The sequence below is a fragment of the Apus apus genome, chromosome 3 (assembly GCF_020740795.1).
Source record: "Apus apus isolate bApuApu2 chromosome 3, bApuApu2.pri.cur, whole genome shotgun sequence".
Classification (NCBI taxonomy): Eukaryota; Metazoa; Chordata; class Aves; order Apodiformes; family Apodidae; genus Apus; species Apus apus.
This window is the reverse complement of record NC_067284.1, coordinates 104,790,142-105,697,419: the sequence shown is the minus strand read 5'-3', so window position 1 is coordinate 105,697,419 and position 907,278 is coordinate 104,790,142. Positions and strand designations below refer to the sequence as shown.

The window sequence follows — 907,278 nt, the reverse complement described above, 5'->3', positions numbered from 1 at the left end:
AGGGAAGAGCTGTATCTTCAGAACATAATTCATCCCATCTTAAAATTGGAGAATGGAGCAGAGAGGATGGACTGTTCTCCAGAGAGGTTTATTTCATTCTGCTCACACCAAATACCCTGGTGAGTAGCTTAGCATTCATAGCTTGATTTTATTGATAGCTGAAATTAGGCAGAAATTGTTTGCTTTATTTACCTAGGAAAAAACTGCAGAATTTTAAAGCAAATTTCAACCCCAAAAAAAATGTTACTCATATGACACATTGACTAGCCATCCCAAAATAAACCACCTATTTAGCACAACATCCTTCGCTTCCCCCACTTTAACGAGTATCTTACATTTTTCTTGCTGATCTCAGAGTCCTCAAAATTTATTCCCTCCCTTACAAAAACCTATTTTTCTTCCTGAACCCCAAATTCATATTTGCTAAAATATTGATCTTTGTCAAGTTTTTCCAAGTCTTAAATCATTCACATAAATCCATACAAGTGGCTAAACTATATTAAAGACATTTATTTATTTAAATTACCAATAGTGAAGAAGTAAGAAAATATGACATATAAACTATCCTTATACTTTGGGATAACATTTCACTAAGGCAACTGCACAGCCCACTGCTCTGCTGGAGGTACTGATCTACCTTACAAATACAAATAAATTGCATGTAAGTGGATTTTCTTTATTATCTCCCACAATAAATTCTGCAGATAAATCAGAATATCTTCAAAATCTGTGAAAACCTCACTTGTGTAAATAAATCAAAAAAAAAACAAGGATGTTTTTTCCAGGAGGATGACTGGTAATAGATTAAATAGTGGGAAAAATATGAAATGTCACCTAATGTATTTTTGGCAGCCTGTTTTGCTTATATGCATAGATATACACTTGATGAAAATATTGTGGGTTTCTTTGTGATTCTGTTTTTATCTGACAGCAAAACTGTACAATAAATAAAAAATAAAAACATTTTTAAAAATAGAAAAAAACACAAACAAAACAAAACAAAAACCTAATGGAATCAATTAAGTTCCTTCGTGAAAATTATGCAACATGAACATGCTCTGCCAGTGGTTTCAAACACATTGCACAGTGCCTGGTAGATTCCTTGGCTTTGTCAGTCTGTGCTGGTTTGTATGCAGAGGCACTGATGACTTTATAAAAACAAATGACAGAGTTGTTTACGCTGCCCCACTAAAGGAAATAATCGTGTTTAATAGTGCTGGTTTCCCATGCAGGGCTCAAAAAACAACTCTTCTGCTATATGCTGTAATAAGCTTTTTATAAATGTGCTCATGTGGTGCTCAGCAGAGCCTGCTGTGCTGATGCCATAAAACTGAAAGGAGCTTCATAAGCTGTAAGTGCTGTCGTACGGTACCATCCAGCACCATTCACAACATTTCTCAAGGCCAGGTTGGATGGGACTTGGAGCAACCTGGTCTACTGGGAGGTGTCCCTGCCCATGGCAGGGGGGTTGGAACTACATGATCTTTAAGGTCCCTTCCAACTCAAACCAGTCTGGGATTCTGTGATTCTATGATCCACAGTAAAAAAAGCTGATGTTCTTTGGACTGCTTGTTAATTTGCTTGCCCTATCTAACCTGTTTTAAGGAGGATGGTCAATATAATGAAAGAGATGAGCTTTCCCTCTGGGCCCTGCTTTGCCCTGCCTGGTGTCATCCCAGGGCTGCTGGTCAAGGGATGCAGGCTGAGTCAGCGGTGCAGGCTTGGGCAGGGATAGAGGCTGGACCAGGGATGCAAGCGGGTCCAGGGATGAGGGCTGGACCAGGGATGCTGGCTGGACCAGGGACTCAGACTGGAGCAAGGGATGCAGACTGCTTCCCTGAGCCCTCTCGTGGGCTTCGTCCTCCACTGCAGCAGGCAGTTCCTGCACAGCAGGCAATGAGCGTGCTCGGAGATAATCTTTATGAAACGTGAGCTCTTTCCTCATCTGTGTGCATAAGAAAAGCGTGTGCAGATAAAATAAAACTGGTATTTCATTAAAGGTGATGAGGAATTTTTAGGGCTTTGACCACAGATACCTTATTTTTGCTCTGGCATCCAGCAATAACAGTGATTATTGAATTGCAACACAGAAAGCTCTTCTGGGAATAGATACACAGCACAGCCTGTCATTGCTTGGCAAAATGCACTCAGGTGCTGATGTAAATGGAAATGTTGTATATTTAAGATAGTTTCATTGGAGAAATCATAATAAAATGGATTAACACCTGAAATGCTTCTTGTTTTAAACTAAAATATCAGGACATTTCCTGACAGCATCTGGATCCTTGAGGGAAATTAAATGCCAGGTGATACTCTGTTTGGAAGAAAATAAATTAACAGCATATGCAAAATATATCTGACTGCTTATTAAATTATCTTCCTTATCATCCATGTGATGTACTGACTTTTTATTCCATTCTTTGGAATTACTACCCAGTATATTGTTGTGCAGTATGTACAGGAAGGCATAGGTCCAGATCATTAAAGATACTTAAGTATTGAAATTCTGTTGATATCTAGATATTTTAGTCCTGGGGAAACAAGTGAGACTTTGTCACCTCTTCAGCCCCCCAGGAATTCACATTCCAAATGAAACAGAATATCCCAAAGCCATAATGAGCCCAGTGCAGGTGCTGTTTATTGAATATAGCTTTTCATATGATGGGGTAGAATTACTGGGCTAGTTTAGAAACCATGGTGAGAAGGGGATTAAAGTACCGACCATCCACAGGAGAGTGTGTTTTGACAATTGCATGGTGTAAGGCATGAAAATGAGTGTAAGAGCAACACAGAAGGCCAGTTGGTTATAAAACCAGATTATGGTGAGAAGTAGAACAGGGAAAAATGGGATATGGATAGCTGCAAAACTGGGCATAACTTTTTAAGTAGCCAATAGCCAGAGTTTTTTGCAGACAAACTGAAGAGAGCATAACTTACAACCAATATACATGGATTAACAAAGGTTATGACTTTCAGCAGCAATGTTCTGGGGCGATGAAGTGTCCTACAGCTGGAGCCATTAAAAATTCAATATTTGTCATATCTCTGTAATTGCAGTCCCTCGGTATCTTCTATTCTGAGTGTGGGAGGTTATAAATATTGTTGATGACTCAGCATTTACTTTAGGCTTCTTGGTCTTTACCGGTTATGTTTGCACTACTTATTCATGTTGTCAGTGTGAACCCTCACCCAAGTGGAGGAGATTTACAATGATGTCTGGGGGACATTTGCCTTTAGTTCAACTAATACCAATTTGGACTCATTTTTTATAAAGGGGATTTTAAAAATTGCTTGCCCTTTTCATTAAAAGATGCAAAAGAAGCAAAACACGGTACAGTTTTTACCTGTCTCTGGGAAGGGATGTTCCTTCAAATATTCTCCAGGATAGCTGGAGGATACAAAAATCCTGGTTTGGTGATGAGCAGTTCTGGCACAACTACCAAGAGACAACACTTCCATCCTTAAAATAAGCCCCCCAACATAAGTGATAATTTAATATACATCATACCATCTGCTTGCAGAACTCTGCAAGCTGTTCGCAAAGAAGTCAATGGGAAATGCATTTTTCCTATTATTTTAAACATTCCAAGATCTAACATGATGTCAGGAAAGCATGCCATCGTCACCTTTCCCCAAAGAGAGATACTGCTTGCCACTGGAGAGAATAATGACCACTGCAAAACCCACCATTTCTCTCCTCCCCCTCCCTCTGCCCTCAGAAATACGGACGCTGCAGAGTGCTACAAAGGCAGATAAGGAAGGGAGGTTTCAGAGCCACAAGGCACAGGGCCCTGGCAGCAGCTTTTCTCTTCATCCACCGTGAGCTTCTGTCTCAAATGCTTTACTAATCCTGCCTTCACCTACAGAAGCGCATCAGCAGGCAGGGTACATGCTAGCACGTGCAAGGAATGTTTGAGGACAGAGAAAGGACTGAGCTAGCTGCTTCCTTTATACCAGCTGCTAGGCAGGGCCTTGCAAACATATTTTTGTGTCTGGGTCTTGTGCAGTCTCCCTCCAGGCTCACTGGTGCATGCATCCAGGCTTGGTAGGACAGCATGAACACCATTGAGGAATCACAGAATGGTTTGAGTTGCAAGAGACCTGAACAAAGAGGATGATATTTTGGTTTTCTTCTAATGAGAATTCTGAGAAAAGACTGCAGGCTTGGGGCCATACTGCCATTGTAGTACAACAGCAGTATATTTTGGCTGCGAATATGATTTTTTTTTATTATTTTTTTTTCTCTGCTCTTCTCCTTACAGCACTTGTCGATCTGCAGACATCATTCCCTTCTTCTCCAGGCTCAGCTGTCCATTTCAGCCAAACTAATCTCTTCTCATGTTGATGTTGTTCCATAGCCTCCATCTTCCTGAGGCCTAAGAAAGAGGACCCAAACCACATTTTTCAAGATGCCAGGGCATCATGATCTACAAACATCCAAAGCAACAGTAGAATTATGAGTGGTTTTAGTTGGAAGGGACTTTTGAATGTCTCCACTTAAATCCTATATTCAAAGTAGGACCAGCTTAGCCCTAGTTGCTATGGGCTCATGTGGAGATTTTTTCCATATATTTAGCCAGAACATCCCTTGTTGCATTTTGTATGCATCTGAATCTTGTCCTTTCTCAGCCACTTCCAAAAAGAGCTGTACTCCATTTTCTCAACACCTTCCTTTCAGATAGTATGAAGAAGGTGGCAGTAAAATTTCCACGCAGTCTTTTCTTCTTAACACTGAACAAAGCCAAATCCTTCAGCTTTTTTTCATATTTCACATGCTCCATTTTCCTAAGCACATTGATAGTACCAATGGACTCGTTTCAGTTTGTCAATGTCTTTCTTGTTGACTGGGGGGTCAAGAAACTGGATGCAGTTCCCCAGATTGATTTTACACATGTGGAGTGATGGGGCTGTTGTTTTATTCTTTCTCACTTCCTATCAGTTTCTAAAATTCAGCTTGTCACTTGGAGGGGCAAATTTATTTCGTTTCCTACTGGCCAGTGGGTTTTCTGCCATTTTTGTGGCCGTATCCTCCATAGCTCTAAGACCACATCTCCACTGACATCTCATTTGGTTCCAGTACCTGTCAGAGATTTAGAGTTGCTTTTCCCCCATGCTTTAATCTGCCATGACAGACATTGAGTCTCAGCTGCCATTTTATCATCTGGTCTCTCAGTGCTAGGAAGTTTCTGCAACTGGTTTTCATTTGCAGAACCTCAAATAATCCAGTATCACCAGCAAATGTATCATCCGTATTTGTTCAGCAGTCCAGCTCCCAGCACTGGGATCCTGTTAACGATCCCACTCTCTTGCAAAACATTTTGTTGCTTGTCCTTTCATCAGTGACAAACCATGTATGTCTTATACCATCTCATGCCCACAGTAGCTTCCTTTTCTTCGTAGCCTTTGGAAGGGGCCTTTCAAAGATCACATACACAACACAACTGGATTAATATACTCGTTGGTGCTGGCAAAGAGCTCTTGCAGTTTTATTAAGCAAAACTTTAGATTCAGATGAGATTTTAGGAAAAAATTCTTTCCTGTGAGAGTGATGAGACATTGGGCCAAGATTGCCCAGAGAAGCTGGGGATGCCCTGTCCCTAGAAGTATTCAAGTCCAGGTTGGATGGGGCTTGGAGCAACCTGGCCAAGTGGAAGGTGTCCCTGCCCATGGCAGGGGGGTTGCAACTCAATTATCTTTAAGGTCTCTTCCAACCCAAACCAGTCTGGGATTCTATGATTCTATGACTGCAAAACCCATGTGGACTCTTCCCCCACTTTGTGCACTTAACGTTTCTGTTCCCTGTTATAATTACTAGAGATTTCCTCTGTACAAACAGTTCAGGTTTGAATTCCTCTCACATTACTCGATGCACACGCGACAGCCTGATGTCACTCCTTTTACATCCTGGTCCTCTGCTGGCCCTCTGTACTGCCTGGCAGGCTTCTTAATCCAGTCATGTTTGGAAAAGGCTTGAGATTTTGTGCATTATATTAAAAAGTTGTTCTTCAAATCTTTTAGTCTACCTTTTTAATAGAATATATGTTCTCTATTTTTCCTTGTTTGAACATTAAGTCTTCTTACTTGTAATAGCCTCTTTCACTCTGATCTTTAATTACAGTAGCTTTCTTCTGGTCTTTTTAAAGCCTTTTTTGATACACTCTATATATTTTATCTAAGCCTCTAATACAGTGTCTTTAAACAATATCTCTGCTGCTTCCAAACATTTCACCCAATTGTGGCTCTTACTAATTTGCTTTTAACAAGTTGCCTCATTTTTCATACGGCTTCTTTGTAAATCCAAGGCTGCGCTGGTGATATTTTTGGCTTTCTCGTTCCTACGACAATACTAAACCTCAGTACATTATGAGTTCTCATACAGAGCATCTCTTGGATAACACCACAGTGAACCTGGGCTGCACTAGGAGTTCATTCTCTACTGACTACATCTCCAAGAAGTAACTGTTCAGTTTTCTTAAAATTTACCCTCAGCATTATTTTTTGATATTATATTTACCCAGCGTACATGGCTTTTACCCTTTTTATTGAGGGTGGGAAGTCCTGTTTCTAGTTCTGCTTATGCACGTCATTTACTGACCCTTAAAATGAAAAGCCCATTAACCCAGCACTGCCAAGGCCACCACTAAAGCATGGCCCTCAGCACCACATCTACACAGCTTTGAAATCTCTCCAGGGATGGGGACTCCATCACTGTCCTGGGCAGCCTGACAACCCTTCCAGGAAAAAATTGTTCCCAATATCCAACCTAAACCTCCCCTGGCACAACTTGAGGCCGCTTCCTCTTGGCATATAGCTTGTTACTTGGGAATAGAGACAGATCTCCCTCACTCCAAGCTCCTTTCAGGCAGTTGCAGAGAGCAAGAAGGTCTCTCCTCAGCCTCCTTTTCTCCAGGCTGGACAGCCCCAGTTCCCTCAGCTGCTCCTCATCAGACTTGTGCTCCAGACCCTTCACCAATATATATATATGTTCATGTTTTAGGGGGTAAATCTTTCTCAGCCCTACTCCTAATAAGTCTTTGGAGATGACTGCCACCAAAACCCAGTGGCATTGTCCATCTGCACGTTGTTGACGAGCATAAGGCTCCGGTGGGGTTTGAGTTTCGTCTTCTCTCTCTCTCAGCTCAGTGGAGCTGCTGATTTGGAAACAAAGTTGGGAAACGTTCAGCAGCTGGGAGCTGCACGTTCTTGCTGCAGAGCTCTTACAGGTGTGCTAATGAGAGCTGGTGCTCTGCTCATCACAAGCCTGAGACCTTCGAGAATACGAGTAAAAATGCCAGTTTGCATGTCTTGGGGTTAATTGAGGAAATCTCTGATGGAAAATCTTGCTGTCACTTCGGAAAACTGTTCTGAATACAAATTGCACGTCTCCATGGGATATTGTGAAAACTTTTCAACTTCTTCACAAACCTGTAGAAATAAGGAAGGTTATTAGTTCCCAGAGCTCAGTTTTCCTCAAAATTTCATAGTCACTTAGTCACATAGTCACACAGTTGACATTAATATGGGAGTCAGTCATAGACCAAGCATAGAGAATATGTGGGATCCTCTACCAAACAAACAAAAAAAGGGACATGAGTTCTCAGATATTAACTAGGCCATGGGTTTTTCTAAGGAAAACAGACACTTCAGCTGGCAAAAAAAGTTTATTTTCAAGTGGGACAACTCCCATACTTTTTGTCTTTATGCCAAATTTCTTCTGAGCAAAAATAATTACTGGAATTTTTTTTTATCTTTAATTAAGCTGAGAAGTTGTTTTACAATATTCAGGTTTTCTGATTCAGAAGCTTAGGAAAGTGTGTAAGAGAGGAATTAGTTAGTTCAGCTGATACTGATGAAGACTCAATGTAGATTTCTATTATCCCAGGATGACAGTGTGTTTTTTCATCATCAGATCTTCTAGGGGGGCTTCTCTGCTTTTACAACTGTTTAATTATACGCCACAATAAGATAACCACCAACAGTGCAACTCAAAACCAGAAATGCAGAATCTTTCAATGTTTAATTGCAAATGCTGTGTGATTCTCTGATCATTCGATCAACCGTTAGGGGATTTTATAAATGCCTTGCTCCACATTATGTCTGTATAATTAACTGCTCTTCTTGAAACACCTAATTTTTTGAGTTTATGAAGAACACTAGGGAGAAGCATTGGTTTGATGCTGATTTTAAATGAATTATTACTTGGTTTTCAAAGCTAGCTTTTAGTAGTTTTGACATTCAGCCTTTATTTTAAACCAGCATGTCCTGTGGAACAAAAAAGATTAAAAATTAATTAGAAAAAGCAAGAAAAGAGAGCAAAAAGATCAAATTTTGCCTTCAGCAAGAGTTCCATAAAACCAAACTCAGTTCCTAAACCTCCATCAGAAAAATAAAGTTTTACCAAATTCTTTTCACTTGCATTTTTCCTGTTTCTCATTTGAGCATTCAGACGTGGCCGCGTGATGCTGCTGATTTCAACGTGTGGCAAAGGGTATAATTAAAAGCAGAATTCGACCTTGATTACAGCTCTGATATGTGCATTTACCAGCAGTCATAGGATGATGAGCTAGTAAAACCATAAAGCCATGCAAAGTATTAGATTTAATGCATCGTGTCCTCATTGGGGGTGGCTTTCTAGTTAGTGCCATGGAGATACCAATGAAGGGGGAAGATGTTGGGATGAAACCCCCAAGGATAGTGCTGGAGCCATATGTGTGGTGCCTTTGCAATGCCTCTCCAGTGCTTTCTTGTGTGAGTACCAATTCTCCCTGTTTAAACAACCACATTGATGAGGTGGGGACAAGCACACATTATTTTTCTCTTGCAAAACCAAGAGACATTGAGAGGATAAATAAAATTAATCAGTGCCTGAAACAGTAAAGATACATACTACAATGGTTAACTGTACAATGCGTACAGGTTTTAGGATCTGTCACAAGCTGCTGAAGGAGAAATGAAAATCTGTTTTTCCTCACCAGCATTAACACGGGAAAAGCAACCCAGGCAGTCACTTTTGAAGAGAAATTAGCAACAAAAGAGAACACATCTGGTAAAATGTTATAACAGTCGGAGCCAGAAGATCCTACTCACTTCCTGTAGGAGGAAAGTCATCAAGAATTGGAAAGGGGAAAGCCCACATGATTAAAAGAAGATTTACTTGTCTCTGACTGACAGTCTATGCATCAATGCTATTCTGTTTCAAGACAGTCATGTTCACAAGATAGTACAATCAAGCCAAATACAAAGCTGCCGAAAGGCACAATGACTGGCAGAGAGAACATCTAAGATCCACTTGCTGATGTAAGAAAAAGACAGAAAATTAAGTGTCAAGTGGCAAACAAGGTTTTGACCCTTGATAAGGTTGGCCAGAAAGACTAGCCCTATGTATGCGATACAAAACATCAAGTGAAAGACTTGAAAAAGCAGGGTGTTGTGGGTGTATTTAACATGGGGCATCATACATGATTCTCACAAGGTGTTGGGCTCCATTTCTTCACCTCTGTCACAAGGCAACTATGAGCCTGGTGAAGCCATAGCAAGTTGCTGCACCCTCAAATTTTATGCTATAATAAATATGAAAAAGACATGGTTCCCTATTTACTCTTTAATGTGACATTATTTTGAAGTATCAACAATTTTAGGGGGTGAAAATTAGTTTACACAGAGCTTACAGTCATGTAAAAATATGCAGAATTATTTGTATACATACATATATGTTCACATCTGTATATACTTGTATATGCAGCTTTATCACAAAAGAGATTTGAAACATGGCTGGAACACAGACACTGAACTCAATTCCTTGCCAGACCACAACCTTGTTTGACCACAGAATTCTGACTAAATTTTCAAAGGAGGCTTAGCATGTGTCACTACCATAAGGCATGTGCAAGGGCTGTCTCAGCACCTTAACATGCTGTGTCTTCTGAGAACCACAAGGATTTATATTCCTCCAATAGGGCAGAGGTGGGATGGGCAGCACCAGCCTCTGCAGCTTTGCCCAGGGCATCGTAAAGAGAAGGGCAACGGAGCTGGGGAAGGGTCTGGAGCAAAAGTCTGATGAGAAGTGGCTGAGGAAACTGGGGGTGTTCAGCCTGGAGAAAAGGAGGCTGAGGGGAGACCTTCTCACTCTCTGCAAATCCCTGAAAGGAGGTTGGAGCCAGGGAGGGTTGGTTTCTTCTTCCAAGAACAAGTGATAGGACAAGAGGAAACAGCCTCAAGTTGTAGCAGGAGAGGTTTAGATTGGATATTTGGAACAATTTCTTCCCCAGAAGGATTGTCAGGCCCTGGCCTAGGCTGCCCGGGGCAGTGGTGGAGTCCCCAGCCCTGGAGGGATTTCAAAGCCATGTAGCTGTGGTGCTGAGGGACATGGTTTAGTGGTGGCCTTGGCAGTGCTGGGGTAACAGTTGGACTCAATGACCTTAAAGGTCCTTTCCAAGCAAAACAATTCTATGATTCTATGATTCAATTATGGCTCTTGTTACCACACAGAATGTATAAGGGCCTTCAACCTCACAGGTTTCACAGTTCTGCACCTACTCTGGGTACTTGAAAAAAAGGGGGTTTCCTTTTCAAAGTCAGCAAGTAAATCCTGTTACATTGCATCCATACATCAGAACAGTCACAGGATGTGAGACGGACAAGCAAGACCCTTCGCACCCAGAGCAGGCTTGTCCCTGCATTTCTTTTTCTCTGATTCAACTGTAGACTCCTCTCAGGGAGGGGATGCTTTTACCTCCTGCTGAAGCTGTTGAGATGGGTCTCTAATGTGCCATATGTTCATCGAGCTGCTGGGAAAGACCTGTGACCCAGACCTTGCTCCATAAATTAATCCCTCACTTTCATTCACACCAACAAACTAAACAGTGTTTACCAAAGGCAAGACTGTGGCTCCTTGCCCTGAGGCCAAGTGGTACAGCTAAGCTCACTGTCCCTAAACAAGGGTGGCCATGTTCACACCACTCACTGGTCATGACCCCTGGTCCATACTATACCCTCTGCTATGCCTGGGGATTATTTGGTTCAATGTTAGTTGGTGCAGACCAAAACTATGCCAAGGAACATAATGACAATTTAACACTGCCCTTGCAACCTTACAGTCCATTGCTATAGACATAACCTGAGCCTCCCGCACTCAGAGTCAGGCTAAAGGGTCGTGTTTTTCTCTTAGTTGCTCTGGTGTAATTCATATTTAAATGCCAAGTAATGCTGGAAAACATCCACTCAAAGGAGATAACACAACTACACCTCATGCCGGGATCACAGCCTGAGAGCTTTGCAAAGAGATGGAGATTCAAACTCTTCAGAAAAAGGAAGGCATAAAACCCTGGTATCCAGCATCCTGCCTGAGATCCCCATTCCCATAATTGATGAAGAAAAAACAGCCTCCGTTGCTCTGTTTTGTGCTTGTCCTGGCTCGATGAACTTTCCTACCAAATTGAACCTCTAAATAAGATTGATGGAGGAAACGTGAAATATGATTCATGACAGGTTCAGTGCCTAATGGCATCCACTGGCACTGTTTAACACACTGGTAGAGTAGTCACTCTCATGCTTGGGAGCACAAATATTACTAACTTGAGCATCTCTAAATATCAGCTACCTCCTAGGTTATACAGCAACCTGGTTGGGACTCTGATGAACCCGATTTAGGAATAGCACATCTAATGTAACCATTTGACCCACAAGATCGACCCATATCCCTTTGTGAGTCTTCCTTTTACTGTCTCTCTGCCTCATTTTCCTGCCTACAGAAGGAGGCTTGCATCTCTCCCATCCCATCCCAGTAAGAGTGTTGTGAAAATAAAGACATGGGATTGCTGGGTGCTGAGATGTTATGTAAGAAAACAAGTGGATAGGAGCAACCATTTGGATGGAGAAAAGAGATGTATTGGCAACAGAGGAACGAACCCAAAAAAGCGAAAAATCAGTGTCAACAGCACTAAAGAATCTCTTTTGTTATTTTCTACTTTAATGCGTTTAGCAATAATACAAGGGGTAACAGTTTCAAGCTGCAAGAGGGGAGACTGAGATGAGATATTAGGAAGAAATTCTTTGCTGGGAGGGTGGTAAGACACTGGCCCAGGTTGCCCAGAGAAGCTGTGGCTGCCCCATCCCTGGCAGTGTTCAAGGCCAGACTGGATGGGGTTTGGAGCAACCTGGTCTGGTGGGAGGTGTCCCTGTCCATGCAGGGGGTTGGCACTAGATGGTCTTTAATGTCACTTCCAACCCAAACCATTCTGTGATCCTGTGATTCTATTACTACAAAGAGGTTGCAAAGGGGCTGGAATCAAGCTGAAGAGGTTGTGTTGAATTCCCCAGGCTTCACTCTCACAGGGTAATGATGAAATGGCAAGACTGATCACGCTACCAACTAGCCCCATGGGAGTTAACTGCAAAGGCTTAAGGCACAGCAAAGGGTTAAGGAGAGACTTTGCCTCAGCCAGTTCTCAGCAAGGCTATTGTTTGGTATACTGAGAGTGAGACTTCTCTAGTTCTGTCCTGTTTCCAAAATCATAGAATCATGGAATCATTTTGTTTGGAAAGGACCTCACCACCACATCTACACAGGTTTTTAGTACTTCAAATGATGGTGATTCAACCAGCTCCTTGGGCAGCCTGTTTCAGTGCCTGACAACCCTTCTGGGGAAGAAATTGTTCCCAATGTCCAATCTAAACCTCCCCTAGCACAACTTGAGGCCGTTTCCTCTTGTTCTACCACTTGTTCCATGGGAGAAGAGACCGACCACCTCGGCTCCAAGCTCCATTCAGGCAGTTGCAGAGAGTGAGAAGGTCTCCTCTCAGCTTCCTTGTCTCCAGGCTGAACACCCCCAGTTCCCTCAGCTACTCTTCATCAGACTTTGCTCCAGACCCTCCCCCAGCTCTTTTGTCCTTCTCTGGACACTCCAAAATCCACTCTCTCCATTTCTTTACCCTCTTCAAGGTATTGCAAGTGAAGACCAGCTCAGGGAGAGACTTTTGACACCCTGTTCAGCTGGAAGAGCTTCTGCATCCTAGTATTGGGGGAGAGAGCTGTACGCTGGAAGCCTGGGGGAACAGACTTGTGGCACGGGAACGCTGCACTGGGACAACTGGGACATGCCACAGAGAAATGCCTTTGCATTGAAAACACACCCCAAGATCATTAACAAGCTGTGTATTGTTTTAAAAAACATTAATTTCCTGGAAACCTCATAAACTCCCAAGTTTGCAATCCATCTGCCTTATGCTTTTTAAGTGGTATGAAAAAAAAACAAGGTCATTATTATTACTTGTACTCAAAACTGAGCACTACAATGGAGCAGAAACATGACCATGGCAAGGAAAATCTCTAGTACTCCCAATTGTCCAGAGGGACAGAAGGAGCAGCTGATCCCTTCACACCTCCCTCGTGAGATGCCCTCCAAGCATTGTATCTGCAACTTACCACAGCAGTATATCCCATGACAGCCCCTGTTCACTCACGATCAATTAAACCACCAACACCTCTCCGGAGCCACTGCTTTCCATGAGCAATTTCACCTTTTTGCAGGTTTATCTTGTGTGGTTTTTTGTTCCTAACACATTTAATTTTGGATTAGGGCACAATGAAAACAACTGTCCCTTCCATCTTCTGATTTATCGTTCTGCAGGAATTCCAAGGGATACCTGGGCCGTTCATCAGCAGTGCTTTTATATTGTGATTTATTTCTCAGTGACTAATAAAAATGTGGAACGGTGTCACACTTTGTTTTGATCTATGTGAAACTTTAGTAAACATCCTTCCTTTTGACAGTGATTCTCCACTGTGGACTGTTTTATGAAGTCTTCCTGTACTGAATCCATTAAAAGGAGATTTCATTGACATTGTAGTGTTATATGGTGCTAATCTGAATGCCTTACAGAAGTCCAAGGACGTTGTATTTATTCAAAAAGCAGCATTCATTTCTGGCACTGTCTATTGACAAAGATTATTAAGTTCCTAGCTGTACTCTATGACTTACTTCCACAGTGTCTTTTAGGAGGAGATAATCCCACCCACAGCATGTTTTTAAGACCTTAAGTAAGGTGAGATAAAGCTGAACAAGAGCTTCTGCATTTGACCCAATATCCAGGTCTTCTTGATCCTCCTTGTTGGGCAAAATGTGGGAGTTCCAACGCTCCGTTCTAGATGACACTCAAACAGAAGCAGCCAGATCTACATCCACCAAAGAACTGACCATCCACTGCCAGCACAGTGGGAGCCCCCCAGGTAGTGTTGTGCCCATGGATAAGGGCAAAGTCTCAGGTGGTGACATCACCCCGGGCACTGACGTCACCATGGAAGAGGATAGCCTCCCAGCCTATCTGCTGCCCGCCATGTCCAAACCATAAGGGACCCCATGGGGATTCCAGCCAGTCATGTTGTGTCCTCAGAGAAGCATCTGCCACAACAGGCTATGAGGCACTTGGATTTCTCCCTGGGGCCTGTGGAGATCAGCCACAGTGATCCCAGCAGCCTTCCCATGCCCAAGAACCTTGCTGGCACTAGTGGCACCATCCGCCACCCCAAGACTAGCTCGCTCCTGCTGCCCAGGGAGATGCTCTCCACTGACTACAGTGTCCCCAAGACCTCCAAACCCATCCTGAGCGTGCAGCACCTCAACACTGTCAGAAAGAAGCCAAAGGATCCACAGCAGGATGTGGTGACAGACCTGCCAGCACCCCAGGGCAGTGTGTCCCAGCAGTCCATCAGGCTGCAAAATCAAGGGATTTTGCAGGAGGGTGGGATCAGGTGTTGCAGGGATCAGATGTTTATTTGGGAGGGAGGGATGCAGGGAGGAGTTTGTTCATGATCTAGTAGCTTTGGTGACTGTTTTCTTCTCACTTTTTCTATTAAAAGCCAATCATCCAGAATTTGTGCCTGTGTGGGATGGGGAGGGAATTCAGGGGGCAGCAGGAAATGGCACCAATGGGCTGCAAAGGCATCACTGAGCCCTAAATCAGATCCACCAAGCCCTGAAGGTCACCAAGCCATCCCCAGGGCTGTGGCAGTCATGGGAGGGTGACTCCTCTGTCCCCTTCCCCAGAGGAAGCAGCCCTTTTGGCAGGAGGGGACAGGACAGATGGGTCCATGCAGGACTCACAGACACAGACCCAGGTATAAAACAGCACTGACCCCTGCAGACCTGGGTGTCGTGCAAAGCCAGGTTGGATGAGGCTTGGAACAACCTGGTCTAGTGGGAGGTGTCCCTGCTCATGACAGAGGAGTGGGAACTATGTAATTTTTAAGGTACTTTCCAACCCAAAGCATTCTGTGATTCTCTGGTTCTATTCTTACAGCTGAACTGTTACCTGGCTGGAGGCTATAACTAGCAGTAGCAGTGCAAGAGTATTTTTGTCCAAAAGTTACAATGCCCCAGTTCCTCTCCACTTTCTACCAGAGGTTGCTTGCTTCTGCTGTAGTGCTCTGTCATCCAGGAGACAAACTGATGGCAACTGGCCTTTTAATAATATCAGCACATCGTCCAGCATGACCAAGTGCCAGGACTGACTTGGGTCCCTTACACTTCACTATCATGTAGTCTTCAGAAAATTAATTCCTATCTCTGTTAGTGATAACCTAGACTCTTAAAGATTAGTATCTTTTCCTGGTTTAGATAGTAAACTTACTGGGAGTTGCCTCATGATTTTTTTTTTTTGCTTAAACAACTTTGAACATGTACTAAGGAAAATCAGTGAAAATGAAAGTTTAACTTCAGAGGCGGAAATCTGGGTTTTGACATGAGTTTTCCTTTCTTCCTCCCTCCCATCAATCCGTCCATCTGTCTGTCCATCTACAAAAGACAAGTCTCCCAGCCAAGAGAGGACTCCAGGGAGCAAACAGAAGGGTTCACTCCAACTTCTGCCATATTTTGGCCCAACGCGGAACGCCTGTACGTTTTCAGAGGAGCTCCCACCCAGCAAATACCTCTTACATGTGGCTTTTGCACTGGGCAGTTTGTTAAACGCATATGAAATGTCTTTTCAAATGTGCTACAGAATAAATGTTTTTCCCTGCTCATTTGTTGCTAGGCTAATGTTGTGAAACAGCAGAACATTTGCAATGGTAATGCTGAGCAGTCAAGCACAAGCATCTCAGCATCAACCGCGGCTGCAGCACCCACAGACTGGCAGCTGGCACTCTGGGTACAGCCCTTAAAGCTTATTAAATTGGCCGTTGGGAGTTTTAAATCTTTACTACAGCATCATATTTGTGGGTACTTGTGCCTACCTGCTGAAGATTAATTGGCAGGTCTTTGTGGGATCCTAAACTTTGAAGTCATGTGCAATAGTGCCATCTGCACAAAGTCTTCTGAAAGGACCTATGTATAAATAAACAAACTGATTTTGTTACAGATTCCTGTTGTTGACCCCTCTTGTACAGTCATCACAAGAGAGAGGGCTTGGTTCAAGATCCTTCCATTAACTGTGGATCCAGAACTTTAAACCTCCAAGCCAAAGCTTTAAAAACAGAGCCAAGTTGAAGGGAAAAAAAATTTGCACTGAGAAACCCTAACTGAACAAATGTGCTGTTTTTTTCTGGCATGGGTTTGGTAGCAGGGGAGGGCCCCTGTAAGAAGTGGCTCCTGTAAGAAGCTACTAAAAGCTTTCCCAGCTCAGGTGGCCAAGGCTGGGTCATTAGGAAAACAACAGACGGGTCTCCACGATTAGCATATGTAAGAACTGATACAAGACTTGAGCAGAGAGCAAGCAGCAGAGAGGAGCTCTGCTGGAGAGGTGAAAGCAGTGCTGGGGTGAAAATTCTGAGGTTTGTGAGGAAGAAGGGGAAGAAGGTGCCAGAGTAATAGTTCCCCTGCTGCCCACGGGGAGATGGCAGCTGTCCCACTGCATTCATGGATAAGCACGGTGGAACATTCCTGGAAGGTGCCAGGAGGGGTGAACTTGAATATGCAATCAGTGGACTTGGAACTGCAGCCATGGAGGACCTTGCACCATGGAAGATGGCTGTTACCGAAGCAGCCCTGACTCTGTGGGAAGCCCAGGCTGGAGCAGCTCCAGACCTTGTGGGAAGGACTCATGAAGGAGAGGTTTGTGGAGGACTCTCCCATGGAAGGGACCCTGCGGGGAAGCAGGGAAGGACTGTAAGGAATCCTTCTTCCTCAGGAGGAAGGAGCAGCAGGAACCACCAGCCCATGAACTGACTCTAAACCCCAGCCCCTGTGCCGCTGGGGGGAAGGAGGGAGAGAAATCGGGAACACAAAGTAATTTGGGCCCAGGAAGAAGGGAGGGGTGGGGTAACATCTACAAGCCCTGCTCTTTGTGTTGTCTGTGTCCTGTGTGCGTTTGATCGGTGGTAGATTAAATTAGTATTTCTTTTTCCAAAATGAAAGAAAGCACTTAGTGCTTCAGCCTATGATGCTTTCAAAGTGCAACCCTTCTAATCTCTCTTTTTGCCCTCACTTCCCTCAATACACTGCCTGAATTGCATCTCCAAAATAACTTTGATAGTTTTTCTGCCTTTGCTATTCCCTGTCCTGGTTTAAATAGTAAGGATGACTCAAAAACCAGAGGGCAGAACTGCTCCCTGTTATCCCCCCTCCACCCGCCCAAGGAAGATAAAGGGGAATAAGAAGAGAGACTTAAGGGCTGGAAATTTAAACTGGAACAAATTTACAATAACAGAGAAAAAGGAAAGCACATGTGGAGGAAAGAACAGATACATAAACTTATATACAGATATATACAAAACCGATCTCGATGGCAGGAATAGGTGGGTGAGAGTCCTTTGCAGCGAGTCCCTTCAGAAGAGGGGTCCACAGCCCCTCACAGCACACAATGGAGTTGGATTCTGGAGAGCACATGGCAAACTGGTGAATCTCCGAGCAGGAGAAGCTCCCAGGAAGAAGGCTGCAGGAAGAAGCAAAGAAGCTTCAGCTTCGCCTGGCTTTTATGGAGTATGGCAGGAAGTAGGGGGAACACTGACCCCTCCCTGTTCTGACCCTCCCGGGTCTTTCAGGGTCCTATGGACCCCCTTTCTGGTTCCTCTTAGAGGTGCCCAACACTGTACCAGGTCACTTAAACCATAACAACAACAAGTGAGAAAAAAAAGTTGGTGAAGAAGTTAGTTTCTTCACAAAGAGGTGCCCATGGCACCAGACTGCCAGAAGAAAAGTGCTGGGCCAATAACACAGTTTTTGCAAGGCTTTCCTGACTTTAAACTAAACGCAGCTGGAGATCCAACCACAATGACAGCGTTGTGGGACATAGTGTGTTGGTGCCTCTCCTCGGATCAAGCAGGTATGCACTGACTTCACAGCTGGCAGTGAGCCTCCATGATGGTGGTGCTCTAGACTATGTGTTGTCCTGTTTCTTGCCATAAGAGGACTGGTCTTAAAAGTTTGACGGACATTTATTTTGCTTGATGATGCAATATAATTATGCTCTAAAATGACCTCCCTGTATTTTCTGGACTTCCAATCCTTATGTTTTGGGAGCTCATTAAGCTTTTTAAGAACCACTGTTGCATATCATCTCCTTCCTCAGCAGAGGGAAGTTATTTTTCTCTGGAGTGGCCCAGAAGAGGAAATGCACTGGGCTCTTACCAGCTTTACAAGGAGTTGCCCCGAGACTGTGGTTTTGAGAAGCAATGTGAGGATTCAGCAGCCCCCTCCAAAGCTCCTATGTATTTCCTGGAGGGGACAGGACTTGGATTTGTTGTCCTGTGCAAACAGCTTGGCAGGAGCACTACTTCTCCCACACAAGGACGGTGGGAGGCACATCATCTTCCTCTCCACATAGTTGCTGGCAAAGCCACAAGATTAATGTGACCAGATGGAAGTAGGCTGCAGATCTTGACTGTCTAACACACTCCAAAATCATGCTCCTAACACATTGCAACCATAGGCTGCTCCGAACGCAAGGCTTGTGGCAAGAAGACAATTTTGTTCCTCTGCATCAGCCAAGGTACTCCTAGGTGTGAAAGATAAAGGTCTCTAGCAATTTATAACTGCTAATGTGCTGGCCCTGAAATAATCACAGTAGACATTTTATTTTCTGTTTATTCATCCTGACTCAAAGTGAATCAACTTCTGAGCTCACACCATGTGACGGTGGCAGTGGCGCATGTGTTTTCTGTGCCAGGAGAGAGTATCCAGGCAACTAGACCAGATATCAAAATCTTGTCAGATTTTTCCCACCCTGTATTTTGTCTGTCTCACGGCCCTTATTACCACCGCATTGAGGACCCATTGATCTCTAACAAATTTAATCTCACAGCTGCCTTTTGCAGACAGAGCAATGCTTCTGTTCTGCAGATGGAGATTAAAGACATGGAGAGCCTTGTGGAAGACCTGGCTGGAGTAGGGATTGAGGAGGGATGTCCCACATCTTTAGTAATGGAACAGTTTAAAGGTGCGAGCAGTTCTGAGGGTGAGGAGTTTGAGCCAAGAAAAGGAAATATAGCAATGAGGTATTGTCTTACTGGACTGCAGGAGAATTTGGGTTGGAAGGGGCCTTAGGAGGTCTCTGGTCCAACCTCCTCCACAAAGCAGGGTCACCCATGGGTTTTGACCAGGTTGCTCATCTAGTTGGATCTTGAAAATGTCCAAGGACGGAGACTGCACAACTGCAACCAACTCCACCGTTTGTGCCCTTTGCCCACAGTCTAAAGCCTTTCTGCATCCTTCTGCCAAGTAAGTAATCACAAGTGTAACCAGAGAGACCAAACTCACTGCATGGAGGCTTCTGCTTTTTCTGCTGAAACCAATGAGTTCTAATCCAAGTAACAAATTATGAATCCCTGTGTATAAGTTAAAAGCAGGATCTACCTAATACAGGCACCCAATTTACACCTACATTTTCCTCATGTCGTGAAACACACACATACTTGTTATCCACTCAAGGTGGAGAGGCTGGTACTCTAAAGACGTCCTCAAGAATATTCTTAGACTATCCATATGTTCCCTGCACTTGTCACCCATCCCTGGACAGGAAACCCAAATCAACTGACCTGTCACTGTAATTCCTCCCCTGTGAGTGAGAAGCAAAAGCAAAATCCTATGGCATTAACTTCTCGTGCTTATCCTTTTCATTCGTGATTTTTTGTTCAGCATTTCACCGTCAAGAGGAGAAATTGCAGAAGACAGGCATCATTTCTGGTATGACCAAACAGCCAGAAAGCAAATGAAATACCTGCCTTCTTTTTCCCTAGTAGTTAGCAACGTGGAAGTCTGTGGTGGACATTATCATGGCAGAATGGTGGCTGGCTCCTGAACTAAATTAGACTTTACATAAATGTGGAATCTTAAGACCTGAGAATTATTTGTTACATTGCAGAGATTCATCTCCCCCTCTGGCCCTAGTAGGGAAAGAATAAAGTTTCTTCTATTTGAAGTTTTTAAAAGTGTTGTTGATGACCCAACAATCTCAAAATTATTCCTGGGGCGGGAGGGAAATAATGAAAATCATATGCATTTTTAATTCCTTGTTATTATAGTTTAATGTCCTCAGGTTTTATTTCCTTCGCAATTCTTTTTTAATGCGCTTATTCCAAAGCCCATGTCCTAATTAAAAAGCATAGTGCCCTGAAATAAGGGGTGGCATGCATGAATGTCCTAAATAAAGAAAAAGAAATAAATAAAAGGCCTGTTAAATTTTCTACATAATGTCCATGAATGAGGAAGCATCCCCATCTTCCTTTTTGACCTATGGATATCATTAATATGGACTGTTCCAGCACAATGAACTGGAAAGAATGGTAATATTTTTAATTTCCTCTCTTCGGCAGAAATAGTTGCTTTACCATATTAATGTCTGCATGGGTAATACACTGACTTCTGGCTGACATGAAATGGGACTTTATCTTGGATTTTGTGGGTGTGTCAGAATAGAGTCTGATTACTTTGGGAAACAATATTCATGCTACAAATTCTCATAAATCTTCCAGAGACAACTCATGAAGTTCTTCCCAAGTCACCTGGAGAGAGAAATGGCTCAAAATTCCTGTAGGCAACTGGACAACCCTTGGCTATAAAGCCAGGCACTTGGCCAACAAATCCACATTTGTCCCTATTTGGTAGCAAAAATACAATTATTCAGTAAGTTACAAGCATAATTCAGCTTTCGTGAGCTGGAATATGAGCCAAATATTGCCAGATTTGCCATTTTACCCAGATTTGCCATCTTTTTTTTCCCAAGACCAGTTTACAGGGAATGGGAGGTGACACTAGTTCGAAATCAGCCATTAAAACACCTTTCATTGACTAGTGACCTTGCCACCAGGCACAAGCAAAAGGTGAGAAGCAAGATGAACTCAGAAGTTTGCAAGGAAACTTGCTTATTCCCTCAGTGCAGGTCTCGGCCTTTCATTTGCCTGCTTTAAATTATTTTGTTAATCATCTTACTAAAGAAACACAAGAATAACAACTAAACCAATAATCCTTTTCTCTGCCTTCTAGAGAGTTTGCTACTTCATGGGCTATGTGGTCCCATCTATGCATGTGCAACTGGGACTGAAAGGAGCTGATCTAACCCTTATCTCTGCACTTTGTCTTTTCAAAATAGAGGAGAAGACCAGCTTGGAGTTTAGTTTATATGCAGAAAGTCACACTGGAAATACCACTCTGCAATTTTCCAGCCCCCTGTGGACATATTATGTCTGATATTTCTTTGTTATATTTAAAAAATAAAAATTAAAATTATCCAAGGAATTATTTACAAAGAAAAAAAAACTTTTACTGCCCCAAAAGGTTTTAGTGGAGGAGACAAAAATGAGAGAGTAAGCACAGTGTTTCCATGCAAGCCAGGATGGGGCATTCATGTCACAGTCCCAAAGGAAGAGTTGCCATCCTAACGTGTGAGTTGGACACCTCACTCCAGTGATGCCTCCATGCAAAAAGACATGGATGGGTGAAACTCAAACCCTCAACCAAAACTACCCGAACCAGACAGGGCTGATGACTCCTTCTGTGTCTCATGTGCTTTCTGCTGCTTAGGAGTAAAGACAAGGGGAAACAGAAAAAAAACTGGATTTGTTGGGGTTTTTTTGCTACCAAAGAGAAAATACGATGACAGGACACCAGAAAAGCATGCACTTGTGGAAACCTCTTCTGGAGTAAATGTGGGTTTTTCTCCAGGAGAAAGACTGGAAGAAGTAGGCTTTATCTGGGGGAGGAAGATTTAGGCTAGTTATTAGGAAAGCTGTTCCACACAGAGGGGAAGAAGACCTTTTCCAAGAAGGTCTTGAAAAAAAGAAAAATGCATCAGTGTGACCAGGAACTCTCCAACAGAAGCAGTTTTGGCTTGAAAAGGGGTCTTCACAGATCTGACATGACTCACATCATGTTTCATACAGGTCCTAGCTGTAGGTGATCCCTCTCCCACTTTTTTGTGTTGGTGTGTGGCCTGGGGAAGGTCTCTGAAAACCTTCATTCGGTTCAAGAGATGAGTCAAATATCTGCTGGGAATGTGCTGAGCCTACTTCTTTTCACTTTGGTGCAAGGGGAGGATGAGTGCCAGCCGGGAGAGCCTCTGGAGGTCCATCCATCCCTCCAGCCTTCAGAGCAGCACCGAGCATTTCCCCCCAGTGCCCAGCTGAGACACAAAGCTTGGGAGATCTAACACGAGCACACAGGAGGGGGCATGGCTGTGAGCATAAATGATCAAAGGGCAGAGCAGGCTGATGTGCATAAAGACGTTGTGATACAGCAGAAGAGATCCCCTCTAGCCCTCGCCGATGCTAATGCATATATTTACCTCCTGATTGACTTCATAATTAATTGACTACATGGGGCAGATCCTTCTCTCACCTCCCTCACTCTAAATAAGGCTGTGGAAGCCTGCAGAGTGACAGGGGTGTAAAACCAAGCCACGCAAGGCATGAATGAGGCCTTTTGTCTTTATTTTGTCTGAAAGTACATAAAAGCCATAAGGAACCTGTATAAATGAATGCAAAAATTTATTTATTTCAATCCCTAAACTGCAGCAGGAGAAAGTCAGCATGCAGAAGGGCTTAGGCAGCAGTTAAAAAGATTTTGTATTTTTTTAACTCGAAGGTGGATACATTTTTAAATAATACAGGAGAAAGGTAAGGGAAATTAATACTTCCATCCCAACCAGAACAAGGAGAAGAAGCATTTGTTATGCAAATCTTTTCATTACTGCAAGTCCCGAGTGCTGATAAGAGATAAGCGTTGTTCTAGCTTTATTTCAAGTAGCTCGTGCACAGACGTGGGTCTGCGATTATATTGCTGCGAAAGAAAGAAACAAACAGACACATTTTCCCTCTACATTTATTTCTGTTACTGGAACACGAATTCTGGAGCCTGCCTGAAAAGGCGTTTGGTCCATTGAGGCTTGTTCATTTTACTGCTTTGTTTTCTGCTAAGGTGACATCTGCTCCTGAATGACCTTAGCATCTTTTCTCTCTGCAGCCTGGCCCGGGTGGCCGTTCCTTTTGTGCGCATACATTAATGCACGGGTGAATCGCAGCTTCATGAGGTCTGTTCTTTATCCTTTTCATTTCCACTAATCCTGGAGTCTGTGGGGAACAAAGGGCTGGATCCTTGCGGTGTAGACCTGACTGTAGGGATTTACATCTGCTACAGCGTGACACCGGTTATCTCCAAAACCCATTCCCCACTTTACCATCTACACCATCAAATTCCTTGTCCTTGTTGATGATTTATTGCTCTTTCCTCCTGCTTTTTTGTCTGCTTAGGAGGCAGCTGCAATACTTCCTTGCAGCAGTGGGTGCCTGGAGCAGTGGCAGCTCCCATCCCTGGTGCCCTCAGCCCCGGTCGGACATGTCCCCGTTGCACACTGAACACAAGGGAGGTTGTTGGTGGGTCAAAGGGTTTGATGCCACCTGAATGGCACTGAATACTGCTTTCCTCCCCATCACTGTGCCAAGGTGTTCCATACTTTTGTGGCCCCAGTGCAGGATCTGTCCCCAACCGCTGCTGCCTTCCATGGAAATCAATGAGGTTTGCTCAGCCCTGCATTAGGCTGAGACACAGCTCTCTGTCTGCCTGGCTATTAAATTACTTTTCCACGTGACATCAAAGCTTCCAAACTTTGCAGGATAATTTCACTCTCCACATTCAGCTCATTTTTCCCCTCTCCTATTGTTTTACCACTCACTTCCCGCTCAGAGGCTTAGTGTTGCAACAGAATATTACATTTGCCCCATTTCCCTTTGTCTAGCACCTTTGTTTTTTGCATCACCACCAAAAGAAATCAATTTTATAACTGATTTCTCTGACCTGGCACCAAAATGACATGCCGACAGTTTCTGCAACAAATTCTCCTTGCTGTCTGTAATAAGTTACTTAACCATTCCATTATTTCATGTTGGCTCCCGGTGGGTTTTAGCTGCACAAGACGTTTTTCTGATGAAATTGGCACTGGCTTTTAAAAAATCCAAATCAATTATATCTCCTGGGCCCAGCTCAAGACTTTAAAAGAGGTTAGTTAGGCAGGATCTTCATTTTACACATCTGGGCGGAAAATGCACAGGCATTTTTTTCCCTCTGCCTGCACGTACAAATGGCTCACATTGTTTCTTCAATAAAATTGTTTATCATTGGGAGAGCTGGGAGCTCACTCAGGGAGGAAATTTTGGCTGATAGATATGGCAAAACTCCAATGGCTTTAATGAATGCAATGTTGATCACTTGAACAACAGGATCAGCAATATGGCATGGATGCGATAGCCCTTTTTTCCAATCCTGATTATAAAGTACCAGATAACACTGTTGTGTCAGAGGGCATCTCCCATAGTGGGGAAGAATGATGCCCTGAGTGTTAGATCTGGTTTCTTCTCCCATCTCCTCCCTAGCAAGACTTTGTCCCTGGAGCTGTTCCAACTCTTTTTCCATTCAAAGTGATACTGAAATCAAATATTACCTATCCTGACACACCCTTTGGTAAGGAAACATTTAATTCTAATGAACTTTTTAAACAACCAATTTCACTGGATTTCTCAATCTTCTCAACCAAATCTTGCTCCAACTATTTTTTAAATGAATACTGAAATGTTCATTTAGGGAAAGGAAAAAAAAAACAAACACAACTCCCTCACTTCTTCGAGGTCACATCATTATGCAAAAAGCCACATGTGCACAACTTCCCACCTTTTTAAAAAATCAAACCTAAATTTGACTTGTTCTAAGTACCTAATGGGAGCTGCAATTTCTTCCTAATTATATAATTACTCCAGATTGTTGTGTAGCACTGGCAATTAAACACTCAAAATACTTTTAGCTTGCAGAAAGTAATGACGTAATTCCAGTGCATCTGTGCAAGTGAAGCTGCATTGGTTGCTGCTCCCTTTCCCCGATGACTTCACGTCTGCAGCCACCAGTTCCTGAGCTGCATCAAACTGGCAGAGCTTGGCCAACCTTGGCACATTGCTTTGTAGCACCTGAAGGCCAAGCTTGGTACTATGTAAGGGTTTAGTATGAAAAAAAGACCTTAGTTATACAAATAGGCAGAGCGATATGGATCTCTGTGTACATATAAGCATATATATTTGTGTTATATTCTGGGTTTAGAAGCCTTTTTCTCTTTAGAGGCTAGGAGGGCCATGGCCAAGGGACCATCCCAGCATTGCAAGCCCCCAGGGGACTTGCCTGTCCGTGTGGTCCCAGTCCAGGGACTTCTTATTGGATATTTTCATGGGAAGTGTTTGCCTACACCAAAAAAAATGGTGTAGCCACACACATTTCATGGTGTGGCAGCTCCCATACAATTGCAGAGGCAGTTCAAGCATAGCCCAATTGCTGTTCACCACCTCCTTCTGCATACCTGAATGAGGGCCCCACACTCTTACATGTCTGACCAACACAGACAAATAAATGTCTTTGTCCCCGATATCTCGGTGTAACATCCCTTGACACCAAATCCTTTTAATTCAGGTGACAGCTCTGTTTCTGAAGTCTCCATGGTCCCTGCTCTCTATGCCAAGACACTCACAGGTTGCATTAGTCTCCAATCTTATGCTTTAACTCCTTCCTTCTTAATAGCAATGATAAATATAAAGAAGTCTGGAGTGTCTTTTAGATCTGGTCCCAGAGCAGCAGGGCCCAGAGAGCAGACATATTGGTCACAGCTGTCAAATACTCTGAATTTTCATTGCATCCTTCATGGGGAATGAAGCTGGATATGTGTAAGAGCTGGATGAGGTTTCAACATTGCATTAACTTCTTGGTTCAGACCTTAAGTAGGTTTCAAAGTAATTATACAGCTTCTCCTAGAGAGAAGGGGAAAGGAAGCACAGGCTAAAAATAAGTAATAACAACAAAAATTTTCTACAGCCACCCAGAAAATAAGAAGGCTGGGACCTGGTGTCATTCAGTTGAGAAGAATTCACTGATGTCCACTGATTTCAACTCAAACCTCCCTGCTGTCTTGTTTATGTGGAAGCTGTCATGATTCAAAGACCAGGATTTTTCATAGATTTTGTTTGTCTCTGTTCATGTCCCGTGGTCCCAGTGACTCCTCCTGCTTGCTTAATTTTAAAAACTTTTTATGGGAATAAGGACTGAGAGTGGAACCCATAAAAACTCTAATTCTTTGCCTGCTCTTGGATGAAGACAGCACAGACTTGGAGTCTCCCTGAGGCTACTATACTGCAGACACTTTGCCAGATCCCATCCTCCCCATGCCACCATCATGTGAATCTACCACCACTCTCCTCTGGGAACCTAAAACTCAGTAAACCTTCTGTGTCCGGATACTGGAGCAGTGGCCCCTCTTTTTGTAGGGAAAATCTCATCCCACCCTTAAACCCTTGATGTGATACTCTCTGTAAGCAATGTAGGGACCACAAGAAGGTTTTGAGCAGGTAACTGGAGATCTTCATCCCAAGCTCATTGCACTGATGGAAATATTTGGCATGGCTTGGCTCCAGCAGACTTAGGTTAGTCATAGAATCAACAGAACAGGTTGCTCCAAGCCCCATCCAACCTGGTGTTGAACACTTCCAGGGAGGAGGCACCCACAGCTTCTCTGGGCAACCTGTGCTGGTGTCACTGCCCTCGCAGTCAAGAATTGCTTCCTAGTATCTCATCTAGATGTAGCCTAATAGATCTACCCTAGAATCTAGTCCTTGGATTATACATACGTGTACATATAGATATGTACTCACCACTATATAGTATATCTAGATCTCTGTATCACAGATTATTTCAGGGCTCTGTCTTGCTAGCCTGATGCAGATAAAACCCTCACTGAAGTAGAGACAGCTTTTACTTACATGAAAACCAACAAGTTTAGCCCTCACTTTGCTAGAAAGCATTTCCATCAAAACCCAAGTAGTGCAAATCAACCTGGAAAAAATACCTTTGTCTCTGAGATGATCAGAGATTATCTGTTTTGACTTGACAGGAAAAAATAAGAAATCCAACCTCTTTCATTTTCCTTGCCCCTCCTAAGCCAGGGGCAGTCCTCTGTTTAGTCATTCCTGGGGCTGAAACCAGCATGGAATGCTAAATGGATTAATTAGCACTACATCACTCTAAATTTAGACAGCTTCCTTTCAGAATTAGATTTCTTCAGGTTTATGCCATTACATTTCTTAAATGTACATTCTCAATCACATTAGCAATTATGAATACATTACATTTATTTTCTTTTTGAAATATTTTACTGTTTACCTTAGGATATAAAATAAACACACTGTCCTGCCCAGGCAGAAACGTGAGGTCAGTACTGCTCATTATTTTATTGCAAATCTCACAATTTAAAAGATAATCCTGCAATGCCCCTCAGGATCTACCAAGTATCTCCTTCTATGAGAAAACCAACTTCCATTTTTCATGCAAGTTTTTATCTCCTGGAGTTGCAGAGATACTGTTGGGGGGGAGGAAATGGAGTATCTACAAAAACCAGGAACTGAATTTTAAAAAGTGTTTACCATTCAAACTAGAACCCTCTTTAACTAAGGTAATCCTACCTGAAAATGAAATGAATCCTAAGGATTCATTTTATGACTTCTCACCATAGGAAGTGAATGTTGCTAAAAATTCTAGAAATTGATGTAAAACCCAAAGTATTTAACAAAAACTCCTACAGAGGAGGATCATGGAGCAAGTACATAATCCTAGGAGCAATTTTAGGGCAGTTTCTGTGCCTAGGCCAAAAGCTTTGCAGTTCTGGTCTTACACTGGAAAGCTTTTCTCTGCTCTCCGTTATATGCGTAGACAACTGTGGACAACAAGAACAGGCTTTTTCTGTTACATCAAGGTAAAATGCAGGTTGGGTCTGCATTGTGCTGTTCAAGAGACTTTGAGAATTTTGTATACAAGATTAACTTTTTCAGAAGTGTTCAAACTCCTGCTCCTCATGTTGGATCACATTTTCAAACCAGGCAGGGATATATCAAATATAAGTTGTGTGCACAGGAACATCTGAATTTGTTGAGCTCACTTGATAGTTCTGGTCATAGTGATTCTATCAATGTAAATCACAGAATCATAGAATCGTTTTGCTTGGAAAAGACCTTTAAGGTCACCAAGTCTAACCGTTACCCCAGCACTGCCAAGGCCACCACTAAACCATGTCCCTCAGCACCACAGCTACGCTACTTTGAAATCCCTCCACAGATAGGGACTCCATCACTGCCGTGGGCAGCCTGGGCCAGGGCCTGACAACCCCTTTGGGGAATAAATTTTTTCTGATATCAAATCTAAACCTCCCCTGCCACAACATGAAACCATTTTCTCTTGTTCCATCACTTGTAAATTGGGAGAGGAGGCCAGCACCCACCTCACTACGACCTCCTTCCATGTAGTTGTAGAGAGTGTGAATGGGCTATTCTGTAGAAAATCTGGTGAATAAAAAAAATAGTGACTGAAACACTGAAAACCTGTGAAACTATTACAGAAAGCTGGGATAGGCAGCAATAGATTAAAAACAAAAAGGGGAGTATTTGACATTCCCTGGTATTACAAGAAGTGCAAAATGAAACAATAGCTATCAGCTTGGCACATTGAAAAAGACCACCTGGGTAGTGTCAGCTTAGAAATGTTGTTGTAGATATGGTGTGCAGCAAATCTGCTTGTGGTGTTACAGTAGTGAGTGAAACCAAGCAATTTCAGGCAAAAGAGAACTTGAACAATTTTTGGGAACAGTAGCATTAGCAATAGTGCAGAAGCAATGGTGAAGAATTCACAAGATTTGCACACTTTGCAGGAGAACTAAGCCTGATTCAAATAAAATGCTGAGGCAGTTTTCTGAGAAGAATGTTTCTGCTTTCAAGAGCTCATTTGTAGCAGTTTGTAAAGTAATAGTGACTGAGAGACATAAATGCTTCACAACTGGTGACTACAAAGCTAGAAAATGGAAAGCCAAAGGCTCAGCAGCCCCTTCAGTGCCAGCCAGCATGGCTTCACCAAGGGCAAATCCAGCTGACTGCCCATGAGGGAGTGACTCATCCAATGGACACGGGAAAATCTATTGGATGTCATCTACCTGGGCTTCCATGAGGCCTTTGATATAGTGCCACATAACATTCTTATCTCTACCTTACCGCAGGCAGACACTGGGCCTTACAGCCACTGTTAGATACAGCCCTGTGGCAGCCTGGAGAAGCCATCTCTAGAGCTCCAGTGCGATGTATGGGGACACAGTGGGATAGTTGGGAGCAGGTACAGTACCATGCTATACCCACAGGGTGGGGAGAACATAGAATCACAGACTGGTTTGAGTTGGAATGCACCTTAAAGATCACCATGGCCAAAGACTTCCCCTTTCTCTGACAGATGAGCCCCACTAGCCCCCAGGAGACCACATTTCTCAAAGTGAGTCCTGTGGTCGAAGTAACCAAAGCCCACCACTCCTTTCACCATTCACTGAGTTCCCAATTTGATAGGCGCTTTCTATCTCCTTCCTTTTGACTGGAAGGATTGAAGAGAACAATATCTGCACCCCCAAGTCCTTCACTGCTGCTCCCAGCACTTCATAATCTTTCTTGGTAGCCTTCAGGTTGCTCCTATGTGTATCATTGGTGCCCACATGAAACAGCAAGAGTGGGTAATAGTCAGTCAGTTGTACAAGTTTAGGCAATGTTTCAGTGACGTCCTTGATCTGAGCCCCCAGTAAGCTGCAGAACTCTAATAAGTGGGTCAGGTCTGCAAGTGAGTCCCTCTGTACCTCTGAGAAGGGAGTCTCCTACAATTATTGCCTGTCGCCGCTTCTTCTGAGCACCTGTTGTTACACTGTGAGCTGAATGGGCTGCCTTACTTGGCTCTGGCAACTTCCCTGGTGGAGGTTGTTTTTCCCCTTCAGTCTGCAGAACTGCAAAACAGCTCTGCAGGGACACCTCAGGTTTTGAGGTAAGTCTCTTCTTCCTGCAAGTTTTTGCCTTCGCAGTCATCCGTTCTTCTTTGTTATTCACTTCCCTCCTTTCTATGTTTGCTAACCATAGAGGTACTTGCTGCGTGGCCGTAGGCTGTAGGTTTGCCTCAGTGTGTGTCTGAAGCCAATTACCTATCTCCTTTTCTGCTTCCCAGGTATTCCACAGCCTTCTCACTCACTCTTGCAGTTGGACCACCGGGTGGAGAAGGTCCTCCATCTGTGCACACCTTTAACACACAGGACTGCCACCTGTCTCTGCCGTATAGGAAAGGTCTGGGCATTTTCCATGATCTGTGGTCTGCGGAGCTGCCTCTTCCTTCACTACCTCCATCTGGGTGGAGGCGTCAGTGGATGGCGCAGACTCTCCTGCCATAGGTGCAGCCTTAGCTCTGCGCTGAGCGTTCACCAACCTGAGTCTGCTCACTTGCAGCTCTTGCAGGTGTCCTCAGAGCTCCACCCTTCAAAGGCCAGCCCTCCCTGCACGAACTGCCATGCGCCTGGTTGCCGGTGCTCCCTGAAGGCTGCTCTTGTGCCTGACGGACTTTGGCCGCCATCAGCCCTATCACCCCCAGCACAGTGAGTCAGATGCTCCTTGCCAGGAGATCCATCTTCCTGCTCTGGGGAGGGCTGATGCCCCCTTTCTCTCCCCGTGCTTTTACCATGGTGATTTATTTGCAGTTTTGCTTCTTTATGAAGGGTCCACCGACACAATCCTCCACACCAGAGCTCTTTGCCTCAGTGGCCTTGCTTGAGATGGTGGTTGTAGTGTCACCATCGCCCTAGACCCCACTCACAGTGAGTCAGAAGTGCTGCTCCTCAGAAGAGCCCTCTTCCCGTCTGAGGGAGACGGAGGAGGTGGCAGCAGGGCTGGTTGCATCACTCCTGGCACTTCCACCTTCACAGCTTAGTCGCAGTTTGCCCAATTATGAAGGGTCCACCACCGCTCCGCTCCGCACCACAGCCCTTCACCTCAGTGGCTCTGCTTGGAACGCAGTTCACTCAGCTTTAAACTGCTGCTGTCAACCTTGTCCCCTCTCATGGTGACAGGTGCCACTCACCAGGAGATCCATCTTCCTGCTCAGGAGGGAGGGGGGGAGGGGTGCCCACCTCTCACTCCCGGTGCTTTTACCTTTGTGGTTCAGTCGCACTCTTGCCAATTCATTGAAGGGTCCGGGCACGAGCCTTCCCCTCAGGGGCTAAGGTTGATGTGGTGCCTACGCTCACTTTTAAACTGCCGCCACACTCCTGTCCCGTGGTGAGGGGTGAGCTTCCAGTGACATCCTGATCTCTCTCCAGTGCTTTTACTTCACGGTTGCAGATTAGACTGGGCTTTGGTGCCAGTTTTCCCATGCAGGAGGAGCTGAAGGGGCAGGGCTGGTGCAGCCTCACACTTGGCGTGCTTCCAGCTTCTACTGCTTCCTCTGGGGAGGGGGACAGGGGGGCCACCCTCCCATGACTACCACAGCCCTGGGGATGGCTTGGTGACCTTCAGGGCTTGGTGGATCTGATTTAGGGCTCAGTGATGCTTTTGCAGCCCTTTGGTGCCATTTCCTGCTGCCCCCTGAATTCCCTCCCCATCCCACATAGGCACAGATTCTGGATGAGTGGCTTTTAATAGAAAAAGTGAGAAGAAAACAGTCATCAAAGCTACTAGATCATGAACAAACCCCTTCCTATATCCCTCCCTCCCAAATAAACATCTGATCCCTGCAACAGAGCTAATCCCACCCTCCTGCCCCAGCACTGGCCACGGGAGCCTTGCGCTAGGTGCCATTTGTTGGCCGTGACCCTTTCTTCTGCTTCATCCCTTGATTTTGCAGCCTGATGGACTGCTGGGACACACTGCCCTGGGGTGCTGGCAGGTCTGTTTTTACTGGGACCAATACTGTTTAATATCTTCACCAATTAAGATATTAAGCCTCCTCCACTGAAGTAAATTTTCAGCTCTAAGACTGATTCATGTAACACCGGAATGGTTTGGGTTGAAAGGGACATCTAGTTCCTATCTCCGTGACATGGGCAGGGACAACTCCCACTAGATTGCTAGACTAGGTTGCTTCAAGCCCCATCCAACTGGGCCTTCAAGACCTCTGAGGATGGGCCAGCTACAGCTTCTCTGGACAACCTTGGCCATTGTCTCACCAGTCTCACTGCAAACTATTTCTTCCTAAGATCTCGTGTAAAATTCCCATCTTTCTGCTGGAAGTCATCTCCCCTCCTCCTGTAACTACATGTCCTTGCAAAAAGTCCCTTTCACTCTCTGATTAAGGGTTATTACAAAAACTTTACTGACAAGCAAGGAACTTCAACTTCACCTAATGGTAGGTGCCTTGCACCTTTCTGTGAAATATGTAGCAGGCAGCATTACAGGGGTTGGCTTAAATCAAATAACTCATATATTCATAAATTAAAATCCAATATAAAATTCCCCTTGACCTCTACCTCACAGTTAAAATGAGGAGAATAAAATAAATGAAATTCACTTCAGGTCTCAAAACACTTGTTTCCCTGAGGGTCTGTGCAAGTGACGGAAGGAGACAAATAATCTGACAGGGATTATAAACCAGCCCTGCTCAGTGGGAGTAATCAGGGCTTTTCTCTGTGCTAGACCTTCCAGGAGAGAAAACAGAATCCTGAATATAGGGGGACCAGCAGGTCCAAGGCATTGTAGTATTACCCCATCCATTGTTGAGGCCTACTAAAACATTGTGGTCTGGAGCTAAAACTCACAGTTGGACAGTGTGAATGCCACCACCAAAAACACTTCTCCACCATTTCAAAGGACATCCTCCTGGACATTTTGGGAGTTTGTGTCAGAGCAGGACACTGACTCTGCCTTGTGTTCCCAGTGGCTTACTGGAATCTGTGGGACTGTGCCATCCCACCTGGCACAAGCAGCAAGCCAGTAGTCCATTGTTTGCTGAACTGAGATACTGATGACACAAAGCAGGTGTGTCTCTGCCACATCTGACTGCTAGACAAGGTTGCTCCAAACCCCATCCAACCTGACCTTGACCACTTCCAGGGATAGAGCATCCGCAACTACTTCTGGGCAGCATGTGACAGTATCTCACCATCCTCATGAGAATGTGGGATCCCATCTTATGGCTGTTCATTAATACTTCCTAACCATGAATGACCACAGGTTTTCTTTCAAAGGAAAAACCTTTGTGGAGGTGGCAGGGAAAGAGTTGTATTTTAGCCCTAAAGCAGCAATGACTATTTCTACATCCATGGTGCATCACACAGCACTTTCTGAGTCACTTCCTCACTCAATAAATTCAGGATTAGCTCCAGGTCCAAGAGCTACAAGAGGGTAGGTGAGAGGACAGTCTGGGGACTAAGTATGATGTCTCCCCAGGAACATCAGCAAGGTCACTCCAGTAGCTGCCCCAGCCATGGATGGTCCAGTAGGGACAAACAGCATGTCCCTGGGAGCACTGTGCACAGCATTAGAGATGCAACCCTCATCTCCCTAACCTAATTCACAGTGCATTTGAATGCACTTTATTTGATTCCTCTTTGTGAAGGGCTTTGAATAAAGGCTCAGCAAGGGTATGAGGCCTGCAGCACGAGGGATGGTTATTCTCCTAGTTATCTTTTACTCGTATTTTGAGCTTTGAATTTGTTGTTACACCACAAAATCTGCAGGCATCCCATTGAGTGAGCAGGACATGTCAACTAAGTGCAGCAAAGCTGAGCAGTCCCAGATTCTTTCTGAACTTCTTTCTACCGCTAAGGATTTGACCCGTGCAAGTCCCATGTCACCACAGCAGCACAAGCTGCATTTCTCCCTTTCCCCATCACTAGGTTTTTCAGGCTGTTAAGGCCCTTCATATCCCACCTTGTCCCACCAGAGCTCACTCACAAATGCAGAGGAGTCCCATGGGTCCTGGTGCAGGGTCTGACTCGTCCCTGCATTGACGTGGGTGCCGCGCCAGCCAGCAGTGCTCCCCCGCCAGAGCAGCACTTCACACCCACTTTGTAATCGCTTCAAGCAGATATAAATGAGGACACCAGGAGGAAGATGGGCCAGTTTGGCAAGGTGCAGAGACACTTCTCTTTTATTGTCTGGTATTTCCAGTCTTCTCATAAACAGGCAGCTCTTGTTTCCTTCCCAAGGAAGATATATCCTACAAGTGGCTGTTATATAGCGCAATGAATAACTTCTGATTGTCAGGTTTTCCCCCTTAATTGACTGGCAGAGAAAAATAAAACATCAGCAACAATAACAGCTCCATGGTGTCTTTCACTTGAACTTTCCCAAGCACTTTGCAATCGTCCGTGAAGTAAGCTTCACAGCCTCTTCTGAGGCAGGTGGGGAGGATAGGAGGGAAGGTAGAGGGGAAATAATTTCTTGAGGTTACCCAACAAATCAAGATGTGGTTTCCTCTCTCTCAATTCACTGTTCCATCTTCTAGCCGTCAGAGGGACCCAGCATGTTAATCAGAGTTGCATTTGCTTGGCGTTGGGGTGGACTGAGGAAGATCACCTTGGTGCTCAAGGCCACCTTGATGCTAAAGGTTTATAACCTGTTTTTTCCCCTAGTGTTCACACTGTCATTGCTGCAATTCAGCACTTTGCCTCAGCACAGGAAAGGCATGGACTTGTTTGAGTGGGTCCAGAGGAAGCCACAACAATTATCTGAGGGCTGGAGCACCTCTGCTCTGGAGACAGGCTGAGAGAGTTGGGGTTGTTCAGCCTGGAGAAGAGAAGGTTTCTGGGAGACCTTAGAGCACCTTTCAGTACTTAAAGGGGGCCTATAAGAAGATGGGGACAGACTTTTTAGCAGGGCCTGTAGTGATAGGACGAGGGGTGATGGTTTTAAACTGAAAGAGGGGAGATTTACATTAGATACAAGAAATAATTTTTTTACACTGAGGCTTGTGAAACACTGGTCTAAGTTGCCCAGAGAGGTGGCAGAAACCCCATCCCTGGAAATATTTTAGGCCAGATGGGAAGCAGTTCTGAGCAACCTGATCTAGTTGTAGATGTCCCTGCTCACTGCACAGGATTGGACTAGATGGCCTTGAAACATCCATTCCAACCCAAATTATTCTGATTCTATTAATAATTTCCTGGCCTGTGGAAAGGAAACATCAACCTGCCTCCATCCCTCTCATCTCACTTCTCCTCTGCATCTTTCTTAAAAGCAAGATAGACCCCTTTGAAGAAGCAGAACTTGCTTGCAGAATGTCCTAAAAAGATACATTTTTTCCCCAGAAGCTATTGCAACATGCACAGGCTGGAGACTGTCTCATCTTTGAAAAAGCCATCTGTGCTCCACCCCACTTTGACACCTCACTCTGCTGGAGTGAAGGTGTAGGGTTCACCAAGAACATCAGGGTGGCTGCAGTCCCCAGCATGGATCAGGGCATCAGCAGCTCACTGCTTGCAATGCCAGGGCTCAACATGCCGAGAGTGGAGGACGAGCTGCTGCCGCCCTCTGGGAGAGCCGTCAAAACATCTGTGATATTTGGGACTGTTCCAGGACAAGGGAATCAGAAGTGGATCCTGGAAATCTGCCTATTATCCTAATGAGGATGTTTCCGTATCGTGGCAGACCATTCACGCAGCAGCCGGGGAGCCTGGCGAGGGGGAAAGGTTGGTCCAAGTGACCTTCTGCTTTCCCAAAGGGTGGCCCAGCACAAGGGCATTTCTGTCCTCCCTCTGAGAGATCAGTTACTGGTTTGTGTTGTGTGTTATTGCCTATGTAACTTCAGTTCCCAGGAGGATTTTCCCATTAAGAAAAAACAAAAACACAAAACACAAAAACAAAAAGCAGCAACAAGCTTTGCACGGGCTTTTAAGCAAACAAAATGTGGAACATGTGTGCACACAAGATTTCACACCCACGCACAATTTCCCTTCTAACGTCGCAAATGGCTCGTGTGCGAGGACCTGGCGTAGTGCAAAGCATCAGCGTTGCAGGCAGGGAGAGGTGGGATAAACAGAGGAAGAGCAGAGAAAAAGATGAGGAATTTCAGTTGCCGTTTCATCTGAGAGAAATCATGTAGGTTTTTCGCAAACAAGAAGCCAAACCATCCCTGCTGTCTCTGATGTTTGATCGAGTTGAAAAGCCATTGGCATCCCCTTCCTGCACACTGCCACAAGGGTGCTGTAAAGCAAATAAGAATTTGAAATAATAATAACAGATCTGGGATGGCAAATGATTTTATTTAGCATTTATTGCTGTCAGTTACTCTGGGTTTGCTAACTGTCTTTGGGCTTCCCAGGGGGCAGGGAGGATTTAGGGTTGCAGTCACAGCCTGGCTTGAAGGGCAACGGCCTGAGAAAGCTTCTGGATCATTTTTAAAAGCTACCGAAGACTTTATGAATGACAGCAGGAAAGCAAAAATTCCTGCTATTCCCAAGTTTTTTTGAACAAAACAAAAATTATAAATGAAAATTTGTATTTTCCTTCCAGTGGAAGGAGTATCTGCCCATGCAGGGGGGTGGTACTAACTGGGTGATCCCTTCCAAACCATCCTGATTATATGACAATCAGTTTCTCTCTGCAGATCTGGCAGAGGGTGATTTTCAACCTTTTCTGAACCCTAAAAATATGCCAGTGGTTTCACATGCATGAAGATGGACACATAATGGAGATGACTTTGCACATCTATTCACCTCCCATAGCCCTTGCAGAAATAACACACGGACCTTCAGGATGTGCATCCCACAACTCACAACTGCTGCTCTAGAAGCAAAAGTACACATACACACACACCTGCTCTGTGTGTCTTTCCTTCTTTTTCTCTACCTCTGTCCAAAAATCTGGCAGAGTGACCAACAGTGGTGGTGACTTATTGCTATGACCTTTTTAATCAGTGCAGGTTTTCCACCAAATTATACACCAAATTTGGAGAAAATTATTGTAATGCAAAATCACTTGCAGAGAACTATCTAAAATAAAGTCCTGGCCAGGACTCATAAATCATGTGAGCAGGTCAAGAGTGTGCACTATTAATCCTGATATAATCACAGATTCATAGAATCATAGAATAGTTTGGGTGGGAAGGGACCTTAAAGACCATCTAGTTCCAATCCCTTGCCATGGGCAGGGACACCTTCTGCTAGACCAGGTTTCTTCAAGCCCCCTCCAACCTGGCCTTGAACAAATCCAGGGAGGGGAATGTGAGCATCTATGTGGTGTCATGCTGAAGCAGGATGTGTTGTCTATTGGTGGGTCCATTATGATGGCCATGTGGACACCACCACGAAGTGGACTGCCTTAGCAGAGGACCATTCACACACATACCCTGCTCAATTCAATATTGAATTTCATGGTACCAGCTTAGGTCACCACCAAAAGGTTACAACATCACTCCTTATCTTCTCAAAGCCATTTTCTACTACATTCATTGAGTGTCCAAGTGCCTCCTCCCCCCCATCAGAAACACAAATGTGAAGCACGTGCTCTGCTTCATTAAAAATTATGCTAATAGGAGACATAATTTAAATTGCTAATAGGGTCAGCTGCTTCTAGTAAGACATGACAAACTGTCTGGAAGGAATTTTTGCATTTTTAAAGATCCCCTTTATTCCCAAAGGGAAGCAAGTTGTTTCAGAGGGGAAAATATATCTATGTATTTATATATACACACGCTCGTGCACACACAAACACACAGACATGTACACCAATACTTTTTTTTTTTTTTTTTTTCTCCCTGAAATGCACATGCTATGAAACAGCACACCAGGTCAAATCTGCTTCTGCCATGAATGCTTTTGAGCTTGGGTGGTTTGGTGATGCTGGAGGCAGGAGCCCGGGCAGGAGCTACTGGGAAGGTGCCGCTCCACCGCGCCACCACCTCCCCACCCTCTGCATGCACTAACTACTGCTGGCAAATTAGCAGCTGCTCTTTGCAAGGAATGCTGATTAGCAGCAGGCTGGGGATAGAAAAGCCACAGGGATGGATAAAAGATGAAGCCAGAAGAGGAACTGGGAGATTTAGTCTTCTGCTCCCTCCTGAGACTGGATGATCTTGGAATAAGTTATTTTTATAACAGATTGGAGCAAACCCTGCAGCACAGGGGAAGCATCACTGTGTCCTCTGTGTCTTAAATAGGCAGGATGCTTGGCTGTCCCATAGTTGGGCATGGTTTTCAGGTGCTTACATACCACCAAGAGAGATGTTTACTCCACTCAGCAGTTGTTAGAGGGAAAATTTGACCTCTGGGAGTGCTCAGGAAAACCATCCCAAAGCTGTGGTGCCTCTGGGTTGTGCCAGTGGGAGGGGGGACAGATGGCAGCCTGGCCGCTGGGGACACCCCCCGTAACACTGTCAATCTGCCAGAGGGAAAGGGCTTCCAACAGGGAGCAAAAGAGGACAGAGAAGTGTTCAGAGGCAAAGCCAGGAGATAATGTCAACTGAGGACCACTGGCAGGAGCAGGCAGCTGCCAGGGAACCGCAGCTGACTTTCTCCAAGGGATCTGGGCATCTTCCATAAACTTCACAACAGCTCTCTGGCCAGGAGCATCTTCACATGGTGTACAGGCTTGACATCAGTGTCCAGAGTGAATATGCTTTTTGCACCCACAAAAGAATAATTTATTTTTTTCAAACCTTGAATCAGTGCTTTCCCCAAGCCTGGGTCCAGCTCTCCAGCAGCAGTTCATGAATAGTCACTGCCTAAATTATGCTCTTGGTGTTCACTTTGTAATTTCAGTGGTTATTTATAAATGTAAGCCATAATAATCATAGCCATGAATTCATTTATAATTTTAGATGGCTTCTTCTTAAAAGGCATTTGCATTTCAGAATTTTTCTGGTTGGAACAGACCCTTAAGATCACCTAGTCCAACCATTAACCCAATTCTACTTAGTCCAGTGCTTAAACCATGTCCCTCAGCACCACTTCTACACAGCTTTTAAACACCTCCAGGGGTGGTGATGCAACCACTGCCCTGGGCAGCCTGTGCCAGTATTTAATACCCCTTTCAGTGAAGAAGTTTCTTCTAATATCTAATCTAAACCTTCCCTGGCATAACACCAGACCATTTCCTCTTGTCCAGTTGCTTATTCCTTGAAGAAAAGATGGACCCCCCCCTTGCTCCAATCTCCTTTCAGGCAGTTGCAGAGAGCAAGAAGGTCTCCCCTCAGCCACCTTTCATCCAGGCTGAACACCCCCAATTCCCTCAGATGCTTCTCATAAGACTTGAATTGAATGTATCTGGTTCTGTGGTGTTTCCTTTTAATCCTTCAGTTTTACCTATTTTTCACTCACAGCTACATAAAAAAAGCAGAAGCAGCTTAAACATGTGGGTTTTCCCTGTGCTTCAAACTCTCCATGCAGGTTTGGAACATGCACCTTAGCCCAGATAACTTCACTATGTCTGTATGTCTGTTTGGTGGTTTTGTGGGTATTTCTGTGGGCTTTTCACCAGAGAGGGTAGTGACTGGACAAAGGGTAATGGTTTTAAACTGAAAGAGGGGAGATTTAGCTTAGACATCAGGAAGAAATTCTTAACCATGAGGGTAGTAAGGTGATGGAATAGTTTGCTGTACATATGTACATATTTGTTCTTGTGACTCTTGTCTATGCACCTTGGTGTGTTGGGTTATGATGGCACATGGGGAAATCAAGAGAAATTGTGAAAATAGCAAGGTGGAAATGCCAAGCAGTAGTTTAGGTAAGATAAAATAAAAGACAACTTCAGACCTGTGGTTGTCATATTGCTAATGATATAAATTCTGCCAGGATTGAGAGAGGGAAAGTGGAAAGTGTTTGAGAGTATGGGTAGGAGCTGGTGTTGGAAAAGAGTCTAGAGAAGAAACAAAGGGATTTAGTCTCTGCCCTTTGATGATATTCACTTTGCCTGTATTCCTGAGATAATTTCCAAGGGGTATGGCAGCCCTGGTCAAAGGGGGATATGGTCACCTCCTCTGTCTGTGCTGACTCATTTATAGCCAGGCCCACTGTCCAGATCAGCTCAGAGCAGTGCTCAGTAAACATATGTCTGCAACCATTTCTGTCGAAGTCATAGAATCGTAAAGTGGTTAAGGTTGGAAGGGACCTTAAAGATCATAAGCTTCCAACGTCTCTGCCATGAGCAGGGACACATCACACTAGACTGGGTTGCCCCAAGCCCCATCCTACCTGCCGCTGAACACTTCGAGGGATGGGGCAGCCACAGCTTTGCTGAGCAACGTGGGCTAGTGTCTCACCACCCTCACACCAAAGAATTTCATTCTGTTATCTCATCCATGTCTGTCCTCCTTAGGCTTAAAACAGTTAACTGTCATCCTATCACTACAAGCCCTTGTAAAATCATAGCACAGTTTGGGTTGGAAGGGACCTTTCCAAGCCATCTAGTCCAACCCTGCTACAATGAGCAGAGACATCTTCAACTAGACCAGGTTTCTCAGAGCCCCTCAGCTCAGTGCTACTTGGCCCAGGTCAAAACCATGCCAGGGTCATGCTGTCAATGATCGTTGGGCTCCGACATCCATTCAATTCATTCTTTTGTGATGGAGCCTGCTGGGACATGAATGCTGGTCCCCAAGAACATGATGGTCAAGTTTTACATTAAACTTGTATCTGCTCAAGGCAGAAGGTGATGGAGACAAATGTCCCATACCCACACAAGCCCGTGGGCAATGGAAAAGTGGAGTGAAGTGACACTGAACTCAAACAGGCAGCTTTGTGGAGAAACACAGGCATGAACATTTAGGTCGATCAGTCTTTTCCACTTGAAAATGCACCAGGGCTTGTTTGACTGTTAAGAAAAGCACCAGGAAAACCCTTGATACATGTTGAGAGGTTTTTACTATATATGTAAGTTATATATTAATGTTGGTACCAATAATATGATACACACTTCAGTAAACAGGTGAAAGTAATTTACCTGCCATGTTTCAAGTGAAGTTTTCGGAAAAAAAAAATTATTTATTTCTAAGAAGAAGCTGTTCAGGAAGATCTTCTAGCCTGTGTTTCTCATGAGAGAAAAGTGAAGTGTCAGAGCCACCTTCAAGGTTCACAACAGGAGCATCGTGAAGATGGGAACATAGTGTTTAGCCCTATAATAAAGGTCAGTAAGACCCTCTGTTGCACCCAAAGGTGGAATAAAGAAACACAGTCATTCCAGGTGGGGGCAGTACTCAGTGTTTTATAAGACTAAGCTTGCAAGGATTACCTCAACTCTATGTTTATTTCAAATGTTTGATTGTACCAGCACAAGTTTATACAAAGAGTAGGTCCCAAAGGATTGACTCTATGCTAAAAATATCTAACTGCAGTTCTTTAAAAAAGGTTTTAAAGTCATGAAGAGATGTGTACCTTCTCAGCTCCTTTTTTCTTCTTTTTTGCTATATTGATACTGGGGATGTGTCTGAAGTAGAACCATGTATAGAGGCTGCAGAGACATGAATAGTGCCTTGAAGAGATCTTTGAGTCAGAAAGAAAGAAATCCCAGATGTAGGGGATGGTGCAGGGAATAAGGAGCAGTACTTGCAAGACATAGATGGAAATCTCAAACCCTAGCTCTATACTGTTAGATCTTAGAGTGGCCAATAATGGGCCTGCTCAGCACAACAGGACAAGTGCCAGTCCCAAAAGGCAATTGGGATGTGTCTGCCTAATTTTGGAGACTGATAATATGGAGATGGCACAATGGTCCTGGGTTTAAGCGTGAAGTTAGTAGTACAGGGATAGCCAAAAATCTAGGATGCAGCTCATCTCAGCTGTGGAGCTGTTGTACAACATCATTCAGGTCACCTTCTCTACCATTCTGCAGTCCACTTAATTGGACCATTGTGTGAGTCTGGGGTGCTTAAGGGTAATTTGGAAAGGGTAATAAAGCATTAATACACAAAACTGATTTCAAGGGAGGCTCCTAGGCACATCAGCTGCACCACACCTCTTCAATAGCAGTGAAAAAGCTCTGATGTTGTGTTGCTACACCAATAATTCTGTAGGATAACAGTTAACAAGACTCTAAGATGTGGATGAGGAGCCTGCATCTAGTATGGAGCAGGATAAGCCATCTCTGGAGGGTTTTAAGCAAGACAGGCATAGTGGAATACACGACTGTGCTCTCTGAATATGAGATAGCATTTGTGGATGCAAAGCAGAACTCAACAAGCAGCCGTGATCAGAACAAGAGTCCTCAGCATTTTTCCATGGCTCTGCCTCCAGAAATAACCCTCAGCACACCACGAGGGCTCTCCAGCTGCATCCCTCTTTTGCCAACTTGTAGATGTGTCTCCTTGAGCCGCAAAGGGTTGCGTGACATCTCATGCCCCAAGGCCCAGAGTTGCCAAGAAGATTATGCTCTAGCCGGCTTTAACAGGACACATAAGCATCTCAGCAGGGCCATGTGCAATCACCCACATGTCAGCAGCAATGGGAGCCTCTTGGCCTGGTAAGGTTTCACCAGAATCAGCAAACCCACCAGTCATCCAGGGCCACTCAACACCTCGCTGGCTAAAACTCAGTTCTCAGATAAAATGAGAAGCAGCATCCACTGGAGGTCTTTGCTTATGGGTCATGCAGCAATGCTTAAATTAAATGTAAATGGAATTTACATGAGAATCAGTAAAAACATGACTGCCCTTCGCTATCATCAAGCTCTTACAGACCATCCCTATATAATAGTCTGCAAGGAGAATACAGCTATGGATGACAAGTGCTTGGGGACGTCACTCTCTGAAGTGCAGCACAGCCACAAGCTGTGGAGGCTGTCAGTGGTCCTCAGCCCAACCCAGCAGCTGGAGACCCACGTGGTAAAGAAGCTCCTTTTACCTTGCCATGAGCTGGCCCAGGATGGAGTATATGACCATGATGTCCTCTGAGGCAGAGAGAAATCCTCCTGCTCCTTGTATTAGATAGGTTCAGTACATCCAAAAGTGGGAGTCAGCTTCCAAAAGCTGGTGCTCTCCTCTTGGGATTGCCTCCTCTTCCTTTCCCTCAAATTGATATTTCTGGAATGCATCCTTGGGCAGGATGTTAATGTTCACCCATAGAGCTCTTCCCTTCAGGAGGTGCTTTCATTCCCAAAAGCCATGGGATAGCTGAGGCTCTGAGGAGCAGCGGATCCAGCACCCATCTCCACAGAACGCCTCATGTGAGTAAGACTCTGTCTTTCTTCTTCACCTCCCACAACTTATTGACATTACACACTTACCTGAGGTAAGGATACCTCATCTTGTGACTCCTGACTGGATTCAAGAGGGAAGAGTGGGCTGGCAGAAAACAGTTTGAATAAGTGGCTTTTCATGAGATGTTAAAAATGCATTAAAATCATAGAATAATTTTGCTTGGAAAACACCTTTAAGATCACCAAGTCCAACCATTAATGCAGCGCTGCTGAGTCCACCACCAAACCATGTCCCCAAGTACCACATCTACACAGCTTTGAAATCCCTCCCAGAATGGTGACACCACCACTGCCCTGGGCAGCCTGTTCCAGGGCCTGACAACCCTTTGGGGGAAGAAATTTTTCCTAATATCCAATCTAAACAACCCCTGGCACAACTTGAGGACATTTCTTCCTGTCCTATCTCTTGGAGGAATATATTGTCAGGAAGAATATGAGTTGTTGTAGCTGCTATTGAAGGGTAGTCTGTGCTCCTTGCAGTGATGCTCAGCTCCTATTCAGAAGCAAACTGAAGCTCACATACATTAATGGGTCAGCATAGGAATCTAAATGGTATTACCTGAAAAAATGAAAAAATTGAGTCTAGACAAAGAAATCCTGCCATAGCCCATGTCTGACTTAAGCTTTGTTTGGCTACATTTATTTTCAGACCTTGTCAGAAATGCTCAAAGACTTATTTCCAAAGACATTTTGAAAGGTAGCAAACAAAAATTACATCATTCTATACAATTTTTTCAATGGGTATTCAGGGCTATTTTATAAAAAAAAAAAAAGGATTGGGGGTGGGTTATACGCAGTTTCTCTTTCTGTTTTTCTCCCATCTCTTCATTGAAGAATAGGGTTATTGATTTCTCTTTTTTTACCAAATAAACCTTTTCCACTGAAATTTGCCTCAGGTCATTAATCTTATATATATATAATAAATGTAATCTTAATGACAGCACTTTGGCCAACTCAGTCTTGCTCACAGTTTGCATGACAAGGTGAGGTTTGAAACTAGATACACATCTTGTTCAACCAGATGATCCTTGAGGTCCCTTCCAACCTAGTGTTCTATGATTCTGTGATTCTGTGATCTTAAACCACAGCAGTAGCCCCTTGCAGCTGTTTACCAAGACACATGAGCATTTCTCCATCACTCATGAAGATTTCTGGGGCTTTTCAGATGTGACCTCAGCAGACCCCTAAAGCTGTCTGCTGCCCCAGGCAGGCTGCCTGGGAGGATGACACAGTTCAGAGCATGAAAGATCATGGATTTCCTCAAAGGAGCTAATGAAGCAGCTCCCTTCATTCTCACAGCTTGTCAGCTCAAGTATAGCCCCCTCTGTGGAAGTCTTCAAGGTCAGGTCGGATGAGGCTTGGAGAAACCTCTTCTAGTGGGAATTGTCCCTGTCCATGGCAGGGGGTTTGGAACTAGATGGTCTTTCATGTCCCTTCTAACCCAAACCACTCTGTGATTCTATGATTTGATGTCAGCACTAGTGTAGGGCACAAGCTGGTGTCCAAGTGATGATGGGACATCTCAAGGCACAGTGCAGGGACCATTCTCACTCATGGATTGAGAGGATGAGTTCAGGCTGTCTGGAGTGGAGGCAGAGAGGTTAACCCAAGCGTGCACGGCGCGTGGCACCGCTTGCCCTTAGAGCCAAGTGCGCTCTCCTTTTTGTGTCTTCCGTTTTTGTTGTATCTCCTGCTAATCCTCCCTCTCACACGCTCTGCGTAATCTCTTCAAGCCTTCACCTCTATTGGTTGGAGCCATTTAATCCTATTATGGGGATTGCTATTTTGAAGGTTCAGCTGAATGATGCTCCAAGCCCTGCCCAGTGTTTCACCTGTCTTGGGGGTTTGCTGAGGGAATCGCTGACCCATCAGCAGCTCTGGCAACGGTTCATTCAGGGTGATGCATTGAAATACTATTTCCAAGATAAAGCTTAAATCCCCTGGCTTTCCTTCAGCCCTTGTTCAACACATCCACTTGTGGGGTTTGTCCTCAGAGACCTCCGCACCACTGGGGAAATAAGGGAAGGATTTGATAACGCACAGTAATTTTAAGTTGTTACTGGGATGGGAAAGAATTAAATATAAATATGATACTGATCCGAGATCTCAAAACCCATCCTGACCTATTATTGCATTTTGAGTTAGACCTGTTCCCATTGCATCAGCTTTCCCAAAAATTGGAGGATGCCTGGTTTCAGCTCATTCACATTAACTGCTATGTGGGTTATAAGGAGGTGAAAACAAGGTGACTTCTCATTTGAAAAGCCACCTCCAAATTCCAAATCTCTTGCCCTTTCCTGTGTGCTGTATAGGATGTGATGAGAAAGAAAGCCAGGAGACCTGCACCCCCATCTGCTGCCTTAGTCCTGAAATTGGGCACCTCAGCAGCTGCTCTCACCCTCCCATTTGCTGTCTGAGCAGTCAGGGAATTGTATTTACATTTCAAATAAGGCATGGGCACTTGTAAAGACTTGTGTAGGCACAAGCCTCATCTAGGTGAGGCTTGTTCGAAGACATGAAGTAGTCGTCTCCTTACCAGCCTCTTCTCTTTCAGATGCTTAGTTATGAACAGTTCTCAGGGCCCCAAAATTTCAATTATATTAAAAAAATACTTATTTGAAGATGTCAAGAAGGATTTGTGTGAAATGACCTGCTGTCATGTCCCACACAAATTCCCTTCCAAAAAGCCACTGACATCTCCCAGCTCTACCTGCAACAGAAGGAAAACATCAAGTGCTCAAATTTCCCTGCATGGTTTTCAGCTAACAACTGATTTCTAATGCAGAATTAAAACCCAAAATACCGAATTTTCCTCCCACATTGGCTAATTTTCTGCTGACGTTGCTTACTCTTTCAGATTAGTGATACTGAAAATAGTAAAACTTCTAATCACATAATCCAAACAAGACAGGTTTCATCTCCTCTTGCTATAGACTTTCCTTCTAGTCTCTCAACAGAACCTAAATTTTAATTAGTTTGTTTGCTGGAAAAATACTTTCTGCTTAAAAAACTTGATTTTATGCTTATTTGGGCTCACAATGGTGTTTTCTCATAATCTGAATCTTTGAGTATATGAACTGACCTGTGGTTGAGAACTGCTGCCAGAAGAATTTCCTCCTAAAACAACAGCAAAAGCATTTTTCAAGATAACCTAATCTAGAGGAAGCTTAGGTGAATACATCTCGTGCAGTTGCAGCTGATCCCATCCTGGCAGAGCCCATGCCACACCCATCCATCCTATATCCATAACTTAATACCATGTGCTCTCCCACCCCACAAATCATGCAATATCCCACCCCCAGCCATGGTTCTTCTCCCAGTTCCTGGAAAACCAAGGCTGGAAACCTCCTTTGAGTGTGAACATCAGCTGCAAAGCTCTTCCAGCTGCCTCCAGGCACCAGGAGCTTTCTATAGGTCTCATAGACATGAGATGTCCCTCCTTAAGGAGCCATGCAGCTTAAAAATAGTCTGAATTTATTACTGGTCAAAACAGATTGTAGATATTAAACTCCCCATGCTGCCTGCCGACCGATTCAACTCTGCTGAACCAACACAGTGTAGCAGAGGAGTCTTCATTTGCAGGTCCATGCTCCACGGTGCCACAGTTCAGCCACGGGACAGCAGGATCTCAGCCTAACTCCAAGGCATTAACAGCTTTGCCAGGGCAGATTTCTGATTTCCTTCTCCTAGTCATGGTGTTTATCAGGCATTAGAGGAAGGAGAGAGCAGGAGGGCTGTGTCTGCTACTGAGCTCCTTCCCTCTCTAATCTCCTCTCTGCTTTCTTGCCTCCTGTCCCACCAGAGAATCCAGAAAAGACAAATCTAAGAGGTTCTCTGAGCACTTCAGCTGCAAAAAGATGATGCTGCTTGACATTAAACATGGGTCCATTAGCAGGAGAAGCACTGCACACAGAGGTTTAGGATCTGGAGAGACAGCATGGTTCAAATGCATCTCCCCATCTGCTGAGATGGCACCACTTTGCCTTTCTGTGTCACTAAAAATAATTTACAAACCACAAAAGAGCACTAATTTAATAATAATAACTCAATTATTATTAAGATAATAAAAATAAAATATCATTTTAAAAATACTTAAAATAAAAGCACTAATTTAATAAACAATAAAAGTACTTGAAGGGGCTACAGGAAAGCTGGGGAGGGACTTTTTCCAAGGGCAGAGACTGATGGGACAAAGGGGAACAGTTTCAAGCTGCAAGAGGGAAGTTTGAGATGAGATCTTAGGAAGAAATTCTTTGCTGTGAGGGTGGTGAGACAGTGGCCAAGATTGTCCAGAGAAGCTGTGTCAGCCCCATGCCTGGAAGTATTCTGGGCCAGGCTGGATGGGGCTTGGAGCAACCTGGTCTAGTTTAAGGTGTCTCTGCCCATGGCAGGGGGTTGGGACTAGATGCTGCTTAAGGTCCCTTCCAACCCAAACCAGTCTGTGATTCTAAAAGGAGAAATTGCAAGGTGAAGGTGGGGGAAACACTGAAAATACAGAAAATGGCAAAAAACATTTCTAAAGCAGAAGAAATCACAGAGAAAAGCCCTTCTAGCTGAGAGCCTGCAAGGTGTTTCTGCATTAACAGCAGGGCATGGCTGGTAGTAGAAGCAAGTGCTGGTATTTAATGTTTGGCGGGAAATCGGTTAAATAAATGGACCTGCTCTGTCGGGTTTGTCTGCGAGGGGCGTAACGCAAAATTGCACTCAACAGATAAATGGTGGAGGAATCAACCTGTTAGAAGGAATTAATGTACTTCACACCAAGGCTGGGTGTTTCAGACCTCCTTCTTGCACTGCAAGAATTTTTACGGGAGAAGCAGGCATTACCAATCACGTAAATCTCAGATTAGACTGTTCGATCCAGCTGAATTATGTCTGCATAACCCCCTCGAAGCAATCTGGAAAAAAAATACAGCTCTAGGAGAGATCCTGCCGTTAATTTTAAGATGCTTTAAGGAATCCATGCAATACAACTCCTCCTGATTCGCCTTGGCTATGCAAGATTTGTCTGATCAATTGGAGAAGGCTGTATATAGATTTTCAGATTTATTTCTACACTGAAACCAAGCCCCGTATGTAGCAAATCGCTCTGCTGAAAAGGTGACTTTTGAGTAACACTGTGTACTCTCTCTGCAGAGGCTCCATGCCATGGTCCCACCCCCGATTCGATAGCCACAGCTTTTCAGCTGCTCGGCTCAGCATTTTGGAGCTGGTGCAGCAGCTGAGGGAGGGGAGGGAGAATTTCTGCTTCGCACAGTGGCATCTCGCCCCAGAAAAAAAGCAGCGCCAGGGTCCCCGAGGTGATAAGATTAAGGGGGTGAGTACAGCAGCACAGCACACAGGGTGATTTGGGGTTTTCCAAACTGTATTGAAGTGCCCATCAAGAATGGGAAAATATTCATGTGTGATCTGGTTTTTGTCCTCCAGTTAACTGAGGCAAGATGACATTGAAGGAGGAAGTGGAATAAATACATGCAAGAAGTCTTTTCATAAAGTTATTTAATTCACCAGAAGGGATACTTCAACACCTTATTTACATTGAACCACCCTTTATGCATCTTGTAAACATCAGAAGTAATTTCTAATAAATTACAATCCAGGGAGCAGCAAATCAACAATATCATCTGAGTTGCTTAAACAAATTGATTACAAAATATATCGTCTTTTTCCCTGAGACTCTTTTCAGACTGCATTTGAAGGCATTATTCTTCTGAATTTTCTTTTCAGGGTATAGATGTGCAAAAATATCTCCAAGCAAGAAGAGATGATAGTTTGAACTTTATTGCCCTTGACCTCAGATCCTTTTGAGTCTATTGTGTTACAGCCTTTCTGGTATCACTGTCACCAGTGACATCTAACAACAAACAGCCCAAACAGCAGGTACCAGCTAATTCAAATTGAGATCACAGATTCAGCCATGTAAGAGTCTGAAAAAGAAATGCTGAAAATTTCTATAACCTCTGGGCTTCTCTTTACCAGAAAGGATGTTCTCCGCAAAGTAATAGGAAAATGTAATATTGTTTGCCAATTTAATTGGATGTGCTCCTGCCCTATTATGAAAGAGATTGTCTCTTGCTGACCATGTATAAAACATAGGACAAGAGCTGATGCTGGTTGTTCGAAGTGGAAAAAAAACAGCAGTGATTTGAGACGATGTGACAGCGATTGGGATGTTTTCTTGGCCTCCATTTCAAGTGCACAAAGGGACTTCAAAAGAGGTTCTTCAGGGTGGACATCAGTTTGGTGGAGGACAGCTCCACTGTGCCCAAATTTCTGCTTTATTGAAAATTCAGTCCAAAGTAACCCCAGTAACACAACTCCTGATATTTGTGGTTTGTGATGGTGGTCCTCTGCATCCTGTTGCTGCTGGCAACACAAAAATCCATTGCAGAGGGAGACATAGCTTTCAGGGGCATGATGGAGAGCAAAGCAAGAAGCCCTGGGGAGGGTTATTCCTGCTTACCCTTCACGGACCTGACTGCTATTTATTGCAAAACAAGGACTGGAAGAGCAGAGAAGGGAATCTGGGCAGGAATGATAAAGAAGTGGGTTCATCCACTGCAGAAAAGCCTTCTCCCAGCAGTCCCACAAAGCTCTCATAGGTTACAAATGGCCAGGTGGAGTGCTTGGAGTAGTTGCCGTCTGCGCCACTTTCTCTCCCTTCATTTACAGAAAGCCATGAGAAATATTTCATCCTCTTTGTTGAGATGGTTTCTTTGCTCTCAGGAAGGCAGAACAAGCGTATTTATACTCTCACTCCAGGATTTGCTGGTGGCCGTGAGAGGCAGTCGGGGACTAGGACTGGACTTGTTACAGCTTCAGAAATTCAGCAGCGAAGTGCTGTTGCATTGGGTGAAAATCAGGAGAGCTCTTGTTGAACAGCAACATGCTGGCTGACCTCAGCTCCCCTCCAGAGCAGCCATGGCTACAGAAGGCTTTCTGGCATGGTGAGGTGGTTTCTGGTTACTTCCCAAGGTCAGCCATCCTTTTGGAAGTGTGGAGCTGCAGGTGGGTGAAGTCCAGGAGAGTCCTGGACATGGGGAAAGCTGGAAAGAGCTGCCTTGAGGGTACCTTGGGGGTTGCAAGACCCTGACTTCAGTGATCATGTTGGTGATGTCCTTCCAGTATAAGGATCTAAAACAGAATAAAGCATCAAGGTGAGCTGCTGAGGCAGCACAGCTAATGAACCAAAATGCCCCATCCTCAACCCCAAAAAAGCTGGACCTATCTGTGTCCAACCTCTCATTCACCCTGGCCAGGACCAGAGCAGAGATGCAGACTGGTTGGGATAAATTGTAGAATTAAGCATCTACTAATGCATTTACTAATGATAGAATGCTTTGGATGGGGTGGGACCTTAAAGATCACCCAGTCCCAACCCCCTGCCATGGACAGGGACACCTCCCACTAGACCAGGTTGCTCCAAGCCCCTTCCAATCTGGCCTTTAAAATAAATAATCCCTAATTAATAAACCTGTGCCTGAGCCTCTTTCCTTGGCCATGAGGTCGTGTCTTTGGGTGCATGTGCAGTCTCAGCCTTTCCTTGGTGCCCTCAAATTGCTGCTGGTTTAGGAGACACCTCAGAACAGGTCTTGGCACTGGGCAACAAAAGAGGTGAAGTTTGGAGAGATGAATCCCACCCTACTGTGAGCAGGGAGACCTGGGTGATGTGTAAGCTTTGTTCTTTCCCTCTATCATTGAAGCACATTTTGTTACTTTTTAATAAATTAAGTCATGCAGAATGGTCTGGCTAGGGATCTCTCTGCTTTGTGGTGTGATGCTGTCAACAGCAAACCTGGTCCACGCTCCACAGGGCTGGTGTATGTTCAGAGCTGATCCACCAAATCCAGTAAGGTTCTTCTTGGTTTTTCATCCATAAAATGCCTGCTCTAGTCCTCAAAAGGGGCAAAACTCAACACTTTGGTGCATCTCTGCAGTCAGCCAACCCTCAAGACAAGAATAAAGATTTTTCCTTGGATATAAGTATTTCCTTGGCCAGACCTCCCACGCTAGCCTAGTGCTCTGCTTATCTACCTCTGGTCCCTGCACCAACTGCATACGTTAGCATTTCTCCTGAATTTTGGAAAAGGTACTGTTTGCTCCTCCAATCCGTAATACTTGCTATGAACTGTTGCATTTCATTAATGAACTAGACAGGATCACTGGTGGATTAAGCAGAAGACCAGACAAGGCACAGCCAAAGAGGAGGGCTCAGACCATGAAGATGGGGCTCAGTTCTTGGTGGGCTCCTCGGGCCACCCTCATTAAAGTGCTTCTCTCCGCACGCCTCAATTCTGCATATGCAAAATAGAGCTAATCCTCCACACTTTACTCAGCATGTGAGTCTTAATTAAAGTTTTTGAAGAAGCCCTGGGTAGACCTAGGACTGGGAGTGGGTTTGGCCCTATCTGAGCAGGCACCCTTGCAGGCCTGGCCCGGCAGTGGCATCTGGCTGCCATCCCACCTCCCTCCGCTCCCTGTGCTCAGGGTTTGTTAACATCCCAATCAATAACACCGCAGCATAAAATTCAGCTTCAACTTTTCTCCACGGGTTCAGCTGCAGCACCAGGTTGGGGGGTTCCCCCCCCCCCAGCTTGCACCCTAAATCCTATTTTTCCAGGTCCTTTGAGCCCTGCTGGGAGGTATTTAGGTATTATTTTATTCCCCGTTGCCACACGGAGTGGGGTGAATGCTAATGAGGGCGATGAGTGCCCCATCCTTGCCTGCGAATCAGTTCATCTTTTCATACACCATCTCTCTGACCCCCTTTTAAAGCTTTTAAAAATAAAAAATTATGGCTTAATCTCCTTTCTTTGGGAGGATGACCTCTAGGGTTCACAACGTGGAGCTCTGATGGATAAAGAGAAATTCATTTTCCGGAGAAAAAAAGAAAAAAAAAAGGAAAGAAAAAACAGAAAGAAAAAAAAAAGGAAAGAAAAAAAACAGAAAGAAAAAAAAAAGGAAAGGAAAGCATCTTACATGATCATGTGGCTTTAGGAATTGGATCCTTAGTGGGGGAAAAAGTAGGGAGGGGAAAAAAAACAAACAAAACAACAAACAGGAAAAAAAACCAAACAAAAAAAAAAAAACAGGCTGTTGAAAAACTTTATAAATTTGCTGCGGGGCCACGGGCTCATTGGGAGTGGGTCGGTTCCTGCTGTGCTGTGGCGCAGGAGCCAGCAGGGTGAGGGATACGGTGTACGTCTGGCTTGTGCAAGTATTATCCTATTAATAATCAATAACCATCTCTCAGGGCGAGATGATTCAGGCCATATTGGTAGATAATTGCTATTATTGTTATTCCGGTTTAAAACCAGTTCCTCTTCACTACTGCCACAAGTGATGTGAAGGGATGTATTTTTAATTTGTTGGCGGGCGCAGCGCAATCCATCACCCGGCATTACACGGAGCTGGGACCGAACGTCAGCACCATGGGAGCAGGGAAACACTTCTGTTCTTGAAGTTACTGTTGGCTGAGTTGGTGTTGATTGCTCTGAGTATCATCTCCGAAAGTTAACTAGCGTTAAAGTGTTGATAATGTCCCACTTTTGCAATCATATTTGCATAGCGCACAACGGAGTTTAGCAGGGAAAAAAAAATTAGCTGAAGTGCTGTTTTTCATCAGCCCTGTCAGTCTCATACTGTTTGCTTCATCTCGGTACATGGGGCATTGGGTGACAAATGGTTATGACATTTTTTCATCTAAGCATTGCGTTATTATATAATCATTGTCTTCTGTCTCCTGGCTGCATCCTTACCACAGAGAGAGAAGGGGATGGAAGCGGAGACAGAGGAGAAATAATTGGGATTTTTAATTTAATGTAATTTATTTTATTTTTTTTATTTTCCTTTCTCAAAAAAAAAATATATATACATTTATATATTTTTTCCACCTTTCTCCCTTCCCCCTGCCTGAGGCAGCATTGCCAGAAATAGTCCCATGGGCCAGTGGAAAGCATCCTGTTCCCATTGAAGTCAGCAGCAAATCACTCGATATACAGGACCCGTATACAAATAGGGGCGACCTCTCTTTGTTCGGGGTATGGAGCGGCAGAGCGAGGACCACGGTCACCAGAGGCCTTCTCCTCCCTGTCAGCATCAGCACAACCTGGGTGAAGTGCCCCCCCCCCCCCCACCCCTCCTCTTCCTCTTTTAGCTCTGGCAAAACGACGGAGATTCTGGCTTTTGGTTTTTTACTGCCGCAATATTTTTTAAAGATAATTGAAACGGTTCCTCAGCGTTACCAGCTCAGGAATAAAATCCCCAGAGTTCAGGAATAAAGCAGGAATAAGAGATCTCCATAGCAATTTTGCTTTGTTTGTTATGTTGTGGGGTTTTTTTGTTGTTTTTCTCCCTGCCCCAGCTACTTTTCATCTACCTGAATTTAGGAGAGCAATTTCTTTCTAACCTGCATCAGTCAGAAGTTTTAACCTGCATTTTGCAGGGTATTACGGTGGCAATTTCTCATTTCGGGCTCTGGCTTCTGTTGTGCATGACAAGCTTTACACTTCTATGGGTAAATACAGTGATAATAAAGCGTCGCGTTATTACAGAGTGTGTTTTTAGTCCAAGCACCCCCTCCATACGTTAAGTAATTCATCTTTATTGCCATTAGGAATTCAGATGCTATTTTACAGAGGGGGAAGGGAGGAATGTGTGCAGAGTGCAGCTTATATTTTGCAGATTTTTAATTTTTTTTGGCTGTGCAAGTTGCCGATTTACTCAAAGAAACCTCCTGGATACAGGTTTAAAGGAAGCTTTATGGGGGGGGAAAGGGATTTTTAGTATTATTTAGGCTTCTCCCTGCTAACGTGCAGCTCTTTCTGCCTGCCTGGCTCTCTGGGTGTGCAGTGCAGTATAGGATACATTCGCCTTTGCGTTAACAATAGTCCAATAAAAGCCGACAATATTCTTGCTTAAATGCACTGAGTTATGTAGATCCCGATTCTAGCACACAAGCAATGAAAGAAAAGCAGATATTTCCTTCTCCCAAAAACAAATTCTGTGATACAAATGCAAGCCGACATATGGTAAAAATTGCCTGCAGCCCTGCTGATTTACAGAACGGTTTTCACTCACGGATAATTCATTAAAAATCATTTCATACTGCCTGTATATACATTAAAAAAATATTTAGTTGTGTAAATATCAGTCGTGAAGGTATTGCTTTTTCCCTCCCCCCCCCTCAGTTCCCTTTTTTTTTTTTTTTTTTCTTTTTCTTTTGACAGCTGATGGGGATGGGCGGAAAAAAAATCTGTAGATACATGATGAGCATAGGAGAAAGCAAAGGTATGCCTGGCACTCATCTGGAGATGTAGGTCAGGACGAGGGGTGGGCGAGGACAGCTTTTAAATCTGCTACCTGAACCATCTGCTGCTTGATGCCAGTTGAATCTGCGTATGGGAAACACACACTAGGCAGAGATTTATCTGGTGGCATACAGCACAACAGGGACTGGGAAAGTGCTTTTACCTGATTTGGGGCTCTCAGGCTGACCTATAGAACAAAAAGATCCAAGATAGTGTATATGCCGGGAGATGTCACCGCCAAAGTGATGCTGCGGGATTTCAAGGCCGTGGCTGCTGGAGCAGAGCAGCTTGGAAAAGAAATAGCAAATTTCAGCAAGGAGAGGCGAGTTTTTTGGGTTTATTCTGCTTTCTAAGTACTCGTAAAATGAAGGAGGCACAAAATGCAAAGGGGACAAATGACGTGGTGGGGTTTGCAGCTCCCAAACACAAACAGCCCAGGATATTCCTGAGATCAGCCCAGAAATCTCACTACTACCCTCCATATTTTATTCTCTAAATACGTGTCACATTACTCAAAATGCTTAACAAGGCTCCAGTCTGGCACTACATCTTTCCTTTTTTTTTTTCCTCTGGTTACTCTGATGTAATTTTATTAAATATGATGCATTATTTTAAACCCTTGGCTTGGAGACCTTTAGATTATTTTCCCCCCCTCGAGGAAAATTCAGAAATAAATCACAGAGTACAAGAGATTTGGGGTGGGTTGTTGGTTGTTGGGTTTTTTTTCCTCTACAGTCAGTAGATGAAATAATGCTATTAAAACCATGGAAAGGAATAAGTACTTGGAATAAGGTTCTAGGCCATCAGCTTTCATCTGCCACAAAACCCAGTAGTAAACAAAGCAATAATAATTTGGGGCTCAGAGGGCTGCTCAGGGGAATTCTGGGGGGGTTAATTAAGATGAAATGTCTATGTGGGGAAGGGGGGGACCACCAAGTTTACATCCCATGCCTGCAGCTGGCACGGTGTCCAGAAGAGAAATTTTGGGCCTGTTTCCTACGGAAATGGGTGCAATGTCACCCATTGCTGAGCAGGAGCTGCTGCCTTGACAGGGAATTTTTGTATTAAGCTGAACCTGACAAGGAGGATAAAATAAACTCTCACTGCACCATTGGAGTTTCTACATGGAGAACGCTTCTCCTGCTCTATTTATATGCTGTAGAAGTCAGTCTCCAGACTGTTACCATAGATAACAGAGTTTTTCTTCTGCCGTTGTCTCAAACAGCTTCTTCCCCCCCCCCTTCCACTATATTTTATGCAATTTCTACCTATCACCTCGGTGAGTAATTTGCCTGGTTTAAAGCAAATTACAACTTGGGAGCAAGCCGGGATTTTCAAGCAGAGAGATATTTTTCATTCTCCTCTTCCTGAATTTTGCTCCCGATTCTCTATGTAGCCCCAAGAAATCCTTGCAGAATAGGAACTATAGGCGACTGCATCTGATCCCGATACATATTTAACCTTCTTGCAGTCTCCAGGAATTAACTATTTAGGAGGTGAGTGGCAGACGCAGGCGTCACACTGGAATAACACAGTGAGGTCAGGCTGTTTCGCAGCAATGCCGATGATTTTCCGCAGAAACCATCGTTAATTCCCAGTACAGAGCTTCAGCAGGAGGCATTGCCATGGGCTGGGATTTTTAGGTGAAATAAAAAAACTAAATAAATGCAGCGATTCCCTATTTCGGGGGTCAGTGGATGCAGAGTTTCCCTCGCAGGGATGGGGAGTTAATGGGATTTGTAGCTCCTGGCTGAGGAGTGAGGGGGGTTAATCCCTTCCTTCGTGTATATCCCCACTAAGCTTGTTTAGGCTATGTTTAAAGTTTTTTGGTACAGGCTCTTTCTGTCCATTTTCACAGTGCTGGGCAAAGGACTGAACCCGACTCCAGTTGTGGTCTTTGTTCAACACCCAGAAATTCAGGTGAGCCCCAGAAAAAAAATATAAATAAAAGGAGGTTTAAAATTCACCAAAGTGGTGAAAAAACTTGTAAAGGCTTTAGAAAGCCATTGTTACTCAGGGAAAGCTCTCAGTGAGGCCCAGCACCTATTGTTTATTGAATTGTGATTTATCATGGAGCAAGTAGGGCAGAAAAGGGAATCTTTTCCCCCGGCCAGGTCCTCAGCACCTACCCACAGGGACCCATTCCCCCAGAGTTACCTCTGCCATTGGCTCCAGCAGTTGTTAAGCTGATTGCAGGATTGTAGGTTTGGGGTTGTTTTCCTAAGGCTATCATCTTTTAGGAGCCATCCTGAGAAGTGTTAAGTAGCCTCAGCTGACCTCCAGCAAAGCAAAGCTCTGCATCCTTATTTAGGGGCATGCAGCACCTCTACAGTTTTCCCTCCGGTGCTGGAGGTGGAGCAGTGAAGTGAAATGTCTTGGGAAAAAAAAATAGCAACTCCAAACCCTTTTTGCCTTGAAACCCTTTTCCCATCGCAGCCTGCCTGAATGCACACCCAGGCGATCCCGAACGGGGCGTGCAGGAGGGCCGGACACATATGCCGTGCCATATGGAGCAGAGCAATTCTGGTCAATCGGATCTTTAGGAGTTTTATCGTTTAATTTCTTAATGTGCTAATAGTGCAGAGGGAGGGGATGGATCATCGGTTAAGTCCAAGGATTTATGTTTTTAAGGGAAGCATAATGTCTTTTCAAGTGTGTTGGAGTGAGCTTTAAATACCCTCGGTAAACGTGATGGGGAGTGGGCAAGAGTGTGAACTAGAAAAGACCCTTTGACCACTAATCCAGCGCAGGTTTATAATGCAGGATCCAGCCCCCCTGTAAGTGGGCAGAAATTCCAGCTGAAAATCCCCATGCCCATTTTTGCAAAGACATCTTTCACCAGCACTGAGGGGGCAAACACAAGCCCAGGTCTGGGTTTGCATCTCCAGCTGCACCTGTGGTTTTCAGCAGTGGCTCCATCTCCATGGCTTGGCTCTGTAAGCGTCTCACTCCCGCTCGAAGCTGTGCAGGGTGGGAGGCAAAATGTCCTCAGGACCCTTGTTCCTCAGTTTCCCCACCAGTGCAAAGGGGGAATTGCATTTACTTGCTTCAAATTGCCACCAGGAATCGGTGAGCCTGCAGATTCCCAAAACTCTTCAGGATTCTCCAAAGGAAGGTCTTACAGAGGGATAAAGCACCGCTACTTATTAAAAATAATAATAATATATAAATAGCAGTGATTTTGGAGAGATGCTGCAATTACAACTTTTCACCTCCAACCAGATTGCCTCCCGTGGAACACATAAATATTTATTTTTCAAGTAAAATAGCCCCAGTCTCTATAAATCTGGGAGACAGAAAATCACGGAGGAGATAAATAAGGTGAGGCCACGGCCCTGTCCCCGTGCAGGCTGCCGGCGTGGTCCCCACCAGGCCAGGCAGGGGCTGCTGCTCACCCAGCCCGTGGCTCTAGCTGCAGTTTGAAGCATGGGGGATCACGGAGGGATGCTCTGGCTGTTGGCTTCTGTCAGCAAGACCTTTAAAATCTGGGCTGTGCAATTTCTTATTAGAATTGCAAACAGTTTGAAGGGGGTAGATGAGAAGTTGCTCATTCGGGATAAATAGCCTTTGCTTTTATTTTAAGCAAATAATATTGCGTGATTTTTTATTTTTGGGGGGTGGCATGGTAAAGGGCAGGCAAAGAGATTTCATGTCTGGGCTGGTGAATCTCCTGGACAGTTTTTGACATCTTATTTCCAGTATTTCCTTGAAAACTCCTCTGATTTGGTGCATTAGATGAAATGTCATTACCCTAATGGAAACAAAATGGTACTACTGTTAAACAGCACTAAGAAGGAAGGCCAGGGCTTTCAGCCGGCTCAGCACAAAGATTTTGAGCATGTCAGGGGGGGCCCAATGCTCACAGGGCTCTTGTGCTTCTTCAGAGCCGGATGCTTCTGCCCATCTCTGAACACACACACACACACACACAGAGCCTGTGCTTGGGGCAGGAACCGCACGCTCCCGCTTCCATGCAGTTTTTTCTCATTGACTTCTAGGCCTTGCCTGGGGGGAAGGAAAAAGAAAAAAAAAGGATGTATTTGTCTTCACGGGGTGGGAAGGAATATACGTGTGATGCGCTGCGTAGCTGAAATGATCTCTACGGCGCGGTAGCCGCGGCGGGTGCAAAGATCCCAGGAGCAGGCACATGCCCTTGATGCGAAATCACCGGTGAGTAATAAAGGATTTCCTGCCTTCTGAGCCTGCTCCAGCCAGGGGTTGAGCCTGGGATGCACTGCGCAGCACCCTGACAAGGGCACCGGGTCTAACAGGGTGCTCAGTAAGGACCAGTGATGCTGGGAATATACAGACATCCCTGGACACAGATGCAGAGATGACCACAGCGTGTGTTCCTTACCACCGGTACACATCAGGACCTGACCATAAACAAAACCCACCCTCTTCTCCTTCAGATTCACCTTGAGAGACAGGGTGGATTTGTCGGCGTTTGTTTTGTTGTGGTGTTTTGTTGGTTTGGGTTGTTTTTATTATTCCCCACCCCCCCAGCTCCCCCCTCGCCCCTACCCCCCCTTGGCTGACAATTGACAGCAGAGAAGGCTGCAAAAAAAGCCGAGGCCGGGCTGCAGCCCCGGGAGCTGTCAGCTCCACGCCACTGCAGTGATGTCAGCCGCAAAACACAGCCCCGGCCACCCCCAGCCCCCCGCACACACGCACAAGTCGCAAGAAGAAGAATTCATAATTACAGTAGCGTAGCCATGAAACCAGCAGTGTTACGGGGGGGAGGGTTGAGGGGGGGGATGAGAAAGCGAAGCCTCATCCAAAACTGATTTTTTATTTGTTTTTCTTTCCGATTTTTTTCCCCGTTGCAGCTCTGCAGCATCCTTTCTCCGCAGCGGGGCTGAGGGTGTCAGCGGGGGGGAGGGGGGGGAGGGAGCGGGGGGACGACAGGACAGGGGTTTTCCCCCCTCCCCAAACGGGTGGAGGGTGCGGGAGGCGGCGGGGAGCGGCGAGGCGGGGGGAGCTGAGCAGGGCTGGAGGCTCTTTCCCCGCGGGTCGCTCCTTGTTTTAAAAGGCAGCATTTCTGCGGACAACACCCGGAGCATCTCTGCGGGAGAGGGGCTGGGGGCGAGGGCTGCAGACGCCTTGTTTTCGGCGCACGGAGTCAGCAGCTGCGATTTAAATTTTTTTAATATTTTTTTTCTTTTTTCTTTTTTTTTTTTGGCTGAATAATCCTTTACGGGGAGGGGGTGTGCGGGGAAGGGGGGGGGGGGGGGGGGGGGGGGTGGAGGAGGGGGGGGCGGGGGGAGGCTGGGGGAGGAGGGAGGGAAAGTGGATCAACATCACCGAAGGAGGACAGCGAGCAAGATTAGGGCTGGCTAATGATAAATGAGAAGGCGCCGCTGACAGCTCCTCTCTCCGCGCATCGCCCGCCCGGCTGCTCCGCGCTGCGCGCTCCCTCCGCACCCCTCCAGCCGCCGCTCCGCTCCCCGCCGCCTGCCTTGGCTTTATCCTCCCCCTTTCCTTTTCTTTTTCTCTCTCTCTGTATTTATATATATATTTATAAATATATATATATATAAATTTTCACCTCTCCTCCGCATAGCGCGGGGGGGGGCACTTCCCCCCCCCTCCAAGCACCTTCCACGGGATTACGCGCCTGGCCGCGCTGCTGCACCGGCTGCCGGACAGAGGGACCACCGCGGGGCTTCCGCAGGGGGTATTTCCTTTGCTCCTCTTATTTATTTTTTTTGGGGGGGGGACGGACGGAGTGGTTTGGGGTCGGGAAGGGAGGGTGAGGGTGACAGACATGACACCCCTCAGCATCCCACTGGGGGGGGGGGATGCAATAGGGGCTCTGCGCCCTTTCTTCCCCCGCCCCCCCCCCCCCCCCCCCCCCGCCCCCCTCCGCGCGTCTTGGAGGGCTGGGGCGTGGGGGGTGAAGCCAGGGCGGTTTATCCCGCCCCCCCTCAATGTACCCGGGTGACCTTTCAAATCAAAGCCTGGCTCGTACCTACCAAGGTGCATTGGCCAGCAAGGACCGGGGAGGGGGTAATGGGGAGGGGGGGGTGATGCACCCGGGCTCTCCCCCTCCCTCTGCCTTTCCCCCTCCCTCCCTTCCTCCCTCCCTCCTCCCTCCCTCGCTGCTCCCTCCCTCCCTCCCTCTCTGCTGCATTTTGCATGAGCTATCTAGGTCATTAGCATTTTAGCGTATGCAAGACTTGACAAAGCTGATGAGAAGCCAGATGGGCCCCTCTCCTCTTTTTTTTGCACCACTTGGGATCTGAGCGAAAGGATTGACTGCAGCAGGCGAACGGAAAGCGGGGGGGGAGAGTGGGGGGGGGGAAGGTTTATTGCGCTCCTCCAAGACCCCCCCCTTTATAGCAGCGCGGCGGGGCTCGGGGAAGGCGGCAGAGAGCGGGCAGCGGCGGGCAGAGACGGAGGGCAGGTAACGGGGCAGCGCCGGCCCCCCCGCCGCCTCGCCCCATCCCAGCCTCCCCTTTATTTCATTTTATTTTAAATCCTTTTTTTTTTTTTTTAAATTTTTTTTCTTACGGGATGGGGGGTGTAGGTTGGATTTTATTCCCCCCTCCCCACCCCCACCCCCACCCGCGGGGCGCGGAGAACAAAGGCTGGGCTCCGCGGGGGCGGTGGGCAGCGCGGCCCCTCTCCTCACCTCCTCCTCCCCCCCCCCTTTTTGGTTTTTGTTTTTGTGGGTGTTTTTTTCTTTCCATGTTTTTCCCCTCTTATTCTGTATGTTTTTTCCTCCCGAGGAAAGGCCCCTCTCTCCGTGTTCACAGCGGACCTTGATTTAAATGTCCATACAATTAAGGCACGCGGTGAATGCCAAGAACGAGGCTGACCAGCATCGAGGCCGGAGGCGGCTCCGCGGCTCTCCGCACCCGCGGAACGTCCCCCCTCCCCCCATCCCAATCCCCCCCACACACCTCTTTCCCAAAAAATAACCCGGCCGCGGGGCGCGCAGGCAGCGCTGCGCACCCGCGCAGGTGGCACCCGCAGAGCGGGGAGGGGGGAAGCGGAGAGGGATGTCGAGGGAGGGGGGGGGTGGCATCTTGTAGGGGGGGGTCCCTGGGATAAAAAAGCCGGGGGGGGGGGGTCTCTGCGCGCACAAGGAGCCCGGGAATGAAATCCGGACCTGTCACTCGGGGGTGGGCCCGGGGGGGGCCGCGGCTGCTGCCCCCGGGATGCTCCGGTGCCGCCGCTTTGTGCTTTGCCTTTTCTCTCTCCTTTTCTCCGCAGAGCGATGAGTTTTTCCCCTGCTCAAAGCAAGGGCAGGTCTTGGGGTCACCGGGGCTCACGCTGCTTCCCCGGCGGGGGCGGGATGTGGAGGCTTGGGCAAAGCCGCTTTTTTTTTTGCTTTTTTTTCTTTTTTTTTTTTTAATCTTTATTATTTATTTTTTTTTCTGGTGGCTGTTTGTGTGTCTTTCCCCTACCCCCCCCCCCCCCCCCCCCCCCCCCCCCCCCCCCCCGCTCCTCCGCCTCCTTTAATCCTTATAATTTAAATCAAAAGTGCCGGGGAGAGGAAGGGGGGGGAGCGCTGTGTCTGCAGGGCGAGGCCGGGCGTAAATCTCTTGGAGGGATAAACATGTCATTTGTTCCCTTTGTATGGTAATGCTGTCCCCCCTCCCCAGCTGCCCCCCCCGGCAGCTGCCCCGGCCATACATCCTTCCTACAAAAGATCCCAATTACCCATCGGCTGCCTCATTATACCCCTAACACAGCCCCGGCGAGAGGCGTGTGTGTGCGAGGAGCCGAGGGGAGGGGTGGGGAGGGGGGAGGGAGAGAGGGGGGAAACAGCACCTGAATTATTCAGAAAATAAAATAAAATTCAAGAAACTGGAAGCTGGAGGCAGCGGGAGGGGAGAGTGACTGAGGGATGCTGCAACCCTGCGGCCTAAGGCAGAGCGGGTGCCCCCGCAGAGCTGCCTGCACCTCCTGCCTGATCTGGCACCACCTCGCTTTTTTATTTTTCCCTTCCCCCCCCCACCTCTTATTTTCATTTAATTCTTTTTCTCCACCTTTTTTAGCTAGAAAGGTGTTTGGGAGCCCATCACCACCCTCCTGCTCCACTCCCCACTGGGGCCCTTCACCTCCCTGCCCTTCTCCCATCCCTTCCTCCCCTTCTCTTTGCAGCTGGAGGCCAACCTGCCCCGCATCCCCGTGGTCAGCCCAGTGCTCCCAGCAGGTGCTTCACACCGGGCAAGGAAGGGCCTTACTGGAGGGGATGGTCCCCCCACCCAGCAGAGCAGGTGTAGAACTGCGCCCGGGGCTGGGGACCCTTTGCTGATAGTTGTGCGGGTGTCCATCTCTTTTTGCAGCCCTTGCACAGACCCTCACCTCTGGGATGGTGCCAGTGGGAGCACTGACAGCGGTTTGGGGGCCCTGGGACACATCTTTGCACCTTCATCCCGGGGTGCTGCAGGTATTCTGGGGGCAGCCCCCCCTGAGCTTGCATCCCAGCTGGTGCGGATGCTGTAAGGAGCCTGTCAGGTCATGCTGTGCCAATAAAGCTCTTTTGCTGCGGGCTCCTGCATCCTCTCCTTTGTTCGCAGAGATTTCTTGCCCATGTCTTCCAGTGGAGCAGGCAGGTCCCCCCAGAAAGGACCCGCAATCAGCACCAGGAGGGGGCTGAATATTAACATCCACCCCAAAATAAAACCCTCAACCTTTTGATTTGGCAGCCCACCCATTGCCTGCTCAACCCTGGGCAGGTGCCTTCACATCCTGGACCTCCAGGAGATTCTGAACTACCAGAGGGCTCCTGTTTAATGAATAAAAGGGGGAAAAGGGAGAGATTTGGGGTGCCTTCTATTTGGGATCACGTCCATCCCTGTAGCCAGATACCAGCCCCTCCGCACTATGCGCCAAGCATCCCTCTGCAGCATCACCGGCCCCAGCAGATACGCAGCCCTCACCCAGAGAGACAGCAAAACGGCTTTTCCATTAAGGACCCGCGGCATGGGAGAGAGAAGCAGGATCTAAATAACCCCAAAGAAATAAACAACCCATATATTGCTTGCGAAACAGCTGGGATGAAGAAACACCATCACCTCGGAGTCAAAGGCAGGAGGTTTGGTACCCTGCCGGGGCCCGGCTGCCTCCCTTGGGCTCAGCTCAGGGGGATGGAGAGGAGGGGGCAGGAGGCTCTTATTAATATTAATCCTAAGAATTATTGCTATGCCCTGAATAAATCAAGCCAGGGGTTTCTCAAAGACCTTTGCCCCCTTGAGATGAGCTGCAGCACAGCCCCTCCTCTTCTGGGTGGACACTTCTGGTAGGGAAATAGCGCAGGGGGGTGGACAGATGCGTATGATTTTTTTTGCTGAAGGATGGAGGAGGAGGTGGCACAATTTTATTCCAAGCACGTCAGCTTCTCTCCCCCCCCCCCTTCCCCATCCCCTCCATCCTCCCTCTGCAGTCCGACATAAACATAACGGCTAGAAACCTGCCAGGCCCCATCCCCTGTTGGATTATAGGGGGGAATTAAGCAGCTTGTGCAAACGTTTGATTAACACAGTGATGCCCCCAAATAACCTTCAGGCGTCTGGCCTCAAGGTCATGCACTGGAAGGGGCCAGCAAGGCCCGGGAGAGGGAACTTCAAGTACCCACAACAAGGGGAAAGGGATGGATGGAGCGGAGGAGCGGGATGTGTAGATCCTTCCACCCGTGGTTTGATGCCATTTTTTCTTCTCCCCGCCCACCCCCTGACCAATTCACTCGTGACTGCAGTGCTAGTTTGCTTTGAGATGCTCTGCCTCCTGTGGGGAAGCAGAAAGCAAGATGTGGGAAATTCCTCTATTTCCCCTATTTCCCAGCTCTCCGTTGAGTCCAAACCCCGTCCAGCTCTGTTATTCACCCAACGCCCATGAAAGATGATGGTCTCCGTGCAGAACGGTCTTTTCCTCCACATCCCTGCAGCATGCAGATCCTTTTTTCAGTTGATTTTTATGCCACACGTCTCCTTGAATCTCAAACCAGCAGATCTCCTAGCATCAGCATTTTATTGGGAAATCTAATCAGATTTGAGGGGAAAATCCTTTCTTAATGTCTTGACTTAGTAACGAGTGCGATTAAATTGCTTAGGCTATAAAAAGGACCAAGAGTCCCTTTTTTTTGTCTTTTTCTTCTCTGCTCTTCCTGGACAGCACCATCATCCTTGCACACCTCTCCACTGTCTTCAAAGCCCAAGCAAGCCTCAATGACACAGGGCTCACATGTCATGCCCCGACCTCCCCCTCCCCCACTTCCCCCCAGCAACAGAGTCACAAATCATCTCAAACGCTCTAAATTTAGACCGCCAGTGAGACCACAAACAGGGATTTCAGTGACATCACTGCTGGAAATTAAGGGGTCAAACAGGGAAGCCAAACGTGGAGCCTTGAAGAGCAGGGACAGCGTTTTAATGATGCTTCTACACACTGGGGCCATCCCATTTCTCCCATTAAGACATCTCAAAGCAGCCCCTCAAAAGACATTTTTCCCATCATCTAAAACTCCCAGAATTGGACCAGTAATTAGATTAATTCCAGTCAGGAGCTGCTCGTAAAGTCTTTGGGATCCCAACAGATTAGCACTGCCGAGATGCTCAGTGTGACTGGGTTTGCTCCAAGCCTGTGGGCGATGAGCAAGCACAGGAGTGAAGCTGCTGAGCTTTACACAGCGCAGAGGCCGAGAGGAGAAGAGACTCAAATCTCCTGCCTCCCTGGAGCTGGAAGGTGGATACAGCCTTTGCAACGTGCGTGGTGGTGATGGAGGACACCATTCCCATGGCACTTGCACAGTTGCATGTGTATGGTCCCAAGTCCCCGCTGCCATTACAGGATGGTGATGCTACTATGGTATCATAGAATCACAGAGTGGTTTGGGTGTGAAGAGACCTTTAAAGACCGTCTAGTCCAACCCCCCTGCAGAGAGCAGGGACATCTGCAACTAGATCAGGTTGCTCAGAGCCTCTTCCAACCTTTCCTTGAATGTTCCCAGGGGTAGGGCTTCTACCACCTCTCTGGGCAACATCTACCATCTCGCCACCCTCAGCGTAAACAGTTTCTTCCTTCTACCTAGTCTGAATCTCCCCTCTTTTATTTTAAAACCATCACCCCTGGTGATATAGGTATAGGTCCTGCTAAAATGTTTGTCCCCAAGTTAAAAGTTTGTATCCCTGTACCTATAGTGCTTTCTACATGCTTTGCTCTGCAGTCAAGGATCAGAGCCAAAAAACACCACACACAGGGGACAGGGAGCCAGGGCTGAGTCCCAAGGTGGGAATGGGGCTGCTCTGAAGTGAGCAGTCCTGCATGCCAGGGTTTGAGTCACAAAGAGGGATTCCCATGGGTCCTATTGTGCTGCAGTTGAAAGGACAGATCCTGACCTCCTCAACCAGATCAGATGGGTTGAAGGGCAAGAGTTTGGTAAGAGGAGCTCAAGAGGCAAGAGCACCCTCACCCGAAAGTTTAGTGGTGGCATGATACCTAGCATAATCACAGTTCTTTAATTGCTATTAATACCAGGAAAGATTGGAGTGGCATCACCCAATCACGTGAACCTATACATTGTGATACATAAACATACCTGTACTGGCCCCAGAACCCCTGGTCCCTAAAGTGTCCATTATATAATTCAATGGAAACATCCTGATTTTAGGACATGAACCTGTTCTAGCACTAGAAGCCACGCTAGCAGGAGCCTGGATCTTTCCTGTCCTGCAGTGAGGACACAGGGTATTCAAGGGAGAAGGGTCTCTCTTAGGAACAGTGAGTATAAAAGGCCCCAGTGGTTGCTCACTGAAGGTGACCAGCAGTACAACCTCTCCCCAAATTCAAGGCAAGCTCTGAGCAGCCTGGCTAGAGGATTTATCCCCTTCTTGCTGTCTCTCTCCCATGGGTATTTAGGGAGCTGGGAACAGGCTGGAGGCTCAGTATAGGATGCTCCTCCTATGCCTTGTAAGTATTTTAAGCAAGGTCTGGTTCTCTGTGAGTGTTTTCCAAGTGTCCCATCCTCTTTCCATCAGCCTTTAGGTTAGGGAGGTAGAGGAGTTGCAGAGGTGGGATTCATCCTACCAAATCTCAGATGCCTAAAGGTCCTCTTGTGCCTGTGCATCACATCATGTGAATGTCCATTTTTGATGGACAGCCACCCCTCATCTCCAAGACAAATCACCCCCTGGAGATGTTTGTCTCTCTGTCCACCTGGGAAACAGTCCAGCAGGCCAGTGGAGACTCTCCATGTGCCTTTCAGGTGGTTAAAATGGAGAGAGATGTTCCACAGGCCCAGTCTATGAACATGAAAATGTTTTGGGAAGTGACAGAGGCCAATGGGCCCAGCAGTACCAAGTGAGGTGCTCCCAGCACAGATTAGAGTCCACAACCTCTTTAAAGTCTGGTGACACAAAAGAGAGCGTTGAGATGATGCTTTTCAGCACCTGCATCTTTTGGTGATCAGTGATCCTTCACTGCCCTCCCACTTGTGCTGTTTTATTCAGCAGCACAAAAAGGCTGGATAACTCCAACTTTGCACTTTACATTTCATGTTTACCTTGCCCCAGTGGTGACAAATAAAAAATAAACCCACAAACCAGTCTCCCTTTTGGCACCACTTCTTCCTAGAATCACAAAATATGACATGGTGGGAGAGAGGGAGGAGGCTGAGGATGGAGAGTCAGCAACAATCAGTGCTTAAAATGATACACATCACTTTGGCCATGGCAGTTTATGAGGATTTCCTTGTCGCTGACACACACAGTGGCAATTTTATGAATCATAGAATCACAAAATGGTTTGGACTGGAAAAGACCTTTAAAGGTCATCTAGTCCAACCCCCCTGCAGCGAGCAGGGACATCTTCAACTAGATCAGGTTGCTCTGAGCCCTGTCCAACCTCTCCTTGAATGTTTCCAGGGATGAGGCACCTACCACCTCTCTGGGCAACCTGGGCCAGTGTCTCACCACCCTCAGTGTAAACATTTCTTCCTTATATCTAGTCTCAATCTCCCCTCTTTTATTTTAAAACCATCACCCCTCATCCTATTGCATGTTTGCTTACTCGGATGGAGACTTTTTATTTGAAATCAAGATGGGCTGAAGTGTTTCCATGGGGCTGGAGCTGTAGAGACAAGCTAATGCAAAGCTCAGTCAGTTCCCTGCTAACACGCATCTCCTGCTGCAGTTGTAGTAGTCCTGATAATATCTTATATAGGAAAAGAGAAAAGTAATGCCTATGCATGTGTAATTTTCAATGTCAATGTGTTCAACTGTGAGCTGGAATCATAAAAGTTATTTCATTTATTACAATTATACATAAAGCCTCTCAGAGCTGCAGACTTGGAATAGGCAATTATGCCCATAGGTTAATAACATACAGCAATTTGACTGACAACTGGAATTAGATTTAAACACAGCAGAGTGGCATGCTAAAGGCACTTTATTAAAACTGTGGCTGGGGATTTGTTCAAAATACCAGTCGTGTACTTCTCCTGGTAAAATATTTATAGATAGCACTATATAGTGGCCTGTTATATTGCATTTTCATCTTCTTTCCCCGCTACTTGGAGTTCTGCTGCACAGCAAGGAGTTCAGCTGGTCAGATTTTCCTGGAGAGAAGGCAAACACCCTGAGTTGCTCAACATGGGGCGATGGGATGGCATGAGATACACAGTGGGCAGGGGCCATAGAGCAGCAATTCTCTCTATACCTACAAGGGACCTGAATTCACTTCTCCATCCTGTCTCTGTACACACACCTCAGTCTAGCATCCTTTTAACACTGCTCTCATTAGCACAGAGTTAACAATACCAATAGCCCAGACAAAACCAGGATTCAGTTACCAATACAGTCAACAAAATAAACGTTGTTTGGTTCAGTTGGGACTGTGAGTTTTTTCTTAAACTACTACCAGGAAAGTTTGCTCTGCTGAAGATAGATCAGTGTGAGGATAGATTGCCTGCAGCTGGGATGGACTCTCTGGTTTAATATTAGGTTAGAAAAATGTGTGTCAGAAATGATATCAGAAAATACTTGATCTTGTCTTGGGACAAGGGAGTGGGTTAGAGTCTAGTACTTTCCACCATTATTGGAAAAAAATACAAAATTACTTTAAAAAGCACCTAAGGACAAGTAAAGCTCCTGGGACTAGACCAAGTAACATCCAAATGTCCCATTCCAACCTATTCTGGTCCATGAGTCTCGCTAACCTCAAAATTAGAATTAAAATACCAAAGGCTCCGTGTGTACCATAGACATCGCTTGCATCCGATGGAAAAAACAGGTTACATCTGAAATGCCCCTAAAATTAAATGTTTATTCCCTTCTCTGGCTTTCTTGTCATTTGCACAGTATTGAAAATACCTAGATAACAAGAGCTGGCTTAGAGCATAGTCCAAACCAGCACCCATCCATGGGCAAGGAGTTACAGAATCACAAAATCATTCTGGTCGGAAAGACCTGTAAGACCATGAAGTCCAACCATTAACATAACTCTACTGAGTCTGGTGCTAAACCATGTCCTTCAGCACCACATTTACACAGCTTTTAAACACCTTGAGGGATGTTCATTCAACAACCTCCCTGGGAAGCCTGTTGGAGAGCCTGACAAACCTTTTGGGGAAGAAATTGTTCCTAATATCCAATATAAACTTCCCCTGGCACAACCTGAGGCCATTCCGTCTTGTCCTGTCACTTGTCCCTTGGGAGAAGAGACCAACCCCCCCCGGCTCCAACCTCCTCTCAGGCAGTTGCAGAGAGCAAGAAGGTCTCCCCTCAGCCTCCTTTTCTCCAGGCTGAATACCCCCAGTTCCCTCAGCTGCTCCTCATCACACTTGTGCTCCAGACCCTTCCCCAGCTCCCTTGTCCTTCTCTGGACATGCTCCAGCCCCTCCGTGTCCCTGTTGTGAGGGGCTCAAAACTGACCCCAGGATTTGAGGCGCAGCCTCATCAGTGCCCAGCACAGGGGGACAATCCCTGCCCTTGTCCTGCTGGCCCCACTATTTCTGACACAAGCCAGGATGCTGGTGGCCTTCTTGGCCACCAGAGCACACACTGGTTCATATTTAGCCACTGTTGTCCAACACCCCCGGGTTCTTTTCTGCTGGGCACTTTCCAGCTGCTCTTCCCCAAGCCTGAAGTGTTGCCTGCGGTTGTTGTGACCCATATGCAGGACCCAGCCTTATTGAACCCCACATAATTGGCTTCAGCCCATCGATCCAGCCTGTTAGTTAAAACCCACTGATCCAGATGTACTGTATTTTACTTAAGGATTTATCCTTAAAATGGGCAAGACTGAACCCAGCAGAGAAGAAAAGGCAGTATGGTCCCTGCAAAAGGAAGAAGGGACAGTCCCTGGTTTTAATTCCCTGAAGTCAGATGGTAAAATAGACCTCCAAGCTGGTGGCCAAATCCAAGCTGGGTAGAAGGAAGATTACAGATGTGTTTAATAGAGGAAAAACTTCTCACCTAGAAAATCACCAACAGGACAGATGCCAGATCACTAGACTCTCATTTTTCTAGAGCAAAACTTAATGGTGTAAAAAGCAGAGTTAAGCCAAAAAGTAGATTTTTATTTAAATTCAAGAGAGGTGATCTGCTAAAAGGGTACTGAATCCTCCACTCCACCATCACTCACTCCCTGGCTGAGCAGCATAGCCCAGACCAGCAGCCATCCATGGGCCAGGAGTCCCCAGGTCCCCAGGATGAGGAAAAGGCTTCATAAAACCTCTAGCTCCAGATTTTGGTCCTACAGACCTCTCCTGCCAACATGAGGACCCAGTCTCTAATTTCAAAACCCTTATTACCCAACAGTTAAAGAAAAGCTAAGCCTGAGAGCACACACAAATTCCTGCAAGCACTTTCCCAGCAGGTTTTTCCAGCAGATTTGCTGAGTGCTGGTGCTGATGGCAGCTTTGGAAGAAGTGCCAAGAGATGAATTAACCAGAAACATTTGCAGGCATATGCAGTGGGCACTGGCTCAATCCTAGGGCAACTCACTTTGTTAAAATGCCCATGGGGGAAAAAAAAAACACCCTCTTTTATTTCTTTTTTAACCTTTGAAAGATTTATTGTATTTTTTGTCAGGTTCTCCCTACTATCACTGATAAAACTCATTCTGGCATGACTTCAGCCCAGGATCAGCTTTTGAAGGACGGCAGAAAAGACCTTTGTGATTTAAAGCAAACATCTAGTCCTTGGCCATAGCCCAGTCCAAATTCAGGGAGGTATCCAAGTGTTTCAGGGCAAGGGAAGCGGGTGCACGTGTGAAATGAGAAGGATTAGGGCTGACAGGGCTCCATTTAGCTCAGCCGATGTTAGCCCTCTCATCTCCATCCTGGGAAGACTAAGCATAGCACATTGGGTGTAGGTGGTTTGTCACCCTTTCAAAGAGGCTCTTGTGACAGGGCAGGTGTGTCGCCAGTTCAAGTAATTTTACCATGCACTTCATTTTATGAAGGTATAAATATATGTAGCAATACGTATACATACATATATGTTGTTTTTCTTAAAGCCCAAGGCCCTGGAGGCAACTGTTTTTTAAAAAAACCTCAATAATCAAAGGGTTTGAGGGGTGAGCTGACTTTACTCTAGCACCTAAAAAACTAGAAGGTGAATTTAAAGCTCATTAGAAAGAGTACTAAAAATACAATCAAGAACTTTGAACCAATGTTGTGATCTGGGGGGTTTCTGCCTGTGATTTCTGGGCATTTGGGGTTGGAGATAATGGAACTGGAAGTGGAGGGTGGCATAGTTTTCTTTCAGGATCAATATCAGGGTGGAGCAAATGATGTATTTATCTGCTAGCACACAAGAGTCTTAAAAGGTCTAATTGTGCCCTGCTTTACAGTAATGCAGCTCTGTGTCACCACCAGTGAGTACCAGGGTACCCAAAATGTGCTTGTTTTCCAGTCCTCCCCTGTTTTTTGCCATGCTTTGTGTCCCTCCTGGTCTCACCCCATTATGTTTTATGGGTTATTGCAAGGATGCCCCAACCTGCACTCTGTTCCTCACTCATGCCTCAGGGTAAAAAAGTGATCAACATCATCTTGTAGGAGTTCCCAATAGAAAATAAGGCCCATAGGGATGCTCTACATTACATGGAGACTTCAAGGACGTGCTCAGTCTGGCAGAGATATCCAGGAGCAGTAATTGCACAAGGAGCCAAGATTCTGGGGAGACCTAGCCCAGCCACACAGACACAAAACCACAATTGTCATCTGTGATGAACAACAGAAAGGGGAACATACAGGAAACAGCAATTAGACCATTAAAGTCTTGGGCAGCTTCCCAGCAACCAACAGCCCTTATCTATGGAAATATCTCACATAGTTTTAAAGGAGCTATTCTCTACCCCTTATATGCCCCCAGTCACCTTCAAGAGGGACAAGTAGGTAAGGATTGTCACCAGACACACTGAGCTGGCATATTGCTTCATCCAAGGAGCAATACATCTGGAAGGGGGTTTGGTGCCCTTCAGGCAAAAATCTCCTGCTCCTCTCCAGCAGCACTCAGCAGTCCCAGTGCAAGTTGAAATTATCCTATGGCCTAATTACTGCCTATATCTTCTGCCTATAAATACCTGTCCACAGCGTAGGGAAATAGCTCGCCTGTTGATGCAGCCAACGTTGGATGGTACCAGCATCCTCGGGAATGGGGAGCCTGAAGGAAGGCAGCAGGGTGCATGAGAAAGCAACAAATGTGCTGTAATCAACACATTTCAGTGTTAGGACACAGGTTTTCAGAGTTAATCTGATGTTTTTATATTCATGTTTTGTATCACATCTCAACCACCCTAAGCCTCAGCTCACGCCAGCCTGGAGCAGGTATTATAGCACCTGCTATAATGTGCACCATCACATATATCCTATATACAGATTGATGCACCAGCACATAAGGGAATACTGATAGAGCCAGAAAGAAATCATGGCTCCCATTCCTCTGTTATCCTGTGCCGTGTGCAGAGGCCAAAGTGTTCCCCTGCACTCTCAAATAGACATCTTCAAAGGCCCTGCAAGGACAGGGTTATGCCATGTGTGCAACCTCAAAGCCCCAGCTCCTGGAATCAAGGGATAATCTCTATTTCTCTGTCTTGTGTTTTGTTTTGTTTTTGTTTTTTAAGTTTCCAGTCACTGCCACAGCAGGGAAAGAGGAGGATCCTCAATAGAGGATCCACAAGTAGCAGCAGAAGGGAAATCAAAAGAAAATAGTTTTCCTACGGGTAGTAAAAAGCAGTTCCCATGGAGTGACAGGGGCAGCACTGGCATGGGGCTGCTCCAATAGACAGTTTGGATGCAGCTACCCTGTTAGGAGGGGAGACAGTTTAATAACCTCATCCTGGGACTGGTTAGTTTATTGGTTAATAATCAAGAGCACAGATGTAGCCTTAGGAGAACTGGCACATGAGCTTTGCCCTACCTGCTCTGTGTAAGGCTGAGGTACCCACAGCACAAAAGTTGGGCTCATTTTGCATCTAATTTTTTTACTTTATGCCAAACAGAAAAAACTCTCAGAAGAAACAACAGGGAGGGAATTTTTTTATTTTTTAAATCTATGTGTTCCCTGCAGCAACAGACACTTGAGCACAGCTTTGCGCCGGTGCCTGAGAATCAGCAATAACTGGGAAATTGTCCAGTTTATTTTAATAGTCAAGCTGAGTAAAATGCAAAATAACTTGATGACTGCTGAAAAAATGTGGTCAGTAGTTACAAACGGTTGTTCTTTAATTAGCCAGAGAAACAGCCCTGAGACTGAGACTGGAACAGAAATACTCTGAGTAAGATCCATGATCATAAAAGACAACTACAAAAAGTAGTCAGAAATCATTCTTGGCATTTATCAGCATCACTGGGAGAGAGGGTTTGTGGATAGAAACCAAGACTGATTGCTCCACTCAATCTGGATGGGTTTTGTTCAAGGCGTCAACAGAAGGTTTTGCGTTGTTTACATTTAAATAGTCATCCTGGGTTTTCAAATCTGTTTCTCCTTGGAGTGGTCTGGATCTATGACTCTCTGAGATGAGCAGTACCACACACACCTCTCAGGGACATCTCAGGCACCAGCACCCCCTGGCAGATGTATTCACATCAGGTAGTGTCATCTTGCACCCCTGCAATAACGTTTGGTAGTTTAACCCCAATAATGGTTGTACATACAGATACGTTGGCTGAGCTCCACAGTGATAGAGAAGTGGAGATGTTGATGGGGGTCCTGCCTTCTGGATGGCATCACTTTTCCTTTCCCACCAGCTGTGGAGGCTTTCACTGCAAATCCTCCTGCTGCAAGGAATGATGCTGCAGCAAATGGAATGTCTGCAGGATGATGAAACACAGAGGAACTGTAATGAGATTTAAAATAAAGCCAGCTTTTACCCTGGTGTGCCTGGTCTGGATGAACCCGAACTGTTAGCAGCACAAAATTCACAAGAGGGAGAAGCATCCTTGACCAGACACATGGCAAAACCCAGACAGGAAGCCTGACGCAGCTCTTCCCTCTCACACCCCTCTCTGTGGGTTCAGGAGGACAAATCCTGCATTGCAAAAAAAAAAAGCCAGTCTAAATCAAGGAACAGCAGGAATGGCATCAGCGTGGCTGAACTCCATGCAACGCAGCCAGGGCGCGGCACAAGCGGAACACGTGCTATGGATCTGGCTTCCCATCCATAGGGATGGGAACCACGCACCTCTGGCAGATGATCTGATTTTGGCACTGGTACCCATTCCTGAGCAGCTACCAGCCGAAACGTGCCGAGCATCACTCGACACTGCGGTGCGGCAGCCACCAGAGGGAGGAGAGTCCAGCCCGAACCGCCGCCAGCTCAGCCCGAGAGCGGGACCCGCGAACTCCCTGCAGCCCGGGGGGAGAAGGAGCAACTCGAAACCCTGCTTGAAGGGAGGCAGGAGGTTTGCCAAGCTGGACCGATGCGAGCGACGCACAAAGGAAACAGCACTGAAAGTCCTGTGTGGTTCACCATCACGCTGCCTCTGAGCAATTTGTTGAATATCCCGTGCACGGTTTTGCAGAAAGTGAACCCCCTCAAACAGCCCTGGGAAGCTGCACTGCTGGAAGGAGGCAAAAACTTGAACGAAGTGCTTCAAAGCAGAGAAACCCAGCAACAATTTGCTAGTTTTAAAGAAAGATGTCATAAATACCCATTACTATATCCTTGTAGTCAAGCTTTTTACTTTCTAAAAAGCCTCAGCAACGAAGGCTTGCCAGGCCAGCCACATGGTTAGGATGCTAAAAATGAAAAGCCTGAATGGATACATCTGACATCTTAGCTAACTCAGGTGAGTTCCATCCACCTATAAGAATAGCCCATGCTGGAGAGTTGTAGGGAACTGAGCAAGGTGCTCCCCTCTCCAGCCCTGGCCCTACACACTCCCCATCATCCAACCCCTGGCTGCCAGCAGGGAGCTGGACCTATAAATATCCCACATTGTTCATGTTGCTGAAAACCCACACCATGCCCAAATGACCCCCTATGAACCAAAGCAGAGGTGCTCAATATCAAGACCATGTCAGTCCTTTTTTTAATCTTTGGTCTGCATCTGTTGTGCAAAGTTGTGGGCAGGACTGAGGCTGTTCTTGGCTAAGAAGGAAGAAGAATGGGGCTTTCCTAGGTGCAATAGTGTGGTGGTTTGGGCCTAACAACAACAAGAAGGAACCAGACATGTGGCCACTCACTCAGCTCCCACACACACACACACACTGGGATGGGGAGGACAAAGGCCAGCAGCTAGAAGCTCATGGATCGAGACAAAGGACAAGGAGGGTTCTTCACCAATTAACGTCTCGGGAGAAACAGATTCAACTTGGGGAAAAAATAATAATTTAATTTCACACTAATCAAACACAAACAGGACACAGACAACACACAGAGCAGGGCTTACACAGGTTACCCCCACACCTCCCTTCTTCTCAGGCCCAAATTACTCTGTTCCCAAATTCTCTGCCTCCTTCCCCCCAGCAGCACAGGGGATGGGGTTCAGAGTCAGTTCACAGGCTGGTGGTTCCTGCTGCTCCTTCCTCATGAAGAAGGATTCCTTACAATCCTCTCCTGCTTTCCCACAGGGCTCCTCCCATAGGAGAGTCCTCCACAAACCTCTCCTTCCTAAGTCCTTTCCATGAGGTCAGGAGCTGCTCCAGTGTGGGCTTCTTGTGGAGTCACAGGTGCTTCAGGAACAGTCACGACCCCTGGCATGGTGTCTTCTATGGCTGCAGTTCCAAGTTCATGAACTGCAAATCTAAGTTCACCCCTCCCAGCACCTTCAGGGAATGTTCCACCACATTCCTCCATGAATGCAGGAGGACAGCTGCCATCTTGTCATAGGTTGCTGGGAAACTTCTGCTTGGGCACCTTCTTCCCCTTCTTCCTCACCAGTCATGGGCTTTTCACCCCAGCACTGCTCTGCCTCTCCAGCTCAGCCCTTTTTCCTGCTTGCTCTGCTCAGGTCTTCTATCAGTTCTTTTGCATGTTAATTGCAGAGGTGCATCTATTGGCTCCTTGACTGGTTTTAGAGCAGGGGAGCTTCTCATCTTCTTACAGGAGCCACCCATGGGGCCCCTCCCCCACTGCCAAAAAACTCAAACCAAAACAGCAGAAATAGATGCTGCAGGACAACATGGTACCCCAGTGTCCACACCATGGTAGCCTCGTGGTGGTGATGCTGCTGGGTGCCAGATGGATTGAGGTTGCTTAGCAACTTCTTAGCACTCGAGAGGCAAGACAGGAGTGTAGAGATAGTGTTGCCTACCCAAGGGGTCAGGGATAATGGAAGTGCTGCTGCCTGTTATTTTTGGGGCCAAACACCAGCTTCCTCCAGAGCATCTGAGACCTTGCTTCCAAAAAGCTGGTGACATTGATGTGGCACTGCATAAAATCAGAGTCACAGACTGGTTTGGGTTGGAAGGCACTTACAGCTGCTCTTAAAAACAGGTCTGTATAACTTTCTTGGGCTAGCTTACAGTTTTGCCAACACAAATCTGGATTTCCTAAAGTTAGTCTTATAGGGCTCTGCTGCTGCAACCTCCTGTTGCAACTGCTCTTAGGACACAGGCAGGAGGAAACAGGACTTTCTCCATGTACAACTAAATGCTCAGCCATGAATGCTGTGTGCTCCTCCAGGTCCTCCACAGCCTCAGTTTTTAGAATTTTGCTGGACTACTGAAAATCCCCCACTTTTTTACCCCCGTGTAGAAAATGTCTCTCACTTTCCCTACTCACTAAAGTCTGCACATGGGAATCACATCTCCAGACTGGGAAAGAGGATCATATAAAGGCATCCTGCTCTTCTGCTCTTCCCTGGACACCACTTACCACCGTGCATGGACACAGGATATTGAGCTAGATGGACCTCTAGCATCCCACAGGACAGTCATTCTTGGGATGCAGAGATCTACTCTTGTCTGGTACCTACCTCATGGGAGTGTGGAGCAACTTCTCTGTGGGCTACTGCTCTTTTTTACCTACATTTTAACATCATACATACATACAATTTAAGGCTGAAAAGGCTTTAAACCACACAGCTCTCTCACAATCTACTTTTTAATTTTTTTTCACAATGTTTATGTGAATCCCCACCATCCATGTTCCTAATCCAGAACAGACATGCATTTTCTAACAGCATAAGCAAATCAATTATGTCACTTCAGACCAAAAGCTTTCTTAAACATATTTACCTTTACATCACAAAGATCTGCTCTTTTGTCCTTTTCTGTGCCAGTTTTTCAAATTTATCCTGGAAGAAGGAGGAAGCTCTTGAGTAGCACAGCAAACCCTACTCTCCATCACTTACCTACTCAATGTTTTGCAGATTGACTGTCAATCATTTGATACCCTGCTCTGCTGGCTGCTGTCATTAGACTATTTTTCTGTCCTTCACCTTCCTGCCACCAAATTATTTTGGCAAATACAATTTATTTTTTCCTGGTATTATGTTTATTAGCATCAAAATAGCTACAAGGATAACGTTTAGAGAACAACATTTTAAGTAATTCAGTATTACATTATTTAAGTCTCACACAGACACAATCATCTTGTGCCTTTGTTTAGGAATGGTGTGGGAAACTGTTATTTTCTTCCTCACGTAAGCCTAAACTTATGGGGTTTGGATGGGGAGGATTTTAGGCTGCAGTATGTGCATTTTAATTGCTCGGTTGCTTTAAATGTTATGGGAAAACTTGTTTTCCTTTCCATCAAACCACAAACCAACACACCTTTCAGGACCCAAGTCCTGATGTTCAATGGAGCTCTTCTATGCTAAAGTTTTCTTTCCTAAATTTTTATTTGAGGTGCTTTTCTTTTCAAAACTTTGTCTTTCCTTTGCTGTTTCTATACTCACATGTAGGGCTCCCTTTTATTTATATTTTTTCCTTTCTGTCTCCCTGAATTACAGCTCCTCTGTGTATTACCTTTATCAGCACAACAGACTCTGACAGATTTTCAGCCTCTCAACAGACACAGCATTTCCTGAAACAATTTGCAGTTCATCTTTTTGAGTTTATCTGTACATCAGGTGCAGAAACACCAACACTAGGAAGAATTTCTCCACCATGTAGCCTGAAACCTGTTCCTGATCAAGAGGATGAGTTTTTTCTTGGCAGAGCTCACACTGCAATTTCAAATAAAAGTTAATTTATACCCCAGCATCCAAGTCGTATGTAATAAGAATTCAACTTGTGTTCTTGGACAGATTACATTATGTATTCTCCGAACTCTCACTCCTTCTATTTCTAAGGGTTCTCCTACCAGCCTTTAGTTCAGATCTCCATCCCCAGCTCTAACTACAACCTGAGATCCCTTTAACTCTCCAAACTTGTAGATTAAATCCAGAGTCTTGAAACCCTCACCATGAACCAACTCCTGACATAGAACAGATATCTTTTACAAGTTTCACTCCTTCCAGAGCTACATTGTCATTGCATTTCTGCAGTACAACTTGCACATCTTCATTTAAATTGAAGCTATTAAAACAACATAAATTGACCTATAATTTTTTTGGGGGGTTAGTGGCAACATTTTTGCTCAACACCCATTTCAGCAGCATCATTTTTTCCCCTGGAGAAGATAAGATTCTTGCTTGGATGTTTCCCTGCAACTTTCTGATCCTCTGGGGATTTTGTCCACTGTGATCTCCTGCCTGTCTTAGCCATTGAAGGGGCAGAGCAATCACACAGCGCACTCTGAGCTGTACAGTGTGTTTAGAGCCACCCATGGGCATGAGTCTGGTGGTTCTCTGTTGGCTCCATCTTTCTGTCCTTCTTGAGAGGATGTCAGGAAGGAAAGATAACTCAGGCTCCTTCCTGACAGGGACCACTTAATCACTCTTAAAAAATCCCTGATGTTGCTATTGGCAAGAGCAGAAGAGACCTGGGCACAGTCTGAGACTGAAAGGCTGCACAAGATGAAGCTGGTAATGAAGTTCATCTCCTTCAGAGCTCATAGAAATTCAGAAATATCAAACAGATTGTACAAGCACTTGCAGTTCAGGTTAGCTTAACATGTATTATATGTTCATTTGCCAGTTCCTTGAGCACAATGATCAAATGATAGGATGGTTTGGGTCAGAAGGGACCTTACAGATCATCTAGTCCCAACCCCCTGCCATGGGCAGGGACACTTCCCACCAGACCAGGTTGCTCCAAGCCCCATCCAACCTGGCCTTCAACACTGCCAGGGATGGGGCAGCCACAGCTGCTCTGGGCAGCCTGGGCCAGTGTCTCCCCACCCTCACAGCAAAGAATTTCTTCCTTAGATCTCATCTCAATGTCTCCTCTTGCAGCTTGAAACTGTTCCCCCTCCTCCCATCACTCCCTGCCCTTGTCAAAAGTCTCTTCCCCGCTTTCCTGGAGCCCCTTCAGGTCCTGGAAGGTGCTCTAAGGTCTCCCTGGAGCCTTCTCCTCTCCAGACTGAATAACCCCAACTCTCTCAGCCTGTCTCCAGAGCAGAGGTGATCCAAGGGCTTGTGTCATTCTCAAAAGTATTCATGGCAGTCAGTGGGTGGGCAATGCCACTAAAGGACAGCGCAGATGGTGCTAAAGCCCTAAATCAAAATAATCTATTTGTTTCCAAACCCATCAGGAAGAGCAGTCAAACCCTTTCTTGGAGGAAATTTAACAAGAAGCCTGTTCCAGGGATGAACAACAGAGCTAAAATGGACTTAGGGTTTTCTCTGGATGGACATGCATGGACCAAAATGTTGGCTACAGAGTGAAGGAGTTGTGATGGAAGGACATGACAACGGCACGCCTGGGAGCTTCTTTGCTGATAAAGGGTCTGAAGGGAGTTGGGGCAGTGATAAAAAAGTCTGCCTGGTGCCTTTATTGAGTTGCTCATCCTGACAGAAATACCGCAAAAAGCCCAAAGCTTGTTCAGCAGTTTACAATCCATGTCCATCCATAAGAAACACCTGACATGCTGGTTCTATACAACTAGCCAGGGCAGTACAGTACAAGTGACTTATTTTGTTTCCCAGTGGGTGTATAAGTAAATTAGCAAAAACAAATGTCATGCAGCTATGACTTACTCTGTTTCTAAAGGGTTTGTTTTCCGTCTGTATTTTTGTTTGTTTAATGTGTTCTTAATTAAATTCTGTTTTCTAGCATTTGAACTAGTGTGATGACACATGATAATGTTGTTTAGAATTCAAATCTTCCTTGATTTCTTATTGTTGCAAAGAAACAAATAACAGTAATCTGGGTTCTACAAGCCTGCCTTCCCCTAGTTGTATGTGTCTGTAACATCAGCTAAGCAGAAGCTCTCATGTTCAAAAAAACCTATGGATCTGATGGCTTTGTGTCACTATCTGGCGATGATTGCACACAAAATATAATGTATGGGCTCCCCCTTCTGCCTGAGAACATCGGTGCATGAAAAAGAAGGGTCAGGATAATTTTATGAAGTGCTAGGTACTGACAGTTCCTGTACAATACACCTGGCAATGTGTGGAGCATCACTGAGACGAAGGTCCAGCCTATTCACAGTCACACAGCTCTTGGATAATTGTATTGGTGCTGGCAGGGAAGGGGAGAAGCAGCTCCACTGATTTCTGCAGCACTTGGGCAGACAGCAATGGAGAACATTGCAGATCTGCAACCTACAAATGGAAAAGAGGCACCAGGTTGTTAGGAGTGGGAATCATTTATCTTTGCTTTATAAGTTAAGTCCTTTTAGTCTCCACTAGCAGCTCAACCCTCCCTGTTCCCCCTGGAGAGAGACCAGCAGCATCAGAAGTGTGATTTATCCCATGTATCTTTGACACCTAGTTTAGGAAAGGAAAATTGTCTTCCTTCTCTCTCCCAACAGCAAAGACATCATAGAGAACTAATGTTGATTGGATGCCAAATTTTTAGGAACTGAAATAAATGAGGAAGGTGCTCTACAGTTCCTACCCAAGCCTTCAGCAAATTTCAGAGCATCCTTGTAGCAAAAAGCATGATGTGGGAAGCAAACTCTCTCACCTATTTAAAATGCCATTTAGATCATGAGGGCAGAATGGAAGAAAAAACAAAACTGGCTCAAACTGGAGATAAAGCTCCAGAAGCTCTAATTATGGAAAGCATCAAAGATTTAGGGAAAGAGTCAGTGTGTAAATTCATGGTTTATGTAGAGCAGAGGGGTCAGAGACCTCAGTGGTCTCTCCTGGCTGTAGGATATAACATTGAAGGCAAATTCAGATATGGAATAAATCCAGGTGTGCCTTGGCATGTCTAGAACCAACCACTCCAGTATTTCTGGTTCTGCTTTGAGTTAATAAAAGGGTTCTCCTTGTGCAGGGTAATTTCTTAAGCTAATTCATGTGAATATTCAACTTGCAGGTGTCTATTACAATCCAAGTACTGCCCTCAAGTGTGTGTGCAGCACCACCCATGAGCTCAGATGACTGATGGAGAGGGAGAGTAAGGGATGGCCCCTTCCCACACAGCAGAGCACTCAAAAACCTGTTGAGAAAGGGATGTGCAAACCTGAAGATAGAAGAGCCTCCATGGAAGCCAGTGCAAGAAGTTCCCTCTAACCTCTTAGATGGCTTTCCCTCGTTTTTTTATTGACAATTCATTATTTGACCTTAGCCTAGTAGTGACTTAGCACTCGGAGCACGTACAGTGAAATGTTTAATGTTACATGAGATCTCTCCAATCGTTTGAGGCAGTGAAGGGCAGCTGCGCCTGGCAAAGGCATGAGCACGTGGTTCCATGGGTGTCCCCAAACACAACGACCACAGAGCATCCCTGTCAGCCTTAGGACTTGTTAATGGCTTGATTCTTCCTGATGCTTTACATTTTGATGCTTTTGTTTGGCTTTTCATTATTTTAATTTCACAAGGGAGAGAAAGCAACAGAAAAACTCAGAGAATCAAGGTTCTATATAAAGTCTGAGCAGGGACTTCTGCATGACCTTAAGGCTGTGTATTTCTGAAGTAAAGATTCTGAAAACACACATTATGCCTCATTTTCAGCAGTAACAACACTTCATGAAGGGAAGAGAGAGACAGATGGAGGTGGAGAAGGGACTGGTTAAGAAGAAAAAGCCACAAGGCAGCCTGTCACAGAAGAAGCTGAGGGACATTTTAGTTCTGGAGCCTCTTTCCCCAGAGGCAATTTTTTTGATCCTGTATTTGCTGAATATTAGGAGCAACATTTGTAGCTGTGAAGCTGTTTAACTATGGAAGAGCTTCTTAAGAGACAACCTCTCCTCTAGGCAAGCAATAGGCTACATGCTGTGCAAGTGTAACTCTGTGCAAGAGAGATGTCTCTGCAAAAAGATGGACTTTAGAGCTGAGGGGTGGTGGAAGAAGTGACTTGGTCCTTCTGGCACCTACAAACTGCTCCTTGGTTCTGTGGTGGTGCTTGTCATAACATGGTTCCTTGCCTTTTTGAAAACTCTAAAAATGTATTAGCACAAAGACAATGTTCCTCCCTATCCCAGTTATTCTCATTCAGGAGAGATGTTCCCAAATTTTAAGAGAAAATAGTTTTGTATTTTCTTAGTTTTGTAGCTATCCATGACTGAGGGACCAGGGTACATCGAACTGTCTCTCCAACAATTCTCCCCTGCTCCACATTTTCTATTAGAAACAGCATCAGTAAGCTCCAAAAGCCAGGTAGCACCAGTGCCAGGGAGCAGAGTCAGCAGCAAGATCCAAGAATCAGAGCTGGGCTTCCTTTTACCAGTAAGCTGAACCAAAATGCCAGACCTGAGGCTGAGCTCCCTCTACCTAACACATTGAGACAGGGATAGATACTTAGGGAACCTCTAATATCAAGGCTCACCCACACAGAAATTCCACGGGGACTTTTGATTGAGGAGCCAAACTGGTTTGTTTGTACAATGGGCACATCTCCAGCGGAGGCCTGTGACACCAGCTTTTAGCAGAACGCTGCCAACACTCGACATTTTATTAAAGCCACAGCCCAGTGAGCAATGTAAGTACCTGAGCATTTCCATTTTCAGTTTTAGTAAGTCCAAATTAAAGTCCAAATAAAGTGCATTTTTAGCCCTTCACCAAAGAGTATTACCTTGTATCTTAAAACTTTCCTTTAGGTAGGTAACTGTTGATAATGTGGATCAAAAATTGCTCAGCTGAAGGTATTGTTAGGGTTTCATTCACACTAATAGTCAGAAATGGTGTTTCATTATTTTTGCTACATACTCTTTAGTGCATGATCAGCCATACATAATAGGCACAAAACAAAAAGGAGCCCCACAGTAAATACCTCTCTCTGATAACCTTTGCTCATGAGTTTGCTGCCATTTTAGCTGAAACAGGGTTTAAAAATATCCCAACTTGTGTCCTAATGAGTGGAAGCCTAAGGCTTGTGGCAGGATTAGTGAAAACTCTCTGCCCAAATTCAGGGTGCCAGGACCTCATCTGTGCCTCTGCTTCAGGAACCATGGGAGGTTTGCCAGCATCCCTTTGCTCTCCCAGTTTGACCCCAAAGGAGCTGGTCCAGTGGAATCGGTGCCACCAGGCGATGGGTCCTCACACTATGGGGGGAGCAGGTATTCCCTTGTGTCCCCAGCTCCTTCTTTAAAAGCAGCAGGAGAAAATCGGTAAATAAGGACAGAGAATGGGAACATTAAAATTAGACCTGATCTTAGTTTGGTCCTTAGCCACCGGGTGTCACTCTTGGCTATGAAGTCAGAGAGGAATTTTTGGTCGCTGTTCAAATCCTATTTCAGCAATCAATTCTGCAGCTCCCAGCAGTGACAGCAGCATCCCCATTTATCACACTTTTCCAGGTTTCAGTATCAAATCACCAGCTCATTAAATCTGGGGGTATCTGGAGCTGATATTTTAGCCTGCGGTGCCATTTGCTAGACACAGGCAAACACATTACTTTTTAATCATTATTATTAGTGTAAATGCAGCTGAAAAATTTAGATCTGGGGTTGGATTAGGAGCTTGGCCAGTGTCTGGCAGGGTGTGGACCACTAGGACATGCCTTCAAGGTGTGTACAGCTTCTGGAGAGAGGGAAGGTGAAGAAGAGACAAGGTATGGATGGGCAGAAAAGAAAAATAATTTAAAAAAAAAAAATTAAAAATGGCTTTGGCAGGTGTCTCCTCTGCAGAAGAAAACATGATTCAGCAGATGAAGCTGTAACATATTCCAGCCTTTGATGTCAAGGCATTTCAGCTCTCTCTGACCATGTAGCTCAGAAGTACCAGGAGATAAATGCTGCAAACATTACACAACTCTCTAAACAATCATTTTTCAGAGTGTCAGTGCTTGCCACCATGCTGGGATTTTATTTTTTTATTATTGTTTTCTAGGACTACAAGCTTGCCTTGCAACTGCTAAACATACTCTCCTGGTAGTTTTGTATTTTTCAGGTTCTCTAGGAGAGGTTCCATTTTGTCCAAAGACAGAAAAAATTCTTTTTTTCTTTTTTTTTTCCAAACAGATGAATTCCAAAGTTAAATCTTTATCTGAGGAAAGACCCATTCAACTAAAATGTGACATGACTGGTAAAACCAGTTGCCTTGAAACACACTGCATCAGCAAACTGAAGAGCTGATAAGAATAATAAAAATTTTTAGTCAATAAAATGAGAAAATTCTCATCAGGAGGCTCAGCCTACCAGGCACATAAATTGTTAATATTACCTGGCCCTGCATTGCTGCTGGAGGTATGAATTTGTGTTGAAAATCCACTGTACAGAAGCATCCCAGCCCAAGAGTAGCTAGAAGACATTTCAGCGCCATAAACAAGTTTATGGTGTGATCAGAGCCTGGCTATCAACTCAAGATTCCGTCTGAGTAATATAGTAAAGAGTGTTCTGGCTTATCACACCACAAAATTTATGACCAGGACTTTGAACTTTGGAATAACTTTTAAAAAGTGGGATCTGTCTACAAAAAGTTTGTTTCAGGCTTTACTCTCTGAAAATCTAATATTGCAAGAAGACTTCAAGAGTTCTTGTAAATGCCCAGGAATACTCTCCATGATGAAGGCAGGAGGCCATACTCAAGCACCTTTAAAAAGTCCACCTCAGGTTCAGTAAAATTCAAGGTTATGAACGATCCTAGAAACAATAAATCCTTCAATTTTACAAAGTTCCTAATAAAATAATAGAGCACAGAAAGTGTTTTACTAAAATTCATGTGTCTCCTAAACCTGCAAATTTGTGTAAAGTGTTGCAAGAGAAATTCCCTTGGAAAAACAACCAACAACAATTATATGAAGCAGAATTTTGACAGAACCAATTTGAAGAAATTTATTTGATTTATCCAGTTTTCTTTACCTGTTCTTAATACCTATTTTCCTTGGTGGGTTGTTGTTTTTTTTTCTCGATTTTAGTTGAAAGAAATTTAAAACAAACTTGTCTTCTGTTTTTGCCTACAAGTACCTACAAATTTTTACTACATTTATGTATTTGTATCTCCAAACTGAAAAAGCAAGATAAACCTGAAGACAACATTAGCATATCAGAATAAAAACCATTATCCCAGGGACTGGACAAAACAAAAATATAATGGAAAATGCACAACAGCAACATCTCTTATTTTCTAAATGTTTCACCACATATTTTTGTGCAGAGGACCTGATCACTGAAGATGCTAAAAAGCTGCTGAAGGCCCTAAATGCCTCCCAGTCTCTGACTGGGTCTGTCCCAGCTGGTACTCAGCTTCTAGCAAAAGTGGACCCCAGTGACACTTACAAGTTTGCACACAACTAACTAAACACTAATAATATCCTCTAATTTAGTTTTCCAATGCCTGAATGATTTATGGACATAAACTAGGTCTCCAGCAAATTCATAATTGATGCATCTCTTTTGATACACGGTCTAACAAGTGAAAAACACATATTTAAAATATGCTTGATTTGTTGCTTGTTACGATTTGGAAGAAGACATCTGAAGGACTGTCATGTTTTCTGCCTTGCCCTGAGATACCTAGATTATCTGAGATCTAAACCATTCCTACCTTCATCTAGATAAAAGCCAAAGCCAACTTCTTGCATTGCAGCCTGGTGATAACACACACCCAGATACTGCAGTTCTGTGGGACACATGAATTCCTTCCGACTTGGTTACTTCTAAGTAGTCAATCATATTTCATTGCTTATAAAAAAAATGAGACAAGAACCTGGCTTTGTCTCCTCCACATCACTTCTTTAATCCCTGTTACAACCAGGTGGGTATAGCTGTAACCGGGGCTCCTCAACCTGATTGAAATAGTGTTGCATTCAGAAACTCGATAAATGAATGGGAGGGACAAGTAATGCCTCCCCCCTCCAAGGTTGTTTTGTTAATTAAATTAGCATTTAAATAGCCAGAGCTAATCTGGAAAGTCAGCCCCTCATTACAGTAACTAGGAAAGGGGAAAAGAGCTGGAGACAATCCCCTACAAGATGGGGTTAAGTTGGCGTTTCACAAACTATTTGCCCAGCCCGTCCCTCTCAAGTGAAAGCTGCCACCCCCCTCGCCCCCTCCCTTTTCCTCCCGGCATAATTAGCATGTTCCAGTGCTGTGAATGGAAACAATATCCTCCCTCCAAGCTGTGCCCCTCCAGGGAGATGCTTCCCACAGATTGTGAAACACTGAGCCAGGGAAAGGGCTTGTCGAGGAATTCACAGTGGGGTAATTACGCTGAAGTAGCTTGTGCCAGTGCAAGAGAAGTTGCATTACTGTAATTCATTGCAGGAGGCAGGGGCTGGCACAAAGGGAACGTCCAGAGGCAGGACGAGGAGAGCCATGAGAAGTGATTGCTCCCGTGCGCCTTCCCAGAGATAAAACCCGACCCCGAAGCTGAGGATGGTTCTTCGGGACCTAAGAGTGTCTCCGACTTAGAAGTAGTTTGCAGGAAGTAGCAACAGCTACATGTGAATCAGGTTTCTCTTTGGCTATTAGAACTGAAGGAGAGCAAAAAAAGGCCGATTTTTCAGATTAAATTCTTCATTCTGAGTAGAAAACTGGAACAATGCTTGCAAAACTTGTACACTTGCATTTGTTATTGTCCACGTACATGGCACTTAAGTCATGCTGGCACCTTTTCCTAAAAAATTAAAAAGGTGGCATGCAAGCCTTTTCCTCCAAAGGAGGAATTTGACATATAAGAGAGATACCAATAGTAACTAATACCAGAGGAGAAGATGGAGGAGGAAGGACCAGACCTAGGTGACACCTGCAGTATGTACATCTGGGAGGCTCCATCTCATTTATTTAAGTCAGGCTGCAGGTGACTCTTTGTAAAAACAAAACAAAACAAACTAACAAAAAAAACAGACAAACAAACAAAAGAACCCAAATAACAACCCACTCTGCACTTGTTGCTCCTCCTGCCCAGCTGTAAATCGGGGATTATATTTGTCTCCATCGCAAAGCACTCAGTTTCAGAAAGCACCAGTGTGGTTTGCAGAGGCCCCAGCTGCAGAATACCACAAGAAGTTCAAAGCTGGGTTTCATCCTGTAATTTGATCCTCAAGTTCACAAGTGCAAGAACCAACTGTGCAGGCTGAATGTGGGACATCCCCTCTCCCAAAAGGCAACCGGGCTGTGGGGCTGAGCACCGAGGGCAGCGCGCCCAGGACCTGATGCTTTCTGCTGCTATGGACAAAAAAAATGCCATTTTTTGTTTCAGGTTTCTGCCACCCTGCTTAGATTGTCCTGCCTTTATTTAATTTTCTTTTTTATCTTCAAAACATTTTCTTAACCCTTGTGCTCACACGGGACTCTCTTGAGAACACAGATATTAATCCCAGGGCCACTTAAATGCCAGCTTAGTATTCGTTTTTTCTCTGCCTTGACATGTTCTTCTTCAGCTCAGGCAGGCATGAGATGATGGATACTTTGTGCAGTTTTTCTGGGCAAAAAAAGTGCTACCTTCTGAAATCTTACCTCAAAACCACTTGGAAATGTGTTATTTACGTATTTCTTTCATAAAACCTCGTGTCACGCTGGAAGAACCACAGGATTGCCATACTGAATGCGTATTTTTCCCCGTCCTCGCTGCAGTCTGGTCTTTTAAAATGATGCAAAGAGAATCCTTGCTTTGAACTAAACTAGCAGCTACAAGGGTTTTCAGCCGTGACCATTTAGATGAGAGGGGTGGGGGGTGGTTTTTTTTGCGTGCTGTGTTGCACTGTCCTTCTCGCTCTTCGCCATCAGCAGCTGCGGTCGAGCCGCCTGACGGGGATCAACCCTCATACTGTTCAGACTGCCTCCAGCTGTTGCTGTTGAGCTCTCCTAGTGAACAAACTGCGCCGGGCCCGTGGGTAAGAGCGTGGTGACCGAGCAGCAGCGGTTGCCGCGTGAAGCCGGACGCAGGGCACCAGCTCACGCCACGGCCCGCACGCCGGGGTACGGCTCACGGCCTCGGGTGGGACGGGAGCGTTGAAGCGATTTCCAGCAGACAGAAGCCCCACAGGCCAGCAGAACGATGCCGCGCGGGCTTTCCCTCCCAGAGCCGGCCGTGCGGGGTCCCGGCGGTGCCGCGGCGGCGTGCCCAGCGCCAGCCCCGCAGCGCTCCCCCGGCCCGGGCAGGGACCGGCATGTCACGGGGGCTCACCTGCAGCCAAGGGTGCCCCTGAGGCCCTCCCTGCCAGCCTGTTGGGGCGCCACTCGACCCACAAACGCCGCTTCACTCCCACCCCCTCCAAATCCTTATATATCGAGGACCACATCTCCCAGCATGCAGCGCGCCCCGCTGGCCTCGCCCCGCTGGCGGCTCTCCGCCGCAGTGCACGCTGGGAGCTGTAGTCCGCCCGGCCCCTGGCCCCGCGCGGGGCCTCCCTCCCGCCGCCCCGCCCCGCGCCCCGCCCCGCCCCGCGCCGCCGGCTCGTCCCTCCGTAGACGGAAGCCGAGGAGGGACGAGGGAGGTCGGAGCGGCGCGATGGGGGACTCCAAAGTGAAGGTGGCGGTGCGCGTCCGCCCCATGAACCGGCGAGGTGAGACCCTCCTCCCGCAGCCACCCCCGCTCCGCTCCGCCCGGCCCCTGTCCCGCGCCCCGGGGCGGGGGGTGCGGGGAGCGGGGAGCGGGCCCCGGGGGCAGCGCGGGGCGGGGGTGCCCGGCCCCGGGGGTGCCTGCCCGGGGGGTGTCGGTGCGTGTGTCGGTAGGGGTGCGTGTGTCGGTAGGGGTGCGTGTGTCGGTAGGGGTGCGTGTCTGCCTGTGTCTGCTCATTTCTTGTACCTGCTGTGTGTAGGTGCAGGTGGGTTTGTGCGCGGAGCCGAGCTGTTCTCACGAAGCAGCTGTCTTCGCTCCCCTCTCCCCACATCTTCCCTAAAGTCGTCCTTTCTGGCGCTTTTTTTTTTTTCTTTCCCCCCTCTCTTTTTTCTTTCTTTTTCCTTTCCCCCTCCCCCCGGGGTACACCCCTCTCCGCACCTCTTGCACCTGCTTTACAGCCGGGCTGCGTGTCCTGTGTTCCCAGAGCTCTTCCTTCTTCCTGCTTTCTGGGCTTTTGGAGGCAAATGCTTCTCTTTCTGTATTGTTACCTATGCTAATTCAGCCCTCGGTTCCCTAACCCCTCCTCTTACCCCTCGTGGATTGAGTGGGATGGAGCTAACCAGATGACAGAGGCACTATCAGGACAAAAGAAACAAAAGCAAACAAGAAAACATAGAAGAGGAAGCGGGAGTTGACAAGAGAAGATTTTTCTGTTTGTTTGTTGAGTTGTTGGCATGGCTTTTTTCCCCTCAGCGAAACTTGCCTAAGGGTTATGCTAATCAGACCGTGGTCTGGGCATCTGTTTAAATGTTTATTGCTTGTCTTAATTAGAAAAACTTGCTCTAGATGATGAGGAAGCAAGTATGAAAAGGCGACTTCAGCCAAGGAATGTAAAGGTGAAGAAGGCAAAAATCCAAGAAACATGTAGGGTGGCTTTTTTCCCCCCACGTTCTCACGGAAGTGTGCCAGTAATTCCTTTTGGGAAAAGGGAATCAAGTGAAGTCAGTTTAATAGTCAAAGCTACAGGATCTGAAACAAAATAACTCTTTAATCCCTTTCAATAAATAATGATTTAAAAAATACAGTATTTTCATACTTTTTTAAACAAAACCAGGGGAATGTCAAACTGAATCACAAGATCTCTCTAGTCCCACAACCAAAACAAAAGAGACAGAGTTGATGTCTTTACAGTCTGGTGGGTTAGGGCAACCAAGGATATTTTGACCAAAATCTTAGTTTCATTAAATTTCAGGTAGCAGTTCTCAAAACTGAGGAGGGACCCATCCCTGTGGAGAACTGTGGGGGGGGACACTGAGTGTCAATGTGTGGGAGCAGGGATGGAAAGGAGTTGAAAAGTTGTGCCTTGTTTCAGTGTTAGGCATGGGCTTTCCTCTTGCTCATGTCCCTTTCCTGTCATAGGTAATTTCCTTGGCTGTGACCCAGGCAACTTTCTGCTGGTGTAGTGCTCTTTACCCGTGGGATTATACAGTAATTCAGGTTGGCAGGGATCTCTGGAGGTCTCTAGTCCAACCTGTTGCTCAGAACAGGTCAAATTAGAGAAGGTTGCACAGGGCCTTGTTCAGTCAAGATTGAATCTCCAAAAGAATAATCCACCTCTCCTTCTTGACATATATTCTACATATGTTCAGCCCCATTTTGTGAACATGTAGTGGTCTTCAAGCTGTTTCCAGCTAGGGACTGAGTTCTGCAGAAAATACATGTGGGGAAGAACTGCTGAAAAAATATGGAAGATTATAGATTTAGAGCACTGCATCTATTAGAAACTTCTACCTTGCTGGCAAATATCCTAACACTGAGCCGCACAAATCTGTGCAAATGGGAGAGTATGTTGTGTTAGCGGAGTTATTTTATTCTGTATATGCTTAAAAATATTATGGACTAGAGAGGATGGCTGTAGCCTTGTTGTTAGGATTAGGTTGTTACATGCTCTTGGCATGTAGCTTGGCAGTCGGGGTGTACCTCCTCTTTATAAGAACTGCTTTGCAGCTAATAAGCATCCTCTTATTTTGTGAGTGATACCAAAATCCTTGTAAGTCTAGCCTAAGAGATCAATGTCTTTTTCTGCCTAAACAAAATGTCCTGAAATTGATTTTTTGAGTGGTTTGATTGTCACATTCCAGATGTTTTGGTCAATTCTAAACATTTGCTACCTCTGTGCAGTATTTCTGATGCTCCTAGAGTTTATAGAAACAAACACTGATATGAAGTCTAGTATTTTTCTTACCTACTCAGTGTTAAATTTGGGCATTTGTGTAACTGATTTTCTGAAGAGTCACCTCTTTGTAAGACTTCTGTGGCTTTGCTTTTTTAATAGGCTTTGAGGCAAGAGGAGTCTTTCTTGGAAGCGCTCTAATACGCACTTTGTTCTAAGTGGTATTTGTATGAAGTTTTGGGGTTTTGGACCTGAAGCAAGTATTTGTTTTCTTCAGGATCACGAGTAATGTTCTTTCTCTCCCTCTGCACCGAAGGGCTTAAAACTGCAAACCTGTCAGATGGTTACAACTGTTGAAATTTTAGCTTTGAAATATCCTCAGTGTTTACTTGTGGTGGTGGTTGTCTTTAGTGTTTGAATTATGAATTCCTTAGGGCGAGGGTTTATTAGGTTAATAAAAGTGGTATGTTTAACTATTACTAATTTATACAGCTCATGAAAGTGTAATGGATTCCTTGCATGTGGGTTGAAGGGATTTCTGTATCAAATAGTTGGTTATTCATAGTTCTCACGTTTCAAGGTGGTAGTACTGAAGGTCCTTCTTCTTTCTCATGCAAAGTGGCAACCTATAAGCTAAGTTTATAGGACTAATTTTTGTCAGTGAGAGGAAGCATTTGTAGTTGTACTTGGGTTTCTTGTTTTCTTTTGCATCTAGGTTACTTTTTACCATCTTGCTTCAAGTTAGACCCCAGTCCTACAAATGGGGCGTGGAAGCCACGCTTTTGTAAAACTGCTGCTATGTCAACACACCTGCAGCATCCTGCTAAGTAGTAGATTTGAATTCTTTTACATGCTTTCTACTTTGCAAACCAGGGTTTTGATTAGTATGCTTTTATGAATTAAATAATTCAGCACTGTTCTCTTAGATGAGACTCTTAGGTTTCTGTATTCTCGGTTTTGTCCTTCACTGAAGTATTTCCTGGTGCACTGCTTTTTTTTTTCAGATGAGTTTTTGATAACAGTAAGTTCTTTGCTGTTGCATTTTAGAGTAGCAGTGGATTGTCTTTAATGAATATTTTCAGTATTTGACTTGGCTTAGCAGATATTCGTTATATTTCAGGTAAATGTTGTGCAGAGCTCAAACCATACCATGAAGCAAAGCAAAAGGCAGCTGGAAGCTTTTTAATTAAGATTTGCCTTACTGAGTATTTTGTTTTCAAGTGATTTTGGTGTACAAGCATCCCATAAGTATGTTTAAAACTTTGTGTTTCTCTGTGCCTTTGAGGCAGTTCAGTGTGTTGTTAAATAAAATATAACATCTTTTATCAGTACTAAAAGAATCTGACTTGTGTTCAAGGGTATGGCTGAAGATACCTTAAGCCAGCCAAAACTACTGCTGTTGTGTTGCTACATCTCACTTGGCTTGATACTTTCCTGTTTGAACAAGACAGGCAGGAAACCAACTGCAAAAATCCCCTGGTGTTGGGTGCTTTGAATGAATTTATTGAGGAGCAATGGAAGTACCGGTGCTGGCAGAAGGCTGGGCAGGGCGGGTGGTGACATTACACAGCTGGGGTGGGGACTGGTGCTGTGGGTGTGCCAGGTTAGGCTTAGACTGTGTGGGACCACAGCCTGGATTCTGGCAAGGCTGCCAGATTAAACTGTTTGTAGGATTGTGGGGTAAGAGTATGCATTACAGTTTAAATATCTAGTGTGCCTATAAACATACATTCAGGCATCTCTTATGTTAATGTGCAGATTCATCCAGACCAGATTCTGTGTTCAAACAGGGATCCTTTTGTGCTTTGGTGATTAGGATTCTGTCTCTAGTGCTTTTAAGGAAGGAATTTGCTTCTGTATCTGTGCAAGCCTCTGACCGCAGTGTTAGGTGCTAATTTTGTGTCCTTCTAGTCTGTGGAGGAGGCTGCATTTCCAGTCACTTGAAATGCTTTTGGTTTGGGGGGGAAGGCGGGGGTTGTTCTTGTGTATTTGTTTGGTCATTGTTTTTTTTTCCCACTGGAGATTACAACAGAAACAATTATCTATAAATTGGAGTTTGTGCAAGCAGTCTAATACGGTAATAATAATGGTACTAGGGTAAATTAAATGTCACCTGTTGTATCCTGATGACAATATGCAAAACGCAAGATTTCTCTTCACCATTATCCTTGTCATAAACAAGTGCCTAGAGTTTTTAATATTTCCTGATGATTGATAATCGATAAAACAGTGTTTGTGCTGTGAGCAGGATTAACCTAGAGATACAGTGACAAATGGGTAAAGCATGTAGAGTTAGCGTTTCATCTTGTATTTCTTGGTGAGGCAATTGTTTTTTAAGAACTCCTATGGTGTTACAAGCTTGCTCCCTGCTGCCAAAGAACCAGCAAGACTACCAGTCGCCCAATGTGGATGCCACAAAGGCAAACAATTCTTGTGCTAATTACATCTTCAGAGCTAGCCTAAAGTGCAGTATGAGATTACCTTGTTGTTCTGGTTTCACATTTGCTTGCTCTTCATGAAGCAAGGAGATCAGATACACTGTGGGTAGTTCTGCTCTGGCTTTCAGCTGGTTGGTGGCAGAGCAAACACTATTGCATTTCATTCCTGTTAACTCTGAAGCCCAAAACAAGACAGCAGCAGAGTTGTGTGTTGAACTTCCTCAGACCTCTTTGCTGCATCAGAAAGTCACCAGACTGATTTATTTACTTAGTCTCTGTGAGCTGAGCAGTGCATGCAGCAGTAGCAGAACTGACTGTGAGTAAGGTTAATGTCCAGACTCATGGAGGGCCTTTACTAAAGCTGTTTGGCAAGCTCTCTTGTCACAGAAACTGAAACAGCAGAAGATAGAATACATTTTTTTACCAGTAGGACAACGTAGCATTAGTTAATATGTGAGAAGGGATTGCTTGTGTTCAGCGTGCTCATGAGTTTGAGTTGACTTACATTTCGTCATCCAGATTCAATAGTATTATGTGCCCTTCCAGATGCACTCATACATATTTAATGATTTTAGATTGCTGCAAACTGAAAATTTAATGAATTATATTTGTGCAGTTCATATATATAGCAGAGAAGCTTGAAAGATGCCTGTGTAGTTTTCACTTGGCAGACTTAAGGGACAAGTGAAATTACTGCATTTTTATCCAGAAAGTCTCAGTTACTATGCCTTGTAATTAATGCCCTGAAATTGCTATTACACTAGTTTTTTCCATTTAAGCTCTTAGGATTGTCATTTAGATGTAGGTTATTTTCACACTCTCTTGTGTAATCAGTTAGGTTTTCATTTATTTGTCTTGGCTTCTACATAGCAAAGGGTAAAGAGAAAAGTTACTCTATGACAACAAACATTGGCAGGGAGATTTAAGGACCTGTTGTGTTTGAACTTGCTTTCAGTTTTCTTTTTAAAATAAAAAAAACCAACCAACCAAACAAACAACAGCCTCTGTTTTTCAGTGGCATTCCTTTAATCTGTGTGATAAATGAACTTTTAAATATTTTTAAGTTACTATTAAAGCATTTGTCAATGTTACTGTCATTTGCTTTCTTAAACCAAGGCAGGTACATGAAACCAACTGTAATTTCTTACTCAATGCAACTGAAGGCTCAGGCCACAACATTCCAGTTCTAACCTTCAAGGGAATGTTAATCTCCTGGCAATTTAAAATATAAAATTTCTATTGTCTCAGCCTTTACAGGAGATTATTTTGAACTTTTGTATTTGGGGCCAGTTTTGGCTTATGAGCTTAGTACATGCACTTTAAACCTTTCACATTTTATTTTTTATACTTCAGTTAGTTTTTCTGAAACTATGCAAGAGCAGCTCTACTGGTTCCCAGTGACACTACTGAGCTTAATGTCTGCTCTCCAAGGGGTCCTTAGGTGTCAGTGCAGCTGCAGCTGCCCTAAGCCTGGCAGTGGGGCATGGGGGAATCTCACAAATTTTATTCAACTTATGTTACAACACCAGGTTCACATCTTTGTAGTAGGATTTGGGATCAAGTGGTATTTGAAAGGGCTGAAAAACTTGTCAACCTTAAGAAACTAATTTCTTAAATTGAAACCTGATGGGAAAATTTATGTGGAAATAAAGGCACTTGATGAACTGGGAAATGCATTCCCTTAATTCGTCTTACACAATATGAAAAAAAATAAAGTATATCAAGAGGAAAATATGAAAGGTCAAGTAAGTTGTAATAGGCTTTTCAGCTACTGTGGTTGTTAGAGTAAAAGCCCCTGTGATGCCATGGTCCCAACCTCTAGTTTAATAAATTGCAGACAAGCTTATTTACTGCATCATCTTTCATTTAAAGGTTATTCTAAACTGCCCTGTAAAAGCTATTTATTAGGGTAATTTTGTTTGGTTCTGAAATACAGGAGCCTCAAAGGTGGGATGACTTTTTAGGGTAGTGGCTGAAAAAGCTCCATTGTCACCACATGGCAGTTGAGATGTTTTTGTCATGCCTCCTGGTGCAGCTGGTGTTGAGTCTGTACCCTGCTGTAGGGAGGTGGGAACATCATCATCTGACCAATGCTGTAATTAGTTGCAGCTAATCTACAAAGACAGTTCCCTAACTGATCTCTAAATGAAGACAGAGGTTTCGCAGAGTTGAAAACACGCAACATTTTTCAAAATACTCCTATCTCCTTCCTCCAGGATTCCAATACACTCTGTCTCTTCCCCAAACCTGTTTAGTCCATTTTAGAGTTGCACCTTTGCTCGTGTTTCCTAGCACTGTTGTGGAAATCTACTATGTTGAGTTTATGATTGCCAGATGCGTGACTGCTATTACAGAGGGAATGTGAACTCCTGCCTCTTGTTGGGAATATACCAGTGCCAGATGACTCCACCATTGCAGGTGGTGGTTTGCTGCTTTTGCTTTTCCTGCTCTCTCTTGCTGACTGACTTTTATGCCCTCTTTGAAACACACCAAATTTCTTAGGCTAGTGTGTATGGGTGGCCCAAAGTGTATATAGGTGAATTCTTTTTATGACACCATAAGATTTTTATTAAAGGCATAATCATGTCGGATTTACACATGATTATGTGTAAACCATGAGTGTGGTTTCAGCTAAGGTCTGCATTGCTTCAATCCCAGTTTTTAATATTTTTGAAAAATTTTGTGAGGAGTTGAAAAATCAAGTGAAATGGGAAGGAAAATGGCCTCCTTGAAGTCCTCCCTTCCAGTTTCACAAGTTAAATAAAAAGGCATCCAGGAGACTGAGAGTAGCTTGGACGCACATGACTTAACAATTATTCTTGCACTCAGCCCAGCTTTGCTTAACACTTCCACAGCTATGAAATGTAAATGTGCAAAAGTAACTAAGATACGTGTTACCCTTTTATTATGGATGTCACAGCTCTCTTAACGCTGAAGCTGTGGAAGAGGCTTTTATTCCCTGCAATAAATATCTCAACATGATCAGAGTTTGAGTTTTAAATTTTCAAAAAGCAATTAGCTGATTAGTTTCTTGATTTGATGAAGCAAATGAGTAGTTGATTTTGTTTGCTTGGTAATGATTGAAGGTAGAAGTAGGCCAGCAATAACAATAGGTGAGAATTTTAATCTTGTTGAGATACGAGATTTCTGATAAATATACGAAGTTTAACAGTGAGCCACTTCTGTTCATCTTTTAACTTCTAAAGTTTGTGATGCCTGCAAAAAAAACCTGTGTAGCTGAAAGAAATAATAAAACCAAGCCTTGACAGATGAGTCCTTACTACAATATGAACTCATCGGTGGTTTTGGATGTACATTTTTATAATCTTCTCTTGATGTGCTCTAATTTTGCTTGTTGTTTGGGGGCAGCAAGTAGACTGCTTACCAAGGAGATGCTGAAACTAGTGTAAGTAAGGGTGGAGTCCATGTGTGATCATATCCAAAAGAGCAGGAAGATAATTTGCCTTATAACCTGCTTTAATAATATTAAAAACTTAATGAGGTGGATATTATGATGATGTGATTTTCAGTATTAGCTAATATGAGATTCATCTTTCAACCTACTAGAAGCATTAAAGAAATCAGAGATCAGTCAAAGAACATGCTTTGTAAAGGAGCTGGAATGTGTAGAAAGTGTATGATGTGCTGTTAAAACAATGTAACTGTTTCTTCATCTAAAAGGAGAGTTGCCAGGTGCATCTTTTGCTAAGGTAGCTGGGACAAGTAGCCTTAAGACTGTCTGGATGCATAACCAAGCTTGGAGGCTGAATACAACTGTTTCTTAGGGGTTTATTTCATGGGACAGCATGAGCTGATTGATGAAGCAGTGCATCTCTGCTGGGATAAGGTCTCATTCTTCTGCCTCCTCACTCCTCCCATATAGGTCTACCCCCTTGTTTGCATGGCCTTTGATGTTCTTCAGAGCTTTCACTGGGCTGATATAATTTTCTGTGTACTTGAATACATCAGGTTTTCATGTTGGGTAGTCTTCTGCTGTTAAGGTAACTTAATGACTTACAGAGGAGTCTGGCAAGTGCAGTAGTGGTGGAAGGTGAGCAACAGGCATGAGTAGCCAGAAGGAAGGACTGAGACTTCCCTGTTTGGCAATAGTTGTTAGGTTGGCTCACCACATCTTCCGAACCTGTGGTGTCCCTTGTCTGCAGGCTGCCTAGGTGAGGCACATTAACATCACCTTTGTGATCATCAGACAAGGTGTGTTGTACATGACAAATTGGCTTTGGATTTTTCTTTTTTTTTTCCTGTGAGGACATGTGACTTTAAAGAGCTCGTGTACCCTGGCTGTTTGTTTACTTAAAGGTATTTCACAGACAGAGATTTAATGAATAACTTGAGTTCAGTGGGCAATCATGGATGCAAAACCTGTGATCAGCATTCCCTCTCAAGAGATGGATTACAAAAATGATAGAGACCATACTGCTTATATATAGTGTGTGCACACCTTATGCTTTGCATAAGGGAAGTAGCATGTAAAAACCTTCCTCAGTAGCTGAGGGAAAAGCAGGTCAATGCAATACAGAATGTTAATCACTAACCAGCCAAATCAAGATAAAGTGGCTTGTTGGATAGGGGATGTATGAAGAATATAATTTCATTTAAGCAAGCATGTATTGCATATTAATGATAGGTAAATGGGTTTTCAGGGTGTGGAGAGAAATTAAAATAAACACTAGCTTCTGAAGTGAGTCTGTCTCTTCCTTATACAAAAGCACAGTAATAACAGAGGAATAGTTTTGTTCAGAAGGATTTCAGTTTCATGTGACTGCCTGCTATGACCAGTAATCTTGAGCTTTGGTTTTCTTTGTTGTGTTTCAAGTAGCAAAAGGCTATAATATTTCTTTTTAAAAATGTCAGTGAAAGAAACTTCCTCTTACTATGTTATTTAACAGTAGCAAGAAGCCTACAAGGTGCTGTACAAGAATTAAGATCTGCAGTCTTTGCCTGAGAGATTTGCAGTTTATAAGGTGCTGTAAGGTGAAAGAGCAAGTACAGGTGGCAAAGAAGGAAAGAGCAAAGAGATGAAGGAGGATGAGGATTATAATTAACACGATTAGACAGGAGCATATTTCGGTGATTCAGCTGAGATGTTGAACCCTGTACAGAGGTTATGCAGTGCAGCCCCTCGTCATCCCAGCGTGTGAGGGCGTTGCCGAGTGCCTGCTGGGTGGGATTCGTGTGTCATGCTTACAGGTATTGGCATTTGGGTGCAATTTCCAGGTTCAGGATTGGATTGTAAGAACATAGGACTGGACTTGTTTATGTCCAGATGCCTGTGTAGGCAGGGACTTTGCAAGTGGCTGTTGCTTTTTTTACATCTAATTCCAGTTGTCATTGGGTGGATACCTTGGATGGTTTTCAGTGTTATCTGAAGCTTTTATTTTGTTTTCCCTGCCTCTACAGCTAAGAATTCTCATACATTCCAAATATTCTTATTACTCATAGTATACATCCCTTTCCTTAATGTCATTTGAAAGAGCTGGGCTTTCTAGCTGATTTGGAGCCTGTGGGGGAGGGTAAGTCCTTTTTTTTGCACTCGCACCTAAATTATTTTTGATGGGCCTTGAATTTCTCTGAGCAGGTGCCTCAGGACTGACAGCTGGCACAGCGTGCTGTGGTATCACACCAGTGGCCAGGGAAAATGTGCTGCAGATGGTAGGGGCAGCTTTTTCCAAGCATGTGAGACATTGAGAGAGCAATAAGAAGAGCTGTCAAAGTGGTACCATGCCTAATGGTTCTTTCCCCAGAAGAAATTTCATACTGCCTTGTATATGCCAGTTGTCCTTCAGTAAAACCTAAGTGCTCTTTCTTGTTTTGAAAAGACTGCATGCTTTAAAGCTGGACAGGATCCATCCAGTCAGAGTATCTCTAGAAGTGAAATTTGGCAATATTCCTGTTCCTATTCTCTAGCTGAAGGGTGGCTGTCAGGCTGCATGAATAAATTTGGTGTCTGGAGGAAGTAATGTTGTATATAATCCTAGTGCTTTAGGAGCAGCACTTGACACTTTCTTATTTCTTTATAGAGCTTGATCTGCATACAAAATGTGTGGTGGATGTGGATGCAAACAAGGTTATTCTTCATCCTGTAAACACCAACCTTTCAAAAGGAGATGCCAGGTAAGATTTTTTAATTAGGAAGGTCAGGTTTTGTAAATTAAATATGAGGCTAACAACTGGGAAATGTAGGCCTTGATCGAGGGCTTTCAGTTTAAAAAATCAAATATATTCTTTCTGCAGTGTAATTGCCATAATCTCTAAGAAAAGGCTGATTTTACCATCCTGGGAAGATACTTTGAAAAACTAGTGTTTACTGCATTTGCTTTCTGCTATAAACAGTGTGTTATCAATTAATGGGTCTTTCAACTGTTTCATTTCTTCTCATATGCTATTATGGAACAAGAGAAATCCAAATCTGCAAAATAATTTGAGCGGGGCACAGTTTGTAATTTTGGAATGAAATTAATTCTCACAATTACGTTCTCAAAATGGACTTTTAGTCATTGTGAAAGGAGAATGGGAACGTGTTGGAGAGGTGTAGTTCTAGGAGTGTCTTGATGGTGGGGCATTACATGCATCAAAAATACTTGGAAAAGTGGCTAAGGGTAAGGACCAATTTATGTCAGAATTGGCTTTGATTTGTTAAACTACTAGGAAACTGAGAAGTCCTGTGATAATTGATAGGTTATGGTTGTGACTAGTTAATTTATTGCTTGTTTGCAAGGGAAGGAAATGAAAAAATGTATGCATGAAACAAAATAACAGGGATGCAGGAAAAGGTATAACCCATTACTGGACATGTACAGTCAATCATGATCTGTTTTCAAGGGAAGAAAAAGGAAGTGGTCTTAAGGGTGACAGAAAAGAGAGAAATTCAGTTAAACACAAACAAGAGCTTTGCTTAAATGCAGTGTATCATAGCTTTCTCATGTAAAACGGTGACGTTCGTCAATAGAATTATTCTGTACCTAATCTCTAATAATTTAAACTTCTCAAAGCCAAGTGGTAGTGAAATGGAAAAGCAAAGAGATCATTAGGTTTAATATGTACTTTCTATTATCATCAGCTGAAAGGCTTACTATAAGCAGTGGGACGGGAGCTTTAAGAAGGTACTTAAAATCAGTCTGTGTGTGGTGGAGTGTTTTTGTTTGTATCAGTATCTGCCTCCTCCAGAAACGTGTATTGTCTAGCTGCCAAATACCTATGTTGGATTTGAGCCTTTAGAACTTATGAAAATGGCAGGAAATTGATATTCCCAGAAGTCTAGTCAGCCAGAGCTGTATTAAGAATGTCCTTCATAGTTTACCTAAAAGATGGCAAGCAATCAGATGCTGCATTGTTTATACTCATTGATATATGTTTTTAAAATGTTCATACTGCAGCCATGAGCGAAAACATAATGCAAATTGTGCCCCCTGGCAAGGCAGGAATTGGTTGGCAATTGCACTGACATCCCAGACAAGATGGTGAAGCCTAGTGTGAGAAACCAGCATGCCAGACCAAAGAATGCTTCATTTGCATTTTCACAAATACCCGTTGCTAATCTAAGCAGGATGCATAGTAGATTTATATGGGGTGATCTAATACAAGAGGGAGAAGTGGAGGCCCATTAGCTGCACTAAAGATTTGCCTGAAACAGTGAGACAGCATATCTCAAAAACATAGTTGGACTAGTGAGGCTTTGGAACAGGATCCTATCTAGACTGTAATACCCTTGAGAGAGGCTGCCTATAAGTTGTCTCTGCTTCTGCAGCTTCATCAGAGGAATCTTAAATACCAGCTTAAATAAATGGTTAGTTTTAGTTAGAGTTTTTCTAAGTTTTGGGGTTGATTTATGCTCAGGTTCTGCTTCTGTTTCCAAATCCACCATCAACAACTTTGCCTTGTACTATAAAATAATTAGTTTTTGTTTCAGATATGTTTAATGTCCAAAGTGAGCTGAAGGAATAGTAGCAAACTTGGAGTGCTTTTTCTTAAATAGAGAATAGTAAATAATACTGTAAATAGATTCTTTAGATGCTTGCAAAGTCGGGTTAAGTTTGAAAATCTTAAGACCTTTGCTGCCATTCTCAGGAAGATGACAGAGTCAGTTTAGGAACTAGGAAAAGAATTTTAGAAACAATATGTGCTGTCACATCCCCACTTGTCATGACTCAGCTGTGCTCTGGCAGGGAGTGGCATTTGGAAAAACAACAGATGACTTGGAAATACACACGTTTTCCCACTTCCGTTCCCTCTGGTAGAACCAAGTCTGGAAGATGGATAGATGTAAATAAATAATTTAATGGCTGAATTAGCCTGTGTCACAGTTATGCATGTTTGTCCTGTTTCCCCAAGGTGGTCCTCATAGGCCAGAGATCTACATAATGTGTCTGTCCGTCTGTAAAAATCTTTGCCAAATACCAGACATACTGTTTTCAGTTGTCTCTGAGTTAAAGAGGAGAAGCAGGCTTTGAAGTTTGATACCCACCTCTCCTGATTCCCCATGGGACCTGGGAGTATATGTGTACAGAAAAAGTCAGAAATGCCCACTGTTATTGTATTTCCAATTTTGACAGGTACCCAGCTTGAGGTGTGTGGGACTTCCAGAGATAGTGAATTGTGTGGATGTAATTGCCACTGAAACATTTTCAGGTCATGAGAAAGTCCCAAATTGAGAAATGTTTTGAAAATCCAGGTGCTAACTGTTTCACCTCGCTTTCTTCTGCCTCTACAAACTGAATAAATAATTTACACTTGCTAGAGACTTGCTGATTAATAAATGCATGTAAAACACTTGCTCTTAAAAAAAGAAGTCTCTTTTCATACACCTTCAGAAGTCCAGCATCCTCCTGTTAGTTATTCCTTAACCAAGCAATGACCTTTCCTGGGATAGAGGAGTGCAGTGGTTATTTTATTGAGCAATCTTTAATAGCACTGTGCAGGTTTCAGTAATCTGATTGTACATGAAAGATCAATTTTAAAATCTAGTGATGACCTCCAGGCTGAGTGGGGTTTGTTGCTAAACTTGGGCTGTTGGGGGGTGGGTTTGGTTGAGTGGTGGTTTCCCTTATTAAAATTAAAATTATACTTTGTGGAAATGATCAACCTTTTTTTCAGTTGCTTGCACAAAAATATTTGAGTTTTGTCACAAATTTCCCCAAATTACCTCTTGAAGTCAAAATCTCCCTTCTCAAGGATTGTGAACCTCCAGGGATTTGCTGTAGATGAACAGTATCGTTAGCACGACTTGTCGACTTTTTTGTTTGCCTTATGTAGTTGTCTGTTCTCTCTGTTGCAAAGGTCAAGGCTAAAGTTTCTTTATCAACATGGGATTTACTGCAAAGATTACTCATAGCATTCTTACTTGGTGGTGGCTAGGGCTTGAAAGAGGGTGTGAACTCATTTTGATTGAAGTAAGCAGATAAGTCCTAGGCAACAATTGGGATGTTTAAAGGAATTAATTTACTTGAAAACCTCTAAATAGACTCTAATTACACTAGGTTTCTTTATAGCCTTTTTTTCTTATCAATTTGCTTGTGCTGTCATTTTCCATTTCCCAAACAAGACCTATTAAAAAGACTTTTAAAAAGCATTATTTTGACAGGTCAGACAAAGGAGTTTTATTATATACTGCAGACATAACTGTAATTGATGTGTAACTGATACAAGCTCATAAATCAGCTGCATATTAGTCTGGCACAGGCCTATGAGATTTGTAAAATAAAGGGCTTATTAGATCTGACAAAAAAACCCCCACATATCAGCCTTTTTATTAAGAGAATATGCTTAAAAATGAAAGGGCTGCTGACTTCTCTGTACTTTCATCACAATTTGTGATTTATGGATGCTTTCCCTCTGGTTTTGCAGAACAGAGGTTCAAAAGACTGGCACAGGGTAAAAACTATTCCAAGAAATGAATGCAGCCAGCTGAAGCTGACACATGTCAAATCAGGCTAGGTTTTTCCTTTTCAGCTATTGTAATATCTTTATAATTTGTGCTTTGTAAGTGGTATTTCAACAATTGAGTATCTTTATAAATATTTTAAAGTGATTTGCTTATAAGGTAAGTAAACCGGTTTACTTTTGTATATCCACACAGACAACATTTTTGTTCATGAGGTACTTAAACTCAATTTGATTATTTTCTAAGGAGTTCTGGAAAATGAAGAAGGGGGTGTATCTGAGACTTGAGGATTTTTGTAACTTTGCAACTTCTGAGCTTGATTTTAAAAAAAATTTTTTTTTTTCCTTGGGTGAAGAACTGAATGAAGCACAAATGTATTTTACTTATAAAGGAATACATTTCTAAGATTATTCTGCTATTCCAATTCCTGTTTTCTTTCTGAGACAAATGACAGCCCTGAAAAAGACTGAGGAGAAATAAGTTTGGGGTCACCTTGCAGAGCTGTAGGTAAATGATGCTTACCTTGTTGTGGCTACTTATAATAATACTTGCAAAGAGAAATTTCTTCCTTAATGAATTTAAAGATTATTGAGAGAATAAAACTAATACTCCCAGAACTTAGTGAAAATGAACAAGAAAAAAAAATCCTACTTATGCAGAAAGTAGGTAATAAATTGCTGATTTCAGATGAGTGATGGACTTTAGGCAGTGGTTGGGTTAAAATGAACAACCCAGTGTGTTAAAATTTTCTATAGTTCATCTTCACACTAAAGGTTTTTTTCTTTTTATAAAGCTGGAGAATTTTTTTATCCTTTTGAAGAATAAATTAAGGTTAGGACCATCACAGAATGGTGTCAAAGATGTAGCTATGGAAGAATGGTACCAGAACACAATTATCAGAGACTCAATGACTAAGCAATGTTAGTTCATTCATTTTGAAGGGTTAAGTGTGAAGTGCATGAATTGTAATGAATATATGTAACTTCTAAATTTAAAAAAAAAAAAGAAAAGAAATACATTAGAAGAATTAGAAGGGCTTACTAAGCATAAAACACTACTGCTGGAGTCCTGGGAATTGAAACATATTGATCCAGGCTTTGTGTTCTACTTTAACATGAAAGTTTACAAAATGCCTAGACACTATGCTAAATAATCGGTAAAGCACCTAGAGATTTTTGCCAAGCCCAGGAAGTGTATTTAGAACCTGATAGTGGTTATACAGTATTTGGTCTGCACAGAGCACAGGTGAAGCTGGGTTTCCTCTGGCTCTGATCTGTGTTTGACTCTTTGGCATGACTCGTGAGCTTTCCTTGAAGCTGGCTAAAAGCTGAAAATAAGTCATGACTTAACACTTCTCGCTGTGTGGTGTATTGCAACTTCTGTGCTCTTGATAAAAATGGAAAATGCCCATGTTAGTGTAGTTGACTACATGGGAAATGCCCGAATAGTTAGGTGGTAAAACTTGCACATAAATTAATTTCTTTTGCAAAAAATATAAATAGGTAGTGGTTGGGGAATATGCACATTAACCAGTGAAAACCTTACATTCATCAATTCTAAGTAAATAATCTCTTTGTGACATGAAATAGCATATGTATTATTTGAACAATTCTCTAAAACATGTGATGTCTTTGGAATTGTAGGCAAAAACCCAGGTTAAAGGAAGGTGTAGCAAAAGCAGAAGTAACCATGATCCTTTTTATCTAGGTTATAGTACCTTCAAATTTTTGCACAATTATTTAATTCTCCTTTATCTTCCAGAACAGCATACAGGCAGTCAAGATTCCTAGAGAGGAAATGCTGATGTGATTATATAGGTGTTCTTGTATGTGTGTATAAATATGAACTGGAAAAGCTGACTGGTAGGAGTAACCAGGAAGACTTAGACTTCTAAAAATAATATGATAGCAGGAGCACATAGAGGTGCACTCCTCACTTTTTCTGTCGTAGGAAAAATGTGCATAATCAGAAAATGAGGAAAATGTATGATAGCAATGCTATATATGGAATTATTCTGCAGAACTTCTTGCCTCAATAAAAGAGTGAGAGGCAATTACTGGTATATAGTAATGAAAAAATGTACACATTTTATTGAAAATGCACTGGGATCCTGCCTGATGTTAGGGAAGAACCTCTTGAAGAGCTGTCTCATCTTACATGGTGTTTTATGTGTGCTTCCCCAGCTGTTCATGCATTTTACTGAGAAGTATCAGCTGTTGGACACAGCCAGAAATTGAGTATTGAGCTTGATGGGCCATTTGCATGATGTGGTATAGTTGCTATTTGACAGCAAAGCAATTTAAAAGAAGAAATATTATTGTCTTTGAAGACAGTGAAAACTAATTGCATTGCGTGCACTTTTGCTTCTTTGTATCTTTCCTGACATTATATTAAGTCCAGCTGTGCTAAACTGCCTGAGATAGGAAGAGTTCAGGTCGAATGTGTGTGGAAACAACACTAACTGTTGGCTGTGTCAGCTCCTTACACCAAGAGGGAATGCGGGCAAGGGTTCACAGTGATGTATAAAACTCTAACTAAGAATGAAATTTCTAGGTTAGACGTTAGTTCAGCTTTGTCTTACAGAGAACAGATTTATGCAGCGTTTCAACAATGCAGAAATGTTCCAGGAAGTTGTGGGGGGAGGGAGAGTGTGTGTTTGTATTCAGGAGACTGATAGCTGACATCCAGAAGAAAAGGAAGCCTGCCCTTCTCTACATCCACATGGGTGTTGTGTGGGCACAAAACAGCTCACAGGAAATTTGTGTTTGCAAAAATAGTGCTATGAGATTTTCCTGTATTGCCTGTTGCATCTCTGTGTAAAACTCTCACTTGATGCAGGAACTTGTTCTGTAAGATAATGGTTGTGTCTAATGAGCTCCCTCAAGTACATATTGTTGCTTTTTATTGATCAGGTTACTGATCAGCCTAATTAAGTTGGAAGAGAGTGGAGGAAAATAAGCCTAACCTTAGACAGAGTCATTTAAATGAAATTATGGTAAAACCATTGCTTTTTCAGTCTATTATCAGAATTTATTTTGTAGGAAATAATACTACACCTAGGTTATGGAGCACACTTCATACATGTGCATGAAAGTTGGACTGCATCCAGCTGTCAGTCATCTATGTTTTGCTGAAAAATGTCTTCTGATATAAAAACTGCACATGTAAATACTTCTGATGAGTTACTGCAGCACCTAGAAATAATTTCTTAAAAATGTGAAGGTCATCTGTTTGTTTGTCCTGGAAGGATCTTAAATTAGAGAGGAATCGGGACAGACAAGGGATGGGAGATGTCTTGAGGACAGCAGTGCTAGCACACAAGGCTCTTCTACTGTGTGCCTCCTGACTCTTTGATTGCACAAGTGAGAGGTTGTATTGCACAAGGAATTGAGCACTTGCCATATAAAATATTTGTGTGAAATTGGGAAGTAGGAGTTCTGCTAATAGAGAAGGGGGTTGCTGCGCCTTAAAGTTGTGCTTATGAGGAAGTGCATTTGCTACAACTCACATGCTTTGACTTGAATAAAGATGGAAATGCAAGATAGTAAGCCCCCATAAGTCTCTGTCATGGACAAAAAAGTTAAAAAAACTTTGAACTGTAGCCGTGTGATTAAAAAAAAATAAAAATCTGTATCCTATTTTGGTTTGCTGAAGAAAATAAGAGACAAGTACTTTTTTTTAATAGATTATTCCCCTCCCACCAGTTGGATCACACCTATTTACTTCTTTTATGGCTAACATAGCCAGAGCAAATTAGAATTATCTGTTATTTACAAAGCCTGTATTGATATTGTAAGTGAAAACTACATTTAACAAGAGCTGTATCCTCTTGAAAGAGAACTGGGTGGCTACACCATCACTAATAATCATCCTTGGCTACTTTATGTTCCTTAGCTGAACATGAAAGAAGCTTTTTTTGATCTTGTTGCTGATCTGACCAAGTCAGTAACAATCTGTATTTGAAGGAAAGAGTAAAGATAATAGATGAAGAATTAATTTGGTTCATATGTCGTCATCTGAAATACAACCTTCAACTTGTGTTTTGTGGATTCCCAATCTCTGGCACTTTTTCTTCCTAAAACTTAGTATGTTTGTAAAGAACCTGCAACCGTAATTCTTCACAAACTGAAGGCTTTTATTAGACTGTGTAATATAGCTGCAAGTTCTGGAGTACCCTTAACATTGTTGACCTGCCTGCAGGCAGTGTTTGGAGGTTGGTGGTGATAGCTGCTAAGCAGCCTGTCCTTCGTGCAAGCTTCTCTGGAGCTGCCAAAGGACTGTGAGTTATCTATGGAGTGGATTTTTGCTGCAAATAGAAAGTAATTTGTAGTCCCTTCCCATTGCAAAGTGGTATCAGCAGTAAGAGCCAGTTCTCAGAGGGTTGTGTTTTGTTTTGTTTGTTTAAAAAAAAAAAAAGGTGAAAAGAAAAGAGCTCTCATTGTGGTCTAAGAATATGTTAAATGTGTGAGTGGAATGCATCTTCTATTTGAATCTCATTTTGTTATTACAGTTAGCCTATATCTGAAGCTTAGAATATGAGGACGTTTAAGCTTCAAGGAGACTGTGATGTGTTAATTGTTTTCTTGACTTGTTAAATCCACAAGTTAAAACAGGCAAATCCATTTGCTTTAAGACACGTCGGTTGGAATTTGGCTCAGTGTCAGTCTTTTTTGGGACTTCAGTTACAGTGGAATTAGGATTTGATGCAGTGTTTTCCAGTTGAGTCCAATGGCTTTTTTGACCTTGCTGCAGTGGTGGCTTATCTCTTATCAAAATAATTAAAAAGAACGTAACATTTTATTTGATTGTACTAATTCTTTGAAATGGTAGAAGTCAAAACTCTAATGTATGCAAATAAGAAAAGGATGCTGACAAATTACCCTGTGCTGTTCTGATAACATGAACAGAGTGAAGCACTGGATAGATAGGTAATGAAAGCTGAGCTCAAAGTTTGAAATAGTTGTTTCCTATGTAGATCTAATATGTTAAGAGAAGTCTTAAAGACCTTAAAGTGTCTTTCCTGTTAAATCAAGAAAGACAGGGAACTGACCTAGTGGCCATAAACTACTGGGAGAAGTTGAGTTAAGGGTAGGGGAGTAAGTTTGATCTGAAGATCTGCCTTCAGTATTCCGAGTAAATGCTGCAGCTATGAGCACTTGTGTGAAATTATTCCATCTTAATTTTCAGCTCTTAAATAATAACACTTCATGGGGTAAGACTAAAAAGGATTTAGTGGTCAGGATGATGCTGAATACTACTCCTGCAGGCTGAAGAACTATTTCAGTGGCTGAAGCTGCTGGGTTTTGTGGAATGTTATAGGTGCAGTTCAGACAGCTTTTTAAAACCTCAGTATTGGAAAGTATTTGGAGTGTCAGTGAATTCCTAGCACCTTCAGTGAGGTTTCATGCCTGTCAAGTAAGTTTGTAGCAATTTTAAGAACATAATTTAAATGTATTTATAAATTAGTTTAACTGCCTTAAATTGTTTTTATGCCTGCCAACTTTGTTTTGAGGATATTTCAGATGAAACTCCAAAATCTTGATCTCAGGTTAATATGATTATGCAATTAGAAAAAGAGAGGATATTTCTTTCCATCCGACATGATTGGTTAGTAATAGCCAGAATAAGTTTGTGCTGAACAACTCTAACACTGTTTTGCTGCAGACCTTTTAGATTGTGTAGGTGTATCCCTCAAGCTAATTTGAAACAAGCTAATATGAATGTTGAGTTGAGCATCTGTGGCAGGACATGCTTTGATGCTCCCCTGAGAAGGTGGTTAAATGCGTCATGATACTATTGGTGATTGTAATGCATGTAGTTTAAGGTCAACTCCAGTACAAAGGTAGATATCATATATAGTCTTCTGAATTCCTTATGTTTTGGAAAATGGAATATAAAAACTGTCAGGGTTTGTTTCATAGATTATTTATGGGTTTATAATGAAAAGTGAAGATAATAAGAAACCAGGTACCTCTTAATGTCTTGTATGTATTGTCCTGAGGAATTTTTAACAAGTTTTTGGAATGATTTGCTTGCATCAGTTTGAGGTAACTTGTCCTCTTGTTTTTTTTTCTTTCTGTGGTGGTAATTTTAGAATTAGAAGTTCAGAAGATGACACAGTTGATCCTCCATTGCATTTAAGGGGATTAGCCTGATTCTGCCACCATCTTACAGCTCTGTAAAGTTAGAAAATAACCCTCCTGAGTGCAGAGGAAATTGTTTCCACATTTCTTTTTCAGGTTCTTACAGTAAGAAGGGGAAATTGCAATTGCTGTAGCACCTCAAGCTTTGTTTGATATTCTTCTACCTATTTTAATTTCAGTAGACAGGAAAGAGATAAAAGGACTGGTTTTTCTTCTCCTCCTATGAGGAGAAATCAACAATCAACATCTTGCAGGTATTTTTGTTTTTTTGTTCTCTGTGAGCTAGGTCTGCAGGAATGCAGCATCTGCTGCTCTTGCATGGGCAGCACCCTTCCCTCTGGGTTGGAATGTCTGCCCTTCCTGGAAAGAGGCTATGGAAGTATGACTGTTAGTGGCATCCTCCTAAAAGGCACACTACATTTTTTCTTGCTGTTTTACAGGTATCAAACTAGTGTGTCCCGGTGCTAATTTATATTAAAATAACTAGTGTCTTTATTCATTCTTTTCATATGGAGAAGGACAAAGTCTGGTCATATAAACTTTGGCTTCCTGTGCACTGTTGTGCACTGTTGTGGGCTGTTGCATTGAGTGCTCTGAAAATATGTGAAATAAATTAACAACATTTTCATTAGTGCTTTAAAGTTCCTGACAGCTTTTGTAAGTACATGCCATCCTACAAAAATGCAAAGCCTGATTGTCCTATCAGGGTTCCTTTGAGGTGAGAAGCAATCAGGTTAAGTAGTGATTTTTTGCTAAATGAGTGTCAAGGAAAAAGGCTGGACTTCAGGGGTATCTGGGGAGAGAGTAGGATGCACTTCTGGTAAGAATTAGGGGATTTAGGTTTTGCCTCAGCTCTGCCATAGATTTATCTGACTGTGGGACAGTTGCTTCAGATTCTTTTCTTCCATTTCTAACCTCTAAAATAAATCTAGCATTTTTGTTTGTTTGTTTGAGGAGGGTGGTTTTTGATTTGTGTTGTTTTGTTGTTTTCTGTTGTTGTTGCTACTGTCTTGGGGTTTTTTTGTGTTTGGGTTTTGTGTTTGTTTTTTTTGTTTTTTTTTTTAAGCAGGAAGCTTTCTGTGCTGGTGTACAATTAATTAGGTCACATAGCTCAGTGGGGCCAGAACTCAGGGCCTCTATATTGTGGTAGTGACGTAAACAAACCTTACATCTTGATGGGTATTGTCTGAAATTCTGAGGCTGGTCCACTTACTTTCATTTTTAGCCTTTTTGAAAGTGCAATGCCCTTTTTCCCCCTTCTCCTCTCTTTTTCCCCCTTCTCCTCTCTTTTTCCCCCTTCTCCTCTCTTTTTCCCCCTTCTCCTCTCTTTTTCCCCCTTCTCCTCTCTTTTTCCCCCTTCTCTCTTTTTCCCCCTTCTCTCTTTTTCCCCCTTCTCCTCTCTTTTTCCCCCTTCTCCTCTCTTTTTCCCCCTTCTCCTCTCTTTTTCCCCCTTCTCCTCTCTTTTTCCCCCTTCTCCTCTCTTTTTCCCCCTTCTCCTCTCTTTTTCCCCCTTCTCCTCTCTTTTTCCCCCTTCTCCTCTCTTTTTCCCCCTTCTCCTCTCTTTTTCCCCCTTCTCCTCTCTTTTTCCCCCTTCTCCTCTCTTTTTCCCCCTTCTCTCTTTTTCCCCCTTCTCTCTTTTTCCCCCTTCTCTCTTTTTCCCCCTTCTCTCTTTTTCCCCCTTCTCCTCTCTTTTTCCCCCTTCTCCTCTCTTTTTCCCCCTTCTCCTCTCTTTTTCCCCCTTCTCCCTTCCCTTTTGTTTGTTGACTTCTGCCAGCATTTTGTTCTCGTCTTCAGCAGTTGAAACTTTACTGTGCTGATCAGATAAATGAAGAAACACAGGATATTTACCCAGCTTTTATCCGAATAGCCCTTCAGTGATGAGCACTTCCAGGTCCCAATTTTTTTAAAGCATTATTTGCATATGTTTATGATCTAAGTGTTATTTGTACTTGGTAACAAATGTAAATAATTTGCAACAATGTTATCTAATACGTATAACTGACCAAAAGTGACATTATCAATTGTTTTATTCCTCTGTCCAGTCTTTTCATAGAATCATAGAATCATAGAATCATAGAATCCTAGGGGTTGGAAGGGACCTCGAAAGATCATCTAGTCCAACCCCCCTGCCAGAGCAGGGTCACCTAGAGTACATCACACAGGAAGGCATCCAGGCGGGTTTTGAATGTCTCCAGCGAAGGAGACTCCACAACCTCTCTGGGCAGCCTGTTCCAGTGCTCTGTCACTCTTACAGTAAAAAAATTTTTCCTGATATTCATCTTAAACCTCCTATGCTCCAACTTGTATCCATTACTCCTTGTCCTATCACTGGTCATCACCGAAAAAAGCTTAACTCCATCGTCTTGACACTCACCCTTTACATATTTGTAAACATTGATGAGGTCCCCCCTCAGTCTCCTTTTCTCCAAACTAAAGAGACCCAGCTCCCTCAGCCTTTCCTCATAAGGGAGATGTTCCACTCCCTTAATCATCCTTGTGGCTCTGCGCTGGACTCTTTCAAGCACTTCCCTGTCCTTCTTGAACTGAGGGGCCCAGAACTGGACACAATATTCCAGATGTGGCCTCACCAATGCAGAATAGAGGGGGAGGAGAACCTCTCTTGACCTACTAACCACACCCTTTCTAATACACCCCAGGATGCCATTGGCCTTCTTAGCCACAAGGGCACACTGCTGACTCATGGCCATCCTCCTGTCTACCATGACCCCCAGGTCCCTTTCACCTACACTGCTCTCCAGCAGGTCAGCCCCCAACCTGTACTGGTGCATGGCGTTTTTCTTCCCCAAATGCAAAACTCTACACTTGCTCTTGTTAAACTTCATCAGGTTTTTCCCCGCCCAAGTCTCCAGCCTGTCTAAGTCTCTCTGAATGGCAGCACAGCCTTCTGGTGTGTCAGCCACTCCTCCCAGCTTGGTGTCATCAGCAAACTTGCTGAGGGTACATTCTGTGCCCTCATCCAGGTCGTTGATGAAGATATTGAACAACACCGGTCCCAGTACCGACCCCTGAGGGACTCCACTAGTCACAGGCCTCCAACTAGATTCTGCCCCATTGACTACAACTCTCTGACTTCTTCCTTTCAACCAGTTCTTGATCCACCTCACTGCCTGATCATCAAACCCATACTTGATCAACTTATCTACAAGGATGCTGTGGGAGACGGTGTCAAATGCTTTACTGAAATCAAGATAGACCACATCTACCGCTCTACCATCATCTATCCACCTAGTAATTTCCTCATAGAAGGCTATGAGGTTAGTCAAACATGACTTACCCTTGGTAAAACCATGTTGACTGCTCTTGATGACCCCCATCTCCTTGATATGTCTAGAGATAGTGCCAAGGACAAGTTGTTCCATTACCTTTCCAGGGATGGAGGTGAGGCTGACCGGTCTATAGTTACCCGGGTCCTCCTTCTTGCCCTTCTTGTAGACTGGAGTGATGTTTGCTATCCTCCAGTCCTCAGGAACACTACTTCCTGTTATGAAGATGCTTCTCTCTGCTCTTCTGAGCTCATTGGTATTTTTCACCAGCCAGCCTTCATCTGATAGCCCATGTAGTTCTATTTTTTTCCTGAAAATGCAGCTAGAGGTAATTACTTTGGAGAATTAGCAGCTATAGTGCCATGGGAAGGGAAAATTACAATGTATTGAGCAGAAAAATCAACATTTCAAAGGTGTGAGTAAAAAAAAAAAGAGACAAAAGCATACGCAAATTTTGTGGCAGAGAAGAAAGAAATGGTTCTGTGAGGAAGCAATTCTATGGTTGCTTTGCTCATCCACTGAAACCACATATGTACCAGCTGAGACATAAAAGTACCTCTGTCACCCACAAGCTGTTTTACTGCCTGTACTGCCCACAACAGCAAGTAAGGTACTGCCTAACTTTGTGCTAAAACCTTACATCCTTGCTTCACTCCAGCCTGTGCAACTGCTCTCTGTAAAGTTTTCACACGTAGCAAATTATCTCTTCCTGTCACCAGTAAAATATCTAAATATCTTTGTTGGCTGCTGCTAAGGGTTTAATCAAATGGCAGGAAAAGTGCTGGCAAGTTCTTTACAGCCTACCCAATGCAAGAATTTTGCTAGATTAGTAGAACCATGAAAGCTTCACATTCTAATGCAGGAGTATGAGCGATACAGAGTAAGCACACTTACTAATTACTGCAACGCTTTGACATGGATTTGGAAGTAGGCATAAGATAGTCCTCCATGAGCCAATCTCTGGTCAATTAACAGATTCATGGTTCTGTAGTGTAGCGTTCTACTGATGGACCTCACTAATACCATGTGATGTATACCCTGGTGCAGCTTCTTGTGAAACAGTGTTAGCCTTCTGAATTAAGAATATTGTACACTGTGTAATCAAACATTTCATCATACCTTTATTTTCCTTGTCCATGTTTCTAGTCCCCTGATTAGGTTTCTTAGGTGATACTTTCCCAGGTAAGGTTATGCCAGCAAACCCCTCCCAGAGGACGTTGCTGAGATTTTGCACACTCTGCACAGGCTGTTCTGCTGAGTAGGGAGGTCAACTGCCTGCCGTCAGGTTGGAGATTTGAGAATTCTAAAATATTCACAGAATATTTTAGAATTGCTGTTGTAGTGCTAGCAGGCTTACTCATGGCAGTTTCAAACGTAGTAATGGGTGAGTAGAGACACAGACTGGTTGGGCTCAAAGGGAACCCTGCAGGTGATCTGGCCCAACCCTCCTGCTCAAGCAGCGTCTCTTAGAGCTGGTTGCCCGGGACTATGTCCAGATTATTATTTTTAATACCTTCAGGGGTAATTAATGTAACTCTGTACTTGAATAAAATCATGAGTTATTTGCGTACTGTTGAGTAGTAACCTTATTCAGAATGGCAGAATTTGGAAAACACCTACCTTAATGAGATGTGGTAATGAAGCTGACAGTACTCTTGACAGTACTCAATATAAATACTAGCTCTCACAGTGTAACTGGATCCATAATTAATATATTTGAAGTGAGAGACAAGTTTGTTTTCAAGGCTGTAGTGATGCCAGCAGTTAAATTTTAAGTTAATTTGTGAGAGATTATTGCCAAGGTACAAGTCTTTACCTTTTGGTAAGTTATATGTTGCTGAACATCCATCCAGAAAAAAACAAAACCAAAACCGAAGTCAAATGTTATCCTTGAATTTTTTATTATTTTTTTTTTAATTAAAACTTAGTTGGTACCTCACACTGGAAATTCTTTGGGTCCTATTCCATCTCAAGCTGAATGCTTTTACCTCAGTGCTAAGTGTTTCTTTTGTTTTAGCTGTTGGCTGCTTTGGTTTGACATCCTTCAAAGCTTGTTTATACACAAAGGTTTCAGGCTTCCAAAACACTGGAGATAGGACTGGAGATGGATCCTTTGTTGTTTTAATTATGTATTGTATGACCAATGATCCAGCATTTCACTGTTCTGCAGACTTGGACATGGAAGCATCATGAAATCTGCTGTTTCTTAAATAAACGTTGGGCATGAGTGAGTATTCTGGATATCATGTGAGGTAACCCTGATGTTCAAAAGAGGCCCAGATTTCATATGGGGACTAGGCAGAGCTGTGTTTTAATTCTTCGTCAGTAAGTGTGGACACACATTCAACTTCTGGAGAGGAAAAATCAAGTTTCCTGTTTCTTCACTGTAGCAATTCTTGAACTCATTTAGCTGTCCCACTGTTAAACCTAAATCATCTCCTGTAGCATTCAATGAAAACAGGGCATAGTGGATTCTAATAAAAATTACTAGCTGGGAAATGGTTAGTACGGGTCTCCTAAATGCTGCTCTTGAGCTTCTTTGAAATGTTTGTAATGATGATATCACTGATGGTGCTGTCTGGGTTGGGCATTAATGACAACCATTCAAGTTAATCCTTTCATATGGATATCTCCTCTGCAAAGTCATGCCGCCTTGCTGTGTTCTCACTTGTGATTATGCCCTTGCCAGTATGTGTCTGGTGTAATTCCAGCAATCCATTTTCCTTTTTTTTTTTTTTTTTTTGGTCAGTCCTCATTTGGGAAAAATCCCATCTTTTAGGGTAACTCTGTGAAGCTCTTCCACACATTAGTGATTCCAACCTTTAGCAAAATCTGCCAGATACTCTCCAGGTTACCATGGATTTTGAAGTACTTATATTTTTCTTTGCATTTTGAACATTAACTGCTACTTGGATCCTTGAACTTTGACAATGGCAGAAGCTGGTAAAGTGTGTTTTAAGTGATACAGTCACTCAGCCGGATCCTGCGTAGGTAACAAATGCATCACCCCACCAGAATGATTGAAACAGCTTCCTTTGTACTGTCATCCAATCCTGAGATGGTTCATACAGGGTTTTACAATTTCTATTGGACTACCTGCATCCTAAAAAAAAGGCACTCTGCCCCTTTGCAGTTGCCTGTCAGTTTGCAGCAGTATAAATGCTTGGATATTAATGCTGAGTGTTGTATGGATGCTTGCAAAGGTGAAGTCCATATCTCTAAAAGCTCATAGAATAAAAAAGTTATAAAGAAAAATGTTGGAAAAGAGAAGCTTTAATTAGAGTCTACTCAGTTAGACACTGCAGCTTAGGTAGAAAGAAGATCAATGTGTAGGAGCTCATGGGTTCTGTTTGTGCCTCTGCCTTAAACTTGCTGCAAACTTTGGCAGATACAGTTCTGAAGACTTCATTGGCACTAACAAGTTTTAAAACTTTTGCCAAGTTGCATAAAAGTCATTAATCCTTGTTTATGGTCAGGGCTAATGCTTGGAGCTTGATTATTTAGGGAAAAGTATTGAAGAAATCCATCCTTGCAGAAAAATGAAGTTAATTTTTACCACAGAAGAAACTAACTTGACAACTTGGTCTGTCCTGGCATCTGTAGGAGAACTAGAAACTAATTACGAAGTAACTGTGGTTTTCTCCTGCTGTCTTCCCCATCTGGATATAGTGGTTTATGAAATATTATAAAAATTAATGAAATTGCCATAACTTAAATATCTGTGCTGTTTTGTAAATTATTATGGTTGGGATTATAATTGAAGTTTTTTAGGAAGTTTTAAATCTGTGTATTTGCACAGGACTATAATGAAAATGAATTAGTTTGCGTTCAGGCTTGAAAAATCTATGAACTCAAAAATGAGGAAAAAGCTTATGTTGAAACAGTTACTGAAGGGATTTTTAATTGTAATTTGAAGAATACTGTTTGAAAACATTTAGAAACCTATTTTAAAATTCACATTCGTTTGGAATAGAGTAACAAAGGCAGTATGTAAAATGAGTCCTAATGATAGTAGTACAATATAAGATCTTTGGCCTTCCTTAAAAGATCTCCATTTTATTATTTGAATTCCAAGCTGCTGCAGCCTATTCTTATTTGAGTCTCTTGCCACTGGTGCTTTGTAGGGAATCTTTTTCCTTGCTAAACTAACTAAATATATTCACATTATATCTTCTCCTTTAAGGCTCCTTTGTAGCCTTTTTCTATTATTTACACTAAACATTGTAAGAAAAAAATTATACAGATGTTGCATCTGTACTTTGGAGGATGGAGGATTTCTTCCCTGTCTTAAACCCCCTTGTTTAAGTTATTTGAGTGGCAGATGGAAAGAGACCCCAAAATGGTCTTGAAAGCTCCCTTTAGAGTGACCTTGTGTTGTTGCCATGGTGTTGTCTTTGACCAGGAAGAGCATGGTGACTGAGACATGCTCTCAACACAAAGCAAACTTGTCCAAATGGGTAATTATCTGTTGCTACATGTTCTGTAGAGATAGAGGGCCTGCACTCACTGCAAAGGATAAAGAACAATCCACTCTTAAGTGTTTTCTGTTCTTGAAATCCTGAGGAGGTGCCTCTTTTTCTCTTCCCAGTCTTCTTTCTCTTTTGCTGGGCCTAAGACAGTGATGTGTCTGTATGATGTTGTTTGCTACATTATCAACACGCTACAGGTGTTGGTAATTAATGATTTACAAATGTGAAGTATTTTGGGGATCGTATACGTACTCATACCCCTCAATCCCTGATGTCACCTGTGGTCTGCAGCTGCTCTTTTGGTGTGCATCCTGTAAATGGGACAGTCACAAGCTTCTGCTGTCCATAGTGGTGCCACTGAACACACGTTTCTCTACTCTGCTGAGTCAAGTCACCTTATTTTCTTTTATCCTGCATTGAGTTTGAGTAGCACTTTTACACCCATGAGCTGCTGAACTTCTTAGGTAGGAACCATCAGAAAACAGCATCTCCTCACTTCTGGGGTGAAACTGCCTTTTTGGAGGGCACAATTTCTCTGTCCTAATGTACCTGCCTTATGTGGCCACAGATGCTATTAACATTTTAGCAATTTTGAAGTGTCACACAGCTATGAGTTACTTCACCAGCAGGTTGGAGTATTTCATGGCATCGGTGGAGAGGGATGGGTACGTGTCAGTTTTGTCTGCTGGCTGACATTTCTCCCTAAAGCTGCAAAATAGCTGCAAGTCTTGGAATTTTACTTTACGCCTCCTGGGAGGTTTATCTTGCCATTCAGTGGTTCAAACAATGCAGCCACAGAGAACTTCAAAGTGACTTTGCTTCCACAGCAGTAAGATCTAGGCAGAGCAGGTTCCTTCCTGTAAACACTCACTTTCATGGCTTAGATTCTGTTTTCAAAACTGTTTTTAGTAAGAGTCACCTATTAATGCTCTGCCTGGAAGTTTGACAGTGTGTATGAACCTCCTGGCTTGTGCTGTGGAGAAACTGAACTAGTCTTTCCACATGCTAGAAAGTTGGATAGGCTGGTTTAAATTGTTTTTACATTGATTTTTTAAATGTCTTTATGACTTGCAACTTCTTATTCCTTATTCAATGTAGGCCTTGCACACAGAACCAACAATGTATATATGTTTATCTCATGAATCACTGCTTCAGAATAGCTTGTTCTGCTTTATCAGATTTTTAATTAGCCCTGTTGGAGGATCTGATGCAGATGGAAACTTTTTTTGATCATCTAAGACTTCTTATCATGGTGAAAGATTTACTGCTGATACCTATTGTGGTGTCAGCAACAAAGTGATGCTGGTTTAACATTGCTCACTGAAACTGAATTTTGCAAGCTGAAAGGTAAGTAGGGGACAAGTGAATTGTTTGAAATGACAAGGATTTGTTCTAGCAGTCTAAGTGGTGTTGATTAATTATGTTTTCTATTCTACCTTATCCCACTTGTTTACTGCCTGCTAATCTGCTGGCACTCCAGGCCTGTTTTGATAGCATGGAGGTTTTGGCTAAGGATGACTGCTGCTCTCATGTGGGTTTCCCTCTTTAAGTGGAGTGCTAGTGCTGCAGTTTCCTTGATACAAACGTGTAGGTTCATAGACTAATGCTTTCTATTTAGCTAAAATTGTAAAACTAGAAATAATTTTTATTTCTGTCTTTTGGTATTTGAAGTGTTTGGTGGTTGTTGTTTTTTTTTCTATTGCAGTAGTCATTCTGTAAAAGCAAGACCATTTTCTGTGCTGTAGCCTTGGATATTTGCTTTTTGCTGAGGCATTTTTCATCCTGGGATTTTATTACAACAGTTTAGTGAAATATTTGTTCCCATGAACAGATTGTCACATAGTTTTAGGTCAGTAATACAAAATGGCTTTAGCTGCTTACCTGTTCTAATTCTTCTGATAAGCTTGGTGTGAACAACTCATGGAAAGGTTTGGAAGTGGAAGGTACCTTAGCATAGGACTGAGTATAAAATGTGGCATTTTGTGCATAGGATACATGCTGTCATCAGGTATTTGTCCCATAAAGTAAATTACTTGATTTTGCTGAAATACATCTTCCCATGGGCTTTAGAGACCGAAGATCCATAAATCATGAAGTACTCCATGTGTTGGAGCTACCCCATGACTCTAGTGCACCATAGAAAGTGCTGTCATCATCTTGGAAAGTTGTTTTTTAAGAAGGGAAGAGCATCACAAAGACTAAGTGCATGAAAGCATAAAACTAGAGAAATACAAATTAGGAATTTGTGTACCATTTGTAACAGCAAAGGTTATGAACTGTTGGAGCAAACTATGACAGGTTAGCAGTGGGCTCTTGTTTGCAAGGATAAGAATGTTTTTCGGAAGGAGCTCTCATGGCCAGACATGAGCTGTTGGTTTTAATTGTGTAACACCCGCTTCAGGGTCAGGTTAACTGCCTATCAGTTCTTTCCAGCTTTAATATCCCTAGATATATAGAGGACATAATGGTAAGATTTTATGTACAGTGCATAGTTGTAGTACAGATACAAAACATAAATGTTGCATTGAATTAATGAAGTTTTAGTATACTCTAAGTTGTTCACAACTGCATTTAAGTCAAGTTTTACAGGAGGTGTGTGGCAGTGACCTCTGTCATGTCTCTGTTTATATTTAATTCAGAAAGCTGTTTGTATGAGGAGCTCTGAACAAACCTCAATTAATTTGGTGGCTGAAAGGAAGGCTTCATCTGGGAAAAGACAGGGAAATACATCGCTACTGGGTCTCCAGAAATAAATTCTCACTCCTCTCACCTTCTTTCTAAAACCCTTAGCCTGCTGGACAAAATTACTTGTGTTGTGAAATCCTCTTCCTTGGTTTGGCGTGACAGGCAATAAAACATGTAGTGGGGGATGAAGGCCCTTAGCTCTGTTTCTGCTGCCAACATATACAGCTTTGGGTAGGTTGCTGACTGCTTTTCTCAAATCCATACAGTGGGAACAATGCAAGAGGCTTCAAGAGACTCTCGATGCTTTTCTGTTGTTTAGAAAGAAAAGCCTCACATTAAAGTAATCTGTTTTTGAATCATCCATGTGGATTTTGTTGATAGCACAGGTAGCTCATTTAATGCCATTGGACCAGGTGACAGATGCACTTACCAACCCAAACATTGTCTAATCTAAGGTTTACAAAATTTGAATGTAGATTTTTCTATTATATCTATATGCTGTGATAGTTCAGTCGGACGTGTTTAAAAACCTAAACCATAACATAACATGAGTAAGCTCACTGGGCTTGAAAGACTGCCTGCTTCATTGTACATTGCTAATTGATAAGCATGATCTCTAGGCTCATTAGTTAAACTAAGCAGGGTTATTTTTAATTAAGGTTTTCTTTGCATCAAGTACAGGAATGTTTAGATATGCACTTGTCCTGGGTTTTCTTTCTAATAAACTATGAAGGATTACATGTTGTTTGAGAAGTTTTAGTATGGAATCTTTCTTTTAAGCATTCATAAGTCATTGGAAAAATACATTGGAGAGGAATAAGTAGCTTGGGGAGGATACTGAGAGATCTGATTTTTTGTTGCTAATGTCTACTGAGTATGATTTTTACTTTTTTTTTAGGCAGGCAAAGTCAGTTGCCTGATTTCTGAGAGGAGCATTAGGCTTGACACAAGCTGAAAAAACTGAAAATCTTACAAAAGAGCTTGAGAGTTTTAAATGCTCTCTTTTGGCATCAGAGTCCTATTTGAAACTGTGGAAAGCTAAACATTGTATTTTCGATATCTTCACGTTTATAATGTATAAAGAAGCTGTAGGGATTCTCAGCATTGGCAGCCTTTCAGGCAATCTCTTACAATGCAGCTTTATGCCTGTAACATTTTCTCTTCCTTTCTTTTTGCAAGTCATGTTTTAACCAGATTTCTTTCCCTTTCAACTCTGGAAAGCAAACGTAATGTTTGGAATGCTGTGTTGTACTTGGAGAGGCTAGATTTTCCTCTCATTCTGTGGAACAATAAATGGAAACTTGCATGTTTGAAGTTGCACAAGGCAAGTCTTCCTCTGGGAGTATTCAGTTATTAGAATGCTGATGGGAGAAAAATCAAAGTTCAAGGGGAAAAAACAGAGGTGCAAGGAGAGAGATACAAGCAAGGGAGGGTCTCTTCAGGTGCTTGATTTTAATATACAGCCAAATACAAACTGTGTTCTCTTTTGTGTGGGCCGTCTGCCTGAATTTGTTCCAGCTCTAACTCTTGATTTCAAAAGCCCATCTCCTTCTGGTACCACAGTTCTACCCAGAGCTTTACGGCACCACATGCCTGGATAGTCATAGCAGCCAAGGTGAAGCTGCTTTCCTACATGCTGCTCCAGTCTTGCATAAATGCTACTCTATGGATTGCATGGTGGGGGTGGAGGGTGAGAACTATACAGATCGTCCCCTCTGCCCCTTTGGTTTATAATTGTACCATTTCTATAAAGAACTTTATTAAGTAGAGACTGATTTCCTGGTCGCTGTAACCAGCTCAATAGCAGGAGTGCATTTTTGTCTCCCCCTCAATCCAACACTGTATTAAAAAAGCCAATACAAGTTGCCAATAAGTATAAATACCCTCTACTCGTTCTGTACGTGTTCTAGCAGTGATAATTCGTGTTGGTAATGCAAATCCTGCAAATTAGGACAGCAAACTCCACTTTGTGCTGCTGTTAAGTAAAGCACAGCAAGGAGCTACTATTTATTATTGCATAGGCAAAATCAACTGGGTGTGATGACTTAGCAGTAACACTCCACCTTTAAACATCCTTTCTTAATCCTATGCTTAAAATAGCACCTTAAATTTCTGCATGACTTCATATTTATGGGAGCTAGTTATGGAATAATGGATTGCATATTTCAAGAGTCTGGAGAATTCTAATGGTAGTAACTGTTCCTCCAATACCTGTAGAGAGGGAATTTTATCAGTGTCCTGTTTTTTGTGGCATCAAATGACAAAATTAGATATCCAGCATCTTTTCTGTGTTTGTGGTTATGCTTGGACAGACTCATTCAATCAGCTGCATGAACGAGCATTTAGGGATTGTATAAACCAGAGTGGCCAAATTATCGTAATTAGACATCTTGTCTATTTTGTTGTACTGGCTGCAGAACAGTAATGAGGTTAAAGGAATACTGTCGAGTTGATGAAGGTACAAAATTGGTGTACCTAAAAGCTGTCATTGTTCTGCTACATATGTCTGCATGCTTTGATTTCTGTAACGTTCTTTTTGCCTATGTTTAGTTTTGTGACATTTAGAGGCAGGCAGAATACTGCAAATTTGTGGTCTGGTTTGGAGGCCTGGCATCTTATTTTTCAGAGTTTATTTCTCTTTCAAATGCTGTCAAATAAACTGACAGTCTCTAAAGTTCAATTTATACAATGGGTCACCTGCAATGGTTCTAGAAATACATCATCTCTTGTTCTACTGGGTGTGGCAAGCAGACATCTGATACAAAAAACTGAATGAAGTAGAGAAACAACTTTTTTAGGGCATTGCTGCTTATGAATTTCATTGCCTCTTGTGTTTATGTGGCTATAATTTTATGCTCTTAATTAAAGGGGCTTCCAAAAAACACCAACAAACCATAAACACCCCCAACTGGTTGAATAACACCAAAATTGGGTAAATTACCTCATGGAGTGGACAAATTAGCTCATATACCCATGCATGAGGAGTTGAAACTAGATGATCTTTAAGTTTGTTTCCAATCCAAACCATTCTATGCTTCTGTGTTAAAATCAAGCCTGTGTTCAAAACGAGCACACAGCAGTAGCTGAGGACATCCAGTCAGGATGCTGAAACCTGATTTTTGAGGAACTCGCTCAGTTGGAACATGTGATCTGATCTTTATATGAATATCCCTTTTCTTCTCTTTCCTCTTATGTACTTTGTCATTTGTTATATTTAGTTAGGATGTCCACAGGCTTTTATCTGAAAGTCTGAAATTAATTTCATGTGTCAAGTTTTTTTATCAAATTAGGTCTTTGTCCTTTGCAAAAAAAAAAAGAAAAAAAGAAAATGCTGAGGGAGAGTCTTTTACCCACCACTTCCAGGGTTGTGTTTTGGGGAAAATAACTGTTAAAAAATTGTTTCTTTTGCAGCACAGGCTTCATCCTAGAGCAGCTGACCTTGGATAATCTCCCAGCCTGCCTGCAAAATAACAACTTTTTCATTTCCTGTTGGCAGGAGGAGGAGAAAGATAAACTGGCACATCCAAAGGAGTTGATTTCAACCTGTGTTTTTAGAACTAACTGTGGGGTGGGCATGGGTGTCATGCACTGCCACTAAAGGGTCTGCAGAAGAAAGTCAGTCTATTGTCTGTGAATGTAAATTTGTTCCTTCATGTTTCACAGATTCTTTATAAAATGGTTATGGTTCTATTAACTGTGGAGGGGAAAGATTGAAAAGCATTTGTAGATGGTATAGGAGCTAAGTAACTTCACTCCTTTCTCCTTATGGCTCCAACCATTGCCAGCATGGGTTGCACAATGTTGCCAGCAAGAGCAAGGAATCTGAAGAAGGAAAATATATGCAAGTATTAAAAAAAAAAAAGTCATTTTAGCATGATGTCTACATGTCTCTAATCCCAGCCCTGTGCTCCAGATGAAATTGTCCACAAAACATTGTGGTAACTCTCAAAGATACTTTTGGCTGCTGATTGTTTCCCTGAGTCCCCTTCTGTCAGGACGTACTAGCTACAGGCCTGTCTTTTCCCTGGTGCTGCAGATTTTCAGTTTCTCTTTAAATACATACTAGCTGGTGATGAGTAGCAAACTTCTTTGTCTGTAAACTAATATGTTTTGGGATATTTTTTACCCCCTCAGTTATTGTTTTTATGGATATGTGATGGTTTGTAGTGGTGGGCAAAGTGTGAGCTCTGTGGAACAGCTAATCCAAAAATACTGTAGTTTATTTTTAATAGGACTCCTAATACATTGTCATGAAATAATTTTTGTTCCTCTCAAACAGAGAGCCCTCCTTCCTGTTCCCACTCCTAACTCCCACCAAAACAGAGGTTAGAAAAAAATACCTCTAAAATTGGTTTAGCATTAGCACAAATAATACTTTTCTTGGTGATGTGGATGTTTAAAATAATTAAAAGGGGTTCTTGAGATACGTGTAGAAACATCTGCTTTTATTATTGTTCATAGGGGCGCTGCTATGTACAGTGCTAAATCATGATTATGTCAGATCAAGTGCTTTTGCATATGCTACCCCATATGAATCACAGTCAAAGAGTCAACAAGTTGCATCTAAAAGCAAGATGTTTGAGTCAGAAGAGGCAACCATCTGACAGTTTGCAAGTTCAAAGTTAGAACTCAGCAGAAATAATCATTTGGCTCCTTTCAGTGCACACAAAAGCCTCACATCTCGTTACTGTTTATGAACTACTTGTGCAGCCTTAAAATAGCCTCTTTGCAATACAAACTTGGCATCAGGAGCTGAAAAGTTTGTATTTCTATTGGGTTTGCATGCAAGGTTTTGGTAGTTGAGGTGGCTTCTGTGAGAAGCTGCCAGAAGCTTCCCCCACATTGGATAGAGCCAATGCCAGCTGGCTCCAAGATGGACCTGCTGCTGACCAAGGCCAAGCTCATCAGCAATGGTGGTAGCACCTCTGGGATAGCATATTTAAGAAGGAGGGCGGAGAAACCGCAGAAGAGCAACTGTAGCTGGAGACAGGAGTGAGAATATGTGAGATGTTAAACAACTCCGCAGACAGTGAAGGAGAGGGAGGATGTGCTCCAGGTGCGGGTGCAGAGGTTTCCCTTCAGCCCATGGTGAAGAGCATGGTGAGGCAGGATGTCCCCTTGCAGCCTATGAAGTCCACAGTGGAGCATATATCAGCTCACAGCCTGTAAAGGACCCTACACTAGAGCAGGTGGATGCCTGAAGGAGGGACACTGGGAAGCCTGTGGTGGAGCAGGCTTCTGGCATGACCTGTGGAGGGAGGAGCCCAGGCAGGAGGAGGTTTGCTGGAAGGACTTGTGGCCCTGCAGTGGATCCATGCTGGAGCAGTTTGTTCTGGAAGGACTGCACCCTCTTGGAGAACTTTGTTGAGGACTGTCTCCTGTGGGAGGGACCCCATGCTAGAGCATGGGAAGAGTGTGAGGAGTCCTGACCCTGAGGAGGAAGAAGTGACAGAGAACAACATGTGATGAACTGACCACAATTCCCATTCCTTGTCCCTTTGCACTGCTGCAGGGGAGAGAGGTACAGAAATAAAGCGTAAAGTTGAGCTTGGAAGGAAGAGTTAGATGGAGGAAGGTGTTTTAAGATTTGGTTTTGGTTCTCATTATCCTACTCTGATTTGATTGGTAATAAATTCATTTCCCCAAGTCGAGTCTGTTTTATCCATGACAGTAACTGGTGAGTGAGCTCTCCCTGCCCTTATCTGAACCCCCAAGCCTTTTGTTCTATTTTCTTTCTCCTGTCCAGCTGAGGAGATGAGTGATGAGGCAGTTTTGGTGGGCTCCTGGTATCCAGCCAGAGAGGAAGGGGGGGCCCAACCAGGGTCAACCAAGCACAGTATTTTTTTCAGGAAAAGAAATGGTTCCTTAACTGTATATGTGAACTCCCATGCAATAATGGAAGTTATAACTGAGACTACAAAATATTAAACACTTTTCCATATTGCAGGTACCACACTTTGTCTCCCAAGTAGTTGGAAAAGGAAAAGAGGAGAAATTTAAGTGAAACCAGCAGCCTGCTGCTAGCAAGTATCTGGTGCTGGTGGCTACTGTGGAACAAAAGACTAGTGTGGGGAGGTGAACATTAGTTCAGATTTTAGGTTGGAGACTTTTTTTCTGTATCTAGTTTTAGGTTTTTGCACTTCCAGAGTTTCAACTTTTTGCAGAATATTGTGCCCAAAATATAATAGAGCCCTATGTGCTATATCACATGGTCAATGATGAGAATTGAGCTACTTATACATTTGGTGCCATGCCTTACTGTGTGTCTAGTATTAGTCATTCCCGACAGTGGGAACCAGCACATGGATCTCAGTTTCTGAGTTTTCAGTAGGTCTGTTCACTAGGACTTTCTAAAAAGCCAGTTTATTATGGCTAAGTTTACAGAAAAGCCAGATGACCGTTGTCATCATCCAGGATGGAAGTCGTGAATGCTTTACTCCAAAAAAGAATTCTGAATTTTGAATTCACAACCAGCACAGGATCTGTCCCATGGTTGTCATGCCTTTTTTTCTCTATGGCTTTGTGAAGACTCACTCGTCTGTAGCTCTCAGTGCAGTTTATCTAGTTGGCCAGCTCTGTGGTTCCCTGCTCTGTGTGCTGCTTTCCCAAATCCATTTTGAGGTTCTTTATGTTGTACAAGTGAGGGAGTAGGTACTTAAAGAGCTGCATAGCTGCGTTCTTGCAACACAGGACACTTGAACATACAATTCACTTTTTGTTGGCCTGAACTTCATGTAATACAGCACATGTGTAATGTCATGAAAGGGACTTTTTTAAGATCTACAGATACAGACTGTTTTTGCTCTAGAAGCAGCGCTCTGAAAGGGTTTAAGGCTCATTTGGGGAAGATTATTTTTATTTTTTTAGGGAGAGGTGTTGAGAGGGATTTCAAAAGAAAAGGCATGCTAGAGAGATAAACAGTTCTGTGCTTAAGAGCAGTGCAGGAAGTGAATAGATGGCGTTGGTTGTGGGAAGTTCCTAGAAGTGGTTAGTGGTAAGAGTGAGGAAGAAGGAAATGTGGTTGGCAGCTGCTGCGCCTTCAGCAGCACCTCTGACCTTGGCCTGTTGGTGCTTCGAAGCTGCTGGGGAAAGGTTTGCTGCCAGAGCTGCTGGATTTACCTGAATTCCCTTTGAAAGACTTTGTGAAATCTGCTGAAAGCCTGCAAGGTTTGACTTCACATCCTGTATCTAAAAGCCCTGCATTGCTTATTCAGGCAGTGTTTAACATCTATGATACAAGTTGGTGATAGATTAGAGAACTCAGTTGGACTCAGTGATCCTTATGAATCTCTTCCAATTTGAGATTATCTATGATTCTATGACTCAAGTTTGCACTTTTTTAATGTGCAATAAGAGTACTAGGAACAACCTTCAGTCAGTTTGCCGTAGGGTGGGAATTGTATCCTCCTTGCAAACACTTCTTTGCCCCGCCGTGGGACAACATGAGACTTGGCAAGAGTGAATGAGTCATTGGCCAAGGTCCGGAGCCCAGGAGATTGGTTGGCAGGGAAGTACATGGCAGGATTTAGTCTGACATAGTTTATTTATATAAAAGGGATAACTGATGGTGTAGGGTGCATGTTTCACCTTGCTAAATATCTGAATTCCATGCCAGAGCTGTGAAATGATAACTTAATCCTTGATCACTTCTTGCAGCGCTGCAGGCCATAGTCTCTGGAAGAATGTTTTGTCAGCCAAAATATATATCTATATATATGTCTAATCTCTACTGACCCCAGTTACAATACCTATGCCAGCTAGCTAACTCCTGAATTAATTTACAGCCAGATGCTTTAAAACTATCTACCTTGTGGCTTTTTCAGTTGTTACCACTAGTCATGGATCTCTGCTGGCGCCTGTTCCTGATTCTTATTTTTTCCAGCATGAATAAATTACCAACAGTAATGTACAAGCCCTTAAGCATTGGCCAGATTTGGTTTTGGAGGTGATGGGTGTTGATACAAGTGTTTAATGAAAGATTTTTTTTGTACACAAGAATAAATAAAGATCATTGGAACAAATGTTGGGGAATAAAAGCTTATTCAAAATAACCTTCCTCATTAAATACTTTCAGATTATCTGATTCCCCAGATGAGAGATGTCAGTTGGAATACAACGGCCATAAAGAACTGCAGTGCTTTGAAATAGTTATGTGGTGTGTAGACTCAAGAATAGTTCACAAAATATTTCCTACACTTAAAAATTACCACAATGATTTGCTAAAGTGGGAGGGAGAAGAATAGACAAAGCAGATGTGTGAAGTTCATCTTGTGGACAAAGGATGAATTTAGGAAATTTAAGGGCACAGAGGAATGCTGCAGCAAATCAGTAACTTAATTAGGCAGCAATAGTTGGGACTTTCCCCCCCACATACTGAAGAAATCAATATTTTGCAAAGAGAATGAAATGGAAATGCAGAATGAGCAATACCTTTAGGCTTGTGCCTTGTAGCTGTACATTCAGCTGCACCTTGGCTTTACTGTGTGCGTTGTGTCCCCACAAGCCTTTGCTTTTAAATCCAAAGATGTTTTTTGTCTTCACAGCAAGGTCTTCATGCAGATTTATGCACTTTCATGCAATTCTAGGTTTAAGCAAGTATTTCATTCCCCCTAGAGCACTATGACATTTTTTCAGCAGTCCGGAACTATTAGTAGGGCATATATGAGACATGCGAGCTGAGCTGTCATGGTGAAGGCTTGCTTGTAATTTTCATAATATGCTGTATTTTCCCTTCTCAGCAAACAGGTTAATTATAGCTTATTGCCCATCCTCATGCTGCGAAAAGAACAGCTGATTTGAATGGTACACTGAAGATAAGGATTTCTTTTCTAGGTCAGGCAGAGGAGCAGCTTGGTGCAAAACTGATAAAAGCAGTAGTCAGTGTCTATGGGGGCATCTAGGCTGCTTGTCTTAATGGGTCTTTTCTTGTCTTAGTGTCACTCGGACAAAGATTTTATTTATTTCCTCATGCTTGATACTGTAATAAAAGTATGTCAGTCCTGAGAGCTCATTATTGTTTAGAAAAATGACAATAGAAACTAACTCCTGCTTTCTAGAGTGGGGATATGGTTGCGTGAGAAATGCAGTCCCTCCTTGATATCATTTATGGCAGAGCTGTAATCTTGCAGCTGCTGAACTGTTTGAGTGATTTTGCATAAACAGAATGCTGGGTAAAATTACTTGAAATCTTCATGAAGAAAAAGTAATATATCAGTGTATGCCAGAATGCTTTATATTTCTGTTGACATTGAGCATACGGCAAATGTCAGTGGATATTGATTGTGCCTGCTTCCTTATCTTCACGTTATCAGCTGAGTTTCCTAAAATGGGCTGGAGGAATACAGATAGCATTGAAAGAGTTGGAGGGGGAGGGAAGGTATGTAGTCTGCTCTTGGGAAGAGTGAAAGACAGTATGACACATTTTTCTTTTTTAAGATATGTCAAACACTAATTTTTACTACAGCTGAATGCTCCAGTCTTCTAATACACGTCACGATTTTTTTGAAGTGCTCTTTTTGAGATGTCAGTGTCTTGACAAGCTGCTGTTCTCTCATGCCATTTTTACAAGAGTCCTTCAGATGCATGTGCTGTTCTTTTGCCTCCCAGGCTCCTTGTACATCCCTGGGAGGTTTGAGCTAAGAGCACATAGGTATTGTGCAACAACCTCTGGTTTATCACTGTGATCATGAAATGTGTATGTGCTGAAGTAAGGAAATTCAGGCAGTTACTGAACCATGGAGGCAAGACAAATAACTTCTGTGTTAATGATGAACCCTTCATGCCTACAGCCCTTATCTTTCTCCTCCATACACAACTAGATAAACATAATTTGTGGTTTCGTGTGTGTGTGTGTGGAGTTTTAAATACTGTTTGAGTTCCTGATTTACAGTTGGATCCAAAAGAGGCTGTGAATAGGCTTGCCACATGAAAGTAGTGCTTTGCTTAGGAGCTGACTGATTCTGGACTTGCCAAAAATGAGACTGAGGTATAAAGTTTTGTACTGTGTGTCTCCCCAAAATTGCCCTCTTCAACAGCTGAATACCTAGTGATGCCAAAATTGCACTGAGATTCAGAAAGTAACTGGACAAGATAACCAGTGAAATTCCCAACCCTGTAGATGTACACACGTGGTGTGTGTACCAAACACAACATTAAGACTCATTTCTTTACATAATGGGGTGGCAGCAGTGTTCTCTTTGAACCACAGCCATTTCAAAAGTTACTTACTTGCTTAATGGCTGATGGACTTGCTAAAGAAGTTGGAGAAGTGAGTCCACGTGTCTCCTCAAATAGGCATCACCCTTTTCAAAGAGGAGGATATTACTCTTCACTAGAAAACAAGTCAAGTTCATGGAACCGTAAGACACAGTGAAGGAGGAGGTTTGACTTATTGCTTAGACCACTGAGCTGAAAGGTGTCTCCTCAGTTGCAGTCTTTGTGATTAGCTACCACAAAATCTGTGGACAATCATGAGGTAACTTACGAAGTTCTTTGGGAATGTGGTCTTTACAGTAGAAAATATCTGGTAGCAGGTATTCTAGAGGTTCTTAATGCCCTGAGTAGTTCAGTGGAAGGAGAGTAGGTAGGGAATTAGCAACTACTCAGAGACAGTTAAGCAAAGGAGAGGCACCTCTTCTGCATGTTCTGTTTAGAGGGATGCTCTTGAGAAATTATTTCCCTTGGTTGAAGACTCCTTACAGGAATTTCCCTAACTTGCCCCCTTCATAGGAGGGTGGGCTACTGTGGAGACTTGGAGCGTCCAATGCCTGCAGATCCTTTCATACTCCTGTGAATCGGCTCTTGCTCTTTATCATGGACTATTTTTTTCTCTTCCTTATTTGAGGCAGAGAGATGCCGAAGTAGATTCTTTCTTTTTGTCAAATTATATTGGATGTACAATTTGTGCATAGATTTGTGTGTATAAATATAACCAAGTCTGTGGAAAAATATCAGCTCTCTTCCGAAATCATTCTGGATGATGTATTTCTGTTTTCAAGAAAGACAGACAAACTCAAACTGGTTTAAGGTAGAGACTGTAATGAGTTTATGAATTCGATGATACAGCTGCCTGATCTAAAAATGAAGGAAGTATAGCACTGAAAAGGTCCTTAAAATGCCTTTTCATGGATTAAAAACATTTGTTCTCATTCCTAGGTGCTCACAGAGGACTTCTATCTCCCCCACCCCCCTTTCCCACCTTTATTTTTACTTCTAGCTGCCCATAGACTCCCCTTAGAAATTTCTGTGGATGTCAGCATGTTTCTCTTTCTGAAGAGACGGAGCGTTGACAGTTCTCAAATCCTACACAAGGGAAGTGAGCAGGGAGGGGGCCTGGGAAGTTGTCTGGTGCAGTTTCTATGGGTGGAGGAGGTGCTGGCATTAATTTGGCTTGTTCCCAACTTTTACCCTTTTGCTGAGTTAGTAAGAAAAAGCATCTTGCAGCAAGGAGCTGCAGTAAGCCTTCTCACTGTTGAAGCGAGAAGAATTAAACAAATCTTTCAAAAATATTGCTCTAGACTTCTCTAGCTAACTGAAAACAGATGCAGAAAAAAGTTGTTTTGAAAGATATTTCTTTTTCCCCAAAAGCCCTGGTGACAGGTCCTCTGCCCTAGCAGCTCTGCCATAAATGCACACACAAACTTACACATTGAAGTTAAAACAAATTTTTTTATAGCTGTAGAAATAAGGCATGGCTGTTTGATGTTGGAAAAGCCTAAAAAAAAAATGAATTAAAAAACTATACTCCTATTAAATTTATGGTGAAAATTCTCAGTGTTCTAGTAATTTTTAGTTGTTTTATAAATGTGCTTGGTGTATTTAATTTCAAGGAGTTGAAGAAAGTTGCTGATAAAGAATGTAATAGTTGTAATTTTCTTGAGCTCTCCTAAATCTCACCTGCCACCCACAAAAATAAGTGTAGGAAAAACCTTACCTTTTCAGACTAGGCACTTTCAAATCTTACAATGAAGAAGATAGAGTTAAGGAGGTCTAAATCATTGAATCATAGGGGTTGGAAGGGACTTCTGAAGATCATCAAGTCCAACCCCCCTGCTGCAGCAGGAACACCCAGGGCAGATCACACAGGAGCGCGTCCTGACGGGTCTTTAAAGTCTCCAGAAAAGGCGACTCCACAACATCCCTGGGCAGCCTGTCCCAGTGCTCCATCAGCCCCACAGTGAAGTTTTTCCTCATGTTGAGGTGAAACTTCCTGTATTGTAAGTTGGTGCTGTTTCCCCTCATCCTGTCACAGGGCACCACTGAAAAGAGACTAGCCCATTCTTGAAACCCACCCTTCAGATATTTATAGACATTAGTCAGATCCCCTGTCAGTCTTCTTTTCTCAAGACCAAGCAGCCCCAGGTCTCTTAGCCTCTCCTTGTATGACAGATAGTCCAGTCCCTAATCATCCTCATAGCTCTCTGTTGGACTCAGCACTCCAGATGTGGTCTTACGAGGACAGAGTAGAGGGGGAGGAGAACCTCCCTCGACCTGCTGGACACACTGTTCTTAATGCATCCCAGGGTGCTATAGGCTCTCTTGGCAACAAGGGCACATTGCAGTCCCATGGATAACTTGTTGTCCACCAGGACTGCAAGGTCCTTTTCCATGGGGCTGCTTTCTAGCAGGTCAACCCCTAATCTACGTTGGTGGACGATGTTTTTCTTTTCAGTTTTTCTTTTTCTGCAGGTTACCTTTTCATCAAAGTTACACTGTGTGTTGCACAGTGAATTGTCAACTTGCTCACAAAAACCCCCAAACCAAAACCAAAAAGACCCAACAGAATGGTGGCCGTTCTGAACCTGGGATTTCATAACATGTTTCCTGCATTAATAGCAGATTAATTCTTTATATTGGTAGGGTCTGGGGCTACCAGTGTAAACTAAACCTTTTACTGAGCGTCTTGGATCCTCTTGGAAGTAGGGAGCCTGTGGCTTGGGGACAGTGAAGGGGGTAGGCTGAAGCTCATCTAATTGGAAAGTAAAATGCTTTTTAAAAACAAAAATACCCCCAAAACCAACCTGTACTTCAGAATGAAAAAGCTCTGCAAGTGTATATTTTCAAGCAATAGTTTAGCAAGAAGAAAAAAATAGCTGTTAGGTTTTTATATCACAGATAAAAGGAGTTTGTGGGGGTTTTTTTGCAGGAGAAGGGAAATCCAGAATCAGCTGTTTGTTGCCACAACATTTGAGGTACATCTGATGATGATCTTGAAGAATTCTAAGATGTCAGACTCTGATGTGTAGAGCTTGTTTCGTTCTTCATACAGCCATACAACCCCCTCTTTACTGAGGCCTGCTCTGTGAAGTGTTTCAGGATTTCTTCTGATGATAAATATCCTAATGTAATTCTAATGGCACAAGTTTGCTCATACAACCACTGTGCAGACTCTGTTCTGCCGTGAAAACAGCCTGGCTCCCCCTATTCGTAAAATACTGTTGTTGAAACTAACTGTGCAGCAAGTAACTGTGTTTGCATCAGGATTTTCTATGCAAATACCCCATTAGTTTTCCACCAGGTGTAGAGATTTCCCTGTAAAAGGCTTCCCAGTGATTTGGTAGCTTGCAATATGGCAGGTTTATCCAAATGCCTATGGCTTGTGTGGGCATTTTAATGCTTGCTTTGAGTGTAAACCCTTTGCTTTCCACAGTTTACAGTCAATTGTTCTAGGATTAATCCTTTACAACAGTGATTTGGCTTTTTAGCTCCTTCCCTCAAGCTAAAGGTTACACTGGATGAGAGCACTGAGAGTACTGATGCCTGCATTAGTTGCTGTAGAACACAATTATCATACATGTGTCTATACATCTCTACACACATGCTGTGCTGTCTGCCTCTGTGGGAGCTCAGCACACACCTCCTGGGCTGGCTGGAGATGGCCTTTCACTAAAGTAAGTTATGCAGTTTTCCCAGAGGCAGAACAGGTTTTCAGCCAAATTCCAGAGCTGGGACATGGTCTTTCCATTTGGAGATTTATCAGTGGGGTTAATAGGCTGCCAAATCATAAAAGGGATTTTTTTTCCTCCCTCCCATGGTTATAAATTGGTAGCTACATCAGGCTCTATTAAAACAATATTGAAATTCACAATAGTAATTGAAAGTTTGGGTACTGGCTGTTCACCAGACATTCTCTAGAGCACAATAGTATCCTGAACATCTAAGTGTTTACAAACAAAAGGATAAAGTTTTAATCCCCTTGTCATAACACAAGCTTTATGGGATACATGCACCACTTGAATGTGGTCAAGACTAAGCAGATTATTGTACAGAGACTTAACAATACAGAAAATTTAGCTCCAACTAGAAAACACCCCAAACCCACAGAGCTGCTGTTCTGCCCTAGTTCTTGCTTCTTGCTTTTCAGGCCTTTTTTTTTCTCTTTTTTTTTTTTTTTTTTTGAGTGAGTGAGCTGACAAAAATTAGTTGTGTCAGTAGAAACTAAGTAACTACCAGCTATGCCTGGAATGCCTTGGAGCACTGGAGGAATTTTCCAAGTAACAGCGATTACTTTCGTTCCTTTTAGCTACACAAGTGTAGGCTTTGAATTCTGTATGCTCTTTAACATTTTCTTTGATGTATTTGGGGATTTTGTTTTGAAGAGACTGTTTCTGTTAGCAAAAAAATCTTTTGCTCAAATAGGGCAGCACCCAGCTTTTCACCCAAAGAGCTCAGTATTGTTATGGAGGTAAAATTGAGACTCTGCAAGAATAAGTATTAATTGGAGGATATATCATAAAGAAATCAGAGTCTAGTAGGACTTAACATTTTGATACTGCTTGGTCTACGTGTAAAAATTGGGGAAGAATATTTATAAACTGTTAAACGCAATTTTATCTTTTGAAATATTCAGAGAAATGTATTTCTCAGTATCATAGGATATAGAATCCTGAAGTGATCAAACTTGATTTAGTTGAATTTTCCTCTCATTTTATACCTAGCTGCAGCAAAATATGTCGAAAGTTGTATTTGTCTGGTATGTGGAAAGAGAGGAAACAACTTCTCAATGAATTCTATTTCTTATTGGTTGTCATACTGCTGTCTTCCAGTTATGTCTGTGCTAGTACACTAATGAAATAATTTTATTTCACCATTGGTTGTCTTTCTTTTATGCCAGGGAAGAAATTTTGCAGCTGAAATTTAACAGTAAAACTCTGAACATTGCAGTGTCTTTTCTGACTAACTGCCGTCTTTTCAAAAAGCTAACAAAAAATAATAATAATAAAAAATGTTACCAGTTAAAGAATCTGCTTCAGAAAGATGACTGGGCTCCTAAATGTCCAAAAACCCAACATCTTGATTTTTATTTTTTTTTTTGTGCCTGTATCCTTCTCTGGTGTGCCTGAAGTTGTCTGCCTTGAGAATTGCTGGTGCTAGAGCTCTTCAGTAATTCCTAAAAACCATATCAGCTTCTCCACACTCGGAAGCTCCTGTAATACAGTGGAGAATGTATTTGCTTCTTCATGGTGGAAGTTAAACTTGAAAATCATAAGCCCTGTTATTTCAAAGTCTGCAGAGTAGTGGTTTGTTAAATCCTGCCTCCTGTTACAGGCAGGTATTTAATGCCAAGACAGCGAGTGACGCACAGACCCTTTTGGTACGCGGTCTATCTGTACCCAGTATTTACCCTCCGAGGTTATAGCCAGGGGTCAAACTCAATAGTCTTGTTTCAGCCTGCTTTCAGTCCATGAAAGCAGTTACCTTTTAACCCACTGGTCTTCAAACACAGCCTACATTTGCTTAGTAGAGCTCTGTGCTAAGTGTTCTGTGAATGTGATATTTGTTTTTTCTGAGGTGTTCCCGAGCATCCTTACCCTGCTGTGTTGGGTGTTACTTTTCCCCAGAGGTCTGAGTGGTAAAGCTCATGGCAGGTGACTTAGAAGGAGGAAGGGAAAATACTCTGAAGCCACAAGAGAAACTGGGCATTATAGTTCAAAGTTTTTCATACAGGTGCTATTTAGGGCATACTTACCTGGGGAAAGGAAGGAAAGACCCTTGGGGATAACTAATTCTGCCCAGTGTAGCGTTAGTTATTTAGTTCCAGGGAACAGCTGAATTATTATGCATTTGTGTCAGAACCCAGCATGGTTACTGTACTTCTTCTATCTGCAACAGATTATTAATAAAATCATAGAATCCCAGAATGGCTGAAGTTGGAAGGGACCTCTGGAGGTCATCAGACACTTGTCCTTTAGTTGGTATGTTGCAGTTTCTTTCTTTTGGCTCAATACCAAGACCAGGTCTGGGCCTGCTTGTCCTGTTGTGTTGATATTCCCATCTGCACTGAGCAAGAGTGAAGGTGTAGTTAGAGCATTTCTCCTCCAGATTTGCTTGGAAATATGGAGTGGGCATTATGGACATGAGTGTCCTAGCAGGGTCTGTGAACGTGGGCTATGACTAGTTTACCTGATAACACATTTAAGAAGTATCAGAAGCACGGTGGATAGGGCTACATCTGTACAAACTTTTAAAAAAATAAACTTGCTACGAAGAGGAGCTGTTCTTGCATCCAAAGGATAAATTACTGTGACACAGGATGCTAACTTCACTTTTAATAAAATGTGTGAATACAGATTGATTTAAGGCAAACTAACCCAGATGGGAGCATAAAGATGTTGTCTTACAGAGTGATTGCTCAGAGACACCAACAGCTTTCTGCTGTTAAGCCCCAAGTAGTTTTTCCTCATCAGTATGTTTTCCTAGTTGCATTTTTAGCTACTGTCTAGAGTTTATGCTGAGCAGTTCCCACTGAAGGGCATAAAATAGCAATAATTACATTGGAATCTGATATGTTTGTTTTTGCAATGATTATGGAAGATTGAAAGTGGAAAGCAACAAAAATTTCTGGGGATTTGCTGGGACTTCCCTAATTCATAGTTACTGTTATATTTGTTCCTTCTCCCCTTTTTTAACCTTCAAATTCTTATTATATTTTGCTTTTCTAGAAGCTTCTGAAAATGGTAAAATGTTATGTTTCATTTCCCTAAATCCAGCATAGCCTTGTGCCACTGAGCAGTATCAGCCAAATTTATGGTTTGAATGTTGTTGTGGTTACTGTTGGCATAGGAAATGTTCTTTTTTTTAAAAAAAAAAAACAAAACAAAACAGAAAGGAAAAAAAAACCAACAAAGCCTGGCTTGTCAGATCATGTCCTATGGCCTCTCTGTCTCTCTCCCCTGCTTCCTGACTTGACACCTCCCACCTTTTTTCTCCCGTTTGCCCCATCTGCCCATTTCTGATTTAAGCAAGAAGCAGGATGTGCTATGACTGATTTAGAGCATGTGCTGGTTTGCCAGCTGGCTGCTATCTGTGAGCTGCTGGGTCAGCCAGACAGAAGAGATAAGGGCTGTGCTCTCCTTGCCTCTTCCCAGGAGTGTTTCACCTCCACTCATTTGCTGTGGTGTTTCAAAATCTCTTAAATACTTAAGTTCACTATATGGTCCTTCTCCGTTTTAACCTGGAAAATCAGAGTAAAAACTGATCTGAGATATTACTAAAATAGCACTAATAGCTACAGCTGAATGCAGTAGTTCATTGTGCCTGATTGTATAATTTAATCATTGGAGATTATGTTTTTTTTTTTAAAAAAAAACAACACACACAATTAGTAGTGGTGTTGGGCATCTATTGATGGTCTCAGCTGGGAATTACTCCAGTATTATTTGGCATTTAAATTGTGCATAAAATCTGTGAAAATACTAGCATTTTTATATGAAAACAAATGTCACCGGGTCAAGAAGCTTATACCGTGTTAGAACTGGCTTTAAAATAAGTCATTTCTTAGAGCTATGTGTCGTCATTCACTCTTGAAACAGCATATATATTCACTTGGCTGCAGCTAATAAAATAGTGGTAATCATAGGCAATTGTTTTAGCGTATTCTCTTTCTCCTTTTTTAATGTTAGAAACCGTAGATATATTGGATCCACCCTACTTGTGTTCCACATTGAGATGGAAAAAGATAAAAGCGGGGAATTGGCAAAGTAAAGTCCTGTCAGTCTGGATTCAAGTGAAAATATGTAGATGAAAACGTTGTTCTGACATCCTTCTGTAGCTAAAAGATAAGATTTCCCTTGCTGTCCTGGACCTTTCAGCTGCATTTGAGAGAGATGTGACTTACAGGCTGTCAGCCAAGGAGCGATAAGCAAGTCCTGTCTGCACCTCTGAAATGGCAGCATCCTTGGGGAAAACCGCTGGATAACCTTTGGATGGGTGCTTTGTAAGTTCTGCAATGATCATTTCTCTGTGTGCTCCTTTTCAGTCTCTGTATTGCAGACACTGGTTTGGACATGGGTTTTCATGGGAGCAGTTTGCAGGTGACACCACTGTATGTGATCTTTTCTGCTGTAGAGCTACTTGTGGTTTGTTACTATTATTTGCTATTACAGGTTGTCAATACTGGGATCCTCAGGGTTTTTTTTCTAATGCCAGCCTTAACCACAGGAAATGTTTTTTGCGTATGTTGCTGTCATGGGTCTTTTGTTGTAGGAGATTATCCCCTGCTCTAGAAGTGATGCTGTTGCTTGTTGTTTACCTTTTCATCACCTCTGGGGTGGACTGTAGCTCTGTGGAAAAAGACCTGGGAGTCCTGGTGGACAACAGGATGACCATGAGCCAGCAATGTGCCCTAGTGGCCAAGAAGACCAATGGCATCCTGGGGTGCATCAAGAAGAGTGTGTCCAGCAGGTCAAGGGAGGCTGTCCTCCCCATCTCTTCTGCCCTGATGAGGCCACATCTGGAATACTGTGTCCAGTTCTGGGCTCTCCAGCTCAAGGATAGAGAACTGCTGGAGACGGTACAGGAAAAGGCTACAAAGATGACTAGGAGACTAGAACAACCTCTCTTATTAGGAAAGGCTGAGGTACTTGGGTCTTTTTAGTCTGGAAAAGACTAAGGGGGAATCTTATCAATGTTTATAAATACTTAAAGGGTAGGTGTCAGGAGGAAGGGGCCAGTCTTTTTTTGGTGGGTGCTCAGTGACAGGACGAGAGGTAACAGGCACAAACTTGAACATAGGAAGTTCTGTCTAAACAAGAGGAGGAACTTCTTCACTTTGAGGGTAGCAGAGCACTGGAACAGGCTGCCCAGAGCAGTTTTGCAGTCTACATCTCCGGAGACATTCAAAACCCACCTGGACACCATTCTGTGCAACCCTATATAGGAGAACCTGCTCTGGCGAGGGGGTTGGATTGGATGATCTCCAGAGGTTCCTTCCAACCCCCACCATTCTATGACTATAGCAGTGCACCATAATTGGGCATGGAATCTTCTCTAAACACCCAGCACTTCCAGTGTGTGCTTGTAGCTACGCAGACTGCCATGGGTGCTGTATCCCCATTTCTATTCCTTTGCCATGGGATTTTGCATCAGGCTGAAAATCTTTTCCTGGGTTTCTGGGCCCAGCTATTGCAGCGTGTTGCTGCAGCATCAATGGGTTCATGTGTGCCCAGTACAATGTGCATAATACAGGATTCATTCTTAAAGCTTTCTTTAGGGAAACATTTGTCCAATTTATTTTCTTGGTCTAAATTACACAGAACAAGCTCCAGCTCTAGATATCTGTGCTGTATCCTAAACACTGTACACTGGGTTTCTTAGATGTAGGGCTTCTGTTTGGTCATGTTTGGATTAAGTGAGGCTGTGAGACATGGGTTTGTGTGTTAGTGCAGCTCTTCAGAAAATGAGATGCTTAAGACCTTTAGTCTGAACTAAGCTTGATGATTCACACAGCCTAGCATAATCCATCCTCTTAAAATGGTATATGTTATCTGAGATTATATCCTTGCTGTTGTTTTAATCCAAATACTCAGTAATACCTCCTGTATTGAGGGCTGGAAACATCAACTGTATTGTTGCAATATATGAAAATGGTTGGGGAATGTAACAGCTCACTGAATTATGAACGGTATCACATGTCTGGGTGCTAAACTCAAACTCGGAATCCAGGCTTGCTATCTTCTGTTTTGCAATGAGGATGATCTTCCTGTTGGGCTTGGTAGAGTTAGGTTAATGGTTGGTGGAGTTAGGATATGGTTGCTCTCAATGACCTTAAAGGTTTTTTCTAACCAGCATGATTCTGTGATTCCTGTAAGAATAGGAATAAGCAGGAGCACCCCTAAAAGCCACACAGCAGTTTCCAGTGAAGTCCTCCAGCAAAATGCTCCACTAGCATTTCAGAGAGCCAAGAAAATGCTCTTGTCTCTCTTAGAGTAATCCTGACAGGTTCTCTGGTGTCTTCTGTGTCTGGATCAAATACCCTGGTGAAGGGGATTCCCTCCATGTGCCTTCATATCTACAACCCACCCAAAAGCAGCACAGTCGAGAGCCTGCACCAGGCATGCTGTCAAGGACTCTGGGAGGGCTTTTATTCTATCCCAGGCAGATGGCAGGAGCAAAGTGGTCATGCTGTTATTGCTTGCTTGAATGACCCTGTGACATGGCTGTCAAGGGGTAACCTTGACTTAAATAATGATCCTGTGTAGGGGGTCTTAGTGACTGCTGCTATCCAAAGTCACCATCATTGCTGTTATGTCAAGCAGATGTGCACATTAGATCCAAGCCTGAGTAAAAACAGATTATGGACCCGCTTAATAAATAATTATTCTTGAGAAGTAATGCGGAAAAATTCCAATTTTTAAAGTTGCTTCTCAACCCATACAAGCAGCAAGAGCTCTTGAGAGTAATCCTTTTTGGCTCCCATGTCTTTCTTCTGCTCTGTTCAAAAGAAATCAGCAATGCTTGTCACAAAACTTTACTTGTTGTTGCTGTCAAGAGCTTCCTAATCTCATTTGGAAGGTCCAGGAAAAGGGAAATATTGATTCTTCATTGTTATGTGTCTGCTGCATTTCTCCAGTCTTCTGTATATGGGGAGGCTGCATAACCTGCTGTCAGGGCATTGGCTGATGCTGTGCTGTTATTTTAAAGGTCACTCTAGTAATTTTGTGATTGTTGTTTAAAAAAACCCACAAACTAACACCATAAAAAACAACAACAAAAGCACCACCAAAAAAACCCAAAACAACCCAAGAAACCAATGCATGTAACAGATTAAAGGAATTGCTGCTCTCTGCTCATACTTTTAAGGAAACAAATGTTTCCTCTGTTGTCCCATCAACTGTGAGAGAACTGAGTTGGGCAAGTCCAGCTGGACTCTGAAATTTCCTCTTGAATAACTCTCCTGAAGTTCCTGTTCAGGTGGTTTTGGAAATTTTTATGTTGCTTGAGTACTTTGTTTTTAAGAGGCAGGAACACCCACAAAACTAGAGAGAGAGGGAGATGTCACAAGAAAAAAAGAACTTGCAGAGAATAAGGAGGAGGAGATGGTGGCAGTATGAAGAAAGTAGTGGTTTTGCATTTAAAATCTTATTCAGAGCAGCATCTCAAACCTTTTTCTTGAAAAGACACACATACCGGTTCATAAAATGACTTCAGATCTGTAAGCAAAGAGAGATCCAAGGAGAGAAATTAACTTTTAAAATACAGCATTGCAATGATGAGGTATTAATGACAGAATAATTAAACTAAAATTACTACAACTAACAGTCTTTGTTCTTCTTTTGTCTTCCATTTTCTTACCCTGACCCTGTACCAAATCCTTTCTGCTCCTGATGCTTCGGGGAACAGTAGGACCCAACCAAAGGTAAGGGCTTTTATTGCATGTTAAATCAGTGTGTGAAAAACTGTCATATCACTTAGTCAGTCTTGGGTTTTCCAAATATTAAAAGCATTTTGAAAAACAGCTCTGTGGTTGATCAGCTGTTGGGTAAGAAACTCAAAGCATCTCCTTGCTGCAGAAGAGCACTGCACAGCCCGTGCCAAAAAATGAGTCACAGGAACAAATGAGAACACACATACTCAGCATTACAGGCTGTGAATGGAAGACTTCTTGTTATTTGTGGGGTTTTAAAAGCATTTTCTGGTATTGCTGTTAAAGCAAACTCGTTTTGTTGTTATGTTTGACAATCCTGTGACTCTGTATTTGGAAAGCAGCTACCTATCTCTATCCAGGCTTCAGCTTTATTGATGTGATCATATAGCCAAAGATGTTTTATTAAATGCTATCTGAAGGTGGGGGAATATTATGCTTAATTGCATACTACATTCAAAGAACAAAAGCCCCTTAATTTTTAATAAATAGGCTGCTGTTTCCTCTATTAGAGGATGTAAAATAACAATTTTATCTCTTGATACTGGGACATGAATAAAACCCCTATTTTTTAAGATAAGCTATTTAAATTTCAGAGATTTTGCTATAGTGAGCATCTTCATAAATGCAGGTAGTATGCTCGGATGTGCTGGTAGTGTGGTTTTCAACTCTTGCATAGTTTTTAAATTTTTTTAGTTAGTATAAATAGTCAAGGAAGATTTGCTTTATTGCTCTGTGAGTCCTTAAATGATTTTTCAGATTCTACTATGTGATCTACTAGGAAGTGCTATAACTGAGATAATTGACTACAAACTCAGTAATTTTTTAGGGTTTTCTTATTATTAATACAGATATGATGCAACATATTTTGTTCTTACGGTCTTTACTAGTGAAGTAATGTTGAGTTTGATCACCTATGCAGATGGTAGTTCAAGGTTAGGGCCTTTATCATACAGACAACAGACTTCACTAAATGCAACTTGGAAATGTGGTAACAGATACAATGAAATTTTCAGAAATAATGGAATCATAGAATCTTAGGGGTTGGAAGGGACCTCGAAAGATCATCTAGTCCAACCCCCCCTGCTAGAGCAGGGTCACCTAGAGCACATCACACAAGAACGCATCCAGGTGGGTTTTGAATGTCTCCAGTGAAGGAGACTCCACAACCTCCCTGGGCAGCCTGTTCCAGTGCTCTGTCACTCTCACAGTAAAAAAATTTTTTCGTATATTCACCTTGAACCTCCTATGCTCCAATTTCCACCCATTACCCCTTGTCCTATCACTGGTCATCACTGAGAAAAGCCTAACTCCATCTCCCTGACACTCACCCCTTACGTATTTGTAAACATTAATGAGGTCACCCCTCAGTCTCCTTTTCTCCAAGCTAAAGAGACCCAGCTCCCTCAGCCTCTCCTCATAAGGAATGAAGGTTCAGAATGTTGATGGAAGATGCTGACATGCTGTGCTTGTTCTGCCTGCATGATTTGAAGTGATGCAAACGTCAGCTATGGAGCAATCTAAAGGGGAAAGAACAGCCTCTGTTAAGATTAGGGGAGAAATAAATAGCTGAAGAGCAACACAATACTTCCCTTTTCTTATTTCATAAGAATAATTTTTTCCTGTATGAATGTAGGTCAGATATAACCCTGAATTACTTTTTTCTTCCATATCCAGGGCAGTTGCTTTTGCAACTGCCTGTTTTTGAGCCTGAGGTCCCAAAATATGCACCATCTTAATGGAGATCAGTTTTCGTGATGAAAGGTGCTTGTGGACATTTGAATGGATTTACCTCAATATTGAAGCTTTTCTATTTAAAAAGTTCATAGTGCTACTTTTCTCATAATAAAACTTACTTGCTTTCTATTGTTCTTTACAAGTATTAGACTTTGGTGACAACAGGTTCTGTTTGTCAGCGGTATATAAATACATATTCCTCTTGTAGGGAAAGACATTCCTGCCCTATGGCACATTTTTAATTTATGCAGACAAGAGACACGGGGAGAAGTTAGGCAGAAACAGCCAGGGGACATCTGTCAGTTTGCAAAATAGCAAGTCTTGTGAAAAATGAATTGCAAGAATGGGTTTCAAGGGGGAGAAGGAGAGCTCCCTGACATCCACTTGGTTGCCGCATGGAGAGGTTTTGGAGAGCATGGAATAGGTTTCACAGAGTAGAAAGGAAGAAATAAAACAAGGAACAAATAAAAGCAAGGAACAGGCTTGCATATAGGAAGAAACAAAGTTTGTTCAGGGCTCAAACTCACAGAAAATAAATAATTCTTTGGGATTGTGTATTATGCTTAGAATGACCTTGGGAAGCATGATGTTAGCCAGCATAATACAGTGCTGTCAAAATTTGGATAATGTGCTTGATTTGGTAGGTTTTATAAGGTATTCTACTGGTTATTTTCCTACAGGTGTTTGCTTATGATCACTGCTTTTGGTCTATGGATGAATCTGTCAAAGAAAAATATGCAGGTAATATTTACTGTAGCTTTGCTTGTTTTCTCCCAAGTGCAAATGATCTAATTAAAATACAGTGTTTGCTAAAGGGCATGGACCATATGGCACAAAGTGCCTTCCCCTGTGTGACAGCTTGTTGTCAAAAGAAAAACAAAAATCTTCAAACATTTCTGTTTCTCTTCTCTGAAGATGATAACAGCAATAGGCACTGCTACCTGTTTGCAGCATATGAAATTGAGAAATCCAGTACAATAATGGGTTGCTCATATTTACATCTTTATTAAAATACTGTCTCAAGTCCATTATTTTAAAAGCATCAAATGTGTTTCTTTTCAGGATTTGAGGAACGCTGCTAAATGCAATGTCCTGTTTCACAGTGCTGATCAGAGTTTGGCATCGTATTATAACTTAATAACTGAGCATTTAAAAAACCCTAATTTAATACAGGGATATGAGATTTCATGTAGTCTGGTCAGAATGTGCAATGTATTTAATTAAAAAGTTTTCTGTGTATTGTTATGACACATGTTAGCAATTAGTTATGGTAAAATATGAAATATATTTGGACTCGTGATCTATTCCTTTCATACTTGTTCTCTCTTAAAATTGGGAATGAGTTAAGCTTGTTTACATTTGTTTAAAAAAAAATCACAAGAAAAATAAAAGATGCATATGCTTCTAGGTTTTCATTTCCCTAATGAATAATTAATTAATAGTAATTTAGTGAGGAATTGGGAGAAGGGGATGCTTTGCAATATAAAGTACGTAGGAAGGTCAGTGTTTTGTTTCTCAAACTAATGGAGGTGCCTGTGTCACTTATTTTATGTTCTGCTTGTACATACACAGTAAAATTATCTAGTGCTCTACTAATAATTCTAGATTAAAATCAAGAGGCAGTTGTTAACATGTATGTGTTGAGTGTATCTTGGGTTGGTGTCGTTCACCAGGGATTAAATTCTGCAGCTGGTAGTAGAATTTCTGCTGATAAAACTCCTGAATATGAACATTAACGGGGTGTTGTTTCAAGCACATACAGGTATATGCATCATAATCACAATTACAGTAGCATAAATCCAGAGTACAGCTCATGGCTGATGGCCTTTCTCTTGTAGAGAGAGCAAATAGGGGATGCTTAATGTTATTTGGGCAACAACAGCAGGAAAACACTCATTGCTTGTTTTTACATAATTCTAACAGGAGCCAAATCAAGGGGTCGGGGGGAATCTGTTGCTTTGTTACAATGTTAGCTTGTGTGGTTTATTTCTTAGGTCAAGATGTTGTTTTTAAGTGCCTTGGAGAAAATATTCTTCAGAATGCCTTTGAAGGCTATAATGCTTGCATCTTTGCCTATGGGCAGACTGGTAAGTCCCTTCCAGACGTAAGTAAAAAATACTGTTGATGTAAAAGGTCTTACATTCTGACTGGAGGCTCTTTTCATGGCTGTTGAGACATTGTTTCATGAGAAATGCCTTGCAGTAGATAAGAACTGTTTTTCTCTTTTGTAACATCAGATAAGAGATGGACAGGATGAGAAATGGAATTTTGTCTGTTGCTGCTGGCTACCCTTATTTCTCACACCTTAGATTCTAATCTTTGGAATGATCATGATTGTCCTTGAGTTCAGTGCATCACTCATATTTCCTGCTGCTGCAGTTAGAATAATCTTTAATTGCCATTTTAAATATAATATGCAAAAATGAGTGTCTGTGCAACTGATTTTTCTCATTATGGCACATAGGTGTGTGTTAGCAGGTTGTCTTCTATGGTGTGACTGCATCTACCTGAAAAAGTCTTCCCTGTCAGTTTGAACTGAATTTCTTTGTTTGTCTCTCCTTTAATTAAGTAGTCTTTAGCTAAATTGTGTTTTGGTTACTCTGAAATAAGAAAAAAACCAACACACAAATATCTTTCACTGAAATGCAAATTATTTTTTACCTCTCCCCTCTATTTCCTTTCAATGTTCTGAACAGCAAGCAGCTTTGTTACTTGTCCACTAATCATGGATTCTTTCACACAGGATCTGGAAAATCATATACAATGATGGGTACTGCTGACCAGCCTGGATTGATCCCTAGGCTTTGCAGTGGACTCTTTGAAAGAGCACAGAAAGAGGAAAATGAAGAGCAGAGTTTCAAAGTGGAAGTATCCTACATGGAGATATACAATGAAAAAGTCAGAGATCTTCTTGACCCAAAAGGGTAAGTAGTTTGAGTGTCAACAGCTTTGTAATATGTTGTCATAGACACTTCCTTTCCAGTTTGCCTTAATGGATCCCACTTAAGGCATTTGTGTAGGATGGCTTTCACTTCTTCCTGATCTCAGTGTCCTTTAATTTTAAATCAAAATAAAGTAGCAAGACTAAAAGTTTGGAGTAAACTCACCCCAATGTTAGCTTTTATGAAGTGAAAAAGTAAGTCTGTGTTGGCAATTTATGTGTAGGCACAAGGTGTTTTTGTTTGCATTGTAGTCCTTGTTCTTTGCTTTATTATGGTATTTGTGACCTGTCAGTGAGAAACTGACTTCCTGTAAATATTGTCTTAAGTCAGTCATGTGCTTATAAATAACTTTTTTTTTCCAACCAGAAGCCGTCAGTCGTTAAAAGTTAGAGAGCACAATGTTTACGGTCCTTACGTAGATGGCCTATCCAAACTTGCTGTTGCTAGCTACAAGGTAAGGATCAATTTTATGAAAGGCTTGTTTTGACATCTCAAGCACTAGGGCAGTGTCCCCTAAACAAGACAGAAGTATTAAGCTGCTCCTGATTGCCTTGGTATTAACAGGGATTTTAGAGCAAGAGAGCTATATGGTGGTCACTGGGGAGAACAGGGTTAAAAGCAGAAGCTCATCTTCAGCCTGTACTATTCAATGACTCTGGAAATAATTCAACTATTTAATGAAACATCTTTCCTCCCAAACTTGAGATGAGTGTATGCGGTATCCATGAGAAAGTATTCTGTGATTAATTACAGAACTAGAATTTAGCAGAGACAGGCTTTCAGTAAAACCTTTTGTCACTTTCTGGCTGTCATGCAGTTGCCTAGTGATTTCGCTTACCAGTAGCACACAGGCACACTGGCTTTGTAAGCTATTGGTTGTTTACAAGGCAAATACTTGAGAACATCGCATGAAACTTGCTTGCTGGGTAGTAAATGTTTATATATGCATTCACAAAATGACCTAATTTCTCAGAAGCTTTAATGTACTGTGGGAGAAATGAGAGAAGAGGAGATGGAATTCTGTTATCTTAAGCAAACCATGAAAATGGTGCAGTCCTTCCTATTGCAGTCTCTCCAGGTGCTCATCTACCTCTATTTGGGGCTTGCTGTTAGGACAAGACACACGACTTGCTTTTCCTTTATGTGTTGCCCAGCAGCTTTGTGTAATACAGCACACAAAGTTGGAAGTGGTCTGTGGTGGTCTTTTGTTGGTTGTCTTTTGGGTTTTTTTTTTAAGCATCATCCATCTAGAGATGCTTAAATAAAACTTCAGCCCAAGACTTCGAAGTTTTAACTATTTTGCAGCATTGCTGTAAAACATTTAAGCAGGGGAGCTGTGTTTTTCTCAAGTATCATAACTTAAAATGTCAGATGTCTTGATAAGCTCTTATATGTAAGAGGAACATAATGACCTGTTCAGTGTGGTTCTGTTTTATACAACTTTGAGCCTTACGTCAGTATTAGAGATTTCAAGACCACGTCTTTGACAACTGAGGCTAAAATATTACAGTGTTCAAGCACAAATTGCACTTTCCTCTCTATTTTCTTTGCTTTTGAGAATTGCTGCATGCAGTCAGGTCCATTGTTTTTGTTGATAATTTAATATCTAGGTAGAGATAGTGGGTGAATATGTGTGTCACAGCATTGTGTAATTTCTGGTCTTTAAAGGGGAGATCACAGTATTTTTTTTCTCACATTTTATGCATAAGCAGCCTGCTGTTTTTTATTAAAATGAGATTGTTTCTGTAGATAATTGAGAAGAATGTTAACGTAGATATGCTTATGGCTGTGAAAATTTTATCTAGGACATTGAGTCTTTGATGTCAGAGGGCAACAAATCTCGAACAGTGGCTGCAACCAACATGAATGAGGAGAGCAGTCGGTCCCATGCAGTCTTCAAGATTATCCTCACACACACACTCTATGATGTACAATCAGGGGTAAGTAAAACAGGTTGCAAGGTCCAAATGTTAATCATAGAATCATATAGCTGTTTATGACCTTAAAGATCATCTAGTTCCAGCCCCCCTGCCATGGGCCGGGACACCTCCCACTAGAACAGGTTGCTCTAAGCCCCATCCAACCTGGCCTTGAATTTGTTAAGCTTGGATGTGTCTCTTGCTTGAATATATTTCATAGACTTACAGAAATGTTGGTTGGAAGGGACCTCAGGAGGTCTTTTGCCACAGTCTCCTGTCCTTGTGCACTGTGAGCAGTGGATCAGGTTAGCTATGGCTTTGTCTGGCTATGTCCTTAAAGTGTTCATGTTTGTACCCCAATGTAGGGAAATCCATTTTAATAGGTTTGTAAGTGAAGTATGTTTTTTGAAATGGAAAGCAAAAATGCAGGCCCTAAGTAGCAGCAAACCTGCTGGAATGTGCAGGAAGGATCTCCTAATCCTAGAATCTAAACAGAAGAAATACTTACTTTTAAGCAACCATGTGTAGTACATACCTGGAGCAGACACTAAGGATGTAAAATGTGTAGATGCAAACCAGAAGAACTCCTGAGTGTGTATCTGGTAATCTCCTTCAAGGGTTTTTTTCATGCAAATATGTATAAATTTTCAACTTTATAAACAGAAACACTCATTGCAAAAAAATTTGCTTTGTACAACATTAATATTTTTATGTATATATGTGAAATATCTAAAAGAGACTTAAGTGTGAAAGTATTTTTCTTTAAATTTCCTTATATATACATATTCCTTGGTGGGGGATGTGAAATATGTTAATGTTAACATTATTTAATCCCTCACAGAAAATAGTAATAAGCCAGAACTGAAATAGATCTCCCATACTAAGAACTCTTTAAACTTTGTTGTTATATTCTGTGCTTGGGCATTTCTTTAAAGTCTTCAAAGCCTTGGAGAAACTTTGAGTGTCTAAGGAGCAAATCTAAGTATGAGCCTAAATCTTGAATACAATATAAAGCATAATGAGCATTTGGATTTTTTCCTCCTTAATTCTCAGTCTCCACCAATCTTCTTACCCACACAGTTTTTCTTGTTCTTTACTGGTGGTTTTTTTCTCCCTTTGCACTTCAAATACACAATCGTATGCTGTACTTCTTTTGCCATGGCTATTCATTCTGGTTTTGCTGTGGCAAAATATACTTGTATACTTACCATATTTCTATGTGGTCATGGCCTGGATGCCAGGTGGTAGTTCTGCTTCTCTGTCTCTTCCACATCTTCCAATGATTACTGCATGAGCTTCTGGAACAGATTTCTGTGTTTTCCTGTCTTCTAGTCCTTTCAGTCTTGGAAATAACACATCATTATGGCCTGATGTGTTTTGAGAAGCTTAGATGAACTTCTTAAAAGCATGTTTGTTCTAATTACCCTGTTCATTTAGGGGGATGTAGCACTTTCCAACTGTGATACTGAGATGGTGAAGTCCTAGATGCTGAAGAAGAACATGACATGAGCAAAATGTTCTCAAAGATAGTTAACTCTTCAACTTCAAATTTATATACGAAATTCAGTGCATTTCAGTGTCATTTTGGGTGAAATGGGATAAAAGGGTTTATAACAAAATCTGTGTAACTCACATATCTTGGATTGCTTTCTAGGAGACTTAAGGATCTAGGATATTTGGCAATTGTAATAATTTTTGTGAATTATAACATTTCTTGTCATGTTCATTCAATACTCTGAAAAACAGAGAAGAAGTTTGGTAAGCTGCGATTTTTAGGAGACTGTATTTCTCTTCTGAAGCTTTCTGAGCTATATTGAAGGTATTTGTGCATCTGACTTCACTTAAATACTCCTGCTTTTGAAGCAGCAGCTAGTAAGTTACCACAGGATACTGTTCAAGTCTGATGACTTTCAAAGGTGTTGAAACAGCTGCAGAGAATCTACATCAAGAAGTGAAGCTTGATTCTTGTTTGAAAATACATCAGACTATGTAATTTGAGTGTGCTGACAGTAGCTGGTCTCTGGCTCCTTTTGCAGACATCAGGTGAGAAGGTGGGCAAACTGAGTCTGGTGGACTTGGCAGGTAGTGAGAGGGCAACTAAGACTGGTGCTGCAGGAGACAGGCTGAAAGAAGGAAGCAACATTAACAAGTAAGACTCTGATAATTTCTTTTCCTTTTTTCTTCAATACAATCACACCTGCTAAGTACAGCATACGTGTAAAATGGGATACAGTCTGTGTAAGCTCTTGTAGCGAGTTTTCTTCTTCCATTCTCTCTACTTCTCTTTCTGACATACAATACTCTCAGATGTTTGAATGAGAGATCTGCCTGCTTAAAATGATGGACATTTTTCATTCTGTACTTGTGTTACTGCAACTACCACATAATTGTGTGGTGAGGACATGGCTGTGAAGGCTGAAAAGAAGGACTGAAGCTTCTGTGAGAAGAATGATCAAACCTGTACTACAACTTTTTCCTCAGAACACATTTTAGAGAGAAAGTGACTGTATAAATACACATTTGACTGATTAATACTTACACTTTTTAATGGCTGCTTATGTTCTCTGTGCAGATCCCTCACGACACTTGGGCTGGTTATTTCTGCCCTGGCAGATCAGGCTGCTGGCAAGAACAAGAACAAATTTGTTCCTTATCGGGATTCTGTGCTCACTTGGTTACTTAAAGTAAGTATTCTGTCCTTGTTTTTTTAAAGACAAATGAAAGGGAGGAAAAGGGGAGAAGTGTCCCATTCAATGAAAAAAAATGCTGCTCTTTGCCTCATTTTCTGTTTGATGTTAACCATGATTGTCTTTGGAAAATTAGCTACGTGTAAGCCATTAGTGTTTCTACAGACTAAATATATAAAGAGTGTATTGTGATGGCACTTGGATGAAGATCTGTAAGGTCTAAATGGAAAAACAAATTGTTAAATGTGAGTTACATATATGTCAAATTAAAAGGTAAGCTTTTGGTTTCCTTATTCTTCCCACTCCCTAGATACAATGACCATAAAGCATGGTAGCCTGATGAAAAAAAAATCTCGGGGGTGCAAGTTTGATTTTAAGTATAGTCATCATCTGGATTTCTCCTGTTCTCTGAATTAGTGGCAAGCACAAATGTAGCCACTTCTATCTGTAAAAAGCTTGCCTGCTAGGAAAGGTAGCTTGTCTTTCTTTTTATCTTGCCAGGTACAGCTGGACTGGTCTTGGTTGACTTGGATTTTAAAGCATTGCTGAATGAAGTGACATATGTAGATGACTTCATTTTAATTTTTGTTACATGTCATTTTGTTAAAAAAATTTGTCTTTCATCATTTGATTGCCAGGACGCTTTGTAACCCTGTCTCATAGGCTAACTTACTAGATTTCCTTTTTTTTCTTGTGATCTGTCTTCCTGTTATCAAGGAGCAATGAAGATACTTGTTAGAAAGAAATAATCGGGGAAGAAACTGCTTTTTGGCACCACCAGCCTTTTTTTGTCCACTTACTTTTGTAGGTTCTCTAGCTAGATTTTTGTTGTCTTGAACACTGCTTTGCTTCCTCAGCCCATCTTACCAATGTTGTTAGATGTTATTTGACTTTGACATCCCTATGTTTTAACCACACTTTGAGAAAGAAAAAGTTACTTGCAGATTATACACAGGTGTGGAGATTAAAATTGTGTTTTCCTTAAGAAGATTTGAAAAAAAAAGTTGGCTTCAATGCTTAAGTAAAATGAAATCTCCACTCATGTAACCTCTTGACACCATAAGTCTTCATTTTTCTCAGTGCTGTCTTCTAATGAACCTTTTAGCGTGATTATTGTGAAATGATTTATCTCTTCTACCTGGTGTGAACATTACAGATGCTGGACATAAAAGAGTATAGTTATAAACGATCCATAAAAATCAGAATGGCTTAACAGAAAGTGTCTTTGCTTTTCTACAGTAAAATGAATCCTCATTTCAGTGTTCCTTGTGCTAACACTTTTTTAGTGTTTGCTTATATTTTTGCCTCTGTATATTTACGCTGAGTTTTTACTTTAAATAAACAAGTGCTTTTTGGCTCTCTGCAAGGATGGAAACAAAACCAGCATGCAGAGTGCTTCAGTTTGCTCCAGTGATGTGTGTGCTTGGGTTCCTGATGTGGCTGCAATGGTTTGAGCAAGCAGAGTGGAAACTTCCCTAACGGATTTCTAGCGTTGTTAGAATTAGTTGTGCTGTTCCATTTCTAAACAAATCCAGCAAACAGACTGAGGTTGCTGTTTAGCACCTGTCTGATGCATTGTGGCTACAATGACAATGGCCGCACATAGGACATGCTTTTGCTCATAAATAGGAGTGCACTTCTGTTCTGCCTTCTTTCAAGTAAACCTTCTTTGTGTCTTTAACATCCAGCTATGTTAAGTGCAAACAAAAGGTTGGGGGCTTCTTGGATTTTTTTACAAACAAGCTCATTGAAGAGAAACTTTATTTTGAAAGGGAAAAATTTAAACTTTTTCTTAATTAAAGATCAAAGGATGTATTTATTCATTTAAGGAGGCCTGTTTGTAGAAGCCATGAGATGGTGAACTATCTTTCTTTCAAGCTTTCAACTTTAAATTATGATACCAAGGCAGAGCAAAAGTGTTCTAACACTAGGAATGTCTGTCATACAGGGTCTCTCCACAAATTTGAGAAACCAGTGGAGTTCAAGAGACCTCAAGATCTAACACTTTTTGTTTAATTTTATTGAGGAACTTGAGATGAAAATACCAGGTGAAAAATACTATTGCAAGAGGACCCTTGAAGAATGCCGTTGTATTATGTGTAGGAAGCAAAACAGCTTGTCAGTACTTTAACTTTTTTATTTTATAAAATTTTATTGAAACGAACATCTTGTTTACCCATTTCATTCAGAAGCCCTGCATGATGACCAATGGCTGCTGTAAAAATATAATTTCTGATCTCTAAATTTTAAGTTGCTTTCACAGTTATGTTGGTGCTAGAGGAGACTGGGTAGTTTAGTCTTAGAAATAACTGAAGTAATTTATTTCTGCATTGTGTCTATGATATGCAAGCCCAGCCTTTCCAGAGTATTTTGCAGACCCTGCTTGTCTTTGATAATGAAAGTCTGGCTTACTGTTTTTCTACCTTTCTTGCTTAACATTAAAGAAACCAGTGAAATCAGCATGATAGTTTTATCCATAAAACTTCATCAGGCAGTCTGGCATTGGGCTTGAATAGCTAGAGTAGAAGAGGAACTTTACGCAACTTTTAATGGGTGTTTTGTGAATCCCAGTGTATCACTGTAGCAGTATTCTCAGCTGCCTGTACAGCAGAGTTGCAATTCAAATAATGAATTAATGCTATTTTGGAGCTAATTAGTGCAGTGAAAGAGGTTCCCCAAGTGCAAACTAGTAAGGTTTGATTTTGAAGGTGAGCAGCACCCTGACAAACTTCATCTTTTTATGCAGAGCATGGATTGTAGTTCCTAATTTTTTAAAACCACTGAAGGAAGTCCTGGCTTCTGTAGGAGCAGAAATCCTGTCAAATGAGTCATGTGCTCTTGTTAGTAATTTTAAAGTTTTCAGTAGGTGTTTTGGAAAAACATCTGTATTACAGAGTGAATCCTCCCAAGCATGTATTTATTGGAGTAGATGTTGGCTGCTTCTCAGATGGGAAAAATAACCACGCTGGTAGCACTCAGAAGACTATTCTTTTCAGTTGACTTCTCCATATAAATACTCTTACCTGCAAGTGTTAACCATGCTGGTGTGCCTCCTGTGCTGAACGTTATACAAATTAAATTATATTCTCTACCTGAAGAGCTGACAGCCTGGCATGCCCAGAGACAGCAGAGTGCTACCAAAGCAACATCAGTTTGTGTGCTCAATGCTTGTCTGACCACTGAAGCAGCCAGACTGCTGTCAAAATATTTTAAGCATCATGCAGCAAAAAAGAATATTAAGGAAATACTTAAATGGGCATTTTAATGATTCCTAGGAAAAGCTACATGTGTGATTCATAATGGGAATGGTTAGACAAGCAGCTAATGTAGTCAGATTGTTCTAATAGCAATGCCTGACCTAGATTGCATGGATTATTGAAAAGGAAAGCTAATAGCATGGTTCATCTCAGAAAGGGATATTGGGTAAAAAACAAATAAACCAAAACCAAAACAAAACCAAACAAGTCAAACAGAAAAACCAACCAAGCAACAAAAAAATGCATTTGCTGCAAAATTTAAACCAGAACATTTTATCTTTTAGACTGGCCAAAACTGTAAACCACAATTTTGTGGTTCCTTCCCCCACTCCCCCGACATTCCTGCAAGGCAGTGTGTGGTTTCACACCCTTCTCCTTTGTCAACCAAATTCCAAAAGGGTAATTTCTTACATAACTCTGTTTAGATTTGTGAGCTCTGTAAATGGAGGGCCCCATTCTGAAATGTTTATAAGAATGAAATTAGCTATTATTTACGAGGAAATATTGAAGTAACTTAAATTAAGTACTTATTGGAGACATCTCGCTTCCAGTCTTTAAAATAATATATTCTGAATTCATCATGATCTTTCCTGAGCTGTTTCAGTACTGTCTGAGAAGTCTAATGCTGAAGTGCTTTTTTTTCTGGTTTATAAACCTAAGCAGAAAACATAGGCATAAACCTTTGAAGCCCTTACTAGGCACCAGAAAGCCCCAAAAAGGGACTGTTTTCATTCCTGTTTAAACTAAAACTTACTTTTAATTACATTTCCTAAATGTACCTACAAAAAACCCACACAAAAACCCCTGTCCTTGATCTACACAGCTTAAAATACTAATTTTGAACTGAGGAGCTCTGACAAAAATGTTTCTGTTATTTCTGCCTCCGTCTACTCCCAATCCTGAGGTGTCATTTGCAGCCTAAATTCATTGCCTGGCTAAAACAAAAGAAACGTTCTGTTTTCATTTTATAACCTCTTTGCAGGATAGCCTTGGTGGCAACAGCAAGACTGCCATGGTAGCAACAGTAAGCCCAGCAGCAGACAACTATGATGAGACTCTCTCCACGCTGAGGTACGCAGACCGGGCCAAGAACATCGTTAATCACGCGGTGGTGAACGAAGACCCCAACGCTCGCATTATCCGGGAGCTCCGTGAAGAGGTGGAGAAGCTGCGAGAGCAGCTCACAAAAGCAGAGGTATAAATTTTACTCCTGACTAGCCAGTAGGTCTGGCAAACCCCATTGTTAGGACTTTCTTACCTGGCTCTTAAAAGAAAGCCACAAAGAATTACTACATGTGTCTTTTTCTGTACATCAGCCTTGAAACATGGGTGATAACATGAGATACCAAGTTCTGTTTGCACATCTTGTTGAGCAATCTTGGTTTTATTGTGATATTATGATTAAAAGAAAGAGGACATGGAGGCAGGAATAAGGGTGGAGTCTTAAGCTTGTGCAGTTTATAGGCAGAGCTTGAGAGGTATATTTTAAGAATTCAGTGTGGCTGCATTCTGCAAGTTGTGAATTCAGTTAAATAATGCTTGCTTGCATTGCAAGCGTTACATGCAGAGTTTCTACATAGCTACCTGAACAGGATTGTGAAAGGAGCATGTTCATTTAGACCATGATGAAGGCCAAGAAATAGTGTAATTCTGAGTTCTGTTCTCAAATGTGGCAAAACAATGGTGATGTAATCTGTCTGTTTTGCAATTCAGGAAAATTGTGATTATAGGATTTGCCTCCTGAGGTATGCAGGGAATGCTGGCTGTGACATTAGAAATGACTAGTGAATTCTGAGCTGTTTTCGTTTGAGCCAGTTAATATTTTATAGCATCCAATAAATATATATCAGTTTATTTAAGGTATCTCAAGTTAAATATCCAAAAATTCCTCTAAAATAGGCTTAGCAGTACCCTGTCAGATGCAGGTACTCCCTATTTCTTCCATTTGTGAGCACTAGTGCCAAAATAATGGCAGCTTTCCAAAGTAATGAAGTAGTGTTTCCTAAATATGAAGTAATGAATAGTTCATCTCCCAAGTATTAAAATCCCACCCTAGTTGTCATTTCAGTGGCATTGACAAAGAACATGGAAAAAACGGTGTAGTTTGCTATGAAGAGGATGCACAGTAAAGGTCAAAAACCATATTAATTGTCTTATACTACTTTCAGATTGTTACATTTTGAAAACTCGTTTCCAAATATGGAGGTTACCAAGTTGTGGTTTTATGTTTTGGGTTTTTTTGTGTTGGTTTTTTTTTTCCTTTCGGTGTCAGTATCCTTTTCTCTCCAGAACAGCCCAGACAGAACAGAACTTGACAGTTTACTTCACCCCCTTCCCCAGAAGAGTAAGGCTTTATCCTCTTTTCCCCTTTTCTTTTTTAATCTGCACATTTTTATCTTTTCTTGTCAAAATTAATATCACGTTTTAATTTGTCTGTGCCAAGATCACCAGCTTGTCCTTCCTAAGCTGGGAATTTAACTGCTTTCAGCAGAGAAGCAGACCTGCTGGTCTGCTGTGAATCTGGGCCCATATATCTGTTGGTTTTATAAGCATTGTAGGGAGTGAGAGGAATTATCTAGCTCATTGTACAGTTGAAGCATGTGAATTATTGAGTAATTTTGCCCCAGGTCCAAATAAAAAGATAAACAAGACTTAGACCTTGGGAGTAACTGGGCATCATCTTTCTGTCCTGCTCTGTAGTATTCAGCACCTTTGCACTGATCATATTTTGTCAGTCATAGTAAATCTTTGTTCTGGAAATTGCCTTGGCTTCACATTCCTTCCTGGATGGAATTCATGTTCATATTTGCCCTGTATTTAGGTATTTGAGATACTCAGCCAGAAAAAAAACCTGCATGGGACACATCAGCCTACAGTTCTTAGACTGTTGTTTCTTGAGGCAGAGGCAACTCCTGTGTGAAAGCAGGATTTTCCACTTCTGGCACTTGCGGCTTTTCTTGAACAAACTGCATTGTAATGAGGCCACTTTGATTTGGATTCCTGTGAGGAGTTTTGGTTTTGTGGCAAGGGAATTATCTGATGGAGAATGATGCTTGCATTGTTTAATTGGTGTTGTATAAATACCTACCAGCCAAAACCATTTTAACCTCGTTAGCAGTAATAAAATAATGACATTAGGAAGTCCACAGGCTTCCTGTTGAAGGTAGCAGAGGAGCAGTATGCCAGTACCAAGACTGGAGGAAGTAAATATACATAGTATAAAAATTTTAATGTCCTTCCAGCTTTTGGAGCATCTGCTGGGTGACAGTGAGGGTATCTTCTTATTCTTGAGTTAGTCGTTATGTAAAATTCGTATGTAGAGGTGACCAGAACGCCTCAGATGCCTTGATATTTGCTATAGAAAGAAAAAAAATCACACCCCATTTTTCTTTTGCATTAAGGGGCAAATTAATTTGACAGAAAATAAACCCTCTTGCATTCCAGCTTATCCTCGGATGTTAGAGGAGCTGGGGGTGCCTGGGCTTAGATTCTGATTGATGCCCAATTTGGCGTTAATGGTCTGGTCCCGATACCCATATTGGACTGTCACGATTCCAGATGCACTAGCACTGCACTGTCCATCCAGTGGTGTCCTGGGAGCTCTAACAACCACACTCAGGAATTTGGTCATGTTCAAGACCTCTCAGGGCCAGATTAGTGAACAGTGTAATTTATTAAAGCAACAGATGCACACATTCTTTTAGATTGCTGGTGATAAGTTCACTGTTTGCAAAGCACATGCAAATTGATCAATACATCTGGGTTACACGTGTGGGGTAATAAAGCAACTCTAGAGATATTCCTGAGTTTCCTGGGGATGCACTCGGGATAGCTGAGTGTTTGATACTTACCCAAAGGTGTCCCTATGAGGGGGAGCAGAGTCTCAGCCCATCAACTGATCCCAGAGGTCAGGGGCCATCCCTGTGATGGTATCTTCCCTTCCTCTTTCCAACCATTTTCCACCTAGAGGTGGAGCTTGGGCGGCTCTAGTCATAAAGACCTTTATCGTGATTGGTGCAAAATTCTCTTGCTTCATGTTTAAAGGTACAGACTAGAGAAAATTCAGAGCGCCTTTGGAGCTAGGTAGCTTTTGGGATGGAAGTGTGTATTATATGTATTATAATGAGATCATAATGAGCAAAGTTCATCCTGAGGACAGTATTTTGTCAAAAGGTGACAGGTTGTTGGCCCAGGGTATCAGACATGCAGCTGATTTGTTCCACAGTACCTGTGGAACCACAGGAATCTTGTTGTTGCCACAGAGCGTGTCCATGGTGTCTCCACTCTGCTACACCCTCCATGCAGGTTTTCATAGAATTAGCTCACCGAGTTCCCCTGATGTTGCCAACATCTCAGGTTGCCTAGGGAATTGCCACGGTACAAATTAATTGCATATTGGCTGCTTTCCACCTTGCTTCAGTACTGCACCTTTCCCTAAAATGTGGACTTGAGTTTAATTTCAAAGCCACCTCCTGCAATTATTCCACAGGCCATATCAAAATGAGCAATAAAGGTATTTTGGTGACATGGCATTTTAGGTGACTGAGATGGTAGCTTCCATTTTGAGGGAACGACAGCGGAGACAGTGAAGGCTGACCAGATCCAGCAGTATCTCAGAGACAAAATTGTTTTAGATATGAGTTGTTTGGGATACTCAAATTGGTACAGAAAGGAGATTTATTTGCTTTTCAATATCTTTGTGCAGATCTGCCAGTATCATGTAATTGGTTTGCATTGAAGTGTATAAACTTCATTTTAGCATCTGTACTGGAAACTAATTAATTTTTTTATGGATTATGTGTTTTAAATTCCCCTTTAGTCATTGATAAGTATGCCTTGGAAATTGAGTAATGGTATGTTTTCTTTTTTCCTCCCATCTGTATAAAGACGATGTGAGAAAAAAGCAAAGCATACCAAGCTTTCTTGTTTTATTTGCTTTTATTTCTACAGGCTATGAAATCACCAGAACTAAAGGAACGATTGGAGGAATCAGAAAAGTTGATTCAAGAAATGACTGTAACCTGGGAAGAAAAGTTGAGAAAAACTGAGGAAATAGCACAGGTTTGCTGTTTTCTTTCATCCTCCACTATTTTTATTAAAAATATGTATGTTTCCTTTGTCTGTCAGTTCCTAGAGATTTCTGGGTAAGTAGGTCAAGCTTACTGCCCTTTCGAAAAGCTTCACTTAATTCCTGTGATAGCTGGGTGCCTCCCAGATTACTATTCCAATGGCAATAATAAATTGTCACTGTATGCAAGTGAAGTTACTTAAAAAAATAATAATCCTCAGAATGAGGGGTTTACAGGGATTTTCTGTTCTTCAGACAGTGAAATTGTTGTTTGTGTTGAAGGATGGAGTGTTGAGAGCGTTAAATGCAAGGTTATGTACAGAGTCCCTCAATACACAATGCAAAGGGCGTTCAGAATATTAAAAAATAGAATTGTTCAGGATCCCTGTGTGTTTTAATACCTCTTACATTGATACTTAGGGCCTTAGATCATAATGAATATGCTGGTTATGTTGGAAAATGGTGCAGGTCCCCAGGATTATTGCATGACACTTCCAATTCTTACCACACAAATGCTGATGTATATATTTGCAGTAGGGAGCTTTTGAGAGGAAGGACTATTGAAAGGTGATGAATAGCCTGAAATAAATAAGGAGAAAACAGAGCCTCTGATACAAAGCCCTCTTGTAGACAACACAATCAGAATAGACTGTGTTGACTTTAGTTTTAAAGATCCATTGTCAGAAATGCTGCTTGTGACTATGAGGGCTTCCTGGCTTTCAGTGCAGATTTGTACCATGGGTTTTCCTCCCTGTATATAAAGGGAGAACAGTAATAATCATAATTATAATAATTATCATTGTATATGTCTGCTTCCATCCTATACAATAGTTTTAGGCATAGAAACCCTGAGTGTGCAAGGGGGTTGAGAAACTGGAGTAATAGGCTCAATGCTACAGAGTTAATCTTCCTCGATGTTTGCCTATAGCTACTTTAGCTATCTTCCTCCTTGTTTCTAAATTCTCAGCATGTTACGTTGTTTTGAAACTGGAAGTTTCATGAGCCTTGCAGCTGTAGAAAAAAATATGGTTTTTGTTTCAGAGGAGGGATAAGAACTACTGTTTCTAGCTAGCCTGGTGACAGAGCTACAAGAGGAAACAGAAAGGTTAAGGACCATCAGGGAGGCTGAAAAAGAGAGAGACTGGTGGAGCCATGCTCTACCCTTCTGGAGGCAGAAACAGGAACAGCTGCCAGAAAAAAACCCCAAGATCAGGGGGACCCTGTATCCTCCCCCTGCCAGGCTGAAGGCAGTAGCTTAAAGGAAGGGAGTGAATGGAGAAAAATCCAGGCTTAGGGCACCAGGCAGACCCCCCTCCTTGCCCACCTCACCTTCCCAGTGCCTCGCTAACACAGGTCTGAGGGTCTGGAGTGGAAGGCCAGTCAATGGATGATGTGATTGCCCATCTACACCAGAGGAGAAAGCTGAGGTGCTTAACGACTTTTTTGCCTTAATCTTCACTGGCAAGTGCTCAGGCCACACTGCCCAAGTCATAGAAGGCAAAGGCAGGGACTGGGTGAATGAAGGACCACGTATTGTTAGAGAAGAGCAGGTTCAAGACTATCTAAGGAACCTGAAGGTGCACAAGTCTGTGAGACCTGATGAAATGTATCTGCTGGTCCTGAGGGAATGGACAGATTAAGTTGTTAAGCTGCTGTCCATCATTTTTGAGAAGTCATGGCAGTCTGGTGCCTGGAAAAGGGGAAACAACTCCCAGTTTGAAATAGGGGAAAAATGAAGACCCAGGGAACTAGAGACCAGTCAGCCTCACCTCTGTGCCCAGCAAGGTCACGGAGCAGATCATCCTGAAAACTATGCTAAGGCACATGGAAAGTAAGGAGGTGATTGGTGACAGCCAACGTGGCTTCACTAGGGACAAATCATACCTGACAAATTTGGTGGCCTTCTATGATAGCGTTACAGCATTGGTGGATAAGAGAAGAGCAACTGATATAATCTATGTGGACTTTGTGCAAAGCATTTACACTCTCTCACATTATAACTTTTTCTCAAAATTGGAGAGACATGGACTTGATGGATTGACTACTCGGTGGATAAGGAGTTGGCTGGATGGTCGCACTCAGAGAGTTGCTTGATGTCCAAGTGGAGATCAGTGATGAATTGTGTTCCCCAGGGTTTGAGATTGGGACTAGCACTGTTGAACATCTTTGTTGGTGTCATAGACAATGGGATTGAGTGCACCCTCAGCAAGTTGCTGACTACACCAAGCTCTGTGGTGTGGTGACACGCTGGAGGGAAGGGATGGCATCCAGAGGGACCTTGACAGGCTTGAGAGGTGGACCGCATGAAGTTCAACAAGGCCAAAAGCAGGGTCCTGCACATGGGTTAGGGCAATCCCAAGTGCAAATACAGGCTGGGGGTGGAGAATGGATTGAGAGCAGCCCTGAGGAGAAGGACTTGGGGGAGTTGGGTGATGAGATGCTTGACATGAACAGGCAGTATTCACTGGCAGCTCAGAAAGCCAGTCCTGGGCTGCATCAAAAGAAGCATGACCAGCAGGTCAAGGGGTACGATTCTCCCCCTCTACTCTGCTTTTGTGAGACCCCACTGAAGTAATGTGTGCAGTTCTGGGACCCCCAACACGAGAAGGACACAGAGCTGTTGGAGTGAGTCCAGAGAAGGTCAGAGAAATCATCCAAGCGCTGGAGCAGCTCTTGGGTGGAGCCAGGCACTTGGGTTGTTCAGCCTGGAGAAAAGAAGGCTCTGGAGAGATGTTAAAGCACCTTCCAGTACCTGAAGAGGCTACAAGAAAGCAGGGGAGGAGGGACTTTTGACAAAGGCAGGGAGTGATAGGATGCGGGGAAATGGTTTCAAGCTGCAAAAGAGATTAATATGAGATTTGAGGAAGAAATTCTTTGCTGTGAGCGTGGTGAGACACTGGCCTAGGTTGCCCACAGAATCTGTGTCTGCCCAACCCTGGCAGTGCTGAAGGCCAGGTTGGATGGGGCTTGGAGCAACCTGGTCTAGTGGGAGGTGTCCCTGCCCATGGCAGGAGGTTTGGAACTAAATGATCTCTAAGGTCCCTTCCAACCCAAACGAGCCTGTGGTTCTACAGTTGCACAGTATAAGGCTGTTGCAGGACCACTTGGAAGCCAGTGGCCGTCTTCAGTAGGTTTATGGAGGCCCAAGGTTAAAGGCATTTATATCATGGCTTGTCAAGTGATTTTATTTTTGGCCAGTATCCACCAACATTTGTCTGTCAAATGGTAGCATGGTAAGTGGGTAGTATGGAGAGATAATTGTAAATCTTTGAGGAAAGGATGATTCCTCATAAAGAATGATGCCCATCAAAGAGGCAGTTTGTAGAGATGGAGCAGCAATAGGGGTTCAGAACCTTAAAGACTATACTAAGAAGCAGTTTTTCACATTTTCAGTGAATACTTGACATACTTTTAATGTATTTTGAATGTTTAAGTTAATTAACATTAGTTCTTGAGCAAAAGTTAATAGAAACTGGCTCATTTTATTGAAGTTAATCCTGTCAGATTTAATCTGTGGGCCAAGTCTTCCTTTGGGCAACATGTTCTTTGTCTTTGTAGATAATAAGGAGTTATGTGAACTTCAGAGCCTGCCACTGCTGATCAGAAGAGAGATCTTGGGCATCACAATGCAGTTTTTCCTCTGTTGTTTTCTCTCTCTCATACACCCACACGACTTTTCCTTATGAGGACATTATGTTGTGTTTGTAAGTGGGTGGGGAGAGATGGTAGAGAAAATCAAGAGCAGGTTCTACTTGCTATTCTTTGCAATTTTAATCTTGCTTAGACCTGGTACAACTCCAATGCTGATCAGAGAATTACAGTGAATAATATGACAGAGTAGTTTGTAAATACAAGCAAACTCCTAGGTAAAGGTCAGAACCTTAATAAATGTTCCAGCATTATCCCTACATTATCTCTCCTAATTAATTTTTTTGAAGTTTTGGCTTGGCAGGGGAAGCGCTGTATGTCTGTTGTGGTTTTTACTTACTTGTTTTGCCCTCCCCTGTTTCTGCTTCTTCCTAGGAATTCTGAGAGGCCTCCCATGTTTATTTTTTAAATTTCGTGTGCTGTTGTGTTTAGTGAGTCTCAGTTTCTGTATGATCCTGGGAACAATCCTCAGCATTTCTATCTCAGTGGTTTTTTTTGTAGAAGACTCCCTTTCTGTGCTAAAGTCAGAAATGTTTAATGTTTCTCTTTCACTGCTCTAGTCTTCACCCAAACACTTCCCTTTGAAAGATGTACATTTTTGCACAGTAATGCTTTGTTGTTGAATTCTATGAAGTCTATTGACAAGAGCAAAACACCATCCAAAACGCTACTATTCCTGTTCAGCAGGAAGTGTTATTTGCATCGCTTAAATAGCAGGTTGCTAGTTTTTTGTCATTTTGATTGCTCTGGAATAAAAGATAAACATGGAGCTTGACTTGGCAGGGATTTAACAGAACTTGTTGCTTTTTAGCTCAAAAGAGAAAATAAACGGCTCTAGAGATGTCTTTGTGGTAACATTTTGCTGTGGCAGTGAGGTCATGGAGAAGCTCCTACAGTGCTGCAGTGTCCTGCCCTCAGCTGTGTGCATTTTTCACTGGGAAGATGCAACTGTGTGAGACCATAACACGTAGCCCTCTGAGACCAGGGGTGGAAGGACAAAGAGAAATTACAAATATCCTGATCAAAGCTTGATATAACTCAGGATTTTGTGTCCAGTCTTTTGCAGAAGAAGGAGTTACCTTTTTCAGAAGTAGCGGCCCATCATTTTGTGGCTTTGGCAGATAGGAATGCATTTCCGAAGGGCTTTACATCCATCAGCTTCATTCTGATGGCTGCTCTCTTGCAGGAGCGTCAGAAACAGTTGGAAAGCCTTGGCATATCTCTCCAGTCTTCGGGAATAAAAGTTGGGGATAATAAGTGCTTCCTGGTTAATTTGAATGCTGATCCAGCGCTCAATGAACTTCTGGTGTACTATTTAAAGGTAAAAAATAATTATTGTGATATATGCATGTATGGTTTTTGTTAAAAGGAAATGGGCCTCTAATGCCTTTGGCAAAGGTCTATTTAGAGAATTTTATAAAAACTGCATATCTACAGCATTCTCTGATAGTCACTGCTTCATTATAAATAATGAGTACAGCCTTTTTATTTCAAATTTTACTTTATACAGGGCAATGTTTGGAGATTTTATTGTTTGTTTTGTTTTTGAAAGAAATTTAGAGATGTTAACTTTGAGAAAGTCACTTGTTTTGCTTTTTTTTTTCTTTCTTTCTTTGTTTTGGTTTGTTTTTTTTATGCCCAGTTTGCCAGGGTTTTACCCAGAAAAATTGTTTTATGTAGAGAGTGAGCATATCAGCAATGAGCTTGCTTCTGCATGTGTGATCCAAAATCTGAGTACTGTCTTCACTTTATAAAATACTTTTTTATTCCTCTGCATGCAATGTGCCAGGAGTGAAAATCAAGTTCGGTTCAGCCTTAGCAGTTCTGCTGATGTGCAGTCCCCATTACTGATGTTAAACAAAAACACATGACATGACATTTGGACTCTACACTGAAACATTTGGGCAGTTTATTCTAGTTTAAGAAACTGTAGATGTGATCTGGAGTTAGGAGGAGAAGTGAGGCATGGACATTTTTAAGTCACATTTTAGAATACAAGCTGTAAAAAATTTAGCTGTGTGAGAATGTTGGCAGTTTGAGCTTCACTATCAATCTTCTCGGTCTGTAATAAATACCTCTCGAAAAAGCCACAAAATTAGCAGGTGAGCTGGAAGATGGTTTTGGTTTAGTCAGTTAGCAGGTGAGCTGGAAGATGGTTTTGGTTTAGTCAATCTTAAGAAATGCTTGATCCTCTTTTATATCAATCACTGTTGTTCTCTGATAACCTCGATAAAAGTAAGGGCAAGAAATTTTCAGTGTAGTATGCTAAAAAAAAAGTTAGAAAGGACAAAACAGCTGATCTGATGTTTTGGGAGAAGAGTTGAATCCTTTTCAGAAGCCTTGCATGTAGGTGTCCAGAGTGTGACTTGAGCTGCTAAATTAAGGCCTGAAACTGGCAGCTACTGAAGCAGAGCCGACCTTTGTGGCTGCACTGTGAGAACATGACAAGAGTGTGACACTGAAGCCAAAGCTTGCCCAGAAAGCAGGCCTTGGTCCATCAGTACCAGCAGAAAAGTCTCAGATAGCACTGTGCAACTTTCTTTTTCTAGAGAAAACCATTTTGCATGGGGTAGGTTTTGTGTGGTTTAGTTAGGCTTTAATTATTATTAATTTTAATAACACAAATTTGTTTTCTTGGTTGAGAATTTTGATGTAGGAATCCCTGTGCTTTGAAATTCTTTTGATAAAATGGCTTACACCTGTTTTGCCTAAAATCCTGAGATTAAACACTTCTGCTCCTCAGAGTAAATATCTTGCCCACATTCCCTTTAACGCTGAACTGCATGTGTACTGGATCTTAAAAGCATTGAAAAACAGTTTGTTCTATCTAAACTGTTGTATCTGTTTCTGAAAAATTGCTTAGAGATGCGAAAAAAAGAAATGGATGAATTGGGGCATGTGTGGAGTGATCCTTTGTCTGCCAAATCTCTCACCTCACGTACTTCAGGAACTTTGTAAGCTTATTGGATGATCTAGATGGAACCTGCATAACAGCCATGGATCTAACCACTGTGAACCTGTCTTAATTCATCTTTGAACTCCTTTTTACTTTTGGCTTCTATAGCATCCTGAGGCACTGAATTCCACAATTAAATTATAGAAACCTCTTTGGATTTAACTGTTGCCTGTAAACTTTCCTAAGTGCTCCCTACATGTTATTGTAAGACATAGCAAGGATTTGCTTGCAATGCTTCATTCTCTTTTTTGCCTCTGAGGGAAGTATTGAACAGCTGTCAGATTTTGGAACTAGATGACAAGATACATCCAGAAGGAGAATGGCTGAGTTATAACTTCTGCAATCCATTGGTAACTTCTGAATTAATTTCCCCAGGAGCACACGTTAATAGGCTCAGACAACTCTCAAGATATCCAGCTGTGTGGAATGGGAATTCTTCCTGAACACTGCATTATAGACATCACCCCAGAAGGACAGGTTATGTTAACACCTCAAAAAAATACTAGGTAAAGGAATAAAATACAGCTTCAATTGCACAATAGTTGTAGTTTTATCTAGTATTTTATTATTAGGGGTGCAAAAAGATAATTAAGAAAGAAACTTTTCTAGGTATTCTGAAGTACAACATTTCTACTTCTGGTATCCTGCTTTTGCATTTTAATTGCCATCTACTTCTCTATCAACTCATATATTTTTTCTAATGAGATTTCTCTCAGTGGTGGTGTTTGTAGTCTTTTAAGTTTTCGAAGAGAGGACGAATAAATTGCATATGCATTCAGCAAGTAGATACTCACTGATTTGCAGCTGTGTAGATATAACTACCAAAATTTGAATCAATTTTTGAGGAAATCTGTTGATATGCAAAGAGCTGCTGAAGCATTTGTAGCTTTATTTGATTACATAGAAGTACTTGAAAGCAGATGGTATATTCAAATTGATCACAAAATTATGTGCATCGTCAGCATCTCCAATAATGTATTGTTAGATACACAAAATTCAACAATTTCACATTTACAGCTGATCCTGTTTTGAGCAGGAGATTGGACTGGATGACATTCTGAGATTCCCCTCAAATTTTACTTATCCTATGATCCTATTTTCAGACCGAATCTGACTCTGAAATAAAAGTAGTTTCTGATTATTCTAGTAAGTTTATTATCTTTAAGATATTTATATAGCAAAGGCCTCTGTTTTCTTATTCTAATGTTTCTATTTTCTATCTGTATTTCAAAGTAGTGTGAGAAGTGTTTATTTCCAGTGACATCATCTTTTGTTCAGGCCCCTCATTTTTAAGCTCTAATTATACTTCCCAGACATAATTGTCATAATAACTAACAAAAAGTACTGAACTCCATAAACTTAAGCAATCCAAAGAAGCTGAGTTTGAGGAATGTATGAAACAGCACAAGGTAGATCAAAGAAGTTTCTGGTGATTTTTTTTTTCTGTTTGCAATCCATAAACCTGTTTTCCTGCCTTAGCTAGTTTCAATAGGAAAAACCCTTATGTGGATGCATTTGCTTTAGATTTTTGCCTTTTTACAGGACGTTTGTAAATGGTTCTGCTGTCGTATGTCCTATCCAGCTACATCACGGAGACAGAATCCTGTGGGGAAACAACCACTTCTTCAGGTACAAAAGATACTAAAGACATTGTAAGCTTTGTTTTATCTTAAGGTGTATGGAAAGGTGTCAGTGGAGCAAACAAGCGGCAGGAGGAGGTGATTTCATTGCCATTTGGATTATAAAGGCAGTGCTGATGACTGGCTGTTCTTGAATGCTTAATGTTACAGCAACTGTGCCTGATTTTAACTTCTGAGCACTAGGCTGACTTCCTGTGTTTTCAAGGGACTGCAGCGTTGCTGATGAGGCTCTTGCTGCAGTTATCAGTACTACTATCTCACTGAAGATATATAATTTTTGTAACTTTAATGTGGTTCAGTACCCTATTAATACTAAGTACTTTCTCTTCCACGGTGGAAGTAATAAACGCAAGCTTTGACTTGGATAGGTTGATTTTGGATTTTATAAGTAAGCTGCTAGATTTTTTACCTGTGTTGTGCAGTGATCTGGGTCTTACAAGGTCACTCTGTTGCCCAGAATTCCAGCTCCAGCCATACCTACGACTTTCCTACATCAGATGGAATCACTGGTAGCAGTTTTCTGTGAGAGACTGTATTCTTGAAACCCTCAGTGGCTGCTCTGAAATACCTTGAAGATCAGTGAATTTAAATTATAATCTTAAACTGAATTGTTTTCTTTTATGCTTCAAAGAAGAATCCATTTTAAAAAGTGGGATATAGTTTCATTATTACCTCTAAATTATTTTTGTATGGGATGACTGAAAGAATTCATGGTTATTTAAGCCATCTGGTATTCTCCAATAATAGACTGTAGAATGAATTAGTTTGCCTCCACTGTTTACCTTGAGGAAAAATACATTCACACATGCTCAACAAGTTTTAAAAGGGAAATTTCTACTTAATTAAAAATCTACTTAATTTTAATAATCTTTGAAAGAAACACATTGTTTCAAGAGTTCAGCAGTTAATAATTCTTTACTTTTTTTCCTCTTATTTAAAGGCTGAATTTGCCGAAGAAGAAAAAGAAGGCAGATCATGAGGATGAAGAGCGAGACAACTCTATGAAGTGCAGTAATAGTGTTGAGCAGCTGGACATAGATGGAGACAATTCTAGTGAAGTGTCTAGTGAGATTAACTTCAGCTATGAATATGCCCAAATGGAAGTCACTATGAAGGCTCTTGGTAGTAATGGTAAGAAGCAACAGAATTTATTGGAAATATGCTCAGAACATGGGGTTACATCTTCAGAGACTCTTAACCGCAGACTTTTTCCTTTATAACTTCCTACTGGAGAATTTTTCTTGTGAATGACTCATCATAGCCATTTTTGCAGTTGAGGGGAGAAAAAAACATTGCAGACTGTTTTGTTTGGCAGTTCTCCTTGAGGGAAAAGCCAAAACTGGAATATTGGTAGAACTGCAGCCAGAAGTCAGTGTTTTCACTTGTTTGTTGGTTTTTTTTTTATTGTTGTTGTTATGTCTCACTCATGCATTAACTGTAGTGATTTCTGTCTCTGAAACCCTGTTCTTTGGTTTTTGTGGTCTTATGTTGCTATCCCAAAATTGCATTATTTTGGGAAGCAGGAGGAAGTTTTTTTCAGCTTAGTCTTTCTGTTTTCTCAGTTCTCTTAAATCATCTGTCCAATCTGTTCCATAGACAATTGTTTGGGATTTTTTTGCTCCACACTTCAGCAGCATTTTGTGTATGCATCACAGCAAAAAGATAATATTTTCCTTCTTTTATATGATAACTACATTTACTGTCTCAGACATTCCACACCATGGATTTCAGTGGCTACTGCAGGCCCTAATGTGGCTAATTGCAGATATAGAAGGGGGAAGTGTGAAACCATAGTAATTTGTGCCTTGCCCAAGGTCATACAGCATATTTGTAGCAGAACGTGGGCAGGATTCCATATTTCCATGTCCCCCACCTCTGCCCCATAATCATTACATGACTGTTTCCATTTAATTCGATGTTTACAGTATATTTGACCCCCACAAGCTCTAACTTCTTTATTTGGAACACCTGCTTAGATCCAATGCAGTCAATCTTGCAAAGCCTGGAGCAGCAACACGAAGAGGAGAAGAGATCTGCTCTGGAACGACAGAGGCTGATGTATGAGCACGAGCTGGAGCAATTGCGAAGGCGACTGTCGCCAGAGAAGCAGCATTTCCGCAGCATGGACAGGTTCTCCTTCCATTCCCCCAGCGCCCAGCAGCGCTTACGGCAGTGGGCAGAGGAGAGGTGGGTAATCCAATCTGACCAGCAGGAGCCTTTATTTAAAGTTTTTCAGTCCTAGTGGTTTTTGCAAGGTTTTTAATTGCGTTGCACACCTCTGCCAAATAACTGAGAGGGCTCCTGTTGGTGGTTGAGGAGGACATAGTGAAAAGATTAAGAACAATCAGACTTACAATGCTAGAAAAGGTGAGAAAGAATTTGTTGCTAAGCCTGCCTTGTTGTTAAGGAGAAACTCTCTCCTGATGGGCAACACTTTTGACTAAAGATTAAGTGATTGGGAGAAATTTTGAGACTCCTATATGAGCTTGTTCTGTGGGTCATGACTCAGCTGCTGGCATGTTTGTTTTTCCACTCGACTCACATCCATTTATTGGACCTGGGTAGGTCCTGGCAACCAGAAAAGTGCAGAAAGAAAAGGGAGCAAGAGGATGATATGAAGAATTTTGATTCAGAGCATTTAAAAAACTGTTTAGTAACCACAGAGGGTCACTGTCCTCTTTACCCAATTGCACTGAGGTTATTTACATACGCTTCTAAATTATCTTTTTCAGTATTACTGTCAGAAAAAGCAGCTGCAGAAGGAAGATGAAACTTACCCTCCAACATTGAGTATAGTAAAGATATTGTAATGAGAAAATAAAAATCTAACTTATATGGCTAGAGAAGGAACTTTTGAAATCAGAAGTATTTGAGACAAGCTAACAAAGTATTAGCTGTGAATCTGGAATATTTTGTGGTAGCAGATTCCCGTGCTGAACAGTTGGCACACTCTCACACTTATCAGGAAGGCAAGTGAGCACATCAGTCATGGTGTCTGAATAAACCTTTCTCTGCAAGATTGAGCATCCACATTTGTGATGGAGAAACTCTGGAATAGGCCACACAAGAGCTGACTGTTCAGCAGATGCATGGACAAGTTTCGTACTGCTAAATTCATTCAAATATTTTTTTTCTCCCCAGAGGAAATACAGTGTAATTCACCTGAATTTTTTGTTAAAAAACTGAATGTTGACTCCTTCTTGTCAAGTGTTTTGTGCTCAGTTTCAGTACTTAAATGCCATGACTTTTCCTGTCTTCCCCTCTGAACCCCCTTCTTTTAGAGAAGAAATGCTGACCCACAGCCTGAGAAAGCTGCGAGAGCAGATTGTTAAAGCAAATTTGTATGTGAGAGAAGCCAATTTCATTGGAGAGGAACTGGACAAGAGGACAGAGTATAAAGTTACCCTCCAGATCCCAGCTTCAAGCCTTAATGCTAACAGTAAGGTAAAGTAGCCCTAATGGAAGTACATTGTTGTTCAGTAAGTTTGCCCCTCAGCATTCGTATTTGTTGTATTCTGACTTTAATGGTCTAGATAGTTTGCCGGTCTATTCATGTGCTCTGTTAGTGCTTGCTACATCCTTATCTTATTTTGATACCATGAAAATCTTACAATGTGCTAGCTTACTGATAAATGTTTTGATACAAGGCCTTCCCATTGGTGTTAAAGTTCACACTCACTTCTGTTGCAGATAGATAAAATCTACACTGGCTAGGTACCATCCATTTCAAGTATTTATTAAGACCTTGAGGACATTTGGCTTTACATCATCCTAGTGAGCTGAAAAAATGCTGTCATCCCCATTGTACAGAGAGAAACTGGAGCAGAGAGGATTTGAATTGTTTGTTTCAGGCATTTTAGAAATTTTGGAAGGAGGCAAATGAACCCAGACTTCCATGTTTCAGGCTGACTACCCAAGCTGGTATTATTTCTGTTCTTAAGGTCAGGTCAATATTTTGGGGATACTCAGGCTGTTGTTAGTACAGGAGATTTTTTATTCCAGGATTAGAATTTTTAGCAATTGCTTTAGAAGTTCAGCTTTATGTCTTTATCTGTCTTTCAGTCTTCTGGCACATCTAGGAACAGGATAGTAAACAGGGTTAAGTGTCTGCACGAGTTGAAAGTTGCAGGCAGTAGTAACCTTAGCTGGAACTTCAGGCCTGCTATAACTTGAGGATATTTGTTGAAATACTTAAATGTTCCTATTTCTAACACTTATGTAAGGTGAAAATCCATGGAAACTAGTGCCTGTAGCTATGATTAGACTTTGCAGTTAAACTGGACACTAATATGCTGTGACAGCTGAACTCAGAGTCTGTCGTGCTTGAATTTGGTTGCTCAAGCTGAAATTAAAAAAAAAGGACAAAATCCAGATTTTTCCAAAATATGTTTAAGTTTTTTATTGGTTTTAAAATTGTTTTTCATTGTTACACTAATTTCTTGTTGATATCTCTGTAATTGTTTCACAGAGAGGTGCAATTCTCAGTGAGCCTGCCATTCAAGTGAGAAGGAAAGGGAAAGGCAAACAGATTTGGTCACTGGAAAAGCTGGAGAATCGATTGGTAGATATGAGAGATCTTTACCAGGAGTGGAAAGACTGTGAGGAAGACAACCCAGTAAGTAAAAATTACTCCAGTATTGTGCTGATAGTGTTACATCCCTGTTACATTTTTTAAGTAGATCTAAGAAAATCTTCTAGTTCAGGAGCCGAGGGAGGAGAGGAGGAGGGAATATGTAAAGAGAGTTTTCCTGAACTATTGCTTTTCGTAGTACTGAAGTGATCTTCAGCATTTCATTAACCCATATCTTGTCACTTTGATGCTTGTTTGCATACATAGTTTGGTGACAGAACTGAGCATACAGTACGAAGCAGTAAGTAAACCCAACAGCAGCTGATACTCAAGCTGACATCTCTGAATCTGACAACATCGAGGAGAACTTTCTGAGGACAGGCCTTATACTTGGTCCAACGTAGAATTTGAGTTTCCATTTTAGTTGTGTTCTAATCTGGCCTCTTGCTTGAGTCCATTTTTCTTTCGCTAGGCTGTTTGTGCAACACTTTGAAAACTGTTCCACGAAAAGGTTTTTTTCCTTACATTATTACAAATTTGATTGAAGGTGATGAGAGCTTACTTCAGGAGAGCTGATCCGTTCTATGATGAGCAGGAAAACCACAGCCTTATCGGAGTAGCCAATGTTTTTCTTGAGTGCCTGTTCTATGATGTGAAGCTGCAATATGCTGTTCCAATCATCAATCAGAAGGGAGAGGTTTGTCATTCTTCAGTAATCTATCCTTACTCAACTGTTTAATTACAGCCTGTGGATCTTTTCGCCAGTATATAGTAGATATTTTTCGGTTTGATGTGCACAAGGTCTTTGCTAATGCTTTGAAATTATGCAAATCCCAGAATACCTTGCTAGAGTTGTTTAGACAGCTCTGAATCGCAGCATAATGATTGTGAAAGGAGAATGCCTTGTGAGCACCTCTCTGAATGCCACAGCCCAAAATAAATACTTGGTAGAATGGGTATGAGCTACAGCTCCACTGGCTTTCACTGACTGCCATAAAGAATAGGCTCTTAAATACATACTGTAAGAACAGCTTCAAAGGCAATTAGAGAACACCAGGCAACATCCTCTGTGCTCTGTATCACATGTACACTTTGCAGACTCTCTAGAGAATGTTGTGAAGGTGGATGAGATAACAGTATGCTGTTCCCAAGGTCACTGTAGTGGCTGATTTATTGATGTTTTTACAGCAAAGACTGATTCTTGTTCTTAAAGAATTCTTCATCTGATGCAACAAATGCACAGTGCAAAACAGTAAAAAGGAATTAAAAGTTGTCTGCTTACAGACAGGAAGGAGCATTAGTTTTAGTTAGCTGAAAAGGGATGAGCGTGTCACTGTTTTCTAGTACACAAATAATTCTTAGTCCTTTCTTATCAGGTATCCGGTCGTCTCCATGTTGAAGTTGTTCGAGTGAGTGGAGAGATAGATGACAGGTTGGTTGGAGGTGAGGATAGTCCAGACTATCCAACTGAAAATGACACTCAGGAGAGAAAACTTGTCTGCCAGGTGAGTTCCAGATATATCCCAACCTCTGAGCAAGCTTCTTTCTTTCCATCCCAACTCTTAAAGAAGTCCCTGGTACGTTGGCTTCTGGATGTTAGATGTCTCTTTGCGCCCTCATGTGCCATGAGGCAGCTACACAGGCAGAGTCCTCTCTGACATTTTGACATGTTTAATTTTTTTTTTTTTAAAAGGAGCAATTAATTTAACTGTACCTAGTCATTCAGTTGTATGTACAAAGCTTAATAGTTTTGTTGTATTTGTTTTCATGGCCTTGTGTAAAGTCCTGGTGCCTAGTGCTTGTCTTGAAGCACTGCTGTGTAGTCTTTTCTCACAATATTTTGCTTTTTGAGTGGCTGAAGTAGATGGGTTTTGTTCCCTTTCAATCTTCATGATTATTTTTATTAAGTCTGCAAGTTATTAATTAAACTATTTTTATATGTATACAATCTTAGCCCAGATTGTATTATTGTAGTCCTGAAAGACATGGAAAATATGTGCACTAGGACTGGAACTACAATATCTAATTCAAAAGGAGCCATAGAATCCGATAAACTCCATCATTCTGTGTATCATTCTCTCTCAGTATCTCTCTCTCTAAATATTGGATATTTTGTGAAATGTATGCAGTTGTGTTTATTATTATTAAAAATAAAAAGAAAGTTAGCAGGATGTATTTACTAGGAGTTCTGTGTTGTTGTGAAATGCAATTCAGGCCAAAAGCACTGGAGGGAGTGGAACCTCAGCTTTGCTGGCTTCTGGACAATATGAACAATCTGTGGGAACTGCACTCTGTCTCAGTTTTTATCCTGTCCCATAGAGCTCCCTGTGCTTGCAAGCAGAATGGGACATTATTGGAGGAAACATACTTTTCTGAGGAGCTTGAATGGTGCTTTACCATAGGAGTCTAACTCATCAGAACGTAATTTGACAAATATAAATGTATTAAATAATATGATGGCGCTTTTTTTTGCCTTTTTTTTTTTTCCCCATCAGAAGGTGTATTCCAACATTTTGTTTCTATTTGGCCTTGATTTTGAAAAAGAGGGGGCAGGCTACCTCTGTATCGTTTGGGTTATTTTGGTGTTTCTAGCATCACAGAGTAAGGACAAGTAGTATCATCAGATAGGGATTTTGGAGAATAAAGGAGCCAGTTTTTGTAGACATATGAAGTTTTTATTGTATTTCTCTTCAGTTATGAAGTTTTTGGTGCATCTAAGCATTACAAGTTTGGTAGTAAAATTCGTACCTTTATCTTTCACTCCCAAGGAGTATGAACCTGGGGACATCTAGTGGCCCTATGGGGCTGTTGCACACGAAATACTGTCTCCAATGTATAACAGTGCAAGAAATCGTATTTTGTAAAGTTTTTTTGTTTGTTCCTTTCTTTTTTGTTGTTGTTCTTTGCAGCAGAACAAGATTAAATTATTCTAACAGAAGGTACTTTTACCTAATGAATAAGTGCTTTTTCTTTATTTCTCATCTCTTTTCTAGATTAAAATACTTCAGGCTACAGGTTTGCCACAGCACCTCTCCAACTTTGTGTTCTGCAAATATACATTCTGGGATCAGCTAGAGCCAGTTAATGTTGCACCCGAGGTGGACCCTTCCTTATCTTCCATCAGCAAGGAGCCACGGTGCATGGTTGTCTTCGATCACTGCAATGTAAGGGTTTTTTCTATTTTATTTAATGAAAGTGTAGGCAGAAGAAGCAGGGGCAAAAGTTGCCTTTTTGCTCTCATTATGGTCCTTTGTGAGGCTGATACCCTAATTCCATTTTTAATAAGAGTTTGAAACATCTTCAGAGTCCATGTAAGTTTGATTATACTACACTGTTCACTTGTACAAAAATAACAGGAGTTGAAGAAGTGGATTAAAGCAATCTGTGCAGCAGAGAGACTTCCTTTGTAGTTTACCCACAATAAAAATGCTCCTGAGTGTGAATGGATGAGTTATATTGATCTGTGTACATTTGATGTCCATATTTGGGCTGATGGCTCTACACTCTGATGTAGTCTCGAGAAGCATCCCACAACTGAGACATGAGTCCTGTTATCCTGATGTTGATGTTGCAGTTAGGTTGTCTGTCTTAGAACAGACTATTTCTTCCTGTTGACTTTTGAGCAACTGCCTGAGTTGGGGACACCTGTAATACAGATGTCTAAAGTCAGCTTAGTTGAATGGCAGCCAATCACCTGAATTCTCATTGTGTTCTTTCTATCATTTGTCATTATTCTGAGCAATTTATTTCACCTACAATCTGTAAAATAAATATAATACCTTCTGGTGAGTTTTAATATTTGAACATTAGAACATATTCTTTTTCTTTTTTGTAATCATTGAATGAGGGCTTGGAACAGCATGCAGTCATTTTTCAGCTCTTTATATACTTTAACCTTCAGCAAATCATGTACCTTTGTCTTGCCTCCTGATTTTACAAACTGAAGTGATAGTTCTTCCTTTCCTCAATACTGTGTCTTGGGGCTCAGGTAACTTTACTACATGTTTAGATTAAAGACAGTAAATCTCTGTGTCATTGTTTGATCACAGTTATCAACTGATTTGTTGCTTACATACAGGAAGTTTCTGTAGGTATTTCTGAAGACTTCATGGAACATCTTTATGATGGTGCTTTGGCAATTGAAGTATATGGGCACAAGCAGAGTGGTGACCGCAAAAATCCAGCCCTGTGGGATTTGGGAATAATTCAAGCCAAAACACGCAGCCTTCGTGACAGGTAAATATGGAAAATGATCCTTGGTTTAGAATTCTGGAACATCGTTTTGGAGGTGCCCAATTTTGAAGCAAGTTTGGGATGAGGAGTCGAATTTTTAACTGAAGACAACTGAACATGGGTTTGAGACTATATTAGACTATTATAAATAGACTGTCTATTGGAAAAATGCCATGCAATGTGTCAGTAGGCTTTGAAAAAGTGAAAAAGAAGAAATGCCCATTTCTTATTCAAAGCAAAAGTGGCAAACCTTGAAAGACTTTGAAGTCCCTTTTATTAGGTCAAACTCAAGTGCATAAGTAGCGTTTTATGAAAAAGCAAGGTGTATATTTTCCTTTGTATTGCTATCCTAATCTATACCAGGAAGAGCTATCAAGTCTAAAAGAATAAAAAGGATTGTTCCTACTGTACACTAAGATATTTATTCAAGATCTGACTCCAGTTAGTTCTTGGCCATCGAGTGTCATCACTGTAGATTGCTTCCATTGGAAGAGCTATATTGCTAATTACTTCAATTGGAGTACATATGCAATAATGTGGAAATTTAAACTGAAAAGGTTGCTATTTTGCTGGCATTTGTTGGTTGTCCCCAAAGTAAGCTTAGTAGTATTTACTTAAAGGTAAGTTGTTTATCCTCTACAATTAAAGGGAGCTCTGCGCTGTAATTTATTGGCGTAATTAATTTATATCCCTAAAAAACAAAACAAAACATATTTGTCATGTTTTGCAGATGGAGTGAGGTAACGCGAAAAGTAGAGCTCTGGGTTCAAATTCTCGAGCTGAATGAGAACGGGGAATACTGCCCAGTTGAGGTGACTCCTGCCAAGGATGTAAGCACAGGAGGCATCTTCCAGCTCAGGCAGGTACGGTGGCACATACAGGATTTCAGCTGTGGAAGAGCCTGTGGAAAGCTAAGAAGCTTATATTTTATATAGTAAAGGGGTAGTGTCCAAGGAACTGTCAAGCTTAGACACAAAATATGATCTTCTGTAAAACAGACATAAAGCAGAAGAAAGTGGAGTCCCTCTGTGTTTTGTGAATCTGCCAGTGTGCATAAGCTCAGATGTAAAGGTGATCAAAGACTTACCTGTAATCTTGGTGCTGTGTTCTATTCCCTGTTCTGTGATAACACCTGGTAGAAAGGAAGCCAGTCTCAACTGAACTGGATTATTTTTTTAAGAGGTCCAGAGTTCCCCTTTATTTGATCCTTTCAGCCAGCCATTCTTTTGTCCTTTGAATTCTACACACATCAAATTGTTAATGCTTAACTGAGTAGTTAACATTTTTAAGTGATAAGCTATTGCCCAGAGAATGCTAGGAGTTAGTACAAGTCAGATACAGGTTGCACATTTTCATTTTCCTTTTTTTTTTTTTTTTAATTCTTTTTCCCCTCTATGAGTTTTACTAAAGAATAGTTTATTTGCTGCATTGCATCAGTGGTTAAGAATTCTCAGTCATGGAGACTGGAGTCAAGAAGAGTTCACTGAAATTCCAGTAGCTCACCAGATTAAATTATTTTCTTTCCTTTTCTGTAGGTAGGGAAGAGATCCTATTTTCTGTCTTAAAAAATATTAAAAATAAAATCCTCTATGTGTATCTTTAGAAAATCCTCCAGAAAAGCAAATGGGGGAGTTGCTAAATGCTGCATTTTTTTTCTGTAAATATGTAATTCCTGTAAACACAAATCCTTGCAACAGAAAGGGTAGCTCTTGAACACTGGGTCGTTGGGATTGCAATACTCACTACTTTGTTCTTCACAAAATAAAAATATAATGTTGCTTGCCAGTGACTACCAGTAGAGGTCTCTCTGTCATTAAGCTTTCAGCATTTGATATTTTTTTTCCAAGCATTTCAATTTGTTCTTTTGGGCAGGGGCAATCTCGACGAATTCAGGTGGAAGTGAGATCTGTACAGGAATCTGGGACCTTACCACTGATGGAGGAATCAATAGTATCTGTTGGCATTGGTTGCGTTCAAATAAAACATGTCAAGCCACAAAAAGTACCTGAAAATTATCAGGTAAGAGTCAGAATATTTCCTGTCAGCTATGGCTAAGTCCAAGACATGTAAAAGCATAAAGTGTTGTCCTAAGTTTATTGCAGTTGGAGGCAACTCCATTAATTTCAAGTTTTAGTTTGGTTTTGGGGCATATTTTTTGGACCTGCTTCTTAAATGTATAAAGTCAAGTCAAGAAGAATTGTCGGAATGTCTGTGATGGTGGTTTTAGGGATTATTCAGGGTAGTTTAAATCTAAATCTCTGTCTTTCACAAAGTGGCATGGAAGAATTTTCAACGGCAAAAATAATGTTTGTAAGACTTCCTTCTGTGTCTCTTCTGGTTTTGTTGTGTGTTTTTTCCCTATCCATAAAAGCAGCACAGCCTTAACACACCATTCAAAGAAGATTCCAAATTTTCTAAAATTCATTAGAAGTTTGTGCAGTAGATTTGACTTCAAATACTAGGTATAGCAGCAAATTTAAGTGTTCAAAGTAAAATAAATCAATGGAACAAATCTTCAAATAGTGCTGAGTTACAGATGTTAGAATTACATGAACCGGTTTTTAGCCCTCAGTATGTGTTGGCCAGCTGTTTGACAACTTCAGAGGCACTGCATCGTATCTTAAATTGCAAGTATATCAATCTAGTTTTAGGGATTGTCTTCCTGCAACACTCCTATCAGTTTCTAGTGCAGTTTGAGCTTTTCCCCCAACAGCTGAATTAAAATTCAGTCATTGCTCCACGTTAGCAAGCCAAAGCTAGTGCACTAAAATGAGCAAGTCTCCAGACTTGCTTGCTTAGCTGTCCTGCTTTACATAAGGCCAACTAAATGTGAGGTGGTTTTTGGGATGTCTCCCAGCTTTCCATAATGTTTACCCTGGTGACAGAGTATGATTCAATGCATGTCTGCTCCCTTTTTTGCTTGATGAGTATTATTTTTCCATTTGAGATCTGAAGTAATTGGGTTTTTGTCTCCTAACCTTAACAGTCCCTTGCCTCCTGGGTGTCAGGGGTACAAAAAGGGGAGTGTTTTCCACCTTTGCAGAGATCTCGCTTTTCAGCAGCACCCAAGGCAAATTATTGCTTTTATACCCCTTTGTGCTTCTGCTAGTGACTCTGCCTGCAGGCTTTCTAGCTGCCCTTACCTCACAGCAGTCCCTGATACTCACATCCTATAAAGCAAGTGAACTCTTGTTTCTGTCCTGCTCCTTCATGGAGCAACTTTCTTAAGAGGCTCTGCTGTCCTGGGACAGAATAATTGATTCTTGCAAATTTCACTTGAAAGCTACTGCACACCTGCAACATACACATGCCCCTTTAAGCTTGTTCCATGACAACGCCCTGGGAGCATCTTCTCAGTCTCACCCTTTTTTCTGTTGACCAGTTTCAACCATATCTGAGACAGAGCTAATAATCCACAAAATTGTGTGTTCTTTCAAGGAGAAAGACTTCAACTCTCTTGAGAAAGAGACTAGCAAGTTGTCTGACACTGATAGCACACATGGGAAAGGGCTATTGAAAACCATGTTTTATTACTCTGGTTTCTTACAATAGCCTTCTGACTTGAACACCTGGATTTTTTAGTGCCCTTACTAACATTTCTCTATCTCAAATAAATCACTCTCTGTGGAATGTGAAAGATTTTCTAAAAACATTAAACTAAGAAAATTGCTTTTTAATTTCAGCTTAGCTAACTTTTTTGCTTTTGGTACTAAGATACCAAAGTAGACTCCAGTGGCTTGTTATTAGTTAAATAGGTAAGTAATAACTCAGTGAGGACTGGAGTCCTTGTTCTTCCTTTCACTGTCCAGGAGTGGCAGTTCTGCCTTTGGTCATTGCAAGTGGCTCTGCTTGTGATGGGTGTCAAGAATGAAAGGTGGTGTCTCCCATCAGAAAATAATGGAAATCAAGATGTCAAAGGCCTACACTGCAACCTGTTATGGTGAAAAGGTTATTCGAATTCTCTAACAATTGACTTAGATTTTAAAAAAATTTCTCCTCTAATGCTACAGCAGGTTTATCTCAAATCCTTTATGCCAGACTTTGATTTTTCAGTGCTCGCTATAACATTCATGCTTAACTCTTACAGGTAAAACGTTGTTGTCCAGGATCAACAGGTTTCAACTAGTTTCACTGTAACTCCTCTTTCTTTCTCAGGGCAATTGAAGTATTCCCCTTGCTTCCAATTATGAAGAATTCTAATAGCTATATTTTGGTGAAATTTTTCCATTATAGTTGTTAGATTGTTCTGGTTTGTGTTCAAAAGAGCTGATAGCAGCAAATCTTTGGGATATCAATATGTATTAATGCTGTTATCATACCATTGCTAAGGCCAGACGTCTGTGTCAAAATATTGTTTGGCCAAATGGCCCAAAATATTGTTTGGACAAATGTTTGGCCAATTTGTCTGGCTAAAATATTGTTTGAAATAGTAACACCTTTTGCATTCAGTGTGTTTGTTTTCTGCTATCAACAAAAGGTAATGGCATGATTTTGCATGTTTTGGTCTAGGAAGAAGAGGATGAAATGGACAGTTACCAGGTAAAAATTTTCAATTTCTTTATACCTCAGACATTTTCAGATTAAAACATCTTAGAGGACAAACAGTATGTTATCTTTACTGTACTGGCTGGATGTATAGAGAGCCTATCTGCTGAAGAGACTAAAAGCTTTGGTAACAATTGCATAGATGGTTACATGGCAAAGCCATATGGTGGATTACAAAGGTGAAGGAAAAGAACAAGACGCTTTAGTGTGTATTTTCAAAACAAGATCCAGCTGCTTTTAGTATTTGGTATTTTGGGGGAAGGAGTCTTCCACCTCGACAAACTATGGGCAGATTGAGATTGTCCTCAATCAGAACAAGAGTAGGCATGGCAGTGTTGAGAGATGCAATCACTGGAGTATACTGCAAGCAGTGGGGATTCTGTTCCTGGAGCTCTAAGACAGCAGTGATAAAACCACTGAAATCAGCACACTATTTTTTTAAAAAGGCTTACAGTAACATGAGCCTTAAAAGGGAACTGATGAGGTACAATACCTGTGATGTATTTTGCATCTTCTGAATAACTTTAACAAAAGCACATCCTTGTCATAATGGAGCTCAACTTGTATAATACGAACAACCAGATTTAGGTTTAATGCTCTCTGGCATACTTGTAGGGTCTGCAGGTGAGTAACACAAGTGTAGTTTATGTCTTGTATCCACTCGTTTGTCTTGACAAAGTGTTTGTTATATTTTGATGTGGATTGAATCTGAACTGCAGTTGCCATAGAAGAGCGTTGCCTGAAGGCATCCCAGAGCTGATAACTCATCTTTGTGGCACCCAACATGCTGTATGTAGAGTTATCATTCATCATTTCTGAGCATTTCTACACCAGAGACAAATGAACTGAATGTTCTTAAGGATCCTGTGAGGGTTTTATTGAAGGACGTAAGCACTTAAGAAAAAATATTTTTAAAGACTCAGCTGGAAATGCCATAACTAGGGACAGTGGCATGCAGAAGGACAGGGATGGATTTCTGGTATGAGGCTGGTAAAATACTGAGTGTGAATGGTGAATCATGGATGAGGACTGGGGTTTCCAGCTTTCCCACAAATGTGAGTTATAGACTTGTTTGAGGGCAAAGATGTATAAACTGAAGCTCGTTCAGCTGGGTGGTACACAATAACAGCTAGAGAAAAAGAGATGCCTCAGGCTGGAAAGCAAAAATACTTCAAATAAAATGTGGAAAGTTAAGGGTTTGGACCTGTGAAAAAAGACTCGAAGAAACGGGGGGTTTTAGCCTCAAGGAGAAGAGGCTCAGGCTGGATCTTGTCAATGTACTTATAAGGGAAGGAGTAAATAAAACAGCCAGGCTCCTTCTGGTGTTGCCAGTGAAGGGACAAGAGACAATGAGTCTCCATTCAACACAGAATACTTTTTTGTTTTGTTTTGTTTTTTACTGTGTTGGTGGAGCAGACTGTTATGGACTTTACATCCATAGAGATATTAAAATCCCAACTGGACACAGCCCTGAGCAAGATGCTGGAATTGACCTTCCTTTGGGCACAGAGGCAGGGTTGGACTAGACAATCTGCGGAAGTCACTTCCAACCTCAGCTCTTCCATGTTTCTGTTGTCCAGGGCAAAAGAAAATAGAGAAGAGCTAAGTGATTTCTTGGAGATCTGCTCTGTCTTATCTGCTTCTTGAGATGTGTGGAAGTGTTGAGGAAATGTGTAAGCCACAAATAGGAAGCACTGGCTTTCCTGGGTCAATATTTAACACGACTGCTTTCCTCCTGACAGGATAGGGATTTGGAGCGGCTCCGTCGGAAGTGGCTGTGTGCCCTAACAAAGCGTCAGGAGTATCTTGATCAGCAATTGCAAAAGCTTGTTGGGAAGCTTGGTAAGCAAAATACTATTAAAGGTAACAATTGTGATAACTTCAGAGAGATATGCACACACACGTTTCATCTTAATATGCTGTAAAATTTAGAAGGGAAGTTAATGGAGAATCTCTGAACTAATTTGCTTTCAGTGAAACTAAAGTTAGAGAAGCCTATATAAAATGGTTTATTGCTCTTGTACACTGTGTGTTTCTTCTTGTGTGATGAATTTCTGAGCAGAGTGAGTTTTATTCTGTTATGGTATAAGATCATTGATGCATGATAAAGGGACTGAGTAAGAAATGCTCTCCATTGTCCTGACTAACATCCTGCTTCTCCAGATAAAACAGAAGATGATGCAGATCGGGAGGCACAGCTTTTAGAGATGAGGCTAACACTCACTGAAGAGAGGAATGCTGTAATGGTTCCTTCTGCTGGCAGTGGGATCCCTGGAGCTCCAGCAGAGTGGTATGACCATACATTGCCATATGCAAGAATGAATGTAAAAATGATGCATGGCTTCTTCCTGGCTTGGATTGTTGCCATTTTTTGCTTTCTTTAATCTGGCCTTTGTACCCTGTGTGAGCAAAGTTGTTAAAATTAGGCCTCTTGCTTAAACTATTTTATTAGGCTGTGTATGTGAAATCCAGAAATGCTATTTAGTAAACGATACTATTATTGATCACAGTGTAATGATGACATTCTGAAAAAAAGGAATCAATATTTATTACCACTGCACTTACCATTTAAAAAAATTAGCTAATATGTTAATTACCTAGTTCATTCACTTAAAAGGCTGCTCTGTCATAATAAAACTGCACCTACAGGAGCATTTTGTTGCACTCCTGGTTCGAGCACAAAGTCTGTTTAGTCAGCAAGTGTTCCATGTAATTTTCTAAACATTAAAAACAGGAAAACTACACTAGACTGAGATTGCTGTACTGTAACAGCTGTGAGTAACAGCTACAGATAAGGAAGCAAGGTTGTTTCACTTCAAACCTTCATGTCTTCAGTTGCTTTCAACTTTCTGAAATTTTTTTCTGAGCAAACATCTAGCAATATTTATTGATGAAATTGGGTGTCATGGAGTTTTAAGCTGAAGTTTGTTAATGCTAGTGCTTCTGCAGCATAAAAACAGCAAAGGCTAAAGGAAACACATCAACTTTCACATCAAAGTGTTTGACTAGGTTTGAAAACAGTGGAGCTGCAAGAAACTTGTTAGAGCAGGAATCTGTTTTGAACACATTTGCACCAGCAGAAATGTTCAGTGTGATTCAAGCACCTTATATATTGCCTAAGACTCCAGCCACCATAGAGTTCATCTAGTCATAGAATGGTGAAGGTTGGAAGGGACCTTAAAGACCATCAGGTTCCAATCTCCCTCCTATGAGCAGGGACACATTAGACCAGGCTGCACAAAGCCTTCTCCAACTTGGCCTTAAACACCTCCAAAGAGGGGGCTTCCATAGCCTCCCTAGGCAACCTATTCCTTACTACCCTCGTGGTGAAGAGTTTCTTTCTGATGTCTAGCCTAAGTCTACCCTCTTTCAGTTTAAAACCCTTAGCCCTTGTCCTGTCACTATATGCTCTGGTGAAATACCAGTATAAACTGACATCTCGGTGTCCTCAGTATTTGTTACAAGGCAACATATTAATTACCTGCATGTGTAAGTCCAAGTTTGTCATGGGACAGCTACAGCACTTTTATACAGCTAAGATTGCAATAAGGCATCTTAAAGTCTTCTGTGTTTCATGTTACATTTTTAGTGCCTTATTAATTTTAGAATCATAGAACCATTTGGGTTGGAAAAGACCTTTCAGATTATCAAGTCCAACAGTTCACCCAGCACTGCCAAGTCCACAACTAAACCATATCCCTGAGCACATCAACACATCTTTTAAATACCTCCAGGCTTGTGTCACTTAAAAGTGCTAGGCCACAGAATATTTCATTTTAAAAACAAACAAAGCACCACCTATGTTACCCCTTCTTCCATGGTATGAAAGGTGCCTTAAATAGCAGCTGTGACTTTTAAATATGTGTGCTTTGTAAGGAAGAGTAATAACTGTGTAGTGTGTCAACATCAATGGTAGTTTAAAAATGACACCGTTTTCTGGTTCTTACTCCACTGTCTTCGCTGCCATCACTAATGCAGATGGGATTGCATTTAATAAATGTGTGTGTCAGATTAAATAAACTTAATTTTTCTATTAGCAATTTAGAGAGAAAACATTTCTGAAAGCAGAGGTCAAAGAATACAATAATTCTAAGAGAGCTGGTATGTAAGAAATACCAATTCAGTTGACTGTCTCGGAATCTGCAACAGTAAATTAAAATAAATCTGTTTGCCAAGGTTATCAATGGTCTGGCTTAGAAGTGAAGTTGTGCTGAATGTCATGTACTGAGGGCTTGTATCATAAGGTACGTGTGCTGGGTAAATCTGCATTAGTTTAAATGCCACCATTGTCCCTGTCTTACATTTTAGGACTCCTGTGCCTGGTATGGAAAATCACATTCCTGTTATTTTCCTTGACTTGAATGGTAAGTGGTTCTTAAAATGATAGAGTACTTTGAAACAAACTTTGTATGACCAATGACGTTATAGAATATAGGCAAGCCAATAAAATGAAGAAATGCCTGGAATGGCAGGTAGATTAATTTGAGAGTGCACATTTTTCACTGAAACATATTGTTTAGTGTTTCAAGATACACAACATTCTATATGGAAGGAACTGTAGGTTTTAACAATATCAGTGTTTTCTAGATGTTTAATAAGTGAAATATAAGTGATTCTACCCCTCTACTCTGCTCTGGTGAGACCTCACCTGGAGTACTGTGTCCAGCTCTGGAGCCCCCAACAGAAGAAGGACATGAACCTGTTGGAGCAGGTCCAGAGGAGGGTCGCAAAAACGATCCAAGGGCTGGAGCAGCTCTGCTCTGGAGACAGGCTGAGAGAGTAGGGGTTGTTCAGCCTGGAGAGGAGAAAACTCCAGGGAGACCTTATAGTGGCCTTCCAGTACCTGAAGGGGACCTACAAGAAAGCTGGGGAATGAGTGTTTAAAAGAATTTAGATTAGATTTTAGGAAGAAATTTTTTACAACGAGGGTGGCAAAACACTGGAGCAGGTTTCCCAGAGAGGTGATGGAGGCCCCATCCCTGGAGATATTCAAGGTCAGGCTTGATGGGGCTCCGAGCAACCTGATCTAGTTTAAGAGGTCCCTCCTTGTTGTAGATGGATTGGACTAGACGACCTTTAAAGGTCCCTTCCAACCCAAACCTTGCTGTGATCCTGTGAAGCAGTAAAATGAGTACATCTAAGGGAGAGGACAGTAAAAGCCAGTGATAAGAAGAAAATATTATTGGGAGTGTTCTTTCACAAGGATATAGTATAATTCACTGATGACTTAGAAGAAAATGTGAAGTCCCTGGTAATAACATTTGCATATCAAAAAAGCATGGCATGATAACGTCAAGTTAGTTTTAAAGAGTCTGGTCATAGGTGTTTCTTTAATCAATATATTTCTGAATACATCCAAGTACAAGGTCCAATTTGAACAATTAATTTGTCAGATACTTCTACCACAGATGGGAAATTGTAGCTAAGAAAGTGGCAACCCCAGAGCAGTCCAGGGACCAACAGTGGCTCATCAGTTGAACAAACCCATGTTAAGATGTTTAAAAGGTTAATGCTTGGATTAGAAGCAGCAGGTGACAGTGGGGAGGTGACATGCTGGCTGGTGTGAGAAGGATTTGCTACACTGCTGCTCACATTTATGGTTTGTTCACCTCAAAAAGCACATTGATATATCAGATGGCTTCAGAGAGGAGATAGTTAATAATTCATTCATGGTGAGGGACTTGATCCAGAATAGGTTGACCTTCTCAAAAATCAGATTAAGAATGTGTTTAGTCATGATCTAAAAGTACTGTATTTTTACTTAGTCAACCAGCAGCTCTTTATTTGAAAACAAACCAGAACCCAACACCTAACTAATGCCAAATGAGCAATGTATTTAGTATGATGGAGCAGCAGTGCTGAAAATACACAGGTGGGCAAGGAGGGGATATTTACCAGTAGGGGAGCTTCCCACACAATAGAGAACTTCATAAGGCATGCATGAGTCTGTCCTCCCAAAGCTTTCTGCTCATGTTGGGTATAGGAATGGGATTCTTTTTGATGGGGAGCAATGTGTGAAGTTTTTCTTTTGCAGGTACAGTGTAAGTAGCCAACGTAGGGAGTTAGTGATGAAAACATGAATTCATGACTTGACAGATGGAATACTGACTGGGTCCAGTTCTGGGGTCCCAAACACAAAAGGACATGGAACTGTTGGAGTGAGTCCAGAGGAGGCCACGAGGATGATCCGAGGGCTAATGCAGCTTTTCTGGAGACAGGCTGGAAGAATTGGGGTTGCTCAGCCTGAAGAACAGAAGGCTCCAGGGAGACCTTAGAGCACCTTCCAGTGCCTGAAGGGGCTACAGGAAAGCTGAGGAGGGACTTTTGACAAGGGCACAGGGTGATGGGATGAGGGGGAACGGTTTTAAGATGCAAGAGGGGAGATTGAGATGAGGTCTGAGGAAGAAAGGGCTGTGAGGGTGGTGAGACACTTGCCCAAGTTGCCCAGGGAGGTTGTGGCTGCCCCATCCCTAGAAGTGTTCAAGGCTTGATTGGATGGGACTTGCAACAACCTGGTTTAGTGGAAGGTGCCCTTGCCCACGGCAGGAAGGTTGCAACTAGATGATCTTCTAGGACCCTTCCAATCCAAACCATTCTGTGATTCTGTGTTTTGCAAAAGGATTATTGCTCTGTGACTCCTCACCTTCTGCATTCACTTTTGTTTCTAGCTGATGACTTCAGTTCCCAAGATGACCTTGATGACCCAGAAGCAGGTGGGTGGGATGCTACTCTTGTTGCAGAAGAGGAAGAGGAATTCTTTGAGCTGCAGATTGTGAAGCATCATGATAGTGAGGTAAGATGTGGATCAGTATTTTTAGTTTAGGAGTGTTTTAATTGTTCCCTTTATATATTCAACTGTGAAAACAATGCATCACAGATGGCACACAAATGATACAACACTTGTTTCTTATATGACTGACTTTATGTTTTCAGGAATATTTGCTAGGAGTATAACCATGATTTGAAAAAGAATAAAACTCAAGGATTTTCTTTCATCTAAATCCAAGACCTACAAAAGCTGGAAATTCTGAGTTTTTAAAAAAAAAACCTCAACAAAACCCCTGAACAAATTAGAGTATGGAAGCCTCCAGCTGAAAAACAAAATCTTAACTGTTACTGCTGGTAACATATTTACCTTTGCATTGTTCATTCATTATATTACTTTTTACCACATAACTCATACTTTTGAAACTTTACAGGTGCTGATTTATAATTTTTGCTGTTAAGTTTAGAATCTCTGATTTATTTTTTTACCTTAAAATTTTGCTCCTTACTCTGAAACCTGTTTTTTATATTTTTAGAGGAGCTTTATTCCTGATGGTTTTGGTTGGGTTTTTTTGTTCTCTTTTGTTTTTAAAGCCTGGAAATAAAGCTGCCAGGCCATTTTGTCTTCTGGCTTGAAGGTAAACCATTTAAATCTTTAATAATACTTATATTTAAACATTCAAGAAGAGAAATTCCAGCTTTTGCTGTGTTGCTAGAAATGTTTCAGCAGTTATTTGTCAAATACTGACGAGAAAGTTTATGTGGTGTGATGGAAGATTTTCACTGCAATCTCTGTTGCTCTCTGGTTTGTCTTAATAAATTAGGCCAAATAGTCCTGTAGTTCTGCATCTTTTATAATTTATTTGCAATGATCCTGGGTATTGAAAGATCTTTTTTTCAAGAGGAAATGTTCCAGAGTTTGAGCAAGTTGGCATTTTTAATCCCAACATCTTCATTTGGCAAACTAGTCTTGATTTTTAAATGGCCTCTTCTAAAGTGCAGGGATTTTTCTTCACAGGGAGTGAAATGGAGAAGCTAACTCTCAAAATTTATGTATTATGTATTTTTGTTAATTATGCTTAATTAATTACCGTTAATTATACACCTAATTATGCTTATTAGAGGATACATTTTTTTCCTTTGCAGGTGAAAGCAGAAGCCTCATGGGATTCCACAGTCCATGACTGTATCCAGCTCAGCAAAGGAACAGCAGCAGATGAAAGAGTTTACCTGATAGTGAGGGCCACTGTCCAGCTCAGCCACCCCGCAGAAATGCAGCTGGTGTTACGCAAGCGCATTTGTGTTAACGTCTATGGCAGACAGGTATGTCTCTTATAATCCCCCACACCTTCACTCTGCCCTGTGTTTATCACTGCCTGAAGAGAGGAAGGCTGTGATTTGTGGAGTATGCTGCTGATGTGACTTATTTTCTTGTATCTACCTTAATCTCTGCCTGAATGGAAGCCACGAATCAACAGCATGCATCGAGACTTTGAGCTGCCAGTAGTTTTCATAGTATCTTTTATGTTGTGGATGGTATTGCAGCATTTTTTAAAGGCTCAATGGCATCTAAGTATGAGAGATTCTGTATTATTTGTATTAACTACAGAGTGCTTTATCCCCAGTCACTGGAAAAAGTAGAAAGAGTTAACTTCTTGTGAGCATGAAGTTTATATTTGCAAAAACTGTGCATCAGAAGAAATTTGTGTGTTTCCCTACTGCTGTAGGATGTTCACATATCACTGAGGACTATTTCTGCTTATGCTTCCAGATATTTAGAGATGAACCAGCAATAGTTGGAGCAGAGGTCCCCTTGTGTAATTTGTCAAAGTTAATCACTCTCGGTCTTTTATGTTTTCCAGTTAGCTTGTACATTTATGATAATGTGTAGGTGAGAGAACGGTGTTTAATAAATGGAAAGCAGAAGGAAGGTTGTCATTCCGCTTGCAGCATTATGTCCTGAAAATATTTAATTCTTGAGAAAGTTGATCAGGAAGAGTTTGTTCAGTACTGTCTCAGAATCCAGCTTCCCCTAGCAGTGATAATGACAAAGCAGAAAGCCTGAATTGTTATTCTGTTTGCACATCTATAGTTAAAATCATGCAAGAGCAGAAGAGGTGTGGTCACACCCAGAAGCTCTGGAGGCAAGTCTAAGCTGCTTTTAGTGCTAGGAATAGAACAACTACAGATCTGGGTGCTTCCATCAGGCAAAAGCTTTTTGTCAGAAAGGGAACGATGAATTTTTTTTCATGTAGAACGGAAGAGTATATTCAATAGATAAATTGAACATGCCAATAATTACAATTGTGTTAAGTCTTCGTCAGGTCTGTTTTCTACAGATTTTGTCAATGATGTTTTCTACTTTTATTTGACACAGAATCTTTGACTTTCTTGCTAGGATTCTAAAAATCCCCATCAATAACCTTTCCCGGGTGTTCATCTCAGCAGCATCTTTGAATGACTCATCTCTGCATTAATTCAACAGTCCAGTTCTTAACCCTGCAAGGCGCCAAGTCAGCATAAACAATGACCATGCCCCCTTAAATCATTCTTCATAACGATCTCTTTGGTCAAGAATTTAATGTCTTTACTTGTCAATATTCAAGACAAGTCACCTAGGGCTCTATATTAAAAAAAAAACAACCCACCTCTAAAACTAGCAAATGCTTTGTGTGCTGGTAAAACAGTCACCTTGCAATGAAGGAAGTAAGTTCTTTCTCTGCATCTAAAGTACAGACAAGCAAATTATTTGTCTCCATCTTAAAATCTTTAACTCTTGCATATCAATTGGTTAGTCTTTTGGGTTTGGACTGCTTTCTTTTTAGGCTATATTTACTTCAGTTGAAATATGTTAAAACATGTTTTCCTTAAAGCAAGAAATATTTTCTTTTTTTTTTTCTTTTGCTTCCCTGCAGGGTTTTGCACAGAGTTTCCTCCGAAGAATGTCTCACCGGAGTTCAATTCCTGGCTGTGGTGTCACTTTTGAAATAGTCTCAAATATTCCAGAGGTGAATAAGAAATCAGAGCATCTGAAATCGACTAAGAGCTTTTAACTTTCTGATTTTTCCCTTATTTTAAGCGTGCTCTTGCTGCTGCAAGCATAAACTATGGGGTTTTTAAAAGATTAAACACATTCCTTTACATGCTGTGACTTAGCAGCAACCCACGTCTTACCATTGTCGCTATGTATTTTGTTGAGTGAGCATCTATTTGCTGAGGTCCTTGAAAAAATATTTTTAAAAGAGAGAAAAAGGGGGAGTAAAGATGGCTAGGTGAAGTGCATAATGTAGGGAGCATGAGAATATGTAAAAAAAACAACAAAGTGGCTTCTTCTAAGTTATATCATTATGCCACTCTTGATTCCTGAGCATGTTCATAGTTAGATGCTACTCCTTTCCTTCCAAACAGATGCTCTGTAAAAGCAGAGCACTTGTAAAAACATTAACACATGAAGAGCCAAAAGCCTGATTGCTGCCTGTCTTTTTTGTTCTGCTGTATTTAGCACTCTGTCTTGAAATGTTTCTCAAGCAATGATCCATTTTGCTCTTGCATGTCAACTGAAATTTTGTTTTTCTCACGGAATAAGTAAGTAATGCCCCGAATGTGTTTGAGCACTTTTTAATGACAAAATATTTAATGCAGTCCTTTTGCTAATCATTGGCAATGTCTCACTGTGAGGCTCTCAGATACAAACAAAAAAAACCTCTAAAAGAACAATAGCCACATATAACTTCACATGTCTGTGACAGTGGTATAAGCACCCATACCGTTGGCATTCCACAAGTTTCTTCAATGTAATGAGGCTTATATTTAGGAATCTCCATCACAACATCTGAATCTGCCCCCAAGCTTAGAGGCAAACAATGTTGAATCTGTCCTGTATGGTTTAAAAATGTGTTTTCTTTCGGACCAATGTGGGAGCTTATTTTTTTTATTACTTTATTTTAAAAGGATGTATTTTCTTTTTGCCTTCCTAGGATGCTCAAGGAGCTGAAGAGCGGGAGGCACTAGCCAGGATGGCAGCAAATGTTGAAGATGCAGCTTCAGCTGACTCTGAGGCCTATATCGAGAAGTACTTGCGGAGCGTCCTGGCTGTGGAGAACATCCTCACCTTGGATCGTCTGCGCCAGGTCTTTTTTTAAGGCTGTGAGAGAATATGCCTCCTGAGAACAGTGTGTGGCAATGCAAATGTTCTCATAAGTACATGCAGTGGATAACAAAACCAAAACCACCACTCCAGGGCATAGCTCAGCCTTACAAAGTGTGCCTGTGGCAAACAACCAGAGAAGCAAACATAGCTGTCCTTACAGAGGTGTTCTCACTCAACTACCTGCAGTATGGATGGATGGGACTGGGAGCTTTATATTAAATGCTCATATTATGGGCTCCTTGGTTTGGTTTTGCATTGCTAATCACAGTTCCAAAAAATAGTTGTGCGGGTTTAGCTTTTGCTTTTTGAAATTTAGGCTTTTGTAATAATTTCTGAAGTTGCTAGTAGAATACTTGTCATTTTGTCCGTATTCTTGCTTGAAGTAACCAAACCTATTCTGTCAGTAAATAAGACATTGATTGGGTTAATCTTAAGTACTGTAACTTGATCTGTTTACCAAGAAAGATACAGGAGAGCAAAATATTTATTGAAAATTGTTCTTCTGGATATAAATTATGCAAGCACAAAAGAAAGTTATGCAAAACAAGCTAGAATATGTGCCTGCCCTCTATAAATTAATGAAAAAGTGTGATGCACTCTAAGTATTGAAAGCAAGTTCCCTGTCACAAACAATTAGTTTAAAGGATTAAACTAGGAGCTCAGTTAGGAAAGAGAGTCTTAGTCTTCACATCTGTAACAGTCATCTCCTAGAATCAGAACTAGCTGTAAAATCCTACATGTGCCAATTATGAAATTACTAGATGTTAAAGTTCATCCACTCGTACACTTCTAGCCACGTCATGTGCAAGTTTTAGGTGACAGTAGACTTTACAGACAGGAGCCTGGGCAGTAAGGCTGTTTAGAAACATTTTTCTTCTATAGACAAAACTATCCTGGGATGATTGGAGCTTAGATTCTTGCAAAGCATTCATATTTTACTTGTTTTGCTTCTCTGTGATTGGCAGGAAGTTGCTGTAAAAGAGCAGCTAATGGGAAAAGGAAAACTCTGCCGCAGGAGCCTGAGCTCTCCCAACGTGAATCGCGTGAGTATTCCCTGCTGGCATCTTGTCACGGTTTGACTCGGGATGGGCAGTTAAACCAGAGACAACAATGTTCTCGATCCCCTCCCCCAGGTAGGGAAGGAGAGACAAAATTACCGAGATAGACTTTTCTGTATTGAAAACTAAACTAGACAGCTTTAATTAAACACTAATGGTAAAAGAAAGTATGTACAGATGTGTTCAGGAATATGCAAAGCTCTTGGGTCAAGACAAAGGACAGGAAGGGTTCTTCACCAATTAAGGTCCCGGGCAAAACAGACTCAACTTGGGGAAAAAATAATAATTTAATCTCACACTAATCAAACACACACAGGACACAGACAACAAAAAGAGCAGGGCTTGTATATGTTACCCCACCCCTCCCTTCTTCCCGGGCCCAAATCACTTTGTTCCTGGTTTCTCTCCCTCCTTCCCCCCAGCAGCACAGGGGGATGGGGATGGGGTTTAGAGTCAGTTCACAGGCTGGTGGTTCCTGCTGCTCCTTCCTCCTCAGGAAGAAGGATTCCTTACAATCCTTCCCTGCTTCCCCACGGGGTCCCTCCCATAGGAGAGAATCCTCCACAAAGCTCTCCTCCCTGAGTCCTTCCCACAATGTCTGGAGCTGCTCCAGCCTGGGCTTCCCACAGAGTCACAGGTGCTTCGGGAACAAACTCTCCTGGCTCCAGGGTCTTCCAAAGCTGCATAATCAGAGTCCACAGGCAGCAAATCCTCTGGCCACAACATCCAAGTCCAGTGGCCAAGTTCACCCCTCCTGGTGCCTTCAGGGAATGTTCCACCACGTTCCTCCATGAGTGCAGGGGGACAGCTGCCATCTCGCCATGGGTTGCAGGGAAACTTCTTCTTGGGCACCTTCTTCCTCACCGACCACCAGCACAGCTCTTCTCCCTTAAGTGCTTCTCTGCTCAGGTGTTTTATCAGTTCTTTTGTATGTTAATCGCTGAGGCGCATATATTGTCCCTCTAATGGCTCCTTGGCTGGGTTTCTTACTTCTTACTGGAGCCACCCCTGTGGCCCTTCCCCCACTACCAAAACCCCACCGAACCAAATCAGAACACATAGATATATGGAATGGAATACTTTGGCCAATTTTGTTGTCCATCTAGTTCAGCCTCCCCTACGGGGGGTCATAGGTACAACTCTCCTTCTCCCAGTAGCATCTGAGCCAGCAGGGCAAAGGCACGACCTTGGAATCTCAGTGGTAACATAAACATTCCAGTGTTATCAGCCCACTAGCTGGAACACTTGCTGCTAGATAAAAGACAGCTTACTGAAGGAAAAAAAAATAATAAAAATCAGTAAAACGAAAATTAGCTTTATCCTGGCTCAAACCAGGACACATCTGCAGCATATTGAGGGCAGCAGGTCCAGTCTTTCAATTACAAGTCCCTATGATACCAGAGTCATGAAGTATAGCAATAAATTCCCTTCTGTTTGACCCTTCTGTTTGTGCTATTTGTGAGCATGTAGATTGATAAGTGGAGACAAAATCTGCACATACTCATGTTTTCATCATACAGGCTAGTATGCTTGAAAGCACTTCCATAAATCCAGACTATCTGAAAAATCAATGTAAAAAAGAACTTACGCTTTTTTTTTTTTTCTGAAAACTGGATATTTTTTTGTTTAGCTGTCAAGTTGTAGATTTTTTTCTTTAGAAATTTTACAAACAAGTTACAAGTATTTACTGAACTTAAACTTTATAGCAGTGTTGTGCATAAGAAAGATGAGACTTGAATTGTCCAAAATTTTGAATTGAATCCTTTGATAGACCTTGTAATCAAACTTGTCAAATTCTGGCTCCTTGCAGGTCAATAATGGGGATTTCACTTTTCATCTCTTGGATTTCTGTCTTTACCCACAGAACTGTTTCTTTTCACCCTTCCATTTGTTTGTCAGGAAGCCTATTTGTAAGTTAAGTTTTTGTTAAGAAATAATTCTGCTTGTCTTAACTGTTTCAGCTTTCTGGAAGCCGCCAGGATTTAGCACCCCTCTATAACCTGAGCAGTAACCGGGTGAGTATCTGAAGGTCTCCTGAGAATGCTTCTTTAGGAAAAACGTAGCTACAGTGACTAAACTCTACCAGTTACAGAGGCATAAGTGGGAAATATGTGTAAAAGACAGAGGCATCCATGTGCTCTTTGTATCCTTGGAACTGTTCCTAGCACGTTAACTGGCTTTGGATGTGCTACACTTGACCTTTCTGGGAAGGTTCCCAGGCCTTTGTCAGTCATACAGCACTGCTGCCAGCAGCTGTGGGATCTACCATGGCAGACCTGAGTTGAGCAGACAGCATTAAATGTAACCATCTGTCACATGGGAGTGCGTTTATCAGGGAAATTTTCTCATTGTCAAGCTTCAGAGCTCTTCCATTGCCTTCATGTGGGTGGATGCAAACCTTCTGGGTAAGGGACAAATTTGGGTTCATATCTAAATTCAGGTCCACCTCTAGGACAGAGTAGAGGCCTATGAAGAGGGTCCCTGACCTTCAGAGGGAATGCAGCAGACTTGCAGTGGGCAGTATTTCAGTCCATTACACTCCTGAAAAATAACATTGTAGATCAAAAGTATTTATTTAAAAAGTAAAAGATTATTTTAAACTTATTTTCAATACCTAGATAAACTGAAGGGTCTTCTCCTAAGAGGTATTCTGCCCAGCAAACAGTAATTTTAACAGGGAGAATCTAGTGGTGACCAGGCATTTACTGCATATTGCAGTTGCATGGAATAATAGAATTTTGGTATCATGCTCAAGCACTGATATCTGATCCATATAAAGAATGGTAAAATATTTGCAGATGAAAAGTGCTTATTGCAACTTCTATTTGGAGAGAACTGTGGGATGTTTCAATATTGTGGGTTTTTAAAGTAAAAATCGAAGACCAAAGTTCTTAATGATTTCTGTTTTTCTCCTCCCTTCCCCTCACTGATTTCTCTCATTGCATGTTTCAGAGTCCAAAGGTCCCAGCAGAGGTAATGCATTAGGTCCACCTAATGAGTGAGATAATAATTTTATCTCACTATAAAGTTTATTTTGCTCACTTGAACGCTTTGACTTCCTGCTTTGAAGATGCAGCTGGTGGTGTCTCATTTGCATTGTACCCAGCAAATGAGCTTTTCCATTGAAAACCCTGTCACTAGTGCAGTGTGAAACTGGTACACTCTCTTCTTCTTGGGTGCATCTTATGTTTTGTTAGAGTGCTATAGCTACTTAATGCCATTTCTTGCAGTTCTTTGGACAGGGTGAAGTTATTTCAGAAATGGCCCCATCTCAGCTAAAAAATTAAAGATAGACATCAAAGCAAGCAAATATATGCCAGTCATGTGTACATTAGCCTGGAGATGATAAAAATGTTGTGAATTCTTCCAATCTTTCTCAGGCTTTATGGCTTCAGATAGTTCAGTGTGAACAACTCTGGATATCTATGAAAGAATGACTTAAATTAATACTGGGCCAATGGAAAACACATTTCTCTTTAGTATCCTGGTAACATGCTCAGAGGAATGACTGTTTGTCCCCTTAGTTGTAACAAGCTTTGCTTAACCAGAGTTAATGGGTAGTGGTTTGCATGGGGTTGTGCAGCTCTTGGCCGTGGTTGATGTAGGCGCTGACAAATGCACTGTATGGGCTGTAACGTGGGGCTGAGGTGGTGTAACTTCCCTCCCTGCTGCAGTGTGCTTCCTTTCAAGGCACTTGTTACTCAGGACAGGGGGAGTGCAAACTCCTCTGCTAGAATTTTTTTATTTTGAATGGATCTCTGGCTCAGTTTCCACAGGGAGATGAACGAAAGCACTTGCAATCCCAATTAAATGTTAAATTTGTTGGTTCCAGGGGAGACTTTATAGCAGCCTTCCAAAACCTGAGGGAGGCCTAGAGGAAAGCTGGGAAGGGACTTTTTACAGTGGCATGGAGTGATAGGATAAGGGGTAATGGTTTTAAACTGGAAGTGGATAGATTTAGGTTAGACATTAGGAAGGAATTCTTTACTGTGAGGGTGATGAGACACTGGCCCAGGCTGCCCAGAGCAGCTGTGGCTGCCCCATCCCTGGCAGTGTTGAAGGCCAGGCTGGATGGGGCTTGGAGCAAGCTGGTCTTGTGGGAGATGTCCCTGCTCAGAGCAGAGGGTTGGGACTAGATGATCTTTAAGGTCCTTTCCAACCCAAAGCATTCTATGATGAAATTTGTACATGCACACAGATGACATGAAGCACACACAACATAAAGCACACCGATGGTATCAGTCTTACCTGTTTTAGCACAATGGTCTGAGAATGGCTTGATCTGCAGAGTTTCAGCTAAGTTAGATGTCTTTGCCATTTGCAGAGAAATTCAGTGGAAAACAAGTCTTCTCCAGCAGTCATTAATAATTATTTTACCAGGAATTTGCTTTTGTTTACAACTGACTATAATAAACTAATCTCAAACAAGTAGTTTATTATAAGAATTATCAGTCACAGGATAGTAACAGCATCCTGAATTGGATGGAGAACTGATCAGTCAAGCCTGAATACTTTAATATTAGTGGAAGCCCTCAACATTTCTTCATTTTTCTGAAAAATTACTTCATTTTTTTCTCTAGTTTTAGCAGTATTATTCCTTGCATTCCTGCTGTCCTTACCATGGATTTTTAGCTTTGTGGAAAATGCTCTTGAATCTCATTCCTGTATGTACAGCACCATTCATACTGGTAAAATTCTGATGGTGGACTCTGCTTCATTCTTCAGCACTGTGAATAGCCAGGACTCATTCCCCTGTAAAAAATAGTATGAAATGAGTTAGAATAAGAATTAAAATGGTGTTGGTGCAACTAAAGCAGGCAGATTAGAAGTTTCCAGAATTAGAATTGGGATTCATCTTGGAGCCATAGTTGAATCTTTGTTGCTACAAATACGGGTGGGTGGTCACAGCTCCATGAAGAGCTGGAAAAGCCCTTCTGCAGGACTGGAGCAGCAGTGTGGGTTTGGCACATCTTGAAAAACATTACAGAATATCTCCAAGTACTGACGCCACAGACAGCTTCCATCAAGCAGGATGACTCTCTGTGCATTCATGTGAAATATTTAAGTCACCACTGGGATTTTTTAATAATAACTCATAAGATTAAGCTACCTAGCTGGCTGAGATGGCAAGGAGATACCTTCTAACTTCACTTCAGAATACAGTCTTACAGATGTTTAATATTAGGTGAACAGGACTGCATTTGATTTCACCTCTAAGCTGTATCTGCTTGCTTAAATGAGAAGTCAGTTTTTAGTCCTATTATCACTACAGGTATGGTTACAGGAGAGTGAGATGAATTTTATTTCATTTTATACATTAGCACATGTCAGGTGATGCAGGAACATAGAAACTCTTAGTGGCAATATAAGATAGGGAGCTGGATTGTTTGCATTCCAGAGTGTTTGCATTGGAAGTTTAGAAAGTCAGTTAACTTAAAATGGATTAATCAGATGCACAAATAATGGAAGGCACCTCTGACTTGTTTTACAGGTCTTCTTCAGGCAATAATCACATACTGATGAAGAGTATCATTAGTTGTTCTTCAAATGCCTTTGCACAACAGCTGTTTGTCTTTAACAGTCATCCTTCCTTTCCCAAAGGTCCAGTAGTTTGTAGCTCAAAAGCCTTGTATCCAAAAGCCAAGTGCTGTGCCACTTGACCTTCCCATGTTTACTGGGAGCCAGAGTTTTTTCACCAAATTGGTACTATGTAGATAAATTTGAATAATCTCACTGTTCATGAGAACAAGTGCCTTTTGTCCCAGCTGTATGCTTATATGTGCTATATGGTCATCTTGTACTAAGCCTTTTCTGAACTGCTAAAATAATAAAACACAAGAACTATTCATTTCTCTTACCCAGTGGCAGCATTTTAATGGTCTGTCAGCTTCAAGAAAAGAATTGTTGTCAGGTAAAGCCTACAGATGACTTAGGTAGTGATCACCCATATTTGCTCTCAAGATTTTGTGCGTGTCAGTGGTGACCTAAAATAAATTCCCGGGAGTTTTTCATGGAGGATATGTGAAAGAAGGGAAGGCACAGGAGAAGATACTCTAGAAATAAACCACTTGATAAACAGCTCTGTATCAAAATACATCAAGGGACATGCGTTCTTCCAGTGGCTATTTTTGATTTGTTAAATTAAGTCACTTGACCTCTGTTTGGTCACTTGGCAGAGACCAAGTATATTCATGAAATGATGGCTCCTCTGGGCAGATGATTTACAAGCTTCCTTCCCTTCTCTCACCACCCTTCTTGATAGACAAAAGATTCACAGCACTTTAAGTCTAAGCAATTGGTATTATTTAAGTGTTGCAGTTAGTGAATGCACAAAGCAATCATGTGAGTGCTATATAGCATGCATATGTTAAACTTGGGAACTTCATCAAGTTAATATAGTTAATAATTCTTTTTTTCTTTTCTTTTTTTTCGTGAGAGTGAGATAGGTTATCTTTCAATCCAGTTTAGTAAAATCAATCATTCATGAATTACCTTTTGCCTCTGCAGATTCTTCACATGCCAGTTGGCCAATTCAGTTGGCTTCAGTATTTTCTTTTGAAAAAGGTTCTCCACCTGTTGCCCTGATTTACCTACTTGTTAATGGTTTGCTGACACCTGAGACTTGAGGCTCACATTACCCCTAGCAAATCTCACCTTCAGTGTAAAGTTATGATCATTCTGCTTCCTCCAAAGCAAATGCTATTTAAAACCCAACATGCTTTAAATATATGGCCAAACAAATCCTGTTCTCAAGTGCATATTCCTGTTCTTGCATCCTGCATTTTATTTAACCTGGCAACAGGTAGAACATTAAAATCATGTCAAAAATAGTCATCCATAGTATTAAGACTGAAGCAAAATTTTCTAATTATCCTAAGAAAAAAAGTCCTGCCTGTGCAGAATTAATATTCTGGAAGTGTTTTGCACTGTTTCTTGTCTACTCTGATTTTTAAATCATTCTCCAAACAGCTCTAGAGAGCAAGATACTTGCCTGAAATTATTTTTGTTGGAATGGTCAATGAAGGGTGCTTCTGACTCAACAGAGTGATTCAGAAAATGATTCAGTTGCTCCTTACCTGCATTGAGCCAGTGTTTTAGTAAGCTAGAAAACTTACCTGTAATAATAGCTGTTTCTTATGTCTCTGTGGTCTCCAGAAGCACTTAGACTTGGCCTATAAATAGAAAATTATTAAGGCATGTCACCTTTTTCCATTTGTCTTTAGTAAGTGGGTTGTTACCCTATGATCCAAAAGTAACACTAATCAAACTTCTTTATACCCTCCAAAAAAAGGCCTTCAGATGCTTTGCACTCTCCTGTAGTTCTTTCTCTTAACTTAATGCCAACATCTACCAGGCTGATTGCAGACCAGAAGGCAATAAAACCAAAGAGTGTTTCAAGATAGTTTGAGTCCTGTTACGACTTCCCACCAAATAGTATTTTGGGGTTTTTTAAACTCCTTCAGCACCACTGAGCTGGTGCATCCAAAAATACTGAGATATTTTCCTCATCTTGATAGAGCATGAACTCTCTTCTCACTGTTTGACTCTTCTACTGCAAACTAACACATCAGTGGGAGCTAGAGAAGGAGACTTCAGGAAACATTTCACATCCAAAGGGGAGGACAGTTTTGGGCATAGTCTGAAGTTGTTGGCTGTTTCCATCCTGGCTTTCAGTGTCTGCTGCAACCCAAGAAATTATCAACGTGGCAGGATAAGAAAGCAGTCTGTAAAGCAGTATTTGGAATGGATACAGGAGGGGCAAGACTGCCTGTGGTAAGGCCACCTGAAAGAAACCTGCACTAGCTGAAACTTAAGACAGCAGAAGCCTGAATGAGACTTTCTGGGGAATGAAATAGAAAGGGCTGTTTCAGAGAAGCATCTTGTGGAAAAAAATTTCCAGACATAGGCATGACTTTTTGATTTGTGTAAGATGTAAATGAGTTGCAGGTCAAAGATAATGCTTAAGTTGGGGTTTTGAAGAATGGGTAGGACAGCTCTGTCATCCGTGCTGATAAAGCAGGAAGCTTTCAAGAAGGGCTTAAACATTAAAGTCATCAAAAATACAAGACTAAACAAAACCCCTGGTATTAATGCTAGTCCCAGCCTGCGTTACATCAGTTTTGACATTCAGGATGGCTGCCTCCAGTCAACTGTGACATCCATTAGTCTTCAGGTATCCCGAAGGTTACTTCACGGAAACAGCGCCTGTTGCCTCTACATCTAACAGTACTGATGGTAGCCAGTGGAGGTCTGAAGATGGGTGCTGCTCTGCAGAAGTGCATGTTACTTGGTTTTCATAGAATCACAGAACTATTCAGGTTGGAAAAGAACCTTGGGATCACTGAGTCCAACCATCATCCCTACTCTACAAAGTTCTCCCCTTAACTGTATCCACCAACACCACATCCAAACGACCCTTAAACACATCCAGGGATGGTGACTCAACCACCTCCCTGCGCAGCCTATTCCAGTGTCTAACCACTCTTTCTATGAAAAAAATGAATCCTAATGTCTGGTCTAAAGCTCCCCTGTTGCAGCTTGAAGCCATTCCCTCTTGTTCTGTCGTTAATTACCTGTGAAAAGAGACCAGCACCAACCTCTCTACAATGACCTTTCAGGTAGTTGTAGAGACTGATGAGGTCTTCCCTCAACCTCCTCTTTCTCAAACTAAACACTCCCAGCTCCTTCAAGCATTCTTCATGAGATTTATTCTCTAGGCCCTTCACCAGCTTTGTTGCCCTCCTCTGTACTCGTTCCAGCCCCTCGATATGTCTCTTGAATTGAGGTGCCCAGAACTGGACACAACACTCCAGGTGTCGCCTCACCAGTGCTGAATACAGGGGGACAATCACTGTCATTTTTCTGTTCAAGGTTGGATTATTTCCTTGCATCCAACTGCATGAAGCTTCTCAAAAAGGCACATTTCCACCTCTTCCCCCAGGAAAAAAATACCCAAAACTTGTGATCTGGGATGTAGCAGCTCTGTCCTTTCCTTGTGACTCCTTTCTAGTATGTTTGCTGTATTGTGAAAGTATTTCTCCCTCTGTTATGTCTTTGAAAAGGACAAATGATAGAGATACAATATGGTCCAGGCAAGTACAGATATTGTACCAATAACTTTTTATCAAAAGTGGGATCAGAATTCAATTTATATTAGTTTGGCTGCACTATCTTGTCTTTGCAACCTCTTGATTCTGGAAAGATGAAACTTTGCAAGCTTGTAGTCCTGAGAGCACTCTGCTGCCTGAACAGAGCAACAGTTTTCCAAAAGACATCAAGACTTTTTGTAGCATTTGAGACCAGGCTCTCTAAATGGATACTTAATTGCCTTTACATCTCCTGTAAATTAAGTAAATTAGCACCATATAGCTTCATTAGAGCCTGCTCTTTGGCAGTGTGAAGGAACTGCTTTAACAAGCATTGTGAGTGTGCTTTTATCAGAAGATTGCAGGGTAACCACATGTATTTCAGTGCTGGCTTTTCAGCACCACACACCTAACACAGTGTCAGTTCCATGAAGCAATATGCTGTCCTGTACTCTCATGAAACTTTCAGCAGAGACACCCTCTGGCCAATCATTTAGTGTAATCATTGCAGGCAAATCTGTAAAAGATTTTACATCTCAAGATGATAGAGTTAGGGAAAAAACAATTTGGCTATGTAGTTTCTTGACACTCGTGCACTGATGTGAAATATTACCTTGGAGATCCTCTCCATTAGCCAAGAAACTTTGTCATTGAGCCAGTTTCTGATCCATAAGGTGAAGATGAAAGATGCAAAACCACAGTGGACCTTTGCAAAAGCGAGAGAAATCACAACCCACACGCAGAATGGTGTGTAGTTCTCTTGGGATCCATGTGATAACCCAGCTAGAGAATCCTCGGGCCCTGGGGAGGCAGATGGCCTACTGCCTGCTCCATCACTGTTTCTTCCTGCCTCATCTACACTCAGGCTCTTGCAGGTCTGAAAATCATTGTGTTTCATCTTCATTAACCATGTCAAAACTCTAACCTGTCTTTACTTAATCTTTTTCTTGGCTCCTGGTACCTGCAGCTTGTTCTTGTGTGTATTCCATCTCTGTCTTTTCTAGGCTGTTAAAAAAATAAATAAATTGCACTACCACAGTTGTTCCCTCTTGATCTAATCAGCTCATCCATTATCTGACCCTAAGCACTGGTGTCCAGCCTTTAGGTCTAAGATTATATTTCTTCTCTTTTTCAGAGCTCTGTCCTCACCCCTTCTCTCTGATACTTCCCATATGCAGGTTTTACTGGTAACCACTTCCTGAGCAGATCTGCAAAATATTTAGGAATTTTGGGCAGACAGTGCTATTTTCTTTTTACCTGGCTGTAACATCTAAAACAAGCTGCACAATTGAGTGAACTGTTCTAGCTTTGAGGTCTGAAAGTAGATTTTTTATGTGCCTTGATGCTGGTGGGAGCTGAGGTTGCTTATCTGTGCAGGAGCAGGTGCTTCAACTAAAAGTGCCTCTGGGGAAGGGTCTTTCCTCAGCTCTGTGCATTCTGAACTTTGCAAAGGGGCTGTGCAGTCTGGCGTGGTATGTAAGTGTTGCTGTGCTCTTGCTGCTGAGCTAACTTTCAAAATTACAACTTCTTTTTTCCCCTAGGGCCGATGGGAGAGTCAGCAAGATGTGTCCCAAGGTGCCACAAATTCCAGTAGAGGCATTAGTCCATCTCGTACTTCTCTGCCAGGCTCTGCACAGCAAAACCACTCTCCTGATCCGGGTAAGGGCTTTCCTTAAGCTGAAACAGCTTTTATAAAAATGGAGTGAAGTTACCACATCTCCTGAATGTCAGATAAAGCTGAGATGATTTCAGAGATGCAGAGAAATTTCTTCTCCAGAGCGATGTTCATGCAGTTCCCTCTATGTGAATGTTTAGCAGTTGTGGCAAAGCTACTCAGGTTCAGGGCTATTCCAACTAGCCTTTCCTTTAACTCTTATTATTAGTTCTGCTAAATGCCACCTAGTTATAGTTGTCTGAAGATGCAGTCTTATCTCAGGAGCTCAGTTTCTGAAGTCAAAAGTTAGCTGGGCTCAGACAATGCTGTTTGTTACATGAGTAAACAGCAAAGACAGTGAGGTAGCTAATGTTTTAGAAAATAAGTAGCACGGGAATTGAATAGATTATTTTGCAGCTGTTGTGCCTAATATGTAACTGAGAGTGTGAAGATACAAAATAGTCATGTCTTGTATCTCCAACTAGGTTTTCTCAAGGGGGGAGTAGTGTAGAAAAAACAGCAGTATGAGTAAGGAGAGTTGGATGCCCCTAACTTTTATTTCTTTACTTGGATCTTCTCATCTTTTATTTCTAGTAAGTTTTCTAGTTGTCCTTAAAATTGTGTGCTGTATGGACATCCTTTCACCATTTTCCTTTTTTTTTTAATCTTTTTTTTCCCCTGCTTCTACAAGTTATAAAGTATTTTATGTTTCCAGTTCCAAACAACAAGCTTTTTTGCACATATGTGGTGAAAAAAAAAATTCTGCATGCTGGGGCCACAGATTAAGACCTACCCAAATTCATACATCCCTTTCAAGAGAGGAACAAGCATTCAGTGCTTTTCCTTGGCTAATGCTTTGACCACTAGAAAATGTCATCTTAGCCTAAAATAATAATAGTTTTGTAATATTTTTAGGGGAGTTTGGATTGGGGTTATTTTTTTTCTTTTCCCCAAAGCATAAGTGTTCTAATTTTTTTCAATTTTCCCACAGGTATTAGTAGCCTTGCTGCTTCCTATCTGAATCCTGTAAAGTCCTTTGTGCCTCAGATGCCAAAGCTGCTGAAGTCTCTCTTTCCTGTTAGAGATGAAAAAAAGGGCAGGCAGACCTCTCCTCTTGCACAGCAGGTAAAAAATTAAATCAAATAGGCTCTGCAGTAATATTGGTGAGTGCTGTTAGACTTGCTGGCGAAGTGCTATTTTATATGTTGTTGTAGTGCAAACCAAGCTTTTAGTCATAGCAAAGCCTTGTGATGCATTTCCCCTCTGTTCTGTCCAGAGATAGTGGAGCTGTTTAAACTTATTGATACACTCAGCCCACTTGGCTTTTTAAAAGTGCCAAGTACACTACCAGTGTGATTGATGGTAATACCACTTGCAGCAACAATAGTAAAATTTATGAAGTGCACTTAGTGTTGTTTGTGTATTGCCAAGTGGAAAATGTAATTCTATTTTTAATTCATTATTTCATACACCGTTCCCCCCTTGCCCCAGCTCATGTCACCTTTCACCGTCTGCTCTGTACTTTGGACAGTTGCTTTTGTTCATTCTCTTATCTATTCCACATGCCAGAGAAGCATTTGCTCTTTTTTTTTTTTTTTTTTTTTTTGGATGCTGTGCTGCAAAACTCCACCTGCTCCACATGTGGTTTCTGTGCTCTGAGCAGTAGCTAATGCATGGCTAAGCAGGCTAGAAAACACCACCATCTTTTAAAGAAAAGAGATGAAATACACAATGCCATTAGAAAGAATATTTGCTCCTTTGCTTGAGTGTCTGTAGTTCATTTATACAGGAGTAGTCCTGTATAGGGAAAATCTGGAAGATTTAAAAAACTATTAGGAAGATAAATCTGGAGCCAGATCTCCCTTGTTAAAGTTTGTGGAAGTCCATTCTGTCTGGGCTTTGTTAACCATTCAGCTCACTCTGCTGTCTTGTTCATTATCCTTGGGTTCTGGAAACACATTACCAGTTAACTTAGACCTTTCCATACCTCTTCATATGCAGACAAATGTTTTAAAGGACACCTTTCTCAAAACAAAGCAAAGCAAATCCTAAAATCCCCAAACAACTATTTTTGTGTGTGTGTGATTGGATCCAGACTTTCTGCTCCATTGTTTGCTACAACTGAACTTGCCATTATGTCTGAGGATTACAGGAAGTTGTTTTGTCATTGTAGAAGTACAGTGAAAAATAAACAGGCCAAAAATAAATACACTAGCCCTTAAATATTTTTTAAAGTAACTTGTGGCAGACCTAGCACAAATAAAAGTAAGGCAGGTTCAAAATGCTTTTAGTCTGACTGAAGTTTTATTCTCTGCAATGTAATAGAACAAGTAAATTTCACTCCCAGATCTTATTACCTAATGTAATGCTTTACAATTTCCTGTTGCCTTTTGCTTCCAACAGCCTTAGTGGTGAGACTGGGATCATATAACCTTCCTCATCTATGAAATGTGGGGAATTCAAATTAAGACAGTGGCTTTCTTCAAGGTATTTGGGTATCAAAAGGTGCACATAGGTGCTCTTTACAATTGCAGTGAGAGCCTCTGGCCGCTTCTTGAATTCTTACTGAATCAATGAGAGCTGAGATGACAAACGAGGCCTAATTTCCTGCCTGTAGTCTAACCACCTGTTCCCACTCCTTCCTACTGTTCAAGATCAGTCTTGTATTATTTGTCTTGAAGTCAGTTTTTAAACTACACAGACATCTACTTAAACATATTTTAATCTATATTGTGGACTACTATGGAAACTCAAATAACCAGATCATGATCACAACCATTTTTAATAGGAGGGAAAACGCTGTTTCTGCTTTGGTTTAGAAAAGTAAAAGCTAATATAATAACAGGAGTGTGTGCTGGTTTAATGTTTGGTTGCATTGGAGAGCAACCAGAGTTTTCCCATGACCACTGGATCTGTACAATAAAATGAAATCTTTATTTGCTACTTTTAATTGTAAAATAACAAGTTAGTTGTATTACGAATACACCTCACTGGTTTAAGAGGTTTCTAGATTATTCTTTGCAGCTCTGTCAGTAAGGAAGCAGAGCTTCTTCACTCCTGTTAGCAATCCCAGTGCATAGGAGAGAGCAGAAATGGAAGGAACTGCTACAGAATTAGCTACAGCTTCTTCTGTGCAGCACAAAAAATAAATACGTGCTGTTGTAGTGAGAGTGGCTTTAAGATCATAAATATCATGCCTTGTCATCTCTCTTGCTGTTTCTTTATAATGGCCTGCTGATGCAAATGTGTCCAGAAGAATTTAAATTATGATGATGATGAATGGCTACTGTACTGGGTGGATGATGGGGCTGCTGTGGGGGTCAGTATTTGGCAATCAGCTTTAACACCTTCACCAACCTGCCAGAGTGAAACAGAAAAGCTTGTAATTCTGACATAACTGTAGTGAACTATGCAATGGAAAACACAAAAATTTGTATTTCTGAGGCTCAGACAATGTAGAACATTGCATCTTTGTTCTGTGGAAGAATAAAACTTCCATACACAGTGGCATAAATGAATGTGCAAGGTGAGAGTAGGTGGTAAGCTATAAAAAGTATAAGGAACCAAAGCCAAAAGTATTTTCGGCTGTTAATTGCAAAGGAATTTTACCCCTAACCAGGAACTGATGGACTTCTGTTGCCATAAAGTACACCACATTGGGAGAGCTGGGTTCAGGAATAGAAATTACTAGAGGAGTGCTTTGCAAAGCAAATTAAAAGATGTAAATAATCCTTTCCTGGCTAAAAGCAAACAAGCAGGTATGTGATAACAGGTTTTTGAACATAAATACCAAAAAGCTTAAATAGATCCTTTTATTACTTTCTTCTGGTTCATCAAACTACATTGACCACAATGAAAGAGGATTTCCAAAGTTCTTGTCAAACTCCCTTTTCAATCCATATCTGCTGCATTGTTTGAGAGTACTTAACAATCTAACGTCATTAAAACCCTTTCTGGAAAAATGCTGGTGAACCAGCTTGAACTAGATGGCAGGCCCAGCTCATGTATTAAATCTCCAGTATGTTGTAGTTAAATGACCAGGGTTAGATGGCTGTACGTGGCTAAGTTGATTTCAGTGCTTTTAAGCATCATTTCCAGAGGAGCAGTACTTAACCTTTTTCCAAGTTTATAACTGAAGTTCATCATGACTAAGCAGCTCTCCGAGTGGATGCATTACTGAATCTCCGATTCTGTGTCAGTAAACAGAAGATGGAGTTCTGATCACTCATTCTGAAAACACCTTTTTTATTATTTTAGCAGCTTGCTTTTTTTTTTCCCCTCTCAGTCATACACCTTTGCTTACGCTGGCATCGACCTGAAAGTGAGCGAGCACGTAGAAAAGTGATCTCAACAAAATGGTCTTTCCTGCTGCTGTTTTTGTTTGTGGGCAGCAGTTGCCTGCCTCTCAGAAATGCAGAGACATTCCAGTCAAGGTGGTGGCAGCTAACAGAATTGCTGTCTTTGACCTTCTGATGCAAGTTTAGTAACTAATCTGGAGAATAATGAACCGCAATTAATGAAATCTGCTCTCGTATTCAAGTGTGTTTCTCAGACAGCACATAAAATAATTGAAAGAACTTCCTGCTCTCTAATTAGTTAGATTGAATTAATTTGGCATAATAGGATTCTTTATGTAACTAGCAGAACGGCTTCCGATGAAGCTGTTTATGTACCTAAAAGATTGGTTTCTGATGAAGCTGTTTATATACTTTTACGTTAGAAAATGCCTATTTTCTTCATTATCTGATGCCTTTAAATTAATTACCAGTAGTCTGTAAATAAAAAAAGCCAACAATTTAAACCTTTCTGGGCTGCTGGATTGCTTTTTGTCTTCCTAGTCTATAATCTTTAAAAAGTCTAGTACTGCAGTGTGCAAGATTTAAAGCCTTACCAAGCCTTATTGCTGATGGGGAAAAGTTTAAAATACTTGTGTAAAATATGCAGGTGGATGGAGAATCAGTGTTTCCTCTCTCTGTGCTTAATTATATTATGTACATGCTCTTGAAGCTTGACATTTTTTTATTAACATGCTGAGGCTTTCATAGTGTGCACCCAGCAGAATTACTGTCCTCTACCTTATGACCCTGTTGATCTCCAGGAACTGCCCGTGTAATTACATTTTAGGGCATCTTTGGGTGGTGACATTAAAAATGTACATTTTAAATTTTAGTTTCTGTTTTTTGACATTGCTGTGGCAGAAGCACATTCTTCTGACCAGTGTGCATTTGCTAAGTGGATATTGGTCACCTTCATACTCAAGACATTTGAGCATCCACCAAGGTTCTTTCTGTTAGCACGTGGCTTAAATGAGAGCTCCAGAGTCACAGCTATGTTAAAAAATATATATTTGAATTTTCATATGCTAATGCAATTAATTTTTGTTTTGTGCTGTAGAAAATGCAGACATGTGACACGTGGAGCAGCTCTCAGTTTTTTCTCTTTTACCTTCTGATGCAGACATAGTAATTAATCTTAAAAAATAATGAAAGGCAGTTAATGAAAAGCTATCTAAATAGACAAAAGCCTTTTTCTGGCAGTGCATTAAAAAATAGCAGTTTCATGGATGTGCATGGTGCATAGTATAATTGCTAGAACTGACATTCCTTAATCAAATGTAAATAATGTGGCCTGAGAGAACCTTCTTTAAAATCTCGAAAGCTTTTTCCAGAGTTTCAAATAAAGAATCATTTGGGTGCTCTAATCAGCCTAGGTTAACAGATCCTCTATGGCCAGCTGAGCTCATGTGCTTCTAGTTCTTGTGACTGAGTTTAGTGTTTTGATTTCTTTCTGAATTCAGTTTTCACTATCACCCTCACACAAGTAGTTTTTAATAAGTATGGAAAACTGGCTTTTAAAGTTCTTAGAGCAAACCAGTGAAACTTCTCTATGAACTAACTTGAAAATGGTTATGAATTACCCTTTTAATCTGCCTGGACCTAGGAGTGAAATAATTTAACTGCATAGAAAATGGTGTGGTTAATTTTGCATAAAGTATATTAGAAATGTGGAATCCAGAAGTATTGTTACAGGCTGAGATGCTCCACATGTGGAAGGTGGAACAAAAGAGGTTTGTTTAATATTTAAATCCACAGTGTCTTTTGAGAAGAAAACAAACCATCACTGAGATAACAGTAAACAAACTTTTACCGGGAGAGATTTTATATTTGAATGATTAATGACTTTAAAATTATTTTAAAATTAAGGGCAGAGAGGAATATTGTTGGGTGGGGACCTTTTTAAAATAGGGGAATTAAAAATGGATTCAACTTTTTTGGTTATGTACTAGGGGATTCAGAATTCTTACTGCATTGCTGTGTAAGTCTTGTGAAAGTATTTTATCCCAAGTGCTCAAACCTGATTGAAATCTCCATTTAATGAAGGAACTGTTAAGCCCTGATGCAGAAGTTTCCAATAGCTGCATTTAAATGGTGATGTGAACATAATACTGTCAATGTGACAGTCCTTGAGCTCAGTCACTCCTGTCTGCAGATGGTAAAGCATAGACAAGAGCAGTGGAAGTTTTCTGATCATGTCCTTTTAGGATTGCATCAGCTATGACCTTGGCCAGACCATTTCTGGAGATTGGAGGATAATTCTTGTACACACTGGCCCAGTCTGTTCCCTTCATTGCCACTGAACCTTCTGCACATTGGGTGTTAACACTGAAGGATTTTCATCCAGTGATAAAAAGTCAAAAGGCTTTGTACTGAACTCATCAGTCACTATTGTCAGAGGCATTTTACAAAATGTTTCATGACATAGAAATACCAAAGGTGGTTTTATGAGCTCATTGAAGAGGTTGCCATTGTATAGATGTAATATATGGTATGAAAGAGTTCTTTTCAGATTAATTGTGCCTCTAAGCAGGTTGAGATGCACATTTGCATTTCTGGTTCAAGCTCACCAACGTACCAGGTGGGTTTCTAGATGATGATACTCACTAGTAGAGACATCATGGCTTTTGGTCACATCAGAGTATGTGCAAACTGACCTCTTATCTCACCAGAAAATACTGTGCAAACACTCCTCTCAGAAGTCTTCATAAACCCACTGTACAAAATAGCAGCTCTTAGGAAAAAGAAAATTTTTGTTCTACAAAGTTTCAAAGATGCTTTAAAGTGAATTGCTTTCATGTTTTCTCTTATTCCATATTTTGTCAGCTTGGTTAAAGAAATTGTGCCAAAAAATTACCACTTTTACAAGGGTCATGTTTTGCTATTGGGTAAATATATATGTCTAGTTTAGCAGTTGCTATCTACAAACATTTAATGTGGCAGAATTTGGCTCTCAGTTCAGAAATGTTTTTCATCCAGTAAATGTCTTCACAGAGAGTCAAACACATTGTTTTCAGTATCTCCCCCCAAGTAACTTGACTACATTTCATAACAAAGATTTGTTTTAGTGCTCTTGCTACCCCAGTGAGGGTGTTTCTGCCCATCTGTTTCTTGTCAACACCAAAGTTGGGCAAGTGCCACTTCTCATAATTGCTTTTCTCTCCATGTTTTTCTAAACATTGCTTGGCAAAGTTATTGTAGTCTTGAGATTTGTCATCCTTTCAGGAGGAGAACTTAATGAGGAATGATTAAAGTGTAACAGTTTTATTTCTTCTGCTATTTGATATCAACTGGATTTTTAGATTTCATGGAGTTATGTGCTGGAAGACTGAAGGTTTTTGAGAGATAAAACCCCCACACTTTCCTCTCCTTACTTGTTTTAAAGGAAGAAAAGGAAATCAAAGGAACTGAGAAATATCTTTTAAAACTCTTTCTTAGTCCAATTCTGAGTGCTTATCTCTGGATAATAAGTAATGCCAGACCTCAGCACTTTCCAGAGGTGGCACGTATAGTGGGAGAAGATGGGGCAAGAAGATCAAGTTGTGTTATGGTCCCAGTCTCAGAGCCTGGATCTGACTTCAGCTTCTGATTCAAGATCTGCTGAAAAAAAAAAAAGGCACTTTCCCCTGCTATATCAAATCACAAACAGGAGAGTGGAAGCAACAAGAACAGTGTTTTTTCCTTTGCACTACCTCTCTGAGATGCCAAAATGAGTGCTTTTAGCATTGGGCCGTGGAGATACTTAACTAGGATAATCCAAGAGCCATGGCTTCTCACTGAGCTTCAGCTGCACCTCTGCAAAAGGTTTAAAGTGCTATGGAAGTGCCTGCCTAGGGATTAGCCCTAATGCCTTGTGACTACAGTTATTTGTTGATTAAAAAGCGATATTTAATAGCTTAGCTTTGCATGCCCACGATACACTAACCCAGGAGCAACCCATGGTTCAAAAATGGTTATAGAGGAGAGAAGAAGTGTTCTGCCAAATACTCGCCTCCCTTTAACTCTGTGATAAGCTTCCATTAAACCTAAAATTTGCAGGCTTTTATCACAAGAAAGCTAATCCCTCTCCTCTCTAGTCTTTTTTGAAGTGAAACACTTGACTGTTAAAATAATCGAGTTGTCCTGGCACGTCTGAGTTAATACTTGGGACGAGTCAGACTATTCACCTCATTGCTCTAAGCTACCTCTGGACAAGTCAGAAGTCAGAACTATAGTTGTTTCCAGGTTAATACTTTTGTCTTAAAAGATTACACTTTATTCCAAAGGAATCTGGAGTTCTGGAGTATGAGGTGTTTGAAAACCACTGGATCACGAGCCCTAAAGCTGTGTTTATTTTTAGGCTTCATTGATCTGTTCCGATTTGGGTCACCGTCTGCTTCCCAGAGCCCCAGTGCGTGTCCTAGTAAGGATTTCAAAATGCTAATACCTTGTGCACCTGAGATGAAGCCAGTTTGCTCTGAACCCCACTTCAGTGGTGTACTTTCAGTTAGCAAGTTTAATGACAAGCAATCCCCTCCTCTCCTGCCTTCCTTTATTGAACTGAAGCTTTAATGTCTTTTAAAAAATTATTTTTTATCCACCTGAGAACCTGTAGGGGGTTTTGTCCATCTTTTGTCTTTTTTCATTTCTACCTTGGAACAACAGGGGTTTTATTTATGCCTGGCAATCTCTGTGTAAATAATAGCTGTTCTTTTATCCCATGTTTATTTTTTTGGGGAGACAGGATTAGTCATAGTCCTGCTTTGCTATACTTAAAAAGGATGCAAGAGAAGAGCACCTTACTCTTCAGCTGGAGAGTTTTGGTTCTTTAAACAGATTGTTGAATTCTGGAAATAGCTGTCTCAGAGATGAGCACTGCCTGTGTATTCCTACAGAAGGAGCTCTCAAGTCCCTTAGAGAAAAAAGAAAAAAGGAGACTGCTCCCAAATTGTATAATATGTTGCCCTTAAGGAGCTCTTTCCTTGAAAGTATGAACCTGCACTTGCCATACAGTAGTTAACAGCACTGAAGAAATGTTCCTGCCTTTTTCACCTCTCCATGCTTCTTTTTCCCAAGGTTCTCCATTGAACTGGAGGTCTCTTCCCCCCTCAATGTCAACAGTGCATGACAGCCCAAGTTGACAGCCTAAGATTTATAGTCAAATGTCACAATTTGCTGTTCTAGTCTTAGGAGAGTGATTATTCCGTATCTTCACCATAAAACCTGAACAACGAGCAAGTGAGGGACATTTATTGTCAATGCCTTCATATCAAACCCTGTGCTATAAAAGAGAAGATACAGAAGTGGTTCTTCTGGCACAGGACCACTATATTCTGATTAGCAAATGGGCACGTGTAGTCTTCACTCTAGTAGGCAGTGCTGGTGCCCTCTTTGAAAAGTGCATGTACAGATTTTGGTTTTGGCATCCTCTTTGAGTTAAAGTGAATAACAGCAAAAGCGAGACTGAATGAGGATACTGGAGATGAAGGAAGAGCTTTGGAGAGGGATTGGAAGTTAAGGATTTCACTAGTCAGACTGTCGTGATCTCAGGCCTCTTCATCATCTGGTTGCTCAGTCTGTTTGCATAAATGAAAAGGACACACTCTGCATTTGTACTTGTAGCTGCTTACATGTTACATTTCAGGGATGCCTTGGGTCAGGTTTTTGCCCCTTCAGAGCATGTTGTCAGAATGCAATAAAAAGCCATGTTCCATCCCTGCATGACAACAGTTTGTCTGTCCTTCCAAAATTTCCTGTCTAAGTTTTAATGTTTACCAATTTGACAATGTTTAATCTTTTAACAGAATGATGCACTGTCTTTTCCTTCCTGCAGGCTGTCCCACGAATCATGGTTCAGTCTGCCAGTGTTGATGCCAGTGCTGCAAGGATGAAACAGGTGAGCACATCCCAGGATATGATGATGCAATCTTCATATTCACGTGCCTGGCAAAAGCAACTGCTGGGGTAGCTACTTAAAACCTGTTGCACTTTTTCTGTTGCTGCACTGAGACAATGAAATGCAGTGTGTGTTGCTGAGTCTTCTTGGGTCCTGGTAAAGTCTCCCCTTATATGACTAGTTGTGCTTCTGTATTTAAAAGCCTAGTTAATTATATGATTGCATTAGCAGTTAACTAGCTAAGATTTAGTTGTTTTGCTGCTTTAAAAGGCAAATTGCTAGGCTTTCTATAAACAGAATGTGTCTGTTATTCTGAGTGTTGAGCTTAATTCTCAATTTTGCATTTCAAGCCAATTCATTATAAAAAAAAAAGGCATGAAAAAAAAAGGCTTTTGCTAAGCTGGAGAGAAAATAGACCCTAAGATCTCACACAGTTCAGCAGAACTTCAGTCTTACGAATAGCAAAGCAGCTTTCTCCCACTGTGCTTTTATTGTCTTAGCAAAATGTGTGTTATCTGAATGCTTAAAAGGAAAGCCCAAAGAAAAAGCAGAGCTCCAGAGACTATGTGTACACCACCCTCTCGATAGAAAAGCTAAAATATGTCTATAATCCACAGGAATATTTAAAAAAACTTGTCTGTTTTACATTTTGTTCAGAAATAGCAAGCTAGGCTTTGGTTCTGGAATTCCTGTAATATAGTCAAATCTCTCTTTCTTTAAATGCCACTTACATTTCCAGTAAAAAGGGATTTCAGAAGAAGGGAAAGTCCTGTACTTCGGGACAATTTACTGCTATATGGGATAAAAATCAAAATTTTGAACAGTAAACAAAATGTACACCTGAGACTTAAGACAGGACATGTACAAATCTGCTGTCCTCCAACCACTTTTTTTCCCCCTCCGTATTAGAAGCCTCCTCCCTCTCTCCCAAAGAGATTTAGAGACATCCTAATCTTTTAGAGTACATGTGCTGGCAAAAGATATTGATCTATCAGATTTAGAAAACTTTACAGCCAAGAAATACATCACTAAAATGGGCTGTTAATCTCATGAGGTGCAGTTAATTTCATACTCTGAAAGTGTGTGGTGCTTGTGGCATTGAGGTGGGAATGGCATTTGGAAACAGGGACATAAATGACAGTTTAGTGGGAGAGGTGTGATTTATCAATCCTGAGAGTTAAGCCAAATAACTGTGAGAGACTTATAGATCATGGCTGTTTCACATTTCATATAAATCCTGCTATTCAAACAGCAAATGACCATTCCTGTAATATAAATAATTTTTCAGTAAATATTGGGGGACGTATTTCTTTTGGTCGACACTTTTCTTATTAATGGAAGAAATGAGCTGACAATCCTACCAGGTTTGCAAAGCTGACTTGGGATCAGCTTGCATCTTTGGGAGATGGCAGCTACACAGGGATTTAGATAAGCTAGAGGCCTTAGTACTTCCCAGAGGCCCTGTATCTATCTTTTTAGCCCAGATATATTGGATAACAGAGCTCCACCATCCCTGTCCTCTTCTGTTTCAGATTAACCAAGAAGAAGTAGGGAAACAGCCATTTGAAACTCCAGTGCAGATGTCTGAGGCAGACAAGAGTCTGGAAAAGACACCCAAAGTGCCTTTGCAGCAGCCCACAGGAGACACCCATGTGCAGGACTCCCAGGAAGGACCACCCAGTCCTCTGAGTGAAGCCTCCAGTGGGTACTTTTCTCATAGTGTCTCGACAGCCACCCTTTCCGAAGCCCTTGCAGCGGGAAGTGATGCCATGGCTCAACCAGGAGGTCCAATGCCTGCAGTGAGTGACTTCCCAGCTCCCACTCTGGCTCAGGTCTCTTCTTCTGACATGCCAGGGCACTCAGACAGTTCTTCAGAAAGCTGTCTTAGTTCTAAGAGAGAGAGTCTTCCACCCTCCAGCCTTCAAGGTGCTCACGCCAGATCTAAAGACGGCACCGAAGTGAATGGAAACGATGCTTTGAAATCAAAACCTTGCACATCTCCTGTGACTCCAGGTGAGCGGGCACATGGTGCCTCTGTAGCCACTGATGCAAAAACCTTCATTTCTACCTCCACTCTCAAGAAGGAGCTGTCATCCAAACAATCCATGGAGTCAGCAGGACAAGCTAGGAAAAAAGAAATGGCTTCTGGGGCTTCAGAACTGGGGTTTCCCAATCCACAGGTTCATCCCGACCAGTTATCCCAGCCCGGTGTTGCAGCCTCCCCCTTCAAAATCCAGAAAGTGAAGACGTCAGAGCTGAAGTCCTTCTCAAGCATGTTGGGGACAGATCCTACATGTTCACTGAGCACCGAAGAGCAGCAAGAAGGAGAAAAGAGCACCTCCACTGCCCGTGGACTGAACCATCATGGATCAGAGATGGCAGAAGAAAAACTGGAGGTGATTTCTGACTCTGAAGATGCCAATGAAATTCCGGAGTGGCTGAAGGAGGGAGAATATGTCACAGTTGGTGCAAATAAGATGGGCACCGTCCGATATATTGGACCCACAGACTTTCAAGAGGGAACATGGGTTGGTGTCGAACTGGATTTACCTTCAGGTAAAACATTATCTACTCCAGGTGTAAAGCAGACAGCACGCCTGAGTTTGCTGTGTTCATTTCAGTGCTTTTTTATGAGGAGGGGGTTCATTGGCCATTACTGGGTGCATTTTGAGAAGGGAAATGTAGAAGATCTTTCCCTGCTATCATCTTTTTCCCAATCTGCTGCTGTAAACTTAGTCTCACAGACATCTGACTGTATCGTGTCCTTTCTCAGTTATTTCATTGGCTTCTTATAATGGAGGTGGGAATCAGGATTGTTTTTACAGTGCAGCTCAGTGAGTCTGTAGTTGCAGGAGACAAGCCTTGCATCCAAAGAGTTTTATTCTGGGCTTCTGCTCTGAGGATCAGGGTGAACAAAGCTCAACATGAGTTTTGGGATTCACATGAGCGAAGGAATATTTAGGCTAAACATGATTAAAAGTCTCTTAACAGGTTACCTAGTCTCTCACAAGCTATTTTAAAATAAGCTGTAAGATTGCAAAATACTATATTTGTGTGGTTCTGTGTGTATTTATATGTGTAAAAACTAGTAGGAAATAATAATTCATTGACCACCAGGACATACAGATGATTTAAGGTTTCTTTCAGCTTCTGATGTGTCATTCCTGTCTGACTCTTTATGACTTCCCAGAATTCGGGCTCTAATACGTAATTTTTGGAAACCAAGGTGCTGTTCCTGGGGAGGCTCTGTTTTTTGCATGACTTTGTAGTATGATGCAGAAAAACAGGGACTTGAGCACATGATGAAAGAAAGATGATGGCTGGCACTAGTTCTCTGCAGGACCTCCAGGCTTCACAGCTCCTTTCCTCTACAGGTTCATGTCCATTTCCATGGGACTGTTTTTTTCCAAGAGCAGGCAGGACTGGGGAAAGGCAGGGCTTGCTAGTGGAAAATTCAAGAGCCAAGCAGTAGATACGGCTGCCTTTGACAGTACGAGGGTTTGGTTTACCAAGGGCATGTAAAGCTCCTTATTTAAATCCTTTTAACCAAGCTGTAGCATTCCAAGTCTGCAGTGCAGGCTCTGTCTGGTGCATCAGCACGTCCCAGGGAGTTGCCCACACTTGTCTCTGCTTCGCACTTCCCTGGGATTGGAGCCGTTCATCCAGATAAATACTGTGTCAAGGATCCAGAACTCCCATTAAATGAGCAGTTATCTTCCCTGCACATGATGTGCTCAGAAAAGCTAAACTGGATGGTGTGTTTTCAGCTGGTTTCAGAAAACCCTCTGGAGTTTGCCATCCTGGAAGGCAAACTGTAGCCCTAATCCCTTCGAGAGCTGTAGACCCAATTCTCAGTCCTGAACTTGGCTTATTGAAAAAAAACCACAACACAACATATATTTACAGATTCATTTCAATTTTGGAAAGTCACCTTCCCTCCCTGTCTGGCTGATCTTGTCCACAGTGCTAATTATGTAAAGCTGTTTGCACATACCCAGTAAGCATCAGCTTCATTGTCTGTGGAAGACTCAAAAAGCTACAAGATTTTTGGTCTGTTGAAGACTCAACTGCTGATGTTACTAAGTGGGTTTTTTCCCCGTTCTATTTCCGCTGGGATTAAGTTCCTGATGGAGCATAACTGGCTTCTAGCACATCTGGAGCTTCACTTGGGAAATAAGGTCACAAACTTATACATTTTTCACACACAAACAGGGGTAGAAGTCAAAATTCTTGGCCACATGAGGGTGTGTTGGACCCAATGTGGTAATGGTGCTAGAGAGAAAGGCCCTTAAGTTTTTAAAAGAGAGAAGGGGGTGACCTGATGTCATTTACAGAGCTGTTGTATCTTTTCACATTCGCTTTAAAGATGGGAATAGTCTGTGTTCTGGTACCCAGAACAATGTTGATGAGAATTCTAAATTATCTGAAGGGGAATAGAAAGATCTCAACAACATCCATGTAAAAAAATTCTTTCTGTTCTGGGGAGTTTTTATGACATGGAAACAGTAAGACTTCTCAACTTCAGACTCTCATCAACTCAGAAAACCAAAAGCTCTTTTAAATGGCTTTTTTTCTCTTCCTTCCTGATAGTTTGCTAAGGTGTCCAGTGCTGAACTGGTTATTTGACACTTTTGGTGAAATGTAAGAATTCCCATGTGTAGCAAGCAAGGAGGAAGAAGGTGGAGTGTCCCATTCAGAGTAACTGTCTCCAAGCAATGGCTTTGCTGGTGTTTGGCAGTGAAGTGTCCTGGAGTCACTGGAGCTAGGAGCCACCTGAATTTAGCCCAGCCTTCTGCTGTCACAGGCAGCTGCTTCTTCTAGTCTTATATCATGACCAGACATAAAGCCAGCTGATGTTTTGGGGTTTTTTACCTTCATGCCTGTGAGCAGGCTGCTCCCATTCCTCTTCTCCTCTGGTAGTTGAAAGACTTGTCTTTATATCAGTAATTGTATCGATCATCGGATTTGTTTCCTCTTGTACCAGCTTTGTCCTGTAGTGCCCATAGTGCTCTCTGCTCCTTGGTGTTTACTTTCTCAGTGTGTTTGTAGGGAACAGCGATTTTCCATCTCAGTATTTTCTTCTTGCTTTCTTCTTCCTGTGTCCTCCTAGGAGAACACCATAGGTTCTCAATAAAAAACACTTGTTCTATCATAGAATAGAATAATAGAATAGTTTCGGTGAAAAGGGGGCTTTAAAGGTCATCTAGTCCAACCACCCTGCCATGGACAGGGACATCTTTGACTAGATCCGGTTGCTCGGAGCCCTGTGCAACCTGACCTGGCAAGTTTCCAGGGATGGGACATCTCCCACCTCTCTGGGCAACCTGTGCCAGTGTCTCTCCACCGTGACTGTAAAAGCTTTTTTCCTCACATCCAGTCTAAGTCTCTCCTCTTTCAGTTTAAAACCATCACCCCTGGTCCCATCATCTTCCTTTCTCTTCTTGTCCAAGGTAAGAACGATGGCTCCATTGGAGGGAAGCAGTACTTCAGATGCAACCCAGGCTACGGATTGCTGGTGAAACCAGGCAGGGTGAAGAAGGCCCCCGGGCCAGCCCGGCGGCGCAGCGCCGGCTTGAGGTTGCAAGGAGGAGTCGCTGCTGAGAACAGGAAAAGTGGCAGCTTCTCAGGGTCAACCTCCAACCTGGCCTCACTCACAGCCCTGGCAAAATCAGAAGGAGGATCCACGTTACGACCGGAGAGGAGCCAGAAAACTGCAGAGAACAGGAAATCCTGGGCAAACTGAGATGGTCCTGCCTGCCTCAGCAAACACCCTGCAGCACAGCCAGGGGAGCAGGTCTTTGGGAAGCTAAACCAACCCTGTGAACTTCTAGTTTGTGGCAAACACTAATGAAGGGGTTTTTTCTCTGCTTTGGATGATTGACGTGTTAATTCTTTGCCTTGTCATGGTGCTGGCTCCATGTCTTTCGTTTCCTATTACAAATTGTGACGCTTCCGGCTGTGACTGATGGTAGCTGGTGAGAGCTGGTGGTGGTGGGTGGGTGTAAGCTGTGCTCTCTTCCAACTTTTAGAGAAGGAAGAGACACATAAATTGTTGAAATTATGGTGTGGCATTCCAACAGCTACAAAATGCTACCCACACACCGGTGCTTCTCTTGGTGTGACTGGCAATTAAAAAAAAAACAACAACAAAACCTCCCTAAAATAACAGTTTTAATTCTAATTTTATAAGATATGTGGCCATATCACATAATACATGGTGAAAGGGCAAGGTTAGAAGGATTCCAGACAAGCAGAGAAGGGAAAGTAAAGCTTTATTTGGCAAAAAAAGAACCAAAAACTCCATTTATTTGAAAAACCAACAGCTCTTTGGTTATGTGACCTGGGACCAGTGCCTGTTTCGGTTACTGTGCTATCATCCCTCTCTGTGGAAATCAGCACAATCTTTCTAGTTGATTTGTTGGGAATGGGAGAGGACCCATGACCCCCTCTGTAATATTTTTGATCCCTTTTCAGGAAAGAGGGGAGTTGATTAAGTTTGCTGTCTGTAATCTGTTTAACATGTGCTCTCACCATGACAGGATCCCCTCTCTCACTTGCCCCAAAGCACAGCAGGACCTTCTTCTCGTTGGTTCTCTCCTTTGGGCCAAGAGGGTTTTTGCAGATACCAGCACTTCGTGCTTCCATGTTCCCACCCAGCCTTTGGATTTTTACCCGTTCTGTAAAGCCAGGGGGTCTCTGTCCTTGTAACGGGATTAACCCAGCCTATTTATTTTTATTTATTATTTTTAAATACGAAATGATTGCGCTTCACAATCACCCACCACCTGATGTTGCACAGAGGAGCTCCACCAGCACCAGTCAATCCAAAGAGGAGGTGCCTCCCTCGCCAGCTCAGCCGTCCCAGCACAACAAACCCCGCTGAACAGAGGAAGGGTCGTCCCCAAAACTCTTCTCCCTCTTGGAAGTGGGAGGTTTGGGCTGGCTTTTATAAAACTTTATTTTATTTTTGGTCACCCTTGCTAGTTTTTAACTGCCTGTGGCACAAGTTAACCTGTGATGACTCTATGTGGGTGTCTAGCTGTGTGTGTGCAGACCAACGTGCACATGCTCATTTTCTAACAAATCAAGAAAGGCCACAGACTTTTATTTTCTGAGCTGTTGATGTCTTGTTTAGTCACCACAAGGGGAATGGACAATTTGAGCAATAGACGTTTTATCTACGTGGGGAATATTTAGGATGCTAAATTAATGATTAAACTCTAATACGTATCTAGTCGCTGGTCGTGCTGCATGTGAGTATGTAAGTGCCTTAGCCATCTGGTTCAGAGGTCCAAGGGAAAGAGACATTGCCATCAAAGGAGATAGAGTTGCTTAGCAAAGGAGGTAACTATGCTGATTTACTGTAATTAATATCATTTATGCAGAAGGAATAAAATTAAAATAGAAACTAATCTGTAGCAGAAATAAGCGGGATGGGTTACAATGCAGCATGCAGAGTACTGCCAGGGATTCGTGTATCCTTTCAGCTTTGTGTGAATAGTTTCAGTGTTTCTGAAATTTTCATAAAGAAATCTCAGTCTATAACATGTACAGACCAGCTTTTAAAGAGATTTTTAGTGTACAGTTTTCCCTCCTTTTCCTTTGCACGAAGCTCCTGTCCGTTGAAGCCAAGAGGACGGGAGAAACACGGTAGCAAAGAATTCAGACACTAAAATCCTGGTTTTTAAAATTGTAACTTTTTATAGACATGACTCATGCCACAAAACGACTTTGTTTGGGGGTCTGATGAGTCTTGCTGATGAAAGGCCACCTGCTAATTTAATATGATGCCTCTTTTACTGCCTTGTAAGTTTTCTAAAATCCATCTTTCCTTTTTTTCTAATTGCACTTTATTCTGATGTGCTGCAGACAGTTGGCTAATGTGAAACAGCCCCCTCACCCAGAGTTGTGCTTTTCAGTCTCAGCATTTCATTGACCGGATTTAGGGATATCTTTAAAATGTGTTGATGTTTGCTAGGTGGCCCTTTTGGAGGAGATATGAAGGCAAGAACCTGTCCAGGTACTTTTGAAGCCTCTTTCCTTGCACCACTGTCTCTGAAGACTGGAGTTCTGTGGGACGGATGCAAAGGTACCGAAGTTGGAGGAGCAAAAGGGAAGCAGGAGGCAGTTGGGTTAATAGTTCACTGTTTATGCCACCCACTATAAATTCCTCTGGCTGTATTTGTCCTACAGCTCTGTCCACGTAAGGATGTGTTTCAGTGTTTGCACATGTGGAGCACGTGGTTGGATGCTGCAATCGCCTGATAGGGGGTGAATTTCCCCTTCCCCCCACCCTCAGTCATGTTACAAACCCGTGCTGGGCCCATTGAGAGGGGATTGAAGCGTGGTTTGGACAGAACGTACTCGCTGTCTGCTCTGGGATAAATTGTTCTGGAAGCAAACATCTTAAATATGGCAGGTGTGTTTTGAAACATCAGAGGATGATTAGTGTGACAAAGTGGCTCCATTAACGGAGATGGTTGACTTTGGTGGAGGGAGGATTTTACTCATAGCTTTTGGTTTTTACCATCTTGTTTGACTTTTGAAACTAAACCTCTCCTCAAATTTCACCCTGACACCTGCCCCCCAAATGAAGCCATCCTGAATGAATCGCCCTGATGTGACACAACCTCCAGAAAGCCCAACAAGTCAAATCTGGCCATGAGGATGTTCTTCAAGGATTTCTCTGACTCCCTGCTCCTCACCCCAGCTTCCCTGGGCATGTGAGGTTTCTTCTAAGGATGTTTTCTAATATTTTGGCAGAGTGAGTGCACATCCCTCTACTCAAAGCCATCTGTTACTTTGCACCAGCTAAGCTGACTAACCAGAAACCAGTTTAAAACCATAATGAAGGTTATATTTATTTTTTATTGATAACATTAGAAAAACTCTACACTCAGCATAAAGGAGGAGGTGCTCTTAACTGGAACTGCCAGCAACTGAGGCTGGCATGTTAATAGCTATGCATATTTTCCAAGATTTTAATGCACTTTATACAGGGGAGGAGAATATTTAATGCAGGAACTGTCATTTGTAGCGAGCGTCTCATCTTGTGTCTGCTCGGTGGTGCAAGTTGCTTTCTGCAGCCCTGGAACTGTGGGTGGGTCTCACGTTCTGAGTCTAGAAAATTGTGTTGGTGGGTGGGAAATGTAATGGTCTGGACCTGTGTCCTCAGCTCTACAGGTCCTTTCCTCCTCACAGGGCGCAGGGTTCAAAGTGTTGTGTTGTTTGCTCCGAGTCAGCCAAGAGGATGTTATTTTTTGGAGGGACTTTCTTGGGTTTTATTTCCTGTGTTATGTTCAGCTCTCAGTGTTTTGGTCTCTGTGTCCAAAATAATACCTTTTCAGTTCAAGGACCTTGGGTCTTTGCTGTTTAATGATGTAGATTGAGAACTAATAGAAACAAGTTTTGTGTGGTAATACTGCCCGAGTCCTTAAGAAGAGAGTTTTGCCTGTGGTTGAGATGGAAGCTGCCCCTGAGGTGGGATGTTTGCACTCCTATGCACCAAGAAAACCCCCAAGGTCCTGCCTGTCAGTCATGACAACCTGTATGAGACGAGCCTGCTTGTTGAACAGACCTGTTTGTACTGTCATGGACCTGTTGAAGGGTCTTTGCTGTGTTGATGCTCATGTGATCCCTATGCTGGTACTGCCTGTACTTTGCACAAGAAGTCCAGTTCTCACAGTGCCTTATACCTGGATCTGCAGCCCACACAGCAAGGGGCTGGGTTTCATCCTGGCCCTGGGGCTGTGCCTGGCTTTTAGGAAAGGGAGTTCATGATAAGCAAAGGTGCAGACTGGTCACTCCACAGAGCACCCTGGACCTGGGGTCACAGATGAGTGTCTTGTTCCTGGCTCTCCTTTATCTGTCTTTGGTTTTCTGCACTCTCCACCCTCCTCCTAAGCCCCTGGTTGTGTTTCTCCTCCCCAGGCGAGGCTGCTGCTGCCAGCCCTGGCTCTCCTGGGCTCAGCCACCAGCAGAGCCTCCTGGCACAGCCCGATCCTGGCACAGCCTGGGCCTGGCACAGCCTGGTCCTGGCTCTGGCATCCCAAGGCCACTGCGGAGCCAGCAGGGACGTGGCTCAGGGCTCCATAACCCCAGCCAGGGAGGAGCCTGGCTCAGAGCGGGAGGGTGTGAGGAGGACATTTCCCCTCCACCGGCCTTCCCTGCTTGACAGGAGCGGTACTGTTGCTCAGCAGAAGGCAGCTGCTCCCCCCCTTGCATTTCCCTGCCAAACCCATTTGGAAGCCGATCCAGGAGCCGCGCTCCAGCCGGCAGGGTGTGAACTGACGGGTTCCCACCTCACCCCGGGGCTCACTGGAGACATCCTTGTCCTGGGGCTGTCCCTCCCTGCCCACCCTGCCCCTTGCAGCCAACCTACATTTTGCTTTTTCCACCACCGCCACCACCCTCTGTGTCCTGGGAGAGCCTTTTCCAGCTTGTCTTTCTGTTGATTTCTGTAAATGTAGTGGGTCTGTATATAAAGAGTGGCTGTTCACACTGTGGTATTATTGTGTCGATCCATGTACTTTAAATGAGCTAAAATCCAAAGATACTTTGTAATGAGCTGTAAAGTTTTTAATTATTTCTGTACAATACTAAATTACTGTAATATTGTATTATACATGCAATGCAGCCTGCAGTACCTGAATAAACATCTTTTAGAGCCGAGAAGTCTGCGCTTCGTAAATCCCATTTGTATCACCACAGTGTTTAGATCTAGAATCCTTGGAGTTAAAAGGGACCTCTAGAGATCATTCAGTCCAAGCCCCCTGCTAAAGCAGGATTGCCCAGAAGGCATCAAACAGGACTGCATCCAGGTGGGTTTTGAGTATCTCCAGAGATGGAGCCTCCAGAACCCCCCTGGGCAGCCTGTTCCAGGGCTCTGTCACCCTCATAGTGAAGAAGTTTTTCCTCATGTTCAGAACTTCTGTGTTCCAGCTTGTGCCCATTGCCCCTTGTGCTGTCACTGGGCACCACTAAAAGGAGTCTGGCTCCATCCTCCTTACACTTGCCCTTTAGGGATTTACAGACATTAATCTAGTTTCCTCTGAGTCTTCAGGCTAAACAGTCTCAGCTCTGTCAACCTTTCCTCATGAGAGACACTCTGGGCTGTTGCCCGCAATTTAGGGACCTTCGCATCAACAGACAGAAACTCTTCACTTTCCCTCCATCCTCCCTTCTCAGGAAAACAGCCCTTTGCCTGCAGCCACTCAGGTGTGGGAATCCTTGTCACAGACCATGGGTCCATGGAGCTCCTGAGGCAGGGGAAAGCTTTCTTTTAATTGTCACTGATGACATGGGGCTCCTGAGGGGGAATGGGGAAGGACCCACATGTAGAGGCACAGGAGTGGCATTGATGGGGCCTTTCCCCCATGTGACCAGGTGACAGCACAAAGCTCCTTCCTGAGGAGCAGGTCCCATCACTGCCCTGGGCAGAGGGTGAAGGACAAAGGCCTCTCCCTGCTTCACTGATGAAAACCAGGAATGCAATAAAGTGCCATTTGGATATTAAAAAAAACAACCAACCAAACAAAACCCAACACAAAACAAAAATACCAACAACAACACCACCACCACTACCAAAACCAAAAAGCCCAACAAATACCTGCTGGAGCCTGTGCTTTGCAAAAAGCTCCACTTCCAGCCTATTTTTGGATCTTGCCCCACCCCCAGCGATCCAGATGGTAAGGGTGCATCTTTAAGAAAGGAAAAAACAAACAACAAATACCAAAACAACCAACCACGTGTCACAGGTTGGTGGCCAAAGGTGGGGGGGGAAAAAAAAAAAAAAGTATAAAACAAATAAATATAGCTATGTATATGTGTCCCTATGCAAAACCTACCCAGTCCTCCTCTTGGCTCCTCCAGCCAAACTCCAGCGCCTCTGTTGCTGTCACCGCTTGACTGTTGTAGCAAAGGGCTTGAAGACGAGGACAATGAAAGTGGTATAAATGTGAAGGAAAGGGGGGGGGGTGGGGGGATGGGAAAAGCTGTTCTTTGTGGGGTTGTTTTTTTTCCTTTTCCTGCTCGTTTTGATCGGTACCTTTTAAAACCAGCTTTGGCTGAAGAACAGAAAGCAGCACAGGGCTGCTGAGCAGGGAAGGTGTTACACCCACCTCCCGGGAAGAGCCAGGTTGGAACAAAGTACAGACACTTCAAAAGACTCCTGTGCTTCAGCCGAAGGTTGTTTTGTTTTTTTTTCAGAAGGTAAAACATTAAAGGAAAATGGCTTAAAGAGAGAGGGAGAAAAAAGAAAACAAACCCAAACAGCTGTATTTTCATGCACTGGTTGCAAGACAGCACTGATAAAAATATCCTTTGCTAAATGAATTTCAGTGGGAATTGTGGAATCAACACAGTGTTTGTTGCTTAAAAAGAAAAACAAAACACCACAAAGTAAACCAAAACCACTCCCCAAAAATAAAAATCCAAGTCAAACCCTGCCAGTTGTTTCCAACATGAAGCTGTATTTTGGAGAAAAATGTTGCCAAAGAGCAAAAAAACAAAACAAAACCCCAACTTTATCTGGCGTGGGAGTTTCAAGGACATTTTGCTGCCTTGAACCACTGGTTGGTCCATTGGGTTTCTCATTGCTCCGAGGCCCTTTGAGCTGGCAGGGGTGGCTGTAGGCTTCCCCACCTGCAGAACAGCCCCCCAGCAAGGCAGAAGAGTCCCTGGGATCTCTCCTCCCACCACACCCAGGGCCCAGCACACAGGGAGACGTTTCTGCCCTGTGCTGGGGCAGCTCTGGGGCAGCAGGGGCTGGCAAACATGGGTTGTGGTTTGGCAGCACCTCGTGCCTGCAAACAAGGCTGGTGCAGAGCAAGAGGCTCCATTAAACACTGGTGTGACTCACCAACACCTCCATGCCTATGGCAGGTCCAGTCCCACCACCACAGCCCCTCCTCAGGCACCAGCAGGTGTTTAGAGTGAAGGGAGAACCTTCAGTGCTGTCCCAGGTGGTTTCACCCAAGGTGTGAGCAGCAAGGTGAGCATGGGGCAGCTTTGCCAAGTAACAGGCATGTCTTGGTGTCACAAGGGCCTGGGAGGGATGTTGCAATGTGAGGAGTTTGTAACTTGTCTTGGGTTGGTTGAATTTAAATTTATCAGTTGTGGATTTTTTAGTTTGCTGATTCACCTCCACTACATTAATTACAGACATTGTTAATCTGTAAGATTACCTTTCAGTGCTGTGCCCAAACCCCCAGCCCATCACACAGCCCAGCAGCAGGACACCCTCAGCAGCAGCACCGCAGGGAGGCTGCAGCCAGGGCTCTGCAGGCAACGGGGTCAAGTTTTTCAGCTGCAGGATCCAAGTTGTCCTGACCACAAATTTGCAGTTTTCCTGCCTCTATGCTGCACCTCCCATGCTGCAACCTCCTACTGCCTCCCAAGACTTGTGCTCCAGCCCCTTCCCCAGCTTCAGTTTTAATATCAAATGGTCCCACAGTCTGCTCCCTGCAGCCCCTCAACAGCTCCTTTGGCATTAGGATGGGACTCAGTGGTCCTTCTCAAGGCTCCTGGAGCCTGGTGGGAGAGGTTCGCAAAAAAGAAGGGCACCTTCTTGCCTTGCACATCTTCACCCCTCCCAGAGACCACCCATACAGGAGACAGAAGGCACAAAGACTTTAAGTCTTTCTCAAAAAAGTTAGCATTTTCTACATTCACTAATTTCTCAAGAAATTTTAGGTCTTACTCACGTCCAGGGCCTCTCACGGGCTTCCACACCCAGGCAGCTTCCCACAAAAAAGGACTAGAGAAGAAAGGCAGCATTGTTGAGTTATACATTTTTATTTTCTAATAGGTACAATACTAAAATAAACACAAATTAAAAAAAAGTTTTATTAAAACAAAACTGTACAAAAAAGCAGTTATACTACATTTTAATTACAGAACAGTCTACTGTCCAAAAGGCACTAATCCAGAATAGGAGATACAATGATACAGGACTCATTTTAACTATTTTAATCAATACAATAGAGCACTTGTTTCTCTGTCCATTCACATATAGAAACAAGGATTTTTGCTACAGTCATTACACATTGTTATAAATATGAGCCCTACATGTCAAGATGCAGTATCGCTCTCCCTGGGCCAAAATTCAGTTCCAATAGTGGTAGAAATAAAATGTTATTAAAAAAAGAAATGGGAAGAAAAAAAAAAAAAAAGGAAAAAAAAAAGAGCAAAGGGCAGAAGGGAAGAAGTGGATACTCCACACGTTCACAGTACCTGCCGCTGGAGGAAGATGTGACAGATTGTATTAACTCTCACCTGCATTTCAGAGATGGGAACACTGGTGCACACAGAAAGGACCTCAGGGTTTGCCTCAAGGGTCTGAAGTCTGCAGTGGAACTGGAAGCTTAACTTCCACCTCCTCGTGCCCAAAGTTTTGCATCATTTTTTCCACTACATCCTGTTTTATCTAACTCTCCTTTGAGCCCTCTTTCCCTGGACAGTTCTCCACTCTGTAATGGGTAACAATTCCAAAGTGCACCAAGGGAGAAAACCCATCACTTTTCTCCTTGCAATAAATGATGGACCATCAGCATCTTGCAGGAAAATGCAGTGATTTGGGGAAGATTTTAGAATATTCTTCTTAAAAAATCAGTATCTTTACTAAAAGGGCATCCAGCCATTAGGAGATGGATCTCATCCAATAAGAACAACTGTTCATAGAGCAATGGACTGAACAGTCATGAAGCCACAGAGATGCAAGTGGCTCATGTGCAGCTCCTGCCAGGGATGGAATGATGTGTCTGAAGTGGCAGAGGGCAAGTTAACAACCTATAACCTTGCCAACTTGCCCTCCTGAAAGCAAAACTACACCTGGGCAACACGCAGACAGTTGTGGGGAACACGAGCTGCCTGCAGTATCTCCCTCCATCTTCCTCCGTGGTGGTGTTACCTGAGATTCATCCCCTGTGATACACAGTACTGCTTCCTTGCTCCTTTTTTTTTTTTTATTTCCCATAAGCAACTTCTTAACACAAAGATTTGTCCATCCTACTCAATTTCCTTTTATTTTCCCCCCTCTGAAATTTCAGGCTGAGGCCCAGTAGCAAAGAAGGCTGGTGCAGACAGCATGCCTGGAGAACACCTGTGTGAAGAGCAACCAACCAGCACACAAATATTTGGCATTACTGTTTAGAGCAATGACACAACATGCCCGTTAAATGCCAATGTGAAAGATATATTCTTTGATATCTTCTTTAAGCTGAACAAGCAGCCCTTGTCAAGACCAGGATCTAGGGGTATCTGCGAGGTCTGGTGATGATGTGGAGTGATACCCAACTCACAGATGGTGGCAGAGGTTTAATGCACGGGTGGGAGAGAGATACTGCACCTTTGGAACAGTGTCATACACATAAGACAAAGACAGGCATCTGGATGTTAACAAAAATAAGTAACAAAGAAATATGATTAAACAAAATCTCTTCTCACATCATCCTATACTACATCCTCCTTCTGCTTAGCAGAAAATTGTACGTACACAAAAATACAAATACACAATTTTGTAGAACAGTCTGATTTTAATATATTTATATATATTTATATTTATATGAGTGGCAGGTTAGTTCATTATATAGAGCTTTTTGCACTTTTGGCTCATATGCAACAAGGCTTTATAAATTCAGCTTTAGCTTTCATTCAGGTTTTATAGCTTCTTGAACATTTGTTTTCACATTTAAAGCAGCATCCAATTTTGCAAGAGGAGTTGGTGGTGGCTACAGCAAGGATCAGGTCAAGAGGTTATTTGGAGGTTGGGGGGGAGGGGAGGAGAATATACATTCCAGTGTGTGTGTGTGTGTGTGTGTGTGTGTGTGTGTGTGTGTGTGCATGTGCTAGTGCTCATGTAAAAAAGAACAGACTGTGAACATACGAGTCTAGGATACCATGTTTACCTCTTGAGGTAGGCAGAACACCTACAGCAGATGAGACACAGGTGCCATTTTCGTCAGGGCACATGGCAGGAGAAACAAAGACACGAGTGGAAGGTGCTGACGGAAGAACGTACAGACACGGAAGGACCTGCTGGTGACCAGCTGAGGTGGGACACAGCTCACCTTGGCCTACTGATGCATTTGGTAGACAGGTGAAGTAACTACAGGCGACTGCCAGCCATCCAACACACACAGTTCTACCACTCCAGCCACGCTCACCTGCCCTTACCAGAGGCGCAGGGTTGATGTGACGCCCCTGCCCCTGACCAAGGTGACAGTGGAACCAAATTCAAACACACAACATTTTGAAATTAAAAACACGACTCCCCAGCACTTTGTTTATGGGGTTTTGCTTCATTTTTTGTGCCTCTGATACTGTTCCACTGTCGTTTCACTTCTAGGTTTGTAACCCTCACTACCACATTCACCTTTTTTCAATCACCACCACTGTTATTGGCAATCACTTGGTTTAGGAAACAAAAATCACTGTTACAAAGAAGGCATCTCTCGAGCGGGGAGGTGGTACAACGCCCAACGATCCCTGTGTGTTACAGGCTCCACAAATACTTCATTTTCTTTAGTACCCCAGCAATAGATTCCCATTTGATCATTGCTTATATCAACACCCATCAACATCCTACAAGCTCATTTTCTCTTCCCTGTAAGAGAGATGTCCTTATAGCTTTACTTGCCAATAGTAATTTCCCAGGCTTTCCCAACTCATACCTTATTAAGTTGTCACGAGTGAAAACAGTATTTTGTTAGTAGTGAAAAATAAAACATCTACATGTGGATTGCTTTCATTTTCTGAATCCTTAAGTGGTACTAATACATCTTAATAGCGATCTGTTATTCCTTTTACTATAGTCAGAAGAAATTCTCCTTTAATGCAATTTTTTAAACTAGCATTGATGTCTATCTTACTTTTTTCAACCCACATAAAATTCTCATGTATGTTTACAAAATTATAACCACCTGCCCACAGTTTGAAATAATTTTAACAAAGTGTTTAGCAGGTGCCACTATTATAAGCCTAGAAATAATTAAGAATATAGGAAGCAACTGCCTGTGTGATTCCAAAAAGGGGTGATTAAACATGTGTATTAGCTTTTTTACCCAGAACCTCAGGTGATTATCCAGAGGTGTGTGTTTAACGCACAAAGCTGTTTGTATCTGCAATCCAAGAGACAGTTTCCTACTGAATCCTGGTCAAGCCTCTCCCTCTTAACTGTCATCCCCCATCCCACCCACCCCCACCCCCAGATCAGAGATTGCTAAGGTTTGGCTGAGAAATGAGATTTGTCCAGAAGATCCCACCAACAAATGGAAAACCAAGGGGGGCAGGATGAAGAAGGAGCAGAGATTTCTTTCCAGCAGGATTCTGCAGGGCTCTGGACTCCCACCACATGCCTGGAGTTGTACATGCAGAGGGGTCTGCAGGGAGGGCTCTTAAGAGGGAAATGAAGTCTAATCCTATTCCTCCAGCTCACTCTGGAGTCCTGTTACTCACTTAGGCACTTTTTAAATTGACACTAAGAAAAAAAAAAAAAGTTAAAAAAAAAGTACTGCACATATTTCACACTTCCCAGGCTTTCATCAGCCTTGGGAAGATCATAAAGACCAAGAGGGAGACAGCCAAAGCGATCTGTCAAGAAAATAGTGCTCCCCGTGGACACAACTGACTTTTATTTGTCACCCTTTGATAGAACTGCTATTGAACTAAATCTCATTTAAATTTGTAATTCCTGTATTATCTTTAATGTCTTACGCTGGTTCTGTGGCATGACAACTCCACTACCATTTCAGATCTGATGTCTGACTCCCAAAGAGACAAGGTGATCTCCCAGTTTAAGCCAGCAGCACAGAACTGGTTTGTACTGGTGTGCAAAGTGCTGTCCCATAACCCTGGAGAATGACTGGCAGCAAATCCAGAGGGTTAAGATCCAGGAAGATGTTACTAATGGTTCAGCTAGAGCCAAAGGCCAGGTAAAAGGATTTTTGCTTTTGAGTTGGTGTTGCAACAGGTGATGAAACAGAAAATCTCTCCCTCTTGAAAGAACAAACAGGGCTCTGACCCCAGAGGACCCCCAAAGTCACAAGCTTTAGTTCAGCACAAGGCTCCAGATGACATTCCAAAAGAGGAAGAGAAAATCCAGTGGCTAATACTGAAAGATGGGAAGTTCAATATTCAAACTCTGCTTTCATTATAACTCTTCATTTGGAAACGTAATTTCACATTTTGCCAAACCTCTTCAAATCAAAAAGAACTTTAAAAATAATAACAAAAAGCTACTCTGGCTGTAAGAAGTGATCCCAAAACCTGGGTGAATCAAGTGACAGAGGAGCCAGTTAAGTACACAGTAAAGCTATGCAACATCCACACATCCTCTTCAAAACCCTAACGTTAAAAAAGCAGGCAACAGCACATTAACCAAGAAAAAACAACTGCCCCGATTAAAACAGCTTCCAAGCGCAAGCAAGACACAATAAAATGAAAGAAAAAAACACCACTACCATGTCCTTCTCTGATAACCATGGTCCAAAGTCTTGGAGCAGCCTTACTTCACACAGGAGGTTTTAAGTGAAGAACCTGCTATAAATTGACTGAATTTATGAGCTATTTTGTCTTCAATGGTCAGAGTAAACAAAATTTTTCATATTTACACTACACTGTGGACAATATATATTTGGACTTCAAGTAAGCAGCTGATACGGCACCACCTAACGGGCAAAAGAAAAGGTGAACATCTCCTGACTTGGACAAAAGTGGTATTATTGGAATTAATAATGTCTATAAATACACTGCTTGAAGTTGTGAGGGTAATAAAGTGCCTGTATGGGAAAAAGAGAAGGAGAAAGAAGGGAAAACAGGGAAGAACAAAATTAAAATGGTAAAAATCACCAAAGACTGTGAAAGGGGAGAAAGGGCTCAGAGAACAACAAGTGAGTCCTACCAGGAGTGGGAGAGGCAACAAACAACCAGCACGAAGAACTCAACAAAACAGATAAACCTGAGGACTGCAACTGTGTGCAAGACACCTCCAATTATTCTGCCGTATCTGTGCTATACCTGTATTTTTGCAAGGAAGTTGACAGAACATTGCCAAGTATCTGCTGAAGTGCACAGCCCAGTACCAGTCTTCCTACTCAAAAAGACAGTCCAAGTATTAATAAAGAAAGATTACACTTCAAAGTTACTACTTCCCTGATTTAGATTTACTAATTTAAGCGTCAAAACTGAAATGACGGAAAGGAGCAGGGCTGCTGACTAACCCTGCTGGAAAAACACGAGCTCTTTTGGGCAGCAGAAAATTCAGAATACTTCATAAGACTAAACCAAATCTAAGCTTCAGCAGTACACTGGATTGCTTTTTATTAGCATGAAAATAACATGTATCCCTTAGTTAGAGAGCGTAAGAGCAACAGGTTCAGGTCAGAGCACTTCAGTACAAGAAAAACACTGGTAAACCCAGTAAAATAGGATTATCAGGGTGTGAAGGAGCTTGGATGAAAGATAAAAGAAATTACCTCTATGAAAAAAACTGAAGTTTGGGAAAATAAGGTGTGACAAACCCAGTACCAACCAGAATCAACTTCAGAGGAAAGTGAATGGCTCAGAGCAGGTGGAGGAGGTATAACTCAAAACACTTGTCTGGAATTCCTTCAAGGAAATACAGGCTCAGTGTAAGAAATAAGAGGAGACATCACTTTAGCAAGAGAACTTCTGGTGGCTGTGATATTTTTTGAAGCACTCTGGCAAGTGATTAAAGTATTTTGTAAAAAAACCAACAGTTGCTTGAGGCACTGTAGCTGAGGAAATGGTCATGACTGATCAAATTTTTTCCATGTGGAACAGTTTACATGTTGAATGTTCTCAGGTTAGAAAATATTGCCCTTAAAAACTGAAAATCATATACCTGAATGTCTAATATTATGAAGAGGAACAAAGAATTTAGGATTAGAAATTCAGACTGATCATGGCTTTGGGTTAGTGGTTGGGTTTTTCTTTTTGTTGTTTATTTTCAAATTAGAAGCAAAATTAACAGTTTAACAGAATAATGCTGTTCCAGAGCTACTTTAGCTACTGAACACTGACCTGCATGAAAGTATGCATCGTGGTGTCAGTGAACAGACAGACTGAACCTGTAAGATACTGGAGCAACTCTAAGTAATAACAGCAGCAAACAGAAACCACCAAAGTTATCAAAACTACAAAATCAAACAAAAGTTTGATTCCCATTATGACAGAAGTAAAAAGTATAAAAAGATACTTATCGTACATAACTAGAACTTCAGGTGGTTTAGAGACATAAGGCACAATATGTTCTCCGATGGAAAGTCATATTTTAAAAGAAGTTCTTACTGCAGAGAACCCCTCTAGTACTCAAATATCTATAAATTATTAAATACTATGAACTGGTTTTAACGGTAAGATTAAAAGACAAGTCTACCTCTTTGGAATCATAGTTTTACAATTAAGGCCAGAAGGGACCAGTCTATCACCTACAAGGAGACCCTGAACATTAGATGGCCTCCCAATTTCTCATGCAAACTCCCTATCCTATCTGCTTCATCCAATAGGATGAATGAACAATCCTGCCCTTCCAAAGGAAAAAAAAAAATAAAATTAAATTAATAGTCCCCTAAATGAATGTGTCTGCCTTTACCATAGAGCTCTTTACAAACTTTACTATTTGTAGCCAACAGATTTGTAAACATAAATGGAATATTTTTATTTTTTTCCTCAACACATTTACAATATCTTCTTAATGTCCATATCTTCTTGATGGATACTTCCTTGACTCTTAACCAGACACCCTGCTGTACTGACACGCAACTGTCCAATAAACAGCTGTGGCCCAAGATGGAAATGTTTAGCTAAACCAACAGGCAACTACCCCTGCAACAGACAGAACAAAAGCATGTCTCAAACTGCAGTAACAACTCCTAAACAAACTTTATAATGCTATATGGTGTGCTTTGACAACATGTTGGCACAAAGAAACTTGTGTGGAAGATTCCAACTGCTTCAACTCTCTTATCAATAAAGTATCCAAGTTCGCTCTCCTCAAGTAGTAGTTACACACTTTGTGCAATGCACTCAGTCCTTCACAGCAACATGTGGAATTTCTTTTTTGCCATTCTGACCCCAGTGTAGCTCCACCTAATCTCTCTGTCTGATGTGTAGAAAGGTGGGATGCTCCTACTGCTACAATCCACTCTGAAATTCTATCAAATCTTTTGAGCAGAAGAACAGTGGCAAGGGAAAGTCTGTATCACTTTTGGTCTTGAAAAGATCTCCTTACTTGCTATAGTACATAAATGAACTGGCTTGCACTCTGGTATAGCAAAACCTGGTCAGTGAGCTGATATTCTGAGTTCCTGGCTCTGGTTAGCTCCTGAAGGGTATTTTCACTACTGTCACTACAGTCCTGTCAAAGAGAGATAGCAGCAACTTTATCAGCAGGCAGACTTGGGAAAAAAAAAAAAAAAAAAAAATATATATATCTCCAAAGTCAAATGTGCTTTGAGGAATGGAATATATGCTTAATATTCTTAATGGAATATATTGGGTGAGAAATATTAATTAGTAAGTTACTTTCATTATCTCTTTGCCCTCCTTGAGTGATTTGACAGATAAACTTTGTAAGTAAAATGTATTTTTAAATCTCAAATGATGTAAAACATATCTCAAAAGGCTAAAGTCAACCTCTTAATTAGAGAGATGGGTTATTTAAGCTACATATGCCATCTTGCTGTAACACATGGAAGACTTTAGTTAAAGAGAAGGAGTGGGGAGTAGAGGATAGGAAGGTGAACTGAGGCCAGTGATAGCAGCAAGTTAACATCTGAAAATACATGTCCTAGGAAAGAAGTTGCTGCCATAGCTACTGTGAGTGTAGTGCTGGAAGAACTGAAGTACCCATGACCCACAGGTCTGTTCTGAACCACAGTGACATTGGATGAGATTTACACAAGCTTTTCAGTACAAAGAAGCTGAAAAGTAACTGAAGGATTTAAATTAAGAGCCTACGTAAGTTAAGTCCTTAACTTCTTCTGCAAGTCTGCTGGATTTCAGAATCTGCCAATCTTCCTAAGTTGGACTAAGAGTCTCTATGCACATCTTTGCGTACCAAAACACTCCAGAAATCAGTCTGATAAATACTACAGCAGGAGAAAACCACTACAGAAAACCATGGACAAGAAACTTACCGGCAAAAATGGAGCACAGGCTCTGCAGTCCTCAAGACTGGCCAATGGAGAATGTTTCTCACAAAAATACAGAATAAAAAGGCACGTAACTCCCTGTGACAGATGTTTTTTTAAACTCTAGCAACATGAGAAAAAGATTATAAAGTTAGTTTAGGTCACCACCATATATCCTCTCCTATCATAAATGGCAGGCATACTGTTCAGCCAAGTATCCGGTTGCAGCCTATTGTTGAGATTCCTTCAGACAAAGGGGAGTTATGTCCTATCACTACACCATGCTAAATGCAACAGGAGACCGCAGACAGCTTGAGGGCAACAGGGTTATATACTTGGCAATGACTGCTGATAAGGCTTCCAAACCAAGACACTGTGAAGAACTGGGAGCACCACAGTAGAGCCAGTTACATCCCCTGCTTCAGGAACCTGGGGACAACAGTCCAATTGGTCCCCTCTACCCATGGGCAGGGTGAAAACACAGGATGAGTAGTTCAGCAGAGTCCTGGACCATAGATCCTCTTCCCTAGCACTACAACTCTAAAACAAATCAAGAGGTAAACCAGAACCCTGGGTAATCTGTAACCACGCTGCCACACATAACCTAAGTGCCTGTTTTGTTTCTAAAGCTCACTGAGAAGCAATACATACATGGGGCGGAAGGGAAGAGGGGCAGAACACAAAAGCAAGAGAAACAGCTTTGCATAGAAAACCCAACTCAGTTTCAATCTCTGCTGTTGTAGGTTACCATTAGGAACAGGTCATTATTTAAGTATACAAAGTAGCTGTGTTCCAAGTGTCACTAATAACAGTGGTATTAAAGAGAATTAGGGGGCGGAAGATCTTCTGTTTTCAATCACAGAAAAGACAGAAATCCTTTTAATTATGACCATGCCAATCCACATCTTTCTAAAGCAGCTAATTACATGTCAGGAGGACACCCAGTCATTCAAAAGAACTGCCATCTCTTCTACTGCCATACTCTTATGCATTTATCCTACCCATCCCAATTACCCTGGCTGCAGTTTGAAAGGATTTAGCAGAAGTGAGCTGGATGTTTTGATCAGCAGAATACACCCGCTTCCATTTAAAGGCGGCGGGAAGAGGGAATAAATGGCAGAGAGAGCCTTCTGCCAAGCCATCTGAGTGAGAGATGCACTGTACACACAGAAACATCAAAGGCCCATTACACAGTTCACTCCAGTTCAATGGTTTTTTAGTTCACTCGTGCTTAAGCTGATGGCCAGAGCACTCCAAAGCTTGCTGGAAAGAATGGGAAAGAGCACAATATATTTGCTTATTTTTTCCAGAAAGCTACAGCTGAAGTACAATATAGATTTTCATAAAGACAGTGTGACAGAAGAACCTTAACAAAAACAGAGACTCGTTTGCAATGATCATTGTAATTGTGCCAGTATCACCTTAGCTACAGCCTCACCTATGTTCAATGGACACCTATGTGAAAAAAAGCATGAACAAACAATTCTAGGCTATTTTAAAGTGTTAAAACCTAAGGCCAAGGTTAGTGATGAACGACTCTTGAGATGCTTGCACTTTTCTCCCCACCTCTCTGGGGCCACTGAGATTACTTTCATTTATTTTATTTCATTTATATTTGCTGGACAAAAACCAGCATCAAAATGCTGTCATCTTACTGACAAGTCCACAAAACTACCAAGTCCATTCCTCTAGTTATAACACAGTTCTCACAAAGGAGAAAAGTACTTTTTGTGTATTTTAAATTCAAATTTACAGCTGCCATCTCTAGAAAGCTTCTTTTTTTTTATTATTTTTTTTTTCATTAATGTGCAACACCTTAAGTCAGACAGTTTAAACCCCTTATATCAGACAACAGTAACAGATGCTAAAATGTAGATTTTTGGGCCATGCTTTTCATCTTGCCAAATGCCTGTTGGCCAATAACTGATTCAATATCCTGAGTAAGTTATCCCAGCTACTAAAAAAAACAGCCCAAGGGGGAATGTTTTGCTTTGAAATGCCTCTGTAACTCTTCTTGGGAACTGCAAGGTACTTTTTGGTCAGGCCATCAACCTTCCCTTCCAAGAAATCACAGTGAAAATGTCTGGCTCCACAAAACTCCAGTAAATTAGCCAGGATCACCGTACAACCCTGACTGCTGCTTTCAAGAAACACACAAAATCTTCAGCTGTCTAATGAACACGTTAGGTCACTGACACATAACACAGTTTTCAAGACCAATCCTGCCAACAAAGATTCCTGCCAAATGATAAAAGCTACACCAAACTCAATATTATTGCCTACATGCTTAAGACTTTGATCAAAATAATATTAGCAAGTTAAATAACTTCAAAGAATGCAAGAGCTACTTGGGTGGGAAGCCTTGTCTAAAATAAGAGTAAAGTTTATTTTGACAAAAAAAAAAACCCAAACCTAGAATTTGCTGGTAATTATCCAATGAACTTGAAAGAAGCTGATGAACGCTGAGGAACGAGGGCTGTACAATGATGTAGCTGGGGTGGGAGGAGGAACATAAACCTCCTGGTAAGAAAATTATTACCTGAAATGAGCAAAATTCCAGGAATAAAGAGGAGGGAATCTTCTCCTACTAAACATCTGCAGTTCTCAGCACTATGGGCAAAATCTCACACTGAATCTTAGTAATTTACAGAGAGAGGGGTGAATCCAGTTTTGTAGTTTGGATTGCACCCAGGGAAACAACATCCTGCATTAAGTACTTTAGGGGCAGCGATTTTGAATTTTGAAAACTCTTATGTTTTTATCTATGAAAAAAATAAAATATGTTTCCTTATGAAACCTTGTTACAACTACCACATGTCTCGGTGATTCAATTACCCCAGGGAAAGGCCAGCACAATGTTTGCATTTTACTCCTTTGCAAGTAGCATCTCATTGGAAAGGGCAACTTTATACCACACAGGGGAACTCAAAATTTCCTTTCAAAATAACATCCAAATCAGACCTAAAGTCTGCCTAGTGAAGTATGTTTCTTTTTCTTAGCAGTGGCCAACAGCAAGCACTTGAAGAAAAGGAGGATCCAAGTGAGTTTAATGTGACTCTTTCCAGTCACACCCTTTTCAGCTTCTGATAATCACTAAGTAATGATTTACTGAACCAAAAATTTCTAGTTTATCATAGTGGGCTTAAGTTAACTACATTTTTTCCTCTAATTTGTGGAAATTTTTGCCTGCACTCACAGCAGCAAGATAACGAGAAATCCTCAGAAACAAAGGCAAAAAACTGACCTACAGCACAAATGTTACAAAAACATGGAAAACTTACCAGTCTGAAGTTAGGCAATGAAACAGACAGAGTAATTGAAATATCCCTGAAGAACTGTGTAAACAGAGCAAATAATTAATGAAATTTATTACTTATGGCTTTGATCGGAGCCTGGAGCCAGACCCTGCAAATAAAGCTCCCCTCTCTTAGTAGAATAGGAAAGTTAACTATGAATAGTAAAACAGGAAAAAAAAAACCAAAAAAACAAACCAACAAACAACTACTACAAATTAAGGTAATTTCTTTTAACAAGTCAACATGTATTGATCAGAACTAGGAAATTGCTCAAACTGAACAGGTTTGTACAGAATCATGGTATAATCTAGGTCAGAAGAGACCTCTGGAGGTCTCTAATTCTACACTGTCCAGTTGAGTTTTGAATATCCCCAAGGATGGCGTTTCCATTGCCTTCCTGGGCCACTGTTCTACCACTCTCAGTATGAAAATATTTCTCTTTGTATTCATCTGAGATTTTCTTTAATGCAACTTGAGCACACTGCCCCTCACCTTTTTTGCTGTTCACTGAGAGGAGCCTGGCTCTGTCTTCTCAAAACTCAACCATTAAGATAGCTGAACAAAACAACACAGGATATCCCCCAAACCTGCCTGAATAAGCACAGCTCTTGCAATCTCTGAGCACAACATGTGCTCCAACCCTCTCATCTCAGCAGCCCTACAGTGGACTCACTCCTGTCCAACACTGCACACAGTTTTCCAGAGATGATCCCACAAGTGATAAGCAGAGGGGATGAGTTGCTTTCCTCAACCTGATGAAGGCTCTTCCTAACGAGATTCCTTAATTGCTAAGAGGGTGCACTGCTGACTCACAACCAACTTGGTCACATCCAACATATCAGTAATGAGATTACAATAAAGATGTTTATAGAGCATTTAGAAGATGCCTCTATAATGCCAGGGCATCAACAGATAACACATCTGCTCATTGCTATGTCAACTTATTTTATCAACTCATAATGCCATTGCAAACGTCTGTGATCTCATAATTCAGCACAAACCTAAGAGAACTACAAAAAGAACAACCCAAACCAAACAAACCCAAACCACAACAACAACAAAAAAGAAGTGGAGGTAGAAACTGTTGTTTTAAGAAGACTGTAGGAGACAACAACTCAAGTATAAGGACTTATGAGCGACAAAATAACAGCCAGAACTTACTCTACAAAGTTAAAAGCCATCTGTGCCCGTCACAGAAGAGAAGCATCTTAAATAATTTCTTCTCTATTCACAGAACAAAAAGGTAGATCTGGTTTGCCATCAGATTCACTTCAAGGGAACCCACATGAGAACAAACTGCAGTTAACTGCAGATTGGCTACAACAAATTGCAACTGAATTGCAATGCTACAAAAATAAGGCTTAATTTTCAGGAAAATCCAGAAACCAAAGACAACTCCCAGATTGCAGAAAAAAACCTTGAACAAAGGCTAAATTCCAGGACACTCCACCAATTCTTTCACTTACTCTAGATCACATGCATTTCTCCTGATATAATCACACCAGCTTCTGTTCCATATTAGTTAATTCATGTCAAGCCAAAAAGTTATTAGCCAAATGCAAACTGTTAATTATGAACTTTCGGAATAGAAAATAGATTGCCATGAACATCCTGGTAGCAGCTGAAGTCTTACTCTTTCCTTGTACCTCTTGATGGCCAAAGAAAAGCTAAAGTAAACAGGGGAACTCAAAAAGCGACACCATGGAACCGAAGTGTCTCATTCTCCAGTTATTTGCTATCTTCTCTGGTAAGAAGATGGTATTTAATGACAAGGAGGATCTGCCCATCTTCAGTTGTTCACAAGGGTTTTAACTGTTTAACCTTCAGATAGAATATTGATGCACGATGAGAGCAGCAGCTACCTGACAGTTGCAACCAGAATTAAGGACAGATTATTCTACATTAGATGGTACAGACACACAATCTCAGTGGCATTTTGATTCTGCATCACATGAACCCATAATTGGGACACAGAAGTTCTAGTACTACTTTTATTCTTCACTATTGCTTTAAAAAGGCAATGCTTGAAACAATGACTTTTTTTTTTTTTTAAGATGGTATAGTAAGCACTATTTCTCTTAAAAATTGCAGCTGTCCAACAGTTTGAGTCTGTTCTTTTTAAAATGAAACAGCCAGAACAAATGGTGGTGGCAATCCCAACGTAAAGAGGCCATCAATTATTAAAATCTCTTTACTATAAATCGTGGCTGTTGCTTGTCAGCTTGGTGTGTGACTGAAGTGTGAATAAGTAGGTAAAATTCCACTAAGGCTATAGTTTGCTCGATCATTCTGCTGAGCAAAAATAGAAATAAATACTCTCCCCATCCTTTCACTCCTTAGTACCAAAACATTCACACACACATTAAGAAAAACTGCAATGGTGCAATGGTCACTGATCCAATTCCTTTCTTTCCTGAGTCTGCCCTGATGCTACTTAGGAATTTGCCTACTCAAGAAATGCAATAAAACAGAAAAAAAAGACTGCTTCGCTCTGCTTCAGCAATCTATATCTAAGGAAAGCACATAAATTTTCCAATGAAATCCATAAATGAAAGACGAGGCCAAGCCCTACCTATATATATTCAAAGTCAGAGAGACAAAGAGGTGCCAACTCTGTGCCCTCTGAAAGCACAAAAATCTCCTCCACACTTACCTAAGCAATTTTCACAAGATTAACAGATGTAAAGATGATCCAGTTAGCCTACGCCTTGACAGGGTTCAGGCTGGCTAAAAACCTGCTGAGGAGCCACATTTTAGAAGTTCACAATGCCATCTGATAGTTAAGCATGAGGAAGGGATGAGAACAAGCCAAGTAACAGTAACTTCCCTTCGTTCCCTCCACCTTTAGATGTGCAGGGGAGAAAAGGGAAGCACATCCTTCAGAGTAAGCCATTTTCCCCTTTTTAAGCTATTCCCACATAAACTGGGAAGACAAAACCGGAATGTTGTGGAAACTCTGTGTAAATTTTGATATATCTATATACCAAAATTTACATAGGTTTTTAATTTTGATTTTTAATGTAACACAGTCCTGCCCGTCTCTAACACTTCCCGTGCCGTTTCCATTGAAATGTTTCCTCTTACCGGCAGCAACATATCATTTTATCAGGATGCCAGGAGATCATTTCCACACAATGCCAGCAGATGTAATTTTCTTAGATGCACACACAGTTCATCATTTAGATACTAGATGACAAGGTGATCGCAGGGTGACTCTGTAATGCAAGTTTGCTGTTTGGTATTTTGAATTCCCAAATGATAAAAAAAAGACTTATCAAATATAAATATCTTTAAGAAAAAAGTAACAAAAGTGCTACATATGATCAAGGAAAACAATTCCATTAGTTTCTGCTACTTAAAGTAGGTTTGCTTTACAAATATTACCACATCCATTATCAGTATGGCTTCCAATTATTAATTAAATTGCTCGTAGCAGTATAGCTTTCTCACATCTTAACAAGAACAGAGTAAAGAGAACACAAAACATTCACACCCCATTTCTCAGGTAAGAGATCCTCCTGCCTTTAAACAAACAAGCAGAAGTTCATATTTAGGAGAATACTTATGCTATGATGGTTATCTAGCAAAGGTCAGATGCAAAAGTTCTCCAATAAACTTTCAGGCTAGTCAGGACATAGGCATTAGTTACACTGATGTGTAAAAATTCACTCACCCATTTTATGACCTTAATACCTTCCTAGAAAACATTGCTTTTGAAAGTGGCAAAGTGGAGAGGGGAGGTGGGGACAGAAAAGGTGAGAGGAAGAATAAAAGGTGAGATTGTTAATGACAGATCAATAGAGTCTAGACCTCTTCTGAGCAGGCACTGCCAGCCATGCCAAATAATGAATAGTGGTTTTGAGAAGTGGACTGTTGTCCATTAGACATTCAGCTATTTTTTATATGATCCCAGGCTGGGCTTCAACCATGGTCCCAGAGGCAGAAGGCAGGACTTATCCACTAAGCCACGCAGCTTGTGAGAGTAGAGGATGTCTGTGTTGAATATGTGAACATCAACCCAAATGTGTGAATGTGTTTCCAATGGACATTCTCAGCACAGCACCCAAAAGTATATCAAGTCACTGTATGACCAGTGAGGCACGGCTTATTGCAGCTGGAAATCATTTATTCCCATGCTGAAGTGGGGTTTCTAGTGTTCTTTTTACTCTCTGTTGATACTCCCGATCTGATGTCCATCGGCCCTGTGCCACTACCTCAGCTTGCATCCTTTCAGTCTCAGAGAAGGAAAAGCGTACAGACTACTTTTTTAACACGATCTCTAAGGGTATCCAAGATTTTAAGTGTAGCCTAAGACTTGTAATTGAGGGCTGTCTAAAATACCTGGAAGCACTTCGAATGCTAAGACAGAGCAGCAAGATTTTTCTAGCCACTGGGGCTGGGAGAGGGAGGTTGGTTGGTTGATTGATTATTTATTGGGAATTAATACTGAGAGAGTATATGCAAAGGCTGAGGGCACCATGCCATCTTCACAGAACAAGACCCTAACAGCTAACTGACGTACAAGAAACTGCAAAGTTATACTGTAAGAACACATATTAAGGACCGAGGAAAGTCTGCTAAGGTGCTACGTCTAAAACTAAGTTACGTCTTGCTTTGACCCTCCCCTTCCTTTGTATCAGTCGTCGTCTAGAGCCTCTGTCTTGATCTCGTTGGCTCCTTGCCGGGCCAATGCCAAGATGGTGTGGTTTACTGCTGCCATTTCCACAGCTAATGAGATGGGGTCTTGATGGTCACTATGGCTAGTGCTGTCATCCTGTGCATGCAGAAAGGAGAAAAGAGAAGCATTGTTACTCCGGGAGTAGAAGACTAGTGGATATGACCAGTGTGTAAAGTAATGGACTTAGGGGCAGAGCACTGCAAGTTTGTTGCAGGGTTAGAAAGTGAAAGGAATGTATACAATTGACTTAGGGCTGATTTCCCTCACTGTGCAGACAAAAGGCAGGCAGGGCAAGGACTGGCATACCCGATTTTCAATTTGAGGGAGAGAGGAGAATATTCTGAGGAAAATATTAAAGATAAAAGTGATATACAGGTTTTGTCAGGAGGTCAAACTAAGACAGGAATCATTACCCACTGCACAAATTAATGCCATTCCTACATTTTGAAGCCTGCATACAGTTCTGATCATCCCATTTAAAGAGGACACAAAAGAACTAGAAAAGGTAAAGAAAACAGCAACCCAGGGGAAGAGAGGCATGGGGAGGCTTCCTTATGAGGAGAGGCTAAATAGGCTCAGGTTGGAAAAGAAATGGCTGATGGTTGATATGGTAAATGTTTATTACAAATAATTAGTAAGTAGAGAGCAACCGTCCGTGGCTTCTCATGATCTAATAAGCTAGGGCACTCACTGGAATCATGAGGCAATATATTCCAAAGAAGCAACGGGAAGCACAGCTTTACTTATCATGGTTCAGCTGTAGGACTCACTGATTTTTAGATAAGACAAAAGTAAAAATAGTTTTTAAAAGGGGGGGTTAGACAAGTTCAGGGAAAATTAAGTCTACTAGGAGCTATGAAAAATGGAAGTGGATACAGTGCCTGACTCAGGAAGCCTCGCAAAACTACTGACTTTGAGAAGCTGGAAGTTACTATAATACAATCAATCTATAATTGACCTGTTCTTTAAAAATACTTTTTCCTTAAATAATACTATTGACCTCATTCAAAAACAGCATACAAACCTAGACTAACCTTTGATCTGAGCCAGTATCCTGTGAAAGCACTGAGCCCACACAGGTATAGGGAAAAAGATTCTGAAAAGCTCCTAGACTGGTAAGAAAAACTATGCATGGATTTCAGGGGCTGCCTTCTACAGGTGCATAACAGCCATGGTCTTTAGCAGACCTGAAAGTCTGACAATTCTAGCACAGATTTTATAGTGAGTTGTCCATGTTTCTCAGTTTGCATCAGAAACAAGGCCTGGTTTTCAAGTGTTAGAAGGAAAATCAGCAATATCCAAACTGTAATTCCAGCTATTAAATAAATGATTCTGGAGCTTTGTGCAAAATGACAGTGTCTTTCCTTCTTTAAAATGGGGCACTAATACTTACCACACGATGATCTCACTTAAAAAAAATAAAATTATATACTTACAGAAAGAAAATTATAAACATTTATCAGTCTTCCAATAGCCTTTAAGTGATGGACTTGTGAAATTTAAAATATATATTACATATTTTTAAATTAAGATGACAGGTGGCAAATGCTGAGAGGGACCAAAAAAAACAGGGTTTGGTAAAACCCTGAAGTTATTTAAAGGAATGTTATCAATTCACAACAAATGTCAAGCAAATATTGTGATATCTACACACTCTCAGGTCCTCTAAGCAATTACTACCACCATAAGAAATATGAGGTCCCGACTTCTGGAGTTTCAGACCCATCATCAGTATTTAGATGAACTTTGATGTTTTAAAGTTACTAGAGTTTAAGTGTGGCTGTGGAAAACAAAATTTATGGTTTTAACAGGTAAGGATATTAAGTGGTCATCAGGAGAGCTTGCCATTTAATCCGCTTCACTGCTAATGCCTAATTATACCTCATAGAGGAACCCAGCTAGATTACTGAGAAATGTAATTTTTAAGCACTCTAAACAAAGATCTTTACACTTCAATAACCAATTTATTTATCTTTTAAAAATATTTTGGATAACACACAAGAAAAACATAAGTTTGGGAGTCTATATAATGCTTCATCTCTGTGTTCTGGTCCTGTATCTGACTGACAAGGAATTATCTGTGCTTGGCAGCAGTTTCAAAATATTTTATAAGTCAGAGAACAGCCTCTCATCATCTAGAACTAGCAAGGCTGGTTCCACCAAATCTGCTGGTGATGACCTATAAAAAAGGCCTTAATAGCCATCAGAAGCAGAGTGGCTGGGAATGCCTCTGCCAGATATCTGTTGTGCTGGGCCACAGCCAAGTCTGCAAGAGACTCATTCCAGGACACTCACTTGCTATGACACTTCACCAGCTGCCTTTAGTGAGGGAGACCTACCTACTTCTCCCAAATGAGACAATTAAAAACAATCTGCCCACTCCAACTGTTGGGTGTAGCACAGACCACAGCTCATATTCAAACCAGAACAAAGTCAGTGAACTGTTAAGAGTCCACAGGTGCCAAGCACACTGTTGGCCAACACTAACACCTGAAGAAAAATTGGGAAGGGGATGCAATACCTGTCAGGAAGGTGTGTGAAGGAAGGGTCACCAACTTTAGGGTAGGTGAGGGCTCAGAGTGCGGGAAGGGGTATTCTTTTGCTAGAGAATTTAAAAAAGAAGTTGCTGTCAAGGGTTAAAAATAACCAAGAAAAATAGAGAATAGGCAAGAGTTAAAATGCAAGAAGAAAAGAAAAAAGACAGATAATATCTAAACAATCTAAACAGTGGCACATCATTGCAGAACAATATGGAATAGGAACGGGGCCAAATAAGCATCAAATCCTTTCCCCCCCACCCTTCACCCTTTGTCTGTCAGTGTCTTAGGGATGGATCCTGAGATGCTCCTGAAAGGTACTCCCCACAGACAAACAGAGGGAGCTCAGCACCTTACAGGAGGGTGTTCAGTATTTTGCTGGGCAAGATTGACAAGAGGCATTATGAAATGTCCTGGGCAGGGCTTTACTGCTCTACTGGCCTGGGTGCCAGAGAAGCAACTTGCAGAAGCACAGGCTATCATGGAGACACTTCTTGTGCCTGGTTTTGCACGGAAGCATGTGAGTGCCTGATATATGGGAGCAACTGTTAAAGACCTGAACATCATTTCTGGAGGGTGAATAACTAGAACAGTGCTGGGGTAAGGAGAGCACAAGTTGTGCATGGTGCACTGTGTGTGCTAACACTCTCCTAACATTTTTCATACATTGCGTGTGGCGTGAATGGTGTAACTTGCTTGTTTGGAGCAGATCCTCCTGTCTTCTTCTACCTTCTCTGCTTCTCTGCCTCCCTCTGAACATCTTCCCTCTTCCTCCCCATTGCGTACTTGCCAAGTGTCCTGTTGTATGACAACAAATCCGTGTGGGTGAATACTGCTTGCTCAACACATTTAAACAGGGGAACTTGTGCCCTTCCACTTTTCCCCATTACAATTACAGAAAAGCAAAACAAAAACAAGAGACATCTGATTTGTGGCAGGCAGAGGGCCTCTTTGCATGTCGAGTGAACTTTTTGGGCCACATGGCTCAGTCATGATGCTTACCTGCTCAGAGTAGTCATTGCCATCAACGTCGTCACTGTTGGAATGACCTCCTGGACTCTGTACATCTATTCCATGGCTCTCCAGGATTGCTGCTTCTTCGAAAAAAGCAAATGGATCCCTAATTTATCTGATGCATTACCATAATTAAAAGTAACTCATTTTTTTTTTTTCAGCAAGTTAGAATAACTGGAAGAACAGTTAGTTCTTAGCCTCTTCCTCTTCTCTCTCCAGTACTTGGGAAGGTAGCACACGTACAGATACTGGTTTGCCTGAACTAACTGTTTTCCCTGTCAACTAACAGACGTGTGTGGGTAGGTGTCCTTGCTTTCTAGCCAGTCCTATTAGAAATTAGCTTAATTTCTAATGCACTGGAGTGGCAAAGGCATTCCCTGTAGATCTTCCCACATAGTTTGGATTGGCAGGATTTGAGGGGGGCAGGGAGCATCTGAAAATAAATGGAGAAATTTTTTTAAGCACTTAAGGGATTTAAGAACACAATTTATCTTCATCTTCCAGTAGGATCCATGCATCGAAAGCTCCCTTTGGTTCTTTTTCATCTCTTTCCAACCTTCCTCCCCATATAGTATAGATATGGCTATAGCTCCACCCACCTTGGACTAACTTGTTTTGTTTCCCCTCGCCTCTCAAGAGATAGGTTTCATTAAAAAAAGTAAATTTAGGTTAAATTTCAGTAACATATTAAATGACAAACAGAAATTGTTCTTATTTATAAATATGGCAAAAAGAAGCAATCAGCAAAAGGGTGTAATATGGGCAACAATACTGGTAATGGGGCAGGTATGGATCTGTGTTTGTCTGTGTACTGTGAATGTAAATCTGCACAGTATCTAATTAAGTGGATAAAATTTTGCAGGCACTGTAGAAGTTTGCTGAATTCTAGCTGCTAATCTGAGTATCTTCACATTCACGTCTTATGTTTATTCACATTCGAAGGTTACTTCATACAAGCTCAGATCACTTCTAATTTCCTGACAATCAGCTACAAAGAACCCTCAGGGCTAACTCTGAAGTGACTTTTGTTTTATCCTCATCATCAAGAAAAAAATATTGAAAAAATATTGCTTTGTTCCAGCCACTTGCCACTGTGCAACCCCTTGGAAAGCAATAAGGAGCACAGGTGTAACCAGAATGAAAAGTTAGCTTGCAGAGCCTTTGGTGCCTGCATCTGAGATGCAAAACAACTCATCTAGACTCTGAGATCCCTGTGGGGTCTCAGGGATGGCAGTAAGAAAGGTTCTGGATGAAAAGAACAAGCACATTTCAGTGGAACACAGATACAGAGAAACTTACGGCCTGAATAAAAAGCCCTTCACCACAGTCACCTGTCATTTAAACAGCATGCTAAGGTTGTGAACTTCCAATCGCCTCAATTTCCCTTATTTCCAATGCAGATATTTAGAGGTTTTATTGTAGATTTTATTTTGGATACCCAAAGGGGCCTGAGCATGGGGAAATACGATTCTCCTTCAGCCTACAAAATTATCACTTTGGTTTTTAAAATGAATCTTCCGGTAAAACTTTGTAACTGCCTCATTTTTCCTGCACAGATGATGAAATTCCATAAATTAAATTCCTGCCTATATTTTAGAAAAAATCTGGAACAGCAAGAGACTAATTTTAAAAATTGCTCCACATTTCTCATAAGGATGTCAGAACCTCTAATATTTTCATTAATATAATCTTACACAATTTCCATCTCTCCTGAGCAAGTGTACATACCAAACCTGGAGAACAGGCTCTCTGATACATTACCGATATTGGCTCTTCTCTTGATTTCCTTTCTTCTGTTGGCAAACCAGTTGTACACTTTAAGGGAGGTAACCCGCTCCAAATCCGATAACTTTTTTCCTATTAAAGGAGCAGGGAAGAAAAAATACTGCATTGTTACTTGCTGGATTCCAGACGTAGGCAGAAGACCCCTGTGATAAAGCCCTGAAATACAGGCAGAACTGAAAAGTTGTTATAACTGAGAATAAAGTGAATTTCACGTCAGAGTACTGTGCCCAGTAATAAATGCCAAATCTCTGTCTAAAAACAAAGTAGCCTTTCTTCTTTTCTATAAAACCCAAAATACAGGAATTTTCTTTGCAGCTTCAATCAACTAAATCCAGAGCTGTGGGAGAATAGAGGTCTGCTTTTCTAGTTCAAGCACAGAACTGAGATTCAAAAAACTCAAATTCAATTCACAGCCCTGCCACAAATCGCACACCCTTGGGCTAGCTCTCTTGCTATGTGCCATGAGGATACAGTTCAATGACACGTTTTCTTCAGCAGTAAAATGAATTAAGAGGTTTTGTGTCCCTCCCATAATCTGCTTTCCTTCCTCTCTACCATCAGCTGCTATCGTGCTCCTGCAGCACTAATCACACCACCCCAATTGTGCCAGGACACTCAGGAGCTTTTAGGAGCAGGGGGGGATGTTGGAAACCAGATCACTCAAGTTTACACTTAAACCAGCAAATAAAATCCCAATAGCCACCAGCCAGCCACAGGAGACAATCCCTTCTGCTGATCACCAGCATATAAGAGGGATGCCTGGAGGGATTCAGCATTACTGGGACATCATGGAAACCTCTTCAGCTAGCCTTGGCCCTACATAAAAATGTCAGTCCTCTGCAGGCAACATGAGGATGAGACTTCCCTGCTTCAGACTGTTTCTCAAAGTTTATTTATTCAGCATACAAAACATTAATGTAATTGCAGCAAACTGAAAATTTAAATAACAGATGAGGCAAGTCAAAGAAAGATCTGGAAATCTATGCTGTCTCCTAATGCTCACAATATTTTACCAAGTCAGAGACATAGCGTTTAAGCATTTTGTTCCAAGTTGCTAAACTAATCAGCAGCTCAGCCAGGAAGAAAATCCTAAGCTCTTTGGTGCTCTCCCCACTAGATCACTCTGATTCCACAACAAAAAGACAAAAGGCAACATAAAAAATTTGCAACAAGGGATGTTTTGACTATTTTGCCACAAGAGTGCTCAACCCTGTGGACCAGGGACCCAGAGGTGGGAAAACCTCCAGTTTTGGAGATACTCAAAACTGAACAAGGTAAAGCCCTGAGCAACCTATTCTAAACTGGTCCTGCTTGACCAGATGATCTCCAGGTCACTTCCAGCCTGAATTGCTCTGTGATTCTGTGCTATCCCATTACTGTTACAAAGTTCAGGAAACACCTGAGCTTTCTTTTGCATTAATTTTTTATTTTGGTTGTAAAAAAAATTAATCTAAATATATCTAAAATAAGTTCTAAAAACTATATAAGTGTTTGGTTAGCGAAGCTAAGCAAAGGCAGGTGCATCCACTATTGCTACACTGAATATTCATTCTCCTGTCCCAAGTACGACTTCACCAGGATCAGGGTAAGTGCAACCTGGTGACCCAAATACAAGGCCTTCTATTAATACAGAGACTGTAATACCAGGCCCCTGTCTAGAAGCTGTAAAGAAAATGGAAAGGCAGGAAAACTGTGCTCCTTACTCCTCCAAGGAGGACTTGCTATTTAACCTCTGACAAGCCTCAGTCTGTGAACTTAAAATTTTCCATCTGTAAAAGGGAACCAGTAAAACCCACCTCTGTGGAGCGTAATAAAAATTCTCAGATCACTACTGAGTTCTTGAATAAGTACTCTGAAATAACTGACTCCAAAATAACTCAATTCAAAGAGTGAAAACCTTTCAGACATTTATTTTCTTCGCAATGCCATTTACAAAGCTGTATAAATGCAATGTTCAGAAACACAATTTGTACTTTATATGCCAAATGGTGGGAATTTAAGTTGCATTTAGGCTTGAAAATTGCATTGATTGCCAAGTTCATCCAAGTATGGCTGCTCTGAACAATAAGAATTACAGAATGCTCAAGAAGAAACCCACTACTAGTTGAGAGCACCAAATTTGTTAGTAATAGCCATAAAATGAGATTTACTGAATTTAGCAGGAGATGTGGAAATCTAATTGCAGTTGCCTTTGGAAAGGACACTATGATCAGCTCCTCACCTGGTTTTTGTATAACTGCATTACAGGCGTTTGCAATTTCTTCTCTCTTTGCCTCGTCTGGATATTGATTCTCATTGAAGTAACTGCAAAGGAGGGGGGGAAAAAAGGTTTTTTCAGAAATCAGAGCAGGAAGACTCCAAACCAGCTTCAGTAGTAGATGTCAGCTGCTAGTTTGCGTATCATTCTTACAGAGATAACATAGATGAGGTAAATTTTATGTAAACTGGTATATGCATAAGGTTATAAGCACACAGTCATATCCCCATAGAGTGGATAAAAGCGTGCAAATGGCTCAGGTAAATGAATATTATCTCAGCATTCAGAATACTGTACTTGGAGATACAACAAAGCAGGCAATGCTATGAATATCGGAGTTAAGACTGTCAAGTGACACATCATGTCAGAAGACATCACAGGCCATGTCTCTGCCTTTTTTTTAAATTTTTTATTTATTTATTTATTTATTTATTCCTGACATAACCCCAGGTCAAGCAGTGTCCTACAAATGCAGGAGTTGTTCAATATTTATTTTGATCCCTGGGTTAACATATACACACATACATACTTGTGTATATATATATATATATATATATATTATGCACAAACACACACAAATACTGTGGACTTTAGGCAGATAGGATATAAAGATTGTTCAGACAAAATTACACAGTGATACAGTCAGACTTCTAGAGTCAGACTAGTGTTTTTTTAAAAATCATAGTTTAAAAACTTTAAAAGTTCCACAGAACAACATATCAATCATAACATATTTTTATAACTTTTTCTTAATAATGCTAATTTTATTGCACTTAATATGCAGGAAACATCCTATAAAAGTTAAACTGGTTTTTACTTAATGTGTTTTACAAATTTTAATGAACTTATTTACATTCTACAGAGCTTATCAGATTTGCACTAAAACTAACAGAGTCCTATTTACTTCAACCAAGTCTGATAAGAATGCCATAAGCAGGAACTACTACATTTTTTTCCCTGTAGATAATAATACATAATCTTAAGAATTCTTTGATCAACTTCGATCAGCAGCAGGTTCAGCTGTTGAACAGCTGCTCTGTATTTGAAAGTAAGTTATGTCCTTTAATTGTAAATCATTTGGTAGCAGGAGATTTAGGCATATTTAGACAATTATTATTTTCCATGGTCATATTTCTCCTCTAGTAGATCGGCCCCAGCACAGTTACTTTCTATGGAAACCTGAATTCTGTTCCATACAGCAACTGCTTCTGTCCAACCTTCTTTTGTATAAGTGGTACTAATGCAGATCTCACCATTTCACTTTCAGTTTATTTCAATTCACTGTAAATACAAATTTTGAACATTCAATTTGAATTTTAGGTACCACATCTTCATCCCATTGTTCACAGTGTTATTTACAGTTGCAGCTATGCCCTACTGCAAAGTTGCTACTCATTGACTAAGAAAAATGACACATTAGCACAGCTAGTTGCACTCTTAATGTACTTGATTTGCTAGCTGAGAGCAAATGAAACCACAGAAGTAGCTCCATCGTCACTAAAGGAAGGGCAGACTACATCTCTACTACTACTTTGGGCTTTGGAAGCAATCACATTTACACACAAACATCCACTACTTCTTCCCCAGACCTCTGTATTGCTCTTACAAAGTAAATCTGGAGAGACTGACCATAACTGCAACTCCCACCAGGCTGGATCCTACTCTGAGAAAACAGCTGAGATTTTGCTATTAGATCTGAAAAGGGGGAAACTTGGCTACACTGACTTTCTGGGAGGCTGGCACTTCACTGGTACCAGCAAGAAAGCTCTCTGAATTATCAGCAAGAGGTTATTTTTTTATCCCCCCACCCTTTTCTGCAATATGCCCAGTCTCTGGGCATGACATTTTTAAAACTATACTCTTACCTTTTCCGGATGTATCAACTGTTTCATCATTATAGCCTTTAAAGTGATATGTGTATCTATCTTAGATTACAAACTTCTGTTCAAAGGGGTCATGTTCTGCACAAAGATATATATATATATATATTTATTATTTTTTTTTTTTAATTGGAAAACAGACCAGAAAATGTTTTTTTCCAGTACTTAGTGATAGAAGCAGAAGCTCAGGAACTCAGTCCAACTGCCTCATGACAGCATCTGAGCTTTCCCACCTACAAAATAGAGATCTCCACTCTCTGTCCAGAGCCAAGAACTATTTCCTCTTTTAAGTGCCATGACATAAAGGAACATCAAGATACCACAGCTGGAATCTGCTGTACTATTATTTACGTGGATATATCATATGACCTGGAGTCCTAATCACAAATCAAGGCCATAACTATGCATACAAATACTAACCTGACGGATCTACACAGTGATGTACTGAAACTAGAAGGTGAAACCCTGATGTCACACTATTTTATGGATCTAAATCATCTGTGATCACAAAACTGATCGACAATGCCTACCTTTATGGAAAAAAATGACAAAAGATGTAAAATTAAGAAATGGTTTATACTTGAACTGCCCAGTCTTATGTTGATGCGAGAAACTGAGACACCAATTAATAAAGAAAAGACAACACAAGAGCCACTAGTGATCCTTCTCTTGCCATGTAACTGAACACCATCCCTTCAGCAAGATACTGACTGCCACTTTTCCTGGCTCCAAAAAAAAGCTCACGTGTTCTAATAGTAACAAAACTTGGGCTCAAGTTTACAATTCTCAGCGATAATAGGAAATCTCCCCATGATGGAGCTAACTTAGAACTGGACAATGAATGTGCTATCTCCTCTGGCAAATGAGAAAGTTTCTTTGTGTAGTTCAATCATTTCTGTGATTTAGAAAAAGCTGGCTGCTGAAACACTAATTTTTAACACATTTTATAGCTGAATAAGCTATAAATATTTTCATTTAATTGGATTAAAACATATTTTTCATCATTCTGACATTTTCTTTAAATTCTAACCCAGACTTCTTATCTTCTAACATACATGTCTGAGAGTTTCCACAAGAAAAATTATTCCCACTTCAAAATCTGAAACTCTTTACATTCTGAATCCCTGTTTTATGAAAAAATGCCAAAAATTTCTGTTTTCAGGTAGCTCTCCTGGCAAATGATACTTTTTCATGGAGATCACTAAGTTAAGCCAGTTCTACTAGAGTGGAGCTGGGAGGAAACTAAGTAGTTAAATTCAGTTTGCACAGTAATTTTAGTACCTGCCTCTCCTTCTACCTGCTGTTTTATTCATCCACATTAATGACGTGCCTCCTCCTTCTCCCATACATTCAAGCTACTTATGAACTTGTCCAACCCTCAACTCATGCTTCCCAAAATTGGACTTTCTTCTCAAGTTCTCCTCATAATATTCTTCTCCATCACCATATTGTGCTTTTAAGCTTTGATAGAGATGGTCAGCTGGTTTTATCAGAGAAAAATCAGATCATGCTAAGGAGTATTCAATCTTAAAAGGTCTCATAGCTACAGGTAATCAAAACCATACAGCCTCAGCCACAAGAGTTGATTTTTAATCCTCAGCCTCCAAATTCTACACATATACACTCTACTAACATATTAATGTTTCGTTCCCATCACTTACTTTGAAGTCCTAAGAGGACTTGCGGGTAACATACCATGACACAAAGCACATTTAAAATCTCTCAACGTTTCTGAAAAGTAGGTGAGAATAACCGAGTTTTCAAGACAAGAACCCATGGCAAGAAATTCCATACTTCATCATTGCCTGGTTTGGTTTGCTCATGTAGAAAATTGTCATCACGCTGAATTTTCTGATTATGGTTCTTCTTGAAAGCGGGGAAGTAATTAATCTGCCTTCAATTTTGTTACTTATCTGCAAGGTTTACCCTTGCTAAGGGACAAGGAAAGAACGCAGAATGTCTGAATTTCTCTTCACAACTACAAACCACAACCTGTTCATGACTGGAAAAGTTCCTGAAAACTACAGATGGAAAATATAAAGCAATAGAAACTTAAAAGGAAAAAAAGAAAAAAGAGTAGGCACAAGTGAATCCTGCAAAGGCACACTGACAAAGGGCAGCTGTCAGCTGAATACCTTCAATGAAGAAACCAAATGATCTCTTTTGTAGAAAATGACAGTGGAGGATTAAAATGAAAAGTGGCCAAATAATTTACATGAGATGAGAATCCATATGATGGTAAAGAATGTAGATATCCTTGAAGTGGTTTCATTTCAATAACACTGAAGTCTAGAAAAATTGCAGATTCAGAGAAATCCTCCTTCTTTCAGGGATAATGTGATTAGGACAATGACAGAGAAAGAATCCATCTCAGCCCCAGGCTCTGTAATGGAAGGAAACGCATTTCCCCCCCTCTTTAGCAAGGTGCCCCTATCTGAATTCCTGCAATAACTGCCAATCTTTTTTTGCTCAGCTGTACAGCTTCTGTTATCCAGGCTTAGATATCAGATGCATTAAGCAATGCCTCAGTAGTGTTTCTGATAATCCACAGTGGAAGTTTTGCTGCTCCGTATCAGCTTTGCAGCTACCAGGGAAGTGTTTGAAACGACCCAAGCGACAGAGCAGCAGAAGGACGCGCATGTGCCGTGTTTTTTCATGGGGTTGGATGTCAGACACAGACAGACAAAACTCCAGCATTGCTTAGAATGCTCCAGGCTGGGCAAAGGTTTAGTTTATAGCATGACATAACAGTAAAAGCTTCTAAGTGTGGAAGTGATTCAAAGCAGAGAGGCTCAAAAGCGTTGCATATTAACAATTCACTGCAGGTCAGCCCTTACAGAGAATTACACACACTCGAGGTGAGGTAATTCAGGTATGTGTACATCAGGTCAACCTCACTGGGAAGAAGGATAATTTACCTTGCAATTAACAGGAGGTAGGAATACGCAGATGGATATTTACTGAAGAAGAGCAGATGTGCTGCAAGTTCACTCCCTCCCTTAACTTTGTGTTTGTGTCTCTGGGTTCCCACTTCCATCAGACTGGGAAGCCCCTGCGAGGGAAACATCCCAGAACCTTTGCCAGGGCTCCATCAGCTTCAGCAAAGATAATTTTCCCTGAGACTCAGGCTGCAGTACAGCTTAACAGAACTTAAGCACACACTGAAAGGAATGGTCCTATCTTCTCCTTCATTCCCTTTTCTGTGGGAAGGTTTTCTGCCCAGTTGCTTCTCTGGTCCAGCTTTCCACCCACGCCAAGAGCAGTGGTTGTGCAGCCAAGGGAGGCGGGCAGGTGACAGCAGAAACACGCAGCTGGGACCAGTTCTTTCAGTGGCATCTCACACACACCCTCTTACCGATGCTAAAAGCAAAGGCCGAGTGATGGACTTGGCAACTGGCCCAGGGACATATGGAAAAAAAAAGAACTGCCCATTTTCCCCAGCTCCCATCTGAACCCTGTAGATGAACAGAAGATCTTTCTAGTCCCAGGGACTGAACTTCCTGCCAGATCCTCTAGTGTCTCAAAATACACAAGAGTGCAAGCTGCTCTTTTGTCTTTGATAAGATTGCTTGTAATTTCAGCTCCCTATCTAGTTTCCCTTCGAATGGTACCTCTGCTTTCCACTGACAACTTACATAAAATACTCAAATATAGTTACCTCCTTTATCTTTCATTAGTGTATTTATCAACATGGTATCACCCTGTAGCAAGAGGTCATTGTTTTAGTCTTTGTGGCTTTTAACTGAACTCTTATTCAGGCTGTCAAATCAATGGAAATATTTCTGAAGTTAGTCTGTCATCTGTGCCTGAGATCTCATCTCTGTGTGGCATGAGACAGACTGTCAGAAAAGTGACATTCAAAGCATAATCTCATCGGAAAGTGTAATGACTAGTTTATTTCTCAGTAAATACTGGCCAAGAATATCACTAATGCCATTTTCAGTGAGGTCAACAGATGACACCACCCATTTTATCTACTGATATTTCTACAGATTCTACAATGAGAGCATGCATGTCAACTAAACAGTTCACCCCATAATATATAGGAAAGTAATTTCTATTCTAGACAGCAAAATTAAAGCTCAAATATAACCTCTTAACAGATAAACTCTGACGGAAGCTGAGAATTACACTGAAGACACTGCTTTTTCTTCCCGCCCAAAACTGAAAAACCTAACCGCCGGTTATTTGCTACAGGAAACATCTGGTGAGACACTTCTGCACTTGATACCAGCCAAGGATGAGAGAACTGCAGCTCTCTGGATGTAAGCAGATGAATTTGAATCTAGACATTCCTACAGCATCAGCTCAACTGTACCTTTCACCCAGGCAAAAGACAAACATAAAAAATAAAAATCCCAATCCCAAAAAACCACTGATGAATATAATTGCTGCAGCTCTCGGCTGGTTCCCCTATAGCACTATCATTTATTTAGCTCTCATAGGTCTCTGGATTTAAAGGACTGAAGAAACCACTGTAAGACTCTAGCTTGACCTTTTTCTACAGCACTGGCCAGCGGTTTCTCAGCAATTCTGGCATTATGCCCAGATCTTGTCTTTGACCTACAGAGATACCCAGTCCCAACATAAAAATCTGGGATTTTGTCCAATGCAGAATCTTCCATAACTTAAGTAAGCTTTGGAATCAAATTGTAAAAATCCTCATTCTTTAAAAACCTGTATCTCATTCCTAGCTTAAGCTTTGAACCCCAAGGTACTTCCGTACTCTCTGTCCAGGGAGAAAACAATTTTTAAGTCTCACCTTAAGAGACATTTTATTCTTGAACTTCTTTTCATGGAAAGTGCAAACCTGGAGAGATCATCCCCACAGGACTAGATGACTTAGAGCCCCTGACATTCATAAATTGTAATTACTTTATTTGTTAGAATGCACCTGTGTACATAAATTGCATAGCCCTTTCAGTACACATGTAAAAAACTCATACAATAGAGCTGACTATTCTAGTTTTACAAATCAGAGCCTAAACACCGAGACAAGACATTTTACTGATACTTCTTAGCAGGAATCTGCTCTGCAATGTAGATTAAACCACCAGAAATACACCTTTCACTGGAGTGCATAAAACTGTATGACCTTCAAAGCTGCTATAACATCATCAAGTTTCTCATTTTTAAAAAATAATTTTCTAAGTATTTTGACAGCTGTTTCAAGCACCAACACAATCCTATCAAGCTATTAAAATTATCCTAAATTTTGTTTAAAAACAGAATTAATTGAAAAAAAGCTCTGAAAGCCTCATAACTGCAAAAGATAATCTCTGCCTCCTAATCTACAGCACCCTACTGTTGAGACAATTAACAATTAAAACAAGAACAGTTAAGACATCGGAGGTGGCGATTTACTCGTCCTTGTAATTGGATTTGGTGATAAGAGTATGCTTGAAATTACACAATAGCTCTCTTCTGAGTAGAAAGGTGTGGAGTTTTTAGCAATTTGAAACACACAGATACTTTCTGCTTAAGGCACCTTGAAGACACTGACAGCAGACAATGGCTAAATATTTATGACTATCCTGAAGATTAATGGTGTTGCAGGCCCCTGAAACTAACACAGTTAACTGTTCACAAAATAAAAGGGAAAAAAAAATAAAAGGAGTTGTTTTTTTAAAAAACTAGCAAGTAACTAAAACATCACAATATGATAAAGTGAGAATTGTTCTGTAATATTTCAACAACAGGTTGGTGCGATCATACAGCACCTTCAAAGCTCTTCCTAACAAGGTATCTAAGCATGAATAATAGTATCTCTTGTTCTCCTTTATTTACTTGCAGTATTTAAATTTAGACCTACACACTACAGGGACATTTACATGCATGAAATCCTCTGGTCTTAACCAATTGATGAACAAGATCAGAAAACAACTGTCAAACAAACATCTCATCTACATTTTTAAACTTTGTACAGGAGAAGAGATGTTTAAGAACTATCTAGGTCTCCAAAAAGTGCTGAGACCTTGCAGAAATCAAGAGCTCACCCACCTTTAAGGGCTTTTTTTTGGCTTGATGACTCAGCTTTCCAGGGAGATGTACTATAATCAACACTGTGGTAATTAGGGATACTTCTTGCAAAAGAACAGAGGATTCCAAGGCTTTATATGACAACACAAATAAATAGAAAAATGTATGACTTGGATTTTACATTGCTCAACTCAAAACATTATTCTCTGCTCTCTTCAAGAAAATACTAAATTTAGTCAGAACTCAGTTTTCTGCTCATCTAGAGTAAGGTATTTTTAGAAGAATAGCCTATCCTGGCCTCAAAATTGTGTCTTCAAGGGAAGTTCAGCACTGTATAACAAAAAATGTATGTGCAGAATGTCAAGTGTAAGCAGCAAAGTCCCTCAAGTTATTAGTTCAGCTTTTGTAAGGTCAGGTTTTTCAAAACTATAGTCCTTCTGGTTATAAAACTTGAAGTCTCACTTTGTCCTAAATCTCCAGGAGAGGGAAAAATGCTAAACCTGAGATTTGTAATAAAGCTTAGCATGAGCTGACAAGTTCCAACTAAATCACTAGCATTTCCCCTCAAAGATCCACAAGTTTTTATTTTCCTGAGTAATGTGCCTTAGGGGATCCTGCTTAAGCAGGGGGGTTGGACTAGATGATCTCTACAGGTCCCTTCCAATTCTGACAATTCTGTGGTTTTGTGGATAGCTACCTTGGAAATAATAAGTTCCAAGGACCCAAATGTATTACTTCATTAAAAAACACCCATCATGCTTTGTATTTCAAGAGCACTTTCTATAACCAGATCATAAACCCTTAAAAGTATTCTGAAATTGTGTTCTTAAATCTCATTCTTTAATATCATTAGAAGTTCTTTACAGGTGAAAGAACAGCAAAGTTAAGAGATACGACACCAGAAACCAGCCACAGCACTATGACATGAATCTGCAGCTCCTTACTCCTACATTTGTGCTCCCAGTCATAAGCCATGTGCTTCCTCTTAAATGTCACTGCTACTCCACCTCAGAAGAGCCAAGTTCCCTGGGGATGTCTCATCTCTTCAGGAAGCATGACTAAAATAGTACTGGTAGTAATCAACTAAGAGCAACTGAGGAGTTGTTGACTTAATGTCCTATGTCCAGAAAAATTAATCCTTATTCTTTTTGGACTTCAGTAACACGTGGTACGATCACAATTAGGAAATTACTCATAATTTTGGAAAAAAAAAAGATCAGTATTATTAGAAGATAGGGTAGAAAGGAAACGTAACTAAGAACTGAGCTGAAAATTTAAAAGAATTACTTGGAATCAGTGATATTCCTCAAGTACCATATTTGGAGTATCTTAAGAATGAAAAACACTAAATTATCTTGACACAATGTCTGAACATGGAAATGAAATCTGCTGATGACAAAATCAGAAGCCATGTCAATACAGAGAACTGAAGTACTATAAAAAGTACCACAGAATTACCATAGACAAACCTATGGGCAAGAACTAAAAAGAAATTTAACAGTGCAGTATGCAAGGTTATGCACTTTGGGAACAAAACCACCAACACACCTCATATACACAAAACTGGAAGTAATAGAAAGATTGTTGTCTGTTAAGTCACGGTAGTATGATTTAACATACAATGCAACAAATGCAGATATCTAGCCACTGAAACAGTTAATGCCCTGCTGGGTAGCCATCTCTTAGTGGGTTCTTGTACCCTTGGCTATACCTGCTTCTATGATAGTGAATTTAATCAGCTTCTGAAAAGGACATAAGAAAGGTTAACTAAAAAAGAGAACCTGGATATGAGACTGGAAGTCTCAGGCCAATGCTTCTGTGATTAAGAGAACATCAAGGAGCATTTAGAAACTTGTTGCAGAATGGCTTGAGCAGCAGGGCCATGGGCCCCTGCTATCTCCTCGAGAGGCCTTGAGAGTGTAGCACAAACAGCAGCTGTACAAGCAATCTCTTTTTTTAGCCTAACACAAGTATAAACAATCTCTGTTAGCTTAAACTAACTCAAGGACAAGGTAGAGAAGTAGAATGATAGAAAACAAGGAAGAACCCTGGAACTCAGATGTGTGTTATTATCCAGTAAAATCACTGCAAGTAGTTGCCGTCCAGTGAAATCACTACAAGTAGTTACTATCCAATGAATTCACTACGTGTGGTTACTATCCAATGAATTCACTACATGTAGGTTTGGAAAAGGGTATAAAAGTAACACTGTGTATTCAATAAATCGAAGCTTGCTTTATCAATCACATTGATTCTGGACTGCTTGCTTCCCTCGCCGCCGGCAGAAACTAAAGAGAACCAATCTATGTAAACAATAAGCAACAAATCAGATTACTTTTTCATATATATTTTGTACTTATGTACCCTACTTTCTTACTCTTTTTTCTTTATAAGGAAATTATATTAAAAAAGCTCTTTGGAACACATCCATGTCTTCTATTCTGTCGACAGAGTTCCTCACAAACAGCATAGAATTCAAAACAAATTAAAACTTATGCATATTCCAAAGGAGACTCAAAGAAAAAAGGGTCAATTGTGCTATCCTGGACGAAAAAAAAAAAAAAAAGAATCCAGGATGTGATATAGGATGTGGCAGTGACTTTTGTGGATAAAGCCCATATGGTTCTCTGATAAAGCATTATTTTTAGTCTGTTGAAAGTGCTCCTCAGTCTGACCAAGAGCCCATAAACACATGATGCAACATACTTTAGAGCTTTTCCTAGGAATTTTGCTCCCTTACTTCTCCTTGTAATTACTCTGTTTATTACTTGTATATAGACCTCACATCTGTTACTAGATGGCAGAGAATTTAGTTTCACTAAGGTAGGTTTGGACTCTGTTCAGAGACTAGCTGCAGTGAGAGTCGGCAGGAACGCTCTACAACCTTCTAGAAACCAGAAATGGGCAAATCCAACAGTGTTTTGAGCTGGATGGTGCTCACATATACTTTATGCTGACAGCTGGCTGCATCAAAGCAAGAGGTGACAAGGTGCCAACCTGATTACTGATTCCTTCCAAATGCTTTCCAGATCATTCAAAAAGTTAATTTTGTAATTCACTTAAGTGGGTTTATTTCATGGATAATATTACATACAGGTCAGGTAAATCTCACTATGAGCGTTGACTATCCCTTTTAGCTGAATTTGGACCAGGAACAACACTCCTTGGCAGGTCAGGGCTGTCTAGTTCTTTCTCAGGATTTTAAAGAATCTGAAAAAGAGCCAAAAGGGAAACGAATGATCACAGCCTTATGGTCTCTTGTGCTTGTCATTGCCCAGGGAGCCATTTGGCACTGCCTAATCTGCTAATCTTCCCGGGAGCCTGCTCACAAATACCAAGTACACTCCCCAGCACTGTCTCAAGCTCCTTCAGTACAGACACAGAGAGAGCAGAGTATGGATGTTACATTCCAGCACTAGAGCACATCCAGAGACACGTCACCTCTACACGGGTTCTAATACGATCAAGAAATTTAGTTCCAGACAACCAACAGTGACAGTCATTATAAAACAGCTACACAAAATGTAGACTGAACATCCCAGGGTCCAGTTAAGAGTTACTGTGACAAGTATTTAATGACTTCCCCTATCATCTGAAATCATGTTAATTGGTAAGAAAATGATGTAGCTATTAATATGTAATAACACATTGGACATTTGAATGAACTCCCTGGGGAAGTGGTGGCTTCCTCAGCACTGGACACTTCTAAGACTCAGCTTGACAAGGTGCTGGGTCATCTCATCTTACCATGTTTCTACTTAGAAAAGCTGGACCAGATGACTCTTGAGGTCCCTTTCAACCTGGCATTCTATGATGAATATGAGCTTTTTGTTACTATTCAGTTCTGCATACAGACACAGGAAGAAGAATACCATGAAGGATTACAGAAAGTCTAGTGTTGGTATAGAAGAAAGCTCACAGAGAGGTAAGTCACAGCACTAGACTTATATTTTTACACTGTCCTTACAGTAAGCAGCATCTAGAGCTCTCGTCATTGTTTGAGTCAGGATCAGCAATTGAATCAGCAACAACAATGCTCTCGATCCCCTCCCTCTCTCACCCAGGTAGGGAAGGAGAGAGAGAATGAAGGAGAGAGACTTTCTGGATTGAAAACTTAACTAGGCAGCTTTAATTAGATACTAACGATAAAGGAAAAGATGTACAATGATATACAAGTATGTGCAAGAATGTGCAAAACCCTATTACCTCCCCCCACCCTCACCGACTCCTACAGCATCTCCTGAGCTGTGAGCAGTTCTGAAATGTCCCAGACCCTGCCAGAGAGCGGGGCAGAGCAGGCAGGAGCTGAGGGGAGAGTTACGAGGGTCAGGAATGCATGAGCCCAGGGATCAGCGGTGATAGAGAAACGGAGTCTTCCCCAGATGCCGGCCATGGGTGGAAGAGAAGGGAAGAAGCAGCAGGAAGGGGCTTGACTTCTGTGATCCCTGATCTAACACCAACCTTATGTAGATACATGGGATGGAAGACTTTGGTTAATTATGCCGTCTGTCTAGTCCACTCCTCCCTACGTGAGGGCTGCAGACACGATTCTTCTGCTCCCTTAGCAGCTGAGGCCCCAGATTCAGCAAGTAAAGCAGTGACCTTGGCTTCTCAGCAGTAACATAAACATTCCAGAGTTATCAGTTCAGTACCTGGAAAACTTGCTGCTAGTTAAAAAAGAGTTCTCTAAAGGAAAAAAGTCAGTAAAAATAAAATTGGCTTCATCCTAAGTTAAGCCAGGAGAGGTCTCAACATGACTGTAAAGAGCCCAGCGCACTAGGCTCTGTGTATAGACAGAATAAAAGCCCTAGTCTCAGAAAAGTTGTGACCTAAAATGATCAATGTTAACAGTTACATCAAATAAGGTTCTGGAAAGTCAATTACTTATATTGGATACAAATAAAGCAGATAACTGCTGTGAATTTCAAAAATATGTAAACAGTCACATGACTGAACTACATTTCCTATCTTTGCATAAAGCAGGGTAATGTACACAGAAAGAACAAATTCAAACTCCTCAATACATGACAGGTTTTTAAAAGTTGTAACTATTGAGTAAAGAGACACATTCCGGGCTACTCAAAGAAAACATAGTCTCAATCAATACACAGAAGTGATCAGCAAAACACAGATGTTAGGAGGTCAGAGAACAACAGGAATCAGATTCAGCTGCTTGTATAAGCTGGAATATTCACCCTGAAAATATGGTAATCAGTTCTGCTCCTGTCCCTTCTCACCCTGGGTCACTAAAAATTGAATGCAGAAATAGAAAAGGTCCAGAGAAGAGTGACAATGAATGTTATTAGAGGCCAGAGAAGTCTTGCCATCTGAGAGGAGATAATAGCAGGACTGCTTAGTTCAGAGACAAGATAAAAAAGCAGGGCACTGATAGTAAGATGTACAAAGAATGATCACAGGAAGGTAAATGCAATGTTCTTTCTTATTCTTTCTCATGATACCCAGGCAAAAGAGACCTCCAAGTTTTTAAACACATTTTAGCATATAAAATGAAATGAGGCATAATTACTTCTCTTGAAGTACCCTGAAGACCTTAGCAGGTTTTAGAAGTAATTACATATTTGTGAGAATAATAAGAAGGCTCACAGATGCAATAGCAGGATTAAAAAAAAACAACAAAAACAACAACTAGGGTAGGAGACAAAAGCTTTGGTCCACAGCCATATAATTGCTATCCGTGTATGAACTAGTCCCAGGCTGGAGAGGACAGGTAGAAAGAATTACAAACACCATCATCACCATCATCACTTACTGACAAACATTGAAGCTTCAGTCACACACCAGAACTCCACAGTGCTGGTGCGTTACTGACACATATCAGAAAGCCAGCCCTTGTGCCAGGGACAAAAGATGGAACTGGAAAAGGCACCCAAGGACAAAACAGCTGCTCTTGAACAAGGCTGACCTAGGCAGATACTAAGCAGTTCATGGTGCTCTTCAGATCTGTCATGTCACACTCATGTTTTCCTAGTAGGAACACAGGTCAAAAAGAGGTTGTCTCTATTCCTTCTCCACCTGTGCACCTCCCCAGCAGCTTTACATGCTGAGGATGGTGACATGGTATCACTGCAGGGGCAAAGAGGGCAGCTGGACATTGCACATGGAAGCATTCAGTGGTACACTCAAGTATGGGGGCTGTGAGCTGGGACACCCCTAGAAGAGCCAGCAGATGTTCTTAAAAGCCAATCATAGTTTAAGAGGTAAATTAGGTCTTACAGATCCTCCCACACACTGGTGCTACTGGAGCCAGTAAAAATTATATTAGACTGCATAGTAAGCAACAGAGATGCCTTTTTGCATCTTCACTGAAAGCATCTGGGCACTTACAAAGACTTCCAAACGCACATGTATGACAATTGCTTTGGTGCTATGAGGAGACAATTCTGTAACTGAGGATGAGATCCTGCTTCTTACCTTACTGAGCAGGGAGACAGAATATAGAAGTGTCTCAACTGGTCCTGGAGAAAAACAGAAGGGTATCTGGACTAGAAAATTATTCTTATTCTTAAAATGCGGGTTTATTGCACCAGACAGTGCTGTGGAAGGTCAGATTGACAAGGCTTCTTTTACAAATGTTGATTTCAGTTATTTTGACCTTGGCAGGTATAAAAATTTTATCTGGAGTCTGCTGCAAGGAGCTGCCCCTCCCACAGATCCCATTTTTATTATATTAAAAAAAAAAAAGAAGAAGAAAAAAAAAAAGAAAGAGAGATAACACAAAGATACAAAAAAGCACCTGAGCTCCTTGAAAAAGAAAAATAACTCATTAGGTGCTGGATCCTTCAAGAGACCAGAGTCTGGCGAGCACTTTCGGCAGACATCCTGGCATATTTTACTGCATGCAATCTACCAAACAACTGGGATTTGCTTACAGCTGATTAGAATAGGAAGCCTGCACATTATGCATGTCTAAGAGGGAACATAGCTTGATCTAATACAAAATAAGAAAAACACTGTGTAGCAAGCATAAAATGGCTGCTCTTGCATTTTATGAAGACGTACAGCAATGACCCTGAGCCAAACCGCTTGAACTTTCAGACAATAAAAAGATCTTGCCTGTGTCTAAACTGCCAAGTGAACTTCACTAAATGCCTCTGCAAAGTGCCTGCACTCACAGATCTCAAAGCACTTCACAAGGATGAACAGCAAACAAAGATCCTAAAAACTACTCCCTTCCTACATCTCAAAGGACTTAATGAAGTTGAACTTCCCACAGCAAGTTGCTGACTAACAAGCATCTTATGATAGAATAGAAAGAGCTGGAAAATAATGTAAAGTTGTGACTTGATGTATCAGAACCATTCTGACAGATTTTAGCTAATTTGCTCCTGATAAATGTTCCGTAATTGCTGTAGATAACTGCTTAGTGCTCAACCATTTCCAAAGTTATAAGGTTTTTCTTAATGCCCAGCACAAATCTTCCTCAGTAACCCAAAAGTTACAGGCTTTTAAGCACCTTGCTCATCCTTTCTTTGGTTTGGCTTAGGCTCCCAAACATGTAGTAAATATTTTATAGTTGAGAACGAAAAGTCACCGAAAGGTTCAATGACATTTGAGGGTCACAGGGACAGCAGAGCATATCTCTCAGCTCTCCCCACCTCCTAACAGCCTTTGAAACAAAGCTGAGGAAAATGAGCAGCATTCCTGAGCCATACAGTGGACATTGTTACATTGATGAGAAACTGATGTTCTGTTTCTAACAATGTACAAGCCTAATGGAAGAGGTCAAAAGACATTACTTCCTGCTCTGTTGTCAGCTTGAAAAGGGAGAAACGCAATGAATCCAAAACTTAAATCTCCTCCAAAGCTTTGCACAGGAAACTTAGATCCCCTATGGGGCTGGTATTAAGGTTCTGCTAGGAGACATAACTAAGAGTAATGGGATGAAATTAACTAAGAAAATTTCCTAACTGAATTTCAGGAGCTAATAGAGCTCTCATTTTCCCCAGGGAAGCCGTGGAAGCCCCAGCGCTCAGGAGAGCTGCAGTAATAGCGCTTTCACAATCGGAAGAATTTCTAATACCGCACGTCAGGACTGATACTGCTCAGACCCAGAACCATGCACAGGGCTCTGCCGGCCCAGCTTGGCCCACCAGGGCCACTGCAGAAGGTGCCTCCTTCAGGAGGGCAGACAATGCTCAACATTCTACAGTGTAAGCATGCAGCTGACAGAGATGCAACAGGGACTGCCTTTGGTTTGGAAAAGGCTTTCCTTGCCAGTTTGGGTCCACTTTAAAGGAGGAACAAGAATACAACGTGGACAAACGAGTCCAGTTTGGCAGTGAAACCAGGCTAATACCTTGCTGCTCCCTGGCAAGAACCAAGGGACACCTCTTCCATGATGCCAACACAACTATCAGCATGATCATGCTTTTAACCAAACCAAACTCATCCAACACAAACCAAACAAAATCAGAACAAAAAAGCCTAAGCAGATCAAAAAGCACCATGGAAAATTTGTACATCTTTTTGTTCAACTTCCCCTTCCCTCTGCTCTTCTGTCATTTGTCCTGAGTCAGCTCTGGAACACCCTCATTGCACAGCAAGCTGAACCAACTCAGTAGAGTGCAGAGGGAAATGAAAAGGATTTCATTTTTCTGAACCAAGCTGAATTGGCTGGTATTTCCATCATACTGAAACATAAGAAACATAACTGGCACAATGCAGGGTGGCAGGAGCAGGGAAACTGAAGAGGAGGAATTGCAAAGAGGGATCAGACATGGTAACACCTAAGGATGAGATGGTGACAAACTGTTAATTCGGCTCAGCTATATCATGAAACTATACCCTCACTATCTTGGGAAATCTAAACCCACTTCTCTTATGAATAAAGTTGCCTCGGATCACAAAGCCAACTGAAACATCTGACCCTTTTTTGCCATCTATGAAATGGGGACAATAGGTATCATCTTTAATTTAATTTAAATTTAAATTAACTTAATTAGTTTAAATATATCTTTACAAAGGGATGCTTCAAGAGCACAGACAAGTGCTAAAAAAACCACAAACAGACCTATAAAATCAAACCAAATAATCCTCAATCAAAAATCAAAGTCCCTGCTCCATAGACAAACTGAAATACTTTCAACTGATGTAGTATTCATTTTGTTCAGAGCAGAATTTACACATATTTTAATCTTTGGATAAAGCATATACTTAAAACACAACACTCATCTCCCCCTCCCCAGCTTTTAATGGCAGTCAACAAAAGTGCCTTAAACATGGGTATATATTTTTGCCTAAAAAAGGACATAAATGTCAATTCCAACATAAGATTAGAGAAGTACCAATCACACACCAAAAAAAAAAAAAAAAAAAAGACAACACAGCTTCATTATAAAAGAGAAAACCCTAAGGGAATTTTCAATTTCATAGTTCTAATGAGAGGGGTTGAAAAGAAGTAGAGAGAAGGAAAAAAAAAATCTTTGGGACAAGACATCAGGAAGAAGAACACAGAACTGAACCAGGAACAGACTTTCAAGTTTCACCTCAGGTTTTCACAGAAAGGACTACTATAGTCTCAGCTCTGTTCCCAAAGGAGGATAAACCACATGACAACATCACCACACACAAAACTCAGCATATTTCATGAGCAGGAGGCTCAAGAAGAGAACAGGTCAAGGTTGATATCACTAGCACAGCAGCAAGAGGGAGCTTGTACTGCAGTTGTCTGAACCACACCTAGTCTGCAGTTAAATATAGAACTTTACTTTCTAGAACTACTGCTACTCTTAACCTTCAGAACATAAATATTCAGAGAGATATTTTTAAAAAACCAACAAACAAACAAACAAACAAAAAACCCACCAAAAAAAAAACATAAGAGAAAGAGAGAAAGGGACCTGAATCTATTGTCTGAAATCTAAGCCTAGCAAATAATAAACTGCCCTGGGAGAATTTCCAAAAAAGCAGTAAAGACTGGAAAATTGAATTACAGAAACCACAAGCAGCATTCTGAAAATCCAGTATAAACCAATTAGTTTCTTTAATACACATATCCCATATACAGACACTTATGTACATTAACCACTTAAATATATGTGCTGGCCCTAAATATAATCTTAATTTTATCAGGTTGGCCCCAATATAATAAGTATTACATTGGAGTTTTTGTTCCCTTTTTTTTAAAAAAAAAACAACAAACAACCAAAACTAGCCCTTTGTCCTGGTTTAAGCCAGAAGGAAGCGAACTTTATTTTTACTAATTTATTTTTTTTCCTTTAGAGAACTCTTTAACTAGCAGCAAGTTTTCCAGGTACTGAACTGATAACTCTGGAATGTTTATGTTACTGCTGAGAAGCCAAGGTCACTGCTTTACTTGCTGAATCTGGGGCCTCAGCTGCTAAGGGAGCAGAAGAATCGTGTCTGCAGCCCTCACGTAGGGAGGAGTGGACTAGACAGACGGCATAATTAACCAAAGTCTTCCATCCCATGTATCTACATAAGGTTGGTGTTAGATCAGGGATCACAGAAGTCAAGCCCCTTCCTGCTGCTTCTTCCCTTCTCTTCCACCCATGGCCGGCATCTGGGGAAGACTCCGTTTCTCTATCACCGCTGATCCCTGGGCTCATGCATTCCTGACCCTCGTAACTCTCCCCTCAGCTCCTGCCTGCTCTGCCCCGCTCTCTGGCAGGGTCTGGGACATTTCAGAACTGCTCACAGCTCAGGAGATGCTGTAGGAGTCGGTGAGGGTGGGGGGAGGTAATAGGGTTTTGCACATTCTTGCACATACTTGTATATCATTGTACATCTTTTCCTTTATCATTAGTATCTAATTAAAGCTGCCTAGTTAAGTTTTCGATCCAGAAAGTCTCTCTCCTTCATTCTCTCTCTCCTTCCCTACCTGAGCGGGAGAGGGAGGGGATCGAGAGCATTGATGTCCCTGGTTTAATTGCCAATCCCGTCAAACCATGACACTATAAACCCTCACCATTCTCATTCAGCTAATGGGCAAATCCTGACTGGTGCTGAGTATTTTCAGTTGGAGAGTCTGCTCCTCAAATCAAATATCTTTAATTTCTGCAATAAAATTTAGATTCTTTCCTTGAAGTGCTCTCAGCCGGTTCAACACATCGACTTTTAGAGACTGCATTTTCTTACCAACTGAATCCAAGTCAAAATTACGTACCACAATTACAGCAGTTATAGTAGCACAAGACTTTGATCCTCACCCCAAAAATGTTTATACAGCTTTGCAGCAATGTTTCAGAAGTTTATAGGAAGAAGCAGCTCTTTATCAGCTACACAAGAGTTTCCATTAGGTCTAGATTGAACCCTCTTACCTTCAGGCATTTAACTAAATCACCAAAGTTGGGTCTAATTGCACATGGCAGAGGCATTTTTGCAGCCAGAGAGAAAGTTGCATATAGCCTTCATGAGTTGGATCAGTGGGACGGAAGTGTCTTCTGGATTTCTATTTCTCATTGCTGAGTAACTACAAGTCTAGATGAACAAGCACTTTAATGAAGTTCCCAAATAAAAAGCTCAAAACCATGTGCCTAAATCCCTGTGTGCAGCAACAGCGCATCAAGACGCTGCAGGACATACAAACAGAATGCAATGAAATTTGTATTTAATTGGGAAAATAGTCCATTAAACTGAGCAGAATACCTCCCCTCAGAGTTAAAACTTAATCCTTTAGAGGGAAATGCAAATTAGCACATAAATGCCACCAAATCACATGCAATACCAAACACCATTTCAGTGGACCAAATGCTTATTCCTGACCCTATGGCATCAAGTGAACCTGATCTGCTCAGGCCAGACAGCCAGGAGTCTGCTTACACTCATCCTGGCTGGTGTTATGAGTCATGTTACAGACAAGCCTGGAAGACTCCGGTGACTTTTAAGTGAAATTATTTAGCTTCTTCCTAGAGCTCCCAAGAGAGTGTTTACCTGCCACTCTTTCAAAACTTGTTACTTAAACCAGCTCATCCTTACAGCTCAACTAGGCCTATTAAAGTGTAACAGTTAAACAACCATATTCCCAGCGTGCTTGATGGTGTAGTTTGATTGTCATGCAAAGCTTTTACCACAGCTTTAATTGTGTTCTTGCCTCAAATGAAACTCCTCAGCCACACTTTCCAGTACCCACACACAAGGCTGCAAACTTCAGTGATTGTGGTGACCCAACGAGACCTTTGTAAATTAATATTAAAGCCAGGACTAAGGCAATGGGGCAGAAGTCTCCATTTGCCAGCAGATTAAGAAGAAAATTCCAGCAGCAAAGACTTTCCAGAGCACAAGAAAAGACAGCAAACAAGACAAAGAATGAAAAAGAACAGAGTAATGAAAAACTAGATCAAGTGATTATGCATCTGCATACACAACTGGATTATTTCCAGTGTCAACACTGACCTGTTTCTTTCCATACACTAAACCAAATCTCATCTTCTAAGACACACACATGAAACCATTAAAAGTTGTCTGACTTTTAGAGTGTCACAGCAGAGACTAGTTGTAGGAGAGATCTGAAGGAGGACAGGGTAGTACCTGCTTGTGTAGCCTTCGCTTTCTGCTGTGTTTCCACAGCACCTAACATGAAGGAATCTAAGGCACTACCATGGTTCAAACAGCAAATAAGAGCAGTTATCAAACTTTAGGCCAGACAGGAACCAAGAAGGAAAACACCCATATCCAAAGAGCCATAATCCTACTTCAGAGCATCTAAATATTTGACACACTGAGGATTAATAAGGAGATGGAGCTGTAGCATTTCTGTTATTGAACATACTGCAATCAGGACAGTCATACAAGCACTCTAAAGTGCTTAAGATCCTATACTGCCCATTGTACTGCTCACCTAGAGGGGGCCACTAGGAAAACAAGAGTCTCCTGTACCAACTGACTCTGCATTATTTTGGTCTAGCAAAGCAGAACAGATTTCAAACATTTACATTATTTCTTTTGACATTGAGCCAAACCTGAAAACTTGAGTGCAGTGCCAGGACGAGAGATGGAAACGAATGCTTAGTTACTGGTCTCAGCCCTGCAAAGACCTTGTGATGGCTGTGGCCACACAGAAGTGTGTCTGTCCATCTTATGTGTAAAAAGGTTTGGGTCTATGAGGGAGTTGGGTATTTTGGTCTTAGCTGAGGCAAAAGGAGACACTCTACTGCTCCTAATCAGTTTCAAAGACCCTCATTCAAGCCAAAGGAAAGAACAGCTTTACAGAAAGGGTAAAAGCATATCCTAAAAATCTGCTGGCAAAGGAATCAAGGGAGTTGCAAAACTGAGGAGTGTAGCACACACAGAGTCATCTGGTGCTTTCATGGAAAGGAGGCTCCTCATGCTCTCGGGGGGAAGAAAACTCCTCCCAGCCATTTAGCCCTGAACAGAAATAAGCATTCATCCCTAAACTATGTTTGAGTTCACTAGCCCTTTTCTATTACACAATATTATCCACAAAAGAGACATTACTGTAAGCAGAGGGAAAGGCAAAGCACACAGGCAGACAGGAGACCAGGCTCAGAGAGTGCTCCATCTCTGCAGGACTGAAGAGCTGGGAGCTATAATGATCACCTGCCACTCTGCATATGTATTTGAAAGATCCACTTTGCTCTGTACTGTTCCCAGCTCATGTAAAAGGGTTGTAAGAGCCTTTTTGGACAAGGAATCTATTGCTTGTTAGGCAAAGTTCTGCATCCTGAACAACTATAGTGCTGCTGAAATGCCAGTATCAATTATGAAATAGTACAATACAAATGAGTAAATAAGTAAGTCAATTGGGAAAGCAGAAATGTAAAATGTAAAGAGTGTGTAGAACCCCACCAAGACAGAGTTTGGATTAGGCTACATGGAAAGGTTTCTACAAAAGCGAAGGAAGATTTAAATGCCAATATTCTCAGACTGAGCTCAGGACAAGATGTCTTGGAGGCTACAAAAAATGAGATATTGTCCAGAGGAGTGTAACATCTTTTTAAAAAACAAAAAGGGTGAAATACCTACTCCTTCTCTGTCATTGAGAATCAAATTATTACACTGTTGTTAACTTGCATGATGCTAAAGCACACCCATGAAAACGAAGCTGGTGTTTGCCAGAGCAGGAAAAAGGATACTTGTATTGGCTTTAAAATGCCCATCTCCATAACCCAGAAGTGACATACCTTTCCATAACAGCCAGGCACTCCTTTCTCCACGTGAACCGACTGCCTCGCCGTAGTCTGAAGGTCCCAGAGGTAGCTGTGACTGGGGGAGGCGTCTGTCTCCATTCTGGCTCTTCTATGGGGATAGGAGCAGGTCGCATGCTTAACGTAGCCCCTAAGAATAATAAATAGTGTGTTTCCTACTGGATTAAAAATCATGCCCATTTTCTCCCTCCTGCTCATGAAAAAAAGACAAGACAGATGATGAAACCATTCAAGCTAAAAAAGTAAAGCATTATAAAAAAAAGACACTTCAAAGATACATGAAGTCGGCTAGAGTTCCGATCCCCAACCTCCAAGCCAGAGAAGTATCAGGTGACCGTGGAAATCTAAGGGAGGCATAGATGAGCTGACAGCCTCTTAGGAAAAGCTGTCCTGTCTTCATCAAGAGGGAAAGTGTCTCACAGGAAGGGTGAGCTATGTCCAGCTGGGATTTATTTTGGTTGCACTGCTACCTCTTCTGCCACAATATGGGAAATGGCAGGATTCTATTTAATTGTACAACAGTCTCAGGAAGCAAAATGTAAATTTATACCAAAGGTATTTCAATGTGTCCGAAGAGCTGACTAAACTTGAAATAGCTCCACCTATATAAACACACCCCGTGACCTGTGCAAACATGGGCTCGTGAATGTCAGGTTGTCTGAAAAAAGTCACTGAAAGCAGATTAACACTGCACCTTTCCTCTCTGTCCCCCTTTCTATGGATATATTTCCCCTTTCAAGAAGCCTTTGCTGGAAAGCATCAAGCGAGAGACAGGACTTGGCACCATGCCTTAAGGAAAGGCCCTTTGAAACTTACCCCCGATTCTTTCCACAACAGCCTCTCAGTTAATAAAACAAGATAAATCAAAACACACTGGGAGACTGATCTTTCATATATCCCTTGGTGAGGATGGGAACCTGGTATAGGACATTAGTACATAAAACAGGGTATGTTATGAAGGACAGCTTTGTGCTCAGTGACTTCCCCTGGAGGGAAGAAACAGCTATTTTTATGTGCAAAGAATAAACAAATGAAAAAAAAAACAAACAGTCATATGGAAAGATAAGTCACCACCTATTCATACCAAACTCAACTGGATTCATGCACTCAGTCAACCTGGGTAGATACAAGAGAAGCAGGCAGCTCTGTTCCTAGGAGGAATACAGCATTGTGCACACATTAAAGCAAGGCTGAGAGAATAAATCCCTCTTGGTACACAGACTTGCTCAGAATGCTTAGGATTTAATAATAAAAACATAAGATGTTAGTTAAACAATACTGCTTATTTAATTTAAAACAGAGTAAAAGGGTTAAGGGAATGTAAGAGTTTAAACAATTAACAAATTCCTACAGTTAAAAAGCAAGAAATTAGCTATTTATGCATTTTGCTGTGTCCCTTTCCAGAAAGGCACGAGTATTTTCCTTCCTGTCAGAGGCTTGCATCTGTGTTGGGTATTGAAGTCAAAAATAATTTTAAAACTTTACCCAGGAGAAGTCTATAGGAAGTGAAGCCCACAATCTCTGCCTTATGCACACAATCAACAGCAACTCTTATTATTATTCAACTAACAAGCTTACATGGATAATTTAGTTTTACTGACGCATAAAATGTTTCTTGTATTGCCAATTTATTGGAGGCCATTTCCAGGAAAGTTTCTTATCTACTCTTTCTAGTATTTGCACAGTTTAGGGGTCTGGGTCAGTATCAAGCTGCTAGGCTTTAAACATACTTCAAAAACTAAACAAGGTTTTTAAAAAAATATTAAAAAGAGGCAGAGAGAGAACAGCACAAGGAATTATCTTTTCCTGCATTGTCTTAGCATTATACTTCCCCTTCCTGATGATTTCATTTCACAGGGAGAGTATACAAAGATCAGTGATGCCTAACACTAAGAGTGCTTCCATTTAATTTCCTTGAGATTTTTCAAACAAAGTTTGAAAAAAAATCTGCATTTAAAGCATAAACTTGCTCCTACTACTGATACATTCACTTACTGAATTTAAGATGCTTTTTATATTTAGTAGCCTTGCTAGATGCATTTACCTAGTACTCTCTTCTATCAGGTATGATCATTATCAGCACCAAGTAAGGGAGAAGTATGCTGAAAATTACAAATAACCACCACTGGTTTTGCAAATACATAAAATGGAAGCATCTGAATGTACAGAGGCCCCAAATGTGTTTAGATGTATGAATGGCAAAAGTGGTGGATCTATGCACTACTGCCACACTTGATAAGGCAATTATGGAGCTTTTCTTCATCCCTTTCAATTAAGTGAGCACTTGGGGATTTTATTTATTCTGCTATTCCAACGCCTCACTGCAGTCTTCTCACCAGCCATCTCCAGTTCTCTGCAGCTTAGTAAGTTACATCCTAGTTACTGGGTCAGATTCTTTCTACAACCCCCTCAAACAGCTTTTCAGAAATGTAACTTCTCTCTTGACCAAAATGAGCAGAGCAAAAGGAGTATGAGATTTCCATCTTCGTATATGAATCAAAAAGCAAGACATCTATAAGGGATATAGAGGTGAACCATCTGGGAAGAACTCCGTTCGCACAGAAAAATGAAAAGTGACATTTCTCACTGCCTGCCAGTGCTGAGTAACTTTTGCAGCAACACAGAATTTTCTTTGTGCAAGCCAGTATTTTCTCAAATGTGCGGTAGGACTTCGGGGATGCTGCAGGTGGGTTTTGGGGAGAGGAGGCAAGAGCGATGCTTTCCAGCTGGACTGCAGCTATCTACGGGCTCAAAATTTCTCATGGCAAAGGCTTGCCTTCTCTCAGCACATCCCAGACAATATACTGAAGAAAAAGCATTGCTCTTAAGAGCGTCACATGCAATTGCTGATCCACATCACATGTCTCGGGCCATACAGGGGTGATGTGCAGAATTGGTTGGAGAAGCCGCAGGCCATCTCCCAATTCCAAGAAACTGTTTCCTGGCAAGCCTTTGCAGCAAGTACCTATCAGGAATTACACTGATAGGAACAGATGTCACACTTTATTTTTAGCCAGACTGACCTGAGATCACATGATAAACACCTTTCAGTTACTACTGAGACAGGCTGGATTTGAATCAGCTGCCTGAACAGCAAAAGGTTCCCCACAGAGCTCATTGCTTGGATGCAAAGCATCAGTGCAGGGACTATTTTCTCTGCAGCTCTGTAAAACAGTAAATCATCAACAATACATTTCCAGTGAAAAACTCGTGGGATATCCAGTCCCTGATTTTTAACAATTTTTTTGGTAAGCTTTTCTTTTATAGTTAAAGAACCACCACCATGGGAATGACACAAGAGATCCTACATCTAGATAATAGCTACCTTTCTTTTTACCTTTTGTTCAAGAAGGAAAAGCACATGTTTTTCTCCAAGGTGACCACAGCTGCCTTCCTAGTACAGAAGACTGGAAGCAGTCTGTATCCATCTGTAACTTCAACACATCATTTCTAGGTGCCAGCTCCAGTTTGCAGTACACAGAGGCAAAAGACATGCTAAAGTTACAACAAACAAGGTCCAGTGCCAGCCAAACTAATCAGGCTAACAGCTACCAATGTAAAAGGAAATATTTATTTACTCAAAACCCATGAGTTCTGAAAAAAAAAAAAAAATCTGTACATTATAGGACTCTATGCACTCATATACTGGCTTCTGAAACATATACTATTTATCTACTGCCAAAATGCTCTCAGTCCTCTACAAAACACTGGAGATGTGGTGCCTATCCAAAAAAAAAAAAAAAGCCTGATCTAAATGAAAAGCAACCTTTAATAATTGGATTAAAGACCTTTCAAACACTAAGCATTTGTACTGACTTCTTCCCTTCAACAAAAAAATGCCTTTCACCCTAATTGGCAACTGTTTCCAGAAAAAAGTATACAATCACAAGTAACATGGAATTTGAGGCATTGCTATTAACTCTAACATCATTCCTACCACGAAAACATTGATCAAGAAATATTTTGAGCAAGATTATGGCATATAGCAGGGAAAGTGTGTGGGGGGGGGCTTGATTCATGTAACTTAAGTCTCTTTCAGAACGTTCCAGTTTTGCTGTTGCCTGAACATCCTCCACCAAAGATAGAAGAGATACAGAAACTACAATGCAAATAAGCAATCAAAACCAAGGGAACAACAAACAGCATATTTAAGATGCCAAAGCAAGCTGGCAAATAACAAACATGATGGAATTACTGAGTCTCTTCTATATAGGAGCAACACCTAGCAATGTCTCAACAGCAGCAAAATCTCAAAACTGCCCTAAGGCTCCACAACACCAAGTTCTTTGGTTAGCAGATGCAGGACCACTTGAGGGTGATCTAAAGTGTTAAATAGCACCATTATACATTTCAAAACATAAAAAGAAAATATCTTTTCAGGTATTTATAAGTTATCTTTTGACCCGTACATTAGAAACTCCTGGCTGGGTGCACTATATAAGCATAGTGAAAGAGTCCTTGCTATGAGGACCTTACAGCCAAGGCTGGCAAGTTATACACAGCAATATGGTCTCATCTTTATCTAGGAGACAGGAAAGTGAGGTGCAAAGGTGAAATCAGTTGCTAAGAGTCATACATAAAAACTGGCAGAGTCAAGGAAAGATTACAGGTCTGCCAAGTGATCCCCAGTCCTTTCCTCAATGAAACAACTACTCTTTCTCTACATAGTTCATAAATTGATTATATCTGGTGTCCTAGTTCTTCAAAACTGTTTTTTTGAAGGAAAACCTCCAAAAACGTTTTCCTCCTATTACTACATATAAAAACTCAGTTAGAAAATGGGACTTATTCTGAAGATCCAGTTTCCAAAATAAGGAATTAAAGAAATGGGGGAACTAAAAGTTTCCAAAGACCTCACTTTGTCCATTAGTAGCTCAAACACGTAGGTGGCTTCTGCACCAAGAGACCTGACTGTCACTCAATGGAGAAGGATTGAGATTCCCAGCAGCTTAAAGACGGGATATATGATAACAGAAAGTGAAACGTCACTTCCTAGTAAGTGAGCAAATAGGAAAAACACATTCAAGTCATTTAATCTCTAAGTTTCTTCAAAGGAGGACAGTCTTTTACACTGTCCAGAAAGTACATCACTTCTTTGTGAACATGGCAGGAAGCTCTACTGATTTCCTCATATTCTGACTCAGAAGGCAGCAGAACAGCTACTCAAGTCTACTAATCGCAGCATCCAAAACTTATGCTCCAAAATCCAGGATGCTTTAGGCAATGTTGGTACCTTCCTTAATACACTGTATGCACTTGCACATATGCATGTTAATTATTTCTTGGCTAGCCAGTCTGACCTGCAGTATAGCAGATGGCAAAAAAGCAGTGGATTATCCTACACTAAATAATATAACCATTTTCCTCCAGTAGACATTTCCAACAGCTGTGGGGAAAACAGACCATTCCTCCCTTCACCTCAGCCTCTAAAAAGAAACCAAATGTTATGTGGTTCTAAACGGAATTGAAGTGCACCCAAATAATCCACTGGCATACACAGTAGAGCCAAATTTGCCTTTTACACTTCTAAAAATGCTGTATAAGATCTATTTCCTGCAAAAAGCTTACACTCAAACAATCACTCTTCCAAGAGATTTTTCTAGGTGTGTATGACGAAAAGTGAGCAAGACCTCAGCAACGCAGCATGTCAGAAAAGTAGAGATTAACATCTATACACTTTAAATTTAAGTCATAACCTCCAGTGTTTCTAGTCTTCTATCCTTCAGTACTTCAAGAGCAAAAGGACAAACAAGATGTGAGCTTGTGGATATGGGGAAAGAAAAAAGGTTAAGAAGTAAAGATATTAGTGCTAAGTTTGACAAGGCTTCTCTTATCCCAGCACAGAATACTATTTTTTAAACAGCTCCAAATTATACTGGAAAGACAAGATGCATGGCTATCGGAAAGACTCCACTGAGTCTTCTCATTAGGAGAAGACTTCTGGGTTTTTTCCAAAATATACCTTCCAAAAACATTCCACTTTTCTCCACTGCCTTGGAGGCAACACTTGCCATTAAAGGGAAATGGCTGAGAGTTACTTTATAGGGTACAACTTTAGACTTCCAAAGCAGCACATATTGAACAGTTGAATCCAGTAACTTCACTGATCCTTAATATCACAATTCCAGCCACTGCAAAATCAAGGCTTCTTGGTGATCCCCGCAGCTTGCCAGCACCTCACAACCCTTGGCACTTTCATTATTTAAAGATATTTTCTAGATGCTTAACAGAAAGGACAAGCTCTGCTGTGGCTTTGAACCCACCCAACTTTAAGCTAAAGTATTCTCAGGCCAGCTGACAGCTGGAGCTTCTTAATTTTCAGCTTACACACAAAGAAAAAGTTTTGAGGATTTGTTTTCACTGGAATTTTTCTTAATAAGCTTCTAGATATGGAAGCCAAATTCATATTAGAGAACCTGAGTCTTAAATTCCTTCAAACAATCACACAGTTAATTTAATCATGCCACTGTTTAAAGGAAATTAAATGTAAATATTTTGATCTTTACAATGAAATTGCTAAAGGGAAAAATGCAAACTGTGGTCAAACAACATCTATGGAGAAGTGCAATGCAAGGAAATTAATTCAACTGTGATTCTGAAGATTGCTCATAAGATAATGAGGAGCTTTACTTCTCTTTTGATCTTTAAGATCTGTTCTCAGACTTGGAGAAACAGGTAGGATTCGAGAGTTGTATCTCCAACTTATCACTGTAACTATAAACATCCCATTCATAAGCTTGAGATCCAACCCAAAAACTTCCGAAGTTTTCCTAAAGTTCTCCTCTACCGCAATGTAGGGGGTTTTGCTGCAACTTGACATTATGCAGCCATTATTAATGGTTTCTATTTCTTCATTCTTAAGAGCCTCATCATGTATTTCATGTAAGTGGACTACAGCTTCACTGACTGCTTCTGATTCCCAGATTTAGCTAAGGGGGAGAGGACAAGCATGTAACTGTGACTGAGGAAGCTGGACAGACAGCCATGGACGAGTCAGCTCTGGATCATCTGCTGCAAAGCACAGATTTGCTCCTACCATGCTAAAAAGTAAACTGGTCAGAGGGAACACTTCTACAGTACAAACACACCATGAAGTGAATGATCAGTGATAGTAAAAATCAGTGACAAAAGGCTTCTTTTCCATAAATAAAACAGCAGGAGATGTTTAGGCTGTATTTGTTTACCAGGATTTGTCTTCTCAAGTTGGTACCATCTGTAAAATGCCCTTTTCTTTTGTTCACTCAGGTCTGACCCCTGCTGCAACAGCCAATGGGAGATCCGGCTCTGACTGATACCTGTAAAAAGACAGAACAGAACAAAACAAAAAAAAGAAAGAGGAAGAGAAAACTTGTTCTTTTTAAAACATTTTAAAGTGATTTATATACTGATAAAAGATATCTTCTTACAATGCCCAGGAACTTGCAATTGTTCCACTGTAGGTTCCAAAAAGTAGGGTTCAAGCTTCCCTCCCCAACCCAAACTACTTTAACTTCTCCCTCTTGTTATTTGCAGCCTTGCAGAAGGTGCATCCTGGAACCAGCACAACCAACCTACAAGGAAAGAGGGTACAAACTGGGAAGACAAATCTACCACTGACTTTAATTGTCCACAACTTCCCTGATTCTTAAATTTCTTCAGGATTCAGTGAAACAGGATCAAGTCCCTTATCCACTATTATATATCAATAATTATACTTAGGAGTTAATTATCATTCAATGCTTGAACAAGAATGGAGACAAACATAGAAAGTTTATGTGATATAGATCAAATCAGCACAGAAATGGAGCAAGTCAACTATCAGCAGCTATAAAAACAGCCAGACAACAACACAGAGAGGCAGCTGCCTGTCAGCAAAGCAGGATTCAAGCTTTAGATATTCAGACAAGGGACAAAAAGTTCCAGACTTTTTAGAGGAAGAAAACAGTAAAAGAGAAAAAAACCCTAGAAGTCAATACAGTTATTTCCAAAACATGACACTGAAAGTAGGACCAATGCAAAAAGGGAAAAGAAACTATTAGGAGAGGAATCAAATAAAGCAAGGGTTTAAAAAGTGCACTAGTAGGTGAACTGTAGGTTCAACTGAAAATATAAAAAAAAAAACATACAGTTTGCTGAATAACTGAAGCAGTAGTTCAGATAAGATGACTCTGTGTGCTTTCTACAAGGCTCTTAAGCTACCAGAAAGGGTTAACAACATCTAAACTCTCCTGAGTGCTGAAGTTTTAGGAGGTACTCCAAGTAACAAGATACTGCTGAATACCACCTGTGCCACCACCTGCTTGGTGATAATACTGAGGCAGGTAGAAGGTGAGTTTTCACATACAAACTGAACTACCTCTCCCCTCTTGAGATGCATCAAGGTTTTATAAGACCTCATAATCATATTTCACTCATGAAGAACAACCTCCTGTAGTTTTATCACATCTAATATGGGGGTTTTACTATGCTTTTTTTTTTTTTTTTTCATTGAACACTGAAGCTAGTTAACTTTAGAATGATTAAACTTGACTCTCAGGTGGGTTTACTCAAACCAGATTTTTAAAATCACAGGGTTTATGCTCTTAACTGTTCTTCCTTAACAGAGTTCCAGAGCCTATGAAGTTTTAATTATCCTGGGGAAAAGAGATAGGTGTATTTTGTTTCAAGCACAGAAGCTTACTGCTATTCAGCAAAGCTCTGCCCATAAACCATACCTTAGTTTGGGTTGTTTCTCCAGCATCTATTGATCTTAATACTCATTCCCAGAGACTGCCTTTGCCCCACAACTGAAAGAGTTTAGAAACAGCTGGGGCAGTCAAGAGTTGACTACCCCCAGGGCCTACACTGGGATATATAATTGAATTTACAGTACTAGGGAAGTGGTATTACTCAACCAAACACAAACCTTAGACTCTGCCAAGTTTACATTAAGTAACTGTGGAAGCATACAAGTTAATACCAGAAGAAGTTAATGTAAGTTGCTAAAACCCTCTGGCCCAAAACAAGGCTTCATTCTAGCTGAAATCATACAACCTAGATGCCAGTAAAAAGACCAGGTTTTTTGCACCTCTTCACCTACTATTATGATTTACAAAAGCCACTTCTTTAACACAGTGCGGTGAGACACAAATGTTTGTGTCTCACTGCTTTTGGCTGCATGGCTCCTATTAATCAATGGGTAACAGGACTATTAATTTACTTGTTTACTACAGACCACTTACACTTACTGCAGTGAATTAGTGTTTGTTGAGTGTTTGAATAACAATGTAAGATACAAATGCAAAGTGTTATTAGATAAAAATTATAAATAGAGATGAAGTATTTTCAACAAGAGTCGTATAGTGGAAAATCCAAATTCTGCTCAAGAGGCTGCCTGATACTGTCATAAAGTGGTACAGATGTTGGCCACTTCAGACAATGTGCTTGAGACAAAGCAAAGGAGCAGAAGCCAAAAGATTCAAGCTGTGTATTGCCATGTCCACATCTGACTCATTGCGAGACTTCGCAGTTCATAAAGTTGCTTCTGCAAAATGGAGCTTTGTAAAGGACACTGAGATGTACAGATTCGATTAATGCACCATAAATTCTCAGTATGTTGTTATTTGACTGTGCTATCTCATGAATGGCACTGCAGTCCATAGCATATCTTTGCATCAGCAAAAAGCCCACAGCCTATTTTGCCCTTTGGCTAGCAGAATTCTACAGCCCTCCTGCAAACCCAGGTAATGTATCAGGCAGCTGATCCTGGTTTTGGTCATAGGAAAGCAGTGGATGACCCCACTATCATTTTTCTGGTTTTTATTATTTTCTCTCCTTGTTTCAGAGATCTGTAATGACAGCTGAGCTTCTTAAAGGTTTTCTCTACCTATATAACTCTTCCTCTTTTTAAGATACACAATATATTTAATCTGTCCCTCAACTTGGTTTAGAGGCCTCAAAACTGTATATTCCAGGCCACATGATTCAAGGTCACATGCAATGTCAGTAGCAGAAGAACTGAAGCAGGATCTCCTAGATCCTAGCACAGTGTCTTAACCACAAACGCATTCTTCACTCTGTTCAATTGAAAAAAACAAACCACCCCCCAAATTGTCATGTCAGAGTTTTTGCATTTCAAGTGGATTTTACACTGTTGACTCATAGGGACAATGACTAGTACTGTCACCAGTATCATCCTGTCACATTGTCTGTAATCATGCTACTTTAGGAAATTGCACTGGCAGGAAAAAAGAAATCATCCTGCTGCCAGAAGCAGATTAATGAAGTAAGTTCTCTGGAGTACTGAAAATCCAGCTGTCTTGAGGAAATTCACCCTCAAACTGAATCACGGACCTCAAGGAAAACTGCCATCCTCTGGGCTTAGCATCAGCAGGGAAAGGAACACATCATAATGAGCACAACTAGTTTTCCCACAGAAAATACTGATGAAAGAAGTGGTAATCACCAAGGATTCTAGCAATTCAAATGCCGATTTTTGGGTAACACACCACTCCTTCCCACAGCAGGTTACACTTCCTAATTACAAACAAAATGGAGATGATAGTAGATGCATACTCTTCTGGCCAGCCCCACTCTCTCCTAAAACAAACTATTTAGAGAACAAGTTTCCCTTTCAAATACACCAAAGAAATGGCAAAATACATAATCAAGAGAAGGCAACTGATATCTGCAGTACAAATCCGCTCACAACCTCAAAACTGCTATTTATCAAGTCTTTGGTAACTGGTTTTCACCTTCACAGGTAGATTTTTTCAGTGACTCTACTTTGCATTTCTTTAATGTTTCTCTCAGGATTGGTTTTTAGAAGCACTTGGCACACGTCTGATTTGGATAAGAAAGTAACTGACATGTTTTAGTTCCTCAGTTTGCAAGTGAAGTCCTAGATTCATATAATACATGCTAGCAAAGGACATCTAACAATTTAGCAAAGCTTGTTTACAGAAAACTTGCAAAGGTTAAAATCTTAGAAAAACAAATCTTTTCCTGTGTTGTCATGAGTATATATTAAAAAAGGGAAGGAAAATGTTTTCAGAATCTAGCTTCTTGCCATTTCAGATGATCAGTAATTCAGTAATTTTCTGATTTCCCTTTGCAGTGCAACTAGTTAAGTTTCATTTGTTTGTATTTGCATTTGCTCAGCATCCCTGTGTGTAACTTCCAAACCTTAAGGGATTTTATTTACTTTACAGCAGTGCTTCAAGGCTGCCCTCCACTGCACTAGATGCTGTGTGTTTATCATAACAGAAAGCCAAGACCTGAAGATCTCCTACCCATTAAGACAGAGACAGCAGGACAGGGCTGAATTGTACTAGCAGAATAATCAAGAGCGTTAGCAGGACTGCACACTGAAAAGCTCAGTGTGTTATGTTTTTGTGTTTGTTTGGTTTTTTTAATGGATCTCTTTATTTTATTGTTGCTCCCTTTATTTTTTTCAAATGGTGGTTTTATGGTCCTAGCCTAAGAATCGAGAAATACAAAGTCAAATTCCTGCTCTGCCACAGACTGTTTCCACTGTGACCTCAAGAAAGCAAGGTTTTTTTTATTCCTTCACTCCCTGCATGTAAAAAATGGAAAAGGTAATATTTCCAAGACTTGCAGAAGCATCATTCATCAAAGCATTTAGGCTGGCTGCAAAGGGCTCATCTATGCATACTCCTTCCTCTCTCCTCTACCATAGTACATAACAGAAAGACATTAGCTTCTGAAAACATTTCCCTCACCCTCCATATAGATTTGGAAGCTCAGAGACAGCATCTCTTAATAAGTTTACATTTACCTCTTCATCCTTTGCCTTCTGACCATAACTTACTTGGTACCCAGATACAATTCTGGTGGCAATTCAAGCAAATTACAGCACACAACTTCCGAATTATTTTTCATAAAAATTCAGCATCTCACCCACCACATGTAGGGCTAAATACCTACCCCCAAGTAAGCTGCAGCTATGTTAAAAGGAGCTTCAAATAACAAGATAGGAAATTCAGCAGGAACTATTATTAGCTCCTGTTTATACTGTCATTTCTCTTATCAGTAGGAGATTATTTATACAGAGCCCAACCCAAGTGCTTCTTGTTTATCTTATTACAGACACCATTAAAAAGTTTCTATAAAAAGCAGCTCCTGTATTTAGGACCAACACTAATAAGTGTTATGCTACATTTTTGCTTCTTATCAATCACTCCTTTATTTTGAAGTCACCGTTTAATACTCCGTTACTATTTTCCAGTCTGCCCTCGTCTCAATACAAAAGGCAGTCTTGTAGAATGTCATCCAGGTTTAATTTTCCATGTCACATGCATTACCTAAATGACTTTTAATGTTTCTGGTAATATTGTAACAACTGAGAGAGCCTAAAGAATTCTTCTACTGCAACAGCTAACTTGAACCTTCAGTTCCGTGTCCCTCTCTCAAGCATCCTCCCTCTCTGTCACTTCCTATCCCCTTGTCCTGCAGCACAAGAAAAACAAAAGGAAAAGCCATATACTCCTGCAGAGCCTGTAAATACAAGGCTGCTCAGTGTGCTTTGTAGGCTTGTGGCTGATGTGGGAAAGTGTATTTTTTAAGTGCATTGCAATATTAGAATAAAGATGAGAAATACCAGAAATACATTTCTGAATAAAATTTCAAGTGCCTTGAAGAATTAGTGAAATAGGAAGCAACTGAAGTTTCAAGGGGCAGAGACTGCAGTAGAAGTTCCCATACCAAGGACAGAAACCAAGATAGAGAATGGGGATAAATACGGTGGTTAGCACAGGGGAAACATTACCCTCTTTGATGAGCTAATCCAAGACCTGCAATTTGAAGACATGCAAATACACTGGTTTAGCTAAAGTTCAGCACTTACATGTTCAAGTTGCCCAACTTCAAACCCAGCCATAGCTAAGAAAAGGAAGCAAAGTTTTAGGTTCCTAGCTAAAGGTCTAGTATCACTCTGTTCAGATGCACTATTACTCCCTTCCCTCTATGCCATTCACCCCTCCCTACTGCATGCAGACACATACAATTTTTTAGGGTAGTAAATAAATTGCTAGAGATTAAAAAGTTGACAGTATTGGGTAGCCAAGCCAACCAACTCTCTCTTCCCAGACAGAGCCAGCCATAAATTATCTGTTTTCTTTCTTTCTTGCCTCCTGAGGCAGAAGAGATTACTCTCTTCCTGGAGCAGAAAAGATGAACGTTAAAAGCTGAAGTCACACTATTCTGAATTTATTTCAAGTGCTAAACAAATTACTTCCAGCTGATGCACGGTGGTAGCCAGTGGATGGGCAAGTCAAATATGCCCAACATCTGCACTGTGGCCTCCAGAACCAGCTTGCTATATTTGTATTGCAGCGAATGGTGATGAAGGCTGCAAACACACCAGCCTCTGTGGGGTGCTGATCTATTCTTGCAGAATCACCTCCTTTCAGCCTCTTTGTTGGCCAGAACAGGGTTCCACCTCTATGTGCAATATAATAAAGAGGACCCTAAGACACAGATCACTGGAGGCTGAACAGTATTCTGAAAAGGTATCATTACACTCTTATGGTCCTTCCCCACACCATCTGCTACAGTGGATTTTATTTATCTATTTGGATTTTATTTATCTACTTTTCCCCTGGAGTACTGAATTATTTACAGAACAGCTTTTCCAGTAAGACTTGTAAAGACTAGTAAGACTAGCCTGTAAATACTGATACCATTTGGAAACATATACTCTGCAAAGCATTACCCTTGTCTATACAAACTGCTGTTGTAATGAACAAAAAGTGGTTTCCAGGCTTTCCTTGGGACCCTGTTTGACAGCTGAATGGGAAGGCACGTTGGATACATCTGAAGAATACGCAAGTCAACCAGCACTCATCAGGCCTAAGACAACCCTGGAGGTGAGAGCCCTGGTACACATGCTTTTTGCTCTGGATCTCTGTCCTGAGCTATTTTCAGTCACTCTTCACCACGCTGTGCTTTTGAAAGGAGTTGATGTTTCTCCCTGGTAGTGCTGAGCACACTCTTTAATCTGGTGCTCAAACATCTCTTTAAGATTTACTATTCCTTTCAGATAAGCCGTAACTATATACTTAGCAGAGGCACATAAGTACTACACATCTGCTTACACAAGGCTATGGGTTATATTTGCAATGAATCTGCTCCTGTAGACCTTCCCACCAAGCGTATGGAGGATAACACAGTTCAACTGCAAAGGGTAGGGGTGGAAGAGGCTGGTGTGTCACAGAGCAGTGCAAGCCTTGCTGCCATCTCAGCTTGAGGAACTGCATCACATGTAACATTTTACTTTTCTCATTTGAAAGGTCCATGGAAAAACTACTGGGTCAGCTGCAAAAAGACATTGCCATTTAACCTTTACGTTTACCTTGTTTCCCATTGATTTGGCTTGAAAATAAGATAATAATAGTGTCATTGGTTCAGTCCTCGTTCTGTCCCACTGACAGGCTAGAAAGAGACACCCAGTGGTATGTACTCTGATCAGTGTGCATGCATTGCAGATTTCCCCCATGTTACACAGTAGGGTTGAGTGGGATGGCTGAGAAACTTACTCAACCATGTATGAAGTAGATAGTGCCATTTACTCACAGGAGGAACAACTTGGCAAAGACAATAAAAAGCTCCCGAAGCCTAAATGCCGACTTAATTATTTTAACAGCTGAAATCGAAGAGAGCAGACTGAAGATGGAAGGAGTAAAATGATCGGGTGTGAAGAGGCTGGTCTTGACTTTGCTACAGTCTGCCTGCAGGGGTATCAAGACATGCACTGAGACATTTAGCTAATTACCATTAGATCAGCTGATCATTACTGATACAGACTCTGTCTGAGACTTGGTGTGGTGATCCTGATCCGACAGCCCTGCATGTAGTAAGTCCCACTGACTGAAATAAAAATGCTGGCTTGTTTTGGAAATACTCTCCTACAGTTTTTTTTGTGTTTGCAGTACTTTTATTGAAGGGGAAGCTAGTTTGGCTTGCTGGTAGATGTGAATGATGCTGGAGTTGGAATATTTTCTGTTTGCTCCCATAAAACAGGTTAATTAGAAGATGGGCTACTCCAGGACTATATTCAGGTAAGGACTAAAGAAAAGTGAGTGATCCAGTAACTACCTAAACTTCACAGTTTGGATACAATTTAAGCAACTAGGCTTAGTATTTAATTTTTGGAGTACTTACACTAACATCTCATGAGACTAACAACATTCCTGAAATTGTACAAAATGTTAATCTCATTATTTTACAGACAAAATTGAAACTGGAGAGGGACAACAAATTTTGCCCAAGATCACAGAGAAGAGCTGGAGACATGGAAGTAATTCCTGGCTCCATGGCTCAAGCCTTTCTGCCTGCCTCCCTAAACTACTAGCTTGTCTGTAAATCCAGATCTCCCAGACAGATGGGTTCTTATGACATTTCAAATACTGGAAATATCATAAAAGAACAACCTCCCTCCTGCTGGGTTTAGCATTCCTAGTCATCAAGGAACCTTAAATTTTATCTATTTCAAGATCTTTATTTAAGCTTGGATTTAAAAATGAGTAAATGTTATAGGTATATCATGGGATTGAGCTATCTGTATTTTATCATCAAGTTTTCATCTTAAATATGCAAACTGCTGTCCTCTTGGGGACAAGCAGTGTCAGGCTGTAAAGGAGAACTAATAGCACCCCACCCCTTGGAGCACCAGTAAGAATTTGTTACTCTTTGTGTAAAGCTCTGGAAACACACCCAAGGAAGAAGTGGTATCACTGCAGTGTGTTCACTTGTCCTGAATGTTAGAGAGAGAAGGCACACAAGAGAGGGCGAAAAGAGAACTACTTCACCTTCTAGGTAAAAGCTGAGGTCATCCCCTCAACCTCACATCTGATTTTCATTGTGATACAAAGGCAAGTGACTGAAAAACTTCAACCTACTAGAATCTGACTCCTGGATGTAGTGATACCAGCTATGGCTGTGCCTCCTGATTATTCCTACATTCTATAATATAAATGCATATTACATTTCTCTCTCCATACACAGAGATGCAGATATGCATCTATTTGCTGCACTCAACCAACAATTTAAGAATTAGGGAAAACCATTTTCATTTTAAGATAAGAACTTTGGGCTTATTATAATGCTGTAAAATAAAATCTGCTAGCACAAGCCACAAAAAAAAAAGAAAAAAAGAAAAAGTGATTCACTGGGGAAGTTCCATGATGTGCGGGACAATGGGTCTTAAATCAAAGGCATACATTATCATGACTAAGCTGACAGATCTGCACTGCAATGCAGAAAGCCAAGCAGTATTCCAACATCTGCACCATGCACAGATAGGCAGTTAGACACAGCTTCCCAAAATGAAGAAAGGCCTCCCCGAGCTCTTACCTGTTACCTGTGCAACAACTGCTTGGGAAATTCTCCGATTGGCTAGGAAGGCTTTGATTTCCTCCTTTATCACACTGCTGTCCCTCCTACCAAAACAACAACAACAACAACAAAAACAACAAAAGAACACACAAAAAGACAGAGAACCCAAAGTGCACTTTGAAGATACAAAATGGCCTTAGTTCCTTTATTTAGGGGACGAGGAGTGGGGAAGGCAGGCATTAAAATTGTCCAAATGCCTCAGCAGTGGACACTTCTTTTAACAAGTGTCACGTTTGATCAAAGTACCCTAGCAGCAGAACGGATGACTCACGTCCTATATAATTCATATTAGGTGCAGCACTGCCATATGGAATGTACAAAGTTTCATTACACAGGGATGAATAAATCTCTCATACCAGCATAAAAACCTCAGTCATAAAAACGAGGCACAAAAATAAAAAATAAAGGATAGCAGGGTCTGCACTGGTAGCTACACAAATGAATATACATAAACAAACCTTCTCCAACCTTTCAACAAAATGACCCAAAGGAGAGAAGATTTTGCAACCTCTGTCCCCCCACCACTAGTTCCTTAGTCCACAGCTTGCACTGGATAAACAATTGTCAGTTTTTTAAAGCCCTTGTACGATTTTTACAAGGTGTGCAAAGATAGTTCAGAAGGGACTAACGCTGGGCTAAAAAGAAAGTAATTTGGAGGTTGCAAAGGGACTGAGATACGCAGCAAAGTTAAGCTGCAGTAAAAGCTTACTTTTCCCTCGTCTTCCTCCCTCCCTTCCTGAGAAGGGCAGACAATTAAAATCAGACTTTATTAGGCTTTATTATTTGGTAATTTCCCTTTCCTTTCTCCCCTCCTGCCCCAGCAGCACTCAAGGCAGATTCAAGCTTGCAAATGTAAATGCAAAATAAATGCTATGTTGTGGGTTCATTTTTATTTCTGTACCCAACACTCATCTTCCATATGCCTGCAAATGAAAGTAGTTTCAGTTTAAATAAGAACCCAAAGCATTACCAGAGACTTACTGCACACAAACCCACAACTCAAAGAAATTATTAAACTTCAGCAATGGGAACACCTGCACACTGCTATGCTCACCACCTTCCTGCATTATTCCATCATCCTGCCGCCAACAGTAAATGAGGTTGATCGGCTTTTTTTATTGCTTACCTCTAATCCCCCCCCTCCAGAAGCCACACCTTTACCCTAAATCTCCAAACTACTTCAAAACATATTTTCATTCTGGACCCCAGTTCTCTCAGAGGTACTTCATAAATGTTGCATTTGGGGGAAAAACAGACATCTCAACATTATGACCAAAATTGTTTCAAGACATTTGGCCTTTCCTGTTTCTTGTTGATATCAAGCATACTGACTCTGACTTTCATCCTCACGGGTATAATCTCCTCCTTTCATCTTTGCTGTAATGCCAAAAAGGAAGCTGCTAAAAGTAAAGGAAGATCAGTCGAGAAAAAACCCAACAAAACAAACCAACTGGCTTTCACTGAAGACTCCTGCTTCTTATTTGTATTTTCCTACACCAATCTGCAGACTGCAAATCCCAGGGAGAGTCAGTCCCTACCACAAACTATAAACAGATAACATCCATGTACTGCAGATACCAATGGAAAGCACTAAGCAAGCAGATTCCCTACTCCTCCTATATATGGAAGGAAATACCAACTGGTATGAAGTAGTGGAGGGAGAGTCATGTGAATTGACAGAAGCCTTCTGAATGAGAGTAGGGAGAAAAATTAACGTGCTAACATCAATTTCAGTACTTGGGACAGCATGGGTAAAATATTTAAACGGTAGAACAAACTGGGATACCCACACAAAGCCAGGGGTTACCTACAAGACTGAGAGGCAGGTGAGAGGTACTGAGATAGTGACCATTAGGGAACTAGCAGTAGAACAGCTGTCTATAGCAGTTCCTGCTTTCTTGGTAATACCTTTCACTATTAGAGCAGGCACCTTCCAAACTTTTTAAAAAGACTTCTACTAACCTCATCAGTTCTTCCACTTTGTCATCTATGTCCAAATCCTCTTCAGAAGCTTCAAAACTGTATGACCTTTGAGCCAAGCTGTTTGCAAGTGGGTAGCGGGTAGGTGACATCTTCCCATTGAATGCAGACAACCTCTCGTTACTCTCCCTCCCATTCTGATTAGTAGTGCAAGGCTGTGGGGAGGTGTCATAACTGTTGCTCGGTGATGGGGACATCCCAGAATGCTGGGTCTGTGTTGAAGCTGTAGCTGTAGAGGAAGATGCTGGGACATTGTTGGTACTGTTGCTGTAGGAGCCACCTCCATAGCTAGACCTTCTTCCAAATTTGTCACTATGTTCTTGATCAAGACGATCCAAGGTTTCCAGTGCGTGTAGGATTTCATGTCTGGTCATTCCTGTACGTCTCAGGCGCTGAAGCAGGTCTATCTGCTCTATGGTAAATCTTGGTTCGTCTGTGTAGTGAGACATGGTTTCCAGCAGACTGAAAACAAGGTAAAATGTAAAAGCAAATACTTTAGTTCAAGAGTTTTTTGTGGTACATGGAAAGTACCTTAGATACAGGAAAGATTCTGATCCAAAAATGTAAGACACACACATGATGGAGCTGGCAGTGGAACAGACCACCTCCCAACAAGCTCAGCAGGCAACCTCCTATGAATGCTGGTCTCATTATTTAGCAAATGGGCTTATTTGAAGTGCTCAAATAGCATCTCTCTCTTCTACTAGCACTTCATACACCTTCTACAAGAAACCTCCAGTTAGTACTCCAGTTAGCTTTTGATAAACTGCTGCTACAGAGAGACAGCGGTTGCTCAGTAATTAAAGCTGCAACTTGATTTCAGACAAAATGTTGCCCATAGCTAAGTATCCACCATATAGAAATGCCAGATTCCAAAACTGCTAGGTTGAGGCCAGAGATTGGGTTTCTCTGAAGAAGTTTTAACCAGTTACAATGTGAGATTTATGAATCTCAACTCTTTCGAAATTTAAGAGCGAAAGTTCAAGCTGCCCTAAATTTTTGTTGCTACCTTGAAAAAAAGGAAGATAAAAACACACCTAGCGGAAATTCTAGTGGCCTGTAGGACCATAGTTGATTTTACTGAAGTCCTATTTCTGAAGTTTGATTTCTGAAGTTTGTAACTTTTGAACCTGGAAGTGTTGTCACAGGTCTCCTGCCCTAACAAGAAAAGTGCAGCACATCCAATTACTACCGAGCTTTCATTTAAAGAAATAAAATCTACAGCCTCTTCCCTTCCAAAGGCAGGCTTCCATGTAATTCAGTCACCATGGTGGCTCATCAAAAGCATTTTTAACTCCTAAACTTCCCAAGGTGCCAGAACAATGAACATGTATTTTCTGCAAAGCCCAGAAATGGAACTGAAAAAAATGCAATATGCTCCCTTCAATCTCTTTTCCTTCTTAAATCTCCTCACTACAGACCTAAATGACATACAAATGACAAGATCACCTCCTTCAGAACTCAAGATTTTGAGAAGAAGGGATGGCACATGAAGGGCAGACAGAACTTGGCAAAGAGATCAAGGCATTTTCCATCCTTTTTGTAAATCTTCTTAAGAGTCAAGGGTTTATTACAATTCCTGCAGGACAGCACAGTGAAGAGATCACTCAAACTCCCGGAGATATGACAGAGCTAATGTACAAGCCCTACAAGCGAGAGCAGACAAACAGCAGCCTCAAGAAAGTCAAGAATTCCAAGTACCCTACAAAAATTGAGAGGGATGATGGCTGTCATGATCATTTGAGACCTTTCAGGGACAGGGCTGGCTATTTCTTTCCACAAACTTTGAAGATCACTCTTTATTTCCATTTCTGCACTGGCACAGAGCGATAGAACTTCTTCAACTGTTGTATTGCTGCAGCCCAAACGTATCTGGGGCTGCATTAAAAGCAGCGTGGCCAGCAGGTCAAGGGAGGCAAATATTCCCCTCTACTCCAGTCCTGTGAGACCCCACCTGCAAAACTGTGTCCAGTTCTAGAGCCCCCAACACAAGAAGGTCAAGGAGCTGTTGGAGTGAGTCCAATGGAGGCCACGAAGATCAGATGGTGGAGCACCTCTGTTATGTAGACAGGCTGAGAGAGTCAGGGTTGTTCAGTCTAGAGAAGAGAAGGCTCTAGGGAGACCTGAGAGCACCTTCCAGGACCTGAAGGGGCTACAGGAAAGCTGGGGAGGGGCTTTTTACAAGGACATGGAGTGAAGGGACAAGGGGGAATGGTTTAAAGCTGCAAAAGGGGAGATTGAGATGAAACATTAGGAAGAAATTCTGTGCTGTGAGGGTGGTGAGACACTGGCCCAGGTTGCCCAGAGCAGCTGTGGATACTTCCTCCCTGGCAGTGTTGAAGGCCAGGCTGGGTGGGGCTTAGAGCAAGCTGGTCTAGTGGGAGGTGTCCCTGCCCATGCAGGGAGGTTGGATCTAGATGATCTTTAAGGTGCCTTCCAATCCTAACTATTCTATGATTCTATGATTCTCTGTATTTAGTCTTTTGTCACATACATGGATCACAGCAAAGTAAATCAAGCCCATAGGTTTTGGGGGTGTCGCGAGGGACTGAGTCTCTTCAGGGGAGTTACAAAATGCAACTGCTAGGCAATGGGAACAGGTCTATCCTTGAGACACATGGTACAGCCATGACAATACTAATAAATTAAATAGTGCCCAGGAAGTGGCACCGTAGGATCTACACACACTTGTCCCCAGTATTATTAAATGACTGTAACTGGTTTTGGCACAGTTTTGGTCCAGCACAACCAGTGCACTCCTGACAAACTCACAGCCTTTTTCATGGAGCAGAAACTACCAACACTCTGGATCCAGCCACTGAGTCTCAAAGCTAAGAATGTCTGGTAGCAGGGATGTGGTCTAGTGACCTTGGGGCTAAAGAACCGCACTAACTGGCTTGCTTAGTAGAGCTGTAGCTACAGTGTAGTGGTTCAGAGATGGTGCTACAAAGCCAGGATGCATGAATCCACAGAAATGGCCTTTGCAGCCTGCAAAATACAGAAATTAGAAGAAGCTGCTGTCTTTGCCCTCATCAAGCAAAAATATTGAGCCCCTTTCATTTTATACATGGGAGAAGGAAGGAGGAGGACAATGCAAGGGGATGACTCCCATCCAAGAAAATGACTGTGTTAGAAGACAGACGGACTACAGCCATATAAATGCTTTGGTCTAACAGGAATGTGCTGTCCTTTGGACAATTGATTACTGAAAACGTACAAGCCATTTTAAAATTTAAAAGACAAGCACCCAGACTACTCTACTAAAAGGAGGGCACAGCAGCCAATGCAGCAGCAGACTAGCAACTGACTAGAATTGTAACAACTAAAAATTGGAAGTTGCATCTCAGACTGAGACGTTCAGAGCTTGACAAGGAGCATCTGGAAACAGACATTGTGTTCTAGGTTTGGCCCCTGCACTGGGGGAGGCAGGGCTGCTCAATCTTTTTCTCCAAGCTTTGTGAAGGGAGAAATGTGACACTGACTTACTGACTCACACCACAAACTCCTGTAGAGCCTGAAAGCCCCTCTCATCCCCCTCCCTGGTCAGCTCCAAGTAGATAGTTTTCTAATAGAAAATCTCCTCTTAAACATCTAGCCTTAAGGTGGTTTTCACTAGATATGTCAGCTTGCCTTTCCTTAGAGATAACCCCTCCCCTTTTTTTTAACCTATATTTCTCATATCATTTATCTGTCAACACCAAGTGTCATATGCTCAAAGTACTTGTTCAACTGGAGGATTTAATAAATTAGAATCTCCACCCAGAATCACCTCTATTCAAAATTTGCACATGCTTACTCTTCAATGTTTAATACCAAAACATACTTTAGATTATCTATTTTCCAGTTTGTCACAGACCTAGAAACCCAAAACTTTTGTTCTTCTGGCTCTGTGAACTGAAAAAACTCGTATCTGACAAAAGCATGACTTTCCAGATGGCTTAAATAATGTCAAGCAAAACAGATCTTACCACTCCCTGCAGCAGTTTGTTGCCATGGTCAGTCATTCCCTTTAAAATTTGGGTGTAATCCTTAATTTGTCTAAAATGTCAGGGCTGAGTTTCCATATCTAGATTCTCAGGCCAAATTAATATCCTTTAGTGAATTAACATGATCCTTTAGCAAATCCTAAGTATCCTTTACCGAACTACTAGTGAATTACATGTAATGAACTCCTGTGTGCTTATATGCAAAATAAATGGCTGACCTGCTGCACGTGGCTGTGTGTGGGAAAGTGATCTGGCCTCAGGTTCATCCCACTTTGATACAGTGTGGCTCTAGTGTACACGTGCAGTAATTTCAATTGCACAGGGATGCAAGGGCTGCTGGACAAGGCCATCCTTTGACGTAAGAATTCAATGACTTCCAACTTGTGTTCTACAGAGTCCTGTTAATCTGTGGACTGCTGCTAAAAGGCTTGCAGAGAGTAATCTCAGAGTAAGAAACCTACTGTCAAATTAGATCCATTATACTATGTTCAACACAATCACTGGGAAAATGCTGGCAATTTGAAAAAAAGCCAAAACCAAGAACAACGACACGTCTGTCTGTCCACACGAAGTGTTCTTCTAGCCCTCCAACCCTTTTAGATAATTTCTGCAGAATTTTTCAACACTTCAAAAGAAAGTCAGATAAAGTATCTTACTGCTGGTCTGATTAATGTCATACACAGATGTAAAAACTGCTTTGCTTATACTTACATACACAGCATACACTGCATCTGACATACTTCTTATTGGTGATCTTGATTTTGTTCCCATTTCCATATACTTTTCTACCCAACCATGAGATCTAGAAACAATGCTTCTGCATTTTATGTATTGAAAACCACTGCAGAAACTGGGAATTTTCCATTAAAGACCCAAAACAAATATTGCAAAATCTGGTATTATTGAACACATTCCAACATTGCCAACTATCTACTGCTTTTTAATGAATAACTACAGGAACATTATTTAGAACTATATTCTAGGAGGGTTTCAGTTTATTTCCCTTTTAAAAATATTTTAATAAACTTACCCTGTTTAAAGATCAAATTACAAAGCAGTTAAGTAAATCAGCCATTTTAGAAACATCATAATTTCATTCACCTCATCTCTACTACTTCACCTCCCCCCATATTGCTATAAGAGCCTCTTATCCTCCTGAACTCCTCTGGCTGGCTATAATTCAATTTGCTTCTCCCCTCTTTTTCCTTGTGAAATACAATGAACTGCAAAAATAACAAGAAGTAAAATAAGACAGGGACAAACAGAATGACTGGGGGTGTGCAGGAGAAAATAAAGATAGCAGATACTTTCCTGACAACAAAGACTGTAGACAAATTGCTTTGCTGTGATAAAACTTTGCTGCCAGTGTAGCATAATATCCTCAACATTAGCAGATTTGAGCTCATAATCAAATGCTTTATCTTCTTATCAGTTAGCAGAAGTCTCCTCAGTTACAATGGACAGTTAAATTTTCTTGTGGAGATATCCAAAAAAGAGAGCCAACCAAGGGAGAACAACCATGCATTCTTCTCCCTGAAATTTTGAAAGCCATACCTCTGCAAATTGTTAATCAAGCTCAAAACTAAAATTAACCAATTTTTTAACAACTGCACCTGTTTTTTTAAAAAGAATGAAGTTTGTTTAGATCTTGACCCAAAAAAAAGGTAGTTTAAAGTATCAAACTTATTTAGATTTTTTACATTGGCAGTCACACCTCAAGTAAGATGGACCAATTCCATTTACTGCCTCTTGGTATCTAGACAGGATTAAAACTTCATGCTTATCTTTTGTGGCTCATCCAAAAGGAACCTGAGGCACCTGAATATCAGATTAAAGGGTGAACTAGAAGGAGCTTGTCCTGGTTTAAGCCAATTTTCCTTTTACAGATTTTTTTTTTTCCTTTAGAGAACTCTATTTTAACTAGCAGCAAGTTTTCCAGGTACTGAACTGATAACACTGGAATGTTCATGTTACTGCTGAGATGCCAAGGTCACTTTGCTCTACTTGTTGAAGCTGCAGCGTCAGATGCTAAGGGAGCAGAAGAGTCATATCTGCAGCCCTCACGCAGGGAGGAGTGGAAAACATGGACAGCAAAATTGACTAAAGTATCCCACTCCATATCTCTATGTAAACTTAATATAAGGGATCATGGAAGTCAAGCCCCTTCCTGCTTCTTCTTCCCTTCTCTTCTATCCATAGCCAGTGTCCAGGGAGGACTCCACCTATCCATCACCACTGATCCCTGGGCTCATAGATTCCACTCTCTCCAGCAGGGTCCAGGCCATTTCAGAACTGCTTATAGCTCAGGAGATGCTGTGGGAGTTGCTGGGGGTGGGAGGAGGCAATAGGGTTTTGCAGAGTCCTGAACACATTTGTATATAATTGTACATATTTCTTTTATAATTAGTATTTAATTAAAGCTGTCTAGTTTAGTTTTCAATCTGGGAAGTCTCTCTCCTTTCCCTATCTGGGTGTGAAGGGCAGGGGATTGATAGCATTGTTGTTACTGGTTCAATTGCTGATCCTGAGTCAAACCATGACAGAGCTAAAGAAACAAGAACTTACATTCCCTCCCAAATCCACAGGATATAAAATAACCAGCAGGTCTCAACCAGCCAGCTGCAGCATCACTCTTTTTTACTTCTAATGCCACTTTCTGGAGTGAAGGCTGTTCAGCTACCCTCAATGCCATTTGTTTTCCTTGTCATACCACCAAGACTTAATTAGCTTCTCTTTTGTCTAAATTTCACTCTTTAGAAATGGGGCTTCCTCCCTATTTTGAAAGTACTGATCTTGAGTGGGGGTATGTGGACAGATGCAGAGGTGATCTCTTTCCTTAATTTCCTTCATCTTATAGAGAAAAGTAAGGAAAAACACAGGAAGGTTTTCTCACCTACTGTCATAGTTCCAGCCCACACAGACAGCAGAATCATTTATCTAACACTAACTTTCTAGGTGATGGAACTCAGCAGAATAATCCCATAAAAACAGTTACAAGCTAAGTCCATGTCCAATTGAACTTGCAGAAGTTCAATTACCCATTTGGAAATAAGGCCAGACACCAGCCTTAACACCTGGAATACTTGAGAAAACAGCTCTGGATTTTTTAGGATCATAAGAAAACTTTTTTTTTTCCCACTCTTCTGCTCACTGTACTTGAGTAGGAAGTAATCTATCATCACTGAACACAACCTCCTCTGCAGAGGTCCTTCTCCAAATTTCCATTAAATTTCAATACTTTATCTAATAAGCTCTGCAAAGCTCAAGACTTAAAAATCCAGTTGCACTTTTTGATGTAAGACCTATATTTGATATAATCTGCATAACATGGATGTGGGCTAGAGCCAAAGTGTTCAGAACAGGATACTAGGTCTGGTAATTGGTTTAAGAATGATTCTGATAAAGTCCCATCAACTGTGGCAAACAGGATGGGGAGAGATGCCAACTTCCACCCTTCTTTGATGTATGGCAAATACTGCTGGTCCAGGGTGGGACCCTAACAGCACTACACTGTTCTGTTAAAAAGATCTCCAAAATTTGTAATCTTGTCTTTTATAGCATCATACATTTTTTTTTGCAATATAACATGCTCTTCTTGGCATCATTGAACACAATTTTGCCCTTGAAATGGAAGAGCAAAAACACAAAGCAAAGTTGTGGTTTTTTAAGCTGAGGTAGGTTATCCCAAAGTATACAGCAAAAAATTACTTTCTACAACTAGTTAACTAAACAAATGGCTTAACTATCACTGTCTCTCACAGCTTGAACTTCTTAGCCTGCCAGTTTTTTTTTTCCTGTGTGTACACGCACACAGTACTAGTGAGAATGGGTATCTGAACAAGTGTGGAGATGCATGTCCTCCAGCTACTAAAAGCACTGAGCAGAGAGCACAGCTGTACTGACCATGCACAGGTAAAGGATCTTTCTTTGGTATGACTGAACTACTGTGTTTCCCTTCTACACGAGGTCTCTGATCTAGACAGCAAGCAAAACATGGGTATTATGGATGGCATTGTTACTTCCAAAGGCAATATAATTTGCTTATCAACCAGCATGATATTCAACAACCTAATTCACACGAACTACCATTCCAGATGCTTTCTATTGGAACCAATGACTACAACGAAACTCAACTCCCAGCTGCCCAGTCTGTTAATTTTTTAACCATGCTTTGTATTCTGCAAGCTTGTTTCCTTCTCCATAAGTTTTTTTTCAAGGACCCAAACAAAGTTTCACTCCTTCCTTCTCCACATCTCAACCACTGTTGCCCATCCCAAAGGATGCAGCAGGTCCTTACAAGATGCTCAAGAGACAGACTTCCTTTCTGAGCTACAGCTGTTGCACAAACAGTGCAATTGATGTGTATCACAGAGTAAATGGTGCACATAATGCACACACATCCAGAGGCAAAGACTGTGACTCATCAGGCACAGCTCTAAGGCACTGCTGGAATAAAATTGGAGCACCATCTAGTTCTCTGAAACAGAAGTTTTGGCCTTTTATGTTCTTACTGAACAAGTGCATCTCCTTTTACTCACAGCCAATTTGAGTATTTCAGAAACACCCAAAGCTTTGCACCATGCTAAGCAAAGCTGCCTTCAAAACAGTAGTTGATGCTATGAATTCTGGGGCGCAACAGAGGATTAAGGATCTGACTCATCTGAGCCAATACTTATGCTCATCACTTGCAACTCCAGTATTTTCTGTGGAGTTGCACCAGTTTTCAAGAGAGAGAAAAAAAAATCAGGCCTCAAGTGCTCATCATGTCAACGAACACTGAGCCATCCTTATCCATACGTTAGTTAGCATAATTATCTCCTGCAGTTGCATCTCTTAGTTCTGATTTTCAAAAAGGACTCTACTCCCATTCATCCAGATTCACAAACAAAATGTAATGCTTGTAATGACTGCTCTCATCCCAGGGAAACGAAAGCCTCATATTGCAGCAAGGAGCGAAATCAGACTACGAGCTGATCTATCGAGGTTAAACGTCACCCGCTCTGTTTATGAATGCAAAACACTGTCTTATGAATGCAGAACACTGCCATACGCTTTCGATCAAAATGGTGACAGTTAATAAGAGCAGCCTGAAACTTCTGAAAATAAATCCAACGTAATCAAATACTCACTGCTACACAAATTACAGAAGGCAAGCTGAGAGCAGAATATCAACATATAATTTCTTCAGGAGGCTTCAAGTTTCTCAGCTAGCTAAAGAGCCCCAACCCCAGATTCACTACTTTTACATAAAGTATTTTTTACTGGATGCTGGCACACTGGCAGTAAGCAAACCTAGCAATTTTTTCACTGATTTCACTTGGGGTGAGTAACCTACTCTGCTTTATAGTATCCACTTTATATCGCTGGGAAAGAGGGAACTTGAGATCGATCTTACAAGGCAAAAATATAATATATATGCCAATTATTGTCATAACCCAAGTCTTACAAAAGGGACTGACTGACCTCTGACTAAGCACAGGGCTGGGAGCCAGATACTTCTGAATTCTACTCAAGGCACAGACTGATTCACACTAACACCTTATCTGTCTAACCCTAGCCTTCCCTACTTCTAAAATGTGGGCTTCCTATGATTGTTGCAGTTCTCCAGCAATGAGGCAGGAATTCAAACTCTGAGGCTGGATACAAGGGTAGAATGAGGAATCCGAAGGACTAACAACCAGAGAGAAAAGCTGTAGTGGCAGCTGAGTGCTGAACCAGGGCCCAGAGCCCCAACCTGTGCCACGAGCAAAGGAGGAGCTCTTGGATTTATGAGTCAAAGACTAAAGTTTGGATAGATAAGCTCTGTAACAGAACCAGGGCAGGACTTGTGCACTCAAGTTAACACAGCTAAGCAAATCTCACCAATACTTTGAAATACTGTCTTTACCCCACATGAACAGCCATTGTGTCAATAAAACTGAGACATGGGCCTAACCTAGACACCAGTTTGGCAAGTCATCTATTTTCAGCTTTCAAGATTGCAGGGGTAGGTATATTGCTGTATTCTGCCTCCTCCAGGTCACCTCAGAATTTGAGCAATCCTTTTTTAAAATTCAGACAATCTCAGAATTCTTCTTCATTAATTCTGCCAGCTGGAGTATCTAAATACTAGAAACACATCTTTCTATCGAATATCCCTGTGAGGCAGTGAAATAAAACTATGCTCATTTTTAAGTCCAAGAGCTCACAGAAAGGTGCTGGCCTTCAGACAAGTTAAAATTATGTGCTTAAAGTCACACAGGCATTCTGCAAGAAGGCAGACCAAGTGCTTGGCCAAACTTTGAGCACTTTCTCACCACACATACAGCCATCCCACAGGGTCCATCTATAGCATCAGCTATGACAAGGTGTAGGACAAGTTTCAAGGAACGCCACCACCAGGATTTCCAGCAACTCTCTTCCACGTATAAAGAGAGACATTCTGAATTATTTTTAGGCATCTTCCTTCTGCTATCACCAGCAGTAATGATCAACACACTTTATTTTAAGATAAATTTGTTATTTGAGAAAACGAAAAACCAAACCCAGCAAATAACCAAAACTTACCTAACCCCTTATTTTGTGCTTAACTACAAAGCAAGTTTTTTTTATTACTAGAAAACAGTTTGCAAGTGTAGTTTTACTGGTACATAGTGTTAGTTAAGACAGAGATTATACTTTGAGAACTACTCAGGAATAAGTAACAGCAGCTCCTTGAAGAATATAAATCATAATGGCAAAAACATGAGCTTCTGGCTGCAGTCGCTTCATGTCCAAAGGGCAACAGAGCTGGGAAAGGGTCTGAAGCACAAGCCTGATGAGAAGTGCCTGAGGGAACTAGAGGTGTTCAACCTGGAGAAAAGGAGGCTGAGGGGAGAACTTCTCGCTCTCTGCAGCTGCCTGAAAGCAGGTTGGAGCCGGTGGGGGGGGGGGGGGGTGTCAGTCTTTTCTCCCAAGGAACAAGCAGTAGGACAAGAGTAAACTGCCTCAAGTTGTGCCAGGGGAGATTTAGATTGGATATTGGGAGCAATTTTTTCCTGGAAAGTCTTGTCAGACCCTGGCACAGGCTGCCCAGGGCAGTGGTGGAGTCCCTATCCCTGGAGGGATTTCAAAGCCCTGTAGGTGTGGTGCTGAGGGACATTGTTTAGTGGTGGCCTGGGCAGTGCTGGGTTAACAGTTAGACTTGAGGATCTTAAAGGTCTTTTCTAACCAGAATGATTCTGTGATTCTATATTAGAGTTTTGCTTTATTTTAGCTAAAAGATCTTCAAAAAGAAACACGCATCTAATTCACAATTTGACTCTGTGATCTTAGAGGTCTTTTCCAACCACGATGATTCCGTAATTAGTGGTCTGAAAGCAACAAATGGGTCTGGGCTACACAAAGAGATAAGAAATTTCCTCTTGCACGACATAGAGAAGACCCTGTCTTTATTCTTAGGGCAAGTCCAAATCTTTCTGTGTCCTGCTTGGAGCAGAACACCTACAGATGCAAGTCCTGAGGCTGCAGATGCATGAAAGGAGGTAAACTGACCTTCAACCTGATCTTCTGCCCTTCTGCATAGCTCTAGGACTGGGTGGAAATCTCCACAGACCAGTTTGGTTCGCTAAACCAGCAGGAAAATCAATCAAGCAACCAACCAATCCACCCACCCACAGATAGTTTCTGCCTGGGTTAGTGAGCTGAATTAGCTTAGAGAAGGCACTGATGAGCCTTCTAACTCAACTGAGAGGGACAAACCAATTTGGCCAAAAGCAGAAATAGGTGTAAGAGGCACACATGCATCCAGATTTCCTTTAGGTCCCTTTCAGAGTGGCTTAACTGCCTGTGAAATCATGAAATAACTCATCTGGTTTATCTTAAAACTAAAGGCTCAGATAAAACATTGTTTCAGTTAAGGAAGCTTAAAATACAGACTGAATGTTCCTACAGCCACCAACTGTTTACACGATACCTTGTCATTGAACACAAAAAGAGCATATTAGCTAAGTCCTCTTTCACACAAGTTAAATTAATGTGTTTTGTGTCACATTTCAAGGAAGCTGGACAGTCAACACAGCTCAGCTGTATGGGGACTTTCTAAGCTACTGTAACTCCACTGTCTGTTGTTCAATGTGTGCTGACTTTGATATCGTTCACATACTCGTTCCTTTCTTCCTGTTGTTTTTTGTAAATGATGACAGGGCTGCAATCTAGTCCTTTTCCATCTGCATTACTCACACTGATTTTCTTTCCACTCAGCAGGCTTTTACTCACTCCCAAGACAGCTCTGGCATTGCTGGCAGCTAGATTAGTAAGCACCAGCCTAATAATTCAGGTAAACTTTAAGTGACAATGTTGCAGCTATCTAGTTCTATCAGAAATCATATTTTGAGGGACAGCTTGAAACACACAACACAAATACTGATGGTCATATCTCACTATTAACACATTAATCAATAGTGCCGTGAGCCTGTGAAGTACAAGTAATTACTCATATTGCAGAACCCAAAAAAAGCCTACAATCTCAGCCAATAGACCATGCACTGAAGTTCCTCATCTACACGTTTCTTTAATACATCCAAGGATGGTGACTTCACCATGTCCCTGGGCAAGCTGTTCCAGTGCCTGATCACTCTTTCAGCAAAGAAATTCTTCCTAATATCCAATCTAAACCTCCCCTGCCACAACTTCAGACCATTTCCTCTGGTCCTGTCATTATTTACTTGGGAGAAGAGGCCAAAACTCACCTCCCTACAACCTCCTTTCAGGCAGTTGTAGAGGGCAATGAGGTCTCCCCTCAGCCTCCTCTTCTCCAAACTAAACATCCCTAGTTTCCTCAGCCACTCCTCGTACAACTTGTTCTCTAGGCCCTTGACCAGCTTGGTAGCTCTTCTCTGGACATGCTTCACCACCTCAATGTCCTTCCTGTAGTGAGGGGCCCAGAACTGAACAGCATATTCGAGATGCGGCCTCACCAGTGCCAAGTACAGGGGCACTATATTTATGGAGAACCCAACAGAGATAGACTTGCATTGGCTACAGAAGGACTTAGTTTCAGATACATGACAACTTCTCATGAGACCAAAATCAGGAGTTTTGTGTTCACATCACACCTCAAATTCCTCTTGAGTACTGAATCTCATCCAACTGTGGATAAAAATTAGGCAGGTGAAATGGTAACTGCAGCCAGCTGCCTACATTGCTCTTCTGACAGAGGATGCTGCCCCACAAGTAGGAGTAACCAAACTACTCTCTAGCCACGGTAGTTTTAGGACTGTCCAATTTTAATCTTATTCCGTATTTCAGTTAAAACTTTTTTTTTTTTTTAAATACTGTTTTCTTCCTTCCCCTTCTGAAACCACAATGCCACTTATCCTTTTTAGAAGGATATCTATGGTTTAATCTGGAAACTTTATACCTAAATGGGTCATCTTGGCCCATTTCCTCTAATTTAATGCTCTAAACCCCTCCAAATAGGTTCACCCCAGCTTACACTCAGTCAAAAATTATTCAGCTATACTTACCTGCATTCTTGATTACCATATTTACTGCACATACACTGGAATAAATTGAAAAAGCTGCTCCTTCTTCTCCCACAGAGGGTGGCAACTGATTAACAGGGCATATCAATGTGCTATGATGATTCCAGAAAGCAAGGGAACAATGCAACATCTAACTAAACCTGTCCAGGGGCAAAACATGACTGAAATCTTGCTAACGCACAGGAAATGAAAACTACATAATTCACAGTTTGGAAATTTTTTAGAGGTCTGATTCAAAGTTAAAGTTGACAGACTGTCCTTGTGTTCACACAAACCACAGAGGAGCTCTAAGATCACCCTGCAAACTGTGAATTACCGATATAATAAAGATGCACAGGGCAGCATGGCCTTACCTCCAAAGTTCTTTCCTGCTGTCAACTACATCTTTACAATTTCAAGTAGTGATTTTAATACCGAAATCCAACATATTTCCAGCTAAAAGAAAGAAGAGGATGTGGCTCAGGGGACTGACAACGATGTAAGAATCAAATAGTTTTGAATAGAAGACTAAGCAACCAGAGATAGAAAATAACTAATTAACGGATGCATCAAGAAGTCTTTTTGAAATGCATTGGTAGTTTACTTTCCAACACAAAACCTCTCACAGTTGTTTCTTTTTGCTGTGACCCCCTGTGACTGCACTGCCACTTGCACTGTGAATGTCCATGTACTAGATTAATAACCTTCATTCTTAAAATAATCCATCTGGGAAAATTTTACTGCAATCACAGCAGCCCAGCTTCTTGCTAACTATCCTGCAGGCAGGATTTCTCTTTTCAACTCAGTCTGACAGAAGGTACAATCAGAAATCAAGAGGTCAAAAGACTGAAAGAACCTGAATGCCAGTGGACAAGCATTTGGTCGTGTCTATAAAAGATGTGATAGAGGACTGGCCAGTGAGAGAGATGGATGACAGCACAGCACAGGTCAGGCCCTTCCTTTCAGCCTGACAAGCTTCAAACTTCAAACTTATTTGCCTATTTGTTGAAGAAACAGCATGGATACCAATTACGTTGAAGATCCATGACTGAAGTTATTTAAAAGAACAAACTCTCAAGGATGACATTAAGACAACTTTGATTTGCAGTGGGATTCAATATAAAGGAACGATTGCTTGGACCAAGACATCCAATTCTAATGTTAGATTGGGTGCTCTAGGTTTTTTACATTTGATCTATACTACGTTAATGGTGTACTCATCCCCCTTCCCCAAGTGTAGAGCAGTGCTAAACTCCCCTGCACAACTCAGGTATGCTTCTAACATGTCCAGTAGATGTATGGAGCTCTCTCTCTTAACACGAAGGCTTATTTTCTAAGAACTGTGTGATTCTCCTTCTCTTTCAGTGACATAAAAGTAGAACTAGAAATACACATCAGCCAGACTTCAGTGAATTAAGAAGAATTAAAACCTACTGATCCCTGGTTTAGATGCCTATCAAATACCAAACCAATAGAGCTCCCTAATTTGGCCAACTGCTCATAATAATTGTAATAATTTCTCTGCTCTTTTTAGACAAATTAACAGAAAAAAAACCCAAACAACTCTTTATTTTGGTGGGACTTTAAGCTTGTACTTACACTACTGGAAAAGTTCTCAGCATACTTTACATGGGGATGGGACGTTATAAAGCTTCTTGAGGGTCTTCGGTGTTATTCACCATTCTGTAAGACACAATTAAAATATACAAATAAGTTACAGATTGCTGTGAAAGGCAAATACATTGTGACTTCTTGTTTTCTGGCATACAATTACACAACCAGCTTACAGAGGGCAACTTTATGGCACTTTCACCAGGCAGTGGCACCGGATCACTTCTCATTTAAGAAAACAAACAACAGAACAAAAAACCAAAGACAGGTGCCTTCAGGATCCTTCTCAATCACCCAATCCAATCCATCCCTCTGATAAAAGGCAGTACAATGTACAGCAATCACCAAATTTAACCACGGTTGAGAAAAACGCTCCTTGGAACCACTGGATTTTCTTAGATTTTTTTTTTTTAATGGATCATTAAAGCCTCACCCTCATTCTTCCCTTTGCCCTAAGTGGGAGCATTGATATAGTCTGCAATGGACCCATGGTCCTGAAGGCTGGTAAATAATCTTCTACATCCAAACAGCCTATGAATTATAAATACTCAAGTTATAACTGGATGCTTCACAGATCTAAACAAGCTGAGTATTGTAAGTTTGTGTAAACCCAGAGGTTAAAAACTGGAAATGTTCTGTCACATTATTTTGGATAATCTGTAAGCAATCCAGACCCTTATATGATTAGACATATACTTCAATGCACATGGTGGATTCCTAGGAAGGAAGCTGATGTCTGGTAGTGCAATCAGTCCAGAGACAAAAATTTAAATTACAATTGATTTCTTTCGGCCACAAGTAAATTAATCTATGCAATCATTTAGCCTTATGACAGTTACCTACCCTTTTAACTCACAAAAGCTATTAAAAGGATTATTTGGCTAACATCCGCAAAGAGCTTAGAAGACAGGTACTATGTTCTGAAAAGGAATGACCTAATAGAATTTTCTTTAGCTATCACTGCTTATGTCTTTCTCCACAAAATAATGTGGACTGAAGGTGCTTCAGAAGTTGAACTATTAACCAAAAGGAAAGAGAAAGGCAGGATATTATATCAAGGCAGATGTAGAAAGAACTGAAGAATATTTACACTTTGGGCTATGGGGATATGTGAGATGGAATAAAATTTTAAAAAAGTGGGGAGAGTAGCAGAGGGATTTGCATGGGATTATTTACTCTGCTCCATAAGGAGATGTCTGTAATACTAGCAACTAAGCCTTGTGGACAGACACTTCTTGGCCCTTCTCAGTAGTAAAGAGTAGTCCAGACACTAAAGCATGACCCGCTATAGGCTTTGGGGAGAACTGCACCTACTCCAGATGGAGCCCAGTGGGTGAACACAGACTATACGAGCATTTATGTGGCTCTTTTTCCTTTTTGACTCAGGGCAAAAAGTTGGGTAGAATGAGTTTTTCCAGAAGTAGCAGCAGACAGCTTCTGGCCACCAACCTTCTCAGGGATTTTAAGTGTGTCCCCATGATTGTTCCTACCCAGATGCAGCAAAGGAAAGCGCTGGGTGTTTTTGGGGAGGGAGCTGCTGAGAGCTGGCTGCTGCCATTTCCAAAACAATTCATTTGGCTCACATCTAGGTCTTGAGTTGCCTTCTTCCTCTCCAGGAAAGGAGGTCATCAAGAGCAAGGTCACAGGCAAGATGAGTGGTCCCATCAGACCACAGGTCATGTACTGTGATCTGGGATAGAAAACATGACACCAAAGTACTGATGGATGGAAAAGACAAACACAACTGTGCAGTGATCCACCCCCAAACCTTTCAAAGATAGTTCTACATCAAAACACTTCTCTGTTAAATGTTTTACTGCACTTAAAACATTTTCCCTGAAGCAGTCACAAAAAATATGAGATCATGCTGTTGACTTATTGCCAAATTTTGAGCTTAATACAAAGAGCTGTTTTGTTTTCCAAAGAGGAACAAACTAGACTTAAATATATACAAACTTTCTGAAGGTCAGAGAGGCTACTGATAGAGAACTGGATTCCTCAGAGAATTATTTGCTTCCAGGGTGAGGAGTGTGGAAGGAGTAAACAGCAAAATGCACAAAGGGAAGAAAAGATCACCTTCCCTCATCATGAAATGCATATTAAAACTGGAACATGAGGAGATGAGCTAGAGAGCCAAAGAAAAGGCTGCAGTAACTCAGGTGTGAGATGACAAAGGCAAGACAATGGTATTAGTGATTCTAATGGAAGAGAAAAAAAATGGTACAGGCCTCAGATGTTATAAATTAAGAGCCATTAGGATGTAGCCCAAATTTGGGATGTGAACAGAGGAAGAAGAAGGATCTTTTCCAAGAGACTCCAGATCTGTGAGTGTAGACAGAAGATGATAGCATTTCAGCAGAAATAAACAGGAAAGAGTTCACAAGAAAAACAAGAGGCATTCTCAATTTTTACTATGCTAAAGGTTTAGGCAGCATTATTACAGTGTGAATGCAAACTGTCGCAATCAGAGCCAAGCAGTAAGGCAGGTAGGGGAATCCTCAGGTTTGCCTTGGTAGCTGGACTTGTGAAAGCAACAGTTACAACAGCAGAGAGGAGAGGAAGCCAGTGCTTCCTACATCTGCTGCCAGAATAGAATGGCTGCTATTGAAAAGGGTTACAAATAGTCTTTGACTCAATGTTGGTCTACAGTTCAGTGGCACAGAAATACCTTCCCTGCCCCCACACACATGTAAAGATTGCTTAAATGTTTTACTAACTTAAGGTCACATTGGCCAGGAAACAAACTCCTTGCCTATAATTTTAGCCAAAAAAGTTCAGCCCCAAGCAACGTAACTTCCAACAACAAAAAATCATGATTTTGAAATAATGAATCAATATCCCTCTTTCCCTCAGTCTCCTTTTAGCATAAACTGAAGCAGCAAACCAGGTTTGATCACAGCAGCAAAAGCAAGTGTCACCACAATCTATAGTTGATATGCAAATAAGAACTCACAAACCTTTGCCCTTTCCACATTATTCATTACATAAATCACCTGCTAACACAGGGAAAACACTACCAGCTCCCCTTCCTATTTCTGGTACAGACAAAAAAAATATAAGTCTATATTAATATGGAAACCATGGCCACAGTTGTAGAATCAGATGTAATGAACAATCTTGTCCCCAGATTAAGTTGCTCTAAAGGTAGCTTAAATTTACAACGGATGAGTCTTCATGGCAATCTGGTTTTTAGATATTAAAAATCTCATTTTCTCAGTGCCAAGGACAAGTGGAAGTGTGAAGCACTGGAGTATCAACTCTGCATTTGTCTCACTTGACATGAAATCATTCTCATTTTAGGTCAGATTTTTAATACATTCTTGGGATCCACTTCAGTTTTCTTCATGTCTCACTGTATGCAATTAAATATTTTGAAATACAGTTCATCCTGATCCACTATGCCCTGCAGAGGCAAGGAGGAAGTCACTTCATAAAGATGAGGCTGGTATCACTTATTTGGAAGAGAAATTCCCTTTCCCTTCTAATTTCTGAGTTAGTCAGAGTAAAAAATAACGCCATCATTTCCTTGGTCAGTTCTTAAAAAGAGCTTCACAAACAACAAATGAAAAGCTTTTGTCCTTGGGAAAGAGAAACATCACCATTTTGTCAGAAGTAAAACATGAACAGAGGGGCTAAATCCTTGGCTTAAAGCCACACAGGATAGTATCAGTGGAAGAACATGTTATCTGCCTGAGGACATAAGCTGCACTACAAGACTGTTACCAAACCAGCTATTGAAATGCAGAAGAACCAAATTTCAGCTTGTTGATAAACCTGGTGCATTGGATGGTGAAGAAAATGTGCAAATTAAGTCCCAAGAATGAAGTTCTACCACCGCTGAATTTGCAATAAAAGCAGATTCCCAACCCCATGCATAATTACAAACTAATCCTCTCCTGTAAGTAACAAAAAATTCAAAATTTAAATCTTTTACTTAATGCACAGCTTAAAGTCTGTAAGAATCACCAGATCTTCTGGTTGGACTCTGTGTGTGGGTGTGAACATGTGCGTATGCACGTGTCTATAAACAGGCTGTGATATTGCATCTGCTTTACCTTCTCTATACTGAGTCCAGAATAAAGTAAAACAAACTCGTTACTTGGTTTAACTTATGTTCAGATGGTATCTTGCCGCAAAACCACCAAGGTTCCACCCATTCTAGTTCATTACAGTGGTTAATTACCCTCTCCATTACAAATTTGTACTGGAATTCTAGTTTGAATGTGTCTGGCTTCCTTTCTTTCCTAGCTTTGAGCACTTTATTCTTGGGAGATGTTCAGACAGGCTGTTGTTTACCCTATGCTTTTAAAACTCCAGGTTCTACATTCATATCAAAGCCTAAAGATAAATTCATCTGGGTGCATGCACAAAAGTAGGACTAGTGTCCAAAATACTAAAGCTAATCTAGGACTCTAGCCCATTTTCCCAAAATAGGTCTATTAGGAAAAAAAAAAATAAAAAAAAATTTATATATATATAAATATATATATGCTCTGCCATATGACTTGAGGAGGTGTTACATCTGTGGCCTGGAAAGCAAGGTTAAGAACCTTCTCCGAGAACTGCCACCTCCTGAGCACACACTGTGGCCTGGTGACATGCAGCAACCAGTTCCATGCAGTCATTGTATCACAACACAAATAGAAGAGCTGTTTCTTAAGTCTCCAGGCTCCAAGTTATTAAAATATCACTGCTTTAAATTAATACACTCATCAGTACCTTGAGAATGGTCTCGTGCAGACCCTCAAGAAGGTGCACAGCAAGCTCTCATCAAGAATCGTTGCTAAACAAGCAACACAGCCACTGCATTTTACCTTGAGCCAAACTTTACAAGAAGGCTGTTGGCTCAGCCAGAATGTAACCACGCATGAATTGCTATGGCAAAGATCTTATCTTAAAGGACAGGTTGTGACTTTCTAATTACAGAATCATGGTTGAGATTGGAAGGGACCTCTGGAGGTCATTTTGTCCAATCTCACTCAGAGCCAGTAATCCAGGACCATACCCAGATGGCTTCTGTGTACTTCAAAGGTTTGAGACTTCACTTCTCCAGGCAACTTGTGCCAGTGAATCAAAGCAAGCAAGAGAACATTTTTTTTATGAACATTGAAATTCTTGAAACTGCTCAGAAGTTACCTCCTATCAAGCCTGGTTTCAGTCTTACTGTGACTGTGCTGGTTTATTAAACTTGTTACAGTACAACCCAGGAGAAAGCCATATTTTAGGATTATGGAGAGGAATATAGTACCATCATGCCAAGCTTACAGCAAAAAAAATTTATGGGATCTTCTTCTTCCTCAAAACTCTAACTGAAGAGAAACCACTGAAAGAAGCCTTTTCCCCTTTAGAAAACACTCAATCGTATGATAAAGCCACAGTTGGTACACTTCACAAAAAAAGCAAGTAAATCATTGCTTCCACAACATGCCCTGCAGTACATCTCCACAGAGCAATTAGCCAAGGATTGCAGTTAAAATTGTTTCTCTCTTCTGCTCCCTCTCCAGCCCCACACAAAAGAAACCTCCTTACCCAAATTTAGTGGAATTGCCTAGAGTGCAAGTCAGAGGCCAGGCTCTACTTTGAAGCAGACTAGCAATGGGTCCCCTCTACATAAGGACTTGGGTCACAGAATCAGTTTCTTAGACTCACCCAGGGCTTCCAGAAAGGCAGAAAAGTTCATCTATATTTTATTGGGAAGGACCCCAAGCTACTTCAGAAGCCCCATAAATACATGAAAGGCAATGCAGTCCCAGAAAGAGGTTATAATTTAGTATTGCTTTGTCCTTAATGGCAGCTGGAAAACGAAATATTGTCATCAAGATACATCTGCAGACATGTTCCAGAGAGAACCCCAGGTTATATTTTCATTATTGCTTACAAATGAGCTTCAGGCCTTAATGATCCAAGCACCTACACTGTTGGACCTCTTGAATTTCAGTATATTATACTCTCCAATCATGCCTAAAAACTTGCCTGCAACCAAAGGCAAGACACGAATTAGCTGGCTAAAATTACAAGTGAATCTCAACAGCACAAGACTGACAGCAATGCACACAAACTCATGGCTAATGGCAACAGCTAATAGCAACTACCAAGACCACTTCCTCAATCATCAAATAGGCTACCTTAATCCACTTAGACCAGTTTGAGATTGAAACAGATGAGGAAGAGCAAGATAGTCATTCCCATGTGAAAAAAAATTGAAGGAGATGGTGACTCTCAGTTGAGTGGCTCAGTTCAAGATGTTTGACACTGTATTGCAACAGAGCAGAAGCTGTCACAAAGTAGTAACTGCGTATCAGAAGGCAAGAGGGAAGAGCAGAGAGCTGAAAGAGCAGTCTGATGCCACCTAACTTCTAGAGCTACAATGGGGCAAGACATACCCCAAATAACTTCAAAGCACTTACATGCCAACCACTGGGATTATACCTTGAACTCTGTGGCTACATACACCTAAAGCAAATACGTTCATCTGGACAGAAGTGCAGATGAAGGATTGCCAAACCCTTGCGTCCAAGCCTGGGCCAAACAATAAATGAGAGGCTCATTTAAATAAATAAATAAATAAATAAATGATCCCAATTAACACTAATTACCTTGACAGTTTTCTACAGTGATACAGTAGCAGTGCATATGCCAACTGTGATTCTATACTGTCACACGATGTCTGCATATCGCGAGTAGACCTCCATTGCAGAATAATGTTAGATGGGAACAACTCGTCTCTGCTTACTAAGTCTACTCAGGCATGCCCACATACAGTCCATACCTATGTGGTTATAACCACAATAATGCTCTAGTTCAATTTCTTACCAGCTTGAACTGCTCAAATGAATTGCTATGCAGTGAAAGAACTTAGTGTCCTGAAGTGCCCCAAGTTCGCCACCTCTTTAGTCTAGCTAGCACCAAGTATCAGTTTTGGCACAGAGAAATTACGTACCCTGTTTGTAATTTGGGAGCAATAGGAGGCAGACCGAGCACACTATACCCAACAGTGCTCACTAGGAACAAGAAAGTATTCTGCTTAGGCTTCCAGATTCCAGTGATGAGCTTGTTCATGTTGGAGAACAACCTGACAGAGCTGCCCTGCACACCAGACATGGCAAGGAGGTACCCAGCTGAAGGAAAATGGGCAACAGCAGAAGCAGCATAGAATCCTGCAGGTCAGAGATAAGTCAGCAGCATCTTCAGAACATCTATCCCAAGTTAAAAGTGATAGAATAAGAGGAAACGGCCTCAAGTTGTGCCAGGGTAGATTTAGATGGGATATTAGGAACAATTTCTTCTCTAAAAGGGTTGTCAGGCCCTAGCCCAGGCTGCCCAGGGCAGTGGTGGAGTCCCCATCCCTGGAGAGATTTCAAAGCCATGTAGATGTGGCGCAGAGGGCCATGGTTTAGTAGTGGACTTGGCAGTGCTGGGTTAACAGTTGGACTTGAGGTTCCTAAAGGTCTTTTCCAAGCAAAATGATTCTCTAATTCTATCTTGTATATAAAGCTAATAATAATCTAATGTTAGCATGCTAGTAACAAGACATACAACAATCTTAAAACACACTAGCTTTCTCAGTGTCTAGAGAACAACTAACCCAGGCTACTAGAATCAGTGTTCATAGATCTTGGGTTTTGATCTTGCAGCCATGCAGGTTCAGATATCATACTTTACATAAGTACAGTCTTTTAAAGACAGGCCTTCCTCTTTGGCTGTCAGTTCCACTCCTGCCTCAGTCCTGCAGCCTATTTGTCCCGAAGAGTGCACAAACGTCCACCACAAAGACTAATGCTCAGTTGCTAAGCAGGCAAGCAGGTGACAGGCAAGTTCAAGAGCATAAAAACAGGAAGTACTGCAAAAACATCCAACAGCCCCAGGAAAACAGGCCATTCATCTAACTGGACAGGTATAGACCTTCCTTCATCCCTGATTCTCCAGAGGACCCCTAAGCACTGTAATAGATGCAAACAAACCTTCTTCAGCAGAATTCCAGAAATCATACTTGCCATCAGGCCACTTGACAGAAGGTTATTGAGAGCAAGACAGGAAGACCACAAACCCTTGGCAGGCACAGAATCCTCCTACTACATAATCCTGCACAAATACAAAGATGCTCAATATAAGACACTCAAATGCAAGACGTGTGCATACTCAGTTGAAGTGAACTGAAGAATCTACACCCAGATGCTGACCTAAGAAAAGAAACCCGCCATGTCTCTGTCATCACTAGTACCAGGAACAAGCACAGAAGAGAAATATGTAATGCCTTATGATCCTTTATTTCTGCACTGTTGTATGGAACATAAAAGTATTAAGAGGAATGTGAGATCAATCAGCAATAGCAAATATATTGCATAAAATTTAAGGGAAGCATCATCTTTTTAAAAACAGGTTTTGGATTTAAGATCATCATTCTCTTTTCCCAAACAGCAATCTGATAACGTGCTGTACAAACAATAAACTAGTTAGGAATGTTATAAAACATTAAATGGTGTTCTGAAAAGATCTGCAAGCTCTCAGTTACTTGTAATAAAATAAGCATGCAACCCATTTCCAGCCCCAAACAAGGTTGCATAAAACTGTGCCGTTGAAGGAGGCTCTAAGTATGGCAGTCTCCCTGATGCCTTCCCTCTGCCTTACTACTGAAGGTAGGGTTGATGGACAATCATAGGGCACCCAGGATACTCATCTGTTATTCACTTCAGAATACAACTAGTTATCAGAGAATCTGCATGACTGCCTGTGATGCTGGAACTGGGTTGGGATCTGGCAGGTGTGTCCTCACTGCAGCAGATCAAACATGTGTCCTTGCCCCTCTCCATCCCATGCCCTTGCCAACTGATTGTGCTTAATATATTACTCTGTGGCTCAACCCTCCTTTTTTGCTTTCCTCTCTCCTACCTCTCTGATGACCCAGACTTTCACCAAGTCCACCTTTAAAGGTATTATCCATGTCAAGCAAACAGTCCAATTCAAGCTTTATTTTTCACATGCTTTGCCAGAAAGCCTGTGGGGCTCTCTCACCCCTGCAGAGGTACACAGATCAGCAGATGCAAGTAAAAGAGGACAAATTTTTTTGTCCAAGGTAAAGGTGTAGTTGGGCAGATTCATTCTTGAGACACTTCATCGTATGTCTAATCACTGACTAGTTTAGAAGACACAGAGATTAATTCCATCAGCAGACTAGCAGTGATGAAAATGTTCTGATTATACTGGACATGGCAAAAATAAAATTTTAAAAGAGGGTATTTAGCAATATGCTTTCCTAATTTCAGGGTTTGAAGCACTTCATTATTTGAAACAGCACGTTTGGAGAAAAACAACAAAAAAACCCAAAAAACAACAATATCTGTCCATGAAATGCACATTTGCTTGTTGTTTGATGTGTTTTCCATGTGATTGCTTATTACTTGAATAGTACATGAACAAGAGCTCAGTAAACTATAGGCCTACTGCTAGAAGTACACTCTCTACAGAAATCTCATACACTCTCAAACTTCTGTCTAAATATATAAATAAATAAGCAAACAAACATTTCTTAGAATCATAGAATGGTTAAGTTTGGAAGGGACCTTAAAGATCATCAGGTTCCAACTTCCCACTAGACCAGGTTGCACAAAGTCTCATCCAACCTGGCCTTGAACACCTCCATGGAGGCGGCTTCCACAACCTCCCTAGGCAACCTATTCCAGTGCCTTACTACTCTCATGGTGAAGAATTTTTTCCTGATGTCTAATCTAAATCTCTCCTCTTATCAGTTTAAAACTGTTACCCCTTGTCCTATCACTACTTTCTCTGGTGAAAAGCCCCTCCCCAGATTTCCCGTAGGCCCCCTTCAGGTTCTGAAGATGTTGCCATTTGAGATATGGCAACAACATTCAAGCCAACATCAAGCAGATGCTTAAGGAGGACATCCCAAGAGCCAGCACAGTTGCTTCCCCTACTTGTTCCTTTAGCCTAGAAAGCATGCCACAGTTGGAGATTGCTCACAGGCTAAATACTATTATTGCAAAGGCCTTCTACTGCTTAACACGTTAACAGGGATTTATAGGAGTGACTGTCTGGAACACTGCTTAACAATGCTAATAGCAGAGTTCCAAGAAATCAGTAGTTTGGCAATTACAAATGCAGCAATATATGCTGAAATATGTGCTCATGCTTGCTAAACCTGTAATCCGGGTTTTTTGTCTGGGCTTTTTTGCTGGTTTTTTTTTTTTTTGTCCCACATAAGAAGTGGTTTAAATTTAGCAGGTATGATTCACTTGGTGCAGGTTTGCTTGCTGTTTTGTTTTTTTTTTACGTGGAATCCATCTTGGATGATACCTAACAAGAAGCCTGGAGGAGGGAGGCATAATCTGGCTTTCTAAAGAAAAGCCAGCCCATTAAACACAGTGTCTTTGTAATTGCATCCTAACTTAACTATCTCTACAACTTGGCAATTTCCTCTGGCAATAAACAGCAAATACAGGGCAGACACATACCCACCCAGTATTTTAGTGCTACTTTCACTCTAAGCTGGGTTCAGGCCAAAAAATGTGTCATTCCCTGTGGGGTCTGCTGTAGCATCATGCTACAACTGTAGGAACCTCCTGAGCTGCTCTCAACCCAGTCGGGCTGAGAAGCACCCCAGCATTGTATGAGCCAGGCTTGGGGGCAAGGACTATGTTCCCACGTGTGCATTTTGCTTAAAATAAATAAATAAATAAATAAATAAGTAAATAAGTAAGTTCCCTCTTCTTTTAGGCATTGATTATGGAGGTCTCTAATTCTGCTGGTGTCATTTGTAACTTCAGGGGCTTCCAGAACTCATGATCTTTGCTGCAGACACAGAGGAATTAACTCAAGTGTGGGCAAGCTGCATTGCCCAGCCAGCCGCACACAAGAAAGACAGGTCTGTCTGTTCAGCCAAACGAGTCATGTCAGTAGCAAAAAGCCTTGACCATAGACACAGAACTCTGGCAGGTGGCTTTTGACACACTGAAGGCAAGTGGGAAGGAGGTAGGCAGAAAAGCAGATGACAGCTTTGGGACAGCACTGTAAGACTATTATGGCAACAGTTTGCTAAATATATCTGCAGTGCAAAGTAGGTGGGTCAGAACATACCTCCAAGAGAAATCCGTATTTGGAAGCACAGCCCAAGTTGAGAGCTATATGTTCAAAGTAGGTACAAGCACAGCACAAGCACAAGAGCTTTAAGCAAGAACACTTGAAGGATTTGGAGTTTCCCTTCCCCCTCACACATATATATTCAGACAAAAGCACAACCCTGCAATGTAAAATACTCTTTAGGAAGTAGGCCAGAAAAATAGATGCACAGAGAGGTGAACTGACCTCCAGGTTCAAATGGAATTATTTAGGAAGCTTGGAACTGAATTGAGACTCTGAGCTACTGGCCTCCACCCTCCCACCTGCAACTGGGCTGAAGTTCAGCAACTGAGTCCACACATGACATGCAAACCTGCTGAACTCCAAATGGAGAGACAGTAATGTTCTGAAAGCACTGTAGTTTTAGAGCTATATAAAACAGAATACTAATTCCAATGTTTAATATACACTAAGATGAGGTCAAAAAGTAGAAAGCAGAGATGTTTTATTATGAAGAAACCTGAAAAACTGATTAATTTTCTTGGGCTGTGACAGAGTTCTGCTGAATTCTCTTCAAACAGGAAATCCAGCTTCAGCTGAGGGAATGTATTGGAAGTGTTGATAAAAGCCAAAAATGCAGAACATTTGGAAATGCATAATTTAGTAGAGGACATCCAGTACAAATTCATAAAAGGAAGGTCATGCCTGACAAATCTGCTGAAATCCTTTTTATTATACGACCAAATCGTTAGGTTAGACAAGGGTGAAACAGTGGGCATAAGTTATCAGAATCTCAGGAAAGTACATTTGATTTTGTACCACTCATACTGATTTACAAACTCATAAAGCATCGTGCAGGAAAAAGGAATTGAAATAAAGAACATTTTAGGGATAGGAACAAAAGTAATGCAGTGAGCAGGAGTCTGAAACAGAGAGGTGTAAAGGTCAGTCTGCTGCTAAACACATAAAAATGAGCTCCAAGAAGGGTAAAACTTCAGCTCAGCTACCACTTTAGAGGCAAGAACATCTGTATTTGCTGACAGAACTGTAGGAGATCACTACTAGTGGTTGCTAATAAGCAGAAAATCAGGTGCAGAAAGACGGATGAGCTAGGCTTGGCATCTGACAAAAGGACACGAGAAGTGCTGCAGTAAACTGTGGGATTCACTTGTACTAGAGCTGATGTGTGAAAGGACCTTCTGGCTGGGAACCTGCATTCATTTTAAAAAGGATTTGACAATTTTATAGTCATTAATAAAATCTGAAGCTATGCATGTTGTGGTAATGATATGGGTAATTAAATTGGAAGCTTCTGGGAATTAAGCTGATAGCCTGAAAGGGTCAAAAAGAAAACTCATCTTGTACTTAATCAGAGGAATAGCTTTGCAAGCTGGATAGGTGTGTTAAGTGTCTAATATTTGCCACTACTTGACACAAAATGCTACAGGAAGTGGACCTCCAGATAGATCCAGCTTGACTCTCCACAAAAATTACTAAGATTTCACATAGGACACACCAACAGAAACAGTCTTTTTTGACCTGCACAAAACTAGTTTGTTTTGGTTAGCTCCTCTTAGGCAAGTTTGCACAGACAAAAGTATTTCCACTTATTCCAAGACTTTCAATGGGCTGTTGGCAATATCTTCTCCTGAAAATAGTCAATTATCCTCATCACTGTTAGACTGGAGCTGAGATCTACTGCTTGATGATGCTGCAAGAAGTTTTTATCCTTGTCTTTTCTTTCCTAAGAGATTAGCCAATCTTTACAATGTCTTCATGAGCTAGGGTAAAATCCTCCACAAAGAACTGAACCTCGGCAATGTGCTACTTGGCTCAAGGTCACCTGTTTTTAAAGATGAGAACAGAATGTGGATCTTCTGATTCCTACTCCTGTGCCCTGAATATCAGGCCACAGTGCTGCTGCCACCACCTGTGGGGACAGCTTTTCAATCTTTAAGGCTGTCAAAACTCAGCAGCTTTTATGAGCACTAAAATTCACTTTAAATAAACTACAGTTTTAAAAAAAAAAGTTACAGGAGAACAGGTGGACTCCTGTGACACCAGAATTCTTCAATGCACAAAGAATCTTTCATCTCACTGTTCTACATGGCACCTTTAAATATTCTTCTACACAAAGGCATAATATGCAAGAGCAAAAGAATAACCAAGAAACAGTAATCCCTAACAGATCAACTGTGCTTTATCTACACAGATTCTGCTTTCATAAAAGCACAGAGGAAAGAGGGGAGAAAAAAAGAAAAGTACATTCTTATTGTTTTGTGAAGCTTAAAATAACCACAGAGTGAGAAAAATCAAAGCTGTGCCATAGAACAACTAGGAAGAAAGTCTCACCGAGCATTTGAGAAAGACAGTAAATGGCGGAAGATGGGATTAGAGAGCTAGCGAGTGCTGTGGTCACCCCACTTAGATCCTAAATTTGGTCTACAGTGAAACCAGTGAGGTTTAAAAGGGAAGCATCTGCTAGAATGTATGTGTCCCATATATAATATTAGCTGTCATTGGCAGCAAAGGCTACAGTTAGGACCACCACTACGTACTCCATTTTCACTTGCTAAGTTCTCTGAAAACTTCATGTTTTTCACATATAATAATATCGAATGCAGGCAACTTCTGTAAGAAACTTGCTAACTGTAAGAGAAGAAAGCAAAGGGATGGGAAGATTCAGAATGAATCATCTGTACTGAAGACGAACAGAGTTGCCATAAATTTATTCTCCAAGTTGACTGATTATGGAGTTTTTCCACTTCCAGAAACAAGCAGAAAATGCATTATCTACTATAGCTGTTTTTTAAACAGACATTTGTGCTTAGCTTTAATACAGGGTCCAGTCTGGTCCTAGGAGAAGTGGAGGAGAGTGGCAAAAATTACAGGTAGCAAAACATTCATTTATTCCTCACATTCAGACACTTCCTTGAGCTTTTCTGTAACATCTACGGGCTGTTGAGCTACTGCTCCCAAAACTAACCAGTGCCACATCAAGGGCTTATGTGAACCCTTTTTTTTTCAACCTTTATTATCTGCTGGACTGACAATCTACAGAAAAACCCACAAACTCTTCCCTAACCAAAAAAAGCTTCCTTCATATAGAAGCAGCTTATTTTCCAAAACTCCTTTGCACAAGCATTTTCTAGGAGCTGTTTCCCTGAGCAGAGCTCTCTACCTTTTCATGCAGTCAAGCAGCTTTAAGGAATCTACTCGCTCCTGTCCAAATGGGTCAGGTACCTACCAGCTCAAACAGCAGTTCAAAAGAGATCGTCTCAGAGCAAGGTTGACTTGCCTTCAAAGCTGCAGACCACTCTGTTGTACAGCGATAACACCATGAACAGAAACCATCTGAAGAATTATTCCAGCCCTGACTTTCATCATTTCTAGACGTGTCTTGCTGTTACTCTGTCTCCATGCTACACCCTGTATTTTGAAAGATCAGGGAAGATACTTTGTAATTCAGCCTTCCAGAGGGTTTTTTTATATCTATATAATTTTATGCACACACTTTATTTTAAACCCAAATAAATTATACAGAGTCCATTAAACTCATCCCACTCAGCTCCACCACTCAAAAAAAAGAGAAGCAGCTGTTGGAAAGAAACCCAGGATCCTGGCAGTTGTACACACATGTATTTCAGAGATTACTTAAAAGTTACAGTGGCTGCCAATTAAAAAAAGTCATAAGACTTGTTCTGGTGTGGATGCACATTCCTATTCCTTCTATTGCCAGCTGCTATGGGACCACAGTTGAGCCAGCAGCATCCACCCAAAACATGCTTCAAGAGGCAGGGTTTTATCATCAAAGGTGGGAACTACACTTTCCATGTACATCCTGCTGCAACACAGACTGCTAACAACTTTCTAATAATTATAATTCAACAAGATGTGTGCAATATCTCCTGTGTACTGATGACACTAACAACTAGCAATACCACCAATAAGCTGATGATTTAATTTAGCCCTACTGCCTAGGCTACAAGCTTCCAATTTTAAGGGCAATGGAAGAAAAAATAAATCTTTAAAATTCATTCTTTACTTGCATTTTGATTCTTGATTTTCAGGTAAGTTCCTTGACCTTCCATAAGTGCATGTATCCTGCTCAGAGGGATATTCAACCCATAAAAACCCAGTATAAAGCTTTTCTGATGCACACTCTTAGACCTATCACACTCATCACCTTACAATTTTCCTTTGAGATAGGTAGCTAGGTAATCTCAGAAAATTTCTCTTCCCATTTGAGAACTGAAAATTTTGTCTCTAATTACTCAATAAAAGTATTCAAGTTTGGAAACTGGACATCCACCAGAGGACTGGAGAAAATATAAATCAACACAGCAGTCCTAAAATGTAAAAGCTACCATTTAATGCAATGTGCCAAAAATAAAATGTGAGTTCCTCTAGACAGTCTGCAACAGGCAATTACCTAAAAAACAATTTTTCACAAAGTTCTGCACAATCTTGCTGACTAACAAGTCTGCTGCCAAGCACAGGAAACTACAGGATGAGGTGTTTTTTTCTTTTTAGTTAGTTCTAAGAATATTATCCAAAATACTGACTTATATAAAGGTGTACTTTTAACTTAATTTATTACTTCAATCTTAACAATTCTTTACATCCAGTTGATAATGTATTAGCACACTTAACTGTTACAGAAATCTCTGTCTCCATCTACACAAGGACGCTATTTGTTAAGCCAGTTTAACTCCTGTTTAAATATGATGTATCACCGAAAACACAGATAAATTCCCCTGACTAAGGTTAGTCATATAATTTAAAGAACTCCTGGAAGACATTCAAAAGTTACAGCAGTAAGACTGCTGCAAGATCCTCTAGAGAACAAAACAAGACAGCAGTCTTTGAGAACATTTGGAGACCATAACTACAACTCTCCCTCAATTTCCACCTTTCTAAACAAGTATCTAAACAATTTTGTTAGCATGTAAGTGAGTGCATGTTCACTGCACGCTTTGGTCACAAGTTCTCTTTAATCCAGAAGCCAAAACAGATGGATCTTCCTGGATTCACTTTGTACTAAAAAAAATCAGATTTTCTTTACCTGGAGACAGTAGAAGGGACAGCATGTCCCTACAAGAAGATGCCAGTTAATGGGCAAGGTATCTTTAAACAGTTATTTTTAAAGTGAAATTTGGGGGTGTTGGAGGATTCTGTGGGGGTGGAGTGCATGACGGGTGGGAACCACACAACAGTGTGCTTGGTGAGTATCGTGACAGACTGTACATGCTATGACAACAGTAGGGCTAAGATGCCTCTCATTTGCAAAGTTCACAAAATTCTTTCAGGATCTTAGCAAGCAAATGGAGTGGAAGAAATTATGACACAATGTTACCTAGCCTTAAACCTGGGGCTCCCCACTCTACAATTTACAATGTTTTATTAGTGAAGTGATATAATTTGCTCCCTCATCTCTTTACAGTAGCACAAAGATGCTTCGATTGGTATAGCTACAGAAAGGGGGGAACAAGTATACTGAAGTAAGCAATCCCTCACCATGTCAACGCTGTCCTCTATACTATATTATTATTCCAATAAAAATCATCCTTTCCCTCCATCAACAGCCGAACAGCTAAACCTTGCAAACATGGGTTACAAACTCTATTTTAAAATCTGAAGAGGATGGTTTAACCTTGTCCCTTCTTTCTGGCATTGGGGTGCTTGGACTATGTAATGAGTTCTACAAGAGAAATATGATGCATAAAGTGAACTACCTGGATTACTGGAAAGGGTTAATGACTAGAGAGTGCTGGCTGATTCCCTGCAGTTCTCACCAAGGATTTGCACTAAGGGAACCATTTAGCGTTTGGGAAAAAAAAAAACAAAACAACAACCAACAAACAAAACAAACAAACAAAAATAAAAAACCACAAACCAACCAAGAAGTGGTCTAACAGTCTCTTTCTTAGGACTTTCTTTGGAATCCAAATAAGAAAGTAAAACATCTTAGCCATTCTCCCACTGTCCTCACTCACAGTTAGCATGTGCTCTTCTAGAAGCTCCAGCTTCTGGAGTCAAGTGATAGAAAGCGAAGCAGAAAAAGAAAAGCTGAGAAATGTTAAGTGAATAAATATATCTTATACTCTAAAGACAAAATCAAGCCCTTCACTTTACCAAACCCTGATTTAGTAACATCTTTTTTGTATGTTTGATGCTGTAAATAGCAAACATCAGTTAATTTCAGAAGCCTGCTCATGCTCAATACTTGGGAATATACAGTTTTTGGCAAAAAAACAAACAAGCAAAAAAACCAACGGGATTGATCTAAAAAACTCTCTTGACCAGTTAAAAGGAGTTTGGAGTCACTTTTACCTTTGACAGACTGGTCAGTCAAGAAACATCAAGTGGCCTTGCTGAGAAGAGCTGCACAGAAGATGAGTTGCAGAAAGCAGGTCAAGCAGCCTTATGGGGAAAACTGGTAACAGAGACTTGGGCAGGGGCAGAGAAGGGATGGATGCCTGGTGGTCTGAACTTGGTCAGTCATAAGATACCAAGCTGAAGCCCTGAGCATGGTTTCTGCCACTTCTTCAACTGCAAAATAAAGGCTGAGTCTCTGCAAGAAATTTTTTACTTCAATCACAGACCGGCTACTGGGCTAGTCTGATCATCAGTCTGACCCTGCAGGGATATTACTTTCTTAAATGGCCTGGCCACAATTCATGTACAGCTCTTCCATGAGCCAGAGCATGAGAATATATTGTAGGACACGGTACATCAGGAAAGACTCACTTCTACAAGGAGAAAACTGATACCATAAGTCAACATCCAGTTGGACGGGGGAGAAGGGGGGATGACACACACAAGCATATAAATGGATTAGATCACAGCCTCACAGTTGGTCTAAAGCAAGCTTTTAAGATTCACCTTTAATATTTGAAAAGTATTTTTGTTTTTTATTTAAAAGACATGAAAGTGCCCCATTTTTCACTAGCTGAAGCCAAACCTGTATAACAAAACAGTCTCAAGTAGTTAACAGGCTACAAAAGTCGCCACGATTTCCAGTCAGCATTAATAGAGACTTGCAGAGTAACACTGTGTACCCATTAACTCCAAGTCCATGATTTGGCCAGAATTTGTTTTGCTGCATTACAGCCAAATCACTTTTTGTGTCTGTCTTCCTCCTACGTGGGATTGCCTTAGCGGAGCAGGATGCCAATGCTGAAAGCACTGACTGTCTCTGACTTTACCATCCTTGATTGAGAAGGCCCTTTTATTGCAGGATCACTTAGACTTTACAGATAACTGTTGCTGCATTGAGATGAAGTTACTGGCAGGAAAAGCCTAAAGCAACTCAAGGAAGAGCATCCAGAATATTAAGATTCCCCAAGTAAGCTATTCCAGAAGTTTAAGACAGGAATTCTTTTCCTAATATCAACTTTTTGCTGAGTATTAGGTCAAGTATTTCCTGCACTGAATACTCTTCATTTCCTTACAATAAACTATCACATTGGCAAGCGGGTGGATTATTAAAGGTTTCACTTTAAATGCCCTTGCTCTTTCCTTGCACTATAAAAATCCTGCCACAACTCACCTCTCCATCTTTCTTCAGCTTTTACTTCAGCCTCACAACATCTAATTTCTAGTCTTGTTCCTGCCCAACATTCTCATCCCATTGTTGTTTGCCTGCCAAACTGAGCATGTGCTACAGCTGGCCACAAGCTGCCCCTATGTTGACTGTTTTAACACTATTCAAAGACTGGAAATCTGCATGCCTGCTCCTATGACCACATTTTTGAGGGACCAGTTACACAATAGTACTCAGGAACCAGGTGTTTCACAGTAATGGGCAAGAAACCTTCATACTTTATCAAGGCTGGCACATATCCTGACGGATAGCCTTCCAGCTTCATTTTACATTAAGCATTCTCTGTATTATAAATAGGGGTAAATAGCAGTTATCACTTAATTTCTCTTTACCTTTTGATACTCCTACTCTGTCTCACCTTGTTTTTATTTCTAAATGGATATTCCAATACATATGAACTGGCTTAGTACATTGCATCAGCCCCCAACTTATGCTTTATTTTCAAATATGTGCAAATGGCTTTTTGACACAGAGAATTATGAATCTAATCTATAATGTGGGACATAAGCACACAAGGATGTAACAACAAGTGTTTTCTAGTTTATTGGAAGTTTCTACATACTATTATTTCCTCCTTCTAGTTTTGCAGATCTGAACAGCAACAGCACTTTGCACTCTATATAAAGGCTTTCTTCTCCCCATCAGAAAAAAAGCAAGTATTTTCTAATTTACTAAATAGAGCTTAAAAATCTGAAAGAGCCTGGTAAAGGTATTGCTTTGTCATTTCCAGCAGCACCACGTGAATGATGGAAGACAAAGCTATTTATCAGAGCATCACCAAGGAACACAAACAGCAGCAAATGAATGACCTGACAATAAAGGACTGAAGTGAAACTGAGAGTGACAAAATGTTGGGACCTCACTTTTCACCCTGATTTACAGTATAGCACATCCAGCCACAGAGTGCTGGTAAATCAACACGGTGAGGCATTTGTTTTAAGGCAGTACACAAAAGTTCAAAGTACATTCTGACAAATTATTTATTTTCCCCCCCCTAGGAAAGAGAAAGGCCCTGCAGCATCTTCTACCCAAATACAGACACAGTTTTCAGCAGACTACAAGCTCTGTGCTGTTTAAAGTATGACAGGTTTGATACTGTTGAGGAAGATGGGAATATATCATCAGCTTCACCCAAAACTCTTGCCTTTCTTCCTAACGGTAACTATTTACCTAGTGCCCCAGAGTGTAGAGCAATAAGCAAACAGTTAATTACCAAAGAATTTAAGGTGCTCTTCACATTTGAGACTGAACTGTCATCATCCCATCAATTTTCATTAAATAAATATAATTTAAGACAAATAAATCTAAACAGACCAGTATATCTTGTCTATTCTTATTCAATCTTCATTACAACTACTCTATGGCTTCAATAACTCTTGTGGTCTTGTAACAAAAACAATAAAGTGTGAACAACTACTCATTAGCTTTGTGAATTTTAAGTGACCAAACCACTTGAACTTGTCTGCCAGACAGACACATTCTATGCTAAAATAAAATTAAAAAATAATCTGCTGTTAAAGTCCTTAAGACAAAAAAAAAAATAAAAAAAATCAGTATGTATTCCATGTTGAAAACTAGCTTAGTACATTTCTTTCACCTTGATTACCAAATCTGGATTGCATTGCCCATCAAAAATATGCTAGAAAAATATCTGTGTTCACATTAGATTTCGTAAGGGAAGATTAAAACCAGAGATTTTTTAATTACATTTTAATTGACTTTTTAAAAAGGTCTATTAAGATAAAACTATTCCAAAGCATAAGCTTACTGTATTGTTATTTAAAATTACACATAACATATTTAGCAGCATTAGCTATTGATGCCTTTTGGGGTGGCTATGAAGGAAGAGAAATAAATCTGACTCCTGAAATTATGAAAGATATCACATGAGCACCTGGAAGGAGAGTCTCAGGTGCTAATACACTTTTGTCCCCCTTTGCACATAACAAGGATATTTTCTTCATTTTAGTTTATTAATCAAATTCAAAACAATGACTTGTTTATTCAAAAGCTAAATAACCAATTAGGAACTTAAAAATAAAAATAAATACATTTTAAAATAAAAACAGCAGGAAAGCTTGTTTTCTTCTTCTAATCTCTGAATAATAAAAGACGTAAGAGAATAAGATCTGCCAGCTCTCAAACCTTGAAGGACATGGTATCCAGAAACAGCTCAGTTCATTAACTGCAGATAATGCTTTCTTTGTTTAATGAATCAATTTTAATACGTAAAACATTTATGAGATGTTTTGGCAAATTAAAAAAAAAAAAGGCAGTTTTTTTAAGATAGCTACATTTAAATACAGATTTCAAAACAGTGAGGTTTTCTCACCTTCAGTTCCAATCCTCATCTATATAGACCCCATTTGCCATTTTTAGAAAATGTAAATGTTAAAGAACTTAAATGAGGTTTTGTTAAACTATGTACCTGCTTAAGGACACATTTCTACCCCACTTACCCTACCAGTTAAGCATCCCCCCTCCTGACCAAAGAAGGAAATTAAGGTACTAACTTAAAAGCTATGCTTGTTTGCAAATAAACATGCTTCAAATAGTTACCAGCCAATGAAAATCAACTTGTCTTTAGGAAAATAATGAAAGTACAATCCGAAAACAAGATTAAAATCAGTGATTTAAATCAAAGCTTCCCTTTTGCTGATGTAAATCAAAGTGATTTAAATGACCAGTTTTGATCAATTCACTCATTTGCATAACCTTGATCGTTTATCCCTTAAAATGTCATCTAGGGGCTAAAGTTAGTTGGGTATTTCTCTAAATCTCAATTCACCCAACATAAATAAAGCTTTTGTGTTCTTATTTAAAATTTATAAAATTCACTATCAAGTAATACATTTCTGTACTGATGTCTAATCATATTTGGGATGCTGAAGTGGTTTAAAAGATAAATGAATACACATCCTGCATTAATCCCAAGTAAAAGCAGAAATATATTCCAGTTGACTGTGGCTCTGTAGATGTCCTTACTATCTACAAATTAGCTAACATGCTGATGGGACAAACAAGTGTTTACAAGATCCCCTCAGCCCATCAATTATCTTTAATACAGTTGGGTAGCTGGGGGCTATTGATCTACAGTGGTAAATTTTCACACCATGCTGTTTTCCTGAATTGATCATTGGACCAAAGGAGGGATTAACATAGTGTAGGAGCTCCTTCATTAAAGGAAAACTGTCTTTTCTAAAGGCAACAAAAATCTTAGCTAGAACCTACCAATCTCTGTGCTCATGAAAACTAGATTTTCCTTCCAGTTCTCCCCTGCCTGCTTCAGTGCTTCCAGAAGCAGCTCTTTCTGATGTGCTTAGATTTTTCCCAGTTACCATAACTTCTGCCCTAGTTTCATCCACGCTCAGACTCTTCACCTGAACTTTCAGGTGATTCTGATATTGTCCAAATCCTTTTGTAAATCAGCCTTCAAAACACTGACTCCTCTCCATGGTTTTACCTTCTTTCCTGCAGCCTCTAGCTCAAGATACAATGAGGAAAAGAAAAGGAAAAACTGAAAGGAGGCGAGTGCACTAAGAAAACTTTAGATGCCAGGATCATATGAATTAAAGTTCAGCAATTATCAAGCACATTGGGACAGCACAGGAATCTACTACTAAGAATTCAGACGATGTTTTGCATACACAGAATTTTACACAAACTACAACCCTCAAACATGAAGAGTAAACATTGAGTGCTTTTACCTTTTTTATTGGTATACAAGACAGCAAGAGTACCAAGTAAGCTTGGGTTTTAAACATAAACATTTTAAGGGAACAGCACAAAGCTTGTAACTGTATCATGGTAATTTTGATCCAATTACAATACATTTTAGTTTGAAGTATTTCAGTACTTTCAAGATTAATTAGCGCTACAATTTCTCATATAAAGTTACCATACTAAGAAGTTCTTGGTTAGAGAATGCATGGCCCTGACTGGGTAAGCTTTTCCAGTCAGGAGATTCAAAGTGGATTTAGAAGGATTACTAGCATACTTCAGCATTTTTTGGATCACAGCTTAAATAGTATCTCTAACAAATACACACAAAAATTACAAGAAGAACGAATCTCTTCCTAAGAAAATTGGCAAGGTAGGTATCAATCCCCGGTTGCTTTATCCTTTTGCCTTAAGACTAAGAGGGAAGGAATAAAAACCAAATATTCCACATTTTACCAAAAGAGAGTTTTATATAAATCCTTGTATTGATAATCTACGCCTGTATTACTAATTAGTAAATAAAGTAAAACATATAACCAGAAAAGACAATGTTTCAGATTACAAAACTCTGATCATGCCACTTGTTCCAGGTTTGAATAAAAATACAAGCTTTATAAATACTGAATTACTATGCTGAGTCCTAAAACACTCTAGTTGGACAAATCAACAACAACAAAAAAACAACAACCACACTCAAAATCCCTGTATGTAGCAGAACACCATTTTTCTCATTTTTAAAAATAGACAGAGGTTAGGACATTTCAGGAGAGCAAAGAGTTCTGACCTAAGGAATATGAAAAGTTACTATCAAAAGAAGAGAAAAAGAAGCTATTACAGCTGCATATAGATATTTCCTGCCTCAACATCTCAGAAATTTGTTCCCCGATACACTCAGAAAACTTGAGTTGCCATAAACTGATGCTCAGATTTGTTTCCCAGCTTTTTTTTTTTTTTTAACTCCTCACCATTTATTTTTAACTACTGCACAGAAGTTGCATCTGTTGAGAATGCTCATTTTGCACACTGAGTTCCTGCTCTAGTGGTAGCAGGGCAACTTCCTGGTCTTGCCTTCAGCAAAGTTCAAACCATTTCTGGTTCTTCTACAAGTTAATTCCAATTTTAGCGTTTACAGACTGTGGCTCTGCCACCCACTCAAGACTCACTGCTTTGTCAGGAAAGGGAAATACTGCTGCCATTTTAAACATCTCACATAAGCTTGAAAGAAAGATTTGGTAGAAGCAGATGGTCTATGTTTGACTTGCATTTAAAGCCTTTAAAAGTTAAGAGTACTATGAATGATGCCAGGACAAGCATTATCTAAAAAGATAAACAAGCTCAGAATAGTGGGCAGAGAGCCCTGTTACACAGCAAGCATCCTGCCCTGAATGTATATCCTTCAACAGAAGCAATTTAAGTAGTTCCTTTCCAACTATCTTCCAGACACTCATCCTAAAAACACAGGGGCGGGTACAACAAAAAAGCCAAACCAAATCCTATAATTTAAACAGCTGAAGGACTTCACACAGGCATTATCTTAAGAGAAGAGCTCACTCTTAAGCATGTTACTTCTGGATACTTCTTTTCTGGGTCAAAACACACTTCAAGGATACACAATCTCAGGTATTAGTATTTACCATGCCAAGGAAAAGTTCCTAGACTTTTAGGTTGGTGCACCTCTGCTCTGGAGACAGACTGATAGAACTCGGGTTGTTCAGCCTGGAGAAGATGGCAGGGAGATCTTAGAGCATCTTTCAGTACCTGAAGTGGCTACAGGAAAGCTGTAGAGGGACTTTTTACAAGGACATGGAGTGACAGGATGAGGAGGAACGGTTTCACACTGCAAGAGGGTAGATTGAGATGAGGCATTAGGAAGAAATTCTTTGCTGTGAGGATGGTGAGACACTGGCCCAGGTTGCCCAGAGCAGCTGTGGCTGTCCCATCCCTGGCAGTGTTGTAGGCCAGGCTGGATGGGGCTTGGAGCAACCTGGTCTAGTGGGAGGTGTCCCAGCATTGCTTCTTTCTTGTCCCTGGCCTCACATACCACTGAAAAGTTGATCACAGATGAGTGGCCAAATTTGGGATATGAAGCCATGGAGCAAAACATACATCATAGTGTGTGCACACAAGATCCCCAGCCAAAAGAGAGATGGATGGGAACATGCCCTGTTAATCTTGCAGTCAGTGACAGGGTATTTGACAAGGCTGGGTCTGCCATTGAACGTGCCCTGGATTTTACAAACACAGCTGCAATACTCACACGCAAAGGTGCATCTGCATACTGTAGAGTCATGTAGATTAAAAATAAAAGCTTTAAATTATTTTAAAGAGGAAAGTAATTTTAAAGTGACAAAATTAGTAAGATGCATACTTTGCAAAAATTTTCCAAGGGAAAAAGAATATCAAGCCAGAGAACTAGTGGAAGTGACTCGGTAAACACAGGGAACTAGTGTCTGATTAAGTGCCAACTCATCTTTCACGCAGTATCCTTGTCTGCAAGTACAAAAGAACAAACATTTTCTTTTTACTTTGCTTATTTAGCTCAGTTCAATGACTACTGCTTTCAAAGTTGAGAAATCACCTGAGAATTCAGAAAGCAGGAAAAACAGTTTCTCACTTTTAAATGAGGAATCAAAGTAAGATAAGTTGATGAGCTTTGCCAGCTTTATGTTTTTGAAGGGCAAGGTAAACAGAAATTAAGTGAAATTTACCTTATCCAGACAAGAATCACCATATTTAATAAATGTATTTTAAAAGGAAAACGGTATTTTGACTTGCGTAACACAATGTCAAGTAAAACCGCACTTGAAATTCCAGTTTCCATCCAAATGTAACTTGACATGATTTGTAAATAACAATCAGCTGGGAAATATGCAGAGAATTAACCATTTCCTTATCCAGCACGTAATAAATGTATAGGAAGTAACATAATCACTTAGGTTACTTCTTAACACCTGCAAGAAGGCTATGAAGTTATCAACAGAACCTAAGAAATAAATTTGCAAAATGAAACCAAAGTTTCCTGCCTGCTATTTAAACCACTTTGATTTAAATCGATCCATATGCTGCAGTGTTAACTTTGATGATCGACACACAAAAAAACACCCTCTGAAGCCATATTTAGGTTAATACAGCATCTATATAATGCATTTATTGGAGATAAGACAACTTCTGGGACATTCTAATGGATCTTTTACGTATCTGGGAGGTAGTCCCATTTCTGTCCTAAGCAGCTAAGGGAAGGGGAGCAAAAGAAGTTCCAGGAGAAGATGAAGAGGCATTTGGGCAGTTCAGCCAGTGCTTGTTCTCAGTGGGTTAAGTAAAAGCAGAGACAAGAGAACAGTTTCCTTAGGTTCCTCTTCCAGCTAACGGGGATAGAAGTCCTCTATAGGCAATTCAAAACAGAAGCCTAATTGCAGATGCTGTGAGTTGCTTCCTAAAAAAACTTCTGCCTTCTAAGAGGCAAAAGCTAGTCTTTGTGAGTGCTTAAGGATAAGCTAGCTAGAAAGTACTGCCACTGTGGTGCTTGAACAAGCAGGAGCCAAGGGGCAACACTCAAGCCCAAGGCCCTGCCCACACTTCAAGCTAAGTTAGTGCTGCCTGTGGTTTGAGCTGGCTGGATTTGAAGTCTTAGACCAACAGCTTGTGAATATTTACACCTAGAGGCACAGGCACTGGAACAGGTACAACCACATTTAACTGTCCACAGTGAAGCCAGACCTCAATACAGTGTCTGCCCTGTCCAAAGAAATTATTCTGCACCATCAGGTAAGCCCAAGTTTACCATGAAGCTACCTAGGCTTCACGGGGAAAAAAAGCAGCACTGGATTCACAACTGCATTTCTATGGTACGTAAACACAAAAAAAACCTATTAGACATTCATGCAAACAAAGGCACTCATCCTCCAGGAAGAAGCATGCAAAGAAAAAACAAATCACCTTTTTCTCCATCTTCTCAAAATGCAAATGCAAAGGTGCTGGAGCTATCAGTTTTGTATCACATGGGATATAAAGGAAATCTTTAAACAGGTGTATTAAATTGTTTATGAACTATTAAACTTTGCTTTGAGCAGGCAAAGTTGGTCACTCCTATTGTAGGAAGCAGCAAAAACAGTGTCAAAACTTTTAGGTAAAAATTTACTTACTGACAAGAAGTAGAGGTTTATTAGTCCAAATGAAGAAAATAGTCTTTCATAGGAAACCTATTCAAGATAAGCTCTCATCACAAGCCAACAGACACCCTGAGTGCCAAATCTGTCCAGCAACCACACTGACAAAGAAAATGGATAAACAACTTGAACTTTGGCCAAACAGCTGTTTCAGAGTTTTATTTTAACACAAAGGACCAGTGATGTGCAACCTTTCTATCCATCCATGATTAAATATGAAGCAGCAAGATCCTACAATATTACACAGGCAAACTTGGCAGTGTTATGTTGCAAGGACCATATTTGCTGGGACACAACACAGTCAGTGGAGTTTGAACTACACCATCCCACTGGTACCATCAGGCTCAGGGTTGTCCAGAAGCACTGCACCATAGCACAGTGTTCACTACGGGAAACCATGCCCATGCACAATATTCTCAGGGATGTTTTCCAATGGACTCACCTACATAAATTGGAAGGATTAAACCACAGCTCAGAGCAATTTAAATAAACCTTATTATTCATCTTAAATTAGTTCCCTATTAGCTTAAATTTCTCTCTCCACTTGTAGGAACTCTCCTAAGCACAGCAAGGTTACACCAATGAACTGACTTCTAACCATGACCGTGCAGGTACTTAAATGAGATTCAAACCTGACTGTAATTTTACCCATTGTAAATTACATACATTAACAAACATAAATTGTATGTACTTGCAAATGCATTTGTGTGTATAAATATATGAAAACAAGCCACCACTTGTGCTCCAAATCTGAAAGCTTCTCCCAGCCATTCAATAAACCTTGCAAACAGAGCCAGACACACTTTATGTTTTTATAAAGTCTGCATCTAAACCTTAAAATAAATAATAAAAAAGGTCCTAATTCATCATCCTGACATCAAATCAGCAGATTGGGATTTCAGTATATCAAAGTGATGGATATAAACTTGTTTTAAGTACGGTTTAGTCTGCATTATACCAGAGCACTTGTTGTAGCTTTTAAGACTGTTTCCTTTCCAAGATGTTCCAAATTAAAGCAACACTCCTATTTTCCCTCAACTGCCTGGACCTCTGAGTCCACTATTCAGCAAAAAGAAAAAAAAAATTGTCCCCAAAAAATCATGACTAGGGAAGCAACAGGACAACATGTTCTGGAAAACACAATTTCTTGGTTTTCCCTATTTTCTCTTGCTGACCAGGTGAATCTAATGACCACTCTTTGATGAATCAGGAGCAAAATCCTTCTTAATAAATCCCCAAACACCACAGAAACTCTCCATCCACTGGTTATCACCTCTGCTGTTTCACTTTGCCACAGTTTCAGGCTGCTGGAGCACTATTACTCCAGGGCCTCACTGTCTATGACTACAAAGGACCATGTCCAGACCCCCAAGTATACTTGCTTGCAGCTTCTATCAGATCAGATCCATGTCAACCTGCTCTCCTTGATCCATGCCTGCTCTCTTGCCCATCTCTCTCTGGTTTTGATGCGGTGGGATAAAAAGCTGCTGTTGTCCCCATAAATGAAAACTCTGATCTTGTATCAAATGCTATTCAATAAATTATTATACATTTTGAGTTATAAGTTATATATACACACACATGCATTTCCATCACCAGGGCACACTGAAAACTCTTAATTCTCATTACAACCCTTGGTGTTGCCAATACACATTAACTTCTGCAGACAGTCCCATGCAGCAGGATGCATGTAAAGAGGTCTGGTATGTATTCTAAGTACCCAGGATGTGCCATCCACAACTGTTTCCCTTCGCCTAAGGCTAAGAAGATCGCATTACTTAACCTTAAAAGCCCAACTTTTTTCAAACAACTCCATGGGCCACCTTGTATCTCACTGGCACTAAGATACATACAAGTGATAGAGTCATAAAATCACTAATCTGTTCAGTAAAACATTTTCTTAATTAAAAATATTGATAAAACCCTGCATCCCTTCAGCTTATACTCCTCAGACAATGCCAGCAAGCACCAACAGCGCTCAAGAACAAACCCGTAGAGTCAAGAACACTTAGTTTTGCTGCAATGATTTCAGGGCCCCCCTACTAATACCTTATAGACCATCAAAAGTCAGCAAGTCACTAACACCAATATGGAAACCTGCTGCTTGATTTAAACACCTCAGTTTTTTATCTGCGTTGTAAATGGTGCTTTGTAAGCACAACTGGTAATCAATTTGGCAAAGAGGAGAAAACATAGAAGAATAAATTATCATTTCTTAGCATTCCCTTGCTCCCCCTGCCTCCATCATAGGTTCACAACACTTCTTTGAGCCTATTTGTGCAAGTATTCAAACCAGCAGAGCAGAGGTGAAACCCCCAGCAGAAAGGGGAGAGTAAGAGGGGCTGTCAGTAGAAAACAGGCCTATGAACAAAGACCGTGTTGGAGGTTGATCTGTTTTAGCAAGTGCCCCCATCTTTCAGGTTGCACCTCTTTCCTTGCAGCAAAACTAAAACAATTCTTTGTGTGTTAGTGTGCATGAAGCCATTGATTGGCATGGGGCTAATACTTACTCTTTAAATGAAAAAAACCCTCACTAACCAACTAAATAATTACAGCAACCCTGGCTCTGACGGCACCCCTGCTGTGAGAATACCATTGTATATTCTTAATAACATTTATAGATAGAACTGATTTTATCATCTTGCACAGGCTAGGAAGTCCCTATAATTTACACTGACTTTTCTTTCACTTAGGATGGAAGCTGCTACGTGAGTTCCCTGGTAAAAGTTTGTAAATACAGGTATGTATAAACAGAGTAATAGACACAAAATCAGGCAATATGAGGCTGTAACTCAACTAAGCAAGAAAGCATGAAAGTAACCCCAGGTAATGTAACAGTTTCTACATATTCACACAAATAATCTTAGCCTGTGTCCTGACACTAATATAAGAACACAGTCTTATGAAGCTTGAAATCTTCCCCTGGAGAAACAGCTTTGCAAAAGCAGAATGGAAGAAAACACACTGTGTAGAAAAGAACACTTGTAGCTTTGCTTGCTGTTTAAACCAGGCAGAATAATCTTTAAGATCTGGCAGCTTTTCAGATTTTTGCTTTCTCTCCCTCCCCCATTTTACCAGTCTTTTTATCAGTGCTTTACAGTAACAGCACACCAAGGGACCCATGACTTCTACCCATGACTGCATACACAAATCCCATCAAGAGCAAACGCAACAGCTCATGTAAGAGTTGAGAAACCTCCAACTAGCAGGAGACAAGGTGTCATCAGTTATTGCTTTCAGGACAAAAAAAGGACAGGTCAGAAGTGGAAGAAAAACCAAAGACAACCTGGCATGTATAAATCTCAAAGAGGTGCTAAATTGAAGCAACCATAGCCCTTCAGAAACCATGCCACTGTATGTTTTTCAGTTGTCCTCTCGATCTGAAACCTTCAAGGTTCACCTCTGCAAGCTTATCACTGCAAAAGTCATAACTTAGGTCACGGTAAAAGTTGATATTGTTAGAGAACATGCAGATTCTCAAAGGTGACACACTAAAAAAACACCCTAAAAAGGTGGTAAAATATCCTGACAGCTTGCTTCTGTATGCAGCACGGTGGGAATAGAGGACAAGAGGAAGCTAATCAGAAAAGATATGGATGAACATAAAGGCACTTATCAGGAGCCTGTTACCTGGAGTGAGGGCTGCCTTGTTCTTAGTGACAAACAGATAAGAGACAAGCCATCCCCTTCCTGGAAACTGTAGTATAAACTCCTAATTTTGAGACTATTATCTGTCACATAAGGTTAAGTATCTATAGAACTGTTTTCAGGTTTAGGCCTTAAGAAGTGAAAGTCCAAGGTAGCCCTTCACTACACCAGAGGGAAACCTAGGTTATGTGGAACACAAGAAAAAAAAAAAAAAGTGTGAAAATGGCTTTAGTATGAAGCCCAGTACAGAAGATTTCAATTAGGAAACAGATAAAGTACAACACCCCAGAAGAGATGTTCCCTTTCATATCAAGTTACTTGGGAGAAAAGGAAAGAAAATCAAGAATCACACCACCATTAATCACTGGGATACAACCCTGTTTTTCCACATCTCAGGATGTGGAAACTGCACAAGGTAAAGACTACGTCTGCCCTTGCTAGTATAAAAACTCCTCCATAAAGTGTATGGATGCAATGCATGTGTTCCACAAAACCCAAGTTTACAGAAGAAAGTGGACATACATTTGCTTTGATCTCAAGTTGCCCCATAAATTTTTAATAACAGCTGTAAAACAGAAATCTTTGGATAAAAATCAGCAGCAGCAATGAAATTTAAGCATCCTACTCATTTCAAGTTAAGAAAAGCTATTTTCAATCCATTCCTATTAGAACTGTTACCAACTTCTTGCAAAGGGAAAATGCAAATGTCATTCACAGCAATTTATTTGCAGATTATTCTCTTCAGGCAACCACCTTCCCTTGCTCTCTTCAAAACAGAAGCAGTAAGGGACCATTCAAACTGTTTTGTCATCTTTGTTCCTATTAGCAGAGACAACGCTAAATTCAGATATTGCATTCCTCTCATATTTTACTTCACTGGAAGGATGTTTTGATCTGTTGGGGTTTTTTTTCTTCCTCTACAGAGAAACTGTTAAACCAAAAGTACAAAAAAAAAATTACTTTTCTACTATGCACCACAAATAGATTACAGTTTCTAGATCAAGTGCAAAGGGACAAAGAAACCAGAATCTTTTTATATGCATACATTAAAATATAAGCAGGAAACAGATTAACATCTGGAGAAAAATATTAACCCTTGCGTTTTCAATGATGCAACTCACCGGAACTTCATTTGCAATCTATTTCCAGCTCCTTTCCTCCCACTAAAGAATTACCACTAACGTACAGCATTTGAAACTATGTTCACATATATCCTATACAAAAATTTACATTTTAGGTAAACTAGGCATCTGTTGGGCTCTGAAAAGCTGCAGCTATCAAATACATACCTGGAAAAAAAATATTAAAAAATAAAAAAGTGTGAACCTCCTTATTCAAGACTTACAAAGATCATTGTAACCAAGAAAACAGTCTCACAAAGTGCCATTTTCTAGGAAAAAGGCTTTAATAAAACACAGTATTAAAAGAGAGAGAACCAACTGTATTAGGGGTAGAAAAGGGGACAGATCATTGCAGTGCAGTATGACGAGCATGAGAAAAAACAAGCTAATGGGATATAAACACATAAACTGGAGACAGCTCTACAAGTTAGAGAAATGACAGCCAAATAGCAGTCACACCACACCAAAAAGGTACTGAAGAGTCAGAAAAAAACCTTGATCTTCTAAATGACAGCAGACTTAGTCCTTAAGTATGAAAAGTACACAGGGTTGGAGTTAAACAGTAACTGATAGCCCTACAGATGTTTGTAGATGACCTAAAATGGAGAGAAACTATTTGTTGTCCTCATTCTGCAGCGTTCATGCTACTCTAGACACAGACAGATGTATTTTTCTGGATGCAGGTATGTTAGAAGAAAGCAAACGCGTGCACGCCCTGCCTCTTCTTCCATCACCTCCCTGCCAGGTGCGAGCCCTTGCAGAGTCCTGCTGGCACAGAACTCTGTGAGCACTCCTCAAATCCCTTTCAGCAAAACTATTCAGGTTTGATCAAGCATGAAGTTACATATAGGTCCATATTATCCCAAGCAACTTCATCTGAACCAAACGAAAGAGCTCTTAAACAAGCAGCCCTGTCAACAGACCCATGAGGAAGGTAACTTCAGGTGGAGGGGCAATTATTTACTATCCAGCACACAGAATCTAAAGACTGCATTTGTTCCTACGTTAAGTAGCACAGGACAGGACTGAACAGGGATGCAGAATAAAAATAATAAAGGAATAAAACAAACAAACACAAAAAAAGCCAAATAATTTGTAAGTTAAGGACATTTCCTTACTAGGAACTGAACTAAAAAAAGCACCTCACTTCACGAAGACTACCCAGCCTGCAGGTATGTGACATTAAGCAGGTGGAAAACACTGCAATGGACACAGCTCAGGATGGCAGTTTGTCTAGACAAATGGGCCATTAAGGATTCAAGGCGCATAGAACTCTCTTTAAGTGGAAAAGATGGGATGCAAAAAATACACTGAATGCCTGAAGCACACAGTGAGGATATTTGCAAGTACAGGGGGGAGGTACCAAATATTTGCCCTGTTCTTACAGGATTTCCTCAGCATGCACAACTGCTAGTTACCTAGCCTTGTGCCAGAGATAAGGCAAACTTCTGCTCTAACCAATGCAGCCATTCATTTATTAACTCCGATTTTAACTGAACTTACATCTCTATACTACATTTTGTAAATCTCATTTTACAGCCACCTTTGTTCAGAGGTACAAATTAGCAGAACTCTGCTGTTACTGATGATTGGTGCCTTGCTTCAAGCACTACCTTCAAAACACACCCCCTTACTTTTAGAAGTTCCATGTGCACGTACCACTGCTGCTCTGTAGAAAAGGAGCAGCAAAGCAGTAACTTCACTGAATTCACAATTTAAAAGTCTGCCATGCAAAACACCAACTAAACAACTGGTTTCTAACCCTCCCTTACACCAGCTGCAGTGTTAAATTCAGTGACAGTACTGTGTCTTTAAGAATGATTATAAAAGGCTTTAAAAGGTCTACCTTTCAAAACTATGGAGAAAGAAAACACAGGGGACAGCATGAAAAGCACAAGCATGTATCTCTACGAAAACTGTTGGTTTAACTTCCCTATTTGCACCCATCACAGAACAGTGGAGGTTGGACAGCACCTCTCAAGCTTGTCCAGGCTAAACCTCTCTGCATATGCGATTTTCCTGTCCAATTTGCTCTAAAAATAGCTATGCAGGCACATTATGATCCACCTGGATTTAAGTTGGTGCTCAGGTAATGACTTGACCATAAAGAAACCTCTTCCTATGAAGACAAACTGTCTCAGAGCTGCAAGGTGGAAATGCCCATACTTTTTGGTATGGTGGCATCAGAAACCTTGAAGAACGTTGCTGAATCCTATTTTCTATGTGGCTAAGGCCACATCTGAAAAGTTAGTTAAAATGGGGTTTAACCTAAGTTTATAATTAGAAACTATGACTGCAAAAAGCATAGGAACAGGTAAGAAAGACTGTCAACAGGCAAGGGAGACTTAAGATGCAAGCAGAAACATTATCTGCAATTTCCTCGTTTGTGGAAACAGCAGTTGCAATCCAGGACTCTCCTTAGTGGCTGTAAATGCACAGACTCCATGACCAGCACATCCAAATTAATGCAGGAGAGTTTAGGAGGTTCGCCCAAGTAATGCCTCCACACAATTATACCTCAGAAAACACAAACTCCTCCCTTAAATATTAAAGAAAAAATAAATGACATTTGGAGCCAGAATATCCTGATAATGTATTAAATGGCAGCATGGTCCTGAGCCTGCAGTCTTTCCTCAGAAGTAATTCTCATTAAAAGAAAACTAAAGAATCATAGAATCACAGAATCATTTTGGTTGCAAAAGACATTTAAGATTATCAAGTCCAATCATCAACCAAACACCACCATGCCAAATAAACCACATCCTGAAGTGCCACTGTTTTTTGAACACCTCCAGGGATGGTGATTTCAACCATTTCCCTGGGCAAACTGTTCCAATGCTTGACCACTCTTTCAGTAAAGAAACTGTTCCCGATACCCAACCCAAACCTCCCCTGGCACAACTTCAGGCCATCTCCTCTTGTCCTGTTGCTGGTTACCTGGGAGAAGAGACCGACCTGACTCCCCCCACCCAGCTCCAACCTCCTTTCAGGCAGTTGCAGAGAGCAAGGAGGTCTCCCCTCAGCCTCCTTTTCTCCAGGCTGAACACCCCCAGTTCCCTCAGCTGCCCATCACACTTGTGCTCCAGACCCTTCCCCAGCTCCGCTGCCCTTCTCTGAACACACCCCAGCCCCTCAATGTCCTTCCTGTGATGAAGGGCCCAAAACTGAACACAGTACTTGAGGTGTGGCCCCATCAGTGCCAAACACTGGGCACGATCACTTCTCCGGTCCTGTTGACCACATTATGACTGATACAAGCCCAGATGTTGGTGGCCTTCTTGGCCACTTGGGCACACTGTTAGTTCATGTTCAGCTGCTGTCGACCAACACTGCCAGGTCCTTTTCCACCAGGTACTTTCCAGCCACTCTGCCCCAAGCCTGTAGTGTTGCCTGGGGTTGCTGTGAATGGAAGTGTGGGACTTTGTTGAACCTCATACAATTGACCTCAACCCATGAATCCAGCCTGTTCTGGTCCTGCTGCAGAGTCTTCCTACTCTCAGGTAGACCAATACTCCCTCCCAATTTAGTATCATTTGCAAACTTACTAAGGGTGCACTTGATCCCCTCATCCAGATCATTGATAAAGATATTAAAGAGAACAGGCCCCAAAACTGAGCCCTGGGGGATACCACTGCCCGGCTCCCAACTGGATTTATCTCCATTCACCACAACTCCCTGGGCTCAGCCATCCAGCCAGTTTTTTTACACAGTGAAGAATGCACCTGACTATGCCATGTGCCATTAGATTCTCTAGGAGAATGCTGTGGGATACAGTGTCAAACTGTATCATCCTCTTTATTCAGTTATTTGCAGGACATCTAACACATGCTGTTAACTAGAAGGCTTGTGCTATGGACTTTTTCAGGAGTGTGCAAGGAGAATAGAAGTGTTTCAATTCCAACACTGCAGGTTTCTATCTGTAAGAGACAGAAAGCATAAAACAGAGTTGGAAAGCGGCATCCAGGAGGACACCAGAGACAGATTTCTAGCATGAAGGGAGTGGGAAGGCTGCATGTAGTAAATTGTTTTATCAAATAATTGGAGGAAGGGCCAATGTCTCCTTTGGAAGGTTGACAGTAAAAGTGTCAAAACCAAAAACAATAGAAAACTAATTATTCTTAAGAATGAAAGGACCTAGAACTCAGCGATCTATTAAAAAAAATATATCCTCAATATAGTTCCAGTTCAGTTCTTGTGAAAGCCAAAGAGCACTCCCACTGCCTCTAACATTAGTCACATCTTGCTTTAAAAGCAGTCACTCACTAAAGGCATTGAAATTTAATGGAAATTGCAGATATTCCGTATTACTACTATTTCGTGTTCAAACATCTGAGCTCACATAAAATACCTAAGAGTCCACATCAACTCATGCTGTTTTAGCAGTTCTAGAAATCACAAAAAATTACCTAACTAAATTTCATTAGGGTAAAGGAGGGGTTTAAGAAGTGACATTTTGGTTTTGCTTTAGCTGGTCGTCCACCAGGTAAGAAACAGAATGCAGTTCTGATGTGCAAGAAGTAGAACAGGCAAGGTCTGTGACAGTCACAATTTATCTTTTCCTTGTCCTTTCCATGTAGATGACAACATTGCAAACTAAATTGCACTTCATTTCTGCTCCCACATAGCTAGTACATGTTGTGAGGGACAATAGAAAGCTAAGGCTTCTCCACCCTGCCTTTCCCACAGCATTTTGCGAAATAGGGAGTAGAAGGATCTTCCAAATAAACCAGGAACTGTGGGCACCCTGCTGCAGCTGCAGGATCCACAACCTTTCATGAAAAGTTCTCACAGCATGCACAAGCCATCTATTGAGAGATCCACAGAAACCAGCATGCTGGACAGGCAGCCATCTCAGGGAGGAACACAAAGGAAAGGTTTTTAATCCACCCTTCTGTTGAAGTGAGGTGCCTTGATGTGGGCTTAAGAGAACCCGCTCCGTGCCACCGTTTTAAGACTTGTATTATCCCAACCAGAACATGGTGTCTACAGCCATTACTTCAAGTACTGAGCAACACATCCCTCAAGGAAAAGGACAAGCAGGAGATGGGTATGACAGTTCCACGGTCACTGTCCTCCTTTTACCTACCAGATCACTAGTTAAACACCTCTATATTATGAGGGACATTTAAGTAACTTACAGCTTAAACCTGCCTCATAAACATCTAACACCTCAGAGTGCTCTACACCACCTAGCAGGTCACTGGATACCCCATGGTTAGGAAAGCTTCGCTTCTCCCCTTTAAGTTTTCATTTTACACTAAATTAAAAAAAAAAAAGAAGAAGACAGGAGAGAGCTTCACGCTCTAGCAAGGCACAGGCCTAAACTGCATACCTACATTTCACTTTCCACCTTGGGTTATTGGCCAGACTGTTTATAGAACAATTTTTAAATGCCAGCTTTTATGTATTACAGTTTTATTAATCTTGAATGATACATCATATGTGCTGGACACATAAAAGGGTTACAGAAACATGGTTTGCATTTTAAAATGCTTTAGTGAAAACAAAGGAATTATCTTTATTAAATGTATTGAACCTTGCTGTGTCCTCCATGGAAAGATTTCAGTATCAGTGCATCTCCTTCTGCATTGTTCTTTTTTCCCCCCTTATGTTAGGTGAGGAAAACAAGCATTTCGGCATTTACAGCTCCCAAATGGTTTCTGGGTTTTGCATTAAATAGTCTGTGATGTGAACTACCTGAACAGATAGAAATGAAGAAAATATTCTCTGTGTGCATGCAGAAGAGGCTATTTCTGTCAAAAGCTGGTTTACTACTTCATCAGATTCCAGTTCTATGTGCTCAGCCAAGAGTGACTACTATCACTTCACTGGTTTGACTTTATTTGTGATACTGGCAGTAAAAATACATTGCCTAGGTTCTACATTACAATAAATACAGGCACTACATCAGATGGCTTAAGCTCAAAAAGAAGGTATTTATATATTTTAACCTATTAAAAAAATAACAAAAAAACCCAAAACAAAACACTAATTTTGAATCCAGGTTATAAAATCAAGCTTATAAAAGAGATCATAATTGAAGAGTCGGTGGATATGTTTTACTGCTGTTTTTATTAGCTAACTTAGCTAACAATCAACTTTTGTTCTTATCAAAGATACACATTTATCCATTTGCTATTAAACATTTCTGTTTTCCACAAAATAGACAGAGCTTCCAGGCTCAGATAAGTGGTGAATCTGGGCCTTTAGCATCCTGAAGCATCCAAGTACAGGAATTTTAACACCTTCTTGGAGCATTATTTAAATTGATCATCACTGTAAACAATATAGTCTAAATGGACTGTCCAGATGGACAAAAAGCTCTTTGGAAGAAGACACTGTCCCTTGTCTGCACAGTTGTTCAGTGCTTAACACACTGGGGCCTCAGTGATGCTCTCAAACTGCAACCACTGCAACCGCTGCCACTCTCATTCTCATCTTAAGTGTTTTATCAGCAATTTATATGCAAACATAACCCACCTAGGCAATCAAATACCAAACCCCAAAAAGAACTGGATCCCAGTATTCCCATTCTACAAGCCTCAGAGTGGAGGGAAGATAACCCCTGAACAAGTTTCACGTTCCAAAACCAAGGTTTTACAGAGGAAGAGGAGGTTGGAAGGAGAGAAAGAGGGATGATCTTTCCACAGCACCACAATGCCACAGGGAAGTGCCACGTTTAATGTAATCAAGCTCTACATTGCAGCCATATGGAAACAATTTCAGTCAATAAACAACTCCTGCAAGAAGACAGCAGAGGAACAGAAAAATCAGATACTGATTTAGCTAGGAGGCAGGAAAGCCGCTGACTGAGCTCAGCAGCTTGCATTATAAGAAATATTTATGCCTAACAGAACAAGACACACTTTTGAGTCTCTGTTACTTGCCTTAGACTTCCACTGTTCCACACCTCAGATTGCAAGAAGTAGAAATTGCATACTGCCTTTTACAGTATATTTCCCAGCACCCAAGATTTTGTGCCTCAGCCCTCTTCCATCTCTTTTCCCTTTGAAATCTTTCTTCAAAGCCTATAATTATGGCAGGTTTCCCACTCAGTAGCCAGAAAGGGAGTAGACATCCCAAACTTCAGATACTCTTTGCATTTTATCTTCCTGGAATTTGCAGGTTTCAAAACAAAAAATCTCAGGGAACAAGTCCTTTCGAACACCTACCTTAAAAAAAAACCAAACAAAACAACATAAAATATAACACACTTCTTAGTGACAGTCATATTTAAATGAAGTTTGGTTTCAAAATCCTGTATTACAGTGTCCTAAAAACCAAGAGCAAAAATACTGCCTCTCCTGCAGAGACATTCCTGTGCACTGCTGATTACAGCTGCAACATGGAGGGAGTAAAAGCTAAATCAGTTTGGGACAGGAAAGGGAAAATTCAAGGGAGCAGTCAGCAAGTCAAGGCAGATGCATTTTTTACCAGTACGAAGGCACGTTGCTATAAATAACACAGAATTTCCTTGAGTGTTACAGAGGACTGACACCAATATTTATCAGAATTATGCCCACTAAATGAACTGGAGAGTAATTCACATGTCTTCAGAAGTAGTCACTTGCAAAGGTTAGAAAAAGGTCTTCACTTCCACCATGCTATGTAATCCCCCAGCAGATGCATGACAGCCACCGCAAAAGCACTGTGGTTCTATACCAGCAGACATCCACGATCAAAAGGTCTTGGGATGTTTCTCTTACTAATCGAAGTGTAAGAATAAACACACACACACAAATATATATACATACACATATATACATATATACATATACATATATATGTAAAGGGAGAGCCAGGATTACTGTGAACTGTTCTCCTTCAGACTGGGGCAACATGCTTTCATCACAAAGTACCTTCTAATTCACCAGTAACAGATGATGATTTCCAGCAATTCCTTTAAGAACGAAACATTTGAAATCACCCTACTAAACATGCAACAAAGCAGGCTTTTCCCAGTCCCGTAAGGTGTTGTTGTTGTTTTTCTTTTTTAATGAGGGATTCTCTAGTAAATGAGAGTAAAATCCCAGGTTAGGTGGATGTTCATATTATGTTAACGGTCAAAAAAGGGGCATATCTGGTGAGCACTAAGACAGTCAGGTGAGTATTCAATTCTGGCAAACAAACAGAGGGGAAAAAAAAAACAAATAAGTATTTTTCTAGAACAGGGCAATCAGTAGTGCCTGCCAGTCAGCATGTTTTTATGGCAAATGTCTTGATAAAGGACTAACTTTGTTCTTTGAGATTACAAATGTAGTTGAATAGAAGAAAGTATGTGCACAGAGCGCACTCTGGTTCTAGTGGAAATCCACACTGGCTGCTCCCTATCGACTGGTCCTTTCTGAGAGCTGTCAGTTAGCCAGTTCTTAATCTACTTCCTGGGATTGCATCATGCTATTTTTTTGGTCACTAAATTTAAGGTCTGATGCAGTTTAATATTTTAAAAATCTGTGACTGACACTGGGACTATAGGAACAGTACATTATAATGACGAAAGGACAGCAAAAGAAACAAGTCTGAGCATCTACCATAGCAAAAAGGGCAGTTGTACCTCTGTATGGATCAGACACGGACTGGAACATTCACCATTTTTGGTTTCCACGATGTTAAAAATAAACGGAGACCATGAAGAATCACCGGATGATCTGAGTGCCGGAGAAAATGCCTCAGAGTGAGACTTAAAAGCTCGACTGTTTCCTTATCAATCAAGTAACTTGATTACAGAGTGTAAGTACCTCCATGGCAAGAAAGTACTGGATACTAAAGGGCTCTAATCTTGTCAGTAAAGTTGTAACAAGAACCAGCAGCAGAACTTAGACAAATTCAAATTAGAAAGCAGCCACTTATTTTTAACAGTGAGATGGCACAAACTACCAAGCAAAGTGACGAGCTTGAAATTATCAATGATGGACACTCAAGGCTGGAAAGCTTTCAGATTGTTTTTAGCCAAACATCACTTACTGGTCTCAGTTTCAGAGTAAATGATTAAAATTTAAAGGCCTGTGATACAAAGCATATAAAGCGTATCAGAGAAGGCGATTTAATTGTCTGTTCTCGCCTTAATCTTTATGAATTTCCAATATGTTAACATCACTCTGCTCCTATGGATGAGGAAATTAAAAAGTGAGGAGTAAGTTTCAAGTTTGGTAAGTTCCTTCTTTTTCAGACTGCTGTACTTATCACTAAACAACACCGCTCTATCAAACAGATGGAGCCCCCGTGAGATGCAAACAGTTGGAGAATGACCAACACCAGACGTCTGGAAACCATGCATAACACAACTTAGTTGAGGAACCATGATCAGCAACTTACCACTCTCATCTGCGGCATGAAAAACCAGTATTAGCTTAAAGAGTTAGTTCTTATTCTGTGTAAACACACTCATGTCATTCACGTTTATACTACTGAAAGCAGCAGCATGCACTACCACCCAGCCAAGAATCTTCAAATACTTTATAAGCATGAAAGCATCTCAAGAGCCCTGAAAGGATTATTTTCATATTACACACTGGAACAAAGGCGAGTCAAGAAGTTTGCCCTGGGTCATAAAGTAAGACCCTATGGCAGAGCCTACAAACAAGAGCCCAGCACGACCTCATTGCCAGGAAGAACTTTCCTTTTCAATATTTGAGCACTACTTACATGTCAGAGCTGCTGCATACCCAGTTGCTCGAACTCCAAAACCCTGCCAGTTAAATCACAAAGAGATTTCTAGTGAAAGCTGACATTGTAATAAGAGAATCTGATCATGGCAGAAAAACTGTCCAAAATAAAGGTCAGAATAAATATCCAAGTAGGAACAGTGCTTGTATTTTATGAACTAACTAAATGCTTTCTGCTTTCATTAGTATTACAGTACCACTGGAAGAACAAAAAGCAGATTCAGTGCTTGCTTCAGAGCTCATAAGAAATGGGCAGCTCAAAATGCAGGAAATGACTATATGCTACACTTCCCAATTGATAGGGCAGAGAGGCTTATCAGAAGAATAAAGCTGGCTGTTCACAAGACTCACTGAAAGAGTAGCCTACAATATTGTTTCAGGAGCAGGAGTTGTTTTACCGCTGAACTAAAATTCCATTTTTATTGTTTTTTAAGAAAGTGGAAAAAAAATAAGGCTTCTTAAATATTAAGTTGAAAAATGGGGAGAAGACCAATGCCAGGAATTCAGGGCAAGTGAGATTCAGCTGGGGGTAGAGCCAAACATAATGTATTTTGTATGCCTTGTAAAATTACTGCCTTAGTCCAATATTAAGACCTCATCTACCACCACAGCAGTGATTTGGGTTCACATCAAGTTTAATGTAGCCTAAACAGACGTTGTATATTTATGGACAACAAACAAATGCCACCTCCATGCATGAAGTAGGTAGTAAAATTTTTCCTCAGGTTGTGAGAAATTCTTAAGCAGATATGGAAACAACACTCCACCCATTGGGCAAATAGTGAGTGGAAGAAGTACTTGCCAACCCACAGCACACATAGATTTAGGCTAGACATTAGGAAGAACTTCTTTGCTTTGACAGTGGTGAGACTCTGGGCAAGGTTGCCCAGGGAAGTTGTGGATGCCCCATCCCTGGGAGTGTTGTTCAAGGCCAGATTGGAGCAACTAGGTCCAGTGGAAGGTATACCAGCCCATGCAGAGGGGTTGGAACTAGATGACATTTAAGGTCCCTTCCAACCCAAACCTTTTGGTGATGGTGTGATAACACACAAAGTTAGGTCTTTGTCAAGCAACACTACAGAAGTAATTTTGCTGTATACTTATACACAACCTGATGAAGGACCATGCTTAGCAGTAAGTTTCAGGCTAGTAACTGCACAGAAACCAATGCAAAATGACAAAGTAATCATTCATAGAGGAATTCAGCAGGAATAACAGTTAACTGGCCTTCCATACCTTCTGGTTGGCTGCACAGGAAAGATAAAACAGAATACATTTTGTCAGAAGCACTGCGCTATAGCAGTTGAAAGTTTTAAGAGTAGTCTTTAACTTTAGGCAGGCTATGTATGCAGCTTTGATTAAGAACTGGGAAAGGGAAATCTGCACACAGTATCACAGAATTTTTGGAGTTGGAAGGGACCTTAAAGATCATCAAGTTCCAACTACCCTGCATGGGCAGGAACACCTTCCACTAGAACAGGCTAATCAGAGCCACATCCAACCTGCCCTTGAACACCTCCAGGGATGGAGCCCCCACAACATCTCTGAGCAGCCTGCTCCAGTGTCTCACCACCCTTACACTGAAGAATTTCCACCTGATCTCTAACCTAAATCTCTCTTCTTTCAGCTTAAAACCATTACCCCTCGTCCTCTCACTGCAAGCCCCTCAGCCTGTCCTCATAAGAGGTGCTCCAGACCTCGGATCATTTTCATGGCCTTTCTCTGGACACGTTCCAACAGGTCCACATCTTGTCCTGGGGGCACAAGAGCTGGACACATTACTCTAGGTGAGGTGTCACCAGGGCAGAGTAGAGGGGCAGAATCACCTCTCTCCATCTGCTGGTCACACTTCTCTTGATACAGCCCAGGATGGAGTTGGCCTTCTGGGCTGCAACTGCACACTGCTGGCTCAGGTCCAGCTTTTGATCCACCAGTACCCCCAGGTCCTTTTCCACAGGGCTGCTCTAAAGTGTGACCTCCCCCACCCTCTATTCCTATCTTGGGTTACCTCAGCCCACGTGCAGGATCCTGCACTTGGCCTTGTTGAACCTCATGAGGTTCAGCTGAGCCCACTTCTCTAGCTTGCCCAGGTCCCTCTGGATGGCATCCTATCCCTCTGGCATATCGAGAGCACCACCCAGCTTGGTACCATCAGCAAACTTGCTGAGGGTGCTCTCAATGCCACCATCAATATCCTTAATGAAGATATTAAACAATACTGGGCCCAGCCCTGACCCCTGAGGGACACCACTTGTCATTGTTTCCCATCTGGACTTAGAGCCACTGACCATTACCCTCTGGACGTGACCATCTAGCCAGTTCCTTATCCACTGAACAGTCCACCCATCAAACCCATATCTTTCCAATTTAGTAAGAAGGATGTTATGGGGGTCTGTGTCAAAGGCCTTGCAGAAGTCCAGACAGATGACACCTATATATATATTTATATATGTGACATCTATATATATATATGACAGTTATATATATATATGACATCTATACAGACAGGTGGAATAACCAGTCCTAGATTATTTTTTTTATTCTTAAAAAAGCACATCAAAACAGTAATTGTTCAACCTTTTGGTGTCTACATTAACACAGTGCTGAATCAAAACAGAAATGAACACGCATGTACGTTCCTGACAGATTTGAAGTATCTTGATTTTGAACTATTAAACGAATCAGAAGAAAATCTGTCTGATGGGGGCAGGGGGGAATCTAATGGATTTCAAAGCAATAAAATTAACTGAATAAATAAGGATGACAAGTGTCACATCACAAAAGTAAATGAAACATGGGTAATCCTCCCATCACTGTAAAAAAATTGCACTGACTTAGGTATCCTTATCAAGCATGTTAGATGACTAGCCACTAAATTCCTTATTTGGTTAATATGTATTAATATATCACAGATGTAAAAGTGCTACAGACGGGGAACAGACACAGCCATGTTCAATTGCCACTGACTCAGTATGTGACCTTGAGCAAGTAGCTTGTCCCTTGTGCCTCAGTTTCTCTATTTGCAAAATACTGATACCTCTGTAAAGCACTTAAAGATTTACAAATGAAGGTACAAAGTATTATTTAATTATAGTAGTAAATGAGAAGGATAGTGGCTCAAACATAATGAACCAAACGTGAAACTCAGAGCCATACTCCACTAGCACACCACACAAGTTATGGCCATAAATCGACCACTTCTGATTAGGTTAGGCTTTATGATGTGTAATTGTGATAGCAGCAGTTTCATAACTGTGAAACAAGCACTTTGCTCAGCAGTGTGTTATGCAGGAAGCCTGCTTCAACAATGAGCTTTTGGTAAACCCGACTGCAACAGCAAAGAACAGAAGCATCTCAAATACAATATACTTTTTAAGGTAAATTATCATAAAAGTTTCTCTGTGTGCTTTTGTGGTCACAGGCTAACACTGTATAAGCACCCAGTCAAACAGGAGGAGAGGGGAAGGAAATAAAACAATACTATATTTAAAGAAAGACCAGATTTCAAGCAAATTTATCTCTTTTTAGCAGGCACAACACAGAAATAAATGTGCTTCTCACAGTTAGGAGATGAAATGTTCAGTTGGCCAGTGACTAGAGAGCAGATTCTCTATTTCTTTCTGTGGACCACATGACTGCCTCGATATGTAAGAACATTCTACGTGCCAACTTGCAATGAAGACCACATAGTTAATAGTTTGCAACCTCCTTTCCCCCAGAAGATCTTCAGAGTTGAGTAATAAAATTCCTCACATGATTTCAATGAGAGGGTTCACTTGTCAGAGGCTGTTTCAAGATAGTATCATATGTCAGGGAGGTGCAGTTCAGATGAAGCTTTTCAACCCTGTGTTTTCAAGGCTTGACTGAAAATGAAAAAACTTTGTAACCTAAAGTTTGACACTGGAAGAAAGAAAACTAATATCTAGATTTTTCCAAAATGTGGAAATTAGCCAATTAATAAGGGGAGGAAGAAAAACTCTGATTAACAGTCTGACAAACTCTGGAGATCACAGACTGATTACTAGTTCTGCTGCAGACTCCACAAAGGAACCTGTGCAAGTTAATCCCTCTACACACACCTCAGTCTGCCACCTGCAAAATGGAAAACAATGCTTTATTTTCATATCCTGTTATTCTTACTTGTATTGTTTCCCAAATTAAAAGCATTTGTCAAAACACTTATCTTGAGCATTAACACTGGAAATTGCATTCATAGCTAACATACAGTCATGCTGCATGACTGAGGGTTCAAATAGGAACTCTTAGCACACTTTGCTACTCAGTCAGCCTAATTTTATGCATGCGAGAAGGGAGCTTTAGTCAACACAGGAATATTAAGAATGCTAAAATACAGTTTATTAGTAACCTTATGTATAAAACCACCTTTAGGGATGTTAGACCCAAAAAAAATTCAGATTCTCCTCATTACCTCCTAAAACTCCCACTTTAATAATGAAATTGGTCTCACTTCATTGATAACCCACATGATAATATTATCAGCCTAGGTATAATTAAAGCCCAATCCCACGAGGACATGTATGTGGATCTAATGCCAGCTCTATTAAAATCAGTAAAAAGTGAAATTAACTTCAGAAGAAGTGTCAAAGCTGCATAAAGTTATCAGTAGGGGAAACAAAGGCATGTTTTGTATTTTTTTCAGTAGAATTCTTAAGCTGACAGCATCACTTCCAAGTGTTTGATTCCAAATGCTGAACTCTGCAGAAGATGAAAAATATTTGCGACAGATCCCAATGCTGTAATGTATAATTCTGTAGTGTCTAAAAGCTCTGCACAGAAAACACTGTAAAGCACAAGTTGTTTTCTTTAGATTAAAATGTGCCGTTGTTTAGTGCAAAGTATTTATTTTCTAACATATACAACCGAGTATCTTTTAAGAGCCTGTTATCAGAGGACAGTACAGCATTCTTCCTTTCTCACGTTTCAGTTTCATTAATTCTTCCCATTTTCCTCCCAAACATCAAATCTTAAAGATCTGAATTTCACTTCTGCCCCACTGACATCCCACAAAAAGAGAACAGTGCCAAAAATTAATGATAGAACAATTATTTAAATTAATTCTTACTAAAAATAAAAATAGTTTTTAAAGTTAATTTTATTTCCCCAGTGTTTTTCTACTTTCAGATACTGATGAAAAAATGCATTAAACACTTCCATGAACTTATAGATCATTACTATAAAGTACAAACTTCATAATAATTTCATTTTCAAAACACTGGACAACCATGAACTTTTAATATCCTGTTGAAAGACCAGTAAGACTGCCTTAGAAGTAAGCCTTCTGCAGCTGACACTGGTTACTAATTCTGTGGAATTATCAGAATCATAGTGCTAGAGAGATGCACATTTTCTAGAAATGTCAACAAATAGAAAGGATTTGCTCAAGACTGCTCATTAAAGTAGTTAAAGAGATAAGCAGGCCTCATCCATGCAGGATTTTTGTCAAGACTTCCTTACCACTCTTTAAAAACCCTGCAGTTTCACCTATGGTAGCATTCCTGTAACACAGCTGGCAGTCTGCATACCACAATGTCGTCTAGACCTGTTCTGAACAGAGCTGGATGACACAGGAGTAAAAATGCTGATGCCTGTTCTGGTGCTTGCACTAGTGCTAAAGGAACGATAGGAGGAGGAACAGACACCACCACTGAGTAAAACACGAGTTCCTTGTTCCTAGTCTCATGCCCAGGCTCGTCTGACAATTCTGTCAACCACATAGAAAAAGTTGTGGCTGTCATGGGGCTAAAGATCTTCACATTCCCAAACCCGAGTTTGCAGACGCAGCATCAAACCCTGCTCTTTCCACAGAGTCTGGTGTTCCCGTAACATGCAGATAACAAATACATCCCTGCACATGTTCCATCCCTTTCTCACTTCTCCCCTACCTTCCTGCCCCTCCGCATCTCAGATACGTTTTCTTAGCAATTTGGAAGAGAAATGGCAAAAAAGGGAGATGCAGAACACAGAAATAAATCAAGTTTGTTCTCTTCTGTTGACAGATTTGCTCCTAGCATGACGGCAGAAAAAAAAAATGTTAAGAGTGACAAATTCATATATACCTACTCCAAACTACACCCAACATCCCAAGGGACATGGTATAATGGTAAATAAATATAGATGCAGTTCCTACTAATGAGGCAGGGTACAGCAAGGCCAAAGAAAATGCAATCATCTCAGGGAAAAAACTGCACAGGACTCCTCCTCTCCCATCCATGGAGGAAATCAAATGCCAGCTGCACCATCCCAGGAAGGAAGCAGAGCCTGTACCTGATGAGCCCTGCAGAAATGAGCTAGTCACATTACGGGACGCAAGCTGGCACTTCAGGGTTTTGCCAGCCCACAAATCGCCTGCAGAGCACGATCCTTCTTTCCGATACATTTTACATGGTATCATTCATGCAAACTGTTATTGTTGTTTTTTTTTTTCCACCAGTTTCTTTCCTCCATCCCCTCTAGTTTGAAGCAGGGGCACGTAGCTCGCGTCTATCAGATCGGCTCCGACAGTGCCCTCAATCGCGTGCCCTGACCACCAGTTTTAACGCTTTCCTCCCTCCAAAGTTTTCACCTTCCCAGCTTTTGTCCATATATATTTTGTACTTAAAAGCCACTTATCTGCACTCCTCGTCTTACTTGACCAGGAGAACAAACTGAGATACACCCGACCACACAGACAAACATGCTTACAACCTTCATTTCCTCTTCCTTCTTCCCACCACCCTCAAAAAAGCAATTTTTTTTTGTCATGAACACGAAGGAACTCGGAAAAACAGCACACACCATCAAGGCTTTTTCAGACCTATCGCAAAGAAAAAAAAAAATGCTTTCCGGAGAAGTGCTCTGCAAACATACCAAGAAACACTCCTAGAACAACTAAGAAAAAAGGCACCGGCCAAAACTGAGGCTGAAGAACTCGTCTCGGTTTGTCTCGCATGTTTATTTTGCACCCAAAAACCCCCGCCTCTTGTTTTGTTTTAACCCCGAAACACAGCAAAACAGTTCAGCGGCATTACCTCCAGTCGGTCCTGGAGTCAAACACGGTTCTGCCGAAAAAAAAAAAAAAGATCCTGGGCACGGATACAAAAGCATTAAACCCCCCCTCCCCATCTCTTCCCAACAAGTATGAAATAAACAAGGCTATGACACCCCACCCAAGCTCTCCTCGCACATTTTGGAACGACTTCCCTCCGGGTCCTCCTCCTCCCCCACCGGTTCCATGTTAAAACTCTCCAGCAACAAGACACCTTTCGGATTCACGCCTTTGCCCTCCCTAAAAAACCCTCTCCCAAAGCCCCGGGAGCTGCAACTGATTTCGCCCCTTTTTATCGCGCAGCCCTTCCCAGCCTTGGAATCCAGCGGGGTTCGGGACACCCGCGGCCCCCCGCTTCCACAGGCCACCAAGCACAGGGGATCCCCTCGGAAGAGCCCCGGCACACCCAGGGCGGCCCCTCCGTCCCCCCAGCCAGGGCAGAGCTCCACGCCAGAGCCCCAGCGACGGGAGCTCCACGCGGGGCTCGATCCTCAGGGCGCACCGGGCTCCATCCCCGCAGCGTCGGAGTCTTTCCTTCCTCCTCTGCCCAAAGCACCGCCGGGCAGGGGCAGCCCCTTCCCGGGGTCCTGGGGAGGGACAGGGAAGCGGGGGGGGCCCCCGTCGCCCTCCGCACCAGAACTCGCACCAACCAGCCCAGCCCCAAACTCAGCGGCGAACAAAACCGAAACACCAGGGCAAAAACGGGGGGGAGGGGGGGGGAAAAAAAAGAAGGAAAAAAAAAAAAAAAGGAAAATAAAAAGGAAAAAAAAAAAAAAAGGGCTAAAAAAAAAAAAGCACCCACCCAGGTGGAGAGGACTCCGCCACCACGAGTCCGTCCCCCCCCCTCCCCTTCACCCAAGAAAGGGGCGGAAAAAAAAAAAAAAAGAATCAATAAATAAAACGGCAGGAACAACGATGGAGGGCTCTTCTTTGAAACCCAGCGGCTGCCCTGCCCTCCCGCAGACCCCCGCAGCAGCCTCCCGGGGACACCTTCCTCCTCCTCCTCCCCCGCTCCGGGTGGCCGAGCACAGCCGGAGCCACCCAAACGCCGCGGCTCCAACTCCGGCCGTTCGGCGGGGCTGAGGGGCTGCCCCTGCCCGCCCCCCGCCCCGACTTCCCTCCTCACGCACATCCCGCGCCGCGAGGAAACCCGCTCTCCGAGCTCGGCGCAACTCCCCCGCAGGCGGCCGCGGTGCCGGCTGAGGCGGGGGGGGACCCCCTTCCCGCTCCCCCTCCCTCCAGCCCACCCACCCGCCCGCCCTCTCCCCTCACAAGCGGCGCTCTCACCTCCCCCCCCCCCCCCCTCACCTCCTCCTCCTCCTCCCCACAAGCAACACTCACCTCTGGGTGCTGGCGGCGGCTCCACCTCAGCATGTAACGGGAGGAGTGGGGGGGTCCCCCCGCCCGCCCCCTGCCCCAGCGTGAGGGGAGATGAAGAGGGGCGCAGAGGGACGAGAACAATGGGGGGGGGAGGAAATCCCTCGGCCGCCGAGCCTCCCTCCCCAGCCCCCCCGAGGACAAGGGCCCCCCTCCCCGCTTGGCTCTCCTCCTGCCGCTCCCTCCTCCTCGCTCGCTCCCTCTGTTGTTTTGGTGTGTTTTTTTTTTTGGCTCAATCACACCAGACTGACTGTCTTTGTCTGTCTGACAAGCGCCATGTTGATATCAACATCCAAGCTCCCACCTGCTGCAGCTATGAGGCCCTGGGACTTGTAGTTCCCCCCTCCCCAGGGTGACGGGGAGAGCCGCCGCGCCAGGACTACAACTCCCAGCATGCCTCGGCGGCACGGCACGCCAATGGAAGCGCGGGGCGCTTGGGCGGGCAGGACTGCAACTCCCGGCATGCCTCGGGAGGGAGGGGAGGATTCGGCCATTACTTCATCCTGGGCGGGGGGTGAGGGGAGGGGGACGGACCGGACTGCAAGTTCCGTGATGCCCTGAGGGGAGGCGGGCAGGAAGGCGGGGCAGGATTGTCCCGGTAAATAGAGCCGGGTGAAGCATGAAGCTGGTGAGTGCGTGGGGCTGAGGGCGTAGTGCCGGGGGGGGCATGCTGGCTGCCCAGCGCCGCCCCCCCCCCCCCCCCCCCCCCCCCCCCCCGTCCTCCCGGGGGGCTCCCGGTGCGGCCTTTGGGCCCTGGCGCCGCCGGGCGAGAGGGGCAGCGGAGGGAGCCGGGCTGGGGCGGGCCCAGCTCCGCTCAGCGCTCCGCTCGGCCCGGCAGCGCGGCACGCCGGGGGACGGAGCCGGGGGAGGGCTGCGTTGGGTGGGGGGGTTGGCACCGGGGTGTGCGGGGAGCACAGGCCCGGGAAGGCGGGTCTCCTCTGGCCTGCTGCTGCCGGCGGTGCAGAGGCGGTCCGAGTTTGGTGTTTCGGATCAGCACGGAATGCCAGACGGCTTTGGGTTGGAAGGGACCTTAAAAGATCATTCAGTTCTGACCCCTTGCCATGGGCAGGAGCATCTTCCACTAGACCAGCTTTCTCTAGGCATCATCCAGCCTGGCCTTCAACACTGCCAGGGATGGGGCAGCCACAGCTGCTCTGAGCAACCTGGGCCAGTTTCTCATCACCCTCACAGCAAAGAATTTCTTCCTCAGATCTCATCTCAATCTCCCCTCTTGCAGCTTGAAACCGTTCCCTCCCATCCCATCACTCCTTGCCCTTGTCAAAGTTCCTTCTCAGTTTTTCTGTAGCCCTTTCAGGTCCTGGAAGATGATCTAAGGTCTTTGCAGAGCCTTTTCAAGTTTCCCAGAGCCCTTGAATTCAGCCACTACTTTGCTTTCCAGGAAGAATTTCTGTTTCACATAATGTGCTGCAATTCTTTGTCTGGAGATGAAAACCAAAGTGGGTTTCAAAATACCTGACCATAACGTTTGATTTGTTTAACCTGAATTGACATGGCTTGGTGTTAAATGTAACATTGTCTCTCATTTTAATGGCTGAGCAGTTTGTCTTGAGGAAGCTTCATAAAGTGAACTTGGATTCTGGGCGAATTTGGGGACTTCCAGTAAATTGCTGTCTGTAGTGTATCTGTGTAAAATTAATTCAGTAAGCAGGTGGCCAAAGAGCCTCATCCTGCATAATCTTACATATGCATTTAAGTCTCTGTGCATGGATGAATACTACCAGTGGGACAAACTGTGCATAGCTAAGCGCTTCTGGATGTGATTGCAGAGGCTGATATAATACAGGGGGGAAAAGCAAACTGAGAAATCTTTACATGAAGGCCATAGTGGAAATGCACAGTTCTTTTAATATCCAGAGTCTTGCATAGGTGTAGAGAGTGGGAACGGGTTTGGGGGGAAATATAAACTGTCTGAAATCTGTATTGTAGCATTTTTAGACCTGTGTATAAGTTTGGGGATCTTAAGACCAGCTTCTTCATCTTGTGTTTGTCTGGAGATATGTCTGAATCTTGGGGTTGGATAGAGGTGGGGGGAAAGGAGTTGGATGCTATATCATCCTCTTTTCTCATTTATTTGGGTTGAATTTAGAAGAACAAAGTAGAGGTGATGGACTCCAGACCTGATTCAGAATACAGTGAAAATACTAGACTCCCAAAAATTCTAACATGCTAATACAGTGAAAATACTAGACTCCCAAAAATTCTAACATGCTTGGGTCCAGGCAATTTCCCCACTTGCTAATTTCCCCCTAGATTTTAAGCTAGCATGCCATATTACTAGTGGAAAAATGCACTGCAGTATTTCTTGGCTTCAGTTGGACTTCAAAGCACGGTCTTTAACCTGCAAAATTTGGAATGTTTTGGAGCTGCTAGTGTGAGACATCATCTCTTTTCTGTCACATTGCCATCCATGAGATCACCAGAGATGCTCCAGGCTGGGGAGTGCTCAGTGTGAACCAGATGTCTGCTGAGAACCTGCCTCTGTGAGGGCCTTAGCATCTGGAATGAGCCCCTCATCTTGATTCTTTGTGCCTCGCCCTGTCAAAATTCCAGCTAAATTAGAAAGCCTGCCAAGAAAATTGTGAGCAGAGGTGGGCATATTTATGTCTTTTGTAAGTTTTGTGACTTTTTTGCATGGGTATTTTTTCATTAGGAGATGAGACACTTACAGTGTTAGCAGCACCAGCCTTTAGCTGTAAGGGAATCAAGATAGAAGCAACCATTTCTCAGAACAAAAAAAGACTTGCATTTTAGTCCAGTCAGGAATATTAGTGACAGATCTCTGGATCTGTTTTAAACAGTAGCAGGTATAAACTAGGTGGAAATTATAGTTTCTAACATGTAAATATATATACATGACGTTCTAATGTGCATAGAGATGTATACAGTGCAAACATTCCGTTTCTCAGGTTCCTGATCTAAAATTCTAGCAGAGGTACAGGCACAGAAGTGTCACCTGTGTGAATAGCTGTATAGCATATAGGAATTGCTTTTTTTTTTTTAGTCACTTTAGTTGAATGTGGTAGAAAGAGTCCATTGACTCCGGGGAATCCATTTACCACAGTGTGACAGCCACAGATATAGATTATTTCAGATGCTTTTAAAAAAGAAAAAAGGAATATTTTCCAGTTAGCTTCTAGATATCAGGGTCATGATCCCATTCATGATTTTTTTTAAAAAAGCAAGAAAGTGTTTTGCTGATGAAAGTGGTGATATTTCATTGCCTTTTTTAATTACTGATAGTTTAAAATCTGCAAAAATAGTTTAGATCTTATTTTTTCTTTAATTTCATTCTATTTACTTGGATTTATAGCTTCAGTTGTCAAAGTTCTGGTCTGGTAAGAACTTAATTTCACATGCATGTTTTACATGTGCGAATGAAACAACTGAATTCCTTGTATACTCACTTCTTCAGCTTTGCTTTTCACGTTGTATTTAAACTTGGCTAGCAGCAAGCAAAGTGTAATGTTGCCCCTTAATAATTAAGGCTTTGTGAATTTAAGACAAAAATCTTTGTGATATTTTTAATTTATTATTTGGGGCTTAGTATCTTTTTTTAGTATTTAAATGTAATTTGAAACAGTTTTTGATGAATAGACAAAAAATAGACTCCCTGGGGAGTTGTTAATCCAGACAGTTGCACTTCTGTGCTAACATTTTTTGAGCAGAGGTAGAAAATGAAATTATTAATCTACCTTCTTTCCACTTTGTAGAGTGAAGAATAGAAAGCAAGCGTGGTGTATAAATGACTTGGAAAATGACTGAGTATGTTTTTGCTGCAGTGCATAGCCAACCAATTGGTATTTTTCATCTTAATTGACCAACACTTGAATTTAAAAACTAAGTTTGACCATCTGAGTGTTGCTGTGCTGCCAGATGCCCTGACTTGTATTCGAAATGCAAAATCTCTTATTCTTGCAACCCTTGAAGAAATATCAAAGGAGAGAAACTCTAATGGAGAGCTGGCCACTGCTCTGTTCAGATGTTTACCTTTTTAATCCTGCATTTTAAAGCTGGCATTTCTATTCACTTCTCTCCTTATTCAAAGCTTCAGCAGCTTCTGTGCCTTGTTAAATGTTTGTCACTCTCCACACAAGAGGTGACTGCATCTCAATGATGCTGAAGTGCCCCTGTACATAACCTGCTTACTGGCTCATTAAGCTTGCAAAGCATTTGGGATTTCTTAGTACACAAACCCTTCCATTCAGGTATGCTTGTCCATTCCCTCGTGCTTCCTGTTTGCATTTAGCAAGACAAAAAGCAGGTGAGAGCATGCCCCAGACCTGCTGCCTGTGCACATGTACAGCTTCCTCTGCTGATCTGTGCCAAGCAGCCACAGGAGGTGTGAGCTGCACCTTGTTTGGTTGTTTAGACTGGTTTCTTAAGGAGAGAAAACTTCCTTCAGGGATTCTCTCCCTCCCTTTCCACCTGAAGTAGTTGTCAAATTTGCTATCTGATTTAAGCCAAATTTTATCAGTTGGACTGAGTTGTAAATACACTGATTTTCTAGGATTTTCATGAAAATAGGTGGTGGTTAGCAAAAAAAGAGCTACATCATCCTCTCAACCTTTGTGATCAGAAAAACTTGTCTGAAGAAAATCTGCCCTTTAACACTCTGATGTGGGAAAATTGCAGTGAACAAACTCAGCTGTAAGACACTGCTTCATAGGCAGTCAGGTTTTGTTTTGGTGTGTATGAAAATAGATGTTTAAAAATAAGGGAAAAAAGGCAATTTTCAGGGTAGTGTGCCGTGTTGATGAAGGTCATGAGTATCTCACCCTTGTATTCTTCTTTCAGTACTGCCTGTCAGGACATCCAACTTTACCATGCAATGTACTCAAGTTCAAATCCACCACCATCATGTTGGATTGTGGGCTGGATATGACGTCTACCCTCAATTTCCTTCCTTTGCCGCTGGTTCAGAGGTATGTTCTGTGGCCTGTGAGCACTTAGTCTGTGTCTTCTTGAGTTGCAGTTGGAGTGCTCTGCATGAAATGGTGTATTGGGATGAGTACAAATGAACAGCATCATCTGATGTCATAAATAGACTTTGTTCACTTAAAAATTCTCTTTATCAAAATAACGTCCTTTGGCTCAGTAGACGGAAGACATTTTATGGATTTATTGATTGGTTTTTCTAGATAATTTATTCTAAGCTTCAGTAAAGTATTGCTGCAACTGCTCAGCACAAGTGAGGTCACATATCTGTCATCTTTCTGGCTTCTCCATACCAGATGAGATAAATGGGTAACTGAGATGGAGTGCTTCGAGCCCAGCCAGTACTGTTTAACCACAGTCTCAAGCTTTTCTTCTGAGCACAGGCAAATGCAAAGCAAAGTAGGGTTTAACAGTCCTCCTTAGTTAACTTGGTGGCATAATTGTTCCAGTAAAAATAAATAAATAAATAAATAAATAAAGGGGCAGTGCAACTGGTCACAGAAATGGAATAGCAGTGAAACCAAAGTAGAGTCCAGAAGAAAATCCTGAGGTCAAGTCATCTAGTAACTTTAATCCACAAGGAAATGCGTGAGGAATGTGCTGGGTTTGGGGGAGGCCTGATTCAGAGGGGGAGAATATGATGGGAAAGGGAGTTTCCTAAGTAATCTAATGAGGTTAAAGCACTTTGTCCAGCACTTCCTATGATTTTTTTATTTTTTGGAGAGGAAAAGAATAGACAATGTATGCATTGTTCTGCAAGAACACGGAGTTTTAGATCTGTAGAGTTGCTGTAGAGTAAGCAACACATACCTTAAGAGGGATTAGCCTGATCATCAATTTTTGTCCCTTTCCATAATGCAATTGCTAACTACAACGTTTAGGGGCAGCAGTAGATTTTGAAGGGATCCAGAAAATTTGGGAAATCCAGGTACAGACAGAATTGCCTTGCATTCAGTTTCTCACACCCCCTCCAAAGTAAAAAGGAAATTGAGAGAGGAACAAGAAGCAAAATCAGGTGATTGAACAAAGGCTTAAGAGGTTTTTTAGAACTGCAGGCATCAGCGCTCCCCAGGGATATGCCAGCTTTGTCTGCTGATGGCAGACCCTGGGAATGAACAGCCAAATTGCAGGTCACAACCTGGAATTCCCCAAGTACCTCCAGAATGTCTGCACTAAAATGACTCAAACTCAATAAGAAAGGATGTCAGATTTGACCCTTGATGGCCCAGTGGAATCAGAGCAAACAGTTGGATTTAAATCCAATCAATCTTGTCGGTAAGGTGATTGAACACCCCTTACAGCAAGGATTGTCCTAAGCACATGGACTTGGGCAAGTAATTGATCTGTTCAGAACTCTACAAAACAGATGTCCTGCAGGGAGTTGTGGAAATTAGTTAGAAACTTGAGGAGGAAAGTGGCTGCCACTAAAAAGTCCTTATCTCCTTACACTATTTATAGTTGTACCATCATATATCAGGTCCCCATTACCATGGCGTCTGAATACCTCTGAAAATAAAATGTGTATTATCAACACAGGCAGATGATAAAGAGCTGGCATTATCATCAGTTTCCAGGTGAGAGACTACAAGAAAGACCCTCTGCCTAAGGTCTTGTGTGAAGCTTGTAGCAGCGCAAGAATTTTAACATAAGATCTGTCAGATGTTAGGTTATTACCAGCTCTATATCCTCTCAAAACCAGACATTCTGCTTCTTGCAGCTAGGCTGAGATGGACCCATGTGAAATCTTAACCAGAGACAAGCTATGCTTTCCTCTGCTGTCTTTAAACCAGAGGTCTCCAAAGTATGACCCATGAACCACTTGGGTTCTGCAAGTCTCAGTAAGTCATCTGTAAAGGGGCCCTAAATTTTACCTCTGTGGAGCATAAAGGTATGATATTACATAGGATCTTTGCTATGCAGCTAAATCCTGTGTTGTACCTGGCATGGGACCCTCCTTGAGCAAACATTTTGAGAGCCTATGCTTTAATCTATAAGAGTGTGTTGTAGTGTTTGTGTCATTAAAGGGGCTGGACATTTTTAGAGTTTTTTGCTCTTCAAAAAAAACCCTATCAAAAGGTATTTAGATTCCACCTTGTTCTGGAAATGGCAGTCCTTTTTCTCACCACCCCATGAAGTGTGTTCAAAGTAACTGCAGCTGCCAAACACTTTATGCCAGTTCATGTACTTTAAAGGAGGTTTGTCAATTGGAATTTTCTCCCCTGTATCAAAGTCAAATGCAAAATGGTAAAATGAACATGTGGGAAGCTCTTAACCTTTCCTGTCTAGCCATGACACACTTGCTCACATTATTTATGGGACAGTTCTAGCTATTTTTGATTAATCAATCACTCTATTACAATGTCAAAACTATGTTGGCAGGAACTGTGTTACTTCTTGGCTTCAAGGTAAAGAGTCCTTTCTGTCCTGTGTTGCTTATTTCACTTTTCACTCACACATAAGACCTATCTGCTAATTTTGCCTCTCTTGACAAGATCATATACTCTTCAGTGGATGCCAGGCTTAGGACAAGTCAATAGTGCCCTCATCATGAATAAGGCAAACGGTGTACTAGGCTAAATTAGGGGGAGCAGGGCAATCATATCGAGGAAAGTTTATTCTGCTCTGCCTCAGGCTGTTGAAATTACAAATGGATCCAGATTTGGATTCCCAATTGAAGAAGGATGCTGAGAAGCTGGAGAGAGTGTTCAGAGGGCTCCAAGGTTGTCAGAGCCCAGAGCCTGTGACTACATGGAGGGAGCTGGGCTTGTTCAGCCTAGCAGAGGGGAGGCTATAGATGGGGAGCTAACAGGCACCTACATCTGCTTGAAAGAAAGTTACAAAAGCAGCAGAGACTAACTCTTCTTCACAGTGGCAGGCAGTATAAGGGGCTAGTGGCCACAAATTGTGCCTTGAGAGGCTCAGATTGGACATTAGCCTCCCAGTGATGAACTTTTTCTTAGCACTCTCACCCATCCCTAGAGAGGCTCTAGACTCTCACGCTCCTGGGATTCGCAAGATGCAGCTGGACAAAGCTGTGGCTGATGTGAGCTAGTGCTGGCTTTGAAACATTGGACTACAGACGTCCAGATGTCCCTTTCAACCAAGGTTTCTGTCCTCTCCTCCCTTATATGTCGAAGTTGTTGTGTATCAGAGTGGTTCATTCTTGCTTTTTACTTGGTTTTTTCCATAGCTCTTTTAATCTTTCTGTACCATTTCTACTCAGCCTCCTCAGTCTCCAAATACTGCTCTGAAACTGAGTTTTTGAATGTGTCAGTGGGGAGTACATTTAGCCACCTCATCTTTTCTATCACAGACTTCTTCAGACTTACTCTTCATCCTCAAAAGGGAGTTGCACTCTCAGGCATATCCTACTCTCTGATGACATATCCTTCTGCTTTCACCTCTTACCTTCTGTCTTCACTTCTAGAGTCTTAAATTGCCCCTTTTTTCTTCCTTGTGTCTTTCTGGAGTGCCAGTTTGGATATGTTATTTTATACTGATGTTAGTCTGAATACAACATTCCTCTGAGCCCTTGAATCACTTTCTGTTTTCAAGATTTAAATTTGAAAACCCTTACAGCATATAAGCATGCCTGTCTGTAGAGCTTAGTGCACAACACTTGCAGATTTCATTGCAACCATGTTCTCAAGTTCTGTCTCCAAATCTGATGTTGTTACAGGGCTTTGTTCCAGTCAGGTTCAGTTCTCTTGTTTCCTCAACTTTTTAGGATTTCTGTAGATGTGCATGAATCTGGGCAGACTGGTTTTAGAACTAAGTTGTTGACTCACACAAAAATCAAATGTCCCTGTGAAGTATGGATAAGTCTCTCAGTTATGGTAGGAAGAAATGCTGAGCAATTACTACTGTAAACTCGGGATTGCAGTGTCCACCTTGAAGTTTATTAGCACTCAAAACAATTAACTAAAGGAGCCCTGTCATCACTAAATGGTACCAACCTTCTAGCTTAACATGTGCAGTTCACAGCAAAACCTCCCTGCCCCTTTGTCCTTCCAACACAGGTAAATGCCCTGTACAGCTGTTGGTGTGGATTTTCGAGGTGAGACCTAAGCATGAAACCATGGTTTATGTGGATATAATATCACAACCTCTGTGTCTATAAATTACTTGCTCCAGAGCATTGGTCTTTCCCTGCTGTCACTAATAGGAGTATTTGTCTCTCATCTTCTGTCCCAGAGCAGTTCTACGGTGCTTGTGTATTGTTTCAGGCATAGAGTTTGTTGCTGCTCTAACCCTTCTTCTGTTTATACAGCCACTTTCACCTCAGGGCAGCCTAAGCAGCACTGAGTCTTTTTGAAATTCTCACTGTAAATGACTAAAATCAAACTCCCTCTGTGCATCATCCTCTTATTCTTTTTAGTTATAAGTGTCATAATCATGATTTGTAAAAGTCATTTCAGTGAACACTTAAACACAATGAAACTGTCTGTCTTTTTTATTGAGATTGTTAGTTCCCTGAGACAGAAATGGTGTTCTCCTCGTGTATGACACCAAATAGGTCTATGCTTAGTGACTGGTAATGATATAAGTAATATTGCAATAATCTTTTTCTCTCTTTCTGCAGCCCCAGGCTGTCCAAACTTCCTGGTTGGGTTTTGAAAGATGGAAGCACATTTCTGGACAAGGTACTATACTGATGGTTAGAATTTTCTTGCTATGCAAAAAGCTACCTGACAGGTTAGGAGCTTGCACTGCAGGAACAATACTTCCATGCTGACTCATCGCAAAGGTTTCTGTGTACCCTTACCAGCCATGATGTTCTTCTAGTGCAGAACGTTTTGAAACAATATGCTAATAGCAACTCAGGCTTTCAGACTTCAGAGGTAGCCTAGCTTTTTTAAAAATCCTGTTAAAATGCAGAAATCATCAGTATGAATATTTTTATTTCATGGAGCTCCATAAATAATAGTGCTTTGCCTTTTTAGAGTGCCTTTTATTCAGCAGTCTCACTTTTCTGATACTAAAGCTTCACGTCATGCTTATAAATGAGATTGGTTTCATACCCTTCTTTTAGGCAGGAGAACTATGAGAAAGTGAATGGTTTGCCTATGGGAGGTCTCTTCTAAAAGAAAAGCATGTCTTTGGCCTCTGAAATCAACATGTGTTCTGCTGCTGGACATAGCAGGGAGGATATTATCTCCAGCCTCCTAATTCTAAGACACAGGACTTGCTCAGCTGCATGAGAGACACAGAATTTGCTTTTTTCCTCTCTTTTCATTACATTAGTTTGTAGGCAGAATTTTCTGGGGTTTCAACCAAAACTAGGCACTGCAGCATGCAGCTTGATCTAACATGGGGGAACAATGAACACAAAAATATGTCAGATGTTAGTAAAATAGGCAGATACATTTCAAATGTGTGAAGCAATAGATATCAGTAGAAAAAATACTGTTTTAATAGACTATTCTCTGACTATGTGAACATTAAAGGAAAACAGTCATAACAGTTGCTTTTGTAGGGGTCTTTGAGGTGGACAAAATGGATTGATCTGATTTTTACAGGCAAGGGAGCTGAAGATCATAGATTAAAGACCTGATTTTTCTTCTCATTGGAGACAAAAGAAACTGTATAGGCAGCATTTCTGTTAGTAAAATAGTAACAGCTCTATTCAGAGCACATGCTAACTGGCAATTGCAGAGCTACAGAGGCTCAGTGACAGGAATGGAGTTGCCTGGTTTGAATTGCCTGGTTTTGTTTCTGCCGGACCCCAGCCTTGGTCTCAGAGCTTTGCACTCTGTTCTGTCCAAAGAACAGGTAGGCTATCAGAATATTTTTAATATATTAAGTATTTACATTTCTGTGGTACTGCTGCTGCAGAGTGTGCTCACGAGAAATCTTCAAACTCACACAGCATCAGTGGAAATCATGTTAAAAATTCAAAGGCAGCATCTCTTACCTTCACCTTGACTTGTAACTGCTTGGAATGGTAAATTCTTTGACCCATGCTGGAAAAAGGCAAGGGAAGGAGTCAAAGGGGGGTGTTTTATCATGTCAGGTGGACATTCCTGTGATAGCACTCTCTGGATGACAGTTATAAAACTTAAGTCCTGGAGAGGCATTGAAATTTGCTGCAATCTAGTTTTAATCATTTTGAACTCCCCTGAGATGAGGTTAGGAGACTTCTACCACTAGATGTAATTGCTCATTCGTTATGAGTTGGCAGGTGCACTGTAATTATTAAGAATTGGATTCAATCTTTAATTCTGTCAGTCTGAAGCTGGCTGAGACCACTCTCTTTGGGACAAGCAAGAGAAGCATCCACAAGAGAAGGCAGAACAAGTGATAGGTAGCCTGTACAGTGTGTTAGGACTAGAGTTGGAATATTTTTGTTCCATACGTAATCCTGAAGAATGTGAATTTTCACGTGACAAACATTTCTCATGTCAGCTTTAAAAAAAGAAGAAAATACAGGACTAAAGATCCAGTAGAGATAAATCTACCAAAAAGTACCGCATGGAGCTTAAATCTCCAAAAGATGTTTAATCAAATGCTCTGATGCAGGGGCTAAAAGATGTATTCTGCTCCTAATAAGACTAGAGGTTTGATGTTTTTGAAACAAAAACTAAATTCCAAACTTGTATGATGGCCAGAGCTCTGTAGAGGTGCTGTGCACACCTCCCAGGTCTTGAGAGCAGCAGTTCCAAGGACACTGGTCTTCTTGACCCACTTTTCAGTTCGTACTTCACTTCTGAGTCTGATAGACAAAGTCAGCTGACATTGTTACAGATGCCCCTTGAAGTCCAAGCAGCCTCATCTCACATGAGGAATTTCAGCAGATCTGCTTATGGCAAATTGTATCTAGAAAAGGGATAAACATAACATAGTAATGGGCTGGAAATTAGCTGTGATAAAGGAAAGGCTTTGAAAGTACAAAATATGCTGCATTGGAGTAATACTGTGTTGTGGTTTTGTGTCTTCTCTGTTGATACACTTTTCTTACAGGAACTAAAGGAGTGCTCTGGCCATGTGTTTGTAGACTCTGTGCCTGAGTTCTGTTTACCAGAGGTGAGTTTCTTCAAAACCTTACTGAAAAATCTGACTCTGTTCAGTCATGTGGAAGAAACCTGCTAAGTAATTATTATCCTATTCGTGCTAATTTATTACTTCTCAGTAAGTAATACTAAAACCTGCATGTTATTAAGGTGCCTCTAGAATGTCTGACAACAGAAAAAAGATGGAAACAGCCCTTTTTAACAGTGGTTTGGGGAGACCTGGAAGGTTGTCTTGGGCAGATCAGTTTCTCACAGAAAAATAAGACTTATCTGTCCGTTGTTGTGGGCTTCCTAAAGACAATATGATTGAGCTGGACTCAGCTATGACAGGATACATGTGCTGATCTAGATAAGGGCAGTGAATGAAGACAAGGAAAGCTGCTTGTCTGTAAGCACAAACGCATGACCTGCCTACTGGAGCTCCCCCAGGGAGCTGACCAACCGTGTAGTTAAGGCACTATTTGATTCTGCTGGGGCATAGTCAGACCTGCTGGCAACAAATTTTTGTTAAAAAGTTTTGTTGCCTTCTTAGCTATTTATCACTGGCTCTTCAGATAAATTCGCATTTCAGAATTGTGCCCTCATATCCACTGACATTACTGCAAATACCTGCTTCTCAAGCTGTTTCTTTTTTCAAGAATACCTGGGCTTAAAAAAAATAAAAAAGAAAGCAAGTCTTGAAAATGTTTTAATTAACTGGGTTTATGTAACTGATCAGGTTAACAGGGTATGTAGGGAAGCTGAACAAGTAAAAAGCTGGGCGGAGTGTGGTGGGGTGAATGATGGGGAATAGGCTGGGAATAGTATCCTCTTTCTTCAGCTGTGTTCGGACTGATAACATCAGTTCTTTGATTTCATGTTAGGGATATTTTCTCTGTCTTTCAAAGACAGAGACACTTGTTTTTGGCCAGGGATTATTTTTTTTCCTTTCTGCCTGACCTTGTTGACAGGAAATACGAAACACTCCTGGAACGTTGTTGTTAGCTTGTTGGGGTTCTAGCAATAGTGTTTCTGTCTGTTGATTCCATGAAACTCTTGCAGCTTCTGACTCTTGACATCTTGATTCTTCGACTCCAGTTGGCAGCTCTGGTACTAGTTCTGGCAAGTAGTATCAACAGATCTGTGTGCAGTTGCTTGTTTTCCTCAACAGGAACGGATATAATCCAATCACAAAAAAAACCCCTAATAATTCTGGGTTCTTGTGTGCTTTCTGGTTACTGCCCTGTGGGAGGGATGTAGGAAGCATTGGCATGCCTAAAAACTGCTGTTATGTCCCAGATCTTGGGAAGGATGGAGTTTAGTTTCTCGATTCCCTTTGGAATTGAGGCCATGCACAGGAATTTATTATCTGCTAGTATTTAGGGTGCTTCAGCGAGGCTTTCTATTTAGTTGGTTGGGCTGGGAAATATCCACATCTGTAGGTCTAAATACGAGTGCTGTTGAGTTGCTGCTTCATTATTCCAGTGTCATCACTGAATGTAACTGTTTCCCAGCAGTCCGTATTAGAACTAGAAGTCAGCAACCAGCTGCACATCACCATTGAAGGGACTTTACAAAGGGCCTCTCAAACACTTTGGTTCCCAAAGTTCCCAACAGATGCCAAGTCCACCCTGCAAGCACTAGGAGCAGACCCACTGGTGATACATAGCTCACATCTCCAGCTTCACAGGCTCGCCTGCCTAGAGGAGAGTTGAGATGCCATGGCCAGCCAAAAGCATCAGCAGAATAGATATGTTGCTGGTGTTTGGCAGCACAGTTTAAGAAGGAGTTTGCATGAAAGAGTCTTTGTCGTTTTCTTTGTCTCCTTCCATGCCACTTCTTTTGAAGAAGGAGCTTCTGAGCTTCACAGTATCACTTCCAGGAACACCATTGCCAAAGAAAGTTTTGAATGTAATCCAGAAGCTGCAAGGTGGTAAGAGACTGTCTTAGCAGCAGAGTACATTTCCACATGTCAGAGTGCAGGGTGCAGCCCTGTCTTTGCTTGGCAACCTCAGGTCTCTCTCACTTCACATTCAGGAAACATTTTTAAACCTCTTCAGTTCGTAGGTGCTTTTAGTGAGATTGCTGCAAGTCCCAGGGAAGATTTTACTTTGTTTTGGTTTTGACACCCTTTTCATCCTGTTAGTGAAATGCTTCCAGGATGCTGAGATGTGCGATGCTTAAGACTGCAAAGTGGTAGTTTGTGCCTTCCTGATGGCTCCTGAGCTGGGACTCAGCTCAGTGCTGAGTGATTCCATGCTTGATTCTGGAGGGTCTGGACGTGGTTGAAAACCAAGCCATGAAGGGCCAGCTGGGTAGGAGCAGGCATGAGCAGACTCCATGCTCACAGCCCAGAGAGCCAACCGCATCCTGGGCTGGGGCTGGGGATGTGCTTTTCATCAGAGAAATTAGTGCTAGGACAAGGGGTAATGGTTTTAAACTGAGAGAGGGGAGATTTAGGTTAGATATTAGGAAGAAATTCTTCACTATAAGGGTGGTGAGGAACTGGAATGGGTTGCCCAGAGAGGTTGTTGATGCCCCATCCCTGGAGGTTTTTAAGGCCAGGTTGGATGAGGTTTTGTGCAACTTGGTCTAGTGGTAGGTTCCCTGCTCATGGCAGGGGGCTTGGAACATGATGATCTTTAAGGTCCCTTTCCAACTTTATTGATTCTATGATTCTACTCTTGGATATTGTGTAGTGAGTGTATTTCTGCCTGGCAAACTTAGTAAGATAAAAGGGTGCCTGTCATGAATCTGAGGATGGTAAACACTGTACTCAGCTTGGAGATCATGCCTCCAACATCAGCTGTGATCATGGATTGAAACCATGAATGCTTGGCTGTGAGTTAAGCAGCTTGTCACCAGAGCAATGTGTCAGCCCTCTGAAAAGCCGAGTGACCTACTTTCTTGCCTTTTTTATTCAAATTGCTGGACCAAGCCTTGTAATCAGATAATACGTGCTTGATGAGTGTTGAATTCCATTAGCTGCTCTATAATAACTGAGTTAGAGGTCATATATCTTGTAAATTTCTGACTTGACACCATTTGTGTTATAGCATTACCAGTAAATATATCTAATTAAAATTCTTCCAACAATGTGTGAAATCTTCTTTCACTCTCTGAAATGCTGTCTTAACTGTCACATTAAAACAAATTGGACCCACCCATCTGTTATCTTGTATCCTATGAATGAGCTTAATCTCCTGCTGTAGAGAAAGTGAATGATAAAGATGCCAAGCATTTAGTTGGGGAAAATACAAAAATTATTTTAAGCATATGAATAAATACAATCTACATTCATCTCTCACTTCTGTGTACCATGTGACACAAAAAATCTGAAGCACCCTGCTAAATTGCTACTGGAGAAGTTTTGGTGCCTGGGCAGAGTGTCCCTCCCTAAGGCAGTGCATATATCAGTTCTTTGATAAAAGTGTAATCATCATGCCTCTCTTAACAGCAGCCATTTCATTACATGAAATACAGACAAGCCCAGGACACAGCTTCCTTTTCAGATTTGAGATGGGAATAGTTCTGGGGAGCTTTTAAAATAAAAGTTAATTTCAAGGAAACACTGATCTTTGTCACAGCTGAGACATGCCCCCTCCACCCCCCTCTTTTTTTTTTTTTTTTTTATAAACTGGTTATATTTCTGCAACATAAAGTGAAAAACAAAACACAAGAAGAAGTATTTCTGACATTGCTTAAACTGCGTGAAAGGGTTACATGTTGCTTATCACTTTCCTCTGTTTTCAGACTGAGCTGCTTGACCTCTCTACAGTAGATGTAATCTTGATCTCAAACTATCACTGCATGATGGCATTGCCCTATATCACAGAGTACACAGGATTCACTGGAACAGTGTATGCCACTGAGCCCACTGTTCAAATTGGCAGGTAAAAAAAGCTCCTTAATATTCTCTACTCCTCTTTCATCACTGCTAAGGAAAAGGTTTAAAGGACAATATGGGTAGAGGAGTGGTGTCTAATGTTCCGAAGAGGCTCTTAGGCAGTCGCTGAATGCCAGCCAAGTCCTTAGTGCTGCAAATATGTTAACTCAATGTTTCCCAACCTCTGGAACCATCTTTCTTCAACATTTACAGCAGGTGCTTTGTGTTGAATTGAGGCTATAGATATGGGATAGTAGCTCTTGAGTAGACTGAGACACCTTGAGCAGCAATTACCATATAGCCAACTTCAAAAGCCATGAATCAAATAACTCTCTGCTCCCCTTAAACAAAGGAGGAATCACCAATCTTTTCAACAATAAATGGCTTTAAGATTATTGCCTTGTAGTTTTTCAGCATTTGAAATTCTTTCCTTTACACCATGACAGAGAACTTAAGCTGGCTTCATCTCAAATGACAGTTGAGATGTATAAACTCTGAAATCCAAAGAGAAGCACTAAGAAAAGCAGCAGAAATATGAGACTGAAATAAAAAATGTAAGACCTGACAAAAACTTATACCTCATCATAAAATTTGACAGTATTTACTTACAAAGTTGTCTTTTGGTTGGATAGTTCAATACCAAAGGCTTCAGGTTTGACCCTCCATGCAGTCTAACTGGATTTGTGCTGGGCACATCTCTTAAGCAGAACAGTTGCCATGTTCAATAATTAGAAAGCAGATTAGGTGGTGGTATCTGAACTCCTCTGTAAGCACTTTAGGGCAGGAATCTTTGTCTATTAAAGCCCCTATGCAAACTTTCCATGCCAGAGTAATTCTCCCTTTGTGTAAAAACCAACAGAAATGAAGGCCCTTGTAGAAGAAAGGAATTGTATGCATATGAACTAGTAGTAGACCTCTCTGGTATTGCTGGGCCATAGCAGAAGATTACAGGCATAGTCATGTTGGAGCCGTATACTGATGTGCTTCTTCCTGCCTCAAGTAATTCCAGATACCATTCTTCTGCAGTTAAATCTGTCACTTCCTACCTTCAAGGAGAAGTATGCATAGTTACAAATGCTGTTTAGTTTAGGGCAGCTGAAATCTGCAGTGACAATTTTTAACAGCTGACGTTTTTCTGTCTCAAATGGTGTATTTTGCGTTGTAGATGAGAAGAGTTCACTCTTCTCTTGGCTTCTCTAAGTGATAAACAGTCATCAGTTAATGAGTTTTCTTTGTATATTTTTGCCTCATTCAATATAACAAACAGTCAGTAACAAAGAAATCATCTTGCACATAAGGACAGAGATCTTGTCCTGCCACTTCCCAAATAACCCATAACCCAGTGGGTCAGACCCTCCACTGGTACAGCCAGGCAGACAGAATTGGACTAATTTGAGCTTGAAACAGGGTAGTACTGGGGAGGTGTAATTGCTGCAATGCCTCTGTAGGAAGAACCCCTCTTTTAAACTGCCTAATAGTGTTACCATTTGTGTGATATTTTGGAAACATTTGGGACAAAGTTCTCTCCTTTGTGAAAGGCTGCAATGCTGATCAGTGATGATGTGTTTTCAGACTTCTCATGGAAGAACTGGTGAATTCCATTGAACGTGTGCCAAAGGCTCAGTCTGCCTCCATGTGGAAGAACAAAGAAGTACAGAGGTAAGGAACAAGCCACCTGGGAAGAGTGACCGTCTAAACCACAACCCAGAGTTTAGAATTCACTGTAATGATGGGTCACCTACCACCATTTGAAATTTGATTTGATAAGCAGGGGAAAAAAAAACTTAAAAGGTTTACAGCTATGACTCATTTCTTTAATGATGTGCATATTGCTGGTCTTCCAAACAACCACACAAGTTTGATTCTTGAAGGGAAACTTGGTAACACAAAAGTTCCCCCCTCACATAGTTAATCTCCATGATGACAGATAAAACCAGCAGATTTTTGTATTAATATAATAAAAAGTTGTTTAAATTAGCAAGGTATTTTAACTTAATTATACTGTATTGGAATAATTTTAATTTAAAATTATATTTACATTCATGTTTGCTGAAATGCTAAGAAAGTTTAGACACAACTGTTGGAGGTCACTGGTGGCCAAGCACAGAGCAGTGCTACCTTCCATCCAAGGGCTGCAGCCTTTTTTACACTTGAACAGTAGAGGTAATTTTTTTGGCTTTTCAAAGCTTAAAAGCAAATTGAAATCTGAATTTAAAAAAAGGTTAGTTGGAAACTCCATGTCCATTATTCAATGTATATGTGAAAACAAGGTACTCAAAAGTGAGGTCGTCTTCTTGTAAAATTTTAAAAGCCTGTGTAATCTAAAAATTATCCATACAGTTTAGTAATTGCAAATAATGTTATCCCTGGAAATAAAACCCATTTTAGGTGCACAACATGTTCTGTGGAGGAGACAGTTTTGTTTTTAGCACATTTTGAAGATCAGGCTGGTTGATTAGAAAGTTATTTTTAAAAGCTGCTTTGTGCATTTTTAATTGATCTCCTGTTTTCTATTGCTGATTCGTGACATGGCTTGATTTAGAAATTTACTAAAATTGAGTTATTTCATACATTATAAAAGTAGTCTTGACATTTTCCACCCTAACAAAGCAAAAAAATTAAAAATCCAAATTAATATATGTTTAGCTATTTATTGTACTCCGCTGCTGTGCTTAGGAGCAATCTTATCTCAGCACTATAACTCTCACCCTTCTGAAGAAGGCAAGTAAAACACAGATGTAGAACAAAACTGAAGCAATACAGTTGATCAGGATTTTGTGCTGGTTGATGTACATGCTGATCAGAGGAGTGTTGGGTTTTTTGGTTTTGGAATCCACTGTCCTGACCAGAACTACTCCTGAAGCTCACAGTGATGTGAAATGAGAGAACTGAAGCCATTATTTTCATCACACTACTACATGTGTTTTATGTGCATGGTTTAAAGGAAGATCATATATCTTGGAGCTTGTTTAATGTCACTTTCATGATGGTTTTATTTTAGGAAAAAGTGCTGCCTAGCACTTTGTGTGCTGTGGTCTATTCCAGAGGCATATACAGAAAGGTAGTCTTTGTTCTGATCCAACTGCTGTAGAAGGCTGAAGTCTTTTTGAAGCAGTATTCAGATTACATTTTTCTATCTCATATTGCTTGGGAAGTACCCTGACAGTGATAGTTCCTCCTTGGTACCATCAAGTAGGTGTTGCAATGGGGTACTAGAAGGAGGAAGGTACAAGAGTGTACCCCCTGGGGATAGACAATGTCCTGTCCCATTAACAGGACTCTGTGGAGCACAGAGCACTTCCACAGTATCGTATGTTGTTGGGAAATTTGAGCAGATGGCAAGTCCCCCGTCTTTCATAAAACCCACACCTTGCCCACATATGAGATAGAGGCAGAGCAAATAAATGCTCTGCTGGGGGGATAGACAGACAGAACTAGTAGCCCTGCAGCTGTTTAGTAAAAAAATTTTACGTATCATAAGCTCTGCCTTGAAGCTAGTACAAACCAGTGTTGTCTGTGGGCTGGAACAGGGGGACAAATTGAATTCCCTTTCCAACTGTGCCTCACCTGTGTTCTGAGTTTCCCTCTTCAACTGTCTATGCTTCTGTAAAATGGAGCTCCCATCCACCAGAGACGGTATACAGGGGCTTAATTAATGTTTGCAAAGTGTTTTGAGATTCCTGGTGACAAGTGTCATGCAAGCGTGAATGGAACTGATTATTATAGCATATGAGCAAACATCTACTGATCCACAAATTAACACCTGGCTAATAGCACATGCAGGGTTAGACTGACATCCGTTATTTAAGAAAATGTGATCCTTGGTGATTTTTTTTTTTTAAATACTCAGCTGTTGCTAGAACTGAATGCTTATTACTTCTGAGTCTAATTTTTCAGTCTGATCAGTCACCATTACTGTTTTACAGTTCAGCTAGTTCTACTCTAAATAGTTAGTGTAAAACACAAAGTATTATCATCTTCATTAGATAAAGCATTGAAGCATTTTAAATGCAAATGCTGTATAAAATATAATAAGTTAATTATAGGTGCTTACATTTTTCCATTATCAGGCCCAGTCCAAACTAATTGCTTAGCAAGCTTAATTTCCATTGGTTTTTGTTTTAAATGAGAAACTCATGGAAACTCAACTCTATAGATGCTCAACCAAGATATCTTTCATGTTCATTAGGATTCAGGAAGCTAAAGAGAAGGTTTGCCTTGTGAAAAGCACCTTGTCAACAGCCTGTTTGACCATTTCTTGTATATTTTTATAAAGTGTCAGAAACAGGCTGTTTTCTGAGACAGAGTAGTGGGCAGGACAAGCCAGCATTCTGATCTAATTTGATACTGCCATCCTTCTCTCCCTTCAAACAAGAATCACAGAATCACAGACTGGTTTGGGTTGGAAGGGACCTGAGGTCATCTTGTTCCAACCTCCCTGACATGGGCAGGGACACCTCCCACTAGACCAAGTTGATCCAAGCCCCATCCAACTTGGCCTTCAACACTTCCAGGGATGAGGCAGCCACAGCTTCTCTGGGCAACCTGGGCCAGTGTCTCACCACCCTCACAGCAAAGAATTTATTCCTAGAATCTTATCTAAATCTCCCCTCTTTCAGTTTGAAACAATTCCGCCTCATCCTATCACTCCATGCCCTTGTAGAAAGCCCCTCTCCAGCTTTCTTGTAGGAACTGAACATGTTATGTCAGATACAAAATGTTCTCCTTTGCATTGAACAGGAGGGACTGTGTCTGTGCAGATGCCCAGCTACAAATACAAACCTGAGTTTCTTAACCATGAATTTTGTATACCAACCACTGAACCATGTTGCTTTGCTATCCCTTCCTGTTTGTGGCTGTAGGTTGGCTGTTCTGGCATCTGCCCACATCTGGTTGTTAAGAGATGATCCATAATCAGATGTTCACACAGTGTTAGTAGATTCATTCCAAACTTTAAAATATCCTCTAGTAACTTTCTGTACAAGTTTTAAAAGCATGGGTGACAGGTTGAATGCAGCAGGGACATATCTGAGGAACCAGCAATCTTAATCGTCTGTGTGTCACTCAGCAAAGAATGAAACCACTGGAGACTGGTGCCACTTGTCTTCGTTAGGAATCAGAGTATATTTACAGTGTAGCCACAGAGTCAAGGCTAATAGAAACTTACTTCAATCACCAAGGACAATTCCCCACTTTTCTCCATTACCTGGAGATACATTCTCTTCTTCCCAGAAGAGAAGATCCTGAAAGCATCCAACACTAAATGCTGCTTATGGTAGGTTAAAGGCTTTTACAGGCCATTTGCTTCAATGCAATGGTGGACAACTATCCACATTGTTTGGCCTTTTGTTGTTTATGACTTCCCAAAAAAGACCTTGAACGCTTTGTTTGTTTCCTTAAGCGCAGTGTGCTTTCAGCCAGCATGTGCTGGAATTACAGTTATCCTGCTAGACCTATACAGCAGTCTTGGCAATAGCTGGCCTTAATCCTTTCTTCAGTATCTTAAATTATGGAGGAGTTCACTGACCTAGTAGATATAACAATAAATTAAATTCCTTTAAACAAATTGATCAAAGAAACTTGACCAATTTCCATAAATCTTTGGAAATTGGTTTGAATTAGCCTTTGATTTAGCATTGGTTTAATATACAAAAAAAATCCTATTCTTCTTATGCTTTTGGCAACTGTGCTGCTTCCTGCCTCAGTTCATGTTGCTAAGGAAGATTTATTTCCCAGAAGTTAGCCATCTCTCTTACAGCCTGTGACATTACAGTTCACTTCTTCCCTTGACAACGCTGTCCAGCTAACTTGCAATGTCTGTGAAGCACAGAATGGATGGATTTTACTTTGGTGTAAAACATCTTAAATACTTCCGTGTAGGAGATTTCAAAGAGTTCTGCAGTGTCAGCTAGTGTATCCTTGCCAGTACACTCAGAAGGCAAGTGGGGTATCTTGAGCTGAAGGCAAGGAAGCTGAGGTGCAGGGGCATGTGCTCTTGTAAGAGACTGGTGACAAAAATGAGAGTAAAGCCAGCCATTGTTGGTGCTCTGGTATTTTAATCACAAGATTGTGGCTTACTTTTGTTTGCGAATTCTTAGAATATGCAAAATAAACCCTGATCCACAATCCCAGTCATCTCCACCAATTCTAGTGGTGAATTTTATGTTGACATGTCAGATCAGCCAGCATCTTTAATCGGTGGTGAAAATACCACAGGAGTTGCAATAGCACCTTCATCACAGCTGTGCCTTTGACAAAAGGGCTGAATAAGAACAACAACAAAGAAACCCAAAAAAGAGCAGTCTTTGGGCTGAGGCAAAATAGACAGTGTTATTTGGTTCCTTAACAGGCAGAAAGTCTTGCTCTTCACTTTGAAGCATTGGGCATGTCTAAAATAAAGATAAAACAGAGACAAATCTAAGGTGTGGAGAATATAAATGGGAGTAAAAGCTAGCAATCTATCAAGAAGTTCTGAAAAAGCCCACACCCTGTTGATCTTTGCAGATTGCTGCCCGCCCCTCTGAAGGATGCGGTGGAGGTGTCTATGTGGAGGAAGTGCTACACCATGCCAGAAGTGAATGCTGCACTCAGTAAGATCCAGCTGGTGGGGTATTCTCAGAAAATTGTGAGTACCTGTAAAGCTGTCCTCAGGTCAATAGTAACGACTTGTTATTTCCCAGCTTTTCTCTGGAAATGCTTTTCCTTTACTGTTTTGCCTCTAGATCCTGTGTAAGATCTAGTTACCCTAGCAAGACAAGTTTATGTTGAATGTCCCTCACTCTGCCTTTCAGGAAGGGCTCTTGTTTGGTGAAATCAGGCAGTATCCATTTGTTTCTCCTCTTCCTTGGGGAGGACAATTTTAAGGTGGTGTACCTGCAAATTCGGGGTTGATGATGGCCCACTGAGAGATGGGAGGATGCACCAAATGAATGTATCCTCTCGGTCAGTAAGCCACATCCCCTTCTGGGTTTCCATATTTCACTTCTGGGAATCTTTTGAGTGCTTTAGCCTCCACTTTCTTTTATACTGCAAATTAGGAATTGTAAACAAAACCTAATGCTTCGACCTGAACTTCAGAAACTCCTTTCCCAGCGTTCCCAGCTACCATTTGTTGTCTATAATGCCATAATCCACTGCAGTTTTTAGGACAAACTGCACCAACAATTCAGTAGTCTGCAGATACACTGTTCTCATATGGCTTCTAGGCAGCATGTGGGACATGACACTTGCTATTGTTGCTCAGGGCCATAAGAAGTAAAAAGGTGAGTTAAAGTAAGTTGTGAGGCCACAGGTCTGTGTTTGCTCCCTTTTATTAAGCAATGGGCCACTGAAGTTTGGAGTCTGTTGTTTATGTGTAAGACAGTTTGGAACACTAACCAGTACTGCTGTATATTATATTAGGTGGATTTGGGTTTGTGTGATGCTGCGTTTCAGCTGGTGAAAAAATACCCCAAACCACTACTAATACAGCTGCTGACAGAAGCTGTGACTGGACAGGCTGAGGGTGTTTGGACTGCTCAGTATCCATAGGTGGTTACTGGTTTACTGTACTCACAGTGTGAATATGACTCATATAATTTTATACCTGTGCATTTGAGTCAATCATTATTTTATAGGTACCAGAAAAAGATATATTTTATCTCTTCCCGAAGCTAACTTTTAAAATTATCACACTCTGTTAACCCAAAACTAGGTGGCAGCATCAAGAATGGTTTGTTGTCCATTTTACATGTCTGCATATCAGCAGAATCTAGAGCCTTGGTTTATTCACTGTGAGGGATGAAGACCTTGCCTTGTTTTGCAAGGGATTCAAATATGTATTGAGATACTAGAAAAATCATTAGTATTGCATGAGTTAGATGCTTGTTCTATTATTCAGTAACCAGAAAGTAGATCACATTAGTGAGGTATACATGGAGGCTTATTTTCCTTTCTCAAAACAAGTATAACACAGTACTGCCTACAGATAAAGCAATACACTTTCTAATGACACCTGGAAAGGAGACACCTGTCCGGTTGCTTATGCTCAGAGCAGAATTCATGTGGAAGAGAGACTTCATGAAGGCTCTGCCTCAGGAAAAAGTTTTCTTAATGTATGTTCTGTTAATAAAATGGGTAAATAAAAACAGCAAACATAAGGCTCAGGAAGTGAGCTTCATAAAGGCTTTGAATAGCAGAACTACTTTTAAAATCGATTTCACTGATGATAAAATGTCCTGTTCTGACTTCTTTTGGGGGCTTGCTCAAATTAGTGTTTCTTGCTGTGTGTTTCAGGAGCTGTTTGGTGCCGTGCAGGTCACCCCTCTCAGCTCAGGCTATGCTCTTGGAAGTTCCAATTGGATTATCCAGTCACATTATGAAAAGGTTTCCTATGTTTCAGGATCTTCTCTGCTTACAACACACCCTCAGGTAACAGCCTCAGCCTCTTGTTAGTCTTCTATAGGGGAAAGTGTCTTTGCCCAAAAAAAATAGTGAGGCTCATTCCAGCTGAGAGCAGGTGTAGTGTAGAAACAGTACAAATGTGCCCCTGTTAGCAAGTGGCTAGGCTTAAAGGACGTTGAGAAGATACACTGCCTGATAAGTGGGCAGGTATCAATAGCTACTAGGGAAAGACAACTAAAATTCTCTGTTATTGATGATTTGATCTAAACTTACCATCTGTGAAATTCTCCTTCAAGTTAAATGGGAAATTTTCAACAGAGTTAAACAATAGAGCATTAGTGACTTTTTTTTTCAATCCATATTTCACTAAAGATTCTTTACAGACAGTTCACAGACTGCTTCTATATCACTTCTGAAACATCCTTCCTGGAGAGAAATGATAGCTAACTGGCTGCCAACTTTTCCACCCTACTCTGCTAAGGGCAAAGTCTTTATAGGGCTGTAGATGTAATTTCCAGTAAATTAATTCTCTCTAGATCCATAAATTCTTAGTGCAAAGAATGGCTTGAAGTTTGCAGTACTGTGTGCTTCAGAAGTTGTCAAAATAGTTAAAAGCAATATTAGCAGAAAGTATTTAAAAATAATTTAGAAAATGTGTCAGGTTCACCATCAGTAAGTCATTTCCCCCCAGGTGAGTATCTTCTAAAGAGCTTTTGCTTCTGAGCATGGTTTCAGAAACTGAACAACTACAATAGATAAACCACCCTTAATAGTATGGCAATGTATCAGAATCTGTAAATCCCTTCTTCTAATCAGGCTCATACTGGCCTGGGTTGTGTTCTCTTGTTACCTTCTAGGAAAGGAGCAGTAGCAGTATTTGACAATAAATGAATGGAGTATTTTTGTGAGGAGAAACTTTGCACTAGAGGAAGTGGTTTGATAACTGAGAGTGTTTTCATTGACATGAAATGGTGATTAAGCTTATCAGGATAGAATCATAGAATCATCACAGAATCATAGAATGCCAGGTTGGAAGGGACTTCAAGGATCATCTGGTCCTACTATAGTTTATGTGAAATGGCTCAGCACCCTGCCAAGCTGAGACTTAAAAGTGTCCAATGTGGGGGAATCTATCACTTCCCTTGGGAGGCTATTCCAGTGTTAGACTTCATCATTTTCCGAAAATCAACATTTACTTGGAGGTTTCTGGTAGAATCTCTGTTTTTAAGGAAATTGCCTCCCCATGGCAGGAAATGCTGTGTGTATGAGCTGACTGGTAGGAGCACAGCCCATAAGCAACAGATGTACAACCTGCAGAAGAGATGGCAGTTAGACAAGACAGTTTCAGCTTTAACAACTGCAATAAAATGTACTGCAAACCTGCCTGAAACCCCAGGGACCTCTGTTTGCTAACAAGAAATGAAACCTGGACTATTCACTCCACTGACAGTGATGCTTGCTCCACATGCTTTCCAAGAGCCTGACTTTTTAGCATACAGTCCATTGCACTTTGCATAACTTTATATTAGCTTCACAGGTAGTTGAAACTGCATTATTTGCCCTTTCCTTACCACATCACAAATGTTACCAGATAGCATTTAGATATCATCATCAATTTGCTTGCAGATGGTTTTTGAAGACAATGGATAGTTTTGTCCTAGTATTAATCCTTGTGAACACCAGTACAAGCTCCTACATATGGTGATTCTGTGTTTTTTATGAGCTGCCAACCAGCTCTTTATCTATTTGATGTTTGACAGACAATATGTAATGATAACGTCTTGAGTGGCACAGACTCAAAATTGTGTTCAACAAACCAGCATTTTTTCATCAGTGGGTGAAATGTTGTTTGTCTGACCTGTTTCTCCATAGAATCATGGTGAGCAGTCATAATGAAATTCCCATCTTTTAACAGAGTGAAAACAGTCACGGTGTTTTGTTTTAGAAAGATTATCCAGTTAATCAGCATCTGTTTATATAAAAACATAGTCTGAGCTTTTTTAATAATAGTAAAACCTTAGCACTTTTCCAGTCATCTGAAACTTCCTCGGTAGTTATTAGAAATGAGCATCAGTTGACCTGGCTCTCTTGAGCTGTTTATTTCTTTAGTGTGATAAGAAACAGCACGGGTGGCAATTAGCAGTCATAGAATAGAGTAGGATTGCTTCTCTGGTAGAAATTACAGCTTAAAGTTTTCTTGAAATATTAAGTTACATCTAGATTACATCTATAATCAGAAGAGTTATGGTACATCTCTAACAATCAGTCCATCTCTGTTAACAACCAATAGGAAGTTACCAGGTGAAGTCCCTGGTGTTTGGAAGAAAGGACATGTTACATCTATATTTAAAAAGGGTAGAAAGGAGGACCTTGGGAATTATCAGCCTCACCGCTGTGCCTGGGAAGATCATGGAACACATCCTCCTAGAAGACATGCTAAGGCACATGGAGGACAAGGAGATGATCCAGGACAGCCAGCACAGCTTTACCAGGGGCAAATCCTTCCTGACCAACCTAGTGGCTTTCTACAATTAAGTGACTATATCAGTTGACGAGGGAAAAGCAGTGGGTATCATCTATCTGGACTTCTGTAAGGCCTTTGACACAGACCCCCACAACATCCTTCTTACTAAATTGGAGAGATATGGGTTTGATGGGTGGACTGTTCAGTGGATAAGGAACTGGCTAGATGGTCATGTCCAGAGGGTAGTGGTCAGTGGCTCTAAGTCCAGATGGAAAACAATGACAAGTGGTGTCCCTCGGGGGTCAGGGCTGGGCCCAGTGTTGTTTAATATCTTCATTAAGGATATTGATGGTGGCATTGAGAGCACCCTCAGCAAGTTTGCTGATGGTACCAAGCTGGGTGGTGCTCTCGATATGCCAGAGGGATAGGATGCCATCCAGAGGTACCTGGGCAAGCTAGAGAAGTGGGCCCAGCTGAACCTCATGAGGTTCAACAAGGCCTAGTGCAGGATCCTGCACGTGGGCTGAGGTAACCCAAGATAGGAATAGAGGGTGGGGGAGGTCACACTTTAGAGCAGCCCTGTGGAAAAGGACCTGGGGGTACTGGTGGATCAAAAGCTGGACCTGAGCCAGCAGTGTGCAGTTGCAGCCCAGAAGGCCAACTCCATCCTGGGCTGTATCAAGAGAAGTGTGACCCTCTACTCTGCCCTGGTGACACCTTACCTAGAATACTGTGTCCAGCTCTGGTGCCCCCAGGACAAGAAAGATGTGGACCTGTTGGAACGTGTCCAGAGAAAGGCCACGAAAATGATCCAAGGGCTGGAGCACCTCTCTTACAAGGACAGGCTGAGGGAGTTGGGGTTGTTCAGTCTGAAAAAGAGAAGGCTCTGGGGGGACCTCATAGTGGCCTTCCAGTACCTGAAGGAAGTCTACAGGAAAGTTGAGGAGGGACTTTTTACAGGGGTTTGCAGTGAGAGGACAAGGGGTAATGGTTTTAAGCTGAAAGAAGAGAGATTTAGGTTAGAGATCAGGTGGAAATTCTTCAGTGTAAGGGTGGTGAGACACTGGAACAGGCTGCTCAGAGATGTTTCGGGGGCTCCATCCCTGGAGGTGTTCAAGGGCAGGTTGGATGGGGCTCTGAGCAGCCTGTTCTAGTGGAAGGTGTCCCTGCCCATGCAGGGGAGGTGGAATAGATGATCTTTCAGGTCCCTTCCAACTCCAAAAAATCTGTGATTCTGTGAAGTGGAGCAACTGCTCCGTGCTTTGGCATGGACCAGGATGTACAGACAGCTGAAACTTGGTACAGAGCATGCTGGCTGTTGGACTGATGTTGGATACAGCAGCAGGAATATCTTGTGAAATCCTCAGCACATCTGTAAGAAGTGAAAGTGAAGGGTTCAGCAAGACTGTATTCGTAGCTGCTGAAAGTAACTGAAGAGCTTTAAAGGGTTTGTTTGAGAGCTAGGTCTGGCACCATTAATTGTTCCCTTTACTTCTGTCTTCTGGCAGATGGTTTCTATTGAAAATTTTGCCTCAGCCTCTACTGACACCGTTCCCACTGAAGTGGAGAACAGGAGTTGACAGCACAGGTTCAGACATGTCACTAAAAGCCTTTTAAGATGTATTCTTTACATTAACCCAGAAAAATCAATACAAGCCCTTTCAGTGCAATACCAGCTGAAATTATGCGTATCTAATATGGCATAATCATTATGTATATTATCACAGGCAGATTCAATATTATTTTTTATTGCATTATTGGCATCTCATTTTCACAGACACGCTATGGAAGGTCAAAGATTGCAATAAATCTCACATAACAGGTCTGGTCCTACAAGGTGTTGCACAGCAAAACTTCGGTCAAAGCTGATATGAAATTACTTGCATGTTTAACAGAGCAAGGTCTTTCTCAACTGTTTAAGAATGGCACTGAGGGACTGTGAACAAGGAAATTAACTATACAGAGGCCTGCTAAGTTCAGTAGAGGAAATCTCTTAATCAGTCTCTTCTGGTAGAAATCTTCCCTGGTTGATGAGAGTGAAGAGGCTCTATTGAGAACCAGAAAATACCACACAGCTGACTGCAGTTGTCCACCTTTGCTTGAATAGTACTTGTGGGAAGTGCAGCCCAGCCCAGAGCAAGGCTAAAAGTTAACTTTTCACCTTAACTGTACTGCGTCTGCAGAGAGAGCAGTGGATGTTGCCATTTCAAGATTGGATTAGGCTATATTTTGAGTATCAAGAATATATATTTAGTATAAGCTCACACTTAAGTATAATTTCTGAATCTCTGTGTTTAGTAATGGAGGGAAGTGGGCATGCATTTTCATTCTGCTTTAATAAAGTGCCAGCATAAAACATGTCAAATGATTGACCTCAGTGAAAAAGGTGTGAGCATTTATGCACAGTCAAAGCAGAAGCAACATTTGCTTTAGCATTATGGTGCCTGTCAGTGGCCAACTTACCACACTGTTTCCTGGGACCACTTAATCGTTGGTCCCTCTAAACCGTGTGGATGTAAATTCTTGTGTCCCTCAGCAAGCAGACATGGCATGGATAGGTGCTTGTGATAGCTACCCTCAGCACTTAAACTGTTTAATCCAGAATTGTACCTCTGGCTGTAGGTCATCGGTACAGCAAACACTGTAGACTCAGTGGATCAGAGGTCATAGCTCTGTGAAGGCATCTCTTTCACTTTGACATAGCTTAGCCTCTAACAGAGCCTTCAAAGAAAGATGTTGGAGGAGGGCATCATGCTAATCTGATTCACAAGGGGATACTTGGTAAGCCAAGTCATATTTTCTAAATTTTTTTATCTCTGGTGCTACATTGGGAGCACTACTTTTTTGGTGTGTGTTGGTTTTTTTTGTGCAGTTGCACAAAAATCTCTGATTTTTTCACCTGTTTCATCTTCTGGCTTTTAGGGAAATAGTTGTCTGTTTGGCCTAGTATTATAGCTGCATCTAAAAAAACTTCATGTGTTAATATTCCTTAGATAAACAAACATTGAGGAATTTAAACTGATTTTTCCACCGCCAGTAGCCATTTACTATTTCATAAGAACAGACTTCTGAAAAGGCCTGTGCAAACAATTTGAAATGGGTATTTGAAAGTCATGGTAATACTGGGGGCAGAAAAGCTGACTTCACAGTCAAGGGAGGACCTCGTGTGGAATTCAGATTAATACACAAAATTGAGAGCTTTGAACCCAAGTCGTTTGCTGTATGTACCTCTTCCAAAAAAACCCCACTGAAAATTAAGGAAAATGATACTTCCTACTGTAGACAGTGAGCCCCAGAAATCAAAGCTGACACCTTGATTTGCAAAGGGCAGTGAATTGCAAATTAGTGAAGCCAGAGTTAGGAATGCAAGTGTTAAAACCGTTCCTGACTGCACTGCCACATGTTCAGCAAATTACTGTCTTTTCAGTGTTCAACTCCTAAGGCCATGAAATGATTAGTCTATGGAGACTACTTTGAGATGGATCTGATTACAGTTCCATTGTTTGTTTTTGAGCTGTAGTATGCAGGTAAACACTTGTATGTGTTTTTATTAACTCCAGTTGCATTTCCACAGATGGAGGTATGTAAAGTTTAAAGTGTCCCACGTGTTCTCCTTCTTGGTCATTATATCTACCGTGTATTGCAGTCCTTTTGGTATAGAGCAGAGAGAAACTTGTAACTCTCATGTTACTGATTTTATTTCACTGTGCTCTCTTTCAGCCCATGGACCAGGCTTCACTTAAAAATAGCGATGTTCTCATCCTGACGGGTCTTACACAAATCCCCACTGCTAACCCAGATGGCATGGTAGGAGAGTTCTGCAGCAACCTGGGTAGGTCGTTGAAAGATGACTATTTTACCATCCTTTTCATTGCTTTGGGTGGGAAATAATTCTGAGATTCCTGGAATTGAGTAAGTTGTCCAGCTATAGCTTCTGGCATAAAACTAGCTGTTTAGATTTTACGGTGCTCCTGATGTCATTAATACACTAAGTGCTTGGAGAGACACAAGTCGTACCTAAAATGTTTTGGAATGGAACAGGTATAGTGAGATTTAATCATCTGCTGTTCGTTTGCTAAGTACATCGCTTTGCTGCCAACAGACTACGTGTTGCCTGGCTTTTGAATATTGTTCCCAGCTGAAATATTACTATTTCCTTCCTGTATATCAGCCAGTGTGAAGTCTTTACATGCTTTTTTATGACTTTCAGTTTTGAAAACAAGCACATCTGCTTCCCTTCTTACACCTGATTTTTAAATATATCAAAAGCAAACAGTACAATCTCTGTTAAAAAAAAATAAATCAAGATATATTTATAGACTCCAGAAATATAAAACCTAATCAGATGCTTTCACAGCTGGAAAAGCTGGTAATTGCAAAGCTGTGATATCAGTGTGAATGGCAGCATTTTCCAGCCTGTTTGGAATGTAACATCCAGTCCTGTTCTCTCCTCTTCTCCCCTTCCCCCACCTCAGTTCCTCTGTGTTCTTACTCCTCTGTCATCAAACCACTTTCTCATGTCTGTCCTGCTGTATATTGCCTATCCTTTTGTCAGAGAAAACCTTTATTTTAACCTAACTACTTTTAACAAATTAGACTAAAAAGCTTGTGATGGGAGGATTGTTGCAAAGGTTTTCAAAAGACATTAGACATCTAAATCAAGGACTATTCATTGTAAGCAAGTGTTATGGTCCCCATCACACACCTGGGAGAAATTAGAGCTGTGGTATTTAGGTAGCTTACCCAAGGTTGCAGAATAAGGCTGAGTACAGAACTGACACACAAATAGTTTTTAGTCTTACTTTTTACATGTGAATATTCTCTTGGAGAAGGAAAAGAAACACAATACTTTGGGTTTTTTCCCGTTTTAAAACCCTTGAGCATATTCACAAATGCTAAATACCTGTGTACTGTCTCACAGTCCCAGTATGAGACTGCCATGGTCATGGAAGGCAAGTAGTACGAACAGTGTGGTAGATTCCTCCATCACTCGCCATCTCTACATCAAAATCAGATATCTGTGTTTAGGACATAGTTCAGTTCAAACAGGAGTCATAGGACCTGTTGTGAGATGTACGAGATAAAATTATGTGGGGTTTGTGTGTTGTTTATATGAAGAGTTACATGGTCAGGATGCTTCCTTGTGGTGGAAATTAATAGATTGTGTTTTGGCATTTTTTAAGAAGGGTAATCTTGAGTTAAACCAAAGATCCTCTCTGCCAACATCCTGGCTTCAGCAGAGGCCCTGAGCAGATGTCTAAAGAAGAGTAGAAGAACAGGATGAAACTATAGAATACCTTCCCCTCCTAATCTCGTAGCCTTCAACTATTTTTATTTCAGGAATTTCCTGGGTCAGACATGACTGTGGTGTTGTGTAGTTAGTAATGTTCAGTGGATTTCTCTTCCAGAAACTAGTTTAACCTTGCCTTGAAGCTGTGTTAGTCCTTAACGCGTGTGACTTCCTTCCTAAGTGGTGCATGTTTATGTGTGTTTGTGTTTATTACTGTCTGTTTTTTCATTGTTTTTAAGCAGTTTTAGTTTTATTACCTTATGAGCTGTTGCAGACAAGCTTTGGTGACCTTGTTGTGCAAGATCCACACGTGCTGCCCTTCTCTGTGCCTTCTGGACTTTTATGGGGGTTACTGTCCCCCTGACAGATAAACCAGCAAGAAAGCGTGTCTGAGCTGAAATGTTAGACTTTGTACTGGAGATACCAAGGAGTGGTATGTGTTGCCCTGCTGCCAACTCTGTTGTGTTCTAGCAAGCATCTCTGTGGTCACTGCTGTCTTGGAACTGCAACAGTTGTATGCTAAGTAAACAAGAGTGAAACTGTTGTTAATTAAAATGCTTTTAAAAATTAGACAAAGTCTTAGAAATGTAGCTTGAGTCAAAGCAAAATCCGGAAGATAAATGCATAAAAATAAATTTGTTACATATGTAGGTACAGGTGGGTGTTTATCTGCACAAGTTACTCTGGTTTACAGAAACATTCTGAACTATTTTGAGGGTTTTGCAGAAGGTCTTCAAGCCAGCTTCTATCTTGAATGAGACAAACTCAGAGAAATTAGAAAATTATTGAAGACCAAAAAAAGATACATGCTGAAAATTATGTCCTCGTAAGAATCTGGAATTTGAGTGCTATTTGCCAAAAAGTATTCAGCAACCTGAAGGAATTAAGTAATTCTATGAATAATGTAGTGGTAAGGCTGTCTTTCACACGGTACCAGCAGTATATATGCATCTACCACAACATCAGGAGAAGAAAATAGAGTATCAGTTTTCTTTCAAATGTGTAAAAAAGTTCAAAAAGCAATAGGTTGCTAGGAAAAGCAGTAGAGTAGGCAACCTGAGCACAGTAGTTTTCTTACATTTTTCACATTTCCAAAATGTTCAGGGGACTTCACAAGAAGCTTAGAATACACTAGGTAAAAACTCTAAAGCAGACACTGGAAATATACCAAAAATGTGTATCATGAGGTAATGGCATGTTTGTGAGTAAGTGTTGTGAAGCACAGAAACGGAAGTGTGAAAGTTTCACCTTGATCTCTGTTTTCATCCCAGCATATAGAGGTTTAGATGCTGATTCCCATTATTACCAAGTCACATGCATGATTTCCTCTCCACATTGTGTGTGCACCACACACCACAAACCGTGCTTTGTCAAGTCTCCGAGTTTGTCTCACTTTAGCCCAAACCCCTTTTTTCGGTGCACAGCACTGCAGCACCAGCACTCTGCAGCTCAAGAAAAGCAATTGTATTTTTACATTGCCTTGGGCGTCATCAGCCAAATTGCCAGACTGTCTGTAGAGACAGTTTGTGATATTTTGTGTGCGTGTGCGGTCGTGCCTCTGTGTGTGTGTGTGCATGTGTTTATATAAAGCAGAAGAGAGCATAGTTTGCTTTTTAGGTGCCAACTTGACCTTGTGGTGGCAGCTGTTTGAAAAGCAAGTATCTCATTGTGAGCTGTAAATTGAACAACTTGTTACAGAGCTACTGAAGGAGACTAAATTTGAAATGCCAAGATTATTATACAACTTTTATCAAGAGAGTGCATCCATCAATCACAGAGATAAATTTGGCTTTAAACAGCTTTCAAATACACATGTCCTCTTACTGACAGCTGTCGAAAGTTGCTGTAGTGGTGCTGAGCACCAGGTTGGACCTGCTGCTTGCACGGAAAGCAATATGCATGTAAAGGTTTTCATCCCTGTTTTGGAGAAGCTGAGAAATAATTCTTATCCCTTTATGGAAGCACTTAAGAGCACTGTTGTGCTTTAACCCCAGGCAGCAAATAAGCCGCACGCAGCCACTCCCTCACTCCCTTCACAGTGGGATGGAGAGGGGAATCTGAAGAGTAGAAGTGAAAACATTCATGGATTGAGATAAAGGCAGTTTAATAGGTAAAGCAAAAGCCATGTGCACAAGCAGAGCAAAGCAAGGAATTCATTCACCACTTCCCATTGGCAGGCATGTGTTCCAGGAAAGCAGGGCTCCATCCCATATAATGGTGACTTGGGAAGACAAACACCATCATTCCGAATGTCTGCCCTTCCTTCTTCTTCCCCCAGCTTTATATGCTGAGCTTGATGTCATATGGTGTGGTATATTCGTTTGGTCAGCTGATCCCACTTATCCTGTCTGTCTCCCCTCCCAAATTGTTGTACACCCCCACTGGTGGGGTGGGGTGAGAAGCAGAAAAGGCCTTGACTCTGTGTAGGCCAGTGTAAGCACTGCTGCACATTAACGAAAACATCCCAATGTTAACAGCACTTTTCAACACAAATCCAACACATAGCCCCATACTAGCTTCTATAAAGAAAATTAACTCTGTCCCAGCCAAACAAGTATTCCCCAGGCCAGTTTCAAGGGGGCATCACAATGCTGCCAGGAGCATGTGATTCAAGGGACCAGCAACCTTAGTTCAGTGGCCTAGTAGGCAGGGCAACTGGCTGGAAGAGTGCTCCACTCCCTGGATTGTGATTTTGTATTAACTATTAGTAACCAGCTCTGTAGTTTTCCTGTGAACAGAAACTCAAGTTGAGGTCTGCTCCAAGGCGTTACCCTCCATTATTTTCTCTGTGGCCCTAGGAATCTTGGACTTCCAGTTGTTTTCAACAGATAAGGCTTGAGGTTCTCATAGTGATCCAGTGGCTGTGGGGAAAGGTGAGCTGTGAATTCAAACTCTGAGGCTTAGGAGCAGCCCTGACAAATTCTTTAACCAGCTCATCTTTAGATTTTCCTCCTGCCCCCTCAAAGGGAAGATGAAGCCATTTGTCTCAACTGCCTAAAGCTAGTTTGAGTTTGGGTGAACGAAGGAGGAGCCCATTTCACGGAGACACACACCTTGGTATTTCAACCAGTATCTTTGTTCAGAGCAGAGACAGACCTGCAGACATACCCCTTTCCTTAGCATTTCCCACTGATCACTAACATACGCTGTACTCTGTAGCCCCTCTCTCTGGCCCATGCAGCATCCTTGCTTTTGTGGATGTAGGTACGTATCTTTCCTCTGCAGAATTTTTGAGTGCATAACAAAGCAATGCAAATTCTGGTCCTGGAGCCAAAGGCTTAACTTTCAGCCCCTATATGGCTTTGAAAATGTAATTATTAATCTCCTCATTCCTCTCTTTGCATCTTGTTTACAGAAGGGATAGTTTATACCTGCCCATGTAAGAGGGATAATATAACACGTTGCCAGGATGTTTTGTAACATCTCAGGTTCTAGACAAATGTAAAATATTGCTATTCAGGTTCACAAATATTTTAATGATATAGCTTGGATGTAACCTGGAGAAAACCTAGGCAATAAACCTAGGACACTGCAGTTATAATATAACTCTGATATAGAAGGTGCCTGACCATGATTTGTTGTTGTGAGCAGCATGTAATAGGCACTGACTGCTAAAAGGAGTTAAGCACCTAAATGCATGTGAAAAATCCTACTACAGAGTCTGTGCATTTCCCCAGACTCTATAAAACCTTTAAACATTCAGCCATAAAAATCTTCCGTGAGCATGTAGGTGGGGCAAAAAAACCCTTAATGTGCTAGTCCCGTACCCCATCAAAGCTTGTCAATAAATTCAAGTCAAGGAAGTGATTATGGTGGGATGTGATATGGGTTTTCAGGCTCTTTCACAGCTTTTTGTGTGATGCCTTGATGCATAATGTTTCTGCTGCTGCACTGCAATTAACATCAGTAGATGGTTTTACCCCACCATCACAGATGAAATCTTGGTGAGGCAGCAATTGCTCAGTGGGCTGGACAAAGTATTTCTGCTTTCCCATAAGGTACAGCATTTTTGTAATTCGTTCTGCCAGAAGAACAAAATGTTTGCTGTGTACTTGCTTTTGCTGTTGTGCTCAGATATGTCTCAATTATAGAGTAAACATATTTTTCTTTTTTCTTTTCCTCATTTTTCTCTAGTCCAGTGCTGTCTAAAAATCATAGAGGTTTTAAATTGTTCTTGCTGTATTGAAAGGACAGAAATATTTAGAGTTTTTAAGGAGAAATTCCCCCCCCCCTTCTAGCTTCGATGGTGGGTTGATGTAACCACATCTTCAGCCATTCATCTAAAACCCTGAAAGCTGAGTACAGAAGAGTTTACCCTGTGTAGTACTTCCAGCTCAGACCTGTGAACTGTTGTCCTTCTCCTCTGGTGGGCAGTTAAGAGATGGAGCAGGGTTGATTTTGATGGCAAGGTGTTTTGTGTCACTCATGTATCGTCATGTGCCAGTGCAAGACCGCCCTCTCGTGTCAAGAGCTCTGCATCTGCTCAGTTTGTTGTGTGCCCCCCAGCTAATGGGGTTTGATCGTTCACTCCGCTTAGCCTGCAGAAGGCAGCAAATAAGTGTATGTAATGATCAGAAGTGTTCCTCCCAATTCACATGCGTAATGAATTCTGCTAATTCATGCAATAGTTTCCTTCCATACCTTATGTAGTATTTGGATTAAAGGAATTCTGTTAGGAAGTTTAAAGATGAACCCAGTTAATTGATTTTTACTTTCTCTTAGCTATGACTGTCCGGAATGGAGGAAATGTGCTGGTTCCCTGTTACCCCTCTGGAGTAATATATGATCTGCTGGAGTGCCTGTATCAGTACATTGACTCTGCTGGACTCTCCAACGTCCCTTTTTATTTCATCTCACCTGTTGCCAACAGCTCTCTCGAGTTCTCCCAGATCTTTGCTGAATGGTAGGTGTTAAAGGTCTGCTTCGTGAGCCTTCAGTTCACACACTCAGCTATGGCAGATAAATATATGCAGGGTATCTCTACTTGACATATTCTAATATATACTTGATTAGAATTGTGAACACGTTTCTTGAGTCACAAGGGTGTATGTGCATGTGTAAGTAGATGTTCTATAATTAGGGAAGCATCGTTTCCTATAGAACATACAAACTAAAATAATCTGTCTTTTTTTGTACTTGCACTGATAATTAAATGCTGTACCCAACTTGAGTGATTTTTAGCTGTGCATCTTTGGACATTTTATCCAATGCCCCCAAAACTATGCCATGGTCTCTCTGTATAAGCAAAATAGATTTTTCAGGCTTAATTTTGCTGAGCCAGCACTGTATTTTTGTGGCAAAAAAAGGCCAACAGTGTCCTGGGCTGCATTAGGCAAAGCAATGCAAGCATGTCAGGGAAGGGGATTCTTCTCTCTCAGCACTGGTGGGGCTTCATGGAGAGTGCTGTATCTCCTTCTGGTCTCCCCAGTACAAGGAGGGTATGGGCTTACTGGAGGGAGGCCAGAACAGGGCCACAGAGCTGAGAAGAGGCTGAGAGAGCTGGGAGTTTTCAGCCTGGAGAACGGAAGGCTCAGGGTGGTCTTATCAATGTGTAGAAATACCTGATGGGAAGAAATTACGATGAAGGAGCCAGATTCTTCTCAGTAGACCCCTCTGACAGCACAGGAGCCACAAATCACATGAAATTCCACCTGAACAAAAGAAACACACTTTTTTTACTGTGAGAGTGGTCAAACACTGGACTATGCCAGTTATTGGGGTTGGAGCTTGATGGGTTTGGAACTTGATCATCATTAAGGTCCCTTCCAACTTTACAATTCTGTGATTCTATGATTATTGTGTAGAGTCACAATCTCTGGAGACACCAAAACTTGAGTGGATGCAGTCCTGGACAACCTGCTCTAGCTGAGAAAGCTGTGGCAGGGGATTGGACTAGATGATCTCAAGAGGTCGCTTCCAACCTCAACCATTCTGTGATTCTGAGCCATGGAAAGGAGAACCCAACTGCTTGTAACTGTTCCTAAATTCTTACAAATAGACATGCTCTAGATTAGTAAATAAAGTTAGCTTTTCCATCCATTCTTCTCTTCAGATTTTTAAAGTCTAGTGTTCAGAAAATAAAAGAGAAGTCCTGGAAATCTTATGTTAATTGATTCTCAGGAGAATTGTAAAGAGGATTGAAATCTGGTGAATTTTAATCACATTGCTTGCAGTAAACGTTGGAAAATCAAGCCTTGGTGTCCTGGCCAAACTTCAGTGTACTCACCAGTGTGTTGGCTTGTATAGTTTATAGTTAAACAATTGTTTTGTTTGTGCTTGCATGGTGATTGCATTTCAGTAGCAGCTGAAGTGGTAGCTATGTAGATCTTGGTACAATAATACTGTCAAAGTAGCAGGAATGTTACATATGCACGTTAGGTCAGTTTGTCTTTTGTGTCTAAGCTGGCAGAATCCAGACACCCAGTGTTCAGACAACATTTTTTTGAATTCTGTTTTGCTGTAGTGTCTTATAATAAAAAATCAAAACCAGCATTAGCTTATCTCCAAACGCTTAGGTGTAAAGTGAATGTTTTATTTACGTGGAAATGAAGGCAGAGGTTGAACATCTGTAAAACAGAGGTTTGGGGTCAAAGTTGCGATTGAAGCTCAGGGATTTCAGCTTTCCAGTTCTACTATGTAGTCAACTAGAAGAAGTGTCCTGCTCTTAGTATCTTAGACTATCAAGTTTAGTTTTTCCCAGGCTTATTGCTTCATAATAAAGTGAAGAAAATATGATATGGGTAGTGTTTCCCAGAAAAAGCATAACCAGGACAGTGTCACTACAGATAATTGTAATGTCACACAGGCCTCTGACAAATATCTTTTTTTAAACTTCTGTAGTAGGATGAATCAGGATTCTGGCTAGAGCTGATCAACAACTTGCAATATTTATGTTTTATTAATAAATGATTTATGAAAAACAGCAATGAGCATTAACGCCATGGTGAGCACCAGTTTACCAACTTGTAGATGCACAAGACAAGAAAGGAGCTCTGTTACATAGTACATGCAAAATGACTTTCAGCTGTCTTGCACCTTCTGTGAGTGATCTCGCTGTGACTGAGTTTTCCTGTCCTCTAAACAGGAAGACTGGAAACAATGAAACAGATTGGTGATTTTGCACCTGAGACCACAGATACAAAATTACTTCCTCCAGAAAAAGTTTAACAGTAGATGGCAGCAGATACTGCAGGATGTTCTCAGCTGTCTAACCCAGCATACTTTCCTTTTCTTTTAAAGGTTGTGTCATAACAAACAAACAAAGGTGTATCTTCCAGAACCTCCTTTTCCCCATGCTGAGGTGAGTAAACCGTGATCTTGCTGTTTGCTAAAATCACAAGTTTCTGGAACACAGTCCTGTGTGGCTGTTGTTTTTCTGATGAGCACTTCTATAGCTATTTAATAGTTTTGTGTCATTATTCATACAAGTTTGGGTTTTTTTCCTTTGCTTTCTGTGATTTATTTGTGAGCATGGGGGAGGAATGAATGATGGTGTTCCCTCAACTCAAAAATTATTATGAGTTTTATTTAGGCATTGTAACATACATAGTCTTGCCTGCTTTACTGCTTCCCCCACAGAAGGCTATCTGGCATACACATGGTTGACTACTTGCTCTTATCAGACTGCAACCATGAATATTTCCTTTGTCCAGGCAGTTTATCTCGGTCTGTAAAACTAAGATCTTGTTATCAGAGATTGCATAGTCATCCCAGCTCCTACCTCCCTAGCTGAAACAGGCATCATATTGTCTGCTTAAGGAGAAATGGTAGCTTGAAAGAGAGGTTTGATATAGAAAGGTTAAAGCCACCAGAGTGACTGTCGGAGGTTTAGCAGTTAAGAGAGTAAATGCTTTTACAGGCATTGTTTGTTTGTTTTTACCTCCAAGGTAGTTCATCCGGGGACTTGTTCTGGAAATTGCCATTGCCCATGTAGTGAGAGGACAAGGGGTAATGGACTAAAACTGGAAGAGGGGGGATTTAGGTTAGACATTAGGAAGAAATTCTTTAGTGTGAGGGTGGTGTGACATTGGAACAGGTTGCCCAGTGAAGTTGCAGAAGCCCCACCCCTGGAAGTGTTCAAGGGCAGGTTGGATGGGGCTGTGAGCAACCTGATCTAGAGGGAGATGTCCCTGCCTATGCAGAGGGATGGGACTAGATGATACTTAAAGTCCCTTCCAACTCAGACCACTTTATGATTGTATGATATCTATCATATGTAGGCGCTTCAAAGGCATTGCTGGAAGTAGGACCTGACCAGAAGCCCTCACTCTTTCCAGATGCTTGAGTGCATTTCAAGCAAGATGCACAGTGAATTATGTATAATCTGTTACCAGGAATAATGCAGACTGCAGGACAAGTCACCTATTCACCACTTTTTTTTGTAGCCAATAGTCATTGACACAGATAAATCAATTCCAAAGCCTGATCTCAGAGTACGAGACTCGGCAGCCATACTGCTGGCTATGCGTTCTAATTTCCCCTGCATCTCTGCTTTCTGGGGTGTTCTTATTGATCCACAGTGTCATTGGTTTCACTGACAGCCTATATTCTACCAAAGACATCACTTTGAAATGTTAGTTCCCAATATGCACTGAAACTGACAAGTTTAGGGAAAAGCCCTTCCAAAAATGAGAAGCTAAACATGAAGCTGTCAAAAACTGCATTAATTAACCCATCTTATATGATGGATCTTTGTGTTTATAGAGTGAAAACTATGTCCTTTAATTTTTAGGACATTTTATATTCTCCAGAGACCTATTGATAATGAGATTTTGTCAAATTATTGTTTAGCTGTTAAGACATTCCTCGGTGCTTCAAGTGTAGATCAAGGTAATTATCTAGGAAAGGTCTCACAGCAGTGGATAACAGCTGTTTCCTTATAACAAAATCCAGGGCACAGAGGGAATAATGTGCCTGTTACTGCTACAGACTTTGGTTGACAAGGCCAAATCATACACATTGTGACCCACAAAACTAGGGGCATTTTATCATGAGATGCACAAAGGACTTTATCTAGACCCATGGATATCATTGATAGGAAGCCATTCTTCAGCTTCTTACATTTTTGCCTAAGGGTTGCATTTACATGTGCTAAATAACGAAATAGACTGTGTACACATCCTTGGGGCTCCCAAACAATTAAATGGCTGTAGCCTTCAGGCATTTCAGCACTGAGTTGCCATCTGAAGCCAGTACTGCATATTTCACAGTAAGTTGTCCAACACAACCAAGATTGTGTGTTTGGGTATTCACAGTTGTTGTGTACACACTGGAAAGTGGAGTAAACACTGGGAAGTCAAGTAACCTGCACTACTCCCCCACCATGATGGACTAAATGGATCTCTTCATTGCTGATTCCTGATACATATTGGCTTGTTTTTTTGCAAAACTACTTTGTATGGCGGGAGGCAGAGGCCCTAGGCATAGTGCAACACTGTTTCAAGAGCCTGGCTATTAGCAAAACCAAAACAAAATAATATCAGGCAAACGAAGACAACTGACAGAAGATGACTCACATGCAGGACCCCCGTGCTCCCAACCACAGCACCAAGATGTCTGTTTCAGGTACCCAGTGCTCAGCACGTGCCTTTGATTCCCTGTTGCTGTCCTCTGAGGGACAGCTGCTGTCATCCTTTTACTCCTGTAATTCTCAGCTGCCTTGGGCTGCATTCCAGTTTTAGTGGTACCTGCAGCTGGTTATGGTTTAAAGCCATCATACTGTTTCTAAGGCATGGGAGAAGAGCTGAAATTTTTTTTCTTCTATGAAATACAGTGTTGGAACAAGCAGTGTAAACAGAAGGGGGACAAAATCTTGCAGCTGACATTGTATGTGAAACTCATATATTGCTTTAAGTACAAACTTTAACAACTGTGTTATTTATTCCCTGGCAAAAACCCTGTTATGCCTATGCAAAGAGTATCCACAATCCTCAGCTGCTATGATATTTTAGTGTAATTTTACCAAGCAAAATAATCTTGATCCAGACCTGGCCTGAATGACCTCCATGACCAGACCATTGGTCTAGGAGGGAACAAGGACTCAGTCTTTTTCTAAATCAGTGGCTCCACAACCTCACAATCAGTAGCTCTGCTTACTAGCACTTAGGGGAATTTTTAATGGGTATCAGAACTGTTAGTGGAGAATTGTCTTACTTTTTCTCAAACTAGTGGTAGGTTTGTACAATGTAACCTGTATGGAAATTGCCCTTCGTGAAAAGATGTGCTTAGCCACTCAGTTGTTGGAAGAAAATAGATAATTACTCAGACATGCCTTTTACTTATTAGCAAACGTTAATAACACTCCTGGCATGATACTTCAGAAAGGGACAGGCCAGAAAATAAGCCCAGCATGCTGTCTGGCCCTGCAATTCAATGTTCTTGTTAGCTATATAAACAAAAATATTTAAAAACAAACAAGGCAAAAAATTCCCCTAACTTTTTATGTGGTCTCTTGCAGCAATGAGTTCCAGTGGTGCTTGATGCAAATTGTAAAACAGCATTTGCTTCCTTTAATCAGTTATTATTTTATTTTGCATTTTACCTGTCTCTTTACTATTGTTACAAGATGATAAATATAAGTTTCTTCATCTTCTGTACAATTATTTTTATTTCGTCTTGCTTTTCTCATTTTTTGAAGTTGTTTGAAGCTTTTTCGTTCTCTTTGCATGGCGATTTTCCAGGTTTATGATTTATGCTGCCTGTCTTGAAGTCATTCATTTTTCTGCTGTGCTGAATAAAACCACACACACAGTTCAACTCTGCAGAGAACTCCACACACTTCTACTCCCTCCTTGTTACTTCTGCTTTAATGTAGTAGTAGGCGTTCATTGTATCTCTTCTGGCACAATCACTGCAGAGAATTTACTGTGCTTTGGGGTGGCAGTTTGTTTCCTAACATCCAGTCTGAGTGAAAAGGGAATATACTTTCCCTCTGTTGCAAGCAAGGAATGTGGGCTGAAGTGCTTCAGGCTTGTAGCGGTGGATTTGGACATCAATTCCTACTAAAGTTAATGTGAATGGAGTGTCCAAGCTTTTGAAGTGTCATCTGCAGCCTTTCAGGAGTGCACAAGCTAAAAGAGCTTCTTTTTAAAGGCATTTCTCTGAGGTAGCATCTGAGGTAGAAGTTGGCTGTGGCTCTGCTGGAGGGAGGTAGGATCTGGAGCAAGATTGCCCTACGTTCCAGCCAGCCATTTCCTAGGACAAAAACTGGGGAAGTGGAGAAGTAGTCAGTTAGGGAAGGGATGGGTTGCCCTGTGGATGACTCTCTCTTACATTTAAACAAAAGTAGCAATGCAGTTTTTCACCAGCAATTGTTGTGACAGGGAAGAGAGGAGAAGGAGCTCAAACTGAAGTGACGTCGGAAGCTTCTAAGTTAAAAACAGGAGTTTCCAAGTGTTAGTGAATGCAGCAGGCTGGCAGAGGGAAGTGCTGGCTTTCACTTCCAAGGCACTGTATCAGTTACATTCTAGGATCAACTATCTAAATAGGCTTAGATTTAAGCTCCCCAACGCCTAGCTGAAATGCTGTGGAGCATAAATCAGTAATTTGTTTTCTTTAGAAATGTTATTCTGGATTGGAGCATATGCCTTATGAGGAAAGGCTGAGAGAGCTGGGACTCTTTAGCCTGGAGAAGAGAAGGCTGAGGGGAGACCTTGTTAATGCCTGTAAGTATCTAAAGGGTGGGTGCAAGGAGGATGGAGCCAGACTCTTTTCTGTAGTTCCCAGAGACAGGACAAGGGGCAGTGGGCACAAGCTGGAACACGGGAAGCTCCGTGTAAGTATGAGGAAATACTTTATGGTGGGGGTGATAGAGCACTGGGACAGGCTGCCCAGGGAGGCTGTGGAGTCTCCTTCTCTAGAGATATTCAGGACCCGCCTGGATGCAGCCCTGAGTAATGTGCTCTAGGGGATCCTGCTTTAGCAGGGAAGTTGGACTAGATGATCTCTAGAGGTCTCTTCCAACTCTGACAGTTCTGTGATTCCGTGTCCCAGAACCAACTTCTGGTGTTTTACAGAGTTACTTAAGCACATGGGAATGTCACATCCTAACACAGCCACAGCTGAGGAATTAACCATGTCCCCAAACATTTCAACTGGAACCATGGTACACTCTGTACCATCCCTTTTGTGGAGATAGAGGCTTTATAAATGAATATTTGAATTGTTCTAGTAAGGCAAAAGTAAAAGCTTTCATTCCTTTTTCTTTCTGCTCAGTCTTTAAATAGACAGTTTCAGGCTATGAGATAAGTGAATCTGGGCTTCTCTAAATGTCTGCAACAGAAAAATTTGAGAGGTAATTTATACTGATCAGTATTTGCTAGTGGAGGAAGAATTTGGATTAGCTATCCTCTTATTAAGGATTCTGTTAGCAACATCTAAGAGAAATGGCCAGGAAAAGCATCTTTTTCCAACTGAAAATAGCCAGGGTGGGAGTAATATTGATTCTGTGGTCTAAATAGTAGCATTTGTCTTCTTCATCTTTGCTTCTCTCCTCCATATACCAGTTTCTGTGTAACACATTCAAAGCAGTAAATACTTGGAACTAGGTGATTGTATAGTATTACGTTTTGTCTTATATAGAATTAGGCTAGAGTTAGTGCTGGTGTTATGAAGGGAGTGAGGGAGGTGAAGTAATAAATGCATCACTCGTTTATTGATAAGAACCATGACTGTTCAAAATTCTGGATATAAACCACACACACACAGAGTAAATAGTGTATTTTGGCTCACTTCAATAAATGGTACACACAGACATTGGAGATTTATCCTGTTTATAGCAGCAGTTGCTGACCCTTTAAATCAAGTCTACCTCTTTAAAGGGAAGTATAAGCTTTTAAGATTAAAAAAAACCACAGCTCTCCTCAGTTTCAGTTCAGTACTTTACCATCCTCCATCTCTTAAGCTTTCAGTCAATAATGGTTCTTTCCATAGAAGGATGCTCTGAATGTTGCTTCTGGTTTCCAGAAATCAGCCCGGTTTTGAAAGTATTGAATAGCTGAATGCCAGGCATTGGTTTTGACCCAAGCTTGGTACAGGTTGGAGATCTGAACATGACACGGTAATGACTGCTGTGCTTATATAACCATCTGATCTGGGGATATAGAAGATGTGTACAGATCATCACAAATTTAGTCCCCTTAATGATTTGTGAAATTTTGTTGAACCTGTTTTGCATGTTCAGCCCCATATATTTTTGATTGGGTATTTAGAAAAGTCTTTGCTCTACACACTAAAATTCACTGGCTATTTTATCACTGGAATGAGTTGAATGTCCCTAAACTTGCTTTTGTAGCTTTTTGCCTCTGCTATTCTCACCTACCTGTGAGAGAATGAGAGATTATCAGCTAAGATATGGAGCTTTAGTGGACTTACAAAATAACTTCCAGATGGAAAAAAAAATAAAAAATCACCACAGCTCAGGACATGGTGCTGAAGATTCAACATGTGTCCCTTTTCCCTTCTGAGTTAGCACCCCCTTAGTTAGAAGCGGTGCATCTAACATCCAACTGTTACCTGTTTTGTTGATGGAAATTAAAAATAATTATTATTAAAAAAAACCCGCGCACACAAAACCCAAGGTCCTGAAAACTGGATTAGGAGTCCTGTGTCTCTCCACAAAGTAATACGAAGGGATTTGAAGCCTCCATAATGCTTTGAAGAGAATAAGTTTTTATGTTTATAAACAGTGAACATTTGTATAGGTGTAGCGGTGAAACAGACTGTTGAGAATGTTTTTTGCACAGAGTGCTGCTCTCACATCTTAACAAATATTTGAATGTGGTATACAAATAGAGATAATTATAAGGAACATGTGAAACAAGATGCTGCAAGAACAGTTTGTGATTTTCAGAAGTGTGTTACATAGATGCTAGCTGTGGAAATGTCTTTCACTTAGCTATCTGCTGGTCCCTGACAAAGTTTTGCCCTGGAATGTCACACATCCCATTTCCTGGGAAATTGTAGAGTAGAAATTGTCCCCTTCTCCCAGTTCACCCAATTTAAACAGCTTTTGCAACTTCAGTTTTAAGGTTTTTCACTTCTTTCAAAAAAAACCCCCAATCAAACAGGGACCACTTCCTATTTCTTTTAAATGCCAATATTTTTAGGGATAAAATTTGTTTTGCCTGTTGTCTGCTAAGCTGCAGTTTTTATTACAGAAGCTACAGAAGCTAAGCTTAGATTCTAAATATTGCACACCACATGTGTTAATCAGAAATCTTTAACAGTCTTAGTTGCAGAAATATTTTCAAGGTTCAGTGCATATTAACCGCCAGAGCAGTTATGGGATGATTTTTTCAGTTTTCCATCTTGAAGATTAAATAGGAATTTGATATTACTGGTAAGCTGCAGAAAGCATAGTCCCCAAGCTACTTCCTCCATCATCCAAGAAATCACATGGAAATAATGGGCTGTGTCCACCTACAGTTCCATCTTACATCAAAGCCCAATCCCCTTCCATTCCAGCCATCCAGGTATTGCACAGTAGCTTTAAACAGGACATGTGGGAAGTCAAATGCAGAATCACAGCAAAATATTTGCTGTTGGAAACTTGAAGGAGACCAAATTCAAGGAGAAAGATAAATATTGGCATCTATATGTGGCCAACTTTCTATTATTGAAAGGGCACTGAGGGTAAGTTTGTACATTGCCTGTTTCAGCACCAAAGTGTATCTTCAGGTGGTGGCAGCTAGCAGATGAGTAGGGATGATAGTTTTGTTCAGAGATGCTAAAGTCAGTTAAGAACTTAATTGTGTAATAACCTTAAGTTCTGAAGTGCTTTGTTGTTCATAAGTTGTTAAGAAGCTTAAACACGTCAGAATTCTCAGCTTTCCATTCATTTCCATGTAGACATGCTATCTTGAGTTAGATCCACCACGGTAAAAAGTAACAAGTAAAAGAGAATCTGGAAAGTTAAATTACAGCTTTGAGAGACCAGAAGAGTTGCTTATCATAATGTTCTTTCTTAGCTCATCTTTTGAGAATCCAATATGTTACAAGGAGGACGAACATCCTGAGGGGCAGGGTTTTCTGCTTAGAAAGGCATCATGTTATGACACGTAGTGAGGAGCATGCTGTTTGCTAATTAGTCCTATCATCTGGGGTTCCACGGCACAACAGCTGCAGAAACATGTTGCTGAACCCTGCGTATGGGAATTCTATGTTTTGAACAATGTTGCAATGCCTGACAGGAGACAACGACGTGGGGAGAGATTCTTGATTAAGTCCCACCTCCTTTAAAAACTGGCTGACAAAGGTAGTGCTGTTCTCCTTTTTCACACTGTCTGCATATGTTCTTAGCTTTTCAGTGTGTGATTTCCTTGTGTTAAAATGCATACTTTTAAAGATAACTGCATTTACAATTATTTCCAGGCTGGGGATGGAAGCATACACCTGTGAAGAAAATACTTGCAAAACATTGCATGAAGGTGTTTTTCAGGCTAATCTATTACATTGCTTTTTAAGCTGGACGTTGCTTTGCAGATTGGAGAACAGTGGCAGGACAAATAAAAGCAAAATTCTTCTTCAGAAAGTGCCTCAGTAAATAAACTTCCCCATCTTAGTAAGAAAATCTTTACCACATGCATAATTGATTACACTCTGTTGAACAGGTGCTTCTTATTGCTGTTGGTTCATTGCTATTACTAGTTTCCATGGTAGTTAAGGAAGGGCAAGTCATCTGTTTTTTTCAGAGGACTTGACTTTGTGTAAGCCCATTATACCAATGAAACTTACAGCAACATACAGCTGAAGGCAAAACTGCCTGCTACTACTGTGATACAAGAAAATCAAGTTAAACATCAGTGCCTAGAGCTCTCTGAAGACATGGAAAATAGGAAAAAAGTAGCTTATTTTTAATTTGGCAGCTGAGCACTCTGTTAACTCCAGGAAACTCTAAACAGGGAGTGTTTGCAGAGTTTCCTCTCAGTTGCCATACCGCGGGTACCAAAGAAATGAGAGCAAGGACTTGGAAGCACCTGGCCCCATATTCTTACTTCCTTTTCATAACATTTAGGGCAGTCATGACTAGATCTGTCGGAAAATCTAGCGGATATGCACGAAGGGACTCTGTGATGAATTAGAAATAAACTGTAGAATATTTTTAATATCATATAAATAAGCACACCAAAGTACAGAGCACAGAGGCATGAAAAGTTTGTAATGTCTAGATTTTTGTTTTTATTTCAGCTCATTCAGACTAACAAATTGAAACATTATCCCAGCATCCATGGAGACTTCAGCAATGACTTCAAGCAGCCTTGTGTTGTGTTCACTGGACATCCCTCTCTGAGATTTGGCGATGTAGTTCATTTCATGGAGCTATGGGGAAAATCTAGCTTGAACACTGTTATATTCACAGGTAAGTAAAATGCAGTTGTTGTTATCAGTTTAACAATATGTTCTGCACTCTGGTCAAGTGTGGCCACACCCTAGGGGCTTTATTCATTTGTTCTGAGGCAGAAGTTTCTGACTTCAGTGGGAGCTCATCTAAATTAAGACCCTGGGATTGACTGTAGGGACTAATGTAGTTATTGTACCATTTAATTCATTTTAGCCCTGCAGAGCCAACCTTTGCCATACAGAGTCCCTTTCTGCCATTTCTAAGCAAATCTTTGTTATGCACAGCAGTAAAGTGCCTACAGGAAATTAATTTTTGGATTGAGAGCAGCTGGTTGCAAGTTAAACCCAGGCAAGACCTAATTGATGCTGGTCAGAAAAGACAAACACTTCTCCATATTCCATTGGAATCAAAAACCTTTCCTCATCTTTTCTCCTGCACTTTCATCAAAACCTCAGGCAACCAGACAGTCTAAAGATGTTTCTGTCATCTCTCCTGTTTCAGAAGTGTGCAACCCATACAGGCCTGGCAGTAGTTATCTATGCCATGGCTGCCTTTTGTCTAAGCTTTTTTTTCAGATGCTTTTTGGCTGACAGACACATTTGTATCTGAAGCTGAAGGTACAGCTCTTGGTGATACCCTGGGGTGTTGTTTCCTTTCTCAATGACTCAGGCTGCCAGGTGCACAAAAGATCTTTTAAATTCCTATACTTCTCCCAGTCTGCTTCTAGCCTCTACTTTTCATGGATTTAATTAATCAAGCCCTATCCACCTCAGAATGAGCTATGGTTTGAGAGCCACAGGGCACCTGCATCCTAGGCCCGTGCCAGTCATGAACAGCAAGACAAAGTAGAGAGAACATGAACCTTTTGTGAAATCTAGCAAAGGGCATATCTTCCAGAGTTCCATCTCCTTTAAAAACACTTCAAGGCCTTCCCTCAAACTGATGTTCTGTCCAGGTGCCTCCTCTTTATACCCAATATGTCATCGAAACAGAACCCTACAGTGCCACTCTTCAGATATAAGAAAGGAAATAATCCTCTAGGCCATAGCTGCTGCTTTTATGTATCATGAGCTCTGGTATAACTGGGAAATGTGTTATATATAATTGAGCCGGATGAAAAAGGAAAGAAATGGGGTGAGGAACACTGAGTAACTGACCAAACCTATTTCGACAGCAAGGGTGTGATGGAGTCGCACTGTTAAGCTTATTTTTCTCCTCTTTTTAGTGAGTAGGACTGCTGGAATACAGGTAGCCTCCTAAAGCAAACAGGAATCGTAATGGGTTATTTCTTTCCATCTTCATTTCTCTTACTGTAAATTTGAGGATAGTGATGGGCAAGACCTTTTCATTCTTTCACAATATTGGTACTCAAAAGCACCACAGTATCATCATACTGTTAAACCAAGTTGGAAGGTTTTAAAGAAGTGTGCAGCTAGCCCTACTGCAAGGGGAAGGAAGATTCAAGCTTTATGCTGAGCCGATAAGACACTTAAATCTAGATTGTGATTATGCTGGGAAGTGGTGCCTTGTACCACAGCACAAATGTCCTAACTGTTACAGTACTTATCACACCTGCCTTTTGAGGTAATTTCAGGAGATATGCCCTAATTACAGTAATTGGTAAAGTTGCCATTTAGATACAAATTGTCTTAGAAATAGTGAATTATAATCCATCTGAGACATCAAATAAAATCAGGCTGTGTACACTCTGCTGAGTTATGTATTTCATGAATTCCTAGGAAATCAGTGGCTTTAATCATGTGAAGGTGCTACCCACTATCAGCAAGGGTGTCAGAAACTGGCCTTTAATGGAGAGACCACGTATTCTTTGCCTTCTTGTAGGGAGAAGTAATTGACCTTTCTGTATTAAAGTGTACCCTTCTGTGAAATGAGGAAACAGAGCAGACTTCTATTACAACAGGGCCCTGGCAAGTTGTTAAGGCAAATGGCGATTGTAACAACCTATGGATACATTAGGTCATAACCTTTGATATTCATGGTTTATACTTCAAGTGAAACCACAGCTGAGATCTGCTTTGATTGTGATGACCTTGGAGTGCACAGTGATTTCAGGTGCTGGTGGTGGTATGTGTCCTAAATTCTTCTGTCTGTGGCTTTTGGACTCTGTCTGTGTCTATAGGCATATGCACTTGGCATAATGTTCCTACTGCTTTATGACTGTCTCAGCTGGAACAAAGACATCTATGTCTACAGAAATTCCAAGCAGATTAAAGTCTTCTGTCCTTGGGAACTGCAGTAGAAATCTGAAGTTGAATCCATTGATGCCCAGGATTTCAGTTATTTCATTATTTAGCTTCTCCTGTTTTAGGATAAAACATGTAGTTATGAAAGCAATTTGGTCCATTGAGGCAGTATCTGACAGCAGATGATGTGCAAGCTTTTCCAGTGAAAGACTCCCAGTTTCTAGTAATTAGGACCTTTAAACTACAGGCCATACAGTGTTGTTAATGATGACACTGCTTGTTCAGTCCACAGGAGCTACGTAATCTCCACCTTTCCAATTTGTTATATAAAAAACAACTACAAGAGAACATAAAACACCAGCTGTGAGTAAGCTGCAGTGCTGCTCTGCTTCCTTGTGTCATCTGGAAATGTTACCGTGGAAGCAGTATTGAATAGATGATTGATTAAAAATATTGAATACCATTAAGCCACAAAGACATTCTAGAAGAAAACACAGCAGAAAAAAGTCTGCTTCTTGCTCTCTCTCTGGTAACAACAATGCTTTAAAACCAACTCCCTAGGAGATCTTAAAAACAGCTCATGCATCCCACATTAGTGCTGTACAGTGGAAGATTTTATAACTCGCTGTCACACAGTAGTAAATCAGATGTCTTGGGGGAAAAGCTAAAGACCTGTAATTCTGTCAGAAAAAGTCAATATATGTCCTTGGCAGGCACTGTTTTCCATCAGACAGGTGACTTCTGGGTTTTTTGTAGTTTCAAAGCAGCTGTTCATGTATTTCACATGAGTTCACCATGAGACTAGCTCAAGTGACGTTTTTACATGTTCTAAATCTTCAAAGTCCCATGTTATAACTCCTTCATTACAATTTCTCTCTCTTCCAAGGCTCTTACATTCTTATTAGTTCTTCTGAGAGACTACAGGCTGGATGCCATTTTCGATTATTCAATCAAAAAATCCACATCTATACATTATCTGAGCCTACTGATTCAAAAATACTTAGTCTGAATAGATGCTGCCTCATGACATCCTCAGATACAAGCAGTCAAATCTCTGTGTCATCCACAACACCAGACAGGGTGGAAAAACTCTTCTGATAACTTTTTAAACTTACTATTTGCAGTTTAATTTTATGTCTCTAGCAGAGAACCTGTGCCTGACTTTAGTTTTCCAGTTTTCCCCAATGAGTTTTAAAGTATCTTCTGATTTAACCCAAATTGGGCACTGATCTTTCTTCAACTAGCTACATTCTCAGTTTGTTTTTTTTAAAACTTGTATTAATTATTATTAAATTCAAGTGCCAATAACTCCCATTTTTTACATGGATATTTTTAGGCTTTGTTTCATTGCCACTAACACATCTGCTTTTACCAAGTATGGCTTTTTGCTCAGTATAATTTTTATTTCATGTTCTTAGATTCACGGCTTTTGGGGCAACTATCATTTTTTGTTAGTATTTCTCACTTTGATGTTCCCAGGCATTATTCTGACAATTGCTTTAAACTTGGGAAAATTATCCCTTTGACAGTTCCAAACATATGTATCATTGGCTGATGCTGTATTCTGTTCTCCCAGAGTAAATATAACCACATCATCATCACTGATACTTAGCCAGCAGCAGATTTTTAGGCTAGCAATTAACTTGTCTTTATCAGTACAATGAGACCCAATACTGAATGTCGGATGCCTTGCTGTGTGCTGAACTTCCTGTGGTAAAGTTTTAAGGACATTTTTCTTGCTGTCTACATAAGAAATCCAGCCAGTGCTTTCCTCAGGGTGATTTAAGAACACAGGAAATTACTGTCTAAATCTAGACTGAAGTCTCTGTATGAAAGTTCCCTTTAAGTTCATCTTTTTACACAGCCTGAGCAGCTACCAGAGGAATACCTCTTACTGTTTTCTAGCAAGGCTTAGTGGTCTGCAACTGTTGTTTCACTTTGCAGGTTGTTCTGAGGTCCTGTTGTTCAGAATAGTCTGGAATATTACTATTCCATGCATCCCCTTCTCTTTTTCTCATTCTGTACTTAGCAAGCTAATACTAGTTGATCTTTTTCTAGCATTTCCTTTATGCAATCCATCCCAGAATTAGCATAAGCTTTTCCACATGATTAGTTAATGGCCCCCAGAATCAAGTGGCTACACTGTGTCACCTACGAGACCTATGGTTTTCATTCACCAAAAAAAGCGTAATTTTCTGCAGTATTCTCAATGGTGCAAATCCTCCTGGAAATGGTCACAAGTCAATTGAAACATCTGATTGGGAAAAGCCAACATGGATTTACTGGGGGCAAATTGTGCTTGACAAACCTGATCGCCTTCTACACTCTAAAAAAAGGATGCAGACAGGCTGGAGAGAGTCCAGAAAAGGGCCACTAGGATGATCAGAGGACTGGAGAACCTGCTATATGAGGAAAAGCTGAGAAAATTAGGTTTGCTCAGCCTTGAAAAAATAAAGCTTTGGGGAGACCTTATTACCATGTTCCAGTACTTAAAGGGTGGCTACCAAGAAGGTGGAAAGTCCCTGTTTACAAGGAATCACATGGAAAAGGCAAGGAGTAATGGGCACAAGTTGCTCCTAAGCAGATTCTGATTGGACACAAGAGATAAACTGTTCACTATGAGGACAGTCAAACATTGGAATAGTCTCCCAAGGGAAGTGGTAGTTTTGCCCACATTGAACAGTTTTAAGTCTCAGCTTGACAGGGTGCTGAGCCATCTCATATAAACCATAGTATTACCTAAAAAGGTTGGACCAGATGATCCTTGACATATGTTTCAACCTGGCATTCTATGATTTTATGATTCTGTGTTGTATAACTCTCTGTGTGAATGAAAGCCCATTCAGTGCATGACTTTTCCCTGGCAAACCTCTAATCTGATTTTTAAAAGTCAATAATAAGAGTACAAGGGGAAGTTGAGACTTGCTAGGTCTAATAAAGATATGAACTAATGAAGTTATTACAGCTTGTCCCTCCTTCTGGATGGCCTCTACCATGAACAACCTTCAGTTCATACTGGCCTGAACTAGAATTGCCAATTGCTTGTCCCTCCAACAGGAGAGGTGTCTATGGGTCCTCCTGGGTTATATTAACAATCGGACCCATCAGTCTAAACCTGGCACTTAGATTAAAAATAATTATATATATATATATATATACCTTAAAGAAGAAGAGGAGTTACGAGGTAATGTGTCTGCAGCAGAGGACATTGATACAGGTTTCTCAAGATACAGTCTTCATGCAGTGTGTTTGCAGTACTGAAAAACAAGCTGACATTTGGGTTACCTTTATGATACCAAAAATGTATACATCATGCCTTTTCTACAGGATTTGATTAAAAATAAGAGATGTTTTTGTGTTGATTAAGTTTGTTATAAAAGTCAAGCTAGAATGTGTTCCAATGAAATACTATTGCTCTCTTGCTTGATTAAGGTAAGACTTAATTGTGAGCATAATTTTCATCAAATTAACTGAAAATAACAGGTGGAGGAAGGAAGAAAGGAAGAGAAATTTGTAATAGAATTAACATTGCTGAACAACAGCTTGTCTAGACTAGAATGTGGAATCAGAGAGGAATTGGGCCACCTTTGTTCTTACTAGGCATTCAGTGTTTTCAACGTTTCTGTTTTCAGAACCAGATTTCTCTTATCTGGATGCCCTGGCTCCTTATCAACCTTTGGCGATGAAATGTGTTTACTGTCCCATTGACACAAGACTGAATTTTATTCAGGTGTCTAAATTACTCAAAGAAGTCCAGGTAAGGAATTTCTGTTGCCTCTTCTTATGTTTCTTCACATACATGAAATAAATAGGTCGATGGCTAACAACTGTTACATTAAGCAACAGCAAAATCAAGACAACACCCAGATCTTTTTTTTCCATGACAGAGCACACAGCATTGAGCTCTCCTTTACTATCCTGCACCACAGTCAATATGGAATGACTGCCAGTCTCTGCACACAGTGCCTGGAAGATCCCTAAAAGCTTAGAGTGCAAAGTAAATGGCTAGTACATGTACCTTCTAGGTGTGTATATATAGAAAGATGTGGACCTGTTGGAACGTGTCCAGAGAAGGGCCACAAAATGATCCGAGGGCTGGAGCACCTCTCTAATGAGGACAGGCTGAGGGAGTTGGGGTTGTTCAACCTGAAGAAGAGAAGGCTCCAGGGCAACCTCACAGTGGCCTCCCAGTACCTGAAGGGGGCCTACAGGAAAGCTGGGGAGGGACTTTTTACAGGGGCTTGCAGTGAGAGGACAAGAGCTAATGGTTTTAAGCTGAAAGAAGAGAGATTTAGGTTAGAGATCAGACGGAATTTCTTCAAGGTAGTGAGACACTGGAACAGGGTGTCCAGAGATGTTGCGGGGGCTCCATCCCTGGAGGTGTTCAAGGGCAGGTTGGATGGGGCTCTGAGCAGCCTGTTCTAGTGGAAGGTGTCCCTGCCCATGCAGGGGAGGTGGAACTCGATGATCTTTAAGGTCCCTTCCAACTCCAAAAAATCTGTGATTATGTAATAATATTTTTTTTCCCTCACTCTTTTTCTTGTTTGTATGAATAAACCTGGCTGTGATGAGTACAGGCTTAATGTAAAGGGTACCAATTGTTGAGTGTCCCCAGTTTCCTCAGCTTTAACCATCTCCTCTGCTCTTTATCCTGCAGTTGATACCTGCTTTGGTCCTGGCACTGCTGTTCTGGAGTTCCACTCTCACATTTCTTCCAGATCCACAGTTTTTCTTACTCCGTTTGCAAAATCAGACTGCTTCTGTCTTGAAGGCTGGAGCATTCATGTAGTCTCTGCCTTCCGCCCTTGACTCTTCTAGGCTTAATGGCCTCTCCTAGTCCATCCAATTTGTTTCTACTGAAGTTTGCTTTCTGACTCATGACGTAAAGAAAATAATAACCAGTATTTGTCCTGGTGGAACTTTTCCCTTTGATCTTCCACTTGTTGAACACAGAAATACATATTCTTCCAACGTTTTAGCTCATTGTCCTGTGATCTGGCTTGTCATTACACAACTGATAGCAGTTGCCATTGTCTGGTTCTCTGACAAACATCCTCCGTGTTAGCACTAAAGTACAATGCTATTTCCAAAACAGTTTGCAGAAGTGCTATCCTGTTCTTTGGCTTCCTTAAATCCTGCAGTGATCCGTATGGCAACCAGCCTGTTTATCCTTTGTTAATATATTGCTGACAGGTCATGCAAACTCAGAGTCGCTTATTTTGCTAATGTTTTTGCAGCCTTGCATATTGATAGGTCTGCCTCACTCCATGCATTTTGTGATGGTCTCCACCACTACTGTCGTTTGCTTCACATATAGATAAAATGGTTTGGTAGAAAAAGCTACTGTATATTCTTCTTTTTTCTCTCCTTACGGCAGCTAACATAGAATCAAAATCACAGCCTGGTAACTGCTGAGAATTGTAACTGTGTAATCTCTCCTCTTCTGTCACAGAACCACAGAATCACAAAATGGTTCATGTTGGAAGGGACCTCTGCAGATCAGCTAGTCCCAAACCCCCTGCCATGGGCAGGGACATCTCCCACTAGACCAGGTTGCTCTAAGCCCCATCCAGCAGAGGGAGACAATCCCTCTAGGAGGCCCTTCCCTGGCCCTGCTGGTCACGCTTCTGGGGATGCAGCCCAGGACACAGTCGGTTTCTGGGCTTCCAGCGCTCGGTGCCGGCTCCTGTCGAGCTTCTCATCACCCGACACCCCCAAGTCCTTCTCCTCAGGGCTGATCTCAATCCATTCTCCGCTCAGCCTGTAATTGTGCTTGGGATTGCCCCAGCCGTGTGGAGAACTATGACCGGTGATACTGAAGTGGCAAATAGACACAAATTTAGGCCTGGGTACAAAGGACAGACTGCCTGCTCCTGAACAGTTTGTTCCAATCCTGACTGGATCTTCTGGATTACATCTTTTGAATGTCATTTTCACACAAATAAATTAGCTTGCTAACAACAATCTGCAAACCTCCTTACAGCAACGATTACTGTTGCAGGGCAGTGCACAGAATCAACCAAACATTTTCTTGTAAGTCCTCACTCTTCTTTTCCAGCCTCTCCACGTAGTTTGCCCGGAGCAGTACACTCAGCCACCACCCACCCAGTCTCATCGCACGGACCTGATGATAGACTGCCAGCCTCCCCCAATGTCCTACCGCAGGGCAGAGGTGCTGACCCTTCCCTACAAGCGGCGCTACGAGAAGATCGAAATCATGCCAGAAGTGAGTAACAAAAGCAGGGAAAAAGATGGTGCCTTCTTGGCTCATAAAGCCAAATTCAAGCTACTACTTCAGTAGCCCCTTTGACTAAAGTATCTTGTGGCTGTGGTTTACTATTGACTGTGATATTGTAAAGCACTTTTGATGAAATGTATGGCTAAGCAAAGCATTTCTGGGAGAGAATTTCACTGTGTAAACTAATAGGAATTGGAAAAGAGCCACCAAGCTGGTGAAGGGTCTAGAGAACAAGTCATTCGAGGAATGACTGAGGGAACTAGGGATGTTTAGTTTGGAGAAGAGGAGACTGAGGTGAGACCTCATTACCCTCTACATCTACCAGAAAGGGTGTTGTAGGGAGGTGGGTGTTGGCCTGTTCTCCCAAATGACTAACATCAGGACCAGAGAAAGTGGTCTGAAGTTGCGGTGCGGGAGATTTAGGTTGGATATTAGAAAGAGTTTCTGTACTGAAAGAGTGGTCAGGCACTGGGACAGCCTGCCCAGGGAGGTGGTTGAGTCACCATCCTTGGATGTATTAAAGAAACGTGTAGAAGAGGAACTTCAGGGCATGCTTTACTGACCGAGATTGTATGTTGTGTGTTGTAGGGTTTTTTGGGGTGTGGTTTTGTGGAGTTTTGTGTTTTGGTTTGGTTTGGTTTTGGTTTTGGTTTTGGTTGGATTTAGTGATCTCAGAGGTCCTTTCCAACCATGACTATTCTGTGATTCTGTGAAATAAATGTTGTGGGCAAGTGGCTAATATGTTCAGGCTAATTATCCTTTGCAAGGATACATCAAATCACAGAGTAGTTGGGGTTGAAGGGACCTCTGAAGATCATCTGGTCCAGCCTCCCTGCTAAAGCAGGATCACCCACAGTAGATCACACAGGAACACATCCAGAGGGGTTTTGAATGTCTCCAGAAGAGACTCCACCACCTCTCTGAGCAGCCTGTTTCAGTGCTCTGTTACTCTCACGGTAAAGAACTTTTCCTTTATGTTTAACTTGAACCTCCTGTTCTCCAGCTTGTGCCCACAGAACAAAAGTCAGTCTCTGCTAGGCATCTGTGAGGCAAGCTGGTCATTTCCAGTTTAAATGAGTAACTAGAGGAACTGAAGTTTGAATGTATGGCCTTGTAAAGGACCCAGTGAGTCTGGGAGTTAGTAGCCAGGAGTTGCCTTTCTCCTTCCCCAGCTGTACCTGCCATGAGAAGTACCCTTTCCCTTGAGGAGCAGTATTCAGTCATGTGGTAAAGGCAGAGTAGTGAAATGGCTCATTTGTGTTACAACAGTTTCAATAAATGGTTCATTCTTACAAACTGCTGAAGTGCAACAGGTTAATGGGTTGCTTCTAGCCATCTATAATGTGGAGTACTTATGCCTGCAACATCTATTAATAATTTATTAACCCCATAAATTAAATATAAATGTACCCATAATACAAAGGGTGAGCCATACTCCGAGAGACATGATCTTAAAATATTTTTTGACAAACCAATCAGCACAAATGTGTCCTTGGATCAAAGGTGATAGTGGCTTTTTACAAGTAGGCATTACTGCCCTTTAGAAACTGTTGAATATGTGAGTCTACTTTTAAACAGAGTAGAGGGAGGAAATACTCTTAATTAAGCCAAACATGAAGTACAGAACTGGTACCTGTGTAAAAAAATCCCTCAGCCAGTCTGCAACACTCATTCCTACCATTTTGTTTGTGTTTCCTTTGTGCATCAGTTCTGTTAGGAGCCTGCCCAGCCCTCTGGTTAGAGGACTGCCAGAGACAAGGAGGGATTTTTTTAGTTAGAAAGTACACTTGGATGCAACTCCATCATGGCATGTATATTTAATTGCTTTGGAAATTTTCATATTTATTGGATCCTATTAAACCTAAGACTAGTAAAAGGAGGTTTCTGTTCACCAGCATGACCAAACCAAATCTTACCTTCTGAGTGCAGAGAGCCAGCACATAGTTTACCTATTATTTAGATTCCACTGAAGCTTTGGGTTTTCCCCTAAGCTTTGAAGAGAGGGTGTAAGTGAGCCTTTGTATGTGAGCCAATCACTTGGGTCATCCCTGTGAAGAGGGTGGATACCAGCTTTCCCTGCAAACAGAATGCCAATTAGCACAGGTCCTACAGATGAATATTCACCAACCCTCATACATTTTGATGTTCCTGTCAAGGTGATGGGTTTTCTAAAAGATAGCTGGTCTAGTCTGTGTGAGTTGCAGGTTCAGCTTCTTGCTCTGTCAGCATCTTCATGAATGATCAGCACAAGTGTAAAACACAAAATACGGCTTATGCTGGAAAGGGATAGTGAAAGGATACCTAAGACTACAGAGTTCCCTGGAAGAGTTTATTAGTCTGAAGGCAGTGATATGCTCATGGGGTTGGACTGCCTCTGAAAACAAGTCAGTATTTCTCTGGTTAGACCTGCAGCAAGATCTCTTACCCCTGTGGCTCAAGAGACCATGTGGATTCAACCTCACTGTCTGTCACCAACGTGAAAACGCTTTCCGTTTCTCAAACTCATATCTCCAGTGGTTTTTAGGTGGTCTGTCACTGAGGTGAATGGATTCTTCCTATACCTCTAGGTAAAAACACTGCATAGAAATAAGAGCACTTTCCAAAACTGGTGGGATGTTGGAGGGAGGATGCACTGTAGACAATGTGGTATTCACATTATTGGGGAATAAACAGGAAGAGTTAGAGGTCTGTGTGCGGTCTAAGGGTTATGATCTGGTAGCAATAACAGAGACATGGTGGGACAGCTCACACGACTGGAATGTGGCCATGGATGGCTATGTGCTTTTTAGGAAAGATCGGTCGGTGAAGCGAGGTGGTGGAGTTGCTCTTTATGTGAGAGAGCAACTAGAATGTATTGAGTTTTGTACAGGGGCTGATGAGGGGCGAGTTGAAATTCTGTGGGTAAGAATTAAAGGACAGGGTAGTATGGGTGACACAGTTGTGGGGGTCTACTACAGACCTCCTGATCAAGATGAGGAAGTTGATGAGGCTTTCTACAGGCAGCTGAAAGCAGCCTCACAACTGCAGTCCTTGGTCCTCATGGGAGATTTTAACTATCCCGATATCTGCTGGAAGACTTATACAGCCAGCCTTTCACAGTCTAGGAGGTTCCTCCAATGCATTGATGACAACTTCTTAATGCAAATGGTGGATGAGCCGACTAGAAGAGGAGCGCTGCTGGATCTTGTGCTCACCAACAAGGAGGGCCTTATTGAAGCAGTGGTGGTCAATGGCAACCTTGGCTGCAGCGATCATGAGATGGTGGAGTTCAGGATCCTGTGTGGGAGGAACAGAATTTCCAGCAGGACCAGAACCCTGGACTTCTACAGAGCAAACTTCGGCCTCCTCAACCAATTGTTAAGGGAAGTCCCATGGGACAGAGTGCTAGAAGGTAAAGGGGCTCAAGATAGCTGGACAATATTCAAGGACCACTTCTTGCAAGCACAGCATCAGTGTGTCCCAATGGGTAGAAAATCTAGTAAGGGAGCTAGGAGACCAGCGTGGTTAAAAAAGGAACTGCTGGGGAAACTCAAGTGGAAGAGGAAAATCTATAGATCATGGAAGGAGGGACTGGTCACTTGGGAGGAATATAGGAATGTTGTCAGGGAATGTAGGGAGGCAACTAGGAAAGCTAAGGCCTCCTTGGAACTTAACCTTGCAAGTCGGGTTAAGGACAGTAGAAAGGGCTTTTTCAAATACATAGCCAACAAAGCTAATACCAGAGGCAATATAGGCCCACTGCTGAATGAGGTGGGTGCCCTGGTGACAGAGGATATGAAGAAGGCAGAGGTGCTGAATGCCTTCTTTGCCTCTGTCTTTACTCCTGCAGGCTTTTCCCATGAGCCCCAGATTCATATAACCCCAGAAGTAGTCAAGATAGGTGAGGACATAGTAGATGAGGATTGGGTTAGGGATCAGTTGCATAATCTGGACATCCATAAATCGATGGGTCCGGATGAAATGCATCCAAGGGTGCTGAGGGAGCTGGCGGAGGTCATTGCTAGGCCACTCTCCATCATCTTCGGTAAGTCATGGGTAACTGGAGAGGTGCCTGAGGACTGGAGGATAGCAAACGTCACTCCAGTCTACAAGAAGGGCAAGAAGGAGGACCCGGGTAACTATAGACCGGTCAGCCTCACCTCCATCCCTGGAAAGGTAATGGAACAACTTGTCCTTGGCACTATCTCTAGACATATCAAGGAGATGGGGGTCATCAAGAGCAGTCAACATGGTTTTACCAAGGGTAAGTCATGTTTGACTAACCTCATAGCCTTCTATGAGGAAATTACTAGGTGGATAGATGATGGTAGAGCGGTAGATGTGGTCTATCTTGATTTCAGTAAAGCATTTGACACCGTCTCCCACAGCATCCTTGTAGATAAGTTGATCAAGTATGGGTTTGATGATCAGGCAGTGAGGTGGATCAAGAACTGGTTGAAAGGAAGAAGTCAGAGAGTTGTAGTCAATGGGGCAGAATCTAGTTGGAGGCCTGTGACTAGTGGAGTCCCTCAGGGGTCGGTACTGGGACCGGTGTTGTTCAATATCTTCATCAACGACCTGGATGAGGGCACAGAATGTACCCTCAGCAAGTTTGCTGATGACACCAAGCTGGGAGGAGTGGCTGACACACCAGAAGGCTGTGCTGCCATTCAGAGAGACTTAGACAGGCTGGAGACTTGGGCGGGGAAAAACCTGATGAAGTTTAACAAGAGCAAGTGTAGAGTTTTGCATTTGGGGAAGAAAAACGCCATGCACCAGTACAGGTTGGGGGCTGACCTGCTGGAGAGCAGTGTAGGTGAAAGGGACCTGGGGGTCATGGTAGACAGGAGGATGACCATGAGTCAGCAGTGTGCCCTTGTGGCTAAGAAGGCCAATGGCATCCTGGGGTGTATTAGAAAGGGTGTGGTTAGTAGGTCAAGAGAGGTTCTCCTCCCCCTCTATTCTGCATTGGTGAGGCCACATCTGGAATATTGTGTCCAGTTCTGGGCCCCTCAGTTCAAGAAGGACAGGGAAGTGCTTGAAAGAGTCCAGCGCAGAGCCACAAGGATGATTAAGGGAGTGGAACATCTCCCTTATGAGGAAAGGCTGAGGGAGCTGGGTCTCTTTAGTTTGGAGAAAAGGAGACTGAGGGGGGACCTCATCAATGTTTACAAATATGTAAAGGGTGAGTGTCAAGACGATGGAGTTAAGCTTTTTTCAGTGAAGACCAGTGATAGGACAAGGGGTAATGGATACAAGTTGGAGCATAGGAGGTTTAAGATGAATATGAGGAAAAATTTTTTTACTGTAAGAGTGACAGAGCACTGGAACAGGCTGCCCAGAGAGGTTGTGGAGTCTCCTTCGCTGGAGACATTCAAAACCCGCCTGGATGCCTTCCTGTGTGATGTACTCTAGGTGACCCTGCTCTGGCAGGGGGGTTGGACTAGATGATCTTTCGAGGTCCCTTCCAACCCCTAGGATTCTATGATTCTATGATTCTATGATTCACTAACCTGGGAATGGGTATCAAAGAAGCACATAGAAAATGAGAGCTCATTCTAACTGCATTCACTTTAACTTGGGAGGGTTTGAGCAAAATACTGACAGAAATAGCCCTGTTTTCCTCTCTAACAAATAGTATCAGGTTACTTTCACACAGGAGCCCTAATTTCAAAGCTATGTGTATTCAAGGAGGAGGAGCATCTCGTGCTTTTCCATGTCCAGGTATTCTCTCCGGTTCCAAAGCTGTACTTACTAACTAGTTGTAAAAAGCTCCTTGGTGTGTAATGACACTCCTGAAAGGGCTTTGTAAGATGATACAGAAATTAGGCAGATTACATAATCTCTGAGACTTTCAGGAAAACTGTTGTCCTTCCCCACTGGTGTCAGGGAGGTAGTATTTGCTTGCCTCAGTGGGTTCTTTGAGAGCTAGACCCATTGACGGTTGTGTGCTTGCTTCTCAAAGCAAGGCTTTGGTTCAGGAATGCTAACAGGATGCCATTCCCCAGCACTAAGATACGCAAATCATCCCCAAAAAGAGATCTTACTTGTTATTTTTCAAAAGAACTTGCTAGAGGAATAGCAATGCTAAATTTGTAGTGATCACAGACTGTCTCCCCAGGACAATCTCTGTTTCAGTAGGTGTTCATTGCATCACCCTGTGAGGCTGGTTTTTGCTTCCAGCTTGACATGCAGAGTACTAATAAGGCATGGGAGGGATGGTACATTGTCTCCCACCTTCTCTGACTTTGGTCTTTGAGTCTTAGCAGCATAGCTGGTAACTGCTGAGAAGTGTAACTGTGTAATCTCTCCTCCTCTGTCATAGAATCACAGAGTGGTTCATGTTGGAAGGGCTCTTAAAGATCATCTAGCCCTAAATCCCCTGCCATGGGCAGGGACACCTCCCACTAGATCAGATTGCTCCAAGTCCCATCCAACCTGGCCTTGAACACTTCCAGGGATGAGATAGCCACAGGTTCTCTTCTCACAACCTCTCCCAGTGTCTCACCACCCTTACAGTAAAGTATTTCTTCCTAATATCTGATATAAATCTACCCTAATTTAAATCTAACTGTTTTAACCAGTCACAACAGTTAATCCCAAAGGACCATTGTTTGGTTTGCAAATCAATGGGAGAAGGAGGAAAAGACTGATGTTTTCTGGGACCTGTATTTCCTTTTGTGCTAACCCTCTAAATAAACATGATGTTATCTCCTTACCAACCTAATAATTTTTATGTGCTATCTGCATGACTTGCCTCACTCCCCCTTCCACCCTGTCTGTCTGTCCTGTCCTGCAGAGGGATTATTAGATGTTGGTTTTGAGAGATGGATGGAAATGGCCCATTGTTTTCCAGCAAGATTTACCCAGTAGTGGCAAAAAATATCTGTAACTTCCCCTTCTACTGGGTGGGTTGTGCAATATAGGGTTGCAAATATGATGAGGCTCCCTGGTGGAGAGTATTTGCTGCTTAATGTCTCCTTTTCAGTAGTTTCACCCAGGAAGACTCTTTAATGGTGCCTAAATATATAGGAATTTCTATATTGCATGGAAAGGGCATTTGTTTCATATGGGCTACCACCATCTCTGGGGTTCTGTGAAGGTTCATGAGGCAGTTGGGAGAGATATTTTATAGCTCCTAGCAAACCTTGCAAAGTCTTGTTATTTGTCAAAACCATGTTAGCCAAAATTGGAATTATTAAATCCACCCTGGGAAGAAAAGTGACTGCTAGATCTGCTCCAGGGCTAGGACTTGGGTCTGAAGTAAAGCTAGAAGTCTCATAAAAGAATGTCTGCTTCAATGAAGTCCTCACTGGGGCCCTATCCGAGCATCCACAGTCATTTCTCAGAAGCAGACGTGCTCAAACTTCTCTCTCAATTCTTAACGCTTTTGAAAACCAAACAGTTGGCTCAGCATGGTTTCAGGCAATACAGACTGACAGCATGATAGTGTGACATTTCCTTTCCAAAATTGTTTCAGTGGTTCAGATGCTGGCCTGTCAGATTAATGTAAATGTACTGATACTGCTGGAGCTTGTCTAAATTTCAGTCATTTCACCGAAGAGAAAGTCAGGTCAAGCAGGACTGTTGTACATTAATGAGATTTACTCAGAGCAGCCTTTGTTTAGAGAGAGGTTTTAACAGTCCCAAGGCACCAGCCTGGAGTGGCGCTCAGAAGTGTTGTGTAACCTTTACACTTTAAATAATTTGTTCTTCTCAGCATCTGCCTTTCACTTTAAAAAATAATTAAGAAAAAAAAAAGACTGCTTCCTGGAAATGGGTTAGGCATTGTCTGTTCACAGGAGAATGGTGGGAAAATAGAAAACACCTTCTGGAGCAAACAGATAAATTAAACAGTTGTGTTTCAGCAAATAATGTGCCTCCAGTTTAACTACAGCTGAACAATGGTGCAGATCACTTGATTTCAGTAACAGACTGACTTCAGTGAGGGCTCTGTTTGTTTTAAATACTCTGTTCGCAAGTTTTCTGGGACACAGGGCAGTACAAAGTGTAAATATGCAACAACATGAAATTATAATGAACTATTGCAGAGAAGAATTAGGAAATCAGCCACTTGGCAGCACATGATAATTTTAAGTCTTTCTCTCCATCCTCTCCTTTTCTTATTTTAACTTCTATTTCCACATAGGATCCTGCCAATTTCCTTTTGAAGAATCCAATCTCCTGACCTCTCCATTTCTTTTCCCCCTTGTGTAAAGATGGTGTAGCCTCATTTACCATAAAGTAAATGAAATATAACCACCCTGCTTGCTCTCCTACTATTATTCCTCCCTTCAACTCCAAGCTCTCTGAATCCACCATCTGTAAAATTGCCTGGAGTCCCTCCCTCGTTCTAGCACAGGCCCTCTCTGAGTTTGACTTCACCTTTTACATTCCATGAAAACTAGTCTTGTCCCAGTTTTTACCAGCTTTTTCTTAGATAAAGCCAGAACCACTGTAGTCTGCTGTCTTCTTGGTTTACATCATCGCTATTCAACACAATCAGCCATTCCTTTCCTCTTAAAAATGTCTCTCACCTCACTTCCATGTCTCTTCTCTCCTGGCCCTTCAGCCTGCCGTTGCTTCTGCAGAGAATTATCTTCCCTCCTCCCATCTTTGTTGGGCTTTGAGTGTGTTATCCCAATTTTCCTTTGCTTTTGGGGTTTTTTTGGTTGGTTGTTTGGTTTTTTTTTAATGTGGGGTTTTGTCTTTTTTTGTTCTTTTTTTGGTTGGTTGTTTTTTGTTTTGTTTTGCTTTGTTTCCTGTACCTTTTCTCTAATTGGTCTCATCTCCAAATTGTCCTATTTAGATTTATGAAACTTGGATCTGCTTTTTTGCTCCCAGCCTGCCTTTGTCTGTCCACATTAATATGTAGGTTTGTTTCTCCTTCATTTTTGATAGCTGGCTGTAAGATAAAACTTTTATAGCCAGGCATTTGCCTCTCTTTTCCCAACCAGCTTCAACAACTACACATTCTGACCCATACATTGGTTACTACATTTTGAATATTTTGACTGATGTCCTCCTCATGTCTTTCTAATGACTCATCTTTTGCATCTGTAAGCTGCTTGCCTTTACTTTGAAGATATTTCCTGTTCTTGCTTCCCCTACCTCTCATTTTTCATTCAAGTTTGAGGCTTATTTCTGGTTCTGCTAGTTCTGGCTTCCACTGTCCTCTTGTAAGTTCCTCAAACAACTGTTTCTGCTCCCAGGCTATGCAGCATACTGAGGAAGAGCTTCATTAAAGAGCCATAAATCTACTTCATTACACTTCTTAAATACATCCTTAAAACTGTCTCTTGGCAGAGAGTTGGCAAAAAGCCAGTTGGTTAGCTTTAGTACTGAGTCTACTGCTTATCATCCCACGCAGGATTATTTCCTGTTGGTTGGTCAGCACATCTCTTTCTGGTTTGATTTCCAGGCTTTGGGGGCAAGGTTCCTCATGGTGATAAAGAGCCCTGATCCATTAGTTGGAACATGGAACATGTGTATGGGAAAGAAGGGGTTTATTTCATTGCTCCAAACTGCAAGACTGCCCCTTCAGCCCATTTTACTTCTCCACTAGATGTTGGCTCTGTGAAGGAGTAAAGCTAAGATGTAGGCATTTGCAAGCAATAATGCCAAAAACTTTAGGTATTTATGGTATGATTCTTCACCCACTGAAGTTAATGAGATTTTAAAATCCACTCCAGAGAGGATTGTAGCAGACCCATGGAGACTGAAAAATCTATTAAGTTCAGGTTAGTTTAGCAACTTAATCACCCCATTTGAAACACTTGGATTCTTCAAAATCTGAGGCTGAAACCCCAACAAGACATGACACAGATCACCCACTAATGATTATAAACATCCTTAGTTCCAGGATGTTTGCTTGTTCCTTTAAGTCTCATTAGAAAGATTCCCCAGTTTCCATTCTGCTGCACAACTGGCCTGCAGCAAGCTTGTGCTGTGTTTAATATGCTTGTTGGTCATGAATGCTTACTGTATTTAAATCTTTAGGCCTTTCTCCTTCAGGGAATGTGTTTGACCACGTATCTTTTAGTTTCCACTGCAGGATCTATTACGTGCAGGCTTCCTGCACTCAGACTCGGCCTGGTTTAGCAGATGATTTCAAACCGAGGCTGAATCTATTTGAGATTTCTGCCCACACTATAATCTCTCAGGCATTTCTGTGTCTGGTTTCAAGTGACTCAACAACAGAGCTCCTGGTACTTAAATAGTGAAGGGGTGAGAAGAGGCAGGAAAGTAGGAAGTGAGGTAAATTATCATGCTTTCTCAGCATTACCATCCAAATATAAGTGACAGGATAAAGACTGTCAGGTTTTTTAATTTACAAAATTGACTATACAGATCATCCCTGCATGTGGAATATCTGGGCAGTCTTTTCCTTTTAAAGGTACACTGGGAAGATGCTTTTCCGCATCCAGAAACTGGATTTTATGTGTTTGAGTAGCAAGGTGAGTGGAAAGATGGAGGATAAGGCAGGTTGCTCTCCGTTCAGCTTTTGCTGAGGACTGCTTATTGTAAAAATCTCTGTTAAACTGTGATTGCTAGGACCTGGTACACTACCTCCAAGACTTAAAATCTTTGGGCTTCTCTAATAATTGGCTTGTTTTTCTGTTGCATACTCACTACCTCCTTTTTGGGGGCTAGTAGCTGGGTAGGAATCTCTTCATGCCTGGCAAGCTCCAAGGCTCTAAGCAATTATTTCCACCTAGAAATGGAAGTGCCTTCATGCCAGAACCCAGCTGTGGTTAGTAATAGTGTTTATAATGTGCCTTGTAAAATGCAAGGCACCAGCTTCAAATTGTGAAGGCTTTTTCTCCTACTGTTCCCACTAGAATGCCATTCAAATCCCTGCAGTCTCTGATGGCTAGAAACATCCTAATTTCAAGCCTACACATATTCATGGCTGGTCTGCACAGACTTACTCCTAACATTATGTTTTAGCATAAATAGGTTTTGCCTTTTGTTGGTATTTTCCCTGTGGTCTTTATGTAGAATAATCAAATTATCCTTTTGGCTTTCTTTCTGCCAGGCTAAACAAGCCAAGGTACTTAGTCTCCACTTACAGACAGCTTTTCCTGCCCTAATCTACCCTTCCATAATCTACCCTTACTTGAATTTAAATTACCCACAATTTACAAGTAGTTCAGATGAGATCTTGCTCAGCCCAGTACAGTAGCAATAGCTCATCTCTACTAGATATTTTCTGGAGTTGCATTTAGATTTTCATGGCCATGTCACATTTGTGACTTTCAGTTCTCCTGGGATGGACTAATAAACCTGGACCCTTTACCTCTGTCATTTCCAGCAGCTGCCAGCTCACAGCAGAAATTCATGGTATTAGCCCAGTCCCTGGCCTTGCATTTCATGCTGTTGAATTTCCTCTTGTTTTTCACACTCCAGTTTTTGAGGTAATCTAGTAATTCCTCTGTGATAGCTTGATCTTTCTGTTAAGGGGGCCTCTGCAAACTTCAGTGGAGCCTTTTGAACACTCTCTTCATTCTGTACTGCGGTCATTAATAATAATTGGATGGAAGTAAGCTCAAAACTGATCCTTCAGGAATTGCAGCAACAGACCGATAGTTGTCTGAGGATATCCTTGCTTTAACCAGCACTTTCCCCGTCTCAGGACTGCTGTAGAAATCCACAGTTTAATTTCCCATGTGGTACCTTGCTAGTGCTTCATGAAGCAGAGGCTGTGGCTGCCCCAATTCCTTCAGCAGTTTTCTTATCAGAGAAAGCTCTTGTGTTAGTTGCATGTGGTCCAGTTTTGATGATTTTTTAAAAATTTCCTTCCATTTATTATATTACTGCAGTATAGTAGCAAGAGTAATGGACCCCTTAGTAGGATTTCTGAGTGCCAGGTATTGCACAAGCACTGAACAGGACTGATTCCTGCCCCAGGGAACATATTAGAACTTTATTCTAACTCTCTTTTTCTTAAGGACTTGCAGTGTGTTGGGTTCCTAATGGGCCTGTCCTGCCCAGAGGTATCATAGCTCTGCTTCATGTCTTTGATTTCTCTGCCATGATCCAGAGTTGCAACTCTGGCTCCTACCTCTCATGCAGAGATCATACCTTTGTGCACAATTTGCAAATCTGGAAAATACACATTTAATGTTGATGTAAAAACTCAGCTGTGTCCCTTTCTAAATACACATCTAGTGTACACATCAGCGAATTTCAGATCTTAAAAGTAATGGGAATTTTAATTAGTGATAACCTTTGCTGTGCTCCTCCTTGTTCCACTTTGCTCCAGTCCTGGAGATCCAGCTCAACCCACTCAGCTCAGACTTCACGTCTCCCTGTGGGGTCAGTCTTTCTCCACCCTCTCTGGTGTAAGCCAAGAACTATTGCACTTAACAAAACTTGGAGGTGAAGAGGGAAAAGGGAGAAGTTAGGAGACATGTCCCAAAAATCTAGGAAGAAATCACTGGTATTGACCACTGCCAGTGTATGTGTGACTTGGACACTGAAATTCTGGCAGGTGTATGTCTGTGTCCGTCTGTCCCTGGGAAAATCCTCCATGAGACCAAGACCATGTGTGCTAAAATTCTGGTCCTCTCCTGATTTTATTCACTGATTATTCATCCTCAGTTGTTTGCTTTTTTTTGTTACGGTAGGAATTTCAGATCCCATACCCATCACTGTTCAGCTCTTCATTGCCAACAAGAGGATTTTGGGCTGGTGACTGCACACAGCATGCAACCTTCAGCTTAGGGAGAGCTGTCCCCTCTGAAGACCTCAGTAGAGACTTCAAAGTAACCCAACCCGTGTACATTGTTCTTCTTTCTAAATAACTATAGTTTGGCCAAGAATGGTGTTTGAGCTCACATAGTATGTGTCAGATCTTATTTTGCTGTGGGTAATGCAATCCTACACAAAAGATTCACTTGCAGTTTGTGGTAAAACTGTCTTTATATGAGCATAGATGGGCAGCTCTGATCATGGGAGCAGAACCTCCCACGCTGACCCTTCTCTCCCTCAGCCTTTACAAGGTTCACATCAACACTTGCAGTTTCAGACTACTGAGAATCGATGACTTCTGCTTTTCGGTTGGTCTCTGCTTTGAACTTTCCTTAACAGAAGGGATTTTTTAAAAAATGAAATACACATACACACACACACAAGTTTGTCTTAAGGCAGCCCAAGTGCTCATCCATAGGCAGGGGACTGATTAATGCCATGTTAGTTCTCAGTGCCGTGCATCTCTGCTTTCATGACTTTCCTGATGCCAGCATGTGGCATCAGACTTGTGATAATGACTGGAAGGAAGATGCATTTATTCTTGCATAGTGGGGGGCTTTTCAGTCTTGCAGGCAAACGCATAACAAGATCCAGCAACTGAAAGCTGGACAAATTCAACCTTGAAATAAGACATGGTTTCCTAGCTGCAAGTAAAATTGAAGTTTGAAACAGCTTTTGAGAGGAAATGGTGGAATTGCCATTGCCTGGAGTGTAGACAAGATTTGCTATCTCTCTGAAAAGGGTTTCTTTAATCCAGCATTTTGGGAGAGTTCTGTGATTTGTTGTGTGCAGGAGGTCAGTGGAAAGGAGTAATAGCAGTGCTGTCTGGTCTTGGTGGGTGAATTACTGGATGTGATTAAATGACCTTTTTGGTTTGGGTCAGTGAATTTCTGTAATAAAAGGATTGGCTGCAGCATGGAGAGGGCTGTGAGATGAGGCAATATCTTAGAGAAAAAAAATATAACCTATGTCTGTCTTACTGCCTTTTTGGCTGTTAATAATTTAAGTGTTGCTGTTTACCAACTGTGGAGTTAAAATCTGCATAAATGTTAATATCTAAGTATTTCAGAGACAGAAGACTTTGATTGTAAGTGGCACTCTGGTTTTTAAGTGCCTTTCATTGTACAATATTTGTCATTTTGCCACATATTCTTTATTACAACCCATTCTGTATCGATCTTTCTCTGGAAGGTGGTGGGAATCCAAAGTGCCTTCGACCACTGCAAAGAGCAGCATACCAGAATGCTGCAAGTATTGCTATTTTTAGGCCCAAGGGAAAATCTGAAGCTGTAATTATCATTATATTTTCATTCTCTTAGCCTTCAACTACAAACTGTAAAGGCTGTATTCAAATTGCCTGCTTTAAAAATCTTGAACAGAGTCCCAGAGAGAGAGCAATCTGAATTGTTCCATGACATTTTGATTTCTAAGATTCATCAAGTCTGAATATGTGCAAAATCTAGGGGATTTGATTTTGAATCAAACCTGTGGTTTTTTTCAACACAAACATCTATGCAACTGTTTAATTTTCAAAATGTTCCTGCAATTTTGATAGTGGTAGGTAAGATTTTCAGAAGTTATTAGAAGTAGCTAAACTCTGCTGCTGTTGACGCCAACAGAAAAGCCCTCTCAGTGCTTTGATGGCAGAAGGATGAGGCCAGAGCTGTTTCCCCTGGGCTCTGCACTGGTGAGGCCACACCTCAAATCCTGGGGTCAGTTTTGGGCCCTTCATCACAATAAGGACATTGAGGGGCTGGAGCGTGTCCAGAGAAGGGCAACGGAGCTGGGGAAGGGTCTGGAGCACAAGTCTTAGGAGAAGTGGCTGAGGAAACTGGGGGTGTTCAGCCTGGAGAAAAGGAGGCTGAGGGGAGACCTTCTCACTCTCTGCAACTGCCTGAAAGGAGGCTGGAGCGAGGTGGAGGTTGATCTCTTCTCCCAGGTAACAGGAGATAGGAAAAGAGGAAATGGCCTCAGGTTGTGCCAGGGGAGGTTTAGACTGGATATTAGAATAAGCTTCTTCACTAAAAGAGTTATTAAACACTACAACAGGCTTCCTAGGGAGGTGGTTGAATCACCATCCCTGGAGGTGTTTAAAAGATGTTTAGATGTGGTGCTTGGAAACTGCTTGGGCTGCTGTCCCATGTGGTGTGGAGATACCTGTTTGTCTAGGACTGGATCCTGGCTGCAGTCCTGGACAGGACTCCAGGGCACCCAGCGTCCAGTGTGTTGTCCTCTAGAACTCCTTTGGAGGAAAAAAGGGAGTAGTTTTCTGTGTTCCTGAGTATGTTTTTCTGAAGTATTCCTTTGGAAACACGGCTGGAAGAGGTGCTTCCCAGCTGGCCAACTTCTGCAAGCCTCAGCAGATGCAATACTGCTCTCACTGCCAACACCCTCAGTGCTGAGGATCCTGGGAGGTTGCCATTGAATTCAAAGTTGGAGCCAAGACTAAATTTTATTTCTTTCAGGAAAGAATTCTATACAAGGCAGTGGAAAGGTTTCTCTGCAGTGTTGTAAGGAAAAATTTCAAAACAGTCAGTAGAGCCATTGGGTTTTCAAGGACAAACCCTTTTCTTTCAGCTACTCAGCAGCCTCAATGCCACAGCACAAAGGAACTGAAAGGAAACTGGCTTTGATTTTTCATTGCCCATTGACATAATAAATAATGCCAAATTAGATTACTTTTTTAACTAACAAAAATCATTAATAAACAGTTGATGTCTTTTTAAACAAGGTTTCTCTGTAATTATTCTGTTTTGTGAGACTTGCCTTGGTTACTGAGAATCTTGCACTGCTGTGATAATGGTGTGAAAGTCAGTAGCTTTAAGAGCTGGAGGCCTAAGAAGGTAAGAGCAGCTCTCTGTCATTGTATCAGTGGGTTTGTGTTTACAGTTCATTAGTCCATGTTTAAAAATACCATGCTGCCAATTTAAATCACAGCTGGATTCATACAAATTTTGAGATTATCACTTGCTGAGCAAAATCCTTCCTTTGCTTTAGCTTGCAGATTCACTCGTGCCCTTGGAGATTAAGCCTGGTATTTCCTTAGCAACAGTTTCTGCCGTGTTGCATACTAAAGACAACAAGCATGTGCTGCAGGTACAGTATGATGGGAAAGGGAGAAAAATATCCTTCCACCAGGTTTCTTGCCATCTGGGACCCCAGCTGTTCTTATGAGGCAACCTCTCCAACAAGTCTTTGCCCACTGGAGCAGAGTCTGTGTCAGTTGCTTTGTCCTGGCATGTGCAAGTGAGGAATTACACTTAGAGAAGAGAGTGGGATGCAAATAAATCTCTCTTCTCTCTTTTTGTTGGCCATGTGCCTGGCTAAGATAAAAGGGGAGGTGAGATTACTCCTGAAGTGAGACTACAAATCATACCACTGTCTTTCATAACCTATACACCAAAATCAGCATCAGTCAGCCTCTCATGGACTGAAAACTGAGGTCCAGAGGGCAGAGATGATAAGCTAAAACATTAGACATATGAAGGGACTGTCTTCTTTAAGTTGCCCTATTCCCCAAGACACAGAAACATCCTTGCACTAAGTAGCAGTGTACACTCTTTTCCTACCACCTCCTTTTGGCTGATGCTGCAGTTAGTGCTCTGCAGCAGGAGGTGATGCCTGATGGACCTGCTTGGCTTTGGGTGCTCCAGTCACCTTTCTCCTTTGATGCATGAGCACGCAATGAACTCAGTGAAGCCACACTCTGCACAATACTGCCTCTCCTGGTGGGCAGCAGAGCTGGGCTGGGCCCACTACACTTGTGGATAATGTCTTTAGTGGAGGGGCATAAAGATTGGTTAATGATTTAAATCAGTGCACAGCAGACAGGCTGTCATACTTTTTCCAAGTCAGTTCCCTAGAAACACTAGGCAACACTGAACAAATAGCAATATTTAAATGCAGTTGGTCTAAGACTGCTTTCTCATTTGTGTTGTTCATTTACTCCCTTCTCTGCTCTGATTCCTGGTGCCAAACAGACTTAGATCTAGGCTCAGAATGCCAGAGTCCTCACTTGTGGATGGAGGTAAAGCCAGCACAGTGGTGTCTGTCAGTATGGCTGAGCCTGGGACCCACCATGGCATTAATTCAAGCACAAATAACATGGTACATGCGGGTAGGCCCACCAACTTCAGGGAAAATGGTGGGGTTTTGTGTAGTGACTCAAATGCATCCCTTCTTGTGGAAATGGAGCCTGAGGAGACAATATTTCTCTCACAAGGATGAAAAACAACCTTCCCTGGCTGTTGAAAAGAACACAGGGACATCTCAGCAGCAGGTTCAGACATGATGCTACGTGACAGGAAAGGCACGGAGTTTGGAGGAGCCCAGGCTGTCACCTGGAGTGCACTGGGTGCTACAAGGCCCTGGAGTTGCTTCAGGCAAATTTTCTGTGTGTTGTGCAGCTGCATCCCTGGCAAATGATCTTGCCATAATTTTGAAGCAATTTCCCCCAGTGCCTTTTTCCCAGGGACTGAGTTGCTAGTTCACCAGGAAGGATGAGTGCTGACACTTTCCCACCCTTACACAACACAGGACACATGGACTTATTTTACACAATAATTTCCTCACAGTTCTTTTTATAGGAATCAGGTTTTCATCTCCATTAATAAAATGGTTTTTTGGAAGTGCTCAGTTAGCTCCACACCTTGCCCACATGGTGCTAGGTTAGGTACCCCTGCGTGTGCTTGCCCTGCCTCCCTCTCCCTGCTAACAGAGAAGGGTTTCAGGAGTGAGTTAGAGCACAGAACTTTCTGAAGCAGCACAAAATTATACTCGGGTCACACTCCAGTGATTTTTCAGGCAATGCAGCTTCTCTCATGCTTCCCTGTTTGTATTCAAGTTCTTCTTAAAGACTCACTTTTCTGAGGCCAGTGAGAAATAAATTACCCATTTGTTTCTCATTGCCTGAGTAGTTACTTGCTCTGAATTTGCCCATTTCCCAACCTGTTGTACCTTTTAGAGTGTGATTTTCAAGGCACTTTAAGACATGATTCCTAGAAAATATTGGAGAGTACCTGAACACCAAACCAGAAGTCTTCAGTCTTGAATCAAGTCAGATAGGTCTTCTAAGATGAAAGAAATTTAAACAGAAATGAATTTGACTGAAATTTTAAGATTATGGAGTTGAACTAAAACTGCTAGTTTCTTTCTATAAATGGTGACTTGTATTTGCAGTGGAGCCCAAGGCTGGGTTTCTCCTTTCCCCTTCAGTGCTGCAATGTTCCCCTGTAGTCCCAGAAAATAAAATCAATATTCCTTTTCTATCTCCTGTGCTTGTTATTCCAACTAAAGTATAAGAAGCTGGTGTGATTCCCTGCATCCCTGTGTACCTTCTCACCCATTAGCTCCCTCCAAAACCTCCACAACCTCCTGCCAGCAAGAAGAGAAAGCGAGTGAGCGATGATGTGCCAGAGTGTAAATCTTTGAAGCCACTGCTGAGCGGCTCCATTCCCGTGGACCAGTTTGTGCAGACACTTGAGAAGGTAGTAAGTCTTTGGTGGCAAGTGAGAATCAAGTGGATTTCTGCTAATCTCAAAAATGTGCTGCTTTGCTAGGAAGGGAGGGAAAATAATTTTAACATGGCTTGAAACAGAGAGGGGATAATGAGCTCACAAAGTACTTCTGGGAACGTGTGTCCCTGCACTGACTGTGGAGGGAATAGTTCCTTGTGGAGTCATGTCCTGATACAGGGGAACCATATCAGTTGATTCCTCCTGGTTTTCTGTGGAAACAGAGCTTTTGGATTCACTCCAAATGGGTGAGTTTCCCCCATGTAACTTTTGGATTTGTCAGCTGGTTCCCAATAAATTTGAACAGTGGGGTGGAGGTCTCAAAAGTACTTCAGTTCCTACAAGTTCTGTGACAATGGGTTGACTGGGTGAAGAGTAGATCCTGAAAATGTCTACGCTGATGGAGAAGCTTTCCGGGGAGCTGCAGGACAGGGGGCTTGGTGGCTGAATTTATGGGCAGTTGGATACTGCTCTGTGGAGCCCTGTTCTCCCTTGCATGCCTCTTTGGAGAAAATGGATAGGAAAAAGGGCAGGGTAGTCTGTGAGGAAGCTTGCCTTACGGTTCATTGGCTCTCCACTATCATCTTCTTTGAGGCAGTAATGTCAGCAGAGGGTAATTTCTGTAGTTAAAGGAGCCATTTGTCCTCTTTGCCTCAAGATTTTGCAATTGCAGTGACATGGTGTAGTGGAAAATATTGGCTTTAGCCTCTCTGTTCTATATCCATCTGTATCCTGAGGATCATAACATAGGGTGTCTGCAATGGCACTCTGTATTTTGTGGTCATTCTCCCCTTTCCTCCCTCCTGTGCCCCAGTCTTTCATCTCTTCCTGTTTTCCCAGGTTGTAGTAACATCTCTCTCTTTTACTCCCTCCCCAATGGTACATCTAGCACGGTTTCAGTGATGTCAAGGTGGAGGACACAGCCAAGGGACACATCGTACTCCTCCAGGAGGCAGAAACCCTCATTCAGATTGAGGAGGATTCCACACACATCATCTGTGACAACGATGAACCTTTGAGGGTGAAGCTGCGTGACCTGGTTCTCAAATTCCTGCAGAATTTTTAGCTCATGGACATCATGCTGCTCTGCAAGGAGACACTCCAGAGAACCAGAGCTAAGGGCTTTCCAGAGGATGGTCCTAGGGAGAGAGAGAATTTCCTGATAGCAAGAGACCAGAAGCCACCTTTTCCTTCATGGAGAAGCAAGGAAGTATTTTTTAGTATCTATACAGTTTTTAAATATTATTTTTAACCAAGTTTTGAATACTTTGGAGATGATTCCTGGGCTGTAAAATTAGGAGTTGGAATCTTATAGGAGATAGAGACTGCAGAGTAAATAGAGTGTGTATTTACCAGATCAGGGTGGAATTGTGTGCAGACACAGACATTTCTCTCTGTGTGACCCTTGCAGCAATGTGTGCCCCAGCCCTTTACCTTTGAAAACTCTGTAAAAATATTGAAACAGTGGCCTCAGATATTAAGAGGTAATTTTTTTCTCCCCACTGCTTCTTCCCCATCATCAGATCCAATTTTCTGTCTGTCCTCCATTCACATTGTGTGTGTGTGTTTCACTGGCATGAAGAGGAATGGGAAAGCTGGTAAGGCAAAGATTAGAAAAAAACTGGAAAAGGGGGAACTATGGGGGACGTGGAACAGCTGCGAAGTGGCAAGAGCCTGACCATTCCCTCCAAAAGCAGAGGGATTTTGGAAAAAAATATATATTTTAGGAATGCAAGGTGTTTCTTGATGCTGCACCCTCACCTGTTAGGACCAGGTCACCCACCTAGCTCTTTGCTGGGACTTGCAAAAGGCTGGTTTCTCCCGGGTCTTTCCATCATCAGTGGAGCAGCTGTCTCAGGAAGATACTGTCAAAAGTAATTAAACTCCTAGTGCTCATGAAGAACCTTTAAGTGCCTCTTGTTTCTACCTTCCAAAAACCTGTCCTTTCAGCCCCCACAAGCCCAAATCCTGATTGAAATACTGAGTCATTTGCACAAAGCCATCTGTACTGCAGACCTGAGGAGGTTTCTCACTCCCAAAATCATTTATTTGGGGTCTAACTTTAGTTAATAGTATTGCTTTTAAAAGGAGCCGATTTCTCAGATATACTGCTGTTTGGTTTTTATTGGATTGTTTTGTATTTATTTGGTGTTAAAAATAAAAAGCATAGTAAGACTGCCAAGGAGGAAGCACATTCTGTGGTTTATAAAAGCATCTGCATGCCTGCTCCACATCCCCCTGTGCGGGTAAGTACACACTTGTAAAGTATAACTACTCCTTCAGTTTATAGCTTTGGGGAGATTATGGCAGTGGAAGAACAGCTCTGTAATAAAAACTATTTGCTATTGCAGTTTCCATATCACATTTTGTACACATTAAGGATTCTTATTCAATTGGATGTATAGACTCCAGCATCTGTACTTTTCCTTTCCATGTACGTCATGGGTGTGAGAGAAATGGTGTCATTAGTGTGATAAAAACTTGTTGCAGTGGCATTCATCCTCGTTGGAGTTTACAACATCTGCAGCGGTTTGGCTTCCTTATCATCACTTGGAAATGGAATAATAGATTTGTTAATATTTCGCCTTGCAATTAAATCTCCAAAAAAAGATGATTCCTAACACACAGAGGCCTTGGGTTAAACACAGCTGGGCTGAGGGAGAGGGAAGAGTGGACCTTGTAATGGATGAGTCCTTGAGGGCATCTTTCTCCTTGTTACCCAAACCAGTTCCAGCATCAGTCCTAGTGCTCCAGAGCCTTTGTTTTGTGAATATACTCATTTGGATATATAGTCATTGGGAACCAGACCCAAGGCTGTTCATTGGTGCTTTTTGCATCCATCTTGGCTGAGCGTGGGTGGCACAGCCATGTGCTGGTGGGCAGACCATGAGGGCCGTAGGTTCTGCTTGGTGAAAGCTGTGCTCGAGTGACTGAATATTGGGAGATCTGAGTCCATGTGCTGCCATGGAGGACTCAGAGGAACCTTGTGGGGAGACATTGGAAGGTGTAGAAATTCACCAGGAAGAGCTTATTATGGGGCAAAGAGCAAGGGAAAATTGGTTTGCTGGCCCAGTGAAAAAACACTGGAAACCTGAAATTCCTCCTCTGTTTTTCCTAATGCCTTTTGGGAAGGGAGAAGCAAATTCAGTAATTAGCACTTCACAGCTGCTTAACGACAAACCATGGCTGTCCCCTCATGGCAGCCATGTGATGTTGTATTTGTGAACCATGCCAGACCTTCCCATCTTGACTCCACCAAGCTTTTAGGTCAGCATGAGCTCTGGCCCGTGACTCCTCCCCTCACCAGACTGCCCTTTGAGCAGAGCTGTGACTTCCCTGGTGGTAAATGGGCTGAGAGCTCAGTTCCCAGGGCCCAAAGAGTGAGAAGCATTAAAACCCGTATACAAAGAGCCAAGAAGACCCTGGCTGGAGTGGAGCTGAGTTGTACCTTCCTGTAGTCAAAGAGGATGTCCTTGTACCAGAGCCCAAGAGCTGAACTAGCTGGGTGTGGAGACACATGGGGACATATCTATAACATGTGATTCTGTGACATGGAGCCCTGCAGTAAAAGGGCTGTGGATTTACTGATACCAAAGATTTAACCAAGCTCCTTGTTTCTCTGACTGCAGGTGTGTGAGGGTAGGAAGGCAGGAGAGATTTGCTGTCTTTGCTGAAGCTACACAGTCCAGCCAGCCTTGCATTGTCGGGGGAGGAAAAAAAAACCTCCTCGTGTACTCATCCAGCATGACCTCATTACAGAGAGTCCAGTTAGACAGAAAGGCTTTATCAATCTCAAGGTATTAAGGAAATATGAAGAGTGAGACAGCTTTTCTCAACCACAATAGCTATTCCACAGGAGTGACTAGTGTATAATTGGGCCAAATAAAACCTGATGCTCTGACCCTCCCCTTGAAAAATCTCAGTGTTGCCCAAATTGACAGAACTGGAGAGATCCATGATTTTGGACATGTACCTGGAGTACTGCTTCACTTCGCCCTTCTGTGAAATAGAAATTGTACCATCCTTTGCAGGCTGCCTTGAGACTCACAGCTGAAAGCTGCTGCAGCAGAAGTATTACTAAAAGTGCTTTGAAGGTAATTTGGGACCTGGGAGCGGGCTGCTGCGCTTGTGAACAGGATTAGAAATGTTCTCAAGCTCAACCATTAGGTTTTAGCTTGGTTCACTACAGAAAGGCAACTGGTGTGATTGGGCTGTCACAGCAAAATGCTTATTTGAGGTGCAGAGCTCTGGCAGTGCTGGGTTAACAGTTGGAGTTGATGATTTTAAATGTCTTTTTCCAACCAAAACAATGAATCCTCCCAGTAACAGCAATGCTGATATTTTATTGGGTCATCTGGTAGCTAGTGGCTTTCAAAGGCCTTCCCACCCTCCTGGGGGAAAAAAAAAAAACAAACCACACAACAAAACGAAACCTAAATCCATTTAAAAGTTTTTATTTATTTCTTCATGTCATTTTGGGCAGGAAAACTTTTTACTGCTTCAGTCCAGCATCTGAAAAACTGGTTCATTTCTTAGAAATGTTTTGTCTGTTGGAAAAAGAAACATACTGGGAAGGATATTCTTCAATGAAAAAATGTAATTAAACTAGCAAAAATAAGTGCTTGTTCATTCTGCACAGAGGCAGAAAAATAAAAAGCATTTCTTCTAGCTGGGTCAGTCCTGCAGAGGTAACCATGGCAGCCCAGGAGAGCTGTGAGTGGCAGGAGGGGAATGCGATGGATGACAAATGCCTTTTCACCAGAGATGGACACTTACGTGGACAAACAGCAGCAAAGGTTCTTGCTTTCACTCTCTCTCTTCCAGAAAGGACACAAAAATAATCCCCTTGGCCATCGTGTGCTGCTCATTGTGCCACAGCCATCCCCAGTGCCCCTGACCACGTGTGACACTGGTGTCCCACCTGCTGTGCTGGGCTTCCCTGGCCCCTCCCTGCAGCTCCCCTAGTTAAGCCCAGCAGTGCTGGGTGCTGCCAGGCAGCTTCTCAAGCCAGAGCTCTGCAGGGCTGCCCCTTGGCCCCTGGCAAGGGATCCATTCTCAGCACACTTCCCAACCAGGGATGCATCACTGCGCTGGGGACTAACAGGGAGAAAAGGTTTAAATCAGCTTTCTGCACCTGGATGGCTTTTATGGAATAAAATATTCCTGGATGGAGAGATTTAATGTGTTTTCTTTCTATTAATGTCAGCCTTAGTAAAAACAACTAGACCAAGTTCATTCCAGGCTCGTGCTGTCCCCCACCATGCCCAGAAGCAGTCGGTGTCACTGGGGATCCGCTGGCCCCGGTGCCACCTGATGATGGGTGCTCTGAGCCACACCAGGGTCATCTCCTCAGGGCTGTGGACATGGTGACCTGAGGGAAGCTGGAGCGAGATGTTTGGTATGTGTCCCACTTGTCTTTTTTTATCCTTTTTTGTTTATTTTTTTTTATTTTTTTTTTATTCTTGAAGGGGAAAAAAAAACCCAACAACCCAACCTGCTGGGTCTGTGCCACAGAGCTGCTCCAGGACTTGCTGCATCCCAAGGGCAGAGCTGGGCTCCAGGGAGACAATCACAGGGACCAGTGGTGCTCAATACAAGGTGGTTTCCTTTTTTTTTTTTTTAAAAAACAACTATATTAAATTACTTAGTGGGTTAAAATGAACAGTGACATCCTTCCCTTGCAGGCACAACACTGGGTGCAGCATATCTCATTTATTAATTGCCTGGCTAATAACTGCTCATTTCCCTCTTACTGCTCTTAATATTTACTGTTTGAGCCCCTAAACCCCAGCCTGCTGCCTCTGCCTGGCACAGGCACTTGCTCGGTGGCTTCAGGTGCTCTCTGCCCTTGTTGCTTTCCTAGTGCCTTCCTCACGGCTCTGCAGCCATTTGGTGGCACTGTGGGCAAACACCTGCCTTGCCCAGGGGTTTTAAAACAAGACCAGGACTCCTAATGACCTGAACAACATGCTTCAACATTTGGTCAGCCCCGAAGTGGTCAGGCAGTTGAACTAGATGATCCTTGTAGGTCCCTTCCAACTGAAATTCAATGTAATTCAATTAAAGTCTAGCCTAGCCTACTCTGCCTTGGTGAGACCCCTGCAGTGCTGGGTCCAGTTCTGGAGTCCCCAAAACAAGAAGTACATGGAGCTGTTGGAGCAGGTCTAGAGGAGGCCATGGAAATGATCAGAGAGCTGGAGCAGCTCTGCTCTGGAGACAGGCTGAGAGAGTTGGGGCTGTTCAGTCTGGAGAAGAGAAGGCTCCAGGGAGACCTTAGAGCACCTTCCAGTGCGTGAAGGGGCTCCAGGAAAGCTGGGGAGGGGCTTTTGACAAGGGCATAGAGTGATGGAGTGAGGGGGAACAGTTTCAAGCGGTAAGAAGAGAGACTGAGATGAGATCTGAGGAAGAAATTCTTTGCTGTGAGGGTGGTGAGACACTGGCCCAAGTTGCCCAGAGCAGCTGTGGCTGCCCCATCCCTGGCAGTGCTGAAGACCAGGTTGGATGGGGCTTGGAGCAGCCTGGTCTAGTGGGAGGTGTCCCTGCCCATGCAGGGGTGTTGGGACTGGATGATCTCAAGGTCCCTTCCAACACAAACCCATCTGGAATTCCATGATTCTGTTCCAGCTTCATATTTCCACTGTTGCCCCAGGTTTAAAAGCAGGGCCCAGGGAACAAGACGGGTACTGGGTGACCCTCCTTGTGCAAAGGGCACCCATGGAAACGCAGCAGCCCTTTGCCTTTCAGCCTGCTAACAACTCCAAAATAACTTCTTAAAACACTGGGGATAAAATCCTATTTTTGTTCCTAAAGCCTTTCTCAGTCCTTTGCAGGCAGCAAGCTGAGGTACAAGTCCTGCCCATCGCTCGGCACACACCCAGCAGCAGCACATCCTGAGAAGTGGATGCAGGGATCTGTAATGCCCCCCCAGCACCAGCACTCCCCTGTACCTGCCAGCCCCACTCGCCACATCGCCAGACACCCTTTTAATTTAAGCCTAAGTTAATTTAATTTAAACAAAATAAAACCCCACCAAACAAACAAAAAAAACAAACCAGGAAGGCACGGTTGGGGTGTGTTTGCTTCCCTGGCTCATGGTTTGAAACACCCTCACCTAATTAACCTGGAAATGATGTGTGTGACCTTGGCTTTGCGACGTCACTGGTGTCCAGCCCTGCAGCAGTGTTCTGCTGCATTGGGGGAAAAAAAAAACCCAAACCAGTAATTTCTCTTTCCTGCCTGTCTCAGTGTGGCAGGGGCTTAACGCGGGTCCAGGGGAGGGTTCAGGTGTTAGCACCAGTGGCTGCAGGGCCTTTGCCTGAGCTTTGGCAGGAGCTGGTTGATTTTATGGCATTGATGGGCAGAACAGAAGCATAGGGACCAATTTCAGTGAAACTGCTTTTTATTAAGGAGTGTGTCATCTGAAAGGGAACATGGAGGGCACTTGTTAGTGTACAGTGTAAAGTACTTCTCCCTGCCCTCTCTCCTGGGAGAGGGGAATGAATTATCAGGGGGATTTATCCCCTCCTCCTCTTCCCCAGTGTCTGTTCCCCTCCTATAGGTAAAAAAACCCCAAACCAAACAGGACTGTGATGCAGTGGCTCATCTCACAAAGGTTGTATCAGTTCCAGCTGTAAAAATTATTTCCTTTAACATAATTTTTCTGCTGTGTAAGGACCAGAAAAGCCCCTCAAGCAAATCTGCTGCTGTTGAGCCAGTGCTCGAGGTGCTGCTGAGCGTGTTGGGGAGCTGGACCCTCACCATGGCATCCCACCCCTGCAGCCAGGCCCAGGCCTTTGAGCGGGGTTTTCTGCACTCTAATGCCGTGAGGGACATCCCTGCCTTCCAGCAATGTTCTGGAGAGAGATCCCAGGCATTTGGGAGACAGGTTGTGAGCAGAGCACCCACCTCCTGCCTTCTGGATCAAAATCCTTTGGTATTTTTCCCTGAAACTTCTCCTGGAAATAAAACCAAGCACAAATGCTGCCAGTAGGGAAAAGTCTGTATCTCAAGGCAGTATGGAAAATAAAGAGCACAATTCTCAGGGGAAAGCAGCAAGGGCAGGTGACACAGAGGTGAACAAGCAATCATGGAGAAAGCTCAAGAGGAAAGCAGGAGAAAGGAAGGAAGAGGAAAGCTCCCAACATGCAGGAACTGCTGTGGGATTTCTAGCTCAGAGTGGAAGGGGAGCCAACAAGTACAACTGGTTTTAGCATCAGACCCTGCTATCGCTGAGGAATCTCCACCATTCCAGACCAGCCCACCTGCTCATTGCTCCTGCTCCCTTGGGAAACATAAGCCTGGGGAGATGCCTGTTTTCAAGTTGCCCTGGGGCCACAGAGCAGCACTGCAGCTTTGAGCGCACTCCTGGTCCCAAACCCTCCCTTCCATTCCAAGGCCAAGCAGGCACAGAGACACTCTCAAGTTCAACTCTCCATTTATTGGATCCTTTTACAAAAAAACTCAACATTGTGCTCGTGTTGAAGGAGTGATTCTTTTCTCTCAGTTTTTTTCCTTTGTTTTTTTTAAACCTGGTGCTCCCGGAGCAGTCAGCACAGCCATGGGGCAGGGGGCAGGGGCTGTGCTGTGTGGCACCAGTGGGGTTCCAGGGGGGTCTGTGTCACTGCAGACAATGCTATTTACAGCCAAGGTGAGAAGGAACTCGCTCTGCACCCAGCACCCACCGGCTGCAACCCCTGCTTCTGGGTGAAGCAGCAGAAACAGGAAAGGGGGAAAAACCTTTCCCTTGGGAAAGGTGCAGCTGCTGAAGAGAGCTTCCTCAGGGCTGGGGTGGTGGAGACCGTGCGCCCCAGGCTGCTCTGTGCTGGAGCTGGGACAAATTGTACAACCTAACCTGAGCTTTGGAGTGACACTGGGACCCCCTGAAAGTCATGGGAGAGCAACAGGTAGTGAAGGAAGATGACTGGGATGGTGGCACGGGGCTGGACCACTCTCCAGAAATGCCCCTGTCCTCCCTGACGGTGCAGGGAAGCCTAAGGACAGCTCAGAACCTCAGATGCCTCAGGAGCAGAAAGTCAGAGAGTGAATCACAGGTCTGTACTCCAGAGGGTTTTAGTGTCTGTTCAGGCAGCCTGGGCAAAGAGCCACAGCAGCACAGGACAGGGAGGGACAGCACCAGCCCTGCAAGGGGTGGGAAGGAGATGTTTTCGCTGGCATTTCTTTTTCTCATGGCACCCCATCTCTCCCAATACTGCTGCTGTCCAGCATGTGCCCCCTGAGCTGCTGCCACCAGCAGCTCCCAGCGCCTGTTCACATCTTCACCCCCAAATCCTTCCCCTTCAGAGGGTCTCAGCAAGGAGGAAACCATCCCATGATGTGTGCAGGGATCCCCCATCACACAGCTCAACCATGACACTCCAAGCTTGACCCCTGGCTATGGCAGCACCGGGGATCCTCCAAAAACACCAACACTCTGGGCAAGAGGTGAGAGTGCTAAGAGCCTGGGAGGAAGAACAAGTTGGATTTCCACTGCTCATCTCTCCACCTCTACTGGCCTTGAACTGAAACATACCAGCTGAAAGAGGAAACCCCCAACCTTGGGCTCAGCACCAGCTCCGACTGCAGCCAAGCAACAAGGTTCAGCAAACCCCAACTCCCCCAACACAAACGGAGACACAAACGCTTCACATCACGTCCCCATTTCCCAAGCTCCCTCTGTGACAGTCTCTCACCAGAATAATAAAATTTCCCATAAGGTTTTTGAAAATAAGTTGCTGAGAAGTGTCTATTTATATAAAGTGCAATCCACGCCTGCATCCATCCTCGCTGCCTTCTCACTCTTGCTGTGCAGGCAGAGGGGTGGGAAAGGCAGAGCTGCCTTCTCCCTTGGCTGACACCAGGAACCTGTGCTGTACGTGAGCAACTTCATTGCTGCTAATGAACCTCCTATTAACAAGGGGAGAACTAAAGCCAGCAGCAGAAGAGCGTCGGGCCCCTCACGGATGCTGAAGCTGGTGCAGCTGCCGCCAAGTGCTGTGTTTCCATTCTGAGCATGGGCAGAAAACATCCTTCCAGGGCCTTGCAGGAATCTCCATTCGCGTTTTTAACGAGGCTGTGAGCCCTCAAGTGCTCTACTTGGAGCACCTGTTAAACCAAAAAGGGAGTGGATAGGAAAAATAAAAACCATACGGAGAGAAAAAGATACCTAGATCCGTATTTTGCTGCCGTCTGTAGTGCTGGTGAAGGCATGAGCCATCGGCTCTGCCAAGGACGGGCTGCCCCTTCCTACAGAGCAAGTGACCCCCAGCTGTGGGGCTGACATGGAAAATGGCTGAAACATGGCTGGAGAAGCCACTCTGTGCCCCAAAATGAGGTGCAGGCTGCAGGAGAGAAGAGTGGAGAGGCCTGAACTTTTGAGTGAGCTCAGCAGCTGCTGAGGGACCATCCTTACGCCTCTTGTGGGACTCACCAGAGACACAACCAGGTGGTAACATCCTTCCACCGCAGGGCGCTGGGCTGCTGAGCTGCATCCTGCCACAGTCAGACCAGAAACGCCAGGGACACTGAGATGAATCACACAGGTTTCACCTTCCTGTCTATCCAGCAAGAGCTTCTCCAGGCTGCCCTTACACATCTGGGACACTTTAAGGGAGAATATCACACAAGAGAGGGCAGCCTGTGTCCTTTCCTCCTGTCAGGCCAGGATCAAAACAGAACAGGTCAGGTGATCACAGGAGGTAACAGCATTTTGCTTTGGTGGGAGAGAATCCAGCTCCAAAAACAGCCCCATGAACACGATCCCACTGGCGTTTCCCACTTCATGTGAAGGAAAGCTCTTGGTGGAATTAACCTTCCAATGCAGCCCAAAGCCAGGGCACGAATGCGGACAGGATGGGGGGTTAAGGCAAACCGGAGGTGGGCACATTTCGCTTGGGGATGGAGGGTGGAGCAGGGACTCATGCCCATGGAGCAGCCCCAGCTCCGGCGCGTGCAGGCTGGGCTGGTGCTTCACTTTGGCTCTGCTTGGCTGTGCACGGATTCAGGGTTAGTTCCTCTCCTTCCTCCACTCTCAAAATAGGAAGTGATCTCAAGGTCCCGATACCCTGATGCCTGTCACGCTGGCACTGACAGCTGAACAACTGCCTGCTTCTCAGCAGGGAATGGGCACTGGGAAGAGCTGGCTCTCAACAACTGCCTCCATGTTTGGATGCTTTTGGGAATGAGGTTTATTTTCTCAGCAAATGCCAATCTTGGGGTGCTCCTGGAGCAGCTCTCCAGGAGGAAAACTGCAGCAGAGGCAGCCAGCTTGAACGCACAAGCCTGGGGCACTGCCAGCCCTGGCTGTGCTGCAGATGGATCATTCCTGAGCCCCCATCTCTGGAGGTTTAGCAGCACCTGCCATGTGCTGCATAGGGTGGAAAAAAGACACCAGGATTAAGACTGCAGCAGCTGAACACCCCCCGTGGCTGTGGTACAGATCTGGTGCAGTGCTGGGAGAGGGAGAAGGACCCCCCAGGTCCAACCTCTTCCCTGCTCACCCCTCTCTGAGGACAGGGTTCGGGGTGGTGAGCAGAGCAGAGCGAAGATGGATGACACCTGAAGTCCTCAGTAGGAGCCACAGGCCAAGATGAGCCGGGCCATGGTGTGTGGAAGGGGAGGAGAAGGGCTGCCCTGCAGGAGAATGGATGGGGACATCAGCAGTGAGCAGAGCTGCTTTCATGCTGGGAATAACCTCCCTGCAGTCCAACAGCTCCAACCTGGCCTTGCTGCAGACCCCCACGAGTGGGCAGACAGGTCCAGAGAAGAAAAGGGGATTGGGTGGGTGGGTAAAAAAGAACAGAGGAAAAAAACAAAAAGCCTCACGCAGCAAATCTAAAACACTTTCATTTTAAATAACAATAATTATAATTAAAAAGAAAGTTTGCCCTTGGCTAGCGAAGGGGCAGAGCCACTAGCCAACGTGCCATTCCTCAGTGTACGATCCTAGGGAGTGTCCTTACAGAAGCCATGAGAACCTGTTCCCTGTCGCTCAGTTGAGTCGCTGTGGGGAGAGCGGGAAGGGAGGGGGAAACGTTCCCATCCAAATCCCAGATTTTGCCCCGTGGCAGGGAGGCCGGAATCAACAGCAAAAGGCTTTTTGCACTCACAGCCCTGCCAAGAAACCACCCTCCGCCCTCACCTGCCTCTGGCTTAAGTTCGGAGAGCCGAGGGCGCCCGGCTGCTCCCGCTTCTAGATGAACTTGAAGCATTTTGTCTTGTCGTGGGGCAGGCGGGTCTTGAAGAGGACCGAGTCCACGCGGAACTGGGTGTACAGGAGGGGCATGTACCCATACACCTTGACGAAGAAGTTGATGCACTTGTGTCGTTCGTGGAAGTGAGAGTCGTCATGCGAAAGTGCCTGGGGGCACCCAGGGCAGCGGAAAGTCCAGCGGGAGGTCACCTGCAAGGAGGTACAGAGGTGGTCACTGCCAGGGCACACAGAACATGCCGGCCAGGGGGACACCCTGTCTGCACCCAAGGCACTGCACAGACGGACTCAGCTTCACGTCCTTCATGACACAGAATCCCGGGCTGGTTTGGGTTGGAAGGGAGCTTGAGATCATCTAGTCCCAACCCCCCATCAGGGGCAGGGACACCTCCCACCAGACCAGGTTGCTCCAAGCCCCATCCAACCTGACCTTCAACACTGCCAGGGATGGGGCAGCCACAGCTGCTCTGGGCAACCTTGGGCCAGTGTCTCACCACCCTCACAGCAAAGAATTTCTTCCTCAGATCTCATCTCAATCTCCTCTCTTTGCAGCTTGAAACTGTTCCCCCTCACTCCATCACTCTATGCCCTTGTCAAAAGCCCCTCCCCAGCTTCCCTGTAGCCCCTTCAAGTCCTGGAAGGTGCTCTAAGGTTCCCCTGGAGCCTTCTCTTCTCTAGGCTGAACAACCCAAACTCTCCCATCCTGTCTCCAGAGCAGAGCTGCTCCAGGCCTTGCATCATCTCTGTGGCCTCCTCTGGACTTGCTCCAACAGCTTCATGTCTTTCTTGTGTTAGGGACACCAGAACTGGCCCCAGCACTGCAGGGAAGTCTCACCAGAGTGGAGCAGAGGGGGAGAATGACCTGTCTCGACCTGCTGGTCACATATGCCTCAGAAGAATTAATAATCCATTGTGTCCCTTGTTTTAGGATCCCAGAACAAGATCTTTGGAGGGGGCTCCAGTTTTCAGGAGGTGCTGATGGGCCAGCCATTGATTAAAGGGCCTCCTTGTCTGTCTTGAATCAGACACCACAATACAGTGCCCTTTGGTTTTGGTCTGCTTGTCCTCTCAGCTGCACCAAACTCTACAACCTCCACTTCACAGTAGCTCCAGATGGGAAGAAAACCACACAGAAAAACCCACCCATCATATTCATGGCCAAAACCCATCTCCAAGGCAGGTGGCCTGTGACAGTGAGACATATGCAGGGCTGTAAAGAGCAGTTTGCCAGCAGTGACACACAGCAGAATGATCTGCATCCAAAATTCATGCTCAAAATTGTGACACTCATTTGTTTTCACAGGGCGGGGAAATTTCAGCTGGGCTGCAGTGTTTGGTCCAACAGCCCTCCATGTGCAGGTGAGCCTAAACATCTCTGGGAAGCTACACAAAATCAGCAAGAAATCATTCCTACATTGCTGTATGTTACAAAAAGAAGGAAATTTCATGGAGCTGTTGGAGCAAATCCAGAGGAAGCCTCAAAGGTGATCAGAGGGGCTGGAGGCCAGGTTGGATGGGGCTTGGAGCAACTTGGTCTAACAGAAGGTGTCCCTGCTCACAGAAGGGCAAGTGGAATGAGATGGTCTTTAAGGTCCCTTCCAACCTAAACCTGTCTGGGATTCTACGAAATGTATCTGTTTGGGATCAGCTTCTCAGAAGAGCCTTTGCTGACCCAGGAAACATTTTGGTCTGAGCTGCAGCTTAAGTCGAACCCCACTTCATCCGCTTGCCATGGTGAGGATCTGGCTGCTTCAAAGGGCTGTGCTGAGTTTTCATGCCTTTCTGACCATGCACCAGATGTCCTCAAGGCTGGAGCAGGGACATGGTAACAGCCTTGAGCACGTCACACCTGTGGTGCTTCAGAGATGTGATGCAGTCAGAATTTGGTAAGGACAGCACGTATTTCCCCTGGAGCAGAGAAGCCTCCTCAGAGACCGCTTGCCTTTCAAAGACATTGAACAAACCAGCACTGGAAACACAGAGCCCAGCACAAGCTTCCACCCCACATTTTACCTTTATGGGAGGTTTTCTTGTCAGGTGAGAGACCAAGAAGTTCATGGCAATGTCCTCACAGTTGATGTACTCATCCACCATGTCACGGATGGCTTGTGGCATCACGTAGGAGTACAGGTAGGCGTAGTACTGGCAAGAATAAAAAGGCACAACGTTGTTCAAGGTAGTCCTGAGCAGCAGCAAGCACCCACCATCTGTATCAGGCCTGGGGCAGTGGTGGAACTGCAGGCATCAAGACCACTTCGCTGGGACATGTCTGACTTGGAGCTCAACGAGGGACTCCATATAACAGAGTTAATGCTGCACCAAGGAGATCTGCAGAGCAGCAGCAAATCTACCCCACAGCCACGATCCTGATCAAGTCCCAGGGCTCCTGTAACCTCAGAAATCGATGAACAATGTTTTCACCCCCCTCAGATCTTTTTGTCTTTGTTGCTGCAGTCCACATGGCAGCAGTAGCTAATGGATAACCCTCCCAGTGTGATAATGATGACTCAAGACATCCAGAAAATATCCCACCCTTTTCTCAAGGACTGTTTCCCTGCTGTTGTCTCTCCCACGCATGTTAAGGAGCCACTTTCTGCACCGCTCCCTTCCAACATACACCAGCCACCTCCCAGCCAGCCCCTGCCACCACACAGCCATGGAAACCTGTGACTTCCCCAAAGACCACCCTTTGCAACGCCTTGAGTCTGTAAGAGTAAAGGTGCTACATGTGGCCATGACTGAGAGCATCGCTGAAATGGTGAACCTGGGGAAGGGTCTGGAGCACAAGTCTTACAAGGAGCAGATGAGGGAATTGGGACTGTTTAATCCAGAGAGGAGGCTGAGGGGAAATCTTCTTGCTCTCTACAACTGCCTGAAAGGAGGTTGGAGTGAGGTGGGGGTTAGTCTCTTCCCCCAAGTAATCGGTGACAGGATGAGGAGAAATGGCCTCAAGTTGTGCCAGGGGAGGTTTAGATTGGATATTGGGAATTATTTCTTTACTGAAAGAGTGGTCAAACACTGGAATAGGCTGCCCAGGGAAGTAGGACAGTCACCATCCCTGAAGGTGTTCAAAGAACATGTAAACGTCACTTCAGGCCATGGTTTAGTTGGCATGGTGGTGCTGGGCTGATGGTTGGACTTCATGATCTTAGAGATCTTTTCCAGCCTTAATGATTCTATGATTAAATGAAATGGGCTCAGCTTCACACTCCATCCACCTGCTTCAGTGCCACAGTGCTTCTCGTGTGGCAAAAACACAAGTTGCTCCTCAAGGAGCTTGCTGGCTGTGACACAGACCAGCTGCTGGCTGTGTTTCAGTTTGGAAGAAGCAAGGGAAAAGGTGAGATCCAAAATCTGCTCTTTAAAAAAAACCCCACAACCCCAATAACATAAAACACCTGTGAGAAGGGAAAGCTCAGGGCTTTGTGGCCATAACATCTCACCTTGTGGAAGAAGGCAGCACCAGTGAGAACCATGGAGAGCTCGCAAGAATAGTTGGAGTTGTAGAGCCAGGACTGATGGGGGATGTCCCACGCGTGGTAGCGCCCCGGGAAGCCAACAATGCGGTCCCTTGCCTCTCTCCAGACTCTGCAAAGACAAAACTTTTCAGTGAGACACAAACCCAAGGAAGCCCATCCAGAGAGGAGCAGGGTTTTGGATGAGAACAGTACACCCCCGAGTACACCCCCGATGCCCATGGACTGGCTCTCAAGGGGGCTTGCAAATGATGGAGATGCCTAGACATCAAAAAGTTTGGCAAGTGCTCATCCAAAGAACGGCCAACACACTTTGTAGTTTGGGCAAAAAGGATCAACATTGTTATAATGTGCAATTATTTTGCTTTACTTTGCTTTAAAGTCTGTTTAATTGCACCAAAGCTCCTTGATCGGCTGGAGGGACTGACTGGCCGTCACACCTGCCTGAGTGAGAGATAAACAAGGTCTCACCCTGAGATAACTCTGATTTCCTTCCTGCTGTAGTGCAGGAAAGAGCTGAATGCAGAAGTCCTGACTTTGATGGACAGGCAGAATTTCTTGACCTTCTCTTGTTAAAGGCTAGAAGCTGTTGGGTGGGAGCTGAAGCGTCGCTTGGCCAGCCCTGCCAAGCATGGGCTGTGAGCACAGACCAGTATGGCTTGGTACAAAGCTGAACTTCTCACCTTGGTCCTCTCCTAGAGGCAAGTTTGAGTTGTTTCTTCCCAGGGAAAGTGCTCCTAACCCATAAATAAAGGATTTTTAAAACTCATAATGGCTGTTCTGGAAGTTTAAAAGAAAACTAATAAAAAACCCAGTGGCCCAAAATTAGTTTCTGAATTACACAGAGAATGAAAAACTTAAAGACCTCGGATGCAAAGGCAGAGAAAGAGGTAGGGAAAGGCAATGAGATGGGAAACTTCTCTGCCACCAGCTCCCCACAGCCCATGAAAGGGCATCACTGCATGACACATACACCAGTGCTGCTTCTCTCTTCTTTTCCACTACAAAAATTCCAGAGCAACCAGAGCCCATCCTGGGAGGAACCTAGCACATCTCAGCATTGCCCAGGCTCTTCCCCGAGATCCTTAGGACTTTCCATCTACAAAAGTTCAGCTTCCTCCTCTGTCAAGTCGAGATAACATCAAGCTCTGTTAAGAAAGCTGCTGAGATACTGAAGACCCTGCTGTCTGCAGACAGAAGATCACTCAGTGCCGAACTGCCAGCTTTCCATGCCAAACTAGCACCCAGCAGCTTCCCAGGCCCTGTTGATATGGAAAAAACCTCTGGGACCATAAGCACATCCTTCACCATAACGCTCATAGTCACAGGGAATTAAATCCCAAGGTTCACATGTAAGAGTGTGGGCTCACTTTATATTCTGCTCTCATCTGAAGCTCACTCAGAGAGTGAATCCTGTGGGATTCAAGAGAAATCCCACAGGATAGCTGCAACACTGGCAGGAATAATTAAGAAAAACATCAGTCCCCAGTGCTTAACCTGGGAAATAAATCCAGCAGGGGTGCAGACTTCCTTAAGATCATCCAGTCCCACCTCCCTGAGAGTTAGTGTCCAAGCTGCAACTCCAAACCCAGACTACAAGAAACAAGTCCTGAGCAGGAGCCTGTTGGCCACAGAAGAATTCTCCCTTCTTCACAGGTACAAAACAGGGCAGAAAGTGGCCTTTTTTGTTTTTTTTTTTTCCTTGTGTGGATACAAGTTCCTACCACAACTCCCATTCCTGCAAACTACGGGAGCGATGGCTGCAGGGGCCATCACAGGCTGCTGAAGAGACAGTTTCCAACAGTCCTGAGCTTTCATTCCACTTACTGACACAGCCAGGAGCAAAGACATGTTTATTGTTCCATTCTCTGCTCCAATTAATCAAACTCTGAAATAACCTGGTAATGAAAACTGAGTAATTAACACCGCCAGCAGCCTCCTTGGCACCATCCTCCCTGCAAGCCCTTGTTTGCTGCAGTCTGTCAATCCAGTGCAACTGTTTCAAAAAGCCAGAGTTGAAACTACTCATTCCCTTTCACTTCTCCCACATCTCACTTTTCTAGGAACGTGACACTTTTTCCTTCCCAGCTCAGCCACAAAAATAAGGATTTCTCCACAGAATCATTTAGGGAGTGCTTCTCAGAGAGGTTTGCTCCGGGCACCCGCCTCCAGCTTGCTCCTGAGCTGAGCAGCAAACAGGAAAAAAAGAGGCTTTTGGCCCCAGGAATTACAGCTTGAAAAAAAGTTTTGACAAAACATAGTTGTTATGGGCAGTGGTTCACTCAGTTGCCAAGACAGCGTCTCTTCCCTGGCTGCATTAGCACAGGGAGGCTTTGTGTGAACAAGGTGTTTATAAGCAGGGATATGAGGGAGAATAATACATGGCACTTGTAATTTTTATTTGATGCTCCCCAGGGCTAATTGGTAAAGCCTCAGCCAGGCGCTGTGGATGAACAAAGGGAATCCGAGACCAAAGAGGGGGAGAAAACGGGCAGGTTCCGATGAAGAGCCTGGAACAGGGCATGGAAGGGAAGCCAGGAGTCCTGCTGCCTACTCCTCTGCTTCAATCACTTCAACAGCTCGTTTCTCATCCCTCGGAGAGACCTTGTTATGTTTCCAGGCATTTTGTGCCTTTTAATCTTCCTCCCAAACACGAGCCCACACGTTTCGGTGAGAGCAGGGAGCTGGTCCCTGCCTCCCACCCCTCAGCCAGCTGCTGGGTGCTCCTGGATGAGCAACCACAGCCCCCGCTCCCAGCCCGGCCAGCTGACGAACCACGGCCAAACGAGCTCCAGCGCTGTCTCCTCCTGCCATCCTCCCTCCTCGGTGCCTTTGGCAGTCAGCGAGGTTTCGCTGTACGAACTGCAGGAGCAGCCTGCAGAAACTTCTCACAGCAGGAGCCTACAAAATCAGGAAGCTTTTTGCCAGGGCAAAAACAAGGGGAAATATAGAGGCTGGAACAGAAGGGGGGTGGGAGGGAGAGCGAGCATCACCAGCCTTTGTGCAACATCTGCCTTTTCCACCCTCTGCAGAAAAGAAGTGCCAAAAAAGCTGTCACATCCCAATGTCACACCAAGCAAAGAGGATGGCAGCCCGCCACGAGCACGCCAGCATCACATCCTGCAGCAGCTGCAAATGTCCTGGCTTTGTCAGCGGCAGGTGAAGGATGGAGAGCAACAGCCTCTTGGATTTGTCTTCCAGTTGGCTTCCACCCTAGGAAGTAACCACCGCCCAAAACCTTTAAGGGAACATCATCAGCATAGCAAAAGCTGAAGAGTTGAGGTTAAGAAGCACGAGAATCAGGGTTGCCTGGACAACCTGAAATCAGCCCACCCACCTGCACTCATTAAACACATATTAATCCTTCAGGAAGTTGAGCTGAAAAGCTGTGGGAAGGGATGTGCTACTCCTAGTTCTGGTCCCAGCTTTACCTACGAGGCCACGCTGCATCTGACTTCAGTTTGGGGCCAGAGGCCACGTGTGCAAGAGCTACTCACCGGAACCCAAACATGATCTCGTCGTGGCGCAGGTGAGCATCGTCATCGATGGACAGGATGGCCTCTGTCTCAATCTCATCCCATGGCAGGAACCGGTTGTTCAGGCTGTTTTTCTCTGTGCGGACAACCTGAGAGAGAAACACGCAGCAGTTATGGTGGCTGCACAGGCACAGAGATTTAGGGGCCAGGACTGCAGGCTCCAGCAGCCTGGCATTTCGGCCTTGCTTCAGAGCCCCTGCCATAGGAAAACACTTTCTAAGCAAAAAAGCATCGGCTCAACCCAGCAGCTCCAGCTGCCAACCCTTCTACCTGCTGCCTCCTGCCCAAACCCAAGCCCCATGATGCCAGATACCAAATCTAACAGCTGTGCTGGCATTCACCTGCCCTCTTGTGTGCAGGAGGGCAGCTCTGCAATTACCATGGAATCCCAGACTGGTTTGTGTGGGAAAGGACCTTAAAGATCACCTAGTCTCAACCCCCTGCCTTGGGCAGGGACACCTCCCACTAGACCAGGTTGCTCCAAGCCCCATCCAACCTGGCCTTCAACACTGCCAGGGATGGGGCAGCCACAGCTGCTCTGGGCAACCTGGGCCTCACAGCAAGAATTTCTTCCTAAGATCTCATCTCAGTCTTCCCTCTTGCCGTGTGAAACCATTCCCCCTTGTCCCGTCACTCCCTGGGAGTGATGTCAAAAAGTCTTGTCAAAAAAGACTTGTCAAAAGTCCCTCCCCAGCTTTCCTGTAGCCCTTTCAGGTACTGGAAGGTGCTCTGAGGTCTCCCCAAAGCCTCTCTTCTCGAGGTTCAACAACTCCAACTGTCACAGCCTTTCTCCAGAACAGAGGTGCTCCAACCCTCAGATCATCTCTGTGGCCCTGAAGAGAGAGAAACACAGCAGCCATGGCTGGTCCCTCCTCTGGCCACTGAAGAAATGGCCTTTGGAGCATTTCTCCAGCACCAGTTTGAACTGAATTGTTTCTGCAGCCACCCATGATTTCTGCCTTGGACACAACTTGTTTGCAACATCTCCCTCTCTCAAAACTTCCAGCCACCCCACTGTGCAATATCCCTGGTACCAGCTGTATACACATAAGATAAGAGTGAATTTCTCCCTCTTCTTGACTATCCCTTCAATGCTAGACCCTTTCTCTCCCTTGGTTTTTGCCTGCTCCGGCTAATCTATAGTCACTCAGTTCACCCTGGGATTCCCATGCCATTTAATCTCCAGTCCTTTCTCTCGCTTTCTAATGAACAATATCTCTTAATTCAAAAATAAAGTCCAGCTTGGTTAAAAGAATAAGCGTCACAGCAATAAAACTCCATTAAATAAGATTACAGTTGATCGCATAAAAAAAGCCCACACTCAAACCATTAAGAGTGGAAAATATTTGTATTGAGGATCAGCGTGACAGCTGGTATGATTAAATTCCCATGTAAAGTCAGAGTTAGTGCTTTCATCTGTCAATAGCTGCCATGGGGAGGAGGGGGAAGGGAACATTTGACAAGAAAGCATTGAAATATTTCACTGAAGATTCATCAAAAGCATGAACAATTTATTGCTGGGAGGTGAACAAATTATGCAGCTCTAAGCCATGGTGGAGAAGGGCCAGGGCTGAGCTATGGGGCTGCGATGCAATTAGTGCCTGTAGGAGAAGGCAAAAACAGAGACAGGCAATGCTGGTGCAGGAATTTTTTCCTTCTCTCCCTTCCTGAGGTGGAGAAAAAAATCAACGCGGCATTTGTACCAGCAGATGCTCCCAGGGATATCTTCCCTATCTGGGAACTGCTGGAAAAGAGAGGTTGCAGGAATCATGGTGGGAATAGGCGATGAAGAGGGAAGCAGGAGAGAGGCAATTGCATGCGCTGATGTGGGTGAGGCAGCTGGTAAGACAGGAATCAAAAATCCAGGAGGTCTGGAACGGTACAGCCCTAAGGCACTGGCCCAGGAGGCCAAGGAAGAACTGCACACAAGGAGGTCAACACAGGCTTTGAGAAAACCACCTCTGCAGAAGAATCACCAAACCCAATGCAATGTGAGCATGCCCTGAATGTGTCAAGCAGGAATAGAGAGGAGCCAAGAGTGGTTCCCAGACTGAAAACAAAGAGAAATTAAACCCTCTCTGTATAGTGGGGATAAAATGTAGGTCCTCATAGCTATGCAGGATATTGAGAAGGCTGAGGTTCTCAATGACTTCTTTGCATTAAGTCTTCTCTGGAAAGTTCTCCTGCCTCATTGCAAAGACCACAGCAGGTGAAAGCAGGGACTGGGAGAACAAAGCACCTCCCACTGTAGGAGAAGAACAGGTTTGTGCCCATCTAAAGAACGTGAAGGTGCACAAGTCTATGGGACCTGATGGGGTCCATCCACAGGTCCTGAGGGAGCTGGCAGATGCAGTTGCTAAGCCTCTGTCCATCATATTTGAGAGGTCATGGGCGGTCTGGTGAGGTTCCTGCCCATTGGAATAAAAGGACCATAGCCCCTATTTTTAAAAAGGGGGAAAAGGAGGAGCCAGGGAACTACAGGCTGGTCAGTCTCACCTCTGTGCCTGGCAAGATCATGGAACAGATCCTCCTGGAAAATCTGCAAAGGCACATGGAAAATAAGGAGATGATTGGAGACAGCCAACATGACTTCACTAAGGGCAAGTCATGCCTGACCAGATGGTGGCCTTCTATGACAAGGCTACAGAGATGGTGGATGGTGGTAGAGCAACTGACATGATCTACTTTGATTTCTGCAAGATGTTTGACACTGTCCCACACGACAACTTGGTCTCCAAACTGACAACACAAGGATTTGACAGATGAACCACTCCGTGGGTAAGTAATTGGCTGGATGGCTGAAGTCAGAGAGCTCTGGAGCCCTCAGGATACCCTGGAGAAGAGAAGGCTCTGGGGAGACTTTATAGCAACCTTCCAGTACCTGAAGGGGCTACAGGAAAGCTGGGTCCTCATCTCAGCTTCTCGGGAAAGATTGGGTACTGCATCTGCAAACGACAACTCATTCCTGCTCCCCAAAGCTGAAAACAGCAGCATGGAGGTTTTACCCATAGCACTGTCCTGCTTTCGTGGTCAAGCCTCTTTTAAAGCTCTTCTGCTGCCAGAGAGAGCTCCTGGGGCAACTATATGTTCTTATGTCACCCACTTTCAAAGGAACTGTGCAAAAGACTAAAGAGAATCCAGGGCCAGGTCTGAGCTTTGGCTGCTATTCACAACCAAGAGAGAGGCAGAGATGTTATGTTCATCCCAGAGGACCAACGACCCAACAAACTGGGTTATTTTTCACATAAGCTTTGGACTCAGGCCCACCTTCTTGCAACGTAAAGATCTGGACAGGACACAAGTTTTGTTAACAGGCACATTCCAGGTCATTCCATCAAGTTGTAGACTGAAGCTTTGCAGGTCTGGAAGTGTCAGTATTCAGCTTTAGCATTTCACAGAAAATAGGTGTACTCCTGCTTTTCATCTGGGAGTATTTAAGATTTAACCAGCCTGCAAATCGATAGATCCCAAGGAAAAACCCAGCAAATTTATTGATTGACTTGTTTTCATGTAACTTGCTGAACAATAACATGATGCAACTACTGTCAATTGAGGAAGTGAAGCAGATCCTACCTCAAATGTCAGAGGACCCCCCCAGAGGGCAGAGAGATTATTGTACCAGCATTAAACTCTCCTCTAATGAGAAGGAGGATGATACAAAGGAGCCAGGGGCCTCCAGGCCTTGATAAGCATGTTCGATTTCTCACATTAGCTCCAGTAGAAGCTAGAAGCAACTCCTGCCTTTGACGCCTTGTTTTCAAAGAAACTACCCCAATTTACAGCACTTTTAGGATGCAGCTAATTGTCATCAGACAATTACTCAGTGGCTTTTGTAAAGCCCTGCACTTTCTCCTGGGTGACTACACCAAGGAAGAAGGCATGGACCTGATATGGCAACAATGGGGCTGAGATTCAAAACCTTCCTCCTGTTTCTCTGTCCCCCTGAGATGGTTTCACTACCCCCTGTGGCAAGACCAGGTTTTGATCTTGACCACATGCATGGCATCCCCAAGCTGTGGAAATGAGGGTATTGAGTTGTGAGACAGTAAGTATAACTCTTGAGAGAGATAAAAGTGAATTTCTGGGTAACTTTTCTGCTTTAATCCAAGCAACAAATATTGTAAAAACTGGTTAGAGGGAATGGGAAGAGCAGTTGATTCAAGGACTTGAAACATTTCTCTCTTCTGAAGTTTTTACATTTCAATAGGCCTCTAAAACCTCTAGATTTCTCAGGCATGAAATGTCATTATGGCCACAAATGTACTCAGAAGCTTATTAGGCTGGGTGAAAAAAGAACCAGTAAAGTTCTTTTATACCAGCAAAGTTAAAAAAAAAAAAGTCCACTCCTCTCCCTCACATGGCATTAAATGAGATTTAGCAATTTTTCATGACTTCATCACACCTAAAATACAGATGAATGACACCTTACTGTGCCATGTCCTCAGCTGCAGGTATCTCAAGGCATTCTTCCAGCAATAACCAATTAATCTCCCTCCACCATGCGTGGGGCTGGGTGGAGAAAGCCAGCAGAGACTATGGTGACCATGGATCTATATTTACAGACAAGAGGCACATTATATGTTGCCAAATTCAGGACTTTACAGGCCAGGGGAGGTTATCTTGATAATCCTTACGTGGTAGACCAGAAGACTTGATGCAGCCACCCTTCCTCTGGAAGATCCTCATCACACAGCACCGTAAAATAGTGCTCTGACAAGTTGGAGCAAATTACAAAGCCATGAGTTCAAACTTCATGGCACTGGTTAAACACTAAATGCTGTCTGGAGAACTAGCTGCAGATGGCTGGTGGGGCTGAAAGCAGGAAGTTAAGCCAAAAGGGACTTTCAAGTCACCTACATTAACCTTATGCATGATCCAGTTCACAGGGACCTTGTCTCAGATCTGGTGATAGCATCTCCAATAAAAAGGCATCCTTTCTCCATTAGAGAATGGAGGGGTCTGGAACTAGACAATCTTTAAGGTCCCTTCCAACACATACCCTTTCATGATTCTATGAAGATTTCAAGAGTGAGGGAATCCACCTTTCTCTGAGATATTCACTCCGAAATGTTAACAACTTGCTCTTCAGGAATTATCTGCTTTCAACTCCCTGCCTTCAACTCCCAGCCCTGCTCTTTGGTGGGCCTCGTGCACCCCAGAAAAGTACTGTGCCACAACCAAACCCTCTCTGTTCTTTTCCAAACACATTGAGGTCTCAGCCTCTCACCCACGCTGTTTCTCCAGCTCTTCCATCATTTTAATGCCTGATTTCACCACAATCTTGTTTCTCAACAGTCTCGAGCCAAGTCCCAACAAAAGATGTTCCCTCAGCAAACCTGAAGTGCTGCAATCCAGCAAAATAGAGCCAGCAGTTAACCTTACCCAAGGAGATTTAAATGGTGAGGAGGACACAAAATCAGCCACTGAGCTACAAGAAAGACACAGGAGCATTTACCAAAAAAACACCTTCCCTTACAGCAAATATTAAGGCTCTGAACACTGAGCAGAGCATCAGTAGCAGGACCTGCACACAAACCCCATCCCTCCAGACTCAAAACTATCCCAGACTGCGTATTTCTGGCTGTCAATATTTTGGGCTTTTCCTTGGGAATAATTTTTGTAAAGCACTTTGTCACCAGCGAAATGGCTCCCAGCTCAATATCATGAACCTCCTAAGGAGTCTGCAAAGTTTTCAGACAAACTGCAAGACCTAAAATGCCTCCAAGCACCTGACACACCACATCAGAAGTCTCTGCTCCTTTCAACAAATCAATCTGAGGTGATTCAGTTACACCATGTGGGTTTTTTGACTCAAGGAGCAGAAACCCCCACAGCTCCACGCAAGCCCATTTACTCCTGGTGTTCATGGCTACATTGGCCAAATGGATCTTAAAAACATTCGGCAGAACTAAAACAGAGCATAAATCTGTAGTCTGCCCAGCAATAATACCACTAACCAATACTTTATAGTATGTTTTTATACATAAATACAAAAATGCAGCAAAATCAATGTCGTCCAGCAGCCTCCCTGCTAGCCAGGCTTTACACTTAAGCTTTAAATTGCCACATATAATTTGATGATGAAAACATGAAGAATGCCCTTAGAGAAGTTTTGAAAGTTCAGCTTGGTGAACTGGATTGATTTCTGGGCAAAGAGCAAACTCTGCAAGAAACCAGGAGCCTCATTGCTCATGTCAGGTCTTTATCATTAAAAAAACAGAAGGATGCCCTTAGGAGGGCTGGATAATTTGGGGAGACAAAGAACAAGTGCTTGTGAAAAGGATCTGTTTCCATCATTCCCAAATACAAGCCAATTCAACCTAAATGTGCTAGGGAAAAATAGCACCATAGGCAGAGTGGCATAGCCAAATGCATCTGCCTCTTCTGCACGAAGAGTTGACCTCAATCTTCTCTTTGAAGGAAAAAGCTGAGAGCTCCTGCTGATGCAGTCCTGCAGATATACAACACTGTCAATCCCTTTTCTTGGCACCGTTTCTGAACACTTATTAATAAGAATCAGTAGAGCAAGTTCCCTGCTTTGCAGCGGAGTGCCCTAGCCAGGGGCTCTGGGGCTGTGACCTTTTGCTGTTGTCCCAAAGACTGATCCACCAGACCAGAGCAAAGCCCTCTGCAAAACACAGCTCAGCCTGATGGCTTCAGCACTGACCTCAGGTGGAGGATCTCCCCAGGACCTCACTTGGGGCAAAGTTTCCAATGAGGACCCTGCTGTTCTGCTCTGCGTGGAGGACCATGTAGGAGTTCAGATCTTCTCCATGAAGAAACAGGCTAATGCATCTGCCAAACTATGGGTGAGCAGTGTTACCATTTGGACCTGGCCTTAAAGGTACAACCAGCAATATCCCCACCCACCAAGGAAGCCAAGACCCGCACATCTGGGAGCTGATGGTCTTCATCCCACCCATATCCACATCCTTGTTTCAAGTCGGGCAGGCTGCTTTCTGTCCACCTTGATGACAGCTTTTTCTATCTGCTAGAAGCACATAGGAAGTCAGGACTTCTGCAGCAGCTATCTCATGCATCTGCAGGCTTGTACCATACTGTTGGCCAGCATAGTAAGGAATGTAATTAAAACTCAGCCAAACTAGGCTTAATAGAAGTAAAGGGGACTCTGTTAGCAGACTCTGGGAGATGGCCAACTCCAGCAGAGGGGAACAAGGAACAGCAACCTGAAACTATTCCGTAATCAATTTCAACCCCTAGTTTGGACCAATTCAGGCATCCTTGGATTAATAAAGTTATCCAGAACAGCCCTTAAGACCCGCAGACTATCAGATACACCAGGGTCCCTTCCCTTTATGCACCAGCATACAAGTGCCGAGTCAGAAAATTATTTACAAGAGTCGTTAGAAGGAGCTGTGTGTGTGTGTGTGTGTATTCATGTACACCAAAGCAGGATAAATCACACCCTTTTTTTCCCATGGCTGTCTGCACCCCTTGCTCCCTCCGCAACCAAGGTGTTAGATCAGACTGGCACTTGCTTCTCTGCAGATGCAACCAGAGACACAGACAAGGAAGATGACAAGTTTGCCTGGTCCCAGGAAACAGCAGCATGCTTGAAGCCATGTATTTTTTTCAGGAGGGAGCTGTCAGAACAGGTTTGCACTGACCAGCTGGAAATCAAGCAACAAGCTTGGAATGTCAGACGAAGCTACATAAACATCCCTGGCTACAGCAGGAATTTGGCACTGGGAGAGACTCCATATGGAAATTACATACCTGAGGTTCTCTCTCTTAAAGATGACTTTGATCCTGATTTCTCTCATGCTCTGTTTTATCTTTCCCCCATTTAACATGTCAGGGAGCTGAAAAGACAAGAGAGGCCAGTCCCAAGGTAGGTACTGCATGTGCATGTTGGCTGCACAGCAAGAAGCCAAGCTCTTTGCCAAGGCAGCTGCCCAGAAGAAACCAAAGGAGCTGTTGCCATAACTACAGATGCCATCAAAAATCTCTGCAGGCCTCTACCCATTCCCAGCTAGATTATGTTCATGTGAATCATGCCATTCTGACCAAGACCACAGTTCTTTTTCCCCTCGATTTTCTCAGTGTTTTATCACTACCTGCTCCTGGGCAAGCTGAGATGTTCCACAAAAGCTGGCAGGATCCCTGTGGCTCTCAGCCCAGACCTCGTATCTATCTGACTGCCCTTCCCAAGGACAACTACAGCAGTGCTTTCTGAAGACTATCAATTGCCTCCTGAAAGTGAAGCATCATATTCAGCAGCCCCAAGGTCCTGCCCTGCCCACACAGAACTTTTCCTCCTGCCATTCTCAACTCCTCACCATGAGAAAACCCTCCCCATTTTTAGAGGACAGAAATTCATCCAGTTCCTATTGGCCAGCATTTGCTTCCCAAAGCCAAAACTACACTGAAAAGCACAGATCCAAGCCTTGAGCTCAGCCAGCAATTCTTCACTTCATGAGAAATAAAAAAAATTCAGCCTCACCCAATACAACATGATGCTCCTCTCAGCACGTAGCCAAGCTGCTGGGGCTGCACAGTCAGGCAGAAGATGGGATGCCAGCATGGTCTTTCCACTGAAATCACCCCCCCAAGGATGATGCCTCTCCTCCCTGCAATCACACTCGCATTCCCAGTCCAGACCTGAAAACTCAAGGAAATGAGTCCAGCATGACACAGGATTACAGGGTGTTTCTGACTGTTCCTAATGAGCTGCAAATCCAGGGAAATTGCAGCCTTGCACTTTGACACATGAGTAAACATGGTGTGAAAACAGCTTCCAGAGACGTGGCCGGCACTGGCAGATCCTGGCAGACTGGCATTTTGTGAAGAAATTGATGTTCTTCTGTTTGTGTTTATGATAATCAGTATTTAAAAACACTTGGGATACAAAGGCAAAATCATGGATGCAGGAAGCAGTTCTTTCAAAACCTTTCTCTGTTAAGAAAACGATCTTCCACCATTATCCTACGGATAACACACTCATATCCAAAAGATAAATGGGCATGGATGTGACCACAGCTCCAAAACGAGCCCTGCTATCCTGAGCAAAGTCATCCTGAAGAGACATCCAGGCTGCTCAGATCCACCTGCATGGCAGGTGCAGCCCTAAGAGGACATGCTTCTCTTCTAATTGATCTCTCCCCAGAAAAAAGACTTGCTGTTCCCAGCTGGCTCCCAGCTCTGCTCTGGGTAGTCTGGATGAGACTCAGGCTGCATGATGCTTGGCTCCAGATGGTGCCACACCAGCACCTGCTGCAGCCAAACAAGGGGAGAGCAGACAGGAGAAAGAAGACAATGCTTCTTCACCATTGCTTGTTCCCAGACCTCTTCCACATCAGTTCTCAACTACTCCATACATACTCTCTGGAATACACTCTCTTGTTTGATTTGATGGCACTTCCACCAAAAGCATCAGTCCTTTATTTGAACGTCCCCCCCCAAAACACGTCTTCAGAAACACTCTTAGTGAGCTGTTTCTTCAGTCATTTATTGCCTGATGAGATGTCACTGGTTTTTACAGTGGCTTTCCCCAGCAATTCTTCACCTTCTTGTTTTCCCTTTAATATTTGCTTGTAAAGATTGATTGGAAAGTTACCATTATCCCCTTTCTCAGGAATATATTAATTATTCTGCTACGCCTTCCCCAGCACTTCCTCTTCCCCTTGAAACAGTTACACCCTATTACACCGTGAGCCTCCAGACTTCTGTGCTTTGCTACCTCCAACTTAAAGCCTTTTCAAAAATTGAATGAAAAGGATTTATAGACTATTTTAAGACTCATCTCCAGTGGTATGAAAAGAGCTTCACTGGAAGGGTGTTTAGCTAAAAAGCTATCCAAAAGCAGCGTATTCTGCATATAAATTGGCAAACCAGATGCATTTTTAAAATACATGTAATTAAATAATGCAACACAAAACTCAAGCAAATTATCCCCCTCTGAGAACAAAACCACATAGGAAGATACTACTAGAAATTCTTTTTTTAAACTGACACTGTGTCCATGCACATAATATGTGCAAACACTTGTTCTCTCTTTAAACTGCTCAACTGCTATCAGTGGGTTGCTCATGTCTGAGATCAGAAAACAGCTTGCAATACAAATAAAACTTATTATTTCTTCATTTTGATACAGGTGCAGCTGTTGCACCCTTCTCAAGAAACTAAAGGAAAAGAATGCTTATTTTAACACTAAAGGGATCTAGATACTCATTTTTATTCTCTCTGTGTGCACTGCTTTTAGTGGCTGTGCAATTAAAGATGCACATTGAGTTGGTTGTCCAATTAGATTTATTTTACAATTATTTGTAATTATTTAGCTCCAAAGAACATCCCTGGAATAATGTGCTGTCTGTCACTTGCAGTTGAGACTTTCAAATACCTTGTGTCTCACAGCTTCACCTCATTCCTTTCTCAACTTCCTGAAACTCTGCTCTGTGCTTTACATAAAAGCTTGCAGGGGAAAACTGCTGATCACAAGGGGACAGAAAAGCTCATGACCCAACTTCCATTAGCACATCTGAGATCACAAGCCACACTCACAAGTTGCTGGTCGCTGTGAAAACAGAGAAAGTCAGACTCTTTACCAATACTCCTCAAAAACTGGTACAAAAGCATCGTATAAAAACAGCCTCTGGTATAAGACTTGCAGTTACAGCAGCCGTCTCCAGAACATAAAGTCCAAGATAAGCTACTGTGTGAAGTAGTAAGAAAGTGAGATACGGTTCTCAAACCCACACAGAGTTTTCCTACTGACAGCCCCAACTTTGGCTTTGGTGGGGTAGTGTTTTTTTCTTTTTTTTTTGCAGTGAAATAGGCAATAGGCAAAGGCATGATGTTCTGACAGACATCAGGGTTCTTTACCAATTCTCTTTCAAGGTGCAGTTCGATGAAGGTGCTTTCACCTGGCAAATCCTGTCTTGATATTCAAGGCCTGAAAACTCAGATGAAATTCAGCCCAGACTAGAAGCAGTCCCAGAGCTGAGAGCTGAAACACACTGGGGAGACAAAGGATTGTAGCAGGAGTGCAGCAAGAGCACACATGGATTCAATGCAAGCAGGGGCATAAGTACACAAGTATTAGTCTTCTGTAAGACAAAGAAAGGCAAATAAACTAGAAACCTCCTGTCTGCAGGGTTTCTGCTGCAATTTAAAAGTGGTGGTGTTGACTGGCCTGCAGTATAGCCTTTACCAGATGCTGATTCTGCTGTGAGGTTTGTTGCTTTTCCTTTCCTCAGCTCCTGTAGAGACCCTTTGCATGAGGCAGCCAGCTTTCTGCAGGAGGACAATGATCCTGCCACTGAGACTTCTCTAGTCACAGCACCAAAACACTCATCCCAACAACAAAAAAACGATCTCAGAAAAACTCTGTTTTCTCAGCCTTCATTTGGAAACATCTTCAAGCTCTTGCTGCTGGCAGTCCATCTCAACTCTGAACTTCATCCTCTGTGTCTCTTCTTCCTCTCCAAATACCCCTCACCTGTTATAGTGGCAATTTTAATAGCAAAAAGGTGGTTGGATAGAACAGCTTGCTCTTCTAAAGCTCAGGATAATAATATAATGCACTGCTGAAACTACCAGCATGCTCTCCTTTCCTAAGCTCACAGGGCAGCTGTTAGGATGAGTGTTTACTAACAACTCAAAGATCTTTGGATTTAAATAAATCGTTGGAGGATTTTCAAAGGTCAGTTCCTATACAATATGAGTATCACCCTTCCACATTCTAAGTCATGAGAACTGACAAATTTCACCCAATGCCTGATAGCACAGAGCCAATTAAATGGTGAAACAACAGAGCTGGATACATACGGTTGAGATGCAGGAGGTCGGGGCTAGAGAACCAAAGTTCTATGTAATTTAATACAGAAAAAAGCCAACAGGCTTATGTCAGCCTCCCCGTTGTTCATTCCTAATAAATTTTACTTGCACTACAAAATCCAATCCAAAGGGAAGCTTTCTCCCACAATAACTTCTCCATCTCTACAGCATCCCTTCTCTGGCTTTGTGTCTTCATCCAATGTGGGATTCTGAGTTCCCCCCAGATGAGATCTGGCAGTGTGCTCAGAGAGACAACAGCTGATGAAATGGGAACACCTGGCTTGCATTTTCTGCACTAAAGCCATTTTGCTAATATTACATAAAACACACAGATGTCATTTCTAACCAGCCCTTCCTGCTCAAAAGGAGAACATGCAAAGAGACAGAAAGAGGGCAGGCAGCATCTTTCAACTCTTATCACAAGGTGCAGTATTAGCGTTTGGAGGTCAGGGATGGGGGATTCAAACTATTTGTGGGTAGCAAAAACTTTCCAGAGCATACAACCAACAGCTCAGGAACAGATATAAGTCCTGCCAGTGAGCCTAGGAACAGATAACCACCTTTTTGCTTCAGATGGAAGCCAACTCTGGCACCTGGGATTCAGCAGGAGTTTGGTTCTACTGGAAGAGGAGCTGCAGATCCTCACAGCATCCTGTCCTGTCCTTAGAGGCAGGCAGAGCCCGAGGAGCACATTTGGCTAGAGTGATCACTGCTGTGGACTACCTTCCATCTCCTGGATGTCTTTTGGATATTGTAGGGAAACTGGTACTGCAGCACACAGGGCAAAGATGCACAAGGTTGGAGTGAAATCCGCAGCTAGGACTGCTGCACACTGCTTGGGCTCTTGTTTTTCAGAGCAGCTTGTGAAATTCATAGTAGAGTGAAAACAAGCCAGGAAAGAGCCCACAGCCACGACTATGCTTTTTCTGTACTTGAACGAACCACAGAAATGCTGTACAGAGCCTGTACAGATGAAGAATAAAAACCTAACCAGCTCACAGAGGAATCAACTGGGAAAGCTTGAGCTTATTTTAGCAAAAATTTCATTTAGCAAAAATATTCAGTGTCCCTGCCTCCCTTTCCCCTGCACTATGGAGGTGGAGTGCTTGTGGAGATGTGTCAGGCCAGGTACAATCTCAGTACTTTGCCCTCCTTGGAAAAGCCATACAGAGCCTAAAAAAGATGCACAAACTGCAACCCCCTGACCTTACTTAAAAAAAAACCAAACAAAATCCCAAAGCTTGTTAAGTATTGAAGCAGAGAACTCTCTCAGCCCTTCACTCTTAAGACTCCACTAGCTAATTCATGCACTTCTCATTTCATTGGAAAAGACATGTTGTTAGTCCCTTGGTCTCTGCTAAGATGTCTGGCAGCAAACGGACCAAGAGCTCGGGGATGGATCTGAGAAGGGCTGTCACATCTTGTCTGCAAGACAGAGAGCATGTAAAAGTCAGCACGGTGGTTTGGGAGCACTCTTCAGGTACCCTCTTCTTGCCAAGCCATCAGCTGCCGTGCAACACCAGGTCATCAGAATCAATGGGAGGAAACACAGCAACTTCCATCTTAGAGATACAGAAAGGTACAACGGAGAGTCAGAGCATCTCCAGTGGAAGAAGAAAGTGCTGGAAACCCAATGGATGCAGTCCCAGCAGATTACTGGAAATACCTTCTTTCTGCTCACTAAGTGAGGCAGAGTTTATCTTTCCACTGTTTGCTCTTTGGCTGATAGCCCAGCTGCTTTAATTAACAGACTTTCGTCAGTGCAAATCCTCAGTATTGTTGTGCAATTACCTCTTCAGCCGGTTCCTTCTCTTTCTGCTCATTATCTGTCAAACAGGATTTCCACTACAGCAATATAATAAAATGCCTGGCAAAGCAGGTGTGATTATTTTAAAATTTGTTTCAATTGGTATGTCCCAGTGTCTGGAATACATTACATCCAGTGATGCTCAGTGATGTTGTTCAGCATTTAAAAGCTGCTGTGTCCCATCCTAGAAAAGCTTTAGCACAAGCATTCATATCAGGGGGCTGAAGGCATCAAAATGAACATTATATCTCAACTAACAGAGAAAGAAATTGGGGTCAAACTATTAACTTACTGAGCAGCTACTAAAAAAAGCTTGTATATAAACTTGGTATATAAGCAGAGCCAAGAAGCCATCAAGTTTGCAGGTAGGTTATTATTTATTTTTTTTTTAATGGGAAGAGGACAGAGGATTTATTAATGGTTACATGGCTGGGAGCAGCAACCATAAAGAGCACTCAGGATGCAAACCCTCTTTTGGCTACCAGGTTTATTCCAGACTGGAAGCTTTCTGGGGACCTCCAGGATGAGAAAGCTAAGATTTCATTGGGAAAGTTCTGATGGGTCTGGATGAAATGACAACAGCTTTCTGCCAGCACTGTCTTCAAATCCATTACCTAGAGATGAGAGCTCTTTTAATGTAATGTTAGAAGAAAAGAACTAGCAAACCCCTACCACAATTCCCTAATCAGCATTATATCTCTTGTTCTTGTTCCATGAATACAGTTCATCAGCTCAAATATCAGCGAACAGGGTTAGGATATTGCCCAGAACTTGGTCAAATAAAGTGAAAAGCCAGTTTCACCAAATACACAATCTCACCTCAGCAAGCAATAAATGCCTTTTCACTTGATGTGGCAGAGCCAGTAGATGACAAACCAGGATAAAAGCCCGAGATGGATCTCTGAGGACTCTTCCTTTGCTTGTAGGCTTCAATTGCTGGATCCCGCAGCTGAATCCTACTTCACCTGGTCCATGTCTCACACCTTCTGTTTCCATCCAGAGGAGCAGAAGGCAGCAGCAAGAGGAGCACCATTCCCATACTTTCCAAGCCATGGGCTTTGTGGTGGGTAACATGTTCTTCAAAGCTTGGCTTGCCCTGAGAGCTTTACTACTTAGTGATCTATTTAAACTCTTTCTACTAGTCAATTAAAAAGTAAAATAAAATCAAGGGGGAACTAATGCTTCCATCAACAGGCAGTTAATACATTACTGCCAAACACATGGTTGGGATGAATGCAGACTACCATAACTACCACCTACAACCCACAGTATGGGTTGGGAATTAAAGACCAGCATGTGTTAGAAATGACAGAGTTCACATAAATGAGGTGTAATTAAAACAAAAATTCCTTTTATAAATTTCTGATAAAACCAACCTAATGATTAGCGGTGTTTTCAAACCAATTTACTTTGTTACCTGCATTCAGAGCAAGAGGAAAATGAGCTGTATTGCAAAGAATTATCTAGCTTACAGCTGTTATATTCCCAGAAAAGCACTCTTAGCTCTCTTCTTCTACAGTAAAAGATGAGGCTATTCCTACTGTAGAGATAAGTCAGGTTTCCACCAGCTGGGGCTCTGGGCAGCTTGGGAGATCAAAGTAATGATTAATACTTTCACATCAAAGTTGCAAACTGAACCTCCCTGCCCATAATGTTTTCAAGTGTTCAGTGTCAAGCAGAAAACCCATTTCCCTTTCCTACACGAACCTCAAAAAAATTTGGAGTTCAATTCAGATAAACGTCCAGAAAGCTCGAGATTTTGCTAAATTATTTTGATCTGAAAGTGTTATCTGTGAAGCCTAAGAACAGCTTCACCAGATTTCCCATCTTTCTGCTGCTAGTAAATCTGGGAAATGGTGAAAACAGTTTTCTGCAGCATTTCTGCAAGCTTATAAGGAGACATGCAAGTGCACATTTTCATGACCATGGCTTTCTGTTTTCTGTGCCACAGTTTCCCTCTGGATTATTAGCAAGATGCCCTTAGCTTGCTGCTTATGGTAATTTGTGCCACTTTGGGAGAAGGGAAATATTCCTCACCTTTCTGCACAGATTTTCATTAATTAAATCAAGGCTTTAAATGGATGGAAGTGACTTCAAAAACAATGGGAAAGCAAACTGCAGCCCTTGGGTCTGAAACCAGCAATGCCATCACCTTTCTGCTTGTTACATGAGATGAAGTTCCTCCTCCTGAAGCACAGGAAAGGAGCTGGGCACTGCTTTTTGGAGAAAAGAGCACTCCCTACACCCCGCATTGCAGGGAGATCCATCAGGCCTTATCAGTAACTGCAGAGTTTGATTTCAGGAAAATTGAAGAAAAAGCATCCATCAGTCAGATAAGGGAGAGCAGCATCTGCATCCTTGTCTGATACAGGCTAGTATCGTGGTGAAAAGGGGTAAGACACTGTCCAGGAGGTGAATAATATGGTGGCTGCTGTGCTGCATCATTGCCAGTCCACCAGTAAACTTGGGAATAAGTCACCTTCTTCTGTTTGAGATCTGCAAGATCTTTGCTGATCAATCTCATAGATCTTGGGGCAGCATTTGTGAGCTACACCAGTCACATAGGAATAAGCACTGTGATTAAAAACTCTCTCTTGCACCTAATTTCTTTCTCTAACCTTGTATCCAAGAGTTACCTTCCTGTTTATAACCTTTTCATGTCCTTCAGTTACCTCCTTGACGTCCCAGTGTCCCTTCTGTTCCAGCAAACTTTAAAAACATAAATCTTATTTTGTTCTACCTATTTAACACCCACAAGCCAAAGCCAAATTCATGACCTCAGTGACTACAAACCTGCTCCTTCTCTCTTGTGCCTTGGGGCCCATGCATTTCTTGTGATACCACATCAAGTTATAGCTACTCTGGGAGACAAGGCTGCCTACACTTCACAAATAAAGCAACCTGCACAGAATGCACAATCAAATCATTTTGTACAGCAAAACCACTCCACCAAGACAGTAAAAACATGGGAAGAAAGGGAACACAGACACCTGGGCTCTGGGACCTTATCAGAAGAAAGGTGGAGCTTGAAGTGGATGTCAACACATGCTGCCGTATCAACTAAGTAAGTGATGCAATAACCAAGCCACAGAGAATGGAGGAAAAAAAATGGTGAAAAGAGAAGGAAAATGCATCCACACGCTCAGTTAATCCCCATGCTTGTTTCCCAGTATGAAATAATTTAGGAACGCTACAGATTGCCTTGCTATTTAAATAGGCACATGCAGGCCACCACGCAAACTCTAAATACAGCAGGAATCCAGCCTTGGAAAAACAATGTGGTATTTTGCTGCCACACTGACACCAATGCCAAGTCCTATCATGCTGCTTTTGTCCCCTAGCTCTTGTGACAGTTTGCTCTGGAGAGAACAGTGTTTTAATGACACAGACAGCTTTTCCGTTGATCATTACAGGTTTCAATACAGGGGGACTGGCACCCACGACATTTTCAAGCTTTTATGTGTGAGAAAAACCATCTGATTATATTCACTGTAAGGTACACGGACACTTCACTCCTTTATTTTTCCTATCCAATGTCCCAAAGTAACACCTCCCTTCTGGTCACTGGCCTCATGAGCTACATCCTAAGCCAAGGGAATTCAAAGAGCTGAGACTACAGTAACATTTTGTCTATGGAAAAGCTATTAGAAACCAGCACATGGCACGTGAGAGAATTAAGAACTGGTTTTAGGCAACAGCAGTGGAGTTGCAGAGGTGTTAGAGTTAATATTCCAAGCACAAATCCCCAAGAATTCGGCACTGCTTGTTACATTATCAGCACACATTCACGCATCGCTGCACCTTTGCTTAGGCCCTGCAGAAACGAGCATCTGGATTTTAGCAGCACACGTAAACTAAACTACAAAATTTGTTCTTTCATCTTCTGCTCTACAGCGGCAAAAATGTGCATCGAGACAGCAAAACTCGCCGAGACTGGTGAACTAATCCGCTCCCCAGCAGCATCGTGCTGTGCGGGCAGCAGGTGGTGCTACAAACCCGACAGCAGCACACAGACATTTTCGTGCAACATCATCCTGCTCCATAAAACTGCTCTCGTTGAGAAAACTAACTCATAAACCTGTGCTATGCTGCCAAAAGAGCTGGTGCACTGGATGGGGCCCATTTCACCCAAAGATGGTGCAGATTTCTAAGAAACAAGGTGATTTTCTCAGCTGATTTTCTTGGCCACAGAAAGCATAACCTGAATTGGTCCTTCTGGAGCCAAAACTGTGGCTTTGCATTCCCATATGCAAACCAGGACCTGAAATTTAAGTTGGGTTCCTCCTGATTTTGCACACAAGAGTTGCAAGCTACGGTAAGGTAGGGAAAAGTAGTAACTCTCCAGTGTAAAGCTCTGATTCACTGAGGAGCTTCAGCAGGTGACTTGTCTCAGGAAAGCAGAGGTCACAACACCAAGGAAGGGCTAGGTACACTCTTAAGTACATGGCTGAGTCAGGACCTGAGCTGGTACTTACACAAAGTTCCCAGGAAGCAGAATAACAATTGAAATGGAGGTGTGATCCACATGGAGAGTTCAGTTCTCTTGTTTTACTCATGGTCCCCCTGAGGACCTCACCCTGGATCACACACACTACTACAGTTCAGCTCGAGCTACCGGAGACTGCGCAAGCTGTGAAGTCTGCCAGCTTGGCTCTGCTCTTATCAGAAAACCAAACATTATGTTGAAAGACAAGCAGAGAAGCTCATTATGCCACGGTGGCACACTATACAGTCACAGGCTGACCAGCTTCTATTCCTCCTCTTCTTAGCCAGAAGCATCACCTGGGGACCCCACTGTGCTCCTTAAAATGGAGATACCAAAGCACCCTCAAATATTTTTGGTAGAAAGGACGTGCAAACCCCAGGCATCCATCCATCCTTCAGCAGTGAGATCAGCACAGTACTATTGTACAGACACTGCCCAAACAGAAGGGAAAGTCATGACAGCACTTCCCCCCACAGCCCCCATCTGCTCCTGATTAATAAGTGGCATTTCAAGGGACACCATGGCCAGCCAAACAGGTCTGTAGATGCAGCAATGCTTCCGGATTAAAAATTTTCCAAAGATTATTCCTTTTTAAACAAGCAGCTAAATTGAATGAGCTTTCTCAGCCAGCCACCAAGCCAGCAGAAAAGGACATTACGCCACTGGAACTGGCTGCAGAGATCAAAGCCAGCTACTTATTCTCTAACAAAGCTGAAGGAAAGGATTAGTCACTGCCAAAAGCCACAGGAGCTGGCATTGGCAGTGAACCCAGCTAAATTGTTCAGAAATGCCTACAAGCACACACCACCTAACCCTGGAGAAAGAGGGGAAAGCTAACTGCTGCAGGGCTTTTCCAGCCACAGCTCTGTCACTGAAGGACCTGCATGCACGCAGAAAAGAAAGAGGAGCTGGAAGCTCAGGCTGTAATTTCTTAGAACATGAGTAGAGGTTGTGAAAATATTGTTTTGAGCTGAATAAGGTTTAGCCCCAACTGCAGGAAGCCCTTTTGCAGCTCAGCTGGGCTCATAGGCATGACATGGCAGCCCATGCAAAGCACTTGGCTTCCAAAATAACCCAACCAAAAGCCAGTTGTTTACTGGGAAAGTGGGAGAGATGTTACACTGCCTCAAAACAAACTAAAACCATGACATAACTGGATAATCCTGATCCAACCCACCTCCCCCAGCAACACATCCCAACCTCAGGTTGCTACAAAATCTCAGTTATCAGCCAACAAGGATAAATATCACTCTGCCTCCAACACCTGCAGCCCAACCAGCTCAAAACTCAGATGAAACTATGTTGTTTGAGAAGTTTGCACGTGGGTCACTGAGCAGCCACCAAACATACAGATGGTGCCACCATCCTCAAAGCCCAAGCATCCAAAGCAACGTATTTGAGTCCAGCAATGCCACCCTGAGCTGCGTGCAAAGGTCTCAGAGAAGGGAAAAAAGTAAGACACCCCTTGAGAAATAAACACAACATTGTTTGGAAATCACTGTTCTAGGTTCAAACACCCCATAATGGGGTGAAGCATTTATCCTTGTGAAGCTGTCTTGTCTTCCACAAACCTTTTTCTCATGTTTCTTGGACCTCTGCAGCCTTTGGCAAGCAGAGCTCACTTCATTGGCAAGACACTACTGAGCCCCCAGTGGAGTTTGAAAGCAGTGGCTCCTCTCCCCTGTTGGCAAAACCTTTACTTAAAAAAAGATGATTTCTCTTTATGCTACTAAGGACAGGAGTTAAAAAAAAAGTTAAAAATGCATCTTTGTCCAGTGTAAGAGACAGACTGACCCAAAGACGCTGGAGTTGGATGGCAGAGGGTACATACAGCAGGCTGAGAATTTTTTTACTTCAGATTACAGCCAAATCAAGGGTCTTTCTGGGCTCAGTCTTCTCTTTTCTGGTCCCCTCCTGTGTCCATGGCACAACCCACAGATTGAGAAATGCGGTTAGGAGAGGAGGTAAGGGGAGGCTGCTGAGCGCACAGTTTGCTTTCCTGGCTCAGACTGCAACTCCTGAGGGGCTTTAAGGAAGTTTCTGAAAGAGAAATGGATAATTTAATTGCTGCATTAGAGGATCTGTAGATGTTTTGAATGCAAGCTGCTCCACAGCTTAATCACCCCGCTGCTCTGGGCTTTGAGCTTTCCCCACCGAACCAAGGGCATATGCAGCACTGGCAGCCTCCTGAAAAACATAAGCATCTTAAACTCACTTCAGGTAACTGGCTGTTCAAGTTCAACCTACTTCTTTTAGGTTTCTAGGATTAAAACCAGGGCAGGAACAGGGAACTCAATCCTGTCCCCCTGCCCTAACCCATGACCTGCTTGGAACTGCATGGAAGACAGCTGGTGAATCAGCTCCGGAGGATTTAAAGAGCTGCTAAAACCATGTACCGGGTTCATTCCGCACCCAGACCAGACTCTGTGCTGCAAGTTTTTCTGAGGAATTGCAAGCAAATGCCCTGCAGCAGCCAAAAGGCAGCAGCACATCGGTGCTGAGCACACTGCAAAGCACAGCAGGATCTGAATCTTCTTGGGTGCATCTCATTACCATCTGCGTGGGCTGGATGTGTGGTTGCCTGAGTGTTTTGTTTCATTTCTTTCCCTTCACTTTTATTCATGTGGATGAAAACGCTGTCAGGGAACTGCAAAGCAACGAGTGAGGTTTCTCCTGTCACTGTTTGTACACAATTTAGAAATCCTGAGTACGGAGATGATGGAAGCTGAAATTCTCTATCCCAAGATCAAGCCAGACCTTCTCCTTAATGACTCCTTTTTTATTCTGCCACTGTAAGTCTTTCCAAGATTAACATGAGTGCAGGAGCAGTCTGGGAGTAACAGCCAAGTATCACCACTCAAACACTAGCACAATCTTTCCACCTGCTCAGAGCAGAGATTTAATCCAGATTCTTTCCCCCCTTTCTTCCCCACAAGCAAGGAAACAGCAGCAGCACTCGCTTGTGAGGTGCAAGCAGCTCCATGCTGGGGCTTTCAGCAATGCTGTGGTTGGAACTAGATGATCTTTAAGGTCTCTTCCAACACAAACTGTTCTATGATTCTACAGGAGTCACCCTTGCTACAGGGGAGTGGACTTTAACTGCTGCCAGGGATTGGTGGTCTGGGCACTTTGAAAATCCTTGAGCATACTGTAACTTTGCTAGATGCCATAGATATCTTTAAGGCTGCAGGGAGCACTCAGAAGTTAACCAGTGGCTGCACTGCTGCTGGTGGTGCTGGTAAGAGACACGCTCTCCAGGTTCTGTTTAGGAATGTTCTCCTAATGCAGTGCTGGAGACACAAACACTTGCAGAAAGCAAGTTTTTTAACTCACATGAGCAAGACTTCTCATTTACAATCTTTGTTTTTTGCTGTGATACTATTTAGTGTGAGGAACAATCTTTACAGCTCAACAACAGCACAACGGCACTTCAAGTTAGAGAGTAACCTACCTACATGTGTACCAGGGGCAGCCTTAAATGACTACACATGCAATTTTACATTAAATTATATTTGCACTTTGTCACTTCAAGCTCAGTACAGAGCCAGAATATTTTATCAGAAACTCCTGTGCAGCTAAGGAATGTTACTGATTTTTTAGTAAATTACGCCATCACAAAAAATCTATACCTAAGTAAAAGTTTTAAAAAATCAAATATATTCTGTAGCTCTGTTTATCTCATTATCCATGAAAGATTCAAAGATCCAACACAGCTTCAGGCTTTGCTCTTGATTAACTCACAGCCCACCAGGGAAAATAAACCACATAACCTGCTTTGGAAGACCAAATCATAACCAAGCAGCACAGTTTGCAAACAAATTTCCAAGGAACTGATCGATGAACTAACTACCCATGCAGTAAGACTACATAAGGAAGCCCAGTTCTTTTTTGAGTATTCTGCTAGCACAGCTAACGTGTAGACCTAAGACCCACTGAGATGCTGCTGGTGGGATTTAGGACTACATTATGCCTAAATTCAGGACATGCTACACATACTGCCTTGTCTCATCAGGCTGCAATTTATCTCAATATCCTTCTGGCTTCAGGTGCTTTGATCATTGCACATGTGCTGCTGTTGCACTGCTCTTTGCACTCAGATGGGTGTCTGAACCCATTTCAGTTGCAAGGAGGGGCACCCAAGTCTGCACCCATCCACTTTTCTTTTCCTCGACTTTCCTCTGCATGTGTTTTGGAATTTGAATGCAGGGCAATTCCTTGCACCCAAAGTTAATGGAACGTATTTATTAGAGATCCAGTGCTGCTTCAAGATCTGAGTGAATTGGGTATTTCCCATCAAAAGAAACTTTTTTTCCCCATAAGGAAATAAAATTCACAGCTCTGCAGATTTTTTTGACATCAGCAGTTGTCAGGGCTTGTGTTTGTTACCAGCTCCACAAACCTACCTGGTTCTTCCCCTGGCTAGCACATCCCATACCTCAGACACTGAGGGTCAAACAGAGCCTCACCTCTGCTCCCCAAGTTCTTGTTGCCTCTCTCCACAGCAGGTCTTAGGATCTGCCACTATTTGATGAAGTCCAGGTACATATTTATATAATTACCATAATAAACTATCCATATATATAATAGAATCAAAGAATTGCTTGTGTTGGAAGGGACCTTAAAGATTACCTAGTCCCTACCCTCCTGCCGTGGGCAGGGACACCTCCCACTAGACCACGTTGCTCCAAGCCCCATCCAACCTGGCCTTCAACACTGCTGCTCTGGGCAGCCTGGGCCAGTGTCTCACCATCCTCACAGCAAAGAATTTCTTCCTAATATCTCATCGCAATCTGATTATTTTAAGTTTCATGAATACTACAGACTCTCAATGTGATTTAAACTCTCCATCTGGATGTGGACTTAGCAACAAGCACTTTAGTGGGACAGGCGCCTAGAGACTATAAAAGTTTAAGTATCTCATAAGCAATCCCAAGAGACTTGATCTGTTTTCTAAAAATGGGATGCAGAAAAATGGGAAGAAAGCACATCTATTATCAGACAACTGTGTTCCTCTGGAAAGGACCATGGCAGAAGCTGCCTGTGCTCCAGCCCATTCCCAGGCACTTGGCCATGAGCACAGCATTACCACCCAACATCCCCAAACACATAGGAGACGATTTCCTCCTCTTGATCAGAGCAGTACTGAACATCCCCCACAACACACAAACCCCAGCAGGCAGCTCAGAGCCAACACACAGCAACTCCCGTGTGTCAAAGTCCCCAAAAAAGCCAGTGAACCCCCAGCACAGATTAGAGCACAGTAAAAAAGGCATTAATGTCCATCAACAGAAACATATTTTTCTTTCACAAATAGCACCCATTAGCAACTCCAGTGAGAACAATCCCCACTCTTCAGCTCTGAGGGAATACACAGGTTTTCAGCAGTCACAATGTGAAGATTCTACAGAATTCAGGCATTCAACAGAACTAATGTGAAAGATTATTTTGCAATTATCCAAGCAATTTTCTCTCCTCATTGTCCCTGGACCATAAGGGCTTTTAAATGTGAGCAGAAGGATTTATTCATCACAATAATAATAAAACGAAATATTAAATCAATTAATCTCTTTGCATGAAGCGTAACGCTCACATTGCTATTCAGCTTAGTGGTGGCCTGTCACATCAACCACACACAGTTTGCGTCCTTAAGTACCATCTCCCTCTTTTATTTTTCTCTTCCCTAATTTGTGAGGCATTATCCTTCCATTTGTCCTCTAAACATGACTGGATTCAGACAACACAGTGTTGCTTCTTGTTAGAGGCTCTATGCCCACGCTCTCTTTATGAGGACACATGGGATATTTATACTTAATATTGACTTTTTACAATGGCCAATGCAGAAAGTTATGTTGGGGTGATAGAGGAACCCTAAAATAAATATCTACATAAGCAATAAGTTAAGGAGAATGAACTCCTTACAAGTAACACTGCCAATATGCCAGTGAGTAACTGGGCATGAAAAGGAATGTCACTGGTTTCTGAAGGTGTCACTTTTTCAGCTTAGCTGGGGTGGGGGAATCGACTGCAACCTAAGCAAAACTTGATTTCAACTTTTGGAGCATGGGAGCTCTCATGGTCACATTGGCTTTAGCTCATATTTCTTTCTCTGCTAGCCCTTGTAATATAAAAGTATAAATTACTTTTAAGGTCTTCACAGTAGGCATGGCTTCAGTGGGTCCCTCTTCTGTTTTTAGAAAAGATTTATTTGGTCAAGTGCAGAAACAGACTTTACTGATGTTATTTATAATGTGCCAACTGTCCTCACAGTGTGATACTTGAAGAGTCTAGGCAAAAACCTTCAATAAGCAAGAATCTTTAGCTTTAAGCCCTGAGATGCATATTGGCCTCCATACAAGCAACTACTGTTGCCTGAGTGCTAAACACCTGGCACCTCTAAGGATCCCATATTTTTACAATTTAGGCTCTCCTGTGTAACACTTCCTGTATTTCATAACCCAAAGGTCACCAATCAAATTAACTCATGACAGGAATTCATCACGCCCAAGTTCAGACATCTGCTGAGTGCAGCCATCCACCTCTGGACATTGACTTCTCTTAAAGCTGGTGGAGATGAAAAGGCATTTCTAGAGCACCAGCCATGGCATTTTCATGTAAACACCTAAAACAGGTCTCATGAGTCATACCTGTTATCTCCCTGCTCTTCTTCACTGATAAAAGCATCCAGATCAGATACAGACATCTACCACCACATGAGATGAAAGCTGTCCTAGACAACTTAAGCTAAGCTGACACGCTAAAGATGAACTACAGCCAACTTTAATGCACAAACCCCACCAGAAAGCAAGATCATAGTAGCTACAACATTCTTACCATAATTGGGACGCCAATGTCTGGCCACAAGAGATCCTCAGAGGGAAGCTTGGGAGAGTTCCACACGACCACAACTTTATTTAAGTATGGGAGACCATTGAGCCTTTCTAAGGAGTTCATCAACACTTCCTCCCGCTCGTAAGTCAACATCACTACTGTGAACTGCTCCCGGGGGACATTGCCACCCAAAGCGGCCTGGAACTCCTTCCCAGAGCCACCTGCTCCTCCACCAATTGGTCGAAATCCAGTCCCAGACCCCAAAAATTTTGCTTCAGATGGTAAAACAGGGTCAAAGGGAGTGTAGGGGAAGAGGTGGAAAGGCCCCGGAGCAGAATTCCAATTCCTGTACATGTCCATTGCAGTTAGGGTGAAATTGCGGAGATATCTGGGAGATGCATAGGGTGGTTCTGTTTCCACAGGCCCTAAGTCCAGGTCACCATTGTCTGCCATATTGGGGTCTGTACCAGCAGCTTTACCAGACCGGTGGGGAATCTCCACAGCCGCTTCTTCTCGGATTGGAGCAGCTGGGATTTGGATTCGAGTCCTTATGATAGCTAAGACTGTGCTGAACACGTTGTCAGAGGTGGAGAAGTAGGTCTCCCACAAGAAGCGGCCCTGCCTCCTCATGGCAAGGAGATCGTTGTCAGAAATGCTTCTCAGAAGAAAGTGCACTTCTGTGATACGTGGCTTTGGTATGATTAAGGCTGCCTCGTTCCACCGGATCACATCATTATAGGGTAGCTGAACTTGCTCTCCAAGAACCACGGGGATGGCTCCAACTTCCAGAGCTTCAAACAGTCTCATGGCACACCCGGCAGAGATCACCAAATGGGTGTCCCCAGGGGTGATTATCAGTGCAAAAGTAGATAGCTTCAGTAGCTCTAGTCTGTCATCCCTTTCTCCACACAGAGCCCACTCAGTGGGCAGACTCGCCTTAGGCTGGTTCTTACACGTGAACTCCACCAAAACAAAGTCCAACTTGCTGTCCTGAACAGCCTTCAAGGTGGTGATGATCCGGTCGTCATAGTCAGCTGGAGCATTGCCTTCTATCTCCTCTTCAAAAGAGCGAACCTCTTGCAAGCTAGATCTGAGAGACTCGATCTTCTCCCCCTGGAAACTAAACAAATATTTACGCTTGACTGGCACCTGGGGCGGGATTTCGAGGAAGTTGGGTTCAGACATAGCATGGACCAGAGGTGATATCACAATATCAAACCCCGGTCGAAACTGCACATCATAAAACGTGGACTGGGCAACCATGGCACGCCCTGTGCTGATGTTGTAAATGAAGTTCTGAGTTTCTGATTTCCTTGATAAATTGATGATGAGATGGTTATGTCCATCAGTCCTCCAATATGGCAAAGAGTGCAACTGTTGCTCTAGTTCAGTAGGTTTTGGCATTACAGGCTCTTGCATTTCCCCCACTAAAATTATATATACACAAGCAATATCTGCATTTTCAGTAACATATACATTAGTTCTGACAGTCGCCTCAAAGGCTTGTTTAATTAAAGGGTCTAATGAGCTACCAAAAGGGTAATCGTCACTGTTGTAGACATACACTGGAAAGCCAGATGTCAACGGGCAGCGCGAGTAGTCAAAGCAGTTGTGTAGCCTGCAGTTCCGGTTGGATTTTGGCAGGGGGAAGGTTGCATCGTCTTTGTCTGGCAGCAGCCGGATGGGCAGGGAGAGCTTGGGCTGGTTCTGAGCCATCAGCTCTTTGTAGGAATGCTCAGTCTGGCTGATGACGTTCTTCAGCTGCAGCAGGTCCTGCTTGGCATTTTCAATGCTCTTCTTGCAGGCCTCGATCTTCAGGTTGAGCTTGGCGATCTCGCTGTTGAGCTCCTGCCGCTTGGCCTCCAGCTGGAGCAGCTCCTCGCTGACCGACTCGCGGATGCGGCACAGGTCTTGCACGTGCTTTACCTCGCACAGCTCGTTGCCGGTCCGAGGGCCAAAGATGCGCTTGCCCGCATCGTCCGCGTCATCGATGGTGGTTAGGTAGTAGTGGGCAATGAGGGGAAAGAAGACAAGGATAATGAAGAGGGTGAAACTAAGCCAGGTGAGCCGGATCCGACTGGACCATCTCAACACCCACGGCTGGCCTCCATTCCCCACTCCCCCATTTCGCAACATCGTATAACCAGTCATGAGTTCAAAAGTCGCTGCGTGACCAATCACGTTGGATCAGTAGCCATAACCAAAAGAGTTTCTATAGCAAGTTTCTTGACAAAAAAAGTTATTGTTCCTGCTTAACAAGAAGCCAATGGAAGGGGAATTTCATCTTCTTGTCGTGCTGACAGCTTTTCTGCAGTCGTTTTGCTGTAAGCACAACTTTTGATCCAGTTAGACTCGATCATTGACCTTCTCACCCACCCCCAGCCCACCCTTGGTCTGCCGGCAACCGTTGCTGGAAGTGTCACAGCGTTGTCATGGTGATTCAAAGTCTCAACCGGCACAAGAAAAACACAATGGGATCGAGCCAAACTCTACTGCTGCTCTCAACATCCTGCATTACCATCCAATGAATATGCAGAGGCACCAGCCATTGTGGAGAAGGAGCCAGAAGAGTTTAATACGAATGTCAGTCTCTCGCTGCTGTGCGGCTGATGCTCTGTCATGCCTGCAAGAGAACAATCATATGTTCAGACAATGCAAACACAACAAACCCTCAGTGGCCTGAGACACTGCTAATTTTTCAAAGCTACTGTCCTCTCTGCAAAAGAGCAACCTTTGTACATGTCTGACACCTCTGAGGTTAATACCAGGAAACCTGAGAAAGAGATGGGATTCATTAGAAGCAGACATGTGGCTTTCTCCGGGCACTCTGCTTTTCATTAGGGTTGCAGGCTTCAGTGGCCAGACCAGAAAAATCACAGCCCCTGGATCCGGTTTCCTATTTCTGCCTCTGCCACTCTCTCATTGTGCAACTTTGCAGAAGCTTCTTAACATCTGGACATCCCTGTCTCCTCACGTACCAAATGAAGATATTAATGTACACCTGCTCTCTCTACCTGCCTTTTAATGACATGTTGTCATCATGAGACACAACAACGCTGTGAATTTGTACTGCATAACTGAGTGCAATCACTATTGTTCTGGTCTAGTGACGAGAGCTGATGAGGAATGTTTAGATTAAGTGTTTTCCTTTCCTGCTGGAAATTTTTTATTCATTGCAAGAGAAATTTTAAAGGGGACATAACTGTGTTGGTTATGATTAACTCAGCTGGCTGGGTGCATATGAGAGGGAATTTCTGGTCAAAATTGGAAAAGTCTACACTGTACATCAAAGCAAAGATGCTGAAGTTAGGATCCAGTACCACTCATGTGGCACAAGCTTGCTTAGATACGCCTATGACACTGAATGCCTACCTAGCACAGGCATAATTATCAAGGCCATGGCAAATTCAGCTCTCAGTCTTTGTCTATGCCAGCAGATGTAAATCTAGGCCAGGTGAATATGCTGCCACTAGAAACCCTCCCTTCTTCTTTATTAGCATCCTCTGAGGTACCAAAGTTTCTGGGATATTCTTTCATACATCAGACTTCCCACATCACCAATAATATAGCACTGGGCTTAGTGCTGCCTCTTGCTCAGCCTCTGGAGAAACTTATTAATTTCCGCTTCAATTTTTAATTAGAGGAAAGTCATCTACACTGGTGACGGTCATTTTTCACTAAATCTATTTAATACTCCTCTCATCTACTCATCAAGAATTAGCAGAAAGAAGGCAAGGAAGCAAATTTCAGCTAAAACAGAGATCTGGAAACAGGCCAAAGCAAAAGAGAAGTTCACCTTAAAGGAGCAGAGAGAAGCTGAGAATAATTTTCAGCGTGGTACAAAAGTGCACGTCAGAAAGAAGAAATGGAAGATTGTATTTTAACGGGGGAAGATCATGATGAATGGGGAAACAAGTAATAAAGCACAATTCCTTGGCCTAGTTTGGTACAAGGCCATTTGTTGTTAGTAACTAACACTCCATTATTAAATGGGAGTCCCCACCAACCTGACCCACAACTGAGTTGTACAGCAGTGTGGACATTTCACATTAAGGCAGATTTTAAATTCATAATATTGTGTGCCAAACAGCACTGGTGTAAATCTCAGAACACTGAGAGGATAAAAGGGCTTAAAAAGTCAGCAAAAGGCTAAATTAACTTTCTTGGATCTTGGCAGTGCTGTGGGCAGATGAGGGAGGCTTCAGCTTCGCTGTCAGGACATTTTAATACGATTCTCTGAACATCAACTTGCATTTGCCCAGGCTGGGAGAGGCTGGTGACGAATGTAAATCCCCAGTGCTCCTGCATGAGGCGGTCAGGCAGGCAGGGGGAGCCTTGGCAACAGCAGCACACTTGCACCGTGCCCCTGGGATCACTGCTACACGCAGAAAGGTGTACAAACCAGGAGACTGAAGGCAAAAATAAATTATAAAAAAAGCTTTTAAAGTCCATTTTTCTCTCCCTCCCCAGCCCTTTTTTAAGCTCTTTCCTGGAAATGAAGCTCATGCTGTCACTGTCCATGTGCGTGCAACAGACCAACAGTCCCTAGTATTTGAACCTCTCTCATAGGGTCTGCAAAGATCCTAGAATTGCTACTAGCTTTCTGGAAACATCTGGCCAGGAGATGAGAGCTGCCCTATTAACCCTTTTCCCAAGGGAAAACGCCAAAGCACACGCTTGTTTGAACACCAGTGAGTCTAAAAAATAGCTTAACTTCAAGGCATAAGTGTGAAAACAAGCTCTGCTGTATTTTTTCTTGGGGATGCCATGGAATAAACATGGCCAAACCTGCAAGATGATGAGACAACACAGAGACAAATAATTATAAATGTGGCCAAGAAAGAATAAGTAGGTGTGTGGATGTGCTGCTTCAGACTGGCCAGTGAAAACTGCAGCCCTGAATGTTACTGGCTGAAACCACATCTAAATCTTTTTCCTTGGTAGTTGCTTTGCCCATTTATGAGTTCTAAACAGTGATAAAAGGGCAAACTGGACTCACTAAAATGGCAGCTGGGGTCCTGGAAAAGCTAAACACATTGCTCCACACATGATCCTCTGCAGCTGTTCTGCTACCTAATCCTTCCAGTGGCTCCTCTAGTCTTTCCGTTCAGTTGACGGAACAAACTTTATCCTCCTGACCTAAAAACGTGAGCTGTGAGTTTTAAAAAATCTGTATGTTCAGAAATCCGAAGCTGACAAACTAACTCTGCTGCTGCTTGGAAAAGACCAGATGGGAAAGACCAGAGCAGGCTAGAGAGGGACTTAAAATGCAACACATGTGGCTTGGGATGAGTTAAAAGTATTGACTGTCAGTATGAAATATGTGCTGGCAATAAGGCAAGCACTTTAGACACACTCTTAGACTCTTCTTCATTACTAAGAGTTTATTCCTCATCAACTTGATAGAGCCTGAGGTTGTAACAAATTGCTATTAGGACTTCAACATCAACAAAAAAAGCAGAGTAAAAACCCAATCTGTGGTTTTACCAAGAGAGATTTCACTGATGTATTTAAGAGCAATAAGCAGCCCTGTGGAATAAGGCTGCTGATTTCCACAGTTCCCAAAAAGAAATCTGGGAGGAGGAGAAACAGGTTAGTTGCTGAGCTCCCCAGCCAACTCACTCCTCTCGCTCCCAAGGACTCCTTTAAACAGATCTAGCCCCACACTGAGAAACTCTTGTTGGCATTATAACACAAGGTTGATGCCTGATAGATCTAATTACACACACATTAAAAAAAAAAAAAAGAGGCAGGAAGAGCTCTTGGGAAATCCGAAGCTCAATAATTACCAGAGTCTCTTCCCAAATGCCAATCTGAGTGATTTCTTGGGCACGACAGGTTTGCAAGCTGCAATTCCTTCTCCCATAGCACAGGGCTACAAGACTAAATTGCTGCTTGAGAATGTTGTCACATCTTAGTTCAAATCCTGGGTTGTCTTCCCAGCTTTCCTCAACTCCATTGTGGATGCTCCCCATGCCAGTCAAGTTACGGGAATACCTGACATTCTCCCTCTTTTTGCATTTCTAGTAGAAAGACCCAGGCTGGTCTGATCTGTGGATACTTGTGGAGTCACTACTCTGCAAATGTTCAGTCACCAAAGTCCTGCTGCAAACACCTAAGCACACCTGTTCTTCCCTGCTTACACCTCCTTTTGTCCATCTCCCTATATAATTAGGCAAATACTGTTCCTTTCTCAGGAAATTTGTAAACAGAGACTGGAAACTTTAAACTTAAGGTCCTCCAGAGGTCAGCAAAGCAATAAATAACCATTAGGCAGAATGTGGTGACACAGACTACACTGAACTTTCCAGAAGTAATGTCCACAAGGAATATGTGCTAAATTACAGCTCCCAAACTGTGTGCACCCACACTTGTCCTTGCTCTCTTTCCTCATCAAATGATGGGTGTGCAGTGTTATTGCTGCTACATTACTTCCACAAACCTTCTCCAGAGAGAACAAAGCACCAAACCCATCTCTGCCATGCAGAGATGCCACTCTGTCCCTCCTGATAAACGGAGAAGGATGTCAGGGAGTGTGTGTTAGTGGCTCCTGCATTTTATCTGTCCAGCCTTAAGCAGACAGTTTCTATTGCAAATTCTCTTTCTCACCAGCACTAAAGATGAAATCAAAGAAAAAACCCACAACTATCACTTTTTCCTTTCTTAAAAGGAGAAGCAGAAAATACAGCATATTTTGCCCCCTGCCCTTTAGATCAGGGTTTCTGGTGAAATGCAAATAAAATGAACACAAAACAACCCTTCAGCAATAACTTTTTACTTCCTGAAGTTCTCAAAAGAAAGGAGTACATCCCAAATCTCTGATCACTTTGGGAACAGGAGCAGTTAAACAAGGAGAATAAATCTATTAGGTGTGTGCTTTAAGGTACATTTGAGAGCAGACCTTTCAAAGGAGCAGATGGAAAAGTCACTCTGAAATGCTTCATGTGATACAGCCTCAGGGATCATCACAAGGGATTTGTACCATCTTGAGGGCTCACAGGTACAGAGAAATTCTCCCAGGCTAAGATCAACGCTGCTACACGCACAACCAGTAAAGTCTTGTAATCTGTAAATTCAGGGGATAAACTGCATCCCCAGCTTTAGGAAGCTTTTATCTAGACCAAGGAACATTCACCCACATTGCAGCTCCACGTGAAGCCAAACCTGGTTACAGCCATGCTCCCATCTGCAGCTGGAGCACATGTGGGTAAAGGGCCCCTGAACAAACTGTTGCAGAGAGCCTCTTCATGTGCCCACTCCAGAAAACCACATGTGCTGAAGAAGGCACTGGCTGACTCATGCTTAGGGAAAGTATCACGTACATTCACCCTGCTCTTCTGCACTTTCACTATGCTGCTTCTCTGCACCCCTGGAAATAGGTTGCAAACAAGGACACTAGCTTTGCACCATGCCTGCTACCTTCTCTCCAGCCAGGTGTCCTCCTGCCCTGACAGCATAGGACCAGTGCTCCTAGTCTAGCATAATTTCATTTTACCAGCTTCACAAATGCATCTCCTACAATTCGGATATCTTTTTGGGAAGGAGAGAGAAGAAAAAAACCTACTGCACATGCAAATTGCCCCCACAGCTCAAAGAATCCCAGACTAGTTTGGGTTGGAAAGGACATGAAAGACCATCTAGTTCCAACCTCCCCACCATGGGCAGGGACACCTCCCACTAGACCAGCTTGCTCCAAGACCCATCCAACCTGGCCTTCAACACTGCCAGGGATAGGGCAGCCAAAGCTGTTCTGGACAACCTGTGCCAGTATCTCACCACCCTCAAAGCAAAGAATTTCTTCCTAAGATCTCAACTCAGTCTCCCCTCTTGCAGCTTGAAACCATTCCCCCTTGTCCTATCACTCCGTTCCCTTGTCAAAAGTCCTTCCCAGCTTTCCTGTAGCCCCTTCAGGTCCTGGAAGGTGCCCTAAGGTCTCCCTGGAGCCTTGTCTTCTCCTGGCTGAACAATCCCATCTCTCTCAGCCTGTCTAAAGAGCAGAGCTGCTCCAGGCCTCGCATCATCTCTGTGGCCTCCTCTGGACTTGCTCCAACAGCTCCATGTCCTTCTTGTGTTGGGGACCCCCAGCACTGAACCCAGCACTGCAGTGGGGTCTCACCAGAGTGGTGCAGAGGGGGACAATCCACTCTCTCACCCTGCTGGTTACGCTGCTGGGGATGCAGCCCAGGACACAGCTGGTTTCTGGGCTGCCAGCACACATTAACAGCTTGTGTTGAGTTTTTCGTCACCCAACACCCCCAGATCCATCTCCTCGTGGCTTTTCTGACTTTCTCTCCTTTGCAGACCCTCCACCAACCTTAACTGTGAGAGCAGAGATGGGTCAGAGGTATTTGGGGCATTTTAGAGGTAGCACTTGAGGACAAATCCTTTGAGAGCTGCTTTCCACCCCGTGTTCTCAAGGGCAAAGGGTGCTCACTCCTGCAACCACAGCATCTCTCACCCAGGGTACTCCAGCACGCAACACCCCAGGGAACCAGCCCTCGACCTTTGCTCCCACCCTGGAGCCACTCAGTGCCAGGACCTGCAGGCATCTGTGGTGGCAGCTAGCAAGCCTTCCAGGGCTCCAGCACCAGCAGAAAGAAGAAGCAGTCAGAGGTGGGGAGTGCCATTAAACTGCAACTCTGACCACTACCTGCTCAGTCAAAGCTGGCCCTTCTGATAGGAGGCCAGAAGATACTAAAAAGTCAGCTGAACAATGTCCAGGTTCAGAGACCTCCAACCTAAATGATGGTATGTTTCTATGTCTGGGCTCTAAAGTGGCAATCATTCCAAAATCGGAGCAGAAACCTAGAGTCAACATGTCCTGAGTCTGCCCTCAGCTTTAACATTGCTTCTCTCCAGCACCCAGGGAAAACCATGCAACCTCCATGCCTCATTCTCCCTCTGCAAAGCAAAGGTGAACTCCAACTGCTTCAAGGTGAAAAAATGAAGAACTGACAGTCTGGCTTACGGCTTTTTGTTCCTTATCTGGGGCACAGGGATAAGAGCATGGCCCAGACAATGCTCAGTACCGTGGCAAGCAAATGGTACAGAAATGTCTCCCCCAGGTACTTCCTTCTGCCTGTCTGCTTTGCCCTCTATGAAAAGCAGCTGCTCAAGGTCTGTCATGCTTTTCAGCTGAGGTTAACCAACTGGTTCATGAACATTCATTTATTCTGATGAAATTCTTAGACAGTAAAACTGCATCCAGTTTTCAGAGCTCAGGTAATAGAGGTGCAGAGAAACAACTTGCCCAAGGTCACCCCAAAACCTGCACCAGCTTGGGATTGACTCCAAATCTAATTGCCCTGTCCACAAGATTGTCTGTCTGCCCAGCCTGCTTTCTTCCAGTGGTTTCCTTCTCTGGTGCCTTCTTGCTTTTTGCATAGTGCATTCTGAAATCTACCTTACATATAAAGCTTTTAGTTCTTAAATTTATTATTTAGTGTTGTTTTCTGGTGATAAACCAGCCAAATTTTTAATTTATTCTTCTAGGCTGCACACAAACATTTCTGCACACAAATCCCCAGCTTAGAAGCAAATCTTTTTATGTTCACCCCTCTCCAAATCTCAGAACAAGGGACCACAGGGCAGAGCTTTACAGTAAACCTGGTAAATCTGTACAACCACACAATGGCTGATGTTATTCTGTTCACCTTGCTCCCATTTATAAAGTGCTTTAAGTTTTTTTGGGGATGCAGGAAGCAAACCAAGGAAGCAGGTACTCAACTCCATCACATGCAGCGGCACAAGATACTCCAGGAGTAGGTGTGTGGCTGATCTTTTGTTCACTGCTACAAGGGATAAATTAGGAATGAGAAGAGGGGAAAGCTCTTCTTGCTTTTACCTTGAAGCAATTGATGAGCAAGAACTGTTTTGAGGTAGAACCACAGTGAAGTCAAGTGCTTTGCATCATATGAGAGAAGAACCCAGAGGTCAACTCCAGACAGGAGGAGAGGGCTGGCTTCCCAAACCTCAGCCTGAGACAGCTCAAGTCCCTGGTATTCTTTGTGGTTTTCAGCCCTAGGTAGCTCAGGCACATACTTTTTTTCCCCAAGGCAAAAATAAAAACCTCTCTCCCCTCCTTTAAACACCATCATCACCACTTTCTTGGCAGCAAATAACCACATGATAGAATTCAGGCTCCTGCTCTGTGACAGACACTTCAGGTCATAACTAAGCACAAATTTACTACTTTCTTTGTCACTGTGGAAAACAACCTGTCTCTATGGGTTTTCTGGAAAGTTTTCTCATTTCCTGTATGCAGCAAATAAGCTAATTCTGGAGAATGAGATCTCCATCGAGGGGCATCTAACAAGCATGAAATCGTATGAGTAGCTTCTCATGAACTTCAGCAGGCAAGGAGGCAGGTCAGCTGTCAGAACTCATGACTGAAGCACGCCAAGAGTTTACAGCCAGGAAAAGCCTATAGAAACCAGGGATCCCCAGCTAGGACATCTGAGCAAGTGCAAGGACACTAAATTTGTCAGTGCTACATGGCCAAATTAACCAGGCTAACCAACTCCAAACATACCTTCCCTCCTTGTTTATCTCTTTCACACACACCTCATCTTCCCATTTGTACCTGTGCATCTAACACCAGCCTCTACCCTCCTCCTAGAGAAGCCCCTGATGCATGGGGTGGGCAGGCACACAGTCTCATTAGCCAGCTGACGGCCTTCTGCACCTCTTGGAGAGTGCTGCATCACCTGGGAAGTGGAGGCTGCTCCGCTTCAGACAGCCCAATGGATCATGCCAAAAAACTAAATTACCTGACACACTGTAATCACTTATTTATGTAGCAGGCAGATTCTTATCCGTCACAGTTCATTACAAAGCAAGACAGAAATTCAGAGGCACAAACACAACTATTGCCAGGATTCTATTAATTTGGGCTAGCATCAAAGAAAGTCCTATAGGTGAAAACCCCCCTCTCATTACCAGACACCCAAGTCACATAGTCCCAAATTAGGTGAGGGACATTAAATGCCTTTCTTCTGCACTCACAGGCGTGCAACACAGCAACCCAGTGGCACAACTAATCTGCATCTTCATAATCTGCAGACACTTTAGGAGAAAGATGTCACCATGCCACACACCATCAAGCCACCACCTCTACTGGACTTGTGTAAAAGCTGCCCCTCTTTAACAGCATCCCAGCCCCAGTATGGCTGTTTTACCAGTAACTGGTAGCACTTGTGCATGAGTTGGCTTTGGAACGTGTTTATTTGTGTAGATCTGGCCACATCCAAGAGCAGAAACATCCTCTGCACAGACAGATTGAATCACAATTAACTGCTTCTGGAGAAATCACACCTCCAACAAAAATCAAGCCCATACTAGGATGTGCTGGAAAGCAGGCTGTCCTGTCCACATTTTGGTGCAGAAAGATAGTTAAGCTTAAGATCAGTCATGGGGAAAAAAAAAAATAATCTAAGGATATTCTTCCCTTTATTCTAGACTTCTGAGAAAAGGTGAAGATGGTCCTTCTTCTTTCTTCCCCATCACACAAATGCCTCCAGCTTTACCAGTCCTTCTGGAGTGTAACACACAGTGTTTTCTTCCTACTTCTTTCTTGGACCACCCAGGAGCTTCTTTCATGCATCAACCTGGCACTGTACCTTAGCAAGCCTTTTTTAAAGGCCCGACTCAGCAGTGAACCAAGTCATGGTGAACATGCACATCTGGCCACTCTCCTCCTCATCTGTTTAACCTGCGAGCTCCCCAGGGCATGGCCTATCCATAAAACACCCAGAGAGCACCACGAAGCGCATCTACAGACCTTCCTGTGCAAGGTACTCACATGCTAGCAAAAAGCAACTCAGTGTGTAGCATCCTTGCTGTAAAAATGTTGCTGGCCTAAGCCCTGTGCCAGATAAACTCTCATGAAACCAAGAGCCATCACTGGGACAAGTCCTTCAGGTAAGATCTCTGCGAGCTAAAGCACTACCATGATGGCTGAGATAAAGAAATGAAAGCTAATTACTGTAGTCATGCAAGGCAAAGAGGAACCTGTCCAGGTGACTTAAGTTGGCCTAACAAACCAGATGTTTCCAGACAAGTAATGAGAGGCTGTGCCAGACACTTGCACTACACAGGTTATGATGTGGAGATGTGGAAGTGGCCAAATACAGCAACTTCAAAATACACCGAATGAAACACTATGCCTGAAGCTTGTGGGTGTGCTTAACGAAGTTATTAACCAGCAGAAGAGAGTATGACAGAAGATAAGCACTAGCAAAATGCATGATAATTAAATTTCCACAAAGTGAAGTTGCCATTTGGATTTGAAACGCTGGATAATTTGACACACACTGTGTGCTGTTCTGTCACTGGTGCCCAGTGCTTCCCTTGCAACGTATCATGAAGGAATATAAATGGCAAACCTAGTCCCAAGCTGTGTGGCTGGAGAAGACTAACAACACCCAGTCCCTGGAAAAAGCAGGATGGGAGACAGCAAGCTCTATTCAGCATGTGTGCCCGGCATGGAGACTGCTCCTACAGTAACAGTAGGTAAAAGGAAATACAGAAACAACTGGTGGACACTGTTCTACACAGGCCTAAGAAACAGGTCAGGGAAAGAGGGATCAAAGGAACTTGGCCCAAGCTGGAGGTGAAGGAAGGAATTAACTTTTCACCTGCATAAGGTAGACTCAATCACTGAGCAAGATTAGATGGGTTTTGGAAAGCCACAGATTATATAAATTAAGCTGAGGCTCTGATTGAATCTATCTAGAAATAAATCGATCAATTAATATACCTGCTTGCCAAATTTTGAATAATGCAGTATTATACTTGTGATTAGACAACAAAAGGAGGCCTCTGGTCTGGAGCAGCATCCCTCCAGCCCCAAGCTTGTGCCATGCTGAGGGTCCCAACTGGGCTGCTCTCTCCCTACAGCTTCACTGTTGCAGCCTGGGCAAGACACAGCCCAAACAGACTGTCTTCCTTTTAGCAATCCTCAATGTCTGAAACTTAACAGCAAAAAAACCCCACCAAAATCATTAGTACCAAAGTTTCCTAGGTTTATGAAAATGCCATCATATATATAATTTACGTATTATTTCATTTTATTTGGATTTTTCTGGTTCTCAGCTCATCATCATTCCACTCTCCATCATCTTCGGTAAGTCATGGGTAACAGGAGAGGTGCCTGAGGACTGGAGGATAGCAAATGTCACTCCAGTCTACAGGAAGGGCAAGAAGGAGGACCCGGGTAACTATAGACCGGTCAGCCTCACCTCCATCCCTGGAAAGGTAATGGAACAACTTGTCCTTGGCACTATCTCTAGACATATCAAGGAGATGGGGGTCATCAAGAGCAGTCAACATGGTTTTACCAAGGGTAAGTCATGTTTGACTAACCTCATAGCCTTCTATGAGGAAATTACTAGGTGGATAGATGATGGTAGAGCGGTGGATGTGGTCTATCTTGATTTCAGTAAAGCATTTGACACCGTCTCCCACAGCATCCTTGTAGATAAGTTGATCAAGTATGGGTTTGATGATCAGGCAGTGAGGTGGATCAAGAACTGGTTGAAAGGAAGAAGTCAGAGAGTTGTAGTCAATGGGGCAAAATCTAGTTGGAGGCCTGTGACTAGTGGAGTCCCTCAGGGGTCGGTACTGGGACTGGTGTTGTTCAACATCTTCATCAACGACCTGGATGAGGGTACAGAATGTACCCTCAGCAAGTTTGCTGATGACACCAAGCTGGGAGGAGTGGCTGACACACCAGAAGGCTGTGCTGCCGTTCAGAGAGACTTAGACAGGCTGGAGACTTGGGCGGGGAAAAACCTGATGAAGCTTAACAAGGGCAAGTGTACAGTTTTGCATTTGGGGAAGAAAAATGTCATGCACCAGTACAGGTTGGGGGCTGACCTGCTGGAGAGCAGTGTGGGTGAAAGGGATCTGGGGGTCCTGGTAGACAGGAGGATGACCATGAGCCAGCAATGTGCCCTTGTGGCTAAGAAGGCCAATGGCATCCTGGGGTGCATTAGAAAGGGTGTGGTTAGTAGGTCAAGAGAGGTTCTCCTCCCCCTCTATTCTGCATTGGTGAGGCCGCATCTGGAGTATTGTGTCCAGTTCTGGGCCCCTCAGTTCAAGAAGGACAGGGAAGTGCTTGAAAGAGTCCAGCACAGAGCCACAAAGATGATTAAGGGAGTGTAACATCTCCCTTATGAGGAAAGGCTGAGGGAGCTGGGTCTCTTTAGTTTGGAGAAAAGGAGACTGAGGGGTGACCTCATCAATGTTTACAAACATGTAAAGGGTGAGTGTCAAGAAGATGGAGTTAAGCTTTTTTCAGTGATGACCAGTGATAGGACAAGGAGTAATGGATACAAATTGGAGCATAGGAGGTTTAAGGTGAATATCAGAAAAAAATTTTTTATTGTGAGAGTGACAGAGCCCTGGAACAGGCTGCCCAGAGAGGTTGTGGAGTCTCCTTCTCTGGAGACATTCAAAACCCACCTGGACGCCTTCCTGTGTGATGTGCTCTAGGTGACCCTGCTCTGGCGGGGGGGTTGGACTAGATTATCTTTTGAGGTCCCTTCCAACCCCTATGATTCTATGATTCTATGATCAGCAACCCACCATAGTCTGGGAATTTTTTTGTACTCCCATGTCTTACACAGCATATTCCTCATGGAACTGCTGCTTCACACCTCTGTTATGGCCACTTTAGTGAAATGCTTTGGAATCCTTCAGAGTAAAAGGTAATTCTAACAACAATAAGGACTGGGAATTCAGGGATATCAGGCAAAGTACAGCAGGGCTGTTTAAGGGCTGCAAACTTAATATGCAAACACAGCACTTCTTTTGACCTCAAAAATTTCTTTTTAGGATAAAATAGAGGAGGTCTTAAAATAAAAAAAGTATGATGAAATGCTTCAACCAATGGCACTGCCGCATGGAGCCTGTTTCTTAGCATTCCGAAGCAGATGTGCTGCACTCAAAATGTCTTTGTCTATTAAAACTGTGTCAGCTTCAGAGACTCCAAAACTCCCTGTGGCATAAACAGAATTTCTAATGAACAGCTGCAGGATACAGGAGTAACCGTGCAAAACGCAGCTGCTGAGATAATTCTCTTTGCCCCTCTCTCACCACCTTTCCTCTGCTGCCCGAATCCCACCTTCCCCCGTTTGGGTCTCTCCTGTCCTCCCTCTCAACCCCACTGCCTCACTGTGTCTTCTGCACCCTCTACAGGTAGTCACTGTCAGCCCATCAGTTTAATTCTTCCATGTCCCTCCTCATGCTTCCCTGTGACCCACCTCCAGCCTCCTTCTTCACAGCAAGTCAGCTAACGACGCAGAGCAGTTTGAGGGCAGACACCCACCCCTGGTTTCCTTTATTGACATTTACTATTTCCAAAGCCTGTGATCACAGCTCATCTTAGACTACATCTTGCTGCGCCTGCACATCTCCTGGTCTAACAGCGCTGCGGTCTGATGCAAACCCGTCAGTGCTCTCAAGTCTCTCCAGCCTCTGCAGAGTTTTGCTGCTGCTTCACCTGCTCGCACGAAGAAAGTGCAAAAGGGAGAAATAAAGGGGGGGGGAAAAACCCTATCACGCCAAACCCCGTAATTCCACAGAACATGAGCAGTCCTCAGGGAAGGATTCAGTCAGAGTAAATTGAAACCCGCTAATAGAGCTTTTAGCATCAGCACTGCCTTCCAGGCCAAGGCTCCAATGTGACTTCTTGTGTGAGTTGGTTTATTTTTTATTTTTTTTTAAATCCTCTGCCTTTGAAACCAAAAACCTGTGAAGCATACATACAGCTTGGTCCAAAAGCACTTCCCAGCTGCTCTCCCAAAACCTAACGGTGTCCTGTTAGCTAGCAGGAGAAACAGCTGGAATGATTATTAATTTAGTCAGGCACTTGTAATGGTACCTGCAATGCTCAGCACTGTGCTCAGAGAAAAATATAACCTGTTGTTCCAGTGCATCCCCAACAAGTACTTTTGGGAACATCAGCACAAATGATGCTTGAATTCTTACTGTTTGATGCCTTTAAGCTTCCATGGGGTTCTCCAGTACTCTGTAATGAGCCTCGGATTCCTATTATCAGGACATGTATGTATAGGGAGGTAATGCTTTGGTGAGCTTTATCCCTCTAATTTGAGTGAAAACAGCTGATAGGTTCAAAAGTTATTGGAAGACTAACAGGTAAGAGCAGATGTCAAAGGTCTATTTTATTAGGACACTCTAACAACATTAAAGAGTGTGTAATGCTAAAAAATACTGTCTTTTAAAAGAAATCCTTAAATGGTATTGAACCCAGGCTAGCTAAATACCTTGTCGGTTTGAGACAATCTGTCTGATGTAACCATGTAATGTCCAAATGCTTTAGCTATTCATCCACTGCAATAAGTGGTGAGGCTGGTGCTGGCATTGAGCAACTTAAACCAGCCAAGTTCTCACAAAGTTAATGGCTTAACAGCTTCCCTGGGTTGGGAGCAGGATGTGCAGGACAGATCTTATTTGTAGCTGACAGGGCTTTGAAGAGCTGACATCACTAATGCACTTCCATGGCCCACAGGAAAGACTTCCAAAGAACCTGTGTGCCATGGATACTGTGGATCTGCTCTGCACTTTGGATATTGCACAAGTAATCTTCATCATGAGCAGCCTCACCTGCCCATTCACAACAGAAGGTGAAAAGAATCCAAATGTTAGCAGAGGGAGTATACTTGGGAAGGCTGAAGCTACTTTAGTGAGGATATGCCAGGTTTAAAAATACTCCAGGCAGAAATCTCCAATGCACAATAGCTATTTTTGCTGCGTAAGTGGTGCCAGATATCCCTGGAGCAGCTCAGAAATGGGCAGTGGGACACTTTGCCAGCACAATGCTTGTGCAGATGAAGCAACTGCTTCCAAAACAAGCTGCTGTATCCCAGCCATCACCCCAAAGATCAGACCATGTCCAACTCATGCCAGTTTCAGGGACCATTTGCAGAATAGATGTCGAGAGGCCCTAATGGACAAGGAAGCCTCAAATGTCTGTTCTGGCCATTTGCACCAGCTACTGTGGACACAAAAAGATGATCTAGCATCTCTCATGCTGTGCCATCTCACTCTCATCTCAGTGGCTTGAGCCATAAATGTCTCAGATTGCACAAAAACATTGCATGGGACAGCACAGAGATCTCCCTTTTATGCTTAATAGCATTGGCTAGTGTGTGAATTAACTTGCCATCCACTGGACAAAAGCTGCTCACATCCAGAGTAAATACCTGATGACCAGCCACGAAAAGGGAAGATGTTCCCAGGGCCTGGGAAAGCTGCTGGTGAACACACACTTTGAAGGGCTCAGCAGCACAGACACCAGCTCCAATGCAAATGTGCCAACAGGCAGACCTGAAGGCATCAGCTTGGAACAAAGTCATTAAGATAGCCACAAAATTCACAACTCAATTTGACCACTGTATAGAATCCAATCAAAATAATAAAAAGCCATGAGAGTGGCTATATTAGATCAAACCAATGATCCATCCACTTCAGCCTCTCACTCCTGAGTGCTTATTTCCAGCTGCTTTGGTGTAAAATACACATAAATCATTCTTATAAATAAACTGCTGTGTGGCTATTTTCTCCTATCCACTAGCAAAAAGGAGTTACATGAGCTCTTGAAGAACTGAAGCTGCCCACCAAAATATTTTTTGAAACAATCAATCATGTATGTTCTCATCTGTACAAAGTCTAAACTGTTAGGAAAAAAAAAAAAAAAAGGAAAAAAAAAAAGAAAATAAAAACTACACCAAGCACTTGGTTCCATAGCTTCTGGCAGCAGTGGGATCCACAGCTGAGCTCCACATGTGATTTCCTTTCATCAAATGTAACCTTCCCTAATTCAGTCTTGTGCTCTCTTCCACAGCATTACACATCTCTAGGTGGTGGGTACAACAGGACTCTCACCCAGCTCACTACAGACCCAGAAGAACAACAGTAAGAAAGCCACTGGAACAAGTCCTGCTGCCTTACCTTCTCTAAGATGTCCGATATCCCACAACATGCTCCTCTCTGACCTAGGCAATATTATATCTTTCAATCCTTGTGATCAACAGTGTTGGCAGAGAAGTAGAAATACAAGGATCCTACTGCCCAGGGATAATTTCAGCATAAATCTGCACTTCTGCCACTGTCTCATCCTTGCTGATAGGCATCCTGGTTCTCCAGTACACTCCTTTTCTGGAGTAGCCCTCCCTCTCTTTTATCTAATGTCCTCTCTAATATCTAGGTTCTGTTTCTGTTCCAGTTATTCCCAAATTTGTGCCAAGCTCTTCTTTTTTTTTTTTTTTATTTAATTGCTCTCAATATGTCACTCTATATTACTCAACAAACGTGTCAATGCTGTTGCTTAGCAGACCTAACTGTGCTTTACAATTTAAGCCTGCTTCAGGATCAAGTGTTCCCCTTCCCAGTGGTCCCTGGATCAGCCAGAAGTTTGAGGAAAATAAAAATGTCTGATTCTAAAGGCAGCCCAGCAGCCTCCCTAGGAAAGTTTCAATAGAAGTCCTTAAAAAAAGAAAAAAAACCCAAAACATAAAAAAACCACCCTAGAAGGAGAGGAATTCTGCCAAAAAGCCCACCCAATTTTTCTTCTCAGTTAGGAAGCAGTAACAGGTGCTATTTGTCTTCCATTTTCTACTTTGTAACCACAAACTTCAATAGGAGCCCATCAAGTAGATGATCATCAAGAACTTTGAAGACAGTCCTAATAGGGAGCTAATATCAGCTTTCTCCAAGCAGCAAGCTAATTTTAGGTAATAGCCTTCAACTGCTCTATAACACCAGGTGAGAGCATGTTCTGACCTTTAAAATTAGACTTGGGTCTTTGCTGAGAAAGAGATGATAATGTGCAACTAAATCACATAAGCAATGTTTTCTGCTTTGGGTTTTCAAGCCCTCCAACCAGCAATGGTGCAAGGTTCAGTCACTGCACCCCACAGACTCCAGCTCTCACAGTCACATCTGAGTAACTGGAGTGCCTAGTATTTCTGCACAGCATCAACAAGCTCAGCACACAAACTTAGGGAGAGGCAGAAGCTGTCCCAAAATGCTTCTGAAAAAAGACTAAGCAAAACCAAGCATGTCATCCTTCTATGATCCACTGACGCAGAATCAACCCAAATGTATTGTCTGAGAGCACACTGAAACCCGCTGCGTGGCCACTAACAGAAGCCAAGTCTTCTGCACATTCACCCAAGGCTTGAACCATGAGGTTGTCTCCACAGAAGCGTCTCCACTCAAGGCGTATTTTACATGTTGCCCCTAAGCTGACCTCATCTTCTGCCCCCAAATCTCCAACTCAATCATCACCCTTCAGCCCTCCAAGCCAGGCTGGTTTAGAGGGATTTATTTCCTATAAACCAATGCCATCATGACAATCTCCAGCAGCTGCTAACTCCAGATTCGGGACTCCAATTCACACCCGAGAAAGCAGGTTCACAACCTTGGAAACTGATACCACAACCTGAGACAACCCAACCCAAGACAAAACTTGCAGCAGGACCTGCCAGAACAGCTGCTGATGGGTTTCCCAAAATAACCCTTTCTGTGATGCCTGATGCCCACTTAATTACAGCCACCTAAAAATAGCCCTTCCCATTTGGATTGATGAAGAGAGCTGACAGAAGTGAAAGACACTCATCACTCTGCACACACACAACACTAAAAGAGATAAAATACTTTTGAAATGCAGCATAGGGAACAATCCCATGCTGGCCCTGAGAGAGCCAGCTGGATGGCCCTAATGATTCCTCTCCAGCAACAGCTGTGACTGCATTTATTTCCTTTTTGTGTGATTAAAAAGAAAGAAACGGATAAAAGGGAGAACAAAAAGTCCGAGATCTCAAAAAGCACTAAAAATAAAACCGTTTGTATTCATTTGGCACCCTACCTTGACAGCATTTTATAGATGATAGCCAGCAGTTCTCAATAACGCTAAAGGAAGACACAAGTGATTTATATACAAGGAAACCAGGGCACGGTAATGTTAAAATAGTGGCTCAATCATCAATAAAATCAACAGCAGGATTGGCTTTAAAGGGCAGGCGTTCCTGATGCACCTTCTTATAGTCATGCCACAAGAACTCTCTCTATTTATTCTTCATGGAGCCAACATAATTGTTTCCATTGCCTGGCAAGTGTAAATCGATGCCGAACAGTTCAGCAGCTCCGCACAAGGAGTTACAGTCCATTTAGCTGATAAAAGTTAACCCGTTTGCAGAGCCTCACAGGGAAAACGCACTTTTTCAAAATTCAAACATACAAGTTTAGCAGCAGGATGCCTGAAATTAATCCCTTTATTTAAACACTAACAACTTTAAGTGTTTCTAAGCAATAGCAAAGGCTTTATTAGCTAAGGCAATGAAAGCCCATGAGCAGCTAAATCAGGACAAAGGCAAGGTTATCTGCAGTCAGTTTCCAAGAATTAACTTTGATAACACAAACTCGCTCTTGAGAGGTAGGAAAAAAAGAGGACAGCAGCACAATTGGTAAAGTTGCACTTCCCATGCCCAGCTGCCTGCACAGCACCTTGCTGCTGGCAGAAGTCTGCGGGCAGGGATTGATGGTGAGAATCTTCCTGGAAGCCATTCCCATGGCCATGAAGAACAAGAAGGTGACTGGGGACAGCACAGGTGTACCATGGGCAAACTGTACCTCACCAATCTGATTGTCTTCTGTAACCAAGTGACTGGCTTGGTAGAACTGTGAGACCCCCCTGCAGTGCTGGGTCCAGTGCTGGGGTTCCCAACACAAGAATGACATTGAGCTGTGGGAGCAAGTCCAGAAGAGGCCACAGAGATGAACTGAGGGCTGTAGCACCTCTGCTCTGGAGACAGGCTGCTGAGAGAGTTGGATAGTTCAGCTTTGTACAACCAATGGTGTTACAGAACTTAAGCAAACAAATAAAATGAAGAAAGGCCTGGAAGGGCAGGTAGATTAGTTTGAGAGTGTACATTTTTCACTTAAATGTGTTGTTTAAGATGTGTTTCAAGATCCACAGCATTATATATGGAAGGAACCATATATTTTAATAATCCTAGTGTTTTTGAGATATTCAATAAGTGAAACAGAAGTAGTAAGAGGTGTACACCTAAGGAAGTGGACAGCAAAACCCAGTGTAAAGAAAAAAAAATTGTCTGAGGTCTCACAAGGATGTAGCACTGATGCTATCCCCTACTTCACTGATGACCTAGAAGAAAATGTGAAGTCACTGGTAATAACATTTGCATATCAAAAAAACATGGCATGACAACCTCAAATTAGTTTTAGAGTCTGATCATAGGCATTTCTTTAATCAATGTATTTTTCAATACAACCAAATACAAGGTCCAATTTGAACAATTAAATTTGTCAGATACTTCTACCACAGATGGGAAATTGTACTCAAGAAAGTGGCAACCACAAAGCAGTCCAGAGACCAACAGTGGCTCATCAGTTCAACAAACCCATGTTAAGGTGTTTAATAAAAAGAGGGTTAACACTTGGATTAGAAGCAGCAGGTGACAGTGGGAGGTGACATGCTGGCTGGCGTGAGGAGGATTTGCTACACTGGTTCTCACATTTATGGTTTGTTTCACCTCAACAAGCACATTGATATATCAGTGGCTTCAGAAAGGAGCTAGTTAATAATTAATTCATGGTGAGGGACTTGAGCCAGAACAGGTTGACCTCAAAAAAACGATTAAGAATGTGTTTAATCGTGATCTAAAAGTACTGTATTTTTACTTAGTCAACCAGCAGCTCTTCATTTAAAAACAAACCAGAACCCAACCCCTAACTAATTACAAATGAGCTACATGTTTAGTATGCTGCAGCAGCAGTGCTGAAAACATACGGGTGGGTGAGGAGGGAATATTTACAACTAGGAGAGGTTCCCACTTAATAAGGCATGCTTGAGTCTGCCTTCCCAAAGCTTTGTGCTCATGTTGGGTATAGGAATGGGATTTTTTTTGATGGGGAGCAATGTGTGAAGTTTTTATTTTGCAAGTACAGTGTAAGTAGCCAACCTGGGGAGTTAGTGATGAAAACATAAATTCATGACTTGCCAGATGGAATACTGACTGGGTCCAGTTCTGGGGTCCCCCAGCACAAGAAGAACATGGAGCTGATGGAGTGAGTTCAGAGGAGGCCACGAGGATGATCCAAGGGCTGGAACACCTCTGCTCTGCAGACAGGCTGAGAGAGTTGTTCAGCCTGGTGAAGACAAGGTTCCAGGGAGACCTGAGAGCACCTTTCAGTACCTGACGGGGCTACAGGAAAGCTGGGAGGGACTTTTGACACGGGAATGAAGTAATAGGACAAAGCGAAATGGTTTCAAGCTGCAAGAGGTGAGATTGAGATGAGATGTTAGGAAGAAATTCTTTGCTGTGAGGGTGGCCAGACATTGGCCCAGGTTGTCCAGAGCAGCTGTGGCTGCCCCATCCCTGGCAGTGTTGAAGGCCAGGCTGGATGAGGCTTGGAGCAACCTGGTCTAGTGGGAGGTCTCCCTGCCCCTAGTGGGTGTTGGGACTAGATGATGTTTAAGATCCCTTTCAATCCAATCCATTCTATGATTCTACTAGTGGACAGCAGTTGAAAGTTGATTACCTTGACATCAACAAGGTTTTTAATGTAGTCTCATATGACTGGATATACAGAGCAAAAAACCAACTAGAACAGAAGCCCGCAGAGGTGGTAGACCCTTCACCCCAGCAACAGCCAAACCTCAGCTGGACAAATCCCTGAGCAACCTCATCTACTTTTGCAGCTAGCTTTACTTCAAGCAGAATGCCGGATTAGAGATCTCCAGAGGTCCCTTCTAAGTTGGTTTGTCCTTTGATTCAAAGAAATACCACAGACATGGTTGAAATCTTTCCTAGAAACAGAACTAGATAAAGCTGTAATGCATAATAAAAATACCTCTTCATAAGCTCTTCATCAAATTGATGACCTGGTGACACACAGAAGTCTCCCAGCACACTGGGCTTCCTTCTCTCTTAACATTTACATCTTGATAGATAAATATATCTGTTCAATTAAGACACATTACCACTTACACATTAAACTCTGAGGTGCTTTAGTGCTATCTTAACACTCAATACCTGTAGGAGGTGATAATACATTAATGAGAGCAACACTGAGAGATTAAGTGGGTTGGGTTGATATTAAAATACATTTTAAGAGACATCCTTTTAAGGGTTTCTCTGCTCCCATCTCTCTTCAAAACCACTACTTCATCATTTCCCCAAATCCTTTGATGTATCCAACATGCAAAGAAATACACAGTGTGCACATCCCAAGTGTGCTTTAGCGGGAGGAAAAACAAATGGATCAGATGGTGCCTTTGAATTCTAGGTGTCACCAGGTTTTGCTTGTATTTAAAAAAAAAATTTAAATGTCTTTTGTTGTTCCTGGAAAGTGAAACTATTGAGTTCCGCCAAAATCAAAAGCTCCCGTTGAGGTTTGTTTTCCTTCCACCTTATTCTAACAGCTGGCTTGCCAAGATCCATAGCAGAAAGAAATCTATAGTTCCTAGATACACATTTTGATGGAGTTTCAAAGTGCAGAGCAAAGTCTTCATCCTTAGTATGGTTTTGCAAGTCTAATGACTGTCTTCCTGATTTTGCCGGGCCTGATCCAGAAGGCAAAAAACCCCAAAACTCACAAGTCACTTTTTTTGCTGACCAGGATTATCCAACGTAGTGTGTATCAGCAACCTTCAAGGACACGGTATAACACACAGGAATGGAAATCACAAGTGCCGAATGCAGTTCCCTTAAATCCTCTAAGCCTCTGCTTCTTTGCTGTAACAGCCATTTAGAAGTGCTGATAAACTCACTTTTAGATTATTTTCAGAAAACTGAAAAGTCAGCAAATGATTTTGTAATTAAGACTGTCACATAATTCTTAGCTTGATGCATAACTCAAGCCTACACCACTGAACAGACCAGGAGGCAAGGATTATGCTGGCTATTTTGAGATGTGACATGGCCCATGGGGTCACCAGGCCTTGATGACAGATCTCTTAGAGCTACATTTTCCAGCCACATGTTTTTTGCAGCCTCACTGAGCCCTGACTACCCTTCTGCAAGCACCTGCAACCCTTCTGCAACCCTTGGCCACATTTAGCAATAGAGTTGGCTTCTGTACAGCGCTCCACACTGGAGAACTCCTGCTTCACCTGCTCAGAAGTTGGCTCTTGCTCAGAGTGGCTTTGCAGATGAAGAGTGAGCATTTGCACTCTGCAATTCTCAACAACCCATCTTTGCATCTAAAATGCTCCCGACTCTTCAAAGTCAACATGAAGACAGACACTGATCTTAGCCAGAAAGTCTCCAGTACAGTGAGATTATTCTAATATGAACCAGTGGAGGGCAACCACACACATAGACAAGAATCAGCATCCTTCTGCCTAATACAGAAAAAAAATGCACTTTCTCCCTATTTCCAACCATCAGAAGAGTTTAAGTGCATGAGCTGTAATGAGCTACCCAAATTATACACTATCAGGAACAGATCGGCACCTAGCAGGTCTTCAGCAGACAAAATTCTTACCCAGCTAAGCAATAAGTGCAAGACATTAGGAAGAAGGCAGGTGAAGGTTGCATGGGTCCCGTGCCACACAGATAAGCCAGAGTGCTTCTAACTCACTGAAGGCAGCAGTGCTTCCACTCCAGACAGCAGCTTCCTTCATGCTGTCCAGAAACAAAAAGCTAAAGCAAGGTTCTATCTTCAGAGGCCTGACAAAACAGCAAGTCAAACCAAGTAATGCTTTAGCGAGCAGTAAACCAGTAATTTCAGCTGAGAAATTGAACAGTCACAGTGTTTTGGAAAAAAGCCAGGTTGAACATCAGTAATTCTGAAGTCCAGTCCAAGGAGATCTTAAGCAGATAGGGAAGAAAACACTCCTTCTCCTTCACCACCCCAGCAAGCTCAGACCCCTTCCCACAGCCCAACTAAGTGAGCATGTCCCTGCTGCAGCCAACTCAGAGAGCAGGCAGAGCAGTGCTGCTTAGTGTGCCACTTGGCCAACTGAACTGGTAACACCCCAAGCTTGTCCAGACAAGTCAGTCCTTGTACATGCTGCTGACCTAAGGAGAATACATCAGTCACAGCTGGTAATTTGGGTACCAGAAGCAAGTAAACTGCTTGTGAAATGGCTATAAATAGCAAAGGGACTGAGGATATTTTCTCCCTCTCATGTATGCCTGCCTGCCCTGCTTGCACAAACCCTTCAGAGCCTGTATCAGCTTGCTCTGATGCTCTCCTGGTTCAAAATAAGCAGGAAATTGAGGGAAAAGGGTTTGTTCAGTAGAGTCCAACAACTGTAACTTTTATAGCTTGGGGCAGGATATCCTGCAAGTAATGCCACTCCCCAGTACTTAGTGGGAAAACCCAGGGAAAGGCAGGTGATTGTGGGAGAAGCAAGGGGTGACTCAGCTCTTCACCCTCTCCTTTCTCCTTATCAGCATTTCAAAAGCACAAAGCACTGGTATTACAGGGGTGAGAGGGAGATTCACTCAGTACATGACATGGAAAGTTAACAACCCAATCACCTCTGATTTTTAAGGATACTAATTTTTTCATCTTTATCATGTTCTGTTGTAAAAATCACTTTACTATCTCAGCTACTCTGGGATGCTGCTGCATCATCATCTGAGAAAATCTTGTTAACAAACCATTATTACGGGGGGAAAAAAGAAAAAAAAAAGAGAGAAACACAAATTGGTGCTTCTCTGGCCTCCAAAAGATCTTTCTGCACTCAAACTTGTTTTGGCCACATGGATTTTAGTTGGCACAGTTTGCGTAGGTTATGCACAATACCCCAAGCACAGTGCCACAGCACTCCTCCTCTGCGTGCCAGTAAAACACTGTGGTCTTCCAGCCAGAGGTGGTTTTCAGTATCATTATCACTGGAAAAAGCAGAAAAAGGGGCTCTGCGTTTTTGGTCCAGGCTGCCACGGCAGCAAGGCTGCACCAGTACATCTGCCTGTTCTCTGGCCCAAAGTCCAGCTAGGGTACACCAGTCACTTTTGTGGTCTTAAAACTTTCTCACCATCCTGAACACTGTGGCCACATCTGGCCTGCCTCAAGGGTTTGGTTTCTGGTTGTGCTGACTTCCCATCCATAGCTGGGGATCATGTGGGTCAATGACAGCTGGCTGAGGCCACTGAGGGTGGGTTACAGCTTGGGCAAGCCAGTCCCAGCACCCAGGAGCATCCCCTCATGTCCAAGTGACCAGGTTCCCAACGCTGAACCGTGCATCTCGGAGCAGAGCCTGGTCTCGACAGCCCACAGCTGGGGAAGGATTTGGAATCGTGATGTTACACTAGTTCACATAATTTAATAACAAATAAATACCCACGAAACACATGGGAAGGGTTATTACTTCAACATGTAGAAAGGAGACAGTGAAGTGACAGGGAACTTCACTTCCCATCTTTTGATGGGATAATACAAACCAGAAGAGCAGAAAGAAATCCAAAACATCATTTATCAAAGCAGCAAGAGAATTTTCTGTCAAAGAAGAGATTTCACGAGGATGCTTTTAGCATAGGTGGATTCATGGCAAAACAATGAAGCAATGCAAAAGATACAATTGTTTCTTTGCACAGAGCATGGAAAGCTTTCAGAAGCTTTAAAAAATTAGAGCTGCTTATGTTTAACAGCTAAAATGAAAAGGTGGGAAGGGAACACCTCCCTTGTGCAGTTCTCTAGAAGCAGAGCTCATGATTGTAGTCAGCAGGAAACAGGCTGCTCACTGAGCACTCTTGGCACCTTCCCTCCCACTGAGCTGCAGGCACAGGGGAAGCTCAGCAATTTGCAGAACTGGGTCTTTGCTTTTGCTCCTCTCGCCTCTCTCTTTCTCCACGTACTCTCCATCTTCCCTTTGACACACACAGATGGAATGACTGACGATAACATCTCAATTAGGTTATTTGAAGCCTTGCTACTAGCTACTCTAAATGCAGGCACATGAAGCAGCAGGATTCTGCTGGTGACATTTGGACCACAAATGAAGTTCCCAAGAGTAATAAACAATCAGGTAAAAAAATCTGGAAAGAAATTACCCAGCACACCTCGTCTTCTTGGCCCCCATGAGATCCATATAAAATGTGTTAATGCATCTGATTATGATCTAAATTATGTACAGAGGCTCCAGCCAAGCACTCTGTGAAGTTTCTTTATTGTTAAGTTGGAAGCTGTTGAAGAATGGTCCAGTCATCATGTTTCAAATTAGGTTTGGGAAAAAACTTTTCCTACTTCATTGCTGGCTCAGAAAACGGGTTTGCAGGAAAAGGTCGATATGTGGTTTTTCTCTGCTGAAGAAAAAGCAAGAAAAGTGATGACAAAACAAGTGTCAGTTTGTTACCTGTTCTTCCTTGTATCATAACCTGAGCTGCATGGATTTGTTGTAAACAGACATGCCAGAAAATCAGTGCAGTTTCAGCTAGCTTTCTAGATGTTGTTTTCTTCTCCAAGAGGGGGGTATAAACACCAAGGTGTTCCCATGCACACCTACCATAGTCCGTAAAACTTTGAAAAAAAAAAAGTTTCTGAAAATGAGGAGTTTTATGAGAATGGCTTGCACAACACTATGTGAGACTTTCAGCATGCCTGTAAGGGCTAGTTGAGCTGTTGCTTACTCTTCCAGTGAATCACTTGCTTGGAGGCAGACAGGAAAGATGTTTTTCCTCCCAGTATGCTGTAACAGAATTGGAGCTTTACAAGAAATTCAGATACATACCTCCTAGGTATATATTCAATAGATAAAAGTTTGGGAGAGCACCCACAGCTTTACACTGCAAGCCCAACAACCTCACTTGTAGTTAAAATTCCACCAACCCAACCTGTAGTTTATTTTCTTGCTGTCATCTGACCAAGCCTTCACTGCCCTGATCAGCATCTCCTTTTCACTGCATTGCACATTTCCCAAGTTGGAAGTGAAGCCAAGGTCACCTTGCTCAGAAGAGGCTGCTTTTCAACAGGAAGGTCCCTGTATATTAAAGGTCTTCAATCTATTACCTCTGCCCTTCGAAACACACAGATGTAGTAACAACTGCATAAATTTGGACTGAATGAGGCTCTGTGGAGGAGAACTAGCATATAATAGCTCTTACATATTTATTTTTCTCTATGCATGCATATAAATAGATACACATACATACATATATATACGCTCCAGATATAGATATATGCCAGATAGCTGTTTGCACCTCCTCTCAAGGTGCACAGCTCATTTTGATATAGGGCTTAACACTTCATATTCATCGCTATAGCATCAGGCATAACAGGTATACTAAGGTAGCAACCATAACCAACCCCTCCAATGTGACAAGATGGTAATTTGATATGCATAGCAGCTGCTGGACACATTTAATAGTCCTCCACAGGATGACACTAGGAGTTCAGCATTAGATATCCATGTGCTGGGCAAGCCTTTCTCACCCAGTGTGTGTGGTAGAGGCCACATTTGAGCAGCTTCGCTTCCACCTCCAAACACCTTGATTCAGGCAGCAAGGAAAACAGAATGGAGAGATCTGGGCAGATGCTGAGCCTAAATGTTGAACTGAGAAGTCCTTAGCATTCACTCCTGAAACCATCAACTAGGCAACAAGGCAGTTATGGTGGTGACCAACACTCCTGGCTGCGGTGAAATTCAGCGCAAATATAAAGACCAAACTCAGGGGCTGGCACGTGTAAAACTCAGCCTGAGCAAGACCTCGTTATCAGCAGATCTGCAGGAAATGAGGGATCAGAACTAACATTTCCAGCCACCACAGTAATGTATTGGTTTAAACACCAAAAAAATGCTTTAATGTAGGATCTTAGGCTGGACCCCAGCCAGCCAACAGCACTGCTTTAAAAGGAAGCATTTATCTCTATGAAACACTTACTAAACAACATGCTAGGTGCTTGAAAATAAAGCTTTCACTAAACAACCAGATTTTAACCTAAAATTCTGCATGCTGGCTTCTTTTCTGCTGCAGGTAAGACTGGTTACCTTACACAGCACACTTATATCCTCTCTCTATTTAAGGAAAAAAAAAGATCTTCTCTTTCAGTTTAACTTGGAGGCAAGATGGAAGACCACAGCCTGGCCTCAAGGATGAGAGATGTTTTGAACTCTAAATCAGCAGGCTCTCACAGCAGATGAGCTCAAGGGCTGCTCTGGAATAAATCAAAAAGGATTTACTCTTTTACTGCAACAAAGCAGAAAAAAACCCCCTACATGTACAGATACGTGTTTGGGGGTGGGGAGACAGCTAACAAGTTAAAAAAAAAAATAATAAAAAAGGCAACTTCAGAGTGACAGTATGGTTAGATTGTCACAACCCCATAGGCTAAATGTTATCCTGCATGCTTGGATTTCCTGGAGGAAATCATCAGCACAGTTGATAAGTCTGTTGGAAGTTGTTCAACCCAAGTATATTCGGAGCAGATGCTCCAAATATGACACAAAAGGACACGGCACTCCTGGAGAAATCTTTTCACAGCAAGTCAAAACAGGGGCTTGAACTGGTCATGTGTCATTAGAGATGCAGCTCTGATTTTTTTTCACAGATTTGTAGAGTTCAAGGCCAAAAGGGACCTTGGGAGTGCACCTAGTCTGCTTCTTATTGTATCACAGGCCATTACGTTTCATCCAAGTTTTCTTAAGAGCAGGAGTGAGATCTGGCAGTCAAATCCCAACTTGAATAACTGTGGCAGCTCCCAGTAATGATCCATGTGCTACTTCCACTCAAGAACTGCAGCTGCCAGAGTAGCTTTGCATAGGATGCAACTGCCACTTGGTACCTTTGCATCCCTCTGCCAGAAAATGCTGCTCCCTGGCAGAGGCAGAAGTGACTCCATGTTCCAGCCACTTTGCTTCAGGCTTGACACCTTTGCTCAAGCTCAAATTCATCAGTAGCTTCGACAATACTCCAGTCTGCCTGAAGGAGCTCAGCTGAGGGCACAAAACCACCATTCTCTGGCTTCATTACAGGAGCAAGAGGAAAATTGTAAAAGGAAAGACATGCTGCTGGCAGCAATCCCCTGCCTCTGCAGTGAGACTGCCCACGGTTCCCAGCCAGCCACACACTCCTGTAATAGCTGTGCATCAGCAGCCCATGGATTAATCCTTACACAGTGAACCTACCTTGGTTACAAAGCTTTTTGGGGCAAGAATCTGCCCAATGAATGATGCTAAAGAAGGAAAAATTTCAGATCATGGATGCAGTCTCAAGAGTCCAGCTCCCCTCACTAAGCTGTATGCAGGGCTTTGGATCCCAAGTCACCCAGAGAGTGAGCCAGCAAGCTCACACCGTTAGTGACATTTAACACTGCTTTAAAAATCAGAATTTAAACTGCTGAAATCAAAATACTGTGAAATGCCACTTCTTCACATGTAGTTCAGCCAACTAAATTTGGCTACAACTTTCAGCAAATAATAGATTATTAAATAAAAGAGTCAATCCCCAAAAAGTCAAGTAAGGGGTTTGATTAAGACTCCACAGGTGACAATGTGCTGGTGTTGCCCAACTTTTTACATTCCTCATCCCACCATTTCTTTAACTTGACTATGTGGAGATGGAATAGTGTTGCAAGAAGAGTGCAGAGATGTTTTGCTAGACATGACATTTGATGCAGAGGTTTGGTAAGCCTTTTGTCACAAAACAGCAAGAGAAGAAGCAGCCTAATGCCAGACATGAAGCAGACTGACACTGCAGGGTTTGTTTGTACTTTACCTTCTGCACCTCAGCTCCTTGGTTCAGATCTGTCCTGCATTACACATTGAATCCTTCACTATTCTTCTTCCTTCTCTAAGTGCTGATCTCAAAGGTTCTTCTCCTGTTTAACACAAAAACACAAACAAAGCCACACGTACTTAAGAAATGTACTACCCATTGCCTAGAGGCATCACACAGAAGAGGCTGCCTGTTAGCACATTGAGTAAAAACAGTCCCTTAGAGACCATCTCTAAAGAGATCAGAGATTCATGATGTAGCTGGCCTTAAAGCTCCCACTGCCTTGACAATCTGGGCTCCTACGGAGTATCAGAGGCTGGAAGATAAGAGCTGAGGAGACAGGCATAGGATTAGGCCCAAGGCAAAGGACAACTCCTCGGGTGCTATGATGCTTGATACCCAGAGGCTCATATGCCTCTGCATGGCAGAGACTCAAAAGGGAGTGCAGGGCCTCTATAATTAAAAGCAAACTGGCCAGAATTCCCCAAGCAAAGTTTTGACAACCTGGACTCCTGGTCCTGAGCCACTTCCATTGCAGAAACACCAAATTATCTCTTAGCCTCCCCTACCTGAATTTGATGCTTTGGTTTACCAGGGCAGTATGCATGTATAGAGGGTCAGACAGGTCCAGAAGGATGTGAGAGATGCTCTTGCTTGTCAGCCTTACCACTGCCTTGTTGAGATACTGTCACTCCACCAAGCCCAGGCCCATTACCTGAAACTGAGGATGAGGATACTTGACTTCATAAGAGCCAGTACAACCTACAGCAGCAGAACTGCAGTGGTAAACAACCAGCATGCTTTACAAACACTGCTGCTGATACCTCTCTCTAAATTAGACAAGCTGAAGAAGGGATATTTCAAATCCTCCGTAGCTAAACAGGATGAGTTGAGGGTCAGTAGCTCTGTGCTCAACCAACTCAAAGTCAGCTTGTAGGTGTTCTCAGCTCCCTGCACAGAAAACATTTCCACTGCAACACCAAGCAACCAGCACCTCTCAAGTCACATGCATGTGACCATTGATAATAAAAAATAAAATAATCAACTATATTGTTCTGTAAATGCCAAGGTCAAAGAGGACCACTGCAAGCCATCCTGCTCATCTGTTGCATGACACACCACAAGCTTCACCCACCAGTTCCAGCCTCAAGCTCAGTAACTCACAATGATTTTTTTATCCAGCTTTTTCCCCAGCTCAAAACCTCTCTCAGACATGCTTCTGTTGCAAACTGTCTGATCTCAGCCGCCAACCATATAGAAAAATGAAACAAAATTAAATACCTTCTGCTAACTAAAGCCCAAAGCTGCAGGACTGTTATTCAGCAGGCAATACCTTTCCTGTAGATGGCACTTCCTTTTGTTTCAGAACAAAAAATACTGTGCATCAGGGCCATTCACATCCTCCCTTCACCCTCCTACACAGCCTCTTGGACAGTCACAGTTTTGGCAGCCAGTACAAGCTGAGTGTCCCAAGCCTCCCTCTTCCCACCCCAACTCTTACTAACGCATTCCATATTCACAGCCTTTCACACGGTCCCAGCTCCACTGTCGCTCCCAGCAAGGAGCTTGTGCTGGTCCTTGGGGCTCTGGTGACAAAACTGGCAGCTGCTTATAAAGGCTGCTTCCATCCTTTTCACTTTGGCTAGTAAAATGCTTCCCAAGTGCCTGCATCTCTGGGCTACAAAGAAAGAAACATAACATGAATGTAGCTCTTCTCTCTCTTGGCAGGCTGCAGGTCGTGGCACATCGCCATCTGCACAAGGCTACAAGATGTTTGCAGAAACAGAATAGCCACAACCCCTCTATCCCTCGCTCCTCCCTGGACTGCGAAGCTCTTCCCAGAGTTCTCCAGAAATCATGAGTGAGGATGTTACTCAACAGCCACAGCTGATGATTTCATTTCAACATGCCCTGCAAAATACACGCTTCAACGTTCACCCACACTACGCTCACCCAGCATCTGTGCACAAAGCCTTGCTGGCTTTTAGAGGTTTGGAAATACTTCACCACAAACTCTGAACACATACAGTTTACAAAATAAAAATCCACAACAGTTAAACTGTTTTTTTTAAAGTTACAAATTATTCTGTGTCTTCAAAACTCTTGATGCTTTGGGCAAAGGACCTGAGAACTCAGACCATGTGGAAACGAGATGCCCTAATTAACATCAGCCAAACAAACAAACCTCCTGTGAGCTTAGGTTTTTTAAAAAGCATAATTCTAATTTAAGCTCTGAAAAACACCAGGGTGCACATAAGATAATGCTACCTTATGATAAACACAAACCCCTTCTCTAATAACACTGTATAACTTGCATAATGTAAAAATTACACCATGTATTTAGGATGGTGATGACAATACAATATTAACAGCAATAATAGTAAGCTAGCATGGGCTCACCTGAAAAGAAAGGCAGTTTCTCCCTACTCCCCATTAGAGAAGTGGTGGCAAGCAGCTGTTATGACTTCATTTTATTTTTTATTAGTTTTTACAAGCTAGCTACACTAAAAGGTTGCACCAGTAATTTAAACTGTAGTTGTCAGCAGAAGTGAAGGACATTGTGGGATACATTCTATTCTGGCTCTTTTATTGCTTGGCTCCTTGGAGTGATTCAAGCAGTTTAAGGATTTTAGAGGTACTGTCACAACAGAAAACTGAACCAGCAAAAGCTCTTCAAGAGTCAACAACTGATGATTGCTACCAAATTATTCCCTCATGGGGATGTGCACTTTCTGCAATGTTATTCACACTTGACAGAAGTGAGGTGGCTCTGTAACGCTTGGTAAATGCTGACTTTTGCAGCTCTGTCAAATCACACACACACACATCATGACCCTCCCCGCTGTCAGTGCGGCCAGCAGCACTCTGGCACACATCTGCTGCAGCATGCTGCCTCATGTCCCACAGGCTAAAATCAAGCATGGCAGCATGTGATGGGCTCTCTGTGGGATGGGATCTGGACAGAGAGAACACGCCGCAATGAGGCATTTGAAGGAGACTGTGTTAATTTGCTTCTAAACAAGCCTCTGCTATATCCTCATCCTTACTGCACAAAAATCAGTTCCTCTAATGTTTGCTGTGATTGAAATGTTGCTCACCAAGGTGCTGCAGGTTGGTGTGGTCACCTGCTCCATACCCAGTCCCAGCAGCTGGAGAAGAAACACCAGAAAACCCCAGGGTCTGGAGCACAAGTCTGATGAGGAGCAGCTGAGGGAACTGGGGATGTTCAGCCTGGAGAAAAGGAGGCTGAGGGGAGACCTTCTCACACTCTACAACCCCCTGAAAGGAGGTTCGAGTGAGAGGGGAGGGGTTGGTCTCTTCTCCCAAATAAAAAGCAAATTGACAAGAGGAAACAGCCTCAAGTTATGCCAGGGGAGGTTTAGATTGGAGATTAGGAGCAGTTTCTTCATGGAAAGGGTTGTCAGTCCCTGGCACAGGCTGTGCAGGGCAGTGGTGGAGTCCTCATGCCTGAAAGGATTTCAAAGCCATGTAGATGTGGTGCTGAGGGACATGGTTTAGTGGTGGCCTTGGAAGTGCTGGGTTAACAGTTGGACTTAAAGATCATGAAGTTCTTTTCCAACCAAACTGGTTCTATGATTCTACGATTTGTTTTGTTGTGCCCATCAACCAGAAGCAGGTAATGCTGCTTCCCTGTTGCACCAGCCCCTAAAGGAGATAAGAGGACTGGAGCACAACATGGCTGACACAGACCCAACCCAGGAAAGCCTCCAACCGTGCTGGAAAAGAGAAATGTTTTGAAGATTCCTGAGACAGCAGGCATCTGTTTTTTGTCCAAGCAGGGTTCTGCTGGACTCTCCTCTATGAAAAATCAAAAAAGCAATTTAATTTGTATCAGCTATTCCTTGAACTGATAGATCCACCCAACTGCTTCTACCCACTAGACCAAGCTAAGAGATGCTGGTCTTCATCCTCACCCAACTGCTCTGAGCACCACGGGACTGAAAGGCAAAGAATATCCTACTGCTGAGAAGTCTGCTGGCTGCTTGTCTGGCAGATGACTAGTTTCCAAAAACGATTATAAAAACTAACCCAGAAAAAGAGAAAGGAACATTACTTTGTGGGAGGGCAGAACAAATGGGGGAATTTTTGGTCAAAGTAATGCCTCTGGACAGCAGATTAGTAATACGACTGAATTCAAGTCCTACATCCCCACTGCTCTGTGGGATGCTGTGCTTTCCAGAGGTCCCGAAGTGCTACCTACACACCAACCAGTCATGAAATGCACGTGGACCCTTCTACCCATACCTCAGGGTGCTTGCAGTGAGCGGTTGCTCCCAGGCTGACAACCCACTGCTAGAAGGGCGGGTAGGGCTGTGCTCTGACCTTCATCATGGATCCTGATTCAGCAGCAGGTAAAACCCAGCTGAACTTGAGTCATTCCATGCTTGGGGAAGAGGCAGCCTCACTGCCTGCAGATCTTGGTTACACCACTGAGTTGTGGCAAGAGCCCAACCTCCATCGCCTGAGGCATAAGGCAGTGTTACTTGGTACTTCAAAAGCGCCTCTCTTAAAAAGGTGAGATTTTCTACAGGAACCAATGCTCTGAAGATAATTTGTTTGACCTGCACAGATAGAAGCCTTAGAACAATATTAACAACCCTAAGTAAGTCCTGCACAAACAGCAACTTTACCACTGTCACCTCAGATTAAAAGGCCAAATACCACAATCCTCAGCTGAAATGACAATCACAAAGTGGTTTGGTGGTATGGAAGTGACCTTTAAAGGTCATCTAGTTCAACCCCCCTGCCATGAGCAGGGACAACTTCCACTAGATTAGGTTGCTCAAAGCTCAATTCAACCCGGCCTTTAATGTTGCCAGGGATGAGACATCTACCACCTCTCTGCACAACCTGTGCATGCCAGTGTTTCACCACCCTCATTCTAAAAAATGGCTTATGTCCAGTCCGAACCTATCTGCTTTCAGTTTAAAACCAATGCCCCTTGTCTTGTCACTACAGACCTTGTTTAAACTTCCTACTCTTTCCTATAAGCCCTCTTTGTACTTTGAAAGGCCACAACAAGGTTTCCCTGGAGCCTTCTCTTCTCCAGGCTGAACAACCTCAACTCTCAGCCTTTCCTCACAGCAGAGGTGCTCCAGCCCTCTGATCATTTTTGTGGCCTCCTCTGGACCCATGCCAACATGTCTATGCCCTTCTTGTGCTGAGGACCCCAGAGCTGTACTGGAGCCTTACCAGAATGGAGAAGAGGGTGAGAATCCCCTCCCTTGACCTGCTGGTCACTCTGGTGGTGATGCAGCCCAGGACATGGTTGGCTTCCTGGGCTGCTAACACACATTGCCAGCTCATGTTCAGCTCTTCATCCACTAGTATCCCCAGTCCCTTCACAGGACTGCTCTCCATCCCTTCATCCCCCAGCCTGTACTGACACCAGGGGTTGCCCTAACCCCTGTGTAGGACCTTGCACTTGGCCTTGTTGAACTTCATGAGATTGGCATGGGCCCACTCATCAAGCCTGTCAAGGTCCCTCTGAATGGCATCCTGTCCCTCTGTTTTAATCAGAGAAGGGATGATGCTACATGGTAACTACTGAAGAATGGGTCATTCTCAACTGCTCACTTGCTGTGGGTCCCTCCACATCCCTCTTGGCATGCGTGGACACCGTGCTACAAGAGCTCCAATTTTGCCAGAGTAGAGGGGCAGAATCACCACCCTTGACCTACTGGCTATGCTTCTTTTGACGCAGGCCAGGACACAGTTGGCTTTCTGGGCTGCAAGCACACATTGCCAGCTCACGTTGAGCTTCTCATCCACCATCACTCCCAAGTCCTTCTCCTCCAGGACTGTTTTTGGTCCATTCACCACCCAGCCTGTATTTGTGCTTGGGATTCCCCAATGCAGATGCAGGCCCTTGCACTTGGCCCTGTTGGACTTCATGCAGTTTGCACAAGCCCACTTCTCAAGCCTGTCAAGGTCTCTCTGGATGGCATTCCTTCCCTCTAGCATGTCGACCTCACCACACACTTTGGTGTTATCAGCAAACTTGCTGAGGGTGCACTCAGTGCCACTGTCCCTGTCTCCAGCAAAGACGTTAAACTGCACCGGTCGCAGTAGCAACCCTCGGGGAACACCACTTGTCACAGGTCTCCACCTGGGAAAGGACCCCTCCATCCTTGGAAACAGAAGTAGGTTGTTGCCATCTTTTTTAAAGAACATTGAAATTGCATTTTTTTCATGTCACTCCTGTCTTTCACCCTCGGGTTATTTTGCTAAGCAAACGGGGTTGCGTTTGGCACAGATGGAGCAGGATGGCACAGACGCTGCAGAGACAACGTTCACCAACATCTGCTGCTCACCCCAACCTCAGCCTTTAACCGTGTGCCTCACCGCTGCTGTCCTGAGAGAAAAGCAAGTGACAGATGTCTGCTGCACAGAGCCTCAAAGAGCACGTGTGCACCTGAGAATCTCTTTAAAAAATAAGAAGGAAACTTTGTCCTGAGCAACCACATCAAGCCACCAAGCTTAGCACCAAGCACTGGAGGTGGGGAAGCTCCAGCATGGAGACTTCTGGAACACGTAAGGTAGGGATTAAACCTGTCCTTACATCTCAGCAAATATCTGTGGTATTACAACAAGCTAAATGTTAATACATACAACAACTTTGGGATGCAGGGTTGGAGGAAGGCAGAGCAAGGCACAGATGGTGCAGGAGAGCAGCTATGAAGAGATGCCCAGGAAGGCTCCTCTGGTCCTCAGGGAATCCAGTCCTGCTCTTAAAGTCACAGTCTCTTTCTGGACTCTCCAGCTTGCTGCTCCAACATAAACAAGGCCTACATCCTCCTGGAAATTAAAAACAGTATCTTGGATGTGTACACAGACAAACTCTCCTTCTTCCCAGCAGGAAACGAGGATGGAGAATTTGCAGCCCCAGGTGGCCTGGAGCAATCCACATTAGTGGGGGCTGGGGAAGGCCAAGAGTAAAATGCATGGCATAAAATGGCACCTTGGGATATTCAACTACCTCAGTTTTATTTCTGACCTTGTCTCTTCACTATCCAGACAAATGTGTCAGTTTTCTTTTGCTCATTCTCAGTGTCCACTGAAAAGCTCTTTCCTTTACTCTTTGATCACAATAACATCACAATCTGCTCTGATCTCACCCTTTACTGGCAATTACATCCACTTGCTTCCCTATCTTCTCTTATTTCAGGGCTCTCATCCTCATTGCTTTCTTATTTCAGTCATCTGCCTGTACCAGCATTAATGTTTTACAGTCAGGCATGCTACTATGTATCTAAAATTTGTTTTCAGTATGGTTATTTAAGCTCACTCTCCTGCACTAAGGAAGACAAATGTTGCAACCTAACACAGAAATATGTCCGTGGAAATCATTGTCAATATGTAATGCTCTAATCCAATCTGAGCAGAAGGCCAAGGTGATCAAGACATGGTGGGCTCAGATCTGCAGCTCTGGGGAGCCACCCATCCATGGCAAAGGCACGAGGGGCTGCAATCTGCTCTGTTGTGTGCACAAGTGCTAGCGTCTCTCCAAGGGTCTCTGCATCAAAGCTGCTGAGATGACCACAGTTGAGATGGAGACAATATGCAAGGTCAAGCCGAAGGTATTTCTGGCACACCTCTATACCTTTAAGGTATTAAGGTGCCATTAAGGAGATGCCAAAGCTCAGCAGAAGTTTGGAAAATGCAAACTATTAAATAGAGCTCTTGGATATTTAAGAGCAGAGAGTTTCCCAGGCTAATGCAAACAACGTGCCACATAAAACTGGCAACGTAACCATCTGGGTCCATTAACTGCACTTGCTCTGTAGCGTTTGCTGTCTGAATTGTTTATGCCTCGTTTGAGCACAGAGGCTACTCAGCATATTAATACTCTGGAAAAGAACATGTAAAACAAAGCTAGAAATGAAGGACTGTTTGGGGTGCCTGTCTAGCTTCCACTTTAGCAAAGAAAATCATGCAAAGAGTGAAATTTAAACCTGTTGTTGTAGAGAAAATAAAGTCAAACATTTTATTATTCCACTGCAAGAAAGGAATTTTTAAAGGTTTGCAAAGAATACAAACAAACTGTTGGTTTCTTCTGTGATCCCAAACAAAACCAACTGATTTCCCAGAAGCAAACCGGGAAATTATTTCCTTCTCCCAAGAGTCAAGTTCCACTCTGCTAGCAAAGGATTCATTTCTACCACCTTACCCTTTACCCTTAAAATCTGCCAGTCTGGTTTCTAGTAATCGAAAGTTAATCAGGTTAGAGATACTCTAAAAGGTACTGCTTGCTTGCTGAGTCACTGGAAGGGAAAGGGAATTAAGCTAACTTACCCTTACAGCTGACTAGGAGCTTGCCAATGCACAGGCAGGGTGTAGCTCATGTTGGAGAACCTCAACTGAAAGGTCCATGTGTCCTCAACCACTCACTCTGGTAGCCTCAATTTCCTTTTCATGTCCTTTTGTAGGAGACAAACTCTTCAGCACGTGTGATGACCAAGTGACTACTTAAATCCCAAACTGAGAAATATTCCCTTTAAAAATCCCTACATTCCCTCAGCAATCTCATTTGCCAATCAGCTGATGTGATGATCCACGAGGAGGGCTTTGCCTAGAGAGAACAGGGCGTGGCATAAGAAAACGAGGAATGCACAGGGATGCTCAAAGCAGAAATGAGGGTGCATAAGGACGTTTACTCTAGCACTGTTACTTCTATCATTTTTATCAACAAGGAATAAAAAGACAACATACTATCAGGATTCACTTTTGAGAAGTTAAAAAGTAAGGAGTTTTTCCTTGGCCAAATTAGAAAACGCATTCATGAAGAAGCTGCTTTGCACATGCTGCTCAGGCCCAAGACAATGTTTAGGGACAAAAGCTGGACCTTCAAATTAAGGTCCTCTGTGACTGGCTTGTCCCTCTCCACCTGAAGTCACAGGCCACCACTGGGGATATTAGAAATCCTTTCACATTAGACCAGTTGGGTGGCACAAAGAATTAGTGTACAGATGGAGGGATGCTCAGCAGCGGCAAATTGCTGTTTCAAAGACCACCAAGAAGCACATTAGAATCTGGCTCAGCACAGAAGTCCTTCCCTTTTCCACAGGCAGATAAAACACACAGAAGTAGCAACACTACCCTTCCAGAAAATTGTCCCAAGCTTCCAGCCCACTGCAGAAATTCATTTGAAAGGAAGCAGTCCAAGCAAGAACTTCCAGCATTTTAATGTTCGAAACCAGCCTCTTTCAGGATGGCATTTTGCTTTCACAGCAGAAATGGGATTTAGTCACAGCTATATGGAATTTAGTCTTCAAGAAAGGGAACGGAAACACCCTTCGCTCAATGCCACCAAACTGGTGTTCCTGTGCAGAAGTGTGCTAGCATGAGGTGTTCAGAAACTACCTCCAGACATGGTCTCAATTTTGTGACAGACACTGGACTGATACATACCATAGCTTCCTTTATGACCAAGACATGGCCTTTCTGCATGAGTAGAACAGACCCAGACTCTGTATCTCAGCATTCCCACATGTAAAGCAAAAGTAACTGGTTATGTCTCCCAGTGAACCCAGTTACTTACTTTTAGTTGCAGCAAAACTTCCAAAGATGCTTCAAAGCCTGATCCGAAGAGGTATCTTCCTGTTAATTTGCTCCAGTGATTAATCACACCTAAGCCATCCTTTTAACATCACCTTCCCAAGAGCTGGTATTTCTCACAGTCCTCTCCAACACTCAGCAGTACCCAGCACCCTCTTCCCATGCAAGGGAGGTGTATTTCAGCCTCTCTCTTGATCCAACAAACACAGTGGGAAATCTAAACAGTACAAGTCTAGATATTTTCACCCCTCTCCAAATACTGCCATGCTGCTCCTTTTGCATGTTCTCTAGCTTTTCCCATGTCTATTTTAAAATACAGCTCTCAGAGCTAAATAAGCCATTCCACCAGTTTTTTCAGAAATGCAGTTTTTGGAAGTAAAAACATCCTTTCTTCCTATTTCCCAGTTCACATGTCCATAGATGGCATGATACACTTCTTAATGCATCATCACTCTGGGAATTCAAGCAGATTTGGCTGCTCAGATCAACCACAAGTACCTTTTCACAGTGACTGCTTCTCCAGGGCAGAGCCCTCTTCCTCAGGCAGAGCCCACACCACTTGCTCCTCCATATGCAACTTTGTCACGGGTCATTTCCCATATGATTTGTGGGAATGTAGTTTAGAAGTCATCTGGATTTCTCCAAGTCATTTATCATATTCTTGTAATGATTTATTACTCCATCAGTTTTGTGAAGCCCACAGATTTTCTCAGCAGCAACTCTATACTTGATGAAAATTGTAAGAACAGTGAGGATGCAGCTATTCCTAAGAACTCCCATGATCATGTTTACAGCTTTATCACAGCCTTAACATGACTTTTATTTCCTACACTGATCAAAAAAGAGCAGACACAGAGACTTACACTATCTTTGACAGCTTTGACACTGTCTAGTTACACAAAACTGAATTAATTCAGAGCAGCATTTTACCACAAGCTCACAGAGAACCCCCTCCTATCTGTAAGCACAAGATATTACATTCCATTTCTTGTCACTATGGGCAAGAGAAAATTGATTAGGCAGAAGTTGTCCTTAAAAACAGATCTGCCTATTTACTACCTATCAAACAAAAAGAACTTGAACAACTGGCAAATCTAATTACTTGCACAGAAGTAAAGACAAATACATCTTCATTTTCACACTTCTCCCACTTCAGTACTTCTACAGGCCTTTGTCATCACAGGAATGATAGTTGGTGCTACCACCAATGACGCTCGATTCTGTAACTTTACTATGTGCAGAAGCTTTAGTAAAACGTCATTAAAATCCAGAGGCTTTTTGGGTAACTTCTATTCCACCTACACTGACTGTGGCATTTTGAAGCAGGCTTCAGCTTCATGACAGGCAGCTAATATTTGTTTTGTTACAGAAGAATAGAATATCTCATGCACTGACTAATCCCTGCTGGGCAAACTGAGCAAAGAAGAGACATCATTTCAGGCATCCTGCAATTAAAACTCTCCATTATGAGGAAGGCAGCCACAAAACACTCTGTAATGCCTCACTTACTTATTTTGGTCACAACCTCCTCCACCAAAGAAAAGAAGGGTCTTTACCCTGGCTGTCCTCCACGATGCTCCAAGAGGTCAATGACCTAGCCCAGGCTGCAGGGGTACAGAGCTGCCATGCGTGCTTTGGTTACCTTTTCTACAAAACTCCACAGTATTTTGAAGAAAAAAGCAAATGTAACTGTAGACTCTGATTCAAGATGTCCCCTGGGGGGTTTTCTGCTCCATTAGGCCTCCACTTCCACAGGGTATGAGCAATTTGTCTATATGCTTCTTGGAGGCATAAACTGCTGGCAGGGTAGAGGTGTGTACTGAACCATCTCTACCCCATGCTCTGCATCTCACTGATGCTCTTGTCCAATGCTTCAGAGTGTAAAACACTGTTTTCAACCCACGCCAGCCTAGATACTTACAGAAATAAGATTTCTACAACTGCCTTTTCTTTAACTTCTTCTAAAACCTCCTGAAGCAGTTTCAACACAAACGTGGCTCAGGATAAAGCCCTTAAGACATTAAGGTTGTTCTTTCATACGGGGCAGGGGCTGTAATCCAGGAATTGCCCTCCCTTCAGAGCCTAGAATCAACCTCCAGCTGCAAACAGTACTTCTGGCAAACTAAGCCATAATAGAAGCACAACCCCTCTCATACTTTATGTTACACGTACTTCAGGTATCTTTATAAGATTGGTGACAGGGAAATCATAGCAGGGAGAAGCATAGGAATGCCACCATTCACCTCTTCGAGATAAAAACTTGCATCAATCCCCCCTCAGGGCTGTTTACCCACATTTCTTTGACATTTTGTTTTGTTGCATTTGCAACTTAGGCTGCATGCTCCTTAGGAAAATGACCTGGACATTTGATTCGTCCATAAAAGTTACTCATACACAAATGCTGCTTCGCAGACAAAAACAGTGATTTTAGCCATGAAGGTACCAGTTTTACATAGGCATCTTAACAAGTGCATTTTAAGCAAAATTCGCTTTAAGTGTCCTGTTTATGCATGGGCCACCAGCAGGATTGCTGAGCAGGCAGATGATGAATGCATGTTATGATACACAATTCACATTTCCATAATCAGGGTTTCACATCACTCAAAAGCAATTTGTTGGTGGGTGGTTTTATTTTGTTTTGTTTTCAAGTCTCCAACAATCCCTGAAGCAAGTACTGCTCAGGGTTGAAGGAAAAGATGGGCTGTTACAAACCGTGCAGGTCAAACATCACCAGATGCTGCTTTGCACAATCCCTTGCCCAACTCTGCTTCTCTATATCCAAGTTGCAAAAAATTCCATATTGTAAAAAACAATTGTCATCCTAACCAGTCCCACCAAGAACATCGAGGAATCAGAAGTGAATTAAATCTTCACAGGATGCTGATATAATTTGACACTGCTGGTCTTTCAGATCATTACTTTCGGCAGTACAGACGCCCCATGAGATCCCACAAAGCCCAAATGACTTCATCAAGGAACTTCCCTGAGGGTGAGGAAGATGCACAGGCTCTGTCAGCCTCATGAATAAGAGCAGCAAACTGACAGTATCAGGTGGTAAATTCTTAAGCTGTGCAGGGGTGCCTTACTCCTGCCCCTGCACCACAAACTCAATTGATCTGAGCAGAGCTGGAGATGCCATGAACACTAAAATGTCAAAACTGGAGCACAGAAGCTGGTTTCCAGAAGTTCACAGAAAACTGATCAACACACTTGGATAGTGCCACGCTACTGCTGAGTGTGTGAACTCCTGGTGTGCCCCGTTAAATCTTGGGGATGACAACAAAACGGCAGGAGTAGATAGATGATCAGGCTGAAGCACTGTTAGCCCACAGCCAACACCCAATACATGCCAGCTACCCTTCCACTGCAAGGTAGGAGTATGCAGGCACATGTATAGGCATGATTGATTTTCAAAGTTCTACATACATCCTTTAAGTATATCTCATTTTCAAGTAAAATTGGACAGCAACTTTAGGGTCACTAAGCTACTTACGCACAGCAAGTGCTGCAAAATCTGCAATGATTTAAAATCCTTTACTGTTAACACATTCTTCCAATTAATTTTCCCCAAATGATCCATACTAGAAATTTATGTATGGCCCTGTATTAAAGCCCACAATAACTATCTCTCTGTACATGCCATGAAGCTTAAATACATGAAAGTAGAGTGCCTTAAGAGGCTGATGAGAATAATTTTCTAGTACAACGGAAAGGACAAACTGTTTTTATGAATGTGTTTTATAGTCTGTTTTTTCAAATTAAAGCTAAAATAGTTCCCAGATGAAAGCTGTATCATTTCAAATTAAAGCCAAAGAATACTCTAAAAAAACAACCCAAAACAAAAAAACCCAAACAAATAACAAACAGGCAAAATAAAATTTGACTCCCCAGAAAAGCTAACAGCATCTTCCTCAGAAACGACTCAGAGTCATGGTGAAAAAGCCTTGAGATTTTGTTGATCAAAGGTTCAAATAATAAGGAAATTGTTCCTAAGTGGTGGTAACAAAATTGTCCTTAGTTCTTCAATGTGTACATTAGACTGTGGAAAATTTCTTTACAAAGCTCCAAGCAACCACAAAGGCAGCTGGAGTGGGAAAAGGATTCCCTTGCCCACAGTGTGCTTACCCACTGCCTGTAAGTACCTCTCCTTCTGCAAATCAGTATTTTTTGGTTTTTTTAAGTGTCACATAAAGCTATAACATGGCTCTAATACTCTTTCAAACTCACAACACCTTAACAAAAAGCAACTTCTAAAGCTTGAATTTAGCTTTTAATTTGCATCAGCAATGTCTAACACAAATGATAGTCCAGCTCATCTCTTATTCTGGTGCTGGAGAGACAACAAAGAGAGCAGAAGATACAGGAGATTAAGAAAGCATGAGGGTAGAAGGCTTTATTTGCAACTTCCAGGTATCACAGAGATGTCACATCTAATTTGGTAAGGATGAGCACAGAAGTGGCTTGAGCTACAGGACCACAGGGATGGAAAGAGCAGGTCACTTGGCAGTTTCCAGCTCTGGAGGTCCCTGGCTCTTCAGGGTAGGAGGGAATAGGAGGGGAATCACTACAGACACCTGCTTTTCCACTCTTCCCTGATTATTCACTACTGTGTCCACACAGGATGCTGCTCTGAGGAGACATCTGGCCCAACCAGGTAGTACAGGTCTTCTCTTTCCAGTGAAGCTCTGAGCAACCAGCTGCGTACTTACTTTTCAAATAAATGAAGCTTCAAGGAGAAAAATCATCACCATAGTAGATAAAATGTCCCAAGGGAACAACTCTTGTGCCCTACACACAGCCCAAGGTTCATCTTACTCTTGCCCAGCCAGGGTGGCCACATGCCTCTCCTGAACACCTCCTGGATGTCTTGCCCAACTCCTGGCTAAGAAGCTGTGCCTGTCCATTGAACTCAGCAGCAGCCCAGCACTCTTCAGCATGTTGCCTTCCAGCTCCCTGCCAGAGCAAACTCCCTAGGAATCACCAAGGAACAGAGCAGAAACAAACATGTATACTTCAAAAGAAATGCTTAGGAGGAACTGAAAGCAGATCCCCAGACATATCCCCTCATTTCCTCTTCATCTCCTCCCTGCTACTGCTGTCCTTACTCCAATTATTGGCTCATACCCCAATTCTCTAACTTTCCTCATCCATTATCCAGTAGCTCTCCCCTCTTTTCAACATCCTCCTGCCAACACCATTCCAACCTACATTATAGTTTCTGCTAGGCATGGAGATCCTGTTACAGCAAGTTACTGAAACACTGCCTGTACTTTGCAGTTTAGAGAGGATCAAGTTATGCCACAGCTCATCCAAGCTCATGACACTGTCAGTAACTGTTAAGAAAGCTTTCACTCTGCCTGGTGAAGGAGAAAACTGTTTGGCCACACTGGAGAAGTGAGAAAGAAAAGAATAGCTTTGGTTGTAAGAGGATCTCTTAACTGGGTAGAAATTGGGATCTAAGCTGGAGCAGTCCTGCTGGAAAAATTCCACCTCGGTTGGAACAGGGAGCTCTCTCTGGAGCTAGGATTAGACATAGACATCCATGTCACCAAACCCACCCTTTGCTACAAGAAGCATTGAACAGACTCTTTAAACACCAACTTTACATGAGGCTCTGCTAGCAACGGCAACAGAAAGTGCAGGTTTCCATATTAATTTCTGCTTGCTGAAAAACCTAGGATACAGCAAGACCAGAATAATAATACCAATTACAGACATTTAATGCAGTAATTTCAGCACCAATTAACATAATGAATCTCCATCTCTTTCAGATAACTAATCTCAGCACCATCAAGTTAAAGGTGATCAGGCTGAAGCACATAACAAGAATGATAAACACTGATTACATGAACCAAGCTGGGTAACATTTTTACACAAAAAAACATCCACCAACCTCCTTCTGCCTCCACACACAAGGAGGCTCTATGGTATTTATTATCTGTATTTTTATAGCACGCAGAGGGATATAGTGCTGGAAGCTTTTTATAAAAGATACTGAGCCAAACCAAGCCCTGCAGCAGATGATTTGGAGGCAGAAAGGGTAGTAAGGTGGTCTTGCAGCAAATGAAGAAAGGAGTAAGCAGCAAATCTGGAGTGAGAAGCAGCACATCTATTCTGTAGTTAGATGCATGATAAAGAACTCTCTACCAGTGAAACAAAGCAGTCTCACTCATAAGAAATGTCTGTAGCCACATGTACTGCTTGCTCCAGGCTCTGCCTTCTGCAAAAGGTGCCCAGAAAGGTTGTGAGGGATCCACACTTGACACAAATTTGTGACACTTCAAATAGATGTTCTGGTCTAATGGGGAAAAAAAAAAGAAAAAAGAAAAAAGAAAAAAGAAAAAAAAAAGGTCACAGTAACATTTAAGACACTAAACAATGAGGAAAGAGGTTATTTCTGACTTACCCCAGGCATAAATTTCCCTGCCAAACCAGTCAGAAGAACATTAAATCTTTGTGAGGTGAACATGAGAACTCACCATGGATGTGGGACAAAAGACCATTGCACTGATCAGGCCAGAGGGTGCTGGAGTGGTCCAAGTCTGTCCATTCAGCATAGCCTTGATTTTTCTAGCCAGACATGGAGCTCACTAGCAGCCCAGTCCAAGCCTGCTGTGCCATGGAAAGGGGACTTCAGGGCAGCAAAGCTCAGACCATCAGCATGAAAACAGGCTGATAAGGCTGCATCACAGCTAATGAGGATTTCCTGATTTTAAAGCTGCAGAAATGGTTTATTTTTTTTTCTCAGAAATTAACTAGAACTGTCAGTACCGTTAGTGCAAATGGCATGAGAAGAAGTAAAAACAAATAGTAAAAAAGGAACGAAATCAGGGAACACAGCCTCTGCCTACAATCTGAACATGTCTCCTTGTCCACCCCTCCTCATCCACACTTCCCTCCTTTGCTTCCAGCTCCACCACAATCTTTATTCCATTCCTCATCCATTTCTTCCAGATCTATTCCTCTCCCTCCCAAAAAAGAAGTGCTCCTGGATGGTCTAACACATACATTAGGTTTTCTTCCTCTACTTCTTTATGTAGAGTCGCTCCAAAATGCTCATCCTTGCTGCCCCAACTCTTCATTCACATCCCTTGCACATCCAGCTCCACATGGGATGCCTCAAAGGCTCATCTTACCCCCCGCAGCAGCAGCTGCTGTGCTCAAAGTTCACTATTACTGATACTGCCACCAACACTGAGCCTTTGATGTGTGCCTGCAAACTCAAGGCACTATACAAGAGACTCACAATACCCACAAAAATAAGGAAGCCCAAGAAGAACAGGCCAATGGACATTAAAGATGCAAAACGCTAGCTGTGCTTAACCCACAGAATCACATCATCATCACAGTTGGAAAAGACCTCTAAGATCACCAAGTCCAAGCATCAACCCAGAAAAAACCACCACGCTCACTACAGTATGTCCTGAAGTGCCATATCTATACATTTCTTTAATACCTTCAGGGATGGTGACTCCACCACTTCCCTGGGTAGCCCGTTTCAACACCCGACAACTCTTTCAGTGAAGAAATTCTTCCTAATATCCAATCTAAACTTCCCCTGGTGCAACTTTGGGCCATTTCTTCTAGTTCTATCGTTATTTACTTGGGAGAAGAGACCAACCACCCCTTTGCCCCAACCTCCTTTCAGGTAGCTGTAAGAGAGCAAAGAGGTCTCCCCTCAGCCTCCTCTTCTCCAAACTAAACAACCACAGTTCCCTCTCCTCATAGGACTTGTTCTCTAGACCATTCATCAGCTCCATTGCCCTTCTCTGGATGTACTCCAGCCCCTCAACATCCTTCTTGTAGTGAGGGGCCCAGAATTGAACTGAACACAGTACTCATGGTGCAGCCTCATGAGTGCCAAGCACAGGGGAACAATCCCTGCCCTGGTACTGCTGGCCAACATTACTGCTGATAGAAACCAGGATGCTGTTTGCCTTCTTGGCCACCTGGGCACGCACTGGCTCATGTGGTTCATTTCTGCCAGGCAGCTTTTCAGCTGCTCTAACCCCAAGCCTGGAGCATTGCATGGGATAAACCCAGACACTTGGAGGGCACAAGCATTTCTCCTTGTAGGCAGAAAGGCTTGATCACATTTAATGACCATAAATTTCATAGTTCCTCGAATAACGCATGCTGTAGACACACAAAATATTTCTAATTCAAGCTCAACAAATGAACAAAGTTCTTTTATTTCCTAAAGCTTTCACTCTGTCACTTCAAACCATGGCAAAATCCACCCCATGATCCAGAAAAAGAACAAGTACTAAAGATCTGTTTCAATAAGAATTGAATTATCAAGTTGATCAGAATAACATCTAGTTTGATTACAAGACAACAACGTCACACTAGTACCACCCAATGGCATCCATGCTGGAATGGGCAAGCAATCCCACACCAAAGTCTTGTGATATAAACTTAGTTGTCACCTCCAAATTGTATTAAACACAGCAAACAGGAGTTTTGCTGCTTACTTGGCTATAGACTAAAAGGGAACCATACCAAAACTGTCCCTTCTGCAAGCCGAGAGCTTCCTTGTCATTGTCTCAATGCACAACCCACAGCACCAATTACCAGAAATATAAGATATTGGAAGGCAATAATTAAGCAAATTAAGGCAAGGAAGAGCTAAATGATTTGCCTAGGGCCACAGAAGGCAGCCAGTGACAGAGAAATGAGCGGCATTTATGAGTCTCTTGTTTATATCCCTGTTCCTGAAGCCCTAACGCAATGCCCACAAGACAGATTCACGTGGGAGCTGGTGGGACAAAGCACTGGCATCTCAAAACCTGCCATGGGGTGAGAAAGCCACACTGCAGCCAACACCAACTTTCTCCCTGCTCTGTTCCTCTCCACCCACAAAGACAAGAGTTTTGCTGGCTGAGAGATTTCAGGCAAGATGTAGAACTCAACTGAAAACAGAAAGAAAAACAAACAGAAGTTGCTCCCCCCCCCCCAATGCTTGGGGGTCAAAGGGCCGAAGGCTGCTGAAGAGACGGATGCTTGCTTGGCTGGGCTGCCCGAGACACGCCGTACAGAACACACTCCTTTGTGAGCAAACAAAGCTACAAACGGAAAACACAAGAGCTTCTCATGCACTGCAGCAGCAGGAGGAATTACCAGGGATCTCACAGCCCAGCTTCAGGAACCCTGCTGCTGTGCAGAGGATGATGAATCTCAACCAACCCCGCAATTCCCTTGAGAAAGCACTGCAGGGAGCAGAACAGAGTGGGATAAACCTTACAAGACTAGACTGCCTACGACTTAGGTATCCTGATGCTCCAATTACCACAGACACAGGAGTAACTAATTAAAGGGGAGTTATGGCATATTAGTGAGCAGCTAGATGTTTAGGATTAATTTAATTTCTCTAGCCTTGAAAACATCCCAAAATTAAAGCAACAAGAGATTCTCTTTACAGTATACCCCTAGTACAGCAATACTTACTACCTATACTCCAACATCTGCTGCAGCTCTTGATGTCTTCAGTGGTAGAGATTTCCCTGGGAAAGGTTTCTGGCAGCCTACCTGATTTTCAATGTTAGGATGCAATAAAAAAGGAAATTAATGAATTGGCTGCAGCAATTTGAGGGAGATTTGTGGCCATAGCAACCTTACTATAATCAATGCTGCAAGGAACAAAAGCTACTTTGATCATCTTGTTCCCTACCCTCTCTACCCCAACCGCAATGTTAGACAACATTCAGACACCCTCTAGTTCCCGAAATGCACACGTGTGCTCTCCGTCTCACTCCCTCTGACATGAAATCACCAAAAAAGAGGCTCAAAGGGACTTTGGAAGATTGTCCAGTGCATCTGCCCTCTGGACAGCCTCTGCCAAAGCAATCCATGCTCCCTCCAACAAACTCCCAACAAACCATGCTGCTGCACTGGTTTAGGAAGGGGGCAATGCCTGGCTTTCCTGACTGCCCACCAAGCACCAGCAGTTCCACTTGGCTCCCAGTGAGGCAGGCATGTGACAGCAATGATTTAGCCAATGATGAGATAAGGACACTAATTGTGCTAGTAGTAACAGATAATAAACAACTCACTCTAGGTGCCTTCTGTTTCCTTTGCTACAACTCTCTCACTCTTAAATTCATCTAGAACATATTTAGGTTCCAATAGTCTCTTGCAACACATCCATGTCACGCCACAGTGTCCTAAGAGGGGGTCTGAGCTCCACTCAGACCTGCAGGCACTCCTGTAATGCAAATACAAAAATAAATCAAACTCCCAATAAATTAATCTAACAAGCTGCCTGCCTGCACCCTGCACTGTATGCCTCCTACAACAAAGATGCATTTGGAGACGCCAGTGTTCTCACCAAGCTGAAGGGAGAGATCCAAAACTAATGCTCTCACTAATTTTAGCTTCACAAATCAGGGGTAGCTGACTCATGCTTCCTGCCCCCGGACACAACATCTGGATTCTTTATGGTCATTGAAGCTCTTTTCCCACAATGCCGAGTCTGGAATGTGGCAAGGTGGAGCACTGGAGGGAAGAAGGCAGCAAACTTTCCAAATTAGTAGCAAAGAGCAGAGGGCTGCAGTAATTCTACAGCTGGGATAGCTCAGCAGCAGTGATTACAATCTGCCTGCTTAATTTGGCCCTGCAGTTTCTATTAGAGACACAGTAGGAGGAAATTCTTGTACAGTAGTTAAAGCAAGGGACAGGGTGTTGAATGACTGAGGTTTTATTCCCGGCTGTGTCTCAGACCTTGTGCGCAACCTCAGGGAATTCACTTCATCTGCTCCAGTTCCCTCACTCACAACATTCCTCGCTAATTCACAAGGGATCTCATGAGTTACAAATAGCAACTGAGACTAGAAATATAATCAAGCACAACTTCCTGTTCAGCATGATGTAAACCATCTTACAAATTTGCTTGTAACATAACCAGAAGATTTAACTACACAAAACTGATCAACCTGCACTCTTTGACCATCCTCCTTTTATAGGAAAAAAAAAAAGCCATGCCCATAGCTCCACACTACCAGGGAACATACGTCTTTATGGTCTCAGAAAATGGTCCTGGGAGACAGGAAAAATTAAGCACATTTCATTGGTCTGGCTAAATTATTTCATAGGTCTGACTCTGAAATAAAATCTCAGCATGGAAGCAAGACATGTCAGGAATACATGAGATCTCTTAGTGGAGACCTCCTGGCCTCTTAAATTCAATCAGACCCAAACCTCAAGCTCATATAGAAAATTAAAAAAAAAAAAAAAAAAGGTGTTTGTGTGTGGGGGATGTAGATGACCTAAAGTTAAACACAATAAAATAAAAAGGAGCAAGGAAAGGGGTGCTTATTTCCAACACTTCACTCATGTAGCTCTGAAGTTTGAGGTTTGTCTGGAAATGAACATATTCTAGTACCTAGGATCTTTCCCTGGTTTTCCTTTGCAGGAGGGCAGAGCTAGTTCTTTGTAAAATGCTCTGAGGTCCACAAAAAGAGGGCCATAACCAAGTAACAGTGCACCTTCCAGTTCAAAACTCTTGCATCACATTGACTGTGAATCATCGAGATAATGCATTAACTCCTCAGAGTAGCTTTAACACCAGAAAAGCAATTTGGGGTACTTTGTAAAAAGATACATCAGAAGTGAGAACCCCTTATCAGTATCTTCTCTCATCTCTTTCTGCATATCCAAACCCTCCCACAGCACAGTGATCCAGTCAGTTAATCAGCACATTTTGTGTTACAAGATTCTCAGCTCAGACCCTTGGTAAAAAGGCAACATCACAGCAAAGCTCCACACATGATTTAAATCATCATGTGCCAGTTCGAAGGCAAAACACGTAGCACTGAATGAAGCGAGTGGCCAGGGAACAGACCAACAGCTCTGCTTTGCTTTCAGGGTGAAGTGTCATGAGTACCACTTGGTAACACTGACCTACTTTACTACTACAAAAGGACCGTGCAGTCAACAACTCTTGTCTCCTGAGCTGCTGCTTGGACACAGCTCCTACAGCTCTGAAATCTCTCTGGAAAACACACTATAAAGAATATAGCTTGGGTGGGACCTTCCAAGACCGCTCCAGCTTTCACAAAAATAATTGTATTTTTGCCACTTTGTTCTGCAAGGGTAGAGCCAGAGGAAGGCTCTGTTTAGAAAATTCCCACTTTGCCCCTTTGCCTTCCAACAGCATCCTTCAGCCAATACCTCCCCAAAATTAAAACCCCTCTGTAATCTTTCCAAGATTAAAGGGCAGGCAGACTTTCATTGTTTCAGAATGAAACCTTTAAAATCTGCAGAAGCGTTTCAAAAATTATCATTTGCACTCACCAATCCAAACAAAAAGCCACACGCAAGTACATGGGAATGCTAAAGAGAAAGAGCCACACAGCAGGCAGCAGCATGCAGACCTACAGCCCCAGCTGCAGCAGACCAGGCAACCTGCTGCTCCTCCAGCCAGAGGCATCACTCAAGCCATACATACATGGCGACAGAATACAGTCAGGGGAAACAGCACAGTTGTTGATCAAGAGCTAAAGAGCCTAAGCCCATCAATTTGACAACACACTGTATAGAAGCAGGGTACCAGGATGGACATAAAATCACTGCAGAGGGTAAGAGCTGGGGTTGTTCAGCCTGGAGAAGAGAAGACTCCAGAGAGACTCTCTTGGAGCCTTTCAATACTTGAAGGAGGCCTATAAGAAAGATGGGGGCAAACTTTTTAGTATGGCCTTTAGCAATTGGACAAGGGGTGATGGTTTTAAATTAAGAGAGGGGAGATTCAGACTAGAGAGAAGGAAGAAATTGTTTACAATGAGGGTAGTGAGACACTAGAACAGGTTGCCCAGAGAGGTGGTAGATACCCCATCCTTGGAAACATTCCAGGTCAGGTTGGACAGGGCTCTGAGCAACCTGATCTAGTTGAAGATGTCCTTGCTCATTGTAGGGGGGGTTAGAACTAGGTGACTTTTACCAGACCATCCTCTGATTCTGTGAAACCCACTTCATGGCACCTTGGGAGGTCTGAAGTTATGCCTTTATTTTGAGTTAAATTTTTACTTGTGGCTTTGAGTCATGTTCAGAAGTTCAGTATTAATTTAGGCTATGCAAAGAGCAAAAGGCTAAATTATAGCTTCATAATAATGAAGAGCCAAGGAGACACTGATTAACTTGCATTGTCTTGTAGGGCAGCAGTTACACAAAGACGAGAGCAGCAAGGACTTGACTTCTCCTTGGACTTGCCCAGATAACACCATCACCCATCTCTTCCCAGGATTTCCACGGAACAGATCCTGCTGCACAGCACCATTTATAAGCACAAGACCAGGAGCCCAGCAGGGTTCTCATTTCACTTGCCAGCAAAGAACTTCAGAAAACTCTTCAAATAAAAGTTTTCTGAATACCAGCTACGACTTCCAAATCTACAATTTGGTAGCAGATTCCTCCTCTATCCCAGCTGACAGTGTGATGGCTCTTTATCTGCTAAACACCTGCTCATCAGAAATGAAGTTTAGCACTTAATAGCATGAAACAGACTTTGCAAACATCAATTAACCCTGTAAATGAACCATTTGTTCAGGCTTCACATGCAGTGGCTCATTCCTCAGCAGAGTTTCCATTCAAATGAGGAGTCAGAGACAGACCACACGGCTTGTGGGGATCACTCTGAGCAGAAAGGTGCAACTGGATCCCCAAGAGCTTCAGTCAGTCACTCAGTCCTAAATTCTTTTAAACCCTGTCCCCAGTGAGCTGTTCTGATTCATCCCAGAACCAAAGGTGGAGCCACCATTAAGGAACAAGAGCACTACAGACAGTGCACGCATCTGAATAAACATTCAAGAGTTGACAGAGCCTCCATCCGCCTGAATCTCTTGAAGTCTTGAGACTTTTATGTTATTTGGCATCTAACTGCTTCAATGTGCCATGAAGATGCTCAATGACAAGCAGCTGCTTGTCATTAATGCAAAGCATTGCTGTTTTCAATTAAAGTGCCTCCATTTCCTACTACACAGGGAGCTCTGTGTCTTCCTTAACTTCACACTGTGCACTTTATACAACACACTTTTCCAAAACCTCTGCAGAATGTCCCTTGCATGGAAGAGAAATGTAACCTGGTAAATTTTATATAAGGGAGACATTTCAGCAGAGGCAATTGCGTTAAGTATGGCAGGCACTGGATCAGCGTAGGCTCAAACACAGAGTTTACCTTTGGCTCAAGCTAGAGACAACAAATCCAGACTTAAGCCATATGAAGAAGCTGTGATTCCCAGTAAGTTTAACCCTTGTACTTTGAATTCCACACAACTGTTTCTTCTGCTACAAATCTTAACTTCTCCACAGATGATCAACAGGGTCCATCAAACAGAAAAGGCTGTATGCCAGTACATAACACTCGCTGAAAATTATGCCCAGGTACTTCCTCCATGCAAATTTATTCAAAACAGTCTTCTTCCCACACCTATTCATATGTCACCTCCAAAGGGTACTGGTGTACAAGAAGTGCTGCCCACATCATGGACACAGCAGTTTGCTCCTTCAGCCATAATCTTTTCTGAAGTATAGGTGTAACAAGAAATTATGTACACAAAAGACAACTTAAAGGCATTTAGCTGACCTAAATACTGGTAATTTCCTGGTAATTTCACTTAACTTTGGAACTTGCAGTACCTCAAGCAATCAACACACTGGCCACACAGATAAAAGCTGGTGGCTTTAACTTTACTATCTGAGACATCCCATCCAGTGTGTGCATCTCGGATAAGCACCCACCTGCTGCAAAGAAGAACCACAAGACTGAAGAGTTTCATATCTCCTTTTGATTTTATTTTGCTTCTAGAAGGAGCAGCTTCCAGACTGCAGAAACTGTGAAGAAGCACTAATGAGAATAAAAACAAAGTGATTTGTTTTCACTGTATCAGTCCCCAGAGTCTTATATCCTTTAAATGACAAATCATTTGAAGGTGCATATGAAGGCTGAAAGCCCAGCATGTCTTACAGATCCAGACTCATAAGGAGGTAAAATTTTGTTGAGAAAAGGAAACCGAATATCCAGACTGAAATAGGGAATTTCATAGTAAGAGTAGACAGGAGTAAAATATCCAGTTTCACTACATTTTTTATGTATTAGCCTCAACTGTGTCTGGTTCTGCTAAAATGTTTGACATGCCTCAAACATGAACTTCAAACAGATTTCAGTATTTGTTCTGGATTTCTCATTAAAAAAACAAAACACAAAACAAACAAACCAGTTTTTGTAAAGTCTAAAGTTCTAGCCATTGTATGGAAATATATAATTAGTAAGGTATCATCTAGGACAACATACTGCTTTTTAACTTCTTTGCACACCAAAAGAATGCAGTCTCATTCTCTTTCCTCCAAAACCTCAAAGATCATGTGGGATTTAATTATTTAATGTATTCAAAACATATATAATTTGAGAAATATACAGTCCCCTGCCTCCCTCTTTTGGTGCTGATTTTAGCCCCAGTAATTGTGCTGAGGGAGCCCAGTCCCTTGAATGGTGCAGACCATGGGTTTCTATCAGCACTGCTTCTCCAGCCACCATGAACTGCACACCTAGCCCATTACGGAAGAGAGTCGCTTAGAAGAGCTTAGGTCCTACAGAGGGATATAATAGAAGAAAAAACAAGTAGTTAAATGACTGTACTTGGTATTGGTGAGGTTACACCTTGCATACTGTGTTCAATTTTGAGCCCCTCACTACAAGAAAGACATGGAAGTGCTGGAGTCTGCAGAAGGGCAAAAAAGCTGATGATGGGTCTGGAGCACAAGTCTTACAAGGAGCAGCTGAGGGAACTGGGGGTGTTCAACCTGGAGAAAAGGAGGCTGAGGGAAGACCTTCTCAATCTCTATAGCTATCTGAAGGGAGACTGGAGTGAGGGGAGGCAACAGGACAAGTGGAAAAGATCTCAAGTTGCACCAGGGGAAGTTTAGATTGGTTATTAGAAGAAAAATCCTGTTTCTTCATTACTGAAAGGGTTATTAAACACTGAAACAGGATGCCCAGGGAGGTGGTCAAATCACCATCTCTGGAGGTGTTTAAAAGATGTTTAGATGTGCTGCTCAGGAATATGGTTTAGCACTGGACTAGGCAGGGTTAGGTTAACAGTTGGACTCAGGTGATCTTAGAGGTCTTTTCCAACCAGAACAATTCTGTGATTCTGTGACAGGGACACAGATTAAAGACAGGGGCTGTGCCTATAGCAGTGAGTCAAACCATGCCAGAGTGGACCCAAACAGCCCTCAGGTTAGAGCGACAAAATGGCAGAAGGCTGCGGACTGTCCCCCAAAGGCAGCTGGGACCAAGGTGTCCTCACTTGGAGGCTGGAAGTTTAACAGCGTGATCATCTCCAGGCTGTGCCAGGTCGACTGAGACCAGGGAACAGCACAGGAATACCTCTGACCAACAGACCTAACTAGTGACATACCAGTCCCCAAAGCTGCACCAGAGCTTCTGTCACCAGGAAAGTGCTTGGGGATGGACATGGAGGAGGCAAAACACAGATAAATACCTCCACAGCGATTAAGTCTTCCAAATGCACATTGGCATTTTGAGCACGTGCCCACTTAACACTGAGAAGGAATACAAAAACTCCCTATAAGAAAGAATATGAAGTTGTTTCACATCCTCTCTTGTGGGCAGCAACTGCTGTCTATGGGATTACACAAGGCTGCACTTCCTGCCCGCCACACAGCAACCTGCACACTCCAATCCTATCACAAAGAGAAGAAAGAGTATTCACTGCAAAGGTCCTTGCCAACAGGCCACCAACAACGACTAAAATACACTTTATACAATAAAAGACTCTTTCTTTGAACAGTTCTGGAGACACTTCAAGGTTTCTCTACACTGCATATTCCAGCATCACTGTGAGACACCGCAGATCCAAGGGAACAAGTGCTCTTGGTCCCAAGAGCTTTGGGTTTCTAGCTGACAATTCCTATCCTCTTGCCTGGGTAAAACCCTTGACTTATGGGGCCATAAAATCCTGGCTTAAAAAAAAAATAATAAAAAAAATGCTAAGGCATATCTTCTTCCCTAAACTGCTCTGAAACAAACATATAACACTGAAGAAGCGCTATGAACCAGCACATTATCCATCTCCTCATCCACCATTCTCAGCTTTCATGTTTCAAAATGTTCATGGTGCAGCACTGGGTCTACCAGCAGCCACTTAACATAGATGGGATAATGTCCTTGGGGAAGTCCTGCCAACACCACGTTGTCCTGCCCTGGAGCTGACACTCCACGCTGAAAAACAGCAGATCTAGGAGATGAAATAACTGTATGTATTTTTAAGTGCTTACAGATGAGCCATGAGGTGAGAGAAGGGAAGAACCACATGTTTCTGCAGCTCCTGCAGTTTGGGTTGCACAGACCATCTGGCACTCAAGAGGCAGAGGTGCTTCCTCCAGAGGCTCACAGAGCTCGTCTGGACGTAGGCTGGGGTGGCACTCACTTTGTGTCTGTTCCTGGCAAAAGAGGAACCAGTACATCAAAGTTCCCAGATGTAATTACTTTATTAACTAAATAATATATAAGAATATAAACACTGAAAATTTTAAAAGCAGGTTAATATCAAATCAAATTAACAGGCTAATTAAACCCCACCTACTAGGCCCATTCATCTGTTATCTAATAATTAAGTAATTATTCCATTAATTTAGGGAGCGAACAGTAAAATTTTAAACCTCATGACAAAAGAGCATTATCACAGTGTCAGTTACAACTGATAGTAGCCTACAAAAGCCATGCAACTTGCACAAGCTTCGTGTATTTACTCACAGGCTGAGAACAATGCCAAAACAACAATTCTTGATGCCAGTCAAAGCTCTCCATACAAATTATAATCAATGCATACCAAAAAAAAAAAAACAAAACAGCAACTTGAGGCAAGAAAAAATGCTTAAATTTAATTTTTTCCAAGTATCTGCAAAAGCAGCATCTCTCCCTTTCACTCAAAGATCTTCATATTTGTTTTTCTTATCTCTGTTTATTGATTTAACAAGGAAAATCAGCACTAAATTTTTTTTTCCAGGAAGGATGAATTATTTGTGTAGATTCACAAGGCTTAAAGCAAACTTGCCCAGAAATCTGAAAATCAAGTTTTAAATAAGATTATTCAGTCTCTACTATGTCCACAAAGGAAAGATGTTTTTCATGAGAAAGCAGATCCATGGGCTCTCCAAGCTTTCATTTTAGACCATTTTTAATTTTTGGAGTATCCCTTTGCATTTCACAGAAACCTTAATGTTTTCATTGTAGATTTCAGAAAAAGTATAAACAAAAAATTTAATTTGCTAAAAGTACTAAGGAAGATTTTCTAATTTATTGGTTTACTTCCCTGGAAAAAAATATTACTTGCTTTAAAATAAATTTAAAATTAATAATGCTCTGTTAGACTCAAGCCATCCTCTTGTATAGATAGGCAGGTTTTATTTGATGATGTGGTGAATTTGCTGTGTGCAGAAAAAACTCAACACACATGAACACATGGTAAGTGATACAAAACACCAGGTGTCCAGCCAGTGTGTCCACATCAAGGCACAGAAATGGCACATGAATAAAACCAAGTTGAATCCCTTCAACAGCAGCAAGAATTCCTGGGTCCTAAGCTCACACTGCCTTCACTACAGGCCCACTCAGTGAAAATCACTCTGTTTTAAGTAAAAGGGTATCAATCAAAGCTAATTAATTCAACCATACCAAACTTCTATTTGCAGAAATTACCTTGTTTCAAATCAGCTTAATTTGATTCTGGAAGTAAATTATGACAAACCTTCAGGCAAATTTCATCCTGAGCAAGAACTAAATTTCATAAACTTCTTACAATTGAACCTGATAAGTTGAATCCAGATTAGTTTGCATATCCATATGCAGATGAGCCAGTAACCTCACAGCTATTCTTTTGAACACCCCACAGCAGCCTCAGCCCAACTTTCTGCTTCCAGACTGAAGTGTGATACTGCTCTTTCAGTTGATAATTAACTTTCCACCTCCCTGATGGCTGTATTTCCATAGAGCTGTGAGCAGAGAGCTGTCTGGGGCTTAGAGACCCTGGGAATGGAAAGGGCTACACGATCCTGAAGGCTGTTACCCCTTGAGTGTTGAATGCTGTAGCCCAGAAGCCAGCCATTAAGAGAAAAGTCAAGATACAAAGCTCTTACAACAGAGCTCAATAGGAGTTTTCTATTAGAAAAAAAATAAATAAATTGCAGGGAGTAGGCAGTTCAAAAATATTAAGGAACAATAAAATTGTTTTCCAAGTTCATTTTACTGCATCAAACCTGTTAAGTGAAAAAGGCTGCTCAGAGGGTGTGAACTTCATCAATCATACCAGTTTAGGGAAAACACAATAGCAGTGGCAAGGGTGGACTAACTCATCCAGCTTCAGAAATGCAAGTCTGCTAGGGAAAGGAAAAAGGCCACTAGGGCAGGCAAACAGCACAGAGGTCAAACAGGAGGAATGGATTTCCGCCCAACTTTTAAAGTGTGGGATGACTAAATACCAGCTGAAGTTCCTGAGACATGACTTGCCAATTAAATCCAGCCCAAAAGGAAAGGTCTACAATGAGATAAATGAAACAAGATGCAGAAATGGGAGGAAAAAAACCCAAACCTCTCAAGTGCTGTAATTAAGGCATATGTAAGAAAACAAATAATGACAAACTTGTTTGTTAATCTCTTCTGCTTCAGGAACAGAAGAGCCCCAGAGTGAAGAGTAGCTAAAAAGCAGCTGAGGAACACATTATGATGGCTCCCCGTATTTGTAGTGAGAGGAATTATGTGGCAATGATACACAAGGCTGTGCTTGAAATGACAGAATTATAATTTCAGATATGTAATTTTGAGCTTTATTTAGATGGTAAAGATCTACTGGAACATCAAAAAGTCCCCAAAGAACAGGAGTAGGAGCCCCATTTTTCAGCAGTAAAACCACAAGATGATGCAGAGCGGAGAAGCAGTTTGGCTCCCTGTCCACGGGTACAGCTCAACAGCCTCCCTTGTGTCTCATCTCATTCAACTTCTCCATAGCTGCAACAACAGTTACACTGCTGAACTGCATGTAATCACAGCTCAGAGTTACAAACTTTGCACACAGTGTTTGCTTATTTTCCTTAATTTCCTCCTCCAAGTCCTCCTCTACTTGGAGCCACTCACCCTTTATTCCTCCACCCAGGGTTGCTGGTCACAAACGACCCAAGTTGCTGCCAGAGCCGCATGCATTGGCACAAACCAGGCACACAGTCATCAGATGGGAAAGGTCTCTGATAGGAGGGAAAAAATCAACACTTCCAAAAGAGACAGTGAAGCAAAATTGTTTCCAAATAACAGGCAACGTTTCCTTACATTTTGCAAGAAAATATCAAGAGCTCTTTAGCAAAAAAGGTAACTAGAAAGTCTCCCCTGGCTGAGAGGAGCATTGGAAGTACCTCTCCAGCTGCACCACTTCCACAGAGGACAAGCAGCCCAGGGACAACAGGAAATGTGCTGCCATAAGCTCAAATCTCAGCAGTTGCATAAAAGAGCAAATTATTATGAGGATGCTCAGATGAGCTCATATCTTGTTTTAATCAAACTCACTGGTTATCACTCAAAGATTTTCCATTCCCTCTTCAGGCATCACAGCACAGGGAGGCAGTGGAGGATTGCATCTCAGCTACTGCCACCCTGACCCAACAAATATCACACATTCCAGTTAGGAGTGAAGTGCACGCACTGTGCTTAGATTCATTATTTTGAAAACCACCAATGACACACTTGGCAGAATTCAGAATTCTCTTCTGATGAAAAGAAACTTGCTACATTTTACGTGAGCCTGACATCTCTACTCCCATCAAGTTCACTCTGACAAAATCTCCATGAGGTCACACAACTCCCCCCATCCTTAGCCGGAACCAGTTACATTAATTTCAACTTGGAGAATCAAATCCCTCAAGCCAGAAGCACCAGGCAGAGAATAACCACATCCTCTACGATATAGGACTTGGGCTTTAAAGAGGGTTAAACAAGCTATCGCTCTGCATTTCATTTTTCTGACTTTCAAACCCTTGCCAATAACAAAAGAGTTTGTCACTAAAAACCAGCTCACTTTCTGATAGAAATGCACATGGTGGGACAGGCTCGAGATCATTTTCCCACAGTATTACTTTGTCTGAAGGGCAAACATGAGCAAGGTTTTAAGTGCTAAAGCCAACAGATCTAGCTTTAACACACAGGTCGATGAAATCAGCCAAACATAGCTACTCTTCAAGTAATTTCTTTGTAGTCTTCATTCCCACAGGTAATTGAGCTTAAACATTTCAATACTTCAAATGGTATTTTGCAGTTTCTTCAAGGTTAAAAAAAATAATAAATAAATTAAAAGCTTATATGCTTAAGTCAAGATTAATGAATCCTCACAAGAGTATCAGTAATAGCCATAGTCACCTAAGCAATAGACTAGTGGGGGTGTTCTGGGGTACCAAATTTTCCCAAAACCCTGGCTTCCAGTCCTGTAGAAAGGCTGTACCCTCAACCTGGGTTGAGCCTATGCTATTTAATCTAAAAACTGTTAGGTGTAATATTATTCTCTTGGAGACTACACGTATACAAGCCTTCCTTTAAGACTAAAATGTAATATTGATTATTTTTTTTATAAAAAAGGCTTTCACTGTTAGCAATAAAATTAGCATTTGGGAGAGCAAAGCTGTAGGTCTTAACTCCCCAAACGCTACCAGTAGGAATTTAGAGAAACCTGAGGCCAAGGAATGAGGAATTCATCTAGTATTTCACATCCATCTTAAAATAAAAAAATTACAATTACAGTGCATGGACCAGTGTGCCTCTCTGGAGTGACTGAGACTTAATAAATTGTAGCAATAACTAAAACTAGGAAAAAAATAAAAAGACAGACCCCTCTCAAAGGGCATAAGATAAGATAGAAATAGTTTGTGAAGGAAAAGAATAGGTTTTATTCTCTCCCCCAGATTTGGAAAGCATGCTATATTTTGTGTCGCAAGTGTGTGGGGGGAGGAGTGGGGGAAAGAGACTATCAAAATCAAAACAAGTCACAAGGCATCAACAATCCCTTGATAACAAGAGAGTAGTTTTCGTTGGCACAGCTCACGACAGCTGGAGGAATAACTGCAAAGCTGAGTGAGAATGCTTAGAATATATTTTGCCTTTAGATTCTCAGATGAAAGATGGTATGCACAAGCACTTTGCAAATGTTAATTAAACTCACACAGCCCCTTTTGGCAGACCAAGAAGTATTTATCCTTATTTTTCAAAGAGAGGAATGAAAATCTCAGGCCCTTTTAAATCAGAAGTGCCCCGTATACACCATCAAAACCAGAAATTAACCTTTCCAGTCCAGCATCCTTCCCCTTCATTTCCTTCCGCCCCAACAGAAATCTTCATTCTGCAGAAATAGCCAGCCAGCTCTGGCCGTGCAGGTGAACAGAGGTGAAGATGAGCACTACAAACCAACTTTAAAGCAACACCATCCCTTTATGGGTTGTTAAAAATAAAATAAAATAAATAAAATTCAACTGCTCTTCCTTCGCTTTTTCTCTTCAAAGAGGATTCAGCCTTTTCAGACTGGCTGGGCTTCATGCTGTGGAATCTCTCCCACATTTGAGAACTGTTGCCTGCAGGATTGCTGCTTCTCAACATCGCTTTATGGACATTAACCTCTGTAAAGCCACTGTCCAGGGAAATGTCCCGGGCCGTTGAGCCACTTAGCTACTTTCAGACCACACACTGCCAGTGCAAGAGCCCCACTGCAGGTAGAAAGAGAGAATGTCCTCACTAGTCCCAGCAATTTGCCTGCCATAAGACCAGCTCCCTCCTGCTGGAAAAGAGAAAATACTTCTAGCATCTCCCCCAAGCAGTGCTCAAATTAGAGACTTGAGTCCTCAGCTTATGCAGAATTCCTCCTCGCTGAGCCCAAGGCAAGTGCCTGCAAATCCAGCAACAATCAGGTTTCATCCATCTTCCCTCTAATAAGGCATTATACCAGTACACAGAAGTACTTTGAAGTAGCTTTATGCCTAGTCATCAACAGCTACAGCTACCGTTCCAAACAAGCTTCCTGTTCCATACACTCATATACATAAATGACCCTCCAATATCATAAAATTAAATAGCATTATTGTAAATTTAATCAAATACGTTGAGTTGAAGCAGGGAGAGCCAGTGGAGATAAAAAGCAGCAGCAAAATGCTAACCAAAAAAGCAAGAGGCATCAAGTATTTGAAATACCTATATCAGCAGGGCAGTAGTACTGCTTGTCTTCTGTAAAAAAGAGCTTATCCTCAGAAGAAAACCAGACAACTTTCTACTAAATTGACATAAAAAAATTCCCATCTGAGAAAGGTCAGTTCACAGGATCTACAAAGAGTAGCTAAGAACATCAGCAAAGACAGGAAGGGTATGCATAAACATACATGTGAACTAAAAAGTCAGAACATGCAGTGTGACCAATGCTCGTGACCTGACCATGAGAATAAGCATGTTTGGAGTTCTTCCCCATTAAAAAAGCAAACAAACAAAAAACCCAAAACCTTGAGGCAACTGATTAAGTATAAATTTTAGTTGGAAACACATTAATTATACAATTGGGAAGGAAACCTAAAAATAAGCGGAGCACATTCAAAGACTTCAGACACTAAAAGCCGTAAAATCCACTAGTTTTCAAAAACCTCATCCCAACATACATAGCCTAGGAGAACCTTGGATATTAATGTAATAGTGTAAACCAAGGAGTTTAAAACTTTGTTTTCATTCCAATTTCTTCTCTAACACATACTTGACAAAGATCCCTTCTGTCTTACACTCCTGAATACAGGAGGATCTCTGCAAAGATGAAGCCTGTTGCCTCTTCCACCAGCAGTCAGGTGTTGAGTGTTGTCTACTGCCCTGACACTGGACAAACACAGGTGCCTCACTTGTGACAGCAAAACCGATGCCCCCATGTAGCTGAGTCTGTTGCAGATCCCTTGGACACACCAGTTCAGCAGCAACTACAGGTCCGCTGATTTCATATGCAGTGAATGCCCTGACTTAAAGCATTCTTCAACCTAAAGGGACTCTCAAGGGAGTAGGAGTTTGGGGATACAAACTGCCATTCTAATAATCTAGTCTCATGCTCGAGACTCTATTTTACTAAAATTCAATGTAATACAGGTTTCCTATCATGGCAGAGGTAAGGACATTTCCAGATTGTCTATCATATCTTCAACTGCTCTCTGACCCCTGGGCAAACCTGCCTGACTTAAAAACCTACCTCCTAGTGTGGTCATTTTACTCAGATATTGCTCCATCAGAAATGCTGTTGGGCAGTGTTCCTTCTGGAGAGCTCAGATACCCAATGGCAGATACTAATTACAGTCACAGCATATTGGGGACACCACTGAGAAGTCAGCTCTGTCACTACCCCACAGAAGTGGCCACCATCTTCTCTTTGCTAATCCAAAGCAGTAGCAGTTCTGAAGACCCAGAAAAACCTGAAACAGCCAGGGAAACGGGTAGCTGATTGTGCCATTCCAGTACTACACATGCTGTTGCAATCTGGCACTGCCAAGAGACATCAGAAACATTTGGGGTAGAGCCAGCAGATACTTGCTGCTGCATTTAGTTACCCCATTTCTGACCCTTTGCAGGGAAGGAGGACCCACAGGGAACCCCAACTGCTCACTCCACCCAGCCTCACATGCCAGATTCCATCCAGGTTTATTCCATGCTGCCACTCGCTTTCTTTGCCATCCATCTCAAAGCTGCTTCTCCACCCTGCTCACCCAGAACAGTGGTAACAGACGGATTGAAATAATGCATCTCAACTGCATGTATTAGTCTTTAGTGATAGAGTCAAACTTTATTGGTTCGAAATTTCATTTATGCCCTTGGCTTCTGATTAAATTAAGACTGCACACAGTGAGACAGATATTGAGATATTATTAAAGGTGTCCATTGCATTCAGAGCAATTCCTGCAGAAACTTATGCATTTGCAGTACACTTCATCTCAATGACAACTTTGAATAAAGGCAATTCCAGATGAGAAAATGTTGCCATGTTTTATGGCACGCTGAGATGCAAGGCAGCTGTGCTGATCTTTCCTGTCTGCCACTTCACAGTCCTTACTACATGTGGGCAGTTTTTGGACTGGTTTTGGACTTCTACTGCCCTTTGAGGACATCGCACAAAGCAGCCCCCTCCAACACCATGCACATCTGCACAGTGCAGCAGTAGCTGACTGGTACCAGCTGAGAGGTGGCTTAACTGCTGACCTGATGTCTGCATCCAGCTTAGGTAGAGGATGGAAGGTCTGGAGCAGGTCTTCCTGCAGGGATAGCAGAGGCTTGAAGCTTGCAGCAGAACCAAGAGGCCCCAAAGTCACAGCCACACATGAACCTGTCAATGCACAGGGCACTTTGCCATCGGAGCAGCCCTCCTCTTCTAAACTTCAGAGATGTTTGAGGGTCAGCACTCAAGGCTGCAGAAGGACTGAAGCTTGCACAGGGATACTCTTCTGGCTGTGCAGAAAAGGGGCAGGGGCCAGGTCTTGTTGTTTTGTTCTTCATGATAAGAGACAGAGCACATTTTTGGCCTTCCCACACAAATCCATAGTTGTATGACTGCCAGCTCTTTACTGCTTTCCATTTTCACTGTTTTTTTGATAGTCAGCATAAACAACCATGGGACAGCTCAGGACCTCCTACAACCTGTTACAGTCACCAACTCAAAGCCCCCTCTGAAAAGCATAAAAATGTTTTATAAAGAGCCCAACTGGCTGTTTAACTCACCCCCTTTTCTCCCCCAGACTACTGTTTTAGAGCTGCATATCTCAGGACAAAAAGCCACCTTCTAATTCAGTCACTATTTATTTGTGGCCTCATAATATAAATCTCCTTTTGAAGATCCCCATCCTTTAAGTGAAACGATTTTTTTTTTTCCCTGTATGATATAATCTGTATTCCTTATTTACAGAAATAAACAGTAAACCTTCTGCCCTCCCTTTAGCATCCCTGCAACTACTCAGGGATGCCCAACATGGCCCCTTTTGCAGCTCTCACATCTAGCAAATGTTCTGCACTTCAGAGAAGCAGCAGATTCTTATGTGGTAGACTCTTCGAGATCATTCTTCACTGAGTCTGGAAAGATTCCTGGGGAGAGAGCACTTTACTGCCAACAAGCTCCATTAAGTATCCAACAACATCAAGCAAGAAACAGCAAAACATTTACTTTTTTTAATTATTTTTTCAAGTTGGCTGTAACAGAGAACATCACAGAGCATACACTGTATAAATGATCTGTCCACAATTCTCTGCATTTACTCTGAAGCAAGGCAGCTGTAAGCAAACACCATTATTTCCAGAAGAAGTAGGTTAACTCAGAATAACACAGTAATGTGAAAGCACTGCTTTTACAACAGCTGCCTCACACATCACTTATCATGGGGGAGAAAGCAGAACAACTGCAAATACCTTTCAAATACTGACACAAACTACTAGCACGAGAGACTTCAATAAGGAAGGGGTTTTGCACTGTCACTCAGCTCGTCTAAAGGTCTGTTGCTGTCATAAAGATAGATCTTTTCCCCAGCTTCCAAGCCTGGATCATAGTGAGCTGACTAAAGGGAGTTAAACTGGAAGGAAACTATCTGTACTGAGAAGGAAGGAATCAGATAGATACCAGCACAAAAAGATCAGCGGGAGCACAACGCTGGGAGCAAAACCTTTCCTTGCAGCACCAGCTTGACATGATAGCAGTTAAGCTACAATGCACAACCACACTCTAAATTTAGATAGCTTTGTAACTATAAAGCTGTATCTCACGCCCATTATTCCGCTCCCAACACAAGAATGAGCCATTCTGTTCTAAATGCTTTTACATCAGCATAGCTTTCTCCACCCTACAGGAGCGCACATCAATTGTGGGTAAATGGTTCAACTTTTGAATGCAGACAAAAACTGAGACAAAGCTAATAGTGGTGAAGGAGAGTTGCCTGGGGAGAGAAATGATCATAGGTTTAGGAGAAAAGGGAAAAAAATATCACCAATTTACCTGTGCTTGGGTCACTGCTCATTAATGCTCTGAAGAGTATCACTTCACATGTTATAAATTATGCTGCTCTTGGCTTACTCCCTCGTTATCCATTTCATACGGCATCCTGTACCCTTTCACAAACACAATATAATGGGAACTCTGAATAAAATGAACAGAAGGAAAGAAAAATCGAGGGCCTTCACTTGAGCAAGAAAAAACATCAGGAGACCCAGCAATCTCATCAGGTTTCAGCACTCACTTCTTTAAGCCTCTAACTGCATTTCCACCTTCTTCAGAAAAGGGAAAACCTCTCCGAAAACAAACTCTGGGCTATGTGGGCAAAAGACACGTTGTTTTCTCCTGCTGATATTTCTGTCTAATCCCCTGCTGATTTGGGATTTCCAACAGACTTTTTAAATGCTTTCACATTCAGGCTGCACTGTACTATAAGAAATTTCTGGAGAAACTGAACAGTGTTCAAGATAGACATGTAAAACTTTAAATCTTGGCTTTTGGGCAAAGCTCTATGTTCAACAGCAAGCAGCCAACCTCTGTCCTGATTTATTTTTATTTTCTTTCTAATAATGACTTGAAAAAATGCAGCTACAACATACACTTTACTTCTTTAAATATGTATTTATTTATTTATTACTGTATTGAAACACAACACGAGACAGTAATAACAGTGAAATCTCCTATCAGGACTGGCAAGAGTGAGATCACACTTTTCCCATATACCTTCTAATTTTCTGCTAGTAGCACTGATAAAACAAGCTAAAAATAATTAAAAAGTGCTTTAGTCTAAAGGTTAAAGATTGAAAGAATCCACAACTTGCTGAGACCAAACCCAGCTTTGAACAGAAAAGCTAAAACATCCAATTCAGCCCACATATTTAGACACTTCTCCCTTGCCTTCCTGCTTAAGGTACAAAACTATGACCTGTGTGGTTACAAACCTGCAGACAGCAGCAGACTGACACTTCATCCCACTCATACAATACAACCTCAGAGGCAAAAGCATACAGAAACAGAGACACACTTGACTGGCAAACCCAAGAGTAACAGTATAAATTAGCTTCCTAGAGACCTAACGGAGGCTTCCTTTCCCCCCTCAAAGACACTGGCTCTGTGATGCTTCATGGTAAGCACTCCAGACAGAACTAAAAGGACACTAAATCTGTCTGCAGGGAAAGGCAGCAGCTGGATCAGAAGGATGAAGCAGAGGATCCTGGCAGCACCATGCAGATGATAGGATGGGAATGGGAAGAAGTGCATCATCCTTTCCGTACGGGCAGTTTCATTGCAACAATACATTCACCTTCCATCCCTCCCAACTTCAATCTCCCTTTTAAAAATATTTTCTTAAGAACTGCCTTATAAGACCTGAACTATTGCCCATAACATCTACACTGTCCAGAGCAGCAGCCACCATTGGACACTTGTACAGAAGGCTGAGGCACTGTGCTATGCCTCTCAACTCATTTCAGATCCAGACCAACTTAACAACAGATTTCAAAACCTTTCCCCTCTCTTTTCAACAGTGTAAATACTAATAAGTGAAACAATAACCCGAATCTTCATAGATTACTAACAATGAGTCAAGTCCCTGGACAAGTCTTTCTGCAGTGCTGTTTAATGCACTTCCAGGCTGAAGCCTGCTTACAGAGGCAGAAGGGAAACCTCTTCTGCCCAGGAGTCTTTCCAGTTAGGTAAGCTGCAGCCCTTGCTCACCATTTTGGACCAAGATTTTCTCTTCTAAAATTGTAGGCACCATCTGCACTGTGAGATGCTCGTGACTGCCACATCAGCTTTTCTGCTGCCTGCAGGAGGTACAAATTTTGGCTTGCTTTTAGTTTGCATGTCACTTTGGAGGTGGTAACAGAAGAAAGGTCTGTAATAGGAATCCTCCAGCCATCAGTGTCACCAGCTAAACACCCAGATAACAGCAAGTCTGAGACCCACTGAGTACAGGAAGCACAAGACAAAAACATTTCCAGAAGTGAAAAATTTAATAACCTTGTTATTATTTTTGGAAAAAATAAACACCAATTCCCACTCTTCCTTTGATTTGCAACAGGAGGAGGAAGGAGTGTGAAAGAGGGAGAAACAAGTTGTTTAAACAACAGCTGTTACAACAATACCAGCATAATGGAGTCGCAAGCATCCTGTTCTTGCCAGAGCAGTCGCTGTTTAAGCAAAAGCTCTGCCTTTTGAAGAGGACTTTATAACCTCAAATACAAACGTTCAGCTATATTTTCTTCCTAATCAGAAGTCAATTATCCTGCTGAGTGATGACAGAACAATTCCACAAAGTAAATCCTTCTCATATCAGGGCCTTCTGTGATCAAGTTGCACCTGAAACCTCCTTGCTCACACAAAAGCAAGAAGGATTTCACTTGTGCTTCCCACAATAGTTCCCAGGGGACTCTCTCCAAACTACCATGTGAACCTTAGGCAGGTAAAAAGTTTCATCTGACAACACAAGCTAAAGGACTTTTATCCAAACTGAAATTTCACTAGTCAATATTTTATCAAGTCTGAGGCTATCTAGAGAGTGTTTACATGCAGCTGTCTATAGATTTTACTTAAAGAAGCAAATCAGTGCTACTGGCAAAGATTCTTCCCTACTTCCTAATCATTACTATAGTAATGCAAACCTCCCGGTGAGTCCCTTTAACACTCTTTTAACTACTTTGAAATAGTTCTATTACAGTAAATAATGACTGTAACATTTTTCTATCACAAGCAAGTTCTAATCTGTTCTCAGACTTTGCACCTTGGAGTACTGTCATGTCCAACACTATTCCCTTCCTAGGTGCCAGAGTCCAGATATACATAAATTACTTCCAAAGGAGCAGGCTCTTGGTAACTGCTTTTGGATAAATTAATGATATTGCACTCAAAAAAACCCAAGGGAAGCCAGAATTTCTTAAATCAAATTGAAATCTGGCCAGTACACAGGGTTACTAACCCCGTTGTTACTACAAAAATCTTTTAATGAGCACAAATGCTCAAGGTCTCTGCGTTACAAATTATCCAGAAGCTGACACTCCCCACGACACAGAGCCCTCTTACCCCTGGCTGGCACAGACATGCTTCTTAGGAGCAGAAGCTACAGTACCTGGGATGCTTGACAGAAAAAAACAAAGCAGAGTAAAGCAAAGGAACCATCAGTCCAGAGCCAGTGAGGTTTGCCTGACTACAAGGAGGCATCCACTGCAGGCTCAACACCTTGGCCTCCATCCAGCTTCCAAGATGATCTATCATCTACATGTCACATATGTTTGGCAAATCCAGATGGAATTTGAATTTGCATTTATTTGCCTGGTCAGGACATAGGTTAGAGCCAAGGTATCCTTTATTTTGCATAGAAGATCCCATGCCATCCACAGCTCTCCAGGTTGTAAAAACCTCTAGGAAACCACCCCAGCAGGCTACTTGCCCTCCAGGGGATGATGCTTCTGATCAGCCACTGTTATCTCCAGAGCAGAGAGCATATGTTCAGTGTGAGGTCCCCAAAAACCTTTCTACTAGATAAGTATGAAGAAAAGACCAGCAGAAAATGATCCCTAGCAGTGAACTCGTGAAAAGCCTGATGATCCTCTACCTTGCCTACTCATACCTGCTGTTTCAAGTGTCAGCAGGTATTTATCTTGCTTCAAAAGGAAGTCCTGCATGGTATTTCTGAACAAAATGGTCAGATTCTCCCCCTGTAGCAGGGACAGCTTGAAAAATATAGCTAGGGAATCTGTTGAGATAACCTTTCAGAAGTCCAGGAGTGAACCAAAGAAAGAGTCTGGATAAGAGCAGCAGAGGAGCTGGAGCCTCAGCCCAAGAGTTGATAGCTGAGTTTTGTTATTTAATACTGAAAAAAAATAGCAACATCAAGAGACTATTAAAAAAAAAAACAAAAACAAACAGACATTTTCAGACCTCCATTAACACATTATGGAGGATCTTGCATGAAACCTGATGGTTTTAGCCTCACTTGAGCTCTCTTCCTCTAACCCACCATGTGATTCAAGAAGAATTGTAAGTGGAAAAGACATAAACACACAGTGACTTGTTCTACCTAAATATGAACCAGTTCCTGGAGGGGAAGGGAGAACAGAACCCGAACTGATACTGCAGGCTTAGCAAGCAGGAGCACTTGAGCACATACTGCCAGCTTTGTAATTCTGCCACAAAGGCAGCCTGTTATAGCTCTACCATTACAGCATTGTCCCACACAGTCTCAACTCTCCATTTCAACGGCTGTAATAAATGAAAAAGTCCCCTGGGTGCTGGCACTAATTGGCTTCTCAGAGCTCCCCATTTATAGCATTCCGATTCCCTAGTGCCACTGGATCATAGCAGGGATCCTGACAAGGTCTCTCCAAACCTTCCTTACTTCAAGCTAACACATGAGGTTTCCCCGACATGGAGTTACACAAAGATTTTCCTGGCAGAGCAGAAGTTCAACATACAACTCAGCATTTTACAAGCCATTTCCACACTGGCTATATTGTTCAGTCAACATACTAAAAAAAATATAAAATATAAATAAACAGATGCAGTGTTCCAGTGCTGTCCAGGAAGAGCTTTCAGAGAGCATATTTACACCCTCAAAGGACTGCTTGGCCAAAAATAACGCTGACATCAACAGGAGAAACAGCCAATTTGGCTGTTCTGCTCCCAACCAGATTAAAAATTACTCTCAATTTACTACCTTATTAAACTACATCTGAAATTGTTACAGTAGGCTGTCTGTGAGCTGACAAGCTAGCTGTGTGCAACTTGCACACATAAAGAAGAATGAGAAAGACCATAAATATATATATTATATATAAGAAGGTGGCAAGGAAAGAATGAAAAAACCTCCCACCAACACTCCTTCACTTCAAACAAGGAGGGGCTGTGACACCCTGGTAGTGACAGACCTCACATCAACCTATGGTTTCTGGATGTATTTATTTCTCTTTCTTCTCCTTCCCCTGGCACATGTATCCCCTGTCCAGGGCGACTCTGCAGCTTTGATTCAGGACTGTACGGCTATGTGAGACAGCTCAGTGTGCCCAAGGTGACATGCCTTGGTACGTCAGGTGAGGCTTTGAGAAGCTAGTGTTCTATTACCAGTGCCTAGACAAATCTGTGCAATGAAATTATTGTATATACAGTGTTAACATACTTTCCTGGACACAGCAGCACTACTGGCTGCTTCAGGAAAAAACCACTCTGGAGATTTGGTCTGCACACATCTGTAGGTCCAATTTACAGTACCATGATACAATGGACTCGTGCAGATGTCTTGCAGGGCTTTTGGTATGGTACTGGTATGGAAGAAATGGTCACCACACCCTAATGGTGATCAACATGAGCCCATTGAAACAAGGGGTGACAAGGCAGCAGACAGAAACCAGGTCCTTTGGCCTCTCTAAACAGGACAAAAGTCACCAGGGGAGCACAGACAGGCCTGAACAACTGTGTGGATTCTTCAGTTTTAAAAGCAGGAGGGAAGCACTAAGGAGGGTGGCAGAGAGGAAAGAGGAAGAAAATCCCAGTGGCAGGAATATCTGTGGAGCTGGGAGGTGTGGGGGAGCATTCCCTGAAATTTGGAAGACAAGTCTCAACAAAGACTGCTGTGGATGATCCATCAAGCTCTGACTCAGCACTGAGGAAGAAAAAAACACTCAGGTATTCCTCAGCTGAACCAAGGTTTCCCAGGCTGCCCACAGGGCAGGACTTCAACAGCCCATGTGGGAGCCATGATTCATCTCAGGGCAGCAGAAAAGCCACAGATATGAGTCAGGGCAGATACACCACACCACCGATGTCCCACAGCCCCAGGCATGTCAGTCTGCTGACCATCATTGCAGACCTGTGACTACAACCCTCTATGTTAAGATTATGTTCCAGTTCTACTTTATGGAAGCCATGGCATTAATAAGATAAATATCACTTATGCAAAGCTCAGGGGATGGAGTGGCACAGCTTTTCTTTGCAGAAGCAGTACCTGTCTCATGACACCAATTTCTATTGATCTAAATAAGACTAGTTCTCTCTTTTGATATTATTTCCCCTCTTAACCAATGGAGTGGGAGGGGTGGTGGTATTTAACATCCAGGGTGTTTCTTGTCCCCATTTAGAAGATGCAGTACACACCAGCAGCCATTTAGATTCACAGAACTGCTGCAAGATGTGAAGATTCACCTCATATTCTGGCTGACAGCTTTAGCACAAAGTCACACAATGTCCTCCAGGGCTCCTTGTTAAATACTATATTGTTCTAGTGACTCAGGGCACTGGAATGTATCAGGTTTATTCTTAGCTTTTCTGATAAGGTCTTTAGTTTAGACATGAACTTCTGCTTTTTAGAAAACAAATAACTCTATGGCTTATTATTATACAGAGCATATTAAATTCCAAGTTTATTTTCCAGGCTTATAAATACAGAGAACTGAAGCAAAAAGGACAGACCCTCAGAAACCTAATGGTTCTTTCAAGCTTCTAATAAGATCTGTAACAACGTTGAAGAGGAGAAAAAACAGACATGCACAATAGACAAAAGTTACCACCAAAAGGAAAGAGGACAGAAGAATAGTGAAGACAGTCAAAGGCATGGAGCATCTTCTGTAAGAACAGCTGGATGTTTTAGTCTGCAAAAGAGACCACTAACAAGGAGACAATAGGGACTTACAGAACTCAAATCAGCTTGGAACTGGTAAACAGGCAAACTACAATTCCCTAACAGGAGCTTATGATAGTGAACTAGATGGCAACAGGTTCAGTTACCAAAAGGAGATGGTTTCTCACACAAAGTTAAAACTTCAAAATGCCTAATAACAGGACAAAGGCCAAAAGCACATGTGGGTTCAAACAAGAGCTAAATAAATTGATGCAAGATGAAAGCCATTACTACATGCCACTGCTACATGCCAGTGCTGAAGACAAGACAGACCTCTGGCCTCCCATAGCTCAGATGTTTGCCATGTTGTGAGATTTTAATGAAGCAAGAGTCCATAGCACCTTCTGAGAAGAACAGTACCAAAAAGCAGGAGTTAATCTCCTCCACTGTCCAGAGCATCTCCAGAGAAATGCAGGCAGAAGGTACAGGCAGCACAAATCCTCCTTGCAATACCAAACTAACTGCTCTTACTTGGGCTTATTAATTGCAGTTGTGAGCAAAGATCACACAAGCATAAATACAGCTAAGCCCAGTCAGTGCTTACACAGGAAGTATCAGACCTACACTGACGTTCATACAGATGATGCCACATCTTCATAGGAAAGGACATGCAACACAACCTCCCTCAATACTTAACTTAATTGCTAAAGCAGGAAGCCCCAAGTGATGCTTGAAGAGAAGTCTTCTGAAATTATTTTATATTCCAGTCACAGCCCAGTTATTTAGATATTTAGTGCCACAGAGACAGTCTTGCATAAGAATGACTTGTAAAGGACTCCCTTGAAAAAGGTTATTTTCCCATTCTGTTCCACAGCAATCACAAACCGTGTTTCTAGCATAATTTCTGTTCCAGCTCTGACAAGAACAGCCCTTGGCTCCGCTATCTCCTACTGACCAAAATTTTTACCTGCAGTCTTGCTTTAACCACAGACTCCCTTCCTACAAAGGGACTCCAAACCTGAAAACCTTGACTCCTAGATTAATTCTTCCAGCCACCAGGCCCAAAAACGTGTAACAGCTTCTGAAGGTCAATGCTGAGCCTGCTGCACACAATACCCACAGATAACAGAAGTTCTGCAGGCCAAATTATGCCCTCAGGGAAGCCTGCGCAGCCCTGTGGCCTTCCGCAGATAGCACAGCTGTCACGCTGCAACTTACTATGTTCTACTTAAGCTATGCAAGGAGAAAGAGAATTCAATGGTATCAACTTATTTCAGCCACTGAAGTCAGCCAATCTGACTCTAAACACACACTGGGATTAGATCTGTCAATTAAGACCATGGCACGATGGCACTTTTGGTCAGTAACAGCATCATTTGTTCTTCACATGACCTCACTGCTACTTCCAGTTTTGTTATTCACCATCATGTTTGTTACAGAAGCTATGTACCAGCTGAGAAGAGAGTCCCCACTGGCACAAAACTAAAGCAGAGTAAAAAGACTGCCCTGAGTCCAGAAGTTTAACAAGCTAAATCAGTGCTGCAGTAAGTACGAATAGGATAACTGAACCAAGAATATCTTGCAGGTCATGCTACACTGGTCAAATAGCAAAGTTAAGAAGCCACAAATAAGTAAGCCTCTTTTTCTCCCTCTTGCACAGAAGCACAGGAATTCTCTACCCTGGTGCCAAGATGTACTTAAACCAACCTACTGATACACTCCAGTCTCAAAGTGTATTATTTAGACCTTGTCTTTCTTTAACAAACACACCCAAGTGTTAAAATTCTCATCCCATGTTATCCTTAGGGAAGTCACCTTCTGGGACTGTTACAATAAACTTAATTATACAGTGGTCTCAGTCACTCAGTGTAGCTCCCATACTCACCTGCTGTGTCTGCACCTGCATTTTACACCCAAAACCAGAGCATCCTCTAAGCTTGCAGATGCCTACAGGTGACAGTTAACTATTCCAGTCTAGCCGTATCATTTCACCAGATGGGGCAAGATGTTCCAATTAACCAACACTTACTAGCTGCAATCTCTCCCAGTAGCAAGTTTAAAAATATTTGTAGACATCTCATAAAGCAAGGGCTCTTTATTACAGCCTATTACTATGCATGCAAGTTATTTTAATGTGTAAAAACTTGCCATGAAACAACAATTTTCTCCTTCCACAACAGAACTGTTATCCTTACCATGAACTAGGCAACACTTCTGAGTTCTTTTTTCTTACCCTTTCCAGGCCGCAAGTCAAGCCAAGCCTCATTTGCCTGATTTCACAGCACACCTTTATGACTAAACCCTACATGTGCTGTGGCAGGTCCCTCATCCACCCTTCTCGCTGGGTTCAACACCTCTAACAAGCCTGCAGTAGAAGAGGTGAACCTTTGCTCTCCTGACCTGAGAGCCTCCTACTCTGCTCTGCAGCACAGGAAGCTGCACATGACACATTGCTAAATTATGTGGCAACACCTTTAGTGTTGATTCCACACAACCTCGAGCAGGTGCAAGACATAACTGCATCAATTCTCTGCTCTGCTGAAACGTGCAAGCCACTGAAAGCAGGATACAAATAAAATGTATCACTTCAGATAAAAGAAGATAGAGACATCAACATCCACTTCTCCCAAAACAAGAGTTAAGCCAAGGGAGCTTGCATTTCTAGGACAAAATCGTTCAAGTAAGCAGACTTATCTCTGCTCCCCAGTGAAGTCAATTTTAAGCCAACTTAACTTTAAGCCAACTTTAAGCAATGTTCTTGAAATGTTAAGGTACTCACCGTACAAGGTGATGAACTGGAGAACTGGAAACTGTCTCTTCTGTACCCAGCTCTCTACTCTTTTGTCCAAAGCCTATTAGAGAGGAAAGAAGTTGTAAATATAGACAAAGTGGGGGGAAAAAAAAATAATCAAGAAGTAGGCCAGCTAAGCAATGCAAAACAGGCCCAGACACACACACCTCCAACACTGAGGTCAAGAACTGAAAGAGCATGCAAAGCTCACAAAGTCTCTTGAGCAAATGCAGCTAATGTTTGAAAACAACACTGGCACCAGCTGCTTCTCAAGGTTTTCGAGAAGGTCAGACCTGATCCAACCCAAGAGTTAAGCAAGATATTAATATCAGAGTGTAGCAGCAAAAGGTACACAAAATTGGTTGCTACTGAGATGGTTAATCAGATTTTTTTGACGTGCTGATCACCAACGCACCATCACATGGTTAGTCAAAAGCATTACACAGGGAAACAAATTTCTTTTTATTGGCCACAGGAACTACTTTATCAAGACACAGTCCTGAAGGGTTAGATGGGATCTGATCTAGCATGCACTAGAGAAGCTCTTTTAACAGATTTGTCATTTCAGCGCCCTTTATAAGGAGCCACCCTACTTCTCCTTAAACCCATTTTGGTTAAACAAAAGGTTATCTATAGAATGGCGCTGGGATGCAGAGAAAAGGAAAACCCGTTGCTAGACATACATGTCAGTACACATCATGCACAGACCAATTATGCTTTAGGGAGATATTAAATCCCCATTCAATTAATAGAGACACCTCTTAAAATGAGTGTTAAATAATTCCCTACGATGTAGCAAGACAACTGGTTACTTCAGTAAATTGCAATAGAAACAACTCCACATCTCGCTATCAACAAAATCCCAATCAAAACTTGCCTTTAAAACTACAAGAGGTTAGTAAGGAGGGATGGGAAACAGGAACGATACTACTGCAGTGCTATTGTATGCTTGTATTAAAGACTCCTCATGAGAAAATTAAATGAAATGGATGCCTTTCATGTTTATCAATAACAGAGCTAATGGCTTTTATGTAAATGCCATTACTTTCAGCCAGATCTGCAAGAGACTGAAGCCATACAGCCCCATCTCCACTTGCAAGCGACTCCCCTTCAGGCAGCCAATCTAAATGCAAATTACAATCAAATGGCAAAACCAAGAGTTTTCTGGGTGATACTCAAAATGTAAAACTAGGGGCAAAGAACATGTATTTGAGAACAACCCTCCTCTTCTGGAAAGACCTGATGATCTCATGTTGCTTTTTCATCCTCAGCATATACAAAAATTAAAGTGTAACTTGGCTCTCATTTACAGCCATATTATTTACCCATACAGCCAAGAGTGCATCTTCTTCCATTCTCTTGCCCTCAGTGTTAAAACAAGGTGGGAGGGAAGTTTTTCTACCTAGCTGTTTAGAGAGGGTATCTCTCTCTGAGATGGAGAGGATACCTCTCAGAGATGTTACACCCACAACAGGAGCATTCCATCAGCCAAGATACAAAATCAAAGCAATAATAAAGCCCCAATCGGACTTTGCAGAACAAACGCATTTTCACGGAGAAATTTCTCCTTGGAACAAAGTTGCTTGTGTAAGTCAGAAGCAGAAGGTCTTATCACAGATGGTTATTAGAGGCAGAAATATAAAACTGTTGTCAGCACAAGGAGCACCATTATTGTAGCGTAAAAGCTTTTTTGAAGAACACTTAAATCCTGACCCCTGCCTGGAACTTGTATGAGTCAGGTGCTTTTTTGGCACTGATTAAAACAAGGTTCTAACGGCAAATCTGAAAATAATATTAGAAACAACGCTGTTCAGTAGGCAGAATGCACAGAGGAGAAACTGTTGATCAAAACAAAGGCCAGAAATCTGACAACCTGACCATGGCACAAGCCTGCAAGTGAGTCTCAGAGGGGACTTGCTCTAACTACCACAAGCAGCTAAACACCAAAACTACCATTCCCAAGAGGGGCACACATTCTCAGAGGGATGTAGCTAATTAACAATACAGCTATATACATGCTCGTTACATGGGCAAAGAGCTTAGCACTTCATATGTTTTGAAAGTGCATACTACAGGAATAGTCATAGAGCAGAACCTCTCTAATTAACAATAACTGAGACACTTCTGCAAACAGCTGGATTGTGTGAATTAGCCAGTGAGAGGACATGCAAAGTTGTCAAGCAGAGAGACAACAGGGCCCATCAGGCACCTGGCTCACTTCTTTCAGGATTTATAGTTAAATAATTTATCATTGTCCCTCAATATCTACAAGTGAATATGCAGTCTGTAAATAAAGCACCACTTACTATGCAAGGCCCTGCTAAATCTGAAGAGTAAGGTTTGACTGCCCATCTGAAGAGGTCATTACATTAAAAAACACAACCAGGACTACCTTCTCTCAGTAGCTTTTTGCACGGACCAGCATTTCAGAGGACTCATCAACTTCTTTTCCAGCTCTTCTGACACACTTCATGGTTAAACAATTACTCACAGATCTGGAGTAATCTTTTTTTATATACCAAAACTCTGGCTTTCAATCCTCGATCACAACTTGGAATTGCTAAGGCTTCCTTCTTCTCCTTCTCCCCTCTCAATGGGGAATGGACTAGATGATCTTTTGAGGTCCCTTCCAACCCCTAAGATTCTGTGTGATTCTCTTCCTATATAATTCTGGTGAAGGAAGTCTCGGTGTGTAGCCACGTGGTGGGTCATCTCTAGCAAAAGGAGACTGGGGCCCTAGCTTGAAGCTTGTCACCACACTGACCACCTGCGGGATCAACCTGTGAGCAGTGAAAAAACAGAGAAGCCCTTCCAAAACAAGCACATATTTTCTTTTCCCCGATTCAGACATTTCAGCAACACAGTTCACAGTATGAGCCTGCAAACAGATGTCCTGGCAGAAGCGGCGAGCGGCTGCGCTGGGACGCAAACGAGCGTTCAGGCACGGCAAGTCGGGGAGACGACTCTGCTGCTCCAGAAAACACACTGTGCAACCACACAGCGGTGTGTCGGTGACGGTGCCACTCAGCCGCCTGGGATTTCACACCCAGCCACCATGTGCAAGCATAATCTGATTTAGCAGACGTATTCTGACTTCAGCTGTCAAACCACAACCACGGTACATTTGCTGCAGCAGCACGCGCAGAAATGTGCTTGCAAACCAAGAGCAAAGCTATTTCCATTCAGATCTGCAGGTTCAAAACCAGAAATAGGTATCTGTACATCAGGGCCCAGCAGTGCCACACACACCCCAGCTGCCATTCAAACTCAACTGCGCACAACCTTGACCACTGACTTAACTAAGAAGTTTGGTGCCAGCGATATAAGAGACTGTCTTTTAGTTGAGAGCAAATTTCAACAATCACTTGAATTTTGCAAGAGGAAGGAGCAAAATCAGTAACATTTCCCCTTGCAAATAGCTTCCTAACAGCTCCTGTTCTTAGCTCTACAATTCCAGATCATGCTAAACTTACTCAGGATTTTATTTTTTATTTTTCCCCAAAACACTTTCTATCATCACATGCCCTCACACACAGCCTGTGGCTCCCCTGCTGAAGAGTTCAGGTTTAAGCATGCCAAAATGGTCTTTTTTGACTGCCTTTTGTGAGGCTTCATGCTATGATGAATGTGCAGAAATGCAAAGCAGAAATCCATACAAAAAGAAGCCAATGTGTGGTTTTGTCTTAAAAACAAGAGAGGCAGGAATGACTTCTTGCTTCATTAAAGAGGTCCAGTCTGCATTTTTTATCTTTTTTTATTTTTTTAGTCATTGGTGTGTAAACATAAGGAAAAAAAAAACAGAATGCATTTACGTTCTTAATATAGGGCCCTGGTTCAGTCACATGGACATAAGTGAAAATAGGCACAGCAGATTCTCCAAACACAGGCATGGAAATAATTTTAATGGTGCACATGACCTAGAAAATTTCAAATAATACCAATCCACACTAAGGTGTGACAGGATTTAACTACAGTGAGGCTATGCCTTGTCCCCATTCTCTTCCCTTGCAGACACCTGTGCGTATCACAGATACTACAGAAGACAGTAAGAGGGAAGAAAAGTAACTCCTGCTTGCTCCTAATGAACACACACAAACCCTTTCCATCCTTCCTTCCAAGGAAATAATCTGCTCTCAGTGCTGCCCGTAGGCAAAAGGTCCAGCTAATGCTGAACTTCACAGCATATCAGTGCTTGCTCAAACACGGCTTGGAAACACACCAACACTAGAATTTTCACTGCTCTCTTGTGCTAGGGTCTCGCCACACCTTGCAGTTAAAGTATTTCTCCAGTGCTTGTATTTGTCTGTTTTCTGCCTTCTTTCCACAGAGTTTGAAGAGTGTGCAAGCCATCCAACGCAGTGAAAAGGCAAGTCATGCTGCATTCGTCTTCTAGTGGAGAAACTGAGGCACAAAGAGGCACAGTCTGCCTGAATTCACTTCCTACCTCAGTGGTAAAACTGAGCCAATATCCCAGCCACCAGCTTCTTCCAGAGGGTGATGAGAGCAGCTGGAAGCCGGGTGGCTCATTGGTTCTACTAAGTGTCTCCTATGGCAGTGCTGCAGCCCAGTGTCATCCCAGGCAGCTCCCTCATGCTGTGGCCTCTATTCTGCAAGAAACAGTGTTCCAAGAGAAAACTTTCAAAATCAGGAGTCAAAGTATATAATTCTAGTAATTTGTGCTTTGTGCAGGCTCTCTAGCTCAATGGCAATGATAAACTATGGCCAGTGATATACATGGACACTCGCACTGAATGAAACAAGGCGGCAAACCCAGAGTAAACATGCCTTGCAGCCACTAAACACACACTTCTGTGCTGTACATGGCCAGTTACTGCTGTACAGAATATTTTAGCAGCAGCAACTGCAATTCTTGCTGTAGCAGGAAAAAAAAACCCAAACACAAAACAACACAAAAAAAAACAACAAACCAAACAAAGAAAAACACCAAACCAAAACAACCCCACCACACAAAAAAATCTGAATAAATTCCTCCTCACAGTCAAAGCCAGAACTTAAGAAACATGCAGTATAATTATTTCCACACAAGAAGAAAAATAAACCCAAGAACAAACACACAGAAAGAAACAAGCCTCCAAAACTGGATTTGCAAAATAGTTCAGGGGCTTCTGTGCAGGGCAACAACCTTGCAGTAGAAGTCAGGGAAGAGCAAAAACCACAGATAAGCCAACTTCAGGGCCGAGACATAATGTGGAGCCCACAGCACCCCCTCCTCTGCCCCCTTCCCCAGCACCTCTACAGCAGCAAGGCTAGCTGCAATACATGCTGGCTCTATTTAAAGTGCTGTCTTCATTACTGCCCCCCACTAGTGCCCCCTGTCACAGCCTGCATCTGAGTCTGCACTGAGACAGTGTCCCAAAGCCAGTGCAGAGCCTGCAGTAGCAGATGCCCTAAATACTGCTCAACTTTCAGTTCATGACCTTGTTTCAGTTTGCCTGAAGTTACCCTTTCTGGAGTGGCCTCTGTTACAAGCAGAAAGAAAAACATTTTTCTGCCTTTTACATCAAGCACAAAACACAAATTCCATCAGTGAATGCTAGCCCACTCACCTGCCTGGTGGTACACACCATCCCCTCCATTCCAAGAAGATGCATTTGGTGCATCCAGCCCAGGTTCCCCAGCTGGGAGAACACAGGACACACAATCCTAGAAGGTTGCAGGCAAATAAATCTTCAACAGGAGCAGAACCAGGCTCTAACCTCACTGTTCTTCCTCCAGATAGTGGAAGCACAGCTGGGACAGCATTGCCCTTCACAGACAAGTAAAAGCACTTTAAGGAGGGCTTTTTCCCTCCCTTCACTTTGTTTTAAAAGGCTGAAGAATTTCCTCTGTGAATGCTCCCAGTTGTGGCTCACGCTGAGTTATTTTTAAAAGCACAGAATCAGATTTTCAAGACCCTGAATGAGGAAATGCAAAGCTTTTATTAAGCAATAATAGCCCAGACAATGGTCACAATTTCCCAAGGGTCTGAACATTGCAGCTGACAATAAGCTTTATTCCTTCACAAAACCCCCTTCACGGGCTTGGAGGGTTTGCTTTGTAAGATGTAGGCTCGAGTTAGAGAGTTAAAACAAAAAGCTCTGTGGTCGTTTTCAGCGTGATTTCCTCCACCAATGTACATTTGATCAGAGATACAAAAATCACTGGGTAAAGACCCTTTGCACTATTTTGTTCCCTCTTTTGCTAGTGCAGTAAGACCTCTCTGAGCTTGCTACCAGGACATCACCCGATCTAGCTGGACCTTTCTCTTGTAGATGGATCACAGCTGACAAACCAGCCAATCAGTCCAGGGTCAGGAGGCTGAAACAAAGCCTTTCAACATTCTTCATTGATATTTGAACCACCACACAATGACCCTCATTAAAATAGCTTAGAAACATGGTTTAAAACTCAGGCCAGCCATCATGTGGCATAAGCAGATCCAGGGAACACATCAGCTCTTCCTTTGGAAAAGGAGAAAGTTGCAACTATAAGGAGCTTGTACAGTCTCCCCAACTACCCAGCATCCAAGGTTTGGCCTTGTGTAAGCCAATTCTCACTCAACAAGGTGTTGTGGTTGGCCACAACCAATTATCATTACACCTCAACTAGCTGGTCTGGCTCTCTCTACAGCTAGCAAAAGCAGCAGGCACTTCTGGGGCACATAAAACTTGATTGGTTCAAGATGTCTACTTAGGACAAGATGAACTGTGCAACAAAAATGGTTGGTTTTCTCTGCTGACTATAAAGCAGAAGAAAAAAAGGAAGAAGAAAACAAAATAACTACATCTCTACAGAACGAGTCCCAACCTAAATGCCTGTCACTTAAATGCTGTCCTCACCTTCAACAGTAAAGCAGCAAACACCACAAATTCATTAGCTCTTCAAACCAAGAGTATTTCTGCACTCTCATCTTTTCTCTTCCTTGTCCCAGCAAAAGCACAGTGTGGCTGCACAGCTGACTGAGGTTACAAAGAACCTCGCAAGCAAGAAGTTTAGACTCAATTTGAACACTTCCCAATCTGGTCTACCACAGAGCCAGGAGAGATAGACCACAGGACCTCTTTTTTCCAGTCTACCACAACTTCAAAGGGTTGTGAAAACATTTCCTAATCTTCTGCATATCCGTCAATCAGCCTGTAACCAAGAGAGTTTATGTGACCAAATGGAGAAATATTTCATCCACCCTTCAGAAATACCTGCACCACTCCTGCTGCTGGTGCACCCTCACCAGAACAGCCACCACCAGCTGCAGATGTGTGCCTGCTGCATCTCTTTTTCCCCCCTCCACCACTCAGAGGTACAGACACTGGGAAATGGTTTCAAGTTGTAGACAAACTTCCTCAAGGAGAGAACAAAAAGGTGTTTAGAGGATTTTATTTAAAATATGCTTCATCCCTTTCCCTTTTTCAGTCCTGCCTGTAAAATTAGAAAGAACACAAATAGCCTCTATTACCCTTTGTCTGTTTTACTGTAGACTTCAAGGACTCTTGATCCAATCTAATCCCTCAACTTGGCTTAAAATGTTGCTGAAAAATTATTAATAACCTGCTTGCCTGTAAAACATCTGTCTATGTTATAAGTAAAAGCAACTGCATACTCTGTCCAGAAAAGTATGCAGAAATTCAGGTTACATTCAGAAAATGGATGTACTCAGAAATCAAGGATGCCAAACACACCCAGTATTTCTGTTCCGAGAATTCACAGAAGCACTTTTTTGTGCAGCAACATCTGTAAATCGAAGCATATAATTTTCCACCCTCATAATCAAGAGATTTGCTAGATTATCTAGAGATCTGTCTGATCTGGACAGACAAAGCTGTTGAACCTCATGCAGCTGCCTGAAATGCACACTCAGGCAGAGAGTGCACTCGTGACACCGAACAATAAACGCGGCCTCTTCAGTGCTCACTTCCAATTAGCAAAACTCTTGGTGTGACGAGGAAAGAGCCCATCACAGCAAGAAGAGTGGCCACAGGTGACAAATGTGCATGCCAGCAGCCACTGCTTGGCAGGCAAACTGCAGTCCTCGTTTAACAAAGTGAGGATCAGAGGCAGACTGCAGTCAGTGCTTCATCTGCTGTCAATGAGAAGCCAGAGAGGCTGGAACATCGTTAGGAAGACAGACAGCAAAACCTAAAAAGGCAGCCTTGACAAGGAGCATAGATTCAATTAAAAAGTTGTATTTACAAGGCCAGACTCCAAAGTGCTCCTCACCATCCAATCACTTAACTGTTGCTTTAAGACACACCATTATAAGAAGGAATTGGGTATCAGCTGGCTGAACAACTAATCCTAGCCAGATGCTAAAACTACCAGCAAATAGGTCAGTCACATATCCTGCAGCATTCAGGGCTCTCCAACAGGGAACAGTCATGCACCAACACTCATGCACCTGTGAAAATGGTTTGAGAGGTTCCTTGCAGTCCTGAATCCATTTGCCAAATGATACTTCAATTTGTGGTTCAGCGGAAGGCAAATTGCAGCCCACCTCACTGCTGAGAAGCCTTTTCATTGCCATCTTTCCAAATTGTGTTATGCAACAAGTAAACCACTCCAACACATGTAGAAGCAAAAACGCTCTTCAGGATTAATAACAATTCTAGATTACTATAATCTTAAGAGAAGTAAGATTACAGAGATTTTATTACACAAGTCTGCAAATCACTTAAATCAAGCAAAAAAGTGCACAACTTCTTTCCTACTCTAGCCTTCATGCCGGCCTGTGAGAGTAAACACACAACAAAACTAAATACAGACATTAACTATTGACCACTGGAGGATCCAACACATATCTGAAAACTATGTGCAACAGATGTTATTCCAGGTATTTTAAGGGACACCTCTCTCCAAACAGAGTGGTGACTGACACCATCTTTGGAAGCATTCAGGACTGTTTCATACTGAGCCTTCATTGTCTTCACATGACCTTTACAGTAACGTGATAAATATTTTAGCATATAATGAATTTGCTGTATTACATTTGCTCTCTGGACTACTGAAGAACAGCTTGGAATTGATCAATTGCAGGCATAAATCTTGGGGGTGGTGAAGAGAAAAAAGCATATTTAAATAAACAACTCATGAGCTCACCATTTAGATAAGCTTCCTAACAGATTCACAGTACCAGCAGTGAGATCCCTGCAGTCATTCAAGCAGGACTGGTCCTGAAGCTACATCTTTACTGGTTTGGATCCCAAGATTCATTTAGGCCAGCAACAAACCTCTCAAAGATAATCTAAAAAAACCACAGGCTTCCCAGGAGTTTGAAGGACAGGCTGCTGAACGGTACCTCAAAACACAAGGGAAGTTGCATGTTTTAGCTCCAGTTCTGCCATCAGCTCATTGGGATGACTCATATGACTTCAAACAGCCCTTTGCATCTCCATTTCTTTGTCTGTGTGGAGATGTCAGTGCTTTGTCATTCTGCAGTAGCATTTCAAAAACACATGGAGTTGGCCATATCTCCTCAAGCCTAGAAAAGGAGATGCCATGGTCTCTTTCTAGATACTCTTACCTACACAGAGGGTAAAGCATCCACAGAACATATAAAGCTAGCAGATACCAGCACTGTGTCTGCCAATCTATGCCAAAACCTCAGCCAGCCAGATCATCTCATTTTTTGGATTTCATTTTCAACAGATTAAGAAAAATCATCCCAGGGGTATGGCAATGGACCAGAAAACAAGAGATCATTTCAAGATATCTGCAATAGTACACAATTAGCAACTACTCCCCAATTTTGCCTTATGACCTCACTCATTAGGAAGAGTTTTTATCACCCTTAAATAACATTTTGACAAACACTCTCTCCCACGTCTCCGCCATTCTTATTGCCATTATAAGCCCAAGGCTTCTCTTTTCTCCCCTTGAGATGGAGTCAAGGTAAGATCTTCATCTGCAATGAAACTGCATGCACACATGTGCCAAACAAACTAGAATTACACCATTAATTTCAGCTTAGTCAGCTCACACTACAGACTAAGTCAATATTTGACCAATATTTGGCAAGGACTACAATTTATTTAAATTCAGCACATTGTGCCCACAGGAACAGACATAGCTAAGGATGAAAGACAGCAGGATGGAGTGCTTGGAACCTGGGGGACAAACACTAGATAACCACAGACTTCTTTTGGCTGGAGACCTCCTATTGTAGAAAAAAAAATATAATAATGGGGGGGTTGAGGGAATAGAAGGACCAGTGTCACAGAATCACAGAACTGTAGGGGTTGGAAGGGACCTCTGGAGATCACCTAGTCCAACCTCCCTGCTAGAGCAGGATCACCTAGAATAGACCCCATAGGAACATGTCCAGATGAGTTTTCAGTGTCTACAGAGACTCCACAGCCTCACTGGGCAGCCTGTTCCAGTGCTCACAGTAAGGAGTTTTTCCTTATATTTAAGTTGAACAACCTGTGTTCCAGTTTGTGACCATCACCCCTTGTCCTGTCATTGGACACCACTGAAGAGAGTCTGCTCCTATCCTCCTGACACCCACCCTGTAGATATTTATAAGCATTTATGAGACACCCCTTCAGTCTCCTTTCCAGGCTAAGGATCAGAATCACAGAATTACCTTGGTTGGAAAAGACCTTAAAGATCACCAAGTCCAACAGTCAGCCTAACACTGACAAGTTCTTAACTAAAGCATATCCCTAAATACTACGTGCATACGATTCTTAAGTCCCTCCCGGGCAGCCAGTTCCAATGCCTGATAACCCTTTTGGTGAAGAAATTCTTCCTAACATCAAACCTAAACCTCCCCTGGTGCAACTTGAGATGGTTACATCTTGTTCTATCACTTGTAACTTCATTTCATAGCCTGATCCCCACCTCTTTACAACCTCCTTTAAGTTAGTTGTAGAGACTGATAAGATCTCACCTCAGCCTTCCTCTCATGATGTGTCACCTCATCATTTTAGTGACTCTCTACTGGACTCTCTCCAGTAGTTCCTTGTCCTTCATGAACAGAGGAGCCCAGAATTGGATGTGGTATTCCAGATGTGGCCTCACCAGGGCAGAGTAGAGGGGGAGGGTAACCTCCCGCGACCTACAGGCCACACCCAGGGAGCCATTTGCCTTCTTGGCTGCGAGGGCACAATGTTGGTCCCTGGTCAGCCTGTAGTCCACCAGGACTCCGAGGTTCTTTTCCCCAGAGTTGCTCTCCAGGAGGTCAGCCCCCAACTTGTACTGATACATGGGGCTGTTATTCCCCACGTGCAGTACTCTACACTTGCCTTTGTTGCCCTTCAGCCTGTCCAGATTATACTGAATAGCAGCACAGCCTTCTGGTGTGTCAGTCACTCCTCCCAGTTTTGCATCTCCCGGGATGAGTCCTCCAAACCAGGCCTGCTTCATGAGAAAGAAGCCTTCCTGCAAACACTATGTGTGAGTGAGAACATCATGTCTTCCAGAGAATCAGGGTTGCTAAGGTGATAAGACAAAAGGCCTGTTGTCTGAACCAGTCCACAAGTTTTCAACATGTCCCCACCACTGCTAGCTATAGGGCAGTTCAGCCCACACAAGGCACTCCAACTAAATCCAGTTTCTGTTGCAAAACCGTGCATCTCTGAGCAGATCTTAAGATCAGTTAGTGTTTTCTGGTATCTTCACAGCTGCACCACAGCTGGCAGAGAACAAGGAAATTCCAAAGTAAAGGATTTATGTGAAAATAATGCCAAAGAAGAGGAAGTCAAGTAAGCAAGCAGAGCATGAGGAACGAAATAATAACAAACAGAACAGACCAAGCACAACTTCACCAGAAACTGCAACTGTCCCACTATTCTTACTCTTAGTTTTCAACAGAAACCATGGAAAAAATAAAACACCTTCAGCTGCAGGACAGTTTCTCAGGTTCCCATCCCCTTTTGCAATTTTTATAAGCTTCTGAAATCCAGTTGTTTAAAACAAGCACATCCCAGCAGATAACGATGCTGTGAGTCAGCAACATCTCTTCACAGATGTGATCTCTCCCAGAGTGACTGTTTTCCAGAGCAACATCTCCAGACCAAGCACAGTGTCAGCACAACTCTGAGTTTTCTGCCAGTGCTGTTTATAGGAAGCAAAACTGCTGAAACCATCCAGCATGCCAAGTTAGTAAATGACATAGCAAAGAAATAGGTTTGCCCCAGATTGTGTCAGCTTTCATATGAAGCTTCTCCAAGTTAGAAGACTGACATTTTTCCCCTTTCAATAGAAAAAGCTAAAGAAGACAGATAAAAATTCAGCTACAACTTGAAATGTTCATTATAGCATCTTCTTCCCACCTTTATTATCACAGGCAGATACTAAAGCTTTGGGATCCCTGTAACTCCCTTGCATGTGCTGGTTCATCCTTCTAGTTGGCAAGTTCTTTGTTCACACAAGCCCTGAGAAATGGCACCAAAATTGAAGATCATAAGTTTAGGTCAGTGAAAAATCCCAGTAAAGAGAGAATCCCAGGAGGAGAGAGAAAAAAAAAGTGTTGACAAAAATCTCTTACACCAACAACCACAGTAAGTCCCTTCCTGTCAGCAGATATGAGGTATTACACAGGTCAGAGCTACCACCAGCAGAGCAAGTTGCTCATAAAAAAACCCAAAGGTATGTGCATGAAAACTAAGTTTTCCTGGGTTTTGTACATAGCTCTCTGGGAAAAGAGAGCCCAACCAGCTGCAGAGTGTGGAGCCTCCCTCCCAGCTTCCAGAAAGCTAACCTTGCTTGGCAAAAGGAAAGTGCCTCTGAAGACACAAGATACAAATTCAGAAATAAACCCTGTGTCAGTGCAGCACCTCACTAAAGAGATGGTTTTGGGCTTTTTCAGTTCAATCATGGAGTAAAACTTAAAACCAAAAAAATACATATGAAGGTTTATATTAACAAAAGATTTATAGCAACTTTTTTTTTTCTTCCCCCTGGACAAACTCTTTAGCTACAGAATCTGACAAAATCACACCAACAGCAGGGACACATAGTGGACACATATACATATCCTGCATTTGAAAGCAGAGAGAACAAAGCTCTGCTGAATCTGGGAATTAGAAAGCCCGAAAGATTTAACTCTGGTTTATCCCCTAGTAAATTGGCTGCTGTTTAAACATGGAGCTTGAGCATTACATCATCTGTTTGCAGAGTTTTTTAATTATTTTTTTTAAAGCTTAACCATTCTTGTGTTCACAGCTTGAAGAACATCATTCACTCCTCACAGACTCGACAAAATGAAGGGGTGGATCAAACTCTGTCCAGAATCCCTGCAAGCAGGGAAGCACACACCTCAGCTGCTTTGCAAGTTCAAACAGAAGATCTTATCCGGAATTTAGCAGGAAATACAGAGTGCCCCTCAGGTTTGTCTATTCAGATTGAAGGATAAAAGCCCATTTTTTCAAGTTATGATGTGCAAAACCCAGCCCAATTAGGGAGCAGAAATCACACACACTTCTGCTCATCCAGTTCCAGTTCAATGTGGATGTAAGGAGACATGTGGTTGGGTCCCATATGTTTCTTTAACTCATCTCTGTCAACTGTGCAAATAACTCCAGTATTTCAGTCCTTTTAAATACCACACTGCCTATATGGATGAGACTGAGAGGCAGGAAAGGATCAGCTGCAAACTGAGCTACTGGAGATAATTTCAGTGTCTGTTCTCATTTCAGCTTGGACACTCATTTTGGAGACTTATTTTTCCTTGAGAGATGCAGTTCTCTGTCAGCGCAAATTTGTCTTGAGAAAGTTGGAAGAATCCCAATTTTGCAGCACCTGCTCTTTGATGCTTGTTTCACAGAGCTTTCTTTGGTGCAACTGAAGAATGAGGCTCTCATAGCCTCTCCAAGTACAGCTTCAGAAAACACACTACAATGGGCTCTCACGTGAAAATACATTCTTAAACGAAGAGTTGATCTAAGAGATTTCACACGATCCGTTTTTCTGACTCCTCAATCTCGAGAGTTGTCTGATTTTAGGAGGAAAGAGGAAGAGACATTTCAAAAGGGTAAAAGGAGGAACCATTGCTCTTGTCCCAAGTAACAGGTTTCACACAGACACACAGTTTGTGTGGAATGAGGCCCTCTCAAATGACATTCTCCTACACACTTAACCCACAGTGGGCTGCGACCACAATCTAGTGACAGCAAGGAACAAAAGACTTTTGCTAAAAAAAAAACCACAACAAACAATCATCAAAAAAACCCATAAACAACACACAACAAAAAAACAAACAGGACTTTTTTTTTTTTCTTCTAAACCTGGTAAGGTTCTATGACCTAATCACATTACAACCTCTCAGGCTAAAGAAAGCAAAACACAAACAAACAAACAAACCCCTCAAACAAAATCCAACAACAACCCATAACCCCTTCATCATCACGCCTCTAGATGCTCAAAAATACAGTGAGAATTAGATTTAAAAATATATAAATATACAATAATTGTTTTGAAATAACAGCAAGGACAAGCAATTCTGGCTTAAGAAACAAACACAAAAAAACACCAACAAAAATCCCCAAAGTTCCAGAAAACTACAACTATGGAAGTCCTGTTAAAGACAGCTTAACCTTTAAAAAAGCCAGAACTCTTAACGTACATAGAAGAATGGTCTTTGCCGTCAGAATGTAATTAAAAACCTCAAAACAACTCAATTTTGCTCTATATCTAGATAGCCAGGAGCTGATCTGGGAAAAAGTCAAGCAAACAATTTTTCTCTCTGAGATTCCAAAAGGTCATTGCAAACAATTACTAAAGTGCAATACCTAAAACTACATATGCCAATTCTTTTTTTTCAATTTAACAAGACATTTCGACTGCTCTAGTTATTACTTGGAAAGAATCATAATCCCAAGGATCTCATAGCCAGTTAAATAATTACATGAATAACAAGGAAATATTAAAACTGCATTTCAAAGTAAGTAGGCTACACACCATTTCCTCTTCCTCTCCCTCCGCTTTTGCATAACACAATTCTCAAAACAGATCTCATCTGCATGTAAACTTGGGCCAGAATGAAGACATTCCTTCCCATGTATGGGAAATAAGGGAGATTATTCTTCTGAGGTCTTACTACTGCTCTTCTACTGTGAGACGATAAATTAAGAGTCAGGCAATATAAAGAAGAACTGAAGTCCAAAAATGTTTGTACCAATATACCACATGTACTTCCAGCTGTCTCACTGCCAAGCAGCCTTTAAAATGGGGCATTTTCTTCTTTCAGTGCCACTCCAGTCCACATTAACAGGAAATGCATGTGTCAGCACAAACCTCAGTTTCACCCAGCAGCATGCAGGAACTGAAAAATGAGCATCCTATTCCAGTGACCTTCATAGTCATATACAACAGAGAACCATTCTTGTCCATTCAGCATGTTCATTTATAACAAGTCCCCCTGCTTCATTAAATTACCCTCACTGGTCCTGAGCAGACTCCAGATTTGCAATAAAGATAAAAGCACTGGAGCAGACCTCTGACAAGACACCATAGCTCTGTCACTGCCCCACTACCTATTCTACATCTGCCCAAGCCTTGCAATGCTCAGCCATTTCTATCACTGCCAGGGGAAGGGGCCAAGCACATACAGACATTGCCCCTCCTTAGGTAGTAGGTGCCATGCCAACCATCCCCTCCAGCAGCAAAGGTGAAGCAAGTGGAGCTTCTCACTGCTCTGCCTCTCACTTTGCCTTCTGAGTAACAGGAACAGGCCAGCTTCTACCAGACATGCATCCCTCATAGCCTTGGAGCAGCAAAATTCAGAGTACCAGAGCTAGGTAAAAATATCAAAATACAGAGATAACCCCGACCAAGCAAGCAGGTCCTCCTCAGCACTGCCAATACTCCTATCTCACGTCTTGTGAGAAGCAGGTTGGACACCAGATAGCAGTATTCTAATGTAAGATCATTAAGACAATAAATTAACGGTAAGAAAAGAGGAGAAAGGCTACCTAGCAACCCCTCCCCAAACCCTGCTACTGAAGAAACCCTTATCTTCCCCCAAAATACCCACAAGCAGTTTGCTGTTGCATTATCAAACCTAATGACCTCACTGATGCACCATATAAATGACAGGAACTGAAGAGCTGAGAGAGGGAAAGGGACCAAGGCCATCCCTTCCAGCAGCAAGCTATGGAATCAGTTTAAACAAGTCACAAACCCCAAATCCAAAGGTCATTGTGAACAAGTAGGGGGCAGTACTTCTCTACATCACTGAATCACTGCAATACACTCAGATACTACAGAAACACTGACCTACATTTCCTGTTGATTTATAAAGCATGGAAGCAGGAGAAAGTAACAGAAGAGCTCAGGTATAATCCCCTGCCTTCCCAAACGGCTCCACATAATCACACAGACTGTACACAGTATGAGTTAACAGAAGACTCCCTCAATATGCACACAACAGCTTTCGGTAAACAAGCTAAGAATAGGTACAGGGACAGCAAAGCATCCAAGCAAGACATCCCTGCAAAGCAGTATTAAGCTTGCAAGAAACATTCGCAATGCTGCTTTTGCTTTAATCAATTTTAAGAAGAGGAAATTCACTTTGGTTCTTTTTATAATTCTTATTCTATTACATTTGTCAGAGCTGCCACTTTCTGTCCCAGATATAGCTGCTTTCAGTGGTAACCAAAGGATTGCCGTGCCTGCACATGTATTATAGATCAGAGATGCATATTAAAACAGACTCAAGATCTGTCTAGAGATTACATGTCACTCCTTCCAAGTCAATAGAATTATACAGAGACACAAGTCAGTGCAAAGCCTGAGTCATACTTGTACAAACTACTCTAGAAGATGCTCTGGGCCTTGCTGCCTGAGTAATGTCTTAAATGCAAGCAATTGATGCAAAAACATCTTGTTCCCTGACACGTCCTTTGACAAGAAAGAAGTAATTGTGTTCATTGGCCTTCCTAATCAAAATCATCATTGTCCTGGCAATGTAAAAGTCATTTCCAGGAAAAACGCAGGTCTGATTCCTGAGGGGTGGAGGGCAAATTAGCTTCTCTACCAAAGCCTTGAGATAACTGCCAGCTCCAGCTCAATCGTTACTCCTAACTAACTACACCCTTGAGACACTTGAAAAAGGCTTGGTGCTATTAATCACTGCCATGAAGTAAAAACAAAGTCAGAAGACCCTAGAGGCAAATGTGAGAAACCAACTGCAATATTTCTTTGAATCTTTATATTATTTTCATTAAATCTCAATTTTTAAGAATTCTACAATTAACATCAGTAACACTTTGCAGATGTTACTGATTTATAGCTATCCCATGCAGAAAGGTAGTCTCAAACCTGTTTTGTAGGTGACAGGCATAAGAAGTTTGCAGACTATGAAGAGCCTAACAGCAAAAAAACCAAAGATCTCCTGGGTCCTCCAAATCCTACCTGTTCCACTAGAAAGCAACCATGTCAGAATATATTCTGCTTTTAGTGAAATCAACAAAAATGCAACCACCCAGAACTTATTTTACAAGATCACTACAAGGACAGCTCTTGCCTTTCTTCAGGTCCTTGTTATTGTTTCCTGATGCATGGTTGAGGACTTGCAAGGAAAGACTTAACAACAGCTAATTGTCAGACGCCACAGTAATTAGTGGCAACTTTCCAACGCATCCATCTCTGGCTGGTTTTCCGATAGCTGGCTCCTCCCCAGTCCCCACAGCAAAATGAAGGTACATGAGGTAGGCGGCAGATTCATTTACAAGTACTAAGGTCTTCCCAGAAGAGATGCCTAAGGAAATAAACCTCTTACCTAAACAATGCATGGGTTGTTGTTTTTTTCCTTCCCATTTGCTATGGGACTGCTATCTTTATTAATAATCTGAGAATTATGTTAACTTATTCACCGAGATACATTACGTGCACAATGCATTTCTAGGAGTCAGTGGGTTCCTGTATTACATCTTGTCTCTGGCCAGTGAGTTACCTCTAAATGAGGCCAGGATCACATCGTCCTGTCTTCTGCCCACAGATACACATCACAGCTTTGATGTTACTACTCAATTTATATCAAAGATTTTCCGGCTTATTTATTTGCAGACCCTTCCCTGCAGGCAGAAAGGCTTCCAGCAGCAAATTCATTACTGCTTTGCCTAGACTTAGAAAGAGGTTCACACCATTGCTCTATATATTTAGGCTCTGGTCTCAACTCCAAGGCTCCCCACTTGTTTGGCAGCTCTTCTTGTCACAAGCTCCAACACTTTCATGCCAACCTTTTCCAGGCATCATCTGCATGTCAGCAGTACTCCACAGCACACACTCCACTCAACACCAACACAATCCAGAACACATCACTTCCCACTAAGTGCCTGTACAGAGCAGACCTGCAGTATAATTACTTCCTCATGCCCATAATAGAAGCACTAAAAGACATGTACAAATTTCATCCTGATGCACTCCCGCATCACATATGATGCGGAGGCATTTAATCCAGAGAGGAAAAGAAAAAGAAGAAGTTTTTCCCACATTCAGAGACATGCTTAATTCCACCATATTTAGATCTGGACCCAGAAGGCAGGGTACATATGGGATGGGAAAAAGAAAGCTTTTTTTCACATTAAATAACTGAAACATGTTGATGGAACAATGAAACAGAGGGTTGTTGGTGTTTTTAATTGTACTGTCTATATATAAACAGAGGACCCAATTTCCAGATGCAGTTGCCAAATCTGAATTCATCATCTGTTTGACTGGAGTTAGAAAGGACTCAACCTGTTGAGAAGTGTCCCATAATGAAGATAACACATGCATACAATTTATTTCCTGCTCTACAGTATTTTGGCTTTCAAATAAACATAATACACTTTCAAATTAGTTCACAGGTGACCAATATACTGGCACAGATTTGAGATGACTACATAGCTCCATAATTCCTTCATGTGACACAGAAGAGCTAGAACAAAAGAGTAAGAAACCTCATCCTGCAGGGTCAGATGTCAGAACACACATTTCAGCACAGCAACACTCATACCAAAACATAACAGGAATGGAAACAAACCTCAGGCTACCTGCACCACCACTATCCCTAAGAAAAAAGTCAGATAAGAAGATAACTGCTAGTATTTTGAGTCATAAAAGAAAGCATTTTATTAAACAAGACAGATAGAAAGCTACCCAGCTGGAAACAGCACATTAAAATGAAATAAGCGTTGCTTGTGCAGTGGGAAATGTTATTAGCATTTTGTATAAGAAGAAACTTGAGCAGTTTTCTCAATGTTCCTGGGCTAATCCCATGCTCTGATATCACTCTCAGGCTGTCATTTGCATCCACACTTTCTTAACGCATCAAAATCAATAGGCAAGAGGAAGGGCAGGGAATAGGGAGAGAAAACAAACCCCTCAACTCCAGGCAAGGAGATCCCAACTATTTCAGAAACTGACTGTCAGAGCAGTAATTCTGAGAGCCATTAAAACACACGTCTTAAAAAAACCTCCTTTACATCCATTAGTGGCTACAGATTATCCCTGGGTTTGGAGTTTTACAACACCATTCCCCTGACAAACATGAAAGATTTATTTGCTTGACTTAAAAGTCTCAATTTTCTGTATCTCACTTGATTTTTAATCATGAGGGACAGGTCACTTTGCAGTGTTATTGGGTTACATCAACATAGCCCTGAGAAACTGTTATCCACTCACCCCAGGTTAACAGGAGCAGATGCCAGCAGGGGGAACGCAGCACACCTACTCACTTATTGTATGGATATCGTAAACTTCCTCAGCAAAAGCTAAATTTAAATAAAGATATTAGGACTTGCTTAAAAAATGCTATAGTCATGAAGGGAATGCCCAGCAAGCCAAGGCAGAAGCTACAACGTCTTTTCAAACCCATCTGTGATAGATTAGCCAGTCCTCTAAACAGACATCAACTAACTAACAGCAATGATTTCACAAAAATGGGATTTCAATTTGCACTTCAAAACTGGCCCTGCAATTGCTGCATAATAACATCAATCTACCTGGTCAGCCAGTGCTCAACGCTTCCTATGCCCAGGCAATCCAGGGATCGACTAGCTGTAAGCCACAGAGCTGTACATGCTTCTGCCTTTATCCTTCCTAACAAACCCCAAAACGTCAAATTGGCTTTGCACCTCTTCTCAGGCAACATCCACAAACAGCATTTGCATCTGACCAACAGCCATCTAAGCTCCAGGAGCCAAATTCAACCATGACAATCCTCAGTAAACAGTACTTTCAAGTATTCTCCAAGAAGAAAACTACAGACTCTTTGCTTTTGAGGGTATGTCTAAACTGCAACCACAGAACTGCATACTCATACTAGCTTTAGCCCAGGAAGCACAGCCTGTGCCTCCCAAGACAAAAGTACCAGCCGCATCCCCCAAATCCCACAGGAATGCTTCCTCCACTGCCTAGGCACATACTAGCAGATATATGCTTACCTGTACCAAAATGGTATATATATAAATATGCCTGTATTACTTTTTCACAAGGAAGCAGACAAAAAACCCACATATTTTGCTTGTTGGGTGGTTAAGACATAGGCATCCCAGTCTGGATTAGGATGTTTGTTACAGCAACAGCAAAAATTCCACCCGGAGTTAAAACCCCAGAGTTAGGAACTGCTTCAGAATGTTCACAGTCTGTTCCTTCCTCAAAAACAGGGTGTTTAACAGAGAACACAGGTAGAGAAGTGAGACAACAGGCACCGAGATCTACTCATCTACTGATCAGGAGGTGGGATCCAACGGTACAAAGGTCCCTTGCAGTTCTGTGTTTCCATGGGGTTTTCAAAGCAGAAAAATTGCCTCTGGACTAGGAACCAATTCACATTCGAGCGCTGTGATCTTGGCTTCAAACAACTAGCGTATGTGGTTAGCGGCGTTTCCCACCTCGGTGAAATCATTGTTGTGGGCAGGGGGAGGAATGCCCTGGGAAAACAGGCGAGGCAACTGGAGAGGTGATAGGAATCAAACAGCAAGGAAAAAAAAATTTTAAAAATCAGGCAGCAGAGACTGACAGGACAAAAAGACCAAATACACTCAGCCAAAAGGGAAGAGACAAACTCCACAAACTTACGATGATGGTATAGTGGCATTTCAAGACGTAACAGTCACAGAAAACAGACTCAAAATGGGCTCTGGCTCTACATATGCAAGAAAGTCTTGGGAATGTGTCAACATTCAACTCCTTAGCTGAATGGTTCCAGGGATCTGCAGTATAAATACTCAAGGAAAGATTATTATGATGTTGTCCATCCCATCTCAACGGCACATAAACACCCCTCGGATTTTGCCATATATCATTGTGAAAGAGTCTAAGTGAAAGCAATCCAACAATCATGTTTTTCTTGTTTTGCATTATACGCCACTTTTACTCTGACTTGACAACTGCCAGAATTCATCCTCACATGCAAATAAACATGAGAGCTAACAATCTCCACTTGGAAACAGAGAATTTCAGAAAACTATTTTAGACTTCCCTTCTGCAACAAGGCATCAAGAAGTTCAAGAACTGTCTGTACCACAGTGGTACAGAATCTCTTAACACTAAGCTGAACCAACCCAAATTCCTGTTTCTGGAATGAAAAACTGAAAAGAGGAGGCATCCCAAAGTCATGAGTGAACACAGATAAAGAAACATGTAACAACAGGACTCTGAGATGGTACATGAAGTTAAGAGATTTCTTGGGGGGAAAACAGTTTTCTCTCCCCATCACCATATGATCAGCCCATAGCTCATTTCTGATGCTACTTCTGCGTAGAAACTTGCTTAAGATTACTCATTATTTGATAAAACCTGACAAAGTACAAAACACATCTTGTATTCCAAAAACCTTACTATCTTCAATACAAGAAAACCTGGTTGTAATATCTGGTTTAGATGTTGACATCTCACATATGTAGATTGTTCCATGAAAACAGAAATATCTGTAAGATAATCACCTGTATGTGACACTCCTTTCAGGAAACAAAGTTATTTAATCATCTTCATACAGACGTTAGACTATCATCATGGAAACCCAGAAATTTTAAAGCCAAGCTATCATATTGGGATATCAACACACCCACTTTATCAGGCACACACAGAAGCAATAAGCAATCAAAAACTAGTCGATGAGACTCTCAATGTTTGGATTTAAACACACAGCAACAAAACAGCATACCTAGAATGCTTCTCGGCATCTCTGTGAAACCTTAACGCTATTTTAACAATTTCCAGCTCCTCCAGACTCCAAAGTGTTTGGTTTCGTACCAGTATAACGGGGCGCTAGGCAGTCAGCTGCAATGCATTAGCCCTACACTAGTAAAATCTTTGATTGAGGAAAGACCCCTGTGTTTTTGAGTAAGAAGAGACCTCATGCGGGGAAAACAGCTGGAAAAATACAACACGAACCTCAACTTCAGCAGCGAATTCTCAGGAGCGTAATGCAAGCACACCGGGAACGCTGAGAAGCCCAGGCAGACAACAGCCCGGTCCTCACCATCTCACGAGGCAAAACCCCAGCAAGAGCACCGGGGAGCAGCTCCCAGCGACCGGGGGGGACCTGCCGCCCGCGCCAGCGAGCGGCCAAGGGCTCTGCCGAGTTTCCAGCAGCCGGGACAACGCCGAGCGGCAGCAACAGGCGTGCGGGGGGCAGCGCGTTCGGCGACCCTCCGAGCCGAGCCGGGCGCTAGGCCTCGAGCCCCCCGGCACGAAACGTCCCTCCGAGCGGGACGAGCGGGGCTGCCCCGGCCGCTGGGGAGGCGGGGTCCCCGCGAAGGGCAGGAGGTGCGCAGGCAGCCGGGGGAGACGGGGCTCGGGGCTGCCTGTGCCCCTGTCCCCGGCGGAGTCCGCTGCAAGAGGCAGGCAGGGAGGAGGGCAGGCGGGGAGGCTGCCTGTCAGCAGCGCCGGGTGCTGCCGCAACCCTGCCCCCCGGGGGGGGTCGGCAGCCTTGCGGGACCACCACCCCGGCTCCCGCTGCCTCCCTCGCCCCGCGAGACCCCCGCGACGTTCCTCATCCTGGGAGGGCCACCCTAACCTCCTCCTCAGCCCCGAGGAACGCCCGCACCGTGTCCCCAGCCCTGAGGGACCCTACCCACCCCCCCCACCCCCCAGCCTGCCGCCCAGGGACGCCCCGGCCGGGCTCGGGAAAGGCCTCCCTCCTTCCCCCGCCTCAGGGGGCTTCCTCCGGACTGTACCACTCCCGCCTCTCACCCGGCCCCACGGGATCCCCCCGGGGGGGGTGTGGGGGGGGTGGTTACGGCGGGGTGCGCTACCCCCGCGGGTCGCTCTCCCCACACCCCCACACACCCGACGTACGGTCCATCCTACCTCCTGGCGCTCTCACTTCTCCCTCCCGGCGGAGCCGCGGTCCCGGTGCCCGCCGCGCCGCTCTCCGCGCGGGGCTGGGGGGGGAGCCATCGCCGCTGCCTTGTCTTCCCCCGCCGCCCGCCCTCCCCTGCTCCCCCCCCCTCCGGTCCCGACACAGTTGGTTTGTTCCGAGAAGCCGGCCGGTCTTCTCCCTTAAACCGCTGGATCTCTCACGTCTTCGGCCATTTCCGACCGAACCGGCGGAAGTTCCCGAAGTGGTGGCGGAACTTCACGGCCTTATCCGAAGAGTGGGCGGAGATAGCCGAGCCGACAGCGGAGATTGCCGAAGAGCTGATCGGGGCGGCGAGCAAGAAACGCAGAGGAGGAGACTCATTTTAACTCCCGAACCTGCTGGGAACACCCGAAGCTCCCCAGGACGCGCTCCCCCTGCAGCGCCAAGAGGAAGCGCCCCAAGCTGCCAGGGGCTCACGGCAGTTACCGACCACCCTCACCCGCCCCTCGGGAGGGGAGCGGGGCGCCAAACCCCAGGCGGGCTCTGTCCCTTTAAATGGTGGAGGAGGCGGAGCAGCCGCCCCCCCACCCCCCATGACACCCACCCGCCGCTGCGCATGCGCAGCGCGCCGTGGAGTTTTTCCCGCCTAAAGGTGGGCGCGTGCCTCTCCCGTCCCTCCCCCTCCCTGAGGAGCCGCCGTCCCCTCAGGGCCCGGCGCTCCAGCCGCGCCCCAACCCCCTCCTCACGGCTGCCTTGTCTTTCCCCAGCCGTGCCCCCCACATCCCTGCCAGGCTCGGGGTGCACCCGTGGAGCTCAGCTGTAGCGGCGAAACCGCTGCGGGGCCTGCAGAGGTTGGCACTGACCCGCCAGAAAGGCATCCGCGTGAGTCCTTGCGGGAAAAAAAAAGGGGTCCTACAAGGCGTTGTTTGGGGTTGTTTAGCTTGGAGAGAAGGAGGCTGAAGGGAGAGAACTTGCTGCTCTCTACAGCTACCTGAAAAGGTCATAGCAAGGCAGGGGTCGGTCTCTTCTCCCAAATTCCAAGTGATAGGAGATGAGGGAATGGCCTCAGGTTGCACCAGGAGAGGTTTAGGTTGTATATTAGAAGAAGCTTCTCCAGTGCAAGTCAGGCTCTGCGACAGGCTGCCCAGGGAAGTGCTTGAATCACCATCCCTGGAGGTGGTGCTGAAGGAGATGGTTTAGCACTGGACCCAATAGAATCAGGACTCAATGATCCCAAAGGTCTTTTTCCACCAAAACATTTCTGTGACTACATGAAAACAACTCTTACATGGAAAGCTGATCTAAAGAGACAGTCTGCAGAGCCTGCTTACAGGTACTAAAATACCACTAAACGTTCAATTTCATCACAAAATTGCATCAAGATCCAACCTGGAGGGTTTGCACTAACAGCACAGAATTATCACTCATTCTGGACAAAGTACTTTTAAATATCATTAGTGGTTAAATGTTCTTAAGTCACAGAAGCTCTGTGAAATTTAGGTTGACAAGTACTGAACATACCATGCAACAGATGGTGATTGAAGCTAAAGGGAAAAAAAAATAAAGCAATGGGAAAATAAAGGGAAGAAGGAAGAAAATGGGCAAGTAACAGTGCCAGCATCTCACAACAAAGCCAAGTCAACCAGGTTCAGTACTCTGCTTCATTGCTTTATGCACTGTAATTGTAATTTTATATTTAAGGGGCCCTGTGAAAGGCATATCTATGGGAATCAAGTCCCAGCCCAAAGCACACAAACTGACAACTTTTTGGAAGTTAGAGAATTTTCACAGGAAGAAATGGAGCTTTATCTCTGTAGGAGTAGAGAAGGTGGCAATTGTAGTGTTTCTGGCCACAAAATTCCAGGATTCTCAGCTTTAATAAAACATGAGCACTTCAAAACTGCAAGAAACCACTTTTCCACCACTCTGCACTTTTTAACAGTCATTTACACATGCGTAAAGAATGCAAGAAGAAACTAACTTTTATACTGAGATGAAAAAACAGTGGGGAGCAAGGCAGGGGGCACAGGTCTACCCTTTGATAAACAATACAAAATCCAATCTCACAAGCAGGGAACGAGCTGTACTGGAAGCGTAGGAATAGGTACTGCAGGTTGAAAGGCTCCAAGAAACAATACTTTATATTTTTCAGGAGGGGGGAAAGACAGACTGCATTGCACAGTATAAAGACAAAATTAATATCGTTGAACAGACCCACGTTCCCCTAGCACACACATCTGTTCCCACTCTACCACAGCTTGAGGTTTTGCTGTTCCACCCAGCTCTACCTAGAGCAGTGCAGAGTGAAATGGGGAGACAATAAATTCCCCTCAGGACCTTGCTGAAGAAGAAATACAAATGGAGAATGTGCACTTCAGGACACAACTCAGGAGAACAATTCTTCTCCCAACTCCTAAAAGAAAACAAGCTTTCAAGGATCAGCAGCCAGTCTGGCAAGTTCAGAAAGCACTATCAAGGCTATTACACATGATATGGACAAAGACAGCTTCAAACTTGATTCCCTCCTCTATGTACTTATCCTTCATATTCTAATTTAACAGGAGATCAGTATTAAAGGGGATTTTTTCAGTTTCCTTTCCACCAAGCCAAAATTCCATTGCTCAACTGCCTTCTGTGTATCCTAACGAAAAAATTACCATGTTCAAATATCCTCATTTCCCATGTTTTCTGCTACCTAAGCTTTTGTTCTCTCATATACAGTATCCACAAACACACATAATATTTTCATGTCAGAAGTGGATCCTAATGGGCAGAGCCTATAAGCTATGATGAATAATAGTTTAAACAATCAAATAAGTTGCATAGGAAGTTGCCTGACTCTCCCTAGCTGAGAAGAAGCCTTTTGCTCCTAGCAGCTGCTCAGCCTGGCTTCCCAAAGGAACAACCTTTAATGCCCAGTTCATGGGCACTGCACAGTGCCAGTCTTGGTAAAGACTTTGAAACTCCTTGGTGACTTGTAGTTGAGGGGTGGACATTTAAAAATACTAGATCTGCTGTATGAAGGCATGCAGGTGCAATGCAAAGACACCCAAAAAAGCAGGAGCAGTTCAGATCTCACCACTTCTCTTTGACCTGCTCACCAACCAAGCAGCCAGCTTGTGCATGGTTTCTACCCAGCTATCCAAGTGGGTTTTTTCCAGCCATCAGCCTAAACAGTGATAGGAGTTGGGGGATTTGGGGAGTGCCTGGGGCTAACAGGGAGGTAGCAATAAAGAGGGATCTAGGGGTCTACAGAAGGACAAGAAGGAAGGAGGTTTGGCAGGAAAGGGAAATGGGGTGAGGGCCTGTGATGGCACACATCCTAGGAGGAAGAAGAAATGGTGGCAAAGGCTATGGGGAAAAAACAAAATCTAAGGAAAAACTGGTTTAATGAGTCCCACTGCTCACAGAACAACTCATTTAGACCCTTCTGTATGATTTAATGCTGGGAACTTCCCTTCTATTACCTTTTACATAGCTCTGCAGTTGGCAGCTACAACGTAATACAGTGAATGCCATCACACCTTTGTGTCCTCCACTTCCCTACTTGAAATGGTCCCCACTTCACTACTTTTCCTCACCCGCACTGAAATTCCCTCTTCCTCATCCCACTTACTCATAAGCATTTCTCACATCCAACACAGTGGTGTCTCCAATCTGCTATAAATTACATCCAGTCATTTCAAGCAGGTATTAAGGAGTTTCAGAGCCAGCTAATGCACGCTTCCATGGTGCATTTCCATGGCCTGAAATAAACCTTGGAAAAACATCCATTGCTCCTCAAGGGTACAACAATCTAAGGGGAGGACCCTAAACTTTCTTCTTTTCCCTGCTGCAGTCCTTCTGGTAAGTCTTTTTTAACCTCTCCTCCCTTCCATAGAACACAGTACTGAGGCTGAACCATCTGTGGATTTTTCAAGTTTCATGGAATGTTTTAGACCGCACGCTTAACCTCAGACACTCCTATCAGATTTCACAGGATTCAGTCACTTTGTAGCTCCAGGGTGCTGTAGGTGCTAAATAGATCATATACATCTCTCAGCCACTATGCAACAACTACACAGCAAAGCTCAATTATTAATCCTGCTGAGACTCTTGACTGCTTTCAGCCATCAGGTATCCCACAGCATGCTTCACAAGAGAGGAAATGTTAATCATTCTTCCTGCAGTTTTTAACGGATATGGATTTTTAAGGTGTTTTTTTTTCCTCTCCTTACTTTATGTCGTAAAAGCAGTGGCCTGGTCCTGCTCCTGTGTTTAGAGCAGCTGCCAAACTGCAGTGTAAGGAGCTGCATTTCAGTAGTAGGTGAAGGCACCTTGGTATGTTTAAATAAAGCACTTTGAAGACCCCATGGGCACAAGAATTATTGTAACAACACACCCTAAGGCTGGCCATAAAGTATAGCAAGGGCTACAGCATGAAATCAAACCCTCAGTGGCAATATCTGTGTTGAGAAAGGAGAAGTTATCATCAGAATGGACACGTCAACATGAAGACTTTTCCCTCCCCAATGCTAATTGTAGTTTGGACCCAGTGCAGCCCCATCTGGGATCCAAAGAGCAAAAACAATGAACAATCCACATCCTGCACAGGGTGACCAGACCCTAATGGCAGAACAAAGTAAGTTTATAAAAGCAATGAAAGCTTCTGACAAGATGCTAGGATGCTGAAGGACACTGCCTGGTAGTGAAACAGGTTGAGGACAAGAAGTGCCCTTTCCCTTGTTAATGAAGGCACAGGTAGTCTTTCCGTCCAAAGAAGAGCAATGAAGCTTGGGAGTTTGGAGTGTAGGTTTGACGAGGAGTGGCTGAGGGAGCTGGGGTTTTCTAGCCTAGGGAAAAGAAGGCTGAGGGGAGACCTTATCACTCTCTACAACTGCCTGAAAAGGAGGCTGTAAAGAAGTGGGGATGAGGCTGTTCAGTGAAGTTACAAGTGACAGGACAAGAGGTAGTGGCCTCAAGTTGCACCAGGGGAGGTTTAGATTGGATGTTAGGAAGAATTTCTTCACTGAAACAGTTATCAGGCATTGGAACAGGCTGCCAGGGGCAGTGGTAGAATCACCGTCCCTGGAAGCATTAAAGAGTTGTATGGTTTATAAAACCATACATAACCACACTATGTTATTTTTTTTCATGAGAACCACAATGCCTAAAAGGATAATTTTCATATATTTCAGCAACAATTAAGTTAGTTAAGAGAGATTAGGACAGTGGTTACAAATAAACTGTGAGAGAGCAGATGGCTCAGAGGATGGGTAGAGACATGTAGCTTCCCTTCCTCCCCCAGTATCTCCCAGATCATTAGCAACCGAAGGCTGTTACGAGTGTTACTTGATTTGTTGTCCAAAGTACAGTTTTCACCATCCCCAAAACTACCAGCAAACCAATTTCAATATGATAATTCACTCCTGACTTTGGTGGAGCTCAACACAGTGTGAGCAGGTGAAGGTAAAGTGGGTTTTCTTCCCCTCACAGCAATTCCACAGTAATTCTGTAAACCCAGCCCTAATTTCCTTTGCATTTTTATAGCTACCTAAAATATTAAATGCTTTGAGTCATGCAGAGTAATTTTGTGTGTGCACATCATTAACAGCAGCAGCCTTCACAACTGTGGTACCTTGAGAACAGCTGTTGCGCACAAGCCACTGCACGGGTGGCTTCATGGCAAAGGAGCTGAATAGCCAACTGACCTGCTTTCTCAATCCTGCAGTGTCATTGCTCTCTCTTCCTCACCTGGGCCCCTGCAGGGTGTACAGTAGGGAGAACAAATGTGTACAGGTTATTTTTGTTTCTCTTTTTAGCTAGATCTAGCTCCGTCATTAAAAAAAAAAGTCACCCAGCATAAAAAAAATATCTAAACCATATCTAAAGAAAATTTATGTACAGAAATTACTTTAAACACTCCCATTAACAGGCTTCCATATTGCAATACTCCTCAAGATTTCAGTGACTATTAAGAAAGACATGATCCAAAGCAGGAAGCAGCAACCCAGCCTGGTGACAGCCAAGCAAAACTCTGAGTGGATCTTGGTGACGACTGAGTAAAGGCACAAAATACCAGTGCTGCCTCTTTGCTTAAGGCTCCTTCCCCTTCCGAGCCCTGCTACATCAAGTAATCAGCTGCATTTCTGTAAAATTCCCTTGAATTCCTTGAGTATTACAGCTAACCATGTTTCCCCTTCATCTCAAAACAGATGCTTTGAAGTTTTCCAGAGATACCCAAGAAGGAAGACACATCCAAATACCTAGACTACCCCCAAACTCCACCCTGGAACAGATGGTGAGGTTATAAATACAGAAGCATCTGGTAACCACTGCTATGGAAAAGCTAGCAAGAAACAGCTTATTCTGTTCTATTAAATATTCCATAAAGTGAACTATATTTAAACAGGAGTTAAAAAGAAACAATTGTCTCATCCGTATATAACATAATCCCAAAACTCCTACATATTGTAACTGCAGCTTACCTTGGGCATTACACTCTTGTCTACCAAAAGCAGTTTTTTAATTAACCATTCAGCACTGCCTAAACTTAAAGTGACTGCAAAACAAGTAGCTTAGTAAAGAACAAAAGCAGCATTTTCAGCTTGTGCTTTGTGGCACCAGACTATTAAACTCAAGGCTTTGAGTTTCCAGCACTTCAGCTCACCCTTGAGTCCACACAATTTCAGGGGCCTTGACAACATGCCAGATTGCCAACAGTGCTTGAAAGGACAGAAGACTCGAGGAAGGCACATTCTGCTCACAGAGACCTGTGTGCTTAAGCCAGCTGGTTCTTTTGTCCCCAGTTCATTTACCACAATGTAAACTGAGGATAATTCTTTCTACATGATTGTCAGAAAAACAATCTGTTAGAAATTATAGTCATCATATAGTAAAGAAGACCAGTAAACATGAACACAAGGTGGTTAAGAAAAAACCCACTCAAATCCCCAAACCAGAGTCAGACCTGAGCATGCATGCTGCCCACATAAGCCCAGATCCACTTTCAAAACTCTATTTAAATAACCTTTTGGGACACTGCTCTGTGGTTCTTTCTGTGAACCAAGTGAATCATCTGTGTTTGCAAGAAATCCAAAGCGATCGCGTGCATAAAACGATCGTTCTGGATTAAAGTCACTTTGGGAAAAGACCGTAAGAGGCTGTCTGCTGGGATTGTCTTAAGAGGTCCACTGGAGACCCCACTGTCAGATTTGGATGTGCACAGAGAGCTTTTAAAAATTACTATAGAGAGAAATAAATACTACTAGGAATTTGCTGATGAGGGAATCTTAAATTCCAGTTATAGAAGGAAGAACAAATACTAACAGCAGGGCCCTGTATGTCCGGGATGTAATAGCTGACAGATTTCTTTACAAAATAGGTGCTGAGCAAATGGGAGGTGATTTTGCTATAGACTTTTGGCAAATAGTGAGTATGTTGTAATAATAGCTGCTTGTGATCACTCCATTCGAGCCTATTTTCTGCAAATTGCTACAGTTTAAGCAAAATAGAAGTAGGTCTGCGAGGTTTTCAACTTCAAAAAGCAAAGTTGAGGTAATTAAGGGAACTAGTTTGTGAAGCTGAGGGGGTTGAATGGCTGAAAGGCTCTGATGATAAGACCTTGAAACCAAAGAAGAAAAAACATCTGCTATTTGTGTCCTGAATAGATGAGGTGAATAAAAAGCACACATAGGGAAGCAATGAAAACATGCTGAAGATGGGAGATAGTCATGGTCAAGCCCTCAGACTGAGTACAGATGCTGCCTTGCCATTGAGTAACAAGGAGACCACCAAACACAGGGCAAAGGCAGGGTGGGCTACGAGACATTCTGCCTGCAGTTTACCCAGACAGGAGAACGTCAACTACACTGCTCAGTGCGCTCTGTTACAGGCTGCCAAAATATCACATCTGCTAGCAAAGGACTTCTAACAGGTCTCCACAGTCCCCCAACTAAAATTCAGGAATCATAGCATCATAGAATGCTTTGGGTTGGAAGGGATCTTAAAGATCACCCAGTTCAAACCATCCAACCAAGCCTTCAAGATCAAAGGTTAGAAGTGCTGGAATGAACCTCCTCATCCCTCAGCCTGTGTTTTAAAGTGCCGATGTGCATGTCTGATGTTCTCAGGTGACCACATGGCACCCCATCAATACCAGCCTGCTTCAGCCAGTGCCTCTCCCAAATGGTGGAGACCTCTACACAGAATATTTCTGCTTAAGGAAGCAGGGCCAGAAGTAGCAGCTCTTGGGGAAGCCACGACTATCACTTGCAGATGAGACTTGAGAACAGACTTTCAATCAAAACATAAAAGGCAGGGAGATAGAGTGTAAAGTGCATTGTGAGATTGAAGTTACATTGTACTAAAATAACTCGGCCCCCATCTTTGATAAAATAACCAGTTTCTTCTGACAAAAAGGCATTTGATCTTATTTATTGGGATTCTAGCAAAGTGACAAGAAATCTGGGGACTATTAATAAAGGGGGGAATATGGGGATCGATAAAAAGATCAATAATGCTCACGTGCATTAAGTGCTTCAGGTTTTTAAAAAGCATAGTTACAAAGATAAATAATAACAAATAAATGTTGTAATTTTGAGCACAATCTATTTCAAGACCTAGCTTTACTATAATGTACCAAAATACCTTAAACTTAAAAAAACCCAACATGTAAGCAGTACAAGCCTGCTGCCAAAATTGACCACTAAAACAGGGAAACAGTTGCCAGCTGCTCCTTTCTCCCAGTGCAAAAAGGTACTTCCACAGGTCACTCAATTCTGTTACTAGTGCATTAAAAACAGAGAAAACAATTCAAAGCTGGTTCATAATGAAAGTATTTCTTAAAATGAAAGCTTTCTGTGTTTTTTTTCTCATACCTGCAAGATTCTTAAGTGTATTTGCCAAAGCACGGGACAGGAAATCCGGAGTCTGATCCCTTAATACTGAAGTCAACCACATCCCATAATCCTATTAATACATTTATCAGGCTTCATCTTCACAGTAATCAGGTTTTTAGCCCTTGTTCCCCAATTCCCATTAGAAAGCTATTCAAGAACCTCACTTGGTTTCAAGCCATTCTGCTCATTTCCAGCCTAAACTTATTCAGAGCCATTTGTTCTTGTGCCAAAATTGTCATTTCACTTAAATAACCCTTCTCTCTCTCTGGTATTTATGCCACTGTATTTATAGAGAAGGAATATAATTCTTCTCTGCCTTTTTTTTGTCACTGGCTTACCATCCAGACTCCTTTAATCGTTTTGTGAACCAGCTTCTCTGCTCTCCAGATCATTTCTAGCAGACAGCCTCCCCTGCACCTTTTACAGTTGAAATCAATCTTTCTCCTACATCGGCAAGAAATGTATAGTACATTTTAAACAATGTCTCCCTAAAACCTATCACAGTGGCATTCACATTTCCTTGTCACTAGTGGGAATAATGTGTTTGACAAATGTGATCGTCATTGGGACACCAGAATTATCATATTAATTAATACATTAATAGATTCATGCATTTTCATTCCAGTATAGGAAACCCAACTCTCTATCAGAGCTTACATTGCAAGAGCTTACATTTGCTGTCAGGCAAATAGTCCTAAAATAAATCATTCTTCTGATGGGATGTCCTGTTTTTCCTCTTTTGATAACATCTCCAAATCCCATTAATTTCTGCTATATCATCAATCAATACATTGATTAACACTGGTCTTGAGACTAGCCCTTGAGAAACACTATTGCCAACTTGTCTGCCAATCCTTTCTCAATGATCCTACCTTTTCTCATGTGACTACAGGATTTATTGATGCAAAACAGAGAGCAAAATACTTCAGTTGTGATTAATTTAAACTGTTTTGCCTTGCATTTTTTGTCTTTTTTTTTTTTTTCTTATCAAAAGTCTGACTTTTCATAGAATCATAGAATGCCAGGTTGGAAGGGATCCTAAGGATCATCTGGTCCAACCTTTCTAGGTACTACTATAGTTTATATGAGATGGCTCAGCAGCCTGTCAAGCTGAGACTTAAAACTGTCCAGTGTGGGACAATCTACCACTTCCCTTGGGAGACTTACAATGTTTGACTGTCCTCATGGTGAAAAATTTACCTCGTGTCCAATTGGAATCTCCTCAGGAGCAACTTGTACCCATTACCCCTTGTCTTTTCTATGTGACTCCTTGTAAATCAGGAGTCTCCATCTTCTTGGTAGCCACCCTTTAAGTACTGGAACATGGCAATTAGATGTCCACAAAGCCTTCTTTTCTCAAGGCTGAACAAACCCAGTTCCTTCATCCTCTCCTCATAAAGCAGGTTCTCCAGTCCTCTGATCATCCTTGTGGCCCTTCTCTGGACCCTCTCCAGCCTGTCTGCATCCTTTTTGTAGAGCAGGGACCAAAACTGAACACAATACTCCAATACTTTTGCTAGTAGAGAACAGCAAAGGCATATTTCTCTGCAAATCAGGCCCTTAGCTAAACTGGAAAGCTGTCCTATTTTTACAGTTGGGCATTTGTAAAAATTAACAAACTTTGCAAGTCAACACATTTTATGTTAAAAATGGTAAATTAAGTTTCTTAGTGAGTCATCTGACTTTTAATTGTACTTAGGATTTATGTAATGAATTTAAAAAACAATTAGAATGCAGGAAAATGGCACATATAACTTGTAGTTAAATAAAATTAAGCTAAGTGTGCTGAATACATAGTTTGAATTAAAACAAACTGGTTTATTGTACAAAGAATCCTGCAGCCTATAAATAGAACTAATTTCTATCTATTCGGCATCTCTTCAGGTTTTCAGAACTTGAAACAAAATTAATTTCTGTTCTCATGCAAAGGAAGAGCTGATGCTCAAATAAAATGAATGTTGCAAAAACTGCTCCACTAAACTTTTTCTTTTAACCCAGATCACTTCTGCAGTTCAGTTGTCTGTGCAGCTGTGCCCATGTTGTCAGCAATGCTTCTGTTAGCAGGATGAACGAAGAGCAAAGGTGGGCGGGGGGGAGCAGAACTGCTACTGCTAACTATAGTCCTGCCAAAATGTTTCTGAAGGTATATTCAGAGGCAGTCCTACTGCCATCCCTTCTCTCCCTCTCTATAAATTCATATCTACTCGTAGGAACTCTGCAGAAACACACAGGCTGACACCACCATGTCAGTTTGAAATCTCATCAACTACAGAATGAGGCAATGAAGCTTTTTACAGTGTAAGTGCAGAAAAGCAGAAGTCAGTTTGAGGGGCAAACCACAGATTAAACATGGAAAACCCTCCAGCTGATGTGAGGAGGGATTTGATCTATCACAATACATATACTGCTACAGATCAGGAGTTGTCTCTAGTAGTCATTACCTAAACCTGAGCCCTGGAAAGCTGTGTCAGCTTCCTTATTGGTGGAGGCAGTAATGACATTATCCAAGTCTTCACTCAACAGTCCTGTAGTGCTTTGAGACCACCCAACAGATGGCAGTACTTGTGTTTGAGCAATGCTAGTATGGGCTCCCAATAGAGTAAGAACAAATGATAATTTGCCCTTCTGATTACAGCAGTGTTCCACTAAAACCACTGTGTTGAGTTTCAAATTCAGTCAAATGTAAAGATTAAGAAAAAAAATCCTCCCTTTCTCCCACCAGTGACAGAGCAATATTAATTTGTCTTTAATTTTTTTTTTCCCAAAAATTAAAACATAGGTTGAACTTTAGGAGTGTTACTGCACTTGAAGCAGCAGAAGAAGCTTAATAAAGTGCATCACAAAAAGATGCCACTGGGATCCGTTAAAGCCAACAGAATTGAAAACATTTAGGAGGAATGAAGCCAAAAACAGAATCAGATTTAAACTTGGCATATGTTGTGGCAGGAGGCCAGTGAAAGGAGAACTTGCTACAGGAGTAACAAGCAGGAGCTGCAGCCCACAGATCAGGTACGATGGGCCAGATAAGCAGGTGTCATCAACTGTCACAGCTGGGATGACATCAATGCAGCAATGCCAATTTCAACTTGCTGAGGCTCCGTCCTGGCACATCTACTCAGCTGTAAAAAACTTTCATCCTACTAAGCCATGCCATTAATAAACATTGAGCTGTTATATACCACTTGCCATCTTCAAAGAGCTTTAAAACCAATGACTAATCCTCACAACTACCTCCTTAGGTGCAGGAACTGTTTATAAAGATGGGAACAAAAGCAAAATGGTGAAGTCGTTTGCTACAGCTCCTAAAAAGCAAGTTTTAAAACCCGTTGAGCCCAAGGCAGAAATCCAGGACTCCCAGTTACATACCCCCTTCAAGAGGCAGAATTTCCCTTGTGTTTCTTTAACAGCAGGAGACATCTGAGAATCCCACACTGGTTTGGGTTGGAAGGGACCTTAAAGACCATATAGTTCCAATCTCCTCTGCCATGGGCAGGGACACCTTCCATTAGACCAGCTTGCTCCAAGCCCCATCCAACCTGGCCTTCAACACTGCCAGGGATGGGGCATCCACAGCTTCTCTGGGCAACCTGGGCCAGTGTCTCACCATCCTCACACTAAAGGATTTCTACCTAATGTCTAACCTATATCTACCCTCTTCCAGTTTAAAACCACTACCCCTTGTCCTATCACTAGATGCCCTTATTTTCTACATCTACAACCTAAAATATTTGCCCCCAAACCCAAAACTTCATATATAAAGTTACTTCTCAAGTGCATGTAAGAATGATTTTGTATCTTCTCTGCACAGGCAGGGATGAACAAAGCAACAGAGGAAGTAAAATGGGTGAAGTGATGGTATGATGGAGATAAACAGGAAGTTCTGGCCACAAACTTGCATTTCAGCTGATGTGGTTTAACCAAGAAAAAAAAAAAAAAAGCAGCTAAGCCTCCTCACTAGAAGGTTGGTAAATCACGATTCCTAGGTTCTCTTCTCCACCTCAGTTTTTCCTCAAGCATATAAAATTGTCTTGAAATTTACAAGAAAGCTATGAAACGAATTCAGTTTTATAACAAACTCTTGGAGGAAAGATAGTAAGAGCTCCGATGTACAGAGCATCTCCCTCACTGATGCTCTGCTCAGCAGGGATCTCCAGAGACTAGAATTGACAAAATATTTTAACAAAATGCCAGACACAAGAGTAGGTTACTAAAGGGAGAATAAACCCAACACACTTGTGTTTCTAAGCACCTCGATAACATTATCAATATACCCAGATGCATCCTTTCCACAAATGCAGCAGCAGCAATTGACTTAAATGGATGACAGTTCCATAATACACCTACTTGACTCTCAAGCTGAAGCAGTTAAAAATTCAAAGATTGGACTTCCTTGGTTTTTGTATGTTAATATACATAGCTTTAGGGGAATTGTTGCGACTCAACCTACAATTCATTTTGTGCAGTCAGTGACATTCAAGTACCTACCAGCAATTTCCATACTGCTCACAGTATATCTTATCGGCTGTCATCAATCTGATGCATTATCTTTTTTGCAAAAGATCTGTCACAAGCAGCAGGCTGGCTTTGCCTTGGTTCAAACAGGCAGGGGTAGAGCTGACTCATCCTCCTTCTTTTTCTTTTCATCCTGATTTGTATTGTCTCCTTTTCAATTTAGTTTTCCCATGTTACACAAGGAGAAAGCATTTGGCTGCATGTATGTATAATGTGTATGCACGTGCCAGGGACAGCAAGAGAAAGAAGGTGATTTTAATCTCCACCTATTCCTCTTGCTAACAGTTTGCTTGATCTCCTTGGAGGTATTTTATTATTAAAAGTAAATTAATTCTCTTTTTATCTTGGTTTTGTTGAAACAATAGGACTTGTGAGAAACCCAACTAGGAGGAAGTGTTCATGACCTGGAATCCTTGGATCTGCTGAAGTCTTTTGCTGTGTTTCTACAGAAAGCAGGCAAGCAGCTACACCTCCGACTGAGCCACAGATTTCCCCAGCACCAGCCAGTTCCTGCTAGGGCTAGCTGCTTGAACCACCACTGCATTTAAACTGAGGAGACATCTTACTGCAAATAGAGACCTCCATGCATAGGCCTAGGGTCTACCACGGGAACAGAGGGGCCATGCTGGGGCTCCGGTTGATAGATCTCATGACTGGAACAGTTGGAAGATCTCTTCCTTGTGGGGACTGTCTGGTATCTACTCACGCAAGCTGGAGCTGCACCTCTCCCTAAGGCTCCGTAAGTACCTGGGTTATCCCTCATGCCTGACTGCCTGTTTTTCATGAACTTATGCAACCTTAATTACCCTTGCAGAGCTGTATCTCTTCGTCAGGCTTGACTGAAACAAGCCAACAGATTCACAAGTTGTTGTGGTGGTGCAAACATACATACATATGGGTTGATAAGAAACCTGGAAGAGATTGAGTCTCATTTTGTAAGAAAACAACACAGATATAGATCATTAAGGGCAAAACAAGGGAGTGTCTTCTTGGATCCAAGCAGTGAGCTATTTGCAATGTAACAACCTAAAGATTTAGGTGTAGCCACCTGGAAAAAACAGTACTTGGATGTACTCAGGAATAGTGAAATGTCTAAAATACCACATTCATAAAGAAACCTCTAGCCCAGTTTCTTCAGGACAGATGAAGGGCTGCATCAGCCAGCACTAGAATGACACAGCCAAGGTCTCAGGGCAGCTGATGCCAGATGGCACCATTCACAGGAGAAGCAGAGGTTGCACCAGCCTCCTAAATTATTTCACCAATGAGTCTGCGGTCAGACCACAGAAACATGGGAAGAACAGAGCTGAGCTAGACATGGAAAAGCCTATTCCTTTACTCTGGACTGCACAAAGTTTTACTTAAGTCATTTTTTTGCTGATGTCCACCCCAGGTTCTCCAGGATCTCTTCGGACTAGGGTTAAGTCAGGCTTAGGTCAGTGACAAACCATGTAGAGAAGAAGCTGTAACTCGTTAATCCCTTTAATTCTTTAAGCCCTCTCTTTTCACCACCATTGTGATTATGTTTTCCTTTTAACAAGGCTTGGAAGAGTGGTGAGAGGTGTACCACTTGAAGGCTCACTTTGCCATCAAGATGAGGGAAGCCCTGGAGCCATGAGACTGCCATGCAGTGTTCATAGTCACAAGGTTGACCTGGACAGCAAGGAAAGAGCAGAGACAGTCACTCCTACTTCAAGCTACTGCCAAGACACAAGGAGTTCTGAGATTTATGGAAATCCAACAGGAAACGCAGCCTATACACAGGTAACAACCTACTTTGCACTCCAAAACAATGGTTAATATTATGTATAGTTCCTCACTGACAGTCACAGAGTGAGAAAATATATTTGTGCATGTGACAGTTGCTGGTACATGGCTACCAAACAGTGTTCTCACCCTCCTCTCCTGCAATCAGCATGGCTCAATGCATGGTGCCAGTCTTCCCTTGCACAAAGCATGCAGACACAAGATGAACAACCAGGGCCACCAATGGCAGTGAATCTCTGGCCTGGGCTCTCCTGATGGGCCTTCAAAGCAACTTGAAACACTACAGAGCAACGAGCAAAAAAAGTCCTCAGATGGCCAAAGATTCATTACAACAGGCAGAGTAATTCCCTTCATCCTCTCTCCAGCTCCCACTTAATTGAGTAGCCCAGTAAATTGATGAATTACAGTTAAATGATCTTGCTGTGACGCCTCTTGCTGATGAATGCACAATACCCTGCCAGAATCTCCTGATCTGAGGTGATAGATTTGAGCTCAGGCTGCAACACAATTCCTTGTGACTGACAAACTCAGCTATTTTTACTCTTGATATTATTTGACTGAATAAAACCAAGGTCATAATTTCCTAGGTGGATACAGTTGTTCAGAATACCACCAGCCCTCCAATTACTTTTAACTGCATCAAAATAATAGCTGAAGAATATTCATGTAAAACCTGGCAAAATCTCAGCTTTGTTGCAAGGAAATACCTATAACCAACACACACCTTCACTGGAGCATGAACGAGCAACTGTGAAGTTACATTTGTCATCTCATGGCCCAAAGCTCTTATCATCCAGCCCTCAAACCTCAGGGACACAGACCCCCTGGGGCTAACATTTCTCATGCTTGGTCACAGTCCAGAAGATTTTTTTCCTTCTTTTGTGTTAGAAGTTTGACAGGAGGCAGGTTGGCTGAATGGGAGTGATTTGAAGACATGGGAAGCAGGGAAAAGATAATTATTAATTTGCATAATTTTTTTTTTCAGCACATACAAACATTTTGTAGTAGGGAAGCACCTTAAAACCCCCACACTTGAAGCTTAGCAAACACTTTTTGGACCCAACTTGATTTTTTTTCCTTCCCATTTTCTTCTTCAAAAAGCACAAATGGGAGCAAAGACTTCTCTAACTTGGCTGCACAGAACTTTCACACAGACCTCTGCACAGCATCAGCTGGATCGAAAGATGTTGTGTCATGCGTGAAATATTCCAGCACTTTATTGTGCAAGCTGCTAATTATTAATGTCTAGGCTCTGTATTTCTGCAGCAAGATTTATGACGTAGTTTAGGGTGGTGGATTTGAACTAGCTACAAATCTACAGATCAGCAACCACAGAAAGGTATTCTATCCCCTCAACTTCTGTAGTCTCTGCTGCAGAAAAACCCAAAGGAGTGAACAAGCCCCTGAAAAGAGGCATTTTGGATGAAAATTGTCCTCCGCCTCCACTGTTACCACAGTAGCAGAACTGTCCTTTGAACAACTCCACACTGTGCCTTGGGGACAACAAAGCCAAATCTTTGCAAAATTTCATTGCTGTATCTGTTTTTAGGGGATTTAAACCACACCATTGCAAATCTCCTGCCCTCCACCAAAGCCTCCCAGGCCAGGTCCAGAAGTGGGACTGCAGCAGGAACGGGACACAGATGGTCCCCTGGGATCAGGAGAAAGGAGGCAGCTGATGCAAAAGCCAGCAGCTGCACATAACTCTTGCAGAGGCAATTTGAAGCTGCCCCACTGAACAATAGAAGGAAATGCTGTTGTTGATCTGACTGTGGTCTGTGCTTTCAAAACCAGTAGCTGAGGACGAAAAAGTCTTGCAAGGGAGAAGCAGAAAACTTCTGGGGATAAAGGGTTTCACTTCTGTATATAACATACACAGCAAACCGGAAGGGAAAAAAATTTAAGTCTGGAAATTAAGCTAATTTTGGAGGCAAATGCATAGCTGGAAAGTAAAATGAAACTAATCCCTCTTCCTCCCCAAGAACACAATACATTGGAAAAGCCTCTAGAGTAAGCAACCAGTACCCAGACTGGTGGCACACGCTGCTCTTACTGGTCTAACAGGGGTTAACAAAAATGGCTTGAACTCCAGGAAACAGTCCTATTTCTATATTCAGATATATGTGTATGCATACAGACATGCTGGATCACTTTTTCTGCAAACATTTAAATAAAACCCCATATTTTGGCACCAGGATGTAGGATTATTCATTTATTTTTTTAATATCTACACATGCTATTGCAAGAGCTGCAATAAAATAAACGCTGCTGGTGCCGGTGAGTTATAGGTGCTCACAACAGGTGGGTTTGCACCATGTTTTGTTTCCTCAGAGGTAACTGCACTCTTATCAGGAGATGCAGGATATGAGGCTCTGACACTTCTCTGCTCTGATTCATACACAGGAATAAAGCAGACATTTGATGGCACCTGCATTGCTGACTCAATACTGTATCTTCAGTGCTGATCTTGTTGGTGCCAAGAAGAAGGATTTGAGCGGAGAGTGCTCCTCTTTCCTGCATGCAGCAGGCAACACGGCCATGGCTTCGTTGTTTTGCCTCAGGGCCTCACTGGTAAAAATAGGTAGGTAAATAAAATAAATGCATTCCTGCCTTCATCCCACATGCACCAAAGCAAGGTTTTCAGGTGGTTTTCTCCACCCAAACTTGGCAAAACAATAAAAAAAGAAATACCATCTGTTCTGCTTTTGGAATATATTTGAAATTAAAAGAAAATAAACTTTGCCCTGTCTTTTCCCTGCACTTTACTCCCACCCACCCTCAGAAAAAGGTGGAAGACAAATATTTTCTTGTTGAGGCTTATTCTACCGCCAAGCGGTTGTTTCCATAGTCTGGATTTTTTTATTTATTAAAGTTTAAGCTCTGGCACATCTGATTTTCTTCCTTTTGGGGAATAAACAAGAGCAGCAGCCCAGCAGGCAATGAAACAGATTCTCCTCCAACTCTAAAAGTACAGAGCTGAGACCAAGGAGGTGACAAAAGAAATATATTAACATCGTAGAGGATGCTAATCCTTAATCTACTTAAAGGGTGACTACCAAGAAGATGGAAACTCCCTTTTTACAAGGAGTGATGTAGAAAGAAAATAAAATATGCAGCTTCATGTGGGGGTTTTCATCCCCATGACATAATGGCATGATCCAGGTTGGGTTGTCTCATGTTGGACAAAGACAATACTGGGGACAACTGGCTATGCCTCATGTCCCTCTTGGTATTTTATTCCTCACAGGGCCACAAGCTGGGGCAGAGTAAACATCTTCTCCTCTCCTGTACTGTCTCCAGTGGAGACACAGTGCAAGAGCTTCCCCACTGCACACCCACAAAACCTGGCTCTCTTGAACCCATGCAGCTGACATACACAATATCCACTCTGGCTCTGGAGACCTTTGGGATGAGCCAGGAGGAGAGCAGCTCCATACACACTGCATTTTCAAAGCACCTGGCAAGGAAATTTCCACCCTCCCACCTGGCCTGCCACAACATCCTCACTGAAACCAAGACCCAAAGAGCCAGATGATTTATACTGGGCAAGAACAGGCCTAGGGTTGAGAGCCTCAATGCCCAGCACCAGGGCTAAGCCTACTCTCCAGGGAAGTCGTGTCCCATCAAGCACAAGCCTTGACTGAACTCTCTCCCAGGCTGAGGCATGCCAAGAGGCTCTTCTTGGTGCAGCTTGGCTGGTGACTAATAGCACATCAGCTCACCTCTACTGCAGCATTTCTGCCAGTGCCTGTGTATCCTGCACAGAGCCCATTGGGTTCCCTTCCCTCTGAGACCCCACTGCTCTACCAGATGCGGTCAAAACAATTCAAAGAATCATTAAGGATGGACAACAAAGAGGATCCAGTTCAGCCTCCTGGTTTTACTACAGCCACCACCATTGTCACCAGGTGACCTTCAGGTATCCTAAGCAGCAAACCCTGCCAACACCTGCAAATGATGCCCATTGCCTTCACCTTTGGAGCTCAATACTTGCTGAGTTTTCCCCTTTTCAGTTCATCTCAACTGTTTTATTAATCACAAACAGGAATTCAGGGGAGGTCGGCCTTTGTAGGAGGGTGGCAATATGCAGTCATTGAATAAAATATAAACACCTCATCTATACTTAACATCGGGTTTGATCTTCACTGTTTGCATTCCCCATTTTCAAGGCAATTTGCAATTTCTTTAGTTGCTTTTTGGGAAGGGAGAATGTAAGGGAGGGCTAACTTATTGCTTAATCTCATTTTTGATCTATTATTAAACATCTGGTTTCTTTTTTTTTTTTCCCCCCTTTCTTTTACCCTTTCTCTAGGAAGCCACAAGCCCCAGCAGAAATTATAGCCAGAAAGAAATGTGAACTGTGAAATCAAAACTGGGGGAGAAAGAATTGCTTGTTTTTTTTTTTTTTTTTCCCCAGAGCTTTCCCATTTTCAGCTGTAAGAAATCTCTACAATGCCAGCCAAGTAAAAGAAAATATGCTGAAAGTAATGGAAATGCAAAATATCAGCCCCAATCCCACCGCTGACATATTTGGCCAAACCCTCCAACTGTAGCCAGAATGTGTGTCCCCATGGAATTCCTCCACAGAGCCACTTTTCAAATCCTAACACCTTGACATTTCCTCACCCTTTTACCAGCATTAGTAATTCTCCAGCAAATCCCCAGGCTCAGGGAACAGCATTTGTGTGTCATGAAGCCACGCACTCAGATTTGCAAACCAATGTCAGAGCCAGGACTTAGTGAAAGCCTGTGACAGGACCTCAGAGCACACAGCCAGCAGCACTCAAGGCATCCAGAAACATCTCTTTTGACCGTTTTTATGCAGCATCTTCAAAAGGTTTGATGGGACTGTAGCAAAACACAATCCCTGCAAGGAGCTTATGCAAACCTGTAGCATGCAGCCAGGCAGAGAGGGCTGCAAAGGCACAGCAGCATTTAGCACCTGCTGCCTTCCTTTTAGGATGGTTTCTAATAGCTTTCTGATTATTGCATTACTTTTTCCTTACCTCTTGTTAAATAACAGTGTTTATACCTGCCCTGCAACCCAGCGTGTCACCTTCCCTGCCCCAGCTCATGGGGACAGATTTGGTTTCAAGCTAGCAAAGCCAGTCCAAGAAGCAGAGTGATTCCCAGGTGGCTTCTTTGCTCTCTGCAGCCTTTTTGCTGGGGTCCGTGCTGGCAGATGGCTTAAAGCTGATCCAGGCGAGCCTCACTGAAGGCATTTCCACCAAGAGGCAGAAAGACAAGTCCAATGCTATTCACAGAACCCTCTAAAGATGGATCAATATCTTCCTAAGGCCACACTGGAGGTGAGTGAGGGTCGATGAACAACCTGCACCCACCTTGTGCTTTTTCATCACCCCTTTTGCCTCCTTTCAGCCCCTTGACATTGCTGGAAGCGCTTCCTCCTGCTGCTGTATTTGCAGAAATAAGGAGTTCCTCCTCATTTGGCACCAGGACATGCTTCCACCTCCCAGCCAGATCAGACCAACAGCAAGCATCACTTCGCTGCCAGCTCCTATCGAGAGCTGGACACGCACCTCCCCACCCCAGCCGCTTGGCTGGCAAGCCAATGACCCCCGTGTGGAACAGGGATGCCCAAACTGGGGATCCCTGCTCCCCAGCGAGCTGCTCTGCTACCACATCTGAGCCGCCAGAGGCTCCAGCAGCTCCAACCTCTAGCCAAGGCTCATGCAGAGATCATCCCTCAGCAGCCTCAGGAAAGGGCAAACTCTCCTTAGCATTTCCTATTAATTAATTAATTTTAGCATTGCCTATTCACTTCCTATCACAAACATTCACTAGTTAGAAAGGAGCCATCCCCTAACTGTCAGGAACATAACCCAGTGAGGGTCTCAGATGCCATCACTAGGTGGTTTTTTGGGGGAAAATAAGGTTTTTAAGTGCCTTTGTTTTTAAAAAATGGCCCCTGCAAGCAGCTGAAGATTTTGCAGCAGAACTAGGCAGGTTCAGACCCATTTTGGAGGAAAAAGCATCCCCAGACCATGTTCCATAGCAAACCCTCTGGTTGTTTCAAGGGAAAATGGAAAGGGCAGGGAGCCAGCACGCAGCCCGGACAGCAGTCAAGCAAGATGCCACTATCTCCTTCTGCCTGAGTCATAACTGGACATCCCAGTCCTTCACCTCTGAAAACAGACAGCGAATGCTTGGGAAGGAAACCAAAGAAGTGGCACATCCAGCAAGAGCCATCCCTGGGTAGGAAAAAAGGCAGCAGCTGTGTCCATCCCATGCAACAAACCACCACTGCCCATCCAAAAGGCCACTGGAACCCTGTCCTGGTCCTGCTATAAGGTAGCACACATCATAAAAACTTCTATTTGATCATTTCCAGGCAGCTGCCCCTGGGCCCCACCAGAGAATGACTATAGATAAAATAAAGACAAATACTGTCATGGGACTGGAAACCCTTTTCTCCTTCCCAAGGGAGACCACAGAAATAGAAAAGATGAAGGAAACAACCAGGAACCTCCAATTTTGACTCACCCAACAACCACAAAATCATTTTTGGGATCTGCAGTCACGAAATCACAGCTACCACAAAAATTGATGTTGGTGACATGGGGAGCAGAGGTTGCCTTCAGACTTTGGCTGAACACAATTGATTCAGTTTTCTGGGCAGGAGTAAAGTGGCAATAAGCCTGTTCCCACAGATGTATTTCTCCTAAAAAAAGCCAGAGCTGGATGTCAGCATGACACAAGGGGCCCATGTGCAATCTCCTTTCTCCATCTCCAGCCTAACTCCTCTCCTGCCTCCCCTTAAACTCAGTAAAAAGGAGCCAAATCGAAGCAACTGTCAACGTTTCGCTTCATCTGCTACAAAATGTCAAACTTTCCTATAGGGATGATTACATTTCCATCCTCCCTCCCTCCCCCAAGAGCATGCAGACTGGTATGAAGAACTCAAAAACATGTCAGAGAAAAGAAAGCAGCACCTATCCAGCCACAAATACTGATCAGCTGGGGATCCCTCCTGGAGAACAAGGGGTTCTGCTGTGGGAAAACCCACCTTTGTTTCTACATTCCCTTGTGTCACCTCCCATTTTTGCTTTTCATGCATTCCTTGAAATGGAAATGCAGGTGTATGCAAGCTAGGAAAAAAAACAACACCCCTCTGCATCCTAGAAATATTATGCCTGATGGACGGGAACCTGCGCAGTGTGTAAAAATCCCCTCTCCCCCCCAGTGTAACAAACAGCATTTTGCATGCACTGCAGACGTTGGCCCCTACGTTTCATCTGCTTTCTTCCAAGACTTGGAACACACATAATGAGTTCCACTGATGGGAAGTCTCAACTGTGGATTCAGCGCTGGCATCGTTGCTGCGAAGAAGCCACAGGCTCCCACTGGTCTGCTGTGATGGGATCAGTGGGCTCACATCCCCCCTCATTTATTATGGAAGAGCACATCAAGGCACAATGTATCATTTAATTTTGATCTTGTTGTTTCCACTAGTAACTTGCTTTCTCCAGCATCCCTGGTCTTTGCCATCCACCTGGATGGCACAGGACTACATCTCCTCACCCATCCCGCGCCTCCGCCCTGCTGCTCCCACACACACATGGTGCCCATCCTGAGTTGCTGGGACCACACAGGCTCTTCCAGCAAGAAGATCTTGCTTGAGGTTTCTGTGTAAGCAATTGGGATTGTTTACAGTCCCATATAGGTACCTATATACTGGCACCTCCAGCCCCAAAGCCCCTTGGGCCCCTCAGTTCCTGCATTAGCTACTCTGCTTGGATGGGAGAGGCACATTCCCGTGCTCACAGGGATGCATCTGGGCTCCAGCTCTCAGACGTGACCAGGTCTGCAACAGTGAGGACTGGGTAGAGAAATATCTCAGGGCTTTTTTTTTTTTCCTCACACCCCTTCTTCCAGGGACAAAAATAACACCTGCTTCCCTTGTTTGCAGCATCCTTTACCTCCCAAGCCAAGCAGCACCAGCCACAGAGCCTCGGCAGAGCACACAGCCCGGACTGACGCACAGCTCCTGTCAGGTCAGCTCTGCTCGCACTTTTCCGCGTCTGCAGCACCCCCAGCCCGGTCCTGAGCTGCTTCACGGTGATGGGGCTGGAAGAGAAACCCCGCAAAGCCCCTCCCCGCAGCAACCGAAACACCCTAATGAAGAGCATATGGGAGGCAGAGGGCAGAGCACGGTCCGCAGGGAGTGAGGGTTGCAGAAAGTAGCAGAAGTTTTTTTGCTCAGCCACCGAGACAAGTTTGAAGGTGAAGGTTGGACGTGGAAACATCTGTGGCCGTAGGGAGCCCAGACTGTCCAGGGCAGGGTGGAAAACAAAGAAACCCAACCCCAGCATGATGAAATACAAGTTTATTTGCTTTAGCCTGTGTCCAACTTCCCTCCCGCATAAAAATTTCTTTAATGCTGCTCTGGCTGGGGGCGTTTGTGCAAAACAAAGGTTTTTAAACAGCCTACGGACCCCAAACAATTTGAGGGAGCTAGTGAGTCCTGAGCACCTCCAGATCTGTCACACAAAGGGGGAACTAGTCAAGGAAGCAAGGCTCAGGCGTGCTGACTCCCCCAAGCCCCCCTGCTCTCCTGGTTCATCCCGGGACGCGGAGTTAACACAAGCCACAGCCACCTGATGGAGAGATACCGCGAAACCAGCAGCGACGAGCACACCGGGACCCCCGAGATCCCACTCAAAGGGGAAGCCAAAGCCATTCCTCCACTTTCGGGGACCACTCACCCCCTCTCCGGCCATCCCTCCCAGCTGGGATTTCTCCTGTGGCTTACAAGCCCTTTCAGAGCAGCCAGTTTTCCTTGCATCTCCCATGGCCAGAACTGCCAAACTCGAAAGCAACTTTCACCAGGGGCAGAGGAGCCCTCGCCCGCTATTTAAACAGCTGCTTGTTCATTAAGCCTAATTTATGTTGCACCATCCCGGAGAAGCCGGAGACGACCCAGTGCCACCCCAGAGCTATCGGCACAAGTTTCCCCTAACTTTGGGGAGGGGGGGTCTGGATGAAACCCAAATCCACCCTCCAAGGAGGCAACCGCCAGTGCAGCCAGGGCTCAGCCCACAAGCACTGACAATCCCCCGCCCCAGGGACCTAACCCGGACCGGGACGGGGATGGAAAGGGAATGCGGGCGGGGGGAGTGCTCCCCAGCCGGGACCCATCCTGGGAGGGGACGATGCTGCTTCCCGGCACAGCCCAGGACCCCCCTCCCGTGCCTGGGCGTGGGTTTAGAAAGCAAAATAAATTAAAACATATATTAAAGAAAACATTCAAATAATTAGGAAAACAAAACGGGGTAAAATCAAATCAAATAAACGAAAATAAGCCACTCGAAGTAGCCGACGTCGCCCTGGGGGTTGGGGGCAGCACTTACCTGGCGGGGGGGCTGCGCGGAGCTCCGCGCTCGCCCAGCGGCCGCAGCGCGGGGTGCGGAGCAGCGCGGAGCCCCCGGCCCAGCTCGCTGCATTGTGGGAAGCGGCTCTCAAAAATGGGGGCGCTGTGCCCTCTGGTGGCAGGTCCTCCGGTGGGGGGGGGCGGTGATGTCCTCTCCGGGGTGGTCCCTAGGGCCTGCGGGGTGGTTTGGGGTCTTAAGGGCATCTATATATATATAGGTATCAATGTACATTAACCTATGTGAACCTCCCAATAATCCCCATCTGGATCTGATGCCCCTGATTGGCTTTGATCCCCTTTGAGGAATTGGGGGGAGGGGGGGGTGGCTTCTCAAAAGTGAGGTGCCAGGGAACGAGGAGGGTCTCACACAAAGCTGCTGCTTCTCTCCACCGAGCCAATGTGGCACCCCAAATCTCTGCCCGTTCCCTTAGCACCCGAATTCTCTTCCCACTCCCTCACAGCCTCCCAAATCTCCACCCATTACCACGCAGTACCCCAAACCTCTGCCCATGCCACTACAGCACCCCAAATTTCTTCCTGTTCCCACACAGCACCCCAAATCTCTGCCCATTCCCAGCACCCCAAAAAGGTGCCTTAAAACACCCCATAGAAAATAAAACAAATGGGTTTGGAGAAGAAGGGGCAGGTGCTGGGGCACACCAGCTTTTTGGGGTGCAGCGTGTGGCAAGATTCAGGGGGGGGGAAGATTCAGGATATTCCCCTTGTCGTGAGAGCTTGTGTTTTACACACACAAATATAGAATAACATCAAGCTATAGAAATGCATGGATTTACTGAATAGACCCCAGGGGTGTTGCAGGAGGGATGTGGGCCAGGCTGGATCTGAGGTCTCTGGGTTGCACTCCCAGCCTCAGCCTCAGCTCTTTCTTCCCCACTTTTCCCTGGAGGCATCTCCTCTGCTCTCTGACCAGGCTGCTTGGACGGGTAATTAAGGCAGCTCAGACAGGTAATTAATGCAGCTCTGTGGAAGGATCAAATAAATATTAAAGAGATTTTGTGGCTGTCAGGAGTGTCACCTCCCCAGGTCACCGCCAGACCCCACTCAAAGGCCAAGCAATAATTCAGTAAAACCCTGAAGAAAAGGGATCCCAAAGGGGTGACAACCACGGCAGAATGGAACCCTATGGCCAGCCAGGATGTGACCACCTTAGGGGTTAAATCCCTAATACCTCTCTACAAATGGGTCAGCAGGAGAACCCACATGCTTTGATCCAGTTTGCAGCAGGCTCCTGTAATATAATTTCTGGGGGTTTTTTTGTTTCTTCTGGCAGCAGAAGCAGCTGCAGGTCATGGACAAGACCTGGAAAAGAGCCATCAGGGACAATGGAGGAGAATTACTGAAGGAATCAGCAGAAAACCAGAGGTAAAAGCAGGCAGGAGTGTGCACGGGTTGAGCTCCGCCTTTGTCTTGCTTCCTTACGAAGGCAAGGGCATCCAAGTGACCATGGACAGCCTTCCAGGTAGGACCAGACTTCGTGATGCCACCCTGCATCTGCTGCAAATGTGAAGTGACATTTCAAATCCCACCAGTCACCTGCTCTGACTTGAAAAGCCTCTTTTTAAACCAAATTCCCCACCCCATTTGCATTATGCATCTATTTGCATTATGCCTTTCCACATGTTCCTGTCGCTTCCCAGGAGCAGGGATGTGACCTTGGGGAGATCGGCATCCTTTTCCCAACTAACACTTGGCTAAATTTTTTGAGGGTGTCTTCAGAAATTTCTCAAATCCAAGGGAATCCCATGTTTTTCTCCTACAACATGGGCCATGTGCCACATCTCATGTCAAGAGTGGTGACAGCTATGCAACTCTTTAAAGATGTTGAGGGTGTCCCCTGCAGCTGACTAAGGTCAGAGGCAGGGGGTCCTTCTCGGGAAATTTTGCCCATAATCGATTTTTCTGGCACCATTTCCTTCAACCCCAGGTGGTGGCTTGGGCATAGATAATCTATTGTCTTCAAAGGGGCCAGTTGCTGCCAGGACTTCCCAGTGTGGCACAGGGAGAGGATTTGTGGAGATTACAAAAGCTTGAAACTTCCCTTCTGGCTACAGAGCACGAAGGTTTGGAGACACCCATGATGGATAGACAGTCAGGGGAGCCACCAAGCCCACCAAGGAGCATCTCTCCATCGCCTGCTCCTGGGGCAGCTCCCGGAGCACTCAGAGGGGGTGAGTTTAATCTTTTCCATTTGATTTTAATCAGCTCATCAGCAACGGGCATTGACAGCACGACTGGCTAAGAGGCTTATGTCTATTATTCCCAGAGGATTAGCCTTTTTGATCCGAGCGGAGGGAGGTGGCTGAGCCTCAAGCCTCACTGGGGGCGGGTGTCACACCAGCCAGACCGTCTCCCCCTCCCGTTATTCAGCAACGTGCAAATGTTGCTCTTGATTTGTTTGAACAGCCCAGGGGGCACCTCCTTCCTTCCAGCCGTATGTCCATCAAATCCCTCCACCAGCCTTAGGGGCATGGTGGTCCCATATGGACCCTGTAGGATGGGAGGTGCCCTCCTAATGGTGTTGGTGGGACCATATGGGGTGCGTGGCCATGCTCATGTATTTGCACCCACGACCTTATGTGCATGCAAACCTGGGGGGTGGGGTACAAAAGTGTGACTGCTCCCTCCCTGGAAGCTTTTAAGGCCAGGTTGGATGGGGCTTGGAGCAACCTGGTCTAGTGAGAGGTGTCCCTGCCCATGGCAGGGGGTTGGACCTAGATGGTCTTTAAGGTCTGTTCCAACCCAAACCAGTCTGGAATTCTATGATAAAATAGCAAAGTCTAAAATGATCATGGGTAGAAGGGTCCTGTCCTGAAAGGTTCTTGTCCCCATTTGATGACCTGAAATGGTCTCTGGGATACCTGGGTACAGGGTGAGCTGGGTCGTGGTGGTGGGTTGAAATCCTCCATGGCACGAAATTTTTGGGAGCTGAAACCAGGGTCATTGCTCTGCTTCCTTCTCCTTGGTGCTCATCTGAAATGCACTTGGTGGCACCCTTGGGTGGCTGGGGTGTCAGGGAGACACCTGTCACCCATCTGTCCCAGCTGCCATAGCTTGTCTGGCAGTGGGATTTCAGGATGTGTTGTCTCTGCCTTAAGCTCCTCCACACACGCACAAAATAATTACTTCCCCCCCATCCCCCTGTAAGCCATGCAAATACGGTGTGACAGCTAAAGCATCCCATATATAGCATGTGAGAGTTCTCCCAGGGGATGCTGACAATTCCTGGGGCTCAGGGAAGGGCTGGGGATACTGAACATTCCTTGCAGGGGCAGAGATGGGATATTCCCATGTCATGCCCTCCCACCTACCTCCAGGGCAGGACTCAAGAGCAGGGGAGGTTACCACATGGTCCTAGAGCTGCCCACTGGGGCAGCCCACCAACAAAGATAGAGAAGAGCATAAACCAGCATAAAACTCCCACTTTCAGCTCAAGAAAATGCCGAGTTTGATGTGAATCAGATTTCTGCCTGATTCTTGTTTCTCTCACTTTCATGGTGCCCCTACAAACCACTGAGAGTTTTGGAATCTGCAGGAGATCCCAGCTGCAATAGGATGGAGCTATTCCCATGGGGACATAGCTGTCACCCCTTCCCCACTGCTGCCGTGCCCGTGGCCATGTCTCCCACCCCGGGGTGACTTGATCCTCAGCGCCATCACCCCACAGTTTTGATGGACCCCATTCTGCCTGTCACCAATCAACCCCAGCCAAGGCCACTTGTGCCACCGGTGCTGCTTGTCACCACCACAGCCAGGAGCCCAGGGCTCACACGGGGTGGCACTATTGCATTAAAAATCCCAGCTGGCCTCTGGAGATGCTGCTTTTTTCTGAGGGGGATGATTCCCACAGCTCTTCTGAGTCTAATGGTTTCTCCGTGGGCTCCCAAAGCCTAGCAGCAAAGCTGGGGCAGGCCCTTCCCAGTTTGGTGCTCAGCCTCACTGGAATGAGACTTTGTGTTTTCGTGGGGCTTTTCCTTTTGCAAGGTGGCTGAGGGGTTCCTGCCCTGGAGTTTGGGTGGAAAAGCCATGGTGGGTTCTGCTAGACTGCCACGAGCAGCAGCCACCCAAGGGCCAGTGTGGAAAACAGCTCAGGATCTTGCACAGGATTAACATTGTGGCTTCTCCCCCAGCATGCTCCAGTAATCTGCTGGGAGATGGCAGTTCCCTTTTGGCCCTCTGGGGTATTCACACCGTTCACCAGCACAGCAAGTCCAGGCTCATTTTCTTCACTCCAGGCAGGCAAGATCTCAAGCCATCTCAAAGTCCCACTCTCCTTGCCATGAGCAGCCATCCCCAGGAGCATCTCTCTGTCCCTGGGAGCATTCCTCCACCCTCACGAGCATCTGTTCATTCCTGCAAGCATCTCTCTCTCCTTGTGAGCATCACAAAATCCCAGACTGGCTTGGGTTGGAAGGGACCACAAAGATCATCTAGTCCCAATCCCCTGCAGTGGGCAGGGACACTTCTCACTTGACCAGGTTGCTCCAAGCCCCATCCAACCTGGCCTTCAACACTGCCAGGGATGTGGCAGCCACAGCTGCTCTGGGCAACCTGGGTCGGTGTCTCCCCACCCTCACAGCAAAGAATTTCTTCCTCAGATCTCATCTCAATCTCCCCTTTTGCAGCTTGAAACCATTCCCCCTCATCTCATCACTCTGTGCCCTCGTCAAAAGTTCCTCCCCAATTTTCCTGTAGGTCCTCTTCAGCTTTCCTGTAGGCATCCTTCCATCCCTGTGAGTATCCACCCCTCCTCATGAATGTCCTTCCCTCCCTGTGAGCATCCTTCCATCCCACAAGCATCCATTCCTCTCCAGGAGCATCCCTCACTTCCTGTGAGTATCCCTGCATCCTCACAATCGTCCCTCCTGATAAGCAATCCTCCATCCCCATGAGGTTCCCTCCATCCCTACATGGCAAAGCATCATCTCAGCACCCAGGTTGCTCCAAGAGCTCGTTTAGGAGGTTTCCATTTCCCCACAGTCCCAGGAGAGAGGAAAATCATCAAAGGAAGATTTGTCCTTGGGAAAACAGGGCACAGAGCAGGACAAATTCTTTACATGGAGCTCTGCTTATGGTGGGAGAGCAAGGACAGGGGCTCAGTTGACACCAGGAGTTGGGTCAAGCCCAGCCTCATCCCTGGTGTCAGTCACACAAGCTTGAGGGATGGTGCAGCTCTTTCCCTGCTGCCGAACCCTCCCTGATCCCATTAATTTGATTAATGCAAAGCCCTGGAGGGTGCAATGTGGGAGTTTGATTTACTGCTGCTGGAGGAGGGAATGGAGATGGCCCTGTGACAGCCACTGGTGCTGCAGGGCCACAGGGCTCCTCTCTCCTGGGCTTTAAACAAAAAAGTTTCCATCCTGCCAGTCACAGCTTTTCCAGCAGCAGCTGCTCCATGTTTTCTCCCAGGGTTTATCCCTGTGCTCCCAATCCCACAGTCTGCAGCACCTCCCATCCCTGCTACGGGTCCCCAGGGGGACCCGTACCCCATCACAGCCCTGGGGACGCAGGTTGCGGCTGCGCTTCCCGCTGCCAATGCTGCACAGAGACAGGTCAAAATCCCTCCTTGGCAGCTGGAGAAATGTCCCCGCAGACATGACAGGCTGAGAGGGTCACTCACACCAAGTGATGGGGGCTGGGAGGGGGCTAGGGGTGACCCAGCACCTGTTAGCAGCAGCAACGCTCAGCACCTCCTCGTTGTGCCGCTGCTAATTTATCGCAGCTCCGGAGGCCACCGCGGCGAGGCCGTCACTCCAATTAGCGTTGTTGCCCTTCAACCCGCTCATGGACTAACGAGGTTTGGCAGCATTCAGGGATTTTGCTCACAGTTAAAGGCACCCGAAGACCAGCATTAACCCTTCACCTGCTGAGCTGTGCCCAAGCAGCACTGGGGGCTCATGTTTCCCTGGGCTGCCGCCAAGTTGGGATCCCCCAGCAGAGCTCTGGGAGCTTTTCTGGACAACCAGGTGGTTGGAAACTTTTCAAGTGGAAAAACATATTTTGAATATAAAGACAGCTTCTTGTTTCTGATGGGGTCTAAAAACTTAATTAGTCCCAGATTTTATTGCTCTTTAATGAGCTGCTACATTGCTGGCCCCACTCCATCCAGACATCAGTGCCACCTTGGGGTTCAGGGACCACTGTGAAAGCCCCAAAGCCCCTGTGCAAGGGAGAACCTGCACAGGGAGCTGGTTCTCTCCTGAAAAAAATTAAAAATTAGGAGCAAGGTTAACTTGTGTCTAATGGTACTTTCTGCAGCCAAGCAGATGCTCCTTTTCTTTTGGCAGGGGCTGAGCCTTATCTGACGATAACATTTCCACAGAAGAGATCAGAGGGCTTTGAAGGCGTTGCAGGAGCTCGGCAGAGGTATGTTGGGGCTCGTTGCTTCTGACAGATTCCAGGTGGGATTTGTAGCTGGATTATGTTGCAATTCAGGGCCTTAAGGGATTTTTTCAGCACGTTCTCCCACAGACAGGAACCTTCCACACTAGTTCTGGGCCAACAAATGCGAGAAGCAGTGGAGGATGCATCTATGCCAAACAAGATGGATTTAAAAGCCCACAGAAAGAAAACAAAGGATGTTTTGTATATCCCAAGACAAAACAGTAAGAAATCAAGTCAGTATTTGAAGTTCCGAGAGCCAAAAATGTATCCTCAGCCAGTGCCAGAATCAGCAGAGCTCTTCCCAGCCTCCAAAATGAAGCTGGAGCCTTGCTGGCCTCTCCTTTTTCTCCAGAAATAAAGGTATTTCACACTTTAAAAAAACCCTGCTGGAAAGACCGTGTTGGTTTAAACCAGAAGATCAAACAGTAGCAATATGCGTAGGCTCCTTCTCTTTCCTGTTCTGGTTGCTGGGATGTCTCCAGGTCTTGTCTGAAACCTTCAGGGTTAGAAATACCTTTCTGGAGTTAAATAATTATTATGGTAAGCACTGAGACACCAAATCCCCTTGGTTTTGACTGCAAAGCCAGAAGCAGACTGAGGGGCACTGGACAGGACTCCCACACCTTCCTCAACCTCATGTTGCCTGTAGCCCTGGGGAGCTGGCAGCTGAGGAGGTGACACCATCATCAGTTTTCTGATTACGCCAACGTAATTAAACCAGCCCCCAAAGGACAACATAGCAACCAAACCCTAAAAAAACCCACAAATCAGAGAGAGATGTGACTGGAAAAAAAAGACATCAGCCCAATCCTGGGAGCTAGAAATGCAGAAGGAAAGCACCCAAATGTGACCTCTGTGCCTTGCACAGGGCAGGTGCAGCAGATATTTAGATGTATTGGCCTATAGGTCTGTGTGCTGTGATTATTTTAGGCCAGATTTATTTCATTGTATATTTTTTAAAATAGATGTTTAATACTTTTTATATTTACATGGTGTTATATGTACAACATTATAAATGTTATCATTGTTATTAATCATATTAGAAGGTTGTAAAGTATTACAGCAGCTTGGGTCGAGGCTGGCAACCATTTGGCACTGCAGATCCCTTTCTCTTCAGCTTTCCCACCATCTCAGGTGTCACGACACCTCCAACTTGCTGCACATCCCTCGGTATCCCCTCCGGAGACGTTCTGGCCACCCAGGAAACTTTTTAAAGCCAGCGGCGACGCGGAGGCCGTCGCTTCAAAATGCCTCCAAGTGCTGCAGGGGGAGTTGTGGAGCAGATGGGATAAACTGCATGAAGCAAAGGGTCGTGGTGGAAGGTGGGATTTAATAAAACAGAAAAACAAAGAGATGGGGAAGGAGAAAGCGACTTTCCCTGTGCCCTCAGAGATGTCCCTGTGGAATGGAGGGGGAGCAGGAGATGCTGGTCGGACTGCGGGAGTGGGATTTGGGTGTTGGGAACAGGCAGCGAATGCACAGAGACACCGAAACCAGAGGCTCAATATCAATCAAACACACACTGAACATTATAATAAAAACCTGTTGGACTGGTAGCAAAGCACGTTTGAAATGTGGATCCCAGCACATGCTCATGAGGACGGGTCGCTGGCTTTGTCCTGCTGCACGGGAGCAGCACTGAGTGGGGCATAACCCCTGAGGAAAGCAGCTGTTTATTTCCACCTCTTGTTTCAGTCGATATCGAGGATTTATTGGAGATTTTAATTGCTTTAGGATTTGTGCATGGCTGGGTGCTCATCTCTTCTCCCTTCTAAGTGGTGAAGAAATTGCAATGAGGGCACGAGTTGGCAGAGCTGGACCCAAGCAGGGTGTTCAGAAGCATCAGGAAAGTGACAGCAGCTAAAATTCACTGCCCTTAATCTCAGCCCAGAGTGGGGGTCCTGGGCTGCTTCTGCCTCCAGCTCTGACCACGTCCCCTCTCCCAGCTGCGCATTCTTATTTCATGCTCCTCCCTCTTCCCCTCCTGCAGATCATTAAAACCACCTCTAAACTGCTTTCTGAGCATCCAGAGGGCTGAGCACACCCTGGGTGACTCTGATCTCCTCCCTAACCCCTCATCCCCTGCATTAACCCCTTTGGGACCTGCTCATGCAGCGCAAAAGCAGGGACATAAGTGGTGTGAGCTCCAATATCTCATCCCTCATGGTTTTAGCAGTAGTGAGAAATCCCCCCAGCTGCCCCAAGAGGCCAAGGCCAATCATTTCTTCAGCTGCTTGACTTCAGAGCCAGCACACTCACAAACCAGAACAGTAATAGTTTAAATTCAGGGAAGACAGAGGATAAGGGATATTGTTCCTTCTGCCATCTCTACCGTGGTGTAGGTCCTTACAGCACAGTGGGCAGCTGCCTCTGAAGTGTCCACAACCAGCTCTGTGAGTCCCCAGCACTCAGTAGCCACAACCCTACCTGTTTTTTTTTTGGTAGGAAGATTTTTCCATAGCCACCTGCCACCACACTGAGGGGCTCCTTGGGTGCTGCAGTTGCAGCATCCCCATGGAGGCTGATGTTTCGGGATGGAGCTGCTCTGCTGAGGACACAGTGCAGGGGCACACATACACAGGTGATGCTCTCACATCTCCATGTGGCCCTGTAGGACCTGTCTCTTAACTAGCAGCTCCTAAAGCTTCATCCCTGAACCAAGTTTATATCTTAACAAGACCCAAACCAGCGCTGGGTGTTAAAACAGCACCATCTCTGGTTATTAAAACAAGATACCTTATCACCAGCCATGTGAGACTTGGCGCATACGGCTACCCAAACTGAACTAACCACATATCTGCCCAAATGCCAGACAGCTACTTAAAAAAAAAAACCCAACTTATCCTGTCCTTGGGTTTGATTTGGCAATAGAAAAACCCAGCACAAACCCCCAACACCCCTGGGATTGCTGCTCCCAAACCCGCCTGCCGTCGCTTGCAAAATGCTGGTGGTTTGAGTGGTCTGTTGCTCATAAAAGGGTGGAACAAACAAAAGCCTGAAGTCTGTGGAGAGCTCAGTGTTTGCTGGAAGGGTGCCCGGCATCCATGGGTGCAGATGTGAGAGAAAGATTAAGTCTAGAAGGTCTTTCTTCAAATTCAGAGCACCGCTCGCCAGAGGAAAATGTTGTATTTAAAACCGAGCTGCCTCTGAACTGGGTTTTTTAAAGGAGGGTGTAATTATGCACATTGGAGAGGGTTTGAAAGCGCGTTGACAAAGAGACTGGGGTTTTTCCATCATTTTATTACAAACCTTTAAAGGTCTAAAACGAAAATGTACACCTACTACAAGAGAAACAGTTTGTACACTCACAGTTAAAGTGCTAAAAAATCAAACCTTACAAAACCGACACTGGACCTACTGTAAACAAGTCTACCACGAGCTGAGTGCAAGTCAGGTCAGCGACGATCAGGCACCACCCCACGCCAACAGCCACATGCACCCGCTGCATCCAGGTCCCACCACCACAGAAGCTTCTTCCTCTCATGTTTGGAAATGGATGAAATTACACTGTGAACATGGGAAGACGCTGGAAGAGGTGGCAACGCCCCTGCATGCACCCAGCTTCCCAGCACACAGACCCGACAGCCATTCCTGACAGGCAAAAAACATCCAATCCTGGGTGACAATAAATCCTGATCTGGTTAAAAACACAGTACACTGGGATAGGAGTGGAATTTCACATTCAATTTGACATTCTGCTGTTCAAGGTGAACCTTGGAATGTCTCCATGGGGGCTGCTGCACTCTGGATTCACAGTACCGCCAGGGCTGCTCACTCCCCTCTGCTGTCTTTTTTGGGGGTGCTCAGCCCCCTGGAGTTGGGCTGTGGAGCCAGCTCCTCTGGAAGGGTGGGGATAGCTCTAAGGGCTGGCCCCAGCTTGCCTGGCTCTTCTTGTGGTCTCCCTGAGCCCTTTCTGATGAGTTTTCCCTCCCCTCCTTGTTGGAACCGTTTGGCTGCAGCTGGATTTCAGCTTTTATCTAAAGCTTCCATAGCAAAATTTAGGGTCTAAGCATTAGGAAAAGGGAGAGCACTTGAGAGCAGACAAATGAATTTACAACTAGATGTGGCTTTTTGTTGCTGTTGGATTTTTTTTTTTATGCTTTGAAAAGACAAGCCCTACTGAGCCAAGGGGAAGGCGACTGCACATGGTCCCAAGGCAGCGAGCTCCATGCAACCCCACCTCATCTTGGATTCATGGTATTTCCATGAATGATGAGAGCTACGGAGGGATGAAGAAAGAAGGAAAATCACAAACTCGGGGGAATCTCCTGTCAGTGAAAATGAGGCCAATGTCTGCATTCACCAGCTGAAGCCAAGCACCTGCCTGCCCCTGGCCTGCCCCAGCTCCTGCTCTGCCTGGATAGGACAGCAAAGGTCTCAGAGCAAAGCACTCTGTGCCATGGATAAGACGGGAGACTGTTTCCTGGGAATAATAAGCCATGGATTTTATGGGAAGCTCTGATATCGTGATCTTGCAAAGCAGCATTCTGGGGCTTCAATCATGGTATGTGTAGGATGGAGCTACATTAACCTGCTGTTGGGGCAAGCTGGAGGAACTGGGATATGTACAACTGCTCTGTTAGCTTCCAAGAGGACAGGGTCAGGCTTCAGGGATGTGCAGCTGCAGGAAAGGGGTGAAGTGCTCCAGTGAAATTCCCAGGAATGTGTGCATGCAGCTACAGGGACGTTAGCTCAGCCAAAGCCCAAAGCAACCAGAATGTTTCAGCAACTGCAGAGTTGCCATCCTGGGAATGAGCTTGAGCTCCTGGGGGGAAGTTAAAGATTGGCACCAACCCCAGAAACCAAACGCTCTGGCTGGAGCTCCCACTAGTTAGCAGGGGGTGCCAGGTAGGGGAGCACCCCAAAACCATGTCTCTCACCAGAAGTGGCTGCTGGGCTGCACTCAAACTCAGACGTGCTTCAAAGCCCCTGAGCACAAGGATTGGGAAGCTGAAGCCTTGTGAGAACCCCAGCCAGGCAATCTTATACATGAAACCTGAAACAATCCTGGGTAAAGGGCTCTGAATTCCCAGGCAGGAATGCTTTGCAGAAAGAGCAGCATGCTAATTCCAGTGCTGAAGATAAAAGGGAGGGTTTGGGATTACAGGGGTGGAGGGGGGGGGTAGCATACAACCCAGCCAGAACTCGAGTTTTACATTTTAATCACCTCTCTGGGTGATAGGAGTCTGTCTCTCGGGTGCAGGATACAGGAACAAGGAACAGCTTAGATATTCCCATCTGTAAACAATACAGGGACTAAACCTCACAAATTAACACCATTTCAAGCAGGCTATATTTAAAACCTCCATCATCATTCCCCTCCTTGAGTCTTAACAAGTCAAAGCATTACTACAATTTAAAAGGAAGGACTGGAAATTGAGCCAAGAAGATCAGGAGAAACACTTGAGCTTATTTAGTTCAGTTACAGTGTTTAGGAAAACTCAGCTACCTGGCTCCTTTTGCAGATCCAAATTCCTCAAACCATCATCCCTTTGGAGCACCAAGTTATTTAGTAGAAGCTCTACCTTTGGGGCTTACAGGGAATTGCAGTTTGACCATTTTGAGTAATTAAAAAGATTTTTCATAGCCATCTGCTTTGAAAGAGGTGATTTAGCTTATTCGGACAGTTATCCCTGTGGATGTCCCCTGGGGCTGTTTGCTGAGAAAGGGCAAAGCAGAGTCTGCTCTTCCCTGGGGCGGTTGGTGAAGCAACCTCCCTCCCTGGATTTACACTAAAGAGAGTGCAGAGTCATTGTTAAACTTTGTTATTCCAGGTTGGGTTTGGTTTGTGCTTCTCCTTTGGAGCAAAAGCCTGGTGGAAGCAAGAAAGACAATTGAGGGTAAATACACTTCTAAGACACGGTGACTCCTGGGGCAACCTTGGATCTCAGAATGCAGGGTTACATGCTTTGCTGTTTTGTCATCAGCTACAATTAAAATGATGAGTAATTGTAGCGCAGCTCTGGTTCTGCTGCGCATGAAAGCCTCACACCGTGGGTTCTTGCCCCATTCCTGCCCTTGAAGTTTGTGCCATCTAAGCATGTAGAAAGGCTTTCAACATGCCTCAAGCAGGTCAAAAAGGGAATTATGTAAGGACAATGAAAAAAAAAGTATTCATTTCCCAGCAATGATCTGTAGTAATTACTGAGGTAGGTTTAAATGCAGTCGGGGTTTCCTCACACTGAATGCATCTTACAGTAGATGCTTCAGAAGATCGACTGCACCATCCAGGACATGCCTTGACTTGACTTTCACCTGCCGTGTCAATGAAGACTTGCTGTGCCCCAACAGATTATTTACACACAGACAAAAAAACCCAAACTGGGAATACTCTACTGTAACTCTATAGCAGGGAATGAAAAGGAAATAACCTGCAGAAGGGGCCGATCAGTACCCCAAGCTGCCAGCTGGGAAGGAGCCAACAGTTCATGGTGGACACCTGTCTCCTCCTCCTCCTTTAGACAGCAACGCAGCTGGTTTCTGGATGGTGCATCCCTGCTCTTTCCCCACCTGCAGGCAGATCCTGCCTCGATTTCTCCCAGCCGCATCTAAATTCCTGCTCCTCGCTTGTTCAGCGCAAAGAGAACGCTCCCAAAAACCAGCCACCATATCACAAGGAATCATACAATAGAATCATGAAGGTTGGATAAGACCTCTAATATCATTAAGTCCAACCGTCAAAGATGGTGAAAGGAAGAGGCCATCCCTGATTAAACTCCTCCTGCCTGCTTTGGCCTCAGCCCTCCTCGCGCAGGCTACGGGGTTTGTAAACAGGATTTGTTCTGTTTGTAAGGAAAAGGCTGTACATTCCAGTTTGGGTGACAAATTCAGCTTTTCTCTTACTATTAGTATTTTAAATAGATCAGGAACAGGCAACCTCAGTTTTTGTACATTAATCTAAAAATAAGTGGCTGAATATTATCTAGGTAACTGGTTTTAAAATGGATCTCTTCCTACATAAATTGTAAACAAGTATAAAATTTAAATAGTATTTTGTAAAAAAGCAAGGACAATACAAGTTATACAAAAATCGCTCTTCCCTGCCTCTCTCTTCCCCCCACCCTCCCACGCCATCCCAACATCTGAGCCTGAACAGCTCTGGCAAGAGCTGGTGATCCTCAGCAGAGTTTCCTTTCCTTCTCCAAGAGGCTCATTCCCCAGTTGCATTTCCAGTGTAACTATTAAAGATGCCTGCCAGGTCTGCACAATGCCCTTTATGCGGCATCCAGCACGTGTCACCTCCCCCTGTGCTTGATGAAAACAAGCATCCATTTGTTATCTCAACAGAGAGGTGTGCGGAGAAATTCCTTCAATATTCAAGAGTTCCCTTATGCCTGTAAGAAAACATCTCCACGGCCAGTTTTCAAGGGTAACAGCGATGGACATGCAGAGCCATCGGAGGGAGGGGGAAGAGTTTTTTTCCACAAAGAATCCAAAATTCAGCAGTGGTATCTGATGAGTAACAGTTTTCGAATAAATAATTACCTACAGATAGGTTTAAATGAGGTGACCAGCTTTTCTCACTCCGAAATTCCAGATGGCTGAACTCTCTAGCTCTGATGCGAGTACGAGAACGCTGGCTTGGAGAGGAAGGAGCCAGATTTGGCTTCCTGATGCACACAGGTCAGCACCCGAGGAGCGGTGTGAGCGCTCCGAGCGTTGTCACACGGCTGAGGGAGGGATTTCAGGGATCAACTCCTCCTCTGTGCCCAAGGGGCTCAAGCGCTGGTGCCGTCCTCTTCGATGACGCGGTTCATGCTGGTCCCGTGCGTGATGTGAGTCATTGGGTTGCTGCTGAGATCCCTGATGCTGCTGTGACGCGACTGTTCATTAAGCCGATGAGAACTGCTGTGCCTGGAATGATCAGTCAGTCGTGACATGCTGCCGTGAGGTAGTCTTTCTTCTACGCCTCTGTAGCTGCAGGGAGTGTACCTAATTTATAAAAATAGAGGACAATTATCACTATTGTTACTGCTGCAGTCAGGAAAGAATGTAAATAAATCTCGGTACATGTGCACACACATGCACACAAAGCTTCTGCTTTTGTGAAAAAAGTCCTCCTCTGTTGAGCTCTGTCATTAGGCTTCTGCAGCCCCAGGCAAATTGTTTCAACTCCTTATGCAGCTTGGATCTTACTACAGCCCTACATATAGTATTGATAATTAGGTGAGTAAAATACTTGATGATTAATTACATTATAAACCTTAACTACACCTCAAGTTAAAATGGGTAATTTTTATTGTAGCTTACTTCAGCAGGGCTAGGACTATTTAAAGAAACAAAATCAATTTACACACAGACAAAAGCAGCCTTAAAAATACGAAGCTGACTTTGGGACAGATCTGTTTTCCCACGCACTGGCATGATGCAAGATGGATCACTGCCTCTGCAGGAAAACCAGCACTGAGCACATTCACACCCTGGAATTCAAGAAGACTTGCACAGACTCTGAAAAACACCATGGTATTTTTTCCCTTTCCAATCCAGACGCTAATAGGGAGAGGAGACGCAATCAGAGCAAGTAAATATTTAGCGGAACTTCCGGTTTTAGCGACACGATGGCCAAACGCCTGGCTAGCAGAGCCTTGTCCAATTTTCTACAAGATCCTGAAAAGAAAAGAACCCTACCGTCCGTCACGCGATCGGTGCAGGCTGCCATGGTAGCTGCTCACTTTGCTGTGGACGCTGCCTGCCTTGCTCCTTTGGTCATCCAGCATGGCCAGCTGGGTAGAGGAGGCATGAGTGGAGGTGCCCTGGGTAGAAGTGCCTCGGGACTTGCGGATGATGGGGGTATTGGGATCTCTCAGCAGAGACTGAGCAAAGTCTGGTTCTTGCAGCACTTGGCGACTCTCATTGACGACTCTGGACAAGACATGCAATCTGGATAGTTAGCACTGATGGCCACAACGTAAAAGTGATGGCAGTAACCACACTAACTATTTTACAAACAGAACAGACAAACCATAGAATCACAGACTGGTTTGGATTAAATGGGACACCTCCCACTAGACCAGGTTGCTCTGAGCCCCATCCAACCTCGCCTTCAACACTGCCAGGGATGGGGCAGCCACAGCTGCTCTGGGAAACTTGGGCGAGGGTCTCACCACCCTCACAGCAAAGAATTTCTTTCAGGTACTGGAAGGTGCTCTAAGGTGTTCCCAGAGCTTTCTCTTCTCCAGGCTGAACAACCCCAACTCTCTCAGCCCGTCTCCAGAGCAGAGCTGCTCCAGCCCTTGCATCATCTCCACGGCTTCCTCTCAACTCACTCCAACAGTTCCATATCCTTCTTGTGTTGGAGACCCTAGCACTGGACCCAGCACTGCAGAGGGGTGTTACCAGAGCAGAGGGGGCCAATCCCCTCCCTCAACCTGTTGGTCACACTTCTTTTGATGTAAATATCACAGCCTGATAAATAAGACCATTTATTTACATTATAAGGTCCCTATCTGACTAATTTTGAAGCACCTCTACATTTGGAAATTTTAACAAATTTCATATTCTTGAATCCTTCCTACTCCCTGTATCTGATCTAGGCTAGAGGCCTAGACATGTGGAATAACTGCAGTGTATTTGCTTATGGCCTTAGCTTGCAAATACTGCAGCAAGAAAAATCCTTGGGATAGTGCTGGGATTTAGCAAGCTCAGATTCCCTGAGGAACTGCCTCTCAGGGAAGCCACTTTTTCACTCAAATGAGCATTTCAAATCTGGATTAAAACTGGCAGCAGGGGGAGAACACCAGATGAAATACAACATAACTTACAATGCACAAACAACTGGCCTGTAGCCCTTGGATCAGTGGTTACAGTCCCACAACTTCCCTGTTTGCCTAAATCCCTCGCTGAGAAAGACTGGCAGAGGGACACACACTTGGCTGCTCTACCATAGCATGATGAAAGAATGTGCTATCAAACCCCTGACATTCCTTTCTCCTTTCTTTTTTTCTTTTTTTTCTTTTTTTTTTTTTGGTGGCAAGGCCCTCTCCTCCCCTTCCATTCTCTACATTATTCTTTCATGTTCTGTTTCCCCTGCCTGGCCAGCTCCTCCCCTGAATTTTTGTGCCCACAGAAGATCACAGGCTAGCTAAGGAGGGAGGTTTGCATTGGCCCTGTTCAATGAATGAGGCCTGCAAAGGAATCTGGCTCCTGTCAGATACTGCTGTGTGTGGGAGCTGCTCTGCTGCCTACTTGCACCAGGAGAGAGGATGGCACTTCCAGGAGCCACCCAGCTCTCCCAGAGATAACACCTTCGAGATAAGACCATCCTGTAAAACAGCTCCCTCTGTCTTCATTAACTCTGTGTCTGTCCTCTACCCACCAGACTAGTATGTCACCTCTACGTAAATCCTATCTACAAGCATGTACACGTATTAAACTCATATTAAGTTATTCCTAACTCTGTGCATATCATAGTAGGTCATCTTTTGAATAAAGAAAAATTTCCGCCAACTCCACTAAAGGTAATTTTAAGGCCTGTTCTGCTCAGGAGAGACAAGTCAAAATCATGGAGCAAACTTAAAGGCTTCCTTTATTTGTGCATCTGTTTTGAAACAATTACTTCAAAGAAAGTATTTTCCATTATGAAAATAGCTATTCATAGCTATTACAAAACCATAGATTATATCTAAATGTATGCCATACCTCAGCCTAAAGTAATTTCAACCTTACAGAAGCTGTAAGACATTCCTACTGTCATTTTATCAAACTGGGCTTTGGCACTAATGCACAAGGGAAGACTAAAAGCAGAGACAATTGCTTTTAACTGCATTTATGGTGAACTTATGTTTGATTTTAATTCAAAGGTCTGATTCAGTTGACTAGAGAGGCATATTTAGAAAAAAAAATTTCAATTCCACCTCTTAGTAAATGGCAGAGAACTTGTAGTATTCAACTGAAACCTAACTCATGTTAAAAAATATTTTGAAAACAGACGGAGTGACACAGATTTGATTCTGGGATCAAAGAATAGTTATGGAAAAATAAGTGACAATTCTTCAGGGTTTTTTTGAGCTGTTGCTTGTCTTGTTCTCACTTAATTTTGAATAGGTAGAGATTTCTAAGAGAGTCGCCCCTATCTGTTCCCATCTTTGCCTTCAGGACAAACTAACCAAATACTCTTCCAGGACCACAGGGGAAGAGGAGAATATTTGCTCAACCAGTTTAGCTATGGGGTATCAATACTCACTCTTTTTTCCTGCGTCTGTGGAAGAAGCTAGCCCACTCAAAACAGGTCTTTTTGCTCCCTACCCAGAAGACGGAGGGTATCCCAACAACCAAAGTCATAAGATATTTCATGAGAAAGAGAATCAAATCTGGACGACTCATCTGAGTAACCTAGAAAGAAGAAAAAAAAGGAGAAGATTATACAAACCAGCATAATTCACTACTCCATTTATTAACTCATTTAAAATAACTGTTCTTGCCTTGAGCCAAAGTAAACATCAACAAGGTTCCTTTGTTTCATGGCTCTAGAGAGCGTGACCAAGCGTGCTGCACAGCCCACTGTTGGGCAAAACAAAAGGTTCAGCTGCTGTGAGGTCCTGGCCTTCATTTGTGTTCCTGATCTGTTGGCTGTGCCCTGAATAATTGTGAAGTGTTTTCTAGTCTACAAGTTATAAAGACTAATTTCTTTGATGGAATTAACCTATACAAAACCAGGTGCTACATTTGCTGTTGGGAAAAATGCCAGTGAAATGCTTCATGGGATGCTCAGCAATGATCCTTTATTCCCTAGCCTTCAGAGGAATGTTATACACACGGTTTCCTTCTCTCAGGAACTCAAGGGCTTCTGCAAGGTAAGACTACCAGATTCTTACCCACTTGGTAGAACTCCTACCTCTCCCCCATTATTCAATGGGATCAATTGGATTTGAAAAATTGCTCACCATGCCTATTTTTGCAAACATTTTGATAGGCAAAGGGTTTGTTTGGAAAAGATGCATAGAAGATACATTGATGTTATCTCAAGGAAAGTCTGTAAGGTAGTTTTAAAACAATCAGGCATCCAGGCACTCTCTTGAATCGATAATCCAGCTCAAACACTGAACCTTCAAGGACAGAGAACTTCATGTGCAAGCCTGAAAGATACCACAGTCTTCTACAGGCTGTAGAGGAGAGGAACTAACTTATTCTGATATCACTAAGTCTTCTGTAAGCATTTGTTCAACACTGCCACTAACACTGTGACCATGGAAGGTGCTCTAGATCTCAAACATCCACTGGCCATTGAGTGCCTTGGGGTATAGGTTGCCAGGGAAGTTGTGCATGTCCCATCCCTGGAAGTGTTCAAGGCCAGATTGGATGGGGCTTGGAGCAACCTGGTCTAGTGGGAAGTGTTCCTGCCCATGCAGGGGGGTTGGGACTAGGTGATCGTTAACGTTCCTCCAACCCACACCATTCTATGATTCTATGATAGGAAGAGGTTCCCTGCTTTTCATCACAGCTGAGGGTGAGGTGGTCAGAAAATCAGAATGAGGGTACAGTCAAGAGACTCAACAGAGTCAGCAAGCAGGGGAGACAATAAAACTGATCACAGCAAGGCTGAGTTTGAAGGACCAGGTCTGCAGAACACCTTGAAAATGTTTAATGTCACAGGGGATGAGGACTATGAACAGAAACAGCACAATAAAGGAGAACAGGAAGTAGTCCTGGAAGACTAGAAAGAAAATGAAGGCAGCCAAGGACCAAGAGAGAATGCGAATGATAAACAGATGAAATAAAAGGACAAGAGATGTGATGGCAAGAGCAGAAGGCAGACCAGATGGGAGGGGAGGAGATCCTGGAGCTGAGGACTCCTTGGTAAGGACTGACAGGCCTTTAACCAGAGTGGGTCCAGAGCAGAAGGGTCTTCTGCCTGAGAGAAACACAACTAAAAGCAGCTGACCTGAATCAGAAAAGGAACTTGACAGGTGAGAGGCAGAAACTGGTGACTGTCCCATATTGTGACACAATGACAATACAAGGTTACCACTAGCATGGCTTCAGGATGTGTAAAGCCAAGGCTGGGAAAGATTTTTAAACAAGTGGAAATGTGATTGATCTTGCATTAAATTCTCCTGATCCCTAGAGCAATAAAGTAAGTACATAATAGGATCAGAAAGATCCACAGATGCCTCAAGGATTAGTATGGCAGGAAGGTTTGGGAGTGTTTAATCATGGGGAGATGCTCATGAAATTCAGTCTCTTTCTACCCAGTAGTACCTGGAGCAACAGCTTTGAGACTGATGGTGACACAGCTGACAAAAACTGTTACTGGGCATCTATTGGCCTGTTTGAAAATATCAAACAAGCTATTTAATGGGGAACATTATAAGGTAAGACTGAGACTGAAATATTTTGTAAAGTTCTGAGAATTCAGTTTGCATTCATCTTCCTGGAAAGCAGTGGGGTACAGAGCAGGATGGCAGGGAACAGACAGCCTGTCTTCTAAGAAGCTTGTTTGGCCTATAAAGACTCAGAGGTGTGTGGGGGGAAAAAAAAAAAAAAAAAAAAAAAAAAGCTACATAAAGTGAAACCCCTAAATGCTGAAACAAGGGGAAAAAACACCTAGGAGTATTCCACCTCAGCAATAGGAAAGAAATATGGCTGCATGAGCCATGAAGAAATGCCATCCTTCCAGGAGCAAGACTTTGAAATAGCTTTCAAACAAGAATTGTGGGGACCAGCATCTTTTAAGGTTGAGTGTTACCAGTTTAGGAAAGATGTTGACAGTGATAGTCAGAGCTTCCCACTGATTCTATGAGCCTATATTCATGTAGAAATACATACACTACCTCCTAAAACAACATCAAGAACCATTTTTTTCCCCAAACTGAAAACCTGAATTCGACACAGTTACTGTGCCAAGATGATCTGCCAGAAGCAGGTGCAGGCACCATGATGTTCCAAACCTATAGTGCTGACAGACAGCACAGCTTCTGCACAGACCAGTGAAAATAGAGCAATCACTGCTTAATGCTGTTTATTATTACACATTTTTAAAATAATATTACTGTTGGAGATGGAAAATGAGAGGAGTTTTCAGCATCTTGCCCAAAATCACATAGCACGACTAGAGCATGACCAGAATTCAGGACCACCTATATTGGTCTTCCATAACTACATGCTCATCTTTCAACTTAATATAGAAACATAATTAATAGTTTTATAGGATGTTTCTTAAAGTTCATCTGTGTATCAAGTGGGATCAAGGCTCCCCCCGCACCAGTCCTTCCCTTATCACTCCTTAGCAAGCTTTCCATCAGTCTCTGTCCCAAGAAAAACACCGATGTTGAAGATCTTCAATGACCATATGCATCTTCCTACACTTGCATCCATCTAACCATGCAAAAAGAGTCTGGAGGCTTTCTAGGTTCTTTTGTAGTCAACCTGCGAGATTCTATTTAAGCAAAAAAAAATCTTAACAATTACCCAATAAAAAATTATCCAACAAAATTAAGCTCTCAAAAATTAACCTTATTATCTCATTTCATAATGTGCAAATGTGGTGTTAAGTGGAATAAACGGTGAAATTCATTGTTTCTTAATGAAGGTAATATTCAGGTAAATTTTTGTGTTTACATATAATGCTTTTCTGCTGGGCCAAGACTCCCCTGGCACAACTACCAGCCTGAAGGGAATTTAATTTTGAGTCTTGCATTAAGAATAAGACAACAGTTCTAGTGCTAAAGGTCTCAGCTGCTCACTGTACTACAGGACATCTCTATTAATTGACTGAGTCAGACTGCTTTATGCTAGAGCCAACAGAAATCAGGTGCTGTGATGAGTAGTATTATACTGAATATATTACAAATCCCTCTTGCAGTCAGTAAATTATATTATTTCCATGAAGATATTCTATTAAATACTTTGATACCAAAACTTCTGGCTCAACCTATTAATGCTGGGTGTTACAAATCATTCCAAGCAAAAATTAAAATAAATATATACAACCAATTTCTTCAAGTGAAAGGAAGAACATCCTACTGTTTGGCAAAGCAAGTTATTAAACATCATTACAAACATTTATTGGAAATAAGCTTCTTTGCACAGATCAAGCAATTCAAGTGGCAACACATTAGACTCAGAGATCACTAATTTGAAAGTGACTGCAGCTGTTTTAAGATACATATAAATGTCTTATAATCTGTGGATATAATAATTAACATAGGAAAAACAGAACTTGAAATTACTGTTTCAGGTTATAAAACTGAAAATACCAGGTGTTTAAACCCAAGGCCTCCGAGCCCATTTCCCAGAACAGCACCCATGTGACTCCTTGCCCTAAACGTTGTTGTTTCCTTTCATTAGGACAGAGAACAGGTTGCATAGTTTTTCAAAGCAGTAAAACTAGGCAAAATTTCACTTCTGTTCACCCTCAGAGCATAAATCCAACAGATTTTCACTTCTGCTGCCCTGCCTGCCTGTGTAGGAAGAATGTAAGATACAACGTACAAGTGCAAAGCATTGAAGACTTGAGCATGATTAGATATATTCCTGATACACAAAATTATAATTTCACCTGGAATAGCCAGACTTCACACACCACTTTACTGAAATGCAAAACATTTTCCCAAAGCATCTGCCCATGTGATCTGCTTTGCTACACATCCACAGCATTGATAGTTCTGGAAACAAGGGTCCTTATTTATAGTAAATCCCCACAGACTGTGAGTATAAGGTTGAAACTGTTTCGGTAGCACTTCTGCTATTGAAAAAAATATAAGATACCCTCAGCTTCCACAGCCCAGCTCATTTGTTGCTATTTAGGCCTCCTGCTGAGAAAATCCAGGTAAATGGGGCCACTGAGGCAAATGTGGATCAATCGAAGCAACACCACCAGCAATTCCAGCACTACAGAATCACTTGCTCTCCCTTTCCTCAACAAATTCCTTGTGCAGGACCCAAACTCTTCCAGAAGTATCTGACTCCAACACATGAAACCTCAATGATTTTCTGGGCAAGTTCTTTGGCAAAAAGCTGCTGCAGTAATGCTAAAATAATCAGCATCTTAATTTTTTACAACTTGTCTCAGATGAATGACAAGAAGAGACACAACACTTCACTAAATTCCAGACTTCTTTTCAAGCCCTTCAAAACCCTATGTGATCAACCACCTTTGAAGATGACAGGGAAAGCTGGACCAGATACCCAACCAGAAAGAGGATCATGCCAAGAATATATAACATGGTCCTAGATGATGTAAAAGATCATCCTCCCATGTCTGCAGAGGTTATAATTTTTTCTTCTCCAGCTTCGTTTGATTCTTTGCAGAGAGTCTTTTGCAAATGTAGGCAAGAGAGCAGTCACCCAAATTTTGGATGTAACAGAAATGAAGAAAAAGAGGCAGGCTGATTCACTGACAAATGAGACACTTGGATTTCTGAAGCCATCCATGCTTAGGTAGTAAGGTCACTTGATGTACCTTCCATTTGTTTTTTTTAAATTTCAGAATATTCAAATATATAAGTCAAATGCTAACTCCTTTCAGGATTGATTGAATCTACATATCTCCCTAAAAGTGAGGACATTGAGAAACATCTAAAGGCACAGTATGTATTTATTATTCATTGTAATAGAAAATAGAAGTATTTCAACTTTGAAAGTGAAAACCAGTTGTAGTTTTAAAAGTACCAAAACTGAAGCATGGTGGAATATACACTTTGGAAATGGATAAATGGCAAGAACATGAAGACAAGTTTTTATTTTAAAATTGTATGTTTCAGAGAAAATCTCTCTCCAGGAAGTTTTAAATGGAAATGTGGCAGTTCTTTTACAAGAACAAAACCAAAATGGGTAAACTTACACCACTGATGCTGTGCACCACAAATATCAAAGTTTTTTAAAGAAAGCTAACCTATTGCTGTAATGGAAAGGTGAAAAATAAACTGAAATGCAGTTACTAAGGATCAAAAATGCATTTTCACCTTTATTTTTCTACAAAACCCTTCACAGCTGCCGGCTTATGCTGAGCTCCATATAACTACACATAACAAATACCATAGCAACAAAAAGTAAAAATCCCTAATGTGAACTCTCCATGCAGAACTTCCTCTTCTTTTATAGAATTACAAGACAAGAAGCACTGCTAATCATTATTATGTTGTAATTTACTCAGCAGATAGTCAAATATCACAAAAAGAACTCTCAGTGGCATAAGGAAAAGAAGAGCCTAAGAAACACAGTCTCTTATTGTTTGTGATTTCACTTTTAAGTATATTTGAAGCTTCTGAGGCTACAATTAAAGATGTAGAAGCATTTTAACAAGATATGTGGAAAGCATTCGCTGTTACATTTTTGGATTACAACACATTATTGATGTACTGCAGTAATTTTCATATAGTAACACACTACATCCCTCTACCCTTCATCTAGAGATGTGGGACATCTTCATGCTCTTCCTCAATGGTTTAAATGCTGAAGGAGTTGTAGATATTCAGCTTTCAAAGTTTCATAGGGATCTAAAGGGGTATTTAATCACAGAATACCCTTTACAACCACAGCACCATCCAACTCTCCTTAGCTGACTAATTTAGGACTTCAAAATTAGCCACAGATTACGCACTACAGTAATTTCCCCTGAAATTAATTTGGTATGAGCATTAACTTCAACCTTCATTTTTGTTCTGAGAGTATTCCAAGTTGTGAAAAGTCCAACATGCACCTAAAAATAGAGGGCAAGCACTGTTACAGCTCCACAATAACAGCTCTCAAATATTATTACATTTTTGGCACAGATGGAGAAGCATGGATCCCACCAGAAAAGCAAGCCCTGTCATATTAGAGACTGAGTTCCACTGCAGATGCAGCCAAGGGGGGAAAAACCTCTTAAACTAATACCACAGTTTAGGCTGGCTATACTCCTGTTATCAGAGGAAATGGTAACTGTGAACATCTACTAAGTAATTTAATTCAGTAATTTCTTCAGTTTCCCTCTTGGCACTGCTGCCAGACCCTTCTTTACACCTGTCAGCGTCACTGCTCCCCTTGTTATCATGTATCAAAGGCCTTCTTATGCATTGCCAAGCCACAGACACAAATCTAGAGACAATGCAGAGCTCCACTGGGTCTTAAAGAACTGTGATAATACCTTTATTTCTAGAGAAAAGCCTCTATTACAAGCACGCTGGTCTGCTCTCAACAGCAGGAGCTGCCTTTCCATGAGGGCAGACAGTGTCAAGGAAACAGAGACCAGAAGGCAGCCAGTGGCAATGTCCTTCAAGGTGAGAACCTCTCCTAGAGGAAAGATAATACTGGTGGTGATTCTCCATTTTCCCTCATACCAGATCGCTTTCCCAGGGATGCAAGAGGGGCTCGTGCACTCCAGCAACATGAGAACTTGGCAATTTAGCAAAGCCAGTGCCAATCAGTTAGCATTGTTCTTGAGCAACAGCCTGATCATGGCACGTCAAGTTGGAGCTGCAGCAAAGGCAGCCAGATAGGAAGATGTGATTGGAAAGCCTTGACAGGCTTCGTGAAGACACCTGGGTGAACATTAGATTGCACGGATCTGAGTCCCTGAACTGAGTCTGTCTTGCTGTGCAGCTCTAGGCCTTCAGAGGCACATAGCTAACAAGAAAAAAAGAGGCAAGGAGGTAGATGCAGGGGTTTGAGTTGTGCGCTCTACACTTCCCTCTATTGTGTTCAGACACATCTCGCAAGCAGCACAGGCACTGATGTTTCACCCAGCAAAGACCAACAGACAAGTTCTGTCAGATACAAAGATTGCATATGTGATAGAGAGATTTCTGGAAACCATGTCTTCCCTCCCATCTGCTGGCTTGGCATAGCAGCTGGGTTGGAACAGAACATCAAACAGAAATGTACTTTCCTCAGTGAATACGAAAAGACATTTGTTTGAATGCGTTGTTTCCCTACTGAAACACAACAGTGGCAGGTGTTCAGAGAGGAGGTTAAAACCATCAATTTCAGTGTTCCTCCAGGGAAAAACAATGCTCCTTTGTAGGCACACTGTTAATTTTGGATGCTTACATAACTAATTTCTGAATATTTTCCCTTTCTGCCCCTGAACGATCAATCATGGTTGCCTTTTAGTGATAGAGACAAGTGGCCTCTTCCCACTCAAATGTATGAAATCACAAATTAATGATCTTGCTGCATATGTGAAGTGAAAGCACGAGCACAACACCTGTCCCCCTCCTTTGGGGAACGGCTCCACAATAACGCTGATCATTTGATATTTCCCTAAGGATAAAAACTAATGAAATTCAAATTAACGCATCCTTTTGTTGAAAATGGGAGAAGTGGGGGAAAGACCAAAGGGAATCTGATCCCAGAGTCTCACTTTCATAACCATTTCCATCACTGTCATTGCTCTGAGACTTAGAATATTATACTCACACCACTCACTTCTCAATAAAATGTAGTAGCATTTGTCACTGTAAAATAAAATAAAATTATTTTTCCATGTTATTAGTATCTTGCAACTTTCCTGTCTTGCTCTTCTCCAACAAGCAAATCCATGCCACCATTCTGGCTACTAGGTTGCACAGAATTGAGAAACTAAAAGCACCTGAAAAAAAAGGTAACAAGTAACCCAATTTAGCTCTCATTTACAAGCTAACAACAAAGCCAACACCTACTTCATGAGCTTCAGAATAGCTGAAGTCAGTGTGAAACAGGATTAGGAGAACTCCCTGCATCCAAAAGAAGTGAAACAAAACTTTTCTGGTTCTAAATACCAGAAGCCACACGGCTCATGAGATATCCAGACTACTCCATGCAGAATAAATATGGTAATTGAGACCACAGGATTTCTGAAGATGCAGGTTGGTGCTGCTACGTAAGGACAACGATGCTCTCTGTTCTTGCTCTTGGTTGCTCTCTCATCAGCTGCAGGAGCATGAAGCACCACACACTCACTTTGCCCATTGGCTCACATTAAAACAATTAAATTGTTAGAACAATTATGAGAAAAGCATTACTAACTACTTTCCAGGCTTACTTAATAACTACAGAGTTGCTGTATACCCAGAGTGGAAATTAAAGCAAAGTGATCATCAGCCTGTACAAGACTTGGGCCAGTAACACACAGCTTCAAAACTTAACACAAGCTAAAAATATATAAATAAGACAGTGTAATTAAAGCTTATAAAATTACCATCTTAATGGGATACAGGCTATTCTGGAGAAAGCTTGTTCTTAAGAAGTTAAGTGTTAGCCCAGGCACTGCCAATCCATCTCATAATGCCAAATGCATCTGCAATACATTTTTTTTCAATAATTTAGTCTGTGTAAGTGCCTGTAAAATACACCCTTAAAAAACCTGCCTCAACAGAACATATAAAATACAATTAATTATATTTTAGAGTAATTTCTCTGGAGTTTCTCTGGCATCTTACAATGAAGATATATGATAAATAAATATTTGGGAAAGCAATTATTTCATCCACAGAAGAATCCTAGAATCACACACTGGTTTGGGTGGGAAGGGACCTTAAAGTTCATCTAGTCCCAACCCCCTGCCATGGGCAGGGACACCTCCCACTAGGCCAGATTCCTCCAAGCCCCATCCAGCCTGGCCTTCAACACTGCCAGGGATGGGGCAGCCACAGCTGCTCTGGGCAACCTGGGCCAGTGTCTCACCACCCTCACAGTAAAGAATTTCTTCCTAAAAATCTCATCTCAATCTTCTCTCTTGCAGCTTGAAACCATTACCTGAACTGTTTTTCACCAGTCATCCCTTGTCTGTGTTGTGCCAGGGGAACATACAGAGGTCTAATCATCTACTGGAAAAAAGAGCTTGAATAAGAAATAATATAGCAGAGAGTGGCCTCTGACAAGGTTATACTGCAGGGCTTCCTCATCTATCTCCTTCTTGAAAAGAGATCCCAGAGGACAACTAAAAAGGTCCTGACTCATAACTAGAGTCTAATGACTTGCCTCCAACGCTTTTGCCCTTCAGGCCCTGCAGTTAGTCACAGTGTCAGCAACCAGCAATCATCAAGAAGTTTGAGCTAACTGCTCTTGCATTCATGGATGGGAAAGAAGACTCCAGCCTCAGTGATCATCTTACAGGGATCTCACAAAATTCTTGGGACAGGCTGATTCTGCAGCTTCAGGAGACTACTTCTGGGAGAACGCCCTGTTTATCAAGGGAAAGCTAAATCTTGATGAAGCTATCAGGATGTCTGATAGTTTGTGGCTTTATCTTGAAATGGAAGACAGCACTCAATCACAGCAACTAATTTTTAAAGTGCTAGCTGTGGTTTTTAATTAGAGAGATTGCCCAAGCACCACCCTCGTGTTTTACCTTTATGAGGAACTGGTATCACGAGTCTCTTACTAACACTGGGCATGAAGCATGGGAAAAGCAAGTCTACTTGAGTGTACTACCCATGAGAGAGCTGGATATCTCTGTCCTTTCCCTGCAGCCATGCCCAAGCTGAAGTCAGTTGTCTTCTGCAGAGACAAAAAGCAACTCCCCACCTGCCACATAGTAGCTTCTCCAGCACAGCTTAACCCTCCTCTTGCCATCGGAATAAAAGAATCACTTCACAATTCCAAAATATATTCCTTACTTTGTACCATTTCAGTCCATCTCCCAAATTCTCACTTTAGACGAGCTGTAACTGTCTGACAGAACATGTCCAAGGACATATAAACTCTTTTTTCCCTTAGACCTGTGACTAACACATGGATTAAAATTACAAAGTACAACTTTAGTTGAAGGCACGACTCACCCAAAGGTGTTGAACACAAAGGATGAACCAAAACTCATTTACTACCATTTCTCTTCCTTAAATCCCAATGCTCATCAAGAAAAATGGCACGCAGCTGTCCTTACCTCTGTTGTGGAACCAGAGGGTGTTACTGAAGGATAACGTCTTTGTGCAAACAGGGGTTGCAGTTGCCATGAGCTAAAATGGGTCAATAAACTTAAGGCTGAAACAAAGTTTTATCAGCAAATGCTTCTTGAGTTGCACCCACAACACACTGCTTGATATACCTATCACAGAGATTAAGACAAGAAGAAGGAGATGCCTACCTGAATTACTGGCAGATCTGTCAAATTAGGGATACTGAGGGGTCACTGCAGTAGGTTGCATTTGGCAGATCTGTCCTGTGGCCAGAGAGGTTGGAAGCTCCCTGCTGCCATTCAGAAAAAAATAGCATTTTTTCTCCAGATATTAGCACTTCATTGGGAATGAAACAATAAATCACAAAAAAATAAAAGCTGCTAATGAATCAGATTATCTGATTTCTGTCAACCCTGATACTAAAAACATATACGGACTAAAATCTTTGCAGCCTTAATATACATATTGGCAGTAGATGTTCTTTCTTGAATGTATTAAATTTTTTGCAAGGCAAAATTCAGCAAGCTTACTACAACCCAGGCTCAGAATATATCCTCATTAATAAACTCCCACTTGAATGAAGATATTTGGCATTAAGCACACAGAACAAAAGCAACATCCTTGGTCAAGTCAAGCCTTCCACTGCTGCAGCCAGAAATGGCACACAAGCCTGTTCAGTTACTCATCTTTATCCTGAAATCATCATCTCCCCCTCTTACTTCATCCTGTAATTTTCTCATTTCCAACTGAGGTTTATTCATGACCACGTTATCATTCTGCCAGCACAGCCATTTGACTTCAGCAGCTATTTTTAATGTCCTTTATGGATTTCTAACACTGCAACTGCATCCCTTCTTACTTTCCTTTGGCAAGACTATGTATGCTCTTACACACTCCTCCTCTAAAGACAAGCTTGAACAGAACCTCATTCCTGGCACCCTTCCATTACTTTTGGTTTTTTTTTTTGTTTCCTTCTTACAGTCTATTTTGATCCAACACAATGCAGTCAGTCACATAAAGCCATACAGGAAGAAACCTAGCTGCACCTGAGATTATATTTGTTTCAATAATGGTTCTGAATGAGTAATCACCACACTGTGAAATAAATGGAGGTGACATAGTAAGAAACAGATTTGTGACATTTTGTAAAGATACAAATAAGAGCCAAAGCATGGCTTAAAGAAGTACAGAACCTAGGGGAAAAGAAACAAAGAGCTGTTTTAGCAAACATGGCATTTATAAAATATTTCTCATTCTCCACAGATAGAATTACTATGTTCATCAGTCTACAGGCCTTCTTTTTCAAATCACAGTGTGAAGGTAATAATAATGATAATTTACATTATTTGATTTTAAAATATCAGTGAATTTTTAAAAAATAATTTGGTGTCAGGGTTATTATGTCAATTGAGAAAATTTTAAAATGTAACAATAAACACTGTAAAACTCAGAGGGCGGTTGAACAGTGGAAGAGGTTGCCAAGAGAGGTTGTGGAGTCTCTGCCCACAGAGATACTCAAAACTTGGCTGGACATGCCATGAACCACCTGCTCTAGGTCACCCTGCTTTGAAATCCTTTAACTAGAGGATCTCCACAGGTCCCTTCCACCTTCAGCTACTCCCAAATAAACAAGAGAGTATAATACACTCAAATATAATAATAAAAATTATTAATACCTCATTTTTCTTATAACTCCCCTTAGTTCTCTCTGAAAGAACTGCTTCAGCACTAGAGATCAAAATATCTTCATATATTATCGTTGAGCTGTTAAACCCATACCTAATGTATTTTTAGAAAGAGAAGTCCCAAACTTCAAACATGAGGAGTAACATAGTCTGGTCAGAGCACTCTAACTCTGATCTGTGAATGTTCTACATCCTGGAAGAAGACACAGCTCATCAGTTTTGATATTGCTTATCAGTTGTGATACTCATTAGTTTTTGATACTGCTTATCAGTTTTGGGTCTATGCTTTGACTCTATCAAGCTGAAAATGAAAAATAGGCACTGGTCTTTGTTGTTTTGAGCATAACAATTATTTTAACATAAAACAGCATTAAATATTATATATAATGACTTTGGAAAGTCTATTAATAACAAAAAACACATAAAACACAAGTAAATATATATCCACATAACTTATAACATAAATTGTCAATGGAAAATATGTGAATAACACAGCTATTTAGATAACTCAAACATAGTCCTTTTTGTACAAAAATATTCTTATTTACATTTTTAAAATGTATTTTTATATTTCTCAGTTGAACTTTGACGCTTGAGTGAGCTCAGCTGATGTGGAAAGCAAACCTTCTCACATGTTGGGAAGAGATACTTTACTCTTTTTCTGCATTTACTAATCTAGGAAACAGAAAAATTCTCTGTTAAGAATGAAGAACTAATGGAAGGATGTTGCAGGGGGGCACTGTTTGTTCAGATGAATAATGTAAAAGAAAAAGCAAACTAAAAATGTGCAAGTATTTGTTACCTTTTCCTGCCATATAGCCAACCATGTCTAATGTAAGTGGATGTTTAACAAGATCAAGGGACACACAGAACATGCCCGAGAGATATGGACCAAACTTATAGGACAACTTAGTTCATATATCTCATTATATTCCATAATTACAATAGCTCTATTATTTTTAAGCATAGTCTTTAATCGTGCTGATATCCGGTCTAGAAACAAATTGTTTTAAGGGAGAGAGTAAACATCTTTCTATATTTGTGCATTTACAGACCATATTCTGAACTGCTTTATGTCACAGCGCTAAGCAAACCTCTCAAAACACTCCCTGCAGGAGCTGGCTGCTCACACTATGCCTTGTGGCATTACAGATATGGTGACTACAATCACACTTTCCTGAAAAGCCCAAGCTTTCTGAAGAAAATTCATTGTTGGCAGTTGAAATCTAAGAAGATCTGTCAGACCTGTTCAGTTCTGAGACCAATTCTATTCAAACATAAGTACCCTTCCAGGACTGAAATTTTAGAAACTTATTGGAAATAATAATGATATTCTGGAATTACTAGGAATAAATGCACAGAAGTGTAGCATCCCTAAAATTTATTGGTTTTCTGTGCTGACATGACAAGTCATTCCATAGTCAAGGAAAGCTACAAAGAAGACAACATGAGCCATCTTACTGAAATCCACTTGGATGCACAATATTTGGATGTATAAACATCGAGGTTCAGCATTTGCTGAGATCTTGGCAGAGATCTACAGTCAACTTCCCATTAAAGATCTTCTCTTTGCAAGCTGATCTACAGCTGTTTTGATATGACTGCCCAACATCTCAGCTCTGTAACCCATTGAAAGAGTCATCAGAATTAATGAATGCATTGCTAGTCAGAATTTTCAAATGCAAGTTATAGACAATTCACTTTAACAAAATTAAAAGTTAAGTGGTTTGGGTTTTTTTGAGGTGACTGATTTCTTAACACATGTACTGCAACATTCAATTCTGACAGTTAAGAGTGGCTGGTGCTTCAAGCCCAGAGAAATCAGACCTTCTCACTTAGTTTTTGTTGCCATTTTAATAGCAATTAAAAGTGTCAGTAGAGAAAGAGTGCTTCCTTAATAATCGGAACTAAAGGCTGCTCTAGATATAAAGCATGCTTATTAAAAAGAGAATGGAATGAAGCTGAGAACTCAAAAATAGCAAGATCTGACCTCTTTTGGCAAGTCACCCTCATCAAAATACTGAATAAAAATAAATTAAAGAAAGAAAAAGAAAAAAAAGAAGAAAAAAAAAGATGACCTTGAGGAGTCATACTTGGGTGCAAGTACAAATCACCCTGTCTGAAGATAATGGTTGAGCAATCAGCATTTTCCTTTGTCTCTAGCTCAGTCAATCCAATTAAAAAAACAGCCTGAAATGAGTCATGTGAATGAAATGATTGCTTTCACTCAATATGTTAATTGACTGGAAATTGCATACATGCCAAGGTGAGATAAGAGAATACATTGCACCCTATGTAGGATTTATCCAAGTCCTGTATGTGCAAGAAGGAGACAGGGCTGATATTACTAATGCTGAAAAGGAGAATTCTGAGAAATTAACTTGCTTTTATTATTTTTCTTGAATACATTCCTTTTTCTAAGCATCTGTAACAGGAGAAATTAACTGAATCGCTGCTAGGAAACAGTGTAATTCTGTGATTAATGTTGTTCTAAGCTGACATTACTTTTGTTTTTGAAAGAAGCCTAACTCATCATTCAGATTTGCTCAGTCTCTTTTGAGTAAACAGCAATATAGAAAATATGTTTTTATCTCAACCTCTTCCTTTTTTTTTTTTTTAGGACAGAATAATTACATTCAACAAGAAGCAATTCCTTAGGGCAGATTTAAGCAAATCCATTACCTCTTCTAAGAGGAATTCTAAACAATAACTAATGAAAAAGAGGGAGGAGGAGAAGTCTAGATTTATAGACATCTCTAAGTATATTCTTTTTATGCCTGTGCCACATGCAAACTGTGCTAAGACATTTCTTAACAAAGCCTCTTTTCTGTATCCAGTTTAGTGCTCTCCCCCACATGTTTCTGAAGACCCACTGTAACACAGATGGTAAAACAGCTGAGACATTTTGTATTTAAAAAGATAGGGGCAACACCTCTAATTATAGGAGAAAATGGCCAAAACTGGAAAATGCCATATATTGCAGCCAATAAAAAAGGGGAAATTCAATCCCAGCTTCATCAGCACCCCAAAATCGCAGACTCTACATCTCAACAATTACTTCCTGCCACTGTTTTCAGCAAGATGTTTGCAAGCCTGATCTTTTCTTCTCTCTGGTCCGCATGTGCAATTGTTCTAAAGCACTTGTGCATGAAAATAAAGCCTGTGTCAACAGGGGTTACACTTCACCCACAATGCAGCCATGGGAAAAGACAGTCTGTGATGAGAGCGTTTATAAGTGCACCAGTCAACTTTGGCCACCACAAAATTTAAAATCTCTACAGTAAATTCAAATGTCTACCGAGACTTTGTGTGACAAAAGTGCTATAAAAACTGAGTTTGAATAACACACATTAAGAAAGGCTTTTTTAGTTTGTTTTTCTACTCTGTTTTTGCAGGGGTGGGGAGGAAACGAAGAGCTGTAGCTGTAAAACCTGAGCTGGAAGCTAGAGTGGCTTCTCTCAGTGTCTCTTTTGCTTCTGCCCAATTTTATTTAAAAGTAGGCACTACGAGATACAATATTCAACAGAGTGAAACAACAGCCGAGCAGATGACAAAACACTCCCATACTCTTGGCTCTCAGCCTACCATTACTTTACCACCACTGCTGCTTTTCAGTTGGCACCTGTTCATTAGAAAGCTGCCCTGTGTTGAAACTGCTCGGCAAGGCGGCTGCGAGGAGGCTCTGCTTTCAGTGCCCTTCCCACCCTGTTTGCTCAGGGCACCAGGCATCCAGGAAAAGAAGGACAAAGCCACATCAAGCAGGAAAGAAATACGCTTGAAGATGTTACCCCTGCCCCTGTTAGGTGAGCAACCTTCAAAAAGGAGACAAAAGAAAGCAATTTATAGCCGTCAGTGATCCAAACCAGTCTGAAATTAAGATACCTTTATCACAACAGTGTTAATTTTGAGACATCTAAAATGATCTTGAAAACCTAACAGTAAAAAAAAAATGACTAGATCAAAAAGTACATTCGTGAAAATGGGAAACAAGAAGACTGACACATTTTTGAGCCAAATTCATCAGCAGATGACAGAGATTATCCTAGTAACAAAATCCATTTATCCAACATTAGTCGTCAAATAACGCGTTAAAATAATCTGTAATGTGGTAACATTTTCAATGTTAACGGAAATATATTAGCAAACTTGTACTTTCTTTTCCTTTGTGCCTGTACTAGATACATATAACTGCCATTGACAGACAAGAGGTACTATTACCAAAACATTCTCTCCATTAAGGCTTTTGGTTTCTTAGGTAACCACAATTAATCCTCTCCTCTCTCTTCGACACCAGCAACAAACAGAACTAAGTGGGTGAGAACTCCCATCTTCAGCAAAAACCCATCTGACATTATTGCACAGCACGAGTGGGGCCTCTTCTTGGAGTGAAATAAGTAGAGCAGAGAGGAAAAATAAAAATTGGCTGTATTGACTGTCTATCTTTGTTGCTGATAGAAATGATATTCAGTATTACATCACCTTAAGCATTGCTCTTAATAATTAAGTCTGTAAAAATACCAAGGCAGTTTTAATTTTTTTAAAGCAAAGATCAGAAAGAAAATAGAAAAGATTTAAAGAGATAAGCATAGTAACGGCTTCTACAACTCAGTAGGTTAAAAATACATTTGCAAAAATAGTCGTGTTGTGCTCATTGTTTTTGCAGTAGAAGAAACCTGTGTACACAAGGTTTAGCAAAGCAAAATTATTTGCCCACGAGATTCCCAAATGCAAGCCCATGTTCTGCCAGGTACTGTTGTCTTAGATGCCAACTCATATCCTTTCTTTGAAAATGGACAAAAAAACTATTACTAAGTTTTCCTTCTGGAATGACTGCGATTCAAGCTAAGAGTGGTTGGGATCCAGACATGATGTTTTAAAACGTGCTGAGGCATATTCTTGTCTTTGAAGGGGACAGACTGCGAAAAGTTCCCAATCTCTCCTACTCCTTCCCCCAAAAATACTTCCCCAGAATTTTGCAGTAAAAATCCTAACATAAAAATATCCAGTAAGAGCAAATGTGACCTCTTCAAACAGATAATAAATTAAGTCAGGGTACAATTCATCTGAATGTCCAATGAATCACTATAAAAATGCCCATTTCTCTGCTTCAGCTAGAAGAGGAGGCTAGGATGTCTGGTTTGGATGGAGTCATCTGAGATTTTATTAATAAATGCTGCTATCAGGAGCTGTTCTTGATTCTCACATTGTTTTCATTCTAATACATGTTAATTATTTTACTTCTGAAATTCCAGTGGTTTATATGAGGTCAAGCACAAAGAAACAGATGATGTAACAAAGTAGACACTGCACAGGGCCCATACAATATGCTGGTTAACTTGGTTGTAAACAGACCCCACAGCTGGACCTACAAATTTCAAAGTCTTCCATGTTTAAATGTACTCATCACTATTTTTACTTATGGTTCTGGGCTTAGGAATCTACCTGGAGTACATTACAATGATGACTGAGCAAGACTGGATGGATATTCAGCATTCAGCACAAACATGAGTTCCTAATGAACAGATAAAGTTCACTTCTAATACAAAACCAGAGTTCGGAATGTCTTCTAAACGCATCCTGCTACCAAGTCTTCCCCATCAGCAGGAAATCAAACACGCTATCCACATCTGCTTCCATTCCTCTAAACAATATTGGAAAGACAAGAGTGGAGCACCATCCTCACTCTTGGCAAGATAGCACCAAGGTCTCTTATTCTGGTGAAGCCACATGAGTGGGGAAATGATGAGTATCAGATCACAAGCAAAGGTAATTCATACTGCTTAGCTTCCTTTCTCAAGGACTTCCACTAGGGTAGCAAGTGTTTTTAAAACAGTTTGGGTTTGTTTTTTGTTTGATGTGGGGTTTTTTGTTGGTTTTTGTTGCATGTTGTTTTTTCCCAGTTGATACCAAAATGAGATGTCTCTCCCATCAGTACAGTGCCTAGCCTAACCCTGAGGCATTGGTGAAAATTGTGGAGCCTATTTACATTTGCATTTAAGAGAAATCAAGCTTAACTCAGGGCCCTTTTTACTTTGCAGGAAATCAGATTTTGTGGTTCAGCCCAATAAACCTTTCCAGGACTAAACTACCTTGCACAGTTCAATGATGGGACTAAAAAAAGAGGTAAAAGCTTTTAACACCATACTCTGCCAACCCAAGGAAGGAGACACATTTCCTTATCTTGGGAAGATGACAATTACCACTTTATTCCACTTTTTTAATACTTCTGGCTTGATGCAGCCCTTTCCTTTGCTCTGGCCTAGAAAAGGTGTATTGACCATTTGAACTCTTAGTTTTCACAAGAGAAACATACAGTACAACCAGCTTTGGAGACAGATTTTGCTGAGTGTCTATTTCACTCTGCAGCCAAATTAATTCCAATTTTGAAACATATTTTCTTAGATTGCGACAGGTCACTGTGTCCCAGTTTGAATGCCTTTGTAATGTCCAAAAGGAACAAAACTTTTACACTCTTCTTGTAAAGAATAAAACACCGTGGTGCTTGGAGGACAAGAACATGTAACAGCAGCTAAATACATTTTAAACTTCTTTTTCTTTTACCCTGCTTTTAACCTTACAACAGATATATCTGAGGTTAGATGTCTAATAGTAAAGGAACTTCTAGATTTAGAAAGAGATAAACTTTGAAGGCTAACCACTTGTTAAGAATGGTGAAATAGAGATGACGATGATGACAGCCATGCTGAACAGCAATAGAAACATGCAGAACCTCATTTCCCTAAATATTACTCCTGGAGCCCAACACTATAAAAAAATCCAACTGTCTGTTCCAAGGCCCTGCCCTCTGAATGGTGATACGATACTGGGAGAACCACCACTGTTACAAACAGAAGAAGGAGGAACAGCAAAGCAGGTATTTTCAACCGTAGCAAAAGAGAGGACTAGATGGGATTATTTCATTATTGGATTGTCTCACAGTTCCCTGATTTTTCCCCTTCATTTCTACATTCTACCGTGATGTAAAATTGCACTATACTTCTATTAGAAAGTTTATATATGAGATAAAAGCTTGACTTGATAAACACCTCATGCACACATCTCAGTTAAAATGCTACGTTTATGATGGGGGTGCCAGGTTCTATAGGTAGTGAAAGCAAATTTGATTTTCCACTGCACGAACTCCTCTCACACAAACCATTAATTTGTTTTTTGAGGCTAAGTATAAATCCAATTTTTAAGGCAATGAGTGACAAGTGGGATTCCAACATAGAATTTAGCTCCTCATTTGAATATTACTGTGCTGAAAGTAGACTACAAAGGCACTGTTCCCTTTCCAGAAGAAAAAATGTCCTGACCTTGGTGAAAATGGAGGTGAATGGGTTAAGACATTTTTTGGCTGCTGTGAGCAGATGCTTCACAGAGACATAATACTGACTGGCATGACCACATCACTGCAGCTCCTGCAAATAGTCTGAGCATCAGAAACAATAAAAATAATTACTTGTGCTAACATCTTAGTCCATTTGTCTTTATTCCCACTGAATGAAGGATGGTCTACTACAGAAACCCTGATATTTTAAATTCAATTAAGAGATTTTTCAGGTTGATACAAGATGCAACTTCGAGTCACCTGTTTAAGCCGACATCCACAAAACCAGTGTATTTCCCCTAGAGTGAGGAAAGCACAAATAAATTTCTTAATTTTATTAGATCCATTGTATACACTGTAAATGAACCTCACCTCTTAATGTAGCAGTTGTTTTCCCCTGACCAAAAGAAGGCAGAAGGAAACAATACTTACTCCACTCAACTTTTGATGGGTCATCTGAGCCCTCACAGGCACAGTGGGAGAGGTTACTGCTGCCTGTTTTACCTGCAGAGGGGGGGACAATCCCTTCCCTGGCCCTCCTGGTCACACTGCTGGGGATGCAGCCCAGGACACAGTTGATTTCTTGGCTGCCAGCACATGGTGCTGGCTCATGATGAGCTTCTCATCCACCAGCACCCCCATAAAAGGATCTTGTTGCTTCATCCATTTGGGATATTTAGCCCTTTAGGTAGTCGAAGAAACACAATATCTATAGGACCTCTTCAGTTTAGCAGCAGCTAGCAGAATCAGCAGCAATTTATTAACCCCGTGGTATCTCCTGCCTGAGCCATCACACAGGAGGGAGGCAGGGAAGGATGCCTGGAGCAGCTGCATACTCCAGCTCCCCCATTAGCAGTTTTCCAGAGTGAGTTATTGTGGCATCATGCTCTGATGGCAAAGATGATGCAACGGTTGAATGGACTAATGGATTTTTAACCTCAGATTTGCTGGTTCTAGAAAAAGTGTGGCTATACAAGCAGCAAATTCCAGCTACCTCCACCTTGTGTAAATTTTGCACATAGAACTTCTGTCAGCATCAACTATAGTGCTCAGCTGGGAACAGTCTAATCTCAGACACTGATATTCAAATATTTGAAATTAAGTTAAATAACACTAAGGCGTAGAACAAATATGGTCTTATTTTGCAAGTAAGTGATACTCTCAACAAAGCTTTAAATTTTTCCCCTAATTTAATAATAAATTTTACTAACATAGTAAAAGGACAGAATTTATTTATTTATTATTTTCTCCACAGCTTTGGAAAACTGTTTCAATTACAAGTCTGGATAGTTTAATTAAGGAAGCATGTTTAGCTTTAGAAAAAAAATGGGATGGGTTAGAAGAAAAACCCTTCTAACACTCCCTAGGGTCTACGGGTTCTTCAACCCAATTTGATGTGAATGAAACCATTATTGTTCTTTTGACTCCCACTGAGCCATTAGGTTAATGGTTTTCTAGAGGTCTGAGTAGCATTTTACTACACGTTTTTGTTATTCCACTACCCTGGATTTTCACTCTTAGGCATCACAAGTTTCAAGGTTTAAAGTAGTTTTTGTTCAACATTCTGAGAAACCAATAACCTTTTAATTGTATACACTCTTACACACATTTTAGATTGATATGTGGTAGGTATTTGAAAAGAATTGAGGGAAAACTTTGTGTCTCTCTTTTTCTCAGTCAGTTTAACATATTAAAACTTGACAGCAATGAAGAGTCAATCAGGCAAATGAAACTGAACACACCCATTGACAGACACTTCCTGCCATAAAAATGCTCACACATTGGATGGGAGGGAAGAGTCGCATCCTAATAAAACCTAACGGAGAAAACAATAAAAAGGGTTAAAAGGTAATAAAAGGATTATTATCAAGCTACAGACTAAGCCAAACCTTTAAGTGATATGTTATTGCATTAAAATGTGAGCTTTGATGATCCACCTGGTGTTTTAACTGCTTTAGAGACAAAGTACTTTTTTTTCCTACCCCTGTGTGTACAGCCTTATAATAGGTGTTTGCTGGCAACCTTCTTGAAATAAAGCTGCTTTCAAATAAGTTGCAGAAAATAGCTATGCAATATCTTTCCAAAAATAATTTGCCACTTTGGCTCAAAACAGAAAGCAGGCTTCAAGTAATTAATACTTACAAAATTTTCTTCACTACTGCACCAGCATAATAGTGAAATAAACAGCAGACAGTTTAATTTCTTGTGCTGTTAGAGGCCTGTGATAACCCAATTAAACAAATTGAGCAGCTAAGTATAACTTCACTGAAATAGCAAAACACACTTCAATTACAGTTTTATATAGATGTTTCTGATAGATGCATAGACTGCTCTACAATGAGCACAGAACCTCTAGGCTAGTCATAGCAACAAAACTGTTACAGATGAACAAGAAAAACTAGAAAAAGCAGTAATCAGGCTGATGACAACTCACTTTAAATGCCAAAATTCCTTCAGAGCAAAACTTTCAACTCGTCTCTAATGACCAAAAAGAAACTCATTAAGTCCTGTTCTTGACATGCATTTGAAACAGCATCTTTATATCCTGTATAGATCCCATATAGCCCAGATATTCCACAAAAAAACCACCAATCAGCTGAAACAAGCCTCCAATTTCCCAATAATACGTAGTCTTTCAGAAGACCTAATGCATTATCCAAACAATTTGAGTAAGGTATGAACCTTCCCTTGCAGGAATATCATCACTTTCAGGTAGGGATGACAAGCAAGTCTTAACACATTCCCTCAATAGCCATTTTCTGCACTCCTGAATATGTTGTATTTGTTTTTCTCACCTGATAGGGACAGGGGATGTGATATTCTCTGCAGCGTTCTTGAATCCACGTCGTCTCCCACACACCTCGATAAGCCTGCTCATAGAAATAGCAGCCAATTACAACCAACAGTGGCACGAGGTACAGAACACTGAACACGCCAATCCGGATCATGAACTTCACTAGTTTGTCTTGGTTCTCTTTTTCTAATGGGATTTCAATGCGAACTCGATTGAGAGAGATAATGCCAGCTAGCAGAAGGGAAACTCCAACAACAACATACAGGCAGAGAGGTGCAAGTACAAAGTATCTTAATGCATCCACATCATAGAGGCCAACAAAACATACGCCGCTAATATTGTCACCTTCAATTTTATTCATTGCTAAGAGGATGATGGTTAGAGTTCCTGGAATGCCCCAGGCACTGGCGTGGAAGAGCAATGCTTTCTTCTCAATTGCTTCACTGCCCCATTTTGGCACCGCCGCCAAGAACCACGTGATGGTAAGAATGACCCACCAAACACTGCCAGCCATGGTAAAGAAATAGAGCACCATGAAAAGCATAGTGCATGCTTTGTTGTGAGAGCCCTGTGTCACTGTGGAAGCCTTGTACTGGGCAGGGCTAGATGCGTTACATGCAACTTGGTCTTCGAGCAGAAAGCCAATGAAGAAAATTAAGGACACCATCATGTAACAGACAGCGTAAAATATTATCGGTCTTTCTGGATAGCGAAATCTTGTGACATCGATCAGAAAAGTTAAAAAAGTAAACAAGGTAGCAGAAAGGCAGACGATGGAGATCACTCCGATGAAGTAGCGAGCAAAGGAGAGCTCTTCACGCCGAAAATACATATTTGGGCAAGGAGGGGAACAGTCCCGTACCCTCAGGAAAGAGTAACCCAGATCAGGGTCTATTTTCAACTCCCGAGGACACCAAAAGCCATAATCCCTCTGTACTGCCACTGGGGCCTCTTCTGTGGGCTCCCCAGCTAAACTGAGGTCAACAAGACGAGGATATGGCTCATCACAATCTGGAAATCTAAAAAGTAAGAAAAGAATTATTTACAAGAAATGTACACGAACTTTGCAAAGACTAGTAACCCGATTCAAATGTCTGACTTTAGACATACTAACTGGAGTGAAAACAAAGACAATCCAAATAATGAGTAATCCATGAAAGACTGCACTATGTTTAAACAAATTCTAGAACTCATTGTCTCAGAATGCAGTGGATATTGAAACTATCAAAATAGGTTTAAAAATAATACAGAAAAATGAATGGACAAGGGGCTCATCGGGGCGTTAAGCATAAAGGTGAGGATACAAAATCCATTGCAGGATGTCTATAAATTTAGGCTTACTGGAAGCTGAGACTATGTGCCCAAGGAAGCATGATTTTATAGAACATTTTAAAACCTTTCCCTAAGCAACTGTATCAGCTGCTATCAGACAGGAAGGTAGATGGCTAGTTAGACCAAAAATCCAACCTAGCACTGCTACAACCATTAATAAATTGAAATTATTATGAAGACATTTCTGTAATTAAGTAAAGCTCTGAATGGAAGCTAAGGACTGCTAGAGATGCAGTCTGATGTTCTGAAGGAGAGACTTGAGGGATTCTATGCACAGCTCTCCAGTTCTTCCCTCTGCTAGATGTTACTGCCTCAGTATACCTGCTCCTGTGCCACACTTCATGTTCTAGCACAACGGCACCAACACAGCACCAGCAAAAGTTTTAGCAGTTTTAGTTCTGGTTTTAAAATCTGTTTCAGATCTAGATTATCAGGACCTAGAAGAATCCTCTGACTTATTCTTTTCCTTAAATAAGTATTAATCATTTGTAATTCTCTACAGTCCAACTGTAAGAGAGACTATTTGCTCCTATTTGTGCTTATTCACTGTTGGAGTAACTTACAAAAAAATTAAGCATAAAGCTATTTGTTTCTATTTCATATATATTCTCCTTCCAATAGAACATCATCAAATACCTTTCTCTAGTTATTTGTGTAATGTAAAGCTGAAAACATCTGTTTGCACACAAGCTCAACAAGAGGCAAAAGCTCTGAAAACAGAGCTTTGAGATTTGATATACTCATCAAAACCAGCCAGCTCTCCCTTCAGAGACTATTAATCTCTATCATACATAATTTTACCTGACTCTGAGATAAATTTACAGCAGTATCACCTGTTAAACTTCAGTATAGCAGGCAAAATTAGGTCAGCATAAACAACAAAGAATAAAAAAAAAAGATGGGTATATTATTTCATTTAAGAATATGCATGTGCAGTTTACAGTAATCACCCACAGAAATTTTCAGCTTGGACAGATGATAGAAATACAAACTCAGTTTCCATGCCAGGAAAAAGGCTGTTACACAAGTGGAAAATAATGGCACTTGTAATGGAACATAGAATCATAGAATCATAGAATCCTAGGGGTTGGAAGGGACCTCGAAAGATCATCTAGTCCAACCCCCCCGCCAGAGCAGGGTCACCCAGAGTACATCACACAGGAAGGCGTCCAGGCGGGTTTTGAATGTCTCCAGAGAAGGAGACTCCACAACCTCTCTGGGCAGCCTGTTCCAGTGCTCTGTCACTCTCACACTAAAAAAAATTTTTCTGATATTCACCTTAAACCTCCTATGCTCCAATTTGTATCCATTACTCCTTGTCCTATCACTGGTCATCACTGAAAAAAGCTTAACTCCATCTTCTTGACACTCACCCTTTACTTATTTGTAAACATTGATGAGGTCACCCCTCAGTCTCCTTTTCTCCAAACTAAAGAGACCCAGCTCCCTCAGCCTTTCCTCATAAGGGAGATGTTCCACTCCCTTAATCATCTTTGTGGCTCTGCGCTGGACTCTTTCAAGCAGTTCCCTGTCCTTCTTGAACTGAGGGGCCCAGAACTGGACACAATACTCCAGATGCAGTCTCACCAATGCAGAATAGAGGGGGAGGAGAACCTCTCTTGACCTACTAACCACACCCTTTCTAATACACCCCAGGATGCCACTGGCCTTCTTAGCCACAAGGGCACATTGCTGGCTCATGGTCATCCTCCTGTCTACCAGGACCCCCAGATCCCTTTCACCTACACTGCTCTCCAGCAGGTCAGCCCCCAACCTGTACTGGTGCATGACATTTTTCTTCCTCAAATGCAAAACTCTACACTTGCCCTTGTTAAACTTCATCAGGTTTTTCCCCGCCCAGGTCTCCAGCCTGTCTAAGTCTCTCTGAATGGCAGCACAGCCTTCTGGTGTGTCAGCCACTCCTCCCAGCTTGGTGTCATCAGCAAACTTGCTGAGGGTACATTCTGTACCCTCATCCAGGTCGTTGATGAAGATGTTGAACAACACCGGTCCCAGTACCGACCCCTGAGGGACTCCACTAGTCACAGGCCTCCAACTAGATTTTGCCCCATTGACTACAACTCTCTGACTTCTTCCTTTCAACCAGTTCTTGATCCACCTCACTGCCTGATCATCAAACCCATACTTGATCAACTTATCTACAAGGATGCTGTGGGAGACACATTTAAAATATGTGTTTCAGATCATAATAATACATCCTAGATCACACTAAAACTTTATCCTGAGCAGAACAGAGTTACTCACCTGGTGCACTCCATATCCTCAGGCCAAGAGACCCCAAACATCTCCATGAGTTTGGAGCACTCGCTGTATGCCCTTTGACAGAGCCTGCGGCAGGGGAGGGTGACTCGGCCGTACTCCATGCACACAGGAGCATAGAGGGCACACAGGAACGGTCGGAAATCTCTGGAGCATTCCAAATTCACCATCGGATGAAACGGCTAGAAAAGAAAAAAAGGAGAATTCCATAGCTACAGACAGCAGTTTTGTAGAACACTTCAGCAGGAAGCTATAATTTGTCTCATGAGATGTTAGGGCTTTCACAACCATTACTTTGTCTGTTGGAAGAAGCGATCATCATAATACAACACTTAGGTATTTTAGGAAGACAGGCAATCAAGAAGCCTGGGGACAATGACACAGATTCACAAGGGACACTTATGTACTTGATTTGCACTAATATAAATGGGAATTTGACAACTAAACAACTCTGAGGATTCTGGCTTAGCTTCACACTCTCCACTAAGAGCCATACATAATACTTGATTCCTTTCAGTGCTTGTGTAACATACAGACACATCCTGAATTGCTAGCTGCTTATTTAGTAGGAGAATACAAAAAAACTTACATGAGATTACAATCTGAGGAATGTTAGATAAAGAAACATTCCTTGACAGTATAGGAATACAGCATACTGTGATCTTTCCAATATCATTTTCAGTTCACAACATAGTATTTGTAAATAATCTATTTCCTGAATTTCTTCAGCAGAGCAGTGTTCTTCATTTCTTTCTACAAAATGCAAACACAGGGTATTTTCAATTGCATTATTCCCACAGCATCTTGTCCAGCTGAAGAGAATCCATCTGTTAAAGTCTCATTTCTATCATCAGGGTATTTCTGTGGATAGAAAACAGACCCAATGTGCATGCTATCATTGTTATGTAAATTTTGGCAGTCAAAAAATTTTCTAGCTTCCAGATCAGGGTTGTAATCACAGTGATGTCACATTAAGTATGTTATTTCTTGACTAAGCATCAGAAAACACTGAAATCAAAGACTGAAAAAAAAAAAGAATAGAAAAATTAACTGTGCCTTGTGCTACTGTGTTGCTTTATAACAGGTTTAAGTAACAGTGGTAGCAACACTCCTTGGAAGCAGGGAGAGAAAAATCAATCACAATTAGCCAACACACAGCTATTCTCAAGTATTTCTGAAGATTAAAAATAAGGGAAAAAAAGTAGGACAGGGATTTAAGTCTTAAAAACTGGTCCATGTTGCTAATCCATGTTATCTTCTTACTATCCAGTGTGGGTTCATTTTGCTCTTGGTTGTTAGGGCTTGTCTTTAATACTCTCAGGAATCAATCAATATCTTATTCTGAGTTTGTGTCACACCTTACTCCATACAAAGCCTCACCATCTCCTTAGATTTTAATATAAGATCAATTATATTCTCTTAGGACTGGAACTTCACAATATTGATGTACGTTAGGAGTTACAGGTCTAGAATAAAGCAAAACAGCACTGAATATTGAATTACTCTGCTAACCCCAGACTGGAGGAACAGCAGTAACATTTTAGTAAGCCCTGTATTTTCCTTGACTTGTATTTTAAATCATAGCTTGAAGGGTAGGAGTGGCAATTACTCAATAAATGGTAAAGCAAACATGAGCTCTGTTACAGACAGATTTTTATTATAAGTCCATTATCTTGACACCAGAGTTTCTTCTTCTCCCCAGCCTAGCACGACTATAGAGCATGAAGTCTGATCTTCAGAATTGCTGGTGCAATAGCAGAAGCACAACTGAACCTGCTATATATATAAAACCTAAATCTTACTATAACTGAAGCTGAAGAGTTGGCTATAGAAAGATTACATTTTAAAACAGCAGTTTCCAGAGGAGTCTTTTAAACTAATCCAGCATTTTCTTCTTCCAAACTATAGAACAGAACAGACCCAACAACAAAAAATAGGTCATCTTCTGTGGCAACACAAATGACAATTACTAGACAAGATGAGAAAAGGTTTCACATTTCAGTTCTTCCTTATTGCCTCCTTACTCTTCCAATTCTTCCTATATGCCTCCTTTGCTCTGCAAAAGGTTAATTTTTAGAATACAAGATAGAACCATGCTGTGATTTTACTGGGGTTTTTTTTAAGCATATTTAGTCTTTATCAAGCTGATTAAATTATCTGTAGTGTTACATGTTTCTGAAAATGTTGTCACATGACAACAGAGACGTGCAACTTGGCAACAGCTTGTATGAAGAGCAGTATAAACCTTCAGAGCCATCAAGAAGGAAAAAGAAAGCAACAATTGAGAAGTATTTACATTTCCAAGCTCACTGTTAGTCAAGGAACACTTCCTATTTGGCTGGACATTTACTGCAGATGCACATATGGTTCTATTTTTAAACAGTTATTGCCTATACTACAGTTAAAGCTACTGTTTGACAAGAATCCAAGAAACTGATTCTACGCAGTTATGACAACTGACATGACTTGAAAAGCTTAAGGTAATAATCTTCTCCATTTAATGGAAAGGGAAAATAAAAGGAAAACTCCACTTTAATTTTGGGAAGTGTTTAACTCTCCTTCTTTTCAAAGAACCTTGAAAATTAAGAAAATGAAGTTAAAACTTCATGAAAAAAAGCTAGTGCCTTAATGCCTGTCCTTCTCCCCCTCAAAGTCTTGCCTCCTGCCACTGCATATACCCATACCTAAATTTCAAGTTACCCTGACAAATGCTCCACTACTCTCCTCTGATAGGCCTTTCATTAAGAAAAGATGCTTCAGGAGTCTCTCTTTTCCAGCTACTTCACCTTCATTAAAAGATCTGCTTTGTTTTGGTTGATTTGCAGAAACCTGTGCCATTGAGGAAGATCCCAGACAATGTCAAGGTGTGCACATGAGAAAACTGTGCAAACAGAGCTCCACATCATGGCTGTTGCAAAGCAATGGAGAAGTTGCAAAGCAAGTTCAGGGGAACAGAAAGGCACCAGTAACTCCTTGTATCCTGTTGATCCTACAAGGGCAGGTGGCTGTTGTAATGGCTTTCAGCCACCTCCAAAGGACACTAGCCAATGGTGTTCGAGGCAGTATTGGAACTGAGGCAGGAAACATCCGAAAGTGGGGATGCAGATGGTGCTTTTTGGCAAAGGCTCGAGAGGCTGAAAGAACACTCTCAGTAAGAGCAATGTGTTGCCCGGCTGTCCCCTGCAGCAGCCCGAGGGCTACATTACAGGGTGCTCAAGCACGCCAGATGTGAGACAGCTGCCAAAACACCCACTTCTTCTGCTATCCATTATGCCATTTATTTTCCAAGACAGGGTGGCTGGGCCTGGGCCTGACAGGTATGATGCAGGGTCTATGCAGTGACCCATTTCCTTCCAGCTTGGCAGCTGGAGGCAGTGTTGAAGATGCTGAAACATCTGAATTAACACTGAAACTTCCCTCACAAAGTCCCCTCAAGGGCACATTAGCTGCACTTGTGCTCTTTGGACCTGCCAAAAAGACACCTGGTTTTGAGCATGGCCTCGGATACTCCTCAAAACACAGTACAGCTATACTCAACCCCAACAGCACGGAAGAAATACACTTAAGTAGAAGTAATTTAATAGGACTGTTTCCCTAGTGCTGGCTGTTCAACTTCTCAGCAGCTACAGACCTCTCACAGCATTCTGTCTCTCAAAATAGCAACTGCAGGCAGACAAAACCTCTCTTATGAATTATACCAATTCAGTTTCTTTTAAAATCATGAAGAGGCTAAGCTGGACAACACAGGAAAAAAACAACCCTACAACCACTCCTTGTAATTCAGAAAAAAAGACTCACTTGTTTTGAACCTGTAACAGTAGCATTTGTGCCTGTAAGCAGCTCAGTCTGTAAGCACCCAATCTCTAAAATTACCTTACCCCTTTGCAGATCCTAAGATGAAAAGTCACTTCCACCTACTGATTATGTTGTTCACTATTCAAAATAAAGCCAGGGAGATTAAAAGCCCTTTTTTATGCTCTTTGCCCAAGGACGCAGTGCAAGTTATGACATCTAGCCCTACCCCACGGGTGCCTAACAAAGGGCTCTCTGTTTAAATGGGATGTGAGTTTGAAGAATGCTTGTTGAACAACTCAACATACAGAGGAAAAAGGAAGAGGACAAGAGAAGATGTGGTAGCCAAAATTATTTCAGTAATTCAGGCCAAATGCTGGGGAATGCAAGAAAGGGAAGAGATACATGTTTAAGAAGAGATAAATACTTATTTGCTCCTGGAGGTATTTTAAACGTCAGAACACATAACTATATATCTCCAGTGTTACACTCAGTGGTCCTTCTACCTCTGAGAAAAACCTTTCTGACTGTGTAGATTCCTTTAAACCCAGTGAAAACAGCAGCATTATGAACTTGACTTTTTTCAGGCTGGGTCAGAACACTCTCATCCCTCCTTTCATTTGCCATGCAGGTGCTGTATACCAAATAACATGTCACAATAATGTAGCACTGCTTTCCTCTGAGCAGTCTAACTTCAGTACAACCTTACCCGTTTCTTATTTCCCTCTCCCCCAAAATTTTCTTTGCTAGTAGCAAAGTCACCTTTAAGAATTTTCCCCGATTCCCAGCAGTGTGACCCCACCTCCTTCCTTCCCTACAATTCCTATCTGCTGAAAAAGTGAACCCTGGGCAATGTTTTAGTGGACATGCTCTATAAGAGAGTAGAAATTTCTTGCCTGCCTTTGGTTTTCTTTTGGGCTTTTTTTTTCAGTAGGGGATGAAGGACAAAGCAGAGCTGGAATGACATATATAGATTTTTGCCCCCAAATAATTTATAACAAATTCTCACTTTTGGTCACAATGCAAGAGCAATAAATCTAACTTTAAATACACCGTGCCACTGCATTACAGTTTCAGACTTCTCATCTTACTGAGAGATAATAAAGCAATTTCTACCTTTTCTTCTACACAGCCATGGCCATTTAAGCTGGTTGTTATCTGGGAAGCTACATTACTGCAAGATTTAAACTGATTAATTTTGGTGATCTTTCACTACCCCGTTTGTTTACATATCCCTTTCTCTTAATAGAAAACTGAAAAGGAAGCACTCTCATAAACTCATAAGACAGAAGGAGGGAAGTTTTCTTCCCTCAGGCTCATGGGAAAAGAGTGATGCTATGAATATCCATTTCTGTTGCAACAATTCCACTCTGGTGGAAGCAACTGCCTCAGGGCACATCCTGCTCAGGCCAGACACATGATCTATTCTCTCTGTCCTCTGTCGCCGTATGTTTGAATTCAGCTTGCTATTCATTAGGGAAAAAAAATCATTAACTGTATCTCAGAGTCCATGGGCAACAATGTTTTTCAGGCTACCTCCCGAGGAGAATCACAGAAGCTGCAGATAGATTTAACTCCTTATAGACAGCTGCTAGTTACACTGAAGATGTTAACTGCCTCCTGCCTTTGATAACTACACCTCTTCTCTGAAGGAACTGCTCTGATAGCTCGTGTGAAGGCTCTCTAGAAACTGTTACAAGCAGAGTTGGTTTTCTTGAGAGAGTGGAAATTTGTTCTCCAATGGCACTGACCTGCCCGCTCCTCTGAGTCAAGCCAGGTTTGCTGGAGCCTACAGCCACAGTTGTGCTGGTACAAAAACTTAACCCGAAAATATTTGTTTTAAGTTAGTATCCTGAGCTGGAAAACTGCTGTAGTACTTAAACTGCTGATGCTAACTTCAAATAAGGCTGTACTTGATAGTCCTGCCTTAACCTAGCTGCTGTCACCTAAAGATCTGAGAGTGCTGACACAGGCACAGCAGAGCTGGTGGTTTGCAAAGAGCAGGGACCTGGGGCACCAACTTCTTCCAAAACCCATAGCTGGATGTAAGAAAAAGCTGGTTTTTTTCCACTCAGTTTGGCCTTGAGCTAGACAGTGCCACATAAGTAATATTGCAGAAAGAGCCAAAAACACAGTCAGGTGTGTAAGAGTAAGTCCATTTTTTTTTTTAATCAATCCACACTTGCTGAGCTTAATGCAACTATGGAATTGCAGCTTTATTGCTCAGATGCTTGATTCTGTTTTCAAAGGCAATGGGCTAATTTGTCCAAGCCTGTTTCAATGCACAGTGCCAAGACAAATTTAGTGCAGAATACTTAATGTACATTCAAAGCTTACCTCACCACTAACTTCCTTGTCCGCAGAAGTTGAGATATATTTTTTTCTGGTAATTATTTTTAGCTTTGCACAGTGATGCAGGTATGAAAAGCCAAATGTGGTCACAACTCTGGTGGTCTGTAAAGCTTTCCTCTTAAGCATGGAAAAAAGTTGCTTTCACATAATCTGTATGAACCCTTATAAACCATGTAACCCCCTATCTCCTGACACCCCATGTCTCATACTTTGATGTTAGCTGGAAAAATTATGGTTGCAGTGAGGATTAGATTGACACTTATACTACTTTAGGAACTGGGAAGTAAAAACATTCAGATCATTTTACCTTTAGTACTAAAAATATACGTCCACATTTAAACAGTTATTAAGTCATTCCAACAATAAACATGTCAAGTAATTAGTGTGGATTTAAATTCTATTTTTCTCATGCCATAGATTGAATGAGACAATCACCCTGTTACTCACTTGAAAACCTAAGACCAATAATTTTACCTGCCTTACTTGCAAAGGGGCAGCAATCACACAAACCATCCTAAGCTTTTGGTCTGTAAACAGACAGCTGAATTTAATTTCTCAATTGCAGGGAAAAAAAATAGTAGGATAAAGATGAAAGCAGTTAAAAGACAGCAAATTACATTAATCTCTGTCTATGTGACTAAAAAGGAGAGCCATCTGCTCTTGTTCTTTAAAGAGGTCTCCTGCTGCATTTTAAATTCTGAAGTTCCTTCAGAAGACACTGAAAAGATGGCATCCATCTGTCAATGTGCACTTTTCCTAAATGTGATCTTTATGTTTTAGGAACTGATAAATGCAGATGGGTGGTCCTGGTAACAATTTCCATTTGCAAGAAGTGTTAGTTTGTGTAAGACAGCTGAGACTGCTTGGACTTCTTCCTTCCTCTCCATATGCCTGCTGTGATGGGCTTGGGAGAATTCCAAAGTACCACAGAGAAATAAATGTATAGTCCTCTGGACCATATTTTAGATACTAGTAAGTTAAGGCACTATAAAGCACACTTGCCTGGGCAAGCAAGAGACTATTGGGAAGGAGCTGTAACTCTTGGCAAAATGCTCTTTTTCATTTAAATAACACATTCCTATCTCCTGTGGTTGCAAAAAAAAAAAAAAAAAAACACAACCAAAAAACACCCTTCCAAGTACAAACTGAGTGCGATCACTGCTTTGATGTCTGCTAAAAAAATGCTCCAGTGCTCTTGTCACTGTGGGAAGGAGAAAGATACCCATTACAAGAAGTGGAGCATTAGCGATAACAACCTTTTATTTCCCTCAACTCTGGCACTGCAGACTGATCTGCATGTTAGGGACTCATGGACTATTTCTGCCAGCTCAAGGGAGGTCTGTCTCCTTGAAGAATAACAGAAGAGTATAAACAATTCACTGTTGGCACAGTGCTCAAAAAATTTATCTTGCTGAGTGAAAGAGGAAAAGAATTTGGTATGAAGATTTGTTAGAAGACTTGACATGAACTTGAGAGAACACAGTGGAGTCGGCAGCCAGATCAAGTTCTTCAGAGCTCATAAAAAGAGAATTTCTCAAAATGGGAAACATGAGAGAAAACACAGTTAAGGACATAGCCAAGCTTCAAAGCCACCAATTAGATTTACTTCACCTTTTCATTTTTACTGCCATCAACCTACAGAATGTCAGTGTCTGTCACATGATAAACAACATTAACACCCTGCAGGATAAAATTAGGTAAGTTGGATTTCTAAAACACAATGAAAGCAACACTGAATATCATATTGAAGAGAATTCACTGTTATTTCTCAAAGGTTTGATGACTTCTACTATTTCATGTGTGACTTTGTTAACAGTGGGTTTTTTACACAACTTACGTAGCAGAGTATGTAAGAGAGCATACTATTATAAGCTAATGCAGACTATATGAAGCCACATGTTTTCCACTGGAAAAGAAGGCTTCAGTTTTTTTGAATTCTGACATTCAAGTCAAAGTGCTTCTTGACAGACTAACCAAGGGAATCCAGAGTGTGCTGACTCCCTTAAAAGTAAACGTGCACTGTACAGTTGCCATCATCATCCTTCCACACGGCTGGGAAATGAGGACAAATTATAGTTGTCATCTAATGCACTTCAGGGTGCAGTGTCACAATGGGCATAAGTTTACCAATCCCTGCCCTCTTCACTGCCACCAGATTCCTTTGCACTGACCTGGGTTTAAGATTGATTTAAACTGTCCATGAAACTAATCTCAAAACTACTCATGCTGTATTTGGACTACTAGTACTGTAAAAAGTCAGGAGAGATTTAGATTGGATATTAGGAACAATTTCTTCTTGGAAAGGGTTGTCAGACCCTGGCCCAGGCTGCCCAGGGCAGGGGTGGAGTCCCCATCCCTGGAGGGATTTCAAAGCCATGTAGATGTGGTACTGAGAGACATGGTTAGTGGTGGCCTTGGCAGTGCTAGGTCAACACATGGAGTCAAAGATCTTAAAGGTCTCTTCCAACCAAAAAGATTCTGTGATTCTAAACAAAGGCTTCATGCTATGGCAGAAATTAAGACTTTGATGCTGTTAAAACCCAAGAGCATAACCTTTTGCAGACAGAAGGCTGCAAGAGAAAGAAATACACTAAATTAATTCAGGAAGCTCTATTTGCTGCTCCTGTGGCAGTCAGCCTGCTCTCAAAATTCTGTCACAAAATTCTCTCACTAGCAAAAACACCTGCTTTCACAAATGAGAATTCAATGGCAGATTGAATCAGCATAATAAATAAATTTACCATTCAAGTTTTGAACATCAGAGAGTGTTCTCAAAGCAGGAGTCATCATTCAAAAATCTCACTTGTCTTTTCCTCATTACCGGTGGATCAACATCTCCTTGGGCATAGGTTAAGTGACTTAATTTTACTCTTTAGATTCATAAAGAATCTAACCTAAATATTTTAGGCAATGATCTTGCAATATCCACTAGGACTGCTACTTTGTTGTGTACTTATTACATAAAAAAAACAGTAGTGCCAAATGAGTTTACAGATATCTTTGGCTACATATTGAAACTTTTCTTGTCTTAGTCCAATATTTATTGTCTACATTGAAAATCTAAATGAACACTCAGGTAATACAATAACGCTTCTCCAACAATGGAAAAGCCAGAGAGCGTGATAAATATGGCTTGGAAAGAAACAGTGTGGATCCCATACAGTTATGTACATAAACAATATGATGCAAACTGAAGCAGCAACATAATCTGTTGGATTAATACTGTAAAAATTATTCTGAATAGCAAATGAAACTTATCTGCAAAATGAACACTAGTATTGTAACAGCTGTGTCTTAATCCAACAGTACAAGCCATCTGTTATATCTACATACCAGCAAAAATGCATACACACACAAAGAGACATACACACAGACATATACACACACAGACACACGCACACATATGTGTCAACAGTTGGGTAGGAGGGGATATTTGCATCTTTGAGCCTCAAACTAAGGATATTTCATAGGCCAGTATTGAAAACACATTGTCTGCTGGCTCAGCAACTATTTTCTTTCTAATTTCCAGGAAGGCTACACTATCAGTCTACCATACTAAGCTGTTTTTTGGTAGAGTTGATTCTAAAAATTAGCTGGCTGTTTTACATGCATAAATAATGCAGGATGGTTTTCCTGGATGTGTGGTTTCTCTGCAGCTCTGCTGTCCCCTATATACATTTACTGGAGTAGGATCCAATCAAGCTGCACCATGTCCAAGGCTCAATTTAATAGCACCTTCCACTTCATTTTAGTTACTCTACTACAGCTGTTACAGTTTCTCTCCTGTCTCATACACCAATTACAGTTTTCAGACTATTCCGATTGTAGGGATTCTCAGGAGATTATATCTGTTTTCATTATTATTTTAACCAATGAATAACACAATAAAAGTAAAGCTGCAGTGCTTAGTACTCTTTATGTGCATTAATGGGGTAGATGTGGGCAGATGGTGATATTATCCAGATTTTATTCAGAAGAATTTGTATATTTACCTGGAACTTTAAGTAAAAAAACAAGCGTATCTTTCCTGTGTTACCAGGAGCTCCATGTAAAATCAACTTATACTGTTGCTGTTAACTTGCGCAAGTAGAAATAAGCCATTACAAAAATAGGTCACCCAGCATCTTGGGATCAACTTTCTATATTTTGATATTACACATTAAATTCTTCCCATGTGCTATTGTACAGCACGTACAGTTCGACACAAACAATTGGAAAATGAGGTGGCTTTTAGGGAGGTTATCAGTCTTTGGAAAGAGATTTTTCTTTCATTATTATAACTCTACAGTGAGCCTACACATTCTGAGCAAACATTGACTCCATCTACTAGGATGGCTTTTTTAACTTTTAAAAGAGGTTGTCTGTCCCAAAATATATTTGTTTTACCTAATTACAGAATTACAAGAGGGTCACTGATCAGACCTCTACTTCATCAGACAGTAATAGAGAACAGAAAAGTCAAGACTCAGAAAAATCTCAATTTACTCTAACATATTAAATGAAAATTAATTTCTGCTCAAATTAGAAGCTTTAAGATAATTAGTTGGTGAGTTCAATGTTAATAATTAACCATTAAAAAAAAGTCTGAACACAGCAGCTGTAAATTAAGATTCATCAGGGGATACTATCCCTCCCATTTAGTGCCAAGTTAATGAGGTCACAGATGAACTCTGGGATAGGGGGGACAGGGAAAGAAATTTAAAAAAAAAATTATTACACTTGTACAACACCTTTCCAGTGGACAGAAAGCTGTTATCCATCTTGCAAGCATCTGAATGACCAATTCTGAAAACTCACCAAAACAATCAAAGTAAGAATAAAACCAAGTTCAGTTGATTTTTCTTCCCTACAGTTAATAATTTACCAGAAAAATATTTGACTGCCATTCCCACAGTGCCTCTGCTTATTGTTTCTACAGCACCCTAAAAGTGTGCTTGCTTCTCTCAAAATAGATTAAACTATATTTTGCCCTCAATGGTCCAGAAGTTTCTCCTTGCTGAGGACAGAAATTTGTGCTTAGCTCTCTATCACTAACACACTTTTGGGAAAAATTTTGACCTGCAGTGTATCCTGCATGTCTTTGAAATACTCTAGACAAGTAGGACAAGACCTAACACAATAACTGGATTAACAAGACAGTGGGAGGGGAGCAGGGGACATGGATGGTAGGAAACAAGAGAAGATAAAGATTGTGCAACTACCATGTGAGGCCCCTGTGCAGGATGATGGACCCAAATTCTTCTCCAGTTAAATAAACAGAATAAAGAGAAGCAAATACCAATAGGTGCTGTGGAAGAAGTACCTCTTCAAAAGGTACCCGAAACAGTGAGTGACACTCACAAGCACTGTGAATATGCTCTGTGTGCCAGGTTCTGCATGAAATACACCTCTGGGATGCTTGCAATGAGGGAATCTACAGAGAATGGAATTAGTGGGATCAAACCATAAAAGAGCAGGTCAGATATATACAAGAGAATGCATTAAATTGCTTGCAGATGTAAGCATTTGAGGGTGATGCAAGAGACAAGAGGGACTAAGTATGATTCCCATTGATTACCTCTTTGAATAATTGCCCAACGCTGCAAAATCCTTTGGAAAATGCAATTAAACAAAGCCCAGGTGTGGGGCTATATGGTTGGGGTGGGGAAAAGAGCTGGAAGCCTGCTGTGCTGAGGTCTAGTTGGTTAGCCCCAGCAGGGCTTACCTGGCAGACCACACAAGACCAGTCAGAGGGTCCTTCTGCTCTGGAAAAGCAGAGGAAGTTCATACAGCAGAGCTGGCTTTCCAGTCCTTTTATCTTTTAAACCTGCAAAGCAGCAGGATGGGGACAGGATAGTGGATAGGAGTGTATGTACATGCATTTGTTAATGCTTCATGATGAGTTCTGCTCAATACCCCTTTGCTGATTTCATTCACACTTACCTCCTGCTGGCTCCCACCTCACAGATGAGGACTAAGACCCAGAGATCAAAAATGTGTCCTTTAATCCATCACACAGGCTTCTCTGTGATGGGTACAACAAGTTATGTCAGAGGAATGTGCTACCACTGTAGGAGAACTGCAGGCCACAGATCTTTTACAGTCCTGGCTTCAATTCAAAGTTCCTTTCTTGAGTCCCCTCCGTGACCCTGGCTACTAACAGCAACTAGTATCAAGTAGAAGGTGAACCAAAGCCTAAATTTTTAAAGCCTTGGAAGCTTACTATTTCCAGACAAAAGCAACTGCCTCCTGTCATGTCAGAAAAATGTAATTGACAGATCTGAAGAATTTTGTAGCTTTTTAATGATGCCACCTAATTAAGGTTATTCTGAATAAAAGGAGTAATTTTCCTGTGTACTCCTGAGGGTCTGACATTTTTCAGTATTTTAGCCACAAGATTTTATAGAAGTGTGGCTGGAGGACAAAGTTTCAAATCAGGCTATTTAAATTATATTTCTTTGACATAAGGTAAAGAATGTTTTGCTGTAAGAACAAGACAATTTGTTATTCAAAAAGCTACTGTGGAAAATGTGAAGACCAAGTAACTCTACTGTGCCTCAAGAAATTAACATAAAACTTAAATTATGAAACACTTTTGTAAAATATGCAGATAAAATGTCCCAAAAGCAATTAAAATAATGATATATATTTCTTGTTTTCTTGAGATTTTTTTTTTACTATTGACAGTAAGCATCAAACCTCAAATCCAAGGCCAAACTTTGTTACTATATTCTTCTCTGCAGTTACATGTCCATATTGCACCTGCCCAGATCAGATAACAATGCTAAAAATGTACAATAAGGAACAAGAAGCAATAGTCAGGAGCAGTGATTCAGCTAATGGATCTGTTCATTCTGAATGGCATCTGTTCATCCACTCCCCCACAAAAAAGGATGCACAGATGTTAGATAATTGACAGTATGACTGCATCATTACAAAGGGAAAAAATGTAATACATGTAAGTTTTCAGGGAAAAATATTAAAAGCATGAATGATGCTTTTTGACCGCTGAGGAGAAAAAAAGCTAAATGAATGGCTGAGCAGAATTTTCTCATTGAAATTAAAAAGAAAGATGTTTCTCCTGGCTCAGTGCTACAAACATGACAACTTTTGTTCTATAAACCAAGAAACAGGGAATATAAACAAGTTTACAAATTGAAAGCAACTTTTAAAATATAAATTTCAGGTTTCTACAACACACAAAGATGAACTACAAGAAGCTTTCCTTCCTTGTTCAAATTTAAATTAACCAGCCCTTTGTGTTTCTGTTCTCTCCTCTTCTCTTTTCAAATTTCCTTCCTTGTTTCCATGGGAACCCCCTCGGTGACAAGCCCCTGAGCAGAGCAAGAGGCCAAGCTCAGCAAGGGGTGTGAAAAGGGGAGAGAGTCAAAGGGCAGAATTTGGCTCGGGAGAATCAAGATGCCAACCTTTGTCACCTCACAAAGAGGGGGGTAACCATAGGAACTAACTCTGTGGGACAGGGGCAAGGAGGAGGAGGAAGGATCATGGCCAAATTCACAAGATGGGAAACAAAACGGGAAAGAAAGAGTTAAAACACAATGCTGGAACATACAGTGCAAAATGAAAAAAATTTTACAAATGAAAAAAAACCTAAAATAAAACTCTGAGGACCTAGTATTCAACTTGGCACTGGTTTTAATTTCACATAATAGCATAAAATTAATTTGTATGAGGCTACAGAGAACTGGGCAGATGTCATTCTCAAATCTAACACGAGTAGTTATTGTCCTCCTGAAAAGATGTGGAATATTCCCCTTGATTTTGATGGGCTGTGAAGATGTTTTCTAAATGCCTCACAGGTAACTGGAAACAACACAGCTTCAGGAAGGTAGCTATTGAGCTAGGACTTGGGCCAGTTTACACTAACAATTCTGCAGAACATGGCAGGTAGTCCAATCATTATAATTACTGCAAGAGCAATCTGACTGAGTAGATTTACATACAGGATATTAACAGGGCATCGTATTCATATACTACATAAAAATACAGAGATGGCATACTTTTATTCTTGTACTTTGTGAAAGAGACAGCAGCAGGATGAGGCATGAAACCGCTCTATAAAATCTCAAACCATACATACAGGGAAAATATGTTCCAATTGTCCATTGTATCTTCAGCATCAAAAGTAGGGAGCATAAAAATCACAGGTGGTTTGCTTGAACAGGAAAGAAAAAACAACAGCAAATCTTCACACAACATGTTTAACCTACATCAGTCTTTCCCACTGATCTGTGTGGATGCTAAAAGAACGTATGACTTCAGGAATAAAACTAATACATTTGTGGAAAAATTCATCCAGGGTTACCAATGCAAGACATTCCCAAGCCATACATTGCTAAAAATGGAAGAACAGCCTGAGTATGTTACATACCTGACCTGCTTCCTGCAGCACCCACTGTGGGCCACCATCAGGTGATGGAGTACCAGGCTAAACAGATCTTAGTATTGCTGTTCTTAGGTTATTACATTTATCCATCTCCTCCTCAATTTAATTTCTACTAGTCTCTCTCTCACATCAAATATAATCTTTAGAAGTGCATTTTGTAAAGACGTTATTACTTTGTGGGCCAGTAAGTTTCAAGATTGAATAACGAACTCAGCTGAAGACCACCAGCTTCCTTAACCAGTAGGGACATTTTGCAGCCCACAAGCTACTTACCTTCAGTAACAATTTGGTGATATGTGTAGGACAAACACAAGCTCCATTTCCTTCAGAAAGTGGCAAAACCCTCATGCATTTGCATCCCTTAATAACCAGGATACAAAATAGGGGGTAAGACATCAGTGCACAAATGAGGCACATGTGAATTTAAGATTTGTCCTTTGAACTTTAAAAACATGCTTTGGTGAATTTGTCTTCTCATATGACAGAAAACAACAGCTTCAGAGCCACACAGAAACATCCCATTGATACAAAAAAAAAAAGTATTCAAACCCATAAAATCCATCCTAACTTTCTTTAAAATCACCAGAAATGTCCCCCAAAACAAAGAAGAAATCTGCAGCCATAGCAGCAAGACAAATGGTGGAATTTATGGCAACAGCTCCTTAGTATTTGTTATTTCATACTTGTTCTCTTGTCTTGTCAGTATGTCATAGATTTCTTTCTGAATCTAGCTATCCTATAACTGGAACCATCACCACACAATAGAGAAAACAAGGAAAAAATACCACTTCCATGTGACAAGCAAATTAGCAGATAGATCCTAGGCAATTCACAACTTTCAAGTAGTCCACCATTATTTATGTCTCTGACAACTTTTTGCATGAGAAACACATTCTAAAACAACGGCAAGTTGAAAGGACAGAAAATGAAAGCGCTTCCAACCTATTATGTCAGCTTACAAGTCAGAACAGAGATATCTAAATACTCTTAGTATCAGAAGAGTGTAGAGGGGGAAGAGAAAAGTCTTGCTGGCAACTTGGACTAAAAGGAAGTGGTGACTTAATTCTATAGCAGACAGACTAGATCTCTGCTTTACAAGGGACAGAATCTCAGGTGTATACACACAGAATACAATGAGGCTGTTTCAGTACTTATATGGCACATCTCTATCCTCCAAGTTACACATACAACCAGATAGAAAGCTACATCTAGTCACTGTAACAGCACAATACAAACATGCTTTTGTCCCACTACCGCTGCATCTAAGAGAGTCAACTGGCTAATGTTGATTAAGGTAGAGACAAAACACACAAAGATAGGAATGAATGTCTGTATGCTTGTGTTAAGTAAGAGGAATGGTAAATGGTAAGATCAACGATCGCTAGTGCTCCAGCACAACATTGTTTTGCTTCTGAGTTTATGCTTGCAGGTACAAAGCTTCAACTGTCTACAAAGTACACTGCCATTTAACTATTTCAAAGTAAATTGATGTGTGTTCCACCTTTCCTAATAATTCCTCTTTAAGCCTCCACCAGATGCTACCAAATTAGCCACAATGCAGAGCCATCTGCCTTCATGACCCTGAAAACAAGCCCACTGTGAATAGATGTTGATTAAGATGTAGATAATTCACTTTACACTGAATCATTACAAAAAAAGTAATGTTTATTTCATATGTTTGCACTAAACTATTAAGGCTAAACATCGTTTCCATATTTCCACTTGAATCATCATTCAGGATTAATCTTTTATTCAAGAAAATATGAACAGGGTGATAAGAGTTCATCTTCAATGTGCAAGCAGTAGTGTATCGATTTAACAAAAAAAAAAAACCAACCCCACCTCTTTTCATTTTCTCTCTCACTACTAGTCTGCATTTTGAAAATACTCACATGCTATCTTGTTCTCATTAACAAACATAAAAAACTAGAAAACAGTTATTTCTGAAATTAATCTCTGGAGAATGTCCATTAGCTAGGCAAAAGAAAGTAAGGGTTTCTAATACCTGCTCTCTAGCTCTGCTGTGTGAGCACTGATGAGCTATGTGTAATAGTTTTAACCATTGTTTGTGTTTAGAAATAAGCAGCTCTTTAGTTCTCTACTCTTTCATGATGCTATGTACAGCATAGCACCATAATGCCTTTATCTGGTTTCTTGAAGTGCAATTATGTGGCCTCTGGAGGAAAAAAACAGAGGCTCACCATTGCGATTGCTCACATTAAACAAGCATCCATTTCTCCTTAAAATGCCAGTTAGTTTATATTTCCTCTAATTCTTGTACTGGGATGGACCACATGCTTAAACCTGATATAGGTCCACAAATCCATTCAACTTTCTATTCTGGATCTGGGTACTTCCACGCTGACAAATATCTCCTCAGTATGTTGGTATTTAACAGTCTGATGGTCAGAATTACAATGCCCTCCTAAACACAACACACTGCATGCAACAGCAGCCGAAAAGTCTATCTATTGTGCACCTGTTCCTTGACATTACTCTGTTCGGGTTAACAGTTTCATAAGTTTTCTAGCTAAAGACAAGGCTCTTTCCTTTTCTTCCTTATTTAATTCTCTAATAACTTCAAAGGAGGCAGAAACACATAGGTCTGTGCTTTCTCTGAAGGCAAATGCCTACCTCACATGGCTGCTCTTTCTGTCTGAAGAGTCTAAATGCTTCTGTATTCATTGACTACCACTCATTCAGACTATCTTGAAGTTCATTGGACATTAACGTGAAAAGGATCAGATTGATGGTCCATCCACAGCTATTTTCAAGAAAAAGCTTCCTCAGTAGCCCGTTTTTACAAAATTGTCAGATCGCACCAATTTTTACATAGATCTACTTGGGGACCTAAGAGCTCTAGTTCTTCCCAAGTTGTTCTTACCCATTCAGGATTCCACCTTTGCACAACACTCATGTCCTTTACAGGTCAAGAGGGAAACCACAGGCTGATGCATTTCAAACAGACAAGTCCCAGGTGTTCCTAAAGCACGATTTCTAAGCAGTAGATTATAAGGAACTCCCTTGCTCTGCCTGTACTCTGCAGAATCATCTTTGCAATTCTAGCTTTGAGACTTTCTGCTTTAACAAGAAAACAATCTAAATCTTTATGTGACTATTTCTAAGGTGAAAATTCAGAGAAGGAATAAGAGAATATAAAGTTAATGAAACTTTACTCAGCTGCTACACAGTTTGCTTTCTTATGATCATGTACAGTTCCATTCTTCTGTAGGCATCATAATCTCACACACTAAAGAGAAAATTAATCCTTTCTGCAAATTAGCGTCTAAAATTAGAGTGCTTACAAAACACCAGCTGATTAAAACCTACTTTTCAATCAGTTTTATATTCCTCTATGAGTTTTGGATGCAGCATTGAAAATATAGAAGCCAAAGAAAACTGCTAAGATTTAGTAGAGTAATAGTGCACAGGCAAGGTAAAAGATGGGAGGGGTAGAAAGAGATAAATATAGAATTAATGGGGGTAGAAGCTACTTTATACTTCATGTAGCTATTCTGGAAAACACACAACTCCTATCCCAGATGCTAAGACCTGTATGGGAATAAATACATCTATGTCTTCTGCTAATGCCATTTTTAAGCATAGTCAGGTTCTTTTCCTCTTAAAAAGGACCAAAAAAAATGAACTAAGACTCCAAAGGTCACCACTGGGAGGAAAAAAAGGAAAAAAATATATATTCCCACAAAAGGAAACTGTTATATACACACAGAAATATAGCTACCAAGGGTATGCAAATCTTGCAGCATACACTCTGTTCAATGGCATTAACCTCTGCAAGAATCAGTACAAGCAAGAAACTACTACATCTGAAATAGGGTATGAAAAATAAGGTGTCTTGACTTCTGTAGTTGCATATTCTGCAACTTAATTAATTATTCACTGGCTGTGTTTCTAAATATTCAAAACTCTCTGACTGGATAGTGTATTTATATTAATCCAGTGATTCCCAGCTGGTGAACCCTGCCATACTGATGGAGTAGGAGTCAATATTACCCCTCTACCCTTCCAACTACCTCCCTCACACTGCAAAAAAAAACCACAACAAAACCCACAAAAATACCCCAAATCAGCTGCAGGATAGCATTATTTCCCTATTTCCCATTTGCATCTCCCACCTACATACTAGCCAACCTAGCTATGGTGCATCCTTAAGTCCCTACTGCTGCTCTTTTTTGATACGCAAAATGGGAACGAAAGTTGTGAGAGAGCGGAAAGGAATAGCATGTTATCTCCTCTGCCCATATGGTGACTGTATCATCTCATTTCTGGAGTGTCTGACCTCTGGTATAATCCCAAAAGACTACGCTTCTCTGTTCACTCAGAGGGATCCATTTAGCCCTCAGCTATATCTGGTTCCTGTCCTTTAAAGTTTCTGTAATCCTTAGTATCATTTGTGAGGTCCTGCAAAAATCAGGGTAAGGAGAAGGAAGTGCTGGCAGTATATTTAACTGCAAAAAGGCTGGCAATCATCACATTAAACCATTTATTTTCATAAATGACAGTGACTTAATAGCATGCTCCCAAGCACCAAGAGGCTACCAACAGTTAAATGTTCTCTGACAAAAAAAATTTGTCTACAAAAATTGCATTAAGGAAAAGAAAAACACTGCTTGCTAGTCTTATGCATAAGTAAATCCTTCAAGGCCAAAGGAATATTAAGTGCAAGAGGGACTGAAGAGAATTCTTCACATGATAGCAACAATAATCCAAGAGATGGGTAAAAAAGGTCATCTACCTCAGGGGGATAGGGGTGATTGTCACACAATCTCTGTAACACAGCAGAATCAGGGCAGCAGCACAGTGCAACATAATCTCAATGTCACGCTATCATCTCAAACACATTTAGAGCAAAGTTTTAACAGCATAGCTGAGACAGACTGTGCTAGATGGTTACTGCAATACAATGTATGATGTGCACAATGCTGTGGGACAGGACAGTTCCCAGCTCCTGCCAGGACAGCTCAGCCTGGCCCCAGGGGCTCCAACAAATAGGCTCCCTTTGCCCCTCTCATCTCTACACTCTACATGATTAGTGTTACTCCATATTAACACACATCACTCCTGTCAGAAAGATGTAAATGTAATAATGACTCTCATTTTAGTCTTCAGTGTAGCCAAGCAGATGTTAACAGAGGTTGGACTAGTGCAGTTCGTGGACTAACTGATGGTTGTCCCCTCTCAAAAGGAGTAAGCCCCTTTAGAGATATTTGAGGACAAAATGATGCTTCAGGCCCTCGAACACAGAAAGCCCTCCCTGCAGTCTTCCTGGATTAAAGCACATCTTGCTGCTGTAGCACAGCAGAAAGCTTAAGGCATTACTTTCCTAAGAATAAATAAAGGCATAGGAATTAATTACAGGATGGACCAATATACACTAGGAGGGACTCCTGATGTAATGTTCCGGTTTTCTCTGTTTAATCAAGATGGTTAATACCAATATCTAACATGGTTTAGTGGTGGACTTGGCAGTGTTGGGTTTAGCAGTTGGACTTGATGAACTTAAAGGGCTTTTCCAACCAAAACAACTCAATGAATCTGTAAATATTTCTGTACCATAACAAGACAACACCGATGACATGACTTAATTAGCCTTTACTATAATTTTGAAGGAATCATTTTAGCATAAAGTCTCAAAAAGGCAACCTAGTGATTTTTTGAGCTTTCAAGAAATAACAATAAATAAGTTTTTAAGAGCTTCCTCAATGAAGCAATCAGTGGTATGGGAAGAGAAGTACACTGGATTTACTGATGGTAAGACAACAGCTGTAGCAGTTCTTTTTTTTACTTCATATTCACTCTTACTTGCAGTAGAAGCCTTTACAAATTCTGTTTATATATAACTGAGAAAATAATAAAACCCAGCCCTGGGTTGCTAAAATAATTCTCAAATTTTGTTCAAAAGCATGTACTTGTATTAAACTCTAAGATTAGACTTTTTACTTCTAATTCACCTGCTGGTCTTGGCTAGTTACTAAATGAGCAAGTGTGGCATCCTAGTGTACACTCACAACCACACCAAAGAAATCCACATTACAAGCAAGTTGAATTTTTCTTACAGCTTTTATTAGGAAACATTGTGAAAAAGTGCTGCTGAAAAAGCCGAGAATTACAGGGCCTTCCCCCCTTAATACACAAGATGAACCCCACTGATTCTGCTGCTGTATTATTTTATGCTTGCAGCAATTAGGGAGGGCTCAGAGATGAGAGATGTTTACCACCAAATACCCAAAGCAATTTTTAATAGACTTCATTCTATTCAAAATTTGAGTGCTCTAGCCATTTGACTGCAACATTAAATAATGTCTAAAAAGTCAAACAGTAGAAACTTCCTTCTTGCTAAGTACAGATTAAAGGGGCAATCAAGGCTAATACACAGAGTGGAATATACTTCAGCAAACTGTGGCTTTTCATTCTTTTTTTCTTGTTTAAACCCCTAAAAAACCTTGCAATGGAAGCTCAGGCCTCTGCATAGTGAATTTAAGCTCAATAGTAGCCTCCCTTGCACAGCCTTCCGCATTTTTCATGAAGCATTCAGAAGGAGCCCATTGTCCATCCTCACACTTCAGCCACTGGTCTTTATGCTAATTGTATCAGCAGAAGGGAGTCCTATACATAGCCCACCACACCAACACACCCATGCTAAGTTTAAGAACGGCTTTGGCATTTAGCTAGTATAGGAACTGCAGCAACCCAGGATTTCACGCAAGTTGCTTTCTGCTATTGAGTTGAGTTTCATACCATCGAGTGCAGAGAAGTAACATTTGCTTCTCAGCTGCTTCTCTCTCTGTAGCAGAAAGCTATTTTACAAAAATAAGAACAATTCCACCAGTTATTTTGGCTCAGGTCTATATAATGACAGCTCTGCTTCCAACAGTGGCCATAAACAGACTGTTAGTGAAAGTGGTATTTTTGACAGTTCTCTGAAATAACTGGTTTAACATGCAACAAAAGCCAGAAAACATGAATACAAGTCAGCCATTCCTAGGAAGCCAGTAGCAGCAAAAAGCATGGTTTTGTTTATAAATAAATCCCTGGTGTACCTCCACCTGGAGTGGTGTGCCATTCTCCTCTCCACACCTCAGCAAGGACAAGGCTCAAAAAAGGGACAGAGAAAGGTGACTAAAATTATTACAGAAATGAAGCTGCTGAATTGCAAGAAGAAAGCCCAAGCAGCTGGAACACTTCAATTTGGAGAGGAAAAACCTGGGGGGATAAAACTGAGGTTTTCAACATCACAAGTGTAACAGAGGACTTAACTGCAGCACAATATTGCACAATAATGGAACAAAAGGACATGAAACGACACCAGCAGGAAACTAGTTTGAAACATATTAGAGAATAAGCACTTCCACACATGGTGGCTAGTGAGCTGGTTGGCAGTATTGTGTTCATAAAATAATGTTGAGAAATTCATTGATAATAGATCCATTAAATGATACAAAAGGGAACAGGTGGCCAAGTACCCTCTAACATAGATAATTCAGACTGTGGATACTGGGGAAGCACCAGAGAAAAATCCACAGAGAAGAGGCCAGACTTGCGTCCTTTCCACTTGCCATTAGAAGACACAGAACACTTGGCAAAATAGACCATGAGCATTTTATCACATTCCCTAAATGCCCTCCCAGCCTATGACAATTTTCTTCTGACTGGAGCCGGTAGCATTTTTTTTTTTCTACCTAGTCACCCTCATTGGCATTCTTTTCCAAGTTCTGGTCCAGTCTCCTCAAACTTTTTGCACCTATAGTACTATCTAAGAGTTTCACAGCTGTACTGCCAGCTATTTGAAGAACCATCTCTTCCTCTTTGCTCTGACTTGGCTTCTAGTAACTTCAACTGATGGAGCCTAGTTCCTGTGCTGGAAGAGACAATCAGTCCCTATGACACTTTGCAGACCACTTAAGATGGCAGTTGCTGTTGGTTCAGGTATTTTTCTGTTTTAAACATAGGTGAAAGCACCTTGCCATAGTCTAACATATAGTCTAACATATGGGATATTTTCCATAAGCCCGTGGTCATTCTTCCTGTTCTTCTCTGGACGTCTTGCAGTTCCAACACATTTTTTGAGGTAGCTCAGAACTTCACACAACATTCCAGCTATTTGTGAGGCACAGGATTGTACCATACCACACCACTGTAACGATTGGTCTTTATTCCTTTCCTAATTATTCCATGTCTGATTTGCCTTTTAGCTTTCTTACTGATCAGCCAAGCTTTCAAATCATATTTAAGCAGAAAAAAATCATTGTAAGTCCAATTAAACAAGTTGACCATCACCACCACTGATGTGAAGAATGTTATTGCCCCCAACACAAACATATTTATCATTTTTAAGTTCTTCAACAATGTTATGGCTCAATGTATCTCAAACATAATATAAAGAAATTTAAAATTATTCATTATGATTTGACCTTACCTTTAAGTTACCCACAGCACTGTCAATAGGCTTCCTCATCTGATTGCTAGTCTTTGCTTCTAGATCATTTAAGAAAATACTGAGCTGCCCAGATCCCAAAATACTTCCACTGATTATCTACTTCCCCTCCAAGAGGTGACTGTCTACCTCTCCTACCACCCAAGAAAAACAAAGCCCACTATTTCCACACCTCTACAAACCAAGTCCCCGGAGTCTTCAATCAATTAATTTATTTTCCTAAGCTCCACCTTTCAAAGATGAAATACACACTTTGTACACACTGAGTTGTTCACACCGTTATCCTACTAAACTCGCTTTGGCTTCATTTTTCCTCCTTACAGTGGGATCTTCAAAGGCCCTCGGAACTTAGCAGAACCAATTCTCAAATAAAATTCTTTCCTGTTGCTATGTATTTAATATAATTTAATATAATTGGAAGCACTGGCCACATCCAAATGAGCTGTTGAAATGCAAGTCCATAGCTTCTTTCATACAATGCAAATTTCTCTATTTTGTTCTTACAGTAAAAAGCCTGTCAAGTCTGGTTCACAACTCTTCCACAGAAGACTATGTAATGACTTGACTTTATATTTTTTAACAAGAAAAATTCGGTTTCTGCATTGTCAGGAAGAGCATTCAAAGATTAAAACATATGATTATTCTTTCTGTTCTCAGTGTACAGCACAGCTTATCTACCTGTGAGCATTTCCACACATTTAAAAAATACAAATACACATACATTTGCACACAAATCTCATGAAAATTTGAATAGGCTGACAGCAAGAATTAACTAATATTCTGAATTTCCATCAATTTTAGCATTATCACAGAATACTAGGTAAGGAAACTCCTTCGGTAGGGTGGCAGGATAGAGAGTAGACTGAAGTGAACTTAGAAGTCTTGTATAAACTAGGCTATAGATAAAAAGAGACTAAGTGAGTGGTTGAAGCCCTGTCTGTAGAGTTCTTCAAAGAAAGGTTAAGCAAATAGCAGTGGAAATGTGTTGGGTTTTTTTGTTGGGTCTTTTAAAGGAGAAAATTACTATGTATATGTTCAAACAAGTTCTTTTGGGGATAATGGTAACAGTAATAAGGTACAAAAAAAGTGCAAGTCTAAAAGCTTGAGTGCCTGGATGTAGAACAGAAACAGGTTAACTAAACTGTCTGCAAAACAAGAGACCTTCTTGTAGCTGAGAAGAGCAGTACTAATAAATGAGCAATCTCCATTATTTTCATAGTATGTCATATTATTCTACTTTTCTTGACACCAAATTTTAGGCAAGTAAGAAAAGGTCAAATATTATAGAACCCCTGATGAATGTAGTCTTCAGAGCTAAAAATCTTATATTGATTGCTCAGTACTCTGTTTTCCTGGCACTTAGTTAAGTGACAGACCATTCAAAATATGCATCTTTGATCTGTCTAAATATTCAAAACAACAGACTAACAAAACACATCCACAGTATTCCACACTCAGTTATATTAAGTTAGACGAATTGTGTAGTCATAAAGTATGTTAGTATATATTACATTTTATGCAAATGTATTTGATTTTATTAAATTCTTAATTATCTTATTTATATTTTTCCCCCTCCCTGGTGGAGTTCAAGGTCAGGTTGGATGAGGTCTTGTGCAGCCTGGTCTAGTGTGAAGTGTCCCTGCTCACAGCAGGGAGGTTGGAACTAGATGATCTTTAAGATGTCTTATAACCTTAACCATTCAATGATTCTGTAATTCTATATTAGAAATAAAAATGAAAAAAAAAAAAAATCTTCCTGGCTTCTGTTACCAATTATTTGTCAACTAAAGGTCAAAAACTTTTATATTACTGAAAAAAATAGTCTTACCTCCATTGCTAATGCTGCTGTTTGCTGGTCATAATGATTCAGAAGATTAGGCATAAAGGTGGTATTGTAAGGCAGATCCTGGCACATCCGCAAGATGATGGGCTCACATGAAAATAAACTGTGCCCTCTTGTGTGCCCCACCAAAACATCCCAAAGCCAAAGGTAACAGAACATCCAGCTAATAGCCATTCTACCACACTGAGAATGGGGCCAGCTATTGAGCCCAGTTGGAAAACTCTTTCAATTCCTCTCGTACCCTCAGACTTCACTTCATTGGCGGTGTTTTCAGTCCTTGTTTAAGGTTCTTCAAGACTGCAATGCTTTTTGTAGACAACATTCTTAACTCAGTCCAGAATATGATGTATTTGAGATAGACGTGTGAGAAATCTTGCTTTTTCTTTTCTCAGTAGCATGTATTAGGTTAAGGTTTAACCACATTCCCACACGATTGACCCCATTATGACAGACAAGCAGCTGAGTTAAGTTCTTCTTTTGTTAAGTAACCTAGAATAAAAACACACAACAATCAGAATACAGACAACAGCCTTGTAATTGAGTAAAATATTTTAGTTCTAAATAGCCTGGCAGACAACTCATTTCAAGGTCACACGTGCAAGACTAGAGGGTCCCTTTACAAATTTTAATCCTGCTTTCAGACTATATCTGTTTTAAAAGTTCATTCACTGTGAAACTCTACCCAAAAAGGATGGTGAAAAGGGGGTACGTATTTACTATGAAGAAAATATTTTTAGAAAACCCCACACTTCAAATTCACCCACGTGAGCATTGCAACTGTTGACCACACTGAAACCAAAACATTTATGACTCAGCATCTCCACTGGTACATTCACAGAGATAGCATCTCTTTAGTTGCATGGCCTCGTAACTTCTGCTGAATAATAATAAAACAAAAACAAAACAGTCACCACCACCAATACACATGTCCCAGCTTGCAGGACTGAAGACTACTGTTCTGTCCAACAAGTTACAGTCATGGTTTGGCTACCTGTGTTCACATATGTAATTTTAGTCTAGTTGTAAACAGCTTTTTTGTTGTCTCTAACCCATTTTACTTGCACACATATCTTCCTCTCCAGAAACCATCACAGCACCTAAGGATCAGTCAGAAGACAGCATTCTTGGACGTCCCCTGTCTCCACACACTCTCAAAGATGGAAATGGTAAAGGTAGCTACATATGGTTTCTCTGCCAGTTCCACTCTATCTATAGAGCCATTTTAAACAGCCATCATTCCCCAGGGCTCGATCTGCATTTTCTCAGCACTAAGGGGCTGGACTGGAACAAGCAGAACTGGGGCTTGCCACATTGTGCTCATTGACTGGAGAAACAAATTCTGAAATCAGAGGCTAAAGCCTGGAAAAAGTCAACAGAGCCGTAAGAGTACAAAGAGGCCCTTTTCTTACAACAATTCTGTGCCACAGCAGTGCAATTTGCAAAATTCAGTCTCTAATCAACTGCTTTAAAAAAAAACAACGTTTTGTGTCGAGAGGTAACAGAAACTTAGAAATTCTGTTTTAACCAGAAAACCCCAAGTACTCCATCAATACTCCCAAGAGTAGACAGGCACAAATTTGAACAGATCTTGAGGGTATAATGTTTTCCCTGAGATATGCAGGAAGAGAAATAAATTCTACACCTTAGAGAGGGAATTTTTCTTTCCTTTCTTCCTAATGCAAACTTAGTGAGAGATACAAAAGAGTTAATTACCAGACTTTGGCTGGTATCAGCCAATCAAAAAAGTTATGCATGCACACATTTGTTTACATAGGCTCATCTTATGGTCAGAAAAATTAAACACCTTATACCTCTTTAAACCCTCAGATACTTTGTGGGTTGGACTAGATAATCTTAGGAGGTTACTTCCAACTTAAACAATTCTGTGTTTCTCTTTTAAGATCATGTGCAGCAATGTTTTTGGCTGGAGCTGTTCAAGACAGGCTGGTAAAAACAAACATGCAAATAGGAAAAAGACCAAGATGTTCAACATAACCATGTTAAATTAAGTTCACTGACAACTTGCCTTCGCAGACTGCTGACTCTCACACAGCTATTGAGGGGGAAACCATGTCTGAAGTACATAAAGAAAAGAACACAAATGTTCCAATGTAAACGTAAAACTGTTCCAAACCTAGGAAACATAAAACATGAACAAAAAAAAAAAAAGCAAAAGAAGAGAATTATCTAACCCTTAAGCTGGGTGGTAGAATCAACCAATGCAGCTCAAATCACAGTGTCTTGCTTATTCTCTGAAGCAAGCGTTGCTGTGAAGAGCAGTCAGCACACTGAATTTAAAAGATCAAAAATAGCCACAGTATTTAAGACATACCGCATCTAACCACACCTGCTTTCAGTCCAATTTCAAGTTCATCTGACCTTAAAGGATACATCCTTCTCATCTAAGGAAGCCATTTCTCAGACCTATTTTTCAACGATTTGGTGCCTTTTTCAATAAAAACCTGAAGACCTGAACTATCCCAATTTCCAGGCCAACACAAGCTAACCTAGTCCTAAAGGTTTCTGCATATTCTTAGATCCTGACCAGAAGATTACAAGTTATAGACAGATAAAACAAATTCCCTCTTAGTTTGTACAAGGTGCCTAATCCCCTTTGAATCTAGTCCTTTGATTTTAACATTTTTATAATAGTTCTCCAAACTCATCAAAAGCATGCTTTTCAGTTCATTGCCACCCCACAAACACTGGCCTCAGCCATTTTTTTCTATTTCTCAAACATTCTGGCCACCAACTCCAAAAGACTTTATTCAAAAACTTCAATTAAGTCAATTTGTAACATGGATTAGCAACTGACTTTTTAGAACTCTCTCTGTAACTCAGGTGCCATTCCAGCAGTGACCAGTAGAAAATGCTTCCTAAGAGCAGTTCAGAAGCAAAATAAGATGAACTGTGCTCACACCAGGTATCGTGCTAAAGCTGGAAGCAAAATTCCAGGTCAGGATCTAGAGTCTTGGGAAAAACTCCAAGAACACTTCACACAAATCATATTAATGACATTCAAAGTAGCGACTCCAAACAAATCCACCCATCTTCTGACTTCCCCACAACCTCAAAATGAAAAAAAAACATGCAAAAACACAGGCTCCATTTGCCACAAAAAGTTTTAACTGTGCAAAAAGCAGAAAAAATCCACCATGTTCTTTCAGGACTTTTCCATTTTATGTTCAAGACCTTATTACTAAATAGTATCATAAAGGAAATGAAGAATTGATTTACTAGAGCCAGAAAAGAACTCTAAATCATACAGCCTAGTCACCTTCACAGAAAAAAAAATATCTAGGTGAAATTAAGAAAAAAGACAACCATATAATTGCAAAATGAGATGCGTGTTTTGCAAACAAGCATATAGATTACCTATTAATTGGTGTAGACAGATGAATGCTGCAATAAGCAATCTTTAGTGTCAAGCTATTTTCTTACCGCAGATCCAGTCCTGTATAGTCTTTGTCAAGCCTCTACATATGAAATGTTGTGGTTATTTTTATATGTATATAAAAACAAAACAAATCACTTTCGATGACACAGGGGATAAAAGAGGAGGGGATACCTGCCCATCTACCTCAAGGCACTGCAAAAAAACTGCAGGCAAAAGGGGTAGGAAACAGCTAGCTTGTTAGTGTGGTTACAAATGTATACATTATTTATAATCATAAAAAGCCCATCTAATTCCTGCCATAAAGGATAAACTAAGACATGCATATACAACTATTATAAAGAGTGAAAATCATTAAACTAAAGGGTTGACTCCCACAAGTGATTTTTTTTTTTTCAAATAAATTTTAAAGTTACTAAGTGAGCAATGAGAGAGGGACAATGAGAAAAAAAAAGTCATTAGACTTTAGAAAGAAACTATGTAGGTGGATTAATTCGGGTTATCTGTTCCAGAGAAATGTGGTGATAAAACAACAAACTAAACAACTACTATACAAGTGAGAAGACAAGAGGAGAATATCACCTTAGTCATTCCTCCACTCAGCTCTGATCACAGAGAAAGGAAAGGAACTCATTCATTGCACACAGGCACTGGCAGTGTTTCCCCAACCCATTCCCACCCACATGAAGGCACAAAAGGAGAACACATTATTCTCCGAACTCCATTTTAATTAGTCAGTGGGAAAGAAACTCCAGCACTGTACTCCCCTGTTCATTTCTGTTGTGCGTTAAGGGAGAACCACACTATAATCCCCCACATCCTCTATTTCCAGTAGGAGACCGTACAGGAAAGAGGGCACATGCTACCCTTTCCTGTGCTCTTCTTCACCATACTACAGGGCAGAATGAAGAAAGATGCAGAGAATCTCCTCTTCCCCTCTCCCCCTCCCAGCACGGAGGATGGGAAGGCAGAAACCCTTTCTGGTGAGATTCTCCATGTCTATGGAGGGACAGTCTAGCATCTCTCTCCCCTTGAGTTCATCTTGCATGGAAGGCTAAAGGAACTGGAAGGGGAGCTAACTATCACCCCCTGGATTGGAAGAGGAGGTAGGGTGCATAACAAACTAGCATACCCTTTTGCCTTGAATCTTCACTCTGTTTTAAAGGCAAAAGGAACAAGTGCACACCCGGGACCAGCATCCTTTTGGAATCCTGCTGCATTACAAAGGCATAGGAAGGATACATATCTACAGAAGACTAGCACCCCTTCCTCCTGGGTCCCCACTGCATTGCAAAAGCAAACGGAGAGTGTGTGGACTGAGCTAGAATCCCTCTGGGTCCCTGCTGGACCGCAATGGGAAAAGGGGGAGGGAGGTGTGCGTGGGACTAGCATCCCCTTCCTGCCACCGCACTGCAAAGAGAAAGGAGGAAAGCACAGGACCGGGAACCCCCCGGGTCTTCAGTGCGCTGCAGAAGGGGAGGGCGTGTGTGGAGGGGGGAGCGGCATTCCTTCCTCCCCGGGTCCCCAGCGTACGGCTAAGGGAAAGAGGGCCAGTGCGTCCCCTTTCCCTTTGGATCCAAGCAGAGCCAGGAGAAAAGGGGAGAGGCTGCCCATGACCGAACATCCCTCCCCGCCGGGCTCCCAGGGCACTGCGAGGAGGAAGAGGGAGAGTACCCGGGACTCTCACCTCCCTCCCCCAGAGTCCCTAATGGCAAAGGAGAGAAAAAGCACGGGACGCGCATCCCCTTCTGCTGGCTCCCCAGCAAACAGCGGCAGGGACAGGCGGAGCGGGAATGCCCGGGACCAGCATCTCCCGGCCCCGAGGCGCTGCCGAGGGAGACAGGGTGGATCCAGCACCTCCATGTCGTTCCCCCGGCGGGCAGCACTGGCATCCCCTGCCCTCCGCCCGCCCGCTGCACGGGCGGGAGGGGACTGAGCCCTTCGCTCCGCTCACGCCCCCGCCCAGAGGACGCTTCATGGCCGCCCCCCACAGCGCCGTCCCCGGGAGCGGGTGTCTCTGCCCCCGGCGAGCGAGGCGGCCGCTGTACGGGTGAAAGCACGACATCCCTGAGGGAAAAGCCCTGCCCGTCTCCACATCCCGCCGCCCGCCGCGCCGCCCCGGAGCCCAGGTCCCCGCCGCTACCTCCGAGCCGGGTCCCGCCGCTCCCTCCCCTCAGGTGGCGGCGGAGGCACCGGCCGCGCCTCCTCGCGCCCGACCCCGCCGCAGCGCCCGCCCCGCCCGCCCGGCCCCGCCCCTCGCCCTGCCGAAGGGAGCGAGCCAATCAGAAAAGTCCCGGCAGGTTGCTAGGTAGATCGGATCCTCCGGTCTCTCCGTCTTCCCGCCCCCCTCCCATCCTGGTAGGATCTGATTGGCCGGCGCCCACCGCGGGGGGGCGGCGGAGGGGCCGGGAAGCGGTTGCCATAGCGACAGGAAGCGGCCTTGCGGGAGGACTAGGCCGCGCCGCCCGCGGGCGGGAGGAGGCAGGTGAGGGGCGGCCCGGCCCGGCCCGGCGGTGGGGCCCGGGGGGGTGGGCAGAGATCTGAGGGGACACAGGGTAGGCGGGACCTCTGGGAGAGCGTGGGGCACTCGAGGGTGGGGAGAGGGTGCGTTGGGAGGGGGTAGAAGTGAAGTGGGGCACAAGGGGACAAATGCGGTGGCACTGCACTGTGTCCAGTGCTGGGGACCCCAAACACAGGAAGGATGTGGAGCTGTTTGAGCACATCCAGAGGAGGCCATGAGGATGATCAGAGGCCTGGAGCAGCTCTGCTCTGGAGACAGGCTGAGAGAGTTGGGGTTGTTCAGCCTGGAGAAGGCTCTGGGAAGACCTTAGAGCACCTTCCAGGACATGAAGCGGCTCCAGGAAAGCTGGGCAGGGACTTTTGACAAGGGCAGGGAGTGAAGGAACAAGGGGGAACATTTTCAAGCTGCAAGTGGGGAGATTGAGATGAGATCTGAGGAAGAAATTCTTTGCTGTGAGGGTGGTGAGACACTGGCCCAGGTTGCCCAGAGCAGCTGTGGCTGCCCCATCCCTGGCAGTGTTGAAGGCCAGGTTGGATGGGGCTTGGAGCAAGCTGGTCTAGTGGGAGGTGTCCCTGCCCATGGCAGGGGTGTTGGAACTAGATGATCTAGATATCCCTTCCAATCCAAACCATTCTGCGATTATGTATTGTTGATCTTTCTTAAATGCTATCAAATATTTTTAAACCAAGTGCTTGGCCCAACTTGTATCAAAATCAGTGAAAGTATCTCCATTGGCTTCAGCAGGATTTCAATCAGTCTTGAAATTGTGTCACTGTTGGACAATGCATTAATCTTTCCGGCCCTGTGAAATTAATGTATATCTTTCTTATACATCTCAAAAAGCATTCATCTCTTGGATCTCCACTCAGTATACCCTTTAATTCAAACTGTGGCCCATTCCTAGGTGCTCTCTGGCTGTATGAGCCCAGGCAGTTTTGCTCTTTTTTAACATTTGTGCTCTGCCAGGCTCACCTGCTCTCTGCAAACTGTGTAAGGTAACTCCTTTGAAACAGCTGGAGACCTCTGACCAACTGTGTGTAAAGTTAATCAAACACAACCAGCTTGAGAACACTGCATATAGTAATAAAACCTGGTCTTTCCTGAAAATCTCTCTTGTACTGGTATTTGTTATGCCTGCCACCTGCTCCTAAACTGCCTTTTAATTTTTCCTTGGAGAAAGAGATTTTATTTTGCGTCATGTCCATCCCTTTTCCTCTCTGGCTAGTGAACCAGCATTTTCTTTGCATATATATATAAAGCCTGATTTCTTGTTAACCTCATCTCACATCTCTTGCTGGTTGAATGTTTTCAGATCAGCTGAGCTTGATGAATTTCATCCTAGGATATATGAAGAACAAGCTGGAGCAATCTCTGGAATGTTATTTTGGGCAGTCAATCCAAAGATAACGCCTATTGCAGAAGAAAAGTGGGGCCCTAGCTAAACAGCTCAACGATCACTGGTGTGCACAGTACACCAGCTGCTTTTTAATGAGTACCCAGCAAGCTGCTGCAGCCACCTCAGTATCATGGCATAGATTAACTCTGATCAGAGTGACTCTAGAGTCTTGAAGAAGCAGGATTAGCTGTTAATCCTGTCAGGGATAGGGAATGGAGGGTGAAGACAAAGAAGTGCAGGTTTTCCTGTGGAGATCAGACAAGCTAAACTAAGTTTCCCCAGTAACAAGTGATAGAACAAAAGGAAATGGCCTCAAGTTGTGCCAGGGCAGGTTTAGATTGGACACTGGGAACAATTTCTTCCTGGAAAGGGTTGTCAGGCCCTGGCCCAGGCTGCCCAGGGCAGGGGTGGAGTCCCCATCCCTGGAGGAATTTCAGATCCATGCAGATGTAGTGCTGAGGGATGTGGTTTAGTGATGGCCTTGGCAGTGCTGGGTTAATGGTCGGACTTGATGATCAGGTCTTTTTCAACCAAACTTTTTCAACCAACATGATTTTGTGATTCTATAATCCAAGCCTCTTCTTAGAAGGCCTGTAAAGAATTTGCAGTCCAATTTTTAGGCTACCTTAATGTTACGGGTAAGACGATTCTAGATTTTCAAATGCTACCAGCTCCTTTGATGCATCCCGTAACATTCAAGGCCACCTTACAAGAAAGGTCACTGAGTACATGTACAGTGTGCTTTGGAGCCACCCCAGTAAAACACGTGCTCTGAAGTGACACTGTACAGTCCTGACTTCACTGAAGAATTCATCCTGTAAATACACTCTGCTGGGCTTGGACTTGAGGTTACCTCCTTCCCCTCACCACGATTTTGAGTGTAGTTGGGGAGGTAAGGAGCAGAGTGACTGGTGGTTGTATGACTGTGCCAGCAAAGGGGTAGCAAGGGAGGGATGGCAGGCTGACACCTTGTGTAGAAGGTTAAAATGTTGCTCTAAGGTCAGCTTTTTGCCTGATGGGACCTGCCTTTGCAACCCTGTGTCCAGATCACGCTCAAACATTGAGTGCAATTCAAGCAGTTTTATGGCAGGTGCAGCTGGGAATATGTTGGAGTAGGTCTAGAGGAGGCCACAGAGATGGTCAGAGAGCTGCAGCACTTCTGCTCTGGAGACAGGCTGAGAGAGTTGGGATTGTTCAGCCTGGAGAAGAGGAGGCTCCAGGGAGACCTTAGAGCACCTTCCAGTACCTGAAAGGGCTCCGGGAAAGGTGGGGAGGGACTTTTGACAAGGGCAGGGAGTGACAGGAATGGTTTTAAGCTGAAAGAGAGGAGATTTAGATGGGATATTAAGAAGAGATTCTTTGCTAAGAGTGTGGTGAGACACTGGCCCAGGTTGCCCAGAGCAGCTGTGGCTGCCCCATCCCTGGCAGTGTTGAAGGCCAGGCTGGATGGGTTTGGAGCAAGCTGGTCTAGTGGGAAGTATCCCTGCCTGTGGCAGGGGGTTGGAACTATATGGTCTTTAAGGTCCTTCCAACCCAAACCATTTTGTGATTCTATGAATATGACTTCTGCCAGATGTTCCATGAGCCACGTTTTTGGCACAGAAGGAGCACAAGATTATCCAGAGAGAAAGCTGTCTCATCGGGCTATGTATTGTTAACACAACAGCTCATGGAGGTGCTTTGGGAATGCTGCTGCTCCAGCACCAAGAAAGTAGTTGCCTATGCAGGGAAACTGGAACATGAATCCAGGGCTGGGAGTGTGCTGCAGTGACAACTGATGGTTTTGTGACTAATGTAGAAGATTGTCCCTGAAAAACAGGACATGGTTGCCTGAACCTGTTTTGTTGGCAGTGGAGTTGTTTCTCTAGCTTGTAATGTTGTGTTTCTGTGCATTGAAAAGGGCAGGGGCCTCGAAGAAAAACAAAACAATCCCAAGACAAGCCAGCAAGTCATCCCATTGTAATGTGTGTCCCAAATGCACCTTCTCAGTTGCACAAGCAGCTTCTAACATTGGCCAGCTACAGAATGGGAGACTTTGAAACCTTAGTGAGTCTTTAGCTTTCAGTGGCTTCTCTGTGGAAAGGTGAAATTACAGTATGCAGACAGTTATTTAAGTATCTTTAGCAAAAAAAAAAAAAAGTGAGAAAAGCTCAGACTCTTGTAATAAACTGATTTCCTAGCCACCAATCATGTTACACCAGCAGATGCAGAGAGAAAGATATAACATTTATTTTATTTTATTTTTTATTCCTTAATAACTTAGGAGAGAAAGGGAGGAAAATCTCATCAAAAAGGTGTTGTGCTCAGACCCTGCAGTGGGTTTTGAATATTAATCTTCCATTGATACAGGCAGGAGTTTTGTCTGGGCAAGGAATGTCGGACTGCACTTTCATGAAGGTGTGTCCTGTGAGCCTCAGAGATGCATTCATTTGAAAGGTCCATTAGGTGGGTGGTTTTGAGGTGGTTGGGCTCAGGATAGTCTGACAACACAATAGTGGATTTACTTAGTGGAGTTGCCTTTTCTTTTGTTCCAAAAGTCCTATTATTTGCCTCACCATCAGGAAGCTTTAAATCTGGAGTGTTTACAGAAAAAAATGCCTAATAACTATATGCAGGGAGCAGAGATATTTTTTAATGGTAAAGAAACTACTTTGTTTTCAGGCTACTGCAGCTTAAGCCTCCAGTCTGGAAATTAGATGCCTGAGGAGAGCAGTGACATTATCCTGCTGAATCCAGCTGTAGGATAGAAGATGAAGGAAAAAGAAGCTTTTTATATATTTGGGTAAAAATTTATTAAGAAATGGCTTTGTCTGAATGTGGTCCAGTTATTTGGTGTCACAAAAGAGAAAGGAAAATTTTGTCAAATGTCCTATTTACTTCACACAGGAATTTGTGTTTAAAAGAGCAGCACGGTCAGTCCAAACCATCAAAACCAATCTGCTTGAACACAGGATCCTGAGAGTTTTCAGTCAATTCTGAACCTTTCTGGATTTCATTCTCCTAGTTAAGTTTTAGAGAAACAAATTTTCTCTATGAGACCTGGCATTATATACTGACAAAAACTAGTGGAAACCTGGCTAGTCTCACCTGAGTAGATGCACAAGTTATCTGCAATTTTCAGGGCCAACAACTGGAAAGTGAAATTTTGTGTACTTTCTAGCTCACTGCAAATACCCTGTTGTGATGATTCATGCAGCAAAAATTAAAGGCATATTCAATAATAATTGTGATAGGGAAGACTTGCTTTATTATTAAGCATATATATTACATGAGTGCACCATGAGTTTCCATGAGGAAATCGGGCCTTTACCGTCACAGTTACTGTGAGTCCAAAAAATAAAAGGGCTTACCCTAACTGACTTTCAAATAATTGTACTTGTATCATTGCTATGTTATGAAATCACTGGATTTCTTCTTAAAATTACTTGCTTTTCACAAACTTGCTGTAATGGAATAGCACAGAGATAATGCTGGTCTTGGTTCTGTTCAATTGTAGCCACTGGAGCTGATGGGACATCAGAGGACCCACCATCTCCTGTATCTATGGCATTTGCACCTCCTAGAAACATGGATGGCCCCAAGCTACAGACCAAGATGAGCACATGGACTCCACTGAACCATCAACTCATGAATGACAAGGCAAGTTCTGTGTAAATGGGTCCAATTTGTAGAATCACAGAATTGTTGAGGTCAGAAGGGACTTCTGGAGAACATCTAGTCCAAGTCCTCAAGGCAGTGTCAGCTAGAACATTTCCTTACCATCCTATCTGGCCAGATTTTCAATTCTCAAATCCGAAGGCAAAATTCTCAGGTTCACTTCACAAATTCTCAGGTCACAGAAAAATTTAACTTATGTTTTTCCCTGGGTAGACCATGAGTAATGAAATCAGAATTTAAAGATTTTGTTGATTAGAAATATGGATATATCAAACAGACATACAGTCTACATATAAAAGCTAATACGTAAAACCTGAAAGTTCTAATGTACATTGTTTAAAGCATACAAGTATTCAGTTCAAGTATTGCTATTTTGCCAAATCAATTGTTTTGAAATTAAAAACTGTGTATGAATTTCTTAATGGAAGTTGCCAAATTGTTCTTCTTCTGTACCAGAAGACTCCAGTGCAACCCCAGAGCAAAGTGAGTATCACCCTAAGTTTCTGAGCGGCTGGTGTGCTCCATGTCAGCTCGTAGGACAGACCTTAGTACCCATCCTCTGGCTTCTCTGCTAATCCTGGCAGCATTTGAGGCTTGATATTTTGGAAGCTGAAGTGATGCACTCAATGTATAAATAACAAAATGCATTTCCTAACCTCCCACTCTGTGTACTATATCTGGGATCTGCTAACATAGCTGAGGGGGTTTGGGCTCACGTATCACCAGGAGCATATTCCTCCCTCAGAATTCAGTTTAAATTTCTGTTGATGACTCATAGAATTTTATCCAGGGTGGGCCATTACATCATGTTGTCTGGCTTCCTGGATTTCTTGAGCCCTCGTGTTTCACACAGTTCTTCCAGTTTTGAGCTCAGTAACTAGAATTTGGTTAAAATGTATCTTCCACAAAGGTATCCAGACTTCTTTTGGGGTTATCATGAAATGAAAATTTCATCACATCCCTAATAATTTTCTCATTATTAATCCCCTATACCATTAAAAGATGAAACCTCGTCTCCTGTCTGAATACTTCTAGCATTAGTTTCCATCATTTAAATGTTCCCCTGCTAGCTTATTAAACTCTTCTGTAACCAGTATTATTTCCTTGTGGAAGGACTTTCATGCTGCTTCAAGCCAACACTTGAACTTTTTTTGATAAACTAAACAGATTGAGCTCTTTGAAGTCCTTTCCATCTGGCATATTCCCCAGCCTTTGAATCATTTTAGTGCATGTTTCCTATACCCTTTAAAACCTATTTTTGAAGATGCATGTCACTGAAATAAGGTGTGATCTGATTAGCAATAAGTATGTGGGCAAAATCACCATTTTCCACCTTCTTACTCCTCTGCTCCTTAGCCTGATGTTGCATTAGGCTGCAGCAAAAACTTTTGGGAGCTCATACTGGATTGTTCACAGAATCATAGAAATATAGAATGGTCTGGGTTGGAAGGGACCTCAAAGATCATCTAGTTCCAACCCCTCTACCATGGACAGGGACACCTCCCACTAAACCAGCTTGCTCCAAGCCCCATCCAGCCTGGCCTTCAACACTGCCAGGGATGGGGCAGCCACAGCTGCTCTGGGCAACCTGGGCCCATGCTTCACCACCCTCACAGCAAAGAATTTCTTTCTCAGGTCTAATCTCAGTCTCCCCACTTGCAGCTTGAAAATGTTCCCCCTCATTCCTTCACTTCATGCCCTTGTCAAAAGTCCCTTCTCAGCTTTCCTGTAGCCCCTTCAGGTCCTGGAAGCTGCTCTAAGGTCTCCCTGGAGCCTTGTCTTCTCCAGCCTGAACAACCCCAACTCTCTCAGCCTGTCTCCAGAGCAGAGCTGCTCCAGGCCTTGCATCATCTCAGTGGCCTCCTCTGGTCTTTCTCAAACAGCTCCATGTCCTTCCTTATGCTGGGGACCCCAGCACTGGACCCAGCACTGCAGGAGGTCTCACCAGAGCAGAGGGGGACAATCCCTTCCCTTGCCCTGCTGGTCACTCTTCTGGGGATTCAGCCCAGGACATGGTTGGCTTTCTGGGCTGCCAGGGCTCATGGTATTTGCCAGGCAGCCTTGAACTTGAACTTCTTTAAAACCATCTGAAGACATGGATGTGAGATGGCAGGTCCCAGGAGCAACCTAGGCCTCAGGCTGCATCCACAGGCAGGCAATTTAGGCACACTATAGGTATAACTCCAAGGCCTTGGAAGAGAGGACAGTAAACATGGGCTTGATTAAGGCAGTGGATGATTATACCAATTTTGGGCCATTCTGTTGCTAATTAATACTTCCAAGTGCCTGGAGTAGGCAGAACTTTTTGACAGTGTTGGCTCAGATGTATCTCCAAGAATGCTGAAAGCAAATAGTGTCTTCCTTTGATTAAAGACCATTAACATTGCTTTCAGTTATATAAATAACTCCCTGCTTTGCTTGAATTATCCAACCCAAAACTTAGATCTTTGACTATTCATCACTTGCTTGTGACAAATCCTTTTCCCAGTTCAGCTTGTTAGGGTTTGGGTTTTTTTTTATTTTGCCAAGTGTCCTATGTTCAAATAAAGCAAATAATAACTGTCTACACACAAATAAAAGAAATGTCGTTTTCCACCCCTTGCAAGAAACACTCCTGCTGAGAGAGACAGAGCTAACACTGTCAACTGCAGCACCAGACATCACCACTGATAATGTCTTTCTCTGCAGGAACCTTCTTTGCAGGCTGTCACAGCAATAACAAGTTTGGAGTTTATAATGATCAAGCATGTTTTTTCTGGTTGCGTTTAATAGCTCTTTTTATGTGCACTTATCAGCTGGGCTTTTTCCTTTTTGATCTGTCTTCTAGAAAAGTCATCTACAGCATTTCCTCGCTTCCCATGTCACAATCCTGAGTAGAAGGCAGTTTTGTGGTAATGGGAAGCCATGTGCTAGTGCTTTCAGGTCTAGCTCCCTATGGATAAAGGTCAATATCATAAATCCTCCACTGTATTTCGATCCTGATCATCCTTCTTGCTAGTTGTCTTTGTAAAGTGAGCAAGGAACAAAGACTGCTCTTATTGTCTAACCCTGATGGTCTTGGGCCTTGAGATTGAAGCCAGGGCTGTACATCTCCCTCTCTGCTCTCGTGAGACCCCCTGCTGGAGAACTGTGTCCAGTTCTGGAGCCCCCAATATAAGAAGGACATGGAGCTGTTGGAGTGAGCCCAGAGAAGGCCATGAAAATGGTCAGAGGGCTGGAGCAGCTCTGCTCTGGAGACAGGCTGAGAGAGCCAGGGTTGTTCAGGCTGGAGAAGAGAAGGTTTCAGGGAGACCTTAGAGCAACTTCCAGTACCTGGAGGGGCTACAGGCAAGCTGGGGAGGGACTTTTGACGAGGACAGGGAGTGACAGGACAAGGGAGAATGTTTTCAAGCTGCAAGAGGGGAGATTGAGATGAGATCTTAGGAAGAAATTCTTTGCTGTGAGGGTGGTGAGACACTGGCCCAGGCTGCCCAGAGCAGCTGTGGCTGCCCCATCCCTGGCAGTGTTGAAGGCCAGGTTGGATGGGGCTTGGAGCAAGCTCGTCCATTGAGAGGTATCACTGTCCATGGCAATGGGGTTGGAACTAGAAGATCTTTAAGGTCCCTTTACACCCAAACCATTCAGTGATTCAATGATGATTCTATGATAGCTCCTCATGTTGTGTCCATTCTAGAAGCTGTCAGGCACCCAATGTCTCCAAGTCAGGAAAAATAAAATTAAGAGATAAGAAGCCCAACTTCTGGTCTCAGTCAAAGAGAGTAGAGCACTATATTGGCACATGGTGTATCCAGTAACTGCAAAGCTGGGAGGTGGGGATGAGAGGTAGCACATTGCAGCCGGTCTGCAGAGCTGTCCTTCAGTCATGTGTACATAGGCTTTGAACTTCAAGGAACCTTCTTCAGTGAAAGGAACTTTCCACAGCAACTAGCCTGTAGAGTTGAAGAGGAAGAAGTAGATGAGGCCTTCTTCAGACAGCTGGGAGAAGCCTCATGTTCACAGGCCTTGGTCCTCATGAGGAATTTGAACCATCCTGGTATCTGCTGGAAGGACAACATAGCAGGGCACATGCAATCCAGGAGGTTTCAGGAATATGTTGGTGATAAATTCCTGACACAGGTCATTGAGGAACCAACAAGGGAATATGCTTTGCTGGAACTCAAAAAGAAGGAAAGACTAGTTGGGGATGTGAAGGTCAGGGCTGCAGTGACCAGGAGATGATGCAGTTCAGGATACTGAGAGGAAAGAGCATGACAAATTGTGAGATGACAAATCTGGACTTAGGAGAGCAGGCTTTGACCTCTCCACGGATGTATGTGGAAGAATCACATAGAATATAATCCTCAAGAGAAGAGAGATGCAGGAAAATGGGTTGATTTTCAGACTTCAGTAAGGCTTTCAATACTGTCTATTGTAACATCCTCATAGACAAGGTGATGAAGTATAGATGGACAGTGAGGTGAAGGTCAAAAGATCACCTGGTCCAAAATTTAATTGGAAAGGGAACCTAGATGAGATTGTCTAGCACTGTGTCCAATCCATCTTGTAAACCTCCAGTGATGGGAATTTTACCACATCCTTGAGAAGGTTGTTGTAGCAATTAAGAGGGACCTCGGCAGGCTGGAGAAATGGACTGACTGCCTGAAAAGCAGCTTGGCAGGGAATGACCTGAAGGTCCTGGTGAACACCAGGCTGACCACAAGCCAACAAGGGTAGCTGTCATCATTGGGAAGAATGCAGGTGGCAGGGTCAAGGGAAGCGATCCTTTCCCTCTACTCACTGCTGGTGAGGACACATTTGGAATGCTGTATCCATTTCTGGGCTCCTCAGTACAAGAAAGATATGGACTTACTGAAACAAAGCCAGTGTAGGGTCACAGATATGATTAAGGAATTGGATAATTTGGTGTGTAGGGAAGGTTTGAGAGATCTGGGGTTTTTCAGCCTAGAGAAGAAGGCTCTCATGGAGGACTTTATCAGATACCTGATAGGACTGGGTAAAGAAGACAGAGCCAGGCTTTTCTTGGTAGCATCCAGTGAAAAGGCAAGAGATGATAGCTGCAAATTGAAATACAGGAAATTCCATTTAATGTAAGAAAAGTGTTCCTACTGTGAGGGTGTTCAAACACTGTAACAAGTTTCCCAAATCTTGGAGCCTCCATCTAAGAAGATATTCAAAACCCATCTGGATGTGGCCCTGAGCAACCTGTTTTAGTTGACCTTAGCAGGGAGTTTGGACTAAAAGATCTCCACAGGTTCCTTCCAAACTCTTCTATTCAGTGATTTGGTTTATATTTTGTAGGTTACATAAAATATTTTTCAAGCTGTCTTTCTTAGGATATATTTAATCCCCTTTAAGTATTCAGTTTTATTTGTATGTGTATGTTTTACAAGTATTTGAAGAAAGAAGAGCCCTGCTTGGAAAATGGGTAAACTTTCCCCTTTAAATATATATTTAAATACAGCTGAAGTAACCAAGAGGTTGCTGTAATAGGAATGTAAAACATATCATATTTCGGAAAAGGGGTTCATTTTCCTGGTCTACTTTTGAGGAAAGTAAAGGTGTAGTTTCCTTCAGTGTCCACATTCTGTAAGTTCTGATATTCCATCATCAGAACAATGTGAAATGGGATAGGAAGACCTGGGAAAAGTCTGTGAAGTCTTCAGAGAAGATACTGGATGTTTAGGTATTGCTGTTGTCTGCTAGCAGATCTTTGAAACTAGTAATAAAAGTGTGTTATCTCCCAAGTGCACACATATGGCTCCTAATACTGTCATCACTGAGCACCTCACAATCTCTTACTGTCAATATCTTCACAGCTCCCACATGAGACAGGAAAGTATTGTCACCCCATTTTGCAGATGAAAAAATGAGTCATGGAAAGACATGACAGAGGATTTGTCTGTCCCAGCCACAAATGACTGCAAGTTAGACATTCAGGATGAGGTTTCTCTGGCTGGGTGTGTATGTCTGAAACATAATATTTAAGCCTGGCTGGTTTGGTCATTGCAGGCTCCTTGTATAGTCAGCAGAGAGAAAGTGATACTTCCAGAGGGTAATTCATCTCACTTAATGTAGGATGAAAGAACAGCCCTCTAGAGATGCCTGTTTCTTTCCACAGCCTGGGAGGGGAGTCCTAGCTGGCTGCCCAAAAGGAATACATCCTTAATTGACCTCTCCAGGAAGCTGGTGGCAGAGCATGTAATGGCACAAGGTTTGCCCTAGTCCTGAGCTCACCCCTTAAATTTCGCATTGTGCTTTCTCTTTTAGACAGGCAAAATCCATGTACAGGCCTTTAGGAGAAAGCAGCTGTAATCTGCTCCGTCTCCTTTGCAAACAGCACAACAGACATGGGGACTTAATTGCAATAAATGAGTGAATTTGGGTGTAACAGTGCAGTTGAGCCCAGGGCACATTTTTGTAAACAGAACCCAAGAACCAGTTACGTGCTCACATAAAATACACGAGCTATATGGAAATATAGATGTGATGCTTTTTATCAACACTCTTGGAGAAAGAGAATTGGCACAATAATTTAGTTGAACTATGATGCTTATTCTTAATGCCTAAGAGGTCACTCATGGAAATTTTTTGCATATCATAGAATCTCAGCCTGGTTTGGGTTGGGAGGGACCTTAAAGACCATCTAGTTCCAGCCCCTGTGCCATGGGCAGGGAGACCTTCCACTAGACCAGGTTGCTCCAAGCCCCATCCAACCTGGTCTTGAACACTTCCAGGGTGTTTACAGACAAGTAAACTGGTCTATACAGACACATATTTTGATTCTAAGATCATAAGGATTATTCCTCTTTAGAGGAAATAAGCTTTCCATAACTTGTTCACATGCATGGATTTTGATAATAAGGAATTTCATGGACACTAAGAAAAAAATATTGAATTATTATTGTTCAAAAAACACCTTTGAGCATGATAGTCAGTAACTGACAGACCTAAAAGCTGTCTCTTGAAAATTATAGATGTTTTAAAATGCCACGGGATATGCCATGGCAAAAGGGCAAAAATGTTTTCCTTAGAAACCCCACTGGAAGAGAAAATCTGGAACTAACCTTCCTCCAAGCACACACAAGAGTGGTGAATCATCTTTTGAGAGGTTAAATTCTGACCCTTCATATGACACTAGATCAGTAGCTCTCATCATGCTTCTTCAGAGCTAATTCTCCTTGTGCTTCTGTCATCCATCATGCCAATGAAAAGGGTGCGGAAAGCACAAAAGCTGCTCTTAACTCCCTTCAAAGCCTGTGGCATTATAATATCTGGTATGCAAAGCCTGGAGCACTTTGACTCTAAGAGAAACTGTGTCAAGAAACCACAGTGCTCTGGGCAGGAGTTTTTATGTTGTTTCACATGATCCTCTCATAGTGCTCTCAGGAGATAGGGACTGGATGAAACTGCTGAGGGTTGGGTTTGTATGGCTGGGAACCCATATTCAGTGTAGTTGTAAATTATTTATTATTAAACTGGAAGGCTGAAGGCTGTCCTAAGTCTGTAACAGCATTTTCACTAATATCTGCCTGATGGAATAGAAAGTACATGCTCATCTGCAGATGATACCAGTCTTGGAGGGATTTCAGGAACTTTGGAGATTAGAAATCAGAATGAAATCATTTGCAGTTTGATAAAGACAAGTGAGAAGCTCTGCATAAGAAAATTTGCTGGGAATTATGGTGGATCACAACCTGAATATAAGCTGCTAGTGTCTTATAATTGTATCAAAGAGAAATATCTCAAAGGGCTGTCTGACATATCCCCAGTTCTGATCCCTGCCTTTTGAGAAAGCTGAGGGCGAACAGGAGATACTTAGAACAAGTCATATGTGAGAACAGTGTAAGGTCCAGAAAACAGGGAAACATTTTCTTTACTCTAGGGAAGATGGAGAAAAGACATTAAAACATCTTTGCAGTAACACACAAAAGCTGTCCAAAAGGAGGGAGGGAACAATCTGAGCTCTGTGTTCACAATGGATAGGACAAAAAATCATGGGCTTGGATTGCAATGATGGAGACACAATTTAGACACCAGTAAAATCCAAATAAAGACTAGATTTAGCTTTAGATGCTCATTGCTTATTTTATTCTTCCTGATTTTATTTGCACGCATTCAGGGACTGTGCTTGTGCATTTTCATTTAGTGGTTATTTTGCAGTTGTGACACAGAACATCATTGATGTCTCCCAGGCTGATGTGGTCCGTAAAACACAGGTTGAGGAATAATGAACTAGCTGACCTGAAGGGATTTCATTTCTCTTGTTTCAGTGCTGCTGGGCAGCCTCAAAGGCCACAGGACTGGATGTGGTGTAACCTGCAGTCTCCAAGACATGTGATGGAACCCTCCACAATTTTTGGGCTGTCTCAAATTGTGCTCAGCTCCACAAAGTGTTACTGCTGCATGGAGTGGAAGCAGTGGTGGGATGTAGCAGCAGCAGACACCCTGTTTACATGGCTGTTCCCAGGCATGAGTATTTGCAGGCTTTGAGCCTGCTGGAGGCATTTGATAGTAATTTCCTTCACACCAACTCCTTTACCCAGTTACTGTCCAGATAAATACAAAAGAGAAATTGTGCTGCACTCTTTCAGTTGAAACCTTTTTGATGGTTACACTAGGGAAGGGTTAAGATCTGTTAATTTTTCTGGTATATTCTTGTTGCTTTTATTCTGCATTGCACACTAGGCAGATGCCTTGATCTGCTGCCTCTCAGCCTCCCTCTCTGCTCTGTTCTGCAAGCCAAAAATTCCTTCCATTAATTTTAAAAACATAAAGGCATGTTGCTCTGCCTTAACTCTCATTGCCATCATGCTTACACCTAGGTTAATAAGTTGACAATGAAGCTGGGGTTGCACTTTTAGATTAAGACACCCAAGCTTCAGTGTCTCCAGGTGATCTGAGCGTCTCAGCTTCCATTACAGCCCAGTGAGATACAGACAGTCAGGGGAGCCCTGACAGTGATTCAGCTCGCCCTGTGGGCTACTTCTTCTGGTAATTTATACAGCGTGTTGGAGTGTTCCCAGGTACTGGGACTTGCTCATCCACACTGTGAAATTGTTAGCACACTCTCTGGCATGATTTTGGCCTGGGCTGGTAACAATCTTCCAAACGCTGTTCAGACACAATTTGGACATTAGCTTGGGCCAGGAACCATGTCAATACAGGGTTTGGATCCAGCCACCTTGTTTTGAGGGGCAAGAGGATGATAGTGTGGACATATGCATTATCATGGTCTCATTATCTACCTCTTGGTTTCCCATGTCACAGCGGGTATGATGCAGGACTTGCAAGCAACTGTCATCTTTGGAGTGGCAGCTCTAGGCTTTTTAGGATACCCCACAACACAGGGCAGTGTTTGGGCCACTGAACCCCAACCCTAGTCACCACACACCCCCACCTATAGACACCTCTTTTGCCAGCAATGTCTTCTGCCTAAGGGTGCTTCTTGTCACCAGGCTCCCAGTTTCCCTTCCTCAGCAGTCTTTCCAGGAGTCTCCTCTTGCAAAATTTCAGGTTTAGTTTTTTAACTACAGTGGTGAAAGCAAAAAGGAACGGGCTAGTTGCTAACTGCTGGCAAGGAGCGGCTTGGCAGCAGAGATACTTAGGATTTTGTGGGTTGAACTCATATATCTTATGGATATCAGGTGGCGGTCTGCTTCATCCTTTCTCTTCTCACCCAGGTCATATAATCATACAATTCCAGACTGGTCTGGGTTGGAAAGGACCTCAAAGATCATCTAGTTCCAACCCCCTACCACAGGCAGGGAAACCTCCCACTAGACCAAGTTGCTCTCTGCCAAACCTGACCTTGAACACTTCCAGGGGTGGGGCAGCCACAGCTTCTTTGGGCTATCTGGGCTACTGTCTCACCACCCTCACAGCAAAGAATTTCTTTCTCAGATTTAATCTCCCCTCTTGCAGCTTGAAACCATTCCCACTCGTCCTATCACACCCTACCCTTGTAAAAAGTTCCTCCTCAGCTTTCCTGTAGCCCCTTCGGGTACTGGAATGTGCTCTAAGGTCTGCCTGGAGCCTTCTCTTCTCCAGGATGAACAATCCAATGTCTCTCAGCCTGTCTCCAGAGCAGAGCTGCTCCAGCCCTATGATCATCTTTGTAGCTTTCTCTGGAAAGCTGTTGGACCCTCTCCAACATCTCCATGCTCTTCTTGTGTTGGGGACCCCAGAACTGGACCCAGCACTGCAGGGGTCTCTCACCAGAGCAGACTAGAGGGGAAAAATCGTCTCCCTTGACCTGGTCTTGGTCTCCAACACATCTCTTCATCAGGACTGGGAGAAGATGGCTGGGGAGGGTGTGAAAATCGCTTCTCCCTAGGTGAATCATACCCATCTACTTGTAAGCCATTCTGTAGAAAAGCCTGGTTGACTAGCACATTGGGTCCTACATTTGCAGAGCAGAGGGATGCCTGCATGTGATTGTGATCCTGTGTACTCCTGTGGATGTGCTGATTTGGAGATGAGGATTCCATTCCGTTTCAGGGGCTTGTTGAAGTCAGTCAAACAACCTGTCTCCTACAGCAGAGAGGGGCCTCTTTAGGTTAAGTTAACTTTGGTGCTGCATTCCCGGGCTCTCCCCTTGGTGTCAGGCTGCGTTATTTGTGTGTGTGCACTCATGGATTAATTGTAAACTGATCACAGAAGCGGGGACTGAGCACTCTGCACTGCCAGTGTAGCCTGATGTCATACAGTCCCTGGGGAGACATTGTTCACCAGGACTTGGGGAAGGGCACAGAAAAGGGAAAAAACCCCCTTCCTAGCTGTGGATAGAGAAGGTGCAGCACCTTGAAGAGGGGAATCCGGTCCAACTGGTTGGGTTGCTGTAATCAGATGCAAGGGGAGGAACTGTGGAGAAAGGCAGCCAAATGTAGGATGGGGACATGCTTGTTAATACTGGAAAAGAGACAAATTATGTCTCCTTAAACTACTTGGCTGCTGCTGAATGCAATGGAGAAGCAGCTGGGTGTTCCCATGCACAGTGCAGTGCTGATTTAAATGGAGTTTCCCTTGCAGAGTAAGCACAGGCTGAGGATGCTGGAAAGAACTGCTTTACTGCAACACCCATGGCAGAATGGGAAGAGTTAAATAGGAGCAAATACTCTGTCTGTCAAAAGAAAAGCTAAATTAGCTTTGATTAGTTCACTTAATCTTGGTGTGGAAGAGAGTAAGCCTGTTACTTCCCTGTCTCTGGAACTTATATGGGAGAAGTTTATCTTTGCAAATGGGTGATCATAGATTGTTTTAATGAGAAGAGGATGTAGCTGTCATCATGTATGGGGAATCTGTGCAGCAGAAGCTTTCCCCCCTCACCATGTGACAGAGAAAGCCTTTTATCTCGAGCTGAGGGTGAGAAGGGGACTGGCAGAACCTCCTCTGTCCCCCTCTGGTACACCTTTGTCTGATTTTATTCTAGGAGGACTTGTTTTTAAGCCCCAAATCCAAAGGTCCTGCTTCAGTTTTTCCTTACTACTCTGCTAAATGTCATTAGAAGTGAAAGTTACGTGTAAAACAGGGATGGGAGGGAAAGGGTATATTCCTTAATTCACTGTCTGCATCTGAAAAGGCATTTGGGACTTGTGGGAGCTTTCTTCTATTTGGCTTTTTGTATCTGAGATCTCAGGAATACCAATTCCACCTTTACTTCTTGCTGACCTTCTTGAAGGTCTTGGCAGTGCTTTTTGGAAGAAGGAGAAGAGCTATTTACTTATTGGAGTTTATTCTCCAGTACTGGAATTAAATACATCCGTGTAAAATTAAATAAAGAAACAAAATAATCTGGAAATAAATTACTTCTCAGTTACCTTTCATCTGCACAGTATATTTTAAACTGTTATTCTGCCAGTCTTCTGCTTGCCCATAGATTTTTTTGGGAGGGAAGCAGATTGGAAAAAAGATCTGAATTTCTGGTCTGTTTTGTTCTAAAAGAGAAAGGAAGGGACTTGGTCATTAAACCATATACCTACAATTATATATATGTAGATAGATAGATAGAGAGAGAGAGAGAGAGAGAGAGAGAGAGGAAGAACTGCATGTTTTTTCTTACTTGTTTTAATTTTTGGAGGTCATGCTTAAATAAGCAGATACTCCTGAGGTTAAATGTAAAATGAATGTGCTCTGATTTGACCTGTGGAGAGTAAGTTGTCAGGTGTGGAAAGCTGGCTTCAGGAAAGAGTCCTGTGAAAGCAAGATGCCTGTTTTGGGGATGATACACACATGAGAAAGAAAACAATGGGGAAAAGCAGCATTCCCCAAATAGGGGAATTCCCCAGACAGTTCAGTTTTCCCTTTGTAAAGAAGGTGTGTTTGGGTCTTGCTGTGCTAGGAAGGGGGATGAGGTGGGACTTCTCCAAAATCTGTGTTTCACATCTGGAAAGTCATCTTGAACCATGTGGTCCTGCTGCTTGAGGTTCCCACTGGGGGATTACTGCCCATCCTGCCTGCAGCCACCGTGGTCCTCCGAGCTTTCCTCCCTCCTGGCACTCAGTGCTGCCCTTGCAGCCAGGACTGCTCTTGCAGGTTTTGAGACAGATTGCACAGATTGTGGTGATGAGGTCAGTCTCCTCCCAGGAGATTACTGCTGACAGGGCCCTTTCCATCCTCTCCTATCAACACCAGTTAAACATGAGCTACCGCCACCGTTGCTCCCACCCTGTTTACACAGCTCTGCCCCACTCCATGCAGTGTCGTTGTTGCCATCGAAGTAGATACCTGCCTGTGTGGTTACCTAAGTGCTCGTTTCTTCCCACAACCATTTCAGTCCTCCTTTTCAGGTACATGTCATAAGCATAGAAATGCTGTGAAAAATCTTCGTTGCTGTCCTGCTGGATCTGTCCCGCAGGTGACACATGGGGAGCTAATTTAGTTTTTCTTTGCTCCACTTCTCTCTAGTGGGGATTTCTCTCCTATGCAGTGGAATTGTCAGAATAAATACTTTTCATATTGTGAGGCACTCAAATATGGCAGTAGTGGGGGCCATCGGAGTGTCAGGATAGACAAGGACTCAGCAGTGAACTCACTGTGATTTGGGACTTGATCCTCTAAACACGCATCTGAGTCTTCTTACCATGAGTAAAGCCAAGTCTCAGAGCCAGTCCCAGGAGTAAAGAGCCTTGTGAGCATGAGTGTGTCCTGGACTAGGCCATCCTGGATCCTTTGAGGATTATAAATCAAACGTTACGTGGCTTCAGAGTTTCCTTTAATGTAGCCTCTCCATTTGTTCCCAGTTCCTACGTGCTTTGCTCTTGAATGAGTCACCAGAAGCTGCTGCTTATGCACTTTCCCTTGCCTTAAACATGTGCTTTATTTTAAGAAGCTGAATCTCCAGTTTCTCAGAACCTGAAACTCCTTTTTTCAGTTTGACAAGTGGACAGATGGTCAGAGGCGGAGGATTCTGGTGGACCTATTGGAACGCTGCTCCCTGTCACAGCAGAAATTCTGTGCCAAGCAGCTACAGGATCGAGTCCCCACCGAGGCTCTAGATTTTACCACAAAGCTTCCTAGAGTCCTGTCCTTATACATCTTTTCCTTCCTGGACCCACGAAGCCTCTGTCGCTGTGCACAGGTAAAAAAGTCCATATGCATCTAAGGTTCAGGAAGTCATGTTAAGCTAGTCAAAAAAAAAAAGGAAACAGCCCTAGTTTTCAGCAAAGACATACCAGAGCTGTTCTCCATAACCCAAGGATGTCTTCTGACTTGGCAGCCTGGTGCCAAGTGCTTAGTGATGCTCGTATGAGACCAAACCCAACACTTCTACAGATCCCAAATTAAGCCAGATTGGCCAAAATTTACTAAAGTGAAGAGTAACTTGAGATGCTCAGCTTTAAGGCATTTAAGATGTGTTATTTTACCAGAGTGATTCTTCCCAAGAAGGAGGCCTGGTACTTTCTGAAAATTGTGTTCTTTTCAAGTACCTTGCACTGTCTGCAGAATCATTAGTTGGCTTGGAAAGTATTGGCTTGTGCTAGTTGCAAACAACTGCACACGAGGCTTTAAGAAAACCAGATCCTTTAAAATACTAGAGGGTAAAGTGTTGCATGTGGAGAAGCAGAGAAGTCACAGATGTGCTTTTGAGCACAGTGGCAAAGACTCAAAAAATATGTTTGCATGAGATGAAGTGCTGTGAGGTGATGCCCAAAGAAGTTCAGAATGAGTAAGTTCAGATATTGCTGCTGTTATTGATGCACTAAAAATGTACCTCACGTATTGCTACAGATATATAAAACTCTCAGTTTGTTTAAAGCTCACTCCAGTATCTTTCTTCAGCATTTCATGTTTTATGTGAATACAACTTGCACTATTCATTCACAGGCAGGAAAAAGACAGGTTAGGAAATGACTTAAAATGAAAGGTCTTTACAGTGCTACTTGTCTCACATAGTTGGACAGCTGCTATTATGAGCATGGCCACACCAATAGATGATGTTTGTCCTTAAGCTGAAACAAGCATTGCACACAAGGTGACTGTGTGATGGAATGTAACAGCACAATATGAGTAGGGAGAAAGCATTCAGAACTGTCAGACTTGGGGAGTTTATTGGTGCTGTTTTCTCAGTGGAAACATAGGGTTTGTTCCAACTACTGTAGGCTTATGGAGTAGAAGTGCAAGAAGTTGCCTCAAACAAGCTCAGATTTTACCCCTTGGCCTGTGATTTTTGGAATATTTCACCCTGTGCAGGAGATCAGCTAACACTTAGGCTCTGAGCATGTCATGAAGACCTTGAATGGTTTCATGAAAGGTTTAAATGGAGCATAACGAGTGCTGAAGAATTGTACTAGGACATAATGGTATTACATCCACTGCACAGAAGTCTCTAGCTGCAATCTTGGATGCTTACAACCCCAAGATTTTCAACTTACTGGGCATTCACAGGTGAGCTGGTACTGGAAGTACCTCTCTGAACTGGATCAGCTCTGGATGCTGAAATGCCTGCGTTTTGGCTGGTACATCAACTTCTCTCCAACCCCGTTTGAGCAAGGAATCTGGAAGAAACATTACATTGAGATGGTGAAAGAGCTGCATGTCACGAGACCAAAGGTACATACCTGCCACCTCTAAGAGATGTTTGGGGCCAGTGGGAAAATTGGGCTGGTCAGGTTCTTAACCCCTGTGTCTATCTTTCTGTAATTTCCTGCTGGTAAAATGGAAGATACAAAATTATAAATCAGAAGCTAAACTCATGTGTTGCCATGCATTCTCTTTTCCCATCATCCATCCCTGGTAGGGAGGAAGTTGAAGTCCCCCTGGTTAGGAGTCATCAAGGTCTCATTCTGCTGTTCTTTCAGGGTGTTCTGGACTAATCCTCTAAATTTCTCTCTCCAGCACTCAAGGCTGTTCCCCTTTCTCTTTCCTCAGTCTATAGAGCATATTATAGCTTTCCTCAAGCTGATAAGCAGAGGTGGGGAACACAGCATCACCCCTGCTGACATTTCAGAGTCAGTTTACCTGTTGGAAAGGGGGGGGGGAAAGACCCTTTATGCCTGTTATAGCCCTTGGTGTTGTCTTTCTTTCTTCTTCAGAGGTGGCAGGGCCATTTTGGGGAGGTGGAGCATTACACAGTAGCCATTGAGTTCTCCTGAGATTCACTGATGCCTTGCTTGGTTTGCAGGGCTGTGAGAGTGGGATTCTTCTGCCCTGAATTCAAAACTCAGCCCTCTAATTTTAACCAAACTCCCCCACAGACTCTCTGTAGTCAACAGAGAGAAGGCAAGGCATCTCAAAAGGAGCTCAGCTCCTCTTAATACAGATTTTGGGATGTAGGTGATGACACGCACTGTCAGGGTTCCTGTTTCTGTCCATTGACCATAATGGAGCCTGGAAAGACTGATTTTTAGGCAAAATAAATCTCGTTTTCATTATAGGTTAAATTTATTTTCTTCTTTTAATCTCTCTTACTAGACTCCTGCAAAGGATGAGTTTGTAATTATTGATGTGCAGCCTGTAAGAAGCAACTTCCCGGAGACAAAACTTGCTGTGCCGGGAAGGAGGACAAACAAGGAGAAGAAGGAGCTGCCACCATGGCGTTCATCAGACAGGCATCCAACAGACACCATCCGATTCAACTACCTCGACAACTGCCATCCCATCGAGCAGGCCAGGCAGGCGTAAGAGCTTCATCTCTTCCCTTATGCTTTTTCTGCAACACTAGGGTGTGTCTGTGCCCTTTGCAAGCTCAGTCTGCCTGTACTCCAAGCTGCCTGGATGCCCTAATGTTCAGCAACTTGGTTGCAAACCCAACTTTGCTGCCCTTTTGGCTTCTCTTGGATTGATCTTGGTTCAGTTGTAGTTGCAGCTGCACTACTTTGTGTCCTTGTAGTGCAGAGCATGGGCACAGCTTGTTAGTGGCTGCCTATAAAATATGCTGTAGCTCCTGGGGATGTAACACAGCTGTAGTGGGAAGTATTGGGACAGAAGTTTGCTTAAGGGTCTTTAAACTGCAAGACTGAGAGAAATCTGAGGTTATTGCACAGAAGATAAATTAATTGTGATGAAATACAATTCTACCACTTCAAAGATCTTCTGGCTGTAAAGATATTTAGATGATTGAATGAAGGTGCAGGTGTAAGAGTATGTATGCACTATGGAACATTTAAATAATGAATAGTAGTTGTATCTATGCTGTCTGGCATAGACTGCCTAGATCCATCAGTTCTTGGGCTCCCTGGATTATCTGGTCAGTAACTGGTAAAAGAAAGACTTTCCCACCCCCAAGTATAGTTTTGCACATCAACCTGTCTTAGAACTGCCCCATGTTTTCCTTTGACACATCTGGCATCAACTGTTTTCAGAATCTTGGATCTCTGGTCAAATTTCTATGCACTAACAAGCATCAGTAGGGGCAATTGCAAGGAGGCTGTGGAGTCACCTGCGTGCAGGGCTTGGCCTGTTTCTTGTTTAAGTGCCTATTAATACCACCTCTCATTTTTCACAGCAGTTACCTCAATTCAGCTGACCTGCAGGAACTTGTGAAACTGGTAATGCTGTCATTAATCTGAGCCTGGTGAACAGGTAATGGATTAGCTTGACCGTTGCCTAGTTCCTGTGCGAGTCCCTGCACAGACTCTCACGCAACCCAATGTGCAGAGAGGAGGAGATTCCTCTTCACCATGCCAACAAAAACCCTTGGGAACCAAATGAGCCACAATGGAAGTATCCAGATTTTACTTCAAGTAAATAACTGAGGGATCTGAGATTAAACCTATGCACAGGAATAATCAACCCATGAACTACCCCAGCCAAGTGATGATTTGGCAAAGCAGCCGTGCACTCGCGAAGGTTCTTTCTCAATGTGATTAACTTTGCCAGACCCACCACTCCTCCATGGTGTTCCACTAAGTTCCCAGTGTCTGAACAACAGCCTTTTATGAATCATTTTTTAATCCGCGTTCCCTAGTCCTAGGATACTGCGCTACTTCAAAGAGCTTTCCAGTTTCCACCTCACCCTCTTTCTGTGGTATGTTTCCAAACTCTAGCACCATTTTGGGTAGCATTCTTTGACGCTTTTAATGAAATATTTTGACAAAATGCCTCTTATTGCAAACAGATGTTCTGGTATTATTTTTAAGTTGTGCTAAATGTTGCTATGTAGTGGCTTCCAAAGGTTTCTGTGAGGTTTAGGGTTCCCTTGAATTGGCCGTAATCCAATGTCAAAAGTGAGACAAGCCTTGTTTGAAGACTTTAAAAGTTGCTTGTTCCAGCATTGAGCTGTAGATGCAACTGACAGAATCACAGAATCTCAGAATCCTAGGGGTTGGAAGGGACCTCGAAAGATCATCTAGTCCAACCCCCCCTGCCAGAGCAGGATCACCTAGAGCACATCACACAGGAACGTGTCCAGGTGGGTTTTGAATGTCTCCAGTGAAGGAGACTCCCCAACTTCTCTGGGCAGCCTGTTCCAGTGCAACAACTAGATGCAAATAATTCTGAGTTGCAAATGACACAGTAACTGTTTTCTTCTGACTGTTTCCTTCTCCTAAGTGATATTTGAGCCTCTATCCGTTTGTGCAATGGAGGGTATTTTAATGCTATGTGTTCTAGCAAATCTGGCAGTTATCTGTAATTACAGAGGATTATTGCAAAGAGAGAAATGAATTCTATGGGATTTGCTTGTTTATCAAGGATCTCCCTTTAATATCACTTAAGCTGAAAGTAATTGCTAGTGTGTAGTCTCATCTGGAATGACTATTCAGCAATCCAGGTGTGCCAGCTCAGGTGCTGACCCAGCTTCACACTCACATCATGATCGTCTGGTTCTTCTTTTCTGTGAACACATTGCCAACATAATCCTCTCTGCAGCTCTCTCACAGAAGCCCTCCCATGAAGGCTCTCTATCGTGTCCTCCACCCTTTGCTTCTGGGCAGCTCCTTGGGGATCAGGTCTTCAGCACTTCACCTGGACCCCTGACTGCAGCAGTAGCTGTAGGACCACCATACATGCTTCAGTGTTCCTCAAGTGTAGGCTTTCACTGGAGGTGGCAGTGGCAGCTAAGGGGTGGCTTGGGCAGGTGTAGGTTGCCTATAAACAGGAGCACAATGCCAAAGTGTGCCCCGCTGTGATGCCAAGCTTTGTTTTGGACAGCTGATGAAGGCCATGCTCAACCAACTGTGAGTGAATGTCTAGTCAGTTGAGATAGTCTCATGTGAATGCTATGCAAGTTGATCTACCTCACTGCAGCCTCCAGGCTCAGGCAGACCCTGCCTGACCAGTGAAAAGGGTTGTAAAGTAGAACAGAGAACCAAGATAAAAATCTCTGCACCCCCAGGCTCTGTTAGATATGGTTATTCTTCAGATTAGAAGAATTCTTGGATCTTAAGGGCATAACAACCACTCTTCATGTAAAATGAATGTCAGAAGTAATGAAATGTTCTGTCAAATGAGATTCCTAAAACAATAGGAGTGATTTCCCAAAATACAGACTTTTGCAATGGTGGCCTGGGAGAGGAAATGGGCTTTTCTGCAGTCTGACTGCATACAGAGAGGAACAAGTGTTTCCTTGAGGTCATGAGCGTGTGTGAAAAGGTGCAGAACTTGCAGAAAAGCAGCAGAAAGCCAAAGCAATGGCTGAGTGAGAAGGACTAGAGAGAAGGCTAGTAGAGCAGCAGGTTGACTGGAAAGCTGTGAGCCAATAAGCCATTCTTTTCATTTATGTTCTGCTGTGCTCAGGAAAACTTGACTTGGAGAAAATTCTGTGTAAATAAAGAAGATGATTACATCAAAGGAATACCTGACACCATCATCAAAGCAATGTGTGAGCCAGTCACTGGCTACTTCTTTGAATCAAACTTAATCTGCCTAATGTCAGGTTAAAATTTGCAGAATTTAAGAGGTCATGAAAAAATTAAGTTTTTCCTGGCTCTTAGACCTTGTTAAAGTCTCCTCTGAGCTGGACCTCACTCTACATAACTCTCTCATGCATAACAGGGTGTCCATGCTGCATCCAAAATATTGAAATGGCAGAGTTGTCATCTGTTCTTTTCTTGGCCTTTTGAGTGGAGTCATTAGCTACACACTCGCTTCCACAGCAGTATCAAAACAACACTGCTGGAAATTCGTAGCAGAGAACTTACCCTTGCTTAGGAAAAAAAAAAAAAAGTGAAACTTGGGAAGCATAACAATTCTTAATTATGCAGGGAAGCAGAGATTAAGTGAGTCCTAAAAAGAGGTAACGCAAAACATATACTTCAGGCTGTAAGACCGTAGTTGGGTATTTACCTTTGAAAAGCAAATAACTAAATTTCTACAGGTCAACTGGGTGAAGGTTTGGCTCAGAGTGCTGGTGCTTCATGTCACTGGAGACAAGAACCAGAACACAGTGCAACAGCTGGGCAGTGCCCCAAAAAGCAGCAGAATGGTGTTAATTTGCAATCTGGGTGGTAACTGAAACATGACTGGTTTCTTGTTTTGATGAGTTTTTTTCTGATGGATTTTTTTGCTGCTTGCTGAGAAAGGCATGAATTTGTACTATAAAACCTGAGGCATCCAAGAGCCTCAGTGACAAACATCACTGCAGCATGAAGGAGAAGGGAGATCCCCAAGTGTGGTCGCTAAGACGTTATTTGGTTTAGATGGGATGGTGTGGGATGGTATGGGAAAAGCTTCACAGTTACTGAGCAGAGAAATTAAGAATAGCAATGGTCAGATGCACAGTTGGGGGAGTGGTGAGGTGATAGAAAAGAGATACACACAGGTGTTGAATTACAATTCCCATGTGAAAATTTATCATAAGGATGATTTCTAGTAGGTTTGGTTTTTTTTCTGCCTGAATTGTCCAGGTAGCTTTTTGTTTAGATATATGAAAAAAACAAACCAAACCAACCAACCAAACAAACAAAACCCAGAGACCAGCAAGGATGGATTTGTCTCTGTGGGCACAAAGCAATATTGCAAAAGTGAAGTGAAAAAAATTCTCTAAAGTTTGTATCCAAGTTAGCAAATTTTCTCTGGGACTCTGATCAGCCTAAAAAAGGTCCAGGAAGGGTGTTTCTTTCAGTCCGTGCATGTACAGTTCTGCTGGAAGGCATCTGGTGTTTGTGCTGCTTGTTGCCAATAAATCAAAAGGTTTGCCTCCCACTTTATCATGAATAATGAATTCAGATTCTAGCCTAGTGCTGGACCCCTGCCAAGATTGTGTCCTTGTGCTTCAAGAAAGAGCTCTGCTACTTCTCATGACAACAACTCAGCCAAAATACAAGCTCCTTTCCCCCACCCCCACCCCCTCAACCAGCTAAGGCTTCTGGAAGGCAGCACTAATTCAGTTAGATAATTTATGGACATAGGCTGGCTCTAAAAACAGTTGCATATTGTACTGGAGTGTTTACCCAACGAGAAAATAATTACTTTCAGTAATTGTTCTGTCAGCAGCCTGGGCCCAGCTTCTGACAAAAAAGGGGCTGGCTTGCGTGAGAAAGGCATGGTGTTTCACTGTCCTTCCAAATCCTAATGCTTGTCTCCTGCTTTTCATGTTTCTGAATAGCCAGCCCAGTACTCTCTGCCTGTTAGGCTGGTGGGAATTAAAAAGTTTTCTTCAGGGAGAAAAGAGGGGTGAGAAACACTGAGTTCAGCACTGGCCATCCTCATCTCAGCTCTGATGCTCTTTTCCTTGGCAGCCTTGAGAAACTCATCCTTATTGCTCACATTTTTGTAGAAACATTGAATCTCAGAATGGTTTGGGTTGGAAGGGACCTTTAAAGCTCATCTAATCCCACCCCTCTGCAGTGAGCAGGGACATCAGGTTGATCAGGTTGCTCAGAGCTCTATCCAACCTGGATGTTTCCAGGGGTGGGAATTTCCTGGCCTTGAAGTGAGATCATGGTGGCGACCTGCTGCAGAGGGATGCTCTGACACCAGGAGCATGGGCACTAGAATACAGCAGTAGAGGTTAACATCTTAATAAGCAACCACACAGCCAGGTCTGTGTTCTGTCCGAAGATGACCAGCTCAGTCCCCATATCAATATTTTTGATTGAATTTTCTCTCTTGGCTGTTAGGGAAGTGTTTATAAACAGATGGTAATTTTCCTTTATTTACTATTTGAAATAATGTGTCTGATTTGTCTTTATGGTTCTTTATCTGCAGCTGGTCTGGGACAAGTGAATAACTGTTGGCTGATTTTGAGGACGTGTGTCTTATGTGGTGTTTCCTTAAAGGATAAATGTTGCTTTTAGAGTCTGTTTCCACCCTTTATGTTCATTATTTTGTATTTATGTGTTTTTTTAGCATGCCTTCCAGGAGCCCAGAGATGCTGGTGATGGAGATGGGAGCCCAATCCAGAGACCACATAGAGCTGATTATTTAAATTCACTGATTCTCTATTGCAGAATTTGAATGTGGAAGGGGGATTAACACCTTCAGAGCAAATGTGTTTAGGAACCTGCCTGAGTTTTTTAAAAAAATTCCTCATAGTATGGATTTTACTCCTGGTACTGGAAAAATGTGACAACTAGCCATATTCCATTGTACTTCACTTAATTTTCACACTCTGCAATATTCCTGTTCTGCCAGTTAATTGCATTGACTTTAATAACAGTTACATGTAAATTGATAAATTTACATACATATACAAGAAGTAGTATTTGGCTGTAAAAACAATGAGTAAATAATTTGTTGGAGAGGCAGTCCTTTAGCCTCTTTTACGTTACAAGTTACATGGATTTAACTCAAAACTCTGAAACTGATTTAACTAAACTTTCCTTTCTGTGAATTCTCTTAAGCTGACGTAATATGTTTCATGAATTTAGCTTAAACCAATAAGTCTTAAGCTAAGGGCATGTTTCTCAGTGCTAACATAAAAAATAGCAAGTTACCAGCCTCCTCTGAGCTGCGGTGTCTGATTGTGCACTCTTGGTCTGCCCCAGGTGCAAGATAAAATGATATTATTTGAAACGCTGTCTTTTTGGTAGCAATATCATAAGGGATTTTCTTTTTCTCAACCCCAGGGGACCAACTCCATAGCACTTGTTAATATTATTCTGTTCTACTCTGCAGGAGAAAGAAAGGAGGAGGGGAGACCCCAGACCTTAGTCGGCAGGCAGCTGAGAAAAAAAAGGGAGCAGGTCGTGGATCTAATAAGTTCCAGAAGGCAAAATCACTGGCAAGTATCACCGGCCTGTAATTATATCAACTAGGGCCCAGTGTCATGAACACCCAGGAACATTTTCGTTCAGAGCTTTTACTTAACGTAGGTAACTGTGAAGCTTTGTGCCTGCCTGTCCCTGAGGGAGATTATCTGGGCGGAAGGAGGACACAAAGCACCCCATGTCTAGCTGCTCCAGGGGCAATCTCATTGCAGCCTAGACAGATTCCATCTGCCTTCAGTGAGAAAAGGGCAGCAACTGTCTGTATGTAGACAGTGACCTTGTTATCTCCTCCTCCCTCCTGTTGCTTATTGCACAGTATCCCCAGAGTCTGTTTCCATGCGTACAAAGCACGGATCGATTCCCTAGCAGCACTTGCATCTTCCCAAAAGCTTGATTTCCTTGCTCACAACTTTTGATGACTGTAATTTGATGTTCATTTATTCTCTGTTCATTGCACTGAGCCTGAGCAAGCAGCCCCAAGGTCTTAATACTGAGGATTCATTGTGCTCTTCGCTGGTAAAATAGGGCATCCTCACATGAAAGGAGTCTAGGGAAGTCAGGCTTCCAGAAAGCATCATGGGTCTAAGCTTTTGTAGATACTGCAACAAATAACTGTCAGAAGAAGGACGTGCTCCCAAGCGCATCGGTGTTTTTTGCAGACCTGGAAGCACATTTCCTACATGATGAAAGCCAGGGAGTGCATGTGAGTTGAGCTAAAGAAGGTTTACATAAAAGAGAGGCATTGTCTCCCGAGGTTGGGAGGCATTCTCCTGACCCAAATACAGCCTGTTTGCGAGGAAATAGATTCAGTGAGTGTTAAATAATAGAAAATATAATTAAAGTTGTTCAGCCTATGTCTTAAAGTTTCCATTCTATAATGGTTTACTCTGTAACCACGGGGTTACACCTTGGTGACACCAGCCCAGAACAGAGCTAAATGGCTCTGTGCTGTGCAATTTTGGTAGCACTGGCTTCTATTTGTGCTAAAAATCTGGGGTAGCCTGTGCTGCTATGTCACTCTTTCCTAGACCTTTAGTTTGAAAACAGGCTTGTATTTCTCTTGAGTTTTGAGGTGTCCACATTTCAGTAGAAGAGCTGGGTTTCTTAATTCTCTAGTGTCTAAACCTGCTGTTAGGCTGGCCACTAATGACTACAACACCGTGTGACAATAAGGGTTTGGTTATGGCAGGCTGAGGCATAGAAAAATAATATCTGTAACTCCCTAGGAATAATCCAAAATTAATTTCCATTTATTATTAAAGTAGTGTTGAGAAACTTTGTTGAAATGCAGACTTGTGAAAAGACTCTTATTTAATCAAGTCCAAATAAAGTCTTAATGCTCAAATATTTTAGTAAATCCTTAGAAGAGGAATAGACTATGATGAAAGAGTAAGTGCCCCAAGCAACCAAACATCAAGTCAAATTAAAATGAAGCTCTTAAATAGATCAATGACCCAAGTGCAGAAAGTAGGTGAGAATAAAGTGTAATAGAGCCAACAATGAAGATGTGAAAAGGGCTATTATATGGAGCTCCAAGCTCAGGAGGCTGAACAGCAGCACACCAAAATATAATAAATACATAATTAAGGGGATGAGCCGAGTCCTGGGATCACATCCACTGGCTCTGTGTTTGCATGCAGTGAATCAGTTCTCCTCCTAGGAAACTTGTGAGGTTTTGGAGTTTATTAGTAATGGAAAGAGTGACTAGCCTTATACTTAATTTAGAATAAATTAAATTAGCTAAATTACAATAAATAGTAAATAACAATTGTTGTGGTTTGGGCCCAACACGACAACAAAAGGAACAGCCCCATGGCCGCTCACTCAGCTCCCCCAACACACACACACACTGGGATGAGGACAAAGCTTATGGGTTGAGACAAAGGACAAGGAGGGTTCTTCACCGATTGAGGTCCCGGGCAAAACAGACTCAACTTGGGGAAAAAAATAATAATTTAATTTCACACTAATCAAACATACACAGGACACACACAACAAAAAGAGCAGGGCTTGCATATGTTACCCCACTCCTCCCTTCTTCCTGGGCCCAAATCACTTTGTTCCTGGTTTCTCTCCCTCCTTCCCCCCAGCGGCACAGGGGGATGGGGTTTAGAGTCAGTTCAAAGGCTGGTGGTTCCTGCTGCTCCTTCCTCCTCAGGAAGAAGGATTCCTTACAGTCCTTCCCTGCTTCCCCAAGGGGTTCCTTCCATGGGAGAGAGTCCTCCACGAACCTCAGCTTCCTGAGTCCTTCCCACGAGGTCTGGTGCTGCTCCAGCCTGGGCTTCCCACAGAGTCATGGCTCCTTCGGGAACAAAGTCCCCTGGCGCCGGGGTCTTCCAAAGCTGCACAATCAGAGTCCACAGGCAGCAAATCCTCTGGTCACAAAATCCAAGTCCAGTGGCCAAGTTCACCCCTCCTGGTGCCTTCAGGAAATGTTCCACCATGTTCCTCCACGAGTGCAGGGGGACAACTGCCATCTCGCCATGGGTTGCAGAGAAACTTCTGCTTGGGCACCTTCTTTCCCTTCTTCCTCACCAACCTCCAGTACCACTCTCCTTCCTCAGCACAGCTCTTCTCTCCCAAGTGACTCTCTGCTCAGGTGTTATGTTGATTCTTTCATATGTTAATCGCTGAGGCGCATCTATAGTCTCTTTGATGGCTCTTTGGTTGGGTTTTTGGAGCAAGGGGAGCTTCTCAGCTTCTTACGGAGCCACTCTTGTGGCCCTGCCCCCACTACCAAAAAACCCACCAAACCAAACCAGAACAACAATAAATTGAATTAAGTTAATTACGTCTCCGAATGAAGGGCCACATTATTTCTTCTGAATGCACATGCAACCCCCATGTCTCTACAGCAGGAAGGGAATACCTACTCTATCTTTATCCAGGGAAATGCTTTACTCTATGGAAAGGTACATTTTTAGTGTTAACCACCTAATAAGCACTTAGCAGGATCAAGGCTTTATGGCTTCTCTACACCACCTCGGTGCTCACATGGCCTTCAGCAGCTACTGTCCCAGTGTTATATAAAGAAAAGAAGCATGCAACGAGTTCAGTGACTTCTCCAAGCTTTTGCCAGCTGGGAATGGAAACCAGATCTCTGAGCCATGGTATCACCTCCCCTGTTCACTCTGACCTGGACCTGTGTTGCCCTGCTGGGATTTCTGAGCTCTGGCCCTACAGGTCCCTTTGCAGGTGTCACTGCTGCCACATCAGTGTGCCTTTACACAAGTCCTTGAGAACTTCCAAAGAGGAGTTTTCTGCAGCTTCTCAGCAAATTAGGCAGCCTCATGCCCAGATGTCAAAATTCCCAGATACTTTATTAGGAAGGTAAAATTTGATTGATGCTTTTGACAGCTTTGCAAATGACTGCAATGTCAGCAATTAGGGGCTGGTTTTGCCTTTCAGGCTGTCTGCTTGTTTCTGTTCAAGAGACTGCTCCACCCTCACAGCTGTTCCTGAATTACTGACTTATTTTTAGTACTTATTAAATAACATATTTTTTACAAGATCAGTCTTTCTTGCCTCACTGCCTGTATCCTAAGGTAATAAGAGTGCAGCTTTTGAAGTCAGGAATAAATTTTCCTTTGACATATTGATGTTTTGAGTATGAATCTCTTATGTACTATGTGGGTACAGCCCCCGTGCCAGGGCTCTCAGCACTGAGACACAGTCCTATCCAGTGTGCATTTATATTCTCCAAAACTTACTTTGAGTTTTATTTATTCATACAAGAAACCCTGCTGAACTTCATGGGACTATTTCTAAGAGTGAAAGTAACTCAATATAACGTTTACATCTTCAAACTCAGCTTATATATGTCACCCTGATTTTAAAAGGATAGCCTGGCTTTAATAGTTTATGCTTATCTGTCTCTGTGAGCTCTAAAAATGAGCCACCAGCAACACAGGAGATGAAAAGCAAGGGATAGTCAGCTCCATGCTGCAACTACTACTGCTTCTATGGCATTGTGCTTTTCTTGCTTGGACAAAAAACCTGCAGCTGCTTTTGTTAAACTTATCTCTGTCACACGTCAAGTACTGCTAAGAGCTTGGACCTCTTTCTGCAGTTGTATAATCACTGGCTTTTCTTTAGGTTGATATTCAGCAGTTGCTGGATTGCTTATTTGTAAGTAGACAATTAGGCATGAAGCACCATATATCTGCCACTGCTGCCAATTCAAATAATGGAAAGGGGAAACGGGCTGGCAGGGATTATAGAACAGCGTTGGCTTTTCTGCACAACCATTTTCCTTTGGACACTAGTTTCACATAAGAATATCTGCCCACATTGCTTTTTAATGAGTTGCTATGTAAAAGTTTGGTTTTGTTAATGCTTGTTCACTATTCCTACCAAATCATTTGCATCAGTCAAAAAAAAAAAAAAAAAAAAAAAGCCAAAGCTGCTGGTCTGCAGGACCCATGCATTTTGAATACTTGGGATCTTTGTAAGGAATAAATAATCACTCTGTAGCTAAGATTTTTTTTTCTTAATTTTTATCCTGTTAAGTAAAATGTTGATTGAACAGTATATGAAAATAAACTTCATCCTTTACACTGTGAGACTTCAAACAGCAGGCAAAGCTGGGATCAGTCCCAGCCATATACACGGGAGAATTTCTGCATTAACATATGAATTGATGTGGACAATCAATTAATGTGGGTTTGGCTTTACTAGCATCAGTTTCTAATTGGGTCCTTTTGTCCTTGAGGTAAACTTGTACCAGAGCCCAGGTTACTGCAAATAATGCAGATTAAGCTTGTATCATTTACAAATATCATCTAGGGCTATCATTTGGGAATATAATTTATAGAATGTATATAGAATGTATAGAATGTCTGGAAGTTCTCAACAGACTCCAATGTTTTTAGTCCCTCTGGGGCTGTTGGGATGATATGATACTTACTACCTTCTCTCCCTAGCTGTCACTTTCTGCAGATCTTGAGTCAGTTCCAAAAACATCAGTTCGTCCCAGCTGGGCCACTCACCAGTCAACCGGGAACCTGCCCTCCAAAGCAGCAGCAAAGACCCTGGCCCAGAATTCCCAGTGGAACGCCGGGATACGGCCAGCACCTGTTCGAGCTCCAGTGCCAAAGCCACGTGAAAGAGAAAAGAAAGACTTCACACAGATGAACACCAGGTCTCCATGTTAGTATGCTGCCCAGTCCCAGGTGGAGGCTATTGTCAAGGTTGCCAATATCCAAATTCAGGGCACAGAGGGAAGGCGGTGGTGCTGGCAGTGTATTTCTGTAGGCCAAGGAGAAGGCAGTCATTCCAGATGGTGGGAACCCAGATGACAGTGATTTGCTGCATCAAAAGAGAACATATGGCCAAAGACGTCACATCCAACACTTGCTAGATCAGCCTGTCTGTCACGACTGTTGTCTTAGTGTTGAACACTGGCATGGGCTTCACATGGGTTTAACTCATTAATATTCAATGGCAGAGCAAGAGATCTTACATCAGAAATGACACTGGGCTCAGGCTGAGGTCCATGGCCTCTGACAGGTCCTGGAGAGATGCCAGGAGGAGCTGGTACAGTAGGGTTGGAATCAGAGCATTCAGCAAATGACAGGAGAGAACAGTCAACTCCAGGGAGACAACAGCTGAGAAAGCAGCTGATCTGCGAATGCCTTCCCAAAATAAGGAGGCAGACTGACACGATCAAAAACAATGTTATGCCATTTCAGTTTAGGGTTTGCTTGGGCATGAAGACCTCACCACTTGATACACCCAGCACCTCCTGAAGGTCTTCAGTGCCTGCAGCTGGGAAAGTATTTGATGTCTTTCAGGAGCACACAGCATTTGTGCAGACTTTGGTGTAAGTGCTACTAGTTCACAAGTGGGCTGTCCACTTAAGGATTGCCATTTGTGACTCCTGATGATTTTTAATAGCACAGGAAGGGATGTGGATAGAGAACCTGGAGTGAACAAAGGAACACAGGCTTCTGATGTGATACTGTTAGGATTTTCAAAGACAATAAAAGGGTAGAGTGAGGGGAGTTCCTACAGGGCAGCAACTATCCAGTAATTACTGATGACCCCATCTAGAAGGGAGATAATAGGGCAGATGGGGACCTCCAGCATCCCTTTGGATCTCCCAGGCATCAAGCATTTTTAGCAGGTGCATAGGCTAACCCCCATGAAGAGGACCCACATTGCAAATTCATAATCACAAATCCTTCTGTGGGAGCTGAAAGAATCCAAACACAGATAAAGGATGATATTTATAGGGGAAAGCGCTGGGGTGACAAAGATGGAAAACATAGGAGGACTGCTTCGTGTAGGAAGGAGTAGATAAATCCATCCCTGTTGTAAAAGCCAAGAAAGGAAATCATCAAGCTCAGGCTGGAGGGTTGCAGTGCCACATATTTCTAAAGCAATACAAGGTATTTTACAAAATAGGGCCCTGATCCTGAAGTCACATTGCCTGGACAGAGCCCTAGGAAGGTTTCACACTGGACTGAGGCCAAGTCAAGAAGAATTAAGTGTAGGCTCTGTGCCTTGGCTGCGTTATTGGTTGTTCCAGTCAATCAAGAGAATTCCAGTGCTGTGGCTTCCCAGGAATGCAGCACTCAGCTCTGACTGCTGCCATCTAGGAGACACTGGGATGGGAAGAAGGTGTTTTTTATGTCTCTTTACTTCTGTGAATCAGTCTGCAACTGCTGTTGAGGTGAGGTTTTGTGTTGTCAAAGAGGATATGGGTGATGGAGGCAGGGGAGCTCCTGCAGGAAGTGGCCACCCAGTGATTATTAATGATTCTGCATGGGTGGAGGATGACACGTAGCGTCCTGTCTGTGATCTCCTGCAGTCACTGCCTTCTGCATGATAAGAAATGTAAAAACTGTGCACGAGGAAAGTGCTAAGGAGAGTGGGGGAGCAAGCTGCCCACCAACACCATCGCTGTTGTGTAAAAACTACCGGTAAAACATCCCTGAGGGACTGCATTTGGATTAGGGGCAATTTGCAATGCAAAACTTCCTTTCTTTTTGTTTGTTTGTTTGTTTTTGTTTGGTGTTTTTTGGGTTTTGGTGGGACGTTTTTTGTATCAGAATCACAAATCCCATCTTAATTCCTGCAGTGACCTCTCCTGGACCTTTGTGATCTCTGCCAGGCTTTTCGCAAGGTAAACTTCCCAGCTTTAGGTAGTGCTTCAGCTGGGCTTTACCAGGGCATGTAAGCAGATTGTCAGAAAGGAGGACAGGAAAGGTAAAGATGTTTTGACTGAGTGATAATTTTCTCTATAATGAGATGATGAATGGAAACCGTCTTTCCATTCAATCCAGATTTGTAAAGGTATTTGAGGTATTAGATGCCAACAATATCCCAAGGACTGGCTGAGTAACTAAATAGGTTTAGAATCTGAATTGTCTGACTAAATTAATGTCTGATTCTTACATTCTTTCTCTTTCATCTAGCATCTCCACTGTTTGAGGCTCAACCTTGGCACATTCCTCCATCTAACCAAGGATCTGACACAGAGTAAAGGAGGATCTAGAGGATCTTCAATCCCAGCAGAACAGAAGAAGTTCATCTGCCTGGCAAGGTGGAAATAACAGCAAAGTTAACTGAGTCACAGGCTGTGCTCAGTGAAGAACAGCTGCTTTTGAGTCCTTCATAAGGACCCAACTTAATTTTTTTCAACTAGAAAAGACTTTCTTCATTGTCCTCGCCACACAATGCAAAGAAATAGGCATGGAGGTCCTGCAACTATTCTGACTTAGGCTGGCCAAAAGAAATTGTAACTGCCATCAGAAAAACCTTTACTGTGAGGGTCACAGAGCACTGGAACAGGCTGCCCAGAGAGGTTGTGGAGTCTCCTTTGCTGGAGATATTCAAAACCCACCTGGATGCGTTCCTGTGTGATGTGCTCTGGGTGATCCTGCTCTGGCAGGGGGGTTGGACTAGATGATCTTTCGATGTCCCTTCCAACCCCTAAGATTCCGAGATTCTGTGCCTTGCAGCCAGTTTAGACAGAGACATGTTGGAGCAATAGCTCCATGTTCTTTGGAAGTACTGTACTTGATGCAATGACTTCTGCTGGTCTTTGGGATCTCCAGGTGGGATCTCCTGTTTCCAAACTGGAGCACAGTCTAAGTCTGTTTTCCTATTGCGCTTCTCAGCCTGATTTCCTGTCACTGCTGCTCTCAAGCTGGTGCTATATTTTTCTTCTGGGTATTTTGGCTCTGCAGAGTTCACCTAGGTTTTTGACCATGGAGACACTTCTGTAAATCCTTGCTAGAGCTGTTGGACCTCATGTGAGCTTGTCTGTGTGTCACTGGGACATCTTGGGGCTTTACCCACAGCCTGAGCTTCTCTGTGAAGCTTTGCCAGTGAATTACAGAGGTTGTCTGTATGTGTGGGCACTGAGGGGACTGTGGAAGACAAGGGAGCACTACCAGCCACCTGAGTGACGGAAACTGTGATGTGATCCCTCAGCTGTAACCTACAGCCACTGCTAAATCAGCAAGACTGTGAAGAAAGCACCGCAGCATGCAAGGGAAAAGCCATTAGTGTGTGGGAGAAAGGAGGATCAGGGAAAACACTTCCAGAAAAACCTTGTTAAGGCTGTATTGAAGGCAGAATTTATTTCTCATGTTAACCAAGGCAATACCATCTTTTCAATCACAGTAGTGACAAGGAAATGAAGTCCCACAGTCTGGATTACAGCATTTCAAACAGCTTTCTGTGGGGAGCTGACACTGGTCTAAATATTAGAGAGACTGTAAATCATGTGGTCTTATTTGTCATTTTGGCAATTAAGAAAACACCCAGTAGATGCAATGAATAGCAGTTTTTAAGGATAAAGGGACTGAATGCACAGCAACAGTAACTTATTGCCTTATTGTATCCCAGAGGGAGAGAGCTGGGGTAAAATGGGACTTTTCCACATGATAGGAAGAGTCACAGCACAGCCAGGAATTCTCAACATTTAGAGACTAGAAATCATGTTTTGGAGATAATGCCAACTTTGGATTGACAAGGAATAGGAGAAGACTTCTGCTCTGTGGGCAGATTATTCTGCACTGTGTCACTGCAGTGTTTCAAGTATTTTGGTGTGAGAGACATTGACCATTGTCAAGACCAGGCACGGGAGACAATGCACCATGAATCTTATCTGAAGGGAGAACATCCAGCAGGAGACTCTGCCTGTTGGGGTAGTTGGTCAAGTGCCATAGAATTATAGAATCATTTTGGTTGGAAAAGACCTCTAAGATCATCAAGTCAAACTGAATGTGAATTCCAACCATGTGAATTCCAGCTCCAAATTAGTTATTAGGTGACTCAGTACATCCTCCTCTTCCAGATTTTGTTATTTCATTTTTCTAGTTGCCCTGAATGCTTGGAGATTTCATCTCAACCAACATGATAGCCTAAAAACTAGCTAAGTCTAAGCTGGTCACCTCTCAAGCAATCAGCTGAAACAGGAACTTGCAGATGGCAATTGCATCTTAGGATCATGCAACAGACCAGACTGACTAATGTTTATTAAGAAAGCTAATTTTTAAGCATTTAAAGTGAGGTGGGGTAAATCCCACAGAAAACATTCATCAGCATCGTTCCCTGGTATTGCAACTCTCTCCTTACAAGCCTTTCCCACAGGAAACCAAGTTGAACTGATTACTTCATGAGTGTTTCCTTGGCTTAAGTCTTGTTCCAGTCTCTTGTTCCACCTTTCTTTTTGTCTCTGTTAAGCAGCATGTAGCTTCTGCTGGCAGCAATCCAGTGCTAGGTCTGTGTTACCAACAGCAAATGGCTACACAAGGAAGTGATGTAACCCTGCAAAAATGGTTTTTATTTCCTCACCAATGAGTATACTCACTGAAAACATGAAGTTCCCAGGGTCTGAGTGGTCTTGGAGCTGAGTGCTCAGGCATTGCTGCAGCCAGCATGCCTTTGCTGCAGATCAAAGAATCACAGAATCATTTGGTGGGAAAAGACCTTTAAGACCATCAGGTCCAACTGTTACCCCAGCACTGCCAAGGCCACCACTAAACCATGTCCCTCAGCACCACAGCTACATGGCTTTGAAATCCCTCCAGGGATGGGGTCTCCACCACTGCCCTGAGCAGCCTGGGCCAGGGTCTGACAACCCTTGCCAGGCAGAAATTGTTCCAAATATCCAATCTAAATCTCCCCTGGCACAACTTGAGGCCATTTCTTCTCATCCTATCACCTGTTCCTTGGGAGAAGAGACCAACTCCCCTCACTCCAAACTCCTTTCAGGGGGTTGTAGAGAGTGAGAAGGTCTCCCCTCAACCTCCTTTTCTCCAGGCTGAACACCCCTAGTTCACTCAGCTGCTCCTCATCAGACTTGTGCTCCAGACCCTTCCGCAGCTCCCTTGCCTTTCTCTGGACACACTCCAGCCCCTCAATGTCCTTGTCATGAGGGGCAAAAAACTGACCCCAGGATTTGAGGTGCAGCCTCATCAGGGCCCAGCACAGAGGGACGATCCCAACCCTTGTCCTACTAGTGATACTAGCACTCATACAGAACACATGCATCTTAGCTGCTCATTATACATTTTAAGGCTTAGGCCTTCTCTGCTTTAAAACTTTTATGATGCTGTAAAATAACTAACATTAATGTCTGGGAATGTACCAAGACAAGTAGTCCATCCTTGAAGTAACAGTAGATCTACCTAACACCTTGATGTAACTCCTGCTGATTATGTTATTAGAATAAAAATCTTCATACTTACAACACACTTTACAGTCATTCCTGAGGTTGCAAAATGGAGTTAGAATCTGAAATGGAGACAAAAGATAGAGACAGTCTCCACCACCTGCCTCTGCCACTGAGCTGCTGGCTGACCTCAGGCAAGCTGTATTCCTGTCTGTGCCCCGGGCTGCTGATCTGCAGAGGCAGATGGTTATTTACCCACCTTTATAGTGCACTTCCAGATATGCTGATAAGAAATTGCTAAACAAGTACAGAGGAAGGTTGTTATGCCTTTGCCCTTCCTTGTAGATGTGCATTTCCCTGCACTGCTTGGCATTTCCAGGTCCTACACAACTCTCATTAGCCTCAGCCTTTGATTAAAGAACTAAAAGTACCTTTTAAACCCCAGAGGCCAATGAATCAGCATTGCTGCATCTGAATTCCACCAGTACAAGCAAGATCAGAACGTGAGCCCTAGGCTACAGCCCTGCTCAGATGTGGGGAACAAACCCAAACATGCCAGCCACCCTTTTACCCAAGCTTCACCATCCATTTTTGCCCAAAACTCCACCTGCATTTCCTTGGTGTTCCTTGCCGGGAGCAACGGCAGAGTTTGGTTCTGTAGCTTGGCTTTGTAGCCAAAATGAAGTTTCCTAATTATTGCTCTTCTGAGCTAAATAAAAAAAAAAACTTGGGAAAAGGAATACATGTAACTGAAGTTGATGGGAGTTGCGGGTGGGAGCACAGCTGGATTAAAACAGAGGCTTTTTGGAAATAACCAACTTGTGTGGTGAGACGGAAGATGAGTGAATGTGAACTGTTGCCAGGGAGGTAAAAGAATTCAGAGTGAAGTCTCAGCAGTGGCTTTGGAGAATATAATAGGTTAAAGAACAGTTTCCAAAGAGCACGGAGACCTTGCGGCAAAGCAGCTAATGATAGTAGCTACATGCAAGATAAAAAGTTGCTGTAATAGGTGGATGAAGCCGATAACAAATTGAGAGCACAGCTCAGCTCACGTAAGGAAGGGCTGAGGAGATGAGGAGGCAGTGGCACAGCACGTAGGGTTGTGTTTGGGGGTTGTGGATCAAGAGGAGAGGCATGAGAATCAGTTTGAAATCAGGCGCCTTGCCCCTGCCGGTGTGCTCTTAGACTCGTGTGTGTCTGGATAGATGCTTTGTAGCTGTTTGCACAGCCCTTACCCTGATCACAGCCCCTCTCCAAACCACTGACGAATTGCTGGTTAGCACAGGGTGCTTGGGAGACCCCTGGGGAGGTAAAAATCACAGGGAGAGACAGGTCCAGACATTGCAGGGCACTCCCAGCACATCCTGTAGGAAGGAAACTGAATTCAGCTCTCTAAAAAGCCCTGAAGGCAGGAGAGAGGTAGCAACTGGAGCAAATGGTATAAGCCACATTTTCAACCTCTCTCAGCATCCCTTTACATTTATTCCTCTAATTTAGTGTTTTGTTTTTTCTTTATGGTGGCCTGTTTTTCCCTTCTGTTCTCTTCTCCTCTGCAATCCTGTTTTCTCATGCAGACAGCCTCTCCCTGCTCTTCACTGGCAGGTTCATGTTACTCACAAGAGATCCACCAGAATCTTCTATTTGACCCATATGACACTAGCAAGAAGAGATGGGAGCTGGCAGCAACAAAGAGCAACAAACAAAAGCAGGTTGTTCTCCATGTGAGATCTAATTCAGCTGTGGAACTCCCTGCCTGGAGAAGACATAGATTTTGAAGCTCATGTGGGTTCTAGAAGTTACTGGAAATTCATAGAAGGATTCTGAGCTCATTTCATAGGACCCCAGGAGAATCTGGGCTAGAAGAGAACACGGGAGATCTCTGGTCCGACCTACTGCCCTGTGCAGGGTCAGCTGGGGGATCAGTCCAGGTTGCTCTGGGCTTTACCCACTTGGTTCTTCAAATCCTCCAAAGAAGGCAATGCAACCACTGTAGGTGAAGCACTCCAACACTTGGCTGGCCTGACAGTTAAAAAGTTTATCCTTACATCCAGTTTGAACTTTGGTCCTTAAAACTTACGCCCATTACCTACCACTCTCCCACCACACACCATCATTTAGGTTGAAAAAGACCTTTAACAACCTCAAGTCCAACCATTAACCCAGCCCTGCCAAGGCCACCACTAAACCATGTCGCTCAGCACCACAGCTACATGGCTTTGAAATCCCTCCAGGGATGGGGACTCCACCACTGCCCTGGGCAGCCTGGGCCAGGGCCTGACAACCCTGTCCAGGAAGAAATTGTTCCCAATCTCCAATCTAAATCTCCCCTGGCACAACTTGAGGCCATTTCCTCTTGTCCTGTTGGTTATTCATTGGAGACTTACAGCCCCCTGGCTCCAACCTCCTTTCAGGCAGTTGCAGAGTGAGAAGGTCTCCCCTCAGCCTCCTTTTCTCCAGGCTGAACACCCCCAGCTCCCTCAGCTGCTCCTCATCACACTTGTGCTCCAGACCCTTCCCCAGCTCCACTGCCCTTCTCTGGACACGCTCCAGCCCCTCAATGTCCTTCTTGTACTGAGGGGCCCAAAACAGACCCCAGGCTTCGAGGTGCAGCCTCACCAGTGCCCAGCACGGGGGGATGATTCTGCCCCGGTCCTGCGGGCCACACTGGTGCTGACAGAGCTGCTGCCAGGGCCCTTCCCGCAGCCTCCCCCCTCCAGCACCCCCGGTCCCCAGCCTGCTCCCTCCCACCCCCAGCTCCCCCCGCCTTGCGCTCCCCAGGAGCCTCCCGGGGAGCAAGCTGTGCCCTCTGGCCAGAAAGCACCAGACATCGCTGCTCTCCCTTCCTCTGCCACCACCTGGCGCCGCCGCGCCCGCACAGCCCCAGCTTCTGCGCATGCGCGTCACCGGCCTCCCCGTCGCTTTCCAGCAGCGCGGCCGCAATCGCGACGTTTTCACGACGGCGAGGGGGCGTGTCGCTTGACGGTAGAGGTCTCTGGGCTGGCCCGGCCGGTGCGGGGGTCGAGCTGGGGGGGTTCGGCAGCATGAAGCAGAAGAGGAAAGGTACTGGGGGGTGGGGGGTGGCAGTGCCCGCGGGGTGGGGGCAGGCTGGCCTCTGCGCCCCTCCCAGGAGCTGAGGGCAGTGGGGAAGGAGTTTGCTGCCACCCCCGGCCCTGGGAGTGAGGAGCGAGGAGGAGGAGGGGGAGGTGGGAACTTCACTGAAGGGGCTATCAAAGATTGTAACAGGAATAGGCTGCCCAGGGCGGTGCTGGAGTCCCCGCTCGCGGAGGTGTTGGAAAGCAGCGTGGGTGTCGTGCGGAGGGACGTGGTTTAGCAGCGGGCTGCGTAGCGTCACGTTCGTGGTTGGACTTGATTATCCTCAAGGTCTTTTCCGGCCTAAGCGTTTCTGTGATTTGGGCATCACGGGAGGTCTGTGGGACCGTGCTCCTCGTGCTTCCCCCAGCCTTGTGGGAGTGGGGGTTGTGGGGTGGCAGAGCTTTATCGTCTGCCCTAACACTGGGTGTGTGAAGTGGGAAAACGAGACAAGGCCTTGCTCTCCCCCTTCCGTGTTCTTTTGGAGGCAGTTAGAGGGCCAACCCTGACCTTGCTTGAGAGTTGGAGGGCCTTGGCACCCTTCTGTGAGCCGCCTGTTTTGGGTGCTGCCCTTGGCATGCAGAATCATTTACATCCATATGGGTGCTCAGAAGTTGGCTTTGTTCCTGACCGGTACCCTGACTGTCACACAGAATGGGGTGCTGGGGGCAGGGCAGTCTGGGTGTTACTGGGCTTTTCCCTCATAACAAATAGCAAAAAAATAAATAGGGAAAAGGATATGGGGCAGCAAAGATGATGCAGGGCATCACGGGACTAGTAGTGTTATGGTCTGTCCCACCTGCAGAGGGAGACCAAGATGGGAGCATTGCTGCAGGGCTTCTCCTGGGTGTGTGTGTAAATGCTGCTGGATTTCAGAACAGCTGGCACCGTCAAAAACGTGTTGGAGCAGTTGTGCACCCGGCTGTGTCCCTGCAGGTGGCTTTTCTGACAAGTTTGATGTGTGTATTTTGCTGTCTTCCAACACTTGCTGGTGTAAACAGAGCTGCACAAGGTGAAATAAATGCACATTGCTGATAGGAAGTGTGGGTGGATCTCTTAACAACCATGCCCTTCTTCTCCCAAAGCTGATATAGAAGGGCAGCTTGGGGTGGTTGGTGAGGTGCAGGGGGGAAGCTTTAAGGCACTGGTGGCACTGCTTGGTGTTTCATACCCTCTCCGTGATGGAGAGGACTTTGCAAAGCTGGCCCCTTCCTTTGGCTTGCCCCACCATCTTTCTTGGATCATCTTCTGTCCCTTGGGACGTGTGCTGGTAACATCAGACTTGTCTTCTAATTGTCTTTAACTTCCAATGACTGTTTATTTTGGCCATTGTTTAGATTCCTTTTGCATAAACCTTGAAACATTCCAGGTCAGGTTGGATAGGGCTCTGAGCAACCCGTTGTAGTTGCAGATGTCCCTGTTCGCTCCAGGGGGGTTGGACTGGAGTAGCTTTAAAGGTCCCTTCCAACCCAAACCATTCTGTGATTCTATGAAAAGAAGGTGGAGTTTGTCCTAGCAGTAAGTGAAAACCAGTGATACAAAGTGGTGTCTGTTCAGGGAGTGCAAAATTCCCTCTGTAGGCAACAGTTGTGGGAAATGCTGTAGCATCTGTAGATGAGAGGCAGAGCAGATGCACCTTGGTTGTCACAAGCAGCTAGAAAGCACTGACTATACACGTGGTTTCTTGTTTTGTTCCCATTTCAGGAGACCTCAGCCATGCAGAGCTGATGATGATGACAATAGCTGACATCATAAAGCAATTAATTGAGGCTCATGAGCAGGGGAAAGATGTGAATCTGAACAAGTAAGTCACTCTGGAATGGCACTGAAGAGTTGGTCGACCAGTGAGGAAGGTGTCCTGTACATTCTCTTATGTTTAGGCATTAATTTAAAATCTTTTCTCAGCCTACTGTTGTTTCTCTTACTCTTATCTCATTTAAAATACCACCAACAATTGTGAATTCTGTGGTGATCTGCTACTTTATTGGGACTGCTTACAGTACAAAATGAGTTGTATTGGTGAAAAAGCTATGAAAATTGTGATTGCCGTTTTGTGTTTCCACCTTTGTTCATTCCTTGGTAATCCCAAAGTCAGTTCCAATGGGGACAAGAGAGGTTGATTGGAGGATGAAGTTTAAATTTAATATTCATAGCTGTGTGTTAGAAAGGAACTTGTTTACTGAAAGTTCTTCCTTTACATTCTTTACATATGTTGAATAATAAAACCTGAATTTGTCCCATTGTTTCAGTTTCATTTACAGGATCTAACTGCAGACTTTTTGCTGATGCTGGAACTAACTGATGTGAATGTCTGAGAAATTAACTCCGCTGGAGTCTGTGAATGTAGGGGCTAATTACATGGGAGAATTCTGAAAATAATTAAATCACTCAAAACTGATAAGCCAGAGTCTGTGGGCAGTTTTCACAGTGTTTTGATAAATCCATATTTAAAATAAAAATCGACAGCAACTAAAAATATTGGCAGTTGTTATGTATCAACTTTGTTTGGAGTTAATTTATTTTGAGTATCTTAGGACTCCATGTAGCTGCTGGAAGGAGTGTCTGTAAGCTTTGTAAATGATTTGCCTGGCAAGGCAAACTGAGAGAACCTGCCCGGATCTCTGTGTTACTGAGCAGGAATGCGAGAGCCCTGCTGTGGAATATGGATCTGCAAGTCTGAATGGGATTGTTAATTTGGGGTGTTTCTGTTTTCAGGCTGAAAACCAAGACATCAGCAAAATATGGACTTTCAGCACAGCCACGTCTGGTTGACATCATTGCTGCTGTCCCACCACAGTACCGCAAGGTGCTGGTGCCAAAGCTGAAGGCCAAGCCTATAAGAACTGCTAGTGGGGTAAGGACATGCATCATTCTCCATCCACCACCATCCTTCCCAGCTCTCACCAGTGAATCGTGTTGAATTGTTTTCAAAGACCAGGGTAAAGACTATCCAGAAGTTTTAATACTGATGCACTGGTTGCGTTGCCAGCTTCCAGGCCTCCGTTTTGGCGATGTGCTCACAGGGCTATTCCTTTCAAAGTGTTTGGGAGAAGAGAAAGATGAGATCTGGAGGTTTTGTTTCAGAGCTGCATGTGTTACTTTTAAGTTACTGTAGAAGCAGTGAGGCTTAATTTGCAGGCCTTCTCAGTCAACAAAGGTAAAATGTTAGTATTTAACATGTGTCCAGAGAAGGGCAGTGGAGCTGGGGAAGGGTCTGGAGCACAAGTCTGATGAGGGGCAGCTGAGGGAACTGGGGGTGTTCAGCCTGGAGAAAAAGAGGCTGAGGGGAGACCTTCTTGCTCTCTGCAACTCCCTGCAAGGAGGTTGGAGCCAGGAGGGGGTCAGTCTCTTCTCCCAAGGAGCAAGCAATAGGACGAGAAGAAACGGCCTCAGTTTGTACCAAGGCGAGGTTTAGATTGGATATTGGGAACAATTCCCTCATGGAAAGGGTTGTCAGGCCCTGGCCCAGGCTGCCCAGGGCAGTGGTGGAGTCCCCATCCCTGGAGGGATTTCAAAGCTGTGTAGATGTGGTGCTGAGGGACATGGCTTAGTGGTGGCCTTGGCAGTGCTGAAGTAACAGTTGAACTTGAGGATGTTAAAGGTCTTTTCCAACCAAAATTATTCCATAGTTCTATAGGTAGTTCAGGCTGAAAGCAGGAATAGAAGTACAGCTGACATTCACCTCTGTGTTTTGAAACTTCCCTACTGTATGTATGGTATGTCTAAACTCAAGTTAACAAAAAAACCCCAACAAACTAGAAACCAAAATCCATTTCACAGCACAAACTAGGACAATTGTGCTCGTATTTAATGTGTGAAAAGCTGTCTTAGAATCAGGCTAGGAAAAAAAGGCTTTGCTCAGTTAGGTGGAAGGAGGAAGCTATTTTCTTTGCTTTATAACTTTTTGTTCCTCTTCATCTCTCCCCCATTTTCATGTTCCAGATGGTGTTTGACAGGCTTGGTGGCACACTTTCACCTTTGCACTGTTTGAGATGTATTTTAGATGGTCCTAGTGAATACCTGAATGTCAATCTGCATCTTTTCAGCAGGGTGATTAATCAGTTTTGGTGTAAGACACCTGTTTCTTTATAATATGCTGCCTGTTTATTCTGAATTCTGAAAATATTAGTTCTGATTTTGTGATATATTTGTTATCTCTTTCAAGAGTTAACCCACAGATATTCTAGGTGGCAGACTAGCAGAAAACATCTTTAAATAGTCTCTCAGAGATGTGTATGTCACCTCCCAAGATGCACTTTATTTTTGTAACTTCAGAAGCAATTACTGTGATTTCTCTCCTCTGTAACTCTGTTTCTTACAGATTGCTGTTGTGGCTGTGATGTGTAAACCACACAGGTGTCCACACATCAACTTTACAGGCAATATATGTGTGTAAGTATGACAGCTTAGATGACCTAAGGGGACTGTTTTCCAGCATTTCTGTGTAAATCTGGTATTGCAGTAGTGAGGTGTTGGGGACAGGCTTCCTTTCTGCACAAGCACAGAGTTGCAGGTTGCTGATACCTGCACATAATGCTAAAATATCTTCTTGTTTTCAGTTTTTCTTCAAGGAGGAAACCTTTTTCTTTCATGGCCCAAACTAAACTAAGGCTTAGTGGATATACAATTCAGTGCCTATAGTAACCAGGAGAATATATTAGTGATCAATTGTACATTGTGTTACTGTGTTAGGGTGAGCAGGTGTGCATTTGACTGGGTACCTAAGCAGCTTGGAAAGGACTGTTACTGAAAATAAATGGGACTCAGTCTGAAAAGTTTGAAAACTGCTGGACTGAGACCCACCTGAGGAGCTGCAGGTGTTGTCTCCAAAAACTTGCTCGATGTGACCGTCTGGCTCTGCCTGGCTCTGGAAGGAAGCAAGAGCGCAGATGGAAGGGAAGGCCTCCAGCTGCCAAGAGCTTGTGGCATAAAGGGAGTAGCTGCTGAGTTTTATTTGTATTGAGAAACCCAGGCTGGAGTTACCTTGAAGCATGTTACCTCTGTTTGACTTAAAGAGTCCCTGCACCTGAAATCTCATTAGTTTTTTACTCCTAACTGTATCGGTTCATCTCTTTCAAAATGTTACCTCTTTTTCCCACCTTGTTACTCCCGGAGTGTGTTTCAATGCCAGCTGCCTAACACGGAGTGAGCTGGCTCTGTTCTTGTTTTTGCATGAGCAGCTATTCTCTTTGAGATGTTCCAGGTAATTATGTATATGAAATCTCTTCAGTTGGAGTGCACACCTTTTGCCAGCAAATTAATCTGGCCATGGTATTTTGGTCATTAATTTTATAACAGTGACAGATGACTTGGGTTGAGTTTGCAGGGCAGGCAGTGAGGAAACTAATTAATTATACTGTGAACCGAATGTGTCTGATTTGATGGAGATGGCATTGTCTTAGTCTGTGCATTTCAGATCTGCACTGTAAGTAACAAGGAGTTGACTGCTCAATTTCCTTGTCTGCTAGGAGGTGCTCAGGGCCTGCAGCTAACACTGAAGCCTTGTCAGCCCTCCTATCTCGGGTCTTCTTTGAGCACAGGATGACTGGAGTTTGGTGATTAGTCCCTCAGCCTTCAAAAGAAAGCTAAGGACCCTTCAGAATAATGTAATATTCCTTTTAATTATGATCTGCTGTTCCTGTCCTCGCTAACAGTCATGCTGTGATAGCTGCAAGTCTGTCTTGCTGTGTCACGGAATAAGAATTTCAAACAAACCTCTAAGTGCAGAAATTGCAGTTTCATACCAAACTGCCGTACAGTTATCCAGAGTATGGAACTGTATTATTTTGAAGTAATCTTAAAATGCTGTATTAATTAAACAGCATGTTCCTAAGTTCAGATAACATATGTAAATTAACTTTCCCACCATCAAGATATTTAGATTCTGGAAAATAAATGCAGATGGTGTAATGGGATGCTGTATCTATTTTATATCTTTCCATGCCAAACAAAAATCATATATTACATCAAATGAGATAATGTTTTTGATAGAATGATGGTAAATAGTTACATTTTTTATGACTGTAAAATCACTTATTGAAATTTAATAATCTGTTCATAGCTATTACTTCAGAACCGTATGACAGCTCCCTAAAATAATGCCATGTTCCAGAAATTTGTTCACAATACATTTTGCTTTTAGTAAGTCTTATAAGGTTGTTTTGTGTGGATGTAGCCATTTGACAGGTCTGAACTGGTTTCTGACATCCCACTCTCATTAAAATGAAATTAAACAACTGTTCTGCACTCCACACTTAGAGTTTGTGAACATTCATAGGCTCAGTTCCTTTCAGTGTTACTGGATATCACAGAATCACTCTCTCCAGCATGTATGTTTGGGTCTGTACCTATATATCCATCTGGTGATGTGGAAACACAGGAATTCTTTCATTCATCCCAGGCTCTGAGCTCACCAGTTGTGAGCCAGCGTTGGTCTGGAAGCTGTATGCCAGCATTAAGGCACCATAGCGCTCAAGCTAATAAAGGGCAAGAGGAAATGGCCTCCAGTTGCGCCAGGGGAGGTTTAGATTAGATATTAGAAGAGACTTCTTCACTGATGGAGCTATTAAACGCTGGCACAGGTTGCCCAGGGAGGTGGTTGAATCACCATCCCTGGAGGTGTTTAAAAGCCGTGTAGATGTGGTGCTGAGGGACATGGTTTAAGCACTGGACTTGGTAGAGTTGGGTTAATGTTGGACTAAATGATCTTAAAGGTCTTTTCCAACCAGAATGGTTCTGTGGAAGCCTTCCTTTTCTGGATTTGGTTTTACTGGTATGAAAGCACCGAAATGCCAGGAGAGGTGCTGGCATGATGCTGTGGTCAGGCTCTCTCGAGTTTGCGTTCCCTTGGGTTTCTGATGAGAGATGAAGTAGGTAGAGCAGTGTCTGCTCAGTCAGCACCCTCTGTGTACCTCAGACAGATAAAGTCATTGCAACTGTATGAGTTTAATGCCTGTTTTCTATCTTAATGTTTGCAGATACTGCCCCGGTGGACCTGATTCTGATTTTGAGTATTCAACACAGTCTTACACTGGATATGAGGTATTGCTTTGGTCTGCAGTAATATATTCTCTGCACTCTTTCTAGACTTGTGTTAGACTGCTCAGTATTTCTTCAAATTCACTCATGTTGAAAGAATTAAAAAAGCAGACTTCATAAACTTTGAGATCAGAAGAAGCTCAACTATAGGACTGGAAATTCTCAGCTATTGTAGCAGTTGTTTCTTTCTCCACACCTTGCTCCTGTTTATACTGTTATACATGTAATACTGTGTCCATTTCTGGAGTCCCCAGCACAAGAAGGACATGGAATTGTTGGAGCAAGTCCAGAGGAGGTCACAGAGATGATCAGAGGGCTGGAGCAGCTCTGCTCTGGTGACAGGCTGAGAGAGTTGGGGTTGTTCAGCCTGGAGAAGAGAAGGCTCTAGGGAGACCTTAGAGCAGCTTCCAGGACCTGAAGGAGCTACAGGAAAGCTGGAGAGGGACTTTTGACAAGGGCAGAGAGGGATGATACAAGTTGGGATGGTTTTAAGCTGCAAGAGGGGAGACAGAAATGAGATTTTAGGAAGAAATTCTTTGGTGTGAAATGGCCCAGGTTGCCCATGGAAGCTGTGGCTCCCCCATCCCTGGAAGTGTTCAAGGCCAGACTAGGTGAGGCTTGGAGCAACCTGTTCTAGAGGGAGGTGTCCTTGCGCATGCAGTTGGGTTGGAGCTAGATAACGTGTAAGGTCCCTTCCCACCCAAACCAGTTTGTAATTGTATGATGATTCTATGATAGCTACCCATGTTGTATCCATTCTAGGAGCTTTCAGGCACCCAATGTCTCCAAGTCAGGAAAACTGAAATTTCTAAAATAAAGATATGCGAAGCCCAACTTCTACACTCTGTAGAGCAGGAGTTAGCAGCGTGTGGTTCTGAGCAGGGTGAGTGCAACATGGTGGCTGTACCCCGTGACCTGCTGGTGTGGGAGCAACTGCTAATCTGGATCTCCAGCTGTGGATAGCAGTAGAGTAAGAGCAGTTGAAGGTGACACTGCTGTCTCCTATGGGACACTGCTGCATGCAGTTTGTTGAAATGAACACTAGCTGTGAGTCCTACAGGAGTTATCAGTCTGCATCAAAATATTCCCAAATCAGCAGTCCAGCAGAAACAAGATAGTTTTACCCATGGCTTAATAATATAGGATTGAGGGGAGGGTACAAAGAAGACAGAGCCAGATTCCTCCTGAGAGCTGCCCAGTGAAAGGATGACAGGCAACAAACTTGAGCTGGAATGTGGAAAATTGTGCCTTAATATAAGAAAAGAATCTTTCAGTATGACCGTTTTCAAACACTTGAGTACAGATCTAGACAGATTTTGGGAACTGTGTTCTTAAAGATAGTCAAACACTGGTTGGACGCAGTCCTGGGCATCCTAGTCCTATCTGGCCCTGCTTTCAGTCTTGTCCAACATACAGGACCCTACAGATTCAAGCTCTGGAAAAAAGCTCATTATTTAGCTTTTAATGCCTCTGAAATCGCATCTGTATCTGCATTTATATCTCTCTACATGTATGTAAGAAAATAGCACTCTCCTGTTGTACACCAAAAATTTAATAGCAAAAGATCTTGTGATTAAATTATTTTGACTGGTTTTCACAAAAGGAATCATAGCTATTGTACAGACATAAAGTAGGAAAAATGAGGTAAAATACAGACTGGATTAATTTGGTAGAAAGTGGTGCACCATCCTTTTAGGATGGATTTTGTTTCTTGTTACCGATGTTTAAATAAGTTGAAGCTCCTCCTATTAGTGCAAAGTAGGAAAATCCTGTGTGTATGTAACTGCTTTATAATTAATGTTATTTTGGATATCTTGTATTTGTATGTTTAGTACTGACAGCATGTGGGGATTGTGCGTGATGAAGAGCGTCTTCATTCTTCAGAGCTTTTAATATAGCAGATATGAAATAGCAAACAAATCCAGGATACACAAAATGCTTGAAATCCTTATCTTAAAGTGTTGTTAATAGACTTAGATGAGCATAGTGATATAAAATTTAAGTTATTAGGGATTTCAATTGAAATAATATGTTTAGCTTAAAGAATATTTGAAGTTTAGTCTGAGCTCTAGAGGACCCTCCTTGGCTGACTGTTGTGCAAGTGGAGAAAAACTGATATAAACAGGCATTTTGAACAGTTTGTGATTTTTGCAATCTCATTGCAGAGATTTTTTCATCCATTCCATCATAATGCACTAAACAATTGAAAAATTGTGTCATTCTTTTTTATGTTATATTACCATGTCAGGGCAAAAATGTGTTAAGGAGATAAATTCAAATTTACAATTGGAGAGATTCTTGGGTGGTGAGTTTGAAAACTAGAGGGTCCATTAGGGTTTGAAGACTTAAGCATTTCAGTACTAAACGTTGTCTTCTGTTCCTTTTCACTGTGTTGTTTTTGTTGTGTTTTTTTTTTGTTGTTGGTTGGTTGGTTTGATTGAGTTTTTTGTTTGTTTTTAAAAGAGTTTGCAAAGTTTATCTTCTTGTGTTTTTTAGCCAACGTCCATGAGGGCGATTCGGGCTAGATATGACCCCTATCTCCAAACGAGACATAGAGTGGAACAGGTAAATTTTTACAGTGAAAGGGGAATGTATTTTGGTTGTGATTAAAATAATTAGAATGTTTTTAATTGCCTGAACTGATGAGCTGAATGGGTTGGGATCAGGAGCACCAAGTGTAGCTGGAGGCCAATCTCTAGTGATACAATCCAGCTGTCAATATTGGAGTCAACAGTGTTTAACCTCTGTGTTCCTGACCTGGATGTTGGGACAGAGCACACTATCAGCAAGTTTGCAGATGATACAAAACTGGGAGGAGTGAATGACAGACCAGAGGTGGTAGATGCCCTGAAAATATTCTAGATCAGGTTGAATGGGGATCTGAGCAACCTGATCTAGTTGAAGATGTCCTGGCTCACTGCAAAGGGATTGCACTAGAAAAGCTTTAAAGGTCCCTTCCCACCCAAATGATTCTATGATTCTAAATTCCACTTGAACATCAGGAAGCAGCTTTTAACTGTGAGGGTGACCAAGCACTGGGCCAGGCTGTGCAGTCTCCATCCTGTGAGACATTCAAAGCCTGTCTGGACACGGCACTGAACAAACTGCTGTAGCTGATGCTGCTTTGAGAAGAGAGTTTGGACCAGGTGATCTCCAGAGGTCCTTCTAACCTCAGCATTTCATTATTTGATAACTCTACACAAGACTGACTTGATTCCCATAGCGGAATTATTTTTAAAGCTTTTAATTGCCTGTCATTTTCATTAGATGAATGACAAGTTTTGAACTTCTTACAAGATCTTCTCTGATCTAAACAATACCTGATGACTGATACGAGACCCTATTACAACGAAATTGTACTCAGCTTTTGTGGCAGTTGCTAGTTCTTGCTAATTTGTTACATGGGGAATTTAATAGCGAAATAGTGGCTTTTCTACCCAATTTTCGGGGGGTTCTCTGCTGGAGAATTACATATGAAGAGTTTCTTAATCCTATTCTGCTTTGACTGGTTTTCTGTTTACCACCAAAAAATCCATTGGAAAATTCTCCATGGATTTGGTGTAATCCTTTTCTCCCACAAGTTTTTAAGGAAAGTTAGTTATACATGGACTGATACAAGTGCAAGGAAAGCATCTCCTACTGACCAGAGCTAAGCTAGTTTCAAACTGCAACCAGTGTAACTCCATCAGGAAGATGGTAGGCTCAAATCATTCTGCTTTATCAAGAAAACCTGTTATATGGGCTTGAGATCTGTATGTGTGTTCTTGCAGCAGAAAAATAGGTTTTGAGGGATTTTTTGGGAGAGGATTATAAGAAATCTGAATATAAGTGTGAATGGTTTGTAATTTATGAAAGGTATTACAACTAAAGAAGGAAATGCAGCATAAGAACATGTGGGTTGTCAGAGAAGTCCCTAATACGTGATTTTTCTCTGGTACTTTTAATCTTACAGCTGAAGCAGTTGGGGCACAGTGTGGATAAAGTAGAGTTCATTGTGATGGGTGGAACATTCATGGCCCTACCTGAGGACTACAGAGATTACTTCATCCGAAACCTTCATGATGCCTTATCAGGTCACACTTCCAATAATGTGGCAGAGGCTGTCAGGTAAGCATTTTGGTTTTCTTTAATGTAATTATTTAAAAGTGTTCTCTGATGTAAGAACAGAAGATACTGAAGACAGATTTTTTTAATATTTTTTTTGTTGAAGGTGATGTTTTCCAAATACATATTTAGGCACAGAATATTTATAGCTCAACTTGCAGTATTGGTTTGTGTGCTGCATAGCACCAGCAGAACACAGGGCCACGGTTTATCTATTCTCTCGTGCAGGAAATGCTAAGCTGCTTCAAATTTCTTGTCATTCCATCTGGACTTCTACCTTTTATGCCTCATCACCTTGAATTGGAGTGGTGATGAATCACATTGCCATGGGATTTATTTCCTTTAGCTGGGAAGGGGAGCTGATCCTGGCTTGGAGGGAGGCCAGACGTCAGCTCCCGCAAGGGATGACTCACCCCCAACAGCGTCAGCGCTCAGGAGCTCTCCGAGCCCCGTCTGAAATGCAGTTACCCTTGCAGTGTTGCAGGGTGAGAGGGAGATGCTCCTCTTCTCATTGTGCAGCTGATGAGCTGAAAAACGGAGGCTGATTTATCTGTGTGTGCTTTGGGTCGTTAAATCCATCTTTCCGGTGCATTTTGCGGTATAAAATCAAGAAGAAAAATGAGAAATATTTGACATTTTGGAGCTGTTAAATCTAGGTGAGCATCCCTACTGACAGTTTTAGTTTGTTACCTTGTCATCATTCAGTGCAGTAGATTTTCTTTGATACCGTTGTCATCTACTAAAGAAAGTGTGTTTAAAATTAAATAAGACTAAGGCCTTGTCTAGCTTCACGTCTGCCTTCGTGTCTTAAAGCTGTAATTTCACATGGTTTTCCTCTGGAGGGCGGCAAACACTTATACTGGTATTATTCACGTGTTTGGTTTTTTTTAGTCATTCAAAGACCAGACAAAAAGTACTATGCTGTTCTTTCCAAGTAAATTTTATCAAGATAAAATTATGAACAAGAATTGCTTTTCCTTTGCTCTAGTGCCCTGGTTCTGATCACAAGAAGGACACAGCTCATTATGGAAGAAGGATAGAGTTTGCAGGTGGTCTATTCAAATTAGTGCTCTGCAAGTATGTGCATCAGGTGGTTCAGGATGTGGTTATTACCTGTTTTTTTCTGCTGCAGGTGTCTAGCTAATTTTATTGGACCAAAAATTGCTTTTTGAGTAGACTGTCCTTTGCTCTGCAGATTGAGGAAACTATTTACAACACTGACTGTATGATCAAGTAATTTTAAGTGCATGCAAAATAAAGTGACTGAAGGCAGTGTACTGCCTTGCAAGTCCACAGAGAAATGTGAGAAAATCTGCACTAACAATTTGGGTTTTTTGTAGCAGATAAAAAAAGGTTTATATTTTTATCATAAAATTCATGTTAAAGGCTTAGTAAATGGAGGTATGTGGGAGTTATTCAAGTTGCATTTCCTAAATATTCTAGAGGCGAGAAAATTGGGTTCAAGATGAATCAGACCTTCTACTTTTTGTGCTTTTTGTATTTAGTTGTTGTACTGTGTCACTGCAGTACTGCTTTGAGATCATCAGTGACACTTGAAATAAACAGTCAAGGTTGAATTTATTTCTCTTTGTACATGAAGATCCAGCCCATCTCCCTTTCTACTTCCATCAATGGAGGCCATACTACAAGGGGAATACTGACAGTATTTTAATTGTCCTATATTGTGGGTACTGCCTTAGGTTGTAATCTGAGATCTGGTCTCTCTCACCCTTTATTGTGAACAAATTTATGGTAACCTTGAAATTTTTCCTTCTTGTGCGAATCATTATTTAATTACAGATTTTGTACAGTGATTCCCTAATGGAGACCTTCAGTCAGATACTTCTTCAAAAGTTTTTCTGATCATGACCTTTGGTTAAATCAGTGCAGCATCTAGCTATATAGACTTCTATCCAACTAACTGTCAATACACTTTTTTTCCTTTTGTCCATTCATTTCTTTACTTTGTCCTAAACTTGAGCTCTGCTTCTATGTCCAATGCTGTCTTTCCAGTGATAGTGGTATGCTGACCTATATGGGCTGAATTGTACAGCACTGAAGAGCTCATCAATCTGACATCCTCGTCTTGATGTAATTTTGAATTTTCTTCATATAATACTTAGTCATGCTGAGACCACTGCAGCTTCTGGTCTCAGTTAATCTGATAAAAAGGATGTGATTCTGTGCAGTTTCAGCCAGTACAGTACAACCTGCACAGCCAGCAGGTTGAGGGAGGTGATTCTCCCCTTCTTTCTCCTCTCTTGTGAGACCCCTGTGCAGAGATGGTTCTAGTTCTGGGGTCCCCAGCATGAGAAGAACATGGAGCTGTTGGAGCAAGTCCAGAGAGATGATCAGAGGGCTGGAGCAGCTCTGCTCTGGAGACAGGCTCAGAGAGTTGGGGTTGTTCAGCCTGGAGAAGAGAAGGCTCTGGGGAGACCTTAGAGCACCTTCCAGTACCTGAAGGGGCTACAGGAAAGCTGGGGAGGGACTTTTTACAAGGATGTGGATTGATCTACAAATCCAATGCATCTTAACTTAGGAGGTGTGAAGAACTCACTTTATCCCTGTATTTATGAAGCAGTAGATCCTTTTTTGTATGAGTGGACCTCAAGTGAGTTAAGATTTTGGGTTATTTATGGGTGCATGAACAGGACATGCATGTAGAAGTGACTGCATTTACATACATGAACTTGCTAACCAGAAGTTTGATTTTTTTTTTTTTTTTATTTTTTTTTTTGGTAAAGAGATAAACTGCTGCACTTTCATAATGAGTCTTTCACAAGTGGAGGAAGGAAATTACTTTGCTGAGAAGGTGCTGCTGGTGTTTAATATTTCTGTAACACCTGCCTATTGAAGTAATAAGCGCTTTAGACTATTCAGAAGGAAGTCTTTGCATGAGGTGCTTTGGTATGCTTGAATTGAGAAATAAGTTGGCCAAGGAATGAGTGAAGAATTGCAATGCCAGAGGGCATCTTGGTTTTGCAGAGAGTGTGTAACAAGACTGAGAAGTTCTAATTTTCATCTGCTGAGAACACCACTTGGGAGACTTCAGTAGGCAGGCTTCTGGATACCAATCAAGCAAGGTTGTGGACTTCGGTGATAAGCTTTGCTTTTTTAGGAGGAGATTTGTAATGATGGCGGAAGAATTACTACAAGACAATTTTTTCTTGTAGTACACTAGAGAAATACATCTTTCTTTAGGAATTGTTCCCATCAAGCCAAAGTGTTGACTTGATTGTGTCTGGCTTTGCTCTTTTGTGAGGACAATGAACCAACAAAGTGTAAAATACACATGCAAATGAGAATTGCTACTCCTCATCGATTTGCTCCTCTCACCTGACCCGTGAGTCATTAGTGGTGCTGGGTATATTTAACTGCCACTGTGACTCACCAGTTAACTGCAAGGGCTGAGCACCTCTTGTGTGAGCCAGGATCTGACTTTTAATTAGTGAATGAGGCCAAATGAGAACTTGCCTGCGTTGAGAAACGTAGGTGGCAGAAAGGTCCCTCTAGGACATGCACCCATGCAGCTCCTTGGACTGCGGCATCAAGCCTGGCTTCTCTTAATGTATTTAAAAATGCACAAAAGTTATTTTTGAAATGTTATAACGGTATCAGTGCATTGTCTGATGTTCAGTCTGGTGGTAAATCACATTGTTAATGGCAAAGAAAGTAGGGGATAAAATTGCTGGAACCTCAGGTTCTGCAGTTCAGGTAGCTTGTGTACCTGATACTTATATGACAATAAGGTGCCCAGCAAACATAAAGACTATTTCCATAATAGGTTCATAATCCAAGATTGGTTTGGCTTTACATCAACTCATCATTCAATAGTCTCCTAAAAAGCTCATTTTCCACTTCCATCATGCTCTGAAGCCCAGACCTTGCAGAAGTCAGTACTGTCAGCTGCTTTTGATTCCCTGTGGAGAAACTGCAGCTCCTAGTGCCAGATGACACTGTAAGACTGCCTTTTTCTTAGGCTTGTCATTGGTTCCTTTTTCCAAGTGTCCTTTTATGTTTCCACTGTTGGCTGTGTCATGTGCTGGGCTGGTGGGCAGGCAGCAATGCTTCCTGCTGCCACAAATGTTTTCATTATGCACGAGGAAATTTCCTTTAGATATCCTAAAAGCCTTATTGGTCTTTTGGCAAGCATTAAGCAGATAGATACAGCTACCTTAGAGCCTTTGCTGGAAGAAAAGAAGAAGAAAAGTTTTAAATAACCACTGCTTAGAGCTGGATTATTGTGTCTCAAGTTTAAGACCTCTTAGCCCATCCCAGGAAGAAAAAACAACCCCAAGAACTGTCAGTTTCAGCAGTAGTTGGTTTGATATGTGTAGCTCCTGACACATTTTAAACTCAGCTGGAAGTCAGTCTTCTGGAACGTGTCAGATCAGAGCAACCCATGAAAAATGTGTCTTATATGGTTATCAGATTATGTGTTTTCTGAATAAATCATTATATTGTTTTCTGAAACACCCACATTAGGTCTCGTACATCAGTAGTTCTGATTGAAGCTGCAGTTTCTCCATAAGAGATACAGTGATTATGAAGGTTGACAACTAGGCAAATCCTAATTTTGCTTCTCAGTAGTGAAGAATGAACCTACTTTCAAAAGCTCCCACTTTATTACCAAAGGTGAAGTCTGTTTTAAACTTCCCAAATAAGTTTAAACTTCCCGTTTCCCAAATATTTTTTTCTGCAGGTAAGTCTAGTTTTGCTGCTGATGGTGCTGTAATTTTACCAAGATTTAGCCTGACTGCTTGACTTTTAGGGCATAGACAAGTAATGAAATTACGTGAGGTAACAAGTGAGCATATTTTTGTGCCTGTGCTGTTGCAGCTGACTTGGTATGTATGTTTTGCTGGCCCTGCTTGAGAGAAATTCTATTGTCCTGTGAATCTCAAAGAAGGAGGTTTGAGCAAACATGCTTTACCTTGTGGTTAGTTTAGGCAAAGAAGATGCGCTCCTGCAGTTCAGATGGCTCAGTTGACATATGGTTGCTTGTTACACTAATGTATCTTAATTGTGCTTTCTGAGTACTAATTGTGACTCTGGCAGAAATAACTGAGGGCTTTGACTCACTAGCTCCAGTGATTCATGCTAGGGTGATTTAAGAGGTTACTGTTCTCCTTTTATCTACCTGGACCCTCTGCTTGAGGTTACCACCTCCAAAACAGGCAGCTAAACATGGTTATCCACCCTTCGGCTGCCAGATTCCCCCTGTGGCAAATTAATGTAATCTGGAAAGGATAGGGATTCAAGAAGATAGGGTACTTCTTTGGCTGTGGGGAGCCCAGCCTGTTAAATTGCCCTGCTACAAATTGCCAGATTTTGATAGTCAGATCTCACCTCTTAACTTACCATAATGAATAGGTGCTCTGTCAGGTAGGCTCTTGCAGCTTGAGCAGCTCCAGCACAAACTGCTGTAATTGCCAGCTTAAGCTCCTGTTCTAGCAGCAATTTGGGCAGCTGAGGTTTGTGGGTACTTAGCCAGTTCTGCATCCCCTCCTGTGCAGGCAGCAGCTTCTGACAGAGGAGGAAGTGAACAGCAGGAGCCAGCAACATTGTAAATTGCTGTGGCTGTATCCATCAGAGCTTGTCTGTCAAATCCCTTGGGACATGTGACTGGGCACTGATTTTTCTGTGCCAGGCAGGAGATAACTGGCTATTGTTTTTGTGCCACATCATTTATGACAGAAATTCTACTTGAATTTCCTTTTATTCCCAGAAATTTGGAGACTAGATCATGGAGAAGCACACAGATTTTCTTTGCTTTCCCACTTTGGATGCAACTCTTCCATGCTACAGGACCCATGATTGTCGTTTAAACCTATTAGTTGCTGTGTGTTTATCCCTAAATGCTTTTGCAGTATGGATGATATTCCAGCTTGCAGAATTTGAGGAAATTTGCCCCAAAGCTGACTGCCCCTTGTTGCCATAATTTATTTTTACATTGCTTATTTTCTACTGCAAGACCCAATTTTTAGATGCTAAAGTGTGTGTTATTTGGAAGATATAAAAGTGAAAGTCATTTTGTCATTTTGATATGGGTAGGTCTTAATCTTTTCCCTTCCTGCAGCTGTGTAAAGTGATACTTATCCAGTTATCTGTCCTATTTCTGCAGCATTTTCTCCTGTGTGTAAAATATTCAGGTTTGTGTCTCAAGGTAGGGAAGGTAGACTGGAATATATCTGATATTATCTGATTTTAGGTTTTCTAAGGTGGATGCTGTAGCCAAGTGTATCTTTGTCCATAGGTTTGCAAGGTGGTAGCGTTTGGTCATAACAGAAGTTTGAGCTACACCAAATTTACCAATATTTGTAAATACCATTGATCCATATTTTTTCCTACGTTGGTGGAAAGGATGATGTCCCTAGCAGTCATGACATTGTCAAAGCTAAATAACGAATTTCAATGCCATTTTTTGGTACATTTTTAGCAAATTACTGCTGAACACCTGCCAAAGGGAATACTTCTCTCTCTTTTGCTGCTTCGCTGCTGTGCGTGTGTAATTTGGCAAGTATAAGAAGTTCTGTGGTGACCTGCACTCGAAAGCTGATACTAGGATGGGAGCTGAGTGGTCACCTGGGATTGGGAACTGAAGATGGAGTTTTGCTCGTGGCTTGGTCACCTGTATGAGTATGAACCTGGCCTGACTGTTACTCGGTTCAAGTTCAAATGGTGCTGGTGATCCAAAAGTAATGTCACGAAGGAGGTGGTGTGGCATGTACTGAATAAGATTTCTGGGTTAATTTCCTCCCTGACACAAAGTATTACACTCTCCTGTGTAATACAGAAGTATTGTCTCAGATACTGTTGTATTCTGATTTTCCAAGTGTGCCAAAGATCAAACATTAGCAACAGCTTTGAGCTCTGTAAGGATGCAAATGATCTTAGACTGATGCTCCCATGCCCTGGAGAGCTACGCAGAACCTGTGCTACCTTTTTTCCTTCTTTCAGCTGAGATTGCTTTCCAGCCCAAATTAAAATGGGCTGGTAAAATACGGAGATGCAGTTTATAACTCCCTCAGCTGTGCTGTGCTTGCCTCATTGATATTGTAAACTGAGATCCACTGCCTTTCAACAGTGCTAAATTAATTTGAAAGAAAAGTAATTTTCTAGTAACATGGTGGGTGCAGTAGGCGTGCAGAAAAAAAGAGGCAGGTTTAATTTTCATACTTTTATAGAAAGATGTCAAGAGTGGTTTTCCTGTGACTGTTTTGAGAACACTGTACTAGGCAGAGCAGAGGCTCTTTGCTTCTGAAATACGTCTTTCTGCAATGTGTTGCAGCTAATGTGCTCTGGGACTCTGTGCCTCCTCATGGCCTATTGGTTTATGAAGTCAAATACTCAGAAGCTGGGAACTGGCTGAGCTGGGGGTGCTTGTGCAGCTTTCATTTGGTCACCCCCTGTCTGTGCCTTGGATTGTACGATTGCTTACTTGTTTTTTCTTTTTCTGCAAGACCTTTGCCTTGTTTGGCTCCAGCGACAGATGGTGTGCTGCTCTGAAAATTCTAAAATTAGTGGCAAGAGCCTTTGCTCCCTAGATTAAAAATAAGATTCACCTTTTCTCTAACAGTTCTGAGGGAAGATGTGGTTCAACTTGTGGGTTAAGACAACTCAATTTAAATGTTTTTGTGGGGATCGAGTGCTGTACAGCCAGTGGAGGTGTAATCAGTGAGCCCGGAGAAAGGTCCAGCTCATGCTGAAGCAGGCACCTGCTCTGGGCCTGCGATGCTCTCTGGGCTCTGACTGGCCATGGGAGATGAGAGCCCCAGGTCAATGTAGGTGTTTGCATTTGTGAACTCAGTCCTGCACCTGAAGTCTTGGCTTTATTGCAGGCTTGGCCAGGAGATGTTTCCTTCTTCATCTCTGACTTCTAACTCCTTGAGCTGGTGGTGGCTTTTTATGCACTGTAGCTTTTTGCAAGATACTCCTATTTCTTCCAGCATTGGTTCTTGGTCTTGTTCTTCTCTTCAAGTCTTAACTTCTCTTCATCTCCAGGAAGATACAAGGTATCACGCACCTTTACTTGAGCTCTGTCTCCAATCTGGTAAGCCTGGTGTGCCATTTGCAGGGGGGAGTGGCTGAAATAAGAAAACTTTGGCTTTTCTCCTTACCAGTGAAGCTGGGGAAACTTGCTCCTTAGGACAGACACGTCTTTGCTGGAGTTGCAAGGGATGTCTGTGCCTAGGGAGAATGCAGTTTTAAACTACTGTAGCAGCTAAAAGCTGAAACAGAATCACAGAATCCCAGACTGGTTTGGGCTGGAAGGGAGCTTAGAGATCATCTAGTTCCAACTGCCTGTATGGGCAGGAACACCTTCTGCTAGACCAGATTGCTCCAAGCACCATCCAGCCTGGCCTTAAACACTGCCAGGGAGGGAGCAGCCACAGCTCTAGGCTGGGCCAGTGTCTCACCAGCCTCACAGTGAAGAATCTCTTCTTAAGATCTCCTCTCCATGTCCCCTCTTGCATCTTGAAACCATTCCTCCTCAACCCATCACTCCCTGCCCTTGTAAAAAGACCCTGCCCAGGTTTCCTATAGCCCCTTCAGGTATTGGAAGGTGCTCTAAGGTCTCCCTGGAGCCTTCTCTTCTCCAGGCTGAACAACCCCAACTCTCTGAGCCTGTCTCCAGAGCAGAGCTGCTTCAGCCCTCTTATCGTCTCTGTGACCTCTGGACTTACTCCAATGGCTTCATTTCTTTCTTGTGTTGGGGACCCCAGAGTTGGACTTAGCACTGCAGGGGGTTCTCAGCATAGAGGAGCACATTTCCAAAGCAATTAGCTCAATCACCATTAAAAGCTGAATAGCTGTTGGCACCTTAGTTGGAGCTACAATGGATGGCAAATGGAGCCAGGGAAACAGCACCATCAGTTCTTGCAGGCTGCTGCAGCAAGCCTTTTCCTGAACGTGTGGTTTTACAAGCATGGAGCAAAGAAGCCCGTGTACGTTTTTGGAGGCTTTTTTTTTTTTCTTTTTTCCTTTTTTTCTTTTTTTTTTTTTTTTTTTTTTTTTTTGTGAGAGCTTTATAGGTGAGGAAGTTGCTTTGGCAAGAGAAGAAGATTAGCTAAACCATACCTTTTCATCGGCAGTTTTGGCTGATGACTGCTTTTTATTAGCTCTGTTTGTAATTTTATTGATACAATTTCTTTGTTTCCTCAAAGCAGCAATCAAGCTGCTTTCCTTCCTCAAGCTAAATGTTTATATCCAAGTGTCAGATGGGGACGAGACAAATTCTGTTTTGTAGGTAGATGCACAAACTATGAAGCAAAGTCTTTACTGGACACTGTCTTTATGCAACAATAGCTTTTAGGGCATCCAGTTGTTGGAACTATAAGCTGCCTTGCAGTGGCAGAAATGGTTATTTTCCTCAGTAACAGCTAGGAAGTGGTTGTTACTAAGTATATGCAACTTTCCTTAGGCTACAGTGAGTCAATATCAGAACTGAAATTGGAACTAGACTTTTTAATCCGTAAGTCTCACCTAGTGCTGTTTCTCATCAACTGTAGCAAGAAAACCCTGAACTTGAGTTTAGATTTAATAAAAGAGACTGTTGTGTCATTCTTTAATAATTTTAGATATAAGGATTTTTTCTTCCAAATCCCTTTGTACCCTTTGTATAACTATATATTGACTGTTCTGTGGTAAGCTGTCTCTATAATTATGACCTAATCATTGATCATATTGATTTGACAACAGACATGTAAATTGTTATCCTCTCAAGTTTCCCTGAACTAAATTGCACAGCAAAGATGTGAGAAATCAAGGGGAAATCTTGGGCATCTGCTCATGCAAGTTTCAGAACAGTCTTTGTTTCACTCTGTGTAACAGACTGATGAGCTGCTTGCACTTGGGTGACACTGTGGTGACATGCTTAGTTGTTGATGGGATGTGTTATCAGCTCTGTACACTTGGATGAAAAGAGAAAGGGATGTAGAGTAAAACCTGTCCTGTGGGAATAGCTGATATCGATTGCCTGGTAGAGGTGGAATTTAACTAAAGGTCAAATAAAATTGACTGGAATCCACACAAGGGACAGCTGAAATGGGACTGAGTTACTTCTTTTAAGATTTTTATATTGCTTGGTGAGAAGATACCAGGCAGGCAAAATAGACCAAAATGAAATATTAACCAAATGCAGCCTGCAGCCTTCTGCTTTTCTCCACTTGAAATGCTTTGTGGGTTAAGGCCACCACGCTGCACAGAACTGATGCTGAAAGCAAAGAGTGGGACTCTGTAATTAGTGTTCATCCTAGGGTACTGGACAGAAGTTCCAAGATTGTTACTGAGAAATGCATTTGTCTCTTTTCAGAGCTTAAAGTATCTCCAATTTTCTCTAATTCTGCTGAGCATATTTTTTTCCAAGCTTTCCTTCTGCATCATAAACTGACAAATGGTTTTTAAATTAATACTGTTTGGGGTTGATAACCCTCATGCGTGGGCTTTTTTCCCAATTCAGAATTATTTTGGTAGTCTTGGTAGCCTGGGAGGGCTTGTCATTACTTGTAAATTATTTTCCTTTCTTAAATAGGAGAGGAGCTGCTGTTTGGCACAGGAAATCTTGCCTTCATTTGTAGCAAGCCCAGAGCTTCATAGGACCTTCAATTTTTTGGTCACCTGAATCTCTTCTTCCTTTTTGCAGTTTTCTCAAGTCTTTCAGGATGGCACTCATGGCTTCTTTACTTGATTGTCATTTTCAAATGTTATTAGAACCAGAGAATCATAGAATACCTTGAATTGGAAGGGGCCCATCAGGATCATTGAGTCCAACTCCTGTCCATGTGTAGGGCACCCCAAAAATCATACCAAAACATCTAGGTTGTTGTTTTCTTTGAAGCATTTGACAAATATGTGTAACTTTACTTGGATTTCCAAAAATTAGGTCCTTCACCAAAGCCTCTTCAGATATTGTGGGAATAAGAGTGAAGGCCTTGCATACATAGTGATGTTCCAGAGGAATCTGCACTGGAATAGGTTCTCTTGACCATACTGGGTGGGTGGTGAAGGAGCAGGTGAAAATTAGTGTCAATATAGAGAAATGTGTGTAAGAAAAACTTTTTATTTTACTATGGAACAATGATCTCCAAATTGGCTAATGCCACTCAGGAACCAGATTTTAAAGTTATAGTAGATAACTGTGAGAAGCAGAGGCTTGATGCTCAGTGTTAGTTAGAAGACCAACTCAATGTGAGGAATTATAATGAAGGGAATAGAAAGCAAACTGGGAAAATTGTTATGCTACCACATAATTCAAGAGTGCCTTGATAGCTTGAACCTATGTTCAGTTCTGCTTTTTAAAAATAAGGGAGGAGAGAAAGAAAAGGATACCGTGGAACGGGAGGAAAAAGTCTTTGAGTGAAAAAATAGAGAGCTATGAAATCCTGAGCAGTGTGGGGAAGACAAGAAAAGAATAAATGTTGGTTATCTTCCAGAGCACAAGAACTAGAGCTATTGGAGGAAAGAGGAATTAAACACAAAGGAGGCACTTCTTTGTGTAGTACAGGGTTAGGCTGAGGGGTGACCAAATGCATTCATAGGAAAAATATCAATTGAGAGCTGCTAAGTCCTGCAGACACCCACTACTACTGATAACACCTCTGGCTCAGGGAGTCCCTGAAGAAGAGATAATTGGCAGCTTTGGAATATTCAAGGAAAGTACCACTGCAGCTTGCCCAACTCCTATTGCTCTAGCCTAAGAATATGCAACAGCCGTGGGTGGATGGGATATTGGACTAAATGGACCTCTGGACTTGTCCCAGGCACTGTTTGTGTGTTTTTGGAGCATGCAGGTCATTGTTCCACCTCCAGACTAGGTCAGTTTGTTAGTGACGCTTTAGTTGCCATCTGAAGACAGTTCAGAGACTTGGCTCTCCCTAGGTCTCAGCATGAGGAAGCTGGTAGCTCATGTCACTGCTTCTGTTTTGGGAGAAATGTGAAGGCTTTGGTCTCCAAGACTATGATTTGGCTGTGCGCACTGGGACAGGCTTGAGAAAGGCAGAGAGCTGACATAAAGGAAGAGAAGGTAAGCACTCTCTTGCCCGTGTTGGCCTTGTTTTACCTTTTTTCCCTCATAACGTTTAATTTTGGCTGAGATATGTAAAAAAGAGGTGGTAGTTCAGCTCTTGTTAGACTCAGCCATGTGCAGATTTTCTTGTTTGAAAGATTTCATTCTAGCATACGTTTATTCATCCTGGTGTATTCAGTTACAACTTTCTAATCATTTATTGCTGCAAAAACTATTATCTGTATTGCTTTTGCCTCGAACTTGATGGATAGGGGCTTAGAAAACAAGCCTGCAGTTAAAAGGTCCTATTGGGGTTTTCTCTTCAGTATCCTTTCTTTGCCTCCTGAGCTAAGACAAACCTTTCAGAGGCCTGCTTAGATATCCTCTGAGAATAGGCAGTGATTATGGCTTTTGGAATAATTATGCTTTTATTAGCCCAGCATGGTAAGAGCAGAGCAGCTCTGGTGCACAGCTCTGTCCTGGCTGTTGTGGACGACAGGGTCCCTCCAGCAAAGCTACAGCCTCCTTGCCCAGAGGTCCTCTACATGACGTTGTTCTGTGGAAGCTGTGAATGATATAAAAATAAAACAAAAACCACCCCCACTTCCTTCCCTCTGTAGCCAACATCATTACCTCCTTGTTGTTACAGCCAGGCGTTTAATTAGTCCATGCAAATAGCCCTATTTTGATTAGGCCTGAAGTGTGTTAACATAACTGCGCTGCTTCTGCTCGTGCTGTGCTTTTTCTTTGGAAGATTTTCAGATGTCAGATCCATTCATTGTGGTTACAACTTGGTAAACAAATTAAGAAAAAGGGAGAACTGGTAAGTTCTAGAGTTTTTCTTCAGAATGGATACTGTTTTGAACACAGATCCTGTTCTGGATTGCTAATAGCAAGTGACACAGCAGGAGGGATCATAATTATGTATGACTTTTCTGTTAGTGGCATTTAATGAAAAAATATAATGATTTGTTCTCACCTTTTAGCAAGCATAAATACTGTTACTTTATCAAAATTGGAAAATTATCTTGTAGTCAATAAATCACTCTATTTTAAGTAACTGAGTTTTTCAGTATTTGAAAACTGAACCTTGAGAAACTGATGCTGCTAACAAACCAAAGCAGTCTGTTGTACTTCTGGTAGTGACGATAAAGAAAACACTGAAATGTAATAAAAAGGAAGCAGCATAAAGCCACATAACTGACATTTGAGCTCTCAGAAGTACCTACTCTGAGCAATCATCAGAAATGCCACTTTTGAAACATGTTGGAAAAGTAAGATGTTGCCTGTTCCGTTTACTAGCAGGAAATTGTAGCTATTGAATTAATTGTTGCTAGCTGTGTTTGGGAGATTGACATTGTGATAAAGCAGAGCTATTAGAGGTCAAGAAAAAGGAGGTCATTTAAGCAATAGATGAGGATGTGGTACATGAGATACTTTTATATTATATTGTCAGTTTCCTCTTCAGAAACCAAAGGTGTCACTTCTTGTCTTAATTCCACTGTATAGACATCATTGTCTGTCTTGAACGCCTGTAATTGTATAACACCTAGGACCATGCTTCTTGTAGTCAAGGGTACAAGAAGGCTTTTCCTCAAGATTTTAGACTTGTTTGAGATGCTGAGTGTTCACAATCTTTGTTGTTCACAAAGCTAAGACCTGGAACCTTCTGCCTTTGGACGATGATTAAAATTCTTGATTTTTCCCACCCACTCTAGCACTTCCTTCTTTCCACAAGACTCCAAGCATCTCTTAAAAAGCAGGTTTGCAGCTGGTTTGTTTGTTTGTTTTCTTGGGGAGAGGCTAAAGGTAGATGAGCAGCAGTGCCTTCCCCTTCCCAGCTAAGCTGTGACTTCTCATGCCATGTGTGTGACCATGGAGCACCACATTTTGTGGAAATTGCTGGTGTTGGATAATCCATTGGCAACAATAGTGATCAAGTAATATTAGCATTTTTGTAGTTTATTCCATCTTCACAAAGGTTTTCTGTGGCTTTTGTAGTAATGCTGGACTGTCCTGCAGAAAAGGTTTTGGGAACTGTCAGTTTGGACGTGTTGTTCTAGATCCTTCCCTTCTTTCCATGTAGATGGGTACACCTAAACACTTCTTACTCTTGGTGATTGGTTCTCATTGATAACTGCCTTAGAACTATTTTTGCTGCTTCTTGTGGCTTTTTCTGCTCTTTTGCATCTCTGTTTACCTCCTCTTTATGTACTCTTCTACTCTGTAATGTGTAAAACAGATAAATAGTTTAAAGTTAAAGGTGCGTGATTAATGTGCTGTATATGCACTGTCTTAACCCACCTTTATTCTTATAGTTCATAGAATCATAGAATCCTAGGGGTTGGAAGGGACCTCGAAAGATCATCTAGTCCAACCCCCCTGCCAGAGCAGGGTCACCTAGAGTACATCACACAGGAAGGCATCCAGGCGGGTTTTGAATGTCTCCAGCGAAGGAGAGTTTATATTTTCTAAGCCTGTTGGGACAAGGCAAAACTTTCTGTGTTGTCTGGCATCCTGCCACTCTGATCCCAGCGAGGCAGTTGGGAAGCTGTTGTAGTTAGGATTGTAAATAATTGAGTCATTGATGTTCAGGTCTCTTAGCTGATGAGACTTTTGTCTGTAGACCAAAGTTTAATCGAGACTGAGTAGAGGCTTTGTTAAAGGGGTTGTTTTATGGCAGAACTAGGCTGATTTTTTTCTAAGTGAGAAAGTACCTGACACCTTGCATGTAACTGCTGTGTCTGGTGGAGAGGTGGGTGCCTTTTTGATCTAAAAAAGTGAACTTATTTAAGAGGCTGATTCTGATTTAAAGGTCTGCTTAATGTACCAGCTTTCTCTGAAAATTCACTCAAATATTCTCCAGTGATTAAAATTAATAATCTCTTCTTTACTTCTTCCTATTTCAGACAGTTCTGTAATCATGCTGAAAAGAACTGACTTTACAATAACTATGCCTGCTCAAATCTCAGGGTTTCTTTGTATCTCATTTCCTCCATTTGTATGGCTTACCATCTATTGTGTTTGCATAATTCACCTCTGCGGTCAGTCATTGTTAAAATTTCCCCACTGTCATCTTGTGCTACACACTTGTCTTGATTTCTGATTATTCTTTTGATTATATGGGATTATTATTACAAATTGCATGTATTACAAATAAGACTGTTGCAGGGAAGGAGGAGAAATACTGTAAGATGTTTGTTGCTGCTGGAGAAGGTGAAGTCAATCTCCACTCTCAGGTTCCAGAAGAAATGCACATCATAAATGCGAATGCCAGAATGAACCTGTAAATTGAGTGAACTTTATATACAAGACCATCATGGGTGCAGTATTCAGTTTAGGTCCATTTAATTTCACAGAATCACAGAATCTTAGGGGTTGGAAGGGACCTTGAAAGATCATCTTGTCCAACTCCCCTGCCAGAGCAGGATCACCTAGAGCACATCACACAAGAACGCGTACAGGCGGGTTTTGAACGTGTCATCTTAACCTCTTGTGACTGAGTATCCTGAAGTCAGTCTCTTCAGAGCTCTAGATACCTGCTTTTCAGGCTGTCTGACCAGTTGGGTAGAGAATGTTCCCTCTTGTTATCTGGCTAGCATGCCATTCCTGCAGGATATGTGCAGGATGGATGTTGTTTCTAAAGATTAAGTGAAGGCAAATCCATCATCTCCATTATCATGATAAGTCACTGTATCCTGTTAGTGAGCTGACAGGGTTTGTTGTTGTTTGTTGTGGTTTTTTTTTTGAGAAATGAGGTGTAATATGCATAAAGTTGAAGATAATTGACTTGGTACAGTGAGATATTTTGACGCTAAGAAAGAGACTAGAACAACATGTCACCCATTAAATTGGTTTTCAAAACAGGCATAGCAGAAAATTACCATCATTGACCTGAATGGTTTCTAATAGGATTCTGGTTTTTTTTGCCTCTGGGCCTTGTGTTTAATACTTCTGTTAAAATAGTAATTTCTAAGGGTTGGCAGGAGCTATCAATATTGGTGATGTGCATGCAAGGGATAAATCTGTATTCAGTAGTAAGTTGTATACAAGCAAGCTGTGTACTTTATTAGGGGAAAATGTAAAGTTGTTTTTCTAGGAATGTTGCAGAATTCTATTCTGAGAAGCGGCGAAATATCTAGAAAATATTTAGAAGTTAAGTTGCATTATCATGAGATTTCTGTATGATTCAGCAGCCAAATTACCCTTGACTGTATAAATAGTGGAAAATTGGATAGGAATAGGCAAATCATGTTCCATCTGGATATAGCACTGGCGTGTCTGCAAAGTTCTGTGGCTGTTTTTGGTATCAAAGTCAACAGGAAGAATGCATAAATACAAGATAATGTTAAGAAAAAGTATAAAAATGATGTCAGCATTAGAATATATGCATTTAATGTACTATATACAAAACTCCTTGAATTTAATGTGATACCCTGTTACCTGCTTGAATGGCAACACAGTGGAACACAACTTATTTAGGATATTTCTGGAGTATGCTATGATGATATTTTGAAATAGTTGGCTCATCCAGTGCTGAGGAGAAGCACTTCCCTAGATTTGCTATTTCCAGAGAGCTGGTAGAGGGAGGTGTGTGGTCTTGGCTGCAGTAACTCTGATCTTAAGACCCTGAGGAATGCAAGTAGCAGAATGAAGATGTCAGAATTCAGGACACCAGACTTAAACCTCTCCAGGGAACCAAAAGGCAGGATATCATGGAAGGATGCCGTGAAAGGTGAATAATCCTAGGTGAGCTTATCTGATCTTCCAGAACAACCTCCTCAAACTTCCTGGATCCTGAGAAGCAGGAAACCGGACTGGCTTGACAGGTCACTGGCTTTGTTAAAGTGCTTAATGGGGAAGTCCTGATGGAGCTCAAACCTGAAAAAAGGAGTTTGTGCATAAGGTGAAAGGAGGTATGGGATGCCCAGGAGGGATGCAGGCAGGCAGAGAGCACAAGAGGAAAGTTTAGCTGGAGTAATCCAAGGGATTACAGAGTAACAAGAAGGACTTCCGTATGAACATTGTCAGTAAATAAAGACAAAAGAAAATGTGTGTCTGCTCCTGGTGGAGGCAGGCAACTCTGTGTTGAAGAACACAGGAAAAGGCTGAGGTATACAGTGTTTCTTTGCCTCGGTCTTTATTTGCTTGATCTTGCTAGGTGGTGGTTTGGGGTGAGATTGTGCACCACCAGCAAATCAGGCACTTGCAAGTCTGTGCAAGGGGATGGGTGAGTGAGCCAGCTCCATCTTCTCTCAGAGAGGTCATGACAACTGGAAGGTCCCCAGAGACTGGAAGTGTTGTGTCTGTCTTCAAGAGGAGGAGAAGGAGACCTACAGGCTGGTAAGCCTCACCTGAGTCCCTCGGAACATTATGAAGCATGTCTTTGTGGAAGCTGCTTCCATGCTTGGGAAGGTGATGGGAGGATACAGCATGGAGTTGCAAAGGCAAAACCCTGCTGAAGTGAGGGAGAACATCCATGTGTCCAGTGGGCAGTTACAATGAAACTGGGACGCTGAAAGTAGATTAGCAAAGTCAGTCTTGAAATAGCAAATCTACTAGGAATTGTTACATAAATAACTGTGTAATCATTAAAAAAATCTGTGACTTGAGCTCTGGAAATCAGATTCAAATTTCAAATATATACTTAAAAAGTAAAAAACCAATCAAACAAAACAACCCCAAACAAACCAAAAGTTTTCCCCACTAAAAAAGGTGTTGCTCTTAAGCATACATCACTTTGTCTTTTTCTCTTCTTGGTAAGTATCTGTCTCAGAGCCTGACTATGCTTTTAAATAAGAGAACTTACCAATTTTATTTAATAAAAAAAATAATCAGTGTCTGTTGTAAATCCAGTATTTAGTAGATAAACTTTTATATAGTATTTCCTGCTTTTTGCAGGTCTCTGAACTCTTTTTTTGTTTTGTTTTGTTTTTTTGTAATAACCATTGGCCTGGTCAGCAAAGAAGATGCTTTTCGAACATGGAAAAATGTTGAAACTAAGTGCTAAAGGCAGATTTATTTAAAAAAAAAAAAAAAAAAAATCAGTTGTGTAATGCAGCTTTGTGCTGCATAATAATCCTTGGTACAGCTTTTATGGGTACTATTCAACAACTCCTTCCTTAAAATGACAGATTATGTAAATCTGGTAAAGCTTTTAATTCATGTCCACTTCTGGTGCTCTGTGTTTGACTTCTTAACTTAGAATCTTACCATTTGTGCCTGTCCTTAGTTTTAGTATTAGGTTTCAAAGGAAACAAGAGTTGCTCACTTTGCCGGTAGGAAAAACGTTGAATATCCAAATGAGTGTTTAAAGTTTGAAACTTGAGAAAGCAGAGAAGAAAAGTCAAATTTGTCTTTCTTTATTCAGGAAATGATGGAGATGTATTGCCAGAATCGCCTTCCATGGAAGGTTGGCTGTCAGACACTTCTTTCTCTTTTCAAAGTAGTTAAAAGGATTCTGGAGTCTTCATTAAATGCAGACCACACGATTCAAGCTTTTACGTTAACAAAACAGAGTATGAGACTGTGCTCTGTTTACTCACTACCAGTCTTTGGGACTACTGGGGAGAGCTGGAGGACTTGTGGCTTAAATTGAAAATGCCTGTGGTGGTTTGAAGAAGCTCATGGCTTTTCTTGGAAATACCATATTTGTTGCTTTATCTGTTTTGTGTTCATCTTTGTTTTGCATTTCTGGTTATCATTAAGACACTCTTCTCTTTCCGGCATTGAGTTGGTCAAGACAATTTTACCGGCTGTTACACCCTCCTGAAATCCCGTTGGTGCCCTTAGTAGCTGTTATAGTTAAGGGTCTGTTGGTGTTTGTTGTATTCAGCATTTTAAATCTTGGCCGTAAATTTGCCTGGGAGGAAGATATAATTATTTTTTTCTCTCGTCTGTATTTCTAGCCATGATTGCAGGTGCTTAATATGAGCATGTACCCTCTGGCATGAGGGGAGAGTTCTCTGGTAACTTTTTTTAAATCCCCACCGAGCTAAAACGTCTCTCTTTAATGCTTGCAAATCATGTCTTTAAAAATAAGCATTTTTTCAGTCTGATGTTAATGAATCACACATCAGTGTTTTCCCTGATGTAATAAACAACTGTTCTGTCAGTCTGTCAGATTAGTGAGCCACAAACTCTGAAATGTTTTGCATGGTTTTGGGGGGTTTTTTGTTATGGGTTTGTTGTTGTTGTTGTTTTGCTGTTGTTTTTTTTTAAGATGATTATTTTGACAACCATTATCAACCCCTCAAATAACTTGGTCCTTATAGATCTTAGGCTTTAGCAGTTTGAAGGGAGTTAATATTTTTGCATGTGAGTTTGAGCACACTTCTGGTTATTGCTGGTTTGGGTGTGGATTTTTGTTTGTTTTTTTTCTGGGAGATGGGGTGAGGGTGGTAGGGTGTTTTTGTTCTTTCGTGTTTGTTGGGGTTTTTTTGGTCAAATTGGACCTCCATTACCGTCTCAGGTGGGTTCTGGAGCTTTATTGTGATTCAGGAGTTTTCAGCTACCAGAAGCTGGAAATCGAATTATGGATCTTTATAGAACACCTAAAAAAGAGCTGAAGTTAGTCATCCTTGTGATTTTGGTGTGCAATACTCTTTCAGGTGTCAGCGTAACATCTCCCTCTTACTCAAGGTGTCCTCTTTTCAGCAACATTTAGTATTAATACTGAGATCATCATCATTTGGGACTATTAAAGAGACGGATACTCCTCTCAAATAGTGATTGTTAATCCTGCCTACGTCCTGGTTTGGGAATTGTCCAGATTCTCAGCAGTTTCAAATGATTTCCAAAGAAATTGTTACCTTCTTCCTGCTGTAAATCTTTTCTCCTGTGCTGCAGTCCTGTTACACAACCACCATATTCTGCAGGAAAGATGGTCAACTTTAATGATTCCTTTATGGAAAGGAATATTATCTTTGCTGGTGGTGTTGGAGATGGTGTTGATTGATGGTTTCCTTTTGTGAACTTCGGTTTAAGACTCCTTTGGATTCCTTTTTTCTTTTGTTTTAGTCTCTTGTAGTCCAGTAATTTACCGTTTGTCATCAGTAGAGGATTTCTCTATTAGCTGTTATAATTAGTCTCTGTTAGATGTCCAGTGATAAATGGGAGAGGAGGGGGGAAAAGGTTAACCATTAATTTTGCTTCAGCATTAGACTTCAATGAAGTTGAGAGCAGGCCACTTGCTCACAAAGGGAGGTGATTTGCAGAACGCTTCGTAGACAGTCTTGTACATTTCCTTGTGAGAAAGTGGCTGGATCTTGTTCCAGTCCCTCCAGTTTATCTTTATACTGTGGGAATCAAACAAAAGTGTACTGACTATACCAAACTTTCCCTAACATGAGGTCCTGTGTTATCATCAGTGCCCAAGTGGGAGCAAGTGCTCAGACTCCCTGTGGTTTGCCCCCAAAACTGAACCCGGTTCTCATTGCCTACTCTGCCTTTCCCTTTTGCCCAGACCTGGTTTCCAGATGATGAGTACTGAAGGCCCGCTCCAGTCTGGGAGCATCTTCCTAACAAGTCCTGTTTAAAAAAGTCCTGCGAGGCTGACACAGCCCAGTTCCCTTTTGTACAAAGCAAACCTCAGGCTTGTATTAGTGTGTGATTTGTGTATTGTTTCATCCATGTGTTGTACTAAGGAGGAGGGTTCCCTTGCTGCTGGCGTATTTGAGGTTTTTAACCTGGATTTTAATTCTGGTAGAGACATAGAAACTCTCACCTGGAAGATGTTGGAAACTCTCCTGAAGTAACTTGTGACAGCTTCACAATTTTAGTAAAGGATGGGTTGGGTTTTTTTGGCAGGTACTCGGAACGAAGCCTGACAAAATGCATTGGGATAACAATAGAGACCAGACCAGATTACTGCCTGAAGCGGCATCTAAGTGACATGTTATCCTACGGCTGCACAAGGCTGGAGATCGGAGTGCAGAGCGTGTACGAAGACGTGGCCAGGGACACCAACAGGTGAGAAGAAAGCTTCAGTGCAAAGCTGAGCATGGCTACTCACTGGGTGCTCTCTGGAATGTTCTTGAGTAGCATGTCTTGATCCGGTTTGCTTAAACACCCTCTTAACATTGACTGTTGAAACATTGAGCTCATTTCCTTGCTTCTGCAGCTATATGTCTGTTAAGGAAAGCTAATAAACTGCAGTGGCTTCATGGATTTCTTTGTGATATTATGTAGACCATGGCTTGAGAAAACTGAGTTATTTGTGTTGTGTTATTTTAAACTCATATTCTTTTCTTGTATTGTACATCTCTTTTTTTTATTTATAATTTGCTTCATAAATAAATGTGGTTTTATGGAGTAGAACATGTGCCCAGAGAGAGCTCATAGTTCTTGTCCTACCTAATTCATAATCTGTAGGCTTGAGCACATACAATGCAGTATAATCTATTGGAGCAACTTTACCAGCAAACAGTGTGTTATTTACACCAGATACCTTTTTCTGCTGAGTATTGGAGAAGAGAGATGACACTGGCAAGTACAGAGGATAAAACATAGGCAGAAACAACACCTCTTGGTAGATTAAGTACAGTGATCCTAGGCATACAGTGTCTCTAGGGATTGCAAAATATATTTGCAAGAGGCCTGGGATTTATTCCTTTTCATGTGGGACCTATGGTGCAAAGAACAGTTGTCCTATGTAGGAGAGTGCATGATATATGGTTCTCCCCACTCCTTACCCACAAGTAAGCTAATCTCGTTTTTTATTTATTACAAGTCCCATAATTCCATTCAGAATTTGAAATAAGTTATTTTTCTGTTGTTTTTTAACTTCTGACACTTGGTCAGCTCGCTGTCATTCTTACTGCATATTCCAGTCACCTACCAAAGATGTTTAATAACTGTGATCATAAGTAACGACAGAGAGATTATGGTTCAATAAGCAAAGCACGTTTTTGTTAAACTTTAAAGGCAGTAGTGCAAAACTGAAAATGTTGGACATTTTCTTATCGAGACTTAAAGAAAGAATTCAAAATGAGTTTCTCCTGCAGGTTTAGCTGCAGTATTGCTGGTGCATGGAAGTGCAGGATGTCATTGCTATGAAGTGGTCGGGCTCCAGGTCTCAGTAGACAGAACAAGCCATTTATTTAGTCCAAGAGTTAAAAGATAATATTTATAGATCATATTTTCCTCCTCTAGATGTCAGAGCTTTCCAAAGGAAAAGATCCGTAGTAAGGAATGTACCTAGATCTCAGTCTTAGCCTAGATGGATTCATTTACAGTTAATTCTGACACAAATTATAAATGTAACAGTTAATTTCTCTTCAGCTTTTAAAATATTTTTTTACCTGAAATATTTTTGAAGTCTCCTGTCCTGAGGTGGAACAGTGAAACCCCACTTAGCTATCACTTCAGTCATCTTCAAGTGTTCCTCCAGTTTTGTCTGTCACATGAGGGCTGGTACCATAAATCATTCAATACTGTACATCACTTTGGGCTTGTATGTTTGCTAATGAACCCTTGCTTTCCAGCTGATGAATCAGAAGAAGAATGAAATAGTATATGACTGACTTGATTTCACTCAAAAGCAATTGTGTATAGAATTATATTTGTAAAGGTTTTTGACACTTCTCAAAGCTGCTTGCAGAATTCCTAAAAGGCTTTGCTGCAGGCTGTCTCAGAGCAGAGCAAACGCAGGCTGTTCACTCAAATATCTCCTTCCAGCTTCTCAGAACAATGAATTGGAATATACTTTGAGAGAAGGGTGATTTGAGTTTCTGTTTCTTTTGAAATGACCTCATTTTGCTTCTGTTCTTCTACTTTGTGGGGGAAGTGTTTTGGCTTTAAACTTTTAATATTTTGCTTGTAGCAAAATGTCAGATTACAACCAATTAGGCTAACTGTTTGGAAATTACTTTCTATTATGTTCCATAAGTCATTAGTGAGGTTTTTGAGTGCTTTTGGTGGCTGTGAGGCAGAAAAAATATTCAAGAACAGATCTAGGCGTCAAATAATGAAGTTATTGATGCAGCTCAAATTCCACTTCTAATAAGAAAATAATTTTTATTTATGAAGCAAGTCTCCATTATTCCCCTCAGGCTACTCAAGGTCTTGAGTAATACTGTCCTTGAACAATCTTAGAAATACACTGTAATACTTCTGAAAAAAAATCATAAATAAAATGAGAGTAATAAAAATACATATAGAGGTTTAACAGAGGCAGACTCTTCCAATAGAGAGGAAGGAGGAGGTCTTTAAAAAAGGGAAGAAGCTATTTGGTTTGGTTAATGTTAGGTCTTAGTAGGAGGCATGCATTTGTAGAGTTGCCCAGATGGCATTAATTTTTCATCTAAAGGACTGTTGAGGAGAAGAGGAATCAACTGCTGAGCTAATCTGTTGGGAACAAATCTCAAAAAAACAGGGTGAACTGGTGTGAAAGCGTGATAGGAAGAACACAGGATTTGGAGAGGAAAGAAGGTGGCAGATGCTGAGAGGGTAGAAATGTCCAGAAATGCCAGTCAGTAGTGGAAGGGCTCTCCTGGCTGGGGTAGAGTGGAGGCAAGGACTTTGTAGGAAGACTGGTCACATATGATGGAGACCTAGGAGCTGTTTGTAGTTATAAAGATTGCTATTGCAGAAGAAGGCTCCTGAGCCGTGGAGATGGAAGGAGAGAGGATTTTGCTTGAGACTAATGAGTTATGTGAGATTCAACCTTTTTTCTTGACATATTTGTGCTTCTACTCTCTCCAATCATCTGCAGAGCAAACCTGAGTTAGTTTGATTTGATGTCAGTGGAGAAGAACATTAAATCCTTCAAGAATCCCAGTCCAGGCTATGTTTTGTGGGTTTGGCACATCTCAGAAGCTGAGAAGAGTTTGTGTTTCTCTAAAAGGAGTACTGGAGTGTTTGGCAAGCATGTTGCAGGATCATTTTCTAGCTAGGTGGTTTGACTTAGCCCCCAGCCTTTTTCTCCTTTTCCTCTTCTGTTGCTTTTGTTTCTGGTTGTGCTTCATTTTGATTATACACAGTCTTCAGTGCAGTGTGTGCTGGCTTGTGCTATGGCATCAACTTATGTCATTGCTTTACAAATTGAATTTCGGCAGCTTTTCTTAGGCTATGATTTGAATAGCTGGAGCCTTGGTGTGGTTCACCTGCTATAAAAGCAGCAAACTGGACTACTTTTAGCCTCTGGTGTTGTTTACTTTATTAGCAACAAGACTTTGAGTGGTGATAAACTGATAATAAAACTCAACCCTTTTGACTTCCTAGAGAATAATCTCAATTAAGTATATCAAAATACATCTTTTTCTGTGTGATCCTGAATCTCTTTCCTCTCTTCCCAGAGGCCACACTGTGAAGGCTGTGTGTGAGTCTTTTCACTTAGCCAAGGATGCTGGGTTCAAAGTGGTGGCCCACATGATGCCTGATCTACCAAACATGGGGCTTGAAAGAGACATGGACCAGTTTGTTGTGAGTATGGCTTAAAATAACCGGGAGTTTCTGGTTTGTTCCAGCTTTTCCATCTAATGCTGCCTCTCTCTTAGGTCAGCTATTGGCTACGATGCTGGCCAGAATTGTTTAAGGACAAATAATTTAAAATACATTTTTGAAGGTGGAGGATGAGAAAGATTTGTTGAACTATTTCATCCAGAAAATTATGTCCTTGCCTCATGAAAGACTGAGTCACTCGGGTCTCTGTGGAATATAGCTCTTCCAATATTAACTAGGGCTCTTACTTTTTTCCAAGGTGGTTTTCTTTCCTTGGATTTAGAGTAGTACACTATTCAAAGTTAAAAGCATACTATTTCGAAGGTAATTCATTGAAAAGTAGAGTGTATAGGTGTATTACACAGCATCTCAGTTCCTGGTTCAGTGCTATCCAGTATCTTTATCAGTGATATGGAAGAAAATACAAAATTATTTCTAGAGAAACTGAAATGAGAAAAGAGCAATTGGTAAATAGTGTAGGCAATTAACCACTTCACCTGGTAGTGTGATATATTCTTTCTCGTTCCTTCATTTTTTGTAAGGCAAAATTGGTTGTTTTTTTAAAATAGTGCTTTTCCAGTTATCATAGAGGAATCACAGTTATGTTTCTGTGCAAGGTTAGAGTAGGTGCTTTCTGGCACGAAAAAGCTATCAGGGCAATGGAATATATTGATTAGAAGCATAGGCAGAAAGCAGTGGTTTATCTTGGTAAGCTGCAAACAGGCACGTCTATAAAGAAGCAAGTGAAAATGCAGCTGTACTAGTACAGAGAGGAGGTTCTAAAAACTGGTCAGTACTTTTTGTAAGGCACTTTGTGTGGAATTTCTTGAGCTCTTCTTAAACATGTTATAGTACTTGGTGAATATTATGTTCATGTAACAAAGTGAGAGAGACTGGGGCAAACTGGTGTGCATAAAACTAGAGGTGAAGTCAGTGACAGAGCTGAAAGTTAACTCAGAATTCCTGTCCCACACTCTTTTGCTCCTGGGTTATTTTCTTACAGTGCTGAAGGAGATAGAGAGTGGACATCACATGAGCTGTGTTTTCGTGGAATTACTTGTTATGTAGGATACTGCAAAAGCAGAGTCCCTTGCTCAGTATCTCATAAAGTTGCGGCTGTAGTTCTGGGTTCTTTATGGGCCTGTCATTACTGAAGTAATACTAGGCTGGAGAGAATTTATGGTGGAAGAACAGCAATACTGACTAAAAGATTTAAAGAGCTAACCTTGCATAAGACCCAGCAAAGAGGGGACGGTAATCTATGGTATTTGCAACACGTAAAACTGAAGAGGGAGGAATTATTTAAGGCAGAATTACAAGCTTCCATAGAAAGCATTTAGTGTTGTTATTCTTTGCTGCTTATTCATGATAAATGGCTAAGGCTTATCCACTGTCGGATCTGGCTTTGCTCCTGTTTCATTGCAGGACATTTAGGAAGCCTTTTAAAAGGTGTAACTTCAAGTGATGCTAAACTGCAACCAGTTTCTGCAGGCCAGCAGGCTCGCCTGATGGTTGGGGGAAGTGTAATGCTGTATTTTGTCCATTTATTAATGACAGTTTTTGCAGAAATGGAAGAGGCAGAAGGCAAAGTTTTCAGGAAGAGGATTCAAAAATATAAGTGAAAAGGCTGGAATTGTGAGAGGAAGGATTAAAAGAAATCTGGGAAAATAGCTGAGCATAGACAAGCAAGAGAAGGAGAAAACAAAGCAGAGATCAGCTGGTTTAGACTTTTTCTGCCAGAGAAGTCTCTTGGCTTTAGGAGCTGGGAAAACCAATATTGATGGTGGGCCAGCTCTGGGACATGACAATGAAGGAGTTTGCACATTATGATGGGGAAGGATGGAAGAAGTGAGAGTGAATGAGAAAGAAGTGCAAAGACAATTAATTAATTTTTCAGTTTAGAAAAGCAAAGGTTAGGATAAGATCAGATTTTCTTGTTGGAAGACTGCAAGTGGCACAACGACTGGTTGGAGGGCCAGGAAAGAGAAATGCTAAGCAGGGAAATAATAAAACCAAGTGATAGCTTAAGAGGAGGAATTCAAGAATATAGAGGGTGATGGGGTGAAGACCAGCTTGTGACAGCGCTGTTAATGAGTTCAGAAATTTGAAGCAGGACTTAAAGATCAAATTAAGATTTGATGCCAGTGAACATACAAATGAGGAACTGGAGGATGAGTAATCAGTGTGGAGAATGAAGCCCTCAGAAGTAATGCAACTGCTGCAGAGTGAGAAAGAAAAATGGGAGTTGGAGAGGTGGGCTGGTGGGGAAGAGGTGATAGATCATGTCAGTGTGTGTTACAGACTGGATCAATGGGCTGAGGCCAATTGTATGAGGTTCAACAAAGCCAAGTGCTGGGTCCTGCCCTTGGATCACAGCAACCCCAGGCAAAGCTCCAGGCTTGAGGAAGAGCAGCTGCAAAGTGCCTGGTGGAAAAGAACCCGGGGATGTTGGTCAACAGCAGCTGAACATGAGCCAGTGTGTGCCCAGGTGGTGAAGAAGGCCACCAGCATCCTGGCTTATGTCTAGCACTAGTGTGACCAGCAGGACAAAGGCAGGGATCATCCCCTGTGCTGGGCACTGGTGAGGCCGCATATTGAATCCTGGGGTCAGTTTTGGGCCCCTCACCAGCAGAAGGACATTGAGAGGCTGGAGCGTGTCCAGAGAAGGGCAGCGGAGCTGGGGAAGGGTCTGGAGCACAAGTGTGATGAGGAGCAGCTGAGGGAATTGGGGGTGTTCAGCCTGGAGAAAAGGAGGCTGAGGGGAAACCTTCTTGCTCTCTACAGCTGCCTGAAAGGAGGCTGGAGCCAGGGCGGGGTTGGTCTCTTCTCCCAAGGAACAGGTGATGGGATGAGAAGAAACAGCTTCAAGTTGTGCCAGGGGAGGTTTAGATTGGATATTTGGAACAATTTCTTCCTGGAAAGGGTTGTCAGACCCTGGCCCAGGCTGCCCAGGCGGTGGTGGAGTCCCCATCCCTGGAGGGATTTCAAAGCCACGTAGATGTGTTGTTGAGGGACATGGTTTACTCGTGGCCTTATTAGTGTTGGGTTAATGGTTGGACTTGATCTTAAAGCTCTTTTCAAACCAGAACAATTTGGTGATTCTAATATTAAAAAAAGAAATTACACCTGTGTTGTTTTAAAGAGAAGGAAGTGTGGGAGGCAAGAATGAATAAAGAAACCTGCTTGTGTGAGAGAGGGTTCCCATGCAGTCTGGGACCAGACAGCACACCAAAACAGACTGGTGTGGAAGTGTCAGCTGCAAAGTTGATGACCAGCTAAATGATCACCGTGTGTTTCAGAAAATGGAGCTGCAGGGGATGAGAGTAGAGAGGTTGTGGATCACTGTGACATGTTGCAAGACAGAATGGTAAACAAGACACAGCTATCCTCTTCTTTTTTGTCCTCTGCCTTTCTCATCCTATCTGAAATGCTTTATATTTTCTTTTTAAAAGGTCCTTCATCTTAAATATGGGAGAATAGGGGGTAAAAACAACCCTCTTTTTTTTTTTATTTTATTTTATTTCCAGAACCCTGCACTGGTGAACGTAATAGAAATATTAATGAGACAGTAATTCCTTTTTTTCCCAGGGATTCAGAAAGGCAGTACATTCTCTATTTCCCACCTTAAAATTTTATATCATGGCTTTGAGTTATTTTCTGAACTTACGTTGAACTACTACAAGGTCAAAAATCTGTGAGGATTGTTGATAAGCTGCAGCTGTCTTTCTCCCAGAAAGTCAGTGGTATCTTGCAGGAAGATAATATGTTTTTTCTGAACTAGGAGAATACCACATAAATATTTAATACCACTACTGCTGCTCATGAACAGCTTAGTACTGTTGCAAGAGCACAACAGATGCTCTCTTCTTGGTTCCTCTCTTTGCTCTCACATTATTTTTATGTATTAGAAGTGTCTAAATATTTACCAGTGTGAAATAATATTGATACAGCACCACATATAAATAAGCTATCTGTTGTGACACTAACCTCCTTTCTAGCCACGCTGCTTTTTGTACCAGGGAAGGGTAGGACAAAAAGGAACCAGATGACTTTAGAAGGAGCTCTAAGCACCTTGCCTTCATTACCAGTTGATATATTAAATACAGGGGCTTCTCAAGGGAAGATAATAAGTTGCTGATTGTGCTGACTGCGTGCTAAAAATACTGGGTGCTTCTTCAAATTGAACAGGTAATTACGATTTCAAGAGAAACATTGCTTCTGTCCCTTACGACCTATTGATTTCAAAGTGTTTCCAGCTACTTCCACCCAGCAGCTAGGATGCCCATAAGTTACTTTTGCAATCATATCTAGGTTTTTAAAGTTGTCTGTGTAGAGCAACTGTTTTCATGGAGAGTTTATTAATAATTATTCAAAAATTTTATGGATAGGAGTGCATAATATTATATCTTCCGTTATATGTATATTTTCTTTTTAACAGTAAGTGACAGTTGACTGGCTTTTTACCTGCCTTTGTTCTCCAGATTATTACAGTTACTGTTTTTAAAGAGTGTATGTACTAGTCCTGTGTCCCAGTTACGTTGTGCTTCTCCACTCCTTCCCCCATTATGCCTCTTTTCTTCCCTTATTATTGATTCTTTTTATAGCCTCAGAGGATTTCCTTTCAACTTCAGGCCTTTCCACCCCACTCTGCATATGGGAAAACGCTGCAGGGAGGGAACATGCTCTGCTTCCTCCCACCACCTGTGTGGCTGTCCCAGGTAGTGTCCATGCACACACACAAACTCTGCCACTTATTGTTGGCAAATGCAAGCATAACAGATAGGACTGATTTGCAGTGCCTTACGTAGCAGGTGGTCGAAGAAAATAATTAGAATAATAGCTAGAATAAATCAAGGACTCAGCGGGAATAATGGAATTGTTGCCAGAGCAGACACCTCATTCTGTGGAATGCGATAAACACTCAGCTTTGCTGTTATAGCATGAGAGAGATGAGGTGACTCTAGGGGTAAATGGTTGGGAGGATTAATGAATCACACTTGCCAACAGGGCTACCAAGCAGAACTTTGGATTTAAGCAAAAACTTTAGGAGGCTAAAGAATTCCCAAGATGCTGTTACTAACCGCTCGTTCTGTTTCCGCAGAGCCACTGAGTGGCAATAGTGTAATCAGCAAACTGTATCTGGTCTAGAATAAATTACTAAGCTAGTAACATCTATTAATGGAGAAGATACTGCTACATTTGCCTTTGTTTTGTTTTTATGGTCTTTGCCTAAGCGTGATTTGCTGTTGCTGTTCCTCTTGGTCTTCCAAGAAGGATGGCTGTGAGCCCATTTCAAACAACTTTAAAGACCCTTCATAGATGAAATGAATCTGTGGAGCAGAAAAGAAGGAAAGGGAACAGGGAGGAGAGCTAAAAGGTTAGAAATTCCAAATGTGGGAAGTGCCAGGAGGTGTATAGAAGGTTGCTGACAGAAGCTTTCAGCTTTGAAGGCATGTGGCAGCTGTTGGATGCTGCCCAGAAACATCGGGTAGATCTTCAGTTGCTGATGAACTCTTTTTCCTTGAGGAGGTTGAGGAGGAGGTCCTGTGGCTTACCCCTGTCCATCTACAGTCTCATATAAATAAAATGATGAAGGTAAAAGCATAAGCAGGACCATTTAATGGCCAGTACTGGAGAACAGTATCACACTGAAGAGATTTTTGGTTCAATTCAGCAGAGCCATTCTTGTATTCTGTAAATAAAATGCAATAATTGAATGATTTTAGTCTGGTGAAAATTCCTTTTTTTACATTTGTATCAGGCTGGGTTTCTTTTCTGAAGGAGCTGCAAAATAAGCATTTCCCAGAAATAGACTCATTTTAATGAAAAGCCTAATCCAGATCTGTGATCCAAGTGATTGTCTATGCAGAGGGCTACAGCCTCCTTGGGTGTGTTGAACATGAGAAAGAAAAATAATGGTTGAGTAATGCAGTGGTTGCAGTGTATTTGATGTTGTTGTAAAACTTTAAATACTGTTGTATTGCCTTGAGCTGTAAATAAGGAGATAGTTTTCCTGAGGGCACTCATTTTTATCAAGGAGGTGAAACTTATAATTAAAATAATATATTGCACCTCTATCAGGAGCTTTTAATAACTGTGATAAAAGTCAGTTAAACTGTTGATCTACATTGATTTTTTTTTACTCTTTTGGGAAGACAATTATCTGTGTCTTTAAATACAGCTTTGAAATGTTTAGTGGGGTAAATGAGTTTCCTTTCAATTCATACTAAACATCTCATTGAAACACTATTATTGGCAGGTAGCCAGCATTACCTCTGAAAATTTCTTGTCTTCTTTTTCATGGGCACATTGACAGAAACAGATTAGGCAGCATTTAATGATCAGTCCTTCAGTTACTAGAGCTTCTGTTGGAGTCCTAGTAAATGTTAGAGATAAAAAGCTCTTTACTTTAGAAACAGTTTCATGAAATATGGCCAATGCCGTGGTAATTTTTATGTTAATGAGAATCATTGTAGTAAGGAGCAGGCTATTTTTAGAAACTATTTTCACAGATAATTGCACTCATATTTATGTGCATAAAATATCTAGATAAAGCCCCAGTGTGTGCCCGTTTCTCCAGATGGTCAAATTGTGTGAACAAAGTTTCTCTCCCCCCACAGTGTCTGTGTGGAAATAACTTCTATTTGCTCGCTGGGTGTGTTTGCTGTGGCTCTGGGTATGTTTCCTACAAAGCAGGTCAGACTTCTCTCTGGATATGTATACAGCATATAGGAAAGAAATAGAAGTTAAAGCTTCAGCCCTTGGTGTGACAACGTGCAGGAGCAGAATAGCTGAATGAATTCAGTAGTACAGGTAAAACTGGTCCCTTATCTTCCGCATCATTTGGGGATCTATGCATTATGTGGACAGGGTGTCACAATTTAAACCAGAAAATGCAAAGGATGGGCCTGTCAGTAGCAGCCTGATCTTTGCTACGTTTTGTATACTGCATAGAAACAGTACATATTGCTATACCGTTAGTATGAACATTATACATCCCAAGGCTGTGTGGAAAAACTACAATTATTATGGATATTGGATTGCTTCCTTGGTCTTTCTGAATTAGTATTTTGTCCACACACACATTTTCCTCCAGCATGCCAGCCATAAAAGTTAGGATACTTACACTCACTACCTCTAAAATGACTTCCCATTCAGAAAAAGCTTCTGAAACCATTTTTCTACCTGAACTAAGAGATCATTGCTGCACTTACCAGCCCTCAGACAACTCTAGGTTGCATAGGCTCTTTTCAAGTGGTGTTTTTTTTCTCCATCATTCAATTGTTTTCTGGGGCTCTTTCACTAAGGCCCCTTGCTGCTGAAGCGTATGGCTGGGAACATAAAGCCAAATGGAAAGGAAGGCAGGAATAAAGGGATGTGTCTTGGATGGAGAATGCAGATTTGCCAGGCATTTAGACAAACAGAGCATCATTCAGTAAAATATATATTTAAGCACAAATCAGCAGCAGCAACTGAATGCTTGCCTTCAGGGTGGATAAACCATGATGGCCAAATTAATTGTTTGTTGGTTGTTGTTGGGGTTCTTTTGTTTAGTTTTTAATTTAAAAAGCGTAATGGTTTTGCTGTGAACATAAACGAGACAAAGTTTTTTCAGGGCTGCACGGGGTGGGAGAGAGCACATGGTTGTACTGATGCTCCTTATGGAGAGGAGAGGTCTGATGAAGGAGATTTAAATTATAAAAAATATTATAGTTGGCCTTAAAATATAGCTGGGCTTCAATATTTTTTAGGGTAGAAGCCGTGCTTTACAGAGATTGTGCTGCAAAACTTGTGTACTTACGACAATGAAAAATGCTGTATTTCCTGTACTTAGCCCCGGGGGAAAGCTGACCCTTCCAGAAACATAAAGACTGGAGTTCTGTGCTTGGTTAAAGTGAAGGTGAAACTTCACAGCAAATTGATAGAGATATTCTCATGGGTTTCTCCAAAACTGCGTAATAAATGGAGACTCACTTGGAGCACCTGCGAGACGAAGCAGATGGGACTGCTCGGTGCAGTGAGCACAATCTGGAGAGATTTGTCTTGGTGTTTGGATAGGTGCGGTGTTCAGGAGTCAAAACCACCCTCCAAGGTCATGCTATGGAGGCTCAAAGCCTCTTCCAAATGTTAAATGTCTCTTCTTATTGAGTTGTATTGTAGCAGTGCCGGGGACTGTTGTAGACTCAAATCTCCTTGCATTAAGTTCTGTGTAAACTTGAAGAGAGCCACTATCCAGCAGAGTGTTAGACAGGGGGCAACCTGTAGATCCTGACAGTTCAGGACTAAAAAGAGACTGTGGAGGGATGAGGTGGGAGGTGGGCACGTTTCCTCCTTGTCTGGCAGTAGCACTTTCCTGCACCACATACAGAATTAGGGTATTTATGACACTGAGGTGCATAGTCTTGGTAAATAATTCACTGAAGACAATTTCATGTCTGTGTACTAAGTTCTCCTGTCAGTTAATTTGTTACCACCATAGCGGTTGCTTTGCACCCCAAGAGCATTTCTTTTCTGGGTTTGATGTGATGACTTACTGAAGCTGAAGATTGTGAGGATTCCTTTGTGTTAGACACTTGAGGAAAAGTTCTCTTTGGCATTTGGAGTTGGGGTTTTTGAGGCTATTGGGGAAGGGAGGAGGAATGACAGCTTCCTGTACCTTGCAAGGTGAGTTGAAAGATCCTTTACACTGTTCACTCTGAATGTTAGCAGGCAAGTCCACTTTTCTTATTTGACATTCAAGGTCTGTGTATGAGGCCTTATAGAACATCCTAAAGTAAGCGTATAGAGTAGGCCATTAAGTAGCAACCAAAACTATGTATTTTTTGTTTATCTGCTCTATTGTGATAGTTTAATAAGACATACCAAGATCTGCAGTGATGTGCTGCTGATAAACTTCTTCAGTATTTTGAGCATCTTCCTTAAGGAATTTAAAGACTGGCAAAATAAGTATGCAAAATTAATACAAAACAAACTTTTTCTGTTTCACCTACTGTGCGTTACCGTGCCATGATCTCTGATGTGCTGTTTTTCTGCACATTAATATCTACTGGTATTGGAAAAATTTGCAGGCAGAAGGGCTAAAAATAGATGCTGGTCATTGTTGCAAAACTGACCCTCTTATGGCGGATTTATGGTGTTTATGCCACTGTTTTCTTGGCTTAGTAGTTTCCATAATCATATATACTATATGGTGACTTTGGCAGCTGGAGTGTATCAGGAACTGAAATGATTTTATTACGTGCTGTCAATAATCAGGAAAGATAAAATAATTAACTAGACATTGGTCTTTTCTCCCTGGATTCCGGAGTGTTTTATAGGTGTTCTCAGGAGATCTGGAAATTTGGATCATAGAATGGTTTGGGTTGGAAGGGACCTTAAAGACCACTTGTTTTAGAAATCTTTTGCCCCATCTGTAGGAGACTTTGTAATGAGTGTAGACAGTGAGCAGAAGTGACTTGATTTATCTCAACCTTACGTTAACCTTTGAATCAGTTCTATAGAGATTGATGACACCATATAAGGGACCTTAAAGATCATCTAGTTCCAACGCACCTGCCATGGGCAGGAACACCTTTCAGTGGTCCCTCTTGTTCCACACCCTATCCAGCCTGGCTTTCAACACTGCCAGGGATGGGGCAGCCACAGCTGTTCTGGGAAACCTAGGCCAGTGTCTCACCACCTTCACAGCAAAGAATTTCTTCCTCAGATCTCATCTCAATCTCCCCTCTTGCAGCTTGAAACTGTTCCTCCTTGTCCCATCAGTCCATGCCCTTGTCAGAAGTCCCTCCCCAGCTTTTCTGTAGCCCCTTCAGCTCCTGGAAGGTGCTCTAAGGTCTCCCTGGAGCCTTCTCTTCTCCAGGCTGAATAACCCCAACTCTCTCAGCCTGTCTCCAGAGCAGAGCTGCTCCAGCCCTCACATCATCTCCATGACTTCCTCTGGACTCGCTCCAACAGCTCAAGTCCAGAACTTACATGCATTTATAATATGCATCACAGCAAATAGGATTCTTTGCTGTCATTATCCCACTGACAGGTGAGCTAGATCTTAAACTTCATTTATCACAAATCACAGTCTGCAAGCAAATGGTGTTCAGAGCAGCCAACAAGTAGTATCTTACTACCTTACAGTAACTTAGTAAGAAGTCTAAGGTCATATAATTGAAAGACATTGATGTTAAGTGACTATAAAATGACCACTACTCAGCTTGCTGTTGGCATGGCATTTTTCTGCTTCCCAGGTGACAACTGGTGCTTGGCAATGTGTGTGTTCCCAGGCTGCTCCAAAGGCAGTAAAGAGGCACAGTTTAGTCTCTACTTCTTGGTCAGTAGGCCATTGTCAGCATCAATGAATGCAGATCCTATCATTACATTTTAATTAGGCAAGCATTTACAAGAAAAAGGGGAAAATGCAAATTTAGAGTTAAAATGGAGACACATTTTTGAGCCACAAGCTTCTGTTAATGCATATAATTAAAGTACTAAGTGATTGTTCATTCCCCAGGGAGTTGGAGGTGTCATTCAATGCAGTAGCTTTCAAGTTCTACCAGTATTCATAATTATAAATAATACAGCTGATGGAGATAAGGAGTACTGTAATATGGAGAGTTAAGATAATGTTCATCTTTGTGTAGTCAGACATGAATTTAATCATCTGTTTAATGCAGGAACTGCAGTAAAGGAACCAATTCAACAATCAAATTGAGTGACATCTGATTTCTAATGGACATTCTTTAAAAAATAGATTTTGGTGACCTTGATTTTCAACAAATCCTGACATTTGAGTAAATTGCTTTAAAAACTTGCTGTGCTTACCCTATAACTGTTATTTCTTGAAACAGTTGAACATCTTGAGAGCAAGCAGATTAAACATTGCAACTGAATCTTACGTCTGTAAAAAGATTAAATGGAATTGCAAAAAATAATATTTTTCTCTTTTGGAGAACTGCAGCTTTTGGATGGCTTCAAAACACATTTATGTTTTGTTCTGTACTTAAAGTGGTCAGTAAGATCAGATTGAAACTGCAAGGTATAATCTTTATACTGGCTGATTTGTGCCATTACTGAACCTGAAAATGGGAATAAACTGCTGTTTGGTCTCATTATGATCCCAAATCCTATGACCTTTCTGTTGCAACCCTGGACAGATACATGGGTGAGTAATGGGTTTTCTATTTATAAAGGTCATTTCAAACATATAGGAAGGTGAAATATTTGAGTTAAGGACACTAGCTCCTGATTCCATCTGCTCTTTTATTCTGGTCTTTTTCTGTGGTTCACATAATGTTATTACATTGACTTTTGGTTTTCAACTGATGCCTGTTTTCTTGGACAGGAATTACAATGTCATGTAATTTTTAAGACTCAGAACAATAGATGGGAGTTGGACAAAAGGATTTAATCATGCGCATTGATACATCTGCCTTGATGGAAAAATCAGTGGCTTCTTGGCATCTAAATAACTAATTTTACACCCATTGGACCCCGATTATTCATAGTTGCAGTGAGTTTATGAAGTGGTGGATGAATGGATTCTATAGATGCCGTTAGCTTTAATAACAGGGAACTTCTACAACAAAGGCATATGCTACTAAAATCAATTACTGTTCTCATAAAACATGTTAGTGACTAACTTGTATAACCTTGTAGACTGACTGTGTGTTGATGGGATCTTATTAAGATTCATTGTTTGTAATTCAGAGAGCAGCTGTTCATACAAGTAAAGTAGTTTTAATGAAGCTCAGGTGAAGCAAAAAAAAAAACAGTGAATTCCAGGATACTCTGGTTACTCACTGTGTTATTTAATGTGAAAAAATACCCAGGTTTTCTCTAATACCACATGAACTGGGCAAGGTTATAAGAAACGTTATTTTTTAGGGTAGGAAGAGGTGCCTGTTTATGAACCTCCAGATCATTTAAATTTCATCTAATCTGAATAGACTTTTTTTTTTTTTATTACAATTGAACCTCAACCATAATGTCTCATGTCCTGCCTGTTGTCTGCTTGCATAAATTTAAAATTTTACTCTAGCATCCATCTTTATTATATGAGTTGTGTTAAATGCTAGTTGGCTTACAGTCTTTACCTAGAGGGGAGAGAACTTCAAGTTCAAAGAAAGTCGCTTTAGTAGCTTTGAAGTCCTGCATGCTTCCAGTTGGAATATTCATGCCTGCGAGAGCACTACACTGCATCCTCAAGTGATTCCAAAAGACTGGAAATTTGCAGGAGTCCTTTCTCTCTGGGTCATCTTTAACCTCTAACTTCACAGTGCATTAGCAGACATGGATTTAAGCCCTGATTGAGTGCTTGCTAGAGCTGATGGAAAGCCTCCTGTTGACTCCAGTGATGCTATGGATGGTGGTCTCCGGAACAAATGTTGCTTTAGAAATTGAATTTGTTTTGGCAGTAAACTGTTCAGAATGTTTTTATCAGCTAAAGACACCTTTTAAGGTGTCTAATTAAAAAACAGAAAAGGCTACAATTCCTAGTAAAGCTTGGCATGTGTTAGCATTTTATAGTTCCTTTGTTTCATGTGAGACTTAATCAAAGCTGTTTATAAATGGGAAAAGGCTAAGCCTTTAAATATTGGGATTTACAGACACTATTTAAAGTTCACTGCTGGAAAAAGAAGATCAGGAAAAAAAAAGGAGACACTGCTTTGTTGTTTGAAATTAATTACTTTAGAAATAATTAAACTAGAGGAATATTTTGAGAAATAGTTTAATAAATACATATGAAAATATGTTGACTTTTTTTTAATGCCAGCATTGCTGAAGTATAAAGTAGCATTATCTGCCAGCTTATTTTATTGGTGTAAAATGTGCAGTGTGTGTGAAGTGGCAAAATTCACAGTGTGATTAGAAACCTTAACTTTTGACCTTGCCTTTGACTGCCGGATGGCTTTAACCCTAGTGCTGTGTTGGTGCCTGCTTTTAATCTGCAATGCAAATCAGTGCATGTTTAAATACTCTGACTGGTGAATCACACATGCTTTTGTGTTCAGTTCAGTATCATTGCAAATATTAATACATAACGTTAGTGGAAGCCTTTTTGCCTTGCTGGAGTGGTTTATTTACCTTCCTGTATCTCATTGGGGAAGCATCATTGCTTCCTTACCGTAATGTCTTTGTCTTCTTCAGTGCCATTTGGCCGTAGAGCTACCCTCCTCAGAACAATCACCTCTTACACAATTTTCTTATTCTTTCTTTCACAGTTGCTTTGTTTTACATTAAAGCACCTCAAATCACCCACCAAAGATGGAAGTTTGTCCTTTTGGGTTGCTCAAGGACAACAGGATACTGAATTGTTTTTCTGACCCTACAGTACCTCATGTGCTGCATGACTTTGGATTACACACCTGCTTCAGTGGGCTGGTTTGAAAATTAGTCCTGTGATTTTTATTCTCCCCACCCCCCCCTGCTTTGCATCAGATGCACACCAGGGTCAGAGCAGAAGTGGTAAGAGTGGTCAACCAAGGGCAGAGCATGTCTGCCTTCTCTGACAGCCACCAGTGACAGTATTGCCCTGTGAAGTCAAACTGAACCCTTGGAGTAGAAGGGAGGACACACACTTCCAAGAGATGCATTAAGCAGACATAATGATTCCCTGCTGTCACATGGGAGCAGATCCTGTTTCTGACCCTTTTTCCTTATTGGGAGTTGGACTCGATGATCCTTATGGGTCCCTTCCAACTTGAGATATTCTAAGGTTCACCAGTAGTACTCATCAGACTGCTCCATAAGCCAGCCTAACACTAAATCAAAAGAAAAGCTCTTTCCCCAAATGAGTGTTGGATTCTCTCCCATTAGGAAGGTGTGTCATCCTGGCCAGGGACCATAAGTCGGAGGTGACATGAGGTTGGGAATAGGACGGCATGGCTGGAAGTGTGGGCAGACCATCACATCTGCTGCCCATAGAGCACAAACCAGCCCAGAGTGCCTCCAGATAAGTCACGTGTGTCCAAATCTCAAAGCTGATGAGAATTATTTTATTTCATGAAGCTGGCATGAGAAGTATGTTTTTTCATCTCGTGACTGTGTGAGAGTCATGACAAACAGGATTATTTATGGAGTGCATAAACTGTCCTGAGGAAAGGAGAAAACTCTTTTATCTACACATGCTCCAGAGAGAGCACCTTGACACTAGAGTTCAGAGTAATCTGTCTTTATCCGCCTTTGGCCAACTCCCTTGTAAACCATTTGCTTTGCAGATAGCAGAGCTTAATTGGACACGAGGCATGTAACCTGTGTGAGATGGTTGTTCTTGTGTCTTGAATACTCTTTGAGGAGCAATGAGTTAGTTATCCCCTCTGGAGGCTGATGTGGAGAACCAAATGGTTTAGTGATTCTGTAAGGAGGCGAGTGCAATGAGGCTGTGCCTGGATGAGGTTCTCGCAGCAGCAGCAGCAGCTTTTGGCACAACTGTTTTGCAAAGCTGCTGGTAACTCAAGTCAGAGAGTTAATCCGAGTTAAAACAGCCCTACAAAATTTAAAACCGGTAGCTTTGTGTTGTTTTTTGTCTTTATGGAGCATTACTGCTCCTTAAGCCAGTAGTGCTGCTGGGATGGTGATGGCTGAAGCTTCATCAGATCATGAATGCAGAATTTGGTAGTTAATTTTGCAGCAGCAGTGTGGACTTGGTTCAGCTTGGAGAAGAGAAGGCTCAGGGGAGACCTTATTATGGCCTTTCAATATGTAAAAAGGGCCTATAAGAAGGATGGGGACAGACTTTGTAGCAGAGCCTGTAGCAATAGGACAAAGGGGTGATGGTTTTAAACTCAGAGAGGAGAGATTTAGATATTGGGAAGAAATTGTTTACAATGAGGATGGTGAGACGCTGGCTGAGGTTGCCCAGAGAGGTGGTAGAAGCCTTATCCCTGGAAACATTCCAGGTCAGATTGGACTGAGTTCTGAGAAACCTGATCTAGTTGATCAGGGGCAGGGGGGCCCAAGTGGCCTTTGGAAGTCCCTTCCAACCCAAATTGTTTTATGACTTTATCCATGGTCCATATCTTATTTTGTCTCTCAAACTGACTCACTTGTCCCCGTCTCTCTATTTGTCATGATCATATAAATAGTTCAGGAGACTGGTCTGCTTGGATAAGGTATTTTTTAACTGGTTTAATTTTTTCAGCTGGATTTTCTCTCTGCTCTGTTTTCTTCTGTAGCTGCACAGCAGGTCGGGTGCCTGAGGAGTGCGAGTGAGCAGCACAGAGGCTGCTGGAGCTGGCCCCAGGCTTAGGCAGGGAGGCTGCCAGAAAAGGCTTGGGCTGACATGGTCCTGCCGTTTCCCTGACCTTGCTCACCTCTCTTTGTCCTTGTGCTGGATCTAGCATGCATTTGAGTCTGTGCAGATCCATTTTGGTGTGCTTAAGCTAGCAGCAAGTCATTTGCTGCTTTTTATTGTGGTGAAGCATGGTTTTGTGGAGCACAGAAAGCCAACAGAGCCACTTAAGAGTTGACCAGGTGGGAAGATTCTGCTCCCAGCAGGCTACTAATAGCACTTTATTCCAACATCAGGGCTTGCTGGAGCACTCCAGGAGCTGGTTTAAGTCACAGTGCTGGTAGGAAATATAGCAAAATGTCTGAGTGGGTCTGGGCCACGTTAATGTGTTGAAGCACTTTGGCAAGTGCTGGTAAGTACCAAAGCTGGCTCAGCAATTGGTGGGACCACAGTAGCCTGCTATTAACTCAGCTTAACAGACTTGTATTTTTTTAATTACTATGAAAATACCATGTTGGAGAGGGATCAAGTGGTGGATTTCAAGTGTACAACAGTCTAATCCAGTGTTAGATCTGGCCTGTAGATGCTATTACAATAAGGGCTATGTCATCGCTTAAGTCAGTTTAATGGTTGCTTGGTTCAGGGTGCCTTGATTTATTTTTTTTTTTTGCCTTGATTTTTTTTTTTTGTAAGTGATTTTATTTTAGTTGTCATTACTGAAATTGAATCTGCAAAAAAATGTGATTGCTGTGTAGTGGGAGCTAGTACTGTTCAATTTGCAGTTCTGGGGTAGGATTTAGTCATAGGAGTTTGCAGGAGATAGTTTGTCCTCCCATTCACCAGGATTGTTCAGAACTGCATTGTAGAATAAGTCTGTTTTTCTTCATTGCTATTCAAACGATGTATCCCAGACACATTGATTAATCTCTAAATGTGGTCTGCTGAGATTGAAGATAAGTACGCTCATTTCTATTGTTCTAATTCTGTGCAGACTCTGTTACAATAAATGATGCAGTATCTGTTGAATTCATGCTGAAAGGTAGAAGTAATATGCAGATTTGGCTCGTAGCATTGTCATTGTGGATTTTTTTTCTGTAGTGTCCTTTTCTTTACATCTATAACATATTCTTTTTATTTAAAAAATGTCACCAGCTGATAAATACTGGAAACTCAATGTAAGCCAGTAATTCTTAAACCTCACTAAAAGTTGTCTTTTATAAAATCCATCTTGAAATTAGTTTCGTTGCGGCACTAGGAAATGTAGTTTGTTTTGCCCTGATTTGCATTTTTTGTTCCACTTTTGCAGGAGTTTTTTGAGAATCCTGCTTTTCGCCCAGACGGCATGAAGCTCTATCCGACCCTAGTGATCCGTGGCACTGGTCTGTATGAGCTCTGGAAGACTGGAAGATACAAGAGCTACCCCCCCAGCACTCTTGTGGACCTTGTGGCCAGAATCCTGGCTCTTGTCCCACCGTGGACACGTGTGTACCGTGTTCAGAGGTAATTTTCTGTGGTGAACCTTGTATCTTGATTTATTGAGCTTGGAGGGATCTTACTTTAATTACAGCAACATCCGACTCAGCCTTTTATGATTTTTCAGCCTTAATGCACCATAGATTTTTTTAAGCTACTTCCTATCTATTCAGAATGGGAAAGGCCAAGTAGGATGAGCAGTTATTTAAATTGAGCTGCCTCTCTAAGGCATCCAGAAGCTTCCAGATTTCTGGGGGCTCTGCTTTTGCTGCCAGTCAAACAAAAACATAAGATGTAGCATGCATAATACTTTAATGATATTGATGGATATCTTGGCTGTGGGTGAAGTTTCCTGTATTTATTGCAGAAGCTGCGAGGTGTGTAATTTTTTTTGGCTATAGCGACTTCCTTTCCCTCCCTGTGGGTGTTACAGGGTTTACATAAATGTACTGTTGTAATGCCATTATTTCTGTCATTCCCACAGAATCAGAGAATCTTAGGGGTTGGAAGGGACCTCAAAAGATCATCTAGTCCAACGCCCCTGCCAGAGCAGGGTCACCCAGAGCACGTCACACAGGAACGTGTCCAGGCGGGTTTTGAATGTCTCCAGCGAAGGACACTCCACAACCTCTCTGGGCAGCCTGTTCCAGTGCTTTGTGACTCTCACAGTAAAGAAGTTTTTTCTCATGTGTACATGGAACCTCCTGTGTTCCAGTTTGAACCCATTGCCCCTTGTCCTATCATTGGTCATCACTGAAAAAAGCCTGGCTCTGTCCTCCAGACACTTGCCCTTAACATACTTGTAAACGTTGATGAGGTCGCCCCTCAGTCTGCTCTTTTCCAATCTAAAGAGACCCAGCTCCCTCAGCCTTTCCTCATAAGGAAGATGTTCCACTCCCTTAATCATTTTTGTGGCTCTGTGCTGGACTCTCTCAAGCAGTTCCCTGTCCTTCTTGAACTGAGGGGCCCAGAACTGGACACAATACTCCAGATGCGGCCTCATCAAGGCAGAATACAGGGGGAGGAGAATCTCTCTTGACCTACTAACCACACCTTTTCTAATGCACCCCAGGACGCCACTGGCCTTCTTGGCCACAAGGGCACACTGCTGGCTCATGGTTATCCTCCTGTTCACCAGGACCCCCGGGTCCCTTTCTGCTACACTGCTCTCCAGCAGGTCAGTCCCCAACCTGTTCTGGTACATGGGGTTGCTCGTCCCCAGATGCAAGACTTGCCCTTGTTGAATTTCCTCTCCCAGGATGAAAGATAATGCTTCCGTTTAGCACTGTTTTCAGTGTGGGGTCTTCCTCGGGTTATTTTTCTTCTAGTATCTTTACATCTGCCTGATATTAGGAAGGGAGGCTATAGCATTGCCTGGTTTTGCATGTGCAGACAAGGCTCAGTTGGCTTCCAGCTACATGAGCTGGGAACAGTGCCAATGCCTAGTTCTCCAAGAGGATGCAGTATGAGGAAGTCTTGTACATTAGACCTCACGTGCCTGGACTTCTCTAAGGCATTTGATTTTTGTGCCCTATCAGGAATACAACAGAACAGATATAAGCAGATAAAAATGGTAGAGAAAAAAAGTGGCTGAAGGCAAGAAATACTGGGTAACTTTGGCAAAGGAATTATGGTCTCTGGGTTATTAGTAGAGTTTCTCAAGCATCCGTTGAAAACCTAATCTTCCTCATCATTTTATTTAATTGCAATGACACAAAAAGTAATAGGGCACTGAGGAAATCTTGCAGGGCTGGGAAGCATAATTGAAAAGAGAGAGGATGCAGAAGAAGGATCTGGTGGTGGGAAAGCTGGAGTGACAGAGATGGGATCTAGCTAGGTTCTAGAGAGCAAGTTCTGTAAGGAGAGGCTAAAGTAACTGGGATTGTTTAGTTTGGAGAAGAAGAGGCTGAGGGAAGACCTCATTGCTCTCTACAGCTACCTGAAGGGAGGTTGTGGTGAGGTGGTTGTTGACCTCTTCTCCCAAGTAAATAACAACAGGACTAGAGGAAATGGCCCAAAGCTGCACCCAGGGAGGATAAGATTGGATATTAGGAATGATTTATTTACCAAAAGAGTTGTCAGGCACTGGAACAGGCTTCCCAGGGAGGTGGTGGAATCACCATTCCTGGAGGTATTCAGGAAACATGTAAGTGTGGCAATTCAGGACATGCTGTAGTGGGCATGGTAAGTGTTGTGTTGTTGTTTGTTTGGTGGTATTTTGTTGTGTGTTGTTTTTTTTTCTCATGGGTGGACAGCTGGACTCAGATCTTAGAGGTCTTTTCTAACCATAGTGATTCTGTAATTCTGTGGGATGAGATGCAGTTCAAGAAAGTTGGAGGTCAAACTTGGAAGGGGTTTTGCTGCAGACCATGAGATCACTAAATGAAAACAGCAGAGGAGGAAAAGTTCTTAGTGTCTTAATCTATACTATGAGTAAGCCACTGGTGAATGCAGCCATGAAAAAGCATTTTTTTCAGGATAACTTTTTTAGAGATGGAAGTATTAATGCAGCAGCCGGACAAGGCTTTGTTAAGACTTCAGCTGAAATAATCCCCATCTTCAAGAAGATGAGCTGTGGAAATATGTGCAAAAGAGCATCAGTCTTTTGTTTGAAGGATAGGTATGGGCATAAATGACCTCTGTAAATCTGCGAGAGAAGGAAAATAACCTTTTAAGAAATAGGAACATTGATTTGAGCAAAGAACAAGAATATGAGAAGTAGCCTTCTGAGGCAGGAAGCTGAGAATTTTCCCTCAGGACTGAGATTCTGGAGTAGCTTTCCAAAGTTATCAAAGAGGAAGAGAAGCTAAATATGAATATAGTGAAGCTTGATTTGACTTATGAATGTGATTATGATCCAGCACTCTGTAGTAACTGAGACACAGTTTCAGCAACCTGAAGATCCTTTATTTAGGTCTTTGTTACAGTGATTAAGTGATGGCTGTAGCTGAACTATGAGAAGAGGGACGTGATACTGATGAAGAAAACAAAACATGGCTATGGGAAGTATCTTCTTAATATTCCCCCAGGCTTTCTGTATCACTCATAGAAGCATTATTAGAGGCAAAACTCCTGTCTTTTCTCTGTGCACATCTCCTTCCTCACTGATTTCAGATGCAAGGTTCATGGTGCCATCACCATAGCATCATATCTAAAATGAGCAGGTTTATTATTAGGGGATGGCATGAGTTTTCAGCCTAGCAGGTCTTCTCCTAAGGAAGACAGGCCTGGAAAATGTCGGCTTGGTGTGCTTATTTGCCTGAACTTGACTATCATTTCTTCTCTCAACAGCAGCAGCCTCCATCCAGCTGTCATCTGGTTGTCAGTTATTATGTTCCAGTGGGATAGCTGTTTTCTTGCTGACTGGCTCATGTTATCTGAGACTTGTCTGTGGTGATTACAGATTTTTACACCTCCAGTGCAAAATCCAAAAGCTATTACTTCCATTTAAATTGGTTTCAGGGCCATTGTGTGACTCTGTAACAGAATAATGAACAAAGCCAGATTTCTAAATACATTTGTGGCCTGTTCCCAACATGGCTTCACTGAGGACAGCAACTTCCTTCCCATTCCTCTGTTGTTGCCCCAGGACCTTTCCTCCAGCCTGCTGCCATGAGTCCTCCATCCTTTACATCCTGCGTTTCAGGCTCTATTTCCACAATCCTTTCAGATTCAGCTTGTGCCCTGGATGGCAGCTTGTTCTGATCTCTCTGCATACTGCTAACTTGCAGTTTGGTGTCAGCATGCAGGTTTTGTATCAATGCCACCAGAAAAAGACTGGACTATCTGTGCCCTTCCCTGTTCCCTAGTACCACATTTGGAGGAAACATAAAGGATTCAATGTCTTTGTAGTCTATCACATGCTCAGGGGTTGAGATTGGGACTGTTGCTGTTTATCATCTTTGTTGGTGATGTGGGTGGTGGGATTGAGTGTACCACCAGCAGGGTTGCTGATGACAACAAGCTGTGTGGTGCAGTCAACATGGTGCAGAGAAGGGAGGTCATCCAAAGGGACCTGGACAGGCTGGAGAGGTTGGCCTGTGCAAACCACATGAAGTTCGACAAGGACAAGTGCAAGGGCCATCAAGATGATCAAAGGCCTGGAGCACCTCTGCCATGAAGACAGGCTGAGAGAGTTGGGGTTGTTCAGCCTGGAGAAGAGAAGGCTCCAAGAAGACCTTAGAGCACCTTCCAGTACTTGAAAGGGGCCTACAGGAAAACTGGGGAGGGGCTTTTAATCAGAGAAGATAGTGCTAGGAAAAGGGGTAATGGTTTTAAACTGAGAGAGAGGAGATTGAGATGAGATCTGAGGAAGAAATTCTTCACTATAAGGGTGATGAGGAACTGGAATGGGTTGCTCAGGGAGGTTGTTGATGCCCCATCCCTGGAGGTTTTTAAGGCCAGGTTGGATGAGGTTTTGTGCAACCTGATCTAGTGGTAGGTTCCCTGCTCATGGCAGGGGGTTAGAACTAGATGGTTAAGGTCCTTTCTAACCCAAGCCACTCTGTGCTCAAAATAATAATTTTAATGAGTTGGATGAGCATGGGAGAGATGTCACTGGCAAACCACTGTGGAAGTCTTTCTGCTTTAGGAAACCAGGTTAAATATGTTTTTAAGAGAAAAGAGATGCTGTTGCTGATGGCTGTTTGGAGAATATATCTCCCAGGATGTTTTGTACCTATCAGAGATGCTTAATACTCTGTATATCCTGAATGTTTGTGAACCTCATTATCACCGAAGTGCTTTGGTGTGTGAGAAGGTGTGAAATGACAGGAGTGGTGCTGTGCACCCTGAGACTTTTCCTTTTGTGCATCTTGGTGTTTTATGTGAATGTTATTTTCACTGTTCTGATGTGGAGGTGTAGGTATGAAGAAATAAAATACCTTACTCAACCGAGATCATGTAATAAATCAGAGCTGAGAACAGATTAAAGGTCTTTAGACTTTCACTGCTTCTATCAACTGCTTCACAAGTGTCCTAAATAATGCAAAATGTTTGAAAAATCAAAGATTAAATAGGCTCTGTTGAAGCTTCTGGCAAATTGCACATTAACTTTAATAAGGTCAGGATTTAATCCCCTGTTTCCCTGAATTTGTTTAGCGTTTTAACAAGTCCTAAAATCACTAGTAAAATGCTGTCTTGTGGGTATTGAAAATAGGCAGTTAGTGTGTACACTCATGATGCACACAGGGTGTTTATTTAAATACTCTGCCGTAATCTGAAGGGGGAGTGGAAAACCTGTTTCTTGCTTTCTCTTTCTTAAAAAGGTTATTTTCCACATTCATATTTTAATTTAGTTTGCTCCCTAGTAGGCAGATGAGAGAGGCTCAAGTTACTGTATGTTATTATCTATCTCTTATTTGCAGTACTTCATTTACTGTTTCACAGCTGACTCTGGGTTTAGCTAAAGACCTGGTACTGGGAGATATCAGGATGTTTTATCTATGTCCCTGCAGGGAAAATACATACAGCCTGACTTTTTGGAGTTGTTCCATAATTAGAAGAAAGGCATTTATTTAGATTATCACTGTAGATCTAACATACCCTGATGAAAATGCTGCTCTCCTCTAAGTGTGTCCTTTAGTCACAATGTGAAGGGCTCATTTCCTCTAACCGAAGCTCTTTCAAGAACATTGTGTTGGCTCTGCAGTGTCTTATTTACTCAAAGAAATCCACTGAATAAATGAATGGGTTAACTAATGGTGTTTTGCCTCAATGTTTTGGCACTTGAGTGTAAAAGCCAAGGAAATTTTCATAGACTCTTTGTCTTTATAGGAAAAACAGCAGGGAAAACAGGGAAAGTAAGTAAAACAGAGCCTCTGTTATGCTGGAGAAAGTTGTACTATAATTGGAGTGCAATGTTGAAACGGGAGTAGAATCCTGGGGTTTTGAAGCCCTTAGTTTTGTTCTTAACTTGAAGGAAATGTCCTTTTTTTCTTTGCCCCTCTTGCCAGTGTCTCAAACTTCTACAAGGCTGAAGCAGCACAAGGATCAGGTTTTTAGGACCCTTTAAGACCTTCATCTTTTATCCAGCTACTGCCAAAAATAGTAATTGTTAATGGAGGCCATGGTGTGACTGGAAGTCCTGAAGGATCTGAATAGACCAATTAATACATTTTACAGAGGTCATCAGACAGCTGCTAGGTGGTGATGGCTTTCAATCACTGCTGAACCCAGATAGATTAAGCTAATTACATTACCAATTCCCCAAACCATCCTATTCTCTGTATGGGTTTTTTTTGTGATATTCTATTCTGTATTCTGTTGAATGCTTGCAAAGATAACAGAAAAGGAGGAGTAGTCGCCAAGGAATGTTTGAGCCCCATTCTGAGACCAACCTGTTGTACAGTGTACAGAGTGTCTTTTACATTTGTGTAGTCCTTATTTCCCTGTGGAATATATGATGGATTTTTGATTAAATAGTGGTGCACTTGGGCAGTGCTTTTATCAGAGGTGCCAGGGTGGAGTTGGAGCAAGGAGAGGGAGAAGGAGCCTTTGACATCACCATATAGTGCAGCATCAGATAGATGAGCGTGGAGTGGCATGTGCCAGTAATCTGCATGTTTCTTTTTCAGCTTGATCTGGATGCATAAATCCTATTTTCTGTAAGGGATGGTATCCTGCTTTCCTAATTTTGAGATGGACAAACTGTCCTGGAAGGCAGGGGAGAGGCCAAGCCTGGTCTTGCTTCAATTTCCATTTTAGTACCTCCCTTGGAGTATTGAAGAAAGGAATTCTGCCGGTTTCAGACTCATGATTTACATTCCCATAGAAAGGCCTTAAACTCTCTGTCTGGGTTTTGCTGCAAATCATTTTCTAACAGAACTTTTTCACTTGTAAGCGTACCAATATAAAATTACTGTAATTATGATTAATTTTCCCCAATGGGCATTCAACTCAGAGACTGCAGAAATATGTGGTTTTGTTCCCAATTACTGGTCTCCAGCAAAACATACCATGGAGGACATCTGACCTGGACTCCCAGGCTTGGCTGAGTGATCCTTCTTTTTTTTTTCTTTTTTGTCCCCAGACTTGTAAGTGAAGAACTGAGAGCAAAATTATAGCCTATTTCTCAGTATTGTAAAAACCTACTTTTGTCTTCAGTCCTTTTATTAAAAGAAAATCTGTGCTTTTCCCTTCACTTTTTCTCCTGCTTTTAGTTGTGTTTTGCTGGTGTTACTTCTTATTCAACCAAAGACTTGAAATTAAATGTAATTCAGGTCAGTTCTGTGATCTGCTATTTGGAATCTTGGTCTAGGTGACTGTAATTGTACTTAGTCGTGTATTGTCTGCAAATGCAGTTGGTTGAGGTTTTTGTTTTTCCTTTTATATGCAGAGATATCCCAATGCCACTAGTCAGCTCTGGAGTGGAGCACGGAAACTTGAGAGAACTTGCTTTGGCCAGGATGAAAGATCTTGGGACACAGGTAAAAATATTTTTCAATTGATATTGAGGGAGAGCTGCTCGGTGACTTTACATAAAGTAGCAAAGAGGAAAATAATGATCAGAAGACACAATAAGAGCCAGATTTACTGCAGAACTAAAACGATCTGCAAAGATATTTCAAATAAATGTTAATGAGTATAAAGCACCTCAGTGATCCTTCTGAAAAGCTGCTTTTGTTTGGTTGATTTTTAGTTTAGCACTTTCACCTCCTTCTTGAAGGTACTTGGTAACTAGTTTTTGATGTTCCGTTTTTTAAACAGAATGAAACCCTTAAATCAGAGAAAAGGCAGGAAGGTTTCTTTTTCATTTATGCTATTAGATATTCTCCTTCCTTTCTTTTTCCCACGCATGCACTTAAGTGACTGAACAATTGGAAGAAAAACTCTTAGTCTGAGGCCAGAGAAATCTTACAAGAGAGATTTCAGCACAAACAAATGAGACTTGTTATTCTTTATATTTCTAAGGTCACAAAGAAGTACAAGTGGGCGTGGGGAGAAGGAGGGGGAGGGAGGAATTGTGTTTGTATTTGAAGTCAGAAGGAGGTACATACACCCAGTCTTGCTTTTTCTCTGAAGGTCTCTGCGGCAGTTGGCATTCACAGTGCCCCCCATGGTCTGCTCTGACACTGCTCACTGAACCTCCCTCCAAAACCTGGTTGTCAGCCACAGTTTGCAGATCCTCCGCTAAAGCGATGTTCAAGTTCTGCCTTTCTTGAGACATCCAACTTCTTGAGCAAAACACACAAACCTTCTGCTCCTTGAGACAGTTCCCAAGGGCTTTCATTGCTTTGGTGTCCTGGGGTTCAGGCTGGGGCAAGCCCTCACCACAGTTGTTCCATGTGTCTGTATTGTGATTTAGTGCTCCCTCTTTCTAGCTCACCTTTTCCTAAAGAGGTTTGAAGGCATTACTGCATCCAGCAATAGTAAAGTCTTGGGCTGCTGCATGTGTGCCTGTAGTCCCACATCAGCTTGTGCTGCTGACCTATATTTTTGGTATTTAACATGCATTGTTCTCTAGACTACATCAAGCTCCTTACTGCCTTTGCTATCTCTCTTGGATGTTGCAGTGCCAAAGATCAGAAAAGAAACTCCAGACTGTCTTCCTTCCAGCTGGACTTTCCATACCACTTAATCCTTCCTAAGCTGCTGCCCTGGACTTTCTCTTTAAATCGTTCCTTCTGGTCTCTCTCCAGTAACAAGCCAGGATTTGGCAGAGAACTTTGCCAGCCACAGAAGCTTCCATCCTTCCTACAGACTTTTCACTTCCAAACCAGACAGGGGAGACAACCTCCATGGTGCAGCTTGTCTATTGAGCTTTTTAGGGCTAGTAATGAACTCTTCCCTGGGTTTGATACTAAAACCACATCATTTGATCCGAACCTGATCAAGACCAGCAGGGATAGCTGATCCATGGGAGTCAGGGTTGAGCTGAACCATTAGAGGGCTTGTCAGGCTGGCAGTAATCACTTTTAGAAGAACCAAATCTGTAAATATCTCAGCTGTGCAGATGATTATAGATTTTAATTTAGTGAGGCAGAAACACTGCAGCTGGTGAAAGGAGAAACTGAACAGTCTGCTGCAATATAGATTGAAATTTAAGGTACTGTTGTGTTTTTCTTGTGTCACAGGAGAAAACTGTAGCTGTTTGTTACTCTTGTCTCTTAGCTTGGAAAAGGAGAGGAAAAGGCCAAGAAAAGGATTTGCAGGGATCTTACATATTTGCAGGGTGAATGGTAAAGATCAGACAGCTCACCAGCTCTGGCAGTTGGGGCATCCATCTTTGAGGAGTGCCTTTGTGAGGAGTGTGTTTGAGGGATGGGGATCCATAGTGCCAACAATGCCACTTGTGTCTGTGGTTGTTGGAAATAAATTATTCTTGAGGAGCCTGGTTGGAAGGACCAGATCCTGGCCATTGTAATTGCCAGCCACAGAGGTGCAAATGGAGATATGCAGTTGGGACACAGAATTTTAAAGCAACATTCCAGGATATCTTATCTATCATCAGTTCTGGGATTCTTGATGAAGAGAGGATATTGCTCTGCCTTTTACAGTGCTGTTTCTGTAGCTGGGAAATTATAAAGCTGGGAAAAACTTCTTCACAGAAAGGAACTGGAACAGGCTGCCTAGAGAAGTGGTTGAATCACCATCCCTGAACGTGTTCAGAAATCATATAGATATGGTGCTTAGGGCCATGGTTTAGCAGTGGGCTGGTAGAACTGGGCTAGAAGAGTTAGACTAAAGGTTGGACTGGATGATCTTACAGGTCTTTTCCAACCTGAATAATTCTATGATTCTGAGAAGAGTTTGCCTACTCTAAAATTCTCATATGGCCATGAATCCTAGTTTTACCATAGTCCACTCCAAGAAACAAACACAAGCCACCATTTTTTTCTGATATTTGAAGTATTGTTGCTTTATATTGATACTGGAATTTAAAGCATTCAGAGGAGGACAGGGCATGAGATAGAGCTGTGCTTGTTCTGGATACTCTTGAGTTTCTGTGAGAATTGGATTTTCACACATTCTTTCCCTGTTTAGATGTTCGGCTTTTGAAAATACAGGGCGGTGTTGTTGCTCTTACAGCAATTTTGGCCCACTGGTGGAGGTTATCTTCTCTCCCTCCAAGCAGCAGTAGTGGAATGGAATGAGCATTTGCAACTCAACTGCTTTGGGAAAAACTACTGTGGCTGCACTTTGCTGACAAAATTTGGATTAAGCTTAGCATTGGCCTTTCTAATAGATCCACTGAGACATGAATGCACATTGTCTTCCATAGTAGGAGCACTTATATACACTCTTTGTGTGAGTGTATATATATATATGTGTGTGTATATATGTATATAAATATCTCACAACTGTCTGCTTGTGGGTGCCAAATTACTGAAATTCTGTTGACTTTGTGGAGAAACTCAAAAGTTTATGCAAGTTGTAACCAATTTCTGAAGCGCTGAGCTTGGAACCTCGTCTCCTTTTCTGTCTGACTTCTAAAGGAGGGGGAATTTCTTTTGGCTGTTTTGGCTTTCTCTGTTTCTGGTCACTAGCCTCAGTAACACTCTGGATGCCAGATCTGTGTAAGCTTTACTTTCTGATACTTCCGTAGGACTTTGAAAACAGCGTGGCCAGCAGGTCAAGGGAGGTGATTCTCCCCCTGTACTCCGCTCTTGTGAAACCTCACCTGGAGAACTCTGTGTAGTTCTGGAGGCCCAACACAGGAAGGAGATGGAGCTGTACCTGAAGGGGCCACAGGAAGCTGGAAAGGGACTTTTTGCAAGGGCATGGAATGATAGGATATGGGGTAATGGTTTTGAACTGAAAGAGGGTAGATGTAGGTTAGATATAAGGAAGAAATGCTTTGCTGTGAGGGTGGTGAGACACTGGCACAGGTTGCCCAGGAAGGTTGTGGCTGCCTCATCCCTGGAAGTGTTCAAGGCCAGGTTGGATGGGGCTTGGAGCAACCTGGTCTAGTGGGAGGCGTCCCTGCCCATAGGAGGAGGTTGGGATTAGATGGTCTTAAGGTCCCTTCCCAGCCAAACCATTCTATGATTCTATGAAAAGCAAGAAAAGAGTTGCTGAGATTAAAAAACTGGCTATTTAGGAACTCTGGTGCCTTAGGGTAGATTTTTCCAATGTTAGACCTTCCCAATGTGGGTTAGAAATAGATTGTGCTGGTCTTTTTTCCTCAGTATTCTTTCATGTGTTGACTTTGCTTCCAGACCCTGCTGTTTGTGAATCAAAGTGTATGTTTCCTTGTGAGCCATAGTGGTTGCTTAGTGAATTGATTTTTGCCAGCATGTCTTTCCATTTAGCACTAAGACCTCTTTCTGAGGTATATTAGGGATGGATCAGTGAGCATTTTTATTTTGAAGTCTCTCCATTTGAAATTCATCCTTGCAACTTTGTGCTATTTCAGTTTAGTTCTGAACCCAATAGGTGGCTGGAAATCTGTATACTTCAGAGCTTAGTGTTTTTTTTCCCCATGTAATTTCTCTCCCCCCCCTTTCTTTCCCTAGTGTCGTGATGTAAGGACCAGAGAGGTTGGCATCCAAGAAATCCACCATAAAGTGAGACCATATCAGGTAAGATACGTTTTTTGTTTTTTGTTTTTGTTTTTTTTTTTTTGGAAGCTTGTTTCAGACACAATTTGTTATCTGTGTTTGGTGTGGAGGCGTTGGGACCCATTTGTTGCACATCCAAACCTGTGGTTTGCCTTTGTAGCTGAATCCAATTTTCCATTTATTTTCATAGCAGCTTTGGGTGTCTTTTGTTTGAGCACAGTCACATGTTGAAATTTATGGACCACCATGTTCAATAAACTGACTACAGCCAGCAGTTATTTTAGTGTTTGCACCACTACAACAAAATAAGCAGCTCTTTTCTACTGCTTCTTAGCCTTCCTTATTCTCTCTTCTCATCACGAATTTGGATGTCAAAAATGCTAAAACCACAGCGAGGGCATGCTGAACAGGAGTGAATGTTTAGCAAGATGAATTTACAGCCTTTTTTGTGAATGTCCATGTTTGTAAAGGCAAACAGTATACCTATAAATACATTTCTGCACATTTATGTATGTATTTATAGGTCAGCAGATCCATTTAGCATATGACACATGTGCTTTTCCCTCCTAAAATAGCACACTAAAAGATTGCTCTGCTTATTCTACGGAAAGGAAAATATTCACTGCTTAACATTTAGGACACTAATCCTCCAGTTCACTGTACTTACAGGGCAGTATCAATGCTTCTGGAAAGTTGTCCGGAGGTCCATGGCCATGTATGGCACCCAAGGAGATGAGCTGTCTTAAGATCACAGAGGGTTGGATCCATCTAAGTATACATCTGTGCTGTGGCTAATAAATCATATCCTGGAATTATTCTCTTCCTTTGTCAATGTTAAAGAAGGACTGATGATTGTAGGGCTAAGGAAGGACTGAATGATTGTACAGTTTCTCCATCATATATCTTTTTGACTTTCAAACAAGAATTCTTTGTGCCAGGCAGAACATATTGCCACCTCCAGGTAGAAAGCTGAATCTGAATGACAATTCTATACCTCTCTCATGGGCAATGGGCATGGAGCCACAGAGCCGCTAAAGTGGGGTTGAGTTTTCTGTGTCAGCACAGAGGTTCCTAACAAAGATCATTTTAGTTGTGCTTTGGAAGCTCCACTGATGATTTAGGCTTCTAAGAGGCTCTGAGTTTGGTGCCAGAAGTTAAGTAGCATGAATATTTTCCCAAGTTTAGCATCTGAAAGGTGTTCTTACTTTGCAAATCGGAGATTACTAGGAGCCATAGTCTGTTTATGTTCTGCTACTGTGTGAATTCAGATGGAGTGCAATACTTCCCATCTTGCCTAGCAGAAATCCAGTATGGAGATTTATATCTCAAATAAATAATTTTGTTCTTACTAGATTTCTGCAAGAACTGAGGCTGTGCAGACTCGTTTGTACAGAGGCCATGCAGCCTTTGTGCTCTGCTCCTGTTACCAAATCTGTGGTCACTTCACAAATTATCTTCCAAAGACGTCTGTTGTCAGCAGTGCTAATCTAATTTAAATTGTAGATTTCTTGAGTAGTTAGCAAATAGCTTATCACAGGGCTTTCAAAGCAACGTTATGTTGAAAATTCCCTTTGTTAAACTCTTCTATCTGAGTGACAGGACGATGTCATTATGTAGTCTTAGCAAAATTTATCATGACAGCAAGCAAGAGAAATCTTAAGATGGTATCATTTTTCATGTGCTTTAGACTAATGACAAGGTATGATGTTTTCTTGGCTTCATAAGTAAACAGCGCATCCTCTTGATAAGGGAGGCTATCATGTCAGATCTAAAATAAATTAATCACTTGCTGTAATTTGTTACACTTTATGCAACTTCTTGCTGTTAAGGATCGGTAGGCTGTGGGGTTTTTTTATAATGGCAATGGTGTGTCTGCTTTTGAAAGTGTGGGGGGTTTTCTGAATCAATTCGAAGTAGATTGCTTGCCTGTAGCTGGTTATTTCCAGAGCTGTCTCTAAGCTGCCTTTTCAATTAGTGGCATTTCTCCATAGCAGCAGAAGTTATTTGTTTGCTCTCAGAATGGTTAAGGCTGCATAGTGCTACGTAATAGCCTTAAAAATGCTCCATTGAGTTGTTGCTGTGAAGAGATGCTGGATTGACAGTTTCTTGAAAGGTGAGGGACAATGACAGCTCTGTTATGGGTATACACCTATATTAGTGTTAAAGCAGAAAGTGTAAGGCATAGAAGCTGCTGCTTCTGGAAAGTGGGGGGTTTTATATCAAGTTAATGATCTCAGTATAAAGCCTTAGTAGGAATAAGACAGATTTTTAAAGTGGGAGGAGCTGTTTTAGGTCAGGAGTGTAATCTGCAACTGGGTTTGCTCCTTCTTTGTCAAGGTTAGTTTAAAACAGACTGTGCTGGACATTGAATAGGATTGCCTGTGGACATGGTGATCCACCCTGATGAGGGTTATTCTTACCCAGCACATGGGATGGTTTGTGGATGAGGGGCTGAGGCTGGGGAGTGCAGCATACTGCCACACATAGCTATGCACCAGCCAACCAGGAGGTGATTCAGGCTGCCTTTTGCCACATTTATACCAATATCTCAGAAGGAAAAGGCTTTGTACAGCCTGTGAGTCCTTGAAAACCCTTGGAGGGAATTTATGTGTCCTAGAACATCCTGGTCCTAGGAAATCATCTGTGCTCAGGGATATGGGGAGAACAAAGTTCTCAATCCAGTAGTGACTTTTCTGAACAGATCAGCTTATCTGGTAAATGCTTATGATGCTATCAAAATGCATGCAATAAGTAAAGCCTCCTGGTGAAGGTTCCTGTAGTCTTGCTTCATCTCTCTCTGCATATGGCTTTAAGACTGGATGGGGCCATCTAGTTCCTGCTGGAGAACAAACAATGGAGCCATGTTTGCTACTTGTTTTGTTTTGCCCTCAGGAGAAACCAGGAGTTCTGCAATCTTACAATTTTGAACTCTTAGTATAGCAGTGTTTAATAATATTTTCAGCTTCTTTTGTACATTGGCAGTAAGCTTTAACCTAATTGCTTTTCCACCTATAAAATTAACTGCAGAATCTGAGTATTTTAAAGATCTCATGCTACTTTTTTTTTTTTTTTTTTTTTTTTTTTTTATCCCCACTGTATGTTTCCATTTTACTAGTGGTGTTATGTGCCTGATGGTAGATCTGGATCAGTGTGTGTCAGCCATCCTGACACACAATCTGGAGTGGAGTTGTGCTCTTGGAGAATTTGACATATTGGCAGACATCTGCTGAACAACCCCAACTCTCTCAGCCCATCCCCAGAGCAGAGGTGCTCCAGCCCTTGCATCATCTCCGTGGCCAACTCGGGAGTGTTGGGTGATGAGGAGCTCTCCATGAGCCTGCAAGGTGTGCTGGCAGCCCAGAAACCAACTGTGTCCTGGGTTGCATCCCCAGCAGTGTGACCAGCAGGACCAGGGAGGGGATTGTCCTCCTCTGCTCTGCTGTGGTGAGACCCTCCTGCAGTGCTGGGTTCCCCAACAAAAGAATGACATGGAGCTGTTGGAGTGAGTCCACAGGAGGCCACGGAGTAAGCTGGTCTAATGGGCCTAGTGTCCTTGCCCATGGCAGGGATTTGGAACTAGATGTTCTTTAAGATCCCAAACCATTCTGTGATTCTATGACTCCAGCTATACCATGTGAATTCAAAACACAAATAGAGAGTGACTCACTGTGTCACCAAAGACGTGACATTATCATCATCAGCTACAGGTTGCAACAAATTAACTCTGCTACATACAGACACAGATACCGTTGAGTGAGATTTGATCAGGTCCTATGTTGCCCTAAAGGAGTCTCAGTTTGAATCCTGGGACTGCTCCTTGGTGATTGTACATCAGGACTGTCTGAAGAAGCAGTTTTTCCTTCTTTCTCTTCTCTTTTCCAGTAGTTACTTTATAGCCTCTAGATGCTCTACAGAAGTAATTCTACCCAAACATGGTCTTATTGTCTTCTCTACAGCCAGCCAGCTCTTATTTTACTTTTCCCTTCTATGTTTTGTGATCTTCAGAGCTGCCTTTGTATGGACTGTCATAAAAAATTTTATTTGAGGCAAGTAATATGCCGTTACTGGTCAGTTCTTGGGGTACTTGTCTGTGTGGTTTTGATGTCTTCAGGACTATCTGAATGAGTAAGAAAAGACCTCCTACTGATTCTGTAAAGCACACACAACACAGTTCTCAACACCAACTCTCAGATCCACTCCTGTTGCTCATGTAGGTAGATCTGTGCAGTGCTGGAAAGACCTAATTGGTAATGAGTAAAGAAGTTGAGTGCTGTTTAGAAGACACGTGGCAAATAGGGATAGAAGACTAGTTCTGTCCCACTGACAAATATGTTTCTATTAAGCTAGCCATGTGCTTTCTCTTTAATGTTACTGCAGTAACAGCACTTATTATACAGTGCTGCTAAAATCCATCTAGAAGTAAATTGGCCTTTAAGAAAGCACTTTGTGTTTTCTCTGAGTCATAATAGTTTATGGACCCATGAAATTGGTTTTGGTCTTTTCCATGCATTGCTTAACATTTTTAAAGTAAATTTTCCTTGTCTCTTTCTCTTCATATTCACTACCCCTTCTTCTTTTCAACCAGATTGAATTAGTTAGAAGAGATTATGTGGCTAATGGTGGCTGGGAGACTTTCCTGTCCTATGAAGATCCAGAGCAGGATATTCTTGTTGGCCTTCTACGACTGCGGAAGTGTTCAGAGGAGTCATTCAGACCTGAGCTGAAAGGAGGTGTTTCCATTGTCCGGGAATTGCATGTGTATGGGAGTGTGGTCCCTGTGAGCAGTCGCGATCCTTCAAAATTTCAGCACCAGGTACTTCAAGCCATCTTCATTTTTATATCTGTTCCTTTTTCTTGCATTCTGCTCCCTCTTCCCAGTATAATTGGAGAAGAATTTTATTTAATACCTGAATTCATTTGATAGCATTGAATCACAGTCTGTTGCGATAGAAACAGAATTGAATTTGAGCCCCTTCTTGCATTTCAACAGCTGAAATCATGTTGCTTCTGAGTTTTTGCTTGTGGGACCATGTTTAGGCAATTGCAACTGCTCTGAGATTAAAAAAAAAAAAAGCCTGAATGTTATCAGCCTTGCTTTATGCCTGTACAATGCAAGCTCGTGTATGCTGGTGCTAATTTGACTTCTGAGTACTAAGCATCTTTGGTTCTAAAATATCATCCTTTTGTCATCCTGTATGGGACATCAGAATTCACTGAGAAAAAGCAAAACAAAGGAGATACACCCATTGTGTCTTTTTATTGCCTTCTAAAATGGATCTTGTTCAATAGATGAATTTAACCTCTGAAATCTGAAATAATTACAAATGAGATTTAATTTGATACTACTCCGTTTTATTTCAAAGGAAAATGTATTGAATACATTCTTCCTACCAAAACAGAAGAAATCCAGCTCTGGCTCTGAGATGTGTGTCAGTTGAAGTGACTCAGTGAGACTCCAAGGTCTCTTTGTTGGGTCTGACAGATTTTTGCTTCAGACACACTTGTGAGACCATTTCTTATAAACCTTAAAGCATGTGAAGAATGGAGTGGAAAACTGTGTTTCCAATTTCTTGCAGTGACTTGTATGAAAATGGCAGATTATCCTCTGCTGCATGTTAACATGCTGTGGCTTGCAGTGAGCAAAAATGTGAATTAAATTTTGCCCTAGTGGGTTTTGAACCTTTAGACAGAGCTTTTAAAAAAGCAATCAGGTTTTCCTTTTTGCCAGAAGTGCTCAGGGCTGATGCTTTAAATTAACTTCCTTGTACTTATTAATCTTTCCATGAGTACCTGCATTAAGATACAGTTTTGCTAGATGCCGATGATGTGTGACCATAAAGCAGTAGCTGGGGAAAAAACTAAATCAAAAAAAGAAGTGGATGTTTACGCTATCAAATAGTTAACACTTAATAACTTAGTAAGGAAAAAATGGTCATCCTAAGTATTTGAGAACAAATAAAAGAATGAACAAGAGAGAGAGAGAAAATCAATTGAAAGTAGCCAACTACAAACATTAAAATAGGCTGCAAATTGAAATTTCATGGTATATGACGCACTCGTGTTCATTCAGAGTAGTCAGTGCTCAAGAGGTTAATCAGAAAGTGTTCTTCACAGTTGTGGGGGCAATTTCTGATTAGAAGGACGTTTTAGAATTAAGATTTCTGTGTGTTATTTAAAAATGCTTGTAAGTGTTAAATGCTTTTCAGAATTAACTCACATCTGCTTCAGTGTTGCCACAGCCCCATTCTGTACGTCTTGTCAGGAAAACAGATGAACAAAGAGCCAAGTTTAATTTCTGCATCCTAATGTTAGAAGTGAATTAATCCAATCAATTATTCCCAGATATATAGGACAATGAAGTCGTTAAATAGAGTGGAAAGGCTATTCCCTTATTTTGGAGCATTATTGTGATTTCAGTAGTACTCCTGCTGTGCAAGATTTCCAAATGTAAATAGAGGCATGGAACTGATCCAGAATAGTAGCATGTTCTTCTGCAGTTCTTTTTGGATTTGCCGTCTTTTGTGTCATGATCTGAGCTTAGCAAAGTGGTACAGAGATCTTGAGCCTTGCCTAGCTTTCTGAGGCCATGCAGAGGTTTGATGCAGCCTTTGTGGGTAGCCCTAGAAAGCCTCATGGTCTGACCGATGTCCCCAGTCAGGGGATGGCACTGGGATCCTTCCACAGTTCAACAGTGCATCTGGTATTTGTGCTCTGGCTTTGTTTCATTTGTTAGCACAAACCCAGGTCTAATAAGGTAGCTGTTAAGACGTGTGATTGTTTTTTAGAATTGGTTATCTCAGCAGGATAGGCTTGTTCAGTGCCAGGAAATATGGGATTCATACCAAGTCGACTTAACTATCAATAGATTTAACTTTGTTCTTTTCCTGTCATTGAGAAGCAGTTGGACACTAGAACTGCCCCTGAGCAATTTCACAATCAGAAAAAAATCCTTGAGAAAGCTCCACTGTAAAACAATGTTGGTACAACTCAAGCCCTCTCCTGCAGTAAGATTTTGATCCTTCCTGTGCCAAAAATGTGAGACTTTTGGAACTTTACTAATGTTTACATTCTGACCTTGCTTATTCTTTCTATTTTTACAGAACTTACCATTTTTTCCTGTTATATCTCCCCTTAACAGGGATTTGGTATGTTACTAATGGAAGAGGCAGAAAGAATAGCCAAGGAGGAGCACGGGTCATGGAAAATTGCTGTAATTTCAGGTACCTTTGCTTTATCCCTTTTTTCTTATATATATATCTTAATCTGAAAATAAACCCACTTCAGCCAACGCCACTGCTGTGAACATTCATTGTATTAGGTAGAAAATGAGCAGCAGCAGCTGCTTCTTTGTAATGAAGTCAAATTCCATCGTAGCTTTGTCCAGACAATACTATTATTGTAAGCAGCATACCAGAGGACACGCTGCAGGGATCCATCCTCCTCTTAGTGCTTCAGGAGACAGACTGTGTGACCATGGGTGTCTTCCTCCTCCAAACACTGCTATTTCCAGCCTCTCTGATTTGGCCCCATCACGGGCTGTTATTGTTGAGGGCTGCTTTCCAGAGCTTAGGAGGATAGAAAATTGCCAGTCTCCATTTTAGAGTCTCTCTGTAAGTGCTGTCATTAGGGTGGACAGATGTGCTTTTAGGATACATTAAGCATTATCATGAAGAAGGGAGCTATATAAGAAAGGGCTGCATCTCTTTCTCCTATTTCATTTTCATGGCATTGTGATTAAAAAGAGTGGCATCAGTTCATTGCACGTGTGTGAAGTCAAGGTCGGGGCTACCTTTGAGCCTTAGTTTATCTTATATTAGCAGTGTAGGTGGCTGTGGAAAGCTTTTACAGGTGTATAGTTTATATAAGTGGGGAAGGTGGCAAATTGCATGGGAAGAGAAACTTGGCATAAGATTAATGTATGCTGGGGGACTTAGAATAGCTTTAAAAAAAAAGAAAATCATCTGCTGCTGCCCCACTGAAAAACCCCAAAAAGCAGAAACGTACAACTTTGATCCAAGGTGCTGGGTGCTGAAGGTGAAGAGCTTTTCTGTGTGTTTCCAGCTATGTAATGTCCCTGGATGATGAAAAGCCAAAGCAGGACATCTCAACAAATACTTGTGACATGAGCCTGAGTGTGAGGGAGGACAGCATGTCAGCAGTAGCCAGATGCTTACAGATAATTTTATATTATTTGGATTCCCTATTTCTTGTCATCTGAAGACATACACTGGTCCTGTTTCCCTGTTGCTGCTGCATGGGTGTCAGCTTGAACTGGGAATTTCATATGGCTAAGAAATGCCCACACTACGTCGCTCCTCGAGGCAAAAGTAAAAATGGTTTATTTAGGTTTTGCATGTAGCATCTTGGCTTGGGATGTGTGGAGAGAGGAAGTCACAATTCCTCTGTGCTAAGGAACACTTCTTTTAAGAAGAACACAAAACGTACAGCAAATACTAAAAAAAAAAAATAATATATATTTTTGTGTTGCTAATGTTAGCTGTATTTTAACAAACTAATGTGAAGAATACATTCCTTGCATCGACATCCAGTGCCAGGAGTCTGTTTTCCTGCATGCACAGTTTGTAGCAGCCTGCTTAAGACCATGTCTGTTCTTTTTATTTTTTTTTTTTTCCCCCGGAGTGCAAAGCACGATATGGTACAATTTGTCTTTAAATACAGAATAGTACATCATCTGCAAAGATCACAGATTTTCCAGCTGTTTCCTTGGAGATCTTACCACTTAAATTTCACTTCTCCTGTAGGTTTTATCTGAAATAAAAATGCAGCCAGAAGTTCTTTCTCCATTGGAGGATGAACTTGGTTTCGCTTATTTTGGTTTCAAAATAGATTTTTAATCTGGGAACCCACTTCAAGGTTGGGTCTCCAACACATTGCAAAATTTTGACTGCTTTCTAGAGGGAAGTGTGCAAGGGAGATCTGCTTTGAAGATGTCTCTCACAGGGCTCTATCTCATTAGTACTGCATGTTTTTATGAATGCTGTGTTGCAGTGTTTTGTTTAACAGTGTCCTTTCCTCAACAGTATTTTCCAGTCTTGCACTTAATGGCTACATCAGTACTAGTCAACTAAATAGTGCCAGAACTTGCAAACTGTCTCCTCGGGGAATGGTTCTTGATCTGTGTTGATGCATGTGCTCTACTGGAGAACTGCATGGGGCAGTGCTAGTCCACGGGGGCTGAAACTGCTCAAGGGCTCCTGCTAGCAAAGTGACAGAGTCGATGGTTGAATTCCTGTACTCTAATGATTTATAGGAAAGTTAGGTCTAAGTAGCAAACTCTCTGATTTCTTCAAAAAGAAATGCATGTATTTTTAAGATGGGACAGCATGAAGGGTTTTTGTTATTGGCTAAATGTTAGGGCTCATCTCTAAGGACAGTTCAAGTTCAGCTCTGGTTAGAAATTAGCAGCAATCTTCATGGTGGGGTAGGAGGCTGGAATAAATTATCATAGAATTGCTTTGGTTGGAAAAGACCTTTCAGATCCTGAAGTCCAGCTGTTACCCCAGCACTGCCAAGGCCACCACTAAACCATGTCCCTCAGCACCACAGCTACATGGCTTTGAAATCCCTCCAGGGATGGAGACTCCACCACTGCCCTGGGCAGCCTGGGCCACGGCCTGACAGTCCTTTCCAGGAAGAAATTGTTCCAAATATCCAGTCTCTGCCAAGCCTGGTGCTAAGCCATGTCCATAAGCACCACATCTACACATCTTCTAAACACCTCCAAGGATGGTGATCTTTAAGCGTCTCTTCCAACCCAAATGATTCTGTGATCATCTGTGACTGTTTCCTTCCCTGGCTTTGAGTTGAGGTGTTTCATACTGATTGTTTTAGGACAGCCCATTTTCTAGGGACCCCAAATGACTGGGTTTCCCCCAGTATCCTGCTGTATGCCAGAGCCTTGCTTTACACTAATTATCACTGAAGATATTCTGTCTTCCCAGGTGTGTGAGGCCAGATGCCCATCGCTGGCTCATGCAGATGGGTGAGGGGCCCTGCTCACCCTATAGGGAATGAGGGTGATAGAGCACTGGGATCCTCTTCTCTGGAGATATTCAAAGCCCCCGTGAATGCAGTCCTGTGTAAAGTGCTCTAAGTGACACTGCTTCAGTGGGGGAGTTGGACTAGATAACCTCTGGAGGTCCCTTCCAACTCTGACAATTCTGTGATTCTGTGAATTAATTTGAGGAGCTAGATAAGATGGAGGGACCCAGGAGTCCCTGGCTGATTATTTGTCACAGATTGGGATTGAAGTGTGGTTTGAAGTTGGTTTGGAAATGCAGTTAACTCAAGCCAGACTTGAGGTAAATTCAGATGGAATTATGTATGTACAACATCAAAAACAGGCAATACAGTTACAAGTGGTTATGAAAAAGAGGAAAGAAAAGAAAAAAAACTTGTATGACTAATCTGCTCTCAGTGAGGTAACATTAGAAACGCCTGTCTCCTGTCCAGCTCATTTGCTGCCCATCCTGATCAAGGTAGTATTCAACATTTCCTGACATCTCAGGCTGTGTCCATTAGAGCCTCACTCATTAGAAACCTCTTTCCTCCATGGCAGAGCATGTTAGCTGCCAAAGCCAATTTTCCTTTTGTCCAGACTCTCTGGAGTATATCAGGCATAATCTTTTCCTCTCTGCTTTCTTCCTTCCCACGTATAACCTAGTCAGTACTCTTAATTAAACATTATTTCACTTGCCTGCAAATGCAGGTGTCCCCTTTGTTAGGTCAGGTGTCGTGTCTTGTACTTGCTTCAAGGAGGGCTAAAACTCCTTCCCCCTCAGCAGTGAGTCAGTGGCATATTTCAGTGTGAAGTGTTTGCATTTTTATATTCTCTGTCAGGCACTACTGTAAGACCAGTTGGTACCAACATGTACATGGGAAACAAGTGAGTAATTAATGATTGCCTCCTGATTAAGATCAGTGGGACCATACTAATCAGATGGAGGTGACTGATCCCAACATCTTTCTCCTAGGCATACTGCTGCAGCAGCCAGGAATCCACAATCACAAAGCTGTGAATAGAAATTAAATTAATACCACCTGTTTTCTGTAGTCTCCGCCAGAGATAAAAATCATCCATGATAGTTGGTGACTCATCTCCCAGTCTGTTGGTGCTGCCTGAGCTCACTGTCTTGTGTGTTTAAGGAGACTGTGCTACTCTTGCCTTCGCCTTTTGCAGTTAGGAAGAAAACAGAGGTTCAGACCTCTCTAAAAGTGAACCCAATGCATCATACCCATGTTAAACTCACTTGCGATGAGGAACATTAAGGGGAGGGAAACTGAGCTGACATATAAATCAGAGGTAAAAATTGATGGCACATTCAATAGTACTCTAAAGTATCCTAATTTCCTCCTGTAAACAGCCTTTTGGTCACCCTAGAAGTAATAAATTACTTGAGCAATCAGTGTCTCATAGTTCATATTGGATGTTGATTCATAGGCTGCCTTGGAGATTGCCAGCTGCCCGGGTGTACTCGGGAGACCTTAGGACGAGGCTCCAAAGTATTGCTAGAATTGATGGGGTTTGGGAGGGTTCCCTGGAGTTTTGCTTCCAGTGCTGGTTGGTTATTTTTAGAAATGCCAATCTTACTAGCTATTAATAAGAGAAGAAGTGGCTCAAGGTAAGTGGAAATACAGGAATGTTAATGAATTGACTCGCTGATGTTTGTCTGCTTCAGACTGATGGCTTTGGAAAAAAAATTAATTAGGGGGATTTGGAAGAAGCCAAGGATAAACCTGTACTAGGGTATTGGTGCTGTGGAATAGCTCTTGTGTACAATCCTCTAGTTCATAATGAACTTCAATTTTGAAGGTTTAATAATGTAACAGCTTTGAAAACAGGCTTGATACTGTGTTAAGTGGGATTTCAGTGAAAGCATGAACAGGAAATATTGCTGTCCTTAAACAAGGACACTTCTGCAAAAGTCAGGATTCTGCAAGATTGTTCTGCTGGGAAGCTTTCATATATATATATGTATATACCATAATATATCTGGCAAAGTTTTATAATGTGGCCTAACTTCTGCATAGTACAGACCAGAGACTTCCACCTGTCTTACATTTGTCCCAGTTGAGCATGTTTTGTAAACTGGGAACCTATCTTGATTTGTGTGGTCTCCATCTGCAGGAGCTTCCTTAGAGTGGGAAGAAAAACCAGGAAGACAAACCCTACACAAAATCTTGTGAGCAGGAGTTGAATAAATGGGGAGAGACCTCTTTTGTGCTTCTTCTTTCCTCAGCAACCCTTTCTTTGATCTCATCCTAAGCTATTCTCAGGTTTAGAAAACCCAAACAACTGAAAGCCCCACAATTCTGAAATTAGATTGGGTAGGAAGTATTTAGAAATCAGATTAATGATGAAATTAAGGTGATTTCCACCCCAGTGACTAGTAATACACAGCAGTATAAATAGCACTGAATCAGAACGGTGAGCAAGAGTAATTTTCAGGGATTTAAAAATAAAGATCATTTTCTTTCAAGAGATTCTTCCTCTCTGACTGACACTGTTCTTACGCCACCTGCAAGTTGTAATCCTCTTTTTCAAGGCTGCACCAGAGGTTAAGGGCTTAAAGCTTGTTCTTAGTCAAAGCTTTTGAGTACAGGGGTCATGGTGTACTGGGTTTTATCTTTGTCATGTTTATAACCCGAATTTGATGCACCCTTGCAGTCCAGCTTTTCACCTGCTACTTTAGCTGAGAGTTACTTCTGGCTTAGTGCAGGCTTGTCTCTGGTGTGCTTTGTTTGTCTCTAAAAGCTGTTAGAGAAGGACCAACATTCCTCCCTGGTTTACCAGTCTCACCCTGCAATCCAGGTTGCATCCTGCACCTCATCAGCTGCCATTGCCCTGCCCAGAGCAGGGTGAGGACCTCTCCCTCCACCACCAGTGGAGGTGTTCATGAGACAGTGAGCAGATTTTTCCTTCAAATACACATTCAAGCCAGAACTGTGCAGATGAATGCCATCAGTTCCTGTGCTTCTGCAGAGCACATTAGTTCGTGCTCCTGGGGAAAAAAAATAAAATTCAGAGTTTCCCAGCTGACTCTTTCCAAAGCATTTTGTTCTCCCTGCTGTTCTTGGAGTAAACAGCTGAACCTCTCTTCTCATCCTAAGTCTTTTAGCTCTTAGAGGCATCCAGTTTATGGACAGGAAAGGAAGACAGTGTGGTAGGAATTAACAGGACTGCTGTTGCTCGTAACAACAGTCCCTAAACCCACGCAAGGTTACTTTCAAACAAAGGAAAATCTGAGGTCCCCTGCATCAGGCACCCAGGAGTAATCGTGGGCGATGAACCGGGAAACGATGCACAAAGCAAGCTGGGCTGTACAGCAGCTGCCTCGTGGTGTGTCTAGTTAAATATCACTTCATTTGAAGAGGACCGGTGGGAGAACTGCATGTAATCGACTCCAGAGTCAATGACAAATGCACCAGGAGTGTGTTTGTAAGGGAAGATGAGCAGTTGCAAGGCAGGTTAGGAAAGGCATTTTGGCTTCTGGCAGCACGTGAGGGTACTGATGGGGTGGGAAACAGTATCAGCCATAGATACTCTGGTTTCATGTTGTGGGTGTAGTTATACCTCTGGTATTGCTGCTGTGATTCTCTGCTCCATTTAAAGCTTGGACTCTAGTGATCCTGGATGCTTTGGACCCTGGATGTTAGTGATGGCAAGGTATGTACTTCCCCACAAAGATGCAATCTTGTATCTTGCTATTTGACCCAACCAGCCAGAATTAAATATGCACAATAACAAGGTGATTTTTGGCCTGCTTGCAAGGTTTCTGTGTGCAGCCAGGAGTTGTGCTGTCTGCTCCTTAGCAGTAGGGAGGAGGTGCCCCCCCACACACCTAAATCAAAGAGCAAAGTAAAAAAAGCGAGTGGCTTGTTTATCATGAAGTCGTTACTCATTTAAGGTAATTTTCTGCATGAGTGGTGCCTTTCTACTCCTCTGATGTGAGCAGTATATTAGTATGCAGGCCTGGGTAGCTGAATGGGAGACCCTGGAGGCATCACTCCATTATTCAGAGCTCTGGGGAGGTCTGATCTGAAACGTCTGTTTTTCCATTTTCCAGCATTTGTAATTGCATGTGTGTTTTCTTTGCCTTTTGTTGGTTTTGTGGTGGTTTTGTGTTGTTTATGTTTTGGGGGTCGTTTTCTTTGTTGTTTGTTTGAATTTTGTTTGTTTGTTTCCTTTAGTTGTACCTACTTTGAATTTGCCTCTTTTTTTCCCTGTTAAAAAAAAAAAAAGGACTCAAACGTAAAACCAATTTTAAACATGTTACTCCTCTGATGTCCACAAGTCCTTAGGCACTACAAATATAAGAAAGCTTGGGGTTTGAGGCTAGTGGATGGGCTCATAAGCTTGCTGAACGGATATTCACTTCTTCCTTTTTGACAATGGCTGATACTTGAATTCTGTATTCAGGGCTTTCTCTCCTCTTGGTAGGATGATGCTACTCCAATCCCTAGCAAAGCTTTCCCTTCCACTCCTTGTTTACCATTCAGTCTACAAACCTGTGTCTGTTTCTGTTTGGGATGGGGTTTATTTATCTTTTTAGCTCTATTTTGAGGCTGTATCTCCTGTTGTGCAGTCTGTAGGTGTCAGCACTTGCCAGGGTCCCCTTTGGGAGTGGGTGGTGAGCAGTTCCATGCAGTGACTCAACCAGTACAGTTATTTTGTCAGAAACTGCACAGCACCCAGAGGATGATTTAGGACAAACACATGCTTGCTCCTTGCATTCCTTCCACAGTGTAAGTACGATGTAGCTCTCTTGCCTGTTGTCTCTGAGTCCAATTTACAGCATATTTGCTTCAGACTCTGCCTCTTCCCAAAGATGAGTAGCCTGCAGCCAGTCACTTTTTGATGCTGCTGATGCTGGGTGTCTGGGGAAAGGAGTGAATTCCAGGTAAGCATGCAGACATCTTCTCAGCCTCCAGCCATTTGTTGCCCAAGGACTTCTAGAGTCAGAGAGGGTGCCTTTGTATCTGATAACCCTCAAGGGATTTTTCTGCCTGTCAGTCTGTCTGCCTGCAACAACTTATCTCCCCATCCCTTTCCATGAGCTTTTTAGGGTTGATTGCACTGCCTCCCTGTACCTTGAGCTTGAGAGTAGTTGAAAATAGCTGAAAGTGGGTGAAGGATGATCCTCCATTAAAACTTTTCCTATTGTTTCCTAGTGGGTTCCTATTGCCATTGTTTGACTTTGCTGCTTGACATCCCATAATTAACCCCTTCTGACCCCAATGCTGTAACAAGTACTTCAGACTGTTTCTTTAAAATAGCACCAGTGATGTCTCTGTGAAATGTAACACACAATAAGTTCTCAATTAGAAGTCGTGTGTCCTCCCCTTCCTAAATGACAGAAGAGTAAAGCTCCTTACTGGATGGGCTTCATACATTGTGGGTCCTTTGTGTTTCCTCTAAGCAGCAACTTGATTGTTCTGATGTCATCCTCTGCTTTTCCTAGAATCACAGAATGCCAGGTTGGCAGGGACTCAAGGGTCATCTGGCCCAACCTTTCTAGGTGGGAAATTTTGGTGGTTACCTTTGGCAATAACCATGACTGGAGAGATTTGAGTCTGTGCTTTACAATTACTTGAAGCACCTGAGCAATAAAATTACAAGACTGATACCTTTCTTTTTAAAAATACCATAGTTCCACATGATACTGAAAAAAAAGTAGCAGAAATGTTTCCCTGCCTCCTTTCAAAATAATCTTTGTGTATTTAAATAATGTATATGCAGGTGCAGCATCAGGAAAGTTCCCATTCCACATATTTCTGTTCTTTTAGTGCATGCGTCATCTGTGACAGCAATATAGGAAATGTGGAGAGAGGCTGTAATCAGCAGGTCTGCAGAGACAGAAGGGTGTGAGTGAGTGACTGGGATGACAGCAGCACACACACATTCAAGGTCACTCATGAGGACTTACTGCCTCTGGAAGTGCCCAGCACCTCTGGCCAATGTGCCTAGATGCTTCTCTGAGGAGGAAGAAAACATCAAAGTAAAAGAGAGCAGATTTAGGTTAGACATTAGTGAGAAATTCTTCACTGTGGAAGTGGTGAGACACTGGAACAGGTTGACCAGAGAAGTTATGGCTGCCCCATCCTCAGGGCAGCCTGGCCTAGTGGGAGGGGTCCCTGCCCATGGCAGGGGCGTCGGAACTAGATGTCGTCCCTTCCAACCCAGACCATTCTATGGTTTTATGAAATGCTATGTGGTGTGCCCCAAATGTGGGGTGCCCTCCCCTTCCTGGAAGTATTCCAGGCCAGGTTGGATAGGGCTTGGAGCAACCTGGTCTAGTGGGAGGTGTCCCTGCCCATGGCAAAGAGTTGGGACTAGATAACCTGTGAGGTCACTTCCAACCCAAACCAGTCTGGGATTTGATGATCACAGCCCAGAGCTGAGCCAGTGCAGGCATCTTCTCAGTGATGCTGTCATTCTGGCTGGGGTTTGTGGCCTTCATGCCTCTACCTTGAAGACTTGGAGCACAGCTGGCCAATACCTGAGCAGCTCTGCCCCCCCTTGTGCCAACACACAGCTTAGCAATAGCTGAGTGCCAGAGCTTGCTTGCTCCCAGCAGCCTGGCTTTAGCTGCACTTCTCCTGGCTCCCAGTGCACTCTGGGCTGTTACGCTCTGTGAGCTCCTCGCTGAGTCCTTTATCTCCTGCTCCTCTTTGTGAAAAATGTTGGGGGTGTGCCAAACTAGTATCCTGTCCTGGCACCGAAATATCTTGCTTTGACTCTGCGTGTTACATTACTGGTCATTCTGGTTTTGGTTTTTTTTTAAGGATATGTCTCCTCCTGTCTCAGGGACAGCTGCTTGCTTTATGTGTGAATTTTCAGCGTTACCATCTCCAAACCAAGCTGTACTGTGTACCACTGCTTCTGAGTGCCCTTAACATGTCTTCAGTATGCAAAAGCCACTTTCCTCTAAACTGTACACCAGTGGCACGTGAAGAGCACAATTAGCTGCCTCCAACTTTACTTTCTGTGGACATAGCAGAGGTCGGTGGTTTCAGTCCCAGTGGTGTTTAACAGTGACAGTTCATGGCTTGTTTATTTTACCTCCATAACCCGAGTTTCTTGCTCAAATTTAAGATGAGGCTACCACTGTGTGTTCTCTTTATTCACAGAAGAGGAATTGAAGGTATCCAGCTATGGAGTAGCTGTCTCCATCCCTGTCTACCTAGCCTAAATCAGCTGCCATGAGGAGAGGGAAGTACTTTCCTACTGCCATGTTGTCTGTCCTTAAAGGGTTGGCATCTTACTGATTGTCCTTGACAGGCGTGTTGGTTGCAGCAGGTGAGCTGCCTCCTTGGTTTAGTGAACCTGAAAGCTGAGATGCTGTGGGTGAGGCTTCTGGCAACTCCCAAGGTCAAGGAGCAGGAATGCACAGACCAGATATTTATGTGCTGTAAGACTGCAAATTACTTTTCAAACACTAAAAGCCAGTACTATAAATACAGTGCTCTTGCATGGAAGAGCTTTTTTGGCTGCAGTATCTGCTGTGACGTCTGTCAGCGTTATCTGTTTATGCTGGCATCAGAAAAGCAGTCTAGCTTGGCTTGTACCAACAGGATTGTCTCCTTATCTCTGTACAGAAGATGCTTGTTTGGGGGCAGGGGAGTGCTGAGGGATGAGATTGAATTCCCCTATCGCAGGTGCTTGCCCTGTTCAAACTGAATGCACCCAGGAGCATTAATAGGCACCCTTCCCCTTCTCCTTTCAAGTGCAGGCATTCTGTCACCCGTACCCACACCATCTCCAGTAGCCTTTAAGCAAGACCCACTGGTAATTTACCCCTGGGACTGGAGAGGTGTCTGGAACCACAGCCAAATCCCTCCAGCACACCCCATCTTTTGAAACAGTGGTTTAATGTCTCTCTGCAGCAAGACTTCACTCCAGCCTTGCTCTGTCCCAGTGACGTAGCAGCCTTATCACAGCAGCGTAGATCTCGGGCACCTCTGCCCTTCCCTGCTATAAGCTAATTACTGTGCGGCAAGATGATCACTTTTCCCCCAGACCAGGTCTCTATTTGTGTTCTGTCAAGTAGAAAATTAACATGGACACAGGCCAGGGATGTTTCATGCCTGAGTGGGCTGAGGCTGGAGGTGGCGAGGGGAAGGCAGGATGGGTTTCTGAATGGTAGGCGTGGACACCCAGATGATGTCAAGCATTGCCAGCTTCGTTAGCTGGATCATCAGAGAAGTTGAGTAGCTGGGGAAGAACCAGAGAAAAATTGCCTGTAGCAGGCACAGTCCTAATTAACTGCCCATCTCAGTGTGCTTTGTTCAGAACTCAGCTGAACAGTATTTCAGCAGAGCAGATGAGGGGTGTTGTCTGGAAAAATGTGGAAGTGAGAGCTGGTATTAACTTATATTAACTGTATTAATTCATTATTTGCCACATCAGAGACTTTTCAGGACCTCCTTACACTGCAGAGATACAAGCAGAATTGATGTTTGAGTGACTCCCTCCAGTTGCATTGCTGCTGGGTTCTGATGATCATATGAACTTGCAGGAGCCCTATTAGCAACTTGCAAGAGGGACAATAAAGCAAACAGATGTGAAAATGAGAAGACATGGTAACAGATTTTTCTGTGCCTGGTCATTCTCACTTCTTTTTCATCACTAGCATTATTTATTTATTTATTTTTAGTGTTTGGATACTTTTTATTAAAAATACATGCAGTAATAATCTTTAGGCAGAGCTACCTGAGCTGCTGAGTCTGCCACTTAGTTACAGAAACACATTACAGAGATTCCTGGGAGGCATTTGGGGTCTTTCTGCTTTTATTCTCCAGAAGTCATTAGTGTCTGATCTAGCAATCTGAGCTTATTAAACTGTAGATCTACAGGAACCTTTTAAGTTGTTCTTCGTAGAATCACAGAATCATTTTGAGTGGAAAAGACCTTTAAGATCCTCAAGTCCAACTGTTAACCCAGCACTGCCAAGGCCACCATTAAACCATGCCCACCAGCACCACAGCTACACAGCTTTGAAATCCCTCCAGGGATGGGGACTCCACCCCTGCCCTGGGCAGCCTGGGCCAGGGCCTGACAGTCCTTTCCAGGAAGAAGTTGTTCCCAATATCCCATCTAAACCTCCCCTGGCACAACTTGAGGACATTTCTTCTCATCTCATTGCTTGTTCCTTGAGAGAAAAGACTGACCCCCCCAGCTCCAACCTCCTTTCAGGCAGATGTAGAGAGTGAGAACGTCTCCCCTGAGCCTCTTTTGCTCCAGGCTGAACACCCCCAGTTCCCTCAGCTGCTCCTTGTCAGACTTGTTCTCCAGACCTTTCCCCAGCTCTCTTGCCTCTCTCTGGACATGCTCTAACACCTCAATGTCCTTCTTGTCATGGGGGGCCCAAAATTGACTCCAGGATTCAAGATGTGGCAGCACAAAAATGTCATATTTATGACACTAATAACCTCTTTTGTGTTCAGATGAGTAAGAGGGGAAGTTCAGAAGAAGAGACTGGTTTCTGCCCCCTGCCTTCCAGCAGTGGGCCGGTACTTGCTGTCTGTTTATGCTGAGGGTGGTAAAACACTGTCCCAGATTGCCCAGAGATGTATAGATGCCCCATCCCTGGAAACATTTCAGGTCAGTTTGGACAGGGCTCTAAGTAAGCTGATCTAGCTGAAGATGTCCCTGCTCACTGCAGGGGGGTTGGACTAGATGACCTTTAGAGGTGCCTTCCAACCCAACCCATTCTGTGATTCTCTGAGGTAGGTACATGGGGTCGCTGGTTGTTTAATGGCTGGTAGGCTCTCTCGCAATGTTGCCAAGTGTCTCTTTATTGGTGTGTAAAATCTCATAGCCTGTAGGAGAGGAAATCAATGGTGAATGCTTCACATGCTTGGTGAGTCATCCTAATCCCCACTCTCGCAGTAATATCTTACCAACTGGGTTGGATGTTTCCACAACCAGTGCAGGAGAATCCTCAAGACATCACGTAGCCTCTAGATGTAAAATCTTGCAAACATATAACATGACAAATTTGGGTTGAGTAACAGACATATTTCACTGTCCCTGTCTCTCTCAGTGCCTGATGGCCACACTGGTGGCAGAACTTTGTTAAAGTATAAGAGAAGTTACAGTATTAATTCATCAGTGTTTAATTTTGCTTGGTTTAGAGTCAGAAGATTTGCCAGCTCTGGCTTCATCTGTCACAGTTTAAAAGCGGTGGTGGCTTTCTTCCTCCTGCTTCTGTAATAGAGAGATCAATGAGATGCAATCTCACCATCTGGAAGCTTTGAGATGGGTCTTACCTGCAGACTTGCCATTTAAAAATCAGTTCTAGCCAGGGCACCTCCTGTGTGCTAAGATGCACCCCAAAAGTTGAGTGCTGTAAAATCAGTTAATTCCACCATTCATTTAATTTATTTTATTTAAAAAAAAAAAAAAAGTTACTGATGACAGTCTTGGTTTTGAGATTTGACCTTAAGAACAAATCAGAAAATCCCCAGGTGATCCATTTGTTAATAGGATAAAGCTTTTGCTCTGGTTTTCTGTGTTAGCTCTGCACTGTCACCAACACACGTATTCTGCAGTGTGACAGGATAGGAGAAATTATGGTATATTTGCTTTGTTTCAGTAAAACTTTAAAAGCAGTTAACTGTTCTATCAAGGTACCATAATCCTTACCACCAAAATACCTTTCCAGAGCAGGGTTGCTGTGTCTGTACTCCACTAAACCCTTGGGGCACATCAGGCTCCCACCCTGTCGTGTCAGTCCAGACATTTGCCCCTTTTAAATTATGTTTGGTGCTTTTGGTGTTTGCCAAACCTACCCCTGCAGATTAGGAGAACTTGTCTCTGAAACTGGTGTCTCCAAACCATTCCTCTTTGTCCTTTAAATTGCTGGTGAGTCGGTGTTTTACTGCTCATCTTAACCTTGAAAGCTGAAATGGTTCCTCTAAAGTGATGGCTGAGGTTCCCTCTGCAGCCAGGGGTGGAACCTGAACCGGAGAGGCTATGGTGACCTCTTTTGCTAGATTGGAGATCTCCCTTTGAAAGGGCTGAAGGTAAAAGAGGGGATGCTGCCTTCCAGGTGGAAGATGCAAGAGAGGAAGAAAAGAGTTGGCCAGGTCCTAGACTATGCTAAGTCATTCTAGATTTAAATTGGGTTAAATTAAATTAAACCTATACTGTATAAAGGGTAGGTTGCAAAGGGAAGAGTAAAGGTCACCCATGCTGCTTACATAGCATAGTTTCTTCCTTCATTTTTATTTATCAAGCCTAAGTACTGACCCTGTGTTGGATGGAAGGACCAGCTCTACCAAAAAGGGACTGCATCTCTTTGCATTTGCTTCAAATCCGGAGTGGATTTAAATAGAGCAGGGGTTGGATTTGCAGGGGAGGCAGTGGCAGGGGGATGCTGGGGATATTCAGAGCTTTCTGCTTGTGGGTCATGGCTTCAAAAAAAATCCGATCTCCAACGTGAAAGGCCATCAGTGTTTTGTAGCAGTGAAGGGAGTTGTTGAGCTGATGGAGACCCAGGCTTCAAAACTCTTTTTTATCACAGACTTGCTTTGTGATTTCAGACAAATTACCCAGCTGACTGGGATCTTGGCTCTTCTTCTGGGACGTGGTGATGACAGTACCTCCCTGCTAGACAGAGGTGTTGTGAAAATAGTAATTTAAAATCTCTGGGAAGTAATCTGGGCAGGCAGAAAGCAAAACTTGCATTTGACAGAGGAAAAAAAAAAAAAAAGAGAAGCTTTCAGGTGCAGATTTCTCTTCCAGGTCTAACAAACAGGAACGCCCAGACTAAAATACAGGTTAGGCACAGTTGCTGTTAGTGAGTTTGATTCTGTGAATGATTTAGTCCTGACTATAGAGAGGATTATGAAATGCTTCACACACACTGATACTAACAATCATGTAAGTACATAACAATATGTCTAAATCACAACTCTAACTGCAATGCTAATTAGCTCTTTGTGGTTGCTGCAGCAGCAGGAGGGCATGAAACACTGAACTCTCCCATCCCTGGATTTAGTCCCTCCAGAAACTGTTGAAACGTACGGGAAGAGTTGCTCTGCAGGGACAACACTTCAGACCCCAGTGCTGCAATGTGCTTATGGGTGCAAAAAATACCAAAAAGAGTGTTCAGTGCTCTGTTTTTGCAGCAGGTTTATTGAAATAGAAATATTTTCAGTTATCTTTTTAAGAAAAGTATTGCATTGCTATTTTCCATTTGCATTGCCCAGATTATGTTTTCTAATGACTGCCAAAATATTAGTTGTTCCTAGTTCTCAGTAATTCTCAACAGAATCTATTGTTTTAAAAGAAAAGTGAGCATGTTTATGTTTCTTCTCATTGCTAACTTGAAAATTGAGAGTCTTGTATTTGCAAGATACTGGGTAAAATTTCCAAAAGCCCTTACTTCTAGTTTTCAGAGGATATTTATCTCCCAGTATCTTTAGGAACTTTTGGGAAATGAGTTGCCAGTTATCTAATCTGAAAAAAAAAATAATAATGAAAAAAATCTTTGCTGCAGGGATTGATGCAAGGATTGTTCCTTGGTGTCTGAAATTAATGACTTTTTCCTGGTTGCTGTGACATGCCCAGGATTTCTCAGTGGGGTTAAGAATGTTGTTTTCTCTTTCCTTGGTGCTGATAAGGTGTTTTGGTTATCTCGGATCCTTTGCCTTTTCCCCATTGTTACCAGTCTCTTCTGTTGGTTGGCTGGTGGTGATTCACATGGAACAGCCTGGTGTTTTCCCTGGAGATAAAATCCAGCATTGTGAAAAGTGTAAATGCCAAAGCAAACAAAGCAAACTCATCAGTAGGTGGTGGATGGAGCTGCTGTGCATTTTTTACCCCATGCATCAGTTTAGAAATGTTGTGTGTGGTTTGGGGTCAGTGTCCAGCACACGACAGACAAGAAAACATTCTCTCATCGGTTTTCCTACCACTCGTGTGTTTGAAACTCTAGTTTTGACCCTTCCTCTTAGAAGCAGATCGGTCCTGCTAACATGAAGAGCAAGGGCTTGCTCTGAAGCTAGCTCTGGATGGTTGCCCAAGTGGCTGCCAAGTGCCAATAAGTGTCAGCTTTGCTTTGAAGTCCTACACAGAGTGTAAGTTTTGGGTGGCAGAAGGTTTCACAAAGTATTTGTTTGAAGTTTCTTCTTGGACTTGGTGGAAGTCAAAGCAAGGAATGTTAAGAAAAACCTGAGACTTCTCTTCTGAGTCTCCCCCAAGACCCACAGTTGTTTTTGCTCACTCGCCACTGGCATCAGGCTCCAAGTCACTTGACCCCAAGTCTTGAGAGCCTCTAAAATGTGAACTTTATGCCCTCTGACTGATGGTCTTGAATCCTCCTAATGTTTTGGCAGCCTTGGTCTGATCATGGGAGACACGAGATTCTCTCAGAGCTCTTGTTTTCTTCCTTTGCTTTCCATCTGTGTTGAAAATACAGATGTTTCTGGTCTGTCCCAGGGCAGCAGCAGCTTCCAAGCCTCCTGCCCAGCTCTGTGCTGTCGCTGTGTCTTATTGATGTCCACAGAAGTACTGCAGGTGACTGCGGAAGCGTTTGTTGTTTCCTTCTCAGTGCCTTTTCGAAACCACAAAAATTATATTCCAGTCATGGCAGAGCATTCCCTTTGGAGAGCATCACTGTGGACAGGGGGAGCATCCTTTCTGTTATCATGAGAACCAGCCACGGCCATCCCAAATCCCCATAGCTGGCTTGAGGCTCCCTGCTCATTCTGGGTGAAATCCATAGCACTTCAGCCAACGTAGCATCGCCCTTTCCTGTCCTGTTGCCTGCACTAACCACAAATCCTTTTCCCAGCCCCCTTGAAGGACAATCCTACTTGCCAGAGATCCTACAGACAACCCAGGTGTCCGTGCAGTCAGCCTGAGACTCTCCCTTCTTCAGGCAAAGCGCTGAGCCAGGTAGTTAGTCCCAAAAAAACCCTGGAAGAGTCTTTGCTGTCACCAGAATTGCTGCTGGCACATTCATGGATTGCGGCAATCAGGAAAGGTTCAGCTGACTCAGATTCACTGCCTGGCACACAAGGCCCCACCAGCCTCTTCCAAGAAATATTTTGAGGGGAAAAGAAGCTGCAAGAGACAATAGGCCTTGACTGTGCATCTTCAGAAAAGATTTTAGTTGCTGCCAAAAGATGCGGAGCCCTCTGTGGGGAGAAGTCTCCTGTGTGCCTCAGTAAGTCTCTGCTATGGAAATTTTATGAACTATTAGTAGCTCTTTAATGATCCTGAAAACAATCTCATTTTCACTTAGTTCTGTGCCTAGTGAGCCGTGGTGAAGGAATCTTTGAGGATACTCAGCCCGGGATATGGCATGGCAATATTTCTGTGTGGCAGGGCTGAGTCAGAAGGGTGTATTGATGGGCTCAGCACAGGAAAGGTCACAGGCAGGGGCTGCTGCATGTGAGCAATGAAATCTGATTGCTGCCATCCCCTGGGAAACAGTCCCGTGCTAACTGCTCACCTTTCTGGCCAGAAGGGTGTTTAACCCTGACACTGGGGTCACTTTTCTCTGTCCCCTGCTACAGGCAGACTTTTTTTTTTTTCATTAATTAATTCATTTTGAGGTTTAAACGTTACAGTGGAAAGCTGGGTTTGGGTTTTTATCAGTAGGCTTCACCATTGCTTCACCATTATTCAGATGGTTCCAAAAGAAGAGAACAAAAGGCAATTAAATTAGCCAGCAGCTGTTGGCAGAGGACATGTCATTTGAAGATTGCAGTCAGGGATGCTTCAAAAAGCCTCAGCTGGCCCCTGGCCATGGGTTTTGCTCCAGACAGGCCTGACAGGAGCCCCTGCCCTTCAACCAAATCACTGTCAGTGAATTGGGAAGGGTTTGGTTGAAATCAGCTTTGCTGAGTTCAGACTATCATCTCCTGCACAGTCTTACAGGGAATAGTTAAAATTTAAAACAGTCTTTTAAAGACCCAGAATGAGAAATGCAGCTAATTCTAGCTCAGAAAGTCAAAAAGCTCCTTGGGCCAACTTTGGATCTTACTCTTCCACTTCTGTGTGATATTTTTTTTATTGTATTTCTTGGATAGTGTTTCTTTTCACTGAAAATCAAGAGTGTGACTTGGAGCAGTGGGAAAAGCACTGCCTGAACAGGTCTCACCAGCTCTGTCATGTGTTTGCTGTAAATCAGAGCAGCAAAGATTTGGGAAGAGAACTTGTGCCATCAGGTATGCTTGATGGGCAGTATTGAGTGCAGGCTGGGCATTACAAGTTGCTTCTCCAGCACTTGACCCCTAGAATGACTTGTGAGCAGCTGAAATGGCACCTTGTTTTAATAGCTGTAGTTCTGATTTTTTTAGGTCTGCATGTTCATCCTCTCCTTGTGATCAGAAGCCAGCAGCATAGTCAGTCCTGCAACTTTGGTTTTTTTGGATGTTGCATTCATACAAACTTGTGATCCTTTCACATTGGAGACATCTGTGAAGGTATGAAGGTGGATTCCTTCTGCATGACTTAAAGGCAGGTGTTAGTGTCTCACAGATGTTTTAATAGAATCATTTTAGTTGGAAAAGACCTTTATGATAATCGAGTCCAACCATTAATCCAACTCTGCAGTAAAGTCCAGTGCTTAAACCACGTCCCTCAAGCACCACATCTATGTGGCTTTTAAATCCCTCCAGGGATGGTGATTCAATCACCTCCCTGGGCAGCCTGTTGCAGTGTTTGATAAGCTTTTCAGTGAAGAAGTGTCTTCTCATATCCAATCTAAACCTCCCCTGGCACAACTTGAGGCCGTTTCCCCTTGTCCTTTTATTCCATTTAACAGTGCCTACTGTGCTGCATTTCTCTCATGGACGAGGAGGGCTGTGCACGGTTTCTGGCTGTCAGCCTACTTTGAATTCTGTGCTTCAACACCCCGTTTCTTTTCCAGTTGTGCTGTGCTGATCTCAAAACACCCCTCCTCCATCCTGGTTGTGGTTTCCCTGATAGACTCTGATTACAAGGAGATACCTTTTTATTAACGGCATCCTAGTGATTATTGTCAGCTGGGTTTTTTAGCCTTTGGGTTCAGAGCAGCTGAAGTGAAGCCCATCCTCATCCTCACTTCTGCATCACTTTGGCTCATGGGGAGGTTTTGGTGCCCTTCAGCATGGTTCCTTTCAGAGGAAATTAAACCACAAGCTTTGCTCCAGGTGCAGATGAAATGCAGTCCACCCTCTGAAAGGATCAGAGGGGTCTGAATGAATGGCTCTTTGGCCAACTTCAAATCAAGTGTGTAGTGGGGAAGTGCAGTCCAGGGTACCAAAAATCCAACATGAAGTCACCCCCCACCAGTCACATGTAATATAGAGGTGTGGGCTTGAGCACCAGGTGCTGATCCACTCCTGCTACACCAGGAAGCTGAGAGAGTTGGGGTTGTTCAGCCTGGAAAAGAGAAGTCTACAGGAAAGCTGGGAAAAGACTTTTGACAAGGGCAGGGAGTGATGGGACAAGGGGGGAACAGTTTCAAGCTGCAAGAGGGGAGATTGAGATGAGACCTTAAGAAGAAATTCTTTGCTGTGAGGATGGTGAGACACTGGCCCAGGTTGCCCAGAGCAGCTGTGGCTGCCCCATCCCTGGCAGTGTTCAAGGCCAGGTTGGATGGGGCTTGGAGCAACCTGGTCTAGTGGGAGGTGTCCCTGCCCCCCTTGCAGGGGGGTTGGGACTAGATGATCTTTGCGGTCTCTTCCAACCCAAACCAGTCAGTGATTCTATGAAGTCCTTGTCCTATTGCTTTGTGCCTCCACACCTGCCTGTTTTCCCAGCTATCAGGTGTAGATATTGCCCCTATGCCCCTGCCCCATCCCACTGCACTGAAACACAATGAAGCCTCTTGTGGATGGGCTCTACTTTCTGCACAGTCTCAATGGAAGCAGTAAATTTCTGCCTTTCTCTTTCTGTTATTTTTTAATCTGTTATTTTTTAATCTGTTATGGGATCACAGGCCAGGGGACATAATCTTGGACACTTGGCTTTCATGCTTCTGGACACAAACCCGGTGGCTGCTTCTTGTAATGTCTTGGTGAGAACTCTTCCTCTTAAAAGCCTCTTGTTTTGAAAGCAGTCCTGCAGTGCTGGAGCTAACAAGACATTCCAAGTTAAGAGCTGAGCAGCAGGGGAAACGTGCTGTATCTCAGCTTTGAGAAAAGAAGCCTTAGGCAACACATTATTGCCATGTTCCAGGACTTAAAGGGTGACTACCAAGAAGGTGGAGACTCCCTTTTACAGGAGTTACATGGAGAAGACAAGGCATGATGGCTGCAAGTTTCTCCTGGGGGGATCCTGATGGGACATCAGAAGAAAATTTTTAACTATGAGAACTTTCAGACATTGGAATAATCTCCCCAGGGAAATGGTGGATTCCCCAACATTGGCCACCTTTAAGCCTCAGCTTGACAGCGTTCTGGGCCCTCTCATCCAAACTGTGTTCCTGCCTAGAAAGGTTGGACCAGATGATCTTTGAGGTCCTTTCCAACCTGGCATTCTCTGATCCTACGATCTTCATGTGCAGCCTTCAGCCTGAGGCATCTCCTACCTCCTCTTCAGAGGAGACTTTCCTATTGAAGGGCAGTAATTTTTTTTTGCAAGAATAATTTGCAAAAATGAAGTTCCTGCTACGAGCAGGGCTGGGATGATGACTGAGATGCTTCCCAAAGCAGCACAGAACAGGACCCCTGGGGCACGGGGCAGCCTGACTGCATCATCATTCTTGTTAATGGCTTGAACTTGTTGCCCTGAAATGAGGAAGAGTTGGTGCTTAACTAGTGCCACTTAATAGCTCTGAGATTAATGGAGGCAGCAGATGATGCTCCCACACAATCTAAACTTCCTTCTTGAAAATCCACACATTTCCCAAGGGCTTTAGAAAAAAAGGGGAAGTGTTAAATAGCTCCGATTAAGATGTTTTGAAAACCATCAGCTGAGTTACTCGATTGTCCTTTACCTTCAAGAGGTTCTTCAGCTTTAGCTTTCATTAATCCTTTTAACCAAGTTGTTCTGGGCCACTGCTGGAGTGGCTTTGCCCTTTTACTGCCAAAATCTCTATGTCATACCCCAGTATCTCTGCTAACAAACCCAGACGATGTTTTCTTCTAGGTATTGTTAAAGGTGGTAGTTTTACTCCAGGTCAGAGATCCAGGCCCTCCTGGGCAGAGATCAGGAAGAGGGGAGTGTGGACAGTGGCCCTGGGTTTTGCCGTGGGTGAGTGAATTTGGGTCCAGGATGTTTTTAGTTGAGGACAGTGCTCTACTGCAACGTCAGAGGGGCTTTGCCACTGCTTGGAAGTAAGTTTGCTCCAGTATTCCCCAATTGGGGATTATTTGTCCTTTATCGAGCTCTTCGCAGCTTCAGGTGGAATGAGGGGCAGGAGAACATCTCAGGTCTGGGCTTCAGGTATCTTTTCCATACCTGAACTTAATGTAATACTTCCATAGGATGTTGTGTGGGGATTTGGCTGGAGTTCTGGTGCTCCAGCTGCTCGGTGACTGCTGTGACCTGTGTTCAGGAAATACACCACCACTGTTTTAAAGAAATCTGTCAAAGCAGCAATGGGTTAAAGTGCCTCAGTGATGTGTGGGCAGGAGGGGGCTACAGGTCACTCTTGCACAGGAGATGCAGCAATTCCCGGAGAGCCATTTGCAAGTGTCACAGTTTCCAGGAACTAGCTGGAGGGATGAGAGGTAAGAGGAGCTGCTTTTCTCGATGGAGAGCTGAATCTTAGCTGTCCTCTGTCCCTACCCACCAGCTGCACTGACAATGATGCTGTGATGCTGAATTCCTTTCTCCCCTGCTGACTAATGTCTGCATCTGTGAGAGAGTAGAAAAGGTGGGGGGGAAGTGCTGGACCTGTCCTGGGGTTAGTGGGGCCCAGCTCAACCCTGACTGGACACTGTGTGGTCTCATTAGCAGAGGAAGAAGAGGAAAGAGGCTGTTTGAGAATGTTTGGAGCTCTCGTTTTCAACAAGGAAATTGGATTCCAGCCATGGAGCCCACATTCTATCTGAAGAGGAGCTGGGCTTATTTTGAGGAGCTGTTGGACAGAGTTTGTGGGGTTTTAGAGCCCTTCAGTTCCTGGTAATGATGCCTGCAGCTGGGCCGCCACTTCTCAAGAGCCTGTTGTTGGGTTTTGTTCTACCTGGGGTACACTGAACTCCTGACTCACGTTTCACCATCATTCCTGTGCTGCTTCCTCTCTCCCTTGCAGCTCACAGCCTTTTCTCAGGACAAAGTACACGGTGATGATTCAGGGCAGATAGAACAGCTGTGTTCCCATGTCTCCTCCTTAAAAACACCATAATTGGTCCAGATGCTAACAAGTAAACACCCCCACACCAATACAGCAGCTGGGCAGGCCCAGCACTGCCTCTTTGGAGAGGCCGAGCTCCTTTTGGCACCATCCCTCCATGGAAGTGACTTCCCTGTCTGGCTCTGGCTTCTCCAGTTGGTCATTGCACTGAATTAAACCTTTTTGTCTTTCTTCTCACAGGTGTTGGCACAAGGAACTACTACAGGAAGATTGGCTATGAGCTGGAAGGGCCTTACATGGTGAAAAGACTAGACTGACGCCTCAGGAGGTTGTTCCTTACCCCGACCAGCTACTGGAGGGGAGACAAGACTCATCCCAGAAGGAAAGCTCAAGGTGACAAGCATAAACTAAAAACCAAAGCCTGCTGACTGCGAAGGAGCTGCTTGTGCCAGAGCCCACAGCAGCAAGTGGGGCATCTCCTCTGGGCTGAGCAGTTCTCCTGAGATCTGCCTGTTGGCCCAGGAGAGGTCCATATACACCTACCCCATCTCCAAGGTGGGCTCTGGTAGAGGACTGAAGTGTAGGTGAACTAAAAACATCATTTCTGTGACACTGTCAGGGGCCTTTTAATGTTTCACCATTGAAATTCTGTGGGTTGTTCTGCCACATTAATTTGTTCTTTCTCTGTGCCTGTTTTATTTTTTCTGTCCATCCCAAGCGCTGCTGTTTGACTCTTTTACTGTAGGAGACCATGAGGATTGGAAGCCATTACCTTGCAGGTGGTAGGAACTGAGATTAAAACTTAAACTGAATCTCTACAAGGATGCACGACCATGGAGTAAGTGAGGTTGAAAGGGACCTAATGAGAACTCTAGTCCAACCCCACTCAAAGCAGGTCCAATTACATCAGTATGTACTGGGTGAAGATACTCAGTGGATGTGGATGGAGAGTCCACAGTGTCATAACCATCCTCATGGGCTCTGGCTTTTTAGTGTGTGTTTCCAGTACCCGCTCTGCCACTTCTCCAGTCCATATTCCATGGATTTGGGCATGAGTATGTCATGTGGCAGCAGCATCAGAGGCCTTGGACAAGGTCATGGTGTACAACATCCACACCCCTCCCTTGCCCACATTGCTGTTACCTCCCCGCAGCCTTCTGTAGGGTTGATCAGGCACCATCTGGCTACAGGGGATCCCTCCTGGCTGTTCCCAGCTCTCCCCCCCTCTGTCCCCATCCCACTGCAGCAAAGGGCTTTGGAGAGGGTTTGGTCCCTGTCTGTCCCACCATGGAGGTGGGGACTGACTTCCCCGTAAGCTCATCAAGATCCTCCTTCTGGTCCTCCTTGGAGATGGATGTGATGGTTGCCTTTTCCAGGCATGGGGAATTCTATCAGGAATGATAGAATTAAAGCTTCTTTTTGCAAACGGAGTGAGATGGGCAATGAGGGGGAGCTGTGACCCTGAGCAAAGAGCAAAGCACCTTCCTCCCCTCTCCCCACTCCTGTGGGGGTAACACAGGGCAGGTGGGTGTCCTTTGGTGTCAGTGATTTGGGGTTTGCAAGAGCACCGTGTGCCTGGTGCTGCAGCTTGGCTTCTCAAAATCAGAAGGGAGTGGCTGGAGCTCTGACCTCCCCTGCTGCTTTTTCATAGCATTTCAATCAAAAACGGGTTTGAAATCCAGCCTAGCAGCTCATAGAGATGTTGACATTTCAGGTGTGACTCTAACAAATTACTTGTGTCAGAAGCTTTCTGGAAACTTCGCCAATAACACGGGCTTGGACACACATGATTGACTGGGAGGAGGAGCAGCTCCAGGAGTCACAGAGTCAGAGTGGTTGGGGTTGGAAGTGATCTCTGGAGATCCTCTAGTCCAAACCCTCTGCTAGAGCGGGGTGACCTGCAGTGGATCGCACAGGAACAGGTCCAGAGGGGTTCTGAATGTCTCCAGAGATGGAGACTCCACAACCTCTCTGGGCAGCCTGTTCCAGTGCTCTGTTACTCGCACAGGAGAGAAGTTTTTCCTTATGTTGAAGGAAAGCATCAATGTGATTCCACCACCATGATCTGTCCCTGCTCCCACGGGGGGTCAGTGGCCAGAACCGCGCTGGCGCCGGCAGACGCACTCGGAAAAAGCGCATCCTTGTGGGAGAGAACGCAAACATCTGGCAACAAAATGCTTCTTGTTGAAGGCAGATGCTGGTGCCCTGTGTTTTAAGGGCTGGGGAGTGAAAAACCACAGAGCAGCTTGTAGGTACCTAAACCCCAAGATTGTTTGAGCCTTCTGCCCTGTACAGAGAGTTTGATGTAAAGGCAGGAGACAGAGGCTGTTGCTTCCTGATTTGTTGAACTGGTTGTTTTCATCTGCCAAGACGCTGGTAAATGGAGCACATTAAGCTTCTGCCACCATAAAAGCAGGGGAGATGGAAAGGGATGCTTTGAGAGGGGATGCAATTGCTGTGCAAAACTCTTAAAATTTTCTGCAAAATTTGTTGTTCTGGTACCACTGACATAATTATGAATCACTCTGATGCGTCCAGCTCTGACAGCCCAGGGTTTTTTTCAGGTACTGGCCAGAGAAGCTCACGCTCCCCTGCATCTGAAAGCGCAGCCCTCGGGCAAAGCTGGGGAAGATCAGATAGGTTTGTTTGGTTTTTTTAAAAGGCCAATGTGCTTCGAGTTTACAAGCAGCTTTATAAAGAAATACAGCGATTTGCGGGGGGAGAGAATATATTATTTTTAGCTTCCCATTTGTGTGTTCTTTCTGGGGCGATTTCATGCTGCACTGACTCAGCTCCTGCAAAACTCTCCGGGCTTGTCTGCACAGGCTTGGGTTTGTTTTGAAGTGTGATGGATTGATTTGTCCATTTGATATAAATGCAGCCAAATGAATAGTTGGTTTGTGCTTCTCGCTGAGCCTTTGCTTCTGCCAGGAACAGGGAGTTCCTCTAATGTGTGTTCCTGGTGTTACATCCTGTCTGCTGCAGTGCTGGGGCTTGGGATGGGGTCAGAGGGTCTCAAGAGGTGGCTCTGCCACTGGGACCCCTGTCAGGACACGAGGGAGCCCTGCTGGGGCAGCCTGGGGTGGCCCAGGAGATGCAGAGGTTTGGGTCAAGGTTCTGGGATGGCTTGTCACCTGTATATCTGTCTGAGTTTAAAACTACAGTGGTGTGTGTCAGTTGCCTACAGAGCTGGGGAAGGGACATGTTAGCAGGGGAGCTTTAGATTGGACATTATTAACAATTTCTTCATGGAAAGGGTTTTCAGGCCCTGGCCCAGGCTGCGCAGGGCTGTGGTGGGGTCCCCGTCCCTGAAGGGCTTTCAAAGCCCTGTAGGTGTGGTGCTGAGGTTTAGTGGTGGCCTTGACAGTGCTGGGTTAACAGTTGGACTTGAGGATCTTACAATTTTTTTCCAACCAAAATGATTCTGTGATTGTGTGTGTGCAAATTTTCCATGGGTTTTAGTGTAGCTTGTGGGGTCTGTGGTTGCTTTGACCTAAGTCTAGGCAGGATCCTTTCCTGCAGAGCACTCAGCTGCCTGTGGTGTGGTTACCAGCTGGGAAAAGCAAACCCACATTTTACTCTTCATGCTATTTGAAGAGTTTCAGGCTTTCTTGTACACCAGGTACAGAGAGTGACAAAGCCACCAAGTCTGGTAAGATCTCAGACACCTTTAGCTGCACAAAAGAGGAGGTACAAAGGGAACATGAGAGCCCCACTGGGAGCAAAGGGGCTGTGCACATCCTTCCCATGATAATGTCTGAAGCTTTGTGGCCACCTCTTGAGCTAAACTTCATTAATACAGGGTGACAGCCTGGGACCAGGTATCAAAATAACACACTAGGGGGCCCGGAGGGATGCTGAGGTGGGTAGAGGCACACGGTGCATTTCATAGAATCATTTAGGTTGGAAAAGACCTTTAGAACATCAAGTCCAAACTTTAACCCTGCTCTACCATGTTCACCCTTAAACCGTATCCCCAGCCACCACATCTAGACAACTTTTAAACGCTTCCAGGGATGGTGACTCAGCCACCTCTCTGAGCAGCATGTTCCAATGCCTGACAGCCCTTTCAGAGAACAATTTTTTCCTAATGTCCAGCCTAAACCTCCCCAGGTGCAGCTTGAGGCCATTACCTCTTGTCCTATCACTATTTACTTGTGAGACCAGCACCTACCTCTCTACACTGTCCTTTCAGGTAGCTATAGAGAGTGATGAGGTCTCCCCTCATTCTCCTTCAGACTAAACAGCCCCAGTTCCCTTAGCTGCTCTTCGTAAGACTTGGTCTACAAGCCTTTCACCAGCCTAGTTGCTCTTCTCAGCACCTGCTCCAGCACCTCAATGTGTTTCTTGCACTGAGGTGCCCAAAACTGGACACAGTACTCAAGGTGTGGCCTCACCAGTGCTGAGTACAGAGGGATGATCACCTCCCTGGTCCTGCTTGCCGTGCTACTCCTAATACAGGCCAGGATGCCATTGGCCTTCTTGGGCACCTGGGCACATTGCTGGCTCATGTTCAGCTGCTAGAGACTGAGGCAAAGAAGGCATTAAGCACTTCAGCCTTTTCGTCATCCTTTGTCATTAAGTTTCCCCCTGCATCCAATAAAGGATGGAGATTTTTCCCTAGTCCTCTTTTTGTTGTTGATGTATTATGAGAAGCATTTTTAATTGTCTTTGATAGCTGTAGCTAGCTTGAGTTCTAATTGGGCTTCAACTGCCTCCTAATTTTCTCCCTGCATTGCCTTACTACACCTCTGTAGTCCTCATGAGAGGCCTGTCCTCTCTTCCAAAGGCCACAAACTCTGCTTTTCTTCTTGAGCTCCAGCCAAATCTTTCTATTCTGCCAGGCGGGTCTTCTTCCTCACCAGCTTGTCCTTCAGCACACAGGGACAGCCTGCTCCTGGGCCTTTAAGACTTCTTTTTTGATGTCCAGCCTTCCTGGACTTCTTTACCCTTCAGGACTGCCTCCCAAGGGATTTTGTCTATCAGTCCCTTGAACAGGCCAAAGTCTGCCCTCTGGAAGTCCATGGTGGCAGTTTTTACTGACCCCCCACTCCTTACTTCCCCAGGAATTTAAAACACTATCATGTCATGATCGCTGTGCCCTGGGTGGCCTCCAGCCTTACTTCCCCCACAAGTTCTTCTCTGTTCACAAGGAGCAGGTCCAGAAGGGCACCTTCCCTGGTCAATTCCCTCACCAGTTGTGTCAGGAAGTTATCTTCCACACACTCCAGGAACTTCTGGGACTGTTCACTCTGCCATATTGTATTTCCAGCTGACATCTGGGAAGATGAAGTCCCTCTTGTTCTCCTGGGGAACTTCAACTTCCCAGATGTCAGCTGGAAATACCTGCTTCCTACCTGTAGTCCTGCCTGTGGGGGTTGCACAGCCAGCAGCTCTTTGCAAAGAGGTTTGTACACGATGGACAGAGTTGTGTTCTTTGCCAGGATGCTGTCATTAATGCTGGCTTGCAACAAATGTCTCACATTAGTCAAAGTGCAGTCCTGGTGCCACCACTCTTCATGGCTCAACTCTTCTGCAATCCCTGCCAGGAAGGAAAGCAAACAAATCTTTGGTCAATGGCTTTTGTCCCCCACCCCCAGCAAAGATGAGCAGGGGGCCTGGGTGTGCAGGGAGGAGAAAGATTTGCTGAGCACCAAAAACTTTATTATAAGAGAAATTGTCAGGTATGATTTAGCTTAGCTGAGCTGTGTTGGCTTTTTCCTGGCCCAGCTGCTCATCTGCAGGGTCCCAGTAGCCACTCAGCCACACCAAGGAATTTTCCAGTTGCCTAAGACCCAGTTTTTGCACTGCTTTGATAGTCTGGGTTATGATGTTTGGGCTTGGAGATTTTTTCCCCAATGAAAACATCATCCATTTGAGTACAGGTGCATCCTTATTACAGAGCTCTTGTGCAATTAATTGCAAAAGGGAGAGAGCAGCTGTGAAATCCTGCAGCCCATGAAATGTGTCTTGTGCAGCCATGAATTGTCTTGCATTTTGAGGGCTACTAAATGCAAAAAGTGTTGCCTTCTGTGGCCAAGCCCTGCATCTTTGATGTGGGACTTGGTGGAAAAGCATATTGAAGCCTCCTGCATGGAAAAGAAAAAAAAAACACAAACCAAAAGCAACCCAAAAATAAACCCAGATTCCCCACACCAAAGTGATTTGTATTGACAAGCTGCAGCTCCTCTTTCTTCTCCCTTCATGATGGGAATGAGGTTGATTAAGCAGACAAGGGTGTATGCAATTGTTCAAAAGTTGAACAAAGTCAAGAAAAAACCTACAGTTTTCCTGTAAAAGCCAACAGCCCAAGGGCTGTGGCTGATCCCATTCTTGTGAAAATGAAACCTGGGGCTGGGAAGGTCCTGAATTTCCTTGTTCCAGCTTGTAATGGTGCCAAGGAAGGATTCAGGCCACCACTGTGGGGTGAGAGCTTGTGCTGAACCCCACTGCAGGCTTTGAAATGATGTTTTTGAGCACGAGCAGGCAGTGCTCCCCTGCCTGCAGCCAGCTCCTTCGCAGCCCTTGGAGGGGGGGGCAAAAAAAGCAAGACACGAAGAAAGCAAGTCATGGGCAACCAGTGGTGACCAGCTTAAAATCCTTTGAAGACAAAGACTGAGAAAAAAAAAAACCAACAACCCACAAAAAAATGTGAGTCATGCTCATTTCTACATTAATTTCAGCCTGTCATCTTTCTCCTGCTTGGACTTTTTGGGATGCTGATGCTCTCCTCCTGCCTGCAGTCAGATGCAGGGGCAGTGGGGGTGTGTGGGTGAGCTCAGGTGCAGCTGGAGCAGAAATAATCTGCTTGGGGCAGGAGCACCGGGGCACAGGCTGAGTTCGTTGGTGTTAGTCTTGCTCCTTCTGATGTGACAAGAAGCTCTGCCAGCTTCAATATTTCTTGTGCTTCTATTTATGTGCCTTTTCCTCAGTGCTTTGAAATTATCTTCTGCCTTTGCCTTGGTAGTGCTGTGGGGATGAGTAAAAGACCTGCCAAGAGCACCAGTCTGGCTGTAACTACAAGGGCTGTGGAGCAGGTTTTTGCTTCCCCAGGGCCATGGTAAGAAATTCTTTGCCCAGGAGAGCTGCTTTGCAACACTTTGGGCTTGGGGAAGAGCAGCTGGAAAGTACCCAGCGAAAAAGGACCTGGAGGTGTTGGGCAACAGCGGCTGAACATGAGCCAGTGTGTGTCCAGGTGGCCAAGAAGGCCACCAGCATCCTGGCTTGTAGCAGCACTAGTGTGGCCAGCAGGACCAGGGCAGGGATCATCCCCCTGTGCTCAAGCCTTGGTGAGGCTGCACCTTGAATCCTGGGGTCAGTTTTGGGCCTTTCATTACAAGAAGGACATTGAGGGGCTGGAACATGTCCAGAGAAGGGCAACAGAGCTGGGGAAGGGTCTGGAGCACAAGTTTGATGAGGAGCAGCTGAGGGAACTGGGGGTGTTCAGCCTGGAGAAAAGGAGGCTCTACAACCCCCCTGAAAGGAGAAGGCTGGAGCCAGCGGGGTCACTCTCTTCTCTCAGGGAACAAGTGATGGAACAAGAGGAAATGTCCTCAAGTTATGCTAGGGGAGTTTTACATTGGATTTTAGGAACAATTTCTTCCTGGCAAGGGCAGAGCACTGTGCAGACCAGCTCCAGACAGTAACTCCTACAGGGTGGAAGAGCTGGCTTCAGGAGAGGGTTATCTGCCTGCAGCCTAACAGCAGCAGGAACCTGGCAATTTAAGAGCAGCTGGGAGATACCTCCAAGAACTGGAGGTGTTCAAGCTCAAGATGGCCAAGGTGATGCGTTGTGGTTACGGGAACTGAGCCACAAAATGAGAAGCCACCAACACAGAGATAAACACAGGGAGGCAGGGTGTAAGCAGCACAGCTTCCCAGTTGCTGGTAATATCAAGGGCAATTTGTACATCCAACAGATCCTTCCACACTGGAAAGAGATGAATTTAGCAGAATAATGTTGCTCATTTTGGGGAAAATAAACTATTCTAGTTTGGCACATCCTGCCTCCAGCTGGTGACCCAAGGCCATGACTAGCTCTTTCCCCTCCCGAGACCCCTATTCCTTATTAAAAAAGTGGGGGAAAAACCCAAAAACCAATATAAATAGAGGAGAAAAAAAAAAAAGACAAAGCACCCAGAAATACCCCATGACACTGGGCAGTCTCTCAGGTATTACCAGGGGAGCAGGGCTCTGACCTGCACTTGAGGATCAATCTCCCTCTGCCAGCTGGGATTATGTTTTCTCCTCCTCAGATCCTCCCCGTGGCAGCAGCAGGGGCTGCCTCCTGCCTTGGGTACAATGAGCCATCACACCAGGAGCTGGGGAAGCTGTGGCGAATCTGTAAGAAAAGGAGAAAATTGAATCAAGAGAAGCAAGAGCCAGAAAGGAACCCGATTTAAATAAAAAAATCCTGCAGCAGTCACGATCCGGCCATGCTGGTGGGCCCTGCTCAGGCAGGTCAGGAAGGAGCCTGTGGGTTCGGGGAAACAAAGCTGAGGTGAAACAGCACCACTCAGACCTGGGGGAAACAGCAGCACAAACTCTTCAGGCTCAGCTCGAGCTCCTTTTCCACATGGGAAAGCAGTGGTTTGGCATCGATTTATCGACATTGCTGCCTCCTTCCCCTTTTGTCCCTGCCCTGCGGGTGGCTCTGTGGGCTCCTGTGCCACAAGTCCCCTTCTGAAGGCCACCAGCCCCTGCACTGACTCACAGAGGCACTTGGGTGGCTTTAAACTCTTGCAGCAACACACTTGGCTTTGTGGGGTTTTTTTTCCCCTCCTTTCTTTCAGTTTGTTTATAATAGGGGAGGAGAAGCCAAATGTGGTGTGTTTAGCCTCAATTTTCCATGCAAGTGAAAGGCTGAGACTCCTCAGTCACCAACTGCCAGCTCAAGTCATTCAGCACTTATCTTCAGCAGAAGTTGGTGCTGGTTTAAGGCAAAAGGTTAAAAAAAAAATAAAAAATCTTAAGTCAATGTGTACAAATTCATCTGTAGATGCTTCTTTTCATAGATGCTTCCTCCCAGAATCTGTATGGCTCTAGTTTTTGTCCAGCTGATAATCACAATGAAAATTAAATATAAGCTTCGTTCTGGCCACGTCTGCCAGCAATTGTCCCAAGTACCCACTGAAGATGATGGGAGGGGGTTGGGACTAGATGATCTTTAAAGTTCCCCTCCCCTCAAACCATTCTATGCCTCCAGGGTCATGATCCCAGCACAGAGCAGGTGGGTGTGTCACTTGCTATGGGGCTGGGACCCACACAGGGTCAGCAGAGCTCTCAAGCCACATCTACAAAGCAACTTAAAAAAAACCCAAAACAACACACACACAGACACTTGCTCAAAAACTCCAGCCCCAAACTTTCTGGGGACATTTCAAGAGGGGAAATGGTCATGACTTCTGGGTTTTATGCCCCGGTGTGTACATCAGCACATGGTGGGATGGTGGCTTCCCACTTCCCTCTTGCCTGTTTTTCAGGGAAAACCAGCTGCTTTGCACTCCAGGACATTCTGCAAGCCCTTCAAATAGGGAGAAAGCACAAGGCTGTGCTGAGCAGGAGCTCCATGAGGAAGTGTGAATAATGCCAGTAAACTGCAGTGTTTCCATTTAAACACAATTTAATCTAAATTCTCTGATCCTGCAGCTCTTTGAGAAGAAAGGCAAACTCAGTCAGCTTAAAAGGGAGCAAACCACTGCTTCCAACTTCAAAAAGCAGAATCAATTAAAGAGCGTGTGAAGAATCTTGAAAGAACAACAGGGCCTGGCACACAGAACAGCACGAGCTTGTTACCTTTTCAAGCCTCTCTCTCCATCGTGTTCCTGCCCAACCTCTGCAGGTCGGGGTCTTCACACTGCCTGCAAGAGAGCCTGGCTCCTGCTCTGCAAACAGAATGCAAAGTTAGGGTTTGATGGTAGCAGGTGTGTAATTGAACAAAGGAGCAATGTGGCCAATGTTTAGGGTGAGAGAAGGGAACATCCAATGGGAACCAAGTGCTGCAGATCTGAAGGTTTTAATTAGGGAACAGTCTGCGTCCATCTCCGTTGATTTTGCTGCACGTTTCCCTGCTTTGCTTATTTTGCAAATAATATTTATCTAGATTCAGTCAGTCCACGCATGATGCCAGTTCCTTCCTGCACCCACACAAGTCGATACCTTCCTTCCTACCTCTCCAACCGTGAAGAAATTAAATTCTTCCTCCGAGCCCCTCTCAAAGGGAACGGTTCTTGCCACTGAACGGGGATCGCAGGAGCACGAGGCCAAGGCCTGCAGCTTTCACTGAGGCTCCTCCTCCTTCCCCAGCCTCTGGAAGAGGGCAGCAAAGCTGCTTTTCCTTATCTCGTCCGGAGCCCCTGCTGAGATGAGACACTTAATCCAAGCAGCTCCTGTGTCCCACTCCCCTTGGAATGATCGACACCTCCACCCCCCCTTTCCCCTCCCCCAGCTGCATGTTGGTTGCCTGCAGATAACTGCTCAGTGTCTGGAGCACCTTCCTTAGTCTCTAGAATTAAACAGACCTGTGAATTTATTTAGTCAAAAAAAACAAAAACAAAAAACCCCACAAACACCCAAAAGGGAAAAACAAACAAACAAACAAAACAAACAAAAAAAACCCCCTGCTTCCCAGCAGCTGTGAGACAACCAGCCATGATAATGTATTTAAGAGACATGGGGAAAAAAAGAGCTTCCATTGTCTGGCAAGATGTGCTGGGATTTATGATGAATGGAGGATTCTGCTAATGAATGATTTGGAGACTTTGCTTAATTTTAAAGAAAAATAGACCAGTATTGATTGACTTGATCCTGACTGGGGATGGCAGTATTTAATTCTTCCCTAGCTAAAGTCAGCCCTCAGCTATCTTGCATCACTGTGAGTGATGGTATTTGTCCCATTGAAAAAAAAAAAATAATAACTAGTCTGAAGCATCCTTAATCCAAAGCAATCAATTAAACTGCCTGCCTCGATGGACAACTCTGGCATTTAGAGGCTGTTCCCACAAACATGAGGCTCATTGCAGGGCAGAGGAGCAAAATGGAGAAAGAACTTACACATTTTTACCCACCAAAGCAGAACAAACCTTCCTCGTCTCTAGCTGTTCACTTGGAATACAAAGCTGAATCATACATCCACATCATCCATTTTTCACCATTCTTTTGTCTTCAAGAGATTATGACTGTAGATAAAAAGAAATGGAGTGCCACATCGCTAGAGACCACTGCCTGTGCTCTGGCCTAGGGAAAAAAATCAAGTGTCAAAGCCCAGGCACCCCCTTGCAGCCCTGGTGCCCTTGACAGCACCCTTCTCTTCCTAAACACGAAGCTACATAAGCAGCTATCGCAGGCAAATGTCTTCCTCCAGTCATGAAAGCAGCTGTTTTCACCAAGATCAAGCTGCTTTCCCATGGCAGGAGTGACTGGCAGCAATATTTGGGCTTTGGGGCTGTGTGGTGAGAAAGGACAGCAGCAGCAGCAGCAGCATCCCCAGGAGCTGGAAGAAAAAACATCTAGAAACAGGGCAACACAGAGAGAGCAGCTCCAGCAGCAGCTGAACAATGGGTTTAGGACCTCCCTGAACCCAGGTTGCTCTACATCACCATTCAGTAACTGCTCATGGATTTATCTTCCACAAATATATATGATTTAAGCCCTCTGACACTCCTGCTCTCACCAGGGAGTTTAGCATTTCAGCTCAGTGCTGTGCAAAAGTTCCTATAGCATGGTGGGGAGGGAAGCTTGCATTCCATAAATAGGAGTTTGTCTTCCCCACAACACACATATTTTAACCAACTTCCCAATCCCCATTCCCAAATTGTAGGTCTTTCACAAACTTCTGTGTTTTGTTGTGGGGTTTTTTTGTTGTTGGTGGTTTTTTCCTCAGCTATATTATGATTAATGAGCTGCATGGAGCTTTTGAAACAGAACACCATGGATTCATGTGCTCCCCGTTTTTATTCTGTTCCTTCCCCAGCTGCAGACTTTACATTTACCCTTTAGATCACTTTTGAATACCAAGCTTGTTTTCAGAGAGCTCCATGCAGCAGCTCCAGGATTCTCCCTCCACGCCCCTTTCAGTCACTTAAATTAGAGGTTGTCATTGCACATGTTCATTTACCAATTCCCCAGGTATTGGAATAAGTTCTAATAAATTGTAGTACCTTAAAAAAAAAAAAAAAAGATGGCACATGATTCTAAAAAGATGCTCAGTACTACTACACTTTTGTATGCATTAGTAAAAAAACAGTGTTTTATTAATTTATAAAGTACAGAATTTCAAGCAATTAAAGCCTAAGCAGAAACTAAATAATAAAAGTATCTAAAAGCTGGGAGGTGACTCACCTAGCATGGCAAAATTAAGAAGAAAATTAATAAACAGCCATTCTTCTGCCCCACAATTTTCTCAGGTGTTGTAAGGGTATGCCAAAACTCATCTGTATTCTAGAAAAATGGACCTGGTCTCAACTGGAAACAGCACTGGAAGAGCAGCAGCATGCTCTGAGGTGGCATAAAGCAGCAAGAGAGTTGTGGTGGGTAAAGGAACAAAAGATCCAGACCCCCTTTTCCAGCTCGTTTCCAGTCACCACATGGTCTGTCAGCACTGAGGTGTCAGGAGCTGAATGAGCTTCAAAGCAAACAGTGTCTATCCTTGCTGCCCACAGTAATGCACTGGCACTATCAAATCAGAGATTCTCTAAATTCAAAATTGAAGTTTAACAATTCAATTTCCACATGTCCCTGCAACAGCTCATTTCAGGGACCACTCCTGTTAGTCCAATCGTTGCCTGCTCTAGGGACAGGGGTCAATTCATACTTGTTTGTGCAAGCCAAAAAAGTATCTTACAGTCTAAAGGAGCAGGTGAGAAATTGTTATTCTTCCTCATGGAAGGCCAGTGGAGCCTCTGCATAAAGACATGGCAGGAAGACAGACCGTCTCCATGAATTTAAGCACTGCTTAAAACAGAGTCTTCGGAATTGCAGCCACAGTCTTAGTAGAGCAGAACAGGGGGAAGAAATAGATAATTGTTTCTAACAGAAGCAGATGTGCTTCTGTCTTCTGTGTGGCACAGAGGGGCTCACCGTGTTGCCTTTCTTCTGGCAGCTCATTCCTTTCCAACAAAAGGCAGCTGTCTCTGAAGGACACTACGTCACCTCCAGCACAGGATGAACCTTTTCCAGGAACTCCCAGGTACTTCAGAAAAAGCAAAGAGGAGCAGCAAGTTTACGGAGACATTAAACTGTTTTTCAAACTGGGTGCAAATTCGACTCCCTGTTTACCTGCCAAGATTCCAGTTCAGTCCTTTTCATTTCCCTTGAAAGAACAGCTGGCACAAGCAGCTAACACAGCAGGAAGCATGATTCCTTAAACTACTTTAAGTGTTAGTGACGCATACGTTCTAATCAAGAGTTGGCATCTTTAACATTCTTTGTATTTATTTTAAGAAAGCATTTTAGTTAATCTAAGCAAGAATATTCAGAAGCTACTGTGAAGGAAATACATTTTTGTTTCTGCTCAAAACTTTTCAGAATAGACACTGAACGCTCTGCCAGCTCATTCAGCAGACATCACCCAGTTACGTGGCCCAAGGACCATGGAGAGAAGAACCACACACAAAAAAAAGCTCCAGTTAAACCTCACAAAGACAACTGCTGCACCAAGGACAAGCCACATGGTGTTATGAGTGAGAAGGCAGAGCTGGAAAGGTGGTCAACACACGATGGGGCAATGAAGTTGGTCTGCAGGCAGGTTTCTGCCTGTTTCTTTGCTGTCCTTTGAAAGGGCAGTCACAGGATGGCAACAAAAGGGGGGCTTAAAGGGAACGAGTCCAAAGAGTCCTCGATGACTGCGCCGTTTGTGGCCAGACAGTCAAAAGTCACCTCAGCCAGCTTTTCACCTACGCTCCTCACTGCGTCAAAGAACACAAATATAAAAACACTGACCATTTGCATAAAAATAAATATTTTTTTGGTAGGTCTCCTCTTAAAGTTACTGTACAAATAAATAAAGTTATTGTCCATTTAAATAAAACCGTTTGGCGAAAACAGGAAGCCAGCAACAGTCTTCTGATTGCCCCACTCCTCCCAAAGGAATGTTCAGCATCTCCAAGGCCTCCAGATGACAGCAGGACACAACACCTGCAAAAGAAATCTGCTGAAGTTGCAAAATGAAATACTTCTTGGTCCATACCAAAGGTCCCCTGGTCTGCTATTCTGCCTCGGGGCAATCACCAGCATATGCACACTTAGGGAAGGGCATGGGCAGGTACACAGGCTTTGCTCGGTACAAATCCCAGTTGTGAGCAATGTTTAACTTGAGGACATCCTGAATCACAGGTTATACCCATATCCTTGTCTTTAAGTTCATGAATGAAAACGAATTTAGGTGCATTTTACACTGTTCTGAGGAGATTTACAGTTCAGCTGCCCTGCACTGGAGAATTTATTGCCAAAGCATGGCGGGGGTGGGGAGGAGAATAAGAATCTCCTCTTTGATTCAAACTAGCTACTGGAGAATTTCTTCTGGAGCACCTAGAATTTAGTTAGCATTGTGAGAAGCCCTTCTCAGCTTCCGCTCTACTCCTGCTTTTAGATCAGGGCAGTTGGATATGAAATGAGTTTATTTTCTGGCCTGAAGCATCCATGAACTGGTGTTCAAGACAATCCCATTTTAGAAAGTCAAGCTGGTTTTCATTTCAATCCACACTAGCACAGCAGCTGACAGCATTTTAAGCAGCATGAGACCAGCACCTCGTGGCGTGGAGCGCTGTGCTGCAAGTCATTGCTGCAGCCCCTCTGATTACAGGCCAAGAGCAAGGATTGAGGAAGCTTCCTACCAACCAGGAAAATAAAACAAGAGGATTGAGAAAGTCAGGGTTCTCAGGGATATGTCCTGGTATTTTTCTTCTGAACCTAGTCTGTAAACCTATTTACTGTTATGACTTCATAATGAAAAAGGAAAGTCACCAGCAGTAAGCCTGACACCGTGCTGCTAGAGCCTGTTTTTTCCTGTTTATCCTTGCAAATTCCTCTAAAAAGCACACTAACCACTCCAGGGCTGGCCTGCCAACTAGTGGCACTGTTGCTATTGCAGTGTGCCAGACCTACCAGTTCAGGTGGGAGTCCCCAGATCCCACCAGACTACTTGAGTCATTTTATGCTATTAAACTGATTTTTCTAGTTAAAAAGAAGGCTTGGTCTTGTCTACTGAGGTTTCAGTAAAGCATTTGATGTACAACCACACAAGGAAGTATTACATAGACAGAAGCAGGCTGGAATTAGGAAAAAGATGTAAGGCAGTTAACCTGGCCCAAGGGAAAACTGAAACAGATAATTTGAAAATTAAGAGGCAAGAGTTGAGTTTTATCAAGATTGGCACTGGCAACAGACTTGTTTAATTAACGTTTTCACTAACGGCCTTGGCACAATTAGAAGTGTGCAGATGACACAAAGCTGGAGGTATTAGGTTATAAAGAAGGACAAGGAAACATTCAGGGTCATTCACTGTTTCTTCTTGCTGACAGGGGATGAAACTGAGCAATAGAAAACGTAAGGTCATGCATCCATGAGCAAAAGTAACTGCTGTAACCCACCAAGAACTCACAAGGAGGCCACCACCAGGCTTCCAGTCCAGCCTTTTCCAAGACATTCTTCAAGGCCTTTCCACATTAAACAGTTCTGGACAGGAAGCTCCTCCATCAGCAGGTGCCCTCTGATATGCTCTGAGCATTAACAGTGCTTTAATTAAAATAAATGTCTTTAATCTGACAGTTACTCTCCTACCTGAATACCATGTTTAAGATGCACACCTTCGAATATACAGTAACTTTGCCCACTACAGCTTTTATTTAGTTCTAAGAGCAACAAAGAAGTGCAGGTAAATGCTGGAGTGCTGACAGAAATTTGCCCACGTTTGTGGCAATCAGTGAGGTTTAGGGTAAAGGACAGGCTGGCCTGAGCAGACAGCACAGCCAATTCCCTGAACAAGCACCACGAAGGAGACAGAAGTTCCTCTGTTAGATGTACTTCAACCAAATTCCTTCTCCTAAGTGTTTATCAAAGCCTTTTCTTCTTCTAGTGGGACTGCATCTTTTTACAGCTGAATTCTCACAACTGCTACAGGTCCTGTATGGATGGCTTTGGCCAGGAGGTCAGTAACAGAAAACCCCCTGTGAGCTCCATCTAACCAGAGAGCAGCTTTACAGAGACACTAACCTGAAGGTCCTTCAATTCTAGGAGTCGCAGCGTTGGCGCTTTTTGCCGTAGGAGATTTGCCTGATTCGGACTTCCAGTTGGAAGGCATCCAACCTTTCCTTTGGGTTAAAAGCCAGCATATCATGCAGGAGCTTGCAGAGATCCTCTGGCATGGACTTCTTGTTCTTCAGGGGAATCTGTAATTTCATGTTGGGATTCTCCAGCAATGCTTCTCCGAGGGGAATAAGCTCCTTGCCTTGGCAGACGTAAATTCCTGAACACAGATCAAAAGGAGCCGGGTTACAGGGGTAGAGGAAAGGCTACACCAAGTGGTGTCACGTGCAGCATGGGCAGACAACCTGGAAAGCAGCTGAAAGATTACCAGACAGATCACTTATTAAGTCAAATATTGGGAGAGGTTGTTATCAGAAGAGGCTTTTACTTTTAATTAGTAATCCAGATGCTGCACAGAGGGAACAGAGGAAGCAAGTTTAAGCACAGCCTGCTTGTCAAGCAGCTGCATGGGCCCTCTGCAGAGAAGGGGCTGTTGGCATTAACCTCCTCCTTTTTACTCCATTTCCCCCTACGAGCAGACTCGGAAGCTCTCGGAGAGGGAAGGAGGTGGTGCTCAGCTGAGGTGACTTGAAAGAGTTAACTACAAAAAAACTTATTTGCTCAGTTAGTCAAACAATTTTCAATTAAAATGCCAGCATATGCCATTTACCATTAGCCAACTTCTCCTCGGCAAGATTAAGGAAGGGAAATGTAAATTTGCTCCTGGTAATCTAAATAATTTCACCGGTTGTTGAAAATGATTAACCAGCTTCCAAAACAGACAGTAACAACAGCTTTGCTCACTCAAGCTGGTCTGCCTCTGCACCAGGCAAAGAATAAATGTTTCAAAGGCAGTGACCTGGCTGGGTATAGACAAGGTTGGCCCTGCAAACTCCTTATCTCAAGCTGGAGGGTAGTGATTTTAATGAAATCTGTTCAGGCTTTGGTCTGGGTTGCAGCCATTTGCTTGTTTCTGTAGGCAGGAACTAAAACATTTATCAGTGTTTGGCATTTTAAAAAGAAATAAATAGTGGAATTAGAACTGAGCCTACTGGAAGATGAAGAAAAAAAATAATTAAAGGGATTGCACAATAGCTTCTAAAAGTTCCTCTGTAGAAATTCCTTTAAAGAACTGAAACAATTAAAGACAGACAGATATACAATGATCTCAGAGCCTGCTTAGATGTCTTCAATTATTATGCTAATGTGCATGACTGGCATTCTCTCCTCTTGAGATGGATTTTCCACTGCAATGTACTCCTCTGAAATCATTTAGCACAAAGTATTTCAAGCGTGTGTGTACGTGGGGGATTGGTAGGAAGGAGGAGGTGGGGGAGAGGGAGAGAGGAGGCCATCAGACAAGTCATCCCTGGGAGATCTTGCATCTCTGAACTGGGAGGAAACTCGGCCAGATGGCAACGAAACTCATGTCAACATCCCTTCCCAGTTTATTATTTGGCTCCTTGGAACACCCGTTCAGTGCTCTGAGTGATCCCTTCCCTTGGTTACACCAAGTCATGGACACGAGCAAACCCATAAACCCAGCTCCAGAAAGGTGTTTTGATTTTTTTTGGTTGTAGGAGCATTAAAAGATTTTCTGAGCAAATGGAAGTTCAGAGATACTAAATCCTCTGCAAAGAGCGAGGCTGTAGGACAGATGCCTCACCATCAGCTACTGGTTTTTTCTCTTACAATTCTTTAGTGACAGTAAGAGCCAAATCCATTTTGGAAGAGCTTTCCTTAGAGTGAGGAAGGCCTGACAAAAGAGAAGCCACAAGTGATCTTTCCCTTAACCTTTAAATCCCAGAGAGTATTTCTGGCAGAAGAAATGATCTTCCAAAACCCCCACTATTTGTAAATATAAAAAGCATTCCCTCTGTCTTAGTGATATCTCTGCAAGACCTGGGAACCCTGCATGAGAACCAACTAAATGAGGAGCAACACATGCTGAAGAAAGAGAGATTTCTTTGCACTGATCTGATCCTCACCAAGCAATTCCTTCTCAGTGTCCCCGTCTCGGAAGGTGATCCTCTCAACCATAGCCCAGAAAATGATCCCAAGGGCAAATATGTCAGCCTTGGCAGTGTAGTGACCTTCCCACACTTCTGGAGCCATGTAGAAATTCGATCCACAGGCAGAGGAGAAGCGATGCTGGTTCACACTCCCTTTCCCCTGACACACCTTGCTGAGGCCAAAATCTGCTACCTGTGGAAGAACACAAAGAAAAGCAAAATAACTGATTCCCAGATATCAAGTTTCCAAGCACTTTCACAAAGAGCAGCTCAGTGAATCCCACAATGAAATCCACCACATCCTGGCACTGACACTTGTTGGGCAACAGCCCTAGCAAAACAAAGCATGGATTATTTCCTCTGTCCGTGCCCCAACTCCTTTCCTGCTGTTTGGTCCCCCTCCTAAGCTGGGCAAAACAGGTATCTGCTTGTTATCTTTGAGTGAAGTTCACTCTGATAAACATAAGCACACCCTGAAATACACCTAGGGGAGAAGTGGCTCCTACTGTTCCACAGGGAGCGCACTGAATCTCTCACATTACCTTTAATTATCCATAGTAATTAAGACGACATTGATTTAAAGGTCCCTTGACAACTCCACGGGTCGAAGTACAAATACCATTATTGATCTGAATGGTCCAGAAATTAATTATCTGCACAGCACCAACCTATTATTTTATGTCTAACTACGGGAACTTTCAGGATCAAAACTCCCAGCTTTTCCAGCTCTCTGAAAAGGAGCTGTAGACTTTCAGCCTGGTGCTACAAGGCAGGCAGCAGGCCAGACTTCACCTCAAGCAGGGCATCAACCCACGTGAAGCACAAAGACATTCCCCACCTCCCCAGATATCAATATGTGCTTGAGGCAGCAATAATGGAAGCACTAGCTGTTGTAACAGGGCAGCGCGTTCCTCAAGTTTGAGGGAACAAAAAAGCATTGCTTCATTTGTGGCTGATTGTGAGCTCTTAGATTATCTGGCGAGCAGGAGTTTGACAGCTCTGAACCGCTCCTCTCAACAGGATGACCAATGGATGGAGGATGTTTCAGAAATGCACCATTGTGACCTCTGCTTCCTTCCAAGACTCCCAAACAAAGAAGTCCACAAGTGATATCAGATGTTCTGATTATTACAGTATCACAAGACTTGCCACAAGCCCATTCCAAACCACGTGACATGCAAGCATGAAGATCACAGGCTTGTTACAGCAAAGTTTGATTCCCTTTTTACTCCTTTACCTTCACTATGGGACTTCCCTGCCCGTGAGAAATCAAAATATTGTCGGATTTGAGGTCTCTGTGCACTATCTGGTTCCTGTGCAGGAAAGCCACGGCGTTGCTGAGCTGCCGCATGAAGCTGTTGTTCAGCTGAGCATCCGGGCTGCGGGACAGCAGGTACTCGTTCATGTTGCCCCCATCACAAAACTCCATCACAAACCAGAGGAAGCAGGCAGCTTTGGGATCCATGCACCTCCGCCCCTTCAGGCAGGTCTCAATTAGCAGCAAATGACTGTCCGACTTCCTGTAACGATGGCTAATTGGCTGAAAGACTTGGCCGTACTGCAGAATACACTCCTCCAGCTGGATCACGTTTTCGTGTTGCCTCTGGATGCTCTGCAAGGCCCAGAATTCTTGCAGAGCCAGTTCTACGTTCTCGGGCACGTTGCAGTGCATCCTTTTCACAGCCACTTTGCTTCTGGTTTGGTTCACGATGGCCTCATAAACCACCCCATAGCTCCCTCGGCCCACTTCTCGCACGATGCTGTACTTGGCTTCCGTAGCCATCCCTCACTTCAGCCCAGGGAACAGCAACTCAGAGGAAAACAGTTGGGCTCATGGCAGTCGGTGGTCACCTGCAGTAAAACCCAGGAAAAGAAGGGAAGAAAAAGCTTAAAACTCTCCCAAACCAAGCGTCAACTGCAAACACTTCCAACTGGTATCAATGTTAGCGGTGTAGGCATCGCTGTATGATGGAGCTGCATGAGGACCAACAGCTAAAAGAGGGTTTTAAGAGAAAAACCTCCATCCATGGTAACTTTGAGACATTATCAAGTACAATCCTGACCACACAGTGGGATACAACCACCTAGGAAGTGACATTGATTTGTCCACAGCAGATGAGGTTCAGTGAGAAAGAAAAAGATCTATGTAGACACGTTTCCTAAGCAGGGCAGGAAAGGGAAGACAAGACCTCCTGGGTGAGAGCTGAACTTACTGTTACCAGAATTGACTTTTAAAGGAATAAAAATGAGCTAGAAGTGCCAGTTTGGCCCTAGATCTTTCACCCTCACCTTCCCCCTGCCTCGTAAAGGTACTTATCCATCAATAGCTACATCATGTCCCTGTGCTTCCACAGTCAATTTTCTATCAGTTCATGCCCTGATAGTCACTCCTTCCTCCAGCTCACCCTATTCCAGTCCCTCCTCAAGACTTAACTCTGCATCTCTCCTCTGCCTCAAGCTCTCTGTCCCATTCCCTGGTCCTCCACACAGGCTCTGCCTGCAATTCTCGTGGTCCCTCATTCAGTTCCCCCCTCAAACCTAACCTCTCCTTCCACTTTAGCCCCTCATCTCACTTCTCCCTGCTCCAGTTGCTCCTTAATCAATACATTAACTCTTCTCTCACAACTCAGTTTTTCTCTGCTTTCATGCCCCACGTTCCTTTTGCAATCCCCTTAACCCTTCAAAACCTCTCCCCTACTCCACCTGCTGCTGCCTTCAAAGCTCCCACTTCCCCTGAAATTCTCCACCCTTCCCAATCCTTCTGTCCAGCTCCCCAAACCTAACAACCCTCTTGCCAGCTCAACCAAGCTTCCTTCTCAATCCCCCTCCTGCCTCCAGCTGTGTTCCTTTTCCAAACTGTTTCTTTTCACCCAACTCTCCCACCCTGTTCCCCAAACCATTCCCTCTGTTGCCCCTCCACAGGTCCAGCCCCATACCTTCCTCATCCCCTCCTCCCCAACCCCTGCCTCACCTCAGCCCTTTTCCCCAGCCCCCACCCCTTTCCCCCCCTCCTCCACCTGCACCATCCTCTCAGGCCCTGCTCTTCCCAGCATCTCACCTAAACTCATCTCTCCTCAAGCCCCTGCCCCCTTCCCCATCCCCCCCAGCCCTAGCCCCTTCTCCCCCACCCCAGAACCCTTCCCTGTGCCCCACACCCCAGCCCCTTCCCCCCCTCAGCCCCATTCCCCCCAGTCCCTGCTCCCTAGCCTCCACCATCCCCTCAGACCCAGCTCTTCCCAGCACCTGACCTAAGCTCCCTTTCCCCATCTCAGACCCCTTGCCCACACCCCCTGCCCCTTCCCACCCCTCCCACCCTTCCCTCAGGGCCACCTCTTCCAGCACCTCAGCAAAAACGCCGTGGCCACCTCAGGCCCCTCCCTCCCACCCCCTCAGGCCCAGCTCTTCCCCACGTCTTACTTAAGACCCCTTCCTCACCTCCCACCCCAGGCCCACCTCAGCCTCCTTGCCCACCTCAGCCCCCACCCCCAGCTCTTTCCCCACCTCCCCCACCCCCTCAGGCCCAGCCCCTGACCTAAGACCCCTTCCCCAGCCCCTTCTCCCCCTCACATCCCACCCCCTCAGGCCCAGCTCTTCCTGGCCGCAGACCCCTGCCCCACACCCCCCACACCCCAGCCCCACACCCCGCAGCCCCCACCCCAGCCCCACACCTCCCACACACCAGCCCCACACCCCGCAGCCCCCACCCCAGCCCCACACCTCCCACACCCCCCAGCCCCACACCCCAGACTCCCAGCCCCACACCCCCCAGCCCTGCTCCACACCCCACACCCCAGCCCCACACACCCCACACCCCTCAGCCCCACACACCAGCCCCACACCCCGCAGCCCCACACACCAGCCCCACACCCGGCAGCCCCCACCCCAGCCCCACACCCCCACACCCCATACCCCCAGCCCCACACCCCCCAGCCCTGCTCCACACCCCACACCCCCCAGCCCCACACCCCAGCCCCCCACACCCCAGCCCCACATCCCACGCCCCCCAGCCCCACACCCTCACCCTCACACCCCAGCCCCACATCCCACGCCCCCCAGCCCCACACCCTCACACCCACACCCCCTTCCCAGCCCCACACACCCCACCCCACCCCCCGCCCCACTCGCCTCAGCCGCTTCCGTTGCTCCCCAACCTCACCCGCTCGCGGACGGCCCGACCGCCGCAATTCCCGCCACCGCGGCGCGGCTCCGCCCACCGCCGGCAGACAGCCAACCAGGAGGAAGTAGGAGCAGACGAACCAATCACAAGCCAGAGAAGGGGGGGAGGGAGGGGAAATGAGGCCGCCTCCCGACCAATCGCCGAACGCTTCGCTTGCTCCTGCTCCAGCCGCCCGCGGCGGGGACGTCGTGCGCATGCGTGGCGGTGGCGGCGGGGGAAGAACTACAAGTCCCAGCAGCCTCTGCGGCCGCGCCCGCTCAGCAGGAAGGGCCGGTCCTGCCCGTCCGTCCGTCCGTCCGTGCCCTGTCCCGGCGCTGCTGAGCGCGGCCCCCGGGCGGCCGCTTCCCTGCCTTCCCCTCCTGCTGTCAGTCCCGGAGAGCAATAAGTGAATAAACGCGCTTTTGGGGCACCCCGGTTTGGCGGGCGCTCCGCGGGGACCAGCCCGCCCGCCCGGGTCGGGGTCCGGGTGTAGCGCCCCAAGACCGCGGCGGAGTCAAAACGCCTCAAAAAACAAGAGTGTCAGAGGGATGTGCCCCCATCCCGGAGCTGGGGGGGTCGCCCCGAGGTGGGGGTCACCCCCTGGTCCCCGTCTCTGGCCGGGGTTCCTCCCTCCCTGAGGAGAAGGGGGTTTCACCTCGGGCAGGCTGGTTTCCAGCCCGTGTCTCTTCACCTGCAGCGTTTTCAGGCCGTGGAAATGTGCTTTATTTTATTTGTAAATCTGGGTCCCGATTTTCCCTCCACGTCGCAGCCAGGAGAGAAAGCGGGGGTGTGCACGGGCAAGGGGGGGCGGGGGGGCTCCCCCAGCACACCTGCGGGAACGAAACAGGTTTTAATGACCCCATTTCACCAGAAGGTTGAGCCATTTCATGATATTTTAATTTATAGAGAGCGACTGAATTCAGGTGCGGGGCTGAGGAGGGGAAATTTCTGTGGGGGGGGGGATTCCAGACCATCCTACACACTGTTCCTGTTCCACTTCAACTCTGCCTGATGGCATTTCCAAACCAAAATACAACTTTAAGAGGTGTCTTTGGGGTGTGCAGTTGAGCTGCTGGAGGTACCAGCCTCCTAAATAAGCCCTTAAGACTGATGGGGCTGCAAAAAAGCAACCAGCGAGGAGCAGGTGGGCCCGTCTCCATCCCAAAAGTGAGGGCTGTTTTGGTCCCTCAGCGAGAAAACACTTGAGAGGTGCACCCTGGTTGCACTTAGATTAGGAATTGCAACAGAATGAAACCCCACAGTGGTCCCACACATCACCCAGGGATGGGGGTTGCAGCCAGATGAGGACCTCCCTGAGGACTGGAGCATCACAGTCCCCCAGCATTAATCAAGGAGGCTGGTGGTTTTAATTAATTTAATTAATCAAGGGGTGGTTTTCCCCATGGCCAACCTATCGGCACCCTTAATATTGGTTTTAGCAATGGCCAGCTCTCCCGATAGGAAATAAAACCATGGCATCAGGCTGAAATAGTTCCTTGGGTCTTCAAAAACCAAGGAGCCAGACCCAGGGATGGGATGTCAGCCCCAAATCCTGGCTCCACATGGAGATGCTGCTGGGGATGAGGAGCCCGCTGGGATGCTGGGTACCACCCCATCACCTTCCAAGCCATGGGAGGGTTTTAATTGGCTCCAGTGGATTTTTATTCCCTCATTATCATGGCAACATCCTTCAGCTGATAAGATGTCCTGCAGCAAGGAGCCCATAACTCATCCCTCCCCCTCTTCCCTTCCAGAAGCCCATTTGCTCACTGCGTTTCTGTATTTTATCCAGGAAAAAAAGTCATTTTTTAATTAACTTTTCTGCCCACACAAGCTTTCCTGGACCTCTAGCATATCTGCTCCGAGCTGCCTTTCCCCCATCCTTCCCACCTCTTGCCCAGCATCACCAGAAATCCACTCCCATTATTAGCAAGAATCATTATTTTTGTATTTGGGTTAAAAAAAATAATGAAGCGTGAAGAGACCAGTGGCCTGGTGGGTCCATCCATCCCCACCCATGCAGCATCCAGCACTGTCTCCCCTTTTGCTCCTTCAAATGCATCATCCCACGTGTTGGGGTGTTGGGGAGGGTGAACATTTTAATGAAGCAACCTAAATAAATACAGATAAAATCCATCAAAAGCCCTGAACGTTAAACGCGGCGCCCGCTGGGACGGTTTGGACTCTCATTAAAAAGCCCTGCACATTCCTCTGGTGACTCAGAGGTTTTCGTGTGCTAAAGACGACAGTGATGTAGCAGTTTTTCTCTTGCAAAGTGCTGAAGGCTGGAGTTTGGGGGTTACTTTTGCGCTGCGCTCCTCCTTGCTGGGAGGATGCTGGGACCCGCGGGGGGAGCAGAGGCCGCTCGGCTGACGGGCGGGAGGGGAGATTGAGTTGCTGCTGAGCAAAGAAATCCCTTGTTCCTGTGTTGTGTTTGGTTTGGCTGTTGGGTTTTTTTTGTTTGTGTCTTGGGGGGGGGCGTTGTGTGGTTTTGTTTGGTTTGGTTTTTTGTTTTTTTTTTTTTTTTTTTTTTAAATCAATTGCTGAACCTGTTTCATTAAGCTTTGAGCTCTTTTTTTTCCCCAGCGCGAGCAGATGCAGGTGCTTTGGGCTCAGAGCCATCCTCCACTCTCCAATGGGATCATTGGCACCTCGAAATCCAAATCCTGCCCCAAAACCACACACACACACACACACACACACACACACACACACACATCCCCCCCCTAGGGGGTTTCTGGTATCTCTGGGTTGGTTCTTGGCACCATCACAGCCCCTATAGATATCCCAGTGCCTATAACTGACAGCAATCTCCTAAGGGAGCTGACTGCTAATTATTTTCCTTCCTGGGAAAAGCTGCTCCATCACAGCCCAATGTCACCCCTGAATGGTCCGAGGGACACACAGGGGGCCTGGGCAGCAGGGGGAACAAAGCTGAGTCCTCATCCTGTGTCCGGTAGAGAACGGCACAGGGTGGGGAGGCAAGAAAAGGGAGAAGAAGATCCAACCAGGGGCTGAAAACTCATTTATCCGCCCCGTGGCAGCGCAGCGGGGGCTGGAGGTGGCTGCGGGGACTTTCCGACCACCTGATGGATGTTGAGGGGGGACACACACAACTGCTTTTCTCCCCCAGAACAGCCGCCGGTGGGAAATGAGTCACCGGCTTCAATCTGGTTTCTCGCCAGCCCCGTCGCTGCCACCATCCATCAGGCGGGGCTGAGCCGAGCAGATTTTTTTCCCCAGGGAAGATTTTTTTGTTGTTCTTGTTGTTGTTGTTGCAGGAAGGAGGAGACAGGAGGGTGCTGGGGCCCTGGGGCCGTAAGTGAGGAGATGGTTTGAACATCGTCCTTCCTGTCTTTCAAGTGCTGGCCCCAGGGGTTGAATAGAAATATAACAAACAGTGAGGGGGGCCGGGGGGAGGGGGGGGAGCAAACAGCACCGTGATTCCCAGATGGTTTTGGGGGGCAGAGAGCCTCATCCCACCATTTTTCAGCTCTTTCGACCCCCAAATCCACACACACCATTATGGTTGTGCCCGTGCTACCCACCCCATGGGTTAAACTCTTTCCCCTGCAAAAGTCTTTCTCGGTCCTGAAGTATTTTTAAACATTTGCCTAAATTCAGGAGGTTTTCCAAAAACAGAAAACAACAAATCAGTCTATGGTGCTGATTTTCCCAACCCACACTGGGATCAAGCCCATCTCCAGACAAGCCACCTGCTCTCAGTGTGGAGGGGGTTGTGCAACAGATGATCCACCATGTGATGGAGGATATTTGGGGTCAGATTTACCTTTTTTCCTCCTCCATTTGAACAGAAACTGGCTCCGTCACCTTTTTTAGTAGCTCCGCCAACATCCTCTAGCTTCCAAAAACTGCCATCGCTGCCTGGTTCCTGCACTGCTCCTCAGAGCCAAGCACCCCATGCAATGCTCCAGCTGTGGCTCCATGGGTGATGAAGAGAGGAGGGTAATGACTTCAGGGACTTCCTCAGAAATTCAGATATCTCCCCCGGCTTTCGGGCCCCATCATTTCCACAGCTCCAATTCACCATCGAGAGGTGACTGGTGGAAGGACGGGTGATCTCCTTTGTTGCTCCAGCACTAGTAAGTGGCTGCAGAACGGTTTGAGTGACAGGTCAACAAGTACCATGAGCCTTCCAATGACACTGCAATGTCCAACAAGATGACACAAATAATTGGAGGAGCTCTGAAGAGCCCCCACCACTTGCTGTGGCTGAGCTCTTGTTTATACAATGCCAGACTGTTTTGAGTTGGATGGGGCATTAAAGATCATCTAGTTCCACTCCCCTGCCATGGGCAGAGACACCTCCCACCAGACCAGGTTGCTCCAAGCCCCATCCAACCTGACCTTGAACACTGCCAGGGATTGGGCAGCCACAGCTGCTCTGGGCAACCTGGGCCAGTGTCTCACCACCCTCACAGCAAAGAATTTCTTCCTCAGATCTCATCTTAATCTCCCCTCTTGCAGCTTGAAACCATTCCCCCTCATCCCATCACTCCTTGCCCTTGTCAGAAGTCCCTCTCTAGCTTTTCTGTAGCCCCTTCAGGTCTTGGAAGGTGCTCTGAGGTCTCCCTGGAGCCTTCTCTTCTCCAGGTTGAAGAACCCCAACTCTCTCAGCCTGTCTCCAGAGCAGAGCTGATCCTTGCATCATCTCCTCTGGACCTGTTACAACAGCTTCATGTCCTTCCTGTGTTGGGGACTCCAGAATTGGGCACAGGTGGGGTCTCACCAGAGCAGAGCAGAGGGGACAGTCCCATCCCTGGCCCTGCTGCTCCTGCTGCTGGGGATGCAGCCCAGGACACAGTTGGTTTCTGGGCTGCCAGGACCAGCCCACACGACCTGTACTTGCTGGAATTGGTGTCGAAACCCCATTGTAACCCCTTAAACTAAGTCTCATTTGCATCCCAAAAGGCCTGCCTGAGAGGATGGAGACAACTGTGATGGCCTGCATATGTATTGTACTCTTGTGGCCTGCATATGACCCATGAACAGGACCTTGCACTTGGCCTTGTTGTGCTTCATGAGGTTGACATGGGCCCAACTCTCCAGCCTGTCCAGGTCCCTCTGGATGCCTTTCTTTCCCTCCAGCATGTCAACCACATCACACAGCTTGGTGTCCTTGACAAACTTGCTGGTGGTGCACTCAAGCCCACCGTCCATGTCATTGATGAAGATATTAAACAGTACTGGTCCCAGGACCGTGTTGCTAGCAATATCTCCCACTGGTTTCATTTCTTGAGGAACCTATTCATGGTTCTGCTTGGAGAAAACTGCTGGCTAGTGTCTGGCTGTACTCTGATTCATGGGTTCGTGCCCAGGTGGGTACCTGGTGATAGTGGTGGCAGCTGACAGTCATGGATCCCATGGAAGAACAGAGCTGAGGAGGGCAGAGCCATGGGGACGTGTCAGAACGATGTGTCCCAGTGTGTGGTAACCAGGAGGGTGGTCTGGGATGGTGACACAAAGAGCTTTGGGGGCAAAAATCACCTTGAATGGCAAACTGGAGATGTTTTGACATAGAGTTGATGTGACAGGACCCCCAAACCCAACATTGGAGGAAGGGTGGGGGCTTCAGGTCCATCTGCAATCAAAGCAGGTGCTGGTGGAAGGTTTCTGATCTGGTTAGGGCAGTTTGGACCCACAAATTAATTTGAAAACCACCAGGATGGATGCTCTCCATCACCTTGTTGTGAGCCAGAGATGCTCCTCAGCTACTGCAGCTCTCTGAGAGCCACCACATCCCCACTGAGACCAGCTCAGGGGTGGAGATGGAGAGGGAGATGGTGATGGGTAGAGATGGCTACATCTTGTGACTTCCAGGGTCACTCCAGGTCACTCTTTTATTTTTAATAATTGTCCTCCTGGCCCATTTTGGGTCCTTGCTGCTTTCCCTCCCCTTTGGGTCAGAAAGTCCCAGGAAGTTGGGATGGGACCTCTGGAGCAGGTCCCAGCCCTGCTGAAAGCAAGACCAACCTCAAAGTAGGTCATGCTGCTCTGCACCTGTCCAGATGTATCTCCAGCATCTGCAAGCATGAAGCCTTGAGGTTGTGCAGAGGGGAGCAGCCACCTCCCTTGGGATTAGAGTCTCCCTTTCCCAATACAAAATGGAATTTCCATGTCCAAATTGGCCCTTCCCAGCAGCAGGGATGGAGGGCACCAAACAGTAATTACTATCTTCTCAGATGTTGCCTCAAGCTGAAATGCTCTTCCCTCGTAGGAATACCATCTTGCCTTCTTCCTTGCTTGATGTAAAGTCTGGAAGGGATTGCTCTCCCCTCCCTTCCATGTTTTTTTTTTTCCTTAACGTGTCTCCCAAATCCCCCAACTCATCCAGTCTTGACTCACACTCCTCGTTTCAGCCAGGAACTTCTGGAGACCCAGTGGTGAAGCCTTCATTGCCCGTGTTAGAGTGGAGACCAGACGGAGAATGATGTGCTGCTTTGCCCATGAAGAGCTGCATCCACAAGGGAGAACAGTTTCTGCCCCATCACATCCTTAAAGGGACCTTAAAAGTCATCTAGTTCCAGCACCATCCCAGCCCCCCCATTAAAGCTTCTTGCTGAGGCTGCCCATGAGTGGGATGCAGCCTTGACATCAAGCGTCTGGTTCATGAAAAGCTCCTGGAAAATGATTTTGTGGGTTGTGATACCCAAGCAGGGCTGGAAGAGGAGAGGATGCTTGGGAGGTTGTGCCTGACTGGTGGTACCTAAGCAGGGGCCAGGAGAAGACATGATGCTCAAGGGTGTTTTCCCTGTAAGCCGTTTCGTGAGCAGGACCAGATGAGGTGATGCTCAGGGGAGGCTGTTTGATCAACGGGCTGGCTGCCCTATGAATGCTCCAGGTTAATTGGGAAAAAAGTCAGGCAAAATGCAGGCCAAAAGCCAATATGGAATGTGTCACACCAGCTTGGGAATATCCTTGGCCCCACCAATTGTACCGTTTAAGGGATCCACAAGACCATAGGAACAGCCCAGTTTCCCAGCTCCCAAGTTTTCCATCTCCATGTGTCGTCCAGGCAGCTCTGGAATCCTCTGTTTCCCTTGCGCCAGATCCCAGCTGCTTCCTGCTCTGTTTCCAGAAAGGGTCATTGCTTTTCTCTGCTAATTTCCCATCACTGCAAATCCTCCTGTTCTGCCAGGCCAGGGATGCTCTCCCACTCAGAGCTGTAGAGGAGAGAGCTCAGTTGGACCCAACTTTGAAAGAGAAACACCTCAAAAAAAACTTCAAAAAGGCAACAACAACAACAAAGCATCTGTATATTCTATCCACATTTCCATCCTAATTATCCTCCCTGGTGCTGCTGATGGGGGAGTTTAGCTGCTGGCACCCACATGGACCTGGAAAAACCTGGAAATGTCCCCAGAATGAGCCCTTCCCCTGCCTAGGGTGCTGGCTTTTGACACCTCAGCTGCCAATCATCCCCTTCCACCCCACTGTTACTTAGTGAGACAGTAAATGATGTCACTCTGATGTCATTTGCTGCCTCCTGCTCCTGCCAGCTCAACAGCATCATCACTGCCTGGCTCAAGAAAGGGGCCATGGTGGCAATCCTCTTTGGCCAGGTTCAGGGACAAAAGACTCCAGCACTTCAAAAAATGCCGAGAAATTAATATTTTGGGGGGCTGTGGGGTGAAGGAGCTTGGAAAATTGCCCCAGGAGAGGACAAAAGAAGCACAAAGCCTTCCTTGCTCCAGCTTGGCTGCTGCTCGGCTTTGCATGAAAGTCTGGGAAAAATGTCCTCAATGAAACACCAAGTGGTTCAGGAAAGACTGAAACAATATTTATTATTTTTTTAAAATAACAAATAAATACTTCTTTTTTGTTTTGTTTTTTTTTTTTAAAGAAATTGGCTTCTCTCTCTCCAGCACTCATCTGGGAGTGTGATGGGGAATCACTTCTCCCCAGCCCACCCGTGGATCCCGCACAGCGTTGCCCACCAGCCCCACTTTCCGCTCAGACACCCCAAATCCACCCTCACGTCTTGCTCCCAGCCATCCAGGTCCCCTCCAACCACTCCTATGACACCTTTTTCACCACTTCTTATCCTTTTCATCAATTCCTAGTTTTATTTTACAGTGACCCAAACACCGGCGCACCCAAGGTCTCGCCCGGAGGCATTAAAAGCAACCGATTAACAACCGTAGCCGAAGCCAAAAGCGTGTCGAGACGTTTCGCTCCCGTCTCCAGCCCTTCCCAGGGAATCGTTACAAGAAATTACCAAGATGGGATCACGGCGCCGCGGCAGATTTTATTATTTAATTGCCAAAGTGGGACAGCTAGAGATGCTCGAGGAGGTCCTGGCTCCGCACCAGTGCCGGCAAGCATGAGCTTTACCTCTGCAGGTCGCCAAAACGGGGAAAAATAAAGAAAAATAAAATCAAGATGAGGTTGATGCTGCTTTGCAGGGGAAAGCATTGAAGGCTGAGACCGATTCGGGTTTTCCAAACCAAAGGCAGTGTCCAATCCCGATGGCAGAGTGGCCAAATCCAGCTTTCCTGCTTCACCAGGTGCTGGCACGCAGCTGCAGTTGCCTGGTCGGGTGTTTCCATCAGCTGTGACATAAAATTGGAATTTTCTGCTCCCCCAACCCCCCCCATCATTTACCAAGTCCCAAATCAATTATTCCCACCTGCGCACCTTTGTTGGAGAGGGCTGGTAAAAGGGTCAGGGAATCTCCCAGGGTTAGGGACCCATATTCGCCTCCTCCTGGGCTCTGAGGTGGAGGGAAAGATCCCCCAGGAAGGGCTTCCCCAGGGGTGTGAGGATAATTCTGGGGCTCATCCAAAACTGCCAGTGCCTTCAGGTCTTTGTAACCCCCAAGCAGCAGCTTCATACCGCCCCCCCCACCCCAGAGGGCCCATCCCAACCCGTAGACATGGATAACCTTTGGATAACCACAAGGCCGGGCAACCCCTCACCTCTTTCGGGGCTACCCCCTCCCCCTTAGATTTGGGGCAGGAGAAGGAGGGCGAAGGCTGCAGGAAGGCGGAGGGCAGAGGGGTGGGAAGGAAGCTCATCCCCGATTCCCAGCTGCCGGCTGGCGCATCCCTTCTCCAGCAGCCCCCGGGGGTGGGCTCAGCAACGCACGTGTGTGGGGAGGGAGGTGTGGGGACGTGTGTGTGCACCCTCTATATATACCACCGTGGCACAGGCGCCGGAGGAGGCACGGAGCAGAGGAGCCGGCAGCCAACAGCACACCCGCAGGTAAGAAAATCCCCTTGAATTTCCCATCCTGGAGGGGCTTGGCTGGGGTTCTTTTATTCTCCAGGATGGTCCGTCCGGCTTTGATTCTCAGCTATTCCCTTCCCTGCTATTAAATGAAACATCCCCCTGAAGGGGGAAATATTCCCCCTCTCTATCCTAAAAAAATAATAATAATAAAATAACAAAGTTTCAGCTTCACCATCCAGCCCTAAAATCAACGGGAGAGGAGCTGGAGGGATGCAACAAGAGTCGGCACGGGCCGCCTGCCCGAAGCTGGGGGGGATGCTGGCAGGGGGATGGTGGGTTCCTCTGGGATGGGTGGGATTTTTTAAGGGATTTTTCTTTTTTTTTTTTTTTCTTTTGGTGGGGGGGACAGGGGATGCTGAAGCACCACTTTCCCCATCCGGTATTTCTGCCCCGTTTTCTTGTAGCCAGGACATCACCATGGGATGCTCCGGGAGATGCCCGGCTTACGAACAATCCCTTTTTACCTCCCAGAAAAAAAGCAGAAAAAGGAGGAAAATGGGGTGTTTTTTTGTTGTTGGTGTTGCTTTTATTTTATTTTTTTTTCGGTCCACCCCAAAAGCAAGAATGAATGGCTGAGCCGTGGGGATGTGGGGAGAAATGTTCTCCCCAAGCTTTTTTACCTTTGAGCAGCCTCTCTTGGTCTCTCCAGCCCACATCTGTGTTTATGGTTGCGCCGCGGCGTCTAATTTTGGCCAATTATGGCCAATTACCTGATTGAGGGGGATCGACAAAAGCAAGTGCTTCTTTTTCTGGCAAGCATCTGGCATCTGCAGCCAAACCTGCCTCCCCCCCCTTCCCCCCCAATCCCCCCTTGTTCTCCCTAAAATGCCCCCCAAATCCCTCCAGTTTGCCCTAAAATCCTTGCAAATCCCTTCACTTCCTAAAATCCTCCTCAAAGCTGCCTGCACAAAACCGTGCAGCATCGCTGGGGTTTTGGGGGAGCCAGGGAAGTGTTTTAGCCTGTGCCAGTGGGGGACACTGTTGGACAATATTGTGCGTTTTCCACTGGAAAATGCTTTGACTCCTTCAATGCTGGCTCCAGTGGGGTCGGATCCTGCCTGGTCACATCCCTCTGGCCCTTGGGATCAGGCCTTGGCTTTGGGCAACATGGGAATTAGCAGGGAAAAATATTAATTTGGGCTGATTTGAGGTACTGGGCTGGGAAGTGAGGAGCTCCTTAATGTGGTCCCCGCATGGTGTGACTGATCCTAAACCGTGGTGAAGGTTTTTGGGATAGGGTGGCCATCCTGCTGCCAGGATAATCCTTGCTATTGGCATCTCCCATGGGAAGAGGGGATGGAGCATCCTCTGGGGAGAGGCAGAGAGCATCTCCCCAGCACTGCCCCTGAGCTCCCGACCCAAATTGCATCAAATGAAGCGAAGAAAACCCATCTCAAGCCAGCACCTGCTTCCCCTTCCACCTCTTTTCCTTGGGTTATTCCCATCCCACAAGCTCAGCTCAATCCTTCCTGCTGTCCCTTTTGTACGGCTTCATCTCCCCCATCATCCCACCCGGAGAAATAATTACAAACCACTTGTCCTGATGGATAACCATACCCTGCTGTTATCTGAACTGCAGGCTGGATTTAAAAAAACAAAACACAACTCTTCCCCCCCAAAATGTTAATGAGAGTAATTAACTGGAGTGAAAACTCCCCTGGTGTAGTGGGGAGCAGGAGGGGGGGGAGGGTGTGGTGAGGAGGGTCCAAAAGGTGTTTTGTAGGATGGCGTGGCCATATCCTGGCACCTCTCTGGGATGGATGGGTTTAGTTTTCTGGGATGAAGGGGAACGTTGGTGCTCAGGAGCAGCCAGGAGCTGCAGGGATGGCTGTAGGGTGATGCCAGGGCTGTCATATCCTATGCCAGGATTGGTGGCATCCCTTGGGCATGAGGGCAGTGGATCTGGCTGGTGCATCCCTTGGGAAATAGGGCCCAGGTTAAATTTTTCCCAAAGGAAAAAATGAGGGGGAAACAAACAAACAAACAAATAAATAATTAAAAAAGAGGAGGTGGGGGAAATGGTGAAAAATTGAAAAAAAAGGAGGGAAAATGGGGGAAAAAATGGGTGGGAAAGGGAAAAATGGAAAAACGGGGGAAAAAAGATGGGGGAAAAGGCATCTCTGTCTTTCTTGTGTGTCTATGTCTGTGAAACTCAGGAAGCAGCTTCATGCTGTGACCCCCCCACAAGCTGCCACCCCCCTTGTCCCAGACACCCAAGGGCAGAAGCATGAAAAAAACTCTCAGTGCTTGTTTCTTCCCTTTTAAGGGGCTGATTTAATTTTTAAGGGGTTGATTTGATTGGGGGGGGGGGGGCACTGCTGTGCAAAGGAGGGGGGGAGGTAGTTTCCCTCTTTCCTCCCCCCCCTGGTTGGTGATGGTGGCAGGGAACTGCATCCCACCCGATAACATCTTCCAATTAACCAGGAAGAAAAGCTGAGCCGTAATCTCGGAGCCTCCTCTGCAGCCAGATGTGATCTGCTCTTCCCAGGACTCGGTGTCCCCTGGGGACATGGCGACAGAGCTGGGGGTGGTTGTAGCCCCCTCCCCATCTCTGCCCAACCCCATTTTGGAGCTAAGAGATTTTTGGAGAGGGGGGGCTTTGCCCCCTCCTGGGAGCTTTCTGCCAAGCCTCTGACTCACTCAGGTTTAATGAGACTCAATGAAGATTAAGCTTTAATTCCTGCTCCTTATCAGCTTCCCTTTGTACCCTCCAGCAAATGACAACTGGGAGGGAAGGTGACCGTGACACCAGCTGGGGACCCCGGCGGATGCTCTGTGTCCATTCCAAGGAGTAGGAGTATCCCCCCACCTTGGTTGGGTGGGGAATAAATTGGGATCCCCCACCCAGGTGCTCAACTTCCCCCAAAAAAGCAGCCTGAAATGCTGCTGAGCATCACATGGGTTGCAAAGCCACTGTCACCAAGGTCTTCCTCGCCCCTGAGTGCCCTGATATGGGGTTTTCTGGGTGCTGCTCTGGCATGGATCGACCTTGGTGCCACCTTGGTTGCACCAAATTCCATGTCCCTTTTCTGCTTCTTTTCATTGTCTCCATCTCATCCCCTCACTAGTTCATCAATCTGACACCATGCAGGACCTGCTCCCAGGGGCCACGGGGATGTCACACCCCTTTTCCCAAGAGAATGAGGGTGAGGGGAGGGTCAGGAGAACCAGCCTTCCTGTGGGGATGCATTGGGCTGAATCTCTAGGAATTGAGAGGGAAGCGCACAGCCTTGGTCATGTCACTTAACCCCCACCTGTCCCTGACATCGGTGTCAAGATTTAAGATCAGGCTGGCAATAAATCTGGATGGGAAATGGGAGGATTCTTTGGAAATTGGCTTCGCTGCTCCCCACTGGGTGGGCTCAGATCCCAGCAATCCCTGCTGGCAGCAATGGCTGGACCCTCCCAAGATCAGGATAGGTGTGGCAGCACCTCAAAAAAGTTCACGGGGGGAAACTGGAGCGGAACATCCTTGTCAAGGTCCGCTGGTGCTCGGATGAGAAGCGTCCTGTTCAGGGGACAGCTGGGGACGTGCTGCCCTGCCACGTCCACCTGCTAAAATAAATCCCGTCCCAGGACTTGTGCCATCAGATAGCCTGGAAAAAAAAAAAAAACCAAAACGGGACACGCCGGATCTGTTTGAAGGATGGGGAAGGCAGCTGGGCTCCTTTCCTGAACGGATAAGAGAGACTGGGAACACGCGCATCTGGGGGCGCGGGGTGCTGGGAACATTTTGGCACAGGGGTGCCACTGCTGTCCCAGTTTGACAGTTTTCCTCTCTCCTCCTGCACGGCAGCCGGTGCCGGTGCCGCCATGAGGGCTGTGCTCTGGGACCTGCTGCTGCTCTGCCTCTTCGCCCGGGCGCGGGGGGACTGCCGGGGGGACTGTCTGCGCTGCGACCGCCACCTCTACCGCGACAGCTTCGACGTCCTCGTAAGTCCCCGTTGGCTTGTCCTCCCCTGTAGGTAGCACCCGTGGGGGGTAGCACCCCTTGGGGTAGCAGCCATGGGTGCTGTGCCAGCTGTATTTCCCCCTGCCCCTGTTGGGCGGGCCCCCTCCTCCTTGCATCAGGATCGGGGTGAGGGCCTGGGGGGCCTGATGGTCGAGGTAAAGATGTCACCTGCCATCACTGTCATAGAATCATAGAACCCCAGACTGGCTTGTGTGGGAAGAAACATGAAAGACCATCTAGTTCCAACCCCCTTCCATGGGCGGGGACATCTTCCGCTAGACCAGGTTGCTCTGTCTCTCCTACTTGGGCCACCCCCCAGGCACAAGATGATTCTGAGGGAGGATGCAAACCCCAAATCAGCATCCAGGAGTGACAGGGACAAGAAGGGTCCCAAGAGGCTCCTTCATCACCCTCACCAACCTCAGACTACCCTGGACCTCCACCCTATTCTCCAACAAGCCTCCAAAATTCCCCTCTGAGCCCCAGCAGGACAGGACCAGCTTTGCATATGATGAACCATTGTGTTTTGTGGGGGTCCAGGCACCCTGCAGCCCCCCTTGCCCTCGTGATTTGCCTCTGACACTGGATGGGAAAAGCCATTAAAGAGCATTTTGGATTTTTCCGGACCCTAATCCTTTCTTTTCCTCTCCACTGAACCGCAGCCAGGCTCTGGCTGGCATCATGTCTTTCCTTCCTTATCCCCCACCACTCCCAAGGGATTATCCATTGCTTCCCCCCCACCCCTTTTGCTGATTAATTAGCAATGACAAATCTCATTGAGTTGAGATGTTCACCCAAAAGGAGCTGGCAGCTTGGGAAGGTCCCAGGGCTGGGAAACATCCCCCCAAAACCAGGAAGAACCAGGACTTTCAGGGCTCCGTGGAGGTGCTGGAGTGACCCCGGTGCCACTACTTTGCTGGCAAAACCTCCTGCAATCACATGTCACTGCTACCAAGGTTTTGGGTACCACCACCCTGGTTTTGCTGCAAAATGCTCTTTTGCAGTCTGAAGGCACCAGTGTCTCCACAGGGACCTCCCCCTTTCCACCCCATCCTGCTTCTGGGGCTGCATTATGTTCTGACTTCGCTGGTCAGCAAGATGGAGATAAGATGGGATGGTTGGTGGGCCATGGGTACCGTGCAAGGTTGTATCTCCAAAGCCAGAGTGGTTTGAAGCAGGAGCAGAGGAACCTGGGGCCCTTTGAGGCTCAGTTTCAGCTGGAAGAAGTGTCATGGTGGGATTTGATACAACCTTCCACTGTTTCCAAAGCAACAGCCAGAGTCCCATTGGCAATGTGGCTGATCTGTCCTTCAGAGCTAGAGACAGGAGATCCCCCTGAAATTATGGGCATACCTGCATCAACATTGCAGCTGCCAGGGCAGGACAGGGATCAGCTGATGGAACTGGTCTTCAAGATGTGAGTGAATCATGGAATTGTCAGAGTTGGAAGGGACCTCTAGAGATCATCCAGTCCAACTGCCCCTCTAAAGCAGGATCCCCTAGAGCACATTACTCAGGACTGCATCCAGGTGGGTCTTGAATATCTCCAGAGAAGGAGACTCCTCAACCTCCCTGGGCAGCCTGTCCCAGTGCTCTGTCATCCTCACCCTAAATAAGTTTTTGCTCATATTTAAATGAAATTTCCCATGTTCCAGCTTGTTCCAGCTTGTGCCCATTGCCCCTCGTCCTGTCACTGGGTCCTACTGAAAAGAGCCTGGCTCCATCCTCCTTGCACCCACCCTGGGGCATTAATAAGGTCTCCCCTCAGCCTTCTCTTCTCCAGGCTGAAGAGCCCCAGCTCCCTCAGCCTTTCCTCATAAGGGAGATGCTCCAATCCCCCAGTCATCTTTGTTGCCCTCCACTGGACTCTCTCTGGTAGTTCCCTGGCTTTCAAACTGGAGAGCCCAGAACTGGACACAGCATTCCAGATGTGGCCTCACCAGGGCAGAGTAGAGAGGGGGAAAGACATCTCTTGACGTACTGGCCACACTCTTCCTCATGCACCCCAGGATTCCATTGGCCTTCTTGGCCACAAGGACACATTGCTGGCTTGTGGATAATTTACTTTCTACCAGGACTCCCAGATTCTTCTCCTCAGAACTGCTTTCCAGCAGGTCCAACCCTAACCTATGCTGGTGCATGGGGTTCTTCCTCCCCAGGTGCAGGACCCTACATTTCCCCACATTGAACCTCATTAGGTTCTTCTCTGCCCAGCTCTCCAGCCTGTCCAGGTCATGCTGGATGGCAGCACAGCTCTCTGGAGTGCCAGTCACCCCTCTCAGTTTGGTATCATCAACAAACTTGCTGAGGATACACTCTGTCCCCTCATCCAGGCCATTGATGAATATGTTGAACAAGTGCAGACTGAGTATTGACCCCTGGGAGACACCACTGGTTACAGGCCTCCAACTCGACCCCGCTCTGTTAATCACCACCCTCTGAGCTCTGTCACACAGTCATCCTTGGATTGTGCAAACCCATGGTGGCACCATCAACGCCACCTGAAGATCAGAAGGAACCTCCCCAGGCAGTTTTGGTACTGAATGTGGAGCATTGGTGTTGGCTGAGGACACTGTCACCAGAAGCCATTTCCATGTGAATTAAGACCACAGCATGATGGCCAAGGACCCTGGGATGTTTGTGGTCCTGCTTTGTGGATGGGTGATAGGACACTGATGGTCTTCAGCCTGATGCCTGAGGTAACTCCTCTTGAAGCTCATTAGAGCTGTTACCTGCATGTGATCCACCATCTTTCATCTCCAGGGTGGGCCACTGCCGGAACACATCAGCTGTAGACCCTGTCGAAGCCTCGGAGAACCCAGGAAAGTACTTGGCTCAGTGCAGGATATGCTCAGTGTCTCCACAAGGATCCTCATAGGTGTCCCAGCCTACAAAACCCTTGCCCCCACTGCTTTGGGACAACCATTTTTCTTCTTTTCTTTTCTTTTCTTTTTTTTTTCTGAAGAGCCTGCCTGCCCTTGGCAGTGGAAATAGACAACTGCTGCAGAGCTACGTGCTTGAGCTGCAGCCCTGAGATACCACCTTGGAACCTGTAGGACCTCTCATCCAGTGAAGCTGATGAACCCAAGGTGCAAAGGGTCTTTGCAAGGGATTCAGTGTTGCAGATGGCCGGTAGTGATGAGACATGCCAACGTGCTTCAACATGGGCTCCCCCAGTTGGTGTTAAGCATTTAAAAGAGCCCACTGTGCAGCTAACTCTGGGATGGAGACACTCCAAGGCAAGGCAAAATGACCCTTCCCTTCTGGACCCTCTAGCCCTGGTTTCTTTGAGCATTTATTTAGTTTGGTTCTTCTATGATATACTCCTGGATGGTTTCTTCTAGGTTCTGGTTTTGGTGGTACCAGCCCACTTGGGGCTACCACCCAGCAGCGGTGCCAGAGCTGTGCCTTAGTGGACAAGGCCTCTTGCAAAAGGATTAGACACAAATGTAGTGGGTTGCACCCATGGGTGTTGAGGAAGCCCGATGGTACCTCTTGATGAGGCTCCTCTTGATGGTCTTTGAAGGGACGTGGTGACTGGGGTGGGTTCCTGGAAGCTGGGAGGAGGCAAATGACACGCCTGTCTTGGAGGATCTGGGAAGCTATGGGTTGGTTGGCATCACCACAAGCCTTGGGAAGGTGATGGAGCACATCATCCTGCAAAGCATTTTCAAAAGTTTGGAGGACAAGAAGGTCATAGGGAGCAGCCAGCATGGATTTATGAAGGGCAAATTGTGCTTGACCAACCTGACAGCTTTCCACAGTTAGACAACCAGCTTGTCTTGACTTTCATCAGGCTTCAAAATTGTCTCCCATGACATCCTCATGGACAAGGTGCTGAAACACAGGGTAGATAAACGGGCAGTAAAGTGGACTAAAACCTGGAGGACCTTGACATCTTCGTTAATGACCAGGATGATGTGGCAGATGCTCCCACAGCAGTTAGCAGATGATGCAGAGCTGGGAGATGTGGATGGTAGACCAGAGTCATGCTGCCATCCAGAGGAGCATCACCAGGCTGGAGAAATGGGCTGGTATGAACCTCATGAAGTTCAACAAGGAGAAAAGTCTTGCCCCTGGAGAGGAACAACTCCAAGCACCAGGATATGCCATGGGCACACACCAGAGCTGTTCCCACCTCTGCTGTCCCATGGCTTACCAGCATCCCCACCACCTCTGGTAGCCCAGGAATGGCTTTTGAAATAGGACACCTCACTGCATGAGGACAGGCAAGAGCCGATGTGCTGCTGGCACCTTTCCTTGGGTGTCTTCCAACCCATTGTATTGTTGGATGGGCTGGATGGGAGAACACCCAAGAACCTGGCATTCGGGCAACAACACATGGCATTTCACAGAATCCTATACTGGTTTACCTGTATAAAGGGACCTCAAAGATCATCTACTTCCAACCCCTTGCCTTGGGCGGGGACACTTCCCACTAGACCAGCTTGCTGCAAGCCCCATCCAGCCTGGCCTTCCACACTTCCAGGGAGGGTAAGGGACATTTTTTGGGGTACTTGGGGGTACACCGCGTGGCGTATGGAACACACACACACAACATTTGGGGTACACCACCCAGCACCGCTCAGTGTCCCACAGTCCCAGGGTCACCCAACCCTCCCTGACACCCATCCCCGTGTCTCCTGTGCAGATCTGCATCCTGGAGTGTGAAGGTGAAGCCGTGCCACGGGCCACCTGGGAGCTGTGTGCCGCCGCCACCGGCCGAGCCGCCCCACGGCCCCGCGACCTCCAGGCCGCCGGCGACCCCTGGCCCGGCGCGGTGCCACCCAACCCGTGGCAGGTGGCCGAGCTGCTGCGGGGCCGGGACACCCAGGAGGAGGAAGGCGCGGAAGCGGCACCGGGCTCCTTCCCGCAGCCACCCGAGGACATTTCCCGACGAGTTGGCGGTTTCTCCCGGGGGACGCGCGGCTCGAGGCCGGCACCGACGGCCAGGGGGGTGCAGAAGCGATACGGGGGCTTCATCGGGGTCCGCAAGTCAGCGAGGAAGTGGAACAACCAGAAGAGGTTTAGCGAGTTCCTGAAGCAGTACCTGGGCATGTCGCCCCGTTCCAGTGAGTACGACCTTGGCGGCGGCATCAGCGAGCACAACGAGATCTAACGGAGAGCCGCGCCGCCCGGCCAGGTCCGCCATGGCCAAAAAAGTCAACCCTCTGCCCCTCCACACCGCATGTCCATAGGTGCAGATTAAAAAAAAAAAAAAGGGGGGGGGAATAATAATAATAATAATAATTAAAAGAAAGAATGATAATAAAAATAAAACATTGGGAAATGGCTTGAAAATGCCAAATTGGAGACCGGGGAGGGATGGTGGGAGCGGGCGCCGGCATCTTGGCATCCGAAGGGCACGTGGGAAAGGCCCGTTGGTGGCAGCATCTCCCCAGGGAGGATGGATGAAAGGGGCTTGTCCTTGGCATCGAGTAGGGCTGAAGGATGGTTCAGGCACCCAAAGAGCGGGGGAGGGGGGAATAAAAAAATTGACTTAAAACAATTTCCATTTTTATAAATAAAAAGTATAAATAAATTTTTAAATGAAAACGTTCTAAATTTAAAAAAAAAATTAAACACCTTTTAAAATTAAAAATTCTAAATGAAATGCATAAAATTTGAACGGTGAAAATTTCTAAATCAAACATTTAAATAAACTTTAAAATGTAAAAAAAAGCTAATTAAAAATATATTAAAATAATGTAAACCCTTTAAAATAACCTAAAATAAAGCAAAGCAGACCCTTCTCCTTTTAGAAATGGAACCAGTCCTCCCCAAAACGCTCCAGCCTCCCATTGCCAACCCCAGCAGCAGGTTATCCCTGCGCTGCTTTTCCCCAGGGACCAGCATCTGTCCCTCCCCCGGCACCGGCTGCACAGCGGGATGCTCGGAGCCCCCAGCCCCTTCACCCCGCAGCTGCCGAGACCACCCAGCCCCACACCATCCCCAGATTTACAATTTGGGAGAATTTTAAACACAATCTCCCTCACCCCCCAGCCCTTTTTCTTTTTTGGTTCTTTTTACTTTTTTTTTTTCTTTCCTTTTTTCCTCCTCGGGTGGCATCGTCCTAAATCAGGGCATGTACCCCCCGCCCCCCGGGGAGAGCCCCTCGCTCCCCCCTGCTCTCGGCTCAGCTGCTTTTTTTTTTTCCCCTTTTTTTTTTTTCCTTTATTTTTTCCTTTCTTTTTTTTTTCCCCTTCTTTTCCTCTATTTTTTTTTCTTGTTTTGTTTTATTTTTATTTTTTTTATAGCGTTCCGGCACCGCATCCCAGCACCTTCCGCCAGGCACAGGCAAAATTAACCCTGCTCCTGCCCGCCCCAGAGCAGCCTCCATCCTCTCTCTGACGGACCCCAAAGCGCTTCAGACTCGCACGCGTTCAGAAATCACTTTGCTCTTCACTCACTAAAGCCCGATTTAAACCAGGACACCAGGAATTTCGGCCGGCGACGGGGAGCGAGATGGCGCGGGAAGGTGGGGGGTGGAAAGGACCGCGGGGGATGGGGCGGAAATGTCGGCAAAATAAGGGGGGGAAAAGCCACTTTTGGGGAAAAAAAAAAAAAAAGGAAAATTTTAGGTGTTTGGGTTTTTTTTGGGGGGTGGCGATTGTGAACAAGCCATCTTGCATCCAGTAGTAAATCAGGGCCCCCCCGCCCCCCCCTCCATTCTCAGTGCCTTCCCTGGCTTTCAGCTTCTCACCAGATTGATTTCCAACTTTTCCAATGAGGAATGCCAAGGGGGTCACGTCCCACTGTGGCTCCATCCCCACGTGTCCAACCCAACACCAGGAACCAGCTCCCACCCCAGCGCCCAGAAACCACCTGGAAATGTTGACATTTTTCTTTTCTTTTTTTTTTTTTTTTTTTTTAGTTTTTAAAATATTTTTCCCTTTTGAAGTTATTTTCCTTAACATTTTGTGAAGCCCCCGGGGTTGACTTCTTTGCTCAGCAATACAAACTGTGTCCATGTTTTCTTTGTGTCCTTCCTCCATCCCTGCTGGCATGTATCTGTATCCCAGTCCCTCTGCCAGGATACGGGTGGGGTTTTTTCCATGTCGCTCCCGAGGAGGATTAATTGGAGCCAGTTAATTCTCCTGCCTAATTTGCTATCCCCCAAAATAACAATTTTAGAAAAGCAACTTGGCCTGGGTCTCACCTGCAGCGCTGGCCTTCACTGTTTGTAAAACAAACAAAAAAAAAGATGTTATTACCCCTATGGAAAAAAAAAAAGAAAATGGAAAAAAAAGAAATCTATTCCAAGACCTTGTTCTTTTTAATTGTTTCATACAAAGATTTCTCCATTAAACTTGTACATAGCAAAAGGATTAATAAATTAGTTTACTGTTTCTACGATATTACTGCGACTGGCGACCGTCACTTGGGTCAACGCTTGCAGAGCAGGTCCCTGCTGCCCCACCCCCCCATGGGGGGATCAACCTCCCCCTATTCAGCTAGAGAATGGTTTCATTTTAGGGGGAAAAAAGGGAGATTTGGGTCAATTTGCATAATTTCCAGCGTGGGATGGTGGAAATCCCTCCCTTGTCTGGGCTGTTGCAGAGCTGGGGGGGGGGGGGTGTGTCAGTCCTGTTTCACTCATGTCCTTCAGCCAAAAATGGGATGGATCAGGGGGGTTACTTGGGGGAAAACAGGGAATTCTAGGGTCTAAGAAAGGGGAATTTCCACCCAGCTCCGTTACACCCACAACCAATTTGCATGAGGATAATAAAAGCATCCCCCTCTCCACTGAAAATGGGGGGGGGGGGGAGGAGGGGTGTCGCCAGCTTTCTTCAGAGACCCCAGATCTGGGGAGCAGAGCATCGCCCCCAAAGTGCTATTTTCAGCGTTGCCATAGAAACGGTGCCATGGAGGGGCAGGGCTGTGTGGTGGCCATGCCACCAGTGTCCCCAGTTTGATCCCAGTTTGCAAACTGGGTTAAGACTCGGCTCAGCGAGGTGACTTCTGCTTTTTTTTTTTTTTTTGCCAAGCAGAAAGAAAAAAGGGGTTGGTAATTAAAAAATTAACTGGGGAAGACCCTGGCAGGTGGGAGGGTTTGTTTTGCCAGCTGCGAGTTGGGAATGGAGGTTCCAGAGTTCCTCTGCACGACAGGTCATAGCCAGGCCATAGGAATTGCAACTTCCAGATTAAAAACTTGATGAATTTGGCGTGTTTTTTTGGAAAATACGACAAAAAAAAAGGGAGGGAGCAGCACTGCCACAGCCAGGCAGACAGTGCTATCTAGTGGTGCCAGAAATGGCTGTGCCAAGGAGTTCCCCGAGCTGCAACAGGGATAAAACATCTCCAGAACATCTCCGGGTCGAAGGCGAGCAACCACAAGCGGTGGCAGAAAGTGTCCCCACCTCCAGAGAGGGGATCATGGGGTACAGGGGAGGTCCCTGGGAGTCAGGGGGGCATGTTTGTGACAAAGACAAGGCAGAGCCAGCAAGCTACCAGGCAACTTTTCTTTTTATTTCTTATAAAATATATTTCATATTGCTGCTGTAAAAATCAACATTTCATGGTTTTTCCTTTTTTTTTTTCTCCTTTTTTTTTCTTTAAACAATAAAAATACTTGGAAGACGGCTGAGAAAAGCTCCAACAAGACAGAAAATTCACTTGATACGGCATCGTCCTCACTGGGCCAGGGGCCCCACAGGGGCATGGCCACAGTGACAAGTGTCCCCAACCCCTTCCCTGCTCCTCTATCCCCCCTTGTGCCACCTCTACTGAGTGACAACACAGGGTCACTCTGCGCTAAACCCGCTTCCTTTGTCTTTCAGGGTCCCACCACACCCATACCAGCAGTGGGATAGGTGGAGTGTCCCAGTTGGAGAGGGGGGGGAGCAGCCTCCCGATTAATTAGTGCCCAGTTAAGAGGTTCCTATATACATACATACACACACACTCTGCGAGACAGCCAGATGGATGAAGGAAAACTCTCCAAGCTGGATTTACAGGTCGGGGTTACCCGTGGTTTGGGCTGAAGAGGAGTTTTCTTGAGACTCAGAGAGACTCAGTGTCGGGAGAAAAAGTCCAACAGCTGGGAGGTGGTTGGAAGGGAGTTAAAAAATAATAGGAAAGGGAAACAACAGGGAAAGGACAAAAAAACCCAAAACAAATCCAACTTATATACCCAAAGCCAACCAGCCCGATAGACATGGTGGAAACCTGCTGTCATTCTGGTAATAATATGAGAAGTTTTTTCTTTTTTTGAAGTGTAAAAATTCCAAAATACTCCCAGACCAGAAGGGGGAATAAAAAAAACCCACCTCACCAACCAACCCACCTTGCACCAGTTTCTCCAGTAAAAATAAAAAAAAGCAGAAGAGAGCCACGAGCATAAGGACCATTTTGTCCCAGCTCAGTCCGTACCACAAAAGCCCTCAGCAAAGAAGCTGCCGTGGCACCTCCCACCCTGCCGAAGCCCCCAGTAAAATAACATGGAGATAAAATATTCCTATGGGAGATGATCCCTTCCAGCAGCTGGGCAGTAAGTGCTATGGGCTGCAGGAGAGGAGGAGGCACCGCAGTGCCGGCCCTGATGGCTGGAAGTTTCCTGAGTGATTTTGCTGGGAGCCGAGTTGTGTCCAGCCAGCGTCGGCACGGATCTGGCTCTGCCTGAGGCTATTTGGGGCAGAAAGGGCATAAAAAGAAAGAAGGAAAAAAAATCTTCACTCTCGCCTGGGTCTCTGAGTTGTGGGGGCAAAGGCACGAGGTCTGAGGAAAGCACAGATTCACTCATTATTTTCTTTTCTTTCTGTTCTCTGCCTTGAGCCCTGTTGTTAAAAAATACCTGGAAAGTAAAAATGCAGTGAGGTGCTTTGTGGGAATTCCCACTTCCAGAGAGCCACCAGTATCCTCGGCATCACCAAAACCCTCCCTGCACCCTGAAAGGATAAACACACAGAGCTGTGGAGGTGAGGCAGGATGGATAATGCCAGCTCAGCCCTTGGAACTCTGGAGGTCAGACTGCAGCAAAGGCGCGGGGGCTTTTTTTATACTAAAAAAATACTTATTTTTGAGTAGTGCAACAACCCCACCACGCAAGTGATTGTTTCCAGGGCCATGGATGAGCAGCACCAACCTCCAATGCACTTTGGGAAGTCCTTCCAGCAGTACACTCAACCTGGGAACTTGGAAAGATGCCAGCGGGAGAGGAAAAGGCTTTTCCCGACATTTTGCTCCAGCAGGAATGGGAGCCTGAGCAAACAGATCTCAAGGGGCAAAACCTCTTCTGTTCCCTGGGATTTTGGCCCGACCTGCCCAGACCCACCTGGGGATGTAACCTTGCAAGGTCACACCCTGCCTGGGGAGTTTTGCTCCTGCTTTCCAGCTGCCAGATTTTCGATACCAGAGAGATTGGGTTGTGGGACGATACTGTTTATATGTACAAAATTACAAACAAACAACAAAAAAACACCCAAACACCTCGACAATCACCAGGATAACATCTCTATGTATCTCAACTCACTCTGCCTGCCTACGTGATCCCTTCATCAATGGGGGTCTCAGCGATCCAGGAGCAGTATCAGATTTTCCCAGTCACTTAATTCACTTTTATATGGGAAGCTGAACCTCAGCACAGGGTCCTTAAAAAGACAGATGTGGGTCGTGGCCCATGATTATCAAAAATGCAGAGGAAAAAAAAACAAAACAAGGAAATGTCTGCCAGCCCCAGCAAGGGGAGAAAAGCAACAGGACAATCTGGCTCCGTGGTCCGATACCAAGTGCAAGGCCCCGCTAGCAATGCTGGTGTAGATGGGACAAACATGACAGGAAAGCAGCAGCAACTGGAGTTGGATAAATATATATTTTAAAGGATGAAAGTCAGAAAACTAATTCCCACCAGGCTCGATGGGATTTAAAAAAAAAATACATTCTGAAGTGTTTTGCCGAATTAGGGCCAGATGGTGGTGCTAAGGGAAAGCCTTTCCCAGTCCCCCCAGCTGCCTTTACTGGCAGAATCATTAAATACTAAAATAAAATTCCTCAGCCTAGTTTTGAAGGACATGGTGAGGGCCACACGGTAGGTTTTCACAGAGCTAAGCAGACTTACAAAGCCTAAAATGAGAAGGAACATCAGGTTCTGCCTTAAAAATTCTCATAGTTTTCCTGACTGAAATGTTTTTGGTGTTTTTCTTCCTCTCAAATGCCTCCAAAAAATGATGTGCCAGAACCAAGCGGAAGCCTGCACAGGCTCGAGCTACCGGCATGGTGTGACACAGCAAAGACCACATCCATGCAGGGAGAGGAAACCCCCGAGTCCTGCCAGAGAAGAAGCTCCTGCCTTGCTTGCAGCAACCCGACAGCATTTTCTTTTTTAAAGCTATAATTGTTACCACCCCTCTCCTTACAGGATATGAGGGATTTGCACTTTCTAGGTAGTCAAAGGACACGAGAAGCCACCTCAACGTCTCAGCCCAGGCATGCTGCGACAGTCTGGGAGATTTTAGGGCTGATCTGGGAAATGCAGGAAGCTCTTTGGTCCCCAGATCACCTACAATCTCCCCCAAACCTCAAGGACGTGGCTTCCTTCCCTCCCAGCCCTGGCTTTTACTGTACAAAAGGAGATGTTCTTCAGGTTTAAAAAGAAAAAAGTTGGAAAAAGTTGTGTTTTTTTTTTTTTTTTAAAAAAAAGAGCAAACCCAGCAGATGTACAATATACAGAAGAAGGAATTTACAGGCAGCTCTGGAGGTGTCTTCTGGGGTCAACAGGAGGTACCTCCAAGGTCCCTGGTTGCAGCAGTGAGGGACTCCGGTGCTCCCCGGGCAGGAGCAGGGGAGGGACGCGGCACCGCGGTGCCGCGCTCAGTCCAGGAAGCGCTGGCAGGCTTTTTTCCACCGGCAGGCCGTGCACCACTGGTCCCGGTGCTCGATGCCATAAACCTTACGGCACTTTTTGGCTTCACCGCGGACTTTCCTGCCAAAGGGTGAAGAGAAGAAATAACGTTTACCCACTCGTTGCAGAATTTTGGGCGTGTACTGAAGGGTAAGGCTCCGTCGTGACGGTTCAGCATCATTCTGATGCTGATGGGCTCCACCTCCCGCACCCCTTCGGGCAGCAGGACCCTCACCTGGTGCCGATGGACACCCTGGGGGGTGAGGCGACGATCAGGTGGGACTTGAGCATGGGTGTCGGTGGCTGGGGTTCACTGAAGCTGAGTGACCGGCTCCGCACCTGCGGGGAATCGGGTGTCAAAAGGACACACAAGACAACCTGGTTCCCCTCTCCTGTGGCCCCCGGGTGCTGTGATGGGGCAGCAGGAGACACAGCTGCCCCCAGCCCATAAAACCAGGCTTTTAAAGTGGGGAGTGAGAAAACAGAGACAATGTCCCTATAGCTCCCAGCCCAACCCTATACTCCAAAAGGATGAAGGGGAAACGCAAACAGGACTCACCGGTGAAAGGGATGGGAGAGTCGAGGTGGCAGTGGCCCAGCTGATGCTGGTGAAGATGTGGGGGGACACTGGAATTTGGATCGAGGGCAATGCCTGCAGGGGAAAAAAGAAGTGTCAGCATTAGGCCTGGGGGATCCCTGTTCCCATGGGCATTCAGCTCCCTGAGACCAGCCTGGAGTACCCGCAAACCGTGAGCGCTGGGGGTGCAATGGAAATCCCTGTCCACCTCTTCTCCAGTGCCAGATCCTGCTGACAGGGGCATGGCCCCTTCGCAGGGGCATAGCAGCTGCTTTTGTCCTACAACTGCTTTTTGGTGCAATACCAAACCACATTTAGAATCATAGACTTGTTTGGGTTGGAAGGGACCTCAAAGACCATCTAGTCCCAACCCCGTGTGATGGGCAGGGACACCTCCCACTAGACCAGGTTGCTCCAAGCCCCATCCAACCTGGCCTCCAACACTGCCAGGGATGGGGCAGCCACAGCTGCTCTGGGCAACCTGGGCCAGTGTCTCACCACCCTCACAGCAAAGAATTTCTTCCTCAGATCTCATCTCAATCTCCCCTCTTGCAGTTTGAAACTGCTCCCCATCATCCAATCACTCTGTGCCCTTGCCTAAGGTCCCTCCCCTGCTTTCCTGTAGCCCCTCCAGGTACTGGAAGGTGCTTTAAGGTCACCCTGGAGCCTTCTCTTCTCCAGGCTGAACAACCCCAACTCTCTCAGTCCAGTCTTCAGAGCAGAGCTGCTCCAGCCCTTGGATCACCGAGGATGGTGTGTGTATGGATATATTTTTGCACCTCTTTACACAGGCTCTTTTAGATTATATTGCATCTGTTCCCTGGGCTGGGAATGATGTAAATGCAGCTTATGGATCTATATACACTGTCCTTGTGACTCCAGACCAGTGCTTGGTTCTCAAGCAGCTCTTGGGACAAGGGTCACTGGCCCAGTGTGCCCATGGGGCCACAGCTGCGGGTGCTGTGCCTCAAAAGCTGGTGCCCTGGCGAGCCGTGCAGCGGAGCCAGGCAGGATCCGGCAGCGCCGCATTCCAGCCCCGTGTTATCTGCCGGCAGCAGGGCGTGTTGCATACCAGCACCGGGTAATTGCCGGGGAGCAGAGGCCGGCAGCTCCCCCCAGCCCGGGAACGGCAGCGGCAGAAGCACGGGGGCCCTTAATCAGGCGTTAACAAAGCCAGTTGCTCAAGGGCTGAAGGGCAGCCAGGCAGGGGACAGTGCTACACCAAATTGGCTGGGTGCTGTGGAGGTGGCAATGAAACGTCCCCGCCGCAGCCCGGACTTGCAGAGCCAAGCGGATCATAACCTGCCTCTCCGCAAGCTTTCAGGAGATGATGCAGCCCCGGGACATGCCTCCAGCTCACCTGGTAGGCGTGATCAGCCTGGATGTGCCAGAAGGAGCTGGGGGCAGACTGGCTCAGGGCACTGCTGGCCAGGGCGGGCTCTAGCGCTGGTTGCTCCACCAGGAGCGCCTCCGGCTTGGCCAGGGATTGCTGGATGATGATGGGGGCGGATGCAGATGTGGGGCTGGTGGCAGCAGCCTCCGGCACCGGCTCTTCCTTCACCTGCACTTCAGTGTAGTAGAAATCCTCCTCCCGCTTCCGCTGGTCGGAGTCTGCACCATCCCTGCCAGGGAGGAAAGGGGTATGGTGATGAAAAGGTGGTCCCATTTCCATCGAAGCGAGCAGCCCTCCACTGCCCTGGGACAGAGTCACCTTGCTCTTCCAGGCAGAGCAGCTCCACTCCCAGGATCCAAAGCATCACACTGGCTGCAACTGACAACAGCCACTGCTTCCACAGCAGCACTTCACACTTCCAAGAAAGATCAATACCTCTTCCAGGGCCTTTAAAAACACTGGCACGTTGACCAGGCACCACTGAAAATCCAGTGCTCGTTTCTAATAGAGCTCATTTAGCACAGCTGCGACCGAAGCCCCGCGGTTCACCCAGCAGCAAACAGCCTCTGAAGCCTGTTTTCTTTAAATTATTTTCCCAGTGCGTTTATCTGACACTGGCTGGCAGTCCAGTGCTGCCCACTGCACCACAGCCCTTCTGTCCTCCCCTTTCCCAGAGCATTCAGGTATGCAAGGGAGGAGAAAAATCATGTGTCAGAAAGCATGGAAAAAAGCATGAGAAAACTGAGGCTGGGGTGAAAAGGGCAATGAGGCCACAGGGGGAGAGAACAGCAAAGCTGATCCCCTCACCCACAACCTTACCACTTTGTATTTTGGGGAGAATTCACAGATCAGGACAGAGCAAAGCTAACTGCTGAAGGGGTGGGTGCCACTGGGATGGCACAGGGGTGCCAGTGCCAACCCCAGCGGTGGAGCTGGAGCCAAAAACCACTGCTGCAGCAGGCCCAGCTCTCAGGCTGCCAGCACTGTGAAACACAGCTGGCTGGTGTCTTTCAGCCTCTGCCTGGGGGCTCACACGTAACCTGAACTCCTGCTGGGCTCTTGTGCCTCCCATAAAGCTCTGGGCTCCCTGAATGTGAGGACACATGCAACAGTGTCTTCAGTGACACAGACTGTTTGACTGAGAACTGCCAAGTTCAGTTGCACAGAGGCCAGTAACTCCAGTACTGGAGATATACACAGAATCCCAGACTGGTTTGGGTTGGAGAGTACCTTGAAGACCATCTAGTCCCAACCCCCTGCCATGGGCAGGGACATCTCCCACTAGACCAGCTTGCTCCAAGCCCCATTCAACCTGATCCTGAACACTACCAGAGAGGAAGCAGCCATGGCTTCTCTGGGTAACCCAGGCCAGTGTCTCACCCTCTAAACTAAATCTCTAACCTAAATGGTTTAAAACCATTACCACTTGTCTTAGTGCTACATGCCCTTACAAAGAAGTCCCTCCCCCGCTTTCTTGTAGCCCCCTTCAGGTACTGAAGGAATTGCTGTGGGAATTACAAATTGGGCAGCTCTGGTGCTCAAGCAGGGACTAAGGAGATTAAATCTTCATCTTACCCGAGGTGCTGGGTCTTGACGTGCCGCTTGATGCCAACGATGGAGCGCAGAACCTTGCCGCAGCTCGGCCACAGGCACTTGTACATCACCTTCACTGAGTTCTGGCAGAAAGACAGCCTGTGTCAACCCCTGCCTGGTGGCACTGTCCCTTTCATGGGACGTTAGCTCAGCTCGAGCCACCCCGGACAGTGCTGGGGCCCCTGCCCACAGCAGCAATACCTTTCTCTTGCGTGGAGCGGGTTCGTCAAGGAGAAAGGGGTCGGAGTCGGTCTCGAAGCCATCATCTGCCTGAGGGGAGCTCAGGGCCTCGCTGGAGTACTTGGGGCTACCAGCGGGGTGGGGGGGCGAAGGGGTGGAGATGTCACTGCCCCCACTCCAGTGCCCACTGGTGGTGCTGCTGCCACTGTCCGAGATGTCACCGCTCTCCTTCCAGGGATCGCAGGTTGCCCGTGAGGCTGCAGGGGGGACACACGACCTGCCACCATCAGCTCAGGGACAACCAAATCTGCTTCCAGGGCAGAGACCAGCCCTGAGGCTGGATAACCCACAGCAACAGTTCCCCTCTATTTATTTATTTAAAAAAACAAAACAAACCTCAGCAAGGTGAAGCCTTTGCACCTTTGCTCAGCGCCACCTGCCAATTATTGGTCATTTATCCCTTTTTTCCCGCCCCATCCTCCTTGGCATCAGCACAATCCCGTGGGCACAGCCAGCACACAGCGAGCAGCCAGCACCAGGGGCACACACATTTCCCACGGCTCCAGGCAGCTATTTTTATCCCTCTGTCTGCATTTGACTCCTCGGGAATGAAACTGCCTCTATAAAAAGGAGCAACTGGGCAGTGCTCCCTGGCCCAGGACTCCTGCACGGGGCTCCCCAGTCCCCAGGATGGCTGTGGAGAGCAGGGTCACTTCCCCTCTGCTGCTCAGGGTGTCCTGACTTGCTCGGCACTGGCACCCATGGGCTTCACGACGACCCTGGTGCTGCCCCCCGGCCAACTCCAGCCCAGCACAGTCCCTGTCCTGGCACCCGTTTGTCACCCAGCAAAGCACCTCTGCAATAAGCAAGAGCCTTGGCACTGAGATCTAAAGGGTGCAACATATTTCTCCATGTCTTCTTTTGTTTCAGATGTTGTCATTTTAACAAACATATGCAAATATTTTAAATGCACACTCACAGGGGATGCCGCTCTCGCCAGCGGGAGGGCTCTGCACCACCGGGCTGCAGGAGAGGCTCGTCAGCACCATGGCTGCCACCATCTCATCCATCTCCACTGTGGCATCAGCTTTCCTGCACCATGAGGGGAGAGAGGTGAAATGAGCAGAAGAAAAAGGAAATAAACATCCTGGGTACAACCTGAGGAGTGACCCAGCACCCAAAGGGCAGCACAACCTGCAGCAGCAGTGCAGGATACCCCCCACACCTCCCTCCATAAACTCCAAGTCTTTTTTAAGTCATTGGAAAGGATGTTTTCTCTCCATTTGGAGGAAAATAAAATTTAAAATCCCCTTAATCCTAAATTAAACCATCCTTTTGATAATCCCGCTCTGAGAAGGCAAATATAACCCCAGTGTCACCACTCTCTCCACTGGTGTAAAACCAAGTGCGAGTGCTGCCAGAGCTGCCAAAAGCCCCTCTCCCGCCTGACTAAGGTACCAGCAGCCAAAAGCACAAACCTCTTGGGTACATCAATATTGCTGGAGACAGATCTCTGCAGTGCCTCGGCAGGACCAGGACCACCAGCCGTGGGCAGGGCCGGGGGCTGGAGCGCGGCCAGCCGCACGTCCTGCACCCTCCAGCAGGTCTGCAAGCCCTGCTCTGGCAGCAGCACCTTCACCTTGTCACTCAGCGGGTTGTGCTGATCCACGAGGCCGGCGCACTCCTGCCCGTTGTAAGTGACGAGGACCTGAAAATAGCATGAGGGGCAGTTTGTCAGCATCACCCACCACCTCACTGCTCCTGGGGGATGTCCTGCCATAGCACAAACAAGACTTTGCACACCACAGGATCCCACCTTCTCCTCCTCCCACAGCAGAGGGAGCCACAGAGGGATTTAGGATGAAGGCAGAACCTGTCTGGAAGGGTCTGGACTTCAGACTGCTGTCACAGCAAGGCAAAGTGGCCAAGGTTCACCTCAACCCCACCACCAAGAGATCTGCTCTTCCCAGGCACAAGCTCCCCAACTCCAGCAATCCCAAGCTGAGGGATTTCCTGAGGTGGTATCAGTCACCTCTCTGAGTGTTGTGACTTTGGGTGGACTTTTCTCCAAGGAATTTATCTGCTTTGCTTTATTCTCACATCATCGTGCTGCAAGGACTCCCACAGCTATTACACACCCTGGCCAAGTACATAGATAAAAGGATTAAAAACCAGAGGGGGATGGGAGAGCAGAGGTTCCCTGGGTTCTGAATTCACACCTTGGCTCCTCCAGTCCCAGCTCCTTCAGGCAGGGAAGGAGATGTGCAAACCTCACCTCCTCCTTCATAGTGTCCCAGACTCCTTCTGATGGGCAGTTTTCCACCACCACCACCCATCAGCCTATTTCTGTTGACGGAAAGGTATCTGTGTCAAAAGACACTACATGTGTCTCTGGCTATTTATAGGAACAGGAACATCTCTTTATGGAAGTGCCAGGGGTGTTACAGCAAGAAGCGGATACGGGATGGACACACGCACCCATATCCTAACTGGGGAGGAGCTTGTGAGTCCATCTCAGGTGGGACCTTCGGCAGAAACAGTGGGTTGGAAAAAGCCACCCATGATGGGACCAAGGTTAAAGACATCTGTGCAAGTGCACAGAAGACCCTGACCTCGCTCTGAAAACAAGGAGCAAGGATTCCCTGTGAACCACATGGGTCATCCACCAGACCACACACCGCATGAGGAGCTGACATCTCCTTCAGCTTTGCACAGCCACCAGCATAGGTCCTGGCTGTGGCTGGAGGAGATGACACCACTATTTTTATGCCACTCCCAGCAGCAAAGCAAGAAAGTAAAATCCTGCACAGCAGAGCATGTAGGAGAAAACAGCTCTCACTGTCCTGTGGTTAATTAACATAGGGCAGGAGAAGTCAGAAAACTGAAGAGGGGCTTAATTTACACTCTGTTTCACAAGCTTTGCCCATAAAAAGTTTTACGGTTCTGCAGGTAGCAGCCAAGAAACAATCTCTGCACCAGCAGCTCCCGGGCTCCCCTCAGGCAGGGCTGCTTGGGCAGGCATCAATGGGAACCTTCCCGCTGGGATCAAGAATGAGCGCTGCTCCCTGTCCCAGGCAGCATCTCGACCAAGGCATGGCCCTCCAAAGCATCACGAACCCAAGTCAGAAGGAACACCAAGGTTTAGCAGGACTAGATGTCCATTCTAGATGAGCCATCACACCTCACTCTTCCACAGGAGCTTATTCACCACATATGTCCATGCAATCCACCCTCAACCACACAGCAAAAAGCTGCTGCAGACTGAGCTGTGAGGCCTGAGCCATGACACTCGCAGCCAGTGTGGCTGAGCTGGGGGATCCTTGACATTTGCCTTCAGATGTTGACATGGTTTATGGGGAGATAAGACAAGTTCATGGAAGAGAAGTCCACAAAGAGTCACTAAATGTATAGAACCCATCTCCCTTGGCATTAAACAGCTGGAGAATACCAGAGGGAAGCATCAGCTCTTCTTACTCTCTTCTCTAGACAGTCAATTTTTTGCTAGGTCTGGAGATATCTCCTGGAAGAGATGGATCTCTGCTTGAACTGGTATGGTCCAAACCCATCAGGCACAGCCAGGGCCAAGTGCATACTAACACCAAAACCCATTAATGGCTCTGGGTAATTACACATCCCCACTGCACCTTACGTTAGGAGAGCCTCAGGAGCTTTTGTTCCCCACTGGAGCACATCCTACCAGCCAAGGACACTGAGAGCCTCCTGACATACCTGCTGCCCAGCACAGAGCTGCTGGTGGTTGGGGCTGGGGATCCTGGGTGCCTGGCTGCCCTCCTCCACCGATGGCACGCAGGGTCCATCCTCTCGCGGCATCGTGTGGGCAGACACCCGGCTGAGGTCAGTCTGCAGGCCGGGGATCTGGGTGGCCACCAGCACCCCCTCGGCCAAGGCGCCAGGGGCAGAAACGCGGGTGCCAAGCAGGGAGCGCTTCCCCAGGCGCCTGGACAGCACACTCGCCATCTCGGACACGCTGCAGAAGAGAAAGACACGAGGATGTTACCTTCAGTGCTGGATTGGGATGTTCAACCTAAGCCTTCCCCTCACGGCCACCCTGGGAGCCAAGAAAGCAGCTCTCTGCTGCTCCAGCATCCCCATGCACTTGCTGGGTGTCTCAGCTCCCGGATACCGAAACTCCTTGGGAATACGGGGACAGCAGCATGCCTCAAATCCTCCCACCCTGCAGATCTTTACTGCCATTTCTAAACCTCTCTAGAAAAAAAACCAGGGGATCAGCCAGCCCAAAGGAAACCCAGCAGATTTTCCCAGCTGGGAAAGCCCTCGGAGCTCACGTCTCCCTCTCGAGCTGTCACCAGCACACACTCCCAAGGCCACCACCGCAGCTATTCCTGCCCGTCATGCTGAAACCTGCCGTCGGTGCTCTTCAACCTTGACCTCTAGGCTTGGGCCCATGCCCAGTGCAGTCCTGTAACTTCTATGCCCTGGCAGGGGAGGAAAGCTCTCAGGCAGCAACAGCCAGCACCCCTTGTCAGCCTACACCCCAATGCTTCCCTTTTTCAGAAACTCTTGTGCTTCTGGGAAAGGTTTCTCCATGCTTGCAGCTCATCCCCAGCACTCCCAGTTTGGCATGGGAGTCCTGGCAACAGATCAGGAGCACCCTCCTGCGCTGCTTTGTTAGAAAAGGAAGAATTTGGAGCATTTTTATAATAAACTGTTACTGTCTAACTATATTTAACCTATTTTTGCCCCCAAAATAGCTTCCTTTTCTTCTGACATAGGCTTTTCTTGTGTTGGTGTAGCTCTGCTAGCAAACCTATCCATGCCTGACTCACTTCTCTGAGGTTGTAGATTTAAGTGCTGTTTTAAAAGAAACAAGCATTTTCATGTGTCCTCAGAAGCCAAGTGACACCCATGTACGGGGACAGACAATGCACCCAGCCCTAATAAATCTGACAGATCCCACAGCACTTGCTGTCCTCCTCTGTCCCATCCTCTTCTCCAAGTCTCCTCTGCTGCAACATTTCCTCTGAGGGGTGCAATAAGTTAGGATGCACACCACGGTGACACCAAAGGGTGACTGTGCCTGGGGTTCAGGATGAGGGAGAGAAGGGACAAGGCTTAGTGCACTGCCATGTCTCAGCATGCAAAACCTTTGCCACCCTTCCTGGCCTTGTCAGTGAGCGTTACCCAGCTGGCAGGGGGCTTTGGGTGTTCATTGGGTGTTTGGGTTAGAGCATAACACGAGCTATGGACAGTCCCAAGGAGCTTGTGCAAGAGGGGATTAACCCCAAGCCACTGGGTGCCTGTGCTCAGACCCTCCCCTCCTCGCTCAGGGTCACTGCAAGAGGTGCTCAGTTCCCCAACATGAGGCGGCAGCATTTCAACAGCAGATCAGATACTTATTTTTTAACCTCTGATTTATGCGATGCTGTCTTGCACACTATCTCAGATGAGAAAAGTTTCCTGAGGAAGTGAAGGGGAGCTTGCTGCTCCTCTTGACCTTCGGCTGTCCCGGGAAGGGTTACTCCAAACCACATCCCACTTCAAAGGACACCCAAAATTTACAAGCGGTTTTATGAATAACCGTACGCATTCAGCTCCCTTCATCCTTCCCCCAAAATCCAGTGCCTCCCCCCCTCCTGAGTAGAAAATTAACAGCTATTTAGGAGTCATAAAGAGCAGAGCAGAAAGAATAGGATAGGGCGTGAAACAAATAGAGTCGTGCCAGGGAGAGGACCTCATGCCAGTTTGTTGCCGTTGCTGCCCTCCTGCCGTAGCAGGATCAAAGAGGCCGTGGTGGCTGGTTGAGCAGAACTGCTCCCCCGGCTTCCCACTCATCTTGCCCTGCCCGAGGAACACACCAGGGACTTTGCAGCACACAGGCATCACCTGGGGATGCTCCGGAGCCTGCTCTGTCTGATAATGTCATTTTTCCCCACACTGCAACGTGTTTTCTGATGAGCACAAGTGACCTGGCCAAGCGGCTCTGCTCCCAAATTTCCTCATACCCATATGGGACTTTACTTCACATCTGAAAGGAGACCAAAAAGGCTGGAGGGAGGGGACGACACAGCAGTTTGCCTCAAATCCCAAAGCAAAGCTGTGGCAAAGATGCTCCACCTCACCGGCAGGAATTAACCACCAGACGACGTTTCCTTCTGTATCACCTTAAAACCTTGCTGTCGGATATTCTGGGCACCAGGATTTGGGAACTGCTCTTCCAAGGGCTCGGGGAGTCGATAACAGTGCCGCCGGTGTCGCCAGTGAATAGAAAACGGCGCCAAATCGCCGCCGCCGGCCCGACAGTCGGCGCACGCCGGTTTCGAGGCAGCATTTGGCCAGCAGCCAGGTGCAAGGAAGGCAGTGCCAAAGGTGGGAGCTGCTTCTCATTTCCTTCGGGGTTTCGCTTCTCCTTCCCTTTCCTTCCCCCTCCCGTCCATGGGGGGAGCGGCAAGGAGGAGAGAGGCATGCTCTGCAACCAGAGAAAGGAAAACCCTCCCAACACGCCAAAAGGCGTTTCTCGGAGCCGCATCTGCTTCCAGCAGACCTTTGAACACCAGATCCCACTTCGGCGCTCAACCCACAGCCGAGGGTGACGCGCCAATGCCGAAAAATCCGCCCCGCTGTGCCCCAAAACACAAAGCAAGAAGAGGAGCAAGAGCTGGGAGGGAGTCAGCGGCGCAGGCGGAGCCGGGAGGCCACGAAGCCGCCGGGAGCCCTCCCAGCTGTTAGCAATCACGCGCCGCAGGGGTCAGAGCCGGCACAGATCCCAAATTATTTCTTGCTTCAATGCCGGGCGTGTATTCTGGACAGCGTTTTTTCCAGCTCTCGCTGGGGAAAAAAAACGTCAGCTCTTGTGCCTACCGGCATTGCCACTGCTGCCGGCAGAGCAAAGGCCGGGTGGAGGTTTTGGGAAAGCAGGCACCTCGCTCGGCAAATGAGGAATGCTTCGTTCATAGCAAGTGGGGAAGGCTGGGGGGCCGTGGCAAAGCAGGGAGGCTGCCTCAGCGCTCACCCCGGCTGCTGTCTGTCCAGGGTTTGCTGGGAGAAAGGCAGCTCCTGCACCCATCGTGCTGTGCCAACCAGGAGCACCAGCACAAATCTGCTCCCAAGAGAATGTGCAATTACAGCACACTCCTTTTTTTTTTTTTTTTTTTTTTTTAGGAATAAATGCTGGTAGGTTCCTGCAAATCCAGCCTAACTCGTGCCACAGATCACCATGCCACAGATCAGCTACACAGTCCGCAAAGTTCTTGCTATAAGAGACCCTAAATTCTGCAAGAACTGATAACAAACCCATTTTTCATCTTCTCTCCCAGCCCACAGTTTTCAAACAGCCCCTTCTCCTGCCAAAACACCTCCAATCCCTTTACAAACTGCGTTCCGGCCCCATGCCTATCTGCACATGTGACCAGGAAACAAGATCTCTGCATGGAGTAGTTTGCAAAGTTTGGGCCTTCCTTAAAAAAATAAGTAAGAAGGATCTACTGACCCCAGGACGGAGCCAAACCCACCCACGACATAACCCTCACGGACAATAATAGAGAACAACCGATTTCCCAAAGAGTTTCCTCCTAATCCCACCTCAGCGCTTGCTGCTTGGCTCCTGCCCACGGACGTGTCACTGCAGGGCTGCACTAGGAAGGGCTTCCAACCCTCACCCCACCATTTCACCTGCCGGGTGATTCCAGAGGAAAACGCTTTTTTGGGACACCCGCCTGCCTAAAAACGCGTTTTCCAGCACAGGCAGGAACGCCAGCGCGAGCAGAGAGACTTCCCCCGGCACCGCGGGCCGGTGCATGCCAGCAGCGAGGGCAGCCAGGAAGGAAAGGGCGGGAGTTTGCGGCTTTCTGGGAGCGATGCCGGCGGAGCGTGACTCAAAAGCCCTGGCACGGGCAGCAGGACGCGCGTGCAGCAGGAGACGGGGCACACACGACACCCACGACATGCGTGTGTGCACGCTCACGCGTGTGCGCGCGGGCGGGCGGGGAAGATGGCAGGGCCGGAGGCACGGGAGGAAGAGGAGGCGTGTGCCCGGGCCTGCCGCGGAGGGCGGCCCTGGGCAGGGCACGTGTGTGCGGGGCGGGCTGCGGGAGACACGCACGGGGAACGCGGGACACACACACACACACATGCACCGGGCAAGCCGGGGGGGCGGGGCATGCACTGGGAGGGAGGAGGGGAAAGCACCGGGCACAAGCCTCCGTAGGGCGGGACATGCACGGGCAGGAGCGGGGGAGACTTGGAATGGAGCGGGGGGGTGCATGCACCGGGGGAAAGGGGGGGATGTACGGGGTGGGGGGGCATGCACCGGGGGGAAGGAGGGGTGTGCGTACCGGGGAGCGGGGGGCATGCATCAGGGGCAAGGAGGGGCATGCGTATCGGGGGGGGACATGCATCGGGGGGGGGGAAGGTGGGGTGGGTGTACCGGGGGGCACGCACCGGTGGAGGCGTGCACCGGGGGAAGCGTGTAACGGGGAAGGAGGGGTGTGCATAGCGGAGGGGGCACGCACCGGGCAGTCCGGGGGCGTGGCACGCAGCGGGGGGAAGAGGGGAGTATGCACCGGGCGGGGGGCTGCGAATGCACCGGGTGTGGGGACCGTACGCAGGGCGGAGGGGAGGGGGAAAGCACACACCGGACAGACCCCGAGGGTAAGAGGGCAGGACGCGGGGGACGGGGTGCGCACACACGGCAGAAACCCGAGGGGCTGGGAAGGGGAGGGGCGGGGGGGGGGGGTGTGCAGAGCCGGCTGCTCCCCCGGGTAGGGGGGGTCGCGGGCCCGGCACGGCTCGGCACGGCGCTTACCTCCGGCGCGGCTCCCGCCTTCCCCCGCCCTCCTCCCCCGTCGCAGCTTGTTTTGAAATCCCCGTCCCCGCCGCGGCCGGCTCACGTACGCGGCGGCCCCGGGCTGGAGCCCCGCCGGGCGGGGCGGGGAGGAGCCGGGGCCGGGGGAGGCGCGGCCTGGCCGGGCGGGAACCACCGCTCCCGCGCGCGGTTCTTTTCAGTATTATTATTTTTTGTCTCCAACCCCCTACCTACACACCACCACCTTTTTATTTTTTAATTTAATTTTATTTTTTTTTTCCAGGCGATGCCCATGCGGGAGAAGGGAGGGAAGGAATCCAGGCGGGGGGGGGGGAAACATGCCCCTTGCCGCTACTCACAGCGTCCCGGGGAGTCCCGCTCCGTCCCTCGCCGCCGGCCGCGTTAAAGCTCCCGGGGCCGGGCTGGTGTAAACAACCTCCCCACATGCTCGGCCCCTTCCTGCGCATTGGCTCCGTGGCTGCCTTTAAATGCACGCCCCCGCCACCCAGCCCCGGCGCTCCCGCCGGGCCGCCAGGGCCCCGGGGCTGCTGGCGCTGCCCGCTCGCCCACGGCGGGGGAAGGCGGGCAGGGGGGCGGGCGCAGCCATCCGGCTCCCTCCCGGCTCTCCCCTGCAAGCCGGCCGGCTCCCGGAGGACAGGGAGGCCCCGCGTCCCCCTGCAGGGCTCCCCGCAGCCCCCCGGGCTCCGCTGTTTACCCAAGCCGGGGGGGGGGGGGAGGCAGCAGGCGTGGCGGCTGGCAGCGCTTCTTGCTGCTTACTGAGCTCTGCTGGTCTAAAAGACGCTTTAAAAATACGTTTTAAATGGGTATTTATTTTTTTTTTTAGCCCATCGGGGCTTTCTCGCCTCCGCACGCCCCTGCCCAAGGAGCGGGGTCTCCCCGCTGTGCTTCCACCTCCCCCGCCGGCACACAAAACACCTCGGAGGATCCGGGCGCCTTGGCCCGACACCCTCGGATTGCATTTAACAAGCCCTACCCCTCATTTGTCTTTAATTTCCAGGGGACACGACCCCCGCTCCGGTCCCTCCAGCGGCACCACCTCGCCCAAACCTCGAAGGTTTTTCTTCTGCCAGAGCAGCTTCACCAGCCTCACCCAGCCTGTTCAGCAGTAAGGGGGAATTAAATCAACCATTCCCCTGTATCAACGCAACACAGGAGTGATGCTCCTTTTGGTTTGTTCCTGGGTGTTTGTTTTTTGGGCACTGAATTCCCCCCTGAAAGCCTCAGCTTCTGGGTTCTCCATGATAAAAATTCCCACTTTGCTGTTTGTCCCTTTACAGCGTGTCATGGCAAAGCTGAGGTATAAAGTGGTCAACAGAACACCTGGGGCTTTCCTCAGGACTCCCCCCAAAACTCTTGATACATACCCCCCAGGATAAAAAGCAGCATACCCCTTCCCTCTGTCCAAAGGGCCATTTCAGGGAACCACCTTTAAAACCTTGGTCCAGGCAAGACGATTTGTCTTGTGTGTCAGCGAGTGGAGAGAAACGCTGGGCCTAGTGCCAGCTTAAAAAAACAACACGTAAGTGTATTCTTACCACCAACTAATACACACAACACAGCAGGGATTTTACTATGGTTGTCCAAGGTAAATTATTGGGAGAGGAAGGGGTTATCATCCACTTGGATAAAAAAAATTAAACCTGCCTTGTCTGTATGAGGACTCTAGTGTTTCTCAACAACTTAAGTAAGTTTTGGGGTTTTTTTGTCCAGGAAAAATGAAGTACCTTCTCCAAAGCTCCCAAGCAGGAGCCAAAACCTACTTCCAGCAAGGCTCAGTTTCCTCTCAGGCTCCTCAGATGTGGAGTTCTAAGTCACCTCCCTACCTGCTAAGATGAAAAGTGAGTTACTACGTATGCAGATGAGGGCAGATCCCTACGAAATCCCTCTCTCCCCGATCCCACACACACATTAGGAGGCAGCTCGCTCCGTGGAGACGTGCTGCTGCAACGCACGAGCAGAGGCATTTCAAAGCAGCCAGGACAAGGGGCTGGGAAGGCAGCCAGTCTGCCCGCGGATGCTTGGCCCCGTGCCAGGCCTGCCACCGCTCCAGGCCTGGGGGTCAGGAGGTGGCAGCTGGGGGGGAGGAGTGGAGCTGGTGACGGGCAGGACCCCCATGGGCAGTGGGAACTGGGTGCTCTGGGGGCAGGAGCCAGTGGGTGCTGCCAGGGACATCTCAGCTGTGCTCTTCTGAGCCTCACAAGCGGCCACGGTCACCCCTCACACTCTGCAATTGCTCCTCATCTTCCCCCAAGGTGGCCCCTCACAATGCAAGGCTGCCAGCCCTCATCTTCCTTCTTTGCATCCCTTACACCCCATGGCCATCGCACTTCCATGCCTGGTGGCCGCCCTTCATCTCTTGCCATTGCAGTCCCTCACATCCCCATGGCCACACCTCAGGGCCACCTCCCATTTCCCCACGGCCACCATCCGTCTCCCCTCATGGCCACTCCTCGTGTCCCTTACACCCAAAGGCTACTGCGCCTCACCCCTCACAGCCACCCTTTGTGTCTCCACATGGCTGCCACTCGTGTCCCCACGGCCACTCTTCATCTCCCCTCGTGGCTGCCCCTAATCTCACCCTCCAGAGCTGCCACCCCACACCCCTCCCAGCCACCCCTCACACCTGATGGCCACCCCCCACGACCACCCCTCCCCATGACCTGCCCCCACCACCACCCCTCCCCTCCCACCATGACCTGCCCTCACGATCACCCCTCCCCCCCCACGACCACCCCTCCCCATGACCTGCCCCCACCACCACCCCTCCCCTCCCACCATGACCTGCCCCCACGACCACCCCTCCCCATGACCTGCCCCCACCACCACCCCTCTCCCCCCCTCCCCCCGCCCCCCGGCGCTGGCGGGAACGGCGCGTGCCCCCCCGCCCTGACTACGTGCAGTTCCCCACGTGGCGGCGGCGCGCGCCCCCCGGCCAGGGAACAGCCCGCCCGGCACGTTCGCGCCCCCGTCCGCGAGCCGGGGAAGGCGGGGGCGGGAGGAGGGCAGCCGCAGCCAATCGGCGAGCAGCAGGCGAGCCGGAAGGGACCAATGACGGGAGGGCGGTGCCTCCCGGCGGCCAATAGCCACGGGCTGGTCAGGAGGCCCCGCCCCCTCCCCGGGCTGAGGCGGGGGGGGGGCAGCGCTTCCCGCCTCCGCGCTGCCCGGGCTCCCCGGCGCGGGGTGCCCGCAGCTCGGCGGCCTTCCCGCCGCTCGGGGGGAGGCCCTGGCGCTCTCTCCGCCGCCGGCCACCCCGGCTGCAGCCCCTCCGCCCGAGGGGGGAGTGGCAGAGGCCCCGGCTTGGGCCGGCGGCGGAGGGAGCGCCCGCCCTGCCCCTTTTCCTGCCCCTTTTCCTGCCCCTTCCCGCCTTCCTCGCCCCGCTGCAGGGGGGTGGGCTCCCTCTGAGCAGCGGGGCTGGCTCTGCCTTCCGTCCCGGCTCTGCCACCGAAGGCCCGCAGAGAGGGGCAGGCAAGCGGGGCGGTGAAGCCGACGGCTCGGCCCCGGGCTGGGGTGCGACGGCCGCAGCCGGGGCTGTTTTATTAAAAAAAGCAGAGGGCGCCGTTCCCTGAAAGCGGAGGGAAAGTTCTCCTGTGCCTTCCGCTACGCTGCTTCCCGCGGGAGAAGCCCAGAGGCGGCGTCGGGCCGTCGCGGCGGGGCTGCGCCCCGTCTGTGCCGGCTGCCCCGGGCCGCACGCAGCAGGCGCGGAGGACGGCTGCTTCAGAGGCGGCTCTTCGCCCTTGGGTTTTCAATCATCGCTTACAGACCAATAAAAAAAAAAGCCATCCGTGCGAAATAATGAATGAATGACTGCACCCCCCCATAGGCGGTGCGAAACCGTGCAAAATCTCTCTTAAGACCACGGAAAACTCAATCATATCCTGATTTGTTCTTTCTCCCCAGCTTTGCTGATACGCACATAGGCTAATTCCACTTCTGTTATCAGAGTTTGGGGTTGACTCAGATTCAATTTTAGCGGAAAGTAAGATAAGTGGGCTAAATCTGAGGAGAGCAAGTACTTTGTGGCCAAGAAGGCCACCAGCATCCTGGCTTGTGTCAGCACTAGTGTGGCCCGCAGGACCAGAGCAGGGATCATCCCCCCGTGCTCAGCACTGGTGAGGCTGCACCTTGAATCCTGGGGTCAGTTTTGGGCCCCTCACAACAAGAAGGACATTGAGGGGCTGGAGTGTGTCCAGAGAAGGGCAATGGAGCTGGGAAAGGGTCTGGAGCACAAGTGTGATGAGGAGCAGCTGAGGGAACTGGGGGTGTTCAGCCTGGAGAAAAGGAGGCTGAGGGGAGACCTTCTTGCTCTCTGCAAGTGCCTGAGAGGAGGTTGGAGCCAGGGAGGGTTGGTCTCCCAAGGAACAAGTGATGGGACAAGACGAAATGAACTCAGGTTGTGCCAGGGGAGGCTGAGATTGGATATTGGGAACAGTTTCTGTATTGAAAAGGTTGTCAGGCCTTGGAACAGGCTGCCCCGGGGCAGTGGTGGGATCACCATTCCTGGAGGGATTTCAAAGCTGTGTAGATGTGGTGCTGAGGGATGTGGTTTAGCACCAGACTCGGTAGAGTTAGGTTAAAGGTTGGACTGGATGATCTTACAGGTCTTTTCCAACAAAAAATATTTTGTGATTCTGTTCTAATGATGCCTTTATAAGGTCCAGACTGAGACTCTTGTTACGGGTGCAGCATTCTGTAGCATGACATGGTTGTGCATGATGCACTGCTTAAATATCCCACATTGTTAGTCCTGGGCAGCTCATTCCTTCAAACACCAATACAGTGTCAGGGGATCAATACTGATGTGTAAAGCCCATCGACACACTGGTGTAGCACCCTGCTTTTCTCTGGGTAATAGTCCATTTTTAGTCTGGAGAGCTTCTGCCTATCATGTTTAATAGCACTAATGCACCTCTAATCCATTAATTTCTGTAGTCCCTTTTTGAACCCTTTTAATTCTCTTGGTCTCTGCCACATCCTGCCCCCTGCAGCTTCACCAGGGGCCTGATGTGTTACGTGAAAAACTTCCTTGCTTTTGTTTGCCTGGGAATTTCTTCCGTGTCCCCAGCGTTTGTCTTCAGTGTTTACTGCCTAATGATTCCCTCCTCGTCCCTGCAGTGTTTGTGACTCAGGAGCTTGCTCACGTTCTTCCTCCCTGTCCCACCAGTCACGTCCTTCACAGACTTTTGGTTTTCCCTCACGCAGGAGCTGACTTCTCCCTCTGATTAACCACGATAACCCTTTGGTGTAACTTCAGGAGTTTTACTTTTGGAGATGAGGTGGCCGGATCAGCATCAAAATGTGGTATTTTATCCACCAGCATAATGACGTTGACTATTTTGGTTTCTGTTTCTTTCCTAACAGCTGCCAATGTTTGATTTGACTACTGCTGAGCCTTAAGCTGATCTTCTCAGACAACAATCAACGATCACCCCCAAATCTCTTTTTTCCTGAGAAGTAATAGCTGATTTAAAGCCCACAACTGTATACGTATGATTAGCGTAATTTTTCCAAGATGTGTTTCTTGCTGACATTAAGCCACATCTGCCAGTGTATCTCCTGATCACACTGTGCCGTCAGATCTTTCCCTGGTTTCAGGCATGGCTGTTTGGGATAATTTTGCTTGGAAATATTGTCAGCTCACTACTCACTCCCTGGTTAGATTTTGTAATGATGTGTTGAACAACAGATCGCCCGGTCCAGATCCATGAGGGATTCCATCTGTTATCCTCTTGCCTTGGGGAATGGACATGAAACTGTTTACTCCTACCCTGGGTTTCTCAGAATTTTTAAACCAGTTACCTACAATGCAGGTTTCCTTTCCTATTCCATGAAAACTTAATCTCTCAGAATTTGACAGAGAATCTTGGTGAATCTTCGTAAGTGAAAAAATCCCAGTTAAAAATATTCAGTAATGGTTTAGCCTGTTTTATATAAGCCAAGATATGCTTATTTCTGGTGGTTTTTCCTCTTTCTCTTTTTGGTGATCCAAATATTGCTGTGCATGCAATGTAAGCAACACACCCAATTTGTACATTAATTGTGCAACATTTTAAAAACAAGGGGGAGAAAAACACAATGGAAAAAAAAAAAAAAGCCATACATAAAAAATACCCACGTCCACAGGATGACCATTACTCACAGCTTTAATTCTAATTAATGTTAAATGCTTGTTTGAGTCCAACAACACTGAGCAGTTGAATTAAGTTTGGCTTGGCTTTACCCACCCACTGCTCTGCCCAGCATTTCACTTTGGCCTCTGTCCCTCGACCTCAAGAGATTATTCATTTCTGAATACACAAGCTCAGGATAAACTGCTTAAGTGACATTTTGAATCTACTAATAGAATTCATTTTGTTTTGATAGGAGATGAATCAGAGCCAAGGCACCAATACCAAATGAACCAAATAAACAGGAGGGTTTTTATTAGATTTTCCTGCATGTAGTTGCTGTTGCAAGGGACTGACACGTACTGTGATCTGGGCAACTCCAGACTGGGAGAATCCAGGTCTCGCAGTCGCTAATTCTTGCAGTCTTTAGCATGTGATGTTAAAATCCTCAGCTCATGGGATCAAGACATTTGAGGAAGAAATGTGGGGAGGAAAAAATGAAGTAAATTTTTATCAGTAGTGAGGTTGAAGAAAGATATGAAAATTTCCTAAAATTCATCATCCATGAGCTCGGATACTGCCCTTTGTATTTTCTGGGATACAGAAGTGCATCTTCCTGATGGCTGCAATTGTGCTGGCTTACACAAAACAACTGACCCATCATTGCTCATCACCCTCCTTCCCAAGTCCAGCATCGGCAGCTGAGACCAGCAGAAGATGTAAAAGCCCTCACAGACTCAAGGTGCAGGTGCTCATCAAAGTTGTTGCATCCTGTCAAGGCCATTCACTTGGGAAATCAGACTTCTTCCCCCATTCATGGGCTGTTTCATCTCTCGGGGCTTCAGAGTTTGTCAGCACTGTTATCTGGCCATTAAAAGTGAGGAGCCTCTGTGGTGGGACATGGTGTCTGTCTGAAATGGAGGCTACATCATCTAAAATTATTGCCTTTAACCCCTCATTCTTGTGCAACACCTGAACAGGGCTTGGAGCAACCTGGTCTAGTGGGAGGTGTCCCTGCCCATGGCAGGGGGGTTGGAACTAGATGGTCTTTAAGGTTCCTTCCAACCCAAACCAGTCTGGGATTCTATGATAAAATCCCATCTAAAAAGCCAGCTGGATTTGGGAGAGTTTCCTTCATTTTTCCCAATTTTGACCTCAATGGCAACAACGGTGTTAGTGAATTCAACAGCATTAAGACCCTGAGGACCAGTGCTGAAGGCTGGCCACATCCCCACTATTGAAGTCTCTGAGCTCCAGAAGAGTTGCTTTATCCCAGCTGCCTCCTGGAAATCAACCAGAGCCCTTGGTAACTCCTCACCCATGCCTGGGAGTTATCTGGAGGTGTGCAAGTTGACCCACAGCAGAACTCTCCTGTCAGCGCAAGTGATTCCATCAATCTGAAGTTAATCTCATTTCAATGGGACTTTTTGTGTTTACTTCACACACTGCAAGTGGTTAATTACCTTCTTGAAGCAAGGCCTGCAGAACCACTTCTTGCAGCATAGAAGTGCTTCTGGGGTGACTGTGCAGAACAAGTCACCTCCCTGTAGAGACTTCTGGTGAGCTGAGAACTTTGGGAGGAAGCCATGTCCAAGCACTGTTTCTTGCAAGCAGTGAATTGCCAGGATCCAGGGCACCTGCCTTGCCTGTCTTTTTTTGCTGAGTATAATTTCTTCCAACATATGGGGAAAAGCTTGAGTTGGGCCATCAGGAGGAGATGAAGCTCTTGCACTCTGTAGTGAGCAGGAGGTTGGTGGGCTGGAGACCGTGCCTCTGTGCAGCCTCTGGTTGGGAGCAGTTTATGTGACTAACCAGGCTTGATGCTCTCAACAAGCTGGATGGGGAAAACCCTCCCAGATTTGCAAGCAGCTATGAACTCTCCTTTGATCCCAGCACTGCTATGGAAAGTGGTGTGTCCTCGGGGGCTGATCTGGGGAGAAGGGAAGTAGATGTCCATGAAGAGTAATGTATATGCCGATTGCTTCTAAGTGAAATAATCCCAGTTTTTTTGTTGTTGGTTTTTGTTTGTTGGTTTGGTTTTAGTTATTGTATCCTGTCTATTCCAATCACTGACATGAAAGCTGGTGGTCTGATCCTAACACCCTTTTAATACAGTTCAGCCAGTTCTCCCGTGCGGAAGCAAACCGGATGCTGAGCAGAACACTGGGAGACGCCTGGAAAGATAATCCCCAAAGCAGCATACGGCGAAGTGGAATGTGGCGTCGGGAAAGCTTTCCTCAACGCCTTTATTCCTGGCACCTGGCACAAGCAGAGGGACCTGGGAAAGCTCCAGAGGAGTGGTGGGGGGGAGGTAGCAGAGTCAGCATTCCCAGAGGAAGCTCTGCCCTACACGCTTCCCACAGGCGGCCTCGTCTCTTAAATTGCCAGGACGATGGTGATAACGCTGCCGCGGTTCCTGGTTGTGCAATCCAGCCGGTTGCAATTCTCCTTCCTTCCAAACTCCCTCCGGGCTCTTTTCCATGTTACAAAGGGAGCAGCCTGCAGCGTTTCTCGCAGAAGGCAGGACCCGGCGCCCTGGACACTCGCTCCGCGCTTCTGCTTCTTGTGTGTCGGGAAACCTGGAAACAGCATTTGGTGGTGCTTTTGCGATGGTTTGTCTGGGAGGAAACAAACTGTGAGGAGTAAGCATGTTTTAAAAAGAAAGCCTGTGCGCTTTTTTTTTTTTTTTTAAACAAAACAAAACAAAACAAACCCCAAACAAACACTTTTTTTTGTTTTATTTCAGAATCAGGAAGAGATTTCAGCTCCTTGTCCATATATAGCGCAATAAAGGGCTGGGGGGGCTGTGAGGATCGCTCACCAGCAGCCTGCCCATGCTCTGGATTTCCAATTTTAATACAAAAAAGGAAACAGGAAAGGAGGATGTAAACATCAGGAACGAAGCCTGTGCTGGTGGTGGGCTCCCAACACCACCACCGATACCCAGGGCCGCCTCCTTCTCTCCCCCTGCCCTTTGGAGAGGGCTGTGCAGGAGGAGAGGCAGGCGCTGGCAGAGGTTCGCGGAGCCCTTGGCCGGGTTGCAAATCTCCCAGTTGCCTCCACTGCCTCTCTCTTGCTTCCAGCTGTTGGCCCTCTGCCCCTGCTTGATGCAACAAGCTCTTGGGGTGGGGGGGGGGGAAAGGGGGAAGAGGGAAAGGATTTTTTTTTTTTTTTTTTTTTTTGCATGCTGCATCACCGTTAGCTGAAAAATCAATGCTGGGGTGCTTTTTTCAGGCACCTTGTGACTCAGGCCCATGGACTCACCCCACTCACATGCTAAAAGAATGCTTTTTCGAATGGAAGTAGGAAACTGGAAATGTGATGCAAGTGCTCCCTGCTAGTCTGAAAAGAACAGGATTTGACGGGCGCCGGGTGGGCCTTGTAGAAACAAAAATCCCCAAAGCCAGCACCTGCCCTGGGCAGGGGGCTCTTCCCCAGCAGTTCACTAACTGAGCCCTGTCAGCAAAAGCTCATTTGAGGAGCGAACAACTCAAAAATCATCCAGGGACTCCAGGGCTCCCCCTTGGATTTCCTTCCAGTTTTCCGCCACCGTATAATGACTTTCTGATGTGATAACGGGACCTGTGCCTGGATATCCTTCATTCCCCAGACAGGGCGTACCGCTGTGCCCGCCCCGGGGTGGGTGTGCCTGCCCCGCCGCTGCACCTTGCTCCCCAAATCACAGGTGAACAATCTATGTCGTGTATTTTATCCCAAATCTGCCGTGCATGACCCAGGCAAACTCACCCAGGCAAACCCTGGAAAGGCTCCCCGCTCCCTGCCCGCCAGCTCGTCTCAGCAAAGCTGCCGATGGAGCCGGGAAGGAAGGGGGAAGGGAGCAAAGCCGCTCCCGGCTCCTGCTCCAGCGGCGGCTGCGACGCCCACAGGGAAGCGGAGCCCGCTCTCGCATGAAAGAGCTCGTCCCCAAACCCGCATTTTCCAGCTCCCGGTCTCAGCGTCCCAGCCGTGTTCAGCCGGGGGAAATGGGGTGTAGCCCCCCGCCGCAGCTCCCGGCTTTCAGGGAAACGTTCAGACCCAGCGACACCCAGCTTTTTTTTTTTTTTTTTTTTTTTGAGAGCGTAGCCCTCTGGAAGGTATTTAGGAAAGACGCGGGTGCATTCTCTGCCTAAAGAGCTCCCAGGGAGGAGGTTTGCGCGGTGCCGGGGCCGCAGGGACTCCGGGAGCCCAGCCCGGCCGCGGAGCAGCCCCGCGGGCTTCAGCCTCCCCTCCCCTGCGCTCCCGGAGAGGAGAAGCCAGGAGGGGAAGAGACGCTCACTCACGAGATTTCCTTTTCTGCTCTTTGCCGCCTTCTACTTTCCATCCCTCCCCGCGCCTTTCCTTTGGCTTGCTCATTTTTAACTCTTTGCGTTCCCTCCCAGCACTGCTCTGGCCTTGCAGTCCACGTGGCTTCAACAGTTTCCAGGACAAAGTACTCAGTCAAGTGCACTGGGCACAGGCTCTGCCTTGCATCTAAGCTTGGTTTATTTCGGATCCAGGCTGGTGAGACACGGAACTCCTAGGAAAAAAGCCAGGAGCCTGTCTCTTCACCAGGTCAGACCCCTGGGCACAAGCTGGCACTCCTCCACTGCTTCTCACTGGTGGAAAATTGTCTTGTTTGAAGAATGTGATGAAGAAAAGAGGTGTGGAGGAGCTCCTTTACAAAGAAAATCTGTATCAGTTCCAATATGAGGGGAAAACGGGGATCCACACAGATTGTGTCGCTGGTGGGGAAAAGGGAGACCAAGGAAGAGTGTGAGAGAGGTCTGTAAGATGGTTAAGTGGCTCAGTGACACAGTGACATCCACATCCACAGTGACAGTGGATTTTCCTTCACTAGATGACATAACGAGTGAAAATGGTTTGCAACAAGCCCAAACCAACATAGAGCCTTTAATCTCAGCCACCTGTGGAGCTGTGGGACTCCTTGCTGCAGGTGCTCTGGGTGCTGAAGGTCCACGTGGCTCCAGAAACTTGAGGGACAGATAGGTGGAAGAAAAAGTCCATTGAGGGCTCTTCAAGACACAGACATCACTTCTGGCCCACAAAATTACTGACCTGCAGGTTGCTGAAGGCTGGAAGGTCCTTCATGGGGGTCCACCAAAGGATTGTCCTGTCCTGGATCTCCTCCCTGCCACGAGGTTCAACGGCTGGAAGCACCCTACAGAGATCTTCCACCTGAGCTGGGGAAGAGGGGTTGGAGGCCTCTGGCTGGACACACACAGTACGGGCAGGGTTCATCCTCTCCCAGGTCATGCTGATAGCAGATGGGATCTCAGTGCTGCTCCTCAAATGGGTTTTTAGGATCACAGACATTTCTTCTTGTTGATCTCAATGTGCCCTTCCATGCAGTCCTGGGCTTCTCATCCAGCCAACCCTCTTTCTTTCACTCTGCTTCATTTAAAATAGAAAATTAATAATTAACAGGCCTGTCCTTTGAGCAGCAGGTAAAGAGGATCCCTCACACCTGCCTTATGGGTCATCTGTTGCCCTGCAGTCTGTTTTTCCATTGCTCTCCACGAGCAGGATGCTGGCTTTTGGAGATGGCTTCCTCAACCCCCCCAGGGCTTTCCTCCACCAGCTGGAGCCACCTCTCTTTGCAGCCACACGTTTTTGCAGAATATTTGAACTATTTTGGCAGCTACCTGGCTTTTTGCACCTGTAAGGTCTTCCCTCTGAACCCAGGTTGCCAGCAGGTCAGCAAGCCCCTGAAGCATCTTTCCACGTTCTCTGGCCTCCATCCTCTCGTGCCTATCTTGCAACATCCTCCAGTGCTGAAGGTGGAGTAGGAGGCCAGTTCACCCTAGACTTGGAATTTTGGGATGCTGAAAGATGATAGAAAAGGAGGTAAGAGTTGGTTGGTTTGATCTCCTTGTTTTTCACTTAAACAATTAATTTTTTACTCTTTTTTTAGGAAAGATTCTTTGGTTGGCCAGAGAGAGAAGGTTGGCCTTCTTTTCTAGTGGAGAAGGAAAGTCTGGAGTTATTTCCTGTCCCCTCTGAACTACAGACCAGGAATATCACCACCCCCTATTCTGGGGGCTTCAAGAATAATTCCAACAATGCCCAGAGAAGCAAAGATGCCTCTTTTAGATATATTAAACCTAAACCCAAATACTTCTGGCAGAACTGGATGAAAGGAACCCTCTTTCATAAGACTTCACCCTTCTGATTGATGGAAGAGCTTGCAGATGCTCTAGCCCCACTCTCTTATTTTTACCACACCCCTAAAGATGTCGTTATCATTAAGTCTCTATCCCAACCGACAGGTTAATATTTATGAAGGGACTGGGAGTGCACCAACACACCTCTCCTGAGGTAGCCGAGGCAAACCCAAGAAAATCTTCAGTCTTTTCAAATCTTCATGTATCACACTCCTAAAAATCTAGTATTTTCCCTAAAATTACTTGCAGCTCTGGAGGTGCAAAGAGGGTTTGGAGACAGACCCAACCCAAGGCTGGGGCAGCTGCCAGAGACCTTCATGCATCCTCTTGGCTCCCAGTATTTTTTTCCCCTGCTTATTAAAATGGAGTTTCCAGTGGATTTCTGCCAGATCTCATCTCCTTTAGGGGCATTTCAAGCAATTCCAAGCCCTATACCCCTCCTGGGACAGTGAACGGTCAGCTCTCTCCTTCCTGGCAGCGCTGGGGTGGAGCTTGGGATCTTTGTCCCTGTGGCAGAGGCACGGGATGTGTGCTGCAGGTGACAGCAAAACTCTCAGAAGAGAAACCTGCTGGGAAAGATGCTGCTTTTTCCTTTAATATCAATTTTTAATGTTTCTCTATAGGTTGCAGCTGGTGTGATGTGGGACATGGCCACATTCCTGCCTGATGCTCGCCTACGGAGACACAGCTCCAGCTTAAGGGGATGCTTCCAGGAGCACCTATGGACAGGAAGGCAGAGGACTGTATAGGATGGCAGGTGAGTGTACAGGAAGGTGGACGGGCATATAGGAAGATAAATGAGCATATAGGAAGGTAGATGAGTGTATAGGAAGGCAGGTGAGAGTACAGAAAGTCAGGTGAATGTCTAGGGAGGCAGGTGAGCATACAGAAAGGCAGTTGAGCATATGGGAGGTCAGATGAGTGTGTAGGAAGGTGGATGAATGTATGGGAAGGCAGATGAGCATATAGGAAGGTAGGTGAGTGTGTAGAAGCCAGGTAAGTGGGAAGACAGATGGGTATCTAGGAAGACAGATGAGTGTATAGAAAAGCAGATGAGTGTATAAGAAGGCAGGTGAGCAATAGAACGGCAATTGAGCATATAGGAAGGCAGGTGAGTGTATAGGAAGGCAGATAAACATATAGACCCTGCCAGCCCTGACCACACAGAGGGTCAGTTACCTGTAGCCCCCAAGTGGCAGCACCTCCTTCCATCACTGGCAGCTGGTGCTTACCGGGGGTGGGGGCTGTGTGCAGGGGGACGAGACCCAGGTGAGCAGAACCCTGGGAGTCCCCGTGGCTCCAACCCACCCACACGTGCCTCACGAGCGCGGCCGTGCCGGATCTGGCGTGCGCCAACGTGACATCCTGCCGCCCGCAGCAGCACCTTCAGCACATGAAAATAGAACTGTCCTCAGCTTCCCCAGCCAGGAATAACTTCGCAGGCTATTTTTTATTTTGTGTGTGTGTGTTTTTATTTCCCTTTAAAGTGAAATCCCTTTTTTTTTTTTTACTGTCCCTGACTCAGCCCCAGTGGAGCCACCTCCTAGCAGCAAAGGCACGTTGGCCACCAGTGTTGGTGCTGGTGGGGGTGGATGTGGGAGGGGAGAAACAAAGCCCAGTGAGGTGGGTCTGGGGGGATGATGCTGTGGCCCAGTGGGACGTGGTCCAGTGTTTTGCCAGGATCAGAGCTCTGAAGCAAAAAAGGGGAGAAGAAGGAGTGCTAGGAGTTGTAGCCCAGGCTGCTTTGGAGGTTTATATGATGAGAGAAGGAGGAAAGAGAGGATGGACAAATGCTGGGATGGAGAGCTGGGAGATGGGAGTAGCGAGACCCTCCTGCCTCAGTGGTGGGACAAGGACAATGGGTCTCCTCATCATTGCCCGCTTTGGGATAAGCATCCACTGGTGGCCACCATCAAATAGCAAAGAAGGGTTGATGGAAAGAGGGGAAGGGGGTTGGTTGGGCCATGCTGGTCCCCATGGGGCCGCCTGGAGCTGGTGGAGAGTTGCAGCCCTAGTGGAGGTGTGGGGACATCCCGGGAGCAGCCACAACAGCATTATCTCAGCCAGCCCATGTAACTGCTGCTCCCATGACACACTGCCCTCCTGGCCTCCCTGGGGCCCTGCCAGCCTTTTAGGGGGGGCTGGCTGGGGGGAGATAAGTCAAGTCCCACTGTTCTATCAGGCCAGCCCACACCTGGGATCCAGCAAAACATGGCTGCTGTCTGCACCCCTCCCCATGTCCTGTCTGTGAGATACTTATCCCCCCAGCAGAGCCCATCCAGACTGCCCTGGGTATGAAGCAGAGCACAGCACACCCATAAAAAATTATTAGAATAGTAATTAAGGACTATTTACACAGCTCCCCATCCATAAAGTCTTACTCTGGGAAGGAAGACCACGCAACAGGTGATTTTTCCCAGGAGATCTGAGCTGGGTAAGGAATAGAAGTAATTTCTGGGCTTTTTTTTTAACTTCTCCACAACATAATCCTGCATTTTTCTTCTGCCATTTGCCTTCAGCCAACACTGCATGGGGGTCACCCCACCACCCACTCCCCACCAGATGGGGATGTCCCAGAGGGACACTCAGAGACCTCCGCGCTGAATGCCGGGGATAACTTGGGCCACCTACACTTCATTTTAGAGTTGGGAAGGGATTGGGCAGCTCTCCAGGGCTGCTGCCTGTGCCTGCCCACGCTCCTGCCCGCAGCTGGGAAAACCCTCCATCAAGCTTGCACCGACCAGCCGGGCTCCAGGCACCTCCAAAACATCTCCGGGGCATCCTATGCCATATCAAAGTGTTTTTCTGGCAGTGGTGGAGGTGCTTCTTCCTGGTGTGGTGCTTCTTCTTGGAGTGGTGCTTCTTCTTGGGGCTGCCTGGGCTGTGGTGCCCGGGGCGACTTCCTCACCCGTGCGTACACGGGGATGGGGCTCCCCTCGCTGCCTGGCTCCTCCTGGGTTATGACCTCCAGCACAGGGATGCCTGGCTCATATCCAGCAGATAGGGATGGGAAGTCCCCTGGGGTGTTTCCAGCATCCCAAGTTTTTTTCAGCATCCCAGGTTTGTATCGGATACTTTCGTAGATGCGCCCCTCGGCATCTGGTACAGGGTCCTCTGCAGCTGTGCTGACATCCCCGGGCAGGACCGGCAGCTGCCGGTGCCGCAGAAACTCGGGAGTCCTCAGGGCTGGTACAGAGAGTGCATGGGAATGGGGTGTCCAGCCTGGCACGTGCTCCCGGGAGTCCCCCACATGGGAACTATTAGGGTCCCCTGGCATCTCTGGACCATCCACTGGCTGCTGGGGCTCACTGGAAGAGGGGATGCCTGCAGGGAGGGAAAAGGGGAATGTTGAGCCAGTACCCCCAGCACCCACACACTGGGATAAAGTATCACCAAGAAAATGGGATTAAATGGGTCCTGCTCCCTCTTGTGTCCCCACTCTCTGCTTTTAGCAAGAAAAATTATATAAAGCAAAGAAAAATGGGGGTGAGCATCTCTGGGGTGCGGGTGGAGAGTGTATTCCCTGCATGGGGCCAGCGCGGCGTTGGGACCTGCAGTCCCTCCTTCCCGCCTGCTGGCTCATGCCTTCGGGCAAATATTTATTTAAGAAGGAGGTTCTGCTCCGTGTGCAGGGTCTGTCAACACGGGGAGCTGGTGGAGCAGGACGCCCAGCCGGTTTGTTCGCTCCAAAGGTGAAGGAGATTCTGGAAAAGCTGTGTGATTGGGTGTTTCTCCTCCTGCTTTAACTATGCAGGGATATGGTCATCCACTGGGATGTTGGGTGCTCCCCTGCCGGCTGTGGTGTGGGGTGTGTGTGTCCAGCACAGAGGAGGAGGTGCCAGGTCAGATTCAGGCCAGAGCCCCTCAGGGCCAGCACAGCCTCCTCACCACCTGCCTGCTCCATCCTGGCAGAAAGCAGCCCCTGGCCCATGGGCACCCCAGCGTGAGGTGAGGCTGCCCAGAGCAGCTGTGGCTGCCCCATCCCTGGCAGTGTTCAAGGCCAGGTTGGATGGGGCTTGGAGCAGCCTGGTCTAGTGGGAGGTGACCCTGCCCATGGCAGGGGGGTTGGAAGGAGATGATCTTTAAGGTGCCCTCCAACCCAAACCAGTTTGTGATTCTGTGTGAGTACCCCAAGATGAGCATCCCAGTGTGAGGGCCCAAACATGATCATTTTAACACAAGTGCTCTCTTAGCATCCCAACGTGGGCATCACAGCATGAGCATCCCAATGTGAGTGCCCCAACTTATGTCCCAGCATAACGATCCCCAGTGCGAGCACCCCAACTTGAGCATCTCAGCATGAGCACTCCAATCTGAGCACACCAGCATAAGCACCCCAGCATGAGTACCCCGGCATAAGAATCCCCAGTATTAGCACCTCAACATGAGCAACCCTCCATGAGCATCCCAAATGTGAGCATCCCAAATGTAAGCATCCCCAATGTGAGCACCGCATCACAAGCACCCCAGCATGAGCACCCCAATATGAACACGCTTTCAGCATCCCAATGTGAGCACTCCCAGTATAAACACCCCAACGTGAGCCACCCAACACGAGCACCTCAACATTAACACCCCAAACTGAACATCCCAACACAGGCACCCCAATGTGAGCACCCCATCCTAAGGACCCTAACTTGCATAGCCAGTGTGACCCCCCTGAAACTCCCCACTGTGACAGCCCACCCCCCCGATGTGAGCACCAGGGTGCACCCCAGCACCCTCTGCACTCTGAGGGGCCAAGGCTTCACATTCCAGGGGGGCCCTTCCCTGTCCCGCTGCAGGAGGGAATGAGGGGTGCCTCGGTGGGAGGCAGGGGTAGTGGCAGGTGGGGCCACCTCACAAAATCCTCAGGAGTGCCAAGAGGGGCTGGAATTTTTCTTGAGCATCTTGACGCTCAGCACAGCGTGGCAAACGGGGGAAATTAATCCCTGGATTTAATCAGACTTGCTATCCAGCCGTGCTGAATAAAGTGTTCCTGGCATAATCGGGAAGAGAATCTTGTTCCCGGATACATGGAAAAGCAAATGGGCGGAATGCTTGATCCCACGGGAAGGTTTGGAGCTTTATAACAGCTTTTTTCTTTTTTTAAAGCCTTCCCCAGCCAATTCCTCTCCTGCTGGCACAGAGCAGGCCAGGGGGGCGGGGGGTGTTTGAACTGGCTGACACGATTCTGCAGGAGGACCTGGGACTGGCAGCGGGTTTTACTGGAATAGTTTGCTGTAACTGGGAACTTTAGGAGCTGTTTTTTTGATGCAGTCATGCACCCGTGCGGCCTCCTGCCAGCCCCTTTGCTGTGGCCATGACAATGTCTGTCCCCACCCCAGTGCCAGGGAGCCGAGTGGCCGCTCGCCACTAACGAGCTTCACTATTTTTCCCCCTTTCGGCCACTGTGAGCCTGGCTGGGGGCAAGGAGGGGCTTCAGGGCTGCAGCACCCCACGCCTGGCCGAGGGCTCAAAGTCCCACCGAGCCCTTGAGCTCCTCCAAGTTCATGGGCCCTGGAAATCATTAACTGGGCTGAGCCACAGGGACCTTTGGACCGCGATGCCCAAGTCCCCGGGTGTTCAAAGGCCTCGGCAGCAGCCGCAGCAGTGAGGCCAGAGGTAGCAGAGGGATACGGCCGCTGTCCCTGTTTCTGTCACCTACCGCCCTGCAGTGCTGCTCTGCCGTCGCTGGAGTCCAGCCTCGCCAACCGCGCCTGCAGCAGGAGCAAGTGGACACTCAGGAATTAACGTCCTGGCACTCGTGCACCGCCCCCACAACACTCGTACCCCCTCCCCCAACACCCGTACACGCCCCCCCCCCTCCCCCCCCAGCAGTCGTGCAACCCATTCAGAGCACGTGCATCCCCCCCAGGCACTGGTGCATCCCCCCTGGACACTTCTGCGCTCCCTCCGGGCATTTGTGCCCCGAGGGGCTCAGGGGACGCAGGAGTTGGGGGACGGGGGGGTTGTCTGTGCGAGTAGCCGGGGCGGTGGTGGGGGGGGCTGCCCTCTGCCGGCACTGACCAGCACCGACCGCCCCCCCGGCCCCACAGCTGCGGGAGGGGGGCACTCGCATCCCCTCTGCGCACCCACATCCCCTGCAAACCCCGGGGTGGGGCACCCATGGGGTCACACCATGGCCAGGGCCACCGCTGTCCCCGGCCTCTGTCCCCATCCCAGTCTTGCTCCCCAGCCCGCCCCCGCTCTGCTCCGGCTGTGACGTTCTTTTGGGGCCGATTTAGCCATTTGGGGGAACCTGGGAATCATGGGGGGAGGGAGGAGAGAATTCTCCGTGCTGACGCTGGAGGGCTGTCAAAGCACGCGGGACAGGCGACGTGGGGACAAGTGACACCGGGGACAGGCCACCAACCCCTCAGCCTCCCCCCCGTCCCACCACTTTGTCACTCGAGGGCATAGTGGGGACCCCGGGGACCGACCACTCGGACGATCTCAGGTTTTTCTTTCCTTTCCTGGGTGGAAAACCGTCGGCTTGCCCTGCAGAAAAAGGGAGAGGTCACCGGAGCCGCGTCCCCTCCCCAGGGATGATCGGGTCCGGGTGGGCTCAGAAGTGACACGGCCCGCCCCCTCCCGTCCCCTCCTCATGCTGCTGTTTTCTGTTTAATTCCCCCCCCCCCCCCGTCACCTTCCCCATCACTTGTCCCCTCTCCACTTGCCACCGCACAGGTTGGTGACACCCAGAACACCCTCCAGCACGGAGCTCCTTGCTCTGCACCCCACACTGGAATGGATTGTGACCCCCCCTCCCCATCCATGACATTTCCCCAGAGCCCACAATATCTACGGCAAACCCTCAGGAACAAGCCCAAACCCCCTGCATTCCACCCCCCCGCCCCAAAGTATAGGTACCTGTGGAAGAAGGAGCAGAGGAGGAGCAGGAGCAGCAGCCAGAGGCAGGCAGTGACCAAGCCCCAGGCCACTGTGGCAACTGGGGCCACCGAACCCTTTGCCAGTGACGGAGCCATCGAGCCCCCGGTGGGGAGGCAGAGCTGGGGGGGATGAGCCCCGAGTCAGGCGGGTGGAGGGGAATTGCAGCAATAACGGGGTGCAGGCAGTGGTTAGGGGGTACTGGAGGCAGGCTCCCATTCTCCCTGTTATATCAAAAGCAATTTTTCCAGGGATCCTTTCCCATCCCACTCTACTCTCCCTTCATGGGGGGTAGAGGATTTTGGGGTGAGTCAAGTGCAGGAAAGCTCCAAGTGTCAAACAGGCACATGGTGCTGGCATCCGTGGCCCTTCTTGTCAGTGGGGTGTGGGCAGGGGTATCCCAATCCCGTCCTCACCCTGTCTGGCCAGGGGCAAAACTGGCTGGGGCATGGGGGAGATGCTGGGGCAGGGAGGGAGGTGATGCTGGAGAATGGGGGATGATGTGGGGGCAGCAGGGGTGATGCTGGGACATGGAAGATGATGCTGGAGCATAATGGGTGATGCTGGGACACAAGGGGGGGGGGATATTGGTTATAGTGGGTGATACTGGGGCATGGGGGGTGATGTCATTGCACTGGGTATTCCTGCTGCATCCCCATCCAGGTACCCCTAAACCAGCACCAAGGGGGAGGCCAGCCCCCTCCCTCCCCGCCCCCCCTGCCTTGAGAAAACCCATTACCAGCTTCTCCCCTCCCAAGAACTGTACAATTGTGGCTCCCACCCAAGCCCCCTGCTTAAAATTTGGGGCAAGCTGAGCTCCCTTGGCAAGCCCAGCCAGGGTCTATTTAGCCTGGAGAAAAAGAGACTGAGGGGGATCTCATCAATGTTTATAAATATCTACAGGGCAGGTGTCAGGAGGATGGGACCAGACTCTTTTCTGCAATGTCCAACAACAGGACACAGGGCAATGGACACAAGCTGGAGCACAGGAGATTCAAATTAAACTTAAGGAAAAAATTCTTTGCTATGAGGGTAACAGCCCTGGGACAGGCTGCCCGGAGAGGTTGTTTGGTCTCCTCTGTAGATATTCAAAACCCCTCTGGACATGTTCCTATGTGATCTACTGTAAGTGGTCCTGCCTAGCAGGGGGGTTGGACTAGATGATCTCCAGAGGTCCCGTCCAATCCCTACAATTCTGTGATTCCGGGGAGGCGAGGCTGGCAAACCCCCACGCCAAACAGGCTGAGCCCGCTCTGCCAGCTGTGACTCAGCCTTCCCGGCACAGCATCCCAGCCCCTGGAGCCATCTTGGGGTTCAGGGACCCCACACTCCGTCAGGGATGGTTGGGAACCCACAAAGGTGGGCATGAAGCCCGGCTACAGCCTGGGGATGCTTTAGCCTCTACAACCAGATTCATTTGGGATTTATTCCTACTGGGTGCTCCAGCTGCTCTGCCAGTCCGGGGTTCTATGCTGGGTCCGGGCGCCCGTGACAACCCCCATTGCTGAGCCCTGCGACTCGCCACGTCCCGTGCCAGCCCACCCTGCCTCGGGGTGCCCAGCTGCACCCTGAGATGAGTGCAACCAGCCTCAGCTCCATGTGTCCGCCCACGCCCCCCCCCCCCCCCCCCCCCCCCCCCCCACCTTTCTCGGCACCCCAGCCCAGGGTGGGGCTGGGGCTGGGGGCACCCCAAGGCCCGGGACACCCCCGTTTCCCCCCTCCCTGAGGAAGACACTCACCCCAGGGCGCAGCCGGCTCCTCACGCCGCTCCGCTTTGGCCGGGAGCGGTGGCGGGGTGGCACCCGCCGCACCCCGCTTCCTGCTCCCTCAGCACGCTGACGGCACCCGGCCCGGCTGAGCGTGTTCCCATGGGCATGAAGGGGGAGACCTGCACCCCGGAAAGGGTCTTGCACCCTCAGGACCCCTGAAACCTGCACCCCAGGAGGACTTCTGGTCCCCCAGGAGGGGCTTCTATACCCCCAGGCTGGGAACTCCTGAAACTGGGGACCCCAGAAGGGGTCCTGGTCCCCTAGGAGGGGTCTTGTACCCCCAGACCCAGCACCTCAGAGACCTGCACCCCAGGAGAGATCCTGTTCCCACAGCACCCCCGAAACTTGCACCCCCAGGAGGGCTCCTGGTCCCCCAAGAGGGGCTGTGGCACCCCCAGGCTTGGAAGATTGGGGACCTCAGAAGGGGTCCTGGTCTCCCAGGGGGGGTTCTACATTTCCACAGCCAGCATTCTCAAGACCTGCATCCCAAGAGGGACCCTACACCCCCATAGCCAGCACCCCTGAAGCCTATAGCTCCAGGAGGGCTCTTTTCTCCCCTGGAGGGGTTTTACACTCCCAGAGCGAGCTCCTCAGAGACCTGCACCCCAGGAGGGGTCCTACACCTCAGCACCCCTAAGACCTGCACCCCAGGAGGGCTCCTAACACTCCAAGAAAGGCTTTTGCACCCCCAGGCTCAGCACCGCTCAGATTAGGAACTGCAGGAGAGGTCCCAGCTCCTAGGATGGGTCTTGTATCCCCAGAGCAAGCACCCCTGAAACTTGCATTCCAGGAGGGGTTCTGGTACCCCAAAAGGAGCTCATGCACCCCTAGAATCAGCACTTCTGAGATGAGAAACCCCCAAAGGGGTCTGCACCCCCAGACCCAGCACTGAGGGGAGAGGAAAATATTCCTTGACCAACCTGGTCTAGTGGAAGGTGCCCCTGCCCGTGCAGAGGGGTTGAAAGTGGATGATCTTTAAGGTCTCTTTCAACCCAATCCCAGTCTGGGATTCTATGATTCTGTATTTCAGTTGGAAGGGTCCTACAACGATCATCTTGTGCAACTGCCAAGGGATGGATGGGTGCTTTGTTCTAAATGGAATAAATAAATAAGAATAAATTGATAAGAAATAATAGTATAATAATGAAAAATAAAATATAAGAAATAGAAACACATACCAATAATAATAATAATAATAAAAGAATACTCCCCCCTCCCAGCAAATGGGGTTTTCAACCCAAAGGGCAAACAGTGGAAAACAGGTCTGAAAGCTGATCATAACCAAAAGGATGGTAACTGACTTGTCCCAGCTGAGGGAGAAAGAATTTTTTGGGGAAAAAAAAAAAAAAAAAAAGCCTTTCCGTCTGTGGAAATTTGCAGCATCCCAGCCCTGCTGCGTGTCCCGGGAAGTGGGGATGACACCCCAGTGGTTTGATGCCTCTCTGAGCCCAGAGCAGCAATGGCCGGATTGTTGGGCTCATCCCGGAGGGCGTCGCGGCATCCGTCGGGATTTTCTGCAGAGGGCAGCATGAACCAGGAGATCGGGCGCCTTTTTCGCTCCCGGTGCTGCTCAAAGATGGTGAAGATCCGTCAAATCTATCTTTATCAACAAAATGCTCAACGGAATATTCCTGTGTCGGTGAGTTCTCCTTGCTGCCAAAATGCTTCAGAAAAAAAAGATCTTGATGAAATGGAGATGGGTAGAAAATGGCATTTCTGACAGTAAAATTTCAGAGTTTTTTTTCCTCTATTATTTCTGTGCTGGACCTCGTGTGATTCGGTGAGTTGTAATTCCGTAGAGTTTTGCCCCACCCAGGCTGCAGGCTCTGAGCTTTGGAGGGCAGATCCATGCTCCAGAGCATCCAGAGACCAACAACAAAGTGGGGTTTTTTGGTGCAAATATTGAAATAACCCCCATCTTTATTAAAAAAGAGGAGCTCGTGTGCCCGTGGGATGCGTCTGTGCCACCACACATCGCCTGTCAATTAAATAATTTTAAATTTGAATTTTAATTCCTACCCAAGCCATTCAGTTGGAGGTGAGAGGGATGGGGGCAGGGGAGAGGAAGCCAAGACACTGGGCATGAGCTGGTCTCCAGTGAGGCAGCTCTGAAACACATCTCTGAAACAACCTAGGAGGTTCCTAGGTCTTATATGGAATTAAATACATTTTATTATTGTAATTGCTTCTCGAGGAGCACTCCAAGCAGTTGCTGGAAGTGCAAACATGGTTTAGTGACACAGTTTAGTGGTGGCCTTGGCAGTGCTGGGGTCAGGATTGGACTTGACGATCTTAAAGGTCTTTTCCAATCAAAATGATTTTCTGATGCTATGAGAGGTTTCCTTTCGCTACAAATGCCTTCCCAGGAGCATCTTTGAAGATGCTCCTGTTTGGAGAGCAAACCACAGGAATCCCAGCACTGGCTTCGCATCCCATGTGCACTGAGATGCCAAGTGTCCAGGGCAGGAACAAAGTGGCAGCTGCCAAAATTTGGCAAGACAAACACAAGCCAGTGTCTTCCCAAAGCAGGAGCAATGGTGACATTTGATGATCCTGGCCCGTTGCCTCTTGTAATTAAACCCTCTGTCTCCAACAGTAATTTTTCACCCTATTTTAAGCTGGCTGGAGCTTCTGTGCAATTCTGACGTTCTTGCTTCAAAATTTAATGACTTTAAAATTTTCCAGAGGGTTGAGAATTTCAGCTCTGTTGCATGCCTTCCACTCCTCCTTTTGATTTTCTCATGACATCTCCAGGATTTGACACATTTTAAAAGCAGCTTGACCAAGTGATGTGTCCCTGCTGTCAAAACCATTCCCTTGGGAACGGGACAAGTGCAGGTTCTGGCCTGTTGGTACAGCCCAGGAAGGCAATTTCATGTGCAAAGTTGGTTTATACCTTTTTATGTCTAATTACACTGCCTGAAAGGAGTCCAGTGAAGTTTAAGGGTTTCTTGCAAACCCACGGCTGTTGCAATGGGTTTTGATGCAGATAGACACAGGGCTTTGCCAGGGTGACACTGCAGCACCCTGTCCCTGATGATTTCCCCCCCAGTATCCCATCTCCAAGTGGTCCCATAAGGTTTCTGGCTCACTCAGGCTCGCAGTGTTGCCCTGATACAGGTGGCTGCTCTCTGCAGTGCTTCTGTTTCCCTTCCCTGCTGCTCCTTAGGGACACGGTTTAGTGGTGGACTTGCAGAATCACAGAGTCTCAAACTAGTTTGGGTTGGAAGAGACCTTAAAGATCATCTAGTTCCAACCCCCTGCCATGGGCAGGGACACTTCCCACAAGACCAGGCTGCTCCAAGCCCCATCCAGCCTGGCTTTCAACACTTCCAGGGACGGAGCAGCCACAGCTGCTCTGGGCAACCTGGGCCAGTGTCTCACCACCCTCACAGAATTTCTTCCTCAGATCTCATCTCAATCTCCCCTCTTGCAGCTTGAAACCATTCCCCTTCATCCCATCACTTCATGGTCTTGTCAAAAGTCCCTCCCCAGCTTTCCTGTAGCCCCTTCAGGCACTGGAAGGTGCTCTAAGATCTCCCAGAGCCTTCTCTTCTCCAGGCTGAACAACCCCAACTCTCTCAGCCTGTCTCCAGGGCAGAGCTGCTCCAGCCTTTGGGTCATCTCCATGACCCCCTCTGTACTCCCTCCAATGGCTCTATGTCCTTTTTGTGTTGGGGACCCCAACACTGGACCCAGCACTGCAAGGGGGTCTCAGCCCCCAGCCTTCAGCCAGGAACATAAAAACATTGTGATCATTTCATATGTTTAGTGCAATGAGGATGTGAAGCCTTTCTTTGGGCAGCAAGACATTAGCACCTGGCTTTCAACACTGGGCAAAAGATCCCAACTCTTCTTTCATCCTGCATAAATTACATCTTACTTGGTGAGACCTTCTCCAAGAGCAGAATTGAGGTCAGCTACTGTTTCTGGTTTTCACCGCTGTTGCATAGGTTTACAGCTAATGATGTCAGAGCAATATATGCAATCGTATCTCCTCAAGGTTAAATTAGTGTTTGGGAGCCATCACAACATGAGGTGGCATCAAGGGACATATTTGGGTATTTTTCTCTTTCATTTTGGAACCTAAAGTGCAGAAATTGAATATGCAGCACGGTTAAACCAAGCTGGAGCTGGCAGAAGAAGGACTTAAAGTGAAAAAGAATGGTTGGAGACGGAAGAGGGTGCATATGAGAGCCAAACAACAAGTCTGAAAGCAGATTTGACAAGAGAAGAAGGAACGAATGCATGAAACTCAAGCCTCCTAGTGAGCACAACAGCCCGAAACAATGCAGAATTGTTAAAACAAAACAAAATAAAAACCAAACAACAAATAAGTTCAAAGCGGTCTGGTTCCTTGCCAAGAGTGTTTTCGCATGGTTGAATATAAAAACATAGAGCGTTGGCAGAGCTTTTCCTGAAGAAGATAGGATGGAGGAGAAGAAGTGATGGGGGGGAGGGGGGGGGTACCTCGACGGGGCTGGAGGAAGGGGGCAAAACTGCTTCGTGTTGTTCCCCGAGCGATGCCCGGTGAAGCTCCCGGGGTCTGCAGGCTGCCGGCAGCGCTCCTCAAAGCGCCTGGGGGCTGCGGGGCTGAGCTCAAGTGGAAAATATGCGGTGATGTAGAGTAGAACCAGCCGGCGGGATGAAGGGAATCTTTCTTACAAAGGAAAACGGAGTGGAACAGCGGGTCGTGGCGGCTGCACCCGCCCCGTCGATACTGCACGCGAGCCCCGCGCCGCTCCATCTGATCCCAGCCCGTGGGAGGGGAATGAGGGAAGCTGAGCTACGGCCCCAACGAGCCTGTTCCGGAGAGGGATGAGAAGCTTATGGTTCAATTAGGAACATCTGTCCCCAGCGCCTGGGATCCCATCCCACTGCCCGTCTCTGAAGCCTGAAGAACATCAGAAGCCCCAAAATTTTCATAATTTCACTGTTACATCCCTATTTCAGGCCTTCTTGCAACCAAAAAGTGGGAACAAGGAGGGGGTTTGTGGCTTAGCAGAAGAGGCCACAAGATGGGTGTTGTGTCCCCAGCCTTTAATGGAGAATATTCGGGGCAAAGTAGGAAAGCCTAGGTTTACCACTGGCAGATGGTTACCCACCAGTATACAAACTAGGTGGAGCTTCTTGAGGGCATGTGTTGGGGAAAGCTCCCTGTTTTCTGTGGTGGCTTCTGGAGGTGAAATAGTGGGGAGTGAGCAGAGGGGGAAGAAGGAGAAATAGCATCTCTGAGAGTATCCACTGCACTTGTGTGGATGAAAAAAGAAACAAACAAACAAAAAGCTGAGTTTGCTGTAGGAAAATGTCTGGGTATCCGTGGGCACCTGGCTTAGATCAACAGCAAACTTTGCATCTTGGTGTCGTGGGAGGTGAACAGAGGTGGAGCTGTCAACTCTGAAAATTCCCTTGTGTTTTCATTTCTGCAATGTGCATGATCACAGAAATATTGAATCACAGAATGGTTCAGGTTGGAAGGAATCATCTAGTCCCAACCCCCTGCCATGGGCAGGGACACCTCCCACTAGACCAGGTTGCTCCAAGCCCCATCCAACCTGGCCTTCAGCACTGCCAGGGATGGGGCAGCCACAGCTGCTCTGGGCAACCTGGGCCAGTGTTTCACCACCCTCACAGCAAAGAATTTCTTCCTCAGATCAAATCTCAGTCTCCCCTCTTGTAGCTTGAAACTATTCCCCCTCATCCCATCACTCCCTGCCCTTGTCAGAAGCCCCTCCCCAGCTTTCCTGTAGCCCCTTCAGGCACTGGAAGGTGCTCTAAGGTCTCCCCAGAGCCTTCTCTTCTCCAGGCTGAACAACGCCAACTCTCGCAGCCTGTCTCCAGAGCAGAGCTGCTCCAGCCCTCCGATAATTTTGGTGGCCAGTGATGCCTACTGGGACCCTTCAACACACCACATTATAGTACAGAGACACTAAAGGGTAGAGCTGAATGTGTTCAAGCAGAATGGGAGATAAGGAGCAGAGAAATCAGCATCTGTATGAGTACCTGTTGCTGGACAGGACCTCGCAGACACCACCAGTCATCTCTTGTCTGATGGTAGATGAAGAACAGGTTATTTGTTTGGGTCTAGAAGCTCAACCCCAGAGCTGAATCTGCACCCTTTACTTCATCTGCTCATCATCAGGGGTGGTTGCTCCTGGTGGATGCTGGTGGGACAGCCAGGGCAGCAGTCCCACTGCGGGGTAAGCTCAGCTTTTTCTAGCCCCTTGACAGCTATTTAATGAGATGAAGCTGAAAAAGAGCATCCTTCAGGCCAAGGACATCAGAGCTGAGGAATAGTCTGTTTATCCCAGAGTCACCCTGTGTGCTGTCTAGAATGAGAGAAGAAATCAACAGGAAACATAATTGAAGTAAAATGAGAGGATTTAGACCGAAAGTTATAATTTGATTCAAAGTCTCTTTCTCCAACTGGAGAAACTCAGATCTCCAAATCTGACCTGGACTGTTTACTGGGGCAGCTTCTCTACAGAGCGGGGCTCCCAGTCTCTCTTTCTCAAGTACAACCTTAGCTAAAATAAAGTGAGAGGTTATTGAAGTCATCTTTTGGAGGTGCAGCTCCTGCCCTTCATGTTATGAATTTCCCCAGGCCCATGGACAAGGTGCTTTTTAAAATTTTGCTGAGAGTAATGCCTTGGATTGCTTTCAAGTCCTGGTCAATCAAAAAAGCATCTCAATGGATGTGTGGGGCTGAGCATCCTCTTTAGGAAAAGAGAAAAGCTCCTGGAGCAAGCCCAGAGATGCCAAGGGAGGGCGCGCGGCAGAAAAGCTGGAGCAGGAGGCACGATGCAGCCGGTGAAGTTTGGGACTGACAGAATGGCATGACAGAGAATATTCAGTTCCAGAATTAAAAAAAAAAAAAAACAAAAAAACCAACCAAAAAACCACAAAAAAACTCCAAAAAACAAAACCTGCAAAAACTTTTACTGAAGATGATAATTGCTTTTGTGAGAGCTGCCAAGGATCTGTTGGCGAGGGACTGAAAATGAGGCAGAATAAAAGAGGAAAGGGAACAGCACAGTGAAGAAATTAATAGTGGGAGTGGTGCCTTTTCACATGTCATTCTCCTGTTATATTTACTGTTTGAAGGGGCTGTATTTTCGAGGAATTAATTTATAGTGACTCTTCACAACTGGCTCTCCAATAAAAGCTCAAAACCACCGGCCCTTGCCACACCTTTAGGAAAAAGGTGATTAAATCATCCCCCTTTCAACGGGAGGTAGTGAGAGCAAAGCCTTGGTCGGATCCACAGACTGAGGGAATCAGGGATCTTCAGGGATTCGCACCAGTTTCCATCATTCCATTCCAAAACAATTCAAAGATTCTATGAATTTGCCCAGGAAAGGTTTGCTGCTGCTCCCAAAGCTCAGTGGCAGGCGTGATGAAGAGCCAGGAGATGAAATGAGGAAATCTGAACTGTTTCAGACTACGAGCCAAATTCACACAAATTTCTGTGGAAAACGGGATCCCTTGCACACACCAGCCCCACACTCTCAGGAAGCCCAGTCCAGCATCTTCTGTGAACTGGCCCCAGTCCAGAGGAAACACTGCAGTGAGGAGCAACACCCCGCACATGGACTTAACAGGTGGGAAGGGGGCAGATTTGATTTCCCTGTTGCCATCAGCCCTTTGTGGGCACTTCCAGCAAGGTGCAAAACACACTGGAGATGCACAGGAAGGGGTGCTGGTGTACGGGACCATCGGTCCATGAAAAAAAGGTCTTTGAACTCTGAATAGGAGTTCCCAGTGTGTGCAGGCTGTCCTGAGTGGTGCCATCGAGTCACAGCATGGTTTGGGTTGGAAGGGATATTTAAAGCTCATCTAGTCCAATCCCCTGCAGTCAGCAGGGACATCTTCAACTAGATGAGGCTGCTCAGAGTCCTGTCCAACCTGACCTTGGATGTTTCCAGGGATAGGGCATCTACCACCGGTGTCATGGACATGGATGTGGCAGGAATCTGGAAGCCTCAGGGCTGAGGTCTTAGGTGGCTTTGCCTGTCTTGGGTCTGATTCTGCAGGAAGGCATTTGGTCCTGAGGTCCAAAAGGCCTGCACTGAAGAGCTGCTACCACCACCACTCCCCAGCACTGATATTCACTGGGCAGCAGCAGATTAATGTGATTTTAACAGCAAGAGCCACAATATAATCTCAAATACTGAGAAACATCATTTATTGACAGGGTTGTATCTATACCAGCCTTCATAAATTCACTGGTGCTTTGTTTTTTGTTGCCCCTCTATAAAGCAGGTGTTCCAGCAAGTCTTTGTGAGAGGGAATTTTCTTGGGATTAAGTGTTTTCCCTCACACATTTATATTTTTTATCACATCAACATATAAATGAGCATGTTTTTTATTGCCCTGAACATATCAGCATCCCCTAAAATACCAGCCAAGCTCTGGCAACAGGGTTCATTAGCAGCACAAAGATTCATTCATAGCCATGAGATTTCCTTTTAAGAAGAAAATGTGAGGATTTCCTTGTCATTCTCCCCTAGGTCACGGAACTAGGAATGCCACAGGCATGACGCCCGCAGTGATGACGACGGCTGCATCTTTTATCTGCCTGAGCCTGCTTATCTCCTTGCCATACCCTGCACGGAGGTATCTAAGGAGGCTAAAAGAAACACTGCTCCATCCGAAGGGAAAATAAAAAAACAGGGGTTGTATGGACTATGGTTCTAATCTGTGGGATGTTCCTTTTCTATTACACTAATTATTTTACATAGATGAGTTATCTGACCCAGGCATCAGCTATTAACGGAACAGCCACACTCATCTGCAAACAGGGTGATGCCAGTTACTGGAGGATGGTGCAAGGGGATTGTACCCTTATTTTACGTTTTGCTAATCCGTGCCTAGATCCTAATATAAATTAGGACATTCTTCAATTTTCTTTCTCCTCCTTAGGGCTCCAAAGAGCAACTTGAGAGCTGGGCTTAACTAGTACAGAGTTACATTGACCCTACCAGCTTCCTTTTACTTATATATGTTATATATTATATACCTCCTTGCCCTATATACATTTTTTAACCATTATACAGATATTTTAATAAAGATATACATACTTTTTAGCAGGGCCTGTAGCAACAGGGCAAGGGGTGATGGTTTAAAACCAAAAGAGGGGAGATTCAGTGTAGATCTAAGGAAGTCATTGTTTATGTTGAGGGTAGTGAGACACTGGCCTGGGTTGTCCCCTCTCCTCAGCATCTCTCCTTTTGCAGCAGGACTGATGCTGGGGAGGGTGTGCAAACATGTTTGCTCCCTCCCCACCAGGTAATATCCCTGTTTTTTTTACAAAAATGCTTTTACATTTGGCCGTGGCACAGCACCCCAAACCCTCTCCATGCAGGACTGAGGTCCTCCTCTTTCCCACCAAAGGTACTTGCACTTATGATTTATTATAGCTGCTCTTCCATTGACAGAAATCAGTGAAGTTCATGGCTGTGTGGGCAAATGAGCTGCAAAGTCCAGCTCTCCCCATGGAGCTGCAGAAGCCAGAGCTTTGTTTTGCCCCTGAAGAATTGCATTTGTCATTACAGCTGCAAATAAAAGGTAAGAAAAATTGGTAGGAAAGAAAGACATTTTTTACAGTGGGCACAATCAATCACTGCGACAACCTCCCCAGGGATGTGGGAGTCCCAGTTGCTCAAGGATTTCAGGACATGGACAGAGTGCTGGATAATCCCATCAAGGCCCAATTTCCCTGGACCAGGTGATCTTTCCAGATCCCTTCCAGCCTGGGCTGTTCTAAGTTCTATGGATCTATCCTTGCCTCTTTTAATTCAGCCTCTAGCAGAGCTCCAGTCAAGTACTCACAAACTACACTTTTGATGAGCCATGATTTTAACACAGAATCTCAAACTAGTTTGGGTTGGAAGGGACCTTAGAGACCATCTAGTCCCAACCCCCTGCCATGGGCAGGGACACCTCCTACCAGACCAGGTTGCTCCAAGCCCCATCCAGCCTGGCCTTCAACACTTCCAGGGATGGGGCAGCCACAGCTGCTCTGGGCAACCTGGGCCAGTGTCTCACCACCCTCACAGCAAAGAATTTCTTCCTCAGATCTCATCTCAGTCTCCTCTCTTGCAGCTTGAAACCATTCCCCTTCATCCTGTCACTCCCTGCCCTTGTCAAAACTCCCTCCCCAGCTTTCCTGTAGCCCCTTCAGGTCCTGGAAGTTGCTCTAAGGTCTCTGCAGAGCCTTCTCTTCTCCAGGCTGAACAACGCCAACTCTCGCAGCCTGTCTCCAGAGCAGAGCTGCTCCAGCCATCACATCATCTCCACGTCCTCCTCTGGACTCACTCCAACAGCTCCATGTCCTTTTTGTGTTGAGGACCCCAGCACTGGACCCAGCACAGCAGGGGGTCTCACCAGAACAGACCAGAGAGAGACAATCCCCTCCATGGCCCTGCTGGTCATGCTGCTGGCAATGAAGCCCAGAACAGGCTTGGCTTCTGGGCTGCCAGTGCATATGATTTATACAAATTCTACACTAATACAAGGTTTGCATCAATTTAACTCTATTAATGTGACATATTAAAGTCCTCAGCCCATGCAAGGTCTTGTCCAGCAGCACTGATGGTCAGAAACAGTGGCTTTGGCAAAATTTTGAATCATCTCCATTTAATTGTTCAGCACGAGAGCTCTAAATCCAATGACTTAAGTCAGCACTATTAGCTAATTTGGCAGATAACACGGTATTAACTTCAGGAAAGGAGGGAAGATTAAGGAATTTCAGCAAAAGCAGGGAAGCTCAGTGAAACTAGCAGAAAGCAGAGAGCTGTGTTGGAAGGAGCACCCAAAATGCCATGTGTCTGCAGGGAAACAAAGCGGATTTGGGTGATGAAAAGCTGAAAGTAGCTTTTATACACTAAGCTGCCTGCCACCAAGATTCCTCTATCTCTTTTCTCTTATCATCTATTGCCTTGTATCTCAGGAATAATATTTTAGCTCCTGAACTTGTTCCCTGTGTTTCTATGTCCCTACTGGCTTTGGTGGGGGAGAATCAGACCTTCCATGAGGAAACACAATTATGTTGTGTTTTGTAAGGCATGGTATCACTACACACATATGAAAGAAAAGCAGTATCTAGGATCACTAAGACAGAGAAGATTGAATGTCCTCTTCCTCTGACCTCCAGTTCAATCTTTAACTTACCTGTATTTTTGGAAACACTGCTACAATCAGGTGGCAAAGACATTGGTGCAGTTTGCCTGTGTATGCTTACAGAGGGGGTTTGAGGCAAGCCAGGCTCTCTGCCTCCCTTGCTGGCTTGTTTCCACTCACAATTCAGCAACTGGAGAACTATTATTGGATATTTCATACATAGCAGATGGCTCTGCATTTGCTGAATCCTAAATGAAAATCACTAAGCCAGCAAGAAAATAATATTCCATTTTTCACTGTCCTTGGACTTGCAGTGGTCTCTCTGAGAAGAAAGCAGAGCCTCCCCCGGGAGGCCAGCCACACCATTTGAGAAGCTCTGCGACGACTAGAACAAAAGGGATAGAAGAAATCAGAAGTGTTTCTCTGACGTGAAATGTTAGATTAATTTGTCATCTGCATGGGCAGGGAGAGCACTGCGTGGCTGTAGCAGCAGTAGTTCTCTGATGTAGAAGATCAAGAACAAAGATGAGAAATCAAACTGCTCAGGGAACAGGGAGGTAGAGTTTTAAAAAAAATAAAAGAAGAAAAAAAAGAAATCAACAAAAAAGAACCTGACGTGTTGGGGGAAAATCCTGACACTGAGAAAAGATTCTTCCCTGAGCTAAGGAGCACCATTTTGATGCCAGGATCTTAAAGCACTAAGCAAATACAAATTAAACCTTGTAATCTGGTACTTCAGTACATATTGTTATCCTTGGTCCCATCCGTGAGGAGACAGACACAGGCAAGTTCAGAGACTTTCTCAGACTTTCAAGTCAAGTCTGCAGTGCACCCATGTCCACAATTCCCATTCCCATCTCCCAGCTCCGTCCTTCCAACACAAAGCCTGCCCAGCTTTTGTGAGCTGATTCTTCAGACCTTCACAGCAAGAAAATACCAGGAGGCTCCTCCCAGGACAATCTCTGTCCTCCTTTGCTGAGCAAACCAGGAAGAACCTCTTCCCCTCCCTCCCAGCATACACGCATGTGTAAACAGGTATGGTAACACCATGAAGACCCAAGCCCTGTACTCTTAATTTAGGTAAATAACCTCTGGCTTAAGAACTTCCCCAATTATCCCAAACTGTGATTTTCAAGATGGTTTCAATGGTTGTGCAAAACTTTGGGGCAGATAAATTGTTGGTATATGGACATTTCTAACTGTACAGTGCTGGATTTATAATCTGCATTTTATTTGCTATTTCATAGTCTATTGCTAGAATCACTTGGGTTGGAAAAGACCTTTAAGATCATTGAATCCAACTGTAATTAATTTTTACTTTGTAGCCAATGTAATGTCAACATGCACTTTCCCAGGAGAAGGTGTCACACCAGGAATGGAATTGTATCATCCTTTTCTTGCAGTATTGTCTGTCTTTTCCACAAGTTAAACTCTGCAGAAAAGGCCTCTACAGAGTATGGTTATGCTTTCTAAGAAGCCAGTCAATAACTGTAACATCAGCAACCATGGCCCCTTGAGAGATCTTCCCAGCCATGGGGTTAACCCAGCCAGCTTTTCAGAAGGAGAAAGAGGATGATTTGTCACTTCCAAGAGCATCTCACCTCCTCCCAGTTCATGCTGGTAGTAGTGCTGCCTGATTTGCTTGCATGGGCAGAGCCAAAACCACTCATAAAACTTGCATTCAAAAAATTGAATAAAGAAGTGGAAAGTCTCCATAAAAAAAAAAAAAAATTAAAAAAAATCACTTTATGGTCTCTTTGGGCTTTTCTTCTTCTTCTCTTCCTATTCTCTGTTGTTTTGTTGTTCCAGTTTTCCTCATTTAATGTGTTTTCTCCAGAGTGGTTTTCTTCAGAGTGCTTTTCATCCCTCTGCTTTTTTAAAATGCTCTCCATGAGATGTAGTTCTTTTCCAACTGACCTTTAATCCTTCTGATTTCTCACTATTTTTTTTCTCTCCTCTCTTTCCCTTCTGCCTTCCTTCATGTCTCTACCCACACAGTGTCAAAATGCCTCCCAGACATTTCTGAATCCATCCTTATAACAACATTCCTGCAGAACAGGAATGCTGTTGCCACCACTTTGCAAACTGAGGTGTGTGACTTAGGGGAACTGAAGCTGGGATTTGTGTTCTCTGGCCTTAAGATACCTGGTGGTGGGGTGAAAATCAAGAGGAAATGGCCTCAAGTTGTGCCAAGAGAGGTTTAGATTGGATATTGGGAACAATTTCTTCCCAGAAAGGGTTGTCAGGCCCTGGCCCAGGCTGCCCAGGGCAGTGGTGGAGTCCCCATCCCTGGAGGGATTTCAAAGCCATCTAGCTGTGGTGCTGAGGCATATGGTTTAGTGGTGGCCTTGGCAGTGCTGGGGTAACAGCTGGACTTTATGATCTTAAAGGTCTTTTTCAACCAAAACAATTCTCAGGTTCTATAGCATCCCCCCTGAACCTATGGGAAGAGCTGAGACATTTCCCAAGAGGGCACCTTGCCCAGTGGCTCTTGGCATCAATAGGGCAACTTGCTGAGGAAGTCTGGGTGTCACAGTAAGTGCTAAAATGGGATGGGATGGATCTGGGCAAACATAGCTACCCCAGATTACAGAGTTTCTGTTTTTAAATTAATACATGAATTTGTTTCTCCTCTCCTACTGCTTCTCCTCCTTATTCCCACTGTTTTTCCAATCTGGCTTCATTTCTCGATCTTCCTCTCTGTAGCAGGCATTCCCCTTTAATATGGACATTGTATGGTTTCTTTCTGCACCACTAAGGTGTCATCTTTCCTCTTTCTGAACTGTCTTTCCCTTACCTTCCCTTGTTTCATCCTTCCTCCTGGTCTCCCAGCATCTCACCTGCTTGCTGGCATCACAGTGCAGCACTGGCTCTCATGAAGCCGGGAGCTGCAGTCATGCATCAAAAGAGGTTCAGAAACTATAAACAAAAAGTAAAACTAAATTAATCTTAACTACCAGGCTAACATTACTGCTGTGTAAGATTCTGCAGTGACTCTAGTTTTTAATGTGTTTATGAATAGCAGGACTGGGAGAGGGGCAGTAAAGACAGGATTTGCAGGTGAGGCTCAGTTCAGAGGTGTCTAGAGAAAACATGGGCATTTCTCCACGAGATCAGTATAAATCAAATCAGCAGCAACAGGGTGGCAGGTAACATGAGAGAGAACTGCTATGGAATATGCACTGGGAGAAAAACTGCTCTTCGACTCCATCTTTCAGGAAAAGGACAAGCACATCATTGTAGACAGATCTGAGCTCTGCTGGGTAAGCAATTTGGTAGAAAACAAGCAAGGAAATCCTTCATTTACACAAAGGATGCTATGTAGAGGAATCTTATACAGCATCTTTGTGGAAACTCACAGCTCACGTCTTTAATGCTGGCTCCAACGGGACACTGCAGAACTGGAGGGATTCAGAGCTGCTCACAGCAAAGAGCACTGAGGGCAAATCAGTGGTATTTTGTTAGGAGAGGAGGAGAACAAAAGCTGACATTTAGGCACAAACGGGCCAATTCCAGGATGTTAAGCTAACTGCAGCCCAGGCATGACTCGGTGGGACCAACTCAAACTGACTTCACAGAAAGGTTTCTTGCTGACTGACAGCTTGCTAACGCTTTAGCTACGTGCTCTGTCGTGACTCAGTAGTAAGATTACTCAAGGGATCCCATGCTAGATGATCTTGATTGTACCAGAGGGTGAATATTGGAACTGTTTCACCCCTTTATCTGCATTAGAGACATTCTGCACACGTTTCATTTGGGGGGTGGGTCAGCTACTGAATGTGACTGTGCTAAAGGGGATGCGGAGAAACAATATAAGCAAAGCTCCCATCTCCTGTATCATGTATCTGAGAATCATCTACTACTAGTTGGTGTCATGCACAAGTAGTTATTGCCTCAGCAGGAGCACAAAATCTCTCAGACTGTACTTAGCAGGACCTATTTAATTCCATTTTCACTTCTAAATCTGTCAGTACACTGTTACCAAACTACTGAGCTTTAATATTGACTCGTCACAGTGACTGGTAAATAATTAGGGTGAATGATTTATGTATGCCCAGACATATACTTTCTGGCAGTCATCTTTTTGTTTGGTATGCATAATACCTTAGCTCACATCTCATAATAATATGGTCCCATTTTGTTTCCAGGATTGGAACGTAAATCAACCTGAACATCAGTTTTTAGATAATGTATGTTTATGGTGATAGGTATTTTTGTGGTAAGAGGTTGTTGCTGAGTAAGCCTGCTATGATATCTGTAGTCTAAACAGCAAATGGTTGCATTTGGGTACAAGCTTTAACATAGAATAGAATAGAATAGAATAGAATAGAATAGAATAGAATAGAATAGAATAGAATAAACTATTTCAGATGGAAGTGACCCACAGTGATCACCTGGTCCAACTGCCTAAGCTGTAGTAATGATAACAAGCCTCTTCAGTTTTAATCCTTTCTAATAGCTTTTTAAAAAAATACACTTTGATTGCTTTTGGTCCATATTTTACGATCCAAATATTACTTTGTTAAAGTTACATTTGATTCCTAAATGAGACATTCTCTGTCACTGAACATGCTGTGTGGTATGTCCTAATTTAAGCAGTCCTTAGACTTTCTATAGTGAAGGAGTTAAAAGCTTTCAGGTCTTAAAGAAGTATCTCTTAGACCTCTCACAATCTTGTATGCCATTACACCCAGCCCAGTCGCAAGTCCATGCTGTAAATACTTTCTTTACTTAGGAGTCATGTTTTTGCTGGACTTTGCTTTTGAAAAAACTCAAAATATTTTTTGTGATGCAACAGCAGAGCATGTGGCTGCTGTGCTTCCACTGTGGGGAAGTCTGGGATAGCTAAAGCTATGGGTTTCTTTTTCTCAGGCAGGATCCCTGATTTCAAAAGGAGTAAGGCATTTTCTAAACGTGCCCTAATTCTGGTTTCAGTTACCACTGCATTCTGGGATTTTTATTCTCCATTCACATGTCTCAGGTCACTTAAATGTTCAAGCTCCATTGTAATTCCTCTCATTTGCACAAACTTTCAGCCAGTTGGAACAAGGATAACTTCTCCAAGTCAGGTTATTATCACACTCAACCATCGCGTTGTAACTTCCATGACCTCAGAAACTGTAGCACCCTGAAGTGCTAACAATGCTAGTGATGGATTGCAACAGTTTTCTCTCATCTCATAGCAGTGGAAGGGGCTACAGTTATCAATATGAGGAGGTACCTGCACCAACAGAGAGTTGTCCATGTTTTAGGCTGCATTTGTTTCAAATTAGATCTTTTTCTCCCCTGCCCCTGCTCTGCTCCAGTTCTTTTTTGCTTCTGACTTCAGCCATAGCAGTTGACCAACTAGGAAAGTAATTAAATATACACAAAGGGGGAAAGAAAAGCAACCAAAGCAGAGAAAACCAATGTCTGATATTCAATGACTCTGTTCTTCTACACTACCTGTGGAAGACAAAATGGAGAAAAGTTTTCTCTTGATGTACAAAATTTCAGGTTGTGACAAGGGCACCCACCTTCCCTCTGTACTGCATTGATTTGAAATGACAAAGAACTCATCCTCTTTAACCACAAACTCTGCTTCCCTTTATCCTGCATTTTGTACTCCTGAAGCACCACCTTTACCTCTTTCTTCTCTCCTTGACTGCTTCCTGTTTTTTTCTTGCATTTCTAATAACTTCTGGTGCATCTGCTACCCAGGTTAACACATCTGCCTCTGCAGGGGTCTCTGGTATAAGCAAGGACCTAATTAACTGCAGAGGATTTCACAGAGGCCAGGAGCTTATCAGACCCCAGGCAGGCTGAGCCGTTTTTGAGGATAACAAGATACCCAGGACCCTCACAGTGAAGGTCAACAAAGTTTTTTGCAAAAACATGTTTTTTCTTCCATCCTGTACTTCATGTGTCAAACGTCTATCAACAGGGACAGATGCAACAGAAACTGGGTGATTGCTGTGGGGTGTCAGCACAGGTGGTGGAAGGGACAGTGCTTGTACCTACTGTGATTCAAGATCCCAAATTAGTGGGGAAGTTGCTGTGGTAGCATCAACCCTCTTTTCCTCTTCCTAAAAGAGGATGTACCAAGGTGGGGTTGGTCTCTTCTCCCAAGGAACAAGTGATAGAACAAGAGGAAACAGCCTCAAGTTGTGCCAGGAGAGGTTTAGGTTGGATATTGGGAACAATTTCTTCACAGAAAGGCTTGTCAGGCTCTGGCCCAGGCTGCCCAGAGCAGCGGAATCCCAGTCTCTGGAGGGATTTCAAAGCCGTGTAGCTGTGATGCTGAGGGACATGGTTTAGTGGTGGCCTTGGCAGTGCTGGGCTAATGGTTGGACCCAATGATCTTAAAGGCCTTTTTCAATCAAAACAATTCTGTGATTCTATTGGGGGGAGTGGGCACTGGTGGAGGC

General features: G+C 43.4%; 10 protein-coding genes across 38 annotated transcripts; 5 read left to right on the top strand and 5 right to left on the bottom strand.

The window, feature by feature from the left end:
• The first annotated feature begins 88,984 nt into the window (after nucleotides 1-88,984).
• On the top strand, nucleotides 88,985-224,590 carry KIF13B (kinesin family member 13B). Of its 7 annotated transcripts, none has more exons than XM_051614370.1 (42): nucleotides 88,985-89,066; nucleotides 99,712-99,805; nucleotides 141,774-141,786; nucleotides 144,210-144,270; nucleotides 145,524-145,616; nucleotides 146,273-146,453; nucleotides 146,838-146,925; nucleotides 148,277-148,411; nucleotides 150,427-150,539; nucleotides 150,963-151,074; nucleotides 155,317-155,529; nucleotides 159,285-159,395; nucleotides 164,237-164,371; nucleotides 166,382-166,512; nucleotides 167,549-167,635; nucleotides 168,587-168,777; nucleotides 169,623-169,833; nucleotides 170,928-171,090; nucleotides 172,115-172,261; nucleotides 172,764-172,913; nucleotides 173,593-173,721; nucleotides 175,210-175,380; nucleotides 176,295-176,452; nucleotides 177,180-177,312; nucleotides 178,322-178,468; nucleotides 180,959-180,988; nucleotides 182,737-182,836; nucleotides 183,158-183,284; nucleotides 185,303-185,358; nucleotides 187,663-187,787; nucleotides 188,906-189,082; nucleotides 190,675-190,767; nucleotides 191,737-191,889; nucleotides 192,875-192,952; nucleotides 194,929-194,982; nucleotides 195,920-195,940; nucleotides 203,595-203,712; nucleotides 204,699-204,832; nucleotides 212,381-212,443; nucleotides 213,854-213,916; nucleotides 215,449-216,472; nucleotides 219,367-224,590. In XM_051614370.1, the coding sequence occupies exons 1-42, from the start codon at nucleotides 89,012-89,014 to the stop codon at nucleotides 219,657-219,659; spliced, it is 5,931 nt and encodes a 1,976-aa protein (XP_051470330.1). In that variant the 5' UTR covers nucleotides 88,985-89,011; the 3' UTR covers nucleotides 219,660-224,590. The 7 variants fall into 7 exon arrangements, with proteins under 7 accessions (XP_051470330.1, XP_051470332.1, XP_051470333.1 ...); XM_051614372.1 differs by having other exon boundaries at nucleotides 141,771-141,786; nucleotides 146,841-146,925; XM_051614373.1 differs by having other exon boundaries at nucleotides 141,771-141,786; nucleotides 212,381-212,431.
• A 3,101-nt stretch (nucleotides 224,591-227,691) lies between these two features.
• On the bottom strand, nucleotides 227,692-356,545 carry HMBOX1 (homeobox containing 1). 10 transcript variants are annotated; one of them, XM_051614387.1, is made up of 11 exons: nucleotides 356,456-356,545; nucleotides 307,059-307,142; nucleotides 291,974-292,453; nucleotides 289,970-290,055; nucleotides 280,825-280,935; nucleotides 273,617-273,770; nucleotides 251,599-251,681; nucleotides 249,354-249,449; nucleotides 247,581-247,675; nucleotides 247,245-247,376; nucleotides 227,692-244,137 (listed from the first exon to the last, which is right to left on the bottom strand). In XM_051614387.1, the coding sequence occupies exons 2-11, from the start codon at nucleotides 307,079-307,081 to the stop codon at nucleotides 244,000-244,002; spliced, it is 1,398 nt and encodes a 465-aa protein (XP_051470347.1). In that variant the 5' UTR covers nucleotides 307,082-307,142; nucleotides 356,456-356,545; the 3' UTR covers nucleotides 227,692-243,999. The 10 variants fall into 10 exon arrangements, with proteins under 10 accessions (XP_051470347.1, XP_051470352.1, XP_051470355.1 ...); XM_051614392.1 differs by having other exon boundaries at nucleotides 247,275-247,376; XM_051614395.1 differs by having other exon boundaries at nucleotides 247,308-247,376.
• A 485-nt stretch (nucleotides 356,546-357,030) lies between these two features.
• INTS9 (integrator complex subunit 9) lies at nucleotides 357,031-433,666 on the top strand. 3 transcript variants are annotated; one of them, XM_051615226.1, is made up of 18 exons: nucleotides 359,083-359,100; nucleotides 360,223-360,274; nucleotides 361,307-361,434; nucleotides 366,030-366,090; nucleotides 368,408-368,470; nucleotides 372,190-372,329; nucleotides 373,895-373,981; nucleotides 378,827-378,947; nucleotides 380,597-380,731; nucleotides 386,889-387,000; nucleotides 393,181-393,361; nucleotides 395,698-395,758; nucleotides 404,644-404,815; nucleotides 410,634-410,758; nucleotides 413,060-413,227; nucleotides 428,969-429,067; nucleotides 431,320-431,457; nucleotides 432,374-433,666. In XM_051615226.1, exons 3-18 carry the CDS (start codon nucleotides 361,370-361,372, stop codon nucleotides 432,548-432,550), a joined length of 1,905 nt encoding a protein of 634 aa, XP_051471186.1. In that variant the 5' UTR covers nucleotides 359,083-359,100; nucleotides 360,223-360,274; nucleotides 361,307-361,369; the 3' UTR covers nucleotides 432,551-433,666. The 3 variants fall into 3 exon arrangements, with proteins under 3 accessions (XP_051471185.1, XP_051471187.1, XP_051471186.1); XM_051615225.1 differs by lacking the exons at nucleotides 359,083-359,100; nucleotides 360,223-360,274 and adding an exon at nucleotides 357,031-357,119; XM_051615227.1 differs by lacking the exons at nucleotides 359,083-359,100; nucleotides 360,223-360,274; nucleotides 428,969-429,067 and adding an exon at nucleotides 357,031-357,119.
• A 9,641-nt stretch (nucleotides 433,667-443,307) lies between these two features.
• On the bottom strand, nucleotides 443,308-575,869 carry EXTL3 (exostosin like glycosyltransferase 3). Of its 8 annotated transcripts, none has more exons than XM_051614333.1 (8): nucleotides 575,546-575,862; nucleotides 552,302-552,374; nucleotides 506,329-506,431; nucleotides 475,622-478,241; nucleotides 450,663-450,790; nucleotides 447,133-447,277; nucleotides 445,703-445,831; nucleotides 443,308-443,881 (listed from the first exon to the last, which is right to left on the bottom strand). In XM_051614333.1, the coding sequence occupies exons 4-8, from the start codon at nucleotides 477,767-477,769 to the stop codon at nucleotides 443,672-443,674; spliced, it is 2,760 nt and encodes a 919-aa protein (XP_051470293.1). In that variant the 5' UTR covers nucleotides 477,770-478,241; nucleotides 506,329-506,431; nucleotides 552,302-552,374; nucleotides 575,546-575,862; the 3' UTR covers nucleotides 443,308-443,671. The 8 variants fall into 8 exon arrangements, with proteins under 8 accessions (XP_051470293.1, XP_051470295.1, XP_051470294.1 ...); XM_051614335.1 differs by lacking the exon at nucleotides 575,546-575,862 and adding an exon at nucleotides 574,628-574,737; XM_051614334.1 differs by lacking the exon at nucleotides 575,546-575,862 and adding an exon at nucleotides 556,758-556,900.
• A 33,854-nt stretch (nucleotides 575,870-609,723) lies between these two features.
• FZD3 (frizzled class receptor 3) lies at nucleotides 609,724-674,080 on the bottom strand. Its single transcript, XM_051615481.1, has 7 exons — nucleotides 674,069-674,080; nucleotides 668,517-669,020; nucleotides 643,689-643,885; nucleotides 640,093-641,110; nucleotides 617,671-617,819; nucleotides 615,117-615,350; nucleotides 609,724-614,420 (listed from the first exon to the last, which is right to left on the bottom strand). Exons 2-7 carry the CDS (start codon nucleotides 668,703-668,705, stop codon nucleotides 614,207-614,209), a joined length of 2,001 nt encoding a protein of 666 aa, XP_051471441.1. The 5' UTR covers nucleotides 668,706-669,020; nucleotides 674,069-674,080; the 3' UTR covers nucleotides 609,724-614,206.
• Nucleotides 674,081-679,385: 5,305 nt separating this feature from the next.
• On the top strand, nucleotides 679,386-709,829 carry FBXO16 (F-box protein 16). The gene is given in 8 exon segments (XM_051615702.1): nucleotides 679,386-679,485; nucleotides 684,890-684,924; nucleotides 692,869-693,075; nucleotides 694,383-694,547; nucleotides 695,409-695,614; nucleotides 701,994-702,186; nucleotides 707,008-707,233; nucleotides 709,504-709,829. Coding segments are annotated over 8 exon segments (1,200 nt in total). The 3' UTR covers nucleotides 709,572-709,829.
• A 5,856-nt stretch (nucleotides 709,830-715,685) lies between these two features.
• ELP3 (elongator acetyltransferase complex subunit 3) lies at nucleotides 715,686-811,737 on the top strand. The gene is made up of 15 exons (XM_051613570.1): nucleotides 715,686-715,772; nucleotides 717,507-717,606; nucleotides 718,518-718,656; nucleotides 720,124-720,194; nucleotides 722,780-722,843; nucleotides 725,337-725,405; nucleotides 726,793-726,947; nucleotides 747,760-747,921; nucleotides 751,248-751,374; nucleotides 767,919-768,112; nucleotides 775,422-775,512; nucleotides 779,542-779,607; nucleotides 784,172-784,399; nucleotides 786,725-786,806; nucleotides 809,088-811,737. The coding sequence occupies exons 1-15, from the start codon at nucleotides 715,754-715,756 to the stop codon at nucleotides 809,162-809,164; spliced, it is 1,644 nt and encodes a 547-aa protein (XP_051469530.1). The 5' UTR covers nucleotides 715,686-715,753; the 3' UTR covers nucleotides 809,165-811,737.
• A 9,328-nt stretch (nucleotides 811,738-821,065) lies between these two features.
• Nucleotides 821,066-828,884, bottom strand: LOC127382236 (serine/threonine-protein kinase PDIK1L-like). Its single transcript, XM_051613571.1, has 4 exons — nucleotides 828,339-828,884; nucleotides 827,078-827,294; nucleotides 825,057-825,309; nucleotides 821,066-822,993 (listed from the first exon to the last, which is right to left on the bottom strand). The coding sequence occupies exons 1-3, from the start codon at nucleotides 828,882-828,884 to the stop codon at nucleotides 825,074-825,076; spliced, it is 999 nt and encodes a 332-aa protein (XP_051469531.1). The 3' UTR covers nucleotides 821,066-822,993; nucleotides 825,057-825,073.
• Nucleotides 828,885-840,448: 11,564 nt separating this feature from the next.
• On the top strand, nucleotides 840,449-850,930 carry PNOC (prepronociceptin). 3 transcript variants are annotated; one of them, XM_051614450.1, is made up of 4 exons: nucleotides 840,449-840,482; nucleotides 844,306-844,442; nucleotides 849,113-849,533; nucleotides 850,719-850,930. In XM_051614450.1, the coding sequence occupies exons 2-4, from the start codon at nucleotides 844,323-844,325 to the stop codon at nucleotides 850,766-850,768; spliced, it is 591 nt and encodes a 196-aa protein (XP_051470410.1). In that variant the 5' UTR covers nucleotides 840,449-840,482; nucleotides 844,306-844,322; the 3' UTR covers nucleotides 850,769-850,930. The 3 variants fall into 3 exon arrangements, with proteins under 3 accessions (XP_051470410.1, XP_051470412.1, XP_051470411.1); XM_051614452.1 differs by having other exon boundaries at nucleotides 849,113-849,604; nucleotides 850,719-850,744; XM_051614451.1 differs by lacking the exon at nucleotides 850,719-850,930 and having other exon boundaries at nucleotides 849,113-849,754.
• Nucleotides 850,931-854,825: 3,895 nt separating this feature from the next.
• Nucleotides 854,826-869,493, bottom strand: ZNF395 (zinc finger protein 395). Of its 3 annotated transcripts, none has more exons than XM_051615201.1 (10): nucleotides 869,185-869,493; nucleotides 863,773-864,031; nucleotides 861,522-861,751; nucleotides 861,023-861,135; nucleotides 860,065-860,300; nucleotides 859,846-859,946; nucleotides 858,238-858,499; nucleotides 856,860-856,952; nucleotides 856,536-856,639; nucleotides 854,826-856,381 (listed from the first exon to the last, which is right to left on the bottom strand). In XM_051615201.1, exons 2-10 carry the CDS (start codon nucleotides 864,019-864,021, stop codon nucleotides 856,270-856,272), a joined length of 1,500 nt encoding a protein of 499 aa, XP_051471161.1. In that variant the 5' UTR covers nucleotides 864,022-864,031; nucleotides 869,185-869,493; the 3' UTR covers nucleotides 854,826-856,269. The 3 variants fall into 3 exon arrangements, with proteins under 3 accessions (XP_051471161.1, XP_051471162.1, XP_051471163.1); XM_051615202.1 differs by lacking the exon at nucleotides 869,185-869,493 and adding an exon at nucleotides 868,826-868,858; XM_051615203.1 differs by lacking the exon at nucleotides 869,185-869,493 and adding an exon at nucleotides 866,187-866,240.
• Nucleotides 869,494-907,278: the final 37,785 nt, after the last annotated feature.

What these genes read in the sequence shown, in the direction of transcription:
- KIF13B (XM_051614369.1), top strand. Translation starts at nt 89,012, where the DNA reads ATGGGGGACTCCAAAGTGAAGGTGGCGGTGCGCGTCCGCCCCATGAAC. An exon ending in TTGTCTTCGATCACTGCAAT is followed by an intron (nt 175,381 to 176,294) that starts GTAAGGGTTTTT and finishes GCTTACATACAG; the next exon opens with GAAGTTTCTGTAGGTATTTC. An exon ending in AAAGCTTGTTGGGAAGCTTG is followed by an intron (nt 182,837 to 183,157) that starts GTAAGCAAAATA and finishes CTGCTTCTCCAG; the next exon opens with ATAAAACAGAAGATGATGCA.
- HMBOX1 (XM_051614387.1), bottom strand. Translation starts at nt 307,081, where the DNA reads ATGCTGAGAACTTTTCCAGTAGT. An exon ending in CAAGAGAAGAGCCAATATCG is followed by an intron (nt 247,676 to 249,353) that starts GTAATGTATCAG and finishes CTTTTTTCGAAG; the next exon opens with AAGCAGCAATCCTGGAGAGC. An exon ending in GCAATGACTACTCTGAGCAG is followed by an intron (nt 247,377 to 247,580) that starts GTAAGCATCATG and finishes GTCATACAACAG; the next exon opens with GACACTTGGCAAGTACGCAA.
- INTS9 (XM_051615225.1), top strand. An exon ending in TGGGGTATTCTCAGAAAATT is followed by an intron (nt 378,948 to 380,596) that starts GTGAGTACCTGT and finishes TGTGTGTTTCAG; the next exon opens with GAGCTGTTTGGTGCCGTGCA. An exon ending in CTCCTTTTCCCCATGCTGAG is followed by an intron (nt 395,759 to 404,643) that starts GTGAGTAAACCG and finishes TTTTTATTTCAG; the next exon opens with CTCATTCAGACTAACAAATT.
- EXTL3 (XM_051614333.1), bottom strand. Translation starts at nt 477,769, where the DNA reads ATGACTGGTTATACGATGTTGCGAAATGGGGGAGTGGGGAATGGAGGC. An exon ending in GTGCTGCCTTCTTCCACAAG is followed by an intron (nt 445,832 to 447,132) that starts GTGAGATGTTAT and finishes TATTCTTGCCAG; the next exon opens with TACTACGCCTACCTGTACTC. An exon ending in CAAGAAAACCTCCCATAAAG is followed by an intron (nt 443,882 to 445,702) that starts GTAAAATGTGGG and finishes ACCTCCTTGCAG; the next exon opens with GTGACCTCCCGCTGGACTTT.
- FZD3 (XM_051615481.1), bottom strand. Translation starts at nt 668,705, where the DNA reads ATGGCTATTAGCTGGATGTTCTGTTACCTTTGGCTTTGGGATGTTTTG. An exon ending in GAGGATATGGAGTGCACCAG is followed by an intron (nt 641,111 to 643,688) that starts GTGAGTAACTCT and finishes CTTACTTTTTAG; the next exon opens with ATTTCCAGATTGTGATGAGC. An exon ending in CACAGACGCAGGAAAAAAGA is followed by an intron (nt 615,351 to 617,670) that starts GTGAGTATTGAT and finishes TGTCTTGTCCAG; the next exon opens with AGTCGTCAATGAGAGTCGCC.
- ELP3 (XM_051613570.1), top strand. An exon ending in TTTACAGGCAATATATGTGT is followed by an intron (nt 720,195 to 722,779) that starts GTAAGTATGACA and finishes TAATGTTTGCAG; the next exon opens with ATACTGCCCCGGTGGACCTG. An exon ending in GAGACATGGACCAGTTTGTT is followed by an intron (nt 751,375 to 767,918) that starts GTGAGTATGGCT and finishes CCACTTTTGCAG; the next exon opens with GAGTTTTTTGAGAATCCTGC.
- LOC127382236 (XM_051613571.1), bottom strand. Translation starts at nt 828,884, where the DNA reads ATGGCTACGGAAGCCAAGTACAGCATCGTGCGAGAAGTGGGCCGAGGG. An exon ending in AGGGAAGTCCCATAGTGAAG is followed by an intron (nt 827,295 to 828,338) that starts GTAAAGGAGTAA and finishes GTTCTTCCACAG; the next exon opens with GTAGCAGATTTTGGCCTCAG. An exon ending in CACTGAGAAGGAATTGCTTG is followed by an intron (nt 825,310 to 827,077) that starts GTGAGGATCAGA and finishes ATCTGTGTTCAG; the next exon opens with GAATTTACGTCTGCCAAGGC.
- PNOC (XM_051614450.1), top strand. Translation starts at nt 844,323, where the DNA reads ATGAGGGCTGTGCTCTGGGACCTGCTGCTGCTCTGCCTCTTCGCCCGG. An exon ending in GCGACAGCTTCGACGTCCTC is followed by an intron (nt 844,443 to 849,112) that starts GTAAGTCCCCGT and finishes TCTCCTGTGCAG; the next exon opens with ATCTGCATCCTGGAGTGTGA. An exon ending in GGGCATGTCGCCCCGTTCCA is followed by an intron (nt 849,534 to 850,718) that starts GTGAGTACGACC and finishes TTTTTTTTATAG; the next exon opens with CGTTCCGGCACCGCATCCCA.
- ZNF395 (XM_051615201.1), bottom strand. Translation starts at nt 864,021, where the DNA reads ATGGCGAGTGTGCTGTCCAGGCGCCTGGGGAAGCGCTCCCTGCTTGGC. An exon ending in CTCTCCCATCCCTTTCACCG is followed by an intron (nt 856,640 to 856,859) that starts GTGAGTCCTGTT and finishes GATTCCCCGCAG; the next exon opens with GTGCGGAGCCGGTCACTCAG. An exon ending in AGGGTGTCCATCGGCACCAG is followed by an intron (nt 856,382 to 856,535) that starts GTGAGGGTCCTG and finishes ACCCTTTGGCAG; the next exon opens with GAAAGTCCGCGGTGAAGCCA.